This window comes from Ooceraea biroi, chromosome 7 (assembly GCF_003672135.1).
Source record: "Ooceraea biroi isolate clonal line C1 chromosome 7, Obir_v5.4, whole genome shotgun sequence".
NCBI lineage: Eukaryota > Metazoa > Arthropoda > Insecta > Hymenoptera > Formicidae > Ooceraea > Ooceraea biroi.
Genome location: NC_039512.1, coordinates 4,494,828 through 5,341,959, shown reverse-complemented (window position 1 = coordinate 5,341,959; position 847,132 = coordinate 4,494,828). Strand labels below are relative to the sequence as shown.

At 35.3% G+C, this 847,132-nt stretch overlaps 97 protein-coding genes, 8 long non-coding RNA genes, 1 other non-coding gene and 2 pseudogenes across 247 annotated transcripts; 31 read left to right on the top strand and 77 right to left on the bottom strand.

Moving 5' to 3' along the window:
• The first annotated feature begins 7,380 nt into the window (after positions 1–7,380).
• On the top strand, positions 7,381–37,402 carry LOC105282011 (insulin gene enhancer protein ISL-1). 4 transcript variants are annotated; one of them, XM_011343650.3, is made up of 6 exons: positions 7,381–8,783; positions 25,689–25,872; positions 29,292–29,596; positions 33,659–33,957; positions 34,288–34,509; positions 34,890–37,402. In XM_011343650.3, exons 1-6 carry the CDS (start codon positions 8,669–8,671, stop codon positions 35,106–35,108), a joined length of 1,344 nt encoding a protein of 447 aa, XP_011341952.1. In that variant the 5' UTR covers positions 7,381–8,668; the 3' UTR covers positions 35,109–37,402. The 4 variants fall into 4 exon arrangements, with proteins under 4 accessions (XP_011341952.1, XP_011341950.1, XP_011341955.1 ...); XM_011343648.3 differs by having other exon boundaries at positions 7,382–8,783; positions 25,686–25,872; XM_011343653.3 differs by having other exon boundaries at positions 7,383–8,783; positions 25,686–25,872; positions 34,303–34,509.
• A 1,866-nt stretch (positions 37,403–39,268) lies between these two features.
• On the top strand, positions 39,269–42,548 carry LOC105282010 (transcription initiation factor TFIID subunit 5). Its single transcript, XM_011343647.2, has 11 exons — positions 39,269–39,456; positions 39,582–39,767; positions 39,910–40,112; positions 40,198–40,394; positions 40,521–40,725; positions 40,812–40,931; positions 41,019–41,164; positions 41,306–41,443; positions 41,609–41,802; positions 41,876–42,167; positions 42,237–42,548. The coding sequence occupies exons 1-11, from the start codon at positions 39,400–39,402 to the stop codon at positions 42,449–42,451; spliced, it is 1,953 nt and encodes a 650-aa protein (XP_011341949.2). The 5' UTR covers positions 39,269–39,399; the 3' UTR covers positions 42,452–42,548.
• Positions 42,549–42,848: 300 nt separating this feature from the next.
• Positions 42,849–46,857, top strand: LOC105282009 (NCK-interacting protein with SH3 domain). 2 transcript variants are annotated; one of them, XM_011343646.3, is made up of 10 exons: positions 42,849–43,106; positions 43,209–43,399; positions 43,470–44,375; positions 44,577–44,779; positions 44,869–44,972; positions 45,051–45,138; positions 45,265–45,269; positions 45,344–45,516; positions 45,611–45,708; positions 45,792–46,857. In XM_011343646.3, the coding sequence occupies exons 1-10, from the start codon at positions 43,082–43,084 to the stop codon at positions 45,880–45,882; spliced, it is 1,884 nt and encodes a 627-aa protein (XP_011341948.2). In that variant the 5' UTR covers positions 42,849–43,081; the 3' UTR covers positions 45,883–46,857. The 2 variants fall into 2 exon arrangements, with proteins under 2 accessions (XP_011341948.2, XP_011341947.2); XM_011343645.3 differs by having other exon boundaries at positions 45,051–45,269.
• Positions 46,858–47,262: 405 nt separating this feature from the next.
• On the bottom strand, positions 47,263–53,234 carry LOC105282008 (troponin C). Of its 2 annotated transcripts, none has more exons than XM_011343642.2 (6): positions 53,014–53,234; positions 51,709–51,739; positions 49,405–49,548; positions 48,795–48,914; positions 48,010–48,141; positions 47,263–47,632 (listed from the first exon to the last, which is right to left on the bottom strand). In XM_011343642.2, exons 1-6 carry the CDS (start codon positions 53,035–53,037, stop codon positions 47,604–47,606), a joined length of 480 nt encoding a protein of 159 aa, XP_011341944.2. In that variant the 5' UTR covers positions 53,038–53,234; the 3' UTR covers positions 47,263–47,603. The 2 variants fall into 2 exon arrangements, with proteins under 2 accessions (XP_011341944.2, XP_011341946.2); XM_011343644.2 differs by having other exon boundaries at positions 53,035–53,233.
• A 2,302-nt stretch (positions 53,235–55,536) lies between these two features.
• LOC113562259 (fukutin-related protein-like) lies at positions 55,537–59,905 on the bottom strand. The gene is given in 5 exon segments (XM_026971068.1): positions 55,537–56,759; positions 57,180–57,216; positions 57,218–57,435; positions 57,504–57,807; positions 59,901–59,905. Coding segments are annotated over 5 exon segments (1,332 nt in total). The 3' UTR covers positions 55,537–55,991.
• A 2,101-nt stretch (positions 59,906–62,006) lies between these two features.
• On the top strand, positions 62,007–63,317 carry LOC105282002 (protein TIPIN homolog). The gene is given in 3 exon segments (XM_011343624.2): positions 62,007–62,149; positions 62,343–62,796; positions 62,799–63,317. Coding segments are annotated over 2 exon segments (711 nt in total). The 5' UTR covers positions 62,007–62,149; positions 62,343–62,391; the 3' UTR covers positions 63,105–63,317.
• Positions 63,164–64,161, bottom strand: LOC105282003 (U6 snRNA-associated Sm-like protein LSm6). 2 transcript variants are annotated; one of them, XR_894410.3, is made up of 4 exons: positions 63,995–64,161; positions 63,721–63,811; positions 63,343–63,568; positions 63,164–63,237 (listed from the first exon to the last, which is right to left on the bottom strand). XR_894410.3 is itself a non-coding variant. In XM_011343625.3 (3 exons), the coding sequence occupies exons 2-3, from the start codon at positions 63,809–63,811 to the stop codon at positions 63,420–63,422; spliced, it is 240 nt and encodes a 79-aa protein (XP_011341927.1). In that variant the 5' UTR covers positions 63,995–64,161; the 3' UTR covers positions 63,329–63,419. The 2 variants fall into 2 exon arrangements, 1 of the variants encoding a protein (XP_011341927.1); XM_011343625.3 differs by lacking the exon at positions 63,164–63,237 and having other exon boundaries at positions 63,329–63,568.
• A 1,738-nt stretch (positions 64,162–65,899) lies between these two features.
• LOC105282117 (monoacylglycerol lipase ABHD12) lies at positions 65,900–71,091 on the top strand. 4 transcript variants are annotated; one of them, XM_026971035.1, is made up of 10 exons: positions 65,902–66,282; positions 67,024–67,172; positions 68,615–68,733; positions 68,810–68,915; positions 69,060–69,259; positions 69,357–69,492; positions 69,590–69,707; positions 69,796–69,957; positions 70,034–70,161; positions 70,301–71,089. In XM_026971035.1, the coding sequence occupies exons 2-10, from the start codon at positions 67,102–67,104 to the stop codon at positions 70,344–70,346; spliced, it is 1,086 nt and encodes a 361-aa protein (XP_026826836.1). In that variant the 5' UTR covers positions 65,902–66,282; positions 67,024–67,101; the 3' UTR covers positions 70,347–71,089. The 4 variants fall into 4 exon arrangements, with proteins under 4 accessions (XP_011342157.2, XP_026826836.1, XP_026826837.1 ...); XM_011343855.2 differs by having other exon boundaries at positions 65,900–67,172; positions 70,766–71,091; XM_026971036.1 differs by lacking the exon at positions 67,024–67,172.
• Positions 71,092–71,244: 153 nt separating this feature from the next.
• LOC105282005 (glycerol kinase) lies at positions 71,245–83,427 on the top strand. Of its 10 annotated transcripts, none has more exons than XM_011343636.3 (13): positions 71,245–71,509; positions 73,036–73,163; positions 73,662–73,974; positions 78,339–78,421; positions 78,562–78,820; positions 79,066–79,283; positions 79,722–79,934; positions 80,010–80,120; positions 80,254–80,510; positions 80,731–80,936; positions 81,065–81,208; positions 81,313–81,399; positions 82,869–82,966. In XM_011343636.3, exons 3-13 carry the CDS (start codon positions 73,791–73,793, stop codon positions 82,964–82,966), a joined length of 1,860 nt encoding a protein of 619 aa, XP_011341938.1. In that variant the 5' UTR covers positions 71,245–71,509; positions 73,036–73,163; positions 73,662–73,790. The 10 variants fall into 10 exon arrangements, with proteins under 10 accessions (XP_011341938.1, XP_011341936.1, XP_011341929.1 ...); XM_011343634.3 differs by having other exon boundaries at positions 73,659–73,974; XM_011343627.3 differs by having other exon boundaries at positions 73,243–73,974.
• Positions 83,428–83,887: 460 nt separating this feature from the next.
• LOC105282007 (E3 ubiquitin-protein ligase CBL-B) lies at positions 83,888–108,538 on the top strand. Of its 2 annotated transcripts, none has more exons than XM_011343641.3 (8): positions 83,888–85,071; positions 98,421–98,567; positions 98,657–98,929; positions 99,049–99,268; positions 99,510–99,674; positions 104,050–104,317; positions 104,568–105,209; positions 105,416–108,538. In XM_011343641.3, the coding sequence occupies exons 1-7, from the start codon at positions 84,500–84,502 to the stop codon at positions 105,203–105,205; spliced, it is 2,283 nt and encodes a 760-aa protein (XP_011341943.1). In that variant the 5' UTR covers positions 83,888–84,499; the 3' UTR covers positions 105,206–105,209; positions 105,416–108,538. The 2 variants fall into 2 exon arrangements, with proteins under 2 accessions (XP_011341943.1, XP_011341942.1); XM_011343640.3 differs by having other exon boundaries at positions 99,049–99,271.
• On the bottom strand, positions 95,135–98,040 carry LOC105282006 (probable phospholipid hydroperoxide glutathione peroxidase). 3 transcript variants are annotated; one of them, XM_011343637.3, is made up of 6 exons: positions 97,934–98,040; positions 96,626–96,716; positions 95,973–96,072; positions 95,794–95,903; positions 95,620–95,711; positions 95,135–95,489 (listed from the first exon to the last, which is right to left on the bottom strand). In XM_011343637.3, the coding sequence occupies exons 2-6, from the start codon at positions 96,684–96,686 to the stop codon at positions 95,274–95,276; spliced, it is 579 nt and encodes a 192-aa protein (XP_011341939.1). In that variant the 5' UTR covers positions 96,687–96,716; positions 97,934–98,040; the 3' UTR covers positions 95,135–95,273. The 3 variants fall into 3 exon arrangements, with proteins under 3 accessions (XP_011341939.1, XP_019888059.1, XP_011341941.1); XM_020032500.2 differs by lacking the exon at positions 96,626–96,716 and adding an exon at positions 96,330–96,489 and having other exon boundaries at positions 95,973–96,215; positions 97,934–97,996; XM_011343639.3 differs by lacking the exon at positions 96,626–96,716.
• On the bottom strand, positions 108,233–112,705 carry LOC105282000 (peroxisome assembly factor 2). The gene is made up of 7 exons (XM_011343619.2): positions 112,573–112,705; positions 111,248–111,778; positions 110,598–111,083; positions 110,226–110,452; positions 109,738–110,143; positions 109,366–109,665; positions 108,233–109,175 (listed from the first exon to the last, which is right to left on the bottom strand). The coding sequence occupies exons 2-7, from the start codon at positions 111,702–111,704 to the stop codon at positions 108,556–108,558; spliced, it is 2,496 nt and encodes an 831-aa protein (XP_011341921.1). The 5' UTR covers positions 111,705–111,778; positions 112,573–112,705; the 3' UTR covers positions 108,233–108,555.
• On the top strand, positions 112,580–121,105 carry LOC105282001. 3 transcript variants are annotated; one of them, XM_011343622.3, is made up of 15 exons: positions 112,580–112,676; positions 113,372–113,553; positions 113,697–113,901; positions 113,982–114,178; positions 114,253–114,487; positions 114,596–114,752; positions 114,829–115,060; positions 115,210–115,978; positions 116,142–117,082; positions 117,160–117,338; positions 117,541–117,963; positions 118,066–118,241; positions 118,339–118,586; positions 118,948–119,211; positions 119,400–121,105. In XM_011343622.3, exons 2-15 carry the CDS (start codon positions 113,414–113,416, stop codon positions 119,572–119,574), a joined length of 4,341 nt encoding a protein of 1,446 aa, XP_011341924.2. In that variant the 5' UTR covers positions 112,580–112,676; positions 113,372–113,413; the 3' UTR covers positions 119,575–121,105. The 3 variants fall into 3 exon arrangements, with proteins under 3 accessions (XP_011341924.2, XP_011341923.2, XP_011341925.2); XM_011343621.3 differs by lacking the exon at positions 112,580–112,676 and adding an exon at positions 112,894–113,023; XM_011343623.3 differs by lacking the exon at positions 112,580–112,676 and adding an exon at positions 113,152–113,258.
• A 275-nt stretch (positions 121,106–121,380) lies between these two features.
• On the top strand, positions 121,381–135,218 carry LOC105281999 (DNA mismatch repair protein Msh2). Its single transcript, XM_011343618.2, has 15 exons — positions 121,381–122,063; positions 122,168–122,217; positions 130,575–130,698; positions 130,879–131,135; positions 131,612–131,779; positions 131,900–132,088; positions 132,249–132,643; positions 132,753–132,967; positions 133,046–133,363; positions 133,486–133,707; positions 133,862–134,094; positions 134,163–134,254; positions 134,364–134,586; positions 134,662–134,754; positions 134,923–135,218. The coding sequence occupies exons 1-15, from the start codon at positions 122,030–122,032 to the stop codon at positions 135,076–135,078; spliced, it is 2,769 nt and encodes a 922-aa protein (XP_011341920.1). The 5' UTR covers positions 121,381–122,029; the 3' UTR covers positions 135,079–135,218.
• LOC105281998 (putative mediator of RNA polymerase II transcription subunit 26) lies at positions 122,303–128,540 on the bottom strand. The gene is made up of 2 exons (XM_011343617.3): positions 128,400–128,540; positions 122,303–127,350 (listed from the first exon to the last, which is right to left on the bottom strand). Exon 2 carries the CDS (start codon positions 127,341–127,343, stop codon positions 122,595–122,597), a length of 4,749 nt encoding a protein of 1,582 aa, XP_011341919.2. The 5' UTR covers positions 127,344–127,350; positions 128,400–128,540; the 3' UTR covers positions 122,303–122,594.
• A 543-nt stretch (positions 135,219–135,761) lies between the features above and the next one.
• Positions 135,762–140,581, top strand: LOC105281997. The gene is made up of 5 exons (XM_020032499.2): positions 135,762–135,981; positions 136,435–137,262; positions 137,401–137,764; positions 137,845–138,148; positions 138,307–140,581. The coding sequence occupies exons 1-5, from the start codon at positions 135,854–135,856 to the stop codon at positions 138,426–138,428; spliced, it is 1,746 nt and encodes a 581-aa protein (XP_019888058.2). The 5' UTR covers positions 135,762–135,853; the 3' UTR covers positions 138,429–140,581.
• Positions 140,582–140,720: 139 nt separating this feature from the next.
• On the bottom strand, positions 140,721–144,868 carry LOC105281996 (ras-related protein Rab-39B). The gene is made up of 3 exons (XM_011343615.3): positions 144,405–144,868; positions 143,210–143,319; positions 140,721–143,016 (listed from the first exon to the last, which is right to left on the bottom strand). The coding sequence occupies exons 1-3, from the start codon at positions 144,510–144,512 to the stop codon at positions 142,578–142,580; spliced, it is 657 nt and encodes a 218-aa protein (XP_011341917.1). The 5' UTR covers positions 144,513–144,868; the 3' UTR covers positions 140,721–142,577.
• Positions 144,869–145,873: 1,005 nt separating this feature from the next.
• LOC105281994 lies at positions 145,874–165,186 on the top strand. 2 transcript variants are annotated; one of them, XM_026970974.1, is made up of 9 exons: positions 145,875–147,030; positions 157,088–158,113; positions 160,632–160,875; positions 161,970–162,423; positions 162,563–162,690; positions 163,675–163,794; positions 164,303–164,320; positions 164,720–164,867; positions 165,052–165,186. In XM_026970974.1, exons 2-9 carry the CDS (start codon positions 157,094–157,096, stop codon positions 165,146–165,148), a joined length of 2,229 nt encoding a protein of 742 aa, XP_026826775.1. In that variant the 5' UTR covers positions 145,875–147,030; positions 157,088–157,093; the 3' UTR covers positions 165,149–165,186. The 2 variants fall into 2 exon arrangements, with proteins under 2 accessions (XP_026826776.1, XP_026826775.1); XM_026970975.1 differs by lacking the exon at positions 164,303–164,320 and having other exon boundaries at positions 145,874–147,030.
• LOC105281993 lies at positions 150,498–159,935 on the bottom strand. Its single transcript, XM_011343611.2, has 3 exons — positions 159,802–159,935; positions 152,855–152,963; positions 150,498–151,744 (listed from the first exon to the last, which is right to left on the bottom strand). Exons 1-3 carry the CDS (start codon positions 159,880–159,882, stop codon positions 151,617–151,619), a joined length of 318 nt encoding a protein of 105 aa, XP_011341913.1. The 5' UTR covers positions 159,883–159,935; the 3' UTR covers positions 150,498–151,616.
• Trnaa-ugc lies at positions 152,038–152,109 on the bottom strand. The gene has a single exon. It is a non-coding gene; the product is annotated as a tRNA-Ala (tRNA).
• A 212-nt stretch (positions 165,187–165,398) lies between the features above and the next one.
• On the bottom strand, positions 165,399–173,868 carry LOC105281992 (serrate RNA effector molecule homolog). Of its 4 annotated transcripts, none has more exons than XM_011343606.3 (16): positions 173,761–173,868; positions 173,246–173,388; positions 172,609–172,917; positions 172,002–172,196; positions 170,656–170,722; positions 170,292–170,539; positions 169,990–170,168; positions 169,789–169,911; positions 169,463–169,704; positions 169,149–169,289; positions 168,822–169,064; positions 168,558–168,728; positions 168,205–168,467; positions 167,727–168,002; positions 167,442–167,573; positions 165,399–166,058 (listed from the first exon to the last, which is right to left on the bottom strand). In XM_011343606.3, exons 2-16 carry the CDS (start codon positions 173,362–173,364, stop codon positions 165,980–165,982), a joined length of 2,787 nt encoding a protein of 928 aa, XP_011341908.2. In that variant the 5' UTR covers positions 173,365–173,388; positions 173,761–173,868; the 3' UTR covers positions 165,399–165,979. The 4 variants fall into 4 exon arrangements, with proteins under 4 accessions (XP_011341908.2, XP_011341911.2, XP_011341910.2 ...); XM_011343609.3 differs by having other exon boundaries at positions 167,442–167,558; XM_011343608.3 differs by lacking the exon at positions 165,399–166,058 and adding an exon at positions 166,444–167,216.
• A 157-nt stretch (positions 173,869–174,025) lies between these two features.
• On the top strand, positions 174,026–184,015 carry LOC105281991 (collagen alpha-2(I) chain). 2 transcript variants are annotated; one of them, XM_020032544.2, is made up of 11 exons: positions 174,026–175,684; positions 175,796–176,337; positions 176,866–176,901; positions 177,508–178,620; positions 178,881–179,051; positions 179,227–179,565; positions 179,632–180,672; positions 180,806–180,877; positions 180,970–181,731; positions 182,823–182,948; positions 183,210–184,015. In XM_020032544.2, the coding sequence occupies exons 2-11, from the start codon at positions 176,268–176,270 to the stop codon at positions 183,245–183,247; spliced, it is 3,768 nt and encodes a 1,255-aa protein (XP_019888103.1). In that variant the 5' UTR covers positions 174,026–175,684; positions 175,796–176,267; the 3' UTR covers positions 183,248–184,015. The 2 variants fall into 2 exon arrangements, with proteins under 2 accessions (XP_019888103.1, XP_011341904.1); XM_011343602.3 differs by having other exon boundaries at positions 179,224–179,565.
• A 533-nt stretch (positions 184,016–184,548) lies between these two features.
• On the bottom strand, positions 184,549–187,201 carry LOC105281990 (zinc finger protein OZF). 5 transcript variants are annotated; one of them, XM_011343601.3, is made up of 5 exons: positions 186,974–187,199; positions 186,593–186,670; positions 186,358–186,507; positions 185,962–186,261; positions 184,549–185,784 (listed from the first exon to the last, which is right to left on the bottom strand). In XM_011343601.3, the coding sequence occupies exons 2-5, from the start codon at positions 186,653–186,655 to the stop codon at positions 184,723–184,725; spliced, it is 1,575 nt and encodes a 524-aa protein (XP_011341903.1). In that variant the 5' UTR covers positions 186,656–186,670; positions 186,974–187,199; the 3' UTR covers positions 184,549–184,722. The 5 variants fall into 5 exon arrangements, with proteins under 5 accessions (XP_011341903.1, XP_011341899.1, XP_011341901.1 ...); XM_011343597.3 differs by having other exon boundaries at positions 184,549–186,261; positions 186,974–187,201; XM_011343599.3 differs by having other exon boundaries at positions 184,549–186,261; positions 186,582–186,670; positions 186,974–187,200.
• A 149-nt stretch (positions 187,202–187,350) lies between these two features.
• LOC113562245 lies at positions 187,351–190,259 on the top strand. The gene is made up of 3 exons (XR_003406765.1): positions 187,351–187,691; positions 189,407–189,483; positions 190,182–190,259. It is a non-coding gene; the product is annotated as an uncharacterized LOC113562245 (long non-coding RNA).
• Positions 190,260–190,934: 675 nt separating this feature from the next.
• On the top strand, positions 190,935–202,476 carry LOC105286988. Of its 2 annotated transcripts, none has more exons than XR_003406770.1 (3): positions 190,935–191,020; positions 201,497–201,647; positions 202,389–202,476. It is a non-coding gene; the product is annotated as an uncharacterized LOC105286988 (long non-coding RNA). The 2 variants fall into 2 exon arrangements; XR_895377.3 differs by lacking the exon at positions 190,935–191,020 and adding an exon at positions 198,722–199,319.
• LOC105286987 (odorant receptor 30a) lies at positions 194,773–198,515 on the bottom strand. Its single transcript, XM_020034213.2, has 7 exons — positions 198,062–198,515; positions 197,350–197,623; positions 196,166–196,634; positions 195,842–195,941; positions 195,619–195,738; positions 195,374–195,529; positions 194,773–195,260 (listed from the first exon to the last, which is right to left on the bottom strand). Exons 1-7 carry the CDS (start codon positions 198,128–198,130, stop codon positions 195,207–195,209), a joined length of 1,242 nt encoding a protein of 413 aa, XP_019889772.1. The 5' UTR covers positions 198,131–198,515; the 3' UTR covers positions 194,773–195,206.
• On the top strand, positions 195,616–196,172 carry LOC109611492. The gene is made up of 2 exons (XR_003406771.1): positions 195,616–195,730; positions 195,833–196,172. It is a non-coding gene; the product is annotated as an uncharacterized LOC109611492 (long non-coding RNA).
• On the bottom strand, positions 199,726–206,339 carry LOC105286989. Its single transcript, XM_020034218.2, has 9 exons — positions 205,982–206,339; positions 205,383–205,693; positions 204,925–205,179; positions 204,487–204,610; positions 202,291–202,560; positions 201,408–201,876; positions 201,199–201,298; positions 200,484–200,603; positions 199,726–200,151 (listed from the first exon to the last, which is right to left on the bottom strand). Exons 1-9 carry the CDS (start codon positions 206,022–206,024, stop codon positions 199,903–199,905), a joined length of 1,941 nt encoding a protein of 646 aa, XP_019889777.2. The 5' UTR covers positions 206,025–206,339; the 3' UTR covers positions 199,726–199,902.
• Positions 206,340–206,442: 103 nt separating this feature from the next.
• On the bottom strand, positions 206,443–213,506 carry LOC105286986 (odorant receptor 43a-like). Its single transcript, XM_026970980.1, has 8 exons — positions 212,705–213,506; positions 212,098–212,478; positions 211,536–211,805; positions 210,950–211,418; positions 209,685–209,784; positions 209,428–209,547; positions 209,128–209,283; positions 206,443–206,717 (listed from the first exon to the last, which is right to left on the bottom strand). Exons 2-8 carry the CDS (start codon positions 212,126–212,128, stop codon positions 206,541–206,543), a joined length of 1,323 nt encoding a protein of 440 aa, XP_026826781.1. The 5' UTR covers positions 212,129–212,478; positions 212,705–213,506; the 3' UTR covers positions 206,443–206,540.
• On the bottom strand, positions 207,149–225,389 carry LOC105287158 (odorant receptor 43a). 7 transcript variants are annotated; one of them, XM_026970997.1, is made up of 7 exons: positions 217,764–218,239; positions 217,192–217,461; positions 216,613–217,081; positions 215,348–215,447; positions 215,082–215,201; positions 214,781–214,936; positions 213,723–214,207 (listed from the first exon to the last, which is right to left on the bottom strand). In XM_026970997.1, exons 1-7 carry the CDS (start codon positions 217,792–217,794, stop codon positions 214,154–214,156), a joined length of 1,200 nt encoding a protein of 399 aa, XP_026826798.1. In that variant the 5' UTR covers positions 217,795–218,239; the 3' UTR covers positions 213,723–214,153. The 7 variants fall into 7 exon arrangements, with proteins under 7 accessions (XP_026826799.1, XP_026826798.1, XP_026826802.1 ...); XM_026971001.1 differs by having other exon boundaries at positions 216,808–217,081; XM_026970995.1 differs by lacking the exons at positions 213,723–214,207; positions 214,781–214,936; positions 215,082–215,201; ... (2 more) ...; positions 217,192–217,461; positions 217,764–218,239 and adding exons at positions 219,315–219,656; positions 220,212–220,367; positions 221,133–221,252; ... (2 more) ...; positions 222,972–223,244; positions 223,510–225,389.
• Positions 224,674–230,025, bottom strand: LOC105286837 (annotated as a pseudogene).
• Positions 230,026–230,449: 424 nt separating this feature from the next.
• Positions 230,450–233,733, bottom strand: LOC105286840 (odorant receptor 43a-like). Of its 3 annotated transcripts, none has more exons than XM_011352083.3 (7): positions 233,647–233,733; positions 232,992–233,261; positions 232,397–232,865; positions 231,880–231,979; positions 231,623–231,742; positions 231,293–231,448; positions 230,450–230,706 (listed from the first exon to the last, which is right to left on the bottom strand). In XM_011352083.3, exons 1-7 carry the CDS (start codon positions 233,675–233,677, stop codon positions 230,653–230,655), a joined length of 1,200 nt encoding a protein of 399 aa, XP_011350385.1. In that variant the 5' UTR covers positions 233,678–233,733; the 3' UTR covers positions 230,450–230,652. The 3 variants fall into 3 exon arrangements, with proteins under 3 accessions (XP_011350385.1, XP_026826818.1, XP_011350384.1); XM_026971017.1 differs by having other exon boundaries at positions 231,246–231,448; positions 232,992–233,264; positions 233,647–233,730; XM_011352082.3 differs by having other exon boundaries at positions 232,992–233,264; positions 233,647–233,730.
• A 900-nt stretch (positions 233,734–234,633) lies between these two features.
• Positions 234,634–239,376, bottom strand: LOC105287092 (odorant receptor 43a-like). Of its 2 annotated transcripts, XM_026971024.1 has the most exons (8): positions 238,810–238,934; positions 238,271–238,540; positions 237,696–238,164; positions 237,027–237,126; positions 236,766–236,885; positions 236,470–236,625; positions 235,818–235,922; positions 234,634–235,616 (listed from the first exon to the last, which is right to left on the bottom strand). In XM_026971024.1, the coding sequence occupies exons 1-7, from the start codon at positions 238,835–238,837 to the stop codon at positions 235,869–235,871; spliced, it is 1,197 nt and encodes a 398-aa protein (XP_026826825.1). In that variant the 5' UTR covers positions 238,838–238,934; the 3' UTR covers positions 234,634–235,616; positions 235,818–235,868. The 2 variants fall into 2 exon arrangements, with proteins under 2 accessions (XP_026826825.1, XP_011350814.2); XM_011352512.3 differs by lacking the exons at positions 234,634–235,616; positions 235,818–235,922 and having other exon boundaries at positions 236,372–236,625; positions 236,766–236,785; positions 238,810–239,376.
• Positions 239,377–240,816: 1,440 nt separating this feature from the next.
• Positions 240,817–245,813, bottom strand: LOC105287074 (odorant receptor 43a-like). The gene is made up of 8 exons (XM_026971025.1): positions 245,409–245,813; positions 244,870–245,139; positions 244,296–244,764; positions 243,308–243,407; positions 243,054–243,173; positions 242,771–242,926; positions 241,797–241,886; positions 240,817–241,581 (listed from the first exon to the last, which is right to left on the bottom strand). Exons 1-7 carry the CDS (start codon positions 245,434–245,436, stop codon positions 241,833–241,835), a joined length of 1,197 nt encoding a protein of 398 aa, XP_026826826.1. The 5' UTR covers positions 245,437–245,813; the 3' UTR covers positions 240,817–241,581; positions 241,797–241,832.
• A 983-nt stretch (positions 245,814–246,796) lies between these two features.
• Positions 246,797–251,736, bottom strand: LOC113562242 (odorant receptor 43a-like). Of its 2 annotated transcripts, XR_003406759.1 has the most exons (9): positions 251,584–251,736; positions 250,601–250,870; positions 250,011–250,482; positions 248,562–248,661; positions 248,304–248,423; positions 248,001–248,156; positions 247,360–247,449; positions 246,969–247,144; positions 246,797–246,888 (listed from the first exon to the last, which is right to left on the bottom strand). XR_003406759.1 is itself a non-coding variant. In XM_026971018.1 (8 exons), the coding sequence occupies exons 1-7, from the start codon at positions 251,612–251,614 to the stop codon at positions 247,396–247,398; spliced, it is 1,203 nt and encodes a 400-aa protein (XP_026826819.1). In that variant the 5' UTR covers positions 251,615–251,736; the 3' UTR covers positions 246,797–247,144; positions 247,360–247,395. The 2 variants fall into 2 exon arrangements, 1 of the variants encoding a protein (XP_026826819.1); XM_026971018.1 differs by having other exon boundaries at positions 246,797–247,144.
• A 920-nt stretch (positions 251,737–252,656) lies between these two features.
• On the bottom strand, positions 252,657–268,911 carry LOC105276664. 10 transcript variants are annotated; one of them, XR_003406754.1, is made up of 14 exons: positions 267,890–268,911; positions 267,355–267,623; positions 266,762–267,230; positions 266,302–266,401; positions 266,109–266,228; positions 265,776–265,931; positions 263,023–263,191; positions 262,118–262,375; positions 261,485–261,953; positions 256,335–256,434; positions 256,074–256,193; positions 255,778–255,933; positions 253,112–253,215; positions 252,773–252,864 (listed from the first exon to the last, which is right to left on the bottom strand). XR_003406754.1 is itself a non-coding variant. In XM_026970968.1 (13 exons), exons 2-13 carry the CDS (start codon positions 267,533–267,535, stop codon positions 252,859–252,861), a joined length of 2,304 nt encoding a protein of 767 aa, XP_026826769.1. In that variant the 5' UTR covers positions 267,536–267,623; positions 267,890–268,911; the 3' UTR covers positions 252,776–252,858. The 10 variants fall into 10 exon arrangements, 8 of the variants coding, with proteins under 8 accessions (XP_026826771.1, XP_026826769.1, XP_026826772.1 ...); XR_003406753.1 differs by having other exon boundaries at positions 252,774–252,864; positions 253,088–253,215; XM_026970968.1 differs by lacking the exon at positions 253,112–253,215 and having other exon boundaries at positions 252,776–252,864.
• A 121-nt stretch (positions 268,912–269,032) lies between these two features.
• On the bottom strand, positions 269,033–272,270 carry LOC105276663 (odorant receptor 10a-like). The gene is made up of 7 exons (XM_026971023.1): positions 272,209–272,270; positions 271,650–271,919; positions 271,025–271,493; positions 270,308–270,407; positions 270,074–270,193; positions 269,725–269,880; positions 269,033–269,432 (listed from the first exon to the last, which is right to left on the bottom strand). The coding sequence occupies exons 1-7, from the start codon at positions 272,237–272,239 to the stop codon at positions 269,379–269,381; spliced, it is 1,200 nt and encodes a 399-aa protein (XP_026826824.1). The 5' UTR covers positions 272,240–272,270; the 3' UTR covers positions 269,033–269,378.
• Positions 272,271–274,473: 2,203 nt separating this feature from the next.
• LOC105276662 (odorant receptor 10a) lies at positions 274,474–278,915 on the bottom strand. Of its 2 annotated transcripts, XM_011334462.2 has the most exons (7): positions 277,670–278,915; positions 277,124–277,393; positions 276,527–276,995; positions 275,809–275,908; positions 275,575–275,694; positions 275,252–275,407; positions 274,474–274,953 (listed from the first exon to the last, which is right to left on the bottom strand). In XM_011334462.2, exons 1-7 carry the CDS (start codon positions 277,698–277,700, stop codon positions 274,900–274,902), a joined length of 1,200 nt encoding a protein of 399 aa, XP_011332764.1. In that variant the 5' UTR covers positions 277,701–278,915; the 3' UTR covers positions 274,474–274,899. The 2 variants fall into 2 exon arrangements, with proteins under 2 accessions (XP_011332764.1, XP_011332766.1); XM_011334464.2 differs by lacking the exon at positions 274,474–274,953 and having other exon boundaries at positions 275,314–275,473.
• Positions 278,916–280,465: 1,550 nt separating this feature from the next.
• Positions 280,466–285,158, bottom strand: LOC105276661 (putative odorant receptor 83c). 3 transcript variants are annotated; one of them, XM_011334459.3, is made up of 7 exons: positions 283,836–285,158; positions 283,292–283,564; positions 282,677–283,145; positions 282,160–282,259; positions 281,932–282,051; positions 281,551–281,706; positions 280,466–280,566 (listed from the first exon to the last, which is right to left on the bottom strand). In XM_011334459.3, exons 1-7 carry the CDS (start codon positions 283,864–283,866, stop codon positions 280,513–280,515), a joined length of 1,203 nt encoding a protein of 400 aa, XP_011332761.2. In that variant the 5' UTR covers positions 283,867–285,158; the 3' UTR covers positions 280,466–280,512. The 3 variants fall into 3 exon arrangements, with proteins under 3 accessions (XP_011332761.2, XP_011332762.2, XP_019886356.2); XM_011334460.3 differs by having other exon boundaries at positions 283,292–283,561; XM_020030797.2 differs by having other exon boundaries at positions 283,292–285,158.
• LOC113562249 lies at positions 284,914–285,427 on the top strand. The gene is made up of 2 exons (XR_003406773.1): positions 284,914–284,998; positions 285,156–285,427. It is a non-coding gene; the product is annotated as an uncharacterized LOC113562249 (long non-coding RNA).
• A 1,783-nt stretch (positions 285,428–287,210) lies between these two features.
• On the bottom strand, positions 287,211–290,071 carry LOC105276671 (putative odorant receptor 83c). Its single transcript, XM_020030793.2, has 4 exons — positions 289,634–290,071; positions 288,887–289,006; positions 288,560–288,715; positions 287,211–287,264 (listed from the first exon to the last, which is right to left on the bottom strand). Exons 1-4 carry the CDS (start codon positions 290,069–290,071, stop codon positions 287,211–287,213), a joined length of 768 nt encoding a protein of 255 aa, XP_019886352.2.
• Positions 290,072–290,379: 308 nt separating this feature from the next.
• On the bottom strand, positions 290,380–291,555 carry LOC109610806. Its single transcript, XM_026971067.1, has 3 exons — positions 291,492–291,555; positions 290,797–290,945; positions 290,380–290,541 (listed from the first exon to the last, which is right to left on the bottom strand). The coding sequence occupies exons 1-3, from the start codon at positions 291,553–291,555 to the stop codon at positions 290,425–290,427; spliced, it is 330 nt and encodes a 109-aa protein (XP_026826868.1). The 3' UTR covers positions 290,380–290,424.
• Positions 291,556–293,708: 2,153 nt separating this feature from the next.
• LOC105276660 (odorant receptor 10a-like) lies at positions 293,709–297,316 on the bottom strand. Of its 3 annotated transcripts, none has more exons than XM_011334458.3 (7): positions 297,080–297,316; positions 296,165–296,409; positions 295,941–295,983; positions 295,758–295,857; positions 295,526–295,645; positions 295,182–295,337; positions 293,709–293,798 (listed from the first exon to the last, which is right to left on the bottom strand). In XM_011334458.3, exons 1-7 carry the CDS (start codon positions 297,172–297,174, stop codon positions 293,745–293,747), a joined length of 813 nt encoding a protein of 270 aa, XP_011332760.1. In that variant the 5' UTR covers positions 297,175–297,316; the 3' UTR covers positions 293,709–293,744. The 3 variants fall into 3 exon arrangements, with proteins under 3 accessions (XP_011332760.1, XP_011332758.1, XP_011332759.1); XM_011334456.3 differs by adding an exon at positions 296,546–296,815 and having other exon boundaries at positions 295,941–296,409; positions 297,080–297,170; XM_011334457.3 differs by having other exon boundaries at positions 295,941–296,409; positions 297,080–297,238.
• Positions 297,317–298,051: 735 nt separating this feature from the next.
• Positions 298,052–300,967, bottom strand: LOC105276659 (putative odorant receptor 83c). 3 transcript variants are annotated; one of them, XR_893437.3, is made up of 7 exons: positions 300,885–300,967; positions 300,337–300,606; positions 299,707–300,175; positions 299,268–299,371; positions 299,001–299,120; positions 298,678–298,833; positions 298,052–298,233 (listed from the first exon to the last, which is right to left on the bottom strand). XR_893437.3 is itself a non-coding variant. In XM_011334454.3 (7 exons), the coding sequence occupies exons 1-7, from the start codon at positions 300,913–300,915 to the stop codon at positions 298,180–298,182; spliced, it is 1,200 nt and encodes a 399-aa protein (XP_011332756.2). In that variant the 5' UTR covers positions 300,916–300,967; the 3' UTR covers positions 298,052–298,179. The 3 variants fall into 3 exon arrangements, 2 of the variants coding, with proteins under 2 accessions (XP_011332756.2, XP_011332757.2); XM_011334454.3 differs by having other exon boundaries at positions 299,272–299,371; XM_011334455.3 differs by lacking the exon at positions 300,885–300,967 and adding an exon at positions 300,791–300,883 and having other exon boundaries at positions 299,272–299,371.
• LOC113562248 lies at positions 298,777–299,127 on the top strand. The gene is made up of 2 exons (XR_003406772.1): positions 298,777–298,869; positions 299,025–299,127. It is a non-coding gene; the product is annotated as an uncharacterized LOC113562248 (long non-coding RNA).
• A 740-nt stretch (positions 300,968–301,707) lies between the features above and the next one.
• On the top strand, positions 301,708–302,920 carry LOC113562246. 2 transcript variants are annotated; one of them, XR_003406767.1, is made up of 3 exons: positions 301,708–301,799; positions 302,045–302,162; positions 302,649–302,920. It is a non-coding gene; the product is annotated as an uncharacterized LOC113562246 (long non-coding RNA). The 2 variants fall into 2 exon arrangements; XR_003406766.1 differs by having other exon boundaries at positions 302,045–302,920.
• Positions 302,921–304,560: 1,640 nt separating this feature from the next.
• Positions 304,561–307,185, bottom strand: LOC113562258. Its single transcript, XM_026971066.1, has 4 exons — positions 307,138–307,185; positions 305,210–305,468; positions 304,942–305,078; positions 304,561–304,809 (listed from the first exon to the last, which is right to left on the bottom strand). The coding sequence occupies exons 1-4, from the start codon at positions 307,183–307,185 to the stop codon at positions 304,561–304,563; spliced, it is 693 nt and encodes a 230-aa protein (XP_026826867.1).
• Positions 307,186–307,503: 318 nt separating this feature from the next.
• On the bottom strand, positions 307,504–309,445 carry LOC113562257 (putative odorant receptor 83c). Its single transcript, XM_026971065.1, has 4 exons — positions 309,422–309,445; positions 309,137–309,256; positions 308,775–308,930; positions 307,504–307,897 (listed from the first exon to the last, which is right to left on the bottom strand). Exons 1-4 carry the CDS (start codon positions 309,443–309,445, stop codon positions 307,844–307,846), a joined length of 354 nt encoding a protein of 117 aa, XP_026826866.1. The 3' UTR covers positions 307,504–307,843.
• LOC105276656 lies at positions 307,781–321,054 on the bottom strand. The gene is given in 15 exon segments (XM_026971064.1): positions 307,781–309,525; positions 309,893–312,978; positions 313,482–313,637; positions 313,781–313,900; positions 314,036–314,135; positions 314,518–314,989; positions 315,144–315,413; positions 315,681–315,759; positions 317,055–317,132; positions 317,442–317,597; positions 318,006–318,125; positions 318,445–318,544; positions 318,742–319,207; positions 319,399–319,668; positions 320,622–321,054. Coding segments are annotated over 14 exon segments (2,472 nt in total). The 5' UTR covers positions 320,653–321,054; the 3' UTR covers positions 307,781–309,525; positions 309,893–312,924.
• LOC109610805 lies at positions 309,682–310,684 on the bottom strand. Its single transcript, XM_020030800.2, has 2 exons — positions 310,490–310,684; positions 309,682–310,361 (listed from the first exon to the last, which is right to left on the bottom strand). Exons 1-2 carry the CDS (start codon positions 310,668–310,670, stop codon positions 309,874–309,876), a joined length of 669 nt encoding a protein of 222 aa, XP_019886359.1. The 5' UTR covers positions 310,671–310,684; the 3' UTR covers positions 309,682–309,873.
• Position 321,055: 1 nt separating the features above from the next.
• LOC113562247 lies at positions 321,056–322,705 on the top strand. The gene is made up of 2 exons (XR_003406769.1): positions 321,056–321,307; positions 322,325–322,705. It is a non-coding gene; the product is annotated as an uncharacterized LOC113562247 (long non-coding RNA).
• On the bottom strand, positions 321,324–325,852 carry LOC105276655 (odorant receptor 43a-like). 3 transcript variants are annotated; one of them, XR_003406755.1, is made up of 8 exons: positions 325,373–325,852; positions 324,870–325,160; positions 323,918–324,386; positions 323,376–323,475; positions 323,101–323,220; positions 322,782–322,937; positions 322,188–322,392; positions 321,324–321,587 (listed from the first exon to the last, which is right to left on the bottom strand). XR_003406755.1 is itself a non-coding variant. In XM_026970982.1 (7 exons), exons 1-7 carry the CDS (start codon positions 325,488–325,490, stop codon positions 322,339–322,341), a joined length of 1,308 nt encoding a protein of 435 aa, XP_026826783.1. In that variant the 5' UTR covers positions 325,491–325,852; the 3' UTR covers positions 321,957–322,338. The 3 variants fall into 3 exon arrangements, 2 of the variants coding, with proteins under 2 accessions (XP_026826783.1, XP_011332748.1); XM_026970982.1 differs by lacking the exon at positions 321,324–321,587 and having other exon boundaries at positions 321,957–322,392; XM_011334446.3 differs by lacking the exon at positions 321,324–321,587 and having other exon boundaries at positions 321,957–322,392; positions 324,870–325,139.
• Positions 325,853–326,863: 1,011 nt separating this feature from the next.
• Positions 326,864–330,462, bottom strand: LOC105276654 (annotated as a pseudogene).
• A 1,608-nt stretch (positions 330,463–332,070) lies between these two features.
• Positions 332,071–334,528, bottom strand: LOC105276652 (chymotrypsin-2). Its single transcript, XM_011334442.3, has 4 exons — positions 333,965–334,528; positions 333,387–333,700; positions 332,801–333,052; positions 332,071–332,294 (listed from the first exon to the last, which is right to left on the bottom strand). Exons 1-4 carry the CDS (start codon positions 334,014–334,016, stop codon positions 332,148–332,150), a joined length of 765 nt encoding a protein of 254 aa, XP_011332744.1. The 5' UTR covers positions 334,017–334,528; the 3' UTR covers positions 332,071–332,147.
• A 131-nt stretch (positions 334,529–334,659) lies between these two features.
• LOC105276651 lies at positions 334,660–346,139 on the bottom strand. The gene is made up of 13 exons (XM_026971063.1): positions 345,738–346,139; positions 344,880–345,165; positions 343,908–344,376; positions 343,616–343,715; positions 343,376–343,495; positions 342,861–343,016; positions 342,649–342,697; positions 337,184–337,474; positions 336,246–336,714; positions 335,711–335,810; positions 335,394–335,513; positions 335,074–335,229; positions 334,660–334,718 (listed from the first exon to the last, which is right to left on the bottom strand). Exons 1-13 carry the CDS (start codon positions 345,756–345,758, stop codon positions 334,665–334,667), a joined length of 2,391 nt encoding a protein of 796 aa, XP_026826864.1. The 5' UTR covers positions 345,759–346,139; the 3' UTR covers positions 334,660–334,664.
• Positions 346,140–346,244: 105 nt separating this feature from the next.
• LOC105276665 (odorant receptor 49b) lies at positions 346,245–349,886 on the bottom strand. 2 transcript variants are annotated; one of them, XM_026971007.1, is made up of 7 exons: positions 349,434–349,886; positions 348,803–349,072; positions 348,066–348,534; positions 347,803–347,902; positions 347,439–347,558; positions 346,877–347,032; positions 346,245–346,454 (listed from the first exon to the last, which is right to left on the bottom strand). In XM_026971007.1, exons 1-7 carry the CDS (start codon positions 349,474–349,476, stop codon positions 346,386–346,388), a joined length of 1,227 nt encoding a protein of 408 aa, XP_026826808.1. In that variant the 5' UTR covers positions 349,477–349,886; the 3' UTR covers positions 346,245–346,385. The 2 variants fall into 2 exon arrangements, with proteins under 2 accessions (XP_026826808.1, XP_026826809.1); XM_026971008.1 differs by lacking the exon at positions 346,245–346,454 and adding an exon at positions 346,599–346,735.
• Positions 349,887–350,057: 171 nt separating this feature from the next.
• On the bottom strand, positions 350,058–355,460 carry LOC105276669 (odorant receptor 43a). Of its 2 annotated transcripts, XM_026971014.1 has the most exons (7): positions 355,008–355,460; positions 354,376–354,645; positions 353,646–354,108; positions 353,382–353,481; positions 353,169–353,288; positions 350,630–350,785; positions 350,058–350,310 (listed from the first exon to the last, which is right to left on the bottom strand). In XM_026971014.1, exons 1-7 carry the CDS (start codon positions 355,048–355,050, stop codon positions 350,257–350,259), a joined length of 1,206 nt encoding a protein of 401 aa, XP_026826815.1. In that variant the 5' UTR covers positions 355,051–355,460; the 3' UTR covers positions 350,058–350,256. The 2 variants fall into 2 exon arrangements, 1 of the variants encoding a protein (XP_026826815.1); XR_003406758.1 differs by lacking the exon at positions 350,058–350,310 and having other exon boundaries at positions 350,719–350,785; positions 353,099–353,288.
• On the top strand, positions 354,039–363,691 carry LOC105286685. 2 transcript variants are annotated; one of them, XR_003406768.1, is made up of 5 exons: positions 354,039–354,119; positions 354,393–354,498; positions 362,249–362,458; positions 363,189–363,231; positions 363,643–363,691. It is a non-coding gene; the product is annotated as an uncharacterized LOC105286685 (long non-coding RNA). The 2 variants fall into 2 exon arrangements; XR_895293.2 differs by lacking the exons at positions 354,039–354,119; positions 354,393–354,498 and adding an exon at positions 358,007–358,092.
• On the bottom strand, positions 355,631–359,380 carry LOC105286682 (odorant receptor 43a-like). The gene is made up of 7 exons (XM_026971011.1): positions 358,632–359,380; positions 357,970–358,239; positions 357,246–357,708; positions 356,981–357,080; positions 356,768–356,887; positions 356,203–356,358; positions 355,631–355,883 (listed from the first exon to the last, which is right to left on the bottom strand). Exons 1-7 carry the CDS (start codon positions 358,672–358,674, stop codon positions 355,830–355,832), a joined length of 1,206 nt encoding a protein of 401 aa, XP_026826812.1. The 5' UTR covers positions 358,675–359,380; the 3' UTR covers positions 355,631–355,829.
• Positions 359,518–362,239, bottom strand: LOC105286684 (odorant receptor Or2-like). Of its 2 annotated transcripts, none has more exons than XM_011351804.3 (7): positions 362,066–362,239; positions 361,490–361,759; positions 360,622–361,090; positions 360,442–360,541; positions 360,042–360,188; positions 359,776–359,931; positions 359,518–359,677 (listed from the first exon to the last, which is right to left on the bottom strand). In XM_011351804.3, the coding sequence occupies exons 1-7, from the start codon at positions 362,094–362,096 to the stop codon at positions 359,627–359,629; spliced, it is 1,224 nt and encodes a 407-aa protein (XP_011350106.2). In that variant the 5' UTR covers positions 362,097–362,239; the 3' UTR covers positions 359,518–359,626. The 2 variants fall into 2 exon arrangements, with proteins under 2 accessions (XP_011350106.2, XP_011350107.2); XM_011351805.3 differs by having other exon boundaries at positions 360,066–360,188.
• LOC105286686 (odorant receptor 43a-like) lies at positions 363,036–366,812 on the bottom strand. 3 transcript variants are annotated; one of them, XM_011351808.3, is made up of 7 exons: positions 366,027–366,812; positions 365,456–365,729; positions 364,656–365,124; positions 364,464–364,563; positions 364,095–364,217; positions 363,887–364,004; positions 363,036–363,762 (listed from the first exon to the last, which is right to left on the bottom strand). In XM_011351808.3, the coding sequence occupies exons 2-7, from the start codon at positions 365,601–365,603 to the stop codon at positions 363,575–363,577; spliced, it is 1,146 nt and encodes a 381-aa protein (XP_011350110.2). In that variant the 5' UTR covers positions 365,604–365,729; positions 366,027–366,812; the 3' UTR covers positions 363,036–363,574. The 3 variants fall into 3 exon arrangements, with proteins under 3 accessions (XP_011350110.2, XP_019889610.2, XP_019889611.2); XM_020034051.2 differs by having other exon boundaries at positions 365,456–365,725; XM_020034052.2 differs by having other exon boundaries at positions 363,670–363,762; positions 363,849–364,004; positions 365,456–365,725.
• A 17-nt stretch (positions 366,813–366,829) lies between these two features.
• On the bottom strand, positions 366,830–370,858 carry LOC105286680 (odorant receptor 43a-like). Of its 7 annotated transcripts, none has more exons than XR_895290.3 (8): positions 370,331–370,858; positions 369,786–370,052; positions 369,165–369,627; positions 368,990–369,089; positions 368,691–368,813; positions 368,148–368,303; positions 367,339–367,466; positions 366,830–367,232 (listed from the first exon to the last, which is right to left on the bottom strand). XR_895290.3 is itself a non-coding variant. In XM_020034055.2 (7 exons), the coding sequence occupies exons 1-7, from the start codon at positions 370,359–370,361 to the stop codon at positions 367,410–367,412; spliced, it is 1,197 nt and encodes a 398-aa protein (XP_019889614.1). In that variant the 5' UTR covers positions 370,362–370,858; the 3' UTR covers positions 366,830–367,409. The 7 variants fall into 7 exon arrangements, 4 of the variants coding, with proteins under 4 accessions (XP_019889614.1, XP_011350100.2, XP_019889616.1 ...); XR_002193870.1 differs by lacking the exon at positions 366,830–367,232 and adding an exon at positions 368,376–368,492 and having other exon boundaries at positions 367,436–367,466; positions 368,148–368,208; XR_895292.3 differs by lacking the exon at positions 368,990–369,089 and having other exon boundaries at positions 368,691–368,763.
• A 96-nt stretch (positions 370,859–370,954) lies between these two features.
• Positions 370,955–374,751, bottom strand: LOC105286672 (odorant receptor 43a). Of its 2 annotated transcripts, XR_002193872.2 has the most exons (7): positions 373,507–374,751; positions 372,800–373,265; positions 372,634–372,733; positions 372,315–372,437; positions 372,039–372,194; positions 371,504–371,628; positions 370,955–371,412 (listed from the first exon to the last, which is right to left on the bottom strand). XR_002193872.2 is itself a non-coding variant. In XM_020034059.2 (6 exons), the coding sequence occupies exons 1-6, from the start codon at positions 373,646–373,648 to the stop codon at positions 371,572–371,574; spliced, it is 1,044 nt and encodes a 347-aa protein (XP_019889618.2). In that variant the 5' UTR covers positions 373,649–374,751; the 3' UTR covers positions 370,955–371,571. The 2 variants fall into 2 exon arrangements, 1 of the variants encoding a protein (XP_019889618.2); XM_020034059.2 differs by having other exon boundaries at positions 370,955–371,628.
• Positions 374,752–374,998: 247 nt separating this feature from the next.
• LOC105286673 (odorant receptor 43a) lies at positions 374,999–379,051 on the bottom strand. 4 transcript variants are annotated; one of them, XR_003406762.1, is made up of 8 exons: positions 377,837–379,051; positions 377,318–377,584; positions 376,605–377,067; positions 376,435–376,534; positions 376,123–376,245; positions 375,846–376,001; positions 375,277–375,403; positions 374,999–375,109 (listed from the first exon to the last, which is right to left on the bottom strand). XR_003406762.1 is itself a non-coding variant. In XM_020034054.2 (7 exons), exons 1-7 carry the CDS (start codon positions 377,865–377,867, stop codon positions 375,347–375,349), a joined length of 1,197 nt encoding a protein of 398 aa, XP_019889613.2. In that variant the 5' UTR covers positions 377,868–379,051; the 3' UTR covers positions 374,999–375,346. The 4 variants fall into 4 exon arrangements, 3 of the variants coding, with proteins under 3 accessions (XP_019889613.2, XP_011350079.2, XP_011350080.1); XM_020034054.2 differs by having other exon boundaries at positions 374,999–375,403; XM_011351777.3 differs by lacking the exon at positions 374,999–375,109 and having other exon boundaries at positions 375,314–375,403; positions 377,318–377,588.
• A 5,732-nt stretch (positions 379,052–384,783) lies between these two features.
• Positions 384,784–387,675, bottom strand: LOC105286675 (odorant receptor 43a-like). 2 transcript variants are annotated; one of them, XM_011351780.3, is made up of 6 exons: positions 387,116–387,675; positions 386,578–386,848; positions 385,774–386,236; positions 385,609–385,708; positions 385,310–385,432; positions 384,784–385,163 (listed from the first exon to the last, which is right to left on the bottom strand). In XM_011351780.3, the coding sequence occupies exons 1-6, from the start codon at positions 387,140–387,142 to the stop codon at positions 384,945–384,947; spliced, it is 1,203 nt and encodes a 400-aa protein (XP_011350082.1). In that variant the 5' UTR covers positions 387,143–387,675; the 3' UTR covers positions 384,784–384,944. The 2 variants fall into 2 exon arrangements, with proteins under 2 accessions (XP_011350082.1, XP_011350083.1); XM_011351781.3 differs by having other exon boundaries at positions 386,578–386,844.
• Positions 387,676–387,926: 251 nt separating this feature from the next.
• On the bottom strand, positions 387,927–393,288 carry LOC113561399. Its single transcript, XM_026971002.1, has 7 exons — positions 392,681–393,288; positions 392,156–392,422; positions 391,263–391,894; positions 390,958–391,080; positions 390,656–390,811; positions 389,808–389,933; positions 387,927–388,024 (listed from the first exon to the last, which is right to left on the bottom strand). The coding sequence occupies exons 1-6, from the start codon at positions 392,709–392,711 to the stop codon at positions 389,877–389,879; spliced, it is 1,266 nt and encodes a 421-aa protein (XP_026826803.1). The 5' UTR covers positions 392,712–393,288; the 3' UTR covers positions 387,927–388,024; positions 389,808–389,876.
• A 393-nt stretch (positions 393,289–393,681) lies between these two features.
• Positions 393,682–397,252, bottom strand: LOC105286677 (odorant receptor 43a). Of its 7 annotated transcripts, none has more exons than XR_003406764.1 (9): positions 397,077–397,243; positions 396,386–396,622; positions 396,021–396,291; positions 395,301–395,763; positions 395,135–395,234; positions 394,826–394,948; positions 394,562–394,717; positions 394,041–394,161; positions 393,682–393,966 (listed from the first exon to the last, which is right to left on the bottom strand). XR_003406764.1 is itself a non-coding variant. In XM_026971032.1 (8 exons), exons 3-8 carry the CDS (start codon positions 396,256–396,258, stop codon positions 394,105–394,107), a joined length of 1,137 nt encoding a protein of 378 aa, XP_026826833.1. In that variant the 5' UTR covers positions 396,259–396,291; positions 396,386–396,622; positions 397,077–397,243; the 3' UTR covers positions 393,682–394,104. The 7 variants fall into 7 exon arrangements, 5 of the variants coding, with proteins under 5 accessions (XP_026826833.1, XP_026826834.1, XP_019889624.2 ...); XR_003406763.1 differs by having other exon boundaries at positions 393,682–393,871; positions 397,077–397,242; XM_026971032.1 differs by having other exon boundaries at positions 393,682–394,161.
• A 2,543-nt stretch (positions 397,253–399,795) lies between these two features.
• LOC105286679 (odorant receptor 43a-like) lies at positions 399,796–408,941 on the bottom strand. 6 transcript variants are annotated; one of them, XM_026970989.1, is made up of 9 exons: positions 408,225–408,939; positions 407,716–407,982; positions 406,977–407,439; positions 406,810–406,909; positions 406,507–406,629; positions 406,217–406,372; positions 405,373–405,823; positions 405,179–405,300; positions 404,877–404,962 (listed from the first exon to the last, which is right to left on the bottom strand). In XM_026970989.1, exons 1-7 carry the CDS (start codon positions 408,328–408,330, stop codon positions 405,767–405,769), a joined length of 1,272 nt encoding a protein of 423 aa, XP_026826790.1. In that variant the 5' UTR covers positions 408,331–408,939; the 3' UTR covers positions 404,877–404,962; positions 405,179–405,300; positions 405,373–405,766. The 6 variants fall into 6 exon arrangements, with proteins under 6 accessions (XP_026826791.1, XP_026826794.1, XP_026826792.1 ...); XM_026970991.1 differs by lacking the exons at positions 405,179–405,300; positions 405,373–405,823 and adding an exon at positions 404,493–404,732 and having other exon boundaries at positions 404,842–404,962; positions 407,716–407,986; positions 408,225–408,935; XM_026970988.1 differs by lacking the exons at positions 405,179–405,300; positions 405,373–405,823 and adding an exon at positions 404,493–404,732 and having other exon boundaries at positions 404,842–404,962; positions 408,225–408,935.
• A 264-nt stretch (positions 408,942–409,205) lies between these two features.
• Positions 409,206–413,258, bottom strand: LOC113562241 (odorant receptor Or2-like). 2 transcript variants are annotated; one of them, XR_003406756.1, is made up of 8 exons: positions 413,153–413,258; positions 412,654–412,920; positions 410,818–411,280; positions 410,651–410,750; positions 410,348–410,470; positions 410,046–410,201; positions 409,539–409,659; positions 409,206–409,440 (listed from the first exon to the last, which is right to left on the bottom strand). XR_003406756.1 is itself a non-coding variant. In XM_026970994.1 (8 exons), exons 1-7 carry the CDS (start codon positions 413,256–413,258, stop codon positions 409,556–409,558), a joined length of 1,233 nt encoding a protein of 410 aa, XP_026826795.1. In that variant the 3' UTR covers positions 409,206–409,440; positions 409,539–409,555. The 2 variants fall into 2 exon arrangements, 1 of the variants encoding a protein (XP_026826795.1); XM_026970994.1 differs by having other exon boundaries at positions 409,539–409,573.
• Positions 413,259–414,103: 845 nt separating this feature from the next.
• LOC113562256 lies at positions 414,104–414,843 on the top strand. Its single transcript, XM_026971062.1, has 2 exons — positions 414,104–414,321; positions 414,606–414,843. Exons 1-2 carry the CDS (start codon positions 414,104–414,106, stop codon positions 414,841–414,843), a joined length of 456 nt encoding a protein of 151 aa, XP_026826863.1.
• Positions 414,844–415,424: 581 nt separating this feature from the next.
• LOC105287405 lies at positions 415,425–420,529 on the bottom strand. 3 transcript variants are annotated; one of them, XM_026970987.1, is made up of 9 exons: positions 420,445–420,529; positions 420,226–420,376; positions 419,717–419,987; positions 417,908–418,370; positions 417,741–417,840; positions 417,438–417,560; positions 417,148–417,303; positions 415,773–415,893; positions 415,425–415,663 (listed from the first exon to the last, which is right to left on the bottom strand). In XM_026970987.1, exons 2-8 carry the CDS (start codon positions 420,295–420,297, stop codon positions 415,837–415,839), a joined length of 1,242 nt encoding a protein of 413 aa, XP_026826788.1. In that variant the 5' UTR covers positions 420,298–420,376; positions 420,445–420,529; the 3' UTR covers positions 415,425–415,663; positions 415,773–415,836. The 3 variants fall into 3 exon arrangements, with proteins under 3 accessions (XP_026826788.1, XP_026826786.1, XP_026826787.1); XM_026970986.1 differs by lacking the exons at positions 415,425–415,663; positions 420,445–420,529 and adding exons at positions 416,110–416,231; positions 416,304–416,754 and having other exon boundaries at positions 415,808–415,893; positions 419,717–419,983; positions 420,226–420,331; XM_026970985.1 differs by lacking the exon at positions 420,445–420,529 and having other exon boundaries at positions 419,717–419,983; positions 420,226–420,331.
• Positions 420,530–420,893: 364 nt separating this feature from the next.
• Positions 420,894–424,260, bottom strand: LOC105287044 (odorant receptor 43a-like). Of its 4 annotated transcripts, none has more exons than XR_003406760.1 (8): positions 423,771–424,260; positions 423,240–423,540; positions 422,544–423,006; positions 422,377–422,476; positions 422,071–422,193; positions 421,781–421,936; positions 421,268–421,388; positions 420,894–421,186 (listed from the first exon to the last, which is right to left on the bottom strand). XR_003406760.1 is itself a non-coding variant. In XM_026971019.1 (8 exons), the coding sequence occupies exons 2-8, from the start codon at positions 423,771–423,773 to the stop codon at positions 421,332–421,334; spliced, it is 1,203 nt and encodes a 400-aa protein (XP_026826820.1). In that variant the 5' UTR covers positions 423,774–423,903; positions 423,976–424,260; the 3' UTR covers positions 420,894–421,331. The 4 variants fall into 4 exon arrangements, 2 of the variants coding, with proteins under 2 accessions (XP_026826820.1, XP_026826821.1); XR_003406761.1 differs by having other exon boundaries at positions 420,894–421,171; XM_026971019.1 differs by having other exon boundaries at positions 420,894–421,388; positions 423,771–423,903; positions 423,976–424,260.
• Positions 424,261–424,368: 108 nt separating this feature from the next.
• Positions 424,369–445,923, bottom strand: LOC105275922 (putative odorant receptor 83c). 2 transcript variants are annotated; one of them, XM_026971021.1, is made up of 8 exons: positions 428,194–429,129; positions 427,526–427,795; positions 426,721–427,189; positions 426,164–426,263; positions 425,850–425,969; positions 425,454–425,609; positions 425,259–425,342; positions 424,369–425,180 (listed from the first exon to the last, which is right to left on the bottom strand). In XM_026971021.1, exons 1-7 carry the CDS (start codon positions 428,219–428,221, stop codon positions 425,286–425,288), a joined length of 1,200 nt encoding a protein of 399 aa, XP_026826822.1. In that variant the 5' UTR covers positions 428,222–429,129; the 3' UTR covers positions 424,369–425,180; positions 425,259–425,285. The 2 variants fall into 2 exon arrangements, with proteins under 2 accessions (XP_026826822.1, XP_026826823.1); XM_026971022.1 differs by lacking the exons at positions 427,526–427,795; positions 428,194–429,129 and adding an exon at positions 445,535–445,923.
• LOC113561428 lies at positions 429,852–433,650 on the bottom strand. The gene is made up of 5 exons (XM_026971037.1): positions 432,762–433,650; positions 431,915–432,184; positions 431,114–431,582; positions 430,428–430,527; positions 429,852–430,212 (listed from the first exon to the last, which is right to left on the bottom strand). Exons 1-5 carry the CDS (start codon positions 432,787–432,789, stop codon positions 430,084–430,086), a joined length of 996 nt encoding a protein of 331 aa, XP_026826838.1. The 5' UTR covers positions 432,790–433,650; the 3' UTR covers positions 429,852–430,083.
• Positions 435,815–441,518, bottom strand: LOC113561442. 5 transcript variants are annotated; one of them, XR_003406757.1, is made up of 8 exons: positions 440,854–441,036; positions 440,177–440,446; positions 439,370–439,862; positions 439,061–439,160; positions 438,588–438,707; positions 438,116–438,271; positions 436,238–436,507; positions 435,815–435,906 (listed from the first exon to the last, which is right to left on the bottom strand). XR_003406757.1 is itself a non-coding variant. In XM_026971003.1 (8 exons), the coding sequence occupies exons 1-8, from the start codon at positions 440,882–440,884 to the stop codon at positions 437,753–437,755; spliced, it is 1,260 nt and encodes a 419-aa protein (XP_026826804.1). In that variant the 5' UTR covers positions 440,885–441,518; the 3' UTR covers positions 437,676–437,752. The 5 variants fall into 5 exon arrangements, 4 of the variants coding, with proteins under 4 accessions (XP_026826804.1, XP_026826805.1, XP_026826807.1 ...); XM_026971003.1 differs by lacking the exons at positions 435,815–435,906; positions 436,238–436,507 and adding exons at positions 437,676–437,817; positions 437,887–437,911 and having other exon boundaries at positions 440,854–441,518; XM_026971004.1 differs by lacking the exons at positions 435,815–435,906; positions 436,238–436,507 and adding exons at positions 437,676–437,817; positions 437,887–437,911 and having other exon boundaries at positions 439,370–439,838; positions 440,854–441,518.
• Positions 443,186–445,528, bottom strand: LOC113562244 (putative odorant receptor 83c). The gene is made up of 6 exons (XM_026971039.1): positions 444,887–445,528; positions 444,416–444,515; positions 444,056–444,175; positions 443,815–443,970; positions 443,553–443,648; positions 443,186–443,419 (listed from the first exon to the last, which is right to left on the bottom strand). Exons 1-5 carry the CDS (start codon positions 445,339–445,341, stop codon positions 443,595–443,597), a joined length of 885 nt encoding a protein of 294 aa, XP_026826840.1. The 5' UTR covers positions 445,342–445,528; the 3' UTR covers positions 443,186–443,419; positions 443,553–443,594.
• A 414-nt stretch (positions 445,924–446,337) lies between the features above and the next one.
• Positions 446,338–450,487, bottom strand: LOC105275925 (odorant receptor 49b-like). Of its 5 annotated transcripts, XM_026971029.1 has the most exons (11): positions 450,186–450,487; positions 449,791–450,060; positions 449,516–449,611; positions 449,143–449,287; positions 448,672–448,771; positions 448,324–448,440; positions 448,049–448,204; positions 447,782–447,879; positions 447,527–447,664; positions 446,607–447,368; positions 446,338–446,440 (listed from the first exon to the last, which is right to left on the bottom strand). In XM_026971029.1, the coding sequence occupies exons 1-8, from the start codon at positions 450,211–450,213 to the stop codon at positions 447,826–447,828; spliced, it is 966 nt and encodes a 321-aa protein (XP_026826830.1). In that variant the 5' UTR covers positions 450,214–450,487; the 3' UTR covers positions 446,338–446,440; positions 446,607–447,368; positions 447,527–447,664; positions 447,782–447,825. The 5 variants fall into 5 exon arrangements, with proteins under 5 accessions (XP_026826830.1, XP_026826829.1, XP_026826827.1 ...); XM_026971028.1 differs by having other exon boundaries at positions 449,143–449,611; positions 449,791–450,064; XM_026971026.1 differs by having other exon boundaries at positions 449,143–449,611.
• A 92-nt stretch (positions 450,488–450,579) lies between these two features.
• Positions 450,580–458,055, bottom strand: LOC105275927. The gene is made up of 11 exons (XM_026971061.1): positions 457,337–458,055; positions 456,741–457,007; positions 455,950–456,418; positions 455,550–455,649; positions 455,273–455,398; positions 452,541–452,835; positions 451,914–452,385; positions 451,639–451,738; positions 451,380–451,493; positions 451,118–451,273; positions 450,580–450,843 (listed from the first exon to the last, which is right to left on the bottom strand). The coding sequence occupies exons 1-11, from the start codon at positions 457,365–457,367 to the stop codon at positions 450,790–450,792; spliced, it is 2,184 nt and encodes a 727-aa protein (XP_026826862.1). The 5' UTR covers positions 457,368–458,055; the 3' UTR covers positions 450,580–450,789.
• A 104-nt stretch (positions 458,056–458,159) lies between these two features.
• LOC105275930 (odorant receptor 13a) lies at positions 458,160–463,264 on the bottom strand. 2 transcript variants are annotated; one of them, XM_026970983.1, is made up of 7 exons: positions 462,413–463,264; positions 461,637–461,906; positions 460,524–460,992; positions 460,344–460,443; positions 460,062–460,187; positions 458,672–458,827; positions 458,160–458,321 (listed from the first exon to the last, which is right to left on the bottom strand). In XM_026970983.1, the coding sequence occupies exons 1-7, from the start codon at positions 462,516–462,518 to the stop codon at positions 458,268–458,270; spliced, it is 1,281 nt and encodes a 426-aa protein (XP_026826784.1). In that variant the 5' UTR covers positions 462,519–463,264; the 3' UTR covers positions 458,160–458,267. The 2 variants fall into 2 exon arrangements, with proteins under 2 accessions (XP_026826784.1, XP_026826785.1); XM_026970984.1 differs by having other exon boundaries at positions 462,177–462,506.
• A 99-nt stretch (positions 463,265–463,363) lies between these two features.
• LOC105275931 (odorant receptor 13a) lies at positions 463,364–467,587 on the bottom strand. 2 transcript variants are annotated; one of them, XM_026971015.1, is made up of 7 exons: positions 467,419–467,587; positions 466,654–466,923; positions 465,372–465,840; positions 465,189–465,288; positions 464,894–465,019; positions 463,915–464,070; positions 463,364–463,575 (listed from the first exon to the last, which is right to left on the bottom strand). In XM_026971015.1, exons 1-7 carry the CDS (start codon positions 467,447–467,449, stop codon positions 463,522–463,524), a joined length of 1,206 nt encoding a protein of 401 aa, XP_026826816.1. In that variant the 5' UTR covers positions 467,450–467,587; the 3' UTR covers positions 463,364–463,521. The 2 variants fall into 2 exon arrangements, with proteins under 2 accessions (XP_026826816.1, XP_026826817.1); XM_026971016.1 differs by having other exon boundaries at positions 465,189–465,302; positions 465,386–465,840; positions 467,419–467,498.
• A 400-nt stretch (positions 467,588–467,987) lies between these two features.
• LOC105275932 (odorant receptor 13a) lies at positions 467,988–472,981 on the bottom strand. Of its 3 annotated transcripts, none has more exons than XM_026970977.1 (7): positions 472,848–472,981; positions 472,110–472,379; positions 471,346–471,814; positions 471,164–471,263; positions 470,890–471,015; positions 470,513–470,761; positions 467,988–468,174 (listed from the first exon to the last, which is right to left on the bottom strand). In XM_026970977.1, exons 1-7 carry the CDS (start codon positions 472,951–472,953, stop codon positions 468,013–468,015), a joined length of 1,482 nt encoding a protein of 493 aa, XP_026826778.1. In that variant the 5' UTR covers positions 472,954–472,981; the 3' UTR covers positions 467,988–468,012. The 3 variants fall into 3 exon arrangements, with proteins under 3 accessions (XP_026826778.1, XP_026826779.1, XP_026826780.1); XM_026970978.1 differs by having other exon boundaries at positions 472,612–472,941; XM_026970979.1 differs by lacking the exon at positions 467,988–468,174 and adding an exon at positions 468,366–468,576 and having other exon boundaries at positions 470,513–470,668.
• On the top strand, positions 469,115–470,575 carry LOC109610764. The gene is made up of 2 exons (XM_020030566.2): positions 469,115–470,351; positions 470,499–470,575. Exon 1 carries the CDS (start codon positions 469,194–469,196, stop codon positions 469,956–469,958), a length of 765 nt encoding a protein of 254 aa, XP_019886125.2. The 5' UTR covers positions 469,115–469,193; the 3' UTR covers positions 469,959–470,351; positions 470,499–470,575.
• Positions 472,982–473,836: 855 nt separating the features above from the next.
• LOC105275934 (odorant receptor 43a) lies at positions 473,837–478,778 on the bottom strand. 2 transcript variants are annotated; one of them, XM_011333148.3, is made up of 7 exons: positions 478,692–478,778; positions 477,948–478,217; positions 475,513–475,981; positions 475,330–475,429; positions 475,052–475,177; positions 474,395–474,550; positions 473,837–474,024 (listed from the first exon to the last, which is right to left on the bottom strand). In XM_011333148.3, the coding sequence occupies exons 1-7, from the start codon at positions 478,720–478,722 to the stop codon at positions 473,971–473,973; spliced, it is 1,206 nt and encodes a 401-aa protein (XP_011331450.2). In that variant the 5' UTR covers positions 478,723–478,778; the 3' UTR covers positions 473,837–473,970. The 2 variants fall into 2 exon arrangements, with proteins under 2 accessions (XP_011331450.2, XP_011331455.1); XM_011333153.3 differs by lacking the exon at positions 477,948–478,217 and having other exon boundaries at positions 478,692–478,768.
• Positions 478,779–479,641: 863 nt separating this feature from the next.
• On the bottom strand, positions 479,642–484,972 carry LOC105287201 (odorant receptor 13a-like). Of its 2 annotated transcripts, none has more exons than XM_026971012.1 (7): positions 484,124–484,972; positions 483,396–483,665; positions 482,632–483,100; positions 482,451–482,550; positions 480,886–481,011; positions 480,203–480,358; positions 479,642–479,848 (listed from the first exon to the last, which is right to left on the bottom strand). In XM_026971012.1, the coding sequence occupies exons 1-7, from the start codon at positions 484,152–484,154 to the stop codon at positions 479,795–479,797; spliced, it is 1,206 nt and encodes a 401-aa protein (XP_026826813.1). In that variant the 5' UTR covers positions 484,155–484,972; the 3' UTR covers positions 479,642–479,794. The 2 variants fall into 2 exon arrangements, with proteins under 2 accessions (XP_026826813.1, XP_026826814.1); XM_026971013.1 differs by lacking the exon at positions 484,124–484,972 and adding an exon at positions 483,898–484,080.
• Positions 484,973–485,070: 98 nt separating this feature from the next.
• Positions 485,071–491,410, bottom strand: LOC105277511 (odorant receptor 13a-like). The gene is made up of 7 exons (XM_026970981.1): positions 490,852–491,410; positions 488,443–488,712; positions 487,330–487,798; positions 487,150–487,249; positions 486,873–486,998; positions 485,648–485,803; positions 485,071–485,285 (listed from the first exon to the last, which is right to left on the bottom strand). The coding sequence occupies exons 1-7, from the start codon at positions 490,991–490,993 to the stop codon at positions 485,232–485,234; spliced, it is 1,317 nt and encodes a 438-aa protein (XP_026826782.1). The 5' UTR covers positions 490,994–491,410; the 3' UTR covers positions 485,071–485,231.
• A 412-nt stretch (positions 491,411–491,822) lies between these two features.
• On the bottom strand, positions 491,823–497,189 carry LOC105277717 (odorant receptor 13a-like). Of its 2 annotated transcripts, none has more exons than XM_026971009.1 (7): positions 496,964–497,189; positions 496,219–496,488; positions 495,106–495,574; positions 494,926–495,025; positions 494,649–494,774; positions 493,964–494,119; positions 491,823–492,029 (listed from the first exon to the last, which is right to left on the bottom strand). In XM_026971009.1, the coding sequence occupies exons 1-7, from the start codon at positions 496,992–496,994 to the stop codon at positions 491,976–491,978; spliced, it is 1,206 nt and encodes a 401-aa protein (XP_026826810.1). In that variant the 5' UTR covers positions 496,995–497,189; the 3' UTR covers positions 491,823–491,975. The 2 variants fall into 2 exon arrangements, with proteins under 2 accessions (XP_026826810.1, XP_026826811.1); XM_026971010.1 differs by lacking the exon at positions 491,823–492,029 and adding an exon at positions 493,707–493,786.
• A 759-nt stretch (positions 497,190–497,948) lies between these two features.
• LOC105277517 lies at positions 497,949–501,862 on the bottom strand. 2 transcript variants are annotated; one of them, XM_011335908.3, is made up of 7 exons: positions 500,904–501,862; positions 500,203–500,472; positions 499,508–499,976; positions 499,322–499,421; positions 499,041–499,163; positions 498,475–498,630; positions 497,949–498,133 (listed from the first exon to the last, which is right to left on the bottom strand). In XM_011335908.3, exons 1-7 carry the CDS (start codon positions 500,932–500,934, stop codon positions 498,080–498,082), a joined length of 1,203 nt encoding a protein of 400 aa, XP_011334210.2. In that variant the 5' UTR covers positions 500,935–501,862; the 3' UTR covers positions 497,949–498,079. The 2 variants fall into 2 exon arrangements, with proteins under 2 accessions (XP_011334210.2, XP_019886671.2); XM_020031112.2 differs by having other exon boundaries at positions 499,050–499,163.
• Positions 501,863–501,965: 103 nt separating this feature from the next.
• Positions 501,966–504,811, bottom strand: LOC105277516 (odorant receptor 43a). The gene is made up of 7 exons (XM_011335905.3): positions 504,740–504,811; positions 504,314–504,583; positions 503,559–504,027; positions 503,217–503,316; positions 502,929–503,054; positions 502,623–502,778; positions 501,966–502,237 (listed from the first exon to the last, which is right to left on the bottom strand). The coding sequence occupies exons 1-7, from the start codon at positions 504,768–504,770 to the stop codon at positions 502,184–502,186; spliced, it is 1,206 nt and encodes a 401-aa protein (XP_011334207.1). The 5' UTR covers positions 504,771–504,811; the 3' UTR covers positions 501,966–502,183.
• A 573-nt stretch (positions 504,812–505,384) lies between these two features.
• On the bottom strand, positions 505,385–508,093 carry LOC105277513 (odorant receptor Or2). Its single transcript, XM_011335904.2, has 6 exons — positions 507,545–508,093; positions 507,172–507,271; positions 506,829–506,948; positions 506,251–506,406; positions 505,672–505,788; positions 505,385–505,499 (listed from the first exon to the last, which is right to left on the bottom strand). Exons 1-5 carry the CDS (start codon positions 508,087–508,089, stop codon positions 505,735–505,737), a joined length of 975 nt encoding a protein of 324 aa, XP_011334206.2. The 5' UTR covers positions 508,090–508,093; the 3' UTR covers positions 505,385–505,499; positions 505,672–505,734.
• LOC105277512 (serine/threonine-protein kinase PAK mbt) lies at positions 508,002–517,519 on the top strand. Of its 3 annotated transcripts, XM_020031105.2 has the most exons (8): positions 508,002–508,093; positions 508,455–508,598; positions 511,587–511,959; positions 512,150–512,540; positions 512,675–513,082; positions 513,272–513,804; positions 513,896–514,049; positions 514,174–517,519. In XM_020031105.2, the coding sequence occupies exons 2-8, from the start codon at positions 508,496–508,498 to the stop codon at positions 514,333–514,335; spliced, it is 2,124 nt and encodes a 707-aa protein (XP_019886664.1). In that variant the 5' UTR covers positions 508,002–508,093; positions 508,455–508,495; the 3' UTR covers positions 514,336–517,519. The 3 variants fall into 3 exon arrangements, with proteins under 3 accessions (XP_019886664.1, XP_019886665.1, XP_011334204.1); XM_020031106.2 differs by lacking the exon at positions 508,455–508,598 and having other exon boundaries at positions 508,005–508,093; XM_011335902.3 differs by lacking the exons at positions 508,002–508,093; positions 508,455–508,598 and adding an exon at positions 511,001–511,243.
• Positions 517,520–525,098: 7,579 nt separating this feature from the next.
• On the bottom strand, positions 525,099–567,583 carry LOC105277520 (RING-box protein 2). 2 transcript variants are annotated; one of them, XM_011335913.3, is made up of 2 exons: positions 566,567–567,583; positions 525,099–526,206 (listed from the first exon to the last, which is right to left on the bottom strand). In XM_011335913.3, exons 1-2 carry the CDS (start codon positions 566,715–566,717, stop codon positions 526,025–526,027), a joined length of 333 nt encoding a protein of 110 aa, XP_011334215.1. In that variant the 5' UTR covers positions 566,718–567,583; the 3' UTR covers positions 525,099–526,024. The 2 variants fall into 2 exon arrangements, with proteins under 2 accessions (XP_011334215.1, XP_026826841.1); XM_026971040.1 differs by lacking the exon at positions 566,567–567,583 and adding an exon at positions 540,415–540,681.
• LOC105277518 (facilitated trehalose transporter Tret1) lies at positions 540,688–566,117 on the top strand. 3 transcript variants are annotated; one of them, XM_011335910.2, is made up of 7 exons: positions 540,688–541,194; positions 554,303–554,749; positions 558,541–558,666; positions 560,692–560,815; positions 561,015–561,188; positions 561,357–561,736; positions 561,892–566,117. In XM_011335910.2, the coding sequence occupies exons 1-7, from the start codon at positions 541,123–541,125 to the stop codon at positions 562,471–562,473; spliced, it is 1,905 nt and encodes a 634-aa protein (XP_011334212.1). In that variant the 5' UTR covers positions 540,688–541,122; the 3' UTR covers positions 562,474–566,117. The 3 variants fall into 3 exon arrangements, with proteins under 3 accessions (XP_011334212.1, XP_026826777.1, XP_019886670.2); XM_026970976.1 differs by lacking the exon at positions 540,688–541,194 and adding an exon at positions 546,608–546,656; XM_020031111.2 differs by lacking the exons at positions 540,688–541,194; positions 554,303–554,749 and adding an exon at positions 555,502–557,879.
• A 583-nt stretch (positions 567,584–568,166) lies between the features above and the next one.
• On the bottom strand, positions 568,167–576,318 carry LOC105277521 (protein PAT1 homolog 1). Its single transcript, XM_011335914.3, has 9 exons — positions 576,178–576,318; positions 575,435–575,623; positions 574,349–574,766; positions 573,991–574,091; positions 573,414–573,898; positions 572,913–573,126; positions 572,621–572,821; positions 572,255–572,518; positions 568,167–572,184 (listed from the first exon to the last, which is right to left on the bottom strand). Exons 1-9 carry the CDS (start codon positions 576,214–576,216, stop codon positions 571,915–571,917), a joined length of 2,181 nt encoding a protein of 726 aa, XP_011334216.1. The 5' UTR covers positions 576,217–576,318; the 3' UTR covers positions 568,167–571,914.
• A 627-nt stretch (positions 576,319–576,945) lies between these two features.
• On the bottom strand, positions 576,946–593,333 carry LOC105277522 (43 kDa receptor-associated protein of the synapse homolog). Of its 3 annotated transcripts, none has more exons than XM_011335915.3 (10): positions 590,078–593,333; positions 586,174–586,393; positions 583,071–583,222; positions 582,491–582,637; positions 582,026–582,185; positions 581,066–581,266; positions 580,587–580,685; positions 579,449–579,655; positions 577,927–578,126; positions 576,946–577,699 (listed from the first exon to the last, which is right to left on the bottom strand). In XM_011335915.3, exons 1-10 carry the CDS (start codon positions 590,113–590,115, stop codon positions 577,492–577,494), a joined length of 1,632 nt encoding a protein of 543 aa, XP_011334217.1. In that variant the 5' UTR covers positions 590,116–593,333; the 3' UTR covers positions 576,946–577,491. The 3 variants fall into 3 exon arrangements, with proteins under 3 accessions (XP_011334217.1, XP_011334218.1, XP_011334219.1); XM_011335916.3 differs by having other exon boundaries at positions 579,449–579,640; positions 590,078–593,332; XM_011335917.3 differs by lacking the exons at positions 586,174–586,393; positions 590,078–593,333 and adding an exon at positions 583,338–584,029.
• A 4,400-nt stretch (positions 593,334–597,733) lies between these two features.
• Positions 597,734–629,275, top strand: LOC105277524 (transcription factor SUM-1). The gene is made up of 5 exons (XM_011335918.3): positions 597,734–601,506; positions 603,142–603,460; positions 604,530–604,700; positions 612,280–612,358; positions 625,521–629,275. The coding sequence occupies exons 1-5, from the start codon at positions 601,232–601,234 to the stop codon at positions 625,649–625,651; spliced, it is 975 nt and encodes a 324-aa protein (XP_011334220.1). The 5' UTR covers positions 597,734–601,231; the 3' UTR covers positions 625,652–629,275.
• Positions 629,276–633,557: 4,282 nt separating this feature from the next.
• LOC105277525 lies at positions 633,558–638,248 on the top strand. Its single transcript, XM_011335920.3, has 8 exons — positions 633,558–633,869; positions 634,202–634,404; positions 634,517–634,667; positions 634,788–634,876; positions 634,956–635,061; positions 635,334–635,464; positions 635,633–635,928; positions 636,320–638,248. The coding sequence occupies exons 1-8, from the start codon at positions 633,791–633,793 to the stop codon at positions 636,456–636,458; spliced, it is 1,194 nt and encodes a 397-aa protein (XP_011334222.1). The 5' UTR covers positions 633,558–633,790; the 3' UTR covers positions 636,459–638,248.
• Positions 638,249–638,803: 555 nt separating this feature from the next.
• Positions 638,804–641,740, top strand: LOC105277527 (afadin- and alpha-actinin-binding protein). The gene is made up of 6 exons (XM_011335925.3): positions 638,804–639,074; positions 639,999–640,142; positions 640,220–640,414; positions 640,571–640,702; positions 640,783–640,894; positions 641,280–641,740. Exons 2-6 carry the CDS (start codon positions 640,005–640,007, stop codon positions 641,495–641,497), a joined length of 795 nt encoding a protein of 264 aa, XP_011334227.1. The 5' UTR covers positions 638,804–639,074; positions 639,999–640,004; the 3' UTR covers positions 641,498–641,740.
• Positions 641,534–644,806, bottom strand: LOC105277526. 3 transcript variants are annotated; one of them, XM_011335923.2, is made up of 3 exons: positions 643,659–644,806; positions 643,112–643,292; positions 641,534–642,769 (listed from the first exon to the last, which is right to left on the bottom strand). In XM_011335923.2, the coding sequence occupies exons 2-3, from the start codon at positions 643,232–643,234 to the stop codon at positions 641,888–641,890; spliced, it is 1,005 nt and encodes a 334-aa protein (XP_011334225.1). In that variant the 5' UTR covers positions 643,235–643,292; positions 643,659–644,806; the 3' UTR covers positions 641,534–641,887. The 3 variants fall into 3 exon arrangements, with proteins under 3 accessions (XP_011334225.1, XP_011334226.1, XP_011334224.1); XM_011335924.2 differs by having other exon boundaries at positions 643,664–644,806; XM_011335922.2 differs by having other exon boundaries at positions 643,112–644,806.
• Positions 644,807–645,948: 1,142 nt separating this feature from the next.
• LOC105277528 lies at positions 645,949–657,821 on the bottom strand. Of its 2 annotated transcripts, none has more exons than XM_011335926.3 (9): positions 656,573–657,821; positions 653,362–654,459; positions 652,773–653,063; positions 651,217–652,034; positions 650,358–650,516; positions 649,777–650,014; positions 649,277–649,403; positions 649,003–649,184; positions 645,949–647,702 (listed from the first exon to the last, which is right to left on the bottom strand). In XM_011335926.3, the coding sequence occupies exons 2-9, from the start codon at positions 654,316–654,318 to the stop codon at positions 647,460–647,462; spliced, it is 3,015 nt and encodes a 1,004-aa protein (XP_011334228.1). In that variant the 5' UTR covers positions 654,319–654,459; positions 656,573–657,821; the 3' UTR covers positions 645,949–647,459. The 2 variants fall into 2 exon arrangements, with proteins under 2 accessions (XP_011334228.1, XP_011334229.1); XM_011335927.3 differs by lacking the exon at positions 656,573–657,821 and adding an exon at positions 655,858–656,546 and having other exon boundaries at positions 647,460–647,702.
• A 6,390-nt stretch (positions 657,822–664,211) lies between these two features.
• LOC105277531 (fatty acyl-CoA reductase 1-like) lies at positions 664,212–670,032 on the bottom strand. The gene is made up of 9 exons (XM_011335930.3): positions 669,549–670,032; positions 668,993–669,241; positions 668,261–668,406; positions 668,076–668,185; positions 667,678–667,870; positions 667,296–667,538; positions 666,745–666,921; positions 666,560–666,640; positions 664,212–664,878 (listed from the first exon to the last, which is right to left on the bottom strand). Exons 1-9 carry the CDS (start codon positions 669,753–669,755, stop codon positions 664,761–664,763), a joined length of 1,524 nt encoding a protein of 507 aa, XP_011334232.1. The 5' UTR covers positions 669,756–670,032; the 3' UTR covers positions 664,212–664,760.
• A 1,129-nt stretch (positions 670,033–671,161) lies between these two features.
• Positions 671,162–676,909, top strand: LOC105277529 (axonemal 84 kDa protein). Of its 2 annotated transcripts, XM_026971130.1 has the most exons (13): positions 671,162–672,194; positions 672,715–672,855; positions 673,078–673,152; positions 673,238–673,437; positions 673,545–673,723; positions 674,089–674,352; positions 674,535–674,696; positions 674,777–674,930; positions 675,189–675,474; positions 675,715–675,810; positions 675,952–676,173; positions 676,381–676,488; positions 676,589–676,909. In XM_026971130.1, exons 1-13 carry the CDS (start codon positions 672,015–672,017, stop codon positions 676,727–676,729), a joined length of 2,208 nt encoding a protein of 735 aa, XP_026826931.1. In that variant the 5' UTR covers positions 671,162–672,014; the 3' UTR covers positions 676,730–676,909. The 2 variants fall into 2 exon arrangements, with proteins under 2 accessions (XP_026826931.1, XP_026826932.1); XM_026971131.1 differs by having other exon boundaries at positions 672,103–673,154.
• Positions 676,910–679,216: 2,307 nt separating this feature from the next.
• On the bottom strand, positions 679,217–688,212 carry LOC105277532 (putative fatty acyl-CoA reductase CG8306). Its single transcript, XM_011335931.2, has 9 exons — positions 683,026–688,212; positions 682,478–682,726; positions 681,984–682,129; positions 681,800–681,909; positions 681,393–681,585; positions 681,015–681,263; positions 680,446–680,622; positions 680,295–680,372; positions 679,217–679,387 (listed from the first exon to the last, which is right to left on the bottom strand). Exons 1-9 carry the CDS (start codon positions 683,230–683,232, stop codon positions 679,270–679,272), a joined length of 1,527 nt encoding a protein of 508 aa, XP_011334233.1. The 5' UTR covers positions 683,233–688,212; the 3' UTR covers positions 679,217–679,269.
• Positions 688,213–689,464: 1,252 nt separating this feature from the next.
• Positions 689,465–816,331, bottom strand: LOC105277534 (synaptotagmin-7). Of its 9 annotated transcripts, XM_011335936.3 has the most exons (11): positions 815,724–816,331; positions 810,540–810,660; positions 771,564–771,808; positions 705,191–705,202; positions 701,060–701,243; positions 700,523–700,663; positions 697,130–697,277; positions 696,494–696,603; positions 693,886–694,054; positions 693,395–693,607; positions 689,465–693,208 (listed from the first exon to the last, which is right to left on the bottom strand). In XM_011335936.3, the coding sequence occupies exons 3-11, from the start codon at positions 771,806–771,808 to the stop codon at positions 693,108–693,110; spliced, it is 1,323 nt and encodes a 440-aa protein (XP_011334238.1). In that variant the 5' UTR covers positions 810,540–810,660; positions 815,724–816,331; the 3' UTR covers positions 689,465–693,107. The 9 variants fall into 9 exon arrangements, with proteins under 9 accessions (XP_011334238.1, XP_011334243.1, XP_011334236.1 ...); XM_011335941.3 differs by lacking the exon at positions 810,540–810,660; XM_011335934.2 differs by lacking the exons at positions 810,540–810,660; positions 815,724–816,331 and adding an exon at positions 774,034–774,155.
• Positions 816,332–816,477: 146 nt separating this feature from the next.
• LOC105277535 (vanin-like protein 1) lies at positions 816,478–822,845 on the top strand. 4 transcript variants are annotated; one of them, XM_011335943.3, is made up of 10 exons: positions 816,478–816,710; positions 816,814–816,853; positions 818,840–819,106; positions 820,293–820,373; positions 820,496–820,633; positions 820,723–820,869; positions 820,947–821,107; positions 821,213–821,427; positions 821,537–821,641; positions 821,730–822,845. In XM_011335943.3, the coding sequence occupies exons 4-10, from the start codon at positions 820,314–820,316 to the stop codon at positions 822,482–822,484; spliced, it is 1,581 nt and encodes a 526-aa protein (XP_011334245.1). In that variant the 5' UTR covers positions 816,478–816,710; positions 816,814–816,853; positions 818,840–819,106; positions 820,293–820,313; the 3' UTR covers positions 822,485–822,845. The 4 variants fall into 4 exon arrangements, with proteins under 4 accessions (XP_011334245.1, XP_011334244.1, XP_011334248.1 ...); XM_011335942.3 differs by having other exon boundaries at positions 816,478–816,853; XM_011335946.3 differs by lacking the exons at positions 816,478–816,710; positions 816,814–816,853; positions 818,840–819,106 and adding an exon at positions 819,756–819,819.
• A 215-nt stretch (positions 822,846–823,060) lies between these two features.
• On the top strand, positions 823,061–824,568 carry LOC105277719 (cytochrome b-c1 complex subunit Rieske, mitochondrial; the record flags this gene model as incomplete). Its single annotated transcript, XM_011336306.3, has 3 exons — positions 823,061–823,223; positions 823,420–823,597; positions 823,833–824,568. Coding segments are annotated over 3 exons (633 nt in total), but the record flags the coding sequence as incomplete, so codon positions are not given.
• A 2,159-nt stretch (positions 824,569–826,727) lies between these two features.
• On the top strand, positions 826,728–828,675 carry LOC105277540 (mediator of RNA polymerase II transcription subunit 11). 3 transcript variants are annotated; one of them, XM_026971213.1, is made up of 4 exons: positions 826,728–826,869; positions 826,978–827,112; positions 827,198–827,338; positions 828,431–828,675. In XM_026971213.1, the coding sequence occupies exons 2-4, from the start codon at positions 827,037–827,039 to the stop codon at positions 828,550–828,552; spliced, it is 339 nt and encodes a 112-aa protein (XP_026827014.1). In that variant the 5' UTR covers positions 826,728–826,869; positions 826,978–827,036; the 3' UTR covers positions 828,553–828,675. The 3 variants fall into 3 exon arrangements, with proteins under 3 accessions (XP_026827014.1, XP_026827015.1, XP_026827013.1); XM_026971214.1 differs by having other exon boundaries at positions 826,763–826,869; positions 826,983–827,112; XM_026971212.1 differs by having other exon boundaries at positions 826,771–827,112.
• Positions 828,676–828,912: 237 nt separating this feature from the next.
• Positions 828,913–834,768, bottom strand: LOC105277720 (rho guanine nucleotide exchange factor 7). 2 transcript variants are annotated; one of them, XM_020031113.2, is made up of 12 exons: positions 834,336–834,747; positions 834,102–834,228; positions 833,807–833,984; positions 833,520–833,735; positions 833,218–833,416; positions 832,906–833,133; positions 832,739–832,817; positions 831,832–831,950; positions 829,819–829,999; positions 829,634–829,735; positions 829,457–829,544; positions 828,913–829,353 (listed from the first exon to the last, which is right to left on the bottom strand). In XM_020031113.2, exons 1-12 carry the CDS (start codon positions 834,417–834,419, stop codon positions 829,200–829,202), a joined length of 1,755 nt encoding a protein of 584 aa, XP_019886672.1. In that variant the 5' UTR covers positions 834,420–834,747; the 3' UTR covers positions 828,913–829,199. The 2 variants fall into 2 exon arrangements, with proteins under 2 accessions (XP_019886672.1, XP_026827009.1); XM_026971208.1 differs by lacking the exons at positions 828,913–829,353; positions 829,457–829,544; positions 829,634–829,735 and having other exon boundaries at positions 829,843–829,999; positions 830,604–831,950; positions 834,336–834,768.
• A 4,561-nt stretch (positions 834,769–839,329) lies between these two features.
• LOC105277539 (glycine-rich cell wall structural protein) lies at positions 839,330–843,953 on the bottom strand. Of its 4 annotated transcripts, none has more exons than XM_011335950.2 (9): positions 843,829–843,953; positions 842,062–842,694; positions 841,957–841,989; positions 841,628–841,657; positions 840,754–841,149; positions 840,329–840,451; positions 840,096–840,257; positions 839,824–839,950; positions 839,330–839,688 (listed from the first exon to the last, which is right to left on the bottom strand). In XM_011335950.2, exons 1-9 carry the CDS (start codon positions 843,890–843,892, stop codon positions 839,541–839,543), a joined length of 1,716 nt encoding a protein of 571 aa, XP_011334252.2. In that variant the 5' UTR covers positions 843,893–843,953; the 3' UTR covers positions 839,330–839,540. The 4 variants fall into 4 exon arrangements, with proteins under 4 accessions (XP_011334252.2, XP_026827011.1, XP_026827010.1 ...); XM_026971210.1 differs by having other exon boundaries at positions 841,957–842,028; positions 842,101–842,694; XM_026971209.1 differs by having other exon boundaries at positions 841,957–842,694.
• Between the last annotated feature and the right edge of the window lie 3,179 nt (positions 843,954–847,132).

Below are 847,132 nucleotides of genomic sequence, written 5' to 3'. Positions count from 1 at the left end.
CATTCGTTTATTAACGCGATTGTTATTACGAGAATCCGTATTGTTTCGAAGGCTTCGCCAGGAGATACGCGCGATCGAAATCGTTTCTTGCGACAGTGGCGAAAGGATACCCGAGCTACCTGGCCGTTAAGGGTGCACGAGATACGTAGTCGTAAAGCCTGGCGCCAGACGCAACGATACGAGACGCACTTAAAGCTGCGCAGCAGCCTAGCACGAGCGATCTCTTTGTCGAGAGCACCGCCTGTTCTTATGATTCTTACGATTTCGTTGCTTACGATTTTTCCGTAAAACCGTCTTACAAAAAAACTTTCCACGGGACTTGCGTAGGTGAGTCATACTGGTGGAACGTTGGCAAACATAGAGACGCAGCTGACGTACAGTTCTAAGCATGCTTCGGATACTTTGCCGAAGAAAATATTTCAACTCCATTATGTAGATTCCCAAAGAATTTGTAGTCTAAACAGAAACCATAAGCCTCAGGGATTTAACGGATGACGAATGTTTAAACGTAATAATTACTTGGTTTTCGTTCCACTCCCCATGGTTTGTTATTATACTGTACTTAAGTTGTTTTTAATTTCTAATTGTATTTACGAGAACTATGTGAATCTGGGAAATCAAAACATCAACCTGGGATTGACATCGGGGTGGCTCGAGATTTACGAGCTTACCTAGATTCGCAGATCTCCCCGTGAGGGCTTACCCTTATTAGCATGGATTTATAGATGGTTTCTTCCAGAGTGACGTAACTTGGCGGTCATACAAATTTCGGTTTCCGAATTTTTGGTGCTTATCGGCACTGGAATCGTCGGAGGAGTTTCCGAGGAGACTTACAACCCGCGGCAACCGTGTTTTCCGGCAACCGTGACCGTCTTCTTCAAGAAAAAGTTCCGGAAAACAAAGAGTAACGCTCCCTTTATACTGGGTTGTTCCCCGGAATCTGGTCTTGATGTAATCAATTTTGCAACAAAGAAAAGAATACCTACTTGACAGTATTGAAATATTGTCCGTCTTCACCGTATTCACTGAAATCGTTATCTAATAGTTGTATCACATTGTTCTAAAAAAAGATTCTTAAGCATCCGTTCGCGTGAAGAAAATAAATATTCTTCCCATATTTTATGATAAAGCGAATAAAGGGGTAAGAATATTCAAAAACAATTATAATTAAATATTTCATAAGGATAAAAGTTTCTTACGTTTGTTAAACATTAATTTTTAACATTTTTATCAACTACTTGCGTTTCTTGACATATGGAACGCGCTTCCGTACATTCGTTCCGCAGATTCGGAATTCCGCATTAGAATTCCGAACATCGTGCATGTACGATAGGAAGAAAAAAAAACTATTGGCGCCTTGCGTTGACACACAGGAGGCTACCGCCGCGGAGGAGGGAGCGGGCTGTCGTTGTCGCTTCAGGAAACTAAATCCTACCTACTTAAGCGGCTCAGAGTGGCTCCCGATACGACGGGCGGTCGTGAATATGGAGGTCAATCGGAGCCTAGAGGCGCCTCTCAGCGCGAAAGAAAGCCTTAATCCACCGTAGGTTTGCGCTCTCTCCATATAACATCGAGTTGTTTCCTCTCTCTCTTTTGGATCTCACCCTACAATGATGCATCAGTCCTCTATACTCTCTATCACGTAGATTTAAAAAATCTCGAACAGTCTTATTATATTACACATTTCACTCGATAATATAAGCTTCTCGAGCGATCATGAAGCGAGCGCGTTGGTAGAATAAAATTCAAGATTTTAGCTACAACGTTGCACAATGAAAAATAAAAGAAAACTAATCTGCTGAAAAGTACAAAATTATTCAAACGAATTACAATTTTTTTACAAAGCATCGAGTGCATTGACTTTTTCATTTCAACTGTCATAAAAAATCATAAGAGTCCGAGGAACGATTCTGTAGGCAACAATATGCAGGAAACGCATGCATTATCGTTATTGCATCCTTGACCATGGTCAGTGATGAGAAAGAAAATTTTATGGTCATCCTCTTCACAATTCCATGAAGATTTATTAGCAGCGGGAAGCTTCTCACTCATTTGTCGCACGTCCGCAAAATTCCACTGTGTTTTGAGTTATAGTCCAGTTGAGAGAAGAAAAATGGCGCGAAAGCGTTTGCGATACAAAAGCGCCGAGGAGGCGATACACGAACCGACAACAAATCCACCACCAGCGCGGCGGCAGTAGCAGCGTCGGTGGCGGCGGCTCGTCCCAGCATTTTGAAGTTCGCGTGAATTATTGCAGGCCGCTGGGCATGTCTGGTACGTGCCTCCGACAGAGACGGTACGGGCGGACAGAAAGAGAGGCAGCGATGAGAGAAGCATCTGCCCGGGATGCATTCGGTGCTGATAGCTTTGTCGGCTTCCCCGCATCGACACGCTCCTACGCGCTGAGCCGCTTAAGGAGCCTTCCTCTACGTTAGCGCTTTATGGTCCCTCCTTCTCCCTTCCTCCTTTTCCAACTCTATTGTAAAATGCCGTAACAACGAGACGTGTTACGCTTTACCAATTGCTAAGACAAACACCCTCCTCCTTCCCTCCCGCGACGCTCGGTAGACAGTTTTGTCTTTAGCAGTACTGTCAAAGAACAATATTTTAAGACAACTTTGTCATAAAGAACAGATTGCACCACCGAGTGTTAGACGTGCCACACCGCTTTAATTTCCATTTCAATTCGAATTTTTCGTTACTGCGTCATGTTTTCCCGTCGACTTGCATTATTTGCTTTGTTTTCGAAAGCACGTTTTCCGTGATACGTCGGGCAGGCTGTGTATGTCTCTTCTGCCTGGCTGGTCCGATATTGTCAAGCGGCGCGGGCGGATCGCGCCGATCGACTCGCGCTGGCGCGCGGGCGCGGCGCGGATTAGCTAATGCGCCGCAAGCGAACCGCAAAAGCTCTTTCCTTTTTTTGCCGTGTGAATCGCAGCACGGCGCAGCACGGTCTCTACTGCTCTTTTTTGCGCAAGCTCCTTACACTCCGCTTCGAAGAAAGGAACTTCCGCTTGAATCGTGCCGTTGTTGTGCGACACGCGAGCCGCGCCTGTTCCATTGCGCGTCCAAGTACGCGCCATTCCAGCGTCTTCTTTTCATCGTGATCGCGAAAAGATCAATATTAATCCTGCAAGGTTAAATAATAGAGGGATATATCGCTGCTATCAGTGATACTTGCGTTTCCCATTTCTCCACATTCAGCGTGATATTTAACATTAATGAACTGATTTTATATTTCATCTATATAATTTGAGTTAACATAAATATCGAATATTCCGAAACCGCCGGTAATTTCGATTCGTTTCAAACATGTAGGTGAAGGTTGCTATGATAAATATTTTATATGTTGTTAAATATGAAAATGTTTATGGTTGTATTATTATAAATATAGCTTATTATATTGTTCTCCTGCTCATTTTCTCTTTCGCTGTCTCAATAATTTATCTTATTCTATTTCTTACAAAAGTTATCAAAAATTTATCTTGCTCTAGTAATTATTAACAAATAACTGAGGAGAAAGATTTTTGTTGTAAATTTAGTGTTACATATCGTAGAAAATAGTAATAAAACAAATATTAATAAGATAGGTATTATTAAGATAGGTATTAATAAGATAGATAGTACGAAGGTATCTTATCTTTAGGACTCTCATTTTAGGAGTACAACACCGAAATCTAGAGACACGAGCTCTCATTTATGTCATTGTATTTTCATTACGATCGATCGATAATCTTCTAGTAATGTTGAACAAATTTGCAGTATCAAGTTTTATCTTAATGCATATTTGTACAAAGAAGTCTATTATCTTAAACGCCGCATACACACCTAGTTCCCAATAATAGATCACAAAAACGATAACTACCGCGATATTCAATCCGCCATTCCGCAGACATAAGCTCTTCAAACATTAAAGCGGCTCGTGCGCGATGTATCTTACAAAGACCAGACGATTTAACGAGACTTTCAGGCAAAAAGCTCTCTCTCGTTGAATCGTAATGTTGGATGGTGGCGAAAATGAATTACCGACCCGACGAGCGCGAAGGAAATATTTACTTCCGCGAGAAAGGCACGCCGTTCTTTCCCGGCGAAACCCCGAAACAGTCGAGAAAAACGGGGAACAACCCGAATTTCTCCCTGATCGTTCTATCATCGGAATAAAGAATATATGCGGAGAAAAAAGAAAGAAAGAAAGACATCTCCACGACTTATTATATATTAAATATAGTAGAATCATATATCACCCTTGTACATAATTAATTGTAATAATGAATAAATGTGCAAAAATGAATTAATTAATTAAAAAAGCAATTAACAAAATAAAGTATACGTATAATTGAGAGTCGATAACGTGAAATTTCGTGCTCTAAATTTGATTTACTTAATTTATTAAAAGTCATCGGTTAACACAATTTTACATAAATTTACTGCCAAATTAGAGTTTCACTAGACAGATCATGCTGCGCTATCTAAAGTTTATTGGGTTTTAGAAATAATAATTTCATTACCTTCGTGCAACGCGCGGTTTATTCATTCATTATAACTCTTATTATTTTCTTATTTTCTACCTTGATTTCGTGCGAAGTTACTCCGCCATGTTTCATCGGGGATCAAGGGACCGCCGCGGCTGGAATGGAAGGATTGTTCCGGAACGTGGACGTAACCACTTCCACGTGTCGAATCCTTTCATTTCCGATCTCTCCGAGACTGTCTACCGAGTGTACTTGAATTAAAGGGTTGCGTTGTGCCTTCATTTATCTCGACCGGAATCCGAACCAAACTTTTTGCTGCGCGATGTTTCTATCGGGCATTGCGCAGAAATCGACCTAATCGATACCTCGAGCAGCGGCAGGAAGAGTCCTCCTGCCGTTCTCTATGGGAGACGCGTTCGAGGTATTTCTTGAATATTTCTTTAAAACAACGAATTACTCGGTCAGGAGAATAACAAAACCACGGAAATGGCCGAGAGCACCGGTGCGATTTCGAGATCTGACATTTCGTGAGATAGGCGATAAAAGGTGTCGAGATATCTGTCAATTTTGAAAAATTGCATGTCCCGCGTAAATAGCCACACCATTAGAGTCGAATTATCTGTGACGCTCAACGTATCTCTTTAACCAATTTAAAGTGATGTCGAACGTTTGACGAGCCACTGTCCGATGATTCGCGCTAATGCATGGAACGGTTCTCTAATAACTCAACCTTGTACCCCACTCGTTTTCTATATTGTTTCATGACATCATTCTGTCTTAGAACTAGCTAATGAGCTTACGAACTCCCGAGGTTTTCTACGAATATATCAAGTCTCAAGATTTATCGTTTTTCAATTTATCGATTTAAGAAATCAGGCATATAAAATAATCCCGAATGAATAGCATAGAACGAAGCGTTGATCGCATAAAAATGCTAAATATTATTTTAATACCATAAATACCAGAAAACAATTGACATATTCTGAGCCATATCCTGAGTTATTTATTGCTGAATATAACTAAATTTTATATGAGAATCATGAATTATAGAAGAAAGAGGGAATCAGCGCGCGTAATTCTTCAATAAAAAAGAAAACAAATATTCAAATAATGAGACGATCACATTTAGTCTTTTCTGTGAGAACACAACTCTCTGATCCGAATTTCAGACCGCAATCAACTCGGTCACGGATGATCTCATCATACTGATATCCTTGGATAAGACCATCTTGCAGGCACAAGAATGACGGTTGTGTCAAATTTAATCATAAAATAATTCTTATATCTTTGTGATTTCATATCTGCATACACCATGTACCTGGATTGTACAAACCGCAAAGCCGCGAAGAAAACTGGATTATTTACATAAACCAAGTACCTGTGATTAGTACCGACCAGTCCCATAAGAAACAGAAAAAATTCCTACCATAAAATAAAGACTGGAAAGATCTTAATAAGAAGCGGGGAAAACCTCGTTAGAGTAATGAAGTGGACCAGCTAGTGGTTGACTGGTTTTACGCAAAGTGCTGCGTACTTTAAGCACACCAGTTTTTTGCACATCGCATAATAGTTAGCCTGCGCAAAGGCGGACAGGTACCCGATTTGCCCGGATGATTCGCTTGTACCCTACTTTTCCTTCGACAAACTCGTTGTTACCCCAAGCCTTGTGTTCGACATCGAGCACCGACTTGGGTAAACAAGGAATTTCTGGAGGTCCTGTTTGAACGCGTTGACTTACGTCTTACTGAATTTCGATGCGTTTTCAATTTTTAGCTCGGGGTCGCTTTCAAAATAAACCGGCACCGTTGACGTTATTGACAGGCCGGGGAAATATCGCGTCCAGCGCGATCGTCTTGCGAATTTCACGTGAAAGCGCGAGCGGTATCGGCAGCCGTATCGCCGGAACGCAACCGCGAAGTAGCCGTAAAGCAAACGGGAGGGAAACGCGAGGCGAGGATATTGCGAGGTAAAGTCGAGCGAGCGCGGGGCGTAGCGTGCCACGGACACGACATAGATATCGGCCGTTTGGTTACCGTTCAGCCGACATCGGGTAGTATCACGACAGCGAGGTGGATTAACAAAGAGAAACAGAGAGAGAGAGAGAGAGAGAGAGAGGGGGGGGAAGAAAGACGAGAGCCGTGCAAAAGCCTGTGAAGCGATATGACGGAGCGAGGAAGACAGGAGAGAAGCAAGGGAAAATATGTCGGCAAAGACGACGAGTGAACGAGTACGACGACATATCGGTAGCGATAGAACGAGAAAGAGAAAAAGAGGCAAGACAAAGGAACAACGAAGGACGACTGAAAGGAGTACAAAGAAAGGTAATACTGGAAGAAGAAAGATCTAGGAGAAATGAAGAGAAGGAGAAAAAGAGAGAGAGATAGAGAGAGTATTGATAGGAGGAGAGTACGATGAATATACGAATAGAGGTGGACGAGCGGCGTAACGGAGAAGGACGCGAGGAGTCGTCGAGGAGAAAGAGGAGGAGGAGGAGGCAGAGGAGAAAGAGAGAGAAAGAGAGAAAAAGGACAGGCACACGAATCGATTAGATGCGCTGTCGGCCATTTTGTTGCCGGTTCGCCGGGGCCGCGGAGGCGTGGATGTGGACGGCGTCGACTCCGCCGCGACGACGAATCGCTCGACGCCGCGCGCCGCTCTCTCGCGTTCGATAGGACGCATGTATGTAGATGCTCGGGGGCGGAAGGGAAGGGTACTCGCGCGACGGGGCTCCGGTGGGGCGACGGCCGTAGACGGCGTCGAGAAACGAAGAGAGAAAGAGGAAGAGAGAAAGCTAGATAGAGACGGAAACAGCAGAGAGAGAAAGCGAGAAAGAGAAAAAGAGAGCGGGTAGTGGGGTCGAGCAGCCCGGTTAGGTTGGGTCGGAGCCTCCGGAGCAGACTATAGCGAGACACCCGACTGGCAGTCAGTGGCTCCCGGGGCCCCGCGTCGTCAGTCTCGTTGGGGTAGTTTCGTGCAATCGTGTGTCTCTCCTCTTCTTTCTTTCTCTCCTCTTCTCTCTCTTTTTTTCCCTCTCTCTTTCTCTCAGTGTGCCTCCCCTTTCCTTCACTCTTTTCTCTCGCCCGCCTGCCCCCCTCCCCTCCGCGGCTGCCGGTGTATCTGGGCCTCTTTCTCGGTGCCCGGTCCACCCTTTTACCACGGTTGTTTCTTTTGCTTGCCCTTGCTCGTTGTTCTCGTTCCACCCGTCGGTGTCCCGCGGGCCTTAATCCCGCTGGGTTCGCCATTCTTTTTTCCGCGTTGCGTCGTCGTTGCCGCTTGCTGCGCGCTGATAAGTGAGTGATAAGAACGCGATCGCATCCGGTGGTTCAGTGCCGCGTGTGGCCTCAAGAGTTCGCGATCCCAGGCTCCCTAATAATAATCATCGAGGATCATCGCAACCAACGATTCCGCACCAATTATTCCTGTAAAAAGGGTATTAATCGCGGGCATCAGGAATATCGTCCAAGTTCCGGATTGCACTTATCCACCTAATAGTGCTCCCTATCCGACAATCGCGAGAAAACCGTTCAAAGTCGCCGATCAAGTCGACACTTAATGGATGTGGTGTTACAAAAGGGTGAGATAATTTGGGGAAGATTCTGAGGCGCAATGACAGGATTATTCACTAGTAAGAAGACGGAAGGCACGAAGTAGCCTTCACCAGGTGAAAGATCTCCCAACGAAGCGAAGAATCGTGAAAGTGCCGGTTGAACCGAATGGACCTGCGACGAGGCGAGAATCGATCTATCGAAGCACCGATCAACCACACCCGGCTGATGACATTTGATTCTGCGTGTGATATTTGTTAGAACTCGTCGGTGAGCACTCGAGATTCGAGTCTCCTTCATTCCCAACGAGATAATGCTATTCCTAGCACAGATATCAACATTAAGCAATTTGCAACCGAGTCGTCATTGGAGACTATTTCCAATTCGGAAAATCTTTTCAGTGAAAATTCGATCAATTTGAAGTTTTCTTTCTTCCTTTCCCGAAGAAGAACTCTGCCGCGGTTCCATTCTGTTACATCGAGAACATCCGTGATAATTCTTTAAGTACCGTTTTAAGGGGAGACGCCGCCAAAGTATCGCGAATTAAAGGGTACGGCCGGTGGTCGGTACGAAGGCCTCAAGATTGCTCGAAAACTGTCGCGCGAGTTGCGCAGGAGTAGCAGAGCTGCGGAAATAGGGGGTGCCGGCGTGATGCAGCGGGTGGGCGCAGCCGGGGGGCCCGGGCCCATCGGCTTCCAGGGCCCTCCAAGATCGCTGAAAATCTCACCGGTGAACATACAAGACGAGCCCACCGATCCCACGCAGAGTAAGTACAAGTACTTCACGAAGTATTGGCATGCGGATATTGGAGATTCGGACACCAAGTGTGATATTTCGTTTTCCACTGACCTTGCTAATGCGGCTAACGAAAATATTATTCCCTTATTCCTTTCGACCAGAAAGTGAACGAAAATGGATTAGTGAAAGATACGAGCGATATTTCTGATAATATATTTAACATTGATTCATCATTTCTCGGAATTATTTCATGTCTGTTAATAAAATCGTCGAAATAGAAAGATATCAAATGAATGCAGAAGTCTTGGCCCTTTTTCAAAAGATAACGTTGGAGCCATCTAAGTTGCTTACAGTGCTATTCTGTGTCAATTATAATGATCGAGTGTAAAGAAAGAATATTTGCATGCAATTATAATGTATGAGTTTTACAAAAAAAAAATGATGAATGCTGCAAAAATTATTTGTGATGCATTTGGAGAAGCCATTGTGTCGATCCGAACGATAAAAAGATGGTACACAAATTTTAAACGCGATAATTTCGATATCGAAGACAAATCTCGCTCTGGGCGTCCCTCAACCATTGATGATGACTCAATTTGTACTGTAATAAATGCAAATCCACGGATTTCAATAGAAGAGGTAGCAGAAAACCTAAATGTAGATAAATCAAGTGCTTATCTCAGATTAAGAGAACTTAGATATGTTTTGAAGCTCGATGTCTAAGTGCCTCATTTGTTAACTGACAATGAGAGGAATAAAATGGATAAATAAATTGTTTTGTTGTGAATTCTTTGCTTGGACGACTGAAAAATGAAGCAATTTTGGATCGAATCGTTACCGGTGACGAAAAATGGATAATATATGATAATCCGCAATGTAAAAGAACGTGAAGACAGTCGAATGAAAGTGGCCAGGTAATAGCAAAGCCCGATTTGCATCCACTTCTCTTGTCAAGGTTCTCTTGTCAATCTGGTGGGATTGTAAGGGCGTGCTATACTGTGAGCTGTTGCTATTTGGCCAAAGTACTGCCAGCAACTGGATAATTTACAGATAGCAATCTGTGAAAAATGCCCGAATTTAGTTAATCGAAAAGGTATCCTTTTTCGACAATGCGAGACTACATACATTGGTTATGACACAACAAAAGTTGCACGAGTTGGGCTGGAAACTTCTACTTCATCCATACTTTCCGGACATCGCGCCTTCGGATTATTATGTGTTTCGATCCTTGCAGAACAGTTTGACTGGAAAAATTTTAAGTTTGCTGTGCTTTTACTTGTCAAAAAAGGCCAAGACTTTTGCACTTAATACTTCAATATCGGTTTTACTCTTTTGGTGCAACTGTCGTGATCGACTTTGTATCGCGAGCAGTCTTGCTCAATTAAAATCGATTATTTATTTAATGATGAATTATGATTCTTCACTAATCAACGACGATTTGCGTAGCTGTGCGCATTGTTACTCTCGAAATTAGCGTTGAAAAATCTGCACGTCTGTTAGTTAACTCGATTGTGCACATGTCACGTGATTACCGAATGATCTTTTTTTTTCGTATTCATTATTTAAACACGCTAAATTACTCAGACAAGTTTGGATTGCACTTGAAATCGCCAAGAAACATCGAGAAACCAACTGCAAAAAATCCTCGCGAGATTCGAGATCAGAATTTATACGTCACAAGATTGAATTAACGATCTTGCGTTAATGTAGAAACGTGCGGACGATACCGAACTATTCCCATAAAGAACACCACACATTCTGGAGTATCCGGGACTCGTGCACGTAACGTGAAACAGTCTCATTCCGCGACGCAACGTTATTACCGTCACTGGTTATAACGACCGGAAAGAGATCGTACGCGTGTTTAGCAATTGAAAGTAAATAAAATTTGTCAAGCGATAAGCTGATGCTTCAAGTCCGTATGATTTACGGATCGGAGCAACGGTATGTAGTGCAGTGTATAATCGTGAAAATCGCACTCTTGACCTCCACAAAAATCGCCTATCACCGACAACACTTTTCGACACTTTACAATAGATAACATGCACTTAGTGGATAGACTTGGAGATATCGTTCGCGAAGAAAACGCGTTGTCTGCATATATTCTAAGTAATATTGGTCGTAAATCAAGAATTGATAGCCAAAGTAAGATAGAATAAAATAGAATAAAACAAAGCGGAAACGAGATCTGTTAATAAACTCGTGGAAATGCGCGAATAACGTACGAGTTATTGTAGATATATAATTGCGATTTATTCATTTTTATAAACGAATGATTTTACAAGAAAGTGAGATAATTCTCACTTGCTAATAGACTATGATCTCTATTTGCCTGCTCTAATCTCTTTTATATATTTTTCTTTTTATTTTGAGAAGTTTTCTATATTTTAAGACAATACGAGAAATTTCTTTAAAACTATAAATTAATTTTAGTCCTTCTTAATAGTTATATTTCGCGCATTTCTATATTCTCTCTCTGAAAAATATCTAGAAATATAAATTTCCTATATAATACTCTTAAATATATCTTACGGTTTTATTCTACATTGCCTTGTCTTCTCGAGATAATTATAAAATATCAAGTCCGAAGATTCAATACCTTCTCGCGCGTCGTGCTTCATCTCAATGCTCTTTATCTCGCCAATCTGGTAAAACCTTCGCGTTCAATATAATCACTTACTATTAATATTCCTATTTCAAGACATCCATTGTTAAGACCGACATCGTTAAAAAGCAAATTTAAGACCGTACCAGGTTTTGTGTCGATGTATTATCATATAATAACAAATAAAAACGTACAACGTAATATAATACAGTACTATTATCGTGATTATTGAACTATCGATCATTATTTATTGATTTTCTTTGTCGAGTGAAAAATCCCTGTTCTCTTGGCAGGAAGAGTTTTGATGATACGTAGACTATCTGCATACGGAAAGACACGTGCACGAATTTGACATTCGGGTCACTCGATGCGATATGTCACAGCGCATGCATCCCTTGATTTGACACATTATTTGAAGTCGCGTTACATTGACGCAGCATCCACACATTTCTTTCGTTTCTCTTTCGTATCTCGTGTGCAATCGGTCCTCTGTGTTGCACCGTGAAGTGTAAGGGCGACGATACACTCGTGCAGAAACCAGCGAGCCTTTTCCACGTGCAGCCAGCGCTCGTGTACTCGTTTATTATTAACTCTCGAGTTATCGCATTTTCATAATCCGATACATGGAATATTCAACGGCGCGAAACGATTCGCCCGATGATTTTCTGTAATTAAATGTTACAGTATTGCGTTTAACACGTGTTTTTCGCGCGCACGTGAGCGTGCTCGCGCAGGCCAACGAGATCGCAATTATCGTGGGACAACATTAATATCTGCTGTATTTATCGCTCATAATTATTGCGACGCTATATTATTCGCGAGTAAGAATGGTGAATGCGCGCGTTCGCGCGCACCATCGCGTCACGATGGGATCGCGGCCTTTAATTTATGATCGCGATTAATTCGATAATGTTCAATGAGGCGAGCGAATAATTAAGTCGACCGACGTAGAGCAAGTTGCGCAGTGTGCCGAGGACAAAGAATAATTAATTAAATTAATATGTAATATCACAAGATCGCGGCGAGATGATCGCGACAGAGCGCAGAAATACTGAAAGCTTTCTAATCTCGATGTGCACCCGATTTCTGATGCTGTAGGTACGATAGAAGTATATTTTATGTAGCACTGCTATTGTGGCAAAATAGTCTAGAGATTATTGATCAGAAAATGACTGATCAAAATATTTGAAAATTTTAAGTTGTAACAAATAATAATCTTGTACGATGTATTTGCTGGATGAAAATTAAGACTAGAATTCTTCAATATGTAACACGTATAGTGATTAAATGCACCGTGCTAATTTTGAAATGTTTCGTAATTGGATCTTGAAATTATGGAATGTTGAATATTCTTGTGCCGAATGAGTTTAATTGCAATTAACAATTGGACGGCTATTCGAAATTCTAACAAGCACCTAAAGTGTCTTGAAAGACGATCACTTCACTTGGAATTTCGCGAATTCGTTTAATTCATTTGTTTCCACCTAACTGCGGAATGCTCTCTGTGATTCAGTGCGTGATCGAAAATAGACTCGATCGGTTTGCTCCACATGCACTCTCATGTGTTTTAATAGTGATCGTTTTCGGTCAATCAAAACATGGAAGAAAATAGTTATTAGAAACTTTTTCTGGGGAGAATAAAAACCTTTTCTCCTTAATTGCTGTATAATTTTTCGAGTACTAGACAATGTATTTCACAAACGGATATAAACAGCATGTTTCCTCTGTTGAGAAAAAATATATATATTATATGTAAATATTATATGTAAATGTTACATGCATAGGCATATATACATACATGTTTTTTATTAAGTTGGAAAAATTTTTGTAGGAAGAATTTTTCTGGGATAAATGTCTGGGATAAACCTCGCATCAGATCACACACATGTAACTTACATAGCAATTACTGAGTTAAAGTATTGAAGTATCAAAGTAGCAATTATTAGAATTTAATAATGAAAATAGAAAACTGTATAAAGAAGCATAAACAATCGAACAGTAATGTGATTTATTCAAAAGACGAAACTGTGGATAATGTCGCGTGAGTTCTTTCAATATGAAAACCCTTCGTGCATCGTGAGTCACGTTGCGTCGTGTAACTTTGTTTGCTATTTACGATCGCAATATCAATATAAATTTCAACGAAGGAAGCTCGCTTGAAGACCGGCGAAAATCCGCGCGCTATCGTAGCGGCGGCGAACTGCAAAATTCTCGATTTTCTCTTTTCGTTTCTTGCGTCTTCCGCTCCCGGCGAAATGCAATTTACGTCGGTTTTAATTAACGGCTCATACATTTGCATGATTAGACCCTGAAACGGAGTTACGCGGTATCAGCATTCCGTACATCGAAAACGACCACGACATTAATGCCGGGATTCCTCGCGCGGACACTCGCCGTTGCATATAACTCTACCCCGACGTCGTCGGCGTTAAATATTTAAATATTTGTTTTTTTCTTTCTCCTCCCCATCCTTCCCTAACGCGCGCGTGCACTCGCGCTTGCGTACCGCCGATTCCATTGCGCAAGTAGCACGGCGCGGCTATGTAATTAGAGCAAGTGCGCGCGATGTAATTAGCGACATGCCACGAGGTGTCATGGAACAACAGGACGCAACCAGGAATCGGCCAATCTTGGAGAATGTTGCTAATATTAGTGTATCATTTGCCATCAAAAGCTGTTGCAATATTATAGGAAATATAAATGACTAAAAATGTGAATCAATATTGCAAAACTATAGGGAATATGTATCTCTGAATGTGTATATATGAAGCGAAACGACTTTTTAAAATCTTTCTAAGATCTCAAAGATTGTACACACTTATTGTTTACGAAATAGTGGAGATATTCCTGCGAGCTTAATGTAATCCTATGCTATCGATCGATGATATTATATATAATAAAAAAAGGATTTAAATTTTGCACAAGAATTTCGTACTGAGCGGTATTAACGGAACGTGATGAAGCATTATGAATTTTGGTAACTTTTATTTATAGCTCGATCAATCCTTTTTCTCTCTCTCCCTCATCATAAAGAGATCATAAAGGAAAAAAAATTAATTCGTAGGAAATTAAATTTTTACCTTCTATGTTACGTAAAAGTCTTTTAGACACCTACTTTTCAAAAAAACTACTTTTAATTTTTGACTGACCAAAATCAGTATGCTGTATCAGCTGCAGAAGTATGCGCTTGCAAATCGCTTTTCGCTAATCTCGACTGTTTGCCTCGGCGCCCATACTAACGAACGATTTATTTCGTCCGCGTGAGAGGAGAGACGCGTGCACGTAAGAAGCGGGGTACAGCCTTCGCTGGAAATCATCAGCCGATTAGAGTGCAGATGTTCTCATACGGAGATTACGAGCCGTTTCCACCCTCCGCGTACTGCCATCGTGCGGGGTTAGGCATGGACAGGGGCGGCAGAAAGTGGATATAGCGTCATAGGGTAGGCTTGATTGAATTATCATGAGTGTTTGCGGAACGGCCGCCTGCAATTGAATTAGATGCGCGGGGCCTTTTCTATCGGAGCGCGTAGACATATATCACTGTCTCGACGCACGAGTCTTTCTGTCTTTCTCCTTTCTCCCTCTCTCTTCAAGCTATAAAAATATAAAGATCCCTCACATATTAATTGCTTGCGACACGCGGAACTAAATTACTCTGAATACTTCCACGCGATCAAGCTTAAGATAAAGTTTTTAAATTGGTGAACGCAGAACAGGGCGGGTGAGAAGAATATTTTGAAAAAATCTGCAGATCAGAAATATATATAAATATATTTCTTGGACAGACGCAACAGACGTAGAAGAAATTGAGGAACAAGCTAGGCGGTTACGCGAAACTATTGTTATCGATTGGAAGCGATAAAATCGATGATAGGGCCTGTTGCCCGAGCACCGATACACCGGAACAGTCGTTCCTCGTCAGTGGAGGGACCGCAAACGCGTACGCAATCGTTCAGTACACAGAGTTATCTACGATCGAGGAGATTCTTCGCGAGGTACGGTACAACGAAAAATCAGTGCGCTCCGCGGATCAAAGGCGTGCCGCCGATGGAAGAGGATGTCGCGAACGCATCGAAGAAGACGTTCGATAACGACGTGGCTTATCGGGTCGACGGTCGATTGATTAACCGGTGCGACCAGTGCGATAAGGATCTTGATCATTTATCGCCGCGCGACATTTCGTTCTGTCGAAAACCGCATAAACTGTCGTAAACCGTCGTAAACCGCATAATTCTGGTGACTCTGCCGTGCCAAATTAAACGTGCAATTATGATCTGAATTGCGTGGATGTGAATCGCGATCTAAATGAATATAGATAGAATGGTAGAATCATCATCATATTTCTGGTGTCGATGAAACTCACTGGAATTACACGGCGGCCAGTCCCTGACCCCGAAGACAGAGTGACTGCTATGTGATAAATGATGACTAGCATTTCGCAGAGTGTAGATATAAATTTTCCGATATTCAGCATTATTTCTCGCCATATGATTCGCATAAACGCAAATTATGTTGAAATAACTTGGCTCTAAACCGACTCGACGAGATTAAGAAGTTACATTATTTGACTTTGTTTACAATTTTGTACAAGATTTTCAAGCTTGATACAGCGACCATCACTGATTGATCAAACTTAAATTATCGTCATATGCGTGACATTTACATGATTCATTGTACGTATCATACATTTAAACATATTTCCAATAACAGTGCTATCTAAAACCGTTACCGAAACGTACGTTAATGTATGATGTGATTTAATTAAATCAGCTAATGCAAAATTGCTGTGATTATGTCGTCGGATTCCTGCGGCTTATCACATTGTTTGTACGAAAGTAAAATCGGTGCACGTTTACCGGAAGCCGCCTTACCGAAAGAATCGTGTCGCGTGTGCATTCACAACTACGATTATCGACGGGCCATTTGGTCATTGTTCTGTCCAGAAAAACCGAAAAAGTCCAGAAGGCCCGGAAAGACCGGACCGAGCTTTCCGAGCCTTGTTCGGTCGGCGCCCGGCGCCAGACCCTCGAATCTCCGGTTTACGACAGCGGAGGATCGAACGTGCACGAGGAACCTATGCTTCCCGTCATTAGACCGCTCTAACGAGAGGGACCGCTGCCGCGCTGCGGTTCGAGAGGGCTTATCGCACGGGCCTTATAAAGAAGTGTAATCGCGGTCCAGGCATGATGCGCTCGTCTTTTATCGTCGCCGCCAATCTCGATCTCGATCTCGATCGAGTATAATTCTCCTCTTCCGAAAAATCGCAAATCTCTCGTTCATTACGAATTATTATCGTAGTCTTGGTGTCTCATTTCGATGTCGTGTACGCGGTTTGCGAAGTAAGTTTCGTGAGGAATGTAGACAGGTCCATCTGTTTGCCGAAGTCTTCAAGGCCCGTGTTCGTTTCGTTAGTTTTGTGAAACGAAATCTGGCGGGCGGTAGGATAGTCATAAGACGTCGGAGATGTCAAAGAGGAATTTCCCAACGGCTGTAAAAAGCCTTCACATGCGAATAACATTTTATTGCGCTTTATTATTTTGCGCCCGCCGGCCACGTGCAAACGATATAAATCCTAAAAATGTCTTTGCTCGGATTCAACAGGTCAAAGCTCGTTTCCGAAACCAATACGTTGATACATTGAAGTGCGGTGTGAATAATATCTCTTCGTCATTAGAGAATATTGGATATGTCAAAACGCAAAATTGTCGCTGGTTTAAACAAGATTCTCGCTTGTAAAATATTTTTCCAGTACTCACCGAATAGCTGCGCTGATTCTCGGTCCGTATCAAATGTATTCCAAGAGACAGCAGTTTCCTTTTCGATCTTATTAAATCTGCAAACATGTGCACAACATATGTATCACTTATTTTGAGTTGTTAGATTATTGCACGATTGCTACTAATCATTCTTTAAATTATGAAAGAAGAAAGAGTTAATATCTATAAGAGTTAATATCTTATAAGCGTTAACAATTATATATACTCAAACTTCGTATTCTTTGCTGAATTATTGCATCAAAGTTCGATTTCGTCATATGGAGTAACAATAGTTAAAATATGATTATTTCCATATAAGACTGTTGAGCAAATATCTTTTCTCGTAACACAAATGCTAATCCATTAATATATTCAAGTTTTAAGATTATTTGATTTTTCATTTTATTTTATCACAGTAATTCCACCAATAAGAGCAAAAAAATATTAGCTTGAATTGCTTATTGAAATACAGCGAAGATCATCACCTGAAGATAGAAGTTTTTAAAAATTGTAGGTATTTGTAAAAATATCAAGATATCAGAAAACCGTGATTAATCGGAATGGCAAGCTAAGCTGCCAGAACTGTCAAATTGGTCTTATCGCTAAAAAACATCATATGTTGATGATAGTAATCGCTTGCATAGAACTGGATCCAGTGAATGGCACTGATTAACAAAAATTGCGAGCGAGGTATGAACATGGGCATGTCGGCGGCGCAATAAAACCGGGCTGAAACACTGAAACGATCGTGCCTCGTGATCAGATAACAAGTCGTGACTAATTGAGTCTCCGATCCTGGCTAATTTTCCGACTAATTTTCGGTTAGTGTTCAAGCCTAACAGATAATTCTTTCTGGCAAGAAACGATTTTCTAAAGATAATCGGTATTTCTCTTAATTTGAATCAATCTATCAAGCATAAAAGTTTGACTAATTTTTGAGGAATAAAAGCTGATTTTTCTTCCGAATGTTTCTTGACCCAAAAATTCTCAATAAAGTCTTGCGCAGAACTTTTATAGAATAGTACGAATTGATCCTTACGGAAATAAAGTGATAAACAATTTTCATATAATAAATCTTTGAGTTTTTTTCTAATATTCAATTCCCGAACAATTCCCAAAGTTTCATGTATTTAAATGTATTATATTTTAATTAATAATGTTGCTTCGTTACATATATTTATTAATCATTTATTAATAAATTAAAAATGTATTAAATTTTTGATAAAAACGACGGGAACTTACTTATACATCTAATATAAACTCTTGACAAAGTAGGAAAAAAATGCTGAAAATGATCAATTATACCGCAATTCTAAAAATAGAGTATGTATGCTGACATTAATGCTCCTTTCGTTATTCGCGTTGTTACCGCTTCATCTCTGTCGCGAAGGCGCGTGCATACAGAGAAAATCAGAATCGGTGAGCGGTGTTTTGTCCATTTCCCATGCTACATTGGCAGGATGGATTCGGAACAGCGAGGGATGAGGCGCGACCGACTCGGACTCGCACGAATTAGAACCTGCTCGGCGGCGACGTCGGGGCGCCGGGTGGACGCGCAGGAATGCCGGCCGGACTGATAAAAGCCACGGCCAACACCTACATAAATTTCAACGTGGGATATCTAAGGACTGCCTTTCGTTCATTTAAACGTACATCCTAAATTTAGTGTCGACCGCGGTGCCGCGTATCGGTGGAGCGGCGCCGAGGGCGCAGCGCCGTCCCGGCGCTTGTCATCTCGAGGCGGGACATCGCCGATGATGCAGTGCACGAGATTCTGTGCGACCGTCCAATTTTCGATGGCCATTGGAATCTCTGTTGATATCTCGGCGATGTAAAAATAGTACTTTTTCTTTGTGTGATAAATCACGTGTCTCAGGTATTACATCCGTTCTGCATACTTAATTCATTTATTTCAAAATTTTCCTGGAGTCACATCGATTACTTGTTTTACGTTGTTGAACAATTACTTTCTTATTCTTCCCGACAGTACAATAACATTTGTAGTCATATAGACGTGTTAATATTGAGTCGTGAAGAAGGCCATATAAAAATCGCTTTCATTACTTGCGTGCGCCTCAATGAAAAAAATACATGTATATTAAGTCATTAACATTCTTTTCCGCTAAAATAGTAATACATTATATACCTACATTAACCGACGTACACGTAAACATTTATGTAGTAAAAATTTCTGTGTAAACTATACAAAATGCTTGAAATTTATTGAAAAACTACAGTAGTCTTTTTATCAAAAGTTGCTTATATATCCCTAACAGAAGTAGCTATAATTTAGGCATGTTTTACTCATATATATTTCTATTCAATACATTGAGTTATCCAGTATATACATGATATTTCTCAACTGGTCGTTCACCAGTGCATCTACCTCGAGGCAGCTTATCTGTGCACGCCGCAAACCCGACATCACAAAGTGATCCCGCGACCCGTTGATGCCACTCGCAAATTTGCACGCTACTTGTGCCGACAGTGCCCTTTTTCGCCTGCAAAGTCGGTGTCGGCCATACCCACTTACGAGAGTGCGTGCGTACATGCGTGCACACATGCGCGCAACGTCGCCGAGCTTGTACGCGCGTTCTACTGCCAGCTGCTCGCGCGGAGAGCAGACCGATGCGACGTGCGAGAGGAGGACGCAGCGCGAACTTGTAAGGTGCATTCCCGATTCCGCTACGAGGCCGACCGAGAGTCCGGTAAAAAAAGGGAAATAATTAGCGGAGGTGTTAATGAAATACCAAACGAACGCCGTGGGACACTGGGTCGGCGCCTCTGAACTGCCAACCAGACATCCTCGACATAAGCCCCGGCGCCGCTTCCCTCCTCTCATCCTCCCTCGTAGTAGCGAGCTACTCCGAGATATCTCCTTGTTTCTCTTCCCTCTGTCTTTCCATCCTTCTCCATCTTCCTCCTTTTCTCTCTCTTTCTCTCTCGTTCTTCAGCCACTGAGCTGATACTTTTTTCCTCATCCTCTTCTCGTTCCTCGTCTCTTCTTCTCCTCCAACTGTTTCTTAGATTTTTTCGGTGCATCTACCTGCCTTCTGCATTTTCTTATTTTTCGTTTCCTTGTCTTATAGAGCAATCTTCACAATTTTTTTAACGTTTTCTTTCCTCCGCCCAAGAAGTTGAAAGATCGTAGGACGTTAAGGGCCGCAAATTGGCGACTTCTCGCGTTGATGAATAGAAGAACATGAATTTTATTGCCGCGAAAAAACACCATTTGCATCGTACAGATTGTTTGCAAAAAGACTACGAATAACGAGTCTAATTAAATTTAATTTAATTAGACTCGTAACTCAAATTTATAAGGTAAATATGATTTCGAATCGTGGGAGATGTACAGTTTTAATTTGCGTCTTCCAAACACCATGAATGTTTAGAAATGCATCTTGCACTAACAAGAAAGTACAGATACAGATAACGAGGAGAAATACGTGATCGCGTGAGATACAAATCCGAAATTTGGAAATATAATCGGGATATACAGGTACTCGCTGAGATGATATCGTGTTTAGCAACGTCTGGCTGAATGCGATTTTTTTCGTGAAAAAAAAATAAAAAGAAATGTTGCGGGGTGCTGGTCACTGTGAGATATATGACCGACAACAGCAGGGAATGACCCGCCACCCACATTCGGTCAGTAGCGAGCCGCTCCAAAATCGTTGTAGTCGTGGCTCTCTTTTATTTACAGAAGGACCGAGCAGTGAGAAGGAGAAGGGGGGAAGAGAAGAAGAGAATCACCATGACATTACTATCCTCCGGCGTGTTCCAGAGATCGAGTTTTGCCACCGATCAATCGTGACGAGGGCCAGACAGAATTCTCCGCGTCTTTATCGACAACTCCGCTATGCACTTCTCCTTCGAATAAATTATGTCTCTGCTAAGATGAACCGTATCGCTGATGCGCTTTTATCTTTTTTTCTAAGTATTCTCCTAATGATTGGTATCAGAAAGACGCGCGGCTAAACGCGTCGTATTCCCCTAAAGTATCTTGAGTCTAGCGTAACGCTATTCGAAATTTTATAAAGATTATACTCAAAGTATAATGAAAGTACGTACGACATCAGGAATTTTTAATGATATCAAATTGCATCCGACGCCATACATACAACATTCTTAGATGCACATGCACACGAGAAATGGATCTAGAATTAAGCGTATAAAAACTGCAGCGTGCTATATATGGGATTAAATGAGATTAAAACTCAATAACGCGACAGCACAGCAGAGTGCCGATACTAATATTTCAATCAATGTGCCATATGAGATTGCAAAATTAAGTAGAATTAAGCTCCGATGTACAAAAGATTTCCATCGCATCCTTAATTGGATAGCAGTCGCGGTTCCTGTCATATCACGCGAAAGTTTTAAATGCGATCTCGAATCGCAAAATACAATTGTAATCTGTCGCGCAGCTCATTATTACTTATTAACGTCAGCGGAACGCGATTTGAGCCCGATAATTTACAACTGACGTTGGCAACGAGCAATTACTAAAAACTGACGGCTTTACTTAGAGAACTGACAAAGTTGAGCGTCATAAACTATGAAACTAACTATTACGCTCAGATTAATATATCAACACAGACACGTAGACGTACATTATTCCTCTCTCTTCCCTTTCTTCTCTTCAAGCTGTCATTTTTCCGAAGCGCGTGAGGAATACGTTTTAAAGTTCTCTCTCTCGAGAAACGCCTCCTCAAGATTTCCAATTCATCCTTCAACATTCATCCCTCCAGCGATTCAGGCCTGGAGCAGTTGAAATACGCATCCGGTGTTGGCGGTATTAAATCAGCTTCGCTCGCGTGAGCGAAGCGTGTAACGAAACAGCGCGACAAATACGCGATACCGATCTTCGCGGTGATTTCGGGAGAAAAAGATCGAGAGCTCGCGCGCGGCGGTGTGCGTGCGGGCGGGCGGACGCGCGCGCTTTGGCTGCGCTTAGCCGGTCCCGAGATACGAGGTGGTTGTGTCGTCTCTGGGAGCTAATGGGATGCCGCCGACACTCTCCCCTCGTCCGATCTCTTTGATCCTGGCCGACCTTGCCCTCGCCTCCGGTGACTCCCGTCGTTCTTACATCTCCGGCCGTTCCTCTTCCCTCTCGCGCCACCACCCTGACCTTATCCACCGGCGGTCGAGAATTTTCATGGTGGTCGCGAGATCCTTTCCCCTGTCCACTTGCGCGGGCGTACATTCTTTACGCGAGCTTGGAGTGTTCCGCGGGAACTCGGATGAACTTTCTTTCGGCGATCGCACGGTGACGGCGATAAACTTGATAAAACTCGTCCGAGTATCTGTGAAAACGTCGGCGGATGGTTCTGTTCTTCGATCAAAAACCACGTTCTGCTCTTTGGTTCCCCAATTGTCGTGCGCGATATCCTTGAAGACATGCATCGTGGGAATGAAATTCATTCTACAAGAAGAGAGTTGCTTACATATTGCTGGTGTAGGTCTGCCTAATGTTCTGTACAATCGTTTTACTCATGTACTTTGGAAACAGAAAATTTAGTGCAATAATTTTAGTGCTCCATTGTCTTGACTGATACGAGCTTATCTTTAACACATATGGTCGTGACATTAATATTCGCGGAAGATGGCTCTATTTCTAACGAGCCTTTCTACAGTAGTTGGTGATAATTAATGTCCAATTATGCTTATCAGCTGATACAATACGCAGCTAATTTTCACTGCGTAACGAAACCGAAGGTGAGAAATTTCATGCGTGGTCGAATGACACGAAAAACAAACCGCTTTAAAATTAGCAGCACGTGTTCGAACACTCAATGAATAGGTGCATAATGAAAATATCCTATTATTACGTAATAGATCTCTTTGTTCTTGATAGCAAAATTTCTGGTTGCTTTGCGTAAAACGAAATGTTGCGAAGCAAAATGTGATTCTTCTATGTGATTTTTTTCTTACATCATTTCATTCCCATTATGCAAAAACTTTTATGAAATATGTAATACTAAAGGAATAAGAATGAGGGATGGAATGCAGGAAGAAAAATGAACATATTAAATAGATGCATATGCATTAACATGTCACTAAATGTGCCTACAACAGTTTCTAAATTGACCATCTCTCAACATCAGACATGTGTATGTGTACAAATACGTTCATGATGCACTATAAAATATAAACGCATCATGAATCACAGAATTATGCGTAATATGAATCACATAACGAAACATCCTCTACCACCTAATCCCTCAAAACTCCAGATACGTCTCAATCATATCAGCATACAGGAGTACAAACATTCACATTTCAATCTCAAACATTTCGACACTCGATAAGCTGGCGCCAGACTATGCGCGATTCGTAATTCGCGATTCGTGATTTGTAGAAATTTATTAGACATTCGGGAAAATTCGTCATTCGTCAGTGTAAACTTTCCACGCTATTCGCGATTCGCAGTATGTCATTCATAATTCGAATGAATTGATTCGTAATGATTCGCGTCCTTTGAGTTTCATCAAAAAATCGCTCGGCTAGCGAATCAGTGCAAATGGCGAATCGCACATGACGAATCGACGAATTTTCTCTCCACACTATTCACAAATTACGAATTACGAATCGCGCATCTGGCGCTAGCTATACACGTGCACATCTCGCAACCGTCGCCGCGACAGTGTCATCGAAATTTCACGAGTCTCGCTCGCAGCGTCGCATCAGTATCCCGCGGATCCGCGCAAGGATCAGGTGAGGATAATGGAAAAAAAAGCGCCGTCGCGCGTCCATGGAGCCAACTCTTCGCGGATTCCAAGCCGCGGCATGATGCGTGAGCGTCGCGTCGCGTCGACGCACGTGCACGGCGCAGAATCCGACAGACGCCGCCGACTGCGGACGGACGCTCTCGCCGTCGAGAACCTCTGGGCGGAGTTCCGGCGGCGAGATGTCGACGTGCGCCGCCCAGACGTATACGCCCCTGATACTCCTCGACGTGTGTGCCTCGTCGTTGGCGCGCCTCCTCGTTCTCGGCGCTAGCACGCTCGCGTCACGCGTCCCGAGAGCCGAGAGGCGTCGCGACGCGCCGCGCGGCACCGCGACTAATTTTCCGAACCGCGATGTGTCGGTGTCCTTCGGAAGCTTCCGTCCGATTTCCCGCGGACACGCGGAACCGGTTTTAATCTCGCTTTCCCGGCGCGGTTATCGTGCGACTGCGAGTTATCCTCGTGCGGGTTAAACGAATCGGCCGACCGCGAAAGCCACTCGCGCCATTTCCGATGGATTTTTTATGTGGTCTGCACGCGCGTGCAGCGGTAAGGGATGAGATTCGTACGGCGAATTGCCCTTTCCGAAATGGACATGGTTGGAGATTTATGGGAATTTATGCAAAGCGTATGTTGATCGACGTTATTTATTCCAGTGCGATAAACTGATCGTGTTAATCATATTTTGATGATGTATGTAACATTATGTGGAAAAAGCGGTGTTACATGTTTTCCGGAATCATTTTCGCCACGTAAACCGAGACGTACAAATTACTCGTTATTTATTCAATATAGTTGGAAATTATATGCACATAATGTAATTGCATTGTATCAAGTTAGAAGAGCACATGCTGCAGTATTGATTGACGTTGATCTGTTTACTAAATTTGATAAATTTTTAACAAAACACGTCGGCAATATTTGAAGATTATATTTTTCTCTGATAAGACACGATTTTTTGAGAAGTGAAAGAAACAATTTATAGACAGGAAGAAGAGACAACATGCAGAAAATAAATATCCCAACACACGATGAGAAGAGAATTTTCATATTTATCTTGACTTATTAAAACAACAAGTAATATGAAAATAGAGAAAGAGAGAGATTTGTTGCGCGCATTAAATTCCTCTGTTTTAGTTTCGTGCTTTTGTCTTGCTTATGTTCCTTTGTCTTGTGCAACTAGTATACATGAACCTACTAATTTCTGGAGAGATTCTTCCACACCACAGCGGCTGTGCGGATAATCTCGTTACATCTGCGGCATGATCCATTATGTAAGCTTTATCGTCGCGAAATCAACGATAACGCGTTTTCGCGACGACAAAACGGATGGACGTGCTGATTATTTTCGTTTGTAGGCAACGTCGCTGCCGACGCAAATGTTATTAATCACCATTTCGCAGCTAGCACGTAACTAACGACTGGTTGTTATGATCGACGATAAGATCAAGACCGCACATGTATTGTATTATACGGCTATGTGTTTCAGTTCGATCGCATGTTTTATTCGTGTGACACGAAATAGTACCGCGAGGAGAAATTTTCTTCGTACTTTTACCGCGCACGCATCTCTTGCGATAACGTAGTTATCGTTTGATGTTGCGATCCGATATCGGATGCTTCTTTCCGAAGAACGCGCCGCCAAATTTCCAAGCAAAGCGCGTTTCCATCGAAAAGGGACTTTGAGAGTCCCAAAAATGAAAGACGCTTCATTTCAAGTATCAGGACGTTTCCCACCTGATTGTGAGTTACGTTCAGTACAAAGAAATGCGTATCTGACAGTGAAAATAAGAACATTCGGTAAGCGGCGGTCATTTGAAAGCCGGTTGATTGTGTTTCAGAAGGCAGGAGTTCGCTTTGCGTTGGCTGCGGGGGTCGGATTCACGATCAATGGATCCTGAGGGTAGCGCCTAATTTGGAATGGCATGCGGCATGCTTGAAGTGTGCCGAGTGCCAACAGTTTCTGGACGAAAAATGCACCTGCTTCGTACGAGACGGCAAAACCTACTGCAAACGCGATTACGTTAGGTGAGTCACGTCGGCGCTTTCTTCGAAAGAGTTTTGTAAATGAAACAATCAGCCGCGAACACTTGCTCCTCGGAATGATTGCTCGACTCCGCATCGCGCGAGAAAAGTACACCCTCGGCGACGAATTCACCCGGGAAAAGGGAGACAGACTCTTGGATGCGTATTCTCTCTCGCAAGAGGAGGGTATTTCCACTCAAAGAACGCAGAACCACCGCTCTCAGAGAAGGTTCGATATTTTCGGCAGCTCTCGGCCGCCGCGCGATTAATCTCGCGCGAGCAATCGCAGCGGCTCGCGAGCGGCGACGTGGAACGTCAAACGAGTATCGCCTCCGTGCCGCGTCCGTGGGTTTTAAGTGTCGCTCCTTAACGAACGGATTCCCCGAAGAGGTGGAACGTGAGAGACCACTCGAGAGCACCGGGTCCCGGCACGATCGCGCGGTGCAATATGGTAATTAATGCAAAATCGTGCCTCTTGTCAGCGCGGCCGCTACATTCTCCGGCGACACGCGATACGCTCTTCCCGATACGCATTTGCAATACGCTCGGATTGGGAGGCGAATGGAAAGGAGAGAAAAAGAAAACGAACGAGAAAAAGGGAGACAAAAACGATCGGCAGCTCGGGAGCAGCGGAAAGGGGCGCGACGGGTTCCAGGGAGTCCCGGGGTATTTTTATCCGAGCTACATGCATGAGACGCAAAGTCGACGCACACACCATACGCGCCGTATGCCGCCGTCACTGTCACGGCGTTCTCCATGGCGTGTGCGAAAAAAATGCACGCGACGTGACTCGTGCGGGCGAAAAACCCTGCCGGAGATTTTGAATTACTCGCGCGCAAGTACGCGAGTACCGCGTCGATTCGCGACATCGATCATTCTAATCTCGTGTCAATTGTTAATGCCGCGATTAAAATATGATTGCGCGTCCTGCTACGTCGATTTGCGGGGAAAACATGAATCGTCGAATGCACGCATTTCCAGTTGTTAGAGACAAAGATGTTGTTGATCCAACGGCTTTAAATCTTGAATCAACAAATTCAACGGAAATATTAATGGAATCAAGAGTCCTTATTAATCTATTAATTTATTATTGTTTTCAGGTCGAAAGTTTTCAGTTCTAGCAATTATTTATTTGTTTTATATTATAAGGATTATAAGAGTAGATTTCTTGATTATTATTGCATATTAATTATTCATTAAACTGTCGCTTATCAATTTGTAGAATAGACTTTTTGCTAAACGCTATCAAGATATTTATTAGGAAGCTTTTCCGTATAGTGAATCTGTATTATTAAATGTTTCCTTGGAGATTATATTTCTGGTTCGGTAATGGCAGTCTATTTCTCTTCAATTATTGGTTTCCCATTTTCTCTCGACGACAAAAATATCTTAATAACGAGTTTGTAATCGAATCAATTATCGCAATTGATTTTACAATTCTCGCAAAGTTTCTAATCCTTTCTTTTATTCTTTAGTCAGCTTGAAGATTCCCTTCCTGTCATGCGTACAGTTGAAGTTAATACATTCGTTTCTTTCCGTTACATAACTTTCCGTGATAGAAATAGGGATGTGAGGGTGCTAGAAATACACGAGAAGACGCAACACTCGATCGCGCGGAGATTTTGCTTTTTTTCTCGCCGTTCACGACGGTAATGCCGCTGAATAACCCATCGGCACGAATTCGACCTGGACCAAATATTTTTCTCCGGCGAGGCAGCAGGTTTATTTGCGCTGATCCGTCGAACGTCGGAACACCGTCGCGCTCGGGGAAGACTGGCGTATCCGGCCGCGGATTCGAGCGACAGCGATGACGGACGTTTGTTGTTGCTGTCGCTTTCGCTCAAAAGTCCAAATTACCAAAGTAACTCCCTTCTCGTACGTTCTTCTGGGTGTTCCCACTGAGGCAGCCGTTTCCGACAGCCGATTGCCAACTCGCGAAAGTGTGCCGCAATTGTTACATAAAAAGACTAGATAACAAAAAATATTGAGATTGAAAGTGAATGTAACATAGTTATTAAACATACATAGCATCTCCTGAATTTATAGAAACAATTTTAATTACACCTTCCGCATACAAAACCGAAAAGTATTGACGAACATTTGACAGACAGGAAAGAATATTATTCATCGTTATATCCCTTCGTGACGTCTTCTCAATTTTTAATTATATTTTTATTCTTTATATTTGTCAGAATGGGAGAAGAGTGATGACGTGCACATTCGTTCATGAAAAACGTTGAGTATTCAGATTTAATTGTGAACAAAATCGGAAAATATATTCGTTCCCCGTAGTTTTACCTCGAGTTCACTCACACGCGTGCGAATAATTGTTCGCACGCGTTGAAAGATTTCGCTGGAAATGCGAGCAAGGTTTATCGACTTTGAAAAATAAGCGGATCGCAACGATAACAATAGAAATGCCTACCGCCAACACGACCGTCAATTACGCGCGCTGGCGACCATTAATCCCACGTTGCACCGCCATCAATTTCGCTTGCATTACCGCGAATAGCGGCGAACTTTTCCCAATTTCGACGATGTACTCTGGATATTTCATTACACCTCACGCTGCGCGCTTCCTGCGCGCACATACAGAGAGTTTATTTATTGAATTTATTTATTAAAAAAAGACTGGCCCTCGCACGTAGCGTACAAAAATAAATGTACAACGCGACAATAAAAGTCACTTCCGCCCAATTTATGTTCCTCCACTTTGCATTTATCGGATTTAGAGGATTTTTATTTGGCCAACTGAAAATATTTACAGCTTTGCGTGCGCTATGACGAAATAGAAGATAAATAGTGAATGAAAATATAACGGAAATAATCACATAAATAAACGAGAAGAAATCAACGCCGAGATTCGCACATGAGTTCTGTAATCATGTAGTCAGTAGTTAAATTAATATTGCCAATCTTTTCAATATAATTAATATTGTATTGAATAGATAATTAGCAGCACTTTCACAATGAGAAAATTACATCGACAATTATTTGTCGTAGGAATTGCATCGAATAACATTACCGAATAATTTACAAGAACCAAATTTGTGCATTTTCCGTTCATATAGATCAATTTCGTAATCATCCAAATATACCGAGTCGATTCAAAATTAATGATAATTCCTGCATTTTCACGCAATTATCCAACATTGAAACTAAAATTTACCTTTTATTCGTAAAATATAAAATTTCTTTATTAACATCGGAAGAAATTATTCATGATAAAATTTTGTGTTGGCTTCTAGTTTATTTTTTTACATCCTATGAATGCACTGGTCGCCAAGAAAATAGAATTGTTATTTAAAAAATAACACAAAAGACTCTTAATTTTATTAAAGACACTTTACTAAGAATATTCTATATTTTCATGAATGCTAAATAAACTATATCTCTTTCTTGCGTGTACGTGTGTGTTGCAGACTGTTTGGCACGAAATGTGACAAGTGTAGCCAATGCTTCAGCAAAAACGACTACGTGATGAGAGCGAAAACCAAGATCTATCATGTGGAGTGCTTTCGCTGCTGCGCTTGCTTGAAACGGCTCGAGACTGGCGACGAATTCGCTCTGAGGCAAGACGGTCTTTTTTGTCGACACGATCACGACGTTCTCGAAGGCGGAAAACACTGCACTGGCGTTACCGGTATACCGGGAAGCGAGAACAACAATAATGCCTCCCTGACGAACAACAATCATCATTTACATCCGAATGACGGCTCGATGTCAGGTAAGATGATGGTCTTGCCAAAAATTAAATTCTATTTGTTTCTGTACAGATTCTCGAGATACTTTAAGAGACAACTAGAAGACTATACATTCATCTAAATTACACGATTCTCTTTGATTTAAAGAAGCGTGAATCGCTGATATTTCAAAATGCTGAGTTAGTTACTGGTGATAAATTATTTGCTTTTATGTATTGGACAGTTTCACGTACATATCTCGTTCATCCGACTCAAAACTGATGCAAATAATATATTACGAAATATTATTTTTTGTAAAAGTTGATAAAGAGAGCACTCTTCTTTTGTTGTAATAGAAACATAATATCTGAGATCATAATAAGAACTTTCTGTTGCCATTTAAAGACACTTTTGCAATTTTTATGATCTAGAAAGTTAAAAGATAGTACTAATTATTTTAATTGCGAGTACATCGCCGCTTTATGAATACAGAATGTACAGTCTTGCAAAATCCATCTTTTATGTACTGTCTCCAATTATTTCTATTCGCTCGCGAATTATTCTTAATTGAACAGCGCTATTAAGACTACGATTACAATATTATCTCGCACTGGTGAAATCCAGCTTCTGACGTATAGAACATATCTGAAGATTATCAGACGCGGTCTATCCATGTACAAAGACCAAATTTGCAAAAGGGTGCGCGCTCGAGGGTAAGCTCAAAGGACTCTCCTAACAATGATGTTGTGTTAGGATCACGACGTATAATTAGGTGTTGATAATTGAAGCCGCTAAGACCGTAAAGGCTTGACCACTACCCTCCTACACGTCAGGATTACGTAGGCTTAATGTCCTGTTACAGCTAGCGCGTACGTTCGACCGGTTGGATTGCTTTTGAGCGAATTAACTCGATCAAACAAGTGTCAAAACTTGAATATTAGATCCAAATCTAAGATTGCACCTACAGTGATCAATTTGCAGACGAAAAAACAGTCTGACAAATAATTAATGTATCTATACCTGTATCAATAGACTGTAATTAATGTTGTATTCTGGAATATAGCTACGATCGGTTATAATCGATTGCAAACTTCGCGAAATCTACTAGCATGAGGACAAACGATAAAATAAAAAAGTCAGCGCCATTATCGAATTGCACTAAATGAATTACACTGAAATCCAGTGCACAAATTCATCTGTATTGCATTTCAACAGCCCGATTGCTTTTGTTACGAGGGTGCAATACAGAATGCATAACCAAATAAAAAAAGGATGTACTTTTCAGCCAATCTTCGAAACAATACGACAACCGCGACACGTGCGCGACAATCGGGCTACCGCTTTTTCGCGTGTGGTCCTTGTCTCTCTCTCTCTCTCTCCCCTTCCCGCCCCTCGTCTTTCAGGATGCAAGAGGCAAACGTCGGCATAATTACCCGATACACTAATTTTCGTGCAAATAACCCGTGTGCGGCAGTGCGGCCAGCGCAGGTCGTGCCGTGTTTGTCATTGTGATTCGTCACGGAGATCGTCGCGCACGGACGTCGTTCCCCGTGCACGAAAAACTTGGACCACCTCGTGCCGACGGACGGTAGTGGTCCGACGTGTCTTTAGAACGCTGCCGAGGTGCCAAATGTAACACCACCCTGCCAACTACTGTCGCGCATAACTACGCACGATCTGTTTCCTCTTATTCGTATCTTCTTTATTAGCGCGCTGGGTATCCTGTGCGGGACGCAACACGAGTTGCGTATGGCTCTGTGTCACTGTGTGAGTCATTAATAACCCGTAACTTGGAATTATTAATAAACCACGATAAACTGCGTCCGCTTCCACCGTGCGAGGATCAGTAGTTGTCCTTGATACCGCAAGACCTGCGTTTTATGGCTTTGATTTTATATCGTCGGGATAAAAGACGATCCGCCTCGCCGTCGATTTATGAAATTTCAAGGATCTTATTCAGTGATTCCTCACACTGCGGTATTCATTTTTTTTTTATTAATGGATTCGTTAAAATTATGCTTCCGAAATTACAAGCACTCTCTTTCTAGACATTGCGACGATCAAATTGATTCAAAACACGAGTATAGCGAGAAACGATCTTTAAGCAAATACTTGGACATACAGAGAGTTAAAGAGAGTTAATGTCTATTATTAGTAATCGATTTTTACATTTGGAGGAAAGAAAAAAAATTGAACTAAAAATTCACTGCTTGAAGTAATTCAATTTCAGAGATTGACGGCTTTCACGAATTTATTTCTATCTCGCTGACAGATATTTCCGTGTATAATGAATTTCTCTTGCATTTTCTTCAGGAGGTATTTCAAACCTACGTGATATGATAGCTATATGATCTGTATGATCGTTTTTCGAATATCGAGAGTCTGTTCACTCTTCTTATCGTCATCCTGCCGTGTCAACGCCGGTTTTATTACCGCTTGTGCCAACTAAGACCGCTATTTGGTTAGGACGTAGAAATAGTGGGATTTCGTTTGTTCTCCTGTAGTACCCTCGTTGGCTTTTCGTCTTCCTGTTAGCCAGATCTACTAGGTTTCGAGCGGTATGATGTTCAAAGTATTGATGTCATGTGGGATGCATCAAGTAAATGAACGCTCTCAAATCGTTGAATAAGCTTTTCGTTAAATGATGATTTCATGAAATAATTCTTGTTATCTTTATCCTCGATTTCACAATCATTTTCAGTTTCTCATGAGACTTTAACTCATATTTCGTATTGTTAAAATTATATATATTGCATTATTATATTGTATAATATATAACAATAAACTGTAACATATTTTATACATCTTTTTAACAAAGAATATCTTGATATATATTTAAAGTTTGATTCCAACGACGTTCAAAGAATTGTGAGTATTGCAAAATCATAAAAGATGCAACGTTTACTGAAGTTTTCGTGAAGAAAAAATTGAGATCAATATTTGTATACATAATGATATATAAATTCCACATGATTGTATGATAATAAAAAAATCAAGTAATTTATACTTTCTGGCGGAGAAACAAATAGACAGATAGAGAGCAAGAAACCTGAGAGAGAAAGAAAACTGTTCTCCCACTGTTTGTAAATAAAATATTATCTTAGCACGACCGTGGATCGAAGTCATGATGTTTCGCGTTTAAATGCACCGCGATACCAAGGACGCGCGGCGTGATCAAGGAATCGTGGATCCGCGTTTGCTCATCGACAATATTGTCTTTCGGCTGTTGTATTGAGTGCCAGTCCGTAGGTGATCGTTGCGTCGGTACCTTTTGCGCGTTCTCTGTCCGCCATACTGAACCAGTATCCGGATCTCCCATTAGCTGGACCCGACCGTTTTGCAAGACCGGTTAGGAAGATAGTCGCGGACCGTGGAATTGTATCGCACGTTCTTCTCTTCCGTACCTCGTGCCCGAGATGTCCTGCCCGCTGATTTTTTCCGTTTTTTCCCTTCTTAAAACGGGTAAATCTCGAGAAGAAGGTGGACCACCACCGCTTGCGATTTAGAACGAACCAGGAAAAAGCGTTGACAAAGAATCCGGAAAAGTGGCGAGAGCTGAAAGATTTACACTGTCGGTATTTATACTTAGAGTTCTCTTTTCAGGATATTTCTAGGAAAATTCTGTTGACCGTTTACAAATTTATGACTGCAGTTGAAATATAATGCGTGTGTTATGTACGTCAGTTTATTGCTACTATAAAACAATATATATCTCTTCTTTCTTATCCTTCAACTATATATATCATTTGTCTTCAAGCTATATTATGTGCAAATTACTTCGGTGTTTGGATTTTTGGACCTTGAGCCTTTATTTACCTTCTTTTCTTCGAGAAAGGTTTTGTCAGTTGTCTATAGATGGAGAACAATATTAGAAAATAATGAAATATTTCAAACATGTTCGAACATTATGACATGTTTATTAATCTTTTGTACTCAATTTCTTTCAAAACAGTGCCAAATTAATTTGCGCACCTATTAAATAACATACTGTTTTCTAAATACTTTATAATTTGTATTGTACAATTTTATATTAAAATATATATTGATTCTCTCAACTCTGCAATTATTATGATAATGGCCTAAACTCGTGGCACTTGTGTTTTCAGATTCCGGATCCGAGAGCGGATCACATAAAGCGGTCAGTGGTGTTCGTGGTTCAGGTGGACACAAAAGTGGCGGCGGATCCGACGGAAAACCAACGAGAGTACGCACGGTTTTGAACGAGAAGCAATTGCACACTCTGAGGACCTGCTACGCCGCGAATCCGCGTCCGGATGCTCTTATGAAGGAGCAACTCGTTGAAATGACTGGACTGAGTCCACGGGTGATTAGGGTATGGTTTCAGAACAAGAGATGCAAAGATAAGAAGAAAACAATAGCCTTGAAGCAGCAGATGCAAGAGAAGGTAATAAATTATAATATTATCGTGATATCGGGAGAGAGCGCAATAGTCAGAAATTCTATATTAAAAACCTTAATTGTATAATTGTTTCATGTAAATCTATTTTATGCAAATCTTCTCGGAAATTAATTTTATGAACAGACAGCCGCAATATTTTCTCGCGTTAATACTTGTTAATGTTCATCGAACATGCTGACAATATTTTTGACGAATTACGTTTGTTTACCAAATAAATGTTAAACGCGAGATTTTAAAAGACATTCAATGGCATTGTTTGAGATTTCCCTAAATATAATAGCTACAGTATTCGATAAATGATCTAATGGAACGAAGCACTTTTCATTTCAGGACGGGCGTAAATTAGGCTTCGGCGGTATGCATGGTATTCCAATGGTCGCCAGTAGTCCGGTGAGGCACGAGAGTCCTATCGGCATGACGCCGCTGGAGGTTCAAGCTTATCAGCCACCTTGGAAGGCGCTCTCTGACTTCGCGCTTCACACGGACCTGGACCGATTGGATCCTAACGCGCCGTCTTTCCATCATCTAGTATCTCAGGTAACGTTCCGTATCTGAACCACGTAAATTCCTAGACAGCCGGACGTGCTCGAAAAATTGTAGCCTGCAAGATTATCGCGTTGGATGGGAAATTTTATTCAAAGGGGATGCGAATGTGAAACAAAGATCGTTTACATTCGTAGAAAAATATCAAGATTTACGTTTTTAAGATTTTTTGACGAATTGCGTTTGTTTACCAAATAAATGTTAAACGCGAGATTTTAAAAGACATTCAGTGGCATTGTTTGAGATTTCCCTAAATAGCTACAGTAGTCGATAAATGATCTAATGGAACGAAGCACTTTTCATTACTTCTGGATTTCTGAAACATTGATTAACTACTTCTGAAACACTTTCCACTTATTTGAAAATAATTGCAGATGCATGGTTACGACTTGCATGGAGGTCCACCGCAGCTGCCACCGCCGATGCTTGGACCGATGAACGACGGCGGGGGCGGACCGTTGCCACCTCCAGGGCCCCATCATCCGGGCAGCGGGGGTCCGGACATGGGCCAACACCCCGATAGCACTGATAGCTATGTGACCTACGTAGAGAGTGACAGTGACTCGTTTCATCACGATACGGGAAGTCCATAGTGTCGTGCACGTCTCGAGTGCAAAATAACACCCGCGCCGTCCTTCGCCTTCGTAGCAACCCTCGTCGTGATGCTCGCCATAATGGTGAGATGCCTGAAACGACGGAAGCACTAGCTCGGGAATCGGGACGCAGATGACAATGATGATCAGATACCAAAGGACCACCGATGTCTCATCGATCTACCAATGATGATTGGGACGACCTCGTACGATCCATGGTCGTAGAGCCTACGATCGCGCACACGACACATCGGGATTCAAGAAAAATGCCTCAAAAACGACAAAGATACACTAAAGATGAGCGAGAAGCGATACGAAGTGCTATCTGCATGAATTTACGTCTACGAGAATGATCTGTTTTCCGCTTCTAATAAATGATGCGAAAATACCGCATCATGCCCGCGATGACACGATTATCTTATTAGGCATTCAAAAAGTGTGAGTTCAATATAGAAAACCTATTGTCACTATACGTTACGATTTATTGATACGACATTATTATCGATTATATCCTCGTCAGATCACGTGTTATCTTATTTCGATCTCTTTCGTCCTATCCTTTTTCAACAGGCAACGTTTCCGTGCATATATTTATATGTTGCGTAATAATTTTATAATAAAAATTCGCTCTGTGTTATCTCTGAGATTGTAATACCTATCATTTTCGATGGGAGCTCTTGTGCAAACGGCTTACGCGTGTGTCGTTAATCGCCTGTATATAGAGAAGAGAGAAAAAATTTGGCATCAGCTATCATGGATGCACAACTGTACATAGTTACTAATCGCTGTAAATCTAAGCAATGTTAAATCGTGATGTACTCAGGCGCAAGTTATAGCGTAGAATATGAATAGTGGAATATATATATATATATATATATAACACACATAGGCACGTTAAATTTACATTAATGATTGCAATATTCCAATTATGTTAAGTTTTGCCAATGGCAGAGATACGCTTGCAAAGGAAGGCTGCGGATGCCACGTAGCGTTTCATTTATCCATCCTTAGTGAGAAAGTTGCCATTATCGTTGATATTTCGTGTTATCTCTCAGATTTGTATCTCTAAGTAAAAGGCGACTTTGGCAAAGGTCTCGATTCGGTGAGAGATGCAGGATTACGCTTGAATACCGAAACACAAGAGAGCGGTTCTCTTTTATTTATGTTGATTACAAGAAAAAAATTAGAAACCGTTGGATTAAAAGAGGAAAATTAAAGTAAACTTGTGAATTTTCAAGCTTTCTGTGACGTTGTAAGAGATTAGTTTCACTATTATTAAATATTTTTTTATTCTTCCCTATTTCTGCGTATCCTGTTTAAGCAGATGCGCCTTATAAGATACAATCGGAAAAATTGAAACGGCGAATACATAAAAAAACAGTATTAGAAACTAAGTAAGTTTCTTATATATGACATTTATGTTATTATTGGATGATTTCAATATGTTGGGAATGAAAAAGAATAGTGAAGAATAGAAAGAGTTTAGGATAAAACGTCTTAAACACCGAATTTTCAATTTAAATTAGAAATACGTTTTAATCTCTTCCTTTATGGGATGAATTGCGAATGCATTTTCAAGTGATTATATACGATTAATTATAACTAATGAAATAATTAATTTTTCATTACTTCACGCACACTTGAAATTATTTAAATTGTCATGCAAAACGCAATATAGATGTTTCAAAGATTCTAATAGATAGTTTCGAAACTATTCATGCATTGCATTATCTTACAGAGTCAATTGCAATAATCGCTTCTCAGGACTACTTGTTCTATATAAACCTGACGATTATAATAAAGAAAGGTAGAATTCCAACGTATTGTGATTATTTTTGCAAATTTCTTTCTGCTTGAGATTCTAGACTTGTTATACGAGTTTCTTAAAAAAATGCGCGTAGAGGGAGCTGTGTCGCGTACTTTGAATACCAAAAGCGTGCGAAACTTTAACGAGATGGCAAGCGCACCCAGCTGTATATAATTATCCCTCCTAGTTGTTAATTAGCTAATTCGTTTTAATAAACAGCGTTTAATAAACCGCCACACAGACGCCACGACCAGCCATTCTGGTCGTATAGAAAACCATTACATACCGCTCTCTTGTGTGCGGTGTGCGTGCGTGTGCGTGTATGTGTGTGTGTGTGTGTGTATGTGTGTGTATGTAAGTGACACGTTAAAAAAGAAAAGAAAATCGTGTAGAGATCTAATGTTTCGTAATCCGTTCGAGCATCTTCGAATTTGTATGATATTTCTATACTGGCACGATGTATGTAATAAACTGTCGAACAAAAGCATTTCATGGCAAGGCTTTATACTCCGCTCCGCGGACATTTTGAATCACGGATTCTGGTCGGTATTTCTTTCGCAGATTAGCTCAGATTCCCACACGGGAGTACACGAGATTGACCCCTACGATCATCTCACGTCACGTATGACGTGAGTTCCGATTCCCACGTGAAAGTTACATGAAATTGACCTCTTATCCCATACAGTACGAAAACATTTCAGAAATATTTCAGAAGTATTTCATCTGACAGATGAAAGCATCTCATAAACATTGCAAAATGTTTCTGCAACAGTTATGAGACAACTCCGGAATAGCAAAATGTCCGCGACACTTGCATTCAAAACCTTATAGAAAGGTTGCTGAAAGGTATAGATCGATCTGCAACCTTTCTGAAATATTGCCGAAAGATTATTAAAATAGCTGAAATCTTTTTGATATATTACTAAAGGTTAATTGAAATAATTTTGAAACTTTCCTATGATGTTGCACACAAATTACAAAGCTCTTATTAAAATAAATTGAAAATACTTCAGAAATTAGATTTAAATTTATTATACGAGTATTCAGAAGATTGCAAATACTAAAAAGTTATAATAAAAATTATATATAAAATGTATTTATTATTTTTATTGTACGTTTTTATTTAATATTTGCAATCTAATTAATATAATAAATATGATTTCTGAAATATGCTTAATGAAAAAAATACATAATATATATAAGATGTATATAGATATGCATATATATCTATATATATAAGATATATAGATGTACACATACATAGCTAAACCAAGTATTCACCAAGTTTCCCTTTCAAAAGCGTGAATTGTTGGCACATTGACAAAGAGCCATTCTTATATTATATATTTTCCTTTTTCTTCCTCCAAATAGTTGATTAAAAGGAAAGAATTATATAGATATATAATTCTCTGTTCAACCAACACTTATATTTGAAAGAAAAAAAGGATACGTGAAGATAATGCATTTTTTGTCAACTGGTTAGCTTCACTAAAGATCGAATACTTGGTCTAGGTATATACATATATATATAATTTTACTTTTTACAATATTCACATTTTTTCAAATTTATTGCATGTGGTAGGTTTTAGAAACATTTCTGTTGCAACATTTCATATGACATATTGCGGAATCCTTTCAGAAATGTTGCATATGAAATGTGAAATCTTGAAATGATTTTAAAACCTTCCTGAAAGCTTTCTGTATTAATCGGTGCTGTATGGGATATGATCATCTCACGTCATACGTGACGTGAGATTAAGTCACGACGAACGACGTAGAGGAGTTTTTCGCATACTCATTGCATGAGAAACCGAGCTCACCGACATTATACCAGCCAATCCTCCAATTTCTACATTCCTTGCTTTGAATCACAAACTTGATGACGATTCGTCGAGTTTCCGTTACGCGAAGGGCAAGGAACCTCAAATAGATGACTGCGGTTGGCTCCGGATCTGGACGTGCAGAAAAGGATCATTGATGTGACATCGAAATCGTGACGGCGCGTTAACGATTATTACGACGAACACGTCGCAATAAGCTCTTACACTCGCGGAAGGCACTCCCGAACGCAAATTTCACTCAGAAACGATAAACGACCACAAAAAATAACGAGCGACTTGAATGCAAACATACAGTGCTCCGCGGCGCGTAATGCTGCAATTTAAATTACTCAAATGTGAGATGGCGCGATTATCGAAACTGAGATATCAAAACTATGACGTTCTATCGATTCTGTATCGATAAGATGGCGGTACTGAATATACCACAGACATCTATACTATACTATAGTCTGTGGAATATACCCGCTGACGTCAGTTCAGACATGCGCACTCCATTTCGTGAATGCATATATCAACCGAAAGTTGCGCTACTGTACATTGTTGTTCGAACGCCCAGGATACGCTTGTCGCTTGCGCTTGATTGTGTTTAGTGAAGCTGTAAAAGTCGGTTTTGAATAGGAAGAGGGATCATATATCGTAAAACATGGAGAAAAACGCTATGGTTGCTGTTCTGCAGCTTCTGAAGAAATATAATTTAAAGGTTAGTCTTAAAATAGGTTCTATTTGTGATGAAGCATTCCTTAATTACGTATGTATTAAAAGTAGTGAATGGATTTTTGCACATGATTAGAAGCGATGAGGCATTATAACACTTGCCGGTTTTAGGGAACCGAAGAATTATTTAGAAAGGAAGCTAACCTAACAGATGTCACGATTGATGATACTCAACAAACTGATTCCGAGGTGACCAGCGTCCTGTCTGCTTACAAAAGCGAGGGAGATCCTGCACAGTATGAGAAAGCGTACAGTGAATTGAAGAAATTTGTAGAAGGAGCCCTGGATATTTATAAGGTAAGCTGAAGTTATAAGAGATTCAAAGAAAACATTTGCGCCAAGTTCATAATTATTACAAGTGTATCTGGAAGCCGTTACCATCGATGATACATGTAAGAATTTTATATTTCATGACATTTATATCTGTTGTTAACGACAGCATGAATTGGGTACTATATTGTATCCAGTATTGGTACACATGTATCTGGAGCTAGTTTACAATAACCATTCTGAAGAAGCGAAACAGCTCATGGAAAAATTTAGCGAAAATTTAGAGGAATATTATCAGGGTGACTTGAAGAGATTATCCAACGTGACAAAACGTGAGCAAATGGCAGGAAATGAGATAACGGATACCTTTAAGTAAGCACGAGAACGATATAAAAATATCACATCCAGTGAGAACATTGCATGTAATTGGGATACATTATTTTGCACTTGTTTGCAGATCAAATCAGTTCATAATCAGGATGTCGAGGGACACCCTTTCTATATTGAAGCGACACTTACAAGAGAAGAAACACAGCGTCTTATTAAATATCATACAGGAGCATCTCTATTTTGATATGTATGAAGGCGTCGCTCGTAATAAGGAACAGATAGACGCGATATCTGGAGCTATGGGAGGGGAGGCTACCAGGCAAGGTAAGAAGAGTGTTCAAGATCTTTTTACATCTCCGAGAAAAATTATTTTACAAATTTTTGTGTCTTGTGCAAAAGATATTTGTATTTCTGCATCTCTCTCTAATTTGATTAAATTGTTGATTACAGATAATAAGGCCAAAGTATATTATGGACTTTTGAAGGAGCCAGATATCCAGTGCGTACCGCCGGCCGAAGAAGAAGAGGACGACACAGCTGGCGGAGACGGAGACAAACCAAAAAAGAAAAAGGCTAAAAAGGATCCTTTATTCTCGAAGAAAACTAAGTCAGATCCAAATGCACCGTCCGTAGGCAGAATGCCCTTGCCCAATTTGTAAGATAAATATATTTCGTGTGTTATTTGAAAATTCTTTGATAGTAGTTTTTGGCTTTTACATGGATTACATATTTATATTGAAGAAAAGATGCGGATAAACTGGAGAAAGTTAAAGCACTGAGGGAAGCATCGAAAAGGGTTGTTCTGGGATCTGACACGTTACCATCCATATGCTTTTACACATTGTTGAACGCGGTTCATACGTAAGTATACGTCTAATCGTATTATTTGTCTCACATTTATTTTTAAATATTTTATCCACTTACGTATATAACTATTACGACATTTAGTGTAACTACAGCAGAAGTAGCGGAAGATTCAAGTTTATTAGCTATCGGATTTGCGGATTCCGGTATAAAAGTATGGAGTTTAATTCCACAAAAGCTGAGACTGATGAAAACGGGTGAACAACTGCAAGATATTGACAGAGAAGCAGGTACGTATTTGGAAAGATTAACACCAAATTTGTTTAACTCTATTGTATATTAAAGAACAATTTCTCTGAATGAAAATTTGAATATAATAATGCAGAACTTTAATTAGTAACAAGAATTGTGAATTGCGAAAAATTTGACAGATGATGTATTGGTCAGAATGATGGACGATCGAACAGCCGAAACTGCAAGGAATCTGTATGGCCATAGTGGACCAATTTACAGTCTTTCATTCAGCCCGGATAGAAATCTGTTACTTTCATCATCAGAAGATACCACAAGTACGATTCGCACTATGGTTACATAATTTATGCATTTTACCAATTTTTTTATTATACAAGTTTATTTTATAATCAATGTAACAAAGCAATAGAAACAGTCAAAGTCATAATGTCCAACACATGATATAATAATAATGGTATAATAATTTGTAATTATTATTTTAGTAAGGCTATGGTCACTCCATACGTGGACTTGCGTGGTCTGCTATAAAGGCCACCTCTTTTCGGTATGGTGCGTAAAGTTCTCGCCACACGGTTATTACTTTGCAAGTACTTCAAACGATAAAACTGCTAGGCTGTGGGCGACTGATTCTCATCAACCGTTACGAATATTTGCCGGCCATTACTCGGACGTTGACGTGAGTCGAATTTTATATTAATTTTAATCTAGTTAATTAATCGCTCTATCATTTCTATTATTTCTTTTTACAGGTAGTTCAGTTTCATCCAAATTCAAACTACGTCGCGACTGGCTCGAGTGACATGACCGTCAGATTGTGGGACTGCGTGACCGGTAACCAAGTGCGACTAATGACTGGGCACAAAGGACCGATCTACTCTCTCGCCTTCTCGGCGGAAGGACGATTTTTGGCGTCAGCCGGCGCCGATACTCGAGTACTCGTGTATGACCTGGCACACGGTCATCTTGTTGCGGCTCTATCCGGTCACACCGGTAACATACATTGCCTCTCGTTTAGTCGAGATGGCAATATCTTAGTTTCAGGTACCTTCTTTTTTCACGGATTTGCAGTAATTAAATAAATAATAGGATAATAATGGTCTGTTACTTCAGGATCTTTGGACTACACGCTAAAGTTGTGGGACTTCACGAAGTTAGCAGAAGAGATGAGTTTAGAGGACGTCAACGTTTCGCACAACCCAGACGTGAAGACCAACGCGGAATCGTATCTATTGCGTACTTTCCCTACAAAAACTACGTCTGTCCTGACGTTGCATTTTTCGCGGAGAAATTTATTGCTAGGTGTTGGTATGTTTGATTCGACATAATTTATGACATATCTCGTATGCACATTGTGTATAATTTATACATGAACCCCAGAGATAAATGTATCATAAATATTAATAAAATTTTCACGTTTTATTATTTTCGTATTTTAAATTGTTACAATTCAATCATGCCTCTGTAAAAGAAAGAATCCTGCAGCTTTGTTCCTGATCTTATTCCATGAATTTACTCCTTAGATATCAGAAATTAGGATCAAAAATTATATTTTACAATATAAACGTATCAAAAGAAAGGAACAACAAGTAGAGCGTGGAGTTTGCGATTGCCTCGTATTGCGATCGATATTTCGTGCGTGTAGTGCGTGTCTAATTTCGATCGAAAGCGAGCGGGTGAATGGGCGAGCAGCGGTGCGCCAATCGCGATATTAGACGCTCTCTGTGTGGACTGTGGCGGTGCGCCGCTTGCCGCATCGATATACACCACCACATACACACGCACACAGAGAGAATCGGGGGAGAAAAAAAGCGGTTGACGGAAAGCAGGCAAGTAGGCGGAAAATGAGACGTCCGAACGCAAATGAAAGTAAGTAGGTGGTTCTCCTGCGCCGTTCCGGTTCTCACCTGGGCGTTGCCCCGTGATATTATTACGTTTCACTTTCGTTTTCGTTGGACATGGACGACAGCAGTACGAGGTTAGGTGAGTCCGGCACATATGTATCAACGTTTAACGAGCTGCTGATATACACCCTCTCGCTGCTCTCGAAGTGTATCATTGAGTTTACTTTCGCGTTGAATTCAGCTGCGGACGGCCACGAGATGGTCAAGGCGCTGTACGACTTCAAGGCTACATTCGCCAAGACCCTCAGCTTCCGGGAGGGTGAGCATTTTATCTTACTGCAGCGTAACATCAAGCAGAAGAACTGGTGGCAAGTCGTGAACAAGGACGGACGTCTGGGATACATACCATCCAATTATGTCACGTCCGTGAAGGTGCGTCACATTCGTTTAAGAACGTATCTGTGAGCCCTACTCGTCTTACGTTGTTAATTCATCCTCACAGGTGCAAGCTCAGTTCATGATCGATTTCTTGGACGATTGCATAAGAATTTTGCAGACCGAGGATAGTAAGCAGGGTGATTCATTGCACGTCGACAAGCAGGACATCCTGGCAAAACTCATTGAGAAGAAGAAGCAAGTCGAACAAAGTAGAAAATTTAAGAGACAAGCGCCTAAGCCACCCGAGTTAGATAGTAACATCTCCAAAGAGACACATCCCGCGATTATCGGTGACAATACTGAAACGGATGTCAGATCTGTAGCAAGCAACTCTTTCGCAACGGCACAAACCATTCCTCGTACTGGTGCAAGCGCAGATACTATCGAGGCACTCGCGCAGTACCAACAACCGATTGGAAGCGAGCAGCATGTACCGTCGCTCCCTCGTCAATCGTCTTCGGATACTGTGCAGAAGGCCCAGGCGCCGATCGTGGAAGTACGTAAAAGTTCCTCGCAAGGTAGCATACGGAATAATATATCCAGCGGTTCCCAAGTTAAACTCAGCTCGCCGGCGAAGAGTAACTCACCAGCTAAGAGCAACTCGCCGGCAAAAATGGGCTCGTTACAAGCCATCAACTCGCGAAGCGCTTACCAACTGCTCGATCAAGTACGCAAACATACTCAACTCAGTCACGAAATGTCAAAGGTGGCAGTCACTGTCGTAGTATCCGGCCTGCAGCAGTTGCTGCCGGAAACTGTAAGTCACTATTTCGATGCCTTGCTGCATCAGCTGCAAACGCCATTGACCGTGTCGAAAATGAGTATAGAAGAAACTTACGACGCTAATAGGTTGAAAGTAATTTTTACTGAACTAACTTCGTGCAAGGAGGATTCGCAGCAAAGAAGTTGGATGCTTTACGAGGATGAGTCTATCATCGTCGAGTACATCAAAGAATTGACTGAGATACTGGTACGTATCATTATTACATTCTCATCTGATTCTTACGCTCCCTCAATTAAGTTTTTGCAATTTAATAAAATGTATGCTTCGATAAATGCATTTTGATTAAAATTTTTAATTGTAAGATGTAATTATCTCTGTATTATTTTACATTTTGTATCATCATTGAGCAATGAATCCGTATACATGTATAATATCTTTATAAAATAGACCAACGCCGACGCAAATGTATCAAGATACGTCTTGAGGCAAGATCGCTACAATGGAGTAACAATATTGATACAATATTATCAGATGGAAACGAGATGGACTATCAGACAATTGTTGTTGCAATCGTTCGGTGTTATGTGCAGTTTAGACCCAGTGGTGCTAACTATAATGCTGAATAGCATTTTACCAATGGAATTGGCAAGGTAAAATGCAAAATGGATTTTAAGACATTGCATAATATTGGAAAAAAGTTAAATAATAATAATTAATACGATTGCTTGCATTTCTTCAGGGATATGAGGAGCAATCCTAGAAATGTATTAAGATTAAATTATTCTTCTTTGTTACTGACAATGATCTTTTCGATGGGTGAACCCATGCCAGTTACACATTTGGGTGAGTAAAATGAGTAAAGACCATCTAAATATGGAAATTAACTAAACGTAGGAATTTTAAATATGCGCTTTATTGCAGAACAACTTGGTTCCGACTTTATATCGTTCCTTCTGGACTTAATAGAAACACCACCCGACACAGATTTAGAGGATCAAATTCCTGACTTGTTCGTAAATTTAATATTATCCTACAATCTGCAATTTACCACTTCCGAAAATATAGTTCTAAATGCCTTACGTGAGCGGACCGTGGCCAAGACTTTCACTGAAAAGATTTTATTCCTTTTTAACAGAGAAGGTAAATTTTATGCAAGTAATGTCAGGACTGACTGCCCCCAGCACGACAGCTGACAAACTTTTCGCTTATCACAGAGGATCCGGTACGGATATTTGATCACGAGCCGCAACCGCCGCACTCTGTGTTGAAACTGTTTATTGATTTATTCAGTAACGATGCGATCGCGAGTCTCTTTTACACCAACGACGTAAAAGTTCTCATTGATATTATACTACGGCAACTCTTCGACATGTTTCCGGGTGATAAGGTATCGCATTATGTCATTTAAAGGTGCTCAGACTCGTTCAACTTGTCTTAACTATCTGACTTATCTGATTTATGATTTTAATATGCATCAACAGCGCAGACAATATTTAGAACTCTGTCGCAGAGTTTTGCGCACATCGAGCTACAACGAGCATCATCATCGATCCGAGGATCTGTTAAAGTGTTTCACGAGGTAAAGTCGAGTTGTTACATTTACAATGTATTAGAAACGTTCCTATAAGACTTTGGCTTATCATATGAATTTTCATTCCCTAGGATATTTTGCGAAGAAACAACAGAGAGCCAGGAGGACCAACAAGTAGTACGTGAGATTAGCAACGAATTTCCGCATTTGTTCAAGATGTGACATTTAATTTCGTCCTCTAATCTAGATTTGGAGGAAGATGACTTGCAAACGCTCGTTTAAGATTTATGAGCTTATCAAAGGTAAAGACGAATCAAACATTCACACGTGACAAACTTTGTTGATGTTTACATGGCTTGTTATTTATCTACATCTGATTTAGTAGGGATAGGGTAAAACGCACACATCTAATGAAATATCTCGGTGATATATTTTATACTGCCATAAATATCTTCATTTGATTGGTGCTACCGAAACATCACTCACTCGACATGAGTGAAATTGTTATTGTTTAGTATGAGAAACATATGAAATTATAATTATTATATACGCATAAAGTGAAATAATGGAGAAAGCAGTTTTATTATATTATGAGGACCATTAATATATAAAAAAAGCATTCCTGATACTATATAGCTAAATTGTATCTCTCTTATACAGTTAATTAATTAACTTTAATAGATAATTAACTTGAAATAATTTATATATAAAGATTATATTGAAAGATAAAATTTAATATAAACGTATAGAGCTGATATCCATTCCTGTGTGTATTGTTAAAAAAAAACGGAGAAATTATAATTGAAAAACTATAATATCTCTCTATAAAGTATATAGTCTAGTCCATATCTGTGTACGTCAGAATAAATACTCTAAGTCATAGAAAATAAATTCTAGCTTGTACGTTACTTTTTCCAGAGAGATTTATATATTTCGTCTAAATACTCTATTGTTATTTTACTAATGTCTCATTCATAAAATGAAATCCTAAATAAACATTCTTACAAACTTGCTTACGTGCCACTACAATCAGCAAATTTGTTAGTCTATGATTAGTAACTAGTATATTTTTTGAGGCATGTTAGATATTCTGCGTTACGTTTGCAACTATTAACATGTCAATTACGAAAGAATCTCGAATTAATTGTGATTATAAATGAATGTTAAATAAATAAATAGTTTAGCTCGTATGTAAAAGACTGATTTTTCTTTTCATCTTGAAATCTGCAAAATGTGTCGAAGATTCTGATATCTGTCCGATACATTATGTAGAACTGTAAAATAATTCCTAAAATAAGGATAATTTTTTAGCTGTCACGGCCGTTCTGATAATTGAGCTATAACGTTTATAATAATATTACGATTTTAACACCGTGTTATCAGTAAAACAAAATTTTCAACACGTTTCGCACTTCTGAAAATCACAAAAATAAATTTATCTGTGCAGTTGTTTGGACATAATAGAAATTCTTTAAAGGCACAATTAAAAAGGTAAACTATCGAGAAATACCAAGTTTCCAATTCATATACACAGAATTCTAATTCTGCAATAATAATTTTTAATGAAGGAGAAAACAATTTGCATTATTGAATAACACAAAATATAAGAGACTTTTATACAGTTTTATTAATAACAATAAATATATTGATCTTTCAATGAAAAAAATTACAAGGTATTATGTCTGTGTAAGTTTATGGAACAAAATAAGACTTGTTGTGTGGATGTGTTATATGATGTGTGTGTATAAAAGGAAAAAGTGTTCATTTGATGCGATGTTTATGACAGAAATTTATTTTCGAGACTAATAAAAAATGGAAGGTATTTCTATGCGAATAAACTTTGTACGCACTGATTTCTCATATAGGCATGAATGATTAATTTCAAGACGTTGCATAAACATAAGTCTTTAGATCCAAAAGCAGTCCATCGCTTATTCAGGTTACTATTCACCGGTCATCATCTCCATAAATTCTGAGAACAGACAAAAATATGATATAAATTTCTATCAAATAATTTTTCTTCAAATGTAATTTTATACAAAACTAATTACAATTAGTTAATTATATTAAACTAATTAGAAATGAAAAAAACCACAGATTAGGAATTTAGTTTCACAACACCTTTCAATACGTTTATTTCTTGCAGTATTATTTTACGATATAAAAAACAGAAAACTATCGAGGAAAATTTCTTAGAAAACATTTTTTGGAAACTCGAATGTAATTAATAAAAGAATTCTATTTTATATATTTTAACTTTTCATGGAAAATTCGATTGCACGAAGACTTATTGAACATCATATATATTTCATTGAGAGAAAGAGAAGAGAAAAAAAATAAGAAACGTACCATCGAAGTCAACTGTACCGGAGCCATCAGAGTCGATTTCTTCAATCATAATGTCCAGCTCTTCATTCGTCAGTTGATCATCCAGTTCTCTTAAGATTTCGCGTAAGCATGTCGTTGGGATATAGCCGTTGCCTGGTAAAATCAAATACATGATGCAATATTGCATTACAAAAGCATGTAACAATTGATTGTAACGCGCCACTAATGCCACTAGTAAATATAATATCGTTATTCGTTTCGTTCCTTATCAACTGTACGCCTTAAAAAGCTATTTTAGCGTGTAGTACTCATCCTCTTTTCACTTGACACAAACAGTAATTGCAAAATTTATCCGCTTTGCATACAGTGAATATTTATCTTCCCGATGCCAGCGGCGTTAAAATACATACGCTGTACCCTCGACATAATCGTAATTCATGACAGATGTGTTACGACATTCTTGGCTTTCGGCCGCCACGTGAGAGTGCTCTTGGGAATCTCCGTGTAGCCGGCTTATTTTTGCGTTCGCATATACCGAACCGATGCGAACTTACCGCGCGCGTCTGTATAAACGTATTCCTCTCTCGTCGTGCGTGTCGTGTCTGTCATGTGCATCTTTCCGCACCGCCACCGCAACCGGTCTCGTTTGTTTTATGAAACAAGATACCCCCTTCCTCTTTATTGCGCCATTTAATAGAATAAAAATAGAATTATGAGTAAAGCCACGCTTCAGTGAGACACATAAATTCTGCTAAACAATGAATTTGTTTTATCCCTTCGTCGAACGATTCAGTAATCTGATTTACCTTCCTTATCGTAGAGCCTGAATGCCTCACGAAGTTCCTTTTCCAGAGCCTCTGCATCCTCTTCAACGATGAATTTCGCTGCCAGCGTAACGAATTCTTCGAACTCGAGCCGTCCAGACTCTGTAAGCGAGTAATTGTACAAAATTGCGAAACTGTATTCAGCGAATTCTATAAATAGGACATGCCGACACACGGTTACGGTAAATTAAATTGTATGACATTCGACAACAACTCGTAATAGACAGATCGTATCGTAACGTTCGTAAACACTTTGGAAATAGAGGAGTAAACAAGTTTTATTGTTACAGGATCATTAATGTTGTTGAAGTAGAATTTATACTCGTCGAGCATTTAACGTCGCACTTGCTAAAAGAAAACTGTCTTCGACTTGTGTAAATTCGTCGGGACTCGTAGCTGCACCAGAAATGCACAAGATTTCTGAGAATAGTTACGTGCTATCCGACATCCCACACTATCCATGACAATGCCACATATAACGATGAATAATACGATATTACATGCTATATAATGATTGCATTACATGTTTATACTGTTATAGTTATTATTACAATTATACTACATTAATTAATTATATTAATGTCATATTTACTATCGGCATCAACTTCTTCGATGAGCTCGTCCAAGATCTTCTTGTTGAACGGTTGACCCATTAATCGGAGGATATCAGCTACCATGTCAGTGGGAATGCTGCCGCTCTTCCCGCTATCAAAGCTGTCGAAAGCTTTGCGCAGGACTGCAAAAAGATATTGAATTACTTTCCGGTGTAATAAAATACAATAACTGTTTAGACGATGAGAATGATTTGTATTTCTGTTAACGTTTACAGGATTAAAATCGAGCAGATTTTGACTGAGCAAATAGCCAAATTTTGATAATTCGTAAAAAAATTGAATAAAAGAATAGCCGCTTTCGAAACTGATTTCGCTAACAATAAGTCATCCGGCTAAAGGCATTCGTGTCGAGGCGATTCAGATTTAGACCGAATGTTAACGCCCTTCCGTTAGCACGGGGCAGCTGGCGCTGAGCTTATTTGGCTTGCGATGCGCCATCGTTCGCACTGGGTTCACGCGATTTATTTATCATCATCTTACAGAAACCATGCTATTACACGATTTACAATCGAGGTGGCAAAACGCACCGTCAAATTTAATGATACCCAGTGAACTTTACATTATACTTATTTTGTCTCATATCTCACATTGTCCTTAAAGTTCAAGCACTTCCGATGTATTACGAATTCGTAATAATATCGTATAATGCTTGTGATGAGCAGCTTTTAATTCTGTTATATGGTCTAAAAAAATATTGTATTCTATTTTATAATATTAAAATTATATACGACGAACCAATGTACGAAACAATTGTGCGAAATATTAATATAGGTGATATATATTAATATTCAAATTAATGCTATATCTAAGAAAATTATACGAAACGCGTAACTGTCATCCCTTTGTCGATATCTTGTACATATTGTAACGCTCGATCGATCTAATCCAACTTGAAATGAATTTCCAAGGTTGATCAATTTCGTTATCAGCTGCACACGAGAAAAATCACGTCTTAGGTATATTTTTGGTATCTACATCATACAGTTCAAGCTATATTCGTAACATGAAGCTCTCAAGCTTCTCCGTTACTGCGTTGCGGAAAGTTTGATTCGTGAGCGCGTCGCTTTGCATTCGTTTTAAAATTGCCGTGTCCCAACATGCAACGCAATCGCAAACAGCTGGAAACAGCGACAGCGTGCAGCGGACACGGTCGCTGAATTTTTCTGATTTTCCTCTGGAGGAGTCCTATCTCTCTCTCTCTCTCTTTTTTCCCCCTATTTTTATCATTTCGATATATTCATAGAATCGATCGTCGGCATACGAGAGATACTCCCTCATCTCTCGTTCTCTTGCAGAGTCCGGTAGCTATACATAGACACGTACACTCTCTGCAGCTGCCCCCGATCGAATTAAAGCGTAAATAAACTTCGGATAAAGACGGCGAAAGGAATGAAAATTTATCCGGGCTCAACGTGGCCGGCATACGCTGATCTTGATGTAAATGCCGTCTATTTTTAGTCTTCGCGCGTAAACTATTCGTGACGTGTATCATAATGCGAAAAAGAAGTCTCTCGTACCGATATTTCTCTCCTTTTTTTTTCTTTTATTAGTAGATTGCAAACTACGATTTGTGATATCATTTTGTAAGTTGCTCTTTTGTAACTTGACAGAAAAGAAGACATCAGCGGTATAAAACATTGGTAAGTCTAACGATCTTGAAATTTTGGGTATTTCGTCATCGTGTATTTTAGCGGGTATCAAATTACTGCCCGTATCGAATCGTAAGCAAAGTATCCGAATTAAATTATCAGTCCCTTGAGCATGCTGTGATAATCGCAATAATGAATTTTGCGATTAAACGCAAAATGACCTCTATAGCAATTTAAGGCGCAATACATGCTTTACGACTTTAAATTCTAAGCGATTATGAATGCTTCCAAGTGAATTCTAAGTGGTTAAATTTTAAGTGATTATGAATAAGTCCGACCATAGATTTATATATGTCTATTTGTTCAGCACACTTGGCCGCACTGCGTTCTACTTTTGTTTATTCCTTGGGTCTCCTTGGAATATGCCATCTCTGTATTACACTAGTAGGAAGAGCCGATCTCAATTTTTTTAGTCGCACACATACATGAATACATGCACAACACTTTATTACTGGCCTTCAAAAATAAAATGTTCGATTTTTACTACTTTGTAATGTAACAATTTCTTATAGTATTTTATCGCACCATTAAGCAGTTTTGTTATAGCTGTTTTGTTATATTTTAGTTATACAGAATTATTATAGCAATTTTATTAGAAATTAAGTTATTACGGATAGTAAAAATTATACATACCGGCAATTTGTTCCGGCGGCAGCTCGTCAGCCTGTAAATTGTGAGAAGACACGGGTTATCATTATTAACAAATTTATTTGCGTAATATCCACGAAAAAATAAAAATAAAAATCTATATCATTATTTTACTAATCTAAATTATTGCATAAATGGTTAAAGACTTTATGTAAATTTGACACGCGTTTCCAATTAAAATCTAATAGTCATTTTTGGAAAGAAATGTTCGTGCATTGTTAAAACTCCATTCCACAGGTTTGAGTTTTAAAAGTTGCCGAGCTGTTATCTTTACTTCCGAAAATCACAAAAAGGAGCATTCCATAATCTGAGATATTGATAGAAATATTTATATGCAAGGTATGAGAATTGTTTTAGTTCTATTTTAGCTCTAGAAGTTTGCACGCGTGTGTGATGTAGTTCTCAAGATACCACACATGTAATTGTGATTTTTAAACAATTACAAATATAAAAATAATTATAGTTACTTAATCTCTCTATTTATCGACTTGCAAGAGAAAGAGAGAGAGAGAGAGAGAGAGACTGTTAAATAAACATTTATTTTAACAATTTTTCAATAATTATCAAATTAATATAATTACTATTAATAATATTATATAATTGAAGAATGTTTTTTTTAATTTTTACTCTGTTGAATCTTCTTAACAATAATCTATAAATACAAAAAATGGTCTACTTCGAACCGCCGCTTTAAACAATTCGCTATAACATTCTGCGACGTTATAGTCGCAGAAAAGAACGTCATCGTTTTTGTTCATTCATTAAATATCACATCATGTAAAATGTTCGGATAAAACGCGTTATATGTTAAAGAGGCGGTCGAATTGACTCGCCGTCTACGAAACAGTCACGTTTTTCCAGGCTTTCGTCCAACGTGGATCCGAAATATTCTCTCTCAACCGGAAGTGGCCGGTCAGTTACTTTACTCGCGCGCGCACACGCGCGCGCTCTCACTTTGACTTTAATTAATAAAAACATCCGAGCTACTTGTTAATCATCAATGAATCACGATGCGTAAAAAATAAAACAAAAAAAGGGGACACAGACGAGAACTTAGAACACGTTAGAGAAATTAATTTCACGTTCAACGTCCAGGCGATACGTGCAAAAATGATCCTCGATACGGTATAGTTCAGAGAAGAGAAGACAGAGAAAGAGAGAAAGAAAGAAAAAGAGACATACAGAATGAGAAAAGAGAGAGAGAGATACTGAGCACGCGGTTATAAAAAATACAACATATAAGTAGAATACAGTAGGAAAACGTGTATGTTTACCAGGGCGACGACTTACAATATCATCGATAGAACATACCATGATGACGGCGCGATTCGATTTTTTTACTCTACTTAAAACACGGGGATATACAGTAGGGGGTCAACCGGGATTCTGCGGGCCTCGCGGATTTGTATCTGAGGTTGTAAACTGAGGAAGCGACACGGAACAGCGATGGGGAACTCGCGACGAAGTTTTCCTGCCGGTTATGCACTGCCACGAGATGGACCGGCGCCGCGGTAATATTCGAATGGGACAATATAGCGGTTGCGGACGTGCCGGTCGCGGACCGCACCCCGCAGCTTCCAGCCAATCGTTTTCGGCGCACCTCTTCCTCGATGGGATCCCGGTGCTTTCGGGAGAGGCGCTTGCGCTATTTCTGGGACACCACGGTGATACCAATCGGTCGACTCGAGTGCAGAAGCGGCTCCTCCTCGTCTCGCGTTCGGATCCGCGGGATCCGATAACGTCGGTGAAAAATGTACAGAAGGGGAGAGAGAGAGAGAGAGAGAGAAAGAGAAGACCTGACCATTATTCGAATCCAATTATTTTTAACCCTGGAATACGTATACCGTTCTCGTACCTTGAGCGGCGCGAGCTTGCAACAAAGAAAAAAATCGCTCTCTGAGAAATTCGATTCAGGTTCCACGGAGAGGTGGACGGTTTCAGATCCAAGGGAGAAAGTATAGTACAGTTTGACGATGTGAAACGGGATTAATAAATTAACAACTAAACATTATATTTACGTCACGATACTACGAGGGCAAATATTAAATGGAAATAGATCTTCTTCAGACAGATAATAAATTATTGCCCTAGGTTGCAAATGCCTAGCGATGGAAACGCGGTATTCTAACGAGTTTTTATTAGCTCTCTTATATCGTGCGATTACAACTGTTCTATCGCGCGTATACGTGACGATGTGTACTGCAGCGGTACGAAAATAGAGAACGAAAATCCCGTGTGGTTAAGAGAGTAAACGACAGTAAAACGCCGGGCTGTATGGTGCACGGGATATATATCGATGTTGGAATCTCGCTACTTGGAATCGGGACAAAAACACTTCACAACAATAGAAACGAAAGCGACTGCGACAATTAAATCAAAGTATGATCACTATATACGCCGTCAGATATTTCGCATAAGAGAAACCACTTGCGCTAAATAAAATCGCTTTACGTCAGGAAATGCAACTGTGTCGCCAAATGCTGTTATAGTTCCGGAAGAAGATGCTATGCATACGACAATGGTTGCATTTTTTAAATATTAGATCTACTTTGCACACGAAGAGAGAAAATAGAAACGAGCTTTCAAGTTCAGCTTAATAAATCGTCAAGTGGTAAATATCGTATTACGCGCCCTGTTTTTGTTTTTGTACAATCGTGATCGTGTATTGATATAAACAATATAAGATTAATAATATTAAAATTTTTATCCCATTAATTTAGATTAATCACTTGACAATTCAATATATTTAAAACAGCGCGAAAAAATTTATTTCGGATACGGTGCGGCATTGACGGTCATGTAAAAACCCAAGAATGATATAAACAATGATTAAAAGCGCAGTATGAGATACACATTTCATTCGTATTCTGCGGCTCATGCGTTTTCGCGTACGTGTGCCAGTCTGCCAGATAGATTTCCGGACATTTTGACACGAATGAAAACGAATATGTACGCAAAAGTGCGCGTGGATGCTTGCCAGTAGAAAATCTCGACGCGGACAGTGCTCTGTGCTCGAAAACAATAAACAACCGTCCTATATATCGACTACGTGTTTCTTCCGCCTTCGTGCATTTTATATATGTCGTTTAATTAATTGGCTGTTGGCGAGCACACATTAACTAATTTTATCGAGGCGTCGCAAAGTCGGTTAACGCCGCATTAACTAAACCATTAATTATATCGCTTAATCATCGATTCACAGTCACGTAATATGCCTCATTTCGACTATATTTTACATATACATATCTATATTTTTACAAATAAATTGGCACTAATTAATTAATAGAGAGCTCAAACGGTTCTACGAAGTAGTATATGTATGCCTGGGCTTATTGCCTGCAAAAATCTTTATAATAAATCACCTCAAGTTCACTGTTGAATATGCAATAAACAAAATTATTCGATCTAAACTATTTCCAATCCATGTACGAAATATAATATATTATATAGTTTTTTCTAAAATGCCGAGAAATAAAAGAAAATATCTATTTATGGAAGTTTTGTCTTGTTCCCTTAAGATTACGACTTTTGATTGAGAGAAACTTGAACAATGGCAAAATTTCGACTATATAAATATTCAGGAAATATTAATCTTCTGACATTTTATATAATCGTTCGAGATATAATAATAAAATACATTATTAAATGCTTTTATCACAAATAAAATACATTTTTTTAAATGTTACATTAGATCTGTTCAAGTATCATTAATGGTAAATTTAAATCTCTAATGTACAGATTATAACACCTGCAAATGAACACTGTATATGTAGTAAAGCTAGTATAAAGTTACAATAAAAGTGTACACACGTATACACCTTGAAAAATGTATTTATATTCCCACAGTCGAATTCAAAGTACTAAGTTTATTTGGCACATCGTCAACAGGTCAATTCATGCAAGAAGTTTGCAAATTTGACTATTCTACACAGAATTATCCAGATATAAAGGTAACATTTTTTTGACAACAATTATTTATCAGTATTTCTTATACTGAGATAGAGCCCCAATAAGGCAGATAGAAATGTCGACCAATCACCGCCTAAGATAACAAGTGTTGAAAATGTCAAATTGTAATTTTTATGTTAACGTTTTCATGCATAGATAATTCCTAGTCTTGTTAAATATACACATGCACAGTGTTTCGTCATACTCGTCAATCCGCTAGCAATGAATACGATTCAGTCCTTGGAGTGCCGTTCCCTGCGTGCAAGACAACAAACGATAAATCGTCGTAGAACAGTTTTCGAAAACAGCCTGTGAATGGACTAGTCAAAGATAAATTTGCCAGGTAATTCTGGATTCTCTATCACACCCTTGTAATACTTAAGCTCTAGGAAGTCCCTAATATTATTCGGACTTGGCACTTGTCTACCGGCGAATTCGATGCTCGACATCGGGTGCAGGAAGTGCTCCGGGAAGTCCCGGTTCTTCAGAAACCACGCATCCTTCGTCATGGTGCCGTTCCGTGCGTAGAATGGCAGCAGGTTCACGTGCAAGCGATTCACCCTGGAATATTGTACCTTGAAGAACTCGCCCTCGGTCGCCTTCTCCCAGATGAAGCCGTCGTCGTCAACGACCGGTTTGCTCCCGGCTCTGACCAGCCACAGCGACCTCGCCAGGTCGTCTCGGTTTAATCCAATTTGTACTTCGTGATCCCACGGCAGAATGTCGCCGTGCCTCACCGCTCCCAGCAGTGACTGGCCCTCCAGCCAGAATCGTATGCCAACTTCTTCCAGCTGGTCGATAACGTGATGAGCCACCCTCCTCAGTCCGGCCAGGCAACAAGGCGGCGTGTATCGATGCAGGTAGAGGTACGACGGCACGCCGTTTATCACTGAGCCGAAGCACCTGGCTGTCTCTCGCGAACAGCCGTACCACTCCGCGGAGCCGGTGGCTCTCGTGACTTTTTTTATTCGCAATTTCTCAAACATCAATCGCTCACGCGTGCGATACAACTGCTGCACCCTGAACTGAGTCTGTTGGTTTCTATACAATGGTTTCCCTTCGTTGAACCGATTCTTCAATATGTGTATCTAGCAACACGTGCACCACAAGAAATACTGTCAGTACTTATATTTAACTCGTGATACATTTGCTCTAAGGAAAATTGGAAATTTTAACAGAAAATTATGAGATAAGCAATTTTGCACATTTTTAAAGGAAATACATGATGAAATAGAAGATACTTACCACATAAATAAAAAGATCTTCAAACACAAATTTGTTCATGCTAGTAATCACTGACACAAGATAATACACAAAATATTCACAAATTATCTTCATATAAACGTAAAATATCTGCATTTTAAAGTTGATTCGTACAAATCCGATTGAACAAATTATAGCACATCATATCAACGTCACACAAAAGTAGATAGTATTCATCACAAAAGAAGAAAATGGAAAACAAGAACGATTATTTCAGATATTGTCAAGCAAAATGAATTACGAACCTTCGCGCCGATAGCTGTCGTTTGAATGATAATGCGTCGTGAATGGTTGCAGGAATGGATCCGATAGTTTCCTTAGAATCCTCGCTTCGAGCATTGTTACATGTTTGCCTATTACACTGTCACATTCCGTTCCCGTAACTCGTGTTATCCTCAAACTCCATTCCTTCACCCTTAAATCTAGTTCGAGACAATGCAAGGAGGTCTTGCCCACTGGTACAATAACTATCCCCAAATTTGACGCCTGTGAGACAGCTTCCTCTGCGAAGTGTACATAAAAGACAGTAATAATAATATCCATTAATAATAATGACCAAGACTATTTACCTGCACAACTTGCTTAGTCGACAACCTCGTTGCATCAGGCAGGAACAGAACAAACTTGGTGCGTATGTAGAACAGTGGATTCCTCTCCTCGAAGGACCTGTTAAACTCGGGCCGTAAGCTGATCAATTTGACATTCTTCATACTCTCGTTGGCGAAGTCCAGCTCCAACGGTGGATACGGCAGCTCATCGCAGACTATCAGGACGGGCATCTCGGGGAAGGAATTCAGGATGGACTCCACCATGGACGCCACATCGTTCTCGAAATCGTTCTCTGTTATAGGATCTCTATACAATATAACCTTCCTTTAGGGTTAAAACTATTAGTGTAAGAAAAGTAAGTTTTTTTTATCCCACCATCCAAACCGCTCGCAAAGAGTCCTGGAACTAAAAGGCGCATTACGTCAGGACTCTCCGCCGGTTCCACGCTCCCGGCTAAAAAGGGTGATTTTGTACGACCTACGTCCTGACCTACGTCCCCTGCCCCCAGGAGGTTCGGCCACCACCCCTCCCCCTCCACCCGGACTGCGCTCGTCCAATAAAAACGCCGTGCATCCCTGTCGAGACCGGGCAGAATGCCCCACGGGTGGGTCATCTGCCTAGTCGGTGAAACTAGAACCGCGCCCCGCGGAAAGTATAAGGAGAGTGGCCCGCGGGGTGCGCCCCGCGGAAAGAATAAGGAGAGTGGCCCACGGGGTGCGCCCCGCGGAAAGTATAAGGAGAGTGGCCCGCGGGGTACGCCCCGCGGAAAGAATAAGGAGAGTGGCCCGCGGGGTGCGCCCCGCGGAAAGAATAAGGAGAGTGGCCCGCGGGGTGCGCCCCGCGGAAAGAATAAGGTGAGTGGCCCGCGGGGTACGCCCCGCGGAAAGAATAAGGAGAGTGGCCCACGGGGTGCGCCCCGCGGAAAGAATAAAGAGAGTGGTTCGCGGGGTGCGCCCCGCGGAAAGAATAAAGAGAGTGGCCCGCGGGGTGCGCCCCGCGGAAAGAATAAGGAGAGTGGCCCACGGGGTGCGCCCCGCGGAAAGAATAAGGAGAGTGGCCCACGGGGTGCGCCCCGCGGAAAGAATAAAGAGAGTGGTCCGCGGGGTGCGCCCCGCGGAAAGAATAAGGAGAGTGGCCCACGGGGTGCGCCCCGCGGAAAGAATAAGGAGAGTGGCCCACGGGGTGCGCCCCGCGGAAAGAATAAAGAGAGTGGTCCGCGGGGTGCGCCCCGCGGAAAGAATAAGGAGGGTGGCCCGCGGGGTGCGCCCCGCGGAAAGAATAAGGAGAGTGGCCCGCGGGGTGCGCCCCGCGGAAAGAATAAGGAGAGTGGCCCACGGGGTGCGCCCCGCGGAAAGAATAAGGAGAGTGGCCCGCGGGGTGCGCCCCGCGGAAAGAATAAGGAGAGTGGCCCACGGGGTGCGCCCCGCGGAAAGAATAAAGAGAGTGGTCCGCGGGGTGCGCCCCGCGGAAAGAATAAGGAGAGTGGCCCGCGGGGTGCGCCCCGCGGAAAGAATAAGGAGAGTGGCCCGCGGGGTGCGCCCCGCGGAAAGAATAAGGAGAGTGGCCCGCGGGGTGCGCCCCGCGGAAAGAATAAGGAGAGTGGCCCGCGGGGTGCGCCCCGCGGAAAGAATAAAGAGAGTGGTCCGCGGGGTGCGCCCCGCGGAAAGAATAAGGAGAGTGGCCCGCGGGGTGCGCCCCGCGGAAAGAATAAGGAGAGTGGCCCGCGGGGTGCGCCCCGCGGAAAGAATAAGGAGAGTGGCCCGCGGGGTGCGCCCCGCGGAAAGAATAAGGAGAGTGGCCCGCGGGGTGCGCCCCGCGGAAAGAATAAGGAGAGTGGCCCGCGGGGTGCGCCCCGCGGAAAGAATAAGGAGAGTGGCCCGCGGGGTGCGTATATTCACTATCGCTTGACCACTTTGTCATTTGCTGAGAAATATTTAATACACTATCGCTCGCGTATTTATATATAACAACTACATTAGAAACGATTCAACACGCATATATGCGTGCACACGTGCGCCTCTCGCTACGTATTATTTCGCTCCAAAGTCCGGTGATTACTTTAATTAAGCATGAGATTGCGACGGAATAATGGCAATAACGCACCGTTGATAAAACCCTAATATGTGACAGGGCCGTCTGGCCACGTAACATCGTGTGACCTTTTCGCTCGACAGCTGTATCTCGAAGTCGGGTATCGACTTTAATACAAGTCTCTTCGCGGATAATAATGCCGGACAAAGACAATTGAAGCGTATGATTCCAAGATCGAGATAAATTGCAAACCTGATATTTTAAATTAAGAAATGACATTTTAAATTAAGAAATGGTATTTTAAATTAAAGAAATGATATTTTAAATCGAACATTTGTACAGCTTTATATCCGTCATAAACTTGTGGCGATTATATGGCCACATACGTCATCGCCTAGACGGTCGGCAGTATCGCGCGGCTAGACTCAGGCGAGGCAAATAGACCGAAAAACACGTCGTCAAAATAAACAGATTAGCGGATAATAGACTAGACCGTTAGATAGGGAATCCCCAATGAGCCGTTGCAGATTTGCAAGTATTCCGCGAAATTTCGGGGGATTCCGTACCGACGACCGTGACGAGGTATACGCGCGGCGGCTGAAAGTGTGGTGATCGCGCCATGGAGGCGCGGGTCACCGAAAGAAGCAGGGCGCGATAAATAGGCGGAACGATTCCTCCCGTAGGAAATTCAAAAGGACCTTCGAGAGGTCCAACGAAACAAACAGGCTCGTGAGAGTAGGCTTTCGACGACCAAGAGGTCGACAAATAAGCGATTCGATTGGTAATCGTCTACGCGAGCGGACGTGTCTTATATATTCGGACTCAGAATAAAATTCGGGCTGTGCTCATTATACACCGAACAAATATTCCATTTTTTTACACCCGACCGCTCCTTTTTACTCGGCACACGAATAGCCAAAAACTATTTTGAAAATTTGAAAAGTTGAAAAGTATGTGAAATTAATTATAAAGTACTTTTTCAAAACATTTAAATGAATATACAATAGAAGCATTACATCCCATACAGCACCGATTAATACAGAAAGCTTTCAGGAAGGTTTTAAAATCATTTCAAGATTTCACATTTCATATGCAACATTTCTGAAAGGATTCCGCAATATGTCATATGAAATGTTGCAACAGAAATGTTTCTAAAACCTACCACATGCAATAAATTTGAAAAATTGTGAATATTGTAAAAAGTAAAAATTATAATATATACATTGTATATACCTAGACCCAAGTATTCCGATCTTTTAGTGAAGCTAACCAGTTTGACAAAAAAAATGCATTATCTTTCACTATCCTTTATTTAATTAAGCTATTATCATTATTATTAATATTTATATTATATATTTATATATTTTTTTTTTTTTTTTTTTTTTTTTTTTTTTTTTTTTTTTTTTTTTTTTTTTTTCAGTATATTTTTATATTATTGATTGCAATATTAAATAAAACGTCAATAAAAATAATAAATACATTTTATATATAATTTTTATTATAACTTTTTAGTATTTGCAATCTTCTGAATACTCGTATAATAAATTTAAATATAATTTCTGAAGTATTTTCAATTTATTTTAATAAGAGCTTTGTAATTTGTGTGCAACATCATAGGAAAGTTTCAAAATTATTTCAATTAACCTTTAGTAATATATCAAAAAGATTTCAGCTATTTTAATAATCTTTCGGCAATATTTCAGAAAGGTTGCAGATTGATCTATACCTTTCAGCAACCTTTCTATAAGGTTTTGAATGCAAGTATCGCGGACATTTTGCTATTCCGGAGTTGTCTCATAACTGTTGCAGAAACATTTTGCAATGTTTATGAGATGCTTTCATCTGTCAGATGAAATACTTCTGAAATGTTTTCGTGCTGTATGGGATGGCATTATTGCTTTTGACTACATAAGTGAATAAAAAATAGATTTTTATGAGTTTAAAAAATTTTTTAGAATTGAAAATTAGAAATAAATGTTTGTGATACATTCAGTTGTATAAGCAATAATTGCTAATTTTTCTATTAACTCTTAGTAAAAAGTAGTTTATATGTATACATATTGTTCCGCTATTTATTTAATTACTTTACCATAAAAGCAAGTGGATTAGACACCGATGTATCAGTGCACGCAATTTTTAAGTGCCTCATGGTCCATGGCTCCATGAGCCGCTACTACTCCAACATCGTTTTGTCTCTTTCTAGATCTGTCAACACGGCTTCGGTTCCGTGCTCGTCGTGTCGCAGTCGGTATTTCAGTATTTTGTACCGACATCATTTCCTGACGACGCAGTCGAGCATTTCTGAAAATATTTTGTATCCAGGTGTGAATATAATTGAATCGTCGTTCCGTAATTCGTGAGACCAAGATGCCTGGAACTCCGTTGGAGCAAGACAATGACGTGCTGGGGAAAGCACGAAGCGAACAGTCGCCGGACGATCCATGTCCAAGGCGCGAATCTGCTGTACGAGAGCTCACGCAGACCGATCGACTGAACAAGTTGCTGCTCGTGTCGGTTCTTGAGCGGATGAAAAAGGCGGACGGGCATTTCGACAAGTTTATGGAAGAAGACAGAAAGAGTAACGAATCGCCAGACGACAGTGATTTCTAAAACAACCGATATTCCCGAGCGTCAAGTAAGCCTAACCTATATTTTGAATGCTAGGATATCTTTTGAGTTTTATTACGCGCATTAATGACTGTAATAATAATTGCATTACTATAATAATATTATATAAATTTCATTACATCTTATTAATTTAATTATATGTTTATAGTTAACATAATTATAGTATTAATACTGTTTCTAACAAGTAAATGTTTATCCAGGAATCTACTCAAGTGGCTCGAATCTGACTAAAAGATATTTTGTGTTACCATGGCCAATACTTTGGATTACGAAGGGGATGATAATATCATAGCGCATTACGAGAATGAAGAATCTGATGGCGAACGTCGCAGTCTCGGAGAAGCTGAAGAAGCAACATCTGATAACGAAACCGGAACCGCTCGAAGGATTGATCCGTCAACAGCTACTAGAACACACGTTATAAGGAATCCTGCACCCAAACTTAATACAGAAAGGTTGAAAGGACCTAATGGTATTCAGATTATCGAGAAATATTTTGAGGCTTTCAAATTCTATGGTAAGGGACACGAAAAGACAGATCTTGACAGGATCATGAAGAGATTGGAGCATTGGTCCTACCGGTTATTTCCAAAGTATCATTTTGATGATTTTCTCGCGAGGGCCGAGCAACTTGGAGCAAAAAAGGATCTGCGTTTGATATACTTTTGGCGCAATCCGACAACGTACCGAGCTCGCAAATAGTCTGTCCAAGTAGTACCAAGACTCAAGTAAGCGACGATATGAAGAAAAAAATCAAAAGGAACAAACAGTTGGCTATCCAAAGGAGACTCGAAAGGCAAAAAGAACGTGAGGAAGAAATTAAAAGAAGAAAATTGCTTGAAAACACAAACATGGACATTCCAAATGAAAATGATAATTCTACGGCTCACGGTGGGACGGATGCTTCTCAAGTAGATGATACGCACTCACAAATTGATGAAACTACGAGTAAAATAGTCTGATAAATCAGAGGATGCATTGTCAAATAGTCAAGATTATTAGTAACTAAAACCAGATAAGATATATATATACATATAATTGCATTTATTATAATTCTTTAATATAAGTCTCACTTGCAATTTCTGTAGAAATAATCTGCCGAGAAATATAATTGTTAGAAAGAATGTAAGAATGCTGCGTTTCAAACACTTACTAATAAAAATGGAATTTTTACCTGGATGTTTCATTTTTTATAATTACCTTTTTTTATTCAAAGTTACAGTTATCCCTATTGTATAATTGGTTAATAATACTTCATGCCTTGCAGCAATTCTTAATTAAGTTCTACGCTTTTGTGTACTGATATACAACACATTGTTCCCCCTTATAAAAGCATCCCCGTATTTATTCTTTAATTGCCCATTAACATATTCTTCCGTCTGTTCTAGAGCTATGTTCATGTAACCATCTAGACACGCCAACACACCTGCAAAGAAATAGATCTGGAATGTTTCGAGTGATTTATATTTAAGGACTTATAGTAGATTTATTGATTTAGACATTCAATAAACGCTTGGGAGAAAATGGAAGTAGAACAACTTGACAAATGGTGATATCATAAATAAGTTATTCGCTTACCTCTATAATCAATACCGGTACTTAGTTTTACAACAACGGGCCGCCCATGGATCTGTTGTATAAATTGAGTTAACGCTTCCTTCCGGCTCATCTATGTATCAATGCACAGATATATCTTTAGTACGTCGTATCGTAGGAATTCAGTTTGACAGACCAAGAAATCGCATGCAAATAACGACACATTGTTTACACACCGTGACCGTGGTTATCGTTAATTTTTTATTACGATGTGCATGCTCTGCATGAATATTAATATTATCAATATTCTACATACCTTCGCAAATAATGTGAATAAGCGATCTTCAAAAATTCTTTGTCCGTCTTTTCCAAACAATCTTAACCTTATCCGCAATTTTTCATTGAATCGGAAACATACACAAGCGATTCACCGGTCGCATCGAGACGCCATCATAGCATTATAGTGATTGGTCCTTACTTCTATCGCTTACCGCGTTCGCCAATAGAATATCTGAAATGGCGTATGTACTTTTATAAAAAGTACAAGCCGCGTTTGCATTTGAGGACGCACGGGCGAAGTCGTGCGCGCATGCCTAGCAAATGTGTCAATCACTTTACGCGCTTTACTTATTAGCTGTACAAATAATGAGCTCCTTTGTCGTCGTTAACTTTATTATATGGAAATGTTAGGCAACCTGCTTTCAGCCATACGTATGACACTTCATATCTGCTTGCCTAACTCTACTTTTAATTGAAAATGGAAATGGAGTGCACAAAGATGCATATCCTGAATTATATGCTTTTTTATTTGCTTCTTTTTATCAGCGTAAAACCGTTGAAGCGATGTCATCATTCGTGATACTTGGAAAAATATTCTATCCCAAGGTGTCACAATTGATTTCATAAATTCAAAAGAGGTGATTTCAACGTGAACGATAAGTCGCACTCGGGATAACCTTGAAAAGTAAGGAATGTCAATAAATAAGTTGCATAAATGGATCAAACGATTATATTTTTATTTATGCAGAAAATGAGGTCGAAGGTTGCACAATTTTGCATGATCGTGAGAAGTAATTTTTGACGGTTTAAATTCTTTAGTTTTGTACTCTCAATAAAGTATTCTCAGATCTGGACAAAGAGAGAAAAAAAGAATGAGAGAGCATGCAAATATGGAAATGATCGATCTTAAAAGAAGAGTGAACTTTGGAACGAACTACCAAATTTGGGATTCATCATTGCGCGATTACTGATCAGGATAATCATTTCGAATTGTCATGCAACTTGTGAGTCAAATCAAAGACGCAGTTGGTGAATCTATCCCACCGCATGTAACACGCGTGTAGTCGTATGTAATTATTAATGACTATTGACTAATCAGTTAACGATATTACAGTCACACGGGAAGCACACCGTATACTTAGGCGTTTGCACACGGATATTTAACCGAAGGCTTAGTAATCATCGCATTTTACGTAACTTAGCCAGAGAGTATGATACTGTTCAGCTCGACGGCATTTCTTTCGGCATTGCAACGAAACGGATATGCATATTTTTCGGTTCAGTTTTCGGGAAAGAAAGAAAATTGTTAAGAAACAAGATACTGTGCAAAATGCTGTTGAAACACGGCAAACGCATTGGCGGCCAACTCGGAATGGCGCATAATTTAAGATTCGATGGAAGTTAAATTCGATAGAAGTTACAAACGATTTCCGATTTCCGATTGATTTGCTGATATGCGCAGTAGACCTATCAAGTAGGTGTATGTGTGTGTATATACATACGTGTCCATGTGCGTAAAATTATGAGCTCGATGCTCGCTGCCGCGACTACGAAAAATCAATAAAACCACAATTTTCCCCAAAAGCGCTCTGTCTGCACCTCGGAGCGGTCTTGCTGACGAAAAGTGCAATTATCATTCGACTTACTCTGAAATTTTGGCCGTAATTTTGGAAAAAATTGAGTAATATAGTTTGCTCCAAGTTCACCAGGAGTCTCTGCACGTCTCCTGTCGACCCCGTTAATCGATCGAATTGTTACTTGTTCTTTCTAGATTTTTTAAACAATACATTTCTCGAATGCTACATTTGAAATCTACAATTGCCAAATCAAGATTGAAACTTTGAAAAAAGAGGAGAGATAAGAGACCGACGTAAACATGCGCGGCCTTTTTCCTTTGTTCCTCCCCACTCCCGCCTTCTCCGCCAATCTCGTGCCGCCTACGGACTTTTATTGAGAACCGACGCTGCTGAAACGTCAGTTGATCCGCGCTTTTCAACTGTTGGACCGTCGCTGAGTATTTAGACGGAGTACTAGTACAACAAAGACAAGTGCGATGAGGCGTCTCGTTTAGACACGGAGTCACTGGGTCGTGTTGTATACCTCGTGCAACGTAAAACGCGACGCGTAAAGCAGATCAGCACGAGATCGGAAATGTTCTCTGTCGCGACGTCGCGCGAACGTCACACGTAGAAAGTGTAATTATATAAATAATCCCTCCGAGCCCGTCGACGGGGTAGGCTCGCGACAGTCACGTCTGGCGATAATATTCGTTTGGTAATTCGTGATAATGGTATATTGGCTGCCGAGGAAACGTTTCGTGAGAAGGTACACGTCCGCGTCACCCACATCTGCATGTGTTGTAGGCGTTATTTCCTTGTTGCGGAGTCTCTGCCCCTTTCTGCTCGAATCTAACAGATTTCCTCTAGTCGATAGACCTAACACCCTTTTACAGACACACGGACGTTATTCGATTGAAAATCAGAGTGTTTGCATTAATTATGTTTATACTTGTGCTCATTATCTCTATAGTCAGATACGTGATTGCTCATGAATATTGAATAAGCAGTACATAAATGTTTGACAAATGTATTATATACAGTTCGTACAGAAAGAAGATCGTTTGTCTGTGTAAATGAAAGCAATTAGAAACATTAATCTGTTGCATAATTGAATAATGTATAAAAGTAAACTTTGTCGAATTCATGTGTTATGAATTTTGAGATGTTCGAATGACGTTAAAGATATACATTTCTGTTCAAAAGTTTTCTACGTTTGTATCATTTTATGTGTCTTATATTTATTTCTACATGTACAATATAAATGAAATGAAAAATTTAGTTTAGATGAAAGTTACATGTAAAAGGTACACTTATCGTATAACATTAAAATAACTGAAATAAAGCGTTTAAAGTTTCTTTCATACATATACAGAACATAATTTATAATATATAAGTGGCATACAATAAATAATTAATATTTGAACACACCATTGTACTTTCTTGTAATAATTTTAATTGTTTCACATCGTTATTGAACGTAATGACAATAACAACTTCGTACAACAAGTTTGTGGAATTAAATTTGGTCAAAGCAAGGACTTGTGACGAAAAAGATACTTTACGCAACTGATAGCTACTAACAGTCATGATGTCGATTTACCTACTATTAGCGGTAATGGTGCCACTCGCCATCCTTGAGATTTGGTACACAGGAATGTAAGTTATTTTGTCACGTAATTGCACTTCTGTAAATATCTTTTATATTTATCTTGGTGACGTCCTTATGTGCATCACGATGTAGCTTGCAGCTTATGTAAATAAAACGAGATGAGATCAGAATTTTCATTTGTTCGTATTTATGTTAACTTAATTTTTTAATACAACTTTGTCAGACTATCTTAATACATATTTTGTTTTTATAATTCATCTGTGAGCCATGTAACAGTGACAAAGAAATTAAGTGTATTTAAACTAACTGCGACATGACATAACTAAACGGAAAAATATTAAAACATTTTTTTATGTTCCACACGCTGTTGGAAAACTTGTAATAGACGCTTCATGTTACATCATTGTTCGATACTTATCTATGTTAAAAAAGCAACATGTGGCTTGGCAAAAATTTCCTGGTTTAGGACTATTAGGAAAAGTGCTTTACGACGTATTCTACAATATATTATTCAGCATGAGTTGTGATAAGAGTGGGATACGCTAGTAATAAAAAAAACTTACATTTAATAGAGAGGGGGCAATGTGACATCATAATCATGTAGCATTTCCATATTGTAACTTGAAGTCAGAAAAGAAAATAATTCTTCCTTTGAATAACTAATATATTTCAATAATATGTGTCCAATATCAATAGAATCATAAATCAGAGGTGTATTGTGTTTTGTATCAAATACATTATATAAACTAACAAATCAGTAAAAATATAACTAATTTCTGCTATGAATCTAGTAAGGTACAGTATCAATATGTGACATTATTTGTTTTGCATTAAGATTTGCTATATGCTTATTTTAAATTGAATTTATTTGATATTTTCTGTTTAAACTAGCTTTTCGCTATTATATTTAATGAATATCTACATGTTCGAGTAACAGTGTTTATCCTATGTATATACTTACTTTTCTTGAATAACTACATTGTGTGTTATTATTATATTTTTATTAATTTCCTGTGTTGTTATTTGCTATGTTGTTTTATCCATTGTTTTATCAAATTTCTAACTGCTGCTTTTTTGTTTTTGACAAATGCTGCATATGAAGCTACATAATAAGAAGAACGCTTAATATTGATAAGTTTGATAATATTTGTAGGCAATATGTTCAAGAATCATTACAAACGCTTTCTCTTAATTTTATTTGTAATTAACTCCAAGTCAACTTTTTTTAATGCATTTGTCATTGTGTCAATGTGCACAATTTTTAACAATATAGGTGTGTCTTGATTTATGAGACAGTGTGTTTAAGATTTGGTTAGCATTATATTATTATATCATTATATTATATATTATATTATTCTATTATAGAATTTTATTCTAATTGCAAAAATATAGTTAAATGCATCAAAAATAACAAACGAAAGTTTTGCTAAATTAGTATTTATTTACATACTATATCTAACATATTTAAATAAACGCAAATGTATTACAGATGTTTAATTTGGGCTGTGAAGGTATCTGCATTGACATACCTCATTGTATTTGGGATACTGCCTATAATTTTTCATTATTCCTATTACTTCCAAAGGAAAATACTTTTCTTAAATTTCGGTAAGTAATTAATTTATATAATTTTAATTTCTAAGTTATAATTAAGTTATAATAATACTACTAAATTCTTTTTCAGTATATTGGCCTTTTAAAACAGATTTTTCTGATATGAAGTCTGCTGGATTGGAAGGTGCTAGAAATTTTTATTTATGTACTGATCAACAAGTGAAACTAGGAGCATGGTAAGGAGATGCAAATTTAAAAATTCTTATCCATCAATTTTTATAGATATTTTTTTATATTATTAGACATTATATGTATATACAATACAGTAATGATATATTACATAGTCTATATAGTTGTATTAAAAACTAGTGTATTTGCAGGCAGATGTTACCACGGTCTTTATTAAATAATTCCATTCCTACAACAGATGAGGCTTACGAAGCAGCTTTAAGTAACGCCAAGCAACCTGTGTTCCTGTACATGCATGGAAACAGTGGTAACAGAGCAAGTGCGCATAGACTTGAGTTGTACAAACTTTTCCAGGACATGGATTATCATGTTATATGTTTTGATTATAGAAGTGAGTAATGGAAGCTTTCAATTTAAAGCGGAAATACCATTTTTTAATTTAGTGTTTAAATGTAAATTTTATTTCAATAATTCCTTCATTAATCTAGGTTATGGCGATAGTGATATAGTTGAATTGTCCGAAGCGGGCGTAGTTGCCGACAGCAAATATGTTGTGGAGTGGGTGTTAAAAAAAGTTAATGGTTCAGCACCAGTTTTTGTGTGGGGTCACTCTTTGGGAACGGGGTATGATCTTGTACAAATTATTTTTACCTTATTTTGTGTATATGCATGCATGTGAGGACTATTTATTCTACTTAAAGAAATTTTTATTCGATATTAGAGTTTCCACACATGTATTAGCTTTGCTAGCAGCTGAAAATGTACAACCAACGGGGTTATTTTTGGAAGCCCCGTTTAATAACATAGCAGACGAGTTAACGGAACATCCATTGGCACAGGTATTTTTAATATTATTTTCTTAGACATAAGATGGATTATTTAAAAAATATGTGTATATATATATATATGTATGTATGATTTTTACAGTTATTCAAACATTTACCATGGTTTCACTGGATTATTGTTGAACCCTTTTATAAAAATAATTTGCGATTTGAATCTGACAAGCATATATCTAACATCAAGTGCCCTATAAGGATATTACATGCTGAAGATGACGGTGTGATCCCATTCTTCTTGGCAGAAAAGGTACAATTGATTATAGTGTCTATAATTTTCTGATTGTAGATCGTTATCAAAGATTGATTATATATATATGCTTCAGCTTTATCAAGCAGCGCTAAGCAACTTTGGAAATGATACAAAACAAGTAGAAATGACCAAAATAAATTCATCCTATGGACTGGGACATAAATATATCTGTAGATACAAGGAATTACCTGATATAATTAGGTAAATTATTACTATAATATAATATAGAAGCAAAAAGCTCATTTCTTATATTAGAGAAATTTTATATTTAGAAGTTATGTGTATAATGAAATTACATCATCTTTGTGGATATGTATTATAACGTTTGATATATTTTCAGGACATTTGTTGCAAAAGCGCATCAAGGAAATCACACTCTAGGTTAGAATGAAATTCAAAATTATCTCAATGTCTAATTTTAGTGAAGAATTAAAATTTGATTTAGATATCTAAAGCAAAATGTTTTTAGAATTATAAAAAAAGAAATATTTTGAAATATCTCACTTTTACAAACTCTTAATATTCTTGTAAATATTTTTTGTCTTTGATAGACTTTTGCGGTAAATTCCGTGAGCCTTATACTAAACTTATCAAAAATTTAACATTCAATGTCATAATATACTGTTACGATTACACGCTCAATTTGCAACATTGCAACACTTCAATTTTGCACTCAAACTTCGTTGTAATATAAAATTTCTTTAAATTTAACGAAATTTGAGACTTCGATTTCAATTTAAGTTATTTATACATGATATATATATATATATATATAAAAATATATATGCGTGTAACATTTTTATAGAATTAGCGAACATGACATCCTCTATATGTTATGAATAAATATATTCAAGAAATCGTCGTGAGAAAAATATGTGTTAAAATGTGGAAATCCGTTGATTGTAATCACCGACAATATTGTGACCGCTCTATATACACGTATAATTGTGATGTAATTTTATGTGACTACGTAGGCACACAGAGACTATAAGGTTGTGCTGCGAGGCGTTTTCTCGAAACTAAAAAAAAAAAGGAAACTCAACTTTTGTCTCGATTATTCCAACGACTGTATCGCAAAAGTACGCACACATACAAGCTAGTGCGAGCAATAAAATATTGTGTACAAAACTGTACATACATATTTACTTGCCACCGCAAGGAAATCACGGAGCAGCCTCGAGCGGCGCGGCGCGCGGTCGAGTTTGAATTTCGCGCGCGACGACGCGTACATGCGCATGTGCACGCGTGCCATGCGGACGGTTGCGCGCGCAATCGCGCGCAGCAGACGACAGCGGGCCGCCGCCGTTTTCGGCGAGGTCGGGAGGTGGATGAAAGCATGGCAAGCGACGGACACGCGGCTCGATTATCGCGCGGTTGTTCGCACGCTCGTCGGTCCTGAGGACGTTCGTGGCCAGGTGCGCGTTTCGTTCGTCGTCGCGAGACTCGGGAGCGTCCGCGCGAGTATCGACCGCTCGTATCACTCTCCTCGCGCTACGGACGCAGGGCGTCGGTGCTCGTTCGCCGGCCACGCGCCACTTGCAGCAGTTGCGTGAGTATCATCGGCGGCCGTTCCCCCGCCCGTCGGCTCGTGCCCATGTTCTCCCCATTTTGCATCCGAAAGCACCCCTGCGGGCGCGGAGTGGCGCGTCTTCACGTGTTTTTGCCGATCGTCGTGTCAAATCCGCCCACGCGTCCTCGTCCACGTCCGCTCGATGACTCGACGACCCCCATAAGTTCCATACACGTGGCCCGATGAAGCGTGGCCTTGCGCGCGTTATCGCTTTCAGGCGTGGCTGATATACGCTACCCTTCCCGTTACTCCCGTGAATTTGCGGTTTATAAATGTCTCGAATACTACTGATTGCGTACTTTCGATACGCTTGAACGCCGCGATGAATACGATCGCGGAAGAGAATCGATTCATGCATTTGTTCCTGTGAGAGAAAAAGAGATTACTGTTGAATTGAAAAGTCCTTGTGTTATATGTTGTTTCTGTCATTGTTACGATGAGGGATGAATACAGTAACGTTTGCTCGCATCACCTTTTTCCTGCGAAATTGATTTAATACATTCTATATTGTACAGTGTCATTTTTGCCTGCATTTGTTAATTGCAATTCCGTTTTAATCAGTCATTTAGATTCGCCGAAATTCGTGTATTTTGATCACGATGATATACTTGAACCTTCTCGAACGCGATTTTAAATTCCCGCGCCGTGGCGAAACATGCAACGCCATCGTCGGATGCACGTTGCAGATGCGTTTTAGTTTGGCGTCGCGACCACTAGATGGTTATTATCTTAACTGTGAAACGATGATTTTGCTAAATAATTATAATTGTAACGTTAAAAGCTGCCATTGAATTTAATTTAATTGACATGCTTAACTATCACGGTCTAAGATGCAACTCAAAATTCAGCTGCAACGGTTTTAAAGGCTAGAAAAAGATTTGCGGATGTAGTTGCATCATCGTAACGTTTCTCGCTAGCACTCTTGTTCAGTGCGATTCGTATATAAGGCAGAACCGTTGATTCCTCTGTCAGGTAGTCCGACGCTTCCCAGGCAAACTACTAACGCATATTGCGGCTTCGCTTTATACGATGTCTCTGTCCAGCATCATAAATCCAGTACTCACGTTCAGTTTCAAAAAAAACCTCACGTGCGTACAGGTGAAAACCACTCAAAAAAAATTGGGTCGAACATGCTTGTTTGTGTGTAAGGACTTAAAACAATACTGTGGAAGTGACTTTGACTATCTATTTTGCCAAATTCTACAATTTTATTTTTTCACGGCCAATATCCAGTGACTGCAATCGCGTGACGAGCGATTTAGGGACGAGAATATTTTACGACAACCGCGAGAGTTGGATGTGTAAAATTTATCAAATTCATTATATTTAACGTAACAAAATTCCATATGAAATTATCGCATCGTATTTAACACCATTAAGACTTATCAATATTTATTAATTTACATATTATGTTTGTTATTGATACATTAATATTTATTAATTTACATACTGTTATGTTTTTTTGTTATATAACACATCAATTTTTCTTAACATACGTCATACAGGAAAAGTTGTCAAGCGCAGCAACAGGTTCCATTTACTTTTGAAACGCAATCTTTTCTTCGAAGAAACGGGGGAACGGATAAGAAAGTTCAATGTCACAACTTCGCCCAGAGCCACACTTCTGAGACTCGTAAGTCGCCTTACAAGCTGTGTATCCATATAGTTCCTAGATTAACGACCGTTTTCCCACAACGCCACGTGGAGCCTAGGCATGTGAGCGCGCACGCCGCAACACAAGTACTCGTGAACGTTGACCGGCTACGTGGAAAAAACGGGCGAACGAGGAAAGTCCGTGACTAGACCGTGTACGGCTAATTCGGGAGTTGGCCGTGACCACGCACACGGGACGAGGGACCAACGTAACCGCGAGTACGCGCGTTGTGCTCGAGGAAAAAGAGTGCAGGAACGCGAGAGGGGCCTAGACAGCGGACCGAGCGCAAGCAACCGGCCAAGTCGCCGACAATCCTCGCGTTCTGCTGGACGGGCGTGCATGGTGCGCTCAGGTGTGCGATATCTGATTAGCAGTATCGACAGACCGTAATCTTGTTTTTTCCCCCCCGCAATCTTGATATCACTATTTTAATTTTTTATCTTACAGTTTTTAATTGCAACTTTGTTGTAAAAGCAGGAGGATATCTGGTGGACGTTGGGTGGCGGCCAAACTTAGCGCGAGTTAGGAGACAGTAGCATTGATTCGTCGTTCTGCGCCACTATCCTGGAATCTGGTGCCCGCGAAGGACAAGCATCCGCGGGATTTATGGAGCGGAAGGATGCGAACGAGAATACGGAAGGATACGTGAGTGAAGACGCAACGATGATCACGGACAGGAGAGAGACGCCGGAAGGTTCCCCCGAGGATTCGGGCACGCCGTTGGAAATGGAACAGTCGGACGTCGGTCGGAGAACCAGTATTTTCAAGTATTACGCCTATAAGAGTGCAGGTGAGTATTTGCTCGCGCGCAGCTGATTGTTAGTATAATTCTAGTCGGCGCACCGGACCTCCCGATGAATATTTAGAAAGCGCCGCAAAGTGGGTGCTGATAAACAACGCAAATACGAGTTTAATGCTACATCGATGAAATCAAATCGCGTGCTTAGCGATCGAGAAAAACGCCTCGCGTGCCGTCAATTGTACGACTGTCTGATGGATTTGAAAGGCCTTCAATTAGCTGAAGTGGCAATTAATAAATCTGGAGATTTGTCAATTAAAATTTATATTAGGTCGGTGCAAAAATAATCGTCACTTTCGTTAAGTTGAATAGCAAGCATCGCAATTATTTTTCCACCAACTCGATATATCATAGATCAATTATTTTTATAAATTAATATGCGTAATTGCGCGTCTCTCATTTGACGAACAAAGTGTACCTTATTAATGCGGTACGCAGTATATACAACCTGATTATGCGATACAACACGATATTTCGGACTTTAGACGCTGTTGGTCCGTGATGAAAATGACAGTCGATGACAATCGACTGCAGATAAGAACAATGGCGTGGCTGTTAAATTCGGTTTGCGTAGGAACGCGTTTATTAAATACCAGTCCGCGTCTTATCGGACTGCGCTGTCGTTCGATCGAAATCCTTGTGCCGCGATTGCGCATACACGAATGAATGAATGCGGAAACATCGGTCTCACGCATACGATATTAATATACAATACAGCTTGATACGTTCTCTACATAAATGAAATAAAATAAACACGGGTTCGCTTTCATTCATTTGCTCGCGGCTGTTCGGTAGGCGTAGATTGAGAAATCGAAAAGTATGGTGATGTGTGTATGTGTATGCGTGCGTGTGTATGTGTATGTCAACATACTGTCATTATATAAACATGACCGACAGAATCTTTGAACTTTGATATAACGGCTCTGCGCGTCGTGAAGTCCGCTGGTTCTCTAGATAACAGCAGTTTTCACAGAATTATATATCCTTTTTTACGTGTGTCGTCGGTAAAAATTTCTTGATTATTGCATCGTCATGGTTTCTTTTCCTTTACGATTACTTCAATTTTACAAGATCTGAATCGTTGTGCTTCTCTATAAAGATCATGCGATTGTCAGTATGAAAGTACAATGCAAGTGCCAACATTTTCATGGTCATAGTGTGCCATTAGTCTCGCTAAAAATACGACATGTGATAATCGCATGGCACGTGCCTTCCCTTCTGACGCGTACGCAATCTCTATTTGTTTGAAAGAGAGAGAATACGGTAAATTAAAAAATTGTGTACCTGTTATTAAAATTTCTTGTTTATATGTGCGTGCATACTAATATCGATATTTTTAGACTGCTGCTGCATTAATCTTTCTATTTAGCGCGTTATAATTATAAACACAACATAAATTCAACAGTTCCATCGAACTAACAATACGCGAGTCTGTTAGCATCAATAATATTCAAGATTAATAGTTTTTAATATTTCTAGATAAAGTTTTAAATAGCGTAGACTAAGCATAGATATGGACGCGAGAGTAATAGAAAATTTACGTTGTTATGCTACCATTAAAAGGCTATTAGTCGATTGTGCGCAGTATCGCAAAATCGATATCTTTCAGAAAAACAGCGTCGAGTGCGAATTGATTGCGACAGCATCAATTTATTCGAGACACCGAAATAAACACCTTTGCATCTTCTCGTATCTGCCTGTATCGCACAAATAATTCTTGCAGGCGAATTATCACCGCAGAAAATACAGAAAATTTCACGTTTTATTGGATTTTGAAACCACAATTAACGCAAACAACAATATCCGTACAATGCAAGAAAAAAATCGAATTATTCGATTATTATGTTATGTAAGATAACTCGAGTCTGATAACCCCCGAACCCGAATCGTGACGCACAATAATCGCGCCTGAGAGTTTCTCGCGGGTGGGCTGATAATTCGATTAGTTAGCGTGGGAATATTTTGAGGGGAGAAACACATGGAGAATTAAACAATGAACGAAAAGCAATTTAAATTATTATCTCGCTTATTTATTTATTAAATTGAAACAGATGATCCCTAAGGTCTCGAATCAATCGCGCGATGTACGTGAATTACGGCCAATGCTGCCGTAGAAAGCGATCGGAATCAGTAGTTATGAGAAATCTGAGACGTTGACGCGATGACGCGTAAGCGACGTCGTAAGCGGTACGAGCCTTTCACATTGACCAATCGCGCGCGCCGGTTCAAGATGTAGAGTGACGTCTGCCGTCGCGATTCGCCACGTGCGTCTGTCTTTCAGACGAAACGACGGGCAGGCGCATTCCATTCCATCACACTCCACAAGTCGCGTGTCATCGATGACTCAACGTGGTACACAACAAGAACTATGTACTCCTATATGTATATCGATGTACATGTGGATTATATCATAATCAATTTAAGGAGGTTTTCTAATTTAGATCGACAGAAGATAGGCAATTCTTAAATTTTCTTAATTTTCTTACAAGTTCGAATAAGTTGTTTCCTCGCTCATCGTTCGCAGATTTAAAGAATTTGACGTGCGCGGAATTTACAGTTATGTTGTTCTTAATTATTATAAAGGACACGTTTACATGTCTTTAAAAATAAAGCGAAAAATACAACAAATGTTCGTTGATCTACAAAGAAGTTACATAAGCAAAGATAAGAAAAACGAAGGAAGTGTACGGGTGTGTTTCTGATAAAATCAAACGCGACGTTTCCTGGCGATACAACAATATAATGTGTTTGATCACGGTCAAAGATCATTATTAATCCTTACGTATTGCGGATTTTATTGATACGAAATTAGAAACGATTATTAATGATAACGCGTTTTTCGCAAATCCAGTCAATAATCCTGATTGATTGAACACGAAGAAATATTAATTGTTTAATTAATATCACAAATTTTTATTACATGATGTAGAATACGTGAATATATAATTTCAAAATTGTTTTATAATTTGCAATAAGTTTCTTTAATATATTACTTTAATACATTATGTACATTATATACATTTGTATGTGCTATAACGAACGCAAACAGGAATCTTCTTTTCTTGAGCCCAAACGAATATAAATCACTATTACAGATATTTTGTGTGTAATCGATACGTAGTGTTTCATTGGATTAACGGAGAACGCGCACCGCGTTACGTGAATGAACAAGTTTGCGGTGACTGACAGGTGTATTCAGCAAAGATGAAAACTCCAGTAGTTAAAATAAACAAGTTTCATTGTGATTTCGGTTCATGTAACTAGAAGTGACAGAAAAGGAGACAAGTTTGATTACACGAGAGCTCGTGTCGAAAATATCGGGATCGGTCCTGAGGACAGTGCCTGTTACGGAGTTATCAACAGAAATATCGAGGGGCGGGGGGAGAGACGTTACGTCGCGATTGCCGGACGAGAGGAGAGACATGTGCGCGTATAAACGCGCGTAAGACGTGAGCGGGTGTTATCGCGTGTCTCATATTCTACGAATGGAGCAGGAGGGGGATGGTGAGCCCTCCCGAAGAACGGCATTTCCCGTGTGTTTGGTGTAAATCGCTTTAAGAAAGCCGGCGCGACGAGTTACGCCGTCATTCGTACGCTTAACGCGTTCACGGAATTCGAGGCGAGTCCGAGCGCAAGGAACGACTGACGGAAACGTGAAGCGAATACTTAGTTGCACATATTGATAGTGTCTCGAAGCGCCAGTAACATTCGCCGACTGACAAGCCACGGAGATTTGAGTTGTGTTCTAAGCAGAGTTTGTATTCTAAATTAATTAAATTATGTGATATATAGATGTATGTATATGCATATGTAATGAGCCGAAGAGACGTTGCGATACGAATGATGCAATATTGCCTGTGTATTATATTGACCGGAAGGTCTGTGCGGATTGTTTTAGTAAATTTCTAACGCAAAAGTTTGCATTAATTCTTTCCGGTCAACTGAATACACATAAAATGAAAGTAATAATAAGAGTGAACAATACAAAAAAATGAAGGGAAATAAAAATTCTTTTTTATATTTGAAAATAAAAATGCAGGAAGATTAGAGCAAACTCAAGAGAGTCTGAGACAGATGCTTTTTCGTTGTACACTCTTTAAATTTCACTTAAATAATTTAAGATTTATCTTTTACGCTTAAGTACAAGATATTTCTTGGTACTTGCTTTTAATCTTTGTCGAATGCACTCAGCATTTATCACATGTTTCTGCAAATTGACGTGGCCGAGCCTTCTTATTAGCGTCAATTTTTCATCGCGTGTGCGTAAACAACGTACGTTCGTATCGTTGTTGCTTTGTATAATTTTTATTGGGCGTATATTACATGTATATAAAGGATCGTAACATCTTTTTCAGATATGACGCCGAGCACATCAAAGAAAACGAGGGGTCCCCTCGTTGGCGTTATCGACGTTGGTACGCGGACTGTTCGCTTCGTGGTAAGATTATCATAATGCAGTTGCTTAGACACTGTTATCAGCGTTATCAGCGTTCAATTTTCTACGTTGTTTGCACAAAACTTAATTTTGTCGAACATGGCTTTGACGATCTTCATCTAAAATGCGAACTTGATTCGTAGGTATTTAATGCGAAGCACGTCGCCGAGGTGGCTTCCCATCAAATAGACATAGAACAAATTAGTCCGCAGGAGGGATGGGTGGAGCAGGATCCCAAAGAAATCCTTTTTGCGGTAAAAGCCTGTATTAAGGAGACAATCCGCAAATTAGACGAGCTGGGAATGAAGATCAACGAAATCGTCACAGTGGGCATTACTAATCAGAGGGAAACTACGATAGCGTGGGACACGATTACCGGCGATCCGCTTTACAATGCTATAGGTGGGTAGAGTTTAGCAGTGATCCGCCTGCAAAGAAAACTCATTTTTATTCTAAGAAGCACCTGAAAGCCCATTGGAATAATTGAGTGTCTGGATTAATTTATAATATTGGAATCTTTATATAGGAATAAATTTAAAATATGATTCTTCGTGGAATAAAATTGCGATGTAAAGTTGAGTTGTAAAAAGTAAAAAAATAAGTATACTTAATAAATATTTGATAAATTGCTGTATGTTTGAATTTAGCATGGTCCGACATCAGAACCGACACGATCGTGGATCAGGTCATAGCAAAATTTCCGGATCAGAGCAAGAATCACTTGAAACCGTTGTGCGGTTTGCCAGTGAGCCCGTATTTCTCGGCTTTGAAGATCCGTTGGTTGAAGGAAAATGTGCCGGCCGTAAAAAAGGCAATTCGCGAGAGGCGCTGTAAAGTGGGAACAATGGATACATGGGTCGTTTGGGTATGTGACGAAGATACGACACAGTGAAGCATTAATAGGAATTAGCGGGTATTACTCGTATGCATTATCACTTAATTAGCGTAGCAATTAACACCTGCTAATGTTCACTCATTAAATGCATCTGTGTCGTCAGTTAATCTTTTGAGTATGCAATAAGTTATTTAAGAGTATTTATAACTAATTACTGAAAGATTATTATTTAATTATTTCAAAATCAATTTGCTATTTGTTTTATTAAAATCGATGCAATTTACTTTACATATTTATAATATTTAATTGTGATATCGCACGTAATATTTGGAATATTAGTATAGTAAATTCGTACAGTTAGTTTTCCGCTATTTGCCTAATTGAAACAGCTAAAATCTTGTACTTCGTGGCAAGAAAGTCAGTGCAAGCAAAAATTGTGCAGCGACATTAATCGAGAATTCATTGCAGAACTTAACGGGAGGCAAGGATGGTGGACTTTATATCACTGATGTAACGAACGCGTCGAGGACGATGTTGATGAACATAGAAACGCTCTCGTGGGATCCTACATTATGCAGATATTTCGACATTCCTATGCAAATGTTGCCCAAGATCAGAAGCAGCTCCGAAGTATACGGCAAAATTTCACTCGCTCCGCTGTCCGGAATTCCTATATCCGGTGTACGTAAGATTTCGCGATGAAAAAAAGCAGAAATGATACGTGTATGTTTTTATTACATTTTCCTTCCATGTTAGATTTTAGGAAATCAACAATCAGCTTTGGTCGGACAAAACTGTTTGAAGAAAGGACAGGCAAAGAACACGTACAGAAGTGGTTGTTTCCTATTGTGTAACACGGGACATAACGTATGTAACTTTGAAGTACAATATTTACGAGCATGTAAAAGAATGCAAAAGTCTCATTTGATTAATTTGTTCGAATCTAATACTGTGAGAATTTTTCCATAATTTTTCTACATTTATTTGACGTTGCTTTCAGAGGGTATACTCTTCTCATGGATTGGTCACGACAGTCGCGTATCAATTAGGTCCGAAGAGTCCGCCTGTTTACGCGCTGGAAGGGTCAGTCGCAGTGGCAGGTGCTGCTATTAAATGGCTACGGGATAACATGAAGCTCATAAAAGACGTCCATGAGAGCGAGCACTTAGCGCAAAGCGTATTTAGCACGGGGGATGTCTATTTTGTGCCTGCATTTTCTGGATTATACGCACCGTACTGGAGAAAAGATGCACGGGGGTAAATGGAAATTCATAGAAATGTGTTTAATATTATCTCTTAATTTCTTTCTCACGCTTTTTATGCTTGCACGTAAAGATTACAGAAAATATCTGAGAATATTCTGTGGAAATATGATATTTTTAATCAGTAATGTTTATATTCAGGATGTTCTGTTTTTGAAAAATAATCTTTAATCTTAGTTTAAATGTTTGAAACTGACGTAATTTTCTTCCTCCAGGATAATCTGTGGACTTACCGCGTTTACCACAAAGCAACATATAATCAGGGCGTCCCTTGAGGCGGTATGCTTTCAAACCAGGGACATCCTCGAGGCGATGCACAAAGATTGCGGATTCCCATTAACGAAGCTAAACACGGACGGGAAAATGTCGACTAACAATCTTCTCATGCAGCTGCAAGCTGACCTATGCGGTACACCAGTATGTGAGTATATTGAGTATATCTCACGGTCAGATTTAAGCAAAATAATTACAGCGATGCGGTAATACGTTATTGTAATCTTTGTGTTACATTGTTGGAAATTCTTAATTGGCTTTTTTTTTATTTTACAGTTAGGTCAACCATGCCTGACATCACCGCGCTGGGTGCAGCGATGGCTGCGGGGCATGCCGAGGGGATAGACGTCTGGGACTTGGAGGGCGAGGAAGTAGAGACCGTGCCGACCGACACCTTCCTCCCAACTACCACGCCGGAAGGTATTGACTTTCGAAATAAGTGGACAGTTTAATTATTTTACGAATTATATTTTGATAAATGTAAAGAAATGATTGTGACACGTTTTCTTTTTTTGTTTTTCTAGAGAGGGATGCAAGATACAAAAAATGGCAAATGGCGGTAGAACGAAGTCTAGGTTGGGCGGCGACGAAAATGTCCGATCAAATGACAGGTAAATGTAAAACGATCGAGCAAGCGAAAGCTGAGGTTCCTGGTGTGATCGAGGCTGCTCTGTTTAAATATTCCTCGCAGTCCGCTTAACGCGAAAGCGACTCTTTGCATTCTGTTTGTTCTGCATGTGTTTGTATGTATGTATGTTCGTGTATATAGCTATAAATAAAACTACCTAGGTTTGTAATAATAAAAAGCATAGAAAGTAGAGACATAGCATAGTAGGAATAAAGTAGCACAATTAGAATTTAGCAGAATTAAATTAGTGCAATTAGCATTTAATAGATTAGATTAATATTTAAAGCAAAGCTCTCGAATTGACAAGAATTCATGAGTTCACTCATTCGCTTATTGTTAGTATGCTGTTCTGCGAATCTGCCTTAATATAGTATCTTTTATTCTTGCCTTCTTCCATCTCGACTTCACTTTCTCACTTCTTTACTTTCCATTCTGTCCTGTTTGTTGTTGAATTGTGTCCTCTTCGTGTTGCTGCACTCTGTATCGTTTCCATATATTCTGCTTCGTGTTCTGTTAAATAAAAGCTGATCTTAATTTTCCCTACCATATGTTATAAATAAGATGCACAGTTGGTATAAATTGGCCAACCCACAATTTAATAACTTTTGCAATTTTGTAAACAAAATTCCAGAATTTTATGCTTATATTTGTATAATATTTTTAGCATTATTTTAAGTAGATATTGTACACATTTGGCATAATTTACCTTTTTTTTTATATATTCCGTATATTTGACATACAGTATTAAGTTGCATGCGAGAGCGTAAAAAACGCATGCAAAAGTAAATTCTATATAGTTATATAGTAATCAGGTAATAACTTCTAGTTTAAAAAAATCAAGTATTGGATATAATTGCATTTACGAAAACTAATGTAATATATAAAAAAAAACTGTTTACGAAAAATAAATTTCCTTATTTGCTTAATATAATACGTAACTGAGGTAACCAATTTTAATAACAAAATTTTATAAAACCATGTTTGATGAATAAATACAAAATAGCAGATATTCAAATATTTAAGCAATAAACAAGTTCAACATCAAGATCGAATTTTTCTAGAAATAATATATATGTTAAAAAGAAAATATAGGAAAACTGTTATTTTCTCAAATTTTTATAATGTCATTATTATACAAATACTTTGTACGTCATACAATTTGATAATAATAAAGTGTAGTCTACTTAGAATTACAAATGCTTCAAAACACTTCCGATTCTTTTTATTTGACAGAAGAAAGAAAATAGAAAGTATTTTGAAGAATTTGTAGCACTATGTGGATCGCATCCACAATTATTCGTCTTGTGCACTAGCGGAAATATAAATCATTCTTTATCTTTCCTATCTTTATTTAAATATGTGTTATCTCTGCTATGCATATATATATTTTATAAATATGTGATATCTTATGCGATATGTATACATATTTTTATTATCTACTTGATGTTTCAGATGAAAAATATTGCATATTGGCGTCCATTCCTGCCAGCTGGTACTTAATGTCGAGTTTTATTCTGTTACAATTAAGCCATTATATGGCGAATCGGTGACGGCAAGTTAACGCTATCAAGATGCAAGTTATTGTAGAAAGCAGATAGCCCTGATGGAAGAAACTTTAGCAAAGTGACTTACGAAGTTCGATCAGTCGTGCGTTCGCACTCGAGTAACGCATTACGAAATGATCAGAGATCAAATCGCTTTGGATTTAATTTGTTTTGTATATTTTGGTACGTCTTATCATCGTCATACGTTCAGTAATCAAGAAGCAAGCCTAATGAATGATGTGATTAATATATTTTTGAATTTATTAATTGATAAATAAAACGCAGTATCTAATATCATATTTATCAGTTTTCGAAATAGAAACGTTAGAAATGTATGTATTTTAAACTTACGAAATACTGTGTCACGCATAATTTTACTCCTTTTTATATTATTTAAGAATATATTATGCAATTTAGAATTATGTGAATTACAGAACATGAAATAGATGCTTTGTTTTACTTGTGATTGCGTAACATAGATTTTATTCTCCCTCATGCTACATTATATTACCAATACATTCTAGGATATTTTACACATATATCACAAATATATAATGGATATATCTAAATTAATTAAATGTATAGTTTCATAATGAAGATTTTTACGCTAACTTAATTGTGTACTTGATTTGAGAATAACAGCCTCTAATAAATAATCTATTTTCTTATTTTTAAGATCTATTTGAATATTTGTGTTTTCCTATCAGATCGAATTTTACATCCATTCAAATTATAAGTTAGCTTCGAAGAAACAAGAAAACAGAATAAAGGTGGACCAACAGCCTCGCGCGCATGCAGGCGAACTCGCCGCGGCGCATTCGAATCTCGCGCGCTGGCGCAAGTGGCGCGCAGCTTGGCGGCGGCGAGTCTGCGAAGCTCCGGGAGGTGGCAGCGTGCGAACCGAACGGACAGCGAACGAGCTGGCAGCCGCGCCGCGCTACGGCTACGGCACGCTCGCGCATGGTCTCGTCGCTGTGCGGTCTGTGTCACGGTGTCAGTGTCGTCGTCGGTGTCGTCGATTCGCCGCGTGAGTTGGGTTCGTGGAGAGCGTTCCGTCGTCGTTGGCGATCCACCGCCGTTGCTCGTCCCGCCAGCGAGCGATAATAGGATGCGGTATCGCGCGGAGTTCCGGTGCCGCCGCATCCCGTATCCGCGGCTTCGCGGGAAGGTTGCCGTTGCGGCCGCGGCCGCGTCCCGCTGAGGGGAATATGCGCGCCGCGCCGGATCCAATCGCTCCAGTGTGTGCGGGTTAACCTCAAGCGACGAGCGAGAGTGTGTCCCCCGCGCGCGCGGCCAGGTAGGGGTGAGGTGCGAATAAAGGGAAGAGCGAGGGATCGAAAGAGAAAGAAAGTGCGCGGGTGTGTGGTGGTCCTCTCTCCTCTAGGAAGAAGCAGGAACGAGGAAGAGGTTCCCTCGTCGTGATATACATCACACTTGCGCGGGCAGCAGACAGACAGACAGACAGACAGACAGGCAGGCAGGCAGGCAGGCAAACAGCCACGCAGGGAGGCAAGCAGGGAAGCAGGCAGGCAGGCACGCATGCACGCACGCACGTACGTCAAGATGTCGTCGTCCGGACACAGCAGTCGCACCCGCGCCGTCCACATCGGCTCGATCTTCCAGAAGCTGCACGGCCGCTTCGCCGACGCGATGACGCCGCCGCGGATGTCGACGGACAAGCGCACCCTCGACAAGACCTGGAAACTGATGGACAAGGTGGTGAAGCTGTGCCAGCACCAGCGCATGAACCTCAAGAACTCGCCGCCGTTCATCCTCGACATTCTCCCGGACACGTATCAGCGGCTGCGGCTCATCTACAGCAAGTACGAGGACCGGATGCAGATGCTGCACACGAACGAGCACTTCTGCGTGTTCATCAACAATCTGATGCGTAAGTGCAAGCAGGCGATCAAGCTGTTCAAGGAGGGCAAGGAGAAGATGTTCGACGAGACGTCGCACTACCGTCGCAACCTCACCAAGCTCAGTCTCGTGTTCAGCCACATGCTGTCCGAACTGAAGGCCATATTCCCGAACGGCGTGTTCGCCGGCGATCAGTTCCGCATCACCAAGGCCGACGCGGCTGAATTCTGGAAGGAGCGCTTCGGGAACAGGTATGTACGTCTCTCACGTTCTCCTTTCCTGTCAGTCGCCAACGGAGCGGCCGACGCGACGCGACGCGACGTTTCCGTCGCGACGCGACGAGCGCGTGACATAACGCGACTTCTATCAAGCTCGACGATTCCTCGCGGGCTTCGTGCAAAATTTCATGGAGCTCGGTGTCCGAGGACCTCGGGAATCGTCAGATTCTTCTGACGGTCTTGCCAAGGAACGATTTTTCGCGGTATCGCAGGATCTTGTTTGCGAGATCGATGGACCCGCGATCGCGTTGCGCGTTCGATTCGAGCAAGATCGCTCCGCGGCGCTAATTTCAGACTGATACATTGAAGATACAGGTGCGTCGAAGGCGCGAGAGCGCTTGGGGAGAGCGTAGCACCTAGGATACAGGAATTTCGGGATCAAATCTGGAGGATGATGCCTCTAGTTTGACGTTCTACAAGTCTCGCCAATTGTTTCAAAGTCTGCGGTGTCGGATATTCTTAGGTTCAAAGATAATCCGACATTAATCTTGGTCTCTACTCTTGGTCGAGGTTTTCGGAAAAAAATCTCTTTCGTAAGAGGTATTGCAGTCTCGCAAGAATAGCCGAGTTTGAGGATTCGTGACACCCCAAGTGACACATCCGTTCCTGATGTTTTACGAGCGCCGACTTCCATGTAACGTTCTCACGACTCTCAGGCAAATCCGATAGATCCAGCACGTCCCGCTGCGTTCGAATCGCTCAGCAAGGTTTATCGACTTCCGGAACTTGCCGGATGCAAGAGGAATCACAGCTATAAGAATCCGAGCGAGCGGCTGCAGTTCGAAACTTCTTTTCTAATATATCATCGCCGATCTAGTTTTCACTTCGTAGTTTCGAGGATCGCACTTGTTCGAAAACTTCTCCGCGTCTTTTATCAAAGTTCACCGGTTCACCGACCATCTCCCCCCCTCCGAGAGTTTCGCGGAAACCGGAACGTCCCTGCTCGAATTTTTATTGCGGCAACGATATCGCCGGTTCTCAAATTTCCACGCGCGGAGATCCAAATAATACGTTTCTCTTGTATGTCATATCCGTGTACGTGCGTGGGGGGGGTGTCCAACGCGTCCTACACTCCGTCGTAACGAATTTATTGACGCCACGAAGAAGAGGACGACGACGAAATTTTCGCGAGGCGAGAATCGGAGCGCGCGACGCGGCGTTTTGCGCCAAGTAAACAAATCCGCCAGCGAAATACGCGCTCGTCCATCATGGCCTCTCCCCCTCCCTTCCGCCATCGACACCCTCGCTTTTTCTTCTTCTTCTTCATCGTTCTCCGTCTCCCACGCTTTCGATGCAGGTCCGCGGGACACCTGTCCGCCCACGTGTCCATGTCCGGACGGACATGCGTTAAAAAAAAGGAGAAGAACAAATAATAAAAGCGCCGCAAGCACAGCTCGCACGTGCGTGTACATAACCTAAAACGCGCATGTAATGGAGAGGCCGGACAGCGGAGGGGGAAGGAACAAAGAGTTAGCGAGCGAGCGAGCGAGATGACACCGGACGTCTATCGTTGATATTGACATTATTATCGTGCACCGAAAAGCGGGACATGTCGGCTCGTGTGCAACCGTAGGCTCTATAGAGAATGCGTTTTATCGACCGGAAGCCGGTCGGCGCGTTTGCTTGCACGTGCGAGCGCGTACGAGGTGGTGACGCGTCAAAAATTTGGTGCATTCGCTTGCGCGTGCGGGGAAAGGCTAAGAGAGAGGGAGGAATTTATTGCTTTCGTGGATACTAAATGTCTCCTGGCTTTTGAGAGAAATTGCGATATCGCTGTGGCTGAAATCAGGACGGAAAACCGCAAGCAGCAGATCTCAGAATGATTGTCCTTTCCGCGCTTGAGATAAGACTGTACTGTACATTAGAGATCCGGAAAGAAAAGGAGAACAAAAGTTATGGAGCAATATATCTGTTAACTCTGTTCGCTACTGGATTTTCATTGGATGAGTAGCACTGTGTTCCAACAAGAGAATTGTAGTCGACGGTAATTAATTGCAATAGTCGACAGTAATGAATTGTAATACAAACATTTCCATGACGCGTACGTTTTCTATACGTGTCGTGCATACTTCGAGCAGCAAAAGTAGCCGCAAAACGCTCCTTTTGTATAAATATCTTGTAAGATTTATTATCGTCGAGATTTGCAAACTGTAAACTATATCTTCAGAGCTGTAACTATATTAATTTATCAGATTTAGCGGCCGCTTTTTCGTCAAGAACGCGATAAAATGGATAGTCGTTTTCCTCAATTTCGTTACTTCTGATATCATTGCGGTTTTTACTGATAACCGAAACTAAATTAAAACATCAAAATATCGCTAGAACAGGACAGAATTTCAAGTTTACGAGTGTTCAGTAGAAGCTATATTACTAATTCCGTAATTCCACGTTATTTTAATCGCACGTATTTTAATTTTAAGTAAAAGTAGAACACAACGCTCATAACAATTACGCATAAATAAGCAAGAAGTTTCTCTTGGACGAAACATCTCAATTTGTCGATGTACGCTTTCGAAAAGCCAAGAAGAAGCGCGTCGCAGCTCGCGCGCGCTTCTCTGACGTCAATCGCGCGTGTGCTTGACCCGCGACGTCGCGATTTAATGCATTCGGCGGTAATAAACGAAGAATGCTCTATCCGGTTGGACTCGGCGTTTGCCCGTCGGCGACGAGCTGTCGTCGCGTTGACACGGACACGCACAGACGCGTACATACACATACACACGTACACGTACCGACCAAAGCCCCCGTTACTCCGCATGCGACTCGTTGCGCTGAAATGGTAAATGCACTCTCGGTCGCATGTGTACGAGTGTACGCGCGAGCCGGCGATATATTAGATACCGCTGCATTAGCATAAGACAACTTCCGGTGCGACGATTCCGTTCCTGACGGCGCGAAGCATCCAGCCGTGTAAATTTGTTCGGGCGGCTGACTCGAACCGTTACTACTGACCGAACGTCGTTCACGATGCTCGGTCGTGGATCGCGACGTGATTTATCCGCGTGTCCATTCATGTCTGCTGACAATTTTCACTGTTTCTCTACCGAACCCGATGCTTTCCGTTCGAAAAAGTTACGATCTTAAAGCACGTCAGATGTCGATCAAGTTAGCTAAATGCGATAAAACTGACGTACACAGTTGGAGTCATAAATATGTTGGACGTTACTCAATTTGTCTTCTTTCCTTTCTTCCTTTTCTTTTCTCGGAATCTCAAATTAAGTATAGTACAATGTATGCCTGTATTAAGCGCGAAAAGGGCACGGTCAGAACGAATTGTACCGCGTCATGAGCTATGAATAAAAAAGAGCTGTACACTGCTTGCCATCTTATGGAATAATTGAAATGTAGGATCGAAGACTCGTTCTTGTGCATGCAGGGTAGCTAAGGGTTAATTTTGTATCGATTCTACAGTGTAATGACGAAGCGTCCTGCCCAGAGCTGTCGAGTGTTAATCGCGGAGTATTAATAGAGCGGCAACCACGAGATATAAAAGAAAAAGCAAGCAATAACAGCTCGCACGACTATTAATGGACATGTCTTTAAAAGTATTCTCACTCGCTATCGACTGTGAAATGCTCCTCGCTATAGCTGTATTCAGTCGACGATTAGCTCATCTAGTTTTTTAAATTCCGTGCAATTCCAACGTGACAGGAAGTAACTGCCCGCTGACCTTGTTCACGAATTTCCAGTCACTTCAATTATTCTGTCCAGTATATATTATTAACAATTATAGTTTTACATGTTCGTTCAGTAAAATTATCTCAAAAATGTCACACAAAAATTTGTTTCTCGATATAAATGTAAAACATTTGAACAAAGGAAGGCAAAAACATAGAATCATCCTTTAATTATAATATATATTTTTTATTTTATTTTAATTATAATTAATGTTTTTAGAGATTGACCCGTACGAGGTCAGGATTTCAGGTATTCCATCCTGAAACGGTCAGTTCCGCTAAGCAGTCACGTGACTCTTCTCGCGCAGATCGGCGGCTGCAATACCTTACTCGGTCGACTTCCGGTATACGTGCGCGCGCTACATCCGGCGACCTTGCGGCCGCCCGCGCAAATCGTCCCCGATAGACGATATCGACCGTTAGTATCGTCACTACGGACGCGCTCTTTTGGAATTAATGAGAAAATGTCGCGCTACCGTTGGTGGAACCCCTTGCCCCGCTATCCGTCGCGGAGCGCGGCCGCGTGGCGGCGGCGACTCGTGTGTGCGCGCCCGGTGCCGGTATAAATAAACGGCCGAGCGGGAGGACGACGAGTCGATTCATGAATGACCGCTTGCACGCGCTCTCGCGAAACTACCGACGCGTCGGAACGTCGAACCTTGGGGGAAACACGCGCGTCGGCGTTCGAAGCCTCGTCCGCGACCGTAAACCATGCTTTTATGTACTTTTCAAGGATATTGGTACAGTTCTCGTAGATTTCGGAGGAAGCACATGCCAAGTCGAGAATCACGGTGCAGACCATGTTAGATTATGCACGTGACACTTGATATGCGTAATTGAGTGCATATTGGAAAAATATATTTTTAACTCTTACTTGTGTACATTATATATAATCTTGTTTGTTCCAAGTAGCAAGGTGACGTCGGAAGAGAACCTAGTGACGTCTATGACGGCTTATGGCGTCATCGTGTCGTCCAGTGACGTCACTTTGCTATTTTCGATCTTACATGATATTGAGATTTTTTTAAGAGTTTGGATGCAGGAATATTTGGTAAAGAAATTTAGAAAATTTCAAACAACTGATATATATATTTATAACACAATAAATTTTGATGTACATAAAATAGTAATCACGCTGTTATCGGATTCGCTATTTCCTTCCCGAAAATTTCTGTTACGTCCCTGTCGAGGAACGGCTCGCTTTATTCAATTTCTACAATCGTTCGTGATGTTTCTCCATCGGTGGACGGCTTGGCGTTTCGCGCACATAGGATGCGGACGATTGCAGCGCGATTAGCGTGCGGCTCGCCGCCTCGATTACGCCGATGCGCGAACCTTCAGTTTCCGGTCAAATGATCCGCGAACATCCGGTCTCCGGCATGTGCGTACACAATGCCGGCTCTTTTAAGCTATGAGCAACACCAGCAACCAGCTCGTGACAGTGTCGTAACTAACCGGCATGTCCCCATACTCTCGGGGTATTTAATCTTCCGGTGGCTAAGCGGGTTCCGACAGAAGAATATCATTCGCAATGAAACGCGATCATCTGATCATCATTACGTAGTGCACGTTACATTCTGAACAGCTGTCATACTCGCTTAGCATTAAAATAACTGTTACAAATATCGCGGGTGCAAAAATGTGCCCTATATTATAAATACTATTTGCGAGATCGATTTGCATTCTCGTGTCGTTAGAAATTCGAGATGAGGCTCGAATATCGGTATCACGTGGCTAACAATGAAAAAAAACAACCTATTTTTATTCGCGGTGAATGGAAATCGCGGCGATAATAAAATGAATTTTCCATCTGCGTGTGACACGGCAGAAGTAGATCAGCTAGTCGAAATTACGTCGGTTTAAATCGCGCTTTGACACACTCTCGTGGGCTCTTCTGTCACTCCGGTCACGCGGTCGCACGTACATACGTACATATGTTGAAAGGCGGCCGGTCGATCCTTCCCCCGTTCGGGGCGGCTAGTGAGTTAAGCTCACATCCGCACGTGAGTCGAAACGGAAGGAAGGGGACGTGACGTCGCGATTAAGGCGAATTAAACGAGCGAATTGCATGAATCGGCCAGCGAGGAGGAGGAGGTCGCTCGCCGGCCCACGTTTTATCGGCGGGAGGTTGCTCGAGGTTGCCCAAGATCGAGCCGTCAAGCGTCATCGCGCGCGTCGACGGATGTCGACGTCGGCCTTAGACACCGACTTGCGTTCTCGTTTCTTCGAGCTGTCTCCTTGCTTTGAGCTTGTTTCATCCCGAGCGTACATGTAGAGATCTGGCTGGCCTGAGAACGGCTTCTGGATGTGAACGGATTGAGCATTTTACGATGATATTTGAATGAATCAATTTTGAGAGGGAGGAATTAATTCATTAATCTCCCCTTGCGTAATCTTAGCTGATGCGATACCGTTACATCCCAGAATTCTCGATTTTAATCTCAATTTCATCATGTTAATCTGAGATTTATACTTTATTAGAATCCGTTGCTCCAATGCTTCTGTAATGGAAATGTTACACAATGTATGATTGCAAGTTACGAGCGATTTAAAATTGAATTGAAGTAGATTATATTTTTTCAAGAATAAAAAGCTATTTTTCAATCTCAGAAAATTATATTTATCAGTATTAAGATGACGTTTACTTTATTTGATCGAGATTCCAAAGATGTAAAAAAAGATTCATATATACCCTTTCTTGATCCATCTGAATTTTTTAAGCGACTCCGGTATCAATTTAAGCGATGTTTCAAGCAGATACATCCTACACACAATCATGCTAACAAAAATGACACTCCCATTACAATTTGTGATAAAGAATACGCTAATTACTTTCGATAATAGAGAGATAATCACGAGACTGCTTCGGAGACTTTGTCGACAATCCAAGCAGCAAAACCATTACGATGAATTTACTTACATATGAGTCTCATTATTGAAAAAAAATCGTTACGACATTTGTGACTGGCGTTTGGAAATGTCAGACCGGAAATAACTTCGCGTGAGGGAAACGCGTTAACTAGAATGTCGATAACACGCGGCTCAACGAGGAGGCTCAACGCCATCGTCCTCGTCATCGAGAGATTCGCATTGGAGGTTCATGCGAGCATGCAGAACCTTTTGAACGCTCGCAGTATCCTTGGAACGTAATGCCAGCCGTTCCACTGACATTTTCCATAGACGTGTATTTTTACTTCGTATTGCGTAATTTCAGCTGGACACTCATGCGGGAGGGATGCTACCACATCCGGCAAGCCTGTAGATTCGCCGGCGTGGGCGGGGAAAGGGTTAAAGTTGAGATTGGTCGGCTTTGCCGATTGAACTTTGTTGAAGGCAGAGTTTTGAACGTAGCCATTCGCGCAGGATTAGGTGCGATTTCATGTATTTCCGAAACCTAGTGCGTCCTCCGTGAACATACTCAACACAACTTTGACAGTTGGAGAGATTAGACGAATTGTTAGCATCATCTGGACTCTTGTAGACTTACCAGATTCTCGATATTGGAGAGCAGTTTGATTTATCGTTGTTGGCTAAAGCTTATCCTCTTTGTTTCATCTAAGAAGAGCAAATGAATAAACAAGGAACGGAAATCTGTTTTGCGAAGATAGCAGAATGTCATTTTTCATGTTATGTATTCATGTTATATATTATTTTGTGCATGTCTTACATTTTATACAACTGATATCCGGTACAACTGGTACTAGTTTAAATCTATTATGGCTTTTCTTTTTCATTCTCATGTTCTTCACTCTATAAATGTCTCGCTTCACACTTTATAACTTTTACTTATAAATAATTTTTTCTAAAACCGATATTTTAAGAGGAACTAATTTATCACGCTTTACGAGCCGCGCCCTATATACGGGCTCAGCCGCCTGATCTTGTCTGTAATTTCTCAAAGGTCTCTCCGGTGACATATTGAAATCACCTCTGAGCCGTATTTTCCATAAATGCTCGAAACCTTTTCCTATCTGTGCGAGACCGTTATTATCATTTACGTGTACGCGCTACTATAAAAGAACGACATCAAAAAGATATACGATATGTATTTCACACAAAAGAAGTTATTTACAAACTTGAGATCTGAATTGCAAGTGGAAACGCTTTCTGTAAGATCACGAATATTGATCGGTTAAGAACTTTAATATTAAAAAACTTTAATTGCTCAATTGCTCAAAGAACGATTTATAAATGATTGCTTTATAGCCATTTTTATAGTTTATTTGCACGTTATTATAATCGAAATACATATCTCATCGCTTTATTGTTGTTAATGTGCGCTTCTTCAAACGCTCTACTAGATGGTACGTAAAAAAACATATCATACCATTTAAAAAACGAAGTTAACCTTCATATGACCTTTACGCGTCCACCTAATAAAAAACTATTTAGATCAAATTATGTGTCCCTCGAAACCATGCAAGTTTGATCTGACACATTTTTTTCTATCACCAATAACAGCCGAGATATGCAGGTGGCCTGTTTTAGGTGCCTCACCCTGTATATCTCTGCCATTCAAAAATGTCATTCTACGTTTTAATAGCGTTTTGTAACAAACTTAACTACACCGATCAACAAATCCTAGCAAACTTTGTTCCTCCGCGGAAAGCAATTTTTCTTCTTGAAAGAATTTACATACTTTTAATGTAAATGAAATCAATAACACAAACCGAGGAAAATGTTTACTTTAATTTTTTCTCTTCGCTCAGTGCTTAGTAGAAGGTACATAGCTGAAATTAAATGTCCAAGAAAAAGTGGCATATTTTTCTGCCGCCGGTTATCGCGACCGACATTGTCCTCGCGACAGATGAAACGTCACGTTGGAAGAGACGACGTTAGAAAAGCGGCGTTCTATGAATGGAGGCGAGCGTCGGATCAGTCGCAAGCAAGGACGGCTAATTATAGCGTTAGTATCTCTCAACTTCGTTTTGTACATTAACCATGCACCGTCCACACATACGCACACACGTACACAGGCAAGTGTACGAGCATACGACTGCCGCGTGTGTATTATGGAACGTTCAGTACTTGCCGAGATTATGGTCCGACGATGGAGGACGCGACCCATTTTGATCGTCGTCGTCGTCGTCGACGTGACGCGGGGATGCGAATTCAGGACGGGGAACGTGCGTCACGCTTACCCTTGTCCTGCTGTCGACACCTGGCATCTCCGTGCAACGTCCATCGACAAATTACCGCGAGCAGAAGACTTGACGCGTGATCCTCTCCGAGCATCATCAGACAAACGAGCATGCACATACGCGATCTTTCCCCGAATACACCTCACTTTAACTTTACTGATATATGATAGTGATTAATGATTCTCTGAAATAGTGAGATATAATAAATATCTCGCTAGCTACCAAGAACATTAGAGTTTTGAGAAGTAGGATCTAACTGAATTTAAATGAGCAGTGAAATATCGTTATTTGATTGCGCGTCCGAGAAGTTTGACTTGCCTCTTAAAAAGCTACAATTTTCAATCGCGATTGTGACTTTGAAACTATTGACGCCTCAGCGTCTTAATCGAGTTGAGTAAATGAATCCGAATTGGTTGAAAGCTCTGTCAATAAAATTGTACGTCAGAAAGTGGCGATGTAAATTGTTACTTGTACTTCATTAACGCAGATGGATTAAAACATAAAAAACTTGGGTCGGCAAAAGGGTCTCTCGAAATTAAAAGCAAAGTAAGAAATATTAAACATGAAAAAAGAAATTTAAATGTAAATGCCGTTCTGTCTTTCTCTCAAAGAGATCGAATGACGGAATCATTCTGCGCTTCACGATGACCGTCGTGCACAATGCGAGAACGCTTAAAGAGGCACAATTAAGCTAAAAGTGTAACTCGCTAGTGACACCGTAAACAGACAAGGTCGTGAACAAACGTCGCGTGAAAGTGACCGCGTCACTAATTATCACGACGAAAGAGTGGGTGTGTATACGCGTCTGGGTAAAATTATACGACCACGGTGTGTGGAAGTTGGGCAAACACGACGTCCGTTCGGAAGATGCGTCAGCTCAGAATTTCCATACGAATTAATAGCTATTCCATGTCCTTCGGGTATTCTTCAACAAAATTGGAATGAAGTCTTAATCTCAGCGACTTGATGCAATTTAATGAAAGACAATTTAATAGGACACCTCAAACGTCTTAAAGATCTATCGATACAAGGCGTACGTGCAAGTATAATATCAATCTATGTCGTTTGAGTAAAATGCATTACATCATAATTATCACATTACATAGTACATCACTATTAAATGTTGAAATGCGTATATAAAGAATTGGCAAAAATCTCAGATTATTTTGTCATATTTATGCATAACGTAATGAATAAGGTTAAAAATACTAAAGACGATTTTGCATATCATAGAGTCTATATTCTATTACAAAAATTGAAGTGAATTACAAAAAGTAAGTGGCTAATTACTAATTCCCATTTAAATGCCAACCAATGTTGTTCATAAAAGATGAAGTAACTGGAGGAAAACTAAAACTTAGAAATATTTCTCGAGGGAATCCTTCAGCTTGTGCGGATCCACGTTCGGCCCGTGTCGCTCGACGACCTTGCCCTCTTTATCCACGATGAACTTGGTGAAATTCCATTTTATGAAGTTACCGAGCAGGCCACCCTGCTCTTTCTTCAGATACGCCCAAAGCGGATGCGTGTTGTCTCCATTCACGTTGATTTTCTCAAACATGTCGAATTTCACCTGCAAACCGCACCGAATGCAAATATGTTAGAATCGTATTCATCGAAGAAGAAAGGCAATCGTTACATCTACAACTAAGATCACTCATTCTTCTGATGCAAATGTATTATATTGAAGTGAAGTAAATTACTTTCTGACGATCAGCAAAGGTGCAAATCTCCTCGCTTGTTCCCGGTTCTTGTCCGTTGAATTGATTACAAGGAAACCCGAGAATTCGCAATCCTGCCGCATGACAAAAGGAACAGTTAAACAGGTTGCTTCCTTACTGTGAATCGTTTCCTATTTCACGCAGCGTGAAAATTACCTTTCGACTCGGCGTACTCGTCGTAAAGCTCGTTTAATTCTTTGTAATTTGTCGGTGTGAGACCGCATTTCGAGGCAACGTTTACGATCAGGCACACGTGGCCTTTGTAGCTAAATCAGAAACGAATGTTACATTCTTTTTTTTAACTATGCAATTTTTCAACGCGAAGCTACGCTTACTTGGACAAGGGGACTTCCTCTCCCTTGATGGAGTTCGCCGTAAAGTCGTAGATCGACGTGGCCGATTTGTAATCCTTGTTTCCGCTCATCGCTGCCACGACTGCAATTGCGAGCGTTAAAATGTTAAAACGATAAAGACATACGTACAGCATCGCGCCTTGCTAGTGGTAGATGATTTGAAGAAGCATTCAATTAATACAATTTTACGATGTACGATGTTGCATCGATACATAATACGATATCCTGTAATCGCAATGTTTGTAATTATACGAATTAATAAGAGAAAATGTTACAGATATTATATGGAAAACACATACACACGAACACATAAAACACATAAAACACATAAACACATACTGCGAATTATTACGATTTAATTAAAAGGCTGTATTGAATAAAGTTTTTAAAAGCGGCTCTTCATTTTCATTTCTCTATGATTCAATTCTCGAGTTAATTCAGAGAGTACATTATTCATCGATTCAAGTAGTTTGCAAACAGCTTCGGCATGCATTATTTCCTGTGGGAATAATTATGGATCATTTCAGCTGAGATTGACATCATTTATGACTCATTATCATGGATCATTAGATTAATATCTGTTGCTCTTGGGGGGAAATGACGCAATGACAGGGGACAATGGTCAAATTACGTGCCTGCAAAATTTCGGATTAATTGCGTGAGTCCGGCTGATAGTACGAATTTTATGACGTGCATTTCCGGTGTGCTCCGGGGCTCCTCCTGAAACTATTGATATAGGGGAATTTTATCTATAGCGTAAGAGTCCATAAGTTCAAAAGTGACGTGAAAATTTTAAGAGCTTTATAGCTCACGATTATCTGTTTTCTTCGCGAGTATAGACGCGTCACGAATATGCATTTATTATGCGGAGATATAAAAATCGAGCTTGAAATATTCTCGATGCATTATTACTTGTGACAATTTATAAAGACAATGTACATAGTTATTTCATTTATTTATTATTTTAGCCTTGAATAAAATACTTCGTTCCTCTATAGGTGTAATATACAACTCCAAATTTATTACGTGTATCAGATGTGCAAATGTATCTTCAATATCGAGTTATGTTAACAAAAAATATTACATGTAAAATTCAGCTTACTGTTCTAATTTCTAAGAATGTCACAATCGGTGGTGCAAATTGCGTAATTAACAATTGAACAATCGATTCGCATAACTTTAATCGCACAATCAAATCGTAAAACAGTATGACGATTACGTATGACACAGACACGTTAATTGTCAATAAAACACGATGACTGCACAATTCTGTCGTGTAAAAATGAGTGAAAGAGTGTAACTCGATGATGCGACATTGGATATTGAAAATTTATTATTTAACTGTCTACAGATCTCATAGACGATAATTTATACAGATTCTCACAAATATGTAGCATTTAACGAAAAAAAGTAATCATATTTTTCTTATTTAATATTAAAACACTTTAAAAATTCTCTCAAGAAAAATCTCAAAAGTAACGTCATTTCTTTCTTATCTCCTGATGTAATAAATTACACTAAAAATAGAATATTATTTATCACGCGGTATAATTCTAATCTAATCTGTTAGGCTTCTCGCTGCACAGCGAGTGTGTTAATATTCGTAGATCTCATTTATTTTTCGCGCCGTTTACTCAACGTGAACAATAGACGTTTAATTAATGCAATTATATCCTTCTCAATGAACGCGCAAATATCGACGTCCGTGTATGTTCCAAACTACTGCAATCGATAGCCATCTATCGTGCGCCGGTTTAACCTTGCGAGAAAATACGCAATGTGCGAACGGTTGCAGCCGGTGTGATTGTCCTTGCGAAATCTATTGCGTATGACTGCGAAGCACTTTTCGCCTCTTGCGAAATGCTTGATGACAACATTATCGGAATACGTGCATTACTATTTCTATTTCGTCTGTTTGCTAGATTTCGGATGATTTGTCTTACCGTTAGAAAGCACACGTAGCCCAGAGACGCAGGGAAAGAGTCACACCAACCAAGCGCTGGCGACTGTCGATTTGCACTGAATCATGCTAGAAGAAAGTGACCTTTGTGGCACATGCGCAGTAGTTCTCGAATGTCAGTGGCGGATCGAGACAGCTTTCGAAGCTTTAGGCGCGCGATTTGAACGGGGACGAAATGTGCGAGTGTCATCCGCGATATGCGTTACAATTATTTTGTGATCAACTATGTTAAATTAAAACATTAGATGGAAATTGCGTATGAAAATAAAGCGCACGTATTAAAATGAAATTGCAATTGATTCAACTATGCGATAATTTTTATATATTATAATTAAGCACGTAAATTACGGATTTAAGTGAAAATATGATGCACGATTATTGAAATTGTTGTTCCTATAAAAATTAATATGCATTTAAGAATTCAATGCGTGTTGACAATCGAATTTTTCACTTGTCTTTTCTCTTTCCAGTACTTTGGTACCGTGGAAGGTGTTCAGACACGAATTGAATCAAGTTCATCCGATCAGTTCTGGACTGCAAGCGATGGCACTGAAATCCACGATAGATCTGACATGCAATGATTACATCTCCAACTTCGAATTTGACGTATTCACGAGGTAAATATAACTTAACGCGAGCCAACTTTTTCCGCTACTTCTCGCTCTGTTCTCTGCATCCCTTCAACATCTCTGTGCGTTTTTTCAAGGTTGTTTCAACCGTGGTCGACCCTCCTACGTAACTGGAAAATTTTGGCTGTGACGCATCCCGGGTACGTGGCTTTCCTAACGTACGACGAGGTGAAAGCGCGCCTGCAAAAGTACTGTATCACCAAGCCCGGGAGCTATGTGTTCCGATTAAGTTGCACGAGGCTGGGACAATGGGCAATCGGCTATGTCACGTCTGACGGTGATATTCTGCAGACCATACCGCACAACAAGAGTCTGTGTCAGGCGTTACTGGACGGCTACCGGGAAGGCTTGTGAGTATACATCTTCGATCACTGAAGCAGCCGTTTGAAGCTACACGGTGCTCCGTACTCGTTTGTCGGGTGATGCGCAAGAAGTTTGTGATTACACATCTAGAAACTGAAATTTGCAGCTACCTGTATCCGGACGGCCGAAATATAAATCCAGACCTGACGTGGGCGGTGCAACCGACGCCGGAGGAGCACATAAAGGTGACAGCGGAACAGTATGAATTGTACTGCGAGATGGGCAGCACGTTCCAGCTGTGCAAGATCTGCGCCGAGCACGATAAGGACGTGAGGATAGAGCCTTGCGGGCACCTCCTCTGTACTCCATGTCTCACAGCTTGGCAGGTAGCAGTATAATATAGTCTCGCGTCCTCGCTGAACTTTCATTCAGTCGTTCCACAAACTTTGTCAGCAATCAAGCTGTTTAGATATTTCTTTAATCCTTGATGCAGCTCTGCGTTTGACGAATTGCGGCATAACGTTCTTTTATTTTGTCAAAACATATACTTCGCTAAAATTTGCGTGAAATCTCTCTGCGTATAATTATATTAAATTAACACGCGTGGCATTAACTGGTTGCTTGCAGGATTCCGAAGGGCAAGGCTGTCCGTTTTGTCGAGCTGAGATTAAAGGCACCGAGCAGATCGTGGTGGATCCGTTTGATCCGCGAAGAACACACAGACCCGGAGCGCATTCAGCGTCTGCTAGCAACGCGTCAACCCCCACGCGGGATCTCGACCCCGACACCGAGGTATCCGACTAGGAATAGCATCCATCTTCATTATTAAATGTGTTCTATGTATAACAACATCTCCCTCTCCCCCTCGCCCGCAGTATGCCTCATTCTCGAGAATGCCTCATACATCTCGCACGAGATCTCGCGCTCGTACGGCCGTGCACACACGTCACATTTCCGTAGACCTATTCGTCACGACTATATGCCCTAACTCGTGGCAGGTACGCAAGTAACTTTACGGCACGTATCTCGTAACGTATCTCCGAGAGGAGCCACTTACTTACGTCAATCAATGCCGGGAGTATTCCTTCTGGGGGTAAACGCAAACGGGGACCAAATTACGCAGGGACGTGGCTAACGTTTTTTTATGGTTCTCTTATTGTTAGAGTTTCATTGTCCTTTTCCGTTTATGTGTTTGCACTACGTCGGAGCATGCCGGTAGAGCGATCGCTGCCCGATCGCTAGTCCGACCGATCAGCCTTATCTGTCGCGCGTTCTTTTTTTTTTTCAAACTAACCCGGTTTTGATATTGCATAATTGCGATTCTCATCAATTGTACGGAGGCCCTCAGGTAAGAGACTCGCTTTTCTTGCATTACATCATTGGAAGCTATGAATCTCGGTGGCTTTACTGTATGACCCATTGTCGCTGTGTCAGTACGACTATGCATATGCATAGCTCCCGTGCAATTCTACTTAATGTGGTGATTTGATGGAGATTCGATGAGGCATCATCATCGAACTCTAGATACGCTTATATGATGCATTAATCCGGTGGAAATATATATATATATATATATGTGTACATATATATGTATATACATATATATCGAACAACATTGGTTCACGCATCCAGCCACAAATTGGGTTCATTCATTACATTTTTTTACTGACGTCGCAAGAATTTTTTGGTTCACATTCATAATGCATGTGCATATGCATATTTTAAGAGCGCCTCTTTTTTAAGTATGTGCATAGAAAATATTCGATGCCTGAAAACTCTTATGTACATTATTTATGCATACGATTATATAATTTATAGACAGGAATTAGCGTGGCTTATATATTAAAATTTAATTAAATAATGAAAGAATTATATTTTTAAATTATATTTATAACTTATACGAAAATATAAGAAAATTTATAGGAGGAAAAGAGAGTTTGCTCTTTCTCTACGAGCAAGAAATTTTATATATATCGCATTACTGAAGCAATTCTTTGGGCAACAACTAGCTATTTCATTGAATAAATTTTAATGCGACTGTATTCAGTAATTTTCAGTCACTCGACATACTAAACTTGTAAAATGAATATATATGATTTTCAAGAGAATATTTTTCGGTAAACTGAAAATGATTGAGCAAGAAAATGTCGATATTGTAATTTATGTAAATTTATTCGTACGATTTAAAACATACTGTGGCTGTGTGTGATGACACTGTCGTCGATTACTTTGAATTGCACATTGAAACATTCATATTATTAAATCTCTCATCTGTCAAACAATCGAAATCTAACTTAAATGTACGTTATCACACTTATTTTCACGTACTGTGATAACGAATGACTATTTTATCGAAAAATAGTATTACGATTCTTCTATCGAAATCGAGAAAGAGAAATAGAGATACGCACGTAAATACATTCCGTACTGCTAAGTCGCTAAATGTAACTTTAAGCGTTCAAGATAAGAGCAGAAAAGATATACAAAGACGATGGTGCGATGATTAAGCAAAACAGGATGCACTGAACAGCGGGCTCGAAAGGACCGTACACTGTCGTTATGTATCCCGTTAGAATGTATTGTGTACCTGCTGGCGGTAGGCACGAATATGCGTATTGTCATCATGTTAACGTCATCATATCAACACGGAAACGTCATTTCCAGCGATATCATTTCCATATGTTAAAAAATATATTAATTTATTATTTATTCCGCATAACTGTACAACTGAGAAAAAGCAAAGAAAGAGGAAGTTTAGAGAGGATTTTTATATAGAAATTATCGCGCACGGCGAGTCCAGTCCAACGCTGCGGTACTGTACGTACGTTTTAACGCAAGGCAACACTCTTGCGTTAAAAGTCTGTTGTACGTTGTAAGTTCGGTTGCACGCACGATGCGTGCAACCGAATCCATACGGCATACAAGCAACGATCGATCCACTTTAGCACAATTATTGGCGGACTGTCGATTTAGTCCACGTTAAGCTTTACCGGTATTTCGGATCGTCGTTACTCACGCAAGTGCGTTTTCACGCGTTAAGGCTATTGGCGATCCGACGATACGCGACGAAGAGCATCGCCGACGAAGCGGAGCTCCTTGTACACGCGACCACGCAGGTCGCACGAATTCTCCGTAGCCGATTGTCGCACGAACTCTAGCGTAGCCGAGTTGCCGAGTAGCGGTTACTATTAATTGTAATATATTAGGGACTCTAGAGTAATTTTTTTTTAATAAAATTGTATTATCATTACTTCGAGTTACTTCTGCACTCTCATGTATACACGTGTACGCAAATGCTCCTTTTGCTGATTCTAGTTTTGTTCCGCATCGGGTGTTCCTCTCGAGCGATGAGGAACACGTGACGAAGACGAGTATGAATGGAGGTGTTACTTTATCTCACGTCGTTCGCATGATAATCGTTTATCTTTACTTCATAACGTTATCCATACTGGGGCCGCATTGTTTGCTCTACTCGCTGCATGATCTCAAACTAATCGGTTAATACGCGTATCCGATGGAGAACCGATTCTCACGCGCCCTGATCTCGCAGGTAAGTGACAACACATGCATTATGATCGTCTGCTTCTACGCTTTGTAATTACGCTCGTGTTGATCGTGACGTTTTACCCGCATTTGATTCACCACAGTGTCGTGTCGAGTGCGAGGAGGATCAACGACACTCGACGTTCTCGTTTTATGAGATACGATGTACGCTTTGTGATCTCCGCTCGCGGCTAATCCTTCCTCGAAACGTTGATGACACACGCCGCATCACTCGTTACTGAAACGCGAGACTGTTCTATAATTGAGTGGTTGTTTCAATGGTTTCTAAAGTTCACTTTAAGTGACTTACAATTCGTGCGGCAGAATACTACTTGTAATTTTATGTTGCAGAATTTATATGACAATTTTGCGTGATGCAGAAAAAATCAGGAAGGCAAATGTACACAAATTCCTGTATAGATGCATTTATTTATATATTTATAAATCTTCAAACGTTTTCTGCATTACGTGGCATTACATGAAATTACAAGTATAATTCTATCACGAATTCTGTCATAAATTTTGATGTAAAGTACATTTGAATTGTACAAGATCGGTTGAATTTGTGCATTGAAACGCGTAGAGTGTAAAAAAATCTCTATCTTTCTAGACACCACTTTTCTATTATACAAGCAGATTGTTTTCTCTTGTAGGAAAGAAAAAGTGACATACGATTTTAAACGCCGATATTTGTACAAAGCATAAATAGTTGATCGCTACAGCTTCCAGGCAGCAAACGATTCATCGCTTTATTTGCTTCAAGGAACTCTTCAGGACGAGTTAATCGCTGAAAGTTACTTCACGGAGGATAATCGCGTCTTCCCATTGTGAGAAGCTAAATAGGTGGTATAGTTATCATTTCTTGCGGAATTTTCGTGTGATCGTGATCGTCATGCTTGTCCTTTCATATTTTCTCCACATGGTAAACCTTCATCTAAAATGTAATGTCTGAAACAACAATTGCAAGAATTGAAGCTTTGTATGATACAATACCCCGAGGCCGTCTGAGACTGATAGTAGAGGTAACATCATCACAATAAAAAGATATTTTCAGAGAGTGTTCAGTATCTGCAGGAGTAATTTATAAGCAGTAAACAAGATAGCGTGAGACTATTTTCTCAGAAATTAGATGCTTCTCAAATTTTTTCTTTTTAACTCTGTTACCAAGCCGGTTCTATTCTTTTTATTCTAAGTTTAGCTTATTCTTATTTTACGACATACAAAATTTGCCACGTAACTTTATTTGTTAATAAAGAGATATTTCTAAATCTTATTCGAATAATTTGATTTAGAGGAACTTGCAAGGTAATGATGGCATGCGAATAGTGTGCTGCTGTCACACAACACACGCACACAGTAATGTTCATTTTTAAATAAATAAATTTAGATCATTTTTTGTTAATGATAGAAATAATTAGACTTAGTTAATTAATCGAGTTATACATATATATTCATATATTCGAGTTATACATATATACATATATTCGATCGTACATGTAATGAATACAATACAAAACACGCAATTTCTCTCTCTGCAACGTACGCACAAATAAACGTAAGTACCTTCTCACTGTATGATAGAATTCAGTGTTAACCCGTTCTTTTCCCGCTGCCGATGTTTTAGGACATAATGGAGATGTACAACGGCAACTGCGGTCTCATATGCGACGACTCGGACGAGGAAGCCGATTCCAGCCCCACGAATTCGCCCGTGCCTCCACGGAGGATCGTGCCGAGCCCGCCGTTACCACCTAGAAGACCTTCACCGTCGCCCACACCGAACAATCACCTCAGAAACGGTCGTCACTTGACAGTGCCAAAGGAAAATGCTCCTCCGCCGCCGTCCTCGACTGTAATATTAAATTACGCCGACACTCAGCAAAATAACAAAGGTACATCCCTAAGCATAACTAGCTCGCGCATATTTTGTAGAAGCACTCTGACAAAAGTATGTAAAAATTTATGCAAGCGATATAGTTATTTATGTAGTAAGTAAAATTAATATTAACAAAATCGGTGACAAATTCGACTATTTAACTATATGGAAAATTGTATCTCGGTATATACGTAAATAATTTATATGAACAAAAGATACGAAGTTTAAAGATTCAAAGGCGAGAACTACATTTTTTTTATGTACAGCGCTTACAGTCAACACTGATGCGAGATACGACATGCTGCATCGTGCGTCCTCGCCGTCGCCGGCGCCGCCGATACCACCCGCATCGTCGGCGGCGATAGCGAGGGCTCTCGCGGGTCGGCACCACGGCAACCACACGTGTAGCACTCCGCAGCGGCAGCAACAGCTACCACCGACGTTGCCGGAGAAGCCGTGTCGCATAATTACCGCGACCGCGAGTCAAACATCTTCGACGACGGGTCAAACTGGGTCGAGCGGCAACGTGCCGCCGGTGCCGCCGCCTTTGTCGGCACCGCGGCCGCCGAAGGCCGGCAAGGAGGGTCCACGTCAGGATCATCACTACGAGAACACAATCATGATCTGCGGCACGAGCCAGCACGTTGCGAAAAACATGAATCTGGAGGCAAGCAGGGCTCGTCTGACCGCGCTGATGAAGGCCAGGGATGATCCGGGTAGCGGTGGCTGCGCGGCGACCAAGTCGGAGTCGGCGGCGTACGAGAATGTCAACATCGAGCACATCACGAGGCTGACAGCGCTCGGTTTCGCGCAGGACGCCGTGATCAGGGCGCTTGGCATCACCAGGAACGATCTTGAGATGGCACGCGATATATTGCACGAGTTTGCTACGAAATCCTCCTGACCAGGTAACCGTGGAAAAGATCGCGTTAGAACTGTAGATATCAAGTAATAAGAATGCAAATTTAAAACACGAAGAGCAATTTTCAGAAGCATTTTCCTCAAATAATTGATATTTCGTTTGAATAATCAACGTACCAAGTACTTCTGAGAAATGTTGTCTGGCTTGATGCTCTATACACATGTACTTACCTATGTAATTAATCTGTCGTAGGGCCGAATACTGAGGTCTTATGACCAGCCATACCTGCCAGACGGTACTTTTAACAGGGAACACATGCGAAGTCGTACACGTCCGGCACGCAAGTCTCACTTCTGATGCGTTCGCAGACACGTCACATCGCGCTTTCGCTACAGAGCGTCTCATCAGACGAGCGTCCGATACAAGAGGCCACAATGTTCCATTTCACAATGAACCATAAGGCGAACGCCGAGTTATGAGAAACGATCGAGAGTACTGTGGCGCATCCGGACGGAAAAAGAGTGCACGAAGAATCCTCAAAAATATCCGTGGAGAATCATCCTCGGCACGCATGTTTCGCGGACTTTTCTTCGCCGCACGTCCTCGACTCTCTGACGGAATCTTGATGGAACTCTTCGTTCTTTGAGAGGGATATGTCGGCGTGTCGCGTGAACGTGCACGCGACACGGGCGGCAAGCGCGTAAGCGAAGCCGACGATTGATTGACCAAAGGCAATTCCGCGGCCGTCGAAGTATTCCTTCGCAGGCTAGCGTAGAATATATAGTAGTACGTTCCAATACTTCCCTTAGTACCTTTCACTCTGGCTTAGTTACTATCTTGTTCCTCGATATACTTAAGGTAAGGATTGATTGTACAATTGCAAAACAAGAATCGGCTTGCACGCGCACGCGTGCGTGTGTACTCGACAAAAAAAATCTCGGAAGTCTTCGACCGCTCGTTCTTCATACTTTGTATTATATAGCGTATCTCGCGGCGACGAATAACGCGCGGTCCGAGGTCGCGGAATTATTCCGGAATCGGTTTCGAAATCCCGCGTCGCACGGGAGCGATACGGGAGCATTTCAGCCGTTCTATCCGACGACGTGACGAGTTACATCCTTTCGAGATATATTCTACGTAGAGCATCGAGCCCGCTAGACGCACATACTTCGCTCACGAGCACAATGAATATATAATGATATTGCCGATCGAAAGTACATTAGACGAGAAATGCTTGGCATCTAATTTTGTAATCCTCAATCTATACCGTTCTCTCATCAAATTTTAGAGTAGCTATATAAATATATATATATATAAATAATATATATGTACCGCGCTATTTAATATATATATATATATATATATATATATATATATATATATATTATGTAACGTCCTCCGCATTAGTACTGCGTGATTATACGCATATATGATACCTCGGTGAGGATAAAAGTGACAAAGTAATGCGTTCAATTGTATAAAAATTGTTGATCTATACTCGTGACTTTTTGATCCTAATTATGTGGAGTTCTACATCAAGGCACGATAGCCGTAGCGCGCACACCCAAGACTTGACACACTAGACACACTTGAACATCTTCTAGATTCTAAGCTAGTGTACGCGGTGTCTTTCATCCTCCGGCTCGCACGTGCGCATGCGGCGAACGCGCGTTTTACCAAATACCGTATTTATTGCGAATGTGATACTTATGTTCGCGCGTGAACGCGCAGCTTTTCGTCGCGCACGAGTATCGACGCGGGCAACATGAGAGGGAAGAAAGGGCGAAAGATTGATCTTGAACTCCATACTCGTGGCATGGAAGGTGACGTGTCATGCAAAAAAAAAGCAGTTACAATCTTGATAACTTTAAGTGTGTAAAGTACGCATACACATGAATGGATTTCAATAGGAAACACATGTGTTCGAACAGGCAGACTTCGGTTCTCCTTGGACGAAGCGTATCGTTTCGCTCCGCACCCGTTAAATAGTACATACATACGGCAAATCGTGACTGAAAGCGTCGGAGAATGAAAAAATGGAATACTTGCAGGCGATGGATGAGATAGAAGTTTAGTTGTACGTCTGTTGTATGATAGCGCGATAGAGTCAGTAGTTACCATTAGGATACAGAACTGTAGGACGCATCGCTTCACGTTAATTTATGCCTTGTGGTAGATGCTCAATCACGCGTAACGTATTTTATCCTGCGACAGGGCAAAACGGACCGAGAACAAGATAAGTGAAAATAGTCGAATCCGCTGATTTCGCAGAAGCGAGTTAATTAATGTAGAACGATGCGACGCGCGCGTCTCCTACGTGACGATTGCACGATGAAAAGTTGATTACTACCTCGCGATTATGCCAAAGGTACGATGTGAACGTCCGATACACGAATGAAAAACGTTATCCGGTGTCACTCGTTAAACTCTCATTTTAATCCTTTTAATTTTGTCTTGCGCACGCAAATGCGGGGCGGATCGTCGCGTAACACGGTTCATCGATTTAGGTACGATATTCAATTTTCATTTAATCTTTCTTCCTCGCGACTCCTCCGAGACGCGTGCATTTCCGCACTGTTAGGCGAACAAAAGCGACATGCAATCTCAAGTGAAAATCGAGTCGATATCTTTCTGAAAGAGAATTATCATTATCGCAAATATTCACGACGTGATTCTGTCAATGTGAATCAGCATGGTTCACTGATTTCATTTGCATTCTACTATGCACTTAAAAATGCGTCAATCGTCGCAGCATCAGCATCACCGTTAAGAGAATTCGCAGCTTTCGCTATCGGACTGCAGGTCCGTACGAGCGCATCCAATGAATATTTAGCTGTCCTATTTTTCTACATTGTATATTCTGGTCACCGTGTACTGCATAACTGCATCGATCATACGTATGAAAAGCGTCTAAGAAAATGGGAAATGGGAGGAAGTAATTTGACACTCGCGCTTTTCATTATGCGTCGATACGTCTAAAGGGACGATGACAAAATTTGATGCAATATGCGAAGTAACACAAAAATTGACGGACAAATTGAAGATAATGCGTAAGAAATGTAGATCGAGTCTCCTTTCGTTTTAATTATTATTCGCTGTACAAATTGTTTTACAAATATTTCTCGAAATAAAATAACATGTCGTTTATAACATTCACGCGTTGTTTCATTGCGAGATTGCACTGTGGTTCAGTGATCGTACTTGTTTGTAGAAATAAACTCGATTATACCAACTACGCAAAGCAATGTAAATTTATAATAATATCTCGGATGGTCAATCTTTGAGAACTAGAATATTATTCTTCCAAGACAACTTCGATTATCGATATCAAGGACTTCTGACAGAAATTAAAAAAATATAGTATTTTATCAAATCTCACAACGACTTTGAAATTACGGCGATGACAATTCCATCCGCATCCTGTTATACCTTTCCATTTCCTCCTTGCTGACGGAAGGCACCAAGTTGCGAACAGCATCCAGAAAATGCTGCAGTTTCACAACAACGCTGTCTATAACTATACTTTTCTTCTCATCGGGCTGGTTCTCGTCAATTATTCTCTCGATTGCTTGGTACTTTGCGAGAACTTCGCGCACAGCATTGAGCCATGCGTTCGAAGAGACCGAATACAAATCCGCGCCCGTAACGTTGCCTGGTAGCCAATCCGTGATCGATTCCAGCTCTCGTCCGTTTTCGTAGAATTCAAATTTGCGCGTCTGTGCCTGCAAAACGCTGAGCTGGGACGCGCGATCCGAGTAAATGCCAACGTACAGCATCTTGTCGAATCTTCCTGGGCGAAGCAGCGCGGGGTCTAACAAATCGGGCCTGTTTGTAGCTCCCATGATGAATATGCCGCTGGACTCTTCGAGACCGTCCATCTCGGCGAGCAACTGAGAGACCACACGATCCATTACGCCGCCGCTGTCGCCGCTTCTACCGCGATTGGGTGCCAATGAGTCCAACTCGTCGAAGAAGATGATGCAAGGAGCCGCAGAGCGAGCACCCTCGAAAACTGTGACAGGACGAGCGTAGTTTTTTATTATTTTGCAACTTTATTAATATAAATAAATTTTAACGTTATTAATTTGTACGCTATTAAAAATATGTATACAACAGAATGATGATATAAATTTAAAATACTAAAAACTTAAGTACCACTTAAATAATACTTTAAGTACTTCAACTAGACATTTTGGACTTACTTTGTCTCACGTTCTTCTCGCTCTCGCCGACATACATATTTAGCACTTCCGGGCCTTTAATCGACAAAAAGTGCAATTGATACTCGGTCGCCACCGCTTTAGCGAGGAGGGTCTTCCCTGTGCCGGGCGGGCCGTACAATAGTAATCCGGATTGTCCGAATCCGAAGGCGTTTAACAGTGGCAGTTGAATTCTACGAGTAATCTCACGTTTTAATTCTGCCAGACCGCCTATGTCCTCCCAATGAACCTCTGGTATACGCGGGGCGCCTCTACTGTCGGAATACATCGACTGCATACATTCTGAAAATTATGGTTTTAAGCCGTTTTTTGATTTTGCTATAAAAATGACAAAATTTATTTTTAAAAATGTACCATAAGCTCGATCGAAATCTTCTTGTGTCAAAGTGAATATAGATCTAGAATCGGGCGGTGTTAATTTATATCGAAGCTTGGCTGCATGCAACGACAGTGCTAAGAGATCGGCAAATCTGAAGTCTGAACAAAGACCGGCTACTTTTGACACGTCCGCGACAGTTGTCAGATTCTTGTTGGACAAGAACCAAGATACGAATTCCGCCCGTTTGCTGTGATTCAAGCGATTCACACGAATCGTTTCGACAAATACTCGTTGTAGTTCTGCGGGCATCTCGGTTTCATCCGTTGCAGCTACGATAATCAGGGGAAACCTTTGACGTTTATGGTACAACGCGTCGACTTCGCTCGAAAAGGCAGATATAATTCGGTCGTCTTTCTGACCTTCAGCAGTTTTACCAAATACCTGCAATTAATTCATAATTCAAAACAAGAGATAATTTGATATAATATATATACGTTTCCTCCTCTCTTTCTCTTCAACGTACTTGGATATTATTTAGATATAGCACGCACGGCACGCATTTTCGAGCATTGAGCAGCAGTAAGCGAATCTTATTTTCCACTTGAGCCGGCAATAAAGTTTGCATCTCCGCGAAGTCAACATCAAACAAATGTAGTCCCGTCCTCTCGGACATAATCTGAATTAACTCGCGTTTACCGCAGCCTTGTGGTCCTTTCACGAGAAACGTTGGCTTCACATGCAACTGGATATCTGCAACCAATAATAGAGTAAAGAAAAATTCACATATATATGTGCGCTTTTATAGCCAAGCCTGTTAGCTGCACGTTTTGCTAACGGCAGATTTATAAATTCGTCGTATTTAAGGATTTTTAAATATACTCAAATTGTTATTTACCTTCTTTTAGGAAAGGCATAATACACGACTCAAGGTACTCCAAGGGCTCCATTAAAGCCGAGGGATACATGTCGTTCAACAGTTTCCGCGTTTCTTCATTTAATCGTGCGAGAACGTTATCGGGAAACGAGCGAACGTGTTTCCGAGGGACATAACTGTGGATTTGCGCTTCCTGAATGAGCGTCGACTCTCCATACACGACGTAACAACTGTTAACGCTACTGCTCTGCCCGCCGCGATGCAATTTTAAGGATTTAACTAGGAAATATATCACGGGCATCGTTGGCAAGCCAGACGAATAAAACTGATCTTGAGCGTATTCCATTGCGCCGATGCCAAACACATCGTTTACATGTAAATGTCGAGGATAGAGAAAGTAATTTTGTAACATAACACTTATCATTTCGTTCTCGTACTCTTTAGGATTAGCGATTAAAGATATCCTCGCCTCGGCTGCAATATCAACGACGTCGCCTCCCGAGGATACTAGAAGCGAATTTCGAAATGGAATTATTAACTTGCAAGTTTAGGTCAACGGTTATAAATTATAATGCATAGTTGAAAATAAAAGAAAGATGCGGGAAGATGTATAATTAAGTTGATAACGCAATTTCAGTTTAAGAATGCTAAGCTAATAGATAAGTACTTACACATAAAACATGATTCATCCAACTGTTCACAGTGAAGAGCGTTTTGCAAATTATGTCGCATCGTTTCAGAAATTAATATAGTATTTTCGTCAACGTCAGACGTGGGTATAATCATTAATTTATATCTCTTCATTGTAATCATCGAACATATATAAAACCAGGAATTTGGTAATTTTCTTAGAAACCGTGCACTTGCTAATGCACAGGAATTATAATCAATGTATAATTCATTTTGTGTATTTTCTAAATTGCTCACTAAATGTTTCAAAGCTGTATCTGGTAGTGTGATCCAACAAAGATTTTGTTTAAATAATCTTTGCAATCTACAGTACAGATATTCCAGAAAAATACAGCTGAGTACATAATGCGGATTTTTTCGCATCAAGGTGCTTGTTATTCCTTGAACAATCTTTTTGTAAAATGATAATACAGATAGCATTTTGTGCGTTTCAGACATGATGTATAAAGATCGTCTCTTTATATACAAATTATTTAAATTTATATATCACTCGTTTGTTACACACGTTAAACCTGGGATTAAAAAAGAATTAAAAAGTTAATACGATTTATTACATATAATAATTTCTAAGTTATGTTATCAAATAAAAGTATAAAATAGCTCTTTCTTGCATTTTACAATATATTTATGTGTTAGTAATTAAATAATCTCTTTTGTATGTTATATACGATCTCATTTATTATCTCTTCATTTTTTATATTTTAAAATCGCAATTGAAGTTTTTATTTTAAAAATGCAAATGTGCAATAAATTTGATCATATCTTTTCGACATAGTTTCATTTTTCAGAATTATTCAAGTTATCCATGTCCTTTACAACTTTTTTAAATCAGCAAATGACGTATGGATGCTCGCCCACTGGCCAGTATAAGAACTTTTTTAAATTTTTGATTCAATAATTTTAAATTACAGATATTATATTTTGTACAAAAATTATATTATATAATTAATATGATAAAATATTCACAATTACATTTTTCTTTAATACGCTATAAATAATTTAAATACAAGCACGTTTTCAAAACGTTCGATTTGCGATCTTTCAAAAAATCGCCATGTAACGATCGAAACGCTAGTTGGAGGTTACGTCTGCTCGCAAAGCGTGTCTGCATTATTGATAAATTGTGGAACGATTTAAAAATAGGATTCAAAATCTTATGTCGATTCTTTGACTGCCATAAAATACGTTGTGCGCCTTTCTTGCCGTAAATAAATATAGAGTCGATTTCCGCTGTATCGTGACGCGAGTATGGTGAAATTGCAACGGTTCAGTTGTAAAAGATGCTGGTTGAGAATCACTGACGTACCAATTTTGGCCCAATCTACCGAGTTACTATAGGAACAGTTGCGCGCAGGAGACCCGTCCTCGAAGGACCATGCGAGGGTCCCTTTACAAACAGCTGTGCTATTGGTAAATATCACATCGGCAAAACTTCGTAAAGATCGCTCGCGATCAACCGGCGACATCGAGCGGCGTCGTCGCGGCCGACCGCAGCTGACTTCGTACTGCTACGTGACGTCGATCAAAGCTCGATTCGACGATCGAGACTCTTCGCCACTCGCCGGCGCGACGCGATGTTCCGGCTACCATTGTAGCGAAGGACAATTAAAACCGTTGGTGGCGGCCCCCCGAGAGCCGTTGGAGCGCGAACCTAACCTAACTTGAGTTCGATAGCGTCTTTATAGTCCAGCTTTCGAAGCGGAATTCGTTCGAATTTAAAGATCCCGGCACCTGCGGGACTGTTATGCGAGCTTGCGGTAAGCGAACGTGTGCACGCGTCCCGATGAGAGTCCGAGTTTTATTCTCGCTCGGAACGGCTACGTCACGTTGTGCCCGCGACGTTGACACCGATGTCGACAAGTGTCGAGCCTGTTTGTGAATTCGAGATCGGCGTCGCGAGTCTGACGCTCCAGTAATTCCGATTGAGGAATCTATCTCGCCGTGCGCTCTATTTGTTACGCGTCTCGGTCGCGCTCCGTTGACTGCCGTAAAGTAAAGGATGTTTATATTTTTATACGTGTACAATCGTATGATCAATTGGGATGCCGCTGAATACTCTTTGATACTGTTTGCGTTAATTGCGGAACTTTTTGTTGTTTTGTCAGTGTATAAGGAAGTCTCAGAGCGATAAACAAGCAGAGTCAGAAATGGATCCCGCAACAGTGATAGCCCTCTGCAAAGAGAATATCCAGCCGTTACGCTACGGGCGGAATGCCACACAATTGGGGACTGCATTGAGAGCACAGGAAGATGTGGATGCACAACAGTTGCTGCTGCAGGAGAAACAGTGAGTGTTCCGCAACGGCAGTACAATTTCTAGTGATAATCTTGTTTTTAATTGCGATTCAGCAAAGCCTAATGCACTGATCCACATAAATAAACAAATATATTTAAATTCTACAAAATTATTGGGGAAACAATTTTGTTTAGAATGTACGAGGATGCAATTAAAAATTATGACGGCGAGGACCCTTTAGAAAATTGGTACGAGTATATTCTCTGGGTAGAGCAAAGCTACCTGAAGAGTGGGCATGAGTCTCATATTGGAAGACTCCTGCAGCAATGTCTAGGCATATTTGAGAAAGAGACCAAGTATCATCAGGATCGTAGATATATACGTTTATGGATTAATTATGTAAGGAGCATTTTATGTTAATATAACTCTGTGATAATATAACTGCATATCTTTGCTAATAAAAGATTTTGTTCTTTCAGATAAGTATGCAAAAGAATCCTTTAGAGTTGTACCAGTTGCTACACAATAATGGTATTGGGACTGTAGTGGCGGACACGTACAGGGCCTGGGCTTTCGAATTAGAGCAGATCGAGGACTACAAACGTGCGGATGAAGTTTATCTGATGGGATTGTCCACTCATGCAGAGCCATATGAGGAATTGAGCTACGCTCATCAGTATGAATCAGTTGCTCCTTGCAAAATAAAATATCCGAGATAAGGATCGCCATGGTAAATTATTTCTTTTACAGAAATTTTCAACTGGCCGTTGCGCGCAAAACGCTCGGACGTATCGACGAAAGGAACGATATTTCGCTGTTTGAACAGCGTCAGGCTTTCAGCTCGTTAAGAGCTATAAGAGCTGGTAAACGAGTTGGTAGTATACGAACGGGACATCGTGTCCGCGAATATCATCCTGGTGTCGTACCGCAAATCTCAGCTTCTATGCCAAACGCCAAGTCCAATTCAAAGATACAGATATATCAAGTGAGAATATATAATATACGCATCTTTTTAAGATGTGCACTAATGATGAGCGTAGCACAACGTAATTTACTGCACATATTTTGAAAATAAAGTGGTACTTTGTATTAGGATGACATACCTGGAGAAATGAAAGGTTCTAGTATATTGGACCATGTGCCTATAGAAGATACGGTGCACAAGGAAAACACTATCAAACCTGGACCATGGAACAGCGGACATAAGAGAGGCCCGTTAATAGCGTCTACCGTGAAGGCGGGTTTTAAGAGTAAGGATGATGATAAAATCGGTAGAGCGGTAAATTGTATAGGAAAGCGATAAAAGTGTTTTCTTATTTTTTGCAGTTCACGAAGATCAGAGTGACCAGTGCGATATGGAGAAAGTTAGATTATTCCCGAATCATGTAGCCTTTTTTGATGGCAGCAAGGATCTCGATTGCTTAAGGGTGCCGGTATACGTAGCGGATCCAATAGATTCAAATATTGTACGAAAACCACATTATCCCAAAGAGCTAGTTTATGTTGACAATGTCGATCGTAGTATGGAGGAAATTAGAGCACAGCTCTACCTGGAAAGGTATGCTACGCTATAAAAATACAACGGAAAAGATGAGAAAGATATGTTGTGGCAGAATATAACGTAATATTATATCATCGTTACACAATCTTTTGTCATATGTTACTAGCTGTTGTATTGATATTTATGCAATACGATATTTTACGCAGAAGGGCAGCGCAGCTTCTGGAGAATAAGCATGCCGACGTGTCGATGGTTTGTTTACGCGGGACTGACGGAGAATCGCAATCGCAACTCAACAATTATGAAAACATGTATCATTTGCAAGAAATGGAAGAGCAGAAACTCGATCAGGAGAGAAGAGAGGCCGAGATCAGTAGACAAAGACTGCAAGCTGAGCAGCAGGAACTGCAGAGGCAACAGTACGAGGCTGAGAAGCAGGTATTGGAGACTCGTCGGCAGGAGGCCGAACAGAGGGAACTAGAAAGGCTAGAGGCCGAAAGAATAGAGGCTGAGAGGCTCGAAGTCCAACAGCGAATGGAAGCGGAATTAAATTCGCAACGGAAATTGCAGTCGTCGAATTTTATGCATCAGGATCATCATGTCTCGTCCTTAGCCGCTAAGACGGAAGAACACCTGCTTGGCCAGAGTCTTACCGTGAACACGAAGGAAGCTATCTCGGTCGTGCAGGATTTGTGGCAGTCTCCGAACGCTGCCACAAATACGTCGCGTTTTGCCACTTCAGTAGCGCCCAGGATGGTAGACTCGAGAAACAAATTGTCGTTTGATATACACATGGACAGTTCAATGACCCAGCACGCAATGACTAGTAGCAAGCACCATCAAGGATACAACGTGCCGATTTATAACGATCAGGAAAATCATCAGAGCTATCACGCGCATCATAGTTATTCCGAGGAACAGCAAGCCGCGTATGTGAATCACGAACTGCAGAACAGTTATCATTATCAGATGCAGGTACAGAAAAATTCATCGATGCTTTCCTATTGGATACATACATTTTTTATGTGTTATGGCACAATTTTTGCTTTCGTATACTTTATGTTATCACACTTAGATCTAACACGAGGAAAATCAAGAGAGAATTTAAAAATATTTACCGAGAATTATTTTATTACAGCAACATCATGAGCATCAAGTGCAGTCACATCCGCGGCATCAGCACCATCCTCAACAACACCCCCAACAGCACCACCCTCAGCAACACCACCACCAACATCACTCTCAACAACACCATCCCCAACAGCAGCAGCAGCAACAGCATCCTCAACAACACCATCCCCAGCCACACCATCTTCAACAACACCATTCCTCACACATTCCCCAACACCATCCGCAACACCATCCCCAACAGTTGATTTCATCGCATCAGCAGATGCACGCAACGCATCATCAGTCTCTTTCTCATCCACATTTACAATCTCCCGGTCAAATGCCGCATCATCAGCCGCACGTTCATCATCATCACCATCATCATCCTCCTCATCATCATCAGTCTCCTCATAATCAGCATATTTTGCACTCTCCGCCGCAACATGTGCATCAGCATATGCAACATATGCAGCATTCAGTTTACGGCAGCATGTCGTTACCCACCAACGATGTCGGATATCAGCAATATCCAACGTCGATGGAACCTCCGATGCTGCAACAGAATATGGAGCCGCAAAAGCAGTTACACTTCTCACCGTATAACGATCCGAACATCGAGACGAGCAAGCCGTATAGAATGCCACCCGAGTTACCGTACATCAAATCGCCCGGAATGAATCGTAAGGATATCAAGTATCTCGAGAGTGCGGAGGACAAAGAAAATGCGATCGTCGTCGATTATAACGGACCGCTCGAAGACAACATGGTGCCCAAACCGGATGAGAATAGTCTGTACAATATTGACGAAAGTTTGGGCATAACTCCTCTCTCGACTGCTAACGAAACATGTTTTACGGAGGCCTTTAACACCCAACTAGCAAGCTCTACACCAATGACCAGTCATTTCAAACAGTCTTACAGAGCGAAGGACGATCCGCAATTTGCGAGTCAGGAGATTGCGCCCCAACCGTACGTATCGATGTAGTCTCTAGTTTTTGATATTACATGCTGGAAAATTCAATTTAAATTTTATTTATGTCGAGCAGAGTCGCAGAAGCGCCTAATATCGAAGGTGATGAGAAATTAAGTGTAATATTAGAGACCACGCGTGAATACGTCTCGAGCAGTTCAGGTAGCAGCAGTAATTACACCAGAACAACTGGATTGATTTCTGGATTGACAAGGGAGGATATGGTTCCTATTAAAGAACAACCTGTAGATACAAGTACGTATATATATTTGGCGTTTAATTACGTTCTGATTCTTTGTAAGTGTGTTTAAACATAAAATATATAACTTGCCAAATTCACTTTTTAATTTGAGAATTATGATTAAATAAGTTATTAGATATCTTTTCTTGCAATCTGTATTTTTATTGAAAAGGTATGAAATAATTTAATTATTTAAATCTGTGATTTTATGCAAAGTTGTAGAAGAAGAATCGAACGAATCCCTGCTGTCCGTGAATCATTCTTACGAGCAAAAACTGCACGCGCAAATCCAAGCTGTGCACGTTCAGAGCCCGCGTACGGTGCAACGAAATGTCGATCAGATAACATCCGAGATAAAGAATAATTGTGACCTAAGAAAGTCTATAAGTCTAAAGCTCAATAGCGAGCAAGAGAATTTGGAAAAAGTCGATACCATGGACTGCGAGGAGCATGAACCTATGGAGCAAGTGGAGGAGGAGAGCTTCGAGCTGCCTTCGAGAGACATAAATCCATTCGACAAGAATTTAATAGCTGGCCTCTTGAAGAAAATCAAGTTTCCACAACCCCATCATGCGGATGGATATACGAGAATAGATACCAATTTAATTAAGCTTGTGCCTTCTAGTATGATTACGCTCGGTTAGTGTCCCCGATTTATATCGATTAACATTTATACTACTCTCACACATCGTCCTCCTTTCCATAATTAAAATATGTTTGTATATATTTACGATTGCGCAGGCACCGAAGCGTATGATTTGGAAAAGTGCCTTGGGAAAGGAATGTATGGAACAGTTTTTAAAGCAGTAAACCTGCAGACAGGAGAGACCGTCGCTCTTAAAACGCAAAGACCAGCTTGGGTCTGGGAATTTTATATTGTGCGAGAAATAAAAGCCCGTCTTACGAATCCACATATGGTACAGTACATAACATAAGACTACGCAGTAGTGTATTTATAAAAAAATGAATTTCTACCTGTATATACGTATCCAATATCTCTCTATATCTTTTCAGTTACGCGGTTTTATGGACGTGACGATGGCGTACGTGACCAACAACGGAAGTATATTAGTTTCAGAGTACTCGAAATTCGGAACGTTATTAGCAGTGACGAATCAAATAAAAATTGCCACTGGCAAGCCTTTAGTGGAGACCCTAGCTATTTTCTTTACAATTGAGATGCTTCAAATCGTGGAGTACTTACACAAATGCCAAATAATACACGGGGACATAAAACCAGATAATTTTTTATTAATGCGACCGTTAGTATATTGTTTAATGTTCTTTACATTATTTAATATTAGATAAACAATCATGAATCATATCACATGTGATACATAAGTGTTAGTTTATGAAGGGATAATTTTATTGTTCGACACAAGTTGATGAGAATATGTTAATAGAAATTATTGCTAAACATTTATTATATGTAAGATATTTTGTCACAAAATAGAGATCTGATGGTAATCATGACTGTAGAAACAAAAATTTCTGTAAAAGGGAAGATAAAAGGAAAGAATTAACTAACTAGAGTAGAGATTGATTATTCAAGTAATTGATAATCAAAAGTTTTGGTTTTCAAAACTATTATATTAATTATAACATTTTTGTAATGATCGACAGACCTACAGAAGATGTGAGGCCAACTATACAGTTGATAGATTTCGGATGTAGTATAGACATGAAGCTGTTGCCGGAAAATACAACATTTATGCATGTTATAAAAACGGAGGATTTTACTTGCATTGAGATGCAAACTGGACGACCGTGGACATATCAAACGGATCTGTATTGTCTAGCAGCGACCAGTCATTGCTTATTATTTGGCAATTACATGAGAGTATCGAATATAAGTGGCCGTTGGTTCATTACCTCGAAGTTGCCAAGGTACATGAAACGATTGAATATTGAAAGCACCTAGAATTCGAATTATCTAATTTCTTGACATTATGTGAACAAGCGATAGAAAAGAAAAAGAAATGTAGACGTGTGCGATTGCACGCTCACTTTAAATGGCTCCGAATTATGGCGAAGATTTTAGTACCTGTACTTACGCTTTTTTTCTTGTGTTACAGATACGCTAAAAAGGCTGCTTGGGAGCAATTTTTTACAGAACTGTTAAATATTGAGTCATGCGAGAAAATGCCCGACTTAGCGAAATTAAGGAATACGATGGAGGAGGCACTGGCACAAATGCCGGAGGTGCAAACGAAATTTCGGATGTTCGTCAACATACTCAACAAACGATAACGCTTACTGTATCTGACGATACGTGTGCACGCGCTCTGTTCACTGCGTGTACACATGTCTAGTAAAGAACCAACGTGTAATAAGAAACATTAATGTTATTGTGCTATTTATTATAAAAGTTAATACTACAGTGATATATATATATGTATCTATCTACACAGTTATAACACACAGAATGCACTTTACGGCCTGCTTCGTGGAGGCTTCATCGATATTCGTTGCTTGCACATAATCAACATTATTAGGAGTACAGTGTGCGACGAGTTTGCCGTTCAGAAGTTATTTAAAAAGAAGATTGCTGAAGGTTTATACGAGGATTTTACTGGTTTCGAAAATGTATCTTGTTACGTATGTAAAAATGTATCCTCTTTCACGATACATGTATGCGCTTACTAACACACGAGTCACAAAAGAGAATTTGTATAATAAGATTCCAAAAATTTCGCAAAAACCAGAATCTGTAAAAAAATGATGATGAATAGTACAATATATGCGTGTGATACAGTATGGATTTTCTGATCTGTAAGATGGCTTGCGGAAGTGTGCACACTAAGCATGCATACCGAGTACTTGAGTACCTTGTATAGATAATTATTGTATATGTGTGTAATCCTTGTATATTTATAATAGACTCTGATTTCAAACCACAATTCCTCTCTCTGTTGCATTAATGTTACAGTGAGTTCAATTTATTCTCCGAAATGTACGAAGATACGTCGTGACATTAACTATTTTAGTTAACATGTTATAAACACTTTTAAAATTACCTAAACACGATCAGTTTATGATATTCTCTCAGATGCTCTTTTTATTCCATAAAATAATTTATGCCAAAATAATTTCATTATAGTAATTTTAGGGCGTTGCGATGTAATGATTACAACATATCACCATATTGTCTGGAACGATGCTTCTTATTTTGAATATGTGCAGGCTTATTTTCGAGTGTCCACTAAACAGGCCTTTTATGTAGGAAACTTTATAAGTTAGATTAAATACGTGCATAAGTATGACAAAATTTCGAGTTTGTGTTCCGATCTTATAGATTTTATAAAAAAAATGTACAAGAACTTTGGGTTGTCTAAATGTTAATATAAATTATATATATGCACACATCGTCTAGAACGCGAACCATATTCGACAACCTATCGTTCTTGGCTAAGAATTTATGAGAATATGCCTTATCTTACTTTAATGGTGCAACATAATGTTCAGATAAGAGCCCGTACAAAGCTTTAAGATTAAAAAAAAAAACAGTTGAAACATTGTAAAATACATTTATTAAAATTGATGATGATACCTAAGATGTAACATCCTAATTTACCCTTGATTACTGAAATTGTATGTTACAATGTTGATCAACTTACAATCATAAAGTCTTATGTTTATTATAATTTTCTATGTAGATTTGCAACACATATATGAAATATTATGGAATTACCAATACCGTGTATGAGAATTCCTGTTACTCAACAAATCATGATTAATATAACATCTTTAATAAAACAAAATAGCGTTAATTTTGAGCTAATACGAAGATCATTATTATTATTTTGTACATTGTATTGTCATATGTCTCCCGACTTGTTCAAGTGATTCCTAAGATAATTGGATATGCTTTTCTTTATATGTACTTCGTAAAACGAAAATGTTTACATACATATTTATAAAATAATTTGCGATTAACATTTTCTGATTACCGTTTTATAAATAAAATATACAATAATGTACATTCAGAATATTAATAATATATAAATAATAAAAGAGTATAAAAATCTAGAATCACATAATTTTTGATATTTTTACAAAAGAAGATACGATTATAAATATTTTAGCATTTTATTAAACAATATAATCATTGAATTGCGAGAATCTGTCCTAAATAATACAGAAATTCCAATTCTAATAACTGATGGAGAGAAAAAGAGAAAAATAAGAATCACAGTGGATTTAAATTTCTTATTTTGCACAGGCATCAATGTATCGAAAATACTTCTTACTCGCAAAATTAAAATTGCTCAAATTTTTAGAAATTTGCTTTTTAACTGAAAATGATATTTAAAGTCGTCCAGTTCAAAAGAAAATTGCTAATGTCACAATTAAATGTGACATGACTTCACAAATAAATCAAAATAAATATTATTTGAATTCAAATTTTAATGATGGCGTTTAATAGGATCTGATTGCTAGTAAGCGTATGGACCAATTGCATTCGACGTATCTATCGGAATAGCCGTTGAATTCGCTGGATTTGCGCAGCCAATGAGCGTGAGGATGGGTCTTTAAATGAGAACTTGGCGGTTTTTGCGGGAACAGCGCGATCATGAACGCGTGGTTGGATAGCAGTTTGATAGTAATCGACAGTGATTGAAGAAGATTCTACGAATTTTCGCTATTTAATTATTCCGAGTAGTTTTTTACGACCTTTGTTACTGTTCGATATCGAATCACAAACATGGCAGTACAACCTAATCAACAATTCAGCATGGGTATGTGAGAATCTTGTTTAACCAAAATTTCATGCGGTACTCTTTGTTCTTTTCTCCTTTCCTTCTCTATCAAATGTCTGTTCGAATGCAATAATTTATTTCAGATCCTCCTACGCAACAAAGCTTCGTCAGATTTTTTAAAAGTTTGCCAGAGGTAAGCAGAAGTTACTTATACCACATTAATATGATTAAACAATCATGTTTGAGGATACAGTATAAAATAGACACAGTACATGATGCTATATTAGAAAAGAAAGTATATTTTTATTTACAGAAAATATGGAAGTTATCTTAGCTTTACAATGGTAATGTTTCATATAATACTAATTTAAAATATTGATTATCAAGTTATGAGCTTGTGATAGATTGTAGTTTGTGTGTTTTATTCCTGTCAGGCTTCGATTTTATGAGTAACTACACAAAGTACACACACGTTATCCATAAATAAATGTAATATGGCCAGGAAGAATGCAAAAGAGAGTTTGCATAAATGCATAAATAAGTAATCTTTAAATAAGTAGGAAGTAACATCTAACCAAAGAATTCCTTAGCTTTTTCTTTAGCCTTGTCGTACGTGCTGCTTATTCTGTGACCGAGTTTGTTCCAGAAGGACGGTGGTGCTTCCTCCTTTGTTGTGGTCTGAATCGGCTGTGTTGTAGTTTCTATCATTTCCGTTGCAGTTTCGTCTACAGCTTTTGGTGTCGACGCTGTATTTGTTATGATCCAGGGTATCAACTGTCTTGGTTTTTCACGAATGTCCCATGGATCTTCACCACCTATTGGTGGCAAAGTGGCGCTGGGATTCAGTGTGACTCTGCTATAGATATCTTCATTACGCGATCCATCATACGGGCCTCCACCATAGGCTTGCAAGATTCGTGGCTCCAATTTGTACTCTGTCTGTCCTGTAGGCTGCGATTGTTTGTCCAATTCTGGAGTCTTCTGCATACTTTGAGTGTGTTGCAATGGGATCACTCCTAACGGAGTCTCTTCAGGATTTTTATCATGCTGATTGCTAAAGTGGGACGTTTCAATTTGCTGGGAAGATCGTTGATCGTATTCACTACGTTGTGACGATTGAGGATCATGTATATTGAGATGCACATCTTCAAACGTATGCTGGTCTTGCGTTTCTTGTTGACTAACTTTATTCGACTGTTGTTGCAAATCTTCCGTTTGTTGCGGATTGATATTATGATGAGAATAGTAATTATCATGTGCTCCTTCAATGTTAGTCAAATCACTTGGATGATAAGTATAATGCCATTGTAATCCTACGGTAGCGTCATTTGACTTATGCACCCAATGCAAACGATCCATGTTTTCTTTCTCGTTGTCGAATACGCTACTTCTTTGAGGTTGCTGACTTAAAGCCTCCAATCTATCATGATTAGGATGATGTGGATATCGAACATGACTGGTACGTTCAATAGTTCCTTCACGATAATTATTAGGGTTCATCTCAGTCACTTTAAAAACGTTTGTATCTGTTCTATCTGTATCTTGTAAAGTGGAGTCGTGTGTTTGATATCGCTGCCTTGCTCTTGGTTTTGGTGCTGGTGTTGCCATGCCAGTTGTTAATTGATCATGATTAGTTTGCTGAGTAAAATCTTGATTTAATTCCGTTTTTTGTGACATTTGCTGTGACAATTGCCATGGCTCCAATCCTCCGATCTGTTGAGTCAAGTCTTTATCTTGTTGACTAAAATCTTCCAGATGCTGATTTTTTGGTTTATTAAATCCTTGTGATTCTTGTCCAAAATCCAATTGTCCCATTGTTTGTTGAGTGAATTCATCGAATTGTCCCTCTTGTTGATTGAATTCATCGAATTGTCCCTCTTGTTGAGTAAAATCTTCATTTTGTTGACCAAATTCCTCGAAATATTCATTTCTTGGCTTAGTAGACTTATCTATTGACTGCACTTGCTGGCCGAATTCAAGTTTACCGCTTTGTTGTGTGAAATCGTCAGATCCTTGCGTCTGATGCGTAAATTGTTCATTTCTTTGCTGCGTTAAATCATCTGAATACTGATTGTCAACAGTATGCTGTCCAAATTCAAGCTGACCTTCCGTCTGCTGCGTGAATCGTTCCGTTTCTTGTGTTAAATCTTTTGGATGATGATTACCAAGAGCTTGTTGTCCAAATTCGAATACACTTGTAGTCTGTTGCACAGGATCATCAGATCTCGCTGTTCGTTGCGCGGACTGTTCGATTTCTTGCGTTAAATGCTCCGAATTCTGGTCATCAACAGTTTGCTGCCCCAATTCAAACTGATCCTCCGTTTGTTGAGTATGTTGTTCACTTTGCTGTGTTAAATCTTCTAACTGCTGATTATTAATATGTTGATCGTGTACAGTTTGCTGGCCGAATTCAAGTTTACCACTCGTTTGCTGCGTGAAATCATCAAATCCTTGTACTTGCTGTGTATCTTGTTCACTCTGCGTTAAATCTTTCCATTGCTGCTGATTGCCAATGGTTTGCTGGCCGAATTCAAGTTTACCACTCGTTTGCTGCGTGAAATCATCAAATCCTTGAACTTGCTGTGTATGTTGTTCATTCTGCTGCATTAAATCTTCCAAGTGCTTCTGATTGCCAATGGTTTGCTGGCCGAATTCAAGTTTACCACTCGTTTGCTGCGTGAAATCATCAAATCCTTGAACTTGCTGTGTATGTTGTTCATTCTGCTGCATTAAATCTTCCAAGTGCTTCTGATTGCCAATGGTTTGCTGGCCGAATTCAAGTTTACCACTCGTTTGCTGCGTGAAATCATCAAATCCTTGAACTTGCTGTGTATGTTGTTCATTCTGCTGCATTAAATCTTCCAAGTGCTTCTGATTGCCAATGGTTTGCTGGCCGAATTCAAGTTTACCACTCGTTTGCTGCGTGAAATCATCTGATCCTTGTGTTTGTTGTGTAAATTGTTCACTCTGCTGTGTCAGATCCTCCAAGTGCTGCTGATTACCAACGGTTTGTTGACCAAACTCGAATTCACCGTCTATTTGCTGTGTATGTTGTTCATTTTGTGAACTTGTGAAATCTTCCAAGTGTTGATTGTGAACATGCTGATCATCAATAGTTTGTTGTCCGAATTCAAGTTTACCATTCGTTTGTTGTGTAAAATCGGAGTCCTGTGTTTGCTGCGTTAGATCTTCCAAATGCTGATTACCGAAATTGCGTTCCTTGAATTGACCCTCTGTTTGTTGTGTGATTTGTTCACTTTGCTGTGTTAAATCTTCCAGTTGTTGTCCATCGCTTTCTTGTTGTCCGAATTCAAGTTTACCACTCGTTTGTTGTGTAAAATCGGAGTCCTGTGTTTGCTGCGTTAGATCTTCCAAATGCTGATTACCGAAATTGCGTTCCTTGAATTGACCCTCTGTTTGTTGTGTGATTTGTTCATTGTGCTGTGTTAAATCTTCCAGTTGTTGTCCATCGCTTGTTTGTTGTCCGAATTCTTGACTGAAGTCTTGATTTCGTTGCGAGTCATCATAGCGTCCATGAACATCTCGTTTGTATTTTCTGTGATATCTGCTTTCTTGCTGATAATGCTGCGTCTCCTCAGTGCAATCGGCGCCCTGCGCTGCGTGCCCTACATTCAATGATCCAGTAACGAGTTGTCCCGTGTTAGTCCTGTACGCAGAGTCGTAGCTACTCTCGCTAGTATGCGCATGGGTATCATATCCCTGTTGGGCACCGTGATAACGGTTGCGGTGCTCATTGTACGCAACTCGATCGTAATGTGCTCTATCCGCGGTACCATGCGTGAGATGTCCAGTGTGCTCTGGAGCCAAATTTCCTCCGGTGTTACTAGAGGTACTCCAATGCTCCTCGTAGTGTCGCGCTTCGCCACGTCTATCAGGACGCGCGCCGTAATTCGGATTCACGTTATACGCGTGCTGAGAGCTTCCTGTGAGCAATTGATTCTGAGCCACACTGGACTGATGCGTGCCCATGACTTCCGTACGTTGCCTCTCATCAATCACGTGAGAGCTACCTCTCGAATGCGTGTTGCGCATACTTGTTTGATAGCCATCACGAGTAGTACCATGAATATCAGGAGCCTGAATATAACCGGGCGACAAGTGACCCGGCTGATGTGAGGGATGCACGCGGGATGTATAAGTCTCGCGGCTCTCGTAAGTCCTCTGACTCTCCGAACCGTATGTGTTCGCGGCAGGATACGTGTACGGCACTCGTCTTGTATCGGTAGTCGTCTCTCTGTGCTGTTGATCAGTGTAGTGATGCATAGTTCCAGTGGATGGAATGTGTCCATAGTCCAATTGTTGCCTGTTGTCGCTCTCGGCAGTCTGAAGATCACTAAGGCCAACCGTTTCCTGTGCCAGACCCACCGAGCCTACGTGCGTAGTGGAAGCGGTATGTCCTACACTTGAGGTCTGGTGAAATTCTCTTCTGATATTGTCGAGTTCTTTATGTAGGTTCCTTTGCATTTCGTTATGCAACTCGTTCAGCGACGCCGAACCGATATTGGTCTGAGGTACGCCGGATGTGCTGTAGCTGGAGGTATAGTTCTTCTTGTAATAGCGGACTTTCTTGGGTCCGGTTACATACTGGCCTTCCTCTTCATGTACACGTCCATGGCCGCCATCGGTCCTGTAAGAGTCCACTCTGCTCCAATTGGAAGGATTGTCTTCGATGTGATGCCGCGTTTCGATCGTTTGAGTATCAGTGATGGGCACGCGTTGATTCACCTGCGAATGTCCGCTGTATTCCCCGAAGTCCTCTAGTCTCTCGTTTCTACTGTCGATTCTTGTCGATGATGACTGCGTCTGTTGGCTGTGCACTCGGTTGTATCCGCTTCCCTGAACGACTGTTTGCCCTGCTTGGATACTTTGAGATTCGGAATGCTGATTACTTGGGATACGCATCGAATCGTACCTGTGATGGCCGCTTAACTCATCGAATTCTCTCGCGTCCAGTCCGTTCACGTTACCATAAGAAGAAGTGAAGTTTTTCTTGTAATACCGTACTTTCTTCGCTCCTTCTACATACTGTCCACGTTCTTCGTGAACTTTGCCATGTCCGCTGTCTGTACTGTACTGATTATGTTCGGTCCAGTTTCCTGGTCTAGCGTAATCATGATCGTTTAGATTCGTGCTCCCTTGAACTAAGCCTGCATGATCTTGATAAGAGCCTGATGTGTGGCGGCTCTGATAGGATGTGTGATGGACGTCGCAAGATTCTATGCAGCCACTGGGCGCGGATAATGTTTGAGCAAACAATGCGGATAAAACAATTATCCGACCTATCGCCATAATTCCCATCCGATCTCTGAAACAAAAATAGATCATGTCCGTTTTTCCTATTATTCTATAAACTAGTTGCAGAAACTATTTTTTAATCAAATATTTATTATCTAACATTAAACAGTATACATCTTTGTATTTATTTGTTTAGCCTAGCATGAAATTTGTGTGTATGAATTTTATTATCAAAATATGTTAAAGCAATAACAAGTTTTTAGATTGTTTTTAGATTAAGCTATAGAAAAAGAATAGAGAGAGCTTCTTGCGAATTAATCACTAATGAAATATTATTCATTATTTAATTAAAACTACTTAAAGTTAGATTAAACGAAATTTAATTTTCTGGAAAATTAATTTTAACATTATTAAAGCTGTAGAGAGAAATCCATATGATTTTTAATAAGTATTATTTTAAGTAAAAATGTTAAATATTTGTTCTTTAAATATTTTATCTTCTATGTTGTAAATTGTTTTGTTAATATTATCTTGTTGAAAGCATTAATTTATAGAGATTTACTATTCTGTGAAAGCTATGTAAGAATTGCGTAGACGGGTTCATCGGAGTCATCAACATTGGTGATAAATGATAAAGAGGTATGTAACATGATATATAAATTAAATTCACAATTTATATCATGGTATTGGTCAATGTTTTAATTAAAACTTTTATTTTAATTCTGTGATAAAAAAATATATTTAATTTTTATGTACTTAAAAGTACAAGATCATGAGGGAAATCCAGACCATTAATCTTTTAACAAATGTAGGAAAAATACATACAAACATAATTTTGTTTCATAAAATAAAATGGAATTTTGAATAATGCGAATTAAATTTAAAAGCATTTTTATCATAACAACAAAAATAAAATATATGCGGATATTTTATTTGTTAAAATGAATTGTTTCTCTATACCTGTTTTATGGAAAAACCTCGGAATCCTTCTACGCATTTCTTACTTTGCTAAAATTAGTGTTTGCGCAATAATATCTTGCATTCAGTGAAAAATCACAGTTTTTATATGCATATTAAATCAACACCAGTGGCAGTAGAAACAATACAATATTTTATTACCTTGTAATAGAAGACCGAGAGGCACTTGTAATTCAGTTACGAATGCGGAGATGTTCTCACTAACACTGTAGGCTGCTATATAGCAGAAGCAGATTACTGCAAATCCATTTATGTTCTCTTCCCCTACTTCTCACCCGATGATTCCCGGAGCATTCCTTTTCGTTCTTATATATATATATATATTAACATCTTCTCTTTTTATACGCAATCCAGACTCATCTTTATCGTACACAATTCTCAGTAATTTTAGATTGAGCTTTGTCACTGACTATGTATTGAGACAAACATTAAGTACATTCTTATTTAATTTCTATTCGCATTAATTAATTTATATGTCGTTTTTATTTAATTTATGTTTGAGATGTATTTACCATGTAAATATCCTTATTATATTGCATGCAGATTGTTCTTTACAAAATTGAAGTTATAAATTGTATTACTTTTATAAATCAAACAGTTTTCTTTAACAACGCAGCAATATCTTGGAAATATCTATTTTTTATTGTATAAAATATTAGTTTTTAATTTTATTTATTAATTAGTAATTCATTAATGAGACGGAAGAATTATTATGCACGAAAGTGTCTTCCTTAATTTAATTTTTGTTTGAATAAAGATGTTATATGATAAATACAGAAAAGTAGGGAAAGTAAGAAATAGTTATAACTACTTGATTACTTGATGATTAAATTGATTACGTTCAACTACAACACTTAAATTATGTTCTGTTATGTTGCAGTATCTTTTTAACGAATAAATGCATAATGCATGATGCATTCTGCTTATGTACATATGTACATGCGTGACGATAAATATAATTCCGCGACTTCCAGGTAATGGCTAACTGGTTTTCCATGTTTGGCCCGATGTGTCATTGATTAAATCATTCTGAATTTGTAACATCCTTGTTACGACCGGACTCACTTTCATTCAGTAATACTAGGTGTAATTTCAAGGTTGCCGCATCATTTAACGGCCTTTTCCAGTACTTGTCTTCCCTTGTATTCTCTTATGTTTTTCTGTCATTGAAATGTGATTTGCAATGTGATACGCAATACGATATTTCAAAGAGATTCGGAAACGAGGGTACTCGCAAAAACAAAAGAATGATGGCCTACTTATTTATTACCGACCAACCTGGAATATGAACTGCGACCTTTTATCACGCTGGGGATGAATAATATTTCCACGATAGCGACCTCGATATATGGGTGTCATTGAAATTGTCGGGATTCTCCGCCGAAAGGCTTAATCTCTATAAAGATGGGCGAAGCATCTATACCTGTAGTTATTAAGAGATTTATGTTAAATAACGATTGTTTTAATTTTATGGACATGTAGTTTATTTAGTAAATGTTATCGATATTTTATTTATTCCTTCATTTATTACGCTTGAGGAGTTTGTATATTTATCGTTGATTTTATTTATTGATTAGTTCTTTCGTCTAATTAACGAAATGTTATAATTTGTGATTCTAATGTTTCTAAATAATATGAATGAACAGAACATTTATTTACAAATGTTTATTCATTTATTCATTTGAATCGTAAATACGGAAGAAACTATATTGAAAATAGGAATTATTATTCGCAAAATTTTGCGCGTACTTTTGGCAGTAAGATTTCCCTGAAATTCCAAACTTTTATAAAGCCATGCGCGTCGGAGCTGTGACGACCTATGACACTCTGACCTTTCGATAGGCATTGACCTACAGATTACGCTACAAGGTTTTTAATTTCTCGGAAATATGAAATATATGGTGCTTCACGGACAGCGTAAATCAAATTATCGTAAAACTATCTGCGGGAAACTTCATGTTTTGAAGTTACAACTGTGACATTTAAAAAATTATATATGCTTATCTCTAGAAACTCGCGATATGTGACGCAGTCGGACGTAGGAAAGACAAGAAGGCTTTTAAATCACGTTTATATTACATTTTCTTTTTATCCATTGAACCTGTCACGTTTAAATGATTCATATGCATCCTTAATTTATCTCATTCGTTGTATGAGGTGTTTCCTGGAATATTAAAGAAATTTCAGTATGAAAATGTAATGTAATTGTACGTTTCACAAGATATCTCTGTATTTCGCAGTACATTACGAAACTTAAGAAAATTCTTGGCTGATAATCTTGGCAAGCCGGCACGTAATGATAATTGTATATTTCAGAAACTTGACACGACGATACGGTTCTTCAATAGATCGGACTACTATACAGTGCATGGAAGCGATGCTCTCTTTGCTGCACAAGAAGTATTTAAAACAACATCTGTCTGTAAAATGATTGGAGCTGGTAAACGTCATTTCAGGATCAAATAACTGTCTAAAATCTGCATTAGCCATTTACATATTCTATATATTATGAACTAAAAATTTAATTCTCCTTAAAGTTTATTTGTTTGACTGAGTTGTCTGAATTTGCTTGTTTCTCAAATTACAATGTTAATAATAAAAGAATTATTTCTTAATACAGAACCACACAAAACGAAAGGAGTTATTCTCAACAAAGGCCACTTTGAGACATTTGTGCGCGATTTATTATTAGTAAAGCAGTACAGAGTGGAAGTTTATATTAATCAAGGCTCCTCTAAAAATCAGAACTGGGTCTTGGAGTACAAAGGTTCGCCTGGCAATCTATCTCACTTTGAAGATATCTTATTTGGTAATAATGATGTAGCTGTGGGTGTATCCGTAATAGCTGTGAAACTGGGTGCAGAAGGAAAATCGAGAGTGAGTTTGTTTTTCTCCTTTGCATATGATTAACCGTTATGTGAATGACGGGGTACCCGGGTAACTTGTCTGTTCTCTACTCGCATTAGAACTCTTAAACTGGCGATTATTTTAACGTTATCTTTGGACAGATTGACTCAATGGGGAACGTAATTTGCAGGATATCAATTTTCTTACAAAATGTCCGAAGGTATCCGAGTACCTTCATCACATCAATTAAGATTTTTTTCGTCACTCACATAAGGGTTAAATTGCGTATAATTATTTCGACATACACTCGTCGAAGAAATATTTAATAAAATGTAATAAAGTAGTAATATTTATATGCTTATAGACATGTCTAATGCATGTTATAAATACCTGATTAGAATTTATTTAATGAATTATATGTATTACGTATATAAAAACAAAATAAATTAAAATACAGTGTTTGCTCGCATAAAGGTAAGATTCATGAATTATAAACATTGTTGCAGATTGTAGGTTTAAGTTGCGTGGACGTTGTTTCAACTCTAATTTCAGTCATTGAATTTCAAGACAACGAGTCATTTTCGAACTTAGAATCGCTCGTTGTGACTCTTGCCCCGAAAGAATGTTTATTAATTCAAGGTGAAGGCAGTTATGAATTTCAAACCCTTAAACAAGTACGTATTTAAAACTATTACCTCCTCGAATGACAATTACAGTCTTTATTTTTTTCTTTCGTACATTTCAGTATGAAGAATGTTCATATGTTATGCTGTAATTTTTATTTATTCTTTCAGTTGATGGAAAGAAGTAACGTGTTGGTTACTTTAAGAAAAAAAAGTGAATTTTCCAGTGATTCAATCATAGATGACTTAAACACATTAATAAAATTTAAAAAAGGCCAGAAACTGGATGCACAATCACTGCCTGAAGTTAATTTAAACATAGCTATGTCTGCTACATCCGCTCTTATTAAATATTTAGATGTAAATATATATTATCATAATTTTTATATATTACAATAAGCGATGATTGCACATATTAAGCGTACGTTCAGTTAGATTAGTTCATTATTCAAATTTATAATAAAAATGACATCCTGCTTTAATCGCCATGACGGGATTCTATGTTATCATTTTTTGTTAGTTAACGTCGGACGAGGGCCATATGAATCACTTTACGCTAAACCAAATGGAGCAGTCACGATACATAAGACTGGATTCTGCGGCGATGAAAGCTCTTAATGTCGAGCCGCGTGCTGATGCGGTTTCCACCTTGCAAGGGAATCCTGTTGCCAGTGTTTTAACAATGTTAGACAAATGTAGAACCGCACAAGGGCACAGACTAATTGCGCAGTGGGTGCGACAACCCCTCAGAGACCTATCTCTAATAAAAGAGCGACATGATATCGTTGAGTTGTTGGTAAAGGATAACGAGTTGAGGTCCGTCCTGAGTGACGACTATCTGAAACGTATACCAGACTTGCAACAGCTTGCGAAAAAGTTGGCCAGAAAAAAGTCGACATTGCAAGATTGCTACAAGTAGGACTATCATTATTATAAGAGTAATGGCTGCCGTTAAATATTAATGTATGCTTACATAAAGATCACATATTAATGCTTGTCTATTGTACGTACACTTACACTTTAGAATTTACCTGTGCGTATCGTACTTGCCAAAATTATTAGAACAACTTAAACCAGAGGCAAGTGTGACAGCACTGAAAACGATGATAATGGATCCGTTAAAAGAGCTTATTGAGGATATGGACAAATTTCAGCAGCTGGTGGAGCAAACAATCGATTTGGATGCCGCTGAAAAGGGAGACTTTATGGTTAATCCGGGATTCGCGGATGATTTCAAAGGTAAGCTTGAATTTGGGCTGCTCGACCTTTCTTTAAAGTCACATGTTTTATAATATTTTACATAATTTTGTTATACAGCGTTGAAGGATGCCATGGATGAGACAGAGGAAAAGATACAGCAATTACTTGGTAAAGCAGCAGATGATCTTTGTTTGGAAGCGGGAAAAACGATCAAGTTAGAATCGAATCAACAATTCGGTTACTACTTTCGTATCACATTAAAGGAAGAGAAAATACTTCGAAATAAAAAGCATTACGCTGTCTTGGATTCTAATAAAACTGGTGTGAGATTCCGGAACAATAAGCTAAGCGGATTGAATGACGATTTTATAGCCGCTAGAGATAAATATTTGGAGAAACAGAAAGATGTTATTACAGAAATCGTGGGTATTGCAGGTTCGTACTATCACTAACTGTCATTATAAAAATTACTTCGATATAAATCGGATACGAAAATATGCATATAAATAGAAATATAATATATTAATATAATATATCAATTTATATGTTGTATATAGCTGGTTATAGCGATACGGTGCGTGTTATCGGTAGTGTGCTGGCATGCCTCGACGTCCTCACTGCATTTGCTTCCGCAGCGGTGAGCGCTAACAAAGTGTACGTACGACCGGAGATGCTCCCGAGTGAAGAAGGCGAACTGAATCTCGTTCAAGTTAGACATCCGTGTGTAGAAATGCAACAAGGAATTGATTATATCGCCAATGACGTTAGTTTTAAACGAGGTACTGTTGCAGATTCATAAAAATAAAATGCGAATCTTACATGATCAACTAAAATCAATTAAATTCTGAATTATCAATTAATTATTTGGTCTAAATTTTGAGAGAACTAGAGAGAAATTCTTCAAAATTCACTTATTTAATCATTTCTTCATAGATCAGTGTCATTTTTGCATTATTACTGGCCCGAACATGGGTGGTAAGAGCACCTACATCAGGTCCGTCGGTGTTACTGCGTTAATGGCTCACATCGGTAGTTTTGTTCCCTGCGATAAAGCGACTATATCATTATTGGACTGTATACTGGCTCGAGTAGGAGCTGATGACTCCCAGTTAAAGGGACTGTCGACATTTATGATGGAGATGATAGAAAGCGCTGCTATTATGAAAGTAATTTACATCATTGATCAAGTAATTATAATAGTAGTACCACGAATTCTAATTTATCTCGGTTACAGACAGCAACTTGTAATTCCCTTGTGATTATCGATGAGTTAGGCAGAGGAACATCTACTTACGAGGGTTGTGGTATTGCATGGTCGATAGCTGAGTAAGTGTACAGCAGAAGCTGTTAATTTCTGTTTTTCTTCTGCAATGAATAACATAATGCAAAAATCCCATGACACTAGCATGTTAAAAACATTTTGTAATGTGTTTAGACACTTGGCGAGAGATATAAAATCGTACTGTCTATTTGCTACGCACTTCCACGAGATCACCAGATTAGCCGAGGAAATCCCCACTGTAAAGAATCAACACGTTACTGCTCTTGTTGAAGATAATAAATTGACACTGCTCTATAAAGTAAAGCCGGGAATCTGCGACCAAAGCTTTGGCATTCACGTGGCCAAAATGGCTAATTTCCCAGAAGATGTGATAGAAGTACGTATTTCATTTTCATATCTACCATAGCGTAACATAATGAAATATTACATTTTGCTACGTGCGACTGTTTAGTTTGCTAAGAGAAAGCAAGCAGAGCTGGAGAATTATCAAAGCGTAGTTTTCGAAGGATCTGAGAATCCCCAGAAGAAACGGAAAATTGTTCAGGTACGTTTAGACGTGCTATTTAATAACGATTAATTGGTACTTCTAATATTTATATAAAACGCTGAATTTATAATGCCTGGTTTGAAAATTTGTCGTTTAATGAACGGCGTTTTTATAAATGAAATTTATAAAGATATTGTGGCCTGAAATCTTTTGATATCATTGCAGGAAGCGGAAACGCTTATCTCGGAGTTTCTCGCGAAATGTAAAAATTTGGATCAATCTTTGTCCGATGCCGAATTAGAAACTCAGGTATCATCGTTGAAGAAGAATGTTTTCTCTCATAAGAATCCTTACATTGAAGCATTACTCGGTGCTCCTTAAGTGATATCGAGGTTGCATAGCATGTTACAAGGAGTAATGTGTGACAAGCAGTATTATTTTTTCAAAAGAATCTACATGGTCGAAGAAACAAATAATGTAGATTTGTTATAATTGTAGTAAACCAACTTTGTATAAATGTACTCTCTCTCTCTCTTTCCGAAATCTACCTCTATTATTTTGTTAATTGCACACACTGCGCGATAATAAATTTGTCAGACTAATTTTATTTAGTACTATTTCATGCTTCCTTTCATTGATTATTGGAACGAGCACAGGTATTCACGTGAACGTCAAAGCTTATAGTTGTCGAAGCCAAATTTACAGATTTGCTTTATGTAACAAGATGCAAATATATAAATCAGAAAATCTCAAATAATTATATCCGTAAATATGGATACACAATATACATCGTTTGATATAAACATTTTGCTTCATTCTGATTATTGATTATAACGTTTAACGAACTTAAATCTGTGTAAGAACGACGAAATATTTCGCTAGCATCTATGCTATCATCTATGTAAATCCGCGATTTTTCCGCCAATTTTTGAAATAATTGATAATTCCATGGTTTTTGTTGATTCTTGAAAATTGTTCCGCAGCCGTAATATCGTATTTCCGGCGATGATACCGTTTGCAGATAACATATTGATTCACGTTATCCGCTATTGTAACCTTGAACTTGACTAGCGTATTCGCTGATTCTGGGGAGTGTCTGAAGGCCTGTACAAGTGACTGTTGATCGTACGTTTTTCTATCATTTTTATCAGTAATTATGGATCCCGCGGTCTTCCCGGAGGAGATTTGGATTAAGATTTTATTATACTGCGATGTACCTGACATTATTGCTTTCGGCAGCACCTGCAAATACTTAAGGAAGACGTCTGACACCGATTATTTGTGGTAAGTGCGTAGGTTAGGTTTACGTCAATCTCACTTCAGATCGCGCGATTCCGATAAGTTTGTAAGGAAATATCCTTACGACTCGTGATTTTGCGCGCGCAAAATGCATTGCGTCGCTTCCGAATGTAATGAAAGTAGCCCAATTTCCTCGTGGAAATGGAATATCAAACGCAGCACAAGCGTACAGTATCTAACTTGACGTGACAAACCTCAGGAGAGATTGTGCGTGCTGCAATATTGTGAGAGTTATAAAAGTCGATAAATTCACAAAAAATCTACATCCTTATTGATATTTGGTCAAATCCGCTCATTTTTATAACTCTCACTGTTGTGTGATACATAATCAACCTTCCGATATGTCTTCTCGCTTCACACGTCGTTACCAAGTAAAACGTTGTTTTTCATTTTCGTGTTAACACGCAATTAATGTGACATTATTGCATTTTATTTTAGGAGGATGAAATGGCTGCAGTTGATTTCAAAGGTACACTTCAGATTCCCCGACATAAAATGTTTGCAGTTACTTAGCGTCAGCTTTAAAGCCATGTGCTACAGATTGCACATGGTGTTGACATTGGGGGAGAATGTACCTTTCCCAAAGTGTTACCACTGCAGCGGTTATACATGTCAGAGAAACTGCGTCGAAGGCTCTAGTGCCAAGGTAGTGATTGAGATCGGAAACAAATACACGTGGGTCATTACACCGTTCTTCGGTCTAAGGAGACACTTCTCGCTGTTCGGCATTCCAAAGTATAACAACAAGGCTCACGTGGAACAAACGCAGACTCAGAACTCAGCTCCAAGCAGTAGCACGCGCACGAAGTCCGAGACGAAGTCATTAGCAAAGAGATTGAAGCTACTGAAACTGTCGGAGTTGGCGTCCGCTAAGATTCCACGGCCAAGTGGGCCGTTCTGCCTTTTTTGTAATCCCGTGAAATTGTACAGGGAGAAGCGGAGATTGATTACGCATCAGAACGATCCGATGTGCTACACCAGACCAAATCCAATCTATCAGAAACTTATAAACGGCTATTGTACCGACACGGTTGAGGTTCTCGGTATCCCGAACGTGGATGTTGTGAGCCCAGCAGAAGCATTGCTCTGCGAGGGCACGTTCCCAGTTCTCAAAACCTTCATCGATCATCTGTTTCATCAGATGAATCTAACTACAACGCTGAGAAAGCCGAACACTGTGCTCATGTTCTGTGAACCCTTGGCTATGCATCCTGCATTGAGGAAACAGTTGTTGCATTATTTGTTCCAGGAAGTTAAAGTAGCAAGGTATGATTATTCGTTAATAATGTTCTTTACATAATATCTTTTTTAAAATTCTATTGTCGCTATTTCTAAATATAAATATTTGAACATAAATCATTCACAATGAATGAAAATTTATAACCAGATTTCTATTCCGTTCAGAGTATGCCTGGTACCTAAACCTCTAGCGGCGTGCGCCATGTTGGAGGTGGAAACTTGTGTAGTAGTCGACAGCGGTGCTTTGAGTACGACAGTGGCTGTTGTTATCGGGGGACGGGTTATACCACAACGCTGGAGGCTACTGCCCGTAGGCGGTTGGCACGTTGCTTATCATCTGAAGCAAGCTATGCACTGGCAACCAAAGGAGTATCATCAGATTCCCATAACCTACCTAGACATTTTGGCTGTCAAAGAACGATGTAGGCTGAGCTATAATATCAAGAACGAGGAGAAACGTCTGGGACAGAAAACGAGAGAACATATTAACCTTCGGGTTGATAGTTACGCGGACTATAAACAATTTTGGGTACATATATTTAGCCAAAAGAACTTAAAATAATAAGATTGTGGTAAAAATGCTTCACGTAAAAATATCACTGTTTTTAGAGAGTTTCTTTAGGGCCAGAGTTATATATAGCTCCCGAGATGATGTACATCAGTCTTGGTTTGCCTGAAGTTATAAAAGAGGTGACGTCGGGATTGCCAGAAGATATAATGCACGATTGCCTCTCGCATATTCTGCTTACTGGTGGAAATACAGATCTTACGGGTTTTGAATTGAGGCTTACCAAGGATTTACGTGAATTATTGCCGGAGCACAGCAAGATTCTGGAAGTGCGAAGTTGTCCTGGTACACATAGTTGGAATGTCGCAATGGGATCTACATATGTGCCTTTAGCAGTGCATCCTGGTAAATATTATTAATTGTTATGACATGTCTGTATGCTAATAATTAAATAAATTACATTACGTATAGTAAAATGAAATAATATTTAAAACGTTTAATAATTATTAAGACATTATAAGTCAAATGATTTCTCATGTATACATAAAACGCTTTTTTTTTAGATAAAACTCCTCCAATATATACTGAAGGTAATCCATTTTGGTTGTCGCGAGAAGAATACGTATTGTTTGGATGTGAATCTCTGGAACACAATAACGAAGAAATAATAGGTGATGCCTTATAATGCGAATGTCTCAACTTATTATAGTTGTAAAATGCGCGCATACATGATAATGCCAGGAAAGTAAATGTTACCACCATTAAGTATATTTTCTTCTATATTGTCTATAAATTTAGATAGTCGAAGGGGCCTGAAACATTCCAAGATATAACTGTCACATTCACTACACTTGAGGGCACCTGAATATGTTTCTTAAATTTCGCTATTTAAAATTCGTTTTACTAATATAGTACGTGTAAAATATATACTAGATGTTCCGTTTTGATCTATATGCAGCAAGATCTGCAGAACAAGACAGAAAAAAAAACGAGAAATATTCATATTGCGAGATTAAATTTCGTCTGAAGTACTACATCGTCAAATTAATTATTTTGTAGATACATCAAATATGGCTGTTTCAGATAGATCTATTTCTTTAAAAAAAAAGAAGAAATTATTTAGTCGCTTGTTGCTTATGTTTTATACGAGCGGCTTTACTATATAGATTAAGAGGGACACCTTGTATATGTGCTCTAAAACTGCCCCTAACAGTAACTTCAAGATCTACGGCATTTAAATTTCCACGTAACTACTAAAAACAAATCGTTTATATAGAGTAGCTTACAAGCTATAAATTAATTCTTATTGATACATCAGTTGCAATATGCTCATTACTCGTTTCAGAATTACTCAGCACATGATATTTCTCGGTGCAGTGTTACACGTTAATGGCATATAAATGTTTTAAAATGGCAAAATAAAATTTTTTAACACTCGCGGAATTTTAAATTATAAAATTCTATTGCTTTCATATATGTACGATATGACACATGCAGCGAATTGTTTTGTAAATAAGGTAAAGAAGCTCGTTAAATTAAAAAAAAAATGTACAGATTATTATAAACGTAAAAAAACAAGTATTATATAATGTTAGATATAGCGTATTTACAAAAACTGTTCACTATTTCGTACATTTATATCACAGAAATCTTGCCAAAAGAAATATGTGTATGTTAATAAGGAAAAGTGTAGAAAACATTTCTAGTCACTTTAGGCACATATAGTTAGATTTATACACACACACACACACACACACAGAGACACACACACACAGACACACAGCACACAGACATGTACCTATATGTTCAGTAAAGCGAAAGATCTTTCCTCTTCCAAGACAAAATAAATAATCGCACTAGCAACTTGTAACAAATAAAGGAAGAAACAATGAATTTTTAGAAAATAGCTTCATAAGAAAAAGGTACAGTATCTTGGTATATTAGCATAATCAATTTTGTTAAGGATAGATAATTTTATGAGTAAATTAAAATATAATTATTGATATGATTATTCGCAATGTGTACAGATACTTTATTGATTAAGAGACTATAATGAATTTGATAGTTATAATTAGAGCACATATTGAAATGAGTTGAATATATTATTTAGATAAGAATGTAGCTAGTGTAACGTAGCTAGTGAGTAGCAATTAATTAAAAAGACATGGTATTGTAAATGCTATATTATAACTGATGTTTGTATTAAAAGAATATCTATATAAATTATTATTGTGTTAACTATTAGAGAATTTTATTAGAGGAGATTTAGATGTTCACGAATCACATGGCTTCAATTCTGTAAAAAAAATAAAATGTAAGTATAAAGTATTAAACAAATTGACAGCACGTTAGCAGGTGATGCATACACATATGTTGCTATTTTCCCATTCTCACTGAACGTGAAAAGTTTGAGAATTTGAATATTCTTCGAACGTGTTCGTGATGACGCGACGCTGCGCAATTTTAAATAAGTAAAAGAGATTTACGCGACTATGTTATACGAAACATTTTCAATCTTATCATAATACTAATTTTTCTCTTAGAAATTCTTTTTATGGTATACCGTAAACACTGAGATATAGACCGTTTAATATAATTTAAGTTGTACGTATATTTAATGATGTTATGAGTTTTATATAAGATATAAAAGTATTGTAATTTGCCATGACAACTTTGCAACGAACGGAGAACTTTAGCGTTTATCGTACTCAAAAACACTGCAACAAGAATTTTTTATTCTGTTAAAATATAAAAATTGCATATGTAATTCTTACTGTTATTTGTGGTTCTATTATGTTTATGAGATGTACAACTTGTAAATAAATCTTTTCAGGTACCCTTGCATGTTTACAAGTAATTTCCTAGTAAATTAAAGGGAATAAATAAAATATATGAAATATCATTTTTTTAAACTGATATATAAAGATCTTAATCTAAGTATTTGTAAAGTGTTAACAAAATTTTTGAAAGAGAAAATATTGCGTATAAAATTTAATATTATTCAAAAGATTTACACAATTTTCTGCCCATATTTACGTAAATCAGGTACATTTATCATTTAATATACAACAAAATTAGTGTTTTTATTCGATCATAGTTTTATTAACAATGTTGCAAGCTTCTTCGTAAGTTGACAATGTACGTATTTGTAAAATCATCTACAAATTTTTATTTTTTGTACCACAGCTGATGAGTATAAAATGTTAAGGGAAATTATACTTTCGATACTGAAATATATTATTATTTATAGACTGTGAAAATTTACTTAAGAATATTACAGATGGTGTTTTGTGTTCGCATTAAATCTAAAGAAATACTTCTACGTGTAAATGTATAATTTTCTAATTAAATATAAATTATTGAACAACCGATAATATTGATCGGTTATCTGTGCACGTGTCAATTTTCTGTATTTAGGTTCTGTATCTTGAATTTCAAAAATATTTCACGTTTGTAAAAATTGCAGAGAGTATAAAGTATTCCAGGTAAAAGCAGATTATTCAAAATAGCATACTAGTTTATAAAACATTTCGCCTCGTATCTCAATTTAAAATATATGTATATTACTGCACGAGTCCTACACTTTGGTTACGTTTAAATCGTTTATACAATACATAAAGCAAGCGGCTTTATAATATGATACTAACACCAACAATGCATATGCTAAGTTATGTATATTACAAACTGTGTTCAATAGATTTTCACAGAACTCAGCATTACAAGTAATAATCTATCAAAAGTTATATTGTGAAAAAATGATAAAAAAACATATTTTTTTGTACATTAATATTTTTGCATTTCGCTTAAAATATAAGATTATTCTATTTTACGTAAAGTAATGCGAAGTATTATAAATAACACATCTCATACTGCCATGTAGAAATAAATGTTTATTATCTCACAATGAAAATGGACTCAACAAAGCCGCACAGCCGTTATCTTGCATTAAATAACATTATTGGATCAATTTGACAAGATACATCAAAGCCCGATTGTTAAAAATATTTTACGTGCTTCACATTATGTTTTTTTGTCTTTGAAACAGTCAAAAACAATCCTAATTTTATTCAACGCCTATACGTTTGCAATATTGTTAATGTATCAGATGACCAACAAAGTTCGCAGTGTTTACAGAATTGACATAGTGAAAAATCGAAGAATGTTTTATTTCAGCACCTTCAGAAGAAAGTCTTCATACTCTAATTACTGCTATTTTAATGCAATTAATTTTATAATAGAATCTTGGCACAAATTGGTTTGAAATAATAGACATATGCACGACATATTGATGATTAGTTAAAACCGTATCAAAGACAATTAATGTAAAAATCGAGATTAAAGATTCTACAGCCATGCTTTTCGATTTGTAGAGAAAATTACTATTTGTAAAACGCTCGCATTTCGTGAAAATAAATCTTGATTCACTATCATATAACATTTGACTACATCGTAGGAAACTATATGAATTTTGTTAGTCACCTAATATTTATACAAGCTATATACAAAAATCTCTAGCCCAAATGTATACATTTTTAATAATCGTTAGTCTTTTTTTCTATAACAAGAATGCAGTGGGAAGTTATTCGTCACGTAGAGATAAAATTATTGTATCTACAATATGTAGCTATTCAGTAATATAATAAATAAGCTCATAATATCTGAATGATGTAATACATAAACAAGTATAAATTATAACATATTATAACATATTCATACATATTGATTCGTAAAATTGTGTATATCCGATATATTTTCTTGAAATAATAGAAATAACTGTCCCATGTGCATTCTTAAACGTTTTTCTTAACTTTCAAAAAAGATTCAAAATAGTGACTTAACAACACGATGTCTTTGCTGGTTCTGCCTCGACTAGATTGAAATCTAAACCACCAGGCCTGGCAAATCCAGTTTTGATGCCGTCCCAACCATCTTCCACTTTGTATTCGCCGGTTTGTATCCTGTTGTAAACTTCTTGCGTAACTGTTCGAAAGGCATCCTCGACGTTCACGCCAGTCTTCGCACTGGTCTCGATATGGTGTACGCCATGCTCGTCGGCGAACGCTCTGGCTTCTTCCTTTGAGACCTCTCGTCTACCACCATTAGTTACTAGATCCAATTTACAGCCTACCAAAGCGAATACAGGCCGATGTGGCTCGATGTGCCTGCGGGCCTCCATCATCCATTGAGGAATATGCTCGAAGCTGGCTCTATTACAAACGTCGTATACAAGGAGCGCTCCTACTGAGTTTCTGTAGTACGATTTCGTGATCGATCTGAATAAACAAACAGATTTAATAAGATTTATCTTTCGTCGATTGGTATCTGGACTGTCAAAACAATGCAACGTATAAAAATATATAGAGCAAGATTTTGGAGTAAATTATTATAAATTAACTGTAATTAGGTGTAAATATTTTCACGCTTAAAAATAATTTCTTGATATGCAATATAGTGATATATAAATACCTGAATCTCTCCTGACCAGCTGTATCCCATAATTGCAATTTTATCCTTGTACCATCCTTAACTTCTATTAGCCGTGCGAAAAAATCTACACCGACTGTAGGATCTGAAAGCTAAAACGTTAAAAATGTTAAGAGAGACTTTCTGTTTTCCTTTTGTAGCAAAAAGTTCTTTTCATGTTCAATCCATTCATATTTCATTCATGAGAGCAGCCATTCAAAGCAGAATTGCTGTCATTATAGCTTATTTTAGTCATGTAATCAAAGCTCCAAGTAAATAGAATAATTATAATTATATAAGTCCTGTTCATGTTTATTCGTTCAGTTTTAAGAAAATAAAAGTAAATGATATTGAAAAGAGCCAAAATCTAATTATAATCTTTTATAATTACATATTTAGAATATTGATTGCATTTTAGAATAAGCTAGGATAATGGCGAATTAGCTTCCATTGATTCTTTTATAAGCAATTTCCTCTTTTTTATTTTCCAAATTACGAAATTAGACTCTAGCATTGCATAGTTATATTCGTGTAATTACGAGTAGTAACAAAACCGATTCTTTTCAAATATATTATTCTTGAAATATCTAACTTTATTTTAAATTTCCTAAAATCAGGTTTTATGCTTAAAGAAATATAACTGATTGTCGATTAACCTGAAACTGTAACAAGTCTCATGTTTTATACGTTTCCATTATATCAATCGTTTAATTATTATCACAAAATTTAATTATATAATTACACAGAGTATGACTCATACTCGCGAAACACGAGTTAAACAATGACGTCTGAAGAAAGTAGAAACATCAGTGCTCCCGAAACTGCAACGCAATGTTCACACAATTAGACGCAGTTAACATCTGATCCTGAGAGACAAACAGATCAATGACGAGTGACGCGCTAAATACGTGTTTCAATCTTCGTTTCTGTCGGAGCCTCGCGTCTTCGCGAGGGACTTTTCTAACCTAATTAAATCGAGCAACGTCGCAGATACGATCAGACTGCGATTTAATGGTCGCACAGATGAATTAATCGAGACCGCGAGAGGGCACACGACAGAAGCGGGACGGAAATGTAAATGGAAAAAGAAGATGGTGTGCGCGTAGACGTTCCTGGTCGCACATAGCCTGTTACGCATACACACATATACTCGGCGGGACGAGTCGTAGGCCCGAGTCATTGCCGAGTCATTGCGTACCTCCGCAAACTTGCCGTCGGTGAAGTACTTGAGCAGGGAGCTCTTGCCGACCGTGCTGTCGCCGATCAGTATCAGCCTAAACTGATAGTCGAAGATAGGCTCTACCATCTTACTGTGGGGCGCAGCAATGTCGCCTGTTGTGCCGTAGATACGCGTCAATGATCGACGCACGTCTCGACGTGCCGTGTCTCACGCGCGCGCCTGCGGATGATCCTCCTCAGCTCAGGTCCTCCCGCGCATCTCGCTTCTCGCCACCCTCGTGGCCTCGTGTCTCGTCGTCGACGCGCACAGCGTAGCACAGCTGACTGTGGCGTCAATCATCGGCGCAACGGCGCGGCTCGCTCCACCTCCGAGATTTTCAGCACGCCGACCTTACCCGAGACTACCGCACCGACTCCGATATCCGACTGCGCGACGCGACTACCGCTCGCTGCTCGCTGCCACTGGCTACTGCGCACATCGCGCGGCGCTGAGTAAACACCCGCCGATCGCGAGCACGATGTGCTCGTCGAGAGTTCACGTGCACCTCGTCTGCCGTCCTTCTCCCGCTTGAGGCGATGAGAAGATCGAGAGACTGAACTGCACTCGGAGTTTTGAATACAAGGGAGGGTGCAGGAAGGTGCAGCTGACTCAGGCGCGTCTGTTATCGCGATCGCGCCAGATCACGCGTGACCTGTGGGATTGATCGGTGATCGTGCAATGACCATGCGCGGCGCGTCGCGTCGCGTGCGTGTGCATTTCGAAAAGCAGCACGAGAAAAGGAACATTTTAATAAAATATAATTTAAATAATGGAAGTAAAGAATTTTTGAGCGTCGTTTTTCTTTGTTTCAGACAGCTAGTTTGTGCCTACTTCAAGTTCGGATGAAGAAAGTGCAAGAAAGTGTAGCTACAAAATGTACAGATTTACTTTGTCGTTCTGGCTTTCTCTCCTCGCTTTCTCTCTTCACTTCACGGCGCAATGTTTCAGATAGTAGGTCTGTTATTTTTAAGCGTCCTATTCTTCTAATTCATCTTACTTTCTTCTCTTTTCCATTCCACTTCATACGTAAACATTTAATGAGAAGGACTTAATGAATGATAATATTATTGTGATTATTATCGCAAGTAAGATTGAAATCTAATCTATTTTGATAAGAAGGAGCAAGTATGATATGAAACAATGGTGAAAGAGAAAGATGCTGAAGCATTTTTAATCTACTAATCAAACAAAACAGAATCTGTAAACTAAACGATATATATATCAAATAGTTTAGTTAAAAATATTTACTTATATATATTTTTTTTAATAAAAAGATTTAGCATTTTTCACGGATGTGGTAAGTGTTGCTATATCTAATAATAATAATATATGCGTAGTATTAATATAAATAAAATCTAAAAAATGATATACGACACAATAAGATCTTTATTAAATCTTTTCAAGCATCTTTTCTTTTTTATTGACGTATATACACGTACTATTCGTGGTACGTGCTGTAGTGCCATCAATGTTACGTTATGTATGTGGTTCAAACTGTGCAGTATCATATTAATTTCTAATGCGTCTTACATGTCACCAAGCGATGAGTTTTCATGAAAATAATTTATGGCGAGAATGTTTCTTCAGTAACTCGAAGAAACCGCCATTAAAGTAAAAACTAGCTCATCATACTGAATTGTTTAGACTACATTCGAAACAAAATGAATATTACAGCACATACAGACACATATGGAAATGGAATAGAAAAGAAAAGAAAGCAAAATAAATTAGAAGAGTAGAACATAAGTATTAGGAAGTAGTTAAAAATAAAATATCCAATGTTTATACTAGAGTTATTCGATTATGTTTAACATCTTGCTGATAAATAGATAACAATTTCGAAAAATATGGAAATAATGGTGACATAAAATACGTAATTTTTCAGTTATTCAATGACGAAAGTAACAATGGTTATAGAGTTGTACAGTTTGCCTTTATAGCAGCGACATTTCAGTATCATTCGGAAAATGTTTCCAAAACTTCAAAACGCTTTTAAAGTATCTGTTAGGACATTCGGCGACATTGCGGAGATCATGCAAACGTAAAATATACGAATTACAAGTACGTAACCCGTACAATTGCAGGATTTACACGCGCACTATCGAATACATCGATTCCTTTGATACAATATGACGGATCTTCGTTTACGCGCCGTTGCCTGGTGAATTGGTGACGGTGAGCGCTCGATTGGTCGATCGACGCAGCAGCCGACGCACTGGATTGGTCGTCGCGGTTCGTACAAGCGCGACGACCAATGGCTGCACAGACGAGATGCGAGGTGCCGTGCCTGGCCGCGTCACGATGTGCTAAACCGACTCGGACCGCGCGACCATTCGTACGCGACGCGCGACGTCGGTTGCGCGCTTGAGAGGACGCGCGCGTCGGGATTTCCGCACGATTTCGAACATTCGCCAATTGTATAAACCGTCGTTTCACGAATTCATCTGCGCGCTTTATCAAAATGTGATTCGGGTGATTTCTTTCGGCGATCTCTTTCGCTTCCTTCGAGACGTTTCGTCGAAAAGTGTGCATCAGCGAGTTCTCGATCAACCTCACGTCGGATTCGCGCGCCGAACATGATACTTCCGGAGCTGAAAAGTTGAAGGTAATTCTTGATTGTTGTATTTCAAAAACAGCTCTAAAAGACTTGCGAATTCCTGATCTTCGAGAGAAATCGAGAATCGATATTAATCATGGAAATTATTTTTACTCTGATCTATTCATTGCTGATTTTCATCATCAATCATTGACAACTTCAAGCTATTTAATTCTTCTTTGTTCTGTGATTACTGTAATAACACTAGAGTATGGTGATATTTTGTGAACAGAAAGAGCAAAATCCTGAATTATTTCAATGCACTTTCGATCTTATAATAAATATTGTAATTTGAGTTTGCCAGTTATAAGAGGTACACCTCTCAATTGATCGGAAAGATGTCGGTTATTAAACGATACTTTACACTAGCAAACATGGAAATGAAGCTAAAAAAATGCCAATAGAGCGCAAATTAAAATAAAAAGATTCTCTGCAAGAGCGATGCTCTCGCAAGCGCGATGATTTAAATCGCCGCGCGCGACGGAACGCGCGAACTGAATCCGTATTTAACGCAGTTAATCTGTGCATGCACGTGACATGTACTTTATATGTTATTATGTTTATACATTATATATTAACACAAGGTTATCACTTTCTGTTGCGAGAATTACGATTGCAAATTTAATTCTTTTTACTTGTTGCGAGCGATCTCTTTTTTTATCCAATAAAAGAGGGAAGACGGCAAAACAATTTTGCAACTTTGTGACGCAAAAGGCATTAAATTGCATATCCGGGCGAAGAAAGCTTTTTTATCGGTGCCAGTTGCTCTCGGAAAATACTAAAAGCTACGGTCTCCACGGCTCATTGCGTTGTCGCAATTCACCGAGAAGGAGCCTGTTTTTCTCTTCGTAACATTAATCTCTCTCGTACTTCCGGGAGATGCCCTGGAATCGCGACCGCGTTCCACTACGTGTTGCTATCTTACTTTGAGTATCTTATGCATAAGATTGTTGTTCAATAGAATCGTTTTGATATTGAGTATTCACTCCTTGAAAAATATGAATTTCTTTTGTATTCATTCTCAAGAATATAATTACTCAAATATGTACATTGTTAAAGTGCAGAAAAACTTGTATCTTTTTTTACTTTAATAATATAACCGATCAAGTGCTCGCGATACGCAAAACTGAAGTGTGACCCTATAGTACGAAACCTACTTTATGTAGCGCATACGTGGTACACGCGTTTATCCAATGAACTACTTTTTTTTAAAGAGTATATGCTGATGCTAAAAATTTGCGTGCGGACGTCGCGTTCTAAAAAGATATCGCATTGTACACTAGAAATAAAAAAACATCTCGATCGATTAAAGAACTTTCAAAGGGAAAGATATCAAAATTTCAGAAAATTGAAATAAACTTGTAAATATTATTTTTGAATTAGCATTATTGTTACATTTCAAACTTTCATAATAATAATTTTGATTAAAAAATTTTTTAAGATTAACAGAAAAAGAAAAAATATTTAATAACTCTTTTCGCAAAGTTGTGTCTAATTGTCTCTAATTTCTTCTAGAAAGAGAATGTTTTAGTAGTTAATACATCATGGCCACTTATCTTACGATATAACTGTGGTCTTCAGATGTAACGTAATTCAAAGTTTCAGCGGTAAGGCTGCGCACTTAAAACGTAATCGATATTATGGCTGAAGTGCATTATTTTCTCTATGTTATGTCCACTCTGCTCACTAGGAAACTTCTCTTTACGGCATAGAGTATGAAAATGTACGTTCTACTTTATCAGATCATTTGCGATGTAAATTATGAGCATTTACAATCTTATGCTACAATACAATGTTTCGTGTAATTGTAATACATAGACGTATGTTATATTAACTGCAAAAGACAGAAATTTATAAATTGTAATATACACGGACAGTATAACAATGTCCTCGCTCTAGTAAAAATGATTATGAGAGCATTAGTCACTTCCGGTATAAAATTCGGTTAATTAATTTAGAAAACTATAAATCTTGCTCATCGTGATTATTATTATCGTAAAATAAAATGTTCATTGATCAGCAGAAATTCTCATATTCATGGCGGTATTCCATGGGGGTTGAACAAAATAACAGACGGCTGATTCTGCTTCCGCGCTGTTTCGACCACGGCGAACTTTTCGTAGATTCGGCCGAGCGGCGCCTATTTATATCGCGCCCATTAATTTGCCTGCAGTAATACCCACAGTAACGTCGAGGCTATACAGACTCTTCGGCTCGGTCGAATCATCGAATTAAAAGGGCATATCCTTGGTGGCTGCGGCCGAATCGATCTCGCCTCGCCAGCCTCGGCTCGTTGGATTCGCGTTTACGAAACTCGCTAATTGCTGGAACCACCGAATTCGCGTTTAATGCGTACGATCGCATAGCGATGCAATTCGCGTAGATCAATATGGGATTATCGTTCATCATGAACAGATAAATCCGTTCATCGTGTATAACGTAATTACTGCAATTACCGTTAATTTAACAAAGAGAGGAAATGTTCAAGATTAACTACTCGTAATGATGATACCTGCATTTAAATGAGCTAAACTATAGATGCTGGTCACCACACAAGAAATTGCAAGATGAGCGAAAGGATTATATATAATAATTACTGTACTTGCATATGTTTAATCGATCTGACAATTATGATTGAAAATAAACAAAATCACGATTAATCATCTCAAAGAGTACTTACTTTATGAATTACTTACTCTTGACTATATCTAGATTAGCGCATTCGGAAATTCATGAACAGAATGTCCCACATGGGATATCCCCATAGTCTCGCGATCGTATCTTGTGGGATCGGAAGCGACGTGCGGGTTCGAAAAATTCAGGTGCCCCCTGGTCAGGAACACGTCTTGCCAGGAACACGCGTGGGCGCCGATCGGTGGTAAAGTGCACGCCAGGTGTAAATAAAACCGGGTGCGTAACATCGTACGGTCATGCCGCGCCATAAGCGCGCCCGACCGTAACGGCTGCTCGGGTCTTTTCTCTCTTTCTTGTGGCATTGTCAGCTGGCCGGCACGTTTGTTGGAACCCTTTGTGCGTCACTGCGGCCACGCGGTTACCTTCCCGAACGCGATGTCCTCCTATTTGCATAAGAATTCCGCGTGTCATCAGCGACGTGAACGCGGCCCAATAATGAGAAGCGCTCGACTGAAGAGTCGAGAGGATCCCTGCCCTCTTAAGCACTTTGGCTTAATCAAACGCCAGAATAAAAATTCAATAAGATCGGAGCACGTAACGTTCCTTGGTGCTTACGACGATGGTAATGGTCGTGACCGTAAAGAATATGAAAATTGAAAGTAAAACGTTAACTTTATTTCTGGATTGCTTCTGGAGTACGAGAAGAGAGAGAGAGATTAAGGGAAATGAATAGGGGAATGGATGTAAATACCGGGAACAATCTTATTTAACGGAGCACGTTACACTTTTCGATGATAAAGCTCGATGTTTATGAGCGATCGATAGATGTAAAAACGACAAAAAAAGCTTTAGAAGAAGAATTTTATTTTCTTTCTTAAATGTGTAATTGAAAAATATGTTAAAGAAGGAAATAATTAGCGCTTAGCCGTGCCGTAAACATAAAGGATTGAAACACGAAGAATATTTATTACAGAAAGTCAACTGATATGTATATGTTTTACATAATGAACGTTTGTTTCTAATCTTTTTTTAAGAACGTACTTCACGTGCAGCACGTTGCATGAGTTAAACGTTAAAATTAGTATCGCTCCATGTACCAAGGCACTTTCCGCAACGTGCAACCGATAGGAAGCGATATCAAGTACCGGATACACTTAAAATACACAGGCGACCCGCGAGCATCTGTTACCGTTTAAAGTCCCCGTTTAATCCTTTAGTAATCGTTGCGAGCCTGTTTACATTAATCAGCGGGCTGTTAGTCTTGTTTTAGCACATGTGCTCGTGCGCATACTACAATACAATCTCTTATGCGATTTAATTTTGATCTTAGACTGTAATTTGTTATAGGACATAAAATACAATGGCTTGTTGTTGGAATGTTTTGAATTTGGGATTTAACTCATTTATGACATCTTATTTATGAGTTTTCCAAAACTGCAGGTGAAAGATTTCAAGCTCCTGGTCCTGCGAGAGGTTTTGCCTTGCCAATTTTGTGTTTTCATTGGAACGAGACCTGAGCAAATATTCATTCAGCCATCGCACGGTTCAGAAATAAGAAGAGATCAAATCAGTGTCAAGAGACTCGCGCTTTCCGCTCGTTCTCGTGCAGAACCTTTTGCGAGAAGCACGTATCGTCTAGCCGTCCGGTTCGGCGACGCGATTCTTTTTTTCGGAGACGCGCGCGGGCACGTAGTTATAAATTTTGTGATTTATTTGTCTTGCTCGTGGCGAGAGGAGGATGACCAGAAATATATACGTAGACGACGGGCAGCACGACCGACCGGCCATTATAGCCAACCGTATGAATTACGGCTGTGTGCATGCCAGTGACGTGCAGTCATCGGCCCAATGGCTGATGCCGATAGCCCTTTGGCTTGGACCCTATACTTAGCGGATAATCGACGCGATATACTGCGCTTATTAGCGGATATAATAAGCCACATGCCGAACCCAGAGGGCCTTCAGGATTCATTCCAGCGACCGTTAAGTAGCCTATACCTTTCTTCCTGTCCTTCCTCTCTCTCTTTCTCTCTCATATCATTCCTATCTGTCTCCTTCTTCGAGAGACGATGGAAGTTCGAAGGAAGTACTGAAAAACAGCAATGACAGTGATTATTTAATGATTAATGTTAACGAGATGTATAAAGTTGGGTATTACAAGTGATAGCAGAAAATAACAGTCGTCAAAAATAAATTGAATTTTGAACGAAACGGAGATCTTGAGAATAGAATCAGCTGTGAGTTGAACTGCAAGATCGTCGAGAAAGGTAAATACAATGTATAAAGAATTTATGTCGGCGTAATTTATATAGCAATCATGCCGTTCGCAGGTGCATTGTACCTCTTTTTCGTTTTGATGAGTAATGAGATGAAAAAAAAAATTGGAGATGCCGGGGATCGAACCCGGGACCTTTCACATGCAAAGCGAACGCTCTACCACTGAGCTACATCCCCGTCTGATAGTGTGTCTCAAGAAACGTAATTACTCTGATTCTCTTTGTTGAAGGAAATTTTCACGCAAATAAAGTTGTTTATTTACATGAATTTGTTTGTGCAAATTGGACAAATGATATCTTGCGATCATGACAATGAATATTTCGCACTTTTATAAAATTTATTGATGTTTTAATCAAGATATAATAATGGAATTAATAAATTGATAATAATATTATATCGAAAATCATTAATTTCACGACAAACGTTATTTCATATTGCAGATAATATACAATATACGTTGCTATACATCAATAGAATAACGATTATTTTCTAAAATAAAAGCTGCGGTTAACATTTCAAAATTTATAGAAAGAAAAACGAGAGAAAGTGTTTTGAAACACTTGGAGCATCATCTGGATAGCAGCCACAAAAGCAAGAAAACAAGATTGCGCAGGTGCATTAATTTTTCTGTAGAACAGTAAAAGCAATGTTTTGATAAACCATTCATCCATGACAACTTCAGATTTTTTAATCATTAGAACAAGTTCGATTATAGAGCGCACAAAGAGCCACAGAGAATTAAAAAGGCTCGCAGACAACTCATGGTTGTCCAGCGAGACGGAGTGCCGCGCGTATCGCACTTTCGCATAATGCGCTATTGTTGTTTTTTTTCGATCTGGCGTGCCGCACCATTATATCGTTTCCCAAGAATCTTGCAATAACGCACGTCGCACACATAATAATTCCGAAGGGTGTGACTCACTCTTTGCTTTTTCGTTCGCGGGGTGATCGAGCCAAGTTCCGGAATTGATGGTGCGAATGGATGCCGCTGTGCTTGCAAGACACGTTCGCCGTTTCCTTTCTTCTTCAAACTGTAAGAACATCGTAATCATAGTAGTGAGATCATAGCAGTCTTTATTGCTATTTCGGGAATAAAATGTATCAAGTAGAATCTTGATCCGTGCCGTGCACATTTATCCTGCTTTAATAGCAAATAACGTCGAACGATCGTGCACACGATCATTGGGGACCAGCTTTGTTTGCGTATCCAGTGCCGGCGAGTACGTTCATTAGAGGGATAACGTAATGTATTGTCGAGACGTCGCGTCCCAGTCTGTGTAAATGCCTTAGCCGAAAAGTGCTCACGATTAATTATCTCCTCGGTCTCCGCAACTTATAATGATGGTCGGTGCGTAACGCCGGTGTGTGACTATAGGGTGAGAACGTGTAGCAGCATATGGTGTGACACGTGCGACCAAACAACCAGACATGGGCGCCGATAGAATTTTCCACAAATATTAGGTACAGGGTGTAAAGGTTTTAGTCATTTTTTGCGCGCTTTTGTTTTAGATGCGTAATATATGCAATATAATTCAGCGGGAATTTATTTGAAGTCTAAATAATGATGTACCAGAGCGCTGAAAAAAAGACTAAACGTTTTGCATATACCTAATATCTGTGAGAAGACTGTTTCTTTTTTAGTTAATTTTGGAAAAAGGTCATTTGAGATGCTTATATTAGGCTATAAATGTATAAATAATGTATATGTCATAATGTATAAATAAACAGCTGTTTTTATAGAATTTTATTACAGAACTTTATTTATAATTTATTTAGAGCAAATTTATTTATTTATTTAGAGGAAAATTAATTTAGTTTCAATTTTAACGTTACGTTGAAATACTTTGTCATAAAAATTACTGAGAGAGTTTGCATACTCGACGCCCATGTTTTAAGATCATTTTCAGGATGTTCGACTCCAAATCCCATATTCACAAAATGACCCTCGATGCAGCCAAGTTTCTCTTACGTCGAAGCTCCCTAACACGCGAACGAGATGTGACACGTGTACCCGCTGCAATGAGTAGTTTCTAATTGATCGATGACCAATCCAATTACGCCGAACGTTGAACCGGAAACAATTTCGATCGTGAGGTTCGGAGAAAAAGATTGAGGGCTGAAGCAGAACCGGTTTAATGCGAAAATTTTTAGTCCAAGAGCAATATAGGAATCATCTCGGTAGCAGAAAGAGCCAGGAAGACCAATTTCTTCGAGGATGCCATAGCAAGAGTCAAAGCTTAAAAATGTGCAGTTTTCCAATTTAATTGCAATTTAATTGTCTGAAACTTCCTGAAGAATTCTAAATTCTTACCGCGGACGAAAGAATATATATTACATATCGATTTACAACGAGCAGAAATTGAAATTGACACCACGGCGATCGTTTGCCCGCGATCGCTGATCCGAGAAGCAAAAAAAGAGAAGAACGGGAGTCAACGGGAAAACGGGCTTCTCGTTGGGCGCGTTAGCGAGAGAACATTTCTTCGTCGGTCGTTTAACTCGTTCTGCGCTATAAATTGAACACCACTTGGCGTAAGAAGAGACGGCATCCTTATAAGCGTACACATATGAGGAGTAATTAACCATTAGCCGGGCTACGAGCGACCGATTGGCGCCTATGGCCTTCCACGATACTTCCCGCCCCCGTAGCCTTGATGCGCTCTGTGCTACCCGTTTATTGATAATATCGCTCATTACAGGCTGTAAATTATAATGTACGTCTCTCATGATCTCGATGGGCTTTCATAAAGACGGTCAATTCGCTTGAATCCGACCTTACGCAACGCTTTTTCTGACGTTTATTATTGACACATACATACTCTGACTGCTAAGGGGTTGATTATATCGGACGGTTCGTTATCTTGGAAAAATATTATATTGTTAATATTGCTTGATTTTGAACTTCTGAGGGAGAACTTGATACACGTGGAAAAAGTACAAAATAAAAGGATATCAGCAAAAGTATCTTCGTTCTTGAGGATGCACGATTGATTTAGTTTTTGTAAATAATTGTTCTTTTGTGAATGATGTTTTATCGCCCAGCCTTCGAGGTTGTTAAATAGCCCTTGAAGAGGAATCTGTATAATTTTCCTCTCAATTTGTAAGAAGAAGTACTTCAGAGAGTAATTAGCCGACTGGTGTATCCCAATGATTGGTACTTGCAGCAACGTGTTTTTTGCGGCATAAGCTAGCACTCGGTGGCTTCCGGTCGCGATCGAACAAAGCGCGTGAAGAGTAACTCTGCTTCCGGTTTGTCCTTCGCGTGCGTCACGAATAATAACGGAACGCGGTGAACATCATGAACATCGTTCATTCGAATCTCTCGCGAGCGAGGCTGCCCTTACGACGATTATCCTTAATATTCCGTAATTACTCGCTGGTGCACAATGTAATACAAAATATCATCATGTCACAAGTATACACAACGTATTGCATCGCAGTGAAAGTGACACACATTCCGTGGAATGCTCCGGAGCTGTCTCTCACTGTCGTATTTTACGGCTCACGATCTTGACGTTTCTGCGGAATTAAATTTAAGAAGTTCCTTGATTCTGCAGAATTTTGCAGAACGTGGCAGAATTAAGAATAACCTTTGCATATTGCGTCGGCACACTGAGAAACGCGATGGTGCTTTGATGTGACTGTTCGAAATATGCGATATGTAACCGAGCACACGCACGCACACGCGGACTTTAAAATTAGTCCACGTGCTTTGCTACGTGATACCTACGTCTGTGTACTACGTCTGTGTACTATTCGTACATTTATCTCACGTTGCCGGTAGGCTATGTGGACCGTGTAGAAAACGAATAAATCGGCTCTTTGATCAAATAAATATATTACCTTCAGTATCTTTGAATAGAAGCTTTCTAGACGCAAGAAGAAAAAGAAGAAAACCTTATAGTCATTCTCAATCCTAGTTTTCATCATATAAAAAAATTATAGTTATGATAAATATCTATAACAGTTTGATCATGTGTTCACAAATAGACGCATAACTCTGCAGAATTAATTTCAGTATGTAGATTATTTAAGAAGAGAAAATCGCGATGTCACGAGGTCGCGTTATTGCTCAGGAATGTTCCGTCGGTTGTCTCAATGAAATCGAGAAATGTTTTCTCATGAAACCGCGTGCAGCCCGCGGTCATCAGCGCAGCTGTCGTATGCTCGATTGGCGAACGCAATTATCGTGAATAATGTATACGTCGTCGGCCGTCGCCTTTTAAAATTTTCATCGCGTCACTGAACGGTGACGTCTCTTGCGAAAATTGCGCACATAGATAAAAATGCGATCCCGCAACATCTGGGTGCGTCATCGCGAACGTAAAAATCCGCTAACGTGGACGCGCCGCTGAATCAGCGCGGAATTAATTAATCGAACCGCTGATTGGCGATTGATTTCTAATGCGACAGCCATTCGTATTGATCTATGAAAGGAATATCGGGAATTGCGATGCGGTTGCTCTGGCGCAACTGTACAATCTCGATGCTGCACGAAGCGGCGCGCTGCTAATTGTATTTATTAGTGAATAGGCTCTTTGTGCCATATCGACCTCGCAATGCATCCTTCGCAGTCGGCTGCTCGCCATCACCAGCGAAACGTGCGTACTGAAACGTTCCACGGATGCATCAAGGCAGATTGAAAATGATAATTCAGCAATGTGCGACAAAAAATGCATAACGAAAATGTAAATGAAATAACGTCTGATACTACAACAAAATGGTCGGTGTTAGATTCTGATGAATCGAGTCGCGTATTGTCTGAAATTTTACGAAGATCATCTATACAGATTATACATGGAATCGTAGAAATTTGATTATAGAAAGCGTATCACTGTTACGCATCACGATTAAAAATAAACGGACGGTCCCACAGGGACCGTTCTCAATGACGTCATAGGCCCTCTGGTTGGGATGGGATCAATCGAAGAGTCAAGTCGCAATAATTGCGGCAATCGCAAAGATGCTTCCCAGCGAGACATGCTTGTCCGCTCTTTCCCTTCGCTACCGTCACGTCTGCTCCCCTTTTTTATCTTCGTTTTCTCGCTGTTTGTTTGCTTCTTTGAATATTGTATTGGGTTGAACATATATTTGTTCCGTTTATTCAGTAGTTTTTAATAACGGAATATATTTTACAACCCATTTCTCCCTTCAGTTTCAGATGGAGAACGAAGGTTACGAGGAGGATCAATCGCGCACAGAAGGAGAGCAGTCCACACTCGAGAATTCTAATCATCAGCTTCACGCGAGTACGATTGAAGCTGATGCTTCCATCGTGACCGTGACGCATTCCGACGGTCACGTCTACGAGGATATCTCCACCAATACGGAGAAAACCCTTGAGTTGTCTGAAACACCCTTTTCTGACAAGTCTCAAAGCATTCATGAGACTAAAGATCTCCGATTGCCCGATGCAACGAAACGAGCTTGGATCAGTAGACCATCATCGATCGCGTCTCCTACGATCGATAGATACTTCCGAAACGACTCGACGTTGCCCTCCTCGGCTGGAATTAGTGCGAATCGTGAAAGCCCTGTTTCTTCTTCACTAACGGCAAGCAAAGATGACCCCGCGAGACTCTCGAAGAATTCTTGTGACTTTCGACGAGACGTTCTGGAAAACGTATCCTTGGAATCGTCTCGGGAGGATTCGACGCGGGATGCGTCGGTGCAGTCTGATCGCAGGCCGAATCGTCGACGACGAAAGAAGGATTGCAAGCACTGTAGGAGTAAACTGAGCAGCGCGAGTTCTTGCGAAAAGCTGAACGAGCTGGCTGATGGCAGGGACGCGATCCTTAGGGAAAACGCGAGTAAGCATCCAGACAAGGAGTTCGACGTGACCAATCTGTTGTTTCGAGAACCGTTCTTGCACTCGCAGAACTTGAAGATCTATCCAATCGTGAACAGGGCAAGTCTTCGGGATATTGGTGCTAAGAAAGGCTTTCCCGCGTTCTCTGAGAACAGACTGGGGAATGCGGCCGGCACTTCGCCGAACGCCATAGACGATGGAATATTGGGTCAAGTAGCGGAAAGTAATCAGACCAAGATGTATCAAGAGAGCAATGGAGTGTTGATAAACGGGATCGACATGAGGGTTAATTCAATCTACTCGCAAGATCGCTGGTACGGCAAGGAGTTGCCGGTATTTTACACTGGCGTCAAGGATCAGAATAATTTTCAGGTGAGTCACATTGTACAAAAGCAGCTTTTCTATCTTTGTTTATTTTCAGAGTTTTTCATAGTGGAACGCCATTTCTTACGAATTTTTAAAGACTTTTTTAAGATTTTATGGATGAGATTACATGGAAATAAAAATAAAAGAATACGCATGAAAGAATCAAGATACGATACAGAAGAAAATGAATTCTTATTAATATAAAAACTATAATAACTAACTATTATTTAATAAATATCTAAATGGAGAATTATTCTAAAGTTATTCATAATTTTATTCAGAAAGTTCTGAAAGTTTTAAGAAATACTAAACCATTGAAGAGCATTTAAGTATTATATTTTTAGAACTTTGTCATTGTTTCGAGCCTTATCTGTTCACACTGTGCGGTAACGAATTAGTGTTCAGAGACATATGTACGAAGACGAAGCACGGTAAACGACTAGTGTTACATCATCACTCGACACGTGCAGCTCGCGCGTGCCGAATGTACGCATGGGCGGCGAGGGAGAGAGGAAAGTAAAGCTCGTCTTTTAGAGCTTCGTGATAGGAGCCAGTCGATTAGCACTTTGACATTCCGTAGAACGCATCGAGCTATCGTGACTTATTTCTTCCTTTTACATCTTCCCCATGTATCATTAATGTGACGCGTTTTGATTAGTGTGGCGATCGAGATTCGAGCACTTCTAAATGAAGGTGAAGTTTTATCAATAAATTTGATAATAATTCTTTTAGCACTTGATCGATTGGATAAGTTTTTTTACCTTTTTTTATGTAAGCGTAATCATGATTTTGAAAACGTTTGTTAAACGAAAAAGTTATCATAATTATTAGATATTAGTAGCTATTTGCAATGAAAGCTCTTTCACGTAAATGTATGATCCTATTTATTATTTATTTATAGCTATAACAGTGAGAAATATGGAGTTTGATATTTATTTTAGCAAATATCTCTCAGAACTTTCAGCGTATTGCATTTGAAAAAGATCAAGGCATGTCTTTCCTTTCATCTGAAAAATAAATATGATACCAGAGCTTACTCAAAGACTGCTAAGTATAGACTCGCAGGTGTGACTTTATTTTAAGCATCTTTTAGAGTTTATGTTATGCCTTCTCGATAGCTCTGGACTACCATCTAAACATATCTTTAACGATCGTAGTCCAGGAGCAACCTATAATTCAAGATATCATCCTTATCATAAATTAAAGAGTAAGGTAGAATCGCTCCGATATATAAAATCTCGACAAATTTATTAAAGTACTCTATAATATACTTAATATATCTTATATGTTATTTACTTATTTATGCTTGAGCATTCTTTGTTTTAAATATTTTCTTTATTATTGAGAATAAAATGATCATTTTCTTTATATAATTTATATATAATAATTGCTTTAGTGTGAACATACATATTAAACACACATATATAATAAAATATCTTTTTTTAATAATACTTTTTTTAAGAATAAAAATAGTTATCATAATTAAAAATTAGTGCTTATTGTTTAGTGATATATTTAAGCTAATAGATATACAGCAATATTATTTGAAAATATCCGCAACATGTGACTAAATTGTATCGCGAATTCTGGTCAACGTTGGGACTAAATTTATAGGGCGTGAGTGAATGACTACGATGAATAAAGCACCAAAATGCACAAGCGAGATTACGCTGGGTGTACTTGAGTTTCGGTACCACAAGTTTGTACGTCGGCGCCGTCGTCGACGATCCGCTATGGCGGCTTGTTGCAGGTCGGCCGCGACTTTCCAAGCTCATCAGAGCTGACAGCCTCAAGGGAAGAAGAAGAAGAAGAAGAAGAAACAGCCGCTGTCTGGCGCTGCACCGACGTAAAGAAACAAAACGGAACGGAAGTGGAAAATGTCTATCTATAGCCCGGCGTAAACGTGGTGCCGACGACGACGTACGCCGTCGTCGAGGCGGCGCGGGCGCGTCGGGAGGAGCGGTTAACAAAAATTACGAAAGCACGTTATAACAGACACCCGGCAGTTCCTCAAAATTGTAATAGCAGGCAGTTTCAGCCACTGATCTCATTTTAGCCGTTTTTGTACGTACGTGGAAAACGTACAAAAGCTAAAAGAGCGAACAGAATGATAGGATAATCTATTTGATACAATTGCGAGTTGCAAGCAGTATCAAATCAACTAAAATTCAGAGTGTATAAGCAGAAATTTGACAATCTATTTTTGTATAACCGGATTAATTAAGTAATTAATTTCGCTTTATTTAAAACAAGAAAATAATAAAAAGATTTTAAAGAAAACTAAAAAGCTGTTACGAAAAAATGATTCGAATTTTCGTTTAAAAATCAAAGAAACTTAATTGCCAATTTTACTCTTCTTTTCTTGCTCGTTTGTACTCCAAATCAATTTTTTCTTTTTCAAGAAATAATTTTTTTCAGTTTTATTAGTTTATCTTTTTTTAATGAAATTATTCTTCGAATTAAGTATATTTGATCCATAAATTGACAGTTTAGTTTAACATCGGATTTATTCTCTTTTTTCCAGAGAGCCTACTCGCTCCCGGCATGGACGCACAGCCCAACCTCGCAAAATCGTGCTAATTTGCGCCGAAGCGTCAGAAACGATCCAGCACCACATCCGGCGCGTTTGGATAAGCATCGCCGCGGTTGGACGCTACATCTGGTCCGTCCCTTGAAGGCATCCGGATGGTCCAAACCTCTTATACCCTTATTGATCATTGTACTGGCCCTGCTGGGAGTCGCGGGGGTCGCGTTGTACATTGTCTTTGGTGAGTAGAAATGCGTAGCATTTTATTTTTTCCTAAATGCTATAGAAAAACCCCTAATATCCTAATTCTAAAAAAACCGACGCTTGTTTCGAATTTTCTTACGCGAAGCTTTTGTTTAAAACAAAAATAGCTGTAAAATTTTAAAGAATTCTATACTTTCAGTAACTTAAGAATTTTTCGAATCGAGAGCTACCCCTAAGATTTAATCTAGCGGGGAAAGTTTTGTAAGGACTAAGCGTTAGGACACCCTGCTATTAGCCGGGATTGAGCGATTCATTCGCAACCGGCGCTATCGCTTCATTGTACGAGCAATTAGAAATATCTGCATCCAGCTCGAGCTGGTGACGGGGAAAAGCTGACGGCTGAGGTTGATTCGACGAAGCGTAGCAATTGCTCCAACGAGATGAATTTAACCGCGGGGTCAACAGAACGTTTCCTTCGTGTCTGCGCGCGTGGTCGATCGAGTTGAAGCGCGGTCACGTAGCATAAAGCGCGTCGCGATCCACGATGAAAAGTGGCAAGAGCCAATGACCGTGCGTTCCTCGAGCACGATGTTATGTCTGGTATTCTCAAGTCCGGGAGGAGATCCTCGAGCAGTTCCTTCAACCCCTATTTAGACCACAGCGGGCTTGTAAAGGCGAAATTAACGTCCATCTTGCAAGATTCGCGGAAAAGTTAGAGAAGGAGTTTATCACGTGCGATTTATGATGAATCGTCATCACAATTCATTTTTCAGTCCACACATTAAATTAACATTTAGATTATTTTTTCATGAATTAAAGCAAGAATTAAAAAGGCAAGAAAAATAAAAGATCGATAAAATAGTAAAATTAAATTTGAAGAATAAAATTGATCCTGAAATAACTCCTCTGATGAGAAAATATGCTAATTTTGATAATTGAATGAGAATAATAAGCAAGATTAGCATAGACTCTAGCGCAGCGATATCGTTCACCGAATTTTGAAATATTGCTCTTTATTGAAAACTCATTGGGAATTATTTTCTCACGACAGATTAAATGTACTTCCGTCTAACGCGTACAACGAATTCTTTCATCCTTGATGACTGATTGCGTCATGTCTTTGCTTTGCAGAGCCGGAGAAAATCCAAATCATTCAGCAATACCTGAAGTCGTCGACGAGCAAGTTGACGGGGGAGAATTTTGTTGATGATACTTCTGCTGAGTCGATTACATCAGTGATCCCGAATGATGAACCGAGTCTGGCGAGCACCGAAGCAATATCGACGTCGACGATGGCAAGAATGAACGTCGATACGTTCACCGTAGGCGCCCTTTTAAACAGCGAGTCATCATTTCCGGAAAGCACTTCGCTGCCGACAGCCACGGAAGCGGAAACTGCGAGTCAGGACGCTAATGCGACGAGGTATTGCGATGATTGCTTCGAGGGTGAGGTGTGCGTCGCCCTCGTCAGCGAAAAGGTGCCGACCTGCAGGAACCCCCACGACCGCGAGGATCCCACCGGATGTGCCGGTTTCTGCGTTGTCAATAAGCAGAAGTGCCATCGGCTCGATGTGGACGCCTTCAGGTTCGTCAACAATGCTCATTCTCCATCAATAGATGATCTGGATTATCGATCATTGTCGATCGACCTCGCGCGATAGCAGTTGGTGTATCTTTTTCGAGGAGCACTTGTTCATCCGCTTTCAATGGCTTGTTTGTTAAAGATGCGTGGAGATCGAACATCATTGTCTGGACGACGAGTGGACTTGTTCCAACACTCTATGCATCCCTCTGGAGAAGCATTGCGATGGGCACATGAACTGTTACGATCACACGGACGAATACGATTGTGGTGGGTAAACAGAATTAAAAATTTCTGGGTCACATTTATCTTTGGAAGCACTGGACGCGGTTTGGTAGGAATTTATAGCTTTGCGCTATAAATAATAAGAAATTATTTTTATTTTAGTTTTTTTGACGAAGAGTAAAATTGTAAAAATAAATACAAGATTTTTAGAAAACTGAGATGACGGGTTTAGATGTAAAAACGTTCTCATATTGGAAAGTTTTCTGTTCGTTAGTTACATAGTAATTATAACAATCGCGACTATATAATTATTAACTATATAATTATTAATTAGTTGGAATCGACTTTAAAATATATTCCAAAGCCAGATGGGTGAGATGAGAACGTTGTTTGCACGTGGTTTAAAATACCACAGAGCGTCATAAGCCAGTTGCGTCCATTCGCGTGTGATTTGTCTCTCGTTTTAAAACATACCGCATTGCCCCAGTTCGGAGTGACCTATAACTTTCTGTTATCGGCTTTTCTACCTTGCCGTTATTTGCAAGGCTTCGGTTTACCAGTTTTTAATATTGCGTCAATCATACATTGTTTGTGAAAGCTAACGCATGATCGCGGATGAAATAATCCTTCGAAATTATCGTTTCTGGCAAAGTAATTTTATTGTGGCTTGATTTACAGAAAAATAAGTAAAAAGATGTTTGACGACATGTTTGGCGAAATATTTTTATTACATTATAATATTTTTTATACGAAGAAGAATCAGTTATTGATTTCCATACTGTTATTAATTCCTTACCATTGTTCTATTTCTCTATTGAAATAAATTACATACTTTTGTGATAATTTACATACATGTTTTTTTGTTATATATAAATGTAAATGTAAAGAGATATCTTTAATCAAACAATCCACGCTTTAATTGTTTGAGTGAATTATTCGTGTTATGTTATATGGCCGTTTCGGATATTAGAGTATGCGAAGTAAGCGAAACAAGGAAGAATGCGATGTTATCGTAACATTCTTTTCCAGTCTGCAATCTGGAGACGCATTTTCATTGCGGTAATAAGACATCCTGTCTTCCGTTGGAGAAGAGATGCGACGGGAAGATAGATTGCTGGGACGCAGCCGATGAAATTAATTGCACATTAAGTGAGCATTCCAGTATTTTTATGGTAGTAAAACGATTAGATGTGTTTGTCGTCGTAGAATACATGTATATATAATACACAAAGCAGTTATGTGATCAAAAACATAAAAAAAGAACTGCCAAAATTACATATCGTTCGATATCATCAATAGTACCCTATTATAGAAACCCCTACAGTTAGATTTATTTAAATTCTGTTGCAACAAGATAATGATAAATATCACAGATACACACACAATCTTTATGCAAATGAACATAGTAATGATAAAATTTCTTGTTACAGTTTTTTGATAATTTTTTAGATGGCTTCTGACCAAATATTTTACGTTGATAGCATTTAACATCTAGTTTTGTAAGAAAATGAAATACAATCACATAATAGAAAAAGATATTTATATGAGACGTTCTGCATAAAAGTACACATATAAGCAGAATTGAGAATTAGTCGTAGGTTTGCTTTTTTGGTCGGTTGGCGAAAGTTTCTTTCATATCTTTTCTTTCTCTTTGTAGGTCGTAATCTCGATTGGTGTGAGTACATATTTGTATTTGAGATGCATGAATATTCTACAATTTTGCATGTCTGTGCACTTTATTGCGCTACTGATAATGCACGAGTTCTATTGATACTCAAAAAAATATGATTTGCTAGTAATTTTTCATGTAACGTCACTATCAGAAATTTGATATACTTTGATCAACTTCATCAATTATCTCATTGATACAAACATACAATGTAATTGCCAGACAAACTTTTCCGGCATTTACTTGTCAAATATTCAACAAATGAAGATTTCTTTGCAAAGATGACTTAATTGTTGGAAGCAAGAATTACAATTAAAATTCCTGATTTGAACTATCAAACATTTGATAAGTGAAGGCAAAGATCGTCTACAATAAGTTTTAGTTTATCAATAATTTTTATTTTAGTTTGTCCTCTGGATAGCGAATTCACTTGCAGCAATGGAGAATGTATATTGAAAGCGCGTTTTTGCGACGGGCTATCAGATTGCAGCGACGGATCGGATGAGCCTCATGGCTGCAAAGGGAGATGCAACAAACATGAATTTACATGCCAGTAAGTCGTTACTCTTAAGGAATTATATATTACGTACGTATCTTTTTTTAATTCGCAATCTTCAACGATGGATCATCAAGATAATAATTTTTCTCACAAAAAAGAAATAGGAAAGTTTCTAAAATTTCAAATCGATTATATATATATATATTTTTTAAATTTTCTATGTAAATTTTTGTTACAGAAACGGTAGATGTATTATGAAAAATCTAAAATGTAACGGCATCGACGATTGTGGAGACGGCACTGATGAGGAACACTGTAAAAATCGGTTTACCTAGCGTTTGCACGTGAAGAAAACCATGGTCGATCAGAAAAATCAAATGCAGTATTTTTTACAGATAAATTTATGTAATATATATATATATATATATATATATATATATCATGTTTATATAGATAAAAGTATGACAATACATGTATAAAATTTTCAAATTTTATTTATTAAATCTAGGGCCAAATATCCTTTTTTATAAATCTCATCCTCTTTTATCTTTTAATGGTTGTAAGGAAATAATGCATCAGTCAATCTCTCTTTTTACACACACGGTCCCTTTATATATTATGACATTAGACAATTTATTATATACGCTTACATGTTATAGATGATATCCACAAATACTAAAAGTATGCAATTTCATACTTCTACTTTATAAGGAAAATAGTTATTGATTATACTAGTTACACAAACAATTTTAATGAAGCCAATAGTGCACATTTTCGGACATCTACTTTTTATTCGCAAGATAAAAGTTCAAGTGATATGTATAAAATACATAATGCAAATTTTGTTTAAATATTTCGCATTTCCATCCACATATAAGATTGCATCTGCATATTTGTAGTCGTACAAATATTCTTGAAAGAAAGTTTTTTTTGTAAGACAACTCAGATAAACTAATGCACACTTCTTGACATATTTCTTATTTCTCCTTCACATATAACTAAATATTGTAATTACCAAATGTTTAAACCAAAACCTAATTAGTATTGTAAATACATAAGTGTGTAATGTGCATACTTCTGAACAACGATTTACATCGATATTGAAGTTTGAAACAATTTTAAACGGCATCCGTATCTTCAGATCACTCCTCTTACACGTGATCGTCTTATAGAAATTCATCTGGTTCTCGTGGTGCATCAAGATCTCGATAATGTATGACTGGTCGGAAATCACTACTACCGCCACTGCAATATCAAATGTTTATTAGGACAATATTAGAATAATATCGAAATATATTAGAGTACATATATTAAAATTAAATAATATATATTTTGCTAATAGTACAAATATATACGTATATGTATTTAAATTCAAATTTTAGATACATTTCATATTTACACATACATAAAAAACCAAGAACAGGTTTATGTATAGTTTCAGTAATTATTTACTTTTGTTTAAGTGCACTCAACAAAATTCATTAGTATTACACGTAGAATGATTTTTTTATACGTTTATTTTAGATACTATTTGGCAATTTGCAATTTGGATCGATATAACGTCAGGATTCCACATATAACATACGACACAGGAGATTTAAACGGAAATGGGATAAAATAAAATAACAAATTATTAGAATAACACACAGATAGGTTTATTTGTGATTTATATCATAAATTTACAGCATCGGTGGATCCTTGGACTCAAGGTAGCATCGTATAAAAAGTAATCTATCTATTACTTTAAGATCATTCTAATAAAATAAAATATTCTGTGCAACTGAAAATATGATTATAATTTCTTTTATTTTAGTATGCATAACTGGAAGAATATCGGATCTCGATGCGTATTAAACGTTATTAACTTCTCAAGAATGTTAATTTTTGTATTATTTTCCGTCTTTTATTAATGGGGGTGTTATGTAATTCTAAATAGATGTGTGTGTATGTACATATATATGTGTATGGGGTTGTAACAAAGTCCGTTAATTTTGTTTTAATGAAAACAAGAAATTCTGGAAAGGTGGAATCATGAAGCTATCACAAAAAAGGCAAATGTTAGGAGAACAAGACGGCGCATATGTAGTTAAATAAATGCATATATATACAATTTTGGTTTGGAATTTCACTAATTAAGATTACGAAGTTTTGTTGCAACCCAATATATATGTGTGTGTGTGTGTGTGTGTGTGTGTGTGTGTATGTATATATGCACATACACTTATACACCCATAGATAACTATGTTAATTGCAATGATCATTATTAATCATTTTTATCATTGCTTAGTCCCGGGGAAATTATTGGCATAAATTTTGACTTAGGAAACTTAAAACGTATCCATATCTAGCTGGTCCAAGTCATTATAACTAATAATAGGTCTTGATGTAGCATCCGGAGCAGCCCTGTAAAACAGTGTATCACCACGTTCAGTCTATCAATGGGCTGAGAATTTACTTGTGCTATGAGCGCATCTTAAACTTTGTCCTAATTGCAATGTAGTTTATACGCCAAAGCGTAGAAGAAATTTGAAAATGCCAGCTTTATCAATTTACCAACCCTACGAGTTATCTGGACGTATTCGCATTTAGTATTTTGCGTTAAAGCATATATACAGAAAATCGTCTTACCGTCCACGGTTAAATCCGCCTCGGTTGGAGCGTGGAGCACCGAATCCGCCAAATCCGCCACTGTAGCCGGAACCATAATTGCCCCGACCACCGTATCCACCACCGTAATTTCCGAATCTAGAAACACGTAGACTGTCGTTTATAGTGACTGTCGTCACGGTATTATTTTTGCATCTTCGATAGAAAAAATATATTACGTCACTAAATAATCTTTCTTATGATGTATACATTACAATAATAATTGTATTTACTTGTTAAATAATTTTAATTACTGTTTGTACTTACGAATTGCAGCCATACGGTGTGAAATTCTCGCGTGGCCCCTCTCTCAGTGGCGCCTTGTTACCAGGATGTTCAGGGAGTTGAGGCCTCTTTGGGTCTCGCAGATAATTGTTAAAGTACTCAGCTTCCGCTTTCACTTCAGCAACCTTCTCAGAATGTTTGTTGAAGATATGTTTGCGAATAAAATCGGGTCCTTTGAATTTTTTTCCACTAAGTGGACACAACCATTTGTCTTTCGACAATTCTTGGGTGTTGGCTTGCACGAATTTTTCTACCTCACTGTTTGAATATCGACAGGATATAGTTGAGGAAATATCATGATAAAATAAATTTTATCCATTATATACTAGTAATAATAAAGAATGGAAAAAAAATATTCGAAGAATTACAGGTGTGTGTATACGTATACGTTACTCTATGTATGTGTAAATATATAATCCAGACTTTTATGTTTCCCGTATCGCATAAAGTAAAAGGATACGCTTCAGCATTCTTCGCGCCTAGCTTATCGAATTCCTCGGCAGACAAAGTGGCAACTGGTTGCAGAAAGGCGGACATCTTGCTCTCGAAATTGCGACAGTATTCTGTCAATTCAGCGCTGGAAATTTTGGCGGTGGGCGGAGATCCCCTCACGTGCATTATTCCACATCTGTTTGGCATCTCGTCCTCGTTTGGATACTCGCAGTGATTATAGAAATCAACGGAATGGACAATTCGTAGATACAGCACTAATCGGTCTAATACCTGGAAAGGACAACCAACGTGTTCATTAACAATATACAGTTCGTTAAAGTAAGTCAGGTTTGATTTACTTTGCGCAAGATTAAAACTTACTTTAATTAGAACTGGGTCTCTCTCTATTGAACTATCGCCATCACCGCCTAACTGACCTTCTTCCTGCTCGCCTGACATACCCAGCAATTCCTCTTCTTCGGCTGACGCTTCTTCTATCAAATAGTCCGTTATATTCTTCAATACAGGGTTTTTGGACGACAATCCGAAAGCCTGAAAACGATGAAATGTAAAATTTCATATAATCGTGAATTAACTGTCTGTTCAAGTATCTTCATCGAAACACCATGTAAAAATTTTACTTACTGCTTGCTCGACTTCAGTATTTTGGGCAGTTTTGTTCTCCTTGTCTTCTTCTTGTTTCGACGCGCCTTCTTCTTTTTTCTCTTCGTTCCACAATCCTACTCTGTTGTCCAAATTGTAAACGATTTTGGCACTGAGTTTAATGTCGTGTCTGACAATTTGCTTGTGCGATGTTAAACCGTTCACGGAGCGGATACGTCGTGACAAGTCTCTGTTCACGATTGCACCAAGCTCGCAATCGCGTAACTGCACAAAAGACAAAGAACATCTGTCTCCGGTATTCTTTCTTGAGAGTGATCGAGTATGCAAAAGAGAATAAAGTACACTTACACGAATATTATTTAAACTCCAGCAGATTTCTTTGATGTTCACTTGTCTTTCGAAGGAAACCCAACCGCGGCGGAACCAACGTCTCTCGGGTTGTGGATCCGCTATAGCCACACGTAGAAATCCAGGGAATCGCTTGCACATCTGTCCGGTAAACGTCGTTACATAGTATCGGAAATATTGATAATCAATTTCGGCGAAGAATAATTCAAAGCAAAGGGAAAAGTGCGAATTACTTGTTCTCAAGAGTTTTTTTTAAAGATCTATTACAACTAGATAATAGTTCACGGATAAAAAAAAACAACATTCCAACTAACCGCTTCAACTTCTGCCTTCGTAATTGTCGGTGCTAAGTTACGGAGAAAGATGCTACTGGTTTTATGCAAAGCTCTTGGCTCTTTCTCTTTATCCTCGCTTGCCAAATCGATCACTGCTTCTGGCTCAATTGTAGACTTTTTATTATTCGCGGCCTCAGGTTCCGGCTTGTTTTCTTGATTCTCTCCTTTAGCGTCCCCTTCTTCGGCTTCCTCGTTATTGGCGTCTGCTTTTTCATTCGCAGCTGATAACAATAATAATTCGTGTAAATATAATATCATGACACCATGACGGTAGTTCACTTGAATACCGATTTCGCTCTACTTACAAGTCTCAGCTTTTGGTGTATCTGGTATATTGCTGTCACTGTCAGAACTGCTGCTACTGTTACTGCTACTGCTGCTAAGGCTATCGGAACGTTTACGTTTTCTCGACTTCTCTGATTTTTCCGCTGTAATAAAATTAAAATTAATTACGACGCATCAAAAGAGGAGAGTCTTTGCACGTGAAATATTTGAAGTACACGTACGAAGTTTATCGTCATTAGTAGTTTCCTTCACGTCTTTATTCTCGTCGTTTTCCTTCGTCTTGTTAGAGTCAGATGCTAGATTTTTATCTTTCTCAGAACTTTCCACCTCCATGTCACCGCTTTGACCATTTTTAGAGCTCTTTTCACTTTGTGGTTTGTCGTCTAATTTGCTTTTGTCGCTAAAACGAAACGGAAATAGAGAAATGTAATTATCGAGTATATTAATAAAATTATTATTTAATATTTTTCTCCATTTTATGCATCTCATTTATCTTAATAATCTGATATCTGATATGTAATACCCATTTTCAGATTTCTTCTCTGTCGAAAGTTTGCTCTTGTTATCTTCCTTCTCCTTCAGCATATCTTTAGCAATCATAGGCTTAGGTGGTTTGACATTCAACACTTGTAAATCTTCTTCTGTTCCTCCTTCCAGTTTAATGACTACAGCATCTAACACATGTAGCAGCGCATCCGCTTGATCAGCGTCAACAGACACTTTGTCTATTCCGTCCGATTCTAGCATCTCCAGAAACACCTCCACACGTTTCTGAAATAGAAGTGGAACTGTAATCTCTGTCACTCGGATAATCAATCAGATAAATATGCTAGTGACAACATTACAACAAAATGGATACACGTGCGCTATTATGTAGTTATATTTACCTTGAGCCCTGACACTTGTTCCTCCTTTCTCTTCACCGACTCCTCGGGATGATATTTTATTTTAAACCTGGCAAACACAATAGAGAGAATGCAATAAATGAACGCTGACGAAGTAAATAATCAGTATAATGATAATTGCAGAAATCTTGATAGTAACACACACGTACGTATAATTCAGTGGTGCAGCTAGTTCTGTAATTTAAAGAACGCCACGCGAGTGAAAACGTAGGTCAGATCAATACCTCTTTTTCTCAATATATGTATTGCACATATAGATATGAGATTTATAAAATAATTTTTTCATATTTATAGAAAAAAAGAGGTTAAGAAAATCATGGATTTTTAATATTTTATTTCCTCATATCGTGCATGTATACGCACATATATTTGTGAGGTAAAACATTTTTACATATTCTATATCAAACGTTACACTCACATTCTGCCTAGAGTGCAACACTTTTGTACTATGTCAGTGAAGCGCAGAAGAAGAGAGATTGTCAAGTAGAAAAACAAAACGTTAGTAAAGAACTTCTGAAGTTTGGCCTTCTTACGTCAATTAGAAAATAGTGAATTTATTTAAAGGTTATACGAGCTTCGATTAAATCCACAAATCATCATCCGTAATTTATGATCCCACATTTCTCATAAACAACCGAAAGTATATCTTAGATGATCGGTAATATCAACATTGTCAGAATGAAGCCTCACCTGCAGTCATATTTCTACTCGGATTTGGTTTTCTTGTCGATTCAGAGTCTTATCGTAAAGACAGTGTACTCAAATGTAAAAATAAATAACGGTTTTAGAACGCGGCCTACGCGAGCGGATTTGGGCTTTGCGCGCCCAGCTCGCAATTGATATAGCTACCTAACCAGCACACTGTCTTCAGCGATGCGCGCAACGCGGAATTCATAAAATATTGTACGAGAAAATAAACGAGCGAGATGACCCAAGGTATAAGGTGATGGCGGCGATATGCTGTAGGGATAGACAGAGCTGTTGTCACATTGTTTGAAATTAGCTACAATATTATGTCTGCAATTCATCAAAGATTATAAATTATCCTCCACATCTTCTCCAGACATGTAGTCATACATGCGTGGACCAAGTTCTTCGTCTTCAACAATGATCTCTAACAGTGGCCACGTTTGAAAGTATTAATTCTCTATACAGTTATGACAATACTGTATCAATTTTCATGAAAAATTTATCGTGGGTTTACTCAAGTAGGAAATAGAACATTCCAGCCACTGTACAGGTAAACTCATCACCTATTAATACTACGATGATAAAGTCGCTCGATTCTAGAGACGTGTTTAGAAAGAGAATCATAAAAATTAATATACCATTCTTCGTCCTTATGAGCGACAAAAAACTCATTGAGTTGCTGCCTCCTGAATTCCAACTTATACTCGTTGTAACGTTTAATCGCCTCCTCATCAGTAATCGTATCTTCCTGAGTACCGAGGAACGCTTTGAAGGACATCACAGGCGGCTGAGTCTCAACATTTGAGTTACTGAAATTACCAGCTACCTCCCGACTGAAAGCAGTATGTTGTTCATATATTACGTATTCATTGAAATAATTTTAACACTATTTTATGAATAATGATGAATTAACAGCAAATACAAAATTAATTAGACCATACAGCTCTTTATTGTTATATTAATAAAGTTTTACACACAAAGTATTCAGCACATTTGTTCAAAAATGTTTCTACTAAGTAACAGCACATTTTATTGTTTGCTCTGTATTTTATTTCAGTAAGGTTCTGTTTTGTGTGTATGTGTATATATTTTATACCTTAACTTGGCCAATAATCTTGGCGTCAAACGACTCCGTTTTGGAGGTAGCCTCATAAATCCTGCCCGTTTCATTATTTCTTATCTATCATGGTCCAGCGAGATTCAAAAGAGGAGAAAAACTATATATAAGGATGTGATAAAACAAACCTGCTGCTGTTACTATGGTTGCCATAGTGATGGTTGCCATGGTGAGGAGGCGGATAGTGATCGGGGCTCCATGAACTACTACCGCCGCCACCACCACCACCGCCACCACCGCCGCCGCCACCGCCGCCACTTCCGCCACCGTAATAATCGTGCCCGTATCTTGGCCTGTCATCCCAATCAAATCGCATTCTCTTCATAGGCGGTGCCATGTCTTGCGACCTCGCAGGACTGTAACGATCACGTCCCCCACCGCCTCCACCCCGGTATTCGCGATAATCGGGACGCTGCCTAGGACGGCTGGACCACTCTCTATGAGAATTCTTATTAGTATAACGAGAATAACTAGAATACAATAAAAAGAGAAACAAATATAAGCAAAAACTGTTTTATAATGATAATTTCATTTTCATGCAATGGAATTAAAAAACCAAAATAAAAGAAAAACGATTTTCAAGATAACACATGGTGCACATTATTGGAAACAAAAGAGGAATCTTATTTATTATGTATAAATTATATAAGAACGTATATTTTGTGAAATTATATTAAATAATTTAAATTATATTATATTAAATAACTAACTAAAAAAGTATAGTGTTGCGTATATATATATGTACATATATATATATATATATACCTATCAACCCAATCATCGCGCCTACGATCTTCTCTGCGTTCCCGTGAGTAAGATTCTGTTCTTTCACCCCTGAATTTATCGCGCCTTTTCCTATCATACTCATCATCAGAGTCAGCCATCTTCTCAAAACGCTAAATGTTTTTCTGCAATTGGAACATGAAAACAGACTTAATTAAAATATATAACGGTTCAGGTCATTGGAAAGGCCTTTGATATTTAAGGTTAGGTGTACACTCCCAGGCTAGACACTATGCTCCGAAAGCAAACAGCAGATGTTTTTTTTGCAGGTTGCCAATGAGAGTTTTAATAATTGGGAAATTTTTCCGTGAAAGCCAATAAAACGAACACGAAATTTCAGCATTTCAGTAGAACGCCGACAAAATTGACGAACACACTTTATTCAAAAGAGGCACAATGTAAATAACCATCGCTACGCACACTTCAACTTCGCTTTTCATCTGCGACATTTATTTATTAGTCCTGATAGCGTGGAGCAACTTGATAAATTCACTTACTGCAAATGCTACACGTTACCGAGAAGTTAAGACGACTGCCGACGAACCCTGCACTTTGCCGACAATCACAGTGAAACGTGAAAGGCCATGTACGCAGCTACTACAGTTGGAGAGACGAATCCCATTCGGCGGTACTCTCGTACGCATGCGTGATGCGTCAGCAATCACGTGACAGACAGGTCCGTAATTAGATGCATCGCCAAGCACTTTTTAGGAATTTATATATGGATTATGTGGATTCTTCTCGCGTGCATAACATAATATATGTATACAGCGCGTAAAATGCTAGATAAAATTAAATGTTACATTAAATTACGTAAATTATACGTATCATAAATTAATTAACGCTTATATTGAATTTTATTTAGCGGTATATTCATAGATTGCGTTGCGATATTCACGGCGAGTACTGAAAACCTATAATTCACGTTGCGTATACTATAAATTTTTAATACTTGCAGCGAATATTGGAACAGGGCCAGTCCATTCTTATAACGAGATAGTCTTTTAGGTACTTTACCGTTTAGATATTAATACAGCCATCTGATTGGCTAAGAAATATCTTAAGCTTATATTTAGGATGATCTTAATATAAGAACAGGTTATGAATGCAGCGTAAATCTATATATATATTGTGTGTGTGTGTGTGTGTGTGTGTGTGTGTGCTGCGTGTGGTGACCGTAGTTGATGATAGTGAGAAAACGGTAACGATGATTCAAAACATTGAACTGTGACCGTAGTCATTAGCACTGAGAATGCTACAAAATACTTTCTATCCTTTTTAAGTTGACAGAAGAAATGTTTTCTATTATTTGCGATGTACGCTGTTCAATGTTCAAAGCGGTTGATCCTTTTGATGTATGCGAACTGTATACTGAAACGAAATTCGTCATTCAATTTAAACGGGCTTTATCGAATCAGATGAAGTCCGATACAGCGCGATTTTTGGCAAGGTCTGTCTGAAGAAGTTTGGTTAAGTTTAGTGAAGGTTAAATGAATGTTCCACGTACGAGTTTTAATTGAACTATTGCAGTAATAATTTTCACGAAATCCGACTTATAAAAATAGAACCTTTATTTATTTTGATTTAAAAACTATGGAATTATATCAACAGCAACATGATAATTAAATTAAAAATTTAACATATATATATCCTTTAAGAAAACTGTTAGAGTAAACAAGAAAATATAGTATGCACTCTTTTATGAAAAAATAAAATACGAATGTAGCAAATTGATCAATTTTCTTTTCTAATTTGAGAGATAAATTATATTCGTCTATGAATGTAAGATTGTCTTCTTTTGAATTTGCATCCAATATTGTCGATTTCATAGATGTATGATTAATATGGTAACACGGATGTAGTTAACACGCAACAATAAGATTTAAATTTTTGTGCTGATAGCATCTCGATCGGTGTATTTACGTTAGTCGATGGCAGGATTGCGGCCGCGCATTTCTGTATCTTCTGTGTATTTTCCCAATTATAATCATATTTTACATCCAGGATATCGGCATTTAGACAAGACGCGATGTTGCAGTAACACGTTCTAAAAATACGACGTGTACGATCACGCATTATTATTACACAATGATTCGTGATTTTGCTTTGTTCTTTTACATGCGCGAATGATGATCGCATAGTACTGCGACATTTATTCCACTGAAGCTCGCAACAGGCATGCACACAAAGAATGGAAAGAATCTCGCCATATTTCGATGTAAATGATTCATCGAAAAACTATAAGTCTTATGCTATACATTTTATGATCCGCGATACTATCGATAAACAAATCGATATAAGCGTGACATCAATTTTCACTGAATTCTTAGAATTATGAATAAATGACATGATCAATAAAGTTGCAAATTAAGGACATCAAAATCACCTAATCGCGTGGCTTATCTGTAATGATTTTGTAAGGTAACATCAGTTCTATTATTTTACACTGTACTTTAACCAACGTATTTAACAAAATATAATATTGCATAAAAAATGATTATTATAATGTAATTAATTTTTTTTGTTTCACAGCAACTGGAAAGAAGAGTGTGACGAATTTCGAATGCCTCTGCACCAAAGAACTCTCGGCAATGTTATTCAAGATGCGCAAACGTGACGAGCATTGAAGTCTCTCCTGGGGAACTCCTAAAGATCGATGACGCAGTCGTCTCTGCTTGTTGTAACTGAGGGGTCTCAAACCAGTCGTGCCGCTTGTATTATATTATTACACCGCACGGCCGCCTCGTTTGCTTCGCAGTAGTACTAGCGGAACAATAATTACTCATTGTTCGACAATGTGTGCCTGCCTGCTGCCGAGGATGCTACCTTCGCGGATCGCTCGCGGCGTTCAGATCCCTTTCACTGTTTGGGGGTATCCTTACATATATAAGCTTTCAATCAGGATACTCCTGCTAATGGATCGGCAACCGGCGCCGGCAGTGTTTGCAAGGCAACCGGTAAGGCAGCATCCCGATCTGAGCCGATCTCCGGCGAGAGTACCGAAATGTGGACTGGCAGCTCCGAGTGTTCCTTGGCGGTGTTCCTTTTTGCATGCACGTTTTTAATTGATTCAGGTAGTCTCGTCGTCGGAAAATTTACTTTATATCATATTAAAAATTACAAATTAGGATATACTCATACATATATTAGTCTGTATAAAAAAATTGATCTCTTAATTGTCCTTCTGTAAATATTCATCAATTTTTTAGTTGCAATTTCATGTAATTTTTTAGTTTATTCATAAAAAATTAGATACAATACTTAGTTATAATACTTAAATAACATATGAAAAGATAAATACTTATCACAAGAAATCAATCAAAAATAAATTAGGTAATAGAAACATCTTAAAAGCGACTAGTCTATTTTTAATTTACTTATTTTTACAAATTAGTTATGTTTTACTTTTACTTACTATTATTACTACTATATTTTAAATTGATAATTGGTAATCAATTTAAAAGTTAATAATACTAGCAGCTTTCAAAACACTTTTCGTAATTAATGAACCGAGTTATTTAGAAACAGATACTTCGAACCTAATTTGTAGTCTACGCCTGAGAACTCGTAATAACACGCATTTACATCGTTTTAAATTTTAGATGCACGTGCAGCACCCAATGGAGCTAGCGCTTTCAGTATGTACATTTTTCAGTATTAATTCTTTGTTTTTGTACAAACGTTACTGAAATCATTTTCATAAATAACAATCGAGACCTTCGATCTTTTGTTACTATCGCATCATACTTATATATAGAATTGTTGGTTGTCTAGTTAGACAACCAACTAGAAAGTGGAGGAGCACGATTTTTTTAAATCATATTGTGAGGCATTCTTTGTTAGAAACGAGTTACTGGAAATTTATACGACTGGTTGCCATAAAAGTCGGGATTCAAACTTAAGGGCGTTTCATATTTCTACCGGTTTAGAACACGTTATCTAGAATCGCTTCTTTTTATTCTATTTTATTAAAGCTGCAGGATATCAGTGACAAAAAATTAAGAATCTATGTCTCTTTATCAGATTTGTGTATATTATAAGAAGATGGTACGCATTTTTATATAATGTTATAAATATTATTGCAAATTTACTATTCTCTGTTATCTGCTCTCTATAATGTATTTCTATTTTATTTTCTCCGTAATGTAATAAATAAGCGCGAATAATTAGAATATTTTAATAATAATTTAATCGTGTTAAGTTGCTAAAAATAGTATTTATATTATGCGTTCCTCTTGTTTTAGGCAGCGCAGGATCCGCAGTAAGTAGTGCCGGTGCATTTGTTGGTGCGTTTGGAGGAACCGGGAATTTTCCTGGAATCCAAAATGGACACAAGGAAATTCGTAGCTATGACAGCACCGGCTACTTCCACGACAATGACGCTGGTCGTGGTACGAAATCTTACGACACGCCTTCGGGACATGGCGCCGGCCATGATCACAGCATAAAAGGCGGAGGTCACGACTATAATAGGAACGGTGACGGCTGCTCTAAATGCAAATGGGAGAATGACGATTACTGGGAACGGGATGAACCAGAAGAGGAACAGAACGAAGACGAATGTGATGACGGCGATGACGGCCAATACAGGCCTCAAAAACCGCATCATCATGACGCAAGTGGTAGGGGACACGCACCAGGTTCTCATCCATCCGGGGTGCACAAACAGGGGCCTACAGGCGTGTATCTCGACGATGGAGCCAACGCAGGAGTTAAAGGAGGCAGACCTGGTGGTATAAATTTTCCCGCTGCCGCCGGACATGCAGGATCAGATAGCGGCTTTGGAGGAACCACGCCGAAACCTGGAACCAACTGGAACACTCCATTCGCGTCAAAACCAGGATATAGTGGCGCGGCTGCAGGTCCCTTCAGAACAACCTCTTGGCCAAAAGCGAACACAGGAACAACGCCAGATTTTAGTTTATTGTGGAGACCTACTTCGACCAGTGGATACGACAGTGGAAGTTTTGTAACAACACCGAGACCTGGCACAAACTGGAATACCGGATCTGGAGGAAAACCTGGACAAGAGTGGAGTACCGGACCTGATGGTACGCCAACAACAGGATTTCCTTCCTCACGGAAACCTGCGCCTGGCTGGAATGCTCACGATAATAGACCTGGAAATTTCGATTCCACACCGATACCGGGATCAAACTGGAATACTGGACTCAGTACTTCAACAGCGGCTCCTTGGGCTGGACAAGATAGGAGTTTTGGAACAACGCCGAGACCTGGACAGAACTGGGATATCGCATCTGGTAGTAAACCTGGCCAAAACCCTTGGAATCCAAACTACGGAGCTACGCCTGATAGTCAGTCTGATTGTACTCAGTCTAATTTAAGCTGTAATCAAGGTTCGTACGATATGATTTTCCGGTAATAATTGAAATATATCAGATAACTTGCATGTTATTCACGGTACAGTACAGATATTTAAAAATGTGCTCAATAAAATAATGAATAAATTAATGTTTTATCATGAACAAAATATTAATATTCTAAATTCGTACAAGTATTTCGATAAAAACTAAAATAAATAATAAATATAATAAAAGAAACGGAATTATGAAATTTGTATGTTTCCAAAATAATGTATATGTTAATGCTGCATCAGGGAAACAAGTTCCTGTTAAAGTTGGTGCAACACCTATTGGTCCAACGAAAAGCGGCGAATATCCGAGTGCTGTTTTTCCTGCGACATCGCACACAGGAAGTGACATACCCTCAAGTTATGGAAGTCCAAAGCAAGATCAATATGGGCCATACGGACAACCGGGAACACAAAGTATGTACTTATGATAATTAGAAAAATTAAAAAATTTTTTCATTGTATAAAAAATTTTATAGTTAATTAGAGATGCACAGGATGATTTCTAATTGTACAATATACTTATTTCTTATATAATATATTATATATTAAAAATCTTTATTAAGAAATATATATATTGGTATGTAAGCAGCTCCTAGCGGTGTTTACGCTGGAACAGGTGTAACATCTGTAAGCGCGTCTCATGGAAGAGTACCAGATTTTGGAAAAAAAGATCATCCATTTGGTTTTGACAAGCCAACATATAGCCAAGTCCCACCGGATAACAGGCCATATCCCAGCGGAATAGATCAAGCATATCCTAACACTGGTAGCGATACTTATGGTCCAGGAAATACTCCTGATTATGGCAAGCCCGGACATGGGAGTGGACCTCATAATACATGGCCGTCGAATGTACCAACTACTTTCGGAAACACAAAAGGGCCATATGAAGGAATTAATTCACCTGCTGCCGTTCCTGGAGCTCAAGGTAACATCTTTAAAGCTAGAAAATCATCAGGATCTTCGACTGAAAATGACGTTTATGAACATTTAGGTGTCACCAAACCAAACTACGAAACTAGTACCTATTCCTGGTCAACTCCCGGCCAGATTGGAAGTGGAAGCAGTAGCTGGCATGGTCCGGGAGGTACAGGTCCTCACGCTGGATTTCCTACGTCAAATACTATATTTTCAACCACTAAAAATCCGTTTAGTTACGGGAGCACGCCAATTGCATCCGGCAATCCTTATCTCGGAACGGGACCAAACCAATTTGGTTTTAACATAGCAAGTAGTGGTGCGAACGCTGGTGCAGGCGCGTTTGCAACATCCTTCGATTCTCATAATACTCCCGGTATAATTGGAACTACTACACCTTCTTATGGTACGACACACAAGTTCAGAGGTACAAGTTATCCTGGAGTCAAGGGTTATCCTGGAACTACTCCTTACGGCACGCATCCTAACATTGGAAATGCTTGGCCTGATGCCGGAAGTGGAACTTCGCCTAACAGATATCCTGAAACCGTAGGGAATACTTGGCCCACAGGACAACCTGGAATCAGTAATGAACCTAGAGGAAAACCTGGAGATGGAAGTGGTATTGCACCTGGCCGATATCCTGGAAGCGACGGTGGAATTTGGCCCACTGGGAGACCTGGAAGCGTAAGTGGAACTACACCTGGTTATTTTGGAACCGGAAGTGGAAATAGGCCTGTCGAACAACCAGCCAGTGGAAGTGGAACTTGGTCAGACGGGCAATCTAAACCAGCCGGTGGAAGCGGACCTGGATGTTCAAGTATAACTTGCGCAAGTCCTACTGGTTCGGCTGCAGGAAGCAGCAATTGTGGAAGCGGAAACTATAATTGTGGCAGCAGTTGCAGTGAAGGCAATTATCCGACGGTACATGGGCCATGTGATGGGCCAATAAGTGGTCCCAGTGGTGTTAATAAGACATATTATCCCGCTGGAACTGGTGATGGCAATGTTCCAAATCTTGGCAATACATATAGGCCGAATTCACCTTCTAATAATATTGGTGCGGGAACTTATCCTGGAACGGGATGTGGAAGTGGAGATAGTTCATGTAATCAAGGTACATAAAATACAACAAACTAATCTAAAATATATAGTAATTGCTCAAACTTTTAATTGTTTGAGTAACACGTGCAAAATAGCATGAAAGATATATCATATGTTCGCATTTAGTTATAAATATGAAATTTTAGTTGGAGGCACAAATATACCAGAAGAACCTATAAAATGGAATCCAGCAAATCCATTTTTGTTTGGAACTGGAGGTATGTTGGTATGCTCTAATAATGTGCTAGTATAGCGATGTCAATGAATAAAAATACCTTTATTAATGTTAGGTATACTTTTATTTATTTAGGCAGTACTCCAAGCCATGTTTCACGCCCCTGGGATAGTGGATCTACAGTTAAGCCATTAGGTGTAGGAAATCCGTTCCTTGATTCCAGTTGGAGTACTCCTAAGCCAGGGTATAATGCAAACGATAAGAATGTAATCCCTCTTGGAGGTGAAAATAATAAGCCTATCGGCCAAGGCAATCCTTTCTTGGACAACAGCAAGACAAGAGGAGATATTAATGTGGATGAAGGAGTGATTCCACTCGGTGGAAAACCTGAAGGGAGTAATCCTTTTATCAGACCTGAAAGCGGAAGCAATGGTCCATCATATGGTAGACATCCTGTCGGATTTCCTGGATCAGAAATACCGCAAAGTGAGAGTCATGGAGATAGAAATGATGGTTTTCATCCCGGAGGAACTTCACCGCAAGCTGGAAGTAATACTGGACCGTATCCGACGGCAGGGAATCCTCAAAGTCCATTACAGTGTAAGCTGGGTATTTTTGGTTGTGGAACACCCGGTAGTGGAAGTTATGCACCTACGAAAGGTGGCAAGCATCCAGAAGGATCGTTTGGCGGGATCGGTGGATCTACGAATGCCGGTGCTGGAATCGGGTCCGGCCCAGTATCCAGTCCAGACCATTTTAATAGTGCAGGATATCCTGGATCAGCAGGAAGTAATGTAGGATCCATCAGTGGTGCGGGAGCTTATGCTGGATCCTTCAGCAACGCTCAACCTTCCAGTTTTGCCAGTCCTAAATCTTTACCTCCCTCTGATACAAGAGGTTTGTTTTTCTAAAATTCTAAAATTTTTACCTTAAATAATTTCATATAAATGGTTATCATCCTCTGTTCTGTTGATGCAGTTTTCTTGTAGCATGTTGATCTAATAATAACATTCATAAAAAAAATTTTAATTTATAAAATTTTTAAGAAAATCTGAAAGTACTATATTTATTATCCGAGAGGAAATATTTTCAAGTCAATAATATTTATTATGGCAATATTGTTCCTTATAACAAAATTGTGACTGAAATGTTTGACAGCAACAGAAAAATTAGGTAATGATATGGTGCTAAAATAAATCGCAGAATCATTAACACATCATTAACATTAGAATGGACTCACGAGAGTGTACGGCAATTGTAAATCAAATCAACGATGCGTTCATAATTCCTAGGCGTTTATAGTTTCTCTCGCTGTCGAGTATATCATACCAACGAAAATTCTCTCACGGTTAATGTAACGACTCCGCGAGATATTTGTGTGTATCATTATTTGTGTATTTTAAGACCATGTTTCTCCCATAGTACAAAGTACTTCAAGGTCGAGCGCAGTGGTAAACGAAAGATTAAAAATACGTGATTGATGCGGTCTATGGTACAATGATGCATAAATCAAAGATAACAGAATCGTAATTAATAGCAAGCGCCGCTTCCAGGTATCCGTTTCCGTTCTTTGACTACGAAAGCTATTACGCAACCTACACCAGCAGTAATTAATTTATCCCATCGTACCTAAAAATAGTAATCAATATACCATAAAATAATCGGAAGTGTCATCGACATAGTGCATTTCAACTAATAAGATTCTTATTTTATAATATTAAATGCTCCAATATTCCAAAAACTAAATTTAAATCAATTCCTTGTAAATAAAATTACGACAAATCTTGTCAGTAATATTGTTAATTCTATCAATTATAATTAAAGACATTTGAAATAATTTGAGTTGAAGAAATTGATCTAGGTATTAGATGTTTTTATACTATGTATGTGCTGTATTATACATTACGTAAATTATATTACGCAGATTACTGTCGATGACATTAAATGTAACAAATTTAATAAACTTGTTGCATGCTTTCTGTTTTCAGGAGTTGGTAATAATTTTGGCCAAGCCTATAGCGGAAGTTGGTCTTCCAGTGGAGCGCAAAACGTAGGTGGATCTAATCCTTGGGCTGCCAGCGGTGCTTCTGCCTTTGCCAGTAGTAGTGCCGGAAGTAAATATTTGCCAAAATTTATTTGTTTAAATATGTATCGTATGCAATTCTTTAAAAGACAACTATTTAAAAATTAGTAAATTTTTTGCTCGAGTATTACTTGATTTTTTAAAATTCTCGCGAATTGATTAAAAACTTGTTTTTAAAATGTATCACTCTCTGTAAAAATCCTAGTACTAATAGCATATGTACATATATAAAACATAAAACTTTATTATTTTATAGAATCCATTTTTATGAGATTATTATATTTTGTTACAGGCTGGTCAGGAAATCGGCCCACCAACGTAAAGGGCTAATTATTTTAGTCAGAAGAGGAATATATTATATGCAAAATATATATAGAATATACGCAAACGACGATATAATTTCAAAAGTATACATTCAATTGTCGCTTAACAACTAAAGCATTTTTATTTTTCAGTTCTCGCTATTTAACAGCTAAGCAATTTCTTTTACGTGTAAATCCTCATGTAATTTTGTATATATATATATATATATATATATATATATATATATATTACATGTATCGTATCGTATTCATTTATCAGTATGATAATGAATAGATAAAAATTTTTATATTGTATCTATCTGTACATTATCTACCTGTATACATAGCCTGATTGATTAATTAAAAGTAAACAGGCTTCCCAGAACTGTACACCTAATAGTTTACGTTTCAGACACTAATTACCCGTTATATAGTCGATGATTGGTCATGGATATGCGATGTGCTGTGACAACTCAATGGATACATATAGGATGATCCGTTAAAGAATCTTATTTAATTACTATTAATTTGCGTCATTCTTATGATATCATTTTTATTTTAAGCAAAATATATAAAATGCATATACATTTAATTCTTTGAAAAATATTAACAGGAAATATTCAGGTAATATTCGCGCGAATATTGCAAGAGATGGTAATCAACGTATCGTTCACCCGATATATGCAAACGAGCGGCTATTATGCGAATACAAATTGTACAATGGAAAAGTAATTATAGTCATATATAGTTATATATATGACTGAAACACGAATAAAAGGAATCAAGTTGTATAGGATTAGATATTTCTGTTGAAACTCACTGCAAGTTTATGATTGCAACGATCATCATGAGGATTGCCGTATTAACATTACTTTTAACTATTATCAATTCGCATTTCTCTTTCAACTTTTTTATAAGTTTGATATTTTTTATAAGTTTGATATTTTATATTTTATAGTAAACGTTTATATTTTTTATCAGTTTCATTGGTACAATGATTGTATGTTATTAATATATGTTGTTTAAAAAATTTTAATCTTTAATTTGTATTCGTTAGGTTGAAAAACATTGCAGCATTCCGATGTTAAATGCCAATCATTTTAATTTATTTTATCAATTTATTATTACATTGCCATTTGCATTTGGCACATATTTCATTAATCTTTATTCATTTTCTTAAAAAACTTTGTGTTTCTTTTATGAACGGAGTAGATATTTGTTTTCGATATTTTCCAAAGTTTCAGATAACACAGATATTTATTTGATAAAACGTGCGGCCTATAATCGTTCTTTTCATTAGGTAAGGAGCTGATAGAGTAACTGGCAATATTACTTAGAAATTAATTTATTGTTTGTCCATACACAGGAAAAAATACGATTTTATTGGACCTATCGGCATATAAAACAGATATAGGTGTAATCATGGAAATATGCTATACAACTACAAATATACGGTGCTCAATGTAAAGAAACAGAAAGCCGTAATAGACTAGATCCGTGTAGTTAGGACAAGTGGCTCGTGGACAGGTGACTATTTAATGCTGCTTTATGGGCGAATTTTTTCATACAAATAAGACATTCGTGTGTTTTTTCGTTAACGTGCATCGACAAGTGTTTTTTCAACGTTGCTTTGTCTTTGAATATTTTGTGACAACTACAACACTCAAAGGGTCTTTCACCGGCGTGTACCAGAATGTGACTGTTTAATGTGGACTTCTGTGTGAAAGCCTTGTGGCACACGTAGCATTCGTACGGTCTATCGCCGGTGTGGCTTAGCATGTGTTTTCTTAACGATGATTTTTCCTTGAACGTTTTCTGACAGATATGGCACGCGTGCCGTTTATCGCCCGTGTGTATGAGCATATGCGAATTTAATCTCGTCTTCTCTCTGAATGCCATATCGCACATATTGCACGCGAACGGTTTCTCGCCGGTGTGTATCAAAGTGTGTCTGTTCAAATCGGACTTTCTGGTGAAGATCTTGTCGCAGACCTTGCAATCGTACTGGCCACCGGTATGCAGCAGCATGTGGCTGTTCAAATCTGATTTTCGTGCGCATGCTTTGTGACAGATATGACACTCGTGTGGCTTCTCACCAGTGTGGACCAACATGTGAGAATTCAATTTGGCTTTCTCGCGGAAGGTCATCAGGCACTCCTTGCACTCGTACGGCCGTTCGCCAGTATGGACCATAGTGTGCCTGATCAATTCTGATTTTCTTTTATACGTTTTCTCGCAGATGTTACACGCGTGCGGCTTCTCACCACTGTGCGCCAACATGTGGTTGTTCAGCGCGGTCTTCTGCGTGAACGCTCTGTGACACAGCGTACACTTGAAATGTTTGTTCCCCGTGTGAAGTGGCATGTGCATGGTGAGTTTCACCTTCTCCCTGAACGCCGCGAAGCAGATCTCGCACTTGTAGGGCCTGTCGGCTGTGTGGATCGACATGTGCCGATTCAAATTGACTTTCTCCTTGAACGTCGCGTGGCACACGTCGCACTCGAACGGCCTCTCTTCCATGTGCATCAACTGCTCGTTCATACCGGCTCGCTTCATGATAGCCTGCTGCAATGCGTCGCAGTCGTACGGTTTATCCAATACGTGTAATTGCATGTGATTTCTTAAGCTCCCCTTATAAGCGAATCTTTTTTGGCAGATGTTGCACTCTAACGGACTCATTCCAACGTGAGTTAACAAGTGGGCATGCAGGCTAGAGTTATCGGGAAAAGTTTGTTGACAAACCTCGCATTGACTTCCGCTACAGTGCATTCTCAGGTGCGTCACCATGGAGTCATTGTTCAAGAACCATTTCTTGCAGATTGAGCACTGTAACTTGTAATACTTGGGCTGCTGTCCGTTCTGGCAGAATCCATGATGCTTGTCCGGATCCTGCGTCGGTAAAAAATTTGCATTGGCCAAGCATCGTTGCATCATACCATCTTCCTTGTCGCACAAATTAGCACTCGCTATCTGTGCCGTCCAGTTCTGATGACTGGTGGATTCTCCTTCTAGCTCTAACTTCACCTGCAACAATTTCAGAAACTTTCATGAGGTACTCGATGAACGTGCGAGACAAACAATTTGTCTCGGGCATCAAAGACAGGATATAATGCCTGTGCGTTCTGATATAACATTTACCATTTCGTTGGAGAAATCCACCTCATTGTTTTCGATAGGCAAGAATAAGGTGCCCTTCTCGAAAGTGCCGGAGCAAATATCGTCCATGTAGTCGGGATCAAATCTATCACCTGGTTCCTCCTTAAGCACGACGCTCACAATGTTCTCATCCTTAAAGTAATCGTTACATTAGACTGCGACCGGCACCAGTGACATGCCGTATGTACTGTGCTGCTGTTTCATACAAAGGGTTTACCATAACCTGACTGTCTATGGCTAATGCATCCATCGGTTCATCTTTCACCTTAAAACCTTCCATTTGCTACACTTCACTCTGAAAGTGAAATCGATTTATTCGCTTACGTACGTTCCATGATGTGCGAACAACGGTGTCCAAAAAAACAAATCCAGATAATAGAGACAAGGAAAAAGCGTTGTACACGATGGGTGCAGCCAGAAATTACATAAAAACGTTCCCTCATAACCTCCAACGCGGTAGCAGGTCCGGGACGCGACGGAGGCCCTCGACGGCGATGGACGCGTGCGTGGGGCAGCCCGGAGCGGTCTCGTGCGGTCGCGGACCTGTTATCGCGCGAGGAAAACCCGATCGGACGAGCCGATCGTCGTCGGTACTCACGGTAGAGGTTACATGGCCCTTCCATGGAGTACAAAAATATAGGTTGCGGCCGACGACGCTTCTTCAACCTGTTCGCGCCGCTGTTAAGAAAAACCGAGCGGATGCCGCCGGTTTCCTGGAGCCGAGATCCCTTTTCCGTGACGTCTCTCGGGCGACACGATTGCGTGCCCAGTCGTGAATGTGCGAAACGACAAATACGTCAATGAAAATCGACGAGGTGCACTACGTACTGGCACAGATACGGCAGATAATGTGTTGCACAAACGCGCGAGCGCGCGCGCACATACGTGACGCGAGTGCGTGTGCGTACATGCACGTATGTCACGCGGCAGCGCACCCACACTAGCGCGCGCCACATCATGAGCGCGAGCGTCGCGCGCGCGTATGCGCATGCGCGACAATCGCACGGATCGGATAAACGTTCCCGCACAAAGCAGGTGTCTTCCGTATGCTTAACGTGATCTTATTTACGCAGAGTGGACCACGAACGAGTAATTTCGTCGGGAATCAAGCCGCTCTTATCGGGTAAAGAACACTGTGTCATGTAATAAACAGTGCGCGGAGTTTTTCTCGCAGTAGAGCGTGAATCGCGCAACAAGAGAGAAGCGTTGCTGCGGACGAATTTCGAAGCTTAACGAAATTTCCGGTGCAACTTCGGTATTGCGCCGAGAAGTTCACGGACGCAAGAAGATTGATCGGAAATACAAAATAAGTCGCAGTAAGTCTTACATAAAATTTCGTAATATCGCCTAATATATTTTCTCTATAAGATGCAAGAAAAAATTCAAATTATGCTTTTATATACATACTAGTACAAAACAGGCGCGCGCTATTTTATTTTCCAATGTTAATAATGTTTTCGAATCATAATACACAAATGAAAAAGTTCTAGCCGTTGAAAATTTTTTCTTTTTTCGAGCAGTTCTAGCATCCCATATAGCACGAAAACATTTCAGAAATATTTCAGAAGTATTTCATCTGACAGATGAAAGCATCTCATAAACATTGCAAAATGTTTCTGCAACAGTTATGAGACAACTCCGGAATAGCAAAATGTCCGCGACACTTGCATTCAAAACCTTATAGAAAGGTTGCTGAAAGGTATAGATCGATCTGCAACCTTTCTGAAATATTGCCGAAAGATTATTAAAATAGCTGAAATCTTTTTGATATATTACTAAAGGTTAATTGAAAAAATCTTAAAACTTTCCTATGATGTTGCACACAAATTACAAAGCTCTTATTAAAATAAATTGAAAATACTTCAGAAATTAGATTTAAATTTATTATACGAGTATTCAGAAGATTACAAATACTAAAAAGTTATAATAAAAATTATATATAAAATGTATTTAATATTTTTATTGTACGTTTTTATTTAATATTTGCAATCTAATTAATATAATAAATATGATTTCTGAAATATGCTTAATGAAAAAAATACATAATATATATAACATGTATATAGATATGCATATACATCTATATATATAAGATATATAGATATATACATACATAGCTAAACCAAGTATTCACCAAGTTTCCCTTTAAAAAGCGTGAATTGTTGGCACATTGACAAAGAGCCATTCTTATATTATATATTTTCCTTTTTCTTCCTCCAAATAGTTGATTAAAAGGAAAGAATTATATAGATATATAATTCTCTGTTCAATCAACACTTATATTTGAAAGAAAAAAAGGATACGTGAAGATAATGCATTTTTTTGTCAACTGGTTAGCTTCACTAAAGATCGAATACTTGGCTAGGTATATACATGTATATATAATTTTACTTTTTACAATATTCACATTTTTTCAAATTTATTGCACGTGGTAGGTTTTAGAAACATTTCTGTTGCAACATTTCATATGACATATTGCGGAATCCTTTCAGAAATGTTGCATATGAAATGTGAAATCTTGAAATGATTTTAAAACCTTCCTGAAAGCTTTCTGTATTAATCGGTGCTGTATGGGATGATACTATTATTAATTGGCATATTGCCTAGAGTTCTCGACTGAATTGAAAAGATTTAAACAATTGTTATTTTTTGCGTTAAAAGATAAAATAACATTAATATATTATATCATACTAGGTATTTTGCAATCCACATTTATATCCATTTTTTGACGCGCTAAACTTTATGTTTGAATTATTAGAGTCAAAAGTGCACGCGCGTGAATTTCGCGAACCCGTTGCGATATTTAGCGCCGCGAATTTATTAGATATTATAAAGATATAAGCTCGCGAATAATCGAGTCGCGTTCCTAACCTTTTCGCTCAATAGTCGATACGCTACGATACGCTTTTGGCGCGATCATTTCTACATGGTATCGCGTTACTCGCGCATGCGAATGTAAGCGTTATACATATTGTATAATTAATTGTATAATTAATTTAACAATTGCATGAAAATATAATAGAAATATTAGTGTTTCTAGATCCTGCGAAGATTGCAAATCCGCGGCACCGAAAAATCCAGTTCGGGCCAAGCAGGATCGGCTCGAAGGTAAGCCCATAAATAATCTTTTCAATTTCTTTGCTGTCTAAAAACTTCACATTTAGTCATTAAACTAATAAATATTTTGTATTGAAATAAGCGCGAGCTATTAACGCGCGCGATTAATTAATTTTCACGAATAACTGTTCGTATAAACATGTTGACGCGATGTAGTTATTTATCGTACAGTTTTCGCTACGAAATTTTTTAAGATTCCAACAATGTCTAGTTTTTGCGTTAAAAGATAAAATAACAGTAATACATTATGCGATTTCTCTCGTTATTTCATTTTCCGTTGTCTCATTTTCCCACGTGTGATCACGTGATCGCGACAACTTCACGCTGCTTTTCGCGCGACTTCATATCGCACTAGGTATTTTGTAATCTACTTTTTTTACGTTCTTTTGACGCGCTAAGCTTTATGTTTGAACTATTAGAGTCGAAATTACACGCGCGTCGAGTTTGCGAATCCGTTGCGATATTTAGCGCCGCGATTTTATTAAATATTATAATGTTATAAGCTCGCGAATATGGAGTCGCGTTCCTAACCCTTTCGCTCAATGGTCGATAGCTACGATACGCTTTTGGCGCGATCATTTCTCCATGATATTGCGTTGCGAATGTAAGAATTATACATAGGGTATAATTAATTGTATAATTAATCTAACAATTTCATGAAAATATAATAGAAATATTACTGTCTCTAGATCCTGCGAAGATTGCAAATTCGCGGCACCGAAAACTCCAGTTCAGGATCGGCTCAAAAACGTAAATCAAAGGTAAATCGATAAATCTTTTCAATTTCTTCGCCGTCATCGTGAAACATCACATTTATTCATTAAATTGATAAATATTTTGTATTGAAATAGGCGCGAGTTATTAATGCGCGCAATCATGTGTGCACTTTAGTGTGTGTTGAGTTCATTTTTCGCATTGTATTCAGACAAATACAACCGTAAAATTATATAATTTTAAATGAAAATTTTATATATTATACACACATATTAATGTTGTGTATCCTTGAAATTATCGACGTCTTATTACACAAAAACGACCTTCGACCCAAGATCGCGCAACATTCTATTGTCGTCCGTTGACGAATATCGACACAAGTAATATTCTCTACAAGATATTATTAATTGATAATTAAATTAAATTAAAATTAAAATCCAAGTGTTATTAAAAATGTAGTGCATACGAGCAAATGTTTATTTTTCACGAACGCATTAATTTAATTAAATTTCGTAAGGATTTAAATACATATATTCTCGACGTAAACGTGCGCACAATGCGATTTAAATATTTCGTTAGCTTCCGTTATTAATTACATTTTTGCAATTATATTTATATCATATTTCATATAATTCGATGCAATAAAATATGAATAGACAGTAACTATAAAATTATTTAAATAAAATTAATTTTATATTGAAATTTCTAAAGGAATATGACTAGGAAATTGAGGAGTGCCAGTTTTTCGTGCGAGCTATCAAGAATTAAAAGGAACAAGAGATTTTTGCATTGTGCAACGCCAAAAAATCGTAGAGTGAGTAATTGAAACAATAAAAGTAAAAATATTTTGTATATTATGGTGATGGTCTTTTTGCAATAATCAGTGTGATTTACAGTAGTATAGTACATAGCTTTAGTATAATACATAGAAGTAGATACTTTTCTACGTAGTTTTGTGCATGAATTATTGATTAAAGAATTATATAAATCATAACTTATTCATCTTTAAGTCTATCTTATAAATTACATGTTTTCTTAATTCTTCGAAAAAGATTCTTCGGTTATTTAATTAAGTATTATATCTTTAAAATATATGTATATATTATTGATTTATATCATCTTATTGAATAATTTTATCTTTTTGGATATGCATGGTTTTTAATTCAAATACCATCGAAAAGGATGATATTTCAAATTCGCGAGGCAAAATCGCGAGCTAATTTGCTGTCATATAGATTTCACGAATATTTGCTCGCGTTGTGATGCAATTATGTTTTGTTTCTCATTAATTATATATACATATTCGCGATTAGAGATACGCGGTCAAAGAAAAATCGGATTAGAGTGTTTTAAGAATTATTTTATTCGCGTTCAGTAGAGAATATATTTTGTAATCACAATTATAATTAATTATTCAATTTTACTGCATAATCTTTTTTCTTAATATTCCATTTACTGCATTGATAGGCGCGATTATATTTTGTTCGCCTACATATTAAACGATTTAGAAGTCGCGTTATAAATTATTATACATTTCGAGTAGAAAGACGTAAAACACGTTCAATTAAATTTAAATTATTTAATTATTATAAATAAATATATAAATTATTATAAATTTAATTATTTAAAATTTAAATTACGTTTTAAAATAAGCCGCGCAATCTTCGCACAGACATTGCGAAGTAGTCTTCGCAAATATTGTGCGAAGCAATGTTCGCAATATATTGTTCGGAGATGAACTTCGCTATCATAATATGGAGCAATTCGTCGTGGGATCATCGCACTCTGCATCGATCTCCGCCAGTAAAGTGAAGTGACTTTTGTGCCGACATAAATATTCTTTAAATATCGTTAACAATAGTATCGCGTCGCGAATAAACTCGTATGTGCAAAGTATAAAGTGTAAAGAACAAAGTGAAAAGTGCAAAGTACAAAAAGAAGTGAAAACTGAAGAGCAACCAATGAGAGATTCCCAGCTGAAGAGATTACAGATGGTCGGTCAATTTCATCAGTGGCTGTGATGGATTCTATAGGATTTCATCGCTCATTGGTGAGTGCTCAATTTTACCACTTATAGAATAGTAATAACGCATGCAGTAATTTGTAAATCACGCTGAAAGATTCACAATGAAAGAACTAAATATTTTACACTTTTACACTTGTATTTCGAAAAGACAAAAATCCTATATGCTTTATATAGTTTTCCTCATAAACATGCAGTCGATTAATCTTTATATTTTATTAAATCTCTGTTACACGCTTGTATTCACACCGAGATGAAAACAGTTATTTATCTTTATAGATTCGTATATCTAACGCGCGCATATATGTATATACGATTATTTCAAGCAGGGTATGCATTCTCGAACTGAATCGCACAATTTTATTCGGTTAAGGGGGAGCCTGCTTTAGAACGCTGAAAATAAGGTATAATTTTACGAATTTTTTTAGAGAAACTATACAGCGGATCATTATAAAACTTTGATGCATTTATTAGTACATGTTTAAAGATAAAAAAAATTATTTTTTTATTTGAATATATCGCCTGTAGAGGTCGTCCTGGAGGCATCTTAGTGCAGCCGGCATTGTAAATTGGTGAGCATTCTCCTGCCTCCAAATTTCATCCAAACTGAAAAATTGAAATATTTTCTCGTTATTTATGAATTCCCATCGTCGATGAACCTTTAATATTCATAAAAACATTAAGTTAAACAATTACTTTTGCATGAAAAAGTTCAACAACTTTGCCTAAAAATCATACTTTTGTGTTCTAAGCTCCACCATTTTGGCACTTTTCAACTTTTTTCTTCTCTCTTTGGTTCATCGACGATGGGAATTCATAAATAACGAGAACATATTTCAATTTTTCAGTTTGGATGAAATTTGGAGACAGGAGAATGCTCACCAATTTACAATGCCGGCTGCACTAAGATGCCTCCAGGACGACCTCTACAAGCGATATATTCAAATAAAAAAATAATTTTTTTTATCTTTAAACATGTACTAATAAATGCATAAAAGTTTTATAATGATCCGCTGTATAGTTTCTCCAAAAACAATTCGTAAAATATACCTTATTTTTAGCGTTCTAAAGCAGGCTCCCCCCTTAATCAAATTTTCTCAGAAGCGCTTGTTAAATTTTCCATCAAGCCAAGTCTCGAAGTATATTATCGGATTATATATAGCCCAAATCAAGTTCAAATATCATTTCCTGCAAGTTTTTATTTACGCGACATATACTATAATATCATTATCGCAATTGCATCGCTATTGAAAATACCGTAAATTTAGAAATGAAAAAGTTCTAGCCATTAGAAATTGTTTCTTTTCCGAGAAGTTCTGAGTTGTTGATATCATTATTTGTTATAATGCCTAGAGTTCTCTGCAATTGAAAATACCGTAAACTCAGAAATGAAAAAGTTCTAGCCATTAGAAATTTTTTCTTTTCCGAGAAGTTCTGAGTTAATGATATCATTATTTGTTATATTGACTAGGGTTTTCTGCTATTGAAAATACCGTAAGTTCAGAAATGAAAAAGTTCTAGCCATTAGAAATTTTTTCTTTTCTGAGAAGTTCTGAGAAGTTCTGAGTTGATGATATCATTATTTTTTATATTGCCTAGATTTCTCTGGTATTGAAAATACCGTAAATTCAGAAATAAAAAGTTCTAGCCATTAGAAATTTTTTCTTTTCTGAGAAGTTCTGAGTTGTTGATATCATTATTTGTTATATTGCCTAGAGTTCTCTGCAATTGAAAATACCGTATACTCAGAAATGAAATAGTTCTCGAGTTTAAAATTTTTTCTTCTGAGAGGAGTTCTGAGTTGATGATATTATTATTTTTTATATTGCCTAGAGTTTTCTGCATTTAAAAATACCGTAAATTCAGAAATGAAAAAGTTCTAGCCATTTGAAATTTTTTCCTTTTCCAAGAAGTTCTGAGTTGATGATATCATTATTTTTTATATTCCCTAGAGTTCTCTGCAATTACAAATACCGTAAACTCAGAAATGAAAAAGTTCTAGCCATTAGAAATTTTTTCTTTTCCGAGAAGTTCTGAGTTGTTGATATCATTATTTGTTATATTGCCTAGAGTTCTCTGCAATTGAAAATACCGTAAACTCAGAAATGAAAAAGTTCTAGCCATTAGAAATTTTTTCTTTTCTGAGAAGTTCTGAGTTAATGATATCATTATTTGTTATATTGTTAACCTCCACGCGAAGACAGCCGCGCGATGGTAATCTAAACTGAACATAACGCACAACGCGAATCGAGATAACTAATCAGCGTCGCGGAAAAGAGGCAACAATGATTTCGATTTGATTTAACACGGCTTTTTTAAGAGTGGACAAGTGATAATTTTGACAAGCATTCTGTGAATTCTCGAACACGGTCTATGGCGATTATAAACATATATAAAAGTAATATAGTAATAATAAGGTAATAGTATATTAAAAATATTAAACATATATAATGATAACAGAAATCATTAATACCAATTTAATACCAATTTATTTTTATTTGCAGAAACAAGAATATTTATGTATATTAATACTGCACTCGTTATTTTTAAAATTATTGTTGAAGTTTATTGATTGATGTTATCATGTATGACTTAAGATCGAAAACGAATTATCTGATAAACGCTCACGTGAAAAAGTTTTTCTTAGTTTATTCTAGATAGTTTCTTTCATTAAGCTAGAAATGATGGTCTTTACTGTTCCATGTTTGGCAATTAATTTAATATCGAACAATCTATAAGTTACGGTAAGAAGATGTACAAATCTTTTTCACGCACGAAGCAAAACGTGTTCACGTATTATATTGATATAATTTCGTTATAATATTTCTACACGTACAATAATAACACTGCTATATGTAATATGTTTGAAATAGGCGGAATTCTTTCTTTATAATTTTTTGCTTTTCCGATATTTAGATACATATACGTGTATGTACGTGTGTGTGTAGTCTATACATGTTTATATATATTTATTACTTTAACTTTGCATAGCTAATAGAACTGATACGTAACCAGCTGATGTTTTTATTATCTGAAATATACATGATAATGTGATTGTTATAAAAATATCTTGTTGATACAACAACGGTGTAGCTTAAATTAATGAAAAAATATAATTCGGATAATAATAATTAAGTCACTTACGTTACAAAACGTTGACATTGTCATAGGAAATATCTTCCCAGCCGTAATATACAGAGGCTTGCTAGTCCGAATCATTAACAGCACCAGAACTTTTGCTTTTTTTGGCTCCAATTTGTACCATTCGTATTCATATGCTGCGTAATACATCGCTTCACACTTAATAAATAATATAACATGTAATAATATAATATAACATGTTTATCTTGTTTCTTTTTGCTATGTGCTTTTAATATATCTAGACTGACTTGTGTTACCAAACGTTCACCCGCAGCACAAAATAGGCACATATAACCACAAAAGTTTATCATAACAGATACAAGATACATGAAACGCATCGTTGACATCTGGCTTCGTTCTGTGAGTATCTGAAAAATTGAGCATATTAAGATACAATTTTTCTTCAAAATAAAAATTGTATTTTATAACTTTATTTTTACAAATATAATTTTCTTTTTTTAGCGAACTTACTGCAATGATTAAAAATCCGTATAAACAGAATAAAGTGCTAAAATAGATCAGTAATCCAAGTAACAATACGGTAAATATACTTTCAATAGTATCAAAATATCTGTAAGACAAATTTTAATTATGTAATCTTAATAGATTTTTCAGATCAAGCGTGCGATGCTTCTTGAGAATTCATTTTCGGAGAAAGATGAATGAAACCAAAAAAGAGACAATGATAATGTTGCCAAGAACAAATAGATATTTAAATATAGAGAAGCCAGGGAACAGAAAGTTGCTAATTGTTAACATTACAGTATTGAAAATATTAAATTAAAAACACGCTACTTGATTAGCCGTATATGATCTCTCACGATGAAAACCAGACCACTGTGAAATGTTTTAAACTTGCTCATGGTAATGAACTTTTCTCTAAGATTCTCCATCTGGCCACATAAATGAAATATTAGCAATCCAAGCAAGGTATCTATCCCGCCATAAGTCGCACCACTCATAAAAATCACGACGGTTTGTGCAGCGAACGTTAGCTCGAAAAATGGGCTTTGATCTTTGTCATATAGATAATAAGTCTGCAGTGGTAAGAGTTTATTCGGATCGGTGATGTTTGTCGTATATCTCACGGATTTTCCAAAGCAAGGTAAAATGACAAGTAAAGTGATTCCCATCACCATGAAAACATATCCGATCATAGTGACAATACGCGTATTCTGGGCTTGCTTTATCATAATGTATAATTCCTTATCGGTTTTGGCTTTTATCCAGTCTTCAGCAATCATGTTTATTACCAGCACGAGATCTTTAAAAAAATAAAACGTTAAATACAATGTTTGATAACAATAAAAAATTATGTTTTAAAGATAATTTTAGATACTAATCATAAATGCATATAATTGCATATCATTGAAAATTATGAAAAAGAATAAATTAGGAAAACATGAAATAATAATCCTTCATATTTTATTTTTTTATATTCCATTGCATTATTATTTATGGTTTTGTTAATCCGTTTTTTCAATTTTATATTGTATATATGATTTAATATTGTATTTGTTGCGTGATTATAATATGAGAATAATAAGATAATAAACTTTAGTTTGAATATAACTAATTCCAGAGAAGATAAATAAGTATAGGTATACAGGCACACATTTACGTATACGTCGCGTTATTATTTACATAAGGCATCATGTTATCTTTAGATCTTAATTATTTTGATGTATCACATCGTACGTCATATAATTAACGTTAAATAAAAAAAGAGACCAAAGAGTTTTACAATTTTTACAATTTTTTATTGTACTGATTGGCACTAATTGGTGTTTTCTGTTATATAAAATTATATAAAATATAATTGATAATTATTGTGTTAAGAAGTGAGGGAATGGAAACTGTATATATTGTGTTAATCTCAGAAGTATTTTGCTTTTACTTCTAACTTTTGTCACGATACAATTAAGCTGACATTAAGTTCTTTTTTATTAATTAATACACATAAGAGTAGTTATATTTACCAGGTTTCTTCCACCATATCACGACAAGCTTCATTACTGTCGTTATTAACGGTAAAGTATATTGTAGATTGTCGATCATCAACATCATGTCGCCCCAAGTTCTCAACAACGAATGGATTGCGGGAATCACACCGATGAAAGTAATAATGATAAAAGTTAATATTGCACGTAAATCCGACAAAACTTTATCATAAACTCTTTTGTGAGTCATTGGCCATATGCCAATAGCGTTCAGTATAAGGTAATTCAAATGAGTTGCCCATTCGAAATTTTTCTAAACAAATTTAAGCGCTATATATTTATAATAAATAGCGATAATAAAATTATATGACACATTAGAATAAATTTAATATTATTTCAGTAAATTGCAATAACGCGATGGATATTTTTAATAATTTTATGACATTTATTACACAAATAGATCTTCCAGCAATTTTATGATTACTATTAATTAATTAATCTCATTATTAAAAAATAATAGTTTTAATAAATTATTAATTATTATTAAAAATTACTTAATTCTAGCAAAAAAGTCTTTTTTAATTATAATTTTGTTGATAATTTATAAGGATGTTAATTTACTGTGTATTTTTATGAAATAGTTACAAAAGAAGAATAATTTAAGGTACAACAATTGAGAACGAATTGCAGATTGAATTAAGGCTGCGTAATCGATACGCTGATAATATCAAAATGCGTGAGGATATGTTACGTATCGTATTTTCTTATCAATATCGTTGCTATCATCATTCGCATATTTTGCGATCTTCATGATGTCCATGTTGAGTAACGCAGCAAACTAAAACGAGGTTCTTCCGAAAATATATGCCGGAAGTATATCTTTTGAACTTCTGCGAGTAGTAATTGCTTTACATCAAAGTTTGAAAATTGTGTGAAAATGAAGTTCTTTTCTGAATGCAGAAAATTGTAAATGTACCAAGTGTCGATATGTTTCAACGATTATTACAACTGTTAGATGGTATAGACTTATGGTAAAGTAATGACAAAGTACGACAAGTGACAGGGCCGCATATTATAAATGTCATGCACCTTTATATTGTCAAATAATTGATCAAATTAATTGGATTAAACAACAATTTTGTTGAAGACACAAATTGCTTCATTATTACATAATTCGAGAATAAAGTGTAATGAATATAAAAATAACAGAAATATTATTTTAACACATAATAAAATATTCGGTCTTCTCAATTATATTACTTGTTTTTATAAATCTTTTATAAGTGATTCGATAATACAATAATTGTTATGTTCACGAAAATGCTTACTATTTTACTTTGAACGTAATTCTTCATGTTCTTCCGTCCTTTTTTTATTTCTGGTAATATGCACCCTACGTTCCTGTTCCACATATTCTAAGTTTAAGAAGTTTATGAAATGTTCGTTAAATAACACGGAATAGCTGTCTCATCAAAGTTTATACCCAGTATAGGGTTGATAGTGTTCTCACACTCCATCCTTTCCATCGAAACAGCATGCGCATGAAGAAGCATGCGCATTTTACATGTATGGGAGGGAGAGAGTGAAACCTGCGATCCACTGCGATGGAAACCCTTCGACTTCCCATGCAGTCTTCCTCGTGCAGTATAGGTGATATACTGGTGACAGGTGGTATTTTACAGTAACGTATTGGTGATGAAAACGAGGCGTATTTATTTGGCTTATGTATCTCTCATGTTGCGTTTAGTATTTCGCAAGTAACATTCATTTGTATTAGAAGAAGAATGTGATTAACGTTACATTACAATAATATTATAAGAATTGATAATCTTTATATTATTAGAAATATCATTACGCAGAATGAGATATATGGAGAAAAATAACGATCTCCGTAGTTTTAATTACCGTATAGTGTTATAACTTTCTCCGTACTTTTACCTTATGGTGGAGATAAGCGAAAAGCGTTGATGTGCATCACTGAAAATGAGTCACACAGAGAAGACTGACTGGTAAGATTTGATGTAGGATGTTGAAGAATTGATGAAAATTAACTGTTTAAGGCGTTGATCGCCGTATCGTTGAAAATATATAATTAGTGAATAATAAGTATGTTTCTTTTATGTTTATATATATAAACATATTAGAATATAATAATCTTAAAACATTTTGATTTTAAGGAAAAATTATTTAAGTAGTAAGCTTTTTCTAAGAATAATATTATATATTTTGATTTTTACGATAATTATTTAATTTATTTTTATATTTCGTTTCTGCTGGGTTAAATATACGTGATTTTTGACATGAGATTTGAAGTAAATTTTATGCACTTTGCCTGGCGAGTAAAACAGATACATAGCCTCCTGATGTTTTTATTAACTGAAATTTATATAAAAAATAATACATTTTATAAAGATATATAAGAAAATTTATATTATTGCATTTTTACCATCTAATTTTTATACGATAATATGATTATATTCCTATTGATTCGTAACTGCAAAATGTCTTAAATAATAATATTAGAAACATTTCGTTTTTATAAGTATATAAAAAATATTTGCAATATAAGTATATAAGAATATTAATAATAATTTATAATTTAACGTAAAAAAAAGAACATATATAATGCTCGAATAAATAGTTATTTCTATTAAAAGTAAAAATGATACCAAGTAAATCACTTACATTACAAAACATTGACATTGTCATAGGAAACATTCTTCCAGCTGTAATATATAAGGGTTTGCTAGCCCGAATCATTATTATAATCAGAGTTTTTGCTTCTTCTGGTCGTAACATATACCATTCGTACTCATATGCAGCATGGTATATACCATCGCACTTCGGAAATGATATGAAGCAACAGATTAATTTCATTTTTTTATTATGTACTTTATATAGGGTGTCTAACATAAGGCGAAAAACCTCTCGCCCACGGCTAGCCGCTTTTTTACGTCATTCATGCCTACTTCCCTTGCTGCCAATCGTGTCCGCTGAATTAGCGAACTTTCTTTACTTAGTTATTCGAAATTTGACGTGGTTGTTTGCAAAATGGTACGGGACTTTTTAATTCAGTTTGACGAGATCTACCTGTGGGCGAGAGGTTTTTCGCCTTATGGCAAACACCCTGTATACATATGTACATATTTACGTGCATACATGATAATACTTACTTGTGTAACCAGAATTTCGCCTACTACACAATATAAACACATATGGCCACAAATGTTTAACGCAACAGAGATTAGGTATATCAAACGCATCATCGACATTTCTTTTCCTTCCGTAAACACCTAAAATATTAATGAAAGAAATTATTACATAGTATTAGGTCGCTACATAAGTTCTTGCCACTTTGTAATGTTTCTTTATTGAAATGAAATAATCGATAACAGCATAAATCAAAGTATCTTCTATTGTTTTCCCATTTTTCTGGCAACATGCGAATAGCATATCGAAAGAAGTCATTTTTTAAGGTTATTCATTCATCGACCCATCGACAAGAACTTATGCTAATATTTTTCTGTGGCAATATTATCTCAACTGAATTATTAAATCGTATCATATCTTACTTGACATTTTAGAAAATGTTAGCGTATTTTAAATAATAACTATTGACAAATTAATCATGATTTTGTTTATATAATATTATTTTTAATATTACTTTTATATCTCAAGTTATAAAATATAATTTTCTTGTGTTTTTAATACAAGATGCTATCATTACAAATAAAACATTTAATTTATTTAGATGTTGTTATTTATAGTAACTAATAATATTTGTGTAAAAGTGAAAAAATTAAGTGTTTTTGCAATTTTGAGATGCTTTCAAATCTAGCTTCTATACATTAATCCACGAATAAGGAATAGATTTTCTTTGCAATTTACCGCGATAATTAAAAATCCATATAAACAAAACAGAGTACCAAAATAAAGTAGCAGTCCAAGTAATAATAAAGTGAATGTGTTTTCGACGACATCAAAATATCTAAAACAGGAATGCCAATGAATTTCTAATCCTAATGCACATCTGAATCGGACTTTTAAAGAAATGAACGTTATATTAATAATTTCTAATACTAAAGCTAACACGAAACTTGATTAATCGTATGTGATCCCTGACGATGAGGGCGAGATTGCTGTGGAAAGTCTTGAATTGTCTCATATTGGTCAATTTGTCTTTCAGATTCTCCATTTGGCCGCACAAGTGAAATATCAGTAATCCGAGCAAGTTATCTATGCCGGTGTAAGATGCACCAGCTGTCACAAGCAGGAGACCCTGCGCCACATATGTGAGCTCGAAGTACGGGCTTTGGTCCTTGTCGTAAAAGTAATAGGTTTGTAGTGGCAAAATCTTCTGTGGATCGGTGATATTCGTTACGTATCTCAACGACATCCCGAAGCACGGTAGAAACACGAGTAAACTGAATCCCACAGTCATGAAGACGCATCCGAATATGGTGATGGCGCGTGCATTCCGTGCATGATTTTTCATTACGTGCAATTCCCTGTCGGTTTTGTCCTTTAACCAATCGTCAGCGATCATGTTTAATACCGACGTGAGATCTTTAACAACACAACAAAAATTGTTCCATGTATCATAATTCCTGTTCGTTTTGTAAATCTTATTAGAAGTGAAATGATTAATTAGTACTCCGTTGAGTAAAATCGATCTGATTTGTTCGAAGTTTGAATATTTTTATATATTAAAACTTAAAAAAATGATTCTTCTCAAAAGAAAATATTAATTTACTTAAAATTGCCGAATTGTAAATCTTTTTACATGTAATATTTTTTATCTTTTCTAAGATTTTTATCTTTCTTAAAAATTCTTAAAAAATATTAATTTATGTGTTTTTGCTTATGAAATTCGTCTGTTTATTATTATCGATCACAAATTTGATTACTGAAGTATTTTGTACATAATTTCTTTTTTGGATCTGATTGTATTGTTCAACGTAAGCGGTCATTTGCTATTACCGAGTTTTTTCCATCGTAGGATCACTAGTTTTATTATCGTTGTCAGTAACGGTAAAGAAAACTGCAAATTGTCTATTGTTGCAATCATGTCACCCCAGGTTCTCATCAAGGAGTGTATCGCGGGGATCATACCAATGAAAACGAACAAAAACAGGGAGAACATCGTGCGCAAATCCGAGAAATAGTCATCACAGTTATCTCCGTGAACGTTCGGCCATATACCGACCATGCTTAGGGTGAGACGATTCAGCTTAATCGCCCATTCAAAATCTACCTAGGCAAATATAATAAATGCAGTATTCAAAATCAAATCGAACCTTTATTGTCTTTTACCTGGCATGAAGAATATTACTGTACTATTTTAGATATTGTTTAAATAATTGATATAATAATTGAAATAATAATGAGAAATAAATAATAATTAATTGACGTGTTCCGTCATTGTAAATGTAGTTTTTTCTTATTTCTGCATACAAAAAAATTGAAACATCTTTAAAAAACTTTTTAATACTTTTTATAACTATATAATTTAAATAAAATGTACAAGATGGTGTGATTATTGACAGATAATAGATACTCTAATAATTTAAATATACGTAGTTTTCTTGATTTGTGTCATGATTAACACTTTACATGATGAATATATATGATAATTGCAAGCACCTGCATATCTTGTTGACTCGGTGGTATGCATGCTGGAGAAGTGTATAGTCACGTAAAGACTACTGTTTTACTCTGCCGTGCAAAATGTGTATCCCATAGAACTGTAGAAAATCCAACTGTTGCGCGCCGTTTCGATTAAAATATATATAGACTTCATGATACTGTTTAATACATTGTAAAGTAGCATAAATGTTGCAACGGCGGCGTGCACACTTGTTATAATGATCATGTGTCAGAATCACATAGGAAAATGAAAATAAAAGATGTGAAACGAGTAATAAAGGAATGACAGGGCCGCAATAGTAAACGTTATTTTCATTTATATCGTGAAATAAATCATAATTTCAAGTATGTCGGAGGAACGATTGGGTTAATGCAAATTTATGAACAATGTGCCACGAATTGATTTACTATTACAAACATAGTACGTATATGAGAAACGTACAAATAAAGTCAATTAATAAGAAGAAACCTTGTTTCGGCTATAATAATATACTTTAGGATTTTTAATGACGTTACTTCTTCGAATTTTTATTTCGATATATTAATGATTTTTATGTCGATCATAAAATATATTTAGGCAATTATTATTTATTGAGGCAAAATATATTTGCCTCAAATGTGCTTTTCTGAACATTTTTTATCTCTAAAAATTGGACTACGCGCCCCTGACCTCCATACATTCAAAGTTTACGAAGTTACGCACGATATATCGATGTTACAAGCGTCACGCAAGAACCATCATGCAATAAAGTTTGCGCCCTAGTAATAGGGCGTACACTGCATCCCTTCTACTTCATGTAACGTTGAAGCATGCGCGTTCTACGTACCTTTAACCATCGATATAGTCGGGTCACCCACTTGCGGCAGTGTTTTGCGCGCATCGGGGATGTGAACATCGTCTGTCGAACAGTATTTATTGTTAATAGTGAGTGTTGATTTGAATGGTGAGAGTTTATTGTTAATGGTGAGAGTTTATTGGTTTTGGTGAGTTAATGGTGAACATTCATCTATCTTATCCTTATCTCTCATTGCACCGGATTACATCGGGTAAGTTTGCCATATTCTTCTGTAATACTTAAAGTTTCTATAAGTAATATAAAGTCTGTAAATCTTAAATAAATTTCTGCTTATCATTATTACTGTTGTGCAAAATTCTACATGCTTCTAACCATGGTTACACTAACGTTTACGATCATTCTTTTGCGCGTTTCGATTTTTTCTAATTAACAAATAACAATGCAGTTGTGTTTGAATAAAGAGACATTCACAACTGTAGTAAACAGATTTGAACTTTAACTGAAATAGGTTGGTAGTATCCCAGATTATTTAGTATTTTTGAACTTATTTAGCGCTTACATTACTGTTTTATGCGTAGCTGTTAAGCGGCAATTTTTGCCTGTTAACAAAAGATTCAATTGACACTACGTAAATAATGCATAATGTGGTATATTTTCTCAATGATCTTTATTAAGTATTATGAATAAGCAAGAAACAAGAAAGAAGGATAATCTTAGAGTGCCATTTTTTGTCGGAGCCAAGGGAGGAAAGAATAAACGCTGGTGTATACATCTGGGTAACCCACGGCGCACGGTCTTCCACGAGAAACGCAACCAACAATTTCTTGACCTCGGATAATTCCGCTGCCACTGTCTCCCTGTAATAAACAGACGAAAATTGTTATATATCGTTTTATCAAAAAATCCACGTTTGCTTTTATTTCTATCTTACAGAACAATTTTATTAAAATTCTACTTTAAGAGATAAAATAACATCTGAAGCAAAATCGCTCCATGCAATTACAAAGAATGGAGTATAATTACAATTACGTGTTATATAGATAGGAAATATTGAATTTAAGAATAAATAAATAAATAAAAAAAAATATATATATAATATTATATATATATATATATATATATAATAAATTCACAAATGTGTAGAGAGCTTATTACTAATGTAACTACGTACGTGGCAGTTTCCGGTTTGGTAAGAGATGAGGGTACAGAATTCATGAGCAAAGATACGCATGAAGCCCTTATGGTAATCTTGGCATTCTGTCGCGGGTATGCATCTCGAGTCCAATTTCTGCAAGTCGTTATGAATGGGTTTTCCAAGGCCCATGGAACCCCAGGCGGCAATCGTGAGAGGATCATTCTTCATCACGTCTCTGCTTGGTAGGTTGATTGGTCGTTGGCGCCCGTTGAACTGAATGGGCTTGGTCAGCTGAAAATGTTTCATGCACATGTCAACGATGGAATTAGGCTGAGCTAGATTACAATTAAATTCAAGTATATCTGACATTGACGCTTATTCAGCATTTGTTATTAGTCAGATGAAACATGCAGCATAAACGTGTATCACGAATATGCCACAATGACATAACAACATACGCACATATGCAACTAGTGTGTAATTTACCTCCGTACCTTGATTATACCGATATCGTAGCCATAAGTGCTGGGATGATATTGCTCGTGTGAAAAGACATCTGCCACCTGATGAACCTCTCCACCTGAATTCAGGTAGGTTGTACCGGAAACGACAGTTAAACCTCGTCTTGAAGAGGGATTCTTCAAGCTTTCCAGACAATGCGCGGCAGTAAGAATGTGGACTGGACTGATTATGCTACCGCCGCACATATGCCGGTTGTTCATTCGCATGGAGACAGCATGTGGAAAATTGTCTATAGTGGTGGGTCTTCCATTTACCAACTTCTCCGGTTCATCTGCATAAACTCCTGCAAATACAAGGAAATGTGTGTGTGACTGAATATATATTGTATACTTAATTAAATTGTCTATATTATGTATATAGGCAATTCTCATATATTTAATATAACGCACTAATAACCTTTCTAAATGGACTTCGAAAAAACAGTATAATATTATATATTTTAATTTGTCATTAGAAAGATTGCAACTCGCAAAAATGTTATTGTTATTATTATCAATCTCAATATCTTTGCGCGATTATTATTTAATATCTATATAGTAATATTATTAAATTTGTAACGTTTAGAACTTACCAATAATCGCCAAGGCGACCAGGATACACGATAGGTGTCTCATTGCGTAACTATTGGCTGTCTCCACACCGCACTTGAAGAACTTTAGGAAGTACAGTACTGACCAATGTGCATGAAGCAATATATATACGCATGGAAATATGTACACAGTTGTTGCATTAGTGCAGAATTAATAAACCATTCAATTTTTATCGCATGAGTAATGAGGTGAGAATCATAATTAAGTGACGATGAATTAAAGACGATATTAAGATAATATTTGATTTTCCTTTATAGTTATTCACATATATCTGATATTGTGCAAGGTTGAGTATATAAAATGTGTTACGTTTTTGTGAGAATGATATATGTTGCTACAAACAGAATAATAACAAAATAATCTATTTCTATCTTATTACTGATAAATAGGATAAGGGATAAATAGGATATGAGTGACTTACCGATAAATATATAACTTTTATAGGAGAAAAATATCTATTTTTTAATTATTAGAACTTATTAAGTGTAAGTTATTACGTACTATGAATATATAACATACATATTTCTTTAACTGAAGATACTATTCATAATGCAAATGCAAAAAATAATTCACAAATATATATATATATATACATATATATATTACATATTCCTTAAACCTAGCCATAGATAAATACTGGTTTCTAGATTTTTGTTTTTTATTGCCGGTGTGCCAGCAAAACTGATACATAATACTGACACCTGATGTTTTTAACAACTGAAACAAATATAATATAATCTTTTAAAGAATGTTGGAGAAATTATATAATTTATAATACAATTACATCATATTTTTCTTCGAATTATTAATTAAGAAAATACATAATTAAATAACGAGGCCAATGTTATATTTGAGAATTATAATAAAAACACACATGCCAAAATTACATAATATTAATAATTATTTAAATATAAATAAAATACATTTAATCAGTTTTATTATAATTATTTTAGTCAGTTTTTAAATAAAATCAATGTAACTGATATATTTAAATTATGGAGATATTAATTAGTGTGTTATTATTATTATTATAATTATTATAATTATTATTATGATACAACTTATTAGGAACAGTTAATTCAAATATTTATCTTCATTCATTGCGCAAGGCTTCCCATTAATTTAAAAATTACACTTAATAAATTTTCATAATTTTTTCATCTTTTCTGGTGTCTTATACATGAATTTCTAATATATTGTTAGTGTATCAATTCACACGTGTGTTAACAATTTAAATGAATAACTATGACATAGTAAACAGTTTCATGTTTAACTGTTTAACAGTTGCTATGTTACATCATAATCTTACGTTACAAAACATAGCTATAGTCAATGGGAACAATTTTCCCGCAGTAAGGTACAATGGCTTATTGGCACGAATCATTATCATCAATATATTTCTCGCTTTTTTTGGTTCCAACGTGTACCAGTTGTATTCATATGCAGCATCGTAAACTGCCTCACACTTGGCAAAGCGGTAATGAAATAAATAACGAGTTAAATCAATAAACTTCATCGAGTGTGATACACATTTTGATTAACAATTTAATTCACATTTGTATTCATAATGAAATAGCGTAGCCAATTATAAAATATGTATAGGACTTACATGTGCAAGTAAAATTTCACCTACAACACAGTAGAGACACATATGCGTAAATGTAGTGGAGGATACTATTCCAATGAAAATTAAACGTGTAACAGAGACATTGCGACCTTGGCTAAACATCTGATCGGATGAATATAAATACAAATTTAGATAACTACATATTTATTAAATAATTAGACAATAATTCCGTTCAATAAAATATATAAAGGGAATTGTTTTTCTTTGTAAAAACTTGAATTTTTTATCGGATACTTACAGTACCAAATAGAAAACCGTAAAAAGCGAATAATATACCAAAGTAAAGAAGTGCACCTAGCAGCATTATAGTAAACACGTTGTCAATGATATTGATAGATCTGCAACAGAATTACATTTGCAAAATCTACAAGATCTGCAGAATCTGCAGAATCAAGACAAGAAATTATCGATATAAAATCATATTAAACATTAGAGTCTATTCTAATTTTTACGAAAGCCAAAACATTTATATAATTCCTTATATAATCGTACAATAAGTTTTAATATACATTGAATAATCCAAATAACAATAAAAAAGAACCATTTTTAATAATTGTTTGCACGATAATGATATTTAAAGATGTGTTTATTTAGGTCGCCGTAAATTGGTGCAAGCTTTTAAAAATTGAAACAACATAAATAAATATATAAATAAATAAATACAAATGAGAAACTTTATGATACAACACATTCAAGAAATACTGTGTTGTTACATCTTCTTCAAAATTAGATATACATAGATTAGGTTTATAGATGTTTGTTTTTTATTCCCGATGCGCCAGCAAAACCGATATATAACCACCTGATGTCTTTAACAACTGAAACAAATATAAATATTTAAAGAACGTTGAAGAAATTATTTAATATATGAAATATGAGATATGAAAATATAACATATTTCTTTCTCACAGTTTTAGTCATATAAATATATGATTAAATAATAGGACAAGTGCATATTTCAGAATTACAATAAACTTACACATGTGTTAAAAAATATTTTAAATACATGAAATCATTTTTATTATAATAATTTTAGTGTATTTTTAAGTAAGATCGAGATGGGACATTAAACGCCCATGTTAAACGGTAACTCTTCTATGTTCTTCGATATCTGTGAAGTCACGGTATTTTTGATGTGTAACGTTGTCAAAAAATTTTATGTACTGAGTAAAATGAGATGTGACTGACGTCCTTAAATTACAGAGAGAGTAATTACTGTACTCATATATTATAATGACACAACTTATTAGCAATAGCTACTTCAAATATTTATCATGATTCATGGTACATTGCTTTCCATAAATTTCAAAATTATGGAAATAAATCTCCATACTATCTTTCATTTCTTCTGCGAACAATGTTTAGGTAATATACGAGTTTTAATATATTGCTGTTGTTTCAATCCGAATGTTAAACATTTGAACGAATAATCGTACAATTATAAATAGAAGAGTTTGATAAATTATTTAAGTTACTACATATGTTACATTATAATCTTACGTTACAAAACATAGCCATAGTCAATGGGAACAATTTTCCCGCAGTAAGGTACAATGGCTTGTTGGCACGAATCATTATCATCAATATATTTCTCGCTTTTTTTGGTTCCAACGTGTACCAGTTGTATTCATATGCAGCATCGTAAACTGCCTCACACTTGGCAAAGCGGTAATGAAATAAATAACGTGTTAAATCAATAAACTTCATCGAGTGTGATACACATTTTGATTAACAATTTAATTCACATTTGTATTCATAATGAAATAGCGTAGCTAATTATAAAATATGTATAAGACTTACATGTGCAAGTAAAATTTCACCTACAACACAGTAGAGACACATATGCGTAAATGTAGTGAAGGATACTATTCCAATGAAAATTAAACGTGTAACAGAGACATTGCGACCTTGGCTAAACATCTGATCGGATGAATATAAATACAAATTTAAATAACTACATATTTATTAAATAATTAGACAATAATTCCATTAAATAAAATATATAAAGGGAATTGCTTTTCTTTGTAAAAACTTGAATTTTTTTATCGGATACTTACAGTACCAAATAGAAAACCGTAAAAAGCGAATAATATACCAAAGTAAAGAAGTGCACCTAGCAGCATTATAGTAAACACGTTCTCAATGATATTGATAGATCTGCAACAGAATTACATTTGCAAAATCTACAAGATATCTGCAAATGATTCTGCAGATTCAGCAGAATCTGCAGAATCAAGACAAGAAATTATCAATATTAAACATTAGATTCTATTCTAATTTTTATGAAAGCCAAAACATTTATATAATTCCTTGTATAATCGTACAATAAGTTTTAATATACATTGAATAATCCAAAGAACAATAAAAAAGAACTGCCATTTTTAATAATTGTTTTGCACGATAATAATATTTAAAGATATGTTCAGTTGGGTCACCAGAAATTGGTGCTACAACTTTTAAATATTGAAACAACATAAATAAATAAAAATGAAAAACTTTATGATACAATACATTCAAGAAATTTTAATCAATCTTTTACGTTAAGTATAACAAAAAAACTGAATATATCATTTGATGTTATTTACGTAAGAATATATGGTGGAGCATAGACAAAATATATATATATTTTATGGATAGCGCACACGCTGCGAGGCAAGGGTGGTCCTGAGATAATGGGCAAGACGGAATTACTGACAAATCGGGCGATTTCTGTCTGTTCTCGATATTGTTCGGGTCGGGAATGCTGATTCTCTAACTTTAACAATACCATTATCGTTACGTTATACCATATAGCAGTCAACATATTTAATGAATTAAAAGGGCATCAGAGATCACTGTTTCTTTAGCAACAATATAAACATTTATCTATTATTCTATTATAACAAATCTATTATAAGTGTATATGCTAAAATAAGATTAAATAATTCTATACAAAATGTTAATTTCAGCGATAGGCATAAGTGTAATACACAAATGTTTGACAAAAGCGTTTTCAGCTATGTAGATATAATTTTCAATTCATTTACTGATTATAATATACACGATATATTTCATACATATTTCGACAAATTATTTTTTAATTATGAATAAATTATGAGTTGTGCATTATGCCTTTATGCAAGAATGTGTGCTTCTTCTTATAGTCAGACATCATTGGCGAAACCGAACATATTAGAAAATTAGAAAATCCGCCGAAATTACTTGACGCACCAATACTCTCCTCTTCTCACTAAACTCAGGCTTTCTCTCAGAAAAGTCTCCGTCCATATATTCTTATGTTGCTCAATGCTTGATGTTGATTTGAAGATGTGATCTATGTAACCTGATAAGACGAATATGATCCTGAATGTTGTATGATAGGGTATTCCTGAAGTCATGAAACTTATCAAGATCGATTACACGTTTCTTAAGATTTTCCAGCTGGCCACATACGTGAAAAACCAGGAAGGTTAAGAAACTGTCCGTACCAGAGTACATGAAGCCTGACAGCGTTGCTGAAATACACTGTAAAACATACGTTATTTCGAAAAATGGACTCTTTTCCTTATCGTAGACGTAGTATGTTTGTAGCGGCAAAGATTTGTCTGAATCTGTTCTATTTGTCCTGTATCTCATTGAAATGCCAAAAAGGGGAATAACAAGGATCACGATGGCAGATATTAACATTATGCAACAACAGAATATCGTTAGAATACGTGCAATTCGCGCTTGTTTTATCATAACGTTCCTTTCTTCTGACGTCTTTGGTCTCAACCAATCGTCTTTGATCATATTCAATAGAGGAAGAATATCTGAAATGAATAGGTCGGAGATTATACATGCATTACTGAATTTCGCATTCCTTTTCGGAAATAGAACAGCAAAGGAAAAATTATTCAGCTCTTTAATGTCATGATATACGCCATTACCATATTTTTTTTGCCACATAATGAACACTTTTATTACCGCCATCAGAAGCGGCAAGGTGTATTGTAAATTATCAATTGTCGACATTATGTCGTCGTAAATCTTCAGCAACGAATGTAGAGATGGAATAAGGCAGATCCAAGTAATTAAATTTAATGTAATGATCAAACGTATTTCCGATATTAATTTTTTCTGCTTAGTTTCGTGGTTCTCTGGCCAAATACCGAGCAATGTTAAACTGAGCCGATTTACTTCAATAGCCCATTCATAGTCTGTTTTTATATAAATGTTATTAGGTATATATATATATATATATATATGTTAAAGATTATATTAAAATAATCAAATTATTTCGTTCAACGCATAATTTCTTAAATTATCGTAAAAATTCTTTCCGTTTACTGTAAAGAAAGTATTGTGAACGCTGTTAACATGTGCCAAAGTATATTAAACCTTCCTAAACAGAAATAATTTATACTTTAATTGTAAGAATTAAATTAAATTTAAAGAAGATAGAAAAACGCTTTAAACGTATTTCTATTTTTATGAAGAAGGAAACAGCACCTCTGTATGCTGAATGCTTCGCAACGTCCATACTGACGTCTACGAAAGTACTCAATATCCCTTTCCTCACAAGTATAAGCTAAATCGACGCATCACAAAAGAGCACTTAAATTCCTGGAAGCATAATGCTGCTGTTTAGGCGTATTCACATCATGTTAATAATGCAACATCTAATGAAGAACATTACAAAACATTATGGAAGGGTGATGTTTATACCCGTTCAAAAGTATTTGTAGTTTATACTCATACTTGTTATAAATGAAAAACTAAACACTTGATGCTGCCGCACAAAAACTTTTGCGGAGCTTGTATATGTAAGACCGCACTGTATCGTAGAAAAGTTATGATGTTACACAGTTGCATTCATTTTAAAAGACTAAACTGAAAGATATTGTACATGAAATATATCTTAATTGTTAATACGATTAAATTGTATAGATTGCAATTATTAGGAAATGTAATTAAATAAAATAGCGGATAATTATTAAAAGTACAGATATTAAGATCTATAAATAATTTATGATTTCAATAAATCTGATCATTTAATTCTATTGAATTTATTTAATTTTTACATAGATAAAATCTCAAAGTAATAAAATTGAATTACTTATTCTCTCAATACGCATGAATTTTAACTTTTCTAAACCCGATCCTGCTGTGCCGATATTATTGACCCGCTACTGTACTGAAACTATCAGCTATATGAGCATAGACGTTTATCATACTAAAAAAGGAATTCACAAGTTTTACATCTACTTGTCTTTTCTCTTTATGTTTTATCTGTGTTGTACATACAAATACAGCGAATAAGTTTAATGTGTGTGAAGTTGTACTTACGTATAGGTGTGTGGATGCTACACATGACGTATCTACTGTCAGTTCATATTTACTCATTATTTACGTGACACATCTTTGACTAATGCATGAAGATGAATGTGCCAAGAAATATATAAATGACATATGTATATAGAAATAAATATCAGTATCACTCTTGCGTATAGCAGGATTAAATCTGAGATTTGTATGATAGCATATACATATATACAAACAATACACAGGTAACAATTTATAATATTGATAGAGATATATTTGAATTAATGGTTAATAAAAATATAAAATAGAAAAATATAATGAATAACATAAATACTTACGAAGTTCTGTATCGGGTTTTAATAACTTTACATTTTGATGATCCTGTTAAGTAATGCATAAGTTCGTATTAACGGGTTTCAAAGTCTTGAAAGAACAGTTTGAAAAATATTGTTCTTTTAAAGCGAATACATTGATGTAGCAGGTTAAGTTCCTAATCTAGTTTCTAATCTAGTAGCAAAACAATTATTTCAATTTATACTTAATTTCAAAACAAACGGTGTAGTAAAAAATAAACATTTCAAAAATTTAAATTAATTAGTCTATTATATATTATTTTCGACGGATTATGTCTTTACGGATTAGTTCGTTTAAAATTAAATATAAAGGAGAAATATAAATGTGAAATGTTCTTGTCCTCTTTTGGGCTAATTGTCTATTAGAACAACAGATATATAAATATGTTTCTGAAATAATTTATTTAACTTGTTAATAACAGTACTTAGTAAGAAATAAGAGTGACTTAACGATTGATATATGATTCCTATATGAAGAAAAAGAATTTCAATCTTAATTATTAGATATTGCGAGAAAGTTATTACATATACTGAATGTATGACGTGTACATTTTGATTTAACCGTTATGTAAGTGACGAAAAAAATCTTAATTGGTGTGATGAAGGTACCCGGATACCTTCGAACATTTTGTAAGAAAATTGATATCCTGCAAATTACGTTCCTCATTGAGTCAATCTGTCCAAAGATAAAGCTAAAATAATCGTCAGTTTAAGAGTTCTAATGCGACTAGAGAACAGATAAGTTACCCGGGTACCCCGACAATCACATAACGGTTAAGTAAAGATAATATTCGTATAGTACATATGCAGAAACAAACTATAAATATATGAGTTGTTACATATCTTTTTCAAAATTAGATATACATAAATTGGTTTATAGATATTAGTTTTTATTCCCGATGCGCCAGCAAAACTGATATATAACCACCTGATGTCTTTAACAACTGAAACAAATATGATTCTTTAAAGGACGTTAAAGGAATTATATAATATATGAAATATGAGATATGACAATATAACATATTACTTTCTCGCATTATTAGTCACAAAAATATATGATTAAATAATAGGACAACTCTATATTTCAGAATTACAATAAACTCACACATGTGTTAAAAAAATATTTTAAATACATGAAATTTATTGTATCATAATAATTTTAGTGTATTTTTAAATAAGATCAATGTGACTGACATCTTTAAATTCAAGAAATAGTAAGTACTGTACTCTTATATTATAATGATTTATTAGCAATTGAAAACTTATTAGCAATAGCTACTTCAAATATTTATCATGATTCATGGTACAATGCTTTCCATGAATTTCAACATTATGGAGATAAATCTCCATACTATTTTTTTCATTTTTTCTGCGAACAAAGTTTACTATACGACTTTTAATATATTGCTATTGTTTTAATCCGAATGTTAAATATTTGAACGAATAATTGTACAATTATAAATAAAAGAGTTTGATACATTATTTAAGTTACTACATATGTTACATTATAATCTTACGTTACAAAACATAGCCATAGTCATTGGGAACAATTTTCCCGCAGTAAGATACAGTGGCTTGTTGGCACGAATCATTATCATCAATAAGTTTCTCGCTTTCTTCGATTCCAATGTGTACCAGTTGTACTTGTACACAGCCTCGTAAACTGCCTCGCACTTGGTAAAAGCGGTAACGAAATAAATAACGTGTTAAATCAATAAATTTTATCGAGTGTTATACACATTTTGATTAACAGTTTAATTCACATTTGTATTCATAATGAAATAGCGTAGACAATTATAAAATATGTATTGGACTTACATGTGCAAATAAAATTTCACCTACAACACAGTAGAGACACATATGCGTAAATGTAGTGAAGGACAATATCACGAGGAAAATTAAACGTGTAACAGAGACATTGCGACCTTGGCTAAACATCTGATCGGATGAATATAAATACAAATTTAGATAACTACATATTTATTAAATAATTAGACAATATTCCTATGAATAAAAGATATAAAGAAAATTGCTTGCTTTACTTGCGATACCTGCACTGAATTAAATTCTGGATGAATACTTACAGTACCAAATAAAAAGCCGTAAAAAGCGAATAATATAGCAAAGTAAAGGAGTGCTCCTAGCAGCATTATAGTAAACACATTGTCAATGATATTGATAGATCTGCAACACAATTACATTTGCAAAATCTACAAGATATGCAGAATCTGCAGAATCAAGACAAGAAATTATCGATATCAAATAATTTTTATTCTTGATTATACGAAAGCCAAAAAATTCCAATATAATTCCTTGTTTAATCGTATATTACTGTTTAATATATATTAATATTTAATTGTATAATCCAGATAACAATGGAAAAAGATCTGCCATTTTTAATAATTGTTTTGCACGATAATAATATTTAAAGATATGTTCAGTTGGGTCACCAGAAATTGGTGCTACAAGCTTATAAAAATTGAAACAACATAAATAAATAAATAAAAATGAAAAACCTTATGATACAATACATTCAAAAAATTTTCATCAATCTTTTACGTTAAGTATAACAAAAAAACTGAATGTATCATTTGATGTTATTGACGTAAGAATATATGGTGGAGCATAAACAAAATATATGTCTATGATATGGATAGCACACACGCTGCGAGACAAGGGTGTCCTGAGATAATGGGTAAGAAGGAATTACTGGCAAATCGGGCGATTTCTGTCTGTTCTCGATATTGTTCGGGTTGAGCATGCTGATTCTCTAACTTTAACAATACCATTATCGTTACGTTATATCATATAGCAGTCAACATATTTAATGAATTAAAAGGGCATCAGTGATCACTGTTTCTTTAGCAACAATATAAACATTTATCTATTATTCTATTATAACAAATCTATTATAAGTGTATATACTAAAATAAGATTAAATAATTCTATACAAAATGTTAATTTCAGCGATAGGCATAAGTGTAATACACAAATGTTTGACAAAAGATTTTCAACTATGTAGTTATAATTTTTAATTAATTTACTAATTATAATATACATGATATATCATATATTTTATACATACGTCGACAAATTATTTTTTAATTATGAATAAATTATGAGTTGTGCATTATGCCTTTATGCAAGAATGTGTGCTTCTCCGTATAGGCAGACATCATTGGCAAAACCGAACATATTAGAAAATTAGAAAATCCGCCGAAATTACTTGACGCACCAATACTCTCCTCTTCTCACTAAACTCAGGCTTTCTCTCAGAAAAGTCTCCGTCCATATATTCTTATATGTTGCTCCATGCTTGATGTTCATTTGAAAATGTGATCTATGTAACCTGATAAGACGTATATGATCCTGAATGTTGTATGATAGGGCATTCCTGAAGTCATGAAACTTATCAAGATCGATTACACGTTTCTTAAGATTTTCCAGCTGACCACACACGTGAAAAACCAGGAAGGTTAAGAAACTGTCCGTACCAGAGTACATGAAGCCTGACAGCGTTGCTGAAATACACTGTAAAACATACGTTATTTCGAAAAATGGACTCTTTTCCTTATCGTAGACGTAGTATGTTTGTAGCGGCAAAGATTTGTCTGAATCTGTTCTATTTGTCCTGTATCTCATTGAAATGCCAAATAGGGGCAAAACAACGACGAAGATGAGACTTATTAACATCATGCAGGAACAGAATATCGTTAGAATACGGGCAATTCGCGCTTGCTTTATCATAACGTTCCTTTCCTCTGACGTCTTTGGTTTCAACCAATCGTCTTTGATCATATTCAATAGAGGAAGAATATCTGAAATGAATAGGTCGGAGATTATACATGCATTACTGAATTTCGCATTCCTTTTCGGAAATAGAACAGCAAAGGAAAAAGTATTCAGCTCCTTAATGTCATGATATTACCATTTTTTTTGTGCCACATAATGGACAGTTTTATTATCGCCATCAGAAGCGGCAAGGTGTATTGTAAATTATCAATTGTCGACATTATGTCGTCGTAAATCTTCAGCAACGAATGTAGAGATGGAATAAGGCAGATCCAAGTAATTAAATTTAATGTAATGATCACACGTATGTCCGACATTAATTTTTTCTGCTTAGTTTCGTGGTTCTCTGGCCAAATACCGAGCAATGTTAAATTGAGCTGATTTACTTCAATAGCCCATTCATAGTCTGTTTTTATATAAATGTTATTAGGTATATATATATATATATATATATATATATATATGTTAAAGATTATATTAAAATAATCAAATTATTTCGTTCAACGCATAATTTCTTAAATTATCGTAAAAATTCTTTCCGTTTACTGTAAAGAAAATATTGTGAACGCTGTTAACATGTGCCAAAGTATATTAAACCTTCCTAAAGAGAAATAATTTATACTTTAATTATAAGAATTAAATTGAATTTAAAGATGACAGAAAAACGTTTTAAACGTATTTCTATTTTTATGAAGAAGGAAAGAGCACCTCTGTATGCTGAATGCTTCGAAACGTCCATACTGACGTCTACGAAAGTACTCAATATCCCTTTCCTTACATGAATAAGCTAAATCGACGCATCACAAAAGAGCACTTAAATTCCTGGAGGCATAATGCTGCTGTTTAGGCGTATACACGTCATGTTAATAATGCAACATCTAATGAAGGACATTACAAAACATTACAGAAGGGTGATGTTTATACCCGTTCAAAAGTATTTGTAGTTTATACTCATACTTGTTATAAATGAAAAACTAAACACTTGATGCTGCCGCACAAAAACTTTTGCGGAGCTTGTATATGTAGGGCCGCACTGCATCGTAGAAAAGTTATGATGTTACACAGTTACATTCATTTTAAAAGACTAAACTGAAAGATATTGTACATGAAATATATCTTAATTGTTAATACGATTAAATTGTATAGATTGCAATTGTTAGGAAATGTAATTAAATAAAATAGCGGATAATTATTAAAAGTACAGATTATAAGATCTATAAATAATTTATGATTTCAATAAATCTGATCATTTAATTCTATTGAATTTATTTAATTTTTACATAGATAAAATCTCAAAGTAATAAAATTGAATTACTTATTCTCTCAATACGCATGAATTTAACTTTTCTAAACCCGATCCTGCTGTGCCGATATTATTGATCCGCTACTGTACTGAAACTATTAGCTGTATGAGCATAGAAGTTTATCATACTAAAAAAGGAATACACAATTTTTACATCTACTTGTCTTTTCTCTTTATGTTTTATCTGTGTTGTACATACAAATACAGCGAATAAGTTTAATGTGTGTGAAGTTGTACTTACGTATAGGTGCGTGATGCTACACATGACGTATCTACTGTCAGTTCATATTTACTCACTATTTACGTGACACATCTGTGACTAATGCATGAAGATGAATGTGCCAAGAAATATATAAATGACATATGTATATGGAAATAAATATCAGTAAGTATCACTCTTACGTATAGCAGGATTAAATCTGAGATTTGTATGATAGCATATACATATATACAAATAATACACGGGTAACAATTTATAATATTGATAGAGATATATTTAAATTAATGGTTAATAAAAATATAAAATAGAAAAATATAATGAATAACATAAATACTTACGAAGTTCTGTATCGGGTTTTAATAACTTTACATTTTGATGATCCTGTTAAGTAATGCATAAGTTCGTATTAACGGGTTGCAAAGTCTTGAAAGAACAGTTTGAAAAATATTGTTCTTTTAAATCGAATACATTGATGTAGCAGGTTAAATTCCTAATCTAGTTTCTAATCTAGAAGCAAAACAATTATTTCAATTTAAACTTAATTTCAAAACAAACGGTTTAGTAAAAAATAAACATTTCGAAAATTTAAATTAATTAGTCTATTATATATTATTTTCGACGGATTATGTCTTTACGGATTAGTTCGTTTAAAATTAAATATAAAGGAGGAATATAAATGTGAAATGTTCTTGTCCTCTTTTGGGCTCATTGTTTATTAGAACAACAGATATATAAATATGTTTCCTAAATAATTTATTTAACTTGTTAATAACAGTACTTAGTAAGAAATAAGAGTGACTTAACGATTGATATATGATTCCTATATGAAGAAAAAGAATTTCAATCTTAATTATTAGATATTGCGAGAAAGGTATTACATATACTGAATGTATGACATGTACATTTTCATTTAAGTAAAGATACTATTCGTATAATACATATGCAAAAACAAACTATAAATATGAGTTGTTACATCTTCTTCAAAATTAGATATACGTAGATCGGTTTATAGATATTAGTTTTTTTATTCCCGATGCGCCAGCAAAACTGATATATAACCACCTGATGTCTTTAACAACTGAAACAAATATAATTCTTTAAAGGACGTTGAAGGAATTATATAATATATGAAATATGAGATATGAAAATATAACATATTGCTTTCTCGCATTATTAGTCACAAAAATATATAATTAAATAAGAGGACAACTCTATATTTCAGAATTACAATAAACTCACACATGTGTTAAAATAATATTTTAAATACATGAAATTTATTGTATCATAATAGTTTTAGTGTATTTTTAAGTAAGATCAATGTGACTGACATCTTTAAATTCAAGAGATAGTAAGTACTGTACTCTTATATTATAATGACTTATTAGCAATAGCTACTTCAAATATTTATCATGATTCATGGTACAATGCTTTCCATGAATTTCAACATTATGGAGATAAATCTCCATACTATTTTTTTCATTTTTTCTGTGAACAAAGTTTACTATACGACTTCTAATATATTACTATTGTTTTAATCCGAATGTTAAATATTTGAACGAATACTTGTACAATTATAAATAAAAGAGTTTGATACATTATTTAAGTTACTACATATGTTACATTATAATCTTACGTTACAAAACATAGCCATAGTCATTGGGAACAATTTTCCCGCAGTAAGATACAGTGGCTTGTTGGCACGAGTCATTATCATCAATAAGTTTCTCACTTTCTTCGATTCCAATGTGTACCAGTTGTACTTGTACACAGCCTCGTAAACTGCCTCGCACTTGGTAAAAGCGGCAACGCAATATGCAGTAAATTAAATCAATAAATATTAACGAATGATATATAACTTGATTATTGTAATTTACATTTGTATTCATGATGAGGTAACGAGGAGACAATTGTGAAATATATATATATAGAGTAAGTATATATATGTATATACAGGGTGTTTCCTAAGTAAGTAGACAAACTTATGGAGGATATTCCTTGACTTATTTTAAGAAGAAAAGGTCATATAAACATATGTCCTAAACTGCTTTGTTTTCCAAAAAAAGTACATCACTGTTTTCGTTCACTTTTCGGATAGCGTGCTTTTGCAGTACGAGTCAACAGAGGTGAGGATGGAGTGGGGATGGTCTCGCGGCGCCGCAAGTGAACACTCGTTTCAGACTGCGCCGCGCGGTCGCCGCGAGACCATCCCCACTCCATCCCCACCGCTGTTGACTCGTACTGCAAAAGCACGCTATCCGGCATCACTGCCATCACGTTATCTTTGACGCAAACTTTATCAGTTCCTATTAAGTTTAGTAATTTTATTAATTATGGTAAATTACACAAACGCCGAAATGGCAGATATGCATTTCGTATACGGTCTTGCTAATGGAAACGCTCGTCAAGCAAGACGTATTTACAATGACAGATACTTTTTATTGGAAAACAAAGCAGTTTAGGACATATGTTTATATGACCTTTTCTTCTTAAAATAAGCCAAGGAATATCCTCCTTAAGTTTGTCTACTTACTTAGGAAACACCCTGTATACTTACTTGTGCCAGCAAAATTTCACCTAAAACACAGTAGAGACACATATGCATAAATATATTGAGAGATACTATCACGATGAAAGATAAACGTGCAACAGAAAGGTTTCGACCTTGACTAAACATCTAAACGGATGAGCAAATACAAATATAAATAATGGCACATTTATAAAATAATTAGAAAATACTCAGATAATTGAGATATGTAAAGAGAATTCTTTTGCAGGTAAACAACTGCATTAATTTGAATTCGTGATGTTTACTTACAGTACCAAATAAAAAACCGTAAAAAGCGAATAATATGCCAAAGTAAAGGAGTGCTCCTAGCAGCATTATAGTAAACACATTGTCAATGATATTGATAGATCTGTAACATAAGTACATCAGGAAAATCTGCAAAATCTACAAAACGGAAATTATCAACTGATACTAAATATTCTTATTTTTACAAATACGGAAAAGAGCTGTACAATTCCTTGTTAAATCGTAGGTTAAAGGTTTAATGTTTTACTGTACGTTAATGTCTAATCCTTTCGTTCATGATTATACATTTGTTTCAAAATCAAAGATAAGAAAGTCAGCTGTTTCGAAGTCAACTTGAAGATGTTTAGTGAAAGAAATGAAATTATATCTTGCGGGTGAGCGGGGGAGAATGATACATATGTGTATCAATAGGATTTTAATTTGCATATAATAAAAATATGTTCATCAGATTTTTGGGAGAAAACACACACAGCGGTTCACTATTCAGGCTTAATATGTGCATTGATTGCTGATTGGTATTTTCACCTCGCAGCGATAACACAAAATCTCGGCGTGGTACAATATTCCCTTATCCGTAATGTGTTTTCTAGCTTTCCGGTAATTTAAAATATTTATAGTACTTACATATACCACTCGGGACGAAAGGATTAACTGTATAATCCAGGTAACAATCACGAAAAAGAGCTACCATTTTTAATTATTCATTTACACGATAACGACATTTAAAGATGTATTCATTAGGCCACCTTTAAATGAATGGAAGAAGTTCTTAAAAACTGAAATAACATAAGTAAATAAGTAAAGAAATGAAAGCTTTATGATACAACATTCCAGAAAGTTTTAATCTTTTTAAGTATAACGAAAAGAATTAAAAATATCACGCTGGGATTTTGTGTTATCGCTGTGAGGCTATGCGAATCAGCATATAATGCACGTATTATGACAGAATAGTATTTCTTGATGTTGATTTAATAATCTGCATAACCTGATAAGACGTATGTGATCCCGAACATTGTATGATAGGACATTCCTAAAGTCCTGAAACTTATCAAAATCCATTATACGTTTCTCGAGATTTTTCAGCTGACCACACACATGAAAGACTAACAAACTCAGGAAGCTGTCCGTACTAGAATACATGAAGGCGAGTAGTATTGCTGAAATACTCTGTAGAATATACATTATTTCAAAAAATGGACTCTTGTCTTTATCGTATACGTAATATGTTTGAAACGGCAAAGATTTGTCCGGATCCGTTCTGTTTGTCCTATATCTGATTGAAATACCAAAAAGGGGAAGGGCAACAATAAAGATGGCAGTTACTAGCATCATGAAGCAACCTAATAGCATGAGAATGCGTGCTATTCGCGCTTGCTTTACCATAACGTTCCTTTCTTCCGGTGTATTTTCTTTTTGCCAATCGTCTTTGATCATATTCAATAGAGGTAAAATGTCTGAAATGAATAGATCTGAGATTATATTACATTAGTGAATATAGTGTTTATTATTGGCAACAGAATAACAGGAAACAAATTTGTCTGTGATTATTTAGCTTTTTAATGTCCTAATATAAAGTATTACCATATTTGTTTTGCCAAAGGATGAATAGTTTTATTATCGCCATCAGCATCGGCAAAGTGTATTGTAAATTATCGATTGTCGACATTATGTCATCGTAAATCTTCAGCAATGAATGTAAAGATGGAATAATGCAGGTCCAGGTAATTAGATTTAATGTAATGATCACACGTATGTCCGATATTAATTTTTTCTGCTTTGTTTCGTGGTTCTCTGGCCAAATGCCGAGCAATGTTAAACTGAATCGATTTAATTCAATGGTCCATTCATAGTCTGCTTTTATATAAATGATTTCAGATATATTAAAAATTTTATTAAAATCATTATTTCTACAATCAGTATTTCATTAAACACATAACTCTTTAGCATGTCTTAAGTTTGATTTCAGTTAAAGGAAATGGTACAGTGGTAACGTGTGAAATCATATTAAATCTTACTAAATGAAAGTAATTTGTTATTTGTTAAAGAATTAAGTTTGGTAAGAAAAGGATAGAAGAGTGTTATAAACTTATTTGTGTTTTAATGAAGAGGAAATAAATACCTCTGTATGCTGAACGCTGCGAAACGTCCATATTAACGTCTATGAAAGGACTGAATATGGCTTTCTTTACATCACGTTTAGGATGGTAAATCATCGCGTGTCACAGAAGAGCTCTTAAATTACTGGAAGTATAATGCTGCTGTTTAGGGGTGTATACAACGCACATTAATAATGCAATACCTAATGGAGAACATTACAGAAGGGTGATGTTTATACCTACTCATGCTTGTCATAATTGAAAAACTAAATGCTTGAGGCCGAAGGTGCTGGATAAAAAAACTTTTACAATGCTTGTGTATGTAGGGCCGCCCGCATTCTGAGAATCTTTAAATATTACACGATTGGACATAGTTTTGAAGACTAAACTGAAATGTATTGTACATCTTACAATTAATGATTACACTTTAAGTGCTGAGAAATAAAAATAAAGACATAGTTATTAAAAATAATATAATTATTAAAGAGACTTATTAAGGTCTATAAGCAATTTATTTTAATAAATCTGATCATTTAGTCCTATTAAATTTGTTCGTTTTTTACATGGGGAAAATCTCGAAGAGAAAATTAAATTGAATTACGTATTGTTTTAATACGCATGAATTTGAACTTTTCTAAAACCGATCCTGCTGCGGCGATGGTATTGATCTGTTACTTTACTGAAACTATCAGCGACACGAGTATGGAAGTTTGTCAAACTAAAAAGGAAATTACAAAAGTTTTACATCTCGTTTTGTTTCCCCTTCGTCATATATGTCTATGATTTCATCAGTGTTGTATAGCTACGGCAAATAAATTCAATATGTGTGAAATTATACTTGCGTAGTTGTGTCGACGTATGCTGAGCTACACATATTTGATGTAGTACTTGTGAGCATATACTTACTATTTACGTTAGTAGGTGTCACATCTTTGACGACTCTATTGCTGAAAGTTGAAGACTCTCCCAAAACTTATAAATGACGTATTTATGACAATATATCGCAGTAAGTATCATACTATAGCAGAATTAAATCTGTGAGATTTTTAGATTAACATATGTATATACAAGCGAAACATGGTAACAATTTGTAATATTGATAGAGATATATATTTCTTTTAATCTTTAATATTTAGAAATATTCGATACATTAAGTACCCTATATTTTCTTATATTTATTAATTATATTTTGACTTATTAATGATTAATGATAACATTCAATAGGATATAAATAACTTGACGCTTTTTGATTTATGACTCCTATATGAAGAAAAAGATTATCTTAATTGTTAGCTGTTAGGAGAAAGTTATTACAAAAAGTTATAATAAGTGTATGATGTGTACATATTCCTTTAAGTGAAGATAATATTCGCATAATAAGTATGCAAAAACTAACTAAACAAATATATGAATTGTTACATCTCCCTCAAAATTAGAAATTAGAAATTAGATAAATTGGTTTCTAGATTTTTGTTTTCTATTCCTGATGCGCCAGCAACACCGATATATAACCACCTGATGTCTTTAATAACTAAAACAAATATAATCAATTATAAAAAACGGTTTGAAGGAATTATATAATCTATGATATAATTATATCACATATTTTTTCCTGGAATTTTAGATAAAAAAATTAAAATTAAAATTTTCAAAATTCAATCTCTTATATCTTCTAAACCAATGCCGTCTCGCACTAAATTCTTACGAGGAATTATTCAGAAATCCCTTCCCCACAACATATCTAAGTGCCGATAAAATCGGTGAGGTATGACCTTTAATTCATATTTACTTGATTTTTAATATATTGGTTTTGTTTCGATTTTAATGTTAATGTGAACAAATAATTGTGGAAATATAAATGAGGGAGTTTGAGTAACACTTATTTAGCCATCATTATATTACGTCATACTCTTACGTTACAAAACGTTGCCATAGTCATTGGAAAAAATTTTCCCGCAGTAAGATACAATGGCTTGTTGCCACGAATCATTATCATCAATAGATCCTTTGCTTTCTTCGGTTCCAACGTGTACCAGTTGTATTCATATGCAGCATCGTAAATTGCCTCGCACTTAGCAAAATGGTGGTATAATACGAAATAAAATTAATAAAATTAATAAAATAATTAAATCAAATTTTATCGAGTATGATATACATTTTTATTATTTGAATTCCAGTTGTATTCATGATGAAGTAACGCAAACACGTATGAAATATGTATACTTACATGTGCAAGTAAAATTTCACCTACAACACAGTAGAGACACATATGCGCAAAAAAATTGAGAGACATTATTACGACGAAAGTTAAACGTGCAACAGAAAAGTCGCGACCTTGGTTAAACATCTGAACGGATGAGCAAATACAAGTATTGGTAACTAGACATTTATTAATTAATTAAAAAATATTCAGATAAATAAATATATAAAAGAAATTGCTTCGTTTGAATGTAAACAATTGCGCAGGGTTAAATTCTTGATTAATACTTACAGTACCAACTAAAAAACCATAAAAAGCGAATAATATGCCAAAGTAAAGGAGTGCTCCAAATAGCATTATAGTAAACACGTTGTCAATGATAGTGATAGATCTGCAAGATAATTATATCTGCAAAATCTGCAAGACAGGAAATCATCGATATCAAATGATATTATTTATTCGATTGTTTTCTTATTTTTATAAATACACAAAAGAATCATTTGTTATATGTTACAATTTAGTATGTAATGTATATTAATGCGTAATTGTATCATCCAGATACGAGGATCATTTGGTAAGTTGTTCGAAAATATTTGAGGTGACGGCATTAATATTAAACTGACACTTCACGTATCGCATAGTTGTAGATGACATCTATTATCCTCCGAATCGTTAGGTACAAAGATTTCTGAGGTTTGAAGTACAGATTCGTCAATTCGTTTTATTGTGACAGCTATCTAAAGTGAACTAATGTTGGTTTTTTTTAAATAAGTAATGTCGAGATTTGAGCACTCATTAAATACTTCTTCTTGAAAGGTTTAAAGCCTGCAGATATCATCGAAGATGCAAATGCAACAGTACATAATTGAATAACTGAATTCAAATATGTTTGATGACAAATCCAAAAAAAATTGAAAAAATCGATAATATCGTATTAGAAGATCGACTACAAGTGCTTTAGAGTACTGAGATTGTAGGTATCTCAACTGAACGAGTTTACATGTTACACGAAAATTTATATACAAAAAAGCTACCCGCAAGATGGGTGCCGCTTACGACTGATCAACACAAACGAAATCGAGGGATTATTTCAAAGCGTTTGAAAAGGTTTAAGCGTCATCCAGAGGATGTTTTGCATTGTACTGTAAACGGTACTGAAACATGGATTCACCACTACATACCAGAGATGAAAAGACGGCCGAAACAATGGATTTTTTCTGAATGTGCGCCAGAAAAGATAAAAACAGTTCCATTAACTGATTAACTGGAAAGGTAATGGCAACTGTGATTTGGGATACGCATGGAATATTGTGCATCAACTATCTGGAAAAAGGGAAAACAATCACAGAGGAGTATTATGCATCATTATTGAACTAATTTAATGATGCAATCAAAGAAAAACGCTCGCATTCAGCAAAGAAAAACGTGCTCTTTCATCAGCAAAATGCATCAGCTCACACGTCTGTAGTTTCATTGGCCAAATTACTTCGAATTAATCGATTATTCATCATATTATTCATATTCTCCAGATTTAGCCTTCCTGTGACGTTTTCCTATTTTCAGACTTGAAAGAATAGTCGAGTGAAAAGAGATTTAGCACGAATACTGAAGTAATTCATACTGTAAACGGCTATTTTGAGGAAAAGATAAATCGTATTATATGGAAGGCATAAAAGAATTTGAACATAGTTGGATTAAGTGCATTGAGCTTGATGAAAATTATATCGAAAAATAAAAATTAGTTGCGCCAAAAAAATTATATTTTCATATATAATTTTTACAAACTTGTCAAACAATCCTCGTAACAATCACGAAAAAGGACTGCCATTTTTAATTATGTCTTATAATAATGACATTTAAAGATATATTCATTTAGGTCTCCGTAAATTCGCAGTACAAGTTCTTAAAACTTGAAACAAAATAAATAAGAAAGAAAATAATTGATAATAAAACATTTCAGAAATTTTGTAATTCTTTATGTACAAAAAGAACTATCATTTGATGTTGATTTGATGATGCAATACCTTCGTAACCTGATAAGACGGATATGATCTCGAGCGATGTATGACAAGGCATTCTTGAAGTCATGAAACTTATCAAGATCGATCACACGCTCCTTGAGATTTTCCAGCTGACCACACACGTGAAAAACTAACAAACTCAATAAGCTATCCGTGCTGGTATATACCGCCAGCCAGCGATACGGAAATAAACTGTAGAACGTAAGTTATTTCGAAAAACGGACTCTTGTCCTTATCGTAGATATAGTACGTTTGTAATGGTAAAGATTTGTCCGGGTCCGTTCTGTTTGTCCTGTATCTCATTGAAATGCCAAAAATGGAAAGAACAAGGACAAAGGTGGCAGATATTAGCATCATGAAAAAACCGAATATCGTGAGAAGGCGTGCAATTCGTGCTTGCTTTATCATAATGTTCCTCTCTTCCGACGTCTTTGGTCTCAGCCAATCGTCTTTGATCATATTCAATAGAGGTAGAATGTCTGAAATGTATAGGACGGAGATTATACATGCATTACTGAATTTTGCGTTCATTTTTAGACATAGACCAGCAAAAGAAAAAATTATTCAGTTTTTTAATGTTATAAGATATCTATTACTATATTTTTTTTGCCACAAAATGAACAGTTTTATTATTGCCATTAAAATTGGCAAGGTATACTGTAAATTATCGATTGTCGACATTATGTCATCGTAAATCTTCAGCAACGAATGTAGAGATGGAATAATGCAGATCCAGGTAATTAGATTTAATGGAATAATCACACGTATGTCCGACATTAATTTATTGTGTTTAGTTTCGTGGTCCTGTGGCCAAATGCCGAGCAATGTTAAACTGAGCCGGTTAAATTCAATGGCCCATTCGTAATCTACTTGTATATAAATGCAGTTAAATATTAAAGATTTTATTAAAATCATTTTCTACAATCAGTATTTCTTTCAACACATAACTCTTTATCTTGTCTTAAGCTTTCTTTCCGTTAAAGTAAAGAATATATTATGAACATTGTTAATATGTGCCAAATTGTACGAAATCTTACTAAATGGAAGTAATTTGTAATCTAAGAATTAAATTACATATGAAGAAGAGCACCATAATAAAATAGCATGTATATAGAAAATATATAGGAAAGCTCTATAACCTTGTGTGCTTTAATGAAGGGGGAAATACCTTTATATGCTGAATGCTGCGAAATGTCCATATTGACGTCGACGAAAGGACTGAGTACGGCTTTCTTTACATCACGTTTAGGATGATAAATCATCGCGTGTCACCACCAGAAGAGCACTTAAATTGCTGGAAGTATAATGCTGCTGTTTAGCCTACGTCGCGTCGCATGTTAATAATGCAATATCTAATGGAGAACATTACAGAAGGGTGATGTTTATACCCACTCATGCTTGTCATAATTGAAAAACTAAATGCTTGAGACTGAAGGTGCAGCATAAAAAACTTTTGCGAAGCTTGTATATGTAGGGCCGCACCGCACCTTGAGAATTTTTTAATATTATACTATTGGATGTAGTGTCGAAGACTAAATTGAAATGTATTTTATAACTTACAATTAATAATTAAACTTTAAGTGCTGAGAAACATAAATTTAAATAAAGACATAATTATTAAAAGAAGAAGTATTAATATCTATAGAAATAATTTATAATTTCAATACATCTGGCCATTCAATCCTTTCGCATTTGTTCATTTCTTACGTAAAACAAATTTTTAAGGGAAAAGTAAATTTAATTACTTATTCTTAATTTTAATTACTTATTCTTTTAATACGTATGAATGTAAGCTTTTCTAAAACCGATCCTGCCGTGCTGATGTTATTGATCCGCTACTTTGCTAAAACTATCAACGACACGAGTATGGAAGTTTGTCAAACTAAAAAAGGAATTACAAAATTTTTATATCTCGTTTTGTTTCCTCTTTGTGTTTCATCCTCAGATATATGTATATTTTATATATGTCCATGGTTTCATCAGTGTTGTATAGCTACTGCAAATAAATTCAATATGTGTAAAATTATACTTGCGTTGTGTCGACGTATGCTCAGCTACACATATTCCTTTTAATCTTTAATATGTAAAAATATTCAATATATTAAATACATTATATTTTTGATCTTCCATATCGGTTTTCGATGTCTTACTTTATTTTATTAACAATATCTAATTTTGTTCATGAGTGCATAACTTCGTATAAAAGTGTACCAACCGCCATAGTGTAGGTTGAAAAATATTGGTTTTTTCATGCGATTAAGATAAAAATGATAGAAGATATAGAAAAGACATTTAAAAAATAAACACAAAAAGAAAAAGCCATATTAAAAAATTTTATTTATAAAATATTTTATAAAATATTTTATAAAATATAAAATTTAAACAGTTTTAAGCGCTGAAGTATAACTTATATTTCAATTAAATACATCAAACATTCTGATATCAAATGAAGTCATATAATCGGTCAGGTCCTAACCTGGTTTCTCATCTAACAGCATGACAATTATTTTGATTGAAAGTTAATTTTAAAATAACAGCTCTAGTAAAAAGTGAACATTTCGAAAATTTAAATTCGTTCTCTTTTGTGCAAATGATAATTTGCTATTAAAAGAAACACAGAAAAGATAAAGTTATATAGAAGATATAAAGTTATTTCTTATACTTAATTTGATTTATCAATAATTAATACTATTCAGTAGGATAGGAGTAAATTAACGATTGATTATTTATATGACTCCTATATGGAGAAAAAGAATATAAATTTTAATTATTAGCTGTGAGGGGAAAGTTATTACATATAATGAGTACATGATGTGTACATATTCCTTTAAGTGAACATAATATTCGCAGAGTACATAAAATAACAAATAACTATACAAATATATGAATTGTTACATCTCCCACAAAATTAGAAATAGATAGATTGGTTTCTAGATTTTTGTTTTTTATTCTCGATGCGCCAATAAAACCGAAATATAACCACCTGATGTTTTTAACAACTGAAACAAATATAATACCTTAACGAACGTTGAAGGAAGTATATAATCTATAATGTAATTCATAATTTTTCTTCGCATTATTAGTTAAAGAAATACATAATTAAATAATAAGGCTAACTTTATATTTCAGAATTACAAATATATCACGCATGTAAAATAATTGTAGGATTAAGAAAAGATGTTAAAACTAGTCTAGTCCCGCTATTTAAAACTAGCGACTGCGGGGGGGAGGGGCAGAAGGTTTTAGGGGAAGGATTTAGGAGCAAAGGAGACGCGATGTTTTAAATAGCGGGGGGTGTCATTAGACCAAGTTTCGCCACTGATTCGAATGTTAACAAGTTAAACGAATAATCATAGAATTATAAATGAGAGAGTTTGTTAAACAGTTGTTTAACAGTTAATACCCAGCAAACACAAAGTAACAGGTAATATACATGTTAGTTATAATTTCCCACTCATTAATATAAATACAACATAACATACGTGTTATGTAACAATTACATTGTTGAGTGGGAAATTAGAACTAACATGTATATTACCTGTTACTTTGTGTTTGCTGGGTACATATGTTACATTATAATCTTACGTTACAAAACATTGCCATAGTCATTGGAAACAATTTTCCCGCAGTAAGATACAATGGTTTATTGGCACGAATCATTATCATCAATATATTCCTCGCTTTCTTTGGTTCCAACGTGTACCACTTGTATTCATATGCAGCATGGTAAACTGCCTCGCACTTGGTAAAAGCGGCAACGCAATATGCAGTAAATTAAATCAATAAATATTAACGAATGATATATAACTTGATTATTGTAATTTACATTTGCATTTATGATGAGGTAACAAGGAGACAATTGTGAAATATATATATATATATATATAGTAAGTATATATATGTATATATACTTACTTGTGCAAACAAAATTTCACCTAAAACACAGTAGAGAAACATATGCATAAATGTATTGAGAGATACTATCAGGATGAAAGTTAAACGTGTAACAGAAAGGTTTCGACCTTGGCTAAACATCTAAACAGATAAGCAAATACAAATATAAATAATGGTACATTTATAAAATAATTAGAAAATACACGGATAATTGAAATATGCAAAGAGAATTCGCACGTAAACACCTGTTCTGATTTATGTTCGTGATTTCTACTTACAGTACCAAATAAAAAACCGTAAAAAGCGAATAATATGCCAAAGTAAAGGAGTGCTCCTAGCAGCATTATAGTAAACACGTTGTCAATGATATTGATAGATCTGCAACACAATCATATTTGCAAAATGCAAAATAGAAAATCCTTAATATTAAATGATATTAAATATTCGACACGATTCCTTCATTTACAAAAGCGTACAAGAATTATGTAATTCCTTTTGTAATTATATGTTAAGCTTCAATGTTTAATATATGTTAATGTTTAATTGTAAAATATAGATAATAATCAAGAGAAAAGGCTGCCATTTTTAATTATGTCTTTACACGATAACAATATTTAAAGATGTTCATTAGGTCACAGTACATTGGAGCTACAAGTCCTTAAAAATTGAAAAGAAAGAAATAAAAAAAATAATATATCATAAAAAATTTAAGAAAGTTTTAATCCTTTACTTTAAAGATAGCAAAACGGATTGAGAGTATCATTTAATGTTGCGTTGATGTAATATCTGCGCAACCTGATAAGACGCATATGATCCCGAATGTTGTATGATAGGGCATTCCTGAAGTCCTGAAACTTATCAAGATCGATCAAACGTTCCTTGAGATTTACAAGTTGACCACACACGTGAAAGACGAGCAAACTCAGGAAGCTATCCGTACAAGAGTACATAACGCCGATCAGCGTTACTGCAATACACTGTAAAACATACGTTATTTCGAAAAATGGACTCTTGTCCTTATCGTAGATATAGTGCGTTTGTAATGGTAAAGATTTGTCTGGATCCGTTCTATTTGTCCTATATCTCATTGAAATGCCAAAAAGGGGAAGAACGAGGGCAAAAATGGCAGATAGTAACATCATGAAACAACCAAATATCGTGAGAAGGCGTGCTATTCGCGCTTGCTTTATCATAATGTTCCTTTCTTCCGACGTCTTTGGTCTCAGCCAATCGTCTTTGATCATATTCAATATAGGTAGAATGTCTGAAATAAGTAGATTGAGAACACATGTATTACTGAACTTCGTTATTATTTTTGGAAATAGAACTGAAAGAAAAAAAATAATTTTTCTGGTTATTCAGGTTTTTAATGTCATAATGTATTTATTACCATATTTTTTTTGCCAAATGATGAATAGTTTTATCATCGCCATCAGAAGCGGCAAGGTGTACTGTAAATTATCGATTGTTGACATTATGTCATCGTAAATTTTCAGCAATGAATGTAGAGATGGAATAAGGCAGATCCAAGTAAGTAAATTAAATGAAATGATCACACGTATGTCCGACATTAATTTTTTCTGCTTTGTTTCATGGTTCTCTGGCCAAACGCCGAGCAATGTTAAACTGAGCCGATTTAATTCAATGGCCCATTCGTAGTCTGCTTTCATATAAAGACTTATAGTTAGTAAAGACTATATTACAATCATTCTTTCTTTCAACGTGTGACTCTTTAATTTATCTTGAACTTTCATTTTGTTATAGAAAAGAGTATATTGTGGACATCGTTAACATATGTCAAATCATATGAAAGCTTATTAAATGGTAATAATTTGTAATGTAAGAATTAAATTAGGTATAAACGAAAACTCTACAATAGAGTAACGTATATATAAAAAATATAGAAAATATATAGAAAATATATAGAAAATATATAGAAAATATATAGAAAATATATAGAATATATATAGAGAATATATAAAATATATAGAAAGGTACTATAAACTTATGTTGTACTCGTATTTTAATAAAGAAGGAATGTATACCTCTGTATGCTGTATGCTGCGAAACGTCCATATTGACATCTACGAGAAGACTGAGTATCCGTTTTCTTACATCACGTTTGGGTGGTCGCGTATCACAAAAGGGCACTTAAATTGTTGGAAGCATAATCCTGCTGTTTACGGGTGTACAAGTCGTACAGTAATAATGCAACGCCTAATGGAGAACATTACAGAAGGGTGATGTTTATACCCGCTCATCCTTGTCATAATTGAAAAACTAAACGCTTGCGACTGAAGGCGCCGCATAAGAAACTTTCGCGGAATGAGGATACTTGTGTATGAAGGGCCGCACTACACTTCTGATAACTTTTTAATATTACATAATTGCAGTTATCTTGGAGCACTAAGTTGAAAGGTTCTATATATTTTAAGTGTTAAAATAATAAAGCTGTTTAATTGTTAGAAGCTCTATAAGTAAATAAAGACATAGTTATTAAAAGAAAAAATATTAAGTTCTTTATGGAAGCAATTTATAATTTCAATAAATCTGGTCATTCAATCCTTTCGCATTTGTTCGTTTCTTACGTAAAACAAATCTTCAAGGAAAAATTGAATTTAATTACTTATTCTTTTAATACGTATGTATTTAAACTTTTCTAAAACCGATCCTGTCGATGTTATTGATCCGCTACTTTACTACAACTATCAACGACACGAGTATGGAAGGTTGTCAAACTAAAAGGAACTTCAAAATTTTTACATCTCTGTTTGTTTCCCCTACGTGTTTCATCAGTTATATAACTACGACGAATAAATTCAATATGTGTGAAATTATAGTTATGTAGTAGCGTGGATATGTGCTGAGCTACATATATATGACATATGAATTGTCAGTCCGTTCTCACTATTTGTGATAATACTCCGCGATATATATTATAACTTTGATGACAGAAAGATGAATCTCCAAAGACTTATAAATTTATGGCAATATATCTCAATAAGTATCATTCTTGGATACAGCAGAATTAAACCTTTCAGAGTTTTATATCAGCATGTGCATATACACATGATACATGAGTAACAATGTATAATATTGATAGATATACATATTAGTATTATTTTAATATTTAAAAATATTCGATACATATAATATTTAAATATTTTTAATATATAAAAATATTCGATACACTAGGTACATCATATTCCGAAGTTCTATATTTATTTTTCGATGTCTCGTTGTATTGACGAATTTATTCATGATTGCATAACTTCTCGGAAAAGAAATGCATGAGTGTTCTGTGCGAAATTCCTCTCTCGGCCGTTGACTTTATTCGAGATCTAGGGATGATATTCTGTAATGACTTAACCGTTGAATAACACATCCATTATATCACGGGTTCCACGTTTAAAAGACTAGGCTTGGTAAATTGTTCATTTAAATTTTTTACAAATGTAAATAGTTTACAATTATTGAATTGTATCTTTGTGAAACCGTAACTAAAGTTTGACTCAGTTGTCAGTTGTCTGGGCACCGTATCATGCAAATCAATGTGATTTGAGAGGATTCAGTACCAATTTCTTCGTTGAGTTAGCTTTAATTCGCATAAACAAAGATGAGGTTTTTTATGCAGAATTATGAGTGTTTATTAAAGGATCTAAATTTGTTAATATTAAAGATCGTAAAGTTTAATTGGACTTAATATTTCTGTGCACATTGGTAAATAGTATCACTTATTATCCTGATTTGCTGGAGCGCATAAATCTGTAAGTTCCAGATAAATCATGTAAAAATAATAAATTGTTCTATGTAGAATATCATTGTACTTCATGAAAAGTTTATACTACTTAGTCGTATGTGCTTGCTGGGGATTTCTTGGCACAGATTGATTTTTGCCACGTAAATCCAAATTCAATTAAAAGAATTCTTTCTCATTTGCAGTTTTGTCTGATTTTTTTGGTTTCTTTATAATTTGTCAGACTGTTGGATTTTATAATAAATCTAGTTATCTATTCTGTAATATAATAATTTAATATTCTACTCGCGGATTTTTTTCCGTTAAATATGATTAACAACAAATAAATAAGAAGAAATAAAAGAGAATTTAAAAATAATGAGTGTATGATGTGTATATATTATTTATGTGAAGATATTTTTCTCTTAGTACATATGCAAAAAATAACTATACAAACTATACAAATATAAAAGTTATTACATCTTCCTCAAAATTTTGATACGAATATCAGTTTCTAGATGTCGTTTGTTATTATTCCCGATGTGCCAGCAACACGGATATATAACCACCTGATGTCTTTAACAACTGAAACAAATATAATCCTTGAAAACATATTGGTGAAAATATATAATCTATGACATGAGTATATTATATTTTTTCCACTGTAGTAAAAAAATTCATAATTGAATAATAAGCACGATTGTATATTTGCAAATTATACAATCCTTCATATGTGTGTGTGTGTTAAAAAATTATATTAAGTACATGAAATAATTTTTGTTATAATTATTTTAGTGTGTTCTTAAAGAAGATCATGTTGAATGAATGACATTCGTAAATTACAGATGTATTAATTAGAATACACTTATAAGGACACAATTTATTACGAACAGTTGCTTCGAATATTTATCTCTATTCATTTCTCAATGCTTTTCATAAATTTCAAAATTATGCAGATAAATCTTCATAATTTTTCAGTTCTTTCTGTGGACCGTGTCTGATATATAAATTTTAATATATTGTTTTTGTTTTAATTTAAGTGTTAACATTTGAAGGAATAATCATAGAATTATAAATGGAGGAATTTGCGTAACAGTTGTTTAACAGTTACTATGTTACATCATAATCTTACGTTACAAAATGTTGCCATAGTCATAGGAAACAATTTTCCCGCAGTGAGATACAACGGCTTGTTGGCACGAATCATTATCATCAATAGATTTTTCGTTTCTTTCGGTTCCAATGTGTACCAGTTGTATTCGTATGCTGCATCGTAAATTGCCTCGCACTTAGCAAAAGCGGCAACGCAATACGCAGTAAATTAAATCAATAAATATTAATGACTGATATACATCTTGATTATTATTTTAATTTATATGTGTATTCATGATGAAGTAATGTAGATAATTATGAAATATAAATACTTACTTGTGCAAGCAAAATTTCACCTACAACACAGTAGAGACACATATGCATAAATGTATTGAGAGATACTATCACGATGAAAGTTAAACGTGCAACAGAAAGGTTTCGACCTTGACTAAACATCTAAACGGATGAGCAAATACAAATATAAATAATGGCACATTTATAAAATAATTAGGAAATACTCAGATAATTGAAATATGTAAAGAGAATTCTTTTGCAAGTAAACAAATGCATTAATTTGAATTCGTAATGTTTACTTACAGTACCAAATAAAAAACCGTAAAAAGCGAATAATATGCCAAAATAAATAAGTGCTCCTAGCAGCATTATAGTAAACACATTGTCAATGATATTGATAGATCTGTAACATAAGTACATCAGGAAAATCTGCAAAATCTACAAAACGGAAATTATCAACTGATACTAAATATTCTTATTTTTACAAATACAGAAAAGAGCTGTACAATTCCTTGTTAAATCGTAGGTTAAAGGTTTAATGTTTTACTGTACGTTAATGTCTAATCCTTTCGTTCATGACTATACATTTGTTTCAAAATCAAAGATAAGAAAGTCAGCTGTTTCGAAGTCAACTTGAAGAGTTTTAGTGAAAGAAATGATATTATATCTTGCGAGTGAGCGGGGGAGGGTGGTACATATGTGTACCAATAGGAATTTAATTTGATCGACTTGTATATAATAACTTCAAATTAGTGCTAGAAGTTCTTAAACATTGAAATAAAGTAAAAAAAATGAAAGCTTTATGGTTCAACGTTCAAGAAAATTTTAATTCTTTACTTTAAGTGTAACGAAAAGAATTGAAAGCATCACTCCGAGATTTTGTGTTATCGCTGTGAGGCTGTGCCAATCAGCAAGCATATTATGACTGAATAGTGAAAGTTTCCTTGATGTTGATTTGATAATTTGCATAACCTGATAAGACGTATATGATTCCTAACGTTGTATGATAGGACATTCCTGAAGTCCTGAAACTTATCCAAATCTATTACACGTTTCTTGAGATTTTCCAGCTGACCACACACATGAAAAACTAGCAAACTCAGGAAGCTGTCCGGACTAGAATACATGAAGGCGAGCAGTACTAATGAAATACTCTGTAGAATATACGTTATTTCGAAAAATGGACTCTTGTCTTTATCGTAGATGTAATATGTTTGAATCGGCAAAGACTTGTCCGGGTCTGTTCTGTTTGTCCTATATCTGATTGAAAAGCCAAATAGGGGAAAAACAAAGCCAAAGATGAGAGTTAGTAACATTACGAAGTAACCGACTATCGTTAGAATACGTGCGATTCGCGCATGTTTTATCATAACGTTCCTTTCCTCTGACGTCTTTGGTCTCAACCAATCGTCTTTGATCATATTTAATAGAGGTAGAATATCTGAAATGAGTCGGAGATTATACATACATTACTGAATTTTGCGTTCCTTTTCGGAAATACAGCAAAGGAAAAAGTCAGCTCTTTAATGTCAGAACATATCCATTACCATATTTTTTTTGCCAAATAATGAACAATTTTATCATGGCCATAAAAAGCGGCAAGGTGTACTGTAAATTATCGATTGTCGACATTATGTCATCGTAAATCTTCAGCAATGAATGTAAAGATGGAATAAGGCAGATCCAGGTAATTAGATTTAATGTAATGATCACACGTATGTCCGATATTAATTTTTTCTGCTTTGTTTCGTGGTTCTCTGGCCAAATACCGAGCAATGTTAAACTGAGCCGATTTAATTCAATAGCCCATTCGTAGTCTGCTTTTATATAAATACTCTCATATTAAAAAAAGTTTTTTAAAATCACGTTATTTTATCCACAACTTTTCCAAAACTCCGTAACTTTTTAACATGTCTTGAACATTGTTTCCATTAAAATAATGAAAATATTGTGAATCATATTGAATTGATAATATTGACTGAATTATAGTAAATGTTATTAAAGGGAAATAATTTATAATCAGAAAGAATGAAATTGAATATAAAAAGAAACCGCAATAAACATGTCTTATTTAAGGAAGAATGACCTTTATATGCTGAATTCGTACCGTCCATGTTGACATCTATAAAGATACTAAATATCCTCCTTTTCACGTTTAAAATGGTAAATCATCGCATGTCACAAAAGATCACTTAAATTGCTAGAAGCATCCTGTAGGGGTGTACACGTACGTTAATAATGCAACGCCTAATGGAGAACAGTACAGAAGGGTGAGGTTTATACCCGCTCATCCTTGTCATAATTGAAAAACTAAACGCATGAGACTGAAGGCGCCGCATAAAAAACTTTTGCGGAACTTTTGTATGAAGGGCCGCACTGCACTTCTGATAACCTTTTAACATTACATAACTGGATTTATCTTGGAGCACTAAGTTGAAAAGTTCTATATAGTTTAAGTGTTAAAATAATAAAACTGTTTAATTGTTAGAAGCTCTATAAGTAAATAAAGACATAGTTATTAAAAGAAGGAGTATTAAGATCTCTATAGAAGCAATTTATAATTTCAATAAATCTGGTCATTCAATCCTTACGAATTTGTTCGTTTGTTACGTAAAACAAATCTTTAAGGGAAAAGTAAATTAAATTACTTACTTTCTTAATACTCATGAGTTTAAGTTTTTCTAAAACCGATCCTGCTGTGCCAATGTGTTATTGATCCGCTACTTTACTATTATTATAGCGACATGAGTATGGAAGTTTGTCAAACAAAAAAATTTCAAGATTCTTACATCTCGTTTTGTTTCCCCTTCGTGTTTCAGGTATATAACTACGGCGAATAAATTCAATATGTGTGAAATTATAGTTGTGTAGTAACGTGGACATGTGCTGAGTTACACATATATGACATATCAATTGTCAGTCCGTTCTCACTATTTATGATAGTAAGAACGCTATATATATATATATATACAGGGTGGGCCATTTTAATTTATACAGTCGATTTTTTAAAAAACTAAAAGAGATACGAAAAAATGTTTCAGACAGACATGTCACGATTTCGAGGGGGACATAAGATGATACTATTGGTTTGACCTTGAATAGTCGTTTGAAGGTCACTCGAAGATCACCTTCAATTTCTTAAATTGAAACCCCAACTTTTTATTGCAGATTCTTATTCTCCATCGAAAAGTAAGTACCTTTTGTCTGAAACATTTTTCCGAAAAATGTCATCTTATGTCCTTAAAATGTCCTCAAAACTCATCTTGAAGATCATTTTAAGGACATAAGATGAATTTTCGGAAAAATATTCAGACAAAAGTGCATGTTGCTCGCATAGAATCCGAATCCGTAATAAAAAAATACCATGTCTCATTAAAAAAAATTCAGACCGAAGTTAGACTTTCGATAAACAATGACCCGTCTAGTTGTATCCACATTCTCTGTCGTGTATGGAGATCAACGTTCGAACAGTGTATTGTCGAATACCGATTTACGTAATCACGTTTGACATTGTCGATTTTCGACAATACACTGTTTGTCGATTGTTTATCGAAATTCTAACTTCCGGTCTGAAATTTTTTTTTAAGAGAGACATGGTATTTTTTATTACGGATTCGGATTCTACGCGAGAAAACATGCAACTTTTGTCTGAAACATTTTCCGAAAAATGTCATCTTATGTCCTTAAAATGATCTTCAAGATGAGTTTTGAGGACATTTTAAGGACATAAGATGACATTTTTCGGAAAAATGTTTCAGACAAAAGGTACTTACTTTTCAATGGAGAATAAGAATCTGCAATAAAAAGTTGGGATTTCAATTTAAGAAATTGAAGGTGATCTTCGCGTGACCTTCAAACGACTATTCAAGGTCAAACCAATGGTATCTTCTTATGTCCCCCTCGAAATCGTGACATGTCTGTCTGAAACATTTTTTCGTATCTCTTTTAGTTTTTTAAAAAATCGACTGTATAAATTAAAATGGGCCACCCTGTATATATTATATCTTTGATGACAGAATCGCAGAAATATGAATCTCCAAAGACTTATAAATGTATGACAATATGCCTCAATATATATCATTCTTGATCAGAATTAACTCTTTCAGATTTTATGTCAGCATTTGTATATACAAATGATACACGGGAAACAATTTGAAATATTGCAATATAGATATATTAGTATTACCTATAGGTTGTATATTAGATATATAACCTTTCAAAAATATTCAATACATTAAGTATGTTATATTTACGAAGTTTCATATTATTTTGCGATGTCTAATTTAATTGACGATTTTATACATAATGACATCACTTTATATTAACGAGTTTCAAACTCCTCAAAGAATAGTTTGAAAAATATTGATTTTTATGCGAATAGGATATAGATGATGACAGATATGGACAAGATATACAAAAGTTTCTTCGTCGTGTTATCTGTAAGTTGCATAAACTGATGAGATTTTTTAAGCAGAATTATGATTGTTTGTTAAAGGAACTAAATCAGTTAACATTAAAAATCGTAGAGTTTTAATGGACTTGGAATTTCTGTGCAAACTGGTGAATAATATCATTGATCTTGATTTAGTGGAGCGCACATATCTGTAAATTCCAGGTAAATCATTTAGAAAACATAAATTGTTCTATGTAGAATATCATCGTACTTCATGGAGAGTTTATACCACTTAGTCGTATGTTCTCGCTGAAGAATGATTTCTCGGCACACATTGATTTTGCTATGCAGATCCAAATTCAATTAAAAAAATTCTTCCCTGTCATTTGTAATTTTATCTGAATGGTTTGGTTTCTTTATAATCTGTCAGACTCTTGGATTTCATAATAAATCTAGTTGTCTACTCTATAATATAATAATTTAATATTTTACTCGCGGAATTTTTTTCGTTAAATATGATTAACAAAAAATAAATTAGAAAAAATAAAAGAGAATTTAAAAAATAATAAGTGTATAATGTGTATATATTGCTTTATGTGAAGATAATTTTCTCGTAGCACATGCAAAAAATAACTACAATACAAACTATACAAAAATAAGAATTGTTACATGTTCCTTACAATTTGATACGGATAATTTTTTGTAGATTTCTTATTTTACTCCCGATGTGCCAACAAAACCGATATATAACCACCTGATGTCTTTAAGACCTGAAACAAATATAATCCTTGAAAAACATTGGTGAAAATATATTATCTATGACGTAATTATAATATATATTTGTCTCGTTCTAGTAGTTAAAAAAATGCATAATTAAATAATGAGGCCAATTTTATATTGGGAATTATTATAAAATTATACATGTGTGTGTTAGAAACTTATTTTAAATACATGAAATCACTATTATTATAATCATTTAATGTGTTTTTAAACAAGACCATGTGACTGATATTCTTAAAGTACAGATGTATTAATGAGAGTACTCTTATTGTAATGACACAATGTATTAGGAACAGTTAGTTCAAATATTTATCTGTTGGATAATATAGAGTTAAGTCACTCATGATATTTCTCATATATTACTGATAGTTTTTCATTACGGGCGTCTGCGCATGTTTACACGCAGGACGTCTAGAAATCTTTATTTGTGTTAGTTCCGCTCGAGTAATATAGTTTCTTTTGTTTTCATTACTAGCACTGATAGAGGTGATAGCGAGCGACTCTATTGTATGTACCTCTGCGTATCACTTCGTTTCCGAACGTTACGTTAAACGGATCGTTCAAATCGAGTCTCGAGTCAATCTTTTGTAATCGAAGCGATATAATAAAATCTGTTATTTACAAACACTGTGTGGCTCTTTAACATTATCTCTATCCATTTCTCAATGCTTTTTATAAAGTTTAAAAGTATGCAGATAAAGAATCATAATTTTTTCAGTTTTTTCTGCGGATAGTCAGATATATGAATTTAAAAAATATATTATTTTTGTTTTGATTCAAATGTTAACAATTTGAAGGAATAATTGTAGAATTATAAATGGAGAAATTTGAGTAAAAATTGTTTCATAGTTGCTATATTATATCATAATCTTACGTTACAAAACAGGGCCATAGTCATAGGAAACAGTTTTCCTGCAGTGAGATACAACGGCTTATTGGCACGAATCATTATCATCAATAGATGTTTCGCTTCTTTCGGTTCCAACATGTACCACTTGTATTCATAGGTAGCCTCGTACACTGCCTCGCACTGGGCAAAATGATAGCGCAATACGAAGTAAATTAAATCAATAAAATTTAATGAGTGTTATACACTTTTTGATTAGTAGTTTAATTCACATTTGCAGGCAAAATGGGACAGACAATTGTATACTTACTTGTGCAAGTAAAATTTCACCTACAACACAGTAGAGACACATATGCGCAAAAAAATTTAAAGATACTATCACGATGAAAGTTAAACGTGTTACAGGAACATCTGTACCTCGGCTAAACATCTGAACAGAGTATAAATATAAATTTAGATAACTACATTGTTATTAAATAATTAGACAATAATTCTGTTAAATAAAATATACAAATGGAATTGCTTTTTTTTTGTAAAAACTTGAATTTTCTTTCGGATACTTACAGTACCAAATAAAAAACCGTAAAAAGCGAATAATATGCCAAAGTAAAGGAGTGCTCCTAGCAGTATTATAGTAAACACATTGTCAATGATATTGATAGATCTGCAACACAAGTACATGTGGAAAATCTGCAAAATCTGCAAAACGGAAATTATCAAATGATAAATATTCTTATTTTTACAAATACAGAAAAGAACTGTACAATTCCTTGTTAAATCGTAGGTTAAGGTTTAATGTTTTAATGTATGTTAATGTCTAATCCTTTCGTTCATGATTATACATTTTTTTCCAAATCAAAGATAAAACAAAAGTAAGCTGTTTCGAAGTCAAATTGAAGTTTTTTAATGAAAGAAATGAAATTATATCTTGCGACTGAGCGGGGGAGGATGGTACATATGTGTACCAATAAGATATTAATTTGGTATTTGTATGTAATAAAAATTTGTTTATCAGAGTTTTGGGAAAAAACACTCACAGCGGCTCACTATTCAGACATAAAACGTGCATTGATTGCTGATTAGCACTTAGCTTCGCGATAACACAAACTTCTGGTGTGGTACAATATTCTCTTTTCCGCTTTTTAGCTTTCCGGAATTTAAAATATTTATGGTACCTATATATAACACTCGGGACGAAAAGATTAATTACATAATCCAGGTAACAATCAAGAAAAAGAAATACCATATTTAATTATTCTTTTAAACGATAACGACATGTAAAGATGTATTCATTAGTCTACCTTTAAAGTAGTGCCACAAGTTCTTAAAACTGAAAAACTGAAATGACACAAGTAAATAAAAAAATGAAAGCTTTGATACTAAATGATACAACATTCAGGAAAGAGTTAATCCTTTACTTTAAGTGTAACGAAAAGAATTGAAGGCAACACTCCGAGATTTTGTGTTATCGCTGTGAGGCTGTGCCAATCAGCAAGCATACTATGACTGAATAGTGAAAGTTTTCTTGATGTGATTTGATAATCTGCATAACCTGATTAGACGTATATGATTCCTAACGTTGTATGATAGGACATTCCTGAAGTCCTGAAACTTATCCAAATCTATTACACGTTTCTTGAGATTTTCCAGCTGACCACACACATGAAAAACTAGCAAACTCAGGAAGCTGTCCGGACTAGAATACATGAAGGCGAGCAGTACTAATGAAATACTCTGTAGAATATACGTTATTTCGAAAAATGGACTCTTGTCTTTATCGTAGATGTAATATGTTTGAATCGGCAAAGACTTGTCCGGGTCTGTTCTGTTTGTCCTATATCTGATTGAAAAACCAAATAGGGGAAAAACAACGCTAAAGATGAGAGTTAGTAACATTACGAAGTAACCGACTATCGTTATAATACGTGCGATTCGCGCTTGTTTTATCATAACGTTCCTTTCCTCTGACGTCTTTGGTCTCAACCAATCGTCTTTGATCATATTTAATAGAGGTAGAATATCTGAAATGAGTCGGAGATTATACATGCATTACTGAATTTTGCGTTCCTTTTCGGAAATACAGCAACAAAAAAGTCAGCTCTTTAATGTCAGAACATATCCATTACCATATTTTTTTTGCCAAATAATGAACAATTTTATCATGGCCATAAAAAGCGGCAAGGTGTACTGTAAATTATCGATTGTCGACATTATGTCATCGTAAATCTTCAGCAATGAGTGTAGAGATGGAATAAAGCAGATCCAGGTAATTAGATTTAATGTAATGATCACACGTATGTCCGATATTAATTTTTTCTGCTTTGTTTCGTGGTTCTCTGGCCAAATACCGAGCAATGTTAAACTGAGCCGATTTAATTCAATAGCCCATTCGTAGTCTGCTTTTATATAAATACTCTCATATTAAAAAAAGTTTTTTAAAATCAAGTTATTTTATCCACAACTTTTCCAAAATTCCGTAACTTTTTAACATGTCTTGAACAATGTTTCCATTAAATTAATGAAAATATTGTGAATGTTATTGAATTGATAATATTGACTGAATTTTAGTAAATGTTAGTAAAGGGAAATAATTTATAATCAGAAAGAATGAAATTGAATATAAAAAGAAACCGCAATAAACATGTCTTATTTAAGGAAGAATGACCTTTATATGCTGAATTCGTACCGTCCATGTTGACATCTATAAAGATACTAAATATCCTCCTTTTCACGTTTAAAATGGTAAATCATCGCGTGTCACAAAAGATCACTTAAATTGCAAGAAGCATCCTGTAGGGGTGTACACGTACGTTAATAATGCAACGCCTAATGGAGAACAGTACAGAAGGGTGAGGTTTATACCCGCTCATCCTTGTCATAATTGAAAAACTAAACGCATGAGACTGAAGGCGCCGCATAAAAAACTTTTGTGGAACTTGTGTATGAAGGGCCGCACTGCACTTCTGATAACCTTTTAACATTACATAACTGGATTTATCTTGGAGCACTAAGTTGAAAAGTTCTATATAGTTTAAGTGTTAAAATAATAAAACTGTTTAATTGTTAGAAGCTATATAAGTAAATAAAGACATAGTTATTAAAAGAAAAAATATTAAGTTCTTTATGGAAGCAATTTATAATTTCAATAAATCTGGTCATTCAATCCTTACGAATTTGTTCGTTTGTTACGTAAAACAAATCTTTAAGGGAAAAGTAAATTAAATTACTTACTTTCTTAATACTCAGGAGTTTAAGTTTTTCTAAAATCGATCCTGCTGTGCCAATGTGTTATTGATCCGCTACTTTACTATTATTATAGCGACATGAGTATGGAAGTTTGTCAAACAAAAAAATTTCAAGATTCTTACATCTCGTTTTGTTTCCCCTTCGTGTTTCAGGTATATAACTACGGCGAATAACTTCAATATGTGTGAAATTATAGTTGTGTAGTAGCGTGGACATGTGCTGAGTTACACATATATGACATATCAATTGTCAGTCCGTTCTCACTATTTATGATAATAAGAACGCTATATATATATAATATCTTTGATGACAGAATCGCAGAAATATGAATCTCCAAAGACTTATAAATGTATGACAATATGCCTCAATATATATCATTCTTGAGCAGAATTAACTCTTTCAGATTTTATGTCAGCATTTGTATATACAAATGATACACGGGAAACAATTTGAAATATTGCAATATAGATATATTAGTATTACCTAAAGGTTGTATATTAGATATATAACCTTTTAAAAATATTCAATACATTAAGTATGTTATATTTACGAAGTTTCATATTATTTTGCGATGTCTAATTTAATTGACGATTTTATACATAATGACATCACTTTATATTAACGAGTTTCAAACTCCTCAAAGAATAGTTTGAAAAATATTGATTTTTATGCGAATAGGATATAGATGATGACAGATATGGACAAGATATACAAAAGTTTCTTCGTCGTGTTATTTGTAAGTTGCATAAACTGATGAGATTTTTTAAACAGAATTATGATTGTTTGTTAAAGGAACTAAATCAGTTAACATTAAAAATCGTAGAGTTTTATTGGACTTGGAATTTCTGTGCAAACTGGTGAATAATATCATTGATCTTGATTTAGTGGAGCGCACATATCTGTAAATTCCAGGTAAATCATTTAGAAAAAATAAATTGTTCTATGTAGAATATCATCGTACTTCATGGAGAGTTTATACCACTTAGTCATATGTTCTCGCTGAAGAATGATTTCTCGGCACACATTGATTTTGCTATGCAGATCCAAATTCAATTAAAAAAATTCTTCCCTGTCATTTGTAATTTTATCTGAATGGTTTGGTTTCTTTATAATCTGTCAGACTCTTGGATTTCATAATAAATCTAGTTGTCTACTCTATAATATAATAATTTAATATTTTACTCGCGGAAGTTTTTTCGTTAAATATGATTAACAAAAAATAAATTAGAAAAAATAAAAGAGAATTTAAAAAATAATAAGTGTATAATGTGTATATATTGCTTTATGTGAAGTTAATTTTCTCGTAGCACATGCAAAAAATAACTACAATACAAACTATACAAATATAAGAATTGTTACATGTTCCTCACAATTTGACATGGATAATCTTTTGTAGATTTCTTGTTTTACTCCCGATGTGCCAACAAAACCGATATATAACCACCTGATGTCTTTAAGAGCTGAAACAAATATAATTCTTAAAAAAACATTGGTGAAAATATATTATCTATGACGTAATTATAATATATATTTGTCTCGTTCTAGTAGTTAAAAAAATGCATAATTAAATAATGAGGCCAATTTTATATTGGGAATTATTATAAAATTATACATGTGTGTGTTAAAAAATTATTTTAAATACATGAAATCACTATTATTATAATCATTTTAGTGTGTTTTTAAACAAGACCATGTGACTGATATTCTTAAAGTACAGATGTATTAATTAGAATACTCTTATTATAATGACACAATGTATTAGGAACAGTTAGTTCAAATATTTATCTCTATTCATTTCTCAATGCTTTTTATAAATTGTAAAAGTATGCAGATAAAGGATCATAATTTTTTCATTTTTTTCTGCGGATAGTCAGATATATGAATTTAAAAAATATATTATTTTTATTTTTATTCAAATGTTAACAATTTGAAGGAATAATTGTAGAATTATAAATGGAGAAATTTGAGTAAAAATTGTTTTTACAGTTGCTATATTATATCATAATCTTACGTTACAAAACAGGGCCATAGTCATAGGAAACAGTTTTCCCGCAGTGAGATACAACGGCTTATTGGCACGAATCATTATCATCAATAGATGTTTCGCTTCTTTCGGTTCCAACATGTACCACTTGTATTCATAGGTAGCCTCGTAAACTGCTTCACACTTGTATAAAGTGATAGCGCAATACGAAGTAAATTAAATCAATAAATTTAACGACTGTGATATACATCTTGATTATTATTTTAATTCACGTTAATTCAGGAAGAGATAACGCAGACATTTATGAAATTATGAAATATGTATACTTACTTGTGCAAGTAAAATTTCACCTACAACACAATATAGGCACATATGGGTAAACAAGGTGGAGGACACTATTATGAAGAAAGTTAAACGTGCAACAGAAAGATCTCGACCTTGGCTGAACAGCTGAATAGATGAGCAATTATGAGTATTGATACACAGTTATGAAATAGACAATATTTCGACAAATAAAATATTTAAATGAAAGTTATTATTTCGGTTATATGTGAACTACATAGAGTTACATTCTTAGTAAATACTTACATTACCAAATAAAAATCCATAAAAAGCGAATAATATGCCAAAGTATAAGAGTGCCCCTAGCAGCATTATAGTAAATACATTGTCAATGATATTGATAGATCTGTAACATACAATCAAATCTGCAAAATCTGCAAAATAGGAAATTTTTCAAATGATATTAAATATTCGATTCCTTCTTTTATTTTGAAAAAATTATATAATTCTTTCTTAAGAGGGAAATACCTCACTATAAGTAAACAAATACCCAGATAGCAGAGAGAGTTCATAAAGAATTTATTTGTCATGTCCCCAATTCTGAGTTTATTTTTAGATGTAAAAAGAATTCTTTTGAATTCTGAAAATGAACTCAGAATTAGTGACATACAAGTGAATTCTTTATGAACTCTCTCTGCTATCTGGGTAGGTTATTTTCAAAAATATTTGTCTCGGAAACTATGTGGGCTATTAATTTCACTCGGTGTAAATAATAGTAAATAACATATTGTGTTAGTAAAATTGAACTTTTAATAATAGAGGGAGGAGGAGAGAAGGAAATAAAAAACGAATTACTTTTTCAATAATTTTAAGGCGTTTAAAAATTATACTTGAAAAATCGCTAGAAAAATTGATAGTTTTAGTTTAAAATGGTGAAAATAAATATTTTTTAATTTCGCTAGATCACGCGATAGAGAGACATATTTTGAGAATATGTAACTACATGTCGAAGTTGATTGGTTCATTAGTTTCTTTCAAATCGTGGGAACCATTCGGAGAAAAGTCAATTTGGAAAAAAATGTGTTTAAAGTTTCAGGTACAATTTAATCATATATTTCTAGTACTCAGTTTCAGCTTAATCGGCGATTCTAGGTTCATATAATAAATTTTCCTTGATTTCATAATACTCGTTTTATATCTTCCCATGGTTCGTAGGACCGTTAGTATAACCATTGTATGATCAAACTTTGAACGGCCCGGTGAGTGCTTAGATTTTGATCTATGCGCCGCTTCGATTAATAAGATTATAACTAAGGTTACTACTAAGACTACAATTTCCGTATATTTCTCCGAAGTGTTTGATACAGATTTAAGGATATATTCTTAAACGTATATACTTTCAAAAAATGCAAGAGAAGAATTGCATTTTCTTGACCCTAGGTATTTTCCTACTCCCTTTATTCATTTGCTTAGGTTTAATATTTAATGTATGTTAATGTTTAATTGTATAACAATATAATAATGAAAAAAGGGTTGCCATTTTTAAGTACGTCTCTACACGTTAACGACATTTAAAGATGTGTTCATTTAGGTCACAGTAAATTGGTGCTAGAAGTTTAAAAGTTGAAATGAAATAAATAAAAAGGAAACTTTTTTATGATGAACAATTTAAGAAAATTTTAATCCTTTACTTTACATATAGCAAAACGGAAAGTGTCATTTGATGTTGAGTTGATGATGTAATATCTGTGTAACCTGATAAGACGCATATGATCCCGAACGATGTATGATAGAGCAATCCTGAAGTTATGAAATTTATCAAGATCAATCACACGTTTCTTGAGATTTTCCAGCTGACCACACACGTGAAACACTAGCAAGCTCAAAAAACTGTCCGTACTAGAATACATGACGCCGATCAGCATTACTGAAATACACTGTAGAACATACGTTATTTCGAAAAAAAATGGACTCTTGTCTTTATCGTAGACATAGTATAGTTGTAACGGTAAAGATTTGCCCGGATCCGTTCTATTTGTCCTGTATCTAATTGAAATGCCAAAGAGAGGAAGAAGAATAGCGGAAATGATAGACATAAGCATCATGAAACAACCGAATATCGTCAGAATACGTGCGATTCGCGCTTGTTTTAACATAACGTTCCTCTCGTCCGATGTCTTTGGTCTCAGCCAATCGTCTTTGATCATATTTAATAGAAGTAGAATGTCTGAAATGAATAAACGGAAATTATACATGTATTAATGATTTTTGTGTTTATTGTTAGAAGTAGAAAAAGAACAGAAAGAGAAAAATTCAGCTCTTTAATGTCATGATATACTCATTACCATATTTTTTTTGCCAAATAATGAACAGTTTTATTATGGCCATCAGAGGCGGCATGGTGTACTGCAAATTATCGATTGTCGACATTATGTCATCATAAATCTTCAGCAATGAATGTAGAGATGGAATGAGGCAGATCCAGGTAATTAGATTTAATATAATGATCACACGTATGTTCGATATTAATTTTTTCTGCTTTGCTTCATGATTCTCTGGCCAAATGCCGAGCAATGTTAAACTGAGCCGATTTAATTCAATGGCCCATTCATAATCTGTTTTTATATAAATGCTTATAGGTATTAAAAGATTTTATTAAAATCCTTATTTTTTCAAACATTATTTCTTTCAACACATAACTCTTTACTTTGTCTCGAACTTTCTTTTCGTTACAGTAAACAGTATATTATTAACATATGCCAAATCGTGAAATCTTACTAAGAAAAGTAATTTGTAATTTAAGAATTAAATTGGGTATGAAGAAGAAAGCTATGAAAAAATAACGTGTATATAGAAAATACATTGAAAAGCGCTATATTTATTCGCGCGTATTTATATATATGGTACATTCGTGTGTGTGTGTTTGTACACACACACACACACACACACACACACACACACACACACACACACACACGAATGTACCATATATATAAATACGCGCGAATAAATATAGCGCTTTTCAATGTATTTTCTATATACACGTTATTTTTTCATAGCTTTCTTCTTCATACCCAATTTAATTCTTAAATTACAAATTACTTTTCTTAGTAAGATTTCACGATTTGGCATATGTTAATAATATACTGTTTACTGTATATATAATATATAAACACACACACACACACACACACACACACACACATACATACACACAGTATATATATATATATATTTGTACACACACACACACACACACACACACACACACACACACACACACACACACATATGGTATATTCGTATTTTAATGAAGACAAATGAGCACCTCTGTATGTTGAATGCTTCGACACCTCCATGATCACATCTACGAGGAGACTGAGTATCCCTTTTCTTACATTACGTTTAGGGTGGACGCGTATCACAAAAGAGCACTTAAATTGCTGGAAGCATAATACTGCTATTAGAGGTATACACGTCGTACACCTCTACATTAATAATGAAACACGTAATGGGGAACATTACAAAAGGGTGATGTTTATACCTGCTCATCCTTGTCATAATTGAAAAACTAAACGCTTGCGACTGAAGATGCCGCATAAAAACCTTTTGCGAAGTTTATGTATGTAGGGCCGCATTACACTTCTGATAATGTTTTAACATTACATAACTGGATTTATCTTGGAGCACTAAGTTGAAATGTTCTATATATTTTAAGTGTTAAAATAATAAAACTGTTTAATTGTTAGAAGCTATATAAGTAAATAAAGACATAATTATTAAAAGAAGGAGTATTAAGATCTCTATAGAAGCAATTTATAATTTCAATAAATCTGGTCATTCAATCTTATTGAATTTGTTCGTTTTTAACATGAATAAAATCTCGAAGAGAAAATTAAATTGAATTATTTATTGTTTTAATACGCATGAATTTAAACTTTTTTAAAACCGATCCTGCTATGCCAATAATATTGATCCGCTACTTTACAGAAACTATGAGCTACACGAGCATGGAAGTGTGTCAAACTGAAAACGGAACTGCAAAATTTCACATCTGTTTTTATTTCTCCTTTCGTGTTTCATCAGTGCTGCATAAGTGTGATAAATAAATTTGAAGTTTGGAAAGTTATATATATGTAGTCATTAAATATACTCTAATATATTAAATATACACATACGATGTAGCAATTGTTGTTTCGTACTAGTTATTTACGAGTTTAGGATGCAACAATGTCTTTGTGTTGCCGATGCTATTGCATGAATATAAATGTCTCAAGGATAACAAATGATATATTTGTGGCAATATATCAGTAAGTATCACATTTGCATATAAAAGATTTAAACCTCTGAGAGTTTTATGTTACCATATATGTATGAAAACTGGATTTTTCCAACCAGAGATCTGTTTGATGATATTTATTAATTCGAGTACGCTACAATCAATGATGGTGAACACCGTATAAGTCTCGGGAAATTGTCGAAAGTTGGGTCAAAGTTGTGAAAATAGTTATTTAGAGCACATTTCAGGCTAATATAACTAATACTTCCCGTGACATTAGAAGGTCGTACGATACACCATTTTAAAGCTAGAAACCTGGATTTTTCACACCTGAAAAGAAAACGGAGGTTCGATAAGTAATTCCGGAGACATTATAAAAAATGTAATTAAAGTAAAATTGCATGAGACATGCAATCTGGACGGAGATAATTTTCATAATATCTTCAGAAGAAGATACGAATCTGAAGAAAATAATGAGTGTATGATGTTTTCATTATCCTATATGTGGAGATAATATTCTCATAGTACATATACAAAAAATAACTATACAAACTATACAATTCTACAAAAGTATTACATCTTCCACGAAACTAGATATAGATAGATATCAGTTTAGATTTCTGCTTTTTATTTCTGATGCGCCAGCAAAACCGATATATAACCACCTGATGTCTTTAATAACTAAAACAAATATAATTCTTTAAAGAACGTTGAAGGAATTATATATTATATGACATAAGATATATGACATTAGATTATATTTTTTCCTTTCATTATTAGGTAAAACAATACATAAAACAATGAAATAATAAGGCCACTTTTATATTTAACAATTACAATAAAACCATACATGTTAAAAAATTATTTTAAACACATCAAATTATTTTTACTATAATCATTTTAGTTTCTTTTTAAATAAGATCAAGATGATTGATATTCCTAAATTACAGAGATATTTAGAGATAATTAGTGTACTATTATTATAATGAGACATTACGAAGAGAAATTCATACGTATTACGAAGAGTCACTTCAAATATTTAATTAAATATTCTCGATTTATTGCTTAATGTTTTCCATGAATTTGAATATTACGCAGATGTATCTTCATAATTTTTTTAATTCTTTCTGCCGACAGTACCTAATGTATGAATTTTAGCATATGGTTTTGTTTCAATTCAAATATTTGAAAGAATAATTGTGGGATTATGTAAATGGGAGGGTATGCTCAACAGTTGTTTAACAATTACTATACACTCAGAGAAATGATTTATTAGATTTAAATAAATTCGTATATTAGAATATTATTTATTTCAATACAATATATTTTTATTTGTGTGAACAAAATTTTTAGATTGCGACTATATGAGAGTTACTTGGTGCAACTGAATAATTTTATTTACGTATAGCTGTTTCACGTAAATACATATTCTTTAAATATAAATAAACGTGATATTTAACATTGAAAAAGGTTTCTTTTGGTCCAATACATAGATACTTAAGTCACAGAAACCGCCAATTTATATAAGACCAGGCGGTAAGTGCGCTTCGATGTTTCGATTTTTGCGCCATTACTTTTTCTTGTTCTTGTCCGATTACAGAGATGCCAGATTCAAACCGCTGCCAATGGTTGCGGCATGGAAAGGATACAGAGAGGCCATGATAGGCCCTTTGTGTCCCTCCCATGCCGCGACCGCTGGCAACAGTTCGAATGTGGCATCTCTTCCGTGTGATTGCCAACATTTGCCGTGTGTTTTTACCAACATTTTGGTAAAAATGGATGAGATGGAGAAATTTTTACGAAGTTCGGATTTGGAGAGCTACACGGAAATCTTTAAACGTAAGTACATTGCAAATTCCAATTTTTTGCATAAAACATACATGTGAGATGCGACGAATGATCGGCGCACTATTATCACTTATTTTTCGTTACACCAATATTGCGTTCCGTAATGCACATGCATGCATTATCTATAAACTATAGATAAATGAACGTATATGCGTGTTACAGAACATAGCACTATAATAATCTTTACCTACATAACCTATCTATCAAATGATCCTTTTTTAAAAAACATTATGATTGATCGGGATTAGATAAATATATGGACATTCGAAAAATATATTGATTAGAAATAATAATATGTATAATTATCTGTAATGCATATAATGTGTCGATTATATGATGAATACAAAGCATTTCGTCATCTCCTGTCTTTGTCCTCATCCAAATAAATAATTTATTTCTATCATATTAGGCCATGTTTGACTGAAATAAATTCTGATTAGAATGAAGTAAATGTTCTTCGTTGTTAATAAAACTTTATTTGAATGAATCGATCATTATTTTTTAGAATATTTTCCTCGTTTCAGTTATAATTGTGTGATCCAATGTGTTAACGTTAATTGCAGAAAACAAAATCGGAATTAATCAGATTACAGAGACCACGGCGGATTATATTCTCCCTTATTAATAGCCCAATTGGTGATCAGCTGCGATACAAGAAGGCTGTTGAAGCTTACAAAGCTAATGTAAGTTTATAACGTTTTTCTTAAACAAATTGTCGTTATTTTTCATCTGATAATATTGAAAACGGTTATGTATTTTTACGATAAGTTTGTAATTAATCCTTTTAATGTAATTAACCCTTTTGTAATTAATCTTAACAGTCGTACGTAGGTAGACTACGTACATAATTTTTTCGTCATTCGACTTTTTGAAGACTGCGATTATCTTTCGCTTATAATCTTTGTATATTAATCACGCGATATTTTCATTTGATACAGATTTCAGTGTTGACTGAATCGGAATTGGACAATTCATCCGTCTGTATCTTGATACATCAGGAGGATGAAAGCTTCGAACATTTTGATAATCAGGACAAAACTACAGAACATCGATAAGCAAGGCGACATAAAATCATGTAGTTTTACAGTTGTTCAAGTCCAAATAAACAAATTTTAAGTAACATTTTTATTTCCATTTTGCATAAAACCAGAAAGTAATAGGCATGTACAAAAATAAAATATATTTTTATTCAAAGAAGAAAATATTGTTGCTGTAAATACATATTTTATTTACTACTAATAAATTCATTTAGTGGACAGCCAAATAAATAAATAAGTTTGAAATTAATAAAATGGTATTAGGCCCATATATAAATAAGAGAATTTATTTGTCTGAACAAAATTTTATTTGTTCCAAATAAATCATTTCTCTGAGTGTATTATATCACAATCTTACGTTACAAAACATTGCCATAGTCATAGGAAACAATTTTCCCGCAGTGAGATACAACGGCTTGTTGGCACGAATCATTATCATCAATAAAGTTTTCGCTTCTTTGGATTCCAATGTGTACCAGTTGTATTCGTATGCTGCATCGTAAATTGCCTCGCACTTAGCAAAAGCGGCAACGCAATACGCAGTAAATTAAATCAATAAATATTAATAACTGATATACATCTTGATTATTATTTTAATTTATATGTGTATTCATGATGAAGTAATGTAGATAATTATGAAATATAAATACTTACTCGTGCAAGCAAAATTTCACCTAAAACACAGTAGAGACACATATGCATAAATATATTGAGAGATACTATCAGGATGAAAGATAAACGTGCAACAGAAAGGTTTCGACCTTGACTAAACATCTAAACGGATGAGCAAATACAAATATAAATAATGGCACATTTATAAAATAATTAGAAAATACTCAGATAATTGAAATATGTAAAGAGAATTCTTTTGCAAGTAAACAACTGCATTAATTTGAATTCGTAATGTTTACTTACAGTACCAAATAAAAAACCGTAAAAAGCGAATAATATGCCAAAGTAAAGGAGTGCTCCTAGCAGCATTATAGTAAACACATTGTCAATGATATTGATAGATCTGTAACATAAGTACATCAGGAAAATCTGCAAAATCTACAAAACGGAAATTATCAACTGATACTAAATATTCTTATTTTTACAAATACAGAAAAGAGCTGTACAATTCCTTGTTAAATCGTAGGTTAAAGGTTTAATGTTTTACTGTACGTTAATGTCTAATCCTTTCGTTCATGATTATACATTTGTTTCAAAATCAAAGATAAGAAAGTCAGCTGTTTCGAAGTCAACTTGAAGAGTTTTAGTGAAAGAAATAAAATTATATCTTGCGAGTGAGCGGGGGAGGATGGTACATATGTGTACCAATAAGATATTAATTTAGTACTTGTATATAATAAAAATATGTTTATCAGATTTTTGGGAGAAAACACATTTTCACTCACTATTCAGACATAAACGTGCATTGATTGCTAATTAGCACTTAGCTTCGATACCACAAAATCTCGACGTGATACAACATTCCCTTGTGCGTAATGCGTTTTCTAGCTTTCCGATAATTAAAAATATTTATGGTATCTATGTATACCATTCGGGACGAAAGGATTAATTGTATAATTCAGGTAACAATCAAGAAAAAGTGCTGTCATTTCTAATTATTCTTTTACACAATAATGACATTAAAAGATCTGGTCATTAGGCCACCTTTAAATTAGTGCCACAAGTTCTTAAAAACTGAAATAACATAAGTAAAGAAATAAAGAAATGATAGCTTTATGATACAAGATTTAATCCTTTACTTAAGTATAATAAAAAGAAAGTATCACGCAGGGATTTTGTTTTATCGTTGTGAGGCTAATTGTAAATGCCAATCAGCAATCAATGCACGCATTATGACTGAATAGTAGTGAGTTGCTATGAATGTTTTCTTGATATTAATTTGAAAATCTGCGTAACCTGAGAAGACGTATATGATCCCGAACATTGTATGATAGGGCATTCCTGAAGTCCTGAAACTTATCCAAATTTATTACACGTTTCTTGAGATTTTCCAGCTGGCCACACACATGAAAGACTAGCAAACTCAGGAAGCTGTCCGTACTAGAATACATAAAGGCGAGTAGCATTGATGAAATACTCTGTAGAATATACGTTATTTCGAAAAATGGACTCTTGTCTTTATCGTAGACATAACATGTTTGAAACGGCAAAGATTTGTCCGGATCCGTTCTGTTTGTCCTATATCTCATTGAAATACCAAATAGAGGAAAAACAAGGGCGAAGATGACAGATATTAACATTATGAAGCAACCGAATATCGTTAGAATACGTGCGATTCGCGCTTGCTTTATCATAACGCTCCTTTCCTCTGACGTCTTTGGTCTCAACCAATCGTCTTTGATCATATTCAATAGAGGTAGAATGTCTGAAATGTATAGGACGGAGATTATACATGCATTACTGAATTTTGCGTTCATTTTTAGACATAGAACAGCAAAGGACAAATTCAGCTCTTTAACATCATAACATCTATTACCATATTGTTTTTGCCAAATAATGAACAGTTTTATTATGGCCATCAGAAGCGGCAAGGTGTACTGTAAATTATCGATTGTCGACATTATGTCGTCGTAAATCTTCAGCAACGAATGTAGAGATGGAATTAGGCAGATCCAGGTAATTAGATTTAATATAATGATCACACGTATGTCCGACATTAATTTTTTTTGCTTTGTTTTATGGTTCTCTGGCCAAATACCGAGGAATGTTAAACTGAGCCGATTTAATTCAATGGCCCATTCGTAATCTGCTTTTATATAAATACTTTCATGTATTAAAACAATTTTTTTTAATCAAATTATTTTGTTCACAACACGCAAGTCTTTAATATGTCTTGAACGTTCGTTCCATTAAGATAAATGAAAATATTGTGAATGTTATTGAAGTGACATTTGCTGAAGTTTAGTAAATGATATTAAAGGGAAATAATTTAGAATCAGAAAGAATTAAATTGCATATAAAGAAGAAATTGTAATAAACTTATACATATCTTAATTAAGAAAAAGTGATCACCTCTGTATGCTAAATTCGAAACGTCCATATTGACGTCTGCGAGGAGACTGAGTTCCCTTTCCTTACATCACGTTTAGGATGGTAAATTATCGTGTGTCACAAAAGATCACTTAAATTGCTAGAAGTATAATGCTATAGGGTGTACATATTGTACATTAGTAATGCATACTTAATGGAGAACATTGTAGAGTACATTACAAAAGGGTGATGTTTATACCCATTCAAAAGTGTTTATACTCATTCATACTTGACAAAATAATGAAAAACTAAACGGTTGAGACTAAGGGTACCGCATAAAAAAACTTTTGCAAAGCTCTTATATGAAGGGCCGCACCATACTTCTGAGAATCTTTTCATGTTACAGAATTAGATTTATTTTAGAAGACTGAATTGAAATGTACCGTACATCTTAATTGTTAACATAATTAAACTTTAGTTGCTGAAAGATATAATTAAATAAAGACATAATTATTAAAAAGAGAGATTTTAAGATCTTTAAACTATTTATGATACAATAAATCTGATTATTTAAACTTTTTGCATTTGTTTGTTTCTTTCGTGGAATAAATTAAAAGAAAATTAAATTAAATCTCTCATTCTTTCAAAACACATTAAAATTTTTCTAAAACCGATCCTGTTGTGCCACTGTTATTGATCCGCTACTTCACTGACACTATCGGTCATGCACGTGAATAGAGGTCTTTCAAACTAATAACTTTATAATTTGTACACCCATTTTCATTTCTCCATCGTGTTTCATCTGAGTTGCACAACGACAATTAAAGTTTTGCAGAATTATACGTGTAGCCATAGTCCTATCGTAAACTACATACACAAACGTATCAATTGTCAATTCGTAGTCTCTATTTACGAGATAGTACGCGAGAATATCTTTGGTTGTCGAAACCATTATATGAGATGAATGTTCCAATAATCACTACACACATACGGTAATATATATATTAGTAAGTTCACTCTTGTGTATTGAAAAATTAAACTTCTCAGATTTTTAACTTAGCGTATATATACAAATAATATACGATTAATTACAATTTCTAACATTCATTAAGATGTATTTGTAATAACATTATATATCCAAAAATATTCAATACATTAAGTTACATTATATGTACGAAGATTTACATCGATTTATAATGTTTTATTTTGTTGCAGATTTTGTCAATAACACTGATATATATCCAGTCGACGTTTTTAATACCTGAAATTATATATTTATTCAAACAAATGATAAAAATATTATATGTTAATATTATAATATAAGGCTTGCTATATACATGCACACAGAAAAATATATATATGTCGGGCTACTAATAACATCAAAACTAAAAACTGGAAATAATCAGGATGTTTGTTTAGTTGACTTGTGTTAAATTATATAGGAAAACATGATCTTACATTGCACAACATGGATATAGTCATAGGAAAAAATTTTCCCGCGGTAAGATGCAATCGCTTATTAGCTTGCATCATTATGATCATTAATGTCCTCGCCTTTTTCGGTTCCAATGTATACCAGTTGTTCATATATGTAGCTCCGTAAATTTTATCAGACTTGGAATACAGTAACGCAAAAATTAATTATATTATTATATATGTATTGTTAATACAATAACTTAAATTTTTTATTATCAAATTGTTTAAGTATTTATTTATAGTTATTTAAATTATAAGCAAAATATTCAATTTTTAAAAAAGAAATCAATAAAAATGGAAATAAAAATTATGCGTGCGCGCACATACATATTTTCTTAATATAGTAAACATTAGCTCTATTGAAGACAAAAACTAATATTCGATTCTTTTAAATTATTTGCAGTAATGCAATTAAAAAACAGGATTGATTTTCACATATATTTTAATATCCTTTTTTAACTTTTTTTAATTTATAAGATGACAATAGAATTTCAAAATAAACATGTATAAGTAGACAAACAAGAAAGACATCTGATTGTAAAATTTAAGAATAAAAACTTTCGCAAAGTAATTGTTATCAACTCTAACTCTGTAATTTATATATTACAAAACAATTTACATTACAAAAGTAATTTATTTAGATGCTTACTTGAATACCCAACATTTCTCCAATAGTACAGTAAAGGCACATGTGCACAAAGATGTTAAGGAACGCCGTCGTGAAAAAAAGTATTCTCATGATCGACATATTGTGATTTCTCGTCAATATCTATTATTAATTCAGTCCAAATTAATAAATCATAATTTTAAAAAATTTAGTCCAAAAATGTCCTATTACACTTTTATAAAAACTAAAGAACTTTAATTTTTAAATTAAAGAAAAAGATCGGCGCAGAAGTAAGAAATGCAAGAGTATAAATGTATTAATAAGATAAAAAATACTTACAATGCTGAATAAAAACCCATAAAAAGCAAAAAGTGTGCTAAAATAAATGAGTACGGCAAGTAGCATCGAATTAAATGCGTTGTCAAGAGTGTGAATAAATCTGCAAGAGAAATTAGTAAAAAGAACATTATTCATAATTTTGTATTAAAATATACATTATGTTACTCTCTCTCTCTCTCTCTCTCTCTCTCTCTCTCTCTCATTACTTATTATTACTTATTACTCTCATTACTATAACTATACAATCTATGAAATATATGTATATAATGTTTTGACTAAAGAAGAATTTTTATTATAGAACTTTTATTATGTAAGAGGTGACTTCTCACAATCAATATTTTATATAATTAAATTTTCAGTACTGTCAACAATTTTTGTATTACGTTGAAATAATAGTTCCACATGATAGTAAAATAACTAGCATTTCAATTAATTGATTATATGTATTTTAATTAATCGATCATACGTATTTTATTATAATTTGTTAAATATGTATTAATTTTTTAAACTGTCAACTGATCTTAGAAAATTTCACGAAACATGTGTGCTAAACTTAACTAATTCTCTTATTTTCTTATAAGTATTTTGATATATGTATGATAAGCTATAATTCTTTTATTGTAATTTTTTATTATAAGTTTTCTTAGTGTATGGACGATACCTGATAAGACGTATGTGGTCTATCACGCTGTATGATAGAGTACTGTCAAAATCCTTGAACATATCGAGGCTAGTGATACGTGTTTGAAGATTTTCCAATTGGCCGCATATATGGGAAACCGTCAGTCCCCAGAAATTGTCTATACCACTGAACAACGCAGCCGTTGATACGACGCAAGCGGCTTGCAGGACAAATGATATTTCATATAAAGGACTTTGATCCGAATCATAAAGGTAATATGACTGCATTGGCATCAATCTGGCCGAGTTAGTCATATTTTTCAGATATCTTATCGAAACACCAAAACACGGTAAAAACACAAGTAAGATGAATGATGATATTATTGTCAAATATCCAAATATCATTATAAAACGTGCACTTCTCGCATGCTTTACCATAATGTGTCTTTGTTTTGTTGTCTTCGGTTGTAACCAGTCCTCTTTAATCATTCTTAGAATTAGTATAAGATCTGCGATAAATACAATGCATTGTGCGCACTGTGTAAATAATTACACAAAATGCATAATTATGAATATATATGTAAAGAATAAAATATATACATAGGAAAGAATAAATTGATATTATCTCCATCTTTGTATTTTATGTATTACAAAATATTACGGCAGCATTCACCTTTTTTCTTCCAGTACATAGTAAATAGCTTCAACATTCCTATCATGATAGACAAACTATATTGTAAATTGTCGATTATTAATATAATATCATTTTCAACTCTAATAGCAGAGTGTAAACATGGAATCAAACTACTGAATAATATAGCTGCTGCGATAATCACGCGTACGTTTAGTATAAATTTCCGTTGATCGTTTTCCGGCCAAATACCAAATGGTTTTAGACAAGCCTGATTTAATCCAATAGCCCATTCATAATCTGTTCACAAATATATAAAATTAGGAATTTTTATTTAAATGAAATTATTTTTTAGTGTTATTACATTCACTTATGGTATTTATTCCGTATAAATTAAAAACCTGGGTTAGTTATACTGAGAAAAATTTTCATCGGATAAACCGATTACATAGTAACAAACGGATATATCCGATTAAAGTGCATAAAAGACAAAGGAAAATGATCGGACATATCCGATGAAGGTAATCGGAAAACAAAATTAACAATCGGAAAACTATTTAATCGGTTTATCCGATGAAAAATTTTTCTCAGTGTATAAATAAAAAACAAATAAGACCTATAAATTACCTTAACAATAATCTATTGCAAAATTTTTACATCTAGATTATCTTTTCGTGTCAGTTTTTCATTAATCAGAAAAATCTCGTACAAGAACAATAAAATACGTGATAATAGTGTAATGAAATTCGTGTAATTTTATATTAATATTTCATTACTCTATTTATTATAATTGAGGTAATATATGATAATAAATAAAACTTAATGAAAGAAATAAAATTTACAACGTGTTGCATTCATGAAAAAATGCCACACATACATATATATCTTAATGTAAAAAGAAGTATAAGGAAAAGATATGGTAATGAAAAGAGAATTAGATATTTCACCTGCATAACCGGAATGTGTTGAAATGTCCATGTCAACGGATAAGGAGGAACTAACATCTCTTTTCCTCGATGCAACTATAGATACTTCGACATATTTACGGTTATTGATTTTTAACTGTGTGTATGAGGTGTACAGAACTTCGGAGTTTAATTGTAAAGTGCGCATCGTCTATAAGTAACGTAAACTGTGCATGATGTCTATAGTCCTATAATTTCCATGGTGGAGAAGTTAGAAGCTCGCAAATAAAAGGGTATAGACACTGCCAGTACAGGGTCGCATCTGTGATTAAAACTTATCAATTAAAATTTTTACATGCAATGGATTTGAGTGAATATGATTAAATTGTGTATTTTTTATTATATATATTTTTCGCTAATTATTATAGATTCTAGACGAACCAATAAAAATAAATTTAAGATTTCATATATTTTGATTACTACTTTGATTACATTTTGATTACTGCAATGACTTTATTTTATCCATTGTTCATGTGGAATTTTGTAGCAAAAGCAGAGCACACACACAGTAACGGAATATTTTTAATTGAAAATTATTAAAACCGATCCTGTTGGATTACATTATTGATTTATCCCTACACTGAAGCAACGAGACGCACGAAAGCGCGAAGACATTTTTTTACTTGGTGTTTGCAACTTCCAACTGTTCTTTTTTGCAATATTTCAATGAAATTATAGTCTGCTTATGGAAAGCGAGAGGTTTATTATGAATATTCAACAGGTAACAATCATTAGTATTTATTAGATAAAGTCACTAGAGATAATTGTAATATTCTACATCTAGATTGAATAAATAGTCATTTTTAATTAATAAGGAAACGGACAACTCGCTCCCGCGGATTTGATGAATTTTGAATATATTAAAATATAGCACAAAATAAGAAGGACATATTTTTATGTTGTTGTGGTGTAGTTTTAGTGCTCAATTTTGTTTCAACGGATCGAAACAGCACATTGAAAAAATCAGTTCTTTTCTTTTAAGCAAATAACATAAACATGATATGATGAAATACAATATAAAATAAAAGGATAAGTGTATTTATTAAATAAATGTATTTGGTGTATATAAGAGAGCGAACAAATAAGCAAATATAGACATCTGCTGATGTTAAACAATACTCATAATATTATTTAAGCAAGATCTAAATTTATGTAAAAGTTTTAAAGCTTCGAAATTTGGTTTAAGTTCACTTTCTTTATATACTTTAAAATAATTTCAGGTATATCTGATCTTATAAAATATGCGTTGGCATATTTTGGGTTGTAAATATATATACAGGGTGTTTCCTAAGTAAGTAGACAAACTTAAGGAGGATATTCCTTGGCTTATTTTAAGAAGAAAAGGTCATATAAACATATGTCCTAAACTGCTTTGTTTTCCAAAAAAAGTACATCACTGTTTTCGTTCACTTTTCAGATAACGTGCTTTTGCAGTACGAGTCAACAGCGGTGGGGATGGAATGGGGATGGTCTCGCGACGCCGCAAGTGAACACTCGTTTCAGACTGCGCCGCGCGGCCGCCGCGAGACCATCCCCACTCCATCCCCACCGCTGTTGACTCGTACTGCAAAAGCACGCTATCCGGCATCACTGCTATCACGTTATCTTTGACGCAAACTTTATAGTTCCTATTAAGTTTAGTAATTTTATTAATTATGGTAAATTACACAAACGCCGAAATGACAGATATGCATTTCGTATACGGTCTTGCTAATGGAAAATGAAAAGTGAACGAAAACAGTGATGTACTTTTTTTTGGAAAACAAAGCAGTTTAGGACATATGTTTATATGACCTTTTCTTCTTAAAATAAGCCAAGGAATATCCTCCTTAAGTTTGTCTACTTACTTAGGAAACACCCTGTATATATATATATATATATATATATATATATCCATATATATTACAACATATTTACTGTAAATTGAGATTGGAGAAAAATGTAAGGCAATAAAAAACACCTCATACGCTCAATGCAAAGTTTCATAATATTATATCTGTGCATAAGAAGAAACATTGCAATTCTATAATATAATATATAATATATTTTATTATTTTTAATAATACTTTAAAATATGATCTCTCGAAGGGTAGAGGAGAAGGGATACACTTTAATTTTCCAATTGATTTCTGGTTCAATTACGATGAGCCAATAAAACTGATATATAGCCGCCCGAAGTTTGTAATAACTGAAATATGGTATATACGGTTATATATGTATATACACTATATATTCTTTCTTTGTGTGTGTGTGTGTGTGCGCGCGCGCGCGTGTGTATTGTATATGTACAGGGTCTCAGTGACCGTGTATTACCCGTTAATGGCATATAGCCCGGGCATATATCAGATGAACAAAAATGTCCAGTACCATTTTGCCATTTTTGCAATAGTATTATTTCGTGGCAAGGAAATTTTGCTTGGGTTATCGTTTTAAAATTTAATTTACAATTTAATTTAAAAATTATTAAATATTTTTTGTTAATAACTATTTAATAAACAACGAGCGATGACTAACATCAACATCTTTTGCGGGTTACTCAGGGGAATGATGAAACTGATTTAAATCAACCAGTTGTTACATATATATATATATATTTAAGAACAACAGTTTTCTTTTGTATAAATTCGTTTAAAATTGTGTGTGGGAACAGTTCCATTTATGACATACCTATATTCTATATTAACTACATGAATATTTTTTTGTATTATTTAACCATAAGTTTTAATCAAACTTACATTACACAACGTAGCTATAGTCATAGGAAACAGTTTTCCCGCAGTAAGATGTAGTGGTCTTTTAGTTTCCATCATTATATTCAGCAAATTTTTTGCTTGCTTGGGCTTTAAATTGTACCATTCGTATTGGCAAACAGCTTCATAAATCCCGTCGTACTTATTGAATGATATTCCAATAAAATAACATTCCAGGTAATTATGTTAAAGTAAGTACTTATTGTTAGCATGTTAGTTAATCACATATGTGAATGACATAATTTATGTTATAAGAACTTACACTTACATGGTGATAAAGTAAATCATAAAACAGCATAAGATATTATTGATACTTACCTGAATAACTAAAATTTCTCCTAATACACAATATAGACTTATGTGTCCGAATGTAAGGACAAAGGTCATCACAGTGAAAATCAGTCGTGCTATAGAAAGATTGCTACCTTGTGTTATTATCTAAGCATTGGAAATAAGTACATAAAATTAACATTAATGTACTTGATTAAAAAAAAGAGAAAAAGATACTTGCAGAAACAAATAAGAATCCAAATAGAGCAAAAAGTATGCCAAAATAAACTAGCAATCCAAGTAACATCAAATTAAACGTATCGTCAATAACTATGATGGATCTACGAGAAAATCAGCAAAAAGATGATCAGTAGATGCATTATTTTCTTTTATACAGCTTGTCACTATTTTTTGCATATAAATATAACATAACATGCAAGTTTATGAAAATGAAGAAAAAATCATAACAGTTTTAAAATTTATACGAGCACGTTAAATCGTTAATATCATTAGATTATGAAAAACTTTGTCTTCAAGACAATATAGATTTTATTATATATTTATAATCATTGAAGAGATATTATAAGGCATCTCATTATTATAAGTTTTTTATATGTATAATACTTTGAACGCACAATTTTCCATTTATTTTTACAAAGCTTAATGTTTATTATATTCGATGTGTATGGAAAATACAAAACCTGATAAGACGTATGTGATCCTTCACGCTGATTGATAAGGTGTCCGCAAAATTGTTGAGTTTATCAAAATTGCTAATACGTGCTTTGAGATTTTCGAGCTGACCACATACGTGAAAGATCAGCAGACTCATAAAGGTATCCGTACCGGTGTACATCATACCAGCTATCATGAAACTAAAGCTTTGTAGAACAAAAATCACTTCGTAAAGTGGACTGTTACTTACATCGTATATATAATACGATGGTAGTGGCAATAATTTGTCCGAATCTGTTCTGTTGGTCCTATATCTCATTGAAATGCCACAAACGGAAAGCAACAAGATTATTATAGCAGCCGTTTGCGTTACGAAGCAACCGAATATCGTGAGAATACGTGCGATTCGTGCTTGTTTTATCATGACATTCCTCTCTTCCGACGTTTTTGATCTCAACCAATCGTCCTTGATCATGTTTAATAAAGGTAGAACGTCTGAAATGAATAGTTCGCGGATGAGATATAAATTGTTCAATTTCGCGTCTATTCTTGATAAGAGGTGGAACAGCAATAGAATACATTTCTCTGCGATTATTTAACTTTTTAATCTCACATTTACCATATTTTTTTTGCCAAATGATGAACAGTTTTATTACCGCTATTAGAAGCGGTAAAGTGTATTGCAAATTATCGATTGTCGACATTATGTCGTCGTAAATCTTCAGCAACGAATGTAGAGTTGGAATAACGCAGATCCAGATAACTACATTTAATGTAATAATCACACGTATGTCCGACATTAATTTTTTTGCTTCGTTTCGTTGTTTATAGGCCAAACGCCGAACAATGTTAAACTGACCCGATTAAATTCAATGGCCCATTCGTAGTCTGTTCTTATATAAATGTTTTTATGTATTACATATTTTATTAAAATCATTATATATCATTCAACACGTCTTTTTAATTTGTATTGTATATTTTTCCATTAAAATAATGAAAAGATTGTAAATGTTATTAAAATTTGCTAAATCGTGATAAATTTTATTTTAATTGGAAGTATGATAATTTGTAATTACAGAGAATTAAATAGAGTAGAAAGAAGACAGAAGAGAACTATAAATTTATATGTGTTTTAATAAAGAACGAATGAACACCTCTATATGCTAAATGCTTCGTAACTTCCATACTGGTGTCTATGAAGGTACTGGATTTTCCTTTCTTTACATCACATTCAAAATGGTAGATCATTGCATGTCATAAGGGATCACGTACATTGTTAGAAGTATAATACCACTATTTAGCCCTATTTAGGAGCGTATAGTCGTACATTAATAATGCAACGTCTAGTCGAGAACATTACAAGGGGATGATGTTTATAGCCATTTATCCTACAATTGAGAAATTAATCGCTTGAAAGCGAAGATGCCTCATAAAATATGTGAAAGTTGTTTATGTAGGGCCGCACTGCACTCTTTAGACTTTTTCTTAATGTTGGACTTATTTATTGTACACAATTGGATTTATCTTGGTGCACTGAAATCAAATATTTCGTTTATCTTAATTGTTAATGCAACTGCTTAATTAGTAGAAGATATAATTAAATGAAGACACAATTATTAAAAAGAAAGATGAATATATAAACTATTCATGATTTCAATAAATCTGTCCGTTTAATACTTCCTTATTTACTTATTCGCTTCTTACATAGAAGAAATCTTCGAGAAAAATAAAAATTAAATTACTTATCTTTCAATATGTATGAATGTATACTTTTCTGAAACCGATCCTGCAGTACTGCCGTTATTGATTCACTATTTTATTGAAACTACCAACAAGCATATAACGATGGACATTTTCCAAACAGGAAGGTTGAAATTTCTAATGCTCTTGCTTTCCCTTTGTAATTCCAAAGTTGTACAAGTACGGCAAATAAATTTACAATTTCTAGAGCTATATATGTGTAGACTTATGCAGAGATACACATATATGTCATATCGATTATCAATCCTTACTCACTATTTACAAGATAGTATGCGATAGTCTCTTTGTATCAACGCCTCTGTTGTATGAATACGAATCGTCCAAGAATTAATAGTGACACACTTACAATTAGTGCACTATATCTCAATAAGTTCATTCTCGCGCATTGCAGAATTACACATTACAGATTTTTTTAGTTAACATATAATACCCAAATAATGGTTAACACCTTGTAAAATTTTAAGATATATCTGTAAAACGATTAATATCTAAAAATATTCAATACATTGAGTACATTATAAACAGAAAATTGTATATCGATTTCTAATATCATAATTTATTGACGACTTTGCTTGTTCATCAGTTTTCACTTCGAGTGTGCGAATAAAAGTACCTGCAAAATTAATGGAATCTTGTTAAGCGCATCAGCAAACATGGGTTGGCAGACAGTTATTGTAAATTGAGATCAAATATAAGATAATAAAATAAACGTTATTCTCAATGTAATATATCATAATATTTTATCTGTGGATAAGGAAAAGCATTGCAATTTTGTGATATATTTTATAAAATATTTTACTATTACTCATAATATGAATATGGATAAAAATATATAATAAGGAAAAGGGAGGGTTATATATTGATTTCCACTTGGTTTCTAGTTCAATTACGACGAGCCAATAGAACAGATATGTAGCCGCCCGAAGTTTTTAACAACTGAAATATTATATGTACAGTTATATACAGAAAAAATTTTATTTAAATATGTATACATATTTTAGATATTAATATAAAAACTATTTTATGAACAATATAAATTATATTTCATATCTTTACCGTTCGCATTACTGATTACATAAATTCTAATTGTTAAATATACTTATATTTAACAAAAAAGTTTTCTTTTTATAAAAATGCTTTAAAAACTTATCAAAAAGAAGTTAATTTTTTATCATATAATCATTACACCAATAATAATTAATCGATTGTAGTATATATTTAATCTTACATTACATAACATAGCTATTGTCATAGGAAAGAGTTTTCCTGCAGTAAGATTCAATGGTCTTTTAGTTTGCATCATTATATTCATCAAATCTTTCGCCTGCTTTGGCTTTAATTTGTACCATTCGTATTGGCAAACAGCTTCGTAAATCCCATCAAACTTGATGAATAATATTCCAACAAAATAGCATTCAAAGCAATTATGTTAAAGCAAAATACTTAACAGGTAATTTTATGACACATATAAATATTATATATATATATATATATATATATATATATTTATGTTATATGTATTTATTTACATGTTGATGAAGTAAAACGTAAAACACGTAGATATGATTATTGCTTACTTGAATAACTAAAAATTCTCCCAACAAACAGTACAGACACATGTGTCCGAATGTGATGATAAAACCTAACAGGAACAAAAACAATCGTGCCAGAGAAAGATTACGACCTTGCGTTACTATCTAAGCATTGGAAATAAATAGGCAAAACTTAACACTTTTAAATACATGTATATTATAAAAGTATAATCTCGATTTAATGCATTTGATTAGAACATAAGAGGAAAGAATACTTGCAGAAACAAATAAAAACCCATAAAGAACAAACAGTATGCCGAAGTATACCAGCAATCCAAGTAACATTAAATTAAACGTATCGTCAATAATTATAATGGCCCTGCATGAAAAACACAGCAAAACAAAAATTATTTAGTAAATGTATTATTTTCTTCTATTTCCCTATTATCACTGTTTCCTTTAACTGAATATGAACTAACATTCTACGAAAATGAAGTACACACTTTTCAAACTTATGCGATCACGCAAAATTGATATAATTAATATCAGATTACGAACAATTTTATATATTCAAGACTATATATTAAGTCGATGCATAAGTTCTTGTGCCGATAAATCGATGAATGAATCGTCTCAAACGATGATTCCTTCTTTCGATGTGGTACTCGCATGCTGCCGAAAAGATCGTGATGAATGAAGATGAGAAAAAATCGTAGAAAACGACTTTGTTTAATTTATACTTTGTGTAATTTATACGATTGTTTCATTTCATTAACGAATAAAGAAAAATCGGCAAAAATGCACCAACCTAATATTATCCATTCATATATAATATTTGTTACCCATTAATTGAAGACATAAACAGACATATTCTCTCTGTTACAAATTGTGTTATCGTTTGACGAACAATTTTCTGATAATTTCTATAAAGAAAACTATATATAATTTCTATATAATACATTATATATATATACGGTGTAACGGGAAGTATGGAACCTGATAAGACGTATATGATCCTTCACGCTGGCCGACAGAGCGCCTGCAAAGTTTTGGAATTTATCCAAGTTGCGAACACGTGTTTTGAAATTCTCCAATTGACCACATACGTGGAAGACCAGCATACTCATAAAGGTATCTGTGCCGCTGTACATCGTACTGCCTGCCATCACGCTAAAGCTTTGCAGAAAAAAAGTTATCTCGTAAAGTGGACTGCTACTTACATTGTATAAATAATACGTTTGCAGTGGCAATAATCTGCCTGGGTCTGTTCTATTCGTTCTATATCTCATTGAAATGCCAAAAACGGGAAGAACTAAAATGATGACGGCAGATATTTGTATTAACAAGAAACCGAATATCGTGAAAATACGTGCGATTCGCGCTTGTTTTAACATAACGTTCCTCTCTTTGGACGTCTTTGGTCTTAACCAATCGTTTTTGATCATATTTAATAGAGGTAGAACTTCTGAAATAAGAGAGTAGATTGAGTATTATACATGCATTATTCAAGTTCGCGTTTATTCTTGGAAATAAAACAGCGAGAAAGAAAACATTTGTTTGGTCATTTAGATTTTTAATATCATAATCATGACATATCATTTTTAGTTTTATTTAACATTACCATATTTTTTGTGCCAAACGATGATCAGTTTTATTAACGCCATTCCAATCGATAAGGTGTATTGCAAATTATCGATTGCCGACATTATGTCGTCATAAATCTTGAGCAATGAATGTAAGGTTGGAATAATGCAGCTCCAAAATATTATATTGAATATAAGGATTACACGTATGTCCGACATTAACTTTTTCTGCTTAGTTTCGTTATTTTCTGGCCATAGCCCGAGCAATATTAAATTGATCCGATTTAATTCGGTGGCCCATTCATAGTCTGCTTTTATATAAACACTTTTATATATTACACTCTTATGTATAACACTCTTATGTATTAAAAATAATTTATTAAAATCAAGTTATTTTATCCACAACGCGGATGTCTTTAATATATCTTGAACATTCTTTCCATTAAAATAATGAAAATATTGTGATCTTTGTTAACATTTGCTGAACTTTATTAAGTGTAATTAAATGGATATAATCACAAAGAATTAAAAAATATAGAAAGAAGATGAAAGAGGACTAAAAATTTATATATGTTTTAATGAAGACGGAATGAGCACCTGTGTATGCTGAATGCTCCAAAACTTCCATATTGGCACCTATGAAGGGACTGACTGTCGCTTTTTTTACGTTAATATGATTCAATATGGTATATTGTCGCATGTCGCAAAAGGCCACATAAATTGCTAAAAATATAATAACGCTGGCTAGGGGTGTACACGTCATAGACGTTAATAATGCAATACCTAGTCGGGAGCATTACAGAAGGGTGATGTTTATAGTGGCTTACTTTACAATTAAAAGACTGATCGCGTGAGAGCAAAGACACCGCATCAAAACTTTTATGGAGCTTAGACATGTAGGGCCGCATTGCACTTCTGAGACTCTTATGTTACACAATTATATTTATCATTAAATATTGTAATAGAATGTTCTGTACATCTTAACTGTTAATATAATAATACTGTCTAATTGCTAGAAAAGATAATTTCAAAGATGCACGCAAACGCAAACAGTTATAAAATAGCGTATAATAAGAAAGTATTAAGATGTATGAATAATTTATAATTTTACTAGATGTTTGATCGTATCAATGTTCTTTCATTTTTATTCAATTTTGCGTTGAATAAATTTTTAGGATGAAAATTTAAATTAAATTACTCAGTTTTTCCATACAAATTTGAACTTTTCTAAAACCGATCCTGTTGTGCCTCTGGTATTGATCGGTTACCTTATGAAAACTATTACATGCAAGTTCTTCAAACTAAATAGAAAGTTTGAAAATTTCATTTCTATTTTCGTTTCCCTATCGTGCTTTATCAGAGTTGTGTAGCAACTATGGCAAATAAAATTAAAGGTTGTAAAGATATAAATGTATTGTCGCGCAAATGTACGCCAAGTTACACGTGTATGTATCGATGTCGTTAGTCTATACTCACTATTTACGAGATAGTACGTGACAGTACCTTTGTGTAGAAGACAGTGCATGAAGATGGATGTTCCAAGAATTACTAATAACACACTTGTTGCAGCATATTAAGATGAATTTCTAATATAAGGTAAATATTTAAGAATATTCAATATGTTAAGTATATTATATAAGTTTTATATCCAATTTTATTGTTTTATTTTATTGACAATTTTATTGATCATCATCATCAGTGTTCTTAATTTCGTATTAACGGATTGAAATTGCACTTTGAAAAAATCAAGTTTTAAGCAAAAAGCAAAGTTGCTAACAGATATGGAGAAATATAAAGGAAAACTAGAAATATATTTATTTATGTATTTATTATATGAATGCTATATCATCAAATTTATGACAAAGTTAATTTACGTAAAATTGTACTACAGGAAGTAATAGTTATAACTAAATACATATTTTTATTACTTATTATCAATAATCAGTAATTAATAATAGATTTTATAGGCGAAAATATTGTAAATAATATTTGCTATTAAAATTTTTTCAGATTTTTGTTTTCTTGTAATAGTGATCTGTTAATATGTACTATTATTATCAATAATCATTTTGCCTTCTTCTATAAACTCGTCATAAAGATTTTTATATTTTTACTATGTGACTATTGTCAGATTGGCTACAGGCTACATTTATATTATATGTATTATGTGTATACAAGGTGGCCCATTTTAATTTATACAGTCGATTTTTTAAAAAACTAAAAGAGATACGAAAAAATGTTTCAGACAGACATGTCACGATTTCGAGGGGGACATAAGATGATACCATTGGTTTGACCTTGAATAGTCGTTTGAAGGTCACGCGAAGATCACCTTCAATTTCTTAAATTGAAACCCCAACTTTTTATTGCAGATTCTTATTCTCCATCGAAAAGTAAGTAACTTTTGTCTGAAACATTTTTCCGAAAAATGTCATCTTATGTCCTTAAAATGTCCTCAAACTCATCTTGAAGATCATTTTAAGGACATAAGATGACATTTTTCGGAAAAATGTTTCAGACAAAAGTTACTTACTTTTCGATGGAGAATAAGAATCTGCAATAAAAAGTTGGGATTTCAATTTAAGAAATTGAAGGTGATCTTCGCGTGACCTTCAAACGACTATTCAAGGTCAAACCAATGGTATCATCTTATGTCCCCCTCGAAATCGTGACATGTCTGTCTGAAACATTTTTTCGTATCTCTTTTAGTTTTTTAAAAAATCGACTGTATAAATTAAAATGGGCCACCCTGTATATATGAAAGATATCCCCCCAAAAATAATGCGTATGCTTATTTGAATAAACAAAATTTCACATACGATGCAATAGAGGCGTGTGTATGAATGTACGAAGGAAGGCTGATAAAAACAAGTTGAAAGGAAGATTATATTTCTGTATTATCACCTATATAATATTTAACGTATATCAGGACGAACAAATAAACAAATATAAGAATATTATTTAGTTAACATCTATGTTCATGAAAATCTTTTGTAACTCTACAGTTGTGTGTGTATGTGTGAGTAAAGTTCACACTTATTTATATAGTCTGAAATAATTTCAGATATATTTAATCGTATAAAACATGCGTTAGTAAATATTTGCTACAAATTGAGATCAAATATAAAATAATAAAATAAACACATTATATTCTCAATGTGATTTATCGTAATATTTTGTCTGTGAACAAGGAAAACCGTTGCAATTCTGTAATATATTTTTTACTATTAATAATAAAATGATAAGGAAAAGGGAGGGTTATATATTAATTTCTACTTGGTTTCAAGTTCAATTACGGTGAGCCAATAGAACAGATATGTAGCCGCCCGAAGTTTTTAATAACTGAAACAGTATATGTACAGTTATATGCAGAAAAAAATTGTATTTAAATATGTATACATATTTTAGATATTAATATAAAAGCTATTTTATGAACAATATAAACTATAATTCATATCTTTACCGTTCGCTTGTTACTGATTGTTACATGAATTCTAATTGTTAAATACACTTATATTTAAGAAGAAAGTTTTCTTTTTATAAAAATACTTTAAAAACTTATCAAAACAAAGTTAATTTTTTATCATATAATCATTACACCAATAATAATTAATCGATTGTAGTATATATTTAATCTTACATTACATAACATAGCTATCGTCATAGGAAAGAGTTTTCCTGCAGTAAGATTAAATGGTCTTCTAGTTTGCATCATTATATTTAGCAAATCTTTCGCCTGCTTCGGCTTTAATTCGTACCATTCATATTGGCAAACAGCTTCGTAAATTCCGTCGCACTTGATGAATAATATTCCAATAAAATAGCATCCCAGGTAATTATGTTAAAGCAAAATATTTTACATCTAAGTTTATATGTACATATGTGAATGTCATAAGTTTATATCATATGTACTTACATGTTAATAAAATTCGCTGTAAAACATCACAACGTAGATATGCTTACCTGACTAACTAAAAATTCTCCCAACAAACAGTATAGACACATGTATCCGAATGTATTGATAAAGGTCATCATCGTGAAAAGAAGACGTGCCACAGAAAGATTGCGACCTTGCGTCATTATCTAAGCATTGGAAATAAGTAGGCAAAACTTAATACTGTTAAGTAAATGCATATTACAGGTATACAATCTTGATTTAATATACTTGAGTGGAACATAAGAAGAAAGAATACTTGCAGAAACAAATAAAAATCCATACAGAGCAAAAAGTATGCTAAAGTAAATTAGCAATGCAAGTAACATTAAATTAAATGTATCGTCAATGATTATAATGGCCCTACAAGAAAAACACATCAAAACAAAACTTAGAAAATGTATTATTTTCTTCTTATTTTTAATTCTTCTTATTTATATGTATTATTTGCTTATTACCATTGGTTCCTTTAATATGAACTAACAGTCTACGAAAATGAAGTGTACACTTTTGAAACGTATGCGATTACGCTACTTGATATAATTAATATCAGATTACGAATTGTATATGTTTAACAATTTTATATATTCAATACAATATAGATTTTATTAAGTCGGTGCATAAGTTCTTGCCAATGAGTCAATAAATGAATCGCCTCAAAAAATGACTCCTTTGTTCATTCGGATGTTGTCAGAAAGATGGGAAAAAGTAGTAAGAAACGATGGAAATATATTGATTAGTTTATGTGTTATCGATTATTTCATTTCAATGAAGAAAAATTGCAAAATCAGCAAGAACTTATGCACCGACCTAATATTATCTATTCATATATTATATTTATTATTTATTGAAGGTATAAACAGACATATTCTCTTTGCTATAAATTTTCTTATTGTTTGACGAACATTTTTCTGATAATTTCTATAAAGAAAAATATATAATTTCTATATATTATTCTCGGTGTAACGAGAAGTATGGAACCTGATAAGACGTATATGATCCTTCACGCTGGCCGACAGAGTGTCCGCAAAATTGTTGAATTTATCTAAATTGCGGATACGTCCTCTGAGATTTTCGAGTTGACCACATACGTGGAAGACTAGTAGACTCATATAAGTATCCATACCGCTGTATGTTGTGCCAGCTGTCATCACACTAATGCTTTGTAGAACAAAAGTCACCTCGTAAAGTGGACTCTTACTTACATTGTACAAATAATACGATTGCACTGGCAATAATTTGTCCGTGTCCGTTTTGTTGTTTCTGTATGTCATTGAAATGCCAAAGAGGGGAAGAAATAAAACGGTGATAGCAGTTAGTTGTGTTACGAAATAACCGAATATCGTGAGAGTACGTGCAATACGCGCTTGCTTTATCATAACGTTTCTCTCTGTCAACGGCTTTGGTCTTAGCCAATCGTCCTTAATCATATTCAATAGAGGTAAGACGTCTGAAAGGAGTAGTTCTCATATTATACTATTCATTTCCGTGTTCATTTTTAAAAGTAAACCAGCAAGAGATAAAATGTTTATTTAATCATTTAATTTTTTAATCTCATATTTATGATATAAGTATTACCATATTTCTTTTGCCAAATGACGAACAGTTTTATTATCGCTATCAGAAGCGGTAAAGTACATTGTAAATTGTCGATTGCTGACATTATGTCGTCATAAACCTTCAGCAAGTAATGTAGATTTGGAACAAGGCAGATCCAGATCATTACATTTAATAAAATGACCACGCGTATATTAGACATTAATTTATTGTGCTTAGTTTCATTGTTCTTAGGCCAAACGCCGAACAATGTTAAACTAAGCCGATTTGCTTCAATTGCCCATTCATAATCTGTTTTATATAAGTGTTTTATGTATTATTTAGATATTATTAAACTCAAGGTATTTCATTCAACGCGTAATGTTTTATTTGACTGGAACATTATTTTTGTTGAAGCAATGAAAATATTGTGAATATATTGTGAATGTTCTTGAAATTTGCTAAATCGTGTTAAATTTTACTAAATGGAAGTAATTTGTATTTATACAAGGAAATAAAGTGAATATAAAAGAGAGAGTCAGACAAGCGCTATAAACTTATACGGATTTTGATTTAAAAAATGAGCACCTCTATATGCTGAATGTATCGAAACATCCATACTGGCGTCTACGAAAAGACTGACTTTCTCTTTCCGTACATTACATTCGATATGCTGGTATATTGTCGCGTGTCGCAAAAGACCACATAAATTGCTAAAAGTCTTATAACGCTAAGGGATGTACACGTCGTACACTAATAATGCAATACCTAGTCGGCAGCATTACAAAAGGGTAATGTTTATAGTGGCTTACCTTACAATTAAAAAAACTGATCGCATGAGAGCAAAGACATCGCATCAATACTTTTATGGAGCTTGGACATGTAGGGCCGCACTGCACTCCTGAGAATCTTATAATATGTTACACACTTGTATTTATCGTTAACTATTGTAATAGAATGTTCTGTATATCTTAATATAATAATACTGTCTAATTACTAGAAGATATCATTGAAGAAAGACGCACGCAAACTCATACAATTATAAAATATTATAATATCGTGAGATAAGAAAACATTAAGATGAATAAACAATTTATAATTTTACTAGATGTTTGATTATCATTGATGTTCTTTTATCTTTATTCCTTTCTCAGTAACTGAGAATTTCCTTTTTCTCTTATGGTTTATTCAAACTGAGTCTCAGTTTGAATAAACCATAAGAGAAAAAGAAAATTACATTAAATTACTTTTATATATATACGTATTGTTTCAATATACATATAAATTTGAACTTTTCTAAAACCGATCCTGTTGTGCTACTGTTATTGATTCGCTACTTTATTGAAACTGTCACACAAGTATATGGAAGTTCTTCAAACTATAAGGAAACTTTTCAATTTTCACCCATTTTCGTTTTCTCTTCGTATTTCATCATAGTTGTATAGCTACGACAAATAAATTTAAAATTGTACAGATATACATGTTGTCGCACAAATGTACGCTAAGCAACACATATATGATGTATCAATTGTCAGTCCGTACCCATTATTTGACAAGATACAATATTATCTTTAAATTGTGTATACTAGTGTATTGTATATCAAGATTAATATGTCAAGGATTACTAATGACACACTTTGCAATATATTAAGATGTATTTCTAATATAACATTTAATATCTAAAAATATTCAATAATATTAAGTACATTATATGTAGGAAATTTTATATCGAATTCTATTGTCTTGACAATTTCGTTCATCAGTGCTCACAGTTTCCTATCAACGAGTTAAGGGGGGAGCCTGCTTTAGAACGCTGAAAATAAGGTATATTTTACGAATTGTTTTTGGAGAAACTATACAGCGGATCATTATAAAACTTTGATGCATTTATTAGTACATGTTTAAAGATAAAAAAATTATTTTTTGATTTGAATATATCGCTTGTAGAGGTCGTCCTGGAGAAATCTTAGTGCAGCCGCGTCGCCGGCATTGCAAATTGGTGAGCATTCTCCTGCCTCCGAATTTCGTCTAAACTGAAAAATTGAAATATGTTCTCGTTATTTATGAATTCCCATCGTCGATGAACCAAAGAGAGAAGAAAAAAATTGAAAAGTGTCAAAATGGTGGAGCTTAGAACACAAAAGTACGAGTTTTAGGCAAAGTTTTTGAACTTTTTCATGCAAAAATAATTGTTTAACTTAATGTTTTTATGAATATTAAAGGTTCATCGACGATGGGAATTCATAAATAACAAGAAAATATTTCAATTTTTCAGTTTGGATGAAATTTGGAGGCAGGAGAATGCTCACCAATTTACAATGCCGGCTGCACTAAGATGCCTCCAGGACGACCTCTACAGGCGATATATTCAAATAAAAAAATAATTTTTTTATCTTTAAACATGTACTAATAAATGCATCAAAGTTTTATAATGATCCGCTGTATAGTTTCTCTAAAACAATTCGTAAAATTATACCTTATTTTCAACGTTCTAAGCAGGCTCCCCCCTTAAAAGAGCACTTTGGAAACATCAATTTTTAAACAAATGGAATAAAAATTTTAACAGGAGAAATATAAAATAAAAACGTAAGTAATAATATTATTACTTACGTTTTTATTTTATATTTCTCCTGTTAAAATTTTTATTCCATTATATAATTATGTGATACTATATTTATAATATATAAGTGCTGTGTCGTCAAATTTATAATATTAAATTATGATGCAGTAGAGGCGTGTATGTGAATGTATCAAGAAAGATTGAGATGTATTACAATCTAAATAGTGCAATGTATATCAGAAAGAACAAATAAGCAAATACATATACCTGCTGATGCTAAATAATGCTAATAATAGTATTTAGTTAACATCTATGTTCATCAAAATTTTTTGCTACTTTAAAATCTGGCTTAATTTCAGAATTATATATAAGTTCTCAAATAAGTTTAGATATATCTAATATAAAATATCTTATAAAACATGCAATAGTAAATATTTACTGAAAAGTGAGATCAAATATAAAGTAAAAAAATTAATGCGTTATATTCTGAGTGCGATGTATCGTAATATTTTTCCTGTGTACAAAGTGAACCGTTGTAATTCCATAATATATGCATATTACTAGTAATAATCATATTTAATAACTAGCATCCCCCGTCACGGCTTCGCCCGCGATATTTATGTATAGAATTAAATAAAAACACATTTTTCCCCTTCTCACCCGTTAGGGATGGAATTTCGGAAAACCCTTCCTTAGTGAGCACCTACGTGATAGTAGGAATATACCCTTAAAATTTCAAGTCGATAGGTGCAGTGGTTCGGGCTGCACGTTGATGAGTCAGTGAGTGGTATTTGGCTTATATATATATAGAATATAGATATAGATATGATAGGGATGCATTGTATATTTTAATTTCCACTTCTTTTCTAGTTCAAGTACGATGTGCCAATAGAACAGATATATAACCGCCCGAAGTTTTTAATAACTGTAATATTATATATATATGCAGTTTTATACAGAAAACAATTTATGTAAATATGTATACATATTTTAGATATTAATATATATTCATAAAAGTTATTTTATAAAATAAATTATGTTTTCTATCTTCTATGTTCGCACTACTGACTGTTAGATAAACTCTAATTGTTATACAGGGTGTCTGATATAAGGCGAAAAACCTCTCGCTCACAGGTGGATCTTGTCCAACTGAATTAAAAAGTCCTGTACTATTTTGCAAACAACCATGTAAAATTTCGAGTAATTAAGTAAAGAAAGCTAATTCAACGGACGCGATTGGCAGGGAAGTAAGCGTGAATAACGTAAAAAACGGCTGACTAGCCACGCGATAACGGCGAGTATCGGATTATAGCGGCAGGCGAGACGACGCGTGGACAATAATTTCTCAGCGTCTCATTCAAGTGCTCGTGTTGCCGAGAAAGTGTTGTTACGTATTTCTTTTTGTTGTTTGGGCGCAACGCGATAATAGCGAGTATCGGATTACAGCGGCAGGCGAGACGACGCGTGGACAATACTTTCTCGGCAACACGAGCACATGAATGAGACGCTGAGAAATTATTGTCCACGCGTCGTCTCGCCTACCGCTATAATTCGATACTCGCCGTTATCGCGTTGCGCGCGTGACTAGTTAGCCGTTTTTTACGTTATTCACGCCTACTTCCCTGCCAATCGCGTCCGCTGAATTAGTGAACTTTCTTCACTTAGTTACTCGAAATTTTACGTGGTTGTTTGCAAAATGGTACAGGACTTTTTAATTCAGTTTGACGAGATCCACCTGTGGGCGAGAGGTTTTTCGCCTTATGTCAGACACCCTGTATATACGTATATTCAACAAAAATTTCTTTTCGTATAAGTGCTTTAAAAAAGCTATCACAAAGAATTTAATTTTGTATCGTATAATAACTTCAGAAATAATGATTAATTAACTGTAGCATATAATCAACCTTACATTAGATAACGTAGCTACCGTCATAGGAAAGAGTTTTCCTGCAGTAAGATGCAATGGTCTTCTACTTTGCATCATTATATTTAGAAAATTTTTCATCTGTTTCGGCTTTAATCTGTACCATTCGTATTGGCAAACAGCATCATAAATTCCATCACACTTAATAAATAACATTTCAACGAAATAGCATCCCAGGCAACCATGTTAAAGCAAAATATATAATATTTAAATATAAAATATTTAATACAAAATATAAAATATTTAAAAGTTAAGTTATCACATATGTGAATGTCATAAATTTGTATATGTACTTACTCACATGATAAAGTAAACATTGATAAAGGAACCATAAAACACTATAACAGAGATATAATTATCACTTACCCGCATAACTAAATATTCTCCTAATGCACAATATAGACACATATGCCCGAATGAGTTGGTAAAAGCTATCAGAGTCAAAAACAGTCGTGCTATAGAAAGGTTGCGACCTTGCGTTATTATCTAATCGTTGAAAATAAGTAGACATCATTAACACTTTTAAATAAATGTATATTATAAGAACATAATCTTGATTTGATTGATTAGAAAAAAAGAGAAAAGAATACTTGCAGAAATAAATAAAAATCCAAATAGAGCAAAAAGTATGCCAAAGTAAACTAGCAATCCAAATAACATCAAATTAAAAGTATCGTCAATGATTATAATGGCCCTGCAAGAAAAGCACAGCAAAACGAAAAGTAGTAAATGCATTATTTTCTCCTACTTACCTTTCCTCCTACTTACCTTTTCTCCTACTTACCACTATTTCGTTTAACTAAATATGAAATAACGTTTTCCGAAAATGAAAGTCATACCTTTGAAATGTATACGTATTTGAAATTGAAATGTATTACGTAAAATCAATACAATTAATGTTAAACTACGAAAAATTTTGTATATTCACAACACTATAGATTTTATTATGTATTTATATATTATATTTATCTATTGATTGAGGATATTAAAAGACATCTCTGTTCTCTGTGCTACAAAATTTTAGTATTCTTTGGAAAATACTTTTCTGTTCATTTCTATAACACATAAAGCTTGATATTTATTATTATCGAAGTAACAGAAAGTATGAAACCTGTTAAGACGTATGTGATCCTTCACACTGGTTGCCAAGGTGTTCGCAAAATTGTTGAATTTATCAAAATTGCGTATACGTGTTTTGAGATTCTCCAATTGGCCGCATATGTGGAAAACTAGCATACTCATAAAGGTATCTGTGCCGCTGTATATCGTGGCGGATGCCATCACGCTAAAGCCTTGTAGAAGAAAAGTTACTTCGTAAAGTGGACTGCTACTTACATTGTATAAATAATACGTTTGCAGTGGCAATAATCTGCCTGGATCAGTTCTGTTTGTCCTGTATCTTAGTGAAATGCCAAAGAGGGGGAGAAATGAAACAATGATGCCAGACATTAGCGTTACGAAGAAACTGAATATCGTGAGAGTACGTGCGATTCGCGCTTGCTTTATCATGATGTTCTTCTCTTTAGATGTTTGTGGTCTTAGCCAATCGTCTTTGATCATATTTAATACAGGTAGAATGTCTAGAATAAGTAGATTGCGTATATACGTGTATTATTCGCGCGCGATTTTGCGTTTATTAGAAGTAAAACAACAAGAGAGAAAACATTTGTTCGGTCATTTCGTTTTTTAATCATGATATATCAGTTTACATTTTATTTAGTGTTACCATATTTTTTGTGCCAAAGGATGATCAGTTTTATTAACGCCATTAACATTGACAAAGTGTATTGCAAATTATCGATTGTTAACATTATGTCGTCATAAATCTTCAGCAACGAATGTAGTGTTGGAATAATGCTGGTCCACATTATTATGTTTAATATAAGGACCACGCGTATGTCTGACTTTAATTTTTTCTGCTTATCTTCATTGTTTTCTGGCCATATGCCGAGCAATGTTAAATTGAACCGATTAAATTCAATGGCCCATTCGTAGTCTGCTTTTATATAAATATTCTTATATATTAAAAACATTGATTAAAGTCAAGTTATTTTATCCACAACATGTAACTCTTTAATATGGCTTGAACATTTCTTTCATTAAAATAATAAAAATATCGTATTTTTAATTTTTGTTAATATTTGCTGAACTTTATTAAGTGTAATTAAGTGTAATTAAATGTATATAATCACAGAGAATTAAATAGAGTAGAAAGAAGGCAGAAGAGAGCTATAAATTTATATGTGTTTTAATAAAGAAAGAATGAACACCTCTATATGTTAAATGCTTCGTAACTTCCATACTAGTGTCTATGAAGGTACTGATTTTCCTTTCTTTACATCACTTTATATCATGGTACATTATCGCATGTCACAAGAGATCGCAAATTGCTAGAATAATGCCTCTATTTAAGGGTGCATCATCGTACATTAATAATGCAACACTTAGTTGAGAACATTACATGCGGGTGATGTTCACCCTGCAATTGAAAAATTGATCGATCGTAAGCGAAGATGCCGCATAGAAAGAGACCTGTACATGTAGGGTCGCATAGCACTCCTAAGAATCTTTCACTGTTGCACAAGTGTATTTATCTTGCAATACTGAAATGAAATGTTTCGTATATCATAACTGTTAACGTTATAAGACTAATTGCTATAAGAAGATATAATTAAATAAAGACGCATGTACACATATAATTATAAAATTGCGTAATATTTTAAAAAATTTATGTAGAAAAGAAAAGTATAAAGATCTACAAAACATTTATTATTTTACTAGATCGTTCAATAATCTTTGATATTTAGTCGTTCCTTGTGTTGAATAAACCTTTGAGAGAAAATTAAAGTAAATTTATTTATTCTTTCTCCATACGCATATAAATTTGAACTTTTGTAAACCGACCCTGTAGCGCTGTTATTGATCCGCTGCTTTATTGAAACTGTCAGTTACGAGCAAGGAAGTTCTTCAAACTAAAAGGAAACTTTGAAACTTTCACCCATTTTCGTTTTCCTTTCGTGTTTCATCATAGTTGTATAACTACGACAAATGAATTTAAAGTTTGTACAGATATACATGTTGTCGCACAAATGTACGCTAAGCAACACATATATGATGTATCAATTGTCAGTCCGTACCCATTATTTGACGAGATACAATATTATCTTTATATTGTGTATACTAGTGTATTGTATATCAAGATTAATATGTCAAAGACTACTACCCATACAGCATCGAAAGATTGCATAAACATTGCATAGACCTTACATTGAAACATTGCAATATTGCGTGGAAGTTGCGAAATGTTCCGGCAACGTTATTGCAAGCTTGCGGCAACAGTAAAGTGTCCGCCCTAAGAAATATTGCAATGTAACATTACAGTAACATTATGATGCAATGTATTTGTAATAATATGAGCACGATAAGATTGTAGGTAAAAGATGAACATAACCTTTTTTGTTTTATAATAAACTGACAATGAGTGTATTAACAACCAATATTGTGTGTCCGTCTTTTATCATCTTTTATCATGAATATTTATATTTATATAATATTAATTTTATTATAATATTTTTGTCCATGGATTACAGATTAGCTGTGCTGACACAAATATTTAAGCTTTAATATTATTATATCTTTATGGTAGTAGAGTGATGTTTGCTTTTAGACTAATAATTTTATTATAAAATTATTTGTATCTATTAGAACGATATATGAAGATGATGTCAGAGGTTAATAATATTAAAGATTAAATATGTGTCAGTACAGCTAACAAGTTGTGTTCATCAGTGCTCACAGTTTCATATCAATGAGTTAAAAGAGCACTTTGGAAACATAAAGTTTTAAACAAATAAAATAAAAATTCTAACAGGAGAAATATAAAATAAAAACGTAAGTAATAATATAATTATGTGATAATATATTTATGTGGGTGCTATGTCATCAAATTTATGACATTAAATTTACGTAAAATTGTATTATAGGAAGTAATAGTTGTAACTAAATATATATTATTAGTAATTATTATCAATAATCATTAATAATAATAGATTATATATATATAATCTATTATATATATATAATCTATTATATATATATATATATAATCTATTATTATTAATGATTATACACGCGCGCGCGCGCACACACACACACTCATACACGCCCACGCGCACGCACGCGCGCACACACACCCACACACACTCCTACACGCACACACACACGCACATACACGCACACTCATACACGCGCGCGCGCACGCACATACACACACACACGCACAAAAGAGGTGTAAATCCGACCGTGCAACCTCCACGCGGTACACCTTGAATAATTCTACCGGCGGTACTGTGTAACCTTCAAGCCTTATAAGTCAAAAAGTACGTAAGAGAAAAAAAATTTATTATAGCGTTTCGAAAAGCTCTCGAGCTAAGCTACAAGAATATGTAATAAAAAATAGGGGTTTCCGTTTAAGATTTTTATGTTGACCATGACCGGGCTTTCCAAGGTCATACCAAGGTCAAATAGATATCATCATCTAATAGATTTTTTTAAGCCCTATGCTTTTTGTTTGAAACCTTTTTCCACTAAATCATTATTTTCCAAGATTTTTAACCGTTCCGGAACTTTTTGCCAGCATTGTACATGTACATGTATATTATTCATGCTTTTATTATTTATTTTAAATTAATTCTCGTGCTTAAGTAAGTACATTTTAATCATCTACAATACATATTTCCGTTATGTAAAAAAAGGTTTGTGAAGAAATTTGGATTTTACTATATTATTACTTTACTATTACTTATTGAAGGCAATGTTATACCATAACCTGACTTAGCAAAATTATTATTAAATATAGAATTTTGCGATTAATTATCATTACATGCTTAAGTGAGAAATCTGTAAACCCGTCATAAAGATTTTTATAATATTTTTACATAACTATTGTCTGATTGACTACATTTATATTGTACTTATTACATGTGTATATAAATAATATCCCAAAGATAAAGAAAACAATAATGCGTATGCTTATTTGAAGAACCAGGATTTCACTCATAATATAATAGAGGCACATGTGTGCGAATGTATTAATAAAGGCTAAGATGATGATAAAAGTAAAGGAATAGCATATTCCTTATTATTATCTAAATATTATCTAAATTTCAATGCATATAAGAGCAAATAAGCAAATAAGCAAATATGTGCTGATGCTAAATAGTTCCAATGTTATTTAGGTAAACTCTAGGTTCATAAAAAATTTTTTGAAGTTTTGAAATCCGGTTTAAATTCACATTTCCTCATACGTTCTAAAATAATTTCAGGTATATCTCTGATTTTATAAAACATGCGTTACTGAATATTTATTGCAAATTAAGATAAAATATAAGATAATAAAACAAACTCTCTTCTTTTTTATTATTATATATATAATACATTCTAATGTGGAATTTATATATTTTATAAAATTCTATCTGGACACGAACTCGCAAAGTTAAATAATCTTAAAGGTTCTTCTGTTGCCGCGTTTTTAGAGTACTCTATCTACCGCCTGTTTTTCTCTCATTGCAATTTTTTGATATATTTTGCTATTACTAATAATACTTAATAATTCGATGACATAATTGGTCCAGGTGATTTTTAGTTCAACTACGATATGCTAATAGAACCGATATATAGCCGCCTGAAGTTTGTAATACCTGAAATATGATATGTATAATTATATGTACAATTATAATTATAGCAAAATCACACACACACACACACACACACACACACACACACACACACACAAAAAAAAGGTGATTTAATTAAATGTTAATACACCTATTACCTCCAAAATCGTTAAAGATAGTAAGATGCAATTTTCATTTACATGAACTGAATAAAGCGACTATTAATTTGTCACATTGCTACTTCTGTAGAATTTTTATTTGCAGTGATACTGGCTACTTTGATTTGTTAAATCTATTATACAGTGTTGTATGTAAGTCTTTTTCAGGATACTGTTCGTGGAACAAACTGTGAAAAAGAGTCTTTGTTTCAAATTTTAGAAAGCAACTTGTGCACAAGAACTTCAGTTAACTAAACCGAATAATACACAAAGAGTTGAACACCAAAAGAACTGAATTTCAAGGAACTGAATACAACAAAAGAAAAGAAACGGTTTATTAAACTTGAATGCGATCCACTTTACGATTAGCAAAATACAGTCCATGACGACTTTCGTCCCTTGCACGCAAGGCGAGAGTAACGATTTGAGCGCTTCGGTCGCGGACTTATCTATTTAAGACACTATCGATAAGACAAGGCTACGAGATTACGAACTTCTTAGTTAACATGCAGTATATCAAAGGTGAAAGATAAATAGATAATATAAGATATAACATGTTTGTTACATTTGAACAAATTGTTGTCGCATGAATAATGTTGATAAGACATTTCGCCACATGTACCACTCGAAGAATCCATCGCGCTAATATTTTGCACGGTGGCAAGCACGTGGCAAAATATCTAAACTTAGTAATACCGTTTCTGCAACAATAATTTGTTAAACGTTACATCTTTATCTTTGATGTATAAAAAGACATATAGATCCATTTAACAAATGAAGGTGGGAGCCAGAATCAATGCAAATAAAAAATTTTACAAAATACTACAATTCGGCGAATCAGTATCCTCTTCATCTAGTTTAGTTCAGTGAAAACCGTATCTCAACATCTTCTAATTTCAGGTTCAGATAATAAGTGTGTTAACATTTAAGTGAATCATCTTGCATATAGTTCATATATTAATGCACAAGTTACTCTTTTTATCAATAACATAGATTATATTTCCTACTTTCCCCAATTATTATACACATATATGTATGTATTTTTAACCATTTCTTTTTTGTATAAAAACTTGTAAAATGATATTTTATGTGAGAAGAACTTTATTTCTATCGTATGACACAAAAAGAATTTTTTTATTACAGCGTAATTATCAAACTTACATTACATAATGTAGCTATTGTCATAGGAAAGAGTTTTCCCGCAGTAAGATGCAATGGTCTTCTAGTTTCCATCATTATATTCAAAAAATTCTTTGCTTGCTTGGGCTCTAAATTGTACCATTTGTATTCGCAAACAGCATCGTAAATCCCATCGCACTTAATGAGTAATATTCCAATAAAATAACATTACAATCATGTTAAAGTAAATATTTAGCATGTTAGTTTATCACATATGTAAATGACATAATTTGTATTACAAGTACTTATACTTACATTTTGATAAAGTAAACCGTAAAACAGCATAACGTAAATATTCGTGATACTTACCTGAATAACTAAAATTTCTCCTAACACACAATATAGACTCATATATCCGAATAAAAGGATAAAGGCCATCACAGTGTAAATTAGTCGTGCTATAGAAAGGTTGCTACCTTGTGTTACTATCTAAGAATGGGAAATAAGTAGATAAAAGTAACAGTCATAATAAATATATAATAAAAAAACATAATCTTGATTTAATATATTTGAGTAGGAAATAAGAAAAAAAGATACTTGCAGAAACAAATAGAAACCCATAGAAAATAAAAAGTATGCCGAAGTATATTAGCAATCCGAGTAACATCAAATTAAATGTATCGTCAATCATAATGAACCTACGAGAAAAAAGGAAATCACAAAATATATTATTTTCTTTTATTTATATACCTTATCACTATTTCTTCGCATATAAATTTAATATAACATGCACTTCTATGAAAATGAAGGAAGGACACAATTTTTTGTAATCTAATGTTAATTGAATCATGATATTTTTAAAACTTTATTGCATAAGTTTTAAAAATGTCATGATTCAATTAACATTAGATTAACATTAGATAAAAAATTGTGTTTTCCAGAAAATATAGATATATATTTCTGATATATATTTATAATGATTAAAGAGTATTGCAAGTCTCTTTATTATAATTTTGTTATATAATAGTATAAACACAACTTTCCATTTATTTTTACAAAACTGAACATTTATTATACTCAGTGTGTATGGAAAATACAGAACCTGAGAAGACGTACGTGATCCTTCATACTGATTGACAAAGTATCTGCAAAATTACTGAATTTACCCAAATTGCGAATATGTGCTTTGAGATTCTCAAGTTGACCACATACGTGGAAGATCAGCAGACTCATAAAAGTATCCGTGCTGGTGTACATTATGCCGGCTAGTACCACACTAAAGCTTTGTAGACCAAACGTTATTTTGTAAAGTGGACTGTTATTTACATCGTATAGATAATACGATTGCAATGGTAATAATTTGCCTGGATCTGTTCTGTTCGTCATGTATCTCATGGAAATGCCAAAAACGGGAAGCAACAAGATATACATGATAGCACATGTTTGCATTACGAAGCAACCGAATAACGTTAGAATACGTGCGATTCGCGCCTGTTTTATCATGACGTTTTTCTCTTCTGACGTTTTTGGTCTCAGCCAATCGTCCTTGATCATGTTTAATAAAGGTAGAAAGTCTGAAATGAGTACACTCAGAGAAATGATTTATTTGGAACAAATAAAATTTTGTTCAGACGAATAAATTCTCTTATTTATATATGGGCCTAATACCATTTTATTAATTTCAAACTTATTTATTTATTTGGCTGTCAACTAAATGAATTTATTAGTAGTAAATAAAATATGTATTTACAGCAACAATATTTTCTTCTTTGAATAAAAATATATTTTATTTTTGTATATGCCTATTACTTTCTGGTTTTATGCAAAATGGAAATAAAAATGTTACTTAAAATTTGTTTATCTGGACTTGAACAACTGTAAAACTACATGATTTTATGTCGCCTTGCTTATCGATGTTCTGTAGTTTTGTCCTGATTATCAAAATGTTCGAAGCTTTCATCCTCCTGATGTATCAAGATACAGACGGATGAATTGTCCAATTCCGATTCAGTCAACACTGAAATCTGTATCAAATGAAAATATCGCGTGATTAATATACAAAGATTATAAGCGAAAGATAATCGCAGTCTTCAAAAAGTCGAATGACGAAAAAATTATGTACGTAGTCTACCTACGTACGACTGTTAAGATTAATTACAAAAGGGTTAATTACATTAAAAGGATTAATTACAAACTTATCGTAAAAATACATAACCGTTTTCAATATTATCAGATGAAAAATGACGACAATTTGTTTAAGAAAAACGTTATAAACTTACATTAGCTTTGTAAGCTTCAACAGCCTTCTTGTATCGCAGCTGATCACCAATTGGTGCTATTAATAAAGGGAGAATATAATCCGCCGTGGTCTCTGTAATCTGATTAATTCCGATTTTGTTTTCTGCAATTAACGTTAACACATTGGATCACACAATTATAACTGAAACGAGGAAAATATTCTAAAAAATAATGATCGATTTCATTCAAATAAAGTTTTATGAACAACGAAGAACTTTTACTTCATTCTAATCAGAATTTATTTCAGCCAAACATGGCCTAATATGATAGAAATAAATTATTTATTTGGATGAGGACAAAGACAGGAGATGACGAAATGCTTTGTATTCATCATATAATCGACACATTATATGCATTACAGATAATTATACATATTATTATTTCTAATCAATATATTTTTCGAATGTCCATATATTTATCTAATCCCGATCAATCATAATGTTTTTTAAAAAAGGATCATTTGATAGATAGGTTATGTATGTAAAGATTATTATAGTGCTATGTTCTGTAACACGCATATACGTTCATTTATCTATAGTTTATAGATAATGCATGCATGTGCATTACGGAACGCAATATTGGTGTAACGAAAAATAAATGATAATAGTGCGCAGATCATTCGTCGCATCTCACATGTATGTTTTATGCAAAAAATTGGAATTTGCAATGTACTTACGTTTAAAGATTTCCGTGTAGCTCTCCAAATCCGAACTTCGTAAAAATTTCTCCATCTCATCCATTTTTACCAAAATGTTGGTAAAAACACACGGCAAATGTTGGCAATCACACGGAAGAGATGCCACATTCGAACTGTTGCCAGCGGTCGCGGCATGGGAGGGACACAAAGGGCCTATCATGGCCTCTCTGTATCCTTTCCATGCCGCAACCATTGGCAGCGGTTTGAATCTGGCATCTCTGTAATCGGACAAGAACAAGAAAAAGTAATGGCGCAAAAATCGAAACATCGAAGCGCACTTACCGCCTGGTCTTATATAAATTGGCGGTTTCTGTGACTTAAGTATCTATGTATTGGACCAAAAGAAACCTTTTTCAATGTTAAATATCACGTTTATTTATATTTAAAGAATATGTATTTACGTGAAACAGCTATACGTAAATAAAATTATTCAGTTGCACCAAGTAACTCTCATATAGTCTCAATCTAAAAATTTTGTTCACACAAATAAAAATATATTGTATTGAAATAAATAATATTCTAATATACGAATTTATTTAAATCTAATAAATCATTTCTCTGAGTGTGATTGACCCCACAATTAAAAAACTGATCGCGTGAGAGCGAAGACACCGCATCAAAACTTTTGTAGAGCTTGTCTATATAGGGCCGCACCACACATTCCAGATACTCTTTTAATGTTGCACAATTGAATTTATTACAGAAACGAAATGTTCCGTACATCTTAATTATTAAGATAATTAAATTTTAATTGCTAGTAGATATAAATAAATAAAGATAGAAGTGTTAAAAAGAATATATTAGGATTTATAAGCAATGATTTCAATAAATCTGATTGTCTAATTTTTTTGTATATTTGTTTGTTTCTTGGGTTGATCAAATCTTCGAGAGAAAATTAAATTAAATTATTTAGTTTTCAATATGCATATAAGTTTGAACTTTTCTGAAACCGATCCTGTTGTGCCGCTGGTATTGATCCGCTACTTTATTGAAACTGTCAGTCACATGAGCACGGAAGTTTTTAAAACTAAAACGCGAACTTTGAAATTCTCCCTGTGTTTTTGCTTTCCCTTCGTGTTTCACCAGAAGTGTGCAAGCCCAAATAAATTAAAAATTCATGAAGTCCTACAGGTGTAGTCGCCATATAGCCGTACTCTGAGGTACACATCTATAATTACTTGTCAATCAAAGAAATTATAACCCTTTACTAAACAGTAGCAAAAAGAAAGAAGTATTCAACAGTATAAATGAAGAAAGGTAGTCAAAGGAAGGAAAAGCCATATTTCTATATTATTTTCTGAATAATTCAATTCATATAAGTGAACAAATAAGGAAATATGTAAATATATTGTTATATATATTGCTGATGCTTTTATATATACTGTTAATAATATTATATATGTTCATGAAAATCTTTTTGGTACCTGGATTTAGCTCACGTTTATACATTTTAAAATAATTTGAGATATATCTGCTCTCTTATAAAATATGCGTTTGTTTGGCAAATATTTATTGTAAATTAACATCAAACGTAAGATAATAAGGTAAACACGTTATATTCTGAATGCAATGTATCATAATATTTTGTCTAATCTAAGAGAAGTAGAAGTCTACAATATATTTTACTATTATTAACAATACTTTATAATATGATTGGGAGAATGGTGTTCCACGTGATTTCTAGTTCAATTACGATGAGCCAATAGAACATATATGTAACCGTCCAAAGTTTTAAGGACTATAATATTATATATACAGTTGTATACAGAAAAACTGTTTAAAACTGTATATATGTATGTAGAAATGTATAATGTATGTATTTCTAATATAACATTTAATATCTGATTTTATAAAATCATAATTTCAGGTATATCTGATTTAAAAAAATGCGTTTATAAATTTTATAAATGCATTACTAAACATTTATTGCAAATTGAGATAAAATATAAGGTAATGAAACAAACTATATTCTTTTCTTACTATTATATATAAGTGTGTGTGTGTGTGTGTGTATAGTATATTCTTAATGTAAAATATCTATGTTTTATAACATCCTGTCTGAACAGGAACGCGCAAATTTAAATAATCTTTAATCTTAAAATTCTCCTGCTGTCGTGTCTCTAGTGTGCTCTGCCTAGCATGTTTTTCTCTCATTGCAATTTTTTGATACATTTTGTTATTATTAATAATACTTAATAATTCGATGACACATTGGTCCAGGTGATTTCTAGTTCAACTACGATGTGCCAATAGAACTGATATATAACCGCCCGAAGTTTGTAATAACTGAAATATGATATATACAATTATATAGAAAAAATACACGCACATACACAGGGTGATTTAATTAAATGTTAATACACTTATTACCTCCTAAACCGTTAAAGATATTGAGATGCAATTTTTATTTACATAAACTGAATAAAGCGACTATTAATTTGCGAAATGGCAGTTTTCTAGAAATTTTATTTGCAGCGTACTACCTTCTACTTTAATTTGCTAACCCCATTATGCAGTGTTGCATGTAAGTCTTTTTCAGGATAATGTCTATGAACAAGGTATGAAAAAGAGTCTGTTTTGTTTCAGATTTTAGAATGAAACTTGTACACAAAAACTTTATTAGTTAACTAAACAGAATAATAAAGTTGAACACCAAGAGAACTGAATTTCCAAGAACTGATAACAAAAAGAAAAGGACGGTTTATTAAATTTAAATATAATCTACTCTACAGTTAGCGAAATACAGTCCGCAACGACTTTCGTCTCTTGCATGCAAGGTAAGAGCAACGACTTGAGTGTTTCGTTCGCGGACTTATCTATTTGAGACACTATCGATAAAACTATCGATAAGGATTACGAGGTTACAAACTTCTTATTTAACATATAGTACATCAAAGTTGGACGATAAATACAAAGATATAATGTTTGTAACGTTTGAACAAATTGTCGCATGAATAACATGGATAAGACATTTCACCACGTGCATTACTCGAAAAGTCCATCGCGCTAAAATCTTGCACAGAGGCAAGCACGTAGCAAAATATCTAAACTTAGTAATACTGTTTCTGCAACATTAAGTTGTTCAAGGCTGTGTTCGGGGAGCTCACTATCAGCGCTAAAACTCTATAGTCATGTCACGCATACTATAGATTTTCAGCGCTACATAGCGCTAATAGCATCTCCCCGAACGCACCCCAAATGTAATAAACGTTACATCTTTATCTTTGCTCTATAACAAGACATATAAGATCCATTTAACAAATGAAGGAGAGAGCCAGAATCGCTGCAAATAACACTTTTACAAAATACTACAATTCGGCGAATTAGTATCCTCCGCAGTCTAGTTTAGTTCAATAAAAACCGTATCTCAATATCTTTTAATTTCAGGTTCAGGTGATAATAAATGTATTAATATTTAAGTGAATCATCCTGTATATAGTTCTGACATTAATGTACAAGTTACTTTTTTTATCAATAACATAGAGTGTATTTCCTACTTTCCCCAATTATTATACACGTGTGTGCGTGTGTGTGTGTGTATTTCACAAAAAATTTTTTCTTTTGTGTAAAAGTTTGTAAAATGATATTGTATGTGAGAAGAATTTTATTTCTATCGTATATGATACAAAAATACTGTTTTTATTACATAAGCGTAATTATCAAACTTACATTACATAAGGTAGCTATTGTCATAGGCAAGAGTTTTCCCGCAGTAAGATGCAATGGTCTTCTAGTTTCCATCATTATATTCAGAAAATTTCTTGCTTGCTTGGGCTTCAAATTGTACCATTCGTATTGGCAAACAGCATCGTAAATCCCGTCGCACTTGATGAGTAATATTCCAATAAAATAACATCACAAACAATCATGTTAAAGTAATTACTTAGCATGTTAGTTTATCACATATGTGAATTGCATAATTTGTATTACAAGTATTTATATTTAAAATTCGATAAAGTAAACCGTAAAATAGCATAAAGTAGATATTATTGAGAAAAAAAGTATGTACTTACCTGAATAACTAAAAGTTCTCCTAACACACAATATATACTCATGTGTCCGAATGTAAGGAGAAAGGACACCACAGTATAAATCAGTCGTAGGATAGAAAGATTGCTACCTTGTGTTATTATCTAAGAATTGGATATAAGTAGATAAAATTAACATTCATAATAAAGATATAATGTAGAGACATAATCTTGATTTAATGTATTTGATTAGGAAATAAGCTAAGAAAATACTTGCAGAAACAAATAAGAATCCATACAGAGCAAAAAGTATGCCAAAATAAATTAGCAATCCAAGTAACATCAAATTAAACGTATTGTCAATAATTATGACGGACCTTTGAGAAAAACACAGCAAAAAGAATTTAGTTTTACAAAACTTAATATTTATTATACTCGATGTGTATGGAAAATACAGAACCTGATAAGACGTATGTGATCCTTCACACTGATTGACAAAGTATCTGCAAAATTATTGAATTTATCCAAATTGCGAATACGTGTTTTGAGATTCTCAAGTTGACCACATGCGTGGAAGATCAGCAGACTCATAAAGGTATCCGTGCCAGTATACATTATGCCGGCTAGTACCGCACTAAAGATTTGTAGACCATACGTTATCTCGTAAAGTGGACTGTTACTTACATCGTATAAATAATAAGATTGCAATGGCAATAATTTGCCTGAGTCCGTTCTGTTCGTTCTGTATCTCATTGAAATGCCAAAAACGGGAAGAAATAAAACGATGAGGGCAGATATTTCCATTAACAAGAAACCGAATATCGTAAAAATGCGTGCGATTCGCGCATGTTTTATCATGATGTTCCTCTCTTCCGACGTTTTTGGTCTCAACCAATCGTCCTTGATCATGTTTAATAAAGGTAGAACGTCTGAAATGAATATATCGTGGACGAGATTTGAATTTTTCAATTTCGCGTCTATTCTAGGTAGGAAATGGAACAGAAATAAAATATTTTTCTGCAATTATTCAACTTTTTAATCTCACATTTATCATATACGCGTTACCAGATTTTTTTTGCCAAATGATGAACAGTTTTATTACGGCTATTAGAAGCGGTAAGGTGTATTGCAAATTATCGATTGTTGACATTATGTCATCATAAATCTTCAGCAATGAATGTAGTGTTGGAAAAAGGCAGGCCCAGGTCATTATATTTAATATTACGATCACACGTATGTCCGACATTAACTTTTCCTGCTTAGTTTCGTTATTCTCTGGCCAAACGCCGAGGAATGTTAAACTGATTCGATTTAATTCAATGGCCCATTTGTAGTCTGCTTTTATATAAATACGTTTATGTATGAATAAATTTAGTAAGCTCAGATTTTTTATTCAAAGCTTGTTTTTGTCTTAAATATTGTTCCCGTTAAAAAAATAAAATAGTTTGAATGGTGTTATAAAATTTACTAAATCTTATTAAATAGTATTATTATTACTAAATGGAAGTAATGCCTCGTTACAAAGAATGAAATTGAATGTAGAGTAGAGGGAAGAGCGGTATAAACTTATACGAATTTTAATCAAGAAGGAATGAGCACCTCTGTACGCTGAATGTGTGGTAACGTCCATATTGATGTCTACGAAGGGACTGATTATCCCTAACACTGTGTAGGGGTGCACATGTCGTACACATTACCAATGCAATAGCTAGTCGAGAGCATTACAGAAGGGTAATGCTTATAGTGATTGACCCCACAATTAAAAAAACTGATCGCGTGAGAGCGAAGACACCGCATCAAAACTTTTGTAGAGCTTGTCTATATAGGGCCGCACCACACATTCCAGATACTCTTTTAATGTTGCACAATTGAATTTATTACAGAAACGAAATGTTCCGTACATCATAATTATTAAGATAATTAAATTTTAATTGCTAGTAGATATAAATAAATAAAGATAGAAGTGTTAAAAAAGAATATATTAGGATTTATAAGCAATGATTTCAATAAATCTGATTGTCTAATTTTTTTGTATATTTGTTTGTTTCTTGGGTTGAACAAATCTTCGAGAGAAAATTAAATTAAATTAATAGTTTTCAATATGCATATAAGTTTGAACTTTTCTGAAACCGATCCTGTTGTGCCGCTGTTATTGATCCGCTACTTTATTGAAACTGTCAGTCATATGAGCACGGAAGTTTTTAAAACTAAAACGCGAACTTTGAAATTTCTCCCTGTGTTTTTGCTTTCCCTTCATGTTTCACCAGAGTTGTGCAAGCCCAAATAAATTTAAAATTTATGAAGTCCTACAGGTGTAGTCACCGTAGAGCCGTACTCTGAGGTACACATATATGATCAACTGTCAGTCCTTTCATACGAGATGGTATGTGACATTCTCTTTCTGTAAAAAACTCTATTGTATGAACATTACTGTTCTAAAGATTACTACTGACACACTTATGATAATATATCTTACTATAAGTATTCAATCTCGCACATTGCAGAATTAAGCATTTTTTTCAGATTTTTAAATTATCATATATAGATTGTTTAAAAGTAAACAAGTTATAGTCCGAATGCGATGTATCATAATATTTTGTCTAATCTAGGAGAAGTATAATTCTACAATATAATTACGACTATTAATAATAATTTATAATATGATGGGGGAAATATTGGTGTTCCACGTGATGTCTAGTTCAACTACGATGAGCCAATAGAACAGATATGTAGCCGCCCGAAGTTTTTAATAACTGAAATATGATATATATATTGAAGTTATAAAAACACTTATGTTTATATATATATATAACTATATATATATATATATATATATATATATATATATATATATATATATAGTTTTGTTGTTATAAATACTATAGAAATTGTTTATTTAATAACTTAGGTAATGTCTCATAACTGCCTTATTCGCATTGTTTATTGATAAAAATTGATAAAAAATATTTTGCATAATGTATTTATTATCATAATGTATGCATAATGTATCATTATCTTATCTAAAGAAATGCGTTTTTTGAATAAAAAAACCCTGAAAACTAAATTACACCCCTAATATATATATATTTAAAAAAAGTTGCCTTTATATATAAATGCTTGAAAAATGTTATTATAAAACAGTTTATTTGTATCATAATTACAGAAATAATGATTAATTTACGCATAATGAATCTTACATTACACAATGTAGCTATCGTCATAGGAAAGAGCTTTCCTGCAGTAAGATACAGCGGTCTTCTAGCTTGTATCATTATATTCAGGAAATCTTTCGCCTGCCACGGTTTTAATTTGTACCATTCGTATTGGCAAACAGCTTCGTAAATGCCTTCGGACTTGATGAATAATATTTCAATGAAATAACACCCCAGGTAATTATGTTATAGCAAACCATATAACAACTAAGTTTGTCACATATGTCAGTGTCATAAATTTGTGTCATATGTACATAGTGATAAAGGAAACTATAAAACACTATATGAGAGATATGATTACTGCTTACTTGAATAACCAAAATTTCTCCTAGTATACAATATAGACTCATGTGCCCAAATGTGATGGTAAAACCAAACAGGAACAAAAGCAATCGTCCCATAGAAAGATTGCGACCTTGCGTTGTTATCTAGGCATTGAAAAGAAAAAAGCAAGGAAACACTTTATATATATATATATATATATATATATATATATATATATATATATATACACAATATAACACGAACGTAATGTTGATTCAGTGTACTTGGTTAGAAAAGGAGAGAAATAATACTTGCAGAAACAAATAAAAACCCATAGAGAGTAAAAAGTATGCCAAAGTATACTAACAATCCCAGTAACATCAAATTAAACGTATCATTAATGATTATAATGGCCCTATAAGAAAAATACAACAAAATCTACATCAGCAGGTGCATTGTGTTTTTACTTATCGTACCAATGTTTCTTATCACTAAATATGAGATAATATTATATGAAAATGTCTGAAAAGTTATGATACTTTTAAATATTTGCGATTACGTATAATTAATAATATAGATTACGTAAAAGTTTATATATGTATAGGTCTACATATTTTGCTATCTTTTATATTGATTGAATTCAAAACTAATAAAAATCTCTTTGTTACAAATTTTGTTATTGCTTTGTGAATAATTTTCGATTTATTTTTATAAGACCAGGTGTTTATTTCTTGTTATGACGGAAAATACCTCAGAAGACGTATATGGTCCTTCACGCTGGCCGACAAAGCATCTGGAAAATTGTTCAATTGATCCAAATTGCGAATTCGTGCTTTAAGATTCTTGAGTTGACCACATATATGAAAGACTAGCAGACTCATGAAGGTATCCGGTCCGGTGTATATCGTGGCGACCACTATCATACTCAAGCTTTGTAGAACAAAAGTTAGCTCATAAAGTGGACTGTTATTTACATCGTACAAATAATATGTTTGTAGTGGCAATATTTTGCCTGGGTCTGTCCTATTCGTCCTATATCTCATTGAAATGCCAAAAATGGGAAGAATTGAGATAATTATAGCAAACATTTCCGCTACCAAGCAACTCAATAACGTGAGAATACGTGCGATTCGTGCCTGCTTTATCATAACATTTCTCTCTTCTGACGTCATTGGTTTCAGCCAATCATTCTTGATCATATTTAATACAAGTAGGATATCTGAAATGAAGTATATTGGAGTATAATGGATTATTCCACATGCGGATTATTATACATGCGTTATTCAATGTCGTATATGCTCTTAGAAGTAGAACAGTAGGAGAAAAAGTTTTCTACGTTTATTCATTTCATTAATATCATATTAATGATGTACACCTTACCATATTTCTTTTGCCGAATGATGAAAAGTTTCATTAGGGCTATCAGAAGCGGCAAGGTGTATTGCAAATTATCGATTGCCGATGTTATATCATCATAAATCTTCAGCAACGAATGTAGACTTGGAATAAGCCACATCCAGATAAGTAGGTTACACGCAATGATAACACGTATCTCCGATATTAAGTTTTTTTGCTTAGTTTCATGGTTCTCCGGCCAAACGCCGAAGAATGTTAAACTAATCCGATTTAATTCAGTAGCCCATTCATAATCTGTTTTTATATAATTTCTTTTATGTATTACTTATTTTATTAAACTCAAGATATTGTAATTTATGTATGTATACTCAATTTATTTATGTATATTCTTTCTAATTTTTCTTGAATCTTCTTTCCGTTGAAATAATAAAAGTATTGTAAATATTGTTAAAATTTGTTAAATCGTATTAAATCTTACTGGAAGAAATTTGTTATCACAAAGAATTAAGTTGAGTATAGAGAAGATTGAAAATATGATAAACTTATTCATGTTTTAATGAAGAAATGAGCACCTCTGTATGCCGAATAGTCAGAAACGTCCATATTGGCATCTATGAATGTACTGCATTTCTTTTTCTTTGCATCACTTTCAGGATAGATCGTCGCATGTCACAATAGATCACGGAAATGGTTCGAAGTATAATGCCACTATTTAGAGGTGTACACCGTACGTACGTTAATAATGCATAGTGTATTCGCGAACATTACAAGAGGGTGATGTTTATAACCGGTTACCCTATAATTGAAAAACTAATCGTTTGAAGGCGAAGGTGCCTTATAAAATGTGTGGAGTTTATTCATGTAGGGCCGCACTACACTCTTGATAGATTGTAATGTTATTCATGTGGATTTATCTTGGAAGACTGAAAAGTACCATACATCTTAATTGTTAATATGATAAGACTATTCTTGGAATCTGTAATTATATAAATTCACAATTATTAAAAATAAGGTATTTAGATCTATATACAATTTATTTCAATAAATCTTATTTAATCCTTTCGCATTTGTTAGTTCCTCGCGTAGAATACATGTTTGAAAGAAAGTTCGTACTAACTATTAAATTTAATTATTTATTTTTTTAATAAGTATAAAATTGAGCTTTTCTAAAACCGATCCTGTTGTGTCACTGTTATTGATCGGCTACTTTACTGAAACTACCACTCACATGTCACTTATGCATAGAATTTCTCTAACTAAAAAAGGATATTTGGAATTTTCACCTCAGTGTTTATTTCCTCTTTCGTATTTCATCAGTGCTGCTTTGTATTTCATAAGTGTGGAAAATAAATTTGAAGTTTATAAAGTTATATAGGTGTCGTTAAACACCCTATGGACATATGATGCATCAAGTGTTGGTTCGTACTAACTAGTTACAAGTTAGGGCGCCACGATATCTTTAATGGTGACGGTGTTATTGTATGAATGTAAATGTCGCAAGTATTACAAGTGATACATTTTGTGGCAATATATCTTAATAAATATCACTTTTGCATACAGTAAATTTAAACTTCTGAGATTTTCATGGTAGCATGTATATACAAATAATACACGGATAATAATTTGCAACATTTATTGAAATATTTTTAATAACGTTTAACATCTAAAAATATTCAATACATTAAGTATATTAAATATATAAAGTTTTATATCGACTTCTAATATCTTTTAGACAAGTGTATTCATCGCCGTTGAATTGCGTATTAACAGAAGGAAGGATACTTTTAAAAAATTGTTCTTTTTTTCTTATTAAGCAAACAGCGTAAAAATGGTACAATGTATAGTAAAATGTAAAGTAAATGTATAAATGTTCTTATTGAGTCAGTCAAAAATTTACGTTCGATATTCAAGTTTTTTAATCAATTTACATGTAAGACAGACAACAATATTGGGGAGCTGAGTTCGGTCGATACAAACTGAATCCTGAAGAGTGGCCGCGACGAAAAAAAAGAAGGTTAGACGGAGAGTGAAATCAATATGACTTGATTTTTACCGAGACTTGTGTGTTTCTCAATTGTAATTTGTATTCCTATTGTATCAAATAAATTATTTTATTTTCTACAATAATAATAATGTCTGTATTATAAAACTGATATCTATTCATTTTTTTGATTGATTACTTGGTTGATGAATAAGTTTTTCCTTCTGAATAAAATAAAATAAAACTTGATGCAAAAATTGAACCGAACTTTTTGACTGACCCAATATAGATATGATTGATACTTCATAAAAATAATATGCATGCTTACTTCAATAATCAGAATTTCACTTATCAGGAATTAATGGCATGTGTGTACATATGTACAGAGAGAAGCAAAGACGCAGAATGCAAGTGCAGAAAAGGGAATATTATATCGCTGTATTATTACTATGCGAATAAGCATATAAGCTAATATATGCACTTGCTAGAATTAAATAATACTAATAATATTATTTTGTTAAGGGTTATATGTTTCATAAGAAAATTTTCGAAGTTTTAAAATCTGGTTTAAACTTATAGTTTTTATATATTTTGCAATAATTTCAGATATATCTGATATAAAAAAAATGTGTTGGCAAAGTTTATTGTAAATTGAATAAAATATGAAATAATAAAGTAAATAATATATTCTCAATGTAATGCATTATAATATTTTGTCCAATCTAAGAGATGCATTGCAATTCTATAATATAGTTTACTATTATTAATAATAAATTATAACATGGATGGAGGGAGTACAAATTGGTTTTTCACTTGATGCCTAATTTAATGATGCTGTGCCAATAAAACAGATGTATAGCCACCCGAAGTTTTTAATAACTGAAATATTATATGTACGTAATTGTGCAAAAAAACTGTTCCCTTTATATATAGTTTTGATTAATATATGTATGTACATTATAGTTTTGATATGTATATGTATATGTATATACGTATATATAGTTTTGATATTAATATAAAAATTGCTTCATCAAATTATCTAAACTATGTTTCATAGCTACCTCATTCGCATTATAGATTGTTAAATCAATTCTAATTACTATATATATGTATATTCAACATAAAAGTTTTCTTTTCTTATAAATGCTTGAAAAATGCTATTGCATAGCATATTATTTATATCGTATAATAGTCAATAACCTAAATTATGATTAATTAACTGTAACGCATAATCAATCTTACATTACACAACGTAGCTATCGTCATAGGAAAGAGTCTTCCCGCTGTAAGATGCAATGGTCTCCTACTTTGTATCATTATATTCAAGAAATCTTTTGCCTGCCACGGTTTTAATTTGTACCATTCGTATTGGTAAACAGCTTCGTAAATGCCGTCGCACTTAATGAATAATATTTCAATGAAATAACATTCCAGGTAATTATGTTATAGCAAAACATATAACAGCTAAGTATGTCAATATCATAAATTGGTGTCATATGTACTTACATGTTAATAAAGTAAACTGTAAAACACTATATCAGATATATGATTATTGCTTACTTGAATAACTAAAATTTCTCCTAGTATACAATATAGACTCATGTGCCCGAATGTGTTGATAAAACCTAACAGGAACAAAAACAATCGTGCCATAGAAAGATTGCGACCTTGCGTTGTTATCTAGGCATTGAAAATAAGAAAGCAACATGTACACTCTATATATATATATATATACAGGTTAATAAGAAATTGAGAATTACGCTCGTATAATACATACATACATACATACATACATACATACATATATATATTATACAACACGAACTTAATGTTGATTCAATGTACTTGTTTAGAAAAGGAGAGAAAAAATACTTGCAGAAACAAATAAAAACCCATAGAGGGTAAAAAGCATACCAAAGTATACTAGCAATCCAAGTAACATCAAATTAAACATATCATCAATGATTATAATGGACCTATAAGAAAAATACAACAAAAATGACATCAGCAGATGCATTGTTTTTCTTATCTTACCAATGTTTCGTGTCACTAAATATGAGAAAATAGTATATGAAAATTTCTGAAAAGTTATGACACTTTTAGAGTTTTGTGATTACATAAAATCCGTATAATTAATATTAGTTTACTTAAAAGTTTATATATTTAGGGCATTTTACTCTCTTTTTATATTGATTGAAGCTATTAAAAAACATAATCTCTTTGTGATAAATTTTGTTATTGCTTTGTGAATAATTTTCGGTTTATTTTTATAAGACCTGCTGTTTATTATTCCCGATGTGACGGAAAATACACGACCTTAGAAGACGTATATGATCCTTCACGTTGGCCGACAAAGCATCCGGAAAATCGTTGAATTGACCCAAATTGCGAATACGTGCTTTGAGATTCTCAAGGTGACCACATACGTGGAAGATCAGCAGACTCATAAAAGTGTCCGTGCTGGTGTACATTATGCCGGCTAGTACCATACTAAAGCTTTGTAGAACAAAAGTTACCTCATAAAGTGGACTGTTATTTACATCGTACAAATAATATGTTTGTAGCGGGAATAGTTAGCCTGGGTCTGTCCTATTCGTCCTATATATCATTGAAATGCCACAAATGGGAAGAATTGAGGCAATTATTACAGATATTTCCACTATGCAGCAACCCAACAGCGTGAGAATACGTGCGATTTGCGCTTGCTTTATCATAACATTCCTCTCCTCCGACGTCTTTGGTCTCAACCAATCATCCTTGATCATATTCAATAGTGGTAAGACGTCTGAAAATAAAGATATCGTATTATACTACTCAATTCCGCGTTTATTCTTGAAAGTAAACCAGGAAGAGAAAAAAATGTGTACTTGATCATTTAATTTTTTATCTCATATTCATGATATACCTACGTATTACCATATCGTTTTTGCCAAATGTTGTGCAGTTTCATTACCGCCATCAGAAGCGGCAGGGTAATTTGTAAATTATCAATTGTCAACATTATATCATCACAACTCTTCAGCAAGGAATGTAGACTTGGAATAATGCATATCCATAATATTACGGTTAGTAAAATGATCACACGTATATCAGACATTAATTTATTCTGCTTAGTTTCATTATTCTTAGGCCAAACGCCGAACAATGTTAAACTGAGCCGATTTAATTCAATGGCCTATTCGTAATCTGTTTTATATAAGCGTTGTATTATGTATTATAAATATTATATTATTAAACTCAAGTTATTTCATTGCAAGCGTAATGTTTTATTTGGTTTTAACATTATTTCTATTATATCAATGAAAATATTATAAAGGTTCTTGAAATTTACTAAATTGTGTTAAATATTACTAAATAGAAGAATTTATAATTATATACAAGGAAATAAAGTGAGTGTAAAGAAGAGAGTTGGAAAAGCGCTACAAACTTATATGGATTTGGGTAGAAAAGAATGAACACCTTTATATGCTCAATGCTTTGATACGTCCATACTAGCGTCTGCGAATGCACTGATTTTCTTTCCTAACATCACGTTTAGAATGAGAGATCGTTGCATGTGACAAAAGAGCACTATTTACGGATGTATATCTCGTACGTTAATAATGCAACGCTTAGTTGAAAACATTACAAGAGAATAATGCTTATAGCCATCCACCCTACAATAGAAAAACTAATCACTCGAAAGCGAAGATACCGCGAAAAGTGTGTAGAGGTTGTTCATGTAGGGCCGCATTGCACTTCTGAAACGCTTTTAATCTTACACAATTGGATTTATCTTGGAAGACTAAACTAAAATATACCGTACATCTTAAATGTTAATATAAGAAGACTGTTTAATTGCTAGAAAATATAATTAAAGAAAAATACAATTATAAGAAGATTGATTAAGATATAAACAATTTAAGATTTCAAAATCTGCTCGTCAAACCTTAAATTTCGTGTTTGTTTTTTACGTTCAATAAATCTAAAAGAGAATTCAATTAATTTACTTATTTGTCTAAGAGAATATATAAAATTGGACTTTTATAAACTCGATCCTGTTGTGTCACTGTTATTGATCGGCTACTTTACTGAAACTACTAGTCGCATGTCACTTGTGCATAGAAGTTTCTGAAACTAAAAAGGGGTCTTGGAATTTTCACATGTTTTTGTTTCCCTTTCGTGTTTTATCGGTATTGTATCACTACGGCGAATAAATTTAATGTTTGTGGAGTTATACAAGTGCAGTTGCGTATGTTAAGTTGCACATATATGACGTATCAGTTGTCAGTGCTCATGTGCTATCCACAAAACAGTATGACATTAATCATTATATGTTAAATGAGAAATCTGTAAAGTTCGCCATAAAGATTTTTATTTTCATTGGTTTACTGGTGTCATTCGTGTTCTGCTTATTGTGTCTATATATGTGAATGATGTATCAAAACAAAAACAAATAATGTGCATGTTTACTTGAATAACCAGAATTTCATCTGTCATTCATGATGCAATACAGACACATGTATGGAAATGTACTGATGACGCTGATAGCTGATATGAGAGGAAATTAAGGAAAGACCATGCCTCTATATTATTATCTAAATAATTGAATGCGTATACTAATACTATCAGTTATTAGATGTATGCAAATGTTATAATCTTTTTTTCACCGCTGTGATATTATCATTAGAACTTCAAGTACAATTCTCGCTTTTTTATGCTTTTGAAAAGTTAGCATCGAAGTTTGTAAAATGTCATATGTCAATGATTTAACGAAAAACATAACTTCGGAAAACAGTAGCGAATGCGATCATCAATGAAAAGTTACATATGCTTATCAGGCTCAAATTCCGAATAGCCTCTACCTCCAACTTTGACGAGACTCGTAGCAATTGTAGAGCATCAAGAGACATGTCTATCCTGTAAAGGGTTTTTTGCGGAAACCAATAAAAGCGGTAAAATTACCATGAAAATGTGAAAATTCATATTTAGCAAATCATCTTGCACTTGTACTGGAAAACTTTTCCGCATGCAGTATATTAGCCGAACGCTATTTGGTGCCTTCGAATTATCATTTATACGAATCGATGCAATATTGTTTCACTAGATAATACTCTAGTGATGTGCAAAACAGTTGTTTTTCGTAAAGGAATTCGAAATTTACTTGCGAGATGGTAAAAAACAAAATTTTGGAACTGGTTCCATAAAAAACTTTGTAAAACTTTGGAATCTAATTTACAGTTTATATTTCTGTAGATGTTCTACATTAATTTCGTATATATCTGATGTTCAAAAATATATGGATTTATTTATTGTAAATTGAGGTAAAATATAAGATTATAAAACAAATATGTTATATTCTCAATGTAAAATTTCTGTTTGATATAATGAATTACTATTTTGTCTGCGGACAAGGAGAAGTCGCAAATTAAAATTATCAAAATGGCTTCGAGGTCTCTGCCTACACCACATCTATTCTTTCATTTAAATTCTATATCATTTATTTTACTATTTTATTATTAATACTATTTAATAATACGATAGCACATTTAGTTCCAGGAGATTTTTAATTTAAGTATGATGTGCCAAAAGAACTGATATGTAGCCGCCGGAAGTTCGTAATAACTGAAACATGATATATATATATATATATATATAGTTATACACAGAAAGAGTTTATATATACACACATATTGTATAACGTATATAATACGGAGTGATTAATTTAAGTATTATTACATTTACTATCTCCTGAATCGTTAAAGACATTGAGATACACTATACTAAATTACAATGGATGAAGGAACTACTAATTTGCTGAATTGCAAGTGTTGTAGAACTTTTATTGTTATTCGAGATTCCGATCCTCTCTTTGATTTTTTAAATAAACCTATATATTTTTACACATTATATCAGTTTGTTGGTACATAAATAAAACTTCGTGCACCGGCAGGTAGCACAGCATAGGGAAATGTTCGAACTTACCAACAATGTTTTAACGAGTAGGTATTTGTTCAAATTTACACAGATTTTATATCTTTGTACTAGCCTTACAATCAACTTTATGTATTGCAAATGTGGGTTCATTTAAAAGATTAAAGTGAAAATCAGAATCTTTGGAAATAAAATGTCTTCCAAGAATTGCAAATTAGTAGCCCCTTGAACTACTGAAGTTCAATGAAAACAACATCTGTAATAGTCCAGGAAGTAATAGATATTTTAACAGTTGAGTGAATCAGTGCATATCAATAGTTTAGATACTATTATCAAAATTGCTTTATCAACGATGTAGATTATGTTCAATAACTTTTCCATTTGTACTATTAATTGTAAAAACAATTAATTGCTGTATATTTAACAAAAATATTTCTTTTTGTAAAGATTTGTAAAATGCTATTGTATGCAGAAGAACTTCATTTCTATCATATAATAATTAAATATAAAAATAATTTTTTTCATTAATTATCCGCAAGTTATAATCAAAATTTATAATCAAACTTACGTTACATAACGTAGCTATTGTCATAGGGAAGAGTTTTCCTGCAGTAAGGTGCAGTGGTCTTCTAGTTTCCATTATTATGTTCAGAAAATTTTTCGCTTGTTTGGGCTTTAAATTGTACCATTCGTACTGGCAAACAGCATCGTAAATCCCGTCGCACTTGATGAATAATATTTCAATAAAATAACATACCAGGCAAACATATTAAAACATATATTAAGCAGGTAAATCTATCACATACGTGAATATTATAATTTGTATTATATATTAATATAATGTTAATAAATAATAATTTGTTGATAACTATTAACATGTTGATAAAGTAAACTGTAAACCAGCATAACATATATATTATTAGTGCTTACCTGAATAACTAAAAATTCTCCTAATATGCAGTAAACACACATATATCCGAAGATAATAAAGAAAGCTGACGTGGTGTAAGACAGTCGTGGAATAGAAAGATTGCTACCTTCTGTTATTATCTATAATAATAATAATTGAAAATAAGTAGGCTGAATTAACATTCATGATAAAATAAAAGTAAATATAATATAAAAGTATAATAAAAGTATAATAAGATACAACTATAATATAGGAAGGTAATCTTGATTTAATGTACTTGATTAGCAAGTTAGATAAAAAGATACTTGCAGAGACAAATAAGAATCCATATAGAGCAAAAAGTACGCTACAATAAACCAGCAATCCAAGTAACATCAAATTAAATGTATCATCAATAACTATAATAGACCTAGAAGAAAACAGCAAAAAGAAAATCAGTAGATATATTCTTTTATTTACTTTATCACTATTTTTTCGCACAGAAATGTAAGACAAGTAACATTCAATTTTATGAAAATGAAGAAAAATTCATGACACTTTTAAAATTTATACGATCACATAAAATCTACATAATTAACATTAAATTATGAAATAATATGTATATTTAAGATAACACAGATTTTATTTTTTTATCTATCTACACATATATTGACTGAAGCTATTAAAAAGCATATTGTCATTGTTACAAGTTTTGTTATTGTGTAACGAACAATATTCTGTTCATTTTTATAATGTCCGGTATTTATTATTCTCGAAGTTACGAAAAGTGCTGGCACCTGATGAGACGCGTGTGATCCTTCACACTAGTCGACAGAGCGTCCGCAAAATTGGTGCATTTATCCAAATTGCGGATACGTCCTTTGAGATTTTCGAGTTGACCACATACGTGGAAGACTAGCGAACACATGTAAGTATCCGTACTGCCGTATGTTGTGCCGGCTGCTATCAAACTAATGCTTTGTAGAACAAAAGTTACCTCGTAAAGTGGACTGTTATTTACATTATATAAATAATACGATTGCAGTGGCAATAATTTGTCCGTGTCCGTTTTGTTCTTTCTGTATCTTATTGAAATGTCAAAAATAGGAAGAAATAAAACGATGAAAGTAGTTAGTTGTATTACAAAATAACCGAAAATCGTGAGATTACGTGCAATTCGCGCTTGCTTTATCATAACGTTCCTTTCTTTCAATGGCTTTGGTCTTAGCCAATCAGCCTTGATCATATTCAATAGAGGTAAGACGTCTGTAAGTAGAGATCTCGTATTATACTATTCACTTCCGGGGTTATTCTTGAAAGTAAACCAGGAACAGAAAAAAATGTTTACTTGAACATTAAATTTTTTAATCTCTTATTCATGATAGAAGTATTACCATATTTTTTTTGCCAAATGATGAACAGCTTTATTATTGCTATCAGAAGCGGCAGGGTAGATTGTAAGTTATCGATTGTTGACATTATATCATCATAAATCTTCAGCAAGGAATGTAGACTTGGAATAAGACAGATCCAGATCATTAAGTTTAAGAAAATGATCACACGTATATCAAACATTAATTTATTCTGTTTAGTTTCATTATTCTTAGGCCAGACGCCGAATAATGTTAAACTGAACCGATTTAATTCAATGGCCCATTCGTAATCTGTTTTATATAAGCGTTTTATGTGTATTTTAAATATTATGTTATTAAACTCAAGTTACATATTTCATTGAAAGCGTAACTCTTTATTTGAACATTATTTCTGTTAAAGCAATGCATATATTATAAATGTTTTTGAAGTTTGCAAAATTGTGTAAAATGTTACTAAATAGAAGAATTTATAATTATATACAAGGAAATAAAGTGAAAAAAGAGAGGTGGAAAGCGCTACAAACTTATACGAATTTGGACAAGATAGCCACCTTTGTATGCTGAATGCTTTGAAACGTCCATACTGGCGTCTGCGAATGCACTGATACTTTAACATCACATGTAGAACGGTAGATCGTTGGAGATCACAAAAGAGCACTTTTTACAGATGTATATCTCGTACATTAATTATGCAACGCCTAGTTCAAAACATTATAAGAGGGTAATGCTTATAGCCATCCACCGTACAATAATAAAACTAATCACTCGAAAGCGAAAATGCCGCGAAAAGTGTGTAGAGGTTGTTCATGTAGGGCCGCATTGCATTTCTGAAACGCTTTTAATCTTACACAATTGGATTTATCTTGGAAGACTAAACTAAAATATACCGTACATCTTAAATGTTAATATAAGAAGACTGTTTAATTGCTAGAAAATATAATTAAAGAAAGATACAATTATTAAAAAATTTATGATTTCAATAAATCTAATCGGTAAACCTTTCGTGTTAGTTTTTTACGTTCAACCAATCTTAAAGAGATTTTAATTAAGAATTTAATTAAGTTTCTTATTTGGTCAATAGAATATATAAAATTGAACTTTTCTAAACCCGATCCTGTTGCTGTTATTGATCCGCTACTTTACTGAAACTACCAGTCTCATGTCACTTGTACATAAAGGAAGTTCTTCAAAGTAGAAAAAGAATTTTAAAAATTTCATGCCCTTTTTTGTTTCCCTTTCGTGTTTCATCAGTGATGTGCAACTACGGCAAATAAATTTAACGTTCGTAGAGTTATACATATGCAGTCGCGTAAACGTATGCTACGCTACACATACATGACGTAGCAATTGTCAACTCGTATTTAGTCTTCACAAGATAGTGTGCGATAATATTTTGACGACATTATTGCACAAAGATGAATTCCCCAAGTATTCCTAATGACACATTTGTGATAGTACATCGCAATAAGTATTACTCTTGGCTATGGCAGAATGAAACCTTTTCGTTTCTTCTGTTAGCACATATATATAGTAAACGGGTAAAAGTTTGTAATATTTGAGATACTGAGATGTATAATATGTATAATGTTTAATGTGTCAGTAGTCAATGCATTAAGTGCATTACATATACAACGTTTTATACCGTTTTGTCTTATTTGATTGACGATTTTATTTATTAGTACTCAACTTGGTATTAACGAGTTTTAAACTATTTAAATTTAAAAAATATCATTTTTTGTTACACTAGTAGCGTAAAAATGGTAAGAGATATGGAAAAGAGATAGCGCGCGCGCAGGAAAAGAAATATATTAAGAAATCAAATTAATTTTTTATATGAAAATATTTTATAAACATCAAATAAACTATGACAAGGTTTACATGTCAGACATCAAGCATAGAGATTCAAAGACATTTCTATTACAAGCTAAGTTTCTAATCTAGTAACGTAATCTAATAATTTTAAATAAACATTAATTTCAAAATAACTGTACAAGTACACATTTTGAAACTTTAAACTGATTATTATTTTAATGATGAATTACATTTCAGTTAAAATTATACATACAAGAAGTGTATAAATAATATAAAATAATATAAAAAATTTTTGGTTTTGTGTGCGAATAATAATTCGCTATTAGAAAAAATAAACAAAAGATATATAAATTTTTATCCTAATTAAGTCATTTGGCTTATTAGTGATAATATTTACGATATAAGTGACTTAATGATAAATATATGACTCCTACGTAAAGAAGAAGAATATCAATGTTATGTATTAGAAGATGTTACAAGAAAATTATTACATATAATGAGTGTATAATGTGCACAGATTCCCTCAAGTGAAGATAATATTTATAATACATATATATGCAAAAAATAATTATACAAATGTATAAATTGTCACATCTGTTTCAAAATTAGATATAGATGGATATCGATTTATAGATTTTAGGTTTTTATTCCCGATGCGCCAGTAAAACCGATATATAACCACCTGATGTTTTCAACAACTGAAACAAATATAATCCTTCAAAAAACGTTGAACAAGTTATAGAACAAATGACACTATTGTATCACACTTTTCATCGCATGATTAATTATGAAAATACATAATCAAATAATAATGTCACTTTTATATTTGACAATTATAATAAAAACATACGTACTAAAATTATATATCATAAATCATTATTTTAAATACATTAAATGATTTTTATTATAATCATTTTAGTCTGTTTCTAAATCAAATCAATGTGACTGATATGATTAAATTCCAAAAATATTAATTTAATATTAATGTACTATTATTATAATGATACAGCTTATTACGGAAAGTTACTTAAAATATTAATACTAACAAATATTTATTTCTATTTATTATACAATACTTTCCATGAATTTCAAAATTAGATAGATAAACCTTTATAATTTTTTCAGTTTTTTTACGGATTTGTCTATGGGAGGGTTTCATCAACAGTTGTTTAACAGTTGCTATGTTACGTCATAATCTTACGTTACAAAACATTGCCATAGTCATTGGAAACAATTTTCCGGCAGTAAGGTACAATGGCTTGTTGGCACGAATCATTATCATTAATAGGTTTCTCGCTTTCTTCGATTCCAACGTGTACCAGTTGTACTCATATGCGGCCTCATAAACTGCTTCGCACTTGACAAAGTGATAGCGCATTACGAAATGAATTACGTGTAAATCAATAAACTTTATCGAGTGTGATACACATTTTGATTATTATTTTAATTCACATTTGTATTTATGGTGAGATAATTCAATTATGGAAGATGCATACTTACTTGTGCAAGTAAAATTTCACCTACAATACAGTAGAGGCACATATGTGTAAATGTATTGAGAGATATTATCACGATAAAAGTTAAACGTGTAACAGAAAACTCGCGACCTTGGCTAAACATCTGAACGAATGAGCAAATACAAGTATAGGCACATTTATTAAATAATCCGTAGAAAATATTCCGATAAATATAAAGGAAATTGCTGCGTTTGCATGTGAACAACTACACAGAGTTAAATTCTTGATGAATACTTACAGTACCAAATATAAAACCATAAAAAGCAAATAATATGCCAAAATAAAGGAGTGCTCCTAGCAGCATTATAGTAAACACATTATCAATGATATTAATACATCTGCAAAACAATTATCACGAAATTATCAATAGCAAATAATATTACTTATTCGATTTTATTTGTTACTTTTATGAATGCGCAAAAGAATTGTATAATTCTTCGTTTCACCATATGTTAATGTTTAATTGTATAATCTAGGCAACAATAAAAAAGAAGCCTCTTTTAATAATTTTTCTACGTGATAACAACAGTTAAAGATATGTTCATTTAGGCCACCGTAAATTGTTGCTACAAGTTCTAAAAATTGAAACGAAATAAATAAAAAAGAAAAAAACTGTATGAAAAAACATTTTAGAAATTTTGCAATCCTTTACTTTATGTAAGATAAAAAGAATTAAAAGTGTCATTTGATGTTGATTTGATGATATGAGATATGCATAACCTGATAAGACGCATGTGATCCCGAACGTTGTATGATAGAGCAAGTCTGAAATCATAAAACTTATCGAGATTGATCACACGCTCCTTGAGATTTTGCAGCTGACCACACACGTGAAAAACCAACACGCCCAAGAAACTGTCCGTGCTGGTGTATATACCACCGGCCAGCGATAAGGAAATACACTGGAGAACGTAAGTAATTTCGAAAAACGGACTCTTGTCTTTATCATAGACGTAGTACGTTTGTAACGGCAAATATTTGTTGTTCGGGTCCGTTCTGTTTGTCCTATATCTCATTGAAATTCCAAAAAGGGGGAGAAGAAAAGCTAAGGTGACAGACATGAGCATCATGAAGTAACCATATATCGTGAGCATACGTGCGATTCGAGCTTGCTTTATCATAGCGTTCCTCTCTTTCGATGTCTTTAGTTTTAGCCAATCGTCTTTAATTATATTCAATAGAGGTAGAATGTCTGAAATGAGTAGATCGTAAATTATACAGGCATTACTAAATTTCGCGTTTATTCTTGGAAATAGAACAGCAAAAGAAAAAAAATTTTTCTTTAGTTATTTAATCTTTTAATGTCATAATCATGATATATCATTTTTAGTTGTATTTAACATTACCATATTTTTTTTGCCAAAGAATGGACAATTTTAGTAGCGCCATCAGAAGAGGCAAAGTGTATTGCAAATTATCGATTGTCGACATTATGTCGTCGTAAATCTTGAGCAATGAATGTAAAGTTGGAATAAGGCAAGTCCAGGTCATTATGTTTAATATAATGATCACACGTATGTCCGACATTAATGTTTTCTGCTTATCTTCATTGTTTTGTGGCCAAACGCCGAATAATGTTAAACTGAGCCGATTTAATTCAATGGCCCATTCGTAGTCTGCTTTTATATAAATACTCTTATGTATGAAAAAGAATTTTTTTAAATCAAGTTATTTTATCCACAACGTGAAACTCTTTAATATGTCTTGAATTTCCGTTCTTTCCGTTAAAATAATGAAAATATTGTGAATGTTGTTAACAGTCACTGAATTTTATGAAGTTATTAAATAGAAATAATTTAGAATCACAAAGAAAATTAAATTGAGTATAAAGAACATGGGAAACCGCAAACTTAAACATGTCTTAATTAAAAAAAAATGAGCACCTTTGTATGCTGAATATTTCGTAACATCCATACTGGCGTCTGTGAGAGGACTGAGTTCCCTTTTCCTTACATCAGGATGCTAGGTCATCACATCACAAGAGATCATAAATTGAAGCATAATGTCGCTATTTAGGGGCGTACACGTCGTATTAATAATGCAACAGCTAGTCAAGAACATTTCAGAAGGGTGATGTTTATAGCCGTTTACTGTACAATTAAAAAACTAGTTGCTTGAAAATGATGAAATGTCGCAAAAAACCTTTTGTGAAGCTTTTATATGTAGGGCCGCACCACACATCCAAGAATCTTTTAATATTACACAATTGGATTTATCTTGTATCACTAAATTGAAATGTTCTGTTTTAATTGTGTTATTATAATAAAACAACTTATTTGCTAGAAGATATAATCGAATAAAAAAAGAAGAAATTAAATTAAATTACTTAACGTTCAATAGATATAAATTTGAACTTTTCTTAAAACCGATCCTGTTATGTCGCTGTTATTGATCCGCTACTTTATTGAAACTAGTAGTTACAGAAAAGCATGGAAATTTTTTAAACTGGAAAAGAACTTTGGAATTTCCACATCTGTGTTCGTTTCCCCTTCGTGTTTCACTAGAGCTGCACAAGTGCAGCAAAACAGTTTGCAGTTTGTAATGTTACACATGTGAAGTTAACGTACTCTAAGCTATACACATATGATGTATCAATTAACGGTTCATACTAGCTATTTTCGAGTTAGGGCGCGACTTTGAGGGGCGACACTATTGCATGAAGATGAAAATCCTAAGGATTACTAATGACACACTTGTGACAATATAGTTCAGTAAGTTCACTTTTGCGTATGACAGAATTAAACCTTTCAAATTTTTATATTAACATATAGAAGTATAGTATATGGTTAACAATTTATAATAATTATTAAAAGATGTATTCGTAATAACACTTTAATATTTAAAAATATTCAATACATTAAGTATATTAAATATATGAAGTTTTATGTCGATTTCTAATGTCTTATATTATTGACGACTTTGTTTATCGGTGCTCAGTTTCGTATTAATGAGCTGAAAGAATAATTTGCAAAAATTATTTTTTTTCTCATTAAACGAATAGCGTAAAAATGATAAGAAAGATAGAAAAATGTAAAGTAAAAATATGAGTTTATTTATTTATTGTGTTTATAATGTGAATCAAATTAGTGTTATCAAATTTGCGATAAATGTGATTTACATGTGATTTAAAAGTGTATTACAAAAAGTATTAGTTTCTATCTAAATAGCTATTTTTATATCTATTATTATCAGTGATTAAAAATAATAATAGATTTTCTAAGCGAAAATATTCTAATATTGTAAATAATATTAAGTATTACTATTTTTGTAATTTTTTGTTTTTATTCACGATGCGCCAACAAGAATGATATGTAACCTCCTGACGTCTTTAACATCTAAAATATTTAATGTATTTATGAAAAACGGGAGAGAGATATGATTATATTATTATAATTAATAGTATAACTATACACATCTTGTTTTCTTTTGTTACATAATCAAATTTATGTAATAAATAGTTTTAGAATCAATAATTTCATGTACTCTAAGTCTGGCCTTTCATCGTTGCAATTATAAATTGTATATTGGTTTTGAATTCTTATATTAATTAATATATAAAACAGAATAGAACGCGAAAGGAAAAAATGCACTTGTCAAATATTCTGTATTACTTTTAGTAACTGCTTTAAAATAGCAAATCTTACGTTACAAAACGTCGACATTGTCATAGGAAAAAGTTTTCCTGCAGTAAGGTATAGTGGTCTATTAGCGTGGACCATTATTATCAATAAACTTTGTACTTGTTTCGGCTGCAATTCGTACCATTTATATTCGCATGCAGCTTTATAAAACTCATTGCACTTGATGAACAACAGCATAAAATGTATCGTATTAAAATGTATATTATGTAAATTTATGTTAGATAAGTAATAAATTGCTTTTATTATTTAAATTAGTTGCCATATAAAATACTTATGAAAGTATATTTAAATCATATACATTATAGGTATATTTTCGTCATGCAATACTTTTTGGCAAGAAATTGAAGTAGTATTATACTTATTCCAGGCAATGCGATTGTAGTGTGAACTGAAGCAATTATTATTGAAAATAGAAATTTAAGATTAAACATTGCATGTGTTAAGTAAGAAATATCTAAAACTATCGTGAACATTTTCAATTTTGTGACTATCGGTTAATTTGTATTTTGCTCATTACATATATATATATGAATGATTGATGATCAGAAAAAGTAATGTCATGCTTACTTGAATAACCAGAATTTCACCTATGATGCAATAAAGGCAGGTATGTGCGAATGTACTGGTGAAGGCTAAGACGATGAAAGCAAGTCGAGGGAAGGAAAGACCATATCTCTGCACTATTATCTAAATAATTCAATATATATTAGAGCGAATGAATAAACAAATATATACACCTACTGATGCTAAATAATAGGTACTAATAATATTATTTAGTTAAAGTCTAGGTGACTTTATGAAAAACTTTTTGAAGCTTTGAAATTTGATTTCAATTAATCTTTTTTTATACGTTCCAAAATAATATTCAGATTTCCTGTAAATTGAGATGAAATAGGTAATAGAACAAACACGTAATATTCTCAATGTGAGATTTCTATGGCTTGTAATATTTTATCTGCGGACAAGGAGAAATCACGCAAATTAAAATGATTAAGAATACACGTACAGTTACGAATAAAAATCCATACAGAGCAAAGAGAAGGCCAAAGTAAATCATTAATCCAAGTAGCATTATAGTAAATGTATCGTCAATAATTTTTATGGATCTGCAAAAGAATTATTTCAAATCATATTATAATTTGAAATTAAGTTTTTTAAATCTAACTTTATATGAATAGTAGATAAATAAAGTGTTTTGCAACGTTACTATAAAATTGTGACAAAACTTATTTAATGTTTAAATTAAATTTAAATTAATACACAAGTTTGTTTATATTTTTAATAATATATACATATACGAAACTTGATAAGACGTCTATGGTCGTGTACATTGTATGACAGGCTGTTCTTAAAGTCATCCTGGTCAAGAAGCAGGAATCGCTTTCTGAGGTTCTCTAATTGACCGCACACATGGAGAACAAGTAGTCCCAAAAAATTGTCCGTACTGCTATATACAGTAGCGGCTAACATTAAACTGATACCTTGTATGAAGTATGTTATCTCATAAATCGGGCTATTATTAATGTCATAGATGTAATACGATTGAAGCGGCATCAGTTTGCCCGGGTCGGTTATATTTGTCATATGCCTCAACGAAATACCAAAAAACGGTAAAACTACAGCGAAGATAAACGAGCCAAACATTACGACGTATCCGCAAATCGTGATTATACGCGCAATTCGCGCGCGTCTTATCATGATATTTCTTTCATCTTCCGTCTTAAATTTTAGCCAGTCTTCTTTAACCATTTTCAAAACTGGTGCGATTTCTGTGAAACGTAAATAGGATAATGTTATATGATAAAAGAGATATTTCTCATGTTATACGCCAGCAAATAAGAAATTATGTAGCCGTTAACATTTGTCAAGAGAACATCTATATACTGTAATTTAATAATAATAAGTTTTCTTATTTAAAATTATGTAATTGTAAAAATATAAAATGTATGCATATTTTTACCTTCTTTTTTTTGCCACATAATAAAAAGCTTTAATATTGACATGACAAGTGGCAGTGTATATTGCAAATTATCAATCGTAGACATGAAATCACCCCAAATTCTGATAAGCGAATGTATTGTGGGAATAACGCTGCTGCAGATTATTATTATTAGTATAAAAATTACTCGTATATCCAACATTAAACTCCTTTGTTTAATGTCATTATTATCTGGCCAAATGCCGAACACTTGGAGGCAAATTCGATTCAACACGACTGCCCATTCATAATCTGTTCTTTCATTAATACAAGTTAGACTTAATTTTTTTATAAATGTAATAATTTACCTTATTTAAATGTAAATAACAGATGAATTTATATATTTTTTACTTATATGATATGATATGATGATAATATGATATAGTATTTTTGGATGTATAGAACGATATGCATACATGAAATATCTTTTTCATAGGATCAGAAACTAAAATCTTAAAATTATGCATATTATATCTATACTCTATAACTATACATATATACACTACTATTGGGTTATAACACAAGTTCGATTAGCGCCGTCCTTTAGAATTATACATGCTCTGAGATACACACACACATGTATACATATATGTACAAAAAAATTTATTCAACTACTATATGTGCTGTCTTGTTCTACTAATATTTACTATCTTTATGGTAGTTTCATGATTCCATCTTTTCAGAGAGAGAGAGAAAAACTTTGTCATCTTTTTTTCATTAAAACAAATTAAACAACATTACGAACTCTTGTTACAACTCAATATATCAAACTATATAAATACACACACACGCGCGCGCGTACGCAAGGAGTGAGTAAAACATGTATTAAACGTATTTTATTAAATTTTATGTATAAAAATCTTTCATGAGAATCAAATATAACAAAGCTTATACTTTATACATTAAACATTTAGATATTACAGAAATTTATATTATAAGCTAAGTTAACGCAAGACAATTATTTTAATTGAATTCATTAATTTCAAAATAATGGCTTTAGTAAAAAAATATAATACAATTTGAAGTAATTACTTTGTTATATCGACAATTTAGTTATATTATATTTAAAAGTATATACATATAAAAGAAGTATGTAACTATTATGAAAATTCCTTTTATTTTTGTGTGTAATTGACAGTTCGCTATTAGCGAAAAAAAAAATAAATTTGTTTCTTATGTTGTAGATGCTCGGAAAAATCAATCACCTAAGTAATTCGAATGCTTCGAGATGTCCATGTCACCGATTGCGGTAAGAAATTGGCCTTTTTCTGGTCTAATATCCTTTTATATATCGTCTATATCCTTTCCTCTCTTTTATAGTACCTGTTTGCATTGTTAAACTTGGTAAACTTGATGCTGTTTTATGGTAATTTATACTTTAATAATGCAAACAATGAGGCAGTATCCGACACTTGCGATCCGGTACTTCAGTTTTCCTTGCCGCTATAGGAAAACTTGTTCACGAATAGAAGTACAAAGTATCAATGTCGTTAATGCAGGGTCGTATGTATTTTACAGAAAAATGACAAATTTGGAAATGTTTGTGGCAGCAAAATCGAGGATTCGAATAATCCATTTATTCTCACGGCGGAACGCAACATTCAATGCTTAATGACACAAAGAAACATAAGTTAATACAAAATAAAATATATTAATGAGAATTAAAGCCACAGAATTAAAAACACATTTAAGAATTAACATATTTAATAACGTTTTAGTCACTCTACCATCTCTCACTTGGCCGTTACGCATTTATGTGGGATGATATTTTGAAGAGAAGATTAAACTGATATACTTCCGCAACTTTTTTTCTAGATGATAACTTCTGAGATCGGCCCTGTTGCGCCGCATTATCGATTTACTCCTTCGCTAAAATTGCGGAGTAAGCGAGGTGAATAAAACTTTTCTTTTTTTCGCTCGTGATGGTAACTTCTAAAAACTTTTCTCTTTATTATGCTCAAGTACAATCGCATGCTTGTACAATCGTATGTCTGAATATAGACGAACCGTTAACGAGAAACATGCAACAAGTACCACGATCACCAGTGTGTATTTGTCATCCGACGTGGTAACATCCATATCATTCCATAGTTTAACCAAGTGACTATCATTCTCATCAGTCATGTATTTTATAAATTTGGTGTCATGTACGGTATTACTATCAAACATCGCTGTAATAGCCACAACGTTAAGTATAACATATAACAAATATATAAAAGACAGATATATAAAACACAGAAGTTTTCTTAATTATATTAGTATAGACAGAGTATTTGACACCAGACGTGTCAACTTTGGTAGTGCTTTAGGCGGCTTGTTTAAAAATATTAAAAAACGTCAATGGCGCGCTGTTCTTTCTGTCATTGCATGTTTCTGTTTATTGCGAAGTAATACGGCCACTGCGATGCCTAGAGCACTCTGCCTATCGCGCTTTCCCCTTATTGCAATTCTATGATATATTTTGTTATATATATATATATATATATATATAATTAATAATAGGAATATTTAATAATAGGATGAGGAGTACATTGGTTTTCTAGTTGATTTCTACTTTAATTAGGATGTGCCACTGATATATAGTTTTTAATAACTGCAATATTATATATATTATATATTCCTAAGAACAAGATTTGTTTGGGTCTCAGAAATTCAATCAATTTGTATTAAAATATTGGTAAAAGTCTAACTGCAATAACAGTGACAAAAAGACTTAGTGGGAAAAAGATATTGCAGATTAATTGTCTTAGAACAGAGGGTAAAACACATACACATCGATTCATTACAATTTCTTATCGTTTGCCACATATGTTGATTAACATCTTTTTCTCTGAATATTTATCACACCTTATTATTAAAAAGAATATACACATTTTATTCTATTATTATTAAATTTGTGTTGCTGTAGATATCAGATTTTTCTTAATTTTGATTTGCGAGTAAGACTGATATATATCCACCCGATGATTTTAATATCTAAAAATATATAAATGTAAGTACAAAAGTGATAATAAAACATTATATGATACATACTATGCAAGAGAGTTACTTAATGTAACTAATTTGTATTCTAATATAATATAATGCAATAAGATTTACTATTGATATCGTACATAATAATTTGATTATATTAATTATTAGCAACCCTATTCCATTTTCGGGAAGGAAAAGAAGAAGAAAACAAGAAACATAACATTAAAGAAAAAACCAACATTAACGAAATGGCATAGCATTGCATTATATGGCAATGACAAATTAAAAAAAAGAATTTGGAATTGTTTTTTCAAAATTTCTACACGTTTACATCCGCACTTAAAATAAGATTCTTATGTTTGAAAAATTAAAGTAGTTTACTATTATCTTACGCTACAGAACGTGGCCATTGTCATAGGTAACATTTTCCCAGCTGTAATATAAAGCGGCTTGTTCATACGAACTAATAAAAAAATGAAATTCTTTGCCTTCTTCGTATCCAGAGTATACCATTCGAACTCATACACCGCATTGTAAACCTCTTCATACTTTACGTGAAACATCAGTCAGAATATATTAAAATGTATTATTATGTCAGAAAGAGAGACATTTCTCGTAAGTAAGTAAAATAAGTAATAGAGATCCACTAAGCAGAGTCTTCATGCAAATATATAATAGAGGAGAAAAAGACACAAGAAAGACATAAGTTACTTTTATGATTAATAGTTCACCAACAGCGCAGTAGACACACATATGAGTAAACGCCGTACAAATAACCATAATCAGAAAGATTGTTTTCTTGATAGATACATTTTTCTCCTCGATGATTACCTAAATGTGGATGTATGACATAGATAATAAAAAAGGAAAATAAAATTAAGTTTTCTATCGATATAAGTATATGCGTATGCATGAGTAAGTATATATAATATATATTAGATTTATTAAAATATTAATTACATTAATAATTATCTCCTTTAACTTACTGTAACGACCAGAAATCCATAAGTACAGACCATACTTCCGAAGTACAGAAATAAGAATAGCAGCATTAATGTAAAAGCATCTTCGATAATTGCAACAGATCTAAGGCGAAATTAAGTTAAAAATAAATAATTAAAAAAATTTCATAAGACATTAATAAATACACCACAATAAATTTTTTAATTGCCAATTAATCCATTTCCATGCCCTTCTAATTACAATCATTATGAAAGGTAAATACTCGTTTTGCAATTCATATTAAATATAAATCTTAGAATAGCGAGCGCAATTTGCATTACGCGCAAACATAGGTATGAATCTATGTTTCGGGCAGAAAGAATGTATATTGCAAACAATAAAATATTTGTGAGATGACACAAGAAATCCGCATAAATTTCGGTAATTGATAACTTATTTAGAATAACTTATCTAAATGTTCTTTCATCGCGAAACATAGTACGTACGACGGTAAAATGACATATTGGAGTATTAACGTATACACACATTAATTGAATGCATATAGTGCAAACTGTCAATACGAAACCTGATAAGACGTGTATGATCTGTTACGTTGACTCTCAGCGCCATAGCAAAGTCCTTGGATTCGCGCATTTGGTACAGACGGCTCGTCAGATTCTCTAGTTGGCCGCAAATATGAAAGACGAGCAATCCAAGGAAATTGTCGGTGCTCGTGTAAGAAAGTGCGACCATCGTCAAGCTAATGCACTGACCGAAAAACGTCAGCTCAAACTGCGGGCTCACGGACGTATTATAAATGTAATATCCCTGCAGTGGTAGCGGCTTCTTCGTGTCTGTGATATTCGTTACGTGTGTCACGGTATAGCCGAACGCGGTAGAAATGATCAGGATTATTAACGAGCAAAAGATTACAATGTAGCTGAATGTGATAATTAGTCGGGCGTTTTGCGCGCAACGTATCATAACGTTTCGCTCATCTTTGGACTTCGACTTGATCCAGTCATGAGCGATCATTGTCATCAATGAAGATAATGCTCGAAAGAAAAAAATCAGTTATTCGAGAGATAATAAGTTTCAAATTTTTATTATTAGATGTAAAAATTATTTCGGTTTTTTTATTGAAGAACTTGAGCCTTTATTACAAAAGCTATAATAAACGTGTCCATTTTTTAAGTATTCGCCATCATTTTCTGATACTTTTCTCTATATATCAGTCAGCTGGCGAATCCACTTTTAAAAAAGGCTCAATTTCTTCAGAAAAAAGCACCGATTTTATTTGTACATATAATAATGCTTAAAAATATACAAAACTTTTATTCTAAAAAATAAAACTGCTAGTATAACTGCATCTATCATTTCATGAAGATTAATACAAGTATTCATGTTATCAAAAAAGAGACAGAATAAAGAAGAAAAACTGGAGGGGCACATCTATAATATATTATATATATACTACATAATATATAATATATACGATTGTAATATTTAATCATAATTATTATATAATATTTATTCACCTTCTCGTTTCCACCACAAAATTAACAATTTCACGGATACCGTCAATAAAGGTAAGGTGAATACAAAGTTGTCCATCATCGCATTTATATCACCCCAAATTTTCAATAGTAAGTGCAACGACGGCACGGTGCAAACACCGTTGATGAGAATGAAGACTCCAAACAGTCGTAAATTTGAATTCAATCTGTCTTGTAAACTGGCGGCTTCCTCTGGCCAAAGACCTAAGAGTTTCAGACTGAAACGATTCAGTTGAACTGCCCACTCGAAATCTGGAAGCAGATCGAGCTGATCTGCAACAGGACTTGTCAAAAGAATTTGCGGAGAAAATTCCCTGCACCTTTTTAATCCATAATGGCCGTAATTCGAAATGATTCTTTGCCATACGCACGTGCAAATAAAGGTCGATGTTATTAAAATCGATAAATAAAGTGGTGTATAAATAACAATAAAAATTCAAGTGGATTTAATATCTTTGCGCTATGTGTTTGTAAGGCGCAAATACCTGCATATCCTGGAAAATTGATAATATTCATATCGAGACCTATAAGGCTTTGAACTGCTCTACTGCCCCGATAAAACTGACGGTAGACAAGCGATGTCACATACGCACACAGGTACATACACTCACATCAGACTCATGGGGAAAAGTTGCAATTACACAAGGTAGACACAATGTTCAATATTGGAAGAAAATAAGAACCCCCTTTTGTTGTCGAAGTTATGACATAAAGTTCATCGCAACTCGTTGGGGAAAAAATACGAGTCTAAAGTACTTTCCGTTTCAGGGATAATATTAATGTAGAGTAAAGGGCTGCACTTATATATTATTGTTGCGCCGAAACGCAAGAATAGAAATAATGTATTCGCGACTATATTAATTTATGCAATTCTAATGGTAATAATTAATAATAAAAAGTGAAGTAATATTGTAACGAGTTTCTTATATTTCTTAGGCCGAATTTATAGATAACTGTATATACAAAAACAAAATATTAAAAGAATACAATATATACATTTTAATAATATTTATTGTAGTTTTAATAAGCATTATTAATAATAAGCAATTTAATATTGTTATTACAATTTAAGTTTACTAGAATTCTTCATTCTAAAAAACAAAAAGAGATGTCATCCGATCCTGCTTATTGATTTTGAAGTAAAGACCTAATTACAGGTTGCAATAACGTGAGCTTTCCATTGTGTGTATCATAATGTTAGGTAATTTCTATGTGTAACTGTGTAGCATGTTACGTACTTAGCGCTTAGTACAGATATTTACACTAATATAGGTATAAGGATTATAAGTATAATACGTTTATAGACAGTTAAATTCGCAGACGTGCACCTATATTTCTACCTGTGACAATCAAGCAGAATATTTCTTCTCTGCAGAATTATAATACATTATTGATAATGAGATCGAAGAAATATTATTTATTAAATATGAATATTTAACTATATTTTTCGGATAATAATTTAAATATATATATGTATATGTGTGTTGTTATAATTTACACATCTTTAAATGTGTCGGTCACGAATACGAAAACTATTCAAATCACATTATATTTAAGGATTCATGCGGTATGTTCTATATTATTAATAAATGCTTTTTTATTTTATATTTTACAATTATAATGTCTGCCATTATATATATGACGACCAATTTACATAAACCAAGCAGAAACATAGACGGAAAAGTTTTTTCAAAAGTTCTGAAATTTGAAACTTTAGTCGAAGTTACAGATTCTATGGTACACTATAAAACAAAAATTCTCATGCGAAATTTTAGAGCTGTCATTGATGAATTGATTTTCATTTAAAATTTATTATGACGTTTTCGTATTAGAATTTTTGTTTTATTGTTAGCATGTTCTATGAAGAGCCATGTTTATTATCATGATTATAAAAGTGTTGTATTTTAAGATAAAACATAACTATATATATTATAAATTTTATTAATAATTCTATTCTAATATATTCTATTTCTATATCTTAATGACATATTAATTTTCTAATTGGATTCTTGTTTAATTACGATATGCCAATAAAACCGATATGTAACCACCTGAAGTTTTTAATAACTAAAACTAAATAATAAATAAATAAATAAAATATGAGATTGTTAAACATAAAGAAAAACTTATGTACAATCTGTCTAATAAGAGGGTGACCAGCACTCTATCAAAGAAGATCAGTTTTATTTACAGAAAAATTTTGTATAAAACTGAAAATATATACATCCATTTTACTCAATTGAAACTAAAATGCTTTTATACTAATATAATAAAATAATGTCCAGTCACCTCCGTTTTCGATTAACTTAATATCAGGCTGTGATGGCCACGGAACACAGCTTCGAAATGCGCTGCATATACGCACTCATGACAAAATATCTCTACCGTTCTCTTTCAAAAGTTCATCACCAACTTTTTTCATAGTACATCGTAAGGAAGGATATCTTCTGGCATAAGAATTTTAGGCCCATCTGTTATGGACTAAAAGTTATACTGGTCACGCTCTTGTTTGACTGACTGCAAAGCATGCCTTGGAGATGTCAATCAATTATCGATGCCGCTGATGGACACATTATTAATGTAATTGCATTTTAGATCTATTCGAATAGAATGTATTTTTAAATTTTGTTAAATCAATTTTTCTAAATTTTCTAAATTATATTACCACGCTCTTATTAGACGGATTGTATACATATAGTTTAAGTATTAATATGTGAATTATTTCAGTAATATACATTCTGTTTCTTATTTCCTCATCTGTATTAGTATTAAATTACATAATTAATTTTTTTGCATACAAATATAAATAGATTGAAAAAGCAAAATTTTAATACTTATTAACTTTTCAACTAATTATTTTTTATTTTGCATTGAACAATAATCTAAAATTGCAAAAGTGATTTATTAAAAAAGATTGTCTGTATCTCGTTTGTCTGTGATAGGAAGAATATTAATATCTGTTGTAATGTTTTATCTTAAACATATAATATTTAAACATTTAATATTTTCTTTTGAACATTGATAAAATGTTATGAACATTTTTAAATTGCCAATGGGAAGAATTCTATTTGTGCGCCACAATAACTGTATAATAATAACTTAATAAGTATTTTATAAACATTATAATCAATCTTACATTGCATAATGTAGCCATTGTCATAGGAAAGAGTTTTCCTGCAGTAAGATGCAATGGTCTTCTAGTTAGCATCATTATATTCAGCAAATCTTTCGCCTGCCTTGGCTCTAATTTATACCATTCGTACTGACAAACAGCTTCATAGATTCCGTCGTACTTGATGAATAATATCCGAATTAAATAATATCTCGATGAAGTAATATATCCCAGTCACATTACAACAAATACATTCAGTAAGCGAGTAAGTTTATTAATTGTAATAAATATTTTATTTATTTAAAATAAATATCGTATTCGATGTTTTATTTATATATTTATATGTTAATGATAAGAATATAGAGACAGAAGAAAATAAGGAAACATAACATATATATTATTAATACTTACCTGAATAACTAAAAATTCGCCTACCGCGCAATATAGACACATGTGTGCAAATGTATTGATGAAAGACGTTAGAAGGAAGGTCAGTCGTGCGATAGATAAATTGTGACCTTGTGTTATTATCTAAGCGATTGAACGAAAATATAAGTGAATATATTTACATAAGGACATATTTTAAAAACAAAAGCTTAAATTTGATTAGAAAACAGAAGATACTTACGGTAATAGATAAAAATCCATATAGAATAAAAAGTATGCCAAAGTAAATCAGTAATCCCAGTAACATCAAAGTAAAGGTATTGTCGACAATTTTGATGAATCTGCAAAAGAAAAGCAACAGAATGAACATTATTAGTAAATACCCATACAGCACAGAAGCTTGCAGCAACGCGCAACGTTTCAGCAATGTTGTAATATTACTGTAATGTTGCTGCCAGCTTCTGTGCTGTATGGGTACATTATTTTATTTTACTTTTTCATAAATATTAGATAATATTATATAGTTTTATATAATTAAAAGAAGGTAACAAAACAATTTTTTTGGGATACATTTAAAATGTGCAGTGAATGTAATCAAACCCAGGTTACATAAAATGTTTTCAAGAAACACAGTACAAATTATATATCAATATTATATGTATATCAATATTAATTGGAGTTATTCAATGTCGCATTCTCGTTACTGAAATTGTTTGCTATCATTTTGCGGAGAACTTTCCATTTACAATAAAGTTTGACGTTTCTTGGTTTTGATATGTACGGAACCTGATAAGACGTATGTGATCCTGCACGCTAGATGATAGGGCAACCGTGAAATTGCTGAATTTATCCAAATCGAGAATGAATGTCTTGAGATTTTCGAGTTGGCCACATATATGAAAGACTAGTAAACTCATGAAGGTATCCGTGGCGGTATATATTGTGGCGGCTGCTATTACGCCAAAGCTTTGTAGAAGAAAAGTTACTTCGTAAAACGGACTATCGCTTACATCATACAATACATAATATGTTTGCAATGGCATCACTCTACGCGGATCGGTAATGTTTGTCAGATATCTAATCGATATACCAAAACAAGGAAGAATTACGACTAAAATAAACGAAAACACCATTACAAGGCATCCCATATCATGATTGCACGTGCGGTTTGACCTTGTTTTATCATAACAACTCTTTCTTCCTCTGTCTTTAATTTCAGCCAATCCGTTTTAACCATTTTTAAGATTGGTATGAGAACTATATATAATGGGATATATTCAATTATATACGTTATACTATATTAATCTATGTAATAAAAATAATTTTTCGCGTGTTTTAATGGCGAAATATTATATAATATTTAGCATATTTTTCTAATATTTATCATATATTAAACATTTAAATTTATAACTTATAACTATATGATGTTTTATTTCATTTGCAATATAGTAAATACAATATAGTAATCAAATATCACTAAAAAAGTACCATTTTTTTCCGCCACATTAAAATAAATTTTATCACCGATACGGTGATAGGCAAACTATATTGTAAATTGTCAATCATAGATGTGATATCACCCCATATTCTGACGAGAGAATGCAAAGCTGGAATGATGCAGCTCCAGATAATTAAGTTTAATATAATAATTACACGAATATTTGTCATCAATGTTTTCCACGCAGTTTCGTTAGTTTCTGGCCAAGTGCCCACTAATTTCAAGCAAGCGCGATTTAACGCGATGAACCATTCGTAATCTGCTTGCAGATAAACATGGTTAAAGGTGTCAATTAAATCAAGACAACTTGAAGCCTACGTCCATAAAGTATCTGTTCTTTTATCTGCATAATAATTATATCTTTTATTATTGCTAAACTACATGTTTGTTCGTTTGTCACGTTTCACTTTTTATATCCGCATATTATAAAGAAATTATCTAAACGGCAACAGTTCATTAAAAAACGTCAGTACTGTTATTGTTGAAGAAGAAGTGATACCTGCGTGTCTTGAATTCATCGACACATCTACAGTGGTCAACATTAAAGAACTGACTTCCTCTTTTCTCTGTGCAACCATATCTTCAATAAGTAGAAGGGTATAAATGCTATCGCGTGTTCTGAAATTTCAGACTGTTTGTAACTTGTTACCCTTCTACGAGCGATCGCAGTATCTACTTAATAATACACGCTTCCATATTTCGAGTGCACTATGATGCTTATACCTCATTTTTGTATTTTACCCTTTTGTATGAAAGCTAAATGTCGTATATTGATTAGATCGATACAGGGCCACAGGTTTCAATATTTATGCAGAAAAAATTTTTAAACTAGGCTAATTTTTGCACAGTAAGATTTGATATTTAATCGGAGAGTATCATTGCAAAATACGTTTTTCTTCGCGCATTACATAAAGGAAAAAAATATAATTATCAGAAAATAGTTAATGCTTTTACACAATGTAAGGCAAAATTAAATTTAGTTTAACATTTTAATTAAATAATTATTTTGATATTTTTCAAAATTATTTTAACATAAAAAGATCTTTTGAAAAAGTTAGGAATTCCCTTTTGTGACATATAATAATATAGCATTTCTATCATATTGAAACCAACCCTGTGTGATACTTATTGATTAACCGTTTTACACACGGAGGTAATTCACGATACGTGAGTTTTTTGAGTTGAAGTTCGTAACTTTAATCGAAATTCTGAGATATTCCCCTTTTACGACGATCCGGTAAAATTATACGATTGTACAACAAATTATACTCTTAGCAGCTAAATACGAATATGTAAGGTACAATTATCAGTTCGTGTTTATCATCAGAGGAGCGGTATAATATTTTACTTTATGACATGATGCATAATATTTGTGGTTTGTAATAATTTTTTAAACAATTATCTTTAAGATTCTTTTAGTTACTAACTCTGGACATATTTAGATATCTATCTGATCAATTAACCTTTAATTAACAATACTGTGATATTTCATGTGGAGAATTTTATAACTTGTAATAAATGACACTATTATTTATCATATTTTTCAATTATTATATCTTAAAATAGCAAAGATTCCAAGTATTTATGTAATACTTGGAATCTTTGCTATTTTAAGATATAATAATTGAAAAACCTGATATTATTCGCTGAAATATTTATTTGAAATTAACGAAATATAAATAAACAATATTTAATATTCAAATGTATATATTTAATCGCGGATACTGGCCAATGTCTGATGGACGGACGAATTTTTCATAACTGCATGCCAACAATTTTGTTAGATTCAATGCAGAAATTTTTAACGTTCCAAGAACAAATTGTTGACATGCAGTTATGAAAACTTCGTCCGTCCATCAGACATTGGCCAGTGTCCGCGATTAAATATATACATTTGAATATAATGTCCTGGCGAAATATAAAAAATGATTTCTAGACTTAATATTTAATATTATTATTCTCATTATACATGTAATGTACTTCTAATTTTTTAGAAATGGTTATAAAAATACACAAGAAATGTTATAGGGATGTATGGAAATACAATATGCAATCATATTCTTTCTATATATTTTCAACTACTGATTCTACTTATGTATTATTTTGTTATTTATCGATAAGATAATTTTGATCATAAAATTACAATTGGCGGATTCGTCTCTTATTTCAACATAAACAATTGTTTTTCAATATCATGCATCAATATAAATTTATTCCGGAATATATGAAACATAAAAATGACATGAGAAACGGATAAAAATCTCTACTTCTTTATAATTTCGTAAAGATAATCGATATTTTTGTATATACTAGGATGAACATCTGGAATCGGAACGTTGTCGCACGAAATACCAGAAGTAGCCACACCGACGAGTTTGCCTTCGTAAATCAGAGGACTGCCGCTATCACCCTAAACAAAATTTAATAAACGTTAGTGTCAGCTGTTTTAATTTCAACCAATAATTTTCAATATTCTTACTTTTTTGCTAAAATTTTACACAATTTACAATTTGGATTTGTAAATATAAACATAAAAAGTAATTAAATGATGATTCCCTAGGTTACTTTACGTTTGAACTTATTATCAACGAATTTAATTAAATAACGAATTGAATTTAATTAAATAAGAAACGACAATAAATCTTTTTATCTATCAAAAGTTTATGTTAAAGTCATTAAGCATGTTTTTGATGAGCAAGCTTTCCTTTGAAATCTATCCAAAACAAATCTTTTATAAATATTAAAATGTTTAAATCTTAAAACTTTGTTTTTTTAGCACACACAATAACATGTAGCACGCAACATAATTTCTCTCCTATTTTTTTTTATTGCAAATTGCAAGATATTGTGTAAAATGTTAAAAAATCTCCATCTTTGATAGTATATGTCATACTATTCACAATTGTAATTGCTTACCTTGCAAAAATCACCTTCAGCCACCGTCTGAGTGCAAAATTCGGATTCAGTGAGAGTTTTCTTCTGGTACGTCTGACATTTCTGGCGATCTGCGATTTCTAACGTAGCTTCCTTCAGACATGCAGTTTTCTTTCCTTCGCGATTGACCATCATCCACCCAACCATTTGCAGTTTTGTGCCTACGGGTAGTTCCTCTACTTCAGATACTTCAATCGGCTTCACTTTCTCTCCAAATTGAAGCCGAGTCAAGACCTAAAAAAGATTAGTATATCGAATCACTGCGTTCATTATCACTAGAAGAATACATTCTCCAAAACACACAACAATTTGAGAATATCGAGAAAATCCGTTTAGACATTAACACATTTCGTGTAAGTAACTAAACACCATAACTGCTTAATTCAAAACTTAATTTATAACTTTTATTAATTATTAATAAATAAATAAATAAATAAATAAGTAATATTAATTTATAACTTAATCAAGTAAAGAATTGGCTTATTTATGTAAAATAAGTATAAAAAAATTACATACTTAGTATACTCATAACATTTAATCAAATGTGCATATTATAGTATAAAAGTACCTTAATCACACCAAGGCCGCTTATGACGGGATTATTAGACGGATTCAAATAATGATTTTGTGAGAACATTTCCTTAGTAGAGATTTGTTGACCGCCGGGCTTAAGAGTGTTCGTGGCGGTCACTACGAACATAGTATTCATGATATTCCAGACATGTTTGAATGGTGGAACGCACCGATCCGACGTGACAATGTGATACTCGTCCAATATAACACCAGAACATATGTGTTTGCCATGCCTTCTGACTGATACGACGTATGGATGCTTGGTGATATCAACATCGCAGTCGTTTTGTGGTACCTCAGCATTGATACCTGATATTGATGTTTCATGTCATTTTCTTGCGACGCTATAGAAATATTTTTCTTACATCAAAATAGAAATTATCTCTTTAACTGGCACATCGTTAATTTATTTGCCATTTCGATTTTTTATGCTAATTATTAACGTTGAATTTAATTTCTGTATTTTACCATTTGATACAATCGTCATTTAATATGAATATACTTTCTTCTAATTTTAAAAAAATCTTTTTTAAATATTTAATATAATGAATAAAAGTATTTAACTTTACTTACCACTAACGGCCACGATGATCAAAAGCCACGCGAGTTGTAACATTGCGAGCATTCCGTATCGTAATATGGTGTCGACAGAATTTAGAAAATTCAATACAACGCTTTTAATACTGTTTCGCGTACTATATACGCGTATATACGCAAATCGAATATTTACGCAGTTGTTATTATTAGTGATTAATCGCTTTTATAATTTGATAGCACAAGCAATACATCATTAAAACTACAGATGGTCATGCAACAGTTATTTTTCAATTTCTTCATAATTCATGAGAGATATACTCCTATGCGATAAAATTTAAAATTATAAATGCGTAGTGTCATAAATTAATTTGGACGCAGTACTCTTGATATAAGGAAGAAGCAATTTATATCGTGTTTCTTAAAAAAGGAAGAAGATTTGTTTAGATAGCAGAAATTTAATCAATTTATATTGTAATATTGGTAAAAGCCTAACTGTAATAACAGTTACTAACAAAAAGACTTAGAAAAGATAAGAAAAAGATAATATTGTAGATTTATTATTTTAGAAAAGAGGTTAAAATACATACATAACCATTCATTACAATTTCTTATAATTTGCCACATATTTTGATTAACATCTTTTTCTTTGAATATTTATCTATAATTATTATTAAAAAGGATATACATGTTATTATACAATTATTAAATTTGTGAGGCTGTGGATATCAGACTTTTCTTAATTTTGATTTGCGAGTAAAACTGATATATATCCACCCGATGTTTTTAATATCTAAAAGTATACAAATACAAGTAAAAAAGTGAAAATAAAAATTATGTGATACATAATATGCAAGAGAGTTAGCTAATAAAATTTATACTCTAATATAAATGAAATAATAGGATTTACTACTAATATCGTAATGATTTGATTATTAGCAATCGTATTCTATTTTTGGGAAAAGAAGAAGAAAAACAATAAACATAACATTAATAACGAAATAAGTAATAGCATAGCATTGTATTATATGGCTGTGACCAAAGTTAAAAAAAACTTGAAGTTGTTTTTTAAATTTCTACACGTTTACATCCGCACTTAAAGTAAGATTCTTATGTTTGGAAAATTATATAAATTATTATTATCTTACGCTACAGAACGTAGCCATTGTCATAGGTAACATTTTCCCAGCTGTAATATAAAGCGGCTTGTTCATACGAACTAATAAAAAAATGAAATTCTTTGCCTTCTTCGTATCCAGAGTATACCATTCGAACTCATACACCGCATTGTAAACCTCTTCATACTTTACGTGAAACATCAGTCAGAATATATTAAAATGTATTATTATGTCAGAAAGAGAGACATTTCTCGTAAGTAAGTAAAATAAGTAATAGAGATCCACTAAGCAGAGTCTTCATGCAAATATATAATAGAGGAGAAAAAGACACAAAGAAACAAGTAACTTACTTTTATGATTAATAGTTCACCAACAGCGCAATAGACACACATATGAGTAAACGCCGTACAAATAATCATAATCAGAAAGATTGCTTTCTTGACGGGTACATTTTTCTCCTCGACGATTACCTAAATGTGAATATATAATAATAATATAATAAAATAATAATAATAATATAATAAAAATAATAATAACATAATAAAAAAGGAAAATGTGAAATGAAATTCTATCGATATGGATATATGTATAGTCCCACTGAGGTATAATTAAATTCTATGGAACTTTATATAAATATATAAAGTTCTATAGAACTTAATTAACTTACCGTGACGACGAGGAATCCATAAATACAGAACATACTTCCGAAGTACAGAAATAAGAATAGCAGCGTTAATGTAAAAGCATCTTCGATAATTGCAACAGATCTAAGACGAAATTAGTTAAAAATAAATAATTAAAAAATTTTATAAGACATTAATAAATACACCAAAATAAATTTTTTAATTGTCTATTAATCCATTTCTATGCTCTTCTAATTACTATCATTGTGGGAGATTAATACTCGTTTTGCAATTCAGCATATTATAAATCTTAGAATAACGCAGTTTACATTACACGCAAACATAGTTATGAATTTATGTTTCGGACAGAAAGAATGTATATCGCAAAAAATAAAATATTTGTGAGATGACACAAGAAATTTGCATAAATTTCGGTAATTGATGGTTGGTAGTTTAGCAACAATAATTTATCTAAATGTTCTCTTATCGCGAAACATCGTTCGATGGTTGAATGACGTATTGACGTATTAACGTTCAAATACGCTAATTACACGCATACACAAATTGTCAATACGAAACCTGATAAGACGTATGTGATCAATTACGTTGATTCTCAGCGCTATAGCGAAGTCCTTGGATTCGCGCATTTGGTACAGACGGCTCGTCAGGTTCTCCAGTTGGCCGCAGATGTGAAAGACGAGCAATCCAAGGAAATTGTCGGTGCCCGTGTAAGAAAGTGCGATCATTATCATGCTAATGCATTGAACGAGAAACGTCAGCTCAAATTGCGGGCTCACGGACGTATTGTACATGTAATATCCCTGTAATGGTAGCAGTTTCTTCGTGTCTGTGATATTCGTAACGTGTCTCACGCTGTACCCGAACGCGGTAGAAACGACCAGGATTATGAACGAACAAAACATTACGATGTAGCTGAATGTGATGATTATTCGGGCATTATGCGCGCAACGTATCATAACGTTTCGCTCATCTTTGGACTTTGACTTAATCCAGTCATGAATGATCATCGTCATCAATGAGGATAATGCTTGAAAGAAAAAATCAGTTATTCGAAAGACAGTGATAAGTTTCAAGTTTTTATTATTAGGTATACAAATTAATACGGTGCTTCTAGTGAAGAAATTGAGCTTTTATTATAAAAGATATAATAATAATCATGTCAATCTTTGTGAATAATTTGTCATCATTTTCTAATACTTTTCTCCATCTATCAGGTAGCTGACGAATACGCTCTTAAAACAAAAGAAAAGGCTCAATTTCTTCAGAAAAAAACATCGAATTAATTCGTAATAACCTAATATAATGCTTAAAGATATACAAAAATTTGTATTCTGGAAAGAAAATGCTGCTATAACTGCATCTATAATTTTATAGAGATTAATATATGACATATTTATATAAAAAAAGAGACAGAATATAGAAGGAAAAATGGAGGATCACATTTATAATGTATTACGGTAATAGTTAGTCATAATTAGTATATAATATTTATTCACCTTCTCGTTTCCACCACAAAATTAATAGTTTCGCGGATACCGTCAATAAAGGTAAGGTGAATACAAAGTTGTCTATCATCGCATTTATATCACCCCAAATTTTCAATAGTAAGTGCAACGACGGCACGGTGCAAACACCGTTGATGAGAATGAAGACTCCAAACAGTCGTAAATTTGAATTCAATCTGTCTTGTAAACTGGCGGCTTCCTCTGGCCAAAGACCCAAGAGTTTCAGACTGAAACGATTCAGTTGAACTGCCCACTCGAAATCTGGAAGTAGATCAAACTGATCTACAAAAGGACTTGCCAAAAGGATTTACCACGAGGAAAATGATTCCCTGCACCTTTTTAATCCATAATGGCCGTAATTCGAAATGATTCTTTGCCATACGCACGTACAAATAAAGGTCGATATTATTAAAATCGATAAATAAATTGGCGTATAGATAATAATAAAGATACAAGTATTATAAAAGATACAAATTATATATAAGTATAACAAGTGGATTAATATTTCTGTGTTAGTTAAAGCGCAAATACCTGTATATCCCGGAAAATTGATAATGTCCATATCGAGACCTATAAGGCTTTGAACTGCTTCACTGTCTCGATAAAACTGATGTTAGACAAGCGATGTCACGTACGCACACAGGTACATACACTCAACCATGGTGAAAAGTTAAAATTACACGAGGTAGGCGCAATATTCATTATTGCAGGGAAATAGGAACCCCCTTTTGTTGTCGAAGTTATAATATAAAGTTCATCGCAACTTGTTGGGGAAAATATTCGAGTCTATACTTTCTGTTTCAAGGGTGATAATGTAGAGTAAAGGGCTGCACTTATATATTATTGTTGCGTCAAGACGCAATAATATAAATAATGTATTCGCGACTACATTAATTTATACAATTCTAATGATAATAATTGATAATAAAATGTGAAATAATATTGCAATGTGTTTCTTATATTTCTTAGACTGAAAATTTATAGATAAATTCATATACAAAAACAAAATATTGAAAGAATACAATATATATATTTTAATAATATTATTGTATTTTGGTATTAATAATAAGCAATTTAATATTGTTATTACAATTTAAGTTTACTAGAATTCTTTATTCTAAAAAACAAAAAGAGATGTCATCCGATCCTGCTTATTGATTTTGAAGTACAGACCTAATTACAGGTTGCAATAACGTAAGCTTTCCATTGTGTGTATCATAATGTTAGGTAATTTCTATGTGTAACTGTGTAGCATGTTACGTACTTAGCGCTTAGTACAGATATTTACGCACTCTATTACGCTAATATAGGTATAAGCATTATAAGTATAACACGTTTATAGACAGTTAAATTCGCAGACGTGCACCTATATTTCTGCCTGTGACACAATCAAGCACAATATTCCTTCTCTGTAGAATTATAATATATTATTGATAATGAGATCGAAGAAATATTATTATTTAAATATTGATATTTAACTATATTTTTCGAATAATAATTTAAATACATATATGTATATGTGTGTCTTGTTATAATTTACATATCTTTAAATCTGCCGCTTACGAATACAAAAACTATTGCAATCATATTATATTTAAGCATTCATACAGTAATATGTTTTATATAATTAATATATGTATTTTACGTTTGTCATATATTTACCATACATTGCAGTACCATACGTACCATACATTACTATATATTACCATTTCAACTCTTTTATCATATTTTACAACTGCAATGTGACAATATTCAAAATAGTGCTAATAAAATAGTTGTTTTCATATTAATACATTAATAGCTATTAAGTTAATTAAGTGCTATTAATACATTAATTATTAGCTAATAAAAACTCTTCCAGTTTATTGTCTTTTCATCGCAAGTAAGACAGAAAAAAATGTGTGAGGTAAATAAGATATTATATAAATAATATTTTTTAATTTATTATTATTATTATAGGATGGCATACATTAATCTATATTTACAAATAACAATATTTTTAACCTTAAAAAAAGTGTCATAATATCTTTTTAAATTATATTTCTAAGGCATTATTTTCAATTTCTTTTTCATAATTTGCAATATTCAAAATAAAACTTATTTTAAAATACGGTAAAACATTTAGTTACCAAAGGATAATCAGCATTTCTAGTGATATGATCCATTACGCAGGTCTTGAGAACGTTGCAAAAATTTTCACATTTATTGAGATTTTCTAGGCGATCTTTCAAGATATTTAGTTGGCCGTATATGTGCAAGAATAAGAATCCGAGGAAATTATCAATACCCGTGTAAGGCATAATCACTATACACATAAAAATGGATTGAAAAATATATATATTAATTCATATGGTGGTGTTTTTAGTTAAATCATAAACGTAATACGTCTGTATTGGCATTAGCGTTACGTAGACTTTTTTATTTTAAACCAATAAATATTTAAAAATATTTATATATATACAGGGTGTCTGGTAATCTCCGTGCAACCGATTAATGGCATATAGTTCAGGCCTAACTGAGTCGAAAAGTCCTTTACCATTTTGCAATTTGCGCAATAGTTAACGAGTTATTAATTGTTAAAAATCGCTGTATTAGTCCGGCCTACCGCCGAATGCAAGCGCGCGGCGAGATGCGACCGCCTAGCGATCGAGTGCCTAGCGATCGCTGTGGCAATGGCTAGGCATGCCATTTGTAATAAACAATTCTCGCGCCTAGCAACTTCGATCGCTAAGCAGTCGCATCTCGCCGCGCGCTTGCATTCGCCGGTAGGCCAGACTAATACAGCGATCTTTAACAATTAATAACTCGTTAACTATTGCGCAAATTGCAAAATGGTAGAAGACTTTTCGACTCAGTTAGGCCTGAACTATATGCCATTAATCGGTTGCACGGAGATTACCAGACACCCTGTATATAACTCTTTTTTAATGTCTTTTGTCTTCCACCAAAACACTGAAAGTTTAAGTATAAAAACTATAATCGGTAACGCAAATTGTAAATTATCTATTAGCAATAAAATATCTAAACGGATTTTTAATAATGAATGTAATGATAGAATTGTATACATAATTGTTAAAGAGCCACACAGTGTTTGCAAATAACAGATTTTATTATATCGCTTCGATTACAAAAGATTGATTCGAGACTCGATTTGAACGATCCTAGACGTCCTGCGTGAAAACATGCGCAGACGCTCGTAATGATAAACTATAATTAATATACGAGAAATATCACGAGTGACTTAACTCTATATTATCCAACAATAATCAATATTTGTAGAAAGAAAAACGAAAACTGCGCACAAATTGTATTTCAATTTCTCTTTCCAACTTTGTTCAGCCATAGATTAAATTCTAATCAATTTTGTACTGAAATGGTTCAGTTTCTTTGTCCGTTCGAAATATTGCAAGAAAATTTTATAAACTATATGTCTTGAAAATGTTAAAAATAAATTTAATAACATCATATAAATAATTTATACCTATATACTGACATAAGAATTACATTTAATTTATTTAAATATTACAAAATAGAGCAACACAAATAAAGGACATCAGAATGAAAATACTTATAAAAATGTTAGCAATAACATTGCATAAAAATTTTTCTTCCACACTTCTAAATTAAAAAACAGTTTTCAAAAAATTAAATTGACGCGTTTATAAAATTTCATTCACAAAACGATAGTTTCAAAGCACTTGTTTTCTTCGCTTCACTGTTATTACTTTGAGAACACAATATTTGCTAACTTATTTATTACCAGTCACACATAGAAATAAAAACGCCAATTTCGGATAGTGTATAACTATCCATTTTAATTAGTTGTTCCAAAGGTACACTATGTTCACCACCCACGAAGTCGTTGAATAAGTACATGTACATATTATACATATTATATATTCGTTGAGTTAAAACGTGACTTTAGTGATAACGACAGTTGAGCATCTTGGTATCCCAAGTTTTCCGAAGTATCCATGTCGAATGTTGCCCGAAGACTGACTCCTGTTCCTTTGCTATAGAATAACGTCACCTTCTATTCGGCAATGCGCATGCACGTGAATACAAAAGTTCTATGCATGGAATGCGGTAAACGACCTATGGCAAGCTCCCTTAAATATAGCGAGCATCCCCTCCATTGCAACTTTACCACCCTTCGGCGCGATGTGCGAAACATGCATGAACAAAAACTTGAAGACTAACAGGTGTGAAACGTTGACCTGGAGGGGTGAATATGTTGCACCATCACGATACATACTTGATATATGTATGTACATACGTCCACTTGTGGAACAATTGTTATAAAAGTGAATAAACTCTGTACAAGCGCGCATAGTCTGGGGTACATAAGCTTCCTTCCTTACTACATAAAGTTTTGGTAAACTTTTAGCTTATTGTTCGTGCTAATAGCCAACCACGATATTTACAAGGAGGAGCACCTCGGTATGCAAAATGCTTTGAAGTTTCTATTTCGGAAGCAGTCTATAGACTGTCTATAGACTGTCGCTTTCTAATCATACGAAAACGTTAACTGCTTTTTAACGAGAGGTACTTATACCAGGTGTGCGTAACAAACATTTTCGCAGGCATGAAACTACAAGAGGCTATAGAATAGTAAAGTTTCAAAAATTCTAAATGTTCCGCGTCAGAAGTTTTATCTCGTGCAGGAAGGGGAAAGTGGAATAAAAAAACATCCCTGAGAGATATCGGCACGCAACATATACACGCAGCGTATACGTATATGTGTTCGAAATTATATGCATTTATAACGGGCTTCAACGGTGTCTTTAATTGTGTGAGAGCTGTGTGAGAAAATGCACAAACTATAATTTACTTTCCATATAGGGAATCATAGTAAAATGTCATTAACAAAATTTCTTTCATATTTTATATGATTTACGTTGCACAAGTATCTATCTATCTCGATGTATACATTTAATGCAGTGGACATAAATAATATTTTTATATTTCAAAAGAGATTATACATTTGTCTGTGTTTGTATCTTATGCAAATATAATACAAAAGTAATAAAAATGGGAGAAAAAGACAGTTCTCTTTTATTACATATAGTAATATACTCGAAATATGTTATGAAATATTTATTTAAGTATTTGTTAGTTTGTTGAGGATTTGAGTTTTTACTCTATCCAAATAGCCGCGATAGTACTTTTAGCATCTTGCATAGAGGGATTAAGTAAGTCTTACGTGTGTCCCATTTTCTTTTTTTTGCACATTTCTGTTACTCTTGAGACGCCGTGCTTTGTACACTCACGTCACACGTGAAACTTAACCGGTACCGAAGTGTATATGTATACGTTATTAAAAGTTTGAGTGCCTCCTTTCTCTCGCTCATAATATATTTAATTTTATCTATATTATATATATTTATATATGTCCATTTTTTGTTGCAATTGTAATACAGTAATTTTAATTCTGTACTTATACCTCTTACGTTAGCCTCTTGTCGTTAGTAAAACAGATATGTAACCACCCGATGTTTTTATTAACTAAAAAGATATTAATAATGATATTAATATTGATGCAGAATATAATATACGTTAATATATACAATATAATAGGTATTATATAATGTCCTATACTTTATACATAATAAAAAATACCTATATACAATTATAATTATAATAATAATTAGGATTTGCAGTAACTTACATTGCAAAATGTAGTCATTGTTACAGGAAATATTTTCCCAGCCGTAAGATAGGGAGGTTCTTTAGACATAACCATTAAAAGAATCATATTTCGCGCATCTTTTGAATCTAGAGTATACCATTCATTTGAATATGCAGCATAATGGATTTTATCGCACTTAAAAAGTCCATTAAAAAGACATGAAAGTATTATTAAAAAAGCAAAATATTAATTGATTTATATATAAATATATATGTGGGCATGTATATTTATATAAAGCATTCTTACACTTTGTGTGAGTGCGCGTGCGTGCGTGTGCATGTGTTCATGTACATATATTTAGGTATGTAATATATTTAGTAATGTATATAAAATTATATCTTCACAATCATAATTGCATATTTAAAAGAACTATGGATCAAAAAATTATTATAACTACAATTAAAATTTAAAGGGAAACTCATAATTACAATAATTATTTTTCATATAATAATATAATAATAATAGTGATATAAAGGAAGAATTTTTAAACTTACCTGTGATATTAAAATTTCACCTATTGTACAGTAAACGCACATGTGACTAAATGAATTAATAACTATTACAATGAGATATGTCAATCGAAAAGTTGATACGTGGTTCTTGTCTTCTAGAATCTAATATACGTGTTAATTTTATTACAAATAAATATGTACACAATATATATATATATATATATATATATATATATGCATACATATTTATTTATATTTGCATTAGAACTTTCTTACACTTACATCGATAATCATGAATCCATAAAAGACTAAGAAAATACCAAAATATAAAAATAATGCAAGCAGCATTATATTAAATGTATTTTCCACAGAATTAATGGTTCTGTAAATTAATGTGATTTTAATGTGTCATTTCCTGCAACTGTGTGACGTAATGATATAATTAAAAGTAATTTCTGTTGCGATTTTTGTTATCAGTTTTTAATTTACATTTATTAATTCTTGACCATATCATATCTATATGCAGATGAAAAAAAAATTATATGTATAACACATTAAACAAGAAATGCTATACCTAAGTATTCGTGCATGATCTATTACACAACTCTTTAAAGCACCAGTATAATTTGTGAATTTATCTAGACGTGTAATGCGGTTCTTTAGGATATCCAGCTGACCACTGATATGAAATATTAACAGGCTAAGAAAGGTATCTATGCCTGTATAAGGTAAACCGCAGAGAAACATCGCGATAAATTGAAGAATGAATGTTATCTCGTACTGTGGGGTTTTAGTTATGTCGTAAATGTAATATGCCTGGAATAGTAACGGTTTGCCTGGATCAGTAATATTTGATGAATATAACATTAAAAAGCCACATGCAGGCAGGATAATTGCAATCATAAAAGCTGCTCCCATTATAGCGCAACAAGACACCGTAATTATACGCGCAGTTTGCGCTTTTGTAATCATCATCATCTTTTCCCAAGAAAATTTTGGCTTTCTCCAATCATATGCAATCATATCTATTATCGCTGTGACAACTTCAAAATTATGAAAAAATTTAATGTTGACGACATAACTTGTCTGCTTAAATAAGACACTTAGCACATGTATTATTAAATTTATTTAGTAAATAATATAAGGACTGACACACACACATTTATTTATATTTATTTATATTTATTTATAGTATATACTTAAGATCATAAAACATTTGACTTGAATAATTTAACATCGACATATAATAAAAATAATTAAAATTAAAATTAAATTGATTTAAAAATTGATAAAATATAACGAAATATAAAATTAAAGATACAATGCTGACAAAAAAAACATAATAAAACATATAAATGTAAATATTGTATAAAATTGTTATCTAAATACACGTTTTTAATAACCGATATAAATAACTAAATTTTTTATTTTTTGCCACGATATAAATAATTAAAACATATTTATTAAAACATACACATACATAAACATATATAAATAAAATATTTCAGATTGTTTCATATATATGAATTTGGAACCATATCTATACCTTCTTTTTTCCACCAAAAAGTAACAACTTTCAACATGGCAGTAATGGCCGGTAAAGTAAATTGTAAATTTTCTATCACTAACATAATGTTTGATCGTATCCTTATCAAAGAATGTATAGCAGGAATTATAATAACTACCGTCGGCACCAAGAAGGTGAAAAGCACACGTAAGTCACATGTAAACTTTTCCCATTTTGTTTGTTTCGACGTAGGCCACAAACCGATCAATGTTAAAATATATTGGTTTAACTGTATTGCCCATTTAAAATCTATCAGTATCAAAAACTTTATAATACAAGTTGGATTAAAAATTCTTAAACTTAAATCGATAATGATAAGTGATATATTAATTAATCTATAATCTATATTAAATTATTAATATACATATGATATTTATATACATATATTGAAAGAGCAAAGCAGTTAATTTATTTCACTTGTGTCAGAAAATGGCTTTAACAATTTACAAAATAGATATGATGATGCTTACATTGAAAGAAACTGTTTTTAGGTGCATGTTCCTTTTATTCTTTAGTTACAAGTGCTAATGCAAAATTAAAAAATAATATGTACACTTTATCAACCAAAATAAAAACTCAAGTTTAAGGTAAAGCCTACTCAAGAAAATTATACTAAAAGTGAAAATATTCTTGCTAAAATGATAAAACGATTATTAAGTATTACTCATAAAAAAGGAGATAAGATAAAAATCTATAATTTCCAGAACAATAATTTAAATATAATAAAATATTTATTTTACTTATTATACGTGTGTTGCAATATTTATAAAAACATGCGATTTTGTATGTAAAACCGATTATACTTTCTTGATATGTAATGTGATAAACATTTCTCACTATTAACGAAGTGTGACTCATCCGGTTTTCTGCTAATCATAATTAACTATTATACTTGCAATGAGAAGCACCTTGATTAGCTGAACGTTTTGAACCTTTCATGTCAAATGCCGTTTATACACTAACATTTGTCTCTCTGTCATGAAACGAAGTTAACTCCTATTTAGTGAGAGATGTCTATACAACATGTGCATGAAAAAAATTTTCACAGACTTATCAAAGTGTGCAGCATAGAAAGTTTTAAAAATTCTGAACGCTCCCTTTTAGTATCGCCCAACGAAGTGAATAGAATAGAAACTAGCGTAATAATTAATGGAGAAGTATAATACTAGTGGTGTATATTCATACGATACTCACGTACTTATAATCGATTTTATTAGATATAGCGGGTGTTTAATCATAAATGCTTCATAGTAGATAGAATGAGTTAAGTGCGATATTACTTTTATCAAAATAAGTGTAGTTAATTGATATTTAGTTTAGGATAACAGTAAAATAAAATATATGTTTTTTTATTATTATGTATATTTGAATGTATCGCATATGCATACAATCTCAGGTTTGATTTTACTCTATAATATAAAAAATATTTATGGTACATAAAATATTTGAAATTTATTTATTGATTTCTTTAAAGTTATTAAATTATTATTGAGACATCGCATTGACATTCTGACTGAATGTGAGATTAACAGCATATAATACTGTGTTATCATTCTGTAATAATACTAATTTAATAACCATTAAAACTTCTCACAAAAAAGTACGATTTATTGCAATTAAAACTATAATATATATTATATGCAATTTATTATATTTATACTAATATTACTACCTATATTTACATAATAATTCTGTAAATTATTATTTAAACATATAATTCTTTAATTGCTGGTTACATAATTAATTTATCAGTATTAATAGATCGAGAACAACTTTTTCCATTAAGTTTTCGTTGTAAGCAAAACGGATATGTAACTGGCCGATGTTTTTATTAACTAAAAGGTAATAATGTGCACAACAAACAAATTTACAAAATATTTGAAATTTGAAACGATGCAATTATCAAGGATCACATTTATATTAAAGCTGCAATTAATATTTATTACTTTATTAATATATTATTTTTAACAACTCACGCTGCAAAACGTAGACATTGTCATAGGAAATATTTTTCCAGCGGTGAGATAAGTCGGTTTACTGCTCCTTACCATCAAGAAGAGTAAGACTTTTACGTTTCTTGGATCTAGAGTGTACCATTTGTAATTGTACACTGTATAGTGAATATGTTCGCACTAAAATTCATCAGAAATGCATATATTCATTCAAGATATAAATTGTAATAATTACAAATGCACATAATTATTGATCGGATTGTAACATATATTCCTGTTTGTATAATATAGTCCTGCTTGTATAATGATTTTAATAATACTTAACGACCCAGTACAACCACGCGGAATAATAATGAAAAGATGGGACAAATATAGTATAATCCAAAATATAATTTTCTACGTTAGGTAATTAACATTTAATGTATCATTTAGCAGTTAATAAATCTCAAGGTAATTTCCAGGAAGCAAAAAGTTATGACATATATTAAAGAGATATGTATTTTTAGACTCACACAGATCCGTATATTATAGTATTAGCAATGTGTTCTCTATTAAACATCATAAAATACGGAGAGATTCGACTTACTTGTGCTACTAAAATCTCTCCTACTGCACAATAGACACACATATGACCAAATGTGTTGATCAGGATGCATACTAGATATATAAAACGGGTAACTGACAAATCGTTTCCTTTTTCTATTACCTAAACAATATGTGCACTACGTATAAGTGATACATTATTTTTATATCAAATTGTTATGTATATATATATATATATATAATATCAAATTATGTAAATAATATGTATTAACATATAGTATATCGACAAAAAGACAAGTAATAATCAAGAAATTTTCTCTTGATTTTTTAATTTAAACATTTATTTGAATATTTTATTTGAATTAAAATTGCACTGCTATTAGAAAAAGTGTGTTCCATATACTTACGCTTATTATCAAAAATCCGTAACAGGCAAAAAGTATACCAAAGTATAAAAATAATGCAAGAAGTATTATATTAAACGTGTCTTCTATAATGGCAATGGCTCTATAAAACAATATTATATTTATTTATTTTTAATCAAGACGGAAGTGGATAAACGTTAAGAAAATCTATTTGACGAATAAAATTCTTAAATATGGTAACTAAAATAATTTAATTACTGTAAAATATTATATCCGGAAACTTTTAGAGGCGTTGAATGTGTTACCTAAGTAAGCGTGTATGATCTATTACGCTGCTCCTTACACTGTCGCGAAAATCAATATAATCGTTCATATGCATAATACGATTTCTGAGAATGTCGAATTGGCCGCTGATATGGAACACTAGTAGTCCAAGCAAATTATCGATGCCAGTATAAGACATAACACCGAAAACCATACATAGAATTTGTACAATGAACGTGAATTCATATTGCGGTCTCTTTGTTACATCATACAAATAATATGTCTGGAACGGTAGCAGTTTGTCCGGGTCACTGGTATTTGTCAAGTATCTTGCTGAAATTCCAAAGATAGGTAAGATGCCGGTGAAGATGAACGCTATCATCATTGCGCCATATGCGCATGTGATAATTATACGCGCAGTTTGCGCCTTTCCGATCATCTTACTGCGCTCCTGCGCGCTTTTTATCTTCAGCCAGTCCTCTGCTACCATATTTAACAACGATGTGACAGCTTAAACATGCAGCGGAATTACATTTGTAAAGATGCTTTCGGGGTTTATCGTTTAAGACTTAATAATTATTTTGATTATATAAAAATTATTTATTTGCGAATATTATTTTTCATAAAAATGGCATGTTACAAATTCAGGTAAAGATAATCTCTTTTTATTGGTTCACACATTAGTTGCTATGTCTGTTATACTTTTATCGAAACAAGATCCATTTGATTTGTAATGTCTATTGTATTTTTTCGTTCATTTAAAATTAATTATGTTTACCTTCTTTCTTCCACCAGAAAACTACGACTCTAATCGCACAGGTGATAGTTGGCAGAGTATATTGCAAGTTATCTATCAATAGCATGATATTCGAACGAATTCTTATCAAGGAATGTATCGAGGGTACCAAAAAGCCGAAGGTTAATATTAAAATAATAATCAAAGGCCGAGATTTATACATTATATTTTCTGGAACATTGTCTTCAGTCATAGGCCACAGTCCGAGTAGTTTTAAACTAAAACGATTTAGCTTCACCGCCCATTCGAAATCTATGTATTTCAAAGAATATTTATAAAATATAGTTACGTTGAAAATCACTAATAATAAATATTAATATGTTATAGAATAACATTTCGATTAAAAATTATTGGTTATTTGCGTAAACTTATAATATTAAATGCCAAACTTTTTTACATGTATATTTCATATGTATATCTATACTTGACGAATTACACATAGAAATTCTAATCATGAGTTCTAATAGTATTAACAATTACCATTCTGTTGTTAAACAACAAAGAAAAAGTAAAATGAAACAGTTATATTCGTGTTTACACCGAACAAATCTCTTCTCTCAAATGAGAATTTGAAAGCCCCGCTGATTAATACAAGAAAGTTAAAAATAAGTACCTCGATATCCCGACCTTTCCGAAGTATCCATGACGAGTGTCATCTAAAGACTGACGAGTTTCTTATTTTCACAAAGCGAAGTCACCTCCTACTTGGCACATGCACATATAGCGCATGCGAAAGAACTTCTCAAAACTACGAGACGATCAATTTTCAAGAAAGCATTACACATGCATTAATTTCCAGCTACCCTCCGCGACCTATCTTTCTCGAAAAACTTATATAATGATACATAGGAGGTATTGCTGCTTCGAACTTTATTATAGTTCTTATTTTTTGTGAATTCAATCGATATCAATTTCATTGTGTGCTACAATGTCATTTTACGTCTTTACCTTTACACTTTACCTATACTATCCAGAAAGTATATTACGATAAAATCATTCAATATAATTATTATATAAAAGATAATTAACTTACTGCAATATTTCCTACAATTATTTAATCAGCATTTCTTATTTTTTAATTTCTTTATAAAAATATTTCTTTATAAAAATATTTATAGTACATAACATTTTTGTAATTTATTGATTTATATAAAGTTTTACTTTTGAGACAACACAATGTTCTTCTGAAAAAAGCATACATAAAAAAGTACGGTTCATTTCAATTAAAACTATAATATATAGATTATATGCAATTTATTAAATTTGCATTAATATTACTAACTATTTATTTGCAAGATATAATGAACTATTATAAGTAACTAATTTAACTATTTATAAAAAAATTCCGTAAATTATTATTTAACTACGTAATTCTTCAATTGCTGATTACATAATTAAGTTATCAGCATTAATATATCGGGAACAATCATTTTCGATTAGGTTTTCGTTGTAAGCAAGACGGATATGTAACTGGCCGAAGTTTTTATTAGCTGAAAGATAATAATGTGCACAACAAACAAATACATTTACAAAATATTTGAGATACGCAATCATTTAAATATCGTTAACGATATATTTGAATGTATTATCAAATATATATTTTGTATATTTTCAAATCGAGAGAGTTGTAAGTCTAAACTTAGAAAGTTGCAAGTAAATTGTACTGGAGAAGCGTATAATGTTTTACATTGCATACTGCAACGTATGTGTGCATAAAAATGAATAATAATGTGACATATTATCATCGTGTCAAAAACCAATGACAAGATTTATATTAAAGCTGAATACTTTATATTTCTAATGACTCACACTGCAAAACGTAGACATTGTCATGGGAAATATTTTCCCAGCGGTGAGATAAATCGGTTTACTGCTCCTTACCATCAAGAAGAGTAAGCCTTTTATGTCTCTTGGTTCTAGAGTGTACCATTTGTACTTGTACACTGTATAGTGAATTTGTTCGCACTGAAAATGATCAGAAAGCATATATTATTATTCAAGCTATTAAGTTTCGTAATTAAATATTCATATAATTTTTATCGGATTGTAATACATGTATATTCACCCTGTTTGTATAATGTTTTTAATAACAAATATATGTTACAATCCATACTATTAAATACACTGGATATAATACATACTACTAAAAGCACTGGACGAATATACAGGGTGGTCCAATTAAATCGATCATCTTAGATATTTCACTTGTTTTTGATGATACGAAAAAATGTCTAAGGAAAAAGTTGCACCGTTTAAAAGGGCTATCATGATGACAGAACAACAATTTTTTCAAGGCTATTTTTTTCGGAGATTCAAAGGTCAAGATAATTTTGTTTAATGGAACTACATATTTTTGTTTGCGCAAATTTAAAGCCAACATCGAGAGGAGTTCAGCGACCTATGACAACATGACCTTTAAATGATCTTGAACGCGGGAAACAGAAAAATCAAACTTTATGCTCTTCAACACAAAAATTTATTTAAGGAGGTGTTCAAAATGATGTCCTCCGACTTCAATACATTTTCTAATACGATGCACAAATGATACTCTTACCCTTTCTATCATTTCTGAATGTATACTAGCACATGCATTCAAAATGCGCTCTCTCATGTTCTCTTGTGTAGTTGGTACATCATTGTAAACAGTGTTCTTTAACATTCCCCACAAAAAAGTCTAAAGGATTCAAATCAGGAGAACGTGCTGGCCAACTGATATGTCCTTTCATGTAAAACTGTACGTGCAACACGTGCGTTATGAGCCGGACAACCACCATGCTGATACCACATTTGTAAACGAGTTTCTAATGGCACCTCTTCCAATAAGTTTGGTAATTGTTGGGACAAAAAATCAGCATATTTTTGACCATTTAATGTACCATCAATAAAGAAAGGCCAATGATTCGATTGTGTAAAACACCACACCATACATTAAGACTCCATGGACGTTGACGTTCTACTTGTCGAAGCCACCTTAAATTTTCAACGGACCAATAGTGCATATTTCTTCTATTTACTTGTCCATGGTTAGTGAAAGTTGATTCATCGGTAAACAATATTCTGTTGAAGAAGAATTCATTGACCTCCAACTGTTGTAGCGCCCATTGACAAAATTCTATTCGATTAATAAAATCATCTCCATGAAGTTCTTGATGCAATGCAATGTGATATGGATGAAATGAGTGGCGTTTAAGAATGCGTAAAACACTTGTCTTGGAAATACCAGTATTTCTTTGTATTTGTCGAGAACTGATATGTGGATTATTTGCCACTGCAGCCAAAACAGTAACTTCTGCTGGTTCATTAGTTTGCAAACGAGGTCGCATTTTCTTACGTGAACGAACACTTCCAGTTTCACGAAATGTTTTAATAAGACGGTCAAAAGCAGCGCGAGACGGTAAACGCTTTTCAGGGTATCTTTGGCCGTACATTCTCTGCGCCTCTATAGAGCTTCTTCCGCTTTCACCGTAAATAAGAAGCATTTCTATTCTTTCCTCTTTCGTATAATTAGTCATATTTAAATTCTGATATCGAGAAGCTCAGGAACTGAACTGCGAAAGTATTTCACGATCATAAATATTTACATACACATACACACACGCACACAATACATGTATGGAATTATTTCAATCTTATATTCCATTAAATTCCAGAACATGAGAGTGTTTACCGATGAATCAATGTTCACTAACCATGGACAAGTAAATAGAAGAAATATGAACTACTGGACCGTCAAAAATCTAAGGTGGCTTCGATAAGTAGAACGTCCATGGAGCCTTAGAAAATGTATTGAAGTCGGAGGACATCATTTCGAACACCTCCTTAAATAAATTTTTGTGTTGAAGAGCAAAAAGTTTGATTTTTCTGTTTCCCGCGTTCAAGATCATTTAAAGGTCATGTTGTCATAGGTCGCTGAACTCCCCTCGATGTTGGCTATAAAATTGCGCAAACAAAAATATGTAGTTCCATTAAACAAAATTATCTTGACCTTTGAATCTCCGAAAAAAATAGCCTTGAAAAACTTTTTGTTCTGTCATCATGATAGCCCCTTCAAACGGTGCAACTTTTTCCTTAGACATTTTTTCGCATCATCAAAAACAAGTGAAATATCTAAGATAATCGATTTAAGTGGACCACCCTGTATGTTACATATATGTATATATGTTTCAACATTATGTAATTTACATTTAATGTGTCATTTTTTAGTTAATAAATCTTAGTGTTTTGCGGACAGTAAAACGTTATGACATATATTAAATGAGTCTGTGTTTTTAAACTTACAAAGATCATGTATTATTGTATTAAAAAGATCTTCTCTATTAAACATGAAATAGAAAAGGATTCAACGTACTTGTGCTATTAAAATCTCTCCCACTACACAATAGACACACATATGACCAAACATGGTGATAAGGGCGCATACTTGATATATGAACCGGGTAACTGATATATCATTTCCTTTTTCTATTAACTAAACATTTGCAGTATGTATAAACGATAAATAATTTTGAAATTTTTTAATTGATTGCAATGGCATCAGATAAAGTGTGTTTCTTGCACTTACGTTAATTATCAGAAATCCATAACAGGCAAAAAGTATACCAAAGTATATAAATAATGCAAGAAGTATTATATTAAATATGTCTTCTATAATGGCAATGGCTCTATAAAACAATATTACATCTATCTTTAATCAAGCCTAGAAAAATCAATAAATGTTAAGAAGATCTATAATATTTGAGCAATAGAATTCTTAAATATGTAACTAAAATAATCTAATTAATTTAACCAATTATGTCTGGAGACCTTTATAGACGTTGAATGTTACCTCAGTAGGCGTATATGATCTATCACACTGCTCCTTAAAATATCGTGGAAATCAATATAATCATTTATGTGCATAATACGATGTCTGAGAATGTCGAATTGGCCGCTGATATGAAACACTAGTAGTCCAAGCAAATTATCGATGCCAGTATAAGACATAATACCAAAAACCATACTGATAATTTGTAGAATGAACGTGAATTCGTATTGCGGACTCTTTGTCACGTCATAGAAATGATACGTCTGCAATGGTAGCAACGGGTCGCTGGTATTCGTCAGATATCTTGTCGAAATTCCGAAGATGGGTAAGACGGCGGTGAAAATAAACGCTATCATCATTGCGCCATATGCGCATGTGATAATTATACGCGCAGTTTGTGCCTTTCCGATCATCGTACTGCGCTCCTGTGTGCTTTTTACCTTTAGCCAGTCCTCTGCTACCATATTTAACACCGATGTAACAGCTGGAAAAACGGTAGAATTACATTTGTAAAGATGCTTTCGTGCTTTATCGTTTAACACTTGATACTTATTTTGGTTATAGAAAAAGTATTTATTTGCGAATATTATTTTTCATAAAAATGTCATCTCACAAATTCAAGTAAAGATAATCTCTTTTTATTGGTTCACACATTAATTGCTATGTATATTATACTTTTATCGAAACAAGATCCATATGATTTGTAAAGTCTATTGTATTTTTTCGTTTATTAAAAATTAATTATGTTTACCTTTTTTCTTCCACCAGAAAACTACGACTCTAATGATACAGGTGATAATCGGCAGAGTATATTGCAAGTTATCTATCAATAGCATGATATTAGAACGGATTCTTATCAAGGAATGTATCGAAGGTATCAGAATGCCGAATGTTATTATTAAAATAATAATCAAAGGCCGACATTTATATATTATATTTTCTGGAATATGGTACTCAGTCATAGGCCACAGTCCGATTAGTTTTAAACTAAAACGATTTAGCTTCACCGCCCATTCGAAATCTATGTATTTCAAAGAATATTTATAAAATATAGTTACGTTGAAAATCACTAATAATAAATATTAATATGTTATAGAATAACATTTCGATTAAAAATTATTGGTTATTTGCGTAAACTTATAATAATAAAATGCCAAACTTTTTTACATGTATATTTCATATGTATATCTATACTTGACGAATTACACACAGAAATTCTAATCATGAGTTCTAATAGTATTAACAATTACCATTCTGTTGTTAAACAACAAAGAAAAAGTAAAATGAAACAGTTATATTCGTGTTTACACCGAACAAATCTCTTCTCTCAAATGAGAATTTGAAAGCCCCGCTGATTAATACAAGAAAGTTAAAAATAAGTACCTCGATATCCCGACCTTTCCGAAGTATCCATGACGAGTGTCATCTAAAGACTGACGAGTTTCTTATTTTCACAAAGCGAAGTCACCTCCTACTTGGCACATGCACATATAGCGCATGCGAAAGAACTTCTCAAAACTACGAGACGATCAATTTTCAAGAAAGCATTACACATGCATTAATTTCCAGCTACCCTCCGCGACCTATCTTTCTCGAAAAACTTATATAATGATACATAGGAGGTATTGCTGCTTCGAACTTTATTATAGTTCTTATTTTTTGTGAATTCAATCGATATCAATTTCATTGTGTGCTACAATGTCATTTTACGTCTTTACCTTTACACTTTACCTATACTATCCAGAAAGTATATTACGATAAAATCATTCAATATAATTATTATATAAAAGATAATTAACTTACTGCAATATTTCCTACAATTATTTAATCAGCATTTCTTATTTTTTAATTTCTTTATAAAAATATTTCTTTATAAAAATATTTATAGTACATAACATGTTTGTAATTTATTGATTTATATAAAGTTTTACTTTTGAGCAACACAATGTTCTTCTGAAAAAAGCATACATATAAAAGTACGGTTTATTTCAATTAAAACTATAATATATAGATTATATGCAATTTATTAAATTTGCATTAATATTACTAACTATTTATTTGCAAGATATAATGAACTATTATAAGTAACTAATTTAACTATTTATAAAAAAATTCCGTAAATTATTATTTAACTATGTAATTCTTCAATTGCTGATTACATAATTAAGTTATCAGCATTAATATATCGGGAACAATCATTTTCGATTAGGTTTTCGTTGTAAGCAAGACGGATATGTAACTGGCCGAAGTTTTTATTAGCTGAAAGATAATAATGTACACAACAAACAAATACATTTACAAAATATTTGAGATACGCAATCATTTAAATATCGTTAACGATATATTTGAATGTATTATCAAATATATATTATATATATTTTCAAATCGAGAGAGTTGTAAGTCTAAACTTAGAAAGTTGCAAGTAAATTGTACTGGAGAAGCGTATAATGTTTTACATTGTATACTGCAACGTATGTGTGCATAAAAATGGATAATAATGTGACATATTATCATCGTGTCAAAAACCAATGACAAGATTTATATTAAAGCTGAATACTTTATATTTCTAATGACTCACACTGCAAAACGTAGACATTGTCATGGGAAATATTTTCCCAGCGGTGAGATAAATCGGTTTACTGCTCCTTACCATCAAGAAGAGTAAGCCTTTTATGTTTCTTGGATCTAGAGTGTACCATTTGTACTTGTACACTGTATAGTGAATTTGTTCGCACTGAAAATCATCAGAAGTTCATATATTATTATTCAAGCTATTAAGTTTCGTAATTAAATATTCATATAATTTTTATCGGATTGTAATATATGTATATTCACCCTGTTTGTATAATGTTTTTAATAACAAATATATGTTACAATCCATACTATTAAATACACGAGATATAATACATATTACTAAAAACACTGGACGAATATATGTTACATATATGTATATATGTTTCAACATTATGCAATTTGCATTTAATGTGTCATTTTTTAGTTAATAAATCTTAGTGTTTTGCGGACAGCAAAACGTTATGACATATATTAAATAAGTCTGTGTTTTTAAACTTACAAAGATTATGTATTATTGTATTAATAAGATCTTTCTTATTAAACATGAAATATAAAAGGATTCAACGTACTTGTGCTATTAAAATCTCTCCTACTGCACAATAGACACACATATGACCAAATGTGTTGATCAGGATGCATACTTGATATATAAAACGGGTAACTGATATATCATTTTCTTTTTCTATTAACTAAACAGTTGCAGTATGTATAAACGATAAATAATTTTGAAATTTTTTAATTGATTGCAATGGCATCAGATAAAGTGTGTTTCTTGCACTTACGTTAATTATCAGAAATCCATAACAGGCAAAAAGTATACCAAAGTATATAAATAATGCAAGAAGTATTATATTAAATGTGTCTTCTATAATAGCAATGGCTCTATAAAACAATATTACATCTATCTTTAATGAAGACTGGAAAAGTCAATAAATGTTAAGAAAATCTATAATATTTAAACAATAAAATTCTTTAATTATGTAACTAAAATAATCTAATTAGTTTAAACAATTATGTCTGGAGACCTTTATAGACGTTGAATGTTACCTCAGTAGGCGTATATGATCTATCACACTGCTCCTTAAAATATCATGGAAATCAATATAATCATTCATGTGCATAATACGATTCCTGAGAATGTCGAATTGGCCGCTGATATGGAACACTAGTAGTCCAAGCAAATTATCGATGCCAGTATAAGACATAACACCAAAAAACATACTGATAATTTGTAGAATGAACGTGAATTCGTATTGCGGACTCTTTGTCACGTCATAGAAATGATACGTCTGCAATGGTAGCAACGGGTCGCTGGTATTCGTCAGATATCTTGTCGAAATTCCGAAGATGGGTAAGACGGCGGTGAAAATAAACGCTATCATCATTGCGCCATATGCGCATGTGATAATTATACGCGCAGTTTGTGCCTTTCCGATCATCGTACTGCGCTCCTGCGTGCTTTTTACCTTTAGCCAGTCCTCTGCTACCATATTTAACACCGATGTAACAGCTGGAAAAACGGTAGAATTACATTTGTAAAGATGCTTTCGTGCTTTATCGTTTAACACTTGATACTTATTTTGGTTATAGAAAAAGTATTTATTTGCGAATATTATTTTTCATAAAAATGTCATCTCACAAATTCAAGTAAAGATAATCTCTTTTTATTGGTTTACACATTAATTGCTATGTCTGTTTTAGCGAAACAAGATCCATTTGATTTGTAATGTCTATTGTATTTTTTCGTTTATTTAAAATTAATTACGTTTACCTTTTTTCTTCCACCAGAAAACTACGACTCTAATGGTACAGGTGATAATCGGCAGAGTATATTGCAAGTTATCTATCAATAGCATGATATTCGAACGGATTCTTATCAAGGAATGTATCGAAGGTATCAGAATGCCGAATGTTATTATTAAAATAATAATCAAAGGCCGACATTTATATATTATATTTTCTGGAATATGGTCCTCAGTCATAGGCCACAGTCCGATTAGTTTTAAACTAAAACGATTTAGCTTCACCGCCCATTCGAAATCTATGTATTTCAAAGAATATTTATAAAATATAGTTACGTTGAAAATCACTAATAATAAATATTAATATGTTATAGAATAACATTTCGATTAAAAATTATTGGTTATTTGCGTAAACTGATAATAATAAAATACAAAAAGTTCTTCACATATGTAGTATGTACTCGATAGATTATACATAGTATGTACTTGATAGATTATACATAGAAATTTTAATAATGCTTTCTAATATTACCAGTTATCATTCTGATTCTAAGCGCGCGCGCGTCAAAATAAAAGTTTGTACTCACGCACACACAGATACAGAAATACAATATAGAAAAAATCTTTTCTCTCAAATGAGAATTTGAAAGTCTCGTCGATTAATTAATATAAAAAACTTGAGAATAAGCACCTCGATATCTCGAACTCCTCGAAGTATCCATGATGAGTGTCATCTAGAGACTGATGAGTTTCCCATTTTCACAAAGCAAAGTTACCTCCTACTCATCAAAATGCATATATAGCGCATGCGAAAGAAATTCTCAAAACTATGAGACGATCAATTTGCAAGGGAGTGCGTTACACATATTAACTTCTAGTTACCCTCCGCGAACAATGCTTCTCGAGAAACTTATGTAATAATACATAAGAGGGCAAGTATTGCTAGTTAGAATTTTATTGTAGTTCTTATTTTTGTCGATACGATCGATATCAGTTTCGCTATGTAGTACAATGTCTACCTAATAGAACTCTACCTATTAGCCATATATATATACATTGCGATATACGGTATTTCTAGATAGGAAATAAATTAGTATTTGAAAAATAAGATTGTATTATGTTTTTGCGACGTTTTCTTCTTAGTTAATGTAAATTTTATTTATTGTGAGTAAGATATTAAGAAATCATTCTGCAACAGCTTTTTAAATATTTGGTTTTAAACATTAAATATTTAAATAACAGAATTTTACATTTGATATAATATACAAGTTGGTGAAAAAGCAATTACAAAGTAACTTTATTATATCATTTAATGTAAGGGATACATTTTAACTAATTGTACTCACATGAATTTAGTTTTGCAGATTAATGTATTATAATTTACATTTCCATAAATATATAGTGTAATACATAATAGAAGTATAGTACATAATAGAAAACATATATATACATATACATAAAAGTATTGTGATATATAAAATATGTTAAAATAATACAGATATGAATAAATAATCAGTTTAATATTATGATTACTAAAAATTGCATATTTTTTATATAAATTTTGTAAAATATATAAATTTTATCGAAACTTACTTTTTATTTATAACATAATGTATATATAATACTTTTTACTAACAAACAATTCTAAAACACCAGAAAGATTCCTACTTATGCTCGAATCATTGATTAATTTCCCGTAAACAAAACTGATATGTAACCGGCTGATGTTTTTATCAGCTGAAAAATATATTTGTAAAATTTACACATTGATTGGAGTATTTATATGTTGTTCTTAATACTAAAATCGTATATATACTAATTAATATTTATCTTACATTGCAAAATGTAGCCATTGTCATAGGAAATACTTTTCCAGCTGTGAAGTGAATTGGTTGACTAGCTCTTATCATAAATGGGATTAAATTTTTTGCTTCTTTTGAATCCAGAAAATACCATTCATGATTATACGTTGCAAAATGAATTTCATTGCACTTAATAATATCATAAAACATATAAATACATAAACATATAAATTATCATAAATATATGATTTAAAAATCTAGAAAATCTTAACATATGGCTGTTGAACATATGGATTTACATTGTTAATATAAAATAGAATTACTTGAGCCATTAACATCTCGCCAACAGCGCAATAAAGACACATATGTGCGAACAAAACCATAATAATGACAATAAGATATAACAGACGAGTCATCGATACATCATCTTCTTTGTCTTGAAATAGCTAATTAATTTAGAACTGATTTTTATTGTGTATAAAAGAGAATATATTTTGTACTAATTTCAAAGTTATTTATGAAATATTAATGGTTAAAACATTAAAGGAATAATTTCAAAATTCTATATAAAAATTATACAATTAATATCAAATCAAATCATATTAAATACATAATACTTCTAAAATAATTACAATATATATATATATATACCTATAGTAGTTAAAAATCAATATTGAAAGGACATTTAATATTACTTACACTAATTAATAGAAATCCGTAGAATGCAAAGAGTATACCAAAATATAGAAACAATACCAAAAGTATCATATTATATACATTTTCTATGACATCAATTGCTCTATAAAATTATTTTAAACATTTTAGTTGAACATTACACATACATACTCTTTACGATACACATACAAACATGTGCTGTACCTGAGCAAACGAATATGGTACGTCACACAATCTTTCAATATTTCATGAAAATCTTTGTAGTCGTGTAAATGTATAAAACGATTCTTTAAAATAACTAACTGACCGCAGATATGAAACGTCAACAGTCCAAGAAAATTATCAATTCCTGTATAAGGCAAAACCGCAACGAAGGTCGAAAAGGCTTGACTAATAAACGTTAATTCAAACTGCGGTCTTTTCGTTACGTCATAAATATAATAACTTTGCAGAAGCATCGGTCTACCGGGATCGGTAATATTTGTTATCAGTCTCATTGATTTCCCAAAAATAGGCATCGTGATAAAAATGATGTACGCCACTGCCATTGAGACGTATGAGCATATAATAATTATACGTGCACGTAACGCCCAAATAACCATCGTGTTTCTTTCGCGCACACTCTTTGGTTTTAGCCAGTCTTTCGCAATCATATCAACAATTGGAATAAGGGCTTCAAAAATAATGAAAATTATAATGATAAAAATAAATCTATGAAGATTTGTGTTGTAAAAGTGTTATGAGGAAATGACTCTTATTAAGTTAAGTCACATATTCTATCAGAAACAGACATTCTTGATTAAAAAAAGAAAATAGTGAATACTTTAAAATATAATTATAAATACCTATCATATATTTCACACAAAAGAGAAGATATTAGTCAACTCGATTGTTTTGTGTAAAATTCGTAATTTAAAATGACAAATAAAATTTAAGTTTTATGCTATTATATACTTATTCGTTCTTCGTTTAACAAGATAATATTCATATATTTGCATACAAAAGAGAAATACATTATATGTATTTATGAATATATGTGTATAAATTTCATGAGATGTTATTACGTACTTACTTTCTTTTTTCCACCAAAATATTATGAGTTTTATAACAACAGAGAGGATCGGTAGAGTGAATTGTAAATTATCTATCGTTAGTACAATATTAGAATGAATTCTAATCAACGAATGTATAGAAGGCACCAATGCACCGATTGTCACTATTATTACTGCAAAAAATGTTCGTAAATTGCACAATAATTTTTCTCGGAAATTTTGCTTTAATTCGGGCCATAATCCGACAAATTCCAAACTAATACGATTCAATTTCACCGCCCATTTGAAGTCTTCCTGCAGAAATTTCGATAAGCCAAAGTTTCATAGAAAATGATTTAACTCTTGACTTAAACAAGTATTTTCTGGTAAATCACACATTAATGCTCATAATGATATAAAATATTGTAATAATTATATGAGAGACTAGGCTAAAATGTCTTAAAATAATTAAGTCGTGCATAAATTGTATAAGCTCATGATAACAAAAAAATAAAATTAATAGAAATTATATGAGTATTCTTCATGAAATAAAGACCAACAACTTGTCATATTGCAAACAAAGACACAAATGTTGTACTTGCAACAATGTTATACACCTTTCTGTTCCGAAGAATTGGAATTATTCATATTGAATGCTAGCGCGAGACTAATGACTGCGGTTGCTGCATGAATCTATGTTACCTCGCTTTTTACCAAGGGCTTGCATCGCGCATGCACGAACTTGTTAATGGCGTGAGGTAAACGACACAGCATTAAATATTAAAGTTCCTCGTTTTCAGGTGATCGCGTGTAACAGAACGCCAACAAAAAATTGCATATCGACTGCGACACTCTCACGCAGTTTACAACGTATGAAATGTCAATGCTTGTCATAATGAATAAAAAAGGTCTATACCAAATGAGACTTACATTGTTTTTGGCCTTTAGTATAATAACAAGGCTCAATAAAAGACGAGATCCACTTCGACGCAAAAGCAACAGTTGTTTTAGTAAATTCATTTATCTTATGAAGCTAATATATTTTATATAATTAACATTAATCTAATGTTAAAATTCAAATAGATTATTATAGTTGATCGAAAAAATATAAAAGATTTATGATATATTTAATAAATAATTTTTGTACATTTTATAGACACACGCACATATGTATGTAATTTAATTAGTTTGTTCTAAAGATTTTTATAAAGATTTTTTCGGGCTTCTATTCTTTAATGAGTTTATTAGAAATATTGTTTTCTTTATATGCTGTATGTTTATAGTTGCTGTATGTTTGTTATAGTATTATCATTATTATTAGTATATTTAAAATATTAATATATTATGCTTCTCTAATCAGTATATATTACAATTGCCTCAATATTTTTTAATTTTCTTTAGATTATTATATTTTTAATAATATTCTTAGTTAATTTATATTTTATTTCTTTATTAAATAAAATATTAAAAACTTATCATGATCGTTCTCAATGTGTGTGTATCTAATATATCAAACATGGAATATAACAAACTGGTACATTTCGTAGAAAAAAAGTTGAAAATAGTAGAAAGTAAAAACCAAGTAAAATGGTTTTATCATTTTTTCTCTCTATACAGAAAATACATTTCAAGTACAGTTTTCTAGTACAGAAAATACATTTCAATTTTTTGTACTTATATAAAATTATTTTGTCAAAGTAACATATTTTAATAATTAGTTTTATTTTTCTGCTTTTTTAGAAACCATACGCTGTAAGACTAGATGTCTTAAATAATATGTGCGGTGAGTACTTACTCTTAAATATGTTCAAGAATAAATAACGACATAAAAGAATTATCACATAATTAATTATACTGCCACAAGTTTACGTATATATTTTATACGTATAAATTTTACGTATTTCATGAAAATAATAAAACTTTTACGAGAAATTGCTTTTAATTAAAAACAATACATTAATGTACATGTATTTTTCATGGATTGTAACAGAAATCCATAGCATTGTTATAATTCTTTTTAATAAAAAAAAAAGATAACAAGGTCTGGAAAGATCGAATCATAAAGCTACCACACAGATGGCAAATCTTAATAAAATAAAACAGCGCATACGTAGTTGTATAAATTTTTATGCATGTACATATATATAATAATTATATCTTTGAATTACAATAATACTATGAACTGTTGTTACAGCCCAATATCTCCTAGCAATCCCAAAATAATGCGAATAGTAATGGAGAACTTGCATTTTGCAATCATTGGTTAATTTCCCGTAAATAAAACGGATATGTAACCGGCCGATGTTTTTATTAGCTAAAAAGTGATATATAAAATTTACATTAAAGCATACACGTTGACAAAGTGTTTTAATTAACATTTATGATAGCTTCATATCTTACATTGCAAAATGTGGCCATTGTTATAGGAAATACTTTACCAGCAGTGTAGTAAATGGGTTGGCCGGCTCTCATCATAAACGGGATTAACTTTCTCGCTTCTTTCGCATCCAAGAAATACCATTCGTGATTATACACCGCAAAATGAATTTCATTGCACTTAAAAATATCATATAATAAAGATCTATTTAAATATGCTATTATCATATAAATCTATGATGTTAATGAAAATGAAAAAGTAAAAATTACTTGAGCCATTAGCATCTCACCGACAGCGCAGTAAAGACACATATGTGCAAATAAAGATGTAATAATGACGGCAAGAAACGACATACGAGCAAACGATACCTCATGTTCTTTGTCTTGAAAAAGCTAATTAATTAAAAATTGTTTCATACATTATACATATATAAAAACATATAATATTAAGGGATACCTATATAAAGTAACACTTTCTATATTAGTTTAAAACTTTTTATTGAATGTTTGTTAATAAAATCTTAATTAAAGTAATGTAAAAGCTGCCAGAATGGTCAAATATGACGCACACTCGCATGAATTATTAAAAACATTTGTAATAAAAAAGATGAATATTTATATATTCTTAAAATTACTTACACTAATTATTAGGAATCCATAGAATGCAAATAGTGTACCAAAATATAGGAACAATACCAGAAGTATGATATTGTACACATCTTCTACGGTGTCGATAGCTCTATAATGTTATTTTATACATATTAATAGTGCCTAATTCTATATGTGTGTATTTTTATGTCTTTTTATAATACATATACATATATATGCTACCTGAGCAGTCGAATATGACATATTATGCAGTCTTTTAATTCTTCATGAAAGTTTTTTTGCTCATTTATATGTATCAAACGATTCTTTAAGATAATTAGTTGACCGCAGATATGAAACGTTAGTAGGCCAAGAAAATTGTCAATTGCTGTATAAGGAATAAGAGCAAAGATGCAAGAGATAATTTGACTAAGAAACGTTAGCTCAAATTGTGGTCTTTTCGTTATGTCATAAATGTAATAAGTTTGAAGAGGCATTGGTCTGCCTGGATCGGTAATATTCGATGTCAATCTCATGGACTTCCCAAAAATTGGCACACCAATAAGAATTATATATGCAACTCCTAATGAGATATATGCGCATGTGATAATTATACGTGCACGAAATGCCCAAGTAATCATCGTATTCCTTTCGTAAACACTTTTTCGTTTTAACCAATCTTCCATAATCATATTGATAATCGGTACAAGTGCTTCAAAAGAATTAAAAATCTTAATAGGAGATATAGATTTATATTATTAAATATTTATGTTATTATAAACTTATTATAAATATAAAATTATTATAAATATTTATATTATTAAACAATGGTGCTATCTAGTTTAATTCTTTAATATATTAAGAATTCACAAAGTTGTTCTGCGGTTTTTAATTACATAATAATCTTAACTTATATTTCATGTAGCAAGTATTTTATTTAATTAGTTATTGTTATATTTTTCCTCATCAATTAAAAGCATATAATATAAGTTTACGTATTTGTGTTAGTATTATAAATAATATATTTTTGTATATTTATATACCTTCCTTTTTCCACCAAAATAGTACAATTCTTATAACAACAGTGAGAACCGGCAGGCTACATTGCAAATTATCTATCGCTAGTTCGATATTCGACCGTATTATTATCAACGAATGTATTGAAGGCACCAATATACCGATTGTTATCATTAGAAAGGCTAAGAGCACGCGTAAATTGCATATTAATTTTTTTCGGAAATTTAGTTCTGAATTAGGCCACAATCCAATCAATTCCAAACTAATACGATGCAATTTTGTTGCCCATTCAAAGTCTTCCTGCAGAGATTATGATGAGTTAAACTTTCATAAGAGAGAAATAACTAAATCTTTGGTTTAAAAACAAAATGTTTGTTTTATATATTAATAATGTTAAATATTATAATAATTAAATACAAATATAATTAAGGGAAACAAAAAATATCTTAAAATAATAAATCAAACAAGTTAAAATAATAAATAATATAAAGGTCACGTCAAATTTCTTTATAACTTAAAGCAGATAATCAACAAACAGCTTATTGTAGCAGCATATGTTACAAAAATTACAGATACATATATTTATGACAATAACACCTTTCTGTTCCGAATATTTTGAATTACCCATGTTGAATGCTGGTAAGAGACTGACGGTTATTCTTTCTGCATGAACTGACATCACCTCGCATTCAACGAAAAGCATTCATAGCGCATGCACAAACTTCTTAAAAGCGCGAGGCAAAGTACATTAAATATTCCAACTGCTTCTGTAATAGTTTCTTCGCGGTCTTGTCAGAAATAATGCTGACAAAAAATGAGGTCTGGTTACCCAGTACATGGGTAACCAGTCGATTATAATGTCACGCATTGCATCTGCAGTTTTCTCACGCAATACCATCGATTTACGTTACAAGAGATGTAAGTTCGTAATATATACGTCATAATGAATAAGGAAGGTGAAACTATGCTGAATACCTCTAACGTTATATATAAAGTAATAATCACATATAATATATCCATATGGGGACACAATTAAATAGTTTATATAATAATACGTCATATAACAATATGTATAACATTAATTATAGTAAGTTCTAATAAAGTTAAAGGTCCAATTTGTTTTAAATAAGATACATCTTTTTTAAAAAACTTTACAACGTCTTTATAACACCAATATATTGTTAAATTATTATGTTACAATGTTAATGTTAAAGAACTGAAAACTGTATTGTTGATATTTAAAAAATGTTTTAGAACTAATAAGATCCGTTTCTTATACTGTATTAGTAGAGTATCTAATCTATGTTTACTTTACAAAAATTTTGTGTTTCTTTTGATGAGTTAATTTTAATTAATGGTTTATATATATTTTATTTTTTATAGACTTATAAGTCTATAAAAAAAATAAAGTATATTTTATTGTCACTTTATTTATATTATCATTTCAATTGTAATATTTCATAATGTAATTATTGCCATTAACAATACACATATGAGATAGTTTACACAGGTAAGCATATGTTACAATGAAAAAGTTTATGAAGATGAAAAGGATAAAGAATAACAATGGAATATATTTCTGTTATATTTTAATATAATAGATACATTGACTCTACTTCTACTTATACATATAATATTATGTATCAGAGGTATGTGTTTTAATAATAACGTTCATTCTATATTCTATATTCTTACTGTTTTAAAAGCATAGCAGTCCAACGCTGTCTGCGCATCTGTGCCGTGAGTATATCATAGTCCTTTTGTTGTAAGTATTATTTAATGTAGTTAACTTTTTTTCCGAAACTGGAAGATCATAAAATTTGCGTAAATATTCAATATTTAGAAAGATAATAGGTGTGTGTGTTGTGTGATAAGTAATAGAAATAAAAAATATAAATAATATACTTACAGTAGTTTTAATTGTTGTATCCTAGCAATTCTATAGAGAAAGCTGGAAAGAATTTATTTTCAACTACACTTTTAGTTCTTCCTCGTTGTAAGTAAAACGGATACATAACTGACCGACGTTTTTATTAACTAAAAAAATTATAAAGTTTGAAATATGATGGTATAAAATGAACACACAATTAAGAGGGAATTTATAATGTTATAAAAGATAGCAATTATATAAATAGTAGATATTAATACATCGATAAGAGATGTATTAATTAGTATCTTTCCAATATGTATTTACACCCTGCGTAATATAAAGACAGTTTATCAGGCAGAGAAGATGTTTGTGTCGAGTTTTCACTCATTTTAAATAACAGAGAGTTTATTCTATGTTTGCATTAGTTATTAAAACTACGATTAAATTAATACTATTAAATAATAAAATTTCTGATAAATGCGAAACGTATTGTATCAGAATTTCAATGTTACTACACAAAATTGTGTGTGTGTGTGTGTGTGTGTGTGTGTGTGTGTGTATGTGTATATGGGTATGTTTAATTATATATAATATTCATACTATTCTATTCTATTCTATACACATCAAAAAAAGTTTTGCACCACCTCGATTTCTGAGTAACCGTGTTGCATACGATCCACGTAGGAGTAAGGAATGAAAGTACAAAACGTGCAAATTATTATCTCCTGTTTTGTTCAGGGTAGTGTCAAAGAGGTTAACTATCAAGGCAGTGGTGGAACATACAAACGCAAGATATGAGGGTGGTGCAAACTTTTTTGATGTGTGTATTAAACCTTACGATATCTTACATTGCAAAACATAGCCATTGTTATAGGAAATACTTTTCCAGCAGTGAAATACACTGGTTCACTAAATTTAATTATAAATGGGATTAAGTCCTTTGCTTCTTTTGGAGCTAGGGAATACCATTTGCAATCATATGCCGCATAATGAATTCCATCGATCTTAGATATATTATAGTTATATTTAAATAAATATATACGAAACACACATCTAATAACTAAACACCTACTAACCAAGTATCTGTTTTATGCATTTGATCACTCAAAAAGTTGGACTCGATATACGTAATACGGCAGGTATACATATATAATATATGCAACAATAATAATATCTGTATCGTAGATACAGATCTGTATCAATATGTAATCAAAGAAAACAGTAATTACTTTATGAATGATTTATCTCTACATGAATTCTTATGAATGATTTATTTCTACAGAATGCAATAAACAACAATTTATCGCAAAAATCGATCGACTTTTTGACTGACCGAGTATTACATAAATCTGTATTGCTATAAAAGATGACAAATATAAATAAATACTTACTTTAGATATTAGTGCCTCGCCCACTGCGCAATAAATACCCATATGAAAGAGTAAGGCCAGAATAATGAGGAAACTAAGTGACAGACGTGTAAACGATATATCATTCTTTTCGTCTTCAAAGACCTAATTAATTCATTATTAAATTAAATTGTGTAAACAGAAGGATAGAATCTTTATATTGAAGTTATTGTGACAGAATTAGTTACGCTTTGGTATTAGATTCTTATTTATGATAACAATTATTAAAACTAAATATACCAATAAATACATTAGATAATTATAAAGATTCAGACACTTACAGTAACTAATAGAAACCCGCAGAACGCAAAGAGTATTGCAAAATACAGGAACAATATTAAAAGAATCACATTATATATATTTTCTATAGTATCTATAGTTCTAAAATATCATTTCACATGTATCACATAGATCGATATACACTGCAATATATGCAATATATGCATATATGTATACCTAAGCAATCGAAGATGATACATCACACTGCACCTCAATATAGCACGAAACTTTTGGTGACTATGTTTGAGACGATATCTCATGATGTCCAATTGTCCGCAAATATGAAAAACTAATAATCCAAAAAAATTGTCAATTCCTGTATATAGCATAGCAGCGATGATGAGAGAAATGTATTGGCTTATAATTGTTAACTCGTACTGCGGTCTCTTTGTTACGTCATAAATATAATAAGTTTGTACAGGTAATGATCTGTATGAATCAGTAATATTCGATGTCAATCTCATTGATTTTCCAAAAATAGACATGCCAAAAAGAAGTATGATCACCATCATTATTATTAGATACGTAATTGTAATAATTATACGTTCACGTAACGCCCATTTGATCATTGTATTTCTTTCGTAGATGGTTTTTGATTTTAACCAGTCTTCCATGACCATGTTCATGATCGGCATGAGAACTTCAAAATATCAGAAACTTTAATAAAATTGATAATTTTATACATATTTATATTATATTGAAAGTGTATTATTGTTTAGTTCAAACTGTGAAAAATCCATGCAAAGTATCTCTTTTCAATTTGAAAACAAAATTGTCACTACTTTATTTAATATTTACCTTCCTTTCTCCACCAAAATATTGCGAGCCTTATAATGGCGCTAAGAACCGGTAAAGTATATTGTAAATTATCTATTGTCATCATGATATCAGAACGAATTTTAATCAGAGAATGTATAGAAGGCACCAATAAACTTATCACCAGCACAAATGTAACGAATACACGTATATTGCTCATTAATTTCTTTTTGGGATTTTCTTCCGGATTAGGCCATATCCCAAGCAAATGCAAGCTTGCACGATTTAATTGTACTGCCCATTCGAAGTCTTCTTACAGAAATTATGATGAGACAATAATTGGTAGGAACTAATTTAACTTGTAACTTAAACAAAGTTTTCCTTTCGATATATATTACGTATACAAGATTTGTAATAATAAACATATATATAGAATATATCTTGAAATAATACATTCAAGAATATCTTGAAATAATTAGAATAATAAAAATATCCTAGAATAATTAACTAAATAAATTATTTAGAAATAATAATAACCAATCTTATTTGAAATATGAAAATTTATTTGTAGTTATAATATTAAACACCTTTTCGTCCGGAGTAGTTTGAATCATCCATATCAAAAGTTTATGAGAAACTGGCTGTTGCTATTTCTGCAGGAACCCACATTACCTCGCATTTAACAGAGTATTCTTTTTTAAACATCGCGTAAGCATAAACTTTTTAAAAGTGTGGGGCAAAGCACATTAAATATTCAAGTTGCTTCAGGGTACCGCACGGTTCTGTGCGAGAGATAAAAGCGGCAAACACATTTCGTATTATGTGCCTAAGCACAAGTCTGTTGCGATGTCACGCATTACATCTGCAGTTTTCTCACGTAGCACCATCGATTCACGACACAAGGAGGATGCAAGTTCATAATATATATGCTTAGTGTATAAAGAAAATAACTATGCTGAATACCTCCAAAATTATATATAACATAATTATATAAAATTCATATGTAATGACACAATTAAATCATAATATTATGTAAATTTAAACATATATAACTTTAAATGTAGTAAAAAAGGAGAACATTCAATTTGACACAAATAAAATAAAACTTTGCTAGACAGTTTACAAACACGTAGGCATTTTATGAGTATATTATAATTACTTTGCACTTAATATTAGAAAGAATGTATGAAAGCAATGTGATTGATAATTAATTAAAAGTTAGTGGGCACAAGTGTTTATTTCCTGTATTAATAGTGAATATGTAATCCAATATATACAGTAAAAGATGTTTTGTGTTCCTTGTAGTGAGCGAATTTTGATTAATGTTTTACAGATATTTTATTTTTCAAACATTTATATTTCACATTTTATAATTGTCATATTTATATTATTATTTCTGTTATAACAGTCCGTAATATAATTGTTGTTATTAATACAATGCACATGTGGACTTTTATGCATAATTACACATATACATATATCAGAATAAATTTCTGTTATCGAGATAAAAAAGATAAAGAATAACAGCTGAATAGTTTTGTTATATTCTAACGTAATGGATATGTTAACACTAATTTTGCTTATATAATATTATTTGATCAAAGTATTGCGTTTTAACAATGTCATTTATTTCATATTTCTATTCTAAAAGCACAGCAATGCAAGTCCACTACGATCAACATATCATGTAAACATCATGAATTTCAAAAGATAATACTTGGAAAATATTAATAATAAACTACTATGTATAAAATACTTACAGTCTTTCTAATTATTGCATTCTAGTAATCCTAGGAAAAGCTACAAATAATCTAATTTTACCCACATTTTAGTTTTTTCTTGATGTAAGTAAAACGGATATATAACTGGCCGACGTCTTTAGCAACTAAAAGATTTAAATAATGTGGTGTACTATAAGAGCATACATAAGATCAGCACGCAAGAAAAAACAAATGTAAAAATGTTACAAAGGATAATATTATTAATAAGGGATGTACTAGTTATTAAATTTCGAATATATTACACACTTTGCAAATCAATTTGTAAAACAGGGGCTTTTATCCACTTTAAATGAAGGATAATTTAGAAAATGTTGATGTACTTAATAAACATTAATTAAATTCCTGTTACTGCACAATAAAATTCCTAATAAATTGATAACGCATAATATTAGAATTTGAATTTTACAATACCTTACAATACCTTAAATCACATGCAATTATACGTATTTGGTATATTGAAACTAAAGTTATATTAATAATTAAAGATATTATAGTAATATTTGTGATATCTTACATTACAAAACATAGCCATTGTTACAGGAAATATTTTACCAGCAGTGAAATAAATAGGATCTCTAATTTTAATCATAAATAGGATTAAATCCTTTGCTTCTTTTGGATCCAAAGAATACCACTCATAATCATATACCGCATAATAAATTCCATTGCACTTATAGACATTACAGTTATAATTAAACAAATATTTAAGGAACACATGATTAATACATATATGCTTTATGTATTATAAGAATCTGTGATGCTAGTATACGATAAATAGAAATAAACTTACTTGGGTCATTAGCGTTTCACCAACAGCGCAATAAATTCCCATATGTATGATTATGGATGTAGTAATGAGGAAAAGAAATGATAAACGCGTAAACGATATATCATTTTCTTCGTCTTCAAACAGCTAATTAATTCATTATTAAATCGTATAATTCATTATTAAATCATGTGCTAACGGTTATAATCATCATTTTGACATAGAGTTCTTGTGAAAATGTTATGTACATTTTTGACAATTAGATTCTTGTGTACGATAATGATTATTAAGAATATTTATAGTAATAAGTAAGTTAGACATTTAAAAATGTAGCGGCACTTACAGCAACTAATAGGAATCCACAGAAGGCAAATAATATCCCAAAAAAGAGAAATAATATTAGCAGAATGACGTTGTATGTATCTTCTATGGTATTTATAGCTCTAAAATATCAGTTTATATATATCAAATATATCGACATGTAAGTATTGCAATGTATACATATATACCTAAGCAATCGAATATGATACATCACACTAGCTCTCAATACAACACGAAAATTTTCGTGATTACATTTGAGACGATTCCTCATGATGTTCAATTGTCCGCAAATATGAAAAACTAATAATCCAAAAAAATTGTCAATTCCTATATAAAGTATGCCTGTGGTGGTAATAGAGATGCATTGGCTAATGATTGTTAATTCGTATTGCGGCCTTTTTGTTACGTCGTAAATGTAATAAGTTGGTAGGGTCAATGACCTGCTGGAATCAGTGATATTTGATGTCAATGTCATTGATTTTCCGAAAATAGGTCCTATGACGAAAAAAATTATGAGCCCGATTGTTATTAGTATATACGAGCATGTAATAAATATACGTGCACGTAGCGCCCATTTAATCATCGTTTTCCTTTCATGGATATTTGTTGACTTTAACCAGTCTTCCACGATCATGTTTACAATTGATGTGAATGCTTCAAGAATATCGGAAATTATAATAAAAATAATAATATACATATTTATATCATATTGGATAGCAAAGATGCTTAGCTTTAAACTTATGAAAAGTCTGTGCAAGGTATCTCTTTTAAAGTTGTAAGTAAAATTTTATACGATGCTTCATGACACTTTCATAAAAGCATTTTCTTGTGGTTATATATTCTTCGTTTTGTTATATGTTTATATAAATGTGATAATATATTATTGAATATTTACCTTTTTTTTTCCACCAAAATATTGGAAGCTTTATAATGGTGCTAAGTATCGGTATAATAATTTGTAAATTGTCTATTGTCAGCATGATGTCCGAATTAGTTTTAATCAAGGAATGTACACAAGGCACCAATAAAGTTAGCATTACCAGTAATGTAAGCAACACACGTATATTACTTATTACTTCCTCTCTAGCACTTTCTTGCGGATTTGGCCATAACCCAAGTAAATTCAGACCCGCACGATTCAATTTCACTGCCCATTCGAAATCTTCCTACAGAAATTTTAATGAGACAATGTTCTGCAGAAACCAATTTACTTTTCAGTTTTCAATTTAAACAAATTTTCTCTACCGACACATGTATTACTATTTATAGAAGTTTTGTAATAATGAATTTTTGTATAAGGTATATTGGAATAATCGGAATAATAAAAATATCTTGGAATAGTTAACTAAAGAAACTATGCTTGTTTAGAAATAATAATAAATAATCTTATTCGAAAAACAAGTGGTTCCATTTTTAATTACAATATTAAACACCTTTTTGTTCCGAGTACTTCGAATCATCCATAACGAAAGTTTACGAGAAACTGATGATTGCTATGTCTGCAGGAATCGATGTTACCTCGCATTTAGCAGAGCATTCGAATGCATGTATAAACTTTTTAAAAGTGGAGGAAAGCACATTAAATATTCGAGCTGCTTTTAGTTCCATGCAGTTTGTGCGAGAATTAAGAGCGACAAAAAAAGTTCGTATTGATATGTGCCTAAGCACAAGTCTGTTGCGATGTCACGCATTACATCTGCCGTTTTCTCACGCAGTAGCATCAATTCACAACTCAAAAGATGCAAGGTCGTAATATGAACATGTCTTATATAAATATATATGTCTTACTAAATTAAGAAGATGACTGTGCTGAACATGTCCAACATTATATATACTTTAATTATATAAAATTCATGTATAATGACAGTTAAATAATAATATGACATGACGTAACCTTAAATATAATATATAATATGTTTAATAAAGGAAAATATCCAATTTGTCGCAAATGAAGTATACCTGTTTTAGAAATTGTATTTTGTGATTATTTGCTTTGCTTTTAATGTTAAAAAGAATGTAAGAAAGTATTGTGGTTCATAGTTAAAAGATATGTTAGAGGATTAAGAAGATATGTAATTTATATTAATAGGATATGTACCTAAATCAATCTTATTTTATACTAATTTTTTTGTGATTCTTTTAGAGATTAAATTTTGATTAATGTTTTACAGATATTTTAGTTTTTATGGATTTATATATTTCACATTTATCATTATAATATTTATAATTATTTTTGTTGTAATACTTCTGTTGTAACATAATTATTTTGATTAACATAATGCACAATTTTTTGCACAATTACACACACACACACACACACACACACACACACACACACACACACACACACACAGAGAGTATATATATGAGAATAAAAATATATTATCTAGAATGTCTATAGATATATGTATATAATATTAGATATTTGATCAAAGTATTTTATTTTAATAGTGTCGTTTATTTCATATTCCTATTCTAAAAGCAAACTGCAAGTCCCACTATGAACAACATATCATGTAAACATTATAAACCATTTGTATACGTACCATTTAACAACGTAGTTTTGTCCGAATTTTGAGCAAAATAAAATTTACAAAAAATTTAAATTAAAAAAAATAATATGCAATAAACATAAATAATAAATTGATGTGAATAAAGTACTTACATCCGTTTTAATTATTGCATACCAGTGATTCTAGCAAAAACCTACAAACAATTTAATCTTACATAACTTTTTAGTTTTTCCTTAACGTAAGTAAAACAGATATGTAACCGGCCGCTGTCTTTATCACCTAAAAAATTTAAATAATTTAGACTGTAATAACATATTTAATATCACAACACAAGTAAAATGGTTGAAACATTATTGAACATTATGAAACATGAATAATGGTACAAGGGATATAATAATTAGTAATAAGGAATGTACTAGTTATTAATTTGCGAATGCATAATAACATTCTGGAATTAGACAGATCAATTTATAAAACAGGGTATATGTGTTGAATTTTTATTCACTTTAAGTAGAAAATACTTTATTCTATATTTATGTTACTTAATAAAACAGTGATAAAATTCATGTTGTTGCATAATAAACTTTATCATAAGTTAGTTCACCCATAATATTAGAGTTTAAATATTATAATAGTTTAAACCACATAAAATTATGTTCGTGTATGTGAGAATATATATAATATTTATAATAAAGTTATTCTAATAGTTATGACATCTTACATTGCAAAGCATAGCCATTGTCACAGGAAATATTTTTCCAGCAGTGAAATAAACAGGATCTCTAATTTTAATCATAAATGGGATTAAATCCTTTGCTTCTTTTGGATCCAGAGAATACCACTCATAATCGTACACCGCATGATAAATTCCATTGTACTTATAGACATTACAGTTATAATGAAACAAATATTTAAGGAACACATGGTCACTACATATATGCTTTATGTAGGTATAAGAATCTGTGATGTTAGTATACGATGAATACAAATAAACTTACTTGGGTCATTAGCGTTTCATCAACAGCGCAATAAATTCCCATATGTGTGGTTATGGATATAATAGTGAGGAAAAGAAATGATAAACGCGTAAACGATATATCATTCCCTTCGTCTTCAAACAGCTAATTAATTCATATAATATGGTAACAGTTAGAATCTTCATTTTGACTTAGAAGTTCTTGTGAAAGAATTATGTACGCTTTTGACAATTAGATTCTTGTGTACGATAATAATTATTAAGAATATTTACATAGAAATATAGAATATGTATATAGTAAGGTAGATATTTCGAAACATTTAGCGTCACTTACAGCAACTAATAGGAATCCACAGAAAGTAAATATTATCCCAAAATACAGAAATAATATTAACAGAATGACGTTGTATGTATCTTCTATAGTATTTATAACTCTAAAATATCAGTTTATACATATCAAGTATATCGACTTTTATGTATTGCAATGTATGCATACATATATACCTAAGCAATCGAATATGATACATCACAGTAGCTCTCAATACGGTACGAAAATTATCGTGATTACATGTGAGACGATTCCTCATGATGTTCAATTGTCCGCAAATATGAAAAACTAATAATCCAAAAAAATTGTCAATTCCTATATAAATTATGCATGTAGTGGTAATAGAGATGCATTGGCTAATAATTGTTAATTCGTACTGTGGTCTTTTTGTTACATCGTAAATATAATAAGTTGGTATAGCCAATGATATGTGTGAATCAGTGATATTTGATGCCATCCTCATTGAATTTTCGAAAATAGGTATGACAAAAAGAATTATGAGTGCGACTACTAGTATTATATATGAGCATGTCATAAATATACGTGCACGTAGCGCCCATTTTATCATCATTTTCTTTTCCTGGATGTTTTTTGACTTTAACCAGTCTTTGACGATCATGTTTATGATCGATGTGAGAGCTTCGAAATATGGAAAATTTGAATAAAAATGATAATACTATATTTTTATATCATATTATAAGAGCAAAAAGCCTTGAACTTATGAAAAGTCTGTGCTAGGTATCTCTTATCAATTTTGCAAGCAGAAGTTTATAAGATGCTGATGACATTTCCATCAAAGCATATTTTTATGTATATCATATTCTTTGTTTCTTTTATATGTAAATAGTTATATGTAAAAGTTACTCATAATATTTTATTAAACATTTACCTTTTTTTTTTCTCCAAAATATTGGAAGCTTTATAATGGTGCTCATTACCGGTACCGTAATTTGTAAATTGTCTATTGTCAGCATAATATCAGAATGAGTTTTAATCAATGAGTGTATACAAGGCACCAATAAACTTATCACCACCAGAAATGTAATGATTACACGTATATTGCTCATTAATTTTTCTCTGGAATTTTCTTCCGGATCAGGCCATACCCCAATTAAATTCAAACTCGTACGATTCAATTTCACTGCCCATTCGAAACCTTCCTACGAAAATGTTGATGAGACACGCTTTTATAGAGGCTAATTTAAGTTAAACAATTTTTCCCTTTCAATATATTATACATATTACTGCTAACACAAGTTTTCTAATAATAATAAACGTATGTAAAATAAAATATTTTAGAATAATCAATTCAAAACATTGTGTTGATTTATAAATAAATTTGTAAATAATAATGAATAATGTTAGTTGATGTAAATATATTCCCATTTGTAGTTACAATGTTAAACACCTTTTCGTCCCGAGTAGTTCGAGTCATCCATATCGAAAGTTTACTAGAAACTGACGGTTGTTTTCCGTGCAAGAACCGAAGTTATCTCGCATTTAATAGAGCATTCTCATCGCGTATGCAGAAACTTTTTAGAAGCGAGGGGCAAAACACATTAAATATTTGAACTGCTTTCTACACGATTATGTGAGAAGTAATGTCGAGAAAATAATGAAGTACTAGTATATGAATAATAAGGTCGGTTAGAATGTCACGCATTACATTTGCTGTTTTCTCACGCAGTACCATCGATTTACGCCGCAAGGGATATATGTAAGGGGTATATGTCTTAATAAATTAAGAAGGCCACTGTGCGGAACATTTCTAACATTTAAATATAAATTAATTTTAAATTAAAATTCATATGTAATGGAATAGTTGAATTATAATATAATAGTACGTAACTTTTTAAATATAGTATGACTTATAACTTATATGCAACTTATTATATAAATATAATATAACTTTAAATGTAATAAAGAAAAATATTCAATTTGTCACAAATAAGGTATAACTTTGTTCTCTCTAGAAATATATTATGCATTTATTTTGCATTTTGTTTCTCATTATAATTAGTTTCCACTTAATATTAAAAAGAATATGAAAAAATGTGAAAGTATTGGTTGATAATTAAAAGTTAGTGGACAAAAAAGGTCTGTGTCCTGTATTAATATAATATGTAATCCAATATGATATAGTAAAATTTTTTGTGATTCTTTTAATGAGTTAATTTTGATAAATGTTTTACAGATATTTTATTTTTCATACATTTATACTATATTTCACAGTTTATTATTATAATATTTTTATTGTACTGTTATAACACTTCGTAATATAATTATTGTTGTTAATATACTGTACATATGGACTTTTATGCATAATTACATATATAAAAGAATAAAAATTATATTATATCGAGATAAAAAGAAAAAAAAAATAACAACGGAGTATTTTTGTTATATTTTAATGTAATGGATAATTAACACTCATTTTACTTATAAAATATTATTTGATCAAATGCGTTTTAACAATGTCATTTAATCCATATTTCTATTATAAGGGCACAACAATGCAAGTCCACTGCGAACAACATATCACATGTAAATATCAAAAATCATTATAAACCATTAAATAATGTAATTGACATTTGTTCGAATTTTAATCGTAATAAAAATTACTGAAAATTTAAAATTTCGAAAAATAATATTAATAATAAACTAATATATATAACATACTTACAGTCTTTTTAATTATTGCATTCCAGTGATTCTAAGAAAAGGTAAAAAGAATTTAATCTTATCTAAATTTTTAATTCTTCCTTGCCGTAAGTAAAACGGATATGTAACCAGCTGACGTCTTTATCAACTAAAAAAATTAAATGATTTGGAATATAAAGAATATATAAAATCACCACACAAGTAAAAACGGATTGAAAAATGTTATGACGGATGTATTAATTATTAATAAGGAATACTAACAATAAATATTAATTTTCGAATATGTATTAACAGGCCAAATAGATATATTAAGTTATAAAACAGTGTACATATGTTGAGCTGTTGCCCACACTATAAATAAAAGATAATTTATATTTTATATTTCTGTTATTTAATAAAATAGCGCTCAAATTCATGCTACTGTACTAAAGTTCCTGATAAATTGGTAATGCATAATATGAGAGTTAAAATGTTATAATAGTAAACATCATATAAAAGTATGTGCAGGTATGTGAGATTACAAATAATATTGATACTAAATTATAATAACATTTTTCTTAATATCTTATGATAAAATGACATCTTACATTGCAAAGCGTAGTCATTGTTATAGGAAATATTTTTCCAGCAGTGAAACAAACAGGCTCACTAACTTTAATCATAAATGGGATTAAATCCTTTGCTTCTTTTGGATCGAGAGAATACCATTCACACTCGTATACCGCATGGTAAATTCCATTGCACTTACAGACATTATAGTAATATTTAACAAGTATTTAAAAATACCATACTTACTATATGTCTGCTTTATGTATTATAAGAATCTATGTAGTATATGATGAATACAAATAAACTTACTTCGGCCATTAGCATTTCACCAACTGCGCAATAAATACTCATATGTATGAGTAATGATATAATAATCATGAAAGGAAATGACAGACGCGTGAACAATACATCATTCTCTTCATCTCCAACCAGCTAATTAGTTCATTATAAAATCATTATCTTTATTAAATCATATTATATAAATAGGAAGATACAAATCTTTATTGTGCTTTCGAAGTTCTTATCAAAGAATGAGATGCGTTTTGGCAATTACAATAGGTTCCCGCGTATGATAATAATTATTAAGAATATTTATAGTAATAAATAAGTTAGATATGTGTATAAATTCAGTATCACTTACAGTAACTAATAGGAATCCACAGCATGCAAACAGTATACCACAATATAGAAATAATATTAAAAGGATCACGTTGTACGTATCTTCTATAGTATTTATAGCTCTAAAATATCAGTTATGTCGGCACAATAATATATCAGATATATCGGTATTAAGTGTAATGCAATATGTGCATATATACCTGAGCAGTCGAATATGATACATCACACTAGTTCTCAGTACAACACGAAAATTGTCATGACTATGTTTGAAATGATATCTCATAATGTTTACTTGTCCGCAAATATGGAAAACTAATAATCAAAAAAAATTGTCAATTCCTGTATAAAGAATGCTTCCGGTAGTAAGAGAGATGCATTGGCTAATAATGGTTAATTCATACTGTGGTCTCTTTGTTACATCATAAATGTAATAGGTTGGTAGGGTCAATGATCTGTGTGAGTCAGTGATATTTGATGTCATTGATTTTCCGAAAATAGGTCCTATGACAAAAAACAGCATGAGCGCGATCGCTATCACAAAATACGTGATTGTAATAATTATACGTGCACGTAGCGCCCATTTTATCATCGTTTTCCTTTCATGGATGTTTTTTGTCTTTAACCAGTCTTCCATGATCATGTTTACAATCGATGTAAATGCTTAAAAAATATCGAAAGGTGTAATAAAAATGATAGTATGATACATAATGAGATCATCTTAAAAGAGCAAAAATATTTATCGTTGAATTCATGAAAAGTATGTGCAAAGTATCTTTTTTCAGGTTGTAATTTTATACTATGTTCATGAAACTTCCATAAAAGCATTTTCTCACGCTTATTTTTTGTTTCTTTTTTATATATAATGCTCTATTGAACATTTACCTTCCTTTTTCCACCAAAATATTGGGAGTCTTATAACGGTAGTAAGTATCGGAATCGTAATTTGCAAATTGTCTATTGTAAGCATGATATCAGAATGAATTTTAATCAGTAAATGTATAGAAGGCACCAGTAAATTTATCAGCACCAGAAATGTAAGGAATACACGTATATTGTTCACTAATTTCTCTCTGGGATTTTCTTTCGGATTAGGCCATAGCCCAAGCAAATTCAAACCCGCACGATTCAATTTCACTGCCCATTCGAAGTCTTCCTATAGAAATTTTAATGAGATAAAATTCTGTAGAAACTTATAATCTGACTTTAAGTTTAAACAAAATTTCTCTTTCGATATGTATATTACTGCTTATACAAGTTTTGTACAATGAATTTGTATAAAGTATATTGGAATAACTGGAATAATAAAAGTATCTTGCAATAATTGACTCAAAAAACTGAGCTTCTTTAGAAATAATAATAAATAATATGATTCAAAAAACGACTATTCCTATTTGTAGTTATAATATTAAAACCTTTTGGTTCGGAGTATTTGGAATTATTCATATTGAAAGTTTACGAGGAACTGATGGCTACTGTTCCTGCAGGTACCGACGTTACTTCGCATTCTTTTCGCAGAGAATTCCCATCGCGCTGGCACAAACTTTTAAAAGCGTGGGATGAAGCACATTAAATATTTAAGTTGTTTCTAGTTTCACGTAGTTTGTGAAACTAAGAAGTAATAGCCTCAAAAAACATTTCGTTCTAATATATGATTAAGCAGTCCGTTGTGATGTCACGCATTACATCTGCAGGTTTCTCACGCAGTCGATTCACGACACAAGGGATGCAAATTCGTAATACAGAAGTCTTAATAGGCTTAGAAGGCCGTAATAGTCTTAATAGGTCTTAAAAAAAGACGATAACTGAATACCTTAAAAATTATATATATAATATATTAATTATATAAAATTCATATGTAATGACATAAGTAATATTGTAATATTAAATAACCTTAAATAGTATGTTCTAAAAAAAACATTCAATATACATATATTGTCGCAAATATAATACAATTTTTCCTAAAAAGATATTTTGCAACACGTATATAGTTTGTAATTATGATTATTTATGTACATTTAATGTTAGAAAGAATAAAAAAAAAGCATTGTACGTGATTGATAATTGAAAGTTAAAAGATAAAGAAGATCTGTTTCTTATATTAATAGAATATATTATTTAATCTTATGTAGTAAAAAATGTTTTGTGATTTGTTTAATGCACAGTTTCCCAAACTGTTTTAGCTTACTGCCCCGTTTTCAAAGATAATTTTTTTCGACGCCCCCCTCAGGAAATCTCTGTCTTTATCTCAACTAATATGAAAATTGTAAGCGTAGCTGTGTCAGTAATTTCATCAAAATATTTCTGTAGCTGTGTATGTAATTTTTGAATTTCAAAATACCTGGAAATGAAACAACTTGGAACTGAAGTGTTAAAACTATTTAGTCAAGTGAATTATGTATCTATAGAGTCAAATTTACTTAAAAAGATATTTAGGCAACCAAATGTTTTTCGTCTTCTTATTTCCCACTTACTCCTCAACGTCCCCCTAGTGCCGCTGAGGACAACACCCTTCCAGATCTCTCTAGCACCCACAAGGGAACGATAGCACCCACTTTGGGAAACTCTAATTTAGTGGGTTAATTTTAATTAATGTTTTATAGGATGAAAGGTACAAAAAAGCGCCAAGTATACGCGCCCGAAGAAAGCGTTCAAAGATGAACTCTATAAAACTAATGATATCGACAAATTGCGCCAACTATAAGAATGAGTATATACAGTGCTGGCAAAAAGTTCCGGAACGGTTAAAAATCTTGAAAAATCATGATTTAGTGGAAAAATGTTTCAAACAAAAAGCATAGGGCTTAAAAAAATCTATTAGATGATGATATCTATTTGACCTTGGTATGACCTTGGAAGGCCGGTCATGGTCTAAATAAAAATCTTAAATGGAAACCCCTATTTTTTATTACATATTCTTGTAGCTTAGCTCGAGAGCTTTTCGAAACGCTATAATAAATTTTTTTTCTCTTACGTACTTTTTGACTTATAAGGCTTGAAGGTTACACAGTACCGCCGGCATTAGAATTACTCAAAGTGTACCGCATGGAGGTTGCACGGTCGGATTTATACCTCTTTTGTGTGTGTGTGTGTGTGCGCGCGCGCGCGTGTGCGTGTGCGTGTGTGTGTGTGTGTGTGTAATGTCGTTGTTCGTACATACGAGTATAAACTATTTTTGTGAAGTTAGTTTTATGAAGAACACACACACTCATACACGCACGCACGCACACACGCACATACACGCACGCGCACACGCACAAAAGAGGTGTAAATCCGACCGTGCAACCTCCACGCGGTACACCTTGGGTAATTCTACCGGCGGTACTGTGTAACCTTCAAGCCTTATAAGTCAAAAAGTACGTAAGAGAAAAAAAATTTATTATAGCGTTTCGAAAAGCTCTCGAGCTAAGCTACAAGAATATGTAATAAAAAATAGGGGTTTCCATTTAAGATTTTTATGTTGACCATGACCGGGCTTTCCAAGGTCATACCAAGGTCAAATAGATATCATCATCTAATAGATTTTTTTAAGCCCTATGCTTTTTGTTTGAAACATTTTTCCACTAAATCATTATTTTCCAAGATTTTTAACCGTTCCGAAACTTTTTGCCAGCACTGTATAATAGATATCTTTTAACTAAACATGCTTAAAACATAATACTCGTATCATTGAGACTTGAAGTTTTTGATCTCACATCAATTTCTTATTCTATTATTATAAATGGATGATTTGCTGTTGTGATTATATAATTTTTAATTGGTGCAAAATATTAGTATCCTGCTTTTATTTTTACTTATTAAAATTATGTTTTATATAGTTTGTAATACTTTATCTAAAATTAGACAAATACTAAAGATAAGTACAGAATGCATTAGATACATCCCGTAAGCTTCTTGTAACGTGTTGTGCTTTAATAACATAAAAGATATTACCATTAAAAACACCATAACTTTATAAATATTTCTTTGATTTTAATCACTACCGTGACTCTTACCTACCGTGCCATATAAATGTATTGATTAAAATTAAAAGAAATATCTATTTATAAAGTTATGCGAAGTTCGAAATGTGACGCTTTTGATCGATACTGAAGTTAACATTATCTACTCTATATTTACGTGTCATTTCGAGCGTCAAAACTAGCGAATTTCATATTTGTTCATTCATCTTTCTGCGAGCCCCCTTGCCCTCACTTGACGATGGTGTAGAAAACGGAGTATCTTAATCGTAAAATCGTCACATTTTGAACTTTGCATCGCAATATTATATTTCAGTGATTCTAGGAAGAGCTACAAACAATCTAATCTTACATAAATTTTTACTTCTTTCTTGATGTAAGTAAGACGGATATATAACCGGCCGATGTCTTTATTAACTAAAAACAGTTTAAACAGTTGAATTATAACAATAATAATATATGTACATATACATATAATCAACATACAAATACAAAATGCTATCCGGGTTATATAAATTATCAATAAAAGATGAAGAAATCATAAAGATGGATTAATTTATGAAACAGAATATAGTGTTGAAGTTTTAATCCTTTAATACAGTTTAAACTATGTTTATATTACAAACTAACACTTTTGTTTGAATAATCAAAACTTGATAATATTCTATAACAAGTATATATTACAAAAGAATAAACCACATACACTTATGCGCACGCGCACATGCGTGTTTGCTATGTATATATATGTAATATGCATGCTAAAGTACCAACACTTCTGAGAGAGAGATATCTTACATTGCCAAGCATAGCCATTGTTATAGGAAATACTTTCCCAGCAGTGAAATATATTGGCTCACTAACTTTAATTATAAATGGGATTAAGTCCTTTGCGTTTTTTGGATCCAGGATATACCATTCGCAATCATATACCGCATAATGAATTCCATTGATCTTAAATAAAGTAAGAATTATATTTAAACAAATATATAAGGAACCTATTAAATACATATATACATATATGTTTAGTAGACCATTGTTTTATGTATTATAGAATTCTATATTGCAAGTACATATACTATAAATAGAAATAAACTTACTTCTGTCATTAACGCTTCGCCAACAGCGCAATAAATACTCATATGTACGATCATGGAGATGATAATAAGCAAAAGAAATGACAAACGCGTTACCGATATATCATTTCCTTCGTCTTCAAACAGCTAATTAATTCAATATTAAATCATATTATATGCAAACGACTAGAGTCTTTGACTTAGAAGTAATTGTAAAAGAATTAAATGTGCTTTAAGTAATTAGATTATTATGTTAAAATGTTTATTAAGAATGAATATAGCAATAAAAAATTAGGTATTTCGAAACATTTAGTGTCACTTACAGTAACTAATAGGAATCCGCAGAATGCAAACATTATTAGATAATATAGAAACAATATTAAAAGGATCACATTGTACGTATCTTCTATAATATTTATAGCTCTAAAATATAAGCTTACATATATAAAAATATCGGTATAAGTATATTGCAATATATGTTTATATACCTGAGTAATCGAATATGATACCTCACACTACTTCTCAATACAGCATGAAAATTTTTATGACTATGTTTGAGACGATTCCTCACAATGTTCAATTGTCCGCAAATATGAAAAACTAATAACCCAAAAAAATTGTCAATTCCTGTATAAAGAATTGCTGCAGTGATCATAGAGATGCATTGATTAATAATTGTCAATTCATACTGTGGTCTCTTTGTTACATCGTAAATGTAAAAAGTTGATAGGGGCAATGATTTGCCCGAATCAGTGATATTCAATGCCAAAGTCATTGATTTTCCGAAAATAGGTATGACAAACATTATTATGATCGAGGTCACTATAATTATATATGTGCATATAATAAATATACGTGCACGTGACGCCCATTTTATCATTGTTTTTCTTTCACGGATGTTTTTTGTAGTTAACCAGTCTTGGACGATCATGTTTATGATCAACGTGAGAGCTTTAAAATATCGGCAATGTTAAGAAAGGTAATGTTATACTATAATATTATACATATTTATGTTATAGTAAAAGACATTGTTGAGTCTGTGAAACATTTATGCTAATATATGTTTTTACCTTTTTAACTTTTGCAACCAAGATTTTATAACATATTTTACAAAAATATTTTATAATATATTTATTATAAACAAGATATTACGACATAAATATGTATACATTATATAACATATACATATTTCATGATTCTTCCATTAATACATTTTCTTATGTATCTTCTTATGTATATATTCTTTATTCTTTTATGTATATAAATGTCATAATGTTTTAGTAAACTTTTACCTTTCTTTCTTCTCCAAAATATTGGGAGCCTTATAATGCTGCTAAGAACTGGTAACGTAATTTGTAAATTGTCTATTGTTAGCATGATATCAGAATGAGTTTTAATTAATGAATGAATAGAAGGCACCAATAAACTTGTCACCACTAGAAATGTAAAAACGATACGTATATTGTTGATTAATCTTTGTCTGGTACTTTCTTGTGGAGTTGGCCATAGCCCAATCAAATTCAGACCCGCACGATTCAATTTCACTGCCCATTCGAAATCTTCCTACAGAAAGTTTAATGAGATAAGGTTCTGTAGAAACTAATCTGTCTTTCAATTTAACCAAATGTTCTCTTTCGACATATATTATTACTCATATAAATTTTATAATAATGATTTTGTGTAGTTATTGAAATTATAGTCGAAATAATAAAATAGCTTAGAATAACTAACTCAAGAAAATGTGCGTGTTTAGAAATAGTAATAAACAATATGATTCGAAAATATATTCGAAAAACGCATATTTCCATTTGTAGTTACAATATTAAACACCTTTTTGTCCCGAGTACTTGGAATCATCCATATCGGAAGGTTATGAGAAACTGGCGGTTGCTATTTCTACAGGAACCCATGTTACCTCGTATTTCACGGAGCATTCTCTTTTAACATCGCGTATGCATAAACTTTTTAAAAGTGAGGGACAAAGCTCATTAAATATTCGAACTGCTTTTTCTTTCGAAGCGGGCATGTTAAAAGTAATGGCGACAAAAAATTATGTAGGTACTAGTGCATGATTAATAAGTCGGTTGCAATGTCACGCATGACATTTGCAGTTTTTTCACGTAGCATCGATTCACGACGACGCAAGAGATGCAAAGTAGAAATATATGTGTCTTAATGAATTAAGAAGACAGTTGTGCTGAATGCCTGCAACAGTATATCTGTATGTCTTCATTAACTAAAAATTTAACACATTTGAAGGTTAATAATATATATATACATATAATCAACATACAAATAAAAACAGTTTAAAAATGCTATTATCCTCCTATTCTAAAAAAGGCGTGTTAACATCGTGAAGTTCATTTTTGAGGCCTCTTTTCCGCGACGCTGATTGGTTCTCTCACTTGGCTCGAACTTCGTGTGACTTAAACTTCGTGTTGCGAATGTCAGAATGTCATAGTGGCTGTCAGTGCGGTTATATTGATACTTTTATTTATTATATTATTTTTATTTTTATTTAAAAAAAATTTTTTTTTACTTATAGCGCGCGTAGCGCGCGCCTGTGTCTAGTAGTAATTAAAAGATATAAAAATAAAAGATGTAAAAATCGTAAAGATGGATTAATTTATGAAACAGAGTATATGTGTTGAAGCTTTAATCCTTTAATACATAGTTTCAACTATGTGTTTTCATTACATAATAAAACTGTTATTTGAATGATCCAAAATTGATGATACTCTATAAAAATAATAATAATAATAATTATATATACATATGTATGTGTATATTTTGATTATAATTACTTCACACTTAATGTTAGAAGGATTGTAAGAAAGCATTTTGATTGATAGTTTAAAAATACGCTAGAAGATCAAGAAGATCTGTTCTTACACTAATAGGACTTCTAATCCAATTTAACTTGGTAAAAGATATTTTGTGATTGTTTTAATATTAATTAATGTTCTATAGATTCTTTATTCTTAATTCCTTGCCTTAGAGTTAAGAGAAAATGTAGGATTTTTTTCATTGGAAATAAGTCTTGAGAAGTATATGAAATATTTGTTTGTTTTATAGTTTTTAGTGTCATGTTTATATTATTATTTCCTATTACTTTGTACTATATATAATTGTTGTTATTTACACAATGCAAATATAGAAATTTTTTCACATTTACAAACGTTTGTCAGAATTGAAAAATGTTATAAAGATAAAAAGGATAAAAAATGACAGCAGAATACTTTTGTTGTATTTTATTTGCAATAGCCACGTTAATACCAATTCTATGATACTTATATAACAGTTGATCGAAATAATGTTATATAAGTATCATAGAATCGGTATTAACGTGGCTATTGCAAATAAAATACAATAAAAGTATTCTGCTTTAACATGTCGTTCACTTTAGATTTCTATTTTTCTAAAAGCACAGCAGTGCAAAATAGAGTGTGAAGAACGCATCGTGAATATACAGGGTGTCTGAGACCACCCGTACATGCCGAATATTTTGATAACTGAGCGTGACAGATAAAAATGTTTTAATCAAAAGTTGTAGGGCTTTAACAATTACATGAAATGGTGATACATATTTGACCTTGACAGCAGTTATGCAGGAAGTCTCAAGGTCAACTTTAAAATCTTAAATGGAAACTCCCATTTTTTATTATATCATCTTCTTCTACCAATTAATTGGAACAACTTTTGTCTGAAACATGTTTTCTGAAAATGCCTCCATTGACCTTGACATGTATTTGAAATAAAAACTACATTTTGAAATAAAAAAGTCTCGCTCTTAACATAATCCAGAACTAACGACGAGGACGTGGCGAGTTTCTAGTTCCATGTTTTTTCTTAATTTAAAAAATTGTAATGTTTTTAAAATGTTTTCAGTGGTACGGCCAAAAAAACGGAAAAATAATTAATAAACATAGTGATACCAAATACTATGTTACACAAACCAATTATGAATACGTAAAAGCATTTAAAAAAAACTGAAATAGCTGTCCCGTATTTGGACAGCTATTTCAGTTTTTTTGATAAAATACTATGTTACACCAATATAATACGTGCATTTAACTGAAATAGCTGTATTTGGACAGCTATTTCAGTTTTTTAAATGCTTTTACGTTTCATTTTTTGTAATAGTATTTGTATCACTATGGAGGCATTTTCAGAAACATGTTTCAGACAAAGTTGTTCAATTAATTGTAGAAAATGATATAATAAAAATGGAGTTTCCATTTAAGATTTTAAGTTGACTTGAGACTTCCTGATAACTGTGTCAAGGTCAAATATGTATCACCATTTCATGTAATTTTAAACTTTTATTTTTTATCTGTCACCTCAGTTATCAAAATTCGCATTACTGTCTCAGACACCCTGTATAATTTCATATTCTGTATTTTTTACTAACGTAATTTTATCCGACTCTTGAATATATTAAAATTTATAAAATATTCAAAATTTAAAAAGATTATATGCGATAAAATAATAAATAATAAGTTGATATAAATAAAATACTTACAGTCTGTTTAAATATAACATTTCAGTGATCCTAGGAAGAGCTACAAACAATCTAATCTTATATACATTTTTACTTCCTTCTTGATGTAAGTAACACGGATGTATAACCGGCCGATGTCTTTATTAACTAAAAAAAGTTAAAAAAGGTGAATAATAATAATAATAATAATAATATATGTACATATACATATAATCAACATACAAATAGCTAATGATATCCGGGTTATATAAATTATCAATAAAAGATGAAGAAACCATAAAGATGGATTAATTTATGGAACACGGTATAGGGTTGAAATTTTAATCTTTTAATACAGTTTAAACTAAGGTGCAGTGGGGAAAGTGGAGACTGGTTTTTGTAGAGTTGGACATTAAATGTATATATTATCACTCTCTAACAGAAATAGTTAATATTATCGGTGTTCCAAGTATTGTGCAATTATTATTGTTCAACTTATAATGACTTTGGCGTCATTTTTCCTTTCAAATTTACATGACAGAAAATTATACGACGTGTCAATTGCTCTTGCTTTCCCTCACAACGGGGCAAAAGCGTAGCTGCGAGTTAAAAGTGTATTGCAGCCTTATTATATGTTTATATTACAAACTAAATCTTTTGTTTGAATGATCAAAACTTGAAACTATTCTATAATAAGTATATATTACAAAAGACTAAACCACATACAATTATGTGCACGCGCATGTGGTTGTCTATATTTAGACAAACACATGCGCGTGTACATAATTGTATGTGGTTTAGTCTTTTGTATATATATATATATATATATATATATATATATGTAATATGCATACTAAAGTACCAACACTTCTGAAAGACAAATATCTTACATTGCCAAGCATAGCCACTGTTATAGGAAATACTTTCCCAGCAGTGAAATATAGTGGCTCACTAACTTTAATTATAAATGGGATTAAGTCCTTTGCATTTTTTGGATCAAGGATATACCATTCGCAATCATATACCGCATAATGAATACCATTGATCTTAAATAAATTAAGAATTATATTTAAACAAATATATAAGGAACCTATTAAATACATATATACATATATGTTTAGTAGACCATTGTTTTATGTATTATAGAAGTCTATATTGCTAGTACATATACTATAAATAGAAATAAACTTACTTCTGTTAGTAACGCTTCGCCAACAGCGCAATAAATACCCATATGTAAGATCATGGAGATAATCATCAGGAAAAGAAATGACAAACGCGTTACCGATATATCATTTCCTTCGTCTTCAAACACCTAATTAATTCAGTATTAAATCATATTATATGCGAACGACTAGAGTCTTTGACTTACAAGTAATAGTAATTGTAAAAGAATTATATGTGCTTTAAGTAATTAGATTATCATTTGTAAATGATTATTAAGAATAATTATAGCAATAAAAAATTAGGTATTTCGAAACATTTAGTGTCACTTACAGTAACTAATACGAATCCGCAGAATGCAAATATTATTAGATAATATAGAAACAATATTAAAAGAATCACATTGTACGTATCTTCTATAATATTTATAGCTCTAAAATATAAACTTACATATATATATAAAAATATCGGTATGATTATATTGCAATATATGTTTATATACCTGAGCAATCGAATATGACACATCACACTACTTCTCAATACAGCATGAAAATTTTCATGACTATGTTTGAGACGATTACTCATGATGTTCAATTGTCCGCAAATATGAAAAACTAATAACCCAAAAAAATTGTCAATTCCTGTATAAAGCAGAGCAACGGTGATGATAGAGATGCATTGGTTAAGAACTGTTAATTCATACTGTGGTCTCTTTGTTACATCGTAAATGTAAAAAGTTGGTAGGGGCAATGATTTGTCTGAATCAGTGATATTCAGTGGCAATATCATTGATTTTCCGCAAATAGGCATGCCAAAAAAAAATATAAATGCCATTGTTATTACAACATACGTGCATGTCATAATTATACGTGTACATAGCGCCCATTTGATCATTATATTCCTTTCGTGGATGTTTTTTGACTTCAACCAGTCTTCGACGATCATGTTTATGATCGACGTGAGAACTTTAAAATATCGGAAATTTTAAGAAAAATAATATGATATAATATTATACATATTTATAGGATATTAAAACAGTAACATTGTTAAGTCTTAAACTGTGAAAGATTTATGCTAATATCTCTTTTTAACTTTAACTTCTTAACTTTTGCAACCAAACTTTTATAACATATTTTATGACTCTTCTATAAATATATTTTCTTATGTGTATATATTCTTTATTCTTTTGCGTATATAAATGTCATAATGTTTTAGCAAACGTTTACCTTCCTTTTTCCTCCAAAATATTGGGAGCTTTATAATGCTGCTAAGAACCGGTAACGTAATTTGTAAATTGTCTATTGTTAGCATAATATCAGAATGAGTTTTAATTAATGAATGCACAGAAGGCACTAGTAAACTTATCACCACCACAAATGTAAGGACGACACGTATATTGCTAATTAGTTTCTGTCTGGGATTTTCTTCCGGATTAGGCCATAGCCCAATTAAATTCAGACCCGCACGATTCAATTTCACTGCCCATTCGAAATCTTCCTACAGAAAGTTTAATGAGATAATGTTCTGTAGAAACTAATCTGTCTTTCAATTTAACCAAATTTTCTCTTTCGACATATATTATTATTCATATAAAGTTTGTAATAATGATTTTGTGTAAAGTTATTGTAATAGTCAAAATAATAAAAATATCTTAGAATAATTAATTCAAGAAAATGTGATTGTTTGGATATAATAAGAAATAATCTTATTCGAAAAAGAATTGTTTCATTTGTAATTACAATATTAGACACCTTTTTGTCCCGAGTACTTGGAATCATCCATATCGAAAGTTTACGAGAAACTGGCGGTTGCTATTTCTACAGAAACCCACGTTACCTCGCATTTAACAAAGAATTCTCTTTTAAACATCGCGTATGCATAAACTTTTTAAAAGTGAGGGGCAAAGCACATTAAATATGCGAACTGCTTATTCTTTCAAGCGAGAAGTGAGATGTGAGAAGTAATGCCGACAAAAAAATTTGATATATGATTAATAAGTTGGTTGCAATGACACGCATTACATCTGCAATTTTCTCACGCAGTAGCATCGATTCACGATGCAAGGGATGTGAGTTCGTAATATATATATCTTAATGTATAAAAAAGACAAGAAGTGCTGAGTACCTCTAACGTTACATATAAAGGGTGTTTAAAAGAAAGTATTCAGTGTTCATGCTAGATAGTACAATGCAATACTAAGTAAAAGTCTTAAAATAAACATAGGTCGAAAACTCAATCGTTTCAGAGATATAAACATTTGACTTCCATACATATTTGTGCATGTGATATAAAAATGGTCATTCAGTTATCATTATATTACTTTATTTTTTATATATTTATATTATTTATATATTTATACTAACATCCCCCGTCACGCGGGCTTGGCCCGCGATATTATGTGTAGAATTAAATAAAAACACATTTTACCCTTTCTCACCCGTTAGGGGTGGAATTTCGGAAAACCCACCCTTAGTGAGCACCTACGTAATAGTAGGAATATACCCTTAAAATTTCAAGTCGATGGGTGCAGTGGTTCGGGCTGCACGTTGATGAGTCAGTGAGTGAGTGAGTGGTATTTGGCTTATATATATATAGATTTCACGTTTTATTATTTTCATATTTATATTATTATTTCTGTTATAATACTTCATAATATAATTGTTGCTATTAATCCAATGCATATATGGACTTTTGTGCATAATTATACATATATATGTATATCAGAATAAAAATATTATTGAAATAAACAGGATAAAGTATAACAGCAGAATAGTTTTATTATATTCTAATGTAATGGGTACGTTAACATTAAGTTAAGTTTCCTTATGTAATATTATTATGTAATATTATGTAATATTATTTGATCAAAGAATTACGTTTTAACAATTTATTTATTTCATATTTCTATTCTAAATTTCTAAAAGCATAGCAATGCAAGTCCACTGTGAACATATCAAATAAATGTCACAAACCATTAGTATATACCATTTAATAATGTAATTGACTTTTGTTCGAATTTTAAGCATAACAAAATTTACTGAAAATTTAAGATTTCGAAAGATAGTATGCGATAAATATTAATAATAAGCTAATGTATAATAAAATACTTACAGCTTTTTTAATTATTCTAGTGATTCTAGGAAAAGCTAAAAGCAATTTAATTCTATCTAAATTTTTAGTTCTTCCGTGCCGTAAGTAAAACGGATACATAACCAGCCGATGTCTTTATCAACTAAAACAATTAAATGATTTAGAATATAAAGCATGTATAAGATCACCGCATAAGTAAAAACGGGTTTAAAATTGTTATGACGGATGTATCAATTATTAATAAGAGATGTACTAAATATTAAGTTTCGAATATATGTTAACACTGCAAATAGACAGATTATTTTATAAAACAGGGTATATATGTTGAGCTTTTACCCGCTTTCAATAAAAAATAATTTATTCTCTCTTTACATTATTTAATAAAATTGGGACTAAATTTATTCTACTCTATAATACAGTTCCTCATAAATTAGTAATGCATAATATGAGAAAGTTTAAATATTATAATTATAATACCTTAAACCAGATACAAATATGTGTGAGATTAAAGTTATTCTATAATAATATTTGTAATATCTTACATTGCAAAGCATAGCCATTGTTACAGGAAATATTTTACCAGCAGTGAAATAAACAGGATCACTAACTTTAATCATAAATGGGATTAAGTCCTTTGCTTCTTTTGGATCGAGGGAATACCATTCACACTCGTACACCTCATGATAAATTTTATTGCACTTCCAGACATTATAGTAATGTTTAACAAATATTTAAGGAACACGGGCCTGCTTTATGTATTATAAGAATCTGTGTTATTAGTATATAATAAATAGAAATAAACTTACTTCTGCCATTAACGTTTCATTAACAGCGCAATAAATACCCATATGTATGAATATAGACATGATAATCATGAAAGGAATTGACAGACGCGTAAATGATACATTGGTCTCTCCTTCTCCAACCAGCTAATTAATTCATTATTAAATTATTATCATTATTAAACCGCATTATTTAAACACAAAGATAGAATCTTCATACTGATGTTTAAGTTCTTATTTCAGAATTAGATGTGCTTTGGCAATAACATAACTATTAAAGATATCTATAGTAATAAATAAGTTAAATATTTGTAAAACTTTAGCGTTACTTACAGTAACTAGTAGGAATCCACAGAAGACAAACATTATCCCAAAATACAGAAATAATATTAAAAGAATGACGTTATATGTATCTTCTATAGTATTTATAGCTCTAAAATATCAGTTATTACATGTTAGATATATCGACATGTATGTATTGCAATATATGCATATATACCTAAGCAATCGAATATGGTACATCACATTAGCTCTCAACACAACACGAAAATTTTCGTGACTATGTTTCAAACGATTCCTCATGATGCTCAATTGTCCACAAATATGAAAAACTAATAATCCAAAAAAATTGTCAATTCCTATATAAAGAATGCCTGTCGTGGTGGTAGAGATCCATTGACTAATAATTGTGAATTCGTACTGTGGTCTCTTTGTTACATCGTAAATGTAATAAGTTGGTAGGGTCAATGACCTGCCAGAATCAGTGATATTCGGTGTCAATGTCATTGATTTTCCGAAAATAGGTATGACAAAAAGAGTTATTAGTCCGATTGCTATCATTATATACGAGCATGTAATAAATATACGTGCACGTAACGCCCATTTTACCATCGTTTGTCTTTCATGAATGTTCTTTGACTTTAGCCAGTCCTCCACGATCATGTTTATAATCGATGTAAATGCTTCAAAAATATTCGAAATTTTAGTAAAAATGATAATATGTATATTTCTACGACATTGGAACAGAAAAGATGCTTAATGTCTTATAGTTATTAAACATCTGTAGGAGGTATCTGTTTCTAATTTGCAAGCAATATTTTAATAAGATTTTAATAAGATGCTTCACGACACTTCCATAACAATATTTTCTTACGCTTATATATTGTTTGTTTTGTTTTAAAGTATATGTAAATCTTGTAATATTCTACTGAATATTTACCTTTTTTTTTCCACCAAAAAATTGGGAGCCTTATAACGGTGCTAAGTATCGGTAAAGTAATTTGTAAATTATCTATTATTAGCATGACATCAGAATGAACTTTAATTAATGAATGTAAACAAGGCACCAATACAGTTATCATCACCAGAAATGTAAAGAGCGCACGTATATTGCTCATTAATTTCTCTCTGGGATTTTCTTTTGGATTAGGCCATATTCCAAGCAAATTCAGACCCATACGATTTAATTTCACTGCCCACTCGAAGTCTTTCTACAAACATTGTGATGAGACAAACATCTATAGAAATTGATTTAATTTTCACCTTCAACAAAGTTTCTCTTTCAACAATCATATTACTACTTACACAAGATGTGTAATAGTAATAAAGGTGTGGAAAATAAAACGCCTTCCAGCAATTAAATCAAAAAGTTGTGCTGGCTTGTAAATAATACTAAATAATTTTATTTGAAATTCGAATATTTTTCTGTGTATTAATTGTATGCAAAAGCTTTTCTCAACATTCTGGTATTATTGTTTGGAGTTCAAATAAATACTCGCTTTTTTATGCTTTTATGATTGGGAAAACTTTATATCTGTGAAACTGTGAAAAACAATAGTGAAGCTGTGAGTAATGAAACGCAGTATATACTTTTCATATTAATATAAACCATTTTAGACTTGGGCTGGAAAGTTTTTCCGCACGCGGCGTATATACTAAATTTAGCCTTCGAATTACCACTTATTTCAATAGATGCAATAATTTTTATCTGTATAATATTTTCAAGCTGAAACACGAAAAAATGTTTTTTGCAAAGAATTGCGCTATTAACCCGAGAGATGCCAGAAAATCGTACAAAAGGATATTATTTTGATTACTAATTGTGTGATATATATAATATATCTAAAGCAAACACATATAAAAAATGATAACACTTTTGCATACACCAAATATATATAAATATAACATAAAATAAATATTTATATAATTTATAATATTTATATTTATAAATATACTAATATTTATACTATTTTTAATATTTATATATATTAAACACCTTTTCGTTCGGAATACTTCGAATCATCCATATCGAAAGTTAGTGAAAACCTGATGGTTTCTTTTCCTGCATGAACCGATGTTACCTCGCATTCAATACAGAGCATTTACATCGCATATGCAGAAACTTTTTAAAAGCGTTCTTCTTAAACCATTAAATATTCAAACTAGTTTCCATGCGATCGTATGAGAACTAATGCCGACAAAAAAATGACGTACCAATATATCGCTAAGCAATTGGGTGCAATGTCACGCATCGCATCTGCAATTTTCTCACGCATTAGCATCGATTCACTACATAGAAGAGATACAAGTTCGTAATATGTCACAATGTATGAAAGAGACAACTATATCTCTAATACTATATACAAATCAATTATATAACATTTATGTACAACAACATAATTAAATAATTAGACAACATTATGTACCTTTATAATTATCCTAAGTTTTAACGAAGAAAAACGTATATTCTTTGTTGTCATAAATATAATTCTTTTAGAAACGTGTTGTGCAAGTCTTATATATTTTCTGATTATGGTTATTTTACATTTAATATTAGAAGCAATGAAAGAAATCATTGTGATTGATAGTTGAAAGATATGCTAGAAATGTAAGAAGATTTATTTCTTATATTACTAAGAGGATATCTAATTAGATTTTGCTTTAGAGAAGATTATTTATGTTTCTTTTAATAAGTTTAATTACAATTTTATAAATATTTTAGATATTTATTTTTTAGATATTTGTATATTTTATATTTTATTATTTATATTATTATTTATATTATTATTTATATTATAATACTTTGTAATATAATTATTGCTGCAACCACAAATGGAATTTTTTAAATATTAAGAAATATTATGGATAGTAAAAGGATAAAGAACAACAAATTATGTTTCTTGTTTTGTTATATTTTAATGCATTGCAGATATTAACACTAATTTTCCTTATTGACACTTTTCACTTAGGAATTCTACTAACATTATTTGATCAGAGATAAGTGTTATACCTAATATAGTAGTATTTGTTATATATTTCTATTTTTCAAAAAGCATGGTAGTGTAAAACAGATTGTGAACAATATATCGGCAGCAGATCATAATCAACTTATATAAGCACCATTTAATATGTATAATAGTTAACTTGTCTAAATGTTGAATATACAAATATTTACGGAAATATTTTATGTTTAAAAAAATGATATGCGTCACGCTCGCGCCGTGCGCCGCGATGGATAGAATAAATAATAAACTAATATAAATAAAATACTTACAATATCTTTAATTGCTATGATTCTAGGTAAGAATTTATTCTTAACTGAATTTTTAATTTTTCTTCGTTGCCAGTAAAATAGATATGTAACCGGCCGAAGTCTTTATTAACTAAAAAATTCATAAAAGTTAAAATATGGTATAAAATCATAATGCAATTAAGAACAGATTAAAAAGTAACATAACGAATGTATTAATTATTAATAAGAAATATACTAACAAAATTATTACTTTTTTAATATTCATTAAGATTTTGCACATAGACAGATTACTTTATCAAACAGAGTAATATACATGTTGTGTGTTTACTCATTATGAATAAAAGACAATTTATCTTATGTTTATGTTACTTAGTAAAATTGTGATTAAATTAATGCTATTGCATAATGGAATCTTATGATAAAATGGTAACGTATAATATCAGAGTTTATTGTTATGATAACTTAAATACATAAAATTATATGTGAACGTATGAATATACATATGTAATATGAGAATATATGTAATATTTATACAGGGTGAACCATTTATAATAATAATGACAAATATCTCGTAAAATATACATCGTATAAAAAAATGTTTTAAACAAGGTTTGTTTGGTATCAAAGGGGTCACAAGATGGCACTACCTGTTTTATTATAAATGGCGCTACTATAGGTCAAACAAAGGTCACTTTTACTTTTTTAAATGGAAGTCCCTCATTTTTATTGTTTTATGTGAAAGTGGAGATAAAAACAAATACCTTTTATTCGAAATATTTTTTTTATTGAATGCAAATTTCCTAAAACTCCTTTCAGTGCTTTGCAAAGTTTGTGGAGTAATAGAAGCGCAAGCAATAATAATAAGGAGTTTTAGGAAACGTATTGCAAAATGTATTGAAGTTAATGGCCATCATTTTAAACACATGCAATAAACATGTTAATTTTTTCATTAGAAATTTTGTATTTTTTGAAATTTATTTTTGTTTTTATTATAACATACAAATACTTGTACATAATGTATAAAACAATAATAAATTAACAATAAATTACTAAAAAATAATAAAGCTATGTTTAAAAAATTACCCTTGCCTTCATTATTAGTAATATTTTTGCATAGAAGAATAAGTTATGTAACAAAATTATCATTTTTATTCAGAAGTCCTTGTAATAATTAGTAATTTCATAGATAGTATGACAATAATCATGAAACAAATAATCTGTCTTTCAAATCGATTATCTCGAAAAATCTGCATTCAATAAAAAAAATGTTTCGAATAAAAAGTATTTGTTTTTATCTCCACTTTCACATAAAACAATAAAAATGAGGGACTTCCATTTAAAAAAGTAAAGGTGATCTTTGTTTGACCTATAGTAGCGCCATTTATAATAAAACAGGTAGTGCCATCTTGTGACCCCTTTGATACCAAACAAATCTTGTTTAAAACATTTTTTTATACGACGTATATTTTACGAGATATTTGTCATTATTATTATAAATGGTTCACCCAGTATATTAAAATTATTTAATATTTGTAAGATCTTACATTACAAAACATAGCCATTGTTACAGGAAACACGTTTGCAACAGTGAAATAAATAGGCTCACTAACTTTAATCATAAATGGGATTAAATCCTTCGCTTCTTTTGGATCCAAATAGTACCATTCGAAATCGTAGACCGCATAATAAATTCCATTGCAATTAGCAACATAGTTAACAGTACAGTTAAGTTTAAATATATATTAATGGAATATATGCTATTATAATATTTGTTTTATATAAATCTACAATATTCCTAAGGTGTGTTCAGGGAGCACGCTATTAGCGCTATCATCGTCAGGCTATCTTTGTTACTCATTCAATATAGAACAAAGACGGACTGACGCTAACAGCGCGAAAATACGCTCCCCGAACACACCCTTAATGTACGATGAATAAAAATGAACTTACTTCAGATATTAGAGCCTCGCCAACAGTGCAATAAATACCCATATGTACGAGCATAGAGATAATAGTAACGATAATAAATAACAAACGAGTGAACGATATATTCTCTTTCACCTGCTACTTAATTCATCAGTAAATCATGTTATAGTATGTGAATAGATAAAATTTGCATTATGATTTATAAATTCGTAGTAAAGACATCATGTGCCTGTTTGGCAATTACGTTCTCGAATGCGATAATGATTATTAAGAATAAATATAGCAAGAAATACAATAGATATTTGGAAAAATTTACTTCAAATCACTTACGGTAATTAATAGGAATCCACAGAACGCAAACATTATCACAAAATACAGACATAATATTAAAAGGATTACGTTGTATGTATCTTCTATGGTATTTATAGCTCTAAAATATCAGTTTATACATATCAGATATGTCGGGATGTGTATTGCAATATATGCATTTTTTTACGAGAGGAGGAATCTTTCAAAGACTGATCATCCCCAGGGACGGGGAAGTGACGCTGGGATTTCCACCCACTAAAGCCCTCTCGCGGGTCCCCGCCCTGGCGTTAAGAGGAGCCCCCTGTTACGTCGCGAGGGACATCGCCTCAGGGACTCCTCTCCATCCTGACCGTAGGACGGATGACCGGGATACCTGGAGAGAAAGGGAGAGGGAAAGCGGGAATTAAAAGGAGGGAAAATATATGCATACCTGAGTAATCGAATATGACACTTCACACTGCTTCTCAATACGGTACGAAAATATTTGTGATTATGTTTGAAGCGATTCCTCATAATGTGCAATTGTCTGCAAATATGAAAAACACATAAGCCAAAAAAATTATCAATTCCTGTATAAACTATGGTAACGGTCCGAGAGAGACGAATTGACTAATAATTCGTACTGCGGGCTCTTTGTTACATCATAAATGTAATAGGTTGGTGCAGCCATTGACCTGCCTGAATCAGTGATATTTAATGCCAATGTCATTGATTTTCCGAACATAGGCATGCCAATAAAAATTATAAATGCCATTGCTATTATAAAATACGTGCATGTAATAATTACACGTGCACGTAACGCCCATTTTATCATCGCATTTTTTTCATAGATAGTTTTTGACTTTAACCAGTCTTCGACAATCATCTTTACGATCGAGGCAAGTGCTTCAAAAACATCACCAATTTTAGTAAAAATAACAATATTATACATATTTATATCATATTAGAAGAACATTTGCTCAGTCTTAAACTGTGAACAGTCCAAAGTCTATGTCTTTTTATTTTGTAAGCAAACTTTTATAATACTTTTGATAAGACTTTTATAAGTTACCTCATAACCCTTCCATACAAACATATTCTTATGTACTTATATTATATATATATTGTATATATTTAAATCTGAGATAATATATTGTTGAACATTTACCTTTTTTTTTCCACCAAAATATTGGGAATTTTATAATAGTGTTAAGAGCCGGTAAAGTATATTGTAAATTGTCTGTTGTCAGCATGATATCAGAATGAGTTTTAATCAATGAATGTATAGAAGGCACCAATAAACTTATCACCAGCAGAAATGTAACGAATACACGTATATTGCTCATTACTTTTTCTCTGGGACTTTCTTCCGGATCAGGCCATATCCCAATCAAAGTCAAACCCGCACGATTCAATTTCACTGCCCATTCGAAGTCTTCCTATAGAAATTTTACTGAAATAAGATTCTAAGGAGATAAAACCTAATTGAACTTTCAACTTAAATAAATTGTTTCTTTCAACACTCATATTTCTGCTTACATAATTTTTAATAAAAATGGACGTGTAGGATAATATATCTTGGAATAATTAACTTAAGAAATTGTGCCAGTTTATAAAAAATTAGTATTCTCGAAACATGAATATTTCTATTTGTAGTTATTATACATTGTTAAATACCATTTCGTCCCGAGTACTTTGAATCATCCATATCGAAGGTTAGCGAAAAATGGATAGTCTCTCTTCCTGCATGAACCGATGTTACCTCGCATTCAATACAGAGCATTTACATCGCATATGCAGAAACTTTTAAAAGCGTTCTTTTCAAACCTATTAAATATTCAAACTAGTTTCCATGCGATCGTATGAGAACTAATGCCGACAAAAAAATTACGTACCAATATATCTCTAAGCAATTAGGTGCAATGTCACGCATCGCATCTGCAGTTTTCTCACGCATTAGCATCGATTCACTATGTAGAAGAGATACAAGTTCGTAATATGTCACAATGTATAAAAAAGACGACTATTTCTCTAATACTATATAAAAATCAATTATATATCATTTATGTACAACAACATACTTACATAATTAGATAATATTAGGTATCTTTATAATTATATTAAGTCTTAACGGAAAAAGTCGTATATTCTTTCTTGTCATAAATATACACAGTATGTCGGAAAAATAACGGAACTTTTTAAATTTAAAGAAAACTACTAACGCCATCTGTTTAAACAATATATAACCTGAAAGCTGTATATCTCCTCTACAAAACGAGACCACTATCACTGGAATCGATCAACGGAGTGTCAAGTTATAGCGCTTAAAGTGACAGTACCTATTGTCACCTCGTCACAAAAACACGATGGAACAAAGAGCTAATATTAAATTTTGTGTCAAGCTCGGTAAAACTTTTATAGAAACATTTGCATTGATGAAAGATGTTTATGGTGATGATTGCTTATCCCGTACACGTGTGTTCGAGTGGTATAAGCGATTCCAGGACGATCGTGATGCTTTGGAAGACGACCCAAAGCCAGGCCGGCCAAAAACCAAAAATCGCGATGAGTTGGTGGAAAAAGTGCGTGAAATGATCGCCTACGATGCGAATTCGACTGTGAGATGAATGGCGGAGGAATTGAATACGACCAAAGACATGATTCACGAAATTTTGACAAAGGATTTAAACAAACGGAAAGTCTGTGCTCGATTTGTTCCTCACGCCTTAAATGAGGATCAAGAAATTGCTCGCGTTGAACATTGCAAGGACCTTATTAAAACAGCCAGACGGAACTGCACATTCCTGGAATCGATTGTAACTGGTGATGAGACTTGGTGCTTCAAGTACGATCCTCAAACAAAGCGCCAAAGTGCTACGTGGAAGTCCCCAGGCTCTCCGAAATCGAAAAATTGCGTTTCCAGAAGTCACGAGAGAAGATAATGTTGATTTGTTTTTACGATTCTAAAGGTATTATACTTCGGGAATTCGTTCCACAGGGTCAAAATGTCACTGGTAAATATTATCTGGGTGTTATGGAGCGTTTGTGGAAGAGAATCATTCGAGTGAGGCCCGAATATTGAGCGCCGGGAAGTTGGTTTTTGTTGCATGATAATGCACCACCTCACAGGACCGTCGCTGTTCGTGAATTTTTAGCGAAAAAACAAGTCTGTGTGCTTCAACATCCTCCGTATTCGCCTGATTTATCTCCGTGTGACTATTTCCTGTTCCCAAAACTCAAACTGGCCATGAAAGGAACGTTTTATGACAGTGTTACACAAGTCCAAGAAGCCGTGACGAGGGTCATTGAGGCGATTCCGAAAACCGACATAAAAAAATCTATGCTAGTATTGGTTGAACGTGCCCAGCGGTGTATTGATGCGGAAGGGATGTATTTGGAAAAAAAAGAAATAATTTTCGCAAAATAACTAATTGGTTTTTTTTAATTAAAAGTTCCGTTATTTTTCCGACATACTTTTGTAATTCTTTTAAAAACGTTTTGTAAGCCTTATATATTTTCTGATTATAGTTATTTTACATTTACTATTAGAAGCAGTGAAAGAAATTATTGTGTTTGATAGTTGAAATATATGTTAGAAATGTAACAAGATTTGTTTCTTATATTAAGAGGAAATCTACTTAGATTTTGCTTTATAAAAAATTATTTACGTCTCTTTTAATAAGTTAATTTTAAATACAGTTATAAATACTTTATTGTTTATACAGTCGCATGTTTTATGTTTTATTATTTATATTATTATTTCTATTGCAATACTTTGTATATAGTTATTAGTATTAACATACTCCATAAATGGAATTTTTTACGCAATTATAAACATATGTTAATAGAAATAAAATTAATATTACAATCAATATTAAAAATCAAATTGTTAATATTAAAAAATGGTATGGAAATGAAAAAGTGAATGAACACAGCCACAATAAATTTTGTTTATATTAATTTCTATTTAATGCAATGGAGACATTAACACTAATTCCACTTATGTAACATTAATTGATTAAAATTATGCATTATAATATAATAACGTTTATTATACATTCTTCTTTTCCTAAACGCATGTAGATATAGTGTAAGACAAATTCCAGATAATATATCGGCTCCACATCAGAAATTATTTGTAAAAGTACCATTACAGTATATACAATAACTGACTCTTATCCAAATCTTGAACATAATACAATTTACGGAAATATTCAATATTTTTAAAAATTGTATGCGATAAGTAGAAGTAATAAACTAATGTACGAAGTAATAAATATAATAAAATACTTACAGTTTCTTTAATTACTGCTGTGATTCTAGGAAACGCTAGAAAGAATTTATTCTTAAATGAAATTTTAATTCCTCTTCGTTGCGAGTAAAACGGATATGTACCCGGCTGATGTCTTTATCAGCTAAAAACATTTAAATTTGGAGTATAATAACACACATGTAAATGTGTTATTTATTAATAAGAGATGTTCTAAATATTAATTTTTGAATATATATTAACATTCTGCACGTAGACAAATTAATTTATAAAACATGACATATAGTTTTATCCACTTTAAATAAAAAATAAATTATTCTATGTTCACATAGGTTAATAAAAGTAAGTAACCAAACAAAACTTTTCTATGCGCCAGTGAATGAATTAGAAATGAAGCGACCAAACTGGCAAGAAACTTCTTTATTCACAAACTACGTTTCGACCATGCGGGTTGTGGTCCTTATCAAGTGACGATGTTACAAACTAGAAATAATAATAGATGTTAAACTTAATTCAAATAAACTTACATACAAAAATTCACGCAAAATTACTCACATTAACATATGAACTGAACTTTACAGTATGGACATCCTAGGTGAGAGGACATGTTACAAAGCACAAGACTCGAAACTAGAATTGGTGAACATAGACGCAACATTAATCGAAGTTCAAAAACCTATTCCGTAGTGACTGAACATCGTCTTTCTGGCAATCATGATTTTGATTGATCAAATCCGATTGTGTTGCACAAAGAAAGCACTGGCATACGAGACAAATTGCTGAAATGTTTTTTATAAACATGTTTGACAACATAATTAATTTACAGAATGATACTGAAAATTTGAACTCCGTGTATGACAGTCTTATCTGCCATTGACAATGTTTTTCACCCTTGACATCTATTTATCGACGTTTGCTTCGTGTTTGCGGACTTGCTATTGTGACATTTCTAGTTGTTCGATCTAGACGTGCTTTGTAACACGTCCTCTCTCTTAGGATGTCCATACTGTAAAGTTCAGTTCTTATGTTAATGTGAGTAATTTTGCGTGAATTTTTGTATGTAAGTTTATTTGAATTAAGTTTAACATCTACTATTATTTCTAGTTTGTAACATCGTCACTTGATAAGGACCACAACCCGCATGGTCGAAACGTAGTTTGTGAATAAAGAATTTTCTTGCCAGTTTGGTCGCTTTATTTTTAAGGTAAGTAAGGTGCGAGTAAGTTGATGTTATTCAATAAAACTTCCATAAATAATATAATTCTTGACATATTAGTAACGTCAAATGTCATAGTGCAAATGTTATCAATGTTTAAATCACTTACAATTATGTGCCAGTGCGTGAAATTATTTATAATATTTATACTAAAGTTATTCTACTATTTGTGATATATCTTACATTGCAAAGCATAGCCATTGTCACTGGAAATACTTTTCCAGCAGTGAAATATACAGGCTCACTAACTTTAATAATAAATGGGATTAAATCCTTCGCTTCTTTTGGATCCAAATAGTACCATTCGAAATCGTAGACCGCATAATAAATTCCATTGCACTTAGAAACATTACAGTTATGTTTAAACAATATATATAAGAAACACATGTTTACTACATTTCAGTTTTATATTATTGTATTTTATATCATATAAATTCGTTCTGCTAACGTGCGATAAATAGAAATACACTTACTTCAGATATTAGTGCCTCGCCAACTGCGCAATAAATACCCATATGTACGAGCATAGAGATAATAATAAGGAAAAGAAATAACAAACGCGTGAACGATACATTGTTCTCTTCGACTTCAAATAGCTAATTATCAACATTAAATCAAGTTATGTCAATAGGTAGAATCGACATTTAAGTTTAGAAGTTCATGTTAAAGAATTATATGTTCTTTTAGCAAGTAGAATTCCGTGTGTGATAATGATTAGGAAGAAAAAGTATAATAATAAATAGGTTAAATATTTGCAAAACTTTAGTGGTACTTACAGTAATTAATAGGAATCCGCAGAATGCAAACATTATTCCAAAATATACAAACAATATTAAAAGGATCACACTGTACGTATCTTCTATAGTATTTATAGCTCTAAAATATCATATTAACATATATAAAATATATTGGCATGAGTGTATTGTAATATATTCATATATACCTGAGCAATCGAATATGATATATCACACTATTCTTCAATACGGTACGAAAATTTCCGTGACTATGTTTGAGACGACTCCTCATAATATTCAATTGTCCGCAAATATGAAAAACACATAGTCCAAAAAAGTTATCGATTCCTGTATAAATCACTGCACCAGTACTGAGAGAGATGCATTGACTAATAAGTGTTAATTGATACTGCGGTTTCTTCGTTACATCATAAATGTAATAGGTTGGCATGAGCATTGATTTGCCGGAATCAGTGATATTCGGAGTCAATGCCATTGATTTTCCGATAATAGGCATGCCAAAAAGCAGTATGAATGCCAACACTATTACAAGATACGTGCATGTAATAATAATACGTGCACGTAGCGCCCATTTCATCATCGCATTTTTTTCATAGATGGTTTTTGACTTTAACCAGTCTTCGACAATCATCTTTATGATCGAGGCAAGTGCTTCAAAAACATCGGCAATTTTAGTAAAAATAACAATATTATACATATTTATATCATATTAGAAGAAAATTTGTTCAGTCTTAAATTGTGAACAGTCCAAAGTCTATGTCTTTTTATTTTGCAAGCAAACGTTTATAAGACTTTTATAAGTTACCTCATAACCCTTCCATACAAACATATTCTTATGTACTTATATTATATATATATATATATATATATATATATATATATATTGTATATATTTAAATCTGAGGTAATATATTGTTGAACATTTACCTTTTTTTTTCCACCAAAATATTGGGAGTTTTATAATAGTGCTAAGAGCCGGTAAAGTATATTGTAAATTGTCTGTTGTCAGCATGATATCAGAATGAGTTTTAATCAATGAATGTATAGAAGGCACCAATAAACTTATCACCAGCAGAAATGTAACGAATACACGTATATTGCTCATTAATTTTTCTCTGGGATTTTCTTCCGGATCAGGCCATATCCCAACCAAATTCAAACCCGCACGATTCAATTTCACTGCCCATTCGAAGTCTTCCTATAGAAATTTTATTGAGATAAGATTCTAATGAGATAAAAACTAATTAGACTTTCAACTTCAACAAATTGTTTATTTCAACACTTATATTTCTGCTTACATAATTTTTAATAAAACTGGACGTGTAGAATAATATATCTTGGAATAATTAACTTAAGAAATTGTGCCAATTTATAAAAAATTAGTATTCTCGAAACATGAATATTTCTATTTGTAGTTATTATATAATGTTAAATACCATTTCGTCCGGAGTATTTTGAAGCACCCATATCGAAGGTTAGCGAAAAACTGATGGTTTCTCTTCCTGCATGAACCGATGTTACCTCGCATTCAATACAGAGCATTTACATCGCATATGCAGAAACTTCTTAAAAGCGTTCTTTTCAAACCTATTAAATATTCAAACTAGTTTCCATGCGATCGTATGAGAACTAATGCCGACAAAAAAATTACGTACCACTATATCGCTAAGCAATTGGGTTCAATGTCACGCATCGCATTTGCAGTTTTCTCACGCATTAGCATCGATTCACTACGTAGAAGAGATACAAGTTCGTAATATGTCACAATGTATGAAAAAGACAATATAACTCTAATACTATAGAGAAATCACTTATATAACATTTATGTACAACAACATAATTAAATAATTAGACAACATTATTTACCTTTATAATTATCCTAAGTCTTAACGAAAAACAACGTATATTCTTTGCTGTCATAAATATAATTCTTTTAGAAACGTGTTGTGCAAACCTTATATATTTTCTGATTATGGTTATTTTACATTTAATATTAGAAGCAATGAAAGAAATCATTGTGATTGATAGTTGAAAGATATGCTAGAAATGTAAGACGATTTGTTTCTTATATTACTAAGAGGATATCTAATTAGATTTTGCTTTATAGAAGATTATTTATGTTTCTTTTAATAAGTTTAATTACAATTTTATAAATATTTTAGATATTTATTTTTTAGATGTTTGTATATTTTATATTTTATTATTTATATTATTATTTATATTGCAATACTTTGCAATATAATGATTGCCTTTGACACACTTCATAACATGATCCATAAATGGAATTTCTTACGCAATTATAAACATATGTTAATAGTAAGAAATTATTAATATTAAATTTAATAGTAAAGATTAAATTATTAATATTAAGAAATATTTTGGAAATGCAAAAGGATAATGAACGAGGGCATAATAAATGTGGTTTATATTATTTTGTATTTAATGCAACGGAAACATTAACACTAATTCTACTTATGTAACATTAGTTGATTAGAATTATGCATTATAATATAATAATATTTATTATACATTCTTATTTTTCTAAAAGCATGATAGTGTAAGACACATTGCAGATAATATATCGGCTCCACTTCATAAATTATTTGTAAAAGTACCATTACAATATATACAATAACTGACTTTTATCCAAATCTTGAACATAATAAAATTTATGGAAATATTCAATATTCAAAAAATAGTATGCGATAAGTAGAAGTAATAAAATAATTTAAATAAAATAAAATACTTACAGTGTCGTTTATTACTGTTATGGTTCTAGGAAACGCTAAAAAGAATTTATTCTTAAATGAAATTTTAATTTTCTTTCGTTGCAAGTAAAACGGATATGTAACCGGCCGATGTCTTTATCAACTAAAAACATTTGGAGTATAATAGCACGTATGTTAATGTGTTAATTATTAATAAGAGATGTTCTAAATATTAATTTTTGAATATATATTAACATTCTGCACGTAGACAAATTAATTTATAAAACATGACATATAGTTTTATCCACTTTAAATAAAAGATAAATTATTCTATGTTCACATAGTTTAATACAAGTAAGTAAGTTGCAAGTAAGTTGATGTTATTCAATAAAACTTCCATAAATAATATAATTCTTCACATATTAGTAACGTCAAATGTCATAGTGCAAATGTTATCATTGTTTAAATTACTTAAAATTATGTGCCAGTGCGTGAAATTATATATAATATTTATACCAAAGTTATTCTACTATTTGTGATATATCTTACATTGCAAAGCATAGCCATTGTCACTGGAAACACGTTTCCAGCAGTAAAATATACAGGCTCACTAACTTTAATCATAAATGGGATTAAATCCTTCGCTTCTTTTGGATCCAAATAGTACCATTCGAAATCGTAGACCGCATAATAAATTCCATTGCACTTAGAAACATTAGAGTTATATTTATAATATATATATATATATATATATAAGAAACACGTGTTTACTACATTTCAGTTTTATATTATTGTATTTCATATCATATAAATTCGTTCTGCTAACGTGCGATAAATAGAAGTACACTTACTTCAGATATTAGTGCCTCACCAACTGCGCAATAAATACCCATATGTACGAGCATAGAGATAATAACAAGGAAAAGAAATAACAAACGCGTGAACGATACATTGTTCTCTTCGACTTCAAATAGCTAATTATCATCATTAAATCATGTTATGTCAATAGGTAGAATCGACATTTAAGTTTAGAAGTTCATATTGAAGAATTATATGTTCTTTTAGCAAGTAGAATTCCGTGTGTGATAATGATTAGGAAGAAAAAGTATAATAATAAATAGGTTAAATATTTGCAACAATTTAGTAGTACTTACAATAATTAATAGGAATCCGCAGAATGCAAACATTAGTCCAAAATATACAAACAATATTAAAAGTATCACATTGTACGTATCTTCTATAGTATTTATAGTTCTAAAATATTATATATACATATATAAAATATATTGGCAGGAGTGTATTGTAATATATTAATACATACTTGAGCAATCGAATATGATATATCACACTATTCTTTAATAAGGTACGAAAATTTCCGTGACTATGTTTGAGACGACTCCTCATAATATTCAATTGTCCGCAAATATGAAAAACACATAATGCAAAAAAGTTATCGATTCCTGTATAAATCACGGCAACAGTACTGATAGAGATGCATTGACTAATAAATGTTAATTCATACTGCGGTTTCTTCGTTACATCATAAATGTAATAGGTTGGCATGAGCATTGATTTGCCGGAATCCGTGATATTCGGTGTCAATGCCATTGATTTTCCGAAAATAGGCATGCCAAAAAAAATTATAAATGCCACTGTTATTACAAGATACGTGCATGTAATAATTATACGTGCACGTAGCGCCCATTTTATCATCTCATTTTTTTCATAGATGGTTTTTGAGTTTAACCAGTCTTCGACAATCATCTTTACGATCGAGGCAAGTGCTTCAAAAACATCGGCAATTTTAGTAAAAATAACAATATTATACATATGTATATCATATTAGAAGGAAATTTGCTCAGCCTTAAACTGTGAACAGTCCAAAGTCTATGTCTTTTTATTTTGCAAGCAAACTTTTATAACACTTTTTATAAGACTTTTATAAGATTTTTATAAGTTACCTCATAACCCTTCCATACAAACATATTCTTATGTACTTATATATATACAGGGTGTCCCGGGTTTTAACCGACAAACTGCGGGAGCATATTCTACTAGTGGAAATAAGAAAAAATTCTTATATCGAGTTTGCTTAAAAATGCTTTATTACAAAGTTATAAACCAATATTGAAAAGAAATATGAGATAAGTAACAACGGATTTTTTCGCAAAAATAAAAATTATCTACGCAATGATTTAGTGACGCATTTCAAAATATTGTCCTTGCACATCGATACAAGCTAGACATCGACGCAGTACAGAATTTGTTACAGTACGACATTCCTGAAAATTTTGTTGCATCTCAGTAACTGAATTAGTAATTCGTTGCTTTAAATCTTCAAGCGAGATTACTTCTGTACTGTAAACTTTATTTTTTAAAGTTCCCCATAAATAAAAATCAAGAGGCGTTAAATCGGGCGATCTTGGAGGCCAGAAAACCGGTCCTCCTCGACCAATCCACCTATGAGCATAATGTTCATCTAACCAGTTTCTAACTTGTCTAGCATAGTGCGATGGACAACCGTCTAACTGTATCCAGCTGTTTTGACGAAACTGCAGTGGCACATTTTCGGTCGTCGGTGTCTTAGAGCTGAACGAACATCATCATATTCATTCATAGGTCGAAATGAACCCAAATTACGTAATTGCAAATGGGTATTACTAAACACAGAACTATCTGGTACTCTCCTGTTAGGAAATCTACGTTGATACTCTCGTACGGCAGCTCGTGCATTTCCGTCACAGAATCCGTACACGAAATGAATATCGATGTATTCCTCATTTGAAAACACTTTTGGCATTCTGATAGTAATTGCTAGTTCACACGACGATTGAAATCTAACAGCTACTCTTGTGAAAGTAACAATCATACTGAATCGTTTCAACATAGTGAACATGAATACATGTGAATACACATAACATAAACATCTTCGACCTTCCAAATTCTACACTATGTTCCGTTGTTACTTATCTCATATTTCTTTTCAATATTGGTTTAAAACTTTGTAATAAAGCATTTCTAAGCAAACTCGATATAAGAATTTTTTCTTATTTCCACTAGTAGAATATGCTCGCCGCAGTTTGTCGGTTAAAACCGGGGACACCCTGTATATATTATATATATTTAAATCTGAGATAATATATTGTTGAACATTTACCTTTTTTTTTCCACCAAAATATTGAGAGTTTTATAATGGTGCTAAGAACCGGTAAAGTATATTGTAAATTGTCTGTTGTCAACATGATATCAGCATGAGTTTTAATCAATGAATGTATAGAAGGCACCAATAAACTTATCACCAGCACAAATGTAATGAATACACGGATATGGCTCATTAATTTTTCTCTGGAATTTTCTTCCGGGTCAGGCCATATCCCAATCAAATTCAAACCCGCACGATTCAATTTCACTGCCCATTCGAAGTCTTCCTATAGAAATTGTAATGAGATGAAAACTAATTGTACTTTCAACTTCAACAATTCAACAAATTTTGTCTTTCAACACTCATTTCTGCTTATTTAATTTTTAATAAAAATGAACGTGTAGAATAATTTATCTTGGAATAATTAACTTAAAAAATTATGCCTGTTTATAAATACTGAGTATTCTTGAAACATGAATATTTCTATTTGTAGTTATTATACATTGTTAAATACCATTTCGTCCCGAGTACTTTGAATCATCCATATCGAAGGTTAGCGAAAAACTGATAGTCTCTCTTCCTGCATGAACCGATGTTACCTCGCATTCAATACAGAGCATTTACATCTCATATGCAGAAACTTCTTAAAAGCGTTCTTTTCAAACCTATTAAATATTCAAACTAGTTTCCATGCGATCGTATGAGAACTAATGCCGACAAAAAAATTACGTACCAATATATCTCTAAGCAATTGGGTTCAATGTCACGCATCGCATCTGCAGTTTTCTCATGCATTAGCATCGATTTACTATGTAGAAGAGATACAAGTTCGTAATATGTCACAATGTATAAAAAAGACTATTATTTCTCTAATACTATATAAAAATCAATTATATATCATTTATGTACAACAACATACTTACATAATTAGATAATATTATGTATCTTTATAATTATACTAAGTCTTAACGGAAAAAGTCGTATATCCTTTCTTGTCATAAATATACACCGTATGTCGAAAAAATAACGGAACTTTTTAAATTTAAAGAAAACTACTAACGCCATCTGTTTAAACAATATATAACCTGAAAGCTGTATATCTCCTCTACAAAACGAGACCACTATCACTGGAATCGATCAACGGAGTGTCAAGTTATAGCGCTTAAAGTGACAGTACCTATTGTCACCTCGTCACAAAAACACGATGGAACAAAGAGCTAATATTAAATTTTGTGTCAAGCTCGGTAAAACTTTTACAGAAACATTTGCATTGATGAAAGAAGTTTATGGTGATGATTGCTTATCCCGTACACGTGTGTTCGAGTGGTATAAGCGATTCCAGGACGATCGTGATGCTTTGGAAGACGACCCAAAGCCAGGCCGGCCAAAAACCAAAAATCGCGATGAGTTGGTGGAAAAAGTGCGTGAAATGATCGCCTACGATGCGAATTCGACTGTGAGATGAATGGCGGAGGAATTGAATACGACCAAAGACATGATTCACGAAATTTTGACAAAGGATTTAAACAAACGGAAAGTCTGTGCTCGATTTGTTCCTCACGCCTTAAATGAGGATCAAGAAATTGCTCGCGTTGAACATTGCAAGGACCTTATTAAAACAGCCAGACGGAACTGCACATTCCTGGAATCGATTGTAACTGGTGATGAGACTTGGTGCTTCAAGTACGATCCTCAAACAAAGCGCCAAAGTGCTACGTGGAAGTCCCCAGGCTCACCGAAATCGAAAAATTGCGTTTCCAGAAGTCACGAGAGAAGATAATGTTGATTTGTTTTTACGATTCTAAAGGTATTATACTTCGGGAATTCGTTCCACAGGGTCAAAATGTCACTGGTGAATATTATCTGGGTGTTATGGAGCGTTTGTGGAAGAGAATCATTCGAGTGAGGCCCGAATATTGAGCGCCGGGAAGTTGGTTTTTGTTGCATGATAATGCACCACCTCACAGGACCGTCGCTGTTCGTGAATTTTTAGCGAAAAAACAAGTCTGTGTGCTTCAACATCCTCCGTATTCGCCTGATTTATCTCCGTGTGACTATTTCCTGTTCCCAAAACTCAAACTGGCCATGAAAGGAACGTTTTATGACAGTGTTACACAAGTCCAAGAAGCCGTGACGAGGGTCATTGAGGCGATTCCGAAAACCGACATAAAAAAATCTATGCTAGTATTGGTTGAACGTGCCTAGCGGTGTATTGATGCGGAAGGGATGTATTTTGAAAAAAAAGAAATAATTTTCGCAAAATAACTAATTGGTTTTTTTTAATTAAAAGTTCCGTTATTTTTCCGACATACTTATGTAATTCTTTTAAAAACGTTTGGTAAGCCTTATATATTTTCTGATTATAGTTATTTTACATTTACTATTAGAAGCAGTGAAAGAAATTATTGTGTTTGATAGTTGAAATATATGCTAGAAATGTAACAAGATTTGTTTCTTATTATAAGAGGAAATCTACTTAGATTTTGCTTTATAAAAAATTATTTACGTCTCTTTTAATAAGTTAATTTTAAGTACAGTTATAAATACTTTATTGTTTATACAGTCGCATGTTTTATGTTTTATTATTTATATTATTATTTCTATTGCAATACTTTGTATATAGTTATTAGCATTAACATACTCCATAAATGGAAGTTTTTACGCAATTATAAACATATGTTAATAGAAATAAAATTAATAATATTACAATCAATATTAAAACTCAAATTGTTAATATTAAAAAATGGTATGGAAATGAAAAAGTGAATGAACACAGCCACAATAAATTTTGTTTATATTAATTTCTATTTATTGCAACGGAGACATTAACACTAATTCCACTTATGTAACATTAATTGATTAAAATTATGCATTATAATATAATAACGTTTATTATACATTCTTCTTTTTCTAAACGATGTAGATATAGTGTAAGACAAATTCCAGATAATATATCGGCTCCACATCAGAAATTATTTGTAAAAGTACCATTACAGTATATACAATAACTGACTCTTATCCAAATCTTGAACATAATACAATTTACGGAAATATTCAATATTTTTAAAAATTGTATGCGATAAGTAGAAGTAATAAACTAATGTACGAAGTAATAAATATAATAAAATACTTACAGTTTCTTTAATTACTGCTGTGATTCTAGGAAACGCTAGAAAGAATTTATTCTTAAATGAAATTTTAATTCCTCTTCGTTGCGAGTAAAACGGATATGTACCCGGCTGATGTCTTTATCAGCTAAAAACATTTAAATTTGGAGTATAATAACACACATGTAAATGTGTTATTTATTAATAAGAGATGTTCTAAATATTAATTTTTGAATATATATTAACATTCTGCACGTAGACAAATTAATTTATAAAACATGACATATAGTTTTATCCACTTTAAATAAAAAATAAATTATTCTATGTTCACATAGGTTAATAAAAGTAAGTAACCAAACAAAACTTTTCTATGCGCCAGTGAATGAATTAGAAATGAAGCGACCAAACTGGCAAGAAACTTCTTTATTCACAAACTACGTTTCGACCATGCGGGTTGTGGTCCTTATCAAGTGACGATGTTACAAACTAGAAATAATAATAGATGTTAAACTTAATTCAAATAAACTTACATACAAAAATTCACGCAAAATTACTCACATTAACATATGAACTGAACTTTACAGTATGGACATCCTAGGTGAGAGGACATGTTACAAAGCACAAGACTCGAAACTAGAATTGGTGAACATAGACGCAACATTAATCGAAGTTCAAAAACCTATTCCGTAGTGACTGAACATCGTCTTTCTGGCAATCATGATTTTGATTGATCAAATCCGATTGTGTTGCACAAAGAAAGCACTGGCATACGAGACAAATTGCTGAAATGTTTTTTATAAACATGTTTGACAACATAATTAATTTACAGAATGATACTGAAAATTTGAACTCCGTGTATGACAGTCTTATCTGCCATTGACAATGTTTTTCACCCTTGACATCTATTTATCGACGTTTGCTTCGTGTTTGCGGACTTGCTATTGTGACATTTCTAGTTGTTCGATCTAGACGTGCTTTGTAACACGTCCTCTCTCTTAGGATGTCCATACTGTAAAGTTCAGTTCTTATGTTAATGTGAGTAATTTTGCGTGAATTTTTGTATGTAAGTTTATTTGAATTAAGTTTAACATCTACTATTATTTCTAGTTTGTAACATCGTCACTTGATAAGGACCACAACCCGCATGGTCGAAACGTAGTTTGTGAATAAAGAATTTTCTTGCCAGTTTGGTCGCTTTATTTTTAAGGTAAGTAAGGTGCGAGTAAGTTGATGTTATTCAATAAAACTTCCATAAATAATATAATTCTTGACATATTAGTAACGTCAAATGTCATAGTGCAAATGTTATCAATGTTTAAATCACTTACAATTATGTGCCAGTGCGTGAAATTATTTATAATATTTATACTAAAGTTATTCTACTATTTGTGATATATCTTACATTGCAAAGCATAGCCATTGTCACTGGAAATACTTTTCCAGCAGTGAAATATACAGGCTCACTAACTTTAATAATAAATGGGATTAAATCCTTCGCTTCTTTTGGATCCAAATAGTACCATTCGAAATCGTAGACCGCATAATAAATTCCATTGCACTTAGAAACATTACAGTTATGTTTAAACAATATATATAAGAAACACATGTTTACTACATTTCAGTTTTATATTATTGTATTTTATATCATATAAATTCGTTCTGCTAACGTGCGATAAATAGAAATACACTTACTTCAGATATTAGTGCCTCGCCAACTGCGCAATAAATACCCATATGTACGAGCATAGAGATAATAATAAGGAAAAGAAATAACAAACGCGTGAACGATACATTGTTCTCTTCGACTTCAAATAGCTAATTATCAACATTAAATCAAGTTATGTCAATAGGTAGAATCGACATTTAAGTTTAGAAGTTCATGTTAAAGAATTATATGTTCTTTTAGCAAGTAGAATTCCGTGTGTGATAATGATTAGGAAGAAAAAGTATAATAATAAATAGGTTAAATATTTGCAAAACTTTAGTGGTACTTACAGTAATTAATAGGAATCCGCAGAATGCAAACATTATTCCAAAATATACAAACAATATTAAAAGGATCACACTGTACGTATCTTCTATAGTATTTATAGCTCTAAAATATCATATTAACATATATAAAATATATTGGCATGAGTGTATTGTAATATATTCATATATACCTGAGCAATCGAATATGATATATCACACTATTCTTCAATACGGTACGAAAATTACTGTGACTATGTTTGAGACGACTCCTCATAATATTCAATTGTCCGCAAATATGAAAAACACATAATGCAAAAAAGTTATCGATTCCTGTATAAATCACGGCAGTGGTACTGATAGAGATGTATTGACTAATAAATGTTAATTGATACTGCGGTTTCTTCGTTACATCATAAATGTAATAGGTTGGTATGACCGTTGATTTGCCGGAATCAGTGATATTCGGAGTCAATGCCATTGATTTTCCGATAATAGGCATGCCAAAAAGCAGTATGAATGCCAACACTATTACAAGATACGTGCATGTAATAATAATACGTGCATGTAGCGCCCATTTCATCATCGCATTTTTTTCATAGATGGTTTTTGAGTTTAACCAGTCTTCGACAATCATCTTTATGATCGAGGCAAGTGCTTCAAAAACATCGGCAATTTTAGTAAAAATAACAATATTATACATATTTATATCATATTAGAAGAAAATTTGCTCAGTCTTAAATTGTGAACAGTCCAAAGTCTATGTCTTTTTATTTTGCAAGCAAACGTTTATAAGACTTTTATAAGTTACCTCATAACTCTTCCATACAAACATATTCTTATGTACTTATATATATACAGGGTGTCCCGGGTTTTAACCGACAAACTGCGGGAGCATATTCTACTAGTGGAAATAAGAAAAAATTCTTATATCGAGTTTACTTAGAAATGCTTTATTACAAAGTTATAAACCAATATTGAAAAGAAATATGAGATAAGTAACAACGGATTTTTTCGCAAAAATAAAAATTATCTACGCAATGATTTAGTGACGCATTTCAAAATATTGTCCTTGCACATCGATACAAGCTAGACATCGACGCAGTACAGAATTTGTTACAGTACGACATTCCTGAAAATTTTGTTGCATCTCAATAACTGAATTAGTAATTCGTTGCTTTAAATCTATCTGGTACTCTCCTGTTAGGAAATCTACGTTGATACTCTCGTACGGCAGCTCGTGCATTTCCGTCACAGAATCCGTACACGAAATGAATATCGGTGTATTCCTCATTTGAAAACACTTTTGGCATTCTGATAGTAATTGCTAGTTGACACGACGATTGAAATCTAACAGCTACTGTTGTGAAAGTAACAATCATACTGAATCGTTTCAACATAGTGAACATGAATACATGTGAATACACGTAACATAAACATCTTCGACCTTCCAAATTCTACACTATGTTCCGTTGTTACTTATCTCATATTTCTTTTCAATATTGGTTTATAACTTTGTAATAAAGCATTTCTAAGCAAACTCGATATAAGAATTTTTTCTTATTTCCACTAGTAGAATATGCTCCCGCAGTTTGTCGGTTAAAACCAGGGACACCCTGTATATATATATATATATATATATATATATATATATAGTATATATACAGGGTGTCCGGTAATGATCGCCCCAGCTTCCGTACACGAGTAGAGCGGATCGAGACGAAGAGAAAAGTCCTATACCGTTTTGCGATATTCGCAATAATAATCGAAATATTGAATATTAAAGTCAAGCGAATCCAGAGCGCGCGGAGGCGAGTGCCGAGCCGCTCGAGGTATAGGATTATTATTGCGAATATCGCAAAACGGTATAGGACTTTTCTCTTCGTCTCGATCCGCTCTACTCGTGTACGGAAGCTGGGGCGAACATTACCGGACACCCTGTATATATATACATATATATTGTATATATTTAAATCTGAGATAATATATTGTTGAACATTTACCTTTTTTTTTCCACCAAAATATTAGGAGTTTTATAATAGTGCTAAGAGCCGGTAAAGTATATTGTAAATTGTCTGTTGTCAGCATGATATCAGAATGAGTTTTAATCAATGAATGTATAGAAGGCACCAATAAACTTATCACCAGCAGAAATGTAACGAATACACGTATATTGCTCATTAATTTTTCTCTGGGATTTTCTTCCGGATCAGGCCATATCCCAACCAAATTCAAACCCGCACGATTCAATTTCACTGCCCATTCGAAGTCTTCCTATAGAAATTTTATTGAGATAAGATTCTAATGAGATAAAAACTAATTGGAATTTCAACTTCAACAAATTGTTTATTTCAACACTTATATTTCTGCTTACATAATTTTTAATAAAACTGGACGTGTAGAATAATATATCTTGGAATAATTAACTTAAGAAATTGTGCCAGTTTATAAAAAATTAGTATTCTCGAAACATGAATATTTCTATTTGTAGTTATTATATAATGTTAAATACCATTTCGTCCGGAGTATTTTGAATCACCCATATCGAAGGGTAGCGAAAAACTGATGGTTTCTCTTCCTGCATGAACCGATGTTACCTCGCATTCAATACAGAGCATTTACATCGCATATGCAGAAACTTCTTAAAAGCGTTCTTTTCAAACCTATTAAATATTCAAACTAGTTTCCATGCGATCGTATGAGAACTAATGCCGACAAAAAAATTACGTACCACTATATCGCTAAGCAATTGGGTGCAATGTCACGCATCGCATCTGCAGTTTTCTCACGCATTAGCATCGATTCACTACGTAGAAGAGATACAAGTTCGTAATATGTCACAATGTATGAAAAAGACAATATAACTCTAATACTATAGAGAAATCACTTATATAACATTTATGTACAACAACATAATTAAATAATTAGACAACATTATGTACCTTTATAATTATATTAAGTCTTAACGAAGAAAAACGTATATTCTTTGTTGTCATAAATATAATTCTTTTAGAAACGTGTTGTGCAAGCGTTATGTATTTTCTAATTATGGTTATTTTACATTTAATATTAGAAGCAATGAAAGAAATCATTGTGATTGATAATTTAAAGATATCCTAGACATGTAAGAAGATTTGTTTCTTATATTACTAAGAGGATATCTAAGTAGAGTTTGCTTTATAGAAGATTATTTACGTCTCTTTTAATAAGTTAATTTTAATTACAATTTTATATTATTTTGTATTTATTGCAACGGAAACATTAACACTAATTCTACTTATGTAACATTAGTTGATTAAAATTATACTAGTATAATATAATAATACTTATTATACATTCTTATTTTTCTAAAAGCATGGTAGTGTAAGACAAATTCCAGATTATATATCGGCTCCACATCAGAAATTATTTGTAAAAGTACCATTACAATATATACAATAACTGACTTTTATCTAAATCTTGAACATAATAAACTTTACGGAAATATTCAATATTTAAGAATTGTATGCGATAAGTAGAAGTAATAAACTAAGGTAAATAAATAAAATACTTACAGTTTCTTTTATTACTGTTATGGTTCTAGGAAACGCTAAAAAGAATTTATTCTTAAAGGAAATTTTAATTCCTCGTCGTTGCAAGTAAAACAGATATGTAACCGGCCGATGTCTTCATCAACTAAAAACATTTAAATTTGGAGTATAATAGCACGTATGTTAATGTATTATTTATTAATAAGAGATATTCTATATATTAATTTTTGAATATATATTAACATTCTGTATGTAGACAAATCAATTTATAAAACATGACATATAGTTTTATCCACTTTATATAAAAGATAAATTATTCTATGTTCACATAGTTTAATACAAGTAAGTAAGTTGCAAGTAAGTTGATGTTATTCAATAAAACTTCCATAAATAATAAAATTCTTCACATATTAGAAACGTCAAATGTCATAGTTCAAATGTTATGAAAGTTTAAATCACTTAAAATTATGTGCCAGTGCGTGAAATTATACATAATATTTATACTAAAGTTATTCTACTATTTGTGATATATCTTACATTGCAAAGCATAGCCATTGTCACTGGAAACACTTTTCCAGCAGTGAAATATACAGGCTCACTAACTTTAATCATAAATGGGATTAAATCCTTCACTTCTTTTGGATCCAAATAGTACCATTTGAATTCGTAGACCGCATAATAAATTCCATTGCACTTAGAAACATTACAGTTATGTTTAAACAATATATATAAGAAACACATGTTTACTACATTTCAGTTTTATATTATTGTATTTTATATCATATAAATTCTTTCTGCTAACGTGCGATAAATAGAAATACACTTACTTCAGATATTAGTGCCTCGCCAACTGCGCAATAAATACCCATATGTACGAGCATAGAGATAATAATAACGATAATAAATAACAAACGCGTGTACGATACAGTGTTCCCTTCGACTTCAAGTAGCTAATTATCATCATTAAATCATGTTATGTCAATAGGTAGAATCGACATTTAAGTGTAAAAGTTCATGTTAAAAAATTATATGTTTTTTTAGCAAGTAGAATTTCGTGTGCGATAATAATGATTATTAAGAAAAAGTATAATAATAAATAGGTTAAATATTTACGAAAATTTAGTGGTACTTACAGTAATGAATAGGAATCCGCAGAACGCAAACATTATTCCAAAATATACAAACAATATTAAAAGGATCACACTGTACGTATCTTCTATAGTATTTATAGCTCTAAAATATCATATTAACATATATAAAATATATTGGCATGAGTGTATTGTAATATATTCATACATACTTGAGCAATCGAATATGATACTTCACGTTATTTTTCAATAAGGTTCGAAAATTTTCGTGACTATGTTTCAAACGATTCCTCATGATGCTCAATTGTCCGCAAATATGAAAAACACATAATCCAAAAAAATTATCAACTCCTATATAAAGTATGGCAATAGTACTGAGAGAGATGAATTGACTAATAATTGTTAATTCGTACTGTGGGCTCTTTGCTACATCATAAATGTAATAGGTTTGTATAACCATTGATTTGCCGGAATCAGTGATATTCGGTGTCATAGTCAATGATTTTCCGATAATAGGCATGCCGAAAAGCATTATGAATCCCATCACTATTACATGATACGTGCATGTAATTATTATACGTGCACGTAGCGCCCATTTGATCATCGTATTTTTTTCATCGGTGGTTTTTGTCTTTAACCAGTCTTCGACAATCATCTTTACAAGCGGGGCAAGTGCTTCAAAAACATCGGAAATTTTAGTAAATATAATAATCTTATACATGTTTATATCATATTAGAAGAGTAAATTTGCGTAGTCTTAAACTGTAAACAGTCCACAGTCTGTCTTTTTATTTTGCAGACTTTTATAAGACTTTATAAGATACCTCATGACCCTTCGCATAAAAACATTTTCTTATATTTACTTATATGTACTTATATATTTTATTTCGTCAGATTTTTATACATACCTATATAAATCTGAGATATTGAACATTTACCTTTTTTTTTCCACCAAAATATTGGGAGTTTTATTATGTTGCTAAGAATCGGTAAAGTAAATTGTAAATTGTCTGTTGTCAGCATAATATCACAATGAACTTTAATTAATGAATGTAAACAAGGCACTAATAAAATTGTCACCACCAGAAATGTAAAAAGCACACGTATATTGCTCATTATTTTCTCTCTGGAAGTTTCTTCCGGATTAGGCCATAGCCCAAGTAAATTCAAACCCGCACGATTCAATTTCACTGCCCATTCGAAGCCTTTCTATAGAAATTGTAATGAGATGAAAACTAATTGTACTTTCAACTTCAACAATTCAACAAATTTTGTCTTTCAACACTCATTTTTCTACTTATTTAATTTTTAATAAAAATGAACGTGTAGAATAATATATCTTGGAATAATTAACTTAAGAAATTGTGCCAGTTTATAAAAAATTAGTATTCTCGAAACATGAATATTTCTATTTGTAGTTATTATATAATGTTAAATACCATTTCGTCTGGAGTATTTTGAATCACCCATATCGAAGGTTAGAGAAAAACTGATGGTTGCTCTTGCTGCGTAAATCGACGTTACCTCGCATTCAATGAGAAAAATTTATCGAGCATGTACAAAGTTGTTAAACTACAAAGCACATACGACACAGCATTAAATATTCAAAACTTCAATTCACGCGATATCATTGATAGTACTTACAGAAGAAAAATTACTAATATGTGATCAAAAAACTTGGTTGAAATGTTACGTATCACATCTGCTGTATTCTCAGGTATAACGTCAAGTTAGTTGCATAATGTTGGTTGCAATATGTATATTATAAGAAAATTTTATATGAAGTGTGCCTAAAATAATCTTTAACCGCAGTTAGTTCCGAAACAGGAATTAAATTTAATTACTTATATTAGTTTGTATGCGTGTCCTCACTAAATATATAAATTGAATATATATCTTTCTTATATTATTTAAGTATCTTATTCAATTTTATTTTATGATAATTTCTCGTTTTATTTTATTATATAATACATAAAAATGAAAATAAATATGTACGTGTGTGTGTATATTATTAAATTAATTTTATCAATTCTTATCTTTTTCTTTATCTGTTTAATATTCTTCTTTTAGAAACATATTAACCATATGTTGAATAATTACTTAAACAAATTCTAGAAACAATGTGATTATCTTAACCCTTTCACTACGGGCGATTATAGTCGCTCGTCGCGGAACGCTGTTCACAAACTACGGGCGACTATAGTCGCTGGAAATAATTAAGATTAAGTTTGCAGTTGGATGCAAATGCAAAAAATTTTAAGTGCAATAAATTCTTTTTTCTCTATACTTGATAATATTTACTCGACAAATATTAAATTCGTGCAAAACTTACCTTTTCAAAATAAAAAAGACGCCAAGTGCATGCGATGATTGGTTTTATAGAAAAAATATAATATAACATTGTTTTTTAATACAAAACAAGTTTTGACGAAACGCACTTGACATCCTTTTGTACTTTTTTTAAAAAGATAAGTTTTGTATGGATTGCATTTACTTATTAATAAGCTCTCTCCTCTTCAACATTAAATAATTGATAATTAAGAATCTTAATACTTAAGCCGCACATCCAAAAAACGCATATCCTTACGTATTTTATACACTTTAACGAAATACATATATTTGAAGATATTTTATTCTTTGAAAAATTTTATATATAGGTTTCCGCATTTTTAATGATCACATTATTTTAATTTACTTATTTTACTCCAAGTTTATTCACTTACTTTCTATGCACTTTTAGTACTTTCTTAATGGAAATTAATAAAATTATGCGAATTTTGTGCACAATTCATCGCAATAATGATGTTGAAGCAACAGCCTGGATCAGATTAAGTATTAATTCTGAATCTCTGTTCAATAAAGTTAGTATCTTATTAATATGTACAAGAATATCAAAACTTATTTGCAAATGATATACTGTTACTTACACATTTCAATAATTAACAAATTTTTGATTAATTGTTTCTAGTCGTAAACAAAACCGATACATAACCAGTCGAAGTTTTTATTAACTATAAAGAAAGTATCTATTATGTTATGGACAGACAGCAAAATAAGAAAGAGAAAGAGATTATTTCTAATATAATATTCAAATTATGTTTATGTTTATAAAAATATCTTACACTGCAAAATGTAGCCATTGTCATGGGAAATATCTTTCCAACAGTAATATAACACGGTATCTTAGTTTGGATCAATAAAAAAATTAAATTTCTGGCTTTTTTTGACTCCAGGGTGTACCATTCCTGGCTGCATATTGCGTAGTACATTCTATCGCACTTAAACATATCACATGATATTAAAGTGTTAAATTATATTGTAATAAGAAGTGAAGATTATATCGAAAAAAATACATTTCTGTATTATTTTGTACTTATCCGGTTTTTTCGAATATTCAAAACTTAAATTTGACAATATATGTTTTGTAAAAACAATTTCTTTCAATTCTGTTTACTTCTTTAATAAAGTGAATAAAGAGTCAAAATGAGATATGGTTAACCTGATAAAGTTTGACTTACTTGGATAACTAAAATTTCACCAACAGCGCAATAGAGACCCATATGAACAAATATAACAAAAACAACGCAAATGAGAGATGTTACATGAGTAATTGATACAGAATTTCTTTCCTCAACTAACTATTTTTATTCCATACAAGCATAAAAAAATATAAGTACAATATTATTTCTAGATCAATTTAGAAATATATAATATTATTATAACTTTTGTATTATTATATACTATTATAACACAAAATAATATACACATAATATATAAATGCAACTTTATGCTTTTATAAAATATAAGATAACTTCTAAATTATGACACTTACATTAATTATTAAGAATCCATAGAAAGCAAAGAGAATGCTAAAATATAAAAATAATGCCAGTAACATCTTATTATATGTATCCTCTATAATGGCAATGCCTCTGTAAAATAATATTCAATGTTAAATGCATTTAAAAGTAACGGCTACACGTATTATGTTGTTCGATAAGTAACATCGCATTTCGATAAGTATTATAATAATATCGAACGACCAAATATATTGCTTAATACATCTTTGCTATAAAATTAGAGACCCTCTAATAAGAGTCTGGCCATAGAGCGATTTGGTCAAAATCGTGCGAGAGAGAAAGATATATATATTCGCTAAGAATGCGCTCACGCACGCGCTACAGATAGTCCACGATACATTTTAACGAGTATATACTGATTAAAATGTATCGTGGACTATCTGTAGCGCGTGCGTGAGCGCATTCTTAGCGAATATATATATCTTTCTCTCTCGCACGATTTTGACCAATCGCTCTATGGCCAGACTCTTATTAGAGGGTCAGTATATAAAATGATACATGAATCATATACATGTATGAAATACTATACCTAAGCAATCGTGTATGATTCATCACGCAATTCTTCAAGCCATTATGAAACTTCACGAATTTATTCAAATACATGAAGCGAGTACTCAGAATATCCAATTGGCTGCAAGTGTGAAATACTAATAGTCCGAGGAAATTATCGATACCCGTGTATGTAACGGCAGCGAAAAAAAGGCCGATGGAAAGACTAATATATGTAAGTTCGTATTGTGGTCTTGATGTTACATCGAAAAAGTAATAAACTCTGAGGGGGAACCTTTTTTCTGTATTATTAATATTCACTCCGTATGTTAATGACACTCCAAACATAGGTAGAAGAATGACAGAAACAAAAGCTACTCCTGTTAAAATGTATGAGGCGAGAACAATCATACGTAACCTCTGTGTCCATGTAATCATCACGTTTCTCTCGCGTACATTTCTCGATTTTAACCAATCTTCGGTGATCATGCTTATTAGCGGTATTATGTCTTCCAAAACATCAAAGAAGCAAATTTTAATGCACCTAATTAGCCTATATTTGTCTTAAATCGATGGCGAAACTGTATCTCTTTCTACAAAAGCCTACTTTTAGTTACTATTCACTAGAAAAATGTTTTGCAAGGCTATTATTTTAATCGACTTCACACTTTTTTGCAAAATGATCTTTAATACGAAGTTCGAATTTCTTATAAATATAAAATTTTATGTTTCTGCTTTTTTATGCAAACGCTAAATAGAAAATATACTATTACATAAATGAAATATTTTATATAATTCGCAGAAATATCATTTATGGGATTATATATATTTATATTTATATCTACCTTCTTTCTTCCACCAAAAAATTATTATTCTTATAACGCAGGTAATCATCGGTAAGATACCTTGCAGATGTTCTATTACTATCATGATGTCTTCATGAGTCTTTATTAGGGAATGAATACAAGGAAACAGAACACCGAACACAAATAGTAGCAAAATGGCGAGAACGTGCAAATTGCGCTTTAATTTTTCCCGAGGAACTTCCTCAACTTTAGGCCATAATCCAAGTACCTCCAAACTGATACGATTTAGTTTTATTGCCCATTCGAGATCTGTCAATAGAAATTTTGATGAGTCGAAGTTCTTGAAGTGATTTATTTATTACAATGTTCTGACACAAATTAGGTTATTTTGCAAGTTGGTTTTATAAAATGTAAGAACAAATATATAATAAGAAGTAATCAACATTTTCTTGAAGCATTTACGTAAATTACATAAATGGAATAGTAAATGCAATATAATGGACTTCAAGTTTGTATAAATAGAAATAAACTCTAATATTATTGCAAACATAATATATATAGTCAACGCGTTGATAAAAAGACAAGATAATAATACCAATATCCTGTTTGTCATAAAAAATCAAATAAACATATAATTTGACTAAAGAATAAAATTCTTTTCTACAAAGCAAGTTTCTCTTATGTAACAAATATGTAATGGTAAACACCTCGATACCCGCTTTTCGAACTATCCATATCGAATATTATCTAACGACTATTGTTCATTCTTTTTGTTCGTGCCAATTTTCTAGCAGTTAAAGAAAAAAAATCTACCATGTATAGAATGTCGGCGTAATAAAGTTTTTCAAAACTTAAGGGCAAACGTATCATCAAAGTGTATTAAATATTTCAGTAACTTTTTTCGCTCAGTTGTTTGAAATGGTCATAAAAGAACTGCGTGCTAACAAGCGAACGATCATGTAAGTGAAATACCACGCGTGTACATACACGTGTTAATTCCCAGATATAAGGACTGATCGATTTTGGACGCCGCACATGTATTGCTTATAGACTCTGGATATAAGTAATCATTTTTACAAAAAGCGTTTATTTTGGCTGATATTTTAACAGTGCTTGTTCTATTTGTGGTTCCGTATACAATATGATGTGCCAAAAAGTGTTTTCGTGCATATACAATATTATACTTTAAAGGAAAATTTGTTTAGTAAAATGCCAAAATATTTATTATGCTCTTTGTAGTGATCTAATGTGTGACTGCATAAAAGAAAAACACTTTTACAAAAGAAAATATTTGTTTCAAAATATGTTTCGATATTATTTATCCTATTTTTTGCGGGCGCTTTATGTACAGTACATTAAAAGTGTTCCTACATTAAACATTTTCATATATCAATTTGAATCTTTTCATATATGTTATAATTACTACATAATTTTTCTCAGAATTATGGTATTTATTGTAACTGTCATAGCGCTCTGCATATATGTGTAAAGGCAATATTGAAAATTTTTGGATGAAGAAGAAATCATTCTTGATCGCGTATTATTTAACCTTCATCTTTACTTAAGCTTTATCACACTTTAAAATTTAAATATTAAAAATATAAAAAATATTAAATATTTAAAGATACATATATTTCAAGACATGTTATTCTGTAAAGTAATAATATATTCTCAGGTTTATACATATTTTTAATGATCATTATTTTGATTAATTTTTTCCTTGAATTTTATTTATAATAAACTTGTATACTTGCTATGCACTTATATTATTGTCTTAATAGAAATTAATAAATATTCTAGCATTCTAATATTTTATGCAAATTTTATCTTCATCGCAGTCAAAGCAACAGGTTTGATTGGATTAAGTATTAACTCTGGATTTCTATCTCATAAAATTAATTATGTATTAATACATAATTAATACATATACATACGATACATACAAATATCGGAAATTATTTTGAGATGATATACTAATACTTACACAGTTATTTAATTATCATACTGCTAGAAATTATATTAAGCCTTTAAATCATTATTTCTTGCCGTACACAAAACGGATATATAACCAACCGAAGTTTCTACTAACTGTAAAGTATGTATTTATGTTAAATCGACAGATACTAACATAAGAAAGAGAGAGAGATTAACATAATTATAAAACATTCAAATTATATTTATAATTATGTATAAAATATCTTACATTGCAAAATGTAGCCATTGTCATAGGGAATACTTTTCCAGCGGTAATATAACATGGTATTTTGGTCCGGATCAGTAAAAGAATCAAATTTTTTATTTTTTTTGAGTCCAGAGTGTACCATTTCTGGCTGCATATTGCGTAATACATTCTATCGCACTTGAACATTTAAAATATACATATAAACTGCTAAATTACAGTTTAATTAAGAGTAAAGATTATATATCAGAAGAAACATATTTCTATAGTATTTCTTACTTGATTTTAGTAAATTTAATATAAAAAGTAAATTTAACAAAATATTGTTTTTGTAAAAACAATATTTTTTATAATTCGGTATGCCTATTTAATAAAGTGCATAGAGAGTAAAAATGAGATATGGTTAACTTGATAAAATTTAACTTACTTGGATGATTAAAACTTCACCAACAGCGCAATAAAGTCCCATATGAACAAGTATAGTAATAACAACACACATAAGAGATATTATGCGAGTAATTGATAGATAATTCCTTTCCTGGACTAACTGTTTTTATTCCGTAATACAAGAAGTTATATAAATGCATTATTATTTCTAGACCACTTTACAATCTTTATATTGCATATTATATCTTATGCTATTACATAGAATTATATTATGTATATTAAGAAGAAATAATGTAAATATGACACAAATAATATACGTTGCTTAAATGCAACTTGATGCTTTTACAAATGTAAAATAATTTTCAAAGTACTTACATTAATTATTAAGAATCCATAGAAAGCAAAGAGAATGCCGAAATATAAAAATAATGCTAGTAACATCTTATTATATGTATCTTCTATAATGGCAATGGCTCTGTAAAATAATATTTAATGTTAAATGCATTTAAAAATAATGGTTAAATGTATTAGGTCATTCGATAAGTAAAATATGTCACATTTTTTTTAAATTCTATACAACAAAACTTGCAATAAAACGTTTGAAGGAGCTTTGTTCATCAATAATATAATTTTTTGACACATTAATCGTAAATTGAATTAATATTGTGATTCTTTCGGAGTCTGTCATGCAAAAACAGTCCTGATTGTAATTCATCAAAAAGTTTCAAGTTGTTATTAAATAATTTTACAAGTTACTTTTGACTTTCTAACATTTATACCATCCTTTTACGAGTGAAAAAGAGATATATTTGTACTGAACTAAAAATACACTATGAATACTCGAACTGCGACAATAAAATTAACTTGAATATGCATAATAAACTCTTACTATAATAATAATATACTTGAATATGCATAATAATACTAAAAACATGTCAAAACATTTCTAATATAAACAAAATAAATATAATACTTATCAAACGACCAAACATATTAGATTTATTACATATTTGCTAGAACAGCTAGAAAATGATACATGGATCAAATGTGGAATACTGTACCTCAGCAGTCGTGTGTGATTCATTACGCAATTTTTCAAGTCATTATGAAACTTCATGAATGTATTCAAATACATTAAACGAGTGCTCAGAATGTCTAATTGGCCACAAATATGAAATATTAATAGTCCGAGGAAATTATCGATACCCGTGTATGTAGTGGCAGTGAAAAAAATACCGATAGTAAGAATAATATATGTAAGTTCATATTGTGGGCTTTTCGTTACATCGTAAAAGTAATACACTCTGAGGGGGAATATCTTTTCTGTATCATTAATATTCACTCCATCTGTTAACGATAGTCCGAAAATAGGTAAAAGAACGCCGCAAAAACAAGATATTCCCATTACAATGTACGAGGATATAACAATTATGCGTGATCTCTGTGCCCATGTAATCATCATATTTCTCTCTTGTACATTCCTCGATTTTAACCAATCTTCGGTGATCATGCTTATTATTGGTATGATGTCTTTCAAAATAACAGAAAAGCAAATTTTAATGCTAGTAATAACTCTGTATCTATCTTAAATCGAGGTCGGAAAATGTCACGTTTTACAGAAGCTTATTCTTATCTGTATACTACTCAAAAGTATTTTACAAGTTATTATTTTAATGTATTTTCCTTTTACATTTTGTTCGCAAAATAAGTTTTAAGAATAGGTTTGAATTTCTTTTAAAGATAGAATTTTAAGTTTTTACGTAAACACTAAATAAAGATTAACTCTTACATAAATGGGATATTTTATATAACTCACAATAAATATAATTTATTAAACTTTATAAATATATAATTATATCTACCTTCTTTCTTCCACCAAAAAACAATTATTCTTACAATGCAGGTAATCATCGGTAAAATACATTGTAGATGTTCTATTATTATCATGATGTCTTCGTGAGTCTTTACTAGCGAATGAATACAAGGAAACAGAATACTGAGCACAAATATCAGCAAAATGGAGAGAACATGCAAATTGTGCTTTAATTTTTCCCGAGGGACTTCCTCAACTTTCGGCCATAATCCAAGCACCTCCAAACTGATACGATTTAGTTTTATTGCCCATTCGAGATCTGCCAATAGAAATTTTGATAAGTCGAAGTTCTTGAAGTAATTTATTTATTACAATATTCTAACACAAATTAGACTATTTTGCAAGCGAGTTTTGGAAAACCAACTACATGACATAATAAGAGGTAACAAACATTTTCTTAAAGTCAATCAATCAAATAAATAAGTTTGTATCGCCAGGATGAATCAATGAAGGTATTCCCTTTTTCATCTCGACCAAACTGGCAAATTTATTAATCTATATTACCAATATAGATTAATAAATTTGCCAGTTCGATCGAGGTAAAAAAGGGAATATCCTCATTTTCTTAAAGTATTTAAAAAAATTATGTAAATAGAATAATAATGTGAGAACAATACTGGATTTCAAGTTTGTATAAATAGAAATAAGCTCAAATGTTATTGCAAAACTAATACATGTATTGTCAACGCGTCGTTGATAAAAAAACAAGATAACAATAGTATTATTCTCTTCGTAAAAAATAAATAAACATATAATTTAACTAATGAATAAAAATTCTTTTCCGTAAAGGAAATTTCTGCTATGTGACAAATATAATGTGACGTAATGATAAACACCTCTGTACCCGTTTGTCGAACTGTCCATGTCGAGTATTATCTAACGACTATTGTCCATTCTTTTTGTTCGTGCCAATTTTCTAGCAGTTAAAGAAAAAAAATCTACCATGTATAGAATGTCGGCGGAATAAAGTTTCTCAAAACTTAAGGGCAAACGTATCATCAAAGTGTATTAAATATTTCAGTAACTTTTTTCACTCAGTTGCTTGAAATGGTCATAAAAGAACTGCGTGCTAACAACCGAACGATCACGTAAGTGAAATACCACGCGTGTACATACACGTGTTAATTCCCAGATATAAGGACTGATCGATTTTGGACGCCGCACATGTATTGCTTATAGACTCTGGATATAAGTAATCATTTTTACAAAATGCATTTATTTTAGCTGATATTTTAACAGTGCTTGTTCTATTTGTGGTTCCGTATACAATATGATGTGCCAAAAAGTGTTTTCGTGCATATACAATATTATACTTTAAAGGAAAATTTGTTTAGTAAAATGCCAAAATATTTATTATGCTCTTTGTAGTGATCTAATGTGTGACTGCATAAAAGAAAAACACTTTTACAAAAGAAAATATTTGTTTCAAAATATGTTTCGATATTATTTATCCTATTTTTTGCGGGCGCTTTATGTACAGTACATTAAAAGTGTTCCTACATTAAACATTTTCATATATCAATTTGAATCTTTTCATATATGTTATAATTACTACATAATTTTTCTCAGAATTATGGTATTTATTGTAACTGTCATAGCGCTCTGCATATATGTGTAAAGGCAATATTGAAAATTTTTGGATGAAGAAGAAATCATTCTTGATCGCGTATTATTTAACCTTCATCTTTACTTAAGCTTTATCACACTTTAAAATTTAAATATTAAAAATATAAAAAATATTAAATTGTTTTATTTAAAACAACAAGATGCAACATAAGAGAGAGAAAAGAGAGATGATTACATTACAACATATTACAAAATATTTAATTCATTATATATAAAATATCTTACATTACAAAATGTAGAACATTGTCATAGGAATACTTTTCCACGTGATATAACATGACACCTTGGTTGGATCAATAAAACGGAATCAAATTTTTGGCTTTTTTTGAATCCAGGTTGTACCATTTCTGGCTGCATAATTGCATGGTACATTCTATCGCACTTGAACATATTACAATATATTAATGAAGTGTAAATTACAGTATAATTAAAAAAAAGATTATGTATTACAAAAACAATGTTTTTACATTTTTTTCTCTTGTTTCTTGCAAAAATTTCATATATAAATGATTAAGAATAAATATATTTTATATAAAATTTATCAATATAAAAATTAAGAATCATTAACAGAAAATTAAGTTTAATAAATAGTTTTTAAAAACATAATCATTTTTTTATACTTTTGTATGTCTATATAAATCGAATGAATAAAAAATCGTATGATATGTATAGAGAGTGGGTTAACATGATAAAATTTAACTTACTTGAATGATTAAAACTTCACCGACAGCGCAATAGAGAGCCATATGAACAAGTATAGTAATAACAAGCAAATAAGAATAATATGCGGTAACTTGATAAATAATTCCTTTCCCACTAACTGGTTTTATTCCGTAACATGCAGAAGAAGTTACGCAAAAACATTATATTGCTAGACCATTTGAATCTTTATACTATTATAATTTATACTATGATATGATATAAATAATAATATTATATGTATATACATATATACACATTATATATATATATATACTCTATAATATAATGTGGTGCGTGCGTGGCGCGCGTTTGTTGTTGTGTGGCTGTGTTGTGTGTCTGTGTGTGTATGATGGAATAACACACCGACGCAAAATATATACGTTGCATAAGTGCAACTTGATGCTTTTATAAATGAAAATAACTTAACTTACTTACGTTAATTATTAAAATCCATAGAAAGCAAAGAATACCAAATATAAAATAATGCAAGTAACATCTTATTATATGTATCTTCTATAACGGCAATGGCTCTGTAAAATAATATTAATGTTAAATGCATTTAAAATAATGGTTAAATTGTATATTTTAGATATTCGATAATAACATATGTACTATTTTTGTTATAAATTCTAATATCAACAAATATTGCATCAATAGAAACATTTGTAAAGGAGCTTTACGTTATCCAATGAATAATGAATTTTTTGAATACATATTAATCCGTAAGATTCTGAATTACATATATCGAGAATATCAATTTTCGGATCTGATACATGCAAAAACATCCTGAAGCTTTGTAATTCATAAAATTTTCGAGTTTTCGTTAATGTAAAATAATATTGAACATCTTCAAATAATACGAAGTATTACTTCTTGATCCTTATCCTCATAACACTTTATACCATCCTTTTACGAGTGAAAAAGAGATATATTTGTACTGAACTAAAAATACACTATGAATACTCGAACTGCGACAATAAAATTAACTTGAATATGCATAATAAACTCTTACTATAATAATAATATACTTGAATATGCATAATAATACTAAAAACATGTCAAAACATTTCTAATATAAACAAAATAAATATAATACTTATCAAACGACCAAACATATTAGATTTATTACATATTTGCTAGAACAGCTAGAAAATGATACATGGATCAAATGTGGAATACTGTACCTCAGCAGTCGTGTGTGATTCATTACGCAATTTTTCAAGTCATTATGAAACTTCATGAATGTATTCAAATACATTAAACGAGTGCTCAGAATGTCTAATTGGCCACAAATATGAAATATTAATAGTCCGAGGAAATTATCGATACCCGTGTATGTAGTGGCAGTGAAAAAAATACCGATAGTAAGAATAATATATGTAAGTTCATATTGTGGGCTTTTCGTTACATCGTAAAAGTAATACACTCTGAGGGGGAATATCTTTTCTGTATCATTAATATTCACTCCATCTGTTAACGATAGTCCGAAAATAGGTAAAAGAACGCCGCAAAAACAAGATATTCCCATTACAATGTACGAGGATATAACAATTATGCGTGATCTCTGTGCCCATGTAATCATCATATTTCTCTCTTGTACATTCCTCGATTTTAACCAATCTTCGGTGATCATGCTTATTATTGGTATGATGTCTTTCAAAATAACAGAAAAGCAAATTTTAATGCTAGTAATAACTCTGTATCTATCTTAAATCGAGGTCGGAAAATGTCACGTTTTACAGAAGCTTATTCTTATCTGTATACTACTCAAAGTATTTTACAAGTTATTATTTTAATGTATTTTCCTTTTACATTTTGTTCGCAAAATAAGTTTTAAGAATAGGTTTGAATTTCTTTTAAAGATAGAATTTTAAGTTTTTACGTAAACACTAAATAAAGATTAACTCTTACATAAATGGGATATTTTATATAACTCACAATAAATATAATTTATTAAACTTTATAAATATATAATTATATCTACCTTCTTTCTTCCACCAAAAAACAATTATTCTTACAATGCAGGTAATCATCGGTAAAATACATTGTAGATGTTCTATTATTATCATGATGTCTTCGTGAGTCTTTACTAGCGAATGAATACAAGGAAACAGAATACTGAGCACAAATATCAGCAAAATGGAGAGAACATGCAAATTGTGCTTTAATTTTTCCCGAGGGACTTCCTCAACTTTCGGCCATAATCCAAGCACCTCCAAACTGATACGATTTAGTTTTATTGCCCATTCGAGATCTGCCAATAGAAATTTTGATAAGTCGAAGTTCTTGAAGTAATTTATTTATTACAATATTCTAACACAAATTAGACTATTTTGCAAGCGAGTTTTGGAAAACCAACTACATGACATAATAAGAGGTAACAAACATTTTCTTAAAGTCAATCAATCAAATAAATAAGTTTGTATCGCCAGGATGAATCAATGAAGGTATTCCCTTTTTCATCTCGACCAAACTGGCAAATTTATTAATCTATATTACCAATATAGATTAATAAATTTGCCAGTTCGATCGAGGTAAAAAAGGGAATATCCTCATTTTCTTAAAGTATTTAAAAAAATTATGTAAATAGAATAATAATGTGAGAACAATACTGGATTTCAAGTTTGTATAAATAGAAATAAACTCAAATGTTATTGCAAAACTAATACATGTATTGTCAACGCGTCGTTGATAAAAAAACAAGATAACAATAGTATTATTCTCTTCGTAAAAAATAAATAAACATATAATTTAACTAATGAATAAAAATTCTTTTCCGTAAAGGAAATTTCTGCTATGTGACAAATATAATGTGACGTAATGATAAACACCTCTGTACCCGTTTGTCGAACTGTCCATGTCGAGTATTATCTAACGACTATTGTCCATTCTTTTTGTTCGTGCCAATTTTCTAGCAGTTAAAGAAAAAAAATCTACCATGTATAGAATGTCGGCGGAATAAAGTTTCTCAAAACTTAAGGGCAAACGTATCATCAAAGTGTATTAAATATTTCAGTAACTTTTTTCACTCAGTTGCTTGAAATGGTCATAAAAGAACTGCGTGCTAACAACCGAACGATCACGTAAGTGAAATACCACGCGTGTACATACACGTGTTAATTCCCAGATATAAGGACTGATCGATTTTGGACGCCGCACATGTATTGCTTATAGACTCTGGATATAAGTAATCATTTTTACAAAATGCATTTATTTTAGCTGATATTTTAATAGTGCTTATTTTATTGTTTTGTGGTTGCATATACAATACCATGTGCTACAAAGTGTTTCCACGCATATAACTATTATACTTTAAAGGAAAATTGCACATTTTTAATGATCACATTATTTTGATTACTTTTTTCTCTATTTTTATTTATGATATTTATAATGTGTATAATATTATATTATGTATAAAAATTGTTTACTTGCACATTATTTTCTTAAAAGAAATTAATAAATATTGTATAAGTTTTATATAATTGTACAAATTTTATCGTCATTGCAGTGATGATATTAAAACGACAAGCTTTACCACATTAAGTATCAGTTCTGGATTTCTGTCTGACAAAGTTAATAATTTAGTAATACCTAATATCGAAAATTATTTTCAATTGATATACTAATACTTACACATTGTTTTAATTATCATTTTTTGCTAGAAAGTGTATTAAACTTTTTATTAAGTATTTTTAGTCGTAAGCAAAACGGATATATATCCAGCCGAAGTTTTTACTAACTACAAAATATGTATTTATGTTAAAACAACAGATAGCAACATAAGAGAGAGAAAGAGAGAGATGACTTACATTACAACATAATTACAAAATATTTAAATTACATTATATATAAAATATCTTACATTACAAAATGTAGACATTGTCATAGGGAATACTTTTCCAGCGGTGATATAACATGACACCTTGGTTCGGATCAATAAAAGGATCAAATTTTTGGCTTTTTTTGAATCCAGGTTGTACCATTTCTGGCTGCATATTGCATGGTACATTCTATCGCACTTGAACATATTACAATATATTAATGAAGTGCTAAATTACAGTATAATTAAAAATAAAGATTATGTATTACAAAAACATGTTTTTACATTTTTTTTCTTGGTTTCTTCAAATTCAATATATAAATATTAAGAATAAATATAATATAAAAATATTCAATATAAAAATTAAGAATCATTTAACAGAAAAATTAATTTAATAACATGTTTTTTAACAACAAATCATTTTTTTATACTTTTGTATGTCTATATAATCGAATGCATAAAAAATCAGTATGAGATATGTATAAGATGGTTAACATGATAAAATTTAACTTACTTGAATGATTAAAACTTCACCGACAGCGCAATAGAGAGCCATATGAACAAGTATAGTAATAACAAGGCAAATAAGAATTAATATGCGTGTAACTGATAAATAATTCCTTTCCTCAACTAACTGGTTTTATTCCGTAACATGCAGAAGAAGTTACGCAAAAACATTAATATTGCTAGACCAATTTGCAACTCTTTATACAAATATTATAATTTATACTATGATATGATATAAATAATAATATTATATGTATATACATTATATACATACATTATATATATATATATATACATACATCTATCTATATACATGTGTGCGTGCGCGCGCGCGCGCGCGCGCGTGTGTGTGTGTGTGTGTGTGTCTGTGTCTGTGTGTCTGTGTGTGTATGATGGAATAACACAACGACGCAAAATGATATACGTTGCATAAGTGCAACTTGATGCTTTTATAAATGAAAAATAACTTAACTTACTTACGTTAATTATTAAAAATCCATAGAAAGCAAAGAGGATACCAAAATATAAAAATAATGCAAGTAACATCTTATTATATGTATCTTCTATAACGGCAATGGCTCTGTAAAATAATATTGAATGTTAAGTGCATTTAAAAGTAATGGTTAAATTTTATTGTATTTATTTATACGTATATATATATATATATACACGTATTTATGAAATATAAAATATTGTATGTAAAATATAAAAATTGTAATTAGGTGGTTCAGTAAGGAATATTGCATCTTTTTAAATGTATGAACCATAAATGTATAAGGAATACTATACCTCAACAATCGTGTGTGATTCCATACGCAATTCTTTAAGCTATTATGGAACTTCACGAATTTATTCAAATATATCAAGCGAGTACTCAGAATGTCTATTTGGCCGCAAATATGAAACACTAATAGTCCGAGAAAATTATCAATACCCGTGTATGTGATAGCAGCAAACAAAATGCCGATGGAAAGACTAATATAAGTAAGTTCGTATTGTGGGCTTTTCGTTACATCGTAAAAGTAATACACTCTGAGGGGGAACATCTTTTCTGTATCATTAATATTCACTCCGTGTGTTGGTGATATTCCGAAAATAGGTAGAAGAACACCACAAACAGAAGTTACTCCCATTACAATATATGAGGATATAACAATTATGCGTGACTTTTGTGCCCATGTAATCATCACTTTTTTTTCTTGTACATCCCTCGATTTTAGCCAATCTTCGGTAATCATGCTTATTATCGGTATAACGTCTTCCAAAATATCAGAGAAGCAAACTTTAATGCAATTAATAACTCTGTATCTATCTTAAATCGAGATCGGAAACTATGCCACATTTTACAAAAGGCTCTTATTTGTGTTACTAATCAGTACAAAACTATTTTATAAAGTTATTTTAATGTATTTCTTTTTACTTTTGTTCGCAAAGTAATTTGGAAAAATAGGTGTAAATTTCTTTTAAAGATAGAAGTTTAAGCTTTTATACAAACGCAAAATAAAGATTAACTCTTACATAAATGGAATATTTTATATAACTCACAAGAAAAATATCAGTATTGGACTTTATAGATATATGTATAATTATATCTACCTTCTTTCTTCCACCAAAACACTATTATTCTTACAACGCAGGTAATTATCGGTAAGATACCTTGCAGATGTTCTATTACTATCATGATGTCTTCATGAGTCTTTATTAGTGAATGAATACAAGGAAACAGAACACCGAACACAAATAGTAGCAAAATGGCGAGAACGTGCAAATTGCGCTTTAATTTTTCCCGAGGAACTTCCTCAACTTTAGGCCATAATCCAAGCACCTCCAAACTGATACGATTTAGTTTTATTGCCCATTCAAGATCTACCAATAGAAATTGTGATGATGAGTCGAAGTTCTTGAGTAAGTTATTTATTATAATGCTCTGACACAAGATGGACTGTTTTACAAAACGTTTTAGTTTTATAAAACATAATAGCAAGTAAATACATAATAACAGGTAATATCAAAATTTTCATACAGCATTTAATAAATTTAATTATGTAAGTAGAGCAGTAACGTAAAAGCAGTATTAAACTTCATGTTTGTATAAATGGAACTCAAGTGTTGTTGCAAAACTGTACTGTCAATGCGTAGTTGATAAAATAAAATATAACAATATACACCAAAATCTTACTCGTTAAAAAATATTAAATAAACAATTTTACTAAACATTATATTCAGCAAAGTAAATTTCTTTTGTGCAACAAATATGTTATGATAAACATCACCTTGGTGCCCGTTTTCTATCGAACTATCCATGTCGAGTATTACCTAACGACTAATGTCCATTCTCTGTTCGTGGAAGCACAAAAGTTCTATTTTATCTCTCTATTAATGTATCATGTAAAAAAATATCTCCCATCTGTATAGAACTTCGACGCAACAGAAGTTTTTAAAAATGTAAGGGAAAATGGCATCGTTAGTAAAGTGCATTGCAAATTCCAGAAACTTTTTGTTTTCCCTTGGTAGTTTAAAACGGTCTAAATAAAAAACTACGTGCTAACAAGTGGACCATAACGTAAGTGAAATGGTACACGTAGACATATGTTATTTCCCAGATACTAAGAGTAATCGATTTAGGATGTGGCGCGTACATCACTTATAGGCTGGCTATAACTAGAGTAACTTAGAGTATGATGGTCATACGGAAAAGATGGCCATAGGCTGTAATTTTACAATAATTGTTAAATAGTGCATTTTGGTACTTAATCTCAAAGATAATTAATATTTACAGTAGTTAACATACGTACACTAATCGAAATAACAATATTATGAATAATATCTAACATTTTAATTTTCGATTACCTGCATAGTTTTTCATATGTCTAGTAAAAGTTGCTGTAATGTGAAATAAATTATAATTAAGCTGCCGTAATCAACATTAGATACATAATGAAGGTATTTGTCAAATATATATTATAAAATAAATATATTGTCAAATACATATTGGTGCGTACAGAGCTCATAAAGTCCGTGCACGGCAAATATCATATAAGTATTGTTCGAACACCTATGCATACACACACTCGCATATACATAAACAATAGAGACTCTCGCTCGTTCCCGAACGCGGTTCCCTCTTTTCCGATTAATTGAGTCGGCATATTTCTAAGACGGCGGCATCGGGCGGTCGGCGCCTGTGATGTTCGGCCGCGTTTATCGGCGCGTTCGCGGCTTCGACTCGCGGATCGAGCGATCTGCCGACCACCAATCCGCGGACAAGATGGGCGGACCGAAGGGCCGATACGTTCGAGTCGTATTTCGGATTTTACCAGTCGGTTATCGATAGCCTTAGAGCACGAACGAGCGAGTGTCACTGCGCGACTCAGAGACTTGGTCTCCCAGGCGTTGTCGTCAAGCGACTCAGGGAATTATACCCCAGGCGTTGTCGCCCATCGACTCAGGGAAGTCATTCCCCAGGCGTTGTCGATGTCCAAGCGGTCTATATAGCCAATCGCGAATACAAGCGAAATAAGATTCTCAAAAGTGTACAAAGTGCCGATAATAAACGTTTTCAAATTCCACACGAAACTACGGTGTAAATATTAACCACATTTATACCGATACACGGAACACATATTGTCAAAATAAGATTAAATATGTAAAATTATATGTATGGCCATCTTTTCCCTAAAAGTCAGGTAAGATGGCCAATGCTTATGTAATATTTTGATAATATAAAATTTCTAGTAATTATTTTCTCTTTAATTTCGATAGTATTACGTACTTTAAGCTTTAGTGAAATAATATGCCAAACGCCATTAAAAAATAACAGAAATAAATGTTGTTTTTTGCATTTAAAAAAACTATGGCCATCGTACCCTAAGTTACCCTAATCATTTTTACAAAAAAACATTTACTCGTAATTTGGCTGATGATTTAATGCTTATTCTATTGTTTAGTAACTGCATATATAATGTGTAAAAAGTATTCCCGCGCAAGGGTATTATAATTTATAAAGATTTTTGTTAATAAAGTGTCAAAATATTTGTTGTACCTTTTGCAGTAAATGTAAAATTAAATGTGAGTGTTTTACAAAAGAAGACCTTTGTACATCTAAATATATTTCGATATTGCTTATTCTTCTTTTCGTTGGCGTTTTAATGTACAACGCGTTAAAAGTGTTCACATATCAAGGATTTCCACATGTTCTATGATTACTGCGTAATTTTTTTTCAGAATTATGCTATTTATTGTTACTTTCCTAATGCTTTGCATGCAAAGATAAGCCAGTGATGCCAAAAACGGGCGCCCATACACACGACGTAAAGAAGGTATAACTTGTGTGTGCCACGAGGCATCTCCACTTCGTTCCTACATACTACCGCATGCTACTAAGGCCCGTTTCTGGTATCACTGCAAATATGAAAATTGTAAATATGTATAACAAACTTTTATTTTTTGATTAATTGTTAATGTATAATATATAATATAGACAGGATAAGAATTTATAAAACTTAGATGTTTCAGATACACACTATTAACTTACAGATTTTTGTTACTTATAAATTAAAACCAAAACCTTAGCTGGTAGATAATAACATTCTTTTAAACTAAATATTTACCATAATAAATATATTTGCAGAAACTTTATTATAGTACAACATATATTTAGATTTTTACATTTTGATTATATTAATTATATTATTCTCTATAATATTTACTTTTTACTTTTATTTATTTGTTTTATGCATTTCAATTTCCTTTTTATAGAAGTTTACAAATTTCGTGTATATCTTGACAGAATATATCATACCGTAGAAACAAATGTGTGGTCACTGGCCAATTCGCGTCCTTAATTTAAAGTTATTAATTTATTAATATAATAGGTAACAATCGTTATATGTTACATGTTACATGTCATCGACAAATGTTACAATTAATAATAAACCTAAAATTTTGTTATAAGTAAGATATTAATACTTACATATATCCTTTTAATTACTATGTTGTGCCAAGTCATTCTTAATTAATTTTTGATTGTAAACATAACGGATACATAACTGACCGAAGTTTTTACTAGCTACAAAGTATACTTTTAGAATAATGCAGACACATCCTAAGCATTTTAAAGATATGTACAAATATAAGTAACGAAATGCTATATATGTTAACTGTATATTGTAAATGCGATGTCTACATCTGATGCAATATTCACCTTAAGATATTATATATATTAGATATCTTACATTGCAAAATGTAGCCATTGTCATAGGAAATATTTTCCCTGCCGTAATGTAAGATGATATTCTCGTTCGTATCATTAGAAATATTAAATCTTTTGCATGTTTTGGATCAAGACAATACCATTCTTGATCGCATATTGCATAATAAACTTTATCGCACTTTAAAATATTTAAAAAATATTTAAACATGTATGTATGTATATATAATATAACAATATACAATATATAAAAATAAGAAATCTACCTGAGATACCAAAATTTCACCTACGGCACAATACAAGCCCATATGAACGAATATATTAGTAAGATTACTTACGAGATACAATATACGAGTAATAGAAACATAACTCTTTTCTTCAATCAACTGATAATGAGTCCGTGGCGTACATAAAGATATTTATGATATAAGTTTGCAATTACTTTAGGATGTCATCTTAGTTATTCCATTATATATATATATATATATATATATCTTACATATATGTATATTGTTAAGATTTAAGAATACCACACACATAATATATATAATATATAATTTAATACTCGCGCGTAAATATGAATGAAGTATACAAAACCATGTATATAAAATAAATAAAACACTTACGCTAATAAGCAGAAATCCAAAGAAAGCGAAAAGAAGTCCGAAGTATAGAAACAATGCCAATAGTATTTTATTGTATGTATCCTCTACGATAGCGATGGCTCTAAAATGATCTTTCATTTAGGTACACAAATAATCGAGCGTTTTATATAGTTTAAACCAAGTATAACACATATTTAATAACAATTAGCAATAATTGAAACGAGATACATTATAGCACTATTTTAAAATACAAGAACATATACGATGAAAGAGAAATGAGTTCCCATAAAATGATTAGACCATACGTTGAGCAAAACAAAATCGAGGATACATGCAGTTATATATTTTTTTAAAGATAAAAATTATGAAAACTTATTGTTGCTGACATCGCACATTTAGTCACCATTATAATTAATTTCATCATGGACATTTTATTGTAGTAAATTGATTTCCGAGGAAAAAGGAACAAGAATAATATATAAAATACTACACCTAAGTAATCGTATGTGGTTTCTCACACAACTTTCCAAGCCGTTACGAAACTTCGTTAATTTACTCAAGCATGAAAAGCGAGCCGTTAAGATCTCCATTTGTCCACAGATATGAAACACTAGTAACCCAAGAAAATTGTCGATTCCTGTGTATGCCATTACGGCAAAGAAAAAAGTGATAACTTGACCAATATACGTTAGTATGTACAGTGGTGTCTTTGTTACATCGTAAATGTAATAGCCCTGCAGCGGTAGTATCTTGTTTATATCAGTAGCATTCCTTGTATATGTTACTGAAATTCCAAGAGCAGGCAAAACGACAACACAGGCATAACTTATTCCCATTATGGAGTATGCAATCATAATAATCTTACGTGGCTTCTGTGCCCATGTGATCATTATATTCTTCTCTTGTATATTTTTTGAGTTTAACCAATCTTCTACTATCATATTCATTATCGATATTACAGCTTCCAAAGTAAAATTGTAAAATTTAATACAAGTAGCAAGGGTTTATATGCGTCTTGACACAGAATTTAAGTAGAAAAGAGTATTATGACAATTATCAAAATTATGACAAAATGCTTTTCTCTTGATTTCATTTATTGCGTTTATTCTAAATTCTCTATAATTATATTATTACGCCTACCTTCTTTCTTCCACCAAAAAATTACCAATCTTATAACGCAAGTTACAAGTGGTAAAATAAATTGCAATTGTTCAATTATTAACGTAAAATTCTGTTGAATTCTCAACAGCGAAAGAGTGCAAGGAAATAGACCAACAATTACAAGCATCAATAGAACGACGAACACATACAAATTGCGCTTTAACTCATCTCGACGAATTTTCTCGGGTTTAGGCCATAATCCGATCATTTCTAAACTGATGCGATTCAATTTCACTGCCCATTCGAAATCTACCTATAGAAGTTTTAATAAGTCAAAGCCTTTAGACTCATTTATTTAATACTATTAATTTCTTGCACGAATTATTGCCACGAGATAAATTTCTGCTATTGTAATGAGATCAGTAAGTACTAAACACCTCGGTTTGCATTGTTCGGATATTTCATGTCGAACGTTATCTAAAGACTGATATCTGTCGTTCGTGCAAGAAACCAAGTTACTTCCCTTTCAACAAAAAGCATCGACTGTGCATGCACGTGATGTTAATTTTTAAATATGGTTGGTCCGTTGACGCGCGATTAAACGTATTTGATTATTCAAGGAACTTCTCTTGTTCATCCTCATCTATTTCAAGTAACCGCGAAAAAACTTCTAATAACAGGTGAATAAGCGATATGTCCGCTATACATGTGTCGTGTTCCCATGCACGTATAGTTTTATCATGTTGCATATAATCGGTATTTGAGGTAGACCAGAAAGGGCAAGTTGATACAAATTTTTAAACTACATTACATATTAAAAATTGTATTACGTTAAAAATAAGTTTTATTTTTTGCTCTCTTTTTTTATTATAACTCCTTGTCCCTTTTTTATTATCTCGTTCTTGTATGCAAAACGGATATATAACCAGCTAACATATTTATTAGCTGAAAAGTACATTTATACAGATGTAAGTTATTCATTAAGGGATGTTTTAATAAAACTCAAATATTTTTAATGCAAAACTATTATTATTATTGTTATTATGCATAATTATAATTATAATTAAACACTAATAAACATTGATATACAGTTCTTACTGCAGAATCTAACCATTGCCATCGGAAATATTCCTCCAGCGGTGAGATAACCTGGTTTAATACAAATGGCACGCGTGTACATCAAGAGACACGGTAGTATCTCGCGCCAAGTTCACGCGCAGCGCAATGGCAGCGTATGTTACTTCCCAGATACTAGGAGTATTCAGTTTAGAATGCGGCACGTATCTACATCACTCATAGACTGGCTATAACTAATCATTTTTACAAAAAGGATTTATTTGTAATATGGTTGATGGTTTAATGTGCTTATTCTATTGTTTAGTGACTTCATATATACTGTGCAAAAAGTGTTTCCGCGCAAGGGTATTATAATTTATAAAGATTTTTGTTAATAAAGTGTCAAAATATTTGTTGTACCTTTTGCAGTAAATGTAAAATTAAATGTGAGTGTTTTACAAAAGAAGACCTTTGTACATCTAAATATATTTCGATATTGCTTATTCTTCTTTTCGTTGGCGTTTTAATGTGCAACGCGTTAAAAGTGTTCACATATCAAGGATTTCCACATGTTCTATGATTACTGCGTAATTTTTTTCAGAATTATTTGTTGTAACTTTTCTAATGCTTTGCATGCAAAGTAAGGTTTGGAAATTGTAAATATGTATAACAAATTTTTATTTTTTCATTGATTCTTAATGTATACTATACAATATAGACAGGAAATAGACAAAACTATAGAAAAATCAGATAGTTATATATAAAAAGTAGATAGTTTAGATATCATACTTACTTATAGATTTGTGTTACTTACGAACTAAAAACAAAACCTTAGCTGGTAAAATAACATTCTTTCAAAATAAATATTTACCACAATAAATATATTTGCAGAATTTATTATATTAAAACATATATTCAGCTTTTTACACATTGATTTTATTAATAATATTATTCTCTATAATATTTACTTCTTACTTTTATTTATTTGTTTATCATGCATTTCAGTTTCCTTTTTATAGAAGTTTTATAGCAGTTTATACATTTCGTGTCTATATCTTAACAGAACATATCATAAGGTGAGAACAAATGTGTGGTAACCGGTCAATTCGTGTCCTTAAATTAAAGTTATTAATTTATTAATATAACATGTAACAATCATTACATCGTCGACAAATGTTACAATTAATAATAAAATTAAACTTTTGTTATAAATAAGATATTAATACTTACATATATATTTTACTTATTGTATTGTGCCACAAGTACATTCTTAATTAATTTTTGATTGTAACCATAACGGATACATAACTGACCGAAGTCTTTACTAGCTGCAAAGTATATTTTTATAATAATGCAGACATATCCTAAGCATTTTAAGGATATGTACAAATATATGTAATGAAATGCTATATAAATTAAGTATTAACTGTATATTGTAAGTACGGTGTCTACACCTGATGTAATATCCAAATTAAGAGTATATATTCCATATCTTACGTTGCAAAATGTAGCCATTGTCATAGGAAATATTTTCCCTGCCGTAATGTAAGATGATATTCTCGTTCGTATCATTAGAAATATCAAATCTTTTGCATTTCTTGGATCAAGCAAATACCATTCTTGATCGCATATTGCATAATAAACTTTATCACACTTTAAAATATTAAAAATATTTAAACATGTATATATATATAAAAACCAAAATACAATATGTATAAAATAATATAATATGTATAATAATAATATAAAATATATAAGAATAAGAAACCTACTTGAGATACCAAAATTTCACCCACGGCACAATATAAGACCATATGAACGATCATATTAATAAGATTACTTACGAGATACAATATGCGAGTAATAGAAACATAACTTTCTTCAATCAACTGATAACGAGTCCGTGGCGTACATAAAGATAATATTTATGATATAAGTTTGCAATTACTTTAGGATATCATCTTAGTTATTCCATTATATATATATATCTTACATATATGTATATTGTTAAGATTTAAGAATACCACACACATAATATATATAATATATAATTTAATACTCGCGCGTAAATATGAATGAAGTATACAAAACCATGTATATAAAATAAATAAAACACTTACGCTAATAAGCAGAAATCCAAAGAAAGCGAAAAGAAGTCCGAAGTATAGAAACAATGCCAATAGTATTTTATTGTATGTATCTTCTATGATAGCAATGGCTCTAAAATGATCTTTCATTTAGGCAAACAAATAATCGAGCGTTTTATATAGTTTATACCAATTATAATACATATTAAATAACACTGAGCAATAATTGAAACGAGATACATTATAGCACTATTTTAAAATACAAGAACATATACGATGAAAGAGAAATGAGTTCTCATAAAATGATTAGACCATACGTTGAGCAAAACAAAATCGAGGATACATGCAGTTATATATTTTTTTAAAGATAAACATTATGAAAACTTATTGTTGCTGACATCGCACATTTAGTCATCATTATAATTAATTTCATCATGGACATTTTATTGTAGTAAATTGATTTCCGAGGAAAAAGGAACAAAAATAATATATAAAATACTACACCTAAGTAATCGTATGTGGTTTCTCACACAACTTTCCAAGCCGTTACGAAACTTCGTTAATTTACTCAAGCATGAAAAGCGAGCCATTAAGATCTCCATTTGTCCACAGATATGAAACACTAGTAACCCAAGAAAATTGTCGATTCCTGTGTATGCCATTACGGCAAAGAAAAAAGTGATAACTTGAGCAATATACGTTAGTATGTACAGTGGTGTCTTTGTTGCATCGTAAATGAAAAAGCCCTGCAGCGGTAGTATCTTGTTTATATCAGTAATATTCCCTGTGTATGTTACTGAAATTCCAAGAACAGGCAAAACGACAACACAGGCATAACTTATTCCCATTATGGAGTATGCAATCATAATAATCTTACGTGGCTTCTGTGCCCATGTGATCATTATATTCTTCTCTTGTATATTTTTTGAGTTTAACCAATCTTCTACTATCATATTCATTATCGATATTACAGCTTCCAAAGTAAAATTGTAAAATTTAATACAAGTAGCAAGGGTTTATATGCGTCTTGACACAGAATTTAAGTAGAAAAGAGTATTATGACAATTATCAAAAGTATGACAAAATGCTTTTCTCTTGATTTCATTTATTGCGTTTATTCTTAATTCCCTATAATTATATTATTACGCCTACCTTCTTTCTTCCACCAAAAAATTACCAATCTTATAACGCAAGTTACAAGTGGTAAAAGAAATTGCAATTGTTCAATTATTAACGTAAAATTCTGTTGAATTCTCAACAGCGAAAGAGTGCAAGGAAATAGACCAACAATTACAAGCATCAATAGAACGACGAACACATACAAATTGCGCTTTAACTCATCTCGACGAATTTTCTCGGGTTTAGGCCATAATCCGATCATTTCTAAACTGATGCGATTCAATTTCACTGCCCATTCGAAATCTACCTATAGAAGTTTTAATAAGTCAAAGCCTTTAGACTCATTTATTTAATACTATTAATTTCTTGCACGAATTATTGCGAGATAAATTTCTGCTATTGTAATGAGATCAGTAAGTACTAAACACCTCGGTTTGCATTGTTCGGATATTTCATGTCGAACGTTATCTAAAGACTGATGTCTGTCCTTCGTGCAAGAAACCAAGTTACTTCCCTTTCAACAAAATGCATCGACTGTGCATGCACGTGATGTTAATTTTTAAACATGGTTGGTCCGTTGACGCGCGATTAAACGTATTTGAATATTCAAGGAACTTCTCCTGTTCACCCTCATCTACTGCAAAGTAACCGCGAAAAAAACTCTTAAGCTGTTATATTCTCATGCCTCTATCAAATATAGCTGTACTATAGCTAATAATCATAAAGAACTATATATCATATCGTTCACATGATCCTCATTATGTGGGTGAAGATAAGTAAATTCAAAGAGTCTCAAACTGTTGGCTGGTAAGTGACGCAAAATGTGATGAAAAAGACTTTATATTCTAGCAAGTATATTATAATTATAAGAATAGTATAATTCAAAACTATACAAGCATAGTATTAAATATCTGAAACAGTTATGATACTAAATAATATTCTTGTTGCATTCTTTGTATGTAATTATCTAACTGGAAATATATTACAACTACTCCTCTCATGTAAATAATAAATAATTTAGTAATTCGAGTTTTATTCTCGTTGTGCCAACAGAAATGATATGTAGCCTGCCGATGTTTTTAGTAACTGAAACATATTTAAAAATAATTATATTCTATTTTCCTAAAATATTGTATAAGTTATATTTCTTTTTGTATTGATGATTAAATGATGTTTTCTCTTAGCAATGATAGAAAAATTAAAAATTATTACATAGTGCTTAAAAAAGTTTTCCTTTTTCCATGTTCATACAAACATTAATTAAATAGGTTAATTACATAAACAGATATAATCTCGAATTTTTAATAAGAAACAATAATTCATGTTTATAGATAGATTATTGCTGTAATAATAATCTTACGCTACAGAACGTAGTCATTGTAAGCGGAAATATCTTTCCTGCAGTGATGCGAAAAGGTTGTTTCGCTCGTATCATTAATGGAATAAGAGACTTTGCTTTTCTCGATTCCAATTTGTACCATTCAAGATCGCACATCGCACGATATATTCCTTCACACTTCACATGTATATATAGAATAATAGATAGACAGTTATCATAAAATAAATATAGAACATTAACAAAGCATTTATGTATGATTAATAAATTATGGCGTGTGACATACTTGATTTGTTACAATTTCGCCGGCACCACAATAAAGAAAAGTATGTGTGAACAAAATAGTAATACCAATTATCGGAAAACATAATTGTGCGAAAGAAAAGTCGCCTGTAATCACCTGCATAACATACTTTGCTAATTAACGAAAATAGTTTAATACGAATACTGAATGATAGATGTCGCATTAAATTAATAAAAGATATTTTGTAATAAATAGAAGAGCGTACTAGTGCGAAATTAGCAGACGCTGTCTAATAACTTACAGTAAATAATAAAAATCCATGTAGACAAAATACAATACCAAAATAAAATACTAAACCCAGCATCATTAAAGTAAATGTATCTTCGATAATACTAGCAAATCTACAAACATAGCATATTAAGATACATTTAGCATATTAAGATTAATACAAGATAGAACAATAGATATCAAATTGTTATGCTAATCACAAATAAATAAATAAATTTTATGCAACAATTTTGTTAGTTTCTTACGCTTAATAATGATGTTTTTATGTTGATTAAATTTTACAGATACCTGATGAGCCGTAGATGATTCATCACGTTGTTACTCAGGACGCGGATGAAGTTCTGACACGAAGATAAAACGGCTATACGTCCTTTGAAATTTTCCAATTGACCGCAGAGATGAAGAATTGTGAGTCCAAGGAAAGCGTCCACCGACGTATAAACTACGGCAGCCAGGAAGATCGTGATAGCTTGAATGAGAAAGGTCAGTTCAAATTGTGGACTCCTATTGATGTCGTAAAAATAATAGGTTTGTAACGGCAACGGTTTGCCCGGATCCGTCAGGTTTGTTAAGTGCCTTGTTAGTGAAAACCCGTAATACGGAAGAACGATGACCACGATGAACGCTAGTACCATCAGAACATATCCGCTGATGACAATCGCACGTGCCAAATGTGCTCGTCCTATCATCACATCCTTCTCCTTCGCTGTCTTCAATTCCATCCAATCTTCTGCCATCATTTTCACGAGGGAGAGCAGAGCTTTGAAATATAAGGGAACAATCACGTGCAAATATCGTGTTGAAAAACGTAAAATATTTTCAAACGCACACATCACGTATACATCCTACATAAGATATTTTAATAACGGATATAAATTAAAATTCCTCATATTTTCAAACAGTTCTAAGACGTACCCATCCGTTTCCGCCGCATGACAACGAGTTTTAACGAGACTATTAACAAAGGCAAGGTGATTTGAAGATTGTCTATCATAAGTATCATGTCACCCCAAACGCGTACAAGAGAGCATACGAGAGGGATACCAGAGATCAATGTTACTATGACGAAAATGATGCCCACGCGAAGATCGGAAGCAAGCTTAACTTCAGCGACTTCATCGTTTCCGGGCCATAAACCGATCAGTTCCAAACCGAAACGGTTTAGTTGAATCGCCCACACAAAATCTAACAAAATTCGAACGTAGGGAAATTAAGGATTTGTCGGGGTTTAAAAAGTATCGATGATCTGAAAACTGTAAAGAAAAAACCAAGATACAGATATGCCTCATGTGTCTAATTACTTAATCAAGCAATTCGCGAAGAAATGACATGATTAGATAATCTGATTAAAGCAAAACAAATTCAGTATTTGAGAATATGTTATTTAAATGTTAATCTTATTTAAGCACCTGAGAATTACAAAATCCAAACAAATTCACGCATTTATTAGACATGAAACAATACAGAGAGCTGGCTTAAAAGGAGATACACAGGTGTCACTAAATAAATCTGTGTGATTTTTAGTGTGTAACAACAATAATAAATAATAACCAAAAAATATTCACAAAATTTGTCTCTCAAGGTGAACAAAAAATATATAACGAACACTATATACTGACTCCGATACCTTTATATCTCGAATGCTTTGAAACATCCATATCAAAGACTAACACTTGAAGCTCATCCCACTTATCATCCCTAGTATTGCAAAGGATGATCATCACGCATGCTCAAGCAATGAGTGCAACAACCTCATAGCTTCGTCGAAGAGTACATTAAATATTACAAATGCTAGTTGATAACAGCTGTCCTGTTCGTAACAAAACTTTGCGAGCATAAAAGTAAGTCATAAAAAACATGCCTAACGCCTACGCTAATAATAAGGGCGATACATTGCGTTACAATGTACGACAAACTAGCCAAACTTGTTATACAAGATCTCTTATACTTTGAAAAAAATACTCGCGTTCAGTTCGTAACGTTTCCAGAGATAAAGGCATGTAGCTGCAGTTTTAATTTTTTTCTTAGGAAGAACGTGAAAATAAAGAAACTTTAATAAAAAGGAAATGCATTTAACACATAAAATGACATTAGATCAATACTTCTGATATTAATATATTGATGTTTTCAAATGATATGATTACGAAATATATCTGAAGATATATTTCGTATTAATATCAAGAGTATTCTAATGTCATCTTGTATTACACGCATTTCTTTTTTATTAAAGTTTCTTTATTACGAATATATCTTTATTACGAAATATATCTTCCAATATATTATATTTCATAGTAATATATGTAAATAAGTATAGTATTAATGTTTTAAGTGATTTATAATATAATTGTATCTCACAACTTCCATAATAAACATACACATGTTTTACTTAATCACTGATAACTTTTTATTAAATTAAATATGTGTTTCTAAAAATATTTAATTTTTAAATATGTCTACACATTTATGTAATCACACATATTATGCGTGATTAAATATAATATAAATTTCATCAAAAATATTTTCCACTATAATAATTCTAACGTACATAAAACATTTAAATATAAAATTGTTTTAATTATCATATATTTTGTCTCTAAACAATGATAAAAAATATGAAAATGGGGAGAGAAATCCTGTTAAATCTTATATATTCACAATTACTATCTAAATAATTTATGACAAATAGAAAATAATTTTATCATAATTCTAATCAACACAGTTATTAAATTTATTTATTACAATGTCCTTATTTTTTTATAATTTATAGAATATATATATATTATTTCTCTTTCTTGAATATCTTAATTGAAACAATATTTTATAAAATAGTATTTATGCTTTAATTTCAGGTCATTGCTAATAAACACGATATGTAACTAGCTGATGTTTTCAAAAGCTGAAAAACAATATTATATATTTAGAAATGCAATAAACAAAGCAAAACAAAATATTTGGCTTAATAAGAATTATAACAGAAATTTTAATAGCTAAGAAGAATTGAATGATTAATATCTAAGAAACGTTTTTAATGTTAATACAAAAATAACTGAAAATATTATTTTATTTTTCTTTAAGTTACTGACAGATAATGCTCATGTGTTATATTTATATAAAAGGTAGCTATAAAATAAACTATAAAATTTACAAAATAAATTATAAGTTATCTTACACTGCAAAACATTGCCATCGTTAATGGAAATACTTTTCCTGCAGTGATACGCAAAGGTTCATTAGTTCGCATCATTAATAAAATAAGAGTTCTTCCCTTTTTGGATCCCAATTTATACCATTTAAGGTCATATATGGCGCGATATATTGCTTCGCACTTAACATATATATCAATATATATATTAAAATTTTATTAATTTCGATTTATAATTAATTATGTGTAATTAATAAATAATATTAATTATCTCATGTAATAAGAAGACAACAAATAATTTTATTAATTTTAATTAATTAACTTCAATATCAATAGCAACAGCTTCGTAAGGCATGTATTAAATATAAAATACAATTTAATTAAATTAATTAACTAAATCATAGATTTCTATAACAACGATTTCTATAACATAATCTGTTCTTGACGGCCAATTTTACAATTATAAATATATTTATTAATGAATAAAGATGAACACGTAACTTACTTGTTCTGCTATCATTTCTCCAGCTGCACAATAGAGAAGCGTATGAGTTAATAGAGTAACGATGCCAAATAACATGAAGCCTATTCGTGCAACAGATATATTAATCATCTCGCCACCAGTAACTAACTAAATAAAATTGCTATTTAATGAAAACTTTATATTATTATTTTGATAAAAATATATATAATATAATGATCGCTGATAAAATATTTTCAATTTATATATCAAAAATGGAAAAGCGTAAAAAGTTCTTGATTTACTTTTTTTAGACACTTACTGTAACCATAAGGAACCCAAATAGAGAAAATACAATACCAAAGAAGAGTATCAGCCCTAACATCAATATAGAAAAAGTATCCTCAACATTATTGATAAATCTAAAAACACAAACATATGTATAACAAAATATCACATTGAAATCAATTATAAAAAAAGACAAAAGAAAAAAATTAGCGGAGCTATACATGCACATTAAAAATATATGTGTAACATCAAAACAATAAAAATAGTACAATCTATAAGGTATAAATAATAAATTAAAGCAAAGATAAATTCATCGCAAGAATAAATTCTTTCAAGAGTTTTGCAAATCTTATATATACAATATCCTATATATATACAATGTATAGATATAGAATAGCTAAAAGCAAATTGTTACAATTAAAATTCTTAAAAACCTTATCAGTCGTAGATGGGTCTCCACGTTGGTACGCAGAGCACTATAGAAATCATCACATGAGATCAAGTTAGGTAACTGATATCGGAAGTTCTCTAATTGGCCGCTAATGTGAAAAATCGTAAGTCCAAGAAAAGCATCCACCGATGTGTAAGTTATCCCACCCAGAGATATTGTTAAGGCTTGAGCGACAAGTGTAAGCTCAAAGTATGGGCTTTTATCTGTATCATAGAAATAATAGGTTTGCAAAGGTAACAATCTGTTGCGATCTGTTAGATTCGTTAGGCGCCTGAAGTGCAGACCGAAAGAAGGTAAAATAATAATCACGAAAAATGCGAATAACATCAAAAAATATCCACAAATTATGATCAGTCGAACAGTCCGTGCTCGTCTGATCATCACCTCTCTTTCAGCTTCTTTTTTTACTCGCAACCAATCTTCTTCTATCATCTTGATGAGGAGTGAGACAGCTGAAAAATAATAAAATCACATTAGTACAATTATTTGAATCAATTAGTTATATTGTTTTATTATTTATTCGTTATATCGTTATATTAGTTATATTGATAGTTTATCAATTCAAGAACCAAAAGAGCATTACTCATTCATTTAAAACTTTAATTCATAAAATTTAAAGTATGTTCTACCCGAACAAGAAATTTGTAATATTTTTTAATATCACAATCCAGCATAACATAAAAGAAGAATTTAAAAAATATGAAAATGTGATAACGGAACAAACGCTGAAGTTAAACGGGCTGATTTAATAATTTTAATAAACGGTAGACATACCTGTTTGTTTCCAGCGCATAATACCAAGTTTTAGCAAGACTATTAATACAGGTAATGTAAGTTGGAGATTGTCTATCATAAGTGACGCATCACCCCATATTCGCACAAGAGCACATAAAAAAGAAATAATAGAAAGGAAAATTATGATGAAAACAGTGGCCACACGAAGATCGGACACAAAATTAGTCTTAACTGTTTCGTCGGTTTTAGGCCATAAACCGGTCAATTTCAAACCAAAGCGATTTAATTCAACCGCCCACTCAAAATCTGATATAAAGTTTGTTCAATATTAGAAAATTAAGAGTTTATGGACATTCAAATATTTTAAATATTAAAATTAAAAGTACAAAGAATTTTTTGAATTTAATGTAACAGTTTATATTTCATAATTCTTAATAATTAGAAAAATCTAAGCATTTTGTAGATAATCAAGAATCATATAAAGTGCGACATACATATATACGACTCTTATTACATAACACTCTTTGTACTTTATACAACATATTTGAAAATATGTTATATTATTTTAAATAATCAAGAAATGCTTAGAAAAATTATTTTTACGATTTATTAAAATGTATATAAACATTAGATACCTTTGTAACCTGAATGCTTTGAAATGTTCATATCAACCACTAACAAGCAAATAAGCTCACCTCACTAGTTACGTTTTCATCAGTCTTTCACGTAAGATGACCATCACGCATGCTCGCGATGTGAGTGCAACAACCTCGTAGCTTCGGCGAAGAGTGCATTAAATATTACAAATGCTAGTTGATAACAGCTGTCCGTTCCGTGATGAAAGTTTGCGAACATAAGACTAAGTTATAAAAAGCATTTTTATTCCTCCTAATGCCTACGTTAATAAGAAGGGCGGTATATTGCGTTACAATGTATGACATACTCGTTAAACTTGCTATACTCTTGAACTTTACGATACGCTCGAGTTCATTTCATAATTTTTTCGGAGATACTGTCATGTAGTTGCAGTTTTAATACTCTTGTGAGAAAAACGTGAAAATGGAAACATTTAAATACTTTAAAAGAAGTGCGATGTAACGGACATGAAGACACTAGAAGAATATTACGGATATTACAGAGACATACGTCTTACAAGTAACATACGTAAATAAGTGCAATTATTTTCTCACATATATTTTACAGATTTTTTCTCCGATAAAAAGTACATAATTATCTTCAATAATCTTCAATAAGAAAATAAATCGCTAGAAACGTCATCAAAAAGAATGATACGACGAAATACGATGGATATAACATATTATATGTCTTACGTGTTTGCAAAGCAGAAGATAAATGCATCAGATTTAAAAGTGCAGCCATGACATTAGATATATCAGATTTTACATAAATGCATAATAATGTGATTTGTGGCATAAATAAATAACAGACATTAACGTAATTTCCACGAATATTTATTTTTAACATAGCTAAGAACACTATTGTAGAAAACAGTTGATACTAATTCTATTTTCATTCGGTAATAACCAAATTAGTGATTGATGTCGTTTAACTACATTTTGCTAATAAAAATGATATATATCCTGCCGACGTTTTTAACAGCTGAAAAGGAATATATTTTTATTTGAAAAGTACTGTAAACAAAATAACATTATGTGTCTGTATTTATTTATTTATTTATTTAATACCTATATATTTATTATTTAAAAACTAAATATCATACGATTTCTTTCAGAAAAAAGTTATACAAGTTAAAACAACGTTGATTACAAGAAAACTTCTTAACAAATTTAAAAAATTAGAACCTAATTGTATAAAAAACTAATTGTTAAAAAAATTTCTTAATAGTGCATTTCCAAATTAATTCACCTTAATTAACAATTCATATTAAATTTTGTACACTCGTTTAATACTCAAAAATTATACTATTGATTATAGACTTCTTATCTTACGCTGCAGAAAGTAGTCAATGTTAACGGTATCACTTTTCCTGCAGTGATGCGAAAGGGTTCGCTTGCCCGTATCATTAATAACACAAGACCCCTTGCTTTCCTTGCCTCCAACTTATACCAATCAAAATCATATATAGCTTGATATACTGCATCACACTGACACATATACAGATATGTAAAAACGGTATCTTATAATTATATAATAATTCTAGACAGCTGTCATTATAAATATTAATAACTATTTGAATGATTTTCGTTGTTTTCAAAAAGAAAGAACTGAATTGGCAATAAAAGGAGAAATTAATCAAAGATAAATTAATCAAACATTGGAAATAAACAGAGAAATTACTTATTAAACTTATTTTATAAACTATACTTAATTAATATTTTTGAAAGCCGCTTTGTAACACATCAATTATTAACAAGGTGTCTCATAACTCTGTTATCGCTGGTTAATGGCGTATGGTTTGGACTTAGCTGAGTCGAAAAGTCTTGTGCCATTTTGTGATTTCCGCAATAATAACCGAGTTATTAACGATTGATATTAACATATGAGAGCGCGGCTCGTGCAGCGAGGCCGTCAGTAGGAGGGCGCAGTGAGGCGCGATGGAGGCAGTGATGCAAGAAAACCTGCGACAATTCGTGAGACCATTCCCACTCCATCACCACCGCATGCTACAAAGCACGCTTCTGGCATCACTGCTACCATCGCGCCTTACTGCACCCTCCTACAAAATGCCTCACTGCACGAGCCGCGCTTTCATACGTTAATATCAATCGGTAATAACTCGGTTATTATTGCGAAAATTAAAATGATACTTGTCAGTTAAGTCCAAACTACAAACCATTAACCGGCGGTCGCGTGGTCGCCAAACACTCTGTAATGTGTATAATAAAATAATGTCACACAAAAGTAATTTTCTTGCAGTTTAGTATTAAAGAACAGAAATTTCTTATGTATAAGCCTCATAAGTTAATAAGTTAATATACAGTATATACTATAATAATGTTGTTTACAATAAACTAGCATCCCCCGTCACGCGGGCTTCGCCCGCGATATTATGTGTAGATTTAAATAAAAACACATTTTACCCCTTCTCACCCGTTAGGGGTGAAATTTCGGAAAACCCACCCTTAGTGAGCACCTACGTGATAGTAGGAATATACCCTTAACATTTCAAGTCGATAGGTGCAATGGTTCGGGCTGCACGTTGATGAGTCAGTGAGTGGTATTTGGCTTATATATATAGATTATCATTAAATATGAATAATTTTATAAAACGAATAAGGCTTAATGTAAAATAATATGTATGTTAGTATATTTATTTTATACCCGAATATCCTATTAAATATAAAAATGTTTTCCTATAAATCTATATATACGACTTACGTGTTCTATAATAATCTCTCCAGCACAGCAGTAGAGAAATGTGTGTGCTAATAGAATACTAATAACACATATTATAAAGCATATTCGCGAAAGAGACAAGTCGCTTATGTGTCCATTAGTCATCATCTAAATAATATATCATGATATTTTACTAACGATAAAGCTGACTAGAATGGAAATAAGTAATATCATAAGAACAAGTAACACATGTTACACAATTTTATATACTAAAAATGAGAAAGCTAAGCCCCATATTCTTAACGTACGTTTTGTTAAACTTACATTGAGTAGCAGAAACCCATACAGACAAAATACGATACCAAAGTAAATTACCAACCCCAACATCATCAGAGCGAATATATCTTCGATTTTATTGGTAAATCTGTAAAGCATTGACTTAAGAAGATGTGATATTAGAATAAACACAATGTTGAATTTTATTCTATTGAAACCTGCGAAGACCTGATAAGTCGTACATGGGTGAGCACGCTGTTACGTAAAGCACTATCAAAATTTTTGGATGCAGCCATATTGGCTAATTGATCTTTGAAATTCTCCAACTGGCCACAAGTGTGCAGGATCACCAGTCCAAGGAGGGCGTCTACTGATGTATAAATAACGGCTGCCAGGAACATAGTTATAGATTGAAAGACAAATGTCAACTCAAATTGTGGACTCGGATCTGTGTCGTAGAAGTAATAGGCCTGAAACGGTAACGGTTTATCGCTATCCGTAAGATTCGACAATCGCCTAAATGGTACACCAAAGTATGGAAAAACGATGGCTATAATCACTGCACATCCTGTCATTATGTAACCACAAGTTACGATGAATCGGGCAGTTCGTGCCCACTTCAGCATTACATCCCTCTGTGTATCTACCTTGAATACTCTCCAGTCATTCGCCATCATGTTTAAGATGGATAAGAGAGCTTGGAAGTATAATAATAATAATGATAGTCATGCAAAAGATAACTTATTTAAGATCATTATGTTAATTTGTGTTTCAAACTATTTACATTTATTAGTTAAGTCAAAAGCCAGAAAGGGAATAATAAGGCAATTCTACAACTAGTTTTTCAACTAGAATAGAAATAATATCTTATCCTAGAGTACATTATGCAGGGAGTCTGACATAAGGCGAAAAACCTCTCGTCCACTGATAGTTCTCGTCAAACTGAATTAAAAAGTCCTGTACCATTTTGCAACCAACCACGTAAAATTTCGAGTAATTAAGTAGAGAAAATTCAGCAGACGCTATTGGTAGCGAGTATCGAATTACAGCGGTAGCCTTTTTTTACGTCATCCCTCGCTGCCAATCGCTTCCACTGAATTAGCGAACTTTCTTTACATAACTATACGAAATTGTACGTGATTGTTTGCAAAATGGTACAGGACTTTTTAATTCAGTTAAGACGAGAACTATCAGTGGACGAGAGGTTTTTCGCCTTATGTCAGACACCCTGTATAATTTATTACTAAAATTATAACACGATTGATAGAGTAAAAGAAAAAAGATCTTGAAAAGAAAATATATCAAAACTGAATATTTCTGGTCAAATGATTCTGGACATACCTGTTTGTTTCCATCGCATAATAATAAGTTTTAACAAAACCACCATGAGAGGTAATGTGACTTGCAAGTTATCCATCACAAGTATTATATCACTGCGCACTCGTATAAGAGAACATATAAAAGGAATAGCACAAACAAATACTATTATGATAAAAATGATGCAACCACGAAGATCAGATATGTTGCTAGTTTTGGCTGCTTTGTCGATTGTTGGCCATAATCCGACCAATTCCAAACCGAATCGATGTAATTCAACAACCCAAACAAAGTCTATAACACAATTACATATAACAATTATATATAACACAATTATAAGCATTAGATAGATTATATAATATATGTATATATCAAAATACAATAAGGATTCAATATCTAAATCAAAGAACTAGAGTTGGAATACGGAGATCTAAGCTTTTATGAATCTAATAATAATTTAACATAACTTTCTTGTCATTTAATAACTTGAAACTCAAAAATTAATTCAAAAGTTAAAAATAATATAAATTAATAATTGTTAATCAAGAAAAATGTATTACTTACACATGTTACAGATGTAATATAAAAAATTTGTACTCAAATAACAAAAACTACAGAAGGCGTAACAAAGCCACAGATTTTATAATGAAAATATATAACAAATATAGATTAACTTTATTGTAAGATATATAAAATATGAAATTTGTATAAGACGCAATATGTATGTGTGTAATATACTAATTGAAAAAATTGCGTAAAGTGTATTTCAGAACCGTGAGGAATACGTAAAAACTTAGTACCTCTATAGCCTGGATACGTAGATATATCCATACTAAAGATTAATGCGAAGAAGTCTGTTTTCAACTGTCTATTGTGCAAAATGACCATCACGCATGTTTGCGACATGTTCGCATCAATGTGATGCTTTACCGATGGATATATTAAATATTAAAACACCTATGCCACCAGTTTATGGTAGTTGCTCGTTTCGAAACTTTGTCAAAAGTAGAAGTTATAAAAAGAGATCAAGATGTGTCTGTGTGGTAACATTGGGTGATATATTATGCCATCGTACATTGTACGTCATTCCAACACAAGTTCGAACTAGCAACACAAAAATTTTTTCCTGCATAATACTTCGCGAGATAAATTCGCTTTGAAAAGAGTACTAACTGTTTAATAGGTCTATCTATAGCAACACCGAAAACGCAGAGAAACTGCAGTGAGAAGAAGACGATAAGGTGGAAAAGTGCGGTATCACATGTACGTATTTTGTGAATGTCTTCAGAAAGGATAGTTTATATATTCCCGTGAATGAATCTATTATATAATATAAAGTGACTTTTAATATCCAACTTACAATTATCGAAATTTTATCATTATAGGTTCGCATCTCTTACGTGAGTCCTCTCGCATAGACTAGCTTCAGTGCTATTCTTACATACTTGTTCGTATCATTTCTTTCGGCTGAGACATCATAAGGACCTGTACAATTGCTTTTTATGGTAATCCAGAGGTTCAATCATGATCATAACAAAAGGAAATCACTAGAAACGTCATCTAAAAAATGATATGACGAAATATGATGGACACAACGTGCTACATGACATTTATGTTTGCAAAGATCGAAATAGACATAATAGATTTAAAAGAGCTGCCTTGATATTAGGTTTCACATAAATTATATCAGGTTTTACATAAATTCACAATAATGTGATTTGTGGCATAAATAAATAATAGACATTGAGGTACTTTCCACGAATATTTATTTTTAACATAGCTAATAACACTGCCGGTTTTTTTTCTTTGTCCTTGTATATTTCGTTTTTATCCACTATTGTAGAAAACGGTTGATACTAATTATATTTCCATTCGGTAATAAACGAAATTAGTGTTTTTTGATTGTCCTTTACCTACATTTTGCTAATAAAAACGATATATATCCAACTGACGTTTTTAATAGCTGAAAAGGAATATATTTTTATTTAAAAGTATTGTAGGCAAAATAACAATATGTCTGTATTTATTTATTTATTTATTTATATTATTTAATATCTATATATTTATTATTTAAAAACTAAACAGCATTTGATTTCTTCCAAAAAGTATTTATAGAGGGACAGTGATTACAAAAAAAACTTCTTAAAAAAATTAAAAAATTAGGAACTAATTCTATATGTTAAAGTAATTTAGTAATAGTGCATTTCCAAATTAATCCACAGTAATTAACAATTCATGTTAAATTTCGTGCCCTCGTTTAATACGCAAACAATTATTGATTATAGACTTCTTATAATCTTACGCTGCAGAAAGTAGTCAATGTTAACGGTATCACTTTTCCTGCAGTGATGCGAAAGGGTTCGCCCGCTCGTATCATTAGTAATATAAGATTCCTTGATTTCCTTGACTCCAACTTATACCACTCAAGATCATATATAGCATGATATACTGCATCACACTGACACATATACAGATGTATAAAGAAGATATCTTATACTTATTTGATAGTTTTAGACAGCTGTCATTATAAATATTAATTAATATTAATAATTATCTGAATGATTTTCTTTTTATAAATAGGAAGTACAGAATTAGAAATAAAATGAAAAAGTATTTTGGAAACTGCATTTAATTAATATTTTTGAAAACCGCTTTGAGTAATTATTCGGTGCGAGGGACACTGCTCTATTTACTTTGATCGTGAGATATGTTATCAAGGACATCGTCCTGAAAAACCTTCAAAAAGTTTTAGTCGGCGCTTATTGTTCGTTGAAAAGTTTACTAACAAAAGAAGTTTAATAGTTTTGCATGCGTTTTCGACTATCCACGCGAAGCATCAAGGTAACTTTTCAATTAGAGTCGATTAAAACCTCTTGAAGGATACTCGCGGGGCAATGGCCAACATGTCACAAAGTCAAGGTGATTAAAGCTCCCGAATAATTATTCCGCTTTGTTGCATAAATTATATACAATAATGCGTAATATAATAATGTCACAAAAAACAGTGATTTTTTGCAGTTTTGTATTAACAAAATAGAACAGAAATAGACATTTTTATTTATAAAACTTATAAGTTAGGAATACAGTACATGAAGTTGTATAATAAATTAATGTATGCTTTATATAATAAATGTATGTAAATTATTGTATAATTACTATAATAAATTGACAATAATTAGGAATAATGCATAATGTGAAATGATAAGTATGTTAGAAAATTTACTTCATTATTGAACATATTCTTAAAGATAAATTTATCTATAAATCTATATACGACTTACATGTTGTGTCATAATCTCTCCAGCACCGCAGTAAAGAAATGTGTGTGCTAATAGAACAGTAACACCAGCTATCACGGAGCATATTCGTGAAAAGGACACATCGCTTCGTTGGTCATCGGTCATCACCTAAATAATATACCTTGATATTTAACTAAAGCTGAATAGAAAAAGAATAAGCAATAATATCATAATACACAAATAAAACACAAGACATATAAGACATGTTACGCACTTTAATGTATTGAAAAGGAGAAAAGTGTATCACTATTCTTCACATACATTTTGACAAACTTACACTGACCACCAGAAACCCGTGTAAACAAAATACGATACCAAAGTGCAATACCAGCCCCAACATCAGTAGCGCAAATATATCTTCGATTTTATTGGTAAATCTGTAAAGCACTGACTTAAAAAGATGTGACATTAGAATAAGTAAAATGCTGAATTTTATACTGCAATTAAAACTTGCGAAGACCTGATAAGTCGTACATGGGTAATCATGCTGTTACGTAAAGCACTATCAAAATTTTCGGATGCAATCATATTGGCTAATTGATATTTGAAATTCTCCAACTGGCCACAAGTGTGCAGAATCACCAGCCCAAGAAGGGCGTCCACTGATGTGTAACTTATAGCTGCCAGAAACATAGTTATAGCTTGAATGAGAAATGTTAACTCAAATTGTGGACTCGGATCTGTGTCGTAGAAGTAATACGTCTGTAGCGGTAACGGTTTATCGCTATCCGTAAGATTCGACAATCGCCTAAATGGTATGCCAAAATAAGGAGGAATGATGACCACAATGATTCCAAATCCTGTCACTATGTAACCACAAATTACGATCAGGCGGGCAGTCCGTGCCCACTTCATCATCACATCTCTTTGTGTATCTAATTTGAATGCTATCCAGTCTTCCGCCATCATCTTTATAATGGATAAGAGAGCTTCGAAGCATAATAATAATAATAGTGACAGTCATGTGTGCAAAAGATAAATTATTTAATATTATTATGTTAAATTGTTTCAAAGCATTTGCAATTAGATATGAGGCAAAAAGATAATAATAAGCCTGTTGTAGAATGAAGTTTGTTCGACTAGAACAAAAATAATATTTTATACTGGAATATATGATAATTATGCAGAACGGTTACACAGCATGGATTTCTTTCATTTTGACATATCTTATGAAGGATGAAGTTCGAAGTAATTTTTATTTAACACCTATGTGGGTGCCATATTTCTGAGGTATATCACAAATTTACAAATAATATTAATCATATATAAATCTTTGTTTGGTAATTATTTAAATTACGGGACACAGCGTCGATGATTTTGACATATATTATAGTTATATTCAACAATGACTACCGTTCTAAATGTCAGATGAGTGAACTCTATAATATATGTCAAGCTCAAGGTCATCGGCGCTATGTTTCTTAATTTAAATAATTACCAAAGATATATGTATATAATTATAAAACTATTAATAGTATTTGTGATATTTATCTCAGAAACGATACACGACCTCCACATAGTTGTTAAGTAAAAATTATTTAGACTTTTAGAACTGCACCTTTCATAACATATGTCAAATTGAAAAAGTTCCGCGCTGTATAACCTGTTTTAAATAATTAACCAATATATTATATACTTTGTTACTGATATAATACGATGGATGACATAAAACAAAGGAAAAAAGATCTTCAGAAGGAAGAAAGTTAAGCTGAATATTTTTCGTCAAGTGATTTTGAACATACCTGTTTGTTTCCACCGTATAATAATAAGTTTTAATAAACCCGCCATGATAGTTAATGTGACTTGCAAGTTATCCATTACAAGCATTATATCACTGCGAACTCGTATAAGAGACCATATAAAAGGAATACCAGAAGCAAACGCTATTATGATAAAAATGATGGAAACACGAAGATCTGATATGTAGCTATTTTTGGCTGCCTTGTCGATTGTTGGCCATAAACCGATCAAGTCCAAACCAAATCGATTTACTTCAATAGCCCAAACAAAGTCTATAACAAAGCATTCGGCGTTAGGAAGCTTATGTATTTATCAAAATTTATGAAACTTTAATATCAATAAAATAAAACAAACAAAGATTTAATACATAATTTTATGGATTAAATAATTTATCATAACATTTCTGTAATTTAAAAACTGGAAAATAAAAAATTACTAGTTTTATTAATATTAATATTCAAGAAATGCACCACTGCTACGTGTCGAAGTTTTAACATAAAAAATTTGCGCAACAATCACCTGTCAAAACTATATAATAGAAGGTAGCAAATCCAAGCTTACAATAAAGATATAAAACAGACACGAATTAAATCTATTATAAGATATACAATAGGTATGAAACTTTGTTATAAGATTATAAATTATTATAAGATATATAGGTATATTATGGAATTCTTATAACATATATTCTGTATGAGTAATATAATAAGTGGAAAAATTTGTAAAAAGAATGATAGAAAACCGCAGAATACGTCAAAATTTAGTACCTTTATAGCCTGGATATTTAGACATATCCATACCAAGGACTAATGCGATGAAGTTTTCAACTGTCTATTGTGAAAAATAATGATCACGCATGTTTGCGACTCGAGTCGCAACAACGTGATAATTCACCGAAGATACATTAAATATTAAAAGTGCTATACCCAATTTATGATAGTCCCTCGTTTCGAACAAAAACTTTGTCATATGTAGGAGTTATAAAAAGAAGTGAATATGTGTTTGCTGTGGTAAATGGAAGATATATTATGCTATCGTACATTGTACATCCAACAAAAGTTGGAACTAACAACATAAAAATTTCTTCATGCATACTACGTTTTTCATGTATAATACTTCACGAGATAAATTCGCTTTGAAAAGAGTACTACATTTTTAATAGATCTATCTATAGCAAAATCGAAAACGGAGACAAATTTCAGTGAGAAAAAGACAATAAGGTGGAAAAGTGCGATATCACATGTATGTATGTTGTGTCTTCGGTAAGATTAGTTGGTCATATATTCTCGTGAATAAATGTAAATATTATATAATATCTAGTGGAGTTTACTATCCAACTTGTAATTATCGAAATTTTATTATTACAGATTGACATCTCTTACGTAAGACCTCCCCTTATCCATTAAGTTTTTGCTGTCCTTACATATCTCGTTCACATTTTTCTTTCGGCTGACACATCCTGTACAATCGCTTTTTATAGTAACCCAGAGGTTCAATACTATCATCACAAAGAAAAGGAATCGCTAGAAATGTCATTAAAAAGAACGATACGACGAAATACGATGGATATAACTTATTATATGCCTTACGTGTTTGCAAAGCAGAATATAAATGCAACAGATTTAAAAGTGCAGTCTTGACATTAAATATATCAGATTTTACATAAATGCATAATAATGTGATTTGTGGCATAAATAAATAACAGACATTAACGTAATTTCCACGAATATTTATTTTTAACATAGCTAAAAACACTGTCGGTTTTTATTAGTCCTTGCATATTTCGTTTTTATCCACTATTGTAGAAAACGGTTGATACTAATTCTATTTTCATTCGGTAATAAACGCAATTAGTGATTTTTGAATGTCCTTTACCTACATTTTGCTAATAAAAACGATATATATCCTGCCGACGTTTTTAACAGCTGAAAAGGAATATATTTTTATTTGAAAAGTACTGTAACCAAATTACGATTATGTGTCTGTATTTATTTATTTATTTATATTATTTAATACCTATATATTTATTATTTAAAAACTAAATACCATACGATTTAAATAAAAAATATAAGTTGTTCGACCAACAGGCAAATTTTAATGTGACGCACACAACGTTTCGGCCGGGTTTCCAGCCCTCTTCAAGTGTAATACAAACAAGTCGATTTCTACAAATAAACAAATCAAATAATTATAGGAATGCGAAAAACCAAAAACTGTAAACCAAAGTCAACTCACTGTTAGAAAAAGACTTGGAACAACGCATAAAGACTCACAGATCTCTCCACGATACCACGTCAGTACACTACGAAAGCCACTGAGCAAGTGAAGCGAAAACAAAACATCAAGCATTCTTCAAAAACATGTCATATATACATGGCCAATTATCCGTGTCGGCCTGTAAGTTAATATTATTGCTCTCTCGTTTGATAAAGAACATCTCCGTAACGGCCCGCTTTCTGTCATGGATTTCTCTGTGCAAAATCTCAACATTGTCCCAGTCAAATTCATGGTTATTAATGGTTCTATGTTTGCTAACAACTGAATGCAAACTGTTCCTCCTTGGTATCGCAAACCCACCTTTTCGGGACGTTATGTTAACTATTTTTTTTCTCACCCGTTGAATTATAAAATTAGTGTTTTCAATAGTCTAGTAGACAGGGCAGTGCTACTGTCAGATGACCGTTTTCACCTGAAGAATATTGATACTGTACGTAACATTCTCAGGAACAATTGTTACCCTGCTGTTTTTGTTAACAGGCATATTGCGAAGCGGTTAAAGTTAATTCAACATAGGTTGAATCATGTGATTGATGTCGTTCCTTGTGAAAATAAGATGTTAACTATACCCTATGTTAAGGGTTTAAGCGAGAGTTTTGGTCGGTTCTTTAAGCGTTTTAATGTTGATGTCATTTTTCCTATTCCGAAGAAATTAGATAGGATTATCAAACGAGGTAAAGATAAATTGACTACAAAGGAACAAACAGGTGTTGTATATAAATTGAATTGCTTAGATTGTAATCTTTCTTATATTGGACAGACTAAGACACATGTAATTACAAGAACTAATGAACATAAGACTGCTGTTAAGAAGAGGGACAGTTTGCATTCAGTTGTTAGCAAACATAGAACCATTAATAACCATGAATTTGACTGGGACAATGTTGAGATTTTGCACAGAGAACTCCATGACAGAAAGCGGGCCGTTACGGAGATGTTCTTTATCAAACGAGAGAGCAATAATATTAACTTACAGGCCGACACGGATAATTGGCCGTGTATATATGACATGTTTTTGAAGAATGCTTGATGTTTTGTTTTCGCTTCACTTGCTCAGTGGCTTTCGTAGTGTACTGACGTGGTATCGTGGAGAGATCTGTGAGTCTTTATGCGTTGTTCCAAGTCTTTTTCTAACAGTGAGTTGACTTTGGTTTACGGTTTTTGGTTTTGCGCATTCCTATAATTATTTGATTTGTTTATTTGTAGAAATCGACTTGTTTGTATTACACTTGAAGAGGGCTGGAAACCCGGCCGAAACGTTGTGTGCTTCACATTAAAATTTGCCAGTTTGGTCGAACAACTAATATTTTTTATTCATTTACTTTCCTGGCGGCTTAAACTATTTTGAAATTAACCATACGATTTCTTTCAGAAAAAAAGTTGTATATAAAACAACGTTGAATGCAAGAAAACTTCTTAAAAAGTTAAAAAATTAGTAACTAATTGTATAAAAACCTAATTGTTAAAGAATTCATTAATAGTGCATTTCCAAATTAATCCACTTTAATTAACAATTCATATTAAATTTTGTGTACTCGTTTAATACTCAAAAACATACTATTGATTATAGACTTCTTAACTTACGCTGCAGAAGGTAGTCATTGTTAATGGCACCACTTTCCCTGCAGTGATGCGAAAGGGTTCGCTAGCCCGTATCATTAGTAACATAAGATTCCTTTCTCTCCTTGAGTTCAACTTATACCAATCAAGATCGCATATAGCTTCATATATTGCATCACACTGACATGTACATACATATAAAACAGGTATTTTATAATTAAGTTCCAGACAGCTATGATTATTAATGTAAATACCTATTTGAATAATCTTTGTCTTTTTCAAACCAGAAAAGACAGAATAGGAAATAAAAAGATAAATTCATCAATAGTTTATAAATCACACGTAAGTAATATTTTTAAAAGCTCTTTATAGAATTTAAGGTACACATATATCTCACTTACGTGTTCTGTCATAAGCTCACCAGCACCGCAGTAGAGAAACGTGTGTGCTAAGAAAATAGTAATAGTAACTATCATGTAGCATATTCGTGACAAAGGTACGTCACTTATTTGTTCATCCGTCATCACCTAAATAATATATCTTGATATTTAACTAAAGCTGAATAGAATAGGAATAAGTAATATCACAGGAAAAGTAAAACATGTTACACAATTGTACATATTGAAAATGAGAAAGCTGAATCAATATTCTTACCGTACGTTTTGTTAAACTTACACTGAGTAGCAGAAACCCGTAAAGACAAAATACGATAGCAAAGTAAACTACCAACCCCAACAGCATCAGCGCGAACATATCTTCGATTTTATTGGAAAATCTGTAAACCACTTGACTTAAAAATACGTGATTAGAATGAGCAAAATATTGAATTGTATGCTACAATTGAAATTTGTGAAGACCTGATAAGTCGTATATGGATGATCACGCTATTACGTAAAGCACTATCAAAATTGTCAGACGCAGCCATACTGGCTAAATGATATTTGAAATTCTCTAACTGGCCACAAGTGTGCAGAATCACTAGTCCAAGGAGGGCGTCTACTGATGTATAAATAACGGCTGCCAGGATTATCATTATAGCTTGACTAATAAATGTCAGCTCGAATTGTGGACTCAAATCTGTGTCGTAGAAGTAATATCCCTGTATCGGCAATGGCTTATCGCTATCCGTAAGATTCGACAATCGCCTAAATGGTACACCAAAGTATGGAAAAAGGATGGCTATAATCGCTGCACATCCTATCATTGTGTAACCACAAATTACGATGAATCGGGCAGTTCGTGCCCACTTCAGCATTACATCCCTCTGTGTATCTATCTTGATTGCTATCCAGTCATTCGCCATCATGTTTAAGATGGATAAGAGAGCTTGGAAGTAGAATAATAATAATGACAGTCATGCAAAAGATAACTTATTTAAGATCATTATGTTAAATTGAGTTTCAAACTATTTATAATTATTGGATAATTCACAATCAAAAAAGAACTAACAGGGCAATTTTACAATTAATTTTTCAACTAGAACAGAAACAATATTTTATACTAGAGTATTATATTATATAATTTATTCCTAAATTATAAGACGATAAAGTAACAGATAAAAGATCTTGAAAGGAAAACATGTTAAAACTGAATATCTCTGGTCAAATGATTCTGGACATACCTGTTTGTTTCCATCGCATAATAATAAATTTAAATAAAACCACCATGATAGGTAGTGTAAATTGCAAGTTATCTATCACAAGTATTATATCATTTAGAACTCGTATAAGAGAACATATGAGAGGAATAACACAAACAAACGTTATAATGATGAAACTAATGTAAGCACGAAGATTGGATATGTAGCTATGTTTGGCTGCTTTGTCAATTGTTGGCCATAAACCGACAAATTCCAAACCGTATCGATTTAATTCAACAGCCCACACAAAGTCTATAAGTAAGTAGGCATTAGAAAGCTTATAATATATTATATTTATCAAAATATAAAGATTCAGTATCAAAATTAAAGAACCAGAGTTTTAATACGGAGATCTAAGCTTTTATGAATCTAATACTGTAACATAACTTTCTTGTCATTTAATAACTTGAAACTCAAAAATTAATTCAAAAGTTAAAAATAATATAAATTAATAATTGGTAATCAAGAAAAATGTATTACTTACACATGTTACAGATGTAATATAAAAACTTTGTATTCAAATAACAAAAACTACAGAAGGCGTAACAAAGCCACAGACTTTATAATGAAAATATATAACAAATATAGATTAACTTTATTGTAAGATATATAAAATATGAAATTTGTATAAGACGCAATATGTATGTGTGTAATATACTAATTGAAAAAATTGCGTAAAGTGTATTTCAGAACCGTGAGGAATACGTAAAAACTTAGTACCTCTATAGCCTGGATACGTAGATATATCCATACTAAAGATTAATGCGAAGAAGTCTGTTGTCAACTGTCTATTGTGCAAAATGACCATCACGCATGTTTGCGACATGTTCGCATCAATGTGATGCTTTACCGATGGATATATTAAATATTAAAACACCTATGCCACCAGTTTATGGTAGTTGCTCGTTTCGAAACTTTGTCAAAAGTAGAAGTTATAAAAAGAGATCAAGATGTGTCTGTGTGGTAACATTGAGTGATATATTATGCTATCAGTTTCACTTTATGTACAACTTTTTTCATGCCTCACAATACTTCGCGAGATAAATTCGCTTTGAAATGAGTAAAAACTAAATTATTAATAGATCTATCTATAGCAAAATCGAAAACGCAGAGAAACTGCAGTGAGAGGAAGACAAGAAGGTGGAAAAGTGCGATGTACATCTTTTGTGAATGACGTCGGGAAGAATACTTATTCATATATTCACGCGCATAAAGGTAAATGTTATATAATATCAATTGAATTTTAATATTTAACTTACAAGTAACGATATTTTAGTGATCTTACATTAAAGATCGACATCTCTTATGTAAGACCTTTCCTTATCAATTGACTTTTTGCTGTCCTTACATATCTCTTTCATATCTTTCTTTCGGCTGAGACATGGTAATGCCCTGTACAATCGCTTTTTATGGCAACCCAGAGGTTCAATAATATTATTACAAAAAAACAAAATAGCTAGAAACGTCGTGAAAAAGAATGATACGACGAAATACTATAAATGAAACATATCACATCTCCTACGTGTTTGCAAAGCAGAAAATAAATGCAATAGATTTACAAGAGCAACCTTGATATTAGATGTATCAGATTTTACGTAAATTCACAATAAACTGATTTGTGACATAAATAATTATGTAGACATTAAGGTTTCCACGAATTTCCACGAATATTTATTTTTAACAATATTAATATCACTATATAGCTAATATATAGCTATAAATAATACTATTGGTTTTTATTTGTCCTTGCATATTTCGTTTTTATCCACTGTTATAGAAAACATTTGATACTAATTCTATTTTAATTCACTAATAAGCAAAATTAGTGATTTTTGTATGTCTTTTAACTACATTTTGCTAATAAAACCGATATATATCCAGCCGTCGTTTTTAATAGCTGAAATATATTTTTATTTAAAAGTATTGTAAATAAATTAACACACACAAACACACACACACATGTCTGTATTTACGTATTTAGTTATATTATTCAATATTTATATATTTAGTATTTATAAACTAAATGATACGATTTCTTTCAGAAAGAATACATAAAGAACCTTGAAAAGAAAACTTCTAAAGAAGTTAAAAACTTAGAAACTAATTTTATATGTTAAAGACAGTTATTAATAATGCAATTCCACATTAATTAATAGTAATTAACAATTCATATTACATTTCGTGCGCTCATTTATATATAATACTTTGAGTATTATTTATAATACTCAAAACATGTAGTATTAATTATAGACTTCTTATAAACTTACACTGCAAAAAGTAGCCATTGTTAGCGGTATCACTTTTCCTGCAGTGATGCGAAACGGTTCGCTAGCTCGTATCATTAATAACACAAGATTCCTTGCTTTCCTTGCTTCCAACTTATACCACTCAAGATTATATATAGCTTGATACACTCTATTACACTGACATACATATGTATATACAGTTATATAAAAAAAGTATCTTATAATTATTTAATTGTTCTAGACAGCTGTTATTGTAAATGTTAATAACTATTTGAATGATTTTCGTCCTTTTCAAGAAGAAAGAACTGAATTGGAAACAAAAGGGGAAATTAATCAAAGACAAATTAATTACAAATTAAAAATAAAAAACAAACTTAATTATTAAACAAAATTATTTTGTAAACTATATTTAATATTTTTGAAAACCGCTTTGTAGCACATAAATTATACATATATACATACATACATGTATGTATGTATGTATGTGTGTGTGTGTGTGTGTGTGTGTGTGTGTGTGTGTGTGGTGTGTGTGTGTGTGTGTGTGTGTGTGTGTGTGTGTGTGTGTGTGTGTGTGTGTGTGTGTGTGTGTAGGGTGTCTGACATAAGGCGAAAAATCTTTTCCACAGGTAGATCTCGTCAAATTGAATTAAAATCTACAAATCTATATATACGACTTACGTGTTCTATCATAATCTCTCCAGCACCGCAGTAGAGGAATGTGTGTGCAAATATAATAATAATACCACATAATATATAGCATATTCGCGAAAGAGGCACGTCACTTATGTCTTCATCAGTCATTACCTAAATAATATTCCTTGATATTTAACTAAAGCTGACTTGAAAGAGAATAAGTAATAATATCATAATAACAAGTTAAACATGTTACGCAATTTTATGTATTGAAAATGAGAAAGCTCAATCAACAAGCTTGACGTACGTTTTGGTATACTTACACTGAGCAGCAGAAATCCGAAAAGACAAAATACGATACCAAAGTAAAATAGCAATCCCAACATCATCAGCGCGAATATATCTTCGATTTTATTAGTAAATCTGTAAAACATTGACTTAAAAAGATGTGACATTAGAATGAACAAAATACTAAATTTTATGCTGCAATTAAAACCTTTAAAGACCTGATAAGTCGTGCATAGGTGCTAACGCTGTTACGTAAAGCACCATCAAAATTTTCGGATGCAGCTATATTAGCTAATTGATATTTGAAATTCTCTAACTGGCCACAAGTGTGCAGAATCACCAGTCCAAGGAGGGCGTCCACTGATGTGTAACTTGTAGCTGCCAGGAATATCGTTATAGCTTGAAAGATAAATGTCAACTCGAATTGTGGACTCGGATCTGTGTCGTAGAAGTAATACGCCTGTAGAACTAACGGTTTATCACGATCCGTAAGATTCGACAATTTCCTGAACGGTATGCCAAAATAAGGAGGAATGATGACCACAATGATTCCAAATCCTATCACTATGTAACCACAAATTGCGATTACGCGGGCAGTTCGTGCCCACTTCATCATAACATCCCTCTGTGTGTCTATCTTGAATACTATCCAGTCTTTCGCCATCATCTTTAGAATGGATAAGAGAGCTTGCAAGCATAATAATAATAGTGACAGTCATGTGTGCAAAAGATAAATTATTTAAATTATATATTAATAATTATTTATGAATTATTTATTTTTCATTATGTTAAATTGTTTCCAAGTATTTTTAATTAGTTAATTTACGAGGCAATAAGAGAATAATAGGTATGTTGTACAATTAGTTTTGTTCGTCTCTAGAACAAAAATAATAAGTACTAGAATATATGGTAATTATGCAGAACGGTTATACAGCATCGATTTCTTCCATTTTGACATATCTTATGAAGGATGAATTTCTAAGTACTTTTTACTTAACAACTATGTGGAAGCTATGTTTCTCAGATATATCACAAATAATATTAATCTTATATATATATATACAGGGTGTCCCGGGTTTTAACCGACAAACTGCGGGAGCATATTCTACTAGTGGAAATAAGAAAAAATTCTTATATCGAGTTTGCTTAGAAATGCTTTATTACAAAGTTATAAACCAATATTGAAAAGAAATATGAGATAAGTAACAACGGAACATAGTGTAGAATTTGGAAGGTCGAAGATGTTTATGTTACGTGTATTCACATGTATTCATGTTCACTATGTTGAAACGATTCAGTATGATTGTTACTTTCACAACAGTAGCTGTTAGATTTCAATCGTCGTGTGAACTAGCAATTACTATCAGAATGCCAAAAGTGTTTTCAAATGAGGAATACACTGATATTCATTTCGTGTACGGATTCTGTGACGGAAATGCACGAGCTGCCGTACGAGAGTATCAACGTAGATTTCTTAACAGGAGAGTACCAGATAGTTCTGTGTTTAGTAATACCCATTTGCAATTACGTAATTTGGGTTCATTTCGACCTATGAATGAATATGATGATGTTCGTTCAGCTCTAAGACACCGACGACCGAAAATGTGCCACTGCAGTTTCGTCAAAACAGCTGGATACAGTTAGACGGTTGTCCATCGCACTATGCTAGACAAGTTAGAAACTGGTTAGATGAACATTATGCTCATAGGTGGATTGGTCGAGGAGGACCGGTTTTCTGGCCTCCAAGATCGCCCGATTTAACGCCTCTTGATTTTTATTTATGGGGAACTTTAAAAACTAAAGTTTACAGTACAGAAGTAATCTCGCTTGAAGATTTAAAGCAACGAATTACTAATTCAGTTACTGAGATGCAACAAAATTTTCAGGAATGTCGTACTGTAACAAATTCTGTACTACGTCGATGTCTAGCTTGTATCGACGTGCAAGGACAACATTTTGAAATGCGTCACTAAATCATTGCGTACATAATTTTTATTTTTGTGAAAAAATCCGTTGTTATTTATCTCGTATTTCTTTTGAATATTGGTTTATAACTTTGTAATAAAGCATTTCTAAGCAAACTCGATATAAGAATTTTTTCTTATTTCCACTAGTAGAATATGCTCCCGCAGTTTGTCGGTTAAAACCCGGGACACCCTGTATATACATATATAATATTTAATTAATATTTATTTAGATTATGGAACACAGCGCCGATGACTTTGATGCATATTATGGTTATGTTAAACAATCACCACTGGTTAAACCTTCTGAACATCACCCAGGTGAGTGAACTCTATAATCTATGTCAAGATGAAGGTCAGCGCTATGTCTCTTAATCTAAAATTCTAAATAATTACCAAAGATATATGTACATAAGAGTAATAGTATTTGTGATATATATCTCAGAAGATATATCTATACACGGTCTCCACACAGTTGTTAAGTAAAACTTATTTAGAACTGCACCTTTCATAATATATGTCAAATTGAAAAAGTTCCGCGCTGTATAACCTGTTTTATATAATTAACCAATATATTATATACTTTGTTACTGATATAATACGATGGCTGACATAAAACAAAGGAAAAAAGATCTTCAGAAGGAAGAAAGTTAAGCTGAATATTTTTCATCAAGTGAATTTAAACATACCTGTTTGTTTCCATCGCATAATAATAAATTGAAATAAAACCACCATCATAGATAGTGTGAATTGCAAGTTATCTATCACAAGTATTATATCATTCAGAACTCGTATAAGAGAACATATGAGAGGAATAACACAAACAAACGTTATAATGATGAAAATAATGTAAGCACGAAGATTGGATATGTAGTTATGTTTGGCTGCTTTGTCACTTGTTGGCCATAAACCGACAAATTCCAAACCGTATCGATTTAATTCAACAGCCCACACAAAGTCTATGAGTAAGTAGGCATTAGAAAGCTTATAATATAATATATTTATCAAAATATAAAGATTCAATATCAAAATCAAAGAACCAGAGTTTTAATACGGAGATCTAAGCTTTTATGAATCTAATAATTTAACATACCTTTCCTATGATTTACTAACGTGAAACTAAATATTAAGTTAAAAATTAATAATAAGAAATTAATAAATATTGTTCAAGAAGAAAGCATTACTTACACATGATACAGTTTTAAAATGTTAATAAAAAGATTCAGGATCAAGTGACATAATTAAGTGACAAAAAGCACAATGGCATAACAAAGCCACAGATTTTATAGTGAAAACATACAACAAATATAGATTAACTTTATTGTAGGAGTTATATAACATGTAATTTTTGTAAGATGCAATATGTATGTGTGTAATATAATAACTGGAAATATTGTGTAAAGTGAACTTCAAAAGAAGTAAAAACTTAATACCTTTATAGCCTGGATACGTAGATATATCCATGCTAGAGATTAATGCGAATTTATGCGAAGAAAACTGTTTTCAGCGGTCTGTTGCGAAAATGATCATAACGCATGCTTGCGATGCGAGTGTATAACCACATACTGCTTCACCGAAGAGTACATTAAATATTAAAAATGCTATGCCTCCAGTTTGTGATAGGTGCTCATTTCGGACAGAAACTTTGTTATATGTTGAAGTTATAAAAAGAAGTGAATATGTGTTTGCTGTGGTAAAAGTGAGAGATATATTATACCATCGTACATCGTACATCATTTCATCACAAGGTGGAACAACATAAAACTTTTTTCATCCATAATAATTAAAAGATAAATTCGCTTTGAAAAGAGTACTAACTGTTTAATAGGTCTATCTATAGCAACACCGAAAACGCAGAAAACTGCATTGAGAAGAATACGACAAGGTCGAAGAGTGCGATATCACATGTACGTATTTTGTGAATGACTTCGGGAAGAATAGTTGTTCATATATTCACGTGAATGAATGTTCTATTATATAATATAAAGTGACTTTTAATATCCAACTTGCAATTATCTAAATTTTATCATTAAAGATCGGCATCTCTTACGTGAGTCCTCCTGTTATCAACTGACTTTAGTGATACTCTTATAACTTGTTCGCATCACCTCTTTTGGTGGAGACATCGTAAGGACAATTGCTTTTTATGGTATCCCAGAGCTTCAATCACAATAAAAGAAAATCGCTTGAAACGTCATCAAAAAGAATGAAATGTCGAAATATGATGAACACAACGTGCTCTATGACATATATGTGTTTGCAAAGGAGGAAATAGATACAATAGTTTTAAAAGAGTAGCCTTGAAATATTGAATATTATATCCGATTTTACAGAAATTCACAATAATGTGGTTTGTAGTATAAATAAATAACAGATATTACAGTAATTTTCATGAATATTTATTTTTAACATAGCTAATAACACTATCAGTTTTTATCCTTGCCTAGTTCGCTTTTATCCGCTCTTATCGGAAATATTGGACGCTAATTCCATTTTCATTATGTAATAAACTAAATTAGTGATTTTTGCGTATCCTTTAACCATATTTTGCTAATAAAAACGATGTATATCCAGCCGATGTTTTTAATAACTGAAAAGTAACACATTTTTATTCAAAAGAACGGTAGATAAAATAACATGTTGTCTGTATTTATTTTTATTATTTAATATATATGTTCATTATTTAATAATTTAATGGTATGATTGTTTTTCGGAAAGACTGCATACGTAAAACAACGTTGATTACTCAACCCCTTCTAACAAAAATCTAAAAAATTTAAGGACTATTTATATATGTTAAAGAAATGTATTAAAAACGCATTACCAATGTAATACACAATAATTAACACTTTAAATTACATTTCGTGCGCACGTTAAATGCCCAAAAATCATATTGATTATAATGAATAAAGCAATTATAGATTATGGATTTCTATAATCTTACGCTGCAAAAAGTAGCCATTGTTAACGGTATCACTTTTCCTGCAGTGATGCGAAACGGTTTGCTAGCGCGTATCATTAATAACATAAGACTCCTTGAGTTCCTTGAGTCCAACTTATACCAATCAAGATCATATATAGCTTGATATACTGCATCACCCTGCCATGTATACACATGTACACACATATAAAAGAGGTATCGTATAATTAATAATTACGGACAGCTACTATTAATTAATAATAATAATTATTTGACTACTCTTTGTCTTTTTCAAAACAGAAAAGATAGAATTGGAAATAAAAAGATAAAGTTATCGAAGTATCGTAATTAATATTTTTAAAAGCTGCTCTTTATAGAGAATAAAAGATTATATATATGTTTATGTATATAAAATACATATGTAATAATGTCACACAAATTTATATATATATATATATATAGATATATAGTGATATGTAAAATTTAACGTTAGATAATAATAGACTATACAATTCTAAAATTTGTGCGTTGGTACGTGTGTTCGTGCATGCAATATATTCTCGTTAGATGTGTTGCATCTGAATATATATTTACGTTAATACATTTGTTAAAATAAATATACCTTATTAAATATAAATAACTATATTTATCTACGTATATCACTAAACTTATACGTGTAAACCTATAAATCTATATATATCACTTACGTGTTCTGTTATAAGCTCTCCAGCACCGCAGTAGAGAAATGTGTGTGCTAATAGAATAATAACACCAACTATCACATAGCATATTCGTGAAAAAGGTACCTCACTCATTTGTTCATCCATCATCACCTAAATAATATATCATGATATTTTACTAACAATAAATCTGAATAGAATGGGAATAAGTATTGGGTCGTCCGGAAAGTTCGTGCCGATTTTTAATAGATGGCGTTGGAACATGTCTGAATATATCAATGTTATTGAAAACATACGATTTATATACATATGCTTAAAGGTGACATTTCAACGCATCTTTAGGAAAAAAGTTGTTTGAGATAAATTGATTCGTGTCAGTTTTGTACTCTTTTGAAGATGGAAGAAAACAAAGAACATTTTAGACACTTGATGCTTTTCTATTACCGGAAAGGCAAAAATGCCTCACAAGCAACAAATTCGATATGTTCTGTTTACGGAGAAGGCGCTTTAGCCGAAAGAACCGTACGTAAGTGGTTCGCTAAGGTTAGAGCTGGTGATTTTAACCTTAAAGACCAAGAACGCTCGGGCAGACCCTCTACTACTGATGATGACCAAATCAAGACACTGATCGAGAATAACCCGCACTACACGACACGTGAATTAGCAGAGATACTGAAAATATCGAAAACCACTGTCCACGATCATGTAGTGAAGCTTGGTTACGTAAGTCGCTATGATGTATGGGTTCCGCATAATTTGGCCGAAAAAATTTAATGGATCGCATTTCCATCTGCGACTCGCTGTACAAGCGCAACGCAAACGTACCATTTGTGAAGCAATTAGTGACGGGTGACGAAAAATGGATCATTTACAACAATGTAGAACGAAAAAGATCCTGGGGTAAGCGAAATGAACCAGCATTAACCACTCCGAAAGCCGGCCTTCATCCAAAAAAAGGCATGCTCTGTGTCTGGTGGGATTGGAAAGGAATCCTATATTATGAGCTTCTACCGCACAACCAAACGATAAATGCAGATAAGTACTGCTCGCAATTGGACGAATTAAAGACAGCGATTCAGGAAAAACGTCCAGAATTAGCTAATAGGAAGAGCGTCGTGTTCCATCAGGACAATGCCAGACCTCATTTTTCTTTGACTACCCGACAAAAATTGTTGGAGTTTGGCTGGGATGTGCTACCTCACCCACCGTATTCACCAGACATTGCACCTTCAGACTTTCACTTATTTAGGTCTTTGCAAAATTCTCTTAGCGGCAAGAACTTCAACTCTTTGATCGATATAAAAAACCACCTTGAGGAGTTTTTCGCCGAGAATCCTAAGAAGTTCTGGGAGAATGGAATCTTCCAGTTGCGTGAAAGATGGACAAAGGTTGTGAAACAAAACGGTGCATACATAAGTCAATAAATATTTATCGACATAAAAAAATGTTGCCTTTGAATTTTCCTTCAAAATCGGCACGAACTTTCCGGACGACCCAATAATAAGAACAAGTAAAACATGTTACACAATTTTATATACTAAAAATGAGAAAGCTAAGCCCCATATTCTTAACGTACGTTTTGTTAAACTTACATTGAGTAGCAGAAACCCATACAGACAAAATACGATACCAAAGTAAATTACCAACCCCAACATCATCGGAGCGAATATATCTTCGATTTTATTGGTAAATCTGTAAAGCATTGACATAAAAAGATGTGATATTAGAATGAGTACAATGTGGAATTTTTATTCTATTGAAACCTGTGAAAACCTGATAAGTCGTATATGAGTGATCACATTATTACGTAAAGATCCATCAAAAGTTTCGGACGTTGCCATACTGGCTAATTGATATTTGAAATTCTCCAACTGGCCACAAGTGTGCAGGATCACCAGTCCAAGGAGGGCGTCTACTGATGTATAAATAACGGCTGCCAGGATTATCATTATAGCTTGACTAATAAATGTCAGCTCGAATTGTGGACTCAAATCTGTGTCGTAGAAGTAATATCCCTGTAGCGGCAATGGCTTATCGCTATCCGTAAGATTCGACAATCGCCTAAATGGTAAACCAAAATATGGAAAAACGATGGCCACAATCGCTGGACATCCTATCATCATGTAACCGCAAATTATGATCAATCGGCCAGTTCGTGTCCACTTCATCATTACATCCCTCTGTGCATCTACCTTGAATGCTATCCAGTCATTCGCCATCATGTTTAAGATGGATAAGAGAGCTTGGAAGTAGAATAATAATAATGACAGTCATGCAAAAGATAACTTATTTAAGATCATTATGTTAAATTGTGTTTCAAACTATTTATAATTATTGGATAATTCACAATCAAAAAAGAACTAACAGGGCAATTTTACAATTAATTTTTCAACTAGAACAGAAACAATATTTTATACTAGAGTATTATATTATATAATTTATTCCTAAATTATAAGACGATAAAGTAACAGATAAAAGATCTTGAAAGGAAAACATGTTAAAACTGAATATCTCTGGTCAAATGATTCTGGACATACCTGTTTGTTTCCATCGCATAATAATAATTTTTAATAAAACCACCATCATAGGTAGTGTGACTTGCAAGTTATCTATCACAAGTATTATATTATTCAGAACTCGTATAAGAGAACATATGAGAGGAATAACACAAACAAACGTTATAATGATGAAAATAATGTAAGCACGAAGATTGGATATGTAGCTAGTTTTGGCTGCTTTGTTGATTGGTGGCCATAAACCGACCAACTCCAAACCGTATCGATTTAATTCAACAGCCCACACAAAGTCTATAAGTAAGTAGGCATTAGAAAGCTTATAATATAATATATTTATCAAAATATAAAGATTCAGTATCAAAATTAAAGAACCAGAGTTTTAATACGGAGATCTAAGCTTTTATGAATCTAATAATGTAACATAACTTTCTTGTCATTTAATAACTTGAAACTCAAAAATTAATTCAAAAGTTAAAAATAATATAAATTAATAATTGGTAATCAAGAAAAATGTATTACTTACACATGTTACAGATGTAATATAAAAACTTTGTATTCAAATAACAAAAAGTACAGAAGGCGTAACAAAGCCACAAATTTTATATTCAAAACATACAAAGAATATAGATTAACTTTATTGTAGGAGTTATATAACATGTAATTTTTGTAAGATGCAATATGTATGTGTGTAATATAATAACTGGAATTATTGTGTAAAGTGAACTTCAAAAGAAGTAAAAACTTAGTACCTTTATAGCTTGGATATGTAGATATATCCATGCTAGAGATTAATGCGAATTTATGCGAAGAAAACTGTTTTCAGCGGTCTGTTGCGAAAATGATCATAACGCATGCTTGCGATGCGAGTGTATAACCACATATTGCTTCACCGAAGAGTACATTAAATATTAAAAATGCTATGCCTCCAGTTTGTGATAGGTGCTCATTTCGGACAGAAACTTTGTTATATGTTGAAGTTATAAAAAGAAGTGAATATGTGTTTGCTGTGGTAAAAGTGAGAGATATATTATACCATCGTACATCGTACATCATTTCATCACAAGTTGGAATAACATAAAACTTTTTTCATCCATAATAATTTACAAGATAAATTCGCTTTGAAAAGAGTACTAGCTGTTTAATAGGTCTATCTATAACAACACCGAAAACGCAGAAAACTGCATTGAGAAGAATACGACAAGGTCGCAGAGTGCGATATCACATGTACGTATTTTGTGAATGGCTTCGGAAAGGATAGTTCATATATTCACGTGAATGAATGTCCTATTATATAATATAAAGTGACTTTTAATATCCAACTTGCAATTATCTAAATTTTATCATTAAAGATCGGCATCTCTTACGTGAGTCCTCCAGTTATCAACTGACTTCAGTGATACTCTTATATACTTGTTCGCATCATCTCTTTTGGCGGAGTCATCGTAAGGACAATTGCTTTTTATGGTATCCCAGAGCTTCAATCACAATAAAAGAAAATCGCTTGAAACGTCATCAAAAAGAATGAAATGTCGAAATATGATGAACACAACGTGCTCTATGACATATATGTGTTTGCAAAGGAGGAAATAGATACAATAGTTTTAAAAGAGTAGCCTTGAAATATTGAATATTATATCCGATTTTACAGAAATTCACAATAATGTGGTTTGTAGTATAAATAAATAACAGATATTACAGTAATTTTCATGAATATTTATTTTTAACACTTTTATAATTAATAACGCTATCAGTTTTTATCCTTGCCTAGGTCGCTTTTATCCGCTCTTATCGGAAATATTGGACGCTAATTCCATTTTCATTATGTAATAAACTAAATTAGTGATTTTTGCATATCCTTTAACCATATTTTGCTAATAAAAACGATGTATATCCAGCCGACGTTTTTAATAGCTGAAAAGTAACACAGTTTTATTCAAAAGTACGGTAGATAAAATAACATTATGTCTGTATTTATTTTTATTATTTAATATATATATATATATATTCATTATTTAATAATTTAATTGTATGATTCTTTTTCAGAAAGAATGTATACATAAAAAACGTTGATTACTCAAAAACTTCTAGTCAAAAAACTAATAAAATTTGGGACTATGTATATATGTTAAAGAAATGTATTAAAAACTCATTACCAATGTAATCCATACTAATTAACACTTTAAATTACATTTCGTGCTCTCGTTAAATGCTCAAAAATCATATTGATTATAATGGATAAAACAACTATACATTATAGATTTCTATAGCCTTACGCTGCAAAAAGTAGCCATTGTTAACGGTATCACTTTTCCTGCAGTGATGCGAAACGGTTTGCTTGCTCGTAGCATTAATAACATAAGATTCCTTGATTTCCTTGAGTCCAACTTATACCAATCAAGATCATATATAGCTTGATATACTGCATCACCCTGCATGTATACACATGTACATACATATAAAAGAGGTATCGTATACTTAATAGTTACAGACAGCTATTATTATTAATTAATATTAATAATTATTTGACTAATCTTTGTCTTTTTCAAAACACAAAAGACAGAATATAAAGAAATTGGAAATATAAAGATAAATTCATCAAATTATCTTATAACTTGCACGTAAATAATATTTTTAAGAGCTGCTCTTTAGAGAATAAAAATTATATATATATATAAAATATGTAATAATGTCACACAAATCAGCATGTTTTTGTCTTTTATTAAAGAAGAAATATATACATACACATATATGCATATGTATATAAAATATGTAATAATATCACACAAAGCAGCACTTTTTTGTAGTCTTCTATTAAAGAAGAAAAATACACACGCACACACGCGCGCGCGTGTGGCGCGTGCGTGCGTGCGTGCGTGTGCGCGCGTGCATGCGTGTCTTTCTTCTTTAATTAAAGACTGCAGAAAAGTGCTCCTTTATGCGACATTATTATATGGTTTAAAGTTTTAAACTATATGTTATATGTATATCGTTCATAACTGGTTAAATTTAGTTTTTACTGAAACACTGCGAGTCATCGGTACGATTCCGCATGGATTTAAACAGGTCTATATTTTTTACTTTTTACGTCGTTGAACCAATGTAGAATCGTACCGATGACTCAACAGTATTTGCGTTGGGCGGGTACTGCAGGTTGCCTTTGGCGAAGCACCCTCCACCTGCACCCCCGCCGAAAAAAATATAAACAAACTCCAGGGGGACCACCCCGCCCGTGGTGGACCCCGATTGGCGTGGAATGTCCAAGACACGGACCTCGTCGAACCCATGCGGAATTATTTACTTTAATCATTAAGCAATTGTTGTTAATAACTGTTTAATTGATAGCGTCAAGAACGCGAATTTACTAAGAACAATCAATCAATTCTAGTTTTAACTCAATTATTTCAGTTAAAACTAGTTTTAACTACAGCAGTCAGTTAAAATTAGTTTTCACGGATTTCGGGTTTTAATGGTACATATATGTATATGTATATCACTTACGTGTTCGGTCATAAGCTCTCCAGCACCGCAGTAGAGAAATGTGTGTGCTAATAGAATAATAACACCAACTATCACATAGCATATTCGTGAAAAAGGTACCTCACTCATTTGTTCATCCATCATCACCTAAATAATATATCATGATATTTTACTAACAATAAATCTGAATAGAATGGGAATAAGTAATAAGAACAAGTAAAACATGTTACACAATTTTATATACTAAAAATGAGAAAGCTAAGCCCCATATTCTTAACGTACGTTTTGTTAAACTTACATTGAGTAGCAGAAACCCATACAGACAAAATACGATACCAAAGTAAATTACCAACCCCAACATCAACAGAGCGAATATATCTTCGATTTTATTGGTAAATCTGTAAAGCATTGACTTAAGAAGATGTGATATTAGAATGAACACAATGTTGAATTTTATTCTATTGAAACCTGCGAAGACCTGATAAGTCGTACATGGGTGATCACGCTGTTACGTAAAGCACTATCAAAATTTTTGGATGCAGCCATATTGGCTAATTGATCTTTGAAATTCTCCAACTGGCCACAAGTGTGCAGGATCACCAGTCCAAGGAGGGCGTCTACTGATGTATAAATAACGGCTGCCAGGAACATAGTTATAGCTTGAAAGAGAAATGTCAACTCAAATTGTGGACTCGGATCTGTGTCGTAGAAGTAATAGGCCTGAAACGGTAACGGTTTATCGCTATCCGTAAGATTCGACAATCGCCTAAATGGTACACCAAAGTATGGAAAAACGATGGCTATAATCACTGCACATCCTGTCATTATGTAACCACAAGTTACGATGAATCGGGCAGTTCGTGCCCACTTCAGCATTACATCCCTCTGTGTATCTACCTTGAATACTCTCCAGTCATTCGCCATCATGTTTAAGATGGATAAGAGAGCTTGGAAGTATAATAATAATAATGATAGTCATGCAAAAGATAACTTATTTAAGATCATTATGTTAATTTGTGTTTCAAACTATTTACATTTATTAGTTAAGTCAAAAGCCAGAAAGGGAATAATAAGGCAATTCTACAACTAGTTTTTCAACTAGAATAGAAATAATATCTTATCCTAGAGTACATTATGCAGGGAGTCTGACATAAGACGAAAAACCTCTCGTCCACTGATAGTTCTCGTCAAACTGAATTAAAAAGTCCTGTACCATTTTGCAACCAACCACGTAAAATTTCGAGTAATTAAGTAAAGAAAATTCAGCAGACGCTATTGGTAGCGAGTATCGGATTACAGCGGTAGCCTTTTCTTACGTCATCCCTCGCTGCCAATCGCTTCCACTGAATTAGCGAACTTTCTTTACATAACTATACGAAATTGTACGTGATTGTTTGCAAAATGGTACAGGACTTTTTAATTCAGTTAAGACGAGAACTATTAGTGGACGAGAGGTTTTTCGCCTTATGTCAGACACCCTGTATAATTTATTACTAAAATTATAACACGATTGATAGAGTAAAAGAAAAAAGATCTTGAAAAGAAAATATGTCAAAACTGAATATTTCTGGTCAAATGATTCTGGACATACCTGTTTGTTTCCATCGCATAATAATAAGTTTTAATAAAACCACCATGAGAGGTAATGTGACTTGCAAGTTATCCATCACAAGTATTATATCACTGCGCACTCGTATAAGAGAACATATAAAAGGAATAGCACAAACAAATGCTATTATGATAAAAATGATGCAACCACGAAGATCAGATATGTTGCTAGTTTTGGCTGCTTTGTCGGTTGTTGGCCATAATCCGACCAATTCCAAACCGAATCGATGTAATTCAACAACCCAAACAAAGTCTATAACACAATTACATATAACAATTATATACAGGGTGTCCGGCATGAAGCGGACCAACGCTCGTGAGCTGGTAGAGCACAGTGAACTGAAAAGAAAAGTCCTGTAGCACTTTGCAATTTTCGCAATATTAACGGAGTTATTAATTAATGAATATAAGCGAATGAGGGCGGTGCGTGCAGCGAGATAGGTCGGCAGGAGGGCCGCGCGCTCTTCGATACACCGCGAGCTAGGCGGGCGGCGGGGGTGAGGGAGAATAGGTATCTTAGATACTGACAATAACAAGGGCGCACGGTCCTCCTACTGACGGCTATCTTGGAAACTGATAGAAACAGCATGTGACGCTGGGGCCCCGCGCTGAGCGATAATTGATTCATATCCTTTTTTCCAAAATAGTTTATTTTGTGGCAATTTTATTTTAAGGTAAAAGAAATTGTTTTTAAGGCAAAGGAAAGGAAAGCCATCGTTTCCTCACCGCCTTGCGGTAGATATTCCGTTTGGTGTGAACGTCGCTTCGTCCGTCCATAAAATTCGGTCGGGAAATAACAAATTCCGTCTACATTGTGCGAGGAACCCTGTTTGCGTTTTGTTTAATTATTATTAATTAATAACAAATAATCATGTCAGTATACTCTTGAGCCGTAAACGCCATCGTAAACGATTAACGAACTATTAACGAGGACACGAACACGATTTATCGCGACACGAAACTCTTTCGTAAACAAGAGAAGAAACACAGATATAAATAACAGCGGAATTATGCGATGTGTACAACGTGCGAAAGAAACAGGATCTCTTCAGCCGCGAAGAAATGATATGTGTAATGCACGACAACATATACGTGCCGATGACGAAGAAAGGATCCTGCGGATGTTCGAGGAAAATCCAGGAAGCAGTGTGCGCCGTGCAGCTCATGCGCTCGGTTACTCGCGATACGTGGTGCACTGTACTTTACGTCAGAACGCGTTGCACCCGTATCATTTTCAGCGAGTTCAACAGCTCCTTCCGAGGGATGCAGAACAACGCATCTATTTTTGTGAAGGTATTGTAATTATTTTCATTCGATAGTTGCGATAGTTTTCAAGGTATATTAATTAATAATAATTAAACAAAACGCAAACAGGGTTCCTCGCACAATGTAGGCGGAATTTGTTATTTCCCGACCGAATTTTATGGACGGACGAAGCGACGTTCACACCAAACGGAATATCTACCGCAAGGCGGTGAGGAAACGATGGCTTTCCTTTCCTTTGCCTTAAAAACAATTTCTTTTACCTTAAAATAAAATTGCCACAAAATAAACTATTTTGGAAAAAAGGATATGAATCAATTATCGCTCAGCGCGGGGCCCCAGCGTCACATGCTGTTTCTATCAGTTTCCAAGATAGCCGTCAGTAGGAGGACCGTGCGCCCTTGTTATTGTCAGTATCTAAGATACCTATTCTCCCTCACCCCCGCCGCCCGCCTAGCTCGCGGTGTATCGAAGAGCGCGCGGCCCTCCTGCCGACCTATCTCGCTGCACGCACCGCCCTCATTCGCTTATATTCATTAATTAATAACTCCGTTAATATTGCGAAAATTGCAAAGTGCTACAGGACTTTTCTTTTCAGTTCACTGTGCTCTACCAGCTCACGAGCGTTGGTCCGCTTCATGCCGGACACCCTGTATAACACAATTATAAGCATTAGATAGATTATATAATATATGTATATATCAAAATACAATAAGGATTCAATATCTAAATCAAAGAACTAGAATTGGAATACGGAGATCTAAGCTTTTATGAATCTAATAATAATTTAACATAACTTTCTTGTCATTTAATAACTTGAAACTCAAAAATTAATTTAAAAGTTAAAAATAATATAAATTAATAATTGTTAATCAAGAAAAATGTATTACTTACACATGTTACAGATGTAATATAAAAAATTTGTACTCAAATAACAAAAACTACAGAAGGCGTACAAAGTCACAGATTTTATAATGAAAATATAAAACAAATATAGATTAACTTTATTGTAAGATATATAAAATATGAAATTTGTATAAGACGCAATATGTATGTGTGTCATATAATAATTGAAAAAATTGCGTAAAGTGTATTTCAGAACAGTGAAGAATACGTAAAAACTTAGTACCTCTATAGCCTGGATACGATTTAGACATATCCATACTAAAGACTAATGCGATGAAGGTTTCGACTGTCTCTTGTGAAAAATGATGATCACGCATGTTTGCGACGCAAGTCGCAACAACGTGATGCTTCACCGAAGGATACATTAAATATTAAAAGTGTTATACCCAGTTTATGATAGTCCCTCGTTTCGAACAGAAAGTTTGTCATATGTAGGAGTTATAAAAAGAAGTGAATATGTGTTGGCTGTGGTAAAATTCGGAGAAATATTATGCTATCGTACATTGTACATCCAACAAAAGTTGGAACTAACAACACAAAAATTTCTTCATGCATACTACTTTTTTCATGTATAATACTTCACGAGATAAATTCGCTTTGAAAAGAGTACTACATTTTTAATAGATCTATCTATAGCAAAATCGAAAACGTAAAGAAATTTCAGTGACAGAAAGACAATAAGGTGGAAAAGTACGATATCACATGTATGTATTTTGTGTCTTCGGTAAGATTAGTTGGTCATATATTCTCGTGAATAAATGTAAATATTATATACTCTATTATATTTAATTATATATCTAGTGAAGTTTACTATCCAACTTGTCATTATCGAAATTTTATCATTACAGATTGACATCTCTTACGTAAGACCTCTCCTTATTCATTGAGTTTTTGCTGTCCTTACATATCTCGTTCACATTTTTCTTTCGGCTGACACATCCTGTACAATCGCTTTTTATAGTAACCCAGAGGTTCACTACTATCATCACAAAGAAAAGGAATCACTAGAAATGTCATTAAAAAGAACGATACGACGAAATACGATGGATATAACATATTATATGTCTTACGTGTTTGCAAAGCAGAAGATAAATGCAACAGATTTAAAAGTGCAGCCATGACATAAGATATATCAGATTTAAATAAATGCATAATAATGTGATTTGTGGCATAAATTAATAACAGACATTAACGTAATTTCCACGAATATTTATTTTTAACATAGCTAATAACACTATCAGTTTTTATCCTTGCCTAGTTCGTTTTTATCCGCTCTTATAGGAAATATTGGACGCTAATTCCATTTTCATTATGTAATAAACTAAATTAGTGATTTTTGCATATCCTTTAATCATAGTTTGCTAATAAAAACGATGTATATCCAGCCGATGTTTTTAATAACTGAAAAGTAACACATTTTTATTCAAAAGAACGGTAGATAAAATAACATTTTATCTGTATTTATTTTTATTATTTAATATACACTCACTCCCAAAAAAAGCGGTACACTAAAATTTAGGGAAAAATTTACCAACCTTCAAATGATCATAACTTGGTAAATAATGAAGATAAAAAGATGTTCAAAAATGCAAAATGAAGCTTCAAGTATCCACTTTAAGAATATTTGAATGGCAATTATGGTCGGCCATTTGATTCAAAATGGCGGATGACAAAATGAGAGGATGCAAAAGTGATAACCGAAAGTCCGAGTTTGTGACGGTGCATGGCGTGAATTAGATATCGCAGCCTAATGGGACCAAATGCAAATGAAACTATAGAGTGTTATCTTTAAAATGCTTTTTACCGAGCTCGATGCGATCATTTTCCGCTGAGTTGTGCAACTTTAAAAAAGAAAACACTCTGTTAAGTAAATTTGGAGTATTTCAACAAAAAATGATCGCATCGAGCTTTGTAAAAAAGCGTTTTAAAGATAAAACTCTATACTTTTATATGCATTTAGTCCCATTGGGCTGCAATACCTACTTTACACCATGTGCCATCGCAAACTCAAGTCTTCATTTATCAATTTCGCATGCTCTCCCTTTCCGCCATTTTAAAAAACTCGTCGTGCACAATTTCGATTTAAATTGCGAAAAGTAGGGTTTCAAAGCTTTAAAACCGTTTTTGAAATTTTGTGCTAGGATAGTTAGGTACCGAGATATTCAATTTCGAATTTGCAATATCGTCGATTCAGCAAGGCCTAAGGAATTAGAAAACCCTGCGGTTCGTTTAGTTCTTTTATAATTCCAACTGCTGCGTTCATTATTCTTTATACTCCAAATCCTTCTTATGTGGTGTGTGCGTGTGTGGGTGTAGGTGTATGTAGGTGTGTGTGTGTGTGTGTGTATCACAAGGATGAGGACCCCGTGGTTCGTCAGTTCCACAGTAATTTAAGACTCCAAACCCTCCTTGTGGTGTGTGTGTGTGTGTGTGTGTGTGTGTGTGTGTGCGCACGCATAAATCGAAATTGTGCACGACGAGTTTTTTAAAATGGCGGAAAGGGAGAGCATGCGAAATTGATAAATGAAGATTCGAGTTTGCGATGGCACATGGTGTAAAGTAGGTATTGCAGCCCAATGGGACTAAATGCATATAAAAGTATAGAGTTTTATCTTTAAAACGCTTTTTTACAAAGCTCGATGCGATCATTTTTTGTTGAAATACTCCAAATTTACTTAACAGAGTGTTTTCTTTTTTAAAGTTGCACAACTCAGCGGAAAATGATCGCATCGAGCTCGGTAAAAAGCATTTTAAAGATAACACTCTATAGTTTCATTTGCATTTGGTCCCATTAGGCTGCGATATCTAATTCACGCCATGCACCGTCACAAACTCGGACTTTCGGTTATCACTTTTGCATCCTCTCATTTTGTCATCCGCCATTTTGAATCAAATGGCCGACCATAATTGCCATTCAAATATTCTTAAAGTGGATACTTGAAGCTTCATTTTGCATTTTTGAACATCTTTTTATCTTCATTATTTACCAAGTTATGATCATTTGATGGTTGGTAAATTTTTCCCTAAATTTTAGTGTACCGCTTTTTTGGGGAGTGAGTGTATATGTTCATTATTTAATAATTTAATGGTATGATTGTTTTTCGGAAAGACTGCATACGTAAAACAACGTTGATTACTCAACCCCTTCTAACAAAAATCTAAAAAATTTAAGGACTATTTATATATGTTAAAGAAATGTATTAAAAACGCATTACCAATGTAATACACAATAATTAACACTTTAAATTACATTTCGTGCGCACGTTAAATGCTCAAAAATCATATTGATTATAATGAATAAAGCAATTATAGATTATGGATTTCTATAATCTTACGCTGCAAAAAGTAGCCATTGTTAACGGTATCACTTTTCCTGCAGTGATGCGAAACGGTTTGCTAGCGCGTATCATTAATAACATAAGACTCCTTGAGTTCCTTGAGTCCAACTTATACCAATCAAGATCATATATAGCTTGATATACTGCATCACCCTGCCATGTATACACATGTACACACATATAAAAGAGGTATCGTATAATTAATAATTACGGACAGCTACTATTAATTAATAATAATAATTATTTGACTACTCTTTGTCTTTTTCAAAACAGAAAAGATAGAATTGGAAATAAAAAGATAAAGTTATCGAAGTATCGTAATTAATATTTTTAAAAGCTGCTCTTTATAGAGAATAAAAGATTATATATATGTTTATGTATATAAAATACATATGTAATAATGTCACACAAATTTATATATATATATATATATATAGATATATAGTGATATGTAAAATTTAACGTTAGATAATAATAGACTATACAATTCTAAAATTTGTGCGTTGGTACGTGTGTTCGTGCATGCAATATATTCTCGTTAGATGTGTTGCATCTGAATATATATTTACGTTAATACATTTGTTAAAATAAATATACCTTATTAAATATAAATAACTATATTTATCTACGTATATCACTAAACTTATACGTGTAAACCTATAAATCTATATATATCACTTACGTGTTCTGTTATAAGCTCTCCAGCACCGCAGTAGAGAAATGTGTGTGCTAATAGAATAATAACACCAACTATCACATAGCATATTCGTGAAAAAGGTACCTCACTCATTTGTTCATCCATCATCACCTAAATAATATATCATGATATTTTACTAACAATAAATCTGAATAGAATGGGAATAAGTAATAAGAACAAGTAAAACATGTTACACAATTTTATATACTAAAAATGAGAAAGCTAAGCCCCATATTCTTAACGTACGTTTTGTTAAACTTACATTGAGTAGCAGAAACCCATACAGACAAAATACGATACCAAAGTAAATTACCAACCCCAACATCATCAGAGCGAATATATCTTCGATTTTATTGGTAAATCTGTAAAGCATTGACTTAAGAAGATGTGATATTAGAATAAACACAATGTTGAATTTTATTCTATTGAAACCTGCGAAGACCTGATAAGTCGTACATGGGTGAGCACGCTGTTACGTAAAGCACTATCAAAATTTTTGGATGCAGCCATATTGGCTAATTGATCTTTGAAATTCTCCAACTGGCCACAAGTGTGCAGGATCACCAGTCCAAGGAGGGCGTCTACTGATGTATAAATAACGGCTGCCAGGAACATAGTTATAGATTGAAAGAGAAATGTCAACTCAAATTGTGGACTCGGATCTGTGTCGTAGAAGTAATAGGCCTGAAACGGTAACGGTTTATCGCTATCCGTAAGATTCGACAATCGCCTAAATGGTACACCAAAGTATGGAAAAACGATGGCTATAATCACTGCACATCCTGTCATTATGTAACCACAAGTTACGATGAATCGGGCAGTTCGTGCCCACTTCAGCATTACATCCCTCTGTGTATCTACCTTGAATACTCTCCAGTCATTCGCCATCATGTTTAAGATGGATAAGAGAGCTTGGAAGTATAATAATAATAATGATAGTCATGCAAAAGATAACTTATTTAAGATCATTATGTTAATTTGTGTTTCAGACTATTTACATTTATTAGTTAAGTCAAAAGCCAGAAAGGGAATAATAAGGCAATTCTACAACTAGTTTTTCAACTAGAATAGAAATAATATCTTATCCTAGAGTACATTATGCAGGGAGTCTGACATAAGACGAAAAACCTCTCGTCCACTGATAGTTCTCGTCAAACTGAATTAAAAAGTCCTGTACCATTTTGCAACCAACCACGTAAAATTTCGAGTAATTAAGTAAAGAAAATTCAGCAGACGCTATTGGTAGCGAGTATCGGATTACAGCGGTAGCCTTTTCTTACGTCATCCCTCGCTGCCAATCGCTTCCACTGAATTAGCGAACTTTCTTTACATAACTATACGAAATTGTACGTGATTGTTTGCAAAATGGTACAGGACTTTTTAATTCAGTTAAGACGAGAACTATCAGTGGACGAGAGGTTTTTCGCCTTATGTCAGACACCCTGTATAATTTATTACTAAAATTATAACACGATTGATAGAGTAAAAGAAAAAAGATCTTGAAAAGAAAATATGTCAAAACTGAATATTTCTGGTCAAATGATTCTGGACATACCTGTTTGTTTCCATCGCATAATAATAAGTTTTAACACAATCACCATGACAGGTAATGTGACTTGCAAATTATCTATCACAAGTATTATATCACTGCGCACTCGTATAAGAGAACATATAAAAGGAATAGCACAAACAAATGCTATTATGATAAAAATGATGCAAACACGAAGATCGGATATGTAGCTAGTTTTGGCTGCTTTGTCCAATGTTGGCCATAAACCGACCAATTCCAAACCGTATCGATTTAATTCAACAGCCCACACAAAGTCTATAACCAAATAAGCATTAGAAAGCGTATAAGCATATGTATCCAAATATAAATATTCAGTATTAAAATCAATTAGGAACCAGAGTTTTAATACGAAGATCTAAGCTTTTATGAATCTAATAATGTAACATAACTTTCTTGTGATTTAATAACTTGAAACTAAAAATTAATTTAAAACTTAATAATAATATAAATTAATAAATATTATTCAAGAAGAATGTATTACTTACACATGATACAGTTTTAATATTTTAATAAATAGTTTTATAATCAAGTGACATAATTAAGTGACAAAAAGCACAATGGCATAACAAAGCTACAGATTTTATATTGAAAGCATACAACAAATATAGATTAACTTCATTATAGTATTTATATAATATGAAAGTTTCATAAGATGCAATATGTATGCGTGTAATATAATAACTGAAAAAATAGTGCAAAGTGAACATCAGAATACGTAGAAACTTAGTACCTCTATAGCCTGGATACATAGATATATCCATGCTAGAGATTACTGCGAATTTATGCGAAGAAGACTGTTTTTCAGAGGTCTGTTGTGAAAATGATCATAACGCATTCTTGCGATGCGAGTGTAACAACATGATGCTTCTCCAAAGAATACATTAAATATTAAAAACTGCTATGCCCCCTAGTTGAGAATAGTTACTCGTTTCGCAAAGAAACTTTATCATAAGAGTAAGTCATAAAAAGAGGTAAACGTGTGTCCGTTCGAAAAAATTGAGAGATATAGCATGTACATTGTCGGTTCAAACTTGTATAAAAACTTTCGCATGCATCACAACGTTTTCATACTTTACTAGATAAGTTCGTTTTGAAACGAATAATAACTAAATTTTTAATAGATTCATCTATAGCAAGACCGAAAACGTAGAGAAATTGCAATAAAGGGAAAACAAATGGTAGAAATGTGCGACATCGGATATACGTATTTTGTGAATGTCTTCGGGTAGAATATTTGTTCATATATTCACATGAATAAGCGTATTATTATATGAAGTAGATTTTAATATTCAACTTACGATTATCCAAATTTTATCATCAAAACTCAGCATTTCTTACGTGAGTATTCTTGTTATCAGCGTTATCAACTCGCTTTCTTGCCGACCTTACATATTGCGTTTGCAGCCTTTTTTCGGCTGAGACATCATAACGATTTGTACAATCGCATTTTACGGCACAAGTCAATAAGTATATAATGCGAAAATTCAACATTATGAAATGAAATCGCAAGAAACATCGTCAAAAAGAATATATAGCTGATAGCGGATAGCGGATAGCTGCGGCCGAGAATCGAACCTGGGTCTTTCGTTTTCCGGGTGACTGCTCTAGTCCATTGCGCTACCCCGAACCTCCCGCTTACCGGCACTTCTCCTCGTCCCCTTATATCTAGGATAATGATACCGATTGGTCGCTTACACTAATAACTTAATAAGATATAACGTAACTGTCGTATTTTATTTGTCGTTTTTTAATTCGCTATTATCCGGTCTTATTGAAAACATTTTACATGAAGTAAATATCTTGTTTTATTCTGTAATATAGAAAATTACTGATTGCTGCGTGTACATTAGCCACATTTTGCTAATAAAAATGATATGTATCCGGCCGATGTTTTTAATAGCTGAAAAGTCACATATTTTTATTAAAAATACTGTAGACATAGCATTATATCTTTATTATGTAGTTATTTATATTATTTAACATCTACATATTTATTATTTAATAATTAAATAATATGATTTTTTCAGAAAGAATTTATACGTAAAAGAACGTTAATTACTATTACTAAAAAACTTTTTGAAAAGGCAAAAACTTAGGAATTAATTGTATATATTAAGGAAATTTATTAATAGTGCATTACCAAATTACTCTACAGTAACTAACAATTCATATTGGACTTCATGCGCTCATTAAATATTCAAAAACGATGTACTATTGATAATAGATTTCTTATAATCTTACGCTGCAAAAAGTAGTCATTGTTAACGGTATCACTTTCCCTGCAGTGATGCGAAAGGGTTCGCTCGCTCGTATCATTAGTAATATAAGATTCCTTGATTGTCTTGAGTCCAACTTATACCAATCAAGATCGCATATAGCTTCATATAATGCATCACACTGACATGTTCACACATATAAAAAAGGTATCTTATAATTATTTGACAGTTATAAACAGCCGTCAGTATAAATATTAATTAAAGTTCATAGCTATTTAAAAAATTTTTGTTTTTTTGACGAAGAGAAGGCTGAATTGAAAATACAAAAAACATTCACCAAAGTATTTTCTGAACTACGTGTAATTAATATTCTTAAAAGCCACTTTTTGTAGTATATAAATGCTATACTATGCGTATATAGATGAAGTGTATAATAATATCACACAAAAAAGTATAAAATAAATTGTCATTATTCAAGTGTATTGCATGCTATGAAATCATAATAACGTTAATAACTCTGTTTCTTTATTTAATATATTATTAAGTATAAATAAATACATTTATCTCTATAAATTCATATATATGTCTTACGTGTTCTACCATAATCTCTCCAGCACCGCAGTAAAGAAATGTATGTGCTAATAACATAGTGACACTAACTATCACATAACATATTTGTGAAAAAGAGACGTCGCTTCGTTTATCCGTTATCACCTAAATAATACATGTTGATATTTAATTAAAGCTGAATAGAAAATGAATAAGTAATAATATAATAATAATAACATAAGACATGTAAGACATGTTACGCAATTTTATGTATTGAAAAGGAGAAAACTGAATCAATATTCTCAACGCTTTGTTAAACTTACACTGAGCAGCAGAAACCCATACAGACAAAATACGATACCAAAGTAAAATACCAACCCCAACATCATCAACGCGAATATATCTTCAATTGTATTGGTGAATCTGTAAAAACAAGCATTTACTTAGAAAGACGTGATTAGAATGAGCAAAATGCTGAAGTTTATGTTAGAGTTGAAACCTGTGAAGACCTGATAAGTCGTACATGAGTGATCACGCTGTTACGTAAAGCACCATCAAAATTATCGGACGCAACCATACTGACTAATTGATATTTGAAGTTCTCTAATTGGCCACATGTATGTAGAATCACGAGTCCAAGGAAAGCGTCCACTGATATGTAAATTATAGCTATCAGAAACATCGTCATAGCTTGAATAAGAAATGTCAACTCAAATTGTGGACTCGGATCTGTGTTGTAAAAGTAATATGCCTCTATCGGTAACTGTTTATCGCGATCCGTAAGATTTGACAAGTGCCTAAATGGTAAGCCACAATATGGAAAAATGGTGACCACAATTATTCCAAATCCTGTCAGCATATAACCGCAAGTTACGATCAATCGGGCAATTCGTGCCCATTTCATCATCACATTCCTCTGTGTATCCAGCTTGAATGCTATCCAGTCATTCGCCATCATGTTTAGGATGGATAAAAGAGCTTGGAAATATAATAATAATGGCAGACATATGTGCAAATGCTAAGTTACATAAGATTATTATGTTAAATTGTCTCAAATTATTTACAACTATTAGTTAATTTACGAGTCAAAAAGGGAATAATAGGCTTGTTCTACATTTAGTTTTGTTTGACTAGAACGTAATAAATATATTGTGAACAGTACATAGATGATATACTAATATGATATACGTTATTTAGGATGTACCTGTTTGTTTCCAGCGCATAATAAGAAATTTTAACAAAACCATCATGATAGGTAATATGAATTGTAAGTTTTCTATCACAAGAAGTATATCATCGCGAACTCGTATAAGAGAACGCATAAGAGGAATAGTAGTGACAAACGTTATTATGATAAAAATCATGTAAGCACGAAGATCCGATATGTAGCTGGTTTTGACTGCTTTGTCGATTTCTGGCCATAAACCGATCAATTTCAAACCGAATCGATTTAATTCAATCGCCCATACAAATTCTACAAAAACATTTCGGCGCTAGAATGCTTGGATATTTATCAAAATATAAGATTTTAATATCAAAACCAAAAAACACTAAAGTTTCAATACAAAATTTTACACTTTTATGCATCTGATAATTTAACACAGGTTTTTCGTAATTTAACATGGAAATATAAAATTAATATTTTACTTAAGAAATAAACCACTTGCTCATGTCATAGTTTTAACATAAAAAATATTTGCAATAATCAAATGTCAAAAATATAAAAAGTGGCACAAAGTCTAAGAGCTGATAATAAAGATATAAAATATATATAAATTATCTTTATTATAAGATATATCTATTATGGAATTCTTATAACATGCAGTGTGTATGGGTAATATAATAACTGTAAAAATTATGGAAAGTAAATTTCTGAAAAGTGCTGCATACGTCAACACTTAGTACCTCTATAGCCTGGATACATAGATATATCCATACTAAAGATTAATGCGAAGAAGTCCGTTTTCAACTGTCTATTACGCAAATGACCATCACGCACGTTTGCGACATGTTTGCGTCAATGTGATGCTTCACCGAAGAATACATTAAATATTAAAAGTCCTATGCCCCCAGTTTTGATAGTTGCTCGTTTTGGAAAGAAACTTTGTCATAAGTTGTAAATAGAGATGATTATAGTCTGCTTTGGTAAAATTGGGAGATATATTATCCTATCGTACATTGTAAGTTCTAACTTGTGTAAAACGTTTTTCATGCATCGTAACACTTCATGAGATAAATTCGCTTTGTAACGAGTAATAAGGTAGTAAAGTTTTTATAGATCTATCTACAGACCAAAAACACGGGAAAACTGCAGTGAAAAGAAGAAAGGTACCGTGAAAAAGTACGATATCAGATATACGTATTTTGCGAATGTCTTCGGGAAGAATAGTTGTTCATATATTCACGTGAATAAATGTAGTATCATATAATATCAAGTGGATTTTAATATCCAACTTACAATTATAGAACTTTTATGAAAAGTCAGCATCTCTTACGTGAGTCCTTTCGTTATCATCATTATCAACTAATTTTCTTGCTGTCTTTACGTATTTCGTTTGCATCTTTCTTCTGAAATATCGCAGGGATCTGTACAATCGCTTTTTACGGCAACTCATTGTCAGTTCAATAATATCATCATTACGAAATGAAATCGATCATCTCATTATGACAACATGGGATGATCTGGCATTGTCATGCTGCTCAAATTTTGGATCTTCTCTAGTACAATAATATTTTCATCTCTTCTTAAAGGTAGTTAAGGCAGTAATTCCCGTGGATCTACCCACTTGGACTTATTTCACAATGTTGTTTTGAAAGACGCAATTAATATAAAAAATTTAATAATTTTTATCACTCTAAGTATTACTATAGGTTTCTCTTACAATGTAAAGCACGTAATATCAAAATCTCAAATCTTAATTCAACCATTCGACTTCTTATGATAAATAGTAAAATTATTATGTCATAAGTTAATCATAAAATTTATATGTAATAAATAACTAAAATATCAATATACAACATAGAAATAACACATAGAATAATACATACATAAAACAACAATAGAATATTACTTTTCTATAACTAGTACATTGTATTTGTAACCATGTATTAATTGTATTATATTTATACAAATATATTTGCTTTCTTTTCACGAGTAAATGATATACAAATATGTTCCTTATGTTTCAATCTCGCCTCGCCAGTAAAAATGATATATAACCAGCGGATGTTTTTAGCAGCTGGAAATCAATATATTTTTATTTAAAAGTTTTGTAATTTAAATAAGGAAAAAATAATTGAAACAGAAGAAATAAAAATATATATATAAAATAAATACTAAAATAAGCTCCATATTTCTATGCATATCTGTATCATAATTCTTATAATTATGTTTCAATGATCGATATTTTTTGAGCTTATAATACTATAACAAAATTAAAATTTTAATATTTAAAATCTGCTGTGCTGCAATATTTAATAGAAAGTCAACAAATATTATTTACATTACATTATAATAATATTATAATAATATTATCTTATTACATTTTTTCTTAATTCAGGAATTATTAATAACCAAATTTTGTTAAGTGTAGAAAAATCTAATTGCAGTATTAATAATCTTACGCTGCAAAATGTAGTCATTGTTAGTGGAACAACTTTCCCCGCAGTAATACGAAAAGGTTCGTTGACTCGTATCATTAATAAAATAAGATTTCTTGCCCTTTTTGATTCCAATTTGTACCATTCAAGATCACACATAGCACGGTAAACTGCTTCGCACTTGACGCGCATACATAAGGCAACAGTTTCGGAATATGATTATTGAGCTTATTATTATATAATAAGTCTACTAAGTTTATGCATAAAAACGCTAAAAAAACTGAGATATTGTGAATTTGTTTATATAATTATGTAAATATTTTTACTTACTTGCTCCGTTACAAGCTCCCCTGCACCGCAATAGAGAAATGTATGCGTTAACAAAGTAGTGACACCAACCGACACGAATAAAGTTCGTGAAAACGATGCGTCGTTCACCTCTTTATTGGTGATTGACTGTATAAATAATAAATCTCACTAATATATAAACAGATCAATGTATATAAATTGAAGAAATAAAATATATTAGATTAGATTGGACATAACACATATGTAACTTAAATGAAAAATAATAACACATATTAATGTTTTCAACGCGCAATTTATAATAAAACTTACAGTAAGTAATAAAAATCCGTAAAGACAAAATACAATACCAAAATATACTACTAATCCAAATAACATTAAAGCAAACATATTCTCGATGCTATCGGCAAATCTACAAGTATAAACTCATTTAACAATTGTTCTTTTGATAATTAATATATATTAATATGTACATATATTTAATTATACTTAAATAAATACATTAAACATCTTCGACTTAATATCATAATGTCTGTTAAATTTTTAATGTAGCTAAGAGAATTTTTAACTTTTGAGATTTGAAATTTTCATGAAAAATATTTTCTGAAATTGCTGAACATTATTTACTAAATAGTACTTTAAAAACATTCACACCTGATAAGTCGTAAATGAGCCACTATATTCTTAGCCAGAGCGCTATTGAAATCTTTATATGAGATCAGATTGGTCAAACGGTGTCTGAAGTTTTCTAATTGACCACAGATATGAAAGATCGTGACGCCAAGGAAAGCGTCTACTGACGTATAAGTTACAGCCGTTAGGAAGATCGCTATTGCTTGAAGGAAATATGTCACTTGAAATTGCGGACTTTTATCTGTGTCGTAGAAATAATACGTCTGAAGCGGTAATGGTTTGCCTCGATCCGTTAAATTCGTTAGATGTCTTATGTGTAAGCCGAAACAAGGAAGAATGATTAATATGCTGAACGCCAGCACCATTAAAACGTATCCGCAGATCACGATTAATCGAGCGACTCGTGCGTGTTTTATCATCACATTCCTCTCTGCATCCAACTTTGACGTCATCCAATCTTCCGCCATCATCTTCACCATCGATAAAAGAACTTAGAAATTCAATAAAATGTAACTATTTATATATAACAATAAATAATTATTAATGTAACTATTTAATGATTGCCTGTTAATTCGCAAACTAAAAAATATATTATCGATAACATATTCAATTTAATTTATTTCGAAATATATCATATGACAGAGTAACTACAACTTTTAATTTCTTGTTTCAAAGTTTTATATTTGTGTAATAAAAACTCAGGTGTTGCGAAATGTTTCGATGAAGAAACTAGATATGAAATTAGACATTTTACGATTTAACAATTATGCACGTACCTGTACGCTTCCATCGCATGATAATAAGTTTGAATGAGACCACCAATAAGGGTAATGTAATTTGTAAATTATCTATCATGAGTATCATGTCGCCCCAGACACGTATAAGCGCGCATACCAGCGGAATACCAGAGACAAATGTCACCATAATAAAAATAAAACCAACGCGAAAGTCAGACCAAAATCTCTCTTTAGCGAGTTCATTAGTCTTGGGCCATAAGCCAATGAGTTCTAAACCAAAGCGATTTAGTTCAACTGCCCAAACAAAATCTAACAAATATTTATCACAAAATTGATGCACTTAAAATAAATATTCTTAAATCCGAAATAAAGGACTTACACAGTATATAAATATAGGTTTATATATATATAGATTTATAGAAAATCATTTTGATTACAATACAAATGGTGGAGATAACGACATACCTTTGTAACTGGAGAATTTTGTAATGTCCATATTAAAGACTTACGCGAAGAGGTTGTCCCATTCTTCTCACTCTAAGATAATCCCACTCATTGTAAGATGGCCATTACGCATGCTCGTAATATGAGTTGCATGCGCCTAGTCTCGTGAAATAATCGATGTATTAAATATTACTATTGGTATCCCTATAGTTCTCTCTCGTGACAGAATTCTTCAAGCATAAAAACGAGTCATAAAAAGTGTCTTCATGTACGTTACACCCTGATATTTCACAGCCAAACTTGTCATTTCAACTTGTAACAAGTTCTTATCTACTTCATAATGCTTTAACTACACGTCTGCTTGTATCGAAAGTTGGTGTATTTTTAATGACTATCTGAAAACAACGAGAGACATGTACAGAAATATCATAGGAAGAAAAAAACAGATAAACACAAAGGAACAAATGGAACGTTGCAAGTTACATTATTTCAGAATTATTTCAGAGCTAGAGACGTATTCGTGAATGTGCCAATAAATAATAGTCATATTTAATTAACTATGGTATGTACATTATAATTATTTTTACTAATCATTTCAAAACAGATTATTATATGTACAAAGAGATAAAATATACGTAAGATAAGAAGTAACACGATAAGAGAAAATAAAGAGTATACAATTTATTGGCAAGAATGAAGACGATAGTAATACATTAACTACGTTCATGACTAAGTTCAACTATGTTGTTGGAGCTGAGCAAAATATGTTACTGGTTACATCCTAAACAAAAATATGAAAATATGAAATACAATATATAAAACATATTTTTTATATGTATTAATATTTTTAAAATATTAAAAACTACAAGTTGCAAACTTTTTATAATACTTTTGAAACACTATTTTACATTAGGTATGTCTTAAATCCTGCTTAGTTCTGTACATGATCTTACTTATGTTTACGCGATGTATGTTATTATGATTATAATTATCATTAATACAGTTCTTAACATTCGTTAATCACGTCGTGCAAGCAGAACTGAAATGTAACCACCCGACGTTTTTAGCAACTGAAATAATAAATAAGTTAGCCAGTAAAAATTAAACTGTGTATTAAAATTAGAGAACATATTTTTTAGATATTCTTAAAATTTTTCAAAACTTTCTAGCATTTATAGTTATTACATGACTTATTGTTGAGATAACCATGACTTCAAAGAAAGTAAAATATAAAATTAGATATATAATATGTAAAAAACCGTCTGCACAAATCATGATTAAATTGCTAATTAAGAGAGATTATCGTTTTTTTAAACAATAATTTTCAAATAATATTATTTGAATTTATTACTCTTAAAATTGAACTAATTAAACTACTTCTTTAATACATTTGTAATATATTCGTTTATATTATTAAACTTTTTTAAACCTATCATGTCAATGTTGAAATTTTTTATTAAAAAAATGAGTAATATCAACTAAAATTATTTTTTAATTACATAATTTATTAAATCTTATTAAATGTAACTTACACTGCAAAAGGCATTCATCGTCAAGGGAAAGATTTTTCCAACAGTTACATAAAGTGGTTTGTTTGCGCGCATCATTAATAAAATTAAATTTCTGGCTTGCTTTGGTTCCAAATCGTACCAATGATACTCACACGCAGCTTGATAAACACCTTCACACTATAATGTAATATAAGTTTTTTGACGGAGATAGAGAATATATTTCATTCAAATCTATTTTATATTTAACAAATTAATATACTATTATGTACATATATTTCAATATTATGCACTTTTTCAATATTATTATATTAATTCCTTAATTTATTTGCAAATATTTGATCGTAACTATATATTTACAATCAAATATAAATTATAAAAATGTAAACTTTTTAATATGATAATCGTAAAATAACAAAATTTGATAAAGTTATATAATTTTATCTCTATCATTATATAATTTTCATAGAAAATTTTTACCTTCATAGTTATTTTTCATTTGAATTAAGTTATGATCATCTTTTATAGTAAGAGTAGTTGCATGTAGTAAGAATAGTTACAAGAGTAATTGCATTAATTTTAATAAAATGTTAAACGCTTACTTGTGCTATCAAAAATTCTCCAACTGCGCAATATAAACACATATGCGCAAAAATATTCGCAACGACTGTTACAAGGAACGCTAATCTTACAAGAGACAAATGACGTCCATCAGTCACAATCTAAATCGAGATTAAAAAACAAAAGGAGAATATTGTACAGATGTTTTAACAATACAGTGACTGCATTTTATGCATCTTTCATAAATACCAACATGATTTTTATTTGGTTTCGCAATAGGTTCAAATATATAATAAATATTAGAGTATCAAATGTCAATGAAATGTGTAAACCTATGAAATGCTTTTGCTCTATTGTAAGCTAAAAAACTGCCTACTAACTTACGGTAACTAATAAAAATCCATAAAGGCTGAATAACGTGCCAAAATAGAGAAATAATCCAAGAAGCATCAAAGTAAACGTGCTCTCAATGACTTTAATGCATCTATAATAAACGATACTTAAATTAAAGACAATAAAAATGAAAAACTATGCTAATAATTATTTACTCAGGAATTAATATATCCAAGAAATTATAAATGCAATATTCTATGATTTCAGATCTCAAAAGGGTGTCCATTCTTATATCGAAGACATATCGCAAATATACCGTACAGATCAATTCATCTTGTTGAACAATTTTAACTAATTTTCGCCGTAAGTCAATTAAATTTCGCACGGAACAACGGGGTTCATCAAGGTAGTCAGTTTGCAAGACCTGATAAGGCGTACGTGATCCGTTATAGTGTTCATCAGCACATGTTCGAAATTTGGGTCCTTCTCGGGACCAGTTAACCGGCCCTTTACATTTTCCAGTTGCCCACAGACATGGAAAACGAGCAATCCAAAGAGGCTGTCGATTGCGGTGTAGCCCATGGCGGATACCATGAGGGTAAACCCCTGCGCGATGAATGTGAGCTCGAAGTATGGACTCTCGTCCGTGTCGTAAAAGTAGTATGTTTGCAGGGGCAATGGCTTGCCCGGATCAGTTACGTTCGTGATGTACCTCATGGTGATCCCGAAACACGGTAAGATGAACAACAGGATAAACGACGCGAACATTATGACAAATCCGCAGATTATGATCATACGTGGGATTCGCGCACATCTTATCATGTTATGTCGCTCTTCTTCAGACTTGGACCGCAGCCAATCCTTGGCGATCATGTACAGGATTGGCGCGAGAGCTTGAAAGGCAAATTGCAACGAAAATGTAATGAATAAAAAAATAATCAATGTCGCGACTGGAAGAATAAGGAGCATTTAGGTAAGAATGGGATAATATTAGGTGCTTGCAAAAGTTCGTAAATATTAAAGCCATCTTCCTTCCTTCTGGATCTTATTAGATGTTGCAACTGATTGGATGTTGATTCATTAAATCTAAGCTGCCCTGCTCTTTTAATTTTTGAGTTTCGAAGCAATGCTTCCACTTCATTGTTCTCCACTTGTTTGTGACCTTACGAACTTTTGTAAGTACCTAATACAAGCAATTTATAATTATTAATTGATGTGAAATGAGGATTTCAATTTGTGTTCAAATTTTTAATAAAGTTATTACAATATCATTCATTGAAGGATCGTTCGCATGTACACTTTGTTTTCTCTACGATATTCAAATTTATTTTTAGAAAAATATCATGAGTATTTACCAGCTTTCTTGCTCCACATAATGACGAGTTTCATCACCATCGAAACTAAGGGTAACGTGAACTGCAAATTGTCCGTCATCGACATCAGGTCACCCCACACCCTTATCAGAGAGTGTATACAAGGTATCACGCAAACGAAGGTTACCATGATTATTAGCAAAAACACACGCGCGTTAGCTGTTAACTTCTCTCGTGTTGTTTCCTCCATTTTCGGCCAAAGACCGATAAATTCTAGACTGTAGCGATTTAATTCTGTCGCCCACTCAAAATCTAGCTACCGAAAAAAGTTTACGTTTTCGTTCGCGTGAACTCGTTAGTATATAAGTATTATTCGATTGTTGTGAAAAACGGATCACTGATTACATTAATAATTATTCTTCGTAACTATTTGAAATTTACTTGTTTTGAAATTTAAATTTCAAAACAAGTGTGAGTAACTTAAACTAAATTAAGTTTAAACAAGTTGCGGTTTTTTAAGAAAGCATATGATGGAGCAATGAATTCAATATTTTTAACAAACGTTTTACCAAATTTTGGTTTTTCCCCAAAAAGATGGAATTATTTTCGATACTTATTGTGTTTAACACAATGTTAGAGACATTTATAAAATTTTTTATTCCGATATAATATATACATATACATACGCAGATATAATTAAACGGATGAGATGATCAATCTATACAATTATTGTATCCAAATAAGAAAACGTACCTGCGTATTCCGGATGTTTAGTAGCATCCATGTCGAGGGTTGGCGACGTACTATTTTCCCTCAACGAAAAGAATTTTTCGCGCATCTTTAGCAGCAGACGACGTCGCGCATACTCACGATGCAATGTATTATTTATGTATTAATGTGTGCGCTGACTATTCCATAGTCAGCGTACACATTAAATATTGACAAACATTCGTATCGCAGTGACCATCTCATATTATTAATACAATGCCATTCGATATTTGGCGAGAAAAAATGCATCCGAAGAAACGTTGACCCCAAGTGCTTGATAAAATGCAGACGGTGAAAAAAAGAAAAAAATGTTCCGCGTTGTATAAGAAGAAGATTGATGTATTATTAATTCAGTCTCATAAGAACATTCTTTTACTGAAGTATAGCGATCCTTTAGTAGTCGCTGTAGCAGTAGTAGTAATAATAAGTGTAGTAGACTGTGTGAGTAACAGGCATGAACCAAAAATTGTCCAGAAACGAGATGTACTCTTCAGTTCTAAAGTGTACTTCAGTTCGAAAATATACTTCAATTCTAAAATATGCTATAATATACATTATAAAGACCGTTTTAAATTGTATAAAAATTTTATATTATATTTTAATTAGTTATTGCAGACATTAATAACTCATAAAAATCATGAAAAACAATTTCTCGCTTTTTGAGTTTAATCGGCGAGAGATTTTCATTTCATGAAAAGTGCTGCACTTTCGCTACCTGTGTTGTTCTTGTTTTGCTCTAAAATATTATTTACAAGAAACAAAAACACTTTTGCTTCTATCCTCGTGCCAAAAGCACTTTCATTTTATGTTCCCGCAACGCCTGCACGTTTCATTTCGAAGTAAATCTTCTCGCGCGTTAAGCGAACTGCGAAAGAGACTTCAGTCACGCTGCCTGGCGCTATTATCGTAATTATCCTAATTAAGCGTGCTGAACTAACTGGGAATTAAACCGTAAAATCGACTGGACAGTGACTTGACGCCTGCAACCGTGACTTTAACGCAGGGTTAAGTATCTCAGGGCAACCGTTAATTTCCCAGTTCTCACGTCTGTTTTCAGTGCTTTATTTAGCAAAAAACATGTAAATTCAGTCATTTTTTTATCACAAATTTGTGCTTTAATACTCGACATTAATTTATGCAAACCCATAGCTAAAACCATAACTTATGTTGATTTTGGCGTCAATGTTTGTCTTTATTTATTCAATTCTTTTGTTTCATAATTATATTTATATTTCATAAAATATAATTCATTAAAAAATATATTTCATACCTAAGATATAAAAAATATACTTGTAGTTCATAAAATATAAATATAAAATGTAAAACGACTGCAATTTTCATTTTGAAATCCATGTTCCATGAAGCATTAGACTTACATCTATTTAATCGAGTTCATTATCGAAGAAGACAATTGGAAACATCGCGCGCGCATCGTCGCGTACGATTATGCCGCGAGGTGAAAAGGTGCAGGTGTGACTCATAGATTATGGCGCAGATCGGAAAAGACGTCGCGCGCCTTCGTTCGATGATGATTCGACGACGAACGATCCGTTCGATCCGATGGATTTCCGCGCGATCGCGATCGCTCTCTCTTTTCGCGATCGCGATCGCTTTCTCCCGCATTCTCCCGTCATCCTCTCTCTCTCTCCATTTCCCCTCCCCCTTTCCACCCCGTTTCCGGCAGCTCGAGTCGTGCAACTCCCGTTTTCGCCGGTGCTGCGCACAGGTGCCACTACGATCACGCGCGCGCACACGGGGCACGCACGTTTCAGTAAATTGTCATGAACTAAATGCCACGAAAGATTCGTAAGCTCACCGCGCGGAGCGCCGGTGTTGGCGAGTGCGACCTGTCGAGGCGGATGAATGGCGTATTTATGTGTCTCAACGTGCAGCCTCGCCTATGTTTCGGCGACATCGCGGTCCGCATTCGGAGCACGTGCTGTCTGAGCTGTTCGTGGGGAAACCTCTTTCCGTGCTCCGGTGATCATAACCAAGCGAGCCTCGACGGAGACGCGTCGTCGCAGAACCCGCACGGTCATTCGGTAGGCGTTGCTGGCTGTCACTTGGCTTCTCCTGCCCCGCGTTGTTTTCACGTTTCACGCCGCTCCCGCGCGCACTCCGTGTGCGCGAGACCTTTTTCGTTGCGACGCGGACGGCGGCCCGTCATTAATTGTTGATTGCTAGAAAATACTTGCGAGTTGCGCGATAGAGAAATCAGGCGCATGCTGGTGGATGTCTGATAGATAAAATGTATACTCTTATCTTCTACTAATCGCCAGTGCGCTATGTTAGACGATGGTGATGCTAGTGGGATCAGTAGATATAGTGTTGCGTTGCTTGTTTGTTCAATAAACAGTGTGCTAATGATCATTGGTTTGAAAACAGGGACAATGTTTAGCAAGAAGAAGAAGAAACCGCAGATCTCGACACCCACCAACTTCGAGCACAGGGTGCACACCGGGTTCGACAAGCGCGAGGGTAAATTTGTTGGATTACCGCTGCAGTGGGCCTCGATAGTTGGGAACAATCAGATTCTAAAGTCGACCAATAGGCCGTTACCTCTGGTCGATCCAAGCGAGATCACGCCTACCGAGATCCTGGATTTAAAGACAATAGTGAGGGGACACAATGATCCTAGGCTGAATAAACCAATAACGAATGAGAAGACGGTGGAAAATGGCTTACCTAAGACTAGTACGGTTGCACGTTCCAATTCGCTGCGTTCGTCGAGTCCACCGCGACTCAGGAGGGATTACAGGTATATAAGCCAGTTAGGTCTCAATCTATTTGCTCTCTTCAATGAAACATTTCACGTATGTTAGTGGTACATGAATTTGGAAACATTGATATAGTTGAATCGATCAAGAAGCAATATATTAGAATTAGTTATATTCTTATAGTTAAAGCAAACAAATAAATATTGTGATAAATATCTCTTTTGCTTACAGGCATAATAGCAATCTTCCGCCATCTGTGCCCGAAGGCCAAGAGATACCTTCGAACATTAATCAAGGCTTTACAAACTTCGGCAAGTCGCATAACTACATCGATAAGCTGAGGCAAAACTCCCCGAGTGTTGGTAGCGGGCTGAATTCCAGCATGCAGAACATGATCCCGAATCTTCAGAATCTCAATCCCAACATGCAGTCGTCGCCAAATTTAACGCACTCGGGATCAAATGTGCCGAACTTATCCTTAAATTTCCAGAACTTGAGTCCCATTGTCAATTCGCAAACCTCAGTACAAAGTCCAAATACCCCGCAGCTTCCTGATCCAGAATTTCATAGATTAAATCCGCAAATGGCTATGACGTCAGGTCAATACAACGGCAATGTACAGGTAAACAGCAATACAATTATGCAATTATATTTATTTTAAGAACAACATTGCATAAGAGATATATACGAGATATCGAGACACATATATATATATACATAAAAGAGATCGAGACTTCAACGATCATCGATTCGTAGGGTTCTGCTATGGAATCGAGGGAACATCAACTAGGCCAAAATATATTACTACACAAACTACAGCCAAAAATTTCGCCTGTTGGCTCTATAGCCTCGCAACGGCCGTTGAGCCAACTGAGCTCGCATAACATCAACAAATATCCTCAAGCGTACATGACTGAAAATCCATCCAACTTGCAGTCGCATTTGAAGAAGCCAATGGAAACGTCTCAGTCGATGCACAACTTATCGAAACCGAGCATGCCGTCGACGGTATCGGGCACCAGTTCTACTCCGGATCAAAATCAGAATATGAAGAGCGCTGTCTCGTCTGGAAACTTGGCAGTTGGTACAAGTTCGAGTAACATCAATAAACAAACTGAGCAGAGACTTACGCATGAGCAATTCAGGGCTGCTTTACAGATGGTGGTACGTAACAACACTTGCATCGATTAAATTCATCTATTACATTATTTATTTTTCATTAATATTAATTTTATGTTAAACTGCAGTATCATTGAGAAAAAATTGTTTTACAAGAATTTTAAACAAGAACAATCTTTACACTTGCTTTTCAAATATGTTTGTCTTTTTAAATGCGTGTGCGTGACGTTTAAGGTAAGCCAAGGTGATCCGAGAGAAAATTTGGAGAACTTCCTGAAGATCGGCGAAGGCAGCACGGGAACTGTATGCATAGCCACGGACAAGAGTACAAACCGGCAGGTCGCAGTGAAGAAGATGGACTTGAGGAAGCAACAACGGCGCGAATTACTTTTCAACGAGGTGGTCATCATGAGAGACTACCATCATCCGAACATAGTGGAGATGTACGATAGTTTCCTGGTAGATGATGAACTGTGGGTAGTCATGGAGTACCTCGAGGGAGGGGCGCTTACCGATATCGTAACACACTCGAGGATGGACGAGAGTCAGATAGCCACAGTGTGTTCCCAATGCCTTAAGCCACTGGCGTATCTGCACTCGCAGGGCGTTATACACAGAGACATTAAATCCGACTCGATATTACTCACGGCGGACGGCAGAGTAAAGCTGTCGGATTTTGGCTTCTGTGCTCAAGTTTCTCAAGAATTACCAAAGCGAAAGTCTCTCGTAGGAACCCCATACTGGATGAGTCCTGAAGTCATTTCAAGGTATTTCGGCAGCCATCACCTGTTTTCGACATTTTATCAAAACATTTTATTTACGGAAATGTAACCAAAAGAAATATATTTGGAATTACAGGTTGCCATATGGACCTGAAGTAGATATCTGGTCATTAGGAATAATGATCATCGAGATGATCGATGGTGAACCACCATTCTTCAATGAACCACCTCTACAAGCTATGAGACGTATCAGGGATATGCCACCGCCAAAATTAAAGAATTTCCATAAAGTAATGGTTTTTACTAAACTTGATACTGATACTCCGATATTTTTAAATGTCGGATTTAGCGTTTTAATAATTGAGTATCATAAATTTAGAAAATACCCTATACATTCTGTCTTCACTCTCGTAGGTTAGTCCACGTCTTCAAGGTTTCCTTGAACGTATGCTAGTGCGCGATCCGGCCCAGCGAGCTACGGCAGCTGAACTGTTGCAACACCCATTCCTGAGGCAGGCTCAAAGTCCTAGTATCTTGATTCCATTAATGAGAGGTGCTCGACATACAAATTGTTGATGAGGTTATATTAACTCTATAAAGAGGATTTTAGGTAAGGCAGGTACTGATTACAGCAGTAATCATATCTTCGACGACGTCGTGTTACGTATCATTGCTAAACAATTTGTTCGTTGGCTGCAGCTTATGGCAGCTCTTGAACCAAGAGATTCGATCTTGATTCTCACACAGGGAACTTCAGAAAGAAGTTTTTCTTTATTGCGCGATGGACACGACCGATACTAACATTTCGAATACTACAATCTCAAATAATATAATTTTAAACGTACGTGTTACTTCTGTTTCTAATTTTCTAAACTTCGTTTTTCACTTTAAAAATGCTTCAAATTTCAAGTTAAACTCTCAAATTCGAAGACACTGGGATATCGCATCATATTTAATAAATAAAAGAATTATACAATTTAAAAGTTTCTCCCCACGAGTTGTAATAAATGTACACGTCAATTTCAGATATTGATGAATATATAAGATATATATATATATATATATAACATATTTTCTGATATCTAAAACTTTTTGGAAGTATTATTGAAAATTCTTGTAGATTTTTGCGTGAAAATACTTAAAATATCATATAGATACACATATAAAAAAGGGATGAGTATATTTAATATAATCAGGAATCAGCCTCTTCGGTCGTGCCTAATTTACATATAAAAGTATATGTAATGTATAAATTTATATAGTATTTTAGAAAATATACCCAGAAATACGTAGAAAGTCTTCAACCGATGATCATTCTTATTGGAACTTTACATTCCAATTGAGTTTGAGCCTACAAGTATTATTTTGAAAATAACTATTACATTCCTTCATTGTTTCATACATATACATTTTTGACATATTTTCATGAAAAATAATAATGTATTAGATATAATTTCTCATTCCGCATCATTCCTCAAGAATCGATACTGCCTGTTTAATCCACAATAGTTGCTTCTATGTGACGACAGATTATTGTTATTTTGAATCATTTACAGAACGAATTTTACTCAAGTGCCTTCGCGATATGCATTGTAGCAACAATTAACTTGTCGTTGTAAAGCGATAATATTTGTTTATACGTTATTGTGACTGTATAAAATAATCAATTTTCTGTTTTTTTTTTCATTTTGCAAATAGTTGCTTCTATGTGACGACAGATCATTGTTATTTTGAATCATTTACTGAATACACTGAATAAAACTTGAACTCAGCTGCAAGCTATAATATATACAAAGCGCTAGCGTCCGATAAAGGTTAATAATGAAAAATCTTCAGTTTTATTAACAACGAGAGACATTTTGCAGAGAAGCTTGTATAGTATTTTTCATTATAGACATATAATGCTCGCTATAAACTTTTTTATGGCACTTGCTCGCCTTTTAAAATTTTTATATTTTACAATCGGTAATATATTTCTTCTTTCGTATTAAATCACGCTTCTACTGAATTTATAGAAAGCCATAGTAAAAATAACTTAAACAGTGTATATAATTTTTCTACGTAATCATTATTTTTCTATGTATTATTCCATTATTACATATGTAACAATGAACTTTAATATTATACTTTTATTTGCATTTCTGTTTTCTTTTTTGTTAAAGAGAATAAAGCTCGTATGGAATTTTAAAACCAAAAGACACATTTAATTATTACTGAAATTAATAGTAACAAAGTTGACAAAAAATTATTATGGGGAACATCCAAAAAGTTATGTATCTTTTTCGTTTCATATATTATTTATCACATGAAAACTTTATAAATATTACCTATTATAACTATATAGATATTAATTAACTAACTACTATAACTACATATTACTTATTAACTTTAAATAATGTGGTTACGTAAACCGTTAGCTAGTTAAATCTATCATTCAGTATAACGTTTAAAAACTGTTGCTTATATATTTTTGTAAAATAAAATTCAGTCAAAACATGAGGAAAAAAATAGTTAAAAAGAATTTAATCCCTGCATGATATCCTCAACAAATTTGATGTTACAAATGGTATGACGTTCCCTCAATTGTACTATTTTGTAATGTTCATATACTTTTAAATATTCAAATAAAATGAAATAAAGAGCAATAAATAAGCTAATGAAAATATTAAGATAAATTATTAAGAGAGAGAGAATATTGATATAAAATATCAAATATAAAAACAGTGACATTATGCTGGATTAATTATGTATTTTTATTGCATAGTATTATCTTGATGAATTAATTTGTACAACTAACTGTTGCACGTAACTAGATTACTGTTTAGACAACCGATATTTTGAACAGGGTTATGATACATGGTTTAAGATAAATAATCCGGATGAATGTGAAATGTGTGTTATATGTAGATCTCTATATGGACATAGTCACGAAAATGCATAATTTTGATAAGAAATTCGTTATTTCCTGATAAATCATTAGTTTATGTAAAAAAACGTCAGAAATGTTATACGCGAAATATTATGCGTCGTATGCAGAAAATCGCGGTTCCTTAATAGTAATATTCCTATTGTATTCCTGGATAGTAAGTCATGTACATTTAAGATGTATATTTTTTTCATTATATTTTTTGTACGGTTGAGATTATTACATATCGTAATCTAATTAGGCGTTTATATGAATCTTGCAAGCCTTATTACAATTTCATATAGATTCATGATTAGATATACAAAAATAATTTATTATATACGGATGTTTTTGATTATTGATAGTACATTTTTAGCTATGTTCTTCTTTCGGCAGTTAATCAAAGGATTGGTTAGTCGTAAATTGAAATTATTATACATATAGTTTATTGAATAAAACGTGTGAAATACCAAATTTATTAACAGATTACGAGAGCAACTGTGTAATAATCAACAGCTTTTAAATATATTTGTAAAGAAAATGTTCGCGTATAATATACAATTATACGAAATAGATTCGTCCAACTATACTCGCCATATTTGAATAATAAACAATCATTTATATTATCTAAAAAATTATCATACTTTACATCACATGTTGATTAGAAATTAATCTGTAAATATTTACAAACATTCAAATTGTAGCGTGACTTAATGAAGCAAGAGAGCGCTGTGTTGGCAAATTTTTAAGTACCGTGTAGAAAATTGTTCATTGCGTGTGTATGTGCAGGATTATTTTATATATATATACATATTGTACATTTACGACTTAATAAAAGATCTATTTACATCGAGAGCCCAGTGTTAATAAATATTTTCAGTATTCCAAAAAATTCCTTAAAAAAATGTATTATATCAATTCATTTGTACAGTAAAATAAATCTGATAGGTTTAAATAGCTGTTACATTTATACAATAGTGACAATAATTTTTTATTCTTTAAATCTGTAGTACAAATTACATTAAAAATGCATGTAACTACCGAATGTGGAACAATAAGAAATTTACTTTAACATATCTTAATTTTTCAAAAAAACTGAAGTATTTTATTCATAATATACTTTTTTAAAATAAGTTATTTAAAAAAGGCGAGATTTTAGAAAAATAAAAAATTGTTTAAATATCAATCTAGTCAATATTAAAACTATAATTATATAATATAATATAAAAATATTACTTACCTCCTTTTTTATTTTTTTAACACAGTTCAAAGATCAGTTTGATTTGCCGCTATCTTGAATAATTAATACACAAATATGAATAATTTGTAATTGACCAGAATTGATATAATTTTACAATATAGCTATTTTTAATTTCGCGTGTATCACGCATCGCAAATCAACACATTAGTTTATTTATACTCTGTCAGTTCTTCCTTCAGTAGTCACGTGCAATCCGCTGTTACCATGCGAGCCAGCACATTCCTATCTGAAAGGCGTTCTAAAACAGCCATCGCTGATTGGTCGAACGCGACGAGCCCCTGTTGACCGAAATGACCTTCACATTCTAATTGATCCATTGGCGCCACTTACGATTCTTGCGTAGATTGATCAGCGGCTTCGTTTAATCGCGTCATCAGAAGTGCTAATAAAAAGTGACACTTTTCATCATCATGTATTACATATATGTATATATCCATTCTTATATCTAACACGTAACGTAGAAATAGATATCAAGAGTAGTCGTTACGAGCGACACGAAGTCCACAATTAGATTAGCGTTTCTATGGACGCGATAAATTTTCGTCGAAACTGATAAAATGCTCAATGCATCATTCATTCGTTTACTGATCTATTGATCGCGCAAACATGTAAACGTTTTGTGCAACGCACACAAGTCGTCATTTATGATAATATTTAAACGATAAAATTTTTTCCGCAATATTGCTTCGTTCGTGAAATTCTCATTTCAATGAGATATAAATAAAATTATCAATCGCGTAATTATCATATAACATATTTATATAATTATACATATAATAATATATTTTTCATCGTTTACAGAGATAAAGGACGCAATAAATTTATAATTTAATATATTATTATTAACTAAACTTTTTCTGATTTCTCTCCCAAATGCGGCCAATTAAATTTAATCGCCACGCCAATGCAGCGCGCTAAGCTAAGTAACAGGACGCTACCAGACTATCGGCAGCATAATGCAGCGATGTGTTATGTCTGAAGATATAGTAGTATAGAAAGCAACGGCACAGCCGTTATGAGGGATCCATTGGGTTGATGAGCTGGCGCTTTTTTTTGTGAAAAGCAAATGAGCCTTCGGCAGAGACAGCAAAAGTGGGCGCGCGGATGCTCGCATGTGGCTGGTCACGTAGACGAAAGTGCACGTGGTTGTCGAGTCACTGGAAAGTATTATTAACGGCGGTGGGACCGCATGGGAATGACGCGACCGACGCAAGTTGCTCAGAAAAATTTCATCATGCATGCCTACGTCGCTAAAATCTTTCCATTATTATAAATAAACGCTTCATTATCGAACATCTCGCGTCCAGAAATTTGCAGATCTGCGATTAGTTTCTCTATTTTAATTTTAACTTGTTTTCTTTCTTGATTTTTGGTATGTACATGCTACGCGTTTTAATCATATTTATTTCTCAAGTGCTTCGTCACATTTCTCGATAATATTAGTAATACCGATGAGGAAGTGCTCGAAAAGTTCGATCGGAAACGATTATACGCTTGGAGTTTTTTTCAAGGTGGACTTTCAAGGTGGACTTTGATCGGATATTCGCATTCACCTGTCACGGTTCTTATCGAGCATTGTCTGTTTTTGCGACGTGTCCTTACACGTGGTGGGATAAGAAATTCATAATGACGGCGATAATCTATGACGCAACAATGTCGGGTTATTAACAAGATACGAGAACTGAATGTCACGACCAATGAGAACGTCGCTTCCGCGGAGGCTCGACTCTATCACGTATCGTTGATAGAGGGGACTTCCGACCGGCCGCTTTCAAGGAGAACCAATGAGAAAGTTGTACGCCCATGTTCGTCGCTAGTTCATAAAATTAGCAACTTATTTTGCTTTTTAATCTCACATTGCATTATTATACATCATTTGTGGATATGTGACATACATAGTTTATAACGGGTAGCAAAAAGAAATCCACTTGTTCAATGCAATCGTTCAATTTTGATAATCAACTCAACAAAATAATTTTATCAATTCAATTTACTAAAATTACGGCATGTACTTGTAATTAATAAAAATGACTAAGTTTAAAAATTATAAAAATGACTAATTTTTAAACACATTGTTGCCGTATTCATATCGTTTAGTTTGTTCTTTAGTACAGCTTTTGTAAAATTTTAATTCTTACACAGATGCGTATCTGTTCAAAGAAGTGCTAGAAATTCTTCTGTAATGTGCTATAATAATGTGTTAGTAATTTAATTGAATAGAACATTTTTAATTAAATATCTTGAGGAAAAAAGAATGTGCAAATGGATTACGATCTTCAATAAACATCACATAAATTTCACTTATCCATTATACAAATCACCAAGTTTCGAGCCGTTTATAAATGTTTATAAATATTCATCCTTGTATATTAAGAAAAAGAGATATCTTGTGCTTTCCGTGATCAAAAATATGTCAATGGCGAATGGACTGGATTGAATTCCACGAATTTCTGTCCCACCTTCTTTTCGATCACTATCAAGATATGTGGAAGGACCTTTCTCCTACATACGGAAAGTTTTGAAGGATTTACGTCATTCGATTTGTGCCTTTCATCGAAGCCCATGTCTCTCTCTCTCTTTTCAGTGTTCATCATTGTACTATATTGTTCTTCATAGTGGATACAAAAAGAAATTCTATGTATATTATAAATATATCAAACATAGATGCAATACTAATAAATATGTGATATTAATAAATGCGAATATCAATAAAAATTTACCAATTAATAGATTAAAGGATTAATGTTTTGTATATTTACGAAGCAACCATGCAACTAAACCAATAACCATCATAAATTCATTATAGATAACTAATTCTCGAAAGCTCAATCATTTTGTACATCTGTAGACACGGAAAAATTTAATTCAGCTCAAAAATTATAAATAAACACGGTACTGGTCACATAAATTCTGCAATTAACAATCCAAGTCTGTGGAGATATCTCGTACTGCTGAAGAAACCAAGCATGCATCTTCATTCTGATTACTCATCTACGAAGAAAACGATCGTTCAAAGATTATCGCTGTTTGTTATACCAAGGATACGAACAAAGTGAACGAAGATATCAGCAGACATTTTGTAAATGCGCGCGATATGCGCGCAACGCTTGCTTTGCATCTCATCAATTTTTATTAGCTCTTTTTTTTAGCTTTCTTTTCATGCATTGTAAGTATTGTATAATTCATAATTGTCAAATTATTTCTCAGACAAGTTTATAAAAATATTAAGTTTATGAGAAATTCAGACGCTAGGTTTACGTAAGAAATCGAGTCACGATGAGTCAAGAATTCAGCAACAGAACGTTCTGATGCGCAATGACAACGGCAATCCTTATGCGAGGGATACGTTCAGATGACTTGTAACGCCTGAATAAAAGCTGGAAAGGCTAATAAACTTGGACAAGGTTCAAGTACATGAACGCATGTGTCCATAGGATGTTACACTTGACCCCGTCGCACGATTGTTAAGGTATTGCGTGCTGAAATATCGCGCGCGACGATATCAAGCTGAAGACTAATCGAACCATTCGCCGCTTGCATAAGTGCGGCCTTGGATCCCGAAGAATAAAACGTTATGACGGATAGGAATAATAAACATATGGGAGGTTTTATGTAAGAGTGAATCCACGACGCCTCTCCCGTACAGCCTAATCTGCTTCCCGTGATGGAGAAAAGGAACGGTGGTATTCTAAAAAAATATATAAGTAGCGTAATCGTACGTCCGACCTTTACAGTCGTATCGCGGAAATCGCTGTTCGTGCCGGAACGGAATCGCGCCGCTGTTCGTCGGTACTGTTCAACGGGTAACTTGCACGAATACAATGTTTTATATATGTTTAGTTGTAATAACTGTTAAAAATGAGAGTAGGTTTGTGTTCAGGAAACGTGGAACTGCGAGGCTTAATTGCGCTAATTTAATAAGATTGCTGGATTTGGGATTGCGATTGTTATCCAGGCTGTATCTCGAACTTTCTTTTGATAAGCACAAATTAGAAGTTACCGATTCACTGTACGAATCTTTCATGTGAATGTGAATGTGTGATATTGTCACTTTCTTATTTCTCATCCGTTTGGTTTTAATTAATTTACAGATAAATGATATTCTATTCAAGTTTTGTTGGATGTAAAGTTGACAGCATAAGTTAACTACTCTTAAAAGTGATATGGAAAATTATATATTGTATGAATTAAGAGTGACAAATTATATTTCTTGATCATAAGCTTATACTCATTTTTAGTTCTATAAAATCGTTATACATTAATCGAGTGGTGGAGTTAATTTTACCAAATATAAATATATTGTCAATTAATAATTTTCTCTCTCATACATATCACAATCTTTAAGAGGAAATAATATTCACACTGTTTATTTATTCGTGAATAAAATCTTAAGTTGAAATTTTACTCAGTCATCTTTGAAAATTGAAGACAGGTTTATCTTTTAATCTCTAGTTACATGCAGAGCTGAGACAAATAGCGACAAATCTAATTCATCAGCAAAAACTATAATTGTATCATGCAAAACGATTTATCTCTTACTCCCACTCGCGTGTCTTACACACTATACGTAACGCTACTCGTAAAACATCGCGCGAAGGTCATCATTGTTACTCGTACGCTACTCGCTTACCGTCTCGCTCGGGTTCCGTGTCGTTACGTGGGGGCTCGTCTGGAGGCTCGACCAATCATGTCGTAGAAAGGCGAGACGGCGCCCTCGTATAGGCGACCTCGTCGACTGTCATCATTATACTTATTATTATCGCTTCTGGGAAGATTTAACGGTTGGTTAGGGTAGGAAGTTCTCAGAATGAGAAGGGACTCACGTGCTAATTCTGGTACTCGCCGTGAAATCTTGATTCCGTGACAACGCCTTCAGCGAGAACGGCTGATGTAACACTATCATCGTCGTACGTGGATGTCTATCATATGCCATATGAGAACGTTTTTTTTTCATGCGATTGTCTCAGTCTGCGCAAGATCCAAGATGAACTATTTCGCTGCCATTAATTTAAATAATATTGCATAATGTAGACAATTGGCATATTCAATTCTATGCAGAATTTGGTTTACATAATCTCATGGAATAAATAAATAAATATAAATATATATAAATATGTATAATGAATGAAGAAAATTAGAATATTTATTCTTTTTAAAAAAAAAATAAAACTAGAAAAAATTACGGAACAAAAGATAATCACTGAAATAAATAATAGAATAGATCCGTATTTTTAATTACGGTCTATAAAAATCGTACCAGGATAAAGTTAAAAAAACCTAGAGTATTCAAGGAAACCTTAGGAAGGAGGACAAGTCCTCGAAAACCAAAAGGTCTGATCTTATATTCAAAGTATCGTAGACATATTATGAAGAGAGAATACTAATTATTTGCTACAAAAATTTTTTATGAATCTTATCTTTTCAAAATATAATTCTAGCAATTTGCATTTGCTTATTTAAATATAAATGTTATTCCATATTATATTAATCACACCAGTGATTATCTCATAATTTTCCATAGTGGAATAATTCTGCCACTTTGTAGAGTCATAAATCTACAGTTCGAAAGATCTATGCAGGCAGCAATTGCGAGCTAAAGAAGCGATATTCTACTCGGAATTAGGGAGGTCGTAATGGTGCTCCTAGCTCGTTGACCCCGTCACTTTCTATCAAGAAACATCAGCATGTAATCGCTTCGTTTAAACCCAAACCATAAATTTTTATTATCTGATAAAATGGATGATAAATTGTATCCTGTCAAAAGAACGTCTAGTTATAACGCTACGCGCGTTAAAACGTGATAAAAATGTTTAATGTTTCATTTCGTGGTTACCGATATTATAAATTTGTGGTCACGCAAGTAGCCGTTTCCGCTGTTACTCGAGTTCAATTGTACATAATTGTACGTACATTTTTTTATCAACAATGATTACGGATATATATAATAACAATGATGGATATATATTTTTTTTCTTTTTATATTAATATATGTGTAAAAGGAGAAATGATGTATTCACATCGATCGAAATAGAATATTATGATATAGCAGAATTTATACAACGTTATTCCTAATTTGCTTAATTTGCCTAAATATTTCAAAGTGAGCACCTAGACGTAAAACTGTTTAAATGTTTCAGGTGTCTTCTAAGTAATTAAAAAAATTGCTAATTATTACTTAGATAAAAGGAGTATGGAAAATTGTAAAAATTTTGTGGTACAAAACCAATCGTTATGAAACTTGACACAGATTTAGTATGAGGTAAAATATGAAGAAATCTAACTAAAATCTACCGGCTAAATGAGTGGATCCTGGTCAAAAAGCAGAAAATGTGTGTCCAATGAATCGTGTGGCGGCAGTGCCATTTACCACTTATATAATCTAATTTTAGTCGACAAAGCTGCAGTATTTGTGAGGAGCCATTCACGAACAATGTTATTTTATTGCCAAAATTAGATTATATAAGTGGTAAATAAATGGCACTGCCGCCACACGATTCATTGGACACATTTTCTGCTTTTTGACCAGGATCCACTCATTTAGCCGGTCGATTTTAGTTAGATTTCTTCATATTTTACCTCATACTAAGTCTGTGTCAAGTTTCATAACGATTGGTTTTGTACCACAAAAGTTTTACAATTTTCCATACTCCTTTACAAACACAACAAATTTTAATTCTAGTTTAAATAATTAATGTGGTAACCTCTTTTTTATATGGTAAATTAATATTTAATTAATATTTTAAATTAATTAATTTTGAATAATTTTAGTAAAAGTATGGTTCTCGTAAAAATAAAAAATTTAATTGTGTATTTAGAGAAGTTTAATTATAACGTTGTATGTGTTCATGCCTTCTGCACATAACGCCTACAACAAGATAAAAAAATGTATGACATAATGTGAATTTGACAACAGTCTCCTGATTATACTTACGGATATTGAAATCGCGCTACGTCGCGCACTTTGTACTTCAATATCGCGAGACAATTTTTGGTGTCGTTGTCAGTCGTCTACTTCCGAGCGTTTCGCAATCGATAAGCATCGTATCCCGGTCCGCCAGACAGTTTGTAAACAATTTTACAAACTTTGAACAGTCTGATTGATTGATGGAGCTTGAAGATTTTTGCTTCTTACTGATGATCTCGTGATCTACTACTGAAAGACTGGTTAGTGTACTACTTTCGAGTTTTATTGATCATTATATCGTGAAATATGTTCCAGTTAAAAAATATTAGAACCTCGATTTTATTAGAACTTTTTCTTCAAGTACTATCAGGAATGTTGGTGCTATATTAGAGATTTTTGAGACTCATATATATCGTGAAATAAGACAAAATCATTTTTGTTATTTTATTTCTGGTAATGTAGTAATCGATTCTTAGAGATTAGAAATAAAAAATTTTTCTTTTATACATTTCTTGTTTCTCCTTACTATTCACGAATTAGTTTGTGAATTATATCGTCAAGAAGAAACTAGATAAGGTTTGCGGTGTTCGGGATGCAGATCTAACGTCCTAAGAATTTTAAGTCTGAGAAAAATTCCGAAGAGACGTTATGCTATGTAAATAATAATTATGTAAATATTATTATCAATTTAAATTTACATAAGATAAACGAATCTGAAATTTAAAATAAACCCTTCAACAATTATCAAATCGTTGACACTTTATCAGTTAAAAGATTTAATTAAGCCTAATTGACGAATGCCTTATTTATTAATACACATGTGAAAGAATAAAGTCTGTAATAAAAAATAATTGTTATTATATAATCATACGTGCATCCAATTCGATAAACAATTACAACTAACAAAACATATGAGCTCTTTATACAATATACCTTATTTATAATTCACGACTTTTCAAAAACAGGCATACCTAGCTGTACATGAAATGCACTAATTATTATTTATCACCGTAAAATAAGTCTCATTTATAAAATTCGACATCGTGTGACCAATTGGTATACTTTGCTAACTGTCGCTTTTCGAAAAACGAAATAAATCCCGAATTCCGAAAAACAACTACAGCTTCATAACTGCGGAGATCTGTTAGGATGACGGAGAAGCAATCACGGTTGCTGTGGGAAGCTGGCATACAGATTACTTTCCCATTCGTTGGATGGACCATTCTTGCTGGCACAACGGACAACGATTGTTCTGTTTGACCCAGAGCGACATGCAGCAGTAGTGAAATGAGTGGTTGCACTCGCCCCAGACAACCACGCAATCCTGCCGACCGTAGACTTCCTTCTTACTTTCCGCCTGGCACCGCAGACAGGCGTCTGAAATATTGAACAAAAATCGACAATTAGTTTCTGCAATATTTCGAGAGAGATGGAACATTCGCGTGAAAACGTTTCTTGGGAGATTTGGGAGAAATCTTTTCGAAGTCTTGAATAATGTTGGAGCACAGATTGTCATTTTTTACCTTCTTAATCATCATCCTCGCTTGTCAGTTACAGATATTCATAGTCAGGTCGAAATTCAATGTAATGTAAATTTAATACCTCGACACGTCTGCTATGAAAGTAATTCTAAATTTGACACCAACGTTACAGGTTCATGTTCTGTTAATTTTGAGACATCTCAAATTTGAAAACAATTTTGCACGTGACAAAACGAATAAAAGCAAAATATAATTGCGAGATGGCAATGGGATTGGAAGATCATAACAACGAAATAACGAGTTACACTGAACAATTCTCCAAATTGGTCCTTGAACTTCGATTGACATTTAGGAGTGGCTCGTGTTATGAAATATTATGGAAATGACACTTAATGACGCATGAACCGACATCCGAACGTGGTTAATAATTAAGGGGAGATAAAGTATCTTTCAGCGCAAAAGACAATAGAAATCATATTCAGTAAACTCAGGTTACACGTGCGATTGATTACGTCACGGCCTTGTGTGCCAAGGCAACAATCGACAAACGGTAATTCGCAATTAACAATAAGTATCAGTTGGCAGGCGAAAGACTACGATTAGCCAGGAAAGGATTCGACGGATTCGTCATGTGTTGAACGTGCAGATAAGATTCGCGCGGCAGTTCCAAAAGGACAAGTACTCCACGCGATCAAAGGTTCGTGATTGTTGAACGTGATAAGCGCGCTGAAATTGGGCTGATAACGTCATGTTGAGTCTATTTAACCGAATTATCACTTGTGCGTCACGCTCAAATATGCCATATCATTGTGATTGATATAACTATAAAAAAACTGTCTACATTCTTGTGCAGGAAAAAGAAGTATTGGTTAAGATATTTTTAAGTTACGATATATTTTTGTTTTTTGAAATATTATCTCTTTTTGCCGAAGGAAAAATTTTGACACGACATGTTATAAATAAAGAGTCGTTTAAGATCTCAGGCAGAGGCACGAATATTACATACTTTTTACGTCCTTTTTATGGCTCTCTTTTTCACGATAAAGTGCGAAAGACTACATCAAATGTAATAAGGACTACTGCATTTTACATTCGCCGGATAATTACGTGCTGATTTTTGTGGTTCAGCTATTACATCTACACGCGGTTTTCGTCCGATGTCACGTCCATCCCTTATCAAAATCGTTTCCGTGTAACATAAACGTGCTTATTCAGCAAAAGTGTAACGTAAATATGCATAGACTAGGCATTCTGAAATGAATAAAAGAATACTGAAAAACAAGCGAGAAATTGCCAGTTAAAATTTCTAAAATTAAAAGGATACATATCGCGACTGCGTCGGGCAAATAAACATGTAAGATAAATCTTTGTTATATCTAAACAATATAAAATGTAATCTGGATTATATCGCTCGCGATAAAAGCGCATAGATGTTTTTAGGAAAATTGAGATCTGTACCAAAATAGAGAATGACGGAAAATGTAATGTATTTAGCTTTATCTATGCTAAAAATTCAAGGGGAGGTGAAACGTATGAGCAAATACCGTGATGAAACGCACATGTTTTAAACGATAATAACTATGCAAGTAGCGCAAAATACTGCGTCGCTCTGCTTATTTCCCACAACTGGAAAACGCAAATGCAGAAATTATGTAGCTCTATCCGCTTGATGCGGAATCAAATTTTAATGCTGCAGTTAAGAAATAAGTATTGTATATCAAGTCAAGTGCTTAGGAAATTGCATCCTTAAATTTACGCTGGCTCCAACATAAACAAATCGTTCGATTAATCTATGCATATGTGAAATGTCAATTTATTTTGGTAGGATGGTTTATTGCAAACATTTATTAATCGGTCGGTTTATCTCGCTCTCACCATACTAACAGCACACGCGAAAAATATTAGTCACTCTGACCGAGGAATAAATATTCTGTCGTATATAACGCCGAGGCGATATTGAGTGTCGCCTGACATTGCTTATGCCAGCGTGACTGTATGGTGTCTGGTAGAATTCCACGGGCTTATCTAACGGGCCTAACCGCGTAATTATTATGCATGATTACTAACGATTTGATACGTCGCACACGTCCACCGTATAGAGAAACGCCCATTGACTTAGATCGTTCTGGACGGTCCTTGCCAATGATCGACGATCAAAACACGTGTAAGTTGCGTGCACACGTGCGTGCGTCGCGCGAATGCTGCGAACGTTTGCTGCACTCGTAGAGCAGCTTTCACCTGTTCTCATACGAATTCCTCTCTTTTTGGAATATCCGTCGAAGAGAGATCCGGCTGTCGAGCGCAAGATATCCTCGTGTGCATGATACGACTATGCATATGTGTACGTGACTTAACGTGGTGTTAATATGGTGTTAATTGAAAGAATTCCTAACCAAAATTACATCTGTCAAATTTTGGACATTCCCATTTTTCAATTTTTTATAAATATGCTGTTCCTACACGTATTTGTTTCAAAATTAATTCCTCCGCTTGGAAAAGCTTGCAGAGATTTGTGGTGACAAATGAAAAGCTTGATAACATCATGCCATAGATTCTATGCTACAAAAGCATTTTCTACAGAAGCAAATCATATCACGGATATCAGAAACATATCACGGATATGTTTTTCTCTCTTCTACACAATGTGTTAACGATGATATTGGAATTTTTAAATTTGTGTCTTTGATTCATAGATAATTTGTTATTTAACAAGACACTATGCATTGAGTTACTATTATTTATTAATTTGATATCCTCAAAAAGTATCTATTCTTTCTATTTAAAAGTCATATATTTCATCCTTTTTTAATTTTTGATAATGAATGTGTATAAAATATAAAAAAACAGTAACAAAAACATATAAAAATAACAAAAATTGAATTTTGTACAAAATGCAAGATTTCTTAAAAACAGAAAAAACATGACCTGCCTTTAGCTGTGTATAGGCTTGTCGGAATCATGTACAATATTCTCGACCGTATACGATAGCACAGTTACGCTGATATGACTCAATCAAGGCCTCGATTGACGAGAGAGAAATTTCCGTCGTTATCTTGTCGTCTGCCGGCGCTTCATCGATTAATTCTCGACGATCGTTCCGAAGAGGGTGCGAGATAAGGAGAAACGATGGGTGGCAGTTGTTCTCGTTAACCCTCTCCGGGGGATCGGAGCAAACATGCTGGACGTGCCCCCAGACCCGAGCAAGCTATTGGGGCAATTAGCCGCGACGATGAAAACGATCACCGGCGACGATGACGATTGCCGCGATACGCACGCATATATGATTGTTCAACTCGACTTCAGGGCTGTTAGAAGTATGGAGGTGCGTTGGGTGAAATTTTTAATTAGAATAGATACAAGAAATTGTTTGCCAGACTATTGGAATCGTCGAATTTAATTAAGAAACGAAGTTTCAATTTTAATTTGCAAATATCTTGATATAAATATAATTTTTACAAAGATACGTAATTAAAAAGTTTAATCTATGAATATTTTCAAAATTTCTTCATAAACATTTTCTTTCTCTCTTTCTTTCTGTAATTGTCTTAAGAAATATAATATTCAATAATGAATTTTATGCAAATGGGATGTGATATTAAACTTTTGAGGATGTAGAAAAATAAAACTTCATAATTAAATAATGAATCGAATTTTCATCAGGGAGGAATCTAACTCTGAAAGCGTACGTCCCTGAGATTTCGCGTAACAATGTGTTTACTTCAATAATTGTACTGCACTTAATAGCCATAGATCCTATATAGTTTCTCATTTTATTATCCATGAAATCTCGTGGAATTTTCCAAGCTTATCGACATTATTATATCTTACATTGTCGGCGTAAGTAACGCCTTACGTCATGATTAATTTACTTCAATTGCATTACTGACGTAACACTCCTTAATATATTTTGATTAAATCAGCATACGCAAAGCGGTTCATTTCATCAACAATATTGGCCCTATTGATTTGCAAGGTTTTCTGATTTACACACAAAACATACGCCAAAACTATTCTTACAAAAATATTGAATAAATCTTTTAATAAATTTTCAAAATACGTTAAGCTTTTAAAATCGATATATGGTAGATGCATATATCGAGTTTGCAATACTTTTTTATATGTTTTCCGACAGAACCTAACATGACTTTGCAGTTTTAATTTATTCAGATTTTTGTTTAAGCTCTCACCATGTATACACTACTCTTTTCAGGAGATTAATTCAATATGTTCATGTACATAACAAGTGTGCATATGTTCATGCATAACGTGATGCATGTAAAGTCCAAATTACAGTTTATGTAGGAAATGAAATATTTTGCATACATTACAATGAAAATATATTCATGGGCATTACGCAATGTTAAACAATCCTAGTCAATTCATCATGGTCGGGAATCAGAATTGCTAAATCGAATGGTGTTATGGTTGACGGACATTAAATAAAATACCATTTATACTATCAATATTGAATTATAATATTATACAGAATGCTACTAATAATATGAAAAGTAAGATAAATAAATCCAATAAATATGTGAAACACAGATTATTTGGCTGAAAAATATTACCTATATCTATATCAACTAGACTGTAATCACTTGTGTGTGCATGCGTGATACAAACGCCTCACAATGTAGCAATTCATATAATTCTGTCCATTAAATTCTCATCACAAGTATTGTGTAATTGTTTAATCTGCACGATACGATTACTGATGGAATGGCGATCTCTAATCTAGCCAATGTCAAGTTAAATTGTGAACATGTCGTGCGGCAATTTCAACGCACTGATGACCGCGGTTTTGTTTACAATGATCGCGCATTAATCATCCAATGCGCGGCTTGCTCTTGTCCTTCCATCACGGAAAAAGCGTAATCGCGCATTATCGTCGAAAAAAAAAAACAAGTTTAAGCTAATCAGAAAATATTTCTCGAAAACCGGAACCTCACGGGAACCCGCATCGATTTCCGATGCGCACGCTCTCATTTCTCTCCCGTCACGGAAAGAGCATTGATGATCGCATTTTCACGACAATGACGAGTAGTTTCCCCGTGGTCGATCGTATTGATCGTACGCCGAAAATAGATTTGAGGTCGAAATGAATCAAGTATTGCCAGCGCCTTTCTTCCTTTCGGATGATTTATCAGTGAGCATAAGTCGCGTTTTGCTGCGGAAATATTTTCCCGCGTAAACACGCATTTGCAATTATGAAATTGCGGCGATACGTCTCGGCACGACGATCGCATTAATCAGTCCCCAGACCTTCGAACGTTCGAGAAGAGCACTGACGTTCCTGCCTTGGATTACTTAATTGACCGTACGCTATTAGCGGGCTTGCCGAGCTGGATTATCCTTTTAAGATCTGATAAGATCGCGCTCATTTCGACTGCAACGTGATCGATCAACGTGAATCATGAAAATTTCAAACATCGTAGACGGTTTCCAATAAGGTGCTGTTTGTATTTTCCAAAATGACGAAAGTTCTTGGAAGATCCTTGTCATGTTCATTAAGTCGCGATCAGGGAAAAATTTAATCATAAAAGAAATTATATAAAATTAATAAGGAAAATAAAGAAGAGGAAGAGATACATGTATGGTTTCTAATATTAGATGCTCAATAATCGACGAGTGCTATTTTGTAATCGGCAATTGTTCTTGAAGCAATCTAAATTTTCAGTTGAAAAAAAATCGCGGGGCTTCATTGTGCTAATTGTACTGGTCAGTCTATTCGGCGTCATGGTTTTTCCTGCGAACAAAATTATCGTCTTTGTCGATAATAATGGATAATAACGTCGCAGTATCGAGCAAACGCGAATGAACAGTCAACAGTCGCTTCAGTGCTCATGGAAAAAAAATCTTCTGTGGAAAATCCGTTAAATGTGCTTAGAGAACAATCACGAAGTGAATCACATAGAAAATAATTCAAGGTTTCTGGAAGAAAATTTTCTTAATTAAACATTTTTCTTCGATTAAAAATGCAGTAATTCAAGTTACGAGACACCCCGAGTCGAAATTTTGCGCCTACTTTAATGCTTTTAGCAGTCGTACGAACCTACTTTTAGGAAAATAGAACCTAGAACTCTTACATTGAAACTCAAACTCCTACAAACAGATGTTAAGATGCTATTTTGACCCTGCAACATTCGGCTATACTCTTGATCGTAACCTGTTTTGACGCTCTAGCGGCAAAAAAGGAAATTTCGGACATATTTTAGTGTTAAAGTAGTAGCTAAATAGACGCTGCATAACGCCTCAAATGAAGAATTCGAGGTTCAATGTAGAACTAAAATTTCGACTCGGGACATCATTGGACCGTCAAGTGACAACTATAGGATTTGAGATTTTAATGATTTCATATCGATCAATATCAATATGATATACAATTAAGTGAGAACCTGTTTCAGCAATAAAACGAGCTTGATTATAAATGATTATTAGATCCCTTTAAAATCTTAACAGAACTTTTAACAATCATCAAGCGCGATTGAAATTAGATACTTATATCAAGGTTGAAAGGTACACCAAGATCACGTGCTAATGGATAATGTATTTCCTCAGCAACATCAAGGACTGCTGATGGAATCGCATATCATCTAACAAATTTCCCTTCTGCCTTGCGGACTCTTCGTGCTGTACGAGTGCATTCTTTCACGATTTCTTTTTGACGATCGTATCAGTCACGATCAGTCACGATGTGCAAGCTTGTCGAATGTTGGCAAGGTACTTTTCCTCGGTCACCATCGGCGGTCGTCAATTAACCTCGATAAATTGCCACTCGATCATGATGTAACAACAGGGTATCAAGAGAGAAAGAATCGCACTGCCGAGCGATCTTCGATTGTGTGAGTTCTCTGTCGAGCAACACGTGCACATACGAGCGCTGGTAATCGTGAGCGGATCTTCGTGGGGAAACAGTCGCGTGGAATAGTATAGGTCAAGTTCACGACTGTTGCCTTGATAATGTTGCCTCGATAACGTTGCATCGACATAGCTACATCGTGTAGATAAAGATGAGTGACACGCGCCAGCATCACGTATTCAAACGAATAAACATCAACCATGTGCGTGTACAATACGCGACGCGCGTAGACGTCTTGGTAGACGTACAGGTGTTACATGCAGAAACGGGTGTTTTGGAGAGTATATACTGTATGACTAACATCTTTTTATTGAATCGTTATTTTATACTGCAAATCATAGATAGTTTGATTAGCGCGATTTTAGAGATGAGGCTTTATTATAAAAATTATAAAAATTAATAATATTGGAAATTGACTGCTAAGTAACTGCTAAACAGGCGCAATTGCAAAGAAAACTGAAACTTTAAATTGGTTTTCAGATATACAACTGGGAGAGAATGCACATAATTATAGACACCTTGTAAAATGAGGATTTGTTATATTTACGAGTAAATAAGTGAGATAGAAGAACATCGGTTATTTTATAAAATGTAAGAAAAATTTTTTTGCAAAACTATCTGCTCGACATAATAATAAATGATGAAACCACAACTTCGTCTTACAATAGAAGATACTCGGTTTCACACAATAAATGAATTGTTGCCTGCCAACTGCGACTTGTCAAGAATCATCTCTTTATGTGGCATCTTGGATAATGAATCAAAGCTCGCATATGGTAATCATTATCGTAGGCAGGTTCGCTGCTGTTTTGCAGGAGCGTACAGAATGGAAAAATGATAAGACGTAATGCAGCGAGTTAATATTCAATTCGCTACTATCGATTGGCATGGATTGCGCATATTCAATAGATGTCTTGCATTTTTTAATAATTTCATTCGATATATGCAGACGACATTCTAATAATTTGCGCCTCACAACGTGCTAAGCACGTGCATGCTGCGAACAACGACATAAAGTGCGTTTGTGAGATGCACATTTGTGCACACTTTACATTCGTTCGTTTTGCTCTCGTGTCATTTGTAACGACTCGAAATTTTATATTTGATATTCTTTTGCAATCTTAGCTAGCAGCCTAGATTGTTACGCGTTTCATTGAATTTCTCTCATCTCTTATCTGTAGATTTAGATTTGAAGAATGAAACTTGAATGAATATGATTACATTTGAGTTTAACGTGTAACGACGAAGGGATTTTCTCTACATTGAAATGTCACTCGTAAAAGTGTTAAATTTAACTACAATGGTATATTTTTACAAGTCACTGTGTATGTAACGGGGTAGTATAATTTTTATGTCAATCAATCTCGTTCAGATTTCATGAGTGACCTGCAGGCATCGACTGATAGGAGGGATTCTGCTGGCATTTTGCCAATATCAACTTTGAATATTCTACGCACTTTCGGATGTGCACGCTTATTTCTGACCTTCGTCCTCGGGAGCAACATAGGAAACGTACCGGCAAGAGGATCCGTCGTTTGAAGTTGTTAGAAAAGATTACTAACCGCGTACTCTGCTTCAACTGCTTCAAGTAGGTGAAGAGCAGAATGTTCCGTTGTTTGCCTAAAGAGGCAAAATTACATGTGATGGGAGATTCGTGCCTCAATTGTCAAAAACTTCCACGATGAAAGTTAGCAACTGTCTTCTCCACCGAAATAATAGGGATGGTTAGTGCAAATATCATTAACGTGATATACAATTAATATAGTAGATATATAATTAATGTACAATACAAATTTCGGCTGTAAAAAATATGTATGCGTTTATTCAAATATCGATCGAAATTATTAAGCAATTGGTGTTACTGGTATTTTTAAAAAACTATGAAGAAGGTACAAAATATCATTACACGTAATTACATGTTTTATTAACAAATAATTCTAAAAATAGTTTAAATGTTTTAAATCATTTTAAACATAATTTGCATAATAAATTATATAGTTATAGAATTATAGAGGAAAAATACGACTTGCTATTAAAAATAATGATGTTGTAAAATATTCTTTATTTAGTGCTTGAAATTGTAATATTGTTATACGATAAAAAGTTCTCCGTTATTTATATTCCTGATATAATATTACGCAGATACAGTTTCGCCAGCAGGTACCTTAACTTGATCCAAAGAGAATCTCTAGTAGCAACAGAAAACTACATCGAAAATGTTTCTGCTTGCTCTACAAAAAAATTAAGTTTTTATACAAAATTCGGAACGAGTGGCACATTTCTATGAAGACTTCAAGAAAACGCACGGTTTTTCCTATATATCTAGGAAAATATACATACATATACCTATCGTCATATCAATTCAATCTAGACAAAATTTGGAATTTCTTGAATGTCGTACAGACCGCGATGACGCAACGCGCATTGAGGTGGGAAATGAAAAACCAATGAATATGAATACCTTATCAGGATGCGTCGTGTTTGCTTTAGAAGTATGCTTTGCATAGTGTGCTTTGCATAGTACGCAGCAGTTACGATTGAGAGATAGACCGTGTTTCTTCGCTCCTCGCTAATATAAACGAAAAAAGCTTTTGCGATCTTCCGGCATTTTAAATCTTGTATTCGCAGCGTGTTAGTCGTCAGGCACAAGTCTAATTCCATCCGGATCTTATTCCGAGAAAATGGTAAGATATTTCGTTGATAAGTGTTTATATAAAATATCCATATTCGCTTAACAATCTACCCATCACAAGACATGTTTCAAACCCAATACGCTATACATATATATATATATATATATATATAATACGCTATAAATAATCTTATACGCAATTGTTTTCAACAGTGGTGGCTAAAAAGTGATTAAGATTAAGCAAAGTGGTGATTAAGTTGCAGTGTTCCTTCATTGTTTTTATGTGCAAGATACACAAATATAAATTTTATTGATATTTTTTATGTGATGCTTTTCATTAATTTGATCAGAGATGTTATTATCTTCATTTATATTAAAAATGTTCATTATCGTCTAATCTGTTATAGTCTAATACGACACGATTTCTTTATTGAAGATCATAAATCCATCCTAATCGTTGCCAATGTTGTTGCCAGTTTTTTCAGAGTACTATTGTTTCTCGCAAAACCGGTTTGTCACTCGTACAGAAAACTTTCCGATATATTTCTTCTCTGTATGATCATTATAAAACGCAAAATAGGACTTTAAATATACTTTAGTGCTGATCCTGATTTGCCCATTTCTGAGTTTTGTTTCGCCTGAAATACTTCTTATGATTTTAATAAATTTGTGATTTTTCTGTCGATCAGAAGTTTTTCTTCGCAATATTTTTTAATCTTTCACAAACTACGAAATTATCTGTACATTGCAAACAAAAGTTATAATATTGATAAACAGAAAATTGTAAAATACCTGTCTGATAAAAATTCGATCAGTCGTCCTATCAAAACGCGCGTTCGGTAAACCTACTGCATTGAATGCGTGATGTTTCGCAGTGCGATATGTGATACCGGTCATAAACAGAATTGATTAAAGTGAGACGTATTCTTTGAATGGAATTGTTCCAAGTTCAGCAGCGGTGGCGACGGGTGTCGTTCTGAAACCTTTGACCGGCGTTCTCATACTCGAGGATTCTTCTTCTTATTAACGTAGAAGACGTCACTACAAAGAACGCGTCGACGTGCGATTGTTCACGATGATGTCTCAGCGTGCTCGGTGAATGACAATAAACAATATTTTAAAGAAATGCGCACGTAAAGAAATGTGTAAAGAATTTTGTTATGCAGAATTTTTTCAACTCGCGCATGCTGAGCAATAGGAAAATTTATATTTTTGAACAAACGCGATTTTGACAAATTGTAATCTGAGTTTATAAAAGTATTAATAATCTAGCAATACGTTTATTCGACGATGTATCTTGAGAGGATTAGACGCTGGAGTCTATATTGTTGCATTTTTAATACATTTTTATCGTAATGTTAGCTCTTTACGATAAAGTCAAATGGTTTTCCCTCGGGTTTTCCTTATCCATGTAGTGATAAAAATAATGTGCCATTTGCGGAATTTTATTATAACTAGTTACATCGAAGTTAGGTCGTACGTATATCGCACATATTATTGGCGAGGCCAATCACTTTCTTTTTTCAAGCATGACCGGTCGAGGTTCGTATACAAGCTTGCATGCCATAAACTTGTCTCGAATGTTGCTAAGGAGCGGTTAATTATTACTACATTCCTGGAGGCGGAAATAGACACGTGATATTAATAAAATTAGATCGATAATCGATTAGTATCGCAATCCTGCAGTTTTATTTGTTTAGAAAACGTCAACGAGTTTCTAAAGAAGTGAATTTTACGGAAATCTTTTACCGCAAATAGAGGCAAATGTTTGCAATCGTCCTACTGCATAAAATAAAAATAACGAAGATAACAAAAGAGGATTACAACTAAAGAAAATCCAAGTATCACAAAGTTAAATATAAAAGATATGCGCACAAATGCTAATGAAAGTATAAGGAAGCCTTAATATAAATCCAATTAGTGGCGCCGGACGTCATTATCACCGGGAAACCGAAAAAAAAACTAAACCTGAACCATTGAGAGAATTATCTATTGTTCGACGCATTCATTCCGCGACACAAATTACCGAACCATTGCCATTCGCAAATCTAAAGGAACTCGGTGACCCGCGCTGAAGAGGTACGAAGAAAGAACGATTCGAGACTTCCACGGCAGGGATGCGAAGCGTACGTGCCAAGCGTGCACGGGGACAGGACTGGCTATTGCATATATGGTCGAACGAGGTCGAACGTCTCGAACCTTCCACGGGCAGCCGAGACTGCACCGTTTTTGAACCTTTCTCGGCCGAGCATCGCGCGACGCGATGGAAGATGAATGTTGACTTGGTCCTATTGGTTCATATTGCGCACTTTGCCGGTTTAACCCTTTAACCACAGCCTCGACCGAAGCCGGAATTGCGTGTGAGCTGTACGACTTTCGACCCGCTTTGAAGAGCGAGCATGTGATCAGTCACGTACTTCGTTCTTCAAGAAAAAATATAATCTTTGGTGTTTATTGTTTATTTGATGGACAGACAGGTGCTTCTGTATTTGATGTCTTAAATTGTCCGAGGATATATCATCTTTTAGCGAGTTTATTCTAGTCTTTATATATTTGAAAAATGCTTTAATTGAATATATAAGTATTGGATATTTTTTACAAGGAAAAGCAGGATTATAAGAGCAGGGAAATAAGCTTTAAAATCGCGTTTTAAAGTTTTTACTTTTCAATTTTTTGTAGAATCGGATCCTGGAAAACGTATGCACCATGTCGCGCGCAAAATGAGTTAAATATGAGAGACAAGTATAGATCATTTTACAAATTCTCGTGTGAAATTGTATATGAAATGATACACGTAGTAATAACAGCACATTGCACGAAAATTTTATTGCGAGTTGGACAATATGCACGCTTGTCCAAAAACTAATATTTTTATCGCGACAAATACTCAAATGATTGTTTTATTATCTCGAATATCATACAAAAATGAATGTTTCTTTTTCCGGACATGTCGCAAAACATGTTCTACGACGCATCTAATATAAACACAAATATTCTCATTAAAGGTATTAAAAAGGATGTAGCCAAGAATATAAGAACACTTTCAAAAAATCAGTTCCACTGAGTTAACATCAAAACGAAATTTATTGATACATCAAAAGAGAGACACAGAATGTGGGATATAGTAACTAAATATAGTAGCTAAAGCCATGGAGAACATTTCTGATTCTCGACATATCGATAAGATAGCAAAGAGATTAGCTCTTATTCGCAACTCTTGCCAATTTTATGGCCACATAAAATGGGATAAATTTCACTCAAGTAAAGATCAACCTACTAGATATTTATCCAGAACCAGTATAGTCGGATGGTCTGTGGATATAGTATAGACTGGTAGTTAAGTCAAGATAAATTTACAAAGTAGAAGAATATTTAAAAGAAAAGAGAAGAGAAGAAATTTATATAATCCAAATAATATAATATAATTCTAAAATATCTCATTAAGGAAAAGTTGCAAGCTAGAATAGAACGCACGCTTGATTATCTAAGTGTAAAGGTGCACGATGCAAACGGGTTAAAATTTAAATTTCATTCACTATTATCACCGGCAGATTTACAAGGCCACTAGAGACGGGAAAACTACAAATAAATGAATATCCAATTGATTAGATGATGCTGATGCAACCGGCGCGGCGTGGCGTCTAATCACTCGTATCGCGGAACGAGAGCGTGTCTTTTCGTATCGTATCGTATCACCGGTGCGTAACACTGTACGGTCTCTCCAATTTGCGATAATTCTGCGCGCGAATGTATACACTGGGCACGACCACAGCCCCAGGATCCCACGTCGCACCGTGTTGCACCGCGCCGCGACGCCGCGCGCCGCGATGAACCCATCCCCACCACGGACACGCGCCCCAGGAGAGGAGGCGGCGCTTACGCTTGCAGCGGCGTGTATATAAAAGAGACAAACCCCCCGACCGATTAGCAAAGTTCCCTAAACACACGTAACAACACACTTTTCCATGCCAATCCGGTAAAGGAAGTGAGAGACGTGAGACCAGCGACTCAGAAGACGCAGAGGACGAAAAATCGGTGCACTCTGGGGACATCGGTAAAGAGACAGAAAATTACAGCAGCGCCAAGGAAAGGAGAAATCCGAAGAACGCAGGACAAGACTCAGGGATTCTTGAACCCGGTCTCCCGACCTGCGGATTGCTGCAAATTTCGAGTTTCCTTATCAAGAGTGCAAGAGTGCACACGCAAAGTACGTCGAGAGAGAGGGCAGATGTCGCCGAGATAACGTGCAGCTGACACCGCATAAGAGGACGTCGTAAAGTTGCGAAGGAGAGGCGATCTCTTGAAAAGGACAATCTTCTCGCGAAAAAACTGACTGAAATCTCTTGGTCGCGACGAAATCCCTTTCTCCCGTAATTACATAGATGAAAGCGTAGGAGGCGAGCAATAGGAGCGTGCTGATAACTATATCCGCGAGGTCGGGCACGGAGTCGGCGTATAGTTGGTGAGGTGAAGGTGGCAAATCGCCGTGACGAGGAGATACCGGAGCAGGACGTCATTTAGGCTCTGGTCGTGCCCTACATCGCGTCTCCGAGGGTGCGTAACGCACGTCCGCGTTGCATCGGCTCACCCAGTGCGACAACCAGAGCACTTACAAGCAACACGCTCGCACGCACGAGCGCGCCCACCGCATTGTACGCGCGAGTATACCCCGACACGCGACGGCGCGTATACGGTATTGAACGCGATCGATCAAAAGCGCGCGGGGTGAAAGCGCTCCTCGAACGGCCGCTGCCAACGACGCGACGATAGTAAAGAGCTGCGTCGGCCGTTCCGTCACACCGCCAGACTGCCGTTGTCACAGAGCCACGTGGGATCGGCCGTGACATACGCGCACGCACTACGTACGCGCGCACGTATATACCTACGCGCTCGTTCGCCGGCCGGCCGACCGACGCGCACTGCGCCGGCCGAGCATCGACGAGAGAAGAGCCGCGGCGACTTTACCCGGCCTCCACCGGCAGTTTCATCGGCGCGCGAACGACCCCGAAGCGACCCGAAGCCGGAAGAAGCTTGATCGTCGTGAACCGGCGCGCGACGGCTGAGATAAGCGGCCGAGAACTCCTTCGGACACCGGCGTCGTGCCAACTGCCGACGACCACGACGGCGAACGAGGAACGACGACGCGAATAGTCTGCACATAGACAGGCAACTCGCACGGACGTAGCCGACACGTGCCAACACGCGAGGCAACAGAGAAGTGCGAAACAGTAGCCGTAGCCGTCGCCACTGTCGCCGCAGCAGCCCCTCATCAGGTCGTCATTATCGTCATCATCAGCCCTTCCCTTGTACGCGCCGACAAGATGCCCGGCTCCCAGAGGAGACAAATGATGCAGCCATGGCCCCTATGCCTGGCACCCTTCGCGAAAACGAAGGTAAGATGACTTGCCGCGAACCCACCGTTCTCTCCTAGGTTTCTCTTCGCCAGCAGCCGCGTCTGGTTTCCCCGGCAGGAGTCGGCTGCTGGTTTTCGCGGCCGGCATCCTCCCCCCGCCGCCTTGATGGCGCCCCAACGGTCACCCTCGCTGTACTCTTTCGCTCGCTCGCTCGCACGCTCATTGACTCGCGGTGACTCTCTCTTTCTCTCTCTCTTCCTTCTCTTTCCCATTCTCCGTCTACTCTCCTTCCCACCTTCCCCACCCCTGAGCCTCTGGAAATTTCCACTGCACCGGCAGTAGGCGTCTGCCGCCTTTACGACACGTTTTTTTCTTGACTTTCCTGCCGCACAAACTCTCTTTTACCACAACCTGTCTCTCTTTTCTCACGCGGCGGTATTCCTATCTTCCTCTTTCCTCCCTCCTCCTTCTTTTGTTCTCTTTTGATATTCCCAAGTCATTGTCTACCTGAAATTGAGTTACCTTCACGTTCTTCCTTTGTACTCCCTAATCTGATCCAAAATGAGCCATTGGACTCTTAATGGCGTTGACACTACCCTTCTCAATTTTGGAGATACAAGGTGTTGTGGAAATTAAATTTGTGGAAATGTTTGATTTAAAGTTAATGTATTATATCAAACATCTGCAAACCTTCGCAGTTTTTCAATTTTTCTAATTAATCGCATCTATTATTGAAACCAAACACCTGAATTGGAATCTCTGAATGTGACGCGTATCGTTATTTTGTCCAATGGTTTATACGTTTTTGATTGCCCTCCCATCCTTCTAATCTCGTCCCCGTTGTCTTGTTTCGTGCCTGCAATTCCTGGCTACAGTTTCGAAGGATCTATATTTAACGAACGGGAATCGCGTGTTGGCTTGGAGAGTCACGTTGATGATTCGCCCGATCACGAAATCCCATTAACATTACGTGCCCTCGCAATGAAAAAAAAATGCCAAGATTTCATTATCACTCGAACCGATCCTAAAACGTGGGATGTCTCGAGAAAGTAAAGAAAGATACATCAACACTGTCGAATGAAATTTCTACATTGCTGCGAAGTTGGGGAGACGAGCACGAATGAGCATGAGATTCGATACTTGGAGATCGATCCAACTTCGCTGAAACTGGACCTCTTAATGTCGCAAGACACGAGAGAATACAGCTTGACGTGAACGAACGCAGGAATTGAAAAAAAGCGTTCTCCAGAGCGCCTTTGCTATTGCGGTTTCTAAAGTCACCGAAATTATACCGGTTTCAGTCTCGGGAAAGAGATTACGCCACTTCGAAGGCGCCGAAATCGCATACACGCGAAACTAAGACGCGGATTCGGTCAGAAGCTTGGTTCATGCTGGATCCACAGTTATTGCGCAAGCCGCGGCAATTTTCACTGGTTTGCCGGATAACCGACGTTCTCTGCATATGCTTCGTGCGTAATGCAGCTCTCGCCTCGCGGAAATATCGATCGGCATGCGCGCGCAACAAAGCGTAACGTCGAAGTCAGAATGATAATACATCGCGATGATCGCTCGAAGGATAATGTAAGTCACATTTCGGTTAGGATTAGGAAGATGCTGGATAATGCACGAAGTATACGCGAACGCCGGTACCATAGTACGACAGTTCGCAAAATTGTGAAATAAATGATTTTAATCGGGTGGCGCAATCATCGTCGCGTTTTCGTAATATTGACATGGGAGAAAATCACGTAATATAGTCTTCGGGGTGTTTAAATAGGGTGTGATACGCACGTTCCGCTGGGAGTTACGTAATGAGAGCCGAACAAGAAGTTTACGGTTAGTTTTGTTGATTCACTACGCGGATTTTACACATCTGATATTTGTAATGGATACATACATACGCATGTTTTCATAATACGTCTCGATTTAAAATACGAAAATAAGAAAATTTCTCCAAATATTATGATTTTTACCGGGTGCGATCAATTAAATATAAAATGTGGAATAAATATCGTGTTTAAGTTTTTTTATAAAATCAATTAATAAAATGATTTTTCTCTTGATTATTACCAGCCGAGTTACCAGCAAATATTTCCATTCGTGAATTTGGTAATTTAAATGATTGGATATTGGAAAACACATTATTCCATGAATTATTGATTATTAATTATGTTCGGATTCATGAACATACTCTATATACAGAGCATAAAAATAATGCAACTCTGCATATCGATGAATCATTACATTTCGTAATTGCGGACCTGGCAAAAAAATTTCAACTAATTTTCGAAAAATATCCTAATAGGATAGCGGAATTTTAAAAAATTGCTGATCTTTCAGTCCTGGGCTTTATGCGAAAAATATTTGTCAACTCCTATTTCAATTTCACCTTAATTAGCATAATTATGTTTAAATATTTGGATAAACTGATATTTTTGTCTCTAAGTTATTTCTATAAATAACGTCTTTACATATATGATTTTGCACTCTCAATTAATCTGTCGTTAAATAATTTTGTAAGCACTTTCTCATGGAATAATTGACATTTGTACAATAAAATAATTAGTTGAATAACTAACAGCTCATAATTAAAATATTGTTATGAAAGCAATAAATAGTATAATAAGCGCTGTTTTAGAATAATTTGTTGGAATATTATATAAAATAAGTTAAAGTGATTACTTTTATTTTTCCATTCTATAATCAGAATAACAAAGTCGGAAGACTTATTTCTTAATTTTTTGTCTTTTTAATAATAATTGCCCAGATCTGTTCTTGTTATAGCAGCATCAGCAGTTGAAATTCCGCAGAACGTTCGTCGTTCATCGGAAAGATCTGAAACTCTGTCTTGGGATTGAATGACCTGTCATTGTGTTCATAGATCACCTTCCAGATGGCTCGGTGCTTATCTACCTAAGGATACGGTATCGAAAGAGATATATACTGACTTATCGGAAGAAACATATCCATAGCATTTATCTATGTACTTACATAGGAAAAGAAGTATCGATACGAATAGATGGAAAAATATAAAGAAAATTAGTAAAAAAGTCATATTTTAAATTTCGTTCTCAAGTAATCCTTTTCATTTTTGTATCTATCCAATGATAACGAGTAAAATCTTTAAGTCATAAATTTCTTATGTTTTATTTAATGATTGAGAATGATGATGATTATCAAAGTACAGTAACATTCGTAAATCAAATTTATTCTAAATTTTTGAGAAACTTTTGATTAAATAAAAAAGTTCAAGTGTAGAAATTCATAAGAGTCAAAAATACAGTGCAAGTGTAATCGAAATGGCTTATTATTTATATTCTTTTTGATACATTTCTTTTGATTTCGATGCATAACAATTTAGATATATTAATTTATGTATAATTGAGGCATCGATAACAAAGTATTAATTAAAAGCTACTTAAGACAAAAATATAAATCAAAATATCGATACTCTTTTCGAATCTCCTCCATCTCTTTCATCTCATACTTTTGTAATTGCTGATAGAAGGCATCAATAAATCATTTGACGATGAAAATCCGACTTTATCATTAACTTTATTTATCATTAACTCTCGAAACTGTTCGTTGAATCCCGTTCCCGTGTTTCACGTGACGCGGTGCGAGTCGACAGTCGCCGGCTGTAAAATGTTATCGACTTTCTACGTTTATTTAGTTGCCATTACCATACTATCGGCCGATACTCGCGGCTCAAGGTAGACAAGAATTAAGATAACATTACACTGCAGGCAAATTTTATTTCGCTTCGCGATCTGCACCAGGACCGCGCATCGATATATCGGAGATATCAAGGATGACCGGAAAACCTGCGCAGATATCTTACCGTGAATGATAAAATACAGATACTGTATTGCGTGTGGACATTTTTTCCGCTTGAAAAGCAATTATGCAAGCCGAATAGTCGCTGAAAGTCCGCGACATTCCTCGCGGACCGGGACACGGATCGGAGGATCGAGTGAATGCAGGAAGTATGATACATTTACGGTGTTTTAAATGATTGGTTTCGCAGATCTGAAGGTTTTTTTTTTAATAAAATGATGTACATGCTTCAGCGTTGAACAAATGAATATCTGAATACTAAATTTTTTGCTCCAACAAAAATTTCAGTTCTTCAGATGTAATACAAATCATCACATCTTTTTCAGTAGATATTTGCAATTATGATATTTACATAATTACGATTAGATCTAAAGTTAAATTTCTCTTACTGCGTTGCTGCAAAAGTAATATTTATATTCATCCAAGTGAATCGTTATTACAAAATGGTGAAAGTATCACGCGATAAAAGGACTCGTATCAAGACTTGATATATTAATTATATTCGTAATTAATTTGCTGCGAAACTCTGATCTCTCTGTAGTCAGCCGATAAAATTCGATGGTTGCGTTATTACCGACTCGGTGTTACGCGCGACAAGCGTATATACGATGTACTGTATCCTTCTCTGCCGATTTATCAGCACGAACCGGATTGGCGCTGGAAACACGTTTAAATGTTCTGCTTGAACGCAAGGTGGGTTGCATTCCGTATTCAAGGGGCTATAATAATTCGTTGGAGAAATATTATATATTATTGTGCAGTGGCTCAATAAAGTAAAAAATTAATATATCGTTTCCCCAGAGTAAAACCAAAAATGCAAACGATTAGCAGTATATATCAAAATTAACGTAAAAAATATAAAAACGATAACACAAATTCCATTGAAGATAATTTAACAGCCATTGCTGAATAAGTGATATAATCATATACATGTAATAATTATTACTTTTATCGTGAGGGAAAAGAAAAAGATAGATATCTTAAAATATCCTAACAAGTACGTGGGCAAAAATAAAAATTAAAAGACAAATAATGCACAAAGAAGAGCTATCATGATCATAAATAGAGAGAGAAGTAAAAGGAGAAAGAGAGAAAGAGGAGATAACTAAGCAATCCATAAAATTAATTCCTCACATCATCAATCAATCGACTCATACTGACTCGTTTCCTTCCTGTAACGTAGCGGATGTTGTATGCAAAATGACCCAATTACATATCCCACAGATACTCAAACAAGTAAACGAGATAATAAACGGATCGTTTCTGCGAAATGCTGTGCAATTGTCTATGACGTTCTCTGTCGACGTTCGTTCGAGTCATTTTGCGTGAAACACTCCCTACTTGAATGAGTTGCACTACAATTTCACGTGCACCGCGATCATCAGTAATTTTTCACAAATAGGAAAAAACAATAGGATTTACGCGTCTCGATAACATCGGTAGTATATATGTATCATTGGTAATGACAAGCAAGATATGGCGATACGCACTATCGCTACTATCATCTCACTCTTGTTGTCTTCACCCCACCGTCGGCTGTCGCGAAATAATATATTTCGGCCAGGAGGACGTGAGAACTTCAGTCGACTTATTTCTACGTTAATTACGGACGCAGCGCTAAAATGCATCAGCAACGATGTCCACCGCGGGTGTCCACACCGCTGGTACGTCCACTATTGCTGTCAAATCTAAAGACCACTCTTGGAATGAGTAGAGCGTGTTAGTTCCGCAAGCTCGTTGCGGAAAGAAAGAACTATCACCCGTAATTGCGTCGCGCGAACGAGAGAATTAAATCAGAGGCAAAATGAAGACGTACATATTTCATAAAAGATAAATGAAAAGAATACATATGTGATAAACGTATTTATAATGGAGTGGATATTTCACGATTTGTTTAAGATACGATAGTTCCTGTCGTCATAGTCTATTATCGTTAATACATCTATTAATATAATCTTACTATTTAATCGCACACTTTACATTATTCGATCAGAACGCGCTTAAGATTGTGGTTCTTGATAATATTAATATAAAGATTAGGATAAAAGAGATTCACAAAGCGAAGATGAAAGACTTTTGTCCGCGGGACGCAATACCCCGTTGAAAATCTAATCTCAACGCACTAGTTCGATTCTTATTGTTCACTGCATTCATTTTCCCTCAACTTTCTTTAGTGAGTTTCTTTAAGAGAACATCGTCGGATCAAAATGCCTGTTATTCGCCAAATCTTAAATCTTAGGCTTCGTACACACTTGTAACAGAATATCTAGCTATAACCTTGTAACATCGACGCAATATGTATGGACGTATCCCGTAACCTCGCACCGAACATTTAAGCGTAACGTAAATGTTCGCGGTGAATGTTATACTGCGTCTCGTCACTTGTCCGTGTTTCTGCGCCGCAAAACGATGTCATCAAAATGCATCAAAAGATGTCACGCAATGAAGTTACGTGTCATTTGGACTGGCTTCAGAATAAATGATCGTAACATAGTTTGCATCGGTGATCAGTCTGCATCAGTCACTTTATATAATACATTCCACTAATTTCTTGAAATTTTAAATCGGTGAGCAAGTTATATACCACTATACTGTTCTCTTTTTGCATATAATAAATTATTTGCCACCATCTTCTTTCTTTCTTTTTTTTAAATTCTGTGATGAACATAAATATATGCTGCTGCAGTTATGGCAGTTCTGTTCATCTTGAGTGTTTTATCTCACGACTGCTACGAACATAGTGGAACGCAAGAATGTTCTTGTTCGTGACAACGTTCGGTTCAGGTGACAATTTTTCTTAAATATGTACGCGTAACATCACCCCTATCCGATCTTGTTTACGATTATGTTGCAGTTACAATGTTCTGTTACAAGTCTGTACGAAGCTTTAAATCACTTAAAGAAATTATTTTAGAATTTTTATCAATACTTTGTCTTGGCACTTAACTTATCTAATAAACACAGGCCTTGCCTTGACATTCGAGTCATTTAAGAGACACCCATCGATTCGACGACGTGACAATGATGCGATGTAGCGTGCACACCGTGATTTCATAATGCACGCTGATTATATCGCTCTCACGCTTTACTATTCACGCGGCACGTGTTCGCATCTCGATTGTCATACGTGTGCTAGAAGATAAAAACTGATATCATAGTTTCTAAAGTGATAAATTTAACAAAACATGTGATATGCTACACGTACGATGATAATAAAAATAAAATTCAAGTAAATCTCGATTATCCACATTAATTAAGAGAAGTTCCAGATCGACGTCTTTTATTGACATAAAAATCGCAAGAACATTTTTTTACATTTTTTGTTGCTAAATGTAGCATTTAAATGCTAAAACGTAACGAAACTTTCTTAAGAACGACACTTTATGTCATAAGCATACGCCATTTTCTTGAGAAAATTAATTAATTCAAATGACTAATTAGGTTTCTCGAAATCATTACATGTACATGTTTACATCAATGTACATGAATGTGAAATTTAATATTAACAAATCTTATTCGTATTTATTTCTTATATCCTGTAAATGTAAATCTCGATTTAGTGTTCGCACATCAATGTTTCCATAGTAGATCCACTATGGATTTGCTTATTTTCGAATGTGTAATTGTCATTACAAGTTTTATCCTCATTTAAAAGTGATGTCATTTCAAATATTTATTTTGAAAATTCTACTTTGAAACAGTGCGCTTGTTCAAATCTGTTTATTTCGGAATTGTTGACTGATTCTGACATTTCTTATTTTGCGACTACAGCTAATTATAGCCTTATCTAAAATAGAAACAGACGATGCTGTAGTCAATTTATATAGAATAAATTACAATCAGTAATTATAAAATCGGATGCAGTACGACGTAACGTCATAATGTTTTCTAATAGCAAAGCTGTCAGTTTTTAATGATTTCATGATACGAATTACGTATGAAGTTACGTAATAGTGTTCCGATTGATTTTTTTCGTCATGAATCCTGATAAGAAACGGTGTCGTACATGAGAATGTCACTCTTGTTGTTCCCGCATGAAGAAGAAAATGCGAATTGCTACACCGCGAACAAAATGATGGAGCATTCACTCACGAGAGTATATCCTCTGGCAAGCGTCCATAGAGCATAGAAATAGCGTTGCTTGAACGAAAGGCTCCACGTTGGGAAGCACTAAAAATATTCCGCGTAGGTCGCGACTGAAAGAAATAAACGATCTAATTTCGAGAAGCAGAGTCTTGCGTAACGCGGTTGAAGACTCGCGTTCAAGGTTGCTCGGAAAATTTTCTACCGTTGTTTATCCGGAAATAATTAACATGATCGAATCTGGGAAAACCTGGGTCAAATAATGCAAAATTCAAGAAACGTCCGAAAGAAGAGATCTCACAAGAGAGGAGTCGTCTTATAGATGCCATTTCTTTCACAATGTCGTTACATTCGTGTCGCCTGAACGATTTTTTAATAATTGCATGAAACGGCATGTTTCGATGTCTGATACCGATAAACTAGAACTTTTCCATGTGCGCACTTTCTGGTTGTTTTGATGAAGTTACACCTGATATGTTGGTTTAATTTGAAACTTCTGATTGCTGATCACGTTTTATTGCAATCGTCAGAGATTTGTAAAAGTTAAGCGAATATGCATTATACGAGTCTCGAATTTCATTTAACTTTCAGAGCTCGCAAAAATCACAACAGTATTATATTTACAAGACCATATTACATTTCGCAAAAATACTTGCTTTTCATTTATATATCTCCTTATCTTTCTTTTTTACTTTTACACGTGCTATCTGGAAAGATAACTGTGATATAAAACAATTATTGTAAAATCTCCATGCAAGAGAAACACTGCCTTGACTCGCGCGATTCATGTTGTACGTTCCAAGGGATAAATACCGTTGAATTGCGAGCGCATTAGTTTTTGTTTTTATTTCTTGAGAGAAGAGCACGATACGAAACACCAAGAGAATAATGCGAGTGATACGTAAATATCAATAAATGATATTCTCGTTGTTTGTCGGCACTGGAAAGACAGGGATTCTTTAGTTTGTTTTTTGGAAAGACATGAAACTGTAAGAATGTTATTACGTACAAATTATTGTGCCAAACTCCTTAACAACATTATTTTATGTTTCTTCAGAAACATTCATCAGCTAAATGACTGTGTTAGGTTTCACGAGATCATTGCCGCGTGAAGAAACCTCAGTTGATATTTGACACGGAAGCGATCGCCAATGGAATTACCTCTTGGCCAACAATCGTCAAAGTTGAGTGGCTGTGCTACAGTTGATTTAATCGATCGACCATATCGTGATTCAAATTACGAGCAAATTCGTGGAACATAGAAATGTGTGTCAAAATAGGCCGCGTATTTTTCTTGTATTCCTCATACAAATTCCCATTAAGAATTAGGGATATTCTATTAAATGAGAGAGGCATGTCATATTAATTGAATAATACCAGAACAAAATCGAGAACAAAACAAGTTTTCAGATTTATGATTTGTTATTTACGTATTTATTATTTCAGAATTTTTCCAAAGATAATGCTTATCTTTCCTCTTGATTCAATAAAAAAGATCATAACGATAATATTATTAAATAATAAGAAGAATCGAACTGGTATGAACATTCACAGATACTGCGTAAATTATTTTCGGATTTTTCAATTTTGCAAACGCGAGATATATCAATTAATCTGATTAAAGAAATTCTTTTAAGAATATTCTATATATTATATAATATATACTATATAAGTATCATATAAGCTATAATATTGTAATTAAGTAATAAAGAACTATAATTAAAATGTATCGCGCCAACAAAGGCGGAAAGAAAATCGAGATGCAAGTGATTAAAATGGATAATTTCATAATTTTTTATAATATATAGTCATAATATTATAATCTCAAATGTCTTTCTAGACCAAAGATTCATCATTAAACATAATAAACATTAATCATAAATTTCTTGCAAGAAGATAACAATATTTTATTCACACTTCTTTATGACCAAAAGTGTCACATATTCACACACATTGCGTACTCGTATTAATTAAAAAAAAAAAAAAACCTGAAGAATGGGCATTATCAAGTTTATGTAATAACTGGCGATATGAAAAATTCATTAATTCATAATAATTCGTTCGTGAACCGACGAAAAATATCAGTCGAACTTAAGCGCGTCGTAACTCCAAAGAGCAAGACAACAACATTACGTCAAACGTCCGATTTTCTCTAAAACGTCAAAGCTCACAGTGTAACGTGCATGAACTTTATCTCGCATGTAGACGGCACGTGATGACGGCGGGATAAACAGATGATTTTTCGATACAATAGTTACGCCAGTGCATGATGAAAAGCGCATCTTGTCACTGGTGCGCACACAAAGGATGATTTATGTTTTACGTTAACCGGATACGAGTTCGTCTCTAGGACGACTTTTATATCAATATAACCGTTGCTCTATGCAACGTTCCGTGCAATGTTCCGCTATGTAGCACTGTAACCTTCGAGTTGGCCGTCGTAAAACTTAATGACACCTGTCTTTTTGATAGAAGGGACACAAATCGACTTCGGCCAACTTATTTAACGATCTTATGGCACTAATTTATTCTTAGTTCAACCCCGGCAATAGAATATGTTAAAGCTCTTTTAAACAGAAGTCGAAGCTTCGAAATTGGAACCGCGAGAGGAGAAGTTGCTTGCAATTATAATCACTTAGTGAGTTAATAGTGAGTCAATAATAATAGAGATAAAAAAATCACTGTTTATACATTACTAAAAAATATCTTGTATTATTAATATAATTATCCATCAATTTTCAATTTTACAAATGCATAAAAAAGCTTACATACATGCTTATAGATGTGGGTTTTGTCAGACATAATATCTGAACGACATATGCTTAAAGTCGCCCTCGCAAATAAGTAGTAGTGCACCATGACCTAAAACTTGATTGTCACTCGATCGATATCAAGGTTTCGCGCAGTACCGTAGATTCCGCTTTTACATGGTGCAATATTTTCTCATATGTAATATGTTTGAAATTATGTGTATACCAGTTTATACATACAATTATTATTTATCAATTATTTTTCGTGATATACAATACTAAATCAGGCTGCAAAGTTAATCTTGAAAATCTTTTATCTTTTTATTAACTTGAATTATCATAATTCGAAATAATTAACTGTGTGTGTTGGTTAAAAACAAGTAAGATCAATCAAAATAGCATAAATGGAACTTATTATTTGATCATTACTTCACGACCAAATGCAAAACTCGTATTAGAACAATTATCAGGATTAGACAGTCTTTCTACTTTTATACTTTTATGCTTGATGTAGTAATTAAATTAAACTTGCAGTTATCACTGTACATTTGATCTAATTTCTCGACTCTAGCTCGCTATTGGGCTAAATTTGTCGGTAGATAAAGGTGAGCGTGCAACAGCGGAAGACAAATAAGATAAATCTCCGGAATGCGTCAGAGAGAACATAAAAACAAATCGACCTACAAGAACATGTACATTCATCGTTTTTCGAAGATTGACGAGGTCGTCGACTTTATAATCGCTGAAGATGCGGGACTGTTTGTCGCCGCATACTTATACATTGTCTGTCTTAGAACGTGATGATTGGGAGATTTCGACTGGGACAGCCTCCTTCGTCACGTAACGGTCCGCGTGAAGCCGCGAGAGAGAAAACACATTCGCGAAAGCGACGTTCTCGCTTAGTAATAAGGTTCAAGACGGGTTATCACTTCACACCAGGGTAAAAGTCATCTAATCTCCGAACAGGCATCATCATCGTTTGATTCCCTGCCATACTGGCTTTTCGTTATTGGCTCATTCGATTGTCGTCACAGTGTGCTTTCTTTCCTTCTCTCTTCCTCTGTTCGTACGCGCGTTACGTGTCTTTTGATCTTCTCACTCCCACATGTGATTTACCTCCCTCTCTAGCCACTCTCTTTCAACGCGACTCCTGATAAACGAAGGCGGTATAAATAGTCCAACTTTAACGTTTCATCCCCTTGAGTAAATAGCGAAGTGAATTAACGGACGTTCCTTCATTAGTGAACGGTAACGTGTAATTTCGTTCGTCCTGTTGGCCCGCGCTTTCGCACATCCTCTTTGCGAATCTTGTATCATCTCTCTTTTATTTTATCTCCTGTATTACTTCTTGATAAGCGCAATGTTATGATAAGTGTTTCGCCCCTGATAGGCACGACAAGTCCTCACTTTCGCGAAAGTAATCGGTAAATTTGAAAATCTCCAAGTGATTTCGCTGGAAAGCAGCGACGAGGTAAATGTAGTGCGATCTAAGAGCATTATAAACGTGCAGAAACTTTTCTTACGTAATTCTTTTGCTGTTGGATTCTTCTTATGAAAATATTTTGATAAATGAAATGAGGTCTAGATATTTTTGACGATTGCTTATCGTGGCTCAATATTTCGTAGAATATTTTTTGCAAAAAGAGATAATTTGTATTCCTCTGATTTAGTAATAAAATAAGATATTTATATTCTATTTAGATTAACAGGAAGAAGAGAAATATTAAACAGAGAAAAAGATTTTAGTCTCAAATTCGTTGATTTATGGAATTAAACTTCAACAGTTTTATCATCCTTGCAGCCTAATTTTCTTCTCACTATTAGAGCAAGTCGCCTGCAGTGCTTGTCTCATATTCATGTACTTTGTCAGTAGACTGTTTACTACGCGTGTCTGTGAGATTCTTTATCGCAAGAAGAGGAGCAAACAGTTCAAGTCCAGTAGCGTCCAGTTTGGCCTCTCTCTTCCGGTTCTTTCTGGTTTCAACTCGGACATTTTTATTCATTGCTGTGAAAGATGTTTGTGAAGAATTTTTGTAATCTAGTATCTAAAATCTAGTAGTAAACATGTACAAGGAAAACCCCAGTTTAGTTTTTTACAACTTGTAGCATGAAATAGTGACTATCCTTCTTTGTCATGAGGAAATCAAATCATTTATTCTACGTATACTAAGTTCTTCAGATTTCTCTCAAATACAACATTAATTAGAAATTACACACCATCGCAATAAGAAATAATTTTTGCGCTTGAATCGAACTGTGATTTTTTAGCAATAATAATGGCAAAGTACTCTAATATTTTGTGTAATAAATAACAACTTTCTAATCACAATCCTACCGTTCATACTTCTCTTATGAACAATTCTACTCGTATAAACACACATTCTACTGTTATACTATCTGTTTGAATTTATACCTTTCTTCTATTTCGTCAAATACTTTTGGCACCTCACTAGACGAATGATAATTCTGCATTTCAGGAGCGCAGCGTTCTACCCAAATATTACACGAAGGTGTCCCCGATCATCAGGCCCTCGCCGTCCAGCTCTGGGTCCGCCCTAGACTGTTCGTCGAATACCACCCTCGTGATAAACGCCAGTCCCTTCAACAGCCAGACCGCTCTAATCGCTGAGAAGAAATACTTCTCCGGAGACGCCAAAAAAGCTTCCAATCATTATTATGTCGAAAATCTGAGAAATAATCATCAGAAGACTCTGAACGAGTCGAAGATCTACGATCCGCTCGACAAAGACCAGGACGTTGATTACAAGCAACTCGATCCGCTGTTACCGAGTGAGCAAAATCCGAATATCAAAATCATGATTTCCCAGGACGAGAAATTATCGAAGGACATGCAGGAATCCATCCGGATGCCTTCCACCGAGTTCGAGAAGGAGGCCAAGCCATCCCATAAGTTTGCCACTCAGGTAAGTTTTTAAACATTCTTTATTGTGACTAAAATAATCATATTGATATTTAAAATTCTATTAATAAAGCAGAGAATTTTATCGAAAAAAGAACATTATGCAAGATATTTAAAACAAATAGAGAAAAGTGCAATCTTATTTATATAAAAATGGTAATAATTATGTTATAGAGTTTCATATACGAATCAAGCAATAATCAATAAAACGTGAGAGAATTTTGCACGTGCTCCGCGAACATAACATCATTATCGTCTATATTCTCTCGACTGAGATCGGTATATTTCCACACAAATACGTATCATTCGCACAAATTGTTCCATGATTAATTTTCCAGAATGATGAATTATAGTCTATTAATTGTTTACTAATTGAAGCTTCTTTCTTTCCTTTGCTATCGCGCTCGAAAAATAAAATGCTCTCACGTGAACGTATCGCTTAAGGACGCGTGCGACCTACAGTAGTATAACCACGCGTGTAGTCCGTCCGATTCGATATCATCCATCACCTATCGTTGACGTAATACTTGTTTTGTTTGAAAGCATCAGGAATTTCCACGAATTACAGATATAATAAAATCATCTTTATTATGCAATGGAGTTAATTAAAATTAATCATTTTAAATCATAGCAATTAATCTATTATAAAATTATTATTTAATAAGTAAAATTTAAGATACAAATAATAATAGTAGAAAAAATTTTCTGTTAATTTATTATATTTACTGAGACTGTATCTAATTTTTGTTTCTAATCATTTATTATTTAAATTTTTATATTCGTAAATAAACATTAAAGATTAGTGCAATATTCTTTAGCAGTAGTGCAATATTCTTTATTCGACAGCAGTCTTTCAAAAAGAGCGACTTTTTTCACGTAAGTTATAAAAATGATAAAGCAAATTCAAAGAACTTTTAAATTACATATGAATTAAAACCACAATATTTTCATATTAGATAACTTTATTCTATTTTAATAGGTCCAATCATTGCGCGACATTCGTATGTCTGTTACGCGATCGGAACGATCAAAACAAGGACAATTGCGTGAGAATAAAAGATAACAAATGGATAGCAGACGTAGCCCTATAACGGATATTGCTGTCTTGCATAACATTAAAGACAGCATTTTCTTGTGTCTCTCATTTACGTTCATGGTTGGTTGCATGGGCGCAGCCAGAATTTTTCAATTGCATTATACATATAGCTGCAAATCAAATTGTGCATGTTACTAAAAAAACATGAAATCGATTTACGTGAAGAGAAGATGCGTTGCAGTGGCAATTCGTTAACATTGATCAAAGAGATAATAATTCTTAATAATGAGAATTCTTGTTACAATAAATTTCAGCTAATTATATTGCTAATACATTGCTAATTTTAGCTACAGAGTTTTACTGTCGGCAATTCTCTGCGAAAAAGAAATTGTAATGTGTAAAAACTTTGTAGTTTTACTTATTTTAGGAAGAAATTTTTATCTTCTATGTTCTACGCCATGGAACGGTCGCATTTATTCAAGAAATCATCTTTTGTTACTGAATACCGAACAATTGCACTCGCGACAGACATTAAAAGCAAGTGTGTCTGTTATCATTGCATTCATCGGGATCTCTTAATAAAAACTGAATAAGCCATGGTCAATGCGAACATTACGTTAATTATACGAATTAATTATACGAATATTGGAGATAAAACGACATGATGAAATAACGCGTTTAAATTCATATGTGTAATGAATTAAAAGGATCGAAAGTAAATCTCTGTATGCAATAATAATACGGCGATCAATCTTATATTACAAATTTGAGAAAGTTTATCAAGCATCTTTATATTTCATTGTTTCTCAAGTTTCTCAAGTTGCGTAGATCGCAATTTATACATTCATCATACATAGACAGATCGTTTACCAATACATCCTTCGATCTTCGAACAACTTTCTGGCCAATTTTAGGCCGAAACGTGCTCACTAAGGAACATTCTCTGTCATGTACGTATGTACCTATTAAAGTTCACCACCATTCTCACTCGAACTTCAAGATTGCTTTAGAAAACATAGTTGTCGCGCAGAAGTACGCGTGCCCTTCCGAGGGGTTGGTCACTGAGGTAATCTTTGTACAAGGGCTAGGTAATTCTTAGGGTAGTCTCAGATAATCTGAGGTAATCTAAGGTAATCGTGATACCATGCGCGATATATATTCAGTATATCTAACCGCCGAGAGACAACCAAATATCGGAAACGCAACCTTTCATGTGTTTTCGGGTCTATATGTCCGCCGAGCTGCCTGCTCTGTGCTTGATTCTTTTGCTCTGTGCTAGTTTATTATTTCTTTCTGGTTTTATTATCGAAATCGATCAAAATGGAAAATTCTGAACAATCATCGAGGGAACTACCGGCTGAAATCAATACGGAAAATACGGCATTGATGAATTTTGACAGTAAATTGAAACTTTTGCCAAGTTATGTGATCGAACTGTTGTAGTATTAGGTAATCTTAAGGAATCTGAGGTAATTTAAAGGTAATCCGTATCAAGGGTAATTTTTGTACACTATAACCGCTAGTGACCAACCCCTCGTGCCCTTCTTTTTCCTTTCCCTTGTCCGGGGATCGAAGAATTGCGTATCGCAAATAAATTATAGATGACGTACGTACCGATCCTCATACGTCCGAGTATAATAAGGATGGATTGACGTAGCGATCGCGCGGAGAAGGGATGACCGGCCCCCCAGCATCGTTTCCTATATAAGACGAGAACCACCCGGCGCGGTCCACGAGTGAATAGCTTATATTACACCGTAACACCGAAAACTTTGATTCGTATCACGCGTCAGTGTGCCACGAACATTAAAACCATCGATCAAGTGGAATCGATATTGGATTCGTGATCAGCGATTTCTTTTCGCGGGAGAGCAAGCCTCTCCTATCTTGTTTTTCTTATTCGTCTTATTTTATTCGTCCTGACGACCGTCAACTTCTCTGGGACAAACCTCGTTGTCCGATTCGCTTTGATCGTGCATCGTCGCGATCTGACTTGCTCCTTCAACCGGCGATCATGAAGATCCTACCGCGAGCGGACACCTACGTGAATATCGAGCTGCCGGCAACCGCGCCGACAGTGAAATGCACGTTCTCTCAGGTAGGAAGAGAGTTCGAATTCAAGATTTTTCATTTGCTCTTTAGATTTTCGAAATCTTTCCACAAGGAAAACTGGACTGGCTCTTTTTTCTGTCCTTTTAGATATTTCGTGAAAGTTAAAGTTGAGTTTCGTGTGAACAAGCGAAAGTAAAGATAAATAAATGTTCATACGAGTGCTTTAAGAAATGTGAATTAAAAGTAGAAGTAAAATACATTAAAAATTGTATCGTTAAATGTATATAGATAAATATATATTTAATAATATGCAAGGCTATTATAAGAGAAAAATATTTCCCACGTGATCGTAATATTCATTGGAAACTTTTTTGACGTGACTTCAATGACGCAAATCGTACGATTGAATTGAAACATCGATTAGATTATAGCATCGATCTTCGCTGTTACGAGATAGATCGCACATAAACAATAAGCGACATGCAAGAATATGATTCAAGAGACAGTCAACAATTTATAGATTAAATAAGTATTTATAAATCTATATATCCTTTTTATATATGCAATATCTATGATACGGCGATTTTTTTTTCTGTGATCGAATTTACTCTGCTTTACTAATTGAATTTATTTCAATATAAATAGCTTCGCAAAATATCCGAGCCCTTGATAAATTTACAATCTTTTCATTTTATATTGATATACAGATATTGGCTGCGTTATCGGTGTCACTGTGCTCGTTGATGGTCGGTTATTCGTCTTCTTATACATCACCAGCGCTGGTATCCATGCGCGCCAATGATTCCTCCAATTTTGAAGTTACTAAGCAAATGGTAAGTAGAACTGCTTTACATCTTTCTGTTCCAGCTCTTCGAACACGTGTCGAATGCGTGAAGAATCTCACGAATTTGCATTTAAAAATTGCATGTCAAGTTTTCTCAATCGTATCTCACATCCGCGCATGTAAACCTCAACATTGAGCGTGCTACGAGAAATATTACTTCTAGTTAACTAAGGAAATACGACCACGTGATTTTTAACACATGCAAGACGTATATATTTTTTGCTTGACGTACGATAAATCGTTGTAATTATGAATTTGCTAAACGCAGCTACGTAGACAGACAATCTCCGCGACGAGTTCGTTTCCACAAACGTGCTCGGATAATGCATCGCAATCTCAAATGTCTGGCAACAAGCCGCGTGAGAATCCGGTCTTGTGCGAATGCGGAACACGATGATTATAAGATCCTTGTGCTTCAGACACGTTTCTTTGAACACTTATCGAGAATGCGTGGGTCTACGCACCGATAGCGCGAGATCGGTGTATTCGCGAATTTCTTCCTGAAACCATTTCTGAAATTCTCAAAATTCTCAAATTCTTTAGTATTTAAACTCGAGCCAATAAGTAAAAACTAGTCAAACTTTACTTATCTAATTATATATAAAATAACATTTACCGATATATGTATCACTGTTATTTAAAATTGCCAATAAATATTATATTACGCGTGTAACGTTCTTTCTTCATGTCTAAATCGCAAATCGATACTGTGATTTTTACGTTCCCAAACGTCGACTTGAAGGCATTTTAATGAAGTTTATGATGTCAAGGAAAAATCCAAACAGAATTGTTTATCGGCAGTACATTGCAGGATTCAAGTGGAAGTTAAGACAACGTGAATAATACACGTAACGTAATGTGTCACTTCGAAATTATCGCTATTGTCACGAGCGGGAAAGGGATAGTCTTTGATGTTAAAGGGTCAATGGATGATTAAACGATTCAACCTCAAGTGCGTCATTGGTGGTCAGGGGCACGATGACCTGATTGCAATCGCATTGGTTTACGAGACGTTGTGCCTCAATGACCGCGAAGGCGATTGGCTACTTTGTCGGACACGCCGACTTTGTCGTAACAAATATCGGAAATTGATTTCAGATATGCTATATACGCGCGAACGTGAATAATGTACTTCCGTATATGCGCATTCGGAAGCGAACAAACGCGAACGAGCCTCGATCAAGTCAATGTAGAACATTTATATATTGGAACTCCGAACCTTTTTATGATTTTGATATATTATACTTGGAGATGTAAAAGAACAAACGAGATAGAAAATCATCTTATTTACAACGCGACTTGCGATTTTTAGAAATATTGAAGTAATCTCGATTTTAAAATAAATTATATAAGAAAAAATTTAAAAAAAACACGTAATGTGAAAATTATTATTTAATATTGAATTTTTTATTTACTATTTATTTAATAATTATTTAATACTGAATTATTTACGAAATAAAATATATATATATAAATATATGTTTAATTAATCGATTATGTTTTAATGACAATTATTACAGCAATTATTCTGCTTTTGCGATTTAATTAAACGTCCGCTAAAAGTTTCGTAACTCGCATTTGCGTCGCGATGCTTTAATTAAAATGCACGACACATCCTGACGAATGAGCGAGATGATCGATGTTGCCCTTCAGACGATTGTTTCTCCTTGACATTTTCCGGCTTCTCGACCTTATTTGCATTCGAAGGATCTTCGATGAATAGAACTGTGTCAGGATTATCTGACATACGCGACTAAAGATGAATTTGAACGAACGAAGACTACTGATACGCCTTGCATAGTGTATAAACGACCTTAACCTTTAGCTTTTTCTGAGATGTTTCTTTACGTAGCTGTAAATAATTCAACAATACATATAGAACAGAAAAGGTTCAAGGAAAGACTCTAAGAAAAAGATGATCTAGCAATTCTTTCTATAAAATAAAGAGACGATCTTATTTTTAGGAAATTGTTGTAAAAATCTACATTGACGGTTTGACAACCTATTGTTCCAGGGTATGTGGATTGGGTCACTTATGCCGTTGAACGCACTTATCGGTGGTATCATTGGAGGACCGTGCATTGAATATATAGGAAGAAGAAACACGATAATCGCCACGGCGTTCCCATTCATTGCATGTAAGATTATTTAAACGTATATAGATATAGTATAATATTTTATAAGATAGTGTAATATTAATAATAATATATAATATTAATATTAATAAAAAAATATAATATTAGTATGATTGTTCTTTGTGCCATAAGAGACCGACATTAATGTTGAGCAATCATAAAGCAAAATTATATAATAATAAAATACGTTTTTTCGTTATAGCGTGGTTTTTTATATCACTGGCTGAGAATGTTGCGATGGTGCTAGTTGGACGTGCTCTATGTGGACTCGGTGTGGGTGTTGCTTCCCTGGCGCTGCCCGTATACTTAGGCGAAACAATACAACCAGAAGTGCGTGGCACTCTTGGTTTAATGCCCACTGTGTTCGGTAATATCGGTAAGTAAAATGAAAGACCGATCATTATCGATTTAAGCGTATGTTTGCTACTGAGAAAATCTGTTGGTTTACTTTTGATAAATTAGTATTCTATGGAGCTATAAGAGATTAATCAAAATCACGATGAATTCTCTTGGTCAAGGAAGTAAATTCGAAAACATTGCGCAGGAATATTATTGTGCTTCACCGCGGGCATGTATCTGGACTGGAGAAATCTGGCGATGCTGGGTGCGTGTTTGCCGATAGCGTACTTGGTTCTTATGTTCATGATCCCGGAGACGCCCAGGTGGTACATCTCGAAAGGAAAGACGAAGCAGTCGCGAGAGGCTCTTCAATGGCTGCGCGGTAAAAATACGGATATAACTGAGGAAATGACAATAACTGAGAAACTGTTCATGGAGAGCGAACAAGAGGCTACTCAAGGCACTATCTCAGAGTTGTTCAAGCGCAAACATCTCAAACCACTGCTCATCTCTCTAGGGTTGATGTTGTTCCAACAAATGTCTGGCATCAACGCAGTGATATTCTACACAGTGCAAATCTTCCAGGTATGTGCTTCGATTCGTTGACTTTCCCTTTTGATTCAAAACCTGTTGTTCAGTAAATTTTTCAACAGGTTGATTGTATTATGATGACGAGAATAGACTAGAATCGTAGAAACTGTATGTGACGCGATGTGAATGATTGGTGTTCTTGCTTTTAGGATGCCGGCAGCACGATCGACGAAAATCTGTCGACCATAATTATTGGTTTCGTGAACTTCATATCCACCTTCATCGCCGCAGGCGTGATCGACAGGCTGGGCAGGAAGCTGCTATTGTACATAAGCAGCGTGCTAATGGTCCTGACTCTTCTGTCCCTCGGCGCGTTCTTCTATGTGCAGTCACTAGACGTAGACGTAACAGCCTTCGGCTGGTTACCATTGGTCAGCTTGATCGTGTACGTGATAGGTTTCTCGCTAGGCTTCGGACCCATTCCCTGGTTGATGATGGGCGAGATCCTGCCGGCTAAAATCCGTGGCGTGGCCGCAAGCATTGCCACCGGCTTCAACTGGACGTGTACGTTCATCGTGACGAAGACCTTCCAGGATGTTATCAATCTAATGGGCGCGCATGGTGCTTTCTGGTCGTTCGGTGCTATTGTCGCAGTGGGTCTCGTCTTCGTCATCATCAGCGTGCCAGAAACTCGCGGTAGATCGCTCGAAGAGATCGAGAAGAGGTTTACGGGGCCGACCAGAAGAATGAGCGCGATTGCCAACATGAAGCCAATGCCAACGGCGTGCTAGCTCGCGAACGTCCGATTGCGGATCTGATCGACGTGGAAGCTCGCTCGAGCAAGAAATAGGACTCCTTACGGTGTCGTTCTGAGAGGAAAGCTTCCATGCAGATACGCTTCACGTTTTAAGAGAAAGTTGGGTTCGAAGATCAGATTTTTCTCTTTTGGGACGTAAGGACGAGGCGTATCTATTGTATCCCTCTCTTGCTTGTGCTCTTCCTATCTTACTCTTACTTTTGAAATATTCATTTTTGCGAAGTTTGCTTAGCCCGAGAGGCAAGAGCGAAGTAACGGATGACAAGTGGAATCGATCTGAGTAATGTAATACGAGAACAAATGGACAAAAGCATTTTTCATAAGACTCGTATTTCTTTTAGTTAGATCTTAGATTGAAAAGGTAACTGAATAAAGAGAACATTCCTATCTATTTATTAATTGAAAAATTTGGAGAAAAATTTTACAATTTTTTATGAGAAAATACACTTCAGGAAAGTTAACTAAGATACAATTTTACGATTGACCTTTTAAGTCAAGAATCGAACAAAACTCGATAGAGAAACATATTGACTTTGTTCATTTATTTCTTCAGTTGCCTCCACGAAATGTGACTATTATATGTGGCGGATTTATGCTTCGATTCTAATCATATCTAACACGTGGATCAATGTTAACAACAGTGCCAACCTTGTCAGGTGTGCGCATTGCGAGACCGGAGGTTTGATCTTATATATGACTTTTAAAGCTAATTAATTAATTTGTGAGAGAAGGACGCGTTTGCGCTTCTCCGTCGGGGAAGTGGCACAATATGCGACTATCAGCTGTTGACTAGGTTTATAGTTGCGATTGTTTTTTATTACTCGTCCTACAGGGTCTACCTCAAGTATCACGCATCGTCGGAAAACGAATACACGTGCGTAAGTCTGTGTGAATCGTGCGTTTTACTTCTCTTCGAGGTCCGCGCAAAGCAACGCGAAACCACGATTTTGTATAGAATTCTGACGCGTAAACGACGTATTGTTAAGTCTTACAGACACGCTATTGTTCGCATGAGCACTGCGCTGTCGTATTTTTACCAATATGACTAGCTTTTATCGGAAATGTGGAATACGAGAGAAGCGTAGGTTTCAGTCTGGTAACGCGGGAGGATAAAATGAAAAAACTTGCGCTGTTTACTGATGAGAACCGTATCCATGCTCTGCTTTATCGAAGAAAAAAACGCAGAATAGATAAAGCTACTTTTTTTACAATCCGGTTGTATATAAGAAAGACTATCTTTGACGCGAGCGCGATGCTCATGAATTAATCGTAAACCTGAAATTTGTACTTGCACTTCGAACTTGACGAAAGCAGTAATACGTAATACGTACTTACATGTTATATATAATGAGGCCAAAAGAAACCGATCATTCTCGAACGGGAGCGAACTCCCGCGCGACAATAACTTAAATCAGTCGCATTCCTATGCGTTTCCCCTTCAAGAGCAACTGATTGTAAATACTAGGTTGACTGGAAAGTATTAATTCTTAATAGTTTAAAATTCGCTAAAAAAATCTGCACGGGAAACATTAATTCTTAATTCAAAATTTTGCCTTTGAGGTTTGCTAAAAAGATCCGCTTTCCGGTCAACCCAATGACTGTATCGTGGAACGTATTCATATCCCTAAAAAAATCATCGTTGACTTCAATCGCGATTGAGCGATTATTTCTTCACTACTTATTTCTCGTTTAAAACGCAAAATTTAGAAAGAGAGACGCAATTGTACAGCGATTTAAGTTAATCAATATTGTAGGAATTGGTTACAAATGAGATAATGCGATTCTCAGCTCATGATCATGTATTATCGTAATCTTCATGTTAAATGAATGATATTTTAATCGTACGATTATATAGCTGTGAACGAGTGTCGTTGACGCTGAGAACTTTACTCGTAATGTCAGATTTGATTCTCGTCAGAATCGCAATTCTTCGTAGTGGCTTTTTCTAAGTAAATTTTTCCCCTTCATAGAGAATCACCTTTCCGCGGTGGAAAGGCCCAGTTGGCTGTCAAGAATTTTCCATCTATTTTTCAGGCCTACTATCAGTGTATTAATGTTGCAAGTGAACGTATACCCATTTCCTTCGAGATACACTCCTACTATTATCGATAACATTGATACATGGGATGTGAATATGATTCTAAACGTATATATACGTATCAAACGATAATGTATAATAACGTTAACAGATACGCGTGACATATATACATATATATATATGTAATTTATATTTTTTTATTCTCCAAAGTAGAGAAAGTACAATCGTAGCCGAGATAACAATCTCAAGAAATTAACGTAAGAGTAAACCTCAAGATATAAGATGTAAGGAGATTTGAAACTCGTCAAATCGTCTGTATATTTGAAAGTTAGGATAAAGTTATGCCAATACTTGAGTGTCCCCGGTCAAATAATTCAATTGCGGAGATAATCCACTAGCAAATTTTGTTAGAAATATTAATAGAAATCAGATTATCTAAATATATATTAATAAATATTTATATATATATTTATACATATATTTTTTGTCGATTTATTGTTTAATTGTGAGGAAAAAGAATTTGTAATGAGATGCATATTAAAGTATTACAAAACTCGATAAAAAGTTTAAGAAAAGTTGACGTTAAATTAATTAGATATATTTTGAAGAGTTTTAAACACTAAAATAAGAGACAAATTTTAAGAAATTTTATTCTACAAAATATATATTTTTAATAATAGATAACTTCTTATAATGACCTTTCACTGGCAAGTGAATGGTCATTATAAGAAGTTATCTATTATTAATATTATTACCTGGCGGAACAACAAAGTTTTGAATATTCATATATTTTTAATATTATAGTTAAGACATTTAAAAAATTATATCCAGTGCATTTTGCTTTATTCCAATTTAATTTGTTCGATCGGGTGCATTCACAATGTGTTAGTATAGTGAAAACTCACCATATCATAATTAATAATTGATAAAACTTGATAAGAAAGAGTTAAAGAGTCTAATGTTATAAGTATTTGTTTTTATAAGATAATCAGAATGTGCACACCCAGTTGTTGCCTACTCGAATCGAAGACAAAGAATTCCATTAGTAGCGAATCTCATTAGGCATAGATAGAAATGTAAAAATAATAATACGTGCATACTGTAGGACATAGTTTTGCTCGCATGTTAAATAGCGTTATGATAACAAATATTGTTTACAGTGCGCGAAGTCTCATTTTAGAATTGTAAAAATGTCATTCGAACAAAACGTCATTCCCGTTGTACAATTTAATGTATGATTCGATCTAATATCCGACCTAATATCGTATAAAGCAATAAATATTGCATTGCCTTGTTTTATATAAAAATTAGCTACGTTATTGCTGTTCTTCCTTCAAAATTGTACGACGATCAATCATTGCATTTTTTGTTTCTCAATTTTCTTTACTTATTGTTGTGCTATACATAGGTGATAATTCCCTGCCGCTTATTTATAAGATATATTTGCCAAAGCACAATGGAAATGGCAGAATATTTTTGATAATTTAATACTCATGTTGAGTTTTTACATGTAATTTGTAAGTTATTATGTGGTAATTTTAAGATTATCAATATAAATAAAATGATATCTTTATGTTAAAGAGACAGTTGCTTCCATTTTATACCCTCCTCTTTTGCTTTTAGCATAAGAATGTCTATATTATGATAGATAAGACACTATTAAATTTAGTTAGTACCTATAATTGATTATAAATATATCGATAAAACTAAAATACAAAATAAATAAGTAATATAATAATAAGTTAAGAATATTATTAAGACCATCACTATTAACAAGTATATCTATATTAATAAAAAGTAAGGTATAAAACATATTCGTGTCACACGTCACACTCTGTACTTTATAAACACAGTATATTCAGATACATTCAATATACACATTAACAGATATTTACATGTACAACATGAAGTGACAATCATGAATAACATTAAAAACGGTAAATCTTCTGCAGGCACGGTAAAGCAAGAGAATAAACAGTAAAAGTGTGTGTGTGTAAGAGTAAAAAGTAAGAACTTGAACGTGACTCACCCATAACCTGGACTCGACAAATAGCACAAGTGTCGCACTCCACATCCCAGCTCCACATAGCCACGGCATTCCACTTCTTCAGGGTGAACATCTTGTCATTTTTCTGGTTGTCGTTGTCAACCCGGTCTCCCGGATCTTGTTCCTCAGCCATGTTTGAGGTTAGAAACAACAGTCAAGGCACACGACGCGCGAGGTCAAACGACCCGATCAACACGACCTCGTTACCTCGCAGCGAGAGACGAAACGTCGACGTCGCAACACGGCTCTGCTGCATCGGGTGAAGTTTCGTAGCTCGGAACTATATCGGAACGTCCGATAGATTCGATGGAACGGAACATGTCCGACGTTACCGACTATCGATCCCCGCCGCGATCCGCCGATAATTCTCACCGCTCCCGCCGCGCCTTGTGGTTAGGAAAGCAACGGCGATACTGAAATTGCTATATCGGCGCAAATCGACGAGTATGAGCGATGTTTATTGCATAACAAAAGCACTCGTGCCTTATGCGATACTGCTGATGACCCGTTGACCGCGAGATTCACTTTTAGACGGCGATAATTACAGAAAAATAAGGTACGAACTCGTACGACTCCGCCGCGGCACGTCGCGTGATTGACGCGATTTGAAGTTGCCGAGGACGGAAGATTGCGATTCTCGAAATATCGAAACGGTCGAGTCGAGAATCATCGTTATGTCCAAAATGTCGTAACCGTCTACGTGATTGAACTATATAGTTCGTTCGGTAGAAGAACATTCGAGATATTTATATCTCAATATTTTCGAAAAAGCTATTTAATGCAAATAATTATTAAATGATAATATGTATGTACATACGTAGCAATAATGATGCTTATTTTGACAAGAAAATATTTGCTGCAGGTTTTGTGAAGAGAATTCCGATTGTTCCCTTACGCAGAAGCAAATAATCCATATTGAAACTGATACTGACGTGCGTAATAACGATTATTTACAGTCCTTATATCACGACGAGTACTTTATCAAGCACCTTCGATTTTTTGCACGCGAAACTCACTTTTACGTTAATAATAACCACACAAAATGCAGAACGGTTAAAATGCGACTTGCCACTTCGCGATGTGTCCCGCAACTGACGTGATTCGAAATTCTACACACATAATGACGTCACAGTTCGACGTTTCAAAATGATCAAAGCAGTAAATGATGGCAACAATTTGACGCAAAAATAAAATGCAACACGTTTTAGTAGATATTTTAAAAGTAAGATTAAATTATGAACTAGACAATTTATATTCAATATTTGGGATTTTTAACACGTGGAATTTTATACATACCGACAGTAATATTTGAAACGCGCGTAAATGAATACTATTTGAAATTTGCTCGATCATTTTAGTACATAAATTACATTATATTTTAAAAGTTTAAAAGATATCTACGACAATAATGAGAAAAACTCATTTTCCAATAACTTTGGTTGCAAAAATAATAAAGACTTGTAACGTTAACGATAAAAAAGATGAATATCTTATATAGGATGTAAAACATTTATTAAGACGTTTTGATTTCAAATTAGATCAAATCTGTACATAAGACAACAGCCACAGTTATATTCTCAGATTATGTTATAAATTTACAATCAATTTTATTAATTTTTTTTAATGTACAAGTATCTCACTGAGTACATAATAGACATAATATAGATGGTAAATCATGTGGGATCCTTGTGATTTACAACGACCTCAATTTTCATCGTTTCATCGTTCGTTTTGTTCTAAACGTAATAAACATAGTATCTCTATAAAAATATATCTTCAATTAGAAATCAAACGCACATTTTTTCGCTTTACCTACTTCGCAAGAAGACATCGCACATTTCTTTTTCATAGCAGCTTCTACTTCCACAACGGTGATAAAACGGGTTATCGTTCATTACAATATGACATTACAATATTACGTTTCACACACGCACGAATGTCGAAACGAATATATTCAATTAGTGCTGAAGTATAGTATGGGCACTCCTCATGGACAATTAAATATTCCTTTGTCGCAATACACAAATCGAACAGATTTCTTTGTATCGCCCTTACACTGTGCTACTATAAATGTTTTTCGTACAACTAGTGCATTAGCAACGTAACATCCGACTCTCGCAACAACTGGCGCTGAGCGTCGAGCAGTGAAAAAGAAAGAGGACTTGAAAGCAACACGTCAGTTATCGCGATGAATATATGAATAACGAATGAACGATGAAGACAAAACTAAAATCTACAATTGTTACGTAATCTGAAGGAAGGAGAAGAGAGAGCATATTTTATCAGCTTCATCAGATACATATGTCCTTCATGGTAGCCCTTAAGAGAACAGTTATTAATAATTGCCTAATCGGCCCTTTCGTGCGAACGTATAAATCGTATAGGGCGAAATTCTCAAGCGTTCGATATAAAATTAACACTACAATCTAACACATGTTTCCTTCTAATCGTAAAATTATTAAAATCCCTTTATGAGAACGCTCGTGAATTACAAAATAACTCGATAAACACGCTGCGTCTACAACTAGGTCTATTCTCGAAAGGTGCGAGCCCGGTTACATAGTAAGAAGAATGTAATGTAACTCTTGGGCTTCTTAGACATGCATCATCATCTACACACTAACAATCACGTATCCCTTAGATTCTTAGCATTGCTTATGTAAAAACATAGACTTTGTTTCTCTTCGTCGTCTTATTACATAATAATGTGAACGTTAATACGCAAAGCCTTTGAGCTGTACATTAATAAACGGTTATTCGCAAGCAATTAATGAATGAGTACTTATTTGGTTTCATTCATCCTTTGTTCATCATCGTTAATAATTTTCAGCGTGATCCGCACTGTAATTCATATCAGCAACATGAAAATCATAGAACTATGAATGAATATATTTAAATATACGAGTTAACTGCATTAAAATAGATTTATTCATACGTGATAACTCGATATAAGCGAGTGAAATAAAAGTGCTAGATCAATAATCTTGATGCTTAACTTTACAAGCGACTTACTTTATAAATGGTTTATGTGATGATAAAAAATTAAGGCGACATCTGCTAAACTAAATAATCATTTGAATCATGTTTTTAAATACGAAAACGTAAGATTGCAACGCAATGCTCCACGGTTTTAGCAGTATCTCGTTTATCGAAATGTCCACGTAACTCAAACTATCACTTGGGTGGATGATCGCTACCATAGTTATCAATATTACAAACTAATAACAATAAACTTTCCTTTCTAACTGTGAAAATCTTGTTTTCGCAAGATACCGTAGTATCGTTACATCATGCGACATGGCAGAAACCGAAATAGTTCTGCGTTTGATTACAAAAATGCACCGAGACACTCACGCATCAGTATCGCATTCTATGTACAAGCTAGGAGTACACAAAGAAGATCTCGCAGTTAAATATTCGATCACGATAGAAAGTAATTATCTTACGTCAGTATTTCTAAAGGCCATGTCGTCATACATTTTAGATTATCTTTCAAATTTTTATATACGGTACTGCAAGCACACGTTGCCATTACAGGATCCCCCCCCCCCTCCTTTCTTCTCTCTCTCTTTCTACCTTATTACGCGATCACAAAGTTCTGTCTGACCTAATAACGACTATCGTGTTAAGAAAAAAAAAAGAAAAAGAATACATTTTCCTTAAACTGACGGGACTGCAGTATTTTTTTACAACTAGATTAGAGTTCACGTTATCACATGCTTCTGACGTGCCGAAACCAATATAGAAAAATTTAATTACGGCGCACTTAATATATAATACAAATGTTATATAAAAAGACTATTAGAGTTTTGCTGCTGATACACTAACTTATGCATATGTATATATATATATATGTGTGTGTGTGTGTGTGTGTGTACATATATATATATATACATATATGTTGTTGCATATTCCATCTTTGTAATTATATACTCGGTCTTTGCCTTACATTTTAACAGTGCGATGTGAATGATTATCCGTCGTTTATTATCTCCAAAATATAAATTATCTGCAGACTGATAACAAGTTTTTTTTCCTTTTCCCTTTCTTTTAGCGCTATTGATTTCGTTCCAAAACGATAATGTAATGTGTAGATGCGTAATACGTGTAATGTACATATACTTGGTTTTAATATGAACAAGAATGGAAACGTACACATCCCATGCATCATCTTCCGTGAATATCATCATGTACATACATAATCTATATATAATTGCGGAATATACATATAACTCAACTTAAAACGGTACAACGCTTTGCGGCTTGACAAAAACTGTGAATGTAAACACTAATGCATCCATTTGAGTGCACAATGAAAAAAAAAATAGCCTATAGATTCCATAAATAAGCATACGTTACTGAAAACAAGTTTAGTTTAGAGAGAGGAATAGAAAATATAAGACTTTCATAAAAATATAAAATATATGCTCTTAATACACGTAAAATTATTATCATTGTATCTCTAAGTGGGATTGGAATCCCGATATAAAAAAAAAGCTATATAATGCTGCTCAAATTAATTTGACATGTGCTATACGATCAATGTATTTGGATCTTGATAGCACAAGCGCACTTCCACTTTTATATGTATACTTTTATGTATACTAATGCTTTTATATATATTAATTAAAACAATACGAAATACAACATATAGGAAGATAGGATGTGCAGTTTAAATGCAGGGTAACGCGCTCGAAGTTGCCCACCTTGACTCGGTCAATGTTTTAATCTCTAAAGAAAAGTAGATCGGTGCAACATTGACGCAAACAAGGCGGTGATTTTTGTTTTTGTTTTTTTTTTGTTAAGTGCCTTACCCTGTATATCAGATACCAGTTTTACACAGTAGACTCAAGGTATGTTATAATTTAAAAGAAATCTGTCTAAAAGGAGTCTATCGGCATGCAAATCTAATGTTTCATCCGATGCATGTTTGTCTTTTTCGATATTGCAGTGATTTCCTCGCGTTACCAATTATGAGCTTTTATTGATTAATGTGTACAAAATATACAATGAAAGGTGATATATATGTACGAGTAACAAACTTCATTGTGCATCGAGATGCTCAGAATATCTCTATCTACATATATAAATTTTTTTTTCCCTTTAGTATCCCCACGTGAGATACCTACTTTGTAAAATCATGGCATCTATTTAGAAATATTATCGTACACAATGGATATTATTTCACAATAACATTAGTAATAATATTAAAATATTTGTCTGTATGTACTTTTTTTTCCTTTTAGCATAATTTAATTAGTTTTCGTTTACGTTAAGAAAAAGACAAACTTTAAAAACACCGTCAAGTGTAACCTGCGTAACACGTTAGACTATCGTAAAGAATTGGCATCAGTCAACAAGCGCGCTAGCGTTGTATACCTTTCTAACTTTAAATTTGAAATCCGATCCAGGTGTTTGTTGAGCGTATTCGCAGCGATTGGTTGACACGGTGTGGCATTGGTGTAGATCGGCGACGAGTCATTAATCACCTCCGCTATTGTTACTACAAAAGTTGACCATTCGGAAGGCAGAGAATCGTCGGAATCGCCGCACAATTGTTCCGCTTGCTCGAACATTGTCGCTATTGCCGATATACCGAACTAAAAGCACAGAGCACATGAAAATATTTCATAATAACAATACGCAACAATTCGATTAATTAACACTAACCTTATTCATAAGAGCAAAAGTTAAACTGTTGTTTTTAACAGAATGGGTAGCAGAGTCGGACAGCGCCCTTGCTAATCGCAGTACTGTATCAAAATCTTTCACGGCGTTGAGCCATCTACGGAATTCAGAGTAAAAATCTGTTAATAAGTGACAATCTCTACGGCCTATCATGGCTAATCCTTTGAATTTCGCAGTCCACAAGTCTCGCAACTGCTTATTATACTCCGTCACGTTCAGGTGAGGTAAAAAACGCAATAGTAACGTCTGCAACGTAGAAATATACGAGTGTATAAATGTCAAATATCGAGATACGATACGTGCACTGTATTTACGACGTTCAAATTAATTTATTGCTTATCAATTTACCTTTCCTTTCCGGATACTTAGCATACTAGCGAGTTTATCATCTTGTATCAATTGCTGCAGGCACGATAACATCATGCTGATTAATTCTGGTTCAGTTTTAATGGTACTCGTTTCGGTTTCCCCTTCCTGCTGCTGTTGCGTTTCCGGAATTGCCGCGAGGGGATTACTCAGATCTTCGAGTTTAAATAGCAGAGTGTGCAGCTAAAAGAATCATGTTATTCCTTTTAATGAAGAAATACGAGTTGACGAAATTTTTGCTTAACTAGTGTGCTTTGGAACGCTGATGGTGTACCCTCTCAATTTCGAGGAGTAACTGCCGTGTTTTCTTAGTGTCCTTCTGCTGCGACTGAGGAGTAGACTGGGCGTCGCTGTTCGATACGACATCCATATCGATAAGTTTACGCGGCGCCGTTACGCTGCTGCAGTGCAGTTTGCCTAACGAGTTCTCAAACTGAGCCGGCGTGTATGCCGATCTTGATTGGGCCTGCGGCGTTGGCTCCCAGTCCCTTGATGGAACATAAAAGTGAATTAGAGACGATAATACATGATTATGAAAAAAGTATAAATAAATCCAAACTTCGGAAAATAACGCTTACACAAATACTGTACGACAAATTTGCAGTTATGTCATTAATAACTAAATAAAATTGATATATTTATATTTATTATAAATATGATTATATTAATAAAATATATAATTATATTTATAATATTATATAAAAATTATTTTCTACAATTTTACAAACGTACAAATGTAATAAAGAATATCTGGAAAAAAGCAAAAAAACTATACCTGTGATCCTTGTGATATCCGTTATTGTGTTTTCTATCTTTTTGATTCGCATGTTGTTTATTCTGCTTGTCACAGAATACAATGTAATAATGATCATCGATATACGGTTGGATTGTATTAAGTTGCAACAATTGAATATTGATTAGCCATTGCCTTTCATGAGGCTTTATAGCGAGTTTCCCCGCAACCTCGTACTCTCCGGACGAACTCGTGCCGTTAACGTTGTGAGGATAATGCTGATGATGATAGTGTCTTTGTTGATTGTTCCTGTCATGATTACGATGCGGATATTGATTGTTCTTAAAGAACGGTTGATGTCCGACTTGCTGCTCGTTATGATAGTAAGGTCGGTTCTGGTTTCTCTGATTTCCAGAATGCGAGTAAGGATGTTGGTGTTGCTGATGGTTGGTCTGATTATTCGGAAATGCAGGCATCATGTGATCCGGTCGAAGGAACTGTGGACCACCCATGGGATGGGGCGGTTGCTGAAAATGCAACGCAAAATACGTTCGAGTGGCGTAAAGATATAATAATACGCGTAATTTAATTATACGTATAATTCATAGAAGAGACTAACAGCAAACCCGTATGCAGAGTTATGAAGAGCTTGTCTTTGTACCGCATGCGGCAACATTAAATGTGGTGGTAAAGGATAGCGCAACATGTTCCCAGGTTGATCTGACAAGTGAAAAGATTGCTGTCAATAAAACATATTCCAGTGCAGACTTGCATCGACCGATCGCATCGTGTATCACGATTCAAAGCGAAGTCGTTTCGCACGTTTTTTCTCCTTAATTGTAAATAAGTATTGAAAATATTCTAAACTCCTTCGTGCATGTATACATTTTTAGCAATTGTTCCTTCTTTCTTGACTACGTGACAATGTGCACGTGTGCTTCGTCACATATAACACACGGATGATAATTACTACTTACTAAGTAACAATCTGGGTGGTTGCATAAATTGGGGATGCGGTACTCTTAAATTGGGCACGACCATATGATGCGCCCCATGCATGCCCAATCCCGGTGGATAAGGTGGTGTTGCTAGGCCATTGACCTGAAACTTGTCATTTACGGACAGGGTCTCAAACAGGAACGAGACCTCAGACTTTTTCTGCTGTTGTTGCGCTTGTGGTTTACTGAGACCTGGAGGTGGCCTATTTGCAATAAGCCCTCTCTCCAGCTCTTCCACAGTACAGGCATTTTTCAAGGTTGGCAAAGATAATCGCGGTTGAGCTTTTGGAAGAGGTAGAGTTAAGGGACTAGTCCATACGCCGGGTCGTGGAACTATTCCTTCTTTATCCAACACTAAATGCGACAGGTTATCTGCGACATCTACGTTCGTAATGTTCTGTAAAAGATATAAGACACGTTTGAGTAATTTACAGCATTTATTTCTTTAAAAAAATTAATAATGTTAAATATAGATAATATAGAAGATGATTGTATTGTTTAGCAAACAAGCGCTGAATTGCCTTGTACAGTTGATGTTACTTGTCCCACGTACTCGAATAAAAGCCCAACTTTAATTATGCTAAACAATGCACACGTATTAATATACATAGATGACAAGTTTTAAATGCATGTAGAATATGTATTTGTCGCGTGTAATAATAACATATGTATAATACATATTCCTTTGCAAACGACTGATATATACATAAACATTAGTTTTATACTTAAGATATTCTTATAATTAAAAATATTTTATTCAAAATATATGGAACAAGCATAAGCAGTAGCCCTAATAACAATAATAATAATAATATTATTAATAATAACAAATAAAAGCTAATAGATTTTTATAGACTGATCCTAAGCATAGATTAATTTGTTAGGTAGATATTGATTTCATTCTATTGTATTTCCTTGATGATTTAATGAACTATAAAATTAAGTCTAGTTTGTGTTGATCATTATCTATCTGTCACTACAGCTTCCACAATCCCCACAATCTTCAGATTCTGTGGATCCTTATGTTACGTTAAAGAAAAGTAATATTTGAAACACACGACACACCTTTTTGCTCGTCGCATTCTGATTATGTGGACGATTTGATTCTGTAATTTCAGCAAGTTTCTCATGATCTTCCTCCCAATCACCGATCGCGGCATCTGGACCAAATGTCTCATCGTTCAATGCATCGTACTCTTCCTCGAGATCTTCCTCCTCCAACGGACAATCCAGTCCATCCTCTAGACTGTTGTCCTAGTTACACCAAAGAGAAGACAATTTTTACAGGAAACATGAATATACTGGCATAATCCTTTAGACAGTAAAACGAAGCAATAGCTAAAGACCGTTGAAAAAAAGGGATACTACACGAGATCACAGTACACTTTGTAGCAACGAGCATATCGCAAAATTGAGGATAAATCCAAGTAGCACGCGTAACTGCCGTTAAAACTGATTAGCAGGCTCGGTTCGAATTCGCAGTGCTCGATGTTAATGACCTTTAGGGCGAGGAAAATAGCAGTAAGGTTAGACAACGTAAACCTGCTGCTAGGAAGATGGTCATACTTTTCCCCGAGGCACTGCACACACGATCGAGATCGCGTTCGTGAGACGCGCAATTTCGGCAGCCACCGCGTCGCGGTGGCACTTGCCGGCGCCTGGTAGATCGAAACTTTTGCTTTCCCAGGTAGAAATACGCCGCGACGCGACTGTTTATCGTGAAAGAATCGCGGCCGCGTGCCTCGCCGGAAGACGCGCGGATTCGGGCGCGGACGCGCGCAATTACGGGAGGAAACGTTCGTACTTACGCCGAGCGTGGTATCGAAACCGAAAAACGAGTCTGCCATTTGCGAAAATTAAATCTGCAAAATGACATGTTCTGGTTAAACGTCAAGTGCTGTAATGGGCATTAGCTGCCATGGCGGTCATGCCGTAACTTGCGGCTAACGTGTACCAGATGCCGCGTCGAGCGTCACGTGGTCCTCCACCTGAAGTTGCATGCGCGATTCAAAACACAGTCGATTCGATATAATCGACCGAATGATATTTAACACGGGTTCACGCATCGACGATCGGTCCACTTCAAGTTACCTTCAGGTACAGTGTTTTATTCTTGTGCGATACTTGTAATTGTGTTGGACAATTAGACAAATCCATTGAGTCCGCTTTGTAACTCTTCGTGATTTCTTCGATATTTTATCGATGACAAGGAGTCTCGCGGAGGCAATCGACGCTTTTCACTTTGGCAGGTACGAAATATTCAGATATCACGTATTAGGTTAATTAAATTTCTAATAATCTGAAAAAAATAATTTTGTGAAAAAAGAAATGCCAACAAAGAATAAGAAATTAAGAATAAGAATATTACGATATAATAGATTATATTAAAATAAAGAAAATATGATAAATTCCGAGAGAGGCATTAATCATTTTGAGAGTGTATACAATATGTAGTAATTATTGATAATTCTATTTTCTTTTATATTTTGTGTGCATGAGTCAAAAAGTTGCGATCGTCTTTTATTCTAAAAATAAACTAGTTTATTTGTATTAATTCAAAACAATTTGTTTATTCAATTAAATAATTCTTTTTATTTTCAATGATTTTGCGCTATATATAATACATTGACATTTGAAACAGCGTCGTTACGTGACAGCACTTGACATTAAAATACAGCCATAGCTTTTTGACTCATATCTGGTGTAAAGTTAAACAAAAATAAACGCTACGCTTGACTTTACTAGCTCCTTCTTGAATTTAATATTATATCTACCACAATTTACCGAATTGACGATTCGAAACCGATGAAGCAGCTAGCAGTAGAAATTAAAAATCTCTACCAGGAATATCGCTTGCGGCTTCTCTTCATTCAGTGTGTTACAATAAAAACTATGACGAAACAATATATGACTAATGCGATGCAGATTCGTTGGATTCGAAGGAAGGAAAGTAACACTCGGCTCAACAGGGTGGATTCAGGCGTGCATTTTTTTTATTGCCATTTAATCTTTCTGTATCGTGCTACTTTCCGTTGGCTCGTTCATCCTCCAAATTATGATCCTTAGAATTATCTAGTCGCATGCGGATGTGCCAACGCGCTGAAACGAAATCCATTGTGAGTTTAGACGCTACTCGTGGCGTGACAGTCCTCAAGTGTCGCTAGGCTGCTGGCCCTCAATGACGCCAGGCTCAAGGAACTATGATTTAACGTATTCATGCCGTGAGGATCTTCGCAGTGCAGGTACAGTCGTGAGCTGACAGACTTATGGCAGTCGGGACACAAACGCTTCTTCTTCTTGTCGCGCTTCTTCAAGATGTCGTACGCGCATCTACAAGTTCACGAGAAAATAAGGACAGGCGAAACTTTCCTCTAAAAGAATCGACAGTTCGAGCATTTCTCAATTACATTTGACATAATTGTATTTCTATCAATTTACGTTTCTTTCATTCTCCAAAGAGATTGATCTCTGCTATAAATATCTCGTGAACAGAAAGTGAACAGGAATTGAACAATCGCGAGAAATATGGTAGTTCTTTGACTTCCTAAATGTCTTACCGAGCGTGTAATATGTGAGAGCAAGGTAATGCTTCCAAGGAATCAGCCTCCAGACCGAAGGGTTCGTTGCAGCTTCCGCACCGTAACTCCAAATCTTCCTCCATTGCGGTTGCTAATCTCTCGTGGTGTCCCTTTTGCTCTTCATCCCCCAGGGATCCATAAATTCGTGATAGTCTAGACCTAACTGTCCGCACCAAGAGCTGTAAACGGCCATATCCTTATAATCTCATTTCGAATGCATATCTCTCGCGGAAAATCGCGCACATCTGTTTGGTATCAAAGTTCTCTCCCTCTTTTAGAGTAATATTACATCACGTTTATGTGATGGAAGATCTGACATATGTTACTTCGAATCTAGAAATATAATTACATAAGTTGGAAAATATTATATATTTTTTTTCAAGTTATTCAAGTTATTAAAGTATTCTAAGCATATTCTAAGAGTGGAATGCACATTTTTTAAACAGATAACAGATAATAGATTCGTTCGTAATCTTTCCCTTCATTCTCTTATCGCAACAAGCGCCCGAAAATTTGTTTTTAATATTGTTGTTAGCTCGTTGTGCCTAGAAGAAGCGTGATAATAGAAAAGTACCAGTAAGTTATGAATATGAGACAGTTCAATACACGGACTAACAATAATCTCTCTCGAGCTTCACCGAGCAACACCTTGATAAAGCTGCGTGGCCTCCAAAGTATTTTATGATACGGGTTTCGTGTGCGCGTGTACAGCGTCAAAATGGAGAACCGGTTCCATTGATTCGTGGACACAAATAGCGCGAGGAGGACTCGGTGCGCGTGGCATGAACGTGGTAATATATGCATGGAATACTCATGCACAGCGTACCAGAGGGGTAGTAGTGAGCCGATGGCTCTTTCGGCATTTCATTGGAACTCGCGATAGTTATTAGATGTATGAATAAGCAATGTGTGCACACAACGTATTGTTCCACAGACAAAGCTAGTTTTTTATTCTGTCCTCAATATTTCTTTAGTGAAACCCTATTGAGATCGATTTAAATCCCATAAAGAAATGGGAACAAAACACAGGAAGAGAGAAAAAGAGAGAGAGAGAGAGAGAGAGAGAGGAGGGAAGATGGCATTTATTTATAATCGGTGATGGAATTATATCTGAATGGTCTAGACAGCGAAGCAAGACGTATAAAAGTACATACTTCTCTGTGATATTCCTTACGCTACTTAGGATTGGCAAGATTAACTTCGCCCTTAACTCTACGACAACTTAAACCCTAGATACTCGTCCTAAATATCAACGCGCGAAGAGCTTTACTGTACAAGTTTACTTCGAGTCTTGTTACGATCTCTGACAACTGAAGGAAAGGGATGAGATCCGCAAGTTTTCACATTTGGCGAGAGAGAGGAAATTGATTTCACAGTACGTCGTGTTCCTTCGACTCCTCCTCCTTCTCTTCCCTCTTTCTGTCTTCATCCCCCGCTATATCATCTTCGAAATTGTACGAGCGATGGACAGCGCAATTCGCGGCCCGTGTCAGCAGTTTACCTTGGCGCCGACTGATCCGGCCACCTCCAGGAGTCTGGTATTGAACTCGAGAGGCCTGCAGTTGCATATCTTGTGCTGAAGCCTGAGAGCTTCCAGGCATCTCGCTGCGCCGTCCATTGCCTCCATCTGACACAGTCGATCGCCGGTCGCCGCCGCAGAGCCCATCGCGCTCTCATACTGTCGAAATGCTTTCTGCAATATGTCCATCTTTATCTCACCGATGTTATCAGCCTGACACGTGGATTGGCGTTCGCGATGCGTGAACTAAAGGCTAATTGTGTGTGCATCGCAATCGCCAACTGAAAGAACTACAAAACTACACAGGTTAAATGTAATATTTAGGAAGTATTTTTGGAGCTGCAAATTTTTCTGCTGCTATTAATTTTTATTATATCTCCGTACTATTTATTAATACACAGACGTGAAACATATCAAAATTACATGGCAATTTCTCGTATCATTCTTTTATTTTTGAATCATGATTTGTTTAAAAAATATGTCAACATCATCTTTCAATATTTTGATAGATTTTAAAGAGGACCTTTTATCAAATTTTTGTTATTTACTTTTTAATGTTCAAAGGTTTTGTAGCGATAAAACGAAATGAAAGCGGTATGCGTTGCAAGCGTGACGCAGCGTTAAAATCGCTTTTACAACATGCGTGACATGCAAAGGAACGCCCCAGTTATAGCGGTTTTTTCCTTTTTTTTATTACCGATGACAGTACTCTGCATAACAATGTTAGAGCAGACAATAAGGCTGTGAATGGTTCTGATAGCATCGTAGCACTTGACGCGAATGTCGATAAAAAATCTACGCATAAAAACGTTTTTGATGCAATATGCAAATAATATATCGGCATTATTTCCTATTGGCGCGACAATATGCTTTAGTCTTTACATCACTATGTGTATGGAAATGCATCAATTTCGTTCTCTCACTTTTAAAAATTAGTACATGATATTATCGTACGACGCTTGTAAACAATGCGTACAATTAATATGACTAATGATGCAATATTATGATGCAACATTATAACATCAGGTAATATCATCATTAGAAAAATAATATTGCAACGTTATCAAAGATACAAGAAAAGCCAAAGGAAAACTGCCACAATTACTTGTTCACTACTTACATTTATGTCGGACTTCTTTCTGTAAATGTCTCCCATGATACGGATGCTGCGAGCGTAACTGGCTTCATCGCCAGAAACTAGCGACAGTCGCGTTGCTTCCTATGTGCAATGCATAAACAATAGTTAAAACAATCTTTTAGGATTAGGACATATTATTGTGATATCCGCTTATTAGAAGTTTCTTCATAAAACGATCAAACATTTTTGACAAATTACATAGTGCGTAACTCTCACGATTTCCAATCTTTTCTTTAAAAGGTATTCAAGTGCTCAAAGAAAAGCATCACGTAATTAAGAGAGAACCAGAATTGCGGGATGAAAAAATGTGTACGTGCGTGATAAAGATTTGTCGAGCAAACGTGCGAAGGAATGCTTTGCTTTAAGCTATTAGAAGGGACACACAGTTCCATGGTGATTCTGTATCTTCGATCTGAATGACGCAAGTTTTCGTCCGAGGAATTTCTCGGCTGAAACTTTACCGAGCAGTAATCATGAGCGTCGCCTAGCTCGCCCTTTTTCCTGAGCGCCGCGGCCATTTGTAATAACGCCGCCCTGTGATGACGCGAGTTCAGATCCCCCAGTTGTAAACTTCGGGAGAGATCATAAGCCCTTGCCGCGTATCTCGCGCTCTTGTCTGCATCCTGTAATCTGCAGAAGAGTTCTGACAGACCGACGTACACCTGTAAAAAAAATCAAGATCAATAGTCGCCATCGCGTGCTTAAGATAAGAGGAAGAAGAGAAGTAGAAAAACGAGAAAAAATTCTAATAATTTCTTACACTTCTTTCTTTGTGTATAAATCCGTTATAAGTTCGCGAACTACATTTTTATGGGTTTTGCGAACTTCATTTTTATATAGGTTTCGCGGATACACATACAGACAGCAGGTTAATGTTTCTAATCTACAGCGAAAGGGAATTTCTTTTTGTAATTGTATTGGATTGTAACATATATTCGTCTCGTTTATTTAGCGGTTTTAATAACGAATATATGTTACAACCCAATATTTACATTGCATTGGCGTTGATATTTGTTAGAAACAAGGTTCTAATACAGGAGCAAATCAGGAAATGCTTTGATGTAATTTCATCCATCCGGTTATTATAAAATAATTTCGTTTTAGTCTCGTTTTTATTTCGATATGTTTTGAAAAGTTTTGTTAATCGAAACGCAAAAACAACGCAAAAATGATTGATTCACCACTGGCCAGCTGATCCAGACAGCGTCAAGTGTACGGCGCAAAAAGGAAGAACTGAGACTGCAATTAATCCACAATGAAATAAGAATCAGATGGAACGAAAAGATGGATTTACCAGTGTGTCACGAGTGGTCGCTTTTCTCGTCGCTCTGTTCGTTAATTAACAAAACCTCGCAACAGTAACACGCGCGTTTACATACTCGCGCGGGAAAGAAAACCGGCAAGCAAAGGGATTTAATTACCTGCAGTTCCAAGGAGGGATCTTGAATGGAGTGGGCGATTTTGTGGGCTCTTTGAAACGCTTCCAAGGCTTTGCAGAATCCTGCTAGTTCCAAGTGGACTCTGCCTACGGTCAAGTGAACTAATCCAGCAGTGGCACACTGATCGCATTCGTTATACAAGCTGTGAGCACGCAAAATCGCAGACATTAGCACAAATAATCGCAGACATCGCGATGTTATGTTCGATTACGATCCATTGATTATAATCGATTGTTCAACTATCCTTTCTCAAAATCATCGCCACTCAGAATCAGAAATATTTATTAAATTTGCACGATCTGTGTTAAACAAGTACCGTTAGTTACAACGGCAGAGAGAAATATCGATGTACAACACTTATTTTACGCACTTGTCCATTTTAGATACCGCAGAGATTCGCGTTACAGGATCTGTGCGGGTTATGAAATCAATGAAAGGAACTCAAACCTGTGTCGGGCATAGTCTAACGCTCTATCCAGGGCGCCCAATCTCTCGTGAGCCCTAGCCAAATTCAAATATGCTTCCGCCCGCATGTTCGGCGAATCCAACTCCTCCGAGATGCATAACTGCTTGTTGCCGAATTCGATGCTGTCTCTGCAAGGCAAGAAAATCACGCGGTACAGGATTCACTAACTCGCTGAAAAGTGCTCGGGAAGTGACGTGGAACTGCGATAAAATTGAGGATAAAATTCAACAGTTAGCACTTGATCGCGTTTAGGTCGCTATTGACGAAATTTAATCTTTAACGACGCATCTCGTGACGTTAAAGAATACTCGCGCGCGCGACAGTTTGCCTGCGAAACGCAAACGGATATTCAACTTGGCACATTTATCTTGTTCTGCGAGAACTTACCGTTCTCTAGAGATCACTTTTAACAGTGCGGGTAACTTTTTATCTCGCGTATTCCACGCACACAAACACCCTCTAAGTAGGCGGAAAACAAGCACATACAGATGCAGCGATGGGAGAAACAGTGCATTATTACAGCTTGAACAACACATAAACTTATAGCACGTATGGATCTACCTGTATTTGCCCCAATCCATGTACGCCTGATACAGGTATCCGAGGAGAGCGAATTTATCTTCGCGGTGCCTGATGCTCTTCAAGGCGCCCCTCCATTTCCTAACCGCGGCTTGTTGCTTATGTGCTCGGTACAATTTCAAGCCCTGCTCCACCTGGGACACACGAAACAACGAATCTCTCCGTGTCCAATTTACCGCGTGCACATGTCGATTTATCGCGCGCTATCACGGTACAACGTAACAATCCCTGTAACGGGTAACCAGATACCGTGGCCATTTTCTGCATCGGGGATCTAGGCTCGAGTGTCACCGGGAATAATATGCGTTATCAAACTTGGCTCGCTCTATAAACTAACTTAAAAAAATATATAATTAATTAATTATTCATAGTCCGTATCGAATTATTTATCTGTCGTCATTAACGTTAACTCCGTGTCATTTACATGAATCCCCTGTGCTTCCGCCGAGGACTGAGCACGCGTCCTTGTGCTCAGATCTATTTATCCGATACCCGGCGCACTTCCTCATGGTCAATTATGGTCAGAAGCCGCACCGTACCAACCTTGAAATCGATGCTCGTCGAAATGGGCGTCAGGTTAATTCTGACCCTTTCAACGTAACGCTCAGAAGCGCGTGTGAAAGTCAAAGGAGAGGTTTGCAAACTATTAATACAGGCGATATTAATAGATGATGATTGTAAAGATAATTAACACAAAGCACATTGCGATGAACGATTTACGATATATCAGGAAGTTTCATATGCATCAATTTTATACGTGATTTCTTTGGAATAATATCACATACAATTCTACGTTTCTCTCTTTTAAGCAAGAAAGGTGTGAGGAAATATTAAATGGCTCTTCTAATAATAAACTTTCTTCATCTCTCAAGTTGTGCAAGAAGACTTGAGACATTACTTAGTCTAATTAGACTCAATTAGACGGTGTTGCGTATAAGCGGATAAATTCACAAAGCGAGAAAAACGGTGACTTATATACGTAGCTCAAATGGTACCATAAAATTTTGCATTTTAATTATTACTGTAATAATTTAAAATTATATTCTGTATGGATATTCTTTGGTCTTTAACTGTCCGCCGAAGAGGATTCAAAACAGAATTAAAATGTCTGACGAATATTATTCAACTATAAATTGAGTGAGCGAAATATATACTGAAATAATCGCGTTTGCGGTTTTACTTGTCCATATAATTCTGATCTGCATTTTAAATTTCTTTAATTTATTCAAAATTATAACTCGCTGGATTATATACAATGATAACTCGCCGGAAGCAAAACAGGCTTCAAATGGCAGATAGATGGTTAGGAAAAAGAAGAGACACTTCAGGTCGAGATACGCGTTACGATCTTTATCACGCAGCAATGGCCCTGGCGTAAATAATGCGATGCATACGAGCAGAGGTAGAAGGCCGTATCGATTTGACCCTGAACTTTGTCCCTCTGGTAGATTGAGCTCTACGATAAAATATAAATAGCGCCTTGAGCCATGTAAAAATGTACCCACGTGCGTGCGCGGAATCGAGATAATTTTGCTCGTTGGCATTACAATGCAGCGAAGATTATCGATACGTGAATATAACGACACGAAGATTACTGATACGTGACACTGTCGTAATCTCGGCAACTTGTGAGGCGCTAAGAGATATCCTTGACTTGAGAACGAAACAATAAATTAGTACGAGTAGCAAGAATAGCGTTCAAAGAGACTGAACAAGTTGCATGCAAGATTGCGGATAAAACGAATTCTCGCAATACGAGAAAATGAGTCTTATTCTCATTATTTCATAAAACCCTTATTTCTTTATATTAAAATATTTACCATTTATCGTACGGTAGAAATTACTTGCTTAACTTGATTAACTTGATTAACGAGACGTATGAGAGCATAAGAGGGCGTAACTTTTGCAATCGCAAAGTCGGAAATAAAGAACAGCTCTAACGATTTCTCTGCAGATCAATCGCGGATATAGAAATTACATCGTCGGTCGAGTTATGGCACGGATGATTTGCTGAAAACGCAAATTATGCTTGTTAAATGTAACGTAAAGTCGATATCGCGAATGAACTGTCGGTTGCGGAAAGCGAAATCACGAGTTTCGTTTAGGCGGAACGTATCTAGCACGATAAACACACGATATAACCGGCACTTCGGATTTAGCGGTTACGAAAGGATAGCGTGACCGCGGCTACGGCATGCACATCGTGAACTTGACAGTGACCGATAAAGAGCGTGCTCGTTCGCGAAGTACGCTTCGTTATGTCATGTTCTGTACCGTCATGCCCCTTCGCTGCTCGCGAGAGACCCTTCAAGTACTGTTACTCGTTTGACATATTACGACTCTGATCGCTTTGATACGTTAAACCGGTTCGGCGGTGGCATTCGCGGGCCATGGTTTGAGAAGTTAATTATGATTAAATTAAATTTGCAAGATCGTTAATAATGAAGTAAGTGCTGCGATGGCGTACGGCCAATTTTCCTTCTAAGCATCGCGTTCGTCTAAAATTATGATCACCCCTCGCGTTTTGAGATAACATTTGGCACGCATTTCGCGAAGTAAGAGCTTTATTAATAAATTGATACCTGAATAGAAGCGAGACACACGGCGAAATTCCGTAAAACGCAATGAATAATTGCGACGCTAAGTATCCCAAACGATGTTTTTCGGGACTCACTGCACTTGCATAAGCAGATGATAAATTTGCAAGTGTAATGTTATATTCATCGCATACGCGCTCGCGCGCACGCGGACGTGCATCTGCCTAGCGTGCTGCGTAACGTTTTACTTGTTGGCATCACAGTGAATTGATACAAAATTCAGTGACGTATAATTTTCAGAAAAAATATCTATTTATATTATTTCTTTGTATTTTCATATTTATTCCTTGCTAACTGTCATTTGTTAATGTATCTTTCCGTTCCTTATGTCCAGAATTACATGTTCTGAAATTTATCATGACGCAATGTTGCATAATATTAATTCTTGCGTATGCAAGTTACCTACCAAATTCAATTATTCTCATTTCTAGTTTTCCTAAGAGAAATTAAAAAGAGGGAGACAAAATTATCGGATTATCCCTACTCACCCTCCTTCGAGCTAATTGTTGATCGAGCCGTCTTCTGCATCCTATGAGACACTCCCATATACCAGCGCCCGACCTGCCATTTTGGTAATGGCCATTATTACCGTTGCCATTGTGATGCCGGTAATCCTCTTCGGTGAACTCGCAGACATCGAGTGGATGTCGTGATCCATCAGGACTACCCAGCAGCGCGGTCGCCGAGAGCTGATGACTCGCCGATCCGCTGTAAGTTTTTCAAACGTTCGATTATTCATGCCGTAAGACGAATATCGGCACAAGCATTAATTCTCTATGAGAATGAGAGTAATTATGTAATTATTAATTACTTAAAATCACTGTAGGTGTTTATTAACTCTGTATTATGTAGGTTAATATTTTAATTGCTAAATGATTATGAATCGAATTTAATGCTTTATTTTTTGCATAAATATATGTATATTTGTATACATATAGCATATGTATACAAATATGTATGTTCGGTGTATATAGCATATAGCATATGTCTGCAACAAAATTTGTACAAATTTACCATTTATTTTATAATTATATGAAATGTTGAAAATGTATAGTTGTGTGAAGTGAATTGAAAATGATTGAAGAGAGAGTTATGTTATTTAATATTAATTTACATTATTGGAAAATATCAATGGCTTACTTTATATCTCATATCATCAAAAATTATTCCGATTTTTTCGATTCTATTTCTGATTTGTACTTTGTTAAGATTAATAATAATGGAGAGTCCATGCCTTTTAAATATAATGATAATTATTATTTTTTTGTTACTTTGTTGTTGTTGAGACTGTTATTATTGATTTGTTAAAAGTGCTTGATACCAAAAATTGATTCGAGCAACTCTGGAATTCCATACCCTCCGTGAAATGCGACGAGAGGAATTTAAAGAAAATCGAGCTCTGTGCGATATTTTCACAACATTGATCGCTTAAGTTCTATAGAAATTCTCAGCAAAATTATTCCCGCGCAAATCTGAATAATTCCTACAATACAACGAAGTTGAGAACGAGAACAGTATTTTGTTCTCGATAAATTTCTTGCGCTACAACGCACACAAAATTCTATAATAAATTAATGCAAATTTTGCAATGTGTACTACTACTATTCATCAGCACAATTAGTTATTTATTTATTTGACAAATTACATTATTAAAAATTAAAGTTTGCTAACAGCAATTCAAATTAAATTTAAAATTATAACGAATAATTTGACTGCTACTAATGCATTTCGATATTATTCCATTTTTTAGAATATTAATGTCCTCCAATTCGAGTTATAATATAACATAATAACGTTTCGTAAAATATCTGGAAAAATAATTGCACCATCATTCTGCATGTAAAGCATTTTCGTGTCCTGGTAATATCTCGCGAGCTCTTGTCAAACGTCCAAATTAGATGATGGATGCGGGCAACTGACCTCCTGCAGGGTTCGATGCGCAGACTCTTAATTTATTTCTAGGACGAACGGAAACAGCATGCGGAGATAAACCGCCTTTGGCTGCCGTCCCAGAGTTTGCAAACTGTGTGTTAGGACAAGTTACAGAGATATAGGGTATCCTATACTCAAATATACCCCATCATCTTTCATCTAAGAATTTAGAAATTAATCTTTTCCTAATCTTTTCATAGTTAACATTTTATTTAGCACTTTCTAAAACGGATTATAAATTTCCTGTATATTAATTCACTCCGTACGATGGCCTATGTATGTGCAAAATAGTTAAGCATTCCACAAGGATGGCCGACAATTTTTTTTATAATGCACGTGTTTATTACGCTTAACCAGTTACACAAAAACGTGGTCGGACGTTATTTATAAAATCTGCATTTCAGTAATCATCGACCATGTTATGAATTTTGTTTTAAAAGTTTTGTATACTGCTACGATAACGTACATTGTACGAAAAGTTTAATTTTATAAAAAAGATTGATTAAAACAAGTTTGTATGAAATTAGATGAACAATGCTTTTATAACGGTTATCTGCACCCTTGCAATGGAATTAAAAATCTATCATTTGCAATTGCCAATAAATATTATAGATTACTATATCTTCAATGTTCCGCATTAATCGAAACTGGACGAATGAACGAAGAATAACGAGGTTTAATCCCGATTTGGACACCCTATGTAGAGAATCACGGGTTTCTACCTATCCCACCGCAATGCGACTCAGCATTGCACACCCGAGAAAATTGAAACTTATACATATTTCCTTTTCAATCTACGTTGGTACACGGCAGAATCTTCTTCTATGATTAACTCATTGTAAGTTACTTGTGTGGTTAACTGTATCAGTTCTCTCTCGTATGCATATAATATGCGTATATAAAATATTGCACATTGAAATTTATTAAGACTTGATAATATTGGAACAGAAAAACTTTCTTTCCGATAAACGATAATTTTACATTAATAATTTATTCTCCGTGAGACTGCCAACGAGTCATATTTCTTCTCCGAAGGTGTTATTAGGAAGAATTAATTGGCGATCATCTCACGTTAGGCTTGATCAAGGCAAACGAGCGTGGAGGAGAACCTCGCGTCTGACACTTGATAGAAATCCCACGGGAATCGCGCTGTGTCGCAAATTACTTTCGATCCCTCACAAAACTTCCCCTTCCGAAAACACTCGCGTGCCTCCACCAGCTCACGCGTGCGCGCGCGCGCGTTTACTCGCTCATTGGTGTCCGTGTGTATACAAGCCCGTATCGTGTAAAGTGAAGAGTATACGACACTCTATCGCTTTCCCACCACGTTCGCTAGGTGGGCGAGGCACCTGTGACCTCTTTTGCTGACCTATTTACGAGCTACGAGATACGGTGCGGCGTTGCGATTCTAAGTGGAAAATCGAACCATCCCCTGGCTCTTTCACGCGTCGAGGGTCGATCAACGAAATACAAGACATTCGGTCCCGCCGCTCCCTAACGCACGCCTTCCGCTTTCGTTAAGCGTTCATCCTTGCCTCGCTTAATCGCATAGTGTGATTTCATGTAATTCGAAGTTACTTTTTTTCCAGAATAATACGGACACGCTGATGCGCGCGTATGATGTGAATCCAATTTAGGATTTTCAGTCTGCGATAATACGATTTTCAGAGTACTGGGGTTTTTACGTTCCTATATCATAAAATTCTCTCTCTCGTAATCCACTGCTAGATTATTTCAATAAAATCCGCAAAAGTATTTAACTAAGTATTTGATAAATTGTAATCCTGCGATTTGAATCTATTTTACATTAACGTTCCATACGTAAAGTAAATTTTGGAGTCTGTTGTACGTGTGTGTCTTATAATCCTGATGGGGATTACCGCCTGCTGTGTTCTATCCATAATAGCTCGTAATTTCTATTATACTTCGTTATCATAATCATTATCAAAATATAGAACAGTCATACTGTTACATGCTAATATGTGTGCCTATTCAAGTTCTCGGATAATTCCCCGTTATACCATTCTCCCATGAAAACAAATTTCTTGGAAATCCTTAAAAAGGTTCGTAGTTATGTATCCTATTTTTATCCGGAATCCTCACAAGCAAAAACTATTTGTAAGAGCATGAATTGCCAGATTTGTTCACGTGTACCTTTCTCAATCCTTGATTCTCATGAGTCACGGTGACAAGCAAAGGTCTCGTGAATTCTCGACATATTTCATCCATTTCTCAATTAATTTATCAATAATTAATTAATATATCAACCGATGTGCAGATTATAACGTATCAGCTTTTGCCATGCACCACTGCTTCTCTCCTGATCGATACTGAATTGTTAATTTAAATCTGTATACTACAGGCTTCAACAGATCTGTTGATGATGTGTATCGAGTCGCACCGTAGCCGACCATTACCCCAATTTGAATCGGACTATTTCGGGACGAACGGGACACTTACCCGAGGTAATCCCTGGACGAGATAGACTCCCATGACATGGCTGTACGTCTTCCTTGGTGCGGCTTGTTCTTTCGATCCCGTGGTGCAGCTGTTTCTTCTCTCCTTTGAACGCTCTAATCTCATCCCTCGCCGCCAGCATTATCCCGTCCGCGCACCCGCGTGAGATACAGCATATCACTCGCCTGCTTCGTGAATGACGATGCCGATCACGCCGAGACCCCGATACAACTTGCGCGCCGACTTGAAACCCTTAATCGGCTGCGATTCAATCGATCTCGAAGACAGATATCCGACGTGTAACGGTCTAGTATCGAGTCCTATCTATCGCGCGACGAGCTCGGGGGTTGAGCGAACGGCGATCGGAATCTGGTGCGACTCGAAACGCGCGAGGGGTGCGCGTCCGCCCACATCGATCATCTTACAAACTTATTCGGTGCCTCTCATCTTCCGAAAGAGATGGTTGTATCGCGCGCGATAGCACGAGAGAGCCGTGTGAGTTTTTGCAACGTATCTGTCGGAGAATTCTACAACGGTTGCTTGTGTCTTCTCTCACGGGAGCGACCGTGAAGCTGCGATTCGTCGCAAAGTTAGCCTACAGCTTTAGCGGGGGGATGAATTTGCTTCCGCGAGTTCAATTCGAAGTAGCAGCAATCGGCGAGGGGAGAAGAGGAGGCTGCGAAAGATTTTAAGTTCTAAGACTTTCAGTTGGACGAGACGTGCGGGGTGATTGCTCCTCGATTGTTCCTTGCGTAGAGGGAAGTGCGCTCAGATCAAGCGAGATGCTTTGATCGCGAGCCAGTGGTCGTTGAGGTAGATTGAGGATCGTCTGGATTCGGCACCACACCCGGGGATGATTTTGGACAGACTCGACGCGTTGACTCATTAACGCAGGGATCAGCATGGAAAACGCAGCACACCCCGATCGAGAAAAATAATTCGCACGCCTGCGTGTCTTTGTACTTATACGTCTAGTTGAGCACCGTGGACTCGCGCGAGTATCTACGCGCATCGACGAAGGAAATAGAGAATCTTGAGGCTCTAAGAGTCGTATAGTTTCTCTTTCTCTCTCCTTTTCTTTTCTCCTCTTTCTCGTTTACTTTGCTTTATATTGTTTTAATGTAATTGGCAAATGTTTCGTGGCAGTTTCTCGATGTCAGCCGAGCGCCGACCGATAAGGGTTGTTCCAGGTTTCCGGATTCGTTGACACGCGCCCAACACAAACGACCGCTCGAGTCTCACGGTACTTTAGGTATTCTCGCCCTTTCTATCTGCGCGTTCGCGCAGAGTACATAGCCGTCTCGTGAGGGTAAATAGCTTTTCTCCGTTTCGTGTTTCTGCCTGCGCCTTTCAATTGTACGATCCTTTAAAAGCCCCCCCGGTTCGTAAAATTGTTATCTCTCTAACGTGTATACTTCTCGTGTAGTCGAGCTGTCGATATCTGACTATCGAAAATCGCGTAACGTCATATACTATGGAATTCTTCAACGTCGTGATTTAGATCTATGAAGATTTAACACATATATATTTATATGTATATATACGCATCTATGTGATGTATTTAAATAGATTTATATATATATAACATGTATATATACACTAATGGATCCGTGCGGTGTGCCGCGTTTGTGTGCGTGTCTGTGTGTACCCGTATGTGCGTGTGCACGCACTTTTCGCTTTATCGAACGTATTAAATATCTCGCTGTATTGAGACGACGAGGTTGGCCGTCCCCGATTTAATTATTTATTCCGTCGGACGGTGCTGAACGTGCGTTTGACGTAACACGCTTAACTTGTTCGCTATTAACGAGATTAACGACGAAGATGGAAGGGCCTCGTGTGCTTACGACGTATCACCCACGTTTATTAATGTCTATTTGTAGATTAGTGCGAAATTACGACGATTACGAGTCAGTAGCGGAAGAATTGGAACGATCGCGTCTCTCTCTTTCTCTCTCTTTCTGTTCAATTCTTTTTTTTGTTCTTTGAGGCGAGCTTTTCGATTTTGGTGTACGTCCGTTCAGCACCAAAAAGGTAAAGGAACGCCGTTGTCTCTGAAACTAGGAGTCGCGTCGGGCCGCGGTGTCCTAGTTATCGTCGGTGACCCGTACCGCGCTTTTTCTCCCCCTTCCGAAACCACCCCTCTGTCGACGGGCGGTCTAACTTTGTGAGAGCTCGCGCAAGTGAGATACGCGGATTCTCCTCCGCGAAATTTCAGGCAGATCCGTCGAATGTTCTCCCAACTCCATGAGCCGTCCTTCTGTTCTCCTCTTGTTTCGACAATCAGCTCGGGAGATGCGTCGGGAGATTACGCACCCTCATCCGTCGCTGGCTTTTTATTCGCGTTTTCTCGTTCTCTCTTTTTTTTCAATGGGGTACGCGGTGCGTAGTAGCAGCCGTGCGTCCAAGTTTAACCGTGACGAGTTTGAGAATTCTATCGCGCGCCTTTCTCCCTCGCTTTGTCTCCTCTTCACGTATCTTCTTCGTGCAGGATGCGCCACCCCGTAATCGAGACTGTCGCGGGCGGATCGCAGAGCGGCCACTATTTAAATCGGGGATAACAGTCCCGTCCGAGGGTGCCTCGGCAACTCGTACGACTGACGACGGTCAGCGACGTGCGAATTCGGCGCGCACCGCGCGCCGAGCGCTCGCGTACGTTCGAGGGCGTATGAGCAGCAGCGGCGCGCAGTTTCCGCGGCTGCAACGCGGCCGTTCCCGCTGCTCGCTGACGATGAGAAGACAGTAGCCGTGCGCGCCCCGAGGCGTTTCCTCATGCCGTCGTCGTTGATTGATCCCCCGTCCGTCGTCCCGTCCGTTTCACGCCGGGCCGTCCCGGCCTTGTCCCCCTTACGCCGCCTGTGCCACCACCGTCGCCACCACCCCCCGTGTCCTCCGTCTTTGGCGTTTCCACCACGTTCTCGTCGCCGTACCGTCGCGCGCGGAACCACTCGCTCGCTATCGCAACGAGGACAGCCGAGGCCGCGACGACGCGCGGAAGGTTACGGGCGATCGCGGAGCGCGATGGAGAGAGCCCGCTCTCCCCGTGCGCTCTTCCCCCTCTTTGTCCCAATCTCTCCCACCCTCTCTCTTTCTCTATTTTTTCTCTGTCCTTCTCTCTCCTCTCTCTCTCTCTCTCTCTCTCTCTCTTGTTCCCTCTCTTGCTGACGCGCGTATGGGGTTGGTCCTTTCGCGGAGGTATGCCGCGCGGCACCCGCGAAAATCCACCACCGGTGGCCGGAGCAGAACTGTCGCGCCCGAGCCGCAGCAGCCCCGCAACACACGACCCAACCGATCCTCACCACCCCCGCTTCGGGCTTTCTCTCTCCCCTCGCGCGTTCTCCATCCCTGTTCCACCATTGTCCTCCACCCTCCACGCGATCTCTCTCCCTTTCTTTCTCTCTCTCTCCTCCTTCCTCCCCCTGTGACTCGTCCTTTCCTCCTGCGCGCACTTCCTCTCTCTGTTTCGCACTCCTCTCAGCGTTGTGCCACTGCGCGTTCCGCAACCTTTGGCTCCGTTCTCCTCTCTCTCTTTCTTTGTTTCTCTCTCCTGCACATGCCAACCCCATCCCTTCCTTAATTCTCATCCCTCGCATTCGCCACTGCCCGTCGCTTCTCTCTATCGCGGACAAACCACCCCCCCGACAAAAGTTCTCCTTCTCCTTTGCTCGGCGCCTTTCACTCCCGCACTCTCGCACCCTGTTTCACCTATCAGCTTCATTCCGTTCTTGATCCTTGTCCATCTTCTCCACCGTTATCCTTATGCGCCTTCAACCTTACGTCGGTTGTCGGATAGTTTCACCTACATCTTGTTAACTGTCCTTAGAGCGACTATGACAAACTCTTTAAACGTTCCTCGGTGCGTACTTCCTCGTCGTTGACGAGATACAGTAACTTACGGACTATGGAAGGTACATGGACAATACCGGTCCTGTGGCTCGCAAGTTTTCGATTACGTAATGTTACATAACGATAAAAATCGATGTAACTTTGTTGTAGCTTTAGCGCAACAGATTTTAGTTATGAATTTTGAGCCATAACTGATCCTTCGACTTTGGGTATTAAACAGGTCCAGTAGCTAATTCTCTAATTAAAATTTTGTGTTTAAATAGTGTACTTATTATTAAAGAAATTGACTTTTCGAAAAGTTCAGTGTGCTATAAATCTGTTTAATTGAAAACCTCTTTACGTTTTACAATATTAATATAAATGTCATATTTTTGAGTTTATCTTTCAGTGATTCAAGGTAACTGATACATTTATTTTAGGACATTGTGGAACCAGACCTATCCTCGTTATGACGAAACACAAAGTAGTGATATAAATAAAAATTATAATAAATATTACATTAACGCATTAAGGCACAAGACATCTTATAATTTAAGATTCATTTTATCAGTTTTTGCAAGAATCATGTAGTCATAGAGTTATTGTATCCTATATGACCCCATGAAAAAGGCGAATCTTTTTCGTTAAAAAAGAAAAAAACGAATTGTAGCAATGTAGAGAAAAGTTTCATGAGATCAAAGGTTTCGAGTTAAGAGAATTTGTAATTTAACTTTTAATTTTATTTGCTTTGTGTTTGTACGTTGCGATGGGAAATACTCAATCTCGGTTTACGAGTTTATGTATTCATCTATACACAAGCGTTTTACATATACGTGCGTACGTTGATTCTACAAGAAGGGGATGATATTCAGGGATCTCATTTTCCCCCAGAAGAGGAGCGCAACGGGTAGCAATACGAATAACAGTTCTAAATCAGATCAACAGTCGGATCAAGGGAATTTGTAATTTCTTATTAGACGATTCTCTCTCTCTCTCTCTCTCTCCCCCTCAATCGCCCTCGCGCGAACTCTGCTCTGCTTCGGATGCGACGTCTTTCGTCTCACGAGAAGTCGTGTAGGCGCAATGTCGTTAGGCAAATGTTATGCAGGGGAGACACGTACGGGAGATCTTTTCCATCCCGAGGGACGATATCCTCGATCCTCTTGGTAGGATTAAACGCTCGTTCTCTCAAAGACGTGCGATGCACTTCGAGAGCCTTTAGGCGAGGGTGCGGTGATACGCAGCGGCAGTCCGCCTCGATCAGCTGTCGTTCCTTTCTCAACCGACGAGAACGTTTCTTGGTTTTACTGCTTGGAGGTTGTAAAGCCTAATGGAATGCAGGCACGTTTAGCGATACCGTTATATCGATGTCGACGTTTAAGTACAAGCGCCGGTAAAGGCTCCTTCCGGCTACCCCAGTAAACGACGCGACTTCTTCAAGTAAACCAAGCGGAAACAGATTGTCGTGATTCTCCGTAATGCAATCGTTGCTTGAAAAAGACAATTTTCTCGTTATATACGTATTGTAGTACGGCTTAATAATATCTTATTAAGTGTATATGTAAGTGGATACTTGTGATAAAAGCATCTCTTTAGTGAAAATTATATTGATTTAGAATATCTAGAATATATTATGAAACAATAATTTTTTGGACATAGTCATTAGAAATCTTATTTGGAGGAGAGAAAAAACAGAAAAGGGACAAACTCCGAGAATCAAAATTAACTTGCTAATAATAAGAAACACGTAAAATTATATTAAATTGAAACAAACAGATTCGATATATTTCACCTATTTTGAAAGTGAGTAGGGATACATACACGGTTCGCGTGCACGAAATGGCAGTAGTTTGAGTTTGTTTCGAGAGAAAGAGACAGAAGAGAGAAGATTAGCCACGCGTCAATGACGATGTATGAATATCCGAAATTCGACTGAACGGAGTTTCAGACGAGCAGCAGAAAGTTCTATGTTATCGCACTCTGTATGATACCCTAATTTTCATACAGTACACGTTTTATCCAAGTAGAGTGAAATTTTATCAGTTTCTTGATTCCATTACTTGTCGGATAAGATTATATCCTGCGATTCGGCGTGTCCTATCTGCCTGTTTCAATAAAAACGAGCGTTCCTTTTCATCCATAGTCTCACGTCGATCGTCCCGTGAACCTTCCCAGTTTGCTAGTTACATGTCCCTCATGTAATCTCATGTAAGCGTCGACTTCGGTAAAGACAATTGTTCAATGAGCGTTGGGGCAACGGTGCAGTTATCTTGATAGACGGAAAGCGGGCGCTTGCGTGATTACAATGAGATTATCCTGATGAGAGTTGGGAGCGACCTGCGCGATGCCGTGTCGACGCGTTGCATCGTCGCAGCATCCCCGTCTTCGGCCAACGTTGGAATCATCCGGGACGTCCAGGGACCCTTTTGCCGATACAGGTCGAAGAGAACTCAAGACAGTTCCAAGTCACAACGGATTATACCGAAAGTGCACGAGACGTGCCGCGAAACAAAGACGCACAAGACATCGGAACATCTCTCTATGAACGAGATAAAATTTCTTCAACAAATAAAGTCTTCTCTTATTTTTTCTGAGACGTTTAATTCTGAACTCAAGAGAAATTGGAATTCTCGTAATTAAAACTGACAGTGGACCAAAGTATAGGAAGCGGTTGGGTTTGCATGAAAATTGGTTCAGCGACCTAAAAAGACTCCCAGGAAAGGGGTCAATTGTTTTACGGTTTTTTGATGAGGGAAATATAGTGATTGAGCAAAAGTCATTTGATCATATTTTTCAGATTAACACCGATGCTATGCAAAACTATAACGAAGTCTACTAACATGCAGAAGAATTTTTAAAAATTTGCGGAAATCTGTCAAAGATTCTCCGATGTATTTCTGAGTGTGTGCATAGTGGTGCTTGGGACTAATAATAATATATTACAAAAACACAATTTCGGAGAGAAAGCTGCAGCTCTTTCAAGCCTCCGTCACTCTCAACGACTTTCCACTTGCTAAGAAAAATTTATTTACCTTTCTCTCGCTAGCTTACCCTCTGCAAACTTTCAAAGATGCTGGAAAATTGGTTAAAAAAAAAGGAAAAAGGAGAACAGAAATCTAGGAGCAAAACAGCTCGGTGCAAAGGGTTAAGACGTAGACTCCGATGATGCTCCCGTAAAAGTGGGCGAGGCATTGCCCTCCCGTGAACTTTGGCAGATGTAGGTATCCCAGCCAAGCCGAATCCTGAAAGGAGGCGAGAGTGACCTGTTTTGCGTCTCGCTCCTCGGGGTTTGTACTCTCTTTGCGGCCTGTGATCCTCCTCCTCTCCCCTTCTCTCTCTTTGTCTCGCTTCCTCTCTCGACCTCGACGGGACGAGCACATCCGAGCCATGCCGAGCTTCCACGACGGGGTGCGAAAGGGTGGACTACCCCGTGTTTGCGAACACGCGCGCGTGCGCACGTTAAGAGGCCACGCGTGTGTACACATTGTGCATTCTATATGTGTGCGTGGCTGCGTTTACAGTATACAGGAATGCGCGCGCGAGCTCATGTAGGTCTTCGGGTACGTACCACCGGATGCCACCGCGACAACGAATGAAAAATGAGGTCCGAGCATCCGCTCTTCACCCTCGCGATTTCTCGCGGAGATGCATTGAAGGACGCGTCTTTATGATCCGAGATGTACACGATGTCGCTCGGAGTGCGGGATCGAGGAAGAGTGGAAAATCCGGCATTCATCTACGGGGAGGGTTTCTAACGTCGTCCGATAATAACCGCTTTTAGCGATAATTGGCCTTGTCTCTTCTGACAGGCACCGGGACTACGGAATTACGCGGATGGGATTTTAATAGAGATAGAGATCCACGTGAATCGAATCGATCTCTGTTTATCGATGCGCGACAGTGCACTCTAACGCTTCTTTGTGTAATTCCTAGCGCGAGTATTTTCCACAGCTCTGGAAAATACTGCGAACTTCTCTATGCATGAAGTAATCTTCAGCTACTCTCGGCACGTTCTTCAAGAAAGTTATTGTTTTAAAGAAGCAAGTTAATTAATATAACTTTGCTTTCTGTTTAAGTGAGATTTACTTCGATAGAAATTACTTAAACTAAAATAAAAGTTAAGATAAAAGTTTTGTTAATAAAATCGCAAACGTGCAAATAAGCTGATAAAATTTTGTTTTTGTTTAGTTTAGAAAATTTATATTACGCGAAGAAGTTTTATACATGCGCAACCGTTTATTATATATTATAATATACAATTATTTGCTATATATTATAATTAAACTTATACATATATGTATTATAAGCTTGAATATTCGTCCAACCGTTAATCCAGAACCAATATCCGTGCTCTCCTAATCGGTGCGCAGTGTATTGAACGTTACATGGCCTCGAACGCGTGTTTCAACAAGTAATGCATCATGATTCGACATTTAACCAGGGCTCCGGAAACGAGATTATTCCGTTTAACATTAATCGCGGATTGGTGATTTCGTAATAAATAGTACAATAGTTTTATCTAATTAGCCAAATATGTATAATAATTAGATAACGTAGTGTTGTATTATAAATCACAGTATATGACAATAATGATATAAAAATATTAAATCAAATAATCTGCAGTGATCAAAACACTTAAGTTAAATGTTTGATCCGCAAATAAATAATATAAATATGTAGAAAATTATATATATGTATAAATTATCTCTATATGCATATATCTGTACCTTGTTTAATGTAAATCTGTATTTTCAGAATGTCGTTTATTTGCAGTCACTGCTTGGCTTGCTAAGATTGATACGTGGCGCGTTAAACGTAGCAAATTTCGAACATGAATCTGTTTGCACACGGCATGACTTGCGATTTGACGTTCGATCGTTGTACTGCCAAACGCAGACGAGCCGGCTGCGTTTAACGTCACCGTTTCCGTATACGCGTCCATGTGCCCCCGCATGGGAGCAGATATTACGGTAATTAGTATTCGGCGAAACGTGTCGGTAGGCTAAAACTTTACTCCGTTTTCTATCTCCGCTCGTCTGGACCGCTGCCAGGATAATTTTAGCTTTTATTCGACGCTCAATAGTCTATTTTAATTCCGTGAAAGCGGAGCATAAAATGTGACAGACGGCGCTAGATTTACATAAAGTTTACGTATCCGCGTAACTACTAGCGGCGAGCCGCCGGCTATCTATATAGGCGTCCTATATATGTAGTTCCACGGAGACTGTAAATCCGGCTCTCTCCCGTCAGACCGCAAATTGGATCGACTATTGGACGTGTATTGGAATATCTGTCAAAAACCACGACCCACTGTAATGAACATCTCTTTTTGCTAGCGTCCGACTGTAAACTGCTAGTTGTTCCAGCCGTGTCGAAAATGCTTAAAACTGCCAGCAGACCACAGTGTCCGCGGAAACTATCGCCGGATAACATTCACGCGGTGCAACAAGGCAGATGACTCAGAAAATAATCGATGCGAGTTGTGTAGTTCATACGTGTATCTAACAATCATGCAGTTTCGTAATTACGGCAAATGTTATTAACAAATAAATACATATGATCCATCTATAAAATCCTCAGAGACGCTAATGACATGACAAATGATCGTGTCGATGATTAATCAGCTGTTCTCCAATACAAACTGAAAAGACACGATGAATCTATTAAATTCCGATTATAATCTCATTTCATGTTTACGGTAACAATTAATTATTTGCTCGATTAGTAGGCTCTTCGAATTACCGTGTTCTCGCTAGGAACGTGCTGATCTAAACTCCGAAGCTCACGTTAGCAGACTTTCTCCCGACGACGTCGCATGCAAGTCGAAAGCTTGCCTGCAAGCTCGCCCGACGAATCTAACCCTTATTAATGATTAAACCACACCCCATGATGACCCGCTGCCAAACTCGTGCGTCTATGACAGCCCGGAGGCGGAGCGACGACAGGCCCGACGGTGATTTTGGCCGGTCGCGATTGGCTAGGCGTTCTTAAAAATAGTCAGCCTGGGTGTGACCGCGACGACACATGTAACGCGTAAAGTATCCCGACGCGTCTTTCCGGGCACGAGTGTGCGTACGCGCGAGCTTGACGACGCACTCGCGCGCGTCAAGAGTGCCATGTGCTGGTGGGACTGATACCGCGGAGGATGTTGAGTCTTGAGCCGTTCTGATCCTCGACCACCCCGAGGTTTCCGGATCTGTCTGTGTTTGGTCCGACCACCCCATTCGAATAGTCGCGTAAGAACTCCGCGGAAAGCCCCCCCTGCTCTGGTTAATCGCGATTAATCGTAATCCCTTTTTGCACCTCGTGTGTTTCGGCATTAGGTGGAGTACCTAATCCGGAGGTGGAAGAGTGCGGTTTATTCCACTTTCTTTCTTTCGTCTTCGCTTCTTTCGCGCGATCTCTGTAGATGTTGTGTCGGAAGTGCGGACTTCGTGTTACCATCCGCTTCGAAGTTGCAGTGTGCGATCGTGTTCAATCGATGGAGTTATGTATTCCACAGTCGTTCTATCGTTCTCCTTAGTCATTCGAGATTTGAGCCTTTGTCTCGATTTCTGACTAAAATTACTTGGATCAGGCCGGTTGTCTGCAAAGATCGCCGCGCGGTGGAAAAACAGGGAACGATAAAGTAAGTTGAGAAACTTAAATAGCGAAGGAGGCGGAGGAGGAAGCTTGGTGTTTTCAGCGAATCAGGGCGGAAGGCTGCGCGCCTTGGACGAAATTGGCCAGGAATGTCTCGGCGAAGTTAACGAAGAAGTTAAGAAGAGTTAAGCCCATCCATCGAGTGCGTCCGTGTCTTCAGCGAGATTGGTGACTCGTTGACTGGACTACGCTATCTCGCCGCGAAGAGCAAAAAAGGGAAATTAGTCGCTATCGCGGCGAGTAAAGCGGACGACAGAGAAGAACACGCTATCACGGTTCTCCAAGAATCTACCTACAGTATCTGCTAGCTCTACTGCACATCAGCTAATCTTTTCTATACGACATCCAACGCTAGCGCAACCGCGATCATATCTTCTTCGAGAATCGATGAGCCGATAATCAAACACAAGTGACGAAGTCAACATTAAATGGTTCTCTCATGAGGAATTTGGCGACCTCAGAATACAGATGATGCTAGTCGAGAGTAAATCAAATTAAACTACGCACGATTTCTCGACTGGGGGTGGTCCGGAAGACCGGAAGACAGCTAAGCTCGTGATGAGCTCGCACGAGGGTGAACGCGTAGATGATCGGTGCGTGTCGACAGCAGCAAATCTTTCGAATTCTGAATGATCGGGCTGTGTGATCGGCGAGATCGCGAATGTACGTTCGCCCGGCAAATTGCGTGAAATGATGACCCTCGTGACGGACGCGGTGCCCTACGCCTACGAAGCGGTTACGCGCTCGCCCTACGACGGTTACCGTCATCATCTGCATCACCACCATCACCATCACCATCATCTTCATCCCCATCGGTATCGGCGCGTCTACGCTCCCGCGGAATCCGAGTACTTGCAGGATTACGCCAGCAGGAGGGACCCGAACGATCGCGCGAGCGTTATCGGCACCAACGTTGCTTTGACAGCTTCGGCTAGCTCGCTAAATTATTGTAACGAGCGAATCAGGTGAGAGATTTTTGCTTTGAGCACATTTTTGCGTATCCTTGATGGACACGTAACTAAAGCCCCGTAATCCGCATTACCGAGCTTTAAACTACCGTTGCGCTAGTAAACTTCACTTAAAGTTCCACGAGGGAATTTTAAGTAAAGTTCCCTGCAACATGAATTCCGTAGCAACATACACATACATTACTAATTTAATTTTCCCTGTGTTATACATATATATTCTATGAAATGCACCTTTAATTACGTTGTTATAAAATATGGAGTTGAAAAATGAGGAATTTATGTCATAATATGTAAAAAGGCATATTCTCTTATATAAATAATTATATTATAAAAAATTATATTTTTGATATTATAAATATCAATTTATTTTTATCAAAAATTAACAAATTTAATTAATATTTTTATCGATGTATCCTTAAAAAAATGTAAATGTAGAAAATAATATACATGGATACTTTTGTCATTATAGGAACATTGCAACGTATGTCACATTACAAAGTTGGAACTTTTATCCCTACCATCTTTTTATTCTCTCTTTCTTGCCGGCTTTTTTCATCTTCTTTTGACTGTTCTCTCTCTAATACCGCGTGTCTTAACGACGCGTTTATGGTAGCCGCGAATCGAAGCCACGCACGAGAGTCGTTATCCCCAATGAAAACCCGACGACGGCTTTACCGCGTATTAAACCATTTTCACTTCGTTCATCGCGCTTCGCCTTTACAACCCGTCCCTCTCGATGAGGCGAGGGGGAGGCGTCTTCTCGGGCGGCGAGAAAATATGCTCTCGCGGGACCACCTGGAACGTGTCCAATCGCGGAAATCGCCTTCTGACGGACCTACGCGTGCACGTCCATTATTAACTGCCGGCCGACGACGATAACTAAAAGATGATTAAAGCAAGGATCCACGAATTCGCGATTCGTTCGCTAAATACCTGAATGCTGTGCCTTTCAGCGTCCAGTAAGTCGAGTGGTTCTTCCGCAGAACGACGAAATTTATGTCGCGGCATGTGTGCACACATGAGGCTGAACGTTGCATTACGTCGAAGTGCATCGCGTTACATTGAGAGAAAAGTAATGGCCAGATAATCTTCGTTATATGGATACTGAATAATGCACAGAGACACATATTTTCTTAATCCTGTCTATGTGTTCTTACGGACTGCCGCATCAAAAAGAAAAATATCCTGTATTTAAATATCACATGGTATTATTTCATTAAAAAATAGATATTTGTTTGCAAGATATTTTAACAAACCTTCTGATCTCATTTCTATTATGAATATTGAGCTTTTTGGAGTAAGAGAAAAAAATTTATTGCTTGCCTCGACAAATTCTCTTCAAGAGGACTGGAAGACTGCCAAACATAATACTAATAATTATCTTTTTTTATTCCTGGTTCCAGATCAAATTTTCTCCAAGCACGAACTTCAACTTGATAATTCAGATGGTCCGTTAACTATGTACCAGATCGCGTTTTATATCCAAGAATCCAGAATCCAAAAGCCAAAGTCCCAGTAACGCGATTTATTAGCTAGAAAGTGCTACAAACATTCAACAAGAGACCAATAAAAAGTCATTCTCTTGAACCTGCCAATTCCTGAAAATGTATAAGGCGATTCATAATTTTGCAGGTCGCAATCTCGGTACACTCTCGATTCGGACGATGCATCGTCGGTGATATCGGCAGATGCTTCGGCCGATCTCGAGTCCGGTTCTGCAGACGCTGACGAGACCAACGAGACCAACGATACCAGTGAGACCAATGAGACGAGCGGAGCGAACGAGGGCGAGTCGATCGAGCATGTACCTCACCCTCACGTTTTAGACTCTGGCTCCCCTCATGGACCGCGCAGGTGTCTCCTGTGGGCTTGCAAGGCTTGCAAGAAGAAGACGGTTACTGTCGATCGAAGGAAGGCTGCTACCCTCCGCGAGAGACGGCGTTTGAGGAAGGTCAGTTCACGGTAATCTTAAAATGTTCGCCTCACATGCATCCAGTGGATGCCGCGTCTCCTAAAAGAGACATGTACGCATTTTATTTTGTAATCTCTTTTATTAGAATTCTTTCTCTCTCTTTCTGAAAAATATAACGATCAAAATTTATTTTTGTTTTTAAGAGTTCTCGACGATTGAAAATCCTTTGGACCAATAACTGAAAAAGTTCTAGCCAAAAAAATTTTTTCTTTTTCTGATTAGTTCTGAGATATTTTTATTGTTATTTGGCATATTGCGAAGAGTTCTCGACGATTGAAAATCCTTTAGACCAATAACTGAAAAAGTTCTAGTCAAAAAATTTTTTTCTTTTTCCGAGGAGTTCTGTGCTATTTATATTGTTATTTGGTATATTGCCTATAGTTATCGATGATTTAAAATTCGTTAAATCAATAAATGAAAAAGTTCTAGCCATTAAAATTTTTTTCTTTTTCCGAGGAGTCTGTGCTATTTATATTGTTATTTGGTATATTGCCTAGAGTTATCGATGATTTAAAATTCGTTAAATCAATAAATGAAAAAGTTCTAGCCATTAAAATTTTTTTCTTTTTCCGAGGAGTTCTGTGATATTTATATTGTTATTTGGTATATTGCCTAGAGTTCTCGATGATTTAAAATTCGTTAAATCAATAAATGAAAAAGTTCTAGCCATTAAAATTTTTTTCTTTTTCCGAGGAGTTCTGGGATATTTATATTGTTACCAGTACAACACAGGCGCCCGCTATGCGCGCGCTATTTTATTTTTCAATATTAATAATGTTTTCGAATAATAATATTCATCTATTATTTATTATATGCACAATTATCACACTCTACCAAATTGTTAAACTCCACGCGAAGACAGCCGCGCGATGGTAATCTAAACTTAACATAACGCACAACGCGAATCGAAATAACCAATCAGCGTCGCGGGAAAGAGGCAACAATGATTTCGATTTGATTTAACACGGCTTTTTTAAGAGTTGATTACAACGCAATGTGTTATTGCAATTTCACGCGATTGCGGTTAGTTATGTAGTTTGTGTTATAGGTCAACGAAGCCTTTGAGGTGCTCAAGAGGAGAACGAGCAACAACCCTAACCAGCGTTTACCGAAAGTAGAGATACTGCGAAACGCCATTGAATATATCGAGAATCTCGAAACATTGCTGCAAGGAAACCGTCCCTCTGGTCATCAGGATCATCCTTCCGCCGAGAGCATGGTAGGTTACGCGTGGCAAGCCAAATTAATAAGATTATTTCATGCAATGAGATCCCGCTCAGCGGAGAATTTCATATTCCCAATTCAAGTTTCCTACTCAAATCAATCTTGTTGATTATCATTCAGCAAGTGATTGTTATATGATTGATCGAATTGTGATAACAAGAATGATCGTAATTATTTTAGTTTTGAACACTAAAGGACACTGAAGGATTATTTTAACTTTGAATGCTAAATGTATTTAATATCGCGCGTTATTTTATCCGCAAAATTCTGCTGGTGTGAAATTAATATTTCATTATCATGCAATAATAGAGAATCGATCTCATAATATTGTTGTAAAATAGTTGTCCCTCTCTCTCTCTAGAAATTCAGAAAATAATATCTGGTGTTGAATTTGGTATTTGATACCATAAAAATGATAAATCTAAATCGTCAACATGCTCGTGCAAAACTGCGATCGTACTACGTTCCTCCTTGCAACCACCTCGACGTTTTCGTTTCTACGCAAAGAGGAATCTTCGCAGAAGAGTGGAACGTTGTGCTGCGACAAGATGCATTTAAGGGTTAGAGTCTACGTAGTCTGCGCGGTTACACCACATGTCCGACACGTGCATCGCACACGACCGAGCGGTTCTAAATGGTTTTTCACTCGCGACACCATTAAGCTCATATCATCGTTTTTTCCAGCGGATGTAAAAAGGGTTGCGCTTGAGTTTCTCGCTCTGGAAAGGAACCGCTGTGTCGTTTATGATAATTACCGTAACAAAAATACGCCGATGAAAGTGCACGAGTAAACCGTTCGGAACGAAAGCGGGATAAGTCTGCCACCTTCGAAGTCCACCTCGCGCACAAGCTTGAATTGTACTTGAACTTTACGTATCATGATAATGATTCACTTTATTCCAAAATTCATTTCAATTATTCTTATTCCTTAATTACCAAGTTTTGCAAAAACGCAGCCGTCGATTCGTCCAGGAATCCCATGTATGAGTCTAACAGCGAATCATTTTAATTCGCCTTGTAGAACGGAAAGGATTAAATGCTCCAGCTCAAAGGATAACGCAAATTGCGCGTCTTGCAGTCGGAAAGGAATGGATCCGCGTCGCACCTGGCGCCGATGGATCGGCGACGGGGGTGGAATCCAATCGCGAACCCCGGCCAAGCTTATTTTCCTCCGAGATGGAGGCGGCAAGCGTGCTTTATCCGTCCGCCACTTAAAGAGCACCTAAGTGGCATTATCGAGTGATCCCGATCGTCTATCGTGATACTCTCCTCTAGCAAGGCGAGGGACCGCCTAGATGCCTAGAAGAACGGAGCGGGGGGATGGCACCTAATGGACCCGACGTGAGAGATCTCTTCTGTCGCGTTGTTTTTTCGGCATTGTGATTTGTGGAGCTTCGCCGGTGCGAAGCGATGGATTTATATTTAGCGAGGGTATAACGCCGAGCGTGTAACGCGCGTTCGCGCGCAGGGGAGGTGGAGCGCAGGGGGGAAATATATTTCATTGTGTAATCCCCTCAGGGAGGGAGGGGGACCTTCGTTTGAACGCGGCCGCGTCGCGACGACGCGAGCGATGGGATCGCCGCGAAATTCCTGCGCTCGCTCAGGAATCCCTTTTCCGCTCCGCTCTCGGCCTCAGGAGGAGCTTCCTCCCTCCGCATGCGCGGGAGGAGGAGGAAGAAGGATGAGGGGGAGAAAGGGGGCCACTGGGCACGTCTCGTGCCGTTTCTCTCGGCGACGCGACAGGCAGGCTTACGTTCCGCGGCCTAGGCTGCGTCTTACAAAGCCTGGGCTCAATTTGTCTCGCGCTTTCGTCGACCCCCTTGCTCGTCGGCCGCAAGCCGCGGGCTTGCTTGACCCTAAGCGCGACGTGAACGCGCGCGAGCGTCTCCGACACGTAGCTGCCGCCGAGGGGGATTTTCGTCCGGTATTAATACACGGGGATGTCGCGTGTTCGCGCCTCGAGATAGACGCGTAAGCGTAATCGGCGCTGATGTTCCATTCGCTCGTCCGAAAACGAAAGTACGCGTCCTGCGGACCGATCAATTGGACCACGGCTACTTTCGCACCTGGGATGTGTGTGGTTCTCACGTGCGAGATCGATTGTCTCGCGTTATCGAACGAATCCTGGCGCTGCGTTAGATAAAGGGGTCTTAGGAAAAATCTGAGGAGTCAGTTAAATCATGCGTTTGCGAAAGACAAGGCGTATCAATTTTTATTATCCGATCTACTTAATCAAAACCAAGATCTGTTTCAACGCGCTTTGAAAGAGTCGATAAAGAATCGATGAGCCACAATAGCAACCCATGTGGCCTCTCGTCGGAAGAAAGACATGAAATTTTGGATGCAAATGTATGTATGTGTGTGACGGTCATAGCAATCACAGCGTGCCACTGCCGAGAGAGTGTATCGCGCTGGGATGTCGGGGCGTTTTCTCGAAACACGCGGCGACGATGCGCGCGGACTTGCTTTCACTCCGAGAATAGTCCGCCGCGACGCCACATATAGATGCGCCGAGGACAAATAGATGATATCAGGCCGAATAAAATGCGCGCGCGGGGTGTTTAGTGGATGCGTGCGCCCTGCCCGTAATGAATGACGGAAAGAGGAAGAGGAACGGATTCGAGGGATGAGCGATCGGCATTCCGACACGCCACACGCTGATCGATAGCTGAAGAGAGCTGAAGGGAGAGACAGAGCGAGAAAAGAGAGAGAGAGAGAGAAGGGAGATAGAGGGAGAAGGAGAGAAAGAACGCGGCCAGATCTCGTGGAGAACGAGAAGTGATTCCCGATCACGGACTTCATTCCGCCCCTCGCGCACCCCCGGAATGCATCGATGCGCATTCGCCGACTATGCTCTGATGGTAGCCATTGACGGGGAAAACGAGCTTTCAATGTCGATCGAAACGACCGCCTTCTTGTTGAGCTTTGATTTCTAGCTGCCCCTCTGCGTGGCGGAATCTCATCCATTTTACTCTGCGTTTTATCTATTTATTTATTATATTTTTCTAGCCTTTTTGTGTTTCTGCTTGTGCTGCGATTGTTTGAATTGGATTCTTTAAACTTTTCTGTTGTCTTCAAAATTTATATAAAGCGTTTATATTTAGTAACTTTGTTAGTTTTTCATATGTATACTGATATTTCATCGATATTTTACTGACCAAATTTATTTCGATATAAATTGATAAAACTATGAGGAATTTCAATACGTTTTTTTTTCGTTTCTGTCATTGTAATGTGAGACGGCTACAGCGACACGAAAATATTGCTGCAGCTTAATTCCTCGTATACAGCGACAGATATAAGTCTGTTTAACTTATCGCTAGCTTCATTAAAATCAGATCACGTTATTGTGCGCGAGAAAGATTTATTGTCAGAAATCATAAAAATACAAGGCTGTGGAAATTTTGTAAATTCTCTTTTAACGCTCACGATGAATTTATGGCGCATAAACTGTATAGACATTTATCTGGAATGTTGCCCGATAATATCCACCGAGATACTGCTTTCATAAATTGAGTGTAACAATTGCTGCATCTTCGTCTACCTTTTTGAAAATTATTGAATTATTTCGGTACGGATAAAAGATTAAATGTGACACGACGGCCGGGTTGCTTGGCGACACGCCAGGGGTTACCGGAGGATAATCGATAAAAAAACCAGCTGAACCACTCTCCGCCTCTATCTGCTGCAGAAATGTGCATTTTTAAATTGACGCATCGCTGTATAAATCTTTTGTAATGTTCACTTTAGCAGTTAGCAGACGGCTCGAAATTTCGGATATTTATTATACAATACTTACCTTTTAAAAAAAGTACAAAAAATATGCACTTGGCGTGAGACCTACCGTGTCTTTTGATTACACCTTGCTTACAGCAACAGACAAACCAGAAAGAACTATTGTCATGCAAGCCAACTGTTCGCTCCGAGACAAAATCGATTCCCAGATGTGCATTCGCAGATACGGCTTGTATAATAAATACCATCGATTGCCATACCAGAGATGATCGATAAATCGCGAGCGTTAAGGGATTATATCGCGACGAATACAGAGACGCGGAGTAAAGAGATTTACGCGGCGTCGGGGTCGTTTCGTCGCGACGCCGCGTTCTCCCGGAGGATTCTTTTCGCTCACGAGACTCTCTGAAGATTTCCGGTAACGCGAGCGACAATCGACGAAATTCACGAGCGAGAATATCCCGCACTTAGAACGCGTCTCGTGTTCTCGGTTGCGCGATCATTCGGAATTTATTCAAGTCGTCGCGATCCGAGGTGCATTATCCAGACGACTACATTAGCGCGTTTATGCATCCCCGGGGACAGCGCGGCGGGAGCATGCATCACCATAAGGATCTACGATTGCTAAGTAATGGCCGATGTTTCGGCGCGGGGGCATTTTGTTTCGGTAAACGCTCCAGCCCTAAATCGAGGCAAGACGACGGCTCGTACGGGTTCCACGTATCCTTTGGGGTTTACGACGCCCGCTGGCATCAAACGACTGAGGAAAAACTCCGCCACCCCCGTCCATTCCGCCGTGTAAATATTCATTAAATGGTACAAGAGAGAGAGAGAAGGACGCGCGCGTTCTCAATTTTCCGCCCCTTCGAATCGCCGAAGCCAAACATTTCTGCACCCGACGAGAATCGTTTCGAAGAGCATATCCAGATTGTTTAAGTAATTATGAAGGACGCGAATTTATGTCAGATTTTATCGATCTGTCTCGAGTGTCGGCATTTCCGCTCACGATTCCGGATTTTCCTTCTCTTTTTTTGAGGAAAGTTCTTAAAGCGTGTCTTCTGCTACGTGTAAACGTCTTCCACTCTTTTTCTTCCCTTTCTCCGCCTTTTTTGGTGGCACATTGCACAGTGTTCCGCTGTGCGGCTCACGATGCGTGCGATTTTATCGCCTAATTAGAGCCATATCTATGCATCGCTCACAGTTACGCGTTACCACAATTATGTCGTGATTACGTGACTTGATTACGCGGGTTTGCGTTACGACGCGCCACGGTGAGATGTAATGCGTATCGCGGGAACGGTTCTGAAGGGCTTCCGGAAGTGGGCGAATTAATTTGAATGCAACGTCCGCGATTCTCCGTGGAAGGTAACGCGGAGGATACTAACCCTTGGGAATGGCAGTGAATTTATTAACGCCTTTTACGAGACGGGAAACTCGAGAAGTTTGTTGATCGCGTCCGCATTTGCTTATTTTCTCCTTCACGTTATCCGTAACTTCTTTCTGCTTTTTCTTTTTCCTTTAAATTTAATTTCGCGGTTCTGTAATCCTCGAAATCGGAGTAGCGTTTAGATACATCTCCTTGCTTGAGATTATGTTAGAGTTTAGATCTTAAATTTATGCCATGCCGTCGTGAATCATTCTGTATATGGTTCTCCTGGCGTATATTCCGGTAAGTGAAGTACTCAGACGGCAAAGTTAGAGCAACCCCTAGTCCGCTCGGTATGCCGTACTCTCATTATTTACGGAGGGAGCGTTTTGCGCTTTTGGGACGTGGCCGAAATATCATATGATATGACGGTGATAAGCTTTCATAAGTATCTTATTAACAATTACAATTAGCTACGAGAGACTCTTTTCTAATTACTACAGTGTTCCACTTTTAACTGTCTTTCGAGCACGTTTTGCTTACGAAGAGACGAAAGTTATTGCGAAAGGATGAATATTTTACAAAGGACAATAATCACCGCTAAACTTTCTCTTGTAACGCGAAGAATGTATGCATGAAAAACAAGTTTACATCATCCATAATAGCAGTAATGACAAACGTAACCGTGTTACTCATTTTACAGAATTCGAGCGCGAGCTCTTAGCAAAAGTAATTAAATTCGACAGAAGCGATATTAAATATCGTTCTCCGCGCGTGGTGCACAATGAGAATAAACAACAAAGGAGCAAATGAATAAATGTATAACGCATTCGATTATCAATTTGCGCATCGGCTTTCCGATGCGCTTTCCGGCCGTCCGGTGTGCTCGCGCTGACCCAATTTCGCGAACTTCGAGTCCGGGCCGCGCGGCGACGGGGAAGCAAATTGGGTAACGATAATTCCAGCGATTCCTCCCATCGTTGCTTCCCACCTATCGTCGTCGCGCTCCACTCGCAAATACCGTCAGGATGGTCCTCGACCATGGGATAAACTCAAGCCCGACCAGGTTAATGGCTCACTCGAACACAACCGGAATTCCTGGCGGCTGTAACTTGACACGGATTAATTCGCTACGGCACGAAGTCGGGGTGGTCCGGATGTGCACATCCCTTCGGAATGGTCCTGGTCCTTTGAAATAAGACGTAAATATATAAAGACGTTGATCGATACCGTGATCTCTGTGTAACTTCGAGAAGACCCGAGTTTCATCCCCCGCGATTCTGTATTTTGCCGTCTCTACGATTTCTTTTTTTCCTTCTGTTCATCGAATATTCATTCGCGTATCTTCATCGAGTAACGTTCACGAAAAGTAAGGGTATCCGACAATGTCTTCACGGCTTTGGAGTGTGTCTCGATAAATATTGGACTCGATTGCTTCTGACGAGAGAATGACGGCGCGTCGTACTCGTTCGCGCCACTTTAATCTGTGGTATTTAACGGCGAATGCTCGCAAGTTTTCCTGAATCGTAATTGACAAGCGTTCAACAGTGTCTGGACATAAAGTATAAATCTTCGCTGTGTTATTTCGGAAAGAATATTCGAGCGCAATAAACAAGCTGCTCTCTGGCTGGTTCAAGCCGAGCGCGCATTTGGACACGGTGGTTCGCAGACGGTGATCCACGTTGTCTCGTTAAACCGCGCAACAGAAGCCACCATCAAAAGGCAAGCGAGGACAATTCTGCCGCTCGGATGTAAATGTGACAAGGGAGAGGCGCACCGCGGAGACACTTTCTTCTAATTTCCCGTACAAAGTGACGTTACTCTCCAGAATTAGTGCCATTGAGACAAGAGTGCATATATTATTAGCACGCGCACAATGAAAGTTAAAGCATATTTCTGTTTTGTCTCGGGGACCCGACAAAGTAAGACTCGACTTATGCGCCGCTGGATCGTCCCTCCGAAAACGACTGCAGCGTAAACGCCGGTCCATTCTCCATCATCCTTTCCAACATTCAAGTATCGCGAGTATTCTCGGCATTCCCGTGGAATCCTCGTAAAACAAACGTGCGCTTAGACATCGGGGGTGGAGAAACGAAACGAGACGTAGGCGAAATGTGAGGGTCGCAAGTAAATCCGGCGGCAAGTAAATCTCGCCGGAAAACGAGAAGCGTGGTAGCGCGATCGATCCTTACTCTATCGCGGAAGGTATTTGCGCGCGATATAGCTAGTCGATTTAATTTGAATCCTCTCTCTCCCTTAATCCCCCGCCTATTGAGAATCCATTATTCCGGAGCACGCTCGGCCGACCTCGCGGATGATGCGCTCGTGACGTGCCCTGTTTCATTTGCGTCGCGAAACGCCTCGTGCACGGAACAGCCCTCTTTCTCTCTTTCTCTTCTCTCTCTCTTTTTCTCTTCTTCTCTTTCTCTCTCTTGCTCTATTCGAGCGGTTACATTCGTTCTCTTATTTACAGAATGGAGAGTCGCCGCAGTACGTGACGGACAGACTTCGGCAATTCTCGGATCCTTTGGCAAGGTTTCAACCAATTAACGGTGAGTGGTATTACTCGCGTTCCACCCTGCGTACGGTTGCTTACAAATTTAGGCTCTCGGGGGAAAGTACTTAACGCCGAGGCTGCGCTCATCCCCCCCCCCCCCCAGATCGCCATGCAAAGCGTCTTTCAGCGACCGTAACGAGAGTTACATAATAAAGACGACAACGAAACTGCAGTTACTGCGGCAATAATCTCCTTAACATATGCCGCATTAATTGTACTAATTATGCTTGCAACACATTTGATTATTTAAAACAATCATGATATTAACGAGAAGCTACACTATAAATAAGAATTATACAAATTAGCCTATGCTGCTTTGTCTAAATCAACATCGTGAAAAACAACGTAAACTAACATTTACTGATATTAGTCATTTTTTAAAATTAGCATTACAAATAAGACGAAGGTGTTAATAAATTTATGGAGAACGCTCGCAATTTTCTAACCGCTCAATTCGTCCAGTTCTTAAATCGTGTCGTTACAACTTCACGTGCACGCCAGACTACGATTACAATTTTATTGTGCACGATGCAGAAGTCCTATTGTACTGCTATCGTACATGTGGCGCGGAAGGGCCGTTAGAAGAAAGGGCGTCTGCTATCCTTCTGCGGCGCGTATTCTTTTGCCATAAGAAACGCCCAGCGATTAGCGTGCCCGTGTGCTGCCCCGCGAATTCTCGTCCGCGCAAAAAATCACCAACATCTGCATCGCATAAGGCTGCATCAGTATCGCGAGTCACGGCCGTGGCTCGCGACCGCGCGCGATTCAAGAGAGAGCCCGCAAGATTGGATTCATGTTCGTTGTCTCTCGCGCGCGTCGGGCAAAAATAGACGGTATTTACGATAAGTGCATCTTATCTTTTTGATACATGCATACAGTGTGCTCCGGACCACCGCGCTCGCGCTTTTAACGACAGATCGCGCGACAAAGTCGGAGTCATCTTTCTCTCTCGTTCAACGAGAAGCTAAATTCGTCGCAAGTCTTTTAACTTGTGCTTGTTATTTAAACCTTAAACTTCCGTATAAAGCTACGTAAAAATCAGAGTTTTTCCTGTTATTACAATTCTCAAGGTGTATATTTTATCATGAAAACATGTTTTAGCATTATTGTCGAATGGTCTTGATGATTTTGTTTATCCAGGATAGGCAAAATTACCGGAACGTCCTATAGGTGAAAACAATAAGCCCGTATCGTGCGAAGGTATCGGAGATGTTGCCGGCGGCGGTAGGTCAGATACGAAAATAATATCGCCGTCCGTGTTCGCCGCGATCGGTCGGCCTCATCTAAAATAGTTTAACGGCGGGCGCAAACAGGAGCGATAACTGCAACGCGGGAAGCACTGGAAGCCGGGATCGAAACTTCCGTCACTTCCGTTTCCTCGCCGGGCCACTTTATCGTTGTCGGAGTTGCCCGAGTAGTTTCCACATGGGAAAAGGGAAGACGCGCCCGTTCCTCCCTCGCGAACGCAAATTATTAACAGTATCGGAGCAACCTTGTACGTATCAGCGCGCGTTTGTGCGTGTCGCTCGAGAGAGAGAGAGAGAGAAAAAGAGAAAGAGAGAGAGTCCCCAAGAAATAAAGAGAAGCAGATAAAGAGAAAGAGAAAAAAAGAGGGAAAAAGCGGGAGAAAGATAGAAAGAGGACAGGGACATCTTACAAAGTAAGCCGACACGCTCGGCCTAAGATGGTGGGTCACTCCGCGCTTCCCCCCGCTGGTATTTTTAAGTAGATTAATGTCGGACACGAGACGGGGCATTAAGCAGATCGGTATTAATGAGTTTTGTCACCCTTGAGTGACACTCGGTCGCCGTTCGGTTACACTCGCCGCTATAGATAGCCCACCCGTGCGCGCTTCTGCGGCGAGCAACGTTTCCTCCCCTCGTCGCGTAACGGCGATGTATCGCGCCTACGAAAATCTTCGGTTGTACGTGGAAACTGATGAAATTATCCGACGCCCGTGCGACGTCCGCGACGAAGCTGTGCTAAAAGAGCAGAGCGAGCTGGCGCACGGAATCCGGGAGATCGCAGCGAGGCGTCACCTCGGATGTAGACGACATCCGAGGATTGGCATCGGATGTGGAAGAGAGTCGACATGCGAGATGAAATACGACGGAACCGGGTGTCGCACTTGTTCGCCCGGAGAGTGCCACGATGCTAATAAATCGTGAACTTTTTTTCTGCAGATTGGAGGAGACAATTTGCGAATTCTTAAGCAAGCAGCAGACACGTTCTTAGTTGTTGCGTGAAAAAATCGAGGAAACTGTCTCGCTTGATCAACTTGAAGCGAATGATTCTAAAAGCGTTTTAAGTCTGTCTTAATTAATGGCACAATCGGCGAAGCGCGCGTTCGTTGTGTGGAATTTTTTTAATCAGAAGATGACACAGAGTTGATGACTCCACATCGTTTTATTGGCAGTCAATTGTTCATAGAGACGAGCAGATTCGTTGAAGCAAGGTGGAATTACGTTTGTCAGTCGACTGTCCGGATCCTCCTGTTTGGTTTTGAAAAAACTTCATTCCGGCTTAAAACGCTCGCGCGCTTTAAACTCTATTAAAACTTTGCGCGGTGCCCTGAAAGTGAAAGGGTTCAAAATGCTTTGTCGCGTCTGGTGCCAGTCCGCCCTTTTCATGTCGCCAGTAAAGCGTATACCGTGAGCAAGCCTTGATGCTACGGAGGCAATAACCTGCATTAAGCCGATATATGGTAAATCTCTAAAGCGACGCTTTGTGAAAAATAGGAATGTCCATCTTCGATTCGTCGGTTTAACGGGAGAAAAACGAGTGAAAACGTTTTCATTTCGGTGATTATTGCGAAAAGTGACTAGATGATCGCAGCATAAAGGGATTCGGATGTACAATGAGAGATACTCGAATAATGGATTCGATTACATCGCGCGAATATTTGATATCCGCTACGGAGACAATAGAGGCAATAAAGTCTGTGCGCCGTTATATATTGTTCGGCTGTTTGGTTTGGCTTTTTCAGATATGCGAATTCACGCCTACTTTGACGAGTATGTGCCAAATATCCACTCTTTCAACTTCGCAATACTTTTCATGATGGAGAAGAGACGTGCAAAAATTCTCATCAAATTCATATGCGATTTATCTTATTGAGATACTGAAGCAAAATTGTTTTATAGCATAATGGAACATCCTGTTAATTATAGTGAAAGGATTAATCTTGGCTCGTATATTGATCGTCTTATATAATGAGTTTATATAATATGCATTATGCAGTCTATTTAATTTATTATAATGTACATGTGCATCTTATGATATCTTTAACGCTACGTATATTTAAATATATTTCTTTGCTATATTTCTCTACTATATTTCTATACATTATCATATATTTCTTTGCATAGAATGTATGTTTCATAAAAATTTCCAGCTTCGCACTTGCGAATCAGCCAAGAAATTAAATAATCGAAAGGGGCTTTCTCGTGGTAAATTCATATTCACGATATTCATCTGTCATTTTCGCCGCGATTTATTCTCGACATTTATCAGTCACACGGCGCGCAATATAGAGCCGAGATTAATCCCCCTGTCAATAACTTGCAGCCGCTCGTTTTTCAACGGTTCTCTCACTTCTCGACTAAGGACCAAGTTTGCGGTAAACACATCTCATGCTGCCTGACTATCATCCACTTTTTCTCCCCTCTCTCTCTCTCTCTCTAGCATTTCTCGCAGCTTCGAAGACGACACGACACGCGACGCGTTTCGGGATAAATTATTCGGTAGACAGGAGCGCGCGTTGGAGGGCGCGGCCCTATTTGCCGGTCGACCGCCTGCACAATTTCGATCCCTCGCACGCCAAGAAGGCTTGCCTCGATGCCACCGCAGTCAATGCAGATCTTCGCAATCGATTTCCCCCAAGATGTCTCCCGACACTTCGTCAGCCCGTAAATACCCGCGCGTCGTAATGCTTCGAAGAGTGCACCGATGTCAAGCTCCAAGATAAATGAACGATAAACGATGGGTTTCGTACATCAGACTCGCTTCATTACAGAATCATAGTTTTCTTGCGCAGCTTAGGTTTCACAGTCTTTAAGCTTATCAAACTACTCGTTAGATTTCAATCACATTAAAATTTTTGATTAAATGCCCTATATATACTTCGTATGTATCGATCTACATTTTGCTTATTCAATACCGCTGCCAAGGCTGCTTGATACTATTTGAGACATTTGCTGAAAAGCATTTTTCTAGAGACATGTTTCGTCTAATATTCCTCAAATAACTGGAGACATAACAAGAAACGAGAATTTATTTAATAAAACTTGGAATTTATTATATAGGAAAGATCACGTGAATTTTTCTTTTTATCACTTTTTAGAAATATTTATTTCTGTTTATCGTTTAATGCAAAGGAATACGATTTATAATTGCAATCAATTTAATGTGCTCTTCCTAATCCTTTTAATTTGAGTTATTAAATACCACCGCGATGATATCTCTTGCCCATATCCGTCATCAAGCGTTAATAAATTTATTCCTCGTTGGATTATGCTATGTTTCTCAACACTTCTCCGTAAGAGCACTTTCATTTTACGCGTGTCGTTTATCCGCTCGTAAATGCTGAAGGTTGCTCATGTAAAACGCCATTAAGGCCATCGTCATCGTGATCAAGAGTCTCTTGATGCACTTCTGCCTGTACTTAATGCTGCTTAATGAGTTGGTTGATAACTTTTATGGCTGATTTCACGCGAACTTTCTTCAAACTAGATAACATCCGTTAAATTAACGTCCGATCCAGCGTCGTAAATTAGGAGGTCACAGGAAAATATGTCATCCTATGAAGAACATCCGCGGGAGGGGGAGCAAAACTCCGTTTAGATCTAATCAAAAATATACGATTGAAATGTGATGCGTGGGTGAAATCTTCCGTGTGCGTACGCATATGCGTGACCACATACACAACTGACTCTTAGAGTAACAACACGTCGAAACAACTAACGGACTCTTACGTATGTTCTCTATTAAATTATTGCATTTTCGCGACTTACGCGTTACGCAGACAGAACCCAAAAAGGAGGGAGAAGAGGAGAGAGAGAGAGAGAGAGAGAGAGAGAGACAGAGAGACCGGTACTTGGACATTTATCCGTGCAGCTATTTCCGTGGGACACTTGTAATGTTTTCGTTTTTCCCTCGTGCCGAAAATGCGACGGGATTAATTGGCCTACATTCTGAAAATAGATGAGCGCTGCGGTGCGCGTGTGTGCGTGCTGCGTGTGTGCACGCGAGCAAGTTACGATGCACGCAGCGCATCGAGCAGCGACATTCGTCAAAAGTCACTATCGCAATCGGCCGATTTAGGCCCATCTTACGCCTTGCGAATTTCACATGTTGCATAGCAATGTCGCGAGGAAGGTTCACATCGATCTCACGTTTCCGGAAGAGTCTCGTTTGCTTTAGCGTGGAAAATTGCTCAATTTTCTCTCTTCAGTTTCCAACATTAATAAAAACATTATAAAACTTTTTAGCTGTAGAATTAATGTAAAATTACTGAGCGGTTTTAGCTTCGAATAGAAAAAGTTGTGGAACCCAAGAATGATTCTGTAATTGTACTGGGCGGCTTCTTGCGGTTTTCCCGTTTGGTTTCCGGCGTCTATCTGCATGGTAGCAGAAATGTATCATTGCCGACAAGTTGTCACGATATGGTTACTTTGAGTACGCGAAAGCGTCTGACGCGCCAACTCGTGTCACCTGCACGTGTCGCCTTTATAGCTCGCGAGAAGATACATTCTCCTTCGATCAAGTTCTTCTGCAAGTCTGCGAAGGAGCTGATGCGTACGTTACACTCGTGTCAGAAGTCCGTATCAAACGAATGACTCGTCGCGTTATTTATTTACGCTCTTCGAAGAATTTCGTTTGTCACGTTTTCAACGTTAACGAACAGCGACGATGCGCGAGATTGTTTCATTGACTCTTCTTGAAGTCATGATATTTGTAAACGTAATAAACAGCGAAAACTCAGAATTTCACTCAGTTTATTTATTAGCTCACTTAATTTTATTTAGCGTTGCGAGAGTTAACATGAATCACAGTTTCGCAACTAATACAGTTGATCTCTTGATTTTCTTTAGTAACGGAAGCCACATTATACAGTAGAGGAAATTTTGATTACTTCTCTTCAAACCTCTCCGAGTGCTTTTTATTAAATCTACGTCTACATCGAGCGACTCTATCTACCACGCTAGAAAAATGATGAGCGATCAATTTTCAATCAAAAGAGATCATAACTTACGGCTGTTTGCGCGCGCACTTGGTATGCTTCGCCATTCACCTTTCGTAGCTCATCTAGCTTCATTGTTCATAGTTCACGCTTCAATAGTGCTTTACGATTCGCAGTGCATCGCTTCCTCTGCTGTTCACCCGCTTCAGTTCATTAGCTTCGAGGATCATAGCTTGCAATTCGAGTCGTCTGCAGCTTATCGCTCGCAGTCGCACGCGCTCTTTTTCGAATCCTTGTGAAGCCCTCGCGCTGCCAAGAAACTGACGACGTACACGCTACGGACAAGTATCATGGATCAGTTCCAAAGCAAGCTTCATTTGCGCGCGATGGCGTCGTGGGCGATGCGAGGATGATGAGGGCGAAGCGTTACGCGAAGCGGTGGGTCCACTCGCTCGCGATACACGGAAGGGTGGTATACGCAGGAATGAATATATACAGGGTGAGGCACCTAAAACAGGCCACCTGAATATCTCGGCTGTTATTGGTGATGGAAAAAAATGTGTCAGACCAAACTTGCATGGTTTCGAGGGACACATAATTTGTTCTAAATAGTTTTTTATTAGGTGGACGCGTAGAGGTCATATGAATGTCAACGTTTTTTTAAATGGTATGATATGTTTTTTTACGTACCATCTAGTAGAGGGTTTGAAGATGCGCACATTGATCTACGGGTCAAAATCATTCCAGGTCACTGAAGGCCAACTGCAAGGGAAAATAATTTACTTTATATTGCCTAGAGTTCACTGCTATTAAAAATACTGTAAACTCAGAAATGAAAAAGTTCTAGCCCTTAGAAATTTTTTCTTTTTCCGCGAAGTTCTGAGTTGTTGTTATCATTATTTTTTATATTGCCTAGAGTTCTCTGCTATTAAAAATACCATAAATTCAGAAATGAAAAAGTTCTCGAGTTTAAAATTTTTTCTTCTCAGAGGAGTTCTGAGTCGATGATATCATTATTTTTTATATTGCCTAGAGTTCTCTGCTATTGAAAATGCCGTAAACTCAGAAATGAAAAAGTTCTAGCACTTAGAAATTTTAGCCTTCAGTGACCTTGAATGATTTTGACCCGTAGATCAATGTGCGCATCTTCAAACGCTCTACTAGATGGTACGTAAAAAAACATATCATACCATTTAAAAAAACGAAGTTGATCTTCATATGACCTCTACGCGTTCACCTAATAAAAAATTATTTAGAACAAATTATGTGTCCCTCGAAACCATGCAAGTTTGGTCTGACATATTTTTTTCTATCACCAATAACAGCCGAGATATTCAGGTGGCCTGTTTTAGGTGCCTCACCCTGTATGAAGTGCCTCTCTTGCTACTGTACACCGATAATATAGTTTGTGGAGCCTGGCCAAGTCCGGATCAGACGTCGCGTACGTTTGCCTGATGTGCGCGTGCTTACTCGATAAGAACGTCACGGAATAAGGAAGCTGGCCAGCATCTGGAACTCCCATCTTGAATTCCTGTCATTTGGAAGTCTTACGTTGGAGTAGATAGATATGTAATGCAGCATTAATGATTTATTACAAATAAGATTACAAATATACATATAAAAGAATGGTTCTCCAAGTTTGCAGAAGCTTAAACCTTATGAATATTGTTATGCACGCTTCGAAATTTGGAAACTCCATGCGCTGCGCTTGTAGCTGCTCTGACCTCGCCGGGATTTATGGTGTTTCCGTTCATAACGATGAAAATTGTTTACACGAGCCCTCAAGAGCGGATTTAGTTTAATGGCCGAGGAGGTGGACGCGTGGTGGGCTTGATTTTCCCGATTTAATTATGCGGCTGGAATGAGCGAGGCTGAAATCTTTTCAGCGCCCGTCATGCCGGGCGTAAAGCGCCTGGAGCTGTCGACGGGATAATTAATATCGGTTGCTGAAGCTTCTGCGAGAGGACACGCAGTAGACACCCTCGTGATCGTTCATACGTCCGCGTGATGAATCGCGAGACGAAATGTCGGCGGACGGCGTTCGTCGCTGCGAGAGCTAAACGAAAAACGAGCCCGATAACAATGCGACGTTAAAGCCGTGACGCGGCGTCGCGACGCGACTGTTCATTAAAATAACTCCGGATTAATTAGCGTTAATGAATACCGGACTATTGGCAAACGCGGGGAATATGTCGGAGGTTGCATGCGTCTCGCGCGTCATATGCTTTGCCGCGCGTTCTGAATTTACCCTTTCGAATAACGACGATTTTTTAGTAGGTATAGGTAATATCATTATGCTGCAAAAATTTGTCTTTATTTTATAATTATTTTATATTCTTTAGCTCACTGTTATTTATATTTATTAATATGCTTATATACTATATTTTGTGTCTCTTTAGAGTATTCTCTTCTTATTTTGTGTGTCTAATATTATTAATTTCTTTATTAACGATATTAATTCCAAATGCTCTCAGAGCACCAACTACTCAAACAGATGTTTCTCTCTCTCATCGGAGGAGGAAAATTAGTTAGTAATTTTATTCAAAACATACGTCATATTATTTTGGTTAGAAAATCAGTCTTCTATGACACGTAACGTTAAATGCAGAAAATATATGGACACGAGTCCGAGGCTCTAAATGACATTTCGCTCATTTCCCTCGTATTTATTTCATAAACGATACCGTCTACCAGGACGCTCCGAGCGTTTCGAAGACGTTCAGACTATTTCCATCGGCTTTATTAGATTCAACGTTCCATGAAACAAAGTCGTCAATTAGAGTGAACCGAGAGCGAACACACGTCGAGCGAGCGATTACGCTGCCGTCACGCCTCAGCGTGCTGATCGAGCGAGCGTAAAGTGCGAGCGCTCGATTACGTAAGCAGCGAATTCGCTGATCTATCCTAATCAAGACAGATGCATTCACGCGTGCGACCGTCATCCAATGCCGCCGATAAATCATAGACTGCTTCTCGCACTTTCCTTTGGTTAGGAAAACGCGAAGATATCGGAAATGGTCAGACGCAGCAAAGACATAGCAAAGACGCAGCAAAGACTTCGAGAGCCATAATTCATGATCGCGCTGGACGCGTCTCGCGCGTGCGAATCCTATCTATACCAGCGAGTAACGCCAAGTGCCAAGCGACTTCACCGAAGCGTGTCCCACTAGCGCGAAGCCTGATTATTTTAATTGATGCGCCGCCGTTATGTCCCATTTAACAGCAGCACTCCACGTTATTCGAAAACAACTGCCTCTTTGCCCCGCAAACCGCTCCGCGAGACCGAAAAACTGTGCTGGTTCGTCTTCGGATTCGCAAGCGAACACGGAAGCCGATAAAAGTGAAAGGAAAATATGGGGGTAGAATAGTTTGAATGTCGCGTTTGATGATTGTTACGCTTGAAAATCTTTGGAAGAGATTCTCGAACGTCGTTCTTGGCGTGCCATGCAATGGGTATATTGTTTATCCTTGGCGAATTATTGCTCTTTTGATCATCGCGACTCTGATCACCGCGGTTCACATATTCGTTAGGTGCTCCTTGCAGTATGTTGATACTCCTAAAGGCGCGCTATGTATCGCGTGAAAGCAACGACGCTGCGTCTCCCTAATGTGTTTCCTTTGCGTACATGTCATTTGATTTTGAACGAACGCGAGGGTAACGCAAAGTGCCAGGAATTTACTTTGGGTTTGATGCTCAGACGTCTCGTCGAAGGAACACACATCGGGGTTGCGCGCGTGCGTAAATACTCCCCTAAATTGCTTCAATCGCTCCAAAGGTAATTAACGACTGATGCTTATAGACAGACAGTTAAGACGCGCATCTGCCGTATCGGTCGCTTCAAACATGTCTGTGTATCCGCTTAATATTCGTGTGTATATGAAAGAATCAGATTGACAGAATTATTGACGTTCTCAAACAATAACTCCAAAAAATAAATTGGATTTCCATAGTTCTCAATCTAGAGAACACAATCAGTTCTTTGCCACTCGATGAGAGATACCGCAGATTTTTGCTTTCTTATTTATCAATTTATTTAACGGTTACGAAAGACACTGAATAACTTCGAATAATAGTAATTTACTACATAATTTACTACAGATCCGACCTAAAGAATACCACTGCTCGGCGCGGAGCGGTGAGTACACGTGCGAGAAGCTATCTCGAAAAATATCCTCTCGTCAGAGGAGGATAAGAAAATTTAAGCCACCGGGCACACCGGAGTGCCATATATTGCCACGGTACATTAGTATGACGCATCGTCGCCACAGAGTCCTCAGCTCGGCGGAACGCGAATTTAAACGCGGACGAAACTGCAGCCAAGGTACATACTCCGCTCTGTGCACCAAGAATTCGCTAATGTAGCCGGAAAACGTTATTCCTCTCAGCGTCGATGGAGGAACGGATTGAATATGCGTTTGCGTGCTTGTGGATTATGTTGTTTAATATGCATAATGCGGACCATTTCTCGATGTGCTTTATTGAAATATATTGTTGTAGGAAATTCGTGTTATTAACAATAAATGACATAGCGTTGTATTAATTATTCTAGGAATGATATAATATACGCCACAGCATGGCTATTTCAGCTATTATAATTTATAATTATATTTTATGATAATTTGAATGTTGAATTCATAATTCTAGTGATATTTTGTATAGTATTATCGAGGCGTTTAATTTGTAGATGACTTGCTATTGTAAAATCAAAATTTCATTTGACATTTTCGATTAATTATTAAATGTGGAGATAATTTGACGAATGTCAATACAGATTTTCAATAAATTGCAAAAATTTGAATATAAATTTTATCAATTTACACCTAATCAATATACCATTAAAGTATGTTAATTTCGGCAATTGATTAGCTATTCGTGCTGCTATAACTGCTATTGATTTATTGATCGGACACAAGAGAATTTCGATGGGATTGGTTTACTATTAAATAACACATATTAGACTTAAATCGAATCCCACAACAAGAGCCTGTTATTACCTATGCATTAGTTTACGAGTAAGTGAAGCAGGCATAATTTCGTGATACGCGCACATAATTTAGTAAGCACAATTCCGATTAGTTTACACTAGGGAATCAGCAGTGATTCCGGAGTATTGTACAACATCTGTTAAGTTCATCGGCTTTTCAGCTGCCGTGAATAAATCGTGAATTCCACCATCATGAGCATTGTGAAAGCCATAATTACTCATTTGAATGAAGCGTCATTTCAGTATTATATTAATTAATATAAATGACTATGTCGTAATTACTAACTCACATAATTCCAAAACCGCAATATTTTCCAACGTATTAAAACTATCAATCAGATAATTACTCTACTACTATTATTGCATCTCAATTACCAAAACGTGCGAGCAATTGCGAGATCTCGCTGCGAGAACCATAAATGACTCTTTCGACAGTCACGTAATCGACGAGCCAATCAATCTTGCGTACGGCGAAGCCCTCGAAGAAGTCGCAATCCATTTGGGACACCGGATGCTTAGGACAGTGAGTAAATTGAGACGACTTAATTGCGTTTCCATCTTCAAAGACGTGTCCTAGACGATCTGCTGAATCTCTGCGCGCGGACCTCCTCCAACGACACAACGAAGCTTTGATTCGTCCTCATTAGCGAGAGACGCATCGGTAACTGCGAACCTCCAGGAACAAGACAGTCTAAGTGCACTCCCTCGTCGCAGCATTGCTACACCCGAGCTTCTTTTTTCCCCCAAAAGACAGCCCCCATCGTGTACATTAGACCTTCGCGCCCGAAATTGTCCCACGTGGGCAAAGTGCAACCCATTTTAATGACACACATAGGAATCAGTTGGCCGAAGTGGCGTAATTAAGACCTCGCAGCTTTATGTCCTTAAGAAACAGACTACTTATTGTATATCAATTTTTATGATTTTGCTCAGGAAACGTTTCTGAACCACGAGAAATCGATCTTTCTTCTCAAGGCAATTTAATGTTTAAATGAGGTCAATATTTAACGCTTTTGTGTACATAATTCTGCTAAAATATCATGTTCGTGAGCTTCACGAACATGATATTTTCAACACTATTATCACTTTTATTTGGATTTTCACCATTTCCATATCATCAGAGGCTAAGCGAACTGTATGCGGTCCTCTTAGCATATTCTCATCACCTTAGCATCTTTAGGCCCATGAATATTTATGGCCATCGCGTTTCTGCATTCTTTCTAATTTTATGGAGATTGCGGTTGTCGAGTTAGAGAAGCTTTCGCAATATTTATGAGAAATTAATCGTTGGTACGGTACATTACATTTTTATCATTATAGTATATAGAATTCAAGTAGACAGCTCATGTAAACTTTACATTTGATTTTCTGATACGTCTTATATTTTCGGAATCCTGCGCACAAAAAGAATTCGTGAAAGAAAATATCGTAGACATTCGTGAAAGTGTAATTAATGTAGACACGTGAATTTGTGCACGTTTCACAGGGACGTCTGAAAAATACGAGTCGAATTTAAGACGGGACGTTGGAGGTGCGTGTTGGTGCCAAGAATAACGGCTTCAAAGCCCTTACGTCGCAGTACATAACTTATGCAAATGCTTTCTTCGCGGCGAAGGACAACGAAAAGTGGAAGAAAGAAGCCGACCCCGCCGCTCCTGCTCGAGAAGCGCTCGCAATTCATCCGTAGTTAGATATACACGCCGACGGTCAAAGAGTGGAGTTCGCTTAAACGTAGTTTGTATTTCGCATACAGTGTGCACGTTGCATTTGCGCTTTGCAAGACTCGCAATTCGCTTTAGAAAGCGTGATGGTTCTTTTGCGCGCCAAGCAGCGCGAAAATGAAATTTAACTCTGTCGAATCGGAATTTTCATTTGCACTACACGAACGGAGATACATAGCGCGGGAACCTACACAGAATTTAACAAAAGCGTGAAATGTGATCTCTTTTTGATCGGTATACTAATCTTGCTTGTATCCTTTTATATTTCAGGTTTCGAGCAAGCCGAGGCGTTATCTTCGCAAAATAACGGGAGCAGCTTGGATTGCCTTAGTATGATCGTGCAGAGCATTAATGGGCCGTTACAACCGTCGCCCGAGGGTCATTATTCGTCGCATCACTGAGTCTGTATAGTACCGGAATTATCCCCTCGGATCAACCTTTTCTTTCAGCTGTTACGACAGCGATATGTGTCACTCAATATTTCAAATGAATACGTGGATGCAGCCGAAAACCTGGCTATCTTTTCTATCGTAATCCGGCTGTATTGCACATACAGTGTGTTCTAGAAATCGTGAAAAGCTTATTTTGAGTCATTTACGAAGCGGAGAATAAATAATAACGACTGTCTCAATATAATTATACATAATATTATGTAGAATCAAGAATTTTGAAACAAATTAAAGCAAATTTTCAACAAATGGAGGTAGAAATTTTATTTTCAAATAAATCCTATCATCATAATTAATTTTTTCAATATTCTTGCTAAAAGGATATATATTTCAGCTCAATCATTTAGAATCGGTGACAGAGTTTTGAGAAATGATGTCCGCAGTTAAGAAAAATGATAAAACAAGATGATTTAAATTGGTCTAAAGAATACTTTATTGAAAAACAATGCATGATTTCTCGAACACCGTGTATTCTAATGGGTATGAGAAACATATTCGCACGAATTTTATCGAAGCAGGAATTATGGACAATGCGAGCGATTAATGAGTCCCGGATATTCGACAGGCAGATATACGTTATAGATTTTCGATTGTTGTCAATAAGTCTATGCGACATATTGAAAGTGCCATGAGGTAGTCAAATATTTTATCGATACCAAAGGAAAATATTTTAAAAGCTAATTTTAGCCTTTGCGAACATAACTTAAGATATTAACTTAAGATATAATAAATACGCGAAAGGGTGAGAAAAGATGAAGATTCATAACGAAGTAAACGTTTCCTAAAGTCATTAGTGTTGCGATTTTACAATTATTTTAATTTTAGGTACTTGAAGTAAGCAAATATATGATATTAATATCGCCAATATGGACTTTTAAAAGAATAATCTTCGAGATTCGTTTGGCTTTTCCTAACAAAATGCACAACAATGTAGATGCAAAAGTATTTTTTATCTCTTAATGTTTTGCAACGCGCAATCGAGATTTACTGTACTCATTCTCAGAAATACTAAAAAGAAATACTAAATTTTCTTTTTTCGTTTCTATAATAGTAACATGATGCTCTTTCCCTCTTTCTTTGAACGAATAGCGGCTCCTAATTATCCATATCCAAGATCGTTTCGTCGCGTCTACATCGTTTTGCATTTCATGTTTAAAATTATGAGCTCAATTCTCGATGCGTCAAAGGATCCTTATGCTGCCTTATGAAAGTTTCATGTGAGATATTTGCGTCTCGACGTGCTCAACAATTTCTTCGGAACAAATCGTCGAACTTTTCATGTGCCTACGAGCCAGCATATCGAACATGTAATACGTGAACGAGCTTTGTCAATACCGCGACACACACACACACACACACACACACACACACACACACACACAGAGTGTAAATATGTGGAATAATGAAACAATAAAGAGGAACAACGGGAAAGCACAGATGTTCTCTTCATCCGACATTTTCGACGGTGTTCGCGCTTGCACTAGATTTTCAGTAGCCTGCATGCTCCTCTCCGCATTCCCTTTAACGAGCTCTCGTCGGATAGAGGTAGTCGAGAGCCATTTATCAGACAGTGGATAATTAATCAGCCGGCTAACCAACACCGTGCTATTAAGAACCACATATTTTAGCGCTACGTCTTAGCGGCTACGTGCTCGTCATATGTGATTGATGGCGTATCGTTTGTAAACGTTTAACGCGTGTCCGACCATCCACACATTGATCTTTCAGCCATTCTTCAAATCATCCATCAAATCTCCGTGATTCCTAAGTGATCGGTCCGGAAGCGAGGATTTCAACGGGAGGAATGTATGCGCATGAATATACCATAGAATTCGCGCAGAACCAGTTAAAGAGACGCGAAAAAGATTGTTGGAAACCACTGTGCCCGCGTCTTTACGGCGCGGGCGTCATTTCGGACTCCGCCATCCGAGGAAAACGAAATAAGATGTCAGCTGTCGCTTCCACTCGAAGTGTCACTTCCTGTCACATTCTTACTAAAACGGAAATCTCGAGTGCTTTAAGTGCCGTTAAAAATGGCCCCTTTCGATGCACGCTACTTCGCGAAAAGCTGTATGAACAGACATTTGCATTACACTCCGTGAACCCTCAAATTTCCTTCGATTCAGTTTCAATAAATTATTATAATAATAATCATCCAATCATTCTCAATGATATTGATCACAAGTAACCACGCTTATCAGATACGAAACAGAGATTAAAAAAAAGAATTAATTACGTAGGAAAGTCTCGTGGATTGCGTCGAAATCGGATACTTCCGCTTTCTGCATATTCGTATCGCTTTCATTCACACGATCCATCGCTTAGCATCCTGTTTGACCGGCCAAGCCGATGATCGTGTCACTAAGGACAGCCGAAATTGCCGTCGATTTATGGGAGACACACGGGGAATCTCGCCACTCATGAGAGCGACACGGGAAATCGGAGCATTGGAATTTCGGGGGGGGAGGTGGAAGGAAAGTGGGGGAGGGGTGAGACCGGACATACACTCCGGGGGCGGCAAACCCCGAGAGCTTGTCACAGTGTCGTGTCGCAGAGCTCCATTTGCCCTCCGGGATATCGGCACGTTTTCAAAACAGGACACGGTCCTACGGAGCACGTCGAATGCATCTGCGCCCATCCGTCACGTCGCGCTATTAACGGCAAATTTAGAATCAGGGATTCTTATGGGGATTCCGGCCGCTCTGTTTTTCCCATATCTCGTAAGTACCGTCATATATATACATCACGGGTGTTTTGCCGCGACGGATCATTGCCCGATGCCGATGTCGCTCTCAGCGATTTGTGAGACACCCCTAGAAGACGCCGCGTGATCCCCCTTTTATAGACCCGAGGCCGAATGGGGTTCACGCGGAGCCGCGAAGCGCTTCATTATTCCGAGCTTTCGCCGAGCCCTGTTAAAAGCTGCACTTGTGGAGACACAAAAGACGCAGCGAGGCATACGATGCAGACGAGAAAGGATATTCCTTTTTGAGGCACCTTCGTACGATAGGGTGCTTTTGCATTTTCTGTACAGATTAGTAATAATTCGTTTAGCTTAATTTATACTTCTCTGGAACGCATGATTATTTTACACAGCAATCAGCAATTTACACAATTTCTGCGATTGTATAAAACAAAGCGAGGAGGAAGAGGAACAAATAACGCGGAAAAAAATAACGTGATAAATGCAAAATTCGCTATGTTTGCGTGTTTACGCTCGATCGCATTCAACGCTGGATTGGATCGCGCGGATTGCGAAATGGGAAAGATGGCGTGAATGAGTGTCGGTTAGCGTTTACGATACGGATTTCATCGCTTCGGCATGTCCCGTGGCCACAATGCGGGAGTAATCCAGTTGGTGCAACGCTGATGCTGTTTGTTCCAGTTGCTTCGCGTGCGTGAAGTGTGAATGATCCTGACTGCAAACCGGCCACGTATCCGCTATACATGGCTTGACGATGTTGCAAATACAGTTCGTCCATTTCGATTGTAGTTTTATACTATTTCCATGTCTGGAATGAAGTGTCTAGAATGAAAGGAATGAAGTATTGTACTGTGCAAATATTGCCAAAAAAAGGAAGAAAAAGGGATGAAAATAATTATTGAAAGCATAAATAAAAATATGAATAAAATAGAATATTAATCTATTTAAACGCAGAACACTGACTGAAAGAATAAAGGCGTCTATTTTACGTAATCTAAAAACAAAAATACTAATACATTTATGTCAATTATTTAGCTGCATCTTGGATACAGCAATTTGTTTTACAAATTATTAAAACATTATAACCAAGCAAACTCACGTCTGCATTGCTCAACTACAATTAATCACTGGGAATCATGGATTATGTTATAGTATCGCTCTGACACCCGGCCATTCGTCGGAACCGGAACTCCGACAAATTCGGGATTATCTTCCTCTGGACTGTCACCCAGTACGTTGTCCAGCCTCGGTTGGCCGGTCGTGACTGTTTGTTCGCATGGTTGTTTCTTTGACACGCATATATTTCCCGATGCAGATCCGCGTCGAATTTCAAAGCGCTTCCTACCCGCCTCTTCCCTCTGGCCGAGTAATCGCGCACGGAAGCTTTTGCCATGCGTTTAATACGACGGAAAGCATTTTCCAGATGCTCACCCTCGTAAAGCATCGGAACACGACCAGCATGCTCGTGCACGCGCGAGAGACGTGTTTCTCTCTCTCTCTCTCTCTCTCTCTCTCTCTCTCTCTCTCTCTCTCTCTCTCGCGATAAATGTCCGTTCTCTCGTGATACAGAATGACGAACGTGTAATTACTTATTTAATCCTTTGAACGCCAACAGAACGTCCGGCATCGCAGCAATTTGTGTGTCGAGCATTTATTTGATCTCGGTCCTTTCTTCCGGAACTCGCTACTTTGTTACCGGCGCGCTTGGAAGGCTACTATTAAAATTAAGCAGCAATTAAGAGCGTTTGGCAGATATGTCTTTCGATTATAAATTTCGATAAGTATTTATGAAAATATACGTTTTTGCGACTAGAATTGATCTCAAAGATTTTTTTTATGCTATCTACTAAATCGGAAAGATGGAAATTATTAAAATTGTGATAATTATTCGAACTCTGCTATTAATTATCAATGATGACGTCAGGTCGCGAGAGACATATCAGTTTAAAAATTTGCAAACTTGATGTAAATATGTAAAATAAATGTATGCGTAAAGTTTAGTCTTCTTTTCTCAGTCATCTACTAAATTGACAAGATGGAAATTATCAAAATTGAGATAATTACTACAATTCTGCTATCTATTATAATTATCGATAATGACGTCAGGTTACGACAGCCATTTTATTTTTACAATTTTTTAACTTCAAAGAAGCAGAATCTCCCAATACCGTGCAGTGTGCTGTATTCTAATGCTGCATCAAATATGCAGGTAGTTGAGCTAACGTATGTTGCGACACATGACATATGAGATCCTCGTTTGAACTTCGGCGTAACATCTGTTGACCCCCTACAGCGCGTAGCCCTTTAGGCTACTCGGCAACTTCGATATTTCGAGGATCCCTTCGTTTGCCGTCTTCAGGAAACAAGTGCACACTTCACCGTCACCCACCGTGAAGAACCAATGTTACGTCACATATTGAAAGCCTCTCCTCGATGTAAGAAGCCTGGAGGAGTATCAGTTTGTGTGGAAGATCGCTGAGCAACGCACAGTACAAAGGCTTACATAAGGCTCACATACAGGCATCAATAGGCTCAGGATCGCGGAGGTAAGCATGATACAAACAATATTTAATTTTTATTTTTTTATCTGTTACGGCAAATCGAATTGAATCGTTTTGAGAATCCTCCAAAATTATAAACTAAGTAAAGATGCGAATTGAATTAGAGACTAATATTTTTGCATTGCCAAATGTAGGCAGTTTTTCTCGATGCTACAAATTATTCATAATGAAATAAATAATCGAAAATAAATAAAGCGCAAATTTTGAGGGAGACTTGTTACATATGTATGTTGTGTACGAGAGTGGACAAGTTTAATCGATAAAAAGGTAGTATAGGTAACCGTCAGACAGAATACGAAATTACATCGCTATTTCGTGTGCAATCATTTGCGAAATACGTCTTGACGTTAAGTTTTGCGATTTTTAAGAGAGAAGGAAAAATGGTATTTTTAGAGTCCAGCAAATAGCCGTAATTAGGGGGAAAACAACAAAACGTATACGGGAGTTACCCAACATTAGCCAAAAATATCTATGTCGCGGGTGTAAGAATAGTTTGGGATGACATAAATATTTCCAGAGTTACTGACCCATCAAAACTCTCCAGAACTTCGTTGAACAGACCTCAAAGTCTTGGTAAGTATTGGCAAGTATCTTACGCAACCTTCCGAATAATAGATTCTATGTGACCGGTTTTATATGGCGTATATGTATCATTTCAACTTTCCTTCTAATTTGATATAGAAATTTTCTTTCCCTTTAATATATTATTATGTTTAAATAATTATGTGTGAATACAGAAACCATGTAGCAAGATTTTTATTGTATATATACAGGGTGTCCCAGAATTGTGTATGAAGCTCTCGTGAGCGGGTAGAATGCATCGAACTGAGAAGAAAAGTCCTTTGCCGTTTTGAAATTTTCGCAATAGTTAACGAGTTATTAATTATTAAAAATCGCTATATTAGTCCGGCCTACCGCCGAATGCAAGCGCGCGGTGAGATGCGACCGCCTAGAGATCGAGGTTGCTAGGCGAGCGGAGAATTGTTTATTACAAGTCGCTCTTGCCTAGCCATTGCCACTTGTAATAAACAATTCTCCGCTCGCCTAGCAACCTCGATCTCTAGGCGGTCGCATCTCACCGCGCGCTTGCATTCGGCGGTAGGCCGGACTAATATAGCGATTTTTAATAATTAATAACTCGTTAACTATTGCGAAAATTTCAAAACGGTAAAGGACTTTTCTTCTCAGTTCGATGCGTTCTACCCGCTCACGAGCGCTTCATACACAATTCTGGGACACCCTGTATATATGGTATATAAAGAAATGTATTATTTCCTGTATTAATTTGAGCAATGTATTGCTGTTTTAATAAGTGATAAGATGTTAATGTTTATATTTTATTAATATGTAAACGAATGTTTTTTATTCTGCAACTATTTTATTTAATATGCAAATATTTATTTATACATTGCTTTGAAACTGTTATTAAAACTGATTTTTAATAGTATTTCTATAATGCTAATAAAATATTTCTAGATAAAGTTTTGCATTTTTTATATTTAAATTAGATATACGTATACGCTAAAATAAATGTATATTTGTTTTAGCAAGAAAACGAAACGAGAAACTTGGAAAAATTTTTATATATAAAATGCGCTATTAATGAAACAAATGTATTATATGTATATGTGTCATAATTATTAAAAATGATAAGTATTATAATTATTATTTTTAATATAGTTGTAGCAAGTACTGAATATATATGGTTAAAAAATTAGAAAATAGTGAACATGCGTGGGGATAAAATAATTTATTTCTATATTTCATGCTTTTGTTTCAAGTATGGCCATCTTGCGGCTCAACTGTAAAACTTAGAATAGCTTTATCATTCGATTTAGGGGTTTTCAGATTTACCGAGAGCTATCTTTCTCGTGTATCATACATAATTGTGTTCAATCCTATATATATAAATTCAACACATACATTTTTATAATTTTTCAATTAATTACTAATTACAAATTTTTCAGAATATGAAAAGCTTTCAAAATTCAGTTTTACGTAATAAATTATTATTTATTTCAAATAAAATAACCGCCGACTGAGTCTGTATTTAGGAATTAATAAAAAAGATATTAATATTAAAGATTAGAAACTTATAAGATGCATGATTTCTAAATCCTCTTCAATAATTTCTACGGCATTCTCATTAAAGAAACATCGATTTTAAATTGACGGATTTTAAATTAAATCGTGAAATTTGAGAGCCAGCGCTTTATTATTGAATGAGAAACAGAATTCCAGGAGACAATTTTAATTTAAATGACAAAATTATAAAGCTTAATATTATATCAAAGCTCTCTTATTAGGCTCGCGTTAGTGTATCCATTAATATCTGACTTTCTAGAATATTTGAAATTATCAAGGTAAATAGAATATCGTTACGATTGCCGTGACAAATATTACGAACATTAGATTTCACACTACGTTCGTTCAGACATTGTATACGTTCTTTTTTTCAAGTGTATATATCAATACTTTTTCTATATAGCTTGTACTCGAGACGCTGACGTATTAGAGCCGAGCCGAGTTTACAAATTGCCGGAATTTTCCAGAACAGGGCAAGGACGAATGCGAATGGATAACGTTATGTGATGATACTGTTCACTCTTCGGTATGCCGTTTGCGAGTGCGGACGTCCGCTAGCAAAGACTAGCAAACAGTGATCACAGCAGCAGGACTGCAGAATTTATATAAATATCAAATTAGTGACTTATTCTGAACAACGTAATTCCCGTGTATTAATTAATTAATTAAATAAAACGTGCTAATTATCCAAGAAAATTAAACTAAAAATTGTGTAAAGATTAATTGTTGTTGAAATATTGAATGATGGAAGAAACAGTAGCACTGATAAAATCATGTATAATCTCGAAAAAAGGCGGTGTATCAATCGAGGATCTAAATGGTAAGTGTCGTTACTTTTTGCAATTACTTTTGCTTAGAATTTGTAAATGTTTATAACTGATAAATAAAGATAATTCAGATTAATTTCATATAACAAATCAATTTTTGAATAAACAGTATATGATATATATTATAATAACATTATTATTAAAAATTTCTTATTATTTAAAATTCTATATGATTTACATGACTATTACATATTATATCATAATTTTATATAATCAAATAAAAAAGTCTTTTACGATATTCAATTTTTACGAAAAATTAGTCGCAGATTAAAAGCTCATTATGCCTATTGAAAACGTAAATCTAAGTTAAAAATTGCTTACGCAGATGAGTTTCAAAATCTCGTTGGAGAACCTATCCCATATCGTAGATTGGGATTCTCGAATCTTCGCGCACTTTTGCGAACTATAAATGGTTTGGAGACAACTTGGAACAAATTTGGCGAACAGACATTAACGATAAAGGACTCGAAAATTTCCCATCTTAACAAACTCATATGCAAGCAAAGAGTCGATTATTCACAAACAAGAGTATGTTCACTTATGATGGCAATTTTGATTTTACGCACGCATACGTATATAGATGCGTGTAACGATACTGTATATTAGAAAAATTAATGATAATCGCGATATATTGTTTCAGGATAAATATTATAAACAATTTATGCGCCGTAGAAACAGTTTCGAATACAGGGATGAACGTAGGCAAAACAACAGGACACTATATAATTACAATCGTGCCAATAAACGAACTCAAAATCTTAATCAACGTCGTAAACAAAACTTTAACAATGGTAATATATTTTATATTTCTGTTTTTATATTTCCTCATATGTTTATTCATATTTAAAACTGTTGCTTGTGTATATAATTAATTTTATATTCTAAAAATCAAAATTCATTATATATTTTAGAGAATGTTTGGTGGAATAACAATTCGTTTGACAAAGATGAAGAAAATCATCATCCAATAGTTATAGAAACGAATGATGTAAAAAGAGAGGTAAATATAATATTTAATTCGAATAAAATTTTGGACACTGTCTTAAAAGATTAACGTTTAACTGTGTAATATTTTCCAGAATAATATATATGAACCTATCGCAAATGGTCAACAATTAATTGGTGATGACTTTTTCTTGCAACTTGCGATACGAAATCTTTATCTTCCCATTTGGAGGTACAGAGGTACAGTATAAATTTTCTTTATAAAATTTTCAGCAAGTACCATTTTTATGAAAAAATCCGTGTTATTCTGTCGTAATTCTTTTAAAAAATATAAAAACTATAACTATATTTCACATTTAATTAAAATTATTATTAATATTAATCCTGCTTTGTAAAGTCATAATAATACAAAGCTTAACTTCTGATATATTTGCATCAGGCGGGAGAGAAAAAATTATAAGATAAACCAAAATTATTTTTTATATAACTTAAGTTCATATTACATTTTATAGATAGTTTAGCACTGCATTGTGGCTTATGTGTTTCCGGGCAGACTATAAGCGATTGTACTCGCGCTTTGAGGAAAATTAGTACCATTTCCAATCGTGTTATGATTTTGCTTGGTTCAGCTGATATTTACAACGTAAGTAAATTTAATTTTCTTGTGCACAAATTTGTTACATAAATCTTAGATGAAGATTATATACAAAAGCTCTGAGGAGAAAGTTTATTACTTATTTATATTTATTATTTATTTGCACATAAAAGACGCAATTTTATCAGATTTTTATTAAACATTGGTAACTTTCAGAATGCCACATGCGACGAGATGATAAACGATATGACGGAACTCTTGCAAGTCCTTCGGTCCAAATTTCATCTCTCAAACTCAGCCATCACTATCTGCACGATCCCGCCCTTGGCTAATGTGGCCATTTGTGCCCATAAAAGTCAAAGTCTAGCCCTATTCAGTTTCAACAATTGGATCAGATCTCTAGCCGACGATGCATCTAGGAGGGATCCATCTTTCGAGAGCTATCCAGTAGTAGATTTGTTCGAAAGCTTTTGCAATGAAACATACACCACAGAATACGATTGGTTCCAAACGTAAGTACATCAAATAATGCAGTTCCCAGATTCACTTTGATCTTTCTTCACACATGAATTCATTTGCCAGTTTGAGATTAATATCTTTCAATAAAAATCTCACAAGACGTCAAAGTTATAAGTATTAACAAATGAACGATTCCTTATAATTTAAATTTCTATAAAGTAAAGGATCTTTCGATCCTGTTCTATGATATTTTAAGTAAACATTACTTTTACTGCAATTTGAGTAAGTTTGATTTGAGTAATTTAATCCACTAAAGTTTTGCGACACTTATTTGTCTTGTTGTACATAACAATATAAATAATAATTTAATATAAAATCGTCATATATCGTATACGCATCTAACGTAATGTACATAAAAACTAATAATTTATAAATTATTTTCAGTCAAGCACGTAGAGTATCTGGTACCAGACATTCTTATGTGTTGTGGAATAACAAAGGACGGAAACGAGCTATGAATCTCATCTGCGAGGAAGAAGACGTGGAGCGCTGCAGAAGTCCCAACTCATCGTCGATGCAATGAGCTAATAGGGATCTTCTGTTATAGAATATAGAGCGCAAATAGAGAAAGGAGCTGGATGGTATACCACAAAGTGGCTTATTCGTCATTTGTGACGGAGAACGCTTTTTCGAGGCACTTTCGTGGTGTGCCGTCCTGTTTCTTCCGCGACTAGGTATGCGATACGGTAACCAATTTTAATCTATGCTTTCATGTTCATATGTACCATACTTGATTTCATTATTTATTATTTATATCTCGAAATAATTTGCGAGGCCACTAGAAAATCATCTATTCGCGTATCACGAATACAAATGGATGTAAGCTTCAAATCTGTCGAAAAAGAAACTAAAAAAGAACTGTTTTTTATTTGCGATTTATTAAGCTCAGATTATAAATATATACTTGCTCAGTTTGAAATTACAGTAATTACAGTTTGTGATTTATTAAAATAGCTCAGATTATAAATATATACTTGCTCAGTTTGAAATTACAGTAATTACAGTTTGTGATTTATTAAAATAGCTCAGATTATAAATATATACTTGCTCAGTTTGAAATTACAGTAATTACAGTTTGTGATTACAGTTTGTTAGACAATATTGGAGAGGATTAATGGACAATGAAACGTTCGTGCTTAATCGAAAAAGTATTGTGCATTCTTATAATTAATTGCGGGTAATTTAAAAATGACACTGATACCTTTTCGAGTACTTCGATCTTTTTCAGTAAACGAGCAAATCCTAATCGCTTTTCTGCTATTGTTTAAAAAGCTGCTTTTGTATAATATAATCTTTGTCAGTTATAATCGATTACTTAATACTTCATAATAGTCTCAAACGTTTCACTAACATAATTTAAAAGTTTTAATTAATTTTAAAAGTCAACAAGTATACGAAGGATTAAAAGCTACCATAATGGTTCTTAAATAGTTTCCATCGACATTAGTTTAACAAAAATTCAATTTTTAATCTACATTAAGAGAGAACAATTGTATTCTGTGAGATGCGATTAGACGAAATTTAATGGTTACACTTTTATAATAAATAGTACACATGAGTATATAAAATTTAATAGGTGTTTGTAGGAAGATTAGGCAACGTATCTCTGCGTATATGTGTAGAAATTATTTATTTATTACAGTATGTTTTAAGTAATATAGTTATATTTCAAACGATTAAATGATAGTCATTTAACTTTTGATTTAATTAAATTTAATTTAATTAAATTGTTTAAACATAGTTATATTAAATTAATGCCAAGTATTAATTATAAAAAATGTATAAAGTAAGATTGATTTTTTAAATCAATTGTTTGATTAAGATTTAAGGGCGAGAGAGAGAGAGAGAGATAAAGAGAGAGGAATATTCAAGAGCCCCTATAATTTAGAAAACGAAATGTCTAATTTATATTCTCTAAGAAAACGAAAATATTGCATTTTTAGTTCACACTGAAATAGTTTAGGAATGAATGCGCGAGGTTTAGCTTCTCTTTTCAAGAAAAAGTATTTATACATTATTATTATATTAATAAATTTATCTAGACGTGCAATTTAATACATTGCGATCGCAATTATAGAAAATGTTCCAAAGTATTATAACAGAAGTAATTTTGAAAGTGCGTATAATTCATAAAATACGTATATATGGTTATGCTTTTTGTAAATGACAATAATGTATTTATTCAAATATATATCTAATAAATCAATAGATGAGCGTCGAAATTAAAACTTATTAATCGGTAGAATATAATTATACTAATGTGTATTAATGAGAATGTCTGTATTGTGACTAATAAATCAACAATACATATAATTTGCATTTATTTTTCTAAAATATACGTCAAAAATAAAAATATTATACAGCTTATCATAATAATAGCTATTACACGAAAAACATTGATATACATAAAGATCCGTAAGAGACTTTAAACATAAAATTATTGCGGCGTTTATTATGTGCGCTAATCTATTTTAAATATTTTAATATTTTTAATAATTTATATAATTTATAATTATTAATATATATTAATAATTTAATAATTTATATAATAAATATTCATATATGAAATATTAATAATCTCACGTAATATATATAACGTAATAAATTAATATTTTTAATTAAATTGTTGCAATTAGCCATGTCCTACGTATATATCATATATTGTAATCTTAAACTTTTTTTAAATATGCAAACTTTATTTCTTAATTATAAAATTATTGAATTATTGAATCAATTAAAATAATAAGAATTAGACCTTCCTCTCATTAAAAGTTAGATATTTTATATAAATTCTTGTTGATAATTTATTGCAAGACCTAGAATTTCAATTAAGAATTATATATATAATATACTTTTGCAAAAATTATCGTAAGGTTTCTCTTTCTCTCTTTCTTCCTTCCTCTCTCTCTTTGTCTTTCTCTAACCATATAATCATGTGTGTGTGGTTCATATATAACGTATCTCTGAAAGTAAAAAAAGAAGCCATCCACAATATATATATAAGTGCGGACTCTCTGTGAGAGAGTTAAGTTTAGGTTAGTATCTACAGAGTTGTTACATATTAAGTGTGCGTCGAGAACCAAAGAAGCAACAAAGATATATCCGTAGAACTATGTGCAAATAAGAACGTTAAAAAAAGGTAAGAATATAAATTAGAGATTATTTTTCTCTCTTCCTACAATTATAAAATTAATGACAAAGATAGCATTGGAAGCAAAAAATCATAGGAAGATAGACATTGAGGTTATAACACAACCGAGAAGAAATTAATCTCGATGATTGAACATATACATAAATAAACAGCGATTTATAAATTAATCCAGAATGTATAATAAATGTATATGATTGAGATTGAGGAAAAAGATACTTAAAAGAATAAAAGATAAAGCAAGAAATGTTGAATAAATGTATATGATTGAGATTGAGGAAAAAGATACTTAAAAGAATAAAAGATAAAGTAATAAATGTTGAATAAAACTATTTTAAGAATATTAAGAGACAATAGTTGATAATACTACTAAACTAAAATGAAGAAATAGATATTACTGTAAGAGAATAAAAATAATATTTTTGTCATATAAGTATATTGCAGCAAAGTTCATTGCGACAAAAGAACATTAATTTGCATACAATTTGCATGCTATAAATACATACAATATTTATTTTCTGGTTATAATTTACTTGAAAACAATGCATATAAATATTATGTATCAAGCATTGCAATGAAGCATTCTTCCATTAGTATATTATTATTTTATTATTAAATACATTTTGTCCATTCATCTTTTGTATCTTTTTTATTTTAACAACATTTTGTAAATATACTTTACGTTATATTATTACTATATAAACATAGTAAAAACATAGTTATCTATTTTCCAAAAAATATAATTAGAATTAATTTAAAGAATTTTAATGAGAGAGAAAAAAATGGAATTTAAAAAGAAATAATTTAAAGAAAATGAAATGCTAGTATAAATTATATGTGCAAGTATAAATCTTAACAAAACCGATGTATAAAAAGGAAATTTTCAATAGATAAGTAATGCGAACATAAATATAGGTAACTATGAGTGCAATCTCCAACGGTACTCGTCCAAAAGGGAACCTAAGAAGTATTTTTTCTGAACGGAATAATTTCAGTAATGAAGAGAACATATTTTGTACTCACAACAATTTAGAGCAATCCTTAAATATATTGAACGAGGTAAAGCGTAAGCAGAGCAATTTTATTTAGACGCAAGTGTATGTATATATTAATCGGTAACTAGCTTTTTCAAATAGGAATTCGAATCATTTGGTATCTCACCAATAACTGTACGTGGCGACCTAGACGCTTCAGAGTCATTAAAAGAACTACCCGTGAAAGTGATAAACGCTACATGGAATTTGATACACAAACACAGATCCTTGATGAGATTACATGACGAATTGACCGACTTGAATCATAAAACAGTTAATGATAACATTAATCTCAAGGTGAGTTGGCTTTTGCTGCAAAGAATGAGTATGTAATGAGACATGTCGCATAATATTTCATGCCGCACAAAGATAGTAAGTATGTGCGAGAATAATATATTACTGAAGAAATTGCTACACAACAGTTGAATTTTAAATATATTATAAATACGTTAGAATCATGTAAAGCGACTGAAGCAAGACATGCAAAAGAAGGAACACGTGTTATGCGAGGCACAGGAGAAAGAGAGGAGACTTAAGGTTCAATGTGACAACGCATCACGCGATTTGAAGCATGAGAAGGAAGAGGTAGTTTGATTTAAATAAAATACGTATACAGAAGCAGAATTCGAACGATATAAGAACTCCTTAAACGTCTGATTTTGTAGATACGGAAACTAAAAAAACAAGCGCAATCCAAAGACATTCAACATGAACATGAAGTCAGAAGAATTATGCAGAATGGCCAAAAGCTTCAGGAACAATTGCAAAAATCTATTGGTTAGTAAACGTGATGTTCTGAGACTGACGTAGCCTAGTTATCAAATTGTAACTGCATGTGTGTTTAGTTTTCACTTTATTACGTGGAACTGGTTATTCATATCATACAGAATGTTTTCTGAACTTTAATCGTTTTGTGAGGCACAATGGCTTCATCATTGACGTCTTGTTTTCCATTTTCTCAATTCTTATACAAATATGAATGATGAAATTGAATCAATGCATGAAGATTTCGCTCTTTAATGTGATTCGTAAAAGTTTAGATATTTTTCAAAACGCATTTCGAGAAGCGAGGTACTTTCTTCCGCCACCTCGACAAAGTTACAGAAAATATCCTGTATATGTTCTGCACAGAATATTATACGTGTGTACCTTTCATTTGTAGGTACCTTCGTCTCAAGAGACAAAGCTTTGCAGAAAAAGCAAAGCGTGAATCACGAGAAAGAATTAGCTTCGTATAACCAAACTATTTATCATCTAGAGGAAGACAATAAGCAGATGGCGCAAGAAATAAAGAAACTAAAGGAAACCCTGGAGTTACATAAAATTGGATTTGATTTACATATTGAAGCATCCGGAGTGTGGACCAACGTGGATACTTGAACATCACATGTAGCTTTATAATTTGTTTTTTTTTAATTTTGGAGGGAAAAATGCGCACAATCGCTTGAAATGTATTTGTGTTTCGTAGTATTTAACTAGTGTTGAACGAAGTTGCAATGTAATATTATTTATTATAAATCGAATATTCTTTATATTTTTCACGAACATAATATGATATTTTGTACAGAGATCTTATCTTTTGAACTTTTTGCTATGAAATAAAAGAGTTTTGTAATTTTCTAATACGTCTATGTGTATCTTATATTTCAACATAGATCTATTCCTAAATTTTTCGTGCGATGATACTCTTCCGTTCTTTATTACTATCTTGCGATCTTAAGTCGATTCTATCCAATCGGACTTGACAAGTTTCACAGCGCGTTTTACATTTTATAATATATTATAATCATAAAACAAGTAAAAGAAGCTTCTCGATAGTGACGCTGTTAATAGACATCCGACAATGAGCGTTAACACGATCGTCCGTGATTGAGCCTGCCCGCTACTCTTTGGACAATCGCAATTACCTGCTTTGCAAACTATGTTGTTCTTCTTTATCAGAACTTTCGGTTGATTATCGTTGCGGTACGTGATTTCGTTCGGCATTCTATTGTTGGTACTGTTGATGGACTTGGACAAGACCCTCAGGGTGCTCTTGCCATCCGCACAGATGCCACTTATCGTGATGGACTCCGCAGCGACCAGGCTCATGCTCACGTTTGAAAAGGAACTGTTTCTCACCACGGTGGTGTCGCCTTGGATGGACACCACACCTGGCGTGTACAGCTCCAACATGGAATCGATGATGTCGACGTTTCGGAAGTTGGCGAAGTTCAGGAACGAAGTGACGTTGCGAAACTTGCTGTTCACGATACGCAACGTCGTGCTCTTCTCAGAGAAGTTGAGCTTGTTTATATGCTTGATGACAACGTTCGTTAGAATGAAGTGCGACACGTTGACGAAATTGAAGTCCTCCTCGAAGTTCTCGATGAGCGCGTTCTCGATCGTAAACGTGTCGATGGTCTTCAGGTTCGTGAATGTGTGACTCGCGATGAGCGGTATCCGGCCGATGTTCGAGAGTTTGAGCAGTTTCATATTGTTCGATTCAATGGAGACATCGAAGTCCAAGTAATCCTCGATATTTTGGATGATTATCTCCTCGATGTTGCTCGCTTTCCATAAACTGTTGTAATGGAAGTTTGCTCTAATGCATCCTGTGACAGATACGTTGGTAATACGCGTGTAATTGTAATTTTCTGGCAGAAAAAGCTCCTGGAAAAAGAAATCTAGTCAAATACGTTGGACACTTAATAAATAAAAAAAATTACATGATATTAAGAAATTTCGAATTCCGTATTTAAAATCGGACAAATTATAACGTTTATTCGTTTCATTACTAAAACCATTTTCAAGTCTATAAACTATTGATCTCTCGATATTTTTGCGGAGAAACGACAAAATTAGAATATATTTAATACATAAGTCTATGAAAAATGCAACTGCAAAAAGTTTGACGACCTATTTCAAGATTCATATACAAACATTGCATGAGCGGAAGCGGAAGGCGGTGAATGCAGTTTATCGCGATTTCATGTGGAGGCATTTAGTCAATACCTCGTTTCCGATGCAACTACACGTAATCCTCCTTTCATTGTGAACTTGGCATTGTTCGCTGATGTTACTCGCAGATGCGGACAATACCGCCGTGAGTATTACAGCGAGTAGGGTCGCTCCCATATTCAGCGTACGCACTATTAATAAAATTTCACTGCCGGCTCGCACTGCTATGCTCACACTGAAATCAGACAGGCAGAAATGTTAATTTTATCAGCAAGTGGGCACTGCCCGTGCCCAATTTCAGCCTTTTGCCGATCCCTGAGATAGACGGTGTAACATTTCACATAAATCATGCTTTGTGCAACGCGAAACTTGCAAAAATCTTGGAACGATTTACGAAAATCCCGATTGTTGGTTTATTGGTCTCAAATAACATCAAATCGAATAACATTTCTAAATCAATACTTGCTTCTTTTTATTAAATATAGAATAATATAATTAAAACGTGAAAATCGCGCAGGATGAACATTTCAGAATGAATTTTCGATCACGAGCGTATTCGACTTCAGTCGACTCTTTAAATGAAAGAAGAAAACACTCTCACCATACTTTCAGTGCTTCCAAGCAGAAGCTGGGTTTTGCTTTGTTGAAGCGGCGATTTGCTTTGTCGCTTCTCTCCTCAGTCCGCCCGTTCGCCTTTTACGCAAGTCCTTCCCAGGGCACTTGGGACCAGATAGAGTTTTCAAGTTTCCGGTGACTTCTCGACGACGCTGAGACGTCCGGTCGGTTGATCCTTTGCGTTTCAGGAAGTGCAGGAGTTTCTGTAGTAGTTTCTGGAGTACCACTAGTCGAACGTGTTGTAATAAAAGCAAGCGACGACTGTTTCGGATGTCACGTTTGCCCGACGGATGGATCCATGGTTGAGTGCGCAATTAAGATAGACAGCTTTTTCGTGCCGCTTTTTTATGGTGACTGACACGCATGTAACGCAATGTATTAGTGAGAACTGTTTAGTAAATGTATTCCGGCAGTTGCGAAGCAGATTTGGCGCGTTTGCCACATTATAATCTGACAATTATATCAGCATACCCACAATGAGAATTGCGGAAAATGCGGTCAAACTGATAGAGTTTATCTGAGAATACTACACGATAACTTGTGATATTAATTTAATTTTTTTATGTTAATACTGCTAATATCATGAAATGATGCTTTTAGTATACATTGTGTAGACCACAAATTGTTATGTTATTCTTTTATGTTATTTATTGACGTTGATTTCAACAATCTCTTTCTCTGTGAATAATATATTCTAACAAATTGGAAATTCATTTTTCCCTAGCGGAATTATTGACAGTGAATTAACAACAATGAGAAAATTTCCACGAAATAAGTTTTAGAAAATTGCATTTGTTGATTAAAATTTTAAGTAAGTTTTATTTAAATAGAATTTTAGTATGAGATCTTAAATATGAGATGAATAGACCTTTAATGTTTAAAAAACATTTAAATTTTAAATGTATTAGTAAAATTGTTATTAAACGTTGATATATAATAATAGTAAAGTAAGTCATATTAAATTTTGTAATTTATCTTTCTATCTTTCTTTCGTAACAAGTTACCCATGAGTAATTTCCGGTATGATTAGCGAGAATCGGTTGGTCATGTATATTAAGAGATGAAGAAATAATATAATAGTAGTTGTAGTAATAATATAATTCTAGAAATAATATAATTTCCTTCTGCATCTTATATTATTTCACAATTATTATCGTAAAAATAAAGTAAAATAAAATGTGAAAATATCTTATATCACAGTATTTTTCAAATGTTTGTAGTTTTATGCGATATATATGTATAGCTTAATTTGAAATATTAATTTTATTCGTATTAATATCGCTATGTTTACTAAGCACAGAAGAAACAGCGGAAAATTAGTTATCTAAATTTTATTGTAATAAGAAACTTTTGCGTTCTTATTTATGTCATGTCCATCTCATTGCAGATATAAAAAGAGTAATGCGGTAATAAATTAAATTACAGATTAGTTAGTTTGTACTAATTTGCAATAGCTACGATTCTCCGTATTGAGGCATTATGCATGTGCAATGCAGATATAAGGAAAACGAAATCGTACATGATCAAGATGAAAGATTGATTAATTACTGTCTTTATAAATTCAATAATTCACTTTACGATGCCAGGAATAACAATTATGATCATTTCCATTAGGCAAGCTGTTAAACAGTGACGGGTTATCCGCAACCAATGCCAAATGCGAATAGATCGATTGTGAGCTATGCCTATTCTGTACGTTTAAAAAACTATTATTACTACAAACAATTATAAACGAAATACTATTTTGTGTATTCAGAACTTGAAAATCTTGAAAATGGTGAGCGGAAACGTGTGAACTCTGCCCATTACTTTCAAGATTTTCAATTTCTGAATACACGAAATGATAGCATTTTGTTTCTAGTTGCTGGCAGTAACAATAGTTTCGAACGCCATTGCATCGTTAACAAATATAACTTTTTTTCGCGTTTAACTACAAACGAAACTATTGTTACTACAAAACTTAGAAAGCTTAAAAATCAGCAAATTAATAATTAATTGTACGACGAATGTTTATTACGGGAGCAACGTGAAGATTTCTGCGGCATGCTTTTTCATATTAGTTTCATTCAGATATATAAGAGTATTTTAATTTTGCTTTGCTTAAAGTGCTGAGATATTTCGATTTGTCGCTGCTGCTTGAATCAGTGAAGACTTAGTATACATACATTATGCATCGCACGAAACGCGCTCGGACTCGGTAAAAATAGACGGGGAATTACAATGTGGTTACGAAGAGTGGTGCGGAAGAGAGGTAACAATACACATAGGCGGCATAATTATCATGTATAAAAATGTATTTGGTGATTTACATATATGCTAATGTAGCACACTTCTGGTACCGATGCACGCTCGACAAAACTCGCATTTACACGCGCAACGCACGCTCCGCGACACAATCCCTCTTCTACGCCGTTATCGGAGTCATCATGCGCACATTGTAATGACTTACGATTTTCCGACACGTAGCAACACCGACGCCAAGAATTACAATACATTTTCCTATGTTGTAGCAGTATTCATATTCGATGTTCCACGTAACAATTTCGTAGCTGTTGATTTAGCGCTTCGTTTCCTTATATCGTATATTTAAATAAATGAAGGCAGAAAGAAAGAAATTTTTCAAATTTCTTCCTGAGACCTTAACATCGTTTTTATAATGTTAGTAGTCGACAAAAGCGCGAAAAGAGCAGTTAAGGAAAATGCGGTCGCTTCGTGGAGCAAACTTTTTTGGTGCACGATTCGTACTATGTACATGAGCGTTGATGGCTAAATATTAATACATATCTAAACGTTCTTACCTCAAGTGAAGAATATATTAATAAACGATATGTACAATCAGAGAAAGACATTGTCAGTAGTGTTGGATATTAAAACCAAGCTATTATATTAAAGCAATGTGATAATATCGCGGTTTGGTCTTCCTGCGGCTGTGGTATCACGTAACAACTTTGAACAACTGAATAAAATGCTTTTTGTATGTGCTTCCATTTGACATTAAGAATTCAAGCGATTCATATGAAAAAAATCACAAGAATTATAGAATAGATGAGTGAAATATTGGACATAGCTAATGTTACGTTCTGGTAAGGCATTTGTGAGATATCGGATATTCACTTCGATATTATCCGAGCGCAAAAATGGTTACGCAACAATTATAATACAATGAAAAGCAATAACAATTAATTACATAAAGTTAAAAAATATGGCGACGTATTTTGAAACGCATTTCTTGCCTCTCGCTTAATTCTCTCATTTGATTTTAGTCTCTTTTGCTATCGTATGCTGCGTATCACCAGATTGTAACGTGCACAATAAATGCTATTCTGCAAAGAAAGACAAATAAACTTTACATTTTCTCGCATTCGCAATTGCAGGAGAGCATCAATTGTCGATATTTAGAACTATATATAGCTATTACGCGTTCGGCATCGAGTGAACTGCGCGATTATAAAATTGCTTTAGCGCCATTAAGACGCCATTCTTCTCATTGATTCACAATCCGAATACGGATTACGATAAATTTCCTGGCTGTTCCACGACAACGTTACGTATCATTAGTGATTTTCCTTAAGTCACCACTGTAACCAACGGCTTAAGTCACCAGTCTTTAAAAGTTCGTTCACGATGAACGGTGTGGATCTTGTGAAGCACGTTCACGAGATAGAGCGGAAAGCATTAAGGAGTCCAAAAAGAGAAAGAAATGCTCCTGAATCAAACTTCCGTGAAGATCAGTCTTTTGTAGAACTCGCGAGCTCGATCAAACTCACTTTCGCGTCTCTTATCGGCATTACGATTTCTTGTAGAATATCCTCCTGATCGCTTCCTTCCTGTCCGGTGACACGAGCGCCAGAGGCGTCTTCCCCTGTCGATTTTGTATGTTCGTCTGAGCTCCGGCTTGTATCAGGAGCCGGCAGACTTCCTTCTGTCTTTCGAAGTTCACGGTACTCGAAACTGCGGCGGCCATGTGCAGCGGCGTGTTGTACATGTAGTTAATCTCGTTCACATTCAGAGTAGCCTTGCACAGCAACACCTGTTGGACGAAGCGAGAGGAGTATAAGTATAATTCATGTCAACGAAAACCGATTATGTCACATAATGATACGCGTCGCCTATGAATTTAACGTAGAAACAGTAACATTTACGGTGTATTAAGGGAATAAGAGAATTTAGATTTATTCTCTTTTCAATATCGATCTTTAAAAATTATTGTACATTTAAAAGCGTTTATACTTTTCATATCATATCATTTTACATCATTTCATATAATTATTATATTTGATAATTTTCTTATTTCTGTTGTTTTGTCTGGCAATAATTTCCTTCTGGAGCGATAGTGTTACATTGCTTTTTGTGGGATATGTACTGATGGTGAGTGCAGGACGTTACTGAGAAATTATGTTAATTAAAATTAATTAACACGTAAATAATTAATTGTTTGTATCCGATATGGAAAATAAAAATAAGTGGATCGACTGTTTGACGAATTACAGTTCTTTTAAAAAAATAATCGTTTTACATGTATTATGAATATATATACAAAAAAGACCCATCGAATGCAATAAATTAATTTTTATTATTGCCCGACGCAACACAGTGTTGTTTTGCCACTTCTTATCGACTAATTTAATACTAGAAACATAGTAGCAGAAGCTATCTCATGGCATTCTGGGTGAGTGACAATGAGTCATCTCTTCTTGTTTTCTATAATCATTCTTGTGTGCAACTGGTAGATCCTTCGCAATACAAACTTCACACGTAAAAAAAAAGAGATTAAAAATGAATAATCATTTTATATGTGAACACAACATTGTAGCTGCTTTATCGCATAATGCCTCGTATATTTTTCTTCGATTACACAGTTTCTTTCACATACTTATAATTAAAATACATTTATAATACTTTTAACGGAAAATTTTAATGGAACATCAGTGTTTTAAAAACATTGCAGTTATCGATGTTAAACTTGACACTTTGAATGCAATTAACCTGGCGATTGTATTATATTACACTTTAGATTAATTGTTAGATTAATGTTTATGTGAAATTAATAAGAGAAAAAAACTATACTTGCCAGAATCTTAAATAACCGAGAAACTTTTCAAAACTATCAACGTCTCTGTACAAAACAGTTCATTTTTACTATTTTTACTATTTTATTTGTCTACCTTTTATCCACAAGAGAATCACAAGATTTCCAAAAGAGACTTTGCACCAACAAAGTTGAAACGTTTCTTATTAGCTGGCAGAGGCAATACGCGAGCTTCAACATTTCGATTTTACGAGCAATTCAAGCGAGTAATTTGACCTAGGGAATCTCTCAGGTGAATTACCTTCAGGAGCGCGGGATCACAACTCAATGATGCTGCCATGTGTAAAGCGGTGTCGCCACACTTGCTTTCTTTCACCATGAGGTCAGCGCCGTTCTCCAAGAGCAGACGCGTCGTGGCCAAGGACTTGATGCCTCGTCTGACTGGGTCGTGTGATTCAACTGCTATGTGAAGAGCGGTTCTTCCTGAAATACGAACCCGTTTTCATTTTTCTCATCGGGACAACTACCTCACTAATTTTTCTTCGTAATTTTTATGCCCTTCAAGTTCAATTAACCGTTGTAATTGCACTTGGACAGGTCGAAAACTGGACTTCCTTGTAGCGTCTTCGATGCTAACAACTCCGCCAAGATTTCTCCGTGGGAATCGCCACGTGCCGCTACTGAGTGTATCAGCGTGTCACCCTGAAATGAAAGACGACGATAACATATCGGAAAATCATTCGCTATCGCGTGCGAGATTATCTTTACGCCACTCGTCGACTCTGGCAATTTTATTATTTTTTTTTTCTCTCAAGCGTGCCGCGCGACACTCATTCAGCAATTATGTGCAATTAATCACTCAGAGGTGCATTTATTAACTAATAACCGTTTGCATTATTACTTCACCGATAAGAATGTATGCATTCCACGTAATCAGAATCGTTTCGCTCGAAGACACTCTAAATGCAGTACGCTTGATTGCAACAAATGATTGCAAATTCGAGCGAATTGATGACTCGTGCAAATCACGGGTTTTGCAAATCGCGAGGAATCGCGAGAAGATAAGGAAACTCACGTTGTGATATAACTTTTGGTTGATATTGATCCCCTTCTGCAGCATTGCGGCGGCCAGATATCCGGTGACGTACGGCATTTCCGGACAATTCATGGCGGCCAAGTACAAAGCGTCCTCGCCGCGATTGTTCATCATCGACAGAGCGCCCGGCATGTTGCCCAATCTCTCGACTAACGGCGCCAGATACGCTTTCTTCTTTGTTAACTCTTCCGGATTACCCACCAGACACATCAGTGCCCTGTCACACGTGATTGTCACCGTTAACTCGTTAAATTAAAGGCCGGCATCGAGTTGATTATTTTGAGAAAAGAAAACGAACTAATAAATGCGATAAAATGCGAAAAATAATTGTTTCTATTATTGACATTTCTCATTTTTGTTTTACTTGGATGTCAAGATTTTATTGTCTATTTCGATCATATTAGTGCTCGAAAAAAATTATCTCAAAACAAATCTTGGATTCTGTGCATCAGAATTAACGTATTTATTTTAATATAATAGATATAATGCTATAAACGATATAAACTTCTTTTGTGCACTATATCCATGCCCATTTATATGGAACGAAATGAATTACGTACGTGTCACCATCCCCGTCGGCGGCCGCTAGTTCTTCTACGGATTTCTTTAGGAGATTACTCATGGCTCTTTCCACTTCCTTAGGATGTAATCCTTCCTTCAATCTCTCGCTCGCTCTCACAGATGGTAAATTTAGCGACGGCCACGGTACTATGCCTCGACTGAAACGAAATCAGGTCATTAACCGCATTTTTTATTACCTCTTCTCAAGAGCTACATGATAATAATTGTGGTAGTAAAATAATAAAAATCATAGTTTTTAATACTTTGTGTCTTATAATTTAAGAGATATTTTATTTCTACAAATTATAAAAACGTTTCAATAATTCAATTTTTTAAGCACCGTTTTTATTAATATTTATATGTGCATGAGAGATATTAATTATTCATTCTGATTTATAATTAGCAAATTTCCAATATGTTTTTCCAATATGCTCAAAGGCTGGTAACTTGAGGAAATACTTCAATGGAAATTTGTTAATTTATCACATTTCTCATTATCGCATGTTCCACTGTCACACATGTCTGTTATTAATTTTTATTATATTTCGCAGAAGTAGGATACACATCTTTCTTCGCACTTACGAGCAGTGCAATTGCAACTTGCAATTTAAAATGCATCTAGGAATATGGAGAGCGATATTCGATTGTTTCCTTGAGGAAACGAAGTTTTGCTTCGAAGTAAAAATACGTATTTTTAAACTTCAAATCTATTTTTCTGTTCAAGGATCGACACATCTTATTAATATTATCTTATTAATATTATCCATCATCAATAGTCATCATTCCCTTAGTCATTCGATATTACTTCATCTCGACAGACGCGTTCACGCGTTCCAGAAATCACGGAAGTGACTTTACCTTTGCGGGTGGCTGGACATGAATGAAGAAACTATCGTCGGGATCTGATAATCGTTGGGCACGAACGTCTGCGATGATGGCTGGTTATACCTCTTCTCTTCGCCGGTGGTGTGAAACATTGCATACTTCTCCTGCGACGTGCGCAAACTTTGCTCGTTCGTCTTCACGGATACCTCGCCGTTCAGGCCGATGTCATGCAAACCATTATGCTGCGTCACGTTGACCTGAGCATTCTTCATAGCCGGCTCATAATACCTTTGCTCCAGATTCGTCGCATGATTGTTGATCGTGCGACTCACAAAGGTACATCCACTGGTGTTCTCCTTGTTCGTGTAAACCGAGACAAGACCATCATCGATGGGCAGGTTGCCGACAAGATTGGCATTCGTGTTCGCCGGCATGTTCAGGCAAGTCTCCGGCTTATCGTTCCGCATGTTGTTCACGGGACGCTCGTGCGATGCAAGGCTCAGATTGTTCTCCAATAATGTCCGCACCGACGCGCACCGGTTGTTGTAAATCGACGAGAAGCAAGGGGCATTCGAGGCCAACTGCGGTTCCTTCAGCACCTTGCGTTGCTTATCCTCCTCTATGACCTGTTCCACGAGCTGAAGCAATGTACAGTCGAGAGTGTCACTGCTGTTGACGATCGTTCCCGAGGAATCGTAGAGTCCCTTCCAATCAGATTCGCCAAGCTGTTTCTCGATCTGATAGTTGAGAGGTGTCTGATAATTCAACGGGCTGGACGCGTCGCCATAGGATTGATTGGAGGACGAAGATGAAGAGGACAACGCTTGCGGCACTCGGTAAGTCGATGCGATCTGCGAAAGAAGAAGATGCACGCTTCATTGAATGATCTGACGTGAATTCATTTTCTATTTATATCGGGACAGCGAAAAACCGCAAACGGCAATCGCGACATAAATTTGTACATCGTTGAGTAACCACTTGAATATTTTTTTATAAGATATGGATAAAAACTGTCATAAAAGATGTTTTATGAATTGAAGCTTTTTGAGTTTATGAGTAGGAGAAAGTTAGAGATTTAAATATATAAACTTATGAGTTTATTTTTGTGGCATTTTCTGCAGTGATAAATTTAATAAATTTTAAATAATTTAATAAATTCAACTGAATTAGTATCAATAGTACCCCGATCACAGCTTTTTAAAAATAAGTACAGTGTGCATATTTACAAAAAAGTTTTGTTAATAAATTACTATAAAATATATTAATAGAATATAATTTTAATTTAACTGACAATAAATTATTAAATGATAACATATTGATGTTACATAAAGTTGATTTAACTAAAATTATTAAATACAATAATTGCGTGCAAAGAAAAAGTTATTTGATAGTAATCTTAGTTCATAATTATCTCAACCAGAAAATTGTTCTTTAGACGGTGTAATGTTACACTTCCTCACAAACCATACACAGTGCAGTCGCGTAAGCCTTCTGCGATGTACTTTGGTTCATTTATTCCTCGCGTTCGGATTCGCTGAAGCGCTGCTTATGCACGCGCTCATGCATTTATGCAGATATTACAGGCTTACCTGCGGTGAACCGAGCGGGCTACCGATGACGTTTACGTGCATCTGCGGCGACTCCAAGTTTATACCAGAACCGGGCGATTGGGCGCGACTCGACGCCCGACTGTTCGACCTCGAGACGACGTAGTTATAGCTGCTCGCCGGAGAGTCGGACCAGGTTTTCGCACTCGGCGAAGGAATCGAGTGACTGCCGGTATCAGAGAGTACCGCGGCTTGGAAACCACCACGCGACAGGATGTTCATCAAGTACTCCTCGTCCGGATTGTTGACGATTATCGAGGGAAGTGCCGCGGTCTAGAATAAGATAAACTGCAGAACTGCACTTCTTTACTGTAGAACTTAGGAAATCCTTCTGTGCCATATTCTTATTTTGATATCACAATATAAGTGCATAATTTCGCACAGTTATTTCTCAAAATAAGCGCATGAGCAAAATTATAAAGAAAAACTTACAAGAATAAACAATTATTGAAAAATGTGGGAAATTGTTTTCTATGAAAATAAGTTCACAAAATTCACTTAACACATAAAAGAAATAGAGGAAAATATTTCGAAATTTCGGAGAAACATAAGTACGTCTGCTCCCACTTACATCGTTGGCAAGATCACTACGGTACATGTCATCAGCTTTCTCTCCGATCCATTCGGCATTCAACGCCAGGTTCCCAACTATCGTCCCGATCGACGACTGATTGCGATTCGAGTTCGATAGCTGATCCAAGCAGGGATTTAGTTTCTCGCTGAAGTCCTTATTTCTCAGGATCTGCTCGGCTGTCTTGTCGTAGTCCACGTGGGCCACGTTCGCACTGTCAGTCACACGCGACAGGCAGGTTACCATGGAATAGGGGTGTCCACGAAGGGGTTGGTAGTCGGGTTTGATCGGTCCGCGCTCGATCAGGTCGGAGTCGTCAGAGTCTTCGTGTCGTTGCTCCCGCTCGACTTCCGAGTCGTTGTCTACTGAATTGCGATCGTCTAAGGATTCTCGCCCTTCCTCGTCACCGGGTTCGTTATATATGTTAAGCAGGCAGCTTTTGTTGTTGTCATCAGTCGTGACGATGTCCTCGTTATTATTTATATCCTCGCTATCGATGCAATGATATGTTTGTAACTTGTAGGTATTCCGATACTCGATATTGTCCACATTCTCACGACTGACGCGACGTGTTCCACGCACGTTTTCATTAGCGTTCGCGCCGTCATCGTCGTCGTCGTTGTTGCGTGCGAATCGCAGATTCTCAATCTTCTCGATTATGTCGTCGAACTTGTCGTCGCTGTTGCGCGCAAATCGCAGATTCTCTATCTTCTCGATTATGTCGTCGAACTTGTCGAGTTTCTTGCGAAAGTCCTCTTCGAGATCAAAACTCTTGTCCGCGTCCGCACTCGAGCGACAGGATGTGTCCGGGCTGATGGACATATCCTCGGACTCGGCCGATCCACTGTCCTCCTCCAGGGAACTGACGGATGAGCAATCCGTAATCGAGACGCGCTGCAGCACTCGCTTCTCGATCCGGAGTGGCGAAACTCTGCTGGTATATGCCATGTTCGCCATTGTTCGGGTTTCCCCTAACTTTATGTGGTAAGCGGTGATCTGGTTTCCAGGGACGATTACTTGAAGAACGTCTTCACGTGGTTTTCACGTGGTTTTCACGTGGTTATCAGCTGGTCTTGGAAACTTTGTTTTTAGGTGAATCTGCAAAACATTAACATAGCAGAAATTAATTGCTTAGAATTCAATCATGAAGGTGATTTCTTCGGACTTTGGTAGTGCATACGTAATTAAAATTCTTATTTATTGATATTATCAAGTTAAATTCGTGTAAACATGAGCAATACTTGAAATAAGTGTGTAATAAATATATGGCATTCAGAATTCTTTAGGACTTCTCTGTGTAAACAACGACTTTATGTATCTTAATATAATGAATTGTTTAAGAAATTTAAATATTGCATCTTTCGTTTTGCGTCACTGTTTGTAAAACAGCTTTAACAACAATGCAACAATAGCGCAGAAATGTTTATCACGCTACCATCTGTTAGATATGAATGCTTTCCATTTTTTTGCGTGTTGGTATCTGCGACCATCCTTTGTTGTTGAAAGCGTTATCGTTCGATAGCGCCGCACATTACTCATCAGAAAATACATATGTATTAAAATAAATACATATTTGTTACCTTTCTGAGAGAGAGAGAGAGAGAGAGAGAGAGAGAGAATTCTTACTAGATTACAGCTTAGGAGACAATTAAAAGATGCGATTGTTGATAAGTGGATAAAATCGATTGGCTTGCAAAGACATATATGTAGCTCGTAATTAAATAAGATATGAAAAATCATATAGAACAACATCACGAAGAATCACGCTCGAGAAGTTGGAGCTCGCTGGAGAGACTTTGCGATAACCCAAAGACAATTAATTATCGTTATTAAAATTAATTATTATTGTTAATGACACTGATCATGTTCTTTGGATGACACATACTTCCATTTACTGTTAGGTTGATTCTAAATTTACTGAAGTTTTTTATCAAATTTTATGGCCAAGCGAGTTGTTGAGGCATTTAAATTAGCAAATTTTTTTTCATAAAGTTTAAGTGCTGAGAAATTAAGAAGATAGGTAAATACTACACTGCTGTTTCTCCCTCGAGGCAAAAAGTAGCGATAATAAATTAATTTTTAATTAAATTTCTCGGGAATAAAAATTTTTAATAAGAATTTATCATTATTATATCATAATTGCCCATAATTATCCAGGCAAATGTTATTTTATTTAAAAATGTTATTTTAAATTAATTTCGCCATTTAATGATAATAACGTTATCATTTTTTAATGATATCTTGAGTTTTCGAGATATATAAAGTAAGCTAATTAAAATTATTTAATAAAAATTATACAAAGAATAATTTCTATTTATTTATCTATATAAACAAATTTCGATTATAAAATTTTGTCAAATTTTGGAGAGCAAGTTTATGATTTATGATTTTTAAGAAAATTTATATTAACAAGACAGAAGATAATAATTGTTATTTAGATGAAAATTATTTTCGACCAAGTAACAAATATGTGATAAAAATCTAAAGAGTACATACGTTGATTCTGCGCACGGTTTCAAAGAATATTTCTCGGTGTAGCTCCTCGATTCGTTTTCTCGTGTCTGCAGCTGAGAGACTTACCGGAGACTTGCTCTGGCATCGCAGAAAATAGACGCGCGCAGTCGTTAGAAAAGAGCTTGGTTTCCAAGTAATCGCGTTAATAGTTTAATATATACTAACGAGCTCCACCCGAGTCTTCGCGCGTGCAGCACTCGCCTGCACCGGACACGCGACCGCGTCGAACACGCGTAAGTCAACCGGCGCGCGTGCGGCGTGCCCCTCGCGCGATCGACGCGATTAGATGAAATTACGCCGCACGACAAAATTGTCAGCCGGAAAATTGCGAAGCGTCTTTGAAAGCAGAAAAAAAACATTTTCCACGCTTTTAACTCCCCCGCTGCTCGCGTTAACGTTAACTTCGAATCTATTTGCGTCTCCTTATCAACGTCTTTCACGATAAAGGCCGGATAACGAGGAGTGTTTTCTAAGGACTGACTTTCAAAGACGCAAATGTCGATGTAAAACGAAAGAATCTTGTTCTTTGTCGTCTGGAGCGATTCGGTAACCAATATGGCATCGCAGAACGATCGATGATGAGTGAACGCTTCGAGGAAGAAGAATTAAACAAAGTGTACTTCAGAATAGTTTTAATCCATCGTTTTGCGTCGCGGGAGGGGAGGAGGGAGGGGAGGAGTGCGGTATAATTAACTACCTCGGGCGTTTCCTCCGGGTATCGGATCGATGGCGTCGCAACCGCGTTACGGCGCTTTCGCGAGGTTGCCGATGTCCGCTTTCAAACGTACACGAAGAGCAGCGGACGCACGCTGCACTCAGAAGTGCATTACAAGCGGCATTTCCAGCCTCGAGAGTTGCCTCCAAGACCGCGACAATCGTCCAAGAGTGCCGGTTGGCCCCTCACCCGCCTCTGCGCCGATCCAGCAGCGCGAATGATCTTATCAGCTCGATACTCCGCACTTTACTCTACTTTACGCCGTTCCGTATCTTTGTCGTTCCCTCGTCACGATTCATTCACCAGGTGCTATTCCGACCTGGTCTTATTAGAACGCCCTCGCAATTGCACTTTACACGCGTGGACCACTCCCTCATCACCCTTGCCTCACACCTTTCGTCACGTTTATTTTCCGCGAAGTGTATCCCACGACTACTACGTCGAACCTTAGTCTCCTAAATGTATCTCCTCTCACATTTCGGGATTCCAATTTTAAAGTTCAGCACCGCGCGCAATCCGTGCCGAGAAGCGCGAGCCGCGCAATTGAGCGCAAATTAATTCTGCTTTCTCCTGGCAAAGCGACAAGCTGCGACTGTAGCGGCGAGTCGCGCGAGACTCGGCTGCGCGACGGGCACGGGCGACAGAGAGCCCGCCGAGATCACGGACGCGGAGACTCGTTTGCGATTCCGCGAACGATTCGGCCTCACGCACACACGCGCGCCGTGTGCGTTCGGCTTTCGGGCCGAAATACTCTCCCGCGTGCTCCGATATCGCGCACGCGTGCGCGAGTCAGTCGGTCGGATCACGCGTGCACGCCGCTGCGTCGCTGGCGCGACCTTCGGGCGCGTCACCGCTTCGCAGCTCCAATATCGATTGCGTGCACTCGCGGGATCCTTATCTGTCCGGCTGCGACTTTTGTCACCGCCGACGACACCGCCGACGACAGCATTTGCCGGCGGCGGTATCCCCGTTAATTTTTTTCTCCGAGGAAACCGCTCGCTCGCCGCGAATCGCTGGAATTTCCACGCGCGCTCCGCGCTCCGTCTCTTCTAATCGCGCGCGCGTATTTCCCGGCGTGCCTGGTACCCGCCGCGCAGCGTCGCGCGCCGTGCGAAGAACTCGCGCGACGAGAACCCGCGAGATATAATTCCGGCCGCCTCTCGCGCGAGAGTGCCGAGCGATCGGTGGCACGCGCGCGCGGCTCTCTGAAGATGATATCGTGGCCGCTCTCGAGCGATACGCGAGCACAACTGTGCGAGCGGATTGTGCACGCGTGCCGACGACCCGATGCGACGCGACGCCTCGCCGCGCCACGCCGCGCGGTCACGTCAGTGGTGTGACCAGCTTCGCGAGGACACCTGCCCGCGAGAAGACGCGTGTCAGCACTTTCGGCACTGCCGATAGCGAGAAGAATAAATGCGATAACGGGGGGGTGGGGGGGTGATGATAGAACGTCGTCGTATCAGCTGCGCGCGTTGCGCACAAATTCGCGTTATCGCGTTTGTGTTTTGCTCCATCAGCGTATCTTAACATTCTTATATAACTTCGAGTTTACGAACTCTGATGAATGCAGCGCGTACCTTGCACGCTTCATCTTCTGATATTTTCAGATCATCTCAAGTGCTTGTTCAAGCGGCAAGCGGTTGTACACCGCACGTATCATACATGCGTGTGTGCGTATTTCTGGATTCTTTTTTGCACGAATTTTGAGCGTTAATTATTTTTTTTCCACTATACGCACCCAACGCATCTCTGCTCTACCGAAATTCTCCAAAAAATATAATTTCTCCATGCCAGTCATATTGAGGTCGCCGTTATGATTAACGATACTCGAGATATTTCGTAATGCAAAAAAAGTAAAAAAAAAAAAGACGAAAAGAATCAAAATATGGACGGGATCGCTCTAGCAGACAGCAAACATAATCCAGTCGCTTTTATTGTATAGGGTCAACCTCCGCAGTTCTATTTTCGTGGTCCTCGCGAGCGCGGCCCAGCTACGGTCCGTGCCTCGGTGTCCGCCATTAATACGCATGCGTTGTCGATGATGTCATCGTCATTCGCGTCATTCGGTGAGATACAATATTCGGCCCGCGCGCATCATGCGGCTTCGCCGTGTTTCTCTTGGACGTCAGGAGCCCGCCGACTCCTCCGGCTAGCATACTATGCAATAACCCGCATTAATTCCGCGGCATATTATGGCTGCGTCTTATCGCCGATAGCTATTTTTATTGTTAGTCTCGCATTATGCGCCTGTCTAGCTAACGAGATATTCGAGTCGCTGTCTTCCTTAACAATTGCCGCTTGTGCGTAACATTTACGTATCGTTCATTGCGGCCAGTACTGAATGACCCGTGTCCTCCGTAATGATGCGTCACGTAACCAGAAGCTCGCGATCACTTCGCGCCGATTGCTCGAACTATCGAGCAATTTCGCGTGCTCGAGCGCGGAGCGTAACGGACCTCGGGACAATAAACAATTAAACGTTAATCTTAATCAGGAAGCTATATCAGGAAAGCATAGAGACAGCAAGTAACATCTCGACTACGTGACAATAATATACGATACTTTCAATAAGTCTCTCATGACGTAAACGTTATCTGCCCGCAGTCGTTTTAAATCCGAAAGGGCGTAAGGAGGAGAATAAAAATTAATTATGCCAATAAAGCTCTGAAATTCTTATCTGTAGGCGAAGGATATTTGTTGCACGCTAGTATGCAAAGCACGAACTATAAGATACACATACGCTACAAATATCACAGGTACAGATAATGCAAACATACAGATATCTTAGGAAAAATGTTGACACGCATAATACGTGTACAACTACAATCAGAAGGTGCTCGTCATTTCGCAATGTCGTGGAAGCATCCGAGAAACAAATCGGCGAGAACCGCGGGCGATTTATTCCCCGCGACTTTCTACAGCGAGACGTAGATGCTCTATGAGTCAGGGAACCAACACAGTTGCAGAGTCGTGTCAACTATACGAGACACTGAACAGCGGCAAGTGCAACGCGCACACGCACACACACAGAAATGTATTGTTCAGAAAAAGAAATTTTATAAATTTCATAATTTGTATCATTATTATCAACTATTCCGAGGCGATAACTTACTCGTAACTTCGTTTTGCAGCATCGCGAATTCAGGATTTTTTAATTTTACGGACGAGTGATTTTTATTCGTTTTTGCAAATTGGCGAACAACGATGTCGCCTTTGAATATTATTTTATTAGATCAATCGATACTTTATCTGAGAATTTGCGCCAAATGCAATAATTTCTAGGCAGGCGTCCGTAATGGATAATAAAAGGACCGCGCGGCAAATGTTGTGCAGTAGAGCAGTTCAGATTCGTCAAAATAGTTTATTTCCGTCGACGTTTTCTCATCGCGTGACAGCGTTCTTCAGTTGTGCTTATTCTTACTAATAATTTGGCTTCCTTTCCTTTGTAAAACCGAATTTGCTAAATTTACGCCAAATTTAGGCTGCTCTCTTTCGTGCTTGAAACTGCCCTGTCACATATGTCATAAATGAACGCACATCTCCTTTCTTCTTCCTGTTTTTCGCGCTTCCTGCATTTCTCGTTCGCATCACGAAACCACTTCCGAAGAAGGTCGACCAGTTTGATTTGCGTTGAAAGATTGAAACGATTACAAAGTCCGCGCAAGAGCTAAATTAATCACGATCTCCTCGGTCGACTAGCCAACGATTGTTATCAATGTAAATAAATGTAAACAGATAGCGTAATTAAAAGTTGAGTAATCAATATTATGAAATTCGCGATAATTTGTGGAGTTTTAATGGTTTATTTTAAATGAGATTTATACATAGAACGATCAATTATATCTAGTATATCTCGATCTAATATATCTTGACAAAGTGAATTAAGTGAATCAATTGTCACTTATGCGATAGTTTGTTAATTCTTTAACGATTAGCAATTAGAAGTAAAGGATTTTTAAAAGAAACTGAAGAATTTGCAAAACAACGCCGATGATCGGCGTTTATTTTATCTTGAAGGTAGAATTATTACTCGTATCTAGCGGCTTAAGGTGAGTAAATTATTTTGAGCAATATCTCCATGTTAAGTTTAATGACACTTTTCATGATAGCGCTTGAAAAAATGCAGGAGGAAATTATATGCGACTAATGATGCGATCGTTTACCGGAATCTTTGTGATCATGTGTTTATAGCCAGTTATAGTGGGATCTGCGTAAAAAATAGAAAATATACAAAGAGAGAAAAACTGAAGAAGCTAGCAAACGTGGAGAGACACTTAGGAGGGAAAGAGGAGACTCGAACCATTTGAATCGCATAAGCAGATGCACGTTGCGCGAGGCACACGGGTGATAAGAATATCGTTTCGTTGCGAATAAATGAGGTCACCGAGTGAAGCGTTTTGAGTGCAGGAGTTACAGGGAGCACTCGTGTCAGATCGATTCCTCGGTCTACGACTCGAATCGCTTCGAGTACAGGATTAATCAGATGCGAGGTCCACGAGATTCATATTTTACGCGAAATGCATTTATAACCAATATCTAGAAGTAAAGAAAAATTAATGATAAGATATGTATAATGTTGCAAACAGCCGAGGTGGTATATAGAAAAGGACAAAGTACACTTCTCTTCGGAGGAATATTTCTGCGAAATTCTACTGGATCTAACTTGAAACACACAAATAACATATTGAAGCACTGTGATTGCTAAATTAATGAATAAAATTCCTAATTAATAAGAAAAAATTGAATATCATTTTTGTCTAGATATGAATTATACCTGTACCAGTTGTGTGTTCGTAAAGTCTAACTTCCTAGTCTCTTGTTTGTCTATACATACGATCATTATTGTGAGATTATTTATTAATTTATTTATTATATATTATATATATAAAATATATTTATAAAACACAATATATGCTATTTGATGAATTATTACATATATTATTTTTGTATATTTTATATGCTATATTATATAGTCAGTTTCATTGAAACGACAAACGGTTGACACAAAATAGCGGATTGGCTAGCTTCACGGTACTTGCGAGAAACGTGAGCGACTAAGAGCCTCCAGGATCGCGCGAATGACTTACTCGAAAATATCACCTTATGCAACAGATTTATTCTTGCAAGGGAAAGATGCATCGCACATAGCGTGACGTCAATATATTACTTACGTGGAATCGGGAGGAGTAATCAGCAAAATGCGCACAACGTTCAACTTGTACACCTTGTGCTGTACCTGTAATTAGCATGCAATTGCCTTGCGAAATGTTCGCTTCTATCAGTTTTCATGACGCACATAGGACAGGTTTAGCCCCAATTCACCAAGAGGTTTGCGCGTCACCACCATGCGCCATAGCTTAATTTCCTTTGACAGCGAAGCTTCATGCGGTCAGCACGACAAACGTTTTGCAATAAATTCTACAAGAGACTATCTCTTCATTTTCTTCGAACGTGTATTTAAACGCGTTTAAAGCTTTTGTTTGAGCAACGAAATCTCTTCACTTATATTTGGATTTTACACGACAAAATATTGCTTTTTTATTCGTATAAGATATAAGCATTAAAAGTTTGAAAGATAACTATTTCAAGTATAAGGTAATTAATTTACTGGTGCTCACTTCGAATTTCTCAGTGCATATCAAAATATGCAAAACTGCAAAACTCAAAAATATTTGTATGCTAATGCACTTCTCTGCATTTTATAGACGCAATCATATGCAAAAAAACTGATTGTATCTTTCATGAGAACATTTATTTGGATTATCTGATTCTTGCGTGCATTAATTAGTTTGCATAACAGAAAACAAGTTGGCGCTTGTAATTTGCTAAAAAGACCACATTGTTCATGTGTGTATCAATATTAAAACAAGTTTTATTTGTAAATAATCGTAAATAAGAGCTTTATAAATCGATGATTAATCAAGTCACGTAGGCATACGAATAAAAGTGGAAACAATTCGCGAAAACCGTGATGCTGTGTATGTGACTGCTGTGTAAGTCTCCTCCTCTTTCTCCTCAAAGTTTACGTAATCCTCATCATTGTTGTAAAATATGCAGCAATCGTGCATTATTAATTTTATCACCTGACTAATGAAGTCGGAAATTTCGCGAATGCCGTTGTGCTTTCCTGCAATCCGTCGACTATTTCCGCATTTGACATTCTCACCCTCACATGCATTTACTGATCGGATACGTTCGCTTAGTTCGCTACCACATGTTTGATCTGAACATTTGTACGTTATACCAAATATTGACATATACCTATTATGTATATTACCAAATGATGTATTGATCATGTATTATCATATATTATGATTATTATAAGGCTCATATATTATGATTATTATAAATCACACAATTGTTTTCGACAACCAACAAATATTAGTAGGCTGCTCATATTGCATCGGCATAGGACTTACACAATATTATGTCTCAAAATTGAAAATCGAATAACGAAATTGATGTCCATATAAATTCTGTCAAATCGTATACTTATATGAAAATCATGTATATACATATATGTATATACGTATACATATAAAACTCATTTGTTTCATTTAACATAGGCTGCGCTCAGCGGAGAAAACTGCTCAGTGATTCTTCATTATGATTGGTTTCTGCACGTAGATCCATGAAGATCTAAAGGCAAGAACCAATTATATTAAAGAATTACTGAGCGCTCACTGAGCAGTTTTCTCCGCTGAACGCAGCCATAGTGTTCTTTCAGTATCGATACGGGAACAATCAACCGATGCGTTGATGTTTGGAGGTCTGCTTTTGGAATCGTCTGAAATCGTTCATCATTCCCTTTCTATTCCATTGAAGTTCAGTTTTGGAAATAGAAACTGGTCGCAAAAGATTCTGAATCAGAGAAATACATGATATTTCGATAAAAGAGATTTTCTATAATGAGAATGTAGAATTACGTCGCAATTGTTTTACTTTTGATTTTTAGATTTCCATTTTAATTTTCTATTGTGATACATGCGACGTACTTTTACATGCGAACTTTTACATATATTTAGTATATCTACAAGAATGGAAGAAAAATAGGAATCAGTATTATTAAACTCTCTAAATTAATATCGACATTATTAATCAGTTATTTTCCAGTGTTGAGTTCTGCGTTCTGCGCCGCGCAGAGATGAGAAATCTCAAGAATCGAATCGCGAATAGATTCGATATCGCGCGTACCGCGCCTTAATCTTACCAAGAAACAAGTAGCGACGTAACATTACCTTGCAACAGAGCACAAACAGTTCCACGACGATTATAGACTAGGTCGCGTTTTCCCTGAATTGTGAAACGGGTTTTTGTTAATTCTCGAAGTAACGGCGATTTTCTATGAAAATACTACTCACATAAGCGTGTGTCACGATATTGCATAATCGTATTCTCACGAGACATGTGTACACATTATATTATAATAGCTTATATAATCAAATCGTATAGTAAAAGATAATAATATGAATCGAACGCATTTTTTAATAATTCTTAATAATAGGAAAAGACAACTATATAATTTCTTGACATTGTACCTAAAGTGCAAGTGATTATTTGTGGAGATAAGACTGTTTAGTGAAATTACGATACATTTTATAAATAATAAGTAAAATTATACATTAAGATAGTTTTTATTATTTTACATTATTATTAGTTTTTGTATTTTTATTGTTCCTCAAAACTGAATGAGCAGAATAAGTATATAATATAATATAGTATATTATAGATGTAAGTAATACATAAACATTCTAGCATTGTTAAATTTGTACACCAAGCACCATCAAAATAGGAAAATTATCAAGTTTTTAGAATATTTTATTGTTAAGATTATTTGATCGAATTTAGTGAATTTGATAGAAATGTGTATAGCTTTCAGTTTGTGTATATATATTGAACATGTGATATGAAAAGAAAAATTATATATTTATATTTTTCCAAAAATTTTGCAAATATATATTTAGTAAAACTATATATTTAGATTATACATTTAATATCTATAAAAATACTAATTCTGTGCAACATATTTGTAAAAGATGATTCTACCCATCATCGCTAAAAATTAAGCTATGTTTGGAAATATGCATATAATAATTTATTATATTTAATAATTTATTGAAATCCGCAAATAATCTTAACATTAAATTTCATCGAGTATATATAGCTATTAAACAGAAAGGGGAAAAAATGCTCCTATAATGTAAAATAGCGTATTCTTGCGATAAAGTATCCACAGTACGATAAGAACAAACAATGTCCGAACTATTCTGTCAAGCCATTTCATCCTGAAACATGGAGAATATCAATATATTAGCATAACGTAATATTGTATGATTTAATATGTTATTATTAATAGCATAAATATTTTACTTCTTTTATAACGCGTTATAAGTCACGTGAGTAATATTATAATGTGCACTCATTTACATTTGTAAATTAATGACTTTTTAACAATAACAGTTTAAAAAAACACAACTAACAAAGTGCTTTTAAGCAATTAAATATTCTTAATATTCTCACTTATTAAAATTAGAAGCAATGGGACATATTATGATGACTCTTAATGACCCATTTGACATAAACAGAGTTAATTAAACACAAAATGTAGTAGGGAATATATTAAACTTCAATTGCAGCAAATTATATCAAGATGAACTCTCTCTCTCTCTCTCTCTCTCTCTCTCTCTCTGAAAAACGGTTCTTTTCCGGAAAAAAGTTATGTAGTCACGTCTAGAGTTCATCTAGATCACACATGAATTAATCATGAGACATTTCCACATAAGGAATATTGATATGAATTCATCGAACTTGGAAATCCAAAGGAGGAAAGATCAAGATAAGTGCTTTGCACAAGACGGCAAGTGCTAATCATCACTATAATAATTATTATCAATTGACGTAATTTCTCGCCGTACTTTACGTATACAAGGAAAATTAAAGTGAAGCTGTAGCATATGTTATGATGCGCGCTTAAACATTTCTCATCGCTAGTGTACAAATCTTCCTTTATATTCTTGTAGAAAAGTGTTATCTTCTTCTATTACGTTGCAATTTAAATATATAACATAAATATATTATTATAAAAATAACATATATATATATATATACACATATCTAAATAAACAAAATCAAAATTTTTTACATAAAATCAAAGAAGATTTTGCTTTTCAAACGTTCTCCAAAAATGTTAAGAGAATAATATAATAATCTCTAGTATAAAACACTATCTAACACAATAATTATTAATGTTTCAATATTAACCGATATTGAAAATAAAAATATAATTAAAAATTAAAAGAAATATAATTTATTCTTTTCACTGCGAAGCATCTGATAATTTATTACATGACTTTTCTATTAACTTTTATTATTTAAAATTACTAGTTTATTATAATTGAAATGAAATTGTTAAAGTAACTGTTTGCAATCGCACGACAAAAACAAGTAATGGATCTAGCGAACACCTGGTTCTTCTAGTAAAACTAAAATTAAGTTGGTAAAAGTAGTACGAACCGCGATGAAATTCGCGAAAATTTTCAACAGTTGCCAGTACGCCTCTACAACCTAATTCGACGATGTCATGATCGATCAAACAGTGCATGTAACTTTACGACGCAAGGAGTTCCTCTCAGTGTTGTCTTTAATTTTTCGTTTGCTTGTTACCTATCGTGTTCCAAATTCTATCAAAGTATAAATCTAATTATGGTGATCTTGCATAAAATAATAATCTTCTCGTATTGTATACAGTGTGTTCGATGTTAACTGCTGGATTTCTGAGTGCTTTTCGGCGTGAGTCAAGGTATATACAACAATACATAACTGACAGAAATCTGCCAATTTTTTCTAGCTTAAAGACTATTGCGTTTCAACATATGTAAAGGAAAAATGGATTTCGAAATAGATTTCAAAAATATTGACAATTCTGTTCAGATTCTATCTTATAATTTAAAGTGCATGTTATTTTACCTGTTGTAATGACGTTTTACCGCGACTAGATTCATGATGTCTTCGTTTAGTAAGAACTGTTTCGTTCCGAGTATGGCATTTCTACACGCAAATAAAACATGATACAATATTACGGATAAATTAAATTAATTTTGTCATTTAGTGATTTTTGTAAAAATATATATGTATGTATGTAGCATATTTACTTAGCATAATCATGTGTCAAAAAAGAAGTTTTGTCAAATCCGAAAATTTTCCAATTATCCTCACTAAGGCTATTAAACACCTTCATCAGTTTTTCATTACGAAACTGCCATTTCTTTAGCACAAAGAACGCTAGAACAGTGGTAGCCATATAGATTTTTCTTTGCAATTTTAGCAGCCTAGAAAATAAAAGCATTTTGTTAAATTATTCCCCTTGCTATTTATAACCAATTTAAAATTGTGAGTTATGCTAAATCATGCAAACGACATTTAAAAGTTCCAAGTAATCATTAATTTCACAGAGCTATTTAGAAAATGTTTAGCTCAATATCGGCCGTCGTTAACAAAATTTAAGTATAGATATAAATAAATATTTTAACAATATTCTCTAAACAATAGTTCGTTTATATCTCAAACAATTTTGTAGTAAAAAAGGCCTGACAATTGTGAAGTATCTTCTATACGAGTAGTTCTCGTTTTGTCAAAGTATCTAATTAACCATATCTTTTTAATTATACACTTATCTGAAATAGTATTTTTTAATCAATCTTACATCGGGTTTATATTGAGCAGTTTCAAGATTCCATCTATGAACAGAGCCGGCATAATATGCAGCAGTATTATAAGTATATAATATTTCAAATAATTCGATGTAGTACTGTTTGATGGCATCCATATCATTTTTTCGAAGGGAATCTGCTCTAGAAGTCTCGCAGATATGTCAGCAAATTTCTTTATAGATACGTGAGTCAAGTCCGAGCAATTATAAATATGAAATGTATCGTCCTCGATAACGCTAAATCATAAAACGAATATCAACGAATATGTGCATGAAATATCAAACAAAACTTACGTAACAACCAATCTTTAAAAACGGTTATAGCATTAACAAATTATACGTAAAGCTGTAATTCTGCAATGTTTTAACGACGCACCTTTTGGTTCCACGTATGCACGTTACAATTATTACAGCCTTGACGAATACATCTACTGGTACATATTGGCAATCGTTATCAGAATTGCAGTACGTCACCTGCACTATTCCTTTGCCACCAGCCATGTATAATGTCATTGGTCCATTAAAATTATCAATCCAACCCTTTACCGGTTCATCCATCGTCGGTAGGACTAAAAAAAGGATGTTAAATAATTAGTTGCCGTGATGATTCGATCGACATCTATTCCTTGCATCACTCGATCTGCATTAGTGTAAATATATCCTATACAATTTCTTCGTATGATAATTTAGATTAAACATTATACACAATTATATTCTAATACAAAAAACACGGTGTGCAGAAAATGGATCAAGTGTACGTGGAAATATACGTACCTATAGACGGTCTAATCATCACACAGGGCAATGATTTGGAATAGTCATTTATCACTTCTTCCGCCAATCTCTTCGAGAATACGTAAGTGTTTGGAAACGATCCCACGCATCTGCAAATAGGCACAAACGTATTTGGAGAACATGACATGATCCTAGGCGCATACGATCTCACATCTATAACCTACTTTGCTGTAAATGTAGTCAGGATATCATCATCGACAGACTCGGCGACTTTAATCATCTTCTTCCAGTCGACACCGTAGGGATACAGTTCCTCGTTGACCACGGGTTTATCGGTCTGAGTGAAGGTTGAGCTAATGTGTACCAAAGCCTGAAATCATTCATGCAAATTAAATATTACGATATTTAGTATCACAATTATTAATCTAACTAATATTTCTGTCTGTATCATGTTTTTATTTTTATTTTGCCGTTTTTATTTTTCCCATGAAATATAGTTACATATATGTAATAATAGAAATTTATGGTAAACAAATACAAATATTAAATTAAAATTCTCTGTCTTACAACAGCTTAAAATTACATTTTTATAAGATTTATTAATTAATCCTGCAATATACAAATTTGATTTTTATCATAATGCATACGTCACTTTTATAAAAATTGTTTTCTGACGCAACCAAGACTTTAGTATCAATAGTTAATTGCGCGTATGCGTTGATACATGTTTTCCAATTTATTATATACACAGAGAACAATTTATGCACATCATATCATATTGCTTTAAAGCAATATGAGCAAAAGAGATAGCTTATGTCTTTTTAGAATATTAATCTTAATGTATATCAAGTTTGTTGCACTTTATATTTTAGTGCGGGCACGTAGACATAAAGAATACCGGTAAGTTGCATGAGTTCATTGGTCATTATATTTCGAAGCAATTCGTGGAAACTCACCGCTAGATTCTTCATATTCTGAGCTAAAATACAAATATCCCGCGCCGATCTCGTGTTGCTCAAAATCGCATTTTTCAAAGTTATATCAAATCTCACATTCGCGGCAATGTTCACTATTATGGTCACTTTCTCAATTAGTATCTGTCTGTCGATAGGTCGTAATCCCAAATTTTCAGCATGTATGTCTCCAACTATGGGAATGAGCTTATCGAAACACGATGGTTGCTCATTTCGCAGTGTATCAAATAGCTAGAACGAACATTAATAATTAGAAAGCACTATGTCACGTTGGCTTTTAGAATTTCATTCTTCCTTTAGCATTTAGAGTGCCTATATATAGGTGACGGTTTTAATAGCACTTAAGTAGAAATAGTTTTATTAAATATATTTAATATTTATATATTAAATTTATACAGATATTGAATAAAAATAAAATAAATTATCATTTACATAATATCTATTAATGTAAACACCAAAATTAACATTTTCATCGACTCAAAATGAGATGGGCAATCTAAGTGTTAGTATGTGTAATTAATGGAAACATAATATTCACCTTGTTTTCCACTATCTTCTTCAGTCTTTCGTTGACATCTAATCCTTTCTTTGGTCGCATCAGCATATATATTTTGCCGACTTTGGGACAAGATCGTAATAACTTTTCAATTAACGCTTTGCCTAAATAGCCGTTCGCGCCAGTAATAAATATATTACGACCGACATAAAAATCCGGTATGAACATATTTGTCGTATCTTCTTTCATGTTTAAATAACGATGGTATAAAGACAATGAGAATACGCACAAATAATATCAATTAAAGTCACGATAGTGTTTGAAAGATAATTAAATAACGGAGTATTATTTATAGAAATTATTAAAATTTATCCGATAGGTTTGAAAGTAAAATAATAATTTAATATTGAAAGAGAATTATGATACTGAAACAAAAATACGTTAGACTGAGTGTTAAAGAATAGAGAGTGAAAAAATACTTCGTCTCCGTTCAAAGGCGAAAACGCATATGACTGAATAGATTTCCAATGTAGGAAATTATGCAGACTTCATTCTTATTGATGATGATAATAATATTCCTAAAAGTTCAGGAAGTTCAGATTTTTCCATATTTATCCATATTTTAATCCACATAGATTGTAAATGTTGCGTTTTCTTGCAAATGCATCAATAATTAATGTTAGAGTTATTAGTACATACATATACATATACATATACATATACATATACATATACATATACATATATATATATATACAGGGTGAGGCACCTAAAACAGGCCACCTGAATATCTCGGCTGTTATTGGTGATAGAAAACAATGTGTCAGACCAAACTTGCATGGTTTCGAGGGACACATAATTGTTCTAAATAGTTTTTTATTAGGTGGACGCGTAGAGGTCATATGAAGGTCACCTTCGTTTTTTTAAATGGTATGATAGGTTGTTTTACGTACCATCTAGTAGAGCGTTTGAAGATGCGCACATTGATCTACGGGTCAAAATCATTCCAGGTCACTGAAGGCCAACTGCAAGGGAAAATAATTTACTTTATATTGCCTAGAGTTCTCTGCTATTAAAAATACTGTAAACTCAGAAATGAAAAAGTTCTCGAGTTTAAAATTTTTTTCTTCTTAGAGGAGTTCTGAATTGATGATATCATTATTTTTTATATTGCCTAGAGTTCTCTGCTATTGAAAATACAGTAAATGAAATGAAGAAGTTGAAATGAAAAAGTTCTATTGAAATGAAAAAGTTCTAGTACTTAGAAATTTTAGCCTTCAGTGACCTTGAATGATTTTGACCCGTAGATCAATATGCGCATCTTCAAACGCTCTACTAGATGGTACGTAAAAAAACATATCATACCATTTAAAAAAACGAAGTTGACCTTCATATGACCTCTACGCATCCACCTAATAAAAAACTATTTAGGACAAATTATGTGTCCCTCGAAACCATGCAAGTTTGGTCTGACACATTTTTTTCTATCACCAATAACAGCCGAGATATTCAGGTGGCCTGTTTTAGGTGCCTCACCCTGTATATATATGTAAGTTATCCTTTGAGAATATGTGCAATAATGTAGATGTAACATTTTTTAATGTTTTCGGTGCTAATTTCATTATATTTATATCTGTCATGCATCCGCGTAACCTTTTCTAAAATAAATCGATTAGTTTGATTCATTAATAGAGTTTATAGAACGATTTGTGTTTCCGTTTAATATCAAATAATTTTCTCACTTTTTATATTGCAGTCTGTATTACATTGTACACACATATACTACTTGTACTAAATACAATTGCAATTTCTCTATAGAAACATTCTTTGAATACTTGATAATTAAATGCAATAAGTAAAGGAAAAGAAACAAAACGCTTTTAGTGCAGTTATATACTATCTTATATGTCTATGTGTAGTAATATTGCTTACCTTTTTGTCATTTGTGTAATATATATATAATTTTACCTAAATTAATCATTTATTGTTGCAAGAAATATTTTTTTTTTATTTTTTGTAATATCAAGAATTGCTTAGATTAGGATAAAATATAATAAGTTGAGGAATATTTTATTTTGCAGATATCAACTGTTACATGCTCTTTATACAATTTTTCTAAAGACAAGATTTTTATTAGAGTCAATATTTATCACATCAATTGATTTAGCCAAAGTCTCCAGCAATTAAAACGATGGCGAAGAAAACGCGAAAAGCACTAGAGAACGAGCGAGCGGCATCCGCGGCTGCTGAAGCCGAGGAAATTAGGTAAAATCTTTTTAACGATTTAAATGACACTAAATTAGATTGTTAGATTATCAGGTTAAAAATAATAAAAAGGCAATCATAGCGAATATAATTAAAAGCTTTTTTAGCGCATTTTTTCTAAGTTATATAAGAATTCAGCAGTAGAACGTAATTTAAGATTATTAGAAAGTGGAAAACATCCGAAAAATTAATGAATTATCTATATAATTTATTAATAAATAAATAATTTTTAAAAGAGTGAAGATGATAAAAGATATGCATGAAGAGATTAGATTAGAGGAATACAATATGGAGAGACAAGCGTTGCTTGAAGAACGGGAAGCGGCGATACGCAAAGTTCAACTGGAAGCTACATGTATAATGCTAAATGATTATAAAAATGCATTTATGAAATATGTAGCTGCTGTCGAAGAAGCGGAAAACGTGACTACTGGCTTTTTCTATCTTCTTTCGTAGATTCATGAAAATATGTAATAAGTCTTCTATTATAATCAATAGAAATACTATAGGAATATACATATTTTTGCTGACCAATACTTTTATAAAATGTTATGTTGTTCTTATTGTAACGTACGTAACTCGGTCAGTTAATAAACCACAATTTTGCTAATTAAGATTTACATAATATCAGAACAGAAGCTTTATATAATGAAAAAACCGCATAAGAATATGCATTTATTTCCATTCTATCAGTTGCAAGCAATTGTCAAGTGACATCAGGAATCATGCAAGTTAGAATTTCAAAAAAATTAAAACATTTTTGCTATTTTCTGCATGAAAATTTGTTATGCATAAAACGTGAGGTAGTTGTATGAAATATTTTCTCTGTGCGCAAGTCTATCTCTTGAATATTAATGTCGATGCTAAAATCGAATATTTATATCAGTCATTAGAATACGCAATACATCAAATGAAATAAATTTTAATGAAACATTGTCTGCAGTGGGTTAGATATATGACCTGCGATGGATTGCCAGATCCAGGAAATTTATGCGAAATGAATACCTTCATACTTCTGTGGTCTATGGAAGACGAGAAGATTAATATAAACACCATCGTGACGAAATACGACATTATCATTTATGTATGTAAATATTTATGCAATTGGACCAATCAATAACGTCAATGATTGTAAAAGCGCAAGATTAAATACCAAAACAGAAAGAGAGAGAGAGGGAGTTCTTCATCTTTAGTATATTAATATTACTTTCTATATACATACTATTATTATTTTATATATAAACATAATTTAAGAGAGTACTCTTTTTTATCAATAATGAAAATGGCAATTAACTTCTTTTTACAGCTATTAACGAAACTCGATGAAATAATACGATTCTCCTGGACGAGATCGTCTGATTACATACTTGAATGCAAGACGGTGTGAGTTAATCGTGTTCGATCGATCCTACGTGATGTCCGCGTAATGTAAAAGGATTAATGTTTATTCAAGTCACACTTAACAGATCAGACAACGATTCCGGGACAAACTCCGAGAGTGGATAGACATGGCATGCTACTCCCTTCTGCGCCAAATAGAAAAGGACATGATACGCGAAAGTACGAGAACGGCGAGATACAGTAAGCTTTCCGATCAGATCGCGTGCTGCATTTGGGCTTTGATTAAATGGCCTATTGGACTTAAACAGACTACCCATAAGGATCGGTAGGTATTATTATTTCCTATCTTTTTTTATGATTGGAGATGTACAACATTAGTTATATACAACTGTGTATATAGTATGTGTATGAATCTATATATATTATTAACAGAAAACCAATTGAAGTTCATTTCGAGGAGATAGAGCTGACTATTAAAATGCCTACAGACATTGATTGCTATTGTATGGCGATTCGAGCATTATGGGTAAAGTATGATCATTACTCTGATCGCGCAATTTCGTATAATATGCCCGAATTGCCCGATGAATACGAAAGTATATACACTATGGGTAAGACTGTAATTATTCTATGAATTCTATATTTCAATTAGTTGTTATTTCTGGAAAAAATTGCTATTAATTGTTTCGTGAAATTAATTAAGCTGCATTATTAAATCGTAGAATTGCGATCTTGTATAAAATAATAAAATTTAAAAATTCAGAAAAAAAACTGTTACACAATATAAACGATTTTAATTTACCGATTGAATGTGATGAAAAAATATTCTTGTATGAATTTGATCTTATATCAAATAAATCACGCACAAAAGTTTATCTAGTATTACCCTTCGTATTATGATTACTATAAGTCAGACATATTTCCATTTTCATGAAAGAAGAGACGGGATGCAACTTTTATCTTATGTATTTTCCAGATTTCTCTACTTTTTGTCAAAATGAGTATAACGCAAAATTGAAGATATGCGAGGAACAGGTCGAAGATCGTCGTTTGCGACTGGAAGAGAAGAAAGCCAAACTAGAGAGGTTGGAGAATCCGCCAATTCCAGTACCTACGAAGCTTGAAAGAAAGGGCAAGCAAAAGAAACCGGGTGCACAGATTGTCCGAGCAAAACCGGAAGAGGAGCAGGCACAATTACCATATCTGCCTACACCAGATGAGATTATTTTGCAAAGAGAAGGTGTGACTCTTGACTGGTACAGTTTAATAAGGCGACGAATTCTGAATCTTAAAATAATGCTAATTTTTTAATTAATAAATTTTTCTTAACATTTCTTTCGTACGACATTTTTCGGGTAATGTCATAAACATTGCAAAATTACAAGAACTTTAAACATTTCTCCTCCCGCTCTCTGTTTCCAGATGAAACTCAAAGGGAAATTAAAAAACTATTGTCCATGCGACACGAAAAAACGGAAGTAAATTTGCGAAAATACAGAATACTGGGTGGAATATTGCATATCGATTTAATTTACCATCCACCTCAACCCAAACATATGAGGAGAGACATTACACTTACCACTTGTGAGTAATGATTGTCTTAATAGGAATAAAAAATCCATACGTATTGAATTCTTATATCTCCTTTAATACCTCCTTTGCAGTACAAATTCCGAAAGAATTGAAATTCGTACCGTTCGCCAGACCATACAAAGCACCACCACCAGCACCCGATTCCGAGAGAACACCGGAAGTAATTGAAGCAGAAATGAAAGCTCTGGAGACAGCAATGGAGGCATTGGTTCTGGTAACTTTAAAGTACGTTTAAGAATTAAGGGTGCAATAACAGCAAAGTACGAAATATCGCGTTGCGTTAAAAATTTCAAAGACAAGAAACCTTTTAATGGTAACGTGAAGGTAAAATTCGAATGGAAAACACATAACAATAGATGATTGCGCGTATTTTACTAAATAAATTAGAGTTATATTCTCTATGCCGTTATTGGATCTAATATTTATTTCTTATTTCCCCTCATGTTTGCATATCCATTTATGTATCGCAGTCTTCTTTTGCAGACTTCCCAGCTTCATTATCTGGTTTGAGCCACCATTGGTGGCGCTTTGGATGCCTGAAAGAAAAATATGGTCCACGCAGGATGTGCACGATATCAAATACAACGAGGAGAAACAAACCATCACCTTTAGAACTGGCAGGCTAGGCGTTTACGGTCTCGCTGCTTTTAAATTCATCAATATCCCTTTCCAAAGTTGGGAACTCAAACCCGAAATGGGCAAAAACGCACGCGGTGGCATTGTGCTTAACATATCCGCTGCTATCGTTCAAGCAGAGTTTATAGTGAGGGTACTTAAGCTTTCTGATAATTGACTGCGCAAATACTTTGCATACAAATCTATGGAAATAAAATTTTATGAGATTCAGTAGCGCAAAGAACTTATATGTTACATGTACTTTAATATAAACGACGGTAAAAATGTAATGTCTTATACCTTGGTACTTTTCGTTACGCTTCTTCCATTCTTTTCCTTCTAAGTATATCTTTATTTTCAACAATGGACTTGATAGTATCACTCATTTTCGCAGGAAGATCTGATATGTCTACATTCGCTGGCTGGTGGCATGTCAACGGCCCTCAAAGGGATTATCGGAGAATATATGAAGCTTCATTTATTGATAGAGGTTTCTATCCTTTGCAAATAATTTTTGTCTACAGTAAACGAAGAAAGTATACATATTTCCATTATTATGAGACCTTCAGACTTGAAAGATATAAATAATCTAAATAATTCTTTATCAAGATGGGACATTCGTTTGTCGTAGAGAATGCGCGACGCTGGATGCGATCTATTTCCAGAGCGTGACGCCTGCAATTATGTAAAAGCTCTTCCAGTGAAACATCCGGTAACTGAAAAACATCTACGAGAATGCATGGCTCTACTTTGCACCGCATATACATTCTCCTGGTCGCGCTGGAATGCTACTCGGAATTTTAGGGAAATTGTGATACAATTCAAAGAACTGCATGGATGCGTTGCAAAAGAGGTAACGTGTTTGATTCTCGTCTGTAGAAAACAGTATTGAAAAATTTATTTACATTATAACATACCAAATAATGAAAAGTGGAAGGTTAAAATATTTTCTTTGAAAAATTTCGTTATACAAAATCTTTTATTTTATTATCACATAAACTTTATTAATTATTTAAATTTATTTTATTACCATATGTATATTACGTCTATCTTCTTTTAGCGAACAAACTTGATTCTTCTGGTAACTCCATTGCGAACAATGGTGGTATCCTGTACCGAAGTGAGCTCAGAATTTTCCGATGTACCTTTAGATGGTAAAAATTCAAAGGTGGATACATTTCATTTTTATAAATTTTTGGAATAAACAAGAAATATTTGATATAATTTAATAAAGATTCAACTAATTGAGAAATATTGTTTTGTGATAGTTTTTTGCCGACTTATATCACTTGGCACTGCAGAACGCTGGAATCAAAAGCCGACTTTTGATGAGGAACGTCTCCTTCAAGCTTGCCAATACCGTTGTGGAACTTCTTGGTCGCACTAATATAATCAATATGTCATCATAAGAGATGATTTTAATTAAAGAAAGAGAAATAAATATTCCTCTTTATTAGATTCATCGATTTTCTTTATCTTGTTCTCAAGTAGAACGATGTATGATCAGCTATTTATTTAGAAATTTTATTACGAATGCACTAAACGATCACTCTACAAAAGTATCTCGTAATAAATAAATATCTTGCTCGTTATGCCGATCTAAATTTATCTTCGCACGGTTTTGAGTACTATATACGAATTGCATATATATTTTTTTACATTAACTATGATAACAATAATTATGATAGGAAAGCATTACAAGGGAAATGCATGTTTAGAGATGAAACGTTTCGGTTTTTATTATTTAGGGATGTACAATTGTTTTCTTCCTTAAGTATTGTGTTCAATTTATCTTCAGCAGTAATGTTATCGATAATATTTTCTAATCAATCAATTATCAATTTGATAGAACAAATAATACATTGTTATATAATAAATGCATAATGTTTATCCAATTTTTTTGGCAATCGATTAAAACCTATAGTCAACAAGACCAATTACAATAAATATTCATAGCATTTATAGCTACATTTATTCATAATACAGCTATAAATATAAAGCCAACAGTTGAAATCAATTTTATTTACAGATGACTTGTACAAATAGATAAAATAATTCTTTTATTTACTTGTGGTCATTAAATTGTCCCCCAATCGGCGAAATATGCAATTATTTACATCTACGATGGGTCTATTGAATTTTCGATTATGTATTATATGCTGACTTCAAATAAGATCATAAAGCGAAATAAAATATCACAGACAATTGGATCACAAATCGTATTCTCCATTTATCGTTCGATAAATTAATGAATCAGTCATTCAACCGACTTAACGTCACACAATTCGGACAATCACGGTCAATACCGTTTATCAAAATAGTAATGCAATATATACTCACCGTTTATAAATCTTTCTTACATATTAGACACGGTCGTCAAACTCTGTTGTATTACTACGAACAATCCAACAATAGCGCAACAAAAATATCTTTTTAATTCACATTGCCGAATCGAATTTCGCTCATTTTCACGATGCCAAAAATAAGGAACCTGATGAGGATATCTCAGAACGATGTCGATGTTTGTCTTAAGTATATTCTCTCTCACTCTCTGTCGATTTTAAACTTCCAGCGCACAATCTAAAATTCTTACCGAGAAGCGCAATCGAACACAATTAATTCCGCTTTCTCTTGGCATTAACAAGCTGCCACTGTAGCGGCAAGACTCGGCTACGCAACACAGACGACGAAGAAAATAAAGAGTCATCGAGATCACAAACGCGAGACTCATTCGCGGTTCCGAATGATTCGGCTCCTCGCACACATACGCATCCGCCATTCATTCGCATGAATAGTCGATGATGTCACCGGTCAACCAGATATAATGCAATATTTGGCTGCGCGCATCATTCGCTTTGTTTCTCTTGGACTCCGCCGACCAGGCGCTTCTTCAATTCGTGTACTATGCAATAATCCGCATTAATTACGCGATATATTATGGCTGCGTTTTATCGTCGCTTCTTGTTTTTATTTTTAGTCTTTATTGTGTGCCTGCCTAGCTAACGAGATATTCAAGTCGCTGTCTGTCTTAACAGTTGCCACTGCCGCTTGTGCGTAACATTTACGTATTCTTTATCATGGCCTTTATAATGCGTCACGTAACCGGAAATGAACTCGCAATCACTTCGCGCCGAACTATCGAGCAATTTTGCATGCTCGAGCATTAACAGAACTTGAAATAATGAATAATTAAGTTAATCTTATAGTTAATATTATATTAGGAGACAGTAAGTCTCGACTACGTGGAAATAATGACGATAATGATTTTCGGCGTCACTCAGTAAGTTTCTTGTGACGTAATTTACGTTATCTACACGCAGGCATTTAAATCCGAAAGAGCGTAAGGAATAGAATAAAAATTAATTGTGTTAATACAGCTCAGAAATTGTTATCTGTTTACGCGAAAGAGATTTGTGGTACATATATATTATGAATATTAAGCAGAATTACATATTAAGATAAAGTTTTTAATATTTTACATTATTGTCAGCTTTTGAATTTTTAATCGTTATAACTAAATAAGCAAAATTATATATAATATAACATATATAATATAAAACAATATATTACAGATCTAAATGATACATAAATGTACTATAAACGTACTAGCGTATACTAGCTGTTGAATTTGTTTACCAAGCACCATTGAATTTATATATCAAGAATAGAAAAATTATCAAGTGTGGAAAATTATTTATTGCTAAGATTATTTGAACGAATTTAATTTTAGCGAATTTAATAAATATGTGTATAACTTCCGGTTTGTGTACGTATGTTAAAAATGTTATTATAAAAATAAACGTTATATATTTATACTTCTTTCAAAACTTCTGCGAATATATATTTAGTAAGAATATATTATTAGATAATACATTTAATATTTATAAAAATTCTAATTCTTCACAATGTACCTATAAAACATAATTTTTCTTATTATTACATATAGCTGTTAAGCAAAAAAGGGCGAAAGTGCTTCTGTAATGTAAGACAGAGTATTCCTACGATAAAGTATCCACAGTATGATAAAAACAAACAATATCCGAACTATTCTGTCGAGCCAGTCCATCCTGAAACATGGAAGATATCAACATATTACCATAACATTATATGATTTAAAGAAAATGTAATTTTATACAGCATAAATACTTTGTTGGTTTCATAACGCATTATAAGCCACGTGAATAATATTATAAAGCGCAATTATTTACATTTATAAGATAACGATTGTTTAATAATAACATATTTAATAAGAAAAATATAACTATTAAATAAAGTACGAGTGCCAATCATAACTATAATAATTATGATTAATTGACGTAAATTCCCGCTGTACTATACGTATATAAGGAAAATTAAGGAAAAAGTTAATAATAAGTAAGTCAAGATGTGTGAGGTAATTTGTCTATACAAATGTTGCTAAAGCAATGATAAAGTATATCTTATAATAGTTACATGATTGTAATTAATTACGTTTGATATATTAGATATAGATTTGATGTATTGAGTGTCCGAAAAATCTATGCTGTTTTTTTCTATGTACGATCTAATTTTTTACTTGATTAACGATGTTAATCGATGAAATAGTGCACATATCTTGTGATGCAACGTAAAAGTTTCTCATAGTGTCGTCTCTAATTTTCCTTTTGCTTGTTAACCATCGTTCCAATTCTATCAAACTATAGATCGCTAGCACGTTTTGGAGATTGCATAATGTAATAATCCCCTCGTGTTGTGTGCAACGTGTTTGATGTTAATGATCGGATTTTTGAGTGATATTCGGCGTGACTCAAAGTTTACAACAATTACATAACCGACCGAAATCTGCCAACTGTTTCTAGCTTAAAGATTATTGTATATGCCATTTCTTATTGAAAATTAAAAATATACTTCAAACAGATTTTTAAAAACTGACAATTTGTTTTAAACACTGCTATAGATTCTATATCATATTCGATAAAGCGCACGTTATCTCACCTTTTACGATGAAGTTTGGCTGCGTCTAGGTTCATGTCTTCATTTAGTAAGAAAATTTTTGCACCGATCAATGAATTTCTATATCCAAATAAAGCAATAGATAAATCAATTTTGTTATTTGGGGATTTCTGTAAAATTATATTATACTTACACAAAAAAACGATGCGAGACAATAGAACCGTAGTCATATCCGAAGTCTTTCCAATTATCGATGCTCAGGTCATCAAATAGCTGCACTAGCTTCTCATTACGAAAGTGCCATGTGTGTAGCAAAAAATACGATAGGGCATTATTGGTTATAAAGACTTTTCTTTGCAATTTTAGCAGCCTAGGAAAAATAAGTTCTTTATTAAATTGTTGTCTTTGCTATAATCAATTCTAAATTTTATGTTATTAAGTCATCTGAAGTATATTTAAAATCTTCTAGATTATTAATTTTACAAAATTATTTGAGAAATGTTTAGTTCAATGCCTGCCATCAAATAACAAATATCAATATAAATAAATGCTTTTTTACAAATTTTCTCTAAAAAATAGTTTGTTCATATCTCAAAGAATTTTATAATAAAAAAAGTCTAACAACTGTGAAGTATCTTCTATAAGGATTGGTCCAGTTTTATAGTAGCGAGGTATTTAACTTATCCATTTTTCATTATAATTTTTAATATTTAATAACATTTATCTAAGCCAGAAAATATAGTATTTTTAAATCAATCTTACATCGGACGCTTATGGAGTAATTTCAAGATTGCATCTATGACCAGAGCCGGCAAAATGTGCAGCAGTATCACCAATGTATAATATTTCAAATAATTCGTTGTTACAGTCGTTCGCGGTGTCCAAATTATTCCTTCCAAGGGAATATCTTTTGTAATCTCAAAACCCATTTGGATGAGTTCTATTCCGGTTATGTTGATCACATTGTATGACGAGCAATTATAAACATGTACTGTATTGTCTTCGGTAATGCTAAATCATAAAACGCAACAGGAGTTTACTGTGAGTATATGAGACGTCAAATGTGAGACACGTAACAATCAATCTTCAAATTAGTTTTAGTTTAAAAAATTATAATTCTACAACATCCTAACAATGTACCTTTTAATTCCGCGTTTCCACGTTAGAATTATTACAGTCTTGATGAACACATCCACTGGCATATAGTCGGAGTCAACGAGAGGATCCATATACAATACACGCAATATTCCCTTCCCACCGCCGACAAACGATCCAACCGGCCCATTAAAATTGTCAATCCATCCCTTCACCGGTTCATCTGCCGTCGATATTACTTAAAAAAAGGATATTAAATACTTAATTGCTGCGATGCTTCGGTCGACATTTGTTCTTTGCATCACTCGATTTGCATTAGTGTAATATCCTATATAATTGTTTAGATTATAGTAATTTAGATTAAATTACATTATATATAATTACATTCTAATACAAAAAACTATACATAAAATAGTGAGAAGAAAATTAAGTGTGCGAGGAAATATGTGTACCTATAGACGGTCTAACGATCGCGCAGGGCAATGATTTGGAATAATCACTTATTATGTCTTCCGCCAATCTCTTCGAGAATATGTAAGTGTTTGGAAATGATCCCAAGCATCTGCAAATAAACGCAAACATATTTGGAGAGCATGACATGATCCTAGGTGCATACATCTCACATCTATAACCTACTTTGCTGTAAACGTATTCAGGATATCATCATCGACAGTCTCGGCGATTTTGATCATCTGCTTCCAGTCGACATCGTAGGGATACAGTTCCTCGTTGACCACGACTTTGTCGGTCTGAGTGTAGGTTGAGCTAATGTGTATCAGAGCCTGGAATCATTCATGCAAATTGAACGATATTTAGTATCACGATTATTAATCTAATCCATAATGCTTCTGTCTGTATTATGTTTTGCCTTTTTCATGAAACATAGTTACAATAAGTAATAACAGAAATCTGCAAACAAATACAAAGACAAATATTAAATTAAAATCCCATGTCTTACGAAAGCTTACAGTTCCACTTTCATAAGATTATTTATTAATTAATCCTATAACATGCAGATTTGATTTTTATGATAATATATACGTCACTTTTATAAACATTGTTTTCGACGCAATCAGGAGAGTTAATTGCACGTACACGTTGATATTTCGATGTAGTTCGTGAAAACTCACCACTAGTTTCTTCATATCCTGAGCTAAAATACAAACATCACGCGTCGATCTTGTATTGTTGAAAATCGCACTTTTCAAATTTTCATCAAACCTCACACTCGCGGCAACATTGATTACTACAGATACTTTTTCAATTAGTGTCTGTCTATCGATAAGTTGCAATCCCAAGCCTTCAGCACTTACATCTCCAATTATGGGAATGAGCTTATCGAAACTCGATGGTTGCTCGCTTCGTAGGTGATCGAATAGCTAGAATAAATATTGATAAATACAAAGCATTATGTATACGCACGTCAGCCTCACATTTTATAAGTCTTTAACACTTAGAGTGCCCATAAATAAGTGTTTTTAATAACACTTAAGTAGAAATAGTTTTATTAAATATACATATATTTATACAGATATTGAATAAAAATAAAATAAATTATTATTTACATAATATCTAGTAATGCAAAAAAACAAAGTTAACATTTTCACCGACTCATGCTCAAAATGAGTTAAGCAATCTAAATGTTAATCTGCGCAATTAACACAAATATATAATTCACCTTGTTTTCTAACATCTTCTTTAACCTTTCATTGACGTCCAATCCTTTCTTTGGCCGCATCAGCATATAGATTTCGCCGACATTGGGACAAGATCGCAATAACTTTTCAATTAATACTTTGCCCACAAAACCGGTTGCACCAGTAATAAATATACTACGACCGGCATAAAAAGCCGATATGTATATATTTGCTGCATCTTTTGTCATCTTTTGTTTAGATAATGACGGGAGCAAAAAATATATAGAAAAAAGATAATTAAATAACAATGTGTTATTTGTTATTTAGGCAAAATATAACCGACACAATTGAAAATAAAATAAACCCGATGTTGAAAGAAAATTATGATGTGTAAACAAACAAAAATACGCGCGTACAAAAATACTTCAGCTTCGTTAAAAGGTGAAAACATATATGAGCTCATCAGATTCTCAGCCTAGTAAATAACGCAGGAAATGACTGTCGTTGATGATGATAATGATATTCGTAAAAGTTCGGGAAGTTCAAGTTCTTCCATATTTATATTTTGATCTGCATGCATTAGGAAGTAAAAAGAAAGTAAATAAAACTTTTTTTCTTAACAATGTTTTTTAGCAATGTTTCCTTAGCAAATGCAACGATGATTAATATTCGAGTTATTCGTATATTAATTTTACATTAATTGCATTATTTTTAATCTACAGAATTTCTTACAATTTGCAGGTACATATGTTATATTTTGTAGGACTTTTGTATGGAAACTCAATCTAAGATAAATATGTACAGACACCTCTAAACGTATAGAAGATACTTCGTATGTGTATATATTCTTAAGTATAACAATATATAAGTTATTTATATACATTTTACGAATGCACCGAATGATTACTGACTCTTTACAAAAGCGTCTCATATTAAATAAAAATTTTCCTCGTTATATCTGTTTAAACTGATCTGTTTTGAGCATTACGTACGAATTGCATATACACATTTTATATGAAAATTATGATAGGAAAGTATTATAAGGCAAATGCATATTTAGAGATAAAACGTTTAGGTCTTTATTGTAAGGATATACAATTTGTTTATTAAGTATTGTGTTCAATTTACCTTCAGCAGTAACGTTATCGACAATATTTTCTAATCAATCAGTTGCCAACTTGATAGACAAATATTATATTTTATATTGATTACAAATATTACATTCATGTCATGAATGACATAAACAGTACATTTGTGTTGTATATTTGATTTATAATATTATAAATAGACAATTATCATTTATAATGAATACACAGTAATTATGATGTGCATTCATTAAAAATGTTTGCCGTAAAAAACGAATTTAAACTTGTATTATTCATGTCTCCTGTCATTGTTACATAATAAATGCAGAATATTTATCTAATTTTATTAGCAACCAATCAATTAAAAACTATAGTCAACGAGACAAGTTACAATAAATGTTTATAGCATTCATAGTTAAATTTATTCATCCTACAATTATAAATATAAAGCCAGCAGTTGAAATCAATTTGATTTACAGATGACTCATAAACATAGATAAAATAAGTTTTTTGCTTACTTGTGATCATCAAATTGCATCAGGAGCAACAAAATATATAATCATCTACATGTACTATGGGTCTAATGAATTTACTGTTACCTATTACATGCTGGCTTCAAAAGAGGTCATGAAGCGAAATAAAAAATTAAATACAGGCGATCACAAAACAAATCACAAAATGTATTTTCTATTGACAATTGCCCGCTAGCAATGCAAAATATCCTTCGCTAATTTAATCATAAAGGTTACCGGTCACTCAGTCGACTTAATGTCACGTTTGAATAATTGCAGCCAATTGCTTATCAAAAAGATAATGTAATATATATATGCACCGTTCGTAAATCTTTCTTATATATTAAATGTAATCGTCAAACTCGTTGAATCATTACAAACACTTTATAGCGCAACAAAAATGTCTCTTCACAAATTTTCATGATGCTAGAAACGAGAAATGCGAATATCGCGAACTGAGCACATTAAAAGAATGGGACTATCACTTTTCTCCCTCTGTTGCACATAATTGCGCAAAATATACATATGAACTAGATGATATCATTGCTGACTATTTTACCACGTTGTTTGTTATGATTTCACTTATGCACGATAAATTATTAGAAGTTTCTCTTGGTGTAAACTCTAATTCGGTTCATATTGTTTAATAAGAAAAAAAGTAATAAAAAATACCAAATTTTTGATAAGTGAATCTAACAATATCCTCCCGAGACTCTGCAATTTGCACGATGCATTAGCATTTTATTTTTAGTCGGAATACAATTTAATCCTAATTTTAATTGATTGTATAATAGTATAACAGTATATAGTAATACAATTTACATTGCCAAATAGTGGCCTCTTTATCATCCTTAGCAATTGATAGCAGCAACGATTACAAACGCAACTTTTGCGATTGATAAAAATTCATTGAAAATCGTAGAAAACTATGTAAACGTTTCTTTGGTTTTTATCCTTCGTGGATAAAAACATATATAACAACATATGATGAGATGTATTCAGAAAGAATACATATAATAATTCACTATTAGCTCATTCAATTTTTGTTGTTCAAGTATTTGTATTTACATCATGTAAAGTACGTAATACATTAAGATGGTACATGCATTTTGGCGTCTTAAGAACTGTCATAAGAAAACTATAATGACTATCACGCTATAAAAATAATTACAACTAGCTTACAATTTGCTAACTGGCAACTACTACTTCGTGTAGGGGGATACTAAATTATATATTAAAACAGGGAGGGGTACTAAATTATACATTAAAATAATACCGGAGCATGCACGTGCGCTAAAAGTAGCGTCAGGTCTCAGGAGGATACACAAAACGCGACTCCGATTTCAAGAATAGAATCTTTATAACTGTTCTCGTTTTAAACAATTCGTTTGTCTCCATTTATTTCTCTGCGCTCACACTATTCGTACCGCGCGTTTTTCAAGCGACACAGATTGATCGGAAGCTATTAATTACAATATCGAATCTCCAAGTCGATCCTGCTTAAATCGCCTTTCGGCACGCGTTTCAATAAAGCCTACGATCGACACATGAGAAAATCAATTTTATCCATCGACGCTCGCTGATGTGCCTACATAATTGTGCATTGACTTAACACTTATGATATATATATGTATATACATGTATGCAAGAGAGATATGTTGCTGGTTCACTGTCGCAGAGTGCACCGAGAGAAGAATAGGAGTTAAAAATATACAAGTAGTGCTAATCCACATAATCTTTAAAAAAAGATGAACTATGTTTTATTTCAAATGTTATTACAAGACTTTTGTCGACCAAGCGGGACAAAATTGTTATCGTTTGCTAATTTAGTTCTCTTTTCAAATAAAATAAAAATATCAACAAAAAATATTGGTATTTCTTTCAATTTTTTTCAATCTTCTGTATCTATATTTTGAAAAATAAAACGAATCATCGAGCCAAAAATTGTTTTACCAACTTCTCTAAAAATTCGTTTGAGCAGAAAACTTTATCTAGATATTTTTCTATGTAAATTTTCGTTATGTACAAAATATTCATTGTATAAGGAAATTTGTTTCCATTTTCTTTCCGGAGAAAAACTTTCAGGAACATAACTTTGCCATTACTTTGCAAACTTTGCCACTATATCGTTCGGAAATATTTCACATTTAGAGCTGGGAACTTATACATATGCAGCGTGGATCGAAAATAAAAAGAAAAGAAATCTTAATATAAGCACCATTGCAGAAAAACTTTTATTTTTCAAGCTATAATTAAAATGTGGACGAGCACTTTTCATCAATACTATATTCTGGATAATTAAACAACCATTTTAGGCGTAATCTTTCAAGGATGCGTGTCTTATCAAGCGGCATTTAGTATTTTACATGCGCGAGCTCTCCTAGCTCCAACATTAACCGCTTATCTAATTTGCTGTATACATTCGAGTGATAGATTTAAACGGCATACGTTTAAATGTACTTTTCTCAATCCGCTCCGAAAAGCTATTACGTGAACTGACTCCTCACGAACTTTAGGAGGATGAAAAAATGACATAGCCACGCATTCAAAGCAATGCCACTCGATTAATACCGAGATGGACAAATAAACGGTACAAAAATCCGCCGAATGCAAATAATCGAAGGCGAGTCCCTGATTTCCGGGCTCGATGGCGTAATATGCGCGTGCACACCTCAGAAGGAACGTCGTGCAACAGCGAACCACTGTCGGAAGGTAAAATGACTCCTTTATTAATCTAGTACGAAATACGGTACATTTTTCATTTGAAATCAGTTTTGACATCATCACGTGCACGAAATTGCATTTTTTTTAAGCTGCTTACAATTGAGGTAATCCATGATATAAGGCCCACGTCACTTTCCGCGCTTTTCGGACTATCGCATACGCTACTCGCTAATCTCGACACGTCCTCTTCCTTCCGTCCTTCGCCCTTAAGTACTTAGATTTAATATATATTTTCTTGCAAGCCTGCGCAAAAAACATAAAGTCGAACATCGAACGTCTCTGGCATTTATGCCGCGATCGCTTTCGCTGTTTTTATTCATCCGCTTTCAACTTATCTTCAACTAGATTACGCTATGACTACGCTTCGACATATATGTATCACGATACAGATTAGTATGCCTAACACACACGATATTTCGCTTTACACTAAGTACTTAAATGTTACACGTTCAACCCAGTCTATAACAGACGTTAAAACCATGGTAATGTACAAAAGTCAGGACGATCAACGAAAGGGTATGATAAAGTAATTGCGGTAAAAAATATGACATACTATTGAGACATCGAAGAGGACGAGATGGAAAAATCGCAAATGATTCATCGCAGTAATTTCGTGAATTTATGAGAGAGCCTAAAAAGGAAATAATAAAGGGAATCGAAATATTAGTTGCAAGATGTATAGAGTAGGACTATTTTGTGTTTTAATCATCTTTCATGTCTCCAAAAGTAATATTTAAGCATCTTTCGTATCTCTAAAATAATATTCTCGTTGAGCTTGAATAGTAAATAGCTATATACTTTTTGGAAAAATAGTTTATAAAGATACGAATATTAATTTAAAATAATGTTGATCTTAAGACATCAACATTGTTTATATAAAATTACTACTGATACAAGTCAATTAAATATGATATTCCAATATCATATTACAATAGAAGAAAATTAATCGATAGAGAATTTAAACAGATTAAATTTATTTAAGATATAGAGAAGCCATGTATGTATGAAATTTTCAAAGTAAGAATTGTCGTCGGCTCGAAAAATATTGTGAAAAACATGCAGATCATTATTCTACTCTGTACATCGTGGATTATCGTGTACAAAAGATCGTATACAAAATTTCCTTAAACAAATTGCATACACATAATTGTTCCTGCTGCCTTTGTTAACGCGTAAATATGCAACTTGCATGACGTGATTGACGAGCGAAAAGTGATCTTACGTGTTACGTTCTAGATTTTTTTGGCACCTTGTTGCATTTTCACGTTATGATCCGTTTAGGAAGTGACCGAGAAGAATTGCTGTCTTCAAAAACAACATGATGGAAAAGCTTCGGTATCCGCATTGTTGCTCGTGACAAATGAGATAGCTGAATACAGATCGTAAATAAATTTACAACGCAACAATCAAAGCTTGCACCTTTAGAATTAATATATCATATTTCGTGTCCATTACTAGAATCTTTATAAAACATTTAAAAAAAGATGTGAAAGGAATAACTTCGAAGTTCATGTACCGAATTGAATTGAGAATCTCTCTACATGAAGGAGGATCGTATCTTTTTATATATTTTTGTTTTTTCTTTAACACCCTGTGTAACACGCGGAACGCTAAGAACGATCCTATTTATTTAACGGTAAGGAGCCTGATTATTTACGGCAACGAACTTCGAAGTATCCATGTTTATACCATCATTTTAACGTGATACCGTAAACCGGGAAACACTCTGTATTTTATATACAATGTATACATACTACACATACAAATATTAATCTAACTTTTGTGCTACTCGATACTTCCGCATAATATATATCAGTATAACCAGTTACTCACATGTGCATATGTATATATGTGTGTGTGTGTGTATATATATATATATATGTATACATATATATACACGCACACACACACATAATAAACTATTTTATTCGCTCTGTGTTCTTCACTAATCTTTACGATATCTCCTCTCTTCCGCGTGCGCGGTAGAAGGCTGTTGTTAATACGAAAAATCGATAACACCTTCGATCCAAATTCAACGTTTAAATGTAAAAATATTTCCGGGATATATTTGTCGCGATTGCAAAAGGAAGGTGCGGGAGAAAGGAGCGGGACAGGGAGACGGGGTGGGATCGATCATGAGAGAATAGGTAAACCCTTTGTTTTTTTTTTGTAATGTAACGATACTCCTACTTCATCACGTCCAGAACATATGCATAAGAAAGAAACGTGCTGGCGGTCCTCGATATCCGTAATCTCGCGATACCTTGATATCCGCGAAATATCCCGGTGACCGTTAGTACGCGAGGAAACGTCACTAAAGCGTCTGGTTTGCGTTCGGAAGGTTCATCGGTGGGGAAGTACGCGTTGTTGTTGGTGGAGAAGTTCTTATCTCGATGCACATCGAAATAAAAATATATAAAATATATGCAAAGTTTATACAATACAAGTTACTGTACAGAACGAGTATGGTATCACTGATATTGCTATTATCGCGACTGCAACGAAAAATTGGATCAATCGTGTCTCAAAGCAAGAACAGAAAGGGGGAATATAATTAAGGGGGTAGATGCTACAAAAAGAGACAGATTGAATTTGTTAGAGTGGCAATGCTACGTCTTCCGCCACTTGTCTTCAAGGTTTAAAGTAAGTGGATTGAACTCTCTTTCTCTCTCTCCCTCTTTCTCTCTCTCTTTTTCATGATCACTCGTTCTCTGACGAGTGACAATCTCATTTGGCTTCTCCGTTACCTGGGACGAATTCGCCCCAGCGATGACTACCAACATCGACGAACTTTCCGAACGCGAATAGACGTTTAACGCTAAACTTTTGGTTTAAATATAACATGGATCGTTTTGTCCTTTCTTTACATCAACGGCGTACACTCCTCGAGTGTACCGAGGCAAATTCGCGCATTGAATTCGGCTCGTGTTTCTATATTATTGTTAACAACAGCAGACTATCAGATAAAACGTAACATTATTCTCTCATTCTCACTTTTTTCTCTCTCTCTCTCTCTCTCTCTCTCTCTCTTTCTCTCGCTCTCTCTCTCTCTTTTTTCGGTGCATGTATTAGGTACACCGTTCGCATTTTAGCGCGTGAATAATCCCAAGAGATCGCCCTGGCTTTATCAATACAAAAGTGCCGTCAAAAATATCTCTCCCTTATATCGGGCTTTGGTAATAATCGAAAGTCACGCCACGGGGGAAATTCGTGTAAGTTACTTCGGTAAAATCGCAATCAACGCTAGCAATCAACCAAGCGTAATTAACAATGTAGTAGGGATGGGCGAAACAAATCGATCATTTCGACAAATAATCACGTACTTTTGATTAATCAGTATAAATAGTATTGTTCTCTCTGAATAACCCTGTGTAATGTATCGACATTAAAGTACTATACTAATTTCAGAAGAAAGAATTTCGTTAAACTGCGTATGCCAAAATGATGCGAGACAGAGTCAACAGTTGAGTAGCAACTCTGTAATGAAGCTGATGCGTCGAATGTAGACGGTATCATTTAATTGCTACTCAACTATCGCTCCTGTTAGATGAGAATCTAAAATATCGAAAAACGAAAAACACTTGCGCGAACTATGAACATTGAGTTATCGTTTTAATGATTAATATTCTTGTCTATCTTTTATCTAAGCGCCATCAGGATGCCTCTCGAATGGCCACCAGACTTTTACTCTTTTCGACATTGTTTGAATAATTATTGCTCATATTTTCAGCAACACGATTCGAGTAGCCGATTATTTAGAATAACCGGTGTGTCTGGGTACGCACGCTAATTACATTGCCCATCCCTACGAAGATATATCGCTTGTCTCCTACGGACTATCTCAGAACGTTCGCCCGTGGGAGGGGCACACTCTGGTAGTAACACAGTTTTACGTTATTACTTATTATCTCGCCAGTTATAATTTTTTTTTCCGCAGTCTCGAAGCGTCCTACATCACAAAGATCAAGTTGAAAACTAGTTGTACATGTTCTGCGCTTTTTGCGAGATATTCGACATTATCTCCGCTCTCTCACCGTTAACTCGATGACCGCGAGTCGAAGTCGTCACGACAAAACCGATTCGTCGCATGTACTTTCGTGAAAGTACGATAGATAGAGAAACTGTACGCGCACAAAGCCAAAATATTTTCAAGCGGAGTTAACACCTGAAACCCACTAAACTGGATTATCCCTGGAAGTGGAGTACGTAGAGCGATCGCCTGTAAATAACTATAGTCCGTAAGCAAGCGTCGTTAGCGACGGGGTCGTCCGGTCTCGAAACTTCATTAACAAAGTAATTCCGAAAGTCACATTGAATGTAGATCACCATGTAATTGCGAGGGCTACTTCATCCCCGACGCGTTCTCAGGTAAGAGAGTGATGACATTACGACGATACCTACGTCCGCGAATGCAAAAGTAATTATTTTTGAAATTATCTAGAAGATCAAAAGCATCACTTTTTGTCAAATCTTCGTGGAAAAAGAAATATTTTAAGTTATGTAAATATACATATGCGCGCGCGCGCGTGTAGCGTTCTAACATTTAAACCGTTAAATTAACTCGTCGTTTCAGAAGGAAACATCGCGATCTTGCTATTCAAGTGTCTTTTCCTTGACGCGAAGTAATTTTCTCTACAATGTGAATAGTTAAAGGGACAAGCGAAAGAGGACGATACGTTACGTAAGTCGTATTGTTTTTTGTGATTATCGCCTTTAATTCCGAGTTGATGATCACAGTAGCGAAATTCAGCGTAGCGCTCCATCCACGGACGAACTTCACTAAGAGCTATAACATCGCTAAACGGGTATTACACGTGCTAAAACAACACTAATCTGTCCATAAAGGTAACACTTCCTTCCTAAGAAGTGTGACATACCTCTCCTTCACCCGCTTGCCCCTTTAATTCTAAAGTTCCATCACGACTCGGACGTGATCTCGCCGCAGGCGCATGTACGTCCAAACAACACAGAAGCACGTACGATCTTCAAGATCGCTGTTCAAGAGACGTTCAAACAACGTCCGAAAGATTAAAAGATCCTTCAGGCGTCTGTATTGTTTGGCGAACAAACGCTTGGATCTGTTCGTCCTGGAGCGAATTGGCTGAGTACTCACGGTGAAATTTCATGTTATCCGTATCGCTAAACGCCGCACCGGGCGGCAATGATGGACACGGAAGGAGGGGAGAGGAAGAGGGTGAGAACAGAAAGCGGCGTCTGACGCACCCCCGGTAGAGCTTCTCGACTTCGCTGCGACGGTACTTTGAGTTTCATTCGTAGCTGTCGTTCTTCTTCTTGCTGCCATCGAAGCGATCATCATTTTTACAAGGATCTAACGCGTCTCGCCGCCAACCCTCGCGGTACCAAGCGATGCGGTAGCAAACGATCGAAAACGCCACATGTAGTGCCACAGCGACCGGAAGGTGCTCGCTTGGTAGCATGAAGATTGAAGGTTCATCGTTGTTTCGTCAATCGGTATGCCGACGATCCGTTGCTCATTAGCGCACGATGATAGCTTAATTACAACCGAGACAACGCGGGGATGCTCTCTTGCCTAATCGTTGGATCGGCGCGAACCCGCGACGACCAGCGTCGCCAAGAGCGCCCTGGAGCGTAATCGGGAGTATTGTACAGTCGTCGAATGGCACTCGGTCGAGATCGGTTGCGGGGATATCGAGCAAAAGAAAAGAGAAAAAACAGTTGCTTCGTTATAACGTAAGTTGGAACGGGCGGCGGGGAACCTGCCCAGGGAACTCTTGCTCGACAGAATATCATTTGTCGTCGATCGGGGAGGAAGCGTGTCCTTTACTCGGGCTTCAAGCGGTGCCACTGCACAATGGTCTGCCTTGGCTTTGTAATCATATCCTGCCAATGCTTCGTTTCGCTCGCGCCACTTCCATTTTTTCCTGAAAGGGAAATTCTCACGCGTGCACTCTGTACGTTCAAGTTCGCGTCGAATTTACTAACACAACTATTTAACAACTATTTAAATGTATCGCTTTAAACTGGAATTTATCGCTGGACTCACACAACGTTAATCTTTTCTTTTCTTTTGCAATTGAGAAGTATCGATTATCAGAAGTTCGAAATACCTGCGAGCTGAATCCGACCGATTAGTTCATTGCGTCCAATGTTGTCGAAATCCATTACCATCACGTCCAAGGAGCACTCTCTAATCTTCTCCCAAGGTACATTGAAGGAGAATACCTCGTTGAATACTGGATTCAAAGTGCATTTGAAAATTGGGGTCTTGCGCTTCTCGACTCTCTTGTCGCCAAACTGTAGCCATACCTTCACGTATGGATCTAAAATTTTCAGAAATATTCATTTTAGCTGTCAAACTTATCGGTAGTTCCAATGCAAGAGATAAAAGAATGCATTGTGTCGCGCAAGCAGCGCTGATCTACTTCAAGGAGAATACATTTGTTACATGCTATAGCACAAAATATATTCTCGATTTCTAAAAGAAAAAAGTGAGAAAGAAAAAACGAAATGGAAAAGAGAACTTGTACACCTGAACGAAAACACATGTTGCTGCAATTAATTGATCATACAAAGCAATGTGATGATTGTTATGTGTTACCTGATTTCCCGTTGATATCCTTAGCCTTGAGATTCCTCGCTTTCAGAAGAGTCAACGTCAATATGGAATTACTCGGGTGATAGCACAACGAGCACAAGAGTTCTCCGCATTTGTCTTTAGCCGGCGGCTTAAGAGCCTTCCAAAACGACGGTTTCTCCGATAGATCCACCTGTGACAGACGCGCAAGACGCATTGCTGATAATCGTTGCCGTATTTCAGAAATTGACAGTCTAATTAGCAGATCTATTCCGAAACGATGAATTTTGTGGGAGAGGAAAAGAGCCTATTTATTTAATTATTTATCGTTGCAACAGGTTCTAACTAATTCCTATTGATTTAGTGACTGGACGATATCATTGTCGTTGTTGTTGTTATCGTAACTTTATCGAGAAAGCATGGAATCAAAATAGAAATAAAGAGTCATTGATGCGTACGTGTGAGTCAGCGTGTCGTGATCGTGATTTAAAAATTCTACGATCGTCCACAGCGGGAGAGGACAGAGAAAAGGGAGCATTTGCCACATTATCATTATTACCTTCCTCACGTTTGGCTTTTATTAGGGAACGCGACGAACGCGATCTAATTACGCATTCTATTCGATTACGCGACGTAACAGTTAATGGATATCATGCGTTACGAATTAGAGAAATGTGCACTGAGAAAAATTTTTCATCGGATAAACCGATTAAATAGTTTTCCGATTACCTTCATCGGATATGTCCGATCATTTTCCTTTGTCTTTTATGCACTTTAATCGGATATATCCGTTTGTTACTATGTAATCGGTTTATCCGATGAAAATTTTTCTCAGTGTGGCACTCTTGCAATATGAATACGACTTGACTAATTAATGTAACCAGCGAACGCAAATCGATTATTTTGAATTTAATTCATCGGCGATGCGATTGTTTTCGAAACGAAAATAAGTTATTTACGCGTACCGCAGTTACCGCATAAAACATGATTGTTAAAATACACAATTGTTATTATCGTTGGTATCGCTTATAATTATTATGTGACATTATAAATATTAACACATCATTTCTATATTATTAATCTTCCTATATGCGGCGACATATGAAACGCATGGAACCATCGATTCGCAATGTCGGCATTACAAATCACGAATCGCTCCTGGGAAATGAATGTGTGCATAGCGTGAATTATCACGTGCGCGCGTATCCTCCGATGTTACTGTGCGCGCAGATTAATTTATCGCTCGGTGATATTATATCGATGAAATCTAAATTTCTATCGGTAACTGATCCCCGAATTAAATTAAATTAAACCTCGCATCATATTAAGGTATCATTATTATCAATATCATTATTAAGCCATGACTGATATGAAATTAATCGGACTTTTGTAACTCAAGTATTTTGATAAAACAAAGAGAAAACTTTTAAATCAATTTTTTGAATGAGAGTCTCATGTTCAATGTCAAACCCTTCATGTTCAAACCCTTCTTTGCACATACAGGGTGAGGCACCTAAAACAGGCCACCTGAATATCTCGGCTGTTATTGGTGATAGAAAAAAATGTGTCCCAACTTGCATGGTTTCGAGGGACACATAATTTGTTCTAAATAATTTTTTATTAGGTGGACGCGTAGAGGTCATATGAAGGTCAACTTTGTTTTTTTAAATGGTATGATATGTTGTTTTACGTACCATCTAGTAGAGGGTTTGAAGATACGCATATTGATCTACGGTCAAACTCATTCAAGGTCACTGAAAGCTAAAATTTCTAAGTGCTAGAACTTTTTCATTTCTGAATTTACGGTATTTTCAATAGCAGAGAACTCTAGGCAATATAAAAAATAATGATAACAATAACGCAGAACTTCGCGGAAAAAGAAAAAATTTCTAAGGGCTAGAACTTTTTCATTTCTGAGTTTACTGTATTTTTAATAGCAGAGAACTCTAGGCAATATAAAGTAAATTATTTTCCCTTGCAGTTAGCCTTCAGTGACCTTGAATGATTTTGACCCGTAGATCAATGTGCGCATCTTCAAACCCTCTACTAGATGGTACGTAAAAAACATATCATACCATTTAAAAAAACGAAGTTGACCTTCATATGACCTCTACGCATCCACCTAATAAAAAACTATTTACGACAAATTATGTGTCCCTCGAAACCATGCAAGTTTGGTCTGACACATTTTTTTCTATCACCAATAACAGCCGAGATATTCAGGTGGCCTGTTTTAGGTGCCTCACCCTGTATATGTAATCCGAAATCGGGATGTATTCTGTTTTACGTGAATATAAAATAAAAGAAACCCTGATCAATTCAAGAGGAAGATTGTTGTAATTGTTCGAGGCTTCTCCAAACTTATCGTAATGATGAATAAGTTAACACATATTTTATAATAATAATAAATTTAAGTTAACGTTTTGCAGACTGTCATTCGAAAACGATTTATCACGAGGTAAAAAGTCGGAAATCGATGAGGACAGACGTGAGATGGATGACACGAGATGTACGTCAGATTCCATATATCCGTCGTGAATCCTATCGTCGTATGCGAATCCCTTAATCCGCGTCTACCGCGTGTAATAATTGAACCGCGCAAATTGCAAGCGGGCACGTCTCACCAAATTACCTGGCAAAGCGGCAGAAACATTTCCCCTATGGAGTCGTCCCTCGAGAATCGATCGTAGTCGAAGACGTGCAGATGTAATACTCTGCTCTGCAGCTTCTGTATGGGGAAACCTAGATGGTTGAATACAAACACGTGTGCTTTATTACATTATGATATAATTCTGCTTAAAAGCGAAATTTCATTTTATTCGCTCTCACGAGATAACGTTCTTTGAATTTCAGCCGTCTGCGACAATATCGTCATTATGTCGTCATTATATCGAGCTTATCGTAATATGCAAAGCGTAAGTTTTAGCGTAACTTCTCGTCTACACGCGGAAAGTGCAATTACAGTAATATAAAGTGTACATGTATATCACAATTTCTATCTTTCCAATTCAATTTCACATGGAATAGTTCCAGATTGCTCTGTTGTTTTCGGTTTGCTATCGTTATCCCGCTCCAGTTTCCTTGAAATCGCTTGAAATCGTATTAGATACAATGCTATCTGACTTATACGCCGCATTACGTGAAAAAACGAAATTGCTTTACATGTATTTCGTTTTTGTCTGAAGGAAACGACAGGAAGCAGTACGTTTTCGAAAAAGCATAAGTGCTTTTTCAAACGGAGGAATTGTTTTGAATATATCCTGCTTACCTTCAAAGTAAAACGTCTCGTTCCATCGCGGATTCAGCGTGCGCCTTTTGATTTTCGTCTCGAGTCGGTGTTTCTTGTCCGGAAGCAATGTAACACGGACGTACGGATCGGAAGTACCTGATAAGTCTTTCGCCGGCAGATCCTTACCCTGAAGCGAATCAAACATTCATATAAAGATAACGTCAAAACTCGCACGAATAAATTTTCTATTGTGTTTCTTGAGCTATTTAACGGCTGGAATACAAGCTTTTGGCAAATGCATGCTAGTATTATTTGCAACGTGAGCTTTCGACAAAACGCACGCACTGACGCATCCTCAATATTGAAAGTTTGACAATACAATGGTGAAACTTGACTCGATACAAGTCTTTGTCTCGATCGCGCAAACATCTTACAAAGGTGTTCCAGTCTTTCAAGCCTACAGGCAACCGAGAATTCAGAGAACTTTACGGTGTGCAGCCTCCGTGATACAACCAGCACCGCCCTGAGACAGATTGTAAAGATGCGAGCGGCCTTTGTGTGCGCAACACGCAATCAATAGGATTGTTAATAGGAAATGTGTATTGTGCACGGGCGCCAAACAAAATCAATAACCGCTCTTAACGGCCTCGATGGTCGCCTGTGTTTTAAAAAATAAAACTTTTGCCCGAAAGTGTTTCGCTCCCTCTGACTTGACATAATGGCGCATCCGGTTGAGAAGTCGATCGTGGCCTTGCGAAGGCATTTATGCCAGAAGTGGACGATCATTTTTCACTTGCCCGTCAGCCCTACTCCCTCGAACTTCATAACGCGATTACGGCGATTTAAATTCCCCGAGGAAGACGACTTCGCAGACGTACAATATCGCTGAACTTTACGAAAATGTTGTAAAACCGTAGCGAAGGTTCGGCGAGTTGTTGGATTCTTATTTAATAAAAAAAGAAACTTTAACATTGCGCCATGAGATCTTCCCACTGAGTTAGACTGTTAGGTCAGATAATTCATTGAAGACAAATGATCTTGCGCGGATTAACATCTACACGAGCGTGAATGCATAACAAGGCTTTCATTTTTATGTTTAATTTTAGACAGATGTACTTGAACAGTATTTTAAATACAATACCTTTTTTTTATTACAAAATATTTCATGTCAAAAATGGATGAAAATGTAAAGCATAAAAACTCTATCAAATTCTTCCCGGTAGAGAGTAGCGTGGAAAGTAATAAAAAAAATTAGTAAATGAAATTTATGAGCGTAACTTTTATCCGTTATAATTCAATGATAATTTATTATGTGTTACATGTCACAAGTCTGTACACGCGAAATTTGTGCGCTTTATCTCCGAGCTTACACGTTTCCACGAGGAGCTATCGGATGTAAACGGAATAAAGGCGATGTCTTCGGTGAATGCTTGGTTGAACTTTTCGACGTGGCAACAAATTTTCACGCCGCGAAAGACCCGGCAGGAACTTGCGAAAATAGGAATTTTTAAGGATGAGAGCACGGTTCCGTTTTCATCGAGGTACATTTCACGTCAACCATAACGCGAGCTGGCTACGAGAAGCACATTCGTATTTTGAAATATAAAATTAACCGAATTACCTGAACAACGGAGGGACGCTTTGCAGAAATTGCATTACGCGCGCCTTATTAAATTACTTGAAAAATTGGCGCGGTGGCAACACGACATGTAAGCAGAAACATTTGCACTTTTCATATTTCCGTCAAGGACGTAATCTGCGTTGGTGCGTTGGCGAAAGTATTGTATAGTTATATTAGAAGTTATAACCCGCCAAAGTTCTCGATGAAATAATTCAACAATAAAGCGATTAAATGTTCGTTAAGATGAAGATCGGATGCAAATTAAGCGAGAGATAGAAGTTTTAGCATACTTCTTTAATAAGCTGTTCGATAATACCATGCTAGTCCATTAAAATTTTCCGCTGCAGGTAGCTCCGTACTGCACGTGCTTATATTCTTTTATGATAAAGAAAGTGTGTACACAGGGCTTTTATAATAATAATGTAATCCTTCTATGTATCTGGTAATTGAAGAAACAACATTACGTAAAAATTTTTAATCAAACTACTTATAACAGTAATAAATATCATGAAATTTTTATGAACGTACTAGAACGCAATTTTAATATGGTAATTTTAATTACTAAAATATACTTTATTTCGAGAATTTATGAAAATATAAACCTGAAAAATCCATCAAATTTTTCCCGGCAAAGAATAGCGCACATAATATATCTAGAAAAAAGATATTAATATATTGCTGTGTAAATAGTCAGGCAATTATTCAGATTTTCTGCATAATGATCTTATTGTTAGCCATACGCAGAATACGGTAAGTGGCTCGAGTGTTCCACTTAACGTCGCGGATTAAAGCGTACGGGTAGAAACCTCAGGGTTTCAGAAAATTTATGTGTTTGTTTACAACAAAAGTCCCTGTCTGCTGAACGTTCTATTTTTCCCGGTTTCCACTGTCGCGCAATGAGTTTCAAAATTTTTCGTTGCAACGTAGTGTAATGTACGATGTCCCAGTTTTGGACATGGTCATCTCGTGCGCACACACGCGCATTTTTGAAACTCGTCGCGATTTACGATGGGCCTTATCGATGTAACGCGCGTTAGATAGAAAATCGGTTAAACCGCATAAATCTCCGTTTATATTTTTATAATAGTGTCCTGAATGTCAACGCCAAGAAAAATGCGTATCAATTTATCCGCTAATGCATGACTATACACAAAGTGACTTGAAAAATTGTTGAAAATATATACTGAACCCTCTTGTGCAGGCGATACTAACGAGAATTTCGGTCTTCAATTTCAAGAGAAATTGACTTTTATTTATTTCTTGGAAAATAATAAAAATATATATAAATTTATATGCGTAATGGGGAGGGAGATTTATTTTTTCATATCTTTGATCTTTTACTGAATCAAGAGGATTTCGTTCAATTTTGATAATGATGTTAAATACATACATATGTATTCATAGAATATTTTTCCCAAAATCTTTCATTTCAAAAATTGAAGAAATTATATGTATATAATATTTTCCACTCTATTCAACGTCGCGATTATTATCCATTAACGTATGAATTTATTTTTGCGCTGGTAATAACGCTGGTAATATTCCGTTGTATGTAATTTATATATTATTCAATGGCATATATTGTTATATTTTAATATAAATACTGATACCACTGTTTGACGCTGCACGTCATGCTTATTATCACGATATCACTATCGCCTCGCGGACGTAATTATTTCGATTGTCTGCAATTGATACGTACATCATGCATAAACACACGCGATATCGAGGTAAACGATTGATGAGTAAGTTCAACTTCCCAAAAGGCCAAGTTCTCACGAGTATATCATGCACGTGAAACTTCGACTGACCTGTATGATGCGCAAAATGAGCGTGCTGTTCTGGAAGTCATACTCGAGGCTGAAGTGGATCTGGCCGACGTTCTCGCTCGGCTCCGAATTATCGATGTACATGTCGACCAAGGAGATGGACCTGCTCTGTAGAAACGCTTTCTGCAACACAACACACACACACACATATACAGTCGATCGTGATAGTTACAATGGCGTTTCCTTCCCGTCCTGGAAACGGTCCATCCCCGGACTCTCCTGTCCTGCCGGAACATTATGTCCCGGCAGGAAACGCGATTATGGTATGGCGGTACTTTGCTTCCAAAGCACGACGCAACATTGTATCGTACCTTTTAACGGCAGATTCAACGATCACTGTTCAGTCATTTTACTATTATCTCGAATTCTGGAGAATTTTTCACTTCAGCTACTTTACGATTATCCCAATCGTTGAATGTCAAATTAAAAATTAAACGTTAAAGTTAAAATTATCCTGATCGATCGCACGCGACGAAGTCGTCATGCGCCAAAAGCGTCGACAGAATTCAAGAGATTTACCGAGGGGTGTTCTCCTTTGACATTTTGCAGTTGCTTATTCTGTGGCCCGGCGGTAGGTGTACGGGGTTCCGCACTTCCGGCATTGCTGGCACCGCTACCCGGGGCTGACGTCGCACCTGCTGCACCACTCGTGGGACCACCACTTCCGCCTGCCGGAGATTTACTTGCGGGACTGCCGGTTGTCCTGGAAAAAGACGTGAGACTTGTCAAGTTACATCCGCGTTTGTGATTCTTCTTCTCTCGATGAAAATACCGTCGTACCTTCTTCATTGCCCTCCTCTTTATGCAGATATGTATAATAAATAACAGAGTCACTTAAGACAGCGTGATGAAAGTACAAAGCGAATTTAACGATATTTACTGGTTCGGTCACCAATTATCATTGTCAGAACTTTTACAGACTCATAATTTTCAAATATGTGTATCTTTAAATATGTAACACTTAAAATTATTGAATAGGAATTAAAAGATATATTACATGGCAGTCTTACATTATTTCCCACAAAATTCCTGTCAACGAAACGATCATACATCGATCCCACATCCGATCGATCCGTGCAATTTTCAGCAAACAAATACGTGTACGGTTACAACGTGATTTTTATTACAACTATAACAGAATTTTGCATCGTTAGCTACCGAATATTCCCGATTGATTTATCTAGAAGTCAAAAAAAAAATATGCGGCAATTATCGGTCCACCCGTCCGGCCGATTCGCGAGAATCGCCGAGACGAGCTGTACGCTTATAAAATTAAATCCGCGGTCTATTTGCCGCCGATAATTGCTCGGTGCGATTTATTTTTGGCGAAAATGTTAGCCCGCTGTTTCGCCGTGGATTGCAATGGATATCGACGTTGCTCGGGAGACAACAGTTTTGTGGAATGGCCGATTGATTTGAGGGGGTGGCTTACTGAAACCGCGCTCGCTTGCTCGCCCCCGTTGTGTACTCATGCATAGTCTTATCAACGGCAGCGTATGTATCCCAGCGACACGTCTCTGTAACGTGCACGTTAGGTACAATAGGCCACCTAAGATCTAGATCAATCTTTATCACACCATCTACTGTGCCGCGTCTACTGCGAGCTACAGCTGCTAATCGAGACAACGATTCTCTCAGGCACGCAAGCTGATACGCTTCGATACGTCGTGTCGGTTTATTAATAGTCGCTGTTTACTACCAGACTGCGGAGCGTTTATAATTACGCACAGAGACAGCTGTGTATCATAGGTACACATGTCACAGGTACATATGTGTGTGTGAAGCCACGGAAAGAGAAAAATAAATGCACGGCACGTACATGACTCGGGGGTGGAAAAGGAGGAGGTGGAGGAGAAGGAAGGGATGTAGGGAAATAGATCGATGTGTATGCAGGAGGAGAACGTTCGGTACAGATACGTTAATGCTCACGTATGCTCCACCGTATAAAGAAGAATTAACTGAAGTCTCGCAAAAAAGTGAAGCGATGTCATTTGGTAATCTTGAAACGTTTCCATACGTGACACGTAACAAACACGCGCTACCATTTGTTGAAATTGTTACGAGCAATAGTTGTAGTTGATTACGTTATTTATACCGCCGCGTTTGTTACGCATCGCGTTTATTCTTCTAATGAAGTTCGATTTGCAGACGTATCTACGTATTTGAATAATCTGCCAAGTCATCGTGTTATATTAACGATGTTGTATCGGACGTCAAAATATTCGACGTCGACGAGCATCATTTATGTGCAAAACTAAATTTGCAGCACGTGCTGTAAAAAAAGTACGGATCATTATGTGGATGTCCGAAAGGGAAAACTACAGGCTCGCATATAAATTCCTTTTATCTGATTAAAGAGATATCTTGGCTCGGATATTTTATCGGGTCGCCGAGCTCTCTTTTATTTATTGCGATTCTCTATTCATAACTCATAAATAAGAATGAGAAGAAAATCCGCGCAGGCTCTTCCGTTGTCGACATCTACAAAAATGCATCATGAGACATCTGCCACCCTGCGTGAACTGCGTCAGGGTAAATTTAAATGACCATCGCCGCCGCAGTACACTGAAACGATTAATTTACACAAATGCTATAAGCGTTTCTTCGTCAAGAAGATTGTAGAATGCAAAATATGTAAATTAATTCTAACGTTACGACATACACACACGTGTACACAGTGCATCCGGCGAGCACGTAAAATTCAAAGCAAGGAACGTCGACGTACGTAAACGTCGCGAAACGAATTTTGTTTCAGCCTTGGGCTGGGATTTAAATCCATGGAATTATTTTCTGCGTGCTATTGAATCACACTAAAAAATAAATGTCACCGATTAAATCCTATAAACGTCACCTTCCATTTCTGGAAAGTATTGTGAAATATGCAAAGGTTGAAAAGCGATAGATAATAATCACCCTCGACATTTCTACGAGAGCAAGACGCGCTTCGAATTAGCGAGGAATCTTTCATTTAAATATAATATCATAGAAATTGAAGAACATACGCCAAAAATATGGCAAAGAGGAATCTACAGCGAGCTCCCTCACGTCCTACAGAAATACTTCCAGCGTAATTTCCTGCGATAAAATTCCGATCTGATCGAACATTTTTATCGGAGGATCGCTCAATATCGTTCCGACATTACGTTCAATCCTTGGCAATAGCATCATTGCCGCGACAATTACATGATAAGACAACGTCGCCACGTTCGTTACACAGTCACACATACACACACAGACGAACATCCCAACACCAGGAAATTCGGTATCATACCCCCATATCGCTTTTATAAAGCATTAAGCGCGCTTGCCCGCGCACAAATCCTAGGCCTGAGGCTTAAACTAGCGCAGAGGGCGAACCCGACGTCACATTTACGAAAGGTTACAGGGTACAATAGGTAAATCGTGTCGAGCGATAACGGAAACGCCCGCAACACGTTGTTTTCAAGCGTAAGGCACAGCGAACGCATAACTAGAAACCCGTACGAACTCGGCGGTTTCGAGCGGATGTATAGCTGAGGAGGCTCATTGTGCTCGAGTCCGCTGAATGGCGAACGCTGCTCGCGGAACAAAGTTTTATGGCTCGGCGAACGGTGGCAGAAGTTCGCCGACGTATTCGATATTTATCAGCTCGCGCGCCGTGTAAATCGCATAATGCGCAAATTCGCATTCGAGCGTAAACAGCGTCGCGCCGGGAGACGACGCGTAAGATCGGGAAGCTCGCCCGGGAAATCACCCGACGACAATCAACTTTATTACCCCTTTGCGATTGGTCTCGTAAGGTCGCTCGGAGAAGTCTCGCCACGTTGATCTCGCCACGACATTCTCGCACCGTTACCCATTTTTTTAAAATGCATTACATCTCGCACGATAAATATTTATTATCATTGCGATAAGGACGAAGCTTTTATTTGCGAAGCGTGTTTTTTCGATGGTTAATTCTGTTCCCATATACATGATGTCTCTGTTGGATTGTTGAGATAAGAGATACAATCGCACGATGTTTTTACATGGGAATGTTGACGTCGAAACAATGTTAAACAATGAAATTTTTGGTATCTACATGACGTAACAGCGCGCGTTTATTTTATAAAAGCTGTTGGTACAACGTTGCTGTTGCCGTGGATACGAGACCCCTCGCATCCACGCGCGTATTTATGTAGAAGAACAATAACAGAATGGTCCAAAGGATAAAGAAAAATCCAGCAGCGATCTGGACCGATCCAGCTGCATCCGCAAGCAGAAAAATATCGCTACTGTAGTAAGACGTATCTGACAGTACGATAGCAGGCAAGCAAAGAAGAGAATAGAGGAAGAAAGAGAAAGAGACGACAGTTGGAGAGACAAAGAAATAGAGTTTGTTGCTGAACAAATGCAGACTATAGACAATACCGGAACAGCGTCGATGTAGTTATCGATGCTCGTTAGGCAAGACGAGAAAACGACTCTTTTTTTAGGAAAAATAGAACTACTTACGCAGTTAAAGTAGCGCCGATTAATGAACAGTGAAGTGCATCCGTTAGAGAGAGAAATCGTAAGAGAAGATAGAAAGAGAAGTTAAGTGAAGCAGCATAGAACAGTGTATCTCTCGTTAAACAAAAAAAAAAGAGTACGAGGATACCCGCTCCGACTCGCATGGTCGTTCATACTTACTCTAATTGCGCTCTGCGGTTCCGATCGTGATACAGTGAAACGTGGCATGAAACAGAAAAAGATCAGTGATTAATTAATTGACTGATACCACACACGTACACAGACACACGTCACACGACGCACGAGTAGAGTTCAGTAACACCAGGACAGAGAGAGAGAGAGAGAGAGAAAGAGGTAAAAAAGCACCGCGCCAACTTGGAGACAATATGCACAAAATGTACACCAATATCGCAAAACACATCACTTACGGTGTCAAACAGAACGGAGCGAAGAGTGTCACTAAAAAGAGAGGAAAAGTGCGTGCATTAACGCGATCGAGCGATGGTTCTCGGTTCGCGTGAAACTCCAAACTGAATTGCAACAACTTGTGGACACGATGTACAGACAATACTGACGAATAACGTGGAGAAAACGCTGCGCTAAACTGTACGTAGTTAACGAAGTGATAATATCTTCCAATGCTCACGCTAAGTCAGCCACGAGGAAGTTTAAATACTTAGAGTGCTCGGAGTTAATTGCCAACTCATTCATTAAAACGGTAGCTTAATTAAAAGGAAAATTCATAATAATTTTATTAACATTGATATATACTGTCGGTATTTCATTTTCATAATTAACGGGGCGAGCAATTATTTTTCGCGTTCCTTGGTGGGCCATGTCTATTAGTCGATCATCGATATTAATTATAATTAATTATTTCGGAATTCATTCTCATTAATCGGAGCCTTTCGCAACTTAAGGAATATAAAGTTCGCTCGTATCTCTGCGATCAGAAAATAATGATCAAGGAAAGCATTTTAGGATCCCCTTTTCTAGAATTTAAGATTTCAAAGACAGAGAGATATAACTCGTTACACACATTACATTTAATATTGTCAATCCCAGTTTTATCTATAATTTTAAGGAATTCTCAAAGAATCAAAGAGTCATTTTTGATGTTCAAATTCAACTACAAATAGATTATTTTTAAAATATTTTCAAGAGTTGTCCTTTACAGATGAAATAAAAATTCTTGAAAGAAAAGGTTCCTGACCCCGGAAAAAATACCATTTTGCTATGCTACGTACGTTGTATATTGTATATATCGTATATCAATTATATGCATAAGGTCGTTAACGTACTCGTTTCTTAAGGTACATCCTTTACGGCCACAACCGCGGAATGTCTATCGATATTCAATAACCACATTTGACTTCGCGTTATTGCGGAATTACGGCACTCCATGTGTGTTAGGAATTCAGTAACTCCGCAACGAAAGTAGATGCATGTGCTGATAACTCAGCAACACCACCGGGATATAATATGCGATCTCGCGGGCGATACCATGGAAGTTTTGATATTAAATCAGCTGCAGCCATGTTCCGCGTGACTCGCATTACACACGCCATATTAAAGGCAGAGATACACAGGGGAATCGATGCTGCACCGATATAAATCCATTTTTATTTTTTCCTCCTGCTGTTACTGTTTTCAGTTATCAAACCCTCAGGACTAGGCTTTTATGCAGTGGTTTTTATTTCAGTGTCAATGTTGCGGTCTGATATCTATGTTTAAAATTTGCGTAACAAAGAGATCCCTGCAGGTTGGTGAAACATAAATGCATCTCGCGTCAAATACTTTGCAATTTAAATCACGACCAGATTCTCAAATCATGAAACGTTATATTCGAAATACATAAATATATTTTATAAATATGGATATAAATATTATATATATATAAATATTTTTATTTATGAATATTTTTAACATAATTAAAAATTTAAATAGATTGTAAGTGTGGCAGCGTGGTCTGTGATAAAGCGCCAGACTGGGTAATCATTAGGTACCGGATTCGAGTCCACTTGATCACAGATGTTTTATTCGAATCTGCACTTCATATAAGTAAAAATTGAAAAACTCGTGTATGAAAAACTTGAGTTTTCGTCTCTTTTCCCTCTTTCGGAAGAGAACCATTGATCCACATACAATCGGCAAACCACTGTGTTAATCCCTCTCCCATTAGACTTTTTCAGAATATTACTAAAAATTCATAGAGATTTCAATCTGGATAAAAACTTCTGATGGTTAGACTTATGGACTGTGCCAGTCCTGGCTTCTAAATGGCTATTTTAATTAAAAAAAGAAAATAAAAAAATAAAACACACCGTAAAATTAAACCAAATGTAAAATTTAACTTTACATTTACTACAATACCTTATAATTATGTAATACGTAGCAATATGTAATATACAATTTCTAATTACGTTTACAGAAATGGATGTAATAAAATGGATGTAATAAAATGATAAATTATTAAAAACCTAAAAGCTACTTTCGTAAAATGTGAAAATGCCTACAATAGTAGTGCATAATCACTACATATATAAAAGTCAAGCTTATTGCATTCGGTATTCTGACGTGGTATTTCTGAAAATTAAAAACTCTGCGAGTAGGTACACGTACGGGCTAACAAGTCAATCGATAAAGTTACAAGTGGAATATAATATGAGAACGAAAATGGCGCGCATACTCGCGCTGTTCTAGCACGGCACTCAATTTGATATACGGAGAGCAAGCAGTCTAATAAAACTTAAAAGCGAGTAAAAAAGCGAATTATACAAGTGATAACTGATATAAATGAAATGCTAGTTTGCTGGATAAGCTGTTATTTTTATTTTATTAATTGCTTGGATTCCGCCTCGTCTTATTTTCTTTCGAGACCGATCGTTTTGCCTCGTTATGATCCACTAGCGAATAAATCGAGTCAACTATCTTCATATCTTGTTTTTCTCTTCCAAAGGGAAACGTGAAATTATTGATTGTGCGCGGCGCTCCGTTTTCCACGCGCTATTTATTCGATGTAATTTCGATTCAACTTGCCGCGTCACCTGTTCGTCATTTCCCAACGCTTTCCACCAACAATGCGTGATTAATTTAGCGACGTTATTATTCTAGTACGCGCGTATGCATCCAATCTGCCGCCGAATCCTGAACGTACCGGCAATGTTACCTTAGCATTACAATTCAGTCGCGTCAATGCAACGCTGTCATAAAAGCATGCTGTTTCGAAAACTGTTTTTATCAGCTTAGAACATTAGCATATATTATATAATATTATAGAAACTTTTATATAATAGAAAAATCGTTACAATTTCTGTTAATGTTACGAGTAACGATTAATTATAAAGAAAAATTAAATAAATGATAAATATAGGGAAGTTTCCGAATTTGAACTTTTTTATTTAAATACACATTCGTACTTGAAGAAAAATATTTTTTAATTATAACTGCTATGTATGATTCTTCTTTCTCTTTTCATATACAAATAAATGTTTCCTGATATTTGTAATTATCATAAGTTAAGTGCGTCTTGCTTCATATATTTTGAAATCACAACGGCCTTTGCCGTGGCAACATAGCCGTCCCAGGAAAATTTCACGAAACTTATGGCGCTATTGCGCTGCCGATGTGCATTTAAAAAATGAAAAGCACAATACACAGCTAAGAGGGTAAATGGCGCAGATACGCCAATTTTCTCATTTTTGCTGTCTTATATTAGTTTCGAGACGTTTCAACGTTCAGGACATGCGCTTGGTAAAAGAGCAGAAATTGCCTGCACTATCGCAAAACACCACCGGAAATATCAAAAGCGGAGGCGATGGTTTGCCATTTTGTGACGCTGCTCCGGGCGTCGCGAGGGCGATTCGGCTACACTCGACTTGAATATTTTCAAATCGAAAACAGCTACCGGATGGTCCCAGTGGTACTCCGAAATTGTTCGCGCTCGACGGAACGTCCTTGAAGACCATCGACGTGGAGAAGTTCTTCACGCTGAAACACTGCGCTCCCATGGCCCTTAACCCTTACTCGCTGCGTTTTCCGTTTACAAAAGCGCAGCTCTAAAAATGTCACTTTGACGCGGAAAACATGAAAGACGCTGAAAAGGCTTTTAAAGCAGCTAAGCACCTTCTCCGCGCGACACTATTTTACTGTGTTTATGTCCAACATAGAAATCGCTTCGGACCAAGGCCACTTTATGAAAGACAAATCGCCCTACTACTCGCATTGCCAGCGGTTATTAAAGACGAGAATCCTGCATCTTACACTTGAAAAAAATTATACGTACGCTTAGTATCGGATAATATTCAGTATTACATCGAACATATCCATTTTCGAGATATTAATATCGACAGAAATACATTCACACAATGTGAAAAATATTATCTATTATATAATCTATCACATTTGTACCCTTCCCCCTCTCCGTACGTATTAATCATTATAATTGATATATTTAAAGTAGCGGTAATTAAAATGCTTCCTGCTTCTGCTTTTTCGATATTATCTTAGTCTTTTAATTTTCTTCTCACATATTTTCAACATTGTATGTCGCGTGTTATTATATTATAAATTAGAAATGGTTTCTAATTGTATTTGCAGGTTTTTTGTTTCCTACGGTTTTCTTATTATCGCAAATAATTGAACAAATTTCCGCTCTCCAGCACATTCTGGATCCAATTATGCATTTATCCCGTAGCTGCGCGGGCGAAAGTTGCTTCGTACCGCCATAAAACTATTATACTATGTACACTGTATGTACATAGAGAGGACGGAGCATCTTACCTGGTGGTGTAGTATTCGAAGAAGGCAACGAGTATCTCCAGAGATCTTGACACCGCGGCCCACATAATTTCCTTCGTTCCACTGGACTCCAATCGGCTAATCTAATTTCACTAGTGGTCGTTACGTTACTTTCATGGGAGTTACGGTATTATGCAAATATCTGCCGAGATGAACGCAACGTGATCTCGGGTGATCTTTGCATCCTCCTCGAGTCGTTAATTCTTGCACAATGTCCGTCTGCGTTCAGCACTCGCAAAGTTTGGAAACGCGACGGGCAAGATCGACCGACACCGCTTTATTAGATTCGCGATTAGATATATTTGATAATTTATGGGAGAGGGCCGGAGAATGTAGCAAGGAGCGAGGGTGGAGGTTGAAAGAGCTGATGTCAAAATTCCAGATGAATTGGGTTATACATCAAATACGCGCTCTATAAAATTATTATTGTGCCCGAATTTGTAGAGGACACGTTCGACCTGTGATCGAATATTTGACCCGTAATCGAGTCGACGCAAGATTTGACATTAGTTCCTTTAATGTCGGAATAATTTCCGATATCACGTCCGATAGTTACTCAATATTCAATTAATTTAAATGAAGAATTTTCGGCGAATCGGCGATCTTTGGCGAATGTACGGGAAACATAAGGAAGTCATTTTTCTCCGTTAGTCTCGTATGAATTTCTTTCAACGAAATTTTAATTTAACGCCTAATTGCCAGGGACGTGTAATGCGTTAAATTGGAAACCCGTGAGGATTAATGGTCCCATCCGACAGTCTTGTCAAAGGTCGATCGATTCAGACATCCGAATTCATTAATGGATCCGTCAATTACGCTTGCGATTTACAGGAAATCTCGCGCAGGCAAATATCTATCTGTTTACACGCATGGAATTTATATGAAAAATAACTAAGCCGATAGAATCCGCTAAAAATAGATTACTCTTGCGTGGAAATGCATTATTTACGAGAATCATTATTCATAATCTGCAACAGCGAATTTTTAAATGAAAAAGTTTCGAGCGACCGAAATCGGAACATTAAGTTAATACATTTAATGATCTCGATCTAAATTGTGATTCACGCAATTCCGTTTCTCGTGCGTAATGAAACATTATGTGTAGCAACGTAACACTATACTTTTGTAATAGCGAAGATCGCAGAAATCAAATAGAGAACAATTAGTTTGCATTATGCAATTAATTAGCCGGCTCTTTAGTGCGTAACAAATACAATATGATTTTAGGTCCTATGGCAGATAATAATAATATACTCGCGCAATTATATCAGCCAATAAAGAGTTGAACCACCGAACGACAATAACACGTTACACCGTCAGACAAACGTTCTTCATTAAAGCCAGACAAACAGAACGGACGTTAGTTAATTTGCGAGGAAAGTTAATTTTCAAACGACGCTTAACCAAACAATGAATTATTACAATATACGGTCAACCCCGGCACGCTGTTACCAACATACCACTGGTCAGGATCGAATTGGGACGCCGTTTAAGTACAATACAAATAGCCGCGATTAATCGCATCCGACCGCGATGATGTTTTAAAGCGCGAGCAAGTTTACTCGAAATATATATCGCAATCCGGGATTTCGATGGGACTGAAGGGTGAACCCGAAATAAAACTGATTTATGAATACACGATGGGTCCAAGTGAACGTATGGTGACATCAATTGCGATCGGAAAATATTGTACATTGCGGAACGGCTGTCCATATAAAGTCACATCAATCTTGAACGAGCCGTGCACATCATGTCTACGTATTCGTACATCATGAGCGCTGCTTGTTCAAGGAACCGATTACGCAGATTACACATGCCCTACATCGCTGATATTATTTTCTAAATTTTTTATCGACATCAATATTAGCACTAATAATGCAAGATATGTATCCGTAATACGTTATCGCTTTCTTGGGTAAGCAGTAGTTTCAATGTACGAATACGTAAACGCGACGTTCATGGCCCGCGTCCAAGATTGATGTAGCTTTATGTGGTTTCGGAATTCCGGATGCCACGTGCACATCACAATGATAAAAGAGAAGTGTCGTATCAGAAACATCTGGCGGAGTACGTCCACGTGTTACGCGTGGTTAAAGATTCTTTTGGATATAACAAGCGATTTTTTTTTAATCGCGATGAAATATGTACGTTGGCACTTCTTTATGTGCAGACTTTTGAACTTTGTGTGGATCGTAAAGATTGAAAATAATATATCTCGGGTAAAAAGTTTCACAAAGGTATTCACTTATAAATTTTTTATAAATTCTAATGCATAATTCACATTCTTTCAGCTCCTAGAAAATGGACGAAACTGAGCGAGCAAGAGATCGTCCTGTTCCGCATAATATCGAGAGTTTCGTTCCCGAACAAAAAAGATCACGAATTACGAGATAATGTTTTCCTCCTGACGGAAGTACTCAATTTAATTAAAATGACCGTATTCGCGTGTTATTAAAAAATTGCTCGCACACGGTGGAAATGGATAACGCAAATTTGCGAGACACGTCGTGTCGCGTGTGTGATATCAATTGTCAATTGATGACACGATGAAATCATGATTAAACTAGCGAAATATTATATCTCGCCGACGCAACATTTACCTCAATATTCAATAACGGCACCGCGCTTTTAACGATTATGTACGTGCACACTCGCGTCGCGTGTGAAACTGTTTTAATGAGTTTCAACAAGCGATACAACGAAGCGTACACGACGGTGAGCGCACTAACGAACGCGGATGGCAATCTCCTCGCTCGACGTAATAACTAAGTAAAGCGAACTCTTTTTGCCGGACGCTGCAGCTTTCGTGGTCCACCGCGCGAAAGCAACAATGAAAAATGCTTGGGAGACACGAGAGAACACTCCCACGCAGGTTTTCCGAGCAAAGGAAAAGTTTTTTGCCAGACACAGTTGAGACATCAAACAGAGAGCGTAATTACGGACTAAATTGCAATTTACCACACGACTTATCTGCATCCCCGTCTAGCGCGGATACCCAAGTTTTTTCTATTTTTATTTTGCTACCTTGAAATACGATAAACTATAATATACAAATGTGGAATAAGAGAAAAAATGAAAATCGATGGATCGCATCGATTCTCAAATCTTTTTTGATGAATTCTATTTGCGCCAATTTGATTTCTCTTTGTGTCTTCGCATTTCCGCGAATGGAAATCTGATGCAGGTTACACAAGATTGGCAAAAAGCCCGCAGCAACAAATTATGGATTCAGGCATTGCGCGAGACTCTCGCGCATTAAGCGCCTGCTTTCTTTCGTTCTCCCCCCCCCCTCTCTTTCTCTCTCTCTTCTGGAATGTACGAATACAATGTAAATTCCTTTAAGTTATGCAGAGCCGGCTCTTTCAGATCGCGAGCTCGAAATTAAGGGTAAGAATTTCACGGAGCTCGTGCCCGATGCGCGATTTCAGAACTACGATTTTAATATAGGTAACTGCACGTCAATGCCGTATTCAAATCCGTCCCCGAAACTCCTGAGGAAACTACAGATAGATACACGAAATATTATCGCAGTTCCGGAATTTCATCGAGGCAACCGATGGATTAAGGGAACTCCGTTGAAGCTCGTTATGAGTGACACTCAAATTATGCAAGCGCTTTTTTCCCCGGCACGAGACCGCGGCGGCTCAAAAAATTGCGGACGCTAATTTGTTACACGTGACGTCAAAAAACACGAACTTTCTTCGAACGTCAGAATAATCGTTTCTCTTTATTATGCACTCGTAACGAGAAAATGCCACGTCATATCTAGATAACAAATAATGAAAGTGAATAATGCCCGTTTCGTGCGTGGAAACATTTTAAGAACGCGTAACGGAATAGGAATATTAATATAACACCACTGCGGGGGAAAAAAGTGTTTCGTTATCAGACAACGTAATTACCATAATAGCTCACGACACATAACGCGATGGGGCATAATTTAGCATTAGCTAAATATAAACGTTGTCTGAGATACTCGATCAACTAAACGAGACGTGGTAAATACTTTGGATAATTGTTTTTACTGTGTTTATCATGTACACTTTTTGTTTATCCGCATTTACCTCGTCGCTATGGCATTATGTAATCGACTTTTGCTTAAATCATGCAACATCCTAGCTAATTCAGACTACGGTTGTCAGGCTTCGTGGCGAGAGAGTCCATTTCGTAGTCAAAGGGGATAAAGTTAATAAGTGGCAGTCGACAATAACGATCAGTTTCAAAGTTATCTCATTTCCTTATCCCGCATTTCGCATGTACAATGATCCTGTATCGCGTCTTAATCTATTAATGGAATTAAGGAAACCTTGATTAAAGCTGTTTCATAGGATTAGACCCACCAAAGTTAGATGAGATGGCGGATTAGAAAGCGTAAGTTACGTTATGTGTTTCGCAGAAATTATAATAAAAGCATCTCATGTATTTTTACTGTTTAACGATGCAAATAATACATTAGATAAGGACGTGCCCCTCGCATGGAACGATAACGCGACGTTTGATAATTCCCAGAAGAATTACGTTTAATTAACAAGCACGTCGGCACTTAGTCACGGGGTGAGCTAAGAATCTCGTACATTCTCGCGAGTCTCCGTTCGTGTATATCGCTGGCACGTTCGCATTGAATGATCGATATCGAATACCTTAATGAGAACTACCTGGAGTGTAACATACCGTGGTAACACGAATAACAAGCAAATTTGGTGGTAGCCGGAAGTTCGCGTAACGTATTACCTGTAGTTTCGAACAGAAATAGCAGATTGAGTATTTGATTTCCGCAAGTTCGTTCAACAGAATATCACGATCAAACCGCGATATCTTCTCAAATCAGAAAAACAACTTGATTAATCGGAGGCACTATCATTAATTTCTATCGCTTAATCGATCGCAAATCGTGCAATATTTTATACAAGGATAAGACACATTAGAATATGAAACAAATCCTCAAGTTTAATACGACAATCTTGAAAAATAATGCTTGAACGCTAACAACGAGCGTACCTCGACTGGTCCAGGTCGCAACTGGTATTGTTGAAAATGCCGACGAGCATCTAACGCGAGTATGCAATTGACTCTAGCGTTGAGCACAAAGAAAATAACGTGTGAAAGAAGAGAGCTTATATCCCGCGGGGCATCATTCTTGCAAAACGAGAAAAAAAGATTGAAAAAAAGCCAAGATCCGAGAAGTCCAACGGCCGGGCAAACGAGCAGCCGGACCGAGATGGTACGTACTACACGTCGGGCTGTTCACATCGAGTCTGGGCAACGAAATGAGAGAGTGAGAGAGAACGATAGAGAGAGAGAGAGAGAGAGAGAGAGAGTGAGAGAGAATGAGAGAGACAGAAAGACAGAGAGAGAGAAAGAGAAGGATACGCGGCTACGGCGAGCAACAGACGGGGGAGAGACGGTGGTTGGTCGGAAGATAGGGGGTTGGATCGATCCTAGCCGCCACCACCACTACTACAAGAGAGAGCAGAGCCCGTCGTCCGGGTACGATACTGGCGAATCGCGCGTACTATACCAAAGCCAATCGCACATAGACCTCGTCTACGAGCGTTGTACGTGGGGAAAAATCGTATCGTATCGCCGGGGCATCCCGCGATGCCCTTTGTGCGCGTGAATCCCTGACGGACCACAACGGGGATTCACGGAGAGACCGACTTTCCCCGACTGCGCAGCCGGGGCGAGAAACACCGCGATGGACTCGTTACCCGATTATCGGGGGTAATACTCGACGTGTCTTGCTGGTATACGCAGCGACAGGTGGGAGTGACGACAGGCGGCCGATTGTACATGCAATACCTGCGTGTATGTGTAGGGCTCACATACACACAGGTACGAACGCTTGTGTGTCGCGTACGTGCGTTTGATATATAGACGCAATATACGTATTGTACGTGTCGTGGTATTGGCGCGCGCTCGAAACTCGTCGAGCTTATCCGGTTCCGGGATTGCGAGGGCCGCCTTTGTACCATTTGTTCCGCCGTAAGTGATTGCGCGGTCGGGCAATCGGGTTTATAACGGTTGCAAACGCAAAGCTGCCTGCGATCAGCGCGATTGTGGTACGCGCATTTCCGTGCGCGCGCTTTCCTGATCCCGATCGAGACACGTTGTTCTACGGCAAGCTGATTGTCGCATCGTCATGGTGGCCGTCGTAAAGCAAAAAGAAAAAAAAGGGAAGACGCGCCTCTCTCCGGCAGGCAGAACTTCATCGATCGGCATGGTTCGCCGCGAGAGCGCTTATTCGCAAGCCTCTGACATAACTTCGCCTGATATCGTGCTCGATCCTTCGTCAGCCGTTCGGCATCTCGTCGATTCATCGCAGCAGAAATTTATTGAATGATTCTAGCTATTTAGCTATTAATAATTCGTGACTTTCCCCGAGTTGCCAGACGATTATAGAGATGAAACCTTTCCACGTATGATATGGTACATGGTTCATTGCGTTCATATGTTCAGAAAGAACAAAATTCCACTAAATACATGACTAGTTATGTTAATAATTCGTGATTTTCCCGGAATCGTAAGTCGCATGGAGCATTTCGTCGTCAACTAGTTGGAGATGATAGTCTTTCAAGCACCGTAATGCATAATTAATGGGAGAGTAAGGCTAGCTGGTTGCATGGCTGGCTCGCTAATAGTTTCTAATTTCGTTCATAATAATTAATAATTCGTAATTTTCTCAGACAAGTTCGCAGTCTCGTCCACTGATTGCAGATAAAACCTTTCCGCAGAAGACTACATAACGTGCTTAATAAAGGCAATTGATCTACAGACGAACGCTTTTGAAGACAGATCGACGGAAAGCTCAGGAATTTCTGCTTTTATCCAAGTTTTAATATATTTTCAGAAGAGGATTACATTCTAGCACCCACGCACACATATCGTCACCTTGAACGGCTTCGCAACAAGTTCCATACAACCTCCATCCAGGCGGCTCAACGTTCTTTTATTTCCACGATGCGATCCGTGTGGCACGCGCACACAAGATTACTCCCGCACTTATGCGAGGACAAATATTTCCGTTCTTCCGATCGATTACGATGTAAACTTATCGCGTGTACAATGTAGCCACTTGAAGCACTAGCTGCTAGGAGCTCGAGCAACCTCATCGGATATCCGGCGACGTCGAACAAAGTTTTTACTTCGCCGGAAATTTTACTCGCCCGGCGCAACTGCAAGACGAGGCAAACGTTTTAAAAAGTATAAGCAAACGTAAGATATTCATACGATCCAAGTTGCGAAGCGTCAGTTGCAGCAGATAAAAAATTGAAACGAGCGCCACGGGAGGGATAAAAAGGAAACGAGAAAACGCGCGACGAGGGACGCAACGCGAACTGTGCATCATAATTTCGTGCACGACGTGGTTATCGATATCCCGTGATCACGGGAGGTTTACGGGAAATATCCGAAATATCAAGCAGATTTGCGAACAAGATTCCTCGTGCGAAATGGAGGACATCCGTTTGCTCCGTGCCCGCGATCGCGACTCAGCTTCCGTCTTCCGCTCTCTGCAAGCGTTTACATCAGTTTTATGCGCGCGATCCGTCATACCAGTCGCGCGCCAGTTTCGCCTTAGGCGTGTAAGTAGGACAAGCGGATCCCCGGTATTTTCGACAATCCGACTTCCGGCCGCTTCTCGACAATAGCGGCCAACGAGCCGTGAGACGAAACGGCAAAGTCCGCCCGCCGGCACAAGAGCGGAAGCCGTCATCAAGTTCATGCGGGAGCTGCCGGGGAGACTTCAACAATTTAGGACTTTGCGCGAAGTTTACGGCCGCGCGATTAGCAGGTGCCGAGCGTTTAAGCCGCATCACGCCACGGTGCCCCGAAAAATTAACGAGCAACTGTTCTTATCTCGTTCCTATCTCGTTCTCGGGAATCGCGATAATAGCAAAAAGTTACTTGTCCGGCGTGCCAGACGGCCGGAAGACGAGCGAGCAACAGGTCCTTCAATGTGCACACACATAAAAGCGGTCCGTCGATTCGTTCGCTCGGTACAATTACTTGCGCGGCTGCATCGCTTTCTTCCGTTAAACCGCGGATTCTTCGCGATGCCAGGGAGATAATGAGTCTCGAAAATCAATAAGCGTCGGGAGTGCGTGCGTTAGTGGCGATGCCAGCCTCGGATAGACCGAAGTGCGGCTTGCACGCTGCAGTACGTGCCACTATGCTTAGGTCGCGTGTGTAGGGCCATGTAAAATTTGCTTAATGACAGTAACGCGATAAGCACCTATCAAATATCGGAACGTTTCGTCGGTGAAAAACAGACCTCGTTCTTCACAACGTGCGCATTTTCGTTATTAAATATTTTGACATCCGAGACTCGCCGCACGGCAAATTCTCTCGATGTAATGATCGCCCGAGACGAAACAGATAACGATCTCGTTCGTTTGCCCCTGTTAAGCGCAATTCATCGGAAAATATTAAATATTATACTTTGAAAATTGAGTAGCTGCTCTGCGTCTCGATTTTCTTGTCAGTTGGATGAGCAAAAATTGCCTCGAAATCGGAGAACATTACGTTAATGCTACTTCATAGCTTTTTTCACGTCTTATGTATCGCTATCACACACTTTGGAGTTAACTTCTTATGAAGGCACTTCTCGCGTCACTTTTTCACATTCTCGGGTTCTCCGGAGAGGAGAACATATAGTGCGCAACGAAATTTTCAAGTCTACACTTGGTCTGAATGATAACGTCGTTTCCCAGTATTGTTTACGACACTTCTGTCGCCCCGCATAAAGGGAATATTTCATTTCTGCTCTACCGTCTCCTATTTTCTCGTGAATATTTCAAGCTGAAATGATGACAGCGTAAATTCATTCTTTTGCGAAGTTTATAAATATGCAATTATTTTTCTTTCGAAATAAAATGCGAGATTTGCTTGTTAGTCGTTGAATAAACTTATTACGTCAATAATGATTAATTAGTAGCGGAAACTAAAATATATTTGTTCTATTTTTCTCATCATAATTCTCCTCAAAATAAATATCAAATCGTAGAATTTATCGGATTCAGCAAATATCAAATTGTACGAATCTAATTGTACGAATTCAAATCGTCCAATTTCAGATTTTAAATTACGGGTAGCTACAAATACATGTTTGTTGAAATATGTAAATATGAAAACGGACAGCTGCATGCTAAGTTACTTTGAAATTAAATGTAAAACGATTCGATTCGTCATCTCATGCTCGTTATTTAATTAAATCTATATTTTTGTTTAAATATCTTTATTTAAAGTGTATATATGTATAATTCAGTTATATTATTTTTATTAAAAAATATTAATGTAAGAATATATAATCATAACTGAAACAATGTGTTTTTGTTATTTGATATCTTAAGGATGCAAATGTAATCTGATACCTGCACAGTATCGCAGCCGTGCAATAATTTTCTCGGCGGCAAGCTTAATAATTTTCGCAACAAATTTTCTTCGGTATTGCGCTGCTGTGTGTAACGCGTCGTGATATCGAATGCAAAATCGATTCTAGAACCCGGTAAAAAATAGCCACTAAGCATACAACGAGGAAGTTAATGTAAGTTTTTTCCCCCCTACATGGAGTCCTTATTAAAGAGCTACGTCCCACTTATCAAGCGTCAACCTAGTTCTCCAAGTAACTGTGCTCGATCGCGATCGCGACGATATAAAATTCAAAACCTCGTAACCGGCCTTTGCCTCTTACGTACAACAGAATGCGTTCGTGCCACTGCGCTTCCTTACATAGAACACCGTGAAATATAGCACAGATAAATTGTAGTCATAACTACGAGATATAATGCATAATACAAAGAGGATGTAAAAACGAGGGGGAGATAATACGATAAATAGTATCGCGCTAGGCGAACAGCGTATAAATTGCAATATACGCACGTTGTAATCGCGGTTTTATGTACAATTGAATATCACTAGCCTTTGCAAAACATATACCAATCTCAAGTGTCCATATAATCTTTCTGTACACACGCCGCTCTGATAACTGTCGTAAAATACAGATTTTAGATTAAAAGAAATGAGATTATGTCGAGCAGAATCCATTGAGGAATAAATATTAATTTTCCCGCACCGGGTAAATTGCGAAGAGTAAGTTAAATACTAATTTTGTTGTAAATATAAATATAGTATAGATGCACTCAATTTTCTACGTATTTTTCCAAGCGAATTCTTCAACGCCGTGAATTTCATACATAGGATTGTACTCTGTAATTTCTTTCGCCTCCTAATTTGCGATGTTTGCAACGTGTTTCTCTGTACCACAGAACGACTCACAATCAGTCATTTGGAAAAGGGGATGTTACCACCGCTATTTTTGCCCGTCGGAACAAAACCTCGCACGCTAACGTTCTTCAAGCGAAATTTGAGATAAAAGGAACATGGCGTAAATTGTACCACACACAAAATTCGCCCAGTTCAACGAAAACAACGAATATTCGCGAACGTTAATGAAAGTATATTTTTCAATTAAGTCGCTGCCAGTCGGGATTTCTCGCGCGTGCATATCGAGTCTCGTTGTCGCGCACCATCATATTCGCGTGTCCTGAATTTCCGGTTTATATTTAGCACGCCGTGCTCGTGTTCATTATAAAATGAACGCGAAAAATAAAGAATTCTCATGGAAAATAATTCTATTAATAAATTCTAATAAATTTTCCATCAATTTTCATCGCACACGATCGAACTGTGTTAATAGGCTCGCGATCAATATGGAATCATTCGCAATAAAAATTAGCAATTTTAATTTCGACAAGAATTTAATTTCGTACATGAAGCAGCCTAATCCCAGGAATGAAAACTGCGATAAAACGATATCCCTTCAGCAGATTCTTCGTCGATGTAAGATCGGCCGAGAATCCATTAAAGATTTTATAGCGGCCGATTTCGCGGGGAACGCAGCCCGATATTCCCGAGACACGTCCTTTATTTATCAAGCCGAGCAGGTTTACGTTCAATAATGATCGACCAACACAATACCTCTCATATTGCGAAACGCTGTAACACTGCGGAAGGTTCGTATTGATGTAGGAGCACGCGGGAGTGTAACTTTTCGAACAAAAGCAACTTCCAACCGTATCGACTATCGCACGGCCATCGCGTCCGCGAGCTTTCGCAAACATCGTTTCTTTAGTTAGATCGAGTGGCTGGGTGAACTTCAAGGAAATTTGCAAATGACCAGAGTGCGGTTGATTTTATCTCTCTCTCTCTCTCTCTCTCTCTCTCTCTCTCTCTCTCTCTTCCTCTCGCTCATGATATAATGCTTATTGCTTTTGGCTGAGAACTTCGTAAAACAATATTGATATATAATCGATCATTGCGGAACGAAAGATGAGAAATCCAAATTAGAAGACAGTATAGAGTCTTCAGATTCAGAAAGAATATATGCACATTTTTTTGATGTTTGTCTTCAACGTTGAATCTGTCGATTGATCGAAACAGTGGAAATCGGCGTGCCAAGAACACGCCGAGAAGACGGATCGATGTCACGCACGCATCGGCAACAAGGGATCGCTTAGATTTATCGATTGGTCATTTTTAGCCACTTTAATCCGTCAAGCGTGGCGTACTTAAGCTTAGTCAACTTGCTAACGCCCGCTAAAACTTTGTTAGCCTTAGCGTACGGTGACTGACTTAGCATAGTGTAAAGCCAAGGGATATATCAGTATTCACGGCGACCCGATATTTACTACATTATACAATGAATCAAAATGAGATCAAGATAAGAAAGCGACAATCAAGCACATTCCTGGTGCTTATGGGATATATATTTACTCTTTTTTCTTTTTAAATAAATTCAAATATCTAATAAATTCGTTTTATCGAATTACTGCTCGGAAAGTATTGCAAATAAATAGCGTTTATAAATATATTTGAAAGACTCAAAAGCGAGGGTACGATAATTCGATTTAGCTCTTGTAGATGTTAATTATTTAATGGTTATCGTTACACATGATTACGGAATTATTAAATATCGGAAATTGAAGAGCACGTTGAACATCAATAATTTGACAATTAACAAAATGCTAGATTTTATTATTCGTTTAGATTTTTCAGTTTGCAAGCTTTCAGGAATTTGATTTATTCTTGCATTGTTAAAATAGTTGACACGAAACATACATGATATAAAATTGAAAAAATTGCAATCAGTGACGTTTTATCAAAGTTTTACTAAAAGCTAGACTTCAAATTTCTTATCAAGATGCAAATATTATCATTAAAATTTCATCTGTTAATGAGACAGTTTGCATGCACGGCACGTATTTGCAAAACACGACGAAAAACTAGATAGAAACATTATACCGACTGTGCTGCGCGCCATAACATGATAATGAAAGAACGTGGGTGTTCAATTCCATCGATTCCAATTTACTTGGAATTGTCATTATATAGCGCTGAAGAGACATAACATTACGTCTCCAATTTTCGAGGTACATAAAGAACACGTAACAGCCGTAAAAGACAGAACTGGGAGATAATGCTGCTCCCTCCATGAACATTTTTACTTAGTACGGAGACGGCGCGAAGCGGAAGATTAAATTCGAGGTCGTTGTGAAACACGCGGATCCGTGTGAACAGGAATGGAGCATCAGTTTCACTTGAGAATCCCGCTTGATCCCCCGAACTAATCCTGCTACGCCCGCGCCGGTGAACGCCTCGATAACTAGCATCTACTTGTACGAACAAATAACGAGTAAAAATCTCATCTCAGGTCGCCCCACTCCCTTTGCCTCGAACTAAAGAAATTTTTCAGTCATTCCAGAACTATTAGCTGTGCGATTACATCTGCGTTTCGGCAAGCTTCAAGATTCAAGTGGAGAATCGACCGTGCACGCGAAATCGCGTTCTTCGAGCGTTCTTTTGCGTCCGACCACGTGGATCCGCTCGATATCCAAGTGAGTCATTATTTTTCGCATTGTCCGAATGATAAGCGATATTGGAATGGTAGTATCTCGATATCAGACCGTTCAGAGTCCCGAAGGCAATAGAAAATTAGCGCGCCGTATGAGCGCCCGCGAATTAGATGATGCACCGAACTCGATCCGCAATCCCGTCGATCCGCGACTGTCGGGCGATAACTCTTTCAGTGATTAGATTACTTAAAACTGTCGCGATTGAATCCCTCTCCTCTTCCCGCCAACATCACCGATAAATCCGATACACTCGACGCTGGTTGAATTATAATCGGAACCCGTGTAACGGCGCTGCAGAGTCGATCAATCAATATAAATATGCGACAATATAATCTGCGTGATGAAGAAAAAGAAAAAGAAGAAGAAGAAGAAGAGGATGATGAAGATGATGATAAAGACGCTTCAATCATGTCTTACAAACGACAATCCTTGTCAACATCTTAAGATTTGCATTGTGCTGGGTAGTGCAAATTCAAACGAGTCTGAATCAAAATCATCTCTCGTTCGTAAAATTCGCGCCTCTCGTGAATTTCAAATCCGTGATATGCATTACATATTCGACGCGTATTTCAGTATGTGTAACGCGAATAAATCCGTTCTGTTCGTGGATGTTATTCCAAAACAGCGTGCGTGTCATCCGATTGCTCGTTCCGCATCGCTTTAAATACCGATAAATTCGGACAAACCAGCACTCATCGCGTTCTCCGCCTATTCAGGCAGCCGTTCAATAATCACAACGTAATGAATTTAATTAAGCAAATCGGCGAAACGGAGGTTTCTCTAATTATTGCGAGTGACGTAACCGCTTACTGCTCCGCTAAAACCCAATATCGCATTACGAATGATATGCGCCACACATGTGGCTTCGCAGCTTCGCTTGATTCCATCTCGAAGATAGCTTCGAAGACACACGCAACTGACACCTTATAACTGCAGAGAGACGAGTAAAATAGAGTGATTGGAGGTAGAATTGGTTGGCGAGCAATAATATTCTGCTCAGCCGGTGAAATCTATCATTCTTCCGTTCGTTCGAACGCGTTCGATTCATTTACTTGTGCGCAAACACTCCAAGCAAAGCCGAGCTCCCGTTGCAAAAGGAATTAAGTGTTTTAATATATCGGCATCCAGCAGCTCAAGCAGGTCCCCCCCCCGTTCAACCAGGTGATAAGTCTCAATTTTACGCCTCACCATGAGCGCGCGATGAGATGTACAAGGTGTTCGTAAAAGTCCTGGCTCTAGCTACAGCTCGCTGACGAGATGTTAGATGCAAAGTATCTCTAGAAAAGTCTTTTTCGCGAACAACTCGTAAACGTTGATAGGCACGTAGAAGTTCTTTAGTGGATTCTAATGCAAGCCATAGAGAGTCTCACTTCGTGCATTTTAATCCGCCTTATCTTAATTTCTTTTCCCTCCTGCAGCGATTCCGAATGGAATTTTGCTAACCAAAAATATATGAAGGAAAACGAATATTCCTCGGCACGTCGTCAATTTCCAACGTAGAGTATCTTTGTAACTTTCCCCGTGAAGGTAAACGGATTTTTGATCCTGGGCGTCTTCGTTCATACTACCGTATTCTTAAAATATCGACGCGGACTCGAGCGCGTGAGATAATGAAAAGAAAACAGGACACCTCTCTCGTTTGCTCTTCATGTCAAACGCTTTTTTTGCGTGCGCGTGTCCGCGTTATTATAATTTAATTTATGCCAGCCGTCGTTAATTTAGGTATTAAGCACGATTTACGAGGGAATTCTCACGGGGTGGTAGCACCGCGACGCCATGGTCGATGAACCTCCCATGGATACTCGGCAGTTCTAAGATTTATTGCGACTCACTGAGCGTGCTGAGATCCCCTTTTACACTCGACCGCTTTATAGCTAAACGGACTTCGAGAGACACGATGTAACGTCGTCCAATGCGCTTCCAAGCCTGCGTCAAACGTAATAGTCGCGTTCTCATTAATAGCTTCAATCTCCTACTTCGCGCATAATGCTTCTTCCTTTATCGTCAAGTGACAAAGAGAAGAAAATAAGCGAGAACGAACGTATCTGACAGCTAAAAATTGCTTCTGCGAAATGGATGTTCACGAAATTAATGAAATTGTTTAGAAGAACACCTCAAAATGTAATAAAAAGATAGAGATACGATCGATACCACGTGTTTCATGTTTAAAAGCACTCATCAATGCGGAAAATTTCGATGGCGATTTCGGTGGCTAGGATCATCAATGTGCATTCAGGAAATTAAACTGTTACAATTGAGTACCTTCGAGGGATATCGATGTGTATCAAAAACATGTCAAAAGGCACGGAAAGAGAGATTGATCAAATAAAAGAGAACGTTCTGCAATATTCATCAAAAGTGAAAACTACAAAAGGTATCGAATATATATTTGTTTTATGTTCATCTATCTCTCGTAAACGTGGTTGTGGCTTTCGATATGTTCCTTATCTGCATTAAATGTTACACAACTCGAAAATCGTTACTTCATACACCGCGCTGAATAGGCATTCGCGCGCAAATAGCTAAAAAGAAAGACGTTTTAAGCGACGTGGCATTTCCGAAATGCTTTGATCGATGGAGTTGAAATGCTAGAACCGCTCTTGCCAAGAGCGAACGAACCTCACCTGCCCTCAGACAAGAACTGCACCGTTTAAAGTCGGTGCTCTCGACCAAAGCGATCTGATCGCGTACTCGATGGGCGAAACATAGAGGAATCCTTATAGAACGCGCGCGGAAACTTTCTTCAAGAGTAGAATTTTCAAATTAATTCTTATCGATTTCCAGACCAGTTTCAAATGAAACTTATCCATGAATTCACTGTCATTTCTCTGCCGTATTTCTTGTCTAACCTTTCCCGCAAAACCATTCTTCTGTTATATTTTATATTTTAATGGGTAATTTTACTCATTATCGTGCACCATCGAAATTAATTCGCATAATTTGCGCGTGGGTTTTACCAAGCGAAAAATAAGGCTCTCGTGACAACGAGTGCAGAAATTCACCGAGCGCCAATTTATTTCGGAACTAATACACGTATGCGCTCAACGTGATTCCAGATAGTGCACGTACTAATTAAAAACACGCGAAATTGGTGCGAAATGCGGTTAACAATACCGAATCGAGTTTCGCTCGAGTAAATTTCAAGCGGCGCCGTTTTATCCTTCACATCGCGATAATTTGACCAAACAGATCGAAAGAGAGAAGCCAGTGTTATGCAATTTTTCTTTTCGACACGTTTCAAGTACCCCTCATACTCAAAACTCGCCTCGTCGATGGTCACGCATTCACGCTATTTACGTGAGTCCACTGCTATTCGTGGCATTTAAAAGGTGCCAATGTGCGCGCTCGTGTGGACGTATGATAGAAAGTTATTAAACATAGCGAGGAGAGCTCGTGAGCGGAAAGTCATCTTTGTCCCAGGTTTCAACCCGGTATTAATCGATAACCCGTCAACCGTTAGTCGTCAGTTTTTATTTGCTTCCGATTTCATAATTATTATTAAAATAACTGCACAGTGACGTAATTCAACGCGCATATGCACCAGAAAAACACGGTCTGTCGAACAAAAAATCAATGAGACAACCTTTATGCCCGCCTATAGAGTAACGTGATGCCTCTCTGCTTGGTCCTCGCTCGCGCTGGCCTGTCTTTAATGATGCTTGAAGACGAGCGTGTATAGACGATCTGCGTCTACATACGTATACACATACATACATGTAATTGCGTATTCGTGAGCGTGGAAAACCGCAGAGGGACGTGAGTTCTACAAAGCACGGCGTCAATCCGGGAGGAATAAGGAGCAAAGTGCGCGCGGTGAAAAGAGCTTGATTATATCCCCGAGGAGGACAAAAGCCCGCGAAATTAGGAGTCTGGAGACGCGCGCGGATTAAGGAAACATGGAGATTGATTGCGTATGGAGATCTCGTATCAGATCGGACGGGACCGCATAAAGTGCGGTGCCTCGATGACATTATGTACACTCTCATAAAGGAAGATGATACGCGAGGTGGGCTGATCGCGTAATCAGGCTTGATCAGTACGACAAGATTATATAAAGTGCACCGATGAACCGAGTCTCGCGTGGCGAAGAATCAATGAAAAGTATGGAAACGCATCGACCGAGGACCGGGTGGCAAGTGTTACAATGCGCTACGTCACAGACTGCCCACGCGACCGATCATGTTTTATCCAAGACCACCGAGGCAGACAAAGAGGAGAAAAGGGGAGAACATAACGCGCTATTATACTCTCATCCCGCTGGCCGCGCGTGGGCCCGCAACGCACTTTTCTTTCAGTTTCGTCGTGTGTATATATACATATTTATATACAAATTCACACGTAATCACTTGGAATAGAACTTGAAATGGATTGGATTCGCACTAATCCGATTAATCGCTACGAGCGATTCTCAGATGATGCGAAAATATCCATTCACTTTCGCGCGGCGAGCACAACGGCGAGCGTGTAACCGGAAGCTGCCGGCGCGCGTATCGACCGTACCGCGGCACCGTACCGGAAATACGATCTTTTGTGCGCGAGGAGGCGGGCGAACGTCGTCGAAGAGGCCCGGCCGCGCTTGAAACGAATGTATTTCATCACGGTGTACTTCACAGAAACGAAATTAACGGCCGTTGTCGAGGTTCCGGCGGCCTGCTGGAGTGGCCATGAATTTTGAGTCTGTCGCGCAGCCCGCGCGCGAGCTTTATCGAAAGAACCAGCCGTGCATAAAGCGCAAAGCGATATTGTAAAGGACGAGTCCGCTCGTCAGCCGAGTGGCTCCCGTGCTTCTGTTAAAGTGCATTTAGCAGAGCAAAGGAACTTTTCCGACTCGCCGAGCGTCGACACGGGGTCTTTCTTCTGCACCTCGCGAGTGCTCTTTCACCCCCGGAAGACTCCGGCGGACTCGACGAGCGATTCGCGATTCCATGTATTCGCGACAATCGCGGTTTTTGCGCGGTTATTCGTTCACCAAGATTGATACGGAAGTATTGCGAAAGAATTTTTTATGAAAGCCCTTTATTGAGTTCTTTCCCCGCGAAGAAATTATCGAACCATGAACATAATGGTAATGGCAAATTATATAAATGATGTGCTTTCTGCAACTTCTGATGCTGAACAGCAATTGATTGAGCATTATCGTGCGATCGAGGTACAACATCGAATGTGCTACCAACCCATGTTACCACGTTGGTGAATTGTAAAATGATGCTTGGGCTACATTTCCATTAATTCTGGTTGTATTAATTCGGCTTTAATTTGAATGAAAGCGTGGAAACGTTGCAAAATTCACGAGTGATCACAGGAGACCGATTCTACACACACATACATTTACATTTTGCATTTAATTATAATACAATTCATGTATCGCGGTATGCAACGCTCTCATACAGATTTCTATCAGCCATTCTATTAATTTATATAATTTTTTGTTCTCTTTTTACTGAACGTAAAAAAAGATTGTGTACACTCAGAGTTTCATGTCCACAGGGTAGTTTGTTCAAAAAGTCATTGTTTGGAATTTTATAAAGCATGCGGCTCAATTTAAGGTATACTGGAAGTTCGACCAGTTACAGTGACTTTTCGAGCTCGCCCACAGCTTCGACGAACGAGTCCACGATGAAAAACAACGAACAAATAATAAAATGCAAGTTTCAAACGCGGAGGAAAATGTCAACTTGCGTAAACGTAATGGCGGACATGCGGTTCGATCCGCTCCTCTCGCGTATCTCGCAGTCGCTACGGATCGCCGACGTATGCTGATTCATTTGTTTTTCTTCGTGCCTACTGTAATCGCAGTAATGATTTTCCAACTGGTCGTAACCCGCGATTGCGCATTTTTATATAGACCCAGCGAGAGGGAAATGAGTGAGCGAAGCGCGCGTTTCGCTTTCCCGGATCATGCCGCGCATCTGTTTTGCATAACGTTTTGCATAACGATATTCGAAAGGTACATACGCGGGACATCCTCAGGGAGATAGCATTTAAGGACAAGGAAAAAATTCATGAAAAAGTAATAAGGATAGTAATAACTGCAATTTTTTATCTAGAACTTTCTGATCACAGGAGCTTCAAGTTTAGCGAGTCGCGAGATTTGCTTGTCTAGCCGTCTATATGAAGCGAAACGATCATATATTCAGAAAAAAGAAAGAATGAAACATATAATATCGATATTTGCATGATGCAATATAATTTTTTATCGCCGATTGATCCTATAGCACGAGGGAAGAGATGCTCGAAGGACGGAAAAGAGGGAGAAATAGAGATAGAAGAAAGAAAGAGAGAGCGAACTAACATCTGGAGGAGCTTTTAAACACTTATGCAAATCCGCGTGACGGATTTCCACTGGTACATTTTCCTATCGAGTGCTTCTCAGAGTCTGAGCAACACAACAAAGCACTTGATGTATTTCTGTTCGGGTCGAATGGATGAAATGACGCCGCATTATACTTCTGATTAATTAAAGCCGTAACTATTCCGAGTACTGGGTTCGTCAAACAAACGCGCGCTCGCGCACGGCAATTACGGATATTTATACAGGATTCGTTCGCTCGCCGACGACAAATCTGTATCGCCTGAATTTATATCCCGCGCCGATATCGCGCGTGTTTATCTTGCACGTATACCCTCGATGCGACAAGTCATGAATGTTATGCACGAGCAGGAAGAAAGTTGGCCGCGGCATATCAGAAAAAGTCGCTAAACTACGAGCGAGAATATTTTCAAGCGCCTCTCCGGCGTATTGCAGAATTAATATTGTTGATAATCACGTTAATCCCGTAATTTTCTCACGTCGAGGTACAAATATGCACGTGGCGTTTAATGAGCTTTGCGACATATTGAGGCAGGTGGTTTCAAAAGGGACACCTCTCATCATCCTGAGTGGCACGGGATAACGCGCGGATTGCGTAATAAAATTTTCCGCGAAAAAGACGACGGGGTACATTGCATTCACGGTGTGGATGTTTATCGACATAATCACAAGTCGTTGAAAAATTCAACGTCATTAGAGAGAAGTACCTCACCCCCGGGCAGCACTGAGCCAACGTTAGCAACAGTTATTGTCGTTATCAATATCATTAGACTCCGTCAGGGAAAGTTTAATGTCTTAAAAGTTCCTGCGAGGCGAACCAACGAACGAAGCAGCTTCGTTCGAATGAGAAAATGGAATTTCAAACGAGGCACTTAGAACCCCAGCATTTCAGCACTTCAGTAAAGCAAGACTTACAGTCTTTCCGAGATAAAACACGGATGTATCCCGTTATACGGCGCCAAGTAAACATCGCCGGTTTCCTCGCGAGGAATACTTTGCTTAATCCTTTCGTTGTATCCTATGTGTATATCCTGTATACGCAAATTAATGTATGACAATCTTGCCGCCTCGCCTTCCCCATCTGAATATAAATTACAATTACCCGCGCGTTAAACTGTAAAAAGTGAAGAATATAATTTAATTTAATGTTTGAATGTTGCTTCGTTAGAATAAAATCTCACGCATCAGTTAATTCTGCATTGATTAAATTAATAAATTTCTGAAAAATCCTCTGTATAATATGATTATATAATTCTGTAATTCTCGATAAACGCTTCACAGCTTGATTTTAATTACGAAGAAATGTAGAAAAAAGTTAACGAAGACATACGTAAGCCTTTTTTTCAAGTAATCGCATGCACGCAAACGCTTGCGAAACTCTCTGCAGTGTCCATAAATCGCGAGTCAAGCTAATCGCATAATCGGTACGTATGTTTGTTAAATATCTCTCTGTCTTTCTCTTTCTCTCAATACTCAACTAGGTTAATTATCTCAATCCATAATGTAGGCGTCAGATGCTAACGCTGCCTTCAATGATATCAGCTTGCTCTGACTTTCGATCGCAAAGTTCACGCCAATTGAATGACCGATCTGCGATGGCTTGAAGACTGATTAATTATACAGGCCACCATGTTAAGGGGGACATAGAAAGCACTTTCTTTCGGAGCTGTCGTTGATCGCACACCGTATCTCGTTAATTAACTAAAACTTTAATTATTTCATTATTCAAATGTTGTGCGCGAGCATACAATACTGATAATTAATAAATATATTGTTCTGCGGAATTATACGCAGTCGTTATTACATGTATATAAATGCACACTTGTGTTACATTTGCGCAGCAAAACAATTGGGTTATTTAGCCTAATTATTGACTTTATATGAAAATTGACGTGTTTAAAGGTTGAAGATTTATAATAAAATTCGAACACACATATGTGTGTATGAGCGATTCACCATGCATGTACAGAAAATTATTATAGGAATTATTAAGCGGAAATAATTACATTATTATTTATAAATTTATTTTGATAAATGCGCTTACAAAAGTCTACATATAATTCATATCTTAATTGGCAAAAGATTCCTTTTCCATTATCTTTCTTTATAAAAACTTTCTTCAAGCTTAAAAACTTTCAGCTCATATAAAAAGCGAAAGAACTTGCATATTAAAGAGTTAATCTCTCTCCGTCGATCTGTTACGGAACAAAAATCGCTTCCTGAGGCAAGACCAATATTTGCCAAATTATATGTTAAACAAATTGCAATCGCGGATGTTGGCGTTCTGAATTGTATAATACTTTCCCATCGCATCCGGAAGTATTCCAATTTAATTATCTTCAAATTCGCTTACGTTTCAAGAGGATAAAAGTAAATGTACATTGATAATAGCTACAATGTGTACATATTTGAATTGTAAAATATACAAAAACAACGGCTGTAAAGGCACATGAGTCTCGACAAATTTAATATTCATGGTAACCAGAGGGAAGGACAACGCGGAGACACGTTACTCGGACCCAACAGCCTCAATTTATCATTCACGCGCGCGTTACGTCGAATTACATTTATTCCGTAAAGGATTCAGTAGCCCTTCTGGGCCCAAAGGAGTCGTCGATCTCAGTGCTGTCCTACGTCCCGGGATTAACGCGATAATTAACGCGAAACGCGCGTGCAATTTCGCCACTCGATTTCCCAGCACTTACTTATCAGCCGCCCTCATTAATTCGCTCGCGACGAGGAAGACGGACATATCGTGACTTTCATTAGCCGGATAAGAACGCGTTAACTCGCGGAAACGCGCGAGGAAGATCGTCAGAGAATCAGGGGTGAATTCGCCGGAGAGAGAGTCAGCGTCTACGAGGGAAGCTCGCAAGGGCGCGTTTATCGTCGGCCGCCATTTACGAGACGTAGATAGGTAGGTAGGTAGGTAGGTAGGTAGGTAGGTGGTAGGGTGGCTGGAAAATCTTTCGCGCGGCGACACGGGCTCGCGTGCCCAGCGTCGGCGTAGTGCGGCTCTCACCCCGACGGAACACCCCTGACCCACCTGTTACTATCGGCGGTCTATCTAGCCACGCGAGAGAAAGAGAGAGAGAGACAGAAAGGGTGAGAGCAACGAGAAAATCGCGCCGCGCCTGCCTCGTTTCCCCGTGTCTCGTGCGTGACCTTTGCGGCCGCAACGGAAAATACGTCGGCCTCGGAAAAAATAACGGTACGTTACTTTTTTCTCCCTTTTTCTTTTTTTTTCTTTCCCCTTACGGCGACGGGGTTGCCGACTCCGCCGTCGCCGCTCGATCGCCGCCCCGAGGATTTGCATGCCCTCCTCCCACCCTGAGACTCGCGGCCCATAAAGATGTCTGCGTCGGGGCTCGGACACGAGGCGCGGACGCGGACAAACCCCCCCATTTCCTGCTGCCGCGTTGTACTATTAACATGTTCCACCTGACATCATGGTTTCCATCGAGAACATTTGAAAAAGCGCTCTCGCCTCGCGAGGTAACCGCTATTGAAAAGAGCGATTGTGATATTTTAAATAACTCCGCGGAACACCGAAACGTCGGAGCATTATTTCAGTTACTGTGCCACATAAATTAACATTCATTACTCTGAATATCTTGCTTAGTCCTAATACGAGGGTATCAAGCGGTATCGGTCGATCGTCCCGCGAATTGTGCGTCGATTATCGAGGATGGGTCTTCGCGATTAAACATCGGGAGGGCGTCCAGTCAGAATTAAATTAAACTACCACCGTGTGAGCGAGGCTGCTCTACGGGGGTGCCCCGTGTACCTTTTCGCCGATAGCAACCCTCACGGGCATGGTGTCGCGACGTTGCATCGCGGGGCACTGATTACGCCGAGCCGGTCGCGCGATCGCGATCGGACGTTTCCGTCCGATTACTCGCCGAATTACTACGAACGGCCGCGAGGCTGGATTCGGCGGCTCCGCCGCGCATATCACAGTGGAACGTGTTCGACTCGAGTCAGACGAGCGCGCGTCCTGTTGCGCCTGGCGAGCGTTCGCGGCACGCGGACGAGGTCGCTTCGGTCTGACCGTAACGGAGTCGCATCACTGACTGAAGCTCTCGCGAGGAGCACCCTCGCTGGCATACACCTCGATCCTCTCGAGCTTCGAGCTGGAACTCGGAGCTTTCGCCACGTTGGCGCCACCTCGCCGCTCGCGAAAGAAATCCCGGACCACTGTGAGGACCAAGCTCAAGCAGAAAGCTCAATCGCGACGCGATGCGTCGCGCGATGCTCGAAAGCCCCGCAAGAATGCGCGTTAATGATCACATGGTTAACAAAATGATTCCATCAGTTGAAAAGATAACTTTTTTTACATCCTAAAGTTCTTGTTTCATCTTTGATTTTGAATAGTGTTTCGCGAAACGCTGTAATTCTGATTTTATAAATAGAAATTGTTATATATAATACGTAAGATTTAAAAATATTCTGACTTGTCAGTTGGTTTTCAAGATTGCGATTAGGAATTGGAGTTTAAATTTAGTAGAAGAAACATTTTCATGATCCGGAAGGCAAAAGATATTATTCATAGTATTGTGTTGTTTTTTTTTGAAGTTATTATGAGAAGAAAGTATCTCTAGCTGACGGATAAAGTTTATCCAATCTGTACACGCGCATTTCTTCAGCCATTCTGTTTTATATGTGTGCCAGCATTATTATATCTAGCTTATGCACCTCAAGCATACTAAATTATGTTGTCAACTTTACTTTATTTCTAGAAAGGCAATATGTATTACCATAAAAATGTTGTAAAAGTTACAGAGAAAAAGAGAGAGAGAAAGAGAGAGGTATTTTCTGGAAATAAACCGAGCGTTTACGTCTCGCAACACTTCATGACTGAAAATCTAAATGACATAGTGAAAAAAGAAACGAAAAAAAAAAGAATTGATCCTGTTCTCTCACCGTTGCCATATATTGCAATCCTTGAGCGTGGACTTATGTCTCAAGATGCTATATAACGCGTCTTGGAATTTAAATGAAACACTCTATACAAGGTTGGACGACTTTGGATCACGGTAAGAGCGACTAGATGAAAAACAAGAGTGAGGAAGGCAACGACAAAGAAGAGATGATGCAGGCTATATCGAAAGAAACTATTGACATTTTTGTGCGAACGTACAAAACGCAGGGTGAAATTCCCAAATATGCGATATCTTCTCGGTTCGGCAAGCTTTTTTCATTCATAACTCTACACGCACGAATGACCAGCGCAAATATTGATACCAAAATACTTATTTACCTCTCGTATTTCCTTTTGTTTTATTTTTATAATTGCGAATGCGCTTTATATTTCCGTAAAATATCATATGCGCGGAAACAATTCGCGACACGTGCTCAATGCAACCCTTCTCTCTAAAGCTCGAAGATTAAATGGTAATGTAGCAGAAATCAAACACCCGCGGAATTGTATGGGCAGAAGAGAGCAAGCATTAAATAAAATGTCAATGATACATAAGCAGCATGAAGTAACATGACAAAACTATATAATAATAAAATGATAAATAATACAATGTGTTAAATGAAATGTTCAAATAAAATATTAATATATAAATATATAATAATAAATAAGCGGAAAAATGAAGTTGAGAAATTAATATACGGAACATGCATGATTTCCACGATACAAGATGCAACTTGTCGTCACTGTCCTTTTATTTGTTGCTAGATCATCGTTGTCTCTTCGCAACGGATCAATGAAATATAAGAAAGCCGTCCTCATTTGTCATACCGAAATTCCCAAGGCAACGAGGTATCGGGAAACGCCAGAGGCGCATTATTTCCGTTACTGTTCTGGTATCAGCTGTGGAGACTACTGAATTGAAAGCATCGCGGTAAGAAGAAATAAAAGTCGGTCGCGCGTTATTGAACTTCCGAGGAGTCGTAGTTGAATTTTCCACGTTAGAGAACGCACGGCGTTCCGTTCTTTGAGCCGCGCGTTAAAAATAAATTAATGGCCACGAAGATAATGAATATTAAAAACATACTTGACGCAAACGACTGTCATGACTGTCTACGTTTCGCTGAGTTACGTATTAGTTATATCGAAGTCGTTATCCATATATCGAAGTTGTTCCTGTAGGAAAAATAAAATGTGATTTACGTGCAGATTTCTTTTGCCGAGAGATGTTTAATGTCGGAGTATATCTGGCGGCCGAGATACTTCTAAAAGCGGCTATCTGAAAAGTGGCCATTTCACGTGTCCATTGAAAGCAGAGCCTTTCTGTGAGATGGATAAAATCGGAAGAGAGCAAGGTAGAGAGAGAGAGAGAAATGGAGCTACTCGGTTCCAAATATGCGATGAAAATGCGCGCCATTGTTTCGCTTTCCACAATACGAGTAGCTGATCGCTAATTATCATCGGAATGCATTTCCAGCGAACAGTGTCGTTCAACATGAGAGAGATGTAAATGCACGCTATGGCTAATCCTTCTCTTCCTTCTCGCGACATTTTGCGGATTTCTACATCAAGAATACACGAAACGTAAAAAAATTCCATTCGAGATTGCATATATCGCGAAGTCAACAGAATTTATTTTGATGTGCAATATTGACTAAAAATATTCGAATAGAATTAAATTAATTTTTCGTTTATTTATCATTTATTTTGTTGTCATACGAAAAGATGCGAAAAATAAAATTAAATTGAAGATTCTCGCAACGAGAAACATTTGATTTAACAAATTATATACCGCGCGCGCGCGCGCGTACACTTACGTTCCTCGAGTTCGTGCTTTTTGCGAGTTTCAAGCATTTTCTGCTTTTTGCAAGTCAAATGGCATCTCCAAGTTTACGTGCGAATAGCGAAAGTTATAATGACAAGCCATTACGAGTGATCGAACTTGCATCGTCGAACGTAACTCGACAGGATACACGTAGACGTCACATCCGCGTGATGTTGCAGCCGAGATGACATTTTCGCAGTTGAAGAATGGTCTTCGTTCCACGAGTTTCAGTGAAGGTGCGTCCCGTACACGAATTCTCTTCTGCCCCAAGGTCGTCCATTATTCCTCGGACAATCGATGCGACGAAAGACGCCGAGTATTGGGCGGCCTCTCCTTCGTCATGAGGAAGAAAGGCCTCCTAGGGCGATCGTGGAATGGAAAAAATACGGGAAAATGGAGGAATATTATTTCTGGCTTTTTAATTTCGGTCGCTGCGTGCATCTGCACGGCTCCACGAGATATCTAGGTCATACTTAACGCGGCGACATATTCGATCTTCGTTTGGTATCTTTCGTATTTACTTCGGAACTTTCATTTCTTTTATTATCTCGATTCATTGCTGAACAATGACTTTTCGACGTAAATAAAACGTCAGTTCTTCGCAAACAAATATTTCGCGATGATACCGGGCAGGAAAATTTCACTGTTGTGAACGTTTTATACGACACAATGACAGTGAATGTAACGAAGCTTGGCTTTTGTCAAGCTTCCAGTTTTTCTTTATTTTCGCATTATTACAATATTTACGCTAATTATTGAATAACAGTGGACAATTAATGAGCGAATTATTGGCGTATATTATTCTTCTTCTTCTGCTCATCAGTCTGATCATTTATTTAATCACTTGTTGCTTAAGAGCGCATCACTCTTAAAGTTAATCCAGTTTAGTCCACGTTTTATCATCTGCGTAAATCAGCAATTTCATATCTATGGAGAACCGTACTGCTCGAGGAAGCTTTACCGATTATGACGAATGATGGAAGCTTTATTTCGTAAAAGCTTACCGACTATAAGCTCCGGGTGCGTCAGAACCACCCTAGTTTACCGACAGACGAACGCTCTTGATTGTACCATACTAAGCTCTGAGCTTTATTACAGCAGCAAGTTATTACAGTAACAGCAGTCATTGCGCGTCATGACAACGACGGCAAATAATATGTCCGCTTTGCAACTTGGAGTTTTTTTTTAATTCAATCTTTTTATTTTCGTTTATTCTCATTTATCTATATTTTTAATTTATTATTCTTAGCGTCAGATTGATTCCACGTCACAGTAAGGGGAGCCATTCTCTCGAGGTTTGTACGCAACGTTAATCAAGTTTTTTTCATGTATTCGCCGATATAGTTTAAAAATAATTACCGAGAGGCATGTTCCCGATGACCATATAAAGTTGTCATTAATTATAAGATTGCCCGTGCCTGGAAGGCAACGTATGCGTGACGGCGAACAATGTTGCCCGCTAATTCAAATTGCATTACTAACCATCTAGACCTAGAGGATAGTCGGTCGTACGATTTTTGAAACCCCGTTGCGTATAACGAACGCTCTTTGCTTAATTAAATCCCCAGGAGTGGCGCTGCTCGTGCCCATCCTGTCAGCAAAGGCGGCATTTAAAACAATCTTCCTGATTGTACCGTTGCCCGTCTAGGTTCTGACCATTTTGACCGTATAACAAATTTTTCCAGATGAGGAATGAGATGTCACTCGCAGATCTTTAGATCTCAATTCCCGAAAAGCGTTTCAGTTTTAATCAAATTTAATCATCCGTCGACAGAACCGTTATTAGGAATATTCTGATCCACTCAACAAATTAAAGGACCTGCAAACGAAAAGCGGATTGATAGATCTAGGACTCTCTGTACCTACATGCTCGCAGAAGCAGTACAGTTTCTACGAACGTACTGCAACGGCACAAAAACGTTTGTTCAATGGAACCTACATGTTCCAGCCTCGAGCGTTATGGAAGCGGACGTAACTAGGTCTTAGATAGGGAGCTTTTGACTTATGTGCGATCGCCGAAGCGGTTCTTCGGAACCATAACTCGCTTACAAACCGCGGAACTTCTTGGCAAAAGAATGAGCCGAGAAATCATGTAAGACGAAATCTTTTTACCGAAAATTGTTAGAAGTGTTCTGCATGCTGATACATTATTGATCGCGATGCGTTCTCGAGCTTATTATGCGCGCGATGATTTCGTAGAAAAAAAATTAATTATTAGTTTATTACTTGTAAGGAGGTAAGGAGACTCACGTCCTCCTTGACTATTTTTGACATGTGCAATTCCGAGGCAGTATTGATCGTCAGCTCCTTCCTTCGTATTTTTTCTCCCCTTTGCAAGTTCAAAAGAAAAATCAAACTCGCGAGAGAGTATCACTATTATATACTTTACATATACATACGCATACGTGCCCCTTGTCATTCACAATCGTTGTGGCAGGCTACGTCGTATCAGTCGCGTCGCTTTATGGAACGCCTCCTCTCCGCGCCACCATTAATCGGGGTGGCGCGCGATGAGGGGCAGAAAATATGGGGAGAAACGATTTATTTCCATCGTCCCGTTTTCTCGCCGACAATGCTATATTTACGCAGATATCCCGGGCATATGCGTGCTTCTCCGAACGTGACACGAACTTGATCAAATCTTCAAGGTGGTGGTAGGTCTGCAATTTTACGTGGACCACAACGGGGGTAAGTAAGTGGGGCAGACAGTACAGATTTATATCTTAATCGTGGGGCCAACGTCATTCTTAAATGCAAGGTGAAGACGGGCGGATTAATATTACATAAAATTCTTTATCGACGATAATTTATCGTTTACAGTGCGCAGCGATAATGCACGCCGTAAAGGTGACATTTATTTTTAATCGATACATTAACCGTTTATGCGGAAGCAAAGGATTATGCGGAACCATGGATCCTCCCCTAGGGCTAATGAGAGTCGCCCTACCGTAAAGCAGAATTAATCGATTCACGCGAGACTAGTGTTCGTGTCTTATCGTTTGCGGCTGGGCATTCGAAATGGTAGCCCGTATGAGAAATAATTTTGAAACCGGAGTAAGTTTTCTCCTCCCACTCATAAGTAAGTTTACTGCGATTTAAAGGCGAAAACGGGGTAAATACATAATATTCGCTTAACAGAGTTCAGCACGCTCGTTCGCACGTACGTTCGCACGCGACGAGTTCGCTTGCAAGTGCACGACTGCACAATATGGTCCGCATAAAAATGCTTTCCTTTTATTCAACTGGAGATGTCAGCCTTGTTTCTTCACGATATGGTAATGTAATTTCGTAGAAGGACCCGCCACGCGCAATGGCCATAACTACTCGCGCTGACAAGCGGGTTCCGCTTCGAGGATGCCAAGCGACAAGTTTGAAAACATATTTTCATGCTTCCTTCCGGAGAAATATTTGTGTTTATATGCAACCGCATAATAATCGATCTGACCTCCGTGTTGAATGCACGCTGATGCGCCCAGAATTGAACGCCGTCGCGATGTAGGAATCTTGAAATTCTCATCTCGACTCATTAAAACGCTCTTGCATTAAAATTTCACGGCGGAGCGCATTACGCGTCGGAAAAAAAGAGGTATTTTGCACATCGTCACGGATAGAGTGCGCATCCAGCGTTGGGAGAACAAGCGTGGATCGATTTAAAGCCATTTGCAAACGCGTAGGCAGACTAAAACGGCGGATGTATCGGAAGAATCGAGCGCATTCTCGTCCCTGGCGAACGGCCGTTGTAAACGAAACGGAACGAAATGGAACGCTGTGGGAGCCTCGTCTGCGTTTTCTGCACACGTTGCTGTTCGATAAAATCGCAATTATTCGAAAAACGATGTGCGCTACCGTTACTAGTCAAACACAATTTTTCGTGTGTCTTGTAGCTGTCTTGTGTACTCTGTTTAAACTTCGTCACGCTAAATGTAAACGTGTTCTCAATTCTATTTACATAATCAGATGGAGGAGCAGAGAAATTCGTTAAACGCGCTGCATAAGTTATGGATCTTTGATTGCAGTTTTAAATAATCTTGAAACGGCGCAATTTGTAAGACCAACTCGAGTAAACAAAGAAAAGGAAAAGCCCAGGGAGAGATATCGATGAAACAATAGGCGTCTGGTTCGGAAAATTAGAGTCGATACTTGCATTATTGCCTTGTAATCATGTCATCGGAGGCCATTCATTAGTAAGATTTCGAAATTCATGCTTCTTACAGCTGAGACGCTATCGAAACGTTCGATTACTCGATGCAAACCAATAATGAAAACTCTCGCGATACAATAGCCACAAAGAGATAGGATAGCTCGTGAATCAATTGTAACAGGGAACAATCGTAATACTCGTGACAACTTGAACCCTTTGTTAGTGTATCGCTGTACCGAGACCGAATTAAATCCTATAGAGTAATACGAAGTCTTCCTGCGAAGTACGTATATGAGTTCTTGGCAGTTACTGCTACAGTTAGATGCTAACTAACTGAAAACTTCGTCAAAATTGCAAGAAGCGTAAATGCAAGGAAAACTGACGTTAAACATTACAAAAAATATATCACTCAGTTAAGATATAAAATATGAAAAATATTCATTTAATTAATCTGAAGTAAAATTTTCATCCTTTTTCATTTGTCTCTCTGAAACTCACGCTTAATTATGTCACTACCAATTTGAAATTACGCGACGCTTATTGTTTCGTGTCGTCTAGATCGCACGCCTTGAAGGCGCAAAAGTTTTCCATGTTAATTCTTACTTCGAAGCATAATTATTTATAAAGAGCAGGTTTTAGTTCAACTTAAAATTTCATAATTTTCGAGAACAAATTTCCACTAAGTTTTCCTGAGAAGCTTAATACCACTTTCAACGATGTAACTTTCGGACCATTTTAATTTCGATTCATAAAGTATCATTTCATTCTGCCGCAAAGAACTTACTTTTCATTTACGTAATGGACCGGTTTTACAAGAATTACATATACTTCAAAGATTAAACATTCTAGAGAAGTATTATAAGGGAAATATAATACTCGTAACCTACGTGGATAAAAAACACCTAGCAAAAGTGAGTAATATTCATTGCAAACTGCCTGCGTTGTTACGAGATTAGAAACATCATCTGTTTAAATGAGTGTACTGTTGGCGAGAAATGTGACTGATGATAGTTACACGTGTTTCATGAAGGTTATAACCGCTTATCAGGATTTATCGAGTAACGTGTGCTAGCAATATAATTCGAAACAATTGCGAACACGCAGCTGGCGCGAGACATTTTTACGATGCATTTCTGGCTCCCGCTTCGTATACTGCATAGTTTTTGAATTTTCAACTTTAATCAACTGTCGTGTCGCGCAAATGCTTGAGTCGCAACTGTAATAACATTTATACAAATTGATTAGTCGCACATGAACAGAAATATCGTAAAACGTCAGAAATGCCTAGCCGCACGAGACTGCACTTAAATCTTGCCTCCAACAACTTTGCTCGTATCTTTTCTAACTAGAACAAAAAATTGTATTATGTATTTCATGTCAACTGCAGAGACGTTACATCATATATAAGACATTTCAGTCTTTAGCTATAAGCTTTTACGACTAGTCGATACCATGCAGCACCAAAGTAAATTTATTGACATATTTGCCAATAAATTATACGTACGAAAGTTCGTGTGTAGCGTACGTTCGCAAAAGACATTTCTCCAGGTGCACATAAATGATTTATATTTTTCGATATTACATTTATATCTTATTTTGATTGAATTTATGTAGCAGTAAAACATGGATAAGATTGAGTGGAGTCTCAGAATGGATTAGCTCACAATATATTCATATACACAGTCTAAAACAAAGTGCAAGAAAAGGTAGCATTAATATTCTGATGGTCACGTAACTGGATTTTGCAGATATCTATCGAGACATTATTCGATTAACAGCATTCACGTGTAACTCGCGCGCATCGCGAATATTCTTTCTCCTTAAGGTCTACGTCATATGTCGCCATATATTTTTCATCATGATCGGAAATTAATTAGAGTTTGGGTTGCGCTAGATATAGAAGCATCGATAGCTCCGATCAATATCAATATTCTCTGGTAGTTAGCGAGCGATAAATCAATTAGCGAACGAAGGTGTGCAGTGGAGAACGTCCGTGCTCGGCCGGAAACAACACGAGTTACCACTCAATCGTCGGAGGAACGAGTCACACGCAGCCCGCAAGAAACGACCGAGGAAAATAGCAGGAAGTGAGCCCTAAAGGTACCGAGAAGGAAATTGGAATCATTTTCTCTCGCGCGGAAGAAAATCCGAAGTTTAACGAACTGCTGCGATTGAAGGGATGATAAGGGATGAAAATTGCGCGAGCAGTCGAGATGTACGTGTGTTGGATTTATTCACACGGATCACTAAATAAACTGAAGCGGTAGCGATTGTAATAACAATAATAGCTTTAATAAATAGATTTATGTGTTTTAAGAGTTAAAAGTAGATCTTTATTATTTATAAAATGACTCATACCTTTTTTTAAATACAGATCGTATTTTCTACGTTTATAAAATATCCGTAAATTTAAACATGTTTGCGAATCAACGGCGACTCCTAAGCATCCCCTTTTTTCCCTGAAAATGTATTTGATGATTGCGCCTATGTAACACGTATTAATCATCGTGCGATAACATCGTGCGGGTAGAATCTGGCATTACGCCAGGAATCCTATCTTTATGATACACATGGTACAAAAAGTCACGGTTAGCCTGATAATTTTCCGTGAAAATATCGTGGTGAGTAGCCCGCATAATAATTAAGAAAACATTACCTCAAAACGATTTCATTTAATTATCACACCGCCTGGTTAGAAATGCCAGAAAATGAGAGTGATAGAAACCATATCACAAAATGACAAGAAGTAATTCGTATGTAATTATAATTCTTTAAATTATAATATTAGATATATGCAAAAGTTTTAAACATTTTTTATTATATTTTTACATTTTACCTTTACATTTTATTCTTGTTTTTTTACGATTTTCTGCCATCTCTCGGGTAAATTTTGAATCCTTTTGCGAAGTTTTTTCGTATTTCACATTTCCGCATCTCGAAAGTACTATCCAGTTAAAAAGTACTGCATCGATTGGAATAAGCGGTAATCCGAAGGCGCCAAGTTGAGTGAATACGCGTCGCGCGCGGAAAAACTTTCTAGCCCAAGTCCAAAATAGTTTGTTGAATACGAAAAGCATATATAGCTTTTCATTGCTCATCGCATTCACTATTGTTTTTCGAATTTATGTTATGTTCATCATTAAATCAACACATGACGTCTCACAAGCTCGATGCCAACTCTTCAAAAAGCGAGACCTTATTTGAAGTTTAGATAATACCAGAGCGCTGAAAGAAAGGACTAAAACTTTTGCAAACAGTTAATATCAATATCTTGATAGTTAAAATTTTGTTAAAACACGGCCACTTCACGTTCTATGATAAATAATATTTTATTCGATCCTAGCCTACTGCTCTGCTAATCCGTATTCGATTTCGATGCAATTCTGTGTCTGTTATTCTCGCTTGCGAAACTAAGGTAATTAAGGCCGCTAATGTGTACAGCAGACGTTAATGCACGTTACGGATGTGAAATGCAGAAATTCATGCAAACAGATGCGATACGTGTAATACCAAGTTCGATCATTTGTCAGGCTGACAAAAAAGGGTACACATTTCGTGTTTCTCCTTTAATTACGTAAACTGTGAATGCGTCGCATGGCTGAGCCGTTGTAATTTGCGCCGGTTCAACAGAGTTCCGAGCACCGGGTGTGTTCCGAATACGCACAAATAAAATAATCATGAGCCTTCGCAACGGCGTGATTATGTGTCGCTAACGATCCGCATAAAATAGTCCGTGTAACTTAAAACTGGGTCGCAAAATAATCATTCAAGAGCACGATCTCTCTCCAAATATAAAAGAGAGCGAGATAAATTAACAACTCAAACATCTCTCTCTCTCTCTTTCTCTCTCAACGTGTTTTCACGTTGAAGATACGTTTGCATTCAAGAGAAGGATGATACCTTCGACGGAAAGTAATCGATATTCAAGAGACGTTGTCACAAAACCGCAAACATCTCCCACGGCCAACGTGTTCTTTAATATAATATTTTCATCTTTCGTTCGGCCTTGTCGATGAATCCGTCAAACTAATGTTACATTAACATCGCGGAGAGAGAAAGGTACACGTTAACAATCATGCAATTGTACGGGGTCACTCCGATTCCTACCCCCAAATATCGCGCGGCTGTATTTTAATTGTAATAATTCACCGACAGTAACATGGCAACGCCCGTTTGCTCCATCAGCCGAAAAGGGTGATAAATCCAGGCAGAGTGCACTTCCGTCTACTGCAAGCAACTCGGGGCACGCACCGGGAGTTTTATTTGTTCATACGTTTATCTAACAAAGATGCAGGGTCAGATAGCGGTGGGCGACACGGCGACGATAAATTATTACATTTTACCTCCCTCGTGAAATTCCGCCTTTTATGGTTAACGCGTGGGAAGAACTGTCAAAGTTTGCGACAATATGAGTATACAATTGAATGAATCGATCAAGTACTCGACTGCTCGAGTGGCGCGGAATATCTGATTACAACAAAAACACCGTTGGTGCTTCCTGCGACGTAATTAAATTGCGTTCCCTCGTTTATAATAGGTCGAGAAGTTTATCTGAATTTTCTGAAGAAGCGCCGGAAAATCGCTCGCTAATATTCAACCACTTACTATGTAGATTATGCGGAAAAATAAACGACGTCTTTAGTTTACTCAAGTTTAGTTTTTGCGTTTACAATTAACTGCTCCGCTAAGTAAGTCACATGAAGTATTTATTAATTAGCGCGCGGAATATAGGCGAACTATAAATTTGTGAAATACGCGTATTTGCAATTTCTGGAAATATCCACGTTCCAATAGAATTATTGCGTTGCAATAGAACTGTGCACACTACAAGCATTAGCATTTACGAACATTAATTCAGTAAACGAATTCATAGAGAAACTCTTCGCTGGAACTATTGTTGAAATTACAAAGCTGTTTGAAATTACATCCAAGTGCGTATTGTAAGTAATTTTCAATGTAGGTGCTATATGAAAACTCGTTGGGGAACTTTCGAGTATGCAGACAGTAAATATTATACTTGACGTGAAATAATGTAACTCTCACTCTCTCTTTCTCTTTCTCTCTTATATATTTTCCTATGAAAATATTTTATTTCAGATGTAGAAAATTGTTCAAAGTAGGAGTCCTAATTACAGTTTTTTTTAGGTTCCTTTTAAGATAAACTTCGCACTGAGAAGATCCGCATTCTTGCGTCAGATAACAAAGATATAAAGTTACTTTCTTGAGAATACTCATTTTAGAGCATTAAAGCACAGGGGATTATAAACATCCCGCAGCAAAAACTTTATTTTTTATCATAAAGGCGCGAGATGCATATATAATTTTATTTATCAGCAACCTCATTTGCGGCAAAGTACTGAGATTTCGTAGTTCCGTTTACCACAAAATATATTGAACGTTTGTCATGTAGAAATAATTTCCTCCGGTAAAAAGGTACATGAAGATGTCCAATCGGAAATAGTGTAAATTGACTTCATTCGAGCGACTCTTTTTCAAATGGAGCTTCTCTTCCGATCGGAGATAACTTTCGTGAAAAGTCATTCCCTAATTGCGAGACGTCATCAGGAAATCTTTAATGCTTCTACGAAGTGAAATTTTGACGCGTTTTCAACGTTTGAAATATATTATGTATAACAATAAATATAATAAAATGTCACAAAAATTTCATGGTAAATTTATAGAATTTTTTCAGAATTATGTTCATGTTAATAATACTATGCTTTTTTACATATAATATTTTAATCTTCTGTATCTGTATAATAAACAAAGTGCCCTTATGTAAAATCCTTCCATTATTGTACTTCAAAAGCTTTTACTAATAAAATTATTTCACGGTAGACAAAACATTCCAGCGCATTATTATTTAATTGAATTTCCACAATATATAAGAACGATTAAATTACTCTTTGAAGGGACGAAACCAGTATGCATATAACTATGTTACATTCCTCTATAATTGTATTATAAATGCAATTTACTTATCGCGAGAATCCTCCAATTTTGTTGCAGCGATTTCTGTTTCCCGCTGTGTTTACGAGGAATGTTGAAAGCGACCTATCACTCCTCGCGAGATGAAATAAACAAGCATAAGAAAATGGCAGAAACGAGACGTGTTGTGATGTGAGAAATTTCTGGCGTGAGAATCATCAGCTCCTCTCGAGTGTGAGCTGCGAAGGAGCCGCGAAACGGGTACTTTAATCTGACGATGAGAGCTATAAGAAAGCGTCGAGCAGTGGCCGTCACTATATGTTGCCCGTATATTTACTTCTCGCTCCAGAAACGCAACCGCAATCTGCACAAGCGGAATACGGGATTATATGACTTAGCGGAGTTCTCAGATTTCGAAGAATTCTAATTTGAACTGAAAGAATTTTTCATTCGAACTACCGACCACATTTTTCTCGTAGGACACGTCGTTCGTATTGATATTTCTTATATTCTGCATACTCAAAGTTTGAAAAGTCGAAAGTAACGTAATGATAAGGAAATAATAGAAATCAATAATATATTAAAAGAAAAAAGAAAGTCTCTAGCGTATGTGAGAATGTGGAAGTGAAAAACGAAAACAACGAAGGATATAAGTATAGAATGAGTTACTCGTATCCGGATTATTGCTATGTTTGACCCTCCCATCATGTAACTTTTTTATTAGAATTCGTGAATAGCCGTCTCTGAAACGACATAATGGCTATCTTAGTCATTATTCCTGAAAGAGTTAGTTGACTTGGCCTAATATGTACTTCGTTTACCGCATCGTCCCCAGCTATATCTCATCGAGCTGAGTGGATCTTAACCAGCGGCTGAGTACGTTTTGTTTTCTCACGCAGTGAGTGCCTACCCTATTAAGTCATGTTAGTGAGTGAATTAATGACTCGTTCAACTTTAATATTTTAACATTGAGTATTCGCCGTAATTTCCACCCTTCTAATGTGTTGCAAAGAAAATGTCTAACATTTTGTAAACGTACGTATTGTTTGAAACATATAACATGTATCAAAGAATAATTATAAGAGTAAAAACTTGATGCACGCAAAAATACTTTTATTTCAGTTTTGGGGACACGAAATGCGCGGTATATTCTTTTTCGAACTCGGAATTATACAAAACATAAAAATCAAATTTTCCACATGTCCTGGAAACTGAGTTGGCACAGTTTCCAAAACGTTTCGAGAATAGCAGCAGGGAACAAACGAAAGAAAGGAATCGATTCGAGAAAAGCATGACGAGAGAGCAATTCAAATACATGATATATAACCATATCTCCGAGGCAGCGAGATATCTGTAAAATCACGTTTATTATAACTCTATGAGAGCACTTACATTGATCGAGGAGTATCGGCAACCGCGAGAACTCAATAAAAAACGTGTTCACACATACACATACTGCACATGCACACGTAATACACAACACATGCGATATTTTATGCAAGTTGGATTGATTAATGCAGGGATCAATGAGACAAGAACACATTACGTCTATGGCTATGATGTGTAGATATACGTGCGATGTGTATACGTCATTAGCACAATTTCGATTTCAAATTTAATTACTGGAATGTTCGATATATTTCATATATAAATTATCACGATCATTTTATAATGTAATATCAAGTGAGTATCTGTATATATTTAATGCTGGACGAGACTATATTGCATTCTTGATAATATCAACGCTTTTAATATTTTAATATTTCACACGATCATTATGGAATTTTGATTATCGTTTCTGCGCGATACATTTATCTATAAGATGCTTATTTATATGGTGATGCGCTGTTACCTCAACACTAGATTAAAGTTACGTTCATATATGCGTATGCATTGTTGTTTATTACGTTATAATCAGACTGCGCTATTGACATTTAACGATCTCGCCTGTGGTGCAGCCCATATAATTACACACGCGAAGTAATATTACCAGCACATCGGCGGAACTAGTATCCATGCCATTAATTGATTGCCATCGACAACTTTCGACATCAGGAGTCATCTCGGGCGCGAAGAAGTAATTTCGTACGGGTTAAGAGCTACGTTCAATCTCTATATTTCATTACCAAATCGCAGGATGACACTTATGAGATCGCGCCGTAGGAAGAAGAGCAAGTTTCGAAGAAGCAATCTTGGGAATATAAAATCACAAAATTCGACTGAGTGGCCAACTGCGCATTCAACAGATTAAATTTTACGTCGCAGAGAGACGCGAATTTCAATGAACAAATCGACAAATTAAATACAACTATAGAGTTATAGTTTTACAAATTAAATATAACTATTTTAATTTGTCGGTTTGTTTATAGAATCCCCATTTCCATCGGTCCTTTCTTTTTGCTGTTCCTGCAGTCCTCTCCAAGGTCCCATCGAACTGCAACAGTTCTCTTCCCAAGGCGCGAGATGGTGAACGCTAATTCGTCGTGCGACAGAACGTTCTCCGACATCGGCACGTGCAGCACGAGCAGATACTCGCTCACATGCAAGCACACAAACAGCCAACGAGCAACGACACGCGTGCATCACATTTCGTCGAGCATTGCCGGCACGTCGCGTCGTGTCCTACCGATTTCGTGCTCCACGAGCGACTGGGATAATTTTACTCACAGACTCTGCGACAAGAAACGTGACAACGCCAACTTGCTGATACGGTTGTTTTTCAGGCCGTCCAGCATAGCCGACGCCGCGATTTCCATTTTCGTGTTACCGCCGCGCAAGAAGAGAGATATTCAGGAGGGGGCGGACAGATATTAAATTCGATGCGATTCCGCGAATGCGATCGGCTTAATCGTCCGCTCGCGGGAGTTGTATGTCTCACCGGAAACGACCGGGAAGCTTTTATCCTCGCCGCCGCTTTATCTCCCAACAGAAACGCACTCTACGTGCCCATTGCTGATCCGCTGCTGCTCCATCGATGTATCCCGTTTCATGATCCGGCGCTCGCCCGGTGGCGTTTCGAACCCTCCCTCGGCTGCCTCGCCACCCTCGTGAGTCTCGTGCAGAAAGAAACTTTATGACGATGCGAACTTGGGTCGCTTCGATGGATCAGTTCGATGTTCTCGTTGATGCAGGTAATTCACCTCTCCTGCCCTCGACCATGCGCCATCAACCCGACGTGCGTCGGTATCGAGCTACTCTCGTTACTCCGATATCTCTCTCCGAACCGGAAGCAGTGTCTTCTGCTATTTAACTTTCTCTATCTTTTTCTCACCCTCGAGTGGATATTTGTGTCACTCTTTTTTTTTGTCCGTTAATTTCACCCTACGTGTTTTTGCTAACTCTTCACTGGGCCGCGCCCTGTCAGTGGTCAGCGGCGTTTTACTTAAACGCAATAAGGGAAAAAGGTGCTCCGGAAGAAGTATCATCAACAGGCGCGCAGGTATCACAAGTCGAAAGTTCGACTCGATGATTCGGAAGTTTCAGTTATCCTATTTAACCCAGTTTCTACCGCTGGTATGGGGCTCGTTATGTTTCATCGAATGGCGCTCGTTATAATTATCGCGCAATTTACGCGGCGCTCTTTAACGTCCTAGGTTACGCAAATGCCACTAATGGCGTGCGTGTAAAAATACGATCCTCGTAGGACCACACGCGCGCGCGCGCGCGGGCACGGACGCGTGCGTTTGTGTACGTGCGTTTGTACGCTGTGCGCGTGTATTGAACTGTCCCGCACTCCCGAACGCCGGAAGTATGCGAGTTTGAGGCACGCACGCACTTGGAGGATCGCAAAACCCGCCGTGAGACGCGTAACGGCGCTCGATAATCAACAACGAACAATGCAACGCTAACGTAACAACGGCAACGGCAACAACAAGCGAAGTTTCGCCTGTGGGTGAACAACAACGGGGCTTGAAATAAAACGGGTCACATTATACACGCCTGGACGAGTCCGGAGCGTGGATCGCGGCGGATTTCATCGCGCGACTTCCGGTCCCACTAGTCGAAATTCTTCCTCACGCACGGAAGCACTCTCCGTACGCAGGCACGCACGCACTGTGGAAGACGTGTCAGGAATCTCGACGGGGCTTGAAACGCACCGCGGAAAAGGCACCATGAAACTCTATTTCTATCTCTTTTTTTTTTCGTTTTCCTCGTTCTTCTTCTTCACCACTTTTGGACTTTTCTTCGTTGTGTCTACCGAAGGATATCAGGTTTATCGCGCCGCCCGCCGCGGTACCTTACGTGATAATATTACAGAGGGGAGACTCGGATGTCCGTTTTATCTCACTACCCCCGATATACAGTCGAAAGAATAAAAATGCCAAGAGGAGGAGTCTCTCGTGACTCTCCGGATCGATCTATGATCTTTCTCCCTCTTCGTCGTGGCGGCTAAGATGACCGTCACAGATGAATAAATTCACTTCGGCCACTCGAGGATCATTCGAGTTTCGCTCTCGTTCTTGCTCTTTCTCTCTCTCTCTCTCTCTCTCTCTCTCTCTCTCTCTCTCTCTCTCTCTCTTTCTTTCGAGGAAAGGCACTCTCGATCATTCAAAGTAGAATCGTAGAATCAAACTATTTGGATCGTTTTAACAGAGGAAACAACTGAACGACAAGGCCGTTCGGATTTTACCCAGGCACGTGACAGAATAATTGTTTATTTGTGTCTAAGGGGGCAAACAAGTCAGTGTCGATATTGAGTCAGGGTGATAAGTCCGGGTTGCCTCTTGTGAGACGTGAGCGAGCCGTTCGCCAAAACGCGGACTGTCACTCCGGTCGACGGTGTGACCTACTCGCACTGCTCTCAGCTGCTTCCAACCCCCAAAGTCGTACCGCCATCCCTACTCCGTAGCCACCCCTACCTCCGGCTTCGCGTTTACCCCCGGAGCATAGTCATCCCTAGCCCGATCTTCTCCGTCTCGACCGCTCCCCACCCCACTTTTTCTCCTCCCCTGGTCACCCCCTCCGCGTAACCGAACCGTCGCCGTTCCTCCTCGCCCCTCCGATCCTCCCACCACGCGAGCCATTTTCCACCCCCGTCGCCCTTCGACCGAGCTACCCCACGACCGCGCTACACGCTCTCTCTCTTCAACCACTCTCGGAAAACTTCTCTAGTTTTACCGTAAAACCGTTACCGTTTTTCCCAGGTACGCCGCCGTCATGCGTGCACGGTCTCGAATCTCGTAGATTTCAGCGCGACTTCTCAGTTTCGTCCGCGCGATCTTGCCCTCGGCCGGCCGATTAGCGTGAACCACCCTCGCGTGCACGGCACCCCGAGTGACTTTTTGCGGAGGGAGAAGGGACAAGCGGGGGATGAACGCTCATCGTGCGTTACGTGATCCCCTTGGTATCTGTGCGCGCGCGTATACGTGCATGGCGGACGCACTTGCACACTTACTGGCGGCGGCGCGTATCATTAACATGAACGGATCTTATCGATTGTTGTGCCGGGTACACCCAAGCGCAAGAGTGCCGAATAAGCATCAACAACGATAACAGATATTCAAACAAGAGCTATTGTTAGGGGTGCACGCCACCGGTGAAATCGCGAAAGTCACGAATTTAGGAACTCGGAAAACGTCATGTCGCGCAAACGTCGACAGTCTTATCTCACGATGATCGTGTTTATCAGAAAAAATGCAACTCGCGTGTTGACTCCACTTTATCGAAGAGAAATGCTGCTGCGTTTGATGTTGCGAGTTGGATCACCCAATATAACGATGGACAGCGTATAACTGTATGACAACGCATCGTTTTGGAGGCAGCTCGAGATATCACAGAGCTGATTAATCATTAGACACGCACAATCTCAGGTTAGCGTGTCATTTGCATGCGAATCTGCTGTTATGAAAATGTTCTTGAAGCAGCCAGTAGCAGAGAGGGAACGGGCGTTCCTTCGCGTTCCCACACGTGTCTGGAAGATAACTCACCCAGGGTCGTCGGGCTTTTAGCGTGGCGCACGTTTCTTCCTCGTGAAATGGGAGAAGATGTTACGGCACATGCATCTCTAAAAGTTTCGCGAATGCTCAAAGCCATACTTTCGAGTTCGCACGTAAAGGGCCGCTGCGCGACCAGCGCGACGGATCGGTATCCCCGCGATGCGGCCAGCATCCTTGGACCAACAGTGGTAATTTATCTCGCAAGTTTAGGAATCTGTCCACGAGAAATTATAAAAGTTCCACAAGTGAACGAGCAATTTGCAAGGCGGCTCGAAGAAACGGACGATCGATTAGACGAACTGAAAAACGTGACGGACATTTCGAATGTTCTTTGTTTTTCGCATGTTTGGTAACTATCGATTCGCGTAACCTGTTCAATTTTTCCACTCTTTTTTATTGCCATGGATCGAACATCGAGAGACAAACGCCGCTGCACTAAGCGGCACGCGAAATGAGCGCATTCTGAGCTTTTTCCATCGCATGATCCGACCATTCGTGGTTTTTGCGAGCGCAATATTACGGCTGATTGCCATCGAATCGCGCGAGCTTGTTGTCGCAATCCGAAGTGGAGATGAAACGCCTGTGTTTTTATCGTTTCTCATTAACGTTCCCCTGAAATTATTTGTACACGATCCACCTAGTTACGCGCAGCGAACCGCACGCACGGAAGCAGCTTTGTCAATATTTATTAATTGCGGGGGCTTTTCTCAGTGAAACAATCTTCCTCGCGATTTCGCAACTTGGCCCGCCCCTCTCGCCGCGATAAGAGACATAATCGCAGAATATACAGCCGCTCCCGCGTCGAATGCAGCGAATACATTAGCAATTATAAGCTCCTATCGGTCACCTGCCTCGCGATCCTTCCTAAATAAAATATGGCTCACCCTCGACTCTGATCCCCCCCCCCCTCCACCCCCGGGAGATAGAACCGGGACCGGACGATCGGCGCCGGACGCGAAGATACCATTATACACGGAGAAATGGATCCGGCGAAACGGAAACTGGTCGAAGATAGACGCAGAACCTTTCGTAAACTTCCGGCCGAAGATGGACGTTGATGGAACGCTTATCCGTCATCTCGTTTTTCGTCGAGGGATCGTTCCCCTGCGACCCCCTTCGCGGCGAGCCCCTCTCGAGGAGGCGGCATTCAGGAATTTTCCACCGTGTTGCGGCGCATCTCGCTCCGAAATTCCCCGGAAATTCGGCGGGTCGTCGTAGTGCCCGAACTGCGCAACACACCGACCCGACGTTCCTAATACGTAGAAGCCCGTGGGGTCGCGGCCATTTCGTTTATTACCATATCAGTCGGGCGATATCAATCCGTCGCCCCAATTGCGTGACCCCCGGGTATTCAAAACGCAATTACGTGTTGAAATGAAGACGCACAGGGCGCCTATACACGCAGGGCCGATTACGCGTCTCGACATTACGGATATTAAAAATTAAGTAAAACGAATATCACGATCTACATGGAACGGTGATTTTTTTGTCATCGCGAATGAATGGAATATTGAATAGTAATTTATGAAACTAGTGTTTTTATGAATTAAAATTGAGAAAATATAGATTGGATGGCCAATAAATTTTGATACAGATTATACGGGGAGAAATTTCTAGGTATTTCTACAGATCGCCATCAGAATGGATCGAAGTACATTCTTGCTGGGTGGAAAAAGGTCCTCAGCACACATACAACTCGCCTCACTGATACGGAGGTACTCATTCGTGATACGTGATTAAATGAAAATTCTTAATCCTCCCGTCCCGCCACCTCATACATACCAAAGTCATTAATATATGATGAGATTAGCGACATTCACGTCAGTACATCTTTCTCGCACAGGTAGCGAATAGAAAAGATACGAAACAAGCCAAGGCGCGAGACCAATTTAAATATAAATATGTAATTTAAATATATAATTAAATAGAATATAACGAGAAGAAGATTAAGATAAAACTACGTTTTCTCTATACACATATCGCGTAATTTAAAATACACACCTGGCAAAGTTGTATTATTTTAATGATCTATCTAATCATTTATCTAAGTGATTTACGAAAACGTTTGGAAATTCGATGTAACGATAAATTTCCTCTATGATGATAAATTTTTCGAAATCTGTAAACGTTTATTTAAGTTGATGTTCTATCTTTTTACAGTGGCACGTTTTCACGTTTGCCATTGTATAGAGAAGTGAGCGCTCTTTGAGTTTGCCTAACCCCTTCACACTCGTAAATGAGTTATCTCGCGAATCAATGCACTTCAAGTGACGCTTTGAACAAGTTATCACGCGACTCGATGACGTTTATTTGACGTTTGGGCGAGATATCTTGTCAATCTGGCGACGCGTCGCTCAGCCGACGCACGCTGTCAATACGATATATAGTTTAGCTTTAACATTTTCCAATAACAGATACAAACACATATGAAAGTGGAAAATAGAAGAAATTGCGTCATAAGCACTGAAATATGTATAAAATGGAGGCAGTTTCGGGTAAGATGTTTTTCTCGTTCCAGCAAAATTGCGTAATGTGCGTTTTCACCCTAAGGACGGCCTAAAAGGTTTTCCTAACGTTCCCAAAGTATCCTAGTCTCTAGTGAGAAGGGCGATCCGTCACTTACGTTAATACCCTCGAATCCAAGTCACTCGGTACCGTTTATAAATTGACAATGCGTGACAAAGGGCTCGATAAATTTCATTTTCGTTTCTTAACAATATTTTTGTGAAATAAAATTCTAAAATACGTAATTACGTAATCATTATGTTATTATAATCAAGGCCGCGTACCAGAGTGCTCCAATGGTCGATCGTCTTTAAACAGGGCGCCGTTCACAGCACCTAAATAATTTATGACGTTATATTACATCGTTGCCATTATCGTGTTCATTAGTCTATATTGCGCACTTGCTATACGTTATAGTGTATGCTAGTATGGTTGCAATAATATTGTTACCGAGCCATTACAGCACTCTCATCTTTAAGGTCCCGAAGATAAACACGATGTTAACATTGCAACATTCACGAAGAGTTGCGCCGACCGGAAACTCCGAGCACAAATATAATCGTATCATTAACTTGCGATTTCCAACGAATTACGAAAGCTCTGCGAACTTTTTCACACTTTCTCTCGTATTTTAATTAAACTCATTTAATTAAACTCGCGCGCCGCGATGCTCACGAAACGCATAATGTCGTGGCACATATTTTCCCTTTCGCGCAGCTAGATTTACCTACGTCTCGCCGGCCGCTTGCAACTTCCGTCCGCAATGGAATCTCGATGTATACGGTGTATACCGCGCCTTTAAAAGCATTGCTGCGCGTAACTCACGACGCGAACAATCGCACGATTTTCCGAAACATGAACAACCAAAGAACACGCGGACCGTGTGACAAATCGCGCCTTCAGCGTATATAAATTTAAACTGTAAATCGGAACGTCGTGCACCACAACGGAAAGCGATGAATGCGATAAATACATATTTGTGTATCTCCGCAAGTCCGCAAAATCTTTACAGAACAAAAATCAAATATAAGAATGACACAATCAGTTGTATGCCGTTTCAAAAGCAATGACCGGAATACGAATCCGTCGACCGGAGAAGCTCGACGTATGCGGTACGACACGACGTGTCACTAATTAAGTAGATACTTTTTGGGAGATGCTTCGGGGGTAGCCGCGATCGGACCACCTCGTGATTGATGACATCTAATTAGATACGTACGCGGTAACATTGGCTCCACATCGTGGACATAACTATCACTGCGCACGAAGGCTCACGTATGTGGGTTACGGATAATTCTGGCATGTCAGCCACATTACATGATGCATCATCGATATTTCCCTCGTTATACCGCGAGCAAATAGTATATTCTTCCCCTCGAAAATCTTCACGCGACGGAGATATGTGCATCGAGAGGCACGAAATGAAAAGGGAAAAAGAGAGGCACCGTTAGCACGAAACTGCAGCGCGGAATTATATTACTAATCCGATCACGTCGGCTGCTGATTCACGAGGCTTTCAGCGAGCAGTACACCAACGTCGGAAAGTTTAGAGACACTCTGCTCAAATAAACACTGTGTTTATGGGATTCTTTATCCGTTTCACTCCGTCCGAGCCATCTCCTTTAACGGGACCATCAAGGATTTTCAGATTTCCTTGCACGCGGCGACAAAGTCATTCGCCAAGGTGCGCAATTGTTTGCTCGCAACGCGTCTCTCAATTTTCCGACGATAGTGCACGTCGCTGAGGAAATATCGCGCAGGAAAGGTCGATTTTCTAATCAAGCACTTTTCTCGGTGTCCTCCGAGTAAATTTCTTTTTTGTATAATCTCGCAACGAGGGCAATTTTACGGATGAAACACGATTAAACTTGTAATCCAGTTAAAGCCTACTTAAATAGTTAAATAGAACCTTCTTCGGTACACCGCCGATTCGACCCTTTGAAATTTTGCTTCTTAAGGGGAGAGCCTGCTTTAGAACGTTGAAAATAAGGTATAATTTTACGAATTTTTTGGAGAAACTATACAGCGGATCATTATAAAACTTTGATGCATTTATTAGTACATATTTAAAGATAAAAAAAATTATTTTTTGATTTGAATATATCGCCTGTAGAGGTCGTCCTGGAGGCATCTTATTGTAAATTGGTGAGCATTCTCCTGCCTCCAAATTTCATCCAAACTGAAAAATTGAAATATTTTCTTGTTATTTATGAATTCCCATCGTCGATGAACCTTTAATATTCATAAAAACATTAAGTTAAACAATTATTTTTACATGAAAAAGTTCAAAAACTTTGCCTAAAAATCGTACTTTTGTGTTCTAAGCTCCACCATTTTGGCACTTTTCAACTTTTTTCTTCTCTCTTTGGTTCATCGACGATGGGAATTCATAAATAACGAGAAGATATTTCAATTTTTCAGTTTAGACGAAATTTGGAGGCAGGAGAATGCTCACCAATTTGCAATTCCGGCGACGCGGCTGCACTAAGATTTCTCCAGGACGACCTCTACAAGCGATATATTCAAATCAAAAAATAATTTTTTTTATCTTTAAACATGTACTAATAAATGCATCAAAGTTTTATAATGATCCGCTGTGTAGTTTCTCCAAAAACAATTCGTAAAATATACCTTATTTTTAGCGTTCTAAAGCAGGCTCCCCCCTTAAATGAAAGTGCTCGAAGCGGTAACAAGACAAGAACGCGAGGATAAGCGTGGAAGAAGCGCGCACCACTCTCCTGTAGATCCCTTTGTAATCCTTTAAAAAACCACTGCGTGTTTTCAAATCTATTCATGCAAGATAGAATTTACAATGAATTAAGAACGAGGTCTTATGACACTAAATGCGAACGTCTGCTGCTTCCGCCCGTCGCGCGCGATTTCAATACGAAACTAATTCACGTACACACATGTACGTGCATATTCGATGGTCGCACATATATGTATACACGTTCGGTCGCATCCAGGGCTAAAAGTGCTGGTGGAAATGCAGTGATAGTAAATTTCGGATTATCGACCCGCACGGCGCTCGATGATGCCGGTAAACTTCCGCGAAATAAGCGAGTCGCGAAGATTGAGAGACCCGAGCCAGCAGTTGCGAGTACGCGGGGGTACGATATACAACCCCACGTAGCACTTAAGGTGATACAATAGCGGAAAGGATCGCCCGGAGCCGCACAATGTGCTGACCGATCAGGTCGAAACGGTCATCCGAAGGGTGACCGCATACATCGACGACACTCCCCCCATTTTCCGGTCCCTCCTACGTCCACCTAGATTCACCCTCCCGGTCTGTCGAGTTAATTCGTACTTCGTGAAATGTGACTAACTAAGCTCTTTGCTCCAGAACTGAGGAGGCCGAATCGAGGCCGAATTCAACCCTCGATCCGGGATCCGCAGCGTGAACCGACGTTATTACACCGTTTTGTCGTTCTGATAGAAATTATTCCATTCGTTCGTTACTGTTGAATAATCCGACGATTATCGCGAGGTTGGAGTTGGAATTGCACGGGCGTCCGGCACAGGGGCGGGACGTGACTGCAAACGGTCGCGATTCCAGCCAGTCGAGCTTGAAATTTTCCAGCCACCGAACCGTGACCACCGCCGACTGGGGGATACGTCCACTCTCTGTGCCGTCACAACAGTAACAATCGCTCGATTATCTAACCGAGCAAAACTAACAATTACGTACTAATACTAATACGTACTAAGACACGAATGTTGCGAATTTCCGAATAATCTCAAAGGAAAAACAAATGTGAAAAAACCCGACATGCGTTTAATCCATTATTCTGTAACTCTTGATTGTGGATGCATGTGCACAGGTGCACGTTTCTGATTTTAATATACATTTCCATGTATACACATTTTCATGCAAAAGTAATGTGCATTCTACCCGCTGTTTTACAATTACGGTAACATAAATTCGTCAGAATATTACATGAAAGAACGGCTCACGGCAGGGATATTGAAACAGGAATTGCAAATAAACGAATGCAAACTACACGTATTGCCATTCACGTGTCATTAGGTTGACATCTATCACGCACAATGTTTGTCACGATGCCGAAAACGCGCATTTCGTATTACTCGCGAATGACTTTTAATTTGCATGATTAATGCCACGATAAATGGGATAAATAAACATTGCACATGGAAATCATGCAATTATACAATTCCATTTCGAAAGGAAATGAAAAAAGGGAAATAAAAGGTTTTTATGTGTATGGAAATCACGTTCAGGGGTTCAACTTCGAAATAGGAAAACGATAAAATGGACAATAAGCCAAGTTACTCGGAAGATTCGAATTACGAAGAGCTGCGAAGCCGTGACTGTTTTATTGAGCCACAAATAATGTTGCACGAGCCGAACGCGAGCAAAATGAAGGATGCGTCTGGCGCGGGATTTGCCGAATCGAATTCAATATTTGGACAGCATACTATTGTATCTCGTGGAGACGTAAATCGACTAACCACCTCGGTTTATCTTAGAGAGCGAAATCCACTCTGCTACTCGATAAATGATAAACATCCCTCGGTAAGATAATGCACGACTGCGCCAATGTTGAATTAATTATTGCACGCAATTTTCCATCAACATCACCTTAAGATCACCTTATCGAAATCTTTCGCATGTCACGTGAATTATTCGAGCCGACACTTGATGCTTTATAAATTATGCTTGATGCTAAATAAATTGACCGGGACCGATATAACGTATTAATGCGCATTTGCAAACTATCCGTGCACCTGCCACCGCAAAACCAATATTTGCGATGAAATCCCGATACAACGTTTCGGTATTAGACCGTAGGTTCGGGGGATAAACACTGTAGTATATCGTAAATGACTTGGTGTTCGACCGAAGGACCGTTATCTACCTTTTGCCTGCCTCGTGAAAATGTCTACAAGAGCCATACATTGGACTTACTTATAGCCTACTACTTTTTATCTGAAGAGCTTCTTAACAGCCCCTTGCAGAACGGGTATTTCGTATATCGCGCGAGCATCTAATTCGTCAATTAATCATGCAGTATTTATCCCGTCAGGTCTTTCAACGTCTGTTATATATTACACATTATAATCAATATGCGCTTTATGCACGTTGCGCGGAACGTTCGTTTTGCTTCGGTCCGTTCCAGATTTGCCTTGATTTAAAAATAAACGCTTCCATCTTCCGCTGGAAGCGCCTGGCCAACTTTATCGGATAATTAGTTGAAATTTATACAAAAGACGTTTTCTGTCAACTGCGACTCCGCTGCTTTCGTAATGCGGTGCGCGAGACAGTGCTCCTTGAGAAGAAGATATATCGTCCGCCGCCGATTCACCCAAGAGCGAAGAACTATGTCGCTTCGTAAATCAGGATTTCGCTGTCGCCCGTTGTCGCGGCTGTCATGTTCAGTTTCGCACAAAGTTCTCTGCGGAAGCCTTTGATGAGCGCGGCTCGCAAAGCTAGACATTCCTTTTCAACTTGACAACGACAAAGCACGCGCTTTCGATAGCTCCGCATTTAGGCATACTTGTAGTATCCTTTTAAAAGCCAACATAATGTTCAGTTGTAATCTTTCCTTTTTTCTAACTCCTTCGTCGATAATAACGACCGCGGTTTTAATCTTTAAAAATTCGCAAAAGACTTTTCGGTGCAAAACTGAGCGCATTACAAACGTCGGATTCTGCATAATATATACTTTGTTGAGATCTTTGCTAATTTTTATCTCAAATAGATTCCATTAGGTTTTTCGGAATCACTGGAAACATGAACTTTTAGTTTAAATACATCGTTATAAGTCTCAAATAATTTAGCTCATGCAGCGGAAATGTAGACATGTCAAATGTCATATTAAGTTTTATTTCTACAAACTAAAAAATATGCTTATGTCGATATTGATAATCTGTCGCGCATCAGTTTTCATATAAATCATCCGACATTTCCACAAATAGAAGAGATTTACTTGTAAGTTTTCTTCCAACAGCAAACACAAATGTGAGCGACGGAAACTTATCCACATCCTTAACGTTTCATAAACGATTGCAGTTCTATTGCAGTCGTATCCGTCTGATTACTTCAGCAAACGACAGGGGAATAGCGTTATGCAAATATACGAGCGTACATTTGCTCCAGAATATAAAGTAATAAACGAGGGTTGGGGGAAGCAAACGATCGCTCTCGGCTGTGTTGAATCTTGCGCGACACCAGACGATCGTGCCGAAGTCGGTGGCAGAATGTAAGTTTCATGGGTCTCCTTCAGATCTGTGGGTTTTTCATGAAGATCCACGCGTGGTAATATGTAAGTCTTATTTATAATGCGAAATGACGGTCCCCGTATTTCTGCGTCTACGCGAGGAAGAATGAATGGCGAGAAACGTAAGCATCGTTTGTCCGCACTCCATGGGGAGGAATTGTTCCAACGATTTTCGATTAGAACGGAGCACGGGGGCGACTCCACTCATCTCGAATCAACAGTAACTAACTCGGAACAGGCATCTCGAATATATCTCTGGAAGTTTCAGATTTTCAGGAAAAAGTTTCCATAAGGTACAGACTATCGAAAACTTTTTAGGTACGTTTTAGAAGTAGACGTTATGTTATGCTCAAGAAATGGTCTAACAATCAGAAACGGTGAAGATTGGCATAAATAATGGAATTCTTCAGATTCAATTCAGAACTTTGTAGTATGAAAATAAGTATCTGGAATTCTTGGAAACAATGTTTCCGCCAAGTCAAATTTTATCTTCCAATCTGCATATCATGCGTATACATGCACAACGTGAAATGCATTTATTCAATGATCGTGTTGCGCAAACATCAACTGTATAATTTTAATATATCAGTTAGCTTTCAGATTTCTCATGATTTTTCCATTACGCAGAATATATCACAAGCTCCTGCTGCTACCGCAACATTCTCATCAAAATGACAGAAACCCTCATAAGTACATTCTTGCGGATACGCGTCTTACGGTAGACTGCTATTTTTAATTCCGATGGCGAACGTAATTCGCGGATATTTGTCATGTCCGCGTGAAAAATTGCATCATTATAAATATCGAGCCAAGTATGACGGCGGACGATCTGGTTCGCATTCTCTCGGGACGATAGCGATATAGGCGTAATCGCCGGAGCGTTCCAGCGAGGATGCAACGATAAATTGCATCCAAGACGGCTCTTTTTCATCGACATTGATGCATCTGGGCGATTCGTTAAAGATTCGGACAACGTACAACGACAACTGTGATACCGAGTCGCTCGGGGAGCGTAAAAGGATCCAAATAGTTATAGCACGCAACGTAACAAGTGGCATCTGTTGCATTTCGTCGATCTAAGTGCGGCGAAACACTTCTCCACCTGGCACGCTTCCAATTGGCACACTTCGGCCTTGGATGTGACGGAATTTATCGCGTATACCGCTGCGTTTTCATAACGCCATTTTTCCGCCACCGGGCGACACGAGTCGTTGAATAATTTATTGAATAATTTATTTGTTCGACAGTGACAAAGAAGAGACGGTCGCGGGAACATCGTCGACGAGGGGAGACTATCGTCAGCGGTGATACGTGCTCGCATGAATGAAAACGAACATGCTTCAATGGTACTTGTTCAATTGACTCCGAAAGTAACGATCGGCTCATCGCTGAAATTTCAACACGAAGCGACCAAAGAGTGACGTTGATACTTTTCATGCTGTACCGCCTGTGACGAGCAGAAATTTATTCTTTCTCGTGCACATCGTGCATGCTTTTATTACCCCCGTTCTTGTTACAAATCATGCACGTAGGAACTAGAGATTACTAATTTCGCTTGACAAAGGTACGACGCTCTCTTGTATCATCCTTTGTCGTAAACGCAAAACCATCAAAAATTGCATTCATCTATTTTTATAACGATCCTGCAATATTCTGCATAATTAATAATACGATAATTAATTTGTAAAATCTTGTACAGATATCAAAATCTCGTTCACTGAAATATCAAAATTCACGTGTTGTATCACGAATGCCATGTTACGAAATTACACGTCGCACATGTTATACATACAGGAATTACACGTGCATTTTAATTATCATCATGGACGCGTTCCCAGCTGTAAATTACGAAATTATTTCATTCGCCCATTCGGTTTTGAGGAACACGACGGCGGATTTTTATAATTATCACGAGATTTGCCAGATGTAACGACGCAAGCGAGCTTCTGTTAATCAAGCTTGCACGAGCTGCGTAGTGCATAAACACGTCATAGGGAGGACAGACGATACATCATGCGTATCGGTATGTGGGCTTCGGGGACATGTATACCTCCGCGAGCAACCCTCTGCATCAACGAGTAACATCCCGTATCAGCCGTGATTTACACCTTCTGCTTCCTGAGCAACCAGGCTCTCTCCGGCACGAGAGCGAACGCGGCCCGAACTTTAAATATCCCGATAGCACTCGCCATGGCCAATACTCGGCCAGAATATTATACGGTCGGACTCTCCAGGCCGTGCTAAATCGCCGCGATAAATCAGCGAATAACGTTGCTCGAAAGTCCAGGGGAATTATCACGCGCATTATCAAGCTATAGCATCGAGCTAAGCGCGCGTCTATGTACCGCAATTAACGCAATTATGAAAGCGTTAGCTTTACATGCCGGATAAAAACGCGACTATCTTCCCTGCTGCAATTCTTCAATGCTTTTTCGAGATAAAACAATCAATTTCTCACGACCTGATAATGCAGATATAATTATTTAAGAACTAAAAACACTAACTTTGATCAATTTTCTGAATAATTTTCATTGTAAAATGAAAAAATAGGATTCAAGAAATGTAATAAAACTTTTTATTTTAATTCTATTTTAAATTCTAAAATAGCTTACTTCTAGTTTTTCATCCAATCCAAAAAATTGCAAATAATTATCATATTTTACGTTGTAACAAAAATTAATAAGAAGATTAGTAAAAGTTAAAGCTTAAGTTTTTAATTATTACATTTTTATTTACTTTTTCTACAAGTTAAAATTTAAAAAAAATTAAATTAAAGTTATTTTGTCTAAAACACGGACGCATTTGCGGTATGTGTTCTCTCGAAGAATACTTTTTTACCGGTCACGTTCATGTAAAATTTAGTGAATGTAAATTGCACAATTAATGCATGTAGTGGAAAACCACATAAAACTTAGAAAATTGCGATGTACGGCTATACAAATGTGGCATGTTGGCAACTCATATATGCCACGCGAGCACTGCGGTAATTTCATTAGTTTAGAGTCATGGAATTCTAAGCGTTGAAGCTGCCAGAACATGAAAACAATGAAGAACTTCCCCGTCCGCTCGCTCATTCCTCTTCGCTCTGTTCGCTATTCGATCTATTAAAAGGAAAGCACCTGAGCCTGTTCTGTGTCCGAAAACTTTATGCTCGGGTATAAAATCACATCTCAGAAAAGTCTGGTGTTAAAGACGTAATACCTCTTATAAAGGAAAATTAATGGAACTCATATTTTTCATGCAAAACCTGATCAAATGTACTCAAATGACGTTAATTAATTAAGTGAGTTATATTATAAAAGCAATTCCATAGAAGAGAATGTTATTATTATTTATTCAAATATATCGGATGCTCTAGATGCGATAGATTGTAACTATAAGAAATGTTTAACTTTCTAATGTTGACATGAGGATAATCTTTAAAATTTACGTTATACACGTAATAAAATAGAAGTAAATATATACCGAGAAAGCAACAATAATTTCAAGAGTTTAATACTTTAGAAAAACAAATTCTTTCTTAAGTACACGCGCGTTTTTCCGTGAGAGAGAGAAGATTTTACATAATACATCTATGCAAAAATACAATGCGCTTGCGATTCGAAATTGCCGTTAAATCAACAGCGAACAATTTTCTTTTTCGCGAGCAGATAAAAATGAAATCTACAACTGGATCTCGTTAATTATCCTCACATGCCTTTTGTGGTATTGTTTCGTTCTAATGAAGCACGAGTAGCGTAAAAGTGGTAACGCATAAAAGGAAGACCTACATCCTAGCTGGTGCATTAACTTAATAATGAAATAATGAAATAATGAAAAAAAGTTCGCATGTGACGCGTGAAGTATTTTACGATTTAAAAGCTAGCCATCTACGAGGAATATCGTTCAGAATTGGTAAACAAAAGTGGATTTAGTCTATTGGAGAACTACGTAATCCGGTACAGCAGTTACGTTGAATACTAGCTAACTATTTCTTGTTCTTTTTGTTCCACTTAAAAGTGGGAAAAGGCAGGTGGAGCTGGTGAGAATTCAGGTAAATTCAACAATTTTTTCATTATACCAAATTTAGAAATGTCAAAAGTTACAGCTGCCCTATAAATTACACAGTTCTTTGCTAATTTAGTGCTATCACATTTTCACTGTAAATTGAAATCTTTTTTTTATTAAAAAATATATTAAGAAAAGATATAAAGCAAAAAATTTATATTGATGCAATAAAAATGAAATCAAAAGCATTCTCGCTTCATTGCTAAAAACTATTCTTTTTTTAATGTATTTTTTTGTTAAAATCGGTGCGTATCAGTCAATCGAAAAGCTTTAAAACTCTTGAAAGCCTATTAAAACCATTGGACACTTGTTGTAAATGGAAAAACAAAAGCCTTTTAAAATGTGGTGAAATGCAATCTAACATGTTTTATAAAAAAGCAAAAACGTTTTGAAGAGTATGATGTAATATGACATCATAGATTCCGTTTAGAGTTTAAAAGTAGAAACGCTTTGAACCATCATAAAGTACATTTGACATTACATAGAGTATTTACTCTTTCTTCCAAAAATATTTCATCCTTAATATACAAAATTCTTTTTGAAAAGAAACGCGTGCATGCCATATTTCTCATTAATATTAATACAGAAACTAATAAAGTAATCTGCTTAATCTTTTAATTCTGCTTTAAAAAAAGCAACATTTTCCCTTTTCAACAAGGATATTCCACTATTGCCAAGAACCAGCCGTTTCTATTTCAAGCAAAAACATTTTGTCCTTTTCCCGAAGGAGTCGTATCTTTGACCTTAAGCAAAACCTTCCTTCCGAGTAAAATCGGTTTCGTACCTGTTCCATGCAGACTGAATTTCTTTAATTCCAGAATACGTGATTTCATGAAAAAGAAAATAAAGCAAGGACTAACATAAATAACGTGGAAAATAACTTGTCGCAACTGTCAGGAATGTTCTCTGATATGATTATTTTAAGATTTTAAGAAGAAATTTAATCAAATTTTACCCAAAAACAACATACTGCAAATTCTTAATAATCCTTTTATGCAATCTCAAGTACAAACAAGCTTATTTTTGCCTCATAAATAATTTTATTTCATTAGCTGTTGAATCCAGAACGAAAACGCCGCAATATTCGTTTCCATGCCTTCGATTATTAACGATGCTTTAACTAAATGCACCTTGTTTACTGAGTTTTCTCGATATATCGTTTTATAACCGTGATATTATGCGTTATCCGCACTGTAAATAGCGCATTACAGCGAGAACGAATGTACGCCGTTACGAGCTGAAAGTAATATTCCCTATTCAGCTTTTTACTACGGGAAAATTTCCCACGCGTTTTATTATCCCGGAGATTTTCTAAAACCTCGATAACGATCTGTAAGTATGGCAGCTGTCTGTCTATTCTACTGCTTGCTTCGCGTCTTTTACGTCGCCTCTCTTTCTCCATTCTTGCTTCTTCTCTCTTACGCTCGTGCTGCCCCTCTTTTACTCCCTTATACTTGCATATCGATCGGTCGACAATAGGAATCCAGCGGACAGTCGAAAGGGGAAAAAGGACAGAGAAAAAAAAGAAAGAGAGAAACAAAAAGACGATTGAAGACCAAAAAAAGGACGAAAGTAAATAAACGATGAAGACCGAGAAGCATGAAAGTAAATAAAGAAGATTCCGAATAAAAGATAAAAGTCAAATATCGGGGCCAGGTGACAACGACGAACATTCTCGAAGAACAAGAGGGATGTGCATCCTCGTGCAAATATTATACAAGTAGAAAATTCATGTGGTTTTAGTGCAATCGTATCAAAAAGCGTTTCACGATATCAACGTCAATCAACCGATTCAAGCTATAACGTATAAAAAATATATGTTCAACAAATTTAATCAACTGATGCACTTTCCATAAGAGAGTACTGTAAATTTAATCAATTCTGATTTACTTTTTTACGTCAAACGGTACGCAAATTTTTTTTATTGGTGCATCGTTTATTGGCTTCGGTTAAACGGTCAATTGGCTCAAACGGTCTGTCGCAAGATGAAAATAAGTTTCCCGTAATTAATTGCAGTCATTTCTACGGCAATTTCCCGAAGACGGTGCCCTTATCTTCGGGCAAGGTGCACAGTAACAGCGCGATACGATGTAATACTGGGTAACGGACAGACGCGATAAGATCGTTTGGATGTTAATCGATGTTAATTACTTTGTTACTTTTTATTAGAACGTTTGCCATTTCCCGCTGAGCGCAAGGTGGATGTGATCGCGTCGATTAAAACGCGTTTAAATTAACCACCCGCCGCGCCAATTTGTACGGCTTCATTCCAAAACAATTTATCGCTGTTGCTCTTCGATTAATTGAACTAACGTTTCAGCTAACTGCTTTTAATTATATCCGCTATTACGCGCATGCAACATCTCGGCATCACGATTATCCTCATCCCGATCCAACTTTGCAACTTGGCAAAATGCTGTTGAATACATCGACAACTATTATATAATATTTATCGAGAGTCATGGTTCTCGTAAGTATTATATGTATAATACTTACGAGAGCCCTTGCAGCGTAAAAATCCTGAAAATTCTCCACGTAACCAAGCTCTGCTATGGACAGGACCTTTTTTCAGAATTCTCTACATAAGAATTTAAAAGGCACGTAACACACACACATACACACAAAATGAAAGCGGAAAATGGAGTAGCCACATGCTTGGTCAGCCGGGAGTAATCTTTCTCGTAAAGTGCCCACGTAATCCACTGTTCTAAGGTACCAGGTGCCCAAGTAGTTTGAAAAATACGCAAAAAGAACAGCAGACTAAGTTTTCGTACATAGCGTTGCGCTATTTCGAATAAGATGTATCAAACGAGAATGGAAATTATTTATAGGCACATGCAATATACTAATCAAGTACTTGACTTAAAGTAACGTTGTGGAAATTATTGAAGTTTATCGCAGACCGAAAGTATCGTGTTTCACAAACATTTCCATCTATGTACATAATGTTAACCAAGATGGAAGTGCGATCGATACTTTAACGTTTTCGCGTGGTCCGAATTTATCTTCCATGTAAAACGTATTCGAATCGTATTCGAGGTCTATAATCCATGTGCACCACGGGTCAGATGCTGAATAAAGCGATTAAGATAATCGTGTTTACCTCAATGCGAGCAGAACTCGAGAACAACAACAGAATAACAGACATTAACATCAAATAACGAGGCAAGATATTTGCAAAAACATGACTAAATTTTTGACTTTAATTCTTTTGATACGACTGAGAATTTAACGAAGAATTTAACACAAATTCCTACCAACACGCGTTCCCGAAGTGGCTTATTAAAAAGTACAAAAAGCTTGCAATTTATCAGCAGAATCGACTAACGTCTCGTCCATGTCAGTCAAGTGGAGGTAAAAAATGAGAAAAGCGAGGAGCCTTCCAACTTGAGAGCAGGATTAAATACCGAACAGCAGTGGTGATTAATTTTGGGATCGCAAAATTACGCGACCACGAGCTCACCAGGATCGCAAAGTTCGATCGTATCGACGTAAACGTCGATGAAGCGGGCCTATAAGTCTTCTTTGTGGGGTCGGTGTTTCGAAACGAGGGTGACGATACAAGACGGCGAACATCGCAGGCTTTCGCGATTGTTGCGAACAACTCACGGAACTATCGGAACGCGCTGCAGGCCTATTTCAGAAAGAAGCGAGTCGATAGATTCGAGAACATGACGTGGTCTCGCGCGTGCATGTAACTCACGCTACATGCGATCACACATTTCCCACGCTCACGCGATACCCGCGCGGCGAACAGGTTGGCAGAGAAAAAAACAAGAGAATAGAGAGGAGAAAAAGGAAAAAATGACAAATTCGTCCAATAAAGCAGTCGCGGTCGGTGGAAGGGACTTGTTTCCCATTCAACGTTGCTGAATGCCGAACTATTCGGCCGTTCTGTCGCGGAAAAAGTTTGCCCGATGCGAACGCGCGGCTGTTGACGTTTTCATTTTCGCGAATGGCGAAGCGGCCATGCATTTCCCCAATGACTGGCGCGTTTCACAGGTCACACGATTGCACAAATTAATTCTTATGCCGAAAGCGAAAGAATTTCGTGAATTCCGAATCGAAAGTGCCGCGAGCTTGCAAAAGTCTCGGCTATCTCCATTGGACTTGAACGCGCGTCAATTTAGGCGTGAAACGATAAATTCGACGATATACGTCGGTGCATAATGTTCGCCGTAAGTTTGAGCCCTCCGCGGGGATCCGACGCTAACAATTGTAACATCCAAACTTCGTCGAAATATTAATGCACTACGCTATTTGCACTGCACGGATATATCAGTGTGTTCCCTTGATTTCCCTACAGTCGAACTATCTTGCGCGATGTCGAATTATGTATTACCGCCATCCGCATTTTCCGTTCATGAATATGAATGATTGAAAAAAACATGGAAAATTGCGGACATTAATTCACTGTATGATTCTAGAATTAATCCCCTGCAGCTGTAAGCTTTGCACGATGTTTTTCTCCTTTACAACGAAGGCGAACATGTGTATGCAATAATATCGCAATTTGGACAATACAAATTATCCGTATTGGATCACGCTTCGCAAAAAGAAGCATTGTTGTTGATTGTTATTTATCAACCACTGAGTTGTATATGATCATAACATTTCAAAAACAATTTCTGCTTTTTCGGCGCACGATGCTTTTATACAGAATACCTCCGAGCTATTCGTGTGGCGTTTCGTTTCATCGCAATTCACATTGAAAAGCATGAGAATATAACGTCACAACGCATTTCTATACATATAGAATATGCACACACATTTGGGATTATACATTCTCACGATGGCCATTCAACGGACATTCAAAATTGTACATTGCTGTCTCTATTGTTTTTGCCTTCTGTCATGGAATGTTTCGTTGTTCCGAGCTTCCCAGTCTCATCTTCATGCAAATTTCTTAATAACTGAATCATTGATATGATTAGTATGTTTCAATTCCCGTATCTATTTCTGTGTTCGACAATCTGCGATTGATTTTATATACAATCCGATATAACCAATAAAAATTTGTTTTTTGCAATTGACACACTGCAGCTACAACTTCGTTTTATGTTCAAGTAAAATATAATATATTAATAATATAAATATAAATATAAAATTAATAAATATATTATCTTTAATCGTCACACCTTTGTTATAAAATGCTGCAATTTTTAGATAATTGTCATAAAACCTCAAATTTTTTATATGTTTCTACGGATGTCGATATGTATTAAATATGTATAGTACGCTTGAAGACTGAATGGTTTATTGTTACCCAGTGATATCATAGAAAGATGACAATTCTATGCTTGTCAATCATTACGTTCAATTACGTTCAATAATATCATACGTATCTTATTTCTACGAGAGGAGCAAACAGGAAAGTTGAAGTACCTATAAAAAGCACGTTACGTGAATGGCTTGTTAACGATTATTCCAGATGTTGTACATGTATTGTACGCGTTGAAAAACACCTAAAAAACCTTGCTCTTTATTTATGGTATTTGAAGTGCTTATTACAAAGCACTTATTATAAAAGCACACCAAGCTTGAGAGATAAATTCATGTCCATATGTTAAATACTTTTAAATGCCAAAATTCAAATTTTATAATATCTTTAATTGACAGTTGGTTGTTAAAAACTGTAGTTAATAAAAATATAAACGTTAATATAAAAATCTTAATGCATCTGTAGTACTATTATTAAACTTTTAAGAGTTTAATAATAAAAGTTAAAAAGTTATACATATTCAAACGATCATATAAGAAATACGCTTATATATTTTGTACGTTAAATTAAAACATAATTATACAACTATTTATCGTTAAACAAATGTGGAAAATATGTATTAGTCTTGACGTGTAATTTGCAAAGTTACATTGTATCAAAAATCTTCAGAATAATGTTCAGAAACGCGCATAGTATGACAACAGCTAACTTTACTTGATCTTTGACATATTAAATATTGAATATGGTGTCCCCTATATATAGACTATATGTATGAAGCTATAAAGCACTAACAACTGTCACGGTAATAATCTAATAAATGACCCAGAAATTTTGAGTATCAATTGGCGATAAGATGACGTCTGCCAATAATGTCCTATTGATATAACACATTTACAGATTCCTACGATCTGGATCGTGATAAGAGTAGGCTTGCAAGCTTGAAAGAGCTTGCAATAATATTCTCTCGCCGATAACGTAGAATTTTACCGGCAAGATTACCGGCAGTTGTAAGCAGCCATAGGCAGCCCATCTGCCGGTACTTTTACTGTCTGACCAATTTCGGATGATACTACTTCGGATGATACTTTGGTGCGAAGGGTGCTTTAATGTTCAACGATAAACTGTGTTTTATGCATGTAAATTACAGCAAGGATCACATAAAATACTTGATCACATAAAAACTTGATATTTTCGTCATAATCAGAGTTTTATTTAAATTGAACATTTGATTAAACTCCTATAAAGTATTATACTTATTGTGTGCCTACTGAAGCTATGAAACCGACACGACACAGACAGTGCTAATGATTTTGTGTAATAGAACGAACAACGTTCTCAATCGTAAAAATACATAGCTCGAAATTAATGATATTCTTAGTCAAATTAGAGATACATTGTTATATAAAAATTACAAATATACAAAAATTTGTATATTTCTTAATAATTTCGAATAAAGCAACATAGAAGCATGCATGTTGCGCAAGCAGAACAATCATGATTTGTATTCTCTTTATATTTTTTATCAAAATTCTTTATATAAATATTTCTTTATATTCTTTATATAATTATTTTTTTCGATGTGGAATCAAAAAATCAAATTAATGATTTTTATCAAAAAAAAGAAAAAATTTTTTCGAAAAAATTGATTTTGAAAAAAAAAAAACGATTTTATACTCGAATAGAATAGAATCGACATTCGTTGAGCAATTCTGCTCAACTTTAGTCACTCAACTTTATTTCAGTTTGTCTGGAGATGAACAAGAGGCACTTACCCAAGAGCCTTTGTGCTGATGAGAGGTGTCTTCAGGTTTAGAAAGCCGTTCTTCTTAGTCGGCTGCTGCTGTTGATTCGAACCGTCGCCGTTTTCATTCTGATCCTCGAGATCGTTGTCCCGCTGTTTGGACTTCCTGGCACGAAGATATAGCCACATTGCCAATGCAAGTCCTAGTAGAATTGCGAGAGCACCAACTGTTCCAAAAACTGCTGTCAGTATGACGTCACGGCGTCCCATTCCCATCTGGAACGCACAAGAAGACACATCAATTGAAGCAAACTGCATTCATATATGACATCCCTCGCATTTTCGTTATCCCTTTCTTAGTCGGCTGCTTTCCTCGAAACTTTTCTACAAAGAAAATCATTCTGACGAATTAATCAGTGATTGATTTTATATCATATAAATTATACTAATTTTATAAATCAATTTTATAAATCGACGCTATAAGAGTGATAAATCTTAATGACTCTTGCAAATCAATTTCAGATATAACATAAAAAATAACGCATTATTCTCGGTTCGCGATATGAGAGAACAATTCCAAGACTTTCGACCCTTATCAAAAGTAACGACGCAGTGTAGCCCGGATGATAGCCCTGCCGAGAGACGGGATTTTTCGGGAACCAATCGTAGAGTGGGCTTTGACGACAACGGCGATGTCGGCGACGAGAACGTACGTTTTTCCCAGGTCACAATGACTTGGCATGGTCGGGCACGTCCGAAAAATTCATTCGTCGACTTCGCGCGTCGAGTATACGACGAGCCTTGGTTGCAGCCAAGGCGGGCCCGGTCAATAGTACACCTTAACAGTGGTCTATACTTGTAACCACCCCGACTCGGTGGGTCGAGACGGCATTGCGCACGGTAGACGTTACGCCCATGAGATAAACCATTCTGTCATTCCATGAACGGACGAAATTCACCCGTGGCAATTCGGGATATCTACACGTGCACGCGAGCTATGCCGGCCAAATCCCAAGCCGCGCGCGATCATGGATCAACCACGTCCGAAATAAAAACGCGTCACGCCGATCGATGTCGATGCGGACCGATTGGGATATTTCTGAATGTCTATGTTTGATCTACATGCTACGCGTCACGCGATATATGGGAATGCAAAAACGCATATTGAAACTGAATCGAATGGCGCGCGAATCATACGGATTATTCATAAATATTGCTTACAAATATCACAGGCGTTTATTTTCTTTATTTAAAAAATTTTTTTTTGTACTCGGTGTAAACGCGTGCTTTGGGCGCAGCTCTAAGTAATAGTAGAAACAAATCGATCATCTGAAATAAATCAATCGGAACCTGTCGATTCCACGCTTTGGTACGTTTCACGATTACGAGCGACGTCGATTAAAACGGCAACGATGTAATCTAACTTACGCAGAGACGCTGACAAACGTTTAACACGAAGGGAGAGGAGATCTGGAATAACGATGCAATATAGTCCGGGCTCATTAACGTTACGGCTCTGGACGTGCTTTGGAAGCGAATGTAACTAGGCGCGCTCTAGAATGAAAAACGTTTTTCGCCAAGGATATTATTTGAATCTGTTACATCACGCGTTCTATTGAAACGCGATTAGCTACCGATGAAACGTTTAGTTAGCGAGTACAGACAACACGGACGTTCTAACAACGACTAATCAATGATAGCCGTTCGGTCATTTTAAACACGCGCAACGATCGTAATCAGCCTCTTCGTCCGCTGAAAGCTAGTCGATTATGCCGTGTTCTATGCATCATGTGACAACTGTTCAGTATCAAGCCAATATTGCGTGATGCGTAATTATGCGGGATAGAAAATGCTTTACTATCTCGATGTAACATTAAATATTATCAATGTTTCGCTATAAACTTACAAATCGTAGAAAAAGTACATAAGAGATTCATAAATGAAAGAAACGCGACTTGCACTTCACTTTTTCATAATATTTTATAATATTTCTGCTTACACAATAGTAGAGTTTTTATTAATATGAATTAAGCCGACAAAAACTTATTATTAACGCAAATGACTGTAAAAACACCATATACGCAGTGTGATAAAAAGAGCTATAGAGCAAAATATGTGTTCACTTGGATTAACTAAAAAGAATTATATATATATATATATATATATATTAAATGTAACTGCAAAGGATTAAGGTACATGGCAATCTCATTTCGTTATACAAAATTACGCTGAGCTGAAGCGAATTAAAACAAATCCGCCCACGTACAAAATTGAAAATTGTATCATACGCAAATATGCAACGCGAAAAGTTAAAAATTATGCTGTTTCGCCCCTCGAGTAAATCCTCATAATTTTCATCTATATACTAATTATGACAAAAAACATACAAAACCTGCGGAAAAAATTCACTGCGAGAGGAACTCCTAAAACCAGTGTTACTATTCACACGTTGGAAATTGTAATTACACCAAAAAATGAACATTCGCACGTTTGTTACTTACAAGTTTGCGGGCACGAACAGCTGGATCCACTGCTCTAGGAGGGCCATTGAAATTTGGATCCAACTCCGAGAAGTACTGGCCCGCAAGTCCCATATACACCATGTTTTCCCTCTTTGCGGTATTAGAGACACAGTTTTTGTTAGCGAAAGTTTCACCTACGTCAACAAGCTGGTTGAGGCTCTGCGACTTCGCCAGAAAGCACTCGGTCTAAGCCCCATTACCACACTAATTTATGCAGGATGGACTCAGAGTTATCATCCCAGGGGCGTACATATCGTAGAATATTTGACAACCGAGACGGTACCGCCCTTCGTGACATAACTCATATATATAATCTTAATATTTAAATATATAAAGAGATATATCACCATAAACAAGCCTGCGTAAACAGCTCTTGAAAGTTACATTTTTCTTGTTTAGCAAGTTCTTTACGTGGTTTGAAAACTTTCACAAACTTTACTTCATTTTGCCTGATGATGTACCTCTGTCTAAATGTCATCTCACTCCAGGTGAATTAAACCGTTTGCCACTGTAATTTATCCTTCTATCTTGTGTAATGTAAACCTAAATATGTATAATACGTGGTGAAATAAATGTAAACAAATGTAAAATATAATATGATATAAAACATTTTCTTTTATACATTTTATTTTATATATATATATATATATAAAATATATATATATATATATATATATATATATATATACACAGGGTGAGGCACCTAAAACAGGCCACCTGAATATCTCGGCTGTTATTGGTGATAGAAAACAATGTGTCAGACCAAACTTGCATGGTTTCGAGGGACACATAATTTGTTCTAAATAGTTTTTTATTAGGTGGACGCGTAGAGTCATATGAAGGTCAACTTCGTTTTTTTAAATGGTATATGGTTTTTTTACGTACCATCTAGTAGAGGGTTTGAAGATGCGCACATTGATCTACGGGTCAAAATCATTCAAGGTCACTGAAGGCCAACTGCAAGGGAAAATAATTTACTTTATATTGCCTAGAGTTCTCTGCTATTAAAAATACTGTAAACTCAGAAATGAAAATGTTCTAGCCCTTAGAAATTTTTTCTTTTTCCGCGAAGTTCTGAGTTGTTGTTATCATTATTTTTTATATTGCCTAGAGTTCTCTGCTATTGAAAATACCGTAAATTCGGAAATGAAAAAGTTCTAGCCGTTAGAAATTTTTTCTTTTCCGAGAAGTTCTGAATTGTTGATATCTATATTTTTTATATTGCCTAGAGTTCTCTGCTATTGAAAATACCGTAAACTCAGAAATGCAAATGTTCTAGCACTTAGAAATTGTAGCCTTCAGTGATTTGAATGATTTTGACCCGTAGATCAATGTGCGCATCTTCAAACCCTCTACTAGATGGTACGTAAAAAAACATACCATTTAAAAAAAAGAAGTTGACCTTCATATGACCTCTACGCGTCCACCTAATAAAAAATTATTTAGAACAAATTATGTGTCCCTCGAAACCATGCAAGTTTGGTCTGACACATTTTTTTCTATCACCAATAACAGCCGAGATATTCAGGTGGCCTGTTTTAGGTGCCTCACCCTGTATACAGAATATTTTAAATATTTATAATACTTGTGAGAATGAGAGAATAAAGCAAAAAGTATTAATTAATTAAGTTATGTCTTGAAAAGAGGGATGGACCCTAAAAAGAAAACTCTAAACCAACCTGCAGGCTCGCGAAAACTTTAATGTCGTAACATAAATAGATATTGTTACGAAACTACCGTTAATTGTTGAAAAGTAATATAGCTACTTTGACACAGATTGGGAAAAGTTTTGTAATGTCCATTTGTGACAACGATGGCGTATATTGTAACTCGGAGAAATTCAGTTCAACTTAAAACTTTTAGACTTAAATTGTTATGAATTAAACACAGATGTTTTAAATAAAATGCAATTAGAACTAATAGAATGCAGAAAAAATTGAAGATAATTGCAGCACACGAAAAATGCCATATTTATTAATTAAATCTGAAGACGAGCAACGAAGTCATCCGAGATTAATGTCCAACGTTAAATGAGATGGTCAAAATTAATCTTCGCGAAGAATGATTACGACGGTAATGAATATGAAACATCAATTAGTGCAAATGCTGCTTTGCAAAAGTATTTGCAAATGTAAACTCATATAAGCAGCTTTAATATAACTTTACACTTTCATCCGAGACTTCTGTTTTTCCCTTATTTATTACAAATTCGTCATTGTGTATGTTTCGACGTGCAAATTTTTCCATAATACATTTGCAGGTTGCAATTACAGAAATTATTTTTACAAGGACTTAATTAATCCATTAAGAGTCATGTTCTTCCTTTTTATCTCATCCGTTGTAATCAGTAATGCAAATTGCACGTCAGAATTACTTTCTCAGCGAACAATCGAACAGACAACGTTCTATAACTCAAACTCCCGGTAATGCTTACAGGAAGACCATAATTCTTGATGTGAAAGCAATTCGTTGCTTTTAATGAGCCGTCAAGGAGCGGGATAATAATCACCGGAACGAAAATAAATTACCGATAAAAATAGATTACGTGCAGCGCGTAAGCGAGATTTTCCTTCCGTAAATCATTCCAACGCAATTCTTGGCATTCCGCCACGAGAATAAGGGTAAGTTAAGATTCAACCCCAATTAAAGTTACGCTATGAAGATTACGGCTGTTGGATTATCCGTCAAGCCAATGATTGCCCGCACATGCGGTATTTACTGAAAGGAAATGACATTTAATACCTATATTTTTAAAAACTTAAGATCTTACATTAAAATTTTTTAAATCAAAAGAGGATATTAAGTAAGATAAACAGTATCTCATACTATTAATTTAAACTGCATACCCTTAATTGTTTTACTGCATGTAGAGTCATTCTCAGATTTAATTGCTCCTCCGTAAATCAAAATTGATTGAACTTTAATCAATTTTATATAATTTTAACGTTTATAAAAAAGCGGATTTTGATATCATTATTTCCAAAGATTGTCATTTGCAACAAACAATCAGTATCAGTAATTGACAAAAATTTTCAGCAACGTTGATAGATTCATTGCATTTAACAAACGCTTAATCGGTTTTTTGTGCAATTTGTGACAACAAATACAAAGAAAATTGGACGTATGAGAATTTATGATTATTGATATCCGTATATGATATCCCAAGTGGCATGAGTAAACTGCGACGAACAGTGATTTCCCTAGTGTATAACGGATACCCGTATATACCTGTACTCGAATTGTCATTGGAAGTTTTATAGCTAAAAGTCGAGAACTCCTTTATATGGCATCTTCATAAAGTTTGGAAGTGAGTAAAAATGAGCTAACGTTCAACATTTTCAAAATTCTAATAATTGAAAAGAGTTGAAATAATTTTTTATAACATCAATGCCGCTAGTGTAATAAAAAAATTATGGAGAATCACAGAATTGAAATGGAATACAGATTATATAATATATTCTTTAAAAAGTTATGTTCTAATTGCAACAATTCTCTAAAGGCCATATTTTTAGAAACATTGTTATGCTGACAGTAAAGAGCAACCCCTGAGAATGCTTTATATGCATTTATATGGTTTTATCTATCGCGTATCGACTTTTTCTACTAAAATTTTGGAAAAACATATGTTTACAGTCTGCACTTATTATTTTAATAAAAGAAAAGATGTTAGAGCATCTAGAAAATTGAATGTAAAGATTTTTGTACGCCAAGCCACGAATTCCTAAATAACATAGATATTTTTTATAGCTCATGCATCTATCACACTAGCAAAAGGAACGCTATCGGTGGAGCTCCAACACTTCTTGCTCTTTGCAACTTCGTTCCCGCGAAGGAAAAAAGTGCACAGAATTATGCATTCGAGGGCAATTATTTGCTCGAGCGCGTCCGACGATCATTTTGCCAAATTTCCCCTCGGCTGGCCTACCCACCGCGGTTTCTGGCGAAACGCCAGGAACGGGGCTGGCGAGCCAATTAAAGTGCACCGCCGTTAGGAGTGCTCGTTTCGCGCCAAGCGTCCGCTGCTGGAGAAAAATCAACCGATTCCGTCGGTGACGCGCGATTTAACGACGTGATTAACTCGCACCGGTTTAGGGGGAAACTTCCGACGGGCGTTTTATCAGAGGCGGCGAAACGGATCGCGCGCTGCATCAATCACTACTACTGCTGGTTCGGAACCAGCTAACGCATGACTGTAAATACGACGTTGTAACGTCACATCTTGCTCGTGCTTTTGCTCGCACACGCATACAGAGATACACCCACACATACACAGGCACACAGAGGTAGAAGCAGATCCGTATCTGCAGCGGCATACACGTACACGCACATGCGCGCGCGTGTTACATACTCGCACCGAGAAGAGAACACCGGGGGAGTTACGTGGAACCGAACGTGTAGCGCAGATGCCAGCACTTCGCAGCAGATCGCACGCACCGACAGCGCACCCCTGTTACTCCGAGGTGGCAAAAAAAATACCGGGGAGGAAACGCGCGGCGGCACCGTCGGTGTTCTTAAGGACAACAAACGCGCAGAACGCTCCCCCTCTATCTCCTCGCCGCCGCCGCTCGATCATAGCACACGCTATCTACCCCCGTTCGCTCTCACCCAATTTCCCTTCCTTCTACCACCCCCACCTCTCGCCCTTCTTGCACCCCGGGCTGTCCGTCCTCGTCCACCCGGTGCTCTCCGTCTGCCGCGCACTCCGTTCACCGAATGCGGGGAACGTATCACGGAGAACTCGAGGGATGATTCGGCGTTCTCCGGATACCCTCGTGCGCACTCGGAAGCGCCAGCGCCGAACCAGTTGTTGCCCCGTGCGTTACCCCGTGACCCACGCAACTGAGAATTTCATCCCCCGTTCGCTAGCCCGACCGTTCGGTTGCGCGCACGCTACCGAAAAGGCAATTACGCGATTGCCACCTTCGCGTATGAAGCGTACGTATGCTAACGAGGATCACCAGAGCGTGCTGAGTGGAACTGATGGATCCCAAATATAACAGAGAGGGAACCGTCAAATTTCAAGATATTGCAATCATAAAGGGAAATGTTGGACGTGACAGAATGTCTCGTAGGTGTGTCTTCTTCTTTTTTCCTCGACGAATCCGAGAACGGAAATAGAAAATTGTTTTTGAAGAGGAGGGAAAAACTTGCGGATATTAAAATAACGTCATCGTTAAAAATTATAATATAACAGAATAAATAATCCGAAATTTGCAAGAATTTCTCCTTTCTTCTTTTTTAATTACTTATATAATAACTTGAGAATTTAGAGACAGTCTTTCTTTCCGTTAGCTATTACGTTAAAATTCGTAAATTTGATGAACAGTTAGGCTTAAAATTGTGAAAAGATAATTTATCCGCTTAAATTACGAAAAATTTGCTTATTTACGTTCTCAATGAGAATATAGAAAACGCTTCGTCTTCAGTTATTTATAATTAAAAATCTTCTCGGATAAGCCTATTTTGGATATGAAAATTAAAGAGACCTTCATAAGATCAAGTTACATTTTTACATGATCAATTTCAACATATTCCGATTCAGGTTTATTATATTTTAGTAACTTGTAAACTTGAATTTATTATGTAGCTTCACGTAAAAAATTACAATTCATCCCGCGTTTTCAATAATATTAACGTGACCGTGAAAACAACCCGCGGAAAGTTAAACTCCGTATGATGTATCACGTAACTTAAAGCTACTTAAAATTTTTGGTCATGTTCCATCCATATTTAAATATTCGACATCAGCATCGATAACCATACGAGCAACGTGATGTAATATATTACCGTTTAACATGTGAGACGAACGTAGCGTGACCAAAAATCATGACTGAAACTTTAGTGCTGCACTGTCTTCAGCATGTACACCGAGCGGAGTGTAACACTGCAGCCGAATTTGTACGAAGGGTTGACCTATTAAAGTTTGCTTTATCTCCTGCAATCTATAACGCCCTATTTCAATTCCTCATTTTAATCAGCCGAGAACGATCGCGGATTACATTGCTAAAATATGATTACAATTGATATTGATTTTTTACATAAGCTAATGTAATCACATTCTCTAATTTAATTATTCTCGATGTTAACGTTGTTTTATTATTAGTTAATGTAAAATAGCTTTTGTATTATTTTGTGCCTATCACTGTTAATTGTTTTTTTAATAGTCACGCTAATGTCGCACCCGCAGACTGATTGTACGTATAGTAAAATAAATTATTATGACGTAATATATATGTGTGTGTGAGCGTGTATTTGATAAATTATTATCTTTGCGCACTATTTTATAATTGATGTTTAGAGCAAATGAAACCAAGCTTTTAATGAACGTATGCGTGAGTAATTCGAGTTTATCTATACTAGTGAATAATACATTATGCTTTGATTGTTGCTTTTTCTGTTGTATAGTCCAAAGACGTATTCTATTTATTTTCCTAGTTATAAGTTCCTGCGTTACAAAAATTATCAATATATTGTTAACTTCGACAAAATGACATACATTGCTTTATTATAATCCTTTTTTTATTACGTCATGTTATAAATAACATTACGAATGTATTAATAATTGTAACATTGTCTGATTTAAAATCGAATCTTGATGTTATCGGAAGATCGATCGCGGATTTTCATTAGTAATCATGGGAAAGAGAGAGAGAAAGAGAACTACTACGCGCACTTCGATACAATAAAACTACTAATTCTTTGGGGCGCAGCGAACCTATAATCCAACTCAATTAAATTTATATCATGCTTAATTACAGTCCTACAGTAAAGTGCAAGTTAATGAGGTATACATAATGCGGAACTCCGAAACTCTTTCTCAAATGGAACTCCAACAATTTAGCGGTCAAATTAAATCCGTAGTGGCATGATTTTACTCGCGAGAATGACGTAACAATCACAAATAAAAACCGCGAAGCGAAATTAAGGTCGTGGAAAAAGCTGGATACTCTGCCGGCTAAAATGGACAGCCACGCAACATGAATTTTTAACAACAGTGATATAATAAATGGATAGTCAATCAAATCTGGACATACCTACGTGTGACATACATTGGCTGATTGATGGTGTTTAGACTTTGCTAGACAATAGTGTAAATGTACACTACACTGAAATTACACCATCAATAACTCGATATAGGATTTCATGCGTAGGTTACATATATGGAACGTAATCCACGTTCACTCGATAATAATTTGGAAATTCCTTGATGGATAAGTAGTTACTTTGGACATAAATGTCGAATAATATTACCATACATTACGAGAAATCATAGAATAAACGCCAGAAAATTACATAAATATGATACATTGAGTCACTATTTTCTTCTAAAGTTCTACTTTCGTTTTACTGCAGGTAGACTCTTTCAAGAGAGAAAAAGAATAATTAATAGCACGAATAAAACGAAAGTTGCTACCTTAAAACGACTTCCTACTTAATCTTATTAAAGAAGATAAACATTAATATTCAATCGGTGAAAAAGTTAGCGCACTTTTCTCCCACTCAATAGCGTCAATTTAAAGTTTTTAAATATTTGTGAGTTTCACGATTAATAAAAAAACTAACAATGGAATTCTATTGTTCTAACTTTAAATATTGAACACTCAATGTTCTCATTTTCTGTAGAGTAGAAATTACATTTTCGTATGCAGGATATTTCAGGATATCCATTAAAACAGTTATCCTTTTGCAATTTTAAATTCGATAGCAGAATAAAAGAGGCCATACTGGTATGTTCTATCTATTATACATGTAGTTAATTAAGTTTTTTATATGCATGCGCTTCATACAACTATGCAAATTTTTTGCAAATAGATTGTGAAAAAGTTTTATGCAGCATGAGCGCACTCGCCATCTCGCAATGGCGAAAGGAAGCGCGTCATCTTGGCTTATTTGTTCTACGAGAGAAATGGTTATCGACAGAGTTCCGGTTTCCCGTGCATCAACATTAGAAAATTGAAAAACTCTTTGCGCGTAATTTATTGAGATAATAATAATAATTTCGTAGACTGCGATCATGAAAATCAATAATCAAGAATCGATTGTCATATGACATAATCAGGAGATAAGTCGTCTCGCTTACGAAATTATCGACACACGATGTATTTTCTCCGATTAACATTGTCATAATTTTCCAATGCATACAGGGAAACAGGAAGCAAACCTGCAGCAGGGCAGATGTCGTTTCAGTATCATCCGATAAAATAAATTCCACTCAATTCGTTACAATATCGTACAGTTATGTTTAAACATAATTTCGCTTTTGCGTAAATTTGATATTACGAAAAATGTAAGCAGCACATGTCTCTTGCAAACACAAAGCATGTCATAAATTGTAATTATTTTAATTTTGTTATTGTATTGTATGATATTCGATTTTGTTCTGTGCATATCTCTATGAGTTTCATGGAACGTGATTATTATGCAATAAATTAAATTCAGTTTCTCGTAAAACGCAAATTGAGCACTATAAATATATATAAAATTGCGTTTTGCTTTTACGTCACATACCACATCAATGTAGAATTTTTAGCTAGGAGTTTTTGCAACACACTATTTTTTCAAAGCCCCGAATACTTTTAATTATTAATCAAAGTCATTCAACATCCGTAATGGAATATGTGTTAAAAGTAAAATATTATTCAAATAAATCGTTAATCAAGTAAATCATTAAAACGTTTTCTTTAGTTTGTAAATTAAAATTATTTGTAAAATAAAATTATTAAAAATACTTTAAAAATTATGAAAAATTGTGTACTTCCTATTTCCAATTATACGACGGACTGCAAAAGAGCTTTACACAAGAGATTTAAATTTCAAGGAATTTATCTCGTTTCCGGTAGGGTTAAAAAGGAATTAGATTCGTTGCTTGTCAGCAAGCAAACTTTAGCTGAAAAGATGACTATAATAATCCATGTAGTGATGAGCGTGAGATTTGATCATTATTTAAAATACGCTGTCTTTATTAATACTGTAATATACTGCTGTGCTTCCTTTCCTCATTCTTATTCAAATTACTTTCCATTCTTATTGATAACATATAAACGAAAAATCCCTTATGGTTTTGCTAAACTTGTATAATAGTCCAACAATCAAAACAGTATATCTCATTTTTCAATGATCTTCGCTGATAAATCCAATAGTGAAAAGAATAAATACTTTTTATAATTCATAATTTATATGACTCTCGCATATTCAGAGTTATTTAGCTATTTTTCATTTTATATTCTTTTTCCATAAATTCTTGTTATGCACGGTATCTACATATAATAATATTTTAAAGAAAACCATTTTTTAAATAAAAATCCAATTTTAAATAAAAATCCAAAAAATATTTCCAATTTTTCTAGAATTTCAATATATAATATTTTAATAACGAAAATTGAGATTTTCATTGTACGAGGATAGTTGAAATAAAAATCGCAATGTTGTTAGTACGCTTGCACATTTGAACACAGGTTTAACAGCTGTCCTAGTTGAAGAGGACTATCCGGCATACGCAATCTGCACACAGCAAATTAAAAAAAAATATTACGCATTCCATTATTCAGTGTGAGCAATTCCGTACCATTGTATGCGAATCCTTTCGCCTCTCGAGGCGGATTAGCGTGGCGATTTAGCAAACGTTGGCGTTTTGAGAAACATCACACGTTCCCACTAAATAAAATAAAACGTCCTTACAATTCTCTTCCCGACGTGCAATTTGATTCTTCTAAACAAATACTGAGTGATAGAAATATTACGTGAAACGTGTCAGACATTATTGCAGATATTATTCCTTTATTTCATAACGAGCGACAATTACGTTTCTTCTGCAGGCAAAAGAATGTGCGGATTCGAATTAGAAGTTTGCAGAACTTTCAATTTGAATTTTTTACCTTACCATTTCAGCAAAATTATTGCAGTTACTCCGCGCCGTTGTGACCAGCACCCGTGGAATTTTCTTAATTGCCCGTGGAACTCACTTCCTTCTTAAAATAGAACATTTTAATAAATCGCGAAGAAAAATTATTTCCATTATTTTTCACCGCGGATCTGGTTGTAACGATATCCTCATTCTCAGTCATCACACACATACCCACACATCATGCTCATGTTCGCCAAACTACAACGATAGTCTTTAAAGAAAATTCAAAAGAAAAATATATCCTTCACATCGAAAACTAATACAATTTTACTTCTGTTTTCAAGTACGCATTTCGTGTATGTCTTTCCTCCGTATAATAACGACGAGAATAATGTCTGCAATTCTTTTACTTGTGCGTTATTAAGTTCATATCCCGTGCTATTAATCAAGTAGCATTTATTATCCGTATTTGCTCATTTTTACTCAATAAAAGTCGAAAGAGTGCAGGCAACATCATTCGGGAAGCCGTACTCTATTAAGACTGTCGCGCAAGCTGACGTTTACTTCTTCTATCGCGCGCGCGAACGGGAGATTGACGTGTCATTAAAAAGCTGAAAACTTCGTGCCGTCTTCCCGCGGGGACTGATCGATGGATTTTCCGTTTACCGTATCACTTCCCAGTGGACGCGACATGATGAGATCACGTCAAGCGCGCATTTTCGGCAGCCTCGTTACGCGTCGCATACTTATCACTTCCGAAGAGGCTGCGCGAAGGAGTAATGATGATGATTTCCTCCTCGATTCCGAAACGGAATCCGCAGTTAAGCGATACTTTCAGTGGCCGAATATGAACCGCAAAGTTATTTAGTGTCCCGATAAATGACTGCGGAAATTATGGCGGAACCGTTAAAGCCGTAAACACACGTACAATGGATCATTGTTGTTCGCGTCGAACGGATTAATCACATCGTACAAAACCATTCTACGACGGACCATTCTCCACGCCGAAAATCATGCACGTATTATGGCGCAGCTGGTGCCTTTAAAGCGGATGTGCAGTTCAAGGGACGATGAGTCCTGCGCATTGTGTGTCCTATTTCGAGACACTCGCGTGTACATACATAAGCGCACGTAAACGGGCGATCGTCGCGGATAATACCGACGAGAAATTCGATCAAACGAATCCCGTGTCCCGACAGCTCGGATACTGAGGAACGCATGATCGCTACATGGTAGAGTGCATACGTCATCGTAGGTCCCGCCAGAAGGATAAATCTCGTAAATCCGTCATATTGGAAAAACCGACGGAGAATCTATCCTATCTCGGAGCAAACGTATGCCCTTTATGTTAGAAAATACTTTAAATTTTTGTGAAACTTAATTATTATAATTATAAAATCTATTTTTTTCTGCCAAAAAATAAAGAAATAAAAATCTTCGGGAGGTCGCACTGGGCGCGGAAGCCTTAATAAAGGAATAAGACTAGATTTTAATGAAACGTACGATTATAAATCCGACTACTTATCTTTTAATTAATCCGTATGAATGAGCTGTTTTTCCGTCGAACAATACATGTTCAAATAATAAATAACGACAGGGCGTTGGCTGAAGAGCAGCAGTGACTGAAATTTCCTTTCTGACATGACGTGAAACTGGGAGAGGAAGACAAGAGGACAGGGCTACCTGGAGAAATGGTATTCATAATTGACGAAGCGCTCAAATGAAAAGAACCAAAATTAGGTCAAGCACAGCTCTATCATCCCGAGAATAAATGTACACAGTTTCGTGGGAGCAACCAATCGGAAGCGTCGAGATTTTAATGAAGGGAGCTTAAGCTTTACAGCGAAAAAAGTCGCTCGCCTCTGCTTTGCGCTACGTAATTTCAAAGCGTTTCTAGCGCGACAAGTGAAATGTTTCCGTTAATCGATGGGGAGACACGGGGATCCCGAATGTAGAGTTTGTGGAAGGAAACGAGCTCTCCTTTGAGCCGCGTAAAGCGACAGAAAATTCTTCGTGTGCATTAGTACCTCGTTTGATCCTGTTTTCAGTACACGTCCGGCGAACGCGATGTACCTGATTCTGAATTTGGTCTAGTACCGCGGCATGAGCGATCGTTACGTAATCATTTTTAGCGCGATGCATCATATTTACTTTATAAGGTAAGCTACACGTACCTGATGCAAATAAATTTGATATTTAATAATCAGTAATAATGATCACATTTCGTAAAAGTTAAAAAGATAATTAAAAGTACATAATAAATTATACAATGTGAAAAAAAGTTAGCCAAGCACATAAAATTCTGCCAAAAGTATAAATGTACATATTAAAATGACTTATAATATAATATAAAGTATCGATCAAAATAAAAAAAGTTGAAAATAAAAGCAATAAAAAATATATACATAAAATATACATATATACATAAAATGCCGGCTGCCTGATTACAAATGAACAATTAAACATAAATTATGAAAATATTTCTCATAAAGAATTAAAACGTAAGTAGTAAAAATGAATAATCTTACACAAACTTTTGCTTACATTTCATGCATATTGTTTCAAAATGTATTCTTACTATCGCAGGACTATAAATACCATTTTGAAATTGAGAATATTCCACACATCGATTACAAAATTAATTAATAAATTATTCCTCAAAGTTGCAACAATGTATAAAGCAAACTATTTATATTGTATATTGTACTATGCAAAACACACACACGCATTGTAAATGCATTCATAGCCATAACCTAATTAATGTTATACAAATACGGCATGTAAATTTCTACATTATCCTATTACAATGTATTTACGATAATAAACGATTCTCGTTTACATTCTACGAAATACGAAATACAAATGCGAGTAAACTCCAGCGCTTATATCTTTTAGTGTATAATCAAGTTTCAAAATAAATTAAACTATATAACCGAATAGACGTATCGGTCTATTCGGGCTTAATAAAATCAAACGAGGAAACTGTAATTTTAAATAGATATGATATACTTTTTGTTACAATTAGTTTTTATAAAAAACAAGAAAATTACAAACAGAAAGAAATAAGAATTCTTCGTCTAATTCTTAAATATTTCACGTACTTTAAAGAACACTTGTTCGTAAATCGACATTCGTAAATTATTACACTATACATAAATCACACTTTTTACAACTGTAATCCGTAAATCAGACTTTACTGCCGTCTTTCAACAGAAAATCCATCGAGCAGTTATCTGACGAAAGTGTTACCGATTTTTCGCGTATTTTTGTTCGTAGATTTTCGGATTCTTTCAAGATTTATCCTCTCTTAATGGTGATTTGTCAATGTGTGGACCCACTGAACTGATTGGTGTTCGTGCACAGGAAGAGAGTATAAGCCATTGGACGGGAAGAAATCGTGTCATCGATACCAATCTAGATTATACTCAACGCAGCGAAGAAACCGCTAGGAAATACGAGAGGAAACCGTCGGACGAGCAACGACGGCCTACTCTCATGATCTCTACTTAGCGAAACGACGTGATTTAAAGCTCAGAGAAGACAAGGAGCTCTGCAGATTCTGCAGAAGGAGGCTTTCTTATTGCAACATGCCTACAGTCCATATATATGTACATATGTACATGACGTAGCGATCTCTCGCATAGAAAGTTCTCTGAAAGTCAAGTAATTTTATTTCGAGCTGACCGCTTTACTCATCCTCCAGCATAACCGGATCATATCCCATGCGGTACATGCTAAATAATTCATTTCGATATAAATCAGCCCTGCATAATGGAGGCCCGGTCAAGGAGTCCTAATGCGAGATAAAAGTTTATTCGCTCGGGTGGTGTTCGCAGGAAGAAAATATTTTATAAGGTCATGTAAGCCCGGTAAATTTTACATGTGCGTCGCTTCGTTCGATAAGCTGAATAACGCATAATTCGGAAAGAGGAGCACAGAAGAGGACGGGCTTCGATAAACTGGCAGACGCTTCAAAGGCGAGCCGTCTCTGTAACGTCGGCAGCCGTCACCGCGCGATAACCTGAAAGCAATTATTTGCGATGGAGGCACTAGGTCTGCTATCATCGTCGACCTGGTACTTTCGACCGGCAATCACGGCGTTCTCTTATCGTATCACGCGGCCTTCACTCTCGGAAAGAGACCGCCGCAAGTTAGGCCATATGGGCCACAGACGACCCGTGCGATGGGTCAAAAGCTTCCATTCATTATGCAGACCACCAAGTTTCGCACATATCACGCTTATACGACGCTTATACGACGAGCTGCTTGAAAGGATTGACTAAAAATCAGATATTCTGTATGCATGATGAGAATGGAAGAATCACGTTTATGGCATATCACACTGATATCACGCTGATGTCAAGATTGTGTAGCTTTTATGGATGTGTCATGCGATTTCGCCGTCGTAGAGAGATATTCGATTAAGAAAATTAACGTTTCTAATTACGGGGTAAACTTGGTGGTAATTACAAAATCGTAGGAACGCAGAGGGGAATTTGTTTAACAGTCATTACAAAGTTTCGAAGCTGAAACTGCATCAGTTTGAAAGTGCGCAATTTGTAAAGCAGGTAGCTCGTGAGTTTGGCATCAATGTTAATAACAGTCTTTATAAATGTTAATTTATCGTTCCAAGTACATAAATTATAGTTTGTCAATGAGATTGCGATAAAGATTGACTTTTCAAAAGGTCCACATATGCGACGGTTCGCCTTATTTTTCTTGTTTGCCTTACAAATTAGAATCCATATTCAATATTTTCACAAACCCTATGCGGCTGTGCTTGTTTATCGACATCAATCCTCGGTTATGTGACTACAGTAGCCATGTTAGAAGGAAATTCAATTTCTTTGTACACAACATTGAATCTTTAATAAAATTGACTAAACTTTAATAAAGGTTTCTCTTATAACTTTAAAAATTGTTGATGGACTTTCTTACCATTTTATAAAATTAAGAGAAAAATTCAGATTTAGTTTTCTAATTAAGCTTCTGTAATTATATATCATCTGCTTAACACATATTTTATAATAAACACAAAAGGTACAAGATGTTGTCCAACGGATACGAGAGCAAACAAATTTTCTTCCGCAAAGTGCACGACGTCAAACAACATTTCCAATCCATTAACCAAATTGACATAGTTGCCACATTTAATGATTAAAGGAGAATGTTTCGAGGAAAGAAGTCAATGGACACACGTTAGAGAAGAAACAATAGAAACCACTTTGTCATACAGAAGAATAGTATTGTTTATCTTGACGTTGTGACAATAAGAATATCGACCAGATCTCTGAATGAAGCTACGAGGCGCGGGAACCATGACTGAGGTCACAACGAGCGCAGTGCTTGAACCAGATGTCGCCCGATATTCTGGCACTTTAATAACTAATAGTAATTTGATTGCGCTCGCACGAGCACGGCTCGCTTTGACGTCATGGTAATTGCTACTTTACGCTATGAACTTGACGGCTATCTCTTTGTTAAAAAGAAAACTGAAATCCGCAATCGAAAGAAAATGCACGAGTCTCAAGCTTTTTCTATACAAAATCAGCCTGACATCTCCCATTCTGCCGCCTACAATGCTATCACCGTGACGTGCACAGACTATTGTCAATCACGAACTGCCGTTCGCGTCGATGCGCAATTAGCTAATCCGCCGTTAAGCTTTCAATTAACGTCCGCCAGAGATCTGGAGCCCGCCCGAATCTCGACGGCAATTCTGAAGAGCAAAGATGAGCTGAACTTTTGCCCATTCGCGAAAATCGGGTCAAACGATGGTCGCCGGCACGTGGGGGATCCCGTAACCATAAATATAAATTCCCGGGACGCAGCGAATATTCGATTCGTCGGAATAAAAATTTCGCAGGCCGTGCGGTAGCACTGATAAATGATTCGCGATGTGCTTTTGCGCGGCCTGCGCTCGAGATGGGAAATCCGCCAGGTAAAATCCGCGCTGGCAAACGCGGAGGCGTTACAGCGGATGTCGATCGCGATCGATCGATGTCCGATCGCGATCGGTTTCAATTCGCGATGAGAAAACTGGCGAACGCGCCACGTCTTCTCATTCCGCAAATGTGTGCTTCTTGTCGGCGAGTGGACGAGCGATCGATGTAACTTTAGCGGTCTCGTATCTGATGCCGCTTCCCGGCGGAGTGCGGCATCAATCATTAGAATCCGGATCGACTAGCTGACGAATTTCCCTTCGGACTGAGGTGACATGACGCTGCTCGGCAGAGATGTCTCCTCACGTACGTGCGCCTCGCGCGGGTTGGCGAATAACTTAAGGGTGGTTTTCCTCAACGGCCGACTTACGAACTCACGAACAATCTCTCTCTCTCTCTCTGCCTCATGACGTCGATGGCTGAACTCGCATAGTGGAAATTGGATAGGACTAAGTTTGCCAGGTTGCAACATAATGCGCATAATGCAATACCGGCAAGTTATACCTGTGATATAAAATAAGATATGGTGACAGCTGAGCGAACTTGCACTTGGCAAAGGAATAAAGCATCCTTGTGATTGTGTTTTGTTCTGATTGCAGTTGTATTGATTAATGTATCTGATTAATTAATGTATCTGATCAATTAATGTATCTGATTAATTAATGTATCTATTGGGTCATTAAGTATGAAACTTTACAAATGTAAAAGCGCCATCTTTAACATTTGTTATCTCAAATTTGGCGCCAGACGTCAGTATCAGGTTAGGTTAGTGTGATAGATGTATGTTCGCTCTTCAAATGTCATATTTGTTTGTTCAAATATCTTCATTAGTTTTATTGGTGGATTCTTTTTTATAGAACTATGGAAAAGTCCAAAATTCGTGTGATTTATGAATATGAGTTCCGCCGTGGAACCACAGTGTCGGAGACAGCTCGTAATATCAACGCTGTATTTGGTGAAGGTTCAACTACTAAAGCAACGGTGGGCAATTGGTTCAAAAACTTCAGAGATGGAGATTTCAGCCTCGCTAATGAGCCACGTGGAAGACCAAAGACGAAGGTGGATAATGATCACTTGAGAGCCGTGGTAGAGTCCGATCCATCTCAAAGTACACGTGAATTGGCATCGATATTCAATGTTTCTATACCCACCATATTGTTCATTTAGCTGCAATTGGTAAGATAAAGAAGTTGGACAAATGGGTCCCGCACGAATTGACCGATGCGCAGCAGGCGCAACGTCTAGAGGCTTCCCTTTCTTTGTTTTCCCGGCACAAAAATGAATCTTTTTTTAATCGAATTGTGACCTGCGATGAAAAGTGGATACTCTACGACAATCGTAAATGCTCACATCAGTGGTTGAACGCTGATGAACCACCGAGACATCACGCGAAACCCAACATTACACAGAAGAAGCTTATGGTGACTGTTTGGTGGTCCAGGTCAGGTGTTATCTACTACAACTTTATGAAACCTGGTACATCGATAACGGCTGAAGTATATTGCAAGCAACTGGACGAAATGATGCAACAACTTGCTATTAAACAACCGAAATTGGTCAATCGGTCAATGCCAATCCTGTTGCATGATAATGCTCGACCGCACACTGCACGACTGACCGTGGCAAAGCTACGGGAGTTGGAATTGGAAACTCTCCGTCATCCACCATATTCACCAGATCTATCACCTACCGACTATCGCTTCTTCCGGAATTTGGACAACTTCTTGGTGGGAAAATTCTTCAATTCTCAACAGGCAGTCGAAACAGCCTTCCGCGACTTCATCGATTCCCGTACTCCTAGCTTCTATAGTAGAGGCATAGACCAACTACCACTAAAATGGCAGAAGTGTGTAGATAACATGGGCGCATACTTCGATTGAAAATAAATCATGTCCATGTGCCAAAAAATGCAAAAGTTTATGTTCTATTTGTAAAGTTTCATACTTAATGACCCAATATTATGCATTGAGATAAATTAAATTACTATTATTAATTACTACTTTTCTCACACAATGATATATTACGTAAATGTATTTTGAGAGATTAATATGACATCAATAATTTTATGAAAATATCGCTTTCTATTAATTTAATTAAACTTCATTCCCACGCTTGTATGTATTTAACGAAAGTAAGACTATAATCTGCTAAGAGACAACGCACAGCTGAGCCAGGTTTATTTAATCCGGTCTGTTGACACATTGCGGCCTAAACCTTTCATATTCACCACATTCAAGTCGTGTTTATTCTTACATGTAGCTTTTTATTTAATATATTATGATATTTAATATATTAGATATCACATAGTTTTCAAATATATGAAAAGTGCGCTTTTTTCTATATTCAACCTAAGAGCATAATTTGCTAATGCACTCGTTAATTCGATAATTAATGCTCTCAGCAACTGCACCACGAACTTTTTCTGAATTTACCGAGAGAAATTTCTCTTTTGGGGAAAATAATATTTTGCCATTACATACCAGAACTACCAAACTATTAAAAGTTGTTTTGTGCTTGACTAACGGTGCAATTGCGGCGCGCAATAATGACGCAATCTGTTTCACGGCGTTGTTGAAACTTTGAACTTTTATAGCCAGCGCTCAGGCCAAAAGCGTCTCTATATATTGGGTTGGCAAATAAGTTGGTTCGGTTTTTTAAGGTGGAATAAAATACAATTTTTTTGATACACGAAATAAATTTTAATCAATTATATATTGACCATTTTTATTGATGACTTCTTGCCATCTTTCCACCAACTTCATTATGCCGCGTTCGTAAAACATCTGAGGCTTATCGGCGAAAAACCAATCCAGGTGTCTTTTGACGTTCTCTTCATCCTTGAAGATTTTTCCGTTCAAAGAGTTCTGCAACGACCGGAATAAATGATAATCGGAAGGGGCCAGGTCCGGTGAATACGCAGGATGAGGCAAAACATCCCAGCCAAGACTGAGTAATTTGTTCCGAGTTGTCAATGATGTGTGAGGTCTGGCGTTATTGTGGTGGAAGACAACATCTTTTCGATTTATCAATTCTGGACGTTTTTTGCGGAGTGCTTGGTCCAATTTTGTTAACTGCGAGCAGTATATGGTTGAATCAATCGTTTTGCTTGACGGTAACAGCTCGTAGTAAATGACACCTTTGAAATCCCACCATACGGAGAGCATGATCTTCTTCGGATGCAATCCTGCCTTCGAGGTTGTTTGTGGTGGCTCGCTGCTGTGTCCCCATGATCTTTTCCGCGTTACATTCTCATAGACGACCCATTTTTCATCTCCTGTCACTAACCGCTTCAAAAATGGATCGTTTTCTTGACGTTTCCGCAGCAAATCGCAGATGGATATGCGAGTGGCCAAGTTGGCCTCGGTTAATTCATGCGGCACCCACACATTGAGCCGAGAAACGTATTCCAGTTGGCGCAAATTGTTTTCTACGCTTTATATGAGATATATTAAGTGCTTGGGATGGATTTTTATCGATGATAGCTTTGACATTACTTGAATCAATCTCGATCGGGCGACCGGAGCGAGGCGCATCATTGACGTCAAAATCTCCAGAACGGAATTTGGCGAACCACTTTTGACATACGCGTTCTGTTAAGGCATCATCTCCATAAACACGGCATATCTTTTTATGAGCCTTTGCAGCTCGTTTGCTCTTCTTGAAATAATAGAGCAAAATATGACGATAATGCACGTTATTTACTTCCATTTTTACAGCTACGCAGCACACACAATATTGATGTTAGTCAAACCAAAATTTACAGAAAGGTTATGTGAAACATGTACTTTTAAATGCACTCTGAAGTTGCGCGATAGTATCGAGAAAAACAAGAGTGAATTGGAAAGAAGTTGCACCGAAGCAAAAACCGAACGAACTTATTTGCCAACCTAATAAATATGTATGTATCATCTCTTACATCATTCCGCACGAAAACAGCGTGCGGTGGAACATTTAAGGGACGGAAAATGGGCAAAAGTAACTTTCCCCACTCATTATTCAGTCCCGATGCCTTGCATGAACCGAATACGCAATATCTAATGCCATTACCTCGTCGCAAAGTATCGAACTTGCTGCGAATATATGAAATGAATGCTCACCCATCTTGAATAACTTAGCTAACGCGAGATGAAAATAGAATGACGTAGAAGAACGAAACCTGTCTTTTCAGTTATGTAAAGTGCCGGCGGATAATACGAGAGAGGCAGATACAGGTCTCTTTGCCCTCTAAGAAGATATTCTGAGAGGAAAAGCAGATATTTCAAAAGGAAAAGATAAACTTTATATGAGGACAATATCTGAAAAATGCGAGTCGTGTAATAGCCGATGCCGTGATACCTCTTATGGGCGTTCTGGGAAGGATGCACACGAGTTCATGTGCAGTAAGCTATTCTAAAAAGCGAGAAATCATGTGATTTCGCATTCCCAAAGGATCTTACAAATTCATATCATTTTATCATTAATCAAACATAATTTTATAAAATATAGGAACTGCACGAAAAGTTTACGTTCAGTAACGAAAAGTTAAAGTTCACGTTTCCCTCTTTTTCTCTCTTTTCTCAAAAATTAAATAGTTAAATTGCTAATACAAGAAACGGAGGCGGAAAATGCATTAATTTTATTCTCAAGCGTAACCGGATCTTGTTAAAATTTTGGTCTCGAATCTCGAAGAAAAGTCCAAGAAAAATCGCAGTGCTCATTCACGCACGTAAGAAAAAGATGACAGACCGCTAATAAGTACATCACACAAGCAGCTCGCACGCGCGCGCAATTCCGCTATTCCGTTTATTTTCCTCGAGCAAATTTATCTTTCGGCGGTGCGATGGAGTCCCACATGGAAAGCATCTCACGTGGAAAAATAGAGAAAAGAGACGAGAAAAAGTTCAATTGACGACCTCGTGTGTAATGATCTCATTCGACGTTCGTGTGATCATGAACTTCGCACGTGGAAAATAGCGCTTTGTGAGGTAATGCGGCACAAAGGCAGCGAACCCTCCATTCTCATGAGCGCATGAGGCGCATTCTTTATCATACACACCCTATTAAGGTAGCGAACCCTCGATTCATGTGGCATCGATCGCCGTAGCCGCAGTGAAGCCAAGAGAGCGGAATTTTCGAATTAATTATACTTGCCCGTTGACGTTTTGCCGGAAAGGAGAAAGGAAAGGTGCACGGGAAACATCTCTTTATCTCGCTCGGCGGCGACGTACGCCATTACAAGCAATCGATCACGAAGAACGGGTCACAGGATATTTATGTCTTTGCCTTCCCTTGTTCTCTCCCGGCCTGTTCCTTCCTCTCCAATTTACCTTATTCCAACGAAAGCATAAGCGAACAGCGTAAGCAAAATGACATCTTTGTACACAAGAGAAAGAATTCTTATATATTATTATAAAATATGCATCCAATATGTATGTACCGAATAAATGATAAAAATGACGTACACTTTAAAATCCGATGCAATTTAAATTTTAATAGAAATATAGATTTATCTAAGATATTCTAAATAACTTAGAAACGCGAATAACTTAGAGCACAATAAAGAACACATTTTTCTTCTCTTTTCTGCAGATTCCAACCCCGACATGCATTTACTTTACATGGTTCTGCAAGCGTATGTCAAGATCAATGTGGAAGATCGTTTCTCACGGTTTCACCGCGCGTTTAATATGATTAAGAACTGCTATTCCTCTCGCGTTCGCCTCGAGTGAGTCGCAAAATATATCAGCATTTTATAAGTAAGGAAATTACGCAAGTCACATATGGGACATGAATGGATTAAAAATGCATTGCACATTACCGTATATGCAATACAGCGAGTGTAATGGAGTAATCATTATAATCCTTTATCCTCCATCGCCAACTTGCCAAGCGTTCTACTTCAATAGCGAGCGAGTCCACGATAACGAGTATTTTAAAAAGTAGTTCACAAGAAGTATGTACGAAATATATTTCTGTAATCGATATAATAATTTTAATCGATTCTGTAATCGATATAATAATTTATAATATTAATAGTTTTAACTTTAATATATATTTAACGTTAATAGTATTAATTGATTGTAGCAATAATAATATAGTAATAGTAATATAATATTGTTAACAGTAACATTATAACATGCATGAATTCCGCAGTATATGAACGTAATAATTAATATTATATTACTTAATCCAATAATAATAGTAATTAGCAAAAATTTTGTGGACAAAAGATAGTGTTCGCATATTCAGTTTATAGGCATTCAATGAACACGAATACAAAGACCGGTTAATAATTGAGAATATATACAGTATCGGTTTAATTAGCAATGATTATTGGAAGCCGCATAAAATAGTTCACTCTCCTCATAATTAATAGGCGAGCTTTCAGTGCAAGTTATTTTCATCTTAATGAACCTGCTTTTGAATAGCTTTGTTCCAAAGCTATTGTACGCTCACAAGAAACAAACAATAGACACACGATAGATTATTGATCAAGGCTACTTTAATGTCCCGTTTAGTTTCTCTAATTACATAGCATGTAGTTATATGATATAAATCGATCATTTAAAATCGTAAGATTAATTCGTACAGAGTTTAATTAATTTCGTAAAAATTTTAATAACAAGTACGAGAGAGGATTGTAAATTTATACTGATAAAAGTAAACACTGAAAATAAACGAATTAAATTGTTGATAATCTGCTCATGTTTCGTGTTTAATCATGCATTTATAGCCGGTTGCTGCAATTCTCCAAATGCAGCCTGTTCTCCATTATACTCATATCAACAAGACGTGTTGGTATTATACTACCGGTCATGCCACTGAACGTGTTAACCGTTTCTCTATTCAGAGCTATCCATAATTGCCTGCCGTATCGCTGCGTATTAAGAGAGCAGTATAGTACGCTTATCTGTTGCTATAATAATAAAGACGACGTGCGGCTTAAAGCAGACAGCACAGAAATTCCTTTGAAGCGACAAGCTAAAATCTGGGACATTTGTTGCTCACGGATAAAAATTCTTCAAAAAGAAGCGAACGTAACGTGCCACAGCTTTACTAGTATTATTAAAATGAAAATTTATTGTATCACCCCTTTTATCCTTCTAATTCTAAATATCTAGCAAGCCCTTAAGAAATTTATTAATTAACGTAGCTAATTACGGACGTAATTTACTATCGCTTCTACATCGGCGGAATAATAACCCTACGTAAATAAATTTATGTTTATGTAGCTATCGGTCTCGAGTAACTGGCTCTTAATGGATGCCTCTAAGCCTCTTATCGATAAAAGACTATTCTCCCCCGGATCGGTTACAGATACGACACGAAGATATAGATATATCTTATCTATATGTGCCGTGGTGAAATCACGTTCGCTTTGTACATTTTATAATGAACATTACCGTGCGTATAATTAGTAGAAGAAGCACATGACTAAGACTAGCTGTCACGGATCTTCGATATTCGATACTCGGCTTACGACATTTAGCGTTAATGCATCTTACAAGAAGGACCGAAACTCAATTCTGTGTAATTAACAGTAGTAACCGCCTGCGAACTCGAACTTCCCCAGTAAATCTTCATGTACGGAACTACATCTCGTACTTCGCACAGGTACAATTCCTCGAGGACTATTGAGAACACCATAATGGAGCAATCAGGTGTGGGTTAAATGTCGCAAGATTATCGCTGTAATATTCTTTATACTCCGACTTGAGATTGAATATTCTTGGTTACAAAAAATTCGGTAAATGATCGTTATCGTTAACATCGTAATTATTATTATTATTAATATTCTTATGACCGTTATTAATATATCGTTATATCATTTTCTGTTTTGCCATTCTTTTTAAATGTCATAACGCAGCGTCGCTCTTATCAAGAGCGTAAAAGTTCACCGCGTGTTTCCTCGTCGGCACTATAGGAAAATAAGCTTGCAATTCCCAAGGGACTTCCCATATGTACATGTGAACACACATACACTCGCTGCGTACATAGGTCAGTACCTTTGTATATGCGTGGGCACATGTACCTTGACTCTTGCCTGTCAACATGGCAAGCATTTCTGAGGAATTTAACAAGCATGATGTAGACTGCCCAAGAATGTGTGTATATGTGTGTGTGTGTGTGTGTGTGTGTGTGTGTGTGTGTGTGTGTGTGGTGTGTGTATTATACAGAAAGGTAGAGAGTAACGAAGTTTACTGCAAAGGCTTACACGATTTTCTTCCCTTACGTCCCAGAGACTGCGAATAATTGCCAAGAAAGGTTCTACGCGAGCGTAATGAAATCAAGATGAGAGAAAAACGAGAGACGGCATTACCGCTTTCCCATTTTCATTTCCGTATTTCTCGCGAGGGATCTTAAACTTTCGGTTGGCGGTAAACGTCAAAACAGCGCGTCTTAAAAGAGACATCTACAGCGCGAAGGAAGTGAGATTTCTTGTTCCTCCTGCGGAATGCTGAAACTGAAGAGGAAAGAATTGCCCGGAAGACACGAGGAAAAAGAGGCGTCAAGACGTTCCAAAGCATTCTCTCTATACTGAAGATAAATAGAATGAAATTGGTCGATATTTTAAAGCGTGTGAAAGAAACGGCGAAAGAACGTAGCATGAACGGTTTACTGGAAATGCGCGAAAAACGATACACGATTTGATCGGATCGGCACATTCTACAACGCCCTTACACAAGGTCTGCGCAAAAACGCTCGAGGGTTGAAGGAACCGTTTCGGTCAGTTAACTTCTCTCCGAAGGGGGGTTTCTCGGAGGGTAGTGCACACGCGTGTCCGGCTCCGGATCGATACTTTTTAACTCGCGATACCATCTCCTCCCGTGTTCACCACTCCTCCTCCTCCTTCTCTTCCTCGGCGATCGTTTAATTATTACTTATTACGTTATTAGATACCGTCACGAGAGCAGCGTATCACGAGAAACGCGAGCCCGACTTTTTTTCGAGCATAAAAAAATCCGAGAGGAAGAAACGACCCACGCAAACGTTATTATCTCGCGGTGACACAAAGCGGCTCTTTTCTCGGAGAACCGAGCCGCATAATTATTCTCAATTGCATCAGCGTGTGAAATGTGTGCGCGCATGCGCGCGTGCGCTCGAAATTGCTTTTTGAGATCCGTTCAAAGAGCCCGTCGAGCGCTCAGCTGTGCGAATTACACTTCCCGTTTCCTCGAGTTGTGAGACCGGAATTTCATTTGAAGCACGAGAAATGTGAGTGCATTAATAAATACGACGTCGATACACGCGGGGAATAAATCCCGCGAGCGGTAACTCCGCCTTTCCGTTTGGCGCGCTTACACTTACGTATGTATGGCTACGAAAATCGTGCTACGAGGAGCTCCCTTGTGCAGAAATATACCGTAGGGTGTATGTACCTTCCCCGTACCGGCTATTCTCTTGTACCACGATTTCCACCCCAGCTTCTATAGCTTGTTTACGGCGTGCCCGCCATAAATTTGTGAATACAGCCGGCAGCCTGAAACGACCCCTAATTTCAAGTTTCCGAGGACTATTCCGTGCGGTATATCTTATATCTCGCCGTGCACTTCACAGTTTTATGCAAAAATAAATGGGAGATGAATTTTATTCGATGGCGACCTTTTCGCGCACTTTTAATTGACATGGTTCAGCGCAACGATGTGCACACGGACAATACAGATCGATGCGGAACGATTGCGTGTAAATTTGCAGCATTAAACATCAAAAAGGACGATTCCAGAAACTATACTTAATAATTTCGCTGCATACGTTGGACACTTTGACTTGCTTTCCGTCTTCAAGCGCGACTTTCAGGCACGCTAGATTGAGATCCGAATGGGCACCGTTCATACGGGACATGTCCTAGAAACAAACCGCGTGCGTTCGCGTTCTCTCATTTACATAGCCGCAGTTTTATCACGAAGCCTGGCAGAAAAACATGCATGAAAACGTTCGGCAGAGAGGAGGCACGGAAAAATCAATAGCGGACGTCTATCGAATACACTTTTAGCATGGGAATTTCGAAACGGTAAGACCGTACCCGGGAACTTTTCTCATTTCCGTCAACCCGCCGCGTACATGGTCAGCCCAGCACAACGTCCTACGTCACAACTCAACTACGTTGCCATCAAGTATTCAACGCCATTGACATGACCCGAACGTACTCAAGATGACCGGATCTCCGATCAAAGATTTCTAAAGCAGCGGATGTACGTGTTTCGCCCGGTCGCTCGACCAAGCGATCGATCAAGCTGAAAGACGAAGCCAATACAAAAAACATGAACCGCGAGAGAACAGGTGAAATAGATCGGAAGTGTCAAAACGTCAAAATGATGTCATCTCCAACCTCCCGATGAGCTTGGATGGACAAGATTGATCATAAACGTGGCACAAAGTGATCGAGATCATTAAAAATGTTCCTTCATTCCATGTAAATTTGATCGTCAAATATTTAATAAATGCTCACTCTTCCTTCGCTTCTTCCGGACATCTATCAAACAGCTTTACGATCGTTTTAGTGTACGATCTAACTTTTAATGTATGACAGCGTCATTAATATCTCCTGCTAGATGTATTTGATAAAGAATCAATTTTACGGACAAGTCCTCGCTATCTGATCATTCACAAATATTGCCATTTTTCCGATCAACGTTATTTCCTTGGAAGAAAGGTGTAAGTTTGATCAATAACGCATACGACCGTAATTATTGAACGTCAGAGTTACGATCAATTAATGAAGATACGACTGTAATTCTGTGACGTTTTTATAGCACCATAATTCTGTTCAATTGTACAGAATGAATCACATAACTAGTTTGTACTAATTACTCAGTAATTCTGTTCTCAGTTGAAAAACTAAACATGACGTAATACTAGGCTTACATCATGCTCACTCCTAATTACACGAAAAGATTTAAATCACTCCATCACCAGAGAGCAAATAATTAGAATTAAATTAGAAAATTAAAATAATTAATTAAAGTAAAATTACGATAAAAATTATATAATTTATTCCATAGTTCACATCATATAATAATCTATTCTTCCACTATGAGAAAAACAAGAACACAAACGACAGTTAGTACCAGTTAGAAATAAAAGGAAAATTTCACCATTCGCATAAGACAGATATGTATCGGATTTCTATCGTCGAAATGAATATAAATGAGCCGAGATCGACCAAACTTGTGACTCTAGCTTTTGCGTTCTCAGTCGACTGAGCATTCGCTGTTTCAGATACATATAAATTCGAAAATTGTATTAAATGCGGTAAAATCCGGACAGGAAAACCGATGGTAGCGGCCGCTTTATTTCCGAAAGGAATCAGATCGTCTCTTGACCGAATATCGCTCGTGACGGTCGCATAGCAGGTTGTATAGTAATTAACGAGCCATGTCCATTCAATTTTGTTTATTGCCGGGGCCGTCGAATGTGCGAGCCATGTGTCCCCCATTGCAATTCTCAACGCGGCAGTAACCCGACACCGGGAACCTTCAACGAGGTCGATCAACGACAAATAGATCGCAGGCACACGACCGACTATTGCGGACTTTGATGTCACGCACAGTTTGAAGTTCAAACAACTGACGAGCACGGATAACGATTACATGTGATTAACCTATCGAAGCCTGCCGTATGATGTATCGCTGTCATTCATTTAAACCGAGTTAACAATGGAAATACGCTTATCTCCGAACAGGTAATTGTGCTAGAAATATCGTTTGGAATTTTAACGCGTTAATTGGTTTCCATCCTTCGCGAGTTTTCATCAAAATGCGTTTCCGCGCCGTCATTTCTGCCATTACCTTATCTGACAACAGCATTATTTTTTCGTCGATCTATTTTATTCGGTAGTTGTCCGCGATGCAAAATATTTATAGACGAGAACAGAGGATACAAGAATTATCATCATTGTGTTTTTCAAAGCAGACGAGCTTGCGAAAGGAGGCACGTAATCGTGATAAAATGCGATTAAATTATATTAATCGCACGAAGGGGATGATCAGCATTAATGACCCCTCGGTCTTGTTACACAACGAATAAACTTCGTAAAGGTCGCTCGTTAAAGACACGAGGACAGCAAATTTGATATTCTTCAAGGCGCTTGGGCCGAAATTTCGTTTCTTGGACGACGACAATTCCCGGTCGACCTCTTTTCTAATTTATCGACCTCCGATGGCGAATACCGTCCACACGTTTCCGAACGGGCCAGGACTCGCTCCACCGACGGATCCACGCCGCAATTGCGGCAATTGCGACGGCTGCAGCGCGACTCAATCATGGCAATTAAAAGCGCGACACGGGAAACGCCGTGATCAAGATAATCTGATTGCGACAACAGCATTGCAATTCTTTCCATAATAAAGAACTGACACGGAGAGAGAGAGAGAGAGAGAGAGAGAGAGAGAAATGGCTCGCATTTAAAAAACTTCGTATGACGAAGCGAAGGATGCGCTCTCCCGTTAAGTTACGTTATCTCTTTAAATTGCAGCAACGAAATCTGCGTTGCTGCTTTGCATACATCTCCGGGTTAACTCTGCAATTCCGACAGCAATGAGAAACGAGAAATATTTTGTTACGTCGTTCTCATGAATACTGCATGATCGTTGATTTGTTGCTCACATTGTGTCAATTCATAATCAGTAATCGACGATAAATTTTACATTAAAAAATAATACAATATTTCCTTCCGTCACACATAAATCCTTATACCAAGAATCAAGATAAATTGTAAATGTTTAGTGACTATGTCATCAAATATTTTAACAAATCAAATTTCATATTCTACAGACTGCTTTTTAAAAAAGCACAGCTCGCATGAAATTAATAAAAATTTCTGTGTAATCCGTTTGCTATCAAAACAAAGCATAATTTATCAAGACTATTTAATTTTCCAATATTACGCGCAAGTTTTCTTTTGTGTATTCTCAATATTAAACAAATCCCTTCGGAAATGACGATGTAAATTCCTGTCTTGAGAAAAAGTCGATTTCAATTTCTCTAGAAAGAATACACGTTCATTAGCGACATCGCATTCATCTCTTTTGCTTTTCTTGAATTAAACGTATTTAAAATGTATTCTTTAAACGTAGAAATCAATACAGTTCTCTCAAGTTAACATTTCCTAATTAAGAATTTAAATAGAGATTTAATTGCGGAGCGACAAAAACTAAAGTCTTTTGGTGAATCAACTAGATAGACATGGTAATCTTATTTGTCAGTTGATTTGAAGTTGACTTAAAAGAAGTTTAACCTGAGACTCTTAATTGCCAAGATGTTCGACATTAAACTTTCAGCCGTAACAACTAACAACCTTCGTTAATGAAAAGTCAGCTGGAAACTTAAAGAATATGATTGTACCATTATATTTGTTTTATAGCAATGTCCATTTGATACAGTGAAATATTTCAATAATGATGTTAATATCGTGATGGAAATAAAATTTATTTAAAAAATTGGAAAATAAAACGAGAGAAGATATTGTAAAAATTTAATAAAATTCTTTGCTTGTGATATTCTCGTGAATTTAATCAAGAGAAATATGAATAATCTACATGTGCATTGAAATTATAGAACAACATAATGTAAATTTTATTTATTTATCCATGAAAATTTCTATCGTTGGTAACACTCCGTCAGCGACCAATGTAAAAATAAGCATAGAGATCTTCGTGCGAAAGGATGTACAATAGACATTGAATGAAAATGTCAGCGAATGTAAAGACCGATGCCGAGATCTTATCCAAGCGACAGATGGATACAAACCGAAAGCTCGAGGAAATGAAAATAGAAGCACAAGCTCCATTTGGCAGGATATAAAATTTTTGGGACGCGACCAAAGTTAGATATACTATTTTTCTACAAGATACATCGACTCTTATATACGAGTATTATCCCAAAAAGCACTTAACTAATTAAAACAACACAAATTGTAATGGAAAATCGTTTTTATGGAATAAATTTTTAAAGCAGGATATTTATTAGCAAATACGTTTCTATTATGCTTGATAATTATCATTAATTCAATATTACATCTCTCATAATTTTATTTAATACTATTATACCTATAATGGTACGATAGATATCTTTTTTATAGAAATACAATTATTTTGCTATAACTTATTTTCAGAAAATAAAAGATTTTGCAATAAAACCATAAAAGTTCAAAGAGTAATATAAAATATTATATAGTTTCAACGTCATATGTTTCTCGAGTGTATGACAATAAATTTGATAATGAATCGTTTGCTTTCAAACTGGTTCAATATATTTAATTTATTAAAATTTTTGTATAAAATTATTAATCAGATTTTATTTTACAAAAATTTTCTAAAAACGAATAATTTCATACATAAAGAACTGACAGCTATCACAATTAGCACAAAAAAATTGCACACGAATTTATATCAATACTATACAGACGACTATATAAAACTGATATTCCTATTGATGGATTTAACAAAAATTTTCACAACGTGTATACAGCTACAAGCTATGTTTCACAAAATTTGCTTCTTTCTCGGTAATATATATTTTCAACGCGGCGATGACATAAAAGAAATTTGCAGCTACATGCGTGGTACAAAAATATCGGTTAGTAATATTATGTATAATTGCACACCAAGCTCGTTCAATCGTGCGCATTTGCATGCGCGATAAACCTTCCACGCATAATAACGTGTGAAAGTTAAGACTGCACTCATTCAACGGCACCGCAACACGTCGGTCACGCGAATGCAAATCGATTCTTAAAATTCCTTTTTATTTCCCCGGGGAACACATATTTTACGGTATAACCGAGCGGAACGCCCCGTGACGCGTCGCGTTGCATTTTATAACTAGATTTTTGCTAAACCTGCGGCAAGAATGCATGCTTATTTCACGCGACTTGCATTCCGGCGGAAGTTACGAGTACACATGTGTAAGACAAAATATGTAGAATTATGAAAAAAATGCAGTATGCAGTAAAAACAACGTAACTATTTTCTAACTATTTTTTACTGCGAATTGTTTTCTTCTGTCAAAAATATTATTAAATAATCCCTCAGATGTACCGGAATTATTTTAAAGGAAAATCTTGCAGCATTAAACTATTTATATGTTACTTAATTCCACATTCATGACATGTACACACGCGAATGAAAGGTAAAAGAAGCGTGCCATTGTGCGCCATTTCTAGCACAATATGAAATTTTTGTGTCAACAAGTGGAGCGAACTAATATCTCGATGGAATGACGATATTACGACGTTATATATTCTAATGCATACTCGTATTTAAGGTATCTATTTTTCAAGGCTAATCAATCAACGTCAGCTTTTGTCTAAATATCGTACATTTGCATGTTCTGATATTGGCTGGATATGGGCACATATTAGCTAATCAATATCGTCGATCAGTAAAACTGCGTATATTTTGGGAAAGCAATTTCGCCGCTTTAGTGGTAGTTTCTGTCGTCATATCCAACCGATCCTTTTTTTTGTTTCAGGAGACCCCATTCCAGGAATATCTATTGCATAATTATTTATCTCAGTTCATATCTGTGCGCATGCAGGTGTCTACGTTTCTCTGCGACATCAGATAAACATCGCCCATGATCGAAAATGTATAACGCAACGACCTTTTTTTAGAGACTGACCCACACTGCTTATATTTGTCCGTTTGCATTATATTTTTATATTTTTTTAAACACGTAGATACCTATAAAAGCTACGCTATGTAAAAAAAGTAAAAAAATGCTTTTATGAATTAATTCTTATTGTTTCGCCAGAAAAGTTAATAAACCAAAGCTTCCAAAGCTATATTCGACCAAACTGGCAGATTTATTATTTAACAGATACACGACGTTTCGACCTTAAATCAGGTCCTTATCAAATAAATAGTAGCAAAAAGTCATTTTCTAAAATTACAAAATGAAAAGAAAGTCATAAATAAAAACAATTAAATTTCCTGTATATAATAAATTATATTACTCACTAAAATGCTTTTAGTTTTAGTATTCAATGGATACTGTTAATGAGAACACTTTTAGAATTAACTCCCGAAAGATCATGCCTCGAAAGAAAGCATCCTGTCAGCGAAAGAACCGTTTAATTTCGCCCACGTTACGCTCGACGTCGCTTGAGAGAAACGGTCACCATCCAGGCGCAGATCAGTTGGCGTCTTCATTTTCGCTGAATATTTCAACCAAATCGCCTGGAGAAACGTCACTGTAGCACTGATAATACCAAATTTACTCGGACTCCTGCATAATATATATAACACCGACTCTCTCGCGAGTTTAACCTAAGGAAGAACCGTCGACAGGAATAAAACGCCAAGATGGGGCCAAGATTCGAACGGTTATTCATAGGTGACCTGTTCTAGTCGCCAGAATTGCCGATATTGAGTCGTAACCTTGACCGTTTCCCTTAATATAATGTATCACATCTGCGCCTGATTGATGGACCCTCCAGCAATCAAATTTCTCGCGGACCGTGCTGTCTTCGTGATAACGAAGATACCCTCCCGCAGTGACGCATCGTGTACGATCATCAAGATAAACAAAAGTTGTATCGATCTATCACGAGGTTCGCACGAGCACACGAATCCATGGGAGGATAGTATTTCCACCCCCGGATTCCCATTCCCAAAATATTCGCCCGCGTTTCGAAGGCGTATCGATCAGACCCTCCCGCACAGACCCCCTATAGTTAATTCCAAAAATTATTTAACTAATCGTCAAGTCATGGTCGAAGGACGTAACCGGGTAACGTACATGTCACATCCGCCTGAATTTTCATACACGTATATCTATTTATGAATTGAAGGGTCTATATATTACACGCAGAGGCGTACTTTCACCCCGAAGGGGTGAAGCATATAAGAATATCCCTGCAGAATAATCCGATTTTCTATTTTTATTGTTACACCTCGCAATGTTGGTCTCTAAAGGGTTCAGGGAAGAGACATGACCGACGGTAATTCGATCGACTTTGAACTGCATAAGCAGTCATTCTAGTTGCATTGTTCAAGTTCATTTAGCCCCATAACTCTAAATTCTATGACGATTTGTACCCGTCCATTAACATCTTTCTACCCGCGCTTAACAGTAGAATACAATGTGCCAGTTTTGTCATGTTCAGTAGAAATACCGTCTCGACACGGCTATATCCATCACAGCAGTTTAACTGCGGTATGTAGGCTCACATCACCCACTTTCCTCGAAGCACAAGGTCCCTCGTTATACCTCACGTCGATTACAACATTTATAGCCGTTCGATTACATTGTTCCAACCAAGTATCCGGCTGCGATGTTGGTTATCAATATCACGTTGAACACAATAAGAGCAGTGCATGAGTGTATTCGACACAAAATGAGCTACCTAATTAAACTGTTCTTTCTTGTGCACTTGCGGAAATTAATTAAAGCTCATTGGAGCAGTGATACAAATTAGTGCAATTGACACGTAATCAATTTTATAATAAATTAAAATAATATTTAAATTAAAATACATTTTAATGACAACCAAAAGTAAAACAGTATAAAACAATACAAAATTGTAAAGTCTTTTCTATAGTATTTTTTCTGGAAATAGTAATAAAGGCCTATTGTGATACGATCGATAGTGACGTAACTGAACTGATACGGCTCAATAATTGCAATCGGGCACTAATCATATCCGATGCATGTGAACGCACGAGGATACACGTAACACGCAGTTCATTTTTATTTATTCATTATTTGGTCTTTTATTGATTTTGTGGATTTGAAATAAATATAAGCTATACAGTTATATACAAAAGATGCTTCAATATTGCAGGTAAACTTGGTGAGTCTAAGCGTATTCAAGCAGATAGAACGAACGCATTCGATCGTACGTACAAAGCAGCGCTGGGACGCAAAGTTTAATGTGTATCTTCAGACTGATCAAATCCATCGTTCGTGTAGCATTTTGGCGACACAGACACGGACGTGCGTCATCGATGTAACGTTCGCATGTACATCGCTTGCAGAACGGAACAAATTACCGCTTCCTGATAACGCGGGTGTACCTAACGAAACAGATCGGAAGGACTTCCGTCAGAACTCATTAATCCGCACGACCCCCGAATGTAGGGCGGGGGAATTGCGTTACCCCACAAGGTAATTTCAATCTCCCTCTGCCGTTATTGAAAGGCAGCCTCAGGGCAGAACGTACTTATCTCAGCGGGTGTTGAATCGCGTTAATGTCAGAATACCTAGTTTATGTAACAACAACGGCGCGGATTTTCTCTCTCGAAATCGGACACCCGTCCACGCGGAGCTGTAGCGTGGCTCTCCATTAAAAGCACTCTTATCGACGCCTCGTTATCGCGTTCCCGTCTGCGATAAATTGTAAAGTCCGAGGGGGCGAGACGTTAACGTGTCATCACGGAACACCAGGGAACACGATATAAATAATTCATCGGGGCAAATAAACTTAGCGCGCGCGCGCGCGTTCCAAGGAGGGAATTCACCGCAAATCTTGGCGTGCAATGCATTCCGGTATTTGTGATTACCAGTCATGATCGAGAGCCTATATCGATTCTCGCCGATTCAATGTCTTATAACTCAGACATTCTCGCTGGAATCGTTGGAATTAATAAGCCGGTCACTTAGTTGCATTAGCCGCATTCACACAGTGATCGCTGCAAGAAACTTATATAAAGGTAGCAACATTATTGAATTTATTAAACTGGATTGAATTATATTGAATTAAATTGGATCAAATTAAAATTATTAAAGCGGGTATTCCTATCCCAATTTATTTCCCCCGAGAAATTATCTCAGGTAAATGTAAAAGGCGGCGATACATCAAAGATTCTGCAATTTTCCTGCTCATACAGGAATGAAAATTCCTCATTAAGATCCAATTACACTATCAATCTTGAATTGCGTGATGAATGAATCTGTCTCTCTGATTTTTATGGAGCGGTCTGGAAAATTTGCATAACAACCGTGAAACCAATCTGAGATCTACCGATATGGAAACATGGGATTTTTAAACACGAGTTTCAATGCCGGGGACGTTGAAGTCGAAAATCACCCCATCGGTGCATGAAGGAGTGCACGATCGAGTTGCGAGAAATGCACCGGCGGATACGGCAGCTGTTCGATTTCGCGTTGAAGCGGTATGCGGCAGCAGAGAGCTACAAGAGATATTTCATCGGTATTGAAAGTTACGGCTCTCAGGCTCTCTCGCGAATATGCAGCGTTCCCGGCATGCTCTTAACGACGCGTGGACTTGTTCCGTTTCTATGACTGATCGCGCGGATGTAACAGCGAGGCAAGGAAACCCCGTGGAACAGATATGTACTTCATATACGCATGATACACAGATTCCGAAGCATGGATGTTGCGATGGAGTTTCACGTCATGCCCCGACCATAAATTTGTTTGCGCGTTATTGTTACGAGAGTCTGTTGATTACTCTGCCTCGCAAAATTAGAGTGATGTGGATGCAGAATAATGTACAGTGTCAAGTACACTAGCGAAGGACATTCTGAAAATCCAAAAGTTTTCCATGAGCGGAAATTAGATTAAGTGGACACTAACTTTACTGAGTTAATTACTGTCACTGCGATGTTATAGAATTAATAAGACCCAGCGATGTACACATATGCGCATTCATCGTGTATGGGTAACCCTTAATTCTGTGGGTTGCGTTCTCTGTTTCATTAAAGTCTGTCGTGTTCAGAGATGCCTGAGATTTGTGGTGTCTGCACCAAAGTAGAGATATGCTTGTGGTTTCTGGTTGCAAAGTTATGTACAGCCCAAATTGACCTTAAAACTATTTCCGCAAGAATCTAGCAGCCTAGGCCATTAAGACCGGAAACAGTGAGGAGTGAAGAATAAACGATTCAAATTTTTCTTTTGCTCTTCCTCATGTAATACATAAAATATCATGTAATACATGACAAGTTAGTCGGAAGAAACATTAACGTTTGTGCGGAACTCACGCGTGCTAAGATCAAAAGTAAAATTTCAAATGTGCTGCCGTCGTAAAATTAATAAGATGGGTTCACGTTTAAAAAGCGCCCCGAGACTTTTTGATCTCTTTGTCGAAATAGATAAATTCGCTTCTTGTGATAAAAAAACCTGCATATAAACAACCCTTTCTTTATATAAACCTGTATACGATCTACGTACAGCCCGTTATATCTACCTACATCAGCTGGAGAAGGGCACGATCAATAATATCGATTTCCTGTAGCGAAATTTACTCCCGTCCCGCATTGGCAGGGAGAATCACACACAATATATATTGTGTGTATTTAGGATAAAATTTATGTTAACGGCGGCGGCATTCCCCATGCACTCAAGCGGAAAATCGCTCCTATTGAAAACGTCACGCTCCGAAAATCGCACGGAATAATACGCGTTAAGCCCAGTCCAATTCCCGATAACTGCTTTTGCAGGCAATATGTCATGCCTAAAAACTATATTTATTCCCATATATGATAGAGATGAAAAGCAATATTTGCTCATTTTATATTCTTACGTTAAGCGCGTTTTATTCTTATTGTTCTCACGTCGCTATCTCTTCGCGTTATACCAACACGCAAAATTCCATGAAGCTTGTTGAAAAATGATTAATGACTGCTTAGATCGCGGTATTCATATTCACCGCCTCGTATCGAAAAGCAAAGTTAAAATCTGAGCTTTGGAGATAAACGAGCGGATAAACGTGATTAAAGACGATATTGAGTGAATATCGACAGATTTACGTGACTCACCGATAATTCGAGGATGCAAGCCTATACCCTAGATCCTCATTGAAGTTTGAAAAGGGCGGGTGGGATGGAACCCGTCCGGCGAGATTACGCGCGTTTACATCCTCCGAGAGGTAGAAATCACCTGTAAAGAAGATAGCGATTTATCAAGGACTTCCCGAAAGGCGTGCTTTCTATCGAGTATTCTGATACAGTCGCTAACGCAAACAATGGCGCTTCAAAAGTTTACCTTTTGTCCGTATAAACCTTTTAACAACAAACACAAAACATGACAAAGCTTCAAACAGAAAAGTGCTCTTAAATGAAAATATTTATCTGTTATAAAACAAGAGTTAAAAATCTGCCTTATGTGAAATTTTCAGATTGAAATATCAGTGAACAAATTCCATTTTGAAATTGCTTTCAGGTACTGGAAAACTCGCAAGTACATGTAAACAGTTGCTATTATTTTTACATGTTTTTACAGCTTTATCGAGTTCTCGGTCGCCAGTGCTATAAGCTTCTCGTGACGCATCTTACCCAGAGTAAATTAAATGTAATCTCATCGCAATAATGACAAGTGAGCATGTCGCTAAACATCCTCTCATAATTAATACTCGCTACCACAATCAATAGCAGATAGAGGGATCAAGCGCGGAGACGCGCGACGGTGATAACGTTTGCCTTGGCAGCAACCCCAGGCAGCAGTGCAATATCTCTTCGCGTGCTCTAGTGTACCCTCGAGAATGACGTCTATCTTAAGGGGGGCTGGGCCGCGTCCGGTCAGCCGGAATTTCTGAAACTTGCGGAGCGTGTTGCAAGTCGCATGGGGACAGTTAAACTCTCGCATTCTGCGCGTGATGATTTGACTTGCTAAACTTTTCCCCCTTCCCGACTTCACCCTTGCGCCCCGTTTTCGTGTGCACGTGACTGCGCGTACCCGCGGAATCCAAGCATATCGCCGGCACGTTACTCGAAGGAAGGCAGTACACGCCATGCCGCGTGTCTGAACCAATATTGATTGTGTGGGGGCGAGAGATACCGTCCTATATCCTATTTTATTCCATTTACGCCATTTGCGAGACATATGAGAACTAGTCGGCAATTAAGCGAAATAGCTCGATTGTTCCTCGTCCCCTGTCCCTCCATGACAGCTCGCTGCCTGTCGATAGCGCTTTGTGGAAGTCGAAATATATGTTACGCGTCAGACGCATGTATAATATAGCATGCATGATATATCGAGAGCTGACGAGCGAATGTCGCAATAGATGACGAAGTAAGATTTGCGCGGCAAAGGGGGAGACCGTAATAGACCTTCAAATTGACGTCACGAACGTGTTCAGTTTATTGTTATTTATTTAGCTGGATAAAGAAGCTTTGCGTATATGCGGTTGCTCCGCACTAATAGTATTAAATTTTAATAATTTAAGCGAAGAAACAGTCCATCATTTATCGTAACTTCCTACTGCTCGATATTTTGAACGTCTCTGTAACTAAGTCTGAAATTAAAATTCGATTAAAGTGAAGTCTCCTTAAAGTTAAGTGAAGTTTACTGTCTTACTGATCTTATCAGTTATCCTTCCTGGAGTTTTGCACGTTCAAGTATATATACTGAAAATTTGTTGAGAGTATATGTTAACTTCACACAAATTTTTAATATCTTTTCGATAATTATATTTATATAATATATTATATTTATATAATTTATATAAAACGATATTAAGAACAATAAATGCCTCTCTTAGGACAATAAATTTCTTAGGATGCGACAAATGACGATGCTTATACGTATTAAAGCTCGAGAATCTCGTATTAAAATATAATGACACTTACAATTAGTGCATAACACCTTGTATCATCCTCGAAACATTCTTTTTTGAGACAACAACTTCCATTTGTTACATGTGTCTCACAATGGGTGTGTAAAGTGACCTCCATTAGCAGTCACGCAGCACAACGTGTCACTTGCTGTTTTACACGTTTGCAACATTTATACTGAACGCTATAAAGTACAGTACAGTGCAGTACAGTTCCAGTATACCAGTATCATGTGGCTTGTAAAAAGAGACTTTTTCCACTATGTAAAACGGACACGTAGTTAGAAATGGGTAGGCAGCCTCCAGTGCCATTTCTTTTATTCATCGAGACACATAAGAATAATTTTATTGGTTCTCCTGTCCGTCAGTTTCGTTCAGTCTCGCTGGTGATTCAGAAATTAAAGTCTTAGAATGGTCGGTTATATCGAGAGACTAGACTTGAAAACACGATCCACTATTAATCAAGCACCTTGTCAAATATGCTTATCAAGAGGGCACTGGAATAACGATGCATAATGAAGATTCTATGTCGTGGAGGGAGCAGAGAAGTACCTGACCTACATAAATACTGACTATATGTAGTTTCCGTGCTCGACCTTGAAATCCCTTGAACGCAAGGGATAGTCCCGCATATTCGGTCAGGCGTAATGATTACCTCGACGGGTGGCAGACACGTGAGAACCATTCCAACAACGAGGACAAACAGAGGTTCGCTCGCACAAACTGCGAAAATAGCATTTATTTAAACAGTCATGGAGTCAAATCAGGATTCCAGCGGATTTATTTGCCACGAGAGTAACTTGTGGCATTTTCATGGAACTAAAATTACATAATTACATCGCGTCTCTGTGTGGGATTGAGATTGAGCAGCTTAATTCGCGCAATCCTCTCAATGCACGTTCGAGAGTGGAAAATGTCACACGTATTGTGATAAAGTGTGCGTAATAACGCGTGTGCTTTCCCGTGCAATTATCATAATCAAGAAATGGATTTTCCCGGAACTCCGCATTACGTAACTGCATTCGCAATCCTGATGATTACCGGAGCTTTCTTTCTCTTTCTCTCCATATCTCTCTCTTTCTTTTCAAGAGAAGCCTGGTAGATGCATTGTAACCTTTCTTTTGTGTATTTTCACGCTCAATTCGCGCAGAATTGTTTCGCTACTTAACTTCCAGTTGGTATTCCGCGATGTTATACCGCGACTGTATCAAGATGGTAATTATTCCGGCTTTAACTCACGAGCGCAACGGCATAACGCAACTTCGTTGGCCGTGCTTCTTGGATTTGCGTCGGTACTTATTTATGCGTCATACGTCAGCGGCAGTCCTTCCACGGTATACCACCTTCTGCTTAAACGCATTCATCCCGATGACTGCGGGTTTAATACGATTCGTAAATAGAACTCGGCGAAAATGCAAATACCTCATCGTGACAATGCCCTCGTCGGAGTCTGCTCTCCGGACCGTAAACTCGGCGTTAGCCGGCATCGTTCACCGAGTGCCAACGCACTTTTGGCAGGTACTGTTGTGAGAGTTACTCGTCTCTCCGTATATCGAGGACCACAAATTTCATCCAAACGTGGGTGCGATTGGCAAGATTCCACAGTCCATTAATTTCGATCAATGGTATCACTTTAATTCGTTTAGAATGCACTTGTGTCACGCAAAACGAAACGAATGGATAATTATGAATGGGCATAATCTTGATGAAGACCTACATGACGTTAATCAACAGATAATTATCCGCGATCCACATTATATGTATATACATCAATGTAACAATTTTTTTCCAATTGGATGATTCTATATGAAAATTAATTAATTCACTGACAATCCTAAATGACAATCCTGAGTTAGGTTTAAAATACAAAGTTTTATATTATCGTCACTATGTGAATAAATCAGTTTTTCTTATTTCTTCACTTACATTACTTTTACGTTATTTAATTCTATATAGAAAACTATGTATAACGGAGAAGATAATAGTTTGTGCTATCATAATCAGCATTTCACGTACTCATTATGATGTACGTTACATCATTTCCTTCCCGTTTATGTTTCAAGTACAAGTTATTCCAGCAATGATAAAAACTAGACAACTTTTTGTTAGCAAAAAATGTCGATACCATCATTAATGATTTTACATTTATTGCGCAAATTGCCATAATACCAAATGTCAGAATTTAAAAGTCATGTTTTTTCCTCAGCATTCTGTTAAAAAAGAATTGCCTTTAAAATTCACAAAAACAGACGGCATAGAGGTCCACTTTGCGTCGATCGTAAGACATAATTCTGCATAATCGCGGATTGCAATATTTCACCTCTCTAGTCTTTCCGTGTCTCTGAAATTGCAGCGATAACTTCATCCCGGCACGAAGACTAGAAAAATGAATAGATAAAATATCAGCTAGATAGCGCGACGCAGATAAGCCTTAATTCCATGAATACATTACAAGAGCTTTGATGAGAACCTCAACCTTGCCCGTTCCAGCTCACGATCTACGCGCGCTTCGACTTGACTGGCTGACGTGAAATCTTTTTTCTAAAATAAATATGTTATAAAAGGGGCACGATGGGTGTAAACTATCGATTTTGTTGTTCTCGAATGAAGGTGGTTCGACGTAATCAGCAGTGGTCGCAAAAACGCGTTCGCAGCTCTGTCGGATATAAAATGAAATGGCCGTTCTTATCGTAACAACGCCAATATACTCACACTTCATTAAGGTGAGAATATGCATGTCAGTACGCGTATCAATCGATTATCGACGGATAGTCTCCCCCCTCCCCCCAGTAAATGTTGCTTAGCCCATTTTTCCGATAAGCAATTATACGCAAGATAACATTTTGTGCATAAACTCTGCGACACACACGCGCATGATACAAAAAACTAATTCAAGTTATGAAAAAAGACTTACATTACTTAAATGTCGTCTCCTGATATTTAAATATTTAAATAAATGATACATTTAGATGGATATAGTAATTATATCAAGTGTTGAATTTATCTTTGCTAAGCATAAAAATACATAATACTGCTAATCTTGCTATTTTTCAGGTTTGCACAAAGTCAAATGCGAATTTGCTCCAATTAATTTCAGAATGAATTGGATCATAAATCTTGAGAACTGTCGAACTATTCAGCCAAGCGTTCACAACTTCGGTCATTACGGTGGTACAAAGAAAACAATTGAGTATTTTGCGCAGTAAGATTTTAATACAAGGTAAAGACCAACAAAGTCGTCCGCGCGTATGAATCGCGTTCATTCCGACTGGAACAAATTCGGATCGAAGACCAAGTACCCGTAAAAGCGTCGCGTTTACTCGCGCATCCTTGAAATTTTCGCAAACGGTCACAGACAACGAGGCTAATTCAAGTATCGGTGGGTACTCACGGAAATAGGGTACGATGCGCCGCGAAAACGCGCGAGGGTAACGCGCACCGGCCGCGGTTCACCAACGGGGGGACCAGCGTTCACTTCGCGCGGGTGCACGTTTTCACGGGCAACACCTTGCGTACACTCAAGCGGCGCTCGACGAGCCGCTGCGTACCATGTTCAACGGAAATGTCAGTCACGCGGAAGCAATCCTCGCGGGAAACGCGAGGCCACCGGGTACCAAAGAGGAACTCCGACGGGGAAGTTGCGACTCTGATAGCGCGGCGACGGCGGACCGAATGATGGAACCGTTGGTAAGCGGAAGAGAGGGTAGCTCACCAAGCGCAGCGATAGGTAGGAAGAGAGAGAGAGAGAGAGAGAGAGAGAGACGCAGAGGAAGAAAGAAGGAGAGAGGGGGAGAGGGGGAGAGAAAAGGAAAGAGAAAAGAGAGAAAAAAGAGAGAAAAGACAAGAGAAAAAGAGCAGAGGTGGAAGTGTTAAACTGATAGATGCGATTAGTCACCAATTATCACGAGGGGGGAAAAAGAGAGGAACCCCAACAGTGAGAAAAGATTGATAGGCAACCGCGTGGTAGCTAGAGTCGCGACGCACTGCTGCTTCGCGGCTGCGAATCCCCACCATGGATTTTCCACGAGCTCGTTCTACCCCCACGCGCCCCCGCGCGGTCAACCCCGACCTGCCACCGCGCACCAGCCGAACTACGGCACAGCACCTCGCAAGAGCTCGATCACCACACCCCCGCGACTTGCACGCGACTTGTTTGCTCCCCGAGACTTCACTCGCGGTGGATCTTGCGAGAAACGAGAAGCGGAAAGTCGCCGTGAGATCGTGCGATGACGTGTCGGATGCAGCGAATCCGCGTAACACCCAAGTAGAAGACGGATCCCAACGTACAGAGTCACTGTTAAATCCTGGTGCACCTTACAATTCAGTTCGTCTTTGGTGTATCGCGATAAGAGAAATCCAACAAACCTGCTTGCGTTATGTGAGAAATCGTATCGTTGTTCGTTCTAACTGCTCTAAAATAATGTAATAAAATGGATAGATATTTTGATAGACAATTGATTATTTTATCTGAAATAAAATAGGAGACCAAACAAAAGAGATGGACGAGAAAACTATAGATATGTAAGTACAATGCAATTCATATTTAACAGATAAATAGATAATATTAATGTGACAATAGAGATAATGGCAACAATAAAGCAAGGAATAATTGCAAATAAATTATACCTCTTGCAAATAAATACATCAGAAGCGTATCTCCGTTAATGCTTTGTGTAATCTGAAATCTACAACGATCTGTTACAATCCATGAAAATGCCATCGAGGTTTTTATGATCGACGATACCCGAGATCGATTTAATGTTTCACTAATTATATAATTTATGCAATTATCTACGATACATAAAACTAATATATATATATACAATTACTCACCCCATAGTTGTTCTGTCATCCAACATCTGCTGAATCTCCTCCTTCTTTCAATGACTGCTTCTTCATGGCATTCATCCACTCGTGAAAATATGATTTATTCACGCGGCAATTTGCATTCTCGACGCGACGTAATATTCCTTCACGAAAACACGGCAACGTGCACAATTTCCTCCATTGCAGTGAAGATAGTGACAGTTGAGGACAGTGGATCCACTGACTCATCATCACATGCTTATTAATAACCACCACTGAAAACATAACAGACTTCATTAAACTGTTATCTAATACTCAGATTACTGATAAATATTGATCGTTTTATGAGAAAAAGGATGCTTTATGTAACAGTTGCAAGATTTAAACAATTCTGTTATACAAAATTAGTTTTCAAAGAGTACGTTAGTAATAACCAATAATTTAATAATTCAGTAGATATATTTTCATGATTTTATGAGCTTAAGTTAAAATCAAGAATTCTCTAAGGCAGAATTATGTCACATACATAGAACAAATCTGATTAAGTTTATCACAATCGGTATACTGACGATGGTAACGTTCTCTAGTCATACAGCCACCCGGGATTTGAACCAATGCTAGTAAAAAGCGTGTTTGAGGTATGTACCACATGAAGAAACCTGTATATTGAGTTACCGTCCAGCGAGTTCGAAATTAATGTTCATGCAGTGTATGAAATCAATATTAATGAAATCAAGTTTGCAAAATATGTTTATCAAGTCTCAGATCTATCTTTCTTATTTAATATCGATCTATCTATCTTATCTACCTTTTCATGTACATCACCTAAAATTAATAAACGATCAACTTCCATTTTACTTATACATAGTAAATTTGTCTTTCTCTCTTTTTTTTCTCTCTCGCTTTCTTTACATAATTAAAATATCCTATATTACTTGCAGCATTATTATCCACGAAACATTTAAGTAATTGCGTAGGAGTACATACAAAATTAACTGATGACGCAAAAGATTCAAGTTCTTTTGTTGCCTTTTTTGATGTCAGACATGTTGATATGGCGTGTCCGCTTTAGAAATACAAAGTACAATTAACTGTAACGCAACATAACTTTCCTAGAATAAAAAAAAGAGGCGATACAATATAGCGGCGTTAATCCAGCAGTTTTATCTACAGTTTTTATACAGACGAACCGGCAGACTACTGTCTGACGTCTATTTCGAAATATGAAACTTTGTTCTTAGTATTTGCACTGCTTTATCATTTCCTATATATAGAGTGTACTGTACATACTTGCACCTCAAAACAGAGAAAAGCTTTGTTGTATCTGTAATTCTTAATATCAAATAATATAATAATTTCTAATCTAAATTTTTATTCAATGTATGAGCAATGTATGAATTGTAAGATGTATTATTTGAGCAAATGTTTCTCTGTGATCATATAAAAATGAACGATTATTAATATAAAAAATAAACGATTATTAATATCATTCATTCATCAATAAATGATTATTTTGCTTTCATGATACAACAGATCAAACTTCATACTTTTATTTTTAAGCAACTATTACTCGGGATAAAAGTCGCAAATACAATTCTATTATCTTCCTTTACAAAGTTTATTGCTACAGTGTTTTTGGCCACGAGTTTCTGAACACCCCGTATAGCGACTGAAGAATGTATTTGTTTTTCTTTGTTCAAGATTAGCGAAGCAAAGCGTACGTGAGTACGTGCCGCTAATAAATAGGCAGGGAAGCCCGGCATGCGGTTCCAATCAGCGCGGAATGCCCGTCTAGAGTAATGCTGCGGGAAAAGAGTTGAGTCAGCAGCTCCTCTCCCTGTCGTGGTAGTCGCAGTGGAATCGTGAAAGGAACCTGAACCTATTTGAAGTGTAGCGTTAGCGTTACTCTAGCGTGAACGTGAGACTCGCGCGAGGACTCGTCGCAGTTGGTGCTAAGTGATTTATTGGGTAATTATGCTTGTCCATTTTTCTCGGCATTGTCTTACAGCTGAGCTTTCAGAACTTATTTTACCTCGCCATCTAACTTAACTTGGAGCCGAATGAAGGATGTCCCGGTTGCCCGCGTATAAAAATTTTATCGCAGATCCGCGCACGTTTCTCGAGTGTCAATGAAAAAATAAAGAGATAGATTTTATATAAACGTGAGAGTTTATATAAGAGTTCGCAAGTACTTTATTAAACGCTTTTTTAAAAGTGACGAAAAAAGGGAGCGAAAAAGGAGTTCTCTTTCTTTCTCTTAAGCGGTTTTCCATATGCCGTGGTCGTTAATACCGTGATAATAAAACAAAGGCAATATCTTTATCACGCTTTCATCGCATGTTTTTTTAAAACATCCGCCATTCCGTGGACGTGACGCATCACATGACGATTCCTATCTACGCGTTAGAATTTTGGCGCATGAGCGTATCGTTATGTTTACATTTGGTCTGTTCTTTATAGCTGCACTGTTGAACTGGTGCAATAAGTTAGAGTGAGAAAAAATATACTTGTCTCACTTTAACGTATTGCACCAGTTCAGCAGTGCAGCTATAAAGAACAGACTAATTATGTATACCAACATGAGTCTGTCGTTTTAGCTGCACGTTTTGCACTTTGTTTCTTTCTCTCTTTCTTTTGGTGACGTATATGAATCTATCTCACTTTAAAGATGGAGAGTACAAGTAGGTGTAGTTAAAACTACGCAGATAATTCTTAACTCTGATTTTTAAAAAAGTACATATTTATCCGAAAAATCATCATAGAGAAAATGCTTTAAAGTTTATAACGTAAAAAGATTTGCGATATCGTAAGTGAGCAAACAAGTATATGAAAAATTGAGTCTATTAAGAACCGGTAACCTAACTAGATTCATAGAAAATAATATATAAGCAAATTTATAAAATATTATGCAAGTGTTTTAATAAAGTGAAATTATTTAAGTCTTTTATTGACCAGTACTTAACTTTTTTAATAAGATATTGCAGAATACAAATTTTTCTAGGTATTAGAATTAAAAGTTTTTAAATCATGATATGTTTATTTCTTTAAGAGATTTTTTAAAAATATATTCTTATTCATTATATAAAAAGTACTTCTAAATCATAAGTTTTTAATAAAATTATATACTAAATTTATTAATTTTGTCTTGTTATAGAGGTAGTGGAGGTTGTCAAATATGGATCAGCGATGGATCGTTATCTATGTATTAATAGCATGCACACATCTATCTTATCAGGTAAACATAAAGTAGTTCTCATTTACTAATTACATAAAATGTTTATCTTGAGTTATATTATATTTTCAAATAATTCATTCAATAAGCATATATATTCTACATATATTATTTATTACCAACAGTTATCAACTCCAGATTCATCAAGTTATATAGCAGCAGTAGTAGAATATCCTCCAATATATGTGAAAGATAACGCTGAAGCAACTTTGAGAGCAAATACTGATGCATACATCAAACACATCAATGCGGCTGGAATCAAGGTAAGTATCTCTGCTATTACTTTTAATTCCATTTTAATAATGTCCAATTATATATGTAGTAATTATCTAAAGTTTCAATACTTTTTTAGAATACAGATATAATTGTTTTCCCTGAAGATGGTTTGACAACAGTTCATTTACCTAAAAGAGAAAAGATGCAAGATTGGGCAACCATCATTCCTGATGCTTCAGACAATTACACACCCTGCACTCAGAGTACCATTGAAGTTAGCGAAGTATGTATTTCATAATTATAGTGTACAATCAGTAACGAATTACTAATCATCACTTTAAAAAAATTGCAAACTCGTAGACACTGAAGAGAATATCGTGTGCCGCAAAGGAGAATCGAATCTATGTAGTGATCAATATCGCGGAGAAACTGCCTTGTACTGATGCCGGATGCGCGGAGGACAAGATGTTTTATTACAACAGCAACGTTGTATTTGATCGTACGGGGAAGATTATCGCCAGGTAAGATTAGATCTTCGTTATTATCACTATCAATGTACATATTTGATGACTATGCAAACTGATTGTGGAATGAAACTGATTACAACGTTTAATTATGATGAACAGGTATCGCAAAACGAATCTCTTTGTGGAGCCACAGTTTAATGTGACATCTATACCAGAAATAGTGATTTTTAAGACTGATTTTGGAGTAAACTTTGGCACCTTCATATGTTTCGACATATTGTTTCACGAGCCTGCATTGCAATTGACGAGACTTCGTCAGATTACTGATATCGTGTATCCTACAGCATGGTTTTCTGAAGCACCATTCTTAACGGGTAAGCACGGTCAAATATAGCAGAATTACTTTTGTACAAATTTGATGTTCTGTCAATATAAGAACTGTAGACGAATAATGATAGAATATTATATTATCAATCATTTTAGCTGTGCAAACGCAAGCAGGATGGTCGTTCGGCGAAGATGTAAATCTTTTAGCTTCTGGCTATAACAGACCTGGATCAGGCAATACCGGCAGTGGAATTTATCTAGGTGATTGAATTTTCAATGTTAAATGTTATTTACGATTAACAACATATATTTTAATGCAGATATATATATAAAAACTAATATTCCGCAGGTCGCAAAGGAATAGGCAAGGCAGTATTTGCATCCACTACGCACGAAGAACTTTTGATATTTGAAGTACCTAAAATAAAGGAGAAAACTAAGTGGAATCGTCATCATGATCATTCGGAAGATCATGATGAAAGCCTTTCATCGCACAAGAAAGAGCATGATGAATTGCGAAAGAAACGAGAAGACAACGGAAATAACGACAAAGTATTATTGTTGCACGATAACATTCACGCCTTTGAGACAGTTCCTTTGGAAGGAAGCGTCATGAAGAATATCTGTCAGAATGGCTTTTGTTGCGAATTTAATGTGAACGTTACGACGGTAGACCCAAACACAAAATATCGCTTAGCGGTTTTCAGCGGTAACCGCCGTTACGTTGTCGTTGAAGCTGGAGTGCAAGCGTGCGGTGTGATTCAATGCTCAAATGACTCAATCGCGTCGTGTGGTTCGGTAGAAGAATCGGAAACGATGTTCGGCAACATCGACATCACGGCGACGTTCCACGATTATAAAAATGTTTTGATCATGCCTTCCACGTTAACGCCAGACTTTCTTCCGTTGTCAAATTGGAAGTACGATGAACATGTTCATGATGATCACGTGCATATCAGCATGTCCTTAAATAATAATACGAACAATCTAGTGACATTTGGAATATATGCGAGGAATTTTAGCAAAAGTAGTTCAAGCCGAGTTTCTTTCGATATAATTAATTATTTCATTGCGTTAATAAGCTTGTTATTATTAAGATTCTAATTTATACATTTTATGTACACTATACAGTACTTCTTTTTCCAAAAATATGTTATATACGTATATTGTTGTATGGCACATTTCAGAAGTACATTTTCAGAGTTAAAGTTTTGAAATTATATTTTTTTGTTATATATGTCAGATTTTATTGTGCTTTAGATTAATATAAGGATCGACATATGTGATATCAATTATGTGATTGTCAATTGAAATAAAACGATATACGACACTCGCGAAACTTCAGACGATTAAACGCGCGTGCCAAATATTTTATAGTATGCTGTAACAACAAATGTGATGATTGCTGTAAAATTTTATTTTTAGAAACTTTATAGTGCTAATAAAAATGTCTTTCATAAAAGGATGCAATTTCAATGTCTTCATTACAAATTATGATAAACTCATCTCGTCGTTATTTCCACGGTTACATCCGATCAATCGTAAGTAAACAAGTTTAACAGTTAGCAATTATAAATTTAACTGAACAAATATCACACAAGTAATGGGACAATTATAACTTTATCTACGTATATCGAAAGTAACGAAGTTGTTGTCACATATAATTGTTTCCGTTTTTGAAACATTTTTGACTCAGGTTTTAAGAAGTTATGCAGATACGCTCACACTGATATACCAAGACCAGATTTTGAAGAATATCGACGGAAATCCACTCAGGATCCCATCATACCAGCTGCGGAAAGTGCGGATGAACGAAAAGCGCTTAATTGTCTTGCTACTTTCGGTGCGATATTAAAAATTCATTATATATATCTATACTAGTCTTGCGCATATCATTTGCCATTTTTTATTATTAGAACACTTCTCTAATGATAAACAGAAAATAAAATAATGGCAGAATACTCCTACAGATTTCTCAGCAACGTACTAAAACCGGTATGCACGCATAAATTTATAGAAATCAAACTTAACGCTTTTAGTTGGCAGTGTTGCTGGATTGTACACTTTCAAGTCTCACTTGTTACACTATGTATCTTTCTTCTCGCCCTCGCGAGACATACTAGCAGAAGCTCGATTAGAAGTGAAACTAAATAATATACCAGAGGGAAAAGTGTCTATTATCAAGTGGCGCGGTAAACCCGTATTCGTGTATCATCGGTAAGAAAAACCAATAATTTTGTAAAACTAATAATTTCGCGAGAAACACCTATCATATATTATAATTTTAATATAACAAACACAAATTTCCTCAAATTAATTAAGTATCTGTAAAAACATTATATAAATTCTTTAAAAGCAAAACGTATAAAATATGAGAATATTTTGATTAATTAAACTCACATGAAGGAAGTATTTTACTACATATAATATTTGCTAACTAAAATATTTGCAGGACTCAATCGATCATCGATCAGGAAAGAGCCGTGAGCCTGTCGGAGTTGCGCGACCCGGAAACGGACGAGGTTAGAGTCAAGAGATCGGAGTGGCTAGTCGTGATAGGAATCTGTACGCATCTGGGATGCGTGCCGATCCCGAACGCCGGTGTTATACCGGGTGGCTTCTTTTGCCCGTGTCACGGTTCGCATTTCGATGCGGCCGGCCGCGTACGAAAGGGACCGGCGCCAACAAACATGGAGATACCCGAGTACAAATTCATAAGCGACGATACTATCATTATAGGCTAACGTACACCTTCTAGTTTAGATCAGATGTTTAATGTTAATGTTAATAATGAGAATGTTGAATCAGGAAACCTTGCAATCCAAGTACAGCAGAGTAACGACTTAATAATGCCTATTCTCTTAGTCTATAGACGTTATTATGTCGTCCTCTGACGTCACGATAATGACAAATTCTGACATAATAACGTCTATAGACTAAGAATAGTCGTTATTATATAATAGTTGTCTTCTGACGTCATTATGTTGCTTGGGGCAGGAATATAATTTCTAGTACATTCGTAGTTCAACTCGTACGTGGCGGATAAATCTCAAGATGGCAGATAAATTGTAAGATTGTAATGACAGTACAATCGGTTTCGACTAAAATCCGTTATGTAGAGCAATTATTGTCGTAGAATAATAATAACATTTGTTAGAGTAATAGCGACGAATAATAGTGACGATTTGTTATACACACCTGGCAACGGTACGGTGATTGCATTTCCGCGATGCTTTGGCGTGAAACATGCAGAAGGGTTCTTCATGGAGGGCGAAAGTAAATCACCGACACCGAAATCGCGATATGTGTACACAACAATTTTACGCGAGATTTCATAGGTTATCCGGTTTGGATACTTTAACGAAGCACTCGTGCTAGCTATTTACACGCGAAATTCACTTATGAAAGAATAATCGCGAAAAACACGGAGCGATTCGAACGGCACTACGATCCGCGACTCCTACTCCATGATGAATAATGACTGTTTTAAAGTTTCGATATTTCGAGAATCGTAATATCGAAACGATCAACGTAGTGAGTCAATTGCAGTACTTATATATAAGAAATAGAATTTATATTGCCTAATAAATTAAAAATTTAGATATTAAGAGTAACTAAAATATTGGGTCGTCCGGAAAGTTCGTGCCGATTTTGAAGGAAGATTCAAAGGCAACATTTTTTTATGTCGATAAATATTTATTGACTTATGTATGCACCGTTTTGTTTCACAACCTTTGTCCATCTTTCACGCAACTGGAAGATTCCATTCTCCCAGAACTTCTTAGGTTTCTCGGCGAAAAACTCCTCAAGGTGGTTTTTTATGTCGATCAAAGAGTTGAAGTTCTTGCCGCTAAGAGAATTTTGCAAAGACCTAAATAAGTGAAAGTCTGAAGGTGCAATGTCGTGAATACGGTGGGTGAGGTAGCACATCCCAGCCAAACTCCAACAATTTTTGTCGGGTGGTCAAAGAAACATGAGGTCTGGCATTGTCCTGATGGAACACGACGCCCTTCCTATTAGCTAATTCTGGACGTTTTTCCTGAATCGCTGTCTTTAATTCGTCCAGTTGCGAGCAGTACTTATCTGCATTTATCGTTTGGTTGTGTGGTAGGAGCTCATAATATAGGATTCCTTTCCAATCCCACCAGACACAGAGCATGCCTTTTTTTGGATGAAGGCCGGCTTTCGGAGTGGTTAATGCTGGTTCATTTCGCTTACCCCAGGATCTTTTTCGTTCTACATTGTTGTAAATGATCCATTTTTCGTCACCCGTCACTAATTGCTTAAAAAATGGTACGTTTTCGTTGCGCTTGTACAGCGAGTCGCAGATGGAAATGCGATCCATTAAATTTTTTCGGCCAAATTATGCGGAACCCATATATCTAGCGACTTACGTAACCAAGCTTCACTACATGATCGTGGACAGTGGTTTTCGATATTTTCAGTATCTCTGCTAATTCACGTGTCGTGTAGCGCGGGTTATTCTCGATCAGTGTCTTGATTTGGTCATCATCAGTAGTAGAGGGTCTGCCCGAGCGTTCTTGGTCTTTAAGGTTAAACTCACCAGCTCTAAACTTAGCGAACCACTTACGTACGGTTCTTTCAGCTAAAGCGCCTTCTCCGTAAACAGAACATATCGAATTTGTTGCTTGTGAGGCATTTTTGCCTTTCCGGTAATAGAAAAGCATCAAGTGTCTAAAATGTTCTTTGTTTTCTTCCATCTTCAAAAGAGTACAAAACTGACACGAATCAATTTATCTGAAACAACTTTTTTCCTAAAGATGCGTTGAAATGTCACCTTTAAGCATATGTATATAAATCGTATGTTTTCAATAACATTGATATATTCAGACATGTTCCAACGCCATCTATTAAAAATCGGCACGAACTTTCCGGACGACCCAATAGTAAATTAATAACAACAATATACTTAATGTAATTAATGTACAATTCTTAATATCGAAAAACATGGTACAAATATAAATTCAACAAATACATTTATAAATAAATTCCTTCATATCTCGTATATATTCGACTATCTCTAAGCTGCCACGATTTTATGAAAATAATATTGTTAAAAATATTTCTAAAAAATAAAGCTGTAGGACGCATGAATTTTATACTTTACATGTTCCCTGCCTCTGACGTCATAAAACAAAGATGGCAGCTTAGAGAGATATATATATACATCCTTAATATTATACATCAAATATTCAAGAATGAAAAAAGCCAAAAGCACTAAAGTACCAGAAGCACTAAAACTTCGATACGCAGCATTCATAATAAAAAAGAGTCATGAATACGAGACGAAACATGTTTAAATTTTTATGCGAAAAAACTCGTTTAAAGCGCATGCGCGTATCGGAACCGTAGATAGTTCACAGAAAGCTCAGAGAGGGCTCGACTTCAGTTCTTCAAATTACTCGAACCAATTTTAACCTATTGTCTTACCACCCGGAATCTAATACAAAAACAATCGGACGTTTTACGTATGTTTCACGTTAATTTATAATTTTCGATATTATTCAGTGATTAATATTTTGAAAAATATTAATTATTTCACTGGTGATTACAAACGAACTGGACTAAAATTTCAGTGCAGTTGTAGAGCCGTACATGTATACAGTTTTTAACTGAGCCGGGATAAATAAGAATCATGACTCCGCCGATGGAACGAATCCAAATTTTGGAAGGCATCGAAAAGGATATTGTAGTGTGTTTGCAGAGTGCAGGTAACTATTAAATATTTTCTAAATATATTTCCTGATATCATAAGTACAGTATTGGATGTACAGACTAATCGAAACATGTATACAGGACAGGCTTGCCTGGAACTGAGCAAAGAAAAATCTAGCTTGAAACAAGCAGAATCGCAAACGCATCAATTTTTGAAGACGCTAGGACACGTTGAGACCAGACTGAGCGAGCAAATCAATTATCTCACGCAAGTTTCTACAGGTATCGTTATATTTTATATACATATTTTTGTATTTTACAATATTTGTGTATCTTGCAATATACAGGGTGTCCCGGGTTTTAACCGACAAACTGCGGGAGCATATTCTACTAGTGGAAATAAGAAAAAATTCTTATATCGAGTTTGCTTAGAAATGCTTTATTACAAAGTTATAAACCAATATTGAAAAGAAATATGAGATAAGTAACAACGGAACATAGTGTAGAATTTGGAACGTCGAAGATGTTTATGTTACGTGTGTTCACATGTATTCATGTTCACTATGTTGAAACGATTCAGTATGATTGTTACTTTCACAACAGTAGCTGTTAGATTTCAATCGTCGTGTCAACTAGCAATTACTATCAGAATGCCAAAAGTGTTTTCAAATGAGGAATACACCGATATTCATTTCGTGTACGGATTCTGTGACGGAAATGCACGAGCTGCCGTACGAGAGTATCAACGTAGATTTCTTAACAGGAGAGTACCAGATAGATTTAAAGCAACGAATTACTAATTTAGTTACTGAGATGCAACAAAATTTTCAGGAATGTCGTACTGTAACAAATTCTGTACTACGTCGATGTCTAGCTTGTATCGATGTGCAAGGACAACATTTTGAAATGCGTCACTAAATCATTGCGTACATAATTTTTATTTTTGTGAAAAAAATCCGTTGTTACTTATCTCATATTTCTTTTCAATATTGGTTTATAACTTTGTAATAAAGCATTTCTAAGCAAACTCGATATAAGAATTTTTTCTTATTTCCACTAGTAGAATATACTCCCACAGTTTGTCGGTTAAAACCCGGGACACCCTGTGTATATATATATATATATATATATTTGTATATATATATATATACAAATAATAAAACTTTATGAAAACATTCCAACAGCACGCAACACATATTATGCGTTTTATGATTAAAAAACTAGTGGGTATAAAGTGTCATGAAAAGTTTTACTTTGAAACATCCTTCCTTCTCGCGACACAATTGCGCGCGCGCACACACACACACACACACGTATTGTGGTCATCATATGTGTACGTCATCATTTACACGTTTGCAATAATGTATGTTACAGGTCAACCACACGAAGGTTCTGGATATGCAAGCCAAAAGGTGCTCCAGATGGCATGGCACAGATTGGAGCACGCACGCAGTAGAGTTAATGAATTGGAGCGTATAAAAAATAAACTACGATAAGTATATATGTATCTATATTTCCTTGTTCCTCATAAACACCACATTGTAAATAAGATTTAACGTCATTTAACATTAATGCCACTCATATATATAATTTTGCTAAATACAAACTAATTCAATAAATTTATATTCTATTTTTGTTAAAGAAAACTTCTTTCTCATTATCCTACTTATATTTTTAATGTACTTTTATCTTCTCGTTCAAACAATTAGCATTATGCTACTAATAGTACAAATTATAAGAAAAAATATTTGCAAATGTCGTAACTACATCTTCGCTCTTGCGATAAACCAAACCATATAGATTATCACACAATGACATTTTACTAATCAATGAATCTTAATAATGCTGATGAGACGTAAATTTCCAAGTATACTTTATTGTTCAGTGCACAATATGCTAAAAAAATACATAAATAATTTCCTTATCTGTATATATTGTCTCCATATTTATCCTACCTTTATCACATGTACATCATACAAATAATAAAACTTTATGAAAACATTCCAACAGCACGCAACACATATTATGCGTTTTATGATTAAAAAACTAGTGGGTATAAAGTGTCATGAAAAGTTTTACTTTGAAACATCCTTCCTTCTCGCGACACAATTGCACACATCCTTTGACCGTTACCGTTTCATCTTCAGCCGTCTATGACTCCCATACTACGTTTCACCGTGGCTGCTAACGAAAGTCTTGATCTTCTCTCTTCATCTAACTGTTTTGTTAGTAATGACATTTGCGATTGTAAATCCGTCATTTGATTCTTCAAAGTCTTAACAGTTTCCGATAATGTTCTGCGGTGCGCATTGCAAAAGTAAAATCACATTAATAAAATTCAAGTATTGAGGGACAAGAGAATACTTTTTAGAAATAGCATTACACATCTTTGACACTCACCTATCATTACAAGATTCCCAGTTGTTTCTATTATGCGTAAATGACGATATCCTGTCGCGTGATTTTTGTGATTCATAATCTAACACCGCTAGAAAATAATTTCTTCATTATACAAAAGGTACCTTGAAGAGTCTAATGATTTAAGTCCATTATTTCACGAAAATTTTAGAAACTTACAATTAGATTCTCCAGAATGCACAGTAAATCGAGCATTGACAGAAAGACAATAACCTTCTATTACTTTCAGTATGATCGCGTCTTCTTCAAACTGTCGCTCATCTGCAACGCGTAACGAAAACCAAAAAGTTTAATCATATCAATCAGGATCAATCGGATGTTTGCTTAATAGAGATCAATCTTACTACATGATCGTGGTATGCGCGATGTATCTGTAGTGGTATCTATTTTTCCAAAGTTCTTAAGAGAGTACAAAGGAGGAGCAGGTCTTAATGATGCAAGGCTCCAAGGTGTCTTAATCCCTGGAGGAGTACAAGGCTCCACCGCTGGTCGCTGAAGCTTCCCGTTCATCTGGTTGTTCGTCGGCTACAATATAAAAATTTAATAATAATATTTTAACAATATATACATTTTTTATAATTAGGATTATCTCTATTATATTCATGCGTTTAAAAGTTTCCTTGTTAATTAGTAATTTGTATTATAGTAAAAGGTTATATAATTTATATATTGCTATATTAATATTTTCTATTATTATATCTTTTATTTGTTCTTCTATTTGTTATGGACGGTTCCACTGCTGACGAAACCTTTGGTAGAATTATATACGTAATGTGTACGCAGTGTGCTAGCAAAGATCCCATGATCATTAAAGTATAATATACTGTACACGTCCTACCTAAAGACTACAACTGTATTTACTCAAAATCAAACTGACTGAAATTCATTACAGAGTGAATGATGACAACGTGACAAGGTAAAGGTGTATGCGCAAGACTCTGTAATGTATGTTCTTTCAAGACTATTCTATATGATGATATATTGTTAATAAAGCGACAGCTTACTTCACACAACATGGCTGTGAAATAAGAGCATACAACTTTCGATGGAAAAATGATAATTAGTAAGAACACCAGCACGGTTAAAGAATTTAAATGATCAAGTAAACAGCCATGCCATGGAAGCTTGCCTTGTTCCGTGCATCCAGACATCGGAATAGGTTTCTTGAGCCACCAATGAGCATACAGTCCGGATGAATAGACCTGAGTCGCCGTTTCGTCGCATTCCTCGATAATCGGCTGGATTGGACGAGCTACGCGTCTCCCGACTTTTCTAATTACGCACTGATGTGCGTACGGTATCGGTTGCGTATACCTTTTGTCTTTTGCGTCTCCATAATTCGTCAAGACGTGAGTAAATACAGTTTGCTGCATTTCTCTCCCAGTGTTATTCGAATTATCAGCGCTAAGATTATTATCGATATCGCTAGGTCTAGCGAGACTTGCGCGCTCGTCAATATTTTTCGACAGGGAATGGCCACTATCCCGAGGCGTAGAGCCGAATGGCGAGGTGCAAATGCACTGATGCTCGAACTTATTCTCATCGTTATCGCTCTCGCTGTGAGACGTTCTTACGGGATCCGTATACTTGGTGTGACCGGACGCGTACGACTTGTAACAAGAATTAATCTCGGACGAGTTCAAGTGATAGCTCTCGGCCATTCCCGAATCCGACGATCGCAGACTAGCATTTGCGCACGTTTCTCGAAATTCCTCGTCGATGCTACCGCAGTCGTCTCTTTGGACGGAAGGCACGAGGTATCGAATCGGCACGCCCGACCCCTCCGGATAACGCTCAATCGTTCCCAAGTACTTCACCGTTAGGTCGCTGTGCTGTCGCCGATGCGCAATTTCCAAATGCTCCCGACAGAATTCGTTACGGTACCGAAGATTCGACGTGTACGATTTGCTCGACGCGAGCGGAATACTCGGCAGGACGCGGCTCATTGTGCCAGCGACCGGTAAGCTCTTACTAGTCTCGAAGGTACAACGATCGTTGCGATCGACTCTCGATACGAAATTCGTGAGTGAGGAGGTGTTTGCTACTCCCGCGGTACTGAGATCGTCGTTGTTTATCACGTACTTAACGTCTAGCATTAGCGAGGATTTATGTAACGCCCGCGGCTCCTCCTGTATCCTGCTTTCGGTCAGTGTGTCGGACGTCTCTCCGCTACTATGAGTAGAGAAGATAGCATAGGTCACGTTCCGCTTCCTCATTTTTACGTTACTCAAATCCGGCCTCAAGATGTATTGAATGTACAACAGCTTCTTCACTAATTCAGGACATATGATCTTTCTCCTCACGAGCTTCGCAAAGTATCTCGAGAGTCGCGCGTACGGAGGATGATGACAACTCACACGAGGTATGGTCGGTGACTTCAACGGACTTGCGCCTCGTTCCTGAATCAAAAGATCGATCCAACGTTGCCTCTCTTCTCTCGTGGCGCATAGTACGACAATGCTTTCAATCATTGGTCCTTGAAACATATACACATATCGTATTTCGTTGTCTGTTATACAGGGTGTCCCAGAATTCGCGGATACGGAATGCACAGTATGATTGTCTGTACCAATAGAAACAAGTTTTTCCTCTGGCAAAATTACGTCTGAACAAAATCTTATCCGCAGAGCAAATATGTGTATACAAATGGAAGGCCTGCATTTCGAGAATATGCTCTAAAATATGTAATCGGCCCTTTTCAGGGCCACAAACATTTTTAAAACGTTAGAACAATTATTCACAAAATTAATCACTAAAATGTTATCTAATTTATTTATTTTACTTTCAGTCTTTACTTCAATGATATTGATTAAAGAATGTTCTCTTATTACGTAAGTTATAATCAAAATAGCGATATTTAGATTTCATACATTGTTCTTACAAAATCTTTCGTGAAATAGTAAAATAGCGTAGACGCTCTCATGCGCCATGAACACCGTGCGCGTGCCGCTCCTGATTCACGCGTAACCCAGAGCGCTCATTGCTTAGCTTAAAATTGCTATTGTTTAAAAAGTAGTTTTCAGACGTAATTTTGCCAGAGGAAAAACTTGTTTCTATTGGTACAGACAATCATACTGTGCACTCCGTATCCGCGAATTCTGGGATATCCTGTATATTGTTATTCTAAAAAAACAATTATCATTTTGCAACTTGAAGACATATTCGTTCTTCTTGTCATTTCTAAATTAAAAAATGATACTTTTTTTTAATATTGCATAAAATAACGCTATTGTACAGATTTACATAAAGCAAAAACTCTCATACCAGTGATTTCCAGAGCGTTTCTTATTTCATCCATATCTTCGGTTGCAGTTACATTAATGCCGGTCAACGGAAGCTTTCCCTGTGCAACAAAGAATCGCAGTGCATTGAGCTCTTCGTATGTCGAATGTATACATACATAACAAGACAGTACAGCGTCCCAATCCTACCTCATAAATGAAGGAACTCATTCTTGGACTGGTGCTGAGCACCAGCAACGTGGTGGGAAATAAAACAAAGTATCTGTCTCTACGATCCACGCCAGTCGCTAGAGTCACAGATCCGACATGGACAATCTCGCCCAGTGAGATCAACTCTTCACCCTCCCAGCCTTTGATTCCACTAGTTAATATTTGGAGCGCTAATTCACGTTGCTTGCGTAGGGAAGCGCAATGATCCTACGAATGGAACGGACTATTACAATGAGTCAATATTAATAACGGTCGTCTGTGCGTGCAAAGAATGTGGGACTACTACCGTACCGCAATTTCCCTATACACTGCTATGCTGCGTTGGGTGTCACCTCTGTCGGGATGATTCTTCTCGGTATACCTTTCCAACTCTTGAAGCATAGCAGAATATTTATCCAGTCTGCGGAACGGCTTGCTGAGCCCAGTGGTCAATACTAATATACCTGGTGATATCGCTCCACTACGTTCCATAAATTCATTTAGTTCGTCTCTGAAATTTGTATTGGTTAAAATATTTTGAATAAGATCGCTACATCGAAAATATTATTTTAATCAGCCAGGTTACACATTATGTTCGATTATGTTAGGCCTACCTGTATCTATCCAATATACAAACGGCTTGCGGATGATTGTTACAGTATGTAATATGAATAGATTTCAGCCTCGGTGCAATAGTCAGAAAGAGATTCCCTATTCTTGCAGAGAGTCCTTGCAAAATGGTCGCTTCCAAATTTGCCAACAGATACTGATGAGTCTCCAAGACCTCGTGTATGTTACCAAGTAGCTGCTTATACTCATCTTTTTTTAATCTACATATAATTTTCAGTTTTAGATATACACATGATATCGGACATAGCTTTCTTTGCACGATATTACTTACATGTTTGATGTTTCAAGAGGTTGTAAAAAATTGTTCACTAAACCTTGCAGTTCTGCTACATTCACTCTCTCGGAATCAACAATGTCCTTTAATACTATATCACGATTAAGTTTCTGATGTGCGGGCGATTCCTGTGGACTCCTTTCTGGCGATGTCTTAATCGATGCATGACCACCATCTGCACCGTTAATATTCAATCATTAGAATATGCAGAATACTATAAGAGTTATGAATAAATTTACTTTTAATAATTAACTATTAAAGGCATGATAAATGTAATTAGTTATTGACATACCTGAAATTCTATATTCCTTAACATAGTTCGAAGGAAACCAACCAGTTTTGTCATTTAGCGTGCCCTCCCACCAGCCTTCATCGTCTACTTGCGTTATTGTTATTATATCACCTTTCTTAAAGCACAGCTGAAATGATAAAAATGTTACACGTAAAACGCATTCTTCGCAACTGCAATAATATTATTCCAAAAGCGTGATACTGTTCGATATTTCATGCTCCTTCCTTCACGTACTTCATCGTTGTTCTTTCCCTTGAAGGAGAAAAGCGCTATAACGAATTTCGGTGCATCGGGCTTCGACATATCTCTCGCGTTCATTAGCTGCGGATCGCGGAGGAATCTTGGAGGACTAATTCCGAAGTGGCACCTTCGCGCATCGTTCTCGCGGAATCAACATTCAGCCTTCAAACGTCTCGACTGGTCCATAGCGGTCTTTCGGATCGCGAGAAGGCGCTTATCTCGGGATAACAACGCAGTTCGTGCCACGCGAAAAATTCGTTGCATCAGATTATACACGCAGGATTCTGTCACATATCCGCACTCTCGTTCCTGTCACGCGAAAATTCGTCGCACGCCTCTTATGTACAGATGCAGTGGCGTAAGTATAGTCACACACGCGCCACACGATTGATGGACTTGCATCTATAAATAAACGCGACTCCTGCTCGTCACGTGACCATGTAATTACGAACCATCCGAGCGCGTGTGGCCATGGGGAGTCTCTACAGTTCTGGTTCGTCACTGACGCGTTATAATATATCGTGAGTAATACAAGCACACCAGTCGAATGAAGGATACTTTGGAGGAATCACACATACGGTAAGTTTATAAATCTAATTTAATACGCAAGTTTCTTTCACACACGAATACGTTTAAACTTCCCGCCATTGTGCTGTTGGATGCACTTCGTGTGCATTAGATGCAACTTCACTCGATGATACGAGAATGCAAGCGCAACAGCCAATGAGCATACAGTATCTTTAAAACAAAATCGTATGAGTGTCGTACCCATACAGCACACAAACGTTAAATCAACATCTCAGAAATGTTGCATATCAACATTGCAATGTTCCATCAATATCGCGAAATGTAGATTCGACGTAGAAAAGATATTGCATAAATGTCTAATGTCCGTTGAATTGCAACGTCTTGTAGATATTGCATTCAACATCTACAAGACATTGCAATTCAACATTTAGAAACCTTTGTTAGATCTTAGGATTGTTCTTTTTCGCTGCGCTTCTGAACAGTGCAATAAGTTAGAGCGAAACAAATATACTTTCTTTCAAGGTGCGATTTCATTGTGTCGCTCGTCGCTCATTTTTAGTAGAGTGGGTAAAAGGAGAGTGTCGCCAATTAACCGGAAGTCGCCATTGTCAGACAAAGTAAAACGATATTAAAACGTCACTACTACTTTAAATGTACACTTCCACAACTACGTTCACCTAATACCTATTGACGGCTAACCGGAAATTGTCTGTAAATGGCGGAGCCAATCAGCATTAGGCATGTATATTGGCGACACTCTCCTTTTACCCACTCTAATTTTTAGCGTAAAACAGATCACGTGATCAAAATTGACCAATGTCCAGCGTTAATTTTGATCACGTGACTTGTTTTGACGCTAAAAATGAGCGACGAGCGACACAATGAACATTTACCTTCATTCTAACTTATTGCACTAGTTCAGAAGTACAGCGAAAAAGAAAACCTATTGATTTAACATTATTAATTAATTATTACTAAATATAATAAATTATTTGTTACATATAAGAAGAATGACAATCTTTAAATTGACCATTAATTAATAAAATTATTTGTTACATGTTGTTTCAATGTTGTAGCAACATACAGAATCAATGTAGAAGAATCAACATAGATTCAACGTTGAAAAAATATTTATATTTTAATATTCAACATTGTAACATTTTCGCAACGTTATTCGCAACTTTCTGTGCTGTATGGGGTATAGTTAAAATTTATATTTCACTCGTCATACAACAAATCTCGTCATATCAAAATTGAAACCTTTAGAAGAAATGATCCCTGTTTAAATGCGCATAAATGCATCCAAGATTGATGATGCATCTTCACGTGTCATGTATCATATATATAGACATTTGTAACGCATGCGCACAACGCGAATGCGTTAACAGCCAATCAGTTGACAGCCACAACGATATTTCGGTATTGCGATTTTGATTGTATCGATACTGCGAGAATCGCAGTATCGCTAGATTTCAATTATAGCCAGTTATAGAACATGGCGGTAGATCACGGAATTGCGTTCTAATTCTTCTATAGTTTTCGCTGTGTTGATATTGTAAGTTTTACCCAAAAGTAAGTTTTGCACGCAAAAATCGTCGCCAGCTTCTTCTAAGGTATTTCAAGGTATTTATAGCACATTAAACTTTGCGTGCTGTTTTGCTGTTACATGTCGATTTACTTATTCTATCAAAAACTTTTTCGTACACATTATATTGTACTTTATATGTCATCAAAATGCAGCAAAAGTGTACTTAGATTGTACAATTGTGTACAATCATCAGTTATGTAGGATTCTCCGTATTTTAAGAATAATTCGACATATTAGAAAAGAGCGAAAAACGCTAAAAAGATTTTGACCATGAGTTGTTTATTACATTCTGCTGTGTATTTATATCACTAATGGCGAAAAAATGGAAAGTGGTAAAACCAGTGAATCACGCATAAATACAAATGAAGTGCCTTCTGGGAAATGCCCCCGAGCGAATTTTTATATGCGACATAAACATGTGTAGAAGGCTTTGTCATGAATTATTCATGAAAGGTACAGGAGGATGTGTTTGAGTCGCTCAAGTTAAATATATACTATCACTTACTGTTCCATCAGTTAATTCCGTTCACAAACGGCTTTTTATAGCTTAAATATGCATAGAATCTGTAATGAAGTTCTTTTCTGAAAGGACTCGAATTGAATTGAAAAGAACATATTTGAAATGTATATTTGAATATGTAAAATCGACTTTGTTTTCAAAGCATATGCATATATTGGGTCATTAAGTATGAAACTTTACAAATGTAAAAGCGCCATCTTTAACATTTGTTATCTCAAATTTGGCGCCAGACGTCAGTATCAGGTTAGGTTAGTGTGATAGATGTATGTTCGCTCTTCAAATGTCATATTTGTTTGTTCAAATATCTTCATTAGTTTTATTGGTGGATTCTTTTTTATAGAACTATGGAAAAGTCCAAAATTCGTGTGATTTATGAATATGAGTTCCGCCGTGGAACCACAGTGTCGGAGACAGCTCGTAATATCAACGCTGTATTTGGTGAAGGTTCAACTACTAAAGCAACGGTGGGCAATTGGTTCAAAAACTTCAGAGATGGAGATTTCAGCCTCGCTAATGAGCCACGTGGAAGACCAAAGACGAAGGTGGATAATGATCACTTGAGAGCCGTGGTAGAGTCCGATCCATCTCAAAGTACACGTGAATTGGCATCGATATTCAATGTTTCTATACCCACCATATTGTTCATTTAGCTGCAATTGGTAAGATAAAGAAGTTGGACAAATGGGTCCCGCACGAATTGACCGATGCGCAGCAGGCGCAACGTCTAGAGGCTTCCCTTTCTTTGTTTTCCCGGCACAAAAATGAATCTTTTTTTAATCGAATTGTGACCTGCGATGAAAAGTGGATACTCTACGACAATCGTAAATGCTCACATCAGTGGTTGAACGCTGATGAACCACCGAGACATCACGCGAAACCCAACATTACACAGAAGAAGCTTATGGTGACTGTTTGGTGGTCCAGGTCAGGTGTTATCTACTACAACTTTATGAAACCTGGTACATCGATAACGGCTGAAGTATATTGCAAGCAACTGGACGAAATGATGCAACAACTTGCTATTAAACAACCGAAATTGGTCAATCGGTCAATGCCAATCCTGTTGCATGATAATGCTCGACCGCACACTGCACGACTGACCGTGGCAAAGCTACGGGAGTTGGAATTGGAAACTCTCCGTCATCCACCATATTCACCAGATCTATCACCTACCGACTATCACTTTTTCCGGAATTTGGACAACTTGTTGGTGGGAAAATTCTTCAATTCTCAACAGGCAGTCGAAACAGCCTTCCGCGACTTCATCGATTCCCGTACTCCTGGCTTCTATAGTAGAGGCATAGACCAACTACCACTAAAATGGCAGAAGTGTGTAGATAACATGGGCGCATACTTCGATTGAAAATAAATCATGTCCATGTGCCAAAAAATGCAAAAGTTTATGTTCTATTTATAAAGTTTCATACTTAATGACCCAATATATAATGTGCTGTCCAAAAAATGTAATAAATGCGATAAAATATGTTGTAATTCCGATATTAATATATAGAAAAAAATATTCTTTATTATGACGTTTTTTAATCGTAAAAACAATCTCCGATTTAAAAGATTTTCAGAATTTTTCGCAGCTTTATGATTTCATAAAGTAAATAATGATTCTTAATGCTTAATGATTCTTCTTTATTCGCTCGTAAAATACGTTTATTTCCTTCGTACGCTCAATATAATTACACTGTGTGAATTAATATACTCGATTATTCAGCAGATACCATTGCATAGCAAGTAAGTATATTGACTATGTGGCAAAATAACACGTAACCGGATTTACCGTTCAGATAATAAACGCATTTTAAACAAGTTTCTATTAAAAATTCAAACTTCTATAATCATCAGTTGTGCAACGTGATTAGCAGAAATTACATCGTGCTGATGAGTATTCGATTAACGATGGATATCAAAAACCTGTTTTCCTGCTTAATCAAAGTGACATTAAATAGCGGATAGGTTTATTAAATAGCGAAAGAATATCCGTATAATTATCTAACATTGTGGATGTTAAAATATGGATATTTCATATGTTCAGTACGCATGATATCTAATTACATATTTAAATTTAGTTTTACATTACTCGAAAAACTTCTGTATTATTTATATATATCGTTCAAAAATTGAATAATTTAACATTTAAGAGAACTTTTGATTACTTATTGTTAGAAGAACTTAAAATTTAAATATCGCAATTTTTACGTTTAAGAGCTATGGTTCGCTAAGTGATTTACTGAAATACAAATAATATGGATAATGATTATGATTATTAACAGGTTGCAGGAATGATTGCAGTACGACGTTTTTTCTTTCGGATGGGATTGAGATTTTAAGATACAACAAAAATTTTCTATAATTCCGTGAATTTATTTCAAACGCCACAGTTTTATTCTTGGCAGTTGGATAATAAATAAAATATAGATCTTATTTATCGCGTAACTATGTTTATGTCAAAATACGATGCAATTTTAATCACAGCTGCGCTTTTTGAGCGTTGAAAGAATTTTTAGCGAAACAATATTTAATTTCAAATATTGAGTCGAAAATTAAATGCACTTTACGCCGGAATTTTGCCCGCTTTCACGGAATAAGTACCTTTGCCGGTACTGTCTATGTTCGCCGCGCTGCTGCTATAGACACCTTTTGCACCTTCAACGGTACCACTCTGGCCCGTATCTTCGTCTGTGTTGATACGAGAGAATAGACTGCAATTAAAATTTTAAAAAGTTGTACTGATCTCTGAATTGAACAATTTATATTATTTAAGAATTAATTTAAAACTTAAAATGTATCATTAAGACAAAATATTTTTTATGTACTGCATATTTGACAATACATACTCTACTCCCGGTCCGGATCCGTGACCAACATGGCCTCCATATCCTCCAGCACCAGCATTTGCATTTGCACTTGCTTGGGCATTAGCTATACCGCTAGCGCCACCGCATCCTCCGGGACCGCATCCACCTGAAATTACAAACAGTAAAATTAAATCTATCTCTATCTATCTAGTTAACAATTGAATTGAATTTAAATTAGTTTAACAATTTAATTTAATTTAATTTAACTTAATTTTTAATTTAATTTCTTTAAAAATTTTTATTTAAATTACCTCCTAGACCTCCGCCTCCATATCCGCCATGTCCACCGCCTAATCCACCTCCATGTCCACCGCCTAAACCTCCTCCATGTCCGCCCAAACTTCCTCCAGGTCGACCGCCTAATCCACCTCCATATCCACCTCCTAGACCTCCTCCATGTCCACTTCCTAAGCCTTGAAATCCAATAACTGAATTATTATTTCCGCTATATCCACATCATCACTTATGCCACCGCAGTATTTACCAGGTCCGCCAAAACCAGAATCATATCCTCCACCTAATCCACTGGCTCCAGCAGAAGCGCCAGCATTCGCAGCAGCATTCGCTGAACCTTTAGACACGCCTCCTCCAACACCACCACCACCAGCTATTTTAAAGTTGATACATTACATACAATTAACGAAAAGCAGACATATATAAAAGCAGGCATTATCTTTCATTGTTGTTTTTAGTTTTGTGTATTAAAACTTCTGATAAAAATGTTATTGTCATAATTATTATTGACAATCAATCGAATTTTTAACAAATCGAATTATAAAATAAAATTATGAAATTAACAAAAAATATCACACAGATAAATATAGAGATCAAATATATATCGTATAATATTTTAATAGATTTAATAGATCTAGCAACTTAACTATTATGTAATTTCTCTTATTCACTTACGTCCACCACCGTGACCACCTCCCGGACCAATACCACCACCGTGACCACCTCCCGGACCAATACCACCACCATGACCGCCAGCACCTCCACCGTAACTACCTGCAGTAGAACCAGCCCCACCATAACTACCACCAGAACCACCACCATAGCTTCCGGAGCCGCTACTACCGTGGCCTCCAGAACCACCGCCAGTACCAGTGCTACCTCCACCGTAACTTCCTGCACCTGATCCCCCAATGCCACCATGGCCTCCAGAACTACCACCGTAACCTCCGGGACCACCACCAGCACCTCCGTAGCCTCCGGTTCCGGAACTTCCGCCGTAGCTACCCGACCCAGCACTAGCACCACCTCCACTAACTTTATTAACACCACTTCCACCGCCACCACTACTACCTAAAAGTGTATAGGTATTGATCACATGTTATATTAAAATTAAAACGGCAAGATGTATTTGAAATATTATCGTATCTTTTAAATCAACTAAACGCTTTTATTGGTTCATGTAAAATTATTATAGCAAAAGCTATAAGGAAAGTGTTTTAAACTAAGTTTTTGTAATCCTCTTAAGGAATGAAGCTGTATTCTTATAGTGCTCATTTATACATAATAAATAATAAAGTAGTTTTTTGTCTATACATTATTTGGCAATAGCATTAGAATACTTATATTCTATGGGCAGGATTAGTAAATTCTAATCAGCTAAGCGTTATTTTCTATACTAATGGAGTACATATTTGCATGTTTTTCTATGTTAAGCTCTTAAGCTGCGTAAATTTTTGTTGCAGATAACTTTTTGCAATATTTTATATCTATATGCTTTAATACTAAATGCTTTTTCGGCATATTAGAAATTCTTTTATTTTAAACTTACCACCACCGTAACCTCCACTGCCGCCATGTCCTAAAAAATTTATGCAATATTATCTCCTAAAGAAATAAAAGTTGTGTCTTTTTTAATTAAGTACGTATAGAGTAATGCAATAAAAAAACATTAAAAAAGTACAATACAACCAAGAATACTTGGTTTAGTTATTCAAGAAATATAGAAAAATTAAAATTATGAACCATTATATCATCAATAAAGTAGAAAAAGGTAATAACATATTAAAAATTATAAAAGCAATATGTAATAATAAAAATAATCAGCTAAGCTTTTTAAAAACGGAAAATTAGAATCCATAAAAGTAAAATATTGCTTACCGAATCCACCGTTGCCGCCATATCCACCGCCATGTCCGCCGCCACCATATCCACCGCTACCGGCACTGCCACCACCGTATCCACCGCTACCGCTGTGTCCGCCATGTCCGCCGCCACCATATCCACCGCTACCGGCACTGCCACCACCGTATCCACCGCTACCGCTGTGTCCGCCGCCACCATATCCACCGCTACCGCTATGCCCGCCGCCAAGTCCACCACTTCCTCCATATCCACCGCTTCCAGCAGTAGCACCAGCATTGGCACCTCCGTATCCACCCCTACCGCCGCCTCCATGTCCGCCGCCTCCATATCCGCCGCCTCCATGTCCGCCGTCTCCAAATCCACCGCTGCTGCCGCCTCCAAAACCGCCGTGAGATCCACCGCTGCCACCACCGAAACCACCATGTCCGCCACCACCATGACTGCCGCCTTCGAAACCTCCATGTCCGCCACCACCATGACTGCCGCCTCCGAAACCACCTTGTCCGCCACCGCCATGACTGCCGCCTCCGAAACCACCTTGTCCGCCACCGCCATGACCGCCGCCTCCATAACCACCGGAACCAGCATTCGATAGGGCCGAAGACTGAGCACCTGCCGAGGCACTGCCAACGGCTTGAGCATCGGATTTGGAGAAGCTGCTACCGCCGTACGAGCCAGCACTAGCAGAACTGCTAGCACTGCTGGAGGAATATGACCCTCCACTGCCGCGTTTTAAACGCAACAATTCTATTTCTGCAAAAATAATCGAAAAAACCCGTATTTTGATTCTTAATTTTAACACGATATGGATTTAGGACAGAACTACTTTACATCACAAACGCCATTTTTATCATATGAAATATTCTTAAATTTAACATAACTATTTATTATAAATCCTTAGAGGATTTGTGTTTGAAATAAAAAACGTACAGGAATTTATAATAAATATGTTTTATATATAAAACATAGTTTTGTGGTGTTTAAAGAATATTTGAGAAAATTTTTATTCTTCTTTACATGTGATCATATTTTATATAAATTCTTCTCTTTTCACATTACATAGTATAATAGTTCATAATTGTTTAATGTTTAGGAATTAAAGTGCGAAATACTCGATTATCTTGGATCAGAGTTCAAGTATATAAATTATCTATTTGTTGTTATAACAAATTTTTGTACTCATAACAAAGATTCGTTCTCTGAACAATTTCTCCGAAAAAAAAGAGATTTAACATTTGATTTTTTTACACATATTTTTTACACATATATTTTAACACATATATTATAATTCGCACTTTTATTATGATTTTTGTTGAAAACGAGATTTTTGTTGAGAAGCAATTCTGAATAACTTAACAAAAAGATACACACATAATCTACACATATTTTCAAATGTTACGTCATAAAGATTATCACCATCTTAGTAATGCATAACTAAGAAACGTAAGTTACCATTTTACGGAATATAATTTGCGGACTAAAAGTACTAATATTAAATATAATTAAATAAAGCTTGAATAAATAATGGCAAAAGAATGAAGATGATATTTTTCCAAGTAAATGACAGACATTATTTTTTTTCTCAGAGAATAGTATGCTATGATTTCAAGGATATATATATATATATATATATATATATATATATATATATAATGGATTAGAAATATTTATAAATTATATTTGTAGCAACTCTTGTGATATAAAAAAGAGTTGAATAGCTACAGCTTTTTAGTACTTCTCACACAAATTTTTTCTCTTATGACACATATCTTTCTTCATTGAAACAACGTTGAAAAAAATAACAGAGGCAAGCGTATTTCACATATGAGACATGAAGTCGTTAATGATGATAATATGGTGTGATGATACAAGTTAAAAATACTTTACCTTTTGCATGGATACATGTCGCAAGTAGTAAGGCCAAAAGGCCGATCGCTCGATACTGCCACATGACGATATCCGTCTATCCCAATCGGTCGCTGTTACCAAGTCTTTATATCATGTCTCCCACTACGGTCATCCGTTTCCTTCCTAAAACACCGGTTACTTCGTTGAACGCACATCGGATTGTAAAGTAACGGGAGCAAAAAATCTCTCGGATACGTAGCCAAGGCTAAAATAATCGGTGATGGCTACGTATTTTTCTGATCGGGAATCCATACGATCTGCCATCGCAGTTTCTCTCATTTACGTTTCGATGTTGATAAAGTAGTTCTTCCATTTCATTGTAATAGAAAATCTAATAGAAAACAATGTGAAACGGATTAAAAAACGAATTTCGTAAAAAGAATTTTCTAAGAAGAAACTTTCTAGTTTTATTTAGTGAAATAAAAAATAAAAAGATGTGTTAAGCATATTCAAATAAAAAAGATTCTAAAAGAATTTATCCTAAAGCACTTTTACAAATAAGATTATTGTGTCAAAAGTATAGAGATCAATGCTACTTATTTGTATAAAAATATAGATATTCATGATTTCTACAATTATTAGTGAAAGAAAGAAAATACACAAAGAGTTATATAAAATAATAAAATGTCACTTAATGCTATTATCATTTGGTATCATTTGGTCATTGACACTACTAATGGTTTAATGATCACCGGTTCAAATAGTCATTGGAGATGACACATTTGAGCCGATAATGTAAAGCATTTTACGAAGGCCATTTGCAGCCTCAAGCGACTTTATCTCTCGGAGCCTCAATGTCATTTTATACATTTATCACCTGTACCGTACTATGTTAATCACGTGTAATGAAATGTAGACATCTTCTCGGTGATAATCACATGATGTCCGTATATTTTTATAAAATAATGTACAAGGAAACAAGGGCGTTTATTTAAACCTCACATCATCACGCACATATAATACATACATGATTCTATGAAATGTGTTCATTCTACGAAACGTGTATTAATAAAACGCGTTATGTAAATTAAACTATAGGAATGAAATTAAGCGTGAGGTATATTCTCTGCTGCATTCGTGATAACTTCTGTTGTTTATCAACACGTCTGTCGCGAAACTTCCACATTTATGTTGTAAATCTCGTGGAACTTGAAATCGATTTGTCCCTGTACAAAATTACAAAATGAAGTTTCTATTTGATCTGCAACGAAGAGAAGTAATGTCTCTATGTAATCTGACATTGAAAAGTATAATATTATGCTAGCTACAGCAAAAGTTTCAGATCATCATTTTCTAAGAATTTTCTGTACATCATATTTCTATACAATCTAATGATTATCGCAGTTAGGTTGAACGGGGAAGCACAACGGCTCTTCAAATTAATTCAAGAGACCAGAGTAATGCGTATATATTATTGAAAAAGATAAGATAGTTTGTAGCTTTCGTCATTGACGAATTTTTGAATTTACTTGCAATGATTTATAAGTTGCATGCTTATACTACAGCGTGAGCAGCATGCGAAATCAAGTTTTTATTTTACGAAATAATCTTGCGCGTGTTATCTTTTGATACTAGAAGCCATCACTCGCTTCTATCAAAAGAAACGATAACCTTCACTATCAACGCTTAAACATTGATCTAATTGCTATATTTTACTTCGTACAATTTGAATTTGCATGAAAGTCGTGATATCAAGGATACATAAATCCCCTGTGGCATGAATCTGTGTAATGGCAAATCTTTTATCTCTACAAGTAGAAAAAGATATCGTTGTTATGAATGTCTATATAAAAATAATACATAAACAGGAACATTAGAATTTATAATACATTATAAGGGAGAATGATGACTTGCAAGTTTATAAACTTCTAGAGACCACGTTTCTAAATTGAAAGAGATTGAATTTGATACAGACGAACGATTATCTTAAACATTAAGAATGATTAAAGAATCTTATTTATATCGTGCACAATGTGCAACGTGCAATATGATTAATGACCAACAAAAATTAATGCTCGCATAAGTTTGCGATATAATTCCGCAAATCAACAAGTACCAAATGTCGATTCTTCTCATCGCAAGCGATTGTCTTCGCTGATATCAAAAAAGCTATTATGGATATTATTATCGTTCATCATCTTCGAGGTTTTGAAATATAGCCACAGGAATTCCACTCATTTTTTCCTTAAGATTTAAAATATCTCTTAAACGTTTTTCGACTTTCGGCAAATAAAATTATCTCTCACACATATATATATTCACATTGAAAAAGTAACAAGCTATAAAAGATAGAAATAATCGGTTTTATAATATACACATGCCTTTTTTTGATAATGTTCGTATGAAAAATATACATACAAATATAATGTACTTAAAACGAATAGCAAAGATAGAGGAAAAAACTATTATTTATCTAATTTGCAGAATCAATTTCTTAGCTAACATAACGTCGTACGCAAGGAAAGAGATTTATTCGTCTTACAAATAAAAGATTATTTTCTTTCTTATTTATGCAGTACGTATTTCCTGTCCATCCTGTATGTCGTACTTCTAATTCACGATTATTCACAAGCACGTGAGCGGCTTATTAAAGCCGCGCAACAATCTTCTACATTCACTGTGAGATAATCGTAAAAAATTGTATGATACCGAAACTCATTAAGTTCATTACTAGCTCGTCGAGCGAACTGGAAACGTTTTAGCATGCATTATGATCGGCTTTTTTCTCACGCTTGACGTATACAACGATTTACGACGCCGCCACGTATTTTCAATCGCGAGGTTACCGTAAAGATAAATATGGTAACAACAGCACGAGTTATTAAGATTTTTTCTTACTTCTTCATCATTATCGATCTGTATCATTCGTTAAGACTACCTCCTGCGAATGAACGTGGAAACGTCTGACATTACTTCCTCCAATTCTGACATTAATTCCTCCGAGATTAATCTTCAATTTCAATATACAGAATATTCCAAAACCACTAAATATTTCTTTAGACACAACTAACTTAAATTTGATGTTTCCTTAGCAAAGATATCGCAGATATTCATCATTAAGTGTACATTTCCAGAAATTTTTTATCAATTTAATTATGATTAAAATTAATTTAATCGAATTTATGATATATTTTATCTATTTCAAGAACGCTGAAAAAACATCGAGGTATGACGTCAACATGTAACATTAAAGAAAACAAAAAAAGAAGAGTGAATATTTAGAATCGAATAAAAATAACTTGAAAGAAATTACTGTTCATAAAATTATACATGTATGTGTTAT

Coding starts and splice junctions, on each gene's coding strand:
- LOC105282011 (XM_011343648.3), top strand. CDS start 8,669: ATGCAGCGGGTGGGCGCAGCCGGGGGGCCCGGGCCCATCGGCTTCCAG. Junction 25,873..29,291: donor TGCAAACGCGATTACGTTAG/GTGAGTCACGTC, acceptor TGTGTGTTGCAG/ACTGTTTGGCACGAAATGTG. Junction 29,597..33,658: donor GAATGACGGCTCGATGTCAG/GTAAGATGATGG, acceptor TTGTGTTTTCAG/ATTCCGGATCCGAGAGCGGA.
- LOC105282010 (XM_011343647.2), top strand. CDS start 39,400: ATGGAGAAAAACGCTATGGTTGCTGTTCTGCAGCTTCTGAAGAAATAT. Junction 40,395..40,520: donor AGGGGAGGCTACCAGGCAAG/GTAAGAAGAGTG, acceptor TGTTGATTACAG/ATAATAAGGCCAAAGTATAT. Junction 42,168..42,236: donor TGGCAATATCTTAGTTTCAG/GTACCTTCTTTT, acceptor CTGTTACTTCAG/GATCTTTGGACTACACGCTA.
- LOC105282009 (XM_011343645.3), top strand. CDS start 43,082: ATGGACGACAGCAGTACGAGGTTAG. Junction 43,107..43,208: donor CGACAGCAGTACGAGGTTAG/GTGAGTCCGGCA, acceptor CGTTGAATTCAG/CTGCGGACGGCCACGAGATG. Junction 43,400..43,469: donor ATTATGTCACGTCCGTGAAG/GTGCGTCACATT, acceptor TCATCCTCACAG/GTGCAAGCTCAGTTCATGAT.
- LOC105282008 (XM_011343642.2), bottom strand. CDS start 53,037: ATGGTATGTTCTATCGATGATATT. Junction 49,549..51,708: donor GCCGCCGGAACAAATTGCCG/GTATGTATAATT, acceptor ATCTTTTTGCAG/TCCTGCGCAAAGCTTTCGAC. Junction 48,142..48,794: donor CAGGCTCTACGATAAGGAAG/GTAAATCAGATT, acceptor TGATTTTACCAG/GCAACGGCTATATCCCAACG.
- LOC105282003 (XM_011343625.3), bottom strand. CDS start 63,811: ATGAGCCGGAAGGAAGCGTTAACTCAATTTATACAACAGATCCATGGG. Junction 63,569..63,720: donor TACCGGTATTGATTATAGAG/GTAAGCGAATAA, acceptor ATTTCTTTGCAG/GTGTGTTGGCGTGTCTAGAT.
- LOC105282117 (XM_026971035.1), top strand. CDS start 67,102: ATGATGTCGATTTACCTACTATTAGCGGTAATGGTGCCACTCGCCATC. Junction 69,493..69,589: donor GGTCACTCTTTGGGAACGGG/GTATGATCTTGT, acceptor ATTCGATATTAG/AGTTTCCACACATGTATTAG. Junction 69,708..69,795: donor CGGAACATCCATTGGCACAG/GTATTTTTAATA, acceptor TGATTTTTACAG/TTATTCAAACATTTACCATG.
- LOC105282005 (XM_011343626.3), top strand. CDS start 73,791: ATGGAGCGGAAGGATGCGAACGAGAATACGGAAGGATACGTGAGTGAA. Junction 80,121..80,253: donor TGTGTAACACGGGACATAAC/GTATGTAACTTT, acceptor CGTTGCTTTCAG/AGGGTATACTCTTCTCATGG. Junction 80,511..80,730: donor TGGAGAAAAGATGCACGGGG/GTAAATGGAAAT, acceptor TTCTTCCTCCAG/GATAATCTGTGGACTTACCG.
- LOC105282007 (XM_011343640.3), top strand. CDS start 84,500: ATGCACGCACGCACGTACGTCAAGATGTCGTCGTCCGGACACAGCAGT. Junction 98,568..98,656: donor GAATTTGACGTATTCACGAG/GTAAATATAACT, acceptor CGTTTTTTCAAG/GTTGTTTCAACCGTGGTCGA. Junction 98,930..99,048: donor GACGGCTACCGGGAAGGCTT/GTGAGTATACAT, acceptor TGAAATTTGCAG/CTACCTGTATCCGGACGGCC.
- LOC105282006 (XM_011343637.3), bottom strand. CDS start 96,686: ATGCACGTCATAAAATTCGTACTATCAGCCGGACTCACGCAATTAATC. Junction 95,904..95,972: donor GAGGAAGTCCCCTTGTCCAA/GTAAGCGTAGCT, acceptor TTTCTGATTTAG/CTACAAAGGCCACGTGTGCC. Junction 95,712..95,793: donor CGAGTACGCCGAGTCGAAAG/GTAATTTTCACG, acceptor GTCATGCGGCAG/GATTGCGAATTCTCGGGTTT.
- LOC105282000 (XM_011343619.2), bottom strand. CDS start 111,704: ATGTCTGAAACGCACAAAATGCTATCTGTATTATCATTTTACAAAAAG. Junction 110,144..110,225: donor TATATCTAAATAATATCCAA/GTACGTTGAAGA, acceptor AATTAATTGCAG/GTATTTGGTAAAACTGCTGA. Junction 109,666..109,737: donor AGATTTCGATCGAGCTTATG/GTACATTTTTAA, acceptor CATAATTTTCAG/AATGTATGCAGTCGATGTAT.
- LOC105282001 (XM_011343622.3), top strand. CDS start 113,414: ATGGATCCCGCAACAGTGATAGCCCTCTGCAAAGAGAATATCCAGCCG. Junction 114,753..114,828: donor CGTGAAGGCGGGTTTTAAGA/GTAAGGATGATG, acceptor TATTTTTTGCAG/TTCACGAAGATCAGAGTGAC. Junction 117,083..117,159: donor CAGGAGATTGCGCCCCAACC/GTACGTATCGAT, acceptor TATGTCGAGCAG/AGTCGCAGAAGCGCCTAATA.
- LOC105281999 (XM_011343618.2), top strand. CDS start 122,030: ATGGCAGTACAACCTAATCAACAATTCAGCATGG. Junction 131,780..131,899: donor AATTTCAAACCCTTAAACAA/GTACGTATTTAA, acceptor TTATTCTTTCAG/TTGATGGAAAGAAGTAACGT. Junction 132,089..132,248: donor CTCTTATTAAATATTTAGAT/GTAAATATATAT, acceptor ATTTTTTGTTAG/TTAACGTCGGACGAGGGCCA.
- LOC105281998 (XM_011343617.3), bottom strand. CDS start 127,343: ATGGGAATTATGGCGATAGGTCGGATAATTGTTTTATCCGCATTGTTT.
- LOC105281997 (XM_020032499.2), top strand. CDS start 135,854: ATGGATCCCGCGGTCTTCCCGGAGGAGATTTGGATTAAGATTTTATTA. Junction 137,263..137,400: donor CAGGAAGTTAAAGTAGCAAG/GTATGATTATTC, acceptor TATTCCGTTCAG/AGTATGCCTGGTACCTAAAC. Junction 137,765..137,844: donor CGGACTATAAACAATTTTGG/GTACATATATTT, acceptor CACTGTTTTTAG/AGAGTTTCTTTAGGGCCAGA.
- LOC105281996 (XM_011343615.3), bottom strand. CDS start 144,512: ATGGTAGAGCCTATCTTCGACTATCAGTTTAGGCTGATACTGATCGGC. Junction 143,320..144,404: donor CCGACGGCAAGTTTGCGGAG/GTACGCAATGAC, acceptor TTAACGTTTTAG/CTTTCAGATCCTACAGTCGG. Junction 143,017..143,209: donor GCTGGTCAGGAGAGATTCAG/GTATTTATATAT, acceptor TTGTTTATTCAG/ATCGATCACGAAATCGTACT.
- LOC105281994 (XM_026970974.1), top strand. CDS start 157,094: ATGGAGAACGAAGGTTACGAGGAGGATCAATCGCGCACAGAAGGAGAG. Junction 162,424..162,562: donor CTCGATGTGGACGCCTTCAG/GTTCGTCAACAA, acceptor TGTTTGTTAAAG/ATGCGTGGAGATCGAACATC. Junction 164,868..165,051: donor AAACATGAATTTACATGCCA/GTAAGTCGTTAC, acceptor TTTTTGTTACAG/AAACGGTAGATGTATTATGA.
- LOC105281993 (XM_011343611.2), bottom strand. CDS start 159,882: ATGAGCTTGGAAAGTCGCGGCCGACCTGCAACAAGCCGCCATAGCGGA. Junction 152,964..159,801: donor CGCCGACGTACAAACTTGTG/GTACCGAAACTC, acceptor ATGTTCTTACAG/TTTGAAGAAGAAAGGAAACG. Junction 151,745..152,854: donor CGCGAACGAAAAAGCAAAGA/GTGAGTCACACC, acceptor GCTGTTTTTCAG/TACTTCCTTCGAACTTCCAT.
- LOC105281992 (XM_011343606.3), bottom strand. CDS start 173,364: ATGGCTGACTCTGATGATGAGTATGATAGGAAAAGGCGCGATAAATTC. Junction 172,197..172,608: donor AACCATAGTAACAGCAGCAG/GTTTGTTTTATC, acceptor TACTGCTTTCAG/TCGGGAGGTAGCTGGTAATT. Junction 169,065..169,148: donor GGAGTTTAAATAATATTCGT/GTAAGTGTACTT, acceptor TCTTTTGTGCAG/TTACGCGATTGCGAGCTTGG.
- LOC105281991 (XM_011343602.3), top strand. CDS start 176,268: ATGTGGACTGGCAGCTCCGAGTGTTCCTTGGCGGTGTTCCTTTTTGCA. Junction 176,902..177,507: donor CAATGGAGCTAGCGCTTTCA/GTATGTACATTT, acceptor CTCTTGTTTTAG/GCAGCGCAGGATCCGCAGTA. Junction 180,878..180,969: donor ATTTTTGTTTGGAACTGGAG/GTATGTTGGTAT, acceptor TTATTTATTTAG/GCAGTACTCCAAGCCATGTT.
- LOC105281990 (XM_011343597.3), bottom strand. CDS start 186,655: ATGGAAGGTTTTAAGGTGAAAGATGAACCGATGGATGCATTAGCCATA. Junction 186,508..186,592: donor CCATAGACAGTCAGGTTATG/GTAAACCCTTTG, acceptor GATTACTTTAAG/GATGAGAACATTGTGAGCGT. Junction 186,262..186,357: donor TGGATTTCTCCAACGAAATG/GTAAATGTTATA, acceptor ACCTCATGAAAG/TTTCTGAAATTGTTGCAGGT.
- LOC105286987 (XM_020034213.2), bottom strand. CDS start 198,130: ATGGACATCATGAAGATCGCAAAATATGCGAATGATGATAGCAACGAT. Junction 195,739..195,841: donor ACGGATTTTTAATCATTGCA/GTAAGTTCGCTA, acceptor TCAATTTTTCAG/ATACTCACAGAACGAAGCCA. Junction 195,261..195,373: donor CAATGTCAACGTTTTGTAAC/GTAAGTGACTTA, acceptor TGTATATTTCAG/ATAATAAAAACATCAGCTGG.
- LOC105286989 (XM_020034218.2), bottom strand. CDS start 206,024: ATGAGACACCTATCGTGTATCCTGGTCGCCTTGGCGATTATTG. Junction 204,611..204,924: donor ACCAAACCGGAAACTGCCAC/GTACGTAGTTAC, acceptor TGTTTATTACAG/GGAGACAGTGGCAGCGGAAT. Junction 200,152..200,483: donor GCGAAATTCTGGTTACACAA/GTAAGTATTATC, acceptor TCATTTCCGAAG/TGCGATGGTATATACCATGC.
- LOC105286986 (XM_026970980.1), bottom strand. CDS start 212,128: ATGGACGTTGCGAAGCATTCAGCATACAGAG. Junction 209,785..210,949: donor GATCATATTCGTCTTATCAG/GTTACATAGATC, acceptor ATTCTGTTGCAG/ATCTATCAATATCATTGAGA. Junction 209,284..209,427: donor GTGAAATTTTACTTGCACAT/GTAAGTCTTATA, acceptor CGCTTTGCCAAG/TGTGAGGCAGTTTACGATGC.
- LOC105287158 (XM_026970995.1), bottom strand. CDS start 223,603: ATGATTTACCATCCTAAACGTGATGTAAAGAAAGCCATATTCAGTCCT. Junction 222,845..222,971: donor CCTTTGGCAAAACAAATATG/GTAATACTTTAT, acceptor TATTCATTTCAG/ACATTTTACCTCTATTGAAT. Junction 220,368..221,132: donor GTGAAATTTTGCTGGCACAA/GTAAGTATACAG, acceptor GCTTTTACCAAG/TGCGAGGCAGTTTACGAGGC.
- LOC105286840 (XM_011352082.3), bottom strand. CDS start 233,677: ATGGACGTTTCGCAGCATACAGCATACAGAG. Junction 231,980..232,396: donor GATCATATGCGTCTTATCAG/GTTGCGCAGATA, acceptor ATTGTGTTGCAG/ATCTATCAATATCATTGACA. Junction 230,707..231,292: donor CTATGGCAATGTTTTGTAAC/GTAAGATTATAA, acceptor TATTTGTTTCAG/TTGTTAAAAACATCAGGTGG.
- LOC105287092 (XM_026971024.1), bottom strand. CDS start 238,837: ATGGACGGTACGAATTCAGCATATAAAG. Junction 236,886..237,026: donor ACGGTTTTTTATTTGGTACT/GTAAGTAAACAT, acceptor TCATCCGTTTAG/ATGTTTAGTCAAGGTCGAAA. Junction 235,923..236,469: donor CTATGGCAACATTTTGTAAC/GTAAGATTATGA, acceptor TATTTGTTTCAG/TTGTTAAAGACATCAGGTGG.
- LOC105287074 (XM_026971025.1), bottom strand. CDS start 245,436: ATGGACGGTACGAATTCAGCATATAAAG. Junction 245,140..245,408: donor TACGAATTCAGCATATAAAG/GTCATTCTTCCT, acceptor ATATAAAAGCAG/ACTACGAATGGGCTATTGAA. Junction 244,765..244,869: donor TATTTGGCAAAAAAAATATG/GTAATGGATATG, acceptor GACTCATTTCAG/ATATTCTACCTCTATTAAAT.
- LOC113562242 (XM_026971018.1), bottom strand. CDS start 251,614: ATGGAGGTGTCGAAGCATTCAACATACAGAG. Junction 250,871..251,583: donor GAAGCATTCAACATACAGAG/GTGCTCATTTGT, acceptor ATATAAAAACAG/ATTATGAATGGGCCATTGAA. Junction 248,157..248,303: donor GTGAAATTTTACTTGCACAA/GTAAGTATACAT, acceptor ACTTTATACAAG/TGTGAAGCAGTTTACGAGGC.
- LOC105276664 (XM_026970965.1), bottom strand. CDS start 267,535: ATGTCGGACATACGTGTGATTATTACATTAAATGTAGTTATCTGGATC. Junction 260,924..261,484: donor GACCACATACGTCTTATCAG/GTATCGTCCATA, acceptor TTTCTCTTGCAG/ATTTATTCACACTCTTGACA. Junction 260,016..260,526: donor GAGAAATGTTGGGTATTCAA/GTAAGCATCTAA, acceptor CTGTATTCCAAG/TCTGATAAAATTTACGGAGC.
- LOC105276663 (XM_026971023.1), bottom strand. CDS start 272,239: ATGGAAGTTTTGGAGCATTCAGCATACACAG. Junction 271,920..272,208: donor GGAGCATTCAGCATACACAG/GTGCTCATTCCG, acceptor ATATAAAAGCAG/ACTATGAATGGGCCACCGAA. Junction 270,194..270,307: donor ATGGGTTTTTATTTGTTTCT/GCAAGTATTCTT, acceptor TCCAATGCTTAG/ATAGTAACGCAAGGTCGTAA.
- LOC105276662 (XM_011334462.2), bottom strand. CDS start 277,700: ATGGATGTTTCGATACATTCAGCATATAGAG. Junction 275,909..276,526: donor GATCATATACGTCTTATCAG/GTTCCATACTTC, acceptor TTTTTCTTGTAG/GGCCATTATAATCATTGACG. Junction 275,695..275,808: donor ATGGATTTTTATTTGTTTCT/GCAAGTATTCTT, acceptor TCCAATGCTTAG/ATAATGACGCAAGGTCGCAA.
- LOC105276661 (XM_020030797.2), bottom strand. CDS start 283,598: ATGTTTTTAATATATAAGAATATTTATATAAAAGCAGACTACGAATGG. Junction 282,052..282,159: donor TTGGATTTTTATTTATTTCT/GCAAGTATTCTT, acceptor TTCAACGATTAG/ATAATAACGCAAGGTCGCAA. Junction 280,567..281,550: donor CGGTAGCTACGTTATCTAAT/GTAAGGTTGATT, acceptor ATAATATTACAG/TTATTAAAAACTTCGGGCGG.
- LOC105276671 (XM_020030793.2), bottom strand. CDS start 290,071: ATGATCAAGGACGATTGGCTGAGACCAAAAACGTCAGAAGAGAAAAAC. Junction 288,716..288,886: donor GAGAAATTTTAGTTATTCAG/GTAAGTATCACG, acceptor TTACTCATTAAG/TGCGATGGGATTTACGATGC. Junction 287,265..288,559: donor CAATAGCTACATTATGTAAT/GTAAGTTTGATA, acceptor ATCATATTTCAG/GTATTACAAACTTCAGGCGG.
- LOC109610806 (XM_026971067.1), bottom strand. CDS start 291,555: ATGGATGAGATGGAGAAATTTTTACGAAGTTCGGATTTGGAGAGCTAC. Junction 290,946..291,491: donor CTACACGGAAATCTTTAAAC/GTAAGTACATTG, acceptor TTATAATTGTGT/GATCCAATGTGTTAACGTTA. Junction 290,542..290,796: donor TTGAAGCTTACAAAGCTAAT/GTAAGTTTATAA, acceptor CATTTGATACAG/ATTTCAGTGTTGACTGAATC.
- LOC105276660 (XM_011334456.3), bottom strand. CDS start 297,110: ATGGACGTTACCACACATTCAGCGTACAGAG. Junction 295,858..295,940: donor GATCACATACGTCTTATCAG/GTTCTGTATTTT, acceptor TTTTTCTCAAAG/GTCCGTCATAATTATTGACA. Junction 295,338..295,525: donor GAGAACTTTTAGTTATTCAG/GTAAGTACATAC, acceptor TTACTCATCAAG/TGCGACGGGATTTACGATGC.
- LOC105276659 (XM_011334454.3), bottom strand. CDS start 300,915: ATGGACGTTTCTGACTATTCGGCATACAGAG. Junction 300,607..300,884: donor TGACTATTCGGCATACAGAG/GTGCTCATTTCT, acceptor ATATAAAAACAG/ATTATGAATGGGCTACTGAA. Junction 299,121..299,271: donor ATGGGTTTTTATTTGTTTCT/GCAAGTATTATT, acceptor TTCAATGCCTAG/ATAACAACGCAAGGTCGCAA.
- LOC113562258 (XM_026971066.1), bottom strand. CDS start 307,185: ATGTCTCTTGATGCTCTACAATTGCTACGAGTCTCGTCAAAGTTGGAG. Junction 305,469..307,137: donor GAGTCTCGTCAAAGTTGGAG/GTAGAGGCTATT, acceptor GATTACGAATAG/GCCATTGAATTAAATCGGCT. Junction 305,079..305,209: donor CATTTGGCAAAAACGATATG/GTAATACGTAGG, acceptor CTTTATTTTCAG/ACGTCTTACCACTATTGAAT.
- LOC113562257 (XM_026971065.1), bottom strand. CDS start 309,445: ATGGATTCTTATTTGTCTCTGCAA. Junction 309,257..309,421: donor ATTCTTATTTGTCTCTGCAA/GTATCTTTTTAT, acceptor TTATTATTATAG/ATAATAACAGAAGGTAGCAA. Junction 308,931..309,136: donor GAGAATTTTTAGTTATTCAG/GTAAGCACTAAT, acceptor TTATTCATCAAG/TGCGACGGGATTTACGATGC.
- LOC109610805 (XM_020030800.2), bottom strand. CDS start 310,670: ATGTTTGATATACGTGTGATCATTTTCTTAAACTTAATGATCTGGATC. Junction 310,362..310,489: donor CATTTGGCAAAAAAAATATG/GTAATACTTCTA, acceptor CTCTACTTACAG/ACGTCTTACCTCTATTGAAT.
- LOC105276655 (XM_026970982.1), bottom strand. CDS start 325,490: ATGTACCTGTGTGCGTATGTGACATCGCTTGTCTACCGTCAGTTTTAT. Junction 323,476..323,917: donor GATCATACACGTCTTATCAG/GTTTCGTATTGA, acceptor ATTTCGCCTTAG/ATCTGTTGCAATTATCGAAG. Junction 322,938..323,100: donor GTGAACTATTAATCATAAAA/GTAACTTATGTC, acceptor TTTCACGTAAAG/TATGAAGAGGTTTACAATGC.
- LOC105276652 (XM_011334442.3), bottom strand. CDS start 334,016: ATGCTCGCAATGTTACAACTCGCGTGGCTTTTGATCATCGTGGCCGTT. Junction 333,053..333,386: donor GCGGCCTTGGTGTGATTAAG/GTACTTTTATAC, acceptor AATCTTTTTTAG/GTCTTGACTCGGCTTCAATT. Junction 332,295..332,800: donor CTGAAGGTGATTTTTGCAAG/GTAAGCAATTAC, acceptor AATTTTGTTTAG/GGTGATAGCGGCAGTCCTCT.
- LOC105276651 (XM_026971063.1), bottom strand. CDS start 345,758: ATGAGTCACACTTCGTTAATA. Junction 344,377..344,879: donor TTTTTGGTGGAAAAAAGAAG/GTATAGATATGG, acceptor ATAATTTTGAAG/TTGTCACAGCGATAATAGAT. Junction 335,811..336,245: donor GATCACATACGTCTTATCAG/GTTTCGTATTGA, acceptor ATTTCGTCTTAG/ATCTGTTGCAATTATCGAAG.
- LOC105276665 (XM_026971007.1), bottom strand. CDS start 349,476: ATGACACTCGTCATGGATACTTCGGAAAGGTCGGGATATCGAG. Junction 348,535..348,802: donor TTTCTGGTGGAAGAAAGAAG/GTAAACATAATT, acceptor TGCATGTTTAAG/CTGTCACATCGTTGTTAAAT. Junction 346,455..346,876: donor CAATGTCTACGTTTTGCAGC/GTGAGTTGTTAA, acceptor GTATTATTACAG/AATGATAACACAGTATTATA.
- LOC105276669 (XM_026971014.1), bottom strand. CDS start 355,050: ATGACACTCGTCATGGATACTTCGGAAAGGTCGGGATATCGAG. Junction 354,109..354,375: donor TTTCTGGTGGAAGAAAAAAG/GTAAACATAATT, acceptor CCGTTTTTCCAG/CTGTTACATCGGTGTTAAAT. Junction 350,311..350,629: donor CAATGTCTACGTTTTGCAGT/GTGAGTCATTAG, acceptor ATTATCTTTCAG/CTAATAAAAACTTCGGCCAG.
- LOC105286682 (XM_026971011.1), bottom strand. CDS start 358,674: ATGACACTCATCATGGATACTTCGAGGAGTTCGAGATATCGAG. Junction 357,709..357,969: donor TTTCTGGTGGAAGAAAAAAG/GTAAACGTAATT, acceptor CCGTTTTTCCAG/CTGTTACATCGGTGTTAAAT. Junction 356,359..356,767: donor GAGAGATTTTAATAGCACAA/GTACGTTGAATC, acceptor GATGATTTTCAG/TGCGAACAAATTCACTATAC.
- LOC105286684 (XM_011351804.3), bottom strand. CDS start 362,096: ATGAATAATTCCAATTCTTCGGAACAGAAAG. Junction 361,091..361,489: donor ATTTTGGTGGAAAAAAGAAA/GTAAGTACGTAA, acceptor TTATTTTTGAAG/CCCTTATTCCAATTGTTGAT. Junction 359,678..359,775: donor CAATGGCTACATTTTGCAAT/GTAAGATAAATA, acceptor TATATTTTTCAG/CTGATAAAAACATCAGCCGG.
- LOC105286686 (XM_020034051.2), bottom strand. CDS start 366,132: ATGCTTTTCGTTGAATGCGAGGTGATGTCAGTTCATGCAGAAAGAATA. Junction 365,726..366,026: donor AAAATATTCGGAACAGAAAG/GTGTTATTGTCA, acceptor CTCTGCAGGAAG/ACTTTGAATGGGCAACAAAA. Junction 364,564..364,655: donor TGTCATATTCGACTGCTCAG/GTAGCATATATA, acceptor ATAACATTATAG/AGCTATCGACACCGTAGAAG.
- LOC105286680 (XM_020034055.2), bottom strand. CDS start 370,361: ATGGATGATTCAAACTACTCCGGACGAAAAG. Junction 369,628..369,785: donor ATTTTGGTGGAGAAAGGAAG/GTAAATATTAAA, acceptor GATATTTTGAAG/TTCTCATGCCGATCATGAAC. Junction 368,814..368,989: donor GCGGGTTTCTATTAGTTACT/GTAAGTGTCTGA, acceptor TGAATTAATTAG/GTCTTTGAAGACGAAAAGAA.
- LOC105286672 (XM_020034059.2), bottom strand. CDS start 373,648: ATGCTAACTTTATTGGTGCCTTGTGTACATTCCTTGATTAAAACTAAT. Junction 372,195..372,314: donor GTGAAACGCTAATGACCCAA/GTAAGTTTATTT, acceptor AATGTCTATAAG/TGCAATGGAATTTATTATGC. Junction 371,629..372,038: donor CAATGGCTATGTTTTGTAAT/GTAAGATATCAC, acceptor TAAATCTTTTAG/TTGCTAAAGACGTCGGCCAG.
- LOC105286673 (XM_020034054.2), bottom strand. CDS start 377,867: ATGGATGACTCGAACTACTCGGGACGAAAAG. Junction 376,535..376,604: donor TATCATATTCGATTGCTTAG/GTATATATGTAT, acceptor CTGATATTTTAG/AGTTATAAATACTATAGAAG. Junction 376,002..376,122: donor ATGAAACGCTAATGACCCAA/GTAAGTTTATTT, acceptor AATGTCTATAAG/TACAATGGAATTTATCATGC.
- LOC105286675 (XM_011351780.3), bottom strand. CDS start 387,142: ATGATTCCAAGTACTCGGGACAAAAAG. Junction 386,849..387,115: donor CAAGTACTCGGGACAAAAAG/GTGTTTAATATT, acceptor AACTTTCTGTAG/GAAGATTTCGAATGGGCAGT. Junction 385,709..385,773: donor TATCATATTCGATTACTCAG/GTATATAAACAT, acceptor CTTATATTTTAG/AGCTATAAATATTATAGAAG.
- LOC113561399 (XM_026971002.1), bottom strand. CDS start 392,711: ATGGATGATTCCAAGTACTCGGGACAAAAAG. Junction 391,081..391,262: donor GCGGATTCGTATTAGTTACT/GTAAGTGACACT, acceptor TGAATTAATTAG/GTGTTTGAAGACGAAGGAAA. Junction 389,934..390,655: donor CAGTGGCTATGCTTGGCAAT/GTAAGATATTTG, acceptor AACTTTTTTTAG/TTAATAAAGACATCGGCCGG.
- LOC105286677 (XM_020034065.2), bottom strand. CDS start 396,258: ATGGGTCTGAATTTGCTTGGAATATGGCCTAATCCAAAAGAAAATCCC. Junction 394,949..395,134: donor GTGGATTCCTACTAGTTACT/GTAAGTAACGCT, acceptor TGAATTAATTAG/CTGGTTGGAGAAGGAGAGAC. Junction 394,718..394,825: donor ATGAAACGTTAATGGCAGAA/GTAAGTTTATTT, acceptor AATGTCTGGAAG/TGCAATAAAATTTATCATGA.
- LOC105286679 (XM_026970989.1), bottom strand. CDS start 408,330: ATGCTCTGTATTGAATGCGAGGTAACATCGGTTCATGCAGGAAGAGAA. Junction 406,910..406,976: donor TATCATATTCGATTGCTCAG/GTATATATGAAT, acceptor ATGATATTTTAG/AGCTATAAATACTATAGAAG. Junction 406,630..406,809: donor GCGGATTCCTATTAATTACT/GTAAGTACCACT, acceptor GTTGATAATTAG/CTATTTGAAGTCGAAGAGAA.
- LOC113562241 (XM_026970994.1), bottom strand. CDS start 413,258: ATGCTCTGTATTGAATGCGAGGTAACATCGGTTCATGCAGGAAGAGAG. Junction 411,281..412,653: donor ATTTTGGTGGAAAAAAAAAG/GTAAATGTTCAA, acceptor ATGTTTTTGAAG/CACTTGCCTCGATCGTAAAG. Junction 410,202..410,347: donor GTGAGGCACTAATATCTGAA/GTAAGTGTACTT, acceptor AATGTTTCTAAG/TGCAATGGAATTTATTATGC.
- LOC113562256 (XM_026971062.1), top strand. CDS start 414,104: ATGGCGGAGGAATTGAATACGACCAAAGACATGATTCACGAAATTTTG. Junction 414,322..414,605: donor GATGAGACTTGGTGCTTCAA/GTACGATCCTCA, acceptor ACCACCTCACAG/GACCGTCGCTGTTCGTGAAT.
- LOC105287405 (XM_026970985.1), bottom strand. CDS start 420,331: ATGCTCTGTATTGAATGCGAGGTAACATCGGTTCATGCAGGAAGAGAA. Junction 418,371..419,716: donor ATTTTGGTGGAAAAAAAAAG/GTAAATGTTCAA, acceptor ATGTTTTTGAAG/CACTTGCCTCGATCATAAAG. Junction 415,894..417,147: donor CAATGGCTATGCTTTGCAAT/GTAAGATATATC, acceptor AAATGTTTTTAG/CTGATAAAGACATCAGCCGG.
- LOC105287044 (XM_026971019.1), bottom strand. Junction 422,477..422,543: donor TATCATATTCGATTGCTCAA/GTATGTATGAAT, acceptor ATGATATTTTAG/AGCTATAAATACTATAGAAG. Junction 421,937..422,070: donor GCGAGGCACTAATATCTGAA/GTAAGTGTATTT, acceptor AATGTTTCTAAG/TGCAATGGAATTTATTATGC.
- LOC105275922 (XM_026971021.1), bottom strand. CDS start 428,221: ATGGATAGTTCGAAAAGCGGGTATCGAG. Junction 425,970..426,163: donor ATGGATTCTTAATAATTAAT/GTAAGTGTCATA, acceptor GAATAAAAATAG/TTAGTTGAGGAAAGAAATTC. Junction 425,343..425,453: donor CAATGGCTACATTTTGCAGT/GTAAGATATTTT, acceptor CTTTCTTTATAG/TTAATAAAAACTTCGACTGG.
- LOC113561428 (XM_026971037.1), bottom strand. CDS start 432,789: ATGGACAGTTCGACAAACGGGTACAGAG. Junction 432,185..432,761: donor TTCGACAAACGGGTACAGAG/GTGTTTATCATT, acceptor TTCTATTGGCAG/ATCTCGAATGGGCAATAAAA. Junction 430,213..430,427: donor ATGGATTCTTAATAATTAAT/GTAAGTACTTTG, acceptor GAATAAAAACAG/TTAGTCCAGGAAAGGAATTA.
- LOC113561442 (XM_026971003.1), bottom strand. CDS start 440,884: ATGGATAGTTCGATAGAAAACGGGCACCAAG. Junction 440,447..440,853: donor GATAGAAAACGGGCACCAAG/GTGATGTTTATC, acceptor TTCTATTGGTAG/ATCTTGAATGGGCAATAAAA. Junction 437,912..438,115: donor CAATGTCTACATTTTGTAAT/GTAAGATATTTT, acceptor TACACTTTCTAG/CAAAAAATGATAATTAAAAC.
- LOC113562244 (XM_026971039.1), bottom strand. CDS start 445,341: ATGAATATGATAGTAGAAGATTGGTTAAACTCAAAAAATATACAAGAG. Junction 444,516..444,886: donor AACCACATACGATTACTTAG/GTGTAGTATTTT, acceptor AGATCATTTTAG/AGCCATCGCTATCGTAGAGG. Junction 443,971..444,055: donor GTGAAATTTTGGTATCTCAG/GTAGATTTCTTA, acceptor AATATTTTAAAG/TGCGATAAAGTTTATTATGC.
- LOC105275925 (XM_026971026.1), bottom strand. CDS start 450,213: ATGAAATATCCGAACAATGCAAACCGAG. Junction 448,441..448,671: donor TTGGATTTCTGCTTATTAGC/GTAAGTGTTTTA, acceptor ACTCGTTATCAG/TTGATTGAAGAAAGTTATGT. Junction 448,205..448,323: donor GTGAAATTTTGGTATCTCAA/GTAGGTTTCTTA, acceptor AATATTTTAAAG/TGTGATAAAGTTTATTATGC.
- LOC105275927 (XM_026971061.1), bottom strand. CDS start 457,367: ATGAACATTTCAAAGCATTCAGGTTACAAAG. Junction 455,650..455,949: donor ACCCATCTACGACTGATAAG/GTTTTTAAGAAT, acceptor TTGTGTTTTTAG/ATTTATCAATAATGTTGAGG. Junction 455,399..455,549: donor TTGGGTTCCTTATGGTTACA/GTAAGTGTCTAA, acceptor AATTTTATTTAG/TTAGTTACTGGTGGCGAGAT.
- LOC105275930 (XM_026970983.1), bottom strand. CDS start 462,518: ATGTCGCAAACATGCGTGATGGTCATTTTGCACAATAGACAGTTGAAA. Junction 461,907..462,412: donor TACGTATCCAGGCTATAGAG/GTACTAAGTTTT, acceptor ATTGTGTTATAG/ACTTTGTTTGGGTTGTTGAA. Junction 458,322..458,671: donor CATTGACTACTTTCTGCAGC/GTAAGATAAGAA, acceptor ATTCCTTTTCAG/CTGTTAAAAACGTCGGCAGG.
- LOC105275931 (XM_026971015.1), bottom strand. CDS start 467,449: ATGGATATGTCTAAATATCCAGGCTATAAAG. Junction 466,924..467,418: donor TAAATATCCAGGCTATAAAG/GTACTAAATTTT, acceptor GCTTTGTTATAG/ACTTTGTTTGGGCTATTGAA. Junction 464,071..464,893: donor GAGAGATTATGACACAACAT/GTAAGTCGTATA, acceptor TATATGTGTCAG/TGTGATGCAGTATATCATGC.
- LOC109610764 (XM_020030566.2), top strand. CDS start 469,194: ATGCAAACTGTTCCTCCTTGGTATCGCAAACCCACCTTTTCGGGACGT.
- LOC105275932 (XM_026970977.1), bottom strand. CDS start 472,953: ATGTCGCAAACATGCGTGATGGTCATTTTGCACAATAGACAGTTGACA. Junction 472,380..472,847: donor TACGTATCCAGGCTATAGAG/GTACTAAGTTTT, acceptor ACTTACTTATAG/ACTTTGTGTGGGCTGTTGAA. Junction 470,762..470,889: donor GTGAGCTTATGACAGAACAC/GTAAGTGAGATA, acceptor GGTTTGAAAAAG/ACAAAGATTATTCAAATAGG.
- LOC105275934 (XM_011333148.3), bottom strand. CDS start 478,722: ATGGATATATCTACGTATCCAGGCTATAAAG. Junction 474,551..475,051: donor GAGAGATTATGATAGAACAC/GTAAGTCGTATA, acceptor TATGTATGTCAG/TGTAATAGAGTGTATCAAGC. Junction 474,025..474,394: donor CAATGGCTACTTTTTGCAGT/GTAAGTTTATAA, acceptor AATATATTTCAG/CTATTAAAAACGACGGCTGG.
- LOC105287201 (XM_026971012.1), bottom strand. CDS start 484,154: ATGGATATATCTACATATCCAAGCTATAAAG. Junction 483,666..484,123: donor TACATATCCAAGCTATAAAG/GTACTAAGTTTT, acceptor ACTTACTTATAG/ACTTTGTGTGGGCTGTTGAA. Junction 481,012..482,450: donor ATGGGTTTCTGCTACTCAAT/GTAAGTTTAACA, acceptor TATATTATTTAG/GTGATGATGGATGAACAAAT.
- LOC105277511 (XM_026970981.1), bottom strand. CDS start 490,993: ATGTATCCTTCGGTGAAGCATCACGTTGTTGCGACTTGCGTCGCAAAC. Junction 488,713..490,851: donor ATCGTATCCAGGCTATAGAG/GTACTAAGTTTT, acceptor ATTGTGTTATAG/ACTTTGTTTGGGTTGTTGAA. Junction 486,999..487,149: donor ATGGGTTTCTGCTACTCAAT/GTAAGTTTAACA, acceptor TATATTATTTAG/GTGATGATGGATGAACAAAT.
- LOC105277717 (XM_026971009.1), bottom strand. CDS start 496,994: ATGGATATATCTATGTATCCAGGCTATAGAG. Junction 496,489..496,963: donor TATGTATCCAGGCTATAGAG/GTACTAAGTTTC, acceptor ATTTGGTTATAG/ACTTTGTGTGGGCTGTTGAA. Junction 495,575..496,218: donor TATGCGATGGAAACAAACAG/GTATGTCCAGAA, acceptor TATACTTCCAAG/CTCTCTTATCCATCTTAAAC.
- LOC105277517 (XM_011335908.3), bottom strand. CDS start 500,934: ATGGATATATCTATGTATCCAGGCTATAGAG. Junction 499,977..500,202: donor TATGCGCTGGAAACAAACAG/GTACATCCTAAA, acceptor TATATTTCCAAG/CTCTTTTATCCATCCTAAAC. Junction 499,164..499,321: donor ATGGGTTTCTGCTGCTCAGT/GTAAGTTTAACA, acceptor TGTATTATTTAG/GTGATAACGGATAAACGAAG.
- LOC105277516 (XM_011335905.3), bottom strand. CDS start 504,770: ATGGACATTACAAAATTCTCCAGTTACAAAG. Junction 504,584..504,739: donor AAAATTCTCCAGTTACAAAG/GTATGTCGTTAT, acceptor AATATTTGTTAG/ATTTTGTTTGGGCAGTTGAA. Junction 503,055..503,216: donor ACGGATTTTTATTACTTACT/GTAAGTTTTATT, acceptor TTATTTATACAG/TCAATCACCAATAAAGAGGT.
- LOC105277513 (XM_011335904.2), bottom strand. CDS start 508,089: ATGCTCCTTATTCTTCCAGTCGCGACATTGATTATTTTTTTATTCATT. Junction 507,272..507,544: donor GATCACGTACGCCTTATCAG/GTCTTGCAAACT, acceptor CGTTTATTATAG/ATGCATTAAAGTCATTGAGA. Junction 506,407..506,828: donor GAGAATTTTTGATAGCACAA/GTAAGCGTTTAA, acceptor ATTACATTATAG/TGTGAAGGTGTTTATCAAGC.
- LOC105277512 (XM_020031105.2), top strand. CDS start 508,496: ATGACGAGTTTCATCACCATCGAAACTAAGGGTAACGTGAACTGCAAA. Junction 511,960..512,149: donor CGACTCAGGAGGGATTACAG/GTATATAAGCCA, acceptor TTTTGCTTACAG/GCATAATAGCAATCTTCCGC. Junction 512,541..512,674: donor AATACAACGGCAATGTACAG/GTAAACAGCAAT, acceptor ATCGATTCGTAG/GGTTCTGCTATGGAATCGAG.
- LOC105277520 (XM_026971040.1), bottom strand. CDS start 540,648: ATGTCACGGCCGATCCCACGTGGCTCTGTGACAACGGCAGTCTGGCGG. Junction 526,207..540,414: donor TGCGTGCGAGCGTGTTGCTT/GTAAGTGCTCTG, acceptor TCAATATTTCAG/ACGCCTGTCTGCGGTGCCAG.
- LOC105277518 (XM_011335910.2), top strand. CDS start 541,123: ATGCCCGGCTCCCAGAGGAGACAAATGATGCAGCCATGGCCCCTATGC. Junction 554,750..558,540: donor CCCATAAGTTTGCCACTCAG/GTAAGTTTTTAA, acceptor ATTGATATACAG/ATATTGGCTGCGTTATCGGT. Junction 560,816..561,014: donor GGCGTTCCCATTCATTGCAT/GTAAGATTATTT, acceptor TTTTCGTTATAG/CGTGGTTTTTTATATCACTG.
- LOC105277521 (XM_011335914.3), bottom strand. CDS start 576,216: ATGGCAGACTCGTTTTTCGGTTTCGATACCACGCTCGGC. Junction 573,899..573,990: donor ACTCTGCATACGGGTTTGCT/GTTAGTCTCTTC, acceptor TTGCATTTTCAG/CAACCGCCCCATCCCATGGG. Junction 572,822..572,912: donor TACTCCTCGAAATTGAGAGG/GTACACCATCAG, acceptor TGATTCTTTTAG/CTGCACACTCTGCTATTTAA.
- LOC105277522 (XM_011335915.3), bottom strand. CDS start 590,115: ATGTCATGGGAGTCTATCTCGTCCAGGGATTACCTCGG. Junction 583,223..586,173: donor AACAATTAGCTCGAAGGAGG/GTGAGTAGGGAT, acceptor CGTGTGTCCCAG/GTGGAGCAGGGCTTGAAATT. Junction 579,656..580,586: donor GAAAGAAGTCCGACATAAAT/GTAAGTAGTGAA, acceptor GGTGAGATAAAG/ATGGACATATTGCAGAAAGC.
- LOC105277524 (XM_011335918.3), top strand. CDS start 601,232: ATGATGACCCTCGTGACGGACGCGGTGCCCTACGCCTACGAAGCGGTT. Junction 601,507..603,141: donor TATTGTAACGAGCGAATCAG/GTGAGAGATTTT, acceptor ATAATTTTGCAG/GTCGCAATCTCGGTACACTC. Junction 612,359..625,520: donor AAGGTTTCAACCAATTAACG/GTGAGTGGTATT, acceptor TTTATATTTCAG/GTTTCGAGCAAGCCGAGGCG.
- LOC105277525 (XM_011335920.3), top strand. CDS start 633,791: ATGATGGAAGAAACAGTAGCACTGATAAAATCATGTATAATCTCGAAA. Junction 634,668..634,787: donor TAAACAAAACTTTAACAATG/GTAATATATTTT, acceptor TATATATTTTAG/AGAATGTTTGGTGGAATAAC. Junction 635,062..635,333: donor TCCCATTTGGAGGTACAGAG/GTACAGTATAAA, acceptor TACATTTTATAG/ATAGTTTAGCACTGCATTGT.
- LOC105277527 (XM_011335925.3), top strand. CDS start 640,005: ATGAGTGCAATCTCCAACGGTACTCGTCCAAAAGGGAACCTAAGAAGT. Junction 640,703..640,782: donor TGAAGCATGAGAAGGAAGAG/GTAGTTTGATTT, acceptor CTGATTTTGTAG/ATACGGAAACTAAAAAAACA. Junction 640,895..641,279: donor ACAATTGCAAAAATCTATTG/GTTAGTAAACGT, acceptor TTTCATTTGTAG/GTACCTTCGTCTCAAGAGAC.
- LOC105277526 (XM_011335922.2), bottom strand. CDS start 643,234: ATGGGAGCGACCCTACTCGCTGTAATACTCACGGCGGTATTGTCCGCA. Junction 642,770..643,111: donor GTAGTTGCATCGGAAACGAG/GTATTGACTAAA, acceptor TTCTTTTTCCAG/GAGCTTTTTCTGCCAGAAAA.
- LOC105277528 (XM_011335926.3), bottom strand. CDS start 654,318: ATGGCGAACATGGCATATACCAGCAGAGTTTCGCCACTCCGGATCGAG. Junction 653,064..653,361: donor GTAGTGATCTTGCCAACGAT/GTAAGTGGGAGC, acceptor ATCTTATTCTAG/ACCGCGGCACTTCCCTCGAT. Junction 649,185..649,276: donor GTCCAAGTGCAATTACAACG/GTTAATTGAACT, acceptor TTCGTATTTCAG/GAAGAACCGCTCTTCACATA.
- LOC105277531 (XM_011335930.3), bottom strand. CDS start 669,755: ATGAAAGAAGATACGACAAATATGTTCATACCGGATTTTTATGTCGGT. Junction 668,407..668,992: donor AGAATATGAAGAATCTAGCG/GTGAGTTTCCAC, acceptor GAATGATTTCAG/GCTTTGGTACACATTAGCTC. Junction 668,186..668,260: donor CTGACTACATTTACAGCAAA/GTAGGTTATAGA, acceptor GCCTATTTGCAG/ATGCGTGGGATCGTTTCCAA.
- LOC105277529 (XM_026971130.1), top strand. CDS start 672,015: ATGATAAAAGATATGCATGAAGAGATTAGATTAGAGGAATACAATATG. Junction 673,153..673,237: donor ACATACTTGAATGCAAGACG/GTGTGAGTTAAT, acceptor CACACTTAACAG/ATCAGACAACGATTCCGGGA. Junction 675,811..675,951: donor AGCTTCATTTATTGATAGAG/GTTTCTATCCTT, acceptor CGTTTGTCGTAG/AGAATGCGCGACGCTGGATG.
- LOC105277532 (XM_011335931.2), bottom strand. CDS start 683,232: ATGACAAAAGATGCAGCAAATATATACATATCGGCTTTTTATGCCGGT. Junction 680,623..681,014: donor TTACTCCATAAGCGTCCGAT/GTAAGATTGATT, acceptor TATTTTTCCTAG/GCTGCTAAAATTGCAAAGAA. Junction 680,373..680,445: donor GTCTCGCATCGTTTTTTTGT/GTAAGTATAATA, acceptor ATTTGGATATAG/AAATTCATTGATCGGTGCAA.
- LOC105277534 (XM_011335934.2), bottom strand. CDS start 774,135: ATGGTGTATATGGGACTTGCGGGCCAGTACTTCTCGGAGTTGGATCCA. Junction 697,278..700,522: donor TCATTTTGCGCATCATACAG/GTCAGTCGAAGT, acceptor GATTCGCTTCAG/GGTAAGGATCTGCCGGCGAA. Junction 694,055..696,493: donor TGTTTCTGCCGCTTTGCCAG/GTAATTTGGTGA, acceptor CGTCTGTCACAG/GTGGATCTATCGGAGAAACC.
- LOC105277535 (XM_011335943.3), top strand. CDS start 820,314: ATGGATCAGCGATGGATCGTTATCTATGTATTAATAGCATGCACACAT. Junction 820,634..820,722: donor TCAATGCGGCTGGAATCAAG/GTAAGTATCTCT, acceptor ATACTTTTTTAG/AATACAGATATAATTGTTTT. Junction 821,108..821,212: donor ACGGGGAAGATTATCGCCAG/GTAAGATTAGAT, acceptor TATGATGAACAG/GTATCGCAAAACGAATCTCT.
- LOC105277540 (XM_026971213.1), top strand. CDS start 827,037: ATGACTCCGCCGATGGAACGAATCCAAATTTTGGAAGGCATCGAAAAG. Junction 827,113..827,197: donor AGTGTGTTTGCAGAGTGCAG/GTAACTATTAAA, acceptor ACATGTATACAG/GACAGGCTTGCCTGGAACTG. Junction 827,339..828,430: donor TCTCACGCAAGTTTCTACAG/GTATCGTTATAT, acceptor TGTATGTTACAG/GTCAACCACACGAAGGTTCT.
- LOC105277720 (XM_026971208.1), bottom strand. CDS start 834,419: ATGAACGCGAGAGATATGTCGAAGCCCGATGCACCGAAATTCGTTATA. Junction 833,985..834,101: donor TAAGGAATATAGAATTTCAG/GTATGTCAATAA, acceptor TTAACGGTGCAG/ATGGTGGTCATGCATCGATT. Junction 832,818..832,905: donor TGAGTTCCTTCATTTATGAG/GTAGGATTGGGA, acceptor TTTGTTGCACAG/GGAAAGCTTCCGTTGACCGG.
- LOC105277539 (XM_026971209.1), bottom strand. CDS start 843,892: ATGTGGCAGTATCGAGCGATCGGCCTTTTGGCCTTACTACTTGCGACA. Junction 840,452..840,753: donor AGGTGGTCACGGTGGTGGAC/GTAAGTGAATAA, acceptor ACTTTAAAATAG/CTGGTGGTGGTGGTGTTGGA. Junction 839,689..839,823: donor GGATCCGGACCGGGAGTAGA/GTATGTATTGTC, acceptor TTTTAATTGCAG/TCTATTCTCTCGTATCAACA.